The 1153433-nt window shown below is 43.9% G+C and overlaps 1 protein-coding gene across 1 annotated transcript; it reads right to left on the minus strand.

Moving 5' to 3' along the window:
* Positions 1-229808: 229808 nt before the first annotated feature.
* Positions 229809-951700, minus strand: PTH2R (parathyroid hormone 2 receptor). The gene is made up of 13 exons (XM_086958607.1): positions 951413-951700; positions 805676-805778; positions 733224-733334; positions 612473-612594; positions 601505-601602; positions 552257-552443; positions 536323-536476; positions 513088-513148; positions 397744-397810; positions 351988-352082; positions 288080-288218; positions 272177-272218; positions 229809-230289 (listed from the first exon to the last, which is right to left on the minus strand). The coding sequence occupies exons 1-13, from the start codon at positions 951485-951487 to the stop codon at positions 229894-229896; spliced, it is 1650 nt and encodes a 549-aa protein (XP_086814733.1). The 5' UTR covers positions 951488-951700; the 3' UTR covers positions 229809-229893.
* Positions 951701-1153433: the final 201733 nt, after the last annotated feature.

Below are 1153433 nucleotides of genomic sequence, written 5' to 3' on the forward strand. Positions count from 1 at the left end.
TCAAGCTACTGGAATCCTTGTCCAGTCCAAAGCTTGAAGTCATGATAGTTAATATGCAACTTTCCCGGTCTGACAGCTGGCGTGGTGCACTTGTGTACAGGCCGCCGGGCATTAAAACAGGTTTTTTTGATGTACTATTAGAAACAATAGTCGCCCATGCCCTGGCAACTGAGAACTTCATTCTACTTGGCGATTTCAATCACACAAGTTATAGTTAGGAAACACAAGTATTCTAATACACATAGGTTATTTTACCTATGTTATCTCACTCCTACAAGGCTCTGACACACTTATTGAGATTTCTGGAAAGATGCTGACACTAATAAGAGGAGTATGACTCAATATTTTGCATACCATTACTTCGCAGCTTTTTACTATGAATGAATGAATGAATGAATGAATGAATGAATGAATGAATTTATTTGTGCGGTTAATCAAAACCATTTACAAACGCATCATATTTCTAAAAAAAGCCGGAGAAAAAAACACTTTTAGAAATGTAAAACAATAAATATTTGTTCAAATAATTATTAAAAGCACCATTTGTTTTTGTTTATAAAATAAGACAGAAATTTGAAAAAAAACCTGTTGTGGGCAAAGCAAGTCAAAAGTTCAGCATTGTCCAAGCCTCCACAACCCGGGCCCAGCTTTCTACAGAACTCCAGAGGGTGCTCCTGAAAAAAACGATGGATTTGGGCCCAGATCTCTGTACTGGGGTGAATGTGTGACATTGTTCTGCATTCTGTCCATGAACTGTGGTTTTTACAATTGTCACCCCGAGTGGGATGGGTATGCTCAGAAGTGAGTCTAATGCTCTCCACACCACTGGATTCAAGCAAGCCGGGCGGAAGACGGCTGGAATGCCAGAAACCGGTCCTCGGAAGCTGGTTTCTGGTCCAGGGAAGGCATGGCTTGGCTGTTCGGGCTGAACTGTTCCCATGAGGCACAGGATCAGACTGATTTGCATATGGCCATGTCTGAACTAGGGCGGTGTGGAGTGCAAAAAAACGATGGATTTAGGCCCAGATCTCTGTACTGGGGTGAATGTATGACATTGTTCTGCATTCTGTCCATCAACTATGGTTTTACCATTTGTCACCCCGAGTGGGATGGGTATGCTCAGACGTGAGTCCCATGCACTCCACACCACTGGATTCAAGAAAGCCGGGCTGAAGATGGCTGGAATGCCAGAAATTGGTCCTCGGACGCTTGTTTCTGGTCCAGGGAAGGCATGGCTTGGCAGTTCGGGCTAACCTGTACCCATGAGGCACAGGGTCAGACTGATTTGCATATGGCCATGTCTGAACTGGGGTGGTGTGGAGTGCAAAAAAACGATGGATTAAGGCCCAGATATCTGTACTGGGGTGAATGTATGACATTGTTCTGCATTCTGTCCATCAACTGTGGTTTTTGCATTTGTCACCCAGAGTGGGATGTGTATGCTCAGACGTGAGTCCCATGTACTCCACACCACTGGATTCAAGCAAGCCGGGCTGAAGACGGCTGTAATGCCAGAAACCGGTCCTCGGAAGCTTGTTTCCCGTCCAGGGAAGGCATGGCTTGGCAGTTCGGGCTGAACTGTTCCCAAGAGGCACAGGGTCAGACTGATTTGCATATGGCCATGTCTGAACTGGGGTGGTGTGGAGTGCAAAAAATAAAAACGATGGATTTAGCCCCAGACCCCTGTACTGGGGGGAATGTATGACATTGTTCTGCATTCTGTCCATCAACTGTGGTTTTTGCATCAGTCTGATAAAAGGGCAAAAGCCCTTGCGCCTCGACCCAGTCCACTAATTCAGCCAAAATTAAGCTTGCATAGGCCTTGCACTCGAAGTCCAGGAGGACGATCATAAGGTAGTTCCCAGGGTCAGTGTTTGGCCCTTTTATATATATTGGTTGCAACAGTGAACCCCTACCGGAGTCTGGGATGTTCCCCAGTAGCCTACATTCTGCATATAATTGCCCCAGGGTGTCTGAACAGATGTCTGTATCATCCCTAAAAAGGGAACCTGGTAGGCCACTAGGGCCGGGGGCTCCGTTCCGTCATATCTTTTTTTTGAATTAAACAGACCTCCCCTTTGCTTGAGAAAGTTGAAGCGGCTGGAGGGACTCCCGGCTCTGCTAGGGTGTTTCCATGTCCCTCTCCAGATGTTGATGCACTGCGGGGTGCCATTCGGGTCACCACTATACAGTCTTTTAACATGGGCTACCCATGTAGCTGCATCAAGAGGATTCTCTCTGTTTGAGGTCCTGTGGAATAGTTGGTTTAGATATCGCCAGAATTCTTGAGATTTACACAGTACAATAGGTCAAAAAATTTCCGCCATTTTGCCTTCGCGTTTTGACTTTCAAACCTGTTGTGAAGGATTTTTAGCGGCTAATTTGAGTTCCTTTTTATCAGACTCTGAACTTGTTTTTTGAAAGACCCTTTATTAGGCCTTTAAATGTTTAGTGCATTGCTTTATCGCTGGGACTTGACCCAGCATGTATGTTGGATTTGGGGGGATACTGTATGTGGTGTGCCCCTGCAGCAGTGTGGCCAGTGCGTATGCAAGTTTGTCCCATTCCCCTATACAACCACAGTTATTGGGGCCGGTCTGCCATCCGACCCATGTTGTTTTCCATAAAGCAAATTCATTGGTTGTCCTTGCCCTCTATTTAATCCTTCTAAGGAGCCTATACTGTTCTTCACCATGGGATGCTCCGTTGCAAGGGACGATATAGCGGATGTCTGTTCTAATGGTTAAGTTCAGAATTAAGGCCGCATGGAAGCACTTCGAAGTTTAGCATGTATTATTTTAGCCTCTTACCTAATAGAATGTAGTCTATGGTGGTCTGATTGTTGTAAGTGGGTGCGTGAGATACCCATGGCTTTACCTTTGTAGATAGGGAGTGCGTGGTGGGCAGGTTGTATGCCCGCATAAGGGCATTAAATCTCCCAGTGCTCCCAACGGAATGGCTTCCTGACACATCCTCACCTATTTTATGCATGTTGAGATCCCCAAGGATGATAGGTTTCATAGACACAAACTGTGTGAGCAAAGACTCAATATGTGCAATTAGTTGAGTAAGCCCGTGGGGGTTATAATGTACATTGATTTAGAGAAGGGAGAGGGGACCCTCTCCCGTATTAAGCCCTTTCAGGATCCCAGACAGGAACATGTAGGAGTCATTCTTTATCTCGGTTAAATGGACTTTCAAGGCATGTTTGATGCATATGGAGATGCTTCCCGCAGGTCTCTCGAATATAGTGCCTTTGATTGCAGGTTTGAAGTATTCCTTGTACCCTCCTATTGGAATGGATGTGGTTGACCACATTTCTTGAGCGAAAATAGATCAGCCCCTGCAAGGAGCGTGATCGCCAAAGTACTTTGCAGAACCTTTGTCATCCCTGCGACATTCCAGGTCATTATGTTTAGTACAGCTTTTTACTACAAAGTTTTTACACAGCAAATACCGTTACTACGTAGGTTTTTAGTTTGCTTACCTTTATATTGCAAGTGTTAATGTATGCGAACTAAAAACTTGCTTAGTAATAAAAACAGACATTTTCCCCAACACTACACTAAATACTACATTCAAATACACTACCATACACATAACAAACTCTAAAACACTTCCCAAACCCCCAAACACTACACTACCCTCAACTACTCAAACGCCACTACACTACCCTAAATACATAAATCATTACCCTCTGCACGGCCCTACCCCCAGTCGGTTCCCTACACTGAAACACAACCCTGCATGACCCCCCGACAACCCTAAACCCTAAAAACCTACCCTACCCTACACTACACAAACACCACATCACTACCCTAAAATCTAAACACTACCCCCAGCACGACCATGCCCCTTCCCCCAGTCCGGTCCCTACACTGAAACACTACCCTGCATGACTCCAATACTACCCTAAACCCTAAAACACTACCACACACTACACTAACACCACAACACTACCTTAAACGCTGGAACACTACCCCTAGCATGACCCTGCCCCTACCCCAGTCCTGTCCCTACTCTCAAACACCTACCCTTCACGACCCCCAACACTACCCTAAACCTAAATACACTGCTCTACACTACACAAACACAACTACACTACCCTAAACGCTGAAACACTACCCCCAGCATGACCATGCCCCTTCCTCCAGCTCACTCCCTACACTCAACACTACCCTTCACAACACCCCGCCACTACCCTAAAACACTACCCTACACAACACAATACCACAACACTACCCTAAACCCTAAAACACTACCCCCTGCACAATCTTCCCCAACCCCCAGTCCTGTCACTACATACAAACACTACCCTGCATGACACCCCAACACTACCCTGTACCATAAACAACTACCTTACACTACACTAACACCACAACACTACCGTAAACCCTAAAACATTACCCTACGCTACAATAACACCACAATACTAAGCTAAATACTAAAACACTACACCCAGCACAACCATGCCCCTACCCCTACACCCAGTCCTTACTACATTTCATGATCTCCAACACTACCCTAAACCCAAATACACTACTCTACACTATACAAACACAACTACACTACCCTAAAACCTAAACCACGACCCCTGCACAACCCTCTCCCCAGGACAACGCCGCCGGCTTGCCTCTCCTGACGTCCTCCTCATAGGTGAGGAACCCTATGCTGGACTCCTTGGCGCCCACGGCCCCCTCACTCCATGACAATTGGGGATGCTCTCCCTATCCCAGAGCTACCCCTCCCTGTCACCTCCCCATGCCTGGGACGCTGCTTGCTCCGCTTCTTTAGCACCCTGTCGACATCTCCATAATGAGGCAGTTGTCATTGCGTACATTTTTGGGTGCACTCATACGGGTCAGCCTAGCATCGCCACCAGTACATCATTTTTCATGACGTACTGGTGGCACAGGGGGCTCCTCCATATTTACAAGGACATGAAAAGCCACCCTGTGTGACTTTTCCTCTCCTTGTAAATACGGCCCCATCACACGCAGCACTTTGCATTGAAGGGGAGTTCCATAGGTGTTGCTTTGGGTGTTCCCAAGCAACACCCATGGAAGAAGACACATCTCCAGATTTCCAAGAAATCGTGAATCTGGAAATGCTTCTGAATGCTATGCCACCCTAGAGGTGGCGTAGCGAGCAGCAACGGGGAGAAATGTTTACATTTCTCCTCGGTTTTTCCTCTTACAATGCGTGCTGCATTCTACAGGATGCATTGAAGGAGGAAAATGCCTGTAGTGATTGTTTTTTTGCAGGAATGGTGCAACAATCTCCTCACGATGCAGGCATCCTAGCACCATGGTGCAAGGGTGCCTGTGCCGCAAGTGCATGGCTGCAGTTTGTGCGCCAGTGCAGGGCGAAGCACAGAGATGTAACATATTCTTGTAAATATGTTGCATCCCTGTGCTTCGGAAGTGCTGCAGCGTGGCACAACCAAAGGGTTTGCTGTGCCACACTGCTGCACTCCCTTGTAGATCTGCCCCTAAAACTTGTAATCATTGATAAGGTAGGCATGGTCTCAAACTTAATGCTTGCATTTGTACACTTGAGAATGAAGCAATTCTTAAAAATAGAGTATGACGTTCTGTTTTGAAGAAAGCATTTAATTGTCTTTGGAGACCTACTACAACTCACTCCTGTTGAAGGACAACCTGTTTTTATAACACTACTTCACAATAAAACAAGGAATTATTTGGGAAGCATTGGATATGTAAATATTTGGCTAAAGTTTTAATACAAAGAACTAATAAGGAATATGCAGCAAGCAGCTGATAAAGAATATGGAAATATCCTTAAAGACATAGGAATAGGAGTTTTGTCAAAAGATGATAAACTTTGGAAAGTCAACTAAAAAAAGAATTTGTTTACGTCTGAAAACACACCACAACTAATGTGTAATATGATTGCTGAACACAAATCCATTGTTTGTTTAATGCCTACACTGGAAGTGTGTTCCAACTTTAATGAAGAAATACTCAAACTGGAAAATCAAACCATTTTGGAATTGACAGCTATTGAGAAAACACCAGGGCGTAATAATGCTACTAAGTGAAAACTCTGTATCAAAGACTGCAGGATTATAAAAGTGTTTACATGTGTGTAAAAACTGTTGTGTTATTTTGCAACATAATTTGGATATTGAGGAAGGATTAGTAAATGGAGCAATGGGTCAAGTTGTTGATTTTATTATTTTTCCAAACAGAGATCAAATAGAATTTTTAGTAATACAATTTGATCAGTTTAATGTGGTGAAGCCCATTGGGCATTGTGTTGCATGCTTTTATCTTGTAAAGAACGTTTATGTTTGATGAAAGCGGTGTGTTAAAACGAAGTAGGAGCGCAGACATGTCTTGTAGATGGTATAAGTAGATTTATTCTTGTAGTAATCTACAGGTTCTCAGTTACAAGAAGATCCATAGTAATATCTGGTAATCTCTGGTAATGCCCCACCAGGAGCAAGGTCCACTCTGGTCAGCCCATCACACCAACTGAATCTCTCCTCATACAAAGCAACCCCAACATTCGAACGTGACATCACCACAGGCTGAGCAGGCAGAGGGAGAACCACAGTGGAGAGACCGCATTAATAATAAGCACATTACAACACATCTCCCCCTTTAATAATCGAAACATTTAAAAGAAACAGAAGAAGATAAAAATCACGAAATAGAAGAAGATAAAATACACGAGTCTGGAAAGAAAATACAAAAGCACAAGTCTGGAAAGAGAATACACAAGTCAGGAATAGAAGAAGATAAAATACAGAAAATACACAAGTCAGGAAAAGAAGAATGCATTAAAACAATATATAACACATCCTTCCCCCTTAGTAACGATCATAAACACAAAAATGTATCAAGATGATAATCACACTTTAGATCAGAAGGAAGAATGCATTAATAACAATATATACACATCCTTCCCTATTGATAACGATCATATCTCAAAAATGCAAAAAGATGGTAAACACACTTTTGACAGGGAGAATAAGAGGACGCATCAAAACATTGTAATACATCCTTACATCCTTCTCCTAGAAAATGATCAAAAACAAAAATAGCCAGAAACCAAAACCACACCAATTTCCTACCTTCTTAAACTTACAAATCCAAACCCGCACACATTTCCAAATGTACTGCACAAATCCCAAAAACTAAGGGTAATGGCAAAACAGATAGGGGAAGTTACACTACACCAGAAGTAACCCCCCCACGTGTGTACCCGTCACAAACAGTCTAAGTAATGTGTATATAACACAAGACAAAACAGAAAATCTAGGGTATCCCTTAACCCAAAACACAGATACTCTAGGATATTTCTTAACCAAAAAAACACTTATAATCTAGGATATCCCTTAAGCCAAAACAACACTAGAGTATCCTTTAAACCCAAAACCAATCCAGGGTAACCTTTAACCCCTGACTAACTCGTTAACCATGGGTAACCTTAAACCCATGGCAGTCCCACAAAAACTATGAAAATCAACAACCCAAAACAAACTAATCAAAACGTGAAAAATATAAAAACTAGCATACAGTCATAACACTCACATAACAATGAACACCTCATCTAATGTGCACTCACCACCCCATATCCTACGCCCAGAAAAGACACAAGAGAGATATACTGCAAACACTCAAATACAAAACAAAAACCAGAAAGAAACATCACATTAATAACATGAAGAAAAGAAAGTCTTTTACTCTGGTGAGCGATCACTCACCCGAAATTCCTTGTCATGTAGTCCTTCTTAATGCACACCATATGCCAGCAAAATCCAGAATCCAATGTTTGCAGCAACCAGAGCACAAACTCCCTGTTAAATGCCAAATTAATCTCAAATGTGCCCAGGATCACACAATTTGTGGTTGAAAAATACCAATAGATGAGACAATAGAACATACAGACTTACGAGCACAACTTTTGAACCTCTCTGCACTGTATGTGCTTTGAAATAAAAGAAAATAAGTATTTTCCTTTAAAGCAACAGTCTGTCACACCTCACCAAAAGACTTTGCAATGTTTAAATAACAGAGATATCTTACTCCTCGTGTAGTCCCGGAATCCGCCATGCCAAAACCCTTCTTTCTCCAAAACGTTTCTCGTTTTTTTTGTTTTTTTTATTTATTGCGGCAAGCATGAAAACACTCCGTGGTTGGCAAACATACAGGAGAAAGAGAAAGGAAGACCGGGGTCACATAGCGCACGTCGTGCTGGAAGGTTCACAGCACGTCAGTGCATGCGACATCCAAAAGCAGGCAAATGACGAAGAAACCATGAATATAACAGAATCCCACAAAGAAACTTCAGGTAAGATCGCGCGCGCTCTATTCATGGATCGCGACTCTCTGCTTTGGGGTGGCAGAGTGGGCTAAAGAACGGTGATGGATTAAACCCAGATCTTTTGACTGGGTGTGAGTGTTTGATTGATTCAGATGCTCCGTCCTTCACCACCCCCTTTTGTACAGCTTGAATCCCAACATGGCAGTTGACCATAGCCATAGTAGGGATGTCACAGTAGACTCCATAAACAAGAAACATTTAGTCGATAATCACAAAACAAATTGGTGCGCCCATTAGCAAAATATTCTCATTAATGTCCAAGACGTGTGTATGTGCTTTACAACGCTTTACAACGCGCTCAGGGTTACTTGTTTTCCCTATACACATCACAGCCTCCATTCACTGCTGCCAAATCCTTACGGGGGTGCAAATTTTCCCTGCACAGATCGCTGCATTCCACACTGCTGACAATAGCCAAGACGCATCGCTGCTTTCCACACTGATGTTAATGCCCAGCACACATCGCTACTTCCACTAAAGTGATGAGGCAAAAATTTGAAAACAGCTTAGTTGAAGTGTAGTTTTCCTTAAGCACACATCACAATTATAGTTCCATTAAGTCCTTTTGAATACGCTTCTACTTCATCAGTTTCATAAGTCGCCAGTGTTAAACGAAGTAGGAGCGCAGACATGTCTTGTAGATGGTATAAGTAGATGTATTCTTGTAGTAATCTACATGTTCTCAGATACAAGAAGATCCATAGTAATATCTGGTAATCTCTGGTAATGCCCCACCAGGAGCAAGGGCCACTCTGCTCAGCCCATCACACCAACTGAATCTCTCCTCATACAAAGCAACCCCAACATTCCACGTGACATCACCACAGGCTGAGCAGGCAGAGAGACAACCACAGTGGAGAGACCGCATTAGTAATAAGCACATTACAACACAGTTCCCTGTGTCTTTAGCATATGTTGTAACTGCCCATACATCTCAAGGTTTAAGGATAGACAGAGCTTTTTTAAACATTGGAATTACTGGGTTTAAAGAAGGAATATGTGGCACTGTCTCGAATAACTAAATTATCTGGTTTGTATTTGATTGAATTTGATGATAAAGTTTGTGCTGATGGAAGTTGTGTAAGAGAGTATAATCGCTTAAGAAGTCTGTATGCACCTCACTTATGGTAATACTCAATCTATAAGAAATATATACTATGTCCAAAAAGGAAATTCATAAATAAGTCAACTAAACTTCAAAGTAAGAAAGAAAATAATACATTGTTGTAGGAATAAAGAAAATATATAAAAGTGAGGATTATATTGTAGGATACCAGTTACAAAACAGTTCAAGTATCAACTATTAAGCTAATGGGGTTCAGAATGGAATATTTTATTTACCATGTCTTCTTAATGAAATTATGGAAAACCGTGAAAAAAGATTCTGTTCTGCACTGCACTATATACTATAGCATTTGCTTACTGACTGAAGTAAAATACATACTGCTTCTGGCATTCAATATCTCTATCTTTTAATATATGTAGCTGAGCAGTGACCTTTACACTCAATGTACAACAAGATGCACAAGAATATGTAATGGTCTTATTTGGAGACTTGGAAGAAGAAGAAGTAAATATTGATAACTTATTTGGACTGAGTTACAAATGGGAGCATGATTATGAAGATTCTAAATTACCTCTTCCACAGAAATACATACAGAGTGATTTCTACACTTAACACTATCAGATTGACAAACAGTACCTTTTACGAAATTGCTCAAAACAGCTAATCAAATTGTGATTAACTCAAATTGTGGATGAGATATTATGTTTACATTGCAGATACAAATAACTGGAAAATATCTGATTTTAATGCTACAATGATAAAGAGTAGATTGAAAAAAATTGCAAACAGAAATAAAAAAATTCAGGCCAGGTCAAATATCTATTTCAGGGAGAATGTATTCAACATTGGCTATTATTTGTCATGAAGAAGGCACTATAACATCCTTTTTTCTAAACTACATCATTCTTACTCATTCTAAGGATATAATGTATCCTATTCAAGGTGATGTTCTTACAAAGTGCAATGGATAGGATTCTATCAGTGTTCATACTTAGGTCCTCATTACAATGTTGGGCAGACTCACGTCCATCTGACAATGCTATTATAATGAGACATGGTGTGGTCGCATACTCCCATTTCTCTATGGGAGCATGTGCTGTGACTTTAAACCGACTGCAGCACAAGTTCCAATAGAGAAATGGGAGTTACTGTTAATTCCTACACCACATGGCAAGCAACTCACGGGTGTCTGGGGTCCCCAGCTGGGCCCCCATAGATGTGCAGCCTCCGGTTGGGGGCTGAGGAGGCTCATATTGTGCCTCACTCGTTAACCCTGCATCCCCTTGCAGGTGCATTGAGGTGCCTGTCACGGGGTGCAGGGATAAACAGCACCTCCCCTTTCCCTATTAGAGCATTTATTATGGCCGTAATGCATGCTCCCATAGGGAAATGTAGGAATACGAACGAATAGTGTTCGGTTGCATTCTAATAATGACCAGAGGTCTGTCAGTCCCAGTACTGAGACTGTGTGAAGTCCCCCCAACATCATAAAACATGTTCCCAAGTGTATTAACCACTATCCTAGTAGATTTAATTCTCCACAAAGGTGCACTGCAAGTAGGATATAGTGATGTGTGTGCATGAAACTGAAAATGTATTCTGTAAAGTGTAATAGTCTGACTGCTACCATGTCTTATCAATGTCTGAATTTCTACGTGTAGTCTAACAGACATGTAGTAACCTTTTATAAATCTAGTCAAGTCTAATACAGATACTTGCAGACACTCAGATGTTTACAGGCACAGTTACAACCTATTCAAATACATAAGCTCCCACTTACACATTTTTACACATTTTCACAATGATTTGCAGAGGTGCTAACAAACTATCCCACCCATTTACAGTTTAATGAACTATTCTTCCACTCATAGTTGCATTTCCACACTTACACATAACCTATTAGACAGTCATCCACATTCTCATACACCTACACCAACACTTAAAAATAACTCACATTCACAATGATACATTCATGCACAAATGCACACACTAATACAGAAACTAATTCATTCAATCACATCAACACTCAAAGAATCATGCAATAAATAATATATATATACTCACGCCCTTTTACGACTTATTATAAACGTGTCTACATACTCATAAACTAATTATTTAAAACATACAATCATACGGGAAGTAAATATGGTGAAGGTCTAACCTACCTGCCAAGTCGCGCTGCCTCTATCTCGATGACCCGTGACTCAGCTGCCGCAAGGAAATCTTTCTGGCCCCAGACGTGCTGGAATGTGGCTTCTTGGATTGTCCTCCAAATCCTCACAGAAATCTTTGGACAAGCGGAAGCATTAGAAAGCGCAATTCACCCGAGACTGTGTAGGATGGCAGGGCGCTCTGGCAGACGTAAAGCACGCAGGCTTTCAGCGTGCACCGCTGGAGCCGTGAACAGCAGGACAGCGCTTGGAGACCCTGGAGCACATGGAGCACTATCATGGATGCCAGAAGAGCCGAGTCAAACATGGAAAAAAGGACAAAGACAAGGAGAGAGAAGCTCCCATTAGGCATAAGCTGGGTGGGAGTAAGAGACAAGGCCTGAAAAATCAACCTGCAATGTGGCAACCAGTAGAGGGGCTGCAACACCTGATTAAGACTATGTTTTAAGTGACAGCATCAGGGGGTGGGGAGAAAGTGGCTACCTCCACCAAAAATATATAAAATCCCTCCCCTGTTGAGGCTAAGAAGAAACAGGAGAGTAACCAGACGAGAGAAGCCAGTATAAGTCGCAGGCACAAGAAAAATCAGGGTGAATACTTGGCGAATGGAGCAGGGGGATCCATTTTCCCTACAGGCAGCATGATGGCGGGAATGGTAGACACAGTTGAGAATGAAAACAATAAAAAAGAGGGAGAGTCAACACTAACTGACACTGACATAACCCAAAGTAAAATTCTACCTTGGCAAAGTCAGAGAAAGAAGCCTGGGCCTTCTGGCTCCAGACGCAGCAGAGGGTGAGTACTTCTTCTACTTAACGAATGACACTGATTCCTCCAGCCAGGAGAGTCTTTCATCAAGCAAGGATGATACTTCAGACTCCAACAGCTCCATCGAGGACTCGCAGCTTACCCAGAAAAAGATATCTTCAAGAAAAAAAACAAGACCAGGAGAAGGAAGAGCCGCAGATCTACGGGCAGGCGCCAACAAATGAAATGGGACTATTGTAATGACCAATTATCATTTCAGGAGATAGGATAAGTGGCAGGAACTCTACAGAAAAACAAGAGCCCTCATAATACTAGGATTGGTTCCAAAAAAGTGCAAGGGGGGATCCATAAAATAAGCAAGGCCTGCGGAGAGATTACGTGATGGTAGAGGGATGGAAAAAGATACAATCAGACATTTACCTAAAAAATGCACTTACATTTACACACTCAATTATGCCTACAAACACACTAAGACATCCTCTCTCAATCTCAATCACACTCTTAAATATCCAGTACTCCATTATCACGCTTTGGAACAGGGTATTGTTGCAAACAATCTTGTTGGGCTGCTCTGAGTCAAAACAGAAGAACAGAATTGCATCTTATCTAGAAGATACAGCACAATACTGTTCTCTCCCCCTGTGCTAGATCATAATAGACTGTCTTGTACCATTACAGGCACAGTTTCACCATGCTGAAAGGGTGCCTGCAGTCTGTACTAGATTAATTTTCTGCTGGAAGGCACCCCTTCCTGCACAAAATCAATCAATTCAGAAAATGTCCTATTTTAATGTATACTGCACAATACAGCACAGACGAATGTATAAGGATAAAAAACATTCATCCTCTTTGAGCCTCTCTTATGTTACCCCCGGGGTGCCATAGGATTCTGATACATTCCCAGAATGATTCGTATTCCATGGGTGCTGTGTAGGAATACCCAAAGCAACACCCATGGAACCCTCCTTTCTCACAGTTTTCTGTGTCAAAGGAGTACATATTTATAAGATCATAAAAATCCATGCAAAGTGGCTTAATTTAGCCTTGTAAATATGCTGTGGCACTTTAACACCACCAACCTCTGGTCGGTGCAAAAGTGCTTCAAGAAGCTTTATAAATGAGCCCCCAGTGACAGACTCACAAATACAGACATAATTGAACAAAGACTTAATCTGTTTTTTCTTTACCAGAATAGATTGTTCCGAAGAGAACACATTTTTTAACTAAACAATTTTTTGTAAAGTTTTCTAGCAATTTATTTGGATTATTTTCATTTTTTATTTCATTTTTGAATAACCTGAGAATTAATTGTTCAATAAAGCACAAAAATCAATCCGTGCTTTATAACAAAAGAGAAAAATAACATAAATTAACACTTGTGTGTATTAATAAATCGAATCATTGCCGAAACTACTTGTTCACCAAGACTAAGAGACATACAGAATTTGGGGTAGTACATTTAATCTTTCACTAATTCAGGGATGGTCACTAGAAAATTAGAACCACTTCCTCCAGCAGAAACCTCTACATCCTGAAGTCTCTGCATCTCAGCACATACAAGTTGAATTTGATGGAAGGTGCGAAGATGCTTGAAAATGGTAGATGTAACACAGCTGTACTTTTTCTCACTGCTCTGAGAAAGAAGTTTTGGCTATATACTGTAAGTTACTTTGCGTGAATTTACTTTCATTTCACCTGGTGGAATGGTGAAAAATTGCTGTGCAATACTCTCCTATTTCTTTCATGGTGGCCCTTCTTCCTCTCCTTTCCCGAGTAGCCTCATTTCTTCCTCCTCCTGTTTAAGCCTAGAAAAACTCTGCAAACTCCGCGAACTGAGCAATAGTTATTTTCCAAGATAATCACCCTGCTTCCTAACTAGTAGAAATCAGAATGAGAACCACACCCTCATATTCCTAGAAACAAGTGGGAATTTGAAGTTATTATGATTAAAAGCTGATAAATCATTCAAATATTTTATTTTTTGGTCACATGGGGTGCATGACTCCGGCACAACCCCACCATGAGCGTGATTCCGTAAAATATGTTAAAACATAATGTAGTGACAAATTATTTCAAAAGTTAAGCATTTTATAGTATTGTTAATAAAGTTCTTCATAATTTATTCTATTTTAACACTATATACATATATATATATATATATAAATTTAAAACTTTGTTTTTAATTTATAGGAATCGCAATGCTTGAATTACTTACTATAATGATGAATGGTGTATCACGTTTCCTTAAAGTACTATTAACATAAACAAAAAATATAATTTGACTCCTTGATGCATTATTATTCTTTTACTTATGTATTCCTCTATAACAAACAATGTAAAAGTAACATTTTATATATTTCTCCAAAATAACATATTTACAAGATCCACAAACCCAGTGTGGCAATTTAAACTTATGAAAAAGTTACAATACAAAGCTATAGCTAAAAATAAATATCTACATATAAAACTTTTTTATTTATTTTGCTAATAGTCAGCCTGGGTACGCGACTCCTGTCAAAATTGTTTTTTTTAAGCAGAAAACAAGCTCCTGCACTTGATTTTGAATTTCCGCCAGGTGGGTCAGGTCCCGGGGGCATTGTGGAAAGTATATATAAAGTAAAGCGGGGATGCTCCACGGCTTCCCTGCTGCCCCAGGGAGCACCACCTCCCTGGGGCTAAATATGATATATGCGGGGGACCTGCAGCTCCAGGGACAGCCATCTCATTGGGGCTATAATGAGATAGTAATACACTGGAGGGCTTTGCCACCCCGCATTGCCCTCCCATGCCATAAAAACATTAATGAAGAGGGTCCGTTGTGGACCCAGAGCCCTGGGGATGACCAAACTGTCAGGGGTTTTCTTAACAAAGAAGGGGGGCATGTGGCCCCCTCCAGGAGCCCTACTTGGCCTTGGGGACCACCACTCCCCAGGGCCATTCCAGCAATGTCCCGAGGTGCCCACTCCCGGGACATTGCATTTTGCTATGGTTTGCCGGGAGCATCGATCCCACCAAGCCATAGCAAACCCTCATCAAGTGAACTCTGTGAGAATGTGTCTGTTTCTCTGCCCACTGTGAAGTGAGCAGGAAAACAGATACACTGCTTTGGGGTCCAGGAAGCTGCAGTTCCCTGGGTATTTAAGCAATGCCAACTTCCACAGAAGGAGGGTACCGGCAGGGTCACAGGGCTTTTGAGGCTCCCCCCGTGGTCCCCAACATTGGCAGTGGGGGCCCTGGGTTGCGCCAGGACACCTAACCTACAGGCTGGGCCCTGGGTGATAGAGTCCCCCGGTCCAAAATTGGCCCAAGGAGGGAGGCCGCATGGGCCCCTGAAATTTTTTAAATTCACATTGCCTTGTGCGTTATGATGCTTAAATATTGTCATCTTACTACTCCATTCTAAATTTCTACTGTTTTGTCTGCCAGTCTTCTTTCCCCTATTCTTTTAAATAGTTTTGTAGGCATAATGCTCTTCAGGCTTGTATAAGATTATCCTGATGATGATCCTAATATTGTTGTAAAGGATCAAAACGTCATTGATATGTTGGAACACTGTAAACACAATCTTAATTAGTGTTCATTTTGCTTGTTCTACTGTTTGCATTACATACAAACCTTTCTTGCCCTGCCTGAATGTTTTGTCAACTGTATATGTTTTTGTAAATATGTAAGAAGCAGGACTGTGTCCCACTTTATTTGTTCTTGTTTGATCTCAAATTTCGCTATACATCAACTTTGTCTTTTCTCATTATAACATCTAGTACGTACCTATCTTTACAGCAGCGGCATGTCAATCCATCTGCACACCATTACCAAGAGACCACCAGCCCATGGGGAGTATCCAATTTGGCTAGGCGGTGTACTGCCTGTCTGACGGCAGGACACCGCCAAGTACTTAAGCCGCAACACCTAAATATGGCAGGTGTGAAGGCCTTCAGCTCAGCTAGGTTCTCAGTCCCACCGCTGTGGCAGGAAGGTGGTAAGACAAATATGTCCTAAATCAGGCAAAAATCAGTAATAAATACTATTTTTTTATGCAAGTGCTGAAGAGGATTATCTACCTATTCAGTCATTCAGAGAATGTCCAGCCATTAAATGTGTCTGTCTCCTTGAAGCTTTATTGTCTGATTTAAGTCTATTTGGGTTTTCCAGGTTAGGGTTTTGAAACACTCCAACTGGTGCAGAATGCGTCAGCTAGGCAAGGTTTGGACATTAAACAATTAAAGCTGCACTGGCTCACAGTGAAACAACAAATATAAGTCAAGGCATTATGTCTGTCTGGTACATTAATCAGTTTATGGTGGGAAGATTAATCCTCTTTACATTCATTTGTTTTAAACCCCCTAGGTAACCCTTTGAGATTCAACTGTTTGTGTATTTTCAATGTTCCCTATTTTAAGCAAATAGCAATAGGAGGCATGCCTTATCTGTTGTAGTCACAAGACTATGGAATACTCTACCATTTAGTCTAAGATGTGAGGCAGTATTACTGAAGCTTAGAAAAAAACTGTAGGTCTGGCTTTATGGTTAATGTTGCTATGATCGGTATCAGGTCCCACAACGGCAGAACAAGCTCCTAACAAAAGTAACTAAATAAATAATAAAGAATGTACTTAGTGGCTCGCCTGTAATAATGTATTACAGTTGAGTTCTTATGTGGAGGTGCCTGCTGTTGGTCTCAGCAGCCAAGGTAAAAAGGCAGGTCTTAGACTTTATCCAGCTGCTGTTCAAACAAAGGAGGAAAAGGTAACATTGTTTTTTCATTCTCTTGGTGTGTTTTAGTCTCATGAACTCAGGACTGCAATAACCAAAATATTTATTGCAACATGTTTATTTTATCTTTGTTGTAAGTAATTGCTAGAAATACAGAATCACTGCAATGTTGTTTAGATCTGAAATCAACTGGTTTTGGTGTGCTTAATTTCACAGTACAAATACAGCTTTTATTTTTCTTATCTGATGAACACAAAAGAGCAAAACACCAAAGGTTGTAAGCAGTTTGAGGGAATTACCTTGTTTTGTAAGGAATTATATTCCTTGTGCTGAACATATTCTGGAGCCACCTTGCAGTTCCCTTAGCTCATAAATAAACTCAGCCTTCATTCTCATTCCTCAATATGGCCATGAAATAAGTCAGTGCTGAGTAATAGACTTATAACGTATGGTAGGGGGTACTCTAGCTCATATAAACCAGGTATTTTTGCTGTGTGTTAGAACTGGGGGTCTCTAGTTGGCAGAGGTAGGGACCACTGTCCAAATAGGAACCCTTGAGTCTAGTCAGGGTAAGGACAAAACCCTCCAAGATAACCCCTGCTCACCCTCTAGGTAGCTTGGCACGAGCAGTCAAGGCTATTCAGGAGGCAAGGTGTAAAGTATGTGTACCAACACCCACAGTAACACAGTGAAAACACCACAAACTGACTCTACAACAGTTTAGAAAAATAAAGTTATTCAATGTAACTACACAAGACCAAAACGACAAAAATCCAACACACACAGTTCAAGAATATGGTTTCAAAAGAGTTCTTAAGGTTGTAATAAAAAGTTCTTTAGGTTGCGATAAAATAATCCACAGTAGCGTGAAAAGTTCACAGTTGCGTCACGTTTCAGACACAGTACCTTTAGTTGCCACAAAGTTCCAAAAGCAGAAGCTGGTGCGGTGGAAAACATGCGATGCGTTGCTCCTGAGATCCTGGGGAGGCGATGTGACAGCCCCGCTGCAGCAACGGGCGTGTTGCGACGGATCCAGTCTGTATGGAGAGGAAACCACGTGTATGGATTCGGGTGCGTAGGTTCCGTAGGAAGTTTGTTCTCGCAAAGGCACGATGCGGCAATCTCTGGAGTTGCGACGATCTCCGGGGCGACGATGCGCGAACCAGCGGTGATCTACTCTCTCGCAGCTCCTCCATGCGATGGCTTCAGCGACGACACTCAAAGCGACGTGATGCGGTCCGCAAGCAAGCAGTGTGGCGATCTCACCCAGCGACGACAGGCTCTGCGACGACACTCGCAGTGATGTTAGGCTTCCCGCACCGATCTGGTGCGTCCCGCAAACGAAGCATGCAACGGCTCTGACAGCGGCAACAGGCGCTGCGACGATCTCGACCTTCGTAGCGGCGGGAAACTTCTCGCACTGTCGGGGATGCGCTCTGCAGCAAGCGATGCAATAACTTTTCAATTGCAAAAAGTCTCTCAAGCTTAGTTTCAAGCTTCCCAGCATAGGTACAACTTCCAGAGGCCCCACAACTGGATCAAGCACTCTAGGAAGGACATAACTCTCTCAGCAGAGTTCAGGGAAGTTGGGGGTGAAGTCCTTTTGTTCCTGGGACTTCAGAACAGGGAGCCAGCTCTTCTCAGGCCCTTGGAGATTCCTTCAAGACAGGGGACACAGCACAACAGCAAAGTCCTTCCCCTCTCCTTGGCAGCAAAGCAACAGGTAAGTCCAGCAGAGCAACAGCAGGACAATCCTCCTTCTTCAGATTCAGCTTTCTCCTTGGCAGAGGTTTCTTCTTGATTCGAGGATTATCTAATTTTCTGTTGTCAGGGGTCCTGTACTTATACGCCTAAAAGTCTTTGTTCTCTTTGTGCATGTGGGCTCTGAGCCCGTTCTGAACCAGTTCTGGGTGTTTCTTGAATACTTTGTTTTCCTGGCTTCTCCTTTCATTTCAGAGTGAGGGGCAGGGTCATCAGCCGCCCAGCAGGAGGTGGAGCCAGCATTGTGGAAGGCAGGCACAGCCCTATTCAGGCCTAGGTGCTATCTCCTCCCACCACTCAGGTTGCAAATGCAGTCATTCAGCCTAGGGCTGACTCAGCCAGCCTCCTGGGGAATCCCCGGCCCCTGTCACTCTTAAACCAGACAGTCAATACACAACCAGGTCAAGGCACACAGAAGGGTCAGACAAGAGAACAGCAACTTTCTAAAAGTGCGGTTCTCAAACACAAGATTTAAAAGCCACCTCTCCTGAAAGATGTGTTATTAAATTCTGAGTTCATGGATACTAGACTCTTATGTCCTATCTTGTTCCTATGAGAAGAAATGCTGGTAGCCACTGTAGCCAGCACCCCCATATTAATCTATGGAGCAAGATAGCCTTACAATAGTGAAAAACGAAAAAGGCTGACTTTCACTACTAGAGCATGTCACGTACACCAGTACATGCTCTACCTTTCACATACACTGCACCCTGCCCAGGGGGGTACCTTGGGCCTTCCATAGGGGTGTCTAATGTGCACAAAAATGGAAGGGTTAGGCCTGATCAGTGGGGACACTGACCAGGCGGACACAGCAGTTCCTAGACTGCACACAGGCACTGCAGTGGCAGGCCCGAGACAACATTTTAGGACTACTCATGTGGGTGGCACAATCAGTGCTGCAGGCCCACTAGTAGCATTTGTCATCACCAGCCCTGGCACACCCAGTGCACATTACTAGGGACTTAGTGGTGATACAAATATGCCAATCATGTATATCCAATAACGATAACAATTTGCATTGAGAGCACTTACACTCTGGCACTGATCAGCAGTGGTAGAGTGTCCAAAGCATCTAAACCAGCAAAACGAAATCCCGCACAGCATCAAAAATACAGGAGGTAGATGTGAAAAGATAGGGGGAAACCACGCCAAAGATGCCAGGTCTAACACTGTGTATACAGATGTGACACATGTGCCCCATCTCCATATCAGACTAAAAGTCTCTAGATAAAATGCAATTAGCAATACATTTGAACACACTCACTGTCTGCAGCTGATAGCGATGATAGGCAAAACATTCTGCATCACGTTGTCTCGGTGTCTTTGCAAAACTGCACTCCTCAGCCCAAAATACTGTTAATGAGGGTGGAGGAAGGGGGCTAAATGTGCCTAAGGCCATGCTGTTAATAGCCTGCAAGTATTCCTCACAATGTTTTCCATCCCTATCCAGCTACTGAATTCCTCCAACAGCAGGATGTGCCACAAAGCTACATGAAGACCCTGCAAAAGAGCAGTGCATGTAACACAGTGGCAGCTGACAGCTATAGAAATTGGATGGGCAATCAGGCAGGCACTCCAGGAATGCCCTTAGGCACAACACAAAAACTCTCAATTGTGGTCTGTTGTAAACAGTGTTCATAATGGGCCACGATTAAGAGCTCTGGAGTTAAGGCTGAAGGCAGTGTGAGTTTCTCGCACTGCTTGGAAGTGAGTAACAATAAATAAAACAGTACTTACAATAATATAAGAAGTACTTACCTACTCCGCTTTGGTCTCGCAGTCTGTCACAAAAAGCAAGCAAGGGTTCTCTGAGTCAACTCCCCAAACACATCCTGATACTGCTCTCTTGATGTTAACCAGCTGGAGAGAAGCTTCACGATTGGTTGGAGCTGGCTGACTCAGCACTCCTACAAGCAGTGGCGGCCTGTGTCTGGTCTCCACCCAGCTGTTTAAAACAGCTCGGGTTGGAGAGGTTTAAAGTGCATATGTCGGGCTGGCTGGCACAAGTCAGCCTGCCAAAGTGACAAGGAGAATTTTAGGTGTGCAGTATTCCTCCTGCAAGCCAGCAGTGATGGCTCCGCCCCAGTGCTTAACTCGGACTGGGCGACTGCACTGAAAAACAAGCATTGGAAATGCAATAGGTCTCGCATTAGAAAAGTTGGAGCTATTGGTCTTGTAATGACAATTATTTTATTTATGTGTTGGTTTTTAAAATAGCTAAATTGATAGCTTTGTCATTTACAATGCCAATAGTTATAACTTTCGCGAATGTGACACCTATAGCATTTGTAATGCAACATGTTTTGTATTTACGTGACTTAGATGTATTGATATTACAAATAACAATGGCTTTTAATTTTTTCAAATAATTAATACTTAAATAAAAGTGATTGTAATTTATAATGGCAATAGCTTAACCTTTTGAAAATAACGTGTGTATTTTATTGTGATGAAAATTCAAGAACAGAAGTGAAATATTAACATTTTTTTGTGACATTTGTAATAAAGCTTGAAACATTGAGAGAACATATTTGAATGAGTGATGCTGTGGTGGTGCTGAATGATGCTGTATGCTATGCTAGGTTTTGTTTTGCTACCCTATGCTTTGATTTGTTATGCTATGCTGTGTTTTGTTAGGCTATGCTGTGTTTTGCTAGGCGATGGTTTGTTATGCGATACTATGTTTTGTTACGCTGTGCTATATTTAGTTGTGTTTTATTATGCTATGCTGTGCTTTGCTATGCTATGTTTTGTTGTGGTTTGCTATGTTTTGTTATGTTTTGCTATAATAGGTTTAGTTTTGCCATCCTATGCTTTGTTTGGTTATGCTATGCTATGTTTTGTTATGCTATGCTGGTGAGAGTGGGTGAGGGTGTGCGAGGGTGAGGGTGTGCGAGGGTGAGGGTGTGCGAGGGTGAGGGGGTATGAGGGTGAGGGGGCGAGGGGGTGCGAGTGAGAGGGTGCGAGTGAGGGGGTGCGAGTGAGGGGGTGCGAGTGAGGGGGTGCGAGTGGGGGTTGCGAGTGAGGGGGTGCGAGTGAGGGGGTGCGAGTGAGGGGATGCGAGTGAGGGGGTGCGAGTGAGGGGGTGTGAGGGTTGTGAGGGTGACAGCACAAATCTGCAGTATTTTTGTGGTGGGCACATTTTTTTGCCCACCTCAAAAATACAGTGTATTTTGAGGTTTTCGGCTGCAAATGTTGCTTTTTTGGGTCGTGGGATTTGCCACCCAAAGTCTCAAAATCCTGGGGGGGTCTGATTACATTAAACAGATGACAAAAATGCAATTAATTTAGATAGATATATATACATACACATACACACACACACTGACATTCGTTTTTAGTCAGTAGCAAAATGCACACAGCGCAAGTCACTTTGTATTTGAATATTCCACACGTTATATTTAGAAGATTATATTAGTATAGGAATGTATTTTATCAGCAATGTGCTCATTTACCTTAACTTTGTGCAACAATTATTTACTGATCAAGAACAGCCTTATCCAGTCACCTCTAGTTTAAGTCAGGGGTGTGAAGTAGTTCCCTTGGGGTTTCTCTCTGCAGATTGCCTAGCTCTCGTCACTTGTCATGTCCTGCTTCAAAGCTTTTCCGCAAACAGGCAAGAGATTAGGAAGTGGTTCCTGGCCTTTGTTCAACCCAGCATGTAGGTGTGAATTGCCAGTTAGTACCTTCGCATTCTCACCCAGGATGGCCACTACACATTGGCTCTCAATGCCAGAAGCCCGGCTGTGGGATTTTTTTACTTACTTATTTTGCAGTTGTATACAGCGCGATCTCCACAAGAAGGTGCCCGAATCCTTTAAATGAGCACCAGTCACATAACACGACGCATTGAGTTTTTCCTGTTTTTTAGGCACGGGGAATACTAGCTGGCAAAGGTGCTCCACATTAAATATCGAATAAATAGGTGAAAATTGGAGGATTTCACCCTCTCCCATCCTTAAAGCGACGTCCTCGCTTAGTAACAAGATTGTGAGCACTCGGCGTGGAGAAGCACATGAGAGGCTACATGTTGGCGCTGCGTACAAGCATACTGGAATGAAATATACCTAGAACATATGCAGGCAGGGTATCGAGCATTCACGGAGTGTGTCCGCAGTCTGGGTGCAGTGCAAACTCACATGGAGCACACACAGCACATGTGGATGCGCAGCAGGGGACTGTGTACGAATAGGCACGGTGTGCATAGAGATAGATCACACACCGATTATAGAGACAGCACGCACGGAGGGTGTTAACAACACAGTAAGATCACCCTATATACTACTCGGGACATACATGCTGTATGTCTGCGGATAACTCACAGTACAAAACATCAGGCTTGTAGTATGCAGACAGAGCAGACGGCGCAAACACACACAGGAGGATGCACGTACGGCAATCGCAGAAGGCTCACGCACACAGCGTGCATAAGGTATACCTACATAGCAGATGACCAAGTGAATGTACACACAAACTGTGCCTACAACAGTAAATGCATTCCTTTAGAGAACACACACTTAGAGTATACAAAACATGACGCACGCCTGCGGGCATAGTCACAAATAGGCACCCATACAGTCTGCGAGTACAGCAGACGCATGCACACAGCAGAAGGCAGCCTGCATAGAAAGACACGAGTGGAGCGCACACGCAGGGACATTCACAGCGTCCACATGCACAGAGGCTGCACCCACTCGTTGCTCGTGAGCCCTCGACGGAACAAGGAGCAATTTTGAGAACTTGTAATTCTTGTGTTTCTCTTTCAGTGACTTTAAGGTGAAGAATCCAAGACCGTGTTGATCGACTCGGAGCGGATAAATCGAAACCATGTCTGGCAAGAAGGCAGGAAAGGGTTCCGAGATGGACAAGGTGCTACGCATGTTGGTGAACCGAATAGCGGGCATGGAACGAAAAGTCGGACAAGTCCCAGTGCTTGGTCGAGATTTGGCGGTCGTCAAAAAATAACTGGCTGCAATGAACAATCCTGGTAACCCTAAGAAGGTAATAGGCCCGGCCTTGCCGGGAATCGCCCCCGAGGGTAGAGGGAAACGGGTCAAGAGGAGGGCGGTTGCAGGGGAGGTACCGGTCCCTGAGGTGCCCCCGGTCACCCCTGTCACACCAGCTAATGACCCGGTACCAATCCCAGACGCGGGTCAACCGATCCCGGTTGTGATTATGCCCGCTAACGATGAGGATATGCCTCCGGAATTGGCCACCCAGTTGGCCGCATGGCTCAACAAGAAGGCAGGGGGTGCTACAACACCCGGAGACATGGCCGAAGAGGCCAAGTTACTAATCCAGCAGTTGCGGCAGTCACGAGATGCCGTGAAGGCGAATCTTCCTCTTGTTTCCCCACAGGTGATACCGGAAGGACCGGCAGCTGGTCGCGAGAAAATGGCGGGAACAACGACCGAACCGGGTAAGCTCGCTTTGCCACTGGCGGGGGAGGGCTCATTACCCTCAAGGCGGGAGAGGGTGGTACAACATATCCCTATTGCCACAAAAGAATTGATATGGGCAGACAAATATGTCAATATGTTTTCGTTATTTACTGACCATCGCGAGATGGAATATGCTAAAACTCAGAAAGATTTGTGGCACCCGAGCGTTTGGCGCGCCAAGATGGCGGAGTTTAGGGTGGAGGAGTCGATAACGAATTGGGCGAAGGCCTTTGCAATGTTTACTGCGATTATTGGTGAACGTAAGCCCGAGGTATTGACTGAACTGTCTTGTTATCAAACTCGTATAATGGATTTTTATGAAATGTATGAGGGGGACGAGTGGAAAGGTTACGACATGAAATTCCGTAAAGCGAAAGAGTATGATTCCTCTCTGACACGGGACTGCCTCGACTCAATTTCTTGGCATAAGCAGCTCTTGCCTGGGGCGGCAGGGACATCCTCGCCAGGCGGGAGTGGGTCGGGGGTTTCCCGCCAAAGGCCTGCGGTGCCCTTTCGAGCAGGCGCCGGTGGTGATCACCAGCCGAAAACCGGCGGGAATGGTGGAAAGTGGGGGGTCTGTTGGGGCTTCAATCGAGGCAACAGTAACAGACCGCAAGGAACATGTAGGTTCAAGCATGCGTGTGTGGGCTGTGGGAATTCCTCACACCCGGAGAGTTCATGTAGATCAAAAAATAGCGGGACGGGAGGTAAAGGAGGGTCCAAGCAGGAGTGAGGTAGAACGCTGTGACCGATTGCCTACACCCGTTGATATCATGGCTATGACTCCTTAGTTGAACAAATACCCTGATCATGTCTCCGCTGGGGTGGTGAGGAAGGGATTCTTATACGGCTTCCACATCCCGGCGGGGGATTTTCCCGGCAGGAGGTGGAGCCAGCATTGTGGAAGGCAGGCACAGCCCTATTCAGGCCTAGGTGCTATCTCCTCCCACCACTCAGGTTGCAAATGCAGTCATACAGCCTAGGGCTGACTCAGCCAGCCTCCTGGGCAATCCCCGGCCCCTGTCACTCTTAAACCAGACAGTCAATACACAACCAGGTCAAGGCACACAGAAGGGTCAGACAAGAGAACAGCAACTTTCTAAAAGTGCGGTTCTCAAACACAGGATTTAAAAGCCACCTCTCCTAAAAGATGTGTTATTAAATTCTGAGTTCATGGATACTAGACTCTTATGTCCTATCTTGTTCCTATGAGAAGAAATGCTGGTAGCCACTGTAGCCAGCACCCCCATATTAATCTATGGAGCAAGATAGCCTTACAATAGTGAAAAACGAAAAAGGCTGACTTTCACTACTAGAGCATGTCACGTACACCAGTACGTGCTCTACCTTTCACATACACTGCACCCTGCCCAGGGGGGTACCTTGGGCCTTCCATAGGGGTGTCTAATGTGCACAAAAATGGAAGGGTTAGGCCTGATCAGTGGGGACACTGACCAGGCGGACACAGCAGTTCCTAGACTGCACACAGGCACTGCAGTGGCAGGCCCGAGACACCATTTTAGGACTACTCATGTGGGTGGCACAATCAGTGCTGCAGGCCCACTAGTAGCATTTGTCATCACCAGCCCTGGCACACCCAGTGCACATTACTAGGGACTTTGTGGTGATACAAATATGCCAATCATGTATATCCAATAACGATAACAATTTGCATTGAGAGCACTTACACTCTGGCACTGATCAGCAGTGGTAGAGTGTCCAAAGCATCTAAACCAGCAAAACGAAATCCCGCACAGCATCAAAAATACAGGAGGTAGATGTGAAAAGATAGGGGGAAACCACGCCAAAGATGCCAGGTCTAACACTGTGTATACAGATGTGACACATGTGCCCCATCTCCATATCAGACTAAAAGTCTCTAGATAAAATGCAATTAGCAATACATTTGAACACACTCACTGTCTGCAGCTGATAGCGATGATAGGCAAAACATTCTGCATCACGTTGTCTCGGTGTCTTTGCAAAACTGCACTCCTCAGCCCAAAATACTGTTAATGAGGGTGGAGGAAGGGGGCTAAATGTGCCTAAGGCCATGCTGTTAATAGCCTGCAAGTATTCCTCACAATGTTTTCCATCCCTATCCAGCTACTGAATTCCTCCAACAGCAGGATGTGCCACAAAGCTACATGAAGACCCTGCAAAAGAGCAGTGCATGTAACACAGTGGCAGCTGACAGCTATAGAAATTGGATGGGCAATCAGGCAGGCACTCCAGGAATGCCCTTAGGCACAACACAAAAACTCTCAATTGTGGTCTGTTGTAAACAGTGTTCATAATGGGCCACGATTAAGAGCTCTGGAGTTAAGGCTGAAGGCAGTGTGAGTTTCTCGCACTGCTTGGAAGTGAGTAACAATAAATAAAACAGTACTTACAATAATATAAGAAGTACTTACCTACTCCGCTTTGGTCTCGCAGTCTGTCACAAAAAGCAAGCAAGGGTTCTCTGAGTCAACTCCCCAAACACATCCTGATACTGCTCTCTTGATGTTAACCAGCTGGAGAGAAGCTTCACGATTGGTTGGAGCTGGCTGACTCAGCACTCCTACAAGCAGTGGCGGCCTGTGTCTGGTCTCCACCCAGCTGTTTAAAACAGCTCGGGTTGGAGAGGTTTAAAGTGCATATGTCGGGCTGGCTGGCACAAGACAGCCCGCCAAAGTGACAAGGAGAATTTTAGGTGTGCAGTATTCCTCCTGCAAGCCAGCAGTGATGGCTCCGCCCCAGTGCTTAACTCGGACTGGGCGACTGCACTGAAAAACAAGCATTGGAAATGCAATAGGTCTCGCATTAGAAAAGTTGGAGCTATTGGTCTTGTAATGACAATTATTTTATTTATGTGTTGGTTTTTAGATGGTTGGTTGGTGACTTAGATGTATTGATATTACAAATAACAATGGCTTTTAATTTTTTCAAATAATTAATACTTAAATAAAAGTGATTGTAATTTATAATGGCAATAGCTTAACCTTTTGAAAATAACGTGTGTATTTTATTGTGATGAAAATTCAAGAACAGAAGTGAAATATTAACATTTTTTTGTGACATTTGTAATAAAGCTTGAAACATTGAGAGAACATATTTGAATGAGTGATGCTGTGGTGGTGCTGAATGATGCTGTATGCTATGCTAGGTTTTGTTTTGCTACCCTATGCTTTGATTTGTTATGCTATGCTGTGTTTTGTTAGGCTATGCTGTGTTTTGCTAGGCGATGGTTTGTTATGCGATACTATGTTTTGTTACGCTGTGCTATATTTAGTTGTGTTTTATTATGCTATGCTGTGCTTTGCTATGCTATGTTTTGTTGTGGTTTGCTATGTTTTGTTATGTTTTGCTATAATAGGTTTAGTTTTGCCATCCTATGCTTTGTTTGGTTATGCTATGCTATGTTTTGTTATGCTATGCTGGTGAGAGTGGGTGAGGGTGTGCGAGGGTGAGGGTGTGCGAGGGTGAGGGTGTGCGAGGGTGAGGGGGTGTGAGGGTGAGGGGGCGAGGGGGTGCGAGTGAGAGGGTGCGAGTGAGGGGGTGCGAGTGAGGGGGTGCGAGTGAGGGGGTGCGAGTGGGGGTTGCGAGTGAGGGGGTGCGAGTGAGGGGGTGCGAGTGAGGGGATGCGAGTGAGGGGGTGCGAGTGAGGGGGTGTGAGGGTTGTGAGGGTGACATCACAAATCTGCAGTATTTTTGTGGCGGGCACATTTTTTTGTCCACCTCAAAAATACAGTGTATTTAGAGGTTTTCGGCTGCAAATGTTGCTTTTTTGGGTCGTGGGATTTGCCACCCAAAGTCGCAAAATCCTGGGGGGGTCTGATTACATTAAACAGATGACAAAAATGCAATTAATTTAGATAGATATATATACATACACATACACACACACACTGACATTCGTTTTTAGTCAGTAGCAAAATGCACACTGCGCAAGTAACTTTGTATTTGAATATTCCACACGTTATATTTAGAAGATTATATTAGTATAGGAATGTATTTTATCAGCAATGTGCTCATTTACCTTAACTTTGTGCAACAATTATTTACTGATCAAGAACAGCCTTATCCAGTCACCTCTAGTTTAAGTCAGGGGTGTGAAGTAGTTCCCTTGGGGTTTCTCCCTGCAGATTGCCTAGCTCTCGTCACTTGTCATGTCCTGCTTCAAAGCTTTTCCGCAAACAGGCAAGAGATTAGGAAGTGGTTCCTGGCCTTTGTTCAACCCAGCATGTAGGTGTGAATTGCCAGTTAGTACCTTCGCATTCTCACCCAGGATGGCCACTACACATTGGCTCTCAATGCCAGAAGCCCGGCTGTGGGATTTTTTTACTTACTTATTTTGCAGTTGTATACAGCGCGATCTCCACAAGAAGGTGCCCGAATCCTTTAAATGAGCACCAGTCACATAACACGACGCATTGAGTTTTTCCTGTTTTTTAGGCACGGGGAATACTAGCTGGCAAAGGTGCTCCACATTAAATATCGAATAAATAGATGAAAATTGGAGGATTTCACCCTCTCCCATCCTTAAAGCGACGTCCTCGCTTAGTAACAAGATTGTGAGCACTCGGCGTGGAGAAGCACATGAGAGGCTACATGTTGGCGCTGCGTACAAGCATACTGGAATGAAATATACCTAGAACATATGCAGGCAGGGTATCGAGCATTCACGGAGTGTGTCCGCAGTCTGGGTGCAGTGCAAACTCACATGGAGCACACACAGCACATGTGGATGCGCAGCAGGGGACTGTGTACGAATAGGCACGGTGTGCATAGAGATAGATCACACCGATTATAGAGACAGCACGCACGGAGGGTGTAAACAACACAGTAAGATCACCCTATATACTACTCGGGACATACATGCTGTATGTCTGCGGATAACTCACAGTACAAAACATCAGGCTTGTAGTATGCAGACAGAGCAGACGGCGCAAACACACACAGGAGGATGCACGTACGGCAATCGCAGAAGGCTCACGCACACAGCGTGCATAAGGTATACCTACATAGCAGATGACCAAGTGAATGTACACACAAACTGTGCCTACAACAGTAAATGCATTCCTTTAGAGAACACACTTAGAGTATACAAAACATGACGCACGCCTGCGGGCATAGTCACAAATAGGCACCCATACAGTCTGCGAGTACAGCAGACGCATGCGCACAGCAGAAGGCAGCCTGCATAGAAAGACACGAGTGGAGCGCACACGCAGGGACATTCACAGCATCCACATGCACAGAGGCTGCACCCACTCGTTGCTCGTGAGCCCTCGACGGAACAAGGAGCAATTTTGAGAACTTGTAATTCTTGTGTTTCTCTTTCAGTGACTTTAAGGTGAAGAATCCAAGACCGTGTTGATCGACTCGGAGCGGATAAATCGAAACCATGTCTGGCAAGAAGGCAGGAAAGGGTTCCCAGACGGACAAGGTGCTACGCATGTTGGTGAACCGAATAGCGGGCATGGAACGAAAAGTCGGACAAGTCCCAGTGCTTGGTCGAGATTTGGCGGTCGTCAAAAAATAACTGGCTGCAATGAACAATCCTGGTAACCCTAAGAAGGTAATAGGCCCGGCCTTGCCGGGAATCGCCCCCGAGGGTAGAGGGAAACGGGTCAAGAGGAGGGTGGTTGCAGGGGAGGTACCGGTCCCTGAGGTGCCCCCGGTCACCCCTGTCACACCAGCTAATGACCCGGTACCAATCCCAGATGCGGGTCAACCGATCCCGGTTGTGATTATACCCGCTAACGATGAGGATATGCCTCCGGAATTGGCCACCCAGTTGGCCGCATGGCTCAACAAGAAGGCAGGGGGTGCTACAACACCCGGAGACATGGCCGAAGAGGCCAAGTTACTAATCCAGCAGTTGCGGCAGTCGCGAGATGCCGTGAAGGCGAATCTTCCTCTTGTTTCCCCACAGGTGATACCGGAAGGACCGGCAGCTGGTCGCGAGAAAATGGCAGGAACAACGACCGAACCGGGTAAGCTCGCTTTGCCACTGGCGGGGGAGGGCTCATTACCCTCAAGGCGGGAGAGGGTGGTACAACATATCCCTATTGCCACAAAAGAATTGATATGGGCAGACAAATATGTCAATATGTTTTCGTTATTAACTGACCATCGCGAGATGGAATATGCTAAAACTCAGAAAGATTTTTGGCACCCGAGCGTTTGGCGCGCCAAGATGGCGGAGTTTAGGGTGGAGGAGTCGATAACGAATTGGGCGAAGGCCTTTGCAATGTTTACTGCGATTATTGGTGAACGTAAGCCCGAGGTATTGACTGAACTGTCTTGTTATCAAACTCGTATAATGGATTTTTATGAAATGTATGAGGGGGACGAGTGGAAAGGTTACGACATGAAATTCCGTAAAGCGAAAGAGTATGATTCCTCTCTGACACGGGACTGCCTCGACTCAATTTCTTGGCATAAGCAGCTCTTGCCTGGGGCGGCAGAGACATCCTCGCCAGGCGGGAGTGGGTCGGGGGTTTCCCGCCAAAGGCCTGCGGTGCCCTTTCGAGCAGGCGCCGGTGGTGATCACCAGCCGAAAACAGGCGGGAATGGTGGAAAGTGGGGGGTCTGTTGGGGCTTCAATCGAGGCAACTGTAACAGACCGCAAGGAACATGTAGGTTCAAGCATGCGTGTGTGGGCTGTGGGAATTCCTCACACCCGGAGAGTTCATGTAGATCAAAAAATAGCGGGATGGGAGGTAAAGGAGGGTCCAAGCAGGAGTGAGGTAGAACGCTGTGACCGATTGCCTACACCTGTTGATATCATGGCTATGACTCCTTGGTTGAACAAATACCCTGATCATGTCTCCGCTGGGGTGGTGAGGAAGGGATTCTTATACGGCTTCCACATCCCGGCGGGGGATTTTCAAGGGGAACCTTTTTGTAAAAACCAGCTATCAGCGCAGCATAATCCAAGTGTGGTAGAAAGAAAAATTGCAAAAGAAGCGAGTCTAGGGCGAGTGGCAGGGCCTTTTCAGCGCCCGCCAGTGGCAGATTTCATCTGCTCCCCATTAGGGGTGGTCCCAAAGAAGGACCCGGGGGAGTTTAGGTTGATCCATAACCTGTCTGCTCCAAGAGGCTTCTCGGTGAACGATGCTATTGACCCAGAAGTTTGTTCGGTGCGGTACGCATCATTCGATGATGCCGTCACCATGTTAAATCGCCTGGGCCCCGGGGCGCTGATGGCAAAATCAGATATCGAATCAGCGTTCCGGTTGCTCCCGGTACACCCACAGGATCAGCGTTTGCTAGGTTTTGCATTCCAAGGGAGTTATTACATGGATAAATGCATGCCGATGGGTTGCTCCATTTCTTGTGCCTATTTTGAAAAATTCAGCTGTTTTTTAGAGTGGGCATTCACCGAGGCCACAGGGCATAGGCATGTTATGCGTTATCTAGATGACTTCCTGTTCTTGGGAGCAGCCGGTGACCGAAATGTGCGCAGGCGCTACAGGACTTTTGCATCCTCATGAGGGAGTTTGGAGTCCCATTGGCACCAGGTAAGACGGTTGGACCATCTACTTCACTGGAGTTTCTCGGAATTGAGCTCGATTCTGTGGAGGGATGTTTCCGTTTGCCGGTGGGAAAGGTAGCTAAATTTAGGGCTTCCCTTGAACTTTGCCTTAGTAAAGAGAAAGTAACCCTGCACCAGTTACAGCAAACAGTGGGTCAGCTTAACTTTGCCTTGAGAGTTATACCAATGGCCCGCCCCTTCTCACGCTCTATTGCACAAGCTATGGTTGGTCTCAAAGAAGGACACCACCGCACGAGACTGTCTGCAGAGGTTCGCCAGGATATGCGCATTTGGTTGGCATTTCTGGCGGACTTCAACGGTCGAGTAGTGTGGAACAAGCCGCCAGCGTCTTCGGACGAGCTGGGTTTGTGGACTGACTCGGCAGGGAGCGTGGGATTTGGCGCCATCTTTGGTAACCGATGGTCGGCGTAAACATGGCCGGCGTGGTGGCACTCATGCGGTCTCACAAGTAACATTGGGTTACTGGAGCTATTCCCTATTTTTGTTGCTCTGTTGGCATGGCCGGACGATTTCAGAGACCCCTCTGTTGTATTCTGGTCTGATAATATGACTGTTGTCGAATGCATTAACAATCAGGCAGCACGCTGCAAATGGATCTTGAGATTGTTGAAGGAAGTTGTGCTGCTTTGCATGAGACTGAATGTACAGTTCAGGGCGAAACATGTGCCGGGCGTACTGAATCATGCAGCTGATGCACTCTCTCGTTCACATATGCAGGCGTTCAGGGGTTATCTACCTACAGCGGACCTAGTGGCGGCACCATTCCCCGAAGCGCTTTGGCTAATCGGTGCCCCAGATTACAAGACCTCGTGGCAGCAAGCTTAGCCCCCAGGACAAGGAAAGCATACGAAGGAGCGTTTCGTTCCTATTGCACATTTTTGGGTCCGACAGGGAGTCAGAACTGGGGTCAGGAGGAGTCCTTCCTGGGGTTCTTGGTAGCTCTACACCGAGAAGGGCGATCAGCGGCAGTGGCCAGTAGGCACAGGGCGGCCATTTCATTTATGGCACAGGTGCATGGCATAAAAGACCCAACATGTTTCTTCTTGGCGAGAAAAGCCCTTCGTGGCTGGCAGCGCCTTGAGGGTCGCAAGCAGGATGAGAGGCGCCCGATTGGCTTAGAAAGGTGGTCCCTACTTATGGCAAAACTAGTCGAGACATGCTCCTCCCAATTCGAGGCGGTTTTGTTCCGGGCAGCTTTCGCATTGGCGTTCCATGGGGCGATGCGGGTGAGCGAACTGGTCGCTAGGAATAAAAAAGACCTTGAGGGAGGCCTGTGCAGGAATCACGTCCTAATTAGGGGTGATTCGATGGTTGTGACGATAGCCAGGTCCAAGACCGACCAGGGGGCTACGGGGAACAGTGTTATTGTGCAGCGCATGCGAGGGTCCCCCACGTGCCCAATACGGTGTATAGAGGAATACTTGGCACTGAGGGCTGCTACGTGGGGGGGAAGTTTGCTGAGGCACAGGGATGGCACCCCACTGACGAGGTTTCAGTTTCAGAGGGTGCTGGCGCTGACAATCGCTGCCGCAGGCATGGACCCGAGCGATTTTGGAACCCACTCCTTTAGGATAGGGGCGGCTACTGAGGCTACAGCCAGGGGTCAGAGTGCGGATGAAGTAAAACAGTTGGGACGAAGGTCCTCGAATTGCTTCAAAAGGTATGTGCGATTGCACATGTTGTAAGTCAATTGACATGCACTCACGCTTCTTGTCTTTTGTTTGTATTACAGTTTCGCGAGCATGTTATGCGGGGCGGAATTTGCAGTCGACCCAGTACCAGGATACCAGTGGTCATGGATCACCGTCTGAGGAGAGAGTGGTGTGGGTCATGGGCCACTCATACGTGAGGCGGGCCGGGGACGTATTCAAAGCAGGTGACGCGACTCGCGCAGCTGGGGAATACGTGTACAGAGTGGCCTTCCACGGAAGGGGCGGGCTCTGTATTGACCAATTCGAATCTTTTGTTGAGGGTCTCTTAGGGCGGCAGAGGTCACCGCCATCTGTAGTCATAGTACACCTGGGGGGCAATGACTTGGTGACTCTGGGTAGACGAGTATTGTTCGAGCAAGTTTTGTCTGCCGTTAGTTGGGTGGCAAAAAGAATCCCGGGGTGCACGATTGCCTGGTCCCACATGATTCCCAGGAAAGTATGGCGGGGGGCATTTCGGTGTCAGCTCTCAACCATTCGGTGAAGAAGGTTAACAATAAAATTGGTAGATTGTTTCGCTCTGCGCAGTTGCATAGTATTCCTCATGGGTGTATTCGGGGTGATCACATGTATCTGAATGATGGGGTTTACCTGTCCCGGGAGGGGAATGTTTTACTCATAGGAGACTTCATAGCATGGCTAAGGGGTTTGAGGATGCATGACCTTTAGGAGGAGTCTGGGGGGGGGCGGATAGCCGGTCAACTATCCGGCCTGTGGCGGTAAGGTCATGATCGGTGAGCAGTAATTTCAAGGTCCCTAGAGGGGGGCGCCACCCACTATGGATGGGAGCGCCCGGGGGGAGGCGGCCATTGGCCCCTCCCACTGAGAGGCGGAACCCACTAAGGATGGGTCGCCTAAGGGGAGACGGCCATAGGCCCCTTCCAGGGGAGGAGGCGGCTATATGCCCCTCCTACGAATTTCCCGGGGCCCGGATATCCACGACGGCGGATAGAGAGTGTGGGGATGGGGGGGAGTCCACGCTGTCCTTCCTACAGATACCTCACACAGGAGCTCGGACGACCTTTAAGATGGTGTTGAGTGGAAAGGGGGGCCCCCAACAAGACAAGGGAAATTGCAGTTGGCAATGAGGGTACAGTCCTCTGCGCATGCGTCATTCACACCGTGAGGGCGACAGTTTTGGTAGTAGGGATCTGACACCGGTTAAGACCTTGCCGTTGGCCCTTAATGCTAGGATGTACAATTTTAATTTAGAATGTATGCATTTGCAGGATGTTAGACTCAGCTAGGAAACCTTTGTATTAGAGATTTGTTAAGGTTAGCCAAAGAACATGTCTTCATCGAAATGTAATAAATGTAAAATTGTACATTATTATGAAACTTTTATTTAATGTTTTAAATTTTGTTTCATATTTTAATAAATACGGCCGGGAGGGTGACTCCCTCCCGCCTTCCAAAAGTTCAGAACTGCGTCCGACTTCCCATCCTTGGGGATTGTGTTGGGAGGGGGTGACGGGCATCCCGGCCATATGTGTCAGTGTTTTCACCATTAGCTTTGGCACCTAGCCATGGCTGCACACAGCCCTTGCTAAAAAATGATTAATTCTCCCCTGCTGTAATTCCAAAATATGTCCTGACTGAACCGTCGGCTTCAGTATTCTGCACACTAATACAAAGTGTTAATGCGCCTAGTGATTTTTGTAAAAAGAGTTCACGCTGTTCTCTTTGCCCTAGGGAGACATAAGCCAAACTTACTGTATTGATCTCTAATACATGTCACCCACAACCTATGTTAGTCATTTGTAATCCCCTATGCTTACTAATCTAATTTAAAACAATGATAAAAGCATTCATATTGATTCAAAATTCAACCGTGCCGGCATGAATCATTGGAGCGGAGCTGTGCATTCATCAGCGGCTTCCGGCCAGGACTTCCAGGCCGTCAAGGTGACGTGCCCAGCCACAGGGGATCCATTTTGACTGACTCTTAATTAAAAAGGGAATCCCATTTAATGTCCCTGGATAACATTCCCGACTGCTACGATTCTTTCATTAGCTCTGCAAATACGTTTTCAGGACATAAATCATTGTTCACACTCCCCTGATAGTGTGGATTTTGCATTTCCAAATATATGGTATGAAATATAGATCTGTTTAAATACGTAAATATACCTAATTTTAAGCAGTAAATACGTGCTGGTGGTTATATTTAGTAACTCTTAATTTGAACTTGTACCTGCGTTTAAGTCTAAATCATATCTTTTTTTTCTGCATAGCACTGCTCATGTTGTCCCGACTAAATACGTTTGAATTCGTGGATAAGTGCATGAAAGGGCGATACGGACTAAGTGCATACATAATTAATGGGAAATTGAGGCATGGATGGATGGTTGAATGGATGAGTTCATCGATAAACTAGTTTGGCTCCATAAAAACTTGTATTCTTTTAGATGACATGTTCTGCATAAAAGATGCTAAAAGAGGGATTAACAAAAAAATCTTTTTTTATTAAGGTGACAGGTTCTGCATCACTATTGCTAGAAGAGGGCTATTTGTTCTACATTCAACGTAGGTGTATATGGAAATACCCCCTTTAAATAAAATGGGCTACGGTTGCCTCAATATTCAGTTTGCCAAGGGGGAAAGATCCTCAGTGTAAATGGAATAAGCCAAATACAAAGGTACCGCAATGGGAGCGCCAAAGACCGATCCTGCACCACATGGACTGTGAATTCTATGTCCTGCAGAAAAGGGGGTGCTTGCAAACAAGGTGCACACCATCTGCCACACTGCATGCATCCCATGGCCGGAGGCAACAGGCGGCCCTGTAGGGCCCCCTTTGTTTCCTCACCACCACACCTGTCATGGCGGGCTTAGCGCCATGAAAATTGAGGCAGTCAGGAAACTTGTATTATGCTTGGCAGTGTTGCGGTGGTACTGGCAAGCATTTAGCAGCCTTAGGCCACTATGCCACCATTAGGAATTGTGAACCACTCGGGGTTGCAGCAGTCCTATGGCAGCTAAACTGCAGTAGTTGTAATACAGCAGTCGAACCCTCGGTACTGCGGTTCCCGACTGCTACCACGCCTCTACTGTGGGTTTGCATAATCGGACCCTAAGACTGCACTTGCGAGGCTGCGCACAAGAGATCTGCATGCACGCCTTCAAGAGCAGGATGGATATCAATCAATTTGCCGCTATCCCTTTGATGGTAGAGGCAAAAAATAATCCAATTGGGTGATACCATCACTACTCCTACCTTACTACACTGTACTTATGTACGAACTCAATGTCAATCTGTTTTAGCAGTTTTGCAGCAATTAAAACAGTTAAGGCAGTATTTGTGGCACTGAAAGGCTTGAAGTGTTTGTAAGCAAGCAGTAGCATCACAATTGTTTATTTCATGTGTTGTTGAGCCAGTGGATCTGCCCCACAACTATTATCTTTCTTGCTGACTATTTATAAGGGAGTAAATGCACTTTTACACTCAAATATAGCTTTGACCCTAACTCTGGTTTAGCTATTGTGCTCTGCAGCAATTCTCCTTTTAAAATGGTATTCACACAAGACTAAATGAAATATTTTACCCGGCTTCAGCTTTGACTCTAATTAGGGTGTTTTTGGATTGATGTAATCGAGCGAGTTACATTCGATTGATGGTTTTCACCCAATGACATCCACAATTTAAAGCAGTACAGTGATGTGCAGTTTGACTCAGTATAAGGAAGAAGAAGCTTTCTTCATTAGACCCTTCCATTGTGATTAATGTATCCATGAGCTGAAAAAATTGTACGTATATGCTGCACGCAGTACATTTCCTTACAAATCTGCAGATTTATGGTTTATACCAGCATGACAGTGTGCTATTAACCTCGATTAACCCTGTTGATCTCAGTTAACAGAGTTATATCTCTTGGCAGCAATTCATTCCCTCAGATTTTAAACTTGTGACAGTGTAGCAATATATAATTGAAGTCAATTATCCATATACCTAAACATTAGCACTGTTGTTTTACGTCTTCCTAGTAATTCTTTACTGTTGAGCTCTGCAGTTTTTTCAAACTTGAAACAAGGTAACAGTGTGTGATAGATTAGTGTTGATTTGCCGTATTAGCAGTACATGGACAATAGGATGAAAGGCACAGACTATAAAATTGACAAATTAACATTATCTGCTGCAGCAAAAGTCTTGCGTGAAATATTATTGATGCATTTCATGTGCCTCCACCCCATCTTTCATTACCTGGGAGACTCCTGTTCTCATGGCTTTGATGCCGCTCGCACAACCCTCAATGAGGTGGAAAGAAAACATGCCCCCATATAAATATAATACATTCCCCCCTATAGGGCATAAAAGCAAGTGCTGTATTTTTTTTCTTCTGATTTTGCAGCGGATTCGCAGATACTTCACAAAGTCGTGGCGAAAATTGAAAAAGCTGGTTTTTGACCTAACAGGGGCCCCTCTGATGAGGTTCCTGGGGGACCATACCACCAGGCTTATGAGGTCAGAGTGTTCCTACCCAGCGCCCTTATGTTTTTTTAATTTTTTAATTGGGACTCAACTGAGTCCGATTTTCAAGATGGCTGTCAACACCTTCTGGTTGAAATGTTGGCAGCCAATCAAATTTCAACATGAGATATGTCAGATCCATGGAGTGTCGGCGTTCCTAGATATCTATAAAATAAATTCTTTAATAACCTCAAAACTACTGAACAGATTTACACCAAATCCCTAAAAATGTCTCTTTCCATTTTCTGGCCAATATATATATATATATATTACCTACTGGCGGTCGCCAGTAGGTAGTTATAGTTAGGATAATTTTCAATGTTAAATCTCAACATTCTATTTTGAATAACTTTGGCGCCGGTTGACGAATCTGCCTGAAATTTTCAGGAAAATGGTCTCATGGCGGTCCGGTCCTTCCCTGAAAGTTTGGGGGGGATTCGTCAAGCGGGGGCCGAGATAAAAGGGGGGTCCCAAAACGCGTTTTCCCCATGTTAATTTCCATAGGGCGGTCGATTTCACTTTTAGCCCGAACGGCTGAATGGATTTCCACCAAACTTGGCAAAATTGTAGGGACTGGTAGCCCGATGTGCCTTTGCTATGTCTCAAGATATGTGCTCCAGTGGATTTTGAGTAATTTAGGTTCAAAAAAATATATATATCTATAGGCGCTCTCCCGTGCGCGCACCCGAGTGCGCTCCAGGCGCGACACGCGACTTGCGCGCAGGAAGCTGATTGGCTCTCAGTTGTCTGTAAACATTCTAAACAGTCCGGAGCGGCCGCCATCTTGTGTCTCGGTAAAATCGAGACACAAGGGGTTTGAAAAAAAAAGGGGCAAATGACCATAAGGGGGAAGAGTAGACCCCCTCTGACCCCCTAGGTTTGATGTAGGGACTAAAATAGGGTCCTGCAGGGCATTAAAATTTTTTTTTCGTTTTGCGCGGGGGAAGCGCATGGTACGCGCACCGGCGAAGCACGGGGAAAATCCAGGATTATATTTATGAAGGCCTTGCGCTGTTAGTTTTGCGCTTCCTGTGCGTCAATTTTTGTGACGCACCAGCGGTGTAAAAAAATGCGCATTGTTATGCAATATTTAAAAAGTGACGCATCTATCTAGATGCGTCACTTTTTAAATATAGTGCAACGAGGTACATTTTATTACACTGCTGGTGTTATGCGTCACTTTTCTGTGCGCACTCCTTATGACATTCCAGATGTGTCATATTTAATGTATGACGAATCATGTTGCAGATACAATATGGCGCAGAGTTTTAAAAAGTGACCCATGTACCTAGATGCGTCACTTTTTAAAAATAGCGTCAGGTATAATGCATGCAGAGGGGGTGTTCTCCCGCAAAAAGCTTTGTAATAGCGACGCAGTGAAATCTTTCAGATTTCACTGCGTCAGTTTTAGGATGCTGTTGCGTCAAAATCTTGTGCCTGCTTTACAGCAGGTGTTAGACTGAGGCAAGACCTTTCATATGCTGCTTTCCCCATTTGAAAGGACACATTACTGGAGTTGCGTCACTTTTGTGACGCACTCCAGCAATGCGTTACTTGGAATGTCATAAGGAGTGCGCACAGAAAAGTGACGCATTGCACCAGTAGTGTAAAAAAATGTGCCGCGTTGCGTTATATTTAAAAAGTGAGGTATCTAGGTAGATGGGTCACTTTTTAAAATCAAGCGCCACATTATATCTGCGTGAGGTATAATGCATGCAGAGGGGGTGTTCTCCCACTAAAAGCTTTGTAATAGCGACGCAGTGAAATGTTTGAGATTTCACTGCGTCACTTTTAGGATGCTGTTGCATCCTTTAAATATAGTGCAACGAGGCACATTTTATTACACTGCTGGTGTGATGCGTCACTTTTCTGTCCACAGTCCTTATGACATTCCAGATGTGTCATATTTAATGTATGACGAATCATGTTGCAAGGAGCTACAGATACGTCAGTATTTCTGACATATGTGTAAACATAAAAGTGATGCGAGGCCGGCGCAAAATTTTGACGCAATAGCATCCTAAAAGTGACGCAGGGAAATCTCATAGATTTCAGTACGTTGTTATTACCAAGCTTTTTGCGCGGGATTGCCCCTCTGCATACAATATACCTGATGCAGATACAATATGGCGCAGAGTTTTAAAAAGTGACCCATGTACCTAGATGCGTCACTTTTTAAAAAATAGTGTCAGGTATAATGCATGCAGAGGGGGTGTTCCTTGCAAAAAGCTTGGTAATAATGACGCAGTGCGTCACTTTTAGGATGCAGTTGCGCCAAAATCTTGCGCCTGCTTCACAGCAAACCTTTCACATGGTGCTTTTTCCATGTGAAAGGACACATTACTGGAGTTGCGTCACTTTTGTGACGCACTCCTGCAATGCGTTACTTTTGTGTTTACAGATATGTCAGAAATACTCCAGTTTATTCACTGTGTCATAACTTTCTTTTCTAACACTCACCTTCTTTCATTCCTCCTACTTCACTTCCTTTCACCTCTCATACCTTTCTGTTCTTTCTTACTCATTCTCCTTTCAATTATCAATGCACTATATTTCACTTACTCTTCATTTTTTAAGATTATAGCTCTTTGATGAGAATTGGAGGTAGTTCTGAAAAGAACTTTTGGTTTTCTTCTTTTAACTGAAGAGGAACAAAAACAGGGAATAGAAACTGCTCAACAGGAGCAAAAAGAAAAGAAAAAAATTAGGGGTGGGAAGGGCAGTGATGGTTCTCCAATGCCCGAACCATGAGCAGGACACTTTGCTCCCCATAGGTGAGGAGTTGATTGCAGTATCTGCATTTGACGACCCCATGGTTGAATGCAGGTTGAATGTTTGCTACCTGCCCCTGAGATTGTTCTCTTCCAGAAGAAGTTGCTCCTCCTGTTGATGTAGAGGCCCCATCTCTGGGAACCTCCTGTGCCAGAGCCCTGACACTTTCCCGGGCAAAATTCTGGGGGTGCCTCCTCTCCACATGTCGGATCATCGTAAAGTTCCCAAAAGAGTATTTTTTTTGGGGGTTACCCCGTGACAGGACCTGTTTGCAGATCCTGCACTCTACTTTTGGTGCATTCACCTTCTTCTGGCCTTCTGGAAACTTAAAAAATTTCCAAATGAAATGTTCCTTCACCTTTGGGGTAGGAGGCTCTTCATCAATGAAGTCATCTTCACTGCTGGATGGTCTGGCAGCCATGATGAATCCAGGAATATGGAGCAGCAAAAAAGGCAGGTCTTTCAGTCACAAAAGTGAAAGAAGAAGTGAAGGAAATGGGTGGGGATTTCATTCATTGTAAAAAAAAACTGTTAGCAACCAATGAAAAGTGTTATTTGAGGGTCACATGACCCGACGCGTTTACGCTGCGCGCTCCGGAGCACTTCCGGGTGCGTTTACGCAGCGCGATCGTAGGCGCTTCCGGGGCGCAAACGTGGCGCGATCGTAGGCGCTTTTCCGTGCGTTTATGCGCCGCGCACGTATGCGCTTCCGAGGGCACTTACGTTGCGCGCCGAAGTGACGTCATCAATCTTTTATAGAAATGCATAATCATTTTCCATATTAAAAAAAACTAATTTTATTTGTATGGTACGAAATGTTTTGCATTATTATTAACTTTTCATTCATATTTTTTTTTCACGAACGACAGTTGCGCTCTGGGTGCGCTTTCAGATGAGCTCTCGGAGAAGCTTACAGGAGAGCTTAGCTGAAAGCTTCCCGGAGCGCGCACCCAGAGCGCAAAAGAAAAAAATTATAAGAAAAAATGAATACTTAAAAAAAAACAGCAAATTGTAAAAAAAAAAAAGGTTAGAAACTCGATATACAAAGGAATTAGCATTTAAAAAACCTATGAAATTCACTGAAAAAACCATAGGTTTCACACCAGTTATAGTTAGGAATTAGCATTTAAAAAACCTATGAAATTCACTGAAAAAACCATAGGTTTCACACCAGTTATAGTTAGGAATTAGCATTTAAAAAACCTATTAAATTCACTGAAAAAACCATAGGTTTCACACCAGTTATAGTTAGCTGGAAATTTTACTGATATAAAACCATTGAAATTCCCACGTTATAGTTAGTCGGACTCACTATAACTTGCGCGTGCAATGCACTGCTGATGACATCACATATTACATCACTCATGACATGGTCAGTGACATCACTCATGACATCACTGATGACACCATCCTTGTGACACAGTGACAGACCTCCTTTCAGTGTAATGTAACCCTTGAAACACATATTCAAAAATAGAAACTAATATTTTCAAAAAAGTGGATATACCCATACCAGTTACAACAACCAATTCAGTAATACCACCATCTAATACACATCCACTCATGTGTATGTATATGGGTTATTAGATATTTTTATTAGTATCAGTATGAGTGTCTATATGGTTTGGTGGGGGTATTACTTAGCACATAGATGCATGAGTGACTGACTCTTTGTTTGTATGTGTTTTGAAGACAGCATATGTACAGGACTGTATGGGTGGATGAGTGTCTATATGTGTTTGTTAGTGAGTGAATGACTGTCTCACTAGTGTCTTTATCAGTAACTACATATGTTTTAATCTAGTATATATGAATATTGATGTATATAAGTGAGTATATGTGAGAGTAAGAGATTGTAAGAGTTCCTGTTTAAATAAGTATGTGTTTCTATAAGTGATTGTTTAAGAGAATAAATATGTGTAATTTTAAATAGAAGTAAGGTGGAAGTGTGTGTATAACTCTATATTCAAATAAATGGATGTTCAATAGTTTATTTGCACGTGTGAATATGTGTGTGAGTAACTTTTGGATGAATGTCGGTGTGTAACAGGATGTATAGGTGTATCACTTCATATGATGAGTGAGTATATGTATGAGTGACTATATAGAACTGTTGGTGAATGAGTGGATGTGTATATAGATAGTGGAATTACTGAATTGCTTGTTGTAACTGATATAGGTATCTCCATTTTATTAAAAATTTCAGTTTCTATTTTTGAATATGTGTCTCAAGGGTTACATTATAGTGAAAGGAGGTCTGTCACTATGTCACAAGGATGGTGTCATGAGTGATGTCACTGACCATGTCATGAGTGATGTAATATGTGATGTCATCAGCAGTGCATTGCACGCGCAAGTTATAGTGAGTCCGACTAACTATAACGTGGGAATTTCAATGGTTTTATATCAGTAAAATTTCCAGCTAACTATAACTGGTGTGAAACCTATGGTTTTTTCAGTGAATATATATATATATATATATATATATATATATATTACCTACTGGCGGTCGCCAGTAGGTAAATATAGTTAGGATTTTTTTGAATAGGGATTTCTGAAAATTCTATGTTGAATAACTTTGGCGTTGAAGGACGGAATTGGTTGAAATTTTCAGGAAAATGGCACATTTTGTTTCTGAGCATCCCTTGGGGGGGTTTCTTGAAGTGGGGGCCGAGAAAAAAGGGGGGTCCCAAACGTGTTTTTAACATTGAGTTTTCCATAGGGCGGTTGGACTCACTTTTAGCTCGAACTGCTGAATGGATTTCTATGAAACTTGGCAAAATTGTAGGAACTGGTAGTCCGATGTGCCTTTGCTAGGTCTCAAGATAAGTGCTCTAGTGGATTTTGAGTAATTTAGGTTTGAAAAAATATATATATCTGTAAGCGCGCCCCGGTACGCGCACCGGGGAGCGCTCCGGGCGCGCTACGCGACTTGCGCGAGGAAAGCTGATTGGCTCTAGGGTGTCTGTAAACATTCTAAACAGTCCGGAGCGGCCGCCATCTTGTGTCTCGGTAGGATCGAGACACAAGAGGTGGCCAAAACAAAGGGGTAAATGGCCATAAGGGGGCAGAGTAGATCCTCCCTGACCCCCTAGGTTTGATTTGGGGGCTTTAAAAGGGCACCGCGGGGCAAAAGAAAATAAAAATCGTTTTTTTTGCGGGGGGAGCTCCCGGTACGCGCACCGGGAAGCGGTCCGGGGAGCGTAGTACGGGGAAAAAAGAATTATAGACTTTTCAAATATTGTATGTTAATTGATTGTTCTTTTTGTTGTTTTATTTTTTTTATTTTTTATTTAAGTAGCAACATGTAGGTACCAATGCAGAGTCTAAAATTGAATATACACCGTCTCCTTTGTAGATATCTTGCATGTTGTTTCTGAAGTTATTGTGGTATATGGAATTCATACCATAGTCTGTCAGGAAAGCAGAAACAATATGGAGGCAGGAGATGATAAAGAGATGTTAAATACACATTGGAGATAATATAGTTGGAGAAAGGAAGTAACTATGAGCAAACTTACTATGTAACACAAAAAAGTTGCACAGTATATTTTAAGTCTCACTTTATAGTATATCTTTTTGGGCACTATTTCATAATTTTCATATAAAAAAGAATAATGTCTCAAACAATTTTTACTTTTAAAATTTAAATTTATTGTTCTGATTTTTCAAAATCTAAAAGAATTTGCAACATTAATTCATCTGGTATGTCCTCCTTTTCATTCCATGATTCACATTCTTCAACACATTTAATTAATTCTTGGTCTACAGTGTCATCCAAAAAGTTTATTTCTTCTTTTTCTTCCTTAGGATTGTTTTCAATATTAATTTGAAATGAAATATTATTTTCATTTTGTTGTGCTTCCATTTTCTTGCTGTAAATTGCATAAAAAATAAATATATCAGTAGAGATAGGGCACTGTTAGGTTTAAGTTCGGACAGGTACTTGTGAGTTTTTAACAGTGAAGTTATCTTTTGGCACTTTATGGTTTCATGCAGGAAGTAGAACTATTAAAAAGTGCCTGTGATGAAGCCTAAGTAAATTCATAATTATACCACAGAAGCCTAACTCAATCAATAATTTAAATAATTAAGCCTTTCTCAATGTCTAACTCTTATAGAGGGACAGTATATAACTATCTGAAAACGTTTTAAAAATTAACTTAAAGTGCATAACATAGTTCTCCTTTCAAATTAAAAACTTACCTTCTTCAAAGTAGTTGAAGTTTTAGGTCAAATTCTTTTCCAAATGTACCTTAGGTAGTGTTAGTCAAAATGGCTGTGTTTCCCTCTCATTTTTTATATATATTCATGTACTTAACCAATCAAATGTCAGCACATAAAAGTACAAAATGTAAGTAACATTTTAATTGGTTAAAAATTCAAACAGTTTCATATGTGTTTTTGTCATGTAATTTACCTCAGGATATTTAGACAGGGCTACAGCCCAAATGGCTCAATGGAATAGTACCAAATTTGGGTAAATGGTAGGGACTGCTATGTAGTAGGGCCTATTCTATATTTGATGAAAGTGTCTCCAGTGGTTTTTCTGTAAATTACTTTCCCACCTTTTTTTAGCGATCACTTACCGGTGCGCACCCCGGAACGCGTACCGGCAGCGTTACGGGAGTCCTCCATTTTTTTGTTTCGGTAGAATTGAGACACAAGATGGAGGGCAAACAATGTTCGGAATGGGTAGAAGGGGGCACGGTAGACACTTCCTGACCCTCTAGGTTTTCTGAGGGGGGCTTAGGACGCTCATATAGGCAAAAAAAAGGAAACAAAATCGCTTGGGGAGCGCCCGGTACGCGCACCGGTAAGCGTACCGGGGAGCGTACTTTGGTGAAAAATAGTGAAAAAAATTAGAAAAAGATAAACGTTTTCAATGATCAAAGGTAGGGTAGCTCTGAAAAGAGCTTTTGGGTTCTGTGGCTGATTTAGGTACCTACAAGTAGGTTCCAATGCACAGTCTTAAATTCAGGAGGAATATTCTATTCCCCTCATCTGAGAAGTGCACACCATCTCCTCTGTAGATGTCTTGCATGTTGTAACGCAAGTTATTGTTGTATATTGAACCCAATCTAAAGTCTCTCATGTAAGCAGAAACAGATTTATTCACATGTTTCCGTGCTTTCTCAAATTGTGGACAAAATTGGTTGGACCAGTTCCATTTCTGTCTTTGGCATATATTTTTTATACCAAGGCAGTTTGGGGAAAAGGTGTCATCAATTGATGAAAGGTGTCCTTTAAAAGCATTTCCAGACCAACCCCAGTCATAGTGCCCAAATCATTTCCACCACAGTGCACTATTAAGAGGTCAGGGTTTGGCAGATGCATAAAAAAATTATATTAAAAACATATAAAATATATTTTTCCTTTAAAAGAAGAATACATTTTACAGCTTTTGATATTTGCTATTAAAAAACCATTAACATTCAATGAAAAAACCATAGGTTATAGACAATATATAGGTAGGAATTAGCATTTACAAAACCTTGAAAATTCACTGAAAAAACCATAGGTTATAGACCATACATAGTTAGGAATTAGCATTTACAAAACCTTATTTTACTCACACAAAACCATTGAAATTCGCATATATAGTTATTTGCACTAACTATAAATCGCGCACCTGCAATCCACTGCTGATGATGTCACATATTACATCATTCACGACATGGTAAGTGACATCACTGATGACATCACTGTTGACAACTCAAATGACATCACTGACAACATCACTGATGACATCATTCATGTGATAATACGATGAACCTCTTCAGACTCTAATATAACCTTAGATACATTCAGTGTAAACAGACACTCACAGATTGTCACTCATCCATGGAGTTACTCATACACCTAGTCAGTCATGCAAAGAATCAATCACACCTCCATTTCCTCAGCTATACAGTTATACACACCTTACTTAATCAAACATATTCTAACACATATTTACTCTCTTATACAATCACTGATACAAGTTTTCAATGATCCATGCAGCCACTCACACATTCACTGGCTCTTATACACAGTAATTTATATATGTCAACTCTCACATGTACTGTGTTTTACATATGTACTTACTTTGACATGTAGCACTGAGATATCCATTCACTCACCAATACACTCATGCACAAAGTCAACCACCCATACAGCTGTTTCCACATGCAGTTTTGAACCCATACATCTAGTGAATCAACTGTTCACACATCTATGCACACACCTCCCAGCCACCCACACACACACACTCACTCTCCCATACAAATACTTGGGCAACCAATCAATAACCCATATAGTTACTCATATAGCTACTGATCAACACATGCAGCAGTTTACAGAACAACAGATATAATGATGCACAAATTAAGACAGTTTAGTCACTAACCCATGTACTCAGTGAGACACATTTAATCACTCTCTCATACAGTCAGTCATGCACCTACTAAATCCTTCATCCAGACACTTATACATCCACTCATTCTTAAATATGTAAGACATATTTTAACTTTACAGAAAAATACAGTCACTGGATGATGTCATCAGTGATGTCATCAGTGATGTCACTTACCATGTCATGAAAGATGTAATATGTGGCATCATCAGCAGTGGATTGCGGGTGCGCGATATATAGTTAGTGCAACTAACTATATATGCGAATTTCAATAGTTTTGTGTGAGTAAAATAAGGTTTTGTAAATGCTAATTCCTAACTATATATGGTCTATAACCTATGGTTTTTTCAGTGAATATATATATGTATATATATATATATATATATATATATATATATATATATATATATATATATATATATTACCTACTGGCGGTCGCCAGTAGGTAGTTATAGTTAGGATAATTTTCAATGTTAAATCCCAACATTCTATTTTGAATAACTTTGGCGCCGGTTGACGAATCTGCCTGAAATTTTCAGGAAAATGGTCTCATGGCGGTCCGGTCCTTCCCTGAAAGTTTGGGGGGGATTCGTCAAGCGGGGGCCGAGATAAAAGGGGGGTCCCAAAACGCGTTTTCCCCATGTTAATTTCCATAGGGCGGTCGATTTCACTTTTAGCCCGAACGGCTGAATGGATTTCCACCAAACTTGGCAAAATTGTAGGGACTGGTAGCCCGATGTGCCTTTGCTATGTCTCAAGATATGTGCTCCAGTGGATTTTGAGTAATTAAGGTTCAAAAAAATATATATATCTATAGCAGCGCACCGGTACGCGCACGGGTGCGCGTACCGTGCGCGCCACGCGACTTGCGCGAGGAAAGCTGATTGGCTCTCGGGTGTCTGTAAACATTCTAAACAGTCCGGAGCGGCCGCCATCTTGTGTCTCGGTAAAATCGAGACACAAGAGGTGGCCAAAACAAAGAGGGAAATGAACATAAGGGGGCAGAGTAGACCCCCCCTGACCTCCTAGGTTTGATGTGGGGGCCATAAAAGGGCCCCGCAAGGCAAAAAAAAAAATTTTTTTTTTTTTGATTTTCGCGGGGGGAGCGCCCGGTACGCGCACGGGTGCGCGTACCGGGGAGCGTACCATGGGAAAAAAGAATGACAGTTTTAAAAGTAGCTGTTTAGAAAAAAAAATGTTTAGTTGTTTTTTTATACATACACATACATATATATAAATGCATATGCACATATATATATGCATATATGTCTATATGTGTGCGTGTAGAGAGAGGTAGAGAGGTAGAGGTGTAGAGGTAGAGAGGTAGAGAGGTAGCGGTAGAGAGGTAGAGATTAGTAGAGAGAGAAGAAGAGAGAGGTAGAGAGGTAGAGAGTAGAGAGTGAGTAATAGAGAGTAGAGAGTGAGTAGTAGAGAGTAGTAGAGAGCAGTAGAGAGAGTAGCAGAGTGAGTAGTAGAGAGTAGTAGAGTGAATAGTAGAGTGAGTAGTAGAGAGTAGTAGAGAGTGAGTAGTAGAGAGTAGTAGAGAGTAAGTAGTAGAGTGAGTAGTAGAGAGCAGTAGAGAGTGAGTAGTAGAGAGTAGGAGAGAGTAAGTAGTAGAGAGTAGTGGAGAATATTCCAAAGTTTGGCACAGCACCACTTTCACAATGAGTCCAATCAAATCATATCACTTAGAGTACTTATTGAAGCGCTGAATCTTGGTGTATATTCAAATGCTTTTATTTTCCTTAAGTTTATGTACCACAGCCAGCCGAAACGTTTCGTTCTGTACAACAGAACTTCTTCAGGGCGTTCTTATTTGCTTCAAGTTATGTCGGTATCCCGTTGTCATATAACTAGATATTTCTTCCAAATGTTAGACGAGACATAAGTATATTCTTATTAAAAGTGACTAGGTATCAATTTTACCCACACAATTCGGGCAGACTTGAGTAATTTATAGCATCCTCAAAGTCAGTCTTTCAAAAATTCCAAAGTATAGGACATGATAATCCAAATCCAAATGTTTCTCAAGAAAAGTCATTTACAATCGTTCGGAATATCGGTGTTTGGGCAGATATGATCCAGGGACCCCCAGTATGCAAGGGGAATTAGTCCCCCCTCTACAAACATGCACGGGGGCTGCGTTGCAGAGAGGTGTAAAAAGGGTTGTGGCTTCATTACACCTCTCTGCAATGCAGTCCCCTGGCGCATACTGGAGATTCCTGGTGGGCTTTCAGGTCTTATATAGTTAGGAATTAGCATTAAAAAAACCTTTGAAATTCACTGAAAAAACCAAAGGTTTCACACCAGTTATAGTTAGGAATTAGCATTTAAAAAACCTTTGAAATTCACTGAAAAAACCATAGGTTTCACACCAGTTATAGTTAGGAATTAGCATTTAAAAAACCTATTAAATTCACTGACAAAACCAGTTATAGTTAGCTGGAAATTTTACTGACATAAAACCATTGAAATTCCCACGTTATAGTTAGTTGGACTCACTATAACTTGCGCGCCTGCAATGCACTGCTGATGACGTCACATATTACATCACTCATGACATGGTCAGTGACATCACTCATGACATCACTGATGACACCATCCAGTGAATGTGTGTCTTTCTGAAAAATAAATTTGTTTTATATATGTATTTGTAAAGGTCGATGGAAGAATAAATGTTTAAATAAGTGTGTAAATGGATGTTTTTTTTAAAAAAAATTGGTTGGTTAACTGGCTTATTAAGTGTATCTTAGTGAATACATATATTAGCGAGTATTGTTTAAATATTTAAATGTTTGTATCAGTGTTTCTCTTTGTGTATAAGTGGCTGCAGGGGTTGGTGACTGACTCACTGTTTGTATGTGTTTTGAAGACAGAATATGTGCAGGACTGTATGGGTGGACGAGTGTGTATATGTGTGTGTTAGTGAGTGAATGACTGTCTCACTAGTGTCTTCATTACTAACGACATATGTTTTAATCTAGTATATGTGAGTATTGATGTATATAAGTGAGTATAGTATATATAGTGAGAGATTGTAGGAGTTCCTGTTTAAATAAGTATGTGTTTCTATAAGTGATTGTTTAAGAGAGTAAGTATGTGTAAGTTTCCTTAGAAGTAAGGTGGTAGTGTGTGTATAAATGTATATGCAAATAAATGGATGTTCAATAGTTTATGTGCATGTGTGAGTATGTGTGTGAGTAACTTTTGGATGACTGCTGATGTGTAACAGGATGTATAGGTGTATCACTACATATGATGAGTGAGTATATATATGAGTGACTATATAGAACTGTTGGTGAATGAGTGGATGAGTATATAGATGGTGGAATTACTGAATTGGTTGTTGTTACTGGTTTGGGTATCTCCATTTTTTTGAAAATGTTTGTTTCTATTTTTGAATATTTGTTTCAAGCGTTACATTACACTGAAATTAGGTCTGTCACTCTGTCACAAGGATGGTGTCATCAGTGATGTCATGAGTGATGTCACTGACCATGTCATGAGTGATGTAATATGTGACGTCATCAGCAGTGCATTGCAGGCGCGCAAGTTATAGTGAGTCCAACTAACTATAACGTGGGAATTTCAATGGTTTTATGTCAGTAAAATTTCCAGCTAACTATAACTGGTTTTGTCAGTGAATTTAATAGGTTTTTTAAATGCTAATTCCTAACTATAACTGGTGTGAAACCTATGGTTTTTTCAGTGAATATATATATATATATATATATATATATATATATATATATATATATATATATATATTTTTTTTTTTTTTCACAAAAAAACATAGGTTTCACAATCGTTATAGTTAGGAATTAGCATTTAAAAATCTTTGAAATTCACAGAAAAAACCATAGGTTTCACACCAGTTATAGTACTTGAACATTTCACTCATACAAAACCATTGAAATTCCCACGTTATAGTTAGTTGCACTCACTATAACTCGCGCGCCCGCAATCCACTGCTGATGATGTCACATATTACATCATTTAAGACATGGTCAGTGACATCACTGATGACATCACTGATGACATCTCAAATGACATTCGGCAGACATATAAATCTTTCACAAGTAAAAATCGAGCAGAACAGCAGCTGATTTGTTGTACTTCTTCAATACTATCAAATTACTTTTTTTATGAATTCAATTCCATCTCTATTTCGGTAATTCATAAAATCAACAACATGACCCATTGCTCCATTTACTAAACCTCTTTCCACATGTAAAATTATAGGACAATTTATTGATGCATACAGAGTCTTTTCTAACCCAGCAGTTTTAGATATTGTCTTCTCTAAAGAATCCAATTTTGATTTCAACTTTTCTGACAAAATAATAGTTGCTCCTTCATGTTCTATTTTATCAATAGCTTCCAGTTTCACAATCTCTTGATTTTAAAACTTCAACATTTTGTTATTGAAGATTGAATATTCTTTCACAGTTGGCATCAAGCATATGACAGATTTGTTTTCAGGAATTTTCTTAAAAATGTTCTCTGGGAGAATGATTTCATTTGGAAACAAATTTGAAATTAATCGTCCATGTAAAGCTTCTTTGCCATGCTCAGTTAGTTTTCCAAGTCTTACATCTTGTAGAATATTTTTATAATCTTCATCCTTTGCCTGTCGCATATTTTGAAGCAGTTCTGCATATTTGAAATTTAACCATATATTGACATTTCCAATGCTTCTTAAGCACTTCCTGGTATCTTCATGCGTAAGCATTTTAAACACTGGCTGTCCTTTCACTGGAGTTAGTTGCAGTAAATCTCCAAAAACCATGATGTGTTTGCCTCCAAATAACACATCATACTCTGTTTTAAGAATTTCTTGCATTCTTAAATGCACAAAAGCAAGCATTACATTTGATACAATGCTTACTTCATCAATGATAAGAAGTTTCATTTTCTTTAGGACTCTTGAAACAAGCTTCTCCAGATAGCTTGTGGTATTGTAATTTGTTATCATGCTCCACTGGCAGCATCAATAAGCGATGTAAAGTAATCCCTTTAATGTTGTGTGCTGCCAACCCAGTTGGAGCAGTAACAACACAAGAGAGTGATGACTATATTGTTTTCTGCAATCATGTTGCAATCACTTTAATCAAGAAACTTTTCCCTGTTCCTGCTTCTCCACTCACATATAGTCGGACAGGTGCAAATGATGTACATGAGCACTCTTTTTTGTCATGAGGTAAACCATGCTCAATGTGTTCTGTGACTTTGTCATATATTTGTCTCTGCTCAACGTTTAGTTCTTTTTCCAAATCTTCTAAGTCAACTCCATCCTCCTGAGCTTGTTCCATGGCTCTTTCAACTTCATCCATGGCAGTAGCAGCTTCATTTTGTATAATTGGTCCTCCTAGTGGATCCTGACTCAATGAAGCAGAACTCTGACTATCTTGAGAACTGTCTCTAGCAATCTCTGCTGCAATTGTAGCTTCTTGCTGTATTTCCTTGTTCAACATTTGCAGATAATTTGAAAAAACAGTACATTCTATCGTATCCTTGGTTGCATTGAACAAATCTTCATAAGTAAGAAAATCTCCAAGTAGTTCCTCTTCTGTACGCCGAGGCTTAAAGAGTTGCAAAAGAGCTAAGCAATAAAATTCCCTTTTGTCTGGAGAATCACAACTCAATTTTCGATGATTAATCAAATGGCCTTTTCTTTGTTTAACTAGACAGCCTTCACAACCAATTACAGCATATACACCTTTATTAATGTCTTCTGTGACGATCTTTTTAAAAATATAGGTTTGCAGAACTTCATAGAGACAAAGATTCTCAAGGTGAGTACTTCTATTTGGATAGTATGTATCCAACATGTTTGTCTTCAAAATATCTGTACTGTCTGGTTCTTTCTCCGCCAAATACTCAAGTTCTTGTACAGATTTCAAAACTCGGTTTCGTGTTGCAGCAAGACCTAGACTCACCCAAATGATGGTTCTAGATATGGCATATAGACTTGCTGATGACAACCGATCAGAACATTCATATGCTCCAATGTCACGATGCGACAACATCTTCAGACTGTAACTGTATAATTTCTTGCTTAGACTCTTATCATGTGAAATTTCCTCCCATATTTCTTTCAGTACCATCTTTTCTGATTTTGTGATGTAAGAAGTCACATTTCGAGCCACAGCAATAGAGTTGTCAGCCACATATTGAATATCCATGTTAGCATTCCAAATGGGCAAAATGACTGGGTTGTAGTCATTTATGAATTTGGATTCCTCATTTCTTCTTAGTTTGTATGTATGTTTGGGTGATTCTCTTGTCACAGTATGTCGCAGAGAAGACATAAAATTGTTGACTCTTCCTTTCGATGTTACTGGACGTGGAAATGCAAAACAACATTTAGTGTAGAACTTGTCCTTGGATTTGTATTTTCGACGACAGTATTTCCCACAACGATGGCTTTGAAAGCGTAAAACTTGATGTCTTAAATTGTTTTCTTCTGTACTTTTCGGAACAGCACATGTAGAATACTGCTCAATGAAACTCATCACTTTCCCATCTGAATGTGTTCCAACTTTTGGTGCATCTTTAATCCATAGCAGCATATGTATGTGAGGAGCACCTCTTGCTTGATATTCCTTTCTCCAAAAGAAAACCAACACCTCTCCAAGCAGAGGATTTTTGTTTGTTTGTAATCAAAGACATCATAGCTTCAAAACTATGATTGAAATATCTGCATACATTAACTGGATCCAAAGAGCACAGTTCTCCTTGTGTCTTGTATTCAATATTTTCAATGGTTTTTTTTGCCTCTCGTAGAAATTCAAGTAAGTCTTCCCAAGCATACTCAGCACAGCTAAGAGTGAGGAACCATGTAGGAGTTCCTAAGTTTCTTACCATACATTTCAATTCCCTATGACGACAGTACCAATACTCGTTAGTACCATGCTGACATGTCATGAGATTAATTAGCTGAGATTCTAAAACACTGTCTTGCAGTTTCACTTTTTCCATAAAATCCCTTGCCGAAACATTTTGTAGATGTGTTCCACTTTTCAGTATATGATTTACTGCATAGGAAAGTCCAGACAAGTCACTCTCAAACAGAAGATGGAACAAATATGGAATGCATTGACGAAACCTTGGATCTTCTGCATATAATCGGAAAGTCCGGTATTCAGATGCAGGAATTTGAACAGGTCGGTTGTCATATCGTCCACCTTCACCTGTTGGAAATAACTGTGGAAAACAACAAGCTTCCAAGCTTCCAAACTTTCTTCAATACACTTCATCTGAATCAAGCTTTCCAAACTTTCTTCAATACACTTCATCTGAAACAAGTCAATAGCATTCCCCATTACTTCTTTGGAATGCAATGGATGAACACTATAATGTTCATACATTTCTTCACTTCTAGAGACATCAACTTTTTCTATTTGCCCAGCAGAGACATCAGTGTTTCCTCTTCTTCCACATACACATTTTTATAATACTGATTATTTTTTACCAGATACAACGTTGCCTTCTTGACTTTCCTAACATCCACTAATTCTTGCCAGATTTTCTTACTTTTTGTCGGTATCGAAACAACATTAACTAGAATTACCAGAGGTTCCTCATCTACTTTTTCGACATCAATTGTATCAATATTTTTCTTAAAATCTAGAGGCAAATAAACAACTCTTCCCTTTAATCCTCTCTGTAAATCTGAATCAGGCAATTTCCCTGTCTTAGGCTCCATGCGAACAATAGCCTGAAAAGGATGCACACATTGAATCAGAATAGACTCATAGGTATTTAAATCCATCAAATTCAGTAGGAATTTCTACCAGCTCCAGATTATTATGAACAGCTCTACCAAGCATTTTGTTTTGATTTAATTTATTATAGCAATATTTAGAAATACGTTGATCAGAGCCCAAATCAAAACAATTTTCAAGCAACAAATAAGTTGCAAAATCCTTCCACTCCTTAATATTTATCTATTCGCTTTTTACATATAAATCAACGAATCTAGTCTGATGCTTATAATAAATTTGTCGACAACACACACAAGAAAAATTAGGCCTTTCACTTGAATTGACCTTAAACTTTATAATTTCACTTTCAAATTTTTCTGCACTTAAAATCTCTACATTCTCTTCTACATCACCTTCTATTACTGTATCAATTTCTGCACTGACCTCTTTTTCACCACAAATGTTTTTGACATCTAATTCAGTTCCATGCAAAAGAGCACAGTTTAACTGTTTTAGTTTAAGTGCTGGACTTTTTGCATAATACAACCTTCTCACTAATTTTCTCACTTTATTATGATGCACTGCTAACATCCTAAAATGGTGAAAACACTCTGACATACTTTTCTTGAAAGACAAGCCAGTGAATGCCCTTGCAAACCTGTTTTTTCTCTCACTCTACAAGGATCTAACTCTTGTAAAATTTTCATTTTTTGTTTCACACTTTTCTTAGTATTTGTCCGTAAGAAAGTGCGAAACAAATCAATTGAATCCTGTCGCACACTACAAATACTACTACAATTCCATGTATACAGTGGGTGGAGCCTTAGGACATCTCCCTAAAACTTCATCAGCTAACACCTCTTCTGTATTTCCAGGCACAATCTCTTCTTTTTCAACCGGACAACCGTCCTTCACCTCATATGCTCGACCACTGGTGTCAACTGCATGCACCAAATCATTATCCTGAAAGTAACTTTCTTTATTAAAAAATGGCTCACAACTTGAACTATGCTTCCATTCTTCAGAAAAAACATCACAGAAATTAGTCCGATTAATTACTCTCCTCCACTTACATTTTGATTTGAACACATTGATTACCTTTTCAAGTGTACGAATTCTATTCATTACTAAAGTAAACAATTTATTTTTAACTTTATATGCTTCATCCACAATCTTAACTATGTTTTTTTTTGTAAAAAGCGGTCTTTCATTGATACCTCTTTACATTTTTTAATAAATTAGAAATAATTCTGTTATAAAACATTTGTCTACGAATTTCCAAAAATTGGTTGCTCCTTCTTTTGTTATGGAAAATATCATCTCCTTGTACAGGTCTAACATTTTTAGAAGGACATCCTGTCTTCTTTCTAATTACAGGTGTTTCATTCTTGCTTGCAAAAAAACGTTCTTTATCTTGACATTTCAATAAGTTCCTGAGAACATTTTTAATTTGCTTACCAGGAATATTTTTATTTTTCTCTGAAGATTTTAATTTGGTTGATTCTAGATTTTCTTTTTCCTTAGACCTTAATTTTCTTTTATAAACCTCTTCACGTCTTTCTTTCTAAGGCATTTTTTTCTTTGTTTGTATAGATGATTATAATCTGTGGTAAACAAAAAAATAACATATTATAGACCACTTTAAATATATTACATAGCAATTACAATAAGGAAACAATATAAACACTACTATACAACAAAAGGCTGATTTACATTACATGTGCTTTGCTTTGTGTCAAAAACGATTTACTAATTAATGTTATGTCTTGCTTATATATAGGTGGCCTGTTTTTGGCCTGTAGATACAGTGAAATAATATGAGCAGAGACACACATACTGATTGCAGAGACAGAGATTGTAGATTACATATAATATTGTGTACATATGCCTAAGATTACACTGATGGATGAATTAAGCTTCACTCACAGTGTGATCTTAGGCAGGTTTGCAGGATGTTACATGTAATCAGATATTAATGTTATGTGTTGCTTATATATAGGTGGCCTTTTATTTGGTCTGTAGAGAAAGTGAAATATTATGAGCAGAGACACACATACTGTTGGCAGAGACAGACATGGTACATTATATGTAACATTCTAATGATGTGCCTAAGATCACACTGTGACTGAAGCTTGATTCACCCATCACTGTGATCTTAGGCAGAGTCACACATACTGTTGGCAGAGACAGACACAATACATTATATCTAACATTCTGATCATGTGCCTAAGATCACACTGTGACTGAAGCTTGATTCACACATCACTGTGATCTTAGGCAGAGTCACACATACTGTTGGCAGAGACAGACACGTTACATTATATCTAACATTCTGATTATGTACCTAAGATCACATGTGACTGAAGCTTGATTCACCCATCAGTGTGATCTTAGGCAGAGTCACACATACTGTTGGCACAGACACACATGGTACATTATATGTAACATTTTGATCATGTGCCTAACATCACATTGTGACTAAAGCTTGATTCACTCATCACTGTGATATTAGGCAGAGTCACACATACTGTTGGCAGTGACCGACATGGTACATTACATTTAACTTTCTGATCATGTGCCTAAGATCACACTGTGACTGAAAATTGATTCACCCATCACTGTGATCTTAGGCAGAGTCACACATACTGTTGGCAGAGACAGACACGGGTACATTATATCTAACATTCTGATCATGTGCCTAAGATCACACTTTGACTGAAGCTTGATTCACCAATCACTGTGATCTTAGGCAGAGTCACACATACTGTTGGCAGAGACAGACACGGTACATTATATGTAACATTCCGATCATGTGCCTAAAATCACACTGTGACTGTAGCTTGATTCACCCATCACTGTGATCTTAGGCAGAATCACACATACTGTTGACAGTGACAGACATGGTACATTATATATAACATTCTGATCATGCGCCTAAGATCACACTGTGAGTGAAGCTTGACATCAACTAAGCATACCTTTTAGCAGAAATCATTTTCTATATTAAATTGTTTTTCACACAAAGCACTGCCCTTTTAAATGACCACTACAAAGCAAAGCAAAAACCTAACTCATTTGCAAAATACATTTCCAACATGCAATATACAATTTTTAAACAGCATTACAAAAATACATAACCCGCATTGCAAGAATAAAGAAGCACAATATGCTTCTTAATCTACCCTATACTGCATACAGCATTGACTCTTCATAAAATGAATCATATATCAGATAACACACAGGCACAAAGTAAAGTTAGACACAAGCAAAGAAAACTCTTTAACCAAATTGACGCAAACTGTTACAAGGCATAGCTGACATAATGAAAAAATTTGAAAATGTTTTCGCTTATTTCATTCAGAAATGCAGTGTGATACTTCACCAAATTTTAAAAAGCAGACTTTTTTTCCAGAAAATATTTTCCATATTAAATCATTTTTGACACAAAACACAGCTCATTTAAATGACCACTACAAAAACAAAGCAGAAAATTAACTCCTTTTCAAAATACATTTCCAATATGCACCATTCTATTTTTAAACATTACAAAAAAACATGACACAAAATGCAAGAATAAAGAATTACAATATGCTTCCTAATCTTCCCCATAGTGCATACAGCTCTCTTTTTTTTAAAGAATCATTACTCACCTTTAAAAATGCTTTGGAAGATATAGAACAGTGTCAGCCACACTCACCAGAAATTCTTAACCAGAATCTCTGAATAATGCTTCTTTCACTTGAGCCTCAGAATAATGGCACAGATTCTTTCTCATTTCAGACCCATATTATTTTTACCTAACCAATTAAAATTGTTCCCACACAAATTCAAAACCAAACTGCACATTTTAATTGGTTGTACATTTCAAGACTTTGAAACTCACATAACATTCACCCATACCCCCAGTGCTCATTCACCCTGTAACCATGGTAACTCCCTCCTAACCCAGCACACAGTTCACAAGTTCATCATACTATGTTGCAAAAGAATCCATCAAGGGTGTTTGGCCTCTCAATGTACTAGCTAATCAAGTGCAATGTTTGTTTAAATGACATTTTCTCAACCATTGAAATGACTTTTTACAAAAAAAAACATGCACCCTAATTTTCAGTGGAGATTTTTAAGAAAGCACCAATCATTTCTGGTTTTTCAAGTGCACTGATTCTCACCCACTTTTTTTCATAATCAAACTACCATTTCATTTCCACAACTCATCTGACTAGAAGCACATCTACCTTCAAAATGCAAAAAGTCTGGTTTGTGGGTCATAGCTATGTCCACTGGAGTCAGAAATATACAGCTAACAGAGGTATTTACAGCCAAATGTGGACATTGTATGGATTGGACAGAGAGGATTGAGAAGTCATCAATTGATATCATTGGTAAAATCCTTTATGCATTTACCCAACCCTGACCTTATAATTGTGCACTGTGGTGGAAATGACCTGGGCACTTTGACTGGGGTAGGTCTGGAAATGATTTTAAAGGACTTCTTTGGGCAATTGATGTCACTTTTTCCAAAAACTGCCTTGGTATTTTCTAATATATGCCAAAGGCAAAAATGGAACTAGTCCAAACAATTTTGTCCACAAATTGAGAAAGCAAGGAAACATGTGAATAAATCTGTTTCAGCTTTTCTCAGAGACTATGGTATGGGTTCAATTTACCACAACTTGCGTTAACACATGCAAGGCATCTATAGGAGAGATGGTGTGTGTATTTTACAGATGAGGGGAATAGAGTTTTCCGCTTGAATAAAAGACTCTGCATTGGTACCTACTCGTAGGTACCAAAAACACCAACATAACACAACAGCTCTTTTCAGAGCCAACTTACCTGTAAGCACTCTAAATTATTTTTTACTCTATTTTTTTTCACTGTTTTTCCCTGTGGTGGGCTCAGGGTGCACGTACCGGAGAGCATACCTGGGAACACACCCAGCGCTTACCCCGCGAAAATTTAAAAAATAAAAATGTTTTACCCTTCAGGGTCCTTGTAGGCCAACCACAAAAAAACTAGGTGGTTTGAGAGTGTGTACCATGTCACCTTTTATACATTTCCCCCTTTTTTGTATCACCTCAGGTATCTCGATTTTCCCGAGACACAAGATGGTGGACTTTCCGGACTGTTAAGAATGTTGACAGACACACGACAGCCAATCAGCTTACAGCTTGCGCACTCCCGTAGCGCGCCGGGTGCTCTCTCCGGTGAGCGCTCAGAGCGCGCCCATAGATATATATGTGTTTTAGAAGTTGCTTTTCATAAAAACCACTTGAGCAATTTTTTAAAAATAAGGAAAAGGCCCTACTACATACCAGTGCCTATCATTTTGTCAACTTTGGTGTAATTCCTTTCAACCTTTCAGGCTGTAGCCGTATCTAAAAGTCCTATGGAAAACTGCATGGGGAAAACACATTTGAAACTATTGAAAATTAGAACTAATCAAAATGTAACTTGCGTTTTGAATTTGTATGTGATGAAGTATGAATGGTTATGTATATATCTTATATGAGAGGAAAACACGGACATTTTGTGATACTCCTGTCAGAGGTACTTTTGAGAGGAATTTTGGGTGCACAGTTTCTGGACTTTCAAAAACACAGTACTTACTCTTCTACTTTCAAAAAAGTGAGTTGTAAATTTGTAAGGGGAACTATATTGTACACTTAAAGATAATTTGGAAAATGTATTCTGTTAGTTATTTACAGTCCTTATATTATAATTATGCATTAAGATAGGCTTCATCTCATACAGTGTTTTATATTTCTAGTTCATGCCTGATACTATACACCCCCCAATTAATTTGAAATAAATAAATACTTGATTAAGCAACTTTTATGTTATGTATTACCAAAAACGATAAAAGAAAGTGATGACTTTTTTCTGCAATTTACCGCAAGAAATTTGAAATGAAAACGGAGGAGAGCAAAGAAATTTTATTTGAAATTACTTAAACATATATTGATAATGAAAATGTAATGGAGACTGAAAGCAACATTTCATCACATGGAGAAGAAGACTTAAAATACTTTTTAGATCAATCTCTAGATGAAGAATTAATGGAATGTTTGGATGAAATATAATGCCAACAAACAGCAATGAACAATTTTCATGAAGAGATTAAATATATGAATGAAGATGATATATCAGTGATGTCATTTGAGATGTCATCAGTGATGTCATGAATGATGTCATTGACCATATCATGAGTGATGTAATAAGTGACATCATCAGCAGTGCATTGCGGGCGCGCGAGTTATAGTTAGCTGAGCTAACTATAAAGGATTTTTTCATTGGTTGTGTATGAGAGAAATGTCCAGCTAACTATAACATGGATGAAACCTATGGTTTTTTCAGTTAATTTTTTAGGTTTTTTAAATGCTAATGCGTAACTATAACGTGGCTGAAACCTATGTTTTTTTCAGTGAATTTCTAAGGTTTTTTAAATGCTAATTCCTAACTATAACGTGCCTAAATCCTATGGTTTTTTCAGTGAATTTCTAAGGTTTTGTAAAGGATAATTTTAAAATATACTAATTATTATATTTCTTTCTTTTTATAGTAATTTCCTACATTTTTATTATAAATACTTATATTTATTTCATTTTTAAAGTTACATTTCATATTTTTTATGTAAAATGATAATACAAGTAAATTCAAAAAGAATGCACTGCTAGTTGAAACTGCCTGGGTGAATTTGTAGGTGTTTGTTAGAGGCAGATATACAATACCCTTGTGCCTCTTTCACACCACTTTTGCATCACTTTTCTGATGAAGCGGTGGTGCAAAGGATGCGCCATGGTATGTGGTATTTAGAATGTGACGTATCTGGGAGGTGCGTCACATTGTAAATCCCTGTACCAGAAGGAGACATTCCTAATTGGGCAGCAGTATGGTAAAGTTCCGGCGCAGGAACACCTCCTAAAAGTGGCTGACTGAAATATACAAGATTTCACTTTGTTACTTTTGGGCTCATGTTGTGTCAAAACCCAGCACTACCTTGGAGCAGGTGTAAGGATTGACACAGCAGTCTGAGCATACGGCCCCCAGAGCATTGCTTGAGATACATTCCACTTGCAACATAACTCAAACAAAGCACCACCTTTACAGCACAGATACATCACATGTATGTGCCATTTTTGTCCCATGGTACACCGCATTGTAAATACAGCACATCCATGGTGGTGGTGTCAAAGAACACAATAACTGATATATTCCTGGGGATATGCCAGTCATTGCATATGTGCCCATTAGTGTTTTAATGTAGTGAATTGATTACTACATACCGATGAATGAATCACTACAAAACTAAAACAACAGTGACAGAGTGTTTGGGGGAAGTGTAAGGATACCAACTGGTAAATTGAACGTATAAAAGACAAATTTGCAAGTACATAGAAGACTGCATACATCGTCTATAAGGGTTTGAAGCAGTCTATGCCCTAAGGCCTATTTTAATGCATTAATACTTAGGTAGTGACTGGATGATTACAGTTCTGCAAGGAAAGAACCTGATTGAATTTATAACAGCCTCAGTTTTACCACAGTAGTGTGAGAATGTTTGCTGGAAGTATAAGGATACACATTGAGGAATTGAACATATAAAACATAAGTTTGCTGGTGCATAGAACAGTGCATGCACAATATATAGAGGTTTGAAACAGCCTATGGACTAAGGCCTCTTTTAATCCATGAGTATCTAGATACTGACTGGATCATTACACTTCTGCAAAGAAAGTTCCTCACTAAATTTATTACAGCTTCAGTTTTACCACGGTACAATGGAAAAGAACATACTGCTGACTGGCTCACTACCATAATAAAACAGCAGTATCAGAGTGTTTGGAGGAAGTCTAAGGATACAGACTGGGGAATTGAAGGCATAAAACACAAGTTTGCAGGTGCATACAAGACTGCATGTATACTCCATACGGATTTTAAGCAATCCATACCCTCAGACCCCTTTGCATATTTTAAATCAATACAAACATTTAAAGAATATATAACTGAATTTATAAGTGCTTCACTTTTAGTACAATAAATACATTAATAGATAGTGGCTGTTCTCTTTCCGTAATTTTTCCTTTATGTTCTCGCTCCTTGTATAAAAATATAAACAGTTAATTTTATCACTTTACGTGATATATAATACAAAACTACCATTTTCACTTATTTTGGCCTCCAAAAAATACTATATAAATACTGTTATCTAATAACATTCCATTATTAGAGTTTTAGTCCTTTGCAAAGTTATATAAATATAATTACTTATAAGGGTATCCTGTTCTTAGCTTTTCTTAAATTTGGAAACCAGTCACTCCTTATGACTATAGGAAAAGAGTCAGGCTGTTATAGTAAAATACACTACTAAAAAATATAGAATTTGTCTATTCACCTTAACCATTCCAAAATAGTTAATGTGTTTTACTAAAATGCAAAATATACTATTCATTGCCCAGAATAACACTGTGTATCTGTGTATATTAAAACATCATTATCGCACTACTTTTTGAATACTTCATGTGTTTACTCTATCTCTATTCCTCATCTATAACTAAGTCTAACTCTATTAATTACCAACCCCTTCAACTTTCAAACTAGCCTCTCCTCTAGTATTTATCCGCAACCTTGTAGCTTGCGGTTCTTTATTTTTCTCACTGCTTATAACCTATAATTACGTAACATTCATTAACCTAGGCCTTCCAGTTTATTGTCTAATTTTTATATTATTAATTTCCTTGTGTTCTTCTACTAACCTTTCTTTATGCAGTTGCTTGTTATCTATTCTGTCAATCCTTGAATATCTTGTTTTTTTCACTAATGTTCCTTCTTAATTCAAAAGTCTTTCTAGTATTCTTTACTCAATGTGTTCTTTTCCCTTAAGACCTTGCTTCACACAAATGTTATCGTTTCTTGTTTTAAGTAAGAGAAAATACATTGACTGAGTACATACAATTTTGTGTATAATGTCAGGTAAGTTTACTTACTCACTAACTTGTCATACAACGTTCTTTAACTCTCACAGAAATATTTGCACTTTCTCTTCAAGAATGTCTAAGAAGCAATTGAAAACGGGTCTGAACTCCGGAACGTTTTCGGTAAAGTGCGCACTCATTAGGGAGTGCGCGCCTCACCAAGGATTCCCTAAAACTTTGTGGTAAATGACTAGACCACCACAACGTCTTTCAGCCGTGGCCCGTAGAGGGAGTTGCGGTTGGGCAGGCAGGCGGGGCAGTGGAGGGGCAGGGTGGGGGATGTAAAACAATGGAATCTGGATGATTGCAGGTAAGTAAACAATTAAATTATTAAAAGGAATTTTATTCCGCGCCATGCATTGCATTTTGCGATGCAGGGCTCGCTACGAAATTCATTTTATAAATTTAATTGTTTACTTACCTGCAATCATCCAGATTCGGCTCTTTATCACCCCCCACCCTGCCCCTCCCCCGCCTACCTGCCTGCCCCACCGCAACTCCCTCCAAGGACCGCGGCTGACAGTTACTTGTATTTACCTTAAGCATAATAAATAATTACAAATGTATATATTATAAAATTATCACCTGTGGAAGACATAAAAAATACAGTTACAATATATATTTTACAACACAAAATAATTTGTAAACCATTTCATTTGCCTTTTTTGCTGTTCTAGAATATATTGAATTTCACTAGAAACAGTGAGTTCAATAGTACTCATCACATAACAGCGGGCAAAAAATAGACAATCAATAAGATTATCTTAAAAAAAACATTCAACATTCTCAACATTCTCATTAACAATCTAAAAAATAGAAATAAAACATATCTCAAATGTTTTTTCTAAGAGCAATTTCTTACGTAAATATGACACATCTCAAACAATCATAAAATAACAAAACATTATGATGAAATTTCATACACTGAAAATAATGTTACTTACAAATATATGCTGACGAAATACACAACAACAAGTCCTTTATGGTTTCATTTACTTTTCCACACGGTCATATAGTATGCATCAAATCCTTAGTTTGGAAATTGTTCAATAGTGATCCTGAGCGTCCTCCTCCCAGCCTCTGATCCAATACCACAGACATCATCGACGGGTCCCCCAGGACTCATCCATCAGTCCGACGCTGTTCAACATCTACATAGCCACCCTCACACAAATAGCCCACCATCACAACTTCAACAACATCTCCTACACAAACAACACCTAGCTCATCCTCTTCCTCACCAAGAAGCCACATACCACCAAAAGCAATGTCCACAACACAATGAAGGACGTCACCAACTACATAAAGAGCAGCACTGTAAACATAAAATCGCACAAGATGAAGGTACTCATCCTCAGACCCACCCCCTCAGCCTCGCACAACTCCTGCTACCTGACTACACTGAGAACAGTACAAACAACTACCAACCATGTCCACAACTTAGGATTCAACCTCAAATCCTCCCACTCCATATGTAACCAAGTCTACACCGTCTCCTCGTACTGGTATAACACCCTCCACATGCTCCACAACATTTACAAGTGGATCCTATCCAAAAGAAGAATAACAGTGACACAGGCCCTCATCATCAGCTGACTACAATGTGGCAAACACTCCACACAGGAATTCCAGCTAAACACCTACAACAACTACAACAAATCCAAATGTGGAGTGGTGTGGCTCACTGGTTAGAGGCGGCAGACCCGGAAGCAGAGGACGGCCCGGGACCAGGGTTCAATTCCCGACGTGGCAGGGTCGTGAACCAGGGTCAGCGGACTCGATAATTCTCGCCTCAGTGCCAACTCTAACTAGGGATCACACTCGGCAACTCTGGCCCCCACAAACGCCGGGGATGCCTGGTTTCACCTTGGAGATACCCAGGAGGGAACATCTCACAGGGAAAGACATGACGGGTTCCCCAGCGGTCTATAGCATCAGGACGCCTCCGGGTAGCAGTGCGCTTTGCAAGACACACACATTTACATTTTCATTTACCTCCACCTGAGTGATCATCAATGTCCCCTGCTGCAGCCACATCACCCACCACCTGATACACCTACACTGCCTCAATATTAACAAAAGGATCACCTTCAAGCTCCTCGCCCTCACTTACAAAATACTCTACAACACCAGACTAATCTACCTTAACAGCAGTAATCCTAAAGGGCACATTTTGATCTTAAAATTTTGCCTTTAAAAATATTAGGTAAAAATTTGGTAACTCTTTGGGAAAACGTTGCTTAAAACTAATTGAGTATCATTACAATCTATCCAACCTATCAGACAATTTAAATAAACAATGTTATGTCCAGATGTGGTAGAAGGTCCATCATGAAAAATAATTGCAACAGCTACAAAAGTTCTTCCTGATATTGAACATTGACCAGCTACAACATTTTTAATTACAGTTTCCAATTTTCTTCCATCAGCTCTACAATGTTGCAGCATTAAAATTACATACTGTCCATATCTTTGTATAAATAATGTTGATGACATTTCTGATTTACATTGGCTACACTCCATGTTTTGACTTGCTCCTCAAATTAGATTTATAAAAGACACTGATTCACAGTCAGGTAAAGTCAAATATATGAATCTTTCAGTGTCTATGTTAGTGCTAGATGTAAACAAACAATTTTGACAGTCATGTTGCCATTTATAAGAAAGGCCAAAAAGGTTTTCAATATCTATACCTTCATCTTCCAGTACAGCAAGCATAAACATTAAAAATTCCTGACAATCTTGCTGAATATTTTGCGTAAATTGAGTAGAACCAGCACATATGTCCAAAACATTTCGAATATCAGAAACACTTTGTATTTTACTCTTATCACTACTATATTTCTCATAAGCAGAATACAACAATGAACAGAATCTTTGGTACCGATTTTCAACAATTTGCTGTTGCAAACTTTCAAGAACAAAAACAACATTAACAAGTACATTAGCAAAGCAGTTGACACCACAACTATTTTCAAACTGATAACCAACATTCTCTTCAACACTGTCCTTTTTCTTTTTGCTTGCAGGCGCAACTTCATCTTGTTTTTTTCTTTCTCTACATTTTCGCTACAGATATTCTCAAATCTTTTTTTTCTACCTACCACACACTTTTAAAATACTGGATATTGACCTAAATTAGGTGCATATTCTCTTCTTTACCTATTATACTCTTTCACTCAATTTACATCTGCACTAACCTTTGTCTCATCAAAAGCAATCAAGTACAATCCAGATAAAGTTCTCACTCGAGACAAAGAAACATATGCCATACCCTCTCTAAACACAGTATTTCCAATATTCACTAAAGCACTATCTACACTTAAACCTTGAGATTTATGGATGGTCACCGCATACACCAAAGAAACAGGAAACTGTTTTCTGCGAACATACAAATCTTTTACAAACAAAAACCGAGCTAAACAATGACTAAATTGTTGTACTTCTTCAATTTGATCAAATTTGATTTTCAAAAATTCAACACCATCTCTATTTACGTAATTAACGAAATCAACAAATTTACCCATTGCTCCATTTACTAAACCTTTTTCCACATTCAAATTACGTCTTAAAATTACCCAACAGTTTACACATGCATACAAATTCTTCTCTAAACCAGCAGTTTTACTTATCGATTTCTCTAAAGAATCCAATTTCCTTATCAACTTTTCACTCAAAATAATAGTGATTCCTTCATGTTCTATTTTATCAATAGCTTCCAATTTTAAAATTTCTTCATTTTCCAACATTTCTTCATTGAATTTAGTACATTCACGTAGTGTTGGCATTAAGCAGATTACAGATTTATTTTTTGGAATTGTCATGTATATTTTCTCTGGTACAATATTTTCATTTGGAAGAAAATTGGAAAGTAATCGTCTCTGTAATGCTTGTTTGCCATGTCCAGAAATTTTTCCAATTCTTATATCTTGAAGAATAGTTCCATAATCAACATCATTTGCTTGTTGCATATTTGTAATAAGTTCCTTATACACAAAATATGACCAAATGTTTACATTTCCAATACTCCCCAAAGACTTTCTAGTATCTTCATGCAGCAGTGTTTTACAGGAGTAAGTTGTAGAAGATCTCCAAAAACTATGACGTGCTTTCCTCCAAATAATACGTCATACTCTGTTTTAAGAATTTTATGCATTCTTATTTTATTTTATTTTTTTATTTTTTTATTGGTTCAGTTCAAAACCGATATCATTTCATATTCATAATACAGTTATACAGTTATACACTTCCAAAAGACAGGGGGAAACAATAGAAACTATATAGATAAAAACAGTACGATAAGTAAGTATTACAAAATATAAAACAATATTGGTATTACGCTACAGTGTAAACCTTCATTGATCTCGATACATACAAACATCATTCCTCAACCCCCATATGATCAATAATCGCCTGCCAGACCTTGATCCCCCTTTGCTTTTTCTTAATTGACTTAGTACAATATAGGTTGTACTCCAAATAGAACACATTGTAAAATTTTGCTCTCCACATCTCATAAGCTGGAGCTTCCGGTTTCAACCACATTGAAGCAATGCAAAGGCGAGCAACTGCCATCACCATGAATAGCAAGTATCTATACTTGCGATACGATAAGAACACATCCAGGTCACTAGATAAACCAAAGATAATCATTTCCCTGGAGATTATGACATCAGCTTTTAAGACATTTGAGAGAAATTGTACAATGGATGCGAAAAATGGATTTAGCGTACTACAATCATCAAATATATGAACAATGTCAACCATGTTAGTTTGGCATCTAAAACATTTCCCATTATAGCTGTTGCCCCATTTTGCCATTTTCGCAGGAGTATGGTAAAGATTAAATACAGTTTTGTAGTGCTGAGAACGTAAATTCGCCGATAGAATAATTTCAGCCTCAGTATTAATAGAGTCTTGTAAAGGTACAGAGCTAGTATCTAACCTCATCAACCATTTAGACTCCTGCAGCACAAGGTCATCCTGATGCAATTCGAGTAGATAGTTATATATAATACCAATCCGTGTCGGTTTGTTAAGAATTGCCAATAGCCCATTAGGCAGGATAGGTATTGAATTTAAATGTTTGAAAATAAAGTCTCGGAGCTGTAGATACTTAAAAAATCGTTCTGTTGGATTGCATAGGTATCTTTAAGCTCTTGAAAAGATGACAATACACCGTCTTTAAACAATGAACCAACCATTTTTAAGCCTTTTTCACCCCAGATATGCATTCTGTAGTCCCAAAATACAGATGGTAGCAGTTCCGGGGAGTCACAGGGAGTATGATAGTTAATGCGACGCAAATGCATAATTTTGCTAATCATACGCCAACCCTTAAAAGCAGTGAACACCAGCTTAAATTTGGTTCTCTTGTAGTAACTAGGTTCGTAAAAATGAAGAAGCATCTGTCGTGCTTGTGGGCCAAGTAATAAATAAAGAATATCGGGGTCCTCATATTGAGGTGGGTCAGTCCCATTTACAGCAAACTTAATATTCTGTAACAAACAAGACAAATAATATAATACAAAGTTTGGGACGCCCCAACCTCCCCTCAACATAGGAAGTGTCATAAATTTAGATGCCTGACTTGGGGATTTCCATCCCCATATGAATCTTTCAACCGTTGCTTGAAGTTTCCGCACTTCTAGGGGTGGTACCTCAAGTGGTACTGACCTAAAGAAATACAGTACTTTAGGGAGTATGGACATTTTAAGCACATTGCGTTGTCCCACCATAGATAAATGTAGACATTCGAGTTTCTCTAGTTGTTGTTTTATTGATCATATCATATCGGTCCAGTTGACCATAACCAGATCAAGAAGAGATAGTCTGATTTTAATACCAAGGTACTTGGCTTCTGGGGTCGCTCGACTATCATTAGAGCATAATCCTGGCGTACATACAATTTGTGTTTTTGAGATGTTGAGTTTATATCCTGCTACCCGACCAAACTCTTTAGTTATAGCTTCAATCTCGGGAACTGAAGCTTCCGGGTCTGATGTTACGCCTGCAATGTCGTCTGCATACGCTAGCACACGCATGCTGCCCCCCGGAAGCATCATAGAAGGTATATGCGGTGATGTAGTTAACGCCTGTAACAGTGGGTCAATGTATATAGCGAATAAAAGTGGTGAACAGGGACAACCCTGACGTGTACCGCGACTAATATTTACATACCCTGAAAGCTGCCCTGACATAGAGATCTGTGCCCTTGGATGCCTATACATAACCTGAATGGCCTGCAAATATCGAGGTCCAAACCCCACTTTAGTATGACAGCCCATAAATACGCCCATGAGACGCGATCAAATGCATTTTCTGCGTATAAAAATACTAAACCTATATTGTTATGCGTCTTCTCGGCGTAATCCAGGGCTGCAATGACTCAACGAATGTGATTAGTTGTATCCCGCCCAGGTAGGAATCCATGTTGTTGATTAGAAACCACTCCAGGAGCCACACAGATCAGTCGGTTCGCAAGAATTTTAGAATAGACTTTGACATCGACATTGATAAGCGATATAGGCCGATATGAACCAGGCAGATGTGAGGGCTTATCTTTTTTCTTAAAGACCGCTATAGTAGCGTCGGCCCATGATGGCGGTGGATGTCCTGACTGGGCAGCTATAAATGTCTCTAGCATGTCATTTTTAATAATTGGAAACAGTTTAAGATATAACTCTAATGGCAGTTTATCAGGGCCCGAAGCTTTGCCCAAAGCTAAACTTTTAATAGCTGTCTCAGTTTTCTAGCATCATGATTGGAGCTTCCAGTTCCTCTCTTTGAATATCCTCCACAGCATGTCCCCTATAGCGACTGTTAACAAACTGCTCTATTAACTCTGGGGAGGCATTGTCTTGGGTGTAAAGCTCGGTATAAAATTCTTGAAAAACTCTCATGATACCTTCAGGTGTCTATCCTCAAACCATGTCTATTTTCAATAGAGGATATATATTGCATCGTCTGTCGTTGTTGCATTCTTTGAGCTAGACACCTCCCCACCATCTCACCATACTCATACCTTTCGGCCTTATATAATTTATATTGAGATGCAATTTTCTGGCTCCAGAATCCCGTATTTTTCGCTTTGCATTTCGCCACATTATCTTGAGTGTTGCAGCAATCCTGTCCTCTCCTTATATCATCTATCAAATCACATTCTGCGTTGGCCAGGTCTTGCAGTAGCTGTTTCATTACTTCCTTTTCCTTACGTTGCAGTGCCCAGCCATAGCTGCATGTCTCACCACGCAGCCCCGCTTTAAAGCAATCCCATACCATTGCACTAGTTGAGGAACCTCTATTAATATCGAAAAACTGTTGGGACCATTCTAACATTTGAGAAACATACAGCGTATCTGCCAAAAGTTTCTTATTAAATGTGAAAAGTCTTTGCATGCAAGGTATACTAGATATTAACATATCCAACACTACGGGTGCATGATCTGATGAATTTTATGCATTCTTAAATGCACAAAAGCAAACATTAATTTTGATACCATGCTTAGCTCATCAATAATAAGAAGTTCCATTTTCCTCAAAACTCTTGAAACTTCACAACAAACTTATTCAGATAGCTTGTGGTATTTTAATTTGTTTTCATGCTCTACTGGTAGCATTAATAAACAATGGAAAGTAATTCCTTTAATATTGTAGGCTGCTAATCCAGCTGGAGCAGTGACAAGACAAGACAAATGCGACTCAGTTGTTTTCTGTAGAAAACTTCTGATTACTTTAATAAAAAAACTTTTGCCTGATCCAGCTTGTCCACTCACGTACATGGAAAGGGGCGACCACTCGGTCCCCCCGAACGTATGGTGGAGTACCCCGATCTCCCCGGGAAACCATTTTGGGCGGGAGGCGTGTCACGGCTGGTATGCCCGAAGCGGCGTAGCCGGGGCGTGCCTTTTCCCGCCCAAGAAGGGGTTGTCCTAGACACCAACACCGCCAGCCACGCCCGGGGGCGGTTTGGAGGAGGGTCTACGCCCGCCCGACGAAGGATAAAAGGAGCGACAAGCCAAGGAAGCATCCTCTTGTTCCTGTGCTCTGAAGCTGCACCCACGCGTCACACGTGAGCTCGAGACGGAACGAAGAGCCAATTTTGAAATTTGTAATTTCTCTTTTTTCTCTTCTAGCGCTGCAAGTCTTGTCCAGGACCTTCCATCTACGTCAGGAGAATGCCGGGAAAAAGGGTCGCAAAGAAGGTTAGCACCGACCAAATGCTCCGGATGCTGGTGAAAGACATGGCGGAGATGAAGAAGAAAATGGCGGCCAGGGATGGTACAGGACGGCCAAAAAGAACCATCCCAGTGGAGGTCCCTGCCGGGAGACGGAAGAGGGCCAGGAACGGGGCAAATGACGAGGTCCCAGTTCCGGAGGCTCCCCCGGCGAGCCCTCCCAGTCCAGTGGAGGCTCCGGCGCCGGCTTCCGTCGAGGGGCAACCGATCCCTGTGGTGGTTACCCCGGTGAACGAGGGGGACATGCCCCCGGAGTTGGCCGCCCAGCTGGTGGCATGGTTGGGTAGTAGCAGCGTGGGTTCCACTGCTCCAAGGGACACGGCAGAGGAGGCCAAGCAATTAATGAGGCAGATGCGGCAATCACGGGAGGCCGCAAAACCACCTTGTCCTTTTGTTTCCCCGCAGGCGCCCGTCGGTCACCCAGGATCAGGCGTTGGTACGGCAGGGTCGGCAGTTGCAGCGATAGCTCCAGGTAAGCCATTACCGATGGTTGGGGAGGGATCGGTACCTTCAAGGAGGGAGAAAATTGTACAACATATCCCGAAGGAGGTGAAGGAGAGGATATGGGCTGATAAATATGTAAACATATTCTCCTTGTTGTCCGATCACTACGAAATTGAACATGTAAAAAACCAGAAAGAGTTCTTGCATCCAAGTGTATGGCGAGCCAAGATGGCCAGTTTTAGAGTTGATGAATCGATAGGCAATTGGGGCAGAGCGTTCGGAATGTTCATTGCAATTATGGGGGAACGTAGGCCCGATTTGTGGGGAGAATTGGCTGTGTATCAGACACGTATCATGGGTTTTTATGAAACGTATGGAGGGAATCAATGGTTTGCCTATGATAATATATTTCGTAAATCTAAGGAACATGATGCATCCTTGACATGGAACTGTTTTGACTCCATTTCATGGCAAAATATGGAAGTAGGGAAGTCGCCAGTAGTGGGGAGTGAGATGGCCGGGTATTCCCGCCATTCGTCAGGGACGCCCTTTCGAGCAGGTTCCAGCAATGACCGGAACTCGAAGACTAGTGGCAGCACAGGGAAGAAAGGGGTCTGCTGGAGCTTTAACAGGGGCAAATGTATTAGGCCCCAGGGTTCTTGTAAATTCAGGCACGAATGTTCAGGGTGTGGTCAGTCCTCCCATCCGGAGACCACGTGCAGAGCCAAGACTAGTGATACGGGGAATAGGGGTAGCGCCAAACAGGTTTGAAATGGTCCGGGGTACACCGCTACCGACCCCGGTTGATATCATGGCAATGATCCCTTAGCTAAACGAGTACCCAGATCATATCTCCGCTGGGGTGTTGCGAGATGGTTTCTCATATGGTTTCCGCATCCCGGCGGGGAATTTTCGGGGTGAGGCACAATGTAAGAATCAGTTATCGGTGCGAGAGAATGCGGCGGTGGTACAAGCAAAGATTGGTAAGGAGGTGGCCCGAGGTCGGGTCGCTGGACCATATGATAACCCGCCTGTTGCAAATTTTGTTTGTTCACCCCTCGGTGTAGTCCCCAAAAAAGAGCCGGGGGTATTCAGGTTGATACATAATTTGTCAGCTCCAAGGGGTCTTTCGGTGAACGATGCGATTGACCCTGATGTCTGTTCAGTACGGTACGCATCATTCGATGAGGCCGTCGCCATTTTGAATCGCCTAGGGCCCGGAGCGCTGATGGCTAAATCAGATATCGAGTCAGCGTTCCGGTTGCTCCCGGTACACCCAGACGATCAGCGTCTCCTTGGTTTCATGTTTCAGGGTCACTATTACATGGATAAATGTATGCCAATGGGTTGCTCCATCTCTTGTGCGTATTTTGAAGGTTTTAGTTGTTTTTTGCAATGGGCCTTCACAAAAATAACAGGGTTTACTCATGTGATGCATTATCTTGATGATTTTCTGTTCCTGGGGGCAGCTGGGGACATAGAGTGTACACGGGCTTTGAATGCATTTTGTGATCTCATGAGGCACTTTGGCGTGCCATTGGCGCCCGGTAAGACAGTGGGGTCGTCTACTTCACTCGAGTTTCTTGGAATAGAGCTCGATTCCGAAGAGGGGTGCTTCCGCTTGCCCAAAGAAAAGGTGGCAAAATTCGAGACATCGCTCAAAGCATGTATTAGCGCGACCAAAGTAAGATTACATCAGTTACAGCAGGTCGTGGGTCAACTGAATTTTGCCCTGAGGGTGATCCCAATGGCGCGCCCATTTTCCCGCTCAATTGCACAGGCCATGGTTGGCCTTAAGGAAGGCCACCACCGCACAAGGCTCTCGGCTGAGGTTCGGCAGGACATGCTCATATGGTTGGCATTTCTGGCGGATTTCAACGGTCGGGTCGTGTGGAGCAAACCCGGGGTCTCCTCGGAGGAGTTGGGTTGTGGACAGACTCGGCAGGGAGTGTAGGATTTGGCGCCATTTTTGGCAATCACTGGTCAGCACAAAGCTGGCCGGCGTGGTGGCACGAGAATGGGCTCACAGGTAACATAGGTTTTCTTGAGCTTTTTCCTATTCTGGTGGCCTTGAAAACATGGCCCGAGGGTTTTCGTGACCGCACTGTGGTGTTCTGGTTGGATAATATGACCGTCGTTGAGTGTATCAATAGTCAGGCTGCCCGCTGCAGATGGATCTTGAGATTGCTGAAGGAAATTGTTTTGCTCTGTATGAGACTGAACGTACACTTTAAGGCAAGACATGTGCCAGGGGTGTTAAATCATTTAGAAAAGGGGGTGGTGATGAACAGAGTGTCTGAGTTAAACAGACCACTCTTACCCAGTCCAAAGATCAGGGCTTGATCCATCACCGTTATTCATCTCACTGCCCCATCCCAGCTCAGAACCTGGCTATATGCAAATCAGTCTGTCCCTGGCCCAGTGCATCATGGGAACAGGGCAGACTAAACTACCAAGCCAATTCTTCACCAGAAAGGAGACAAGCTACCGGGGACCGGTTTCTGGCATTTCAGCCTTCTTCGGCCCGGCTTGCTTGAATCCTGATGGAGCAGTGAGAAAGGGACTCATGTCTGAGTATACCCTGCCACACCTATAGTGGCCAAAAACGATTTAGAAAAGGGGGTGGTGATGAACAGAGTGTCTGAGTTAAACAGACCACTCTTACCCAGTCCAAAGATCAGGGCTTGATCCATCACCGTTATTCATCTCACTGCCCCATCCCAGCTCAGAACCTGGCTATATGCAAATCAGTCTGTCCCTGGCCCAGTGCATCATGGGAACAGGGCAGACTAAACTACCAAGCCAATTCTTCACCAGAAAGGAGACAAGCTACCGGGGACCGGTTTCTGGCATTTCAGCCTTCTTCGGCCCGGCTTGCTTGAATCCTGATGGAGCAGTGAGAAAGGGACTCATGCCTGAGTATACCCTGCCACACCTATAGTGGCCAAAAACGATTTAGAAAAGGGGGTGGTGATGAACAGAGTGTCTGAGTTAAACAGACCACTCTTACCCAGTCCAAAGATCAGGGCTTGATCCATCACCGTTATTCATCTCACTGCCCCATCCCAGCTCAGAACCTGGCTATATGCAAATCAGTCTGTCCCTGGCCCAGTGCATCATGGGAACAGGGCAGACTAAACTACCAAGCCAATTCTTCACCAGAAAGGAGACAAGCTACCGGGAACCGGTTTCTGGCATTTCAGCCTTCTTCGGCCCGGCTTGCTTGAATCCTGATGGAGCAGTGAGAAAGGGACTCATGTCTGAGTATACCCTGCCACACCTATAGTGGCCAAAAACGATTTAGAAAAGGGGGTGGTGATGAACAGAGTGTCTGAGTTAAACAGACCACTCTTACCCAGTCCAAAGATCAGGGCTTGATCCATCACCGTTATTCATCTCACTGCCCCATCCCAGCTCAGAACCTGGCTATATGCAAATCAGTCTGTCCCTGGCCCAGTGCATCATGGGAACAGGGCAGACTAAACTACCAAGCCAATTCTTCACCAGAAAGGAGACAAGCTACCGGGGACCGGTTTCTGGCATTTCAGCCTTCTTCGGCCCGGCTTGCTTGAATCCTGATGGAGCAGTGAGAAAGGGACTCATGTCTGAGTATACCCTGCCACACCTATAGTGGCCAAAAACGATTTAGAAAAGGGGGTGGTGATGAACAGAGTGTCTGAGTTAAACAGACCACTCTTACCCAGTCCAAAGATCAGGGCTTGATCCATCACCGTTATTCATCTCACTGCCCCATCCCAGCTCAGAACCTGGCTATATGCAAATCAGTCTGTCCCTGGCCCAGTGCATCATGGGAACAGGGCAGACTAAACTACCAAGCCAATTCTTCACCAGAAAGGAGACAAGCTCCCGGGGACCGGTTTCTGGCATTTCAGCCTTCTTCGGCCCGGCTTGCTTGAATCCTGATGGAGCAGTGAGAAAGGGACTCATGTCTGAGTATACCCTGCCACACCTATAGTGGCCAAAAACGATTTAGAAAAGGGGGTTGTGATGAACAGAGTGTCTGAGTTAAACAGACCACTCTTACCCAGTCCAAAGATCAGGGCTTGATCCATCACCGTTATTCATCTCACTGCCCCATCTCAGCTCAGAACCTGGCTATATGCAAATCAGTCTGTCCCTGGCCCAGTGCATCATGGGAACAGGGCAGACTAAACTACCAAGCCAATTCTTCACCAGAAAGGAGACAAGCTACCGGGGACCGGTTTCTGGCATTTCAGCCTTCTTCGGCCCGGCTTGCTTGAATCCTGATGGAGCAGTGAGAAAGGGACTCATGTCTGAGTATACCCTGCCACACCTATAGTGGCCAAAAACGATTTAGAAAAGGGGGTGGTGATGAACAGAGTGTCTGAGTTAAACAGACCACTCTTACCCAGTCCAAATATCAGGGCTTGATCCATCACCGTTATTCATCTCACTGCCCCATCCCAGCTCAGAACCTGGCTATATGCAAATCAGTCTGTCCCTGGCCCAGTGCATCATGGGAACAGGGCAGACTAAACTACCAAGCCAATTCTTCACCAGAAAGGAGACAAGCTACCGGGGACCGGTTTCTGGCATTTCAGCCTTCTTCGGCCCGGCTTGCTTGAATCCTGATGGAGCAGTGAGAAAGGGACTCATGTCTGAGTATACCCTGCCACACCTATAGTGGCCAAAAACGATTTAGAAAAGGGGGTGGTGATGAACAGAGTGTCTGAGTTAAACAGACCACTCTTACCCAGTCCAAAGATCAGGGCTTGATCCATCACTGTTATTCATCTCACTGCCCCATCCCAGCTCAGAACCTGGCTATATGCAAATCAGTATGTCCCTGGCCCAGTGCATCATGGGAACAGGGCAGACTAAACTACCAAGCCAATTCTTCACCAGAAAGGAGACAAGCTACCGGGGACCGGTTTCTGGCATTTCAGCCTTCTTCGGCCCGGCTTGCTTGAATCCTGATGGAGCAGTGAGAAAGGGACTCATGTCTGAGTATACCCTGCCACACCTATAGTGGCCAAAAACGATTTAGAAAAGGGGGTGGTGATGAACAGAGTGTCTGAGTTAAACAGACCACTCTTACCCAGTCCAAAGATCAGGGCTTGATCCATCACCGTTATTCATCTCACTGCCCCATCCCAGCTCAGAACCTGGCTATATGCAAATCAGTCTGTCCCTGGCCCAGTGCATCATGGGAACAGGGCAGACTAAACTACCAAGCCAATTCTTCACCAGAAAGGAGACAAGCTACCGGGGACCGGTTTCTGGCATTTCAGCCTTCTTCGGCCCGGCTTGCTTGAATCCTGATGGAGCAGTGAGAAAGGGACTCATGTCTGAGTATACCCTGCCACACCTATAGTGGCCAAAAACGATTTAGAAAAGGGGGTGGTGATGAACAGAGTGTTTGAGTTAAACAGACCACTCTTACCCAGTCCAAAGATCAGGGCTTGATCCATCACCGTTATTCATCTCACTGCCCCATCCCAGCTCAGAACCTGGCTATATGCAAATCAGTCTGTCCCTGGCCCAGTGCATCATGGGAACAGGGCAGACTAAACTACCAAGCCAATTCTTCACCAGAAAGGAGACAAGCTACCGGGGACCGGTTTCTGGCATTTCAGCCTTCTTCGGCCCGGCTTGCTTGAATCCTGATGGAGCAGTGAGAAAGGGACTCATGTCTGAGTATACCCTGCCACACCTATAGTGGCCAAAAACGATTTAGAAAAGGGGGTGGTGATGAACAGAGTGTCTTAGTTAAACAGACCACTCTTACCCAGTCCAAAGATCAGGGCTTGATCCATCACCGTTATTCATCTCACTGCCCCATCCCAGCTCAGAACCTGGCTATATGCAAATCAGTCTGTCCCTGGCCCAGTGCATCATGGGAACAGGGCAGACTAAACTACCAAGCCAATTCTTCACCAGAAAGGAGACAAGCTACCGGGGACCGGTTTCTGGCATTTCAGCCTTCTTCGGCCCGGCGTGAGCTAAAAAACGGTGTTGGATCTAGCCCTGATCTCTTGACTGGGTGAGAGCTTTCTGCTTAGTTCAGAGACTCTGTCCCTCACCACCCCTTGTTGTAAATATTTTTGTCCACCCTAAGCGTGGAAGGGTATTCTCAGATGTGAGACCCTTGCTCATTGCACCATCAGGATTCAAGCAAACCGGGCCGAAGACGGCTGTAATGCCAGAAACCGGTCCCCGGGAGCTTGTTTCCTTCCCAGTGTAAGAATTGGCTTTTGTAGTTTGGTTTGCCCTGTTCCCATCATGCACTGGGACAGGAACAGACTAATTTGCATACAGCCAGGTTCTGAAACTGGGATGGTGCAGTGAGCTAAAAAACGGTGTTGGATCTAGCCCTGATCTCTTGACTGGGTGAGAGCTTTCTGCTTAGTTCAGAGACTCTGTCCCTCACCACCCCTTGTTGTAAATATTTTTGTCCACCCTAAGCGTGGAAGGGTATTCTCAGATGTGAGACCCCTGCTCATTGCACCATCAGGATTCAAGCAAACCGGGCCGAAGACGGCTGTAATGCCAGAAACCGGTCCCCGGGAGCTTGTTTCCATCCCAGTGTAAGAATTGGCTTTTGTAGTTTGGTTTGCCCTGTTCCCATCATGCACTGGGACAGGAACAGACTAATTTGCATACAGCCAGGTTCTGAAACTGGGATGGTGCAGTGAGCTAAAAAACGGTGTTGGATCTAGCCCTGATCTCTTGACTGGGTGAGAGCTTTCTGCTTAGTTCAGAGACTCTGTCCCTCACCACCCCTTGTTGTAAATATTTTTGTCCACCCTAAGCGTGGAAGGGTATTCTCAGATATGAGACCCTTGCTCATTGCACCATCAGGATTCAAGCAAACCGGGCCGAAGACGGCTGTAATGCCAGAAACCGGTCCCCGGGAGCTTGTTTCCTTCCCAGTGTAAGAATTGGCTTTTGTAGTTTGGTTTGCCCTGTTCCCATCATGCACTGGGACAGGAACAGACTAATTTGCATACAGCCAGGTTCTGAAACTGGGATGGTGCAGTGAGCTAAAAAACGGTGTTGGATCTAGCCCTGATCTCTTGACTGGGTGAGAGCTTACTGCTTAGTTCAGAGACTCTGTCCCTCACCACCCCTTGTTGTAAATATTTTTGTCCACCCTAAGCGTGGAAGGGTATTCTCAGATGTGAGACCCTTGCTCATTGCACCATCAGGATTCAAGCAAACCGGGCCGAAGACGGCTGTAATGCCAGAAACCGGTCCCCGGGAGCTTGTTTCCTTCCCAGTGTAAGAATTGGCTTTTGTAGTTTGGTTTGCCCTGTTCCCATCATGCACTGGGACAGGAACAGACTAATTTGCATACAGCCAGGTTCTGAAACTGGGATGGTGCAGTGAGCTAAAAAACGGTGTTGGATCTAGCCCTGATCTCTTGACTGGGTGAGAGCTTTCTGCTTAGTTCAGAGACTCTGTCCCTCACCACCCCTTGTTGTAAATATTTTTGTCCACCCTAAGCGTGGAAGGGTATTCTCAGATGTGAGACCCTTGCTCATTGCACCATCAGGATTCAAGCAAACCGGGCCGAAGACGGCTGTAATGCCAGAAACCGGTCCCCGGGAGCTTGTTTCCTTCCCAGTGTAAGAATTGGCTTTTGTAGTTTGGTTTGCCCTGTTCCCATCATGCACTGGGACAGGAACAGACTAATTTGCATACAGCCAGGTTCTGAAACTGGGATGGTGCAGTGAGCTAAAAAACGGTGTTGGATCTAGCCCTGATCTCTTGACTGGGTGAGAGCTTTCTGCTTAGTTCAGAGACTCTGTCCCTCACCACCCCTTGTTGTAAATATTTTTGTCCACCCTAAGCGTGGAAGGGTATTCTCAGATGTGAGACCCTTGCTCATTGCACCATCAGGATTCAAGCAAACCGGGCCGAAGACGGCTGTAATGCCAGAAACCGGTCCCCGGGAGCTTGTTTCCTTCCCAGTGTAAGAATTGGCTTTTGTAGTTTGGTTTGCCCTGTTCCCATCATGCACTGGGACAGGAACAGACTAATTTGCATACAGCCAGGTTCTGAAACTGGGATGGTGCAGTGAGCTAAAAAACGGTGTTGGATCTAGCCCTGATCTCTTGACTGGGTGAGAGCTTTCTGCTTAGTTCAGAGACTCTGTCCCTCACCACCCCTTGTTGTAAATATTTTTGTCCACCCTAAGCGTGGAAGGGTATTCTCAGATGTGAGACCCTTGCTCATTGCACCATCAGGATTCAAGCAAACCGGGCCGAAGACGGCTGTAATGCCAGAAACCGGTCCCCGGGAGCTTGTTTCCTTCCCAGTGTAAGAATTGGCTTTTGTAGTTTGGTTTGCCCTGTTCCCATCATGCACTGGGACAGGAACAGACTAATTTGCATACAGCCAGGTTCTGAAACTGGGATGGTGCAGTGAGCTAAAAAACGGTGTTGGATCTAGCCCTGATCTCTTGACTGGGTGAGAGCTTTCTGCTTAGTTCAGAGACTCTGTCCCTCACCACCCCTTGTTGTAAATATTTTTGTCCACCCTAAGCGTGGAAGGGTATTCTCAGATGTGAGACCCTTGCTCATTGCACCATCAGGATTCAAGCAAACCGGGCCGAAGACGGCTGTAATGCCAGAAACCGGTCCCCGGGAGCTTGTTTCCTTCCCAGTGTAAGAATTGGCTTTTGTAGTTTGGTTTGCCCTGTTCCCATCATGCACTGGGACAGGAACAGACTAATTTGCATACAGCCAGGTTCTGAAACTGGGATGGTGCAGTGAGCTAAAAAACGGTGTTGGATCTAGCCCTGATCTCTTGACTGGGTGAGAGCTTTCTGCTTAGTTCAGAGACTCTGTCCCTCACCACCCCTTGTTGTAAATATTTTTGTCCACCCTAAGCGTGGAAGGGTATTCTCAGATGTGAGACCCTTGCTCATTGCACCATCAGGATTCAAGCAAACCGGGCCGAAGACGGCTGTAATGCCAGAAACCGGTCCCCGGGAGCTTGTTTCCTTCCCAGTGTAAGAATTGGCTTTTGTAGTTTGGTTTGCCCTGTTCCCATCATGCACTGGGACAGGAACAGACTAATTTGCATACAGCCAGGTTCTGAAACTGGGATGGTGCAGTGAGCTAAAAAACGGTGTTGGATCTAGCCCTGATCTCTTGACTGGGTGAGAGCTTTCTGCTTAGTTCAGAGACTCTGTCCCTCACCACCCCTTGTTGTAAATATTTTTGTCCACCCTAAGCGTGGAAGGGTATTCTCAGATGTGAGACCCTTGCTCATTGCACCATCAGGATTCAAGCAAACCGGGCCGAAGACGGCTGTAATGCCAGAAACCGGTCCCCGGGAGCTTGTTTCCTTCCCAGTGTAAGAATTGGCTTTTGTAGTTTGGTTTGCCCTGTTCCCATCATGCACTGGGACAGGAACAGACTAATTTGCATACAGCCAGGTTCTGAAACTGGGATGGTGCAGTGAGCTAAAAAACGGTGTTGGATCTAGCCCTGATCTCTTGACTGGGTGAGAGCTTTCTGCTTAGTTCAGAGACTCTGTCCCTCACCACCCCTTGTTGTAAATATTTTTGTCCACCCTAAGCGTGGAAGGGTATTCTCAGATGTGAGACCCTTGCTCATTGCACCATCAGGATTCAAGCAAACCGGGCCGAAGACGGCTGTAATGCCAGAAACCGGTCCCCGGGAGCTTGTTTCCTTCCCAGTGTAAGAATTGGCTTTTGTAGTTTGGTTTGCCCTGTTCCCATCATGCACTGGGACAGGAACAGACTAATTTGCATACAGCCAGGTTCTGAAACTGGGATGGTGCAGTGAGCTAAAAAACGGTGTTGGATCTAGCCCTGATCTCTTGACTGGGTGAGAGCTTTCTGCTTAGTTCAGAGACTCTGTCCCTCACCACCCCTTGTTGTAAATCTTTTTGTCCACCCTAAGCGTGGAAGGGTATTCTCAGATGTGAGACCCTTGCTCATTGCACCATCAGGATTCAAGCAAACCGGGCCGAAGACGGCTGTAATGCCAGAAACCGGTCCCCGGGAGCTTGTTTCCTTCCCAGTGTAAGAATTGGCTTTTGTAGTTTGGTTTGCCCTGTTCCCATCATGCACTGGGACAGGAACAGACTAATTTGCATACAGCCAGGTTCTGAAACTGGGATGGTGCAGTGAGCTAAAAAACGGTGTTGGATCTAGCCCTGATCTCTTGACTGGGTGAGAGCTTTCTGCTTAGTTCAGAGACTCTGTCCCTCACCACCCCTTGTTGTAAATATAGGGGTGTTAAATCAGGCTGCTGATGCGCTTTCTCGTTCCCGTATGCAGGCCTTCTGGGGTTTCCTACCCTCAGCGGACCCGGTGGCGGCACCTTTTCCCGAAGCTCTCTGGTCTCTCGGTGCCCCGGACTACAAGACCTCGTGGGAGAGAGTCTAGCTCCCAGAACAAGGAAGGCATACGAAGGGGCGTTCCGGTCCTATTGCTCCCTTTTTGGGTTCTGCTGGGGGGGAGCTATGGGGCCAGGAGGAGTATGTCCTGAAGTTCCTGTTATCATTACGCCAGGCAGGCAAATCTGTAGCCACGGCGCAAAGGCACCGGGCCGCTATTTCTTTCATGGCACGAGCTCATGGTCTACAGGACCCCACAGCGTCTTTTGTGGTTCAGAAGGCGCTACGTGGATGGCAACGCCTTGAGGGTCGCAAAGTAGATGAGAGGCACCCGATAGGTCTGGAAAGGTTGGCCCTGTTGATGTCAGTCCTTCCTGCAACATGTTCATCACAATATGAGACAGTGCTGTTTAAAGCCGTTTTTTCATTAGCATTTCATGGGGCTATGAGGGTAAGCGAGCTTGTGGCAAAGAATAAGCAGGATACGGAGGGGGGACTGTGCCGAGAGCACATCCGCATTCATGGGGAATCAATGGTAGTCTCCTTTGCCAGGTCCAAGACCGATCAAGGAGCAAACGGCGAGTGTGTAATAGTCCGCCGTATTCCCGGATCGCCCATATGCCCAGTAGCCTGCTTGGAGGAATATTTGGCACTGAGGGTGGCAGCATGGGGGGGAAGCTTACTGAGACACGCCGATGCCACACCGCTGACGAGGTTTCAGTTTCAGCGGGTGCTTGCGATGGCAATTACAGCCGCAGGGTTAAACCCGTGTGAGTTCGGGACCCATTCCTTCAGGATAGGGGCTGCAACAGAGGCCACAGCCAGGGGTCTGAGTGTTGATAAAGTGAAACAGTTGGGGCGTTGGTCCTCGAATTGTTATAAACGGTACGTGCGGTTGCACATGTTATGAAGCTAATATCATGAACTCACGCTTCTTGTTTTTTGTTTGGTTTTACAGTTTCGCATGCTTACGAGGCGGGGCAGACTGTGCAGTCGACCCGACACCTGGGAACCAGCGGTCAAAGGACACCGGCTGTGGACAGAGTGGTGTGGGTCGTGGGCCACTCATACGTGAGGCGTGCCGCAGACGTATTCAAAGCAGGTGACATGATTCACATGGCTGGGGAATACGGGTACAGGGTGACCTTCTACGGAAGGGGCGGGCTCTGTATTGACCAGTTTCAGGTGTTTATGGAGGGTTTGTTAGGGCGGACGAGGTCACCGCCGTCTATACTCATAGTGCATCTTGGGGGCAATGATTTGGTGACCATTGGTCGATGAGTGCTTCTCGAAGTAATACTATCCACTGTAAGTTGGTTGGCAAAGAGGGTCCCTGGGTGCACAAGTGCATGGTCCCACATGATCCCACGGAAGGTGTGGCGGGGGGCTAATTCTGTGCCTGCTTTAAATCATTCTGTGAAGAAAGTAAATAACAAACTTGGTAGATTGTTTCGTACAAATACATTGCATTCTATTCCGCATGGGTGTATCAGGGGGGATCAGATGTATCTAGAGGACGGGGTTCATTTGTCCCGGGTGGGGAATGATTTACTCATAGGAGACTTCATATCTTGGTTGAAGAATTTGTAGCCATGACCTTTAAGTAGGATTTTAGTGGGGGGTCCGGATAGCCGGTCAACTATCCGGGCCTGTGGCGGTAAGGTCATGGTGAGCAGTAATTGGAAGATCCCTAGAGGTTTGGGCGTCACCCATTACGGATGGGAGCGCCCGGGGGAAGGCGGCCATTGGCCCCTCAAACGGGAGGCGGTCCCATCTAAGGATGGGACGCCGAAAGGGAAGGCGGCCATAGGCCCCTTCACTGGGTAGGAGGGGATACGGACCCCTCCTTGGAATTTCCCGGGGCCCGGACATCTGCGACGACAGGTGTGGTAAGTTGTGTGGGGTGGGAGGGGGGTCTACGCTACCTTCTAGACACCACACACGAGTCCTCGGACGACCACTAAGATGGCGTCGGGTTAACAGGGGGCCCCCGCTAAGGCAAGGGAAATTGGAAGTTGGCACAGAGGTACAGTCCTCTGTGCGCCCGCCCCTCACAAGTGAGGGGGGAATTGGTAGTGGGGATCTGACACCGGTTACGACCTTGCTGTTGGCCTGTAACGTTAGGATGTACAATTTCAATGTTCAGAAATGCATTTGCAGGATGTTTAGTATCGGCTAGGAGAACCTTTGTATTAGAGATGTGTTAAGGTCAGCCAAGAACATCGTACTGTATAACTGAAATTGTACATGATATGAAACTGTTATTTTAATGTTTTAATTTTGTTTCATATTTTAATAAATACGGCCGGGAAGGGTAACTCCCTTCCCGCCTTCCAAAAACTCAGAACCGTTTCCGTCTTCCCATCATATCATGTACAATTTCATTTCCACATTCCGATGCTTTGGCTAACCTTAACACATTTCTAATACAAAGGTTCTCCTAGCCAAGGCTCGTGCTGCACCTCAAGAAAGACCTCCCCGTACCGTGGTACCGGAAGTCTGGTGCTGCACCTGTCTGCCCGAGAACTCGATGCCCCTCACAGATCCACGAGTCAGACCCGGCATGCTAAGGAGTAGTACGCCCCGCAGGCCTGAACGGCGCCTCGCCCCGTGAGCTGCACCAATGCCGGATCGCTGCAACCCTCCACAGTCTAGCTCCTTCACCTCACTCCTCGAGGAGGATTGAGTTGGAGAGATCCTCTGGAGAACCGTCAGCCTCGTTCGGGGTCCGCCCTCACAAGTAGCCACGCCTGAAACGCCTCGGACTTCCACCAGCAAGGTACACTTGAACTCCGACTCAAGTTCATATCGGATTTAGGGTCCGCAACGTTCTTATTTCCCTGTCATCGTACCTTGCCAAACAACGAACATAGAAAGACTAATTTTGCGTATTGTAATCTGGTGACCTCAATTTACTAAACGTTATTCTGTTCTTGCGATAATCCTGCTTGAATATATCTTTTATATAAAGTATACGTATTGTTTGATACAACCATACGACTGGTGTCCATTTGTGGTGGGTCAGTGGGTTTACTGTGTGTGATCATGAATGCTTAACTTACTATCGCCCTGAGGATTAGCCTAGTCTGCTCGCACCACACTACCTAGAGGGTGAGCAGGGGTTATTCAAAGGAGTAGTTCCCTTGCCCTGACGTAGAGCTGAGGGTCCTTGCTTGTCACAAGTGCTTACCGGTGCCAACCGGAGACCTCCGGTTCTAACAGTGAGGAACTTTCTTTGCAGAAGTGTAATAATCCAGTCAGTATATAGATACTCATGGATTAAAAGAGGCCTTAGTACATAGGCTGTTTGAAACCTCTATAGATTGTGTATGCATTGTTCTATGCACCCGCAAACTTATGTTTTATACGTTAAATTCCTCAATGTGTATCCTTATACTTCCAGCACACATTCCCACTCTATGTGTTTCAATATTGTAGTGAGCCATTCAGCAGTATGTGTTTATCTGTATACTGTGGTAAAACTGAGGCTGTTATAAATTCAATCAGGTACTTTCCTTGCAGAACTGTAATCATCCAGTCACTACCTAAGTAGTTAGGCATTAAAATAGGCATTAGGGCATAGAGTGCTTCAAACCCTTTTAGACGATGTATGCAGACTTCTATGTACTTGCAAATTTGTCTTTTATACGTTCAATTTACACTTCCACCAAACACTCTGTCACTGTTGATTTAGTTTTGTAGTGACTAATTCATCGGTATGTAGTAATCCATTCACTACATTAAAACACTAATGGGCACATATACAATAACTGGCATATCCCCAGGAATATGTCAGTTATTGTGCTTAAGCATGGGCGGAAAATCCGTTCCGCTCGCGGATTTTGCGGATTTTCGGGAAATTCGCAATCCGCGAGATTCGCGAATCTCCCGCAAAATCCGCAAATCCGCGAGCAGCGGATTTTGCTCGCACTGTTCGCGTGAGTTCGCGTGAGTTCGCGCCCCGCGAATAAGTGCAAAATTGCAGAAATACGATTTTAGCAAAACTGAAAGTAACTACTTACCAGGTTCAAAAGTTCAGGCTCATCATTAGTAGCCATTTCCTGTAGTGCTTCCTGAGGGGCCCCTCCAGAGTTCAGTTGCCAGTTGAAACTATTATGTGACCCTGCTCTGAACCTCAGAATAGTTACACATATGCCACAAAGGTCCTGAATTACAGCTAAGGGAGACAAGCAGGAGCCAGGCTGGAAGTTAAAATCCATTAATCAGCCCCTAATTCATTATTGTCAGTTGGGGCAGGGCAGGTGTTGTAACTAATTTTGCAACAATGAAAGCACTTAGCAAGTGCAAAAGATCACTAATCAGGGCGCACTAAGGAAGCAGGTGCCAGCTAAAAAAATATTCTGTGACACATTAATCAGCCCCAAATTAATTCAGGTCACTTGAGGCAGGGAAGGTGTGCTTTGCTTTGCCGAAAATAATGTACACTGGACAACCAGAGGGTGTGGTGATGAAACAGAGGGTGGCATGGGTGGGCCAGAGGGTGGCATGAGTAGTCAGAGAGTGGCAGTGGTGACAGAGAGTGGCAGTGACGAAGAAGAGTGTCCCAAACAGGCTGGACACGTAGAAACAACAAGTTCGCAAAACTTGCGAACCGACAGGTAAGTTCGCAAATTGCGAAATTGTAAAAACCCTCGCGAACTGGCAGAAACACGGGCGAACACAAAAAAAAAATCCGCAAATTTGCGGGAATTCGCGGATTTTGCGGATTGCGAATCCGCAAATCCGCAAAATTCGCGAACGCGAGATCCGCAAAATTCGCCCATGCTTAATTGTGCTCCGTGACACCACCACCATGGATGTGCTGTACTTACAATGCGGTGTACCATGGGACAAAAATGGCACAAAAACATTGTTTTCAGGCACATTATAGTTATTAATTAGCATTTAAAAAAACCTTAGAAATTCACTGAAAAAAAACATAGGTTTCAGGCACGTTATAGTTAGGAATTAGCATTTAAAAAACCTTAGAAAATCACTGAAAAAACCATAGATTTCACCCATGCTATAGTTAGCTGGACATTTCTCTGATGACATCTCAAATGACATCACTGATGACATTATCCTTGTGAAAGAGTGGGAGACCTCCTCTCAGCGTAAAATAACCTTTAATACACACAGTGAAAAATAGAAACTAAAAATTTCAAAACAATGGCGATACCAATACCAGTTACAACAACCTGTTCAGTAATTCCAACATCCACATACACATCCACTCACTAACCAACAGTTCTATATAGTCACACATACATGTACTCACTCATCATATGTACTCATACACCTATACATCCTGTTACACACGATACTCATCCATAGAGTTACTCACTCACCTGCTCAAAATATAGCTATACACACACCACTACATTTACTTCTACGGAAACATACACATACTTATTCTCTTAAACAATCACTTATAGAAACACATACTTATTTATATAGGAACTCTTCCAATCTCTCACACTCTCACATATACTCACTTATATACATCAATACTCACATATATTAGTTTAAAACATACGTAGTTACTTATAAAGATACTATTGAGACAGTTGTTCACTCACTAACACACCCATACACACACTCATCCGCCCATACAGTCCTGCACACATGCTGTCTTCAAAACACATACAGTGAGTCAGTCATTCATGCATCTATGCGCTAAGTAATACCCCCACCAAACCATACAGACACTCATATAGATACTCAAAAAACCAACTAATAACCCATATAGAGACTCATGTAGCTACTCACCAACCCATGCAGCCACTTATACACAAAGTGAGACACTAATACAGATATTTACATATTTAAACAATAGTCGCTAATAAATGTATTTACTAAGATACACTTATTAAGTCAGTTATACAATAATTTTTACTAAAAGAACCATCCATTTAGACACCTATTTACCCATTTATTCTTTCATCGACTTTTAGATTTACATATATAAAAAATATTTATTTTTTAGAAAGACACACATTTATTGGATGATGTCATCAGTGATGTCATCAGTGATGTCATTTGAGATGTCATCAGTGATGTCATGAGTGATGTCACTGACCATGTCATGAGTGATGTAATATGTGACATCATCAGCAGTGCATTGTGGGTGAGCAAGTTATAGTTAGCTGAACTAACTATAACAGAGGAATTTCAATGGTTTCGTATGAGAGAAATGTCCAGCTAACTATAACATGGGTGAAACCTATGTTTTTTTCAGTGAATGTTTAAGGTTTTTTAAATTCTAATTCCTAACTGTAACGTGGCTGAAACCTATGTTTTTTCAGTGAATATATATATATATATATATATATATATATATATATATATATATATATATATATATATATATATATATATATATATATGTATATGTATATATATATATATATATATTTTAGATCCGATTCGCCTCCCTTGCGCTACGGCGCAGACAAATACACAGACACCAAAGTTCGACACCAGAGACAGACGTAAGTTATAAGTGGTGATTTATTTCATTCTTGTGCAAAGGGTGCAAGCCTCATCAGACGCGTTTCGGGCACTGGCAGTGCCCTTGCTCACTGACGATTAGCAACTACGCTCCACCATATTTAAACACATAGTTTGAAAAAGTGTGCCAAACCATCACAGTCACAATGTTAGACATCAAAATAGGACTATGCTGTAAATAGGCTGAGGGTTTCAGTAAAAATGCGTCAGCCATCTTAAAACAGGGTAATAAACATACAACTCCATCTATGTTTATAAATGATGTCGTAGTTATAATCCAAAAACACTTATTTCGTTAGTTAAACTTTAACATTGTTAAAAATCGAGAATTCAATTAGCACAAATGCAAATAGTTAGTACATTTAGTCTTGGCATAACCACTATTTTGACGTTCAAATACGTTAAAACTATACAGTCAGGAACTACGCAATGTTATGCTCAAACTATGTTACACAACGTCAAGCATGTTTCATATCACTCGGATATTATAATAGAACAAGTCCTTGTATTAAAGTCAAGTCAAGTCAAGTCAGAAATTTATATAGTGCGCTACATACCCAGAGGGTCTCAAGGCGCTTGAGGAGGGGAAGGGAGTTACTTGTCGAATATCCAGGTTTTAAGTTGCTTTCTGAATGCTAGGTGGTTCTGTGTGAGACGTAGGTGGGTGGGGAGAGAGTTCCAGGTTTTAGCTGCGAGGTAGGAGAAAGATCTACCTCCCATGGTGGTTTTATTGATGCGAGGAATGGTAGCAAGGGCTTGGTTGGAAGATCGAAGCTGGCGAGGGGGGGTGTAGAAGGAAAGTCGTGTGTTGAGGCATTCGGGTCCAAGTTCGTAGAGTGCTTTGTGGGCGTGGGTTAGGAGTCGGAAAGTAATCCTCTTATTGACGGGGAGCGAGTGGAGGTTTTTCAGGTGGCTAGAGATATGGTCTTTGCATGGGATGTCTAGTATGAGTCTGGCTGATGTGTTCTGGATGCGTTGGAGTTTTTTCTGGAGTTTTGCGGTGATACCGGCGTATAGGGTGTTTCCGTAGTCCAGGCGACTTGTAACCAGTGCATTGGTGACTGTCTTTCTGGTTTCGGTGGGGATCCAGCGAAATGTTTTTTTGAGCATGCGGAGGATGTTGAAGCATGAAGATGAGACTGCGTTGACTTGTCTGTTCATCGAGAGAGAGGAGTCCAGGATGACGCCCAGGTTTCGTGCGTGGTCCGGCGGGATGGGTGCTTTTCCAAGGGCCTCTGGCCACCAAGAGTCGTCCCAAGCGTAGGGGGAGGTGCCTAAGATAAGGACTTCTGTTTTGTCTGAGTTCAGTTTCAGACGGCTGTGCTTCATCCACTCTGCTACTTCTTTCATGCCTTCATGTAGGTTGGTTTTGGCGGTGTTGGGGTCTTTGTTGAGTGATAGGATCAGTTGGGTGTCGTCTGCATAGGAGATGATGTTGAGGTTGTGTTGGCGAGCGATGGTTGCGAGGGGGCTCATGTATACGTTGAAGAGGGTGGGGCTGAGTGAGGAACCTTGGGGTACGCCGCAGATGACTTCAGTGGCCTCGGACTTGAATGGTGGGAGGCGGACTCTCTGGGTTCTTCCGGTGAGGAATGAGGTGATCCATTCCAGTGCTTTTCCTTGGATCCCGATGTTATTGAGGCGCTGTAGGAGAGTGCTATGGCAGACTGTGTCGAAGGTTGCGGAGAGGTCGAGGAGGTCAAGTGCAAAGTGCATTTGTCAATCACGTTAATTAAAACATTAGACTTGTGCAAACTATACCATGCAATTATAACAATAAAGTGCAAAGTGCAAATATAGACCTAAACTTGGTGAACATTCTTATTGATATTAAGAAATGTTCATATTAAATTTTCTTTACTTCTAAGATTGGGTCTTCCAAATGTATAAAGAGATATATAATAAGTAATGCCCATAACTTAAACATAATGGTCACTCTCGATTAAAACTGTTGGTAATATACAATTCTCATGATGGTGGGCGTGTCATAGGTCCATAAGTGTAAATGTACATGGTGGAGCTAGGTGTACTAGGAAGTTAACAACTGAAGAACTCCATACCAGGTTGACCTGATATGCGAGTAAAAAAAGTGCAATCGTGGTTAAAAATAATTCTTAAATGTTTTTTTATCGATTCATATTCTCAAACTGCCTGTCTATGGGACCGGGTTGTATATTATATTGTAGTCATAATTTCATAATTGTAGTGGCAAACTTCAGGGGGATCACTGTAACATAGAACTCTACAAACCAAGCCTGGAATGTCATTTACAAAAAGTTACGGATATCCTCACCCATGTTCAGGCCCCCAGGTGTCTTACTGTTGAGTTTGATAATATATTTAGATTCTAATTGTCTGTGTGATAGGTTCTTATTGTGCATGGTCTCGAAGTGACGTGCCACAGGGTAAGATTGATCTGAGTGTACTATGGCCCTGAGGTGCTGAAGAATGCGCACGTGGACTGGATGTTTGGTGCTGCCCACGTACACCAAATTACAGCTCCATTTCAATACGTATACCGCATATTCCGTGCGGCAAGTGTAATGGCTTTTGAGGGCTATAGGTGTGTCATCAGATGGGGTGCTATAGGTAGATGTATTTACTCCAAATGTGCAAGCCCTGCAGGAACTACACTTGAAAAAACCATGACGAGGGGCAACCAATTGTTGGCTTTTTGATTTCTGGACTGCTCGAGACAAGTTCATTCTGCATGGAGAAAGCACGCCTGAACGCTATAGTTGGAACTTCAGGCATGATCTCTTTTAGCACTTGGTCAGTCATAATGATAGGCGATTCCTGTCTTACAATTTTGTATATTTGTTTAGCCTGCCGGCTATAACCAGTAATGAGTCTGATCTCATCCTTAACTGGACCTGCGTGTCAGACGAAGTCTTCCTCAGGATCTGTCAAGTTGATATAAGGGCCCACCTCTCGATACCTCAAATTCTGATTGTATTAAATACACAGAATATTGAAGTGATCAAGCGGGGGAAAAGGGTGTTAGGAAGGGAACTGCAGGGAGGGAGATCTGAAAAGGAAAAGTTAAATGCTGCGAGTTTTCCTAATGATTCACTAAACTCTACAACATACTATAAATAATATTAGCTTCATAAAACAAAAGACTAAATTGGCTTTAGAGATGAAATCTGCTTAAATAATCAACAGAAATAAAATTGACCTTTTTAGTGAATTCACAGACAAATTTGCTTTCAAAAGAAATGACTCTATGGCATTTTACGTTGTAAATAATCTCTTTACACTCTTTACTAAACTGCACAACCTCAAGAAGTTGTGTTCTAATTATCTCAGCAAAGTAAGTTCTTTTGCTAAACCACTTTGAACAGAATTGCGACTGGTAAGAATAGCGACTCGAACAATTAAAGTTGTGACCCAAACAGGTCTAAACAAAGCTCCTCAAGAATTGACTCAAAAAAAACAATGAAATGCAAAGTTTACCAAAACATTCCAATATCTCTTATTTTATATCTAATGAATTACCTTTTAATTCACTTGTTCACAAATAACTTAAAACTTGTGCTTATAAGATAGTCTTGCTACTCCTACTTGTAGAGTACGATCTACTCTACAAACTGGAAGGGCGTGGCTGCTAAAATCCGAATCCTCGAAGACAGACTTCTTGGAACTGCAAAACAACTTCTCCTCAGCAGCTTTAATCAGGAAACGCCTCTCCAAACTGATTCTTCTGCTGGAAACGACTCGACCTCTGCAAAGGAATCAAAATGCTTCCCAAAGCTCTATTGCCAAAACAGAGCACCAGGAGGAAGCTGCCACACCTTCAAAATCCCCAGAATAGTGAGCACAGACGTTTGGGCGTGATCGCATACATCAGCGCGACTACGCCCATGCTAAATCCCACGCATGCGACCAGTATGTCAAAGCTCAGGCATCCGGCGGACGCGGAAAGGGTGCCTACCCTCACGCATCTGGCGGACCACTGTAAAATGAATGTTTGAACACACACAAGACCATAGGACCTTAAGGCAACATTACAAACAAAGTCTTTTAACACATTTCAGCCTCCAATGCCCTCCAACACTAACATGGTGCATTTAACCACATAATGGTACCAAGCATGGCGGACGATAGTGACGTCTGCAGAGTGGGGCGGGCCCTAGACCGCAAGCCACCCTAGTCCTGACACTGCGTCAATGGAATTTACTGCCTTTCTGTCGGGGTCCAGAAGCGCTGAGTGATTTTGTGTATTTGATTTTTTCATGGCCTCATTAAGTTTATCAAAATTATAAGCTCTTGCCATGAGTCTGATTATCGCTTCCTGTTGGCATAGATCTCTGAGTGAGGGTGTACTGCATGTTCTGTGAATTCTGAGAAATTCCCCGTAGAGGATACTGGCGATGGTATGGCGGGGGTGGAAGCTGTTTGCGTGTAAAATTGTATTCCCTGATGTGCTTTTCCTCTATAAACTGGTAACTATACTGTTGTTCTCTATGGATACATGAACATCAAGGAAATTAGCTTCACTGGCACTTATATTAGCTGTAAACTTCAAATTAAGATGGTTGTCATTAATTTTTTCTACAAAGTTACTAGCTTCTTGCATTGAACCCTGCCAAATCATAAATACGTCATCTATGTAACGCCAATACCTCAACACATGTGTTTCATAAATGGCGGCAAATTGGACCCTGAGGACATGTTCCTCCCACCAGCCTACGTGGACCCCCGCGTAGCTGGGGGAAAAACATGCCCCCATTGCCACTCCTCTCAGTTGTTTGTATGTAACATTGTTAAATAAAAACACATTGTTGTTTAAGCATTTCTCAATCATTTGTAATAACATGCCATTGTGTCGGTACATCTCAATTGGTCTTTTCTCCAAAAAATACTTGGTAGCTCTTATGCCATCTGTATGGTCAATGCTAGTATAAAGCGTAGCAATGTCCATGGTAATTAGTAATAGATTGTCAGACCATGTGCATTGATTCAATAAATACAGGAACTCGGTGGTGTCTTTGATATAGGCTGGCAAAGCTGTCACGAACTCTTGGAGGTTAAAGTCTATGTACTTTGAGGTGTTTTCAAAAATACTGTTAATAGATGAGACAATCGGTCTCCCAGGAACAGGAAGCACCTTTTTGTGGACTTTGGTGATGAAGTAAATATTGGGGATGGTGGGGTGTTCTTTAAACAAAAATGTGTGTTCATCCCTCGAAATCAAACACTCACGTTTCCATTGGTTGAGGTCATTTTTGTACTGACCTTGAATGTGTTTAGCTGTTTTCATATCAACCTTAGCATAACATTGTGCATCGTTGAGGTGTCTAAAAGCTTCCTCCATATATTCTTTCATACCCCACACAACAATGTTCCCTCCTTTATCTGATTGATTGATGATAATAGCATTGTTGGTTCTCAATTTGCGCATGAGGGTTGAATAGTCTCCCATTTTAGTATTTGGGGCTTTGTGGGTTTGTGTGGTTTTTATATGTAGGTGCTTGACTTCTTCAATGATCCGGTCCGCATAAATGTCTATGGCGTCTCTTGGCATGCTAGGGATGAAAGTAGATACTGGTTTAAATGTATATATCGCACCACTCCTCCCAAAGAAGAAGAAGAGACCACAGCGGGGAATCTTGGAGGCCTTTATTTTCTGGGGTAGAACCATGGCAAATGCATTTTGGCTTCTCTCGTCAGCCTTCTTCAGCGCCGGAGGTTTTTACAGGCAGCTGGCGTGTATTGCGGATTTAAATATCCTGCCTTGACCTGTAGCTGGTAGTTAGCCCCACCTCCCGGGTGAGTATGTCTGCGGCTTGTTGTAATGAGCTTGCATATCCCAGAATACAATATTCATGCTTCCCATGTTGTCGCTAGGGAGGATTGGCGCCACACATAACAAACCCTCAATGATAGTTCTGGGCCCCTGAAAGTCAAAGTCTCCTTGAGTCCCCAGGACCACATCACCCCCAATCCAACTGGATCCTTACGGTGGGGGCTCGGCAGGACTCCACCTCTCCCGATGTGCAGCTCGATGGCGGCAACACTGCGCCAACTTTCTCATCGGACCAAGGGGGACCACGGAAATCCAGTACCCTGGAAACAACAGCAATCCGCCGAAACGGTGAGCCAGCAGTTCCGTGGCCAACTTGCAATGTGGGAGTCTCTTAAGCGTGGTACTGGCAATCACGCAACAATGTCGCACCACTCCTCCCAAAGAAGAAGAAGAGACCACAGCGGGGAATCTTGGAGGCCTTTATTTTCTGGAGTAGAACCATGGCAAATGCATTTCGGCTTCTATTGTCAGCCTTCTTCAGTGCAGGAGGTGTTTACATGCAGCATACATATATTTACGCACAACTCCTTCCAAAGAAAGAAAAATGGGCCGCACTCCCGAAATTATAGTTTTACACTTTTTTAAATTTGCTTTTCATTAAGTAAAGGGATTTTTGAGCGTGTCAGATCGAAGCGTTTCGATGTTGCCAAAAACTATGTTCACAATCAACTGGCCCCTCATGAAGTCACCCTTGAAATATTCGAAGTGCATTGATGTAATTTCCTGTTTTCTTCTTAGGTGGCCCTTTGCACTCAGGTAATTGTAGTTTCCAATATTTCTTTTCACTTCTTTGAGGCTTGTGTTAGGACACTTCAGGTTGTAAAATACATCAGTCTCTGTCCTTAATTTATTTAGATAATAATATTTTGTTCATATTTGATTTTAAACCTTTTTCTCCTTTTTTTCCCCCATGCTAGACTTGGAGTCCCATAGCAGTGCAGAGAACAATAATTCACACCACACATAGTGGTTGATCTCTATTTAATTATTCATTTATAAAGACGGAGACCATTGAAAAAAGGTCCGGATGAATGTCATGTACCCACATGGGACATTAGGCAGAAACATGCTGATCATAAACACCACGGTGAAGGGATAATCATTTCCCTAGTCGCCACACACTTCTTTTAACACCATACAGTTGCCCAGTTTATTTAAATTAGTCTTTATGACAACTGTAATGGTTTTTAGATCACTTTCACTACCCACGGACCCCCACTTAGTTTAGAAGTGCATCCCTGTCGTCAGTGTTTGCCCGCCCTCTATCAAACCAAGTTTTTAGAGGGCGAGGACGGCCTATGATGAAGCATGACATCCGGTGGTGTGTGAGGCTAGTCCTTCACTTTTTGTAAGATGCCCCCACCAATCACGCGTCTCTAAACACCTGTTGATCACCTCACTAGGAGTAGCCCCACTTGTGGTTAATACAGTTGAAACACAGAACATCAAACATGTGTAGGTGAACTGTCACATTACTCAGCCATGTGTCTGTGCAAGTCTGAAGATTGGAATGTGATTTCAGTCTTGCACAAACAACATCCACCAACGTCACTACTTACACATGCAACAACACAGATAATCATTAAGACATGAGTCCCTTACAACGTTGATAGGGTAACTGCTGCTTGTAACAGGAGGAAAACGTTAATGCCAATGCCAGACTCAGCATAATGCTCACCTCCTACTAGCTGCTGATTGGCCTTCAGATGCTCCTCAAGCTCTGGGTAGGCCACTTCCAGGATGTAGGCCATTAGGGGAGTCAGGTTCTGATGCACACCCCTATGACCTGGGGTAAATGTCCCCAACTGTTATCCTGCAATGGTCCTGGTCCAGCATCTCAGGTCATCCCACCTCTTCCTGCAGTGAATGCGGCACCTGAGATAGACTACCAGGGACTTCAATTTAATGGAGATGGCTTTCCATAATCCCTGCTTCAGATGGGGGCTGACCTATATTGAAGCAAGGAATGAAGCAATCAATATATCGTAACTGATAGTAAATGGGTCAATGTGAGGCTCCCAACATTCAGACATCTAGCAAAAGCAAGCAACAAATCTTAATAGGCTACATTTGGACTCCTCACATACTTTGTACCTCTTATAGAGGTATACACAATTTTGTAGATGTTAGAACCAGAGGTCTCTGGTTGGCACAGGTATGCACTTGTGACAAGCAAGGACCCTCAGCTCCACATCAGGGCAAAGGAACTACTCCTTTGAATAACCCCTGCTCACCCTCTAGGTAGTGTGGCGCGAGCAGACAAGGCTAATCCTCAGGGCGATAGTAAGTTAAGCATTCATGATCACACACAGTAAACCCACTGACCCACCACAAATGGACACCAGTCGTATGGTTGTATCAAAAATACGTATACTTTATATAAACGATGGATTCAAGCAGGATTATCACAAAACCAGGATAACGTTTAGTAAATTGAGGTCAACAGATTACAATAGGCAAACTTAGTCTTTCAGTGTTCGTTGTTTAGCAAGGTACGATGACAGGGAAATAAGAACATTGCGGACCCTAAATCCAATATGAACTCGAGACGGAGTTCAAGTGTACCTTGCTGGTGGAAGTCCGAGGCGTTTCAGGCCTGGCTACTTGTGAGGGCGGACCCCGAACGAAGCCGACGGTTCTCCAGAGAATCTCTCCGGCTCAATCCCCCTCGAGGAGCGAGGTGAAGGAACTAGACTGTGGAGGGTTGCGGCGATCCGGGATCGGTGCAGCTCACGGGGCAAGGCGCCGTTCAGGCCTGTGTGGCGTACCACCTCTTAGCACGCCGGGTCTGACTCGTGGATCTGTGAGGGGCATCGAGTTCTCGGGCAGACGGGTGCAGCACCAGGCTTCCGGTACCACGATATGGGGAGGCCTTTCTTGAGGTGCGGCACGGGGCTTTGTATGCAGGAGCGCAAAGCGAGACAGTCGGGTATGCTACGACGTACGGACCGTCCGAGGCTATGAGATGCTCTCCATGCAGATTCTGGCTGGAGAAGATGAGAGGTGCGAAGCTTGCTCCGTAAGCGGCGAGGTGGCAGACTGGTTTCCGTCCTTCAGCTTCTCTTGGTCCTTCTAGTCAGGCAGAGGTTCGTCGTGGTCAAAACTGGATCTGATTTGTAAGGAGCGGAGCCCCTATATTTATACTGCATTTCTTTTGTCTTTGCAGGCCAGGGGGCCTGAGGCTGGTTCAACCCGGTTCTGAAGTACTTTGTTGACCGGACGCTGCCGTCTTCTTTCAGGGTGTAGGGCAGAGACATCAGATGCTCTGCAGGAGGGGGAGCCAGCATTGTGGTGGTGGAGCACAACCCTATTCAGAGTCAAGGACTACTCCGCTTACCCATCCTGGTGCAAGCATCTCATTCACCCTCCTGAGCACCCAACTATCCCCCGGGAATCTCCCAGCCCTGTCACTCACACAAACCCAGACAGCAGATACACATCCTGGCAGAGGCGGGCTGAACAGTTAGGCGAGCATAAGCTAACTTTCTAAAAGTAGCATTTGCAAACACAGGATATTAAAATAAACCTTACTAAAGGAAGTATTTTATTATTCTGAGTTTAGGCATACTAAACTCAACCTGCTACCGTGTTCCCTGAGCCTGCCGGGACTATAGCGTGTAATAGCTCCGACAGCTCATCTGGCCTAAGAGAACAGGTAGCCCTTCAATAGTGAAGAACGAGGAAGGGCGGTAATTCACTACTAAGACATGCCACGCTTGCAATGCACCCTGCCCGTAGGCCTACCATAGGGGTGACTGATATGAAGGTGAGGGAAGGTTCTGGGACTGGCAAGTGTGGGCACTTGCACAGTCAGCATAACAGTACAGGACTGTACGCGGGGTCCGCAATAGCGGACCCAAAAGATATCTTACGAGGCCGCTCCTGTGGGTGGCGCAACCAGCGCTGCAGGCCCACTAGCGGCATTTGTATCTACAAGCCCCGGCACGCCTCATGCACTTTACTGGGGTCTGACAGTAAACCAAATAATCCAATCGTGGAAATCAATTACACATACACTTTACATTGGGAGCACTTGCACGGCGGCACGGATCGGCCGTGGCGCAGTGCCCTGAGCATCGAACACCAGCAAAACATCTGAGGCACATCAGCAAAAAGTGGACGGGAGACTCACGCCAAGGTGCCAGGTCTAACAGTAGTCATCAGTGGCCTATCCTGTACTACACTGATGAACACAGACCAACACCACCATGTAGGGCAGGGTCAACCCAGAGGTTGTCTGCTATGAGAAACAGTGGCACACACCACACCACACCATTCAGACCTTCCAAATGGGGACCACTTGGGCATGTATGTACACTCCCTGTAACTGCCTGATCCAGGGCATATAGTGACACCAAACACAAAGGTCACAATGAAATGGCTCACATGTGTCACACTGACATACTCCACTCTAGTATGCTCTGGACATGTGGACTTCAGAATGGGATGACATACAATGTGTCACTGATTTGGAGTAGTTGCCACTACCATCACCGGACCATACCTCCTGCCACATGTGGCACTGACACATGGATGCTAATAACAAACTTTAAAATACCCAGTTATATATGTTGCCTTTTAGAAAGCTTCTGAGCCACAAAAGTCCATTTCCTCACACATGAGCAACGACCAGGATAGAGAGCATGTCACATGAGCATCAAGTTATATGGAGAGTAACGACACACCAGTGAAAATAAGGAAGGCTGAGCTCAGATAACATACAGAAAGTACTACATGCACATTCAATTATGAAACAGTAGTGGGGGAAGGGACTCATTTTGGAAAAATCCAATAATCTGCATTACTAAATGGTGCTACACCTGTTACTCAGACGGCTAACCCAAAGTGAATGTGTCTCTCATCCTCTGCCATGGCCAATGATGGGGCACAAATATGCACCTACCCTTGCCCTCTGCAGAAGATTCTAAATCTATGTGCCATGCCAATTGTGACATTACTTTTGTGTGGCACTCTGAGGTGGCCATTGCGGTATAGATATCTTCAAAAGCATTCTGTGGCAACTATATATTTGGCCTGAGTCAGTACAACCACTGTACACATGCATCTCTTCATCCTTACCTGCTCATTACAGGACACATACACAACACAGACTATGAGCCTAAACATATCCTCCACCCTCCACCAGGATAAATAACACAAGTTTTACATGGTACCAATAACAGACCATAGGCATTGAAGTGTGCTTGAAACCCAGGAATGCTCTGTGCAAATGTCACAATGATGATGTCTACTACACAGAGCAAACTGCTTTACAATCGATTACATGACTGTATTATGTAGGGACACCAGAGTTCAATATTTTCATGTTATATGACACACTTTGGCATTTTCTTCCAGCCTGTTCCTCCTCTGGGTTCAGGAGGTTCTCCATCTCTGTGGCCATCCAGTCGGGTAAAGAGGGCAGAATTATCCATAGGAATTCGCTCTCTTCTGTAGAGGGGGGCAATTCAGGAAGTACCTTTGATGGAGAAAGGTCTCGGCTTTTACTCCGTAATCTTCCTGGTGGCCAAGACAACAGGAGGGGTTTGTTTGGTGTTGGATTTGAATGGTCAGACTAGGTTTGCTGTCCACCTGCCCTTCAAGATGGAGGCCCTGCAGAGGGTGATCCCATTGGTTCTCAGGGATTATCTCATGTGCACTCTGGATCTGCAGTATGCTTACTGTCATGTGCTGATACATCCCCCTACCAACAGTTCCTGAGATTCTGCGTTCATGTAAATCCCTATCAGTCGGTCTGCCCGAGAGTTTTCACCAAAGTCATGGCTCCATTGGCGGCTTCCTTGCATATCCAGGTCATCCACCTGAATCCATAGCTATATGATTTTCTGATCCATGCTCCATGCTGTAAGAAGCATCTGCCCAATCTGCGGGTGGTGTTTTTGGCCCTGAGGAATCAAGGGTTCCTGCTGAACCATTGAAAGTGTTGACGGTTTATTTCTGAGGATACGACATTTATACAGGCAGATTTCACATCAACCTGAACAGAGTGTTCTGTGGCCTTGATATCCTTGGACCTGAAGGTAATGAGGGGTGCCTCTTTTCCATTTTGTCTGTGGAGGCAATTTTTGGGTCTCATGGCAGCAGTTGTGTTCACAGTACCCTGGGCTCATTTCAATCTCCTGCCTCTGTGAACCCATCTGTGGGCTTATTGGGATCCAATGTCTCGGGATGTCGACCACCGAATTCTGGTGTGTCTGCCCATCCTTCCTGTTCTGTGCTAATGGACAGTATTGGATAATCTTTCCAAAAGGATGGCAATGCAGCCCGATTCTCCTACAGTCCTTACTATGGATGATGGTGCTTTTGGGTGGAAGGCCACATTAGGGGACAGCTCCATGCAGGGTTGTTAGTCTCTGCGGGGGGAGGCATTCTTCCAATAGGAGGGAGCTGACGGCAGTCTACAGGGTGATCATAGGTTTCCTCTCACAATTGGTGGGTCAGTAGGTAGTTGTCAGGTTCGACAACATGATGACAATGGCTTACCTGAATCATTAGAGTGGCATTCGGTCCTGGTCTCTAAATTTGGTGATTGTACCCTTGTTTTACTGGGCAGAGGAGCACCTGCTGTCTCTAGTGACAGTTCACATTCGGGATGTGGGCAATGATGTGGTGGATGTTTTCACTCAGGCGGTCTTTTAACAGGTGTGTGGGAGGCTTGGTACCCTTCCTAGACCTGTTTCTTTCCTGGCTAACTGCTCAACTGCCTTGGTTTTGTACCCACATTTAGCAAGTGGCGGCTTGGTGGATGGATGCCTTGACCAATTTTGGCCCTCTTGCCTGTTGTATGCCTTTCCACCAATTGCTCCAATTTTCTGGTTTCAGGCATGTCTGGTGCGCATGATCTGGGAGGTTGTAGTGGTGGTGCCCTTTTGGCTTTAGCAATATGGTTCCCCATTCTCAGTCTCCTGGCAGTTCAGTGTTCCTGGATGATTTCCTGCTTCCACTCTCCACTGACGTCAGCTCCAATGTTGCCTCATCCGTTGCTGTCAGTGTGGAAGTTGAGAGGCAGGGTGCCAGCGCCAGGTGCTCCTCGATCATTTAGCTGTGGCAATTCAGTCCTATGGGAGGCATTTGGGGAATTTCCAGCACTGGTGTGGATCTCTTCCATTTTGTCTCCTGGACTGATCCCTGACAGATGTTTTGCCATTTCTTTGTGAGGGTTTTGGGAATCAATTGGCTGTATCAATCTTACTGGTCCAGTGTTATACTATTAAGGCATGTTGTTCCCCTTGGGGAATTCGGCAGATGGGGATGATTTGGTCACATGGTTGCTGAGGGTTTTCGCTTTGTTGCGTCCATTGGTGAGACCTCTGTTTCCATAGTGGGACCTACCACGTGTATTGTGGACTTTTGTTGTGGTTACTTTTGATCAATTGGACTTGGTGGGCATCAAGATTGTCACTTTATAGGTTGTGTCCTGGTAGCCATCCCTTTGGCCAATTACCTGACTAAGTTGTGGGCTCTGATGGCGAGGGAGCCCTTTCTGTCTTTTTCTGAGGATGGGGCTGTCTTGCATTTGGATTCCTCTTTTCTGTCCAAGGTGGCTTCCCAGTTACATCATTCCAAGGAAGTGATTTTGACAGCTTAACGGATAGAGTTTGTGGATGATCTTCCTTAGTCTTTGCTGGTTGTCAGGTGGGCCTTGCATATCGGTCTGGATGGTACAAATCCATTTAGGAAGTTGGGCTCCCTATTTCCTTCCTTTAGGGTCCCCTCCCAGGGTTGGAAGGCCACTTCTGTGTCCATTGCTCATTGGCAGAAGCAGGTCATTGAGTTGGCTTACTCTATTTGGGGTCTCTGCCTCCTGCGGTGTGCAGGTACATTCTACTCAGGGATGGTGACCTCCAAGGTTAAGTTGCAGGAGTTTTCTCTGTCTGAGATTTGTAGATCCATTACTTGGGCATCTACTAATACTTGTGTGCGGTATTATAGGATACAGAATTTGCTGTGCGATTAAACTAATGTTAGTTTTGGAGTTTTTCAGACTGTGAGCTCCTGAATTCCTGAATGTTCCAATAAATCACTTGGGTCCTGCTGTGGTCATTGTTTCTATTGATATGAATGCCGGCATGTTGCTTTGGTATTCTCATCACATAATGAATGTCACGAGTACAGGAGTGACCTGGTGGTAATACCCTATTACTTACTGGAAACCTTCATTACATCTGGTCTCGTTGACTTCATCCCTCCAACACAGAGCATAGAGCATAGAGGGTCTATCCTTTTGTATCAAGCTCTCTGCGTCTTCCTCTAGTTCTGGTCTTTTGCTTTACAGACCTTCAGACTCTAGTCTTAGCCATATCTCTACTCTTGCTGATTACATCTCCCAAGCTAGCATATGTTACTCTAATTTCACAATGCTAGGTGATTTGAATTTACACGTGGATGATAGCTCCTGCCCGCACAGTGCTAACTTTATCTCTACATTAGCCGGCTGTAACCTAACTCAATTTGTTTCTGATCCTACTCACAAGGCAGGTCACACCTTGAACTTGATATGTTCTAATCTTCCCGATATTACAGTCCGTGCCCCGCTCCTCATGATATGGTCAAATCATTTCTTGATCCCTTTTCAATTCCAGTTGATCCACTCAGAAAGAACCACTTCCATTCCTAAAGAGTCTAGCAGGAACTGGAGGAAAGTTTCTGTAGATACCCTAACGCAACATCTGAAGGACTCCTTACCCACCCCCTCCAACGATTTGGAGGTCGGCATCTTTAACTTGAATGGGTGGATAGGTGGTGCGCTGGATTCCCAGGCTCCATTAAAAGCAGTAAAATCTCCCAGATCCTCCCCCTCTTCTCCTTGGAATACAGAGGAGCTTAGACTAAAAAATGAATGCAAAAAACTCGAACGCAGCTGGAGACTTACCTACTCTGCAGATAGTAAGCTAGGCTATCGCTCAGCTCTTAAAGAATACAGTAGGCTACTGATTCAAAATAAAAGAGATTTCTTAGCCAACAGAATTGATAATGCTAAGACCTTCTTCACTGACGCTCCAGCACTCACTCACACCCACACGTCCTCACAGACTCTATGTAATAAACTCTCTGAGTACATTGAGGACAAAATTGCTGCATCTACACTTCCTTCCCAGAGCATTTGGAAGTATCCCCGAACTCAGAGGACCACTATGTGATGCCAGCCACTAGATCTAAGTTTTCAGAGTTTACTGAAATCTCAAACGAAACCTCACTCCTAGAATTGCAGAAGTGTAAATCCGGTTCCCCACGACACCCTTGGCCTGCCAATCAATATAACACCCTTGCTGAACTCCTCAACCCACATTTAAATTCCATCTGGAACCTTCGCTTAGACTGGGCCTTTATCTGGCTACGTGGAAACATGCCTTTCTTCCGCCCATTCTAAAAAAAGCCAATGCAGATCCGGAATCCCCTTGAAATTACATACCTATCTCCCTTTTACCTGCTCCTGCTAAGATTTGAGAGAAATTGGTCTACCAGCAATTGGCCAGTTTTATTGAGAATAATACCTTCTCCACGACTCTCAATCCGGCTTCAGTCCCGGCGATAGTACGGAATCATCCCTCATTGAAATGGCTCACTCTATACGCTGGGCGGTTGATGGAGGTCTGTCTGACCGCAAACAACAGGTCCAGACCCATCCATTTGTTTCCCCAGTTTAACCACTAAAATGGGGCGTGCCGCAGGGCTCGGCTCTGAGCCCGCTGCTTTTTAATGTTTACTTGACTCCGTTAGCAGAATTGATCTCTACATCTGGGGTCAAAATTCTTTCATATGCCGACTATACCCAGCTTCTGTTCTTCTTTAAAGCTGTGTCTGCCGACATTTTTGATCCACTAAAAGAGTGTCTCAAGAATATAGCAGCCTGGATGGACCGCAATTTTTTGAAACTTAATCCAGATAAGACTGGGATCCTATTTTTCAACCAACCCTCCCCCCTTTCTTCCAACTTGTGGTGGCCGGAGGAACTCGGCATTGCTCCAGAACCTAAGGATTCGGTTAGGAATCTGGGTGTTAGAGGGGAAGGACACCTCACCCTTGCCACGCAGGTTCAAACGGTGGCTGCCGCCTGCTTTGGCAAAATCAAAACCATCCATAAATGTAATAATAATCTGCCTAACACAACAAGAAAGACTGTGGTCCACGCTCTGGTAACTTCCCACCTAGATTACGCAAAAGGTCTTTACATGTGTCTTTCTTTAGGCCTACTCCGCAGACTTCAGACCATACAAAACGCTGCTGCCCGTGTAGTCTGTGGGGTCCCACTATGCCATCATATCTCCCCGTATCTACAACTACTACACTGGCTACTCATTGCAAAGCGAATAGAAATCAAGGCTTTGACATTCACTTTTCAGGTGGGAAAAGGTTGTGTGCCGGCCTACCTTAACCCCTTCGCTGCGGCGGCTATTCCGCCGCAGCGCTAAAGGGGCGGGCGGCCGCGCGGCCGCCGCATGCTGGTGACAGAACCGCTCCGTCACCAGCTACAGTTGAGCTGTGCTGGTGACGGAGCGGTTCCGTCATGACCCGCCCCGCTCTTTAGAACGCCCGCGCAGGCGCGAAATCAGCGCCGCGCAGGCGCGGCAGCCGGGCCATGACGGAACCGCTCCGTCATCAGCACAGCTCAACTGTAGCTGATGACGGAGCGGTTCCGTCATCAGCATGGAAGGGGTTAAGAGGAGACTTCGTCCATACTGTCAATCTAGACCTCTACGTTCCAATAATAAACTCCAGCTCATCACCCCTTGGTTCCCAAAAGCCAGATCAGGGGGTAGAACCTTCGAGGTAGGAACAAACTACCCCTTCCTTTACGTTTGATCCAGTCAGAAAGTGAGTTTCGCAAATCCCCCAAAACTTGGCTTTTTAGCCGTCCTGACTAGTTGCTGTTCTGGCTTTGCTTCGCTTTCTGTCTTCTATAGCGCCGGGACAGTTGTTGTTGGTGCTCTGTCACCTCCGTGACAACGGTCCAATTGTCATGCGGACTGAACCGTGTCTTCCTCTTCCTCTTCTCCTTGACCTACCCCGACCCTGAGGTTCCTTGTGGTGGTCTGTGGGGCTTGTGGGGTTCACGTTGACTTGGGCACTCAGTCCAGGTGAATATATGGTGATATGCAGTTTACTTTGTTTTTGGTGTGTTTTTCTTGTGCTTATTTTATAGTGCATTTTCCCGCATGACGTATGGGAATAGCAGGACTGTCGCTGGTTATCGCTGATTTTTGTATCGCCATTGGCCTCATCGCAACTTTTTTCGCATTTGTGTTTTGCATTTTTGCTGCGTCACATTGATTTTACAGCGGTCATTTGATGCGTTATCGTGGGACTATGCATGGTGCCGCCGAGTTCAGAATAATACATTAACACAGCGTTGTTTTCCCGCGATAGACTGCGATATGCAAAGTTGCATTAGGCTTGTTTTGCAATTATTATCACACCTTCTTGAGAATATCCCTCTGAGTGCCTAATGGAGGCCTCTTGCAGTTTTTGGAATCATACCTCCCACACTGTTCACTGTGTGGGAGGTATGATTCCAACATGTTTGATACCAAACATGATAGGACATCATATAACAGGCCAGCTTCTCACACCATGGGACACTACAGATTGAGTACATTTGAAAAATAATGGATATAACTTATCATGCATGATATTGTGACTGCTGTGGATTTGTTACTAATGTTCTGTATATTTTTTACAGTCATTTCTAACCATACTGACACCAGAATTGTGAAAAGATTTTGATGGTGCAGTTTCATATTCATATATGTTGCTCGAATGTTGTTGGAGTTTTGATTGTAGCTTCTGTCTTAAGGATAGTGGCATTCACTCTTTTCAGTGGTCACGATATGCGATACGCCCCTTCGTCCGCAAACCGAATCATGTAACATGATAGTTGCAATTGGAAAATGTTTATTTAATCCAATATCAGAGAGTTTGTGGCAAGCCAAAAGAAACTTGTTCTGGTTCGAAATTCTGAGGTATAGTAATCTGTAACGTTTGTAAAATATATAATTTACTCACTGGTGAAAGTTTGAATGAGCTACAGGATTTTATTTATTTGATGCTCAAAATAAATACCTGGGGCCTCATTTATGAAAAGTGACGCATATCTACGTGAAAACAGCGATGCGTCACTTTTCACTGCGCACTCCTTACGACATTCCTGATGCGTCATATTTAATGTATGACGCATCATGTCGCAAGGACTTACAGATACGTCAGTATTTCTGACGCATCTGTAAGCGCAAAAGTGACGCATTGCTGGAGTGTGTCACAAAAGTGACGCATCTCCAGCAATGCGTCCTTTCACATGGGGAAAGCCCCATGTGAAAGGGCTTGCGTCAGTCTTACGCCTGCTGTGAGGCAGGCACAAGATTTTGACGCAACAGCATCCTAAAAGTGACGCAGTGAAATCTCATAGATTTCACTGCGTCACTATTACGAGGCTTTTTGCGGGGGAACGCCCCCTCTGCATACATTATACCTGACGCAGGTATAATGTGGCGCAGGGGTTTAAAAAGTGATGCATCTACCTAGATGCGTCACTTTTTAAATATGGTGCAACAAGGCGCATGTTTTATGCCGCAGATGCGTCACAAAAAGTGACGCATCCGCAGCGCAAAACTGACGCAAGGCCTCATAAATGAGGCCCATTAGGTTCCCTCCTTCTATTTGAGTAAAAGTATTTATTTTCCCTTTATTGACTATATGTTGATACTCGAGACATTTTCCAATTATCATCTTCCATATATCTGTTTTTATTCTTCATTTACCGTTTTTAATCTATTGCCTTCCTTATTGTATTAAAAACATGTCTGAGGCATCAGACAGCATGTTTTCGTTTTGTTCAGTTACTATCACTTTTTTTTGTTGCTGTTCACTATATTCTATGATGTATCTATTGCGGGAGATTCAGCATACAACCATTGGTTGGTTATCTCCAGGTTGAGACCTTTGATAGTAATGCAGTAATAAATGTTCTTCATTTGTAGAGAAAATAATTTTTTTTGCACGAAAGGGGCAACTGATTAATTTAATACCCAAAGAAAGAAAATCAATAGCCCCTTCATATGATCATTTTTTGAGTTATGACCCTAACGTGGTTGGCTAAAACAGACTCTGAAGCAGTGTTTGTTACAGGTCATAATTCAAAAAGGGTTATTGAGATATCTGGTGACAGATTATAAGAGTGTCCAAGGACTCCTTCCCACTTCCATATTACAAAAGGGGTTCTAGAATTTTGGGATTTTCTTTGAAAATATACCAATTCATACTGGCAATATTTCACCTTTCCTATATGTGTAATTTTAAAAGGGTGGGAATCCTCATGTAAAGACCGGCATTGGTCACTGTAAACACTGTAAACAAGGACATAGCTTTATAAATACACCTCGCATGTTACAAATGGAAGTGCACAAAGATTGCGTACCTGCAAGGACACATTTTGGAAGACTGCACAGGTGCCTGAGACGTCCTGGTACTGCTAACAAGGCAGAATACTCATAGAATACACCACTGATTGTAGGAACTCTGGGGCATATTATCAAGGACAGGCGATACATTATCGCCGCTTTTATCGGCAGGAAACTGCCGATAAAGCGCCGATAATGGCCTTGATAATATGCTCTATGAATTCCAATCGAAGCCCATGTTAAATGTGAACACATCTAACATAGGCTTCGATTGGAATTCATAGAGCATATTATGAAGGCCATTATCGCCGCTTTACCACCAGTTTCCTGCCGATAAAAGCGGAGATAATGTATCGCCTGTCCTTGATAATATGCCCCTCTATCCTCATGCAAAGGCATTCCCAGCCCCCCTGCGGACAAAGATGTAACAGCAGATAAACAGCATGCTTTTGTTTAATCAAATGCACAGTCTGCCATGCGCACCGGGGAGAACTCGAACCCTGCCCTAACTTTGTAATTAGTCATATCGATGTTTTCCGCTACCTTATATCCGTTGTATAATAGTCATTGCAATTGTATAACATACTTTGGAAAGCAAACACCTCTAAATCACCTTAGTTATTAATATGTATTTTAGTGGCCACTCTGTACTTAGACCATTTCTTTGGCGTGTTTTATTAACTTTGCAAAATAAAAACCTCTGGCTCAGTTAGTTACTATTTAAGATCTTTTTGACTATTTGGGATAGTTCACGATTAGGGCTACATAGCATAAGATATCCTTGCCAAATGGGCGTCCTTTTTTCTCCAGATGTTGGGGTTTGTAAAGGTACCCAGGGTTTGTGATTCTCCTGGAGGCGACTAAGAAAGTAGGCAAAAGAAAGCCTAGTTTCGATTTTTGGGAAGAAATACGAAAAAAGTATTTCAGATAAAAGTGTCTGGATTTTTTCCTAAAAAAAGGCATTAACAAAAGTTTTTCTGTGCTAAAGTTACAATCTCCCCAGCTTTCAGAAACATGCAGTTTGGAAAAAAAAAAACAATTTGTTTGCCATAGTCTTGGCATTTGTCAAAGAAGCAACTCATTTTTCCTATTTTTGGGCTTTCAATCAACTGAGCTGCACAGTACAATGGTTTTTTATTTATATGGTGAAATAACTAGAGTGAAAAAGGGGCATTAAGGAAACCTATCTATTTCTGAAATGGGCACAAGATATGGAGTTTAGGAGCATTGGTAATTTGTACATCTCCGAAGGTGTGGGTACTTCCACTGGCATGATTGAGAAGGTATTTTAAGAAGGCCTTCTTACTTACACACTGGTTTACAATTTTGGAAAGTAAAAATGCAGAGAAATCCAATGGGCATTTACAAATGTTCAACTGTGTTATGCTCCCTCATGTCTCTCGATAAAAAAGGTACCTCACTTATGTGAGTGGGGCTAGTCCATGAGACTGTAAGGGAACTAAAATGCAACATGGACCTATCACTTTTTTCCCACTCAGAAAGTCAGGGAAATCTAGGGTTGGGTGAATTGCTTCACTCTTCCAAGGTTTTCTTACCCAGAATACTTTGCAAACTTCAAACGTAGACTGAAAAAACATATTTAATTCAAATATTTGTGATGAAAAGTTCTGAAATCTGTGGGGAGGCACACACTTCCTTCTTCCCACCATTTCTCCATGTCGTCCAATAAAAATGGTACCTCACTTGTGTGGGAAGGCTTCATGGATGCATCACATTTTTCCATTCAAAGCTGACCCTTTTTTTGCAATGTGGGTAGCTGTGGATTCTGGGCCGTAGGTCAACCATAATTCCTGGTCTTCGGTGGTCTTCCAGAGGAAAGGGTCTGAAAAAGTTGCAAGGTGTCCAGTTTTTCTAGTGTTAGGGCCAACAAAGTACACCCTAACACCAGTTAAGGGTCCAGAACCTTTTGGGCACAACTGGAGGTTAGGACTAACTTTCCCAGAATCCCCCAGCAGTGTCTAGGGTAAATCCTGCTTGAAATAGTCAATTGGATTCTTGGAAAGCAGACTTACTGAAGTTTTTGTTGGCCTGTAACTTAGCACGAGGTCAGACACCAAACTTTTGATGTCTGCTTCTTTGTCCTGGGTACAAGTACAAGCAGGTCCAGCCCATTGGAGTCTCTGTCTTCAGAATAAACAGCAGGTGCAGTTTTTCTCCAGTTTTTTTTAGTTCCATATGTGTTCTGAAGAAGGTATCATGGGATGCTTCATTTATGCCTGGCACCAGCTTGTGACCAAGAGGGAAAAAGTTCCTAGGGATAAACCACCTACTTTGGCATCACTTCTTTGGTGTTTGAGCCTAAACAATTTCACAGTACACTGCTCTCGTAAAATCTAATATGGCAGAACCGTTCTTCCACTGGGTAGAGCTCTGTACACACCCCGGAGGTCTCTCTAAGCAAATGAGAATCCTCCCTTGCAAACCAGTTCCAAAACGGGTTTCCTCTCATGGGAGTTGGAGCCAGCCTGGCTTTCTGGACAAAGGAAAGGGCAAGAAGTCTAGGTGTGAACTACATCTGTTCATGACCCATTGACGCTTGTGCAATTGGTGGGCACAAGCCCCAAGACATCCTGTATGGAAGGGTTACATCTCATCCCACCCAAGGCCTTTTGCTCCTTTTCCTAGGTGCAATTCACACCTCCTTGTAGGGGGATAGCAGGCTGCAATGTGACAGCTGAGGATTACCCCTGAAAAGTATGGCAGAGGCTTCAGGGAGCAAAATAATGATTTTCTAAAGTAACTATTTTTGAAATACCTATACAAAATTTAGCTTTTCATTAAATTGCATTTTGTTTAACTATAAAATTAGTGTCAGAAAAAAGGTACCAGCTAGCCCAAGTCTGAAGTTGCCTTTATTAGTGGCAATAAAGTTACCAATTGTTTTCTATAATACAGCCACCCCGGCTACAATGAAAAAAAGGTGTGTGAATGTTTTCACTGTAAATACATGTAAAAGTATCCAATACTTATATCCTAGTTGTAAATACTTTACCTTAGGGTAGATAAGGCTTACTTTATAGGTGATTTACTGCTTTTAAAACAAAAGCTTCAGGCCTGTAAAAAGGGTGATTTTAATAGGTTGAAATGACAATTTTCAAACTGTCCATCTAGGCTGCTGAGGTAGTCCTAGAGTTATGTTTACATAGCCACTTTAATGGTGTCACAATAAGTGCTGCAGTAGATTACTGATCTGTAGCTTACAAGCCCGGGAACATGGGATATCATATGCTAGGGACTATTATGTAAGTGAAATGTGCCAAACAAGATAACCTAGTCAACAAGTTTTTAGAGGTCAGGGTTCATGCACTGGGACCTGGTTAGCAGGGTCCCATTGTACAGAGTCAAAAAACAACAGCATCAATCCAACAGAATAAGTAAATGTAAAGTATTTATATAGCGCACTTCTACCCGGAGGCCTCGTAGCGCTGTATTCATACCGCTGTGGAACCCATCCTGTCTTTCCTGTGAAATGTCCACTCCTGGGCACCCCCAAGGTGAAGCCAGGCATCCACAGCGCTGCTGGGGCCGTTGTGGAGATTAAGCAAGCTATTGCTCAGAGTCACAGAGTGGGACCCATGATTAGACTAGGCACCGAGGCGAGAATTATCAGGTCCGGGGAAATTGAGTCCAAGAGCCGCCGAGGCGGGAATTGAACCATGGTCCCGAGCCAGACCTCTGCATCAGGGTCTGCTGCTCTAACCATTGAACCATTATAAAAATGGGGTAACCCAAAACGGTTGTTGGACCTGGGTAATCGATATTATTAGAAAAAACAATGGCCCAAACCGGGATTGATTATTAGCTCAATAAATCATGTGCTCACAGTTGATCATTTCTCATGACTGGATGAGCATTAGAATTAATCTCCTCTGTAGATCTAATCAATAGAATTTGTTAAACGAAAAGCAACCACCTGAAAAAACTTTGTTTATTCCAAAAAGGAGTTTTAATAAATTACTCCAACACAGCAAAAGATAAATATATACATTTTTACATCATTCGAGAACGAACGGTAAAAAGGAGGAGCAACTTGCTTCTAAAAGGGGTGCCGGAAAAAGAAGGAAAAAAGTGGTTTAAAGAAAAAGGGTGTAAGCCTCAACAGAAAAGTGACATAGGGTTCGGGTAAATTGAAAAAACAAAGCTGCAAAAATTCAGCTAATTATACAATAAGGCCACTGATTACTTGTTGCATTTTAGACATTTATACAGTCTCAACTGGCATGTGTAATGATTGAAAAACAGTGGTCCTATTTGTTTATGGAAAGGAGCGTCGACGTTTCGACCCGTCTTGGGGTACAGGGGTAACTGAAAACCTCGACCTGCGGGTCTTCCTCAGGACGTGTGTGACACAGACAAGGCATCGAGTGCATCGGACCAGCCAAGTCACCGGTAGCAGACAAACAACCCGCGCCTCCAGGTGCCGGTTGGATAGCGTTTACATGAGAATACATCCCAGTGAGGGTCGTCCAACGAAGGATACGATAAGCATTTTTCGGCGCCAGGACTGAGCAGCATATCGTATTAATCAACACCCTAACAAGTGAAGTCCTCACGAGAACATCTAAAGTAACGGACGATGCCTTGTCTGTGAGCTGTATCCACTACCTTTGGGGTTACCACTTGATCAATTGTGTGGAACGCCCACGACCACTAAATTGGAGTTGGACTGTGGTCAAATACTTTTAACGTCCATCCAGGTGTAGAAGGACCGTGATCATCCCATTAAAAAGGAATTTTGGGTCCACAGCTTAATAACCACGGTATGAAGGTTGTGTCACACACATCCTGAGGAAGACCCGCAGGTCGAGGTTTTCAGTTACCCCTGTACCCCAAGACGGGTCGAAACGTCGACGCTCCTTTCCATAAACAAATAGGACCACTGTTTTTCAATCATTATACATGCCAGTTGAGACTGTATAAATGTCTAAAATGCAACAAGTAATCAGTGACCTTATTGTATAATTAGCTGAATTTTTGCAGCTTTGTTTTTTCAATTTACCCGAACCCTATGTCACTTTTCTGTTGAGGCTAACACCCTTTTTCTTTAAACCACTTTTTTCCTTCTTTTTCCGGCACCCCTTTTAGAAGCAAGTTGCTCCTCCTTTTTACCGTTCGTTCTCGAATGATGTAAAAATGTATATATTTATCTTTTGCTGTGTTGGAGTAATTTATTAAAACTCCTTTTTGGAATAAACAAAGTTTTTTCAGGTGGTTGCTTTTCGTTTAACAAATTCTATTGATTAGATCTACAGAGGAGATTAATTCTAATACTCATCCAGTCATGAGAAATGATCAACTGTGAGCACATGATTTATTGAGCTAATAATCAATCCCGGTTTGGGCCATTGTTTTTTCTAATAAGCTCTAACCATTGAGCCACGCTTCTCCACGAAGACCCCACCTCAACTAAAATCAGCTTTCCCAGCTGTATGAAGAACAACTCAGCCTGGATGAGGGTCAACTACTTTAAGGTCAACAAAGACAAGACAGAAGTCCTCATCTTCAGCAAGTACACCAACCTATGGAACGATTTCTGTTGGCCGTAAGAACTCGGTCCTACCCCCACTCCAAAAGCCCTCAACCTCTGTACAATACGCGGCAGTGAATTTTCCATGAAATGTCAAGTTAACATTGTGTCCTCAGCCTGCTTCCACACACTCTGTTTGCTCCAAATTAATTTCACGTGGATCCCAACCAACACCAAGAAAATGGTAATACTGGCAGTAATCAACAGCCGACTAGACTATGGAAAAGTACCCTATGCTGGCGCCACCACCAAACACATGGAGAGACTACAAGTGACACATAACGCAGCAGACAGAATGAGCCTTGACCTGCCCAAAAGATCGCACATTACTCAGCACCTGAAGGACCTCCACTGGCTCCCAGTCCGGTGGAGATGCCTTTTAAAAACCCTGATCAATGCCTACAAGGCCCTCCCTAACAAAGCACCTGCCTACATGAACCACTGCCTGAACTTCCACCAGCCATACAGGAACCTCTGTTCAGCCCACCTCGCCCTCGCAAAGATACCATACATACGACACAGCCACACCAGAGGATACTCCTTCTCCTACCTCTCTGCCAAATGCTGGAATGACCTACCTCTCCACCTCCGCACTACACCATCACTGACTGCCTTCAGGAAGGGGCTCAAGACCTTGTTATTTGACTAAGACAGCGCACTAGAAATACGGCTTGATTGATTGATTAATTGGGCCTCAACAGTGGTGGTTGAGGATGTTTGTGACTGGTGTCCTGGAGCCCTCCCAACTATTGTCTGCAAACTGGACCAGGTGTAACCTTTTCCGCATTTCACTCTCAGGGCAATGAGGGTGAGAATTCACAGGCTCTTCAGGAAGGTAATGTGGAGCACCCAAGTTCAGCACTCTGCAATTAACAAACTATCATAATAATGGCAATGTTAAGAGCATTGCTTGCCCTATAATAAAAATCAAGATCTGTTTAATCACAGAGCCAAGCTAAATCCTACACGTCCAATTTAGCATACAAGGCAGTGACTCTGATCGTGTTTATCCCATTTGGTCTTACCCCTACAGAGTTCCCTTGAGCTAACCACACTTGGGCTTCCCTTTAATAGCTGGTGGTCTCACTGTTAAAAGAATAAACCAGGCTCAGATGCAGTCTCATTTTCCCTCAAACTCAAATGTGAAACCTGTGGTGTTAGCAGTAGTCTTGTCCTTGCTCCTTTTGAGCAGATCAGACAGCCCTACCTCAATCCCGCAACTGGAGACCAATATTAATGAGGATACTTCCAGGGTCTAAGGACTACACAGTAACCACAGCCCACACCAAGCCAATAGTAAGTTGACACTCAATTATTCGTGTGACTTGGACAACACAATAACTATAACAGTTGCAGTGCCAATCGCTAATACAGGTAAAGACCCTTAAAGTCTCTCCTACCCATAACCAGCTGTGAATGAGCAGGGAAAACCACTGCAGAATGGGTCACTCCTTGCTCAGACTTGCGAGGTCAGCTCTAAAATGCATCTCTCTGGTTTCAGAACTCAAGCTCATTCACAACGATAGCCCCACTACTGCACAAGAACTACACACACACAGACTTAACCTATATACAGCCACGGCCCAAAACCGGAATATGGATAATTGGAGGTAAGTAAACTATTTAATTAATAAAACGAATTTCGTAGCGTGGGCTGCATTGCATTTTGCGATGCAGGGGGTGCTACGAAATTCGTTTTATTTATTAAATTGTTTACTTACCTCCAATTATCCATATACCAGTTAAAGCTCCTGATCTGTAGATACTTAAAAAACCCTCTATTGTCCAGCCCGTATGCATCTCGTAGATCTGAGAACTGTGCAAATCCGTCATGGCAAAACAGGTCACCTATTTGCGTGATCCCCCTTGCTGCCCACTCTGCCATTGTCTGATCAGTGAATATTTCAGTGGGGAATTATCTATTGTTAATCGGAGACACATATCCATTGTACCTCACCATCTTGGCTTTCTTTAGAAAGGCATTCCACACTCTTACTGCAGCCAAAACTGTCTTGAACCGAGTTCTCTTAAAATAACCAAAATCAATACTATTTAAAAAACAAGTATCAACATTTGCCCCAAGCACAACAGCATAAACCCCAGTGGAAAAGTTATTCACCCTTTCATCATCATTATTCCCTCCAATCAATCCCTGCATATATTGCAAAACAGATGCCATATAATATAAACGAAAATCTGGTGCACCCCAAACCCCCTTGTCCCTAGGAAGTGTCATAAACCTATAGGCCCTCCGGGTCTTACCGTGTGCCCAGATAAACCTATTGCATATGGTCTTTAGACCATTAAACCAGCTGGCTTCAAACAGGAGAGGAATGGCCCTGAAGAAATACAAAAATTTAGGAAGAACCATCATCTTGATGATGTTGGTACACCCTACCAGCGACAGATGTAGGTTGTTCATCCTCTCTAGATCCGTTTTTACTTGGGCTATTAAGGGTGACATATTGTCTTTTACTATTCTATCTAATTCTGATGTAATCTGCACATCTAGATACATTGCCGCCCCCACAACTCTATCATCATTACATACCACAAAGCTGTTTTTAACTATCTGGGTTTTAGTATTATTCAGGCTGTATCCCGAGAATTGCCCAAACCGATTAGCCTCTCCTTCAATTGCCCTAATAGCATCTGCAGGATTCGGAGTCAAGATGGCCACATCGTCCACATATGCCAGCGTTTTAATCCGGCATCCATTCAATACTAGTGGTGGATTCTGATCATTACATTCCAACTTGCGTAAGTATGGATCGAGGTACAGCGCAAAAAGCAGGGGAGAAGAGGGACACCCATGCCTCGTTCCTCTATTGATATTAACTATGGTTGACTGCCCTCTAATAACCCTTATCTTAGCCACCGTGTTTATATACAGTGTCTGTAGGGCCTTAATAAATCCTACCCCTATGCCGCTCCACCTCAAAACTGCCCATAAGTACCCCCAGGAGACCCTATCAAATGCTTTTTCGGCATCTAGAAACAAAGCTGCCATAGGGTCTCCCAGGATACATGCTGCATCAAATGCCGTAATTACCTGCCTAGTGTGTTGAGTCGTTCCTTTACCCGGAATGAACCCATGTTGAGACGGGCTTACCAGTGATTCCACCACTCTTGATAGCCTTTTAGCCAGTATTTTTGAAAATACCTTGACATCCGCGTTCATCAAAGTGACGGGACGATAGGAACCCGGGACAGTTAGAGGTTTTCCTTTCTTGGGTATTACGATGATATCCACCCCACCCCATGACTCTGGGACGAACTCTCCCTTTTACGCCAATAGCATAACATTGAACATTTCTTTTAAAAGTACTGGTTGAAAAACTTTATAAAATTTGACAGGGATTTGATCCGGACCCGCTGCCTTCCGGGATGGTAAATCCTTCAGAGCCAAGACCAATTCTTCTAGCTAAAAATCCTCTTCCAATCCTTCCCTATCCTCCTCCGAGATTTCTGGGGGCACTATCTCTCCTAAATACCTACTCATGTCCTCCTCCCTTCCAGGGCCATACGCTGTATACAACTCTGTGTAAAATTGTTTAAATACCTCTCTCACCTGTTCGGCTTCCGTTACCATAATACCCTGGGAGTTTTTGATCTCCTTGATGCCAGCCATCCCTTCCCTTTGCCTAGTACGTATAGCCAATATACGGCCAACTCTCTCACTTAGTTCGTACATTTTTTCTTTATTTACTAGATACCTCTCTACTGTTTTTTTAGCCATCCCATCCATAGCTTCTGCTTTAAGAGTAATCATTTTCAATAGTAACTGGTCAAGCGGAGATCGTAGTTGTATAGCTATTGCAAGTTCTTTCTCTGTTTTCATAAGGAACCTCTTAGACTCTTCAAAAATATATTTATGCTGCTACCATGGATAGCGACAGTAGTAATATTGCCTCTGAGAGCATGCTTGGTGCTACCCTCCAGTTCACAAGACAGATCCGGGACCTCATCTAGCCAGGGGTAGGTTTAGAGGTGCACACTCTCTAAGATCAGAGTGATTCTAGGATAACAAACCACACACACATAAGGTTGAGCTGTTATGACTGGGCAACACACCCATGTACCATGCAGGGGACATTCACAGGGGACCATGTAGGGTGGTAGGCTGCTTTTGGCTAGATTTGCGGTATAGAAACACCTTATACATACATTCATTCATACATGCACACCCATCCAAACGGTTGGCTATGGCAAGCCATGAATGAGTCCAAATGTCTGCTGTGCGGGGCCTGTTGCGAAAAATAGTAGCATTGCTAGCATTTTGTGGGTGTGAACCGTTCAGCTCCTTATATTGTTCTACAAAGTGTCCCCTGTTGATGTCAGGAAGTACTAAATTATGTTTATATCAAGCCTCTATCTCTGCAGGATATTTTGGAGGAATGAGATTTAGGAGATAATCAGCCCGATTCATCATTGTGAAGTTTTGCGAGTCTGAAATAGCGATTAATAAGGAATCGCTATTCCAGACTCGCAAAACGGGATTCATGTAGGAATCGCAATATTTTTTGCGATTCCTACAGGTTCCTTATTTGCGATTAGCTAATTGCTAATCGCAAATAAGGAATAACTCCCCATTCATTCCTATTGGCCTAAGGCCCATAAGAATGAATGGGGAGTCATTCCTTATTTGCGATTAGCAATTAGCTAATCGCAAATGAGATTGCGATTTCAAGGGTGCAGGGGTGTCCAAAGGACACCCCGTAACACCCCTGAAATGTGAATTCACACAGATGTTACACACACACATGTCCAAAGGACATGTGTTTGTGTAACATGCAACTTAGAAAAATGCATTTCAATGCATTTTTCTAAGTTTTCGCTATTTACCACGAGGTTTGACTTTGTGGTAAATAGCGGTTCTAAATTGCGAATTCGCAATTTTTAAATGTTTCAAGAATAGCATTTAAGGAATCTCTAATAGAGATTCCTTAAATGCTATTCCTCGCAAATGTGTGAGTTCTTAAATAGCGAATTTTGCATTTGGGATGATGAATCCCAAATGCAATAATTGGAAAGGGGCGACCACTCGGTCCCCCCGAACGTATGGCGGAGTGCCTCGATCCCCCCGGGAAGCCATTTTTGGGCGGGAGGCGCGTCTCGGCTGGTATGCCCGAAGCGGCGTAGCCGGGGCGCGCCTGTTCCCGCCCTAGAGTGGGCTGGCCTAGACACTGACGCAGCCAGCCACGCCCTCGGGACGGGCAGGGGCGGGTTTACGCCCGCCCTGAAGACGGATAAAAGGAGACGCAAGGCCAGAAGACGTCCTCTTGTTCTTGTGCTCCGAAGCTGCACCTCCTCGCTACACGTGAGCTCGGGACAGAACAAAGAGCCAATTTTGAGCGTTTTTGATCTTTTTCTTTGTCTTCCAGATACTTCGTCGAAGAAGATGCCCAGGAAAGGCGAAAAGAGAATGACGACTGACCAGATGGTTCGGGCACTCTTTAAAGATATGTCCGACATAAAGAAACGGTTGGCGGAGCGAGATGGGGAGGAGGGTTCGGGCCCTTCGCCGGCTGGAGGGAGACCTAAGAGGCCGAGAAAGGTTCCAGCCGGTGGGGACGTCCCGGTTCCCTCTGCCCCTCTCGAGGCGCCGACCCCAGTACCGATAGAGGGGAATCCAATCCCGGGGGCCGTCTCCCCGACATCCAAGGAAGACATGCCCCCCGAGCTGGCAGCACAGCTAGCAGCGTGGTTGGGGGATAGTGGTGATGGCGCCACGGCTGCCGAGGCACAGGCACTGATAAAAGGGCTTCGTGAGAAGAAAGAGGCAGCTAGAGTGGCGGGGATAGACAAGCCGCAAGCGGCAGAAGCTGCGTCCGGTGCAGGTAAGCGGCCATTGCCGATTGCAAGGGACGAGTCAGCACCCTCTCGTAGAGAGAGATTGGGACAACATGTGCCGTTAGCTTTAAAAGAAAAGATCTGGGCGGGAGAGTACGTGAATATTTTTTCCCTGCTTGTTGATCATTATGATGTGGAGCATGTGAAAAGTCAGAAGGACTTGATGCATCCGAGTGTTTGGCGCGCAAAAATGGCCGCCTTTAAGGTTAATGAGAACATTGGCAACTGGGGCAATGCATGGGGTATTTTCACATCGATTTTGGGGGAACGTAGGCCCGAGTTGCTCCCTGAGTTTCCCGTTTACCAATCACGAATTATGGGTTACTCGACAACGTATCAAGGTAACCATTGGTTTTGTTATGACAATCTGTTCAGAAAGGAAAAGGAACATAACAAGAGTTTGACTTGGGATTGTTACGATTCGTTAACTTGGGACAAAATGAAAGAATCAGGAATGTTAAGAATGCCATTGGTCGGGAGCAATGTTGTTGATTACTCCCGCCAAAATGTGGGGACGCCCTTTCGACCAAGTACGAGCACCGACGACCAGTCAAGGCCCGCAGGCAATACAGGGAAAAAGGGTTTCTGTTTTAATTTCAACAAGGGGAAATGTACCAGGCCTCCGGGATCGTGTAAGTTCAAACATGAGTGTAGTACGTGTGGGTCGTCCCATCCTGAGTCATCGTGCAGAGCCAGGACGGGTGAGAATGGGGGTAAGGGGGGCGCCAAACAGGTCTAAGCTAGGCCGAGGGGCGCCTTTACCAACCCCGATTGATACCTTGGCAATGATTCCCTGGCTCAGCGAATACCCGGATCGTACTTCTGCCGGGGTGCTACGGAACGGTTTTACACATGGTTTCCGCATCCCGGTAGGGGACTTTCAGGGTGTAGGGACGTGCAAAAATCAACTTTCCGTTTTACAACATACATCGGTAGTGCAAGAGAAAATTCAGAAAGAGGTTAGCCGGGGACGGGTCGCCGGCCCGTTTAGTGAACCCCCGGTACCAGGTTTCGTTTGTTCTCCGTTAGGGGTGGTCCCCAAGAAGGACCCGGGTGAGTTCCGTTTGATCCATAATCTGTCTGCTCCACGAGGTCTTTCGGTGAACGACGCAATTGATCCAGAAGTTTGTTCGGTGCGATACGCATCTTTTGATGAGGCAGTAGCCATCTTGAATCGCCTGGGGCACGGGACGTTGATGGCGAAATCTGATATCGAGTCAGCGTTCCGGTTGCTCCCGGTACACCCAGACGATCAGCGTCTTTTGGGATTCGGGTTCCAGGGGTCATTTTACATGGATAGGTGTATGCCAATGGGTTGCTCTATTTCATGTGCTTACTTTGAGCAATTCAGTACTTTCCTGCAGTGGGTGTTCACCGAGACAGCGGGTTTCCGAAATGTAATGCATTACCTTGACGACTTTCTGTTCCTTGGCCCCGCCGGTAGTCCCGAATGTGCCCAGGCTTTAGACGAATTCTGTGTGTTAATGGGTCATCTCGGCGTGCCGTTGGCACCGGGTAAAACTATGGGTCCCACGACTTGCCTCGAGTTTCTGGGGATCGAGTTGGACTCAAGGGAGGGGTGCTTCCGTTTACCAGCTAGCAAGGTGTCGAAATTCAGGGCAGCCCTCCAAGTATGTTTAACTGCATCCAAGGTTACACTGCATCAGTTGCAACAGTTAGTGGGAAAGTTGAACTTTGCCTTGAGAGTGATACCAATGGCTCGCCCCTTTTCCCGCTCAATTGCCCAAGCGATGGTTGGCCTGAAGGAGGGTCATCATCGCACAAGGTTATCGACTGAGGTCCGCCAGGACATGCGGATTTGGTTAGCATTCTTGGCGGACTTCAATGGCCGAGTTGTCTGGAACAAGCCAGTCATGTCCTCCGATGAGCTTGGGCTATGGACAGATTCAGCAGGAAGCGTAGGTTTTGGCGCCATCTTCGGCACAAAATGGTCGGCACAGAAGTGGCCCCTATGGTGGCACGAGAAGGGGCTGACAAGTAACATCGCTTTCCTCGAATTATTTCCCATTCTGGTGGCCCTGAGAACCTGGCCAGATGGGTTCAGAGATCATTCTGTTGTGTTCTGGTCCGACAATATGACCGTGGTAGAATGCATCAATAGTCAGGCAGCCCGTTGTAAATTGATTTTGAGGCTGCTCAAAGAAATTGTCTTACTGTGTATGCAACTGAACGTGGTATTCAGAGCAAAACATGTCCCTGGGGTGATGAATCAGGCCGCTGATGCACTGTCTCGTTTTCACATGCAGGCTTTCTCGGGTTTCCTTCCTTCAGCGGACCCGGAGCCGGCACCCTTCCCCGAAGCTCTCTGGTCTCTCGGTGCCCCGAACTTCGTCACCTCGTGGGAGAGAGTCTAGCACCCAGGACAAGGAAGGCATATGAAGGGGCGTTCCAGGCCTATTTAGCCTTTTTGGGGGCAGAGAGAGGGGGACTTTGGGGGCAGGAGGAGTTGGTAGTACTTTTCCTGATGTCCTTACGTAGGGCTGGGAAATCGGTGGCCACGGCCCAAAGGCATCGTGCCGCCATTTCCTTTGTTGCCAGGGCCCATGGCATCCTGGACCCGACAGCGTCTTTTACGGTACAGAAAGCGCTGCGTGGGTGGCAACGTCTGGAGGGTCGCAGAGTAGACGTAAGACGACCGATAGGTCTAGACAGGTTGTCCCAGTTGCTGACCACACTCCCTAACACATGCTCGTCCCCGTTCGAGACCTGTTTGTTCCGGACTGCATTTATGCTGGCATTTCACGGGGCTATGAGAGTTAGTGAGCTAGTTGCAAGGAACAAACGGGATGTGACGGGGGGCTTGTGCAGGGAGCAGGTTCAGATCAGGGGTGATGCGATGATTGTCTCCTTTCTCAGGTCCAAGACTGACCAAGATGGGAGGGGGGACTGCACGATCATTCGCAGGATCCCCGAGTCATCCATGTGTCCGGTTCAGTGCTTAGAAGTTTACCTAGCACGAAGGGGGGCATCATGGGGGGGGACATTGTTGAGGCATGTAGACGCCACCCCGCTGACGAGGTTTCAGTTTCAGCGGGTGCTTGCAATGGCCATTGCCGCAGCGGGCTTGGACCCGGGTGAATTTGGGACCCATTCCTTTCGTATAGGGGCTGCCACAGAAGCTACAGCCAGGGGTCTTAATGTAGAACAAGTGAAACGGGTGGGGCGTTGGTCCTCCAATTGTTATAAGAGGTATGTGCGATTGCACATGTTGTGAAGCTGTAATCATGTACTCACGCTTCTTGTCTTTTGTTTGTTTTCAGTTGCGCAAGCCTACGCGGCAGGGCGGACTGTGCAGTTGACCCAACACCAGGCCAGCGGTCACACATCACCGGCTGAGAGAAAGGAGGTGTGGGTTGTAGGCCACTCATACGTGAGACGGGCCGCAGACGTATTCAAAGCAGGTGATATGATTCACGTACCTGGGGAATACGGGTACAGAGTGTCCTTCTACGGAAGGGGCGGTCTCTGTATTGACCAGTTTCAGGCATTTTTTGAGGGTTTGTTAGAGCGGATGAGGTCACCGCCGTCCATAGTCATAGTACATTTGGGGGGCAATGATCTAGTCACCACCGGTAGACGACTTCTCCTGGAGGCTATGCTTTCCACGGTAAGTTGGTTAGCAAGGAGAGTTCCGGGGTGTACAATTGCGTGGTCTCATATGATCCCACGAAAAGTGTGGCGGGGGGCTATCTCGATCCCTGCTTTGAATCATTCCGTTAAAAAATTGAATAACAAAGTGAGTCGGTTGTTCCGTTCCAAGACATTGCATTCGATCTCGCATAGTTGTATTAATGATGACAGTATGTATTTGGGGGATGGTGTGCATTTGTCGAGGGTGGGCAATGAGTTACTCATAGGTGACTTCCTAGCTTGGTTAAAATCGTTAAAACATGACCTTTAGGTAGGAGTTTGGTGGGGGGTCCGGATAGCCGGTCAACTATCCGGACCTGTGGCGGTAAGGTCATGATCGGTGAGCACTAATTGGTAGATCCCTATGAGTGGGCGTCACCCAACACGGATGGGAGCGCTCGGGGGAGGTGGCCATTGGCCCCTCAATGGGGAGGCGGTCCCGTCTAAGGGCGGGTCGCCGGAAGTTAAGGAAAGGCGGTCAAGGCCCCTTCCTGTGTAGGAGGGGTTACAGCCCCCTCCTGAGGAATTTCCCGGGGCCAGGGTCATCTGCGACGGCAGATGCGGTAAGTTGTGTGGGGTGGGGGGAGGTCCACGATACCTTCTAGATACCACACACAAGTATTCGAACGACCTTTAAATGGCGTCGAGTCTTAAGTGCCCCCGACAAGTCAAGGGAAATTGTTAGTAGTTGCACTTGAGGTAAGCCTCTGTGCTGTCGCCCTTCCCAAGTGGGAGGGGTAAGTCTGGTTAGGGATCTTGACACCGGTTATGACCTTGCCGTTGGCCCTTAAACGTTAGGATGTACAATTTCAGTGTTTATAGAGAATGTTTCTCTAGGATGCTAGTTCGGCTAGGAGAACCTCTGTATTAGAGAATATGTTAAGATTAGCCAAACATCGCAAATGTGATAATGAAATTGTACATAATATGAAACGTTTAATGTTTAATTTTTTGTTTTAATAAATACGGCCGCGGGAGGGTCACTCCCTCCCACATCCAAAAACTTTGAAGAACTGTTTCCGGTTTCCCTTCTTTTGGGGATCGTGTTGAGAGGGGGTGGCGGGTATCTCAGCCATATGGAAAGGGGCGACCACTCGGTCCCCCCGAACGTATGGCGGAGTGCCTCGATCCCCCCGGGAAGCCATTTTTGGGCGGGAGGCGCGTCTCGGCTGGTATGCCCGAAGCGGCGTAGCCGGGGCGCGCCTGTTCCCGCCCTAGAGTGGGCTGGCCTAGACACTGACGCAGCCAGCCACGCCCTCGGGACGGGCAGGGGCGGGTTTACGCCCGCCCTGAAGACGGATAAAAGGAGACGCAAGGCCAGAAGACGTCCTCTTGTTCTTGTGCTCCGAAGCTGCACCTCCTCGCTACACGTGAGCTCGGGACAGAACAAAGAGCCAATTTTGACCCACCCACCAGCCCCTGAGGACAGCAAGTTGTTGTGCAATAAAGTGGATTTTCTAAGTATGATCTTCCTTTTTCGTTTACAGGTTGTGAAAGTATCAGTTTTGTTTTTTTCATAATAAAGTATGGTGAATATCATTTAGGTTGTTACGATTAAAAGGACTTGATGTAGTGTTGCTTTTTGAGCATGCTCTTTCGGTCGTAGCGACCAATGTTTTCATAAGTTCGAATTGTCGTATTTATTTTTTGGTAGGCGGTAAGGTCATGATCGGTGAGCACTAATTGGTAGATCCCTATGAGTGGGCGTCACCCAACACGGATGGGAGCGCTCGGGGGAGGTGGCCATTGGCCCCTCAATGGGGAGGCGGTCCCGTCTAAGGGCGGGTCGCCGGAAGTTAAGGAAAGGCGGTCAAGGCCCCTTCCTGTGTAGGAGGGGTTACAGCCCCCTCCTGAGGAATTTCCCGGGGCCAGGGTCATCTGCGACGGCAGATGCGGTAAGTTGTGTGGGGTGGGGGGAGGTCCACGATACCTTCTAGATACCACACACAAGTATTCGAACGACCTTTAAATGGCGTCGAGTCTTAAGTGCCCCCGACAAGTCAAGGGAAATTGTTAGTAGTTGCACTTGAGGTAAGCCTCTGTGCTGTCGCCCTTCCCAAGTGGGAGGGGTAAGTCTGGTTAGGGATCTTGACACCGGTTATGACCTTGCCGTTGGCCCTTAAACGTTAGGATGTACAATTTCAGTGTTTATAGAGAATGTTTCTGTAGGATGCTAGTTCGGCTAGGAGAACCTCTGTATTAGAGAATATGTTAAGATTAGCCAAACATCGCAAATGTGATAATGAAATTGTACATAATATGAAACGTTTAATGTTTAATTTTTTGTTTTAATAAATACGGCCGCGGGAGGGTCACTCCCTCCCACATCCAAAAACTTTGAAGAACTGTTTCCGGTTTCCCTTCTTTTGGGGATCGTGTTGAGAGGGGGTGGCGGGTATCTCAGCCATATGCACTCGCAAAGGGCTAGATTCTCAGAATCTGGCCCTTTGAAAGCGCAATTTTGTTTCATGAATCGGGCTGATAGCCCTTATCTGTTTATCCTCACATTCTTCCTGTATTGCGTGCCATTTATCACTTTTTGCTGTGTGGCCTGGCTGTCATCCTCTTGATGCATAGGTTACTGAGGATGCCCATATCTGTGGCTCGCAGGTGTTTATCTTTTTGTAGATGTAGGCCTGCACACTTGTGTTTGTGATTGATTACCAGGTTTTTTTCTTTTTTTTACCTTTCGTCTGGTATGTTTTGTGTGCTATTACACTGACTGTAATGTTCTGAAATGTACTGAGTTGCTTTTAACCATATATTTCATTTCCGACACCTCCTTTTTATGTCTTTTTTTATACGCTATTTTCCACTGGTTGTCGAAGCCCTAACATGCATTTCTGAGTGATTTTTATTATCCGCATGCGCTATTTACCGCTTGCAGAAAATTCAGCAAATGTGCATTATTTTTTTTTATATTGCTAAGTATTTTACAAGATATTCCATTCTGACCCGAATAGGATACAACATGCATGCAATATTTAGTGAGGCATACTGTAAGTACAAGCACCAGCGACTTTTAATTCATACCTAAATGTCTTTGTTTTTCTATATATCCACTGCTAAAGGAACTTGAATACAAAAAAAATGATTCTATTGACATAGTAAATCAGCAGTGTGCTTTTCTTTCTGACTGTGAATGTAGTTCTTTCACTTCTTGATGTGCGCATTCCAGGGGGGCCTACGTGTGTCCACAAAACTGATAACATGTTGAGCAAATCAACGTGCTGTTCCGTTCAGGCCAGGAGGTAGTCTGCCCTTATTTCAGCTTTGTCTGAAGCCATGTCAGTGTTTCCAAGCAAAACGCCTTGTCTTCTGGCATAATAAATGGCTGATTGGACTTTGAAAGCAAGGCATCAGTCAACATAGTGATGTGAAACTGAAAGACAGCAGCAAGAGTTACAAAAAATACTCCAAACACATTTGTAAACAAGAAGCAGCATAGTGAGCAATCTTTCCCTGTACTCGTGTTGTGTTCTACAGCACCACTCAAAACTAATAAAATGATAATGCAAACTGTACTGCCTTTCTGTAGTAATGCTTTGGTTTCTGGCACATTAGCGATTATTTTATTGCTATCCGCGCAATTCCTTATACTCAAGGAGATGACTTCCTTTCATCAAATTGATGCTGAAAGTATAACAGAATTATCCCAAATTTATTAGTTTGTGTACATATATGTGTGAATGTTTTGTGCGTTTATCAAAGTTCAATGCTGCTGTTAAACTACCTCAGAGTGTAATGTGAGTGTTAAAGGCTTTGACGCATTTTGTAGACAATTTGGTTAGCATTGTGCCAGGGTTGCCCAAGAAAATGGGCCTTATTTATAAGTAGTGACGCATCGCTGCATGAAAACAGAGATGCGTCTCTTTCCAGTGCGCCCTCCATGTGACAGTATGGATGTGTCATATTTACTGTATGACTCATCAGGCCACAAAGAATAACAGATACGTCAGTATTACTGACGTATCAGTGGGTACAAACATGATGCATTGCTTGAGTTGTATCGTAAGCGTGATGCAACTCCAGCAATGTTCCTTTGGGCCTGTGTCAGTCTTACGCCTGCCTTGAGGCAGGCGCATGATGTAGACGCAGTAGTATCCTGGAAGTGGCGCACTGAAACCCTATTAATTTAAATGCGCCACTTCATGAGGCTTGGATGCAGGAGAACGCCCACCTTACATACATTATACCTGATGCAGGTATAATGTGGCGCAGAGGGGTTACAAAGTGAGGCATCTGCCTAGATGCGTCACGAAAAGTGACGCACCGGCGGCACAAAAGTGTTGCAAGGGGTGATACATGAGGTCCGATATACCTAATAGCCTAAGATGTAAAATCAAATTTTGACCCAGTGTCTGAAGTTAGAAATGTAAACATGTGAGCTGATAACTTAATCATCTGTGATGTTAAATGTGCTTGATACTCATTCTGTATTTGAATCTCAAGGTTGTAAATATGTTAGCCCCTTTAATGCCTGGCTTGATCAGTTACTTGGGGCCGAGAAGATCCTTAGTGAACGGTTGATTTACAAAGATCAGGCTTTGACTAGATCAAGGTGCTAGCTCGAAATATACCAGAAAGCTATTTGTAAGATCCATGTACAATTATTTTGGCACACGTATTGTTGAACCTCAGAATTATCCACAAATTATTGTCAATATTACATTTTTTAAAACCCTGATTACATTGCAAGTTTGAGACGACCTTTTCAAGCATTCTGTAATGACAAGGGCACTTATTTTCCTGCATAGAATTTGCTGAATCCTCTAAGATCGACTATCCCATAAGGAAGGCCGGAACCATATCGGTTCAATGTTGCCATGAGAGGTCAAAATCCTCATTCTGGAGATCAAGTCAGATTCAGCTGCTGAACGCTGCACGTTAACTGTAGAAAAAACTCTCTCTCAAACTATGGTACACAATGGCCACCTACTCACGAACACCTCCCTGTAAAACTGCCCAGTCCACGATTGCTAGATGTCAGGGGCGTTGTATCCAATGTTTTAAGAATTAGATTAGATTCCACAAAGAAGGCTAATTACTGCCCAAATATCCTCCGTCCTCCTGCAAGTCTCTCAACAGTTTTTACTTTTTCAGATGTCAAATTATCTCGAAATCTGACAGTTGCCATTGCGCTGTCTCAGCTGCTGCATGCAATGGTCGCAGATTATTCAATAGTGGGGATTGCAGAAGCAGGGGGTGTCCTTCCAGTAGCCACTGTGATGATTAACACTTTTGAATATCACATCAAAAGTCAAACTGCATAAAAACAATTTCCAGGCAGGTATGAAACGTCTTGTGAATGGATGAGGAATGGATGGAGCTGGTCCAGGTTTCCTGGAGATGTAGCTGTAGGAATCATCCTCAGGTCAGGAAAAGCTACGAAAACTTGCCATCAAAACTGCTAAAGTGTTTGCAGAGCATGAAATTAATTATTAACGCTCCTTATTTAGGAACACGCATAAAATGAAGACAGAGAAGAAACAGGGAGTGAGAAATAGAAACACTTCTGCCAATATAGATTTCGAAACTAGTTAATACGTTATTAGCAGAGGAGTTCAAACTGGTCAATTTGTATTTCATGGGCAAAGCAACCAGAATGGAGCCATATTGTGCGCAGGCCCACTACCTGTGTTCCTAGGAGAAGTTTCTAAGGAAAGAAGATATTTGGCCCTAAACAGCCTTTTAACATTATGCAGAAAGCAGGACCAACAACAAAAGCCAGGCGCAGTGGACATGCCTCCTGAGAAGCAAGGTAGGTGGTAGCATCCACGGCCCCACCAATCATGTGACGTATTCAGTGAGGGGTACAGAATCTGCCATGATCCTAGTGACAGAGAAGTTGAGGCACAATTCGGATGAGTGATACAGATTTCATTGCTGCTTTAGACCCTGGGAAGAATCTACATCTAAATCAGTGGTCTCGAAATTAACAGAGGAACTTCAATCCGTTGGTTCGCTTCATTTGTGACTAGGAGAACACAAAGGGTTAATCAAGGATAATTTACAAGTAATGTTCTTTAGTGAACATCGTTGTTCACACCACTCACGTTTCTATATAAATGCCTGTTTCCTTTTTTTTTTTTTTGGGTTTCTGTAATTTTTTATTGTAAAAAAAATAATATTTACATGGAGCATGGGATATACATGAGGAGAAGAAAAAAGAAGAGAAAAAGGGGGGAGGAGAGAAGGCGCGGGGGGGGGGGTGTGTGCCTCCATTGTCCAAGTTCAGTTTGTCAGTTTGTTCAGTTGTCTTCTGACACCCCCTATGCTGGGCTACGTTGGTCAATTCATTAAACAACAATGAATGCACAACTCATATTAAATCTGAGTTACTCCATGGGACTTTATTCTGCAATATAAAAAAGAGAAAAGCAACAGAAAGCCAAATGCGTTAGTAGTCCTAATAATGCTACCCAAAAATAATAATTGTGAACACCAATGTTTACAATGTAGCAAGAAATTAAACAGGCGCTGGGTCGGTGTCATGGATCGCCTTTAGGGTGTTAGTTATTCTTCAGCAATCGTTTAGCCCTCTTTGAGAAATTCAACTGCCAGTTACGGTGGCCGCTCTGCTCATTTTGCTGCAGAGTAGAATGGCCTTGGTGTACAACGATCTGCTCTCGGAGTAGGAGCGGCTGCTTGGGACCAAAATTATGTTTGGGAAGGAGGGGAGGGTACTTTACTGACTGCCAGGGGGCTCTTCTGCAGGGTCCAGGGGGATAAAAAAAAGCATCTTGCCAACACCACAGCCTAGGGCAGATCAGTAAAAAGAACGAAACAGCCTGTTTCAACCTGGAATCTCTGCATGTGTACAGTAGTGACTGTCTGGGGTGCCTTGCCAGCACTTAAAACGGAAGGCGAGGCACATTTTGATTGTGATCCAAATCATGTTGTTCAGCACCAGAGGAAAACCTGTGGGGCATCTTCGACAGGGGGCAGCATAATTGAGCACAGGTTTTGATCTGGGTTTATTGTGATGCTAAACTCATAATGTGATAAACATGCCAGAGCTCACCTCTCTGAGCCGGGCCCGGCTCAAAACTATGTCACACAGGGGCGTGGCTTGAACGCCGCACAAGATGGCGGCTTAGCACCGGAGCTCCGCAAGTCGACCACCGGAGCCGGCGACTTTCTCCGCACTCACCGGACCTTGGTGAGCGCAAATGCTATTTTTGGACATCGGAACGTGAGCTGAGCAAGAAGAACCGAACAGCTCTTCTCTACTCCGACGAAATGCGCATTCTCCGTAAGTGACGCTCTTCACCTCCCCGGCGGCCGCCATTTTCTGCACTTGCCGCGCGCTTCCTTCACAGCGAGCGCCGCTTCTCTACCTCAGCATGTGCAATGCGGTTGCTATTTACACCGGCCACTTGCCTTAAAAACGCCCTTTCCTGCTTTACTTCTTACAATCTGTGACCTCAATTGCTGGTTCTTGGAATTACTATCAGTTTTCACTCACCATTTCTCATCGATGTTTCCTCATGCCTGACGATAATAATCTCCACATAATCAGACGGCGCGCTGCTTTGCATAACGCTCATTGAACATTTCCAGTCGCATTCAGCATCTCCTTGTCAAACTCTCTGACATGAGGTGATAGTTTATATCCACGGAACTTTATTGGCTATACCTGAGGAAAGGTTATATGTTTATTGATTACTCTAATTAACTATTTTGCTTGCATTTCATCATTTTTCGTGCAACAAATACACGCTTTTTGGTGCTTTCCACTATAAAAAGCACCTTTTGCTTCCTATTTACAACATTTTTCTCATCAACAATTTGTGGTGACATTGTATTTACTTCCCCTGCCTTATATGGGGAAGCTCCGTACTCTCAAGCTCACAGCATCAAAAAACAAACCACAACTTTCCTCAGACTCTGATTCCACAACACCTAATATGGATGATCCCACTTCTCTCAAACCTACCGCTACTCACGGCGCAATTCCTAAAAATACTTCAACCAGTAAGCTTTTACAACCTGGTTCAACGAAGCGTTTGAAAAAAGATCCTCCATCTCCAGGTTCATCATCACAATCTGCTTCAATGTATCTTATTCTGGAGGAACTTGGGGCACTTAAACCCTTCATGGCCGAAACTACTAAAACCTTACAATTTCTCCATGACAAGTGGTCTATGTTGGAATCAAGGGTTCTTTTGGTGGAACAATCGACAGAGACTCTTCATACCTCATGTGCAAAAATTTCGCTCTTGGAAAAAGATGTCTCTCTCCTAAAGCGACAGCCGGAGGAGTTGGAAAATCCCAACCGGAGGAACAACCTACGCCTTTATAATCTTCCGGAACTTACAGAGGGGTCTAATCCAACAGTCTTCTTTCAAACTTTTCTGCCAAAAATCTTAGACCTTCCTTCTTCCACCTCTCTAAATATTCAACGTGCGCACAGACTTGGCCCGAAAGTTTCTGATAAACCTCGCGGTGTCATCATGCTGTTCCTTCAATACACTGATCTCCTCCAAGTACTTTCTGCAGTAAAGGCTAAAAAACAAGTTATGTGGGAAGGCCGCAGATTATACCTTTCTCAAGATGTTGCTAAGATCACAGCCGACCGTCGGAAGCAGTTCCTGGATTTGAGACCTCGTTTGAGAGCTCTTGGCGTCAGATATGGGCTATTACATCCTTGCCTCTTCAAGGTCACCTACAAAGAAAGAACTACTACATTTGAAGATCCACTCGTCCTTGAAGAGTTCCTGCGTCGCCCTGAAGCCAAAAGCATGGACACTGCAAGACCCGTCTGACCATTTTGATCTGTTTTGTCTGTTTTTGCCATGTTTTCTCATTGTTTCTGATCCCCGTGTCTGACTGAGTGCTCTCCACCCCTGTCTATCTCATCCATTTTGTCAAATATTCTTATGCTACTTTTTATTACTTTTACCATGTGTATTTTTTAATGTTTTCTTCTTCTTTTTTACCTTCTTACAGATCCTTTTCCCGTGTTTCTTCATCCCGGTGTATTCGTATTTCCCTCCACTTCGTTCCTTCGCTGGTTCCTCAGGTGTTCGACGATGTGAGTCTCCGTTGTTGATGTCGTCCTCTTCTGGCGTCGTCATCCCTCAGTCCTTTTTTGATCTCTTTTTATCTGTTATGATATTATTTCTTCTACACGCTTTGTTCTCTATTCTTTACTGTTCTCTTTCTCTATCCCCTTATTCAACTCTTTCTCTTCTATCTCTTTACTCCACTTTCTTTACTCTCTTTTTGCTCTCTTTCTCTTCCACCTCTTGTTTCTTACATGCCTATTACTGTTATCTTTCTTTTCATATTCACTTTTCAATATATCTTCTTTCACACCATCCTACTGAAGTTACAAATTCCGAGTAGTTACTTGGAATGTTAAGGGGTTAAATAACCCCATTAAACGTCAACGTGTCCTAACCCACTTGACACGCCTCAAAGCTGATGTAGCTCTCCTCCAAGAATCCCACCTTTCTGACAAGGAGGCTAATAAACTTAAGCGTTGCTGGGTAGGACATGTCTTTCATTCTCCTGCTTTGGGTAAGAAAAATGGCACTGGTATTTTATGTCATAAAAAGTTAAATGTTTCAGTTGTCTCCCATGAAAATGATGACAATGGCCGTTGGGTTATTACTAATCTTCTTATTGATAAAATTCCTATTGTTATCTTCAATGTTTATGCTCCTACAGGTATTGATAAATTATTCTGGCCTGCCATTTCTGATAAATTAGTTACAATTAATGAGAAATATGTTATTTTTGGTGGTGACTGCAATCAAGTTCTGGACCCCTTTCTTGACAGGAATTCCAAGGTTAAGTTTATTCCCTCTAAGATGCATTCTCAGTTTATTGCCTCTATTCAGAATTATGCTTTAGTAGACATTTGGAGACTATGTAACCCTGACCTTAAAGAATACACATTCTATTCCCCCACCCATCACTCCCAATCCCGTATTGATTACCTTTTACTTAGCAAACCCCTAGCACAATTAGCCACACATTCGGACATCCGTTCCATTCTAATCTCAGACCATGCTCCCGTTTTTGTTGATATTGACCTTATTCCCTTCTCTCCTCACTCAGGACGTTGGAGGTTTAATAACTCTTTACTCTTAGACCCCATTTTCTCCACTAAATTTACAGCTTTTACCTCTGAATTCTTTACTCTCAATCATCTCCCTGGGTCTTCCTTTGTTACGGTGTGGGATTCCTTCAAAGCAGCTGCTAGAGGTTTTATCATTGATTTTGTCTCTCAAAAGAAAAAACAATCAATCTCCAAATCAACTCAACTCTTAGATAAAATAAAAAAACTTGAATACACCTACTATAACTCTTCCTCTGACTCCTCACTTCGCGAACTTATCTCTGCCAAAATTGAATTCAATAAATTTACCACTAATGCGGCATCAAACACTCTCCTTAAATGTAATTCCCGTTATTACGGGGGACAGAACAAAATGGGCAAACTGTTAGCTAATTACCTTAAAATACGCAAAGAAAAAACAAAGATTGAATCATTACAAGGTCCAACCGGTATTTCCTTCTTCAAAGATAAGGACATATTAGCTCAATTTGTCTCCTTCTACCAAAACCTATACACTCCTGAATCTATCCCTGATCCTGATGATCTCCTTGCTTATTTTCGAGATATTCCTTCCCCACAATCTGCACATGTTGATTTTCAAGCACTCAATTTAGACATCTCCCCCTCTGAAATCTCTCATGCCGTTTCAATCCTACGTAAAGGTAAAGCCCCCGGACCAGACGGTTTCACCATTGAATTCTATAATCATTTCTCTTCCCTTCTCCTCCCTAAACTTTTCCTGTTATTTCAGTCATTTGTTGATTCTGGTTCCTCCCGAGGAACTTTCCAAGAAGCCTTAATCTGTTTAATACCCAAACCAGACAAAGATCATACTCTATGTAAAAATTATCGCCCTATCTCCCTGGTCAACACAGATTATAAAATTTTTGCCAAAATCATAGCTCTTAGATTAGATCCTCTATTGCCAGAACTTATCGGTCCGGAACAATCTGGGTTCGTTAAAGGGCGTCTGTCAACAGACAATTCTCGTGTTTTCTTTAACATTTTAAGTAGAGCCTCTTCCCTTCCTTCCCCATTGGCTGCCATTTCTCTTGATGCCGAGAAGGCTTTTGACAGAATCAACTGGGATTTTATGTTCCAAGCTCTTCGTTGGTTTGGTTTCCCACCTAAATTCATTTCCCTTATCTCTTTACTTTACTCTAGTCCCCATGCCTCCATCTTTGCCAACGGCATCACTTCTGATTATTTTCCCCTCCAAAGGGGAGTTCGTCAAGGATGCCCTCTATCTCCTCTTTTGTTTATTCTAGCTTTAGAACCCTTTTTAACCAAAATTAGACGCGACGAGAGTATTTCCGGTTTTCAATATGGTCCCCAACAACAACAAGTTAAACTATCGGTGTACGCTGACGATATTTTATTTTACTGCTCAGACCCTCAAACAACCCTACCTTCCTTCCTAAACCAAGTCTCTGCTTTTTCTAATGTATCTGGATATAAGCTTAACACGGACAAATGTGAAATACTACCCCTGAATCCCTTATGTCTAAAACATCTATTTGATTCCTCCGGGTTTTCCTGGCAACCCTCTAAGATTAAATACCTAGGTGTTTGGTTCGCCCCTCGTCTCTCTGATACCCTCAAATTTAATTTCGAATCCCTTTCTACTAAGCTTACTTCTTCCATCAATCGTTGGAACCCTCTCTTTCTTTCCTGGTGGGGTCGCCTGGATTCCATAAAAATGATGCTAGCCCCTTTGGTTCTATACACTATTTCTATGATTCCCATTCGCATCCCCAATCATCATTTCAAATCAATAGATTCTATCTTATTGAAGTTTTTATGGAAAGACAAAAAATCCAGAATAGCCCTCTCTGCTTTAAAGAAAGACAAATCTTTAGGCGGAGTTAAATTCCCCAATTTTAAGTCATATCATAATGCTTTTTCCTTGAAACAAGCCCTACGTTGGATTTCTTCAGATCTTCCATATTATCCTCCGCTTTGGTTGACATTAGAATCATCTTTCCTTCACTCTTATGAATTCAATGAAGTTCTTTCCTTCTCCTCTGATGTCACCTCTCTTCGATCTCCCATCATTTCTCATACCCGTTCTCTTCTTCAGCCATATTTGATATCCACTTACCCTTCCGCATCTTCTACTTCTTCCCAACCTATTTGGCATAATAAACTTCTTAAAATTCATAATCGTTCAATCTACTGGAAATCTTGGCACTCCCGTGGTTTAAAATGGATATCTCAACTCATCTCTGACTCCTCCCCTCTCTCCTTCCACTTACTCCAAACCCAATTTTCGTTACCTTCCTCTTCTCGCAAACAATACCTATCTCTTCTTCCCTCCCTTACCCAGTATCTTTCCTCTCTCCCTGCCACCAACACTATTCCTAAACTTCATTTTTCCATTTCCAATGCTCTCGACCAATCCCCTTCTGCATCTTTTCTTTATAAATCCCTTCAAACACCTATTGATCGCACTAAATCCAAAGTTGAGTTGGCTTGGGAGGATGATTTGTCTCAAAATTGGCTCCCTAGTCTTTGGGATAAAGTTTGGTCTAAAATTCAGAGCACATCTAGAGCTGCCAATACTACCCAAACCTTATTTTTTATCTATAACCGTACATTATACACTCCCGTAATTTTATCCTCTTTCTCTCCAGACACTTCACCCACTTGTTGGTCCTGTTCCTGCCCTTTGGCTGATCTGAAACACATGCTCTTTGAATGCCCTCCCATTCTCCATTTCTGGCATCTAGTTTGGTCTCAAATACAAAAACTTTTTCAACTCACTATCCCCTATTCTGTCCTTCAGGTTTTCCTTGGCTCCCTTTCCCCTGACCTTTCTGGATCCCACCATAAACACAAATTACTTGATCTCCTGATAGCCATCGCTTTCCATCATATTACAACACATTGGAAACAGGCTAAGGATGTTTCTTTCTCTGCATGGTGGAACGCAGTTTGTTTCAATCACCGCCTAGACACTAATTTTGTCTCCCCTATTTCTTTAGCAATTAAACGTGACCTTTTATGGCTTCCCCTCACCGAATATTTATCTAGAATTGCCAGGCCTTCCCCCCTTTCTCCACCACGTTCTGTTGAAGTTCAAAAACCACCGTGAATTGTTTTTATCTTAGTATTTGTAAATTTATTAATGCATCCTAATTCTTTTTCTTCGTTATCACTTCTATGATGTATACCTCTCATGTTTTTTCCCCCACCCTCAATATTTTTGCAATTTTAAATTCCATTGTTTTTGTTTCACATCCTTTTTTGATCAAATATTATTCTGATGTAAGAGAGTTTTATTGTTTTTTATAACTTCTGATTGTCTTTTCATGCCCTGTTTTTTCCTCTTTATGCCTTAATAAACTTCAAACTTAAAAAAAAAAAACTATGTCACACACCATTGATTCCGCCATAGTCAAGAATCTGTCAAGAATCTGCAGAGGGATGTTTAAGCTAGGCAGCAGCCGAAAGCCAGCAGCTCCTTCTGCTATGGGCTGTCAGCCAGCAGGCTCCTGCTCTCGATTGGGAGTCTGAGTTAGACAGTGATAATGGAGGTTGGGTGAGCATGAGAGTGCCACAGGATCCATTACATCATCCTGCGGTAGTGCAAACAGCATACACTCTGCAGCTAAAGTTCAAGGTCCGCCTGCTGACAGGACAGCCCTAGTAAAGTGTCTCGCCATTGGGCACTGAAAGTGACAGATATGCTGGCCATGTGTTTCGGGTAATATTCACTGTAGTATAGTACTCTAGCGTGCATATGAACAACCAGTCCTCAAGCTTGCTGGGACATACGAGCATCGCTCACTTTCAGTGCAGCTATCATTTTGGTACATACGGAGACTGGGACCAGCAGCAGGGGCCAATGCCAGAGGCAGCGGAAAGTGGCCATGCGCTAAATTAAAATGCTATGAAACACTTAGTTAATATGAGCGTGCAGTGCTACACTCACAGGGATTGGTAATTGATAAAAGGATCACCGGAGTCTGAGGTTTTCTGTAGTAGATCGGTGGTCTAGTAGAGGTCACGCTCGCCTCACATCAGCAGTTTGCTCCAACGTCTTGCACACTAGTACCTCGGCCAGGTGACATCAGGCATGGCTGTAGTCGTGTCAGTGACTCAGCCCTGCTGCGGGTGGCAATTTCGCAGCATGCTATTAGTGGCGTGCACGGCCTTCACCAGTGGCACCGAACTTGACGTCACATCACGTCGAATTATAGAAGGCGCAACCCAATGCGCTTTTAAGGTCGAAGGCTATTCAAGGGGATTCTCAAACTCATGTTTTTTGCTGCCCTCCCCCTTTTGCCGCCCTAGGCAGTTACCTAGTCTTGCCTAATGGTACAAACGGCCCTGAATATGCCAGTATTACAACTGTTGCAAAACTAACAATTAATGGACGGAATGTTGCACAATGGCAAAACATTTACCACCAGTCACAGATCTGGGTTTAATCCATCGTTATTTTGCTCACCACACCACCCCAGTTCAGACATGGCCATATGCAAATCCGTCTTGACCCTGTGCCTCATTGGAACAGTCCAACCCGAACTGCCAAGCTATGTCTTCCCTGGACCGGAATCAAGCATCCTAGGACCGGTTTCTGGCTATCAGCTATCATCAGCCAGGATAGCTTGATTCCAGTGGCATGGAGAGCACGGGACTCACGTCTGAGCATACCCGAAACCAGAACTAGGATGCTTGTTTCCAGTCCAGGGAGGACCTGGCTTGGCAGTTCGGGCTGGACTGTTCCCATGGGGCACAGGGTCAAAACTGATTTGCATATGGCTGGGTTCAAACTGGAATGGCATGGTGAGCAAAAAAACGATGGATTTAGGTCCAGATCTCTGTACTGGGGTGAATGCATGACATTGTTCTACATTCTGTCCATCAAGTGTTGTTTTTGCATTTAATTCAACTGATTTACATAGCTGTACAATGATGGTTATACAGTAGAAGAATGGTTACATCTATATTTATAACATTAATTAAAACACCAGTATAAATATGTATTAAGGCAATGATGGTTCTACAGTAGCAGAAGGGCTGCATGTATGTTTATAATGCAATGCTAAAACAGGAAAAATGCAAAGAAGTAGCAGACTGTAATCACTCACAATGCAGTAACTCAAAACAATAAAAGTAATTCTGTAAGTCAGGATAGCGTAGGAGAATCTTGCCTTTCAACCCCTGGTGCTCAACATAGTAGCACCAGAAAGCCTGCTCTTACTTCTCTTTATCTCTCCCTCCCTAGGAAAGGTTAACCAGGGCAGCAGCTATGGGCATGACAGCAGATCTGCATGACTGTGTGTGTGAGCTTCTCTGAGGTATCTGCGCCCCTTCTTTTTAAACACTAAAAGCTGCCTTACACAACATCAGGTTCCTTTCCCACACCAGTGGTTCTTGTGAAGGTATCAGTTTTTTTGCAAACCCAGGATTTTCCAGACTCTTGCTTAAACTGGTACCAATCAATCATCCTCCCAACTTTGTAATGTAACAGTATATCTACCACAATCCACATGTCTCAGTCTGGTGCGGTAAACAAGTACCCTTTCAGCAAATCTAATTGTGTCTAGTAGAAATGGCAAAAATAAGCACCATGAGATCATCTGCTATCTCAGAGTGGTACATGGGGTTTCTGTATGCATTTTCACTCCTTAACACTGCCTAAACTTCTTCCACACACTATTCCGCATACAACATGGGCGACTCGCCATAATGCTGTTTTAGCAATTGAACATCAGGAAAACTGAGGTCTTACTGGTAGGAAATCATATAGATCAATGGAACAAGTTTCTATAGCCATCTACATTGCTATTCCCACGTCTCTCTCTCCAAAGTCAAATTACAGGGGATTAGCACCTCAATTATAAATTCTTTATGAAATCTCACATAAAGGCAGCTCAATCCTCCTGCTTTTGAATGTTGTTTCTATTCAGACAAACTCCACCTTTGAACGTTTTTTGAGCGTCTATCAGATGGCATCGAAGGGTCCAACGGAAGCTCCACTGGCAGAAATATGATGATTCCCTTGACTTTTAATAGAGCAGATGAACAAAGAGTCTGTTGGACAGGCTACTTTGCCACGTTTTTGGCCAAACTCTGAATAAGCCTGCATATTCCATTATCCAACTCCATAGTTATGTCACCTCTCCATCATTGTTACATTTGTCTATTTTATGTATGATCATCTAGTTTGCTCACCCCATGAATACTCATCCACTCACTAAATGTAAAAATGTATTTAATTCAATAATCCTTTTTCTTTCATCACTGTTCAGTGAGACTATGGCTTATGCCAATGTACCCAAATTAATTATGGGGACTCTTCTTCACTGAGGCTAACAGTAATATATATTTATCATTTCATTCCTACCACAAACACAAACAAGCATTTGCAATGCAATAGGTCTCACATTAGGAAAGTTTGAGCTATTGGTATTGTAAATGACACATTTTTTATTTATGTTTTGTTTTTGAAAATAGCGAAATTAATAGCTTTGTCATTTACAATGCAAATAGTTATAACTTTCACAAATTTGACACCTATAGCATTTGTAATGCAATATGTGTTGTATTTACGTGACTTACATGTATTGATATTACAAATAACAATGGCTTTTAATTTTTTAAAATAATTAATACTTAAATAAAAGTTATTGTAATTTATAATGGCAATAGCTAAACTTTTGTAAATAACATTTGCGAAGATTATGTTCAATGTATTTTATTATGACTAAAATCCAAGAACAGAAGTGAAATATTAACATCTTTTTGTTATATTTGTAATAAAGCTTGAAACATTGAGAGAACATATTTGAACCAGGTGTTTTTGAATGGTTGCACAGATTGATGCTGTAGTGGCGCTGAGTGATGTTGTGATGGTGAACGAGTGATGCTGTGGCGTTCAGTGATGCTGTGGTAGCGTATGGTGATATTGTGGTGCCCCTGAGTGATGCTGTGGTTGAGCTGAGTGATGCTGTATGCTATGCTATGTTTTATTTTGCTATCCTATGTTTTGCTATCCTATGGCATCACATAGCATAGAGGGGGGTGAGGGTGAGTCAGGGTGTATGAGGATGAGGGGTGTGAGGGTGAGGGTGTGTGAGGGTGAGTCAGGGTGTGTGAGGGTGAGGGTGTGAGGGTGTGTGAGGGTGAGAAGGTGTCTGAGGGTGAGTGTGTGAGGGTGAGGGGGGGTGAGGGGGAGGGGATGTGAGGGGGAGGGGATGTGAGGGTGAGGGGGTGTGGGCAAGTCTTTTTAATAAAACCATTGATGCATGTTTATAAGTGACTGTATGCCACTGTACTTGGATTATAAAATAAATGGTGTTTCAATTCAGTAATTTAATTGTACTTATTTTATCGACCTCATGGAACCTGGGAATAAAAGACTAAACTGGCCCTGACACGTATCAACCGGATCACTGAAATAATAGCGAGGGACAAAATATCGACTTGCCAAAATATCGTGGACAAAATATCGACAGTCAAAATATCGAGTTTGTATCTACAAACAGGTAAGTACAAAAATATCGAGTACAAAATATCGTTAACAATAATATAGATGTAAAAAATATCGACTTTATTAAAAACAGTGTTAAATTAAATTAATATTAAATTTTAATTACTAAAATATACTTAAAACTACTTAAATTAAATTATAATAATTAAATAATAAATGAAAATAATAAAAATAATTTTTTACAATCTTATTTGTTGACCCTGAACCCTAAAAATACCCCTTTACCCAAAAACCCAAAACTGACCCTGAACCCTAAAAATACCCCTTTACCCAAAAACCCAAAACTGACCCTGAACCCTAAAAATACTCCTTTACCCAAAAACTGAAAACTGACCCTGAACCCTAAAAATGCCCCTTTACCCAAAAACTGAAAACTGACCCTGAACCCTAAAAATACCCCTTTACCCAAGAACTGAAAACTGACCCTGAACCCTAAAAATACCCCTTTACCCATGAACTGAAAACTGACCCTGAACCCTAAAAATACCCCTTTACCCATGAACTGAAAACTGACCCTGAACCCTAAAAATACCCCTTTACCCTAAAACTGAAAACTGACCCTGAACCCTAAAAATGCCCCTTTACCCAAAAACTGAAAACTGACCCTGAACCCCAAAAATACACCTTTACCCTAAAACTGAAAACTGACCCTGAACCCTAAAAATGCTCCTTTACCCAAAATGTATCAATATTATTTAATTACCAATTAATTATTAATTAACAATAACAATAAAGTAAATATATTAGAACATTAGCTGTAATTATTTTAATAATTAATATTATTTTTTCCAAATTAATTTACTTAAAAATAACACAAAATTATATATATTAAAAATTTACTCTAATTAATGTAATTAACTAATTACAATTAATTAATTAACAATTAATTACTAATACAAAATATGTTCAAAATTATATTAATTAATTAACTAATTAATATTAATTAATTATCAATTAATTATTAATTAAAAATATTAACAAACATATATTAATTAATTAATTATTATTAAATTACTTCCTACCCTAATCCCCTATAAACCCACAACCCGCTACAGAATTACATTACGCAATTATTATAAAAACAAAATTCATTTAATAAAATATTTTATAACATTAATACACACTATTCACACATATTATTACATAAAAATACACTATAAAATATTATATATTATTAAAAATTCGATATTTTTGCTATCTATATTTTATACAGTCGATATTACTTCACTTACCTGAAAAACGATATTTTTGTAGTCGATATTATGTCCAGTCGATATTTTGTCCAGTCTATATTTAAAACTCGATATTATGTCCAGTCGATATTTTGGAGTCGATATTTTGTCTGTACACCGTATCATGAGTCTGACATTCCGTGTTTTTTGGGGACAACTTCCTTAAGGGGTAAAGCTTTCCTCCTCACCCATACTCACCCTCAAATGAAAAATGAAAAATGAAAAATGAATAAGAACAGAAACGTGTCTGACGTCATGTGAATCTTATTTTCTCCTATATTTTTTTTATTTTGCTTGAATTCCCTTATGGTGTTTTCTTCTGCAGCAAAGTTGTTGTTTTACAGCTCCTTCGGGGAACATTTGGAAACAAGCATCACGGCACCTGTGCTCCACATCCGGGCCGGGGAGGAGACAGAGGGGGGATAGTAGCGCGAGGGCTGCTTGCACATGCACTGTTCCTGGATCTGCAACTCGTGCACAGTGGCGGTGAGGCAGATTTTAGGGGGCTCCTGTGATCAAGACGGAGCCCCTCGCGGTGCTGCAGTATGCCGATGAAGACATCGTGGGGTAAGGGGGTGTGCGTGAGTGGCTGTGCGTGCATCTGACATTGAGTTTGTGCTATAGGCATATATGCAGGCTTAGTGTGTTCGCCTTCACCTTTTCTCTGCCTCTCGCTGCAGCTCTCTGTCCTGTGCATTTCACTTTACGTTTGTTCTATGGGCATAAGCCTACTGTGCTCGCCCTCAACCCTGCTTTGCATCTTGCTGCAGCTTCTTGTCCCGTCCATTAGACTTCACGTTTGTCTTATGGGCATATATGCAAGCCCACTGTGCTCAAAGTGCCGCCCTCACCCCTGCTGTGCCTATCGCTGCACCTCCTTGCCCTGTGCATTTTACTTTAAATTTGTTATATGTGCATATATGCGTGACAGTGTACTTCCATCACCTGTGCTCTGTCTCTCGCGTTAGCTCTTTGTCTTATGCATATGATCTCACGCTTGTCGTTTGGGTATATATGCAAGCCAAGTGTGCCCAATATGCACGCCCTCACCGCTGCTCTGCTTCTTGTTGCAGCTCCCTGTGCTGTGTGTGTGTGCGTGAGCGTGTGAGTGGGATGGGTGCGGGTGGATGAGGGGGGTGTGCATGCATGGCTGTGTGTGTGTGCACGTGAGCTGATGAGTGAGTTGGGTGGGTGGAGTGCATGCGTGGCTGTGTGTGTGCGCGTGAGCCCATGAGTGGTGAAGGGGGTAGAAGGGTGCATGCGTGGCTGTGTGTGTGCGCGTGAGCTTCTGAGCGGTGTGGGTGGAGTGAGTGCGTGCATGGCTGTGTGTGCGCGTGAGCGTGTGAGTGGGATGGAGGGGGGTGTGCGTGCGTGGCTGTGTGTGTGCGTGTGAGGCTGTGAGTGGGGTGGGTGGGGGATGTGCGTGCATGGCTGAGTTTGTGCGCATGTGAGCTTGTGAGTGGGGTGGTTGGGAACGGGCTGTTGTATACGGCATAAGGTGACCGTTTTATAAAAAAAGCAGACATACTGGCAGTAAGACTGCTTCAGAAGGCTTTTCGTGAAGGAGCTGTTTTGTGAAGCTTTTAACATTTGCACTGTAGCTTAAAGCATGAAATAAATAAATGTGCATGGCGCCATGTTTCACCAAAAACACGTTCTTTAAAATCAGCCTAGGAAGTCCTTTGTTGAGGCTTTTAACAGTCACACTGAATAACAAAGCACAAAAAGAATGACCCTGACATGGCGCCAGCTCCCAAAAGAACATGCTGTTTAAAACCTACTTGCAAAGTTTCTCCGTGAAACTTTTAACACTTGCAGTAAATAGTGACTCCAAAAGAATGGACGTGGCATGGCGCCAGCTTTGCAAAAAACAGGCTGTATAGAAACGGAAGTCATAAGGCGCGCTCACAACACCAGCAGCCCCAAGAGATTCTGCACACGTGATGAAAGCACACCACCAGAAGCGCGTCCTAGAGATAAAATCGCCGAGGGAAAGCGCGTACCCTTCCCCTGTCCAACATTCCCGGCAAGTCGTCAACAATAGGTCTTTCGCTGGATGCAGCGCTTCGTGCTGCTAACACCAGCGAGACCTAAAAACATCTTAGGAATTAATGTTGCATATCTCAAGAGTGCCAGCATGTACATTCTTATAACACTCCGTTACCGCTATTATAATGCTGCAGTTTTTTGGGGAGGCGGTGGAGGATGCCCAAAATGGGCATGCCAATGCCCCCACCCCCAAAGGAAATGCCAGAGTTGTTCTGCCTCACTCCAGGAGGATATGACCCCCGGGGTGGGGCAGAAATACTACTAGGCACCAGGGATGCTTATTCTTTTGCACATAGGGGTAGGGACTCCCAGAAAAACTTGCCACAGTCTTTCTGCCCCCCTGGGACGCAGTAGGAGGCAATAGTTCCTTATCCGACCCCCCTGAGGGGGGAGAAAGTCCACCAGGCACCAGGGGTTATGTTTTTTCATTATACGCAGGTCAATGTCTGCTAAAAGATTAGCCACAGTCTTTTTGTCTCCCCCCGGAGGCTAATAGGGGCAATGGCCCATCCGGAGGGGGGTGAGGTGCCGGGTTTTTAGGGACCTGGTGGTGCCAGGGGACCAGACCCGAAGACCTCTGAGTTCTCCCTGTTCTGGACTACAGAAACACAGAGTCTTCTAGTTGAAGTCAGAGATCGAGTTTTATTGGTTGCAACCAAGTAACATGTGTCCCAGAATTACAACAGCACGGGCTGTAAGTTCTCAGGAGACTGTTCGTTTTTACAGAACCAGCCTTCTCCTTATATACAGAAATAACAGCTGCGGGCAAGAATTCTTGAGTTTATGATATGGTTATACACATATTTCTACAATAATACAAAGAGCGAAGTCATGCTGGTCAGCACATATTTTAGATGTCCGGATCGTGATGGATTACCCCGCCAGATCCAGAATTCCCATCAGATATCGATGAAACACCAATAAGGTCGGGCACCCTCCCATCGTAAAACTGGTCATAAACAAGAATCATGGACAGGTGTATGTGTATGGAAAACATGGTCTGTATGTAGTGAATGGTTTATGGCATGTTGTGCCTTGATGATATCTTACTCGGCCACTGGGCGAAACAGGTTTGGCTGGAGGCAGTGGAGTCAGTTCGGCTAGGTCATGGGGAAGTCAGCTACGGTGGACGTGTCCTTTCAGATCAAACTCGGTCTTAATCAATTGACTATGTGAGGGCAAGTCATAAGATGGATGCCGTTTACAAAATGGAGTCTGAGGGTTCGGAACGGAAATCATGATTTAAGGGTGTTAGCATCACTCAATCATGACGCAAATATATAGGGGTGATGTCCTAATCATTACCGGTCCGTAGATACCAATTTCGTCATGGTACGACGATATTTTGTGACACGAGTGTTTGGACCTCGGTACTGGTGGAACAGCAGGGTCCGGAATTACAGTACCACAGACCCTCCTTTTGCCCTCATATTAGGCAATAACTCATGCTAATCTGAGTACAAATCTGTATTGATGAATTCATGGAGATGCTGCTGTAGCATCATTCTGTTGCTCAATTCGTCCCTTGACACAGGCTTCCTTACACATGAAGTAGCACAGAGGCCACATATTGCAGGAGCGCACTATACAAACATGCAGAACATAAACAGAACGGCTAAGATCATCCCAATGAAGATCAGGGTTTTCCATCCCCAGGCAGATATCAGTTCCCAGAACCACCCGAGCAAGGACCAATCCCCATTCTCCACGTGAAGGGAATCCGAGATTTTGTGTAATTTGGAGTCGGCCTGGTACACTGTCGGAGCATTGTCAGGGATGAAAATGCAGCAACTAGATAGGATCACTCTACATACAACACCACGGTCTGCAAGTATGACATCTAGGGCAACCCTGTTCTGAAGGGTCATAAGTCGATCCGACTGAAGCTCAGCTGTCAAGTTGCTAAGGGCACCGGCCGTTTCAGTCACGGCGGACTCAACTATCCTCGTCAATTGTCGAATGTTCCTGCTGTTCACCATGGGCCCCCAAAATGGCAGAAAACCCTTTGCGAAGTCTCCAAACTCTTGACCCGCAGTGTCGTCTTGACTCACGACACCCCTAACTGTCCTTGTCCGATGGTAATCTGCCCCGGCCGTGTAGGTGGGTGGCAGCAGAAACGCGATAAAGCATGTGCCAGAGAAGTCAGGGGGCAACCATGTATAGGCTTTGTCATGGCAGACGAAATAGGTGCCTTTAGCCGCCAAGAATGGAGGGGAAGTTCGGGAGGCAAACACATATGTTTCCGTGCATACGCTCTTCCCCAACTGTGCTTTGGGATCCCTGCCAATACCTTGCAGACATAAGTGACCTCGGTGGGGCACTATCCAGACTGGGGAGGATTTCTTTGTTTTCTGGCCTTTATTCAAAGAGATCCCATATTTAGTTATATTCCAACGACTGTAGGGAGTGAGTTCATCTTTAGGAATCGTTTGATACGTGTCAACATCCCTACTCATATTTCTTATTCCTACCACTAGTGCCTTGTTGCTGGAATCGCTCTCCGTGGAACGGGGCGGGTATGGTTCTAGGGCGAACAGGAACATGGTCTGGAAAGCCCACAGAGAACCATAATAACTGAATGGCAGGATGAAGTATGGAATACCCTTATCTGTCGTGTGCGGTATGAGTCCACAGATCCAACAATTCGATGTGTTCATTATAGACTGGTGCTGGTGTAGGAGCTGGATGAAGGAGTTATTTACAAACTCTAGCCTTCTGGCAGACTCGTGTTTAGGAAGAGGGTGAAAGGAGTGTAAAGAAGCAGTTGGAGAAGGTGTGGGCTGAGTGTTGTTTACAAAGGTGATTTGGAACGTGAATAAAGTATAACCAATCAAGAACATCGTTATGCTACATATCATCAAAATACATGTTATCAGGAATCTCCCTCTAGCCATTACAGTGCATATTTTCTTGTTAAAGTTCATGTGTCTAGCAGGTCTCTCTACCCTCGGAAACTCCATCCTCTGGTTGCTGCCCGCGGTGGGAGGTTGCTTCTGCCAAGATTTGCGCTCTGTCCAGTCCAGGGTAGTTTCCTCAGACTGACCAGAACCGTTGACCTAGGCGTCCCCGGCTGCACTCCTCAGACTTCAACCGCGGCCTTAGCAGCAGAACCGGATGGCGGTTCGAAAATCAAAAAATGAGCTAGTTCCCTGGGCGAGAGAGCTGTGAAATCAAAAATAGTTCATGGGAAAAAGGGAAAATCGCACTAATTCGATTATATCAGTTCCTTGGTCTTGACCTCAGATTATACCGTTCTTTCCCAGGCACGGCGTGATCTTCAAACAATGTTTCAGGTTCTGTAGTGCCCAACTGCATTGCCGGTGGCACAGATCCTTGCAAAATGCAATCGCTCTCTTTGTCGGTATCAGTTCCTTTTAATCGTGCATCGCTGAAGGGGACAAAATGAGATATGAACTCTGTTTCGGAGTCAGCGACTCCTTGCTGGACCCACCGGTCATATGGAAGGGGCAGCGGGACCCTTTTGCAATGGGCGCCGTGCACCCAGTGTTTTTTCCCGTGGACACGTACTGCAGAGCGGGTAGATAGCAAGACCTGGAAAGGTCCGGTCCAGCGAGGCTCCTCGTTCTTTGTTCGCCTGAAGTTCCGAACTAGGACCCAGGAGCCAGGTTCGATGGCGTGGCCTGGATCGTCAGACGCCGGTGGAGAGGAGCTGTGGACCTGTTGATGTAAAGCATGCAGTTTAGTTGTCAATTCGTACAAATAGTCAAGCAGTGCAGGGTACTCTATCTCACTGAGCTTTCTAGGCCTCGGTACTCCCCATATGTTTGCTGGGCGCCCGAACACGATCTTGTGTGGGCTAAGTCCCAGTCTAGAATGGACAATCATCCTGGTAGACAGGAGTGCTAAAGGCAGGGCGTCTGGCCACTTGAGACCTGTACTGGCTTGGATCTTGGCCAGTTTCTATTTTAACGTGCCATTATAGCACTCTACCAATCCTGCCGATTGGGGGTGATTTGCAGCATGGAATTTCTGGTGGATGCCTAGACACTCACACACTCTCTTCATCACTCGACCCACGAATTCACTTCCATTATCACTCCAGACAATCCTAGGCATGCCAAATCTAGGGAAGAATTCTTTGACAAGGGCTTTGGCAGTTGACAATGCAGTGTTTTCCTTAAGGGGGTACGCTTCTACCCACCTGGAGAAGGCGCAAACGACAACAAGGACATATTTCAGGTTATTGCACCTCTCCATGTGAATGAAATCGAGCTGCAAGACCTCGAATGGGTACGTTGGAGGCGCAAAATGACCAACTGGGGTTGGGGGTCCCCCTACCGGGATTGTGCTTCAAACACACCATGCAATTTCTGACCAGATTCTCTGCACATTTTGGGATACCACTATTCTGCCATACTGGGGTCAACAGCTTACATATTCCTTTCACACTGATGTGCGCCACTCCATGGGCCATCGTCACCACTGCGAGCACATAGGCGTTAGGCAACATCCATCGCTGATGTTCTGACAGTTCGACCCAACAACCATTCGCATCTAGTCTAGCCTTGCTTTCTCTCCATTCATTCACCTCTTTCTCAGTCGCATCAGCTTGTATAGATTTCACACTTTCGATGGTGTCCTCACACATACCCACATCAGGGGTCCATCTAGCAGGACCTACAACATACATCCGACTCATTGTGTTCCTTGCAGTCTCTTTCGCGACCTCATCGGCAAATGCATTCCCTAGACCAACATCATCCGTAATCTTTCTGTTCGCACTGCATTTCACAATTGCAACCTGTAGGGGCAAGGTCAGTGACTCGAGAAGGCCGTGTACTAGCTGGCTGTGTTGAATTTTTGCACCATGTGATGTCAGGAACCCACGTTCACGCCATAATCTTCCAAAACTGTGGGCTACGCCAAAGGCGTACTGACTATCAGTATACACATTCACTCGCTTTCCTTTTGCCAACACACATGCTCTTATAAGTGCTATTAACTCTGCTGCTTGCGCGGAATTCTGGGGGATGCGTGCGGTCTCTACAATAGTGTGCAATGTTGTTACAGCATATGCTGCAGTCGTATTACCATTTGGCAACTTGAAACATGAACCATCAACCCATAAATTATCATTACATTCAGGGAGGGGAGTGTCCTGCAAGTCTACTCTCCCTTTTGTCTCTTCCTCTGTCCTAAAGCAGCAATCATGTTTTTCAACCTCATCTGTCTCTGCTGGAATGGGTAATAACGTAGCAGGGTTGAGTGTATCGCACCTCTTTATGTGAATGGGACTTGCTAACAGTGTCAATTCATAGCTGGATAGTCGAGCACTAGTCAGATGTTGTGTTTTCGTCCTGTTTAGTAGGATATCTACTGCATGTGGGACCATAACGATCAGGGTATTATTCATGACTAACCCAGCAGACTGTCGAATACAGACAGCTGATGCAGCAGTGGCCCTCAAGCAACTTGGTAATGCCTTAGCTACAGAATCTAAAGTCGCGGAGAAATAGGCACATGGGCGTTGTTTGTCCCCAAAGTGTTGCGTCAAGACCGATAATGCGCAACCCTCCTTCTGATGGACATATAATGTAAAAGGCTTGCTGTAGTCGGGGTTGCCCAACACAGGAGCCGAACATAATGCCTCACGCAACTCATAGAAACTCGCCTGACAATCTTCAGACCAAGGCAAAGGATTGGGTGTGTCTTTACGCATTAATGCCAGCAAAGGTTTGGCCAACAGTGAGAAGTTCGGTATCCATTGTCTACAGTACGATGTAATGCCCAAGAAGGCACGCACTTCTCTTTGTGTCCTTGGGACACTCAGTTCTGCAATTGCCTGTATTCTTTCTGGGGTCAGTCTCCTTCCCTCCTTCGATAAGATGTGACCTAAGTAGGTTACTTCTTGTCGGCAAAATTGCAGTTTTGAAAGAGAGACTTTGTGTTTCATGTCGCATAAATGACGCAACAATGACAATGTGGCTCGCTTGCAAATCTCTTCAGTATCTGCAGCGATCAGTAAATCGTCTACATACTGAATCAGAGTCGCGCCACCAGGTAGAACAATCGTATCGAGTTGTGTTTTCAGAGCCTGACTGAATATTGATGGACTCTCACAGTAGCCCTGAGAAGCGCGTTTAAAGCGGAAGCTTGGTCCTCCTAAATTGAAGCCAAAGATATCTCTGCTCTCCTCGGCAATCAGGATTCTTCAGGTCAATCGCGGAAAACCAATTAGCCGAAGCTGGAACCATTGTCAATAAGGCAGTAATGTCGGGGACGACTGGAAACTGTGGTACAACGATCTTATTCACTTCCCTGAGATCAATCACAAATCTGTACACAGGGGGCTGTGAAGGATCTGTACGCTTTAAAACAGGCAAAACAGGACTGTTACAAATGTTGCCTGTTATCTCTTCGATGACATCTTTCTCAATCAGATCGTCGACGATTGCTAACTAAGCCTTTTCACATTCGTTCGATATTCTATATTGGGGAATGTGTGGTAACCTAACATTAGCTTTCAATGTTATGACATACGGTGTTATCTCCAAACGACCCACATCGTTACAACCATTCGCCCAAAGTTCATCCGGGAGAGATGACAATTCGGTTGGAATATTCTCCTTTGCCAAATACATTGGAGAACTAACTTTTCTTCCTACGGTAAGCTGTACTCCCGAAGGGGAGCAGTACAAAGTTGCATATCATCTCTTTAACAAATCCAAACCTAACAAGTTTTCGCCACAACCTGTTATAAGAATGAGGGGTGCTTCTAATTCGCATGGGCCAACAGAAAGGGGCATGGGATTGGAGATCGGGTTTCTAACAGGGGCGCCAGAAAAACCTACTGAAACATTCATTTCGCCAGACAAAGGTGCGCCAGGAAGTTTTGAGTGCATAATAGAACTTTTTATAGCACCAGTATCCAGCAGAAATGGCTCTGACACTCCGGATGTAATCACCTCGACATAAGGTCCATTCTGATCTACTGGAACTGAAACAACTCCCTCTCTTTGTCCATGGCTGTCCTAGCAATTATTACCCTCATTCTCGTTTTCTGCGTAATAGTCATCAGCATAGTACTGGGCTGTCCTGGAAGACGCATTATTCTGTTGGTCAAAGCTATTCATGGAATTCTTAGGCGGAAAAGAAGTTGTACTCTGGGAGAAATTTCCACGGCCCCTACCTCTAGGAGCCTGTTGAACACCTCTACCTCTTGCGCCGGAAACACCGTTTAAACGTCGTGCAAGAGATGGACAATTACTTTTGAAATGACCCTCTTCTTTACAATAGGCACATTGATTCGGGCCATACGGAGAACGCTGATGGGAAAACTCGTTTCCTTGCGCGTTTCTCAAATACTGCTGTGGTTGCTGATAATTGGGCTGACTAGGAGTGCGAGGCGGATAGGCTTGCTGGAGAAGAACCTTAGTTTTTAACTCTTTAGTCTTTTTGTCTGCCTTATCTAGCTCATCTTTGCGTCTATTTTCATAGTACTGGGCTGTTGCTAAAATCTGCGCTGACGTGGAAACAGCCCAAGCACTCTCTGAATCTTTCAATTTATTGCACAGTTCAGGAAGCAGATTATGTACGAATTTATCTACAAACAATCTTTGGCCACCCTCGGTAGCCATATCCTGACCACTGTGATCGACGAAAGTCTCTTCAAATCTCGTGAAAAAGTCAGACACATTCTCGTCTTTCTTCTGCTTGCATGCAGACAGCTTGTCCCAATTTACGCGCAATTCAGGCATCAATGTTTTCATGTACGTGATAATCCTACCGGGAAGTTCTGCTATTAAAGGCTCGGGTTTAGAACCACCGATTTGTCTAGCATCAGTAGCAGTAATATTTGCCCATGAGTCACCTAGTTCTTGATCATGATCTGCATGACGAATTTTACTCCATAAAGGATGCGGAACAACATTCCCAAACAACATGTCTACATCTGCTAAATTCATTATACATGAGCTGGCAGTCTGTGATAACTCCTTGTAATACCCAGTTGGGTTTTTACGCGGATCAGGTAGTGTCTGTTTGAGTGCTAAAACTTCAGATCTTTTCCAGGGGACATGTACCCATACACGCTGAAAATGCGGCAGAATTGGTGGATTTACATTCGCATCACCTTCCCTCCATACTGGAGGAACCTCTCTCATGGGGTACTGTCGCGCCTTTTTCCAATCTGACACGTCATCTTCATACAATGATCTAGAGACATTTCCCTTACTCCTATAGGATAACAATAAATCTATCGCTTTTTCGACATCGGCACCTACAATCATGCCTTCATAGAACTTAAAACGCATACAAAATAATTCCTGCATTTTGCGCTTTGGATCGTTTGTCTCCAAATCTTCACAAAGATATACACACATCTCTTCAAATATGTATCTCTGAGTGGGCGCATCCCACTGACGGAAAACTTCCATAACGGACTGAACATCATATTTAGCAGTGTCAGTAACCCATTTGCGTGCTAACTCATTTAGCACTTCTCTTTCCTCGTAGTAGGGTAGTTGACTACGCAACTGTCTACGTCCCGTTTTAGGGGTCGTTTTAGGCGACCCAAAGAAGGGCGAGAATAGACCAGTGACAGTACTTGCCACTCTCCGTCTGACAGAAGGAGAAGCTTGCGGCGAGGCAGATGCACCAGAAAAGACAGGCTGGTGTAAAGAGGAAGTCGAGGCAATAGCAGAGGAAGTGGAAGTAGTAGCAGAAGTAGTATCATAGTGAACAGTTGGAGCAGTAGGCAAAGTTGTAGAAGTAGATGGAGTATGTAGCAAAGGCGGCGGCCCTTGAGAAGGCTGCGCCGGAGAAGTAGGAACCAGCTGAAGAGGAGCTGGTGTTTGTGCAAGAGCTGCATTTCGTGCGCCAGGGCGCGGTATAACGAAACGCTTCGGGGGTCCAACAATACTCGATGTATATGGGGGTGTTGAGTTCAATAAATGGGACGTTAATGGATCTTTCTCGGGTGTACCCCTTGAATCTTGTCCTTCATGGGGCAACATCGGGTAGCATTTATCTACTGCTAGTTTCTTGCTCCTAAGCATTCGTTCACTTTCTTGTTCTTCCTCATTATCCCTGTATGCAACGGCGGCTTGCACCATTGACATACCTCTTTTATTTTTCTTTGCTAATTTTATTTCTTTCTGTTTGGCTTCTTTGCGCCATAAGCGAAAAGAGTCAAACATCGCCGGCCGGGCTTTCTTCTTGAACAATTTGACCTCGAGGTTGTCTAATACTTCTGAGTCAAAACTACCATATTGGGGCCATTTTAAAACACCATCCTTGCGGGTGTATTTTATCCACACTTCGTTATACGTGATAGGACCTACTCCATGCTTTATATATAACTCATATGTTGGAGTTCCAATCGGAGGAACCGGACACGAATCCTCTAATCGGGAGTCCTTACTACAACCAAGACAAAACAAGTTTCCAAGTCTGCTAAGACCAGGCATCTTCGCTCACTAGTCTAGCTTCAAACTTCAAGGGATTATCTAATTATGATATTGTCGTGAATACACGAATCCCTCGGTTTTGGTGCTTGCAAGAACCAATACAAAACGTATCTCTGGGATACCAAAACTAAGAACCAAACTAAGAACTGGGAGACGCTCCACTTATACTTAACTGAATATTGAAGATCAGTGACGTCACTAGAAGACTCGTCTATCGTTTCGCTCTACCAAGGATCACTGGGTCCAAAACAGGGCGATAGTCAGGGCAGCAGTCCTTCGTAGCCGTCGGGACGCGGGGAACCTCGCAGCAAAGACCTTCGGAACCACGTCGACATGCAGGGGTCGCTGAAGTGGCTGGCCTTCCTCCGGAATTTTCACACGAAGCTCCTCACGAACATCTGGCTTGGACCGTCACCGCTTGATACCGCCCGGAGTTGGGCACCAACTGAGTTGCCGGGTTTTTAGGGACCCAGTGGTGCCAGGGGACCACACCCGAAGACCTCTGAGTTCTCCCTGTTCTGGACTACAGAAACACAGAGTCTTCTAGTTGAAGTCAGAGATCGAGTTTTATTGGTTGCAACCAAGTAACATGTGTCCTAGAATTACAACAGCACGAGCTGTAAGTTCTCAGGAGACTGTTCGTTTTTACAGAACCAGCCTTCTCCTTATATACAGAAATAACAGCTGCGGGCAAGAATTCTTGAGTTTATGATATGGTTATACACATATTTCTACAATAATACAAAGAGTGAAGTCATGCTGGTCAGCACATATTTTAGATGTCCGGATCGTGATGGATTACCCCGCCAGACCCAGAATTCCCATCAGATATCGATGAAACACCAATAAGGTCGGGCACCCTCCCATCGTAAAACTGGTCATAAACAAGAATCATGGACAGGTGTATGTGTATGGAAAACATGGTCTGTATATAGTGAATGGTTTATGGCATGTTGTGCCTTGATGATATCTTACTCGGCCACTGGGCGAGGAGCTGCCCAAACAGGTTTGGCTGGAGGCAGTGGAGTCGGTTCGGCCAGGTCATGGGGAAGTCAGCTACGGTGGACGTGTCCTTTCAGATCAAACTCGGTCTTAATCAATTGACTATATGAGGGCAAGTCATAAGATGGATGCCGTTTACAAAATGGAGTCTGAGGGTTCGGAACGGAAATCATGATTTAAGGGTGTTAGCATCACTCAATCATGACGCAAATACATAGGGGTGATGTCCTAATCATTACCGGTCCGTAGATACCAAATTCGTCATGGTACGACGATATTTTGTGACACGAGTGTTTGGACCTCGGTACTGGTGGAACAGCAGGGTCCGGAATTACAGTACCACAGGGGGGGGCAGAAATCACACTAGGCACCATGGATTATGTTTTTTTTTTATACATAGGGATATGGACTGCCCAGAATTGACATGCCAATGCACCCACCCCGCAAAAAGCAGATGGGGCAATAGCACCTGATTTACCCCCTCAGAAACAAAAAGCCCACTTGGCACCAGAGATTCTTTTTTATATGTAGGGGTGAAGGCTACATCCTCTCCCCAATCAAGGGGAACCAACTTCTTGCTGTCTCCCATAGGGGGTAGGTGAGGCAATAGCCCCCGATTTGAACCTCAAATTTACCTAAAATAAATCACATTTTCCTAACATTTCTGTGTGGAAAAGTTGTGGGATCACTGGGCTGACATACATTTCATACCACCCAGTGTTCCTGCAGGTCTCCTCATAAAAATGGTACCTAACTTGTGTGGGGGGACCAAGTACCCACGGCACGAAAGGTCCCAAAACATATTATGGAGCCATCAAAATGATCTATCACAGAATGACCTGTGTTTTTGGTCCTGGGATCAGTGGCCATCTAGGGAAACCAACAAAACCCAGATATCTAATAAAACTAGACCCTTGGGGGAGTCCAGTGAATTATGGTTAGCGTGGATCCCCCACTGTTTTTCTACCCAGAATTCCCTGCAAACCTCAAATTTTGCTAAAGAAATCACATTTTCCTCACATTTCTGTCTGGCATCACTGCACTGGCACAAATGTCCTACTACTCAGCATTCCCCTCGGTTTCCCGAGTAAAATTATACTTCACTTCTGTGGGTGGGCCAAGGGCCTGTGACTGGGAAGATACAAAAACAACAAGGATTGAGGGGGTAGCACAGCAAGCACCAAGGCCTATATTTTTTTACATACCTATTTAGGTGATTCTGCATTGGACCCCCACACAAGTGAATTATAATTTTTATCGGGTGATCAAGGGGTACACTGGGTGATAGGACTTTTGTGCTGGTGCAGGGATCCCACAAACAAATTTAGGAAAAATGTGATTTCTTTCAGCTAAATTTGAGGTTTGCAGCGAATACTGGATAGGAAAACTTTGGGGGATCTATGCAAGCCATACCTCCCTTAAGCCCCCAGGTGTCTAGTTTCCAGAAATGTCTGGGTTTGGTTAGATCCTCGAGATGGCCACCGACCTGAGACCAAAAGGGATTGTGCCCTTCTTGAAAAACCAGGTTGTTTTGTGATAGATCATTTTGATGTCGCCACAAATATGTTTGTGGCCCTTGCCTGTCATGGGAGGCCTGTGGGAACTCTGGGTGAGCGGAAAACTGTGTCAGCCCAGGGATCCCACAAATTCTCCTCAGAGAAATTGAAAGATATATATTTTTTTCAGCTAAATTTGAGGTTTGCAAAAGATTCTGGGTAGGAAAACATTAGGGGATCCAGCAAAGTCACACCTCCCTAGACCTCCCTGGGAGTCTATTTTTTGGAAATGTCTGGGTTTGGTAACTTTTCCTAGATGTCTACCGGGATTAAAAACGCTGGTGACTCCATCGCAAAACAAGGTCTTTTTGTAACCAATATTATTGAAATCTTCACAGTACGTTTTGGATGTTTCCTGTTGTGGGTACATGGCCTACCCACATAAGTGAGGTACCATTGTTATCGAGAGACTTGGGGGAATGCAGGGTGAGTAGAAGTTTGTGTCTCTCTGCAGGCTCCAGAACTTTCAATCCTAGAATTGGGAATAAAAGTTTGAGGATTGCAAAGGGTTTCTGGGCAACTGAACTTGGTTACTGTCACACAGGTCACCCCATCTTGATTCCCCAGAGGTTTTCGTTTTCAAAAATATACAGGTTTGCTAGTTTTTCCTAGGGGCTGGCAGAGGTAAGGTCCAAAATCCACAGATAGGCACCACTGCAAATAAAGGGTCAGTTTTCAGTGCAAAAATATGATGTGTCCATGTTGCCTTTTGGGCTGTTTACTGTCTCAGGCACTAGGCCTACCCACATAAGTGTGGTGCCATTTTTATCGGGATACCTGGGGGAATGCTGGGTGAGTGGAACTTAGTGGCTCCCCACAGATTCCAGAACATTCCATCACAGAAATTTGAGGAAAATGTGATTCTTTTGACAAAGTTAAAGGTTTGCAAGGGGTTCTGGGTAACAGAAGCTGGTGAGAGCCACACAAGTTGCCCCATCCTAGATTTACCTGTGTGTCTAGTTTTAAAAAATGTATAGGTTTGCTAGGATTCCGTAGGCGTCAGCTGAGCTATCGTCCCAAATCCGAAGCTAGGCACATTGCAAAAAATGGCTCAGTTTTCTGTGTAAAAATGTGATGTGTCCACATTGCGTTTTGGGCCATTTCCTGGCAGGCACTAGGCCTAACCAAACAATTTAGATTGGGAGACTTGATTTAATACTGGGTGGGAGTTTGTGGTTCCCCTTAGAATCCAGAACTTTCCATCACTGAAATTTGAGGAAAATATGATTTTTTTCTGCAAAGGTTGAGGTTTGCAAGGGATTCTGGGTAACAGAACCTGGTGAAGGGCAGAGAAGGCACCACATCCTAGATTTCTTTGGGTGTCTAGTTTAAAAAAATGTACAGGTTTGCTAGGTTACCCTAGCTTCCAGCTGAGCTGGCCCAAAATCCACAGCTAGACACACTACAAAAAAGGGTCAATTTTCAGTGTAAAAATGTGATGAGTCACAGGAACTAGGCCTACCCATACAAGTGAGGTACCATTTGTATCTGACGACTTGGGGAGATGCTGGGTGGGTGGAGATGTGTCGCTCACTGCAGATTCTAGAATATTCCATCACAGAAATGTGAGGAAAATTTGTTTTTTTACAAAGTTTGAAGTTTGCAAGGGATTCTGGGAACCTGGTGAGAGGTACACAAGTCATCCCATCCAGTATCCCGCTGGGTGTCTAGTTTTTAAAAATGTATAGATTTGCTAGGTTTCCATAGTTGCTGGCTGAGTTAGTGCCCAAAATTCACAGCTAGGCACATTGTAAAAAATGGTCAGGTCTCAGTAAAAAATCTGATGTGTACACGTTGTTTCCTGTCATGGATTCTAGGCCTACCCACACAAGTGGGATACCATTGTTTACGGGAGTCTTGAGGGAAGGCTGGGTGGGTGGAAGTTTGTGGCAGATTCCAGAACTTTTCTTCACAGAAATGAGAGGAAAATGTGTTTTGTCTGACAAAGTTTGAGGGATTCTAGGTAATTGAACCTGGTAAGAGGCACACAAGTCAACCCATCCTAGATTCTACTGGGTATCGAGTTCTCACCAATGTGTACGTTTTTCAGGTTTCCATAGGTGCCAGCAGAGGTAGGGTCCAAACACCACAGCTAGACACTTTGCAAATAAAGGCTTAGTTTTCACTCGAAAAATGTGATGTGTCCACGTTGTGTTTTGGGCCATTTCCTGACGTGAATACTAGGCCTACCCACACAAGTGAGGTACCACTTTTATGGAGAGACTTGGAGAAATGCTGGATGGGTGGAAGTTTGTGGCTCTCCACAAACACCAGAAATAACAGAAATTGTAGGAAAATATGTATTTTTTTACAAAGTTTGAGGTTTGCAAGGGATTCTTGGTAACAGAACCTAGTGAAAGCCACACAAGTCAGCCCATCCTGGATTCCACTGGGTCTAGTTTTTAAAAAGGAATAGGTTTTCTAGGTTTCCCTATGTGCGGGCTGAACTAGGGCCTAAAATCCACAGAAAGGCGCATCGCAAAAACCATGTCAGTTTTCACTGCATAAATGTGATATGTCTACATGGCATTTTTGGCCATTTCCTGTCACAAGCACTTTGCCCACCCACACAAATGACGTGCCATTCTTATTGGAAAACTTAGGTGTACACAAAATATTAGAACACATGTTATTACCGATTGATTCTTGGCATTTCTGCCAGGGCCGGACTGGGAACAGCAATCAACCCTGAAGGATTGCTGCTCAAAGGGCCCTGGGAGTGGGCGGGGGGAGGGAGTGCTAGTAAAAAGCACCTCTCCTGTTTTTTTTTCTGAAGCCGATATTGCAGCACAGATGCAAAACCAGTCCTCATGGCAAGAAAAACGACCCCACCCCTTCGGCCCACCTGGGAAAATGCCTGATGCCCGCGGTTCCCTGATTTTTGCCTTCCAATTGTAAGACAATTTGTAAAAAAGAAGTAATTTTGGAAAACGTCCTCTGATTCACATGCTTGTAAAGGTCCCCATAATTTCTGAGACGTGCAATTACCATTGCTTCATAACTCTATGTTTTGTTCCCATTTCAGAAATATATTGGGTCCCTTGATATCTATTTTTCACTCTTTCTGCTTTACAAAATTAATTACTATATACCCTGTACACAATGACCCTTCACAAAAACAGTTTTTTCTTTTTGCTGGCTTCCTTACCACATCCTATCAATAGTGGGAAATAAAGAATACAGCTGTGGACCCACTAGCGACCTCCTTGTGCAAGTCTTAATACTAACTACTTAAAGGTGCCCCTCAAAACGAAACGCACTAAGAAGAAAATTCAAAGAAGAGAGAGGAGGCTGAAAGACTCACCCAGGGAGCCATTAGCAAATGCATTCAACTGAAACTAGTCCCATTTTCGAGCGCCGCTCCGTGAAGAGGCCCAGAAGGACCATAGCAAAAAGTTCAAACAGAGCTCAAACCCTGTTTTTATCCAGGTGGAAACTGTCTCACAGACTATTCTGTCTGTGCCGTGCAAAAGATTTGCCAAATAGAAAACGTAACTATCCCCAAAAGTCAAATCTGTCATGTGCTAACACAACTAAACTGCCTATAATGCTAATGCTAATGCATTTTGTGCCAAATATTCAGCAGATTCAATGTCAAGCGAAATCTGTGTGGCTCAAGCCATAACGAACAAACGCAAATGTCCTACGAACAATGGCAACCTTGCAGCCACCAGGACATATCATGGTCAAGTCCCCTGAGGCCCCAAATGAAGGGACAGATTTACAAGAACTGACGCATCTCTGCATATTAGCAGAGATGCATCAGTTAATTTGCCTCACGCCAAAAAACCCTTGACCTCTATGGATGCATCGCATTTACAATGCAGGGCACCATGGCGCAAGGATGGACAGATGCTTGGCAGGGCTTTACAACGTGACGCATCTCACTAGATGCGTCTTGTTGTAAATGCGTCGCAATGTGGCGCATTGTTTACGATGCCGCTTCATCACACAAGTGATGCCCAGCAGCGTAAAAATGTTGCAAGGGGCTTGTAAATCTACCCCGAAATGTCTACACTTGGGTCACGCTCTAACTAGAGCAGTAGGAAACCCAACCGTTAATTGGTAAGAACACAATAATTGCTGACTTTGTCAGTAAAAGAACTATATTAACTACTCAGTGCAATGCACAACATCCACAAACCCTACACGCTACAGTCACTGCAATAACTAAGCAGAAAGAACAACATATACCTTCGAAATCTTCCTTTGAACGTAATATTTCAATATCTAAGCCAAAGGATCAAAATGTAGCAACTTCTATATTAGAAATGTATTTGGCAGACCCATCAGACAGCATCTTTTTCAAATTTAATTCCACAGAAGGCTATATTTCACCACCAGTTATCCAGCCCCAAGAGCATTAGGCCCTCCGAAGAAGTCTGAAGCTGCCATGCCTAGTCACCGCACAAATTCATAATGAAATGTCACAGGAAACAAACACTTATAAACCAGAGAAGGGTGTACCTGGGGACCTAGCCATTCGAAAAGAGCCAATTTGCTTGGAGCAGGACATACGAACTTCCCATGAACTTAAGCGCGAGGCACCAGCTAGGGAGGTTCACAAGCAGATCACAACCACTGCCTTCGAGCTGCAACAATGTAAAATATAGCAAACCCAGCCACATAATCATAAACTAATATCGGATAAGAGCAGCTACAATAGATCTGTCCCGTCAATGATGCAATCAACTAAGGAGCAACATGAGCTACTGGCAACAATCAAAATGTCCCTGGTTCGCCTCAATAAATGCACTTTCTTGGCAGTCACAGAAACTCAAAGTACAACTAGAGCTGATTCAAGTCCTAGCCACGTCTATAGCCAAGTTGGAGGCTACATTCACTACTTTGGAGCAAAATGACCAACTAACAAATACAACTGGGAAAAGCAAATCGCTATGCAATTGCCACAATATAGCAGGTAAACGATGCCCCCTAACGGCGGTCTTAACGTCAGTGATCTCAGACTAAAAACAGGCATTTCATTACAATACCAAACAGGGCCCAATGACATTTGCTCCACCACAGACCCCAGCAAACCCTTCAATGACACAAAACACAGAGCCGGCACTCAGCACCGGAGTGCTCCCAGCAAATCAACTTTCAGAGAACACTGAAAATCACTGTCACTCCAATAGGACCATCTGGAATATACCTGTGTAACGTCAATAAGGTCTGTGAGGTCAATGTGAACCAAGAGGAAGCTCTTTGGTCAAGGACTCTCTTCAAAAGGAAAAGAAAATAGCTTAAAAAGGCTAAAAATAAAGTGGCTAAAGAACAAATGCATAATGAGCAGTCGATTAAACAAGGCCCCCAAATTTGTGAGGCCAATAAAGTGTATCTGCTTTTTAAAATTAGAGGTACAGAAATGAACACAGCAGACCTCAAAGAAGCAACTCAATTGCCTGCTACTGTGGCCCCTAGACTTTCCCCAGTTGAGCACCGAGCTGGATCCTTCTAGTAATAGCAACACCTTCACTGTTTGATTCTTCTCCACCCATGCAACAGGTCATCACTGGACCTGCTTTATCAAGCACACGTTTATGTCAACAAACAGACACGAATTCTTGGGAGTGGAAACATCTGGAAATAGTAACCTCTGCAACTGCTGCTAGGAGTTCAATCGCCCGCCGAGTTAATCAGGTCAGTGACAGTCAACTTTGTCAAGCGGCCATTCTTAGCCCTTCACAAAATGAAGCAGCAATGGCTCTCTACACATGCACCGACACTTACCATAATGGCACAAGTACTGATTCCAACCCCTCTAAACTGATTCTATCACTGCAATATACTCAGAGGACAATCACGACAGACTTAACCGTGTCAAGTTACTATGATTTTTTTAAAGTTATCCCAAATGTGACTAATATGACAACAGAGGACGTTCTGAGTTCGAATTCAAAACACCACAAGCGTGTACTATCTGTAGATAGTCCACAACAATCATACTGAAGTCACCTAAACGTGTGTAATTTATTATGAGAAACAAAACAATCTTCGAACACTGGGGCATAAAGCTGTCAATTCCCACAAAACCAAAATACCTGTTCCCTGTAAAGTTGAAAAAAAGAGTCTCAAAGCTCACGCCTACCTACTTACAGTGTTCTAAGGCGGGTTGGGCACTCCCAGTCCACCTTGACACAGTGTACCATAAACGTATAACGGCAGTTTATCAGTAAAGTGGGACTTGCTCGAAAAATTACAATGGGCGCATGGCAGACAATAATAATCAAGACTGGAGCTGGATAGCCCCAGTAAAGGACGCCATTAGTCCTAGCATTAGCAAGCATCCAGCTAACTGCAAAACAGAACTAAATATATTTTAATGGATGTAGCAGGACTAGCCAGAATACTTAATATGCCCCTCTAAAGACCCCTGATTACATCCCATGACCTACTCTGCTTTCAAGAAACATATGTATCAAGCCTTTTCCCCGTTTCCAAACGGGTAGATTCTCAGAATCTGCGCGTTTGCGAATGGGGAAAAGCCTTTTGGGATGTAGCATCCCAAAAGTCCATCGCAAAATAGAGAATCGCAAAATGTGCGATTCTCTATTTTGCAAATGCAAATTGCAATTCCTTAAATGCAATTCTGGAAGCACCAGAAATTTTCTATTTGGCCTTAAGGAATTTAAATTACCACCCACTTCAAGTTGGTGGTAATTTGCGATTTTCTTTATAAAAGCTCGTTTTTTTTAAAGTGCCATATGTTGCACATACATTAGGGCATGTATGTGCGCACAATGTGCACACATCCATATTTCATGGGTGCAGCAGGGCGTCCTTTTTGGCAACCTTGCAACCTTTGGTAATCGCAAATTGAGAATGTCTTCGCATTTATTCCTATGGGCCTCTTAGCCCATAGGAATGAATTGGTAGGTATTCCTTTTTTGTGAATCTCAATTTGCGATTCGCAAATAAGGAATATTTAGGATTCGTAAAACTTTTAGCCAATCCTACATAAATTGCATTTTGCGATTCTCTAATTGCGATTCACTAAAATTTGCAATTTGAGAATCGTAAAACTCTCTTTTTTTCATATGGCCTATGGTCATCAGACCCAATAAAGGAGTGACTAAAGTGAAAAAACAAATAAAAATATATATATAAACAACAATATTTTTGGTGTCTTTTTGTATCTACACTTATACATATCATTGTGTATATCACAATCTATACATACACACATGTACACGTATATTTATTTTATCTTACTCTCCCCCTTAGGAACAGAGCAACCCTCTGAAGGAGAATACCTCCAAAGGGAGTCTGGTCCCCACGTGAGTATCAGAAGGAAAGGGAAATCTACCCTTTTTAAGAAGGACCCTCACTCACCACTAGTTGGTGACATGCTTAATCATTGGGTCCCCGCTGGGGTAGCCGAATGCCCCCCCAGCGTGCTACAACGCCTGATTTGCAGCGGAGCGGGATGTGGTGAGTGCATGAATGAATGAACAACTCCTTTGTTGCTGGTCATATATTGATTGGGATACAGGAGTGCCTGCTCATGCCCTTTCTCTCTAGTTGCGTTTGGAAGTACATTAGACCCAATAACCATAACCGGTTTCTATGAAATCCACTACTCTGCAAACTAAAGCAATATTTTTGGAAGGTCTTTTGCAAGCCTCTCAATATATCTTAACACTGGATTGAAGTTAAATTTGGAAAACTTACAACAGAAAATGGCATGATACAAGCCATTACAATTGAAGGTGCAAAAATGATGGGCTGTAAAACAAAGATAATACTGATCAACCTATACTTCAACAGTTTTGGCTCGGATTGGGCCATACAGATTATACACCTATATTTTTGCTTAGAAGGCCTCCTTTGTCAACACCCAACTCGAGAAATAATCATTTTTGGCAATTTTAATGTCCACCACTTAGGGAGACCAATTTCAAAATTCAGCTCTGCAGAAACGCCAACCTGTCAACTATGAAATATGTTCAACAGATACAACCTCAAATTCATCCAACATACTCTAGAACAGAGCCATTTGAATCTTCAATTTCCAAAAACTTTCAGAGGAGCCACCACTGTAGACAGTGGGCCATGTGTATCAAGCTAAATTGCGTTCGTAAAAACTGAAATTTGCAGAATTTCAGCGTTTGCACAAGAATTTAGAGCATAGGTCTTCAAACTGTGGGGTGCGCCACCCTGGGGGGGGTGCAGCATCCCCTCAGGGGGGCGCACACTCCACCCCACCACTTCATCTTCCATTGTTGCCTCTAGGCACCAGTTGTGTGTCTAAGCCATAGAGATGCAGGGGTGTTAAGAGGTGAAAAAAAACTACAAAGCCTGGTTAACACATAAATGGTCTTTTAATGACCTGTGAAGTACTTAGGTGCGGCTGGCAGCTTAAAAACTGTGTGTGTGTGTGCCCTGGAAGCTGTCTCAGCACGGGCTGACACAAACGACGACAGGGGGGGACTTAGGGGATCTTTGCAATTGCAACTTGTCAAGAGTATGCCTTTGGTCCAATTATCTCTTATCTCTGATCCACACTTTGGGGACCCTCCTGCACCCAGAGGGTGTGTCCGTACGGAGATACTTTGCAAGTCCATACCGGTCAGACAGGAGGTCCTGTATTTTTTTAAGGCATTTCACATGGCTGCCGCCGCCCATTTAGATACTGTCAGTTCTAACATGATGATAAAATCCGTGTCCATAACATATCTCACTGTTGTGTACTGCCTCACTTACCCATGCTCTCAGTCACGTCTGTGTGGAGGTGATTGACAAAGTGGTACTAAGGATTATCAGTGTTCAGAAATGCAATAAGACCCCAGAGCCCTAGCTGCTGTTGAAACTTGCAGGGAGGGCAGAGATTGAAATAGTACAGCTCACGGGGGAGACTGCCCACTGGATCTCTCCTCGATCCATGTGTCATTTAAAACCGGAAGTGTGGCCTTTTGCTGCAACAGGTGCTGAGGCATTGGCACCGGTCGCAGCATCACTGTAGCAAACCACAGTCGCACCCACACTGGCTCCACGTCAAAGCGGGTGCCGCACAGTGCCCAGAATGTGATGTCAACAGATTTTATTCCAGAATCAAAGATAAATATTACTACATTTATCAATTAAACTTTATACTAAGACTTATGTCGGCTAACACAAGCAGCAAAGAAAGAGGACTAGAGAATGACAACAATGTCCCCATCTGCCCCTTTATGGATGGTCATTTGTTTACTTTGATCACGTTTGTTGTAACTATCACACTGGAATGCTGAGTATTGTAGTTTTTACTTAGGGCTGTAAATTCCAAGAAAGTAAAGGAAAATCTGAGCATAGTGGCAAAGTCATAGAAACTTAAGGAAAGGTTATCTGATGGGGGCGGGGGGTGGCTGAAACCCTCTGAGCCCTATGGGGGTTGTGTGCCTCCTAAAGACCATGTGTATATTTACATACCTTTGTAAACTGATTACACAGGCTGTTTGTTTTCTGGTGCCAGTACCCCCTGGGAACCCACTCTGTCTATTCCTTACATTTGGATTTTACTGCCTTAGTGTGAGATTGCATTTTATGAATAGGAAGATTTTACCATGAGTGAGGAGAAGACTGACCTTGCCGACACCGCCGAGAGTCATAATCCCTTAAGAAGCGCAGCGGGGGCTTTCCATTACCGCTAGCGCCACCGGACGCCATCACCACCAGGGCCGCCGCCCCAGGACTACATTTCCCAGCTTCCTCAGCGGCGGCGCGTACAATCCACTTAGCGGCAGCAGCGCCAGAAAGTGCATTTAGGTGCACAGACTTCCGCGTCGCGGGACGCGCCGGGCGAAGCCCGGGCCAAGGGCGGGCCCGTCTTAGCCCGTCAGAGACAGGCAGAGCTGGGCTGGGCCGCACCCTTTGGATCCATATTGAGGACATGCACTGAAGCCCCCAGTAAGTGACTACAATTAAAAATTATATTTTCAATATATTCCAGTATTTGACTGTGGGGAATTATGGCAACTCGTGAGGGCCGTACAAGGAAAAATCTAGGGAGACACAGCGGGGTAGTAAAAAGACATGTAGGGTCACACCCGAGCTAGATGCTAATTGGACACCTCAGCCTAGACAAAGTAATGTTGGGAGGGATGACAGGAACACAACTGGCATAAAACCGAGTACACTTATTGGAGGGGAAATTGCCTGTTGTACTATTGTGATCCAGCTGACTCTGCCGGGTCATAGTAAGGCACTGTCCATTCCTGAAACTGGTGAACCTGGGAATTTCACCACAGAGGTAATCTAGTATGTCCAGGCATATCAAGCCCTCGGAGTGAAGGTCGCGGAGGGATACCAACGCAGCCAAATGTGGTTGGCTTTAAAACACTGTCCTGGAATATTGCGGGACTAGCGTCCAAACTTGAACATCCGGATTGGGGGAAAATATTGACTCCCATGAAATATGTGTCTTTCAGGAGACTTGGGCAGAAGAACCAAAATATAGGGCAGGCTTTGTCGCGTAACGTGAAGGCGCAGTTAAGGGTCCAATGGGCAGGCCGTCAGGGGGACTCTGCATATGGGTTGCTTTACATCTAGGATGCATGGTTAAGCGAGCTCACACACATTCCCCAGATATAACCTGCATTATTTTGACCCACAAGCATTTTCAGAATCTTGCAATTATAAATGTCTACTCCCCGCTGATCCGGTATGGAGGGATTTTGCCAACAATCACTAGTCTGTCAAATATTTTGAGTGGTTTGGAGGAAAATCTAAAATTTGTTATCTGTGGTGAATTTAATTGCCATTTTGAGCTAATAAGTGGAGACACAAATGCGATCTCTAATGCAGAGGACTCCACCTGGGCAATCCCTGCCCTCAATATGCATTCCCCCACTACTCGATGGATGCCATTGGCCCTCCAGATAACATCCTTGACCTTGAATTATTCCTTGAGGGCCTGTAATGGCCGTCTCCCTAGTGATAACCCGGGTCGCCCGACCTTTAAGAGGCCTGGGCAATCCTCTGTCGTTGATTATATTATGATCAGTATGGAACTTTGGCAGAATGTGGTTGATTTTTCTGTATGAGATAGATGTGAGAGTGATCATAACCCTCTAGTCATGACCTGGGACCTCCAGTGCCCCAGCATTGATGGAAACCATGAAGAGGTGTTTCATAACAACTTGGTGTTTGTAGAGGGGGTAGGCGGTTAAGATGGTCTAGGCTACTTGAATCTGAGGAATCACTCCCTAACCTGTATGCAAGTATTACTCCAGTACTAGAGAGAGTTAGCGTCTTGGCCGGTAAATCAACACTCCCCGAGTTTGATGGCGAACTCGTAATGCTCCACCAAAAACTTACTGAGGTTTTGACTGCTTTCTTCTTCAAGAGTGGCACTATCAACCCTAAACCTGGTAGTCTTAGAAACTCATGGTATACGAAAGCTTGCAGGATAGCGAAGCAGACTCTTCTGAGAGAACTGAAAGGTTCTGATCATTTGCATATTAGGGAAGCCAGGAATGCATATAAGAGTACTATCCTTAATGCAAAGAATGAATGGAAATCAGCAAGATGGCAAGAAATTAAGATGGCCCTCGACCAAAAAGATAGTAAAAGTTTTTGGAATCCTCCATGGGAAAGTGGAAGGCAAAACCACACTTGACCCTAACATAGATGCGGGTGCCTGGCACTCGCATTTTGAGGATTTGTATTCATCTGCAACCCTGGATACAAACACTAACAACACTCCAGTTTGTAATTTTAACTTTCAAAGCTTATTAGATGCACCTCCATTTGTATTGGGAGAATTGGAAATAGCTCTGTCCAAATTGCAACCTAATAAAGCTCCAGGACTTGACAAAATCCCGGGTGACCTGTTTAAAAGTGAGCACCAAATTTGGGCACCCTACCTCTTAACACTCTTCAACGCAATCCAGTATGGTCTTCCGTCCCCAGTAACATGGGCAGGCGCCGAAATAGTCCCAATTTATAAAAAGGGATCCCCATTGCAACCATTAAATTATAGTCCCATTAGCTTAATAGATGTGTCACAGAGACTATATGGGAGATTACTGCTGGGGAGATTACAAGAATGGATTGAAGACCAGGACATACTAACCCTGCTTCAAGCTGGCTTCAGGGCCAAGTTGTCCACGGTGGACCAACTGTTTAGGTTACAGTTGCTTCAATGGAAGCATGTAATACTTGAACAGGGGAGCCTATACACCTTACGTTTGTTGACCTAAAGTCAGCTTTCGATATGGTTGATCGAGACCAGTTATGGAATATCCTGGCTACCATGGGGGTTACATCTTACCTTTGTTTACAACTACAACGCCTCCATGAGGGCACTCATGGCAGAGTAAGGTATAGAAAGGATACACAGATGACGGCCCTCTTTCTGGTTGATAAGGGGGTTTGTCAGGGATGTGTGCAGGCGCCAACCCTTTTTTCTCTTTTCCTCAATGGTTTAGTGGAAGATCTCTTGCAGGCAAAAGATCTTGATTCCCCAAAAATTGGTTCCCAGAAATGTCCTGCATTGATGTTTGCGGACGATACCCTGCTCCTTTCAAAGTCACCTATGGGGATGCAGAGAGTATTAAGGGAATTTACTGGCTTTTGCAAAAAGAGGAAACTTGGAACATCAGAAAAACAAAATACATGGTGTTTGGCGCCATATCCTCTTCCTACCCCCATCCAGTTATGGATGATATTCCGCTGGAACGAGTCAACGCCTTCGAATATTTGGGATTGACCCTGAACGACAAATTACTTGGGCCCACCAAATTGAAAAGGCAAACTTAAGGCTCATTCAGACGATAGGTGGGCTGAGGAAAGTTCATAATGGTTGTTCACTCAAACCAATTAGTCCCCAGTTGGAGATTTACAAAGTTCAAGCTCGCTCTGCGGCTTTGTATGGGGCGGAACTCTGGGGCCACAGTAAAATCAACACCCTAACTGTGACTGAAAACAAATTCATCAGCGGTATTATGGTTCTGCCAATTAACACCCCACTAGTTCCTTTAAGAATGGACCTGGGTGTCCTGTGGCGGACCTAATTCGAGTCGACCTCTGCTGTATTCACGCCGGCTCTGGAGTACTCCAGAGCTGGGCCACTACAGGGACGAGCTCAGGTCGTTTCTAAAGCTGCCAGGAGCGGTGGGAAAAACACCATGGTTGTCCTTTGTAAGAGATTCCTTTAAGGCAATTGATAGAGGGGATATTTGGGAAACTCCTGAGGAAGCATGCACAATTACCCCGAAGAAAAACCTATCCAAACAATTGAAAGATTACAATTTGTGGCTTGTAAGTCAAGTATGCTTGACCTGGGTGTTTTTGAACCACAAATCTTGCTACTGTATTGAACAGGTCTTGGGCGTAATACATCCACCATTGACAAGGAGGCTTTTCCTCCAATTTAGATACGGGACTCTTCCACTATTTGCAACAACTAACAAGTGGACAGAGGGGTCTTGTTACCTTTGCCCTGGTTGCCATGTGAGGGAAGAAACAGAAGCTCATGTGGTCTTCTTCTGCACTGCCTACAAGCAGGCCAGAAAAAAATGGATTTTACAACTATGTAGGAACCTGGGTATTAGGGAGTACTCGGCCACACTCAGAATCTTAAAATCTGCAATGGGTCCACTCTTTGTTATTGCAATTTCGAAATTCCTCCAGGCAATATGGTTCAAACAAGGGCGCCTTTTGGAAATTGATGTTTAATTTTATGGGCGCTGGATTGGAGTGTTGTTTATATTCCCTTTTTTTTTTATTTTTTTTTAAAGAATTTTATTTGACAAGCAAGTCAAGGAGATTAGCATATCATATCCAAATACAGAATTAATCAAAAGTAAGATAAATCAAATTCAATTCGGTGCAGGTTCATATTATACTACACACAAACAACAGTTAAAAAACAAAAAAGAAAAGTAGATTGTAAACAGTACAGGTCATTAATAATTAATAAGCCATGAACAAAAAGAACATCCATGATCCAAATCATTACTAACATTGCAGAAAATTCCCCCATATCTTGGCAAACTTTTTTTTTTGCTTTAATTCCTCTTTTCCTAGCAATAGCTTCTTCCATTGTGTAAATTTCAAGAACCAGTGTCCACCATTCAGTTATATGAGGAGGATTCTGAGAAATCCAAGCCCTAGCGATCACAAGTCTGGCACAAGCCAGTGTAATATTTAGCAGTTCTTTATAGATAGGGCTACCCGGGTATATGGACAATAGTACAGCGGCTGCATTGAGTGAAAAGTTAATTAGTTGATTTTGCGTTAAAATATTTTCTACATCCTCCCAATATTTAGCTAATGTTGGGCATGAGTATATCATATGTATGAGGTCTGCTGCCACCAGACCACATTTAGAGCATTTAGTACGGGCATTATTAAAGTTATTTTGTGTCCATTTGGAAATTTTTTGTGGAGTGTAATACAGTTGGCTAACCGTTCTGTACGATTGAAGTTTCAGGCTGGAAGACTGGACGGCTTTAGTGATGTTAACTAAGGCTACAGAGATATGCTGGATTGTCACATTATATCCTAGGCTAACAGTCCATTTTAGTGCCAGTCTAGGAGCTTCGTCAAAGCTATTCTGACTGAGACACTTATATCCCAAACTAATTAATGACTTTCTATGCACGGTATAAAAACAGGCCCATATATCTGAACTTGTAATTTCTATCAAATTCATTTTCCTTACTAAGTAGTCCCTAATTTGAATGTATTTGTATCTCATTTTTTCAGGCAGTTTATACAAAAGTTGCAGTGTTTCAAATTGTAAGAGACCATCAACACCATACAGGTCTCCTAAAGTCTGAATACCAAAGTTAGCCCATTCTCGACCAGTTTTATCTCTAAAAATATCTGGAAGCCCGGGATTGTCCCATATTGGCAGTTCATTATGAAAAAAAGAAGTGTTACACTTGGTCAACATCTGTTTCCATATGAATACGGCATCTCTCGCAGTCTTAAATTTTACACGTTTAAAATAATTTGGGTCTTGAACTTTTGCCAGGAATTGTTTTGAATAACCACCAAGCATGAATTGGTGAAAAAAATATTGATTATTAGGGGCAAATAGGCTACGCAGCCGGCCTAAAAAAGAAGCGAGAAAATAAGCTCTAAAATCTGGGAAGTTCAAACCTCCCTTTGCATATGAGAGTTTTAATATTGTCATAGACCTTCTAGCCTTCTTATAGCCCCAAACGAAACTACTTAAAATGCCATCTAATTTTTTAAAGAATAAGTTATTGACGCGGCAAGGTATGGAGCGAAATAAATATAAGAACTTCGGCAAAATGTTCATCTTAATCAGATTCATACGGCCTATGAGGTTTAATGGGATCTTGTGCCATTTTTTCAAAAGATTTGTAACTTCTTTTAATAGAGGATCGTAATTTAGGGAATTTATATGATCAATTTTAGATGATATCTTTACCCCTAGATATACTGCAGATTGACATAGTCCCTGCACAGGTACATTGGCCTGATAATTCATAATAACCTGTGTTTTATTTATATTTAATTTATAACCTGAAATGATCCCGAAATTATTAGCTTCTATCGTGATCCCCATTAGTGCATCCGATACATTGGTGGTATAGATAGCTAAGTCATCCGCATATGCGGTAATTTTTAGAGTTTTACCTTCATGCAAAATAGGGGCAATCTTAGTTTGATCCACCATTGACAAGGAGGCTTTTCCTCCAATTTAGATACGGGACTCTTCCACTATTTGCAACAACTAACAAGTGGACAGAGGGGTCTTGTTACCTTTGCCCTGGTTGCCATGTGAGGGAAGAAACAGAAGCTCATGTGGTCTTTTTCTGCACTGCCTACAAGCAGGCCAGAAAAAAATGGATTTTACAACTATGTAGGAACCTGGGTATTAGGGAGTACTCGGCCACACTCAGAATCTTAAAATCTGCAATGGGTCCACTCTTTGTTATTGCAATTTCGAAATTCCTCCAGGCAATATGGTTCAAACAAGGGCGCCTTTTGGAAATTGATGTTTAATTTTATGGGCGCTGGATTGGAGTGTTGTTTATATTCCCAACACTACGTGAAACAACTTTCCTAATTTTTTTATATTAATTTATTTTTTTAAACATGTGAGTCTCAAAAACTACTCTGCTAAAGTTGTCTGAATACCACGGTATCTGTTCTATTTTTTTAATTCTAAGTTACAAATGTAAATCAATATAATGATATAACATTAACTGCTGTACTTTTATGACTTTTGAAGTCGAAATAAAGTTAATGTGAATGAATGAATAGGAAAATAAAGTAGGGTTCCCAGAAGGAAAATGCCATCCATGTGTTGTTTAAAGAGCCTGCAAAGGCCTTGTCTTGACACTAAATATGGTTATAAATAAAATAGTATGTATGTATTTGTAATGTGACTTTTCAATCTTTGTTCCCTTTAATTATCATTCAGGCAGCCTTAGAACACAAATAAAAAAGCTTTCGGTTTATTTTTGCTGTTCCAAGTATGCACAGATAAGTGCTGAAAATAGGCTTTAGGTGACTGCTTATTTTTGTACCATCTGGGGCATTAATATAAGGAGCTGGCAACCCTAATGACAAGACTGGAAGTTTGTTGCAGGATAAGCACAATATTTATTTCCTCCACCTTCGATCCCTGGAGCCTAAATAATGCCATCAAAGCAATAGTTTAACTTATATCTCAAACCTTATGCCAAGCCTCAATAACATGCAGAGTAACTGTGTCTGGGAATGCACCCTGCAGTCAGACAACTCACTCCTCTTTCTCGCTCTTCTCTTTCACACTTACCCTGCACTCACAGGGATCACAATGTACTCACACTGATCACCATGCACTCATACCACCCACTCACCCTGCACTCACAATGACCACACTGCACTTATGCCACTCACCATGAACTCACACCATTCTCCCTCCACTTACTTGCAGTCACATGAGCACTCCGCACACTCTGCACCCTCAGTGATCACTCTGCACTCACAATGCTCTTGTGCTGTTCACCCTGTATCTCACCCTGCAGTCACATGAGTTCACCCTGTACCTCACCCTGCAGTCACACAAAGACACTACTCACCCTGCTCATGTGTCACTTCACTCACCTGTCCCTCTCAGGTGTGCGATCAGTGTTAGGGCCAGACCTGACTGAGAGTCTTAGTCCCCCCGAATGTTTGGGTCCAGTTGAACCCATGTTGCTTCTCACGTCGGAAGTACGTTTCACTGCAAGGAATTTACAATGGTCGTATCCTTCCTGAAGATTCCATTCTCTGACAGGTAAGAGTGAATAGCTTTTTGTAATATTTTTTAAAGCCTCGCTCCTTTCCCCTTCATCCCACTATTAGTGGGAACGTTGGATATTTCAAGGAGGAGCTGATTTGGCATTAATGCCATAGGTGCTGACTTTGGTTCTGGGCACCCCGGTTCGAGTCCTGGTATCGGCTCAACATCATGTGATCCTGGGCAAAATCACTTAATTTACCAGTGACTTACGAAAAATGAATTTGACCTTGACTAAAGTCGCTGGTGCTTGTATGACATGTTCCAATCCCTAGATCTGAGTCCACAAGCCTGATATAATAAATATTGTGAAGTATTCCTACCATCTGTCCTCACTTCTTTCATAGACCAAATAAAAAAAAATATTGTGCAGCTATTTCTGAAGCTTTGGAAGGAAATCTTCTTTTTAAGCTAACTATGCCAACAAATTGACTCTTGATGCTGCTACAGAATAAAGATGTATATATCCTCTTGAATCACTTATATCACAAGTGGATAATGTAAAGGTCCCCTTGGCCTTCTTGGAAAACTGCAGCTGGCCTCCTACTGACATGGCAACACCTGGCCATACTCCACATAATCATGGATTTTTCAATCGTGTCAGAAAGCATGTTTTGTGGAACCCCTTTGTCTGATATCTTGTTTAGGGGCAAGGATGTGGCGCAACAGCCAGAGCTGATGACTGTAGAGCTGGGGAACCAGGTTCAATTCTTGGTGTCTGCTCAAAATCTTGTGATTCTGGGCAAATCACTTAATCTCCCTGTGCTTACAAAAAATTTATGTGTGCTTGTGTAATGTGAAAAATGCTCCTTTAGGCGCTCCAATGTCTTTGGGTCATATTCGCACTATATAAAACTGCAAATAATATATTAGAAAATGTTGTGAGCACTCCCGTTTCCAGATACTGCTCAAGATTGGAAGTGGAGCACAACCAAAGGATGGCAGAAGCAAGATTCCATCCACACATTGACTGTCTCTGTGGAGAAAAACAGGCACACCCCACACCTGTGTTTTGGGAGTGTTTTTGCTAATCTATCCTAAATTTTGTGTTTTATGTGAAAAATAAAGCACCAATGTGATTTTTTTGTGCTAATTATTTCTTGTAGACTTTTCATTTGAACTTTAGAATAAGCACAAGCACTAAAAAAACTTCAGTTTACTAAACACACTTCATTAATTTATTATTGTTTGCCCTATACTACCTGAGCTCTGCAGGAGGGAAGAGCCATCAATGATGCAGAGTACCAGCTTCCAGAACTTTTTTGTCAGGTGGTGGTAATGGTGGGGGGGCTCGACGTGTAAAAAGTTTTAGATGGGAGAGTTCAGCCGACAAAAGTTTGAAGACCTCTGATATAGAGAATCACAATTTGCGATTTCCTAAATGTTATGTTAGTAGGCATCGCAAATTGCGATATTGCCTTAAGGAATCTCAAATTACCACAAACTTCAAAAGCATTTTTTTGCTTTTTTCAAGGTGTCATGTGGCACACATACATGTCCTTAGGGCATGTATGTGTGCCACATGTGCACACATGCACATTTCAGGTGTGCAACAAGGTGTCCTTTTGGAACCCTTGCACCCTTCGAAATTCCGCTCGCAATTTGTGGGTACCAATTGGGTACTCACAAATTGCGCACACAATTCCCATTCATTCCTTAATTGTGACTCGCAATATGTGAGTCGCAATGAAGGAATGTGAGGGAATCCCAAAAAAATGGTAATTTTTAAATACATATTGTTTTGCATTTCTTAAATAGCGATTCTCTAAAAATCGCTATTTGAGAATCGCAAATGTATTCTTGATACATATGCCCCCAAATGTTTATAGCAGCCACAATTATGGAGCAGCTGGAGTGCTTCAAAAACCTTTCATCAACCGTGAGCAATCATCTTCTGCTCTGCTAGGAGCTCAAATTAAAAATTACAAGCCACGATGATTTGAAGACAATTGTGTCAGTTAGAGAGGACAAAGAAAGTCAACTAATACATGTAATAAAATGGGGTCAAATCCCTCTGGAAAAATTTCAATCCAGGAAAGGCTTCCGGGCTCAAACTTTACAAAGGCTAAATGGACAAAGCCTCTTAGAATACTAGGATGTAATTACCAATTACATTCACATTGCAATAGACTGAAAAGTTTTCCCTTGCAGACCGAAATCAAGATCTTCTCAACACAAGACTCCAATACCAGCTAGCAAGCAAAGGGTATATTCAGGCTGCCAAATCTACTGAAAAAGACACATAACTGACATTCCAAAATCAACTTGCAACATCAACTGAAGGAAAAACTAAAATTACAAACAAACTGTTGGCATGGATGATTAAACAAGAACAAAAGGATATAGAATGGCTATATGTATATTCCCTTTTGAGGCAAACGTAACCACACCGAGCTGTGAAGCTATATTTAAAGTGAAACATCATGTGATAACCCACGCTCCAATGTAGTTGATGAGGCACAGTTGAAACAGCTTATTAAAAAACTGTACATAGCTAAGACATCTACTTTTTCTCAAAACCTCGACTCATGCACGGATCCTGCGGTGTCCAATAGTGGATGGAATTTTTCAGCAAAACTTATCTCAAATTCCTTGTCGAGAATTCAATCTAGGGGAGTGCCAGGACCAAATGGCATCCCCGCCCAACTTTTGAAAAATTACATAGAACTATGGACTACGATACTTTCTCTATTATATCTTTGCTGCTCACTGTCTGGGCATATTCCAGAAAGTTGGAATAGTTTGATATTTAACCCAAGAAGGGTTATAAACTGGTCCCCAGCAACTATCGCTTAAAAGCGTTGTTGGATATTTAAACCAAGGGCTAAGCTTCACTCCTGCTGAAACACGTAGAGGCATGGGCAGAAGAAAATTAACTGATCCCGTTCTGTCAAACTGGCTTCAGGGCTAATGCGACAACAACTGACAATATTGTGGCCATATCTTTTTTAATCGAACTTAGGGCCCGATTCCGATCTGGGTCGGGAAGCTCTCCGACCTAGCGGGTTCCGGAGTGTTTTCCGACCAAGCCGGACTCCTGCAGTCCGACCAAGCACGTATGATGAGGGTGGTGTTATTTCGCTGGCATTGGTTTGTCCATTCCATCCATGCTTTCTTCAGCGTCAGACCGTCCACAACCAGGTGATGATCTGACACAATGTCCACTGCTCCCATCATTCTCACATCCTGCAGACAAGACATTCTTCATTGAATGGTCTGGTGATACCCATGTTACCTTGTGTATTATTTTCTGTGGGAATACAATACCGCCTATCACCAGACTGTTCAGGGCATGGAGATTTGTGAGCCTTTCACGATTCAATTTGCCAAGCCCATGGTTGCCCATAACGTCTTCATACCCAGTGTTATTGGTTCTAATCTTTGCATTGAGGTCCTCTATCAGTATGGTGATGTCCTTCTTAGGGCATTTCTCCAGGATGGACTGGAGTCTGTTGTAAAGCTGTTCTTTTTCCTCTTCTTGCTGTCATTTATAGATGCATAACAATGCAGAATATTAAAGATGACTGTGGGACTGTGGCCCTGCGGTCCAACTGGAGCTCTGTCAGCTGCTGGTGTTAGCAGCAGTGCTACTCCCTGAGTATGTGGAGTGTTCTCTTTCTCATGGCAGAATACAGCAGCCTTTCTCATGGAGCCAGTCTTTTCTGTCTGGACTGTGTCTATCCGGTCTTGCAAATGCCAAGCGAGTCAAGGTTGTATTTTTCCTCTCAGCTGCCATTGGCTGTCTTGCCTGTCTCATACTTGGTACTCACATTCCATGTCTGAATGATGATGTCCTATGTCAAAAGCAGGTGTGTCTGCTTTGTGGCTTCCAGGGATCTCTGTCTTTCACCACAAATCGTCATAGCTTTTAGTGAAGGAGATTTCTCTCTTTCCAAGGCCAGTATGTCTTTTGGTTGGCATTTCCGTGGCTAGGATTTTTTTTAATGATTGGTTGGTTAGCTCGCCCCATACATAACTATCCTCCTTTGGCTGCTGGGTTGAGACCAGCCATGGCGGACTTTACACCATTACACCACAAATTTGGGACTTAAATTTTAATGTGAGATGAACAGTTCAGGTAAAGAAAGCAAGCAGCTTTTCAAGTACCTTTTAATTTGTGAGGACAAACTTCAAATCTGAATGTCAGCTGCAGTGTTTTGAATGCAAGCAGCAGTTCCTTTAATATGGGCAGTGAAAATACATTTTAGGAGGAATTTTTACCTGGGCGGAGTGTTCGGGTAGTTTCTGAGCATAACATTACATATCTCAATGAAAGTGGCAGTGGTTTGAATGTGAGAGACCGGAAATCAACTCAACTTTTTACATTTTTGAGGTGATTTTTATCCAGGTAGACTGCTCAGCCAACTATTTGATTGTGTTGAATGCATTTTGTGTAATCACTGGTAATTTCACATAATTGTTCAGTATATTTGAGTGGCTATGCTACAGTAAATGACACAGGTATCTCACACCCCTGCACTATAGGAGGCACTTAAGAGAATTGTTTCACTTTTCGCAAGCTTCTCACCTGCCTGCCTTTTCCATAGAGGCTTTACATAGTTAAAGATCCTAACCCACTTATGACCCTTATCTTTCTTTTTTGCTTTTCAAGGAGTAAAGCAAACATTTGTTGCTGAAAAGCATTTGACAAATGTCACTGACATCTAGGGTGCCTACAGCTCAGACATTGGGGACAATTTTCATAATTCATTCCCCAAAGTATGCCTTCCACAGTTATCCAAACTTGGATAAATCTGTAATAACCACTATTGGGGCATGGCCAAGATGGCGCTTAGTGCAGTCATACTGTTGTGCCACTTAAATCCAGCCCATGCCCTCCACAGCCATCCAGACCCACTGAAGACCCCATTGCATAGTGGGGGCCCCAGTGTATGGTTGGGGGTAGATTGATGCCATTTGCTCTGTGGTAATGCAGCAGAGTCACAAGACACAGGCATGGGCTTCACCCGTCAGATGGAGGTGGAACTGCACATGAGTGTCCCTGGGACAGTGACCTGCAGGCCATATTCTAGAGGCTGCCCTGAAGAGGCCAAGCCTAACCAGGAAAATGAAGGTGAGGTTCTAACTTTCTCTATTGAATTCAACTGCTAGACAGATGAGATGGTGCTCACAGACAGAGCATAAGGGCATGACAATTATTATTTTGCTGGTGGTGCATCGGAAGGTGAGTGATAGGCAGCCTGCCCTCTTCACTTTTTCCAGGCCTGTTCCCATCTATTTTAATGAGACCGGGGTTTGGACTGCCACTGAGCAGGCCTGCAGCGGCCATGCGAAGGGCCCCTGGAGTGCAAACTTGAGGAACTCTGCTAGGCTGTAGGCTCTGGCACCCCAGAAGGATGCTTTGAGAGGGGTCTGCACATGTCCTTGAAGAGCGCAAGCAATTCAGCAGTATGTGCAGGGGGCTCCCGAATTGGGAAGCACGAAAACTGATGGGACAATAAGTCATGAAATCCATAGCATCCCACTGTTCTGACTCCATCTTTGCCGTCTTTGGGGTCCAGTGTTCACTGACAGTGCTTGGTGGAACTTCTGACTGGTGGAAGGAGTAGCACCCTTGCTTCCCCCCTCAACACGATGTGAACCTGCAGCCACCGACTGCCTGGTCATGGTCTGGCTTAAGGTCCATAAATCCCGCCACCAAAATCATGGACATGCTAAGGGCTTCCTTAGTGATGGAGGAACTGATCCGCCAATTTGATACGACCATGGAGAAACACACTGGGATGTCTGAAAAAATCTTACAAGCCATTCACGACTCAAAAACTGCCATGGTGGCCCAACTAGGGGCAACACAAGTTGAGATGAGCCTGCTGCGAGTGGGCTGTGCCAAACTGGTAGATAGAATAAAGCAGAATCTTCCTTGACATCATTGCGGCCTACCATGATGTCCATGCAGCACCACCTGAAGTCCCTACAAGCAGTAGGGTGGGAGCTCCAAGCAGTAGCAGAAGACGCAGAAAGGGGCTCCAAATGTAACAATATCTACTTTTTGGGTTTCCCCAAGAGGTCGCAGGGCCCCAATATGTCGCTATTTTTGAGGACTGGCAAACATCCTCAGTACGGGTGGCACACATCAAAGAATTATTCTCCATTGAGAGGGTGCATAGGAAGGGCCCTGCCACCCCAGTGATAGTATGGCTGTTAAACTACAGACATCTGAGAAATTCTGCAATTGTTCTGTGTGAAAGGCCTCTAGAGGTACCATTGGAACCTCATAACAGCCTACCCAGACTACATGCCAAAGTTCAGAGGTGTCACAACAACTTTGAGGCTTATCAAAGCACAGCTCCTCACCCTGAGTCTGGCCTAACCACTGCTTTTCCAATCCTGGTGATAGATTCTGATGTGACCGACTTCTTTGTGGTAGGGGAGGTCTGGAAATGGTTGAGATCCAAGGGGGTTAAAGATCCACCTGGCTCGTAGAGAATAATCTGCTGTTCTGACCTATCAGGAGGCCTTATCATCGCCCCTCATAGGAACAGGTGGCTATAGAGTTGGCTCAGGTGGTGGAAGAGGTCCCCCTGTATAGCAAACAGATATGTGATCCTTGTCCCAGAGATGGATTTGGAGGCTGTAAGTGGGGGCACCCGATGGGGAGGCCTTGGAGGAAGGGGACACTATCACACCAGTGGGCTCTCAGTGAGAAAGGCTGGCAGAACTGTGAATGTGCTGTGGTGTCCAGTGGTGTCCTTGCATTACCCTATTTGGGGGATGGCTCAGGAGGCCCAGGACGAAACTGAGAGTGAAACTCCGCCAACCGGATCGGAACTTTAAAGCACTGGCCTGGAGGAGCCTATCTTAGGACTTTAAGTGTTTTTTTTGGCTTGCTTTCCAATAGACTTGCTAATTAAGTAATTTGTCCAGGATGTTGACCTGACGCTCAGACTCAAACCTGGTTTCCCAGCACCAAGTTCGACAGCTCTGGCCATGAGGCCACATGATCTCCCCTAAATAATTTAATTTCTCCTTTCTTTTTTGGCTTTGCATGTGTGCACACATAGAAAGTAGGGACAGTTTTTTCATTTGTCTAGCCATAGTATCTGGTATAGCAAGGGTATCATTCCTGACCAAAGCCTATGGTAGACTCAGGCACGCACCCTAGCACTATGGCACTAAGGTGTGTGCCTGGGCATGGCAGTTGAAATCAGTCCCGGTGCTAGCGAGATGGGTGGAGGGAGCCATATCTTTGTGAATATGGCACTAACCTGCGCTCTCTCTGTGTCGCATAACACAGTGCACCATTTTGAGCTGCCTCGCTGCGTTCTTGACACCTTTTAGAATCTGGGCCCGTGTCATGCAAGTTTGTGTTCGGGGATGGATAACCGGCAAGGTTGCTTCCTCTCTCCTATAATTTTTGCCTTGGCAAAGGAACCCTGGCTGGTCTGCTGCAGGCTTGGAGACTGGAGTGGGGTGTGTTGATAGGGCTACACTGGCATATCCATTTCACAATACGCCGACAATGCACTTATATACATTCATCACCATCAGCGGGTGCTGCAGCCTCTGCTTGAGCTACTGGAGCCTTTTGGAGAGAAGAAATTCCTCAGAATAAACTGGGGGACATTTTTCCTGTTCCCCTTGCAGTATGTGGGACAGGTGAAGGATGAAGGGGCTAGAAGCTGGGAAACTGCCTTGGTGTCATGAGATTTTCTGCTCTCTCAGGATCAATGTCTATCACTCATACCAAGGACTCCTGGATGGCAATCATGTCAGAGCGCTGTCAGCAGTGTACCAGTTCCTCATTTTCTGGAAGTGCCTTCCCTTATTTTCAATGAGACGTACATCCATAGCCAAGATGTTATTCTTGACCTGTTATTATTAACTTCCCTTCCTGCAATGTTCGCTAGGTCCTGCTTTAAGGAACTGAGGGGAATGATTTCAGACCTGATTTGGGGGAGTGTTCAGAAAAGAGTGTAGATTGCCATGCTCCATGGACCGCTCATGATGGGGTCTTGAGGGTGCCAGGCCTCATGCCTAATTAGGAGCAACACAGCTCCAGTGGCCCATGTGCTGGATAGCTAACAATACATCATCAGTGACTGGTAGTCCGAAAGGAAGTCTTGGGCACTAAGGTACTAACCTGTATGGTGAATTGGGAAGGGCCCATCGAGGGGACTGAGCAGATTTATTTGAGTAACCAGGCTCTGTCGGAATAGGTACATGCAACCCAGATGTAGCTGGTCGCCATGTACCCCACAGTTGCCTCTGTACAGTGTTCCAGAAGGTGAGGTAATATGGCCGCTCATGACGGGACACCGTGGCGTCAGGCAGGAGTGAATCAAGTGAGTGACTTATATGTGGAGGGCTTGCTGTGCACCTTCTAATATTTGCAGACTGCCTATGTACTGCGGTAAGGCCTTTTCCTGGCGCCCGGTGCATTTGTGATGGCGGTCTGAAACACCTAGGGTGCATGCCAAGCTTCTTAAAGGGCTGCAACTTGTGATAACTCATAGGATGGGTAGAAGGAGGGTCACTATGTTGTATACATTGTTGACTGCAGAGAAGGCCCATGCACTGTGTAGTAATCCCAAGTGGGAAGCTCGCTTGGATGTGGTGCTTTTTAAAAAATAATGCGGAATGGTGCTTGAACATGTAAAACGAGACTCCCTTAATGCCCGTCTGTGGTTCACCAAGTTCAATAACCTGTACAAGGCCCACCTCACGTCGCACCGGATATAAGAGATGTTCAAAGCATTACCACTGGCATTTCTGCATTGCACACACTAGTATGCAATGTTATAGCATATGGTGTGGTAATGCACGTTTTAGACCTTTCAGTCTTAGGGCGGTCTGCCCCCAAATTATCTGCCGGTTTGCCTCCATTTTTGCTGAATTCTTTTTGTTGGCCTTAGGACTCTGAGCACTTTACCACTATCAAACACTGCTAAAGTGCATGTGCTCTCTCCCCTACACATGATTAAGGGTGGGCGTAGTTCGCGAAGTAGCGCTACGCGAAGCTACGCAAAGTGCACTTCGCACTACGCGAACTTCATGTAGCACTACGCGAGCTGCGTAGTAGCATGTTCGCACTGTGCAAGATGTGTTTTCAATGATTGCACAGTGCGGACAAGCATCCGGCACTGTGCAATCATTGAAAACTGCATCTTGCACAGTGCGAGCTGTAGTTTTCTGCTGCTCGAGTAGATTATTACGCGAGCTGCAGCTTTCTCAACGCGAACTGGTAGTTTCTCATTGAGAGCAGTCGCGAGCATGCGCAACCACTCACAATGAGAAACCTTACCTCCCCGCGTTGAGAATCTCGCTGGGATGCCATTTTGGGTGCTCGCGGTCGCGAACATGACAGTCAGGACCACGAACAAGCAAAAAATGAGCGCTGCACTACGCTACGCTGCACTACGCGTGTTCACACTGTGCTACGTGCAGCTTGCGTAGTGCGAAGTTGCGCAAACTTTGCAAACTCCGCGAGCGTAGCGTAGTGCTTCGCCCAGGCCTACACATGATTTGATTCACTCATCCAAAATTGGCACATTTAATTTACCTATAAGTCTCTACTACAGTGCACTGCATGTTCCCAGGGCCTGTAAGTTAAATGCTGCTAGTGGGCCTCCAGCACTGACTGTGCCAGATACATAAGTAGCAATTTAAACATGTCTCTTGCATGCCCTGTGTGTGCAGTTTGCACTGCAGTATTGACTTGGCATTTAAAACCCTTTACAAAGCCTTCAACTACCCTTTTTTAAATATATAACACACTAAGGTAGGCACTAGATGGGCCAAAGTGCAGGGCGCTGTGCAGTTCAAAGGTTGGACATATACTTTTAAATTGAGCAAATCCTGGTAGTGAAAAACACCAAAATTCATTTTTCACTGTTGTGAGGTTTATCCCTTTCATAAGTTAACATTGGGAATTTCTTATTACACTATTATCCTGTAATTCTTGATTGAGAATGAATGGATTTGTCATGTTTCATAACATTAGAATGGTAATGATGAATCCTCTTTAATGGTAAAGTCAAATTTACCATTACCCTTTTAGAGATTACACTTTTAAAAAGATGCTGATGTTCTGCTCTCAGCCCTGTGTTCCTGCAGTCTGTCTATAAAACACTCTGGGGTTGGTGACAGCTAGACCTTCTGCATTCCTTCTGGACAGTGACACACATAGGGAGTGACTGAGTGGCCATAAACATCTGGATGAATCATAGTGGCCAGGATGTGAGGAAGGAGCTGACACTTTCATGTGAAACATTTGTGCCCTGTCCCCACATAAAGGTCTGTATACTCTCCTACCGAAAGAGCTGGGTTTGAGGGCCTTTGTGCTCTGCCATTACCTTCTTTGAAGTTATTCTCACTTCAAGGGCACTGATGGGTATCAGAATTAGACTGCTGACCCTACCCCTTCAGTGCGCTACTGAACCTATGAAGAACACTTGCAGGAGGAAGGACTGCTGTACTGCTTAAAGACTCACTTTGCTGGACTGCTGCTCCAGAAGAACTGCTTTTCTGCTGCACTAACCTGCTACCTCATACCCTCTGCCCTGACTGACGCATCTCCCTTCAGCCCAGAGTGACTCAAAGGCAGGCTGTCTTGACCCCTGTTCTAAATCAAAGGGACATCAAATATTTCAACTCTTCTTCGAAGCAGCATCTGGATTTTGCTTGCTGCAAGTCTTGCCCTGACAAGTGGTGCCAATCTAGTCCTGGCCCTTGGAAGTGGGTATCAAGTTTTGCTACAACCAGAATCCAAGCATAAATGCCATTGTGCCAATTAGAGCCAGCACATCTGCCTTGAGACTGATGAGTCACTACTGCTGGGAGGACCGCAGAAGACCCATAGCCAACTGTGTGGTGCATCATCTCCAGTTTCCGATGCATCTCCGACTTTGCACAGCACAGTGGCAATGTATTGCTTTCAATACTGTGCTTCAGGGACTATGCATCGACTTTTGCTCCCCACATCTCAGCTCTGTCAATGACTCATCTAAGGTACTTTTCAGCGGGCCAAGGCTGGGGCCTGTGACTGACCCATGCTCCATAGCGGTCAGCTAGAACACCAGTCTAGTGCAACCAGATAGCCCCAGTTAGCACTTTAAGCTATTAAGCATTACAATTTCAATTAATTTTAAAAACTCATAACTCCACTCAAACACATTGAACGTTTCTCATTATGGTCTTGATTTGTTCATACAAAAATATGCACTTTTTTTTCCAAAGTAATGTGGAGATTTTTTAGGCGTTTCACTTTGTTACTGTTTGAAGTGTTGCAAAAATAATTTACATTACCTCTTAAGTTAACCTTTCCCGCTCTGTTCCAAGCAGCCAGAGGGAGAGCACAAGTTAATTTATGGTGTATATCTGGATGACCTTGACTAAGATTGTTGTTCCTGCCTGGATAGGGTGTATACCTCTGCCAACCAGAAACCCAGTGAGGGTAGAACTTGTGTTTGTGCCATACAGAAAATTGGTGTACACTAATACTCTACTTTGAGAAATTTGAGTAAATTATCTCTGATTGACACTTTTAGTTTTTTTTTAATTTTCAAATTTCCGCTCATTACTTTACCTTTGTGTCTGTGATTCCACCTGCCAAGATGAAGTTTGAGCTTACCAAACTAGAGAGCTACACTGGCCCAGCTCGAGGTATTTCTTGCCAAGGGAGCACTAGAAAAGAAGAGCACCAAAAGTCTTTGAGAGCATGAGCAGAGACTCACCAGACCCACACAGAAAATGAGGAGCAATTGGAACAGAGCCTGCCGGAGGGTCATGACATGTGACCTGTTGGGAAGGTAGGAAACATCCTGCTTGTACAATTGGAGAAGGAACAGGCTTTAGAAGAGATGAAACTGGCCATGGAGGAGCGCAAAAAAGCACAGGAGCTCATAGAGCTGGATCTCTGATCAAAACAGATGGATTCCAGCAGTATGGTGGCAGCATACCGGCAGTGTCATCTCGAGAAGGAAGTGAACCCATCCTAAAAGATTTTGTGCCTAGTTATGTGATTGGGTATGACATTGACAAATGGTTCTCAGCCTATGATTGCAAAAGGTTCCTCAGAAGTCGTGTGGGTAGCTTATGGAGGCCAACTGTGCAGAGGTGCACACTCCTAAAACTGAAGGGGAAGACTAGACACACTGCACTGCTATGAAAGCAATTCTTGTCAACACATTTGGGCTGGCCACTGAGAGATATAGGCAGAGATTCAAGGGCAGCGACAAAATCTCATCCTAGACCTAGGTGGATTTCCTTGATTTTGACAGTAAGGGACTGCAGTGCTGGGAGAGCGTCGGCAAGTTGGATGATTGTACTGGGCTGTAAACTTTATTTTGAAGGAACAGATGCTTGATTTTTGTTTACAGAGATGCACCAGCAGTTGGTTGATAGCAAGATGAAAGACTCCAGGAAGGAGGAGGTGGGCATCTGGGTCAGCTCCAGAGTGTCAAAGAAGGTATCTTGGGGGAACTCCAAAAAGTGTGGTCAGGGTTCCCAACAGGAGCGAGAGGGGGGGGGGAATAAAAAGGAGTTCTCTTTAGGCCCCCCAAAAAAATTCAATAAGGGAAAGGGTCCTGTACCAATTTGGCCACCAAAGAAAGAGATTTGCTGATAAGAGGCAGAACAAGACTCCCAAATGCTATGAGTGCTACGAGTACAGACATTACTAGGTGGATGCCAAATGCCCAAAAAGAACACAGCCTTCCACTGAAGGTAAGACACTAGGGGTGGCAAGTATAGTGCTTGTAGAGGAGTGTGTCCCTGTAAGTGAGGAGGGTGGGCTAAGTGAGGTTACCCTGGTGTCCCTGGGTAATATTCAGATGGTGCCTAAAGCCCACTTGCCTTCCAATACTGCTAAGTATTTGCAGGAAGTCACCACTAATGGGCAAGGTGCTGAGACTCTGAGGGACCCTGGAGACAGTATTACTGTGGTAAGTAGTCAGCTGGTGGCCCCAGAGCAAGCTATACCCAATGCATTCTACTAGGTTGTAGTAGCTGATAACCGTGAGGGTCACGACGCAGTGGCCCTTGTTCCATTTGAGAGGGTGGTCTCAGATCTTCTGAAAGCTTCAGTGAGGCCTGCCATGCCTGTTTCTTAAGAAGTTGTCTTGAGCACATTACCTGAAAGGAAGCAGAGCTTAAGTCACATTTGAAAATGTTAGAGCTGCCTGAATGGATTTGTGCAACCACCTGGTCCATGTCTGCCCAGTAAGGGAGTCAAGGAATTCTGGAGCCTGAGAGAATGGTCCAGAGAGCTGCCAAGAGATGAAAGGGCAAGGGTCCTGGGAAACTAGCTCCAGAATGACTCCCAGATGGGGATGTAGAGGCGCCAGAGCAGGTTGCCCCAGAGCCAACTGAAGAGGACATTGCCTCCCCTGGTGACCTACCTGAATTTGTTCATTGGTAAGCAAATGGGGGGGCATCAGGGAGTAGTTCTGCAAGGCACTGCAAGAGTGCCCAACCCTGGAAAGCATGAAACAACAGACCAAAGCCCAGGCATCAGGTGATGCCTCTGGGAATCGCCTTATATACTGGGAGGGAAAACTCTTACATAGTAAGCTCAAGGAACCTGTGCATGGGGCAACAATGCCACTGGTCAATACCCAGTGCTACAGAACCTTCCTACTGGAGCTGGCTCAAGAGATATCCCTGGCAGGACATCTAGAAGTAGACAATACCTTTGGCAGGCTTGAAACTTACTCCTATTGGCCCCACATGGAGATTTCCTTAAAGGCATCCTGTAGAACTAGCCAGACCTGCTAGGCCAGCTGAAAGACAGTGCAAAAGTTGAAAACTCCCCTCAATCCCTTGCCTGTGCCCGTCATTGGCACTGCTTTTAAGAGGGTGGGCATCAATATTGTAGGGCCTATTGATCCCCATCAAGCCTCTGCCAACGAGTGTATCTTGGTACTGGTGGACCATGCCACAAAATGACAAGAGTCTTTACCTCTGAAGACTGAAACTGCATCTGCAGTGGCTAAGGCCCTAATTAGGATTTTTGCCAGAGGAGGGTGCCTTAACCACTTCCGTGCCGATGACGGAACCGCTCCGTCATCAGCCGCGGTAGCGCTGTGGTGATCACGGGGCGGTTCCATCATGGCCCGCTCGACGCGCCTGCGCTGCGCTGATTTCGCGCATGCGCGGCGCGTTCCATTGAGCGGGCGGGGCCATGACGGAACCTCTCCATCATGAGCACAGCTCAACCAAGGCTGGTGACGGGGTGGTTCCCTCACCAGCATGGGTGCGACACGTGGCCCCAACACCCCCTTAGCGCTGCGGCGGAATAGCCGCCGCAGCGAAGGTGTTAAGGAAGTAGTGTCTGACTGGTGCACCAATGTCATTTCTGCTTATATGCAGTCAATGTGGAAGAAGTGTAGAGTGGCCTATAAGTTCCCCATAACCTACCTTCCACAAACCAGTGGGCTTGTTGAGAGATTCAACAATCATCAAAAGAAGAGAATGGACACTTGTTACTACTTAACATTTGGTTAAGATGGAACACCCTCATAAACGCAGTGTCTAACGTGCGGTATAAGTCTTTCATCCGCCCCACACTCGCGTTAAGGCATTTATCATTGGATGTTCCAAGAACGTGCTATATGCCAGCCTCATCCAGAGGCAACCTCTGGCTACAGTAGTAGTGTCCAGAGATAAAAAATAGAGAGGCACCCCAGAAAAAAGGTAAAAAATAATAACTTCACCAGTGATAGAATTTAATAGAGAAAGTGAGGTTATATATTATTAAAATATTGTCGGTATCGCTTGAGGTCAAGTTATTGGATCTCATTATACCTTAGGTTTAACAAAGTCAACATGTTTCTACTCCATACTGTCCAGCCGAATCTACGGAGCATTCGTCAGGACAAACATCACACACAACAGTAATTTTACTTACACGACTTGTGTAGTAATTCAAAAAAACACATTTTGTTTTTAAGTTTTATGCTTGTACAGGATTTCTGAGGAGAAAGCAGAAAGAAAAATGGTTTACATAATAGGGATGCGGGTATAGCACTTTCAAGATTCTCATATTAAGAGAATTATTGCTAAAGCAAATTATGCTTATAAAACAGAAGGATGGAAGTATCGTGAGGACAACTGAGTGTAAAGCTATAATGCGGAATACAGATGTAAATGTCATTGTGTTTCACGGGAAATGTATATTTAATACTGGCAGAATGCATTATCGCCGTGTTGGCTCTGAACAGTGAATAAGATTATTTTATTGTGGGATCTGGGATGTAGTAGTCAGGAATTACGGTCCCTCTAGTTGTAATTCGAGGGTACTCGCGAAATGCATTATTAAGCCTAACTAGGTACATGGTTATATGAGTCTCAATGGGATTAATATCTCGAAAACGTCACCCTCTACAACTCTAGATTCCTTAAGGGCGTCATCAGGGAAACGCGTTTGGGGAATTATAATTAGAGGTACCAAGTCGGCATGTGAATACGACCAACAGACATACTCGGGCTCTTACCTCAAGTCGAGAAAGCTGAGGCTTCAACAGGTGGCAATGGGAATCACTGGTCCCGAGCTGATAAGAGTGAGAAGATGGGATTATCAGGTCTCAGTCTTACAGTTTTTCCAGAACGCTATATTTAGAGGTAGAGCGCCCTTCTTACCAGCACGTGGGGAGGTTCCACGTCTTGTGCTGCCTCTGTCCCTGGATGCCGGGAGCTCACTTCCTATTGCTCTTTTTAAGCAAATAGAGGTATAGAGCGGACTGTGTGTGTTTTCGCTGCTGATAAGTAGTCATATTTACAAAAAACGGAAAAAAGGCTTTCTTTTCAAGTATTAATTAATCATCAGTAATATTAAACGAAATTAATTTAAATATAAATATGGGTATTAGAAATCGCAGAAGAGAAAGGCAAAGACTTTGTGTTTTCCCTTCGATGTGCAAAAAGTATTGCATCTTGGTGTCTGTGTTTTAACATGAAAATGCCCACGTTTAACTGGGTCATACACTCAGATGGGGGATGTTTCACAGGTTATGCTTGGGGGTGGTGTGCGTATTTGTTCCCACATGTCTGTCTAAAAAAGTACAGAATTAAGCAAAGTCTTGTATTGCACATGAGACTCATGTAAATTGGTGCCACGGAATATTATCATTTAAGCCCGTGATATGTGTCTTTAAACGGTCCACCCATCTTTGCTCCTTCTCGAACAGAATTTTTTCTGCATTGGGGGTCTTGTCTGCGAGTGTTTCAAGTACTGTCCACCTTAATTCTTCACAATCATGCCCGGCTTCAACAAAATGGGAACACAACTTGGTGGTGTTTTTCTTAAGTCTGATATTGCTTTTGTGTTCCCCAATGCGTGTTTTAACTTTTCTGCATGTCATTCCTATATATTTTTTTCTCACACGGACACCTTATCATGTATACTACGTGGGTAGAATTACAAATCGTATGTTGTTTTTGGGTCCAGCTGAAAGTATCCGTGAGTTGAAGTGTCTTAGTTGTGGTTGTAAGTTTAAATACTAGGCAAGTGCCACAAGGGTAATGGCCAGTAACAGGCATCATGTCAATATTTCTCATATGTGTGGACCTCTGTCTCACTTGTACCGGACGAGTATGTACTAATAGATCTTTGAGATTTTTAGTACGTTTGTTGGCAAATCTCGGTTTTGGCCATTCATGTTTTCCAGTGCCTAGAATGCACCAGTTCTTATTAATCAATTTTTGTATTTCATATGTCGCCGGACAATAGGTGGTGTATTGTAAGGAACACAAACTAACACTACTTAAAACTAACAAACAAGGATACAAAGAAATTACTGGTATTGTCATTTATTTTCCAACACCAAGTATTGCCCTCTACGGGATTACTTCACATTCAATAATAGCCCCAAACAGGGAAAAGAATGGAGGGGAAGGGGTAGTGCTCGAGGGAGTGTAAAGTTAGAAAAAATAGGTACAGTCAAGAAAATCATGTGATAGGTACAAATACTCCAAACAAAATCATAACAATTCAGATACATAAGCCGAAAATCATGGCATCCATTGATAAACTATGAGCTAATGACAGTCAACGGTCACATAGTAAGATTAGAACTGTTAAGGGCATGTGCCGGAAGTCCGAAGAGAAAGCCGTCGACGTTTCGACCCCAATGTGTAGGCTACGTTAAGTCCTTTGGCGGGGTCTTCATCAGGACATATACAGGAAGAAGGTGAGGTGGGGGCAATCCTATCTGAAAAGTTAAAAGGGGGAAGTCAGATATCTAAATTTTAACAGTACATTACAGCCATCTAATTAGACAGTAATGAGATTATAATAAAATAATTACCATGGAGTCTAGGCCCAACTGGGCTCTAGACGTAGGAATTGAGTAAACCACGCAAAAGTCGTAGTCGATCTCAGCGATATTGTTTCACGAATTACAGAGGAGCTTGTACTACACTTGATCAGGGAGAATAAATTAAATACAAATGGTTTGCAGAGCTGATTGTGCCACCCACACAAGTAGTACTTAAACATGTCTCAAGCTTGTCACGGCACAGCCTGTGTGTGCAGTTTACACTGTCATGCTGACTTAGCATTTAAACCCCTTGCCAAGCCTTAACGTCCCTTTTTTATTAGATATAGATCATCCCTAAGGCAGGTCCTAGGTAGCCTAAAAGTCATGGTGCTGTGTAATCAAAGATTTGGACATATACCTTTAAGTTTAGCATGTTCGGGTAGTGAAAAACACCGAAATTCGTTTTTCACTACTGTGAAGCCTACCCTTCTCATAGGTTAATATTGGGAATTCTGAATTACACTTAACCTGTAAGTTTTGATTGAGAAGGAGTAGATCAGTTAGGTTTCATATCAATGGAATGGTAGTTAAATATGTTCAATATTGGTAAAGTCGCTATTATCTTTACCTCTTTAAATATTCCAATGGCATTTTTCTTTTCTTAACTCTGTGTTCCTACAGCTTGTCGGGAGTGGGTGATAGCTGTATTTTATATATTCCCTTCAGACAGCCACACACAAAGAGAGCTTAGGTTTGACTGAGAGGCGATACACATCATGATGGGTCATCCTGGGCAAGATGGGAGGGACTAGCTGACACTTACACCTAATTTCTAATTTCTAATTTCTAGGTTTGGTAAAGCGCAACAGCTACCCCGGCAATGGGGTGTCCCGGCGCTAGAAGACAGGCTAACTCCTACAGAATGGGGAGGGGAGGATAAGGGCCCTAGAGAGCGGGAAAGAGGTGGGTCTTGATAGCTTTGCGAAAGGTCGGGAGACAGTCTATGGAGCGGATGCTGAGGGGGAGGTCGTTCCATAGTTTGGGCCCCAGGACGCTAAAGGAGCGACCACCAGTGCGGCTAAGTCTGATTCTGGGAACTGTCAGGAGAAGTTGATTAGAGGAGCGCAGGTCGCGGCTAGGGACATAGGGTCGGGCCAGTTTTCGCAACAGAGGGGGATTTCCCTGTTTGACGATCTTAAAGATTGTGATAAGAGCTTTGAATTTCACTCTGTGCTCCACGGGCAGCCAGTGTAATTTGCGGATGGTAGCTCTGGCTGAGCATCTGCATGGGAGGCCGACCAATGTTCTGGCCGCCGTATTCTGGATACGTTGGAACCTAGCCGTTTCCGCTTTGTTTGCTCCTAGTAGAAGGACGTTGGCATAGTCCAGGCGGGACAAGATGGTTGCCTGGATGATTGGCTGGCGAGCTTTAGAGTCAAAGAGTCCAAGTATAGGCCGGAGGTTCCTTAGGAGCCCTATGCAGGTGGCTGCCACCTTTTTAGTATGTGACTGGAAGCTGAGGTTGGCATCCATCCAGACTCCCAGATTTTTAACACAGTTTTTAGGAGATGGAATGGTGCCAAGGGATGATGGCCACCAGTGCACATTCCATAGGCATGTGTTACGGCCAAGGAGGAGCACCTCGGTTTTCCCGGCATTAAGTTGGAGGTAGTTGTCCGTCATCCATTGTGCCACTGATGCCATGCCCTCTCTAAACTTGGATGCCGCGGTGGACGGGCTTTCCGAGAGGGTGACGACCAGCTGGGTGTCGTCGGCGTATGAGACCAGCGTGAGTCCCCACTCTTTGGCCACATCCGCAAGCGGCTGGACATATAAGTTAAAGAGGGAGGGACTCAACGCTGACCCCTGGGGGACTCCTTGGGATATGGGATTAGATTTAGAGAGAAATCGGGGGGCTGACACCTTGAAGGATCTGTCCTTAAGAAAGGATTGGAACCATGAAAGAGCGAGGCCAGTCACACCGGCCATCTCCAGACGTTCCAGAAGGATGTCATGGGATACCGTGTCAAAGGCTGCGCTGACATCTAAGAGAATCAGCGCAGCACTTTGCCCGGAATCTAGGATCGTCCGGAGATGTTCGGTGGTGGCCAATAAGGCAGACTCAGTACTGTGGCCCGCTTGAAAGCCATTTTGGGATGGATCCAGAATACCGTGACGGTCCACATGTTTCGAGAGAATGCCGTTGACATGGGCTTCTGCTATCTTGGATATCCAGGGTAGAAGGGATATTGGTCGGTAGTTTTCTGGTTTGGAAGGGTCGAGGGTGGGTTTTTTGATTATTGGTGATACCCACGCTTGTTTCCAAGCGATGGGTACAGGTCCAGAAGAAAAGGAGAGATTGAGGATATCCCTCATGGGAGGTAGAAAAAGATCCAATGAGTCCAGGAAATGAGAGGGGCTCATAGGATCAGCTGGGGAACCAGACTTCACCTTCCTGCATAGTTTGGTCAGTTCGGCGTCAGTGATGGCAGGGATTTGGGTGAGAGGGATACGGGTGGGGACTGGGGTTGTAGGCTCTTTGGAGTGAGGAGGGTTCTGCAGAAAGGTCGCATATATTTTTTGAACTTTTTCAACGAAGTATGTGGCAGGCTGCTCACATTGTTCGTTGGACGAGATTTTTGGAGCTGGCGCCCTAGGGTTTTGAAGTTCTTTGACTAGCTTAAAAATCACTTTAGATGGATTCGAGTTGGAGCTAATTTTGTTAGCATAAAAAGAAGCGCGGGAGGATCTGATGGCTTTATGGTAGATTTTAAGTTTGGATAAATAGTTTGCTTTATCCTGGTTGTCAAAGTTTTTCCTCCATTGGCGCTCGGCTTTTTTACAGTCCACCCTGAACTGGGTGTGCCCTGTCTCCACACAAAGGGTGTCCTGTTTCACTATCTGTCTGGAATCTACTGTCCTGGCCACTGTATCTTCTTCCTTTTTTTTCTTTGTTTTCAGATATAACTGCCTTGGCACATCTCCCTGTCAGCTCAGCCCTTCCAGCTGCGTCCATGATAGTTTGTTATGGGCTTTCCCATTTTGCCCACACATTTTCTTGAATACTTGTATTTGAATCTTACCTAACAATCTGATCTCTTATGAACTCGTCATGCAATTCACCAACGCAACAAGTGATGGCTAAAAAAATCTAAGCAGAGAGAAAGTCTTCAATTGATTCCTCCTTACCATTTTTCCTGTGGAAAATGTGTATCTGTCCACAACCACAAAAACAATGGGTTTGTAGTTACAGTTCAAGTCAGCAATGGTATTAGTGTACACATCACCTTCATCTGTGGCACTAGTTATCTTCTTTGTGGCGTTGTACACTTTAATTCCACCTGTAACCAAGCAATGTAAGAGTATTTTAAATGTATTTTCCGCCGTGATGTCTTTGTCACCATCAAAAGTTGAGATGTAGTTCATGAAGCATTCCCTCCACTCCTCCCATTTGTGTGCTGGTTCATCTACAGCTAGTAGGATGGTTTGTGAGGGAGATAAGTTCCATAAGTATACCGAACCCATTAAAAAGTGATCAAGGGATAGAACAGCCTGTGAAAATCTGAATGAAAAGACAAGCTAGCTTGAATAAATAACTGTGTATGTTGTAATGCTGTACACTAATTATTTTGTGCCATTTTATTTATTTTTAAAATAAGACAGTGTGGAATAAACAAAACAATGCTTGAACAGTTTTGATGAGGGTACACATGGTGTGAGTGTGAGTGCAGGCTTATTCCTGAATGGACTTCAGCGATATTATTTTGCTGGGCCCGTCAGCTTGAGAGTGAGAACAAGTTATATAAAACAAGAATAAAGTAAGTAATATTTGAACAGTTTTGCTGATGTTACACACAGTGTGAGTGCATGTATATTACTGAATGGAGTTCAATAAATCATACTGTGCTGTGCCCACCAGCATGGGAGTGAGCACAAATTGTAAATACCTTTCTATTTCTGTCAGCCTTGGACTCTGAGCTCGAATTAGAGCACACCCCGCTCCATAGGCAAACTCCACAAGGGAACGTCCTACGGCAAGATGAAAAACAAATTTGCCTTACCAAATGCCGTTGAGTTGCGTGACGATGTAGACATGCATGCTCGTTCTCCAAGAAGACTGAAATGCTGACCTTCAAACATGTGATACATTCTCTTGCAAGTCTTACGTGGCTTAGGAATTACGTCACAGTAGCTACTTGGAAACAATCAAGGATACGCTAGACTTGCGGCAGTTTGACAATGCGCGTGATCAGCTGTTAACTCGACACGTGCAAAAACTGTTGCTCAGCAGTTGACCCATCAAAGCAGCGAGCTGTTGTAAGTGAAGCTTCCCACTGACAAGGTACATACGACTACTTAAGGTAGGTAATAGTGTAAATTGCGCATAATTCCGGCTGCTTGCTCGAGGAGAGGCATTAAATCTACGCAAATTGGCACTTACAGTGACGGTCAACCTTCATCCACTAGGGATCACAAACGTTTCATAAAAGTCTACAACACATTCTTTTTTTTTATTAACCTTTTTGAAAAGGTTCTTTGTAGAACGGCAACCTCAGAGAACAACTCCTTAGCATTCTTCTCCTTTTGGTTTAATTTGTTCTTCGGAAGCGCTCCTCTTGTGTGAACTGTTTTCAAACAGAGAGTCCATAAAGTTGCTTGAAGCTAGCACAAACTCAGTTTCCTTGTGTTGGTCACTCGTCAACAAAACATTGTAAGAATAATGCTATGAAGCGTTGTGAGAAGTAATAATTTATTGTAGATACCATCAAAAATGAGGTAACCGGATGGCAGAAAGCACCATCCGCCCCCCTCAGCCTTCAACTGTCAAATAACATTCTTGAACGCACAGCAGATGACAATGCGAATGGCACAGATATGGTGTGCCCTGTGCGGAAACAAATACAAAAACACAACAGTACCCCCTGTGGTGATTCTGGATCAAGAACTGTGCACTTCAATGCCCTTCTTTGAAGTCATTCCCATTTCAAAGGCACTTCTGAGTACTAGAACAGGATACTTGACCCTACCAATTCAGTACACTACTGGACCAGTGATAAACTTTGCCATGAGGAAGGACTGATGTACTACTACAAGGACTGACACTCTGCTGGATTGCTGCTCTGGAAGAACTGCTTTCCTGTTCCCGCCCTGACTGAGGTATGACTGGAGCCATCTCACTTGAACCCACAATGGCTACAAGGGCATGATTGCTTTCCCTCTGTTGTAAGTCACAGGGACATCAACGACATCAGCTTTTCAAGGCAACAACACCTGGACTTTACTTGTTGCATGTCTTGCCCTGCCAGGCGGTGTCTATCCAGACCTTGGTCCTTAGTAGTGCATATAAAGGGCTGCTACTACCAGAGCCCTCGCACCAACGCATTTGTGCCAATCGGCACAGGCTCATCTCCCTTCATGCCGATGCCTCACTGCTGCGAGGACTGCAGACACCTCATCACTGACTACATAGCTCATCGTATGCAATTTGCGATGCATCCCTGACTTTGCGCGTCTCAACACGGACGCGTCACCTTTAATCCTGTGCTTTGTTCCCAGCATCTCGGTTCTGTCAATGACACATCTAAGGCACTTCTCAGTGGGCAAAGGCTGGTCCCTGTATCCGACCCATGCTCCATTGCGGTTGGCCTGAACTTTTGGTTTCATCCTAGACTAGCACGGTCAGAAAGCCCCAGTTGGCTCTTTAAGCTTTCAGGCGCTACAGTTTCATTTAATCTTTAAAAATGAATAACTCTGGTTATACATATTGGATTTTTGCTATTATGGTCTTGATTTAATCATATAAATATGAGTTATTTTCTAAACTTGTGTGCAGTCTTTTTGTTGTTTTCCCTGTGTTACTGTTTGAAGTGTTGCACAAATACTTGACACATTGCCTCTTAAGCCTGCCTGCTCTATGCAAAGCTACCAATGGATGAGCACAGGTTAATTTATGGTGTGTTTGGTTTTACCCCGACTACTATTGGTTTTCCTGCTTGTACAGGGTGCATACCTCTACCAATCAGAAACCCAATTTATAAATCTTGGTACTAGTGCAAATGTGGTTGCGGTTGGTGGAGCTTGTCTCAGAAGTCAGTGACGGTTAGCTGACCCCAGACCCCTTGGTGTGCTTGCTGGGGAAAACCAATAGGCGAAGCAAAATAAACACTATCTTAAAATGGTGAACCTGGCTATGATCTTATTGAAGCATCAGATAGTGATGTCCTGGAAGGCTACTAAGCTGCTTCACCCTCCATTGAGCTGTGCTGGCTCAGGATGGTACACAAATGGCCAGTGGTGGAAGTAGATGTCATGTCCCTTTCTGTGCAGCATCTGTGAAGCTAGGGCTGCCGTGCTCTGTATTACATACATGCTGAAATTGATGGACACTTTGGCGAATCCTCCATTTACTAAAAGACTGCACACAGTAGGAGTAGAGACACTATCCACATCCCATCCCAGGTGGTAGGTGCCATTTTCCTCCTTCTTCCCTGTTATTCATTGGGACTAACTTTCCCCCACCCCTTCCTCTGCGGTGTTACCTCATTATGCTATGGATGGGATACAGACTCCTTGACAAGTGCTGTCACGCCGTACATCTTGATTTTGTTAAAAGTTTTGAGCAGTTAATATATGTCTATCAATGTCCGTCGATCTCCAAGGTGAGCTTATATTCTGCTGGGCATGCAAGTCGCCCCTGCTCCGAAGTATCTCTTAAGTATTAGGGATATCACACATGTACGTATTACTAAATCAATGAAAACCCAAAGCTTTCAGTGTTAATGTATACAATGTCATTTTTATATAGATTGTAACACCCTATAAAGGCAAACAAAGAAATATTGCAAAAGAATGTAACAAAATTATCTGTGATAGCCATCCCACCCTAAATAAGGCAGGGCCAATGCTACAGTGACCCATTGATTCATTTGTAGATGGATTACTGGATCAATGTTAGCAAAACCTGATCCAAATGAACCTTTGCTGTTAGAAACTCTGTGATTCACCTGATTCAAAGGAGGTAGAGGAAACATCCGTTTAGTGGGGCTAGAGTACAGCCAATTTATGGCAATGCTTCTGTCCTGCAATACTCTGACTAGGACCCTTAGTTCTGCATTATAGTTTGAAAGGTAAAGCAAAATCTGTTCTTCTCCCATCCTTATCAAGTAAATAAACAGTCTAAATATTCCGATTGGTTTGCTCCTTGCTTTCCCTGTGGAAAATACAATGTAGTAAAACGTGGGTACATTTTGAGTAAAACATGTCTGCTTTATCAGAAAAACGTTTTGATTGCTCCAATATAAGGTGCAAGCGTCACAAAATATGACCCTTCATCTTAATCATGGGTTCAAGTGTAAAGGTTACTGTCCTCAATTCCTTTGAGGAAAACAGGCTTGAGATTGCTCATGGCACCATGCACATTGGAGTGCATTAGTCTGAATCCGCTGCCTAAGAACATGGGACCAGTACATGTACCTTCTTTGCAAGGCTTGCGCTTAGAACTTAGAACAGAACATGAAAGCGCGAGGTCACCAGATTACAGCAAAACGTGGCTATGTATCTATTTAACTGTATGCAGGCTTTGTGCACTTAAACTATAACTGTCCGAGCAGGTTTTAGTAGATTCGATATTATAGTTTTCATAATTTCTCAGTATGCTGCGCCAAAGTGGTACTGAAAACAAACACCAGGCTGACTTCTTAGGTTGGAAGATTTCATATGAAACATGAGGGCATGATAGGTTCAGTGCAAAATTTATTAAAGATTATCCAACTGCTCTACCACTTTTTCGTTATATCCGTCCAACAGACAACCTTTTCCACGCAACATACATAAGGTACTTTTCTAGGCGTGCCACCACGTAAAAGTGAGAAGCAAAAAAGTTTGAGCAAGCATAAAACATTTCTTTCCCCTTACATTTTCGTCAGAAACAACAATTTGATAGCGTTTCATACATGCACAAAATGTGCATTCAAATATTTATTTTGTATGCGGCCCTTAAATGGGAATAAGCCTCTAAAATTCTTGCAGATTATATTATCTTGAAGACCCACTCCATAGATTTTTTTGGGGGGGCGGCGGTGTTTAAATCCTCATTCTGCCAATACTCTTGTTAGGATTCCCCCTGTGTCTCTATACCAACTTATGCCAACCCTGGGGGGGGGGGGGGGGGGGGGGGTAGGCAGAACAGAGATTCCTCAAGAAGATAATGCTGTTTCCATTTCCATCTCCTGTTGAATTTTGGGGGGCCCGGAGTGTTACTAAGGAGGCCTGGACCAACAGCATGCTTGGCTTTATCATTGGCTCACTTGCCTTCTCCCTCCAATTCATGAGTGCAAACCAGATCCTATCTCTACTTCGTCGATCGCACGCCATGTCTGATTCAATGATGTATATAATGGTCTTTACATTCAGCTAAGGTTGGTGGAGTTTCTGATTTCCACAGCCTACATATCTCAGTCTCGCCAAAATGATCACATAAAATGTAAACTTTGAACTGGGTGTATTCAGCTGGTAATCATTCATTAGTTCAAACAATATCAAACGGGTACTTAATTCCATTGGTATCCCCAGCACTTCTTCCATAAAGTTGCATACCCCCATCCAATATGATTTAATTCTTCGACACTCCATAAGCACATGTAGGTCATCTGCTGCGGGATACTTACACCTTGGACAGTTATACATATTACCTGTGATTTTAGATAACTTTTGTGGATACCAGTAGACTCTGTAGGCTGCATACAAGTGGTTCCTCTTAAGCGATGCAGGTTTTACTACTGCCTGTTAAAAACGAAACGAGTCAGACCAGAGTTTCTTGATATCTTCATCTCTATATTCCTTGCCGAAAAGATTTAATATTTTGGTTTCTACATTATCCTTCATTTCCAAGAGGGCCCAATACCAGAAAGATATTTCTTTCTTCCACTTATCCATTCTTGTTGCTTGATCCAGTTTCAAGGTTTCCTCCTCTTGGGACCAGCTTTGAGTTGCCCACCACGAGGACAACTGATATTTAAACCTCGTTAATTTACCACTTGTAAGGTTATTGAGCACTTCCCAGCTTACTAAATTAGATTCCATTTTCAGAACTGCCCAGTTAAGTATACCTCCAATTCTCAGAGGCTTGCTGAGTTGATCTCTCAAGCATTTAGGGGTGCCTGGAGAGTCCCAGATCAGGGCCCGTGCTGCATAGTATGCAATCTTCCTTCTCTTTCTTTTGAAAACCCAGTTTTCTAAAGCCGTCCTTAAGATCTTTAGCCTGACCCACTCCATAGTTATTATCAAATGTATTTTTGTTCTACAGAATGTGCTGAGTCAGATACATCATGGTTCATACAAAGAATATTAGTATAATAGTAAAATAAAGTGCACCATTCTCAAGTCTGAGGATGAGCAGCGTTTTGGCCAACAGTAGTGTGGCTTTAGCACGTCAAGACCTCACCAATGCCGGACAGGTTTATGTTTATGTTTATGGGACTTGTAAAGCGCACATTTACCAACGGTCTCATGGCATTAAGAGGAGAAGTGAGCTATCCTTCAGGCACTAACAGTAAACTTGGATGAATAACCATGTTTTTCATTTGTTTCTAAGGTTTAAGTATTCTGAGGTTAGTCTGATTTCAATTGGAAGGGAATTCCACAGAGTGGTGCCTAGTACAGAAAAACGCAAACCACCCATTCTATTACGTTTAAATCTTGGAACAGTGAGCATGTTCATTGTCGCTGATCTAAGATTCCGTGTAGGCAAGAATCTTGAGATCTTGGCAGATATGAACTTGGGTCTTGATTCTTGAAGTGCATTAAAAATCATACAACCGGTTTTGAACATAGACCGCTGTATCACAGGAAGCCAATGAAGCTGCTTCATTAATGGTTTGGTGTGGCAATGTCTCGGTAGCTGGATGACCAGCCTAGCTGCTTGATTTTGGATGAGCTGTAACTTGTACGTTTGGCAGACAGGGAGTCTTAAATATATGGAATTGGCATAATCCAACCTGGACATTATTAGTGCGAGCAGGATAGCTATGCTAGCCTCCTTAGAGAAGTGTCCTTCACTCCTCTTTCTTGAAGAGCATAAATCAGGGGACAGATGTATACATTAAACAGATGAGGTGAAAGGGAAGACCCTCGAGGGACCCGGGAGGAACTATAAGTTGCCAGTCTGACGGACTGGGAATGCTCCTTTAAAAATTAGAGCATCCAATCCAGGGCTGTGCCCCTCAGACCTGCCGCTGCTAATCTGTCTGCTAGGATAGAGTGGTCCACAGGATCGAAAGCAGCAGACAGGTCTAATAATACCAAGGCCTGGGTGCACCCCCTGTCTGCGCCTTCCTTCAGGTCGTCCATGACACTTAGAATAACTGATTCAGTAGAATGCATTGGTCTGAACCCTGCCTGATGGGAAACCAAAAGGTTGGAGTCTTCAATGAAGGCACATAGGAGTTTTGCCACATGTGCCTCCAACAGTTTGGATAGGTAAGGAAGGAGCAAAATAGGCCTATAGTTACCCAGAACGCTAGGATCTACTCCCGCCTTCTTTTGCAATGGCACCAACACTGCCTCTTTAAAGGTGGAAGGGACTACCCCTACAGAGAGGTATTTAAAAGGAAAAGAAAGGTTGCTGGGAAGTGGGAGAGAAGTTCTTTTTGTATCCTAACAGGACAAAGGTTATTGGGGGAGCCAGACTGAACCTTATTTCTGAGTTCTTCCAATCGATTAGGAGTGATCTTTTGGAAATTAGTCATCGTAATAGGATTTTCATATGTCTTATAGTATTTCCATTCCAAATGGCTTATGGAAATAGAGTTCTGGATGATCTTGATTTTTTCCACAAAGAATGTGTTCAGCTCATCACACAGAGCCTGGGAGGGTGTGATAGCCAAGGTAATTCGGTCAGGACTAGAAAGGTCTCTGACAATTTAAAAAATATCACTGGACTTGTTGCTAGAGTTAAGTACCCAAGAAGAATAATAGGCCTTTTTTGCCTCCACTATGGCGGCTTTGTATTCAGTGAGTGCTTTATCATACTTCTTCCTTTCTGTCGGAGTATAACTTCTCTGCCACTTCCGTTCACCCTGATGCGTTTTAAGTTTAACAATTTTTAACTCCTCAGAGAACCAATTTGAGGTTTCATGCCGCCTCAGGCACCTTTCTTTCCGCTGTAAGGGGGCATGCACCTCACATGCTTGAAGTAGCCAGTTAGAGGTGGCTTTCTCCATCTCATTGACATTGGTCGTAGTTGGCGGGAGGTGGACTGCAATATATTAAAAAAACTCCGGTAGGCGAGACCGGTTCCAAATTCTAATCATATGTCTTATATCACTTAGGTATTTTATTTCACTCAATATTTTCCAGTAGGGTGTGGAGGGACTATTTCTGAAACCCCCCTCTGACAAAATTTCCAGTTCTCTGAGGAAACCAAATTGTACTGTGGTTGTGCAGAAAAAAGAATGTGAGTCTCCCTCATTTTAGGCAAAATGGTCTGCGAGGAAATCTGGGAGGGCAGGACGATCTTGAAATAAACGTGGGAAGAACTGGGGCCAGTAACAGTATGCATATCTGTCGCGATGCACCAGGTGTCATGCTTCATGTATGGCACTAGAATGGACAGGGGCAGCTCCTACACTAGGGCGGAGGAACGTTGCCCCTTTGCTTCTCGCAGTACGAGAAGCAGAAACATAAAATGGTAAACTACCATTTTATGTTTCTGCTTCTCGCACTGCGAGAAAGCAGAGGTGTTTGGTTGCGGGCAGGTGGGTGGAGCTGCTCATGGAGCAAGGCTGGGAAGGGGAGGAGTGGTGTGCCCACTCCTGAGTGAGCAAGACTGGTTTGTTTAACCCTCTAGGGCCGCCCAAACCAGTCATGCGCATTCTGCCTCTACTCCATGTGGCTGTAGGCAACCTACATGTAGAAAATGGCTGGGCCATAAGAGCCTGGCTGGTCGGCGTCCCAACCAATCACCGCTGCTTGAGCAGTGTTGTTATTGGCTCAGGGGAGGGAGGGAGCCTGGCTGCCTTCTTCTGATTTCTGTTCCTGGATAGAAGGAAAGCAGAGAAGATGTGGGACCCGGGACCGGGCCAGTTAAGCGTAATTATCTTTTTTTAAATTAAATTACCCCACCATCCCCATGCGTCCCCAATCCCCGCCCGACCCTATGTCCCCCCGCCACCTCCACCCGCAAGTCGTGCCGGCCATGACTGGAATTGAAGGGTGTATATGAAAGGAATATTTTTCTAGATGATATGCCAGGGCTGGACCCTTCCTGAGCTTGATCCATGGAAGCTGTGAACACCGAATAGTGGCAATTCATGCTTTAAGTGAATCTTCTAATTTAGTGTCTGTCGTCCACCTTTAATGTGACATTTTACTACATCACATCATTAGCTCTGCTATTTCATTCTCAGCGAGTATAAGGATAAGGTCATTAGTCTCCAGGGAGCAAGTAGAAGACTTTGTTGAAATGTTCAGAACAAAATATATTTTTGTCAAGACTGAATGTAGCTGTCTCAGACTAAATAACATGATATGTAACCATTCTCCCCCCATAAGGCAGTCTATGTGAATGTAGAAACATATTTAATAATGAGACAGTCCTCAAATGTATTTTGTCCAAAATTGTTCTCTTTACCTCATCTCTATTGGCCAAAAGTATGAAACTCCATGTGTTAATGTTCTTTCAATACAGACCTTTTGCCTACAATACTATGAAAGAACTGATTTCGGAACAAGAGAAACAAGCATTTGCAATGCAATAGGTCTCGCAATATAAAAGTTTGAGCTATTGGCATTGCTAGTAATAATGCAACACCAGTAGCGCAAACATTCAGTAATGTGAGACCTATTGCATTGCAAATGTTTTTTGTTGCTTTTTTATATAGCGCGAACTTGACCCAAAGGTGTGCATTTATGTTGTATTGAGTGCAGTGCAATTATGTGGTATGTTATTATGTGGCACGGAGTGGTATTATTCGGAGTGTATTTCTTTTGCATTAAGTAGAGAGTAAATATGGGACGTTTAATTAAGTAGTATTGAGTGGTATGTGGAGTGTATGTATTTTGCATTGAAAACAGTAATTATGTGACATAATTATGTGGTACTGAATGGTATTATGCGGAGTGTATTTGTGTTGCATTGAGTAGAGAGTAATTATGTGCCTTGTAATTGTGTGGTACTAAGCGGTAACAGGGGTGTATTTATGTTGCATTGAGTAGAGTGTAAAGATGTGGTATGTAATTATGTGGCACTGAGTGGTATTATGTGGAGTTTATGTTGCATTTAGTAGAGTTTAATTATGTGGCGTGTTATTATGTGCCACAGAGTGGAGTGAGAAGGAAGAGGGATTAAGAGGGAAGAGGGATAAAGAGAGAGAGGGAGGGAGAGCTTGAGAGAGAAAGAGAGAGAGGGGGGAGAGAGAGAGTGAGAAAGAGACAGGGAGAGAGATAGAAATAGGGGGGAGAGAAAGAGGAGAAATACAGAGAGAGAGAGTCGGAAGGAAAGAGAGAAAGAGGGAGGGAGACAGAGAATGAGAAAGAGAAATAGAAGGAGAAAGTGAAAGAGAGAGAGAGAAAGAGCAAGAGAGAGTGGGAGAGACTGAGAAAGAGAGAGAGGAGAGAGATAGAGAGGGGGAGGAGAGAAAGAGATAGAGATAGAGGGAGAGAGAGAAAGAAAGAGGGAGGGAGAGAGAGAAAGAGAGAGGAGAGGATAGAGAAAGGGAAAGAGTGAGAAAGAGAGAGAGAGGGAGAGAGAGATAGAGAGAGCGGGAGGGATATTGAAGTGATTTCCACTTCCAAATTAATAAAGTAAGGCAGTGAGAAATGTGGGGCAGAGAGGTTATTATTTCACAATCCTCACACTGTGTTTCAGGTCTCTTCTGCTGTGATATTTAGAGGTAGAGGATGTGGGGCTGCGGTCAGAGCTGCAGTTAAAAATGTTATGCTGCAACACCTGCTTTGTAAAATTAGGATAAGAGCGAACTTGGCACCCTCGCTGCTGTCCAAAGTATCATCGTTTTGAATTTAACAAGGACGAGAAAGCACCTGAGACAAGAGAAGCTGTTTAAATGCAGACAAACATAGATGAGCTACAGCTCCAAAACAACTTTCCAGCGCCTTTGAATGTTATGTACCTGGTATCAGACTGGTCTTTCTTGTCTGGCCCAAAATAACCAACTGCAAAATGAGTGAAATGTTGACATTAATGTGGGTACAAAAAAAGAAGACATCATTCTGATAGATACTTATCCACCTTTAGAGGCGCAAAGGGCGTTGCTTCAGAGTGGTACTCAAAGTACATGCTGCAACTTAAACAAAGAATGCTGAAGCAGGGACACCCACTTATAAGGGCTGTGCTTCAGGTTTTATTCTGCGAATGATTGTACAGTACAAATTTGTATCACAATATTATGGAGCCCTTTTGACGTTAGGGTATATATGCATTTTATTGTTTGTCTATCCGTTAATCTAGCGGATGGCACAGGTTATGTGGTCCAAATAAATGTTTTCTATGCTTGTGCTATCTCATACTACATCTTTTCAAAGGAACCTACTGCTGTGACATTCTGGCCTGAAATAAATAACGTTACTGCATTTATAGGAGCAACCTCTCAGTTACTAGAGTCACCTCCCCCTCGCTCACCTCCTGTGAATACTTCTACCTAGATGTCATCAGCGAGAGCAAACCTGTATGCTCTCTACACGTCTTCTATCACCCACCTGGGGACAACCTCACCTTCACCCAACAACTCATGGACACAATATCAACCAATTCCGGTCAGAAAAACACTCACATTTTCCTTGGTGACTTCAATCTCCACTGGAACGATCACAATGACGCGGTGGTAAATAGCCTCAAAAACTACCCCAACGCTCTTGACCTCATCCAAATCTGCAACAGCCCGACCCACGATAAAGGCTCTATCCTCGACCTTATCATCTCCAAAGAGAATTCTACCCAACTTGGATCAATCCAACCCTGTGACTGGTCAGACCACCACATTATCCCATTCTTCATCAATGAAAAAGTTAAATTTAACCCGGTTCAACCCACCAAATTCAAGATCTGGAAAAGGGACCTGAAGAAACTCAACCTAAACTCTCTACCTTCCCACAGCTGCAATCTCCTCCTTCCCCCTACCGGTGCTCTGGACGTTCAATCTTTGACCGACCACTACCTCAACTCTATGACCTCAATAATCAATGAGACCGCCCCATTGCAACTGAAAAGAGTCTCCTCCAAGAACTCCAACCCATGGTACGATGATAGACTCAACAAAGATAAACAGGCCATGCGTATGGCAGAGCGCACCTGGAGATCAGCCCCTTCAGCACTGCACCTTAAAACTCTGAAGCAAAAGAGAAATGCCTACTTCACAGGAAAATCAAGAGCACAAAATCAGATTTCTTCAGCCTCCAGCTCGACCAAGCAAAAACCGACCAAGAAAACTGCTTGAACTAATCAATGCACAATCCAAGGAACAACCCCAACCATCACATAGCACTATAGGTGATACACCATCCTGTGATGACATCTCTGCTTTCTTTAATCTAAAGACTGATAATATAAGGAACGATCTCCTCAATGACGTAGGCCTTTACTCCAACCCCCACAGCATAACACCCAATTAACCAAAGAACCATGCTACATGGTCATCCTTTGACACCTACTCGGAAGAAACAATTAACAAACTGCTCACCACACTGAAACCTTCTAATCACCTCACAGACCCCCTTCCTGCTAACGCTGTAAAGGACTTCATCCCACTACTTCTACCACTCTGGACCAAAATTATCAACAGTTCACTTCAACAAGGATACATCCCCGACTCCCTCAAAGTTGGACAAGTCACACCCATACTCAAGAAACCAACAGCTGACCCTACTGACCTAAACAATTACCGTCCTATTACCAACATTCCCACCCTTGCCAAACTGTTGGAAAAATGCGTCCAACTCCAATTAACGAAACACATTGATCGGTTTGACCTCCTCAACCCTCATCAATCAGGATTCCGAGCAGGGCACAGTACTGAAACTGCTATGACACACATAATTGATGATGCCCTCCAAATCCTAGATCAAAGCAATTCCTGCCTCCTCATCCTTCTTGATCTCTCCTCAGCATTTGACACTGTCAAACACGAGAACCTACTCGAGTTGTTAAACACCAGAATGGGTCTATCTGGGACTGTACTCAAGTGGTTCACTTCCTTTTTACATAACCAGTCTCAGAAATTCAAGAACAACAACCTGATGTCCTCGTCAGTGCCTGTTACATTAGGCGTCTCACAATGATCTTCCCTATCGCCAACATTGTTCAACATGGTCATGGAACCTCTCACCACCTTGTTACAAGCATCTAATGTACACTTTCACATGTACGCTGATGACACCCAACTATATCTGAAATTACAATCCCCCAAAGACATCAAACTGCTGAACACAACGCTCAGAAACACCCAATCATGGCTTGCCGATAATCATCTCAAACCCAATGCTCTGAAAACGGAGTTCCTTCTGATCTCACCTCCCGGGAAAAGCACCACCACTCAAACCTGGCTTAAGCACCTAACTGCACTCAATGTCCAACCTACCATCGTGCACTCCGCGAAATCTTTAGGCATAACACTTGACGCCAATCTCAACATGCAACAGCATATCAGCAAGGCAACTAAGGGAGCTAATTTCCAAATCAATACTTTGAGGAAACTTATACCCTTCCTCCCAGCCAAGGACTTCCAAACTGCAGTACAAGCATAGACAACGGTAGCGTCGCCCTCAGCGGACTCCCCCTTTCCACAACTGCACCCTTGAGAGCCTCTTTGAACGCTGCAGCGAGGCTTATCACTGGATCAAAAAAACACTTGCATATTTCCCCTGACCTAAAATCCTTAAACTGGCTGCCTTTTGAGGCCAGAACACATCTGAAAATTGTGTGTATGACCCAAAGGGCTGTACACCACAGCTCACCCTGCTACTTCACTCTGAAGCTGACAATTTCTGGTGGCTCAAGAAACACAAGAAGTACAAAGAATCTTCTTCTGAAACCTCGTACATTTCGGAAGGAAAAAACACATAAGCGCTCCTTTTCAGCAATGGCACCCAGGATCTGGAATTCACTCCCTCCAGAAACCAGACGTATCACCTCCACTACATTTTTTAAGAAAGAAGTGAAAGCTATCCTCATGGCTAAATTCACCTGAACTTGTACTTCACTTGGGAACTATTTGAGACTCCTCACCTTTTCTAATATTCATTTATCTGACTGCCTACTTGTATTATTGTTTTAGCTGATTGACTATGCTCCCTCATGTACCTACCCTATTTTGCTACTCATCTATTACCTATAACTATTCCTTGCTCAAAAGCTCTCTTGTTTTTCCTACCCCCTATTGTTGTTTTTTGTAAAGCGCTCTGATATCTGCAAAGATCTTGTTTGCGCTATATAAAACTTTCAAAATAAATAAATAAATAAAATTACTACCTAAGCTTGAACAATGGCCACTAAGAATCACTAAGGAAATAACTTCAGCCAATAAAAAACATTCTCCAGAAGTCCATATAAAATGATATTTGATACAAAGCAAGAAGTGCAACGAAAAGGGCTAAGACCAAATTTGAGCAGTCTGCTAATGCCACACGTCGGCTGGTATCTACAATAAGCAGAGAGCAAACAGAGGCAACCCGAAAAACACTCATGTTCCTGCAGATCCAGCAGAATGCTTGAGAAGCATGTAACACAAAAATCACCAAAGAATTTTTTCAAAAACGGGTGACTGTTCACAACCAAAGCTTTCCAGTTTGAAAGTTACACAACAAATAAGCACTGAAAGCTCTGCAGTAACTGCCCATGTCATTGACATCAGTTTATGTCAGAAGTTTTTCACTACACGTGCACCCCAAAAATAATACTTATTACCGAACATTTTTAGTTTGTTGAGGAACTTAACAACACCCAGAGCTGGATGCCTGGAAGAGAGGAAAATAAATGGGGTAGAGAGGGAGGGGTAGACAGAAAGAAAATCGAGGATAGAAATTAGGAAATCCAGATAAGGGGGAGAAATTAGGAAATCCAGATAAGGGGGTGAGAGAGATAACGATAGAGACAGACAGAGAGAGCAGGGGAAAAGAGAAAGATAGGAAGAAAATAAGTCAATGGCTTGTTCTTTTTTGTTTTCTTTTATTAAAGAAGAATTATTATGCAGTATTCAATAGGCATGCACGTTGCTTTATTAAGTCTGGCTCTAACCAAAGCACCTCTCCGACCCATGGAATAGGAAAGAGCCCTGCCCGCAGCTCCAGTCAAGTTTATGATGCCCAATTAAGGGTAATTTACATGCAGATGATAATTAACGGCGAAAGATTGGCTCTCCTTCCCTGCCCATAGCCTCTCAGTGCCAACGCAACTTATACAACCAGGAGGGCAGCTTTGCGCCCTCGAGGTCAAGCGATGGTTATAAATACTAGAAAACAAAGCGCTGTGAAAGTTTAAAACACCCAAAAAGTGCCTAGTTGATGAAAAAGGGAGAGGGGGGATACAGACATGCCAACCTTCCTGATTCAGGCGTGAGACTACCGATTTGAAGGCTAGTCTCCCGCCTCCCGATTCCTACGAGCAAAAACCCGATTCCTCTGGGGTTTCAGCTGACAGGGCTTGCGATTGTGTAAAGTGCTAATTCTTCCAACAAAGAGTTGCGATGCAGGGGCTCTCGAAGGGGTGAAAAGCCAACAAAGCGTCATTAACAAGGGAATCGTCTTTTAAAGACCTGAGAAGTACTGGGGGGGGGGGGCTGTTTCAGCCCGGGCTGCCACAGGGGGGAGGGGTGTGCATGCACTGCCAACAACCTACCAGGCCAGTGCCCAACACTTGCATCACCCTCTCTGCCTGCCATTATGCTCCATGCTTCTGAAAGGTAAGAAAAAAACGTGCATTTATGTTTCAAATGCCCGATCCTACAGCAGCACACTTCCAAAGCCCATACATGCCGTTAACCTGATTCAAAGTCCCATTCTCCCGATTTTTTTTTTTATCTCCCACTTTGCTCTCCTGAAATGTTGGCATGTATGGGGATGGGGCCTGTGCGTATAAGTGTGTTTTAATGTGGAATTAAGGTGTCTGGTGACGGGGCACTGGCCTGCACAGCAGTGAAATAAGCAGTTTAATAGGGAAAACTAGCTGTTAATTCTGTGAGCCCCAGCTTTTTGTGCGTGCTGCAGGGAGCTTGCAGCAAGCAAATGAACCAGCTAGTGCACGTGGCCTGGGCGAATACAGTTGGTTCTGCAGAATATGAGGTCATAAGTAGAGGAGAGTGAGGGAGCAAGTGCCTAGAAGGAAGAGATGCAGAAGTGTGTTATTGAGAATAACACACTGCCAATTGGTTGGCCTTTGATTCTGTGATGGATTTAGGTGTGTGCATAAGAGTTTGGTTAGATTAGTCTGGGACTGGGTATGGGGCATGCAGATAGTGCAAGGGTTCTGAGTGGGCTTTTGACATGGGATGACTTTGACACTGTGAAGCTGTGGTTCCCAAACTGTGCACCGCGGCGCCCTGGTGCACCGTTATCAGGAGCCAGGGGCGCCGCGCACAATGTGGGAAAGGATGTGCGAAAGTTGCACTAAGAATGTGTCACTTTCACCCCCCCGCCTCCGTGATGAATAGGTTGCTCTGCCCAGTCTAAGGGAACAGAACATTAGGGAGTTTTAAGGTGCCAATGATTAAAACTGGCATGCAACTTGTTTAGTGCTGCTGTCAGTGCAGAAGGTCGCCCGGCACAGGAAGCCGCTGCGGGAAAACCTTTGACGTTCTGGGGTGGGGTGGGGTGGGGTTGGGGTTTGGGGACAGGTGGGTGGGAAGTTTGCAACACCAATGAGAGAGAAAAATCCGAATGTATGCAAGAGACGGGTATATAACCTGGAGCTCTGAAAATCCGCCCTCATTACTTATTCGAAAAGAAGGACGTTTCGTGAGCAGGAACTCGTTGGGTGAAAACCTTTGCCTCGGGATTTAAGTTTAGACAGCTCATTGAATAGAAAATGCATCTATCCGTGCATCGATATTTTGAACTGTGAAAAGTAATTCTAAAAAAAAGTACTTTCAAAGACTTTTAAATACATTTCAGAGCATGTCACTTGCAAAACAATTTCGTCCTCTGTATTTTTAAATCAGTGCAGACCTCTTCCCCAGGTGTCTCTACAAACAGCTATCTGTGGTTTGGGAAGCACATCTCATATGCATGCTGGTTGTTCATTAGACACATCCTGCAATCCTGCTAATGACTCCTAATGCACCCCCAGGGATACCCAGGCCTCAACAGAAAAGAGACCCTCCACCGAGATTTGTAGAAATCTGTGTGCAAGTGACTGCTGTAGTCCTGTCATTGTTAATGTCTTGCATATGAATTTTATTATTTTATACGATAGAATAATTTATTTCTTATTTTTTTTTAAAAACACGCACAAAACTGCTGCAGGCACACCAAAGAATTGTAGCAATTCATGTTGGTGACATTTTACTGTTTGTTGTTTACAGAAACAAAAGACTCCCCAATACACCATTTTTTTCTTAATGGACAGCATCGGATGAAAGGGAAATATACCTTATTCATTTCTGCGCTTCTTAGTGTTTGAATGCTGCATTTTTATCTAAAAAAAATATTTTTGGAAATATTCATATTTAAAGGGTTTGGGGCCTGTGCAGACTATGTACAGTTTGTACCCGGCAGTACTCAAGGGAGTGCACAGCTTGACCTGACCAGAGAGGTGAATGTCAATTTGCAGTGTCTACTAAAATATGCATCATTTGTTTTACTTGATCCAGAACATCTGAGTAAAAAAGAGACTGTCGTGGAGGAATTAAGAAAGCCCCCTGTCAGCGTCTACTCTTGAACACATCTCACTCCAGCTAGGTCTCTGCTCCAAAAATACCAACACATATGTACAAACAGAGAGATGCCTCAAAACAGATTGAGGGAAAAGGAGGTGAATAGAAGCACTAACAGAGTCAAGAAGATCACTGCACAGGCACAGTGAGATTAACACAGGTAGCTGAAGACGCAGGAATGTTTCTATGCACTTACAGTCACTTTACACTTAAAGTTTATTATTAAACGATTGCTTTCATTTTAATTTTGTTACAAGTATAATTATAATATGTTCATCAGCTTCATCCCAATTATTTTAATGGAGAAAAATGAAAGTACTTCTGAGTCCGGGCTTACACCCCCCTCCCCCCCTCGAAAAAAGGTGACATAATGGGGAGCCACAGCCAATGGCTAATAGGTCAAGGGAGCCGCAGATCAACAAAGTTTGGGAACCACTGCTGTGAAGGATGAAAGGGGAAGGCCCTTGACGTATGTGTTTTAGTAGGAGTTGAGGAATGTAGTTTTGAAGATTAGGTGACCGTCTGGTATCAGCGACCTTATGGCCAAGAATTAGGTACTCCGACGAGCGGGACAGAAATGCTGGCCAGAGTAGTAAGACAGGTTGGACAGAGGACCGAGAGAATCCCCTGACAATGGGGAAGGAGTCAGGGCCCGCCCGCCATGATAGAATCGGGTTCAGGTGTGAAGCCCAGAGAAAGCTGAGAGGGCTTTGGGCACTTGTAGAGTGCACAGAGTGCTGTACAAGAGACATGGCCGGAAGAATAGAAACCAATGGGGGAGGGGATTGGAATAACCCTGGTTTGTGTAGAGTGGGAGGAGAGAGGTATTTATTGCTCGGCTCTGAAATGCATCTGACCTTAGCACAGGTTTCTCCTGTGAGTGGCGGGTGGCACCAGCAGTTCCAGTGGGGGCTCAGCTCAGTTAATGTTATTACATCAGCAGTTGTATGGGGCTGTAAACCACAGCATCAAAGCACATACGGCTGCACGGAAGCCAGATGTTACCATCAGCAGATGGATCCCAAGCACGCAATAGGACCTCATGGAAGCAGCGAGCCAGGAGGCAGGTATGAAAAAAGATCACAGGCAAGAGAGGTTAAGGGTAGACACCCAGTGAATACCCACAGCAGAGGCGCGAGCTGGCATCAGTGAAACACTGAGGGCTGTCGAAGTGTGGATTGTGAAAGACAACTGTTAACAGGGAAGTCTTTAGCATCAAATTCAGTCATATCGTTCTTTGAAACATGTCCAGGGCGCACTCCCGATGCTGTAAAATGGAATGGGATCAGTGAGTTCAGGGACAGGCGGACAGAAAGGGGCTTTATTCACACCAGCATGGGGCACTTCCAGACGTGATAAGTGATGGACGAGATCAGTGCCAATAGCCCAGGGCATCAGAGCATTGTGCTGTGTGTTCCATGGCGGCAATCGTCACCTAAACAAAACAAAACAAGCAGTGAAAAGTGGCTGGTCAGATGAAACAAGGGTGCGTATTCACCCCTGTGTGGAGCAATGACAAACGGGCACATGGCGAGTGTTTGTGATTGTGCAACACGACCCCCTGTCACTTCAGCGTGCGCATGTTCTTAACATGTATTGTGTGAGCCTGTCACTTCCAGCGTGAGACAGATGCGGGTGATGGGAGGGAGTGGGAGGTGGGGGGCGTGTAGGGAGGCTAGGTGTGAGTAGGAGGGTGGGGGCAGGAGGCGACATACTTCCCACACATCACACTCCAGGGGCGTCTGGCTGCGAAGATGAGCTATGTCTACTCACTAACAATAATTTAAAATGCTAAATTAGCAAACGTCAAATAAAATGTGCACACTGGGGCTGCAGGTACCAGAGCCGCGAGAATGGAAGAGAATTTACCAGAGCAAGAGATCATGACGGCTCTACAGCAGGCCCGGTTCAAGCAGGGGGGCCGGGTGGGCCAGGCCCACCCAAACATGACCTTTGGCCCACCCTATCTCTGCAGAAGAGGCCACGAGAGGCCACGGAGAAGGCACCTGTTGCTTTCTGCATCTCAACATCAGAATGTCGAAATTTTGTTTTCATTGTCTCTAAAATTGAAATTGGGCGAAGTGTTTTGGGGTTAGAGGTGGGCGAGTAAACAAATTAACAGGGAGAGCCGAGCTCTGGCTTGTCTCTTAGAGCCCATGCACAAGCAGAACCCTAAACATTTTTGCTATGTAAAAAAAACAACAAACATCATGTAAAATATGATACAGTCTCCTCAAAATTCAAAAAAGTGTCTTTTTTCACGTGGACGCTTTGACATTAATATGTCACAATATATTGCTGCACCAAGAAGTACTTATTAAAAGTCATGTTTTTTAAACATGAGCTTAGACTCATTCCTGCCCCTTTCCTCACACTTGTGACAGTGCCATGAGTGAACTAACAGGCAAGACAGTTGGTACCTGGACCCTGTATGTAGCCCAGATTATTAAAGAGCAACATTAGTCTATTAAATGAAACACAATAGGTTCTTAGATAGTTGGTTTTCTGATTCATGTATTTGAATGTGATTTCATTCGCAAATATGAAGAAAAACAAGTTAAAGTGAAATAAAAAATGTGCCCAAGCTCACACAATTTAAGTGGATATGCTGCAGTTTATCCAGGTTTTATGCTTTCAATTTGTACAAATCAGCCTCTAAATGGCTATCTGTCTCTCCTTTTTAGGTCGAGCCTGGAATACGCATCCGAAGGATGCGGTCCAGGTGGAGAACTATAGCTAGCTGACTCGGGGGAATGAAGACAAGAAAGTGCCACGCGCTTCTCTCCGGCTGGATTTAGCTGCGTGCACGCGCACCCACATTCACGCATGCGCACAGCCACACGCATACACAGCCACACGCATACACAACAAATAACAAAAGAAGTGCCAGTGCTGATGACATTTATTCAATTATCACTCTTAGCATCCACACTAAGAAAGCTAATTCAAAATGGGGTATTTGCTTATTACTCGCAATTTTTATTTGAAAATTAACAATTTTTTTTACACAATTCTTTCTTTTAAAAAGAGAAGCATAAGAAATGAGGACACATCAACAAACCACATTGGATAGAAACTTCATGCATTCTAAGCCTTCAATCATATCACAATCGCCGCAACATTCGTCACAATCATACCTCAATCAATCATACCACATACTACCACTATAGTAAAACAGAAAAGCTACTGGATCAGCACAAATTTTTCAAACATTTAGTGCTATTTTAAGAGGTCACATTCCTATCTGTTAGTGAGTTTAGAATCATACATTAGAAATCATTACAGTCCAAGGTAATGTGCATAGGATGGTGAAAGATCTGGGAGAGAAATGCCCCCTAGATACTCTAGCAGACCAGTAGAACAGGGACCTACGCGTTTCAAATCCCTTATTGGTCGTCAGGGATTCTCATCAGGGCCTCAGACACTATAATCAGAAAGGAGAAAGAAGCATAACAGAGAGTTTTTTTAGGAAAATGGCGAAGAAAAACTTATATAGAATTGCACATCAGCAGTCTAACAAAGTAGGCATACACCTCTAAGGAACAAGCAATGTCAATGAGCTATTCAAACACGTGGAAGAGGGGAACGTGGAAAAATGGGGGCCAACTATAGTTTACAGGAGGAGGTTCAAACCAGGTGGGAAAAGACTTACTAACCCAATGACTGGATTATTGGTCTAATGAAGGCATAGACTGGAGGCTTCTCTGGAAAGGAAGAACCCAGCATACATACATTTGAGCAAAGAACTGTGGAAACTTACAAGAGGTTCAGGGATTAGCTATGCATAAGAGATATATTCATACAAAGCTAGTTCTTGGGGATGTCATCTAGCATCAATAGGTCGCTAACAAGACTCTTTGTCAGATGCTACACTGATAGGCACTGATAATAATATTGGCGCGGATACCTTAATGAATGGAGGACACTCGCCGGAAATAAAAAGGCTTGGATGGCGCTTCGTATTACAGTTTAGTCTTTTCAAAATCGCTGGTCGATGTTCTAAAAAGAAACATTTATCTGCCAAAGAATGAAAAAGGATTATAAGTATAAGTCTCGTTACACTTATCCCAATCGTAAGTGCATAAACTATGTTGCACAGTCGCCTCACCTTTGAAGACAGATGTTAGTTTTTTGGCATGTTATGCAGGGGCAGCGTCAGCACATACCGGTCGGCGTTTGCTGAAAGAATTTAAAGTAATACGCCAGCATTAATAATATATATTGCCGTGTGCTCACGGACACACAGACTTGGCAGCATCTAGAACAGTCAGGAGACAGAAAAGGTTTACCTTTAAGGTTTTAATCCTGTCAAATCACTCTGTCGTTGAGTGGCCGGGCGTTGTGTATTCACGCCGAGGTGTTTAGCGGTGAACAAGGGGCAGCGTCAGCACATCCCCGTTGCATCAGAGCTTGCTGCAAGACAAATAGATAGGAAAACTATCAAGGGATTTGAAAAAGGTGGGGCAACCCGTACCCTGGGAGATTAGAATAGAACAGCGAACGTCTAGACTGCGGCGCAGAAGCGGGAGCAGTTACCTTAAGGAATCAATCCGAACGGCTTCTTCACGGTCTGGCGGCGTGTACCGGGGCGCTATTCTCCCGCGTAGGCGCATTAGAGAAAGCAACGCTGGTTACTTATTTATAAAGGGGTTGTGCCTGTGTAGCGAATGAGAGGCTGTGGTATGATGCCTGGGGGCGGGATTACAAGTTGAAGGACTCGAGCGCTTACGAGTAGTGCTATGAAATGAGAAACCGGCAGATTTGCAGTATGTGAAAGGCGGGGTAACCCTACATGCGTGTCCCAGTGAAAATATGGACACACTAAGAGGGGTTTATGGTTTGGCCACACGTTCCATTGTTTACAGATGATATTTTCCTAAAGAACCAGCAGGAGGGGGGCGTTAGGATATATATTGATCAAAGTTTAAAAATTTCAGAAAGCTCATTTAAACCTGACACTGCGGTGTCAAATTTGACAATCAGCATTGCCTCCCTTTTGGACAATTTGAGGCTTAGATCCCCACCGCGGGGGTCTCTTTCAATCCTGGAAATAACTGTCCATTTAAATTCTTTGAGACCATGCTGCATCCTGGTCCAGTGGTTCACTAAAGGAGCATTCTCCACGCTTCTTTTTAATCTGGACTTGTGCTGCGAGATGCGTTGTCGCACTTCCTGCTCGGTTTTCCCTATGTACAGGCGGTCACAAGGGCATATAATGCCGTACACTACAAGTTTCGATTTACAGTTACTGAATACCTCATGTTTCCATGAGATACCCCTGTGCTGAAAGACCATACCCTGTAACGTGGAGTCACAACAGAGGCACGTCCCACATTTGTGGTGGCCGAGTACAGGTGTTAGTCCCAACATTTGGCGAAGGGAAGGTTGAGTTTGTGATGGCATTGCTGCTCTCACCACATGGTTTGCGACGCTATTTTCTCTTTTGAATGCTAAAAGTGGAGGCTCTTTAAGGCTCTCATCTAAATTCTTCACTTAATGCCAATTCTGACCGATAATTCGTTTTAACTGGTTGGCATTAGGGCAGAAGGTGGTTACGCAGACTTGGCGCTTTTGCTCTGTTTTCTGTTTTCGTTCTAGTAGTGTCTCACGGGGTGTCCATCTAGCTCTTTTCATGCAATCTTTGACTAGTTTTTTGGGGTACCCTCTATCGCAGAGTTTGAGACCAATTTTTCTGCATGGTGTGTATAATCACTCTCATACGTACAGTTTCTGCGTACTCGCAAAAACTGCCCGTACGGCAGATTCTCCTTTAGGCTTCTGGGATGGTTACTCTGGAATAAGAGAGCCTTGTTCCGGTCTGTAGGTTTTACGAATAACGATGTCGCCAATTTGCCAGATTTTGCAAAGACCTCTACGTCTAAGAATGGAATCTTTGTTTCAGACTGGGTAAGGCTAAATTGTATGTCGGATGTTCTATCGTTTAGCCATTGGTGGAACTTCGTCAGATTGTCAAGGCCTCCAGTCCATATCATGAACACATCGTCGATAAAACGATACCATTTCCCAATAAACTGTCCAAAAGGGTTGTTGTTATGTATGTACGAATCCTCGTACATTGACATAAAAAGTACCGCCAATTCGGGGGCAAAAGGACATCCCATTGCCACCCCTTTTATTTGAAAGTAGAATTCGTTGTTAAAGCAGAAGTAGTTCTTTTTAAGCGCAAAGGATGCTAGGTCTACCAAAAACTGTGTAGGGAAACGCATAGGTCTTGGACGTGTGTCTAGAAAGAAGGAGAGCACTGCTAATGCCTCACCCTGAGGGATTTGCGTGTATAGTGATGTCACATCAAGTGTGACTAGCAAATCAGTCCCTTCACAAAAGGTTATGTTTTCCAACTTATTTATACAGTCGGATGTGTCCTGTAGATATGAGATCACTTGATTCATGAATGGTTTTAAAAAACAGTCCACGTATTTTGCAATTTGTTCCAGGAGAGAACCACATCCTGCCACGATGGGTCTCCCTGGTGGTTTGTTCTGGTCTTTATGCACCTTTGGCAGTGCATAGAACATGGGAATCTTCGGATGCTTGATCTGTAGATATTCACATTCTTTTTTGCCGACGAATGCTTGCTCAAAACCATCCTGGATGATAGCAAAGAGTTGGTTTTGTAATTCCTTTGTCGGATCTTTATCGATTTTCCGGTAACAGGCGGGGTCTTCTAGTTGTCTTCGTATTTCATTCATATAGTCTTGGGTATCCCATAGTACTATAGATCCGCCTTTGTCGGCTTGCTTTATTACGACAGTCGAGTCATTTTTTAAGGTGGTTAAAGCAGACATCTCCTCTCTCGTGGTATTAAATTTAATGAATCTTTTTTCTTTTTCCATTTGTGAAATAGCTGACAAGACGCTTTTTTCAAATATTATCAATTCCTTGGGGATCTTATTTCCCGGTGGGCAGAATGTGGACTTATTACGTAAGCCTGTAACCTCTGTAGTTTGTGATATAGGATTTTCCAGGAAGAACATGGTTAGTCTTAGTTTTCTGCAGAATTCTATAAATTCTGTCTTCATACGGACAAAATCTGTTCTTTTTGAAGGTACGAAAGATAATCCCTTAGACAGTATACTCTCTTCAGCTTTAGTTAGTACTCGTTGAGAGACATTGAAAATGGGAGACCTATCTAGTTCTTGTAATGCTGTCGACGGGTCTTCATTTCCCATGGAATTGTGTATATGACTCGGCCTCTCGGTCTCGTTTGGCCTCTTCCTAAAAAAGAATTTTGGGCCTGTCCGCGCTGTTGTTGATTGGAATTCCAGTTTCTACTTCTATTGGGCTGGTTGGTATTACCACTTGTATCACTATCGTTACCTGAGGATGATGAAGTTTCCCCAAAGGAAATGAAATGTTTTCTGGACCTGCCTTGATTATCTGGTAGGTATCGTCTGGATTCCAATTTCGTATAAAAGTCAGGTTGTAAGTAAGGGTAAGTGTTCTCCAATGAGAAATTCTTTTTGTCCTTCTCAAATTGATTAGTTTTTTGAGTTACAGTGTAGTCCTTGAACTCCTGGATTTCCTTCTCCACGTTTTCTAATAAGGCTTTGGCGTCTGATATTGTTGGATTAGTGCTGATCTCAGCTTCTTATTTCGCTATTTCTTCGAGTTCAATCTTGGAAAGTCTAACTGCTGTCTCAACCGTCAGGACCATGAGGTCCCTACTGCATTTTGTTTCGATAAAGGAGAAACCTTTTTTGAAAATGGGATCTTCGGTGAAAATCACCGGAATATTTTTGATCTGAAGACCAGCTGGGATGGTCCCTTCCCTAAGATGTTGTAATAGGAAGTGACCATGCAGATCAGTTCTGATTTGCTTTTTTTTTCAAACGTAAAAGTTTCTCTGATTCGTTCTGGGATGTGGCTGACACACTAAGGGAGACTGAGGCGAATATGGGTGGATCCCTAAGTAGACTACTGATGTGCTCTTCACTATAGGCAAACGTGTCCTTGTCTGCCATTACTTAAAAACCTAAAAAGAAAAATTGAATATGTGCGATAAAGAAAAAAAGTGGAGGAGTATTAAGAAGAAGAAATAAGAAAATATCTAGAGGCTGTCAATCGATCCACACTAGATCAATGGAAATATGGATGAGCTATTGAATATACTCAAATTCCAAGGTTAATTGAAAAGCACAAATACCTCGCGGGCAGGCGCCAGCTAAAATAATGTGAGAACAAAATGGGGGTTGGCTCTGATCAGCAAGGCTGAGCCTATACAACAAATAACAAAAGAAGTGCCAGTGCTGATGACATTTATTCAATTATCACTCTTAGCATCCACACTAAGAAAGCTAATTCAAAATGGGGAATTTGCTTATTACTCGCAATTTTTATTTGAAAATTAACAATTTTTTTTACACAATTTTTTCTTTTAAAAAGAGAAGCAAAAGAAATGAGGACACATCAACAAACCACATTGGATAGAAATTTCATGCATTCTAAGCCTTCAATCATATCACGATTGCCGCAACATTCGTCACAATCCTACCTCAATCAATCATACCACATACTACCACTATAGTAAAACAGAAAAGCTACTGGATCAGCACAAATTTTTCAAACATTTAGTGCTATTTTAAGAGGTCACATTCCTATCTGTTAGTGAGTTTAGAATCATACATTATTAATCATTACAGTCCAAGGTAATGTGCATAGGATGGTGAGAGATCTGGGAGAGAAATGCCCCCTAGATACTCTAGCAGACCAGTAGAACAGGGGCCTACGCGTTTCAAATCCCTTATTGGTCGTCAGGGATTCTCATCAGGGCCTCAGACACTATAATCAGAAAGGAGAAAGAAGCATAACAGAGAGTTTTTTTAGGAAAATGGCGAAGAAAAACTTATATAGAATTGCACATCAGCAGTCTAACAAAGTAGGCATACACCTCTAAGGAACAAGCAATGTCAATGAGCTATTCAAACATGTGGAAGAGGGGAACGTGGAAAAATGGGGGCCAACTATAGTTTACAGGAGGAGGTTCAAACCAGGTGGGAAAAGACTTACTAACCCAATGACTGGATTATTGGTCTAATGAAGGCATAGACTGGAGGCTTCTCTGGAAAGGAAGGATCTGAAAAATCAAACAACGGCTAAGTGAGAACCCAGCATACATACATTTGAGCAAAGAACTGTGGAAACTTACAAGAGGTTCAGGGATTAGCTATGCATAAGAGATATATTCACACAAAGCTAGTTCTTGGGGATGTCATCTAGCATCAATAGGTCGCTAACAAGACTCTTTGCCAGATGCTACACTGATAAAACTTTGAAAAAAAAGCAAATCAGAACTGATCTGCATGGTCACTTCCTATTACAACATCTTAGGGAAGGGACCATCCCAGCTGGTCTTCAGATCAAAAATATTCTGGTGATTTTCACCGAAGATCCCATCTTCAAAAAAGGTTTCTCCTTTATCAAAACAAAATGCAGTAGGGACCTCATGGTCCTGACGGTTGAGACAGCAGTTAGACTTTCCAAGATTGAACTCGAAGAAATAGCGAAATTAGAAGCTGAGATCAGCACTAATCCAACAATATCTGACGCCAAATCCTTATTAGAAAAAGTGGAGAAGGAAATCCAGGAGTTCAAGGACTACACTGTAACTCAAAAAACTAATCAATTTGAGAAGGACAAAAAGAATTTCTCATTGGAGAACACTTACCCTTACTTACAACCTGACTTTTACACGAAATTGGAATCCAGACGATACCTACCAGATAATCAAGGCAGGTCCAGAAAACATTTCATTTCCTTTGGGGAAACTTCATCATCCTCAGGTAACGATAGTGATACAAGTGGTAACACCAACCAGCCCAATAGAAGTAGAAACTGGAATTCCAATCGACAACAGCGCGGACAGGCCCAAAATTCTTTTTTAGGAAGAGGCCAAACGAGACAGAGAAGCCGAGTCAGATACACAATTCCATGGGAAATGAAGACCCGTCAACAGCATTACAAGAACTAGATAGGTCTCCCATTTTCAATCTCTCTCAACGAGTACTAACTAAAGCTGAAGAGAGTATACTGTCTAAGGGATTATCTTTCGTACCTTCAAAAAGAACAGATTTTGTCCGTATGAAGACAGAATTTATAGAATTCTGCAGAAAACTAAGACTAACCATGTTCTTCCTGGAAAATCCTATATCACAAACTACAGAGGTTACAGGCTTACGTAATAAGTCCACATTCTGCCCACCGGGAAATAAGATCCCCAAGGAATTGATAATATTTGAAAAAAGCATCTTGTCAGCTATTTCACAAATGGAAAAAGAAAAAAGATTCATTAAATTTAATACCACGAGAGAGGAGATGTCTGCTTTAACCACCTTAAAAAATGACTCGACTGTCGTAATAAAGCAAGCCGACAAAGGCGGATCTATAGTACTATGGGATACCCAAGACTATATGAATGAAATACGAAGACAACTAGAAGACCCCGCCTGTTACCGGAAAATCGATAAAGATCCGACAAAGGAATTACAAAACCAACTCTTTGCTATCATCCAGGATGGTTTTGAGCAAGGATTCGTCGGCAAAAAAGAATGTGAATATCTACAGATCAAGCATCCGAAGATTCCCATGTTCTATGCACTGCCAAAGGTGCATAAAGACCAGAACAAACCACCAGGGAGACCCATTGTGGCAGGATGTGGTTCTCTCCTGGAACCAATTGCAAAATACGTGGACTGTTTTTTAAAACCATTCATGAATCAAGTGATCTCATATCTACAGGACACATCCGACTTTATAAATAAGTTGGAAAACATAACCTTTTGTGAAGGGACTGATTTGCTAGTCACACTTGATGTGACATCACTATACACGCAAATCCCTCAGGGTGAGGCATTAGCAGTGCTCTCCTTCTTTCTAGACACACGTCCAAGACCTATGCGTGTCCCTACACAGTTTTTGGTAGACCTAGCATCCTTTGCGCTTAAAAAGAACTACTTCTGCTTTAACAACGAATTCTACTTTCAAATAAAAGGGGTGGCAATGGGATGTCCTTTTGCCCCCGAATTGGCGGTACTTTTTATGTCAATGTACGAGGATTCGTACATACATAACAACAACCCTTTTGGACAGTTTATTGGGAAATGGTATCGTTTTATCGACGATGTGTTCATGATATGGACTGGAGGCCTTGACAATCTGACGAAGTTCCACCAATTGCTAAACGATAGAACACCCGACATACAATTTAGCCTTACCCAGTCTGAAACAAAGATTCCATTCTTAGACGTAGAGGTCTTTGCAAAATCTGGCAAATTGGCGACATCGTTATTCGTAAAACCTACAGACAGGAACAAGGCTCTCTTATTCCAGAGTAACCATCCCAGAAGCCTAAAGGAGAATCTGCCGTACGGGCAGTTTTTGCGAGTACGCAGAAACTGTACGTATGAGAGTGATTATACACACCATGCAGAAAAATTTGTCTAGAAACTCTGCGATAGAGGGTACCCCAAAAAACTAGTCAAAGATTGCATGAAAAGAGCTAGATGGACACCCTGTGAGACACTACTAGAACGAAAACAGAAAACAGAGCAAAAGCGCCAAGTCTGCGTAACCACCTTCTGCCCTAATGCCAACCAGTTAAAACGAATTATCGGTCAGAATTGGCATTTAGTGAAGAATTTAGATGAGAGCCTTAAAGAGCCTCCGCTTTTTGCGTTCAAAAGAGAAAATAGCGTCGCAAACCATGTGGTGAGAGCAGCAATGCCATCACAAACTCAACCTTCCCTTCGCCAAATGTTGGGACTAACACCTGTACTCGGCCACCACAAATGTGGGACGTGCCTCTGCTGTGACTCCACGTTACAAGGTATGGTCTTTCAGCACAGGGGTATCTCATGGAAACATGAGGTATTCAGTAACTGTAAATCGAAACTTGTAGTGTACGGCATTATATGCCCTTGTGACCGCCTGTACATAGGGAAAACCGAGCAGGAAGTGCGACAACGCATCTCGCAGCACAAGTCCAGATTAAAAAGAAGCGTGGAGAACGCTCCTTTAGTGAACCACTGGACCAGGATGCAGCATGGTCTCAATGAATTTAAATGGACAGTTATTTCCAGGATTGAAAGAGACCCCCGCGGTGGGGATCTAAGCCTCAAATTGTCCAAAAGGGAGGCAATGCTGATTGTCAAATTTGACACCGCAGTGTCAGGTTTAAATGAGCTTTTTGAAATTTTTAAACTTTGATCAATATATATCCTAACGCCCCCCTCCTGCTGGTTCTTTAGGAAAATATCATCTGTAAACAATGGAACGTGTGGTCAAACCATAAACCCCTCTTAGTGTGTCCATATTTTCACTGGGACACGCATGTAGGGTTACCCCGCCTTTCACATACCGCAAATCTGCCGGTTTCTCATTTCATAGCACTACTCGTAAGCGCTCGAGTCCTTCAACTTGTAATCCCGCCCCCAGGCATCAAACCACAGCCTCTCATTCGCTACACAGGCACAACCCCTTTATAAATAAGTAACCAGCGTTGCTTTCTCTAATGCGCCTGCGCGAGAGAATGTGACCTCTTAAAATAGCACTAAATGTTTGAAAAATTTGTGCTGATCCAGTAGCTTTTCTGTTTTACTATAGTGGTAGTATGTGGTATGATTGATTGAGGTATGATTGTGACGAATGTTGCGGCGATTGTGATATGATTGAAGGTTTAGAATGCATGAAGTTTCTATCCAATGTGGTTTGTTGATGTGTCCTCATTTCTTATGCTTCTCTTTTTAAAAGAAAAAATTGTGTAAAAAAAATTGTTAATTTTCAAATAAAAATTGCGAGTAATAAGCAAATACCCCATTTTGAATTAGCTTTCTTAGTGTGGATGCTAAGAGTGATAATTGAATAAATGTCATCAGCACTGGCACTTCTTTTATTTGTTGTATAGGCTCAGCCTTGCTGATCAGAGCCAACCCCCATTTTGTTCTCACACACGCAAACACAGGCACACGCATACACAGGCACACGCATACACAGGCACACACACACACCCCTCCCCCCTGTCGCCGCCGCACCTACACACACCCACCCCCCCCCCGTCGCCGCCGCACCTACACACACACCCCTTCCCCCCCACAGTCACACACGCACACGCATACACACAGACTCCAAGACACATACACACACGCACGCTCACACACACACACATGCCCCCCGCCCCCTCGCAGCTCAGTAACAAGGCAAAGCCCCACTCACCGGCTTCCTTGGTGCGGCGGCTCTCCTCTCATCGGCAGCTGCAGGGCCCGGCAGCAGGACTGTTCCTCCCTCCTTCGGCACTGGGGCGCAGGGTAGGCTCCTGCCTGCTCCGGTGCTCCAAACAGCCGCGGCTCTTCCGTGGGAGGCGGGGTAGGCTCCCGCCCTCCTACTTCCTGTTTCCGGTTGTCCCGCCCGGCCTGCCTGACTTCCTGGTCGCAGGCCGGCGGCGATGTTCCGTTTGTACCGGGCTCTCAGGTTGGAACATTAGATGCTGGTATGTATATTTGATTAGAAGGTCATTCTGGACTGGTGTGTGTGTTTGTGTATGTATGAGGGGTGTATGAATGAACCACACTGCCTCTCGCCCACGCACACACCCCCCCTGGCGTGTGCTTGTCTGTTAGTTTCTTTCAGTGTGTTCAGTTCTTTATTTCTGTTTGTTGGTGAGTTCGCGCGTTCTGTTTCCCCAGTTGATATTACTTACTTCAGGTGTGTCCGTGTGCTTGTTAGTGCAGGGGGTGTAATTGTGTTAGGTTATTGGTGTGCATATTAAGTAGAAGTGATTTGTGTGCCTGCGAGGTTTCTTAGAATATGGGTTTGCCTGAGGAAAAAGCAAGACGGTGGTATGTGTGTGGGGGCAGGCGGCAGGGGGCCGGGGGGGGGGTGGGGGGGCAGTGGTAGAATAGCAGCCACGGGGGTCCCTGTACAACGCCCGCTTATTAATTTGACGGGCTGCATGAGCCCAGCCTGCAAAGATTCTGCTGCATTTGCAATAAAAAGGCATTTGCTTTCAACGACCCACTTCTGCCGCAGCATGGCACCCAGGTTCACTGGCACTGTGTGACTGTGGCAAAATAAAATACAATTTAAAACATGAATCCATGGCGGACTGGGACTTGCTGGCACGTCACAAGCACCCAGTTGACCAGACGGCCGCTGGTGGGGCCAACGCAGGCAAACAGGACCTTGATTCTAGAACATTGTGGAAACAGAAGGCGAAACTGACGAGAACCCCCATGAAAGGGCAGGAGTCGCACATTCCAGCGGCGTCTTCCCCTCCCCCACCCATTCCTGGGCAACGCGGGATGTCTTCTCGCCCTGGCTCCTGTTTAGAACAAATGTTCCTCCTTCTCCCAGGTGCATGCCTTTTTCACTAATGTAGTAACGCCCCCCCTTCCTCCCTTCCCCCCAAAAATACGTTTGTAAATAATGAGGCGCAGATATAAGGGGCACGGGAACGAAAAGGTGGAATGCGTAGTAAATGGACTAAGATCATCGTTATTTATAGAGCCTCGCACGCTGTCTCAGGGGAGTTTCTGGGCGCTTTGCAGGAAGCGCCAAGATGACGTTTTTTTCATGCCACGTCGTAGCGTGATGTAGCAAGATATGTTCGGTCTGCTGTGCCTTGTTCGGTTTTGCTGCGTCATGCCATGTCTACAATGTTGTATTTAAACTGCGTTGTGTTTGATTCTTCCTATATAAATTATCTTACATTTTCTAACGTTACATTTTGCTCTGTTAAATTGTTTGCGTGCTTTTATTTATTCAGATGTGTTATTTCATTCGTGGATTATTGAATTGTATCATGTTATGGTTACTCTATATTCTGATGTGATGCGTTCAATTACACTGTGTTGTGTCTGACTGTTACATGGTATTGTTTATTCTAATAATGTATGTTGTTAGATGATATATGACGTCATCTCAATGGAATGATTGTCATATCAAATGCGATGATTTCCTTCTAGAGCCTGTGTTGGCAGATTATACTGCGTTATTAGATCGCGCTATGCTATAACATGTTATGCTATGTTTTGGAAAGTTATGTGATGTTATGCTACGTTATTTGGGTCAGAGGGAGGGGCAGCCAAGGTGAGACAATTAAAACGAGACAACCTGGGGCAGGATACAGCCATGAAGGGCTGCGAGGGAATACCAAAGTGCTCTGTGGAAATGCACCAAGAAATAGGCATAACCTCCTAATGAGCACGCTAAAGCTGCGTGGGGCCTGGGAGCACTGAAGTTAAAGCATCCTGAAGGTGCCCCTGCAAGGCATGTATATAAATTACCTGCAGTTTCCTGACAGCACCGTTCCCCATTTGTGTGTGTTAGTTATTGTCTGTATATGCTTTTATTATTAGTTTGAAATCCTTCACTCCTTCAAGGTGCTCATTTTTATACAAACAAAACTTAACTACTGCATAAAAAAAAAACATTGCCATTTACAATACTAAAAGCTCAAACTTTTCTAATGCGAGACCTATTGCATTGCAAATGCTTGTTATGTTAATGCTTTGTTTTTACGTCACAGGTTTTCAACTGTTTTTATATAGTGTGAACTCTTCCTGGAGATATTTAAGAGCTTCACATGAACACCAGTTATATTATACCAGGTCACATTAATTTCTTTTAGTCACTGGAGACTTGTCCAGAATCACAGGATGTTGATCCAACGCTGAGACTCAAACCGAACTTGTTCACTTCCAAAGTTGGAAACTCTCGCTGTAACGCCACATACTGGGTAGATTGAGGGTGGCACTCAGAAGGTACATAATAGCTCAACTCATTATGGGCTCGAATTTCCAACAGGACCTCAAGCTGAGGCAGGCTTAAAGGCTCAAGCCCGGGTGAAGCTTTCAGGCCAGCCTTCCTAATGGGAAATGTCAAGGCTTAGCTATGGTAAAAGGGACCTCCTTAACCTTGAACTACTATTACAATCTGCTTGGAATCCTGGGGCTGATGCTTAAGCCTAGCCTGCTGGAAATTATAAGAGTTGGGCTGTTGAGTATAGACATCGGCTCTTACTCTTAAATAACTCTCTAGACGCTCTGTATGCCTGTTTGGAAGAAGATATGATGTAAATCTTGGGGTTGTAGGCTATCTTAAAGAACTGACAAAAATTGGACACGCATTGGCCCACCCAAACAAACCCTTGGCCCATCCAGATGAAAATTCCTGGAACCGGGCCTGCTCTACAGACTCACGGAGTCAAAGGGGCTGGGGGAGGTGCACAGATACATGCTATAATAAAGAAGCATTGGCGGCACGGCCGTGAAAGGCACACGGCCGCGCGGCAGTGAAAGTGATCAGTGCACGTCATGCACGCGCTTGTGCGCGTAATGTGTTTAAATGGCAATAATAGTTTCACAGAAGCACAACAAAGTAAACACAGTGCATCAAAATACAAATCAATCCATGAATCTGTTTTCTGACACAATTATGGGATAGTGCAGGCTGTTCAGTTCTTTGAATTAAAGCCCTGCCATTCGGGACGACTTACAGGCCAACCCGGCCACAGAAATAGAAGCACATGGCAAGCGAAACACATGCCACATGTGCAGCTGGACTGAAAAGCCTTGATGGCAGGGTAAGACACAAAGAAGCTGTCTGCATTCAGACCGTGTCTTATGTGGCAGGCTTTAACAAGCGTGGCCTCGTGGCCGCTAAAGTTAAAGTTGTGCATGTACAGTGTTTCCTTTACGGGAGCCAGCAGCGCAGGCCCTATAATTGCTAACAGATGGTTGCTGCTGGCTCCCGCAAGGGAATCGCTATACATGCACGAGTACTGATAGGAAACTGTGCAAAATATGCACGAGTTTCAAGTAAAGTGCTGAGCGATTCCAAGGGGTCCTTCTAAGCAGTGCTTTCGCACTGATTAGTGAGACCTAAAAAGCACTATCTGTGCTCTTAGAAGACAAATCTGTGTTTTATTTCGGAGCGCTCCTGAGTTCTTGCTTTCCAATAACATTTTAGCTTACTACACCAAATTTATCTTCGACTAATTGCAATCTGTGTCTTTGTACTTTGAATATCTTAGAAGTAAACCTGTAACTCGAGATTTTCGTGGCTGTCCTCTCTGAACCCCTTATGTGATTGAATAGTAAGGATCTAGTAAGCATTACTCAAAAGAGCTCCTGTGTGCAATGTTTTGTATGTTCGTAGACCGGAAAAGTGGATAAAAAAAATACCCAACTTTTCAACAAAGCCGTCTATGTTTGCTTAGTTGTCTTGTTAAAAATAGTACCGCACATGGATGCTTCTTCTGCAAAATAATATATAGATTTTATGCAATGCAAAATAATTATTTCTCATAACAATCAACATATTGTCACAACATGGTTATTTTTACAAATCACATCTTCATTTAGACATGCAATGTAAAAAAAAACTGTCTCAGAGTCAGCAAATATTAACGGTATTTGACCACTGATTTTAGTTCGAAACAAAAAGTACAATCAGAAATAGATTCTTTCCAATCCTCTTTCCCCCTCACGAGATATGCAAACATTAGGAATCAGATTCCTCAGCTAAGAGACAGCATTCACAGTCTCGTCTGCAGTTAAATGCAACTATATAGAAAGTACTTCATTAATGACAAACGTGCTCTATTAATCGTATAGTCTTTGACGCACACATCTGAACATAGTTTTCCAGGTCAATAATAAAAGCGGGTTTAATATTCATTCAGCCTTAAAGCAATTCCAGCAATCAGAGAGCACATAGCAGTAGCATGAATAGCATAAATCATTTAAGGTCTCACAACTGTACAGTAAAATTCAGATATTTTTAAAAATTGTTTTTCATGTCAAAATAATTTATCTTTAAAGTCAGAAAAGTCTCCACATAAACTGTATTCCCTTTGTGCTTTTGATTAAAAATTTTCAGAATGCGTGCTAGGAAACACAATCAGCATCTTGAAGTTAAGAAAATGTATTTGTAAACAAAACTCCCACTGCGATTCCAGTCCTTGGTAACCTGCTTGAAAAACATATGAAGACATTGATACAATTCATAAATTGATCAATTACTGTTGGATCCCATTTTTAGGAGAGTAATGAGGACAACTCATACTACTTCCTCAATGTCTTCTTTGTTGACTTCTGGCTCGGCCCCTGCTTGTAGGGGCCGCAGTGTTTCTTTCAGTGATATGTCATCTACTTTCTTTTCATCTTCCTCGTTATTTTCTTCTTGGATCCACTGGGGAACGCAATCCTGGTCAGAGTTGCTTCTAACATAACCCGGCAAGTTAATGTGTCCTTCTGCCTGCTTCGTGACACTACGGGAGACCTTGCTCGAGATTAGCACCATCCTTGAGCTGGCCACCATCTGGGATTGGCTGCTGGTGCTGTGTGTCATGTTGGTGAGAACAGAACCATATCTGTAATTACCACATTGAGTTGTGCTTTTCCAGTCGAAGGCCAAGTGCCATCTAGTCCAGGTTTTCTTGATTTCTGTTTGTACCTGGAAGAAAATCATCATGTTTTGAAACATCGAAAGAATGACAGGGGTATATTGCGTTTACGTTTTGTAGTACATTTGAACCGCCCTTTCCGTCAGAGAAAAAGTATGCAAATTCATTTTTATTATTGTTCTTTCAAACAGTACTCATTTAATAAACGTAGAAGGCTAAATAGCTTTTCTGAAGCAACCTCGTCTGTGATCGAAACAGCCACAATCCTACTAATTTATCAGACATGGCTGGTTAGAAAATCACTGTAACATGTTACTACATAATTAAATCATCCTTATTAACCTATTTTACCAACCTTAAGAAAATAAACAAAACGGGTGCAGAATTCCCACTATCGCCATAAAAGCAAATTTAAATCATCTCAGTCGACACGACATTTATGTATCTTTCTCTGTCCTTTTCTCTCTCTCCCTCTCTCTCTCTCTCACTCTGTCTCCGACACTCTATATTCCAATGACACACATAGTTGACTTCAGATAATCCACCCTGCCTCTCAGTCTCCTTATTTAGGTATCATCCAGTCCTGTCTATCATGCTGGCAAGATTTCCGTCTTCGATTCTCAGCCCCACCCAACAATCTTCCCTCAGAGATTGTTCGTTTTTCAAATACGCTGGTCCGTTCTTCGGAGAACCTTGCAAGGTTTGTGTTTAAAGAATGACAGTCCCAGTAAGTCAATATGTTACCAACAGCTGAGGCTAGCCTGACTTGTGGGTGTGGATACAAGGGTTTTGGGGGTGTTTAATTTAATTTTAAAATAAAATGTAAACTTTCCTTCCCGCCGGCCAGATCCAGTGTCGTCTCTGCTTCTGCTCTCCTGCTCTCAGGAACATGAAGCAGGCAGCCAGGCCCCCACCCCTGAGCCAATTACAATACTGTATGCAGGGTTGTGACTGATCAGGACGCCGCCCAGCCAGGGACTATTGGCTCAGCCATGTTCTTCATGTTGGCTGCATTTCCAGGAGAAGGGCAGAGTGCGCATGACTGGTTTGGCCCAGAGCGTCGACCAAACCAGTCATGTGTACTCAGGAGTGGGCACACTACTCCTCCACTGCCCGGACCTACTCGAAGAGCAGCCAGCCCCTCTGCAACCAAACCCTTCTGCTTCCTCGCAGTGTGAGAAGCAGAAACATAAAATGGTAGTTATTACCATTTTATGTTTCTGCTTCTCGAACTTCGAGAAAGCAGTGGGGTGACACTCCTCCATCCTAGTGGAGGTGCCGTCCCTGTTTGCCAACATCCAGGTGGATATGTCCTAGGAAGTGACGAAGAATGTGGTGCAGCCTTGCGTTTCAACCTATGATGGCGCTAAGTTTAGCAACTTAGAGTCAACGCAGGCACACTTGCACCATGGTGCAAGGGTGTTTGCGTGCAGGGGAGGATTGTTTATGTGTAGGAAGGTGTCCCTTCCTGCACATAAACAATCCTAAAATGCAATTCTGTCACTTTCTTGTGTGCTGCTTCATGTAGCACACATGAAAACGTCAAAATGGCATTTTTCCCAACGTTTTTTTATGTACAAGAAAGGACACCTTCCTACACATATTAGTAAAAATGGCACTTTGCTTGTTTCAAATAATGCATTTCTCCTTGTTTTGCCATCTTATGACCAGTTTTTACCTGGTCTTAATTTTGGTGCTGCCTCCTATGTACTCCACCATTGTACATAGGGGCAGCATCAAAATGAATGGGTGTTGCAGTGGAATGCTCACCACAACACCTACTGCCCACCCCTTTCATGCTAAGCATAGCGTGAAAGGGTGCCTTATCTACAAGGCTGCGTAAAGCCCTGTTTAGTGGATTAACACTGCCCTGTACATAAGGCACAGCCCCTACCACCACCACAACGTCACGATAGGTGACATTGTGGTGGTGATAGGGGATTTTTCATATGCCCCCTAGTGTCATTGGTGTAGGTCATAAATTACATCTCTTATCAATGTGTGATAGTTGTTTTGGGGGTGGGAAGGTGCATCATGAATTTTATCTCAGTCATTTTTCAGGTTTTGGGAACAATGTGCACAATTACCTGTAAAACATACTAAGTGCACTATGGCTTGAGGGAAACAGCATACCTTGCAATTAAATGTTACCTGAGATATGGACAAGTGGTCTGGTTTAAGGGGAAAATATCTTCTGTCATATGTTATGATAAAAAAACAGTTCCCCACAGCAAAAATGTGCTCACATGTTTTTCACCGGTGTAATTCCCGAAATGACGTTTATTGCATGTCATGAAATCCTTGCATTTGTTACACAAGTGTAATTAAACCTTTGCACACCACTAGAGTACACCCAGACTTTCATTTTGCATTGTTACTCCCTCTCTCAAACTCCTGAGATTATTTTCACCCCCTCTTATGAATAGAGTACGAATAGATCTACTTTCAACAAATAAAAAACCACTGTGGAATTGGAATTCTTTCCAGAATACCTGAGAATTAACAAACCTTGCCCAGACAAACTTGCAAAAATCCTGCTTACCCTAGGGGGCTAGGGATCACTCCCCCTGTCAAGGGCAAGAATCAAGAAGAGAAGGAATTCATGCTCATCTCTGGCGAGTAAGGGATTGGGACCTCTTTCTCCTCACTTTAAAAAAAACTTTTCAGGTTGAGCATTCAAGACCTGTTGTAACTTCTCTTGTGTACTTAAAGCCACCCCCCTGCTATCCATTTGTTTGTTTTAGTGTCCTTTAAAAATCCTTCCTTGCTAGTGGTCAGTCCGGTCTCTTTGTCCTACTTTATTCTCTTTCATTCCTCCCAGGCAGCAGGGACTAGGTACTGAATCATTAGACTTTGATTGTATATATGCTCTTTGGGAGACTCATTTTGTCTTCGATTCCTGCTCAGCACCAGAGTTGCTTGCATTTTATGATCTATTCAGTGCTATGAGCTCTGACTTTTTGTAAATAAGCATGGGAAGACTCTCTGGTCCCACAGCTACACCCCCTGCCTTTTGATTTTGTGCAATTGTGCAATGATCAAAAACAGGGCGTTTAATTAATCAGCACAGGTATAAGAAGCATTTTAAAAGCACAATTTGACATATTTTCAACAGGATAGTCGACCGTTCTTCCTCTACAAGAACATGCTCACTCAAAGTCAATCACTGTATGGGGCTGCCCTGGAATGTGTAGCTGTAACTAGAATGTACCAAACCTGTATGTGGGGGAAGGTAAAAAAAAAGCTTTTTTTATCGCATTCAGTAGCACAGCAAGTCGCACTGCGAATGATAACCATATAGCAACAAAAAAGCAAAGAACGTGTGCCCTTGGTCAAAGGAAAGCAGCATTTTTAGAGGAACGTCAGCCTTTCCCCCTCCTCCTCCCTTTTTAGGTCGAGTGTAAGCGCACGACCTCTTGTATACTTTAGTATGCTTCTCATATGGGCTTAAACCCATCTGATTAGTCGATTGCAGTGTCCTTTAAAAATCCTTTAAAATCCTTTCTTGGTAGAGGTCAGTCCTGCCTCTTTGTCCCTCCTTTTGTCTTTCTTTTTTCCCACACAATAGGAACTAACATACTTTATCATTGCACTTTGACATGTTCATGTGTTCGTTGGGGGACTTTTTTTTTCTCTTGATTTCCTGCTTGTTTCTGGCGAAGCCTCCCTTTTCATTTGCAGAGCATTATTGTTCTGAGCTTCCCTTCCCTACAGCACTTTCTGTAAATTGGGCTGTAAATCACACTGTTTTCTCCTTCTCATTTACAACACCCTTGCCCCAATTAATGTAATTTTTTTTCCTGCATCAGGTGAACTGCAGTGCTCGGTTCAGCTCCTTGGGCCCGATTTAGGTAAATCTACATTTACCACTTCATAAATACCGAATCATACCGAATCGGTATTTATGAAGTGGTAAATTAGAGGGGGGGAGATGTAGGTATTTCAGATTCGGTAAATACCGAATCTGTAAGATTCGGTATTTACCGATTCTGTAAATACCGATTCGGTATCCTCCATTGCTTCCTATGGGCCTTGAAGCCCATAGGAATCAATGGGCATTACCGAATTTACCGATTCGGTAATTACCGATTTGTGCAAGGGTGCAGGGGGTGTCACTTTGACACCCTCCAGCACCCCAAAAAAAAGCATGTGAGCCATGTGGCACAAAGACATGCCCTAAGGGCATGTCTGTCTGTCACATGGCATAGGTGTGCATGCACACATGTGCATGCACACCTGGATTCGGTATTTTAACACCCAATTGGATTTGGTGTTAAAATACCGAATCTGAAGGGCCTGTGGGACTGAAAGTAGTCCCACCTACATCCCAAATTAAAAAAATCGGTAAAATTACCGATTCGGTATTTTTGCGATTCGGTAATTTTACCGAATCGGTAAAATACCGAATCGGACAAAAAAAGGTCCCCTACATCTCAGTAGGCCAAATACCGGTCGGAAACGGCCGAAATCGGCCGTTTCCGACCGGTATTTGGTACCTACATCGGGCCCTTTGTCCTGCGGGCCTCGCCCTCCAAACCTTTCTGGCGTCGGCCATTTCCTCGTGGTCTGCCTGCTATTCTGAAGTTCCCCACGCCCTCTCCTCTCCTGCTGAGTACATGGCTTCAGGAGACCCCACCACCGTTCCAGCCCCTGCTTTGTGTGATCAGCAGTGAGGCACACAAGTGCGCTCAGTTTATAGCATCACTAAAGCTGCCAAATTCATTTCTCCCTGTTAATTCAGCTTCCGCGCAGTAGCTCGGATGAAGCACTGCAGCCTCTCACTCCTCCTGCCTTGGGCTCTCGTCCTTCACCCCTCCCACCTTGTTACTTGGTACAGTAAGGAGTCCCTTTGGAGCTCCAGCATCTCAACAGCCTAAAAGAGGATTGAACCCCCCCCCCCCCCCCCGAGCTTCAGCTGACATCAGGGCAGCATTCCTCCTCCCAGGGTCAAAGGAGTCTTGAAACTCCAGGCTCCAGCAGAGGTTGAAGGCCATAAAAGCTGTGGGCTGCGCTTTATCACACCAGAGCGCCCTCCCTCACTTGAGTCTTCAGTCATTACATTTATGTAGCGCTTCCTACCAGTGACGAGGCCTGGAGGAGTTATAGGAAAGAGACAGTGTCAATAACTGAATGCTATTCTTCAGAGGCATTTGTTGACAGGATCAGAGCACCAAACTTTTCTCTACTGTAATTCTAATCAAGAAAAAAAGGACAAATCCATGTTTTTAAAGCTCAGTACAAATTATACTTTTTTAATATCTACATTGCCTATATAAAGTATGTGGCGCAGCATCCTCCGTTACGTAATTAATTGTGGCGGAAACCATACGAAGAAGTAATGAGAGCATCTCCCTCGTGACTACAGAAAAGGAGGAGATGAACGAAGCGAGCCTGCTCATGCTGGTTGTTAGCAGCAGACTCTCTCCATCATGAGGACAGAAAGGAGCGGCAAAAAACAAGTCAAAAAACAAGGCAGAAGAGAGAACCCCAAAGCACACAGTTCAAGGTGAAATCAATACAGGCAGGTTTGGCATTAACTCAGTGTGGCCAGCTCTGAGGCAACAAGTCTGAAACAAATGTATTCAAAGCAGAAAGAGACACACCTAGGAGCTACAACAGCGAGCTGTGCGCTTCGAGAGGGAGAAATGAATGAGCTATAAACAGCCTGGTTTCTTTAGAATGAGGACTGGTGAGGAAAGTACAGTTGAGCCCAAACTCGCTCTGAAGACAAACATATGCATCATGATTGACGTCACCTCGATGAATGATGCCCTAAAGCCTCCCCTATAAAGCAGCCCTCTGCGCAGCGGGTGCACGTTTAACCCTGTAGTCTGGGTGACTCTAGGCGCTGTTGAGGTCTATGTGACTGAGTGCAGCGGGGCCAAGCCATCCAGGCGCCTGTCCCCTCTCGGCGCAAAAATACAGTCACATCACCAGCCCACAGCATTAATAGAAGACTCCAGGACAACGCACCTCCCTGTCTAAGGTTCACAACCCACCACAGATGCATGGACCTTAAACTGTGCGCGCGGGGTGTAGGCCCAAACACAAGGGAGTGGACCCAAATACAAACTTTCCGACTAACACCTGTAGGGAAGGGTGACAGCAGAGTGCTGCTAGTCGAACCCCCTCAGAACGTTGGGGCGTAGGGGGTGTTTGATTGATTCTGTGTTCATGTTTTTGTCCACTCAAATCAAATCTTTGAACATGAAAATCTAGTTATTCTGCGGCTCAGCTTAAGTTACAATTAGGGGCGCAATTAATGTTGAAGTTTTTATTTCACATGTTGTCGTTTTTCTAAACTTCCTCAGCTTCACAAAGAATCCTGATTTTAAAGCACACAAAAGACAAAAATACAGTCATTTGGGTTAGCAGAAACAAACAGCAAAACTCACTTTTACTGCACAAATGTTACTGCAAAGAAAGGTTACCACAGAAAAATCTATTGCACAAAACAACTCTTGCAAGAATTTTCACCCCAAGTTTTCATCAAATGAGTACTTTGTTAATGTTATTTGGGAAGTTTCCGTTTTTTATAACACCAACTGACAGCTAAGAGCTTGTGTCCAAGCAGTTTGGTAGAGAGCAGACATTGAATGCTGATCTCCCATCCCAACCACCACAATACACTCATTACTTCCTCGTCCACTTCCTTAATGCAATGACTGGTGGTAGGACAAATGGACTTGAAGTAATGGAATTACCAGTAAGTAATTGGAACATTAATTAGTCAGTTTCACCCACAATGCAATGTCTTCCCGTGACTAGGCCCTTGGAGTGCTGGTTTTGGCAGCTCTGTGAAATAAAGTAATAATCTTCATGGAGTCAAAGTCCATCCTCGTCGCCAATGAAATAAAGTAATAATCTTCATGGAGTCAAGGTGTAGTTCCAAGTTAGTATTTATTGTAGTTGAAGTTACAGATGGTATAGGTGAACCAAGATGGTAGTTAAATGGTTAAATAAGTGGGTAAGTTAGCCCCACCAGGAGCTGTCCTCCTGGAAGCTCAGCCTTCCATCATCAAGTGAAGACCCATCTCTTAGCAAGCATTCTATGACATACATAACATTCTGAATGCAGACAAGCTGGAAAGTATGAGAAGACAGATGACAGATAAGGAGATTAAGATACACTTTACAACACTCTGCTTTACTGAACCTTGGATTCTGGGTCCAGCAGGAAATTAAAAATCAGATTTCTTTCTTCGGCACAGAAAATGGACATGAAAAGGTTCATTAAAAAAAATCACATAAAATCATACACAAAATATAAATTGGCTTAAAAAACGACAATAGAAACATTCATCAAATACACATGACATATTTCTCGTGATTAAATCAGATAGGGAAAACATGGCGGCCGGCTAACCAGCGGGTCGCGGATGTCAGGAGAGTGATGGTGTCAGGCTAACGTGAGGTCGAGCGCCGATCGTCGATTACTGGAGTTTTGTTTTCTTTTTATTAGTACTTACTTGCTGTGAGCCACGGCGGGTTATCGGAGGATACTAGAAGCCGTTTGCCGGCTGGACACGGGAGACCGGCAGAATCGGCAGCGGATGGCGGAGGACACAGCGCAACAACCCGCCGAGACCGAGACTGTGGGGGCGGAGTCACGTTACTTGCCGGCCGGGAGCTGGGAGCGAGCAGCACAGGGTGTCTGCAGAGGCCGCCGAGTGCTTGCAAAAATCGGCACTCCAGCAAGCGGAGGAAGGGGTCAAGGGCTGGAAATTGCTATAAGTAATCCGGGATTGAAAAGTGTTTCACAGCGGACTATCACAGAACAAGTAAGCAAGAGGGGGAAGGAGGGGGATAAGTCCTCAGGTTACCAGTTGAGGAGTAAGAAATTAAACTAGGAAACGTTTGTGGGACCAAGTGGAAGTGAAAACACACAAGTAGGAAAAATAAATAACGAGGAGTCAGAGGAAAGTGCTTTCTCTAAACCTATAGTGCATAAATCTAAGGCTTCACCGTCTAAGAAAGAGAGAAAAAAAAGACAGAAAATAGAAAGGGCGCTGTTTAAGACCCCTATAGCTCCTTCACTGAACCTCTATTTTAAGCCAGTACCCAAGGTGTTGGTGTTGAAACCTGAGTCTGTTTCTCAGCGTCAAAATAGGATTTGCAAAGAGGTAGAATCTGAAGAAAAAAGGGAATATCTATCTGAATATAGGGAAGAACGCGAACAGGACTGGTCAACTCTTTCTACACCTAATCCATTTCAGGTTTTAGATACAGAGATGGATGGGGATAAGGGCAGTAGCGGTGAGGCTGAGGCGCCGATGGAGCAGATATTTCAACCTAATATACCAGCCACATTAAGTGAATTAATTGAAAGTCCACCTATTGAGGTCATGGAAAATAAGGTGGAAGAGGATATATTCACAAGGAAAGAAGAATCCCCTAGGAATGAAAGGTCGGGGCTCTCTAATACTGAATCAACTTTAAGACAGCAAGAGAGTTATGCCTCCACAGATGGGACCGTCATGGAACTCTTAAAAAAATTAGAACGCAACATACATTTAGGGTTTGAAGCCTCTAGAAAAAATCAAGAGCGTATTAGTGCTACATGCGTGTTGTTAGAGGACAAGATAGATAAACTAACGACTCGGGCGGGAGAGATGGAATCTGCAATGAAAACTATGCAGGGAAGAGTCCAGGACAATCGAAAGGAGATAGAGACTCTATATTCCCAAGATAGGCATATGGATGAAAGGCTAGAACGGTTGGAAAACATGCAAAGGCGCAACAACCTAAAAATTCTTAAACTGCCAGAAGGAAAAGAAGGGACAGACTTAAAGGCTTTCGTAGTGCAGCTACTGAAGAAAGAACTAGCACTAGAAGAAGATGAGGAAAGTCTGGCTCGGGACATACAACGAATACATCGGGATCCTTTTAGGTTGAATCCTGACCGGACTAAGCCAAGAAAAATTCTGATCAACTTCGCGACTTATTCATTAAAAGAAAAAATTTTGTCATTTGCTTTGAAAAAAAAATCTATTTTAATAGATGGAATATCGGTTGATATAAGGTCAGACCTGTCACCAGCTACAGCAAATAGGCAATGGGAGATGGGAAAGCGGTTGGCGCCATTAAGGGAGCTAGGAGCCACGGCTCAATTAAAATTTCCAGCCTTTCTTAAAGTTTCCAGCCTTTCTTAAAGTTATGTGGCACAACAAAATGTATAATTTTCGTACGGTGGATGAGGTAGATGCTTTTTTGGATGTTGCAATGGGATAAGGCTATCGACCATAACAATTCGTAAATTTAAGTGGCACCACCACTCAGGCATCCACAGGCCTAGGCCATGGGAGTAATGGTTGGGTTTTCCGGGGTGGGAAGTGAGAGTAGGGAGAGGGGTGGGATAAGGGAAAGGGAGAAAATTATAAAAAATATTCCTCATGAGCAATCTTGCTGTGACTTAAACAGGAAGAAGAAATGGGCGGCATATGGCAAGCATGATAACTATAATGACCAGGGCCAGAGATAAGGAGTTAAGGTTCCTTAGCTGGAATGTTAATGGGCTCCGAGTTAAATCTAGAAGACAGCTGATTCTGAAATATTTGGAGGATTCATCCGCACAGATCATCATCTTGCAAGAAACACATTTAACACAAAGGGAAAGTAAGGAGATTTTTAGTACTCAAAAATGGATAGCAAACGCTATTTTTACATCCCAAGACTTGGTTACAAAGGGGGTTGCCATTCTGATAAGGAAAGGATCCGACATAGTAGTCGAAAACAGTGTAGTAGACAGTAGAGGAAGATGGGTGATTTGCAGTCTGCGACTCTCGGGTGAAACGTTAATAGTAGTGGGTTACTACGGTCCGAATATAGATGATCCCGCAGTCTTAGAGAAAGTTGAATTGGAGGTATTGGATTTTCCTGGCAAAGTAATCATGGCAGGGGATTTTAATACGGTACTAGATGGGAAGATGGATAGGGCAGGTAATTCTAGAGCAATAACAAATAGCAAAATGACTGCCAAACTTAAGTCAATGATGGGGCAATTTGGGCTTTGTGACATTTGGAGATGTAAATTTCCACAACAGTCAGGGTTTACCTTCTATAACAAAAAATATAAACACAACTCAAGGATAGATTTTTTTTTGGTTGATAGTAGATTGAGAGAGAGGGTTACGGATGTAGCTCATTTAGGGGCGCATCTATCAGATCACTCAGGGGTAAGTCTAAATCTAAGTTTGGAAGAAGAGAAAATCACTTCAGTTTGGAGATTAGATCGCACAATTTTAGCAGATACAGAAATTTTAGAGATTCTTAAAGAAGAGATACAAGATTTCCTAGAAGTAAATGTGAGTTCAGCCAGGGACGACACAGTATGGGAAGCGTGCAAGGCATTTATGAGAGGCAGAATGGGAGCTCAGGGTGCAAAGAGAAGAAGATTGTATTATTGCCAGGTATCTAAGTTAGAAAAAGAGATTCGAGAGTGCGAAATGAACCGGATTCCCCAGGATGGTACTACTTTAGATGGTCCTAGTGATAAAAATCTTTTAGACCTAAAAGTTCAGTTAACTGCGATACTTGCACAACGAGTCAAAGAAAGATGGGAAGCTAGCCGGTTGGCACATTTTTCATATGGGGAGGGATGTGGCAAACTACTAGCCTGGAAAGCTAAGAAAGATGTCGTACGCAATCATATTAAAGAGATCAAAAAACCAGGCACAGATCAAATTATATCGGAAAATAAACTCATGGTAAAAGCATTTCAGGAGCATTTCACGAATGTTTATGCAGAAGATTTGTGTCCAGATACAGGGGAGATTGAGCCCTGGCTATCTTTAATGAAACCATTATCAGATGAGGATATGAGTGGGCTTAATAAGGAAATCACTCAGGAGGAGCTGATGAAAGTTATCAAAGATAGCAAGAGAGGAAAAGCCCCTGGACCAGATGGCCTACCTGCGGAAGTCTATAAAGCTCTTGATACTACATTGGTCCCTACTCTTTGTCACTTATATAATAAAATATTTCGGGGGGAAGTGAAAATCCCAAACTCTTGGAATGAGGCAAATATTATTCTAATTCTTAAGCCAGGGAAATCCCCAAAAAATATGGATGCGTATAGGCCGATTTCGCTTTTAAACTGCGACTATAAATTCTATACAAAAATTTTGGCTGACCGGCTTAGTAAAATAATCCATAAATTAATACATGAAGATCAAAGAGGCTTTATTAAGAAGAGGTATTTAAAAGATCTTACTTACTCTTTGATAGGCATGATAGATTTAGCCTCTAAGTATGATTATCCCTTGGCAGCGATAGCATTAGACGCTGCCAAGGCTTTCGATCGTGTTAATTTTGTTTATTTAAAAACTCTTTTGCAATATCTCAATCTAGGAGATAAATTTACCCACTCCATCTTCTCACTATACAGTGCTCCGACTTCACGTGTACTTATAAATGGCACTCTTACATCTCCCATCAGGGTAATGCGGGGCACCCGGCAAGGATGCCCCTTATCACCTCTACTCTTCAATATATATATAGAACCCTTAGCCTGTAAAATTAGGGAATCAGAAGAGATACCCCCTTTTGCAGTAATGGACTGGTCAAAGAAACTGGGTTTATATGCGGACGACATTATTGTTTATTCTACTAATTTAGTTAGTTCGTTGGAAAATCTAGTAAAAATAACAAAAGATTTTGGTAGGATTTCTGGTTACCAGCTAAACCAAGAAAAGACTGAGATAATGACTTGGAATCTTAACACAAGAACAGTAAAAACAACAGCAGAAATGAGATATCTTGGTGTTAGGATTACACAGAAGATTGAGGACTTGGCTAAAACTAATCTTGACAGAGTAAAAAAAGAGGTTGGAGATTTGCTGAAGGGCTGGATGAATATACCTCTGTCAATATACGGGAGATCTAATCTAGTAAAGATGATGATCATTCCAAAAATTACCTTTTTGTATGAAGCTATTCCATTATGTTTTAAAAAGGAATGGTTGGCGAAAATACAAAGCATGATAATTTCATTTATTTGGGCATCTAAATCCTCTCGAATTTCATGGAGGAAAATACGAAGAAGCGTAAATAAAGGAGGATTGGCGGCTCCTGATCTGCAAATATATGCTTGGGCTTTTTGTTTGAAAAATTGCAGGATGTTATTGGGTTCCCTTGTTTATTCACAGATAGGCGAACTTTTTAAGATAATGCTGAAAGTATCGGGTTATCATGAGTTTGGTTACTTATATAAGTTTGGAGACCCTAAGTTTTTAAAAAAAGTGAAACTCAAGACTCTGAAAGATCTGGCCGAGACTTGGTATAAAATAAGAAAAATTACTAAGATCCCTTATCTTAGTTACATGGCTCCAATATGGGAATCACCGGGAGCGCCGGCCTGGACAAGTGATGCCTTAGCTTCAAACTTGATAAAGGAGCCAGATCTACAAAGATGGAGAGATCTATTTCAAGATGGAAGACTAATTTCATGGAGTTTATGTCAGCAAAATTGGGGCTTAGTTTTCTCAAAATACAAGTATGTACAAATTCAAAGTTGGGCAAACCACGCAGTATCAGAGATTGGACAGGAAAATGAATTTGAACTAAAACTGGAACGAGAGGGCTTTAAGAAGGAAGTTGCCTGCTGGTACTGGCAAATATTGGAGATGGAGGATGGGATATTTGATCTACCAGAGACCCTGTGGAAGAATAGCTTGCCAAGGATTGCTACAGAAGACCAATGGCAAGTAACTATGAGCATGCTATATAGAATTGTTAAACCTGCCAATCTAAGGCGAAATGTTTTATTTACTATCCACAGGGCATACTGGTCCCCCTACAGGCTTTCCAAATTTAAGAATGGAGGATTGGTGGAATGTCCAAAATGTAAAGCCCCAAACGTTGACGACCTCCATATGTTCGTATCATGTCCGAATATCAAAAAATTTTGGATTGACGTGAGTAACTCCCTCTCCAAATCATTGAATCAACCCATTGAGGTAAGCCCCGAATTAATTATTTCTGGGAGATATGATTTGCAAAATAGAGTTTTGGGTAACAATGTAAGACTCATTTTTTATGCTATGTTATTAGCACGTCGGGAGATATGTAAATTATGGGTCTCACCACTCAGTCAACTTTATTGGACTGGATATTAGCCATGAGATATACAGCAAAGTTAGATATGTTAGATACCTCTAAAAGAAATAGAGGTTTTTGGATACCCTTCCTGCTAAATTTTGGTTAAAGTTATATTTATGTTGAAAGTCCAATGATTAAGCCCGTGCCTGTCTCGCTGGTAGTTGGAATCGATAGCAAGGAATAGAGATGGTGGAGAATACACATCTTGGGTCAGGTGGTCAAGAAGGAGTCTTGAGAGGGGACCAGACTCAAAAATATGTGCGGTTCACGCCCCATTACTCTAGACCAGCCCAAGAGACAATAACAGCCCAGAGGTGGGAAAGTAACAAGGATATGGGCGGCAAGAAGGCAAATGAGGACTTAAAGAAAAAAAAAAAAAAAAAAAGACATATTTCTCGTTTCCCCCAAATCAGTATAGCCATCTTATTGCACCTAGCCATACATAAAGTTTAGAACCCTCACCACCAGTGGTTAATTTGGAAAAAATACAAGTGCTGGGGCTCTCGTCAGTAGATTGCCTGCACCAACCCATTTCTCCTGTAAGTGCTGCCTAAAATAGAACCAACTTCTAACCATGAAAGTGGGGAAAGGATGTGGTGGTACAGCCAGAGCTGCCGACTTCAAAGCTGGGGAACCAGGTTTGAGTCTCAGCTCAAAAACCAAAGATTCTGGGAAAATAGCTTAAATCTCTCGTTCCATAAATGTCCTTAACTGGTGCTCATAAAAAGTGCTGGGGTTGATAATAAGTGCCAGGGCTGAGCACTGGAAACCACTGTCTCAAATTAAGCACTGTTCATGACTGCTTTGAGAAATGCGCAAACACTTAAACAGACATCATGACCATTTAAAGGTTGAAGGAAAAACACAGCATCCCTGCACTTATGTAAATTTGAATTTAATTTGAATTTAAACTTAGTGATATGAAAATAGGCTCAATAAATAAGATAAAATAAGTTTAATAAAATTGGCAAAAGAGCATAAAGTGCATTATGGTCTAGCCAGATGATCCATCACAGGGACAAACTAGAACCTGTGACCCCGAGGAGCGAACCAGCACCTGTGAAATTCGGAAGCGGTACCACGAGGAGGTACTGAAACAAAACAATAAAGATCTCTCCAACAAAGAGAGTGGGATTGCAAAATACTAGTACTGGCTTCTGAGGTAAATACAGGGTATGATACTCCCTAACAGTGCTTTTACTATACTCAATTTGTTGTTATTTACAATAGAAACTCTCACACAGGCGAGATCTATTGCATTGCAAATGCTTGTTTTATTTTAGTCGATCCCACAGCCCTCCCCCTTCAGCTCTGCTCTGGCTCAGAAAGTGGCAGGCAGCTGGACAGGGAAGGGTGACATTTTATGGGTTTCTAGCAAAGCCAGACTGTGCTATATATACAGCTAGTGGTAGGCGATTTTATTACCGAGGGCCGGGCTGGTCACACTTCCTGCTTGTTTACTGTAGGATTTTATGTTTTGCTGACATGATTTCTGTTTATTTTACCAATGATGTTGGTCGAATAAAGATATTCTTATCGAAATCAACTCGGAACTGAAGCAAGAAGCACAGGACTTTAAGCACAATACTTGTCACTGCTCTGATATGACTCAGCGAGGTCACAACAACTACTCTGATGTCAAAGTTGAGCAAAGTCGGCTGGCGGGCAGGCTTTCCTCAATCGCTATTTATATAATATTATTGTTTCTGAATGAACCGTCGTGTCATGGCATTTACTAGATTATACTTCTATCTTCAACTTTCTATGTATTCGTCGAGGTTGCATGGTCGCTCTCACTGTTTCCACCAGTCTGATAGTGAACCTGTCAAAGGACTTTCCACTAATTATTTTTAAGGGAAATTAACAATGTCATTATTGTGAGCGAACATTGTGCATTACTATCTCTATGCCTACCTGTTCTTGAAGGATGTAATTGTATACTTTATGTCCATAGAGTCAAGTCACTGATAACTACCTTTTGGCGCATTCAGGAACTTGCATTTGAACCAAAATAACAATTCTCTCTTCTTCATTCACCCAAGTACAGAACGGCTTGTGCCTTAAAAGGATCTTTCATTTGCATCATAATGTTGGTCTATGATTTTTATCAATCTTTCTACCTTTACTCAATGCGCTCCTTGTTTGATAAAATAGTTTTTTCCCCATCACTTCACTACTACTCAAATCACAAAAATGTTCAACTCGTTGGTTCCTATGTCTAACATATATGATTACTCCGCTGCCTCTCACCCCAGAAATGAGATTTGCCTTTTAGTCTGAGACAAGCTGGCGGACCTAGGGGCTCACCCCTGCTGGCGGTCTAAGATCCGCTGGCCATGAATGAAAATGTCGTTTGCCTTCCTGCAGTGCACTTAGACTGTGGAGTTAAGATCTGCAGGTACAGCTTATTTAGCGTTGTTAGGCATGAGACAAATTGTGACTAATAGTGTCACCTGGGTTGTTACACTGTATATCTTGTGGCAGCTGAAGGGAGAGAACAGTTCAGAAACACCATGTTCTGTTGTGTCTCACAAAACACAGGAAAAACTCAGCAGAACCTCTGCAGTCTGTTCTGAGTTTCTCCTCTTCTTCGTCTTACCACCATTCCACACAATTTACGGAATTGGGGGTAGGTTTAGCAGAATGAAAAGGGGAACTTTCCTCTAACAAGATTCCAGGAACGAGGTCTTAGACAAGATTGCTTTAAACCAAGCACTCTCTTTTTAGGTCGGGCCTGGACAGCCCATGTGCTGCTCTGCCCGGCATGCTGTGTCCTTGATGGGCTGCCCAGCCTCAAGAATTCAACCTCTGTACATTAATCATACATCTGTTGACAAATAACTCATCATGAATTTTTCATATATTAGCATGACTCTTTTACTGAATTCAACCAATTCTATTAATGCAGGCAAGAAGCCTTAGCATTTAAAAAAGCCATAGTGATGCTACTGCCATAAAAACCTGGGGACAACCCTGAAATATCATTCTTCCACTATGTTGCAGTACTGTCCTAATCTATCGGAGGCAGACACAGCACACAAAATCATCACTCGTCTCCAAAATTCCAACTTTTTGGACCTGCGACAAGCTGAGTTCCACCCCAGACACGGCACTGAAATGGTGTACTATCTGTCATTCACGATCTTAGAACTGACCTTGAAGAGTTTGACCTTTGCCCTACTTGACTTGTCTGCGGCCTTTGACACGACAGAGTAAACATCTTACTACAATGTGTCCATGCTGCAGGGCCTAGGCCATATCATTGGATGACATTGCATCAGGAAAATTCACCACAGGCACTGCAGATTAGAATATAATGTAGGGTACCACTGGGGTTGGCATTATCACCACATCCCTTTAACAGCTATAATTGGCCGTTAGTAAATGATCCAAAAACTGATTCCATTTAAAAGCTGTTACTTAGTTTTCAAAGTACTACATGGCCTGGCCCCTTATTATTATCCAAACAATTTTTTAGATACCTTCCTTCACGAACACTCAGATCATATTCAGCAAATCTAGCAGTAGTTCACTTCATACAGATAAATACTGTGTGAAAGCACTGGAAGAATGAACTCCTTACTATATACCTTCCCCTCCCAGTCGGATTTGTTTTCCTTCAGGACATTTTTGAAAACATGGGTACTTAAACAAGCCATTGATTATGTATTACCTTGCCATTGATAAGTCATCTCATATTGCACAACTCATAGCTCTACTGGTCAGCGCCAACACACCTCGAATGAACGTGCGCTTTAAAAATTTAGTTAATATTAACATTAACATACAAGCACAATTAAATTAATTTACCCAATATTGATAATAGTCTTAACAGAATTTTCTTCAGCCAGCAAAAGACAACAGTCTGCACGCTAGCGGACTCCAAAGATGATATTTACTGGATGTAATCATTAGAACAGTACCACGAACTAATTGCACTGATTGTGCCTAAAATACATTGGGGACAAGGAGAGAGTGTAAGAAGCATCAAAAGTGATTACCACACAGTCTTTTCCAGAATATTTTTTTACTTCGCTTGCCTTTACCATACAGATTCCATTAGCACATGTATACTTTTCATGCATGGGAAGCACAGATAAGGTACATTACAGTGACAGCTAGCGCCACAAAAAACAATATTTTTTTTTGCTAATAACCTTGGCACCATTTGATGAATCTTAATAACATGTTCCAAAAAAAGTGTCATTCACTACCAGTATTTAGTTATAGTTAGGACCATATTTCCCTAGGAAAAGCAATTTTTGACTTGCCTATACTTTTGCCTCCGTTTGACGAATCTTCATGAAATTAAAAAAAAGTGTTCTGGGAATTCTAATTGTGAAAGAAAGTTTCAGAGTGATACATCAAGAGGGGACGGGGAGGAGAGGGTAAAAGAAAAGTGCATTTCGTATGTTAATTTCCATAGACCCTTTTAGACATGCTTTGCAGCTCAAACTGTTGACTTGACATACACCAACTTTGGCAGAAAGCTAGCTTTTCATTAGAAGATTGTGCTTTTTGTTATTTGGTGTAATTCCATTGAGTAGTTTTCTAGATATTAACCCCTTTGATGCTCATGATGAGCTCAGCTCGTCATGAGGCACGGTTGAGCTGTGCTGATGACGAGCTGAGCTCGTCATGAACAATGGGAAAACATAATAGCATAGGAGGAGAATTGCTGCAGCAGCGATGGTGTTAAAGGAAATCTATGTCGCATTGCACCGCATCGAGAGAAGAGTCTCGCAACGAGGTCGGAGTGTGTCGCTGTGCCTGCCGTCGCACTTCTGAGCAAGAGTGTTGCCGCTGGAATTGTCGCACTGCATCGAAGAAAAGCACCTTGCATCCCCGAGAAGAGCGCCGCAGTCAGAGCTGCTGCCGTTGCATCGTGGATGTTGCCGCTGTAGTTGTTGCATCATGCGGAAGCTTCAAGCATCATGGGAGAAGAGTATCGCAGGTGGAGCTGTTGCCGTTGAATCGAAGAACAAGGATGTCGCCGCTTTAGTCCAAGCATTGAATCGTGAACTTCTTGCATCCCCTGAGAAGCGTGCCACATCTGGAAGATCTTCATGTCGTTATTTCTTTGCACCTGAACTTTGCCGCGTTTCCCTCGCTACGACATTGCTTGTCGTGGAAGCACAACGCAACGTAAGGCACATAGGCACAAAGTGTCACATCTTAAGAACTAAACTAAACTTAGCTAAATCTACCATCTCAGGGGTCTCAGCAATTTTCACCTTTTTGTGCATCGTGCCCAAACATCGTAGAATCAGTTGCTCATACTTTCCTTGAATGCCCGGATTATCGTGCCCCGTGAATCTGTTGGCTTAAACCATTTTGTAGATTGCTGGGCATACGCCAATGTATAGTAGCAATGCGCATTTTATTGACTGACACATCCCCTGTGATTGTATGTGTTGTGTCAAAAATTTTAAAATGGGCTTGGTTGATTCGTAATAGAAGGCTTTCTGTCTCAGTTTAATCCTTATTTTAACTTTTCAAACTAACTATTGTGTTTCAATTTAATCCTGGTTTTAACCTTTAAACTAATTATTGTATCTGTTTCATGCCACCATGTATTAATAGATTGTATGATATTTTTATAAATTGTATGTTTTTACTGCTTTTATGGTATTTGTATACCGAAATAAAGTCTATCAATCAATCAATCTACCATCTTAAAGTAACAGTATTGTGTATTTTTGTTGTTTATGGTGTTGTGGTAAATCTATGTAAAGTATTCTTATTTTTCATATAAAACCTTGTGTGGTGTCCATCTGTAGTGTTGTCACTTGGTTACTGTATGTGGTCACAAATGCTTTACACACTGCCTCTGAGACAAACCTGTCTGCTCGTGCCAAGCTACCAAGGGGGGTGAGCAGGGGTTATTTTAGGAGTGTAATCCTCTTATCCTGGCTAGAGGCAAGGGTCCCTATTTGACACAAGTACCTACCTGTGCCAACTAGAGACCCCCAAAACTATTGTTGGTGGTCAGCAGTGAGGATTCTGGACTTGCATTTGTGACTCATGTACAGTGATTGATCCACACTACTTAGTGATTGCAGATTATAACGCAACCACATACTTTTTGGTAGATTCCTTTTTGGATTTTTTTCTATTTTTGAAAGATGCCTGATTCAGTTGTAGTAAAGAGAGCAGAATCCATAGCCTCTATTGATCTTGAATGGGAAGAAGAGAAATTGGAAAGCTACAAAGAATCACAGCTTAAGTACTTCTGCAAAAGGTTCAATGTTTCCACTGCTGGATTAAAAAAGAAGGAAGAGTTCTACAAGGCGCTGAGGGCCTGGGTAGAAGCAAGGACAACCCCTGAAATTGAGGAGGATGACCTGGCAGTTGTGCAACAGGAAGAGCCATTGGGCTCAAGAGGAAGGAAAACACCTGGAGCCTGAGAGGGAGGTCCAGGAACCTGCCTTAGAGAGAAGTGGCGGGGTGCAGGAAACCGGCCCCCAAGGTCCCCACGGCGCAGGAGAAGGAATACCCTGAGGGGGATGCCCTGGAGCCTAATGGGGAACAAGTAGCTAAACTGGGGGACCTGCCTGAGCTGACCCATTGGCAGCAAGGAGGAGGCCCCTCCAGGGAAGAATTCTGCCAGGAGCAGAGAGAATGCACTTCTCTTGAGGGCTTGCGGCAACAGGCTGCAAGCCAGGCAGCAGGTGATAAGTCAGGATCATATCTGATTTACTGGGAGAATGGTCTCCTGTATAGTGAGCCTAAGGTTGCTGTACCTGGGTCAGCCCGTCTGCTAGTGGTACCCCAGAAGTTCAGAGCCTTCCTACTGGGGCTGGCTCATGATGAGCTGTTAGCAGGACATTTGGGGCAGAACAAGACCTTTGAGAGGCTTGTCACCCACTTTCATTGGCCCCAAATGCTCAAGAATTCAGACACTTATTGCAGGACATGTCAGACTTGCCAGGCAACTGGAAAGAGTGGAAGGAAGCACAAGGCTCCTCTCCAGCCCTTCCCTGTGGTCAGTACGCCCATTGAGCGGTTGGGGATTGACATTGTGGGGCCACTGGACCCCAAGACAGCCATGGGCAACAGGTTCATCTTGGTCTTGGTGGACCATGCCACCCGGTACCCGTAAGCCATACATCTGAGGACAGTGACGGCCCCCGTGGTGGGACGAGCACTGGATTTCCTTGCGAGGTAGTGTCTGACCAGGGAACCAACTTAATTTCCAAGTATAATACCAGATCCTTCAAAGTAATCGTCCCACATTCCGACCGACCTATGGTCGGAATGCGGGACGATTTGTCGTAACGTTGATATGAAGGAGGAATTTGCATTGGACTCTTATTACGATGCCTGAAATTCTCACTATCTTGATGTGATTACTCTTTTACTTTGAAGGATCTGGTATATTACTTCTTACAGAAATTGATAATGAGACACGTGGAAGATTTGCGAATTTTAACTAATAAATATATGAAATTATTGTTGAATACCAATTACTGAGGAAACTGCAGTTTGTTGAATTCTGTTCGTGGGATACCTATTATAGACGCTGCTGCCCTGACGAAGTTCATCCGGGAACGAAACGCGTTGGCTGTTGCCCACAAAAAGATCTTAATTTTAAGACCTAATAAAGAATAAACTTGGATTATACCTGAGAACTCCTAACTCCGTTCTGGTGCACCGTCGCCCTGTTTTCTAAATTTGCTTATCTGGTATCCATTGGGGTGTCTATGCCGCATACCCCGAACGAGTTTGCACGGACAATTTAAATATTGCTTTACTTGGAAATTGAGGTGCAGAACCTTGGTCCGTCGCATTGGGGTTTGTTGTATTTCACTTCCAAGTATATGAAGTCCCTGTGGCAGGAGTATGGTGTAACTTACAAGTTCACCACTCCTTACCACCCCCAAGGAAATGGGTTGGTTGAAAGGTTCAACCGAACACTGAAGGGCATGATAATGGGTCTTGAGGAACCCATGAGACGTAAGTGGGACGTCCTCTTACCATGCCTACTCTTTGCATACAGTGAGGTGCCACAGAAATCTCTAGGGCTCAGTCCCTTTGAGCTTTTCTGGGAGCAATCTCCCAGGATGTATGTAGCTACATGCTGGCCTTCAGGAACCAGACTTGGCGTTTCAGGCAACTCGCTGAGGCGAATCTGGAAGCCAGCCAGGAGGAGATGAAGCGATGTTATGACCAGAATGCCAGTCTGGTAGAGCTTCAACCTGGCCAGAAAGTGTGGGTCATGGCCCCCATGGAGCCTTGCGCGCTCTAGGATAAGTGGACTGGACCATTTGAGGTTGTGGAACGCAAGAGTCCAGTTACCTACTTGGTGGACTTACGGTCTCCTAGGTACCCCTTGAGGGTGCTACATGTCAATCGCCTGAAGCTCCACTTGGAGTGGTCTGAAGTGGGCATGCTCTTGGCAACAGATGCTGGGATGGAGAAGGAGACTGAGCCTCTTTCTGACCTCCTGTCAGCCTCAGAGCAAGATGGGTCAGTGGATGGTGTTAACCTCTCTTTCGCCCTGACCCATGAGCAACAGAATGACTGCTGCCAGTTGCTGAGACAGTTTTCCGATCTGTTCTCCCTGGTTCCCGGTGTCACAGATTGGTGCGTCCATGATGTGGACACAGGAGACAGCTTACCTGTGAAGCATAAAACCTACAGGGTAGCTGACAGGGTAAGGACTTGCATCAAAGAGGATGTCTCAAAGATGCTTTTGCTAGGGGTAAATGAGTCCTCTAGCAGTCCTTGGCCCAGCCCAGTGTTCTTGGTCCCGAAGTTTGCAGTGCCGGGTGCCACACCTGAACTCCAGTTCTGTGTAGACTACAGACTATGAAGACTGACTCGCACTGCATCCCCAGAGCTAATGAGCTCATTGATCGTTTAGGGGCTGCACGGTACCTCAGCACGTTTGACTTAATGTCTGGGTACAGGCAGATCACCTTGACTGATGGGGCTAAGGAGAGGTCAGCATTTTCCACACCAGATGGGCATTTCAAGTTCCGTGGTATGCCCTTTGAGAAGAAGAATGCCCCTGCCACCTTTCAGAGGTTTGTCAACCAGGTGTCGGTTGGAATGGATGAGTTAAGTGCTGCCTACCTGGATGACATCGCAGTGATCAGTGCCAGTTGGGAGAACCATCTGCAACACCTCTGGGAAGTGTTGATGGCGCTGCGGAAGGCAGGCCTCACAATCAAAGCCAGTAAGCGCAGATCGGGCAGAGTCCTGTAGTGTACTTGGGACACCAAGTTGGGACCGGTCAGGTGGCGCCCCTACACTCAAGATTGAAACCATCCTGGTTTGGGAGCCACCCAAAACCAAGACAGAGGTGAGAGCCTTCTTAGGTCTCACAGGGTATTACAGGAGGTTTGTCAAGGGGTATGGCAACATTGTTGCACCCTTGATATAGCTGACTTCCAGGAAGCAGCCCAAGAAAGTGTTTTGGACTGACACCTGTCAGAAAGCTTTTGAGGCCCTGAAAGCCGCCGTGCTCCGGGCACCCAACTTTCCAAGTGAGTTTATCGTTCAGACAGAAGCTTCAGAGCTTAGTGTGGGGGCTGTTCCTTCACAGATAAATGAGGAGGGCCTAGATCAACCAGTAGCCTTCATTAACAGTAGGTTACTTCCACGGGAACAGAGGTGGAGTGCTATTGAGCGTGAGGCATTTGCTGTGGTCTGGGCACTGAAGAAGCTGAGACTATACCTGTTTGTGACTCACTTCCGGGTTCAGACAGACCACAGGCCCCTCAGATGGTTGATGCAAATGAGGGGTGAAATCCAAAGCTGTTGAAGTGGTCTATTTCCGTACAGCGTATGGATTTTACGGTGGAACACCGCCCTGGTACAGAACACGCCAACGTTGATGGTCTGTCCAGATTTTTCTGCCTTAGTGATTTGAACTCACAGGAGTTAGGGTAGTTCTCCCCACATTTCAGCTGGAGGGGACACCTGGCACCATTGACGTGGGTCTCCCTTCCATTTTTGCTGTTGCCTCATGTATTTTTGCTGGTGTTAGAAGCTTTGGGCACAGTGCCACAGTGCAAGTGCTCCCTATTGTAAATTGATGTATTAATCAGTGGTTCCATGTTTGGCTATTTGGTTTACTTGTCAGACCCTAGTCTAGTGCACTGAGTGTGCCCTGGGCATGTAAATCTAAATCCTGACGGTAGGCCTGCAGCACTGGTTGTGCCACCCAAAGAAGCAGCCTTGAAAAATTGGTCTAAGGTCTGCCATTGCAGAGCCTGCGTGCAGTCTGGTACTATCATGCTGACTGGGCAAGTGCACCCACTTGCCAGTACCCTAAACCTTCCCTTTTCTTCATATTAGTTATCCCTATGGTAGGCCCAAGGGCAGGGTACATTGTAAGTATACGATAGGACAAGCCCTGATGTGTGTGGCATGTCCTAATAGTGAATTACAGCCATTTACGTTGTTCACTATTGCAAGGCTACTTGGGGCTCTTAGATTAGTACATGTTTGTAATCCTAACTGTCTAAGAGAACATGGTAGAAATTCGAGTTTAGTAAGCCTGAACTCAGAATGATAAAGTACACCTTTTAGTGAAGTTGGTTTTAACATTCAGTGTTTGTAAATACCACTTTTAGAAAGTAGGTATTCGCTAGTCTAACCTTTTAAGCCTGCCTCTGCTAGGTTGTGTATTCCTTTGTCTGGTTTCGTGAGTGACAGGGCTGGGGGATTCAAAGAGACAGGAGGAGTCAGCCCAGTGGTGAATAGAGGGTTCTGCATCTAGATGGGAGGGAGGAGTTGCACCTGAACCTTAAATAGGGCTGTGCCTGCCTTCCACAATGCTGGCTCCACCTCCTGGGGAGTAGCTGATGTCTCTGCCCTGCACACTGAAAGAAGAGAAGGAGTCCTGTAAACAAAGTGCTCCATGACTGTACTTGCCTTCCACAATGCTGGCTCCACCTCCTGTGGGGAGTCTGATGTGCCTGCCCTGCACTGTGAAAGGAAAGGTGAAATCTGGTAAACAGAGTGCTTCAGAGCTGGCTTGGTCTGGGCAAAGGCCCCCCTCCCCTCAGAGATCAAAGGATTTTGGGGTCTAAATATTGGGACCCTGATCCCATGACATTAGATCACTTTTGGACTTCTGAGGAGAGGAACCTGAAGAAACTAAGGAGAGATCATTCCCAAGCTGAAGTGTTGCTTGGGGGATTGGCCTGCAGTGGTTGCCTTACTGCCAAAGGAAGGAGGAAGGAACTTTGTGTACTTTGCTTTCAACTTGTGAAGAAACTCCAAGGGCTTGGAAAAGAGCTTGCCTCCTGCTGAAGTCTCAGGGACAACAGACTTCAACCCCCAGCTCCCCAAAGTTCTTGTGGAAGTGCCTGCTGCTGTTTTGGGCCTTCTGAGGAACTGAGTATCTCAAGGAGCTGGAAGCGCGACTCATCGAAGAAGGAGTGTGTCGCCGTAGCTGCTGCTGCTGTCGTATCGTGAATGTCGGCACTGTAGCTGTTGCATTGCACCACATCGAGAAGAAGTGTCTCGCAACGAAAAGGAAGCATGTCGCCGTCGCTGCTGCTGCCGTCGCAACTCAGAAAGAGGGTGTCGCCTCTGTAGCTGTCGCAGTGTACAGCATTGAGAGAAGAGTCTCACAATGAGTTTGGAGCGTGTCGCCATTGCTGTGCCTGCCGTCGCATTGCAACGCATCGAGAAGAAGTGTCTCACAACGAAGAGGAAGCGTGTTGTCGTCGCTGCTGCTGCCGTCGCAACTCCGAAGGAGGGTGTCACCGCTGTAGCTGTCGCATTGCACTGCATCGAGAGAAGAGTCTCGCAATGAGGTCGGAGCGTGTTGCTGTCGCTGTGCCTGCCGTTGCACTTCTGAGCAAGGGGGTCGCCACTGGAACTGTCGCACTGCACCGCATCGAAGAAAAGCACCTTGCATCGCCGAGAAATGCGCCGCCATGGGAGCTGCAGCCGTCGCATCGAGGATGTTGCCGCTGTAGTTGTCACGTTGTCAAGGAACACTTCACTGAAGCCATAAACAACAGTAATAGCAAGCAAAACGAAATCTTTAAGATTGTTAGCACCTTCATGAACCCGAAAACTATGCAGAAAGAAATCCCCCCCTCCCAAAGTCTATGTAACACAATAGCAACTTTTTTGAGGAAAAAATTTACACCTTGACTAAAGACTTTCCCCCCCCATCGGAACAAGGGGTAGTAGGGGGCGACAGGACTGATATGACTACGGCCTGTTTGTCATCCTTGTATTGTATTGTATTTTATATGGATTTGTTAAGCGCGATTGCTGCCCAAGGGCGTCTAAGCGCTGAGTAAGTAGACAGAGATGGGCGGTGCAGAAGAGATTAGAACTCGGTGGATTTGGCAAACAGTAGGGTTTTCAGCTGTTTGCGCAATGAGAGCAGGTTCGAGTTGGACCGGAGTTGTAGAGGAAGTGCATTCCACAACTTCGAGGTGTTCAGGGAGAACATCCTGCCTCCGGCCCTAGCTCTCCTTACTCTGGGTACCACCGCCAGGAAAGCCTCCGTGGAGCGAAGGTTTCCATTTGGGTGGTACGGAATGACTAGATTGTCATTGATTGCTGGGCCTGTCTTCCAGAAGGCCCGATGGGCAATACAAAGCGCCTTAAATGCCACTCTCTGCCTTACTGGTAACCAATGTAGACTTTTTAGTCCGGGTCTAGCTGACTGGGTGCGTGGGATCTGTAGCAGGGTGCGGGCTGCACAGTTCTGTACCACCTGCAACTTCCGAAGAGTCATCTCAGGGGCCCCCACATATAGGGCGTTGTTCGAATCTAGACGGGACTGGATCAGGCCTTGCACTGCCACCTGTTTGGCTTCCAATGGTAAAAGCGGGAGAACTTTCCTCAGTGTTCTGAGTAAGCCAAAACATGTGGCGGACAGCTTGGTGGACTGGGTGGAGAAAGAGAGACTTTTGTCCAGCCATACTCCTAGGCTCTTTACACTTTCCTTAGGGGTGGGTGGGGGACCCAGACAGGGGGGCCATAAGGAAGTGAAAGGCACTGGTGAGGTTGGTCCCAGGAGCATGAGCTCAGTTTTATCTCCGTTTAGATTGAGGGAGGAGGTAGTCATCCACTCCTTGACGTCCTCTAAACATCTCAGCAGGCCTTCCGGGGTTTGCCTGTTGCTCTCTAGCTGGGTATCGTCGGCATACGATATGATTTTGATACCGTGCGGTTCGACGACCCCAGCCAGTGGTTTCATGTATACGTTGAACAACGCAGGGCTCAAGGAGGAGCCCTGCGGCACTCCACAACTTAGTGGTTTGCTGGATGACACTGTTTCCCCGTCAAAGATCTGAAAAGATCTATTGGTCAGGAAGGATTCGAATCACCTCAATGCCTCGCCTGATACACCAATGTTATATAGACGGTTCAGCAAGGTGGCATAGCTGACCGTATCGAAGGCTGCACTTAAATCAAGGAGGATCACTGCCACTGATCCTCCCTGATCTAGTACCCTTCGTGATTCTTCTATCCCATTAGTCTAGAAGAATCCCAGGCAGGAATCCTGGCGACTAAATCAGGCTCCCCTTTTGATCCCTGTCCACCACTGGTTCTGCACACATTAGTGGACATTGTAAACCCCATCATAAATAGTATAATAAACTCCTCGTTACGCTTGGCCTCAGTTTCAGAAGAATGGAAATTAGTAGCAGTAAAACCATTACAGAAAACACAGCTACCAGACCCAACAACATTGGAAAATTTATGACCTATTTCTCTGCTCCCTGCCCTTTGCAAACTCACAGAAAAAGCTGTGAACAAACAACTCACTGCGTTTCTTGAGGCCAACAACATCTGGCACCCTTATTTTCACCTCTGAAACTCTTCGAACCGCAATGGATCAGGGGAAGAAGGCCGTCCTAGTCCTGCTCTACCTGTCTGTGGCCTTTGATACGGTTTCACATTCCATCTTAGTAGACCGTCTGGCCGCGGCCAGCATAGCGGGAAATGTACTGGACTGGATAAAAAGCTTTCTAGCAAATAGACGGCAAGTAATCACCTTAGGCCATTTCAAATCGGGAGAAAAAAAGCTAAACTCAGGAGTACCGCAGGGCTCATGCTTGAGCCCTATGCTCTTCAATGTATATATGGCCCCCCTGATCACACTTATATCATTCTTTAATATTAACACCATCGCATGCTCGGATGATACACAGCTCATCCTAGTATTGGACGACGACACCGGGGAGGCCGAAAGGAATCTTAAAAATTGCCTTACAGCCACATTCCAATGGATGACTGACAACCATCTGAAATGCAACTCAGAGAAAACTGAGATCCTGGCATATGGAAAAGACAATTTGTTCAGTCCCACACTATGGTGGCCAGAAGATACCACCGCACCCCCAAGCACCGTAACATCAGTCGGAAATCTAGGGATCAAATTTGACTCAGCCCTAAAGTTCAAACAGCAAGCTGTAGCCGTGGCAGGAACCTGCTTTGGCATTTTAAAGGGGCTAAGAAAGTTCTTCTAATTAATACCATTCTCAGCACGAAAAATGGTTGCAATAGCGCTTATTACATCACGCCTAGATTACTGCAACAGTCTCTATGCAGGGACTAATAGAACGGTTTGCCATAAACTACAAATGGTACAACATGCAGCGGCAAAACTGGTGTTGGGATGGAACAGAAAGTCATCCGCCACGGCGGCAATGGACGTTCTACACTGGCTGTCGATACATGAAAGGGTCCTTTTTAAAATTCTCCTAATCACTTTCAGGGCCAACTATGGAAGAGGACCTGGCTATATTCAGAGCATGTTTAAACGCTACATCCCTTCACAAAATCTCAGATCGGTCAAAGCGAACCTTCTTACCATCCCTAATTTCAGACTAAAAACCAGAGGAGGAAAGGCCCTGGCGGTCCTAGGCTCAAAGGCCTGGAATAAATTGCCTCTGTATCTTCGTCAAATTTCTGTGGAAACAGCGTTCAGGAAGAACCTCAAAACATGGATATATGGTATATCCGACACTCTATGTAAAAGCCTGATATGATATAACACACATAGTTTTACCTCCAGCTAACGCAAAGCGATCCCTGTCTTATTGTGCAAGTCTTGTCAAAGAGCAAAGATGCTCCTTTGAGTGAAAGCTGCGCTATATAAGAACCATTTACATTACATTCGCAGCTGCAGTCCACACATCGAACCGAGAACTTCTTGCATCCCCGGAGAAGCGTGCTGCATCTGGAAGAACTTCATGTCTTTATTTCTTTGCACCTGAACTTTGCTGAATTTCCCTCACTGTGACATTGCTTGTGTTGCATCTTAAGAACTGAATTAAACTAAGCTAAATCTACCACCTTAAAGTAAAAGTATTGTGTATTTTTGTTGTTTATGGTCTTGTGGTAAATCTATATAAAGTATACTTATTTTTTATATAAAACCTTGTGTCGTGTCCATTTGTAGTGTTGTCACTGGGTTACTGTGTGTGGTCACAAATGCTATACACACTGCCTCTGAGATAAGCCTGTGTGCTTGTGCCAAGCTACCAAGGGGGTGAGCAGGGGTTATTTTAGGAGTGTAATCCCCTTATCCTGACTAGGGACAAGGGTCCCTTTTTGTCACAAGTACCTACCCTTGCCAACTAGAGACCCCCAAATCAAACAGTGTCTACCTGACTGGCGGAACAAAGGAGGGTCATTTGTAGATGTATGCCAACATTTTTCTGTAACAGTGTAGGCCCCTTTGACATTAACCAGGTTCCGAACCGAGAACTTCTCGCATCCCCAGACAAGCGTGCCGCATCTGGAAGATCTTCATGTCTTTATTTCTTTGCACCTGAACTTTGCCGAATTTCCCTCCCTGTGACATTGCTTGTGTTGCATCTTAAGAACTAAATTAAACTAAGCTAAATCTACCACCATAAAGTTACAGTATTGTGTATTTTTGTTGTTTATGGTCTTGTGGTGAATCTATATAAAGTATACTTATTTTTGATATAAAACCTTGCGTGGTGTCCATCTGTAGTGTTGTCACTGGGTTACTGTATGTGGTCACAAATGCTTTACACACTGCCTCTGAGATAAGCCTGTGTGCTCGTCCCAAGTTACCGAGGGGGTGAGCAGGGGTTATTTTAGGAGTGTAATCCCCTTATCCTGACTAGAGGCAAGGGTCCCTATTTGTCACAAGTACCTACCTGTGCCAACTAGAGACCCCCAAATCAAACAGTGTCTGCTTGACTGGCGGAACAAAGGAGGGTCATGTGTAGATGGATGCTAAGACTTTTCTGTGACAGTGTAGGCCCCTTTGACATTAATCAGGTTCCTGGGAACAGCCCAGATAATCATCCGACCAGAGACACCTCCCCACACCAAAATCCTGTCTTGTTCTTGGATCCGTTTTTAGACCTCGTAAGGGGGGTCATAGTTGAAGCACATGCAAATAGTTGGGAAAAAGTAACATTGTAAAATAATTTTTCCCCAAAAATATTTCAAATTCCACTTCATTAGTGAATTGGCTTTGTTGTAATCAATATTTCAAAAAGTCTAAGGAATTCCTTATGCCGAGATAATATCTAGCTTTCGAGGTCTTGTCATTATAAGGACATGTTTAACTTATATGTCCTACTTTATCAAACCATGCACACTCTCTTATGGCCATTAAGGGATAATTTAGGGTGACCATTAACATTTTAAAGGTGTGTTTAGAACTGTTAGAAGGGGTTATTTTTACAGATCTAATCTGAAGTTTTAGAACTGCACAGAGAGGCTACAATGGTATGCCTCCACTCATGTTTGCACTGTGACAGTGGTGAATGACACCATGGATGCTGCTGTCCACTGATACAATTTACCAAAATGCTCTGGGTACACTTTTTACCATATACTAGGGACTCATAGGTAACTTACACATGCCAATTAGAAGTGTTACCAATTGCAATATGTTTAGGAGTCAGAGCAAATGACACGGGCATGGTTAACAGAGTCCCCAGTGCACAGAGTCAAAATTCCAGCAGCATGAGTCCAAAACAAGTTCGAAGTGATCATGCAAAAAGAGGCAAGTTATAGAGTAAAACAACATTGAAATCTTCCTGTTATCCCCTATTATTAGTACATGATTCAACACTGCGTTAGAGCGGTCCTACAAACAGATGTTACTTAGGATCCTTTTGTATATCAAGAGAATTGCCACCAGTACAGATTTTCACAGTTTTTGTCTCAATACTGTAGACCAGCCTCTACTGTCTCCATTGAAGCTTCTTGCCAGGGAGAAGGTAGACTCAACTTTTTACAGCCCTGCATCCCAGAGAGGGATATCATTTGTATAATAGGTGAAATATGGAATTCCTTTTCCAGTTGCCTTTTCACACATGCCCCAACAATATCTAACTACTCCGAATAGCCTGCAACTTTTTTTCAGATTCTTTGAGCGAACATATGATCCAGCTCTATCACTTTTTGGAATACGGATAGCTTTATAACTGGAATTTCTGGTTGTCAGAGTATACACCCTGTACAAGTAGGAACTACCACTGTAGTCAGGGTATGCAAGATACACAAAATGATAACCTGTGCTCACCCCCTGTTAGCTTGAGACAGAGCAGTCTGTCTTATCTAAACAGGCTATGTGTAAAGTATTTGTGCAACCCATACACATAGTAACACAATGAAAATACCAGAAAAATACTCCATACAGGGTTAGGAAAACAGATTATATATGTATGAGTAAAACAAGACCAAAATGACAAAGATCCAAAAAGCCCAACTGGAGTTATGAAATGTAAAATATTAAGTGAAAATGTAGTGCTTAGAAACATATAGCAGTTAGGGGTTACTTGAGGTCGTGCTGGACCGGGATGAATAGAAAGTTAAGGCCAACCGAAATGGAAGGCAGGTCAGCGACAGGACTCGCGCAGATCCAGCTGAAAACGTACTTTGGGTGGAGGAAGCATTGATGTTGAAAACTCACTGTGTCAGTTCCAATCCATGTCGGCATTAACATCTTGGTTGACATTCCCCTTTCCAATGCGGGTAATGTGTCATCGATTTTGTTGATCAACTCCTGCATCGGCAATGTGTCAGTTCTGATCGATGCAAAGTCATCACTGAATGGATTTTGATGGGTCTGCACAACAGAAGCTCACTTTCGAGGGCCCAGGACTGACCACTTGGCAGGGCAGGACTCACAGATGACATAGTCCAGGTGCTGTTGCAGGAAGTCTTTGATGGCTCTGAGACTTCAGAACAGGTGGCAAGGCAGGAAGCCCTTGGGGCCACTCCGAGTTCAAGTGAGATATGTCCAATCATTGAACTCAGCTTAGCAGAGATCATCAGGCAAGGGAAGCACAGGAAAGGAGAAAAGCAGTTTTTCCAGAGCAGCAGTCAAGTAGAGTAGAAATCCTTGTAGCACAGCAGCCTTTACTCCTGGCAGAGATCTTCACAGGGCCAATAGTGTACTGTCTTGTTAGGGTCAGATGCCCATTACCTATACCCAATTGTGCCTTTTGTACTGAGGGCGACTGCAAAGCAGGCCAATAAAGTGCACAGTCTTCCCTTTATTCCCAGCCCTAGCCCCAGACCATCAGGAAGGAGTCATCAGCCCCTTAAGTAGGAAACAAGACACTGCCTATTGAGGTGTGTCAGCTCCTCCCTCGATTGTCGCCCAGGAAGAGCTATCAGAATGCAGATGAGTTTTATGTAACACCCAGCCTTCCTGAGTTTGTGGCTGTCTAGTGGGAATGCACACAGTGTAGCAGTCACCTAGACAGGCTGCAAGACACACAGAGTAGTAAGAGCAAAGACATTTCTAAAAGTGGCATTTCTAAAATAGTAATGTTAAAACCAACTTTAACAGTAAAGAAGATTTATCATTAGCATTTCAAAGATATGAAATATTATGCAGCTACTCCTTTCTGTAGGAAGCTAGCTCTCTATATAGTGAACCAAAATAAGGTACACTATGCAGAGAGCCCACATATTTCTTATTAGTGCCTTTAAAAGTTGGAAGGAGTGAGAACGTTAAAGGGTAGGCTTCCCTACGGATTGCAATCATACACTAGAGAGGGGGAACCCTAAATGATGATGTGAATAGTGCCCAGTACATATACTTAAGATGGGTTCCTTCCTCGCTTTTACTATTTAGCAATTGAGCTACACAGCACAGGGCATAACTGCTCATGCAGATATTTCTTCACATTTAATATAATACACCCTGCCTCAGGGCTACAAGGCCTGCTGTTGGGGCGACGTACATATATTGCATGCAGTGTCAGTGGGCATTGCACACAGAGTGTGTTCCATTTCATGTTTACGCCTGGGCGGAGGATGCGGCTGAGTGCATTTGATCATGCCGTTCGCATCCTAGGTGTTTTTCCTGCACTTTAAAATAAACGCGAAGAGCTCTGCTTCTTTTCTTGCCACTCTTGTAGTCTTTTTAACCGAGCGGCAGCTTTCTCAACCCACAGAGAAGGTTTCTCAATGCGAGCAGTCGTGACTATCCGTGACCCCCATGTTGAGAAATCTGACCACCCACATTGAGAAATCTCGCTGGTTTGTTCGTTTTCCACACTCGCCAACTTGGCGAGCATGAGCAAAGAAAAAACTTTGCTAAGCCGTGTGGACTTTTTCAGAAATCTGTGGGCTCAGCAGAGCTCTGAAAACTCTGCAAACTCCGCCAATGGAGAGAAGTTCACCGTTAAGGCCTAGTCATGTTTCACATTTGTCTGCACCCTTTTAATCAGCCAGCAATGACAGTCTGCATGAGTTTGGTTTTGGGTCTCTGAGGGTGGCACAAATCAAGCTGCAGCCATTAGGGATCCTCTTTAGTACCCATGCCCTATGTACCTTGGGTACTATTTAATGTGGACTTACAATGCTAAAGGAAGGTGCACTTATGCACGAAACCAATCCTGACTGCAACAAAGTCACACTTGAACCATGATGCAAGGGTGCCTATGTTGGAGCTAGGCAGCAAATTGTGAACCAGTGCAAGTGTGAAGGACAATAATGCACCATATGTCAAAATAAAGTCCATTCCTGCCCTTTCACATTGGCGTAGGGCAGCGCAGCAAGAGGATTTATGGTGCTACCTTACGCCAATGAGGACTTTAGAGTGCAAAGCGCTTCCAGATACATGTCTAAGGGAATTTTCCATTTAAATATTACCAACAAAAATAACAGAAGCAAAAATGTTGCCAAAAATATTTGAGGTGAACAAATATTGCATTTATATACTTGGAATGTAAAGTCAAAAATACCATAATATTGTCAAAGAAAGGGTAAGTGTATTGAAGTTTCAATATTATACAATTCGGTAACATCAAAACAATTACCTTTAACTATATTAAGTTAAAAAATGTGTGAAATATGTAACACGATTTCATTACTTACAAACATATAATAAAATGATATACTTCAAAATAATTGTAAAAAATAAACATTCACAATGAAATGTATAATAAAATGAAATTGCTATTAATTATAATAAATAATTAGATAGACACAATGTTAAAAAAAATTACAATAACAAAATAAAAAAATAACTAGGAAATTAAGAAACAAATTACAAAAAATTAAAAGGACGTTTACATTAAATAAGAATAATAGCAAATACTATTTATTGCAACAACTTATAAAAATGTAAATAAAAAAATAGACTTGGAGAGTTAAATTTACTACTTATACTCCAACATGAGCAACCATAGGTAAAGTGTTGGACTTGACATGGCCAAATTTCTATTCCCATTCCAATGCAAACAAAAATACATAACGTGTTGGACTTTGGAGGGGCTGCATTTTTTATTTCAACACCAACTTAAGCAACAGTAAGAAAAGTGTTGGACTTAGAGGGGTCAGATTTACTATACTACTCCAAGGTAAGCAAAAGTAAGGGAACGTTGCGGATTTTGGTGGGGTGAGAACTACTATTATCAAAGTGGCGTTAAGTGTAGGGAAAGGTTTAAAGTTTAGAAAGTTCAGATTTAATTACCCCTCTCTAAATCATTACAACCTATTCTCATGAATAATCTAAAAATGTATGTTTACCACTTTATATATATATATATATATATATATATAACCTACCACTTTATATATATATATAACCTACTGGCAGTCGCCAGTAGGTAGTTATAGTTAAGATTTTTTTCAATGTTAAATCTCAAAATTCTATTTGAAATAACTTTGGCGCCGGTTGACGAATCTGCCTGGAAAATTCCTCAAAATGGCCTCGTCAAGCTCCGGTCCTTCCCTGAAAGTTTGGGGGGGCTGCGTCAAGCGGGGGCCAAGTTAAAAGGGGGGTCTCAAAACGCGTTTCCCCCATGTTAATTTCCATAGGGCGGTCAACCTCACTTTTAGCCCAAACGGCTGAATGGATTTACACCAAACTTGGCAAAATTGTAGGGACTGGTAGCCCGATGTGCCTTTGCTATGTCTCAAGATATGTGCTCCAGTGGATTTTGAGTAATTTAGGTTCAAATAAATATATATATCTATGGCAGTGCCCCGGTACGCGCACCGGGGCGCGTCGCGTAAGCGCGTCGGACGCCTACATTGCGCGATCGTATTCGCTTGAGTGCTTCTGGGTGCGTTTACGCCGTGCGTATCACGCGGTCGCGGCTATGCGATACGTCACGATCATGTTTTCGTTCGCGATATTGGCGCTTACGGGCCGCTCTCCGGTGCGCGCCCCGGGGCGCTTCATAAAACTACGCTTTCCGGGGCGCTCACCGGGGCGCGCACCGGGAGCGCTCCAAGGCAAAACATTTTTTTTTTTTAAAACAATATAAAAAAAAAAATTGGCAAAATTGTAGGGACTGGTAGCCCGATGTGCCTTTGCTATGTCTCAAGATATAGGCTCAAGTGGTTTTTACGAAAATTAACTTTGAAAAAATATATATTGGGCTACATTGGGTTATATATAGGTTAGAGCCCAAATGTAGCCCAAATGTAGCCCAATGTAGCCCAAACATGGCCACCAGAGACAAAAAAAAATATAGCCCAAATATCAGCCAGATGTAGCCCAAATATAGCCCAATGTCACAGTGTTCTAAAGAACAACTAGAGCGCTAACAGTCTTACTTATAAACTGAGACTTATAGTTAGGGATTAACATTTAAAAAACCATTGAAATTCACTGAAAAAAACATAGGTTTTATACCAGTTATAGTTAGGAATTAGATTTAAAAAACCTATGAAATTCACTGAAAAAACCATAGGTTTCACACCAGTTATAGTTAGGATCTAGCATTTAAAAAACCGAATAAATTCACTGAAAAAACCATAGGTTTCACACCAGTTATAGTTAGCTGGAAATTTTACTGACATAAAACCATTGAAATTCCATGTTATAGTTAGTTGGACTCACTATAACTTGCGCGTGTAATGCACTGCTGATGACGTCACATATTACATCACTCATGACATGGTCAGTGACATCACTCATGACATCACTGATGACACCATCCTTGTGACAGAGTGACATACCTCCTTTCAGTGTAATGTAACCCTAGAAACACATATTCAAAAATAGAAACAAAAAATTTCAAAAAAATAGAGATACCGATACCAGTTACAACAACCAATTCAGTAATACCACCATCTAAATACACATCCACTCATTCACCAACAGTTCTATATAGTCACTCATACATATATTCACGCATCATATGTAGTGAAACACCTATACATCCTTTACACACGACAGTCATCCAAAAGTTACTCACACACATACTCACACATGCAAATAAACTATTGAACATACATTTATTTGCATATACAGCTATACACCCACTACCACTTTACTTCTAAGGAAATTTACACATACTTACTCTCTAAAACAATCACTTATAGAAACACATACTTATTTAAACAGGAACTCTTACAATCTCTCACTCTCACATATACTCACTTATATACATCAATACTCACATATACTAGATTAAAACATATTTTGTTACTGATAAAGACACTAGTGAGGCAGTCATTCACTCACTAAAACACACATATACACACTCATCCACCCATACAGTCCTGCACATATGCTGTCTTCAAAACACATACAAACAGTGAGTCAGTCATTGATGCATTTATATGCTAAGTAATAACACCACCAAACCATACAGACACTCATACTGATACTTAAAAAACATCTAATAACCCATATACACACACATGTAGCTACTCACCAACCCATTCAGCCAATTATACACAAAGTGAAACACTGATACATATATTTAAATATTTAAACATTACTCACTAATATATGTATTCACTAAGATACACTTAATAAGCCAGTTAACCAATCAATTTTTTTTTAAAAAACATCCTTTTAGACACTTATTTAAACATTTATTCTTCCATCGACCTTTACATATGTAAATGTATGTATTTGAGCTTATATAGCGCACAGCTACCCACAGTGGGTTTCCCGGCGCTTGCTTAGGGAACCCGTCCTGGTATTTCCCTGTGAGATAACCCCGGCAGGATATCCACAAGGTGAAAGCCAGGCATCCTGCCTCGAGGGGCCGTTGTGGAGATTGCCCAGAGTCTCAGAGTGTGAACCCTTGAGTCGAGAAGGCACCGGAGCGAGAATTATCGAGTCCGTGGAATTTTTAGCCCAAGACCCGCCGAGGCGGGGAATTGAACCCTGGTCCAGGGCCGATCTCAGCTTCCGGGTCTGCCGCCTCTAACCCCTGAGCCACACCTCTCCACCATACATATATAAAACATATTTATTTTTCAGAAAGACACACATTCACTGGATGATGTCATCAGTGAAGTCATCAGTGATGTCACTGACCATGTCATGAGTGATGTAATATGTGACTTCATCAGCAGTGCATTACACGCGCAAGTTATAGTGAGTCCAACTAACTATAACGTGGAATTTCAATGGTTTTATGTCAGTAAAATTTCCAGCTAACTATAACTGGTGTGAAACCTGTGGTTTTTTCAGTGAATTTAATAGGTTTTTTAAATGCTAATTCCTAACTATAACTGGTGTGAAACCTATGGTTTTTTCAGTGAATATATATATATATATATATATATATATATATATATATATATATATATATATATATATATATATATATATATATATAATTATAATTTTTGAAAATGATATCTACACATTGATAAAATGTATATGAATACTTTTAATCCTATTATCCCAAATTTTCAACAAGCACAATACATTGGATTATTAACAGAAATTAACCAGCACAATTGACTCACATACAAATTATTAAAAATAATCAAATATTTAACACAATCATCCAATTAACCAACTTGTACAGAACATATTTAGTATCATATTATGAAAATTACCTAGTTAATAACAAAAATCATAATTAATCCTTAAATTAACACATTAAAATGTATCAAAAAAGATAATCATCTAAAACTAAATATTTCATGTACTTCTATCTCAATTCCTCTATATAAGCAACTGCCAGAAAATAAAATGTAATTGATGTAAAATAAAAAATCATAACATGCATTAACAGGTCAAAACTAATACCAGGAAATAAGTAAAAATACTGAACATTAAAATAACACAAACTTTTAACACAGGACGTAATAAAACTCAGTAATTAAAAAATGGTATTATGTTCAGCTATATTAGAAAAATATGTAAAATGCCCCAAGAAAGATATTATTACTTTCTATTATCCTCTCCGTATTCTTGACATCATGATAATTTTGGCACTATATTTTTTCCATACTATTTTGTTGTGAAGTCGTCTGAGCTCTAGATCAATTGTAGGATGATAAATGATGTAGGCTGGGTCGCAGCCGGACTGACAGATTAACAATGAATTAAAGTAGACTCAGGAGAACAAGCATTTTGATCAATGACATCTGCCCCATGAATAACAATGGTACGGTTCTACAAAATGTTAAGAAGTTCTTCATGTTATAAATCACTCTTCTCTCAGGGCCTGCTATTACTTTCATTTCAAAGCAAGGCAAATAAAGAAATCATTGTTTTATAGTGAAAATAAATGAGATTGGCCTTCATCCCCTTCGCTAAGTTTTCCTTTCTTTTCTTATTGTGGTGGCAAAGGCTCTGTTACTCAGACAATATTAGTATTTAAAGAGGACAGTCATGTTTCCCTGCCTTTGTTGCATGGTCGGGATCCTATCTTTTCAGTTGAGACTTTTGTGGTCGATCGAGCATACGGGAAAGATATTCAGTTTAACAATGCTGGTTTCATTCCCATTAAGCTTAACACTTTGAATATGTAATATTAATTTATGATATAAAAGTTGTTTTCAAGATCTACTTTCAGCACCACAGGGCACACAGCGGGGTGGATGTATCCGCAAGCATACTGAACAATCGTCTGATGTTTGGATTGGTCCTGCACTTTAGGACTGCTCTTGTCTGAATGGATTAGCCAGGTGACCAATGCAAACAATGATTACCAACAACCTTCATCAAAATGTTGTAACCTGTATTCAGGATTGACATCACCTTCAGGATGCCCTGTGTAGTTTGGGATGTCCAGACTTAAGTTGTGATACTATCAGTGCTTGTATGGTTGAAGCTGATATGTCATGATATAAGCTACTGCTAAATATATGCCTGCATAAGCTACATCAAAATCCTAGTGCCGATCCTAAGCTTCATCAAAGTCAATAAGAACAATTTATCACAACTGACTATCCTCAGTCTCACTGGAAACTAGATCATAAATGAAGACTTACCTCTACACCTGTTAAGAATGTCAGGGATGGTTAAGTATGATATTTGGCTATTATTAGAGCCAGGATGCCCGGGTAGCAGCTGCGCTTTATAAATGGCTAACATAACATGACAGTGTAGCCCCATCTCTTTTAACCTGTATTTAATTGATTGTAACATAAAGCAGCCTTGATTGTGCACTGCCATAGTGTAATCAGGAAAGCTTGAGACATTTCAGTTTTTTACACTAAATTGTTCTTCAGCGCATGCAATCCATAGAATGAGATATTTATCAAGTCAAGTCAAGTCAAAGATACTTTACTCGACAAATCAATGGCATAAAAGTGAACATATAGGAGGAAACGATTCATCAAAAAAAAGACATTACTTTACATATGACAATTAAAATTTAAGGTGTTGCAAACCACAAAATAAAGTTCATTGGATAGAGCAGAGGGTTTCATATAAAGTGCATAGTGCCACATTCATATTAATATATTTAATAAGAGGACAAGTTAAAATTCCTGGCTGGGGCAGATGATAACATATAAAATATCGGATACTAACTGATGGAGTACAAAATTTTACATCATAAACAATTGAACAAATATTAATTTTTAAGGAGTTGATTTTAGTACGCACAGTATAGTAGATACTGCAGTTTAAAACTACAAAATAGAACAGGGGGTATCCAGTGATGTGCAAAATGCTGTAGTATAGAGTGCAACATGCTTCATTTAGAGTTTAAATAACAGTAAACATTCAAAAAATCATGTTTACATAAAAAAGGATGATTTGATAATAATAGATAAAATAACAACTTTTTTCTACATCTGATGGCTCCTAAAAAACTTGCAACCCCAAGATAAACCATCAGCGAAGATAGCATTTGGAGGTATAGCAAAGCAGGCTAACGTGGAAATAATGACAGTTTTTGAGAAGGGGAAGTATAAATCTTTTACTCAGCTGAACATAAAAATCACAGAAAAAGATAAAATGTAAGGTATCTTGTTCTGAAAAATCGTCACAAGGACAAGGATTGCGAGTACCTTGTTTCGCAAAACCTTGTGGGACAGCTAAAAACCAAGGGATCAAATACAATTGAAATCTTGATAACAAAAAACTATGAAAAACTTTATTTACAATAAGTAAATATGGTTGAACTTGATTATACAAAGGTAATGTAATATATCTTCTAACCGTTGGTTTAATTAGATCCTTTTCCTCCCTAAGTCCCTGTTGCTTCTCCAAAAACTGTGATTTAATGGCTCTAATTTTAGATTTGCTCATCGGTTTCGGCCTGGTATATAAATCAGGGCACCCAAGCCATTTAGTCAGGTACATTATATACTTCAACCATGGGATATCCAAGGCTCTATCCAAAGATATGCTATCCATGATTACCAATTGATTTAATTTTGTGCTGGGGCTAGCCCTGACTCTGAGCCAAATGTAGCAAAGAGGCTATCACTATCTCATCCTCGATATACCCCACCCCAACCTCTTCGTGTAAAATAAACACTGGGGTGTTGGACGGTACCACCAATAGTTTACGTAAAAACTTATCTTCGGCTCTTTGAATCTCTTTACCTTCCTTATAGCCCCAAATATCACAACCATAGGTTACCATGGGGATACACTTGTCTTTATAAATTTTCAACAGGGCGGGTAAAGGTTTGGTTCCTAGTTTCTTTGCATAATTTGGGCTAGCCCCCATTGCTCTGGTCAAGGTACTCCTTTTTTGTATAATTTTTTCTCCCCACGATCCACGGTCATCAAAGAGTACCCCAAATATGGAAATGTTGGGACTATTTATCATGATAGTGCAATATTTGTGCTACCAATGGTTTTGAATGGGAGCCTATTTGTGGCGGATTTACCGGTACTCTGTGACCCAGACACCCATGCAGAATTCCAAAAGATCCTAAGATGTAACGTTCCATGTAAACCATTCCTCCAAGAAGTTTATCACAACAGGTCCTTCAACTTTTTGGTGCATGCCTACCTCGCCGATTTTGTTGTGACTAGAACTGCCACCTGAATCTACCACTATACATTGTAGGAATTGCACTCTATCAGTCTTCTTCTGGAGAGTATATTTGGTCAGTTTCAGAGTGGGTTTCATTGCTTTTCACAAATTCTGATCTTTTCACAAGTCTTCTAAGTCACTTTCTCTTCAGGTAGATTTGCTAAATCAGATTTTTCCTGCTGAGAGTAGCAAAACGGATCCAGGAAAAAAGGACACCACAATGTTCCCTTTATGCAGGGATCTAGCTTTCTACACATCTAAGTGCCTGATTACAAGTTTGGCGGTGTGAGAGCCGCCCACCAGATTAGGAGTTTTGTCCGGTCTGGCAGTTGGACCTTTGGGTCCCCATGGCAGTGCCTATTGAAAAGGTACTGCAATGGGAACACAAAAGCCAGTTCCTGCCCAACCTGGACTGCAAAGTTCAAGCTGTGCAGGAAAGAGGGTGCATGCATGCCATGGCCCTGAGGCAACAGAGGGCGCTATAGTGCCCCCTTTGTTTCTTCACAGCAGTCATTTTAAGGGCAGGCTTACAGCCATTGAAAGAAAGGCAGTCAGTAAACTCATAATAATATTGGTGGTGCTGCAGTGGCCCAACAAGCATATTAAAGCCTCACAACGCTGCAACACAGGCGAGGAATCACAGATTCGCGGCGGTTGCAGGATTCCTTTGGTATTCCAACCGCCAAACTCATAATAGGGTGGTCGGTCCAGCTGTGCCTGCCCTGCCACCATGACTATGCCAGTTCATCAGACCACCTTTGAAATAATCAGGCCTTTACTGGGGGATTTGAATCCAAAAAATGAAAAATGCAGAGCTTTCCATTAAAACATGGCCACCCACCAGTTGTACCAATAGAGATTCTCTGTGTCAGCAAAAGAAATTCAGCAAAACTATTGCTATTGCATGAGGGTGTCTTCTGCTGAGCAGTTTACTAGAAAGACCTTCTCCTTCTCCTCATCGGCAGTCTAGTAAGACATTTACCCAACCTAAAATAAGCTGGTGTATGTAAATAAACACTTTCCTTTGGGCAGCACTGTGATAAAACTAGAAGTATATCTTTTACATTTTTAGTAAAATTACGTTGTGTTGATACTGTTGTGCTATATATACAATGTATGTTTATAGAATATGATTACTGACTCTATCCTTACCATTTGGTACAAACTATATGGCTTCCAAATTATTCATTAAACTCACCTCTCCATTGCAGTAACAGTAGATGATGGAGACAAAAAATCCCTGGAAAAAAGAAAAGTCAATCAAATATAGAGCATTCACATATTGCTAATGAAATCTTGTCATTTTAACTTTGCAACATTGATTTCATTGACATGCGTCTTAACCATCTAATATTTATTATATTTAGAATTTGCTTAATACCTTACAACCTTAGTCATGTTGGTACAGATTTTCCCAACAGCATTCAGAACACTTTTATGAGTAGTGAGCTTAAAAGACTATAATATTTCCTGCTTCTGGCAATTCTGTTTGTCATTCGAATTGCTAAATACAATAATGCCACGATTTTTAAATGGTTTGTGCTGAATAAGTGTAGCAAAGCACCCAAACTACAGCAACCAATCATCATTCACATGTTAAAGCAATTTTGTGAATTAATTCAGTGCTTAAATTTAGCTGGTGGTTTCCGGTGGTCAGCACCGGTGTTTGAATGTCAACACCAGAGCTTCACAGTCTGCCACAAGGTTGTACAGGCTGGCTAATTAAGAGATTACCACAGCAACAGTTAATTATTAATTCAATATACAATACAAATGACAATTTCGTGCTGCTCAAGCCATTCTTATATCTTTAAGTGCCTGAAATATTCTGCATTGATGTAATATATGACGTCATCAATTTTGGAAAAGGTGAATTTTGGAAAAGGTGATGGACAGAGTTTCTGAATGATGCAGAATACTCCTACCCAGTCAAGAGATCAGGGCTTGATCCATCACCGTTTTTTAGCTCACTGCACCATCCCAGCTCAGAACCTGGCTACATGCAAATTAGTCTGTTCCTGTCCCAGTGCATGATGGGAACAGGGCAGACCAAACTACCAAGCCAATTCTTCACCAGAAAGGAGACAAGCTACCGGGGACATATGACGTCATCAGCAGTGCTTTGTGGGAGCGCGAGTTATAGTTTAATGAACTCAATATAATGGTTGAATTTCTCACGTTCTGGACGAGTGAACTGTCCAACTAACTATAACGTCCCTGAAAACTATGTTTTTTTCTGTGAATTTCTAAGGTTTTTTAAATGCTAATTTCTAACGATAACGTGTCTGAAACCAATGTTTTTTCAGTGAATTTCAAAGGTTTTTTAAAAGCTAATTTCTAACTATAACGTCCATGAAACCTATGTTTTTTTCAGTGAATTTCAAAGGTTTTTTAAATGCTAATTTCTAACTATAACATTGCAGTCACATTTGCAGAGTGGTGGAGAAAGGTGAGTGTGGCCTCCAAACACATTTTAGCAATCCCACTGTGTCGGATTTAGCAGAGGTAACAGGAGGGATAGTTAGCCCCCAACTTCAACCTTGGGAGCCAACTACCTCTTTTATTACCTCCAGTAAGTCCCACACAGCAGGATTGCTATTTTGTTATATCATACCTCTCCCCTTCCCTGCACCACTGTGCAAAGGCCCCCCTGGCGCATTATAAGTTGGGGGATTAAGTCCCCTTGAATCTTGAGGGTCCCTGGGGGCCAAGTAGCGCAACAAGTGTTCCAAGGCCACGTCTCTTTTTACACCATGCTGCAAACAAGGCTTCTGGCGCATTGCTGCTCGGAGGATGAATTCCACTTGTGTCCTAAAGTCCTCAGTACACAAGCGTACCTCATCGCCCCACTAGCCGTGCACCAGCAGCCGTGTTTGCAGAGTGGTGTAAAAAGGGTGTTGCCTCGGACCACCTCTCTGCAACACAGCTCTGTGGCACTTACTGGAGGTACCTTGTGGGCTAGTTGGCCCTGAGGGACCCTCAGGATTGAAGGTACCTCATCCCCCGGGGCATGAGCATTTTCTTATTTTTTTTATTTTTTTTAAGAAAAGGAAAAGGGCACCGCGTGGCCCCCCTTCCTGGGCCATTATTGGCCTTGGGGACCCCATTGCCCGGGGCCTGGCCTGGTTAATTAAAAAAAATATATATTTCTGAGGAGAGGGGCCACGTGGCACCCTTCCCCTGGGCCATTTCTGGCCCCGGGGACCCCATCCCCTGGGGCCCAATCATTTTTTTATTTATTAATGCGGAAGATGCCCCCACAGTCAAGCCGGCTCCCTGCGGGAGCCGGCATTGCTTTTGAGCAAGGGGAGCTGCTGACATGCAGCTCCCCTTGCTCAAAAGCAATCCTGCTTTGCTTCATTGAAGTGAAAGCAGGTTATCCTGCTCTCGCTTCAATGAAGCAAAGCAGAATTTGCTGTGGCGGGGGGAGCTGTGCTACCGCCTTGCCATAGTAAACAGCAATGTCCCAGGGGTCAGCACCCTGGGACATTGCAGGAGCAGGCCATGGGGCTGGCAGTCCCCAGGGCCATTGAGGGCTCAAGGAGGGGAACCGTGTGGCCCACCTCAATCTATTTGTATAGCCCAGAGGAGGTGGTGTTCCCCGGGGCTAGGGATCCACAATGACCCCCATATTTACATTTTTAATGCCCCAGGGAGGTGGTGGTGTAGGGAGGGGCAGGAGCCCCCCAAACACTTATTTATAATTGCAGCCCCGGGAGGTGGCGGTCCCCAGGGCTATGGGGGGCCAATGAGGCTTCCTTTTATATTTTAATGCCCCGGGGAGGTGGTGGTCCCTGAGGCAGCATGGGGAGGTTGGTCCCCCCACACCTTTATAAACAAAGCCCCGGGGAGGTGGAGGTCCCCAGGGCAGTGGGGGCCACGTGCCCCACCGCATTCAAGTTAATAAGTCCCGGGGAGGTGGCGGTCCCCAGGGCTGCTGGGGCCCCCCTGGGCCGCTGCAAATTATTCACTGATTGCCCCGGGACCTGGTCCACCCAGAGGCTTTTTGAAAAAGGAGCACACAAGTCCACACTTTGTTTAAAAAAAACAATTCACAGCAGGACCCCAATGCGAATTCTGCCATTTTGATTTTCTAATTCCTTTTTTTGGCCCTTGGGGTCTTTGTGGGACCCCATGAGCAGGCCTAGGGGGTCAGGATTTTTCTACCCTGCCCCTCTTCTTGTTTTTCAACCTTTATTCCACTCTTTTCTTGTGACTTGGTTACAGAGTCACAAGATGGCTGCCAACACTTCCTGGTTCGGAGTCAGATCAGGGACCCAGAAACAGTAGAAATTCTACACAATAAATATATAGAAACAGATAGAAACTAATTTGCAATGTCTAACATCAAAAAAAGTCAAATATAACAAGAACTGGCAATAAATATAATTCATCAAAGTATCATAAAAAAACCAAAGAGATATTAATTCATATCTCACAAACCTTGAAGAAAAAAATTACATATCGCAATACATAAGAGCAAAAGAATAATCAATAAAGAGCAATACATATGAATTACATCAACAAGAAGAAGAAAGACACAGGCTGTAGATATAGAGGATTAAATAATGACTAGAGAGATATTAATTCATATCAAACAGACCCAAAACAAAGAGCAAAAAACAAATAATTCTAGACCTCAAGAAATTAAACCAGAACATTAAACGATAAAGAACAATAACAAAAAGCAAAGACAAAAAATAATGATATAAACAAACAACAGAAACCAATGATACACTCATCTAAAAATAGAAAAAAGGCAGCGACAGAAGAACAATTCATGTAGAAAACATTATAGAAGTAGAAAATATCAACAAATAAAAACAACAGACTAAACCGAATATCCGAAAGCACCAAACAAATCGCAATACAGGCGACAAACATGGAAGAAAGAAATACAGAATAAGGAACAACATAAAAATCGTCCAGAATACCAATGTAAAAACTCCCATTACACAATAATGCATTTATAGGAATGAAAAAAGAGATGAAACACATGAAATGGGAGACATAATGACACAATACCAGCAATGAAACAAAAAATTTCAAACCGGGAACAAGCGAAGAAAAACAATAAGGCAAAAAAGAAAGAAAACAAAAAGCAAGAACACAAAACCTGCAATGCAAAAGAAGGTTAAAACATGTCAACCGCGGAGCTCAGTACAAACCAAATGTATATCTAGAAGATTAATAACCATATCATTAACCTGCAGTGAAACTCACAAACCAAAAAGGTTACAAGAAAAGCAACAATTCAGGAAATATTCAAGAACCAGAGGGGCCAGGGGAAGGTGAAGAATCCATCTGGGACTCCATCTGATTATCCAGGAAGGTCGAAAGATCTGAAGGCTCATAGAAGATTTGGGTACAAGCTCTAAAAGTTATATGAAATTCAGAAGGACCAGCAAAGGAAAACGGAATGTTCATGTCGAGTAATCTTCTCCATAGATTAAGACAACCTTTCCGTCGGATAACAATGTCTCTGGCAAAGTTTTGGGAAATAGCAATCCTGTGACCCTCCCATGTAACCGCCTTGATCTTCCTCATCTGAGCTAAAATTTGTTCAGAGTTCTGATGTCTTAACGGTTTAAAAATCACCGCCCTAGGATGAGGAAGATTTGGACCGGAATGTAGGCACCAGATGAGCACGTTTAATTTCAAAGTCTCTCTGAAAGGAAATCTGTAAAACAGAAGGAATCCATTGATATAAAAAGTCTATCAAAGAGGACGCTGATTTCTCCGCATCTTCGGGCAAGCCAAAAATACGGAGATTACTCCTGCGATTACGATCTTCCTGCTCCGTAAGGTCTCTCCTCAACGCCGACATGGAGCGTTCCATCTGCTGCATAGTTTTAGAATGTTGTTGCGCAGTATCCTCCACACCACTTATCCGTGATTCAGCAGTCGAAACACGAAGTGATAAGGACTTGAAATCATTTCTGATAGCTTCAACCTCCACTTGAAGTAAGTCAGTATTAGTTTTGGTCGACTGCGGAATATCATGGACAGCATTCAAGCGAGACAAAATAGTATCCAATATAGTATTAGCATCTTTCTGAACTGACTCCGGAGTAGGAGAGGTTTGCTTCGACCTCTTCAGGTTACCTTTCAGGTATTTGGTTTTGGGGGAAAGACCCATGTTGTCAGCCATTAGGGTCTGCAAAGAGCAAAAAATACACCCACGTGCAGTCTGTAGAAAAACCGTTAATAGAGGTGCAGGTTCGACAGGCACAAAAACAGCACCCTGGGAAACAGTAGCGTACTCAGAAGATGGTTAGATATAAATTGAATTGACAGCAAATACCTGAAAATGGTGTCGCCATTGAGAACTTCCCTTTGGAAGAAAAAAAGAATGACTCAGGAGCCAGTAGTAGAAAATACAAACAGTGAAGCACTTAAAGTACAGACGTCTCCATATTGAGGAAAATATCTGAAGAGACATGCATCATAAAAAAGATAGCAGTGTGGAACCACATGACTGGTATTAGGTCTTCAATTAATCAAATCAGTTGGCAAAGACAAAGAAGACTCTCTTACAGTGAACCTCAGAGACACAGCCATAAATATCACCTCACAAAATTATCAGAAAGTCATCAGACATAGGGTGAAGTAGCTGAAAAAAAGCGGAATCACCACCATCAGAGCACAAAATGGCTACCAGGTGCAAAAAATAATACCAAGAAGGGCTCCTCGATAAAGGGAGCATCAAACCGGGCAACGGGAGCAGCCTTCATGACATATATAGCTCACAATTTATTCCGGAAGGAGGTACGTCGAGTCATTCCTGAAGACAGTCACTTTCATAGACAGTAAATCCCCCCTTCACCAAAGCACCACAAAACAGCATAGTAGGAGGAGACAACCTCCATAGAGAAGCTCAGGTAGCCAAATTGCATATTATCACCTTTTTCCCATTGCATGGTACAATTTCCAGTGATCTGTGTGGAACTTGAAGAAAAAAAAACGTGAGCGCCGCCACCAGGATAGAAAATGGCGGCTGCCCGCAAATTCTGAAGTGAGGTGTTCTGCGAGGAATAAATATGCAGTCCGACCAGCGTGGATATCCAAAACCGCACATTCTGCTCACGGCATGTTCCGTTGCCGAGTACAGCGTCTTTAGGCAGGATTCACCTCATATGGGGACCGCAAGCCTCCTCAACGGCCTCCATCACCCCGGAGCTCAAGCGCGACCCGCCATGTCACAGCGGCGCGCAAGTCACGCCCGTTCAAAATTATTTGTTGAGGCAAATCTAGAATGTGTATTTGTACAGGAACTCAACAATGTTATTTGCTTTCTTTTTGCAGTCCGGTAGTACCTTCCACCTTCCGTTCATGTTCACTACTTTGTACTTATAGTTCAAGGTTGCACTTATGAATTACTTCATTAAGAATATATCCATATCTGCATTGGGTAAAATGTACTTTACACTTACTTAGATTGAAATCACCCATTCATATGAACATGTACTCATCCCTCCTGCCCTTAAGAAAGGCCTCCAATTCCTGATCTAGCTCTTCCACAATTTAATGCCTCAGACTATCAAATACATTAATGTGGTAGTTTATTAACACAAAAAGCTGCTTTGGGTCAGGCCTAGCCAACTGAAAAATGGGTATTCTAAATATGCTTTCTTTAGTTTTACTGGTGCTGTTGTTAAAGATAACATAGCCAACCCCCCCACCCCCTTTGCCTGCCCGTGTGCTGATGGGATTGCAGTAGTAGAAATGTCAGAAAACTTTGTGTCTTGCAGGTTTCCTGCAGACATAGTAGGTGTACAGGGCTATTGTAGTTTATGAGAATCCCCCAAGCTGCTCCAAACTATTCCCTTTGGCCTAATTTGCAACTAGTTTTGTGGCCACCATTCTAACTTCTACATTGGTTATCTCACTTTCAATGAGGCCCAATGTGGCCATTATATAATTTGTGATGTCATTTTTTGTTAAGCATTTGAGGTTTTATCCTGTCGTATATTTGGACAGTTTTCATTTATCCATATTGGAAAGGCTTGATCTAGATGTACACTTAATTCTAAATCACACTTAATTCTAAATGGTAAGAAGTGTCTTACCATTATTTAGGAGCTGAAAAGTCTGTACACAAAAAACTAAGAGAAGGGGTCTGGCTGTGGACGGGTGCAGACGGCCCTCTCTTGGCCGGGGCTTCGCCCAGAGCAGTCCTACATGTGTCCGCGCGGCAGGACTGAAAGCCGTGCTGTGTAACACCAAGCAAATGTACGGCAAGTGTGAGTTGTTGCAGGAACCACCTCGTGATGCCCCTGTGGGGCCTGGTTAACGTACTCGCCCTGCCAATGGAATGCTGGTAAAGCCCGCACTGTGGGACTGAAAGCCACGCTATGTAGCGCCAAGCAATGTTAGGCAGGCGTTGCAGGAACAACCGCCAAATACAGTCAATAGAGACAACGATGCGATCTGCGTCATCGTGGAAAGAGGTGGCACCCACATATCTGTCTTTGCAAATGTTTGTACATTTTTATGCATGTTTTAAAGTTCATGTACGATTGTCATTTGTTTGTTGTGTTGTGTCCTCTGCAACCCTATGGATACCAGTGTTGTCTTGTCTACATAGTTCCTCGCTCATTTCTATAATATGCGCCTAATGGGTATGGAACATATACCTGCACTGTACTCTCTTATTACAGACTTGTTTTACTGGAAAACGCATGCTCTGGTATCACAAAAACGAGGGTAGATTGTCTTTCGAGCGTCACGATCACGTTGCTTTAATTAAAGATGATTATTTTCATTGTATGCCTGGTTTATATTAATAAATCTCTTTTACAATTGAGAAATGTTTACAACGTTCCCTGAATGATTCATTTACTATGTAAATTAGATTTTGGGGTATAATAGATGATAATATATTTCATTAGTTTTAATGAGTTTGTTTTTACACATCATTTCTTTCTTTATAAATCTGTTTATCCATTTGAAGAAGTTAATAACATCACAGCACACCACTTTCATGCACATTATACCTATAAGCAGTACATCACCGCATAGTACATTTCTACATAATAATCCAGTTCACTAAAGGACAATTCCACCCTTATGCCATTAGGGGAGGGGCTCTGTCTATTTTTCACCCTGATAGACCAAGGATTCTACTGTCACAATAATGGGGGCAGTACATTCCATTTGTTCAACACCGATTCCTGTTTCCAGGGACATTTTCTGCTCTCATAAACACATTTTTCTGCTACCCTACACCAATCCATGTATCTCTTCCATTCCAGGAAAGTTGTTGAAATTTCCACCACCCAAAGACAAGCTATGTTATGCTTTGCAATCATCAAGCCCAGAGTTAACCAGGTTCGATCGGCTCACCCCAGGTCCATGGCCTCCTAAACATTAAGTACACACCATTCGGCGGAGAATGCTCAATTCTCACCACTGATCCACGTCATACACTGCACCACCGAGTCACAATAAAATAACATTTTTGGGCAAATCTGAATAATGTGGTAGAATGTCCCTTCCTGCCCACAACATCTGAGTCAGAGCTGATCCACCCTTTTGGCCATTTTCACCATTGTGTTGTAGGAATGTAGACTCTATGCAGCATTTTGAGCTTGCCCATTCGAAAACGAGCCCTGACGACCCCCTCCCTCGGTGATGCCAAGGCTTCTTGCCAATCGTCTTCATGCATGTCTGCTATAGCTCTCTCCCAGGGTTTCCATAGGTGTACAAGAGTATCAAGGGAATTGTGAGTACGTTTTTGGTATGTGAGTTATATTGCCCTGCAAGTGATATTTTCTTCCAGAGTCTATTTTTTAGTGGCAATGATTCTTGGCTGACCTACCCCTAGAGCAGTGTCACCTGCAGGGCGTGATGAATCTGCAAATAACAGGATGCCTCGTTGGGAGCTAGGTCATGGAATTTTTGTAAGTCCATGAAGAGTACCATCCCCGTTCCCGAATATAGGTGTCCCATCCTTGAGAGTCCAGTGGGGTCCCATTTGTCAAAGCCTTGTCTCGTGCTGATTGTACCCTGAAGCACAGAGTCCCACAAGAGTGTGGCCTGAGTATTTCTGTTTCTTCACCCCATCTTGGTGAGTATTGTGTATTTGGATTGTCAGTGCCAATGGTCCCTCCAGGGTGAGATGGCATGGATTGGCGTAGAGTGCTCTGAGATACCCCTTTGGCTGGAGAACCAAATGGTCAATCCGGTAACCTGGTTCAGCCAAAGGTTGATGACCCCGTAAGTTCATACTTGTCAACTGGGCCGCTCTGTAGTATGTTTGGATATCAGGCAAGGCTATGCCTCCACCATCTGGCACCAGTCCAAAAAAGGTATATGGGCTTGTGCTGTCTTATTTTTGATAATAAGGGTTGATAACAAAAGCTCCAAAATACAATTAGATTACACTGGTAGGTACATATGGCAACACTTGCCTAATCATTCCAATTCCTCTATTCAGTGTATTTCTGAAGGGACTGAGCTGAGACCACATATGTATTTTATAGTCTATATCCCCTTCAGTTTGTAGGTAATATACCAGAAATTCTCAGTTTTTTCCCCTTGTAGTTTCACTCAGAGAATGTTTTGTGACTAATAGACTATTGAGGAGCATTCTGTAAAGCTCCCTTTGGATATAATGTTACAATCCTAGAATCTCTGTGTTAGTGCTGCCAACACTGATGATAGTAGAGGTGTATAGGTGATGTGGTTTTCAAGAATTGAGCTAATATTTTATTATAGCATTCTTATTCCGAACACAAATTTTGGCTTTTAATCATATCACTTTAGCATTATCTAATGTATGTATACTTAACCGCATTTGTTTATTTTGCAATGAGTCAATTGTCCCAATAAGTTAATCTCCCCTGTCCCCTTGAAATTACAGAACTCTGCATGCCCTTGAGCTTTGCACAAAGGTATGGATACGGTTAGTTGCCCGACTACTGCAGGTAAGCTAATACATTGGTGTTTGACACCTCACTGTTTGTTATGTATTGGTCCCCTTAAGTTGTGTTACTCCTAAAGGGTATCAGTCTTTCTGTGAAGTGATACCCCCTGTTAACCCCCTTTTGGAATCAATGCTGTGCTAAGTAATGTAATATTGATTTCTATGTCTGAACACTGTCATTATTTATCATTTATTGTAGGCAGTGCTGACCAGTGGATCCTTAATTGAGTGGCTTGCCACTGCAACCACTGGTTCTGTATATTCACTTCTTTCTTTATGACATTAGTAACCTACATTTACAGTACCATTCACGAGGTCCTGAAGAAGACTGCCACGCCTCCTGTTAAGGTACTAGGCTGAAACATGTTGACCTATCTTCACCCATGCACTCTTTGGCTGATTTAATTCCACACTGGCTTAGTTTATTTTTAATCCTGGTCAGAGGACGCTACATGTGCCTTCTGCAACGTCCATACCTATGAACTATTTTTAATTCATATTTATCTATGTTGCTCCCTTCACTGAACCAATTTCATATAGGGTACTTAGTATACCTCTTCCAAACAAATAAAATATCACTGAGCTCCTCCCTCTCAGTGAGGGGGTTGTAGCCCGCACTATGACTAGACATATAGTGCGAGGAGGTTACCCTATGATGTGGGTGAGGAAACCGTCCTGTTAAAGGGACACTCCATTAGCAACAGCTTTTACCTATCTTGCTGACCTAGGGTTTCCATTGTTCTGTTATCCCTCCATCATACCAACCATGCATCCGCTTACTAAGAGCAATTAGTGGGCAGTGTAGGAAGGTGGATATCTGACTATGGTTACCCCCAAATTTTTTGCCTGGTGTTTAGCTGGTTTTTGACTTAGTTGGCCTGGGATCCTGCTATTCAGGGCCCCAGGCTGATTGCTCTCTCCTTAAAATGGACTCCATGCACCTTAGGTGCATAACACAATTGGAACTGGTTCACCTTATTGGCCCCTGTAACAGTGTACCCTAGGTACCCAGGGCATAGGTGTTTCCAAGGCCTACCAGGGGCTGAAGCATATATTGTGCCACCCCTGGCCTGGCCTCCATATTTGACACAACTGGCTGATAACTCAGCTGGGGTAAGTTGGTGTAATCACCTCTTACTTAGATATAGTATCCCTATATCTAACCCTAAACTGGACACATATGTTCCTATCAGCCACTCCTATGGAAGGCCTCATCAATCCTGGAGGCAGAGTGCTTGGAAATATGTGAGATGGTGCTCTAGCATGAGCTGATCCTGTCTGCAGCTGTCGGGGACCACTCCCTAAGCTGTTTCGGGATATTGCCATACCATATACTCTTAAGTGCATTATAATCCTCGCGGTTATATGCTATCTTTGGTTTGGCTTTATCAAAACATGTCGAGTAAGGATGACATACGAATTGGAATACTATCCCCTCGACAGTTCTGTCGACGGGGATAGCATTCCACCCTTCTAGAGGGACACGACATGTGTGTAGCCTTAACCCCGGTTAAAGTTAACCAGAGCCTCAGCATCACAAAATGGATGCTGCCACCACAGACACAAGTCTGACCTCCTACTGCTGGGAGTCCTTCCAGCGAGGGAGGCTTGGAGAAAGGGTTTCCTGCCTTGGGAGGTGCGAGCCCCACCCCAGACAGGGTTTTGTGTATTGGGTAGGACAGGGCTGAATAGATTGAGACATGCCCGGGGCATACAAGATGTCCCCGTGCATAAGCCAGTCCAAACCGGTCCTGGGACTTTCCAGACCCAGGCCTGGCGAGAAGCTGGACAAAGGAAAGGGGGTGTAACCGCCCCATTTCCTGGTTCCTCCCAGAGGAGGGACCTAGTAGGTGATCCACCCCTCAGATTGGGAATAAGAGTGGGAGCAGTGCCATTGCACAGCAGATCATCCTGAAATCAACTTTAAACAAAGAAGAGGACTGGACTTCGACATTCTGCTGCACAGAAGACTGAAGAGAATCTCCCTTGTGGCCTAGGAGTGGCCACCCTGTGAACACAGGTACCAACCAGCGAATCGACATCTGATTTGCCGCCGCCTCCCGCCAGAGCCCGAGCCCAGAGCCTGACAAGACCCAGACTCCCAGACTTCTCACAGCCCGATCCACAGTCCCTGCAAAGAGGGGACCCGTGGAGGCACCGAGAGACGTGGGACTGGACATCTTGGAAGACACCCGAAGAGCTGACTGCACAGCACCAGAGGCATCCTCGACGTTGTGCTTTGGGGACTGAGAACCCCCACCACCGAGCAGCCCTTGCACCGAAGATCAGCCCCCCAGCATCTCCATGATCTGCGTAGGGCCCTTTTGCATTGAGCCACTTGACGCACCATCCCAGCCACTAGCCACGTGGTCAGCGGCCATCTTGGCGACGAAACCGAAGAACTACACTACGGGTCTGGTTGCTCCAGACTTGCCCTAGCTCCTGTGAAAAGGAGCACCCGTTCTGACCTTGCTGGTCCGAGTAACAAGCCTTTCTTGATTCCTGCGTGGCTTGCATTAGCCTAGGCTGGTTTGCTACAATCAAGTTGCAGACACCGCCAACAGCAAGAAGCCTGCGTGGGACAGCTCGTGACTGACTCCTGGACGTCCTCGACCCCTGGTGTCTACGTGGCTGCAGAGAGAAGCTACACCTCAACGCCTGTTTGCACCCGACATCGCCTGGTTCCAATCTGGTTCCACTGTAGTCACTGGCTAGTGACTTTGAACATTGTCCCCTCTGCTTTCAGGTCTTCACATCTTCAGATCAACCCTTGGATCCACCGGAACTCTTCACACCGAGCCGCCTGCAGCATCTTCAGCTCCAAGCACCATCGACCAGCGTGACGAAACCTGACACTACTTCGACCCTGTGCACCCGCTTCCTGTGGGTGAGGTAACTCAGCTCCGCCGGTGTTCCTACACTGGTACACACCTCTAGGGCCTGTGTCTCAAGTTTCAGCTTTCTAGGTCACTCAGAAGGTTCCGAACTAACTAACTTTGTACTTTTTACGCACCATGAACTTTGCATTGGTGAGTGCGTGCACCCAAGTCCCGCGGGCCTTTCCCGACTTAGTCACTGCTAGTCTCGAACAGCTCCAGCGATTCCCAAGGCCCTAGGCCTGTTTCCTTTCCGATTGGTATCTCTTATACCACTTTCTTAGTATATGGTTTAGGTGGCCCCTAGGGCTCATCCATATTGTGCAACTTTTGTGTATTTTAAACTGTCTTGTGGTTAACGCTTGTGCTTCTGTGCTCATAGAGAGTCCAGGGGATACTTTTAGTTAATAAATCAATATATATTTTCAATATATATCTGTGTGGTGTCCTTTCATTTGGTATTCAAGGGGGTTGTGTATGGTAATACAGCTGGCTTCACATGCCTTTCAGAGTTTAGCCTAAGACTGCTTTGTCCATGTTACCACTAGGATAACTGGTCTATAAGGTTGACTTACAACCAATCATCATAAGGGTTGCTAGGCATGGTACAAAGTGATCAGTAGAATTAGTGAGCATTATATACCAGGCCAACTTCTCACAGGCAGCCTTTATCCCTTAGTAGGGTCCTGATCTCACTCTGTAGAGCTTTAAAAAAGGTGTCCGGCACAGGGAATAGTGTGTTTTTCAATATTTAAAGGAAGCGCTGCAGCACCAATATTATAAATAGTGATGTTCTCCCCAGCAAGGAGAGCGAGAGTGACACCAAGTGTTGAACATCGCTTTAAAGTTGGGTCAGTGGGCTCTGTATATTTTTAACATTAATGTGGTATGGGCTGGTGGTAATACCGATTCTGAGATATTGTAACAGGTCTGTCACTATTAGTTCCTCACCTGAAGGACAAATACCACAGATTTGGACCAATTTATTGTGTATCTGGAATATCTGCCAAAGTTGGTAAAGATGTTTAAAATTCCGGGAATAGAGGACAGATGAGCCACCACATAGAAAAGGATATTGTCTGCTTACAATCATATTCTGTCTCCAAGTCGTCCATCCAGCGGAGGCCTCAAATCAGCGGGTTTTCATGGATTCAGGCTGCCAAGGGTTTGAATATTATTGAAAATATCAGTGGCGATAAAGGGCAACCCTGACTGGTCTCTAATTGGAGGGGCAAGATTCAGGACAACCTTTCCATTTGCCACCACAAGTACCAAAGGTTCAGTGTAGAGAAGTTGAATCCAGGACATGAAATGTGGCCCAAAGCCCAAATATGTAAGCACAGTGAAGAGATATTCCCACTTGTCTCCGTCAAAAGACATGCGTACGTCAAGGCATAAAACCACAGCTTCACCTGGAGTCTATTTTTGCATACTAAGACTCTGTGGAGATGTCGCAAATTAAGAGTAGTAGTGCACCTCAGCATGAATACAGACTGGGTTTCGAAGGTCAGAAGTTTGGCGAGGATTTTAGACTCAGCATTCAGTAGTGGAATAGGCAGGTATGAAGCACATTGTTCCACTGCTCTTCCCTCTGTGTATAACAACTATTTAGGCAAGCTTCTGATCCCTGGGGAGCCTGCCATGTCTTCTGCTCTCTTCAAACATCTTCAGCAGATGTGGTGCTCTGTGGGATGCTAGGAGATTATATAGTTCTATTAGCAAACCATTGGGTCCCAATGCCTTGCCCGAGTTTATGGCTTTAAGTGCTTGTGCCACTTCATGTTCTGTAAGCTCGTTACCCAAGAGCTGTAAATTTTCATTTGTAAGAGAAGGGTGTGTTGAAGAAGGAACGTGCACCAGGAATGGAGTCAAAGTAATCCAAGTTAGTCCATCAGTTTTCTTTATTGGTCTAAATATTTAAACATGGCCATCAGCCAACGCATTTCGTTCCTATGAAGGAACTTCATCAGGGCTTCATCTTCGTCTCTGCAATCATATGAAGTAACTCTGGAGAAAAAACCCTCAATGAGGGTCAACATTATCCCATCCAATCCCCTTCAAATATCAGGTAAAGGGATATGTCTCAGCACTCACACGTAGTGACTTGGGAGAATACCCCACAATAATGGTTAACAGTATCCCATCCAATCTGCTTGATAAGATGTGTCCGCACGTATGGCAAGTACGTTCGAATTCAGGTTTCAGAATCGCATTGGCTGATGGCCATTATTAAATATTTACACCAATAAAGGAAACTGATGGACTAATTTGGATGACTTTGACTCTATTCCTGGTGCACCTTCCTTCTTCAACACTGATCCCAGTGGAGCTTAACTGGGGCAGGCTCCGAAAGTGGATGCGCAGGACTTTTATTTTCCATCGACAGGGATTGATGTGCTGGACCTTAGGTCAGCCTCTCTTGGGAGTATGTTTTGTTAGTAAGAGAAGGAAGTAGTCGATCTGCCCAGGGCTTAAAGGAGTCATGTTTAGTGGCACAGTCTATTTGGAAGAAATACGTGAATAAATGGATGAGGGATTGCTTGGGGGTCCCTGAGATACTCCCTGCTATCCAAGCATATGGTCGTGACCCACAGATTTGCCGTTTCTTGCTTATAATGCCACATCAGCAGTTTCCCTGTTTTGTCCCCCAGCTTATAAACTCAGTGTTGCGTCACCCTCTCTCTCTTTCCTCTCTCTTCCTCTTGCTCTCTCTCTCTCTCTCTAAATGTATATATATCACACAAAATCCGAAGGAGGATTGCTTGTAGTATCATTCTAGACCATTGTTCTTTTGCCCACAATGCCACTTTAGTTTTGACTCAGCCAAATCACAATCAGTCTTGACACTGCTCCAATAGGAACAGTCCAGCCCAAACTGCAAGGCCATGTACTACCTGAACTAGAACACAACAATCCAACATCAGTATCAGTTTCACCTGGATTAGGGCCTCACAGTAGGGTGTAACTTGGTTACAGTATTACAATGGGCACAGGATTGCCACCCAGGGTGATACATCAACACACAAAGGGTGATGGGAAGAATGCTTGAGGCATAAAAAACATGTTTATTTGCAAATCATGCGTTTTTCTCACAGGATGTGTTTCTTTACATTACTCATTATTCCTTTTAAAACAAAAAGTTTATTAAAAAATACAACTAGGTTAGGTGTCTATAGTTTGTGAACAATAGGCAAATTGTTTTAAAAGTAAATACATATCTTCTTGTAATAGCACTTTAAAGTTGAATTTTGAAACGATTAAAGTTCAGAAAGGAAACCAAAGTAATAAACTGATGTACCTGAAAGGAATTGAAGAAGAGCTCAAAGTGCATCCTTATCTGCCATCCTAAACCAGTAAGTGTGTGTGGCAGGCACACAAACACAATATAATGTACACCAAACACCAGAATCAGAACCAATGTTGATTTGGCCAGTTTCCTACAACCAAACAGAAAATATAATAATCATATCACATATGAACATAAAGAAGTGTACTTTCAAAATGCATTGTGAATCATATGCATTTGTATTAATTGACATGCCATTTTAAAAATGTATAATTTACTCACACAATCTGTTACATCTATGCTCCCTGTTATGCTTATTCTTGTTGCGTTCAAGAATCTAATTTAACTAGCTATAGGCTTCCTACAGAAGCACTTGCATTTAGTGCAGGACTGTGATAACCATGATCACACATATATGATATATATAATACATTGGGTTTTTAAGGGTGGGGGGTAGAAGCCCCACTCAAGAAACAGCAATAATCCTAGTCAGGTTGAACCACAAAAATGACTAAATCAATCTGTGCTTAACTCTCTTATAGCTTGCCATAAAAGTAGTCAGACTTAACTAAGAGGCGTTTTTTCAAGTATATATGCAAAAACAACAGGTGATGGACCGAATGTGGATCAATGTCACACACTCAACCCAGTCTAAAGATCTGGGCCCAAATCCATCGTTTTGTTGCACTCCACACCACCCCGAGTTAGACAATGGCGATATGCAAATCAGCTCTGACCCTGTGCCCCATGGGAACAGTCCAGTCCGAACTACAAAAGCCATGTCCTTCCCAGAACGGAATCAAGCATCGGAGGACCGGACCGGTTTCAAGGTAACACCTCTCATCAGCCCGGCTAGCTTGACTCCAGTGGTGTGGAGTGCCTGGGACCCACGTCTGGGCATCCCCAGCGCACTTAGGGCGGAATTTACAAAAACAACAGGTGATGGACCGAATGTGGATCAATGTCACACACTCAACCCAGTCCAAAGATCTGGGCCCAAATCCATCGTTTTTTTGCCCTCCACACCACCCCGGGTTGGACAATGGCGATATGCAAATCAGCTCTGACCCTGTGCCCCATGGGAACAGTCCAGTCCGAACTACAAAAGTGGGTCCCAGAGCCTCCACACCACTGGAGTCAAGCTAGCCGGGCTGATGAGAGGTGTTACCTCGAAACCGGTCCGGTCCTCGGATGCTTGATTCCGGTCTGGGAAAGATATGGCTGTTGTAGTTCGGACTGGACTGTTCCCATGGGGCACAGGATCAGAGCTGATTTGCATAAAGCCATTATCTGACCCAGGGTGGTGTGGAGTGCAAAAAACGATGGATTTAGGCCCAGATCCTTGTACTGGGGTGAATGTAAGACATTGATCTACATTCTGTCCATCAAATTGTTTTTTGTAATTTTCTCCCTGAGTGTACTGGGGTAGCTCAGACGTGGGTCCCAGAGCCTCCACACCACTGGAGTCAAGCTAGCCGGGCTGATGAGAGGTGTTACCTCGAAACCGGTCCGGTCCTCGGATGCTTGATTCCGGTCTGGGAAAGATATGGCTGTTGTAGTTCGGACTGGACTGTTCCCATGGGGCACAGGGTCAGAGCTGATTTGCATAAAGCCATTATCTGACCCAGGGTGGTGTGGAGTGCAAAAAACGATGGATTTAGGCCCAGATCCTTGTACTGGGGTGAATGTAAGACATTGATCTACATTCTGTCCATCAAATTGTTTTTTGTAATTTTCTCCTCAAGTATATATGCAGCACTCAAACAGTAAAAAAGTCAAAAGACAATGCAAGTTAAATCCAAATATTGAAAAATAAAGTACAATTAAATAAATAAAATGAGATGAAATGGCAAAAAATCCCATCAGTAGAACCAGAGATATGTATTTTCAAAGCTTTAGGTGAATGTAGCACTAAAAGAAAAACAAAGCACCACTCGCGGTCATCTGGTCCTGCTAGACTGAGGGAAAGTCACAAGTTTAGGCTGACTGTGATGGATCACAGGCTGGATACAAGGATCAGGTTAGTTCCACTCAACAAGTTAACTTCTCAAAGTCTGGCTTGAAAAGTTCAGTTCATGGTGGAGAAGGTCACGAGAAGCAGATAGGGCATTGTGCATGATTGTCACTTTAGTGCAAAGATTCAAATAAGTGTTGCAGCTGGACATTGCTGGAGCTTCATTTCGGAAGTCACCATGGGCTGTCTTTGCTTTTGTAAATATTGCAGGTCTCATATAGCCAGCCGTTGCTGTTGTGCAAATTGCAGATCTCACATTGTCGGTCATGGGTGGCGGTTGCTGGAGCAAAAAGAGACTGATTCCCTGGAGCTTTGCATTCTTGGTTATCACAGACAGCAGACTGTAAGCACAAACAGACATATTTGCGGTCATGAAAAGCCCAAAACTTCAGTATATCTCCATTTCTTTAAGAGGAGAGCCCTCTGATGCCTGCCAAGAAACCAGGACCTGACGAGGCACCTCTTGGGGATCATATACTCAATTTAAGAGAGGTCAGCAGTGCTCATGCAGGTCCATTTGCAGCAGATGTGTCAGGCAGGAAGGCTTCTAGAGCATATTGTGTCCATGAATCTTAGAGCCAACTGAATCTTGGAGTCACTCTGGTAGTACTGGGTTCGAGAAGATGATCCTCTCTCCTTCAAGATGCAAGGCAGACCTCAAGCAGCAGGGCAGCCTTCTTAAGATCAAGTCAGGCCTCAAGCAGCGGGACAGTCATCTGGCAACAGCAGGGCAGTCCTCTAAGAATAAGGCAGGCCTCAAGCAGCAGGACAGTCTGGTGAGTGAAGGTAGTCCTTCTGTAGTATTCTGCAGGTCCAGGACTGTACTGTAGAGTTCGCCTCAGGGTCCAATATTTAAACCTGGTCTAAGCCTTTGAAGCAGGAGAAATTCCCAGACTTCCTTTCACTTCCAGAACTTTCCTACCTTCCCCTGCCCAGGCTCCAGGAGGTCTAGGATTGACAACAGACTGGTGTCAAGTTCTTTTTGAGCGTGCTGGAAACAGTTAAATGAAGTTTTAGGTGAGCAGGTCACAGCTCTGCCGCCTATCCTGGCAGGGTGGCCCACCCTGCCAACACATAGTCCACTTTGGTCTCTCTGTCTTGGAGGAATGCGCAAAGGCCAACTACGCCTAATCATGTGACCCAGGACACACTACAGACTTCTGTACCTGTTCCCAATCAAATGTTAGCACTTATGACATGTTATACGATTAAACAATCATATCCAAGGAGAGAGATAGGCCTTACAGAAGTGAAAATGGATTTCACTGCGAGGACATGTAAAACTTAAAAGTACATGTCCAACTTTTGAAATATACCACACCCTGAGATAAAGGATCATTTTGAAATGGTGGTTTAAAACTGCACTGCAGGCTAAAGTAGCAGAACTGAGATATGTTATAAAAGGCTACATAAGTGGGTGGCACAATGAGTACTGTAAACTCACTAGTAACATTTATTTTATAAGTCCTTAGTACATGTAGTGGCCCTCTAATAGAAATTTACAAGTAACTTAAATGTGCCTTCTTGTCTGCCCACACTCCCGTCTCCAACCCAATATGTCTCGCGTAAATGTGAGTTCTATTGCATTGCAAATGCTTGTTATTCCTTCGCTCCCCGTCCAGGTTTCAGAACGAAGCAAGAGACTCAAGCTACTTGTAGTTAAATGCACAAATGAGAAGGCCTGTCAGAAGAATGGATACATGTCGGTCGGGTACATTCGCCATCAGCGCGGCCATTTCAAGTGCAAGCTTTTCTTACAAGATGGTATTAATAGGGTACTGCCATAATTTTTTGAAGCGTGTGTAGGCACATCTGTTTGTCAATATATTCTTGCAGAGAAATACCCATCAGTATATTTCGGCGAAAAATATACAATTTACAATCTTTTGAAAATACTCACGGGAACCAAGATGTACTCAGGGGAACAAAAAATGCTATTATTGAGGAAGTTACGTCTTTGTCACTCTTTCATTAAACTGCTTTGACAATAACGTTCCGTTAGAGAGTTGCTTTTTGTGCTTTTAGTGAGGATCATTATCATGACTTATTTGTCCTTTTGAAAAGCGCTGACTTGTTTTAAACATATATGGGGCAGACTTCCAATAGCTGGCCCAACCCCAGGGATGCGCCAGTTATTGTGCGCCGCAGCTCCACCACCCATGGTGCGATGCATTTACAATGCGGCGCACTATGGGGCAAAAACGGCACATATGCGTGACGCAGCTGTGCCGTAAAAGTGGTGCATTGCGACGCAGCTCCAGCAATGCACTGGGGGGCCTAACTCTCCAATGCTGCGTCAAGCCTTGCACCTGCTTCCAGCAGGCGCATGGTTTTGACGCAGCATTGGCCTAAAAGTGACTGAGTGAAATCTTGTAGATTTTACTGAGCCACTTTTAGGAGGCGTTCCTGCGCCGGAACGCCTCCTTATGGCGCAGGGCTTTTCAACGTGATGCATCTCCCAGATGCATCACGTTGTAAATACCCAGCACCATGGCGCATCTTTTGCGCCGCTGCTGCGTCACAAAAGTGACGCAACGGAGGCGTAAAAGAGGTGCAAGGAGCTTGTAAATCTGCCCCATATGAATATATGAATATCGGATCTCTGGGGTACGCTTTTTCACTCAGTTCGTAATCTATTGAGTCCGTTTTCCACATCACTGATGGGGACTTTATTCACAAAGAAAATAAATACAAGCAGGTTAATCATGCCGGATAATACTATGGTTGCATATGTGACAGTATGAAGAAATCAAAAAACGTTTAATGGTTATTATGCCAAACCCCTCGTATGAGCATAAACCCCTTCAATTTTTAGAGTTCCAGGTTTACACGGCTGTCCCCTAAGCCTAGGTGGCTATACCGTCACTGGATAGCGCTGTCAGCACCAGGGTATGTCCTGGAATGTAGTAGGGGAGTAATAGGCTGGTGCGTGCCCAGCACTAGTCTTTCCATAGCCAGCTGGTGCTGGCTTACGCGCACGCGTTCACGCTCCTAACCCAGCCCCATCGCCGAGCCAGTTGGAGCAGGCAGTGGGAGTCCCGCAGTGGAGCTTCTGTGACCTGTGCCCCCAGCACACAGCTGTGTAGAGGGGTGAGTACAACTCTACAGTTGCAGATGGAGGACGCGGATTGGGTTGCGACCCAGAGAAGGAGATTAAGGCCTAGATGTATCAAGCCGTTTGCGAATCGCAAAGGCTGAAATTCGCAGAATTTCGGCCTTTGCGAATTTCAAACGGTCTATTTGCATGTTTTGGCATGCATCAAAAATTTCTCAAATTAAGGATTCGCAAAAATTTGCGATTCCTTATTTTGCCATAGCATTTAAGGAATCACAATTTTGCGATTCCTTAAATGCTATGTATGTAGCATTTTTCAATTGCGAATTTTGGTTAAGAAATCGCAAATTAACACCAATTTGTAGTTGATGTTAATTTGCAAATTTTACAAATGCACAATTTGGCATTTTTAAGGTGGCATGTGACACACACACATCCCCATAGGGCATGTATGTGCGCCATAATCACACACATGTACATTTCAGGGGTGCAGCAGGGTGTCCTTGAGACACCCCTGCACCCTTGAAATTATTCTCAATTTGCGATTAGCAAATTGCGAATCGCAAATTGAGATTCATTTCACAATCATTCCTATGGGCCTCCTGGCCCATAGGAATGAATGGGAAATGATTCCTTAATTGCGAATTCGCAAATAAGGAAGATTAAGAAATCGCTAAAAAATAGCAATTTTTTACATACATCCCATTTTGCGATTTCTATATAGCGATTCCTTAAAAATCGCTATTTAGAAATCGCAAAATGGAATCTTGATACATCTGCCCCATAAAGATGCAGGTGAGCAGTCAGACCCACCCTTCATCCCAGGGGACCTAGGACTTGACGCGCTTCACCGGCCGCCGTTGTCAGAAAAGAGAAAACAAATAATGACCCTGGTCCATAATCTCTCTTGTGCCCCTGACAAGGAGAATAACACTAAGCTTCCACGTGCAGAACTCAAATAGTCCTATCTTGTGCGCGCACCTCAAATACATTACCTTCTTGCAGCGCTTGCCTGCCACTTTTGCCCACGCTCAGTCCAGCCCTCGGAACCTGCCCCTAGCCGAGCCCTTTCACTCTCTGCCCATCACCTGTTCCGTTACCAAACTTGCATTCTGTCCCATCCCTACCAAGCCCACTCGCCCTTTCTAGCTCACTGCACATTTACCCCAGCAAACTGATGTGACCTTGTTTTATGATGTGCATTTGTTTACGTTTCTGTAGTTGTTATTCTTATAGCTGCTGATACAAGTAGCAGTTACCAAACATTCTGGGCCTTATTTAGGAAGGTCTTGCACCGCCAGTGCGTCACTTTTAAAATGGGAAAAAGTGACGTACCAGTGGCGCAAGGCCTTCATAAATGAGGCTCTCTGTATTTATGTATATGTACGTGAACGGCATAACGAGCACATGAATAACTAATGTACGTAATGTTATCTATCAGCTGTCATTCTCTGCTAGCTGTATACTTGCCCTAAGAGCACGCGTCTATTTGTGGTTACTGAACTTGCTGTACTCACGTGATATAAAAAATCGTAGCATTAGTATCATAATATTAGTAATTTGGCAACATTTATAGTGTTTGAAACTCACATTCCAAAGAGTTTTTCCGTAGTTTAGTGTTATGGAGAGCTTAGTACCACAAGAGGCGGGGTCTTAAAGCAAGTGAAGCCATTAGATCTGCAATTATACAAATGACAGGGACACAGGAGGGTTGGATCGGGGCAGTAAGCATGCTGTTCACATAATAAAACGATTAATTCATGGCAGTTTTAACCTCTTCCCATAGTAGCGTCTGACTCGTGAACATTCCATAATCGGCGTGTGGGACCCTCACTTGTCAACCGTAGTTCTTTTAAACGCCATGTAGTATTTTGTGTGGAATGCTGGGATTAAAAAAGTAGTCTGATTGTACAGCTTGTGAGTTTTTAAATGTTTATTTCCTATCTATTGGTGTTGCCAGATACTGTTGGTGCAGTTATTACCCTTTTGAAGCGACCTCTGTTTTGACATTTAACCTTCTCTCTCCAGTATAGGAAAGGGCAGTTGTAAAGGGCAGAGCACATGACCAGTTGAGCCAGTGTTGGAGCTCATGGTAGGGCAATGAAGCATCGTGATTTAGAGTACTTCAAAATGTTTTTTTTGCGCTTGAAACAAGCGCTCCTTTAGTGACCTAGCAAAGTTTAAGTTGAAACTATGATACACACATTCACTGTGAGACATTGTCCAGAACATTACAGGCATTTCAGTAGCAAGGAATTTTCTCCACATAACATACCAAAATCACAGTTAAAGCCAGAGAGTTACCGGGTTATGTAAACATAAATAAAACGCATTGTCATTTACAATGCCAATAGCTTAAACACGCGTAAATGCGAGACCTAATGCATTGCAAATGCTTGTTAAAGGAGAGAGCACTAGCATGTTAGCACTGAGTAGCAGTGGTAAAGAGCACAGAGTCCTAAAAGCCAACAAAAAAAGGCTCAGAAAACAGGAAGGGTGAAGGCAAAATGTTTGAGAGTGCCACTGTAGAGAGGGCCAAGTATAAAAATATACATGAAGATATGCAATTAATATTAGCCCTTTTTCACAGTAAATATTCAACACTGTTTGTACTGCTGTGTATGATACAGGAGAGGAGCATATTCATTTTTTTGATGCCCGTTCAAAAGACAGCTTGTCCAGGACCCCCAGAACTTGCCATTTTCAGCTTTCATTTCTACACTGTCTTAATTTATTAGTCGGGCTGGACACAAGAGGAAGCATTAATTTCAACCTCTTCCTAACACTTTACTTCCCATTCACTCTTTTCTCTCTGATCTTCCATCCTTCCTTTCCCTATATTTTACACCTGTGCTACTTGCCGGTCAATAGCCTTGTATCTCTTCACCTAACTGCACCCTTATACTGCTATATACACCCTAAACCTTAGTAACCAAAACCTAGTATCTCCAGTAAAGACCTCCACCTCTGCCTAAACTTGAGTAGTTTTCCCTTTCTATACTGTATCACTCCTATGCCTCATTATACCCTATTGCCTATACCCCTGCGCACACCATCTTTATCCCTGCCTTTATCCTATCAATATTTTAATAATGCTCCCCCTTCATATATACCCTTGTACACCTACTACTAGTGTGCTAACTCTGCTCTCATCTCTATTCCAGTTCCACCAAAGCTACCTACAGACTAGTATGAGTACCTTTACAATAGGTACCTCTTTCCTTGCCCCTCTTAATGACTCCTGCCCATTTTTTCTTTCTCATTTCTTTTCTTGTGTCACTTTATTTTGCCTTGTGTAATTTTTCTAGTATTTTTCTATTGTTTGTGTTGAGATGCCTCAAATCATTTTAGGAACATGAGTTTCCTCATTTTGAAAATTCGCAAAAATTACTTTTTCACAAGTCCTCTGTCATCGGGCTGTTGTTTCTTAGAAATGAGGTGGAAGAGTGACAAGGAAATTAAACGAGCAAAGGAAAAGCCTACAGAGTTGGCTATTCTTTAAATGAACATGCTTCTTCTACCATTGGTAGACATGCTTTGTAGCAATCATGCTCTTGTGTCATTTCTGAGGAAGTACACAAGACCTAGAGGTGGAGCGGACTCCTGTCATAAGCTAGAATTCACTGTGTGCGAATGGAATAACGCATAGTTCTGAATCACAATTTACTCTGCTAATTCATACTATGTTTTATGCAGCCCCAAACTGCATATTCATTAGACAATTACCTTCAGCTCATGCACATGAAACTGGAATATTGGTGCCTGATGAATGTGTAGGAGCAAGCATTAGCTCTCTAAATGAGTGATCAATGAATGAAACAACACTTAATAACTAAAGAGCCTCTACAGGCAGTTCCAACTCATTATGAATTATGGTAATTTGTAGATCTCAGTTGACTGTGTGTTCGAAGTCTCTTGCGATAAACACTACAGGCTTTATATCAAATATAAAAACCTGGCCATTTATTGTAGGACCGCTGAGTTTATACAATGCCATAGGCAATCTATGAACCTAATGGTGGGTGTCATGACTTTCAGTCCATCACTTACATCTTGTGGGGGCTTATTCCTCTCACCCGTGAGCTCAAGAGTGCTAATCAGTGCCAATTAACAATAGGAAAAAAAAAGACTATAGCATCATCGTAGCAGTCAGTGGTGATTTTGCTGTTTTTTTTCTTGGTTTTTGCGAAATGTTAATTATTTGTGAACAGATGTTTTACATTTGCTACAAAAATGCATGATTGCCAGAGGTTATGCAAAGTATTCAACAAAGAGACAGCCATTTTCTTTAGGATTTTTAAGATAGTCTGGGTTTTCTCCCTGAACATCTCATGAAGCGAAACAAGGTGACACTATTAGGATAATGTATGCCTGGGGATACAGTTATCCGTACAATAATGAACACAATATTCCCGGCCTGCTCATGCATTTGTGAAATCGTTGGATGATGTTGCTTCTTACAGTCATCAACTGAGCACATGTGCAGATTATAATTTGCAGATCAATGTGCGCAGCCAACTACAATTTACATGGACACATAATTGGGTAAACTTTAATGCCTAAACACAATTGAATGCTCCATACTGACATCTCAACAGCCACCATTAATTACTATAGAAGACAATGGATGCCCAGGATCTAGTTTCATTCATCCAAGACAGTACCAAGGGTCATTGCATCAGGAATGTTTTGCTCTCATTTAGAAATAAACAGCACAAGAATGTCTCAAAACTGACACAAGTAAAAGACATAAAAACGTAGAATGGATGTGTTAATCTCGCTTAGTCTTGGGAAAGCGGTGGGTGATTTTGGAATGAAGCCTCTTAAAAAACGAATTTTGCAAAAACCTAATTCATTAATAATATGTGATGTGAAATAACATAGATTGTGATACAGTAGAAATAAAAGAGTAATTTGTATGTATCTCTGTGTTTGTAAAAGAGTTATATTGTGGCATAGAATGCAGATGGTAAGTAAAATTGGCTTTATACATTGCTTTTGCTAGGTAACATCTAACATGAATTATTAGAATGGTGGGCGGTAAACAGAAGGGCTTAAATTCTGTATCTAATTTTCTGATGTTTATTTTCGTGCTAATTCCTATGAGGGCCTGGTTGGCTTTGTCTGGAAGTGGCTGATATTATATGCGACTGCGCACAGAAAAATCAAAGATGGCCCCAGCGCATGGGTAGGACGGATGCTCAATCACAAGTGTATGGCCTATGTCCAGAGAGAGAGATGTCAAGGCCAGCCTGGCCTGTTACAGGAGTTGTGCCAAAAAGACAATTCTGAAATCCCTGGGAACGGATGGACAAGGAAACTTGGAAACAGAGAAATGTTGCAAATAATAAACGAAACCCAATGTAAACATTATATGAAGGCATGTAAACTTCTGAGATGATTAAGGATTTTTAAAAACTGGTTTGAGATAGGACGACAATGAGGTGATCATCACCACCCATCCTCTGGACCAATCAGGAGTGACTGTAGTCCCTAAATGTTTCGAATGTGGGTGTAGAAAGTTAGTGAAAGGATATAAGAAGACTTGTGCCTATGATGTGTGTGGTTGCGCTATTTTCTTTTTCATGGCTTGACATCATGTCAGTTGAGACGATTTTGATGCAAGAGACTTTGCAGATTTTGGACTTTAAATTCTGATGGGGAAAAGGAACGAGATCTTCGCTGGAATTCTATCGCAGTAGGGATACGTCCGAGTAGGTTAGAGGGACAGACAGTCAGCTTGGGAACCTATTCTGTGATCTACAGTTCATGCTCTGGTGAACCTTTTTTTCCATCACCCTATGGCCAAGGGGTAATGAGTATTTTCCGTTTTCTTCTAGATTTCTTATGCTTAAATGTATTGAAATAATGCTTGAAATTTTAGTTGACTAATAAAACGTATGTGTTCTAATTCTTCTTTTAAATGAGTTAAGATAAAGTCTTGCAGAAATATAAACTTGAGTCTGTGGTTATTAGACTAAATGTCATGATAATAAATGTTACGGTTTAAACTGTGATTGAGCTGGACTTAATCCCCGTTAACTAATTCCTACTAGTTTAGTCCATTGACCAAAATAGGGGAGAATTGATGATTTGAAATGGATAACTATTATAACAAAAGGAATATGGTTGATTTATAGGTTAACTAGGTACCCCGCATGTCTTGCCGCTCGTCTCCTAATCACTAATCCAGGGACTGAGTAAATGTGAAGTTGCGGTGTTATAGGCCCTACCTATGAGTAAATGATAAGAAATGTACTGGATTGGTGACATATAGCGAGGGTTTTATGTTAGACCAGCAGCATCAGATTTCTTGGTAGCAGAGTTATGGTTTCTATAGGTTAGTTTGGAGATTATTGATTATTGATGTTTTATGTTTAACACTACATGTTGAGTTGGTATCATGTTATATGTAGTCGAAGTCTGAAGCTTCCAGGAAGTAGGAAGTGGATATATGTGACAAGGGAAGTCACATGGAATTGTGCATTGTCTGATTTCAATTTGGTGATAACACAGGATTGTGTTATGACAGGGAATTCATGTATGTATTGAGGTGAATGAAATAGCGACAGGTATTCTTGTGAAACTCTGGCCTTAATTCTTAGAAGCAGTGTAGTTTCCACTTGTGTCATATCCCAGAGAAACGGGTTTTCCTCTTGCCTGTTGGATGGGTAAGGTAGAGGGAAGTGCTACTTTATCGGCGAAACGATTTTCTGTGGTAGGGTAGAGGTAAGCTGGAAAAGCAGAATTCTTGTAAGCCTGAACAAACTATCTCTTTGGTTTAGTGAAACTGACAATGGAAATGTGTTTTATGGTGTAACTAATCGATTTATGTTAAAGAGAAAGGAGCATAAATTCAGTGCTGATACTTTTTGTAGAGGAGGGGTTGGCAGAAACAGGAGCAGAGCTGACATCAGTAATGATGGGATTGGTCAGCTGTGGAAGAACGTAAATTGTTCTGATTGGTGCGTTAGTGTGATTCGCGCTGTCATAGGTCAGAGTGAGTGTGACATAGGAGCATTTTGTTTGGTGCATTAGTGTGATTCGCGCTGGGATAGGACAAAATACTCCAGCAGATTAGAGAGAAGTTGTGTGACTTAGCTTCGGCAGATCATTTTGAAAAATGGCTTATTACAATTAACTAGAAAAAGAGAAACTTTCATGCTATACAAAAATCAAGAACTTTTTTAAGAAAGACAAGGAGATCGTAACAAGAGAGGGAAAGTGCTTCCTCCGCTGAAAACTCCAGCGTCCTGCATGATAACAAAATATTGCTAACATACTTGTATATGGTTATAGAATTGGATGAAATATATCAAAAAAGATGGAGTATTGCCATTTCCAGAAACAGGTTCATTTAGTGTAGCTATAACACGAAATTTGAGAGAAAGGATGATGGAACTTGAACCAAGACCTAGACCGACTCAATATGAAGCTCTAAGTGAATGGGAAGATGAGATATATGAGCAAGAGAGAGAGCGAGAGACGCAAAGATATGCAAGAGATTGGTTATAATAGAGGAAGAATTTGGAGGGAAAATCATGAAGATAGAATGAGACGATGGAGGTACGCTGATATGACAGATGGCATGTTTCTTTTTTGAACGGTTGATGAAATGGTAGGAAGAAAGTGTACAGAGAAGAAGAAATATGTATTGCCAGAAATGAGTGGATATGGAGTTAGTGATGCAGAGGACACATATTAAATAAAAGCCCCCCTCCATATCAACAGGCTTCTGCAGTGGTGACACAGAATGCACCACCCATGGAGACTGGAATGATTGAAACATCAAAACAATTTTCTGAAATAAAAAGTCATTTTGGAAATAGGTGATACCAAAGAATATAGAACCTATTACTTCAGAATTAGCAAGATCAACTAAAGAATGAGTTGAAAAAATAAAAGAATTGACAAGGAATGTGGAAGCTGTGACTGTGCCAGTAACTATAGGTCCTGTGATACCAGTATTTAAAAATCAGAAAATAGATAAACATTCATTAACAATTCCTTTAAATTCCAGTATGCAGAAAGTTCGGGAAAAAATGTACCCTGACCTTTGTGAAAGAAAAGGTTCGATTAGACCAACACCACTTGCCGATTTGACAATAAATCAGAGTCCAAGAAATAGAGTTCCTATCGGAAAGGAATAAGTGGTTGAAGCCCCAGAAAGAAGTGTGAATAGGATAAATTTAACTAAGACACCAGTGTGTCCAACAGCAGAAGAACTAAATCAGTGGTTTAAAACTTTACAAAAGAAAGATACAGAACCGCAACTTTTGGATGTGGTTAGATTAAAAAAAAGACATGGAAGAACTAATTATCGGAACAATTGGCACAGATAAACTAAAAACATATCAGGATGATTAATTAATGTTTATGTGCAAAAGTATAACTTGGAAAGCCAAGAATTTGCACGATACAGTGCAAGAAATAGAAAATGAGTTGGGAATTGATTTTGGTAATATTAAGGCATTGCAAAAATCATACAGAGTAGACTTCACCGAGAAAGATATAGAAAATTTGAATATATCAGGACGATTAACACAAATAAAAGAACTGATTGTATCACTGGGAAAATGGGGAGATATAGATCGATGGAGAAGTAGGTGGATAAAGAAAAAGGATGAAACAATTGAAAAAGCATTGTTAGGTTTCCCTGTAAAAGAAAAGGAAACTGTGACAATAGAATGTCTGATGAGAGAAATTCCGGGAGGAGGCTATGTACATTTTCCGTGGACTAGACAGGATATATTGTCATTTACAAATGATTTTCCAAGATTGAGAGAAAAACCTGTACAATGGTATAGAGTAGAGAGGTTTGTAAAGGTTTCAAAGGTTTTGTGGGAAGATTTGGATGGATTGTTTGACATTGTTGTACCTGCTGATTTGTGGACAGAATGTAAAATTACAGTTGATTGGTCAAAGTAAGAATACCCTAGGGATGCAAAAAAACAGGAACTCCAGGTCCAGAGCTAATGAGAAAATATGAACAGGTCATTGCATTTTAAAAAATGTAAAATTCTTCCAAAAGAAACAGATTGGGTAAAAATAGATAGAACAACTCAAGAAGCGAAAGAATCTGTACACGCTTGTTATGAAAGGCTACTTTTAGTCTTTAAACAGTACAGTGGATATGAGACTTTAAGCCAAAAGGATACGAGTCATTTTGTATATTGATTTGTGTTTGGCCTGATACCTGTGATGACTGATATGAATAAACAAAAACAACAGGTGATGGACCGAATGTGGATCAATGTCACACACTCACCCCAGTCCAAAGATCTGGGCCCAAATCCATCGTTTTTTTGCACTCCACACCACCCTGGGTTAGACAATGGCGATATGCAAATCAGCTCTGACCCTGTGCCCCATGGGAACAGTTCAGTCCGAACTACAAAAGCCATGTCCTTCCCAGAACGGAATCAAGCATCCGAGGACCGGACCGGTTTCGAGGTAACACCTCTCATCAGCCCGGCTAGCTTGACTCCAGTGGTGTGGAGTGCCTGGGACCCACGTCTTGGCATCCCCAGCGCACTTAGGGCGGAATATGTAAAAACAACAGGTGATGGACCGAATGTGGATCAATGTCACACACTCACCCCAGTCCAAAGATCTGGGCCCAAATCCATTGTTTTTTTGCACTCCACACCACCCTGGGTTAGACAATGGCGATATGCAAATCAGCTCTGACCCTTTGCCCCATGGGAACAGTCCAGTCCGAACTACAAAAGCCATGTCCTTCCCAGAACGGAATCAAGCATCCGAGGACCGGACCGGTTTCGAGGTAACACCTCTCATCAGCCCGGCTAGCTTGACTCCAGTGGTGTGGAGTGCCTGGGACCCACGTCTGGGCATCCCCAGCGCACTTAGGGCGGAATATGCAAAAACAACAGGTGATGGACCGAATGTGGATCAATGTCACACACTCACCCCAGTCCAAAGATCTGGACCCAAATTCATCGTTTTTTTGCACTCCACACCACCCTGGGTTAGACAATGGCGATTTGCAAATCAGCTCTGACCCTGTGCCCCATGGGAACAGTCCAGTCCGAACTACAAAAGCCATGTCCTTCCCAGAACGGAATCAAGCATCCGAGGACCGGACCGGTTTCGAGGTAACACCTCTCATCAGCCCGGCTAGCTTGACTCCAGTGGTGTGGAGTGCCTGGGACCCACGTCTGGGCATCCCCAGCGCACTTAGGGCGGAATATGCAAAAACAACAGGTGATGGACCGAATGTGGATCAATGTCACACACTCACCCCAGTCCAAAGATCTGGGCCCAAATCCATCGTTTTTTTGCACTCCACACCACCCTGGGTTAGATAATGGCGATATGCAAATCAGCTCTGACCCTGTGCCCCATGGGAACAGTCCAGTCCGAACTACAAAAGCCATGTCCTTCCCAGAACGGAATCAAGCATCCGAGGACCGGACCGGACCGGTTTCGAGGTAACACCTCTCATCAGCCCGGCTAGCTTGACTCCAGTGGTGTGGAGTGCCTGGGACCCACGTCTGGGCATCCCCAGCGCACTTAGGGCGGAATATGCAAAAACAACAGGTGATGGACCGAATGTGGATCAATGTCACACACTCACCCCAGTCCAAAGATCTGGGCCCAAATCCAACGTTTTTTTGCACTCCACACCACCCTGGGTTAGACAATGGCGATATGCAAATCAGCTCTGACCCTGTGCCCCATGGGAACAGTCCAGTCCGAACTACAAAAGCCATGTCCTTCCCAGAACGGAATCAAGCATCCGAGGACCGGACCGGTTTCGAGGTAACACCTCTCATCAGCCCGGCTAGCTTGACTCCAGTGGTGTGGAGTGCCTGGGACCCACGTCTGGGCATCCCCAGCGCACTTAGGGCGGAATATGTAAAAACAACAGGTGATGGACCGAATGTGGATCAATGTCACACACTCACCCCAGTCCAAAGATCTGGGCCCAAATCCATCGTTTTTTTGCACTCCACACCACCCTGGGTTAGACAATGGCGATATGCAAATCAGCTCTGACCCTGTGCCCCATGGGAACAGTCCAGTCCGAACTACAAAAGCCATGTCCTTCCCAGAACGGAATCAAGCATCCGAGGACCGGACCGGTTTCGAGGTAACACCTCTCATCAGCCCGGCTAGCTTGACTCCAGTGGTGTGGAGTGCCTGGGACCCACGTCTGGGCATCCCCAGCGCACTTAGGGCGGAATATGCAAAAACAACAGGTGATGGACCGAATGTGGATCAATGTCACACACTCACCCCAGTCCAAAGATCTGGGCCCAAATCCATCGTTTTTTTGCACTCCACACCACCCTGGGTTAGACAATGGCGATATGCAAATCAGCTCTGACCCTGTGCCCCATGGGAACAGTCCAGTCCGAACTACAAAAGCCATGTCCTTCCCAGAACGGAATCAAGCATCCGAGGACCGGACCGGTTTCGAGGTAACACCTCTCATCAGCCCGGCTAGCTTGACTCCAGTGGTGTGGAGTGCCTGGGACCCACGTCTGGGCATCCCCAGCGCACTTAGGGCGGAATATGCAAAAACAACAGGTGATGGACCGAATGTGGATCAATGTCACACACTCACCCCAGTCCAAAGATCTGGGCCCAAATCCATCGTTTTTTTGCACTCCACACCACCCTGGGTTAGACAATGGCGATATGCAAATCAGCTCTGACCCTGTGCCCCATGGGAACAGTCCAGTCCGAACTACAAAAGCCATGTCCTTCCCAGAACGGAATCAAGCATCCGAGGACCGGACCGGTTTCGAGGTAACACCTCTCATCAGCCCGGCTAGCTTGACTCCAGTGGTGTGGAGTGCCTGGGACCCACGTCTGGGCATCCCCAGCGCACTTAGGGCGGAATATGCAAAAACAACAGGTGATGGACCGAATGTGGATCAATGTCACACACTCACCCCAGTCCAAAGATCTGGGCCCAAATCCATCGTTTTTTTGCACTCCACACCACCCTGGGTTAGACAATGGCAATATGCAAATCAGCTCTGACCCTGTGCCCCATGGGAACAGTCCAGTCTGAACTACAAAAGCCATGTCCTTCCCAGAACGGAATCAAGCATCCGAGGACCGGACCGGTTTCGAGGTAACACCTCTCATCAGCCCGGCTAGCTTGACTCCAGTGGTGTGGAGTGCCTGGGACCCACGTCTGGGCATCCCCAGCGCACTTAGGGCGGAATATGCAAAAACAACAGGTGATGGACCGAATGTGGATCAATGTCACACACTCACCCCAGTCCAAAGATCTGGGCCCAAATCCATCGTTTTTTTGCACTCCACACCACCCTGGGTTAGACAATGGCGATATGCAAATCAGCTCTGACCCTGTGCCCCATGGGAACAGTCCAGTCCGAAATACAAAAGCCATGTCCTTCCCAGAACGGAATCAAGCATCCGAGGACCGGACAGGTTTCGAGGTAACACCTCTCATCAGCCCGGCTAGCTTGACTCCAGTGGTGTGGAGTGCCTGGGACCCACGTCTGGGCATCCCCAGCGCACTTAGGGCGGAATATGCAAAAACAACAGGTGATGGACCAAATGTGGATCAATGTCACACACTCACCCCAGTCCAAAGATCTGGGCCCAAATCCATCGTTTTTTTGCACTCCACACCACCCTGGGTTAGACAATGGCGATATGCAAATCAGCTCTGACCCTGTGCCCCATGGGAACAGTCCAGTCCGAACTACAAAAGCCATGTCCTTCCCAGAACAGAATCAAGCATCCGAGGACCGGACCGGTTTCGAGGTAACACCTCTCATCAGCCCGGCTAGCTTGACTCCAGTGGTGTGGAGTGCCTGTAACCCACGTCTGGGCATCCCCAGCGCACTTAGGGCGGAATATGCAAAAACAACAGGTGATGGACCGAATGTGGATCAATGTCACACACTCACCCCAGTCCAAAGATCTGGGCCAAAATCCATCGTTTTTTTGCACTCCACACCACCCTGGGTTAGACAATGGCGATATGCAAATTAGCTCTGACCCTGTGCCCCATGGGAACAGTCCAGTCCGAACTACAAAAGCCATGTCCTTCCCAGAACGGAATCAAGCATCCGAGGACCGGACCGGTCACTCCATGGCTTTTGTATTTCGGATGCCCAGACGTGGGTCCCAGGCACTCCACACCACTGGAATCAAGCTAGCCGGGCTGATGAGAGGTGTTACCTCGAAACCGGTCCGGTCCTCGGATGCTTGATTCCGTTCTGGGAAGGACATGGCTTTTTTAGTTCGGACTGGACTGTTCCCATGGGGCACAGGGTCAGAGCTGATTTGCATATCGCCATTGTCTAACCCAGGGTGGTGTGGAGTGCAAAAAAAACGATGGATTTGGGCCCAGATCTTTGGACTGGGGTGAGTGTGTGACATTGATCCACATTCGGTCCATCACCTGTTGTGTTTGCATATTCCGCCCTAAGTGCGCTGGGGATGCCCAGACGTGGGTCCCAGGCACTCCACACCACTGGAGTCAAGCTAGCCGGGCTGATGAGAGGTGTTACCTCAAAACCGGTCCGGTCCTCGGAAGCTTGATTCCGTTCTGGGAAGGACATGGCTTTTGTAGTTCGGACTGGACTGTTCCCATGGGGCACAGGGTCAGAGCTGATTTGCATACCGCCATTGTCTAACCCAGGGTGGTGTGGAGTGCAAAAAAACGATGGATTTGGGCCCAGATCTTTGGACTGGGGTGAGTGTGTGACATTGATCCACATTCGGTCCATCACCTGTTGTGTTTGATATGAATAAACAGCATATATTGTGTTGGTAGTCCAGTACGGTAGACGAGGTATTGAGGTATGCAAAATTTTGTAGTGTTGACATTGAATCTAGGCAACTTAAACTTAAGGAAAAAGCAATATGGGCACAGGGCAGAGCAGCAAGAAGCCTAGATAATTAATCTACTGAAGCAGGGCAGACAAAAATTAAAGCTAATATTGGAAAAGGGAAAGGTCAGATGAATATAGAAGAAGCAGAAAAGAAATGGCCATGTTTTAATTGTGGAAAAATGGGGCATTGGAAGAAGGAGTGCAAGTTACCTCTAGTACAGAAAATAAATCATTAAATCCACAGGTGCAGAATTAGGTGAGTTGCCAATCACCACCACAGCAACAGGTAGTTGCTCAGCAGAGTCAGGTGCCACAACCACCTCTCGCACAGAGTGTAAATCCTCAAAGGTACAGTGCAGACAGAATTCTACGGTGGAGAACAGGTAATGAAATTGCCGCGTGCAGCTGTTGTTTCGCAGTATTGGCTACGTCCGGACGGAAATTAATTGGATGAAAGATTATGACGGTGCCTAGGAGATGAAGAGGAGTGCATGCTTAGCGCAACTCTAGAGGTAGATTAGTCAGGTGCCTTTGTGGATGGAAAAGTGAATGGTGTAAATTTTATTTTCCTTGTGGATATAGGGGCTGCCCTTTCTAGTGTTAGATCAGTGGAAATTCTGAACCTTCCTCTCTCAGGTGAACACATCCAAGTTGTAGGTGTGGCAAACAGACAAATTAAAGCCCCTCTCACACAACCAGTAGAGGTGGAAATTGGTCCCTTTAAAGAAATCCACCGCTTTGTGGTGTGCAATAGCAGTCCAATAAATTTGCTTGGAAGTGATATCTTGGGCAAAATGAATGGTGCCATATACTGTACTCCAGATGGCATTGCTTTCCAAACATCAGATGGCATTGTTTTGTATAAAATGATAATGGCAGTAATTGATTCAGGAAGAGGTGATGCTTTCCCTGTGTTTGATAAAGAAATAATTCCCATTGAACTTTAAAAGACCGTTAAGAATGAGGTGTGGGATTTTACAGGTGAAGACATAGGTCTAATGAAAGGAGTAAGTCCTGTAAGAATTACTATAAGCAAAGACACAGTTTATCAGAATACTCCACATTACAAATTGACACCAGAAATTATTGCAGGAATAACACCAGCAAATGATTGAGCAAGGAATCTTGAAAGAAATAATGAGCAGTCCATGTAATTCACCTATAATGGGACTGAAAAAGCCAAATGGAACTTTTAGAATAGTACAAGATCTGAGAAAGGTAAATAAAATTGTTGTCACCTGTTGTCCAATTGTGCAAAATCCAGCAGTGATTTTGCTTCAAATTCCGCATGATGCAGAATGGTACACAGTCATTGATTTGTGCAATGCATTCTATTCGATTCCATTGCATCCTGATAGTCAACCAATTTTTGCTTTCCGGTTCGGAGAGTTTATTTTGGCATGGTGCCCTATTCCTCAAGGGTATACTGAGAGTCCTTCCATATTTAATCAGATCTTGAAAAAATCACTAGAAAGATTAAAATTGGCTGAGAAATCTGTGTTATTTCAATATATTGATGACCTATTGGTGGCATTAAAAAACAAGGAAGCTTGCATTTCTGATATATTTGCATTATTGAATCATTTGGCAAGAGGACATAAGGTGTCCCCATCAAAACTATAGTTCTGTCAACAAGAAATAGAGTATTTAGGACATAAGATTGAAATGGGAATGAGAAAGGTGACAACAAAAAGAATCAGGATTATCAAAGGAATGAGACCTCCAACAACACAGAAAGAGGTGAGAATGTTCCTTTGAATGGTTGGTTATTGCCGACAGTGTATAAGTGGATTTTCGCTTATTGCAAAACCTTAACAGAGATTAATAAAAGGTGATGTAAGAGACCCAATCGTGCTGGATAAGAAGGAGCCTTTGAACAATTGAGAACAGGTTGTGTGAAGCGCCAGCGCTAGGCATGCCTGATTATGAGAAATAATTTGAACTGTACTGCAGTGAAAGAGATGGGTGTGTGCTTTCATTTCTAGTACAAAGACATGGGAGAATGAGACGACGAATAGCCTATTTTCAGATAGATTGGACCCAGTGTCAAAAGTATTGCATGGATGTCTAAAAGCTGTAGCTGCTACATGTGTGAGTTTGGAACAGAGTGAAGGCATTGTGATGGGATATCCTGTTAAAGTGCATGTTCCACATTCAGTTGAGATATGAGAAAGTGATTTTGGGTGCAGACAAAGTAACGATTGTAAGATGTATAAATTTGAATCCTTCCACTTTATTGCCTGATGCATTGAATGCAGAAGTCAAAGATGATGTTGATCACAATTGTTTGGATGAACTTGAGTTCTGTACAAAACCCCGACCTTACATTAGAGATGAACCTCTGGAAGAATAAGATTATGTGATGTTTGTGGATGGATCATGTTCGAGGACAAACAAAGGAATTTTGAGTGCCGGCTATGCTGTCTGTACAATAGCCATTACAAGAGGGGAGGGTTTTACCCAAGCAGTCACGGGGACCTGGGCGGTAAGTAGTACATGTAAAGGGGGGGTCCCCGTCTGAAGGAAGGTTATATTGCACAACCTACGGAAAATGGTTCAAAACACTTTGGAAAGAAAAAACTACAATAAAATTCTTCACTTTTGAGAAGTGTGTATTGTTAATTATTCACAATACATTGATGAACAACTTCAAGCAATTTCATACAATTGTCACAGAATAGTTGTGCCCCAATAGGAAAGGGGAAAGGGGAGAAAAGGGAGTGCTCGGGGGAAGGGTTAGTGGGGAATAAATGTACACAGTTGTGGGTGATGAGTACACACAGTATAGATACGATCAAAACAATTACAACAACAAAAGCCAATTGATTAATAAAGGCATGGATTGATAAAGAATTTACACAAAAAAACTTTCGACGGACACTAAGTCAGTGCTAGACTGTAAAGGACATGTGCCGGAAGTTGAGTGGAAGACACCGTCGACGTTTCGACCCCTATGAGTAGGCTCGGTTCAGTCCTTAAATGGGGTCTTCATCAGGACTAGGAAGGTGGGGGGAGTGTGGGGCGGTCCTGTTGAATAAAGTAGTAAATCTATAAATCAATGATTTAGGTAAAGCAACAGCTTAGTCAATGCATTCGGACTATGATGGAGGGCCATAAGGAATTACCATGGATTCGTGGCCTGTTGGGCTCACGATGTGGAACAACGGCGGGCTGTTAAGAGTCACAAGTCACACGCCGGGAGAGTGAATCTCACCTAGAACTACAGAGGAGTATAAGAGGAGACAAGAAAACCAGTCAGGAGGGACTTGGTCCTATACATCTGTCGCACAATTAAAAACCAAACCTTAAGCTAATGAAGCCTATTGGAGTGAATGGTGGAAAACCTTAAAGGTGCCACTGTACAGCTCCAGTTGGGATGTGCATCACTAATAGCTGTGGCAATTGTGTAACACGATCGAAAGATAGAGGTGAGCATCATGCAAATAAAAAGGGGGGGTGCATGTGTGTGAAAAGAAGATCAATATTGGATAATAGTGCCCAGCGTCATACAATTATTATAGGCCAGCCTATATATGAAAGCGATGCAAACGGGGGTTTACCTGTACATAGGAGGTAGTGGCCCACAGATTTGGATATTTGATCGTCAGTTGCTGGCAGCGTAATATGTAGAGTCGGAAAGGTCTTAAAAGGAAACACATGAAATCACATATGTAACCGCGCTATCTAATGATGAATATTCAAAACCAACTATGGAAAAGAACACAGGCAGCGCTTGGGCTGCATCTCATACCTAACTTAAGTTTCCTCTGTGAAAAAACAGGTCCGTTGAAGGTACCCGGTGCACGCGTTCTGGATTCGGTGCCCGATGGGCTCGTTACCCTGGGGCGACGTGCTCGATCTCGAGTTTAGGAAAGAGATGCGGGACTCAGTAAGAAAGCGGAAGGGGGCCGAGTAGGTGACCCAAACGCTAAAACGCCTTAGCGCATCGCGGTAAACATACCGTTAGTGCTGCTATCACAACTCCAAAACTCCGCCGGAGACTGCAACGCGGAGTTCGGGTGGGCGGGGCCTCGCTATTAGGTGTGTGACGCGAGTCATGAAAACAGAGGAGTTACTACTCGGCTGAGCTAATACCTAATAGCTCACAGTGAAAGGAGGGATCTAATAATGTTTGCGCAACGCAGGAACATGGGGTTTAAAGATGCATATTTAAGTGCATTGATGCGCGAAAATAAACGTAATTTAATATTGTATCACGCAACTCTGGCACATGAGGTTTTACCATTATGACTGTTCCAATTAAAGATTACCGCGCAACTCTCTAACAAGAGGTTGAAAGCGGGTACATTGATCCTAAAATTTAATAAACACACATAGGTACTGTATGCAGACTACCATTGGGAATGAATACATATTACTGAAAAAGCTCATCAGATACAATCAATGATATAGGCCCTGCAACTCTCTTGCATGGGGTTGAAAAGGGAGTTGCAAATAACAAGCTCTCTGCACCTGTATGTTTAGATTAAACCTGTACCTGAGTGGGACAATAATGGCAGATATGAAGTGGGGCAAAAAATGAGTAAAGAATAAAAATCAATAAATAATAAATTAGAAATATAATACATAAGTGATGCATTAACTCACGCATGCCGGCTTTGTTAGACTAATAAGGTTCATTAGCTGGAAAACAGAGGGTACGTTCATCAGATACAGTTAAAGTACGTCCTGCAACTCTCAAGCATGAGGTTGAAAGGGAGATGCATTAACTTGTCCTCTGCATATAGATATGAATAGACCAGGGATGTTCCAAGTTGGAACAATAATGTAAAGGATAATCGATAAAGTTAACCCAAGGCTGCCAGCTGAGCTAAACTGCTATCTTGTTCATTCAAACCATGTTTGATAGAGTCTAAGAGGGACATCCATTTGGATTCTCTGGTGTTGAGCACCGATGGCAAATTCCCTCCTCTTCTGCCCAAGGTAACCTTTTCGACTACAAACCATCTTAGATCGGAGACAGCATGTCCTTTCTTTTGCCAATGGTCGACTAAAGGGGCCCCTACCACATTACAGCGTAGCCTGCTGGAGTGGGAAGAGATACGTGACTTGATCTTCTGTTGTGTTTGGCCTACGTACACTTGTCTACAGGGGCATTGGATGATGTAGATTACACAACTCGAGTTGCAGTTGGTGTGATGTTTTAATTTATAGGACCGCACTGCATAGTCGAAGATCTTCAACTGGATGGTGGTTTCGCAGGCGGTACAGTTGCCACATCTGTGGTGTCCTAGTATCGGTGGTAGATTCCAGAGGCTTGTGAGAGTAGGTTGAGTTGCTGGTTCCAGGTATGAGTGTACCACCATGTCCCTTAGGTTTTTAGCTCTCTTGAAAGAGTGAAGAGGGGGCTGGGTTTGCATGATCTCATCTGATACAATTGCCCAATTTTTATTGATAATGCGCTTGATTTCGTTGCTCCGTGTGGAGAAAGTGGTGACACAAATGATCCGATCTGCTTCCGACTGGTCCTTCTCGTCTGGTTTAAGTAGAGACTCACGTGGATTGTACCAAGCCCTTTTTCTAGCTCGTCTGACCATTCGGGATGGGTATCCACGTGAGATAAGACGCTCGCTCAGGATTTCAGATTCTTTTTGGTAATTCTCACGTGTGGAGCAGTTTCTTCTTATCCTGAGAAATTGGCCCACAGGAAGGTTATCTTTGAGGCCTCGAGGATGGTGACTCTCGTATTGTAACAAGGAGTTACGTTCTGTGGGTTTCCTAAATAGGGTGGTCAAAAGGTGATCATGTTCCACATAAATGGAAATGTCCAGAAATGGAATCTCGGCATTGCTGGAGTCCATGGTAAATTGGATGTGTGAATTTTTTGAGTTCAGCCATGTATGAAAGTCAAGGAGAAATGGTTTGCTGCCTTTCCCGATGCACAAGACATCGTCTATGTATCGGACCCATAAAGTCAGATTGTCATGATAAGGGTTGTTTGCGGAAAAAATGTGTTGCTGCTCAAAATTGTCCATATAGATGATCGCCAAATTTGGAGTAAAGGTAGCCCCCATTGCTACCCCTTTGGTCTGCAGGTAGAATTTATCTTGGAAGATAAAAAAGTTTTTGCACATGGCAATGCTGAGTAGATCGATTATGAAATTGGTCGGAACTTGAACAGGTGCTGGTCGTTTCTCCAAAACTTGTCTCATCACTTCCAGGGCATCGAGTTGTGGAATGCTTGTGTAAAGCGAAACAATGTCGCATGTCACCAAAAATTCGCTTGTTGGATCAAATGGTCTGTTATCGATGAGGTTTATAGTTTGGGTAGTATCTCGCAGGTACGTTTTAGTACTCAAGGCAATTGGTTTAAGGAAAAAGTCAATATATTGACACAAAGGCTCCAGCATAGAACCGCAGCCGGACACGATGGGACGTCCAGGAGGGCTAGCTAGGTTCTTATGTACCTTGGGTAAGGTATATATAGTAGCGAGTCGGGGAAATTTTGGATTCAGGAACTTAAATTCCTGCTCGCTGAGAAAGCCCGCATCTAGTCCTTTCTGGGTAACTTGCAGAATGGTGATGGCAAGTTCCCGTGAGGGATCGGTGGTGAGTAACTGGTAACTCTCTCCATCAGACAGTTGTCTGAGAATCTCTTCCTTGTATTTGCACAGGATGACAATTGCTCCGCCTTTATCCGCGGGCTTGATGACAACTTCTTTGTTTAAACTCAGATTTGTGAGGGCTTTTTTCTCCGTAGTAGGCAGATTTTGTCTGACAAATTTGCGTTCATCCAAAACTCGATCAACTGCAGATGTCACTATTTCCTCAAAAGCCAACATTTTATGGCTCATGGCGTACGTGGGTGGAAAAAAGGGTGATGGTTCTTTGAGACCTGTAGTGGAAATCCGTGTGCGAATTATTTGGTTACGGAAGAAATACTTGAGTCTGATTTTACGAAAGAACCGATATAGTTCAGTTTTCAGGAGAAATTTGTTGGGTGGGGCAGTAGGTACAAAAGATAGGCCTCTGCTTAAAACATTAGCTTCCTCAGCAGCGAGAGTGTGTTGGGAGATGTTGATTATTGGATTAGAGGGTGGACTGGTCATATTTGATGACGTAATTTGCTCTTGTGCCATGGGGGGGTTTACCACCTGTATGTGTTTCGCCTGGTCGAGATTTCTCCATGGGGTTCCGTTTGGAATGTCACCTGTTTCTGTGGTTTGCTTTTGTTCCCTTGCCAACTTCCAGGCTGTTGTTGGCCTCGTGATTGGCCTCTCGCCCACTGGTTCCCACGGCCTCTGGGGGGGCGCCATTGCCCACGGCCTTGATCTAAAAAAGGCTGCTGGAATTGGGGAGGAAACTGCTGATATCCGAATTCTTGTGGTGGATAATTATAGGAGGTGCTAGGGCCTGCTTCTGCTTCTGCTTCACTTCCTGAACTATATGAGGAGTCTGAAAAGTTCGTGAAATTGCAACGTCCTCTATAGCCACCACGAGTGCGGTTGGTGAAACGGCCCTGATTGTCTTGCTTGTAATAGTCGGGTTGCAAGTACGGATACACAGTTTTTTTATCAAACAGTCTTAGGTCTCTGGCCAACTTTTCCAACTTTTTGTTTTGAGTTGTGGTATCAAATTCTTGGATGGTCACTTCTAAATTGTCTACGGCTTCCTTGGCTTTAGTGAGAGTATTGTCACCCAGAATCTCTGCTTTCAGATCAGCGATTTCCTTACTCAGAGAGACCACTTGTTCCGCAGCCGTTTCAACCCCCAGCACCATCCAGTGCCGGGAGCAGTTATTGGCCACGTAACTGAAACCCTCTTTGAACTTGGGCACGTCCACAAAGATCGCTGGCTCGATCTTGATCTGTAAGCCTACAGGTATTATGTTCTCTTGTAGGTATCTTGTGAATAAGTGCCCATGCAGTCGTGTTCTAATTAGTTTTTTCTCTAGTCTTTCTAGACGAGATATCTTATCATTTAATGAGAGGTCAATTAAAGGGACGGTTTTGGATAGGAAAGTGCTAGATAGGTCTTTGGTTGACTGGTTAATATACTCCTCTGTATAGGATAGTAATTCAGATTCTGCCATGGTCAAACTAAACTGAATTTACTAAATAAAAAACCTCGCAGGTCTGCACCTGCTCAGAAGACATTACAAGAGGGGAGGGTTTTACCCAAGCAGTCACGGGGACCTGGGCGGTAAGTAGTACATGTAAAGGGGGGGTCCCCGTCTGAAGGAAGGTTATATTGCACAACCTACGGAAAATGGTTCAAAACACTTTGGAAAGAAAAAACTACAATAAAATTCTTCACTTTTGAGAAGTGTGTATTGTTAATTATTCACAATACATTGATGAACAACTTCAAGCAATTTCATACAATTGTCACAGAATAGTTGTGCCCCGATAGGAAAGGGGAAAGGGGAGAAAAGGGAGTGCTCGGGGGAAGGGTTAGTGGGGAATAAATGTACACAGTTGTGGGTGATGAGTACACACAGTATAGATATGATCAAAACAATTACAACAACAAAAGCCAATTGATTAATAAAGGCATGGATTGATAAATAATTTACACAAAAAAACTTTCGACGGACACTAAGTCAGTGCTAGACTGTAAAGGACATGTGCCGGAAGTTGAGTGGAAGACACCGTCGACGTTTCGACCCCTATGAGTAGGCTCGGTTCAGTCCTTAAATGGGGTCTTCATCAGGACTAGGAAGGTGGGGGGAGTGTGGGGCGGTCCTGTTGAATAAAGTAGTAAATCTATAAATCAATGATTTAGGTAAAGCAACAGCTTAGTCAATGCATTCGGACTATGATGGAGGGCCATAAGGAATTACCATGGATTCGTGGCCTGTTGGGCTCACGATGTGGAACAACAGCGGGCTGTTGAGAGTCACAAGTCACACGCCGGGAGAGTCAATCTCACCAAGAACTACAGAGGAGTATAAGAGGAGACAAGAAAACCAGTCAGGAGGGACTTGGTCCTATACATCTGTCGCACAATTAAAAACCAAACCTTAAGCTAATGAAGCCTATTGGAGTGAATGGTGGAAAACCTTAAAGGTGCCACTGTACAGCTCTAGTTGGGATGTGCATCACTAATAGCTGTGGCAATTGTGTAACACGATCGAAAGATAGAGGTGAGCATCATGCAAATAAAAAGGGGGGGTGCATGTGTGTGTCATGACTCGCGTCACACACCTAATAGCGAGGCCCCGCCCACCCGAACTCCGCGTTGCAGTCTCCGGCGGAGTTTTGGAGTTGTGATAGCAGCACTAACGGTATGTTTACCGCGATGCGCTAAGGCGTTTTAGCGTTTGGGTCACCTACTCTGCCCCCTTCCGCTTTCTTACTGAGTCCCGCATCTCTTTCCTAGACTCGAGATCGAGCACGTCGCCCCAGCGTAACGAGCCCATCGGGCACCGAATCCAGAACGCGTGCACCGGGTACCTTCAACGGACCTGTTTTTTCACAGAGGAAACTTAAGTTAGGTATGAGATGCAGCCCAAGCGCTGCCTGTGTTCTTTTCCATAGTTGGTTTTGAATATTCATCATTAGATAGCGCGGTTACATATGTGATTTCATGTGTTTCCTTTTAAGACCTTTCCGACTCTACATATTACGCTGCCAGCAACTGACGATCAAATATCCAAATCTGTGGGCCACTACCTCCTATGTACAGGTAAACCCCCGTTTGCATCGCTTTCATATATAGGCTGCCTATAATAATTGCATGACGCTGGGCACTATTATCCAATATTGATCTTCTTTTCACACACATGCACCCCCCCTTTTTATTTGCATGATGCTCACCTCTATCTTTCGATCGTGTTACACAATTGCCACAGCTATTAGTGATGCACATCCCAACTAGAGCTGTACAGTGGCACCTTTAAGGTTTTCCACCATTCGCTCCAATAGGCTTCATTAGCTTAAGGTTTGGTTTTTAATTGTGCGACAGATGTATAGGACCAAGTCCCTCCTGACTGGTTTTCTTGTCTCCTCTTATACTCCTCTGTAGTTCTAGGTGAGATTGACTCTCCCGGCCTGTTACTTGTGACTCTCAACAGCCCGCCGTTGTTCCACATCGTGAGCCCAACAGGCCACGAATCCATGGTAATTCCTTATGGCCCTCCATCATAGTCCGAATGCATTGACTAAGCTGTTGCTTTACCTAAATCATTGATTTATAGATTTACTACTTTATTCAACAGGACCGCCCCACACTCCCCCACCTTCCTAGTCCTGATGAAGACCCCATTTAAGGACTGAACCGAGCCTACTCATAGGGGTCGAAACGTCGACGGTGTCTTCCACTCAACTTCCGGCACATGTCCTTTACAGTCTAGCACTGACTTAGTGTCCGTCGAAAGTTTTTTTGTGTAAATTATTTATCAATCCATGCCTTTATTAATCAATTGGCTTTTGTTGTTGTAATTGTTTTGATCATATCTATACTGTGTGTACTCATCACCCACAACTGTGTACATTTATTCCCCACTAACCCTTCCCCCGAGCACTCCCTTTTCTCCCCTTTCCCCTTTCCTATCGGGGCACAACTATTCTGTGACAATTGTATGAAATTGCTTGAAGTTGTTCATCAATGTATTGTGAATAATTAACAATACACACTTCTCAAAAGTGAAGAATTTTATTGTAGTTTTTTCTTTCCAAAGTGTTTTGAACCATTTTCCGTAGGTTGTGCAATATAACCTTCCTTCAGACGGGGACCCCCCCTTTCCATGTAGTATGTACAATAGCAGCCATAATGGAAGCATCTTGTTTGAGAGAAATAAGTTCAGCTCAAGTCGCTGAACTGATTTATCTGATTCGAGCTTGCGAACTGGGAAATAATTTCCGAATCACTATAATTATTGATAGTCAGTGTGAGTTCGGAGTTGTGCATGACTATAGGAAGATCTGGTCCCAGAGGGGGTACCTGACCTCTTTGGGAATGGTGAATTTGTGAAGATGTTGCTTGAGGTGATACAGCTGCCTAAAATTATTGAGGATGTGAAGTGTGCAACTAACAAGCTTAGAGATGATTATATTACTGAAGGTTATACATTTGCTGATGCAATAGCTCAATATTGTGCAAGACGTATGAGTTCAATGAATCGAAGAAGGGAAAAAGAACATGTTTCTTATCCTTTAATGCTTTCTAACATAATTGAAACCTGGCAAGAAGTGAAACAGTTGCAAGAAGAAGCTACTGATGAGGAAAAAGATAAATGGATAAAATCAGGTTGCAGGTGTGAGAAGTTGGCCTGGCATATGATTTCCACTGATCTATTGGGCACCTTGCACCAGTCCAAGCGACCCTTATTGATGGTGGGTTTGAAGTCAACCTTAAAGAAAGCTATCCTAGTGGTAGCTGTGGAGAATAGCCTTCAGGCTAAGACTTAGAGGCGGGTTAAGCAAGTTGTTTTACCAGTTTATAATCTCTTGAATAATCAAATAAAAGTATACCACACAAGGTATATCTCAAATATATATATATGTATTTATTCTAAACACAACCCCTCTGGACTCTTTATGAGGTCTGATGTGAAAGTACAATACAAGGCACTTAATTAGCATATGATAAGTTGCACAGTATACATTATGCCCTAGGGGCCTCACAAACCATATACTAAAATAGTGGTATAGGAACCACGTGAGGGATAGAAGTCAGGCCTAGGGCCTGTAGAACCGCTGGGGCAACCAGGAACCACTGAGGGTAGGGACACAGGAGACCCACGGGGGACGCGTGCAGTGTCTAAACACAGCCTCGAATCATCATTGACTTTCTATGGAGAAATTACAAGTAACAACTTTAAAGATTAAGGTCAATTAGAGGTAAACTATGATGGAACCCTTTTAGACTTAGACACTTCAAGAGTCAAGACCCACAGGAGCACTGGAGTACTCGTGTTACCTCACCCACGGAAGCCGGGTGCATAGGTGTCTTTTGGTGTCGGTTTTCGTCGTCGATTCCAATGGAGAGCTGCGAAGAAATGCTGCAGGTGACCAGAGGAAATGTGTCAGGGTGGTTCCAAGGGTGGATCGGAGATGTGAAGAACCTGTAAGCAGAGGGGACAGAGTCTGGGTCACTAGTCAGTGACCAGGATGGAGACAGGAAGATGCCAGCCTATGTTGGGTGCTTTCAAGTGAAGTAGGTGAAGCTTGACTCTTCAGCCAGGAGTACCAGGAGGTTTTGACAACAACCAGGAGCTGGATTCAAGCTGTCCCATGAAGGAGACCAAGTGCTGCAGCGTCAGAATTCAGATTGGACCCAACAAGCCTAGGCAACAGCAAACCGCTCAAGATGACAAGATTGGCTTTCGGTGCAAACCAGCAAGGTCTGAGGGACTCACCCTTTTGAGAGCACATCTGGTGCAATCAGGAAAGCTCAAGAAATAAAGGATTGTCCTTTGTGGGGGCCCACTAGCCAACAGACAAGAAACCACAAAGGAGCCTCTAGCTGCGGTGAAGAAAGGGGACTCACGGGTCACTCGTGTAGTGAAGGTCTCTCTACCTTGGTGCAAAAGGTGCTCGGGGCAGGGGCTTCAAATATCTCAATGCACAACTTTGGGAAACTTCGGTAAGTAGGTGCAGTCACAAAAATGCAGGATGTACATGAGTTCCGGTCCCACGTCTCATGTCAGCTACAGGTCTCAGCTCTGCTGGGAACTCGTGTCAGCTTCAGAGATGTCTGGAAGTCCATGTCCTGTGTTGCAGATTCTTCGGGATCTGGCGGGAGCCTCAAAAATGCAGACCAGCAAAGATGCTTCTTTGGTGCCTGTTTGAACAGGGGAGTTACTCTTTGACCCCAAGGGAGATTCTTCAGTCTTCCAGCCGAATTGAAATGTCGAAGGTCCAGGATTTCTTCTTCAGAGTTTCGTCCAGGATAATCTAAAATCCTAGAGACTGGGTTCCTATACTTATACTAAGTTTAAGAGTTGGCCTAACTCAAAGGTCCCACCTATGGGTGGACCTGGAGAGGGGGTGGTTACACCCCTTCCCCTTTGTCCAGTTTCATGCCAGAGCTGGGGCTGAGTGCCCCTGCAACCGGTTGGAAATGGGAAATGCATGGAGCACCTTGTGTGCCCCAGGAAGTGTCTGAAAAGCATTCACTGAATGCAACCCACCCTGCCCCAATACACTAAAGCCTGTCTGGGGAGGTGCTGGCACCTCCCTGCACAGGAAACCTATTGTCCAGGCCTCCCCTACTGGAGTTTCGTCCAGCAGCAGGAGAGCAGACTCGTGTCTGAGGCAGCAGCATCCATTTTGTGATGCTGGGGCTCTGTTTAACTTTAACGGGATATACCAGTGTGTACATGTCTTTTCCCTCTAGAAGGGTGGAATGCTACCCCCACTACCAGAACTGGCAAAGCGTTTGACACCAAACACAACATGTTTTGATAAAGCCAAACCAAAGTTAGCATTAACCGCGAGGATTGTAATGCACTTAAGAGTATATGGTATTGCTAGATCATAGAAAATCTATAAGGAGATTTTTCCGAAAGTTGCAGAGGGGCTCAGCTCATGCTAGGGCACCCTCTCACACAAAACCAAGCACTCTGCCTTCAGGATGGTCAACGCCTACCATAATAGTGACTTATAGGTTACTATGTGTCAACATGTAAGGGTAGAAATAGGTATACTATATCTAATCAAGGGGTGCATACACCACCACACCCAGGCTGCAAGTGCAGACCTGTGGTGACATTTTGGAAGGTTAACCTGGGGTGGTACAATAAATGCTTCAGCCCCTGGTAGGCCTCTGGGGTACCTATTCCCTTAGTACCTAAGGTACCATACACAGGGACTCACAAGGGTAACCCAGTAACCAATTTGGTATGTACCTAAAGTACAGGGAATCCATTTTATAGAGAAAGCAGATAGACTGGGACCCTGAATAGCAGGATCCCAGTCCAACCAAGTCAAAAACCGGCAAAACACCAGGCAAAAAGTGCGGGTAACCATATAGTCAGATTCCACCTTCCTACAGCAGGCAAAGAGAGGATGATGAGGTTTGGGTTTACAGAGATGAAATACCAGTTATGCTTGATAGCATGATGTCTAACATGGCACGGATGTGCCATGGGCAGGCACACCTCAGCATAGATGCAATGATCAGACTTTTCAAACAGACTTGGTATAACCTGAAGTTTAGGATCATAGCTGAAAGTTTGTGTCAAAGATGTCTAATATGTCAACAATTGAATCCAGGGAGAAAAACAATTGTGAGTTTGGGAACAATAGGACGTGAGGGAGGTCCTTTTACCAGAACGCAACTGGATTTTATAGCAATGCCACCATGTAACAGTTTGAGGTATGTTTTGGTGATTGTTTGCTTATTCTCTCACTGGGAGGAGGCGTATCCAACCAGGAGAAATGATGGAGTTACAGAAGCCAAACTCTTTTTGAGAGAATTCATTCCCAGATACGGTTTTCCAGTCACGATAGAGACAGATAGAGGAAGTCACTTCCAAAATGAGATTATCCAGTTGATATGTGAAGCACTGGACATTCAACAGAAGTTGAATTGTGCCTACAGACCAGAGTGTAGTGTAGTTCCTATTTTCCCAATAGGCTCTGCACATTGGAATACCAAACAACAGTGTAGACGTAGGACTGAGGTCGACTAGGTCTCTATTGAATATGTTAGGCTTAATTGTGTGTGCCAGCTAGCTCAGAAGTCACTAGAAACTTTCTCAAGTAAACAAGAAGGTGTTAACTTTCCTGGATAGACAAGAAGGGATTAGGGTCTGACAACCGCATAAACATGACAACTTTGCTCCCCCAAAATGAGGAGTATATCTCCAGAGACGCGGAAACAATAGATAGCTGTTTCACTCAGTTAATCGTGCATGCTTAGTTTCACCAGAAGTGCAGAGTAATAGAGAGACGGCATTTTCACTAAAAAGGGTATTTATTGAGCAGTCTACTTTCTCATGCAAGAGAAGTGAATTGCCATGATTGCAATACTTGTCATAAAGTAAAGTGCGTACAGTAAAATGAGTATTATGAAATAATACTGTAAAGGCATTTATATGGTTTCTAAGCCATAAGATACTTAAAATGGATAAAATACATACAACGATAAAATAATGACTAAACGTACTCAACTGGTGTTTCTAAGATACGCCTACCCCAGTGTACCTAACCTAAGCCTAGTACAGGTAAGGAGTAGATGAGTTACAGTTTTTGCCAAGAATCTGAATCAAGAATTCTCTGTGGGTCTAATCAGCTTCGTACCTTGGTTATAGAAGGAAGGAGGTCTTGTATCTCTTTCTCAGGACTCGAACTCCCAGCAACCTGCAAGGGTGAGAGGGAAACACTGGAGATGGATTTCTCAGCAGGAGAAAAGACAGTGTCTCTCTCAGTGCGTCAGCAGGGAGGGTCGGCTTCCTTCGGCACTCGCCTCAGCAGGGCGTCGGGCAAGTAGATAGCCGATCTGCTCCAAACCACCGTGTGTTGCTTAAGGCAGATGCTGGTATATTTATATCTGAAAGGTGCCGAGTTTGACGTAAGGTTGGACATAAGACGTCAGTAAGAACTCGCAGTTCTTTCAGGACTCCAGGAGTTCTGTAGGACAAATCTATACAGAAGCAGGGGGAATTCCCGGGCTGCTGGAGGCTTGGTTTGTTTAAGAACGCGATGTGCTTTCTTGGAGTCTATGGGAGTAGCCTTGCCATATGTGGACTGCATTGGCTATGTCTTAATATGGGTATGATTCCTATGCCTGTATAAGGGTATGATTTAATATAACCACATAAGGGCATGGAATCGGGAATATTTACTAGAGTCCTAGAATCATCTACAACAAGAGGCTGCTGGGGTAGGTGAGCAAGAAAATGGGACAATCAAAAACAGACTAGGTAAGATGTGTTTGGCCACAGGACTGAAATGGCCTGATGCTTTGCCACTTGTTTTAATGACCCTAAGGAGTGTACCTGACAGAAGAACAGGTTTGAGTCCACATGACATACTAATGGGACGAGCAATGAGACAAACATTCGTACATGTCAACAAACTCCTAATTATATCTGATGATCTTATTTTGAACTATTGCAAGGGACTGGCTGATGTCATACATTCTGTGTTTCATCAGGTTAGAACCAATGCAAGTACTCTTGAAAGACACCCAGCTCACGATCTGAGTCCTGGAGATTGGGTATGCATCAAGGTACACAGAAGAAGAAATTGCCTGGTTCCATGCTGCGATAAGCCACGACAAGTGATCCTGGCCACCACCACAGCAGTGAAGTGTGCAGGTGTGAAAAAGTGGATCCATGCCAGTCATACAATCAAAGTTCCAGAACATGAGGATCAACAAGTGAGTCGGCATCTGGAAATATCAGACACCAGTTCAGAATCTGATGCAGAAAATGAAGGTAACAGTGTCCCAGATCTTGAAGCTCGACCTGTATGTCGACAGCTGGAGATATCAGATACTATTTCAGCATCTGAAGCCGAGACTGAAATAATAAGTATTCCAGATCTTGAAGATCGACCTGTAAGTCGACATCTGGAAATACTGAACACCAGTTCAGAATCTAAGACAGAGGAAATTGAGACTGGTGTAAGAAAAATTGAGGACTCTGCAAACCTAACAGAAAGTTCCTAGAGACCAACTATTGACACTGAAACTGGGGAAATAGAAATAATTCACAGTGAGGATGAACAACCGAGCACCAGCCATGGTGAAAGTCCTCCTGAAGGAACTGAGATAATAAAGGTGAATAAAAATTCAGACGGAGAATCTGAAATCATAAAATTCAAAGTAAACGGAAGTGAAATGAGGTCTGAAACAGAATCAGAAACGAGTGACGGAGAAATAGAACAAAGGAGAAGTCCAAGAAAAAGGGCTCGGAAGGTGGAACGTGAGATAATAGAGACTGAAAACAAAAAGCCAAGAAAAGGAGGTCATTTGTCAAATGAAATTATAGGACTGAAATTGAAAATAATAAAGGTAAATAAAAACAAGGAGGAGCAAATAATGAGATAACAAGTCAAGACGGACAATCAAAAAGACTATTCTGAAAACCCTTGGAATGGATGGACAAGGAAACATAGAGACGGAGAAATGTTGCAAATGATGAACATAACCCAATGTGAACATTAGATGAAGTCATGTGAACTTCTGAGTTGAGAAAGAATTTTTACAAACTGGTTTGAGCTAGGAGGACAATGAGGTGATCATCCCCACCCCTCCTATAGATGTATCAGAGGCAAATGTAGCCCCTAAATATTTCGAATGTGGGTGTAGAAAGTTAGTGAAATGGTATAAGAAGACTTGTGCCTATGATGTGTGTGGTTGCGCTTTTTTCTTTTTCATGGCTTGACATACTATCTGTTGAGACGATTTTGATGCAAAAGACTTTGCAGATTTTGGACTTTACATTCTGATGGGGAAAAGGAACGAGATTGTTGCGGGAATCCTATCTCGGGAGGGATACATCCGAGAAGGTTAGAGGGACAGACAGTCAGCTTGGGAACCTATTCTGTGATCTACACTTCATGCTCTGGTGAACCATTTTTTTCATTGCCCTATGGCCAAGGGGTAATGAGTATTTTCTGTTTTTTCTAGATTTCTTATGCTTAAATGTATTGAAATAATGCTTGAAATTTTATTTGACTAATAAAGCTTATGTGATCTAATTCTTTTTTTAAATGAGTTAAGATAAAGTCTTGCAGAAATATAAACTCGAGTCAGTGGTCATGAGACTAATGGTCCCATTAGGATGACAGGTGGACTTTGTCCACCCGCCATCCCATCGTAGAAAGGGACTGCCCGCCATAAGGGTGGGGGTCCCGTGGGGGAAATTAGGATGTGCCCGCCACAGTGGGGGGCGCATCCTGTATTTTTAACATTGTGGCAGGAAGTGCTAAAAGCACCGCCCGCCGCAATGGTAAAAATACATGTTCTGCATTTAAAAGCACAATGTGACAGGCACCGCCCATGTGCACCCCCTACCCACCCCCCGGAGTCCGTGGCAGCCCGCAACGGGTCCCAAAAGCAGTCTCCGCATGCCTTTCCGTGGGACATTGGCATTGGAAAAAGCTCATTCTAATATGGCTGGTGGTGTCTGATAGACCGTCACCATATGGAACCCTTTTCCGCTCGGTCACAAGGCGACCGGTGCAGATAAGTGGTGGACGGTCTTTCTGTCCGCCGCGACCCCCCAGCCATAATATTATGGTGAGGAGTCATTCCGGCACGGATGTTGGGTGGACCTCCCCCGCTAGGCCGGCGGTGGCTACCGCCGTCATGGCGGGGGAGATCTGCCAGTCATCATAAGGGGGCCCTAAATGTCATGATAATAATTGTTAACGGTTTCAACTGTGATTGAGTTGGACTTGATTGCCATCAACTAATTCCTAATAGTTTGGTCCATCTTGATGATTTGAAATGGATAACTATTATAAATGTATAAAAAGTATAAGGTTGATGTATAGGTTAACTAGGTACCCCGCATGTCTTGTAGCTTGTCTACTTATCACTAATCCAGGGACTGAGTGAATGTGAAGTTGCAGTGTTATGGGCCCTAACGATGAGTAATTGATAACAAATTTCCTGGATTGGTGACATATAGCGAGGGTTTTATTTTAGACCCGCTGCATCAATAGGCACCCCTGTAGTCTTTATAATATCATTTACCCAAGGTCCGTTATGAAATCCAGGGTCACACCTTAATCCACAACTCAAAGACAGGCAACTGAATCCATTCCTCACCACTCTACATATTCAACACAACAAGACAAGTAGCACCGCAATTAAACAAGATCAAAAAATCCAAGGGCTAGGCTAATCGTACTGTGATGCTTTTAAACTGCAGTAGAGTTAATGAAAAATATATACAACCATTATGTACAGATTTATGATAAATATTTAAGAATAATTCCATGCATAAAAATGTTGCAGTAGTAGAATTTAACATTGACTGCATTTCTATTGTACCAGTAACTGTCTTACTTCTCTTGTCTCAATGGAAAACATGTTAATGCTTCATGTTATTATTTATGTGCTATATGTATTATGTTCTGTGATTTGTATTTATAATATATCCCTCCATTGTAAATTTGATAGGTAAGTTTGTTTTGTTTGTAAAGTATTTTGGTTACAAAGTTTACAGCCTCAAAAAAGGCTAATAAAGAGAATCAGAATGACTCAGTACTCATTTTATAGTTTACCTGAATTGTAACATAGTGTTTTTTACATAGCCTTTTTAAAAAAAAAAAAAAAAATTAATATATCCATTGTAATCAAGGCACATAGCATTCCAATTATACGCATACAAATTGCTATCTGTCGGTAAGCAGTTCCTTAACATCGGTGTAATGATAATCATGACAACACAGTAATTTATATTATTCCTGATATTACTCTTCCCCATTATCTTCATCAGTGCCTTCTTCCGCCCGCTCCCTCAGTGGCTCACCCTAAATTTATTCCACGCTCCCCAAATCTTGTTCCATTGTCGAGGACAACCACGATTAACAAGCAGTCTTCTCTGCCACCATAGCAGCGTCCATATCTTTACACCATGCGGCTAGCGTTGGTGACTCTGCAGACCCCCACTTTTGTGCGATGTTACGTTTTGCAACCATTATCCCTAGCGTGGCCCAATCTTGTGCTGGTTGAGTAAGGCCATTCGGTTCCCAAACATTCAGTAAGCATCCTTTGGGTTCAAGCAGCAGTGATGCCTCCTTCGTCTGCGATATTGTACTCATCACCTTTATCCAGTACTCCATGATTTTGGGGCACTGCCACATGGTATGTTAATACGTACCCTCCTCCCCACACTGCCTTAAGCAATAAGGGTGTGACACTGTACCTATCCTGTGGAGGGTGAGCCTAGTGTAGTAGGACCGATGTAATATTTTGAGCTGCACCCGCCTACGTTTTGAGGGTATACCAAACTCCCGCGGAGAAGCTAGTGCCTCCTGCCAGTCGGTGTCATCATGTTCCCCTACATCACTCGACCACTTTTCCATGAGCGCCAACGTGGAATCAGGCAAGGTATTTACTAGTTTTCTGTTGGTAAGGGAGACAGCCCGTTTAAACATGCATTCCGTCAGCAGTCTATCTTCTAGGGGGGAGGCTTCTGGAACCTCAGCGCCCCGCGCCAGGACCACCAGCAGTGCGTGTTTTATCTGCATATATCGGAAGATTTCGGAGGGTGCCATTTCATACTGTTGTTTAAGACGTTCAAATTTGATTACCTCCCCCTTGCTCCACATGTCACCCACTGTGGATATGCCAATTGCGTCCCATTGTGCGAACCCCTTACAACTCCTCAGTCTTCCCAGTCGCATCCCAAAGAGGGGTAAGCTGGATTATGACCCCTTGCCAGCCCAATTTAGCATTTGCTGAATGCCATAAGGTGATTGTATGTTGTGTGGGTCCTAATAACAATGGGGCCTGCTTTTTGCTATAAAGGGCTGCCATCAACCTGTCCGCTCCCAGTCCAGCCCTGTCCGCTTTGAATGCAGAGTTCGTCTGTGGGACATGAATTCATTGGTTAACGATTTTCAACCGAGCTGCCCAATAGTATAGCTGAATATTTGGGAGTGCTATCCCTCCGTCATACCACCCTCTAACTTGGCCTGCGCTATTCGCGCTGGTTTATTACCCCACAACAGATTGTTTTCCTGAGCCGCTATATTCTTGAAGTGTTTTGGTGGCACTAGAAATGGTGTATTCTCCAGTGCGTACAAAAATCCAGGGAGCGCCATCATTTTGAAAAGCATCTCTTTTCAGCAGCAGCGTCAAGGGTAGTGTTCCCCAATGGACCGTATCTCTTTTAAAATACTCCAGCGGAAGCATGAGGTTTCTCTTAATGAAGGTATCTGGGCTTGCTGTTATATATGCCAAAATATTTATCTTCTGTGATCTGCAGTGGACAGTCGGCTGGGAGTTGAGGTGGTGGGAAGTGTAATACAAATAGATTGATTTGGACCAGTTTATGGTATAACCAGATGCCCGACCAAAGAGTTGACATATATTCAGGAGCACCAATATGGAGCGTCTAGGGGCGGCCATATATAATAATACGTCATCCGCAAAAAGCTAGAAGCGGACTTCCCACCCGTCCGCCCATCTAATTTCCCGGATCAATGGTTCCCACCTAATCCAGGCTGCACGTGGCTCCAGTACTAAGGCAAAAAGGAGCGGGGGCAGAGGGCAGCCCTGGCGTGTGCCACAGGTTAGTGAAAAGTCTTTGGAAATATGACCGTTGGTCTTGACATGTGCCATCAGTTTAGTGTATAATAGCCGTATCCATGCACAAAATTTAGGGCCGAAGCCCAAGTGATGAAGCATAGCAAATAAGAAGGGCTGTTAAACCATATTTAATGCCATTCGGGCGTCCAACGAGAGTACCACAGCTGGCTCCTGAATATATGGAATACGGGCCATCACACAATGTAAGCGTCTCAGGTTCAAAGCTGTGTTTTTGTAACCTAGCGTTTAAAATGTACTGAAGGATGAACATTTTGCTCTATTGCATATGAAACCTTCATTCACATGTCTCTATAGCCAAAATAGCCAAGTCAACAAAATTAGGCAATACCACACTTTAAAACAAGGAAATATAGAAGGCAAGATCAACAGCAGCCGGAATGTCTCTGCAAAACAAATTAGAGACATAAAAACAGATGTGTAAGAAAAGGGGTGATTAGTTTGGAAGGATGTGAGTCTTTCACAAGTAGGAAGTGGAAAATCTTGTTTGATCCAAAAAACATGATCAGTAAAGGAATCCAAGCACAATCCCAGCTAGCTAAGGCAGAGAGCAAAAAGGCTTAACCTAAGAAAAAGTGTGTAAAGTTTTTATTTAGCAGTACCACAACAAATAAAAAACGAGCAGATGGTAAAAATGCCACAGCAAATTTCTAAAAACAGAGAAAATATAAGAATAATTATTCAAAATTAACAAAATATAATATAAAGGAGACCAAGATATGTGAATATTTAAATTGTTATGGCAAAAAAAAAAGACCAAAGCATCATTCAGAAGTTACTATTTATGGGCAGGATATTCATCATGTATCAGATGGAAAACGGATCCAACAAACAGTAAAACATGCCCATAGTCTCTGAAATGCAAGTAGAAATCCTCCAGTATGTCAAGGCTGCAGTCGGTACCCAGTGAAGTCTTTTCAAAGTTAGACCAGGTCCCACTGTAGCTGATGGTTTTGGTGGGAAAAGCACAGAGTGGGAATATTCAAATGTTGCACTCACTGAAGTCCTCTCATTGGTTGAAGCTTTTTCACACCTTTATCGAATCAAGATTTCTATCTTCAGACTGGTTATTATCTAATGGAGCTCAATATCCTCTAGCTTTAAAAGCCTGTAGCTATATCCAACAAAGTCCTCTTGGAATAGAACACTTTTGCAGCCTGATCCTTCTTTTATAGGTACCACTAGCCAAAGAAATCACTGACAGAATATCGACCTACAGAAACATCGACGCTGGAATATTGAAGGCAAGTATATCGACATCCTATCTACAACAAGGTAAGGAGTAGTTTCTGTCCTGTAGCTCCAGTTCTGTAGTAGGGGTATCTCTGTTATAGTCATAATCTAGTGAATAGTCCCGCTCATGTGCGTGGACCCCGGCAATCAAAAATAATCTCTTAAATTGTCAAGAAATGCAGAACTGCAAGACACTTAAGAGAGAATTAAAGACAAATAATGCAGCCTATATCCAAGGCTACACTGTCCAGTACTTCCACTAGAAATTCCACCAAAAAAAACCCACACACAACACAGCCTTCCCAGTTCCTTCCATAGAGAAACTTGCCTCTACCAGTAAAAGCCTCTGGAATGATAGAGAGGAAGGCATGGACAGACAAGCCCCATAGGCTGCCATTATGTGGCTCACAATAGGATACTGTGCCTTTAAGAAAACTTTACAGAACTTTCTCCCAGTATCCCAGAATGCATAGCAGGTCCCTCTTACTTTCAGTTCTTTTTGAAGGCGCAGCACGCCAGACCTGTAGCATTCCTCACACGAATAATCATCTCCACCGGGGAGGAGGACGGGCGCTTATGTTATGTTATGTTATAGCCGTACTTTTAGAGCGCACGGCTACCCCGAGGGGTGTCCCGGCACTTTAGCAAAGAGGCCTGAGAAACCCAGAAACACAAAGGCAGAGACGCAACAGTCACAGAGATCACATGGAGAAAAGCACGGTCTTCAGCTCCTTCCTAAAAGCCAGGAGATTAGTAGCTTTGCGGAGGGAGAGAGGGAGCACATTCAAAAAACGAGCCGCCACATATTGGAAGGACTGGCCTCCCATCCGGACTCGTTTCACAGCAGGTACCACCATTTTTGCCAGATCGGCAGACCGCAACATCCTCCGCGGAACATAGAGAGCGATGTGCTTCCTGATGTAGCTGGGGCCGATAGAATGAAGGGCTTTAAACGCCAGCGTAAGGATTTTAAACCTAATTCTGCTAGAGATAGGTAGCCAGTGCAGTCTATTAAGCAGCAATGAGGCACTGGCTCTCCTTGGCAAGCCGAATATGGCTCTTGCCGCCGAATTTTGGACAATTTACAGTCTGCACAAAAGGTACTTTGGCAGACCTGCAAAAAGCGCATTTGCGTAGTCTAACCTAGACCCCACAAGCGCCTGGACTACGGTCTTACGGTATTGCAGGGAGAGCAATTGAAGGAATTTCCTGAGCATCTTGAGGATGCCAAAGCATTTCCCCGATAGCCCCAAAATGTGGGGTCGAAAAGAGAGATCGTCATCAAATACAACTCCAAGATTTTTCACTTGGGAAGATGACTTCTCAGGAGGGAACATATCCTGGGGCCACCACGACTTCCAACCAGGATCAGGGGCACAGCCAAAAAAAAGCAGCTCAGACTTATCTGAGTTGCATTTCAGGCTGTGCCGCTGAAACCACGTGAAAACTGCACTCAGACAATCTTTAATTCTGTCGCCGCCAAACACCTCTCCCTTCCTGCATGTAAATAGGAGCTGGGTGTCATCAGCATATGAGATGACCCGGGCCCCATAAGCCTCCGCTACCCTCGCCAGAGGGGCCATATATATGTTAAAGATGGTGGGGCTCAGAATGGACCCTTGAGGCACCCCCACCTCTAGCGATGGCATTTCTGCGGAGAACGGTGGAGCCCAGATCACCTGCCGACGGTCGGCTAGGAAGGATTGAAACCAGTCCAACACCGTCCCCCTCATTCCTATCTCCCTGAGTCTTAAAAGGAGACCTGCGTGGCGGACGGTGTCGAAAGCCGTCGACAGGTCTAGCATGACTAACATAGCCTTTCCCCCCCGATCGAGCGTCTCCCTGATGGCGTCACTCACCTCCATGAGGGCTGTCTCCGTGCTATAATTAGCACGGAAGCCAGATTGAGAATCATGGAGCAGGTTGTTATTCTCGATAAAGGTGGTAAGAGTGTGTTGAACATGTTTCTCAACCACCTTCGCCAGAGCAGGGAGGAGGGAGATCGGTCTGTAGTTAGCCAGCTGCAAGGGATCTAACAGAGGTTTTTTGATCAGCGGCAGAATGAGTGCATGTTTCCATTCTTGAGGTACCACCCCGGAGCTCAGTGACAAATTGAGCAAGGGGTTCAGCAAGCTGTTTACTGCCGAAGCCACCTTGGCCAGACACTTAGCTGGACAAGCATCCAGAGGAGAACCGGATTGAAGCCAGGATAGTAGCTCAAGCGATGTTTCACAGGACAACTGGGGAAAAGCCGATAATGTGGGCCCGGGCTCTACCTCTGAGGCAGGTGCCGACCTCCAGTTGGAGCCAGAGGCAGCGGCGTCCATGGAAAGATCCACGGGGGAAAGGAGTCCTGAATCTTTATGATTTTTGTGACAAAGAAGTCAGCAAGCTGCCTAATCCAGTCTTCAGTGTGAGAGTGTGAGAGGGCACCTGCAGCCGGATCTACAAACTCTTTCACAATTCTGAAAAATTCCCTGCTCATATTGTCAGCTTGGTCTATTCTCTGCTCGAGGTAGTCCTTTTTGGCTACAGCAATCTGTTTGTGATACAATTTCATGATACAATTTGAGTGTAACAGCGATACCCCTACTACAGAACTGGAGTTACAGGACAGAAACTACTCCTTCTGTAGTAGGGGATCTCTGTGTATAGTCATAATCTAGTGAATAGAATGGCAAGCCCATCCCCACACCAAAACGGCAGTGGAGAAAAGAAATTAACACCACTACTGTGCAAACAAATTCCGCAGTGAAGCCTGTCCAACCTGAGCATCTGCCCTGGCATCAGTGTCCAGACAGTAATGCTTAGCAAAGGTATGAACCGACTTCCAAGTGGCTGCCTTGCAGATTTCAGCAATCGGCACGTTACGGAGCAAGGCTGTCGTGGCAGCCTTACCCCTGGTGGAATGAGCCTTAGGCTTACCTCCTAAGGTCTTATTAGCTTTTTGGTAACACAATTGTATGCAGGACACAATCCACCTAGAAATGGACTGCTTAGAGGTAGCAAGACCCATCCTGACTGATCCATAAGTGATAAACAACTGGTCAGACCTACGAATATCTTTGGCTTTATCCAGATAAAATTTCAACACCCTCCTAACATCCAGGGAATGTAGCGACCTTTCCGCTGGAGATGAAGGATTCTGAAAAAACGTAGGTAAATTTATAGTCTGGTTGACATGAAAATCAGAAATAACCTTGGGAAGAAACTTAGGGTGAGTACGCATAACAACCTTAGCAGCATGAAATACAGTATAAGGTTCTTGGCAACACAACGCCTGAATTTCACTCACCCTGCGGGCCGATGTAATGGCCACGAGGAACGCCGCCTTCCAGGACAGGTGCTGCAGCGAAGCCTTATGAATAGGTTCAAAAGGCTCCTTCATCAATCTGGACAGCACCACATTCAATTCCCAAGAAGGCGAAGGAAGCCTGACAGGAGGGAACACTTTCTTCAAGCTTTCCAAAAAATCTTTGATCACAGGGACCTGGAAAAAGGAAGTCTGTGAAGGGCATTTCCTGTAGGCAGTCAATGCAGCAAGATGAACCTTAATGGAATGAACATTAAGGCCAGACTGCGCCAAATGCAGAAGGTAAGGAAGGATGACATCTTCCTTGCACGTCGTCAGGTCATAGTTCTTGAACTGACACCAGATACAGAACCTTTTCACTTGTAAGCATAGGAAGTCCGAGTGGAAGGTCTCTTAGACTCCTTCAGAATGTCCATGCAATCTTCGGGCAGATTGATATGGCCATATTGCACTATCTCAGGAGCCATGCCGCCAAACTCAAAGACGAGAGGTTGGGGTGCAACATCTGCCCCCCGAACTTCGTGAGAAGGTCCGGCCTGCATGGCAGCCGAATGTGAGGAAGGAGAGACCGGTGAAGCAGGTCCGTGAACCACCACTGCCTGGGCCATTCCGGGGCGATCAGGATCATCCGAGCCCTGGACCGGGCCAGTTTGATGAGTACCGCCGGAATCAGGGGAATGGGTGGAAAAGCGTACAGAAAGCTGTTCGACCAGTTGATCCATAACGCGTTCCCCAGCATCCCCTGCTGGTAGTACCTGGAGGTGAAGTCTCTGCATTTGCTGTTTTCGGCGGTGGCGAACAGATCTACGTTTGGAGTTCCCCACCTTGCGAAGACATCTCCTAGTACTTCGTCGTTTATGACCCATTCGTGGTTTTCCTGAATCAGTCTGCTCAGCGCGTCTGCCTGAATATTCTGCACACCTGGCAGGTGGGTAGCCGTCATCGTCAGTCCTCTGGCCAGAAGCCAGTGCCAGATCGCCTGCACCTCCTGAGACAGAGTGCGTGATCTCGAACCCCCCTGCTTGTTGAGGTAATACATTGTGGTGGTATTGTCCATCTGTACAAGCAGAGAGTTGGTCTGGAAGGACGGAAGAAAAGCCTTCAGTGCCAAGTGAACAGCTCTGAGTTCCAGGAAATTGATGTGATACGTAGCCTCCATCGGGGACCACGTTCCTTGAATCTGTAGACTTCTAGAGTGCGCTCCCCACCCCTGGAGAGAAGCATCCGTCACGACAGTCTGCTCGGGAATATCCTTGTGGAAGGGGACCCCTCTGAGGAGATTCTCTGCCGAACACCACCACTTCAGTGACTGAAGAGCATGCTGAGACAGTCGTATCTTGTCGTCCCAAGACCCGTTCCTCTGATCCCACTGGTCCTCCAAGCACTCCTGCAGCGGTCTCATGTGCAGCCGCGCGTGTGGCGTCAGGAAGATACAAGAGGCCACCGTCCTCACTATTGTAAATGGAGTGGTCATAAGAGCCTGAGCCTTCCGAAGGAGTGATAATCGTCGCTCCTCCGAAGGAGACACGCTTGCTGACAGCGTATTGATGGAGGCTCCCAAGTACTGTATTCACTGGACTGGAGTTGGGACAGACTTGGACATGTTGACGTGCAACCCCAGCTTGTTCAAGAGAACGCATGTCTTCTGGAAGTGTGCTCGCACTTCAGAGAAGGAGGATGCCTTGATCAACCAATCGTCCAGGTACAGGTAGACAAACACCTTGTTCTTCCTCAGGTGTGCCGCTACCACCGCCATGCACTTTGAGAATGTTCTCGGCGCAGACTTTAGTCCGAATGGGAGTACTGTGTATTGATAATGATTGGCGCCGACTTGGAACCGCAGGAACTTCCTGTGTTTGTGTGCAATGGGCACATGGAAGTAGGCATCCTGTAGGTCTATAGCACATAGCCAGTCTCCCTGTTGCAACTGAGGATAAATCTGATGCAACAACAGCATGCAAAACTTTTCCCTGCGAATCCATCTGTTTGCCTGTCGCAAGTCCAGAATGTGCCTGAACTCGTTCTTGTCCTTCTTGCGAACCAGGAAGAACCAGGAGTACAGACCTCTTCCTCTCTGAGACAGAGGTACGTCTTCTATCGCCCAATTCCTTAACAGGATATCTGCCTCGGCCTGGAGCTCCTGCAGTTGATACTGCGAACTGACATGCGGGATTGATGGAGGCGGGTTGGTGAACCGAAGACTGTATCCATTGCAAACAATATTTAGCACCCACTTGTCCTGAGTAATTTTTCTCCACTCTGACAGAAAAAATTGAATGCTTCCCCCTACCGGAGTGGGTAACAGATCCGGGGGAAGTGGGTTCCTAGGGCCTAGACCCGGCCTGGCCCTTGGTCGCTGGGGCCAACTGCTGGCCTCCTCTGCCCTCCTGGCGTTTCTGGAACGGCTTACGGAACTGTTGTTGTAGTTGAGACTGTCCCGAAGCTTGGCCACGTCCTCTGCCCTGTCCACCGAACCGCCGTTGGAATGGGCGGTACGATTTCTTTGTTTCTTTAGGCTTCTCCAGACCCACAGCCGTGAGTGTTTCGGCCTCCGCCTTCATGCGGGCCATTTCGTCATCCGCATGTTTCCCAAAGAGGGTTTTGCCAGAGAATGGAAGGTTGGCCACCCTCTGCTGCGCGTCTGGTTTCAGTGACGGAGCCAGGCGTGTCGTCTCTGGTTGATTCCATGGCAAAAGCCATGTGCCGCTAATAGGGATGAATCTGCCGCAGCGCTGATAATCTGATTAGCTACCAGCATCCCCTCATTTAGCACGTCCTGGAAATCCTCCCGCTTTTCGCAAGGTAAATGTTCTGCAAACTGCTGAAGAGATTCCCAGAGGGAGCGGTCGTAGCGACCCAAGAGAGCCGTGGCACTCGCAGCCTTCATGGAGGTCGCCGATGTTCCACACATCTTCCTTCCCGCTGAATCTATCCGCTTAGATTCTTTGTCCGGGGGACTGTGGATGACGGGGTGGTGGCATGCTGTTTGCGGGCCACCGTCACAATCACCGAATCCGGAGGAGGATCCACCCATAGAAAAGCCGGGTCTGAATCGGGAGCCCGGTACATTTTCTGCAATCTCGATGGTGCCGCCTTAGTCACCGCAGGGGTGAGGAAAAGGTCCTTGGCCGGTTCCTCCAGGCCCGGCACCAAAGGTAGTAGTGGACGAGACAGGTGTTTCTGGTGCGGTGTCTCGAAGATGACTGATTTCTTAGGCGTGGGCACTGTCAAGGATATGCCCAATTTGGCAGCGCTGCTCAGAAGGACATCATGGACATCATGGAACACCACCAAGTCATCAACCGGAGACACCCTTGTATCCTGTGATCCTGACAACGTCGGGGAGAAGCCCCTTGTTACGCGATCGCTCCCTCCTCCGCAGAGTTCCTTGGGGGAGTCTTCCAAGGCTTATCCTGGGGACGAGGTTTTGGAGTCCCCTTAGGCGGAGTAGGGAGAAGCGGTAGCGACACCGATCTCGGCGGAGGGACACGGGGTATCACTGGCCGAGGGGCGGGTCCATGCGGCGGAAGCGGTGGTGGTGGCTGGCCTGATGGAAGAGGAGGGTTGACGGGCGGATTCTCCTTCGGTATAGGAGGAGGCGGAGGAGGAGACCTCGGCCGGGGTGGCGTATATACCACCGAGTACACCTAGCCCAGTGACTTCTTCGGAGGAGGGGACTGAGAATCCGCCCATCCAGTACGTGATCGCCGCCTCAGACGTCCTCCATCAGACCCAGCGTGACTTCTGGCGCCAGAATCCCTTCTGCACTGCTTCGGGGAGTGTGAACGACTCCACGACGCTGACCTCTTTCTCCTCGTCTCCGAACGACGTTGTTCCGGTGTCGGATGTCCCCTCCGCGACTCAGGTGTCGAACGTCGCCTCCGCAACGCTGACCGATCCCTTCTCGATCACGAGCGTCGACTCCTCTTCGACGCCGTCCTCTTCCTCGAGGTCTTCGATGCCGAAGATCTCCTCGACGCCGATCACCTTTTCGACGGCGACCGTCTTCTCGACGGCGATCGTCTTCTCGACGGCGATCGTCTTCTCGCCGGCGAACGGCGGTGTCGTCTCGACGACGAGCGCCGACGCCTGCCTGTCCTCCCTCGACGACGATGGCTCGACGCTGACGTCGATGACGACGACGATGAAGACACCGTCGACGGTGGGTTCGACGGCGGCCGAACCAGGCCCCTCGACGTCGACCTCTCACGCCTTCTCAACCCGGAGCCCCGGGGAGAAGGGAAACACACCGTCGTCATCCCTCTCGACACCGACGTCGAGGCAATCGATGCCGGCAGAGACTGGGACCGCTTGCTGGTCTTCCTGCCTCTGGGGAGCCCCCCAGAGGCCTCAGCAGAGGCAGAGGGAACCTTCCCAGACTGCCCAGACCCACCTGCAGCCTGCAGTTGTCTCTCCTCAAGGCCTTGAAGCCTAATCTTCAGCCTTTCCCTCAGGGTCCTTGCTGAAAGGTGCTGGCAGATGTCGCAGTCTTCAGGGACATGTGCCTCAGGAAGACAATAATGCAGATCTCATGTGGATCACTCTTGGCCTTCTTCCTTCCTCAGACTGGGCATTTGTCGAAAAGAGCAGGCATTTTAGAGCCCTAAAAGCCTGAACAAACACACAGGAGAGAAGAAAAAGCACCAAGGAATATATATCTCAAACACTTTTTAGCAAAAAAGTGAACAAAATCCAATAAACCCTTGAAAAAGGGGAGAGCTCAATGCCAGGGTTCTGTAAGAAGGAGCCGGAAAAAAGAAATGAAAGTAAGAGGGACCTGCCATGCATTCTGGGATACTGGGAGAAAGTTCTGGAAAGTTTTCTTAAAGGCACAGTATCCTATTGTGAGCCACATAATGGCAGCCTATGGGGCTTGTCTGTCCATGCCTTCCTCTCTATCATTCCAGAGGCTTTTACTGGTAGAGGCAAGTTTCTCTATGGAAGAAACTGGGCAGGCTGTGTTGTGTGTGGTTTTTTTTGGTGGAATTTCTAGTGGAAGTACTGGACAGTGTAGCCTTGGATATAGGCTGCATTATTTGTCTTTAATTCTCTCTTAAGTGTCTTGCAGTTCTGCATTTCTTGACAACTTAAGAGATTATTTTTGATTGCCGGGGTCCACGCACATGAGCGGGACTATTCACTAGATTATGACTATAAACAGAGATCCCCTAGTACAGAAGTACAAATATATTGAAACAAAAATATCGATGTTAAAATCTCGGAATTAAAAATATCGTTTTTTTTCTGTTAAAAATAAATGCGTAAAATAAAGTAAATAATACTAATAAATAAAATAAACACAGTTAAAAATATTTAATAATGTTTAAAATTAATAAATAATGCATATGTAATAAAATATTAAACATATACATAAAATATATAATATATACTTACTTAATAATAACTTTTAATAATTATTTTAATTATTATACATTACTTATAAATACTATAAATTACAAATACATCTACATACATAAAATAATAACAAATAAAAAGTAAATAATTATTTTAATAAACTGAAAAAAATTAAATATACTTTCAAAATATTTAAAATTAATTAAATACTACATTATCTAAAATAATACAAAAATAATAAATAGATAAATCAATAAAACTACTATTTAAAGTCCCAAAAAAACTACAGTAATGAAAACATTAGATAGCGTAGAATGTAAAATTACTATTCCCATTCCAGAAAATGCAACAGTAGGGAAAGCGTTAAATAGTGTAGGGGTAACAATTACTATTCCCACTCCAGAGAGTGCAACAGTAGGGAAAACGTTGAATAGCGCAGGGGTAAAAATTACTATTCCCACTCCAGAGAGTGAAACAGTAGGGAAAATGTTGGATAGCGTAGGGGTAAAAATTACTATTCCAACTCCAGAGAGTGAAACAGTAGGGAAAGCGTTGGATAGCGTAGGGGTAAAAATAACTATTCCCATTCCATAGAGCGCAACAGTAGGGAAAGCGTTCGATAGAGTAGGGATAAAATTTACTATTCCCGCTCCAGAGAGTGCAACTGTATGGAACGTGTTGTTTAGCGCAGGGGTAAAAATTACTTTTCCCACTCCAATGAGTGCAACAGTAGGGAAAGCGTTGGATAGCGGGAAGGTACAAATTACTATTCCCACTCCAGAGAGTGAAACAGTAGGGAAAGCATTGGATAGCATAGAAAAGAAATATAACATACTTATAAATAATGTTTGTATTTAAAATGTTATTAATTTAAATTTTAAATAACTCAACATCATTTACAAATACCCATTAAAAATGATTAAAACATAATTACAATTGAATAATTAATTAACAATAATTTACAATAAATCAAAATAAATATTAATTAATTAGTATTAGTTACCAAATAATAAATATTGAACAATAAAATATTTTTTCAAAACAAAATACATATTCATTATTAAATATTGATTGGCAATTAAAAAACTTTAGACAATAACATTATTTTTATACCCAAAAATACATTTTATAAAACATTATTCACCAATTACAAAAAAAGTATATCCAATTAAAAAAATTACTTACCAATTTAAAAAAACGAATTACCAATTAAAAAAATTATTTACCACCTAAAAAAATTAATTAACAATTACAAACATTAATTACCAATTACACACATTAATTACCAATTTTAAAATAAATTAACAATTAAAATAATGAATTGCCAATTAATAGTTAATTAAAAATGAATTAATTATCAATACCAATAAATTAAAATAAATCATTACTTAATTACAATTAAAATACTTCCCACCCAATTCCCCTATAAACCCACTACCCTATACAAAACTTAAAAGCAAAAATGTATTAAAATAATGTATCATTCCCCAAAAATATTAATTTATATAATATATTTAAATTACTTCCCAACCTATTCCCCTATAAACCCACAACCCACTTCAGTACTAAAACATAAAATTGACTTAAAAATAACATTATTAATATATAAAAGTAGTACACATATAATTTAAAACAAAAAAAATACTTAACAAAAAACATATAACACATACATATTAAATACATATTTAAAATACATAACAATAATACAAATATTGATATTAATAACATTGAGATTAGTAACATCCATATATTTGATATCGATATTACTGACTTCGATATTACTTACATCAATATAAAAAAATTCAATATTACTTACCTTAGAGTCGATATTCTGTCCAATGATATTCTCGACCTCGATATTCTTTACCTTCAATATTTTTGTAGGTCGATATTATAAACTCGATATTTAGACTGTGTACGAGCCAAAGGAGAGGAGGTGACCCCTGGACACTCAAAGACCAATACAAAAAGTTCCCAGGAGCAAACCCTCCCGCTTTTCCAACATATCCTGTTTGTCTCACTGTAAACTTTCCTGCATGGTCTTATTCTGAGTAAAACCCTTCATGGCAGCAGCTTTCAGTCATAGGTTCCTGGTGTCCCAGTCAAGGGGGTATTTAGATAACTAAACAGCCCCCTCCTTCTCAACCCCACAAAACTGGTTCTGGGACAATCTCCCTTGCCACATGGCTGGTGCCAGCCTTGCTACAGTTAACCATGGGAACAAAGGATTCTCTTCCCCAGTTGTCTTTTTACAATTAACTATGAATATCCAGGTCATGCCCTGATCCCTTTCAAGGTTAATGAAGTTACTTGTTTCTTCTCTGGGAAAAGTTTTCATACCCAAAAAAGGGAAGCACTGACAGGGGCCAGCTACTTGCAGGATAATGCTAATTAACCTACTGGAGGTTCAAGTAGACAACGCCTAACTTTATAAAAGTTACTTTTTTCTAAAGGTTTATCCAAGATCCGAATTCACAAGTGAATATGATTTTTTAATGAATATTAGAATAATGTTGGAATCATTCTTATCGCTTAAACCATTCCTGCATTAGCAAAAATATTATTTTATTCCGAATTTACTCATAGAACAGCTACAAGACTCTACAGTGAATGGTGGTGCTTGTTACAGTCAACGACTACAGCTACAAGACTCTACAGTTAAAAACTCATTACAGGGTTAGTTACTGTTGAGACATGCTAACACAAAATTGTTGCATGTACAAATTGTAAGTACTGGAAAGCCTCACTAACGGGCTTTGAGGCCTACTGAGACTACAGGCGGGGTTAATGCCATGTTTTTTGTCACTCTGGTGAATTGCACAGAAGGTGCTGCAGTCTACGGGTGACACATGCTTTTCTTGTCGTTTTTGTATTTTCCTGCACTAGGTGCTATTTCCTTTCTGGAAAGCTAAATATGCTAATTGGGGATCAGCCAATGTCACCATGCTTTAGGATTCAGAGTGCATACACTGGGGACTGAAAAAAGCAGTACCCCATTTTGAACAGTTCAATCATCAGAAATATCAACACATATCTCTGTACACAGTAATCACATTGAACCATACAATATACACCAACACCAATCACTCACGATCTCAATAGAACATCGAAGGCCATGACGATGGAAACCTCTACCTCTCGACCACCTTCATTAAACACAAAACTATTGCAATGCACAGACAATTGCCAAGGCACCAACGCCACATACAAACAACAAGCATAACATTCAGGGGAAAAGGATGTCAATCTGAGTTACTTGTAATCATGCTCATCAGAGAAACTAGCTGGGCAATGAATTGCATCCATGTTAATTTGCTTTGGAGAGTACCCCACTCATCCAGTGTGCATTTTGACAGGTGATGTCAAACAATTGCACTCTTTATCATACATCATCATGTGTGCAGCATTCAATTTCCAACAACTAAATATTTGCACCCTTCATTCTTACAAGCTATGTCATGTTTTCATATTATGCTGTCCCCTACCAATGCCAATGAATTATTTTCCCAACATCACACACCACTGTGACTGTATGATTTTGAATGCTATTCAGCATACATGACATCCATTAAGGCATTCAACTCTTGCACGCTTAAAATCCTTCACCTGTGCTGATATGTACTTTCTTTCTCTTCAGATTGTTCTGTCTTGAACTTTGCATTGAGCCCAAAACAATAGAGCAATGCAAAGCACAGACAGCTCACAAATGCTAGGAGAATCAGAGTGTGGTGAACATGAGCAACTCAAATTAATATTTGATAATTAGCACTTGTATAGCACACAATTTGCCATTGACATACATAATAAAACATTTACCAAACAATATGTGGTATAAGTACATAGCACATTCGTTTGGTTTTGATTGTTTTTTAAACATTACAAGCCTTTAGATGGCAATTTTAGTTATTATCATTTCAAAAGGTATGTTTAATAAATGCAGACAACTATAGGGAAATATTTAAATCACCTCCACTTATTTTTATTTTACTATATCATTCAATTGCAAAATGATGGTTTGTTCATTTGAAAATTATCCCCAGTTATAAGCTATGATGCTCCATACATCTTGAATACGGTATATAGCGTGCATAGCTCAAACATTTGTTCTCTATATGAATTGGAAAGTTGAAACACATTTTAAGCGAGGTTACTAAATAAAGTCAATAGTTTCTTCCACCCACTGTTACAGAAATTGTTTGAACATTAGGATATTTCTAGTGCAGAGCTCACATTGATTTTCTCACTTTAACATTAAGCCAAACAATCGATCAAATTTGCACATGCTTTCTTTCAATTAAAATCTAGTAATCCCCGAACAAGAGGCGTGTTTTATGAAACATAAGGACAGACGAAAAGGTACTTTATTTTATTTTTGCACCCTGAATTTTGTTTTCAGTGTGAACTTTATGCCAAGACTTGACAGAGTTGCTTTGCAGACAAATTATTACAGCACCCACCCGCTCTTGAAAGGTTGTGAGCAGTCTCGACACAAATGCCTATCAGGGAGGAGTCATATTTAGGTGAAACTGTATTTTGACTTAAACTAGCATTCGCATATGAATAGAATGAATAGTTGACTTGAATATGTTCTTTAAGGAATTTGTTGTTCGGAATCTACAATTTCTCTGTAAAACCATAGTTAATTTTAAAACCGTGTAGGTTTCGCTACATTATAAGTGATTTTAATGGCCTTAAGTATTTGCTTGATAAACTAGAGTATTCAAGCACACAATTGAATTCTCAGTCCCTAATGTGAGGATGGAATTTCCACTAAGAATTTAAATGATAAACTTACGCTTTAGACTCTTCTCACAAATTCCTCTGTTTTTGATAGACAATTAACTCTTGGAATTCGGAAGTCGAAGGGAAAATATTTACCATGGTTTCAAATGATACCAAAGGATTATAAAATCAAACAATAGTTTTATCAGACTGACACGATGTTATGAACTTCAATTTTCCTGCTGTTATTGCCAATTCAGACATGCTTTAATTAATCAATCAATCAATCAATCATCGCATTTATATAGCGCACTACTCACCCGGAGGGTCTCAAGGCGCTTTGGGAGGGGGGGTCCGCTACTGCTCGAACAGCCAGGTCTTGAGCTGCTTCCTGAAGGCGAAGTGGTCTTGGGTCAGGCGGAGGTGGGTCGGGAGGGAGTTCCAGGTCTTGGCGGCCAGGTAGGAGAAGGACCTTCCTCCTGTTGTGGCTCTTCGGATGCGGGGGACGGCGCCGAGGGCGTTGCAGGTCGATCGGAGCTGGCGTGTGGGAGCGTAGAAGTTGAGGCGGCTGTTGAGGTAACTCGGGCCTTGGTTGTGTAGGGCTTTGTGTGCGTGGGTGAGGAGCCGGAAGGTGATTCTTTTGTTGACCGGGAGCCAGTGCAGGTCTCTCAGGTGTCCGGAGATGTGGCTGTGTCGGGGGATGTCGAGGATGAGTCTCGCTGAGACCTTCTGGATTCACTGGAGTCTCTTCTGGAGCTTGGCGGTTGTTCCGGCGTAGAGGGCATTGCTGTAGTCCAGACGGCTGGTGACGAGGGCCTGGGTGACAGTCTTCCTGGTCTCGGTGGGGATCCACCGGAAGATCTTGCGTAGCATGCGCAGGATGTTGAAACAGGACGAGGAGACCGCGTTGACTTGTCTGGTCATGGAGAGGGAGGAGTCCAGGATGAAGCCCAGGTTGCGTGCGTGGTCTGTCGGTTTGGGTGCGGTGCCCAGGGCGAGGGGCCACCAGGAGTTGTCCCAGGCGGAGGGCGAGGAGCCCAGGGTGAGGACTTCCGTCTTGTCTGAGTTCAGTTTCAGGCGGCTGGTCATCATCCACTCGGCTACGTCAGTATAATAACTGTATGAAGTGTACACACCCTATTAAAACTGCGAACTTATCAGCCATGGCTTCCTAACATGGACAGTAACGTGTTGTTAGCAGACTGTGAGAATGTCATTCTTTTTGCCTTGATAACCGCTATTTTTGTATAGATACTGGTGGTAACTTACTCTGACTGTGCCCTAGACTCTGCTTAGCAGACCCTGGACCAGTGCTCTGATTATGAGGTGTATGTTAATTAAGTTTAGTTACCATTGGTACTGACAGCCTTGCTGTAAGCCCCTAGTATATGACAGGGCATGTAGGTTTGTAGGTCCAGTAGACTTAATGCACTTAAGTGTGCACTACTCTGCTGCCTGCTGTCATTTTTAAAGGTAGCCCTACTTTCCAGGCTGCCTTTAAATTATATTGTAAATTCGACTTTGGAATTACAGTACTTCCAAAGTCTAAAACAACCTTATGTTTACATATGAGTCACCCCCAAGGTCTCCCCTAGGTGACCCAGACTAGGGTGCTTTGTAACTATAATCAGGGACATTATAAACGATGTTTTTCATACCCTGGTGAGTGAACAACTACCGATTTCAGTATTCTACACTGTAGCACAATGGCTCCTTAGGCTAACATGGGAATACTTTATTAAAGTGTAACTAGTGTAAGAAAGGAGCTAAAAATATACTTCAAAATATCAAAATAGCGGTACTTTGATGGTTGGAATAGATGTATAGATATAGATAGATAAATAATATAGCACTGTCTTTTCTGTAAGACCATATCCAGCCTTCCTATAGCCCTGCTCTGATTGGTCAACTCTGCCAGGCAGAGCTAATGTGTCTTAATGAGGTGTGAAGTGGCCTGAATAGAGACAAAGGATTTTCTGTGGGAGGAGAACTGCAAGCTGAAGAGCAAAAGGAAGGATTGGGGGCATAGCCAAACTGGTCTTCAATCAATCAGTCTTTTTAAAGAGGAAATTGCAGTTTAGAGCAGCACAGGCACACACCCACATCCTACATCCCAAGCCAGACAGGAGCCCCAGTAATTAGATTAATGAAGGGGCTAGAATGGGAGTGTTAGGGATACTTAGCCGTGCTAGTTGAATGGTTTCGCTAGATCTTTTTGCAAGAATAGTGCTCTCTGGGTACAGAACGTACCACACTTTGGAGGAAATGGTCCTACCAGAGAGCGGCATCCTGCACCCCATTGGTCTGGGGTGCCCCCTGCTTGACACCCAGAAACTGTGAATTAATATTGAAGTGTTGCCCAGAATCTCAGATGCCTGCCTGAAACTACTAGGAGAAGAAGGACTGCCCTGCAGGATCCCTGATCTGCACCCCAAAGGATTGCGCTCTACATGACCACATCTGTTGCATGCTTGGAATTACAGTCCTAAGATCTTTGCCTTGCTTCTAGAAATTAAGGTGTAGACTGTCTGAAATAAAGAGGTGAAAAAAGCTCCACCTGAACCACCTCTACCAAGAAGATCCCAGCTGGAAGGAATCCAGGGGACTTTTAAAGAGCTGGCCAGGTGCATACTGGGAAACATAGCCCCAACAACCCAGTGAACATCTCAGGGCTTCTAGCCTGTTGGATTTGAATTGTGGACACTGTTATGCCCCAAAAGGACATTCTGGAAGACGATCCAGAACATTGAAAAATTTTGGAAAAAATCTCTGTAGGGTGACCAACCCATCGACGAGAGTCAAGCCACTGACATCGAGTGGTAACCGGACCTGGATTTCAGGTTTGTCCAGTTGGAAACCCGGAGCTTAGGACTTCTAGGATTTCACCGAGGCCTTGCACTAAAGAAGCTGCTGTTATAGATTCAAAACCTGGCCTGATGAGGTATCTCGCTCGACGTCAAAGGAAAAATCACAACAAAAGTTTTGAAATGAGAAAGTAACATTTTGACCGAGGCATTCTGCTTAGTGCATCCAACCAGTGTTCCATCACGGTCTGCCTCAGACTTTGAATTTACCCCAGTTAAGTGTGACCAGATATCCCAAAGTGGCTCTTTGGGCGTTCAAGCACTAGAAGGGGTTTATACTTTACAAATCCTTATCTCCGGTTCCTTACATTGGTTATTGTCATTTTGGTGTCTATTTGCTCCCTATTTTTAAAAATTGGTGTTGGATTTTTGTTGAGTCTTCCTTATATAATGTATTTTTTAATGCTTTACACATGTGTCCTAAGTTAAGGCTGCCTGCTCATTGCCAGCTACCAAGGGCTGAGCAAGGGAATCATTTATTGAGTTCTTAACTTATTTATATCGCAAATCTGACCTGTGAGGGTATCAGAGCGATTTACAGTAGTAACAGGGGGGATACAAGGTCATGAAGGGGAAAAAAGTTGAAGGGATAGGGACAGGTGGATACAGCATATGGTAAAACAAACTATCGTAATATCCAGATACATTTTGAGGTAGGAACAAATCGATATATTAAGCTAGAGAAGCAGTCTCAACACCCAGGCATTTATTCAGAAGTGCCAGGTGGGTATCATAAGGAGGAAAGGCACCGGTATAATGCCTTAAGGATAGGCAAAGCCAGGTTACGGAGCTGATTATAACATGAGCGATTGGAGAGGAATTTGCCCATTAGGAAAGTTTGGGTCTCTTTTTTTAAGTGAGCTAGAGACTGTATTCTTCTGATGGCGGGTGGGAGTGAGTTCCATATTCTTGGGGTAGCCCCAGAGAAGGCCTGATTGTACGTTCTTTTTTCCTGAAGAGTGCAGGTTGGAGCAAAAGGTCTCTGGCGGTCCCGGACTTTCTGGCTCCTCCAGATATCACTAGTTTCTGGGTGAGAAAAGCAGGGGACTTGGAATAAAGAGCCTTGTGGGTGATGCAAGCCAGCTTGAATTGGACTCTGACCTCAAGAGGAAACCAGTTCAGAGCTTTAAGGTGGGGTGAGATATAGTTGAACTTCCTAGAGCCAGTTAGAAGTCTGGCGGCGGTGTTGAGGTAGGCTTGCAAGGGTGCCAGAGAACTCTTGGGTAGGCCTTCGAGAGTGGAGCAACCATATTCTGGCCTAGAGATGACTAGAGTCTGAATTGTCGATTTTAGATCTGGGGGGGTCGAGGAATGGTTTTAGGTAGGTCAAGTGAAATCTGGTAGTTTTGGCCATTGCGTTGATATAGCCATGCATGTTCAGGTTGCTGTCTAAGGTAATTCCTAGGGAATTAGCAGAGTCCACAATGGTAGGAGAGCAGTTTAGCGCTGTGATAGCCTTAATCCATTCTTGAATGTCTGTATTGGCGTTAGGTGGTGAAATTAAGTGGAACTCCGGTTTTTTAGCGTTGAGTTTAAGCTGGTTAGATGAGAGCCACTGAACAGTCAACTTCAGGGCCTCATTCAGGTAGCGAATGTCCTCTGGAGAAAACATTTTGATGTAAAGCTGTGTGTCGTCAGCATACATGTGGTAGGAGATATTGGGGGTACGCAGCACCTCTGAGAGCAGTTCAAGGTAAACAGTGAAGAGGGTAGGGGACCAGGTTGATCCCTGAGGGACTCAAACCGTGATCGGAAAGGAAGCAGACAGGTTACCTTTGATCAGGACTCTCTGTGAGCGAGTCTCGAGGAAGGACCTAAACCAAGCAAGAACAGTGCCATTTAGGCCCATCCTAAGATTGAGGCGATTGAGGAGAATTTTGTGGTTAACCGTGTCAAAGGCCGATGATAGGTCCAGGAGGATTAGGAGACAGGTTTTGTCTTGGTCAAGGTCTTGAAGGGCATCATCCATGATGTGGAGGAGTGTGGTTTCTGTGCTGTGCCGGGGTCTGAATCTGGATTGCAAGTCGTCTAGTAGGTGGAAGTTGGTGATGTGATGGCTCAACTGCTGTTGTGCATATTTTCCCAGCACTTTAGCTAGGAGTGGGTTGTTAGAGATATGTTTGTAGTAGTCAGGCGAAGCAGGATCTAGCGTAGTATTTTTTTTTAAATGGGGACAACCTGGCTGGCTTTGAGAGAGTCAGGTATCGATCACTGTAAGAGGGAGGCATTGATTTTTGCAGTCCAAGATGGGATGATAGCCTGAGAGGCAGCTGCTAAGCAGTTTGAAGGGAGAGGGTCATTGTAGTGATTGTAAGGGTTTTAAGAGGATAGAGTTTTGGAGACAGATTGTTAATCATAGACTTTAAAGCTGGTTCAGAACACTTGGTTTTTGAGGGAAGTCTGGCAGGGCGTTGCGGAGTGAGGAGGTAGAGCCGGCAGGGCTTGGAAATAGGCAGCAGGTATGAGTTCCTTTCCTAGGACAGAGATTTTATCACAGAAGAAGGAGGAGAACTGCTTGCATGGGATGGTAGATATAGTGGTTTCTTTGGACGATTTAACCAGTTTGTTGGATTGGTGTTTGACCAATTCGAATAATTTGCAAGGTCCATTCTTAGCGTTATCCAATTCTGTTCTGAAAAAATCTCTTTTAGAGTTGAGGATTTTCTTGTTAGAGGCATTTCTGGCCTGGTGGAGAAGTTTAAGATGGGCTGCTGATGGGTGCTTTTTCCAGATCCGTTCTGTTTGCCAGAGGGACCACCTCTCATTGATGAGAGATCCGTTGAACCAGGGGTTCCTGTTTTTGATCTGGGTTCTTTTTAGTTTTAGGGGAGCAAGGTCATTGATAATGTTGGATATAGTTGTGGAATAATGTTCAGTGAGGTTGTCGACCATTATGAGATTTGAAGGAGTGGGGAGGTCAGTTTCACAATGGGCGGCCAATTTCTCGTGGACTTGGTTCTTGGTGTCTCTGATCCATCTTTTGCGCATCACCAGTTGCGGTGTCATTGTCTTGTGAGTGCCAGACAGAAGGAAGATGACAGTGTAGTGGTCAGACCAGTTGCAAGGAACTATGGAGATGAGTTTGACCGCTGATTCCTTAGAGATGATCCAGTCTAGAGTGTCACCTTTCGAGTGAGTAGGGAGAGAGCAGGCTTGGGTAAGGGCTTGGTCGGCCAAGAAGCCTCTGATGGCGTTGACCTGTAGGTTCTTGGAAAATGTCTTTGGAGTTATGGGAGGCCTTGGCTGTGATGATTTTCATGAGATAGTCTGTGAAAGTGTCATTCTTGCCTGGGGGGTGGTAAAAGATGTGCAGTCTGCACCGAAGGGTGTTGTTGCTGCAGACGGGGAGAGCAAGATATTCGCAAGAGTCTGTAGGTTCGGCCAGAAGTTCAGGGATACGGAGGTCGGAGCGGTAGATGCAGACAATGCCTCCCCCTTTTTTTTTTTGATTGCCTGTCCAGCCTTACGATGTGATAGTTGGAGTTGGGTGGGACTAGAAGGTCTAGGAAGGGCGATGAAGATTCATTTAGCCAGGATTCAGTCAAGATCGCTAAGTCTGCGTTTATGTTCAGGATGAGATTGGAGACATCAGAGGCATGCTTTACCACAGAGCGGCAGTTGATAAGGAGACTGGATAAAAGGAGGGACGGGATGCGTGTTGTGAATAAGGGCAGAGGCTGGGACTATCGCTAGGTTACTGTTGACTACCCCTCAGTTGCGGAGAGTAGCTGATCTGTAGTGGTTTCATTGCAACTGTACGTATAGGTTGTTCTTTCTTTGGGTCAGAGGGGCATGAGGTTTCATAGCTAAGGAGGAGGTCCACAATTTCTTCTTCTGAGAGCTCCAGAGGGCTAGTCGTTGCAGGGATAGGTTTGGAGGTTTGGAGGAGGGCCATTACTTCTTCCTCTGCGAGGTGGCAGGGCTTTGTGGCCTTATTAGTAGTGGTAGGTCCCTACGTATCACTCCTAATAAACCACTTTCCAACACAGATCTGTTCCTTCATATATTTTGCTTATACTTCAGAGGAAAGCCTAACCAAACTGCAGCATCAGGTACAAATGTTAAGTACTGACCAGTGTCCAATACCATCTTACAGTGCTAGAATATATGAAACTGTTTGTGCCGGTTTAGTATATTAGAGCCTTAGAGGCCAATTCAAAAACAGAAAGATATTTAAGTGTGATCTTGTGTACAGAAGCACAGTGCCGTATGTGTCAATTGACTAGATTATACTTTTCAAATCAATAATACAATAAAGCAAAATAAAGTGTGGCCATGTAGAGATAGGTCCTTCTAATTTCTTAAACATATGTTTCCTGTTGAAATATGGGGATTCAAGATGTGCCTGTTGCTGAAGCCATGAAGTGGCCCCAGACCCCATTAAATACTTCTAGTCAATCGTTGAGTATGGAAGTGGCCCTTTCATAACACACCACCCTGTCGAGTGCAGTTAGTGTTAGTTGGTAGGAAGGGCTGGCACTAATATCAGAGAATGCAGACTTTAACTACAACTAATACTGTCACCAGCCACTAGTGCATGTGGGAGGTCAAGTCAGTGATTTCCCATGTATCATGTAGAAGAGTATGCGGAGGAATGATACGGAACAGAAAAGGGCTATAGTGCTTCAGATGGGTCCACTCCTCCAACAAGTAGCTTACACAGCGTGACCAGAGCATATAATATAAATTACATTCCCCACCATTTACATTTACATTTGTGTGATATCAGCTTGACCCTCCTAAATATCCAGTGGGGCCAGTCTTAATCATTCAGTGTCTTAAAAATGTGAGTCTTGATTCCCTGAGCATTCTGTCATGGTCTAGGAATAAGTAAGACCTGTCCTCTCGGTTATAGCTCTTGCTTAGGAGCTTTACCATGCCAGCCAGGCCACATTGGAGGAGGGGCTAGAGGAGAGGACCTTAAAGAGCACCCCCTAGAGACCAGAAACCCCACCACAGTATTGGCCCAGTAGATATTGGGGTATGGGTGAGATGGGGAATTCAACTATGTTTTACCCATGGTACTCATAGGCAGTGGGTAAGAATGGAGTATCTCCAATGATCTGAGGTCTGGAATCCGACTTCAAGTGGGATTTTGGGGAGTGATCTTGGGGCCCTGCTGTTGTTCATTCATTCCACCCTCCTCAGTCCCATTGCCTACCAGGACCATGAGTAGCACGTCTTCTCTCCACGGCGAATGGCTGAATTGTGCCAAAGTGTTGCTTTGTGATGCTGCACTGGTACCATGCCTAAGAATTTGTGAGTCTTTCTCAAGACTTGGATCATAGACCGGATAATGGGGTCTGTCGCTGCTCCATGATCTATGGGCCTGACACATGTCAGTTGTAACAAGTTGAAGGTTAGGTTAGAGAGGTGCATGTGAGTAAGCCACAACCCCCTGGTGATGGATTAAAGCCAAAGTTGAGGTGCTCGAAATAAGGATTTGCGTTTCACTCCAGCGATAGGGTTTGATTTCTGCATCAGTACAGGACAGGATAATCTAAGGAATATGCATGGGAAGCATTCTGAGGAAGTAATTGTATCATAGGACCGCTACTATCTTATTAGTTTGGATTTGATCATGTTGGGAAAGGCTCATTTGTGACCACTTCAGATAAGTACATATAGTATGCGCCATCAGGGTGGGGAGGCTATCTTCCACTGTGTGTGTGAGGCAGCTGGTGATTTTTATTCCAGGTAACATATTCCGGAGCATATTTCTTATAATATCAACCTAAGCTAGCATTTGTAGTGACCTTTGACATACGAAGTGCCTCACATTTTGCCCAAATAATTTTATAGCCCAAAAGTCGGGAGACTTTGGAAATGAGCGACATCACCGCAGCATGCAGGAACTGTGGTAAATTCACACAAGAGGGCGCATGTTGTGCCCCCTGCATTCATCCACATGCGGAGAGGGCCCATGGGAACTGCGGCATCTACCAAGCATATTATGTCCTCTCGACAGCCGTGACACAACCAGGGAACGGCAGTTCCCTGATGGCTGCAGCACGGCAATGGCGGTCCGACTGCACTAATAGTAATAGGGCGGTCGGGAGACTTCCACCGCCCCGTCCCCATGAGTCTGGTGGTCCGTGGGCCACCATACTCGGAATCTGCCCCTTAGTAAAGAAACAATTCTCTATGGCTTGTAAAAAAGGGGACAAAAACCAGTCATTCACCATATAGCAAAGGCATGCACATTGGCACATAGTAAAGTGAAACTAAAATAATAACAATCTTGCCTCATGTGACCGTGGTGAAAATACCCCATTAAAAAAATTGTGAAGAAAGTATTGGAAACAATAAAAACAAGGCCTACCTGTATTGCTTGCGAGTGTCATATCCAACTGCACTAGATTCCCAAATTTTGGTCGCCAACACCCGGACTGTATTCAGGAACAGAATGAAGTTCAGCTGTAAAGCATGGAGGGTCAAAATTCAACCAAGAGCTCACAAAGTGCAACAATACTGATTGTTATCTACGAAAAATGAAAGAATGCTGCATATGGCTTTTAAAATGAATACATCATGCCTTAGAGTTTAGTTAGATTAGGGTCTTGTAGGACTTGGCCTTTGTTGGTAATACAGTAAATAACACAATTGCACATAACAATAGCATAATTTGTAAACGGATAGTAAGTATGGGCCCTAAGGTATAAGCAAAGTGATCGTCAAAAGTGTATTTTACAGACACATTGATTGTTTTAAGCCAGTTGGGCTAATGGTAAAGAGAAAGAGCTGGGAGAGCCAAGGAAAAGAACCAGCTTGACAGTTGTGAGCACTGACAAAATGAGTGGCCAGTGGAGAACACAGGCGCAGCCACAGGGAATTCTGCCTTTATGAAACATAAAAAACGGCCGAGTTTAAAGCGATAAGAGATATCCAAGTCGGACCTTAGTTGCTGTCTTCTACCAAACGTGCTTGGTAACCGAAGGAGGCCATAACATTTCAGGTATAATATCCTTAAGGCAAATTAAAGGGGAAAGGGGTCAGGGGAAGGCCATTCTACACTTGCTTTAGCCCTTTCTCGTTGCACAAAGGGGGAAAGGCCATTTCACAATTACTTTAACCCTATTTATTGTTGCATTTTATGTTGAACCATTTGTCCAAAAAGTACATGTAACAGTCAATGTACACCTGTAAGGATGGCCTGACTTCATTTAATAGTTCATACATTGCCAATGATAGAACATTGTTGTACACTATAGAAAAGTGACTATTACACATATTTAAACTTACAGATGAATTCAGGGCAACATTAGGCTATAAACTGAATGCTGGGTGCTGTATGCTGTCATCTTTGTTATGTATGTGCAGCTTTTCAACTGGGGTAAGCTCATCTGATAGCAAGTGTTATCTGAAATCATTTCCAGGAGACAATTGCAACGTTCTAATGACTACACTGCTGTGATCTTGGCAATTTGCTTTATGTTGGATGTTGAAGAAAACATTTCTTAAACAGAAAACATATTATTATTGTGTAGGTGACAGTGCAGGAGGAAACAACATTGGGATCAAATGCTGGTTACTTTGGTAATCTTGAGGAAGGTAACTTTGTACTAACAGCAGGCAAGTTGTGACAATGAGCAGAGCGTTGAATATAATGGACATACAAGCTGTACTTAATGGAAATCAAACTTTCGTAGCATGGATACCATATGCTGTGGGAACCAAAGTTTAACAGCAGTAGTCCGTGCACCATGACTGGCGGCACTCATCAGTTTCAGCAGCATATAAATCAGGCATCACAGTGGCTGGTGATGTTCACAGTTTCACAGAAAAACCACTGGAATCTCAACATTGCTGCAACGGGCAGATTGGTAACATGGGTTCATAAATGTGACCAAACATATCATTTGTGTGTAGCATGATCACCAGTAGTGCATTTTGAGGAGCCAGTCTTGAAGGAAGGAAGTGGTGTGTGTGATTGTGTGTTATGAATGTGTCAGTAAGAAAAAGAAAGGCTATTCACCATTAGTTGACAAGTGATACGATAAATCCTTAATACCACTCGTGAAGCAGTAAATGGTGCCTCTGCCAATGGGTCTACAAAACTTTGGAGAACAATCTATGATATGGGAGTACAGAGCAAATAAGGAAAACTATGGATTAAAGTTTAATGCGGTACCAGAAAGACAAAGGCTGTTCTCAAGTTCTTAGATGCCAGGTGAAAGTGTTGAGAATTGCAGACATTGGCAGTAATGTTGTAAAATCTATGACTTAATCAATAGGACTAGTAACATATGAATGCAAAAAAATCTGTTAAGTGTAAAAAGACTATTAATTTATTAAGATGACAATTTTGCAAAAAGGACTGAGAATACGGTAAAATATTTAAAAGAGTTTATTCATTGAAACTGCAAAGTTGAGGTTGATGAGAGTTTGCCAACTTTGGGTACACTGGGTACAAGTGCAGTAAATGTTGTAAAAGGAAAAGAGATAGGTGCTAATCCAAAAGGTAGTGTCGATTAATTACAGGTACGGTGGGCGTAACTTGCATTATTCCACATAGTCATTCCAGTGGAATTACTCTAAAATTCCTTGAATTACGCGAAATTACATGGGAAGAGTAATTCTGCTATTTTCTTAGCATAAAAACACTCCCTCAAGTCTAAAATTGATGTGAGGATGCATCAGAAACAGAACTAGGATAGCAGCTTACTCCTGAAATGTAGTGCTAGTTTTGTGTTTCAACATGCACCCTTGCTGCTAAAATGGAAGGGAGATGCATTTTCCGTTAGCAAAAGTACTAACTTCAACAGAACGTAAACAGCAGCACAAGCAGCCTCTCACGCTTGTTAAATGTGCTGTTGCTGTAGGATTTGCTCCCCCCAAAGTACTCGTAATCGCTCTATATTGGTAATTCTGCATCAAAGAGTACTGGTGACAATTTCCATCTCACTCCAAGAAGGCTGGAGGCCAGCAGGTAGAGCAGACATCTTTTCTTGCATTTTAATTCCCAAATGCGAAACTTATTTTTAAGAAGCTTGTGTCCATGAACAGAACTTATGATTTTATTTTAATTTTTTAATTTTTTTGTCCTCATTTGTGCGATCTTTATAGTTTTTAGCAAGCCAAGTCTCCTCTTAGGAAAGTGAACCGCCCAAGGTAAAAGAGGCGAGACCATGTCTAAAAAATACCAACAAATTCTTTAGAATCCTCCTTCTTGTGGCCACCCTAATGGATCTACCGGATTTAAGTGATTGCGTATTAGTGAAATCATTGGACATCCCTTCCTACCCTATGCCAAATTTTTGTCCCACAGGTCCCAATATTTTGTACGTTTACAAACCACTCGAAGTGTATCTAACTTCGTGAACTTATTGAGTTGGAAAAGCCAGTCATCTATCTTAGGAGGAGATGGAAAAATCCAATTTCTGCATATCTCGCGTCTAGCCAATAGCATCAAGGTGAATAAGAGGCATTTCTGATTTTTATTTAAAGCAACATCAAGATCGTTACCTTCAATGATACCAAAAATAACATTAAAAGAGATGACCTTCATGTTAGTGTTTAGAACTTTATTAGTTATCTTACCAATCTCCTTCCAATAGGTATCAAGGTGTGCACACTGATGAAACATGTGGATGTAATTTGCCTTTATTTCACTGCATTTGTGGCATTTTCTCATCACCTGATGAACAGAACTTATGTTGCTCTAAATAAAAGTTTCTCAGTTGGGAAGGCAATGGTCCCCGAGACGCCCGTCACAATTTAATTCACAAATGCAGCCACAACCATTCATGCATACCTTTGCGATTCCTAAATATGAGGTTGACACCCATTAATGCAATCTCCTATTTGTAACTTCAATGGGAGGCAAAATGGCAAAAGACCATTTATGATTCTAGAACACTTTTTTAAATCTTGTACATTTTGTTTTCTGAAAAATGTAATGAGTGGTTGCCAACCACTTTAGAGTATTACTGAAATTGTAGCTTAAAATAGTTTAGTACATCAGGCCCTCCATTTATCCTCAACTACTATGAAGTCTATCATTATTTTATTTCATTTTATTTTATTTTATTTATGCGATTTCATATAGCGCAAACTTTACCCGAAGGTGTCAGAGCGCTTTACATAAGAACCAGTTGAAAAACATAAGGACTTAGGATTACATGCATTACATAAAGGATACAAACAGAAAAAGATTGCAAATGTACAAGATGTAAAGACACACAAGGAAGAGATACAAATGGATATACTCTAAGAGTCACATAGGCATGGTAGATAGTACAAAGGTCTACTGCATATACTAGTGATTAGAGTTATCTCTATATACATAGGGAGGGGATATGACTGGATATACTCTAAGAGTCACATAGGAATGGTAAATAATACAAAGGTCTACTGCATATACTAGTGATTAGAGTTATCTCTATATACATAGGGGTACAGAGCAGGAATATCGCCGCAAAAATATCGCCTAACATAAATATCGCCGCAAAAATATCTACAGGTAGAAATATCGATGACAAAAATATCGTCTGACCAAAATATCGACAGACAGGTAAGTAATATCGTCAACATTAATATAGTTGTAATAAATATCGTTTACAAAAACATAGTTTACAATAATATCGTTTTTTAAATAATTATAAGTAATGTAGTGTTTTTAATGATTATTTGTAGTCAAAGTAGTATTTTTAGTAGTATATTATTATTTAATAATGTATTTTCAGTTGAATTTAGTATTAATAGTTCCGTAGCGGGTTGTGGGTTTATAGGGGAGTAGGGTGGGAAGTAATTTAAATATAATGAAATAATACATTAATTAATGTTTTAAATGAATATAAATAGTGTAATAAATAATAGTTAATTAATTTTAATTAGTTAATTGAATAATAATTATGTAATTAATTATGTTAATTTTTTAATTATTTTTAGGTGTGTGTACAGGATTTTTTTAGTGAAAATGTTTTTGGGTAAAGGGGTATTTTTAGGGTTCAGGGTCAGTTTTCAGTTTTTGGGTAAAGGGGTATTTTTAGGGTTCAGGGTCAGTTTTCAGTTTTTGGGTAAAGGGGTATTTTTAGAGTTCAGGGTCAGTTTTCAGTTTTTGGGTAAAGGGGTATTTTTAGGGTTCAGGGTCAGTTTTCAGTTTTTGGGTAAAGGGGTATTTTTAGGGTTCAGGGTCAGTTTTCAGTTTTTGGGTAAAGGGGTATTTTTAGGGTTCAGGGTCAGTTTTCAGTTTTTGGGTAAAGGGGTATTTTTTGGTTTCAGGGTCAGTTTTCAGTTTTTGGGTAAAGGGGTATTTTTTAGGGTTCAGGGTCAGTTTTCAGTTTTTGGGTAAAGGGGTATTTTTAGGGTTCAGGGTCAGTTTTTAGTTTTTGGGTAAAGGGGTATTTTTAGGGTTCAGGGTCAGTTTTTAGTTTTTGGGTAAAGGGGTATTTTTTGGGTTCAGGGTCAGTTTTTAGTTTTTGGGTAAAGGGGTATTTTTAGGGTTCAGGGTCAGTTTTTAGTTTTTGGGTAAAGGGGTATTTTTTGGGTTCAGGGTCAGTTTTCAGTTTTTGGGTAAAGGGGTTTTTAAATATAATGAAATAATAGATTAATTAATGTTTTAAATAAATATAAATAGTGTAATAAATAATAGTTAATTAATTTTAATTAGTTAATTGAATAATAATTATGTCATTAATTATGTTAATTTTTTAATTATTTTTAGGTGTGTGTACAGTATTTTTTTAGTGAAAATGTTTTTGGGTAAAGGGGTATTTTTAGGGTTCAGGGTCAGTTTTGGGTTTTTGGGTAAAGGGGTATTTTAATTATATATATGTATTATTGTTGTTATATAAAGTAATGTGTAAAATTAATTTATATGTCCACATTTATTAAGTTTATAATTAAAAAGTGTAGTAAATTTGTTTGAAATAGTTAAAAAATAAAAGTAATGTGATGTATTTTGTTAATAGTACTTATATTTATTTATTATTTAATGTAATTTTAATTATTTTAAAAAGTCGATATTTTTTACATCTATATTAATTACAACGATATTTTGGAGTCGATATTTATGTACTTACCTGTTTAAGTATAGGGTGTCGATATTTTTGTAAACGATATTTTTGCAACGATATTTATGTCAGCTATATTTTTGTTATCGATATTTTAACACCCTACCTATACTAGTGATTAGAGTTATCTCTATATACATAGGGAACGGATACACATGGATATACTCTAAGAGTCACATAGGAATGTTAGAGAGCACAGCGGACTACTGCATATACTAGTGATTAGAGTTATCTCTATATACATAGGGAAGGGATATGACTGGATATACTATAAGAGTCACATAGGAATGGTAGAGAGCACAACGGTCTACCTCATATACTAGTGATTAGAGTTATCTCTATATACAGAAAAGCAGAGTTTCTTCCCTTGTTTTGTAACATCAGACGGGCCTGGTGATCCCCGGAGTAGAATGGCATTTTTCTACATCGCTCTCTACATCGCAGCCAGGGCCTAGGAAGAAGTGCATGAACCAGCTAATCTTTAACTTACTACTATTTGGTGAAATAATACATCAAAAAGGATCACTTCCTGCACTTTTTTTACTCAGCAAGATAGCTCTGAGGTGGTATACACCGCAAAATCACTTTAAACGCTTACATCACATGGGATCATCATTTGGTTCACCTGGGCTTTAAAGTGAGTATAGCGAGCTGCTCAGTGTCTGAAATTTCCCATATCAAAAGTGATTTTAACATCTAATTTTCTGTAAACATGAATGAGAGATTAAATCAAACTGTGCAGTGCTTAATTTGAGCTGGTGGTTTCACCATCACATTCTTAAATGCAAAATAATACTAATAAATATGGTCGTAAATATATACCGAAGTCAACATAATCAATATTGTTAACATGTGCATTGGGCCAACAAAACCACTGGTGTGCACGATCATGCCAGTGCTACAGGTAATGGCAAACAAGCTGGCAGATAAACCTATGTCATCGGGGTGACTAAACATGAAATAAGGGCTCCCAACATAATCTGCACTAAAACATAGCACCTAGAATGATATGGCACACAAGTTACTTATTCTTTTATTTAGATTTTTTCAACATGTATCATAACAAAACATTACAACACACTCCAAGGTATCCCATAATGATTCTGGCAGGTGGCCTCAGTAACATCCATATTTGGAATGCAATACAAATACACCAATAAACACAAATATAGGGTTTCTATAGGAAGGGGGGGGGGGAGTCAGGAGGGGAAGGACAAAGATCTCTCTCACAAGAATATGCCCAATAGGAAAGGGGGAAATATAAAACCACATACATGTCTTACAGTACACTAGATTACCACATTCGGTGGTGAGTGTAGTACAGTGCCTTCACAGATCATTACAATAGGTTTTCTTTGAGGGATTCTGCAAGGGGGCGGAAAGGGCACCAACAGGAGTAGTGAGGGCTAATGGGGCGAGGGGCTCTTACTCCCTGAGAGTGTGTAGAGCACCTTGGGAAGTGTGAGGGGATGGTTGTTGCATCTGCTGCACGTAGCAACCGTAGACATGCCATATGTCTTTAGGGTAGGAGGTTGGGGGCTGAAGTGTGGCATAAATGTCAGTTTGTGAATTGCAGTACGCAATGCTATGCATCCACATGTCTTCGTTGGGCTGATTTTCGTCCCCAGCGGACACCAAGTTCCCTTTTCACTAGCAATAGTGCAGGGGCAACGAAGCGTTAGTGACATAATTTTACGGTATAAACTATTCCCAGTAAGGCCAATTAAGGCGAGGGAGGGAAGGGGGTGGCTATAATGTCAGAAATCGTTTGAAAGACATCAGTCCAATATGGCACTATTCGGGGGTACACCCAGGTCATATGGGAAAAGTCTGCTTCAGGCGCTTGACATTTTGGGCATATGGGCTGTCTAGTGGAATCAAAATTATAAAGCGGGCATGTCCTGTGCACAAACCCAAAATGGAGGAGTTTGTGCAAATGCTTAGGGGATATCCTATGTATTAGTTCAAGGCAGCAACTCCATTCTTTATCCGTTAGAGATTGACCCATATCTTTCTCCCATCGTTCTCTGATTCCCTGTTTCCGAGCCGGTTTGAGCATCCTGCGCACTTTGTATAGTGTGGCGACAAGGGGATCTCAGTCTTCGTTAGTTATGAGAAATGTGAGTGGCTGGAATTCCACAGTGGAAGAGGGGAATGTGTGAGTAGATGAGCGGAGTGACCCAAGTAGCAATGTTATTACAAACGTATCCATATACGTCAAGTCAGCGCTTGCGATGAGATCCGTCATTGTTATCGTCCACCCGTCCGGAAAGAGAGAACCGAAAGTAAACAGTTTTAGTTTGACAAGTGTACGTTGGACAACTATTTCAGATGTGAGGGATAAGTGTGGGTTGCGACACAGTGGGAGCTCTGGGGTGTATAGTGAGATATCTCTTAGCTTCCGGCTCAACCGACGCCAGGCCCAACTAGTAGTTGAGAGAGGCTGCAAATCATTGGGACCTAACGGAAGACCCCGCGGGAACAGCGCCCCCAAGGGAGTGGGGGAGGCCAGATATCGTTCTCGCTTGGTGTAGGGTATGCGAGCGTCCGGATGAAACCACTGACGAGCAAACTGTGCCTGCACGACCATGTAATACAAGTGTAAGTTGGGGACTGCAAATCCACCCCTATTATATGGGAGTGTGAGTGTTGAGAATGCTATCCGTGCCCTGCACCCCCCCAAATCAGACGTATCAGCAGTCCCTTTAACTGCATTAAAAAAGGCATTGGTGAGTGGGATGGGTATACTAACGAATAAGGAAAGAAAGCAGGGTAGGACATTCATTTTAATAAGGGCAATGCGCCCCGCCATGGACATAGGTAGCTGCATCCACCGCTCAACTTGTGTGCTAAGTTGTAATATAGCTGGTCTGTAGTTCAGCCGTATAACTTGTTCCTTCTGCCTATTCAGCACAACACCCAGGTATTTGGTAGTATCCCCTGCCCACCCAGCTTAGTGGCAGCCCCAGTTCCTCCAGAGTGGTAGAGTCAGTGATTGGGAATAGCTCTGATTCATGCAAAACGAACTATTGATGAACAGAATGCAGAACAATGTCATACATTCACCCCAGAACAGAGATCTGGGCCTAAATCCATCTTTTTTTTTTCACCATGCCATTCCAGGTTGGACCCAGCCATATGCAAATCAATCTTGACCCTGCGCCCAATGGGAACAGTCCACCCTGAACAGCCAGGCCAGGTCCTACCTGGACTGGAAACAAGCATCCTAGGACCAGTTTTGGGGTTTCACCCCTCTTCAGCCAGGATAGCTTGATTCCAGTGGCATGGAGAGCACGGGACTCACGTCTGAGCATACCCGTCCCACTCGGGTGACAAATGCAAAACAAACTATTGATGGACAGAATGCAGAACAATGTCATACATTCACCCCAGTACAGAAATCTGGGCCTAAACCCATCGTTTTTTGCTCACCATGCCATTCCAGTTTGGACCCAGCAGTCTTGACCCTGCACCCAATGGCAACAGTCTAGTCCAAACTGCCAGGCCAGGTCCTCCCTGGACTGGAAACAAGCATCCTAGGACCGGTTTTGGAGTTTCACCCCTCTTCAGCCAGGATAGCTCTGATTTATTCCAGTTAATCATCAGTCTGGACATTGCCCCATATCGATTTTTCTCGTTGATGAGGGGCTGCAGATTGGTGTTAGGGTACCTGACAAACAACAAAACGTCATCTGCATGAAAGGAAATTAATAGGGGACTGGACTGAAACTGGAGGCCACAGAACAGATATTTTTCCTGTAAATGTCAGACCAGAGGGATCATGCCTATTAAAACAAGCATTGGCATAGCCAATAGGTTTCCCCTTTGGGACCTCATAAGTGTTTAGCCATGCAACAGTTGATGTTGTTGCACCAAGGATATTGTGCTGGATAACTAAACACTTATGAGGTCCCAAATGCGAGACCTATTGGCTATGCCTATGCTTGTTTAAACAGTAGCCTCCACTGGTCTTCATGACAAATCCATTCAAGGACAACCTAGCTCCATGAAAGCCTTAAACTTATGACGCTGTAAGCAGTTGGAATGGCACGGGGGAACAACATAATATATTCCTTATCTGAATCAATTACCACACTAAAGGCATTACATTTCCCGTGGCAGGTAGTAAGAGAGAAATCAACTTCCTCAACTTGTAGTTGAGACATGACAAAGGAGTACATTATATTTCATTTTACAACAAATCCTACAAATAGAAGCATCCTGCATAATTATTCAAACCATCAATCCTGCAGTTTGGGCAAAAATCTTCCATGTGGTTTGTTAGTTACAGATAATCAACCCTGTAGGCATCCATTAAATGTAAACGTACTGCTTCTAATCAATGATGCTCAGAAATGGCCCCCAGCCACAGGTTTGGTATAAAAAAACAGCCACTAACTGAGGTGAAGTAGGCCACTTACACCCATGGCCCTGGTGTCACTACAACTGCTGCACCATTGATAGCTGCACCCGTGATCTGCCCACTAGAGGGAGCTTCTGACGCAAAATGGAACATAAGAGGAAGAACCTGAAATATTACAGCCCTTTAGAGGAGGAGAGAGAGAGAGAAAACAGTTCTTCTTTTCGGGTAGGAAAGTGCACATCATGAAAGATGGGCCACCTCTGAATGTAAGGACTGTGACAAGGAGTGGATGCTGTGGTACTGATCTCTGTAGGACATCGCAGAGGGAGTTTGTGTTCTCCTGAGCGTCTGCCGCAGGAAGTTCCTTCCCCAGGGTTTAAACTGTAGGGGCAGCACAGAGGCACTCCGAGACCAAAAAGGCATGGACTGGCCTAGGATTGTACATCAATAGTCTGTCTGCTGTTGCAGACTTCCACAGGGCTAAGACTCGCCTGTTTGCATCACTGCTGCTCTGTGGTGCCTAGCAGTAATTTCGTTTATGCTGCAGCACATTGCCCTCCAAAGCAGGAGAGGCTGGGTTCCTGCCCCGCCAAAGACCCCTCGATATCTGCGCAGATGCCTGCGCAAGCGAAACGTTATGGGTCCTGGACAATTTTTGTCGATGGAAGGAGTCATTCTCTGTTACGTCACAAGGGCAGGGACGCCGTATCAGAAGGCCACTTTGGTTAGTTTATGGAGGCAAAAAAAATACGTATACAGATAACCTGGACACCCCTTTTATTTCGGGGAGATTGGCACCCTGGCCAGCATGACACCTGAACTACATACCCGAACACACCCGTCTCCTGGAGCCAAGGCCGCCTTGGAGGGAAGACTGGGTGCAAGTGCCAGGGAAGCAGGCGCGATGTCCAGGATCGGTGTTACAAAGGGCGGGTCACAGGGGTTCCCACAGCCCCAATCAATACACGTCTTCATGTAACACCTCCTCCCTCACAACAGAAATTCCCTTTCAAACTACACCAGCTAATGGCACTAAATGAGACCAGCAAAAACAGCCGGGGTTGTTGTAACACATTAACCATAATTACCCCCCTTTCCCAGCTGCCACCCCTACCCCACCCGGTGCTCCCACGTACATCGTCATGAGATGATAATTGGGGCAGCCGGCATCTCTCAATTTAATGCCAAAGCGTTAAGAGAGTCCCCAAATGGGAAATACAAGGACGCACAGAGTATGCTAACGATATATCACTAAACTGTTGATAAAATAATTGTATTTTTTTTTAAAATACAATTGTAGAGACAGAAAAAAAGCTGCTGAGAATAAACTCTGACCGCATACACCTTACAGGCCCAGGTTCCAGCATGTTCACTCTACCATCCATCCTTCCAAGAGTGATGAACGGAGCCTTACTTTTTAGTGGTGATAGGAGCACACAGTGTGCTTTAAATGGGTCAGTACTGTCCGGTACTGAATGCCGGCACTTTTTATTTTAAGAGGGAGAGTACCTGCACTCCTCAAGAGTGACATGATACATTGAATTGGAGAGTACTTGCACTTCTAAGAAACGAGCAGGTACTTTGGTACAGGGTACCTGCACTTCTATTTTTCCATTTCAAACACTGATGCTGCACAACTCAATGAGAATGAGAGACCGGAAGACCAGGGAAGAGAAAGAAAGAGGCATGCAGTGGATTCAGCCCTGAAAAACCTTGGCATTAATCAGCACTTCCTAAAATTACCTTAGGAGCCCTGTACTTACTTTTTATATATTTATGTAACATGAGTCTGGTGTTCTAGGTCCGGTCCCCGGTGGCTCTGCTGACCCCAGGGCATGGTTTGTGTCACTACCAGTCATCAAAACAATAACCCCAGCGGCCTGTCCTGTCCCCAGCAGAGATGTGTAGTTGGCAGTAGCTCAGTCAGTGAGCCCTGGGCAGTACCATAACCAGTGAACCCTGGGCCCTAGTGCAAGGAAGGAACTGGGGCCCGGCTGCTGTTTGAGATCTAAAACACAACAATAATCAGGGTTCACCTCAGACCTCTGGTTCCCGGTGCCACTGCACCTGCGCTGCCCACAAAATATTGTCTGTGTCTCTTGGAATAATGAAAACCATGCCGCTTACGCACCTGACCTCGGTGGCTTGCCCCAACAGAGATTTGGTGTCGGCAATAGTATAGCCAGGGAGTCGTGGGCTTCAGTATAAGAAAGGAAGTGGCCCCCCAGGCTGCTTTTTAAATGATAAAACATATCAGTTATCCGGGTTCCCCTCAGGCCTCCTGGGCCTCGGTGCAACCGCACCTGCTGCACCAACGCAAGTCACGTCACTGTGTCCTACATTCACTGGTGCTGCTCCTACCCAGCGCGCGTGCGTGTTCACTATACAAGAGGGGCAGCTAACTCACAAAGCCTTAGTGAGAGAGTTCATGCAACCACCCCATTACACGAGAACTGGTAAAACGGCAATCACGTTCAAGAGCCAGCCAGAAGCACAACAAGCTGTAATCCGCATAATACTAATACAATATTGTAAAAGCTTCTTCTCTTTCACTTCTTCCTCGTCATGCCCATCTACTTCTGGATAGATGAGGTCTAACAAAAGACAGTGATAATGGGAGCATGCCTCAGGATACCCAATCCAACCCATGTCTGGAATGAATCTCTGCGTTCCTCGTCCACGGGTGTCGTTGGGTGAAGGGGTCAAAGGTGGGTCACTTTCTCCGGCCACCAAAATGTGCCGAAAACTCAGCCTGACCCCTGGCCTTTATAGTTCGATTCCATCATAAAGCACAAAACTCAGGAAGAGGGGTAAAGCCAATAGGCTGCCTCCTGTATACTGTATCATGCAGTACTCGAAGGGCAGACACACAGCTGCAGACAAAGTCATTTTGCGATTCTCAAATAGCGTTCTTTTGTGAATCGCTATTTGAGAATCGCAAAATGCTATGTATGTAGAATTTGCAATCAATTTTGCGAATCTTACATATTCCTTAATTGTGAATCTCAAATTGCGATTCACAATTAAGGAATACCTTCTCATTCATTCCTATGGGCCTAGAGGCCCAAATGAATAAATGGGAAGACATTCCCAATTTGCGATTAGCAATTAGCGAATCGCAAATTGAAAATGCAATTTCAAGGGTGCAAGGGTGTCAAAAGGACACCCTGTTGCACCCCTGAAATAAGCATGGGTGCACATGTGGCACACATAGATTGTGCGTGACATGGAACTTGGAAAAATGCCAAAAAGTGCATTCTTCAAAGAAATCGCAAATTACCACCAATTTGTAGTTGGTGGTAATTTGCAATTCCTTAAGGCGAAATTGCACTTTTTGGTGCTTCTTACATTGCATTTAAGGAATCGCAAATTTTGTGAATCCTTAAAAGCAATCGCAAAATAAGAAATCGCAAATTTTGCGATTCCTTATTTTGCACGCAGATTTGCTTCATACATCCCATTTAGCAAAAATGCGATCCCAAAGGCCGAAATTCTTTGAATTTCGGCATTTGCGAACGCATTTGTGCTTGATACATATGGCCCAAAGTAACACACCTGCAGATATCAACATATGCGCACACACAGATCAACATACATACAGCAATACATAAAACAACAACACGCCAGGAGGCATTCCTGCACACAGATCAACAGCATAAGTAAAGACGCGTATGGACGTATAAAAATAATACAGGCTCACACGTGACACGGACAGAAAAGTAGCACATAAAGACCCATATAACACACATGCAGACATACAGAGAGACACAGACAGCATGCACCCCGGCCTACCTGCAGGCACCAGTGGGAGGATGAATGAATGCATTAGCGTGCCTGCAGTTGCATGACTCAAGGAGTACGTGAGTAAACGTGGCTGCAGATGTGTGAGTGTAGATCTGAGGAAAATGATTTGATAAATAATCGATGTATGAAAAATAAAAAATATGCTTTGGTGTAGATGGTGTTGATTTTTGTTTTCCTGCAATTAAGAATTTAAAGTTTCTCCATTTTATTATATTATTGGTCAACTGAATTTTTTTCTAGACCTCACAAACAAACACGTCTGAAAAAGAATAATAAATGTGAGCCGCGAACACAGACTAGTTTTTTTTTCCCAATGCGACAATCAAAACTAGCACGGCACGCTGCAGGGGCAGGGGCGCACGCGCCTCGCGCAGCTGCAGGGGGAGAAGGGGGCTGCGCGATTCCCTTGCGAGAGCGATATTTGCTACCATAAGGTGGCGCTCGCTCCTGCAAGTGAATAACCACACGTGTACGTGTTGCCATTGAAGGCAATGGAACATGTGCACACTTTTGGCGGAAAAGCCAAAGCAATAGCTAAAGGTCTTTTTACCTAGCAGCACATGTGTGCTGCGTAGGCGAGACCTAAAAAGTAGGGGGGACAAGGGACAACCTGGTCGGGTCCCTTATGAAATAGGAATCGGTTTTGACAGGGAACCATTCACTCAACTATGAGCCGTGGGGCTGAATACAAAAGCTCAATCAGTGCAATAAAATTGGCAGGGAGCCCTAGCTCATAGAGCGTGGCTAGAAGGAAAGGCAACTCTAGGGAATCAAAAGCCTTCTCCGTGTCGAGACAAGCTATCGCCGCGGGCACCTCAGGATCAATCTGGTTAATGACTGAGAAGACTGTCCGAAGATTCAGGGCAGATTGTGCTGGTGACAGCATTTGATCTAACAGCATGGAAAGTCGTGTGGATATTATTTTTGCAAGAATTTTATTATCAAAATGTATTAAGGATATGGGCCGATAGAAATCACAGCTCGTGGGTTCCTTATCAGGTTTCGACAATAGAGAGATGGGTGACTCTCTCATAGAGGGGGGGGAGCGTTCCAGCCTCCTTAGCCTCTGCATAGACCTCGAGGAGCTGAGGCACCAGGATGTCTTTAAATGTTTTATAAAACATTACAGACACTCCGTCCGGGCCCAGAGCCTTGGAGCCACAAAGGGCTTTTATGGCTGTGGTAATCTCTTCTACTGTGAAGGGGTCACTAAGAAATTCGGCTTGACCCGTGGTAAGCCATACCATGGCAATCTCTTGCAAGTACGCCAAATGTTGCATAAAGTCCTTGGGAAGTTTGGTAGCACAGAGAGATTGATAGTATGCAACAAGTTACGTGAAGATTTCGGAATCCTCAGTTGCCATGGAGTCATCTGCTTTTTTGATTGCCACTCTGTGCCCAGCTCCCCGAGGGGGTCTCACCAGACTCGTCAAGGTCCCACCAGGGCATTCTCCCTGGCCATAGCGGTGGGCAGAATGCAATTTACCCAACAGGGCAGCCTCCCTATCTGCTTGCTTGTTAAATTCCAATATAAGCTCATTTCATTTGGTTAAGGCATCAGGTGCATCCAGGGACACATTCAACAGCGCCCGCTCCCTCTAAAACCGGGTGAGGCTGCCTGATATAGAGCGCAACACACCCGCCTGTTTAGATATACAGATACAGTGGATATATGCCTTAAAATCATCCCAGAGAGTAGCATATTTATCTACTGACCTGGTGTTTAAAGTAAAATATTCTTCAATAGCTTCCTGCAGCTCAGACTTAAACAAGTCATCCAATAGGGCAGTAGCGGGAAAGGACCATCTCAGTTCACATCCAACTGTGTGCGGAATGCCTCGGCGGAGTAGCACTGGCGCATGATCAGAGAGCATATGTGGCAGCATGTCCACACCCGTTGTCCAGTGGCACCCCAACGCCTCAGTAAGCCAATAATCCAGCTGCATCTGGGTGGAATGTGGTGCGGAATAAAAAATATAGCCTGAGGAGTTAAGTGGTGTATGAGCCAGAGTTCATGGAAATTACGGGATCGAATCAGGTCCAATATGTGTGCGTCTTGGTGCTGTGTAGAGCGCTCGAGGAGTCTCGCTCAAGTCAAGTCGTACTTGTATCAGTGTAGCAATGTGTGCAGAGACGTAAAAAAACCAGGGTCGGCCATGTTAGGCGCATAGACATTAAGAAATACCACCAGTTTTCCCATCATTGATCCCACCACTAGTAAATATCTACTCTGTGTGTCAGCTACCATAGTTTTAAGTGTAAACGGGAGAGTATGGTGAATTGAAATGCACACCCCTCCGGAATAGGTACTGTAGCTAGCAAAAAATCTATTCTGTCCCCAGGACATCGCAAATGGAGGGGCATTTTGCAGTGGAAGATGGGTCTCCTGTAAAAATGCTATCTTAACATCATGTCGTCGGAGATATGGCAGCACTAATTTACACTTTCTAGGGCTGTTGAGCCCCCCAACATTCCAAGTAATCGCATTAATCTTAACAGCTAGGGCTACGGCCATCGTCAGCTTGGGGGGAAATGCATGCATACGTATTTGATGACCTATATATCTACATGTCAATGTAGGAACCGTTAAAAAACAACGCAAAAAACGATGTTTAAGGAAAAAAACAACCACCACCCCCGCCCACACCTGGATTAAAAAATCTGGTGAACAACCACCCACCCCCTCCCAATCAAGAAAGAAAAACCCCACAAACAAACCATACATCCGTAGGAGGCGAGGAACGCCTCGGACGCTAGGAGCCAATCATTCAAAAATAAACATTTTACATAACATTAATATGCTGGAGAATATGGAACCTTTAAAAAACCTCGATATGGCTCTATCCCCAAATACGACCAGTTGCGGAGCCAGTTGGCAGGGCTGCTACTCTGTGGTGAACAGTTCTGCACTAGCAGCTTTTTGCCTGTCAGGGAATAAGTGTTCAGGAATACGGGCCGGGCTTCTACACGCCGCATTATGAAACTGTTTACAGAAGGATACTGCATCAGCGGAATTCTTCAAGATGCATGGGTTGTTGTCCACTGTCACTCGGTGCCTGGCTGGATAGAGCATAGTGTATGGAAGGCCTAACTTGCGGAGCTGCAGTTTAGCATCTGTGAATTCACAGCAGGCCTCCTGGACCATCACTGTGTGATTCAGATAGAACGAAAGAGTGGCCCATAGTATTGGATTGGCGCACTTTCTCAGCCGAGTTGGAGCGCAGTGTCACGATCCCTGAAGTTGAGCATACAGTCAACCCTGAATAGCTCCGCCAGCAATGCCTCGATGAAGGGTTGGGGTTGTCCCATATTTGTGGACTCTTCTAAGCCCATTATGCGGATAGTGTTCTTCTGAGACCTCACCTTCAAGACTTCGGTCTTTATTGCCATGGATTTAAGTAGGTGCTCCACCCCTTCCAGCTGGCGCTGTGTATCTGATGATTGATCCTCTCGAGAGGAGATGCGCTTCTCGGCCTCGTACAACCTGGTGTCATGCTTCTCTAGACGGTCCCCCGTTTTGTCGAGGCCGGAAGTCAGGGAGTCGAACCTGGAGTCAATGGCATGGAAACCAACTTGGAGTTCTGTCATAATACCAATGGCGCCGTCTGACCCCTGTGGCAGCTCGTCTTGTTCCGAGCCGTCTCCCTGTTCATCCCCATGGTCGCTGGTTGTACCCTGATTGTTGAAGTTTAACTTCCTTTGTTTAGGGTCTCCACGGCCCATGCCGGTGGTGCATGTGTTGGGTACTTGTAAATGTATTATGCGAGCTGTCACAAGCATTCATTTTGTTTAATAGCTCGTGACAAGCTCGTGCCTTTGGGAATGTTGGGAGACCTTGTTGTTGTTCAAATATGTGGAATGTGGGGAGTAAGGCTGTTGGGGAAGTTATGACCATTATAAGACTGCACTTCATGACGAGTGGACGCTAATAAATCTCGTCTTCATCCAACACGTTTCCTGCGTGTTTTCTCTTCCTTTTGACTTCCCTACAGTGTGAAGGGAAGAAGCAGTGTAAGGAAAGGTGTGGTTCCGCACCTCGCCCAGAAAACCCAGCATAGGAAACCACTCGAGGCCCGAGGCGGCGTGTGGCACCCCAATGGGGGATTGAGGCAAAAGAGTGCCACTATATTGAGGATGGTGTTAGCTGGACCTGGGTTCTACAGTTCGAGACCCACAGCTGCAGGCAGAGAAAGGGGGGCACTACAAGAAGAGGCATGGGGTCAGGTCCCGACCTCGTGCTGCAGCCAAGGTTTGCTGTATACTGCATCACCGCACTGATGTCCTCCTCAAGGAGTCACCCGCAAGTCAGGCCTCAGTTGTGCAGTCCTGCAGCCCACTCCCACCACCGTGATGATTATGCCAGGGAGTGATGGCAAAATGATGTAGCGGGGAGAGGGGCCACAGAGATGGTCTTGAGTCGTCTCCAGCCCAGGCCCGGCATGTTTGTAGGCATAATAATATATTAACAACCATTTGTCTTGGCACTGTCATGGTTTCTTCAACGGATGTGTACGTGCAATAAAACTGATGCTTCGTGTGCATTTGGTATCTAATAATGAGACAAAGTGTAGCGCCCGATAGTGAAGTTGCGGTGGGCAGGTGATGCGATGCCACAACAGATTATTACAAAAAATAATCTGAAATTAAAAATGAAATTCACATGACTTGAAGTGTGGAATCCAATTGGTACTCCATGGTTGAAAGAGACATCTTTTTCATCTGAGCTTTCCCTAAGCTTCCATATTGCTAAACCCATTTAATTAAAGCATTTTTACCCACGGTAACTGTAGCTCGTTTCTTTAGCTTGACGTAGTGAGACAAATATAGGGAAAATTAGTGCAGTATTGCATGTAACAAAACAACAAATCAGAGACAGCATTTCTAAAGTACGTAACTAACAGGCGGATATTGAGTATATATAACTTTCAAAACATTCAAAAAGGAAATTATTACAACAACTGGACACAATCAAACATTGAGCAAAATAAAAAAAAATGGTCTATACAAATAAAATTAAAAGTCATTTTGTTAAAGTAAATGGAAAAAATAACTAAAACTGTGTAAGTGGACTACCTTGGTGAAGCTGGGACTCTGGTCAAAGCTAGTGTCCGATCAAAAAGAGAAGTTGATAGCTGAGAGAACCCCTTCTTTTGGAACAAACTAGTCAGAACACCTTAAATGAACCTTTGCTCTATATCAGCAAAGACTGTTAGAAATCATGGCGCTAAAAACAAAAGAATCTCATCTTCAATATTGGAACTATTCTTGGTTTTCTGTAGTTATCATCATCATTTGGAAGAGCTTCATAAAGTTTGCCTTCTTTTAACCTGACGATGGCAGACTCATTGCAATCTGCCGCAGGGGGACTCCAAACCCCAGCCTGCTCCACTTCACGCCCGGAGGCGCTGATGGCGGTTCCTGCGCCCGGAGGCACTTAAATTGAAATTGCGGCTCCGGCAGCACAGGATGCACGTGGGCTTGCCCGGGCCGCGCCCAGACAAAGCCCGGGTCATGGACGGGCCCGTCTGCACCCGTCAGAGGCCGAATGAGGCCGGGGTGGGCCACCCCTCTGACTGGTATCATCTCTCAAGGTCTACTATGGTGAGTTATATGCAGTTATCTCAAGCGCAGAAAGCTTGTGCTACGGAGAAACGTACTGTCGTACCATGCTCCCGCACCTCTACCTCCATAGATAGTGTGCTGGAAAGAGCAGTTAACATTGTTGCTAATGAGATTGAACTAACTGAGAGGCGTTTGTCCCTGGGACTGGCAATTCCTCATCTAGTTCCCTCTGCTGCGGAAGGTGATTGAGTTAGCCCCCCCCTTGTCACCAATAGCATTTGTTGCCACTCCTATGGACTCACAAGTCTTGGACATTGGCTGCAATATGGAAAGCAATCATGGTGAGGAGGACATTGGGGCTTCGGAGGATCTTTCAGGTGCAGCCTGTAAGTTATTGCACCATATACGAAAATCTCTCCTAACCCAGCAATCACAGAGGCAAAAAGAAAGCGAAAAGTGACCAAACCTACGAGCTCCAAGAGGAAACACCCGCTGTGATTAAAACAACAACCTACTGCCTTGAGCTCCTGGATCCAAGGCACAGTGATTCCAGCGGGCATCATAATCAGTAACACCAATAGCATTGTTGATTTACTACCATCTGGAACATTAAACCACTCCATTCACACTCAGACTGAGTCTAGAACAGGTCCCTCAACTCTCTTTAGACTTGGCGATACCTCAATTGATATTTTATTGGATACCGTGTATGAGCATATTAGTGCTCTTGTTGACAAGAATTTTAGTGCCCTCTGAAAACGGCTAGATCCTTTGGAGTCATTAACAAATAAATGATGTGCACATACAAACATCGCTAAACCGACCCCACAATCAACCCCACATCAAGGGAAGACCCTCAAACCACATCCCCCATACACAGTGGGCCCCAAAAAGCTATTATAAAACTCAACTCTTACATACCCTCCCCTTACTAGCACTACCAGGGTCAGTGACACCTGTTGTAAAGTCAAGGAATGTTTTATATCTAAACCCATCCCTGTACCCATCCTTGCACAGAATAAATCGCTAAATGCTATTGGTATTTCACACCCATTAGTTCAACAGGCTAGCTAGGTTGCCACCCCAAATCATGTAAATGATGTCACCCTAGCCTGTAACAATCAGAGCGTGAATTCCCGTATTGAGGATAATGCCAGTGAGCATGCTGAGTCCAGCAAAGAAGTTCTTAGCTTATCTCCGGCAGCGTGCCTATATGTTTTAGTCCTTGCAGGGGGTTCCCCCCTAAGAAAAAATCAGTCTGAGACATGGGACCAATTAAGAAATAGAGCAAATATTAATAACATCATAATGGTGTGCCGTGTAGGGTGGGTTGGACAATCACCTAAGAACATTGAGGGGAATCACATTGTTCTCAACTTTCTCCATTCATTGTTAGTGAGATCTCTACTGACAACAGAGGAACAGAGACGCACTGTACCTACTCATATCTGGTCACTACCCCTGGGTTTCTCCCATAAACCGATCCCAGGCCCAAACACATCTGTCATCTCCCTACTTATGGCGTATAACAGATTTTCTGTTTTATCTGGCTTAGATAGCTTGGATTGACTACAACCACTTGAACTCATCTGTGCTTATTCCCTCGAGTTCCATGCACAATTCTACAGGAAATGACACCTCAGAATCACATGATCTAAATATGCATGTGTTAAGCTGGAATATTGCTGGCTTATCTTTCAAAATAGGTTCTGTAGAGTGGGTAAATATAGTTAAAAAATACGACATTCTTATGTTTCAAGAAACGTGGGCAACAAGGGAATTATATTTAGAGGGTTTTGTATGTTTTAACATCAACGTACCAACACCCAAGCAAGGTCGCCCATCTGGTGGACTCTCTCTTTGGGTTAATATCTCCTCAGACAGCAGTGATAAAACCCTTGTCACAAATAACGATAACTATCAAGCCATGATTTATACACGAGGGGCCTCAACTTGTTTAATTAACTTTAATAATAATGATGACTTCATGACTGCACCAAATATGAATTTTAATAACATGTTCAACTTTGTTTCTGATTTACAAAACCAAATGGCGTTTCATAACTTGGCTGGAATTTGTCTGGGTGGTTACTTTAATGCCAAGAAGTCAAGGGAAAGAGATTTAGCCATTGTTCCTACTTCAGATACACATACATGTAAAAGAGAGAAAGAACTGCTAGACCATTTGTCACATCACAATCTACTTCACGTGATGGATGTTGTTGATGTACACTATAATGCCAGGTGTCCTATTCCAACATATAGAGGCTGTGGGTGCGCCTCAACAATAGATGTTGTTTTTATTTCTGCCTCGTTAGAAGATCTTTTACTAAAAGCTGAGGTCATACCCACTATGCACGGCGACCACAACCTCATCTTGTCTATAATTAGGTTTGCCCCTAGACCTGTTTTTACTACAGAGCCTGGAGCTAGAAATCTAACAACCTCAATGGATAGTTTGAGAGTAATCTGGAAGGGTATTGACAATGGTAAACTATTTTCCAAAATGATAACTGTTTATTCATCTTTTATCAAGATATATCTATCATTTGACAATTCCAACCCAGAGGTAATTAATGCTTTTGACCATTTATGTGCTGGTATTAAACAACTGATCTTGTAGCCTGCACTTAATAACAACCCAAATGCCAGATAGTCAACAACTCTTGTTCTCTAGCAAATAATGAGATCCACGCACCAGTACTCAAGGATGCAACCCTTGTTAGATCCTTGAGACAACTTAATAAACATGGGGTAAAGCAGAGTAAAGACAAGATTTTAAAAGAATGCTGGGAGAAGCTTGCTTGTGCCGCCAGTTTTAACAATGGAAAGAGTTTTTGGGAGGCAGTTAAAGATATGAGATCTATGAGTCTTATACTTACTCCTTTAAATTGTAACATAAGCAGTGAAGCTTGGAAAACCCACTTTACCACAATCGATACATCCCCTACTGTGTGTAAGGATCCTTTTGATTCTCACGTTGTTTCATGGATTCAGATATCAATATCAGAAGTAGTGGATGCAATCAACCAAAGCTTAGGCAATAAGGCCCCCGGGCCTGACAGGCTCCCATTGACCTCATTAAGCACAAATCGTAGTACTGGGCACCCATTTTACTCAATGTTTTTAACAACCTTACAAATGCGTTTTTACCTAGCATGTGGTTTACCAGCATCATAGTTCCAATTTTTTAATAAGGAGACCGATCCAATCCTAGCTGCTACAGACCGATCTCTCTGATCGATAACACACTTAAAATACTTGGGAGGATCCTGTTTAATAAAATCAGATCATGGGAAGAGGAGGAACACATTTTAAATAAGTGCCAGTAAGAAGTAAACCGGGAACGGTAGAACAATGCATAATTCTCAACACGAATATTGGTAAATATATATAGGTAAATATACCGTAGCTCGGCAATCTCCCATTTACTTGACTGTCATGGACCTCTCCTCAGCCTTTTATTTTGTAAACAGGTCACGCCTATGGTCAGTTCTTTTAAAGTATGGGTTAGATGAGGCCTTAGTTAACTTTTTAGCCTATTTGCACAGGGACTGGAAAGCCGGGGTGAGGATTGGTAAGTACGGGGAGGTTTCGGGAGAGATCAATATTGGTAGAGGGGTCAGTCAGGGGATGCGTACCTGCCCCACTTTTGTTTATTTTAATCATCAATAAGCTGCATAATGTTCTGTCTGCACTCACCAATGATGTCCCGAAAATTAATGGCAACATACTACCCGTCTTACTATACGCAGGTGACACAGTTTTGATGTGCCTCACCCCGAATGCACTGCGCATTTTAGTTGGGGGTTTTGTTGATTTTATGGCCGGCCTTGATCTTTGCACTAATTTTAAGAAATCTTTTATAATGAGTTGTGGCCCCAGAAAACACGATATTAATTCAATCTCTTCAGGATCTGAACAACTCCAATGCACTCACACTTTCCAATATTTGGGCTTAACGTTTTCTGATAATGGCTCTTGGGTAGCCCATCTAGCGCACAGTAGGAGTACATTTCTAAAGTCCACTAACTCAATTTTGTGCCTTCCACAACCAAAAAGAACTGAGGTAGTGCTATATATGATTAAATTGACAAAACATAATGCATACCGATGGCAACATATGGCGCTGAAGTTTGGGGTTTTACCAAATGTTTTAGCATTCAGGGCGAAGAAAACAGATTTTGTAGAAAACGTCAGAAGGGCCCAATTTCATCATCAAATTTTATTTGACTGCCTTAAATGTGATAAGGGCAGGAACATACCATGACTTGCTGCTGTTAGAAACAGTCTGATTAACAGGAATTTTAACCACATTTTTCTAAACCCAAGTAACACAGAGGGCATAACCAAGAAGACCCTATAGGAGGCATTTATATGATCAATACAGTGGCTCTAGACCTGCAACTGAGGTACTGAAAGCGTCAAATGCAAGGTGTATGTCCTTGGTGACCGCTAACTGTCCTCCATCACATTTGCCATCCAGGTATCTTTTAAAGTACTTAAGCCGCTGGGAGAGAAGCCTGCACTTTTGCCTTAGGGAAGGCACATTAAAATATCTACTGTGCTTTCCCACAGGCTTCAATAAAAACCTTGAGCAAATGACCTGTCCCTTTGGCAATCAGAGTAACCAATCAATGTTACATTTTTTATTCTTTTGTAATTTTTATCAAAAAATAAACAAAACAATTTTTGATTCCTCTTTTTAAGGCAACTACCACTGTTGATTACTGAATAGCCCACATGGAAATTTTAAATCTTGAGAGGATAGATTTAACTTTTAGTGTAATTTCCTTTGTGAAGGAAGCAGTCCGTTCACGCGCCTCTATGAGTACTGTATAAACGCACTTGATCCCACTTAATAGCATCTTGATGCTACTTGCTGTGAACATCAAGTCCATATGCCGGTCATTGCTTTGTAAAAACTGTTGCGGGGTGGAAAGTTCCGCCGACGGTGACATAAAGCTACGGACAATAGCAAAGATTTCTTTGCTGTTGTTGTTGGCTTTTGCTATTCTGTCTGCAAAAAAGTTGCCCATGGCTTCTTTAATAGCAGCATAGTATTCTCTTTGGGCGGACGCAGTACATCCTTAGCCCGGGGACAATACTCCAGGCGCCAATCCCGTTCTAATTTCTTACATCCCATATTCAGTGTTTTTAAGTGGTCTCCTTTGTACCATGGCTTCAAAGGAGAGCCGCGCGAGTGACATCTCGTGGAGGATTGCGGGAGAGAGTTACCGGTCTGGCTGAACCAGTCTGAAAAACTCTCCACTGCTCCATCGAGGTCAGAGGCTTTGTCGGGGAGCGTAAGGGACAGCGCTCTGGCCAGAGCTGGGATGTTGATCTTTTTTTGAGGGTGGTCCAAGGGCCTTCCCAGCATCCGAGATGGTGCTGCCTAAGTCCCACGAAAAACAGATCAGATAGTGATCCGTCCAGGTAACATGCTGCGGATCCTGCATAGTAAGCTTAAAATAAGAGCATACTAGGTCTGCCAGGTGACCATATTTATAAGTGGTGTCAGTGCTGTGTGCACTTTACTATGCTAAGCAATGCTAAAGAGCTTATGTTCATGCCTTTAAACATGGTACAATTTGCTTACACCCATTTGGCACATTTAGTTTACTTGCTTGACATGTACATTTTAGTTTTACATGTTGTGATAGTGACAAAGTACATAATTCTAAGGTCTAACTCTCCAATAAGATGTCATTGGATTACCTAGCTACATTTAATAATAGATAACTATTGGTTGATCAATTAAGAACTGTATTTTAAAATCTTCTTTAATGGTAAAATCAGACTTTAAATTCTGAAAATGCCACTTTTAGAAAGTTGTCATTCCCTTGTCCCAACCTGTGTCCTGGGAGTGTATGCACTCTCCCTATCCCCTGTTCTCCCCTTCCCTTTTGGCAGTTCATGGTACAGTCCTCTTGACAGCCAGCGCTCGCTGTGGAATGTTGACACAGCAGCGAGGCTCCAAGGTTGACAGCTGACGGCATTCTGTGTGTTAACTGACTTAATAAAGAACCTTACACTTAACCACAGTGATCTTCCTTTCTACAATTCTTGGCGACGAGGAGAAGGAAACTGTGCCAGGGACAGTGGATGTCGTCTCCCTGGTGTGAATTCTTTGCTGGTCAACGCGAGAAAAAGAAAAGTGACGGAGCCAGAGGAGTGCTGAAGCGGAAGCAGCGAGTTGAAGAAATTAAATGATCACGAGGAAATACAGATGGAACTCAAGTAAGAGTTTAACGCAAATTGGCGTGTATCAGACCCTAACTCAGCGCTTGTTGCCTGGGTCCGTGGCATAAGGGAAAACTGTAACAGTTGGTTGGTATGGTTTTCGGGTGTCAGGTCGGGCACCGCTCCCTCCGATTGCTAGTTTGGCAGTGAGTTTAGAGAACAGCAGCCTTCTCAGGGATCTGCGCGTAACTTTCTCGATCGTGTGTCAGACCGGGCACAGGGGGCGCAGCTGAAAGGAGCACGAAGTCGGAAAAAAAAAAAAGAGAATCTACGTTTGTAAGTGATCAGTATCACGGAGTTGTGGAGGGATTTAGCTGACGCGCAGCGCACCATATAACCAAAGAACACGGAGCTTCGTGGGTGTTTGAATTAAGCTATTATCAGCTAGCCGAGTGAACTTTGGCGCGAGGCAGCGCGCTTACCGTCAGTTTTCCTCACAGGAAGATCAAGGATTCTCGGATGTGGTGTTCGCTCGCTTCAGTGGGGGCTGGGCGTCCATGAACAGTGCTTGAAGGGTGAATGGAAGCATAGCCGGCAACCCGGAACCTCCGTATCCTCTTGTCAAGCCGATCTACCACGACAGGAACTTGTTTTTTAGGGGAAGTCTCTACAGAAAGATCCCGCCAGGGGGAGGAGGCTAACGGCTCCATTGGACCTTAGGCAACTACCCGGGGAAGTAGAAAGGGGACTTGTTAAACCACAAGTTTTTCTGTTTTCTCCGTAAAATTGTCATTTTATAACTGGTGGGCTGCAGTGGGGTTAAATCGTTTGAATACTGAGGCAACTGTGTAAAGAAAAACATTCCTGAAATTTATGTCTGTCCCTCTTAATTAGGAAAAGGAAAGATTAGCCTGGAAAGTAAAGTAATTGTATGGCAATGGCAGGGGCTGGAATGAGTCAGCCCCCACCTTTTCTTAATGATTTAGGAGAACCTGAGATTCCCTGGAGGAGGTGGGAAGGCATTTTCAAATCATATTTAATAGCCATAGGAGGTAGCAATTACACCAATATACGGAAACAGCATATACTACTCCACAATTTAGGCACACATGGGAGAAAGGTCTATGAAGATATAACTGGGAGGTTGGTAGAGGATAACCAAGAGGAGGTAGAGGAAGGTGTCAATGTCTATGAAAGCACACTGAGGGAATTAGGGTCTCACTTCAAGGAAAAAATAAATGTAGTAATGGAAAGGCATACGTTTTTTAAGAGGGTGCAGAAGAGGGAGGAGAAAGTGAGCAATTACATAGCAGTATTGAGAGGGTTGTCAGCCACATGTGAATTTAGGCAACTCACAGACTCGTTGATTAGAGACCAATTGGTGAGGTGCACCAATGACACCAAGACACAAGAGGAATTACTCACCAAGAATCCCAACTTAGAGGAAGCCCTAAACATAGCTAAGGGACTAGAACACACTGCGAGGTGTATCAGAGAAATGAAATCGCAGGAGGGGACAAACAAAGAGAACAAGTCCAGCACAGAGGCAGATACTGTCTGTAAAGTAGGAGACAAGAGCAAAGAGGTGAATCGCAGTAAGTCCAGCCCTATGGTGTGTTTTAAATGTGGAAGTCCCAATCATTTAGCCAGTAACTGGAAGTGCTCCGCTAGGAACGTGCAGTGTAGGAAGTGCAACAGGTGGGGACACTATTCTAAGGTGTGCAAAGCCCCGGGTAAAGTAGTGCATGTCATTGAAGAGACCACACAGGATGAGGAAGGGGAGAGATCATATATTTTCCAAGTAGGTGAAGAGGAGGAAGATAAGGAGGACATGTATTCTAAGTGTGATGTTTTATTGGATGGTGTGAAGTTTAGTATGTACGCTGATTCATGCTCCCCTTACACCCTGGTTGATAAAAATGTTTTTGAGGAAAAATTTGCTAACCATCCTGTCAAATTGATGCAACCTGACATCAGTCCCAAGGGGTATAACAAAGGGAAAATCCCTCTAGAGGGCATGCTGACAATGAGAATCTCCTTTAAGGATAGACACATGGTGGGAAAGGTGTATGTATCCTCTAGTGGCTCGACCCTCTTGGGTTGGAAACATCAGAAGCAGTTGGGAATCACTCTGGACCCGAATAATAAAGAACAGGTGCTATTAATTGACCCAGTAGGTATAGCGGGAAATCTCATGGAAGAGTTTAAAGAGGTTTTCAGTGACAAATTGGGAGTCTTTAAGAATTATATGCACAAGATCATACTAAAGGAGGGGGCTGAACCTGTAGTGCACAAGACTAGATCCATACCATTGCGCATGAGAGAGCCCCTCCAGCAGGAACTTCATAGATTGGTCAGTCAGGGAGTCATAACGGAGATTGAAAGTTCTGCCTGGTTGGCCCCGATTGTGATCACAGCAAAAGATGGAGGGAACAGTATAAGACTTTGTGTGGACCTGAGAGACCTCAACGCGAACATCCTGGTGGACAGGTTCCCACTTCCCAGGATAGGTGAAATGTTGAGCACGATCAGGGGGGCAAGGTATTTCAGCGTGCTGGACTTGTCCTCTGCCTATTACCAAATCAGACTTCACCCAGATTCTCAAATACTTACGGCATTCACAACCCCGTTTGGTAATTTTAAGTTCCTGCGAATGCCTTTGGTTTGGCGTCAGTGGCTGCGGCCTTTCAAAGAGTAATGCAACATGTGTTAAAGGACTGCAGGAACACCATCTGTTTCCAAGATGACATATTGATCTATGGAGGTTATGAGGGTGAACACAACGAGATGGCAAAGGAGGTGTTGGAAAAATTGAAAGAGGTAGGGTTCACCACCAAACCATCCAAATGCAAGCTAGGAGTATGTTCAGTGGACTACCTTGGTCACACTCTATCGGAAGAGGGCATCAAACCAAAGTTCGACTTGGTCAGAGCGGTGAGAGACGCTCCCACTCCGAAGAGCAAAGAGGACATACTATCGTTCCTAGGCCTTGCTGAATACATGGCCAAGTTCATTAAGGATTTTGCAATGGTGTCACAGCCGTTAAGAGACTTGATTAAAAAAGACAGTGTCTTCAATTGGGGAAAAGAGCAAGAGATGTCAATGAAGGGCATAAAGAAGGCCATCATTGAGGCTCTGTTCATTGGGAAGTTTGACCCAAATGGTGCAACCATCATCTCGACGGACGCTAGCAACAGAGGTATCGGGGCCACACTGACGCAAAGAGATGGGAACAAAATCAACGTGGTGGCCTTTGCATCAAGAACCCTCACGTCATCAGAGAAAAACTACTCAACAATTGAGAAAGAAGCTCTGGCGGTCTATTGGGCCATTTGCCACTATAAGTTTTTCATCTGGGGAATTCCTTTTGAAATACAAACCGACCATAAACCTTTGGTTTCACTATTTACAAAGAAGGACATGGAGAGCATGACGCCCCGCATAGCCAAGTGGGCTGTGGGTCTGCAAGCCTACAACTTCAAGGTGTCCTACATTCCCGGACAACAAAATAGGGTTGCGGATTTCCTGTCGAGAGCACCGGCAGAGGGAGAGGTGGAAGAAGAGTCAAGAGGAGACTCAATCCTGGAGCTGCGTTTAGCAGCGGTAGAAGAGAACGCATGGAAAACCCAGATGGAACAAGATGAAATACTGAAGAGAGTGAAGAGACACATTCTCACGGGATGGCCAAAGAAATGCAAGGACATGGAAGCAGAGATCCAACCTTATTGGAATGTGAGGGAGGATCTATCGATAGATGGAGACTTTATACTGAAATCCGGGAAACTAGTCCCTCCGGAAGCTTTGAGAAATCAAATAGTGGAATTGGCACACGAAGGACACTTGGGCCGAAGTCTGAGCAAAGCTAGACTTCGTACAGACTACTGGTTTCCAACGATGGACAGCTAAATGGAAGACAAGGTGCGCGATTGCTACGCGTGCGGATTAAGCGACAAGTCCAAGACCACGAGAAGGACACCCTTGTCACCAGTAGAAGTACCCGAGGCTCCGTGGAACAAGTTAGGCTTCGTCATAGCCGGACCGATACATGGCAAAGGGGCCCAAGACTGGTATATACTGGTCATGGTGGACTACTTCTCAAGCTGGATAACCTGCAAGATTGTCCACAACGTGAACACTAAAACCATCATAGAGTTCATGAAAGAGGTGTTCTCAAGAGAGGGGGTGCCTGCGACACTGGTGACAGATAATGGCGTGCAGCTGATCTCAGAAGAAATGAAGGAGTTTCTCAAGGATTGCTCCATTGTTCATGTCCGCACACCCCTGTATTGCCCCAAAGCAAACGGCAAGGTGGAGAGAGTAAACCGAATGCAGAAAGAGTGCATACAGTTGGCCAATCGAGCAGGACAGAACTTCGAGGAAGGTATAAGAGACATGTTGTGGGCATACCATACCACCCCAAAGTCTACCACCGGATGCACGCCTTTCGAGTTACTGAGGGGGAGAAAAGCTGGCACTAAACTCACACCCAGTTGGATGGGGAGAAAACAAATAGAGGAGGCCAACCCCCAAGAGATCAAGAGGAGTATTGAAGCAAATCAGCGAAAATACAAGGAATGGTACGATAACAAGTGGGGAGTCAGGGAGAGAGAATTCCAGCAAGGACAAAGTGTCTACGTCAAGAAATCGGAAAGACTGAGAAAAGGGGTTGACAAGTTTTATGCCCCCAGTACTATCAAAACACTAAACAAGAATTCGGTGGTCATGGAGGATGGTACATTGTGGAGTCACGACAGGGTGGTTCCGGCTGGGAGGAAAGTATCCAGGTCACACACGACAAGGTCTGAGAGTGGGGACATCAGTGGAGATACCAGACTAGACAGGAGGAGTGACAGACCTAGGAACGCCCCCCAGTGGCACAAACACTTCCTAATGAGATAGCTTCTTGTAGGAAAGCCCCTTTAGCAAAGCAGGCTCCCCTGGGGTTGTATCAGAGTCAGGACCGGCAGGTGGCAGCCCCATCCTCTAACCTAGGTGGAGGTGCATGCTCCACCCCATCTGCAACTTAGTTCTTTTCTTTGTTTTCTGTTTCCATGGGGAGGATGATGTGTTGTATCTTACATTGTATGCACTCTCCCTATCCCCTGTTCCCCCCTTCCCTTTTGGCAGTTCATGGTACAGTCCTCTTGACAGCCGGCGCTCGCTGTGGAATGTTGACACAGCAGCGAGGCTCCAAGGTTGACAGCTGACGGCATTCTGTGTGTTAACTGACTTAATAAAGAACCTTACACTTAACCATGGTGATCTTCCTTTCTACACTAGGTTACTGGGCAGTTGGCCTTAGTGTATTCGTCCCAGACAGTGTGAGAAAGGGGGACTGGTTGTTGGCAGGATGGGTCACCCTGACAGGATGGCTGAGGGTAGTGGTGGAGCTATCACCTACTACACTTACACTTTAATAGGTGCTACCTCCTGCCTTTAAAACCACTTAACTTGACTGTTAGACCTTACAACCCTGGCTTGGCTTTCCCTGACGTTTTGCCTATGCCTTCCTGTATGTTTGACTGTGTGCTGGATTTCGTTTTGATGGCTTAGATGCTTTGGGCACTTTGGCGCTGATAATCAGTGTCAAAGTGCCAGTGCTCCCTGGGTAAATTGTGATTATGATTGGTTATCCATGATTGGCTTATTTGATTTACTGGTAAGTCCTAAGTAAAGTTCATTGTGTGCGCTCAGGGCCTGTAAATCAAATGCTACTAGTGGAATTTTTAGACTGGTTGTGGCGTCCATCTGAGTAGTCATGTAAATGTGTCTCATACCTGTCACTTTAGTGTCTGTGCAAGCAGTTTTTTAACTGCCATGTTGACCTTGCAAGTGCACCAACTTGCCAGGCCCTAACCTTCCTTTTTCTTATATGTAAGGCACCCATAGGGTAGGCTCAAGGTAGGCCCCATGGGCAGGGTGCAGTGTATGTGAAAGGTGAAACATGTGCTGGTGTGTTTTACTCGTCCAGGAAGTGAAATACTGTGTCCCATATGTTAACAAGGGGACTGCCTTGTAACATCTTACAAGTGTAACATTCCACTGGGTCAAGATAGAGAGAGGGAGTTTAGGCTCTATGAATTCTGAATTTTTAAAACGTGGGCATTTCCTTGTCCAACAACCCTTTGCGCCTCTGCCTGTTTGTGTACTGTCTGGTTTTGGAGTGACAGGAGCTAGGGATAATCATTCCCTCCAGACAGTCACAAGAGGGTTGAGGTGTGTCATGACTTTCCTGGATAACTCATAGCCAGGCTGAATAGACCTTTATGCATTTAGAGTGTTGAGAAGAGTTTCCACTAGTACCTGAGTAGGCTTTTTCTCCATTGCACAATGCTGTCGCCATTAGTGAAGCTGGACCAGAAAGGACCGAACTGGTTTTACTTAGCTCAGATACTTTTGCAACGAAGAATACAAAGAAAAAATTGAGTCTAAATATTTGACCCAAAGCCCCAGAACTTAAGATTATTTCTGAAATCAAGAGGAACCTCTACCAAGGAAGAAGAGCTGAAGAGCTGTAAGGAGGAGACTGCCTCTTTGCTGTGTGTTACTTTGCTGGGTTGGCCTGCAGTTGCTGTTTCTGCAACAGAGAGAACCAAGACTGGAACTTTGCAGTGAACCTGCTTGTGAAGAATATCCAGGGGCTTGTGTGTTCCTCCCTCCTGTTCTGAAGTCGCAGGGGCACAAGTACTTCACCACTGGCTTCCCTGAACTCAAATGCTGGGAGTAATAACCTGCCAGGATGTGCCTATTGCAGTTCTGGGCCTCTGGAGGTTGTTCCTGCTGCTGGAAGCAGAATAAAAAATTGAAGAAACCAGGAAAGCCGATGTATCACCCTTCCAGTGCCTGTTTTTCTGACGCAGCACCGACAAGCGGGAGAAATTTCCACACTCCACAGCCATGCAGCTGAAGAGTCAACTCAGCGCATGTCAGAGGCTGAAAATCCGCTGCAAGCTGAGTCCAGTGCATGTACCTCTGAAGGCCGAAATCACCACAGCGACTCCGGCACAGGCCCTGTTGTGCAGCTGAACGAATTGGTGCATTGTGAGACTGCAGTTGAAGAAATCAATGCAGTGCCTCTTTGCCACCACCACATCGACCTCCAACACATTCAGGATTCCCGCGCATTGCACCTGTACAGCAAGTTTTCCAACGCATCACCCGCAGACCAGAACAGTCTTGTAATCAATGCATCACTTGCCCCTACAGTACAAATTCGACTCATCACTCCTCCTGCTTGCAGTAGAACTGTCACATCACCTCCCTGAGGACTCAGGAACTGGCACAGTGCTGTGTTTTTCGATGCTTCTCTTCTCTGCAGCTGTTTGGCCTTGTAAATTTTGATACAGCTAAAGGTACATTGTGTAAAATCACGCATCCATGCATTTCTATGGACAGAGTTGCTTGAAATCTTTTATAAGTCATGTTTTCAATTGTGCATGTCAGATTTTTGTCATTTTGGTTTTGTTTGGTTTAGATAATGATACTTTATTTTTCTTAACTGGTGTGGTTTGCATTTGCAGTGTTTTCACTGTGTTACTGTGTGTCTGGGTGCAAATACTTTACACAATGGCTTTGGAATAAGCCTGACTGCTCATGCCAAGCTACCAAGGGAGGGAAACCGGGATCATTCAAAGTGTGTAACACCATTGTCCCAACTAGAAGTAAGGGTCCGAACTTGGACAAGGTGCATACCTCTGCCAACTAGAGACCCTCATTTTGAACATTGACACTAGCATCTGTCATCCAAGCCAACTTGGGGATTGGGCAGGGGGAGGAAGGAAGTTCAAGAACGAAATGAAGGAGAACTTTAGACATTTTTCCCACTTCAACGCAAGTACAAGGTATAAATATAGAACCCTGAGACCAACTCTTGGATACAATACTGGTCTTGCAGACACTAGAAAAAATTGGACTGCTTGCGTGACAGAGTCCTGACATGCTGCCTGAAGCCTGCCCTGCTCTCTGAGAAGGAAGACTGGACTAGCTTCCTTCAACCCAGGCTACCTTAGTGACTCCAAGCTTCACATGGGTGATCTCTTGTTCTGAGGTGCAGGTACACAAAAGTCTCGGAGGGCACCCTGTAACTGCCAAGCTTGCCTGCTGCAACTGGACCAGTCTGTACAGGGACCTGCTTGAGCTCTGCTGGCCTCTGATAGAATGAGTCGCTGATTCCCAAGAGGAATCTCTCCCTGTCCAGGGCCATTAGTTACTTCAGAGTGCGCTCCTCTAAACAACAGGGAGAAATCCTAATTTTTGGGCTCCACGCAACCATGAAATGCCCAGTTCATGCTAAGATCTTACTTCCGGTACTGACCACCAACACAAAGATTTGGTGACCTAACTCTTTGTGCTACAGTGACTGCTAGTGATAATCGGCAACATGTGATCTGCACTTCGCGGTACAGCATGGACAACCTGCGGTGACTGCCAAAGAGAAGCTCCAGCAATGACCATCCACAACAACCGCCAGGATCTATGCTCTACAACGACAACCATCTGCGAAGCCTAGTGCTTCTCTGTGCACTACAGCAACAACCATCAGTAACACTCTCCCTGCTCTTTGCGGCCTCCTGCACGATGGACTTTGGAAAAGGTAACGTTTTAAGTTGGACTAACCTGTTCCCTATATCTGACATGCACCCCATCATGGTCAAAATTAATTTTTGACTTTCTCCGGTCTAGAACAACCAGATGACCGTGAGTGACTCTAGTGCATTTAGGCACAATACCTACTTAAATAGCATATCTCCATTCTACTGATTGGAGTGTTGTAGTTTTGGTGTCAAATAATGTATTCAATGTTGCTCTCTTTTTCTAAACTGGTGTCAGATTTTTCTTGTGTTGTGTTTTCACTTTATTGCTATTGGTCTGCTTCATAATACTTTACACATTGCCTTTAAGTTAAGTCTGACTGCCTTTCTGCTAAGCTACCAGAATGTCAAGCACATATTATTTTGGCATCTTTTTGGCTTCACGGTGATCGGTATCGTAGTTGTTGCGTGAGAAGGGTTTTTCCCTTCCTACCATATTTCTCAGAGTGTTTTTCTCATTTATTTGAAATTATCAGCTGCTAACTCCCCATTCCTTGTTACTGGACAGTAAATCCAAGTTTGAAAATATAGGGTACAGTGATGGATCTGTTAAATCGGATTCCTTTAAATGTGAGGATTAATCAACATAAACTCTAAGTGCAAAAATATGTGAGAGAGAACTTCCCTTTTTATAAGTATATGGATACTGTACATTTGGCAGTATCAGAGGGAGCTGCAAATTACAGTGGCTCTCATCTACCACACGCTAAGCAATGTTCTACATGCCTGTATATTGACATTGAAGCAGCTGCTATCACTTTGTAGAATTGCACTCCCTGGCCACAATTGGGAACTTACTAAACAAGAATTGGCAAAGCCAATAGGTCTCACCTGTTGACCTGGTAGTTTTGTCACTACGTTTTGCAAAGGCTGGGGAGCATCAGATAAATATAAATGCTATTCTAGGGTACTCGGCAACATTGACAAAAAACAGAAAAAGGAGCACGATGACATGATTGCACGCATGCACAATACTTGATGACGCTGCAGAAGGCTGCATCATTCCATATGGGTGTGAGTACATGATGAAGCATGCACATGAAGGTATCAAATAGCATTGGCAACATGAGGAATGATGTGGGCACCAACTAATTTTTATTTTACAGTTGCAGGATGACGGGAACCGTTTTGAGCCATAAATAATAGCATTACTATTTTCTTGCACTTTTTGAAAATGGAGCAGCTCAACAACAAATGGCAGCTACCGGGCCACAAACAAAACATTAATACAACAATGACATGACAATAGGGACAGGAGAGTGGGGAGAGCAATATAGGTCTGGGTGGCGAGAAGGTGTAAGAGGAATCAATGTGAAGGGTGAGTGCAATGGGAAGTGGACACGGGAGTAAGGGAGACGCTTGGCTGGAGTAGGAATTAAATTTTTCTAAAAGCAAGAAATGCTCAGGTTGTGAAAACAATGGATGTGTTGAGAAGGGGGAGTGTGCAACTAAGAGTATTCCAGTGGTGCTGGGTATTTGAAGGGGGCAATATCACACAAGAGTGAGAGCAAGAAAACATATGTACGTTCATGGAGTGCTTCAACTAAAAAATGAATTCGTCTCCTCTATTTTGACAATGGGACCATACAAGTCATCCTGTCAAAAGGATAGTAATAAGCAGTGCGTAAACAAAGGATGGATAAGCACAATAAATGGTAGGAATGTAATTGAATAGGAAGCAAGTAAACACGCATGACAAGAAAGTCACCCAATGCTATGAAATGGGCCAGTTCTAAGCCTTCTTTTTTGTACAGCCCACAAGAGCAACAGTTGTAGGCGTGGTTGTTTCTTTTTGATACCATGCACTTTTAGCCAGCCACAGTACCAAGACAGCCCTGATCACAGCCACTGATGACACTAGGGTCCTTGAGGACGACGGCAAAACTGCAGCTTTCCTCCTCCTGGACTTGTTAGCCGCCTTTGACATCATATCCCATCACATCTTGATCAACAGACTGCACCACATTGGAATCCAGGGAGATCCCTTCAAATGAATCATCTTGCACCTCACCGGAAGAACCCAGAGAACCACCCTCCCAGCTTTCAACTCTGAACCCAAGAAGATCATCTGCGGCATCCCCCAAGGATTGCCCCAGAGCCCCACCCTCTTCAACAGGTACATCACCCCCCCGACCAACACCGTCAGATCGCACAGACTGACTATCATCTCACACGCCATCAGCCAGCCGCTCATCCTCTTACTGTCAGAAGGCCCCTTCTGCACCAGAGCCAACTTCCACAGAGGCTTGAATAATGTTGCAGAGGTGATGAAGCACAACTGTCTCAAACTCGACATGGACTCAACAGAAGTACTCTTCTTTGGCAACAATACCTTACCATGGGATGATGCATGTTGGTCTGCTAACTCAGCTATCCCCCTGGCCCGATGGATTATTCAGCAACCTCAGCATCATCCCAGACAGCAAGCTATCCATGAAGAAACAGGTAAATGCAGTCACACATCTTCAAATGGCTCCCTGTTAATGCCAGAAGGACTGCCATGCAGGCCCTCATCACCAGCAGGCTGGACTATGGGATACCACTATGTAGGAATCACCTCATGCCTTGTAAGGAGACTAGAAACAATACAAAATTCAGCCGCAAGACTCATCCTCGACCTCCCCAGATGGACCCACATCACATCCCAACTCAAGAAGCTGCACTGGCTCCAGATCCAGAAAGAGATGTCAGTTCAAGATATTGATACATGCATACAAGGCCCTGTGCAGAGGGACCAACATATATCAACAAATGAATAACTCTATGCGAACCGACCAGACAGCTACGATCCGCCTCCCTCCACCTCACAGAAACCCCCTGAATCCATCGAACCAACAGTAGAGAATGCTGCTTCTCACACCTGGTGGCCATAGCCTGGAGCAACTTTACCCTGCATCTCAGGGCTACCACAACGCTCAGGCAATTCAGGAAAGGACTCAAGACCTGGCTGTTTGAATAAACAGGCAATCTTTCAAAATACTGAAAGGTATAAAGGTATAAAGGTATAATAAAATAAGAGCAGCACTCTTTAATTAAAGAAGAACCCTATAAATAGGGAGAAGAAACACACAACCCAAACAACCCTTTAACTAATTAAAAAGAACAGATGTTTTGTGTGGCCATTGGTTAATGACATCAGTTTCAGCACAATGGGACTTGCCTTCCCAAAAATAAAGGGCGCTATAATTTTCCATTTTCTCTAGGAGAAGACACCAGAGTCAGAATGATACAGCATGTGGTATAAAAAGGATTATAAATTGCTTCCCTGGAATGGAGAATAACATGCAGAACTTGGAATACCTAGTCCGATTCCGTATGTGATAAATGGTTGGCGGGGGGGCTTTTTCCCATGGGGATGGGTGGATGGCACAAGGATAGTGTGGGAGGGCATTTCCCTTTTTTTCTACAGCTAGGAAGTTTCTTCTGATCCCACATGGTAAAATATGCGGGATTGCGAGCAGGTGCAGCAGCTTTCTGCAGCCCATGCAGCTCCAAATGGAAGTTAGTGCCTGAGATCTCAAGACCAGGAGTTATCAGGTATAGAGTTTATGGAACCAATATATGTCAGACTGCACACACCAGGATGCACATTATTGGCTGGAGTGTTATTCAGAGCTACAGAGATACCACTCCAAGAAACTACTAATGAAGCCCTCAGTGATATGTGTGCCATGACTCTGATCAGGTGGCTCAGCATGGGGAATACTACCTTACTTCATTAATTTAAATTTGTGGTTGAAAATCTAGAAATAGATTACACTGAATTTGATATAACTAATAAATAATCTCATTGACCTGGAACACAAAAAAATGACAATCACTGCACGTGCTATGCAAATCATAGTGGCTTTGATCTTCAGAAATATACAATTGTATCACTACACCATCCTTACCAAGTATATAAGGGATCTGATGACGTGGGCACAGAATAAATAACCATGCAATAATATACGCCTTGACACTCTAATAAATAGGTTTGTATTTGTTAGAAACTGGGGTCTCAAGTGGGCAGTGGTTTTCACCCTATCCAAGTAGGGACTCTTCCTTCTAGACAGAGTGAAAGGATATCAAAGGTACAATAACCTCTGCTAACTACCTAAGTAGCTTGGTATATGCGCCTTCCCTTCTGTGTGCACTGGAGACATGCTGCCACCCTTAGAACTAGACTCAAGACTTTTGGCCTTAATGTCCAGTTCCTTCAGACTCAGCTCATGGTGCATCTTTTTCTCCAAACAAAGCAAACACAAGGAGATGATGGATGGAGCGCTGAAACTTTTCAAACACTAACCCCCAGTCACAGATCTAGGTTGAATCCATCATCATTCTTTAGCTCACTTTGCCACCCCAGTTCACACACAGCTGTAAGCAAATCAGTCCTGACCCTGTACTTGATGGGAACAGTCCAGATCGAACTGCTAAGTCATGTCTTCCCTGGACCGGAAACAAGCATCCTGGGACCAGTTTCGGGCTAACAGCCCTCATCAACCAGGCTAGCTGGAATCCAGTGGCAAAGTGAGCAAGGGACCCACGTCTGGGCATACCCTGCCAACTTAGGGCGAACAAAGCAAACACAAGGAGATGATGGACGGAGCGCTGAAACTTTTCAGACACTCACCCCAATCACAGATCTGCGTTGAATCCATCATCGTTCCCATGCTCATGGTGCCACTGGATTCAAGCTATCCTGGATGATAAGGGGTGAAAACCCGAAACCGGTCCTATGATGCTTGCTTTCGCTCCAGGGAGGACCTGGCTTGGAAGTTCGGTCTGGACTATTCCCATGAGGCACAGGGTCAAGACTGATTTGCATACAGTCAGGTCTAAACTGAGGTGGCATGGTGAGCAAAAGAATGATAGATTTAGCCCAGATCTCTTGACTGGGTGAATGTTTGGATTTGTTCTGCATTCCGTCCATCAATAGTGTGTTTTTGCATCTTTTTCTCCTCCGTGGCTACTCTCCTCTCCCCTTGAAGAGACACTACTGTCTACCCTGCGGGGCACCTCCCCTCCAGGCAACTCTGCAGCCTACAACACTTCCTCCTGAAGATTTGGCTCCCCAGTCTCAACCATAGGATCCTCTGAATGCCCACTGGCCCTCTCAGCTACTACCCCAGACCCTCAGCTCATTTCGTAGCTCATCTTTCCTGGTGAGACCTCTAAAGAGATTTAAAAATTCATGCAGATGGATATTAATCGCTGCATATTGTAGATATTCCACCTATCCTCCTCAAAAACTACCTGCAGTGATGCAACTGAAGATGCTCCAGATACAGGCATGATGATGTAGAAAAATAAAAAAGTTAGAAGACCAAGGAAAATACAAAACAATATGTGGTTGCGTATTAGTTTGCACTTAGTAGTACTGTACACTAATCACTGTACTTAAAGTATAAACACAAGTCTAAATCCTCACCGCTCACCACCAATGATAGAAATGGAGATCTCTACTTGGCAAAGGTTTGCACCTTGTCCAAGAAGGGACCATTTCTTCTAGTGAGGGTAAGGGGATTACACAGCTAAAATAACCCCTGTTCACCCCCTTGGTAGCTTGGCACGAGCAGTCAAGCTTTTTTTCATGTGTAAAGTATTTGTACATAATTAACACACACAGTAGCAAAATGGAAATGCTACAAAATAGCCAATTTTTATCAAATCAAAACAAGACCAAAACAAGAAAAAAACAACAAACAGTAGTGAAGATATTAATTTCTTTAGAACAAAGCAAAAAAACAGTGCCTCAAAGTCAATAGCACCAACCAGGGCTATCACGGTATCAGGACCAACAAATCCAACAATCAGTGCTCTTCATGAGGTGGTGACCATGGCTTCGTTGCAAGTAGCGGCTTGGGCTGTCGATGTCAGAGTCAATGGGGTTGTCATTGGCAAACCAGGGGCTGCGGTGTCCTTGAGGGTGGTCAACACGGCTACAGTGCAGGTAGCAGCATCAGTGATGGAGCAAAGAGGTGGCGTCAGTGAAAACAGGGCTGCAGTGTTGCAAAGTAGGTATCTACTGCCATGGTGCATGCAGTGGTGTTGATGACAACGTGACGCAGCAGAGGTCAGACCACGGCTGCAGTGCTGTCGGGGTCGGTGGTGCTCTCACCCAATGAGTGGTGACCACAGCATCGGTGCAGGCAGCGGCAGCGGTGATGGCAGAGAAGATGATTTTCTTGCAGGTTACAGCTCAGCAGGCACTCCAAGGGCCAGGAACAGGAGTTGGTACCATTTGCCAGGTGGGAACTCCCAGCTGTGGAGTTCATGTTCTGTAGATGAAGTATTTTGTATCTCTGAGACTTCTTAACAGGAGGCAAGCTCACGTGAGCCCTTGTAAAAATTCACAAGCAGGATAAACAGCTAAGTTCAGTCCTTTTCCCCTTCAAGAGAAAAGCAGCAACTGCAGGCCAATGCAGCAAAGAAACACACAACAAAGGGGCAGCACTCCCCCTTACAGCTCTTCAGCTCTTCTTAGTAGAGTCTCCTCTTGATCCAGAACTGTTCTAACACTTTAGGGTTTGTGGCCAATACTTATACCCCTTTTGACATTTGAAGTAGGCATTCTGCAAAGGATTGTCTTTGTAGTGCACAAGTTCTTGTCCTGCCTAGTCTTGGCTTCAGACACACTCCAGTGGAATTGGAGACAGCATTGTAAAAGGCCAGTCACAGCCATATTCAGGTGCATGTGACAACTCCTCCTACCACTCTAGCTCAGGAAGGCCCACCAGCCTGGTGATGGGCGATCAGAATATACAAGACAGACCTCAACTCCCTTTGTGTGACTGTCTAGAGTGAATACACAAAACAGTCTAAACCAGAGGCTGGCAGGGAAAAGCACAGGATGTCAAAGCAACAAAATGCCCACTCTCTAAAAGTATAAAGAACAATTGGATAGAATGCAGAACAATGTTATACATTCACCCCCATTACAGAGATCTGGGCCTAAATCCATTGTTTTGTTGATTCCCATGGCATTCCATTTTGAACCCAGCCTTATACAAATCAGTCTTGACCCAGCGCCCAATGAGAACAGTCCATTCCGAACTGCCAGGCCAGGTCCTCCCTGAACTGGAAACAAGCATAGTAGGACTGCTTTGGGGGTTTCACCGCTCACCAGCCATGATATCTTATTCAAGTGACATGGAGAGCACAGGACCCACGTCTGGGCATACCCATCCCACTCTGGGTGCAAACGCGAAAAGAACAATTGATGGAAAGAATGCCAAACAATATCATACATTCACATCAGTACAGAGATTTGGGTTTTAATCCATAGTTCTTTTATTCAGGTGCATGTGCCAACTCCTCCTAAAACTCTAGCTCAGGAAGACCCACCAGCCTGGTGATGGGCAATCAGAATATGCAAGGCAGACCTCAACTCCATTTATGTGAGAAAAAGACCACTCTCTAAAAGTAAAAAGAACAATTGATGGACAGAATGCAGAACAATGTCATACATTCACTCCATACAGAGATCTGGGCTGAAATCCATTGTTTTTTGCTCCCCATGCCATTCCAGTTTGAACCCAGCCATATGCAAATCAGTCTTGACCCTGCGCCCACTGGGAACAGTCCAAACCAAAATGCTAGGCCAGGTCCTCCCTGGACTGTCAACCAGCATTCTAGGACCGGTTTTAAGGTTTGCATATGTTGCCCTAAGTGGGACGGGTATGCCCAGACATGGCTGATGAAGGGTGATGCCCTGAAACTGGTCCCAGGATGCTTGTTTCAGGCCCAGGGAGGACCTAGCTTGGCAGTTTGGGCTGGACTATTCCCTTAAGGAACAGGGTCAAGACTGATTTGCATATGACTGAGTCTAAACTGGGGTGGTGTGGTTAGCAAAATATTGATTGATTAAACCAAGATCCTTGTGACTTAGGGTTAATGTTTGCATTGTCCATCGTTCCATCCATCAATGAATTTAAAAAACAACTTCACTAAAAGATGTATTTTTAAATCCCGAGTTCAGGGAACCCAAACTCCAAATCTCCATCTTTTCCCATTTGAAAGTTACACTTGTCAGATATTACAAGGCAGTTCCAATGATAACCTATGGGAGAGATAGTCCTTGTAATAGTGAAAAACAAAATTGATAGTTTTTCACTGTCAGAACATGTATAACACACCAGTACATATCCTACCTTTAACGCACACTGCACCCTGCCCATGGGGCTATCTAGGGCCTACTTTAGGACTGCCTTACACAAAATAAAAGGGAAGGTTTGTGCGTGGCAAGTGGTTGCACAACGCAGGTTGACACACCAGTTTAAAACTGCACTCACAGACACTGCAGGGGTGGGTCTAAGACATGTTTACAGAGCTACTCATGTGGGTGGCACAATCAGTGCTGCAGGCCTACTAGTAGCATTTGATTTACAGGCCCTGGGCAAACATTGTACACTTTACTAGCGACGTACAAGTAAATCAAATATGCTAATCATCCTCACATTTTACACAGGGAGCTCTTGCACTTTAGCACTGATTAGCAGTGGTAAATTGCTCTGAGTACCTAAACTAGCAAAAACAAAGTCCAGCACACAGTCAAAAAATACAGGAGGTAGAGGCAGCATGTGTTTGTCACCATATAAACCGCCCCCATCCTGCGCCCCCATGCTTAAAATTCCATTATGGCCTGCCGCCATGCACCGGTACTCCACGGAGCTCCAGGGAGGGAGCAAGCCTGTGCTGGTATCTGTAGCTTTGTGTTTGTGTGTGCAATCTCTTTGTGTAACCATGTGTCTTTATGTCAGTGTGACCACGTGTTTTTTGCTAGTGCTTGAGTGCTTGATCTGTCGGCGGGAGGGGGAGTTAGTATTGGTGGAGGGGGCATGCGGTGAGTCACTGTGCGTCTCTATGTAGATATTTGCGTTGTATGTGTGTGTAATAGATCTGTGTGTTATTTCTCTGCTAACCAGCTGTATTTGTGTGCACGTGTGAGTGTCCTTGATCTGTGTGTTTGAAGGCTTCTAAATGTTTGAACTTGTCTGGACCTGTTGATCCACCTGTGTTTGATGTGTGCGTGTGGATCACTGTGTGTTCAACGAATCTGTAAATTTTTGTGGGAGATCAGTGTGCGTTAGGGCATCTATGCATGTGTGTTCAGGTGTGTGGGAGATGGGCATTTGCGTGTCTATAAATCAGCTTGAGTGATAAATTCTCGATGTGAGAGGTAGTGTGCCTTGAGATATGCGCGTTTCGTTGTGGGTCTTTAGTTTGTGTGTTGGTGTGTGTTTATGCGTGTACGTGGTGAGCCCATATGTCTGTACACGTGTTCTAGTGCCCACCCGCTTGTATTTGGGTGGAGAGGAAAAGAGATCGTCGTGGTTTGCTGTCTCGCCCATAGAAATGGATTGGCTTGAGGCGCCCACCGTCTGCTAAGGCTTTGCCTCTTAGAGGGGAGACTGATGCGTCTCCTCGTAGCTCCCACCCTTGCAAGACCCCTGCTTTCGTGTTCGCGGTGTGGCACTCACAATGAGACATATTATGAAGGCACTAGCCTGCAATGATGGACTGGCACCCTGTTCTTAATTTGTACAGATGGTTTCTGGTGCTCAGCATCGGCACTTAATTGTCAACACCAGAGCTTGTGACAGCCTGCCACAAGATGGTGCTGTCTGGCTCATCTAGAGAGGTGACCAAAATAACAGTTAATTATGTATTCAATATCCATTAACAGTCACAATTTTCTGCTGCCAAAGCCATTCTTATAGCTTTGGGGGCCTGAAATAGTCTGAATTGTTATGCTTTCAGTAGTGTGATGGTTAGTAGTTGTGTTGTTACTATAATTGGCAGCATTGCACGGGCAATGTGTTGTGCAAGCTACAGCAGCCTCTTGACGAGAGCCCTAGCACTTATTCTTTTACAAATTAAGCACTGCAAGCACCTGCTAGAAATATTTGGGCAGTGGCCTCGGGCGACCAGCTCCCCATTTGTTTAATACCATTTCAGACCTAACCGGCCCTCAGTGTGCTTGTGGCTACAATGTATAGTAGAGGCCAGATGGCACAGGACACCTGCCCTGGGCACCACATGAATCTTGTTCAACCGAAAACGTACCCAATTTGAGCTCTTCCTTTCACTTCTCACACCCTTTAAGTTGTGGACCCTCGGTCGCCTCTAAAACCTACAGACAGCTCATATAGAAATTTAGGAAAGTATGAGTCGTTTTTATTTACAAAGGGCATTTGGGTAAGTTTGGCATCCACATTGTGCCAGCTACCTTCTGCCAAGATAATCTAAGCTTGACATGAAACTTAGAAATTGACAAAATCAGCAAACAAAATCTTCCTCAGAAATGTGTACAAGCAAAAAGCTCAAGCTCCGCATTGCCCCAGCCCAGAACCCATTTAGCCAGAGGTATAAATGCATGACAGGACTTGCTCACTGGCAACACTTGAAAATGCTAGACTAAGGGGATACCCTTGTCATCGTGCTCCAGTGGCCATGCAGCCCTCAAACACCAACATTTTAGGATTGCTCCTGAGCAATCTTAATTTCTTTATTTGCCACCTGGGCTGTACTGGTTGGAGAGACAAAGTTCATAAGCATCCGCCATCATGTCATGTGGCCCCCAAAACTGCCAAACCCCTCAGTGGCGCATGCTAAGGTCAACATTGTCATGCAAGGCATGCACGCGTCAAACTGTGAGATGTAAAGTTCTCCAAAAATCTTAAAAATAAACTAGAGCAATACTAAATCGACCTCCTACCACCAAAAACCAAATAAAAAAAATAGGCCAATAACTTTTAAGTACAGATTTAACAAACACCTTAATATCACCTCAAAGGCGGTATTTAAAAAGATAGGATGGGGGAGTCAGTCATGGGAGCCCTCAGGTCCTGGGGGCATCCGAAGGGCGAAAGGGGGTGTTTTTTGATACTGTTACTTGAGCCTCATTAAAACATATTCACTTTGAATTTTTTTAAGTCGCAATTTTTGTTTTCGTGTTGATTTATAGCACTTTAAAAGAACACTTACCGAAGAGCCCTCTCGGGCCTTCCTCTCCCCCTGTTGCCGTCTCGGAGCCTTCCTCTCCCCCTACTGCTCAGGAGCATTGGGATTCCCTTCCTGGGCTGAAGCTCCATTCAGTGCCACCACAGGAGAGTGCCCCTTGTGTTCGGCAGAGCTCAGGCCAAACTCAGTGGCTCCCATGTGGAAAGGTCTTCTCCTAACTCTGCTACTGTCCTGCTGGAGGTTCGGTAAATCAGGTGGTGCAAATGCAGAGAAGACAGGATAGTGTCCACTTCTCCTGCTCTGCCGCTGCCAGCTGCTCACCCCTCTCTATTTCTTTCTCTTCTGCCTTCTCGTTCTCTGTCTTGCTCTCCCTCACTTGCTGTAAACAGGTCTTGCATTATTAAAAGTTTGACCAAATGGCTTTTTAAATGATAATGCAACTCCAATAGCTCAAACTTTCTGTATGCAAGACCTCTTGCATTGCAAATGCTTGTTTCTTTGACTATTAAGCAGACCTTAAACTCTCATTAACACCAACTCGAATCTTTGACCCTACTAAATTGAATAGAGTAAAATAGCAATCGTATATTTAATCGTATGGAAGATAAACTTACCGCAATAGCAGCTAAAATTGGTGCCTGGTAAATCCATTTGATTTCTCCTGCACTAAGCTCCCAACATCTGTGAAGTAAAACAATATATATTCAAAAATAAGTGCTAATATTCATTTTTCATCCCTTGATAGATTAAATCTGATAGATTCAAATTCACTTTTGTGTTTCTGTATAACAACGGATTCAAATTTACAAAGTAATTAAGTTTAAAATGTAATTGAAATAATACAGCTTTAGATAGTAACAGTATGTTTACGAAAGTCTTCATAACCAGTAGAAAGTGTTAGGAATGTTTTAAGGTTTTCCCGTTAGACCACTTGGAATATATGTAAGATTTAAAGTAGCTTAGTAAATCCAACTTTAGTGCATAACATTACACTGTGGCATGTGCAAAATTTGTATTACACGAAACATAGTTTCACAGAGTTCTTCATCATTGGTCTGCTCGAAGAGTTTTATTCTTGGGCTCCATCTATGTTTTTGCTATTGTAAATTGCTGTCGCTACCTTGACTATATTTTGACTCACAAACTTCTTGAGCTTCTTGTATGTTTAATTTGCGACAGGCGTATTACCTCCTCGTCCGTCTTCCTCGCCACAGTAATCACTAATGAGCATTCTGCTCCTACAGAAACTCCAAGCAAAAGTTATCATACTAGCCTCCCTATCCCTCCAATATGCCCCCCAATGGCAACAACCAATCACATAAAAGGTTACAAGCTCCACACCACAACCTGTTTTTTTGTTTCTGCACTACTCCGAGTGCTGTGTGCCTGCGATGCTGGAAAGTGGGGCTGCGATGGCTGAACTCTGGCTCCTTGTGGGGTTTGATGTCAGGGAATGTTGGTGTTTATGTATTTATTTGTTTGTTTTTTGTTCCCATCATCTACTACTTTCTCCTCGTCCTGCTCTAGCGGACTCGGAGTTTCATGGAGATTGGTTCGCATGGGAACCAGCCTTCTTTGCGGGGACACACGGGTCTTTGACCTGCTTTAACGGTCTTCATGACTCGTTTAAAAATGTTGTAACGCGCTTCCGGCAAAGCGGACATTGCGCGGTTATGGAATATTGTTCTTCCCCCGTTAATAAACGGAGTTGTTGTACTTATATGTTTACTAGCCTTGTTTGTTGTACTCCGCTGCATGTTTTTTATTGATGGTGGGTCTGGCGGCATCGTTAGGTAGGCGCCCCGGACTTCCTCCGCTTTTATGGTTGTTTGATGGGCATGCAGTGGCGGGGTTTGTTGCTGTTGCCTAGCGACGTACGGTCTTTTATGCCGGTCGAATTTGCCGTCTGATGACTGTGTTGGTTCACTTGATTTTGGTGGTCATGGTGAGTGGTTCAGCGGTTGTTGCTGATCCTGGTTCCATGGATGTCGCTTCTGGTTCTGGGGTGACACTTCCTTCTTTGGTTGTCTTGCAGAAAATGGTTATTTCTGCAGTGGCTGCTGCTTTACAAGATACGGTGACTGTTCCTCCTATTACAAAGGCAACCACTGATGCAGCTCCTGCTCTTGATTCAGAAACGGAGGAGGATGTGGACGTCATGGGACGTTTTGTACAGGGTGCCGACCTTAAGGTGGTGCTTGGTCACATTCGGACAAATTAGGTTTTTTTCCTGAATCTATTGTGGATTTAGTAGATGATTTCTTTGCGCAATATCAGCGTCAGAATCCAGAATCTTTGCCCCTTCATTCATCTGTTTTAAAGGTTTTGGAGACAGAGTGGAAGGATGTGGACGCTTTTCCACGTTTTTTGAATAGGCGTTATCCTTTGCAATACTTGTCTGTGAAGTTTCCTTCATCAGTAATTCTTGATTTATTGATGGCTAGTATGTCAATTCATGGAACTGTTGTTGCAGGCGATTCCTCTCCTGCTGACCCGGTGGATCGTAAAGTTGATAGTGCGGTGAGGCGCTCTTTTGCTGCTGTTAATTTTTCCATCCGGGTGGCGTCCTATTCTTCTTACGCCATCCAATCTTTGCTTAAAGACTTTCAATCATTAGCAGAATTGTTGGTTCAAGGGGAAGATGTGTCTTCTACACCGGCTATGATGGAGCAGCAGGTTTGTCTGCTTTCTGAAGTTTCATTTAAATCTTAAGGGGTGGCTGCTCCTGCGGCAGGGTCTTCTGTCGCTGTGAGGGGGCAGTTGTGGCTCCGCTCATGGAAGGCTGATGCTGCACAGAAAGGTCTATGATGGGCGGTGTAGGTGCATCTCTACTCGTCTGTTTTGAGGGTGTCAGAGGCTGTATGGTGGGATATTTACCCCGGTTTCTGTGTAACCATTGTCCCTTGCTGTAATTTGCCCTTCGGTTCCCAGCCTAGGTTGTGGTGGATGTTGGCCTGGACATGGGCATTTTTCCCACTGTCGACCGGGTGGGATGTTGGGGGCGGTTTCTGTCTTTCGTTTCCTTTGGCTCCTTGTGCCTGTGCCCAGTTGTCCTTTTCCAGACCACTGTTGTGGGTCGCGCCTGTTTTGTACCTGGTTGGACGGCCGCCTCGTAGTGCCGGGTGCTGTGGGCTAGAGCTTGTTGTGGTTCTGTTCTTGGTGGGCCATTTCGGCTTTGTGAGTTTTGATTCTGTGCATTTCACTGTCTGGTGTTCACCTTTTGATGCTCACTTGGTGGTTCTAAGGAGTGGCTATGCCCTTGATCCTGATAGTCATGGCCTGACTCCTCCGGCCTTTCTTGATCTTGGGCGTGGTCCCCTGCCAGCTCTTCCTCCTCTTCCACTACAGCTGAATGCTCCAGGTGTGGGTCCTGCGGGAGGTCGGCTGTCTCTGTTTCCGGTCGGCTGGATGCCATCTGTGTCGGTTCGATGGGCTCTCCTGGTGGTGTTGCCGGGTTTTTCTTCTTGTTTTCCTACCGACTCCTCTGGTTGGTTTCGGGTCACCCCTTTGCCCCGGGTCTCTCTTTGATTGGAGGCGCTGTTGGGGGCTTATGCTGCCTTTTTGACTGTGGCGCTATTCTTCCGATGACTGTGGATCGGAGGGAGCCGGGTGTTTTCTTTGTTCTCTTCCTGGTGGGATATCTCACGGGGCGTGTTTACGGTGGTGGTTCTCCCTTGGTTGGATTGATGTTTTTGGTCCCGTCATATCCCGGTTGGTGTCCTTGCAGGTGTTCCTGCCTCTGCTCATTCATTTGTTTTCTTCTCTGGTTTGGATGTACATTGGGGCTCCCTGGGGATGCTGTTGGTTTGGTGTTCATGCATCATACACTGACATTGCCTCTGCCATCTGTTTTCGGGTGTCAGGGATTTGCCCTCCAGTGTGACTTTGTTTGGGGTTCCGGGCTCCTCTCCCTTTGTCTCTTATAGTGTGTTATATTGTTTTTTTCTCATTGACACCCCTATGGTCTGGATTATGTTTTGGGGGTTCCTGTGACTGCCATCATGGGGGATGTTCTTTGTCTTATGTTCCGACGTCGGCCGTGTCTGTTGGTTGCCTCTCGGATGATCACTGCGAGTGCCTGTCTGTTATCCTGTACAAAAGGGGGTGGTGATGAACGGAGCATCTGAACCAATCAAACGCTCACACCCAGTCAATAGATCTGGGTTTAATCCATCACCGTTCTTTAGCCCACTCTGCCACCCCAGTTCTGTTACCCTGGGCTCATCTGGATGACTCTTTGATGCTGTCTGGTGGTCGGTGGCTTTGCTTTCTTGTTCCTCCATCTGCGTGGTGCTGAAGGCTGTTCTTTTGGGTCACTTGATGTTTATCGGCCTTGCTGGTGTTTCGACGTGTTGGTGTCCGGGCAGACTCTCATGTTGTCATGTTCTGCTTCTCTCTATTGGGAGGGTTGCGATGTTCGGTCCCTCAGTTTCCTCTGTCGCCTCCATGGTTCCTGGCCAGGGTCATGGTTGGCCTCCCTGTCTGCGATTTCTCTCCCGATCTGGGGGTATGTGTTGGAGGACTGTCTGTTTGGGTTCTTTCCCTCCTGGGGGTCTTTTTGTCTGTTCAAGATGATGTTCCAGCTGTTGATGGGTTGTTTTGAGTGTCCGATGGTGGACTTGTTTGCGTCTTCGGTCCATGGCCCGTTCCGTTGTTTCTACGCATTTGGGCCTTTTCCATGGGCTTGTAGGATGGATGCAATATACTTCCATTGACCGAGGGGCCTGTTGTCTGCCTTCCTCTGGTTCCCCTGATTCCGGCGATTGTGCTGGGGTTTGGATGTGATGGGGCTTTAGTGCCTCTGGTGGTTCCAGGTTGGCTTCGCCCCCATGGTTTCCTCTGTTCTTGGTGACGGCATTGCGTCCGGGTTGGATGTTGCCGTTCCTTTTGTTTCCATTTCATGGACCCTCTGGTTCCTCTTCCGGTGTTCCCGTCTGCGTTCCTTCTGGGTTGGATCTTGTCCTGTATTTCCTGTTCCTGAATGATGTTTCATTTGGGGTTGCGGGTCTTTTCCTGCTATGCGGGCACCCCTCTGCTTTTGTTGTCTTTCACTATGCATTGGGTCTCCTTTACTGTTTTGTGTCTGCACTCTGGTTTGGCTCCTGTTTGGGTCCTAGATATTCTGGGGGTCGGTGTTGGTTGGGCTTGGCCCTTTCTGCCCTCCCTTTTCGGGAGGCTGCCTTTGGATATTTTTTTTTTGGTCTCCCTTTTGTACCTGTGGGGCCTTTGAATGCTCTTCTTTTTGCATCTCTGGCTCCTTGTACTGTGTTGTCTCCTCCCTGAGGGACCTTCTGTGGTGTTGAGTGCATTGCCAGGTGTTCCCTTTGGTCAGTTGCAGTTAGGGGACTTGCTGTTTTTGGCATTCCGAAGGTTTGGGTGCTCTTGCATGTCCTTCCTTTTTTTGTGCATGTGTGTGCTCTTTCTTAAGACGGTTGGTGGAGTTGATGCTTCCTGTTGACTCCTTCACACATTTTTGGTTTTGTAGCGTGCCTTGGTGTGTTGTTGCCTCACACGGCTGCTTTTTCTGTGGTGGGATTTTGTTTGTCATTTTGGCTGCTCCGTCGGTGTCTGTTGCCCTCTTGTCTGCCCTCTATCGGTGTATTTGGGTGACTCTCCTTTTGGTGTCTGTTTCAGTGGGTGGTTCCCTCTTGTCCGCTTCGGGGGCGTTCTACTCGTTTTGTGGCTGTTTTTTGGTCCACCTTTCCGGTTGTTTCCTTGGGTGTTTTGTTGGACTGCCTCTTGGTCTTCTCAGCTTGCCTTCTTTTGTCGTTGCCGGCTTGAGGTTGGTGATTTGTTGCCTTTGCCTTTTTGTTCCGTACTCAGTGGTTTAATGGGAGCTGTATCTCTCCTTTGTTGTCACTGACGTTTTTTGTTGTACTGCCTACTGGACGAGGGCTGTGTTTCCTATCCATGAAGCTGATATTGCTTTGGTATCTGCTCATTAGTGATTACTGTGGCGAGGAAGACGGACGAGGAGGTAATGCCCCGGTTACTTACCGGTAATCTTCATTACCCCGAGTCCTGGTCTTCTTCGCCACAGTATAGTTTCCCTTCCTTCCCGGCCCTTTGTTGTGGCTTCATGTATACGGCTTTGGTTTTCAGGTTGTGGTGTGGATCTTTTATCCTTTTATGTGATTGGTTGTTGCCACTGGTGGCCATATTGAAGACTAGTATGCTAACTTTTGCTTGGAGTTTCTGTAGGAGCAGAATTCTCATTAGTGATTACTGTGGCGAGGAAGACCAGGACTCGGAGTAATGAAGATTACCAGTAAGTAACCGGGGCAATATCTGCTATTGCCTGATGACAAAAAAGTATTGTGAATAAAATAGGCGAAAGTTTATAATTATTTTCTCGTAGAATTTACAAATTGAATCATAGAATTAAACAAAATTACGCTTTTAGCAAGAATGTAATGTGGTTTGTCAGTATCTTAAATTGCAAGGTAGCAGGGCTCATATAAAAGACGCTTTGCAAGTTACCAGCAGAAGACTCTTTTGTTAAAAAAATTTCGCTAGGTGAGTTGTTTTCTGCTCAACCAAGTCTTCCACGTCACATATTATGTAAACATTGTGTAATGCAACATTTTTTGAAAATCATTACATTTTGCATAATGTCAACTTCAGAAATTTCGAAAATGACTCATGCGTCATTACACTTTACAAAGTCCTCGAAAACCTACACAATTTTGGACACTTTATATTCCTATGGTTTACATTGCAGAGATTAAAATGTGCTTTAGAACAGAATGTGTGAGCAGGAAAATGAATTAGGAAGCAGAAAAAGCTGCAATTTCCGTGAAAATAATGAATGTATCATCAGCTGTGAAAAAAAATCTTAATGTGTGTTGGACTTGGCCCTTCTGGCAGGTTCAGCCCTGAACTTTTTGCTTTTTAAAGGTGACCTAGGGATGGTGATTCTTGGTTTCTGCGCACTTTCACTGTCTCCCAGTGGAAAGTGCGTGCTCACTCTGAGTGCGTGTGGTGAGATAGACCTGCACTCACATAGGAATGAATGAGGAATGTATGTGTCCCTGGTAGTTCCTGATGCATTGGGTGTGCAGGCTCGAGTCTGGTATGTGCGGACTCGTGTGATTGAATGCTGTGCAATGGTGTGTGCAGCATGTTTGTGTCTAATATGGAAGTGTTACTTCTAGAAGTGTGCCTGTCTGTGCACTGAATGTGCTGGCTTGTGATTGGCTGGAGCTGGCTGGTGTGCCAGGCTCCATGAGTCATGATGGGTCTGCCCCGGTGCTGAGTGATGAGATTAGCATGTGTGATGTGAGGGAGTGGTGCACCTGGGACCTGAATAAGGCTGGGCTTTCCCCACACAATGCTGGCTCCGCCCCCTGTGGTGCGTCTAATGTCCCTAGCCTGGCCTGTGAAAGGAAAAGGTGGTTGAGCATATCACAGTGCTCCAAAACCAGCTGCGACTGGTTTTTCCCCCACCCTGCACCCTGAGACAAAGGAATTCACTGTTTAAAAAGGGGCTGTGTCTCTTTACAAAATGTTCTGGTTTCCAACTCGAATCTACCAGGGGCACACTGCTGCTGGGGGCCCAGGGAAAGGCTTGCCTCCCTGGGCCCTGCCCAGCCCCTAGACTGCTGATTTCCTGGACTCCTGAAGGACTTTGTTGCTCTCTGGTTGCCCCTAGCGCTGGAGAGCGCTTTATTTTACACTAGCGCTTGGGAGCGCTTTTCTTTTATCCTCCTGTCCGTGTAGCGCTGGGGAGCGTTGCAATCATCCACCTAGCGCTGGGAAGCGATTTATGTCGAGCTTGCATAGGTGCCCACTGTAGGAGAGTCTGCAATCCTATGGTCACCCCCGATTTTTGCTCTTTGCTTCACTGGTTTATGACTTTCCCTGGCTGTGGGCCTGCTAATCAGACCCACAGCCTAGCTGTTCTCTCTCTAAATTGACAACCATGTACCTTAGGTGCATTTACCAATTGGTACTGGGCCACCTTATCAGTCCCCACACAGTGTACTATAGGTACCCAGGGCATAGGTGTACCCAGGGCGTACCAGGGGCTGAAGCATGTATTATGCCACCCCTGGCTGGCCATCTAAACAGACACAACTGGCTGCATGACAGATGGGGCAGGGTAATGTAATCACCCTTTGCTTTAGATATAGTTACCTATATCTAAACCTAAAATGGACACATATATTCCTATCAGTCACTCCTATGGCAGGCCTTATCAATCCTGAAGGCAGAGTGCTTGTAATAATGTGAGATGGTGCTCTGGCATAAGCTGAGCCCGTTTGCAGCTTGCGGAACCAAGTCCTAATAGCTGTTCTATGATAACGCTATACAATATACTCTTAAGTGCATTATAATCCTCGCGGTTATTGCCAACTTTGGTATAACATTATCAAAACATGTCGAGTAAGGTGTCATACGAATTGGGATATCCCTCGCCAATTCTGGCGACGGGGGTAGCATTCCACCCTTCTGGAGGTACACGACATGTATGTAACTGTGAACCCCGGTTAAATTTTAACTCGAGCCTCAGCATCACAAAATGGATGCTGCCACCACAGACACAAGTCTGTCCTCCAGCTGCTGGGAGTCCTTCCAGCGAGGGATGCTTGGACAAAGGGTTTCCTGCCTTGGGAGGTGCTAGCACCACTTCAGACAGGATTTTGTGTATTAGGTAGGACAGAGCTGAAAGGAATGAGACATGCCTGGGGCACACAAGGTGTCCCTGTGCATACTCTGGTCTAAACCAGTTCCTGGGGCACTCCAGCCCCAGAGCTGGCGCAAGACCGGACAAAGGATAGGGGGTGTAACCACCCCCCTTCCTGGTCCCACCCAGAGGAGGGACCTAGTTGAAGTACAGCCCCCTTTAGCCGGATAAAGGTAGGAGCTGGTCCCATTCTGAATTAGATTATCCTGAACAACTTTACAAGAAGAAACTCTGGACTTCGACGTTCTGCTCCACAGAAGACTGAAGACATCTCCCTTGTGGGAAAGGAGTGTCCACCCTGCACAAGCAGGCACCATCAGTGTCCAGCGGCTTCACTTTGTCGTCTTCCTTCCCGGATACAGACTTCAGAGCCCGACGAGACCCGGATTCCCAGACATCTCTGACCTCTACCTACATCTGCAGCACAGCTGAGATCCGTGGGTGCGACGAGACACGTGGGACCGGCCATCTTGAAAGAAGCAGCACTTCGCTCCAGCACAACTTCAGAGGTATCCTCGTCCAAGTGCTTTGGGGACTGAGAAGCCCCGACCCCGAGCAGCTCCTGCAGCGAAGACCAGCCCTCCAGCCTCCACGAGATCTGCGTGGGGCCCTTCTGCCTGGTTGCTGCTCGACGCGTTGTCTGGTCACTTGCCGGCTGGCTAGTGACCTCCTAGACGATGAAACCCGACAACTTCACTGCTGGTCTGGTTGCTCCAGACTGGCCCTTGCTCCCTTCCAAAAGAGGAGCACCCCGGACCCTCCTGGTCCACTCCAGATGCCGTTTCCACTCACCGTGTGGGTTGCCTTTGCCAAGGCCTGTTGACTCCGAATCCCAAGCCGACACAGCCGACACCGCCGACAGCGAGAGCCTGCGTGGGATAGCTCGTGCCTCCATCCTGGTTGTCGAAGACACCACCTGGTCCACGTGGCTGCAGAGACAAGCGTCCACCTTCACCTGATCGCGATGACGACATCTGGTGCCAAGCCTGGTTCCACTCCAGTCACTGGCTAGTGACTTTGAACATTGTCCCCTCTGCTTTCAGGTTCTTCTCTTCACTGATCCACCCTTGGATCACACGGACATCTTCCTCCTGACCGCCTGCAGCATCTTTTACTCCAGGCTCCATAGACTTCAACGCCGGAACTCGACACCACTTGGCACCTATGCACCGCAGCCTGTGGGTGAGGTAACATGAGCATTTCGGGTAGCTTGACTCCTAGTGTCCAGTTCCACAGTCGTTTTGGTCCTATTTAGTCAGGGACGTCCGTACTCACCTTTTTCTTAAAACTGTACTGTCCATAGACGTTTGTACGCATCTCGCGTGTGAGTTCACACTCTGCACACGCGTTCCGTGGGCCTCCTATTACCTACCTTAAGTTAGTTTAGCGTGGTCCCAGCGATCCTGAAGCCTCTGGACAGCTCCATTCCTATTATTGACTTTCACATTCCACTTCCTTAGTATATGGTTTGTCGTGCCCCTAGGGCACCATTGTAAATCGTGCAACTTAAACGTATTTTTCCTAAGAGTTTCTCATGTGCTTAGCCCTCTGACCTCATAAAGAGTTAAGAGGTGTATGCTAGTTAATAAATACTTGTTTATTTTCATAACAACCTGTGTGGTGTCCTTTCACTTGGTATTCAAGAGGTTATATGTGGTAAAACAGCTGGCTTCACATGCCAAAAGAGTTTAGCCTAAGACTGCTTTGTCCATGCTACCACTAGGATAGCTGGTCTATAAGGTTGACTTACAACCAATCACCATAAGGGTTGTTTGGACTGATACAAGGTGATCACTAGAACTAGTGAGCATCATATATCAGGCCAACTTCTCACACCCACCCTGCGACTTGACCTGATGCCGTTTTTGACCCCCTGCGAGTGCCCACCTCGCTTAATTACTTATTTTGAGGGAGCCTACCCCTCGTAATATCCCCGAGTTCGCCGCCGCTGGCTGGGACCCCTTGTGACCTCCTCCCCGGGCCGCGCTGGGATTGGCTGCCGGCCCAGTATACCCCCATGACGTCTTTCCTCGGGCCACGCCGTGATTGGCTGCCGGCCCAAGGAGATCCCAAAGTCCCGCCGTGGAGCGAGACGGAGTAGAAAGCGGCGGGAGCCTACTCCGCGCTCCTGCATTGCCCCAAGTGAAGACACCGTCCCACCCCCCGGGGCTCCCTAGAGCGAGGGGAGGCCCTGGAGAGCGAGAGGAGGCTGCAACGCTGGAGAGTCCCGAGGAGCGGGAGCTCTCCAGCCCCAGCTGCTGCAAAGACCGGTGAGTGCTTTGAAGGGGAGGAGGGTGTGGGGGCACAATGCCGGTGCCCGCCCCTCCACGCCAGTGTGAGGCCCAGAGTGCTGGGAGGCCCGTGGGGCCTCACTCGAGTCGAGTCCCCCAGGGAGGGACTCCAATAACCAGGGCACAGTATTGTGGAAAGACCTGGGCTTTTGTGAATCCTGAGTCCCCCGCATTGTCGTTTTAGAGCCCTGAGAGTGCTCCGGGGGCCATTGTCATTTTGAGTCCCCAGGAGGGGTACTCCATCAAAGCAGGGGCATTCTTTCTCCAAGTCCCCCAGGGGGGACTCCTACGATTTTCCCACATCTTTGTGCCAGGGCCCAAGGCTCCAATGAAGGCCATATTAGTTTTGAGAGCCCACGAGGCTCAGGGGGCACCTTTCCTAGCTGGTAGAGCGGCCCTAGAAGGCAGCGGGCTACTCCACCTTGCCCCAAATTGTTGTTCAGAGCCACGGAGGCTCTAGGGGCCATTTCTTAGTTTTAGAGCCAGGGAGAGGCTCAGGGGCATTACTTTGTGTAGAGCCCAGTGAGCCTCCAAGGGGACAGTCAGTTGGCCAGAGCCTCCAAGGTTGCCACGTTGGCCCCATCAGTGTCTCTACAGCTGCCCAGCACTTAGTGGGCAGCTGCTACGTTTAGACCCCCCTAACTTTGGGAGACAGGGCGTCCTAGCCCCTGCGAGGCCAATTGGCCTAGGGACAGTCACAGGTGGTGACTAATGGGATTTCTGCGCAATTGTTCCTGCACCTCTGAATGTGTTTTGATGCGCCATGTGCCTTGTTCTTACAACGCTGAATGTATGTTTATGCATCATGTGTTTTCCTTCCCTACACCTCTGAATGTTGTGATGCATCTTGTGTAACGTGTTCTTGCCTATACCCCTAAATGTATTTTGATACTTAGGTGGTTGTTCTTTCTAGTACAGGTGGGCTAGTGAAGCCCAGGTTCCCTGCATAATATTCTCCTAAGGTGGTTAGGGTTGCGAAGGTGGTACTTACCTGGTACCAGTGATTACTGGTTGTGTGCTACAGTTGCTATTTTGTGCTACAGTGAATATTATTCTATGATCTACAACGTGCTATTTCTATAGTATTTCTAGTTCTAAAAGTGCTTTTCCTGACAGTGGTCCCTGTGGCCCTGTCCTGTACAATATCCCCTGTAAATTCTGCCCGTGCCTGTTGGCACATTGTAAAGTGTGTGTTTCTATCTAATGTGTTTTGCAACACAAAGGCTATTTTTACATATACCTTGTGTGGAGTTCCTTTTGTGGGGGCCTTGGATGTTGTTGCTGGTGGGTGCGTGCACAAATGCTTTATACATCACCTCTGAGATAAGCCTGACTGCTCGTGCCAAGCTACCAAGAGGGTGAGCAGGGGTTATCTTGGCGGGTGACTTCCTTGCCCTGCTGTAGGAACAGTGGTTTCTGCCTGACTTTGGCGCAAACCTTAACCAACCAGAAATCCCATCTCTAACAATGTACAATTAAAATAAATAGTTTTTTCACTGTTCTGATGTCCATTTTTTCTAAAAATTCTTGAAATCAAGGTTACACTGGAAACTCTGTGGTGAGCGATCACTTGTGTATCTTTTTGCACCTAACGTGCTCTAGAAAAGGAACTGAGGCATATAGACTTCTAAAATATCTGCATGCAAGAAACACATACATGTTATTCTCTTTCTTATGTTAGATACACAGATAATTCAAAATGTAGACATTTCGGGGTCCCGCCATAGAAACGCAGCACTGTAAATTATAATTTAAGGCAGATTTGAACTGAATGGCATCTCACATAGCTGAAAAGCTGAAGTAGCAGTGTGTTACCATCTTCTACAGCTGTAAAGGTGAAAACATAAAAAACACAACACAATATCATCACAACAAATTGCAAAACAATATCAAAAGAATAACACAGCGCTACAATGTCACAGCTAGATGACACAAAACAGCAGCACACAAAGTATGCAATGGTGCAACACAAAACAACACAATAACACTTAGCAGAATAATAATACAACAGAACACAATAACACAACCAGCCGCAGCCCGTGGTGGGAGCTCCAGTAGGGCAGAAAGGTGGGGCGGGGGTGCTTAAAACCGGAACATGGATAGTTGGAGTTAAGTAAACAATTTAATAAATAAAATGAATTTCCTAGCGCGCCCTGCATCACATTTTGCGATGTAGGGCACGCTACGAAATTCACCCTCAACATAAACACATTATAACTTTATCACTTTAGGCATAAACACATCATGCGTTATCACAATAGGCATATACACATTATGCATTGACCATCACATTAGGGCCTTGCGCCCAACTAACATAAAACTGACCCCAGGCCAACTGACCTTACACTGTAGCTCAAAATGCCCTCTGTCCCAAATGTCAGGGTTGCAACTGGGACCTTTTGCTGACCCTTGGGCTGCCAATGCAGCTGGAGCAAAGTGCATCACACACTGGTGGCAGGGAGTGCTACTCACTCCTTCCTTCTCTCAAAATGAGAAGGCCCCCATTGTTGTAGCTGCCCGCTGTCTGGCAGGGCAGCCGTAGAAAATAGCTTTGGCACCGCAGTGCCTCCTGCTCCCCACTTTGGGACTCTAACAATAATATTGCCCCCACATTGCAGCTGCCTTCAATCAGCGGTGCAGCTGGGTAAGGCAAGAAAGTACTGGCACTTATTATGCCTGGGGAGCGCCATTTACTGGGGCTCGTCTGGTGCCATTACCAGGCACCACAATGCCACCAAAAGGAATTCAACACTGGCACCTACCGTGCCCTGGGAGCACCGACACTGCTCCCCGCGCTGCTTAGCTCCCACTCACCGGGGCTTCTCCTGCAGCAAGCAGCCTTCAGCTGGGACTTCTCCTTGTCCCTCGGGCCAGAGCAGAGGCAAGTCCATGAGGCTCGGCTCCTTCTTGTGCTTGGAGAGCGGGCCCCAATCAGGCTGAATCAGGTCTGACTTCCGCAGCAGTTTGCCAGGAGAACTTGCGAGGGTCCGACTCACTTTTTGTGGGCCCTCGGACTTCCTCTTCCAGGGCTCTCTGTCTTCTGAGCAGAACCCCCCCCAGCATCAGGCCCTCTACAGCCTGACTTCCTGCCATCGAGCAGGTTCTTCCTGCTTCCTTGGGCCAGGCTCTGCCCACGATCAGGGGACCTGCCTGACTTCTGGCTCGGGCAGCGGCTGTGCATGATACGAGGCCACAGTGCGGAGTAGGCTCCCACCTTCAAGTGAACACCAAAGTGGGGTGGGCTCCCCCGAATCAGGAGCACATGAACAGTGAGGTGGGCTCTCACTTTCCGGAGCGCAAACACAGCCGATGGGCTCCCACTCAAAAAGGCATCAATGCGGTATGGGCTCCCACCTCCAAGACAGCAATGCAGGGGAATCCCCACATCGGGATTCCCTCCAAATTTATTGCAGCACAGCGCTGCAAGGCACAAGCACTCCTCCGGTCCTGGAGCTTACAACAATAAAGGTGCAGTGCTCACAAGGCGCTGGGACCCCAACAGTTCCAGGACAAAGGCAGGGCCCAGGCAGGCCAGCACACAGGGCCCTCCAGTACAGAGGCAATCCCTTGTGGCAGTTCCTCCTGGGGCCCAGCAGCAGCAGTAAGTTCCCCCCCAGGTCAAAAGGAAGCACCATTCATGGGGTCACACCCCCAGCACTTATGGTATATTTCTTCTTTGTTCTACCCTGGCATAGGGTTTGGGGGAACCAGTCTCAACTGGTTCTATGGGGTATTGAAGCACACAGGGACAGATTTATGTTAACTGGCGCATCCCCAGGGATGCGCCAGTTAACATGAGCCACAGTGCGCCACAGCTCCGCCAGCCATGGTGCGCCGCATTTATAATGCGGCGCACCATGGTGCAAAAACGGCACAGATGCGTGACGCATCTGTGCCGGAAATGTGGCGCATTGCTGGAGTTGCGTCGCAAGCGCGACGCAGCTCCAGCAAGGCTCGGGGGTGCCCCATCTTCACAATGCTGCATCAAGACCTACGCCTGCTTCAAGCAGGCGCAGGCTTTTGACGCAGCATTGGCTTAAAAGTGACTGAGTGGAATCTCATAGATTTCACTCAGCCACTTTTGCGAGGCGCACCTGCCCCGGAACGCCCACCCTGCGCCGGAACGCCCACAAGCGGCGCAGGGCTTTACAACGTGACGCATCTGCCTAGATGCGTCACGTTGTAAATCATTCGTAGGGATGCGCCACGTTTACGCCGCCTTGCGTGACGCAACAGCGGCGTAAACGTGGCGCAAGGGCCTCATAAATCTGCCCCTCTGTGTACAGTGTTCACACTCTCCTTTATCAGATGGGGGCTTAGTCCTCAGACCACCAGAGGGGGGCAGAACCAGCATTCACTCAGGCAGGCATAGACCTATTCAGGGTCAGGGGAATACTCCTCCCACTACTCCAAATGCAGATCCCCTATTCAGCCTAGCGCTGAATAGGGGGCCGTCGAGCCACACACACTTCCCCAGCCCCTGTCACTCCAGAGCCAGACATGCAATCCACATCAGGCTGGCAGACACATAACACACAGAAATGCCAACTTCTAAAAGTTGCATTTCTAAAATAGTGATAATATATCTGAGAACACCATTGCGCAACATTTATTATTACTATTCCAACCATACCAAACTTGACCACGCTGCTCCTCTCATATCAGGAATAACCACTGAAAAACATATCAGGGAATTCCCAATGCATTCCTATGGGAGGACAGCCTCACAGCAGTGAGAAACCAGATTGGCTGTTTGTCACTACAAGGACATGTCACACACTTAAGGTACATGTCCTACCTTCTGCCTACAATGCACCCTGCCCATAGGGCTAGCTAGGACCTACCTTAAGGGCCACTTCACAGTGTCAGTAACAATGCACGCACAGGACCTGCAATGGCAGATGCCTGAGACAGGTTTGAAAGGCTACTTTGGGGGGTAGCACAATCAGCGCTGCAAGCCCACCAGTAGCATTCAATTTAACAGCCCCCGTTATCTGAGATACGACTTCACAAGGGACTGACAGGTAAATTAAATATGCCAAACAGGTGTAGACCAATCTTACCATGGTTACCACAGAGAGCAAACACACTTTACACTGTACAGCAATGCTAAAGTGCCCAGAGTCCTAAAACCACCAACACCATGTGAGAAAAAAAGCGTGCAGGAAGGCAAAAAGTTCAGGGATGACCCTGCAAAAAGGGCCAAGTCCAACACTGGGTAAAAAAAAAGGAACATGAGCAATATCTTACTTTTTACCCTTTTGGCATAAATTGCACTTAGAATCCCCATCCTTGGCTTGGGACATGCCCCATTCGGCTGTGAACACATTTATCTGAAGTATTTCATATCTAATTTTCAGATATAATGTCTTTGCTAGTTGAAATTCAATTTCATCTAGAAATGGCTCAAAACTTGGGGTAGCTTTAAGCAATAGAAATTGTGTAATGAGCCTCACTATACTATCACTTAAAGTGACTTTGTGCCAAATAAAGTTCCAATAGATACGCTTGATCTCGGATTTCCATTCAGGCGTCAGAATACTATATTTTGTCCCGAATCTACTCAGACCTAAGTCGAGGAGCCATTTTCGGATGTGGACAAACCAACGGAAGGTGACATGGGCATCTAATTCTAATAACTCGATCAAAGTTTGCCTGTAGGTTTCTAACTCCACAGTTGTCCAAATTCTGATCCATTATGACAAAGTTCTCCATACGGCTAGATGTTCCAATCTTTTGATGCCGATGTCATATGTTAGGTATGTTGTGGGAGAGACGTATTTATTTACTTATTTTATTTATTTTTTAAGTTTATTGAGCGCGACAGCTACCCAAAAAGGGTTTCCTGGAGCTAGACAGGCAAAGTGCTAGGAAGCCACCATTTCAACAGTTACTGGAGATTATTGGTTGAAAAGCCAGGTCTTAATGGCTCTGCGAAAGCGGATGTAGTTGGTTTCAGTACGTATGCTCAAGGGCAAAGAGTTCCAAAGAGTGGGGCCTAAGTAAGCAAAAGACCTGCCTCCCATTCTAGCGAGTCTGATTCTGGGCACAAAAAGTAGCTCAGGGAAGGGGATCGAAGGTGGCGTGAGGGAGTGTAGGTATGGACAAGGGTTTGCAAGTAAAGGGGAGCTGTGCTCGTTTTTATCTTGAACATATAGCTCAGGGTTTTAAATTTGATACGACTCTCAATCCTGAGCCAATGTAAATCATGGAGGGATCCTGAAATGTGACTTGATTTGTGGATTTTACACAAAAGTCTTGCGGCAGCGTTTTGAACTAGCTGCAGACGTCTTGTCACAGCCTTGTTAGCCCCAAGTTAAAGGACATTACCGTAGTTCAGCTGGGAAGTAATGAGGGCATGGACCACGGATTTTTGGGTGTCGCTAGGCAACATCCAGATAATTTTCTTAAGCCATCGCAGTATAGTAAAGCAGATGGCTGAAACCTTGTTTACCTGATGTTACATAGTCAGAGCATTGTCAATGGTAAAACCTAGGTTGCGAACATGATCGGAAGGGAGAGGGAGGGTACCCATCTAAGAAGGCCAGTGTTAGTGCTCCAAAGGTCGTGTTTTTGACCCAGAATCAAAACTTCGGTTTTTCTTCCGTACAGTTTCAGAAGATTTTGATACAATAAGTCGGCAATTTTTCTCAGACCTGACTGCAGGAGGGATGTGGGGCCCTGGTCAGGATTAGAGAGGGAGAATGCGATCTGGGAGTCGTCGGCATAGGTGAAAAGAGTAAGACCTTCTTGTTCTGCTATTTGGGCCAATGGTTTGACGTATAATTAAAGAGAAGGGGGCTGAGTACAGAGCCCTGGGGTACTCCATATGGAGAAGCATGAATTTTGGAGGTTGCTGTGTTGGAAAAGATTTGAAATGTACGGTGAGTGAAGAAGGAAGCCAGCCAGCTCAGAGCAGAGCCGCCTATACCCATAGAGGTTAGTGTCTCGATGGTTTCTTTGGAATGGGGATAGAGTTTTGCATTAGATTAGCTTTAAATATATTTATTTATGGCTTCCATGAAAGTTTTTAATCAAGGCTGAACCCCAAGTATACAAAGTTGGAAACACGCTCCAAGGTCAACCCGTTCAAAGTTATTTTGTTTTTAAAGTTTTATGTGGTCTCATGGTCATGTATTTGGTCTTGATGTGGTTCATCTCTAGGCCTTTAAGTTTGCAATAATTATTAGGGAAATCAAGTAATTTTTGTTAGCCTCTTGGTGTTTGGGACAGCAGAATTGTGTCATCCACGAATGTCAATGCGCTGATATGGGTCCCTCCAAGCTTAGGTGAGTCATGACAAGATTTTTGCAAATACTGGACCAAATCATTCACATGTAGTAGAAACAATTTAGGCGCCAGGACGCAGCCCTGGCTCAAACCCCTCTGAACTGGCATCTCATCTGTGAGCTCCCCTCCTATGCCACAGCATACCTTTGCAAAATTGCCCAAATGTAACCTTATAATTTATTTTAGGATCTCCTCAGGTACTTCCTGTTCATATAAGGTTTTCCAGAGCAGATCTCTTGGAATTGAATCGAATGCTGCCTTCAGATCGAGAAAAGCAACATATAAATGTCCAACTTATTGCTTTGTATACTTCCATGCTAGGGATACAAGTCTAAAGTGGTCAATTGTACTTATTTTCCTTCAAAAGCCCACCTGGCAAGGTGAAAGTATATCATTCTCCCGTATGCAGTCATTTAACCTAGCCATGATTTGCTTAGCATAAACTTTTAGCAACATATCTATCAGGCTGATAGGCCTGTAGTAAACGGTGTCGTCCCTGCTGCCCTTTTTGCAACTGGGAACTATCTCTGCACCCTTCCAGGATTCTGGAATGGGCTGGCACCCTGCTATCGCATTGCATATTAAGTTTGCATATGGCGCCCACACTCCGGGCATGTTTTAATAGGTCCCCTGGTATCTTACCCAGTCCAGGCATCTTTGAAGATTTAATAGTGGCTATGGCTAGTGAGGTATCTTCAATATTAAACTGGAGTGATGTAGTTTGTGCTAATAGACAAGGCTTCTCAGTTGGATTAGAAGGGTCTAGAGGTAGCTCATTAGGAGCGGCAAACAAGATCGAAAAGTGTCTTTCCCATGTACAGGGGTCAAAAAATGGTCAGAAGAGGTTTGTTACTATGGGCTATTATTCTCCAGAACATGGACTGGTCCCTGGTTTTTGAAGCTGTTATAAGATCACCCCAGCTAGCCTCCCAACATAACATTATTGCAGGTAACTTTCTTAAGATTAATTTTGGGTCACGCCATGTGCTCTGGGTAGAGTCCTTAAGGTAGTTTACCATGGGACAACTGTATTCTTCTCTTACAACTATTTGTCTGGGCTCCCAGGCCTACACGTCTGTGAAACACAATGACCTACCTTTATTGGCTCAAACCGCAAAATTGTAAATTCTTCTCTCCCTGCCTGATTAGTAAAACATAGACATTATTCTAGATAACAAGAGCACTTCTTTGACATGCAACACAAAAGGTGAAAAAACACAAATTCCACAGCACACATGAAATTTGACTTGTTAATTCTAAAGGAAGAGTTTCAAGGGAACTGCATTTCAGGCCAACAAGATTCAGCTAACATAAAAAACAGCCTATGAGGTTTTACTAATTTCATTGGAAATAAGGCACAGTCAGGTAATGCATTTACCTACATGTAAAATTACATAATTAATAGACACATTTAGTACATGAATAATTGGCATTTTCATGGCACAAGTTTTTCACGTTAATGTTTTCAACTAATTACATTAACTTTCGACATCAATATTTCCATGTTGCTTTTCAATGGCATAAGCACGTCATGTTCCGGTTAATACAATTCAAAATCTTAACACCTCATGTTAATACACCAAGAAATTATATGTAGATGAACTCTACACGTGTGATTATAATGCACCCCTACAAATAAAATGTGATTCCCTCTACATTAGTTCCCCCCTCTGATGACGTTGAGTCATTACAAACACATTTATATCCCTGTAGAGTAGACCGATCTAAACAGATGTTGTAGCTAGTCTCCTCTGTCTGACTAGGGATCATCGCTCCAAATCTGTTTCCCACAACTTCACCAGCACTCAAGTTTACTTTTAATCTTCCACATGGTACATCTTTGGAAACACAACTGCCACATAACAATTACCATACCAATTGCCCAGAAGCCGTACATATGCAATCTTCCCACACTCACACACCATACTCCTGGCACCAATTGCACTGCTTCTTGCACAAAAGTCTTCCAAGGACAATCTATTAGAAAGATATGGTCACACACACTCTGTCCCATAAATAGGGTCAGACTCTGAATTTGTCGTATGCACAGTTTACCTGGTTCTTCCCCATCTAAAGCTATAGGACAATACCTTCCTTTGGCCTTGTGAGCTAACTCATCCTCGGTCCATTTAAAGTTTCCATCCCTAATATTAAGCTTAACAATTAGTACCCTATGTCTATCTTTTGCCTGAGATACAAATTTATTTTCTATGTCTGTTAATTTGCAGATTAGGTTATGTCTATGTGCGTAAGCGTTGTCTATTGTTACTGGAGAAGTGTGGCTCAATGGTTAGAGCGGCAGACCCTGATGCAGAGGTCTAGCCCGGGAACAGGGTACAATTCCCGCCTCGGCATTTCTTGGGCTCAATTTCCTTGGACCTGATAATTCTCGCCTCGGTGCCTATTCTAATCATGGGTCACACTCTGCAACTCTGGTCAATAGCTTCCTTAATCTCCACAACGGCCCCAACAGCGCTAGGATGCCTGGCTTCACCTTGGGGGTGCCTAGGAGTGGGCACCTCACAGGGAAAAGCCAGGAAGGGTTCCACAGCGGTATGCGTACAAGCGCCGAGATACCCTCATGGGTCGATTCGTGCACTATACAAGTACAACTACATTTACATTTACTGTGGGTGCAAAATATTTTCCCATTTCCTCTTCCTGCTTATAATGATTGTTTTTATTCAAATGCTTATAAACAGGTATCTCTAGGAGTACCACATCATAATTCGAGAAGTAATACTCGTAACAACCTTTTCCATAAAACATACTAAGGAGCAAAGCACATCTGATGCCATACATCAGGGGTAATTGATCTTATCTATTCCCTTACTCGAACGCAGCAGGCTACTGCATACACACAGAACAATCTCTCACATCCATAGTAATCACGTCTTTAGAAAGCAACTCAGCTTAAGCCTTCAGCGTATAATGTCCGTTAGACAAATTTACATGGAGAAAACAACTAACTTGCTCTATTAAGCCTTAATCAGATCCTAATGTACCCTGTTTTGAGGCAGCAGTTATAGGTGTGGATGTTCCAAGTACCCCTATTCCCTGCTCCTCAATCTTGTGAGCACTTAAAATGAATTCAGTAATGACTACAGCTATTAATAGGATTACTCCTATAATGAGTGTACCTATAATACATTTGTGGCCATGATTCGAATTTCCAAACTCTATCTTTATAGTGGCTCAAATTGTAGCTTGTAAGAGGATCAATGCACAGAGTCTCTTTTCTCCACCTCTTATTCACATGCATCAAAATAAGAGGTCCCTATTCTAATTTTCGTCCACTTGGGCCTAGGTTATCTTCTTTCCACTAACTTGTTTACAGTTCAAAAGTTAAATTTACATCCCTTATGAGATCAAAGCCAATCTCCTAAATGACTTTTTGTAACAATTCAGCTCTCAATGCTGCAATCTCTCTTGAGGAGACTGTGAAGCCCCGAAGCTCGGAAATTCGATGTCTTTCAGAATCAGAGTCCGTAAATCACTCAACCTTGGTGGAAAAAGCACAGCCAATGACAGAATTGCATTAGCCTCAATTCCAGCAAGATCTCGACACTCAGTATTGAAAACTTGACCTCGCTCTCCCCGCCATTTGTAACAAGATAAGCCCACTCGGGAGAGGAATATCTCTGACATGGCACTCTTGCACATCTGGACCTCCTTACACTTCATGTTCTTTGCTCAGACTCACTCAGGTCATACGCAGAAGAGTCACTTATTGGTGCAAGTTCTCTTTCAGATGCTAATCTCTGGTTCCTTCTTTTCTGTCTCAAAGGCCACATTTCATCAGCGGCATCTTTCTTCCTTGACTGAACACGACCGATTTCCACACCAGTCTCTTCTGCTGAGTCAGTGACACAATGATATGGTCTCCCTTAGAGTCTATAACTGTGTCTTGTGTAGCTTGGGGCACTCATCTTGATCTGGTGGGCATCCAGCCTCTTCTGGGACCTCCATTGCTTGACCTGCCCTCTCCTGTGACCCATCAGTCATGGCTGGACCTAATTCTGGGAGAGGAGTTGTTTCACCAGAGGGACATGGGCAAGGGAAGCATGAATCCAGTTGGTACTCCCACACACTTCACAGTAGTATTCATCACCAGTATAATCTGATAAGGTCCACGCCACCGAGAATCAAGGCAGTTTTTCCTTACATGCTTTAGATTAATCACCTATTCACCTGGGCTTAGGTAATGGCAGAGGTCTTTCAAAGTCATTGTAGCTGTCACTTCATCTTGATGCGACACAGATCAAACCACATCAGCTAATCCTTTTCAGTAGTAAAGGATTAAGTCATCTGTGATATTAATCAATGCAGTTGCAGGCAAACTCATTGCCTTCCCATGAAGATTTTATGCGACAATAACCCTGTACTCCTGTAAGGAATGCTGCTCAAACTTATTAGACCCAGATGCAATGCATCGGGCCATTTCAAAGGTGTTGAAGCACACACCTCAGCCATTCTCACCTTTAAGATCCCCTTAATTTGCTCCACTATGCCAGATGCCTCTGGCATGTAACTACAATGCAGTCTTTGATCCACATTCAGGGTGGTACACAACAGTTTCATGACTTCGCTATGGAAGTGATTTTCTCTATCCGACTCCAATGTAGTTGGAAATCTGAATTTAGGAATGAGTTCCCTCAACAATAACTTCGCTACTGTGAGACTATCACACCTTATAGTTGGATAAGTTGCCACCCATCGAGACAAGATGCATACAACTAAAATGTACCTCAACTTATTACACACACGCACTTTCAACAAAGTACAGTTGGATCCGATTGAGAGGACCCCCGGATTTGCCAATGTGACTCAGAGCAGTAACTGTCTTTTTCCCAGCATTCGTCTGTTGGCACGTGACTCATCAATGACACACTGCTCCCATAATCACACAAAAACTCAGATTGAGCCAAGTCTGCCTGAACAATCTCACCATTGCTTTCCTTCCTATGTGAGCTGCTCCATGAATTTGGCTTGCAACTGGGTTTAACAAACAATCAGGCAACACTGCCCTACCATCAATTGAAAGCCATATGTCATGCTGAGTATTCTCACTGACATACTCCCCATTGAATATACATACATGTGTAGTACAAAAGCGAGCAACTTCATCTGCATGTCGGTTCCCCATCGTAACAAAACTGTCTGCCCTCCCATGGCCTGCGCACTTAACAAGAGCTACTTCCTTTGATAATTACAATCCTACCAACAGTTGTCTCACATATTCCCCATTCCTAATGGGAGAGCCTGATGATGTTAGTAGACCTATCTATGAGGTCAGAAGTCAGGAACTTCTCTGAAACCGTACTGGTAATCGGTATAGATACCGACTCAGATCTGCTTGGAGACAAGACATGCATGGGTCAGCAATAGTTTTGGCCACCTGTGCAGGGTGTAGTCCCTGTAAACAAGCAGCTTCCACTACTCCAGAGATTGTACAGACAGCAAATGCTGCCCTCAGATTGCCATCAACAAATGGACTTCATCAGGATCAGACAATGACTCATCGACAATGTCAGGTTTTGGTTTAGTGCAATGTTGAAGATACAGGATCTAATGAGGGGAGAAATAGGCCACTCGTCTATGGGCACCTCCATATGTCTGGGTGAGTACAGAAAGAGCACAAGTTTCTCACTCATGACAGAATAATGAGAATGCTTTGCAATAATCTGGCACTCCTAAAGCTGGAGCGTGACATAGGCTCACTCTCAACACCAAAAAAACAAGTAGGCAATTGTTATCCCAGGGTACAGGATCACACACGTCCTTGTAGGTCAGCATCCGCAAAGGCTTCACCCTTAAGGAGAAATTAGAAATCCGTTGTTGGCAGCAGTAAACCATTCCCAAAAACATGCTGACCACCTTCTGGGTAGCAGGCAGATTTATTTTCATGATCACCCCCACTCATTCTGGTGACACCTTCCTCTGCCACTGTTCAGTCCCGTGACCCAAATACTACAGTTCCTTCAGACAATATTGACGTTTTCCAGGAGACACCTTGTGCCCATTGTCATCCAGGTGGTTTACTAAGACGATAGTATCGACCTTACAAGCCTCCCACGTCTCAGATTCAATGAGGTGGAGCTAAATCAAGCTCTCAAGGTTCTTTTTCAAGACATGGTTGAATATGGATGGACTTTCAGGATAACTTTGATGGATACAACACCACTTTAAGACACAGTACTTAAGACAGGAAGCAAATACAAAGTGGCTTCCCTTGTGCAATGGGATGGAGAAAAATACCTGACAGAGGTCAATCACTGTGAACAATTCAGCCTCACAAGGAATCTAAAAAAGGACCACAGATGGATTCGGTACCACGGGACAACATGGAATCACAATGTTATTTACCTTTCTAAGGTCTTGAACAATGCAATATTTCCTGTTTGGTTTATGCAATCCGATGATGGGAGGATTACACCTGCTTCCCATTATCTCCTTTAGAATGTCCTATCGAGTCATGGACTTAATTACAGGTGCAGGTTGGTTAGTATTGAGGTTTTCTTGTGAATTCTGCATTAGGTTTGATCTGTATGTTGACTGGCTCAACTCCTCGAATGAGTCTGATCTCCTCTCCTTAGAAGTCCCATTCCAGTGGAGAAATGGTGTCAGTAAAGAAAACGTGGCTACATAATGATTTTGGTTGGCCAACTTAAAATTCACTTCTTCATCATTAGTCTGCAATTTATATCCCCTTTGGTGTGCAATAGATAGTTCATTTTAATCTGCACAAACGGTCAAGTCCTAACAAACACACACCACAAATCGAGGGGGATTTTGAAAGGTTCTGATTTTCACAGACACCTCTTTTGTCAAGGAGTTTGTCACGTGTTGTTGGATATATTCATCCAGAGAGGGGTAGGTTTAGGACTTCTGCAGATCTCCCAGTAGAATGAGTTGCACCAGCATCAATCAAGAATGTAATGCAGTGACCCTCTATGTCTGCTTCTAAGTATGGTCTACTGTGGTCTACCTCTAGGAGTGCACCAAGTGTGCAGTCTTCCTCCCACCTTAGGCACCATCATAAGGATGGGTCCTGATCAAATCCTTCCAGCGCTTCCATTAGGGGCATCTAATGATAAGTTTGCTTGCCCTGTGAGAACCTCGGATGTTGGGGCACATGGACTAACTGGTTCTGATTCCCTCCTGCATTAAGAGACCCCTGCACTGCTCACCATAGGAACTGATTTACCACATCTGTCACTTGCACAATTTCTACTTTCTTTACCTGATATGCAGGATTTAAACAACAACAATGCCTGATCTTGTGACAAACATGACAAGCAACAGTGCTTATCAGGGTTGCAACGTGGATCCCTGTTTTAGGATCTATGGGGACACCTTTTTCTTTGTTGGTCCTGCAACTGATGTAACTTGGACACCCCCTGGGACATTCCCTTGACCGCAAACTACTATTCCCCCCATTGCCTGTACCAGCTCTCCCTTCTGTGCACTTCGCATCTGAGCCAGAATCAAATTCTCCTTTATTCTCCTATGTTTGGAATCCACTTCATCACTGCAATACCTGGCATACCGCAGAATTTTATCCACAGACTTATTTTGCCAGCATATTGAGTGTTGCTGAATCAGTAGGCCAACTTCCTGCCTCAACCCTGTCACAAATTGTGATGTGAATTGGTCCATGCCTTTAGTGTTGAGTGTTTCCATCCCACTGTACTGCTTCAAGGCTTGCAATAACCTCTCGTAATAAGCATGCTCTGGCTCTTTAGGCTCCTGGGTCATTCAATCTATCTCAACCCAATCAATGAATTGAGTGGTTTTTTGGACTGCAACCATATGATCACCTGATCGTACCTTTTAATAACCAACAGCGAAGGACCATGAGTCACAGAAGCCCTCTCCAGCTCAGCAGCAGGCCAGTCAACTGCTATTCTCCAAGGACACCACAGATCCTAAGAAACACAGCCTCGAACAAGGTATTAAAGTCAATCATAACACTTTCGAGATAGTAACAAAGTGATCAACTTGCTTATACAATTCAGCAGATTTCTCCCTCAGTCTTTGGAAAGCATTTGTAAATGCAGCTAATTCACCTCTTCTTCAAAGGACATGTAAATACCCTTCACTAGGCACCTCCCATAATGGATATGCCTTGACTTCCTTTGTTCCCCCCTCTTGAAGGTGGTGTTTCCCCTGTCACCTTCCTGGCACTCTTCTTTTTAACCATCTTTCCTCCCACCTATCCAGCATACTCCAAGCCCTTGCTCCTACGGCCAACTCCTGGATATGTGTCTTTAATCCCGTAACTTTTTTTCCTGTAGCTCCAAGTCACTGGAGTTAACCCTATGATTTCCCTGTAGCATTTTCATTCAAGACCAGTCTACTCCGTACCTCTGAGCTAACACTGATGACTTCTTGTGCGCTCGTCTTGTCCTGCGGGTGACATCCTTTGCCACAAGCAACCGGTCGTATGGCTTATATACAGTACAGGTACCCCGGCACTCAAAAGTGATATCCCTTTTCCTTTATGTCTAGCCTTCCCAAGCAAACTACATTCCATTTTCTCAATATACCACTGATAACAAGCAGAGATGGATTCGTACAAAAAATGTGCTTTTTTAATTTAAGCAAAGCATTAAATTTAGGCAAAACATTAAAGCATCACAACTGTCAAACAAGACCATAAAGACCCCTTATTCTTCAAAAGGCATAATTATTGGAATACTAATTGTAAGAGATGTTTGAGGCTCTATAGTCTTGATCCAAAAAGCGCAACAGCCAACACGTGTTTCGTCACAGTGACTTCCTAAAGGCTTTCAAAATAGAATATTTTCTGCGACTGGTAGATTATATTCCTTAGAATTAGACGCCATGCACGGCCACAATACGACCGAAGCTTTCTTAGTTAGAAAAGGCAAAGTCCACCTATCCCACGAATTAGAAATCCGGAAATCCACCTGACATGTAATTCCAAAAATGTTTGTCATAAATCCTGAGTATATTGATGGCTCAGGTTATTATAAAGTCTTTCATTTTCCAAAGCCCCGTGGACAAGTTTCAAAGTGAGCCTGCCCCTGTCATAGTCCTGTCATTTCCTAGAACCAGTTTACAGAAAAGTGTTTAACCTTTAGTTTCTCTAAGGCTCCTAACGAACGTGAATTCCAAAGCCCACGCCACAGGATTTAAGCATTTTGATGTATGGCCTATCAGAGCCCGTATGGGGATTGAACAATGGCTGTTTTCAACAAGAGAAACTAAAGGTTAACACTTCACACAAAGGGAGCTGATGTGTGCCCTGCATATGCTGACAGGGGTAGGCAGACAAAATATTTATTTTTAAATATAAACATACAATAATGTTGATGTTTACATATCGAAAGGACAGAACATAGAAGGTAAGTAATATCGATATTTTTAATATCGATGGGACAGAATTTCGAAGGTAAGTAATATCGATTTTGTTAATATAGATGTTAGTAATATCGATGTTACTAATATCGATGTTAGTAATATCGATGGTACGAATATCGATTTTTATATGAATTTTGTGTATAATATGTATTTAATATGTATTTTTTTAAATGTAATTTAATGACATTTTGTATTTTAGTACAGTAGCGGGTTGTGGGTTTATAGGGGAATAGGGTGGGAATTAATTTAATTATACTAATTTAATTAATAGTTTTTAGGAATTATAAATTAATTTGAATTAATTAGTAATTAATTTTTATTAATTGGTAAGTGATTTAAAGTAATTGATTAATTGGTAATTATGTTCTCTAGGGGGTTGTGGGTTTATAGGGGAATAGGGTGGGAAGTCATTTAATTATACTAAATTATTTATTAATTTCTATGAATTATAAACTAATTTTAATTACTTGGCAATTAATTTTTATTAATTGGTAAATCATTCAAATTAATTGATTAATTGATAATTATGTTCTGTAGCGGGTTATAGGTTTATTGGGGAATAGGGTGGGAAGTAATTTAAATGTAATTAAGTAATAATTTGTTTTAATTAATTGTTTTTATTAATTATATTATCGTTAATTAATTATTAATTGGTAAATAATTGTTATTAATTGATTAATTGATAATTATGTTCTGTAGCGGGTTATGAGTTTATAGGGGAGTAGGGTGGGAAGTAATTTAAATGTAATTAAGAAATAATTTATTTTAATAATTGTTTTTCTTAATTATATTATTGGTGATTAATTAATATTTGGTAATTCATCATTATTAATTAGTATTTATAATTAATCTATTTCTACTTAATTATTCATTGGTAATTATGTTTTTAATAATTATGTATTAGTATTTGTAAATAGTTTAGATTTATTTAATTTTTTTTAAAAATATTTTAAAATATTAATTTATTTATAAGTATGTTTTTTTTAACTTCTATGCTATCCAACACGTTCCCTACTTTGTCACTTTCTGGAGTGGGAATAGTAATTTTTAACCCTACGCTATCCAACACTTTCCCTACTGTTGCACTCTCTGGAGTTGGAATAGTAATTTTTACCCCTTCGCTATCCAACACTTTCCCTACTGTTGCACTCTCTGGAGTGGGAATAGTAATTTTTACCCCTCCGTTATCCAACAATTTCCCTACTGTTGCATTCTCTGGAGTGGGAATAGTAATGGTTACCCCTACGCTATCCAAAACTTTTCCTACTGTTGCACTCTCTGGAGTGGGAATAGGTATTTTTACCCTTACGCTATCCAACACTTTCCCTACTGTTGCACTCTCTGGAGTGGGAATAGTAATTTTTACCCCTACGCTATCCAACACTTTCCCTACTGTTGCACTCTCTGAAGTGGGAATAGTAATTTTTACCCCTACGTTATCCAACACTTTCCCTACTGGTGCACTCTTTGGAGTGGGAATAGTAATTTTTACCCCTACGCTATCCGACACTTTCCCTACTCTTGCACTCCTTGGAGTTGGAATAGCAATTTTTACCCCTACGCTATCCAACACTTTCCCTACTCTTGCACTCTTTAGAGTGGGAATAATAATTTTTACCTCTACGCTATCCAACACTTTCCCTACTGTTGCACTCCTTGGTGTTGTTTTTTTGGAGTTACAATAGTACTTTTTTTCCCTCTGTTATATTGATATCTTTTGTAGAGTTTTAGCTAATGTAGTATATAATTTATTTAAAAAATATTAAAAGTCAATTTTTTTTATTTTTGCATAATTATTTAATTTTTATGTATGTTTATATTTTATGTGTATAGATGAAGTTGTAATGTATAATATTTTTAATTATTTTAATGTGTTAAAATAATTTTAAAAATGATTATTAAGTAAGTAAATATTATATGTATATTTTTAATAATTGTTTTATTAAATGATGTATATTACTGTTTAATTTCAAATATTATAACATATTTTAACTATGTTCATTATATTTTAAAGTAATATTTAATCTATTTTAAATTTTTTAATGTTATTTAAAAAAACACAATTTGTTTAAAACAATATTTTTTTCATTGATATTTTTTTCCGATATTTTTGTACTTACCTTGTTACGATGTCGATATTGTTGACATCGATGTTAATGCTCCGATATTTTCGTACCTCGATATTATGTCTTTCTATATTTTGTCAGGCATTACGTGCAAAGGCCATCCTGGGATAGAGTGGTGGGAGGAATTGTCTCTGACACCTGAATAGTCTGTGGCTGCTCTGCATAATACTGTTTCTACCTCCTGTAGAGAAGCTCGACTGCGAACAACATAACTGGTTTACTGAGAAAAAGGGACTTGCTACCAAAATCTTCAAGGATAAACTGGTATAAATATTGGGGCCCTGACCACAGAACAGAAGAGGTCTAAACTCTCTGATGGTCAATAAAAATATTTTGGACTACCTGAACACAGGGAATATCCTATGCTTGCAAGAAATGTGGTCCACTGCACCTGCTTCCATTCTAGGGTACCATACAATCATCATGTTATACCAGAAACAAAATCTGTCTGGGAGACCAAAGAACGGTCTCTCCACCTTTGTTAAACTGGACATGCGGGTTAAAGTAAAGTAATTGAGGCACTCTACCTGTGACGTACAGGCCCTGAAACTTAAAGGCCTGGTAATAGATGGAAACATCACTCCAATCATGGTGATATATCTGTACACCAACCCATGTAGGGACGTGAAAGGAAAGATTGCCAGGAATATCACAGATCAGATATAACTTTACTCTCTAATTATCAAGGACATGTGTGTATAGTGGCTGGTGACTTCAATACACAAAATATGTGCCAATCTGGGGCAACCACTGGGGCGTATCTCACAATAAACTAAAAGCCAGCATCAGAGAATTTGAACTGGCCTTGGCCGACCAGAAAGGCTCTTTGGAGGATAAATAAAGAATATGTTGCCTTGCATAGCTACATAATAGAAGAGGGAAGTGCCCAAACACAGAAAGCATGCTAAAAGATCTTAAAAAAAAACACAAAAAGTTAGTTTGGACACCAAAGCGAAAACACATAGAGGAGGAGTGGAAACATATTTCCCTTTGCTAGCACCAAGCAAGTCTAGGTAATTCTAGGGCTACTTTAACGGTTTGGCAAGCAAAACTATAGGAAAGGCAAATGAGGTCTCTGACAAAAAATGGATTGACAACATGTCAAACCTTTATGGTGAACATCGCCTCCTGGATGTCCACCAACAATCTCAAATTAAACACAGATAAGACGGAGATCCTATTCTTTATTCAGAAATCCCCAATTCCAGCCAATATCTGGTGGCCTTCAGAACTCAACCCCCCTCTGAAGCCAGTAGTGTCTGCCCGTAACTTGGGTTTCCAATTTGATACGGCCTTGTACTGTAATGCCCAAGTCAACAAAGTTGCAGCTCTATGCTTCGGAAAACTCTGCATGATCAAAAAAATCGTCCCCTTTCTCCCATCTGATTCAAGGAGGACGGTGATTCATGCCCTAATAACTCACTTCGACTACGCAAATAGTCTGTATGTGGGAGCCCCGGCGTACCTCATCCATCGACTACAGACAGTGCAGAATGCCGCGGCTAGGTTGATTTGTAACATCCCATATCGCCATTCCATCACACCGTATTTGACTAAACTGCACTGGCTGCCGGTGTGCTACCGCATACAGTTCAAAGGCCTGGTCCTTGCCTTCAGGGATCTCAATGGGCGAGGCCCTGCATACTTGAGGCATAGACTTAAAATTACGCAATCAGTATTGGACCTCAGATCCAATCATCTTCACCTGATGTATGTCCCACGCTTCCGTCTTGTATGTCCCACGCACAGGAGGCCGGGCCTTTGCGGTGGCCACGGCTAAACTCTGGAATCACCTACCTTCAAAGCTCAGATTTACCACCTCAGAATCTCTGTTTCGGAGAAAATTCAAGACGTGGTTCTTATCTATAATTTAGTTATCACTTATTTCCTCCGGTTGCCGTGTGTCTGCAGCGCCGGGACACCCCCGTCGGGGGTAGCCGCGCGATTTATAAGCTCCTAAATAAATAAATACAATAAATACATGTGCCAACATCGAAAACTCACTTGCCAAAGCCCTAGAGGGTCTTGAGAAGAACCAAACTGCAGTCAACAAATAGGAGACAGTAAGCATCCTGAATTCAATCCAGAAGGATGGAATCCTGGGCCCAAATGGCCTACCTGGGATTATGTTTAAGGACTAAGCATTATATGGACCTTTTAGCATACCCTTTTCAACTGCTACCTGCCATCCTAGAATCCTGGAAAGGATCCATTCTGCACTCAATTAATAAAAAAAAAAGGGGCCAACACTTCACCTGAAAATTACAGACTAATAGCTCTATTAGATGTAGATGGAAAGGTCTTAGCGAAGCTGCTCCTGCATGAGCTGTAGAACTGAAGTAATGACAACAACATCATTCTGTGCTGCCAGACGAGGTTCAGGCCAAAAGACTCTACAATAGACAAAGTGATACCGCTCTCCTATTTGGAGCCAAGGCAACTGAAAAATTCACAATCCCACTCTATACCTGTTTCATTGACCATAGTGTTGTGCTCGATTTAATATACCAGAATATACTTTGGGTCAAACTCGCCGATTAGGGAATACCAAGGGAGCTTTTGACAGCTATCACAGCATTATACATTAAACAGTAGTTGCAGAACAAGACAACTCAGACCCATGCCATTGCAAGTATATAAATAAAGGCCTGAAGCAGGGATGCATCATTGCACCCACCTTGTCCAATCTATACACAGCTCATTTATGTACGGAACTCCTGAAAGGAAATGTTTTTTCACCGAAGCTAGGCCATACCAAATTACCTATCATTCAGTACACGGATGACTGGGTGCTATTGGGCCATACTCAAATTGGCATGAAGGGGCCCTTGGGTCTTTTACACTTCTATAAAATGAAGGACTCCCTGCTTGCAAATGCCTTAAAAACTGAAGAACCGAGATATTTGTATTTGCCCATCGTGCTTGTCGTCAGACATTGGGAAATCCTTCCAGATCTAAAGGAACTGGAAGAAGAAGCAATCAAAACTGTGTTTCCCTTAACCAAACTCCATCAGAATCACGGAGTCCTACAACTGTGGGGGATCTGAATAGTTACACGGGAATTTTTTTTATCCTCCATTAGTTACAGGCAACTCGAGTTTCTTGGTATGCTCAAAGAGACACTAGTAGAAACACTGAGGGGCATATTTACATGTTCTGGCGCATCTCTGTAAATCAGCAGGGATGCGCCAAACAGATGCGTCATTGAATCCCCTCCTTCCGCCACCACACATGCGGCGCACCACAATGCGACGCACCATGGTGCAAGGAAGGGAAGATAAGTGACGCATCTTGTGGCGTATGGGCGGCGCATTGCTGGAGTGCAATGCACAGAGGCCACCTATACTCAACGTGGTGCGTCACTCCTTACGCCTCCTTGAAGCAGGCGAAAGGATTTGACGCAGCAGCGTCGTAAAAGTGACTCAGTGAAATCTTGTAGATTTCACTGCGTCAGTTTTACAGGGCTTTCCTGCGAGGGAACGCCCACGCTGCGACAGAACGCCCACATGAAACCTGACGCAGGTTTCATGTGGCGCAGGGCTTTACAACGTGACGCATCTGCCTAGATGCGTCACGTTGTAAATAAGTCGCAACGTGGCGCATTTTTTACGCCGCCGTTGCGTCACAAAAGTGACGCAACGGCGGCGTAAAAGTGTCGCAAGGGGCTTGTAAATCTGCCCCTAAAGGGTTCTGGCAAGGCTAGGCCAAATTTTATGCTTAAAGAACAACACAATTGCCTATGCTGATGTTTACTGGATCATTCTTTTTGCACAATCACACGTGACACTCATAGTAAAGTTGAATAAAATCAAACAGAATACCACGTGGGCAATGTAAAGCGCGCGAGTTGTTGCCGTCACATTTAAGTGTCAGCTGAACTCGATGCCAATACACTCCGGGACCGTGACTTAAATATACAGGTACTTAAAATACGCCAGTCACAAGCTTATGTTCACAGTAGACCTTGGTAGAGTACGTTAACGGCGTTATTCCATTTATTTTAGTACAAGTCAGTCTTAAAGGTAACACACCTCTGAAAATTGCAAATGAGACAAATCATCTGAACTGCTGGACGGCACACAGTGCCCACATGAATCGCCAGGTATTCATTATACAGTCTCCCCTTTTGGACATGTTTTGAGTTTTACACTACTTTAAACATTAACGCTCTTCTCCCCGATCTCGCTGCTTTCAGCATTCCAATCTCAGTTTGTATTTACCATTGTAAACATTAATTGCATACTATAGCGTGACTCCAACTGTACAGAAGAAAGCACATAGCAATAGTTCACATGATAATCCACAAAATTGTGTTAATTAGGCAATTTTGATCCATTAAAAGCCTTGTTTTTACCACTGAGTTTGCCCAGTCCACTTTAACATTGGTGTGAAAGTAAACCTATGTAACATTATACATTTACACATTCAAACTGGAAGCCTTTACCAGTCAAAAACAGATTTTCCTCCAGATGGCTAGCTGTATGATCCTATGCTAACCAAAGTCCAGATATAAAAAGTTATCTTGATAATAGCCCCAAATCTGAGATGATGTAGACTAATTGTAGTCGTAGACAGTACATTTAAATTGTCTGGTTATAGCATCAGTCTAATAATTATTAAGCTCTGGAGGATAACACAAGGTGGGTCAGCTTAATAGAGATCAAATAAGTTGTGCAACAATCAGCAAATGTATTTCAGCCCATTCACAATAAGAAAGGGGTTGGCTACAACCTTCTCTCCACATAGTTACACCTTGACCCAGGTACCTGACATTAATTAAATGATTTTTGAAGTTTCAAAACACATGCCTAAATGTCTAAATTAGAAAATGCGTCCACACTTAACAACTACTTACTTTTTCAAAAGCAGAGGAGTAACCATAAAAGAAGGTAAGCAGATGTAGCGCAATCAACTTACCATAACTATTTGGAGATAAAGTAAAATATGGTTAAGAGGTAGATCCTGGCTGTAAAGCATGAGTTAAAAGTTAGTTTGGTGATTTCAAGTCTATAGTTGCAGGCAGCTTTTGGCGAACAACCCTTTTAGTTATTAATGAGTTCTACATCAGCTATGATAAAATAAGTGCATTGTCCAATGGTGACACACTGTTTTCAGGCTGGACTGTCAATAGGCAAAATGCAACAATAAATAATGGACACAGATCAGAGTTGAATGGGTAATTTTGGTTGAATTACCTGGGAGTTGATCACTGAGTAATTTTGCTCACATGAGCATTTTCGCGCATAGTCCCTGATTGGGCCACTTATAGGTAGTATAATTTTCAGTTTGAACCACGCATCTCTTTCATTAATTGGAAAGCTGGACGTGTACCTTCATTTCACTCACATCATTCTCCATGCGCCTTCAGAAACTAAATGGTCATCCTCTCAATCAAAAACTTTGAAACCATTTGGTAAATGATGAAATGCCTAGCATTCAATTTCCATGCATTCCTGTGTACATTCAGTGCAGTCATAAAACCCATACTTCTCACAAGATGTGTCCAAGCTAGGCCTGGGAGCAGTTCAGGGAGTTTTACTCCACCGAACTTTGCGAAGTGCAGGAAAAACTCTGCTGACCTCCACCAGTTGCAGAGTCTGTTAAGTTGCGCTACTCGCACTGATTTTTAGCACTGGGAGTTTGTCCTGCAATGTAAAATCACTGCAAACTGCACTATGTGTCATACCAAAGGGTGCTGCTGCTTTCTGAAGCTCAAGTAGACATTCTACTCGGGTGGCAGCTTAATCAACACGATTGGCAGATTTCTCAACACAAGCAGCCATGACCTGATGTGACCAACCGGGTTAAGAAATCTTGGCGAGCAGAGGTCTAGCATGCAATTTTCTCTCACGAGCACTCCCCAACCTAAGGTCCAAAACTCCACAAACTCTGCCGACAGAGAGGAATTTTTTACCTACCCCAAGTCCTTTAGTCTTGTTCCAATAGGCTCTACGCTTTGGAATAATATATCCTATAGTTTAGACGTAGGACTGAGGTCGACTAGGTCTCTATCAAATGTATTAAACTTAATAGTGAGTGTGCCAGCTAACTCAGAGGTCAAGAGAAACTTTCTTGAATACACAAGAAGGGATTAGTTTCTGACAACCGCATAAACATGACAACTTTGTTTCCAAAGAATAAGAATTGTATCTCGAGAGTCGCGGAAACAATAGATAAATATTATACTCACTCAATTATGTTTGTTTCAACAGAGGTGCAGAGAACTAGAGAGACGGGCGTTTTCAATAAAAGGTTTTATCGAACAGACTTCTTTCTCATGGAAGTAAAATGAACTGCTACAATCGTAATGCAGGCTGCAAAGTATAATTTGTACAGCGAGAATAGTAGTTTAACATAATAATGTAAAAGCATTGTATGGTTTCTAAGCCATATAGAAATACATACATAAATACACAGGCTAAAATACTCAACTGGTGCTTCTAAAATACGCCTACCCCAATGTACCTAATCTAAGTCTAGTACGTGGGCGGGAGTAAGTATTGTGTAGCATAGGTTTGGTTTTCTTTGCCAAGAATCTATCCAAGACTTCTCTTAGGTTCTAATCAGCACCATACCTTTAGTTTAGAATGAAGGAGGTCTGATATGTCTCAGGACTCAATTTCCCAACACCCCACAAGGGGAACTTGGAAACACTGGAGCTGGATTCTCAGCGAGTGACAGGACAGCTTTTCGATCAGTGCATCAGCTGGAGGGTCGACTTCCTTCAGCACTTCCTGTAGTGAGCTGCGTCGGGCAAGTAGATAGTCAAGCTGCTCCGAACCCCCGTGTCTTGCTAGAGTAAGTGCAGGCATATTTATACCTTGAAGGTGCTTAGTAGGACGTAAAGTCAGGCATAATATCGTCTGAAAAGAACCCCAAGGGTATAGTAGTTCTTTGTAAAGCCCATCAGTACTTGGACAAATCAATATTCAAGTAAAGGGAGGTCCCTGACTGCTTAAGCCGATTTTCCAAGAAATCGTTGTGACATTTTGGTACCGGTGGAAGTAGCCATGCCTGTATTTGGACTGCATGTTGAGGTTCTGTGACGATTCGAACCCGTGTTTTCGACATCGCCGTAAACCTATAATTTCGGTACCAGTGAACCGTAAATGATCCATATAGTATATCCTGGTGTTTTCGCTATGCTACGAGCAAGAGCACTCCTGTTATGAGCACATTTCCGGTACACCGATGGCATCCATTTTAGATTATGGCATCCATCTTGTTTTCTTGCCCTCACATAGTCAATGAACAAACAGTGACCTCTGATCAATTCATTTCAGTCAAAGGACACGTAGGCTTTAGCCGGCGATTCACCTTGTTGATGACACGTACACCTTAAGTCAGAAACGCTGTGGCCGCATGACTCGGCAGAAGCTGCCTCCTCTGCCTGAGGCCAGTCCTGCTATACTGGTTCTTGTGTTCGTTGGCCTGATCATGATTAGGCGGCCGAAGTCGGTAGCCTTGCCTATTTACGACCCACAAACATCTCTTATCCTGTTTTTCTATCTTCTACACCTGGCTCTGCTCCTTTCCTTCTGGGCCTTTATTAGAGGGAGGTAACGAAATTTAGGATGAGGCGGTCCGGCTCCTGAATGAGAAGATGACATGGGATTATGATCGAACAGTGGGAACCCCTCATTCGTAATGTTTGACATCAGAAATTTGTTGGCGGTTCCTATTTGACGCCAAATAATTATTGTTTTGGATACAAAGTTTAAGAAATGTACTGGTATGTGAAAAATGTTGCCTACAGCTAAAAAACTTGTATTTAAGGAGCAACTCACTTAGTACAAATCGAACAGGCTCCTAGAATCTGCCCGTGTGTAGTTTCTGTGACTTCTGTATCCCTGCAGTAATAAACCTTTGGTCTTTGACGCCACCATCGAGAAGCCCGTGTTTCTGTTTATTTGTGCACCGAGACAGGTAGAACTCAGGGGTCTTCGGGTGTTGTGCCTGACACCTCTGGACCTTAATTAAGTCCAGAACTCCAATTGGCGCCCAACGTAGGGCGACGTCATTCAGTACCGGTCCAAAAGCCTGAAGATTTCGAGAAGCTTCGTGTGAAGATTCCAGAGGGAGGCGCCCCACTTCATCGATCCCGGTATATCGCAAAAGTGGCCCGACGTTCTCTTCCAAGAGGGTTCCTGTTCAGACGGCTGCAGAGGTCCGCTGCCTTGACTGACGCCCTGTCTTGGACCCGAGGTGCAGACCTTAGTACGGCGAGACGTAGACGGGTTTCTCCTTGGTGGCGTCTTCAGTGCCTCAGTTAAGTATTAAGTGGTTGCTAGTTGTTCTTGGTTATTTCTTAAGGATTTATCAATTGGTTGCTCCTGTTCAGATAATCCTTTCAGTTCTCTGATTTGACTTGGCTTTGTAGATTATCACTGGTTGTTCTCGTTACGATAATCTTTGGTTTGGTTTGGGTATCGAAACATTTGTTAATTTGGTAGGCCTAAGTTCTAAGTTCGATTGCGCATCTTTGTTTGTGTTTGTTCTGTGTTCCGGTTTGTAAAATGGTAAGTCGGAAAAACTGTATGTTTTCATGTTTTGGTTGCAAGAGGGATTCCCGGTTGGAGGACTCATGTCCGGTTCCTCCGATTGGAACTCCTATTTATGAACTCTACTGCAAGCATGGTGTGGGTCCTATATCTTATAATGAGGTGTGGGTTCGTTACACGAAAAAGGATGGTGTCCTTAGTTGGCCACTACATGGTAGTTTTGAACCTGAAATTCTTGATAATTTGGAAATAAAACTGTTTAAGAAGAAAGTCCAGCCGGCAATGTTTGATTCTTTCCGTTGTTGGCGGAAAGAATCTAAACAAAGAGAGATTAAAAAATTGAAGAAAGAGCAAAAAGAGCAAGAGTTGACCTTAATACAGTCTGCTAAGCAGCTGCAACTCAATGAAACTGAGAAAGCGATAGAGATAGCTGATAGAGAACGTAATTTGGCGATTGACAAGTGCTACCCTGCCCTGCCATCGAGTACTGTTAAGCCAGTAGAGGACCCTGAAAAGGATCCCCTATTGTCTTACTTGTTGAGGTCACCTCCGCCGTATGCACAGGGTGCTACGGCTCCACCTTTGCCAAATGTTTTGTTACCGGCTGCTGTCCAGCCTGGGATACCTGCTCCTGTTCCCTTGAATCTAGCTCCTGCACTCCCTGTAGTTAACAATATTCCTCCGGCACCCCCTCTTCCAGGGTTGCCCGCTCCTCTGCCTATGCCTGCTCCGCTTATACCTGTTGTTTCGCAGGTTACTTTGCCTGCTACCTCTACTCTTGCTGTTTCATCTGTTCCAACTACTACTCTACTCAAAACTTCTGCAAGCTATATGACTCCGCTTTCTGTTCGTCGGAGAATCACTGAATCTGTCACTAATATTCTATCTCCTTTTTACAAAACTCTAATTAAGACTCCAGCCTCTGAATCTACTCAGAGACGTAGTCAGCTTCCTAGTACTGAAGAACGAGGAATATTAGATTCCACAGCCCTTAGATGGATTTCGAAAGTTGGAAGGTATAATGAACGAGATGTATTGGAAACATTTATGCAATGGAATGAACCAACACAGCGCTATGTGTTCGATGTAATGTGTTCCCTTTTGCGTGAGGATTGGGAGGGGGACGACTCTGAATCAGTTCCGGATGAATTAATTCATGTTCAACAAAAATTTGCTGCAGGTCTGATAGTAGGTCAGGATGTAAAAGAAGCGATGGAACTGATCTTAAGCTATAGGTTTGATCCTTCTCTCCGCTCACCAAGGGACCTAGAGAAACGTAGCACAAAACAAGGTGGTCAATATCCGATGAGGGAGGTTCCCCCAATATGGCGCGAAGCCATTCAAGCTGATGCTGTCAATGGTATTGTAGCCGCTCCAGCACAGTTCCAGAGAGTGTGGATACACATTCAGTGGAAACGAGCTGAAGTGTTAGCAGTAAAACAGGCTTTGCCAGATCCGCGTAAAAATCCAGCCGGATATTATAAAGAGCTGACTCAGACGGTTCAAGCTTGTGTAATGAATTTAGCAGACATCGACATGCTATTTGGCAATGTAGTGCCACAACCTATTTGGGCTAAAATCCGTACCGAAAATCATCCAGTTGCCCTTGGTGGTGATTGGCCAGCTATCATAGCGGCAGATGGTCAACAGATTGGTGGTTCTAAACCCGAACCTCTAATTGCTAATTTACCTGGTAGGATAATTGATTTAATGAAAACTTTGATGCCAGCATTGCGCGTTAATTGGGGCAAATTGTCCGCATGCAAGCAGAAGAAAGACGAAAGCGTATCCGACTTCTTCACTAGATTTGAAGAAACTTTTGTGGATCATAGTGGTCAGGATATGAGCACGGAGGGAGGCCAGAGATTATTTGTTGATAAATTTGTGCATAATTTATTACCAGAGCTTAGTAATAAATTAAAAGATTCTGAAAGTGCATATTTACCTCACACGAATCAGACAAACTCACAGCAAGGGCCATATCAGAGGGCCGATTACGGTTCCCAAAGACCGCAGTACCAATGGAATCAGTGTGCTTACTGCAAAAAGGAAGGTCATTATAAGAATGAGTGTCCAGTCCTAGCACAAAATGCGCAAAATAATGGTGTTCCAGCTCAGAGAGGTCGTGGTGGTTTTACGCAAACTTCTAGAGGCCGAGGACGAGGTACTATGCCTCCACAGACTAATGATCGTCCTTCTAATTACTTCGATCAGTGAAATGGACAATCTGTACAGCCTGGTAGATCTCAACAGTACCATGTTGAAGACTACTGTGGGGTTAGCGAGGAAATTTAACAAAATGAGTACTAGGACGGCCATGGACAAAGAGAGGGAGTAGTATCAGTTCCAGTAGATCAGAGTGGGCCTTATGTCGCAGTAGCTACATCAGGTGTGGTCGAACCGTTTCTGTTGGATACTGGTGCAGCAAAAAGTTCTATCATGCATGCGAAACTCCCTGGCGCACCTTTGTCCGGCTTAACAAACGTTTCAGTAGGTTTTTCAGGCGCCCCTGTTCACAACCCTGTTTCTGGTCCTTTGTTTATTTCTGTTGGGCCTCGTAAATTAAAAGCACCCCTGATTTTGACGACCGGTTGCAATGAAAATCTGCTTGGTTTAGACCTGTTAAAACGCCTGTATGCGACACTGTACTGTTCTCCGTCAGGAGTACAGCTTACGTTGGGTAGGAGAGTCATCTCCCCGATGTACTTGTCAATGGATGCGCTCCCACTGGAGCTGCGTTCTCTCCCTAATACTCTTTGGGCGACTGGTCCTAACGATGTAGGTCTTTTGGAAATTCCTCCTTATGTAGTAAGTTTGAAAGCAAATGTCAAATTCCCACGAATCCCACAATATAGGATCTCTAATGAAGGCGAACGTGCGCTTTTATTGATAGTGCAAGATTTGATCCAGAAAGACGTAATAGAAGAAACTAGAGGAAATGTCTGTAACAGTCCTGTCTTGCCGATTCTAAAACGCACTGATCCTTCAAAACCTCCAGTCTACAGATTTGTAATTGACCTTAGAGAAGTTAACAAAATTGTGATTCCGCAGTTTCCTGTGGTTCCAGACATTACTGCATTGTTGACGCTGATTCCTGCTACAGCCACATGGTTTTCAGTGATCGACTTGAAAAATGCCCTTTTCAGCATTCCGATAGCCGAGGAAAGCAGAGATATTTTCGGCTTCTCTCTAGGACGTCGAAGTTTCAGGTTTAAACGTGCTCCACAAGGCTATTGTGAAAGCCCATCCATTTACAGTCAGGCATTAAAAAGTCAGTTAGATTCTTTTGTACTGCCTCCTGGTTCTGCTTTGGTGCAATATGTGGATGATCTTCTAGTGGCTGCTGATGGCAAGGAAACTTGCAAAACAGCTACAATTTCCCTACTGCATCATTTGTCTGATTTACATCACAAGGTGTCACCTTCCAAACTGCAATATTGTTGCCAAGAAGTGACCTACTTAGGTCATCTCTTGTCAAAGGAGGGAAGAAGGTTGACCCCGGAGAGAATAAAAGCAATTACGCAGATGAATGTTCCTAGCACACAGAGAGAAGTGTGCGCGTTTTTAGGAATTACTTCATACTGCAGGCAATGGATCCCAAATTTTTCTCTCTTAGCAAAACCATTGGTGGCCCTGACTGGAAAAGGTTTTCCGAGTCCGGTGCCATGGTCTGCCGAATGTCAGCAGAGTTTCTCTAAGTTACGAAATGCACTGTGTTCAGCTCCGGTGTTGGGTACACCTGACTACAGTAAGCCATTTACACTCTATGTTCACGAGAGAGAAGGATGTGCATTGAGTGTTTTGACGCAACGATTTGGTGATAAACAACGTCCTTGTGCGTATTTTTCATCAACATTAGACCCGGTAGCCAGAGCGTTGCCAAGTTGCTTAAGAGCTACAGCAGCAGCTGCAGTGTCCATTCGACAATCTGCTGGTTTGGTCATGAACAATATGCTGGTGGTCATGGTTCCACATGCCGTGGATACACTCATGAACCGAACGAAGACTCAGCACCTCACCAGTGCTAGATTATCAGGGTATGAGCTGACATTGCTAGCGAGTCATATTCAGATTAAAAGATGCAATGTATTGAATCCAGCAACACTGTTGCCAACTAGCCAGGAGTCGAGTGATTCTGAACCTCATGACTGTTGTTTTAGAACCGAGGAGGAGACAAAAGGACGGATTGATCTTAAGGACACTCCGTTACCAGATCCAGATGGCACGTTATATGTTGACAGGTCTTGTTTTAAATTGGAGAATGGTGATGTGACAGCTGCCTACGCAGTAATGACTTTGAGTACGATTGTGGAGACTGCAAGAGTGAGTCAGAATTCTGCCCAAGCTGCAGAATTAATTGCATTGACTAGAGCGTGTGTCTTAGCAAAGGGAAAGAGAGTGAATGTGTTCACAGATAGTCAGTATGCGTTCGGCGTGGCGCATAGTTTTGGTCGACTGTGGAAGGAAAGAGGTTTTATTACGTCCCATGGGACTAAGATCCAGCATGGTCAGCTAGTCAATGACTTGTTGGAATCTCTAACCTCACCGACTGAAGTTGCGATTGTGAAGTGCAGTTCTCATCGAGCGGTTACGGATGATGTCAGTCGTGGAAATGCTTTTGCTGATGAGATAGCTAAACAGACAGCTAGGAATATGATGAGTGGGATGTATGTTGCAACGTCTGCGAGATGGGTTGCTGAATCGGGAATGTGTGAGGACACAGTGGAAAGTGTGAAAGCAATTCAGGAAGAAGCGACTGAAGAGGAAAAGATTGCATGGAAAGAGAAGACGGGTAAATTGGACCCGAGTGGATGTTGGATTGACTTGTCGGAGCATCAGCGTTGGATGTTGCCTGATGCGTATGTGCTTGCGGTGGTAACGATGGCGCACGGAGCAGCGCACATCAGTTCTAAAGGGATTTGTAAGATGTTGGCCCCAGTCTGGAAGAATGATGGAATCAGCAAGTGTGCAGAAAGAGTGGTTAGAAACTGTATGATATGCCTGATACATAATCCTGGTAAGGGAACCCCCACACCCGCTGGACACTTCGCTCCTCCTTCTTGCCCCTTTAAAGTGATTCAGTTGGATTTCATCCACATGGACCGATGTAATAACCTTAAAAATGTCCTAGTGGTAGTCTGTGCTTTTTCGAGATGGATTGAAGCATATCCGCTAAAAGATAACACTGCCTTGTCCACTGCTAAAATCCTCCTGAAGGAATACTTCCCCAGATATGGTATGCCACGGATTGTATGGTCAGATAACGGAAGTGAGTTTGTAGGGAAAGTTATGCAAAGTGTGTGTGCAGGCTTGGGGATCAAGCAAAAATTTCACAGTGCGAACCACCCCCAGTCAGCAGGTTTAGTTGAAGGATACAATGGTACTCTTAAACTTAAACTCGCTAAGATCCAAGCCTCCACGGGTTTGTCCTGGCCAGATGCACTACCGCTGGCTTTGCTATCCACTAGAGCGACTGTACACTCTCGAGTAGGGCTTAGCCCATATGAGATTGTGTTCGGTCGCCCTGCAAATGTCTGGGGGTACCGAGACCTCGAGAATTTAAGCAGCTAGAGTACCCAATGTTAATTGATTACCTTTTTGACTTGACTGCTAAATTGAGTCTCATTCACCAACAGGTTTTCGATGCATTGCCAAAGCCTCCGGAAAGTCCAGGTCACCAGCTGAAACCCGGCGACTACATCGTCATCAGAAACTTCGGACGGACCAGGAATCTCCAACCGAAGTTTGTGGGCCCCTTTCAAGTGCTCCTGGCGACAAGGACTGCTGTACGTGTGGCTGGCAGAAAAACTGGGTTCACGCTACTCATACTAAGCGTGTACCCCTTCCACTCCCTTATGACAACTGGGTTAGACAAGGAATTGGTGCCTCTGATACAGAACCTGTTCCTAGATATGTTCCTTTCAGTGATGCAGAACTGACTACTGATTCACCGAACTCTGGTTCCCCCCCTGAAGCTGCTTCTTTGATCACTGACCAGAACACTGCATCGAACGAACATTTGTCATCTGCAAATTCGAACATTGTTGCCCCTACTGGAAACAGACTATTCCCGGATCAAACAACGCCAGGAAAACTGAGATACAACCTGCGTTCTCATTCTAAGGACCAATAAAGCAGGAAACTGCCTATTTTTCATATTTGACCCATTACATTGCCTCCAGCCAGGAAGTTTGCTGAATATTCTGTATTTCCCTGTGTATTTCTGTTGTTTCTATTACCTTGCCGTCTGGGTCGCCGTAGGGTCGTGGCTTTGTGCCTAATTGAATCTGCGGGGGCCAGACACAAGGTCGGTCTTTCTGTTAGTTCTGGGAACTCCCAGGGCTGATAGAGGCATTTTCAACTAAGTACATATCATCAGTGGTCGCGAGCGGTTGTAGAAGATGGAACTTCCTGGGCTGCACCGAGAGAATGTAATTTATGTTCGCAGAAATAGATTATACAAAATCCTACATAACAAATGCTTTCTGATGCAATGTGCAATTACATTTTTGATTATTTTAATAACGTTGGTGGGTGGAATTGCCTTTGGTATTCATTTAATCTTTGCACCGATCACGACTACAGTACCTCCCCATGTTCTTGTTTCTCCTACTGTTGCTTCTTTTTATTCCTTTCATCCGTTTCCTGAACATGAGCAAGCTCGACGCTCAGAATTCATAAATAACACTTTTGTACAGCTCTTGCACCAACACCAACTGGTAGTTAACACAACGGACTGCTGGGTGTGCGGTTTGATACCACACACTATGGATAAAGGTATTCCCTACCTGGTCTTGCCTTTTAGCTATAATGGATCATGTCGGGCCTTCCAGACTGTATTTGTCTATGCCCTTGAGACCTATCCCCCGCGTCCTCCACGTTCCACCAAGTATAACTCCGCTAATAAAGCCTTGCTAAAGGGAATAACTGACATGATTAAAGATGTCAATAACACCCCATTTATCCCTAAAGATGAGCTATGAGTTTATTTGAGTTGGAATGCAACGGAGTATAGCATTAGTTTGGGTGAAAACAAGCGTAAAAGCTCCACTCCAGTTTGGGTCGTACCTCACCGAGGTCAATTCTGCTTGCAAGGTAATGGGAGAAATCCAAGAGCTCGGCTAGGGAAGAGTGACTGTGTTGAAACTTACGTGTATCCATCGAACTCTTCCCCTGCCTTCCTAACTGCTATGGGTACCTACTTCATCTATCGAGACAGTGCATATACATGGTTGCCTGCTGACTTTTCAGGTTCATGCTATATTGCTTGACTGTTGCCTCCGACATACACATCTGCCTCAAATTATCACAAAACCAGAGTAGTAAGAGGTGTTTTCAGCAAGGAAGACACCGCTGGTCAGGAAGCCGGAGACTTCTTCAAAGTTTTCCTTCCGTTCTGGGGGCCTATGGCCAATAGTAGAAATCTACGTCAGCTAACACGGGTAGTTGAATCTACTATTACAGAAACTGCTGGTGCCCTTAGTAACTTAACAGCCGAGCTCCAGGCGGATCAATCATGACATTACAGAACCGTATGGTTCTTGATGTAATACTTGCAGATCGAGGTGGGGTATGCAGAATGATCCAATCGAGTTGCTGTGTTTATATCCCCAATAATGCTCCGACAGTATACGAAGCGATCTCTAAGCTACACAAGATTTCCGACTCTATCCATGTAGATAAGGGAAATTGGTCGTTAATGGAATGGCTCGGGACTCTATTATCAGCGTGGGGATGGAAGGTTCTGATGGTCGTTGGTATTGTCTTAGTGTTCCTATTCTCGTGCTGTCTTGTTATCCAGTGTGGCCCTGCCTTGTGTAGCCTCTGTGCTGCAACTTGTTTAAGGAAACCGCCTGTGTTGGGAGACAAGGTGCGAGAAAGAATAATGCTACAACAACATATCACTGACCTGATGAACATCGAGATAGACTCTGACATAGAGTGAGTAATTGCCTATGTTAGGGCAAAAGGAGGGTCTGAGGTTCCATGACGATTCGAACCCGTGTTTTTGACATCGTCGTAAACCTATAATTTTGGTACCAGTGAACCGTAAATGATCCATATAGTATATCCTGGTGTTTTCGCTATGCTACGAGCAAGAGCACTCCTGTTATGAGCACATTTCCGGTACACCGATGGCATCCATTTTAGATTATGGCATCCATCTTGTTTTCTTGCCCTCACATAGTCAATGAACAAACAGTGAACTCTGATCAATTCATTTCACTCAAAGGACACGTAGGCTTTAGCCGGCGATTCACCTTGTTGATGACACGTACACCTTAAGTCAGAAACGCTGTGGCCGCATGACTCGGCAGAAGCTGCCTCCTCTGCCTGAGGCCAGTCCTGCTATACTGGTTCTTGTGTTCATTGGCCTGATCATGATTAGGCGGCCGAAGTCGGTAGCCTTGCCCATTTACGACCCACAAACATCTCTTATCCTGTTTTTCTATCTTCTACACCTGGCTCTGCTCCTTTCCTTCTAAGCCTTTATTAGGGGGAGGTAACGAAATTTACGATGAGGCGGTCCGGCTCCTGAATGAGAAGATGACATGGGATTATGATCGAACAGTGGGAACCCCTCATTCGTAATGTTTGACATCAGAAATTTGTTGACGGTTCCTGTTTGACGCCAAATATTTATTGTTTAGGATACAAAGTTTAAGAAATGTACTAGTATGTGAAAAATGTTGCCTACAGCTAAAAAACTTGTATTTAAGGAGCAACTCACTTAGTACAAATCGAACAGGCTCCTAGAATCTGCCCATGTGTAGTTTCTGTGACTTCTGTATCCCTGCAGTAATAAACCTTTGGTCTTTGACGCCACCATCGAGAAGCCCGTGTTTCTGTTTATTTGTGCACTGAGACAGGTAGAACTCAGGGGTCTTCGGGTGTTGTCCCTGACACCTCTGGACCTTAATTAAGTCCAGAACTCCAATGTGCTATGTGTAAATAAGGGAATGTTTTCTATGCCTATATTAGTGCAACGTGAATTGTACATATATAAGGGTATGAATCGGGAAAATTCACTTGGATCCTAAAACACCATACAACAGTCCAAGCTAAATGTGGAAGAAAACAATGCAACTAAGCTGAGCAAAGGACTGAAACAATAAGCAATTCATTTTGAGGACAACACAATGCATGAAGTTAACACTATCCTGATTTGTTTGAAATATTGCTATGAAGGATGTGCTTGTGCAAATGTGACTATACTTAGAAGGACAACTTTTATTCAGGATAACAGTAGTTTCAAAATTTTGGGATTCAACAGAATTGAAGGAAACATTATTTTTTGCTGAAGGGTGCTGAATATTATTATTTTTGTACTCTGGAAATATGAAGCAATGGGTAATAATAACATTAAAAACAGAGTTGGTGCTAATATCAAACCTAATATTTTCTGGATAGAACTATGACTCCAGAGTCATATGGTAGATTTATAGAGCAATGGTGATGGAAGAATTTTCAGAGTAGGGTTGTTACCATCAATGTCACATCACTCAAGTCAAAGGGATTGTGAAAAAATCCAAGAACCACAAAGAAGAAGTGTAGCAAATGAGCCACATCCATTTAACTGGAGAGTGAAAGTGATATAATGTAGCCAGTGGTCTATTATGGAGCACATTGTTACAAATTTATGACTCAAATATGGTGTAATAGAGCACTTTCATTTACAGGGAAAATATTTTACAATGAAATGGACTCCTAAAATGGCCGCTAAATGAACCTGCATATTCACTGATAAACCGATGTGGTGCACAAATGATAATGTGTTGAACTGGGTTTCAGGAAATATTTCTAGTTTGTATATAATACAAGCAACGCGTCTTGTTTCTTTTCGGTTCTATTAACATTTTTGGGGAATATTTACTAATCTTTCACACAATGCAGGCCAGCATGCAAAGCTGCTGCACTGCATTGCATGAAAGGGAGAGCAGAAATTCTCCATATTAGTATCTTCCCCCTCACGGCCTCCACGCTTGCATTCCCACTGGACTATCCACTTACTTGGTGTGAAGGAGACTTTAAGTACCTAGGTATTCACATTGAGAAGGATAGGGAGGCGCTCATGAGGGCTAACTATGGTACGGCAATGAGCAAGATCAGTGAACAGGTCTCCCGGTGGGTAACACTTCCCCTCTCAATGGCAGGGAGGGCCTCCCTTGTTAAAATGATTGTACTCCCGAAATTGCTTTATCGGTTTCTCAATATACCCTTTTACCCTGGGGCGTATTTCTTTAAGCGGCTTCGATCAGAATTGCTTAAATTGGTGTGGGGCGGAAAGACATCCAGGCTCCGATGGGAGGTGCTAACCAGGCCTTATGCTCAGGGCGGGTTCGGAGTGCCTGTTTTTGAACTGTATTTCTGGGCGGCCCAGGCGCATTTCGCCTATTTCTGGGTGAGACAGCCTAGGTACATGCCACAGCTGGCAGCAGAACATTGGCTAGCGCACCCCACGCCTATAGAGGGAGCACTATACACCATAGTGGAAGGTAGGGATAAGACCCCCAACATGCTGTCTAGCACGGTTACAGCTTGGTTGCGCATTAGTGAGATGCTGGGCTTGCAGTTGCTTTACGCCCCTCTTCTTCCCCTGACATATCACCCACAACTGCCGCTACTGCAAGAAACTGGCTTTCAGAGATTGCTGACAAAAATTCATGTGCGCACGTGGGGGGATTTATATAGCAATGGCACATTCCGCACCAAAGATCACCTATATGAGAGCATACAGTCTACCCCTCTAGAGATCTTTTACTACATGCGCTTGCGACATGGCCTGCAGGCCCTTACGCCAGATTTCCCAAACGAACCACCTGTCTTACTCCCCTACAGCATATACTGCAATTTGAGAACCCCTGCAAACTGGTGTCTACACTTTATAGGTCGGTCCGTGCCAACGTTGAATATCCTGAGCTCCCTGCAAGGGCGAAATGGGATAGGGAACTGCCTGTTCCCCTCACTGATAAACAGTGGACGTTCTGCTTGCAGCAGACGGAACGCATCTCCTCCAACAGCAGGTACAGGATCATCCACTACAAATTTGTGCATAGATTATATTACACACCGGCACGCTTACACAAATTCGGGCTGCGGGATGATGACACCTGCGACAGATGTGGGGCTCCTGGGGCTGATTTTCTGCATCTTGCTTGGGGCTGTACCCGGGTACTCCGGTACTGGGACCAGGTGTTTCAGGCCCTTTCCACAATGATAAACACAACGGTGACGCCCTCCCCTGTAATGGCTCTGTTAGGGTATGTCGAACCTCTACAGGCGGCCCACCGCAAGTATGTGGCGATGGCTCTGTTGTTGGCCAAGCGTAGGGTGGCCTGTCGATGGGGAAGGGGAAGGGCGCCCAAATTTAAGGAGTGGATGGGTGACCTGGTGTATTGCCAGGAACAACTTCACACATATGCGGAACTGCTGCCACCCTCCTCCAGGCCCACGGATATCTGGGCCCCGCTGCAATGCTATTTGTTAACAGAATCTTCACATGTTGATGATGTATGAGCTAGAATTGTTGTGTTGGGGTGCTGGTGGGCCGACCCTGGAAGGTAGTGAGGGATAGTCTAGTCTAACTGAACCTCATAAACAGATATAGCACTTTAGTCCTTCTGTGTTGTCAATCCATCCCCCCCACTGCCCCCAGATGTCTCCATCCTACTGTGAACTGTCACTGTCCACCGGCCACACGGCTGCCACATGGTTCCACCCCTACAGTGAATAATGTGTTGCACATGCTTAGGGTTTGTTCTGTTTTATTAGTTTATCAACAAAATGACAAAAGTGAGACGAATTGATGTGCTTTCCTTATGTATGTACTGTTAATGCATTAATGAGCGGTTCTGCAGCACTGCATGTGGGGACTGTTGATTGACTATTTTCCTTATTGATTGACGATTTGCACTATAGCAGCCGGCCTCCGGGTTGTGGCAGTATGCTGTGTACACTTAACGGTACTTAATAAACGTCTTGCACCAAAAAAAGAAATTCCCCATATTACAAAAAAATGGAGCATTTCTGCTCTCTCCTTGCACACTGAGTGCTGCCAGGACAGGATTGTTTTTGTGGAGGAAGGGACACCTTCCTGCACAAAAAAAATCCTTACTGGTATTTTTATTTTTCTATCTATGCTGCAGAATACAGCAAACATGCAAAGAGAAAAAAAACCAAGGAGAACTAAAGATATTTCTCCTCATTACACCTCACCGGGGAAGGAATTGCATTTTGACGCGTTCTCAGCTATACTGCCTTTACTAGATCTAGTTATGTCCCAAACTCCATGGGTGGATGCACGGGAATGACCATGCTCCACCCATGGATGCCTCCCAAGTTGAAATGTAATGTTATGAAGCAACAGTCTTACATTTCTGTACAAAGCCATGCAAAGGAGGAGCAAATCACCCCTTGTGTTGCTTTTAAAATATTACTGAAGCCTTTGTGTTGTCCTTACGTTGCCTTGCATGGCGCAAAGACCATGCAAAGGCTTGGGCCTTTGTTTACATCACACTTCAGAAATAGAAATAAAACCAGTGTGTGTCATTTGTGCTTTCCTTGCTGCTGATATATTTAAAATAGTTTTACAGTTAATTTACAGGTATTTAAATGTTGTTGTGTATCAGGAAAAATATACATCTTTTCAAAAACCAGTACTCCAGTAAAATTGTCACATAGTTCACATTACAAAATCTGTTCACTTTGCCCTCAGAGGAAGAAAAGTAAACAGCACTTTCTATGATAAAAGAATAAGCAGCAATTTGCCAGAAGGCGTTGCCTGACATTTGACCTATGTCTCTGAACGCAAAACAAATGTGACAAGATAAAAACAAAACGTAAAGGCTTCCTTACAGCTCTTCCACCTTCTGAACTCTAGCATGATTATTTTGGAGGTGCTGTAGCATCTCCTAAATATACCCCACTTCCTGCGCCTATGTTTATAATTGCATTAATATGTTTTTTTTTACTTTTGCATTGATGCTTCATTAGAACTCAGATTTTTTATGTTCACCATTTTCCATTACGCTAGTTTTGCCTTACATACGTCCATTCGAAAATAAACCATTTTTTTTACATTCAACGTACGCCTGTTGCTGTTTCAGTTTGTCAGAATTGATCTCTGCGAAAGTGTCATGATCAAAGCCGGGAGCACACCTCAAAGCCCAGCAGAGCTGCCATTGATTGGGTCTGAGCTTGCTTGTTAGTCGCTCTGCAGATAAATCTAAACCAGACAATGTTCTGTAAGTGGAAGCCTATGACCTTGCTGAGCTTCATTATCGCTCCCTTTCTGACACTGCGATGCTATTCCAGAAAGATATCCTTGTAAGTTAAATGCATGCATTTTTACTTTCGTTATTTAAAGCACGCAGGTGCACAGCATGCTGCCTATTGGGAGTGAATGCCTAAATGTACTACTTTGTTAGTTGTTTTAATGATTGCCTACTAGGATACAGATCACAGCATTTTGTTGAATCAACAGCGAAATGCCAAGAACACCTGGCAAATTTCATTTAACATGTGTCTTGTCTTAATGTGCTCTGTCCTCAGCAACATAATACTATAGGTTGAAGACATCAATTTCATCCTCGAGTACACTCTGAAGAAAGAAAAACCAAAAAGGTGCATCACGTAAAGTGAGCACTAAGGGACATATATATCAAGGTTTTGTATCACCCTTGTGCTGCACATGGGGATACAAGGGCAACACAAATCCAAATTAAATGTTTCAATCCACAGAAGACCACGTTGCATGGCTCAGAGTGGCTTGATAAATCTCTGTCAGGGAGGCATGCTATGTATGGGTGGAGTGTGGGTGTTCCCACGCATCCACCCATACATTCTGACACATTTCCAGGTTTACCAACGCTGGTAGACTTGGGAATGCATCAGAATTGATAGCCTCCTTACCAGAGGAGCAACAAGGAGAAATATCTTTAGTTTTCATCGTTGTTTCATCTTTCTAATTGTTTTGAATTCTTACACACATTTAAAAAGAGGAAAATAACCCTGCCTGTAAGCAAACACCCTTGCGCCATGATACAAGGGTGTCTGTGTTGGCACTTGACAGCCAAATGTGCACTAGCACTAGGAAAGGACAGGATTGCACAGTATAGTGGCAAAGAGGGTACGTTCCTACCCTTTTCACAAAGTATTGCATATTTAACATGTGGTTTTTTGTTACAGTGGTAATACATCTTTTGTTTTTTGTGATGCTTTGAATTGTACCATACTGAATTTGTTGTGAAGCTTTCTGTTTTGACTATTTTGTTGTACTGTGCACTATTTTTTTTAATGAGTTGTAATATTACTATGCACAATTTAGTCTGTTACATTCTGTTGCTACATTTCCAAAAAAACTGGCAGAGACTTAGGGACTTTTCATATAAAGGAAGATAGCACTTGTCCAACATGTTTTGTGATAAGGTTCAAAGTCTCTCCATCACTAACCACTATTGGGCAAATGTACTGATTGGATAATTTTAAACATCTTGCTCTTTTGAGAAGCTTGTGAATTTTGAATTGAAATACAAGACAAAGAGATAAAAAAGCAAAGATGCACAAATCACAGAGAGAAAAGTGCAAAACAAAAATAAAGGAAGTCAAAGATATACAATACAAAAAAAAACACAACTCCATTCAAGGCAAATAAGTGGTTTATCTGCAGAGGGGAACAGCCACCACAATGCAACTTTGACTACGCGTTGCTATTACATCGCATGCGTTACAACGCATGCGATGTTACAACACGTAGTAAAAACTATGCATACCATTACATCATATGTGCTTTTACAATGCATGCGATGTAATGGCTATCCACGTCTTTGTGAGGAAACTGAGACTGTTTTCTCACAACAACGTGCACGGCCATGAAGCAGTAAGCAGGAACCAGGAGAAGAGACGGCAACGCTGGAACCACGAGGAAAGAGGTAAGGCTGATTTTGCTCGGGGTGGAAGTAGTGTGGGTAGTGCTTTAGGGTAGTGTTGTAGTGTTTTAGGGTTAGGGGTAGTGTAGGGGTGGGAGTTGTTAGGAGCACCGGTAGAAGTGCATTTGTGTAGCAATGAATCAGATAAATTGATGCAAAAGTTTAAAACATGCTGGTTACAAACAGGAACTGATCGAACAGGTGTGATGGGCTGCATACTAGGAAGTGCAAAGGTTACTTTCACTTTCTGTTAGTGTCTGTTTGTTTGAGTTTGTTGTTTGGAGTACAGAGAGAGTTTTGAGGAGATTTTGGCTGTTTGTCATGTAGCCTATGTAAGGTCTGTCCTTGCCAATGATATATTGTGTAGCAGTAGGGCCTACGTGCTTTTTTATTATCTTTGCAATAGTATCTGCATTATTAGGTGTATGAGCAGTTTGGGATACTAGTTAAATATGTATAGTTTAGTGTTTAAGGGGTATTTTCGTTTGTTTAGCGAGGAAGGTCAGGTTGGGTTTGTGCGGAGGGGCGTGGCTTGGACGCCGATCGGGATGGCGGCGTGAGCTCGCAGCTCCGCGCGGAATCCCGCTAATTCTCCTGTTTTCGGTACCCTAGGCGACCCGGAGACGACGCTCCTGCCCTCTGAAGTGTAAGGGGACAGCCGGGCACGACCGGAGAGTCGCTGGGGGACTGCTGGCCCCGAGGAGACCGAGTCGGAGAGACGGCCGAGGTGTTGCCGAGGGTGCGAAGAAAATGGCGGCGAGGAGGTCGGACGGCCCGAACTTCAGCCCTGAGCCAAGTTGTCGCCGACTGGCAAGAGATCATGCAATCGGCTGATCGAGGCACTAGGATCGGCGGTGCTGTGTCCTGAGACCAGGGGACGCTGCCTTGCCTCGCCCGGACCTTGGGGACCCTCGCTGGCCGCCGCCCTAAGATTCATCCTTCCCCCCTCAGATTTCCGAGGGGGTCAGCTGAACGAAGTTCGTCAAGCTGGTCATTGCTCCTGAGAGCATCGGTGGCGACATTGCACTGCCCGGTACCAGGGGGCTGGCACTGAACTACGAGCGCCGACACAAAACGGGCTCCTGGACCGATGGCCGAGGGGCGCGCTGAGGGGGACCCGGCGACATCAACTCGGCTGGGCGAGATTCCCTCCCCGGAGCTGGACCAAGAACAGCGGCTGAACCGGCGTTTGGATGCCATACTTGATGCGATCACCTCGACCAAGGAGGCATTGCACCAAGACATCGCCCAAGTGGCCACGGGCCTGGGGCTGCTACGCGCGGATCACGCAAAGCTGGCGGATAGGGTCAAGGACCATGACCAACTGTTGCTGGACCTGAAGCCATCGGTGGTGACCGCGGAGCACAGGATCACAGACATATTGGCCCGGTTGGACTCGCTGGAGCGACGGGCGGAGGATGCCGAAGGCCGCAATAGACGGAACAACGTGCGGGTCGTAGGCCTGCCGGAATGGATTGAGGGGGAGGATGCGGTGGCCTATATGGAGAACTGGTTCCGCACTGTGGTAGCGCCGGAGGGGCTTACTCCTTTTTTCACTCTAGAGCGAGCTCACCGGGTACCCGCTCGCCCGCCGGGGCTTGGCCGCCCCCCCCGACCGATGGTGGTGCGGCTCCTCCATTACAAGGACCGGGATCTCCTCATCCAGTGGGCCAGGATGTCGGGCCCTTATGAGGTGGAGAACAGTAAGGTCACGATCTTCCCGGACTACACTCAAGCGGTCCAGAAGAACAGGGCATCGTTCCTAGCTGTGAAGAAGGAGCTCAGGGAGGAAGGCATCCAGTACTCCTTGCTCTACCCGGCTAAGCTGCAGATCATAATGGATGGCACTACGCACTTTTTTCAGACTCCGGATGAAGTTTGGCAATGGCTGGAGTCGTATAGAGCGGGGACGGACAGATCGCATAAAAGTAGGCGAGACCAACCCAAGCAGCCCCGGGTGAGGCAATCGCAGCGCATCAGATCCCGCAACAGGCGCCAGCGGGAGAAACGGGAGGCTCAAATGGCGGCGGAGAAGAGGGATGCACTCGCAGCGACGGCGGCCATTACGGGGTCGCAACAGAACAGTGAACTGGCAGAAACGGACTCGGGCGGGGAAGGCAGCAGGACGGGAGAGGAACTTTCAGAGGCGGAAAGCTCGAAGGGGCCGATAGTGACCCCACAGACATCGGATGGCATATTTTGCGGCTGAGACTGTATTGGGACTAGATCGAGACTTCATGGTAGGGTGGTATCCTGTTGATGGAGGTCGGGATGCCGGGTGGGGGGGCTGTGTGCTTAGTGGTAGGGGATGAAGGCGCGGGGCGCGGGCTCCGCTAGCTGGGGTCGGCGGTAACTCACCCCCCTTGGGCCCTTAAGGCCGACTGTGGTGGAGACCACAGGGTAAGAGTGTGAGAAGTAGGTTCAAGGTTTGGATGGGGGCGGACATTGGGTTCGTGTGCTCTGTCCCGGGGAATGGGGTTTGGGGAGTTTTTCTGTTTTGGGTGTGTTCGGGAGGGGGCAACTGCATTGGGGGGGCTATGAACCTTCGTTATTTGATTCAGACTGTACGAAGCTGGAATGGGGACATTACCTAATTTGAAATGCCTGACGTGGAATGTCCGGGGGCTGCGAACTATGGTGAAACGTCACAAAGTCCATGCATACCTAGTGCGCAGGGGGGTTCAGATCGCTATGCTACAGGAGACTCATCTCACCAAAAAAGAGTGCGCTGCTTTGCAGAAAAGATGGCGGGGCCAGGTGTTCGGCACCACTTACTCAGCGTATGCCAGGGGGGTGTTGATCTGGGTAAGGGCGGGGATACCCTTTCAGGTGCTGAATCAAGTCGTGGATCCAGATGGCCGATTTGTGGCGGTGGAGGGGAGGTTATATGGACGGGATGTGGTTTTCTGCTGTGTATATGCGCCGAACACTGATCAAGCTCGATACTTTGATGGCCTCTCGGGGTCCTTGGCCTCTTTCCTGGCGGGCCCGATAGTGTTAGGGGGGGACTTCAACTCGATCACAGATGTGGCTCTGGATAGGTCCCATCCCCCCTGGTGGACTCCCCGGAGCGCAGGTTGGCCGCGCACAGGAAGGACTGGCAGGATAGATGGGGGTTGCTGGATGTCTGGAGGGAGCGGCACAGGGAAGCCAGGGATTATTCCTTTTACTCGGCTCTCCATGATCTGCATTTCAGGATTGATTCGGTGATCTGTGGTGGATCCCTAGCCCCATTGATTTCCCATGCGGAGTACCTGGCTAGGACTATCTCAGATCATAACCCCCTATTGGTACACATTCAGTGGCAGCGAGAGCGCTCAGTGATACCAACATGGCGGCTTCGGCCGGAGACGCTTGAGGATTCTGTGTTCAGCGACGCGATTCAGCAAGGCATTGAAAGCTATTTCGGAGTGAATGAGGGCACGGCCACGAGTAGGTCCACTGAATGGGATGCAATGAAAGTGGTGGTGAGAGGGGTGTGTTTGGGTAGGTTTTCGAATGCTCGCACGACTGTGTTGAACGCACTCATGAAAGCGGAAGAGACTTTGAGGGACTTGGAGCGCCGCAGACCGGCTAGGCCAGATTTGCAGACCCAGTTATTGGAAGCGAAGGAAGTGGTTGCCACCGAGACGGAACGTTTGAGGTGCTATGACTACAGGCAGTACATCATCAGGGCACATGCGGAGAGGGACAATGTGGGCACCCTCTTGGCCAGACTAGCTAACCCGGAACTTAGGGGCTGCCCGATCCTCAGCATTAGTAACGCGCGGGGGGAGATGGTGTACTCCCAGGCAGCGGTATTGGAACGTTTTAGGGGGTATTATGAGGAATTGTACCAGAGTCAGCTGGGAGTGGGGATTCAGGACATTGCGGAATACCTGGGGGAAATGCAGCTTCCGTTCATGGACGAGGAGGACGCGAAGGAGCTGGGTAGCCCGATCACGCTCACAGAAATACGGGTGGCCATCAAACATATGGCCCGTAACAAAACGCCCGGGGTGGACGGACTGCCGATTAAATCTTATCAACAGTATGTGGACAGCTTGGCCCCCAGGCTGCTGGTGGTGTATACGGAAGCTTTTGAGGTTGGGGAATTGCCTGGGTCCATGCGAGAGGCCTTGATTGTACCGCTCCTAAAGCCTGGCCGGGATGCGACGGATGTGAGGTCCTATCGCCCGCTATCCATGCTGACGGTGGATTACAAGATTCTGAGCCGAATCCTAGCCACCAGGCTGGCCCCACACATGATGGGCCTGGTACACAGGGACCAGGCCGGGTTTATACCCACGAGGAGCACGGCGCTGAATATTCGCCGCCTAGTGGGAATAATGGACGCCATCTTGGACGGGGAGGGAGCTCCGGCGGTCCTGTCAGTAGACATCGAGAAGGCCTTTGATAGCTTGGAATGGTCTTTCCTGGATGGAGTGTTAGAGAGGTTTGGCATGGGCGAGGGGTTCCGCAGGTGGACGAGGGTCTTATATGCCTCGGCGACGGCGAGAGTGCGATTGGGCGGCCTGGTGTCTGCGGCGTACCCGGTGGGCAGGGGCACGCGACAGGGATGTTCTCTGTCGCCCCTATTGTTTGCTCTGACGATGGAACCTTTGGCGGTCCATGCGAGGTCGGGTGACAGGTACGCGGGGATAGCCAGCGGCGGGCAGTGGCATTATATATCGCTCTATGCGGATGACTTGCTCCTGTACCTCGCTGACACCACGCGGGCATTGGACGGAGCGATGGATCTGTTGTCGGAGTTTGGCCGGCTGTCGGGCCTTAAGGTCAATTGGGCGAAGACTTGTGTGTTCCCGCTGCGAGCGGGATCGCCAGACCCCGGCGGCGATTTGGGCGTGGTATGGGAGCCATCTTGTTTCACCTATCTGGGAGTTCGCATCTACCACGCAACTGCGGACCTATTGGAGGGCAACATTGGTTGATGTGTCCGGGCACTGAGGGGCAGCTTGTCTTTCTGGTCGACTCTCCCGCTGACGGTTCTGGGTAGGATCGCACTTTTAAAAATGGTGGCGCTCCCCCGCTTCCTCTATTATTTCCGGACACTGCCTGTCTGGATTCCTCAGGGGGTCTTTAGAGACCTGAGGTCGATGATTATTGGCTTCCTATGGGGGCATGGCCGCCGTAGAGTGGCCCTGAGCACGCTACTTCGCCCCAAGATAGAAGGGGGCATGGCTGTGCCCGATTTCGAGCTGTATTATCTAGCGGCGCAGTTGCAGGTCCTTACACAGAACGTGGCTAGGGTGTTTCGGGGCCCAGAGGAGGACCGGGATCGGGGGATACAACGCCACGTGCTGTCCTATATTATCATGCAACAGAGGCTCGAGTTGCGGGCCCTCACCATGGAGGAGCGGACGCTCCGGCTGTGCTGGCAGAGGAGCCTTCGGAGAGCGAGGGCGTCGCGGCCTTATGCACCGGAGATCCCGATCGGCATGCTGACGGCCTTGCCGCACGGGGGAGATTGGTCCCCATTGCTAGATTGGGAAGAGGCGGGACTGCAGGTAGTAGGCGACCTATACATAGACGGGGCTTTGGCACCGTTCGAAGCGCTTCGGGACCAGTTCGGGCTGCCCGACGGGGGGTTCCTCCTACACGCGGCGGTGGTGGCTGCCATACAGAAGCACTGGAAAGGGGGGCTCATGGTACCGACGGCGACTATGGCGTGCCAATATGTGGTGATGGCGGCAGGTACGTTCAAAGCTGTGACGTGCCTCCATAACAGGATGCTGAATGAGGGACTGGAGCCGCTCCAAGGGCTCAAGACTAAATGGGAGGAGAGCGTGGGCCGACCCATACCGGATACGGCATGGGGCCACATCCTGCGGCGCACGTGGAAGGGCACGAGAAATGCGCGCTTTCAGCAAGTACATTTCTATGTGCTTCATAGGGCCTACTTAACTCCTGAGAAATTACAGCGGTACTTCCAGGTGCCGGATGCCCGATGCCCACGGTGTTCGTCTCTGGGAGCGGACATGGACCATTTGTTTTGGGGGTGCTCGCACTTGGGGGCCTATTGGGCGGAGGTAGGGGAACTCCTGAACGAAGTGACAGACAGGGAGGTGGAATTCGATATGGCGGCGTGCCTGCTGCTCTGGTTCCCGCACACCAAACACACCAAGGTGACGAGCAAATTCATTGACCTGGGTCTGATATTGGCGCAGAGGGAAATATCGTGGCATTGGAAGTCCAGGGGGGGACCCTCACTGCGTAGATGGAAGAATGAATTGCTGCGGTGGTCTGACTGCGAGAGTGTGCTCCGGATGAAGCAGGCTGTCAAGATGGGGAATGAGAGGGCATTGGATGCGGCGCGTGCATGGGAATTAGTGGTGCAGGCCTTGCGTGATTCTTTGGTAGAGGATGAGGATGGTGAGAATTAAGCCGGTGGACACCGCGGGGCGAACACAACAGTATTATAACTCGCACTGTAGTGGATCCATCCAACTCGACAGGACGAGGCATACACCTTAGCAGTTGCCAGGGGGGGTGGGCTTTGGGGGGGTTGGTTAATGGGAGTTTGGGGTGGGTCGGAAGCCATTAGATGGTAGCCCGCCAGGGCACCTTGACTCTACTAGGATGGTGGATACTGTGTGGAGTGCGGAATGGCTGGGGGGAAGCGGCCATGCATGACAGAACCATAGCGCCTAGGGCAGGTCCCGACATGGGCGGTACCACTGATTATCACTGGGATGGCTGACGGGAGCGATGTTGAGGGTGGGGGGTAAAAGCAGATACGTAAAACGACATTTCAACCATGGTCCCTATGGGACGAGCACCGTGATGTTTTTCTATTGAATGGAGTAATATGCCGCCCGGCCTCCGGGATGCGGGCTGAATGGCTGTGTACGATTTGGGTTTTTTATTGAACGGGGGGATGTCACGAGTGAACTGGCTGACTAATTGTATCCTGTGGTTTATAATTCTGCAATAAAAATATATTTTAAAAAAAAAGGTTGGGTTTGTGCAATATGGCTCTGTAGGGGAGAGGTAGAAACCAGGGCCAGAGATGTTGAGTGTTTTATCTGGCTTGTGAAAACATTTGCTACATTTGATGCTGGTGGGGAAAGGGTCAGCCAAGGGTACCGAACAAGATATTGGAAGGATCCGTGGGAGCGGGTTTTGATAGAACCTGAGCAAGGTAGGTAAAAAGGAGCACACCATCTACCAGATCAAGCCTTTTTGGGCATATGTCATAGCCCGAGAAGCAGATATTGTAGACGATCCGGCATTGGAGAATGAAAGGTCCATTGATATATAGTAATATACAGTTTGCATATGCTAATGTAGAGTAGATAACTTTCTTTAGGAACATATCAATATCAAAATGTATGTGTAGATGCCTGGTGACACACTAGACAAAACAGAGTGACTCCAGGTGGCAGATGTATCAAACTGTCACACAAATTAAAAAACGAGACATAAACGCAATGTTGCCTTCCAGGGAGCTACTAATCTTGATGCTAATTAATGCTAAGTAGCATTTTGTTCAAATGAGTGTTTCTCTTTAGCAATATCCAGTCCTAAAGAAGGGTTGGGCTTGTAAATGTATTAGAATTCACCATTTCTTGCTATTTTCCCTCACTCATGTGATGCTAAAACTGCACAATATGTGGCTATGTCTACCCAAATAGTTAGATTCTCAATGCAGGTCATTATCCACGCTGCACAAGACCTAGACCTAGATGCCAAGTTGGAACTGAATTGGTGGCTGGAAAACTTGGAAGCTTGGAACGGATTTTTGATTGGAATCAGATACCAGCCTGCATGGCTGGGGAGCTTGCCTTCTCGATCAGAACACAGGTGGAGTCTGGTCTCTGGAAGAATCCTCTCAAGACATAAATGACTTGGAACTCACTGCTGGTCTTTTTGCGTTGATGAGTTTCAAACACTCTTTTCAAGGGAGGTCAGCCATCTTAAAGATGAACAACATGTCTGCAGTGGCCTATATGGTAGACAGACAAAATATCGAGTTTTAAATTTCGATATACAATTATATCGAAGTTTAAATATCGATGGGACAAAATATCGAAGGTAAGTAATATCGACAGTCTTAATATCGATATTAGTATGATATCAGTAATATCGAAGTTTTAAATATCGATGTCAATAATATCGAAATAAATAACTTCGATGTTACTAATATCAATTTTTAAATACATTTAGTGTATATTATATTGTATTTATTATGTTTTATTATTTATGTTTAATGTAATTTAATTAAATATTGTCTTTTACTACTGTAGCGGGTTGTGGGTTTATAGGGGAATAGGGTGGGAAGTAATTTAATTATGTTAAAATAATTATTAATTAGTAGGGATTATTTATTAATTAATTGAGAATTAATTTTTAATTAATTTTAATTAATTGATTACTTGATAAATATGTTCTGTAGCGGGTTATGGGTTTATAGGGGAATAGGGTGGGAAGTAATTTAATAATAATTAATTAATTAATATATGTTTGTACATATTTTAATTAATAATTAATTTGTAATTAATTTATATTAATTTAGTTAATTAATTAATATAATTGTGTACATATTTTTAATTATTAATTAGATGGTAATTAATTTATATTAATTAGTTAATTACATTAATTAGAGTAATTTATTTATATATAATTTTTTGTTATTCTTAATTAATTGGGAAAAATAATATTAAGTATTAAATTAAATTAATTACAGCTAATGTGCTAATATATTTACTTTATTGTTATTGTTAATTAATAATTAATTGGTAATTAAATAATATTAATTAATTTTGGGTAAAGGAGTATTTTTAGGGTTCAGGGTCAGTTTTCAGTTTTTGGGTAAAGGGGTATTTTTAGGGTTCAGGGTCAGTTTTCAGTTCTTGGGTAAAGGGGTATTTTTAGGGTTCAGGGTCAGTTTTCAGTTTTTGGGTAAAGGGGTATTTTTAGGGTTCAGGGTCAGTTTTCAGTTTTTGGGTAAAGGGGTATTTTTAGGGTTCAGGGTCAGTTTTTCAGTTCTTGGGTAAAGGGGTATTTTTAGGGTTCAGGGTCAGTTTTCAGTTTTTGGGTAAAGGGGTATTTTTAGGGTTCAGGGTCAGTTTCAGTTTTTGGGTAAAGCAGTATTTTTAGGGTTCAGGGTCAGTTTTGGGTTTTTGGGGTACAGGGATATTTTTAGGGTTCAGGGTCAGTTTTGGGTTTTTGGGGTACAGGGATATTTTTAGGGTTCAGGGTCAGTTTTGGGTTTTTGGGGTACAGGTGTACAGGGTAAAAATAATTGTTTTTTACATTAAATCAATTAAATGAAATTAAAAAAAAAATTCACATTAAATTATTAAGTGTTTTATTTATTTTAAATGTATATGTATTAGTTTTAATTTTGTTTTAATATTTTTATTTAATATTTGTAAAATTATATGTATTTTAAAATTATTTTACATTATCATTAATACATTTTAAAAAACGATATTTTTAATTTCGATATTTTTGTACTACGATATTATTTTTTCGATATTTTTGTACTTACCTTTATGAAGATATGACTCCGATATTTTTGATGTCGATATTTTTGTGCCGATATTTTTGTATTTCGATATTCTGTCTGTCGATATTATGTCAGACATTCGGCCTATATAAATCGTCTAGGCGGCACCAAGTCTTCAGACCTTTCAAATCTGGCCAAAAAACTTTGGATGTTCTAGAACACAAAATCCCCCTGAAAGCAGAATAACTTCCAGGGAAAACCAACATCTCGGCGGATCGGAACTCCAGATTTCTTCTAGACCACAGCAATTGGAAACTCGACGTTTCCATTTTCAACTGTCTGAACAAGGTTTGGGTACCCTTGGAAATAGATCTTTTCGCAAGCAGACTAACATTTCAACTGAAAAAATACTTCAGCGGATCCCGATCCCGGAGCTCTAGCTGTAAACGCCTTTCTCCAATCCTGGAAGGACCTAAGGACCTATGCCTTTCCTCCCTTTGCCATCATCCAAAGAGTTTTACAGAAAGTGAGAATCGAACAATGCTCCCTTTTCTAGTAACTCCCTTCTGGCCTTCGCAGGCTTGGTTCCCACCGGTTCTGGAACTGGCTTGCGACACTCCCTTCCTAATTCCTTCCCTGGATCATCTCCTAACAGACGTAGATGGCGGAATCCACCCTCTGATCCAGACAGGGAGATTGAACCTTCTTGCTTGGGGAGTGTCAGGAGATCAAACGAGATCTCAGGACTTTCCTCTACAGCTTCAGCTCTCCTCCCAGAGTCATGGTCTCCTGGCACCCACTACAGATACAGCAGCATGTGGAAAGGAACCTGGATTCCCTTAAGGCACCTATTGTTGACACAGTTAATTTCTTCTGTGAACAATTTGATGGGGGTCTCAGCTATAGAACTATCACTTGCAATAGATCAGCTATATCTGCTGGTCATACTCTTGTGAATGTTAAAATGGTAGGACATTTTTTTATCATTTGTAGAGTTATCAAGAGCATCCGACTAAGAAGACTCCCTAAATCAAAGTATGATTCTCTTTGGGATGTTAAATTAATTTTAGACATTTTCACTAGTTGGGCTGATAACACTTTCCTTAACAGAAAATTCCTCTCAATCAAACTTGCTACTCTTTTAAGTCTTATTTCCTGTTGAAGAGTTTCCAACATCAAAGCTATAGAGATTTCTAATAGGTCCTACAACATGTTTGGTGTGAAATTTGAAATTTATAGAAGAACTAAAAGTATGTAAGATTCAATTTTCTATCCTCTCTTTGACTCCTGCCCTAAACTTTGTGTGGTTGATTGTTTAAGAGAGTACAAGCACAGAATGTCTCTTCTTGAACCCCCTGATGTCAAACAGTTACTCATTTCCTTTGTTAGACCACATAAAGCTATTTCTTCTACTTTCTTTGCTAGGGTTAAAACAGCTATGAGCTTAGCAGGCATCGATTTACATAAATAGCAGGCTCACTGTCTTAGAGGTGCCATGGCCAGCAAATCCCTCTGGTCCGGTGTTAATTGGATGATATTCTTAAAGCTGCTGATTGGTCGAATGCTAGCACCTTTGCTCACCATTACTGTAAGCCTATAGAACATGTGTCTGACGTGTCTTACAAAGCTACCAACATGCATAATGTAGCCTCCGTTCTTGTAATGAAATTGCGATTCTCCTACTATCATGACTAGACAATCTGGATTTCACGGAGGCTCACATTATCCCACCCATCCTTCTCTCGGATATGTTCCTTTGTATTTGCTTACTATGTTTACAGCTTTGGTTCAATAATCTGTATTACGTTTTTTACTATCTTGCTAACAGCTCTTTCATATTGATTTATATGTATTGTGATACAAATTTTATTGTCTTATTTTGTAGCGTAGTTCCTATTTTCCCTATAGGCCATGCGCATTGGAATAACATAAACAACAGTTTGGACATAGAAGTGTGGTCTTCCAGTTCTCTACTGACTATGCTAAACTTAATTGGGTTTGTACCAACTAGCTCAGAGGTCACTGGAAACTTTCTTGACTGAATAGGAAGTGATCAGCTCCCCTGGCTCAGACAAGAGGGGATTCAGTTTTCCAACAACCGCATAAACATGACAACTTTGCTCCTTAGAATAAGAGTCAATCTCTAGAGTCGTGTGAAACAATAGACAGTTATTTTACTAAGTCAGTTGTGCAGATTACTTTCACCAAGATGCAGGGAATAGAGAGACGGGCGTTTTCAATAAAAGGTATTATTTATTGAACAGTCTTTCTTCTCATGCAAGAGAAATGAATTGCCACAATTGCAAGACTTGTTATTATAAAAAGTGCGTACAGTAAAAGGAGGATTGCGAAATAATACTGTAAAAGCATTGATATGGTTTCTTAGCCATACAATGGTTAAAATGAATAAAATATATGCATTCATATATATATTTAGCTAACGTGCTCAACTGGTGCTTCTAACTAGGCCTACCCCAGTGTACCTGACCTAAGCCTAATACTTGGAGGGAGTAAGTAAGTAGCAGTTTAAGTTAAGTTGGTTTTGCCAAGGTTTGCTTCAAGAATTCTCTCTATGGATTTAGTCAACACCATACCTCTGGAATAGAATGTTGGAGGTCTTGTATCTCCTTTCAGGACTCGATATCCTAGTCACTCGCAAGAGTAGGCTGGAAACGCCGGAGCTGGATTTTCTCGGCAAGAGAAAAGACAGCGTCTCTCTCAGCGCGTCAAGGAGGAGGAGGGGCAGCATCCGTGGGCTGCTTGCATCTGCTAGGCTCTGCAAGGGACAGCTGTTCTGCTCCTGTGTTCACCACACCATCGTTATCGTAGTCGCATTTGCTTAAGGCAACGTTGGTAATATTTATACCTGAAAGGTGCCTTGTTTGACGTAAGTTTTTGGACATAAGACGTCAATAAAGATGTCACTAGGAAGTGATCGTCCTTTCAGTGCTCATTAGAGTTCTATTACTAATCAAAACATAGCAAGCGGGGCTTTCCCAGGTTGCTGAGTTTTATCTTGTTGAAGAACTCGGAGTGTAATCTAGGAAACTAAGATAGTGGCTTCTGCTGTGTCATCTACTGTAATGAGCTGCAGAGGCGAGTTTCAGAAATATGGCTGAAATATGGCTCTGATCATTTATGCCATTATAGGGGTATGAATGGATTATAGCCGCATAGGGGCATAAGGTCACAGTATTGATCAGGGTCCTAGATTAGAACGCGACACCCACTCCACGAATTTATGTCCATCAAATTACTAAAAACTAAAGCAATAAGATGCATGTGTAACATTACCCACCCCTAAATACATATTTGCATTTGAAATGGCGTATATGAAATACATGGAAATATAGGTACTGTACGTCTTTAAGCATAGAAATCATTCAAAAATTATAGCATATGTAATCAGTAAACGTTTTTGCGAAAAATAATTACACATGAAATATCTCTTTATACAGAAAAGAAGGGCGAGATAATTTCATCACATATAAATGCAATTGCTGTAACATGTGCTAGAGGCTGATGTAAAGTTATTATGTCTCTAGATTTACCTAAAAATAGAAGTTCTGTTCTTTATGAATAGTTCTACTTTAAGCAAAGGTTTTCGTGCTGGAAAAAAGGTAAATATTTGGAAAAAAAGTTCAATCCAAAAAAAAATTGTTCATGGTGAACAGAGGAATAGACTTCCAACGCTTTTCAGTAGTTTTTGTTGATTAAAACTGAAGGCCGAATTCAGAGTTCATGGGAACGCTGTGTGTCGGAATGCTTTTCAAAAATTATTGTTTCTGTTCGGGGGAGAACATCATATCAGACAGGCTCTCAAAGAATTGGTCTACAAAATCAGGTGACAGTTTGACCAAGTTCGATAATGCTGTAACTTGGCAGGTGTGAGAATGATTTCTATCATCGGTGTCTGGATCAGCAATGCTCACAGAAGGTCGTACCTGGGTGATGTTGCTTTTATTTCTTGCCTCACTGTCACCACCTAGTCGTAGCACAGGAGTCTCAACGAATGTCGTCATCAGGATTGGTAGCAGCTGGGGACAACACAATGCGTGAGCCGTTACAGGAAAGCAAAGTATCGATATCCATTTGTACTGCTGATGGAAGTGAAAGACAGGTGTCCAACACGCATTCATCTCTGCATAGCATACATCGAAGCACAGGTAAGATGCAGGTCTGCCGAATAGGTCTGAATTAAAGAAACCAGGTCATGTTCAGATCTCTCAGCCTGGCCAATCCAAGGACTCTAGTTATGCGGTCCGGGTAGCGTATTGCTAGGATCGTTTCTTCCATCCCTGCCGGAGTCATGTCTGTGTTTTGGCTTGCCATATCGGAGCAGGAAGGTCAAAAATAAAATGCCTGCTACAAGTCCCAAAATCAGGGGTATGCTGCCAAAGACTGAATGAACAAAATTGGGAATGATTCCCAGAATTGCTTTGAATGGTGTTAACAGTCCCGAAAAAATGGTCTTAAATACGCCTGGGATGCCTATGGCACTTGACATATTTAGAATTTGGATAAGCAGTTTTGTGAAATGCACGGGGCAATTTGTTGATAAAAGGTCATGAATCTCCGAAGCCGTCCTTGCAACTTGGAGATCATACGTCTCTTTTGATGACGTGATGAGCACTGTTGTCTGCAAAAGCACAGACTTCATTCTGCTTAAAGTATCAATTCGTATAGAAGAGACATTCAAACGAGGCCATATGGGAGTCTCGGAGTCTCCAGGGCCGTTTGCAAACAATGCTTGCATACAGCATTTGACCATGGAAGTTACTTGTATGAGATATGCTTTCCCTGGCCACAACAGCTGTGATCAGTTATTAGAATGTAACTCCCGTTCGAGAGTTGCTTAAAGAAAGGCTCTATCTGAGTTGCAGGTGTGACATGTTGGTGGCATGAAAGGTTGTTTGAATTTCCTTCACAGACCCCGTGTAAATTAATACCTTGGCACAAAAGTATACCGCTTAGTGAATGTTTGCAGTTTTCACCACTAAGAAATACATTTGTGTTGCTGTCACTATAACATGTGTGTGTGTATGGTAATTTCCATGCTGACTTAATGTACCCTTCACCCAAACGTTCATACTGGCCAGTCGGTATGTATTCAAGGTAATTTTTAAATTGGAAAGTTGTTATCGGAATTGTGATAATCCTGTGTATTATCCATTCAATGACAGGACTTTCTGACATTGTCAATGGTAATCTCTCAAGTTTTTCGATGCTCAGGATTGTATAGTCTGCTCCTTTCTGTGCCAAGCTGATTTGTTTATCAGTAAGGTTAAAGATGGAAAACAATGACGTTCTATTGATTAAATGCCAAGGCACATAGCCTGAACGAAGATTTTGCAGCGTCCAGCCTAACTGTACAATAGAACGCAATTGCGACTGGCCATGCTGTAACATTAGCAAGTCTTTATCTATTATATCTTTGGCAGATGATACAATACTGTCCAGTGAATATATTCTGGAGGACAGAGTCATTGACCCATTGTCCACAACAGAAAGTGATTTTTCCAAATTAATACGATCAATTTCTCGTTTTTTTTCAGCTGTTTCAATTTGTGTTACTTTCCAAGCCTCGTTGTAAGCCGCATATATACTGGTCGCTATGAAACGCTTTTGACACTGTTTGCGTGGTCCCAGAATGAAATCGTGCAAATCAGCGCCATCTTTAAGTAAAGATAAGTGTTGCTTAATTTCTGCCAGTGTGGATGATTCTAGCCATTCAAGGCACAGCTTCCCTACACTGTATGTTGTTACTATCCCTGGAGGTTGTTTCTGGGAGTATCTAGGGTCTGGTCTGGTCATTGTTAACCCCTGTGTTTTGTTCAGGAATCTATCTTGACAGTTATTCGTGTCAGTAGGCCAGATTAACCACTTTTTCCAATCAGGATGTGTTCTGTTTAGATGTAAAATTTTTGATATGTCTATTTCAATATCTGTAGTTGCATTATCAGGTATTGGCTTTGGTATAGACGGTTTGTTAAGGTCTTTAATCTTAGCTAGGCCAAGACAGGTTGTTTGGTGAATTGAGTCATTTAAGAACATTATTTGTTCTGGGATCATGCAGGCTCGAAATAATGCTTCTAGGCCTTGTACCTGCCAATCTTTTGTACCCCATATTGTTTTTGTTTTAATGTTATTTTTCCAAAAATCAAAACCAAATGTCATCATTTTTTCATAAAATGCTTCTGAATAAATCAACTTAGTATTTGTCAACGTTGTTTTCAATCCTGTTTTATCCAACAGTTTATAATAAAAAGTTTCTGCATCACTTGTGTTAAACCCTGAGAAATACTGGAATTTCACATAGAATGTTTTAGAACTGCTTTTAGGTGGAGTAGCACAATGTTCCCATTGGTTATATTTAAAAACATTTCTAGGTTGTGCAGATTTATGTAAATAATGGTTTCCGTAATGTGAGAAGCAATACATTTGTTCATAATTAGACGAACCTTGTAAATAATCATGTTCTGTAAACCTCGCTGACAACACTAAATCAGACATCATATTATTAATACTTTCAAAACCCAATCATCAGAAAATGTACTTGGTTTTACAAAGTCACTTAAGGAAACCTTGAACTGGTGAGGATATTTTAGGATTTCAACCGGACCATATACTTCATAGTCAGTTTTGTCCCATACTACCCCGCCGGGTATTGGAATGGCTGTGACATTTACTGTTGATAGTTCTCTTTTCTTCACGTGGGATGATCTGTGTGGTTTGAGGACTAAGTTGATGTTCTGGCTTGGTGTGTCCATTGAACTGTATTTTCCCTAAATGAATTTTCCCAAAGAAAGTGCCATGATGAGCCAAAGCAAGAGGAAAAATATACCTAGAACAAACAAAAACTATAACCATGGAGAAATAAGGTAAATTTCCTTCAGTTGATGAAAGAGTTCTGTTGCTTTTTCTTTAAAAGTCTTTGTTTCTGGCTTCACTTCGGGGTCGTTTTGATCTTCAGAAAAGTTGTCGAAATTGATGAAGTAGCCAGAGGCAGTTCTGTCAATTGCTGGAATTGTTGTATCAATTTGTCTTTCGGTAGCACAATCTGATGCCACATCATTGTAGACTGGTGTTTCTTGACAAACTGATTCAATCTGTGTTCCAAGTGGCACGAGTTCCATGGCATTATTGCATAGTCCCTCTCTGTGCACTGCAGGTTTATCAAATGTGATTAGTCTTTCAGTTTGAACCTCTTGAATTGTTGATAATTTTGGTATTCTGTTGTTTCTTGGGAGTCCACTGGGCCTACTGTTGATTATAGGCCACATGCTTGTGGTTTTACCAGGTCGATTGATACAACTCGGTTCTCCTTTTTACCAGCAAGATGCGGTAGTACTACTGATCTTGTTCCGTTGATTGCCAAGACAGGTACTGCTTTTCTGTAAGAAGGCCCAAATTCCTTCTTCACCGCTATATTTTCTCTGACTAGATCCCCAATCTTTGGAATCCAGACAGGCCTGGCTGGGGCTGGTGGTGCCTCTTCAGTGGTAGTTGGCTGTCGCTTTGACTTTATGTTGCTTAAGGATTTTCTTGTGTCATTCAAGTCCTGTAAAACAGCCAAACGATCTTTGATGTCAAAGTCTTTATTCTTATCTTCTACCACTGATACCTGACTATCTAAGTCCTGAATGTGCATTCTAGTTCTGAACAATAGTTCGTATGGGCTGAAACCTTTTAGAGAATTTCTTGGCAAATTGTTTAGACTGAGTTGGACACTTATTAAATGTTTGACCCACCCATCACCCGAACCTAATACCTTTGCTGTTATAGATTGCTTTATGTCCCGTTTTTTTCTTTCCACTACACTGTTCCCTTCAGGGTGTGATGGACAAGAGTATCGCAACCCAACGCCCATACTGGCCACGGCCTCCTTATAAGCTCGAGAGCTGAAAGCAGGACCCTGGTCAGAATGGAACATGGCAATTGCGTATGTGCCGATAAAGACTCGCAGATCTTTTATTACAGTTTTGGCGTCAGCCGAGCGCTGGGACCACATTTTTTAAGTGAATGTAGTCTTAAACAATTAATAGGACGTGGGTTTGCATGTAGACAGCATTATGCCTACCATGGCATTAATGCGCTTGACTCATTGCTGCGATCTCTGTCGCAGTCCGGGCAGTTCTTTACATATTTATAGTGCTGCAGGCTCATCCCTGGCCACCAGTATACTGATTGTAATTTGGTCAGAGATTCCTTCATCTGTATGTGCCTTGGACCTTCACCCATGTGTGCGTCTGCTATTAATAACTTTCTCCGGTTCGTGTTTGGAATTACCCTATCCCCCACTCCAGGGAATCGAGCAAAAGGAACGGAGTTTGCATCAATTACGTATGCATAATTGAGTGGATAATTCACGGGTAGTGCTGCACAGTCGCCTTTTAAGGACGTTTTTACTGCCAGCATGGTTTCCCCGTCTATGTATTTTTCTGAACGCTTTTTTGTGGCTACAGAAGCCGGTTTATTTGCTTCCGCTGTGGATGTATTAGCCAATGAATTCCCTGCAACGTGAACGCCATCACGTTGATGACTCAGAGTGTGTATCACGTGAGTCTTTTGTAGTTCTTTCTGTAAAAGAACTATCTGTTTCCAAAGCATTTTATGCTTGATTGTGGCACCTGTGTCATCTTTGTAATCATTTTGAATCCATCTCTGCAACTTATTGTTGTAAGAGTTGACACAGACATGCGAATCGCACGCGATTAGTTTCGGAAATTCACGTTCTGCATTTTCAAGCGCCATCTTTAAAGATCGTATTTCAGCTCTCTGAGCCGAACAGTTTCTCACTGATTCAGTTTTTGTTATTTTTGGTCTGAATTTACCACACAGCCAGCGACCTTTAACAATCGCGCAGGCTGCATCGTAGGATTTGTTCTCTACGTTGTAATGCTGTACAAATCTGTCTGTATAGATTATACAAGAGTATTGTTGGAGAGGCAGAATTTCAATTGGCAGAGGATATTCTTGTTCATATTTTAAATCATTCAGTTTTTCGAATTGCGGAGCAAAATAGTATTTCACGTCGTCCGCAGCAAGAGAATTTTCCCACTGTATCCATTTGGGATCCAGTGACACTGTAGGCAGGTTTACTGGGCTGAAAAGCGCCTCGAATTCGGATTCCGCTGTGAGGACATTGATCCTTTTGCCGTGTGCTAGTTCTCGTTCATTAGCTATTGCAGTTAGTACTGATTCACAGTATTTTCTGTGAGACAGAATGTTTTTTCTGCTTGTGTGTACAAGTGAGATTTGTAAGCTATTGGTACCTTTTCTCCTTCATTAGAGGTCAGGTACGTGAATCCGCATCTTCCTGGGATTACTCGGATTACAATGTTGCGTGTGTAATCACGTGTTTATAATTTTGTTTTTGCTAACATGTCTGTTTGCAGTGATCTCAAAACTTCTGTGTATTTTGGAATCCAGTTGATTAGTTTAAAATCAGGTTTAATTAGTTCGCAGAGAGGTTTAACCCTGTCCGCATAATTTAGGATGGAAGTTCTTCCGAATTTCAGGAAACCTAGAATCGATTGTAAGTTCTACAGCGTTTTTGGTGCTTGGAGTACAGCGCACTTCTCTAAGAAGTTGTCCGCTAGGCTTTTTCCTTCACTTGATAACTCGTATCCCAAAAATAATACTGTCAGATGGGCAATTCGAGACTTTTTAAAGTTGAATTTGTAACCCTCTGCTGCGAACCCAAGTATAATGGTGTTCACTCTTTTCAAGTGAGTCTCCAAGTCGTCGTCTGTGAGATAGACGTCATCGACATAAGATAATGCCTCATCATCATATATTTGTAGTAACTCTGTTACTCTTGCTGAAAATTGTCCTGGGCTGTTCTTGAATCCCTGTGGGAGCCTACAGAAATTTTTCTGTGACCCCATTACTGAGAAAGCGGTCAAGTATCTGCTTTCTGGTGCAATATTTTGACAAAAGAAACCATTTGATATGTCTAATGTCGTTTTATATTTTTTTCTAACTTCATTAGTTCATTAGTGCAGCACTATGCGAATTTTGTACTGCAAATGTTTTGCAACATGAGTTAAGGTGTCTGTAGTCCAAGACTAGACGATATGAATCATCTGGTTTGGAGACAGGAAACAAAGGATTGTTCATTTGAGAGGTGCATGTTTTAATCACCCCCTGGTATTCAAGTTGATCTAAAATCTCCCTGACTTGTTTTTTAGCTTCTTGCTTAATTGGATACTGCCTTTGTGCAGTTGGTTGACTTTTTAGCTGGATTTTGTGAGGAGGAGAGTCCTCATCCCATCCTACATGATTTTTATATAAAATCACCAGCCTGGGCCACTGCCCATTTCCTTGCATGTATACATTTAGTGTGAATCGGAATGTGATTCGAGAAGGCAGGCATAATCATTTCTTCGCCACAAGGGCACTCCCTGACAAACTCCTGGTGCCAGTCTTTTTCAGATAACAGAATGTCATAGCCTTTTGAGAGGTTATCCCAAAATAGACCCTTTATTTTCCTAGTCTTATCACCCTCTATATGCAGTGGTATTTCGTATATCTTATGGGGCTCGCTAACTCTGGTGTCGGCAGTTTCTACTTGAATATATTCATTCATGTCCACTGTCTCCAGATGACTCATCAGGATCTTGCGAGCTACGGTGATTTCTGCTGCACTGTCTAGCATTGTCTGTGCCCACTCCCCGTTTTTCAATTGTGTCCTCAGTATTCTCGGCATGTTCGATTACTCTAATACTGGCTACCTTCTTTCTTGGAAATTGTGATTTTTTACTTTGAGCAGGTTCCTTGTCTTTGGACTTGGTGTGCTCTCCTGGGTCTGACCGTCCTCTTCTTTCTGATTTCTGTGAAAAAGATCGAGAGGGACGTGTATCAATACTTTGATATCTATCAGGCTTCTTCAAGTTATCCCTATTTCTAAGGTTATATCTTTTCTCAGAGGGCTCCCTCTGGGGAGACTGGTGTTCTCGAGTCGGAGTTCTTCCTCCGGACTGGAAAACCTTTTCCTTGGAAGTGGATTGTTTATTTCCATCCCAGTTCTTTTTAGGAGTGTTTGAATTATTTTTAATAAATCATTTTTCAGGATTTTCGAGCAGTTGGGGTTTCACTGGTTTCCCACCCAAGCTGTCTCTACCTAATTCTACCTAATTCTTCATAAAAATTTTCTATAATTCTGGCAAGCTCAATTGGTTGATCTGTTATATCTGTTTCCTTCAATTTCTGGCGGATCGCCACAGATGCTGCTTCTCCTTTTATATTGGCTAGTAATATAGCCGAGACCTGCTTGAAGTCTTTCAGTAATTTCATACCAAGAGTTAAAGCAGGTTCTGGACCGTATTCATTCTGAATCTGTTTCAGCACATCTGGTATTACCGCCATTGATGGAACACCATGTGTTTTTGTGTAAATGGAAGCAAAGACTGTACCCCAAGTGTCACAGTCCTCCACGTGTGGTGCGACCCCCATTGGAAGGCAGATGGTCAGGATTCTGTGTTTCTCAATAGGGGTAGTATTCGGAAATACTGCCTCTATTTGAGTAATTTTCTGTGCTAACCAGAAAGGAATTTGTTCCCGTTTTATGGGTGTTTTTCCAAGACATGATTGTATGTTCTGTTGTGTAATTTTATTGGTGTTCCCCTGATGAGGGGTCAGCTGTGGAACATTAACAGCTGTTTGGACTGTAGCAGTCCGCATTACATATTGGACTAATTGTCTATGTATTTTAATTAATGTTTTTAGCTGTACTAACAGCTCTTCTTTTGACATATTTGCAATGTCCGGATGTGGTGTGTAGCTGGCTAGAACCAGCCTCGTTGCTCCTGGTCTGCCTAGTGGACCGAGCCTGGTAATATGATCATTGTGTTTTAGGGCACCTTTAAACCAGAGCAGGTGCTCTTGGTATTTTAATGGGATTTCAATCTCCTCGAAAGGAGCGTACTCTTCCGGTGGATCCCCTATTTTGTAATAGTGGAACTCGTGTGTTGCAGCGTTTGCCGCTGGAAATTTTATCCAAGAATAGAATACCTCTGTCTGCCGATATTCATGTGCCTCTATCACGAAGACGACTGTGCCACCTTGTGTGGTCAGTCCATTTTCTATAAGTTTTGACGTTATAGTTTTTCTTATGTTGAACGGGATGGGTTTCGCATCCGGTGGGTAAATCCCTGTTTCATCGGAAGCCTGCTGAGTCGCATTTACTGCGGCATCAACGGTTCCGTTCTCTAAGTCTGACATTGTATGAAATGTAGGTTTTTTGCAGAGCAGGAGACAAAGATTAGGTGCACAATATTTTGGAACACTGTATCCTTCAACATTGAATAAACCAGAGCTTTACATAGGAATCTCCTCCTACTAAGTTTGGGCGGATTTTAACCTTTCACCCACTCCAGACGTTTATTGGAGTATTTACGGGAGAAAGGGTCTGTGTGAAAAATGCACGACTGAGTTACTCTAACGTCTTGCGTTCGTTTTATCGCCTTACCAAACGTTGGGCGCCATGTAGTGTTTATCCTATTTTCCCTATAGGCCCTGCGCATTGGAATAACATAAACAGCAGTTTGGATGTAGAAGTGCGGTCTTCCAGGCCTCTACTGACTATGCTAAACTTAATTGGGTTTGTACCAACTAGCTCAGAGGTCACTGGAAACTTTCTTGACTGAATAGGAAGTGATCAGCTCCCCTGGCTCAGACAAGAAGGGATTCAGTTTTCCAACAACCGCATAAACATGACAACTTTGCTCCTTAGAGTAAGAGTCAATCTCTAGAGTCGTGTGAAACAATAGACAGTTATTTTACTCAGTCAGTTGTGCAGATTACTTTCACCAAGATGCAGAGAATAGAGAGACGGGCGTTTTCAATAAAAGGTATTATTTATTGAACAGTCTTTCTTCTCATGCAAGAGAAATGAATTGCCACAATTGCAAGACTTATTATTATAAAAAGTGCGTACAGTAAAAGGAGGATTGCAAAATAATACTGTAAAAGCATTGATATGGTTTCTTAGCCATACAATGGTTAAAATGAATAAAATATATGCATTCATATATGCATTTAGCTAACGTGCTCAACTGGTGCTTCTAACTACGCCTACCCCAGTGTACCTGACCTAAGCCTAATACCTGGGAGGGAGTAAGTAAGTAGCAGTTTAAGTTAAGTTGGTTTTGCCAAGGTTTGCTTCAAGAATTCTCTCTAGGGATTTAGTCAACACCATACCTCTGGAATAGAATGTTGGAGGTCTTGTCTCTGCTTTCAGGACTCGATATCCCAGTCCCTCGCAAGAGTAGGCTGGAAACGCCGGAGCTGGATTTTCTCGGCAAGAGAAAAGACAGCGTCTCTCTCAGCGCGTCAAGGAGGAGGAGGGGCAGCGTCCGTGGGCAGCTTGCATCTGCTGGGCTCTGCAAGGGACAGCTGTTCTGCTCCTGTATTCACCACAACATCGTTATCGTAGTCACATTTGCTTAAGGCAACGTTGGTAATATTTATACCTGAAAGGTGCCTTGTTTGACGTAGGTTTTTGGACATAAGACATCAATAAAGATGTCACTAGGAAGTGATCGTCCTTTCAGTGCTCATTAGAGTTCTATTACTAATCAAAACATAGCAAGCGGGGCTTTCCCAGGTTGCTGAGTTTTATCTTGTTGAAGAACTCGGAGTGTAATCTAGGAATCTAAGATAGTGGCTTCTGCTGTGTCATCTACTGTAATGAGCTGCAGAGGCGAGTTTCTGAAATATGGCTGAAATATGGCTCTGATCGTTTATGCCATTATAGGGGTATGAATGGATTATAGCCGCATAGGGGCATAAGGTCATAGTATTGATCGGGGTCCTAGATTAGAACGCGACAATTTATTTGGTTTGGTTTGATCCAAATTTACGTTTTCTCCCCTTTTCAAATAATCCTTCCTAATTTTGAGATGATTGGATCCTTCTACAGTTTTTCTGTCTTCGGATATTTTCACCTGAAGTTCTCTGAAGTTGTTTGGTTATTTTGAAGTTTATTATATTTTACGGACTTCTCTGTATTTCCACATTTAAAAGAGGCAGATTGGGTGTGGCCAAGATGTTGACTGGAATGGATGTCCGTGTGTGTGGCTCCCGACCTAGTCCCCCGTCCTAACTACTAACTAGCCTTTAATCCCCCAGAATAACCCTCAGAACGAGAGCGAGTGTTGTCCGGGACCCCCGGGGTCGCCCAGCTGCCGCCAGTGACCGGCGGAGACACGAAAACAGACCCGAGCGGAATCGCCAAGAGACGACTGCCCAGGTGAGGCGTACGAGCGGCAACCGGGGACTCATCCAGCACCGAGGAGGGAGATCGCGAGTGGCCCGGTGTACACCGGACTGACGCTAATAATGAGCCCCCGGCTTCGGGGCCTAGTGCCGGGGCCCGTACACGGACGGCGATCCTCGCTCCCGCAACATCCAACCAGCCCGTTGTATGAGGCCTCTGGGAAAGCAACGCGAGCCACGGCGGAGACTGGTGCCAGGGGCCCGGTGAGTGTGCACAGAAAGGAGCAAGGAGTCGTAGTGGGTTGCGGGATTGGCGCGACTCGAGTCCCCGGCCTGTGGGCCTGAAGGTGAAGCCCAAGATGCGAGGAGGTGCGCAGGCCCACTACACACCGAAAGCAGGCCGTAAGTAGCATCCAGGAGGTGGGGGTGCCGGCGCCCAGTACAGTGGACAGCGGCTGAAGCCCAGCGAGCGCGCCCTCGGATAGGGCAGGAAGAAATATCTGGCGGCGCCGAGCACCAGGCTAGGAGGGACTGCTCCGGGGCCCAGAGAGGACGGCGGCAAATATCCGCAGAAACGCAGCTGGGACTGGAGCCGCGGACATTGGAGATGCCACCCCGGAGGAGCGAGGCGGAGTGAAGCGGGGAGTGCCAGGAGTCCTGAGAGAGACTGACTGGAGGGGCATGTGATTGAGACAGCGGGCACTGGGCCGAGACGCCTATGAGAGGGGTGCGGGGAGCGGCCAGCGTACTTTATTGACTCTGGGCCCGGAGGTCGGGCCCAAATACAGGTGCCACTGGGGCCCGGGCCTCTCTGGGGCGGGGGCCGACCTGAGGCTCACAACAGACAGTGCACACCGGCATCATGGCAACAGGGCAGCGCAGGACGGGGCACACGATAACGGACGTATTAGGGAAGAGCGCCCTTAAAGGAGAAAAAAGCCCTACACTCTCGGTGGCGCCAAAGACCGGCACGGGACCAGATGACGAGAGTGCCCCATCACCAAATCGTTTCTAGAGACCCTTTTCAATACTCTGCGAGAGGACTTCCAGACACTGAAGCAGGACTAGGCCGGGGAGTTCAGAGAACTGCGCAGAGACATGGACGGCCTGGGAGAGCGGGTGGCCGCGGTAAAGGAGGCCGACCAGTCCAGAAACGAGGAGGTAGAGCAATTGCAGCAGGAGGTTGTGCGCCTCAAGGAACAGCAGGTAGACCTACAGGCGCACGCGGAGGACCTTGAAAATCGATCCCGAAGGAACAACATAAGGGTCCGGGACGTACCACTCAAAACGGAGGGGGCTGATGTTACTCTGTTTCTGCAGGGCCTATTCAGGGACATTCTGGGGGAAGGAGAAGATTTCGACATATGAATCGACAGGGCACACAGAGTGGGCCCGATGCGCCGAGCATCAGCTCCCTCCCCGGACATCTTGGCTTTCCTTCCGGAACGTATACTGCAGGAGGCCCGTAAGCAGCAACCCCTCCGCTACCAAGGCCACCCTGTGGCACTGTTTCAAGATCTTTCAGCTGTCACTCTTCAGAAGGGAAAAGCCTTTAAACCAGCCACTGCCTTCTTGCGGAGTAAAGGCATTCCCTACTAGTGGGGCCACCCCTTTCGGATAATCTTCAAATGGAACGAGGCCCTGCAACAGCTCCGATCCCTGCGAGACACATGCGCCTTACTGGGAATAACTCCAGACGAGGATTTAAAGTTAGACGATCCCTCGGAGCTACCCTCGCCCAAGTCTTCGCCACGGACCTCTAACGATGGCTGGCAATGAGTAGGGCATCGGAACGGGTTCAAGAGGTCCCTGAAACCAGACCCACAACTGATGGCGCAGGAACAGGCAGCAGCCATCCAAGAGGTATCCAGAAACACAGCAACATCCGAATAGCTGAGAGAACTACGCACAATGCCCTGGGGCATCAGATCCGGCTGAGCTGTGTACGGGGATTCATCTGCTTCAGGATCAGCAGGTCAGGGGGGGAACGGGGGAGCCGACGGGATCGCCGTTGCCACACACTCCTCCACGTGAAGACTCTGTGGGCTGAACTGTGCTCGACCAGGCCCAGGACTATGATGAAGTTGGGGTTCCAGTTGGGGTTGGGGTTGAGGGTGGCGGGGGCAGAGAGTTGGATAGGGGTTGTTGGGGTTTGGGGGGAGGGGGAGAGATGCCAGGGGGGAGGGGGAGCTCCTCCTTGGCCACCGATTCTTGATTTTCCCTTTGCTTTCCCACGCCTTGCGCAGAGACAAGCAGACTCTACTACTCACTTATGGCGCCACTTAGACTGAACATCCTCCCTCTTAACGTGAGGGGACTGAATAACCCCATCAAATGCAGGGTGGTACTTTCCCTCCTGGAGCACTCCACGGCAGACATATACCTCCTACAGGAGACACATTTTCTACCCAAGGATCACCACCGGCTTAAGCCCCGGGCCTTCCCCCTGCAGTTTTTTTCATCCGCACCTAAGAAGCTAGCTGGGGTGGCAATTCTGGTGTCCAGGTCCTTTAGAGGTCAGGTTCTGCAGAGGGAGGCAGAGATCAAGGGCAGGATGCTGATACATCGCTATCTGATAGCTGGGCGGGCACTTTTAGTGTGCTCCATATACGCACCTAACGAGGGTCAGGAAAGATCCCTACACACGGCCTTAGAGACAGCCACAGCAAACACTCAACCACACCTGCTCCTGGGAGGCGACCTCAATCTAGTATTCCATACCACAGGGGATCGCTCATGCCAACGCTCGGGGCAGTTGGGATCTCTCTCCACAGAAGGCCACGCTCATCTCTTGGACCTTGGCCTGGTAGACCTATGGAGACACCTCCACCCACACTCCATGGCATACACCTACTACTCGGCGGCCCATAAATCAAATTCTAGGCTTGACTATTTCCTTTGCTCCTCACAAATGGTGGCCCGAGTGCAAAACGTTGATATCCTCCCGACCTCTCTGTCGGATCACTCCCCAGTGATGGCCACCTTCCTCCTTCCGGACATGCCTGCCCCGCCCTGACACTGGCGTCTGCAGGACGTCTTGCTCCAAAGCCCTACAGTGGTGGAGAAGGTAAAGGTCGCAATCACCCAATTGGTAATGCACAATGCCAACACTGATACCACAAAGGCCACGCAATGGGCTGTACATAAAGCAGTATTACCGGGTGAGTTCATCTCTATCGCTACAGCTAACAACAGGGAACGCACCCAGAAAAGAGCCAAATCTTCCAACGGGTAGCGGAGCTGGAGCAGATGCACCAACGAACTGGGGCAGCCCGTGCATGGCGCCAGCTTTGCGCGGAGAGGAAGATGCTGGGGGCGCTAGACCAAGACGTGGCAGAATATGCGGCTCTCCGCCTCCGACATGCCTACTATAGTGGAGGCGACCACTGTGGGAAGCAAACTAAGAGAAAACCCTATATGCAGCTGACTCGCTCGACCTCCGGAGTGGTCATGCATACCTGGGAGACACGAACCTCCCGTCCTTAAACGAGGCGCAAGCAGAGTTCCTAGATCGGCCCATTGGCCTGGAAGACGTGATTTTGGTGATATGCCGCCTCAAGTCCGGGAAATCACCGGGCCCAGATGGCTACACAGCGGCCTTTTATAAAAAGTTCTGCCACCAGGTTGCCCGGCTACTGTGGGATCTCTTTAAAAACTTCAGCCAACCCGGTGCCATTCCAGAGGACCTTCTGGAGGCAGCGATAACGGTTATACCCAAGCCTGGCCGTGATCGCACTCGCTGTAGTACTTATAGGCCGATATCCCTCTTAAACCTGGACCTCAAGCTCTACACGGGCATTCTCGCGGGTAGGCTGGTGCCATGCAGCTGGTGGAGTCAGACCAGGCTGGTTTCATCCCTCAATGGCAGACCAGCGATAACACCAAACGAGTTCTCCACCTCATCGAGGCCGGGTCACGGACGAGGTCAGACTGCATGCTGCTTACCATTGATGCCGAGAAGGCATTCGATAGGGTGCACTGGCCCTATCTGGAGCTGGTGCTTCAACACTTTGGGCTGAGTGAGACCCTCCGCAATCATATATTGAACTGCTATCACAGATCCAACGCTACGGTACATGTCAATGGACACACCTCCCCGAGCTTCCCAATCGGCAGGGGCACCAGGCAAGGGTGCCCTCTCTCCCTATCATTTTTGCCTTGTATATGGAGCCTGTAGCGCAACGGGTCAGGCAGCACTGATCGCCTACCCTATCTATAGGTCCGACATTGGACTCTGCAGCCGGACGTCAGGCCAGGCGCTCAACGCTTCCTCACCCCGTATGAAAAGTGGCTGCTTACCCGTGCCTCTGATATGAAGTTGATTTCTGATTTGTACCAGCAGCTGCTCCTCACGAACATATACACACACAATGCAGGAAGAAACAGCTGGGAGCGGGACCTGGGGAGACCTTTTACACACAAAGAATGGGGTGGCATATACCATAGGGCCAGACATTCGGCATACCACATGGGCCTTACCGAAACCCTGACCAAAGTGGACACTTATTGGTATCACACACCTGAACACCTACATCAATGGGATTCCCGGATTAGTAACCGTTGCTGGAGGGAGTGCGGGGGGCTTGGCACCTTGGAGCACTTACTATGGAACTGTGACCGGTTGCAACCCTACTGGAGTTCGATTTTAGACGACATAGACTCACATTTAGATACTCAGCTCCCTAGATTCCCTGCTTATATTATGTTAGGATTCCCCAATGCTCTGATGTACCCCTTGAAGTCTAGAAGAGGGAGGCTTATAGCGATTGCGCTAGGGGCAGCTATGCAAAACATCCTGGCACATTGGAGGACCAGGCAACCAGCCCCGCATACGGGCTGGTTGCACTGGATTTGGATGGTTTTGGGGATGGAGAAGCTGTCCTTAGCAAAGGCGGGAAGGGGAAAGGAATTTGCAGATTTGTGTGCTCACGGGGGAGTTTAGGGAATTGAGCTGCCCTCGCTACTTGCGCTTACTGCACCTCGCTGACACCCCGCAGGCGCAAGACACAGGATCCTTGACCAGCCTACTGCCTTCCACTGGCGGCGTGGTTATTCCCTGATTCCCATTTCCCTTTCTTTTGCTTTGTGGACAAGGAGGGGGGGAGGGGATGGGTCGGACGATATTTCCCCTTTGCGATGACCCAGCATATATGGCATTGCCAGTAGTCTCTCTGCCGCACACCATTGAGTGGGTCAAACAGAAGGAGCCGGACATTATTTCATTATTTCATCTGATGGGGAAATGTGGTCTGTATGTTTTCTGTTTTGAAATCCAGTAAAAGATTTAAACCATAAAAAAGGCAGATTCATGTTGGCTCATGCCCTTTATCTATTCTGAATGTTCTTTTATGGAACCTTTTAACTATGATGTATGCGACTGCTTAGAGACTGCATTAAAAGATTATGCATAATGTGAGCCTCCAAGTTTTTAATGAAATTCAGATTCTCTAGTCATCGTAATAGGAGAATCGCAATTCTCAATGCAGGTCATTATCCATGCTCCACAAGGTTTTGGGTATTTTGGATATATTTGTGTATCTAGGCTAATATGTATGCACAAAGGGATACATTTATAAAATTGCCATGCCGCGCAGCACAGCAAGCCACCTTGTTGTGCTACACTGTGTGAAAGTGAAAGGTAAGAAATGTAGTGTATTGAACAATGTAATGTCCATTCATGTGCTCTCCTACCACTAGCGCATGTTTGGCTGCCTAGTGCCAATGTTTGCACCTTTGTGCCATGGTGCAAGAGGAACTGTGATGAAGATGGCCAGTAGTTCTCACAACTTCACATGCATGGGGCTTGATTTTGACACATGATGTAAGACATTTTCGACCTTTCCCCTCCAGGCAGATCAGCCCATATGTGTAGAAGGTTTTCTAAATGTTTCATGACCCTGAAATGTCATGGTGCTTATTTAAACATTTGAAGCATGTGTAGTTGTTCTACATATAATGTAAAGTCTTTATTGTTGCTTTGTAGGTGTACATCTCCCATTCAGCCAGGGCGAAGCTGACAGCTTTGAGTATACTAATGTGGCAGGTAAACGTCATGAGTACATGGTCACAGCTCTATGACGCTTGTGTGTGACCCATTATAGTTGTAACAGTGTGATTTATTTGGTGAGGTATACATTACCTGCCAACATATCACTCAGAATCATGGAGGAAACACAACATCACATGTGTGAACAGAAGTTAAGAAAAACAAGGAGACTTGTGCATGTAAATGTAGTGTCAACATAAGTGTGGGTAAGTGTTTACTGGAGTACTCCACTTTAAGATATGGGGATGGTATACCTGTGACAGTGCCTGTGTGTCATGTCTAACACTTTGTACAAACATCCATTACAGTATTAACAGGTTAACCATCACATTGCATAAATTGCACAATAGATAGATGGTGGAAATGTGCCAGTAAATTCCCTACTTTTGTTGTATCCTGGAACAACCCATGAAAAGGTACGATTGGTATGACAAAATCAGCTGCCACAGGGTTATGACTAATTTGTATGACATCTAAATATTCCCTTCAGCAGTGCAGTACCACTTATCTGAGTTATAGCTGATGTTATTCTGTCTTTAGAGTCACTTAACCTTATCAGAGGTGTCCATGTCAGACATATGTGCAATTAAGTGACAGTGCCCATGTTAGACTGATGCCCTAGAGGTTGCGCAGAAGTAGGGTTCCTCATTTATCAATCCAAGGTTTGATTTATCACAATACCTCTCAGCCTGTCTAATACACACTGTGAAGGTAGATGAACACATGTCAGGGAACTTGTGCTGTGACCTAGCAGTTGTACTGTGGATGAAACCCTGCATATCTCAGTAATTTATGTTTCTGTTGACCACAGAGTTGCAATAGCATTGTTGTACTGCCTATGAAGCATAAGTAGGCCTTACTGCATGTCTACAAAGTTAGTGGCCTACGTTTGGCCAGCAGTACATAAGCTGTAGGTTTAACTTATATTGGAATATCAATGGCAGCCTCATGAGCAGTATTTAACCTATGTGGCATTTATGGCAAGCAGTCATGCAGTACAATGTAACAAGCCGCCCTGCTGCACAGCGTGAAATAGAAAGGCATGACTGCACAGTGTTCAAATTGTACTTAGGCATGTAAGGAGAGTTGCCTGCATAAACATACTGCTGAGAGCCTTTTTGTTATTTATTTGTGTGCTGTAGAGTGCAGCAGAGGGAGAATGAGGTGACAGAAATGTTAAATCAGATTTTTTTTTATTCTGGTTTAGGTACACCTGTAGACTTGATGCAGCATGGCATGTTTCAAATTAGAGTACTGATGCTAAATCAGTGAAGTGGTCAAAATAAGGGTTTTGCTGCAGTGAGACGTCCACCCTCCCTCAATGGAATGGTTTCTTACTGCAGAGGATAAGGCAAGTCAGCAACTTATGCTGCCTTACGTAACTCAAGATTACTAAAGACATGCAGAGCCACACAAGATGCCATTGCTTACCTTTGCATATCTCACTTAGGATTTCCCTTGAACTTGCCCCCCTTTGCATGATGAAAGACCATAAGCTAAAGTTAATATTACTGCCCCATAGGTATTATATATCATTGAACCATCAGCATGAATTGGGATCACTGGTATGAGGGAATTGCATGGTTCTACATTGCGTCTAAATATATAGTTTCTACGCCTGTGACCTTACTTGGGTTACTTTTACAAATTGTACTTGGAGAACTCATTATAATAACAGTATATTGGACATTTCTATATACCAAGAATAGGTGTAGGTATGGTTAGGAACTTATGATTGCACAACAATGTCAGTTCCATTTTTTGAGATGCGATGTAAATATTATACTTGCCCTAAAATGGGGTACAATTGTCTTCTAAGCTAACATTACCCCAGAAATAGCACAATTCTTTGCCATGAGACGGGCATGCTTTTTCTGCCCGAGGAAGATTGAACATGTTTTCTGCAACATTGACTGCATGTATTACAAGACAACGTGTGCTGGTGTTAGGAAAGTTAGGAAGCATCCTCATCCACACAGGCACCAATGACCACCTACACTATAGCTATAAATTATGGAAGTCAATAGCCAGGCACATCTCACCCCAAACCTGGATCCTCAGGAGTACAGCAGTAGCAAGCCGCTGGGCAAAGACAAGTATGAGGTGCTTTAAAGGACAGATTTGGCCTTTTTCTAGTAAGCAGACAGTGAAAAATTGACAACAGAATTGTGAATTCCAAGAAGGAGCAGATGCAGAAGGGAAGTTTCTGAAAAAAGTGACATGAGACACTGGAGCGCATTGCAGCATAAATGTGACCTCTCACATGGACATCCCCTACTTTTTTTTATTCTACATTACAAATAAAACATTGTTTTAGTGGACAAAGTTATAGGTATAGTGTAGGCTTAGGAATAGTTTTGGTTGGTTTTAGATAAGAAAGTCATATTTATGTATTGCCATGTGAAAAGCAGCAATAGTACAACATGGCCATATACACCTGTAGAAACGTATGTTCCAGTTATCCCGGTGTGCTTAAAAAATACTGTCTAAATGTCATAGAAATCCCTCATGTCATATTCAATCATGGAATCCTCATAACATATCTAAACAATACCTCCTGGAGCTCAGCCTATCCGTGATGCTCAACCTGTTGAGAACCCCATCCTCCCCCCAATGGATGAAGATACCTTCCAACAGCTCCTGGCACTTTTGATTTTTCTCCTCTGGAACCTCCAAGGGAAGACAACGTGTTTGGGTCTCAGATAAAACAGCACAGACTGGACATGGACCGTGAACTCATGACAACACAACTGAGGACCCGGAGGACCCCAAGTCCTTTTTCAATGTTTAGTGATAGGAGTCCAGATGGGAATGGCTAATGTGGTCTTGTTGGAGATGGAGACCATAGGAGAGACTCTCAAAGGAGTCTTTATGTGTCTTAACTCTAATGAGGGGTTGACAAAGGCTATCACGGATACCTACACGTTGCTCCATGGGATTGATGAGTCCCTACCTGACATCACATGTTTCATGATGCAGACGGAGCAACACCGCCAGCCTTCTACATCTGACACCAGTGAAGTTGCCAGGTAGCTGGAGGGTATTAATAAAACCATCTAGTCTCTGGAGGTCAAGATTGACTCCTTCATAGCATCACTGAGTGCCCTCAATAGTAACGTTGTTGCTTTGTTGCCTAACCCGCAAACCCTTGCCAGGGACTACCATGCTGTCTTAATGGCAATCACAAATGCTGGGAATATGAAAGTTACATCTCAGCCTCTGATGGGTTTGTTCCTGAGGCTAGTAACATCCCTCAGCTGCATCCTATGCAGTCCAGACACCACAACCTGCAGGAGTGGCAGAACATGCATAAGGAGGAAGATATGGAGTTTTCCAGATTCTGACTAAGAATTTCACAGCGGACCTGGACAAGTGTATTGCGGAAACAGAAAGTGATCCACCAAAGCTAGCCAACCACAAAATCATAAGCATACAGTACGCAGATGACATTGTACTCTGCAGTCAGACCCCGTTGGGCCTTCAACGTTCCATCACAAAGCTCAACGATTACATCTGTGCACAAGGGCTCCAAATTAATTATAAAAAAAGAAGATTGTCTGTTTTGCCGCTCGGCCAGGGAGGAAATCCTTAAAATGGCAAATTTCAGGCAACACATTAGAGCAGACCTCCACGTACAAATACTTGGGAGTTGTAGTTGATGCTAGGTGGTCGCTGAAAGATCATCAGTCTTACAGAAAGGCACAGGGTATCAAACTACGCTTCGCCCTAAATTTGTTAAAAAGAAAAATGAACTGTCCATCCAATTCGCATTTGTTGAAGATAATATCTGCAAAATTTCTCCCATCGCTCACGTATGGATCGGAGTTGTATAAAGGAAAAGATGCTAACTTTTTGAACACACAACAATCAGAGTTGTTCAAATACATCTTTCATATTCCGAGGTTCGTATCTCAATCCCAGATCAGCTTGGAATTCGGTCAACTAAACCAGCACCAAATCAGACAAGCAGCCATATTAAAAACATGCTGGAAATTAAGATCTGCTGAAGAGGACACCCTTATGGGCCATTGTTGGACTGAGATAAACAACCAGAAAAAGACAAAAAACTCACGGCAAATGGTATGGGAGAATGCCGTCTCAAGCCTTAATATGGAAAAGGCATGGAACAAAAATCAATCATTTGTGGCGTTCAAAAAAGAGACTAACGCAGCAGCAAAGCAAATATCATGGACAGCAGATAAAGCTGCCACAGCAAACAAAAAACATGGATGGACTGTGTTGGCCACATATGGGAAGCCGGAGCCACAACCATATTTAGTCAACCATATATCCCCAGCTACTCAGAAAATACTTTTAAAATTACGGCTGGGAACCACCATATTAAAAAATCAAACACCTGCATGGAAGCAAACATGGCCGACACCCTCTTGTAGACTATGTGGGGAAATGAAAGAATCCTTGATGCACATATTGTGTATTTGCCCATCTTTAACAAATTTGAGATGTTATTACCTACTTCATGTTTTTCGACTTTCTCAAATTCAATCAATCAATCAATCAAAGACATTTATAGAGCACGCTACCTACCCGTAGGGTCTCAAGGCGCTGGGGGTGGGGGGGTGCCGCTACTGCTCGAACAGCCAGGTCTTCAGCTTCTTCCTGAAGGAGAGGTGGTCTTGGGTCAGGCGCAGGTCGGTCGGGAGGGAGTTCCAGGTCTTGGCGGCCAGGTAGGAGAAGGACCTTCCTCCTGTAGTCGCTCTTCGGATGCGGGGGACGGCGGCGAGGGCGTGGTTGGCTGATCGGAGGTGGCGCTTGGGAGCGTAGAAGTTGACTCGGCTGTTGAGGTAGCTCGGGCCTTGGTCGTGTAGGGCTTTGTGTGCGTGGGTGAGGAGGCGGAAGGTGATTCTTTTGTTGACGGGGAGCCAGTGAAGGTCTCTCAGATGTCCGGAGATGTGGCTGGTTCGTGGGATGTCGAGGATGAGTCTGGCTGAGGCGTTCTGGATCTGCTGGAGTCTCTTCTGGAGCTTGGCGGTGGTACCGGCGTAGAGGGCGTTGCCGTAGTCCAGTCGGCTGGTGACGAGGGCCTGGGTGACGGTCTTCCTGGTCTCGGTGGGGATCCACCAGAAGATCTTCCGTAGCATGCGTAGGATGTTGAAGCACGCAGAGGAGACGTTGTTGACTTGCCTGGTCATGGAGAGGGAGGAGTCCAGGATGAAGCCCAGGTTGCGTGCATGGTCTGTCGGTTTGGGTGCGGTGCCCAGGGCGGGGGGCCACCAGGAGTCGTCCCAGGCGGAGGGTGAGGAGCCCAGGATGAGGACCTCCGTCTTGTCCGAGTTCAGTTTCAGGCGGCTGGTCGTCATCCACTCGGCTACCTCTTTCATCCCTTCGTGCAGGTTGGCTCTGGCGGCGGCGGGGTCGTTGGTCAGGGAGAGGATCAGCTGGGTGTCGTCGGCGTAGGAGATTATGTTGAGGTTGTGCTGGCGTGCGATGGCCGCGAGGGGGCTCATGTAGACGTTGAAGATGGTGGGGCTCAACGAGGATCCTTGAGGGACGCCGCAGATGACTTCGGTGGCCTCTGACTTGTACGGTGGTAGGCGGACTCTCTGTGTTCTTCCGTCGAGGAAGGAGATGATCCATTCCAGCGCCTTGTCCTGGATTCCGACGTTGCTGAGGCGCTGTACTAGGGTGCGGTGGCAGACAGTGTCGAATGCCGCAGAGAGGTCGAGGAGGATGAGGGCCGCTGTTTCTCCGTTGTCCATCAGGGCTCGGATGTCATCGGTGGCGGCGATGAGGGCGGTCTCGGTGCTGTGATTGGCTCGGAAGCCGGCTTGTGAGGGGTCGAGGGATCCATTCGTCTCGAGGAAGGCGGCCATCTGCTTGTTGACGGTCTTCTCGATGACTTTGGCTGGAAACGGGAGGAGCGAAATGGGGTGGTAATTCTTGAGTTCGGTGGGGTCCGCTGTGGGTTTCTTGAGAATTAGATCATGCCGCCCGGCCGTCATGAGCAGCTACAAACTGCAGACAGCTTGTAGGGCCGCTAGATTTTGCCAAAAGGCACTTCAGCTAATCATGAACACTGAGGTAAAGAACGGCAAAGGTCCGAATCCGACTGTGCAAAGTGCAAGTACAACTGCAAAATCACTATGTACACAGACATTTTATAAAGTTTCTCTATTTTAATGTATCTCTAGTTTGTAAACTTTAATTTCAAAGTACAAGTTGCTTCTTTTATATGAACAATATTGTAAAGGTTTTAATTAACTATATACAATAAAAATGTACTTTAAGGCTTTACTTTAAGAATAAGAATTTCCTGATATAGTCTTTTGAATGTCCTCTAGCCAGTTTTTCTTGTCGTCCTGTGTGTGACATCTTGCCACCCTCTTTGGAAACCCGGACAGTAGTCTTTTTTAGTGCAACACTTGATATTGCCAATGTTTTCCAGTAGTCAGAAGCTAATGATTTGACGTAATCATTTGTAAAAAGTTCCAAAAATAAACATATTCACATGTAAAGATACGAACCTCAGGAAAATGTGTGCAGTGTGGATAATGATCTGCATTGAGAATCTAGCAGCTGAGACAGATATAACCACATATTGGGCAATGTTAGTATCACATGAGTGAGGAAAAATAGCAAGAAATGTTTAATCCTAATACATTTACAAGTCCCACCCTTCTTCAGTGCTGGATTTTGCAAAATAGAAATCCCCATTTGAACAAAGGGATGCTTAGCATTACTTAGTGTCAGGAGTAATAGCTCCCTAGAATGCAACACTACATTTTTGCCTGGTTTGCTGATTTGTGTGACAGTTTGATATACCTGCCACCTGGAGTCACTCTGTTTTGACTTGTGTGTCATAAGGCATTTTACACATTGTGCATAAATTTCGATATTGATATATACCTTAACAAAGTTATCATCATTACCACATGCAAAAGGTACATTACTACAAACTTTTGGGCCCTCAAGTCCCAAGTCTCAAAATGGATGCTTCCTGGGCTGTGATGTCTGCTCAATGATGCTTGATCTAGGAGATGGTGACCTCCTCCTTGACCACCTAGCTCAGGTACCATCACAACCGCTTCCATTGATCCTTCCGATCTCTTGTTAGGTACCCTTTACTGACCCTTCACCTGGCAGCCAGCATCAAATGTAGCAAATGCTTTCACCAGACAGATGAAACAACCAACCTTCTGGCACTGACAATTCTACCTCACCCCTATCTGGCCACAATGGCACAAACCCAACCTAACCTACCCCTCTAAACAAAATCTCCTCAAAACGATCTCCACTCCAACAACCGGCCCCAACAAACAGACACTAACACGAAGTGAAAGTAACTTTTACACTCCCTAGTATTCAGCGTGTCATACCCCTTCCATCATTACCTGTTTGTAACCAGCACGTTTTCGACATTTGCATTGATTTCCGATTTTATTGCTATGCAAATGTACATTGTGTGATGCACTGCAAAGCTGCACTCATGCAACACATAAGAGATCCTTCATTTTTCATCACCTCGCTTATTATTATCTGGCTCTCATCCTCAGTGAAGTTAGAATTCCTGTTTCCCTGAAATGATGGCAAGTCTTCTGTATTGTGGGTGATGCACTACTGGCTCTCCGGGGTTCCTTTCCTGCTTCCTGAGGAGTATTGCTGTGTTGATTGCATCTCTTTTTCAAATGCTCCTGTGATACAAAGCACTCATGCGTGATGATATGTGGATTTGTGGCATGTAGAGGTGCTTAACACCATGCAAATCAGCTTTGTGTCACATAGTGATTACTTGCATCGCAGCACCTTGAGCTATTCCCAACATAGTGCGTCTGAATTTGTGATGCATTTTTGGTCCTTGAACCATGGTGTGCTGTCCAATAAATATGGCACAAACTTGGGGCAAGGAAATAGCCTAACACAGCAGAGATTTCACTAATGCTACACTGCATTGTGCAGTGGTGTATCAGTAGTGTTGATCAATATGGCCCCTACGTCTTACATTTTTAACAAATCATCCCATTTTGCTGGGTGAAAACCAGTGTCTGGCATGAAAAGGATAATATCTGCCAGCTTGCAGGAATTCTAGAAAAACATATGTAGAAATACTTCAATACCTGCAGTTTATGATCTATAATATTATATGACACATATGTGTAACATACAATCAAATCACTCTATAATTTTGTAATTTCTGCAGTAGCTGTCAGTGATGGATGACCTGCAGCCCCTCTCATCAACAGTAACTGTAACTACATGTAGAGATGTCTGTGCCTCAATATGAACTTAGTGTTTCTCATAGAAGTTATTTACTAGACATATCTTAAAGTCTGCAGTGTGGCCAGAATCTCCAGCTCGGGAAGGAATCTCCGTACCCGGGCCATAAGCTCTGGGCCAGAATCCCCAGCTCGGGCCTGTTTAGCTGCAATCAATGGGCTGAAATACAATTTTTACAATAAGAAAAATCATGAACGTGAGATAAATTGTAGAGGAGGTATGAAACTCTGTTTGGGCAAGGACAAGGGTGTGGGAAGACACTACATTACATCCCAGAAAAGATTGTTCCTTTGCATCATAGTAAGTGCAGTCCACAATTTACGCTCCCGTAAGTGTTGATTGTAGTGTCACTCCACACTCCGGAGATTCCAGCTCAACATAAACATATGATTCATAAATGACCTCTGTGAATACCAAAAGTCATAAAGTTAGACTTTTGTCTCAGAGTGCCTTAGTGAATTGGGCCAAGTATATTTAAATAGTAAATTCTGTTCACAATGAACTATTTTGATAACTTACTAGTCACTATACCAGTCATGATGCATTGGGTTTTAAACTCTATAATGCATAAAGATGATTTTGATGCTTTTATTCTGACCACTCATACTCTTCTATGATACACAGATGCCATTTTGCTCAGGTGATTCTTGCCGAGCATGTGTTGTCTCATACTCAAACTTTAAAAAGCAATTTGGTATTATGAATTTTAATGTGTGTTGAATTTTATTAACGTAAAGTACATTTTAAATGGTGGGAAATTTAATTGTCACCTATCATAAATGTAGGGTTGGGAAGGATACTTGTGTTCTTCAAAGGAGGAATTAGCGAATGCATTTTTTGCCTGGGTAATGGTCAATATTTAGTTAGGAAAAGGTGGGCAAAACACATGATAGAAATATTTAATATATTCTCCTTGTGAAAATATAGGAAGATGGATCCATAAACTATAGGAGATAAAGACTACAGACTTGATGTTAGCTGTAGATGAGCTTTTGCAAAGTGAAAATTAACTAATAACTGTGAAGTAAAGAGCTTTCTGTGGCACAGCCTGACACTTCCTCAAAGCATGCAATACAGGTACACCAAAACCAAATCAATTTAATTTACATGATGTGAGAAAACGAAATTAAAACAACTTAAACCAAATGTAGGAATCATGAGCCATTATTAAAGTAAAAATAAGTTTTTTAGAAATCAAGAGAAACTCAGAAACTTAAATAGGTGAATGGGGTGCAGTTTTCATGAGGAATATGCATGGACCACGGACAAACAGAGGCTATTAGTTCATTCTGGTGAATGGTTTTGTGGGCCGGGTCCTAGGCCTCTTGCATAAACATACCACGAATATGATAAGAATATTTTTGTGTCTTAGATGTTGTGATGTTATCTGTCCATTATCTGAGAATTAAGGTCAGTCCCAGTTGCAAAGGCGGCACAAACCAACAGATATTACAACTCATTTTTTAAAGAATATTAGGAAGGAGCACTCTTCCGCTACAGTGCATTTAGCTTAATTATTTTTCTGCAGGTTAATATTCAAGGCAACTAACAGAGTCTACATCATATGTGTTTTAGTTGTAGTTTTGTGCAACTTTGTGGTTAGAATTCCTTTTGCTGTTTTAAAATGTTATTTAAGGGGGGCGCTAGAGGGCACACAGCAAGATGGCCGCACCGTAGTGAGCCTCTGCCCGGCTGAGCGCTTATCTGTCAAATATCTGCTTTTAAAATGTGTATCCATCTTTTTTTTAAACATAGTTTATTAGTTTTCCATACATAACATACTTTGACTATTACAAACCATAGATTATCTTATCCCAATATGCTTTGGAACGAAATTTAACAGATTGTACAAGCAATGTCTCCATTTATACATTCCTCCACCTACTCTTATCTATTTCCCAATCCCTCCTCCCCCTTCCCCGAACCCGTCACTGACGTCTGTACATAATTTCAACCATCTGTGTAGAGTAGCACAGGAGAGATCATGTGTCCAACTTGATGCCCTGTCATGGTGTATGATGCAATTTCTATTAGCCATCTATTCAGCACTATTGCCCTCTGTCTCATGATCCCTCAAAGCCTGTACTAGTGTTTCCCTTGCAGTCGCAGATTCTAACAGTTTATCATTGTTTAGTCTGCTCGCCTGCTGATATTGTAATGTGCTTTCGCTGCTAGCCCACTTAAGAAATTCATTCTTCAATCTCTGCCTGCTGGGTCGCACTGTCGCCTTCCAGTGCTTAGTGATTTCGCGCTTCGCTAGTACTAGTCCCATGTCCACAAGTTTACTAGTGATCTTATTCTTGGGTGTATGCGGGAACCAGTGCAATATGCTGACAGCCATATCAAAGTCAAGCCGCCTGTCCGTTATCGTATTCAAAATGCCCTCTACCTCCCTCCAGTATTGAATTACCTCTGGGTAGGACCAGAGCATATGCACTAATTCCACCCTGCTCACTTGCATTTAGGGCAAGCTGCATCTGCTACCTTAAAAAAATTCTTCACTTTTACTGGCGTTAAATATGCCCGGTGGAGAATATAGAAGTGTACCAGTGAAACCTAGCGTTTCTTGTGCTCTTCCAGGCCCTCCGCACTATCTGCGCCCACGCCGCTTCAGGTATATCTTTCTCCACATCCATCTCCCATTTCCCTTTTAAAGTGTCCAAAGGTGGTAGTGATTCATTAAGCATTCTGGAGTATAGACATGTAACCGCCTGAAAAGTGCCTGCCGCTAGCATAACATACTGACAGGCTCTCATCGTTTTAGGCTCCACCAGCCCTTCTTGCCAGTGTGCCTGCATCGCTCTTATCACTGCTGCATGTAGTAGGAAGTCACCTCTCGTTAGCTCAAACCGTTTCTGGAGTACTTGATAGGGTATTATTGCTCTATCTTCAAACAGATCCCCCAACATTTGGATTCCCACCTCCTCCCAGATTTTTAAGTGCGACAAGTCACCCCCGTGTGGCAGCGCTGTCACCATTCCAAGGGGAATTTCTGGTGCATATGGGTGCAGCACCCCTGCCCTATGTTGGGAACGGTTCCAGCACAGTCTTAGTGTATTTTCTTCTAACGTCAGATCCTTAAGGTTAAGTTTCTGTTGAAGGGCTGTAAAAGAGAGGACATGGCGGGGGATTCCCTCATTTCTCTTGTGTTCCGGTCCTCTAAACACTCTCTCTACTTCTTGTGTTAGTGTTTGTAGTTGGGCCGCCAAGTAATACAATTCGAAATCCGGCATCGCTAGCCCCACCTCAACTTTAGATCTCATGAGTGTCATGCTACTTTTTAGGGCTCTTATAGCCCGACCTATGTTTCCTTCCAGTATATCTGTTGCCTCGTGGTATATATACACCCCCAGGTATTTCAGGCAGTTGGGTTCCCAGCGCACCATTCGTGGTGTGGTGGGTTGTATCTCACCCTGTCGCACTGGGAACAAGCAAGTTTTGGACCAGTTCACTTTCAAGCCTGAAAGTTCCCCGAAGTCTGAGAGCAATTGTTCGGCTCCCGATAGCGCCCCGTCTGCATCTTCTAGGAAAAGTAACAGGTCGTCTGAGTACAGTGAGATATACTGCGGGCCAGTTCTGCTCTGTAGCCCCCTGTAATGGTTCCCCGTCCATGCCGTAATCGCGAGGGGTTCCACAGCTAGGGCGAATAGTAACAGGGATAGCGAGCATCCCTGCCTCGTCCATCTTTCTACTGGGTATTGCGTTGATATTATAGTGCCTATTTTTACTCTGGCCATCGCAGACATGTATAGTACTTTTGTCCACTGTAAATAACCATCTCCCAAGCCGAATTGACTCACCACTTTTTATAGATATTCCCACTCCAAGCTGTCCAAGGCCTTTTTGATATCTACTGATAGTATCATTGGCGGTTGTGCCTCCAGGTGGTCTTCTCCTAGCAGACGCAGCAGTCGTAGGACGTTCGCTGTCGTGTTTCGCTTTGGTATAAAGCCCTATTGATCCTCATTGACTAGTGTAGTGCGGTCATGTGTTGTAATAATCGAGTCGCTAGAATGCTACTCAATATTTTATAGTCAGTGGTGAGCATCGACAATGGTCTGTATGAGGCTGTGTCCCTAGCTTCTCTCCCTGGTTTCAGCAGCGGTATTACCAATGCCTCTCGCACTGATTTCGGTAGCTGCCCCGTTTCCTTTACCTCTCTATAGACTACTTGAAGCCAGGGTGCGAGTAAGTCAGCGTATTTCGCATAACATTCTATAGGCAGTCCGTCCATCCCTGGTGTCTTGTTGCAGGCCATTCCTTTAATCTCCCCTATTTCTATGTCCTTCCCTAGCTCTTCTGCCTGTTCCTTATCAAGTTCCGGAAGGTGCAGGTCCCCAAGGAACATATCTATGGCCGAGTCCCCTGTTTCTAACGTACTTCTGTAAAATCTTTCATAATAATGTGTGAAGCCTTGCAATATCTCGTTTTGAGAATACACCTCTTGCCCTTCTGATGTGTCTAAGGCCACAATAGGGGAGCTTCGTTTTATAGGGTTGGCCAACCAGGCTAGTAATGTTCCTGCCTTATCGTCTTCTGCGTGGGTTCTCATCGTGTTTGCTTTGTGGTCAAAGCTACGCAAGCGTTCTACCTCTGTTGCTACCGCCTCCTTTGCAGCTCTAACTTTCTCCTGAAGCTCTGGTCGGCCAGGCCGTAGAAGTTCTACCTCGCGGACAGCACTATCAGCTGTACTCAGGTCTTTCAGAAGAGTCCTCCGCACTCCTGCATACTTTCCTATGCATAATCTTCTGATAACTACCTTAAATGCGTCCCATTCTAGCGCTCTCGTCTCAGTCGTCCCAGCGTTCTCCGCAAAATAATGGGTAATCCCCTCTTCGATCGCAGTTTGAAAGAGTGGGTCATCTAGTATCTCGGGGCATAACTTCCAGGTAGGGACACTCGAGGTTTCCCGGCATCCACTGCATCGTAAATAATAGTGGGTTGTGGTCAGAGATCGTTCTAGTGAGATAGTCAGTGTGGACCACATTGGGCATTACTCCTGCGGAGCACAAGACCGCATGCAATCTCACGTGTAAATCATGCATGCCCGAAAAATATGAATAGTCTCTGTCCTGCGGGTGTTGTACTCGCCAGGCATCCATTAATCCCCAACGTGCCTTGGTCAATCGATGTATCGGTGAGTCAGCCAAGGGTGGGTGTGACCTATCCAGTGATATATCTGTTATAGAATTAAAGTCACCGCCTATTATTAGCGGGACTGCTAGATAGTGCGCCAGGGACCCCGATATTCTCGACCTGAAACTCAATTGGTCGACGTTAGGAGCATAAACACTGCAAAAGCCACCTCTCTACCTCTCAGCCTCCCCTCAACGGCCACAAATCTGCCTTCTGGGTCTATTGTCTGTTTATTTAATTGGAAAGGGACCCCTGCTCTAATCCATATCAACGCGCCTCTAGCGTATGTAGAATATGTGGAATTATAGACTTGGCCTCTCCACCTGCTCTGCAGCGCTACCCCTTCAGCTTTCGTTAAGTGTGTTTCCTGAAGCATTGCAATATGAATTCTCCTACGGACTAGGTGTGCGTGGATTTTGTGTCTCCTTATCATGGTGTGTAGACCTCTCACATTCCAGGTTATGCATCGTAAGTCAGAAGAATCACTCATACTCCCCCAATTTCCCGCGCTTCTCCCCTAGCTCCTCCCCTCATCTCTTCAGTGTATCTGCGTCAGTGACAATCCCTCCCGCTCCCTTACCCAAACATCCCTCAACTTCACCCCCTGCAGAACAGGACCTAGCTTCAAAGCTCTAGTTCCCATCCAAACAAACACAACATTCAACACGTCACTAAGCCTGTCAGTAGTAACTGCAGGCATGCCTTAAGGGCAATAAGGGGGTGCCCACAGCCAACAAGTGGTCCTACGATCCAATGAGTCTCGCTGATCCAAGAGCCCCGCCAAAGAAAGAAACTCTCCCATGTGCACACCCTCCTCCCCCCCACATACAGCACACAACCAACCTCCCTTGTTAAGTCATCTGTGGAAGTCCTTTCAGCTCTAAGTCCAAATCCAGTCAGCTTCGCGCCTCTGTCCACCCTTCATCTAGCATGCCTTCTGCTGTCGCTGGTGTAACCTTCGGTAGCCGCACACTATCCGTTGCCGAGCTTTCCGAGTCAGATCTCGCGCTGTCTCTCTCCGATCCCGTGCCGTCCACAGAAGGGTTCTCCAATGCAGCCGAGTGCATGGACACCGCCGTCAGAGCCTCCCTCCGCTCAGCCGCTGTTTGAGAAGGGGACGGTCTCCTCAGTCCCCGACGATGGTTTCGGAGCCTTCTCGATTTACGCTGTGGCAATCACTCAGCGGTGAGCTGTAGCTCCCGTTCGCCGCAGTCGTTTCCAGCTTTGTATGTTTCCAGCCAAGCACAGGCATCACCCAGGGTGTCAAAGAACCAGGTCATGTCATCAACTACTACCCTTGGCCGGAAATAGAAGTGAATACTGTAGCCCCTCTTTGCCAGCTCCCGTTTGACTGCCAAAAAGGAAGTTTGGCGGCATTGAGTTTCGTACGTGTAGTCGAGAAAAAATTTGACCTTACTATTGTTCACTTGAAAGGGGCCATTCACTCTCGCTTTCTGGAGGATCAAGTCCCGGTATCTCGAAAATGCAGCAGTCGTGCCACCACTGGTCTTGGGGGACGACCTTGTTGAGGCGGTCGAGCCGGAACTCTGTGCGCTCGTTCCAGCGTGTAGAAAGCCGACAGGCCCTCCGGCACCACTACTGTCTTGAGCCAGGATTCCAGGTACGATACCATATCCGATCCTTCAATTTTCTCCGGTAGGCCTACCACCCGTATGTTGTTCTGTCTGTTTCGGCCCTCTGCATCTTCCGCCCTTCTTTCTAGGGCACCCACTGATCAAGCACGTTGTCCAGGGCGGCTCTAAGGGTCTGTTGTGCTGGTGCAGTTGTCTGGAGTGTGCTTTCCACATCTGTGACCCTATTGGAAAGTTTGCCATGATCAGCTCGGAGAAATCCCAACCCCGTGGCCACCTGCGCTATTTCCTGTTGGAGTGCCGTGCGCGAGTCTGATATAGCTAACAGGATTTTATCTAGTTGTTGCTGAAGTTGGGGGTCTCACATTGGTTCACCCTCCCCCTGGTCTTCTCTTTCAGGCGTGTCGCCTCCCACCGACTGCTGCGTCCCACTCTTTGATCCTTTTAATGTACCCATCTTCAGTTGGTTCTGTGGCGATCTGGGTCAACCTCGGCACAGTGGGTCCCCCGGGGTCCGCTCCAGTCGCTCTCTCCGTGAATCTTCTTTCCAGAGCTCCGTCGCCCGTTATGCGTCTTCAACCGGTCATTAAAGCCCAGTCACCTCTATCCAGTTCGGCCCAGACACAGATCTGTCCTTCAGTCAGCAGTGTCGCAATTGATCCGCCGTAGTCCTCTCAATACCCTTCCATAGCTACATTTGGTTTCCCCCACTTCGTGTGAATGTCCCCGGAGGGTCCTGGAGTTTGCGTATTATAGGGCCGCATATTCTCCAGTGTGTAGTGCTGTAAGAGGCAGGTTGCTTCCCTTACCCGGGAGCTCGGCAAGGCGTTGGCGTCTACACCTTCAGCAGATGGCGTCCACCACCAAATTTGTCACAGTTGCTGCCAGTGGGATCCACCCTGTGGTCGGGGTCTCTTTCAGTTGTCCTCTGAGAGGCGTTCCTTCCCTTCGTGCCACCTCTTGGTCCCCCTCCGCAGCTCTACCAGTCAGTAGCATCCTTAATACATCTGGGTGCTTAGCTGCACCACTTGCCTCTCCCAACGTAGCGGGCACCAGCCTTCCGGGGTCTCTCAATCACCCCAGTCTCCACGGGTGTTTCAAGGCTGCCCAGGAGGAATCACAGGCCGTTTGCTCTCCTCAGTGCAGGTCCTGCAGTGGTGTGGTGGCACTTCCGCTTCTCTCACCCCTCAACAGTTTGCTGGGGTTGATTCAATAACCCTCCGAGTCCACTGCCATTTCACTGCCCATGGAGGTTGGAGAAGAAGGGCAGGGGGGCCCCCGCCCCGTCTAACAATGGCCTGCAGCGTGGGGAAAGTCTCATCTCGGCGCCGCCTCCCCGTGTGCAATGCCTGCAGGTGCCCTCGCTGGCCGCCCCAATCGCCTCTTCAGTACCGCAGCTCAGCACGGGTCAGGTAGCCGAGGCGCGGATGCGGGAAATCGCCTGAAGGTCCAGTTGCTTCCTACGTGCAGCTATAACAGTCGGGTGCCTCACAGCCACACACACCTGTCTACCGCTCCTCCTCCAGGCAGGCGCCAATCCCCGCTGCCACAGTCAGCACTCCTGCCGCCCCGCAGAGCCTGCCGTTATTCCGGTAGCGTTATCATCCCATCTATTATTGCGGCCGCCATGTTTGTCATTCACCCGCTGCTCGGGCCTTCACGGTGATGCCGCCGCTCTGCAGATCACCAATTTGGGCGGCAGGGCGGCTTCCAGCTCCGATCTCACCGCGCCTCAGGTCGGTTCGTAGCCACTACGCGTGGTGCAGGCTTGGGAGTCTTCAGTTCCGCAATGCGGCCGTCATCTTCTTTTGTGTATCGCGGCCCCTCGGCTCACCGTCAGGCAGCGAGTCAGTGGATTCTCAGCCTTCCACTATCTCCGATTCTCTAACACAGGGGAGGGACAATCCCTTCCCATACCTCGGTGGCAAGCGGGGAGTCCCAATCATCATGCATTCATGATAGTTGATGGCTCGGAGTAGGAGCCCTGCTTTCAAGCAGCCACCATCTTTGGCTGCTAGCCTCGCCCCTCCTTAAAATGTGCATCCATGACTTGCAAACTGGTACCCTGAGCTGGTGAGTCCTACTGAGCACTCCAATGGGGGTTTGAGCTGCTGGGAGCCACTGTATTGTTGGGAATCTTAGAACTAACTGACCAGACGGAGGCTCCAAAAAATGGCAGCTACAGCGAAGCCCTGACAGGAGAGCCTGCCAGACTAGTGGAGTGAGTGTGCCCTAGTGTGTCTTGGTGCCTGCTAGTGCACAAAATACCTGTGGCCAATCAATCCAGCCTGCTGCGCTGTGACTGTAGCGGAGTGCAGTGGGAGATCCGGAGATTGCCACTGCTGGGTTCCTGGGGCCGCTGAACTGAGGGAGTGTACCGGACTCCAGTTGTATGCGGAGATGCAGCAGAGAGCTGTTAGCGCTGGGACCTGTAGGGATGGCAGGAACGACGTGGGACACTGAGGGACCCAGAGGAGATCACTGAGGACCCAGAGGTGACTGGCACTGGTTGTCGTGAGCGGGGAATGGCCGACCCGGGCCAGTAGCTACGGAGGTGGTGACGGGCCCTGGAGCGGCCTGTGGCCTGCAAGTCATGGCTGGTGGCTGGGAATACAGGCGGAGCGGACCAAACTGACTGGGGGCATTGGCAATGGGCTCTGAACCATTGTGATTGACTGCACTGGGAGGCGTCTAATGCTTGCTGCTCCAGCCGCTGAAAACACAGGGCCGATATTTGCATGTAGGGACTGATCATCCTGTCCGTGCATAGGTCCAGGGAAGCGGCCGCAGAGATACGAGTGCCCCGCTGTGGGGAAGGCACGTCTCAGAGACTACATGTACGGTTGGATTTCATTATATCCCTCAGTGCACTAGGGTGAGTGTAGCTGCGAGGAAGGGCTGTACGACACTGGAACACACTGTATCCACGAGCTTGCAAAAATCTCTGGGACTCCTGTTGCTGTGTCTGAGCCCCCTCCTGGTGATGTGTATTGGAATTCGCTCACGGGATCTGCTACCGGGCTGACCGTGCCCAGACCCGTGGGACCGGTGTGCTGTGCTGCCTCCTTTGATTGCTAGGTCATGGTAAACGAGCTGTCAGGACCCATAAGACTGCCGTGCCTCAAATACACTGTGCGGCGGGGTGCACTGCAGTATACCCTGTGAGAATCATGCCTTAAGTGTATTTTAAACTTGCGCAGTGCGACCTTCAGAGATAGAATTGGCTGAACAGCCTTAACCCATGGAAGCAGCCCGAGGGCTGAATGTTGATTTGCAACCTTGGTAGGAGCACATGTTCATTGGGGCTGCTGGTGCTGACTGCCACCTGGCGAGTGGCCACCTTGTGACCTGCCAACATAGCTTGGAGACAAACGGTGCATTTGGGCCCAATTCTGTTCTTGAGTATCTGGACCCCTCTCTGCCGTTGGACGCAATGTGTCAGGCCTTTGCAGCTGGGCCGCAGGACTCTACTAATGTTATACTGTTGCCGTGCCTGACTGAGATTAGCTGTTGGGCAGGAGGATATTACCCTTGGTGGTCGCTAGGCCTAGTATTGCTGGCACTGCATGGACCATCTCTGTATGCGCTGAGACGCCAGGCATGCCTGATGCTCCAAGTGGTTTTATTGTGGGACTGTGAGACTGGTGTCTGATACTTGCACATCGCCTTCCTGTAAAAACTCGGAGAGTGAGGGGCTGCAGAGGCCCAGGGCTTGGGGCATCGTTTTATTGTTGATCACTGAAAGGTCTTGAATTACGTTGATCCCTTTCACTTGGGTGGCGCCCGTCTGCGGGAGCCCTCCCCCTTGGGCTCAGTGGACAGGATTGTTCATTGCTGTGATCTCTGACTCCCTCTGCCTTAAATTTATGACAGGTTTGCTAACTTGCGCAACTTTGTGTGTACTGTATTTGGTCACTAATTTGGAATCAGTGGCGCACCTAAGCATGGCAGAGATGGGAAGAACTGACAAATCCCTACCTGGCCTCACGTATACTTGCCTGGAGGATTGACCCTATTTGTGTCCCAGTACCTGTGAGCTCATGGCATGATGTGTGCTGCAGTGGTAGGCATCTGAAAGGTTAGCACTATTACTAGACCTGCTCAGCCACCTCCTACTCGTTAGGAGGATTGTAGTGCTCTGACGTCCCCCCAAATGGGCGTTCTCCACATGTACATTTTTCACTTTGTTCTCTGTTGGGGAAATGTTATACTGTTATGGAATGGCTTTGGTGAGTTGGGGATGCTGAAGTGGGTGGGGGGTGGAGGGGGTGAGTTGGGGAGAGGTGAGCCAGCAATACTCTTTTATTATGGATCTAAGTCTGAGTGGCAATACTCGATAATTTACACACATGGTGAGCGCTATCGTATTTGTATCGCAGTGCTAGTGTATAGACTGAATGAATGGTAAAGTAAAGTGCCTGATTTGGAATGTGAGGGCACTTAACACCCCCAAGAAAATTCAATCTGTACTGGCCTACTTGGACAGAATGGACGTGTAAGTGGCGCTACTCCAAGAAACCCACTACACTAAGGATTTGGAACAAAAAGTGGGCGCACGCTGGGCAGATATAAGAATTGCATCCTCTTAGCCTACGGTGATGATCCTTGTGAAGGAAGGGTCCCCTTTTCAGTCATTCGGGAAGAAACGGACGCGGGTGGACGAGTGGTGGTGTTGTTGTATGGTGAAATGCGCAGTATGCAAGTGTTACTTGTCAATGTCTACGGTCCCAATATCGATGACCCATCTTTCTTTTCGGATGTATGGCTCCGTATCACCGGATTTCCTCTGGCCGAGATAATCTGGGGAGGTGACTAATGTCTGTCTAGATGTGGCTCTTGACTGGGTGGGCAGTAGAGTGGTAAGGCTCATGCAGCAATCTGAGACGCTCTTGAGGTATTAGATGCTGGCAATCTACAACACGTCTGGAGACTTCAACACCCTGGGGTTAAGGAAAGCACCTTCAAATCTTCTTTCCACATGGTCTCACATAGATTACTGGCTTGTTTCAGAGGACGTGTGCACCTGGGCGATGAAGTTCAGTCATATGGCCTGAATGCTCTCAGATCACGCACCTGTGGTCCTGGAACTGCAGGTACCTGCATGCGAGTGGCCGCCCTTTGCGTGGCGTTTGCAGCAGGCCTCACTGACTGACACTGATTTGGCCAGACTATTGGGGAGGCCATTCGTAATTATTTCTGGGAAAACAAGGGGTCTGTTAGCAGTGCCAGACTACTGTGGGAGGCATTTAAGGTGACCATCAGGGGCACCTGCATAGGTGCACAAGTGGGAGTGCGGCGGGACATCAGACGAAGAATACATAAATTAGAAGCGGACAACTCTACTATTGAGTGTGATTATGAGAGACATCCCTACCAGCCGGGTTTGCCAAAATTAGGGACCTTGTCACAGAACATAACGAAACAGTGGATCAGGAGTTGTTGCACAAATTCAGAAAAGTACAACTGGTTATTTTGGGAAGGGAGGCCGCCCTAGACACTCATTGGCTCAAAAGTTAGCAGCATCACGTAGCCAGGAGCTCATTACTGAATTGTTGGATGATGATGGGATCACACACTACAAACCGCACAAGATTAGTGAGATTGTCCTCAACTTTTATACCAATCTCTATGCGTATAGGTGTACAGTTCCGACAGAGGAGATACACTCTTAAATGGACGATATCGCACTAGGATGGCTTTCCCAGGAGCAACGGGAATATATCACACAGCCGTTTGATATGGAGGATGTCAAATTAGCAATAATGTCACTTCTTACTTCAGTCGGCACTGCTTACATTTGCATGTGGTGGTAAGAAGCCCAGATGCAGTTGGGATACTTTGGTACAGCCATGTGATCGTGGTGGCTTTGAGGCTACTGAACTGCGGTTATACTATTTGTGTACTCAGGCGCAGTTTGCGCACTACGGGCACTTTCTACAGCAGTTTCAACCTCACACTGCTATAGAGTCAGAAGCTGTTCTTCCATTGCCGCTGCAGGCGGCAACTCTTTTGGGGTGCGGGGGGCCCCAGGACTGAAATCAACCCTGTAAAATGTATTGCTTGTGCCTTGAAGACTCTAGCCAAAAGGGCACAACGTCCCTATATATATGCTCTGTCGCTACCACTGGCTGCTCATCCTGATATCTCGACTGCGCAGGAACAGGCCACACTGCAAGAATTGGCGGATATCGGGATCAGTCGGATGGGTGATCTGTATAAACAGGGTCAGTTCTGTTCCTTACAGGATGTTCAGGCGTGCGGAATCAAGGCTTTATGCAGGGTTTTGTGTATATAATGGTGAGGCAAGCAATTAGAGCCATCTACCCGAGCTTTCCGACGGAGCCTACAACTCTGCTGGTGCTGCAGGCGGTGCCGGTAGAAAAAAGAGGAAGGGGTTGATCACCAAGCTATATAATGCCTCTTTGCGGAAGCAGGATCCAGGTGAACACCCCTCTTATCTTAGGTGGAATGCTGCTCTGGGCTCCACGCTGAAGCTCAAGCAATGGAGGGCTTGCTGTGCGCTAACCAGCTGCCTCACGGTGAATTGCAACCTTTGTATAATTTACTTTAAGTATCTGCATCATTACTATACCCTACTGCAACTTTGTAGGTTTTGGCTGTGTGAGACTGGATAAAAGGGCGGTGGCATAATGCTGGGGGGCGAAAACCATTACTGTTAAAAAATTGATCCTTGACTTACTTTCTTGTAGGGACCAATTGGGGGCATACGCGGAGGAGCTACCTGAGGCTTTGCGCTCGAAAGATTTTTGGGCCCCACTAACCGTATATTTATTGAATAATCCTGAACTGTAATAAGTTGGTTGACCATGTGCTGCTTTCTTCTCGGACTTCATTACCTTGATTGTGGGACTCCATCTTTTGATTGTGTTTCTGATATACCGCCCATATGTGTCTACAATGCTCAGGATTCATACATTTACTAATGTACTTTATCTGCTCTGCTGGGGGGGCCAGTAGGGGGTTGTTTACTGATGGTTGATGCTTTTTGACCTGTATCTCCATGTATATTACCATGTTTATTGGAAACTTAATAAACATATTTAAAAAAATGTTTTATTTAAAATGTTGAAAGGGCTGAGATAACATTGTATCAAATTGTAATTAACACTGAAAACTTAACTAAAGTGGCTTTACATGATACTTCCTATGTGTATGAAAGTTCTGAAAATCCATCAGAAATCATTTAATGAACAACCTAAAATAGCTTGCATTTATAACATGTGTACCCTTCTAAACGTAAGTATAGTTGCACTCATCAAATGTTTAATAAACAAATTGCTGATTCTGTAAAAAGGCGTTTTCAAAATATATAATTTGCTTTAGTTATCCTCAAAAACATCTTGACTAAACTCAGCATTCTAAAAAAATTCTCTTAGAACCAATTTGAGGATTGGATTGGTTGTTCATAGATGCAATACATACTTTGATTTGTCTTCAAGCAGAAGATTACTAACAAAACAGAAATATGTAGGCACATAATTTACAAATCTTCAGCTGGATTTTAATGCTCTGAACATCATTACAGATTTGGGCTTTCATTCCAAATCTGGTAGAGTGGTATCCCAAGTAGGAAAATCACCCCACCTGGTTTCAGTAATGCCTCCTGCTAAAAAAGGGGGAAATAACACGGAAAAAGGCGAAGAACTGGGAACCAAAAGCAGAATTGTATCCTGTCATTCATGGTCTTGCATGTAATTTCCCTTTTTAGGCCTGGTAACTAAGAATGGAAGTTAAAGGAGGGGCCACTCCTGCCGCCCAGCCTAGTGGTATTGGTACCTCGTCCCCAGTTCGGTCCCGGGTGCTGCCTCAGATGACATGCCCCTGGCGCAACTCTTATTCAAGCCTCATTATTTTATTTTATTCTACCCCAATTTGTTTTCATCAATTGAGGAGGGATTGAATATAACATGTTGGGTTTATTGCTACCGCTATCTTGTCCAGTGCATTTGGAGTTTTCTCCCACAAATTGAGCTTACGAAGCAGCTGTGCATTGGCCAGGGGCAGCGGGTGCACGGCAGGTGCTCCACTGGTGTGCCAAAGGCAAGTTCATTGATAGCTGTACGCACATGGACATAGCCTGGGCTCCTTGGCCTCCTGCCACCCACAAATACACAACCAAGGAGCTATAGACCCCAAGATACCAAAGCAAGAGCTGCTTCCCTTCCTCCCCACAATCAACCAAAGGACAGTTCACCTGCCTTCACTGCTGGTACTCCTGCAAAACAGCCATCAATGAATCCCGCACCATTTCACTCTGAAGACAACGAACAACCCAGAACTGCTCCAGTGCATCCTGATCAACGCCCACTTCCTCTGGAAATATGCAGCAGAAATCTGGAACACCATTGCCACCCTCTTCCTCAACATGGCCTTCTTTACAGAAATATGGCTCAACCCCTCCTCAAACCGAGCATCTCCACCCCCAAAGGCTAAAAGATGACACACTGTGACCATACCAGCAGACACGGCTGTGGCTTCGCCATCATCTTCAAGGAAACCATTGGGTGCACTGCCATCAACAATGACTCAACATCCCTCATGGAAAATCTCAACTTCAAACTACCGGCCTACGCAAGGTCTACGATAAGAGGAACCCTCGCTTACAGACCTTTGGAGCCCCAGCCAGCCTTCTGAGATGACATCACCAATATCATCGCCCCCCTTGCAATTGACTCCCACCACTATGTACTTCTTGGTAACCTGAGTTTCCATATCAATGACTTCAATGACACCAACTCCACCACCCTCTCAGAAAACCTGAAAAAAGGCCTCAACCAACTGCTTCCAAAAACCACAAACAAAGCTGGACACACACGCAACACTATCATCTTCAGTGACAGAATCAAATTCAAACAAGTCACAGAACTCACCTGAACTGACAACCTCATCATTGTCCTCACCATCTCCGACACCCAGTACTCCATCATCAAGCACCACAGAGCCACCCACCACAGCTCGGGCATGGTAACCGAGAGTCAATGCACTCATGTCCTCAACAACAAACAACCCAAAACTTCATTGTACCCTGACCAGGCCATCCAGAACATCTCCACCTGGATTTTCAGGTACACTGACAGAGTCACTCCATGGAAAATAGCAAAAGCCAAGAAAACCTAAAAATAAGCCACCTGATACACCCCAGAGCTCAGAGCCACCAAAAGCAACTGCCATCAACTTGAGAAGAAATGGCGTATCACCAAGGACCTTTGTGACAGAACCACCCACAAAGCAGCCCTCAGCAACTACCACCTCCAGATCAAGGAAGCCAAGAGGTCAGCCATCACCGTTCACATGGATGCTGCATCCAACCACAAGAAGGAATTCTTCAAAATAGTCCAGGAATTCTCCAAGCCGACAGTCACAGAGAACACCATCCGCCCCTCACAAGAACTCTGTGACTTCCTCTTTGATTCCTTCCACAGTACGATTGCCACCATGTACAATAACTTCAGCCCCTAACCCAGCACCTTTAGCCTCGACAACCTCAACCAACCAGAAAAAAACAGCCATGCGAATAACTCCTTGTCCCCTTTCAGCATGCAGATCACCACAGTCATCATGTTGTCCATTCAATTCAGGGCACCCACCGACCCTTGCCCCCACCATCTCTTCAACATCAGAACCAATACAATCAGCACAGAACTCACAAATATTGTCAATACCTTGATCTCTACAGCAACTTTCCCAGACAGGTGGAAACATGCAGAGATCAGACCCCTTCAAAAGAAACCTTCGGCTGATCCTAGCAACCTCAACAATTAGAGACTAATCTCTCTGCCAAAGTACTCAAGAAGACTATCAACTAACAGCTCACCAAATACCTGGAACAGAACCATCTATCTAACACCTCACAATTTGGGTTCCGAGCTACCCACAGCACAGAGACTGCACTTATTGGTGCCACATATGACATCAGAACTCTCCTCGAACACCGGAGAAATGGCAGCCTTGATCTTCCTTGATCTCTCTGCTATGTTCCAACGCCATCTCCCACCACACCCTCATTGGCAGACTCAACATTGGTATACAATTAGGCGCCCTAAAGTGGATCAAATCGTTACTCACTGGTCAAACACAGAGCATCCAACTGCCCTATTCACATCTGCATCCAAAGGATACCATATGCCGCGGACCCCCAAGGATCATCCCTCAACCCCACTTTCTTCAAATCTAACTGACCCACTCACATATGATATCAGGTCACATGAACTCAACATAATCTCCTATGCTGATGACACTCAACCTACGTCTAGCTCACTGATGACCCTGCCAATGCCACAACCAAATTCTACAATGTCATTACCAGTGTAGCCAATTGGTTAGACCATAGAGGACCGTTCCAAGGCCTGTGGGAATCAAAGACACCTGAAGGAATGTCCCTTGGAGTTAAGGAGTTGACCAGTCTGCTGATCCTAAGCTCCCCCAGACTCCGAAAGGCTCAGCAACACAGGTGGTGGTTCTTCGCATCTCTCTAGGCCTACCCTGCCCTCTCACCAAGATTGAGGCCAGTATACCTTGTAGGAGCTGCAGAAACCAAACCCCTATGAACTGCATCAACATGTGAATTGCAAAGGCCTGTTGGCTTCCTTCCGCCAAGATCTTCTGGCTTCTAGTAGCCCCAACATCAAGCATCTCCAGTGACCAGAATCTTTGTCCACACCACATCTTTTGCATCGTGGCCTGCATCTTTTGGTGAGCTGCTCGAGGTCCTCTTGCGACTCCAATGCCTCCGGCCTGTGGGTCCTGTTGAGGGTCACCTTTGTTTGTTTTGGGCTCCCCTGATTGCTCAGGCCTGCCCTGACTCCCCTACTTGTGGTGAGTCACCTGGACCCTTCTGGTCCTGACATTACACCTTCATCGACTTCCACAATGTTTGCAGTGGCCAAGGCTTGTTGGTGCTACCGACAGACACCGACCATTCAACTCTCAACATCCAATGTGGGACAGCTCTTGCACGGCTCCTGGTCCTATTCAGCATTGCCTGGTCCCCTCAGCTGCAGAGTCAAGGTCACTGTAAACACTCATGCAACACCCTACATCAGTAGGCATTCGTTTTCCATGTCTCAGGGTCATCCCTAAGTGACATAGACTCTGTCCCCTCTGCATGCAGGTACCTCTCAACTTTAATCCACCTTCGGATTCCACCAGACACTTTTTTCTTCTCCAGCAGCAGCACTTTCCTGAAGCTCTCTGTAGGGTTTGGCGGCAGTTTCTGGCAGTACATCACACCTCTGCACCCGGCTTCCGTTGTGTAGGTAACCTGGGTACTAGGTTATCCATGGGTGGGATGCTCCTCCAACGTTATGTATTCCATGAGGTTTCTTCAGGGTCCACAGGGAAAAGTACTTTTTCTTTAAAATTGCAACTTTGACTTGCATGTTGATTTATATGGAGGATGCGGTTCTGTTCCCACACTGCACACTATATCTGTGGGGTTCCTAGTCCCTCACGTGGGATGGTTCCTTGGGTCCTCAGCACGTCTACATCCTCTGGACGTTGTCATGGCATGAGAGTCATGGTTCTTATACCACTTTTCTAATATATGTTTTCCCCCCTTGGGGTTCACTGTGCATTCTTTGCTATTTACGTGATTTCTATGCAAAATATTGTGTGCATTGTGCATATCTCCGGATAGGAGATATCTAAACGTGTTAGTGAGTATTATATAATAAATACATATTTCTATAAATACCTTTTGTGGTTCTTTTTCATTTAATCTATACCTATAAGATTACATTCTGGTAAAAGAAGCTGCTTTACACGCCTTCTGGACTAAGCCTGAAGGCTGATCTCCATAGCTACCACGTAGTGAGCTTTCTAAGGTTGTCTAAGACCTCCTGAATAACCATAAGGGTTGTCTGGACTGGTACGGCGTGTCTACTTACATTAGTGTACATCATATACCAGGCCAGCCTCTCACACCTGCTTAAAATGGAGTGAATGGATAAGTCAACTATCTCCATTTTGCATTTAAGGCTCACTTTATTAAAGGTGACAAGTACCCCTCTGTCTCTACCATGCAAGGAGGGCAAGGCAGGGTAAATAAATTATACATAACTGTCTAGAACGGGGGAACCTTCAGTGTGACCCGTCTCTTGTAGACTCCCCTCTAATGCCAGCAATTTTTCAACTCTGAACCTTAAGAATGTTTGACTCAGTGGTTGTGAATTCAGATAAAGCAGGTGGACAATGCTACAATGGCTCGGACTGTATGACAGCCAGTCAGTCCTGAGAGTCCAGCTCAGTCAAGGGCGCAAAGCGATTGTGTAAGACAATACCCTGAGGAGGCAGGGGTGTACAAGGAGCCCGAGGTCCCCATAAAATTGGCCTAGGCAGCGTTATCCTGGCGGGCCACCATTCAAGAGCAAGAGAATATTCCTGTCTTTTACGTTCTGCCCAGCAGTTGTTAGAAAAGTTAATTACCACACAGTCACCTGCAAAATATTTATGGAAGTGTCCCATCCAACCCAATCTCAGCACCATGAGAATACCTCTTGAGCAAAGATGGCCAATATTGACCATCAAGGAGAACCAATGTAAAATTTCATTTTTCAATTGTGGGTAACTCTCTGTTGACTTTTCCTTTAAGGGGGTGGGGGGGTTAGCCATAACAACAACCTAAGGAGCTGAAGCTGGGGGAAGGTGTATGGAAAGTTTACTAGGGGTAAAGCCCTTGAGTGGTACAAAAGAGTGCAACGCTCCCTTCCCCTGTTGTAAGTCACAAATCATGGTGTCAGTAATATGACCTATGCTGGAAAGAGGGGAGAGTGGAGGTCAGATAGAGGGAATGTTAGCAGTAACAGTGTAGGGTTGTCCAACTCTGACCAGAAGGGGAGGATTCAGCTTAGCAAGGCTGGCACTGCAAGTGAGGCCAGACATGCCTGTCTTGCCCACCTTCTCCCCGGAAGGCTCTGCAGGGGGGTCTGTGTTAGTCAGAGAATAGTGGATCACTGACAGAGTCACCCAACTGACTAGTGAGAGTCTTCACTTTTCCCAAATGGGTCATCAAATCATCAAAACCCCTATTAAAGAGCCCTTTCCCCTGATCTAGATGGTCAAGAAGGGGGACTCATTCTGATGTGAACAGGAGACCGGGGGGTCAGCCTGCACTCCTGCATTTGCTACAGAGATATTCTTCATAGTTACTCCCACTCGCCTTTTACTATTATTCCTCAGACTGACTACAGAGCTAAGCTATAATACACCCCGTCCAGATTCCTAGTCAAGTTTCCCCCGCTTTGCATTGAGGAATCAGTGATGGGGGAATCTGCCTGGTCACACCCCTGAACATAAGCTGATGAGAGAATATGGGACCCTCTGGGGGTAATAGGGTCCATCTGAACACTAGTGATAAATGAAGGAGAGGGAGGGGAACAGGGCTATCATCCCTAGATAGGGATAGTCTTCTTTTTACTAGCTCAATTTCTTTAGACCCCACTCTCAGAACACAGGTCAGGAATCCCTCCATAGTCATCCTGCGGGGGTATCCTGAGCAGCCCTTGGAGTGGGCCCAGCAGTCTTCTTTTTCCTCAAGTCTACAAAGAGCAAGTGTTTTTCAGCTATAACCAAAGATAGGGCCCCCACAAATTACTAAAGCTTGACCTATAAAGCGTGATAGAAAACAAAAAGAAGAAATATGCACACCCACTAGAGTCCCATGAATACATGTAAATGACTGTGAGCAAAAAATAAAGAATAACTGGCCTTATAACTATGAGGCAGGTCGATAGCAACCAACAATTTGAACACCATGGCCTTCCAAGAACCAACACATCCCAGCAGACACCTAAGGGCTAAAATATAGTCACAAATCCAAGGGTGTCCAGAGAAAAAGGAAGACAAACCTGAAGCCTGGCTCAGAGTCTTGGTTGTCTCGTGAGGGAATGCAGGTCACATGGTAGGACTGCCACCTATACCACAGACAATCAAAAACCAAGGTGACAATGTGGATAAATGATCGACAGCAGGACCAAGGGTGGTGGCCCTGCCCTGCCTCTTCCTTGCTCTAATCGGGCTCAGAACAGGCTCGCCCTTGACTTGGGCTTCACCCGGGGACGTCCTGCGCCATGGTGCTTGTCACAGTGCTATATGCAGGTCTCCCTGGCCACAGGTGCAGTTGATGAGAGCCTGTCTCCTGCTCCCATTGCTGTTATGACATGTAGTGCAACAGAATGCCTCCAAAAGTCTACCGCACCATGGGGATTGCCACTGTGCTATATGTGCATCCCCCTTGCCACAGGTGGAGTTGATAGGAGCCTTCCTCCTGGCCCTGTTGCTGCTGGGACACGTAGTCCAACAGATCATTCCTGCATTACATGTGCGTCTCCCTGGCCATGGGTGAAGTTGACGTTAGCCTGCCCCACTGCTGCTGGGACACATAGTCCAACAGAATGCCTTCAAAAGTCTCCAGACGTAATCATGCCTTATTTTGGTAATTTCCGATACCGCTTGTTACTTGAAATACTTAAACTTATGTTATTAAGCCTTGTCTTGTAATTACACGCTGTTTTCAACAACAATTTGAATTTTGCCTGCATTCAAGTGAACAACGCAAACAACCAGAACAGGAGCGTCTGCTGTTTGGGCTATTTTTTGTGAAAGCAGGTGGATTAGAATCTCGGTGTTCGTCTAGACCAGGACCTTTCTCTCAAGCAACATGCCAATCAAGTGGTGGGGTCCTGCTTCCACATCATTGGGATGTTGCGGAAAGTATTCCCTCTGCTTCCTGACTCAACCAGGAAAACCTTAGTACAGGCCTTAGTGTTGAGTCGCTTAGACTACTGCAATGGGTTACTTCTTTCAGCTAACGAGGGAGTAATCTCTAGATTGCAGGTAGTTCAAAACACCGCGGCTCGCCTTGTTCTAAATCGGCCCCCCCGCACTCCCTACAAACCCCTTTTGATCACTTTGCATTGGCTTTCCATCAAACAGAGGGTGAAGTTCAAGGTCTGTTGTATCATACACAAGTGTCTTCAGAGGAAAGGCCCCATGTACCTGTCTAATAAATTCTCTCTCTATGTACCCTCGCAATCCTTGAGATCTAGTGAACAGGCTCTGCTGCGGGTACCTAGAGCAAAAAAGGCAAGACAAGGCGATAGAGCACTTTCCATTGCTGGTCCAATGCTGTGGAATACCCTCCCACTTTCCTTGAGACTCTGTAAGGAGCACTTCCCCTTTAGGAGACAGCTAAAAACCTTTTTATTTCAAAATTAATATGTTACACTGCCAGTACTGTTTATTTGCAATAAGGCTGCCAAAGGTGCGGAGATACTCCTTCGGGACGTGATCCTAGCGCGATGCAAACACGCAAATAAATAAATAAATAAATAAATGCATCCTCGTGTCCAAAATGGATGCAAGGACACATTTCATAATAAAATATAGTGTGAAGTGGGGTTTAGCATTTTGTGTAGTTACATGTGTTTATGCATATTAGTTCTAAATTTGTGCATAATTGCACAAATGCAAATCACTGGAATTTTGCACACTTCTAATTGCACCGAAATATCAGATAGTCTGTTAGCTAATATCACTGTGTTCATTCTTCAGAATCCAGTGCTATGCAAAGAAAGTTTTGGGATATTTGGGTTGTTCTGAGACGATGCATTCACGTCAAATGTTACCGGCTAGCAGTCAATGCAAATTGAATTTCATTGATTCAATGATGTTCTTTTAATATTATGTGTAAATCAATCATTTTCCCTGTGCGTTCATTGTCATAATAAAAATTATCCAACTTTCTAGTGATTTTATCTTTACCATACCTGCGCAGCTTCAGATTGGTGAAATTCATAAAGCTCAAATGGATATCCTCGTTATCCAAAGATAAATCTCTGAAGCAAGAGCTAAAATTAATTCTTTCTGCATCATGCTTTTGCCCAAACCTTTAACATCTGGACCCTATGATTCCCTTGTCACTAGCTTGAAAATTGTATTTAAAAACACATATTTTGAAGGCCAATGCTTTCCCTTTAAGTATGCCCCATGGGCCAATATTTACCACCACCACAATTCTTTTTAGTATTCTGTAGCTATTCCTATCAAATTCCATCCCTGAAACCCATGTGTCTAGTTGCTTTACAGATCATTTTTGTAGTTCAATATAGCAGAAATTCGGTGCCAGAGCAAAATTACTATAATGATAAAGGAAATGATGCAATGCTAGGTAACATAATAGTAACATTTATTAACAAAATGTGCACTAGCAACATCAATAGATAGAAACGTTTATAAATAATCAGTCTTTGGACACGTTAGTAGAAGAGGCAGCGACTGCATGCATTCACACCGTTTTTATTATGTGATTTATTTCTAGGAACTGTTCATAGACTAGAGAATAACAGCATGGAAATCTATTTTGAAGACAAATTTAAGAAAATGGTGCAAAGACATTTTGTGGAGGGAACGGAATAAAGATTTCAAATGACTATGCACAGCCAGATACAGAAAGGGCTAGCACATGCTTATAATTACAGAAAGGACACTGTGCTTCTGTATGGAGTAATAAAATCTCCCTCTCTTTGATGGAAATGGCACTGAGGGCTGATGGGTTCCATTATCTAGCAACTGAATTGACGATCCTTCCTAGAAGAGATAACTATATTCATTTGTACTAACATTAGTTATAAAGAAAATAAAGAAGCTAACTGCAGTATGAGTGAAATAGAGATTATTTCTGAATTATTTCCAGTATTTCAAAGTGGGATTTAAACACGTTCTAGAAATTACCATATCCTGTCGAAAAGAATTTAGGGGCATATTACCAACAACTAGCGATAATTTTTGTCTCTAACTTGTTTAGAGACAAAAATTATCGCCGCACATCGGCGATTTGTATCGCAGATAAACCTTGCTATTAGCAAGGTTTATCGCAAATGCGATAGAAAACGGCCGCAATGCATGAATATCGCTGAAAAGTCAGCGATATTCATGCATTATCGAGCAAATGCTCTTAGCCATGTTATCCACCTCCCATTGGATAACATGGCTAAGAACTGCTCAGGGCAGGTGTTAGCTTTTGGAGATATTCCCGCTTAGCGCGAATATCTCCAAAGGTTGGTAATAGGAGATAGCGATGTTAGCGACTGTTTTCAGTCTCTAACATCTTGGCACGCCCACTTTGCATCTCATTAGTGATAAATATCACTGACATGCAAAGTGGGGCCCAAGATGGTCGCTATCTCCTACTAGCTGTCGCTAACTGGTGTTAGCGGCAGCTTGGTAATAGGGAGATAATTTTATCTCCGCTTTCTTGGCTTTTAAAGCCAAAAAAGCGGAGATAAACCCCCTTGATAATATGCCCCAAAATTAGTACATAATTGTTGGTAACTCTCCATAATGCCTCATGTTCTTTCAGTGCTTAAGTGACGGTATGATAAATTAAACTAAACGACGTCACATTAACCACTTACTTTGCTTTTTAAAAATTATCTCAATTTCAGTATTCTGATAACATTTTCACATAGTTTTGGTTTTGAAATTAATTTCTATGCTACGCACTGCTCAGAACCACATATTTCTCCTTTTGCTATAAGCAAGGCTCTTAAAAGTTCCCTTTGTTTTATTAAACCGACATGATGTTTGCAATATTTTTTGCCAGGTACAAAGTACATACTGCAGAACACTGTCATTTGTTGACCAAAATACAGTTTCGAAAATTAACACTACCTCAATGTGTAGCGTTTAATACCTTTAAATTAATCTTTCTTCAGCAGATGGTTCATATCTTATCTAATAGAATATATAAAGCCACATTTTATTGCATGCAGATGGTAATGTGTTGAAATATTTTTCCATAGATATAGTGTCTTTGGCCTTCGTTGTTCCCGACTGAGAGAATGTTTTGGTACGGACGGCTATGGTGAAATATTTTGATTAGAAGATGCGCAGGATTGGTGTATAAGAAAGTGTTATTTGAGGGCCCAAAGTATAGTAGTGGAAGACAAATATTAGTGAAAATAGAGAAATACTGTACAGCTATTTACTTTAGCAAAAAAGTTATCTATATGTATTAAACAAAAATCAAATTTTAAACAAATTTGCCACTTACCTGGCATCTGCAATTGTTGCTCGTACAACTGCCCACATCACAACAAAAATTGCAGGGAATCCTAAATGTAAAATAACAGAATACATTTAATGAATTTACTGTAAAATATGTGTGAACGTTCAAACAACGGCTAATACAATTCAATCATTGTTTCATCCACGGTAGTGAACATAGTTGTACCTTTTAAGATCCACTAATATATATATACATGAGAAAGGCATAGACCTCGATTATTATTTTAAATCCATTGTTATGGAGGTGGCAATGAAGAAATTAGTGTACCTCAAAAAACAAGCACTGCTAATATTAATAGGTTAGGCTTATAATTGAAAGCGACTTGTTTGTCATGGTTTTAAGCGCACAATAACTCATTATGCATGCACTCTGTCACTCATCTTTTCACACAAGCCTCCAATCATTTACTCAGTGACTGATTATTGCATTGAACAACTTACACAACAACAATCAAATGCAAACTAACTCGACAACATATGCGAGCTAAATTAAAAGAAAGAAAAAGAAAACATGCCGACTAAACAGGATGGGTATATGCAGGCAATACCAAAATTAAACATATCAGCAGATGGCTTTAATGTAATGTTATTGTCCATAGTGTAACATTGTTTTACAGTTGCATAATGGCCACTATTTTGGCAAATGACATATTGACCATTTTACAAGAGTAAAACATTATAATAATATAACTCCATGATGGTTACATTTTTTAGCGGCAATGGCTGTGTGGGGTTCAGCATATGCAAAGGAAATGAGCGTCAAGAAAGCAGCCGCAAAGTACTGTTTTGGAAGTTGCCATATACTCTGTAAAATGAAAAAAGATGAGAAGGAAAGTAATGAAAGAGGATCTATAAAGAGAAAACGGAAATCCAAAGGATTCGCCATTACCCTGTGTTGGACTTGGTCCTTTTTGCAGGGTCATCCCTGAACTTTTTGCCTTCCTCCTCTATTTTTTCTGACCTGTTGTTGGCTGTTTTATGACTCTGGGCACTTTACCACTGCTGATCAGGGGTAAAGTGCATATGCTCTCCCTATTGTATAATGATGTATGGATTCGTGATTCCATGATTGGCTTGTTTGGTTTACTTGTCAGACCATAGTACAGTGCACTGAGAGTGCCTGGGGATTGTAAACCAAAGGCTGCTGGAGGGCTGGCAGCACTGGTTGTGCCACCCACAGACGCGGCCTTGTAAAATGTGACATTTCACATTTGGAAGTGGGTGGACCTGTTGTCTCTTACTGTTTACAGCCAAGGGTAAATAACATCTATACTGGCCAATGGCAGAAACATTGTGATGAAAACATGCCCAATACATAAGTATGTGCATGTGCGCGAGTGTAAAAGTCTAATCCTCCTCAACTCCTTTTGTATTCTATTTGGAAGATTTATAAAGCGCATGCTTTATACACTGCCCAAACACCACTGCACTACCCTAAACACTATTTCAATTGGCCAGTCCCCTTCTGGTGAGTTCACTGGGAGGAGCTGTGTCAGGTAGGCCGCTTCAGGGTAAACTGTTGATTAGGGCCACTTGCGATTGGCAAAGTAGATATGGTGACCCTCTCATGCGGCTGATAATGCTTGACACAATAGCCCAGGATGGGTGGGAGGGCAACTAATCACAGCAGCCTGCGACCAGTGCGGGAAAGCAAACACACCATTACCTCTCTGTAATCCACAAGGTGAGCAGCTAATAACAACTTTTGGGTCCCATGTCAGGTGCAGGGGAATATTTTTAATGGGCCTGGGATTCCTTGACCAGGTAACAAGCCAACAATCCCTTGGAAAACACTGGGGCCACAGGGCGAAGAGCAGGCAGGTAGGCAAGCCAGCACACAAAGTTACTTGCAGCAGAGTGCCAGTACCTTCAGCAGCTCAGCAAGCAGCAGGTCAATAAAGCAGGCAGTCCAAATGGCGGTTTTTACTGTCAACACAACGGTCCTCTGTTTAAACTAATGCTGTCAGGGCCCTTGTACTTCTACTCAAAAATGTATGTGTTCAAGGGGAAACTTCATAGGGAACTTTTAGAACTTGCCAACAAAAATCCCTTTTAACACAGCCCAGACTCCAGACATAAGTTCTGGGTAAATCAGCCCTTTGTGTGTGGACACAAACCATACCAATGTAAAGTGTTAGCACAGTCTCCAGTCCAGGAAGACCATCAGAATGCAGATGAGTACAAATATAACCCTGTCACACCCAGCCCTCCCTGTGTTGTGGCTGTCTGGAAACTATACACAAAGTGTAATTGTCACCCAGACGTGGATTAGAGTCATGCTGCAAAATGCAAAGATTCATAAGCACAGACTAATGCCCACTTCCTAAAATTGACATTTCAAAATAGAAATGTAAATCCAACTATGTCAGTTTGCAGGACCTATCACTACAATTCTAAACATACCAAACATGGCAACACCACTCTTTTCAGATTAGGAATTACTGTATACATAAGGAACTTTCCAATGCTAGCCTATGAGAGGCCTCACAGCAGTAAGAAGCACAATAAGCTGTTTGTCACTACAGGGCATTTTATTTATTTTATTTTGTGTCATTTATAGAGCGCACAGCTGCCCCAACGGGGCGTCCCAGCGCTAGTAATTTGGTAACAGGGATGCTATAGGAAGGGAGGTAGATTATAGGCAAAAAAGATGGGTCTTAAGGGATTTTCGAAATGCAGCTTCTGTCTTGCAGGCACGAAGGTCAATCGGGAGTTTGTTCCAGTGCTGACTAGGGGTGGGCGGCCAGCTACGCTCCGTCTGCGGAGTGTGCGTAGTGCCGCCTACTCCGCATTTTGCGGAGCTTGCGGAGCCAGGCGGCACTCCGCAGACGGAGCGTAGCTGGCCGCCACCCGCCTCCCTCCCGCCCTCCCTAAATACTTTAAAATACAATAATCAAATAATTTAAAAAGCACTTACCTTGCCGCCGCTGCCCGCCGCGTCCCCGGGGCTCACTTACTTCCGTCTTCCGTCTTCCGTACTAATGCGCATGCGCGGGCGGCCGCGCATGCGCATTTTCACGAGAAAATGCGCATGCGCGGCCGCCCGCGCATGCGCATTAGTACGGAAGACGGAAGATCGCGAGCCCCGGGGACGCGGCGGGCAGCGGCGGCAAGGTAAGTGCTTTTAAATTATTTGATTATTGTATTTTAAAGTATTTAGGGAGGGCGGGAGGGAGGCGGGTGGCGGGGCTGGCGGCCAGTGGTGTTTGCGGAGTGGGGCTACGCGGAGTGCGGAGGTGGGCGTAGTTTCTCGCCCACTTCGCGTAGCTCCGCGAAGCCCCACTCCGCGAACTCCGCCCAGGGTTAGTGCTGACTAGCACAGACTTCAAAGGTCTTTCCTCCTGCACGTGTCCTTTTGAATCTAGGAATAGCAAGGAGAATTTGGGAGTTGGAGCGCAGTGTTCTGGCGTTTTGATATGGACGTAAGCTACTTTTCAAGTGGGCTGGTCCTTTGCTCTTGGAGGCTCTATAAGCCAGAGTCATGGCCTTGTATACACATCGTTTGGCAATGGGTAGCCAGTGTAATCTACGAAGAAAAGGGGAGATATGTTGTCTGGGAGGAATTCTCTCCACCAGACGTGCGGCAGCGTTTTGAACAGTCTGGAGTTTTTTACATAAGCCTGACGTAATGCCTAGGTACAACGCATTGGCGTAGTTGAGGTGGGAGGTTATCAATTCGTGAACCACGGTCTTATGGCAGTCAGAAGGCAGGTAGTTGATGAGCCTATTTACTGTTTTAATCTTAGCGAAACAAGAGGCTGCTACAGATTGGGCCTGGGTGTTGAAAGTGAGATAGTTATCCCAGCGGACCCCCAGATTCTTTACAGAGTCTTTGGGTATGGTGGCTTTACTCAAGTCTCCAGGCCACCAGAGGCTGAAATCAAGAGGGGACGGAGTATTAAAAAACAGGATCTCCGTTTTACCTGCATTCAATTTTAAGGAATTAGAGTCCATCCACTTGGAGATATCCCTGAGACAGGATTTCAGAGGGTCAAATGCAGAAGCAGAAGGCTCATCAAAGGTAAAAAGAAGCTGGATGTCATCAGAGTAGGAGGTAGATTTGATCCCAGTTCGTGCAATCATATCGGCCAGGGGGGTGAAATAGACATTAAATAGGAGCGGGCTCAGAGAAGAGCCCTGAGGAACTCCCCATTTAAGTGGTCTAGCGGGGGAAGTGAAAGGAGGGGTGTATACCTGTTGTATGCGGTCCGCTAGATAGGAAGAGATCCATTTCAGAACAGTGCCACCTATACCCAGATCCTCCAGTCTCCTCAGCAGAGTCTTGTAAGAGACTGTGTCAAATGGCATACCATAAACAATAAGGCACATGTCCTACCTTTTACTTATACAGAACCCGGCACATAGGGCTACCAGTGGCTTACCATAGGGGATGACCTAAGTGTGATAAAAGGTGAGATTAAGAATTGGCAAGTCATTTTAAATGACAAGTCACAATGCCTGTAAACTGCGCAGTCAGGCCCTGCAGTCGAAGTCCTGAGTCAGGGTTGAAAGGTTACATCAGTGGGTGGTCCAATCAGTTCTGCAGTCCGCTAGTAGCAATTAAATGAGAGGCCCTGAGTATATTAGATACCACTTTACAAGGGACTTACACGTAAATAAATATGCCAAACAGGTGTAAACCAATCATAACGTGTTTAGAGTAGAGATCACATGCACTTTAGCACTGCTAATCAGTGTTTAAGTGCCCAGAGTCCTAAAGCCAACAAAAATAAGGTCAGAAAAAAAGGCAGAGGAAGGCAAAAAGTTGGGGATAGTCCTGCAAAAGGGCCAGGTACAACACAGCGCTATGTGAAACACCACAACCAAACAAAAGTAAGTTAATATGTAAAGAATTTACATGTCGGAAACCAGTTTACTTTTGTGAATGTAGCATAATTGTGAGACAAAAATACAGACAGAGGTGAGTGCTCAAAAATAACATTAAGCAAGCATTGGCATAGCCAATAGGTCTCGCATTTGGGACTTTATAAGTATTTAGTTATGCAGCTCAATATCCTTGGTGCATCAAAATCAACTGTTGCATGACTAAACACTTATAAGGTCCCAAAGGCAAGACCTATTGGCTATGCTAATGCTTGTTTTATTTTTAATCTGTCCATTTTGGTACAGTGAATAAAAAAAATATGATGCCCGCCTCATTTTCTAACTGTGCATGCATAATGATACATGCCTGCACCTACAAAATGCCCACTTTAAACATTAAAAAAACTAAAAATTGTGAGGCAAGCAGCAACGCAAAGATCGAACGCTTATCAAAGTTCCACGAAAGCCACAAATAACCTCACCTTGTCAAGGTATACTGTCCTCCATTTAATGGCCAACAAGCGAATGGTTTGATCCACAGTACTAATTTTCTGCCTGAACCCCACCTGAATATGAGATAAAACCTTATTGTGCAAGATCCGGTCCCAAAGTCTATTAAGTATTCAGGAACTAAAAACTTTCTGGATGCTATCTTCCAGACTGACAGGTCTATAGTCACTCACAGTACCCTGCCTCTGTTTTTATGAATCAGAAATATTATAGCTCCTTTCCAAGAGTCAGGAATCTGGCTTCCTGCCATCAAGGCATTGGACATGGAATTAATATATGTACTCCCAAATCTATTATTCGCATCGGTAGAGGTCAACAGGGATTTTATCTAAGGCTTGTGCTATTCCTGGTTTCTGGGTTGATATAGCTAGGATGATTTCTTTGAGGGTGAATTCACCATGGTCTTTGTCTCCAAGGTCTGTGGGAGATGTTAATGAAACAAGTTCTCTTCTGGCGAGTGATGTGCTAACCTTGTAAAGACCCCTAATATATGCAACTGTTCCGCAGGGGATATATGACAATCTGGCTTCTGCTTGTCAGTGTGCCTATTCTGAGATACCAAATGCTAAAAACGTTTACCATCTTTGGCTCTAGTTGCCATAAATACATTTTTCTATAGGCCCTCTTCCCACAAAGTTTTACTTTCTTATAGTGCTAGCATAATCCCTCCTCACTAGAAAAATCTGAGATTTATCTTTGCTTTTCCGGGCATTGGTGAGAGCACCCTCTGTAGTCTTACAATTATGATCAAGCTATTTGTTTGACCTATGAGTTTTAAGACCCTTTTTCTCCCAACAAATTTTTCCAAATAGAAGCCCAGGTTTATTAAAAAGTTGATATGAACAGCCACTGTTTGCCCGGGAGTCGGTTCTATTCGCTGTAAAAGAGCAAGTTTATTCGATACAAGTCGATAAAGGTTGGCTAGTAATTCCTCAGACGTGAGGAGTCTCCCATTTAAGCACTCTTTTATTACCGGTAACCACCACTGGGATAGCAGTATCTGCATTTACTGAGGCCCCTCTCTTTCAACATGTCCCAAAGTAATAGGATGGAAAAATAATCGCTATCATACTTATTGTAAAATCAGACATTTAATGCCATGTCCTTATTCCCTCTAACAAAGGTGGGTTTTGCGTCACAATCTGAAGGGAATCACCTGTTCCCTGTTCTTAAACCATATGTGACCATAATATCCCCAATTTACAGACCTGCTGCACTTAATTTAGGTAATTTTCCTGTTGAACTAGAAGATGAAATATCCCAAAGACAGTCCTCTTCCTCAATAAGGTCTAAATATGGTGTATAAGGTTCAATACATGAGTTATCTCCTGCAATGATTACTCGATGAGAGTTGGGCAAATCTGCCAAGAATGCAGATAAAATGTTCAAAGTAATAGACGGTCGGGAATAAGGGGTGGATGTGTTATAAATATTAATAACCAAATAGGAAGGACTATCCTTGAACGTCACGCTGCGGGCTAACATATTAGGAGAGTCAATGTGTATTCTTTGTAGCCGTATTCCAACAACACTTTTAGTCAAATGATGAGCCACTCCGCTAGCATGCCCACCGTAGCTTGAATGGCATAGTCACTGTGTGAGATAAATCCTTGCCTAAAAATTTTAGAAATAGCCCACGTCTCCTGAAATAGGCATACATTAAAATTATTTATGAACAATCCCCAGTACACATCCTCTAGCTTTGTTCTTACACCCACAATGTTCCATGAAAAGAACATCAGGGACGCTCAGCGATATTCCATGGTATATTTTTTTTTTGTAATATTCAAGCCAAGCAGGAGGGGGGAGTTTCTTTTAAGCCAGACCCATCTTGAATCAGACATGCAGGGTTAATTGGTGTAATTACTTCTGAAATGTTATTAGTAAGCCTGATCTGTGGGCAGGAACTAAAAACAATAACTGGCTCTCTACTCCCCTCAACAATAGAAGCTTGCATTTCACTAGTGGGCGGTGGGGTACCAAACCTGCCTTGAATAGGACATACAGGAACGATAAATATAATGAATTCTGGTCTAATAGTAGTGAGCTTGGTCTTTGAACAGAAGGGAAAAAGCTTACCCTCTACTATATTCACCAGTCGAAGCTCGAATTTCACTAGGTAACAATGACTGAGTCATCTGTACATGTGCAGTGGACACCCTCCCAAGTCAGTGGAATAGTGTGGTGTGGAGTGGATTTGCGTGGTGGAATTATGTGGCATGGACTGCAATGGAATTATGTGGATCGTAATTATGTGGTATTGAGTGCACAGGAATCATGTGGAGTGGGATTTAATGTAATGGAGTGTAATTATTTGGATTGGTATTCTGTGTTGTGGAGAGGTATGTAGTGTAGTTTACTTATGTGGTGTGCTGTTGAATTTTATGGCATTATGTGGAATTCAGTGGTGTAGATTGGATGTATGTGGTGTGTTGTGTAATTGTGTTGTTGATTTGAATTATGTGGTTTGTTAACCAATTATGGAAATATGTGGAGCTGAATTGTGTTGTGTGGAACTATGTGGCACTGAGTGAAAATATGCTGATTGGAATTATGTGACATGGTGTGGAGTGTATTTATGTGGATTGTTGCTATGTGGCAAAGAGTGCTTTTATGTGGGTTGTATTTATATGGTATTGAGTAGAGTGCAATTATGTGTAGTTGAATCATGTTGTGCAATTATGTTGTCCCAACACATCACCTAGCCGTATAGAGACCCACTCAATGTCTATCAAGCACCCTTTATGATGCGTCTAAATAACCTCAAGGCTCCAAAAAACATCTGCGCTCACCCACATGCCCACACAACAAAACATAATACAACACATTACCTATGTCCTAAACCTTCATATTGCACCCATACAACCTCAAAGTGACAAAGAGAGGCTCTAACAACACCCTAGGCCTCTCCCAAAGATTATAGCTTGTGATTGTGGCTAAATACATAAAGCAGCCTCCTCAAAGTTTTATTCAAAGTAAGGGTGGTATGTCACTAAGGTCATATAGGTTCATGCTGAGGGTGAGAGTGAAAATGGAGAGCCTGATAAAGATTGGTCTCAGAACCTGGTTTTGCGAACTGCACTGCCACTGCTGAGCACCAACAGGACCCGGCCCAATTAAATCCCTAGGCCCAGGGATAGCAATCAACATATGCAGAGACTTGTGAGAGCAGTGTAAATCTAGAGGGTGTGCTGTAATCCGAGGGTGGGATTCAGATTGAGGAATATTCATGAAGAGATGAAGAGGTGTGGATTGAGAAGATTGTTGAGACAACAGAGATCACACAATATTGAATAAGGGGTTGAAATTGATGTTAAAAAAAATTCAGGGAGACCATGGGAGAGGAAGTTGGGTGAAAGAGTGTGAGATGGGGATCGGCTAATAAAAGTAATGTAGGAGATCAAAGGAGGGACAGTGGAAGGGGAGACAGTTACGGTATTATAGGAGCAGAGATGGGAAGAGGCAGCATAAGGGAGGGGGTGTCAGACAGGTAATCCCATTGTGCCCTGCAAGAAAGGAGAAGAGCACAGTATACTGACAGCAGGCCTAGGGGATTAACTTGTAAGGGGGGAGAAGAGGACCGACATCCAGCATAGGCAGTCAGATGATGAGACAGTGAAGCAGAAAGAGGCAGGCATCATATCACTGACAGCCACATGATAAGACAGGGATGGGGCCAAGGGGGAGGAGAGACATTGAAAGAGAGGAATGGGTCCCAGAGCGCTAGAAGCAAAAGAAAGGGAGATATGGTGCGGGCAGGAAGGCAGCACCTGACCATGGAGGGCCCACGAAGAACGCCTACAGCGGGCGGTGTCTGCCAGAGCACAGAGGCAAAGCCTACAAAAAGTGAGACTGGAGCCCCGGAAAAAGCAGGAAGGTGATTGGTTAGTAGGGTTTTAATCCCGTAATGGGAGCAAAGCACCTGAGTGGAAGCAAAGATAAGAAAGGAGGCAAGGGGCAGGAAGGCCATGCCTTAACCTTTGGTCTCTGGAACCTTGTCATTAGACTTTTACTTTGCATCGCAGGATCTCGTCATGCACCGTCAGCTCTGGCCTCTATCAGGGAACCAGGATTGCACTAAAGCTGTTCGCCGAATCCGCAGGGAGAGTATCTGGCAGTCGTAAGGTACAGAATTGTGCTGCAGCGCTGTGGGTCGGACTTTACAAGTGTGTTGCACTGCTCCTGAACCAGTGGGTCGAGCGGTACAAAAAACAGACTTACAGTGATCCAGAGGAGGGGTGCCGCCAAACTGCTCGAGCGGTACAAAATACAGAGGTACACGTGATCCAGAGGAGGGGTGCCGCCAAACTGGTTCCAGGTTCTTGTGCCGTGAGCCTGCCTGGCCTCTGGCAGGGTTGGCTTGGTGAGCGGGTGGCTCAAAGGGAAGACGACAGATGCAAGAGTAGCTGGGACCACCCACAAAGGTACGAGTCTCGCACATGTAATGGCGCACAAGCCAGCTTTCCCTCACTCCAATCAGGGCACGCCCACAAGTGTAAAAGCAGGAAGTAATGCCAGACAAGAGCAGGGAGTCGTGGGAACGCCGTTAGCCTGCCTGCCTTGTAGAACAGGTAGGAGGGAACAACTCGAGCGGTACAAAAAACAGAGGTACAAGTGATTCAGAGGAGGGGCGCCGCCAAACTGCTCGAGCGGTACAGAAAAACAGAGGTACAAGTGATCCAGAGTAAGGGGGCCGCCAAACTGGTACCGGGGTCTTGTTCTGTGAGCCTGCCTAGCCTCTCGCAGGGCTGGCTTGGTGAGCGTGTGGCTCAAAGGGAAGAAGGCAGATGCAGGAGTAGCTGGGACCACCCACAAATGCAAGAGTCTCGCCCGCGTAGTGGCACACAAGTGAGCTTTCCCTCACTTCAATCAGGGCACGCCCACAAGTGCAAAAGCAGGAAGTAACACCAGACAAATGTAGGGAACCGTGGGAACGCCTTCAGCCTGCCTGCCTCGTAGAAAAGGGAGGAGGAAACAACAAGCATTGGCTGCGCGGGAAAGTGAAAGTGACCATGACGAGGAGGGAGTGGGAGAAGGGAGGGGTTAGAGGAGGGATTCATGCATGAGCTGTAAGGCTTGATGAGCCATTACAAAAAGCCAGATGGCAGCTGTGCACGTGGTACGCGCTTGTGCAAGTAACAGCAGGCTGGTGGCCGGCAAAAGCCTGTGGGTAGCACTTTTAAAACCCAGTTACTAAATGTCTCACCAGACAGCGCTTGCGCTGGCTCAGGCGAGACCTAAAAAGAACTGGCAAACCAATGCGTCTAATAAGTAAAAAGCAAAGATATTAGATTTGACAAAGCTTATGTGCATCAACATTAGCTATGGCAAAATAGGCATCAGTGCCCCAAAATGTCTTTGAAAGCATGTGTCAAATAGCATGCAGCATATTCAGATGTATCAATTGCCGTTCCAGAACTTCTATTAGAAAAATGCCTTTCCAAAACCATTCAGGGGTATCAATTGTTGTTTCAGAATTTCTATTAGAAAAATGCCTTTTCAAACTAGCTGCAAGATCATACACATCATTGGATCCTGTTTTACATTTTTAACCCCTTCCATGCTCATGACGAGCTCAGCTCGTCATGAGGCACAGTTGAGCTGTGCTGATGACGAGCTGAGCTCGTCATGAATATAGGAGAATAGCTATTTCCAGCACAGGGGAAAAATAACCACAGCAGCGATGTGGTTAATTTACAATTCTACCATGGACAACTGGCACTTTGAAACAGTAAAAAAGTAGACTGCAAGGAAAAAACTTAACTGACTGCCCAACAGGTCACTGCAATTGTCAGCCTCATACAAGAGCAACTGATAAGTGGGGAATTAGAGGGTCAAAAATAAAATATATGTGGTGTTGTTGGACAAATAAAGAAGAACAGTAGCAATGTGAGTGTGAATTTGTAAAAGTATGAAGAGCGAGCATGTCAATATTGTCAGCACGACCAAGCTAAGACTTGCACTCCAATAGAATGTTAAAAGAGAAATAAAAAATGAGTCCAATCAAATCATCAGTAGAAGGGTACACATCAACCAGTTAGAATACTGTGAACCTAAAATGCTGCAGGGAGGGAGAAACACAGCAATTATTGGAAAATCCATTAAATCAAGACCAAAGATCCAACATAATCAACACAATGACTAACCTGAAGTCCAATTATTTAGATGCATAGGTATTAAAAACAAGCAGATGTGTCTGAGGAGGATGCAATGTTGGCGAGCTACTGGACTGACAATTAAGATTTTTACTCTCAGACATTCAGGGAATTTGACAATCTCCAGAAGTTCAAAGCTGTGTCCAAATAGAGCTTCACGAGGCCAGCTACCTTTGCCAAAAGGTCCTGCTGACAGGATTTATTGCTGAGGAGAAGAACGCAGCAGAAGCTACCACAAAGTCAGGTTGACCAGCAATGCACCTTGGTTGTATCAGTTTGCAGGTACGTCCCAGTCTTCTGTCGGTTGTCAGGGCACTTTTAAGTGACAAATGTTCTATGTCCCAAGCTTCAGGGTTAAGCAGGAGCAGCATGTCTAACACCACTTACAAGGGTTCAGGGCTTGCGATTCACAACTTGGGGAAGGTTAGAACTCACTCCAGCAATGGCCAGGTAAATGGTTCAAGGACTCTGGAGGATGTCATGACCCTGTAGCTCAAACACAGATCAACCAACTAGCCAGTGGATTCACTTCTGGTTGTCCTGTGTTCTAGAATATGGTCCAATTCACCTTCAAGCTTTATAAAAGTGGCATTTTCAGAATTCTGACTTAAAATCTGACTTAACCATTAAAGAGGATTTTAAGCTACATTTCGCTTTAGTGTAAACATCATATTTGTATCTGATCCCAATCAAAGGTCATAACATATAAATTGTAGTAGTGAATGAGAGAGTACAGCCTTATAGTAGCGAAAACCTACTTTAAGACTTTTTCACTACTATGACCTGTAAAATGTGAGTATGTAAAACATAAGCACATATGCCACATTTTTTTCATATGATGCATCCTGCTCAATGAGTCATCAAGACCTACTTTACGGGGGCTATATGTATTGAAAAATAAGGTTTAGACCTAGCTAAATCTTCATTTTGCCAGGTTAAATTGACTGTTTAACACTGCCCTACCACCTGCAATGGCATTTTTGTGACATTTTTTAATGACCTACATTATTGGGTGTCACAATGAGTGCTGCAGGCTCACTAGTAGCATTTAATTTAAAGCTCTTGGGTACATTCAGTACCTCTTTACAAATGTGCCAATCCGGAAGAGGCTAATTTTACCATGACACATTCAGAAAAAAAGAGGGCTGAAGACAAAATGTTTGGGGGAACACCACACCAAGGATGTTAGTTTTAACAGTGTCCAAAATCTATAAAGAATTCATAAAGCCGGCAAATCAGAAAAGCCCCAAAACAACACTGTCCCTATAGGCACCTTCGACTTGCATTTGGTTCTTGTCTGACCTATGATCTATTGGGTTGAGCAAAAAGATCATGACTTTTGACATTTCAGTAATCTGGTAACTGTTGGCCACAAAGACCGAGAAACCTCAAGCTTAAAGATATTAAACCATCAGATCAGTATACGTTATATCTGCTACTGATTCTGTAGGTCAAATTCCATCTCCGGCACCATTGAGGGACCATTATGAAACCAAGGCCCTGATGTAGATTATGAAGAAATGTATACTGCATCACAAACGTGATGGATATCCTGACCATATTATTGCAAGTGTCATAGGAAATGTTGGACGGGATACATTGCCATCGAGTTTCTTCACCAAACTCTATTTCAGACTGCAACGATAAGAACCAGGCTCAAGTAATCACATCCCAAATCAGTTCCGAGGTAGACATAGATGCACTATGATGGCAATCTTCGAAAAGACTTCGCAGATAGAAAGCAGTCTGATAGAAGATTCCTAGGCTGTTTCCACAGAGCTTCGTCCACTTATACTGAGAAGTAATATCAACATTTACTAAACGGAATGGTTTTACCAATTTCCTCTGTTTATCGTAGTGTAAATAGGCTGCTCTGTAGAAAAGCACACATGTCACAACTGCAAAGGTATCTACTGTCATCGTGATTGTTCTCCCTGGAAGTGCCATTCCTTAGAGATTGAATGTAGTGTGTGGGAGAGATAATGATACAGCGAGAGACCCCAGGCAAGCCTTTTTCTGTTGTAATGAACCCAATGAACCAGCCATTAAAATAATATTCTAGTCTGTACTTTGGCCATTGTACTGCGGATGTCTGAGCATTTTGCCGAGAGACAGAATGTGTTGTCTATTTCCCACGTGTATTGGGAGCATAAGACCAGAAGCACATCCTACATTTCTCCGAGCATGGACACAATAAAAAGGAAAAAGTAAAGCTAATCAAAGCAGAATAAATAGGCACTTTCTTCAAAACCAGTTTAACAACTGCTAATCTAAACTAAATGATCAAAATATTTTTTATAGTTCAGAATCCTACACTTGCTTTAAACTAAAAGATCTTATCAGTTGCAGAGGTACTGCAAATATTTTTAGCAGACTGACGGTCCAAGTTCCAAAGAACAGCTCAGCTTGTCATTACCAATGATTATGTTTGAGTAGGACGTTGGTAATACTTGGGCCCTTAATGTATAAAATATTATTTACCGGAATGGCGATCGCTGTTATTTAAATGGCTTTAAAAAAGAAAACTGAAATTACAGAAAGTAAGCACTTTTCATGCAGGCAATAAAACATATACAGCTCAGAGTGCCTTCCCACTTGCTCTGTCATTTGCAGTCAAATTGCTTTTTCCAGATATGTTGTGCTGGCCAGGCGGCCATTAGGCAGGGGCGGATCGTAACACAGGGCCCCGCAGCCTCCGCAGTGCGGGGGGGCCCCAAGCTCCAGGGGGCCCCCTCGGCACTGCACTCTGCCCAGAGAGCTCCTGATAGAGCCCGAGGGGGGCCCCTCTTCATACCGTGCAGGGAGGCCCCCTCAATTTTCGTTATGCCAGTGCCCTCTCGAAAGTGTGGAGGCAGAGGTCTGTGCAGCAGCCACCAGGTTTATGAACCATCCACAAAGGTCAGAATGACCCTGGAGGTTTCCGCAGATCTTTTCAGAGATCCAAAGGGGCCCAAGTAATTTACAGTGTTGTATATCTTAAAGATGAATATTAATTGAAAATATTCATCCCCTCATTCTGATTAGCATATGGTTTGCGCACTTTGGGCAAAGATTGATAAAGGCTGTGATTTGTATTCTGTGGCAGAGCAGTGAAGTTAATTAAGTAGGAATGATGCCACATAAAATTTACAGACGAGGCACACGATTCAGATTAGTGAAGAAAGGTGAGAAGCGACAAGAGCAGGCCGGGCGTCTTGCAGCTCTGAATTCCATCGCAGCGATCAGGATGAGTCAGCACTTTGGTGTGAAGGTCGTTTGACAGACGGGACAGTTCACGAATGTTGTGCTGTGAAAGGCAGCGTGGGCTAAAGTCCAGCAGAAAGACTACCAAATAAATCTTGGAGGAAGGTGATACCTACTGGGCAGTAAGGGTGATGGACTTTAAACCTACATGCCAAGGAACGACATGGAGATTCAAATGTAATGTTTGGAGCACGTTCTCAACAGAATTGTGATAAAGCCACAGACTCTTGAATAGTGCAACGGAAGAAAACAATTTATGCAGCTCCTTTCTTTAACTGAGCTGCTGAAGCATCGCATTTCGTGTCTCACAGCATTAGTGCTCTCCAGCGATTCAAAGCCTGCTGGAGCAAGAGGGCGGGCCTCATCCGGTGCAGCAAGGAACATCGCTTCCATCGCAGTGTGCAGAAATGATCCACTGCTTTGGGTTCATCTTCTCAAGGGCACCCACAGGGAAGATATTCAGAGATGAGTGAGTGGGTATTTTGGTCTCTGGATACTCTTATTTCTCGTGTGTTATAGGACCATTTCCCTGCAGGGTCATTGTTTTCAGTACCGGCGCTCTGCTGGTGCGAAATGAAAGGTTTTTTTGTTTGTGATGCAGTGCAGTACAGTTCGCGCACAGGGCAGGAGAGGCTTTCAGATGTGACTCCAGTGCCTAGTGCCATATCCGCTCGGGCAGTCGCTTTTTATGTGAGGAGATATGCTGCTGCATTCTACCGAGCCCCTTTGCCAACATATGAACTGCTCACAGCTCTTCAGAGGAGCATTAAAGAATGACGGTGTGTGGGGCCTTGAGACAGGCTCCTTTGTCTCTTGATGCTCTTGATGCTGCCCCTTCCTCACGTATTTAGATGTAAAGTTAAAAAAGTCATCACTCATATGACATGTTCATTCAAACATCAAATTTCTGCCATGTGGGCAGATAGAAGACCTGAACGACACTAGCAATAAAAAAACAAGTATTTGCAATGGAATAGGTCTTGCCTATCCCCTACCCTGGTTATTACAGGGATAGACAATAAACATCATGTTGAGAGAGATACCCAAGCGTTATTGTTCATTGCAGTAGCGGTATTACGAATTCTTATCTCGGCTGGGTGGAAGGATACTGTTGCTCCTACATTTCAAATGTGGTTATCCAGATTGTTAGGTATGCATAACTTAGAAGCATGTTTATATGAATTTAAGGGGAGGACAGCTCGAGAATTTGGTAGAAATATTTGGGAGCCCTTGAAGAAATGGAGGAACTAACAAAAAGATAAATTACATTACTTATGAGTGTTTTAAACTGATCAATGCATTTATAATAGGAATATGAACCCCCCAGGAACTATGAATTATGAATGTACATTTTTATACTATTTTTGTACTGTGCTGACTAACTTTTTTTTTACATTCTGCATTTTATACATGTATAATTTTTCAATTGAATATGTATTGGATTTTAATGGAATTACACCTTATTTTTCAATAAAAAAAAAAAAGGAATAGGTCTTGCAAGTGCTAGATTTTGACCAGTTGGTATTGTAAATGACAATGCCATTTATGTATGTGTTTAAAAAATCCTGCAATAATGAAAGGGATTGTCATTTATAATTCCAATAGGTCAAAGTTTTTAAAATGCGAGACCTATTGCATTGCAAAGGCTTGTTTACAACTGACATTCTGAACTCAATTATCTGAGTGCTTTCATACGTGTTAATGAAGAAAAAAAGTGTTTCAGTGAACTAAAATATTTGTCCAAGATCACACAATTTAAGCAGAAAAGCCGCAAATTTATCCAGGTTTTTTAATTTAACTGTGTGCAAATCAGGCCGGTAATGGGAATCTAGTTTTCTTTTTTTATGTTAAGGCTTTGTTTTACTCTGTTTGTGGATTTTTCAGGAGTTTTTATATATCATGAACTCGACCCTTATCTATTTGAGTGCATTACATGAATGTTAGTTACATTACACAAGATTATATTAATTATTTATAGGCGGGCTGCGATTAAGTGATGCGCACAAAAACACATGATGTTGAGCCAAGTCCGAGACTAGAAGCTGGTCGGAGGTTCTGACCATAACACCGCATCCTGGGTAGAGGGAGGCAGGCAAACAGACAGAAGCCACATGAAAACTCTCTGACACAGAACAGCTTGATGTCTATAAAAGAATGTAGTGTGCCTACCAGAGCAAAGTTAGATCCTTGAACAGCCCTCACAAAGAGACACTCGTTTCTGCAGCGACTGTCCCGTGTGAGGTGGAGCCAGGGGGTGGCCGTGTCAGACCTACTCCCTACCTGAACTTTTGGAATAGTGAAGCCTTCGGCATCCCCTCAGCCAGACTGAACCGGCGGGCAGGTATATAGGGTTGCAAGGTTCGAGAGCACAACGTGTCCCACAGCAGAAAAATTCCCGCAACAGAACAAATTAATTTGAGACGCGGGTCAATAAAAGCAAAGGCACACTTTCCACACTTATAATTATTAACAAGCTTGCCATACTAAGAGTGAGGCAGCACACCCTACTGTCAGCTGTAATAACGTGCACAATGCACGCAAAATCTAAACATAGAACTGGACTACAGAATAAGCTTTAATGATTCACTAGCCATATATCAAATAAATGGTCCACTACAGAACACATACGCACTTACCGCGCAAAAAAACTGTAGTTGGCTGATGCTCCTCTGTATAAAATGGAAATTACATATGGGGAGCACCAGCCAATCAGGAGGCAGGAAAAAAATGCAATGCAGTAGTGAGCCAATAGAAAGCAGCGGGCGGGATTACCCCGGGATTACACTAGTACAGTGACTACCACAGGTCTTCCAGACAGACTACTTCTTCTGATCCCTATCAGGTCTACTACTTTTCTATCAACTTCCTCCCTTCAGAATGTTTCTCCGACCTTTTGTTTTACAGGCAACCGGAGCCCAGATCTTCTTTTAGTCAGGGTATTAGTAAATTGATAGAGCTGTTCCTTGAGAGATCTAACATCACTCACCTTGGGGACTTCAACTTTAATTTGGAGAATATGGCATGCAGGGATACCCAAGTTCTTTAGGAAACACAGGGTTGCTGCGGTCTTGATCAGCTGGTGGATGGCCCTACCCATTTGGCAGGGCACACCCTTGATGGGGTTTTCTCTAATGACCCCAGGCTGAAGGTGGGACATCCTGCCCCACTAGCCTGGTCTGATCATTTGCGGTACCGTTTGACCTGTATGTTCAGGCGGCAGTAGTCCCTACTTCTGGTCCTAGGAAGCAGGAGATGAGAAGGAATTTCAACCTCATCAGTAATGAAGCACTCTCCCCCTTCTTGAATAAGCCGGAGCCCACTGATCAGCCTGACACTAATTTGGCTGCCATGGAGCTCTCTCGCACTTTACTAGTAGCAATGGATATTCTTGCCCCTCTTAAGAGGCATTATTCAGCAAGGAAAAGTCCATCGGCTCCCTGGTTCTCAGACAGACTTAGATTGCTGAGACAAGGATGTCGAACATAGGAGAGGCTATAGCGGGTCCATCTAGAGCCTCTAGAGAAAGAACGAAATAAGCAATGCTTAAAGGAATATAAATCAGCCAATATGGAGGAAAAAAGAGCTTATTTTATTAAAGTCACTGTTTCTCTAAATTCTTCTAGAGATCTTTGTAAGATCATTGATTCCCTAACATCTCCTCAGGTAGTAGATCCGATAGAGGGATCCCAGGTTCTGTGTGACAAAATATCTGCCTTTTTTCATGCCAAAATCTCTGATATCTATGCTGCGTTGGAATCTGCAAATTCTCGCACTAGATTTTCCACCCTTCCCTCTATTATGGTGGAAGAGAGTCCGCCTGGTGAGCAGACTCCGAGTCTTTCTTCCTTTCCTCCCTGGTCACCTGAGATTGTGGACGGGCTTCTAGATAGGTTTAACTCGGGTGCCCCACTAGATCAGTGCCCGCTTAAAGTGCTGAAAACCTGCCTGGAAGTGGTCATAAGAGGTTATGAATTGTGCCATTTCGGAGGGAGTTTATCCTTCCCTATGGAAGACTGCAGTCGTAAAACCGCTCTTGAAGAAACCTGCCTTAGACCCAGGCGTTCTGAAAAATTTCCACCCCATTTCCCTGCTACCCGCCCCTGCAAAGATGTTGGAGGCCTATTGTACCTCCACCTCAGCACCTATCTTAAGGACCATCTCCTTTTGGATAGATCGCAACATGCTTTCAGGAGATACCATAGTACGGAGACTGCCCTTACTGCAGTCGTTAATACTATCCGTTCTCAGGTTGATAATGGCCATACCACTCTCCTGGTCCTGTTGGATCTTACAGCGGCCTTCAACACTCTGTCTCCCTTTAAACTCGTGTCACGCCTCAGAGAGATAGGTGTCGGGGCCCAGCTTTGAGCCTTCTTTCCTCCTTCCTTTATGAAAGAGAACAGAGAGTAAAGTTGGGCCAGTTCCTCTCTTCTCCTAAACCCTTGCATTGTGGGGTTCCCCAGGGCTCTTCATTGAGCCCTACACTTTTCAACATCTATGTGGCCCCCCTTGCAAGGGTGGTGATATCATTTGGGTTGGAGGTGCTATCTTATGCAGACAACACCCAAATAATGGTCTCTCTCTCACATTCAGTAAAGGATTGTGCCCAGAACTTCAGGAGCTGTATGGAGGCTGTTTCCTAATGGATGGTGGAGAACTTCCTGAAACTGAATGGTGAGAAAACCGAGGTATTTATCTTCGGGAGTAACCAGGAAATTGGGTCTTGTGACTGGTGTCCGTCCTCGCTTAGGGAATGCCCCTGTCCAGTCCTCCATGGTAAGAACCTGGGGGTGATAATGGATACTGCTCTTTCCTTCGATATTCAGGTAAACAGGACTGTCTCCACCTGTTTCGGGATCATTAGGATCCTCAGAAAGATCTCCCACTAGCTCTCCCCAGACTCTCATAAGCAGGCCACGTTGGCCTTAGTATCCTATAGACTGGACTAATTCAATGCCCTCTATATGGGCATTAACAAGAGTCTCATCCATCGACTTCAAATGGTCCAGAATTCTGCGGCGAGGATGGTGTTGAATCTTCCTAGATATGCCTTAGTCTCGGCCCCACTCAAGAACTTGCATTGACTTCAAATGGACCATAGGATCACGTTTAAGATTCTGTGTCTGACTCATGAAGCCTTCTATGACGCTGGTCCGGAGGACATCAAGTCACTTGTTCATCATTATACTCCTTGCAGACCTCTTCGATCCTCTAACAAAAATCTCCTCGCTGTCCCTAGGTTCTCTAAGGCTAAATGGAGTGGCAGGGCGTTCTCCACCGCAGCGCCTAGGTTGTGGAATTCTCTCCCTCTAGAGCTCTCAGGGCAGCCCTCACTCCTCTTGTTTCGCAAGGCCTTTAAAACCTGGCTTTTCTCTGAGGCATACTTGTAAGCTTGCCCCTATTGTCTCTGTGTTGGATGCATCGCTCTAGCGCCTTGATGCCCTTGGGCTAAGTTTGCGCTGCATAAGACCACATTCATTCATTCATTCATTCATTCATTCATTCATTCATTCATTCATTCATTCACAGAGCATGTACGCTGCCAAGGCTGAACCTAAAAACAATGTCTGAAGTGAAGCAGGCCTATTGCACCACTCTGTATGCTAACTTAAATATGATATGGAATGAAAATGAGACTTCAGCAAACAATGGCTAATGGAAGCTGACCTAAAGTCCCTCAGTGGGTTAATTTCTTGTGCTTTTTTCCCAAAATTCTGCCTAAAGTTATTCTGATTTAGGTCTCGTCTATAGACCAGACTGAAATGAGAGCGTTGTTGCCAGCAGATAACAGTATTAGTAATAAGCATACCCAGTTCTTAATTTGAGCTGGTAGTGCCTGTAGTGGCGACCCACCTTTCTATTTGGGGACCAACATATTTTTTCCACATCAGACCCTGACCGGGAGCAAGAGAGGTAAAAACACACACAGAGGAAAGAAGTAAAGAGAGAAAGGCGGAAACCTCCTAACCCCTGCACTGTGCCCTACTCAGAGCATATGAACATATGTATCCAACCTGTGGTGGTACTCAGAATGAACAAGCCAAAACTGTTTGGTTTCTTAGTGGTCAGTGTTGGCCACAGTTTTTATTGCTAATACATGCATATACTTTCTGTCATAACTGATATGCGATTGCCAAACAATACTTTTGGCGAACTGTCATGCATGGGTCATAAATCATCAGTCTGTGTTTTGCTGATCACTTCCATTGTCCATTTGCACTTGGACTGGCAGTTCGTTTGTTAGTTCTTTCTGTAGGCTTCTCTCGTTTTTGCCACATCTGGGCCTGTTCCTTGTTCGGTTGTCTTTGCGCTTACCGTCTTGGTAAAGCGGCAGAGGGATATAGGGGTTGAAGGGACTGCCCTATCCCTACTATCCTCCTTTATGGAGGCAAGGGAGCACATGCTGTTCTGGGATGGCATGCAGTCAGAGAATTTCCATCTTCCCTGTGGTGTACCACAGGGATCGGCGCTATCGCCAATCTTGTTCAATCTGTATGTCACTCCCCTGGCCAATCTAGTAAGGAGACACGGCTTTGGGCTGGTCTCGTATGCCGATGACTCCCAACTTATCATTTCTATCACAAATCAGCTAAAGAACACAGCAGCTAGGTTTCATGCCTCTATTACGGACATTATGACCTGGATTGGCCAGAACTATCTGAAGATCAACACAGAAAAACTGAGGTGTACAATCTTATTTCTTCCGGCTATTTTCTTTTAAAAACCTTGAGAAAAATCTTTCCCTTCATACCCCAAGAGCTTCAAAAAACAGTGATAGTAGCGCTCTTTTTGTCAAAGCTTGATTATTCTAATGCATTGTTTTTGGGAATCGATACATTTCAACTACAAAAATTGCAATTCCTACAAAATGCAGCAGCCAGACTTCTTCTGGGGCTGCACAGAGGACAGCCAACCTCAGCTGGAATTAGATCACTCCACTGTTTACCCATTAAACAGCACATTGAATTTAAATCTCTGACACTGGTACACAAAGCAATAAATGGTGGGAGTGCAGCTGATCTCCAACTCTTTACATCATATGCTCCCTCACCAGCTCTGAGATCGGCCACTCAAGGCCTCAAAGACGGCAAAATTCAGACAAGCTAGATGGGGGGACCGAGCCATAACACACTGTGCGGAAAAGCAATGGAATAAACTGCCTCTATCCTTGAGACGCTAGCCAAATCTCCAGATATTCAGAAAACATCTGAAAACCTGGCTTTTCACTGCCACATAGGCTTTGGCCACCACTCCTATTCTGCTCTCACACTCCAGCGCCAAGACGCTTAGGCATTTAAGCACTTTTCAAACAAACAAACAAACATAAACATACTTGTGCAGGGGTAGCTTCCTTCCCAGAGTTAGGACCATACTCGCTACCTTGTTAGGCTCTGTTGTGCCCTGCCATTCGGCGGGGGCTGGGCAGCAAGTGCCGTCTCAGTTTGCTACCCCCTTTTCTTTGTTTGGCCACTCACCCTGCCATCCGGCATCCCAGTGTGAGGGTGCCAATTCTTACACACCGCCCGTCGTTGTGTCTCCGTAGCAACCATTGTGTCCTTAGTTTTCGCCCGTTCCCTGCCCGCTTTCCAGCACTTCAACATTGTTGCCCCTTTGGTGTGTTTGGGTGGAACAAGATTACTCTGACGTGCCACTGCAGCCCCCTGGTACATTATGCCAACTGGGCCAGGGAGTGGACCTTATATGCATTATGCCAACTGGGCCAGGGAGTGGACCTTATATGCTCCCGCCTTTTGTATCCCCGGCTACCTGGCCGCTTGCCTTATTGTGGGGTTTGTACCTCGCGACGGCCCTATTGGCTGGGAGGAAGGTGCTCACTTGGTGCTGCCAGCAGGGGGGGGGTCACGGCACTCTCCCGTTTCTGGGGTGACCTTGGGCACCCAGAACCGGTTCTCTTCTGGGGCTTGGCGAGGGTTAAGGGTCCGGCCCTTTAAGCCCCCTGCGGGGGTGGGCTCTGCAATTGCAAGTAGAGAAAGTAGGAGCCAGCGGGTGTGAGATACAGGGGCAGGAAGTGCCAGGTAGTCGATGGCAGAGCCATTAGGTCCATTCACTACTGAGCCTCCTTGAGATTCGATGTGTCGACATTTAAAAGCACCGGCTGCGAGTTTCAGAGCAGAATTTTGTGCACCAGCGCTCATTCTATGACAAATTAAGCACTGCAGTACTACTTACCACTGCTAGCAGCTACATACAATTTTGCAATGAGTCTCTACATTGGACTACTGTTGTTTTCTTATTAGTATTCATAACAAGTTTCACTTACACAGTGTAGCTGGTTTTGTTTTGACTATTTGTGGACGTGAAGTCCGAAATTATCAATAAGCAAGATAAATAATTTACTAAAAAGGTTGATGGGTGAAACAGGCACACATTTTTTTTTTAAAGGAGCAATTGACCTCAAACTTTAATTTCAACATTAGCAAACTATTATACTAAAAGGAGAATACGGAGAAAATAATGGAGAACCTTACCCCACCCTATGAGGGTGAATCCCCAAAGGTATTTAGTGTCCGAGAAGAAAGCCACAAAGATCAGACTGTGTAGGTACAGTCCTTCCACCAGAATCCAGTAGTAATTTGTCGCCAAGAAGTAAATAAACATCACAACCGATATCTTGCACCCCACCTGTGTAGACACAAGTCCAAGTTGTTACAATCATTTCATAAACCACAGCCTATCATAAAATAGAACGCTTACTGTATGAAACGTCATAGATCCCAAATACATTCAAAACACATTTTGTGAGAAAAACATTTCTATTGTGTGCCATCCTTTTAGGAATATTGCATTTTTATTTAAGGATAGTTTGAAACATAAGATTGCTTGGAATAGCATAAAATATTGAAGATGTGCTTTGGGAATTTCTGCAAAGTAATGGGCGATAAGACTGTTTTACATTTTACCCCACATACAAGGTTAAATGTGATCCCGCCTCAATCTAAGCCCCAGGCCTGAAACAGATTCTAAAGAGATGTTTGAACTAAGTTCCTAAATGTTCTTAACTGTTTCCTGCATGTATGTTGTCGGGATCTAAAGTTCCTTTTCAGTTATCACAACAGAAAAAGAAGAATGTTCATAAATCTATGTAGAATAGCCAACACACAGAAATGAACACAAACAACCAAAGTCATCACTCAGATGTTATTTATGGATATATCTGTTTTCCACGTAAAGGACTTCTACCATTTGAATCGATGCAAACCGAGAATGACAGACTCACATCTCTGGGAAGGGTAAAGGCGAAGCAGGTTTGGTGAAAGTGACACCAGACCTGCTTTGCACGTTTCTTTGCTGATGGACTGGGAAGTGGTGGAGGAGCTAGATTATACAATGTGCCACAGAAAATTGAGATGGACGAATAGAGTAGAGCATATCAGAGATGGGGAGAATTCAGAATGAGGTGAGAACGTGACTGTGGGTCTAATGAGAATATCACACGGCAGTGAGTCGCTAGGTAAGGCGGGCTGAATGATTAGTGCCTGCCAAACTGTTAAAAAAAAATACGGCAAGCATCCCTGAAGGCCACATGTATCCAAAATGCATTTTGCAATTAACAAATAGCAATTTTTTTCCAAATCGTTATTTGGTATTCGCAAAATGTTATGTATATAAAGAATCTCCAAAGATTAAGTGATTCTTTAACATTACAAAATAGCGATTTGGTAAATAGGTAATCACTATTAGGTAATACTGGGGCAGATGTATCATCCGTGTTTTTTGTCGCAAACGCTGCGATTCGCAAAAAAGCAGCGTTTGCGACAAAAATAACGGCAAATGCGATGTATCAAAATATCGCACCGCAAAATTAAGGAATTGCAAAAATAGCAATTCCTTAATTTTGCGCAAGCATTTAAGTAATCGCAAATTGCGATTCCTTAAATGCTATGTATGTAGCATTCAAGCTTTGCGAATTTAGGCTAAGAAATTGCAAATTACCATCAACTTGTAGTTGGTGGTAATTTGCAAATTCTTTTAATAATGCACTTTTTGAAATTTCTAAAGGTGCCATGTGACGCTCATACATGCCCTTAGAGAATGTATGTGCGCCATATGCGCACACATGTCATTTTCAGGGGTGCAGCAGGGTGTCCTTAAGACACCCTTTCACCCTTGAAATTATTCTCAATTTGCGATTAGCAAATTGCGAATCGCAAATTGAGAATAACTTTCCATTCATTCCTATGGGCCTCCTGGCCCATAGAAATGAATTGGGAATTATTCCTTAATTGCAATTAGCAATTTGCTAATCGCAATTAAGGAATTTTAAGAAATCGCTAAAAAATAGCGAATTTCTAGATAGATACCATTTTGCAATTCTCTAATAGCGATTCTCAAATAATCGCTATTTGGGAATCGCTAAAGGGTACCTTGATACATCTGGCCCTCTATTCCATTTGTTTCCATGGGCCCAAAGGCCCAAAGGTGTGAATTATTTTGCATTAGCTATTTTGCAATTACCTAACTGGTAATTGCAAATTAGGAAATGCAAAGCCGATGGTGCCCCCCATGATGCACCACAAAATAAAAATGTGCACATGTAAAGCGAACACATGCCTTAGCGGCATGTGTGAATTGCAGGGCACTTTGAAAATGCATGTTTGCGCACTTTTCAAAATTTGCACATGGTTTTTAACTTATAGTCGATGGTAATAGCATTTTTCTAAATGCACAGCTTGTATTTCGAAAATAATTGGTTCATGTGCTAAGCGTACAGCAATTTGCAATTTTCCTATTTCTAGTCAAAATTTTGGGTAATCACAATTTTTGCAATTACCTAAAGTTATGACTAAACAGCCTTTAATACATTATGAAAGGTTATTTTACATGCGCAAACGGCCCAATTTTGCGATTTTTTTTAATGCAAAATTGTTTCATTCATTTGTCCCATGGTCCCTTATCTTGTAAAATGGCAGAAGAGTCAACCATTAATCCTTTGCAAATTCTTCTATCAAACAAACATGCCATCTACGATTGCGAGTTACATCAGTTGGAGTTGGGAACAAAGGATCAACATAGAACTGTACAAACCGTAGGCTGCCCCTTTGTGTTGTCCCAAACACAATAATATGACCAAATTGTAGACATTTGCTTGTGTTTACCTCGTACATAGTACCTAGCTCAAAAAGGCCACAATAGATGTCCTATTTAGGCAGCACAGGTATTCGTGCTAGGAACGTACCGTCTCACCTGCTGATAGACTTTTTATAAAAAAAAATCGCTAAGGAAATCAATTGCCTGGCCTGTTAATGATAAGGAAAACAGACAATTGTTGCCCTAGGGACATTGCTCTTTGGGAAGCATTTGGATCTAACTTCTAGGGGCGGAGCAAAGTCCTGGATAGTTGGGCCCAGATGTAGGTAAAATAGTTTTACCGATTTTTAATTACCGATTTCTACCGATTCGGTAATTAAAAATCGGTAAATCTAAGGGGTGGGTATGTAGGAACATCCAGATGTTCCTTTTACCGAATCGGTAAATATCTGTATTTACCGATTCGGTAAATACCGACCGGTAATGCCCCATTCATTCCTATGGGCTTTGAAGCCCATAGGAATGAATGGGGCATTACCGGTCGGTATTTACCGAATCGGTAAATACCGATTTTGACAAGGGTGCAGGGGGTGTCACTTTGACACCCTCTAGCACCCCCAAAAAAGATTCGGGGGCCATGTGGCAGGCATACCTGCCCTAAGGGCAGGTCTGCCTGTCATATGGCACAGGTGTGCATGCACACATGTGCATGCACACCGGAATCGGTATTTTACCATGAAGTTGGACTTCATGGTAAAATACCGATTCTGTAAGGCTTGTGGGACTCAGAAGAGTCCCACCTACATCTCATTGTTACCGAATCGGTAAACATACCGATTCGGTATTTTACAGATTCGGTAAATTTACCGAGCGGTAAATTTACCGAATCTGTAAAATATGTGGCCCTACATACCATTTTGTGAATCTCGGTCGGTAACGGCCGAAAATACCGATTTTCGGCCGTTACCGACCGACCTACATCCGGCCCCTTGTTCCTGAATTAAATACATTAGAAAGACAGCGCATCTTGTTTTACTCCCTACGGGATAGCGAAGATGCACTGGAAGCTTCTGTCCTCTATATTCACAGATTTCCTATGGAGATCCACATTTCGTGATCAAAGTCAGGGGACGGGCCAGTTGCTCCAACTGATCATCTGCCACTTCCAATCTTTAGTGTTTCAAGCAGAATCTCAGACTTTTTTAATGCTGTGGAGGCTTTTGGATAAGGCTTTTAATTTGTTTGCCACTGGTTTCTTACATAGCAGCTAGTGCAGCAGTTTTGTTTACACATGTGATTACAACACTCAGGCATATATAGACCTCACGAAACAGTGGTAGGCTGGTATTCAATATGTGTTAAAATGTCATACAGGGTTAAAGGATGCAGTAATAAAGAGTCAAAGAAACTAAATGGGTATTCACAAAGGGGTCTAGGGTATTTACTCATGGGCCTGCATTTCAACACAAGAGTAGTCAAGAGAGGAGCAGGGAAACCAGCAACATCTGCATATTGCTCACTTTGCCAATGGATTCAAGCTAGCCTGGTGAATGAGGGGTGTTCCCCGAAACTGGTCCTAGGATGAGTGTTTGCGGTCCAGGGAAGACCTGGCTTGGCAATTCGGGTTGGACTCTTCCCATGAGGAGCCAGGGTCAAGTCTGATTTGCTTATGACTGGGTCTGAACTGGGGTGGCGAAGTGAGCCATAGAACGATGATGGATTCAACCCAAATCTGTGACTGGGTGTGAGTATCTGAAAAGTTTCAGTGCTCCATCCATCAACTTCTTGTGTTTGCATAAGGGAACCAGTGACATCTGCAGATTAGTGGCTTACATATTATTGTGAACAGATGCATACTCAAAGGTCTCTCAGGGTGTTGTTTAATTGTGGCACTATAGAGTTACTGCAGCTACCATAACTCTTCTAGGTAGCACAGTCTAAATGTCTAAACAGATTCCTTAGTGAGGTTTAAAGAATGGGCCCTATATCCTCCCTTAAGTACAAAGTCCTAGGGTTGGATGGCATGGGCACAATTGCAGCCTCTAAACAGCAGCAGTGATGTGTTCAGTCATTCCTTTACCATGTTATCACTGTATGTGCAGCTTTGTGTTGTACTGGTGGCTCCACAGCCCAAAAATATGAGTGTTATGGGTATTGGCTTCCCGTTCCTATTTGCCTGATTACATCCAACCTGTATGGTTACACAGCCTCTATGGCACACATCCTCTGCAGAATTACTTCTGCTGGTAGTGGGAAGATGAGCTTGGAGTCTTCTCCTGAATTGCAGTTTAGCTGATGCAAGCACGGTGTCTTTGGTTGAGGCAAATACACTATTTCTCCCAGCCGGGTCATCAGGTTCATACCTTACGAATTTAGCTCCCAGTAGAGCCAGGCACAGATGCTTCCCACTCTCTCCTGCAGCAGCGATGATGTTCCAAGATTGATGCCTGATGCCACAAGGAAATGAAGTCTTGGAATGCAAATAGAAACCCATCATTGCAAAGTGCTTTGGCCACAGATTGGTTTGCTGATGACTGCGCCACTCAAGACACATGTGGTTGGGTAAGCCTGATTTGCCAAGACAGTGTGCTGCCTCTTACACAGAACGGCCAAAGGTTTGTTTTTCTGGCCACAGCTGGGGCCTCCTTGGGCTTCCAGATCTTTCCTAATTCAGCTAATGCCCACATATCTGCATGTAAGTGCTGTAGCTCAGCAAGGTGGAAAGGAACTCTTGGCAAGATTGACCATCATGAGGACAACCGAGTCTTACCACTTACATTTCAATTTTAAAAACCAAAACACTGCTAGAGTATTGATTTGTTAGCTTTGCTAAGTTTTCAGTTTCAAAATAACATCTCGTCCCTAAGTAAGCCTTGAAGTAATTTTTTTCTGCATTTCTTATGCACACCATTACCGGGGAAATCATTGGAGTGCTCTGCCTCACCCTCTGAGGTGCACTTGGTGCTCATGCTTGGTCCAATATTAAGATGGGGCCATGACCTTGGCTCTAGGTCAGCTCAAAGACGCATATTTACACCCTATCAATAGCATTCACATCTCTCAGAGATTAGCAGTCTCACATCACATGGAACCTTTTAACACATTCACAGACTAGCAGTCACTAACTACTAAATGCATTCTTGCATCCTGCAAAACCAAGAGGCCTGGGTGACAACATAATTTGATGTTTTCGTGTTTATTGGCTAGCTGTTTGATATATGGAAGTGGAAGGGAGAGATATTGAATGTAGGATTCAGTTAATGGGTGGATGAAGACTGCTCTATATTATCTGTATTATCGCAAAATTAAGCCTCCAGTGTGTGTACCCGGAGCAAAGGTGGCGTGTGTAATACAGGGATTTGCAGTCAGGGAGAGATTGCACATTTCTGGACATTTGATTGGTCTGACATTGAGCTTTAACTTCAAGAACGTTAGAGATATTATTGAACTAGATGTGAATACATGACGATCCTCAATATTAAGGAGTATTACAAGAAATTTGTTGTTTAAGCCCTGATGAAGTCTTTTGTAAAAATTCACCATAGACGAAACACGCGTGTTGACTGTTTTGGCTGTATTATCTGAAAATTGGATCTGTGTATAACAAGGCTTCGTAGGAAATCAAAAGAATAGGAAAATAAAAACTACGGACTCATATTGGATGCTATTGAACTTTTTTTTAATATATGATTGAAAACGTTATCATATAATATAGAGATACTTACACTGTGTCTTTTCTCACGGAATCTGAAAAAAAACATGATCTTTAGCAATGTTAGATTTGGGGGTCTCTAGTTGGCACAGGTAGGTACTTGTGGCAAATAGGGACCCTCTCCTCTAGTCAGGACAAGGGGATTACACTCCTAAAATAACCCCTGCTCACTCTCTAGGCTGCGTGGCGCTAGCAGTCAAGGCTTATTTCAGAGACGTTGTAAGTCAAGCAGTTGCGACCACATACAGTAACCCAGTGACAACACTACAAATGGACACCACACAGGTTTTATATAAAAAATAAGTAGACTTTATATAGAGTTACAACAAGACCATAAACGACAAAAATACACACTATGATTACTTTAAGAATGTAGATTAAGCTTAGTTCAGTTCTTAGATGCAACACTCTACGTCAATGTACCTTAAGTTGCATTGCGCTTCCACAACAAGAAATGTCGCAGCGATGGGAAATGCGGCAAAGATCTTCCAGATGCGGCACGCTTCTCGGGGATGCGAGAAGCTCTCGGTTCAATGCGTGGACTGCAGCGGCGACACCCTTACGATTCGACGGCAACAGCTCCAGCGGCGACGCTCTTCTCCACGATGTGTGAAGCTTCTGCTCGATGCGACAACTACAGCGGCAACATCCAAGATGAGATGGCAGCAGCTCCGACGGCGACGCGCTTCTCGGGTATGCGAGGTGCTCTTGATCGATGGGGTGCAGTTCGACAGTTCCAGCAGCGACACCCTCCTTCTCCGGAGTTGCGACGGCAGGCACAGTGACGCGGACACGCTCCGACCACGTTGCAAGATTCTTCTCCTGATGCTGTGCAGTGCGACAGCTCCAGCGGCGACACCCTCCTCCTTCGGAGTTAAGGCGGCAGCAGCAGCGATGGCAACATGCTTCCTCTTCGTTGCGACACGCTTCTCTCCGATGCGGTGCAGTGCGACAGTTCCAGCGGCGACACCCTCCGCAGGCACAGCGACGGCGACATGCTTCTTCTCGTTGAGTCGCGCTTCCAGCTCCATGCAACACGCAGTTCCTCAGAAGGCCCAAAACAGCAGCAGTCACTTCCAAAAGAACTCTGGGGAGCTGGGGGTAAAGTCTGTTGTCCCTGAGACTTCAGCAGGAGGCAAGCTCTTTTCCAAGCCCTTGGAGATCCTTCACAAGTTGAAAGCAAAGTACACAAAGTTCCTTTCTCCTTCCTTTGGCAGTAAGGCAACCACTGCAGGCAAATCCCCCAAGCAGCACTTCAGCTTGGGAATAGCCTCTCCTCAGTTTCTTCAGGTTCCTTCTCCTCAGTAAAGGTTTCTTCTTGTAGTCCAAAAGTGCACTAATTTCATGGGATCAGGGTCCCAATATTTATACCCCAAAAGCCTTTGTTCTCTGAGGGGAGAGGGGCCTGTGCCTAGTCCAAACAAGTTTGGAAGCACTCTGTTTACTGGACTTCTCCTTTCCTTTCACGTTGCAGGGCATGCACATCAGACGCCCCACAGGAGGTGGAGCCAGCATTGTGGAAGGGAAGTACAGTCCTGGAGCGCTTTCTTTACAGAACTCCTTCTCTTCTTTCAGTGTGCAGGGCAGAGATATCAGCCTCTCCCCAGGGGGTGGTGCCAGCATTGTAGAAGGCAGGCACAGCCCTATTCAGAGTTCAGGTGCACTCCTCCCTCCCATCAAGATGCAGATCTCTCCATTCACCACTTGGTGACTCAGCCTGTCTTCTGGAATTCCCCAGCCTTGTCACTCACAGAAACCAGACATAGGAATACATATCCTAGCAGAGGCAGGTTTGAATGGTTAGACAAGCAAATACCTACTTTCTAAAAGTGGTATTTGCAAACACAGAATATTAAAATAAACTTTGCTAAAAGATGTATTCTATTATTCTGAGTTCAGGCATACTAAACTTGAATTTCTACCATGTTCTCTGAGCCTGTTAGGATTATAAACTGTAACAATTCTAACAGCCCATTCTGGCCTATGGAGAACAGGTAGCCTTGCAATAGTGAAACATTAAAATGGCTGTAATTCACTAATAGGACAGGCCACACACATCAGGGATTGTCCTATCTTATACTTATAATGCACCCTGCCCTTGGGTCTACTATAGGGGCGACTGATATGAAGAAAAGGGAAGGTTTAGGGACTGGCAAGTGGGTGCACTTGCCCAGTCAGCTGGACAGTACCAGACTGCACGCAGGCTCTGCAATGGCATACCTTAGACACATTTTACAATGCTGCTTCTGTGGGTGGCACGACCAGTGCTGCAGGCCCACCAGCAGCATTTTGATTACACGCCCTGGCACACTCGGTGCACTAGACTAGGGTCTGATAAGTAAACCAAAGTAGCCAGTCATGGAATCACTAATCCATACAGCAATTTACAATAGGGAGCACTTGCACTGTGGCACTGAATAGCAGTGGCACAGTGCCCAAATCATCTAACACCAGCAAAAATACATGAGGCAACAGCAAAAATGGAAGGGAGACCCACGCCAATGGTGCCAGGTCTAGCACGAAGCACGGCTGATGGCTGTTTAGGGTTCCCTTGGAAGAAAACCAGGTGAATATGAATTCGAAATATTTAACCAATCAGACCTTGCGCAGTAAAGACCCCACTGCCCATCTGTAGAAATGACTGTGGAGTGACACCACTTGTCACTGTAGGACTCACAGCTGGTGGAGTCCCAGGTGCTTGGTGGATGATTGGAGAGGCCTGTTTTGGCTTCTGAGCCAGCCCTTCACTAAAGCAGGAGGGCAGCAGGATAGCAGAACAACACAGCAGGGCAGCAGAGGGGAAGTCCTTCTTGCAGCAGAGCGGCACAGCAATCCTCCTTCTGAGTCTTCCACTAATCCTGATATGTACTGAAGAGAGGGGATCCGAGGTCACATGTCTATACCTGGTGCCCACATTGATGTGGTTTGAATGGTTTAAACACCTCCGGAGGTGTTTAGAATGTCCCGCCTCTCTGCCATTGCCAAAGATTGTCTAGTGTCACAATAAATTAGTGTCAAACATTTTGTGAGAGTACTCAGGCTTTTGTGATGTGCAAGTTTAGTAGGTGACAGTCCCTCCTCTCTTTAACTAAGAGTGCCCATCATGCCAAAGCCTACCTTTCTATGTCTCACTGTCTGGTATACAATACACAAAGGCCAACTGCCATCTACACCTGGTCATGTGACCCGGAATACAGTCAACAGATGCCATATGGCTGGAAAATGAAAATGGCAACTTTCTGAAGTGGCACTATCAGAATTGTGACTAAAATGTGATTTTACCATTGAACGCCAAACTCGTCCTTTCCGACATGCTCCCTATTGGACGCCAGCACTTATTATATGTAATAAGGTAGACCAATGTTATCCTATAAGGCGGTAGGCCTTGCAGTAGTGAAAAATGTATTTAAGGGATGGTTTTTCACTATTAGGACATGAAAATGTTTAAAGTACATGCCCTACTTTTTAAATACACTGTGCCCTACCCTCTGTGCTGTGTTAGGCCTACCTCAAGGGTGACTTATAACTATAAAACATTAGTGTTGGGCCTAGCAAGAGGTTTATATTGGCAGGTCTAGATGGCAGTTTTAAGTGGTGTTGTAAATCAACGGCGATTAGGTTAAGCATTAGCAGAAGACATGCTTTGTTTAACCATGATCATATCAAATGTGCCGACTCCATTTTGTATTTGCAACGGCCATTTTGTATGCCATACATTGCCATGTGCTCGTCATGTGCTTTGTCCTACCTCCTTGTTGACTGCGCCAGAAGTCTGCCCGGCAACAGGTTATATTTAGCGTTCCCCACTTCCAGCATGTCCAGACATGCACAGTAGGGTCAATGACCGTTACTAATTGGTTCCAGATAGGAATGTGTTTACCAGTTACCGAAGACTGTTAACTCCACCCATCTATCAATTATACCTTCCAATATGTCCTTGTATGGTCATGAAACTGCTCTTGTCTTCTGTACCGCCTTCTTTTGAGCTCCCTCATTGTGTATAAAAGGGGCCATGTGCTTTAGTTCAGTGTGCTACTCGATACAATACTGAAGGGTGTTGTGTGGACTGTAGTACCACCTTTAAAGGTTTAATAAACGTTGCTTTTGTATTTTCCAGTTTCATTGCCAACTTCTTCCTAAGGTCTGAGGACTCTGTGCACTAAGCAGGCCTAGCTGGGGTCTGCTTACAACAGTGGCACACACTGGCCAACACGGCAGGCCTAAGATATGTTTAGAAAGGGGTACCTAATTGGGTGGCAGAATAAATGCTGCAGGTCCACTAGCAGCATTTAATTTACAACCCCGGGGTACAGGTGGTACCACTTGTCTAGGAACTTATAAGTAAATTAAAGATGCCAATTGTGCTCCAATACTACCGTGTTTAGAGGAGAGAGCACTCGGTAGCACTGGTAAAGTGCACAGATTTCTAAGGTTCACAACAACGAGGTTAGCAACAATTGGTGGAGTGAAGACAAAGATTTTGGTGGACTACCACCAAAACTGGCCAAAACATGATCTGTACCTCATATATTTATCTGATATGCAATTTTCACAACATTATGAGGACACACACTGGGAGAAATATTGTAAACCTAATTTCTCTTATTGATTTCATGTGTATTTAGCCATAAATTAACACTTTTCTTAACTCTTCTACATGTGTATTTCCCCTTCTCAGTTTGTGCTATTAGCAGGTTTGTTTTTATTCAGGTACATTTGTTCAGTGTGCTTTTTATGTGATGTTAGTGTTTTAATTTAAAGTTTCATGAATTATCTGTAGTTATATGAAGCAAGTGCTTGTTTGTGAAAGTCTTTTTTCTAATTGCTCAACTACAGTATCTTTATTTAGTGCAACAGTCGGAACATGTGTCCACCTTTCCAATTTCTCTGGTTGACAAAAATGTGCTTTTGGCATCATCTGACAAGTTTCCTCTCTGATAAATTGTTAAACATGCATTCTTGAGAATACAGGTTTGCTCTATTTAACTCTAAATACTTGCTTAAGAAATCATGGAAGACCATTTGGAGATTTGAAGTATAATGCTTATTGTCTTGGCCATTCACTTTAGAAAATGTCACTGCTAGAAATAGGATTTCTGGTTGGCTAGGGCAAGCTTGGCACGAGGAGTCAGGCTTATCTCAGAGACAATGTGTAAAGCGTTTGTGCAACATACTCACACAGAAGCAACACAATAGGCACTCCACAAAAGAAACGCCACACAATGTTATGCAAAAAGAGCCTGTGTATTATCTATAAAACATATCAGACCATAATCACATATATACTCTGTCCCATCTGGCACTTAGGTATCACTTTACAGGGGATTGCGTAAATCATTAGGCCAATCGGGCTTCTGTTATAATATTACATTAGGTTGACCAGAACTTACTGGTAAGAAAACACTTAGCACCACACATTAGGACACTTAGCATAAATACCTTAGGCATACATCCTATTCATCAGTGTACCCTAGCATGAAGCAGTAGGTGAAATCATCATAGCATTACTCAGGAGAGCCTTGCACATTCTGCACTTCAGGCCTCTCATCATCAGGGAACATCATTACTGCCCACAACACTGGTGAAGTGCCTACATCGTACACATTAGGGTGCACATAATATACTATCAACCTTAGTCTATCAACTTAAGGTACCTCTCTCTGCAGGGCACCAGGGTCCTTACTGATAAGTTGCCTATGGTAACATGACCCCCTCACTGTGCAATCTCCCAAGCTACTGCTCGTTACCCTGGAAAGCTTCTGGGCCTTCTGCCCGCCGTTGAACAGGAATGCTCTAGTTCCAGGGGGCTCGTCGAGGTTTCACCCTGAGCAGTCCTCAAAAACCATACCCTCGCTATTTAGTAGAGCTGCACAAGGTCAAAACTGTGGAGCCTTTCATCACTGCAGCCTAGGTTTAAAGAAATACCTGCCCGCTCCTCCTCTGATTGATGAAGGCAAACTCGAGCAAAGTCTTCTCGGGCCCGTGAGGCTCTTCTTTTGCCCGCCGAAGTCTCAGTTACCAGGCGGGGCTCTCGGCATTTCAAAGGGAGACCCTGCCAATAACCAGGCACCAACTGCCTCACTTCCGGTTTCCCGTTTTAAGTTCCGCCCACCACCAGGCTATCGTCTGCCTGGTTTCCGTGGATGAGGCACTGCTCTTCTCCTCTCTCAGGCATGACTCAGCTTCCTATATTAAAGCCCCGCCCACCTCCAGGCTTGGCCTGGAGCACATTACTGTTGACTGCATTCTGGCTCCACTCCGTTTTGTCCACAGTGCTGCCACATCTCATTGGGGATACAACAAACTGGTGATTCTTCAAGCCGCACAGCTGGCGGCACAAAGGCAGCCAAAGCGGGAGTGCTGCCTGCACTCAGAGCACTCCCCCGTTAAATGTGCACTGGGCGGTGATTTTGTCCCTGCTTTTACAGGGGAATAAACAGTGGCAATCCTCACCCTTGAAGACGGAAATATATCGCTCACCCGCTCAGATCGTGGACAAGGCAGGAGATGCACTCCTTGCGCTGCTCCATTTATTGGCAAGGTAACAAACCCACAGCTGTGGAGAAACAACTAGGAGCAGTCCACAGCGCTCACTTCACACTGAGCTCCTTTATATGGGGCATTTAGTTCTAGGAAAACAGGTAGCAGGCCAGCACACAAGGTCCTGTGGCATTGATGCAACACCTCCAGCAGATCAGCACCCAAAACAAAGTCCCCGTTGCGACTTCTAGTTCACGTGCTTCCAAGCCCCCAGTCCAGCATCCAGCGGGTCTCACCTCTGCAAATGCCAGTAGGGAGCAGGCAGCACTCCTCTCCCGGAAGTGGTCAGGCAGGCCAGAACACCGGTTTTCCCTGGACAGAATAGCGGCTCCTCCAGCTGCCAAGCAGGGCAGCATAGCAGTCCCACGGTGGTGATTGTTTCTCCTAGCAGTCCGGCAGCCTGCCGGTCTCTAGTAAACACCAAGCAGTTCATTTTACATGTGGTCACAGGCCCAATAGTTGTACCACATTTGTCTTTATTCTTCCGACTGGCACAGGGCTCTCTGCCTGGTCCAAACCAGTTCTGGGGGACACTTACACATTTCTTTTCAAATGCACACCAACCCTTTTGTTAGTGTAGGCACTGGCCCCAGACACACCACAGGGGGGCAAAGCAAGCATTTTACAAGGTAGGCACAGACGTATTCAAGGTCATGGGCTACTCCTCCCACTACTCCAATAGCAGATCAGGTCTATTTAGCCTAGAGCAGACTTGCCCACCTCCTAAGAAGCCACTGCACCTCCCCGCCACTGTCACTCCGGAGCCAGACATGCAATACACATCATGCATGGCACGCAGAAATGCCCCCTTCTAAAAGTGGTATTTCTAAAATAGGGATAATAAATCCATGAACACCATTACGCAGCATTTATTATCACTATTCCAAACATACCAAACTTGATCACGCCACTCCTCACAGATCAGGAGTTACCACTAAAACACTTATCAGGAAATCCCCAATGCATTCCTATGAAAGGGAAGCCTCACAGTAGTGAGAAACCAAAATGGCTGTTTGTCACTACCAGGACATGCCACGCAGTTAAGGCACGTGTCCTACCTTTTACCTAAAGAGCACTCTGCCCATAGGGCTAGCTACAGCCTACCTTAGGGGTGACTGATGTGTAGTAAAAGGGTAGTCACAGACATGGCACCCACTTAATGTGCCACATCACAGTGACAGTAAACTGCACGCACAGGCCCTGCAAGGTCTGAACTGCTTCTTTGGTGGGTGGCGCAAGCAGCGCTGCAAGCCCACCAGTAGCATTTAATTTACTGGCTCTGGGTATCTGAGATACCTCTTTACAAGGGACTGATAGGTAAATAAATACGGCAAACAGGTGTAGGCCAATCTTACCATGTTTTACCATAGAGACCACATGCACTTTACACTGGACAGCAGTGATAAAGTGTTCAGAGTCCTAAAACCAACAACACCTGTCAGAAAAAGACTAGGAGGAAGGCATAACGTTCAGGGATAACTCTGCATAAAGGGCCAAGTCCAACAGTCAGGGTATAGGATTACAGAAGCTGTTGCCTGATCAAGCCAAAGGAAATTAGATAAGCACAAATCAAGATCGATTGAGCACTTCCATTGCCTTTGGCGGAGCTATTGTTCTTTGTTCAGGTTTGTACGGACCTCCTAAGACCTTCAGCGGCAGAGTGGTTTTGATATAACAGGCCATCTCAAGGGGAGCAGCAGGCAGGGCCCACAAATTTTCAGTTTTCATTCCCCTGTCGAGCTCGTTATACAACAGAAAGCGTGGCCTGCTTCTTCTAAATTTAGTTAACAAAGCAACATCACTGGGTGGCACAAATACTGTTTTTTCACTTTCTCTGGGGTATACGTCTTTTTAATTACAAATTACTTCACGGATCACAAACCGTAAAGTCGCTCCAGTAAGGTTTTGTATTAGCCCTACCAGAGCATCATGCATGCTTGCAAATAAGGGGAACCTGTTTCCTTAGACTGTGCAAGTTGAAGCACACGTTAGTCTCGGGCATGATATGGATGATGATGACACCTGGTCTACTGCGCTTGAATTTTGTGATCACCCCTGTTTGGGAATTATGGGGCATATTACCAAGCAATAGCGATAATTATCGCTATTGCTTGGTTAGAGACACAAATTTACCGCAGCGCTGCGGCGATTTCTACCGCAAATAAACCTTGGTATTACCAAGGTTTAACGCAAATGCGGTAAAAATCGCCGCAAAGCATGAATATCGCTGAAAAGTCAGCGATATTCATGCATTAGCGAGCTAATGCTCTTAGCCATGTTATCCACCTCCCATTGGATAACATGGCTAAGAACTGCTCAGGGCAGGTGTTAGTTTTGGAGATATTCCCGCTTAGCGCGAATATCTCCAAAAGTTGGTAATAGGAGATAGCGATGTTAGCGACTGTTTTCAGTCTCTAACATCTTGGCACGCCCACTTTGCATCTCATTAGTGATAAATATCACTGACATGCAAAGCGGGGCCCAAGATGGTCGCTATCTCCTACTAGCTGTACTGGTGTTAGCGGCAGCTAGGTAATAGGGAGATAATTTTATCTCCGCTTTCTTGGCTTTTAAAGCCAAAAAAGTGGAGATAAACCCCCTTGATAATATGCCCCTATGAGTCCTGTGTTTCACATTCACCAGGAATTGGCATCATCCTCTGTAACATGGTTTCCCCAGTGGGGGGTTTGTCTGCGCCACTATGTTCACACCTCAGAACAGAAGGCCATTCAATTAATGACGTTCATGTTGAAAATCGAAAGTACCTTACTTTGGCGTCCTCTTTCCCAATTCTACTTTCTTTCCACAGATACAAGACTTTGCAAATACCTACAGCGAATCATGTATAGGTGGCCTGAGTGTTACTGATTCATAGAACATTCGGAAACATACGGCAAGATGTACGAGAAATAAAAAAAAATCATCAGTTTACAAATATCGACTTCTTCGTTCAAAACTCTACCGTTACTCACGCACGTCATGCACATGATAAATATGCATATACAGAAAATGGAACTGAAAATACGACAAAGCAAATAATATAATTGGTAATGATAATGTACTGTGAATCAATTTTAATGCAATAGAGATTTAAAACATGTTGCTTGCAGAAATCAGCTTACATATTGCGATTTGTCCAATACAGGCGCTATCATAATATTTCTGAGGTCACCAAGTAGCATAGAATCCATCTCTTTCATCCCAATGTGGGTGTGGACCACTTTGTCGTTTATAAAGATGCTAACGGCCCTTAGCATGAAGGAGACGAACAGGTGCATGTGTATGTAATTCCTGGTACAATGCAGTCTCCTGTGAAAGCACAAAAATCAACACAGTGTTATACATGGAGTAATAAGATACACTTTCTTGCACAGAAATATGGAAAATAAAACAGATTAATAGCGAATATACTAGAATATACTAAACTCTCAACCGATATGCATTTTTTGTATACAATTTTTTAAAGTACTGAGGATCTTAATTAATGCAGTTATACACTTCTTCTCGTGTGACGAAACGTGATGCCACATAGCGTAAATGTATTAATTATTGGAAAGGCTCATGGGCGTAGAGCTAAATTGTGTTACGTGGTAAAGTAGCCAATCAACCTTTTGTAAATAGCAGTGTTTGGGTGAGATATACATTCAATATACTGTTCTTCAAGATAATATAGGGGCATAATGCAACAAAGTAAAATAGGTGCATATTTTCAATTTCATTCTATAATTTTTCACTTTTCTTTTAGGTCACTTATTTAATAAAAAGTAATTACATTTGACAGTGACATTTAAAATAAACATTTAGGACCATATGCACGACTATTAAGTTTAGCGAGTCGCAAATTGAGCAAAATTGCGACTCGCAATGTGAGACTCGCTAAACTTAATGTACAGCAGTGTCTCAGACACTGTTTGCGATTCCCAATGGGTCGCAAGTTGCATATCTCTTGAATATTAATGAGGTTGTCACAATTTGCAACAGCATTGGGAATAGTTCGCACTCACAGACCACCATGTCTGTGACTGCTTCAGCCTGTTTTCCTTAAAGGAAAATGGGATGCATTTAAAAAAGAAATATTAAACTTTCAAGTTTATTTTTTTAAAGGTAGGCAGCGGTCCCAGCGACCACTGCCTGTTCTCAGAAAATATTTGCACACCCATTCACAAAGGGGGAGGGGCCCCCTGGGGACCCCTTCCCGTTTACACTGGCTCGCAACCCTTCTTAGAAGGGTGGTAAACTGCGAGTGTTTTGTGACTGTAATTGCGGTTGCAAAAAAATTATACATCGGCACTCCCTTTTCTAATAGCGAGAGGCTGTTGTGTTTCTATCAAGGACCCTAATTCAATATTCCCGATTTATGCCCTTATGTGGTTATAATAAATAGTATCCGTATAAAGGCATAAGAATCATATCCATATTTAGTAATTGCCTTGGCAGTCCAAAGCACTGCAAGGCTACTCCCATAGACTCCTAGAAAGTACAACGCGTTCTTTAAACAAACCAAGCCTCCAGCAGCCCGGGAATCCCCCTGCTTTTGTTTTGATTTGCATAAGAACTCCTGGAGTCCAGAAAGAACTGTTAGTTCTTAGTGACGTCTTATGTCCAACCTTACGTCAAACCCGCCACCTTTCAGGTATAAATATACCAACGTTGCCTTAAGCAAACACAAGGTGGTGTGGAGCAGAGCGGCTATCTACTTATCCGGAGCCCAGCTGATGCGAGAGCCAGAGGAATCCGCCCCTCCCCTTTGACGCGCTGGAGAAGCTGCCTTTTCTCACGCCGAGAAAATCCAGCTCCGGTGCTCCCAAGTCACCCTCGCGGGTTGCTGGGAAATCGAGTCCTGAGAAGCGAGATACAAGACCTCCTTCATTCTAGAACCAAGGTACAGAGCTGATTAAAACCTTAGAGAGAATTCTTGATTCCGATACTTGGCAAAACTTAACTTAACTTAAAAACTGCAAACTCACTTACTCCTTCCCACGTATTAGGCTTAGGTCAGGTACACTGGGGTAGGCGTATCTAGAAACACCAGTTGAGTTTGTTAGTCAATGTTTTTATGTATGTATATATTTTATCCATTTTAAAGTATCATATGACTAAGAAACCGTATCAATGCTTTTACAGTATTATTTCATAATACTACTTTTACTGTACGCACTTTACTTCATGATAAGCATTGCAATTGTGGCAATTCATTTCTCTTGCATGAGAAAGAAGACTGCTCAATAAAATAACACCTTTTATTGAAAACGCCCATCTCTCTATTTCTCTGCACTCTGGTGGAACTAAGCATGCACGATTGACTGAGTGAAATAGCTGTCTATTGTTTTCACACAACTCTAGAGATACACTCTTTATTCTGAGGGAGCAAAGTTGTCATGTTTATGCGGTTGTCATGAGCTGAATCCCTTCTTGTCTAAATCAGGGAAGTTAACCCCTCCCTATTCATTCAATAAAGTTTCTAGTGACCTCTGAGCTAGATGGCAAACCTAAATTAAGTCTAACATAGTCAGTAGAGACCTAGATGACCTCAGTCCTACGTCTACACTGCTGTTTATGTTATTCCAATGTGAGAGCCTATTGGGAAAATAGGAACTACACTGCAAGGCTAACCATATTTTGCGAGTCGCTAATTTGTTCGCGACTCGCAAAATAGGGTTGGTACATTGGGCACACATTTTTGCTGTCTCAAAGGGGCCAAATTCCCTGTTTCAAGTGCAAAAAACGGTCCAACATCTGCCCCTTAATGCCTTGTACAAATTTAGTTTGAGGTCACTGAGTCTATGAGTCCCAAAGTCTCACATTATGTGACCGCATAACACCTTTTTGAGATGCATGCAAGTTATTTTATATGTCAAGAACTTCTTACCAATTTATTAAACTACATATGCAATCTATTACAAAAAACATGAATGAGAGCAGCTTTAGGATTGGCCTGGGCACCGATGATTTGTGCTCCCAGGTAGACTGGGAGCCTGCACTGTGCAGTCTCCAACTCAGCAATGCAGCTAGGGTGGAGACAGCTAACGTGTCAGTGATGATGTGGCCAGCCTGTTACTGCTGGCCAAACCATCTTTTCCATTGAAAGCAATGCGCACCACTCTCCCTGTGGTACCCATCATCCCCCTAACCCCAGCCCTAAGACTCAATGGGAAACAAAAAAAAACAATAATAAACCCAGGTTTATTCTTGTTTTCTTTTTAATTTCTTTTCTTTTTTTACCCTCCTAGCAGGGGGTGGCAACACTCCTGGGCAATAGCAGAGGAGCAGCCGCTGCTCTAGCCCTGCATTTGCAACCGTTCAAGCGGGGGGTCAGACATTGTGACCTGCCTAATGAATATTCATTTGAGAGGCCATTTTGCAACCTAGTGCAAATGGAAAATATGTGATGTGACCTACTAGTACAGAAGTTGCATCACAAATTGCATTTACATTCCCAAACTATTCAGTGTACAAATTGCACATCCTTGGCGTAAGATTGTGGATATTACTTCAGGCCCCAAGACAATCAGAAAGCACATTCTCCCTGAATATTTTTAATTTTACCCTTTTTTTTATTTCAAATCTTTTTTATTTAAGAATGCAAAGAGTACAAAAATAAACAAAAATGAGACAGAGAAGAATGCAGAGGTTTATACCTAAGATACATACATGAGGATAATATAACCTAAGATACATATCACAGGAGAAATAAATATAACAAATCATAAGCAGCAAACACACATTTGATGAGCAATGAACATATTATCCATGCATAATATAGAAATCCTGGAGTACAAATGTAATATAGGAAAGAGAGAATAGGAACGAAGGAAAGCTAATTCTGTACTGACACACACTCCGGTGCAAATGACCTATATGAAATGAGGGTTGCCCCTTATTACGATTGCTTGATTTTATTTCTGAATGCTGCTTAGGTCCTGGCCCGGACTGGTCGTTGCGGGCACCGGGCAATCCCCCGGTGCGCCGCAAGGGTGGGGGCCAGTTTTGGGCCTCTGGGGGCCGTATTTTTGTTACAGGGTCGTTTTTGCAGCGTTGCTGCAAAAACGGCCCTGTAACAAAATTGGCTAAAAACCGGCCCTGGCAAAGAACGCGGTCACACCCCCAACCCCACTTTAAAGAAATCAAAGTTAATTTTTTAATTAGAAAGTTTTTTGGACTAATTGTGATTTTTTAGAAGACTTGTTTAAAAATGTTTATTACAAAGGTTGAGAAAGTTAAGGATTGACTCATTGTTTGAACTTTACAAATGGCAAAACAGAACTTCCTTTAATGATTCAAACTTCCTTAACTCGGATTGTGCAGGTTATTTTCCACATCCTTACTTTCATCCTCTCTAAAATACAGTTTTTAATAAAGGTCTGAATTACTTCGGAACTCATTATGCCAACTATCACCACATAACAAGCAATAAAAGATATGTTAAGTTCTACTCATAAAGGCTGGATACAGGAGTACATTTATTGTTTAATGTTTAAAAAATGTAGTTGAATATTCCACAGAAAGTTTGCTTCTCACAAACTGAGCTGTTAACAGTAACACATTACTATAGAGTTACTTCAAAGTTGACAAAATCTAAAATATATTTTCTATGAATATTTCAAATTAAAAAAAAACTTACAATATTCTGCTGAAACTAACACTTCAAATCACTCTAAAATGGTTAATCAACTTGAATAACAAACTTGTGTTTTTAAAGGAAAAACTCATTAGTCTATTGCATGATAGTCAACATAGGTATTTGTTTGAATTGCATCTTCCATGAAGCTCCTTGGCAATTTTGGGCCAATTATGATGCGGCAAGTAAAGACTCCGGACTAGTCGCAGACTTTATGGCTGCATAGTAATGGGCCACTCCTTTTTCTTTCCTACTGCCTCATTACGATGGAGGTGGTCAGAAAGGAAACCAACCAGTAATTCTGGCTGGCTTCTGAGGGGCTCGGAGAATCCGTACGACAGTCGGAAGCTGAGTAGTAATCTCAAAGGCGGGCCTTCATGCCCTTGAGTTTACGATGACGGTTTCTACTATAGTTTCTATGCAGCTCTGTCTGACATGGAAACAATGTTGGAAAGAGTGTTTGGAGGCCACCATTGGGGCCCCCTTTGGTGCAAGGTCTCTAGTTTGTCCTTGACCCTTGCACATTGTGGCTGGCACCAGGTTGAAGGGATGAACTGCACCTCTCATTTCCCTAATTCACTAGGGGATCATGCACTATGGCCAGTTTACAGCCGTACTGCATGCTCCCACAGTGAAATATGGGAATACGATTGGGCAGTTGGGACCGCCGACAGGGTTTCAGTCGGTCCCAAGACCAAGTCAGTGTCGGGCGGAAGTGGTTCAACCTGACATTGTAATGACCCCTTATATGGTAATGGTAATATAAGAAATATTATAAAATAAGGAAAAGAAATATTTTATAAATACCCTCACACTTTTTTACATGCAAATAGGTGTCAGCTGATGCAATTGAAATAGCAGAGAGTTAGTGGGGACTAAGTCCAAAGAAGGCTCAGCTAACTTAACACCTTCCTGTTTCAATGGTACGTTCAGCAAAACAAATGAGCTGTAATGAGATCAAGGCTTTGGATATGAGTTAGACATAATGAGGGATGAAGATAACAGGTGGCTGGGTTTAATGATTTTGGATAATTTGTCCAAAACAAAATTATGATTTAATCTTGAGAGGATGGAGAATAACTATGTAGACCTGGGAAAAGGGTTAGGGATGAGGTGGCAGTAGGGACCTTTACACAATAGCCCTTCATCTCAGGGAACTGGTACAGCAAGACATAGCTACTTTGAAGCAGATGGTGTCACTCTCTGGCTTTTAGCTTCACTAAGTTCCTATTATGGCCTAAGACATTTGTCGTTGCGCATATGGATGTCAAAATCACTGCATGGTTCCATTTGTTTAACTATGAAAAATACTTCTCTCTTCTAGGCGGAGAAAATACGTCTATTGTCTTCTGCTCGATGAATTTGCTACACTGTTGCCAATTCCGGTGTTGGTCTGCAAATGCTTTTACTTGTATATAGATGTAATGAATTTCTGTGTGACTTAGGCCTAAATTTCAATACAACCAAATCGTGTGTTATTGTGGTCAGGAACACCTCCCCCCATTTAAAGTTTCAGTTTTATTAATAATGACAAACTGCTTAATGTTCAAACCTTTGCCTGTCTATGCGTTCCTTTCGACCATAGAGGCACATGGCAGTGCCTTGCTTAGACCTTGATCAAAACTTGGAAGCACTCTTTAGGTTTGTGAGAAAATTGGGATCTAGACCAATTGATGCATTCATTAATATCTATAAGGCAAACTCATGTTCTCTTGTTTTGAATGGGGCCGGAGTGTGGGGTTTCTGCAACTCTTTACGCTTGCAGGCAGTAGAGCGCTCTTTTCCTAGACGACTGCTGGCAGTTCCTACTACTCTGATAATTAGAATATGCCACATGGAATTAGGCTTGACCCCTTTAATTCACCGTAAACAAATTACCCCAATTATGTTGTGCCACTTATTATGGCCAAAATACAAGCCTGTACTTAATCGTGAAATAATACTGGGTTGTATTAGTTTCAATCATTTGCAGAAAATGCAGTGGCTCAGTTATATTAAGAAGCAGCTTGAATTAGTAAGGAGAGTGAATTGTTTTTGTAAACCGCAACTCATCACAAAAGTCCGGAAATCTTAGCTGAAGTAGGATTTTCTACCTATGTTAATGGAGAATAGGGAGCAGAATGTGCAGAGGTGATCAAGTCTGTATCTTTAGGTTTCACAATGCTCATTATTCTTAATTTCTATGGATTTTAATGTGATTTACTGAAAATTGCTGATCACATTTTAATTTTATTTTCCATTGGCAATTTTAGGTGGTTTTAATGAAGTTCATATCTCATATATTGTTCCTAACTCCCATGGATGTTATTTATATTTAATGATCTAATTTGAATTTTTGCTAAAACATAACAGTCTTTTGATGTGGTTCCAATGAAACCCATCAAGGTCTTCACATTGTCATATTCTTCTTTTCTGAATTATGTTGTGATTTATTTTAGATATATACATTATTTTACTCATCCTTCGTTAGCTGTTTATTCAGTTTAATGTATTAGACGTGTAGTTATATTTAATGTTCCAGATCCATAACTTGAGATTGCTTCGTAGAATATTTTTTGCTTTTAATGTATTAGACATGCATTCATATTTAATGTTTGCGATCCATGACCCGAGGATGTTTCGTGGAATAGTTTTTTGCTTAATCAGCACGTTTATAATGAATTCCTATATTATCTATTAATATGTGAATTCAATAACTTATTTTATGGTTGTGAAAAACCGATTAAAGAATGTTTGACTGAATGACTGACTTCTCTCTTTTAAATTGAGAGCATAAGTCTATTGCCTTCTGCTCGAATCTGCTTCACCGTTACCAGTTTCTAACAATAGAATTATTCATACAGCATCAATTATGTAAAATCTCAGAATGTTGTGATGAGCCTTAATACACTTGATGCAAAATTATGACTTAGAGTAGAGGAAATGTGATGTTATATCTGGAATTTGGAGGGCAAATTAATGTAAATGTATGTGATAGGTCTGCTTTGTGCGAGATGAGATAAGATGTTAGTGGCAAACTCTTTTACAACAAATATGAAGGTCAAAGTCAGAAAGTAGACTCAATTATTATAAATCATGCACCCATTGGTCAAAATCAACATTACCAATAACAATGCATTGTTCTACTTGAACTTGTAGCCTACATCAATATCGACCACATTTACAGTGACAGCCAACATAGGTTTTGTCTTAATGACTTATTCAGGGTTTAAGTGTGGAGATGATAAACTCCTGACGTGAGATGAAATAATTTGAATTAGTTGAAGTGTCTCAAATAGTTAGGCTTAGGCTGGAAAGGTTTTAGAATCGATATTCTGCAGGAGGGAAGATAAACAAAAACTGGTTTGTTCCAAACACACATGTAAGATTTTGGTACAGGGGTTACAATGCTGCTCTACATCTCCACTTTGCCAGACTTGAATTATAACACAGAGTAATATTTCTGACCTGTTTTTGGCACTAGTAGATGTCAAGATTAAAAACTCAAATCGGGATATCTAAAGCATGAAGTGCATGTGTTGTTGCCGGATTTCACATTGTCACATGTTCCCCTTTCATTTACGGTACTATGGCACATTACAACACAATGTAATACATTGCGTGCCATTACAACGCGGTCATTACATGACCGCGTTGTTAGTATGTGATGTATTACATCACAAGTCTTTACAACGACTTCCAGTAGTGGTGCACTGGACCTAGGGATAGTATTATAAACCATTCCTACTCGAGTTTGTGCAAACATAGGGAAGGTGCTGGAAATCATTTCCAATACCTGAGCGCCCTCTACTGGAAGTCGTTGTAATGACTTGAAATGTCATTACATTGCGTACTAACAAAGCAGTCGTTGTAACGACCGCTTTGTAATAGAACCCATCTAGGGGTATCCACAACAGCTTATGATGTAATACAACAGCTTGACATTGCACAACGAATCAACTCACCTATGCCATAGAGAGTCTATGGTACAATGATGTTGCTGCCACAAGATATAGCTTAAACCCAACTAGAGGAAACACCTGAGAGCTTGTATGATGAGTGTTGGACTCAGCACCATTGTCGCTCGTCTCCCTTTTTTTGCTGTTGCCTCATCTGGTTATGCTGGTCTAGATGCCTTGGGCACTTTGCCACTGCTGTTCAGTGCCAAAGTGCAGGTGCTACCTATTGTAAATTGTTGTATGAATTAGTGATTCCAAAATTGGGTATTGGATTTAATTGCCTGTCCCTAGTACAGTGCACCATGTGTTCCCAGGGCCTGTAAATCAAATGCTGCTGGTGGGCTTGCAGCACTGATTGTGCCACCCACAGAAGCAGCTCATAAAATGTGGCTCGGGCCTGCCATTGCAGAGCCTGTGTGCAGTCTGAGACTGGGGTGGTGTGGAGTGCAAAAAAACGATGGATTTAGGCCCAGATCTCTGTACTGGGGTGAATGTATGACATTGTTCTGCATTCTGTCCATCAATTGTTGTTTTTGCATTTGTCACCCCGAGTGGGATGGGGATGCTCTGACATGAGTCCCATGCTCTCCACACCACTGGAGTCAAGCTATCATGGCTGATAGCCAGAAACCGGTCCTAGGATGCTTGATTCCGGTCCAGGAAAGACATGGCTTGGCAGTTCGGGTACAGGATCAGGATCAAGGCTGATTTGCATTTGGCCATGTCTGAGCTGGGGTGTGTGGAGTGCAAAAAAACGATGGATTTAGGCCCAGATCTCTGTACTGGGGTGAATGTATGACATTGTTCTGCATTCCGTCCATCAATTGTTGTTTTTGCAGCCTGAGACTGCCATGTTGACTTGGCAAGTGCACCCACTTGCCACTCCCTAAACCTTCTCTTTTCTGCATGTTAGTCACCCCAACGGTAGGCCAAAGGTACCCCTGTAGGCAGGGTGCATTGTATGTGAAAGGTAGGACAAGCCCGGTGTGTGTGGCATGTCCTGATAGTGAAATACTGCCAATTTCGTTTTTCACTAATGCAAAGCTATCAGTTCACACAGGCCACAATAGGCAGGTTGATTATAACATCTCATAAACATTAATAACCCAGGGAACAAGATAGGACAAAACTGGTTTTGGCTGGGAAGTGCATTGCATCTGCACGGAGACCGAACGCATCTACGAGCCACGTGGAAGAACTTGCCGCATCTACAACGAGCCCCGATGCATCACGAGAACATTGTCACAGCGCCTGCTGTGCTTCTGCAAAAGTTGATGCATTGGACTGGATCGCCGCATCGCAACAAGCCGTCATTTTGTCGCATCGCACCGGAACTTCGCAACGCATTGAGGCACCATCTTGTCGCATTGTAACCAGAACGCAGTAAGAAACTGACGCATCCCCTCCTCTTTAGTAAGGAACTGACGCATTGCCTCCCCTGCGCTGCAGTAAGAAACAGGTGCGCTGCCTCCCCTGAAGGAAGGAACTGACGCTTCACCTTCCCTGCGAATCTTTTGTTTATTTTGCGTGACGCATTTAAGGTACTTTGTTGAAAAAGTGTTGCATTTACAACTTGCATTGAACTGAACTATTTCTACAATTGAAGAGCCTATTTTTGATACTGTATTGTGGATTGCCATTTGGTCTTGTTTAGATAAAGATACTTATTTTTCTAAACTAGTGTGGTGACCATTTGTAGTGTTTTCACTGTGTTACTGTATGTGCTCACAAATGGTTTACATACTGCCTCTGAGATAAGCCAGTCTTCTCGTGCCAAGCTACCAAGAGGGTGAGCAGGGGTTATTTTAGGAGTGTGTCCCTCTTTTCCTGACTAGAAGCAAGGGTCTCTATTTGGTCAAAGTTTGAAACTATTGCCAACTAGACACCCCCATTTCTAACAATGAGCTTATGGAATGCTGATGAGACATGGTAACAGACAGTATCTGAAGGTGGCATAGCTGACTTAGGGGGTGCATTGATATAGAAACCTTGAACTAAGAAAGATCCGAAGGATCCGAAGCACAGAGGACAGTATGACTGGCTGGGAACATGCTCAGTGTGCAGCAGTTTCTTAAAGGAGGCGAGGATCAGGAGGAAGGCGGTGGCCGTTAGAGCAGGTAAGTGCTTTATTATTTATTTTTTTATTCTGTCTTTTTTTGTGTTCCTCTCCCCTCACCCACCACTTTGCAGTACCAGCGGCCGCTAACGAGTCCACCTGACCCACGAGCTCCACTGACTTCAAAAAACATTGTAAGAAATCTCTGTTTTCCTCTAGAAAGTGCCCTTACTTTTAATATTGGGGTGAATAAAGTAATCCCTGCATTTTTCTCTTTTTTAAAAACACCTTTAAATACTGTTGGAATGTCACTAATATGTGTGTCACGCAATGATCATTTTCAGACTTGATTTTTGTAACAATTTCTTCACTCGTTCTCTTATAAAGAGTGTTGCCAAATTAGAGAGGACTCAGAATGTTGAAATTAGCATGATCTTTGGTTTGCGTAGACAGGCTCCTGTCACTCCTTGGCTACAAAGAGAATTGTGTTTAAAACATCATCCCTTATTCGCTCGCACCATAGCTGAAACTGATCCAAGACGTCGCCCCAAAAAATTTCAGAAACATATTCTGAACAGGCTCCTCTTCTAAGCGCCTCCATATCCTTCAGTGATTCCACCTTACAAGAGAAAGATCCTCTGGATGAGCTTTTTGTCTGTTGCAGCAATATAATACCTCCCCTCTCTTCCTTAGGGAAGCGGCTAACAATATTTATTTTAGGAAATCTTTCTAATCCTTGCTCTTTTGATAATCTCCTGATATTCCTCTCTATTCAACATGTTGTTTTCAACTGTAGCACTAGAACACTCTTCTGGTTGGTGTAATGTCCTGTGAGACACGTTCTAGTGTTCTGCAGGAAGCTGTACTTGCAGCAACACCCTTGAGTGCTAGACACACTACACCCACACACCCATCCATCACGGGTGTAACGAGTGACGTGACCCCACTGATAAAAGGGCCTGGGTGCATGTGATTGTGGCCAGTTTTCGTACCCAATTATGCAGTGTCAGTCTCGGTCATTTACCAGCATGTGGGCCTAAGGCCCAACACTACACTGGAGATGAGGCGGGTCTGATCTTGTGTGTCCCCTGGCGACAGGCTGGCCATTCTCTCCGTGGGAGCGGTGCTGCCCCCATTCAGGATGCTCCTGATGCCCGCGTGATACTGGGGGGAGACAACGTGCTCCCAGCTGTTGTACTGGCACCTACACGCTAAGACCTCCACTGCCACAAGAAAAGGGTGAAGAGTCGCGGTCAGTGCGAAACCGGAGGTGCCTCAATGCTACAGACCGTGACTGAGAGAAGGCCATGGGTACACTGGTAGGAGGAGCAGTGGCAGTCCTGATCGCATCCCCAGGGGCACCATCCACGCCCAAGGTGTGACCGGAGCGAGGCGGCACCACACAAAGGCCGCCGGCACTGACACCACCGGCTGAGCGCTGCCTGTCAACCCCCTGTAAAGGAGCAGGAAGAAACACAGCACTGCAACGGCTCCTCTGGTCCACGAGGCCGGCTTAGGGACAAGGTATGCTCCACCCCACTGGGGAAGGTGAAACTGGTCGCCATCCATCCCGGGGATAAGGCGCTACCTGAGCGACAAGGGGGGTGTAATGAGCAGCGGTCTCCAAGGGAAGGCGCACTGGGCATATGCGCTAGGGAATACCGCTCGTTCCCTCCGCCCCGGCTGTGAATCAAAAAAGACCCCTGCTGTGATCACAAAGAGCAATGAGGAGGGAGACGCGCAAGTGCCTGCAGCCCAATGCCAGTACCTGTCCACTGCTGCAGCCAGGAAGAGCAACGCACACCAGAAAAGCTCTTCAATGCCCCGCCAGCGGAGGGGAGAGAAGACGCCGCACCTACGTAGTAGGCCGGTACACAGTCAAAATATCGAGTAGGAAATATCGACCTACCATAATATCGAGTATGAAATATCGAAGGAGCAGAATATCGAAGTCAAGAATATCGTAGGACAGAATATCGACCCTAAGGTAAGTAATGCCGAAATTCTTTATATCGATGTAAGTAATATCGAAGTTAGTAATATCGATAGCATATATATCGATGTTACTAATTTCGATGACACTAATATCGATATTTGTATTATTTTATAGTTTTTTATTATGTATGTGTTATATGTTTAACTTAAGTATTTAAAATAATTACTATTATATGTGTATTAATTTTATATAATAATAAATTAATTTATAAGAAAATTGTATGTTTTAGTACCGGAGCGGGTTGTAGGTTTATAGGGGAATAGGGTGGGAAGTAATTTAATTATGGTAAATTGATTATTAATTAGTAGGATTTATTAATAAATTATAATTAATTGGTAATTATTTGTAAATAATTGGAAATTAATTTTAATGAATTTATTAATTGATATATATGTTCTGTAGCGGGTTGTGGGTTTATAGGGGAATAGGGTGGGAAGTAATTTAATTATGGTAAGTTGATTAATAATTAGTAGGATTTATTAATTAATTATAATTAATTGCTAATTATTTTTAATTATTTGGAAAAAAAATAATTAATTGATTAATTGATATATATGTTCTGTAGCGGGATTTGGGTTTATAGGGGAATAGGGTGGGAAGTAATTTAATTATGTTTGATTAATTATTAATTAGTAGGAATTATAACATAAATGTAATTAATTGGTAATTAATGTTAATTAATAGTTAATTAATTTTAATTATTTGCTAATTAATTTTCATTAATTCATAAATGGATAAATGTGTTATGTTGTGGGTAGTTGTTTTATAGGGAAATATGGTGGGAAGTAATTAAAATGTAATTAATTAATAATGTATTAACAATAATTGTATTGTTAATAATATAAGTGTTAATTATTATTAATTGGTAATAAAATATTATTAAAATTTATTATTTAAAATTTATTTTAGGTTAAATATATTTTGCTAATCATGTATTTTATAATTATGTATAGGTATTGTATATGGTTTATATTTATTTAATAGTTTATATTTTTATAATTACAAAAATCTTTTATTTATCAGTATGTTATTTTAACCCTTATACTATCCAACAATTTCCCTACTGTTGCACTCTCTGGAGTTGGAATAGTATTTTTAACCCCTACGCTATCCAACGTTTTCCCTACTGTTGCACTCTCTGGAGTGGGAATAGTAATTTTTACCCCTACACTATTCAATGCTTTCCCTACTGTTGCACTCTCTGGAGTGGGAATAGTAATTTTAACCCTACGCTATCCAACGCTTTCCCTACTGTTGCACTCTCTGGAGTGGGAATAGTAATTTTTACCCCTATCCTATCCAATGCTTTCCCTACTGTTGCACTCTCTGGAGTGGGAATAGTAAGTAATTTTTACCCCTACGCTATCCAACGCTTTCCCTACTGTTGCACTCTCTGGAGTGGGAATAGTCATTTTTACTCCTACACTATCCAACGCTTTCCCTACTGTTGCACTCTCTGGAGTGGGAATAGTAATGTATACTACTACGCTATCCAACGCTTTCCCTACTGTTGCACTCTCTGGAGTGGGAAAAGTAATTTTTAGCCCTACGCTATCCAACGCTTTCCCTACTGTTGCACTCTCTGGAGTGAGAATAGTAATTTTTACCCCTACGCTATCCAACGCTTTCCCTACTGTTGCACTCTCTGGAGTGGGAATAGTAATTTTTACCCCTACGCTATCCAATGCTTTCCCTACTGTTGCACTCTCTGGAGTGGGAATAGTAATTTTTACCTCTACGCTATCCAACGCTTTCCCTACTGTTGCACTCTCTGGAGTGGGAATAGTTATTTATACTACTATGCTATCCAAAGCTTTCCCTACTGTTGCACTCTCTGGAGTGGGAATAGTAATTTTTACCCCTACGCTATCCAACGTTTTCCCTACTGTTGCACTCTCTGGAGTGCGAATAGTAATTTTAACTCCTACGCTATCCAACGTTTTCCCTACTGTTGCACTCTCTGGAGTGGGAATAGTAATTTTAACTCCTACGCTATCCAACGCTTTCCCTACTGTTGCACTCTCTGGAGTGGGAATAGTAATTTTTACCCCTACGCTATCCAACGCTTTCCCTACTGTTGCACTCTCTGGAGTGGGAATAGTAATTTTTACTCCTACACTATCCAACGCTTTCCCTACTGTTGCACTCTCTGGAGTGGGAATAGTAATTTATACTACTACGCTATCCAACGCTTTCCCTACTGTTGCACTCTCTGGAGTGGGAAAAGTAATTTTTAGCCCTACGCTATCCAATGCTTTCCCTACTGTTGCACTCTCTGGAGTGGGAATAGTAATTTTTACCCCTATCCTATCCAATGCTTTCCCTACTGTTGCACTCTCTGGAGTGGGAATAGTAAGTAATTTTTACCCCTACGCTATCCAACGCTTTCCCTACTGTTGCACTCTCTGGAGTGGGAATAGTAATTTTTACTCCTACACTATCCAACGCTTTCCCTACTGTTGCACTCTCTGGAGTGGGAATAGTAATTTATACTACTACGCTATCCAACGCTTTCCCTACTGTTGCACTCTCTGGAGTGGGAAAAGTAATTTTTAGCCCTACGCTATCCAACGCTTTCCCTACTGTTGCACTCTCTGGAGTGAGAATAGTAATTTTTACCCCTACGCTATCCAACGCTTTCCCTACTGTTGCACTCTCTGGAGTGGGAATAGTAATTTTTACCCCTACGCTATCCAATGCTTTCCCTACTGTTGCACTCTCTGGAGTGGGAATAGTAATTTTTACCTCTACGCTATCCAACGCTTTCCCTACTGTTGCACTCTCTGGAGTGGGAATAGTAATTTGAACTACTACTATGCTATCCAAAGCTTTCCCTACTGTTGCACTCTCTGGAGTGGGAATAGTCATTTTTACCTCTACGCTATCCAACGTTTTCCCTACTGTTGCACTCTCTGGAGTGCGAATAGTAATTTTAACTCCTACGCTATCCAACGTTTTCCCTACTGTTGCACTCTCTGGAGTGGGAATAGTAATTTTAACTCCTACGCTATCCAACGCTTTCCCTACTGTTGCACTCTCTGGAGTGGGAATAGTAATTTTTACCCCTACGCTATCCAACGCTTTCCCTACTGTTGCACTCTCTGGAGTGGGAATAGTAATTTTTACTCCTACACTATCCAACGCTTTCCCTACTGTTGCACTCTCTGGAGTGGGAATAGTAATTTATACTACTACGCTATCCAACGCTTTCCCTACTGTTGCACTCTCTGGAGTGGGAAAAGTAATTTTTAGCCCTACGCTATCCAACGCTTTCCCTACTGTTGCACTCTCTGGAGTGGGAATAGTAATTTTTATCCCTATCCTATCCAATGCTTTCCCTACTGTTGCACTCTCTGGAGTGGGAATAGTAATTTTTACCCCTACGCTATCCAACGCTTTCCCTACTGTTGCACTCTCTGGAGTGGGAATAGTAATTTTTACTCCGACACTATCCAACGCTTTCCCTACTGTTGCACTCTCTGGAGTGGGAATAGTAATTTATACTACTACGCTATCCAACGCTTTCCCTACTGTTGCACTCTCTGGAGTGGGAAAAGTAATTTTTAGCCCTACGCTATCCAACGCTTTCCCTACTGTTGCACTCTCTGGAGTGAGAATAGTAATTTTTACCCCTACGCTATCCAACGCTTTCCCTACTGTTGCACTCTCTGGAGTGGGAATAGTAATTTTTACCCCTACGCTATCCAATGCTTTCCCTACTGTTGCACTCTCTGGAGTGGGAATAGTAATTTTTACCTCTACGCTATCCAACACTTTCCCTACTGTTGCACTCTCTGGAGTGGGAATAGTAATTTTTACCTCTACGCTATCCAACGCTTTCCCTACTGTTGCACTCTCTGGAGTGGGAATAGTAATTTATACTACTATGCTATCCAAAGCTTTCCCTACTGTTGCACTCTCTGGAGTGGGAATAGTAATTTTTACCCCTACGCTATCCAACGTTTTCCCTACTGTTGCACTCTCTGGAGTGCGACTAGTAATTTTAACTCCTACGCTATCCAACGTTTTCCCTACTGTTGCACTCTCTGGAGTGGGAATAGTAATTTTAACTCCTACGCTATCCAACGCTTTCCCTACTGTTGCACTCTCTGGAGTGGGAATAGTAATTTTTACCCCTACGCTATCCAACGCTTTCCCTACTGTTGCACTCTCTGGAGTGGGAATAGTAATTTTTACTCCTACACTATCCAACGCTTTCCCTACTGTTGCACTCTCTGGAGTGGGAATAGTAATTTATACTACTACGCTATCCAACGCTTTCCCTACTGTTGCACTCTCTGGAGTGGGAAAAGTAATTTTTAGCCCTACGCTATCCAATGCTTTCCCTACTGTTGCACTCTCTGGAGTGGGAATAGTAATTTTTACCCCTATCCTATCCAATGCTTTCCCTACTGTTGCACTCTCTGGAGTGGGAATAGTAAGTAATTTTTACCCCTACGCTATCCAACGCTTTCCCTACTGTTGCACTCTCTGGAGTGGGAATAGTAATTTTTACTCCTACACTATCCAACGCTTTCCCTACTGTTGCACTCTCTGGAGTGGGAATAGTAATTTATACTACTACGCTATCCAACGCTTTCCCTACTGTTGCACTCTCTGGAGTGGGAAAAGTAATTTTTAGCCCTACGCTATCCAACGCTTTCCCTACTGTTGCACTCTCTGGAGTGAGAATAGTAATTTTAACCCCTACGCTATCCAACGCTTTCCCTACTGTTGCACTCTCTGGAGTGGGAATAGTAATTTTTACCCCTACGCTATCCAATGCTTTCCCTACTGTTGCACTCTCTGGAGTGGGAATAGTAATTTTTACCTCTACGCTATCCAACGCTTTCCCTACTGTTGCACTCTCTGGAGTGGGAATAGTAATTTATACTACTATGCTATCCAAAGCTTTCCCTACTGTTGCACTCTCTGGAGTGGGAATAGTCATTTTTACCTCTACGCTATCCAACGTTTTCCCTACTGTTGCACTCTCTGGAGTGCGAATAGTAATTTTAACTCCTACGCTATCCAACGTTTTCCCTACTGTTGCACTCTCTGGAGTGGGAATAGTAATTTTAACTCCTACGCTATCCAACGCTTTCCCTACTGTTGCACTCTCTGGAGTGGGAATAGTAATTTTTACCCCTACGCTATCCAACGCTTTCCCTACTGTTGCACTCTCTGGAGTGGGAATAGTAATTTTTACTCCTACACTATCCAACGCTTTCCCTACTGTTGCACTCTCTGGAGTGGGAATAGTAATTTATACTACTACGCTATCCAACGCTTTCCCTACTGTTGCACTCTCTGGAGTGGGAAAAGTAATTTTTAGCCCTACGCTATCCAACGCTTTCCCTACTGTTGCACTCTCTGGAGTGGGAATAGTAATTTTTATCCCTATCCTATCCAATGCTTTCCCTACTGTTGCACTCTCTGGAGTGGGAATAGTAATTTTTACCCCTACGCTATCCAACGCTTTCCCTACTGTTGCACTCTCTGGAGTGGGAATAGTAATTTTTACTCCGACACTATCCAACGCTTTCCCTACTGTTGCACTCTCTGGAGTGGGAATAGTAATTTATACTACTACGCTATCCAACGCTTTCCCTACTGTTGCACTCTCTGGAGTGGGAAAAGTAATTTTTAGACCTACGCTATCCAACGCTTTCCCTACTGTTGCACTCTCTGGAGTGAGAATAGTAATTTTTACCCCTACGCTATCCAACGCTTTCCCTACTGTTGCACTCTCTGGAGTGGGAATAGTAATTTTTACCCCTACGCTATCCAATGCTTTCCCTACTGTTGCACTCTCTGGAGTGGGAATAGTAATTTTTACCTCTACGCTATCCAACGCTTTCCCTACTGTTGCACTCTCTGGAGTGGGAATAGTAACTTTTACCCCTACGCTATCCAATGCTTTCCCTACTGTTGCACTCTCTGGAGTGGGAATAGTAATTTTTACCCCTACGCTATCCAACGCTTTCCCTACTGTTGCACTCTCTGGAGTGGGAATAGTAATTTATACTACTACGCTATCCAATGCTTTCCCTACTGTTGCACTCTCTGGAGTGGGAATAATAATTTTTACTCCTACGCTATCCAACGCTTTCCCTACTGTTGCACTCTCTGGAGTGGGAATAGTAATTTATACTACTATGCTATCCAACGCTTTCCCTACTGTTGCACTCTCTGGAGTGGGAATAGTAATTTTTACCCCTACGCTATCCAACGTTTTCCCTACTGTTGCACTCTCTGGAGTGCGAATAGTAATTTTAACTCCTACGCTATCCAATGCTTTCCCTACTGTTGCACTCTCTGGAGTGGGAATAGTAATTTTTACCCCTACGCTATCCAACGCTTTCCCTACTGTTGCACTCTCTGGAGTGGGAATAGTAATTTTTACTCCTACACTATCCAACGCTTTCCCTACTGTTGCACTCTCTGGAGTGGGAATAGTAATTTATACTACTACGCTATCCAACGCTTTCCCTACTGTTGCACTCTCTGGAGTGGGAAAAGTAATTTTTAGCCCTACGCTATCCAACGCTTTCCCTACTGTTGCACTCTCTGGAGTGAGAATAGTAATTTTTACCCCTACGCTATCCAACGCTTTCCCTACTGTTGCACTCTCTGGAGTGGGAATAGTAATTTTTACCCCTACGCTATCCAATGCTTTCCCTACTGTTGCACTCTCTGGAGTGGGAATAGTAATTTTTACCTCTACGCTATCCAACGCTTTCCCTACTGTTGCACTCTCTGGAGTGGGAATAGTAATTTATACTACTATGCTATCCAAAGCTTTCCCTACTGTTGCACTCTCTGGAGTGGGAATAGTCATTTTTACCTCTACGCTATCCAACGTTTTCCCTACTGTTGCACTCTCTGGAGTGCGAATAGTAATTTTAACTCCTACGCTATCCAACGTTTTCCCTACTGTTGCACTCTCTGGAGTGGGAATAGTAATTTTAACTCCTACGCTATCCAACGCTTTCCCTACTGTTGCACTCTCTGGAGTGGGAATAGTAATTTTTACCCCTACGCTATCCAACGCTTTCCCTACTGTTGCACTCTCTGGAGTGGGAATAGTAATTTTTACTCCTACACTATCCAACGCTTTCCCTACTGTTGCACTCTCTGGAGTGGGAATAGTAATTTATACTACTACGCTATCCAACGCTTTCCCTACTGTTGCACTCTCTGGAGTGGGAAAAGTAATTTTTAGCCCTACGCTATCCAACGCTTTCCCTACTGTTGCACTCTCTGGAGTGGGAATAGTAATTTTTATCCCTATCCTATCCAATGCTTTCCCTACTGTTGCACTCTCTGGAGTGGGAATAGTAATTTTTACCCCTACGCTATCCAACGCTTTCCCTACTGTTGCACTCTCTGGAGTGGGAATAGTAATTTTTACTCCGACACTATCCAACGCTTTCCCTACTGTTGCACTCTCTGGAGTGGGAATAGTAATTTATACTACTACGCTATCCAACGCTTTCCCTACTGTTGCACTCTCTGGAGTGGGAAAAGTAATTTTTAGCCCTACGCTATCCAACGCTTTCCCTACTGTTGCACTCTCTGGAGTGAGAATAGTAATTTTTACCCCTACGCTATCCAACGCTTTCCCTACTGTTGCACTCTCTGGAGTGGGAATAGTAATTTTTACCCCTACGCTATCCAATGCTTTCCCTACTGTTGCACTCTCTGGAGTGGGAATAGTAATTTTTACCTCTACGCTATCCAACACTTTCCCTACTGTTGCACTCTCTGGAGTGGGAATAGTAACTTTTACCCCTACGCTATCCAATGCTTTCCCTACTGTTGCACTCTCTGGAGTGGGAATAGTAATTTTTACCCCTACGCTATCCAACGCTTTCCCTACTGTTGCACTCTCTGGAGTGGGAATAGTAATTTATACTACTACGCTATCCAATGCTTTCCCTACTGTTGCACTCTCTGGAGTGGGAATAATAATTTTTACTCCTACGCTATCCAACGCTTTCCCTACTGTTGCACTCTCTGGAGTGGGAATAGTAATTTATACTACTATGCTATCCAACGCTTTCCCTACTGTTGCACTCTCTGGAGTGGGAATAGTAATTTTTACCCCTACGCTATCCAACGTTTTCCCTACTGTTGCACTCTCTGGAGTGCGAATAGTAATTTTAACTCCTACGCTATCCAACGCTTTCCCTACTGTTGCACTCTCTGGAGTGGGAATAGTAATTTTAACTCCTACGCTATCCAACGCTTTCCCTACTGTTGCACTCTCTGGAGTGGGAATAGTAGTTTTTACCCTTACGCTATCCAATGTTTTATATAATTAATTGTTAAAAAATTAAATGTTTATTTAATTTTTTATATTAGTTAAATTTTATTTATGTTATTGTGTTATGTTTGTAAATGTATTAGTAATTTAGAATATATTTTATTAATTTGTAAATTATTAAAATAATAATTAATGCTTATTGTTCAGTACATATATATTATATATTTACTGTTTATATTTAATTAATGTATTATTAATATATATCTATTATTTATTAATTTTAAACATTATTAGATACTTTTAACTATGTAGATTTTATTTATTAGTGTTATATACTTTATTTTACATTTATATATTAAAAGGAAAAAAAACGATATTTTTAACATCGATATTTTTGACATCTATATTATTTTTTCGATATTTTTGTACTTATCATGTTGTAGATAGGATGTCGATATTTTTGCTCTCGATATTGTTGACTCGATATTCCTGTAGGTCGATATTTAGGAGGTCGAAATTCTGTCAGTGATCCGCCCCAGGCCAATGAGAGACTGCTGCAGCATTGAAGAAACCCCGCAAATGAGAACAGCCAGGACTCCTATGAAGACAGCGGAGTCTCCAGGTAGCTGCCACATTCGAGATGCAGCAAGGCGCCCCAAGCTGCACCAGCGCAAACCGGCATCCTATAGGTATGAACACGTCCTGCCACCTCTGCAAAGTACCAGGAGATACTGAAAAAAAAATGCAAAGAGCTGCAGGAAAGTCAGGGCTACGCACGGATAGCCACCACCAACAAGAGTGGACGGCCAGCCAAAGCAGCAACGTCTCAAGGTCGCTGTCCCCGCTAACAGCTCAAGAGAAGCTTGTGCAGAGCGCACACCACATGTGGCTGTCCTACGCCACTGCCGGAGGAGATATCGCATCACTCGCCCCTTCTGGTACACAGACCTAATCGCAAGCTATGCTACAGGCACACAAAGCGCCAGAAGAAAACGTCCAGACAGAAGACAAAGCACGCAAAGTCAGAGGACTGCAGAAGACTGCACCAGGGAACCAGACAGAATGGGATGGCACCCAGGAGATACAGACATCTCCAAAAGGAAGCACTGCTGAATGTAGCACAGAGAGCAACCACATCTCTACTGCCCAAGTGGAACCCCGTAGTGGGCCGAAGGCAACACAGTGTCCTCCCTCGCACCACCCTAGGATGGACTCGGCAGTGACCCGCCTACAGGCAAGAGAGGATCCACACACTCTACGTGTCAACCCACCACAGACACTCAACCTCAGGCAGGTGGAGGCACATGGCTGCCAAGTCCCTCCTGACATCCAACTTTCCCAGCAAGTCACCACTACCTGTCATCCCAAGTCACCACATGGCTGGCAATCTCCATAATGCCAGCCATCAGCATCTGCGTCAAACAACACCACTCCCAGAGTACTGGTTGACTGGAGCCCTGCACTGTCGCCACATCAGCCGACAAAGGAAACCAGATGCTTCCTGTGAACCCAGCCTACACCTGAACTGCAGCAGAGAGAGCAAATCTCATCCAAAACTCATCCGCCCTAGAGCGTTGTGCGCGCGACTAAGTAACGGCTCCTCGGTGGCCCTGTAGCTTCCTCCAGTCGGCACACAAGCAACTCCAAGTGCAGCCCTCCTGCAGTCTCACAGCAGCCCCAAAAATGGGCTTCCCTAGGTGAGAGAGTGAAGAGAGACTTTGCCCCACAGACAGGTTATCGGTTGTAGCCAACATGTTCCACAGAGACAAATGATCAGACAGCGCCTCCAAGAACTCTCACTTGGGACCCCATCCATATCCTTGACGCAACCCACTATAAAGAACTGTTCGAACTCACCACAGACCATCACCAACGTCAGCGAGATGGGAGCCACGCAAGACATGTCATCATCAGTGAACTGACGCTATGCAGCGGATGTCTCCAAGCCAGCGGTCGTTTCCTAAGCCCTTCAGGTTAAACCATGGGTGCCCGCCGAGAAGGTCCTGCTGCCAGCCGAGTCACCAGCTCATGTCTGACGTCGTCCTGCCACCTGACTCAGAAGACCGATGGACCCTGTGGTATTTAGTTAACTGTTTGTTTTGTACCCACAGGTTGGACCAACAGTTTGCTTGTTCGTCAATAAAGTTGGGGAGGAATGTAATGTCCTGTGGCACATGTTCTAGTGTTCCACAGGAAGCTGTACTTTCAGCCACTCCCTTGAGGTCTGGACAAACTACACCTACAGACCCATCCATTACGGGTGTAACGAGTGACGTGACCCCGCTAATAAAAGGGCCCGGGTGCAACTGCATGTGGCCAGTTATCCTACCCAATTATGCAGTGTCAGTCTCGGTCATTTACTAGCATGTGGGCCTGAGGCCCAACACTACAGTTGGTAAATGTGCTAATTAAATAATAATAAAATAACATACTGGACCAGACACATCGCTTGGCATGAAAAGGGATGAATATGTCTCATTTTGGAGAAGAAACTAGTCCACATGTTCGTAGGTTTCATAAAATTAACAGTGAAATAATTTCCTATATTTTTTTGATTTATGAGCAGAGATCACTTTCGTTGCTATGACATGCCTTTAGCAGGGGTTATGTTACAACACTGTTTTAGTTTATGTTCCCTTTTCTTTCCTCAAGGTGTTCTGTTTCCTGAGTTCCAGGTACGCCAGTACTTAATTAGTAAAATATTAAGTCCAAGTGCTCAAATTTTTTTAGGTGGCCAGACCCACTATCTCTGGCTCCACACTCTTCCTCTGGCTCCGCCTACTTCCCCTGGCTCCACACACTTACTCTATTGACTCCACCCTAATCCTCAAATGGCGCTTCAGAAAGCCAGATGTAATAACCAATCTGAATTTTAGCAAGAGAGCCTTCCTCAAGTAAGATTTTGATAAGAAGTTTCCCCTGTCCCCGGGAAAAGTTTGAAAAAACTGAATGCAAAAGTGCATGTAAATGCACTCTTTTGTAATACATCAGCTAAAACGACTAATGCAACTTCTGCAGCGCCCCACAGTGGGTTCACTTTACTAATTACAATGTATTTCTACCCCAACAAACCGTTTTTAGTAAAATTAGGATTGTCAAAGACTGGAAAAAGACATAAATTTCTAACCTGTTCAATGCTGGTTGCATGTAGCACTTTGATGGCAGTTCATAGCTCACTGTGCTAGGTTATAACTTATGAACTGCACAGTAATAAAAGGATCTATGTGACAAAAGCAGCATCTCACAGAGCAGTTTTAGTGTCTGTTGATTAACTCTACCATGAACCTTATGCTTGCTAGGAGTGTCTTTCAGACTCTGGTGTTAATGGCTGTTTGGATTTTCTGAAGTCACTCATCACGAACAGTCTCATGAGCGATTTCCCTATAGGTAAGGTTAATTCTCATTGTGTTATATACATTTTGCCTGATGCAAAGAATGTGTACCATGCAGATTACAGAACATTATTTCATGTGCAATGCCCTGGAGTTAGATCAGAATTCAGCACTATTGCAGATCGAATAGTGTTAAATGGACACACAATTCATATTCCTGCCTCACTGCAAGGAGACTAATTGTGCTGCCACATCAAGGATATCAAGGGGTTATTAAAATGAAGAATACTTTAATAGACAGTGTGTGGTTTCCTTGCAAGGAGCGGATGGGGGAGAAGGCCATGTGGAGCTGCTGACTGTGCCAGTTAACTAATGTGCGGAGCAACCGGCCCCTGCTTACCGAAGAACCATGTAACATACATAGCTGCCAATGTTTCATATTACAATGTGTGACATTTTTAATAATTTCACTGCAATTATGAGTGACATTTTAACAACTATGAGTGACACTTTCTCGTGACCAAAAATCAAGCAATGACGACAAGGGAAAAAGATATCATATAGTTCACCCATTGGAGCAATGAGATGGCCTTTAGAACCTTGTGTTCAAACGTAGTTAAGCTAAACTAACCACATTATAACAAATATAAGCCCATGTCCAACTTGTAGGGGGAAAAGGGATGAGGCGGATAAGATATCACAAGGACCATTGCACTGAACATCTCAATGTAGAAATTCACGTGAGTGGGCAGGATTTCTTTGCATGGGAAGAAGGACTCCTACAGCAGAAGATGTAAACAAGAAATGCTGAACCAGTAGTAGGCAATATCATAAATATGACCATAGTTCTTTTACGCTCTAGGTACATGACTGTAACAACCATTTTAAATGAGTAGTACATGGCTTCATGAGTCATTGAGCACAGTACTCTCCAGTAACGTTATGCACGTTTCATAACACCTATTTAAACAGTCAACAAAGAGTAACATTATCACCAGAAGCCAGTACTTTTTACACTCATTTGTACACACTTTAACTGTAATTATAGGAAGAACGTTATTTAAAATATGTTTGACCGACATTAATGACCCTTGACTGATAAAGTAAACATAGATAGAAAAGCTGTGCTAAAAATAAATTGAGATGATTCATACATTTCAATAGATCCGATTCAGACGGGAGACACCAAATTATTAAATCAAAAAATTCTTTTTTTTTTGTCTGGCTCCTGCCTTAAATGTGGAAATGATCATCTCAAATTACAATACACCAGATATTGATGCAACCCACTGCTACTGTAATAGAATACTGACATGGAACGCAAATCATCAGTAGATCAAAACAGCTCTCCTTACATGTATATTTTGCCAATAGTCCAAAAGAAACGAACAGCAATTGAGAAACTGCTTCTATACATACTTACAAGTGTCAGCTCCAGGCTGTGTCCCCCATGCTGGTGGCTTAACGGTTTTTGCATGCTGTAGATGGCAGAGAATATGCTCTCTTTGAGCTCTGCAGCACTGCTGTAAATCCGTCAACCTGGAACTGGACCTTCTTATCATTTTCAAAGGGCTGAGGCCAGAGAAGGGAGGAGGTCAATCAGCGTGGCTCCCGAGGGTCTGAAAGCAACCAGGCGCTTCTGAAACTGCCTTCCTCAGTGCAAATATGTGTCCCTCGGCCACCACGTGGAGGGCAGGTGAATATTACCACTCTATCTGGCCAGGGGGCCCGAGCCACGGCAATCCGCCTGGGAGTGAAAGACTGCTGAGGCAGGCGAACGGTGCAGAGAATGCAGGAATTTCCAAAACTCAATGCCATTTCCCCTAAGCACCGTTATAACCGTCAACTCATGCGTAGGCAAAATGCCTTCCCAGGACATGCACAATGGTAGTCATGCAGCAGATGTTATCATCGCTACTGAAGCCAAATCTAGCTCCGAAGGTGCTTTTCCTACCTTAGTATAGCCAGGAGTCTGTGCGCTACTCAGGAGCCGGATATTTCGCAAATCACAAGCACAAGCATGTGACTCAGGCGTGATCTGTAATTAAACGGCAGCCTTAGGTAAGATGGCGGCTGTTACTCCTGAAGTCTCACAAGATGTTGCGACGCATGAATCAAGGGGGTATTATATTCTTTGTTTCGTACATGAATGTTCAAGGCCTCCAAAACACAATGCGCAAAATAAGTTTTCCTGGAATTGTTTGTGATTAACGTGTAATATAGTTCATTACAACTGTTACATTCTATCTGAGGATGACCTGACACCGAGAAGGAAGCTGTAGTACCGGCCCCAGAAAATAAGTGCCGGTGTTTAGCACCGGAAAGCTCCGGCATAAATTATGCATGCTGGGTTTTCTAATACCTCCACTCCATCCATACTCTGGACATTGTACCGTTGTATTGGGGATTAATTTAGAGCCATTTCACCTAAAAATCTTACCATAATCTTTGGGCATAATCATGGAAAAACATATTGAGCATATCAGACACAAATGCAATGCTCTTACTAATCCATGCTCACTATTTAAACGTGTTTGTAATGAGCTATGAATAAAGAAAATATTGAATCCAAGACAACATAAAAGCAATTAATGTCCATTTCGACTTCTTGCATTAGAAGTTTTATATGTTTGCAGAATAACTTCTAGGAAGGATCCAATAGCCCGAATCAGGCCCAATGTCATCTTTTGCCCATATATTTCTCTTCTGAAATGTTATTGTGTTTCTATACCCTGAAATTATGTTCAGCAGTTACCTCACAAAGCAATGCCCTGCCTAGACTGGCAACTGTTACAAATTAGCTTGTTGGTTGACTGGGGTGTGAGCCCTAGTCAAGCAACAGTGACAATGCCTTACAGGGTGATCCACAAAATGTTACTAATTTAACATGTTTTTACCCCTGGATTACTTGGCACATAAAGCAGTCAGGCGTAATTTAGCAGCAATCTGTTATGCATTTTTTAACTGAATTATTATACACTAAAACAAGCAAAATCCAAACAGTAGAACCAAAGGTATGAATTTTTAAAGTTCTTAGTAAAAGCTAGTGCCAAATTCCAGACGTCTAGTCACACACGATTGGATCACAGCAGATAAATATGGCCAACCGCTATGGAGCGCGGCTAAGATACAAGAAGTGATTTGGACCCGGTTGGTGCTTACCTTCAGAAGAATTCCAGAGAAAAAGTTCTGTAAAGGTAAAGTTCAGTGGGGCAAGGATTCAGGAGGTAATGAAAAGGAAGCGTGGTCATCGAATACACTTGGGTCGGAGCTGCGGTGAAAATTGTAATGTTCTGGCTTATTCTCTCAAATGGAAATAACAAATCTCCAGCAGTACAACGCAGATGGCTGCAGAGCCAGACAGTTCCAGGAGGCAGGATACCCCATTGGCGAAGGCCAGCTGAAAAGGATTTGATGCAAAGAAGGACATAGGGGGAAAAGCCGCAAAGTCAATCTGGATCTCAATGCACCTAGGGCAGAGAGGCGCGCAGGCTGGTCCCGATCTTCTGGTTCTCAGAGCAGTTTTTAGCAAAAAACATTTGTCACCACTTTTGAATTTTGGCTGTCGGGTCACTTTTGCACCACTTCCAAGGGTCTAGGATTGGAAGAGTGCCACTAAAAGGGTCAGGACTCACTGTGGCTGGGCCCAGATGTTGGCTCAAAAGGATAAATGCTTTTTGTGTCCCTGTGGTTCTGAACAGGAGGGTAGCAAAGTAGCCCTTGTGAGTCACTCTTGAGGCCCTGGGACTTCTAAAGATCCAGTATTTGTACCCAGGCAGAAGGCAGCAGAGTAGGAGGACAACGGTGCGTCCATATATCAGGACTGCAGACCTTCAGAGCAGCAGTTCAGTAGAGTGGCAGTCAGCACAGGATTTGTTCTTCCTGGCAATGTATCCACAGGTCCAGAAGTGTACTGAAGGGTTGGTTCCTGAGGTCCCTTTTTGATACTATGGTGCCGGGATCTGGAAGGTGAGAGATGCTTCTAGACAATGGCTTTAAAGTTCATGGAATTTTCTGCCTCCCCTCCCATCTCTCCAAGTTAGCTGCAATGAAAATGTAGTGTTGTTAGGGCCTTTGTGTGGAGGCAGAGCATAGGCTATCCAGATTAGAGGGATTCTGAAGCAGACTCACACCTATGGTTGTGGTGAGAGAAGATGGCACACTGGCCAGAGAGTTGATAGAGTGAAAGGAAAGTGAACAGTCAATGGATGAAGATCACACTCCAGAACATCAACGTTTGTCAAAGGATGCTGAGCATTAACTGGAGTGACATGGACGTCAGACCAGCAGGAATTTAGTTTGACAAGCGGAATATTGTATGTAGCTGATATGCTGGATGGATGGGGGGTTTGGGAGGAGAGATTGAAGACCAGGTTTGGCACGGGGCACTGAGAAATGATGGACTCAATATGCAGCAGGACACAGTTATATTTCTAGTAGTAGGACTCATCAGCCACATGGGCTAAGGCTTACCATGTCAGTTGGAGACAGGCCTCGGGTAGTGTTCTGCCCGTACAGGACTGGAGAAATCTTGGGAAGACCCTCCCTTCTGCACATTGTAGCAGTTAGTTTATGTTTGGGTGTTTATTAGACTTATACAATGTTGGTATTAAAAGCAAAAGGGGGCGGGGTGAGTCGCAACACAAGTTCTAACCGTACATGATGGGCAAATACACGGTTTTCTTGTTGATAAGTTTTTGCCCAGTGTGGGATGGGGGACAAGGATAATTTCAGCATGCATGTTTTTTAGTTATTCAACAACAAAATTAAAGGGGTGGAGGTAATCTCAGTGTATTCACTGAAATCAAATGTACAACTTGCAAAATAACCAAAGAAGAGTAGAGACGGGAGGGGAGTGTGTGGAATCATCCAGAGAATTACTATTTATGTACATCAGATGCAATGAAGTGGAATGTCCGGAGCCCAGGTGGGTATGTAAAGAGACATGGAGTGGTGACTAATTTGTGCTGTCAAGAGGTAAGCATAGCCGGCACATTTAGTTGACAAGAAAGAAATAAAATAAAAGAAGAAATGAAGAGGACAGTTATTTTCATCAATATACCCCTTGTATGCTTGAGGGGTGTCGGTTTGTGTGGTGCCCAGGGTTCCCTTTCAACTAAACTACTCAGAGGCAGACTCTTGTGGACAATATCACCCAATGCAGGGGACACTAGATGGTACAGAGTTTTGCCTTCTGAACTTTATATGCCCACAATATTGAGATAATGATTTTTATTTTAGGATGCACTTCTGATAAAATACAATTGATGGGAAACTGTATTGCATAATGGATGGGGAAATGGATAAGTTGCACAGAAGACACTCCACAAAGCTTGATATGACTGAGGCATTGTGCCAGGCAAAGCAAAATGTGGGTTATGTTAGACATCTTGGATAGCAATGCACTTGAAAAAAAAAGGAATACTCCTGCTACTCCCTTACGCATGGTACGTATAGTAGAGTGGATCATGTTTTGAGATGGAAGCGATAAACAATAAGGTACACATATAAGAGGAGATATTTATAAGACCACTCTCCTCTGATACTTGAACTCTGTGAGTCAGAATCGCACAGTGGTCCCCAAGGATGGAGGTTACACCTGTGCACTTCTAGGCATGCAGTGTATCAAGAGACTCACGAAGGTGCCGTCTCTTCCTTGATGAATGTGTGACTATAGGAAGATGCTCCCACTAGCACACCAATTCTAGAGGATTAGTAAATGAAACTCTGAATTACTGCAGCGTGAGAATATGGTAACAGACCAGATTTGGTCAGACCACAGTCTACCGACTAAGAAAGGTAACAGACTAGGGGTTGTATGGGCTCTATAGTCCTAACTAAAGTAGAATGATCCTTACGGGCAACAGATAATGGCTGAAACATGTTGACAATGATGCTGATAGGAGGGATGCAGGGGTTATAATGTTCCCTATAATTGCAATCCTATATAGTATTTGTTTTTATTTTCTGACCAGGAAGTACGTGAATAAAAGTTATAGGGGATATTTCTGGGCCACGTTCAAACACATTAAACTCAGTTAATGCACAATAGTGATCCCTTGAGATTTTTGTGTTTGTATTGTCTTCCTTACCCGTATGTTTCATCCCAGGATTTGGTCTGCGCAGGGATGTTGTAACAAGACCAATGATGAAGCATGCCACCACTAGTGGGTAAGGGCACTTTTACCGAATTTTGTTTGTGCCACATTCATTCTTTGAGACTTCTCTTTCCTCCTATTCCTTTGTGTTTGTTTAGCACGTTTAGCCCAAACATGTAAGGTAATGCTGGGTGGTGTACTGTTGGCCCACGTGGTAAATAATTGGGGATCAACGACTAGCAGAAGTACCAAGGAGACTCTGAAAGTTGTCATACAGGGAGAAGGCATGAGCAAAATCTATGGCCTCTGAAGACAGCTGCAGAAGGAGTTGAGGATAATGGAAGTCAGAATATCAGAAGGGAAATATAGTGGAACTTTCCCCGTATAGACCTCTCACTATGCTTAATGTAGACACAAAAGTGCTGTGTAAGATATTGGCCAAAAAACGGCATGCATTGGTGGGGACCCTGGTATACGAAGACCAGTGTGGCTTTTTGGCAGGTCACAACACAGCTATGAACCTGAGAAGACTGGCACATGTACTGCATTTGGTATAAAACAGTCAGTGCCCTATTCTTTACTCCTGGATCGCCTAATGGCAGTTGGTATCTCGGGTTCGGCTCTGAGTTGGATTCGATCTTTTTTGGAGGGCAGATCACAGCAGTCGGGGATTCCTCCCTGTGCTTCTTCGCCGATGCATTTGTCGACTGGCGTTCTGCAGGGGTCATCCCTTAGCCCTCTTTTCTTTAACATCTATGTGACTCCGCTGGTTTATTTTGCGGAGTCCATGGGGGCTAAGGTGATGGCCTATGCGGATGACCTACAACTCCTGTTCTCTTGGAAGGGGGAAGAGGACTCGGTGGAGGCTGTGCAGCTCTGTCTAGCCTTGGTGTTCCATTGGTTGGCAGGCGCACAGCTGAAGTGCAATGAAGAAAAATCGGAGGTACTCCTGTACGGCTCATTCCCAGAGGATTTCAGGGATAGGATATGGTCTTCAGATTTCCCACGCCCTACTGCGAGCAAGGGTTCTGCCAAAAATCTCGGGGTATGGTTTGATGAATACCTGAATTTTTCAACTCAGATAAATAAGTTGACAGGGACATGTTTTGGGACCCTGAAAATCTTGAAGAAATGTCTTCCTCTTCTGCCAGTCAGCGCTGAGGAGACTGTGGCCCGGGCGCTGATTTTGTCCCGCTTGGACTATGCCAATGCCCTTTTGGTCGGCAGCCCTGCTTATTTGACTAGGAAACTGCAAGTGGTCCAAAATGCGGCCGCTAGACTGCTACTGGGACTGCCTTTTAAACAGAGTGTTCGTATTCATTTACGTACCCTGCATTGGCTCCCTCTGGAGTCTCGCATTACATTTAAAATGCTGTCTATCGTTCATCACGCTCTGTATAGGCTAGGTCCCATCTATTTGCAGAAGAGATGTGCCTTCTATAAACCTTCTAGACAACTTCGTTCATCAGATCAGTTGTTAATGCAGAATCCTCGGTTCAATCGCCAGAGGTTAGGCGGCAACTCCTTCGCCCGCAAAGCTGGCTTGGCCTGGAACCTGTTACCGTTGGCTCTGAGGAGTGTTCATGACCCATTGCTTTTAAAAAAAAACTAAAAATGCTCATTTTTAAAGCTTGGGTTCGGAGTGCGGATTAATTTAACTTTCTGGAGTTAGCGCTGGGACACTTTTAGTAGCTGTGGGCTGTATAAATGAAATATAACATAACATAACATACCATAACATAACATAACAGTAGGAACTAATGCTGGCATCAGTAGATATTACAAAGGCATTTGATACTCTTGACTGGACGTACCTGATGCAGGTTTTGGGACAGAGGGTTTTGGACAGAATTTTTGTACCTGGGTGAGCTTCTGTATAGCGCTTTCAGGGCCACAGTCAGAAGCAGCAGAGTGGTCTCAAAGAACTGGTTGGTAAAACATTGTATGAGGAAGGACAGCCCCATATTCCCATTATTGTTTTCCCTAGGGCTTTAGTCATTGACTGTAAAAAGTATGAAGGGCATGATAGACTTTGACATCAAAGTAGGTAACTCTGTACATCTGAAATTCCTATAAGTAGATTGTGTCCTTTTTTCACCTTAGGAGACCTTGGTACATGGTGCCACATGTATCAATTCATCTAGAGAATTCAATGTCATGGCTGGCCTCAGGATCAACAGTCACAAGGCTCTACTGTTCCTGTTGGAGGCACTAAGCACTATCCCTATGCCTGGGCTGAAATACAGAGGGAAAATGGACACTTTCAGGTATCTGGAAATCATGGTAGCACACACAATGGAGGGCCAGCACTGCTATAGTATTAAAAAATGCTGGGTGGCATGAAATAGTCTAAAGAATTTTTGGAACACATAACATAACATAACATGTGTATTTGTAAAGCGCACGTTCATCACTACGGGTATCTTGGCGCTGATTAACAGAGGTTTTTTGTATTCAACTCAATGGTACTCATTGCCGCTCTTGGTGGCAGGAAAGGTAGCAGTGGCAAACATGGCCTTCATACCCAGATGCCTCTATCTAATCCAGAACTTGCTGCCCACATGTACAAAGGGCATCTTTAAATTATTGGATAGCCTACTGATATCCTTAGAGTGGGCAGGAAAGAGAAGCAGAGTTGTGCTGCAGGTACAAAAATTGGACTTAGAGGAGGGTGGCATAGGACTGCCTGACATTGAGCTGTACTATTATGCAACTAAGCTGCCAAATGCTGCTTGGTGACCAGCTGGGGGGGATAATAGCGAGAATCAACTGTTGAGAGGCACATGTGGAGGCTCTCTCATAGTGGAGTTGCTTATGACAGGGTTGAGAGTAGCTGGAAACATTCTGTATATAATCTGGTTATGGAGTCCAGCTCTGAGGCCGGATCAGAGACTGAGCCAGTAGATACTGAGACAGCATCTAAGGGGGAGGAAAATGGAGCCGGAGCTGTGAGTGATTTTTCAGTCAGCTGAGTACCATCTGATGACTCGTCTTCCAGCGATTCTGAGCCAGACAATGACAGTTGTGCTGTCCTTTCACAAGCATAGTCTGTGCAGCGGGACAACAGTAGCAGGTTAGACTAACCCAGAGACCAGGCACATGCGGCGGCAAGCAAAGTTGGAGTGCTCTTTTGACAGTATACCAATTTAGTTGAGCCTCGAATTCAGCCTTTCACTGGCGACAATGGATGTAAAGCTGATACAACAAATGTATTGCCAAATGACTATGTCCATCTCTTTTTGGATGTTGACTTCCTTGATGAAAATGTGCAGCAAACAAATTTGTGTGCCAAACAATTTCTGAGTGAGCATGGAGGCACTTTCAGGCCTCATTGTAGGGCACACAAGTGAACTCTCACTTCATTAGGGGAGTTGAAGATTTTATTTTTATGCTCAAAATGGGGATAGTACATAAATCAACCTCGCTGTCCTACTGGTATACTTGCACGGTTTAGGTAACTCCCATCTTCGCACCATACAGAGATCATTTGTTGCTCTTGCAGCGCATGTTGCATTTCAAAGACAAATCTGTTGTATTGCCCCTGGATCATCCAGACCATGACAGGTTGTTCAAAATTTGGTCTGTCGTCGAACATGTGTCTGACAAACTTCCAGAGGTGTATATTTCTGGCAATAATATAGCCACCAAATCCTTGATCTTGTATAAAAGTTGGCTGCTGTTCATGCAGTACATTTGGATCAAACAAGCTTGATATGGCATCAAGCTGTACATGCTGTGTGGGAGCTTGACTGAATATGTGTACAGCTTGATAGTGTATACAGGGATTGACTCAACTCTAAACCCTGTAGGTTGCCCCACAAATATTATAATTCCTTTACAGTAGTAGAGCTGTTCAGTGAGCTTTACAAAGCTGCCACTTTGACCTGCGGTACAATTCGTTGTTGCTACAAAGTATTCCTGCAGGAGCTTGTGTGCAAGAAGCTCCAGAAACTCCAGAACACTGTGCTGCGTTTGAATGAACTACTCGCAGTCAAGACCTCAGATAGGCATGATGTGTACCTGCTCACTACAATTCATGATGAGAACACTTCCTTAATCATGGTTTGGAGACAGATGGCCAAAGTGCACACGGCCAGCAGTTAGAAATGGGTTTTCTGATTGGATTAGGTATGCACCTAAGTCAGGCAGAACCCACGAGTCTAGTCAAGGCAAGGGAGTTAGACACTGAAGATAACCCCTGCTCACCCCCTTGACAGCTTGGCAGAGCAGTCAGGCTTATCTCTTAGATGCAATGTGTAAAGAATTTGCGCAACCCTCTCACACAATAGTGACACCATTGCTGCATTTTGGATAATTTCTCTGTCCCCTCCAGGAGAATCCACAGACCCTGTGTATCCTTAGAATCCCCAGGATGTTGAAAGAAAGGTTCAAATTTGGTGTGGATACATCATGTGGAAAAAAAGTATTTAAGCTCTACGACAAGCTTGGGACCTACATCCACCTGAAGATCAGAAATCTCTATGACAACTTCGTCGACCACCTGCAAGAGAAGACAACCAGCGCTCCGTCCCCCAGAGACACCAGCCAGCCCACCATCACCGACTGGACTCCAATCACGACCGAGGACACCCCCACGACCATGAAAGGCATCCACTCGGCAGCCCCCACCGACCCCTGCTTCCTGCACATCTACCACAGAGCCACGGACACCATTGCACCTGAACTACGACAGACCATCAACACCACCTTCACAAAAGGCACTTTCCCAGACAGTTGGAATCATGCAGAAGTCAGGCCCCTGCTAAAGAAACCCACAGCTGACCCCACCGCCCTCAAGAACTACCAGCCCATCTCGCTACTCCCATTCGCAGCCAAAATAGCAGAGAAAGCAGTCAACAGGGAACTGACACAGTTCATCGAAGAGCACGTTGTCCTCAACCCGTCCCAATTCAGATTCTGAAGCAACCACAGCACCGAGACCGCAGTACTCGCCACAACAGAAGACATCCACACCCTCATGAACCAAGGCCACTCTTCAGCCCTCATCCTCTTCGCCAGACTACACGAAGCTGACATACAAGGGACTGCCCTGGACTAGATCCTATTGTTTCTCACCAGAGGAAGCCAAATGATCAGACTACCACCCTTCCTCTCTGACCCCACCGAAATACCCTGTGGAGTCCCTCAGGAGTCATCACTGAGCCTGCCCCTCTTCAAAATCTACATGGCCCCCCTCACAGCCATCGTCCGACAATACAACCTCAACATCGTATCCTACGCCAACAACACCAAGCTCATCTTCTCCCTCACCAGAGACCCCACCACCACAAAGCTGAAGGGAATGCATGATGTTGCAGTCTGAAAGATCAACAGCAGAGAAGACAAAAGTCCTCGGAACCATCTCTTCTGCATGGGACACCACCAGGTGGTCCACCGCTCTTGGAAGCCCACCTACCCCTCAGACCACACCAAAAACCTCAGCATCGTACTCGACTCAGCACTCACCATGAACCAACAGGTCAAAGCCTTCAGCATGGGACAACACCAGGTGGCCCACCGCCCTCGGAAGCCCACCTACTCCCTCAGACCACGCCAAAAAACTAGTACTCAACTCAGCTCTCACCATGAACTGACAGATCAACGCTGTCACCTCCAGCTGCTTCAACACCCACCGCATCCTTTGAACGACCTTCAAATGGATCCCTCTGGAGTCAAAGAAGAAAGTCAACCACTCACTCATCACCAGCAGACTGGACTACGGAAAGGCTCTCTAAGCCGGCATCAACAAGTCCCTTCTCCGCAAACTTCAGACAATACTGACCACTGCAGCCAGACACGTCCTCAGCATCCCCCGGAATGAACACAGCTGCGGAGACTCCATTGGCTCCCCGTGGAGAAGAGAATCACCTTCAAAATACTCACTCACACCTATAAATGCCCACACAACAATGGACCCAAAATTCCTCAATGACAGAATAAACTTTCACGTACCCAAAAAAAACCTCAGATCTGCCAACCCCGCACTGGCTGAAACCCCTCGCATTCTCCGAGCCAGAGCGGGCGAAAGATCGTTCTCCCACATTGCAGCCAGAACCTGGAACAAGCTGCCGGCAGACATCAGACTCGCCCCTCCCAGAACACATTCAAGAAGACCCTCAAGACCTGGCTTGAGACCCTCAATGGTGAGTTGAGCGCTTACAAATACTTGATTGATTGATTGATTGATGATCTAAGCACAAACTACCTCAAATAGCCAAAAAAAGAGCTCAGCACTGGGGCGAACAGGCCCAGCAGTCAAGGGGTTAAATCTAAAGTATTTATTTATTTATTTTTATTTTATCATTTATTTGTTGAATTTGTAAGGCGCTCAGCTACCCTAAAAGGGTTTCCCGGCGCCAGGATGGTCATAGGCAGTAAGCAGGTCCTTTACTGATCAAACAACCAGGTTTTTGAGGTTTTTCCGAAAACTCATGTAGTTAGTCTCTTTGTGGATGAAAGTAGGAAGAGTGTTCCAGATAGAGGGACCCAGGCTGGAGAAAGATCTCCTCCCCCATTCTGGAAAGTTTTACCCTGGGCACACAGAAGTTGCCCGAGATTTCAGATATGAGTACATTATTGTTTCTAGATATAGTTCTTTTCTAACCCTTGTTTCATGTTCATGCATCGTTTGATATATTCATTTTTACCCCAATGTTGATTAGCTAGTGTTGGACTTGGCCTTTTTTGCAGGGTCATCCCTGAACTTTTTGCCTCCCTCCAGTATTTTGTCTCACCTCTTTTTGTTGGTTTTATGACTCTGGGCACTTTACCACTGCTGATCAGGGCTAAAGTGCATATGCGCTCCCTATGGTAAATTGATGTATGGATTAGTGCTTCCATGATTGGCTGGTTTGGTTTACTTGTCAGACCGTAGTACAGTGCACTGAGTGTGCCCAGGGCTTGAAAAACAAATGCTGTTGTTGGGCTTGCAACACTGGTTGTGCCACCCACAGAAGCAGCCTGTAAAAGTGTGTCTAAGGCTTGCATTGCAGAGCCTGTGTGCAGTCTGGTACTGCCATGCTGACTGGGCAAGTGTACCCACTTGCCAGTCCCTAAACCTTCCCTTTTCTTCAGATCAATCACCCCTGTGGTAGGCCTAAGGGCAGGGTGCATTGAAGGTAAAAGGTAGGACATGCCCTGATGCGTGTGTCATGTCCTGATAGTGAATTACAGCAATTTTCGTTTTTCACTATTGCAAGGACACCTGTTCCCAAAAGGCCAGAATGGGCAGCTTGATTATAACATCTTATAATCCTAACTAACTCAGGGAAATAGGTAGAAATTCGAGTTTAGTTTCTTTGAACTCAGATTGATAAAATACATCTTTTAGTGAAGTTGATTTTAACATTCTGTGTTTGAAAATACCACTTTTAGAAAGTAGGCATTTTCTTGTCTAAACCATCCAAGCCTGCCTCTGCTAGATTGTGTATTTCTTGTCTGGAGTTTAAGTGACCGGGGTTGGGGGATTGCAGGTGACAGGGTGAGTCAGCACAGGGCTGAATAGAGAGATTTGCATGTAGATGGGTGAGAGGAGTTACACCTGAGACCTGAATAGGGCTGTGCCTTCTCTCTACAATGCTGGCTCTACCTCCTGTGGTGTGTCTGATGTCCCTGACCTGCACTGTGAAAGGAAAGAAGGTGTCATGTAAACAGAGTGCTCCAGGACTGACCAGAACTGGTTTGGACTAGGCAAAGGCCTCTCTGCCTTCAGAGAACAAAGAGAAACTGTGTATCAAAAGGGGAACCCAGACCCCAGAACTCTATGTCACTTTTGGGAAACAGGAAGAAACTTTTGCTGAGGCGAGGAGCCAGAGAGACTGAGGAGAGACTATCCCTAAGCTGAAATGCTGCTTGGGGGATTGGCCTGCTGTGGTTGCCTGACTACCAAAGAAAGTAGAGAGGAACTTTGTTTGTACTTTCATCAACTTGTGAAGGATCTCCAAGGGTTTGAGAAAGAGCATGCCTCCTGCTGAAGTCTCAGGGACAACAGACTTCACCCACCAGCTCCCCAAGAGTTCTTTGGAAGTGCCTGCAGTTGTGTTGGGCTTTCTGAGGGACTGCATGTCGCAAGGAGCTGGAAACCCCACTTACGAAGGAAAAGCGTGTCGCCAAACTACCGCAGTTGCTTCACAGCATAAAGTGCGTAGCATCTGCGGAGAAGAGGATCGGTGTCGCACCAGACGCTGCCGCATCATCGGAGAAGCGTGTCACAGCAGCAGTCGTCGCATCGCTGGGAAAACGTGTCGCGGCTGCAAGCTGTTGCATCGTTGCAGAAGCGCCTTGCATTGCCAGAGAAGAGGATCGACGTTGCATCAGATGCCGCCGCATCACCAGGAAGCGTGTCGCAGGGCCTGTTGCATCTCAGAAGAATCGTTGAGTCACCGCACAGCCGTCGGGAGTGCACTCATGTGTCTCATCCAAGAGAAGGCGGCATCTTTGTTTCATTGCACTGGATCTTCATCGCATCATTGCGGGCCGCATCACCATGGAAGCGCAGTAAGAAACGGATCCATCACCTCCTCTTGCAGCGAAGAACCAATGCATCCCGTACGCATCAGTAAGGTCCCGATGCATCACTGTTCTTGTGTGTAAGGAACTGACGCATCACCTTCCCTGCAACACTTTAGTTGTATAGAGTTACGCATCCTAAGGTACATTGACTCAAAGTGTGGCATGTTACATCTTAAGAGAACTAAGCAAATTCTTCCATTTTTAAAGTACAGCATTGTGGATTTTTGTCGTTTGTGGTCTTGTGTTCAGTCTATAAAAAATTACTTATTTTTAATATACAACTTGTGTGGTGTCCATCTGTAGTGTTGTCACTGCGTTACTGTATGTGCTCACAAATGATTTACACACTGCCTCTGAGATAAGCCTGTCAGCTCGTGCCAAGCTATCAAGGGGGTGAGCAGGGGTTATTTTAGGAGTGTACCCCCTTTACCCTGACTAGACGCAAGGGTCCCTAATTGTCAAAGGTACCTACCTCTACCAACTAGAGACCCCCAAATCTATCAGTTAGTATCTTAGTATATAGGAGATGAATTCAGGAGTGAGATAGTAGAAGAGAATATACAAATGTGACTAGTCATGTATTCTGCAACGTGGAACACCATGCTCAGGAATGCAGACAGTTTTCAAACCAACTGCATGTGCGGCAAAGTTCACACTTATTGCTTGCATAACCAGACTGTGCAAAGGCCATGTTTACACGTCAATTGGAAAGGGTATGCATAAAATATGTGTATCATCAGCTTTCTGACACTGCAGCAATATAACATCCAAAACAAGGGCAATGACAGCCACCACATTTGTGCTATGATGCACTCAGGTAGGCATTATGTCAGCTTCCACAGATCCCTGCACTTTTTTTTTGGGGGGGGTGAGTTTCCATAGCTCTTCAAGAGGCACTTAGTAACTAAAATGAATACATGTATATTCAGTCCTAACTGTTTGTGGTAGTGATGTAATACCTGTGATACTTTGGGTTTCTATTTATGCGTGGGCTTCTAGTGTTGGAGGCAAACCAGTAGGCTGTATTAATTTGTCTAGTTATTCTCCAACAATTCCATACAATGTGATAGAAATTAACATTGTCTTACCCACAGCTAGGGCAATGGCTAGGGACTCTTTCAAAAATAGCGTTGAAATGTTGCCAATAAGTAAAAAAAATGTCTGGTCGAATTAATATTGCTAGTAAAATGCCTTTTGGCACAAAAACATACAGGTATTTACAATAGACATTTCCAGAATAAGCTTGCTGCAAACCCCTTTGTTGCACTCCAGCTACTGTCCATATAGGACTTGTCTATGTCATTTACCCAGCAGCTTCTACCATCATCCAACTAACTATACATCCGTTGTCTTACCTATGACCAAGGAAAACTGGATAATATCCTAACGCCCAAGTCCAATGCAAACAAATATTTTTGCTCTTTATTTCTGGGAGTTTGAGAGGTTTGTCATTTGCAAACCTCCATGTTTTATCAGTTATCAGTTGGCTGACTGGTAAGTTATAGTTCAGTATTAAATCATCAAACAGGATAAGTTTCCCATCCGCAATCAAATTGCCTTTCATGTGGTTACTTGCTCTCTCCCCCAATTTACCAGCCACTTCTTGACCATACAGGCTAAGACTAGAAAAAATATGGACTGGCCTAGTTTGTAAGTCATTTCCACACACGCCTCATGTTCTTTGTCCTCAAATCACTTGCTAGTCCAACCAATGCAGGGTGTAGTTGTGCCTTGGTCACCGTGCCTCAAATGGCTCTCTGTAGTGTAATCAGCTCCAATGTCATTTAAAAAACTTGGTTTCATCTGTCTGATTTCACTGATGTGAAGTAGTAATTTTCAAAAATGGGATTATATTCCCCCCTTCAGTGGCTTACCACATACATTTAGTGGGGACTTTTTTTTCTATTCATCCCCAATATCAGTAGTGTAATCAAAGTTTTCAGTTCTCTGAACGACTTTAAAGGCAAAGGCACTTGAGCATTTGTAAGAAAAGAAGTGTCCTTAAAGCATGATCATTTTTGTCAGAGCCACCACCCCGGTAACAAGATTATAAGTTGCCACCTGAATTAGATCAAACCATTTAGTTCTGTGACTAACACTCATATGGTTGCACCCAATAGGATCTACGACTGTGTGATATGATTTGACTCGTCGAAATTTAAATGTATCTTGTCGACTGATGTCTAGAATTATGTGATAAATTATGTGACTGGTCAGAAGTAAGCTGTAAAGGAAATGTACAAGATTTGATTTGCTCAATTTAGTTATAGATCAGAAAGGCAGCCAAACCTTTGAGCTAAATCCTGTTCAAGATTGCTCGGATGCAGGAGTATATCATTTGCACATAGCAAAAAGATATTTCACGTGTGCTGCATCAGAATTCACTGATTATTTATGGTGCTTCTTATATGCCAATCTAGCAGCTACACTTCCAGAGCATAGAGTCATAGTGAGAGAGGACAGACCTGCCATTTGCATCTATATCCTGAAATGGGAAATAACATTGCCTGGTCTGACTCTCATCGTAGGTTGGCCATATAACAGTTTAATACACTGCATGGTGTGCACTCCAAAATTCATGTGCTCCAGTGTCACATGTATACGATCAAAACCAGCATGTCACACTCCATCCTGATGTATATCAATGTAACATGGAACAATGTTGCATGTTCCAGAAGGCAACTCATGATTTCACTATCCAATGGAACACACTTACACGACCATAGGAGCTGGGAGGTTCTACATCCCAAACTTTGAGCTGTATTATCTAAGTGCACAGGCACACTTTGCTCACTATTGGTTTCACCCCCCCCCCCTGTTACAACCCTCACATAACCAGTGAGCATTGGTTATCAGAACCAATCTCGTTGGATGGTGTAATACTGTCCAGAGTGGCACCTTGTGAAAAAGAACCAACCTCAATAGACTACACAAACGCAGCCTGGGCCTGTATTTCAGCACATATGTCTGCATCCAGTCTTTATTCCCCTCTCTTTCCTTTTCCTTTGACTTACCACCCTGATGTTGCGCTGCTGCAAAAAGGTATTTTTAGAAACATGACACGCGCACGGACCATTCACACCTGGGGGGACCTCACTGTTAAAGGTTGATTTTGCACTCTCCAGCAGGTATGTCTGAGCACGTTCCCTTCAAAACCTCCCACCCTGCCGCCTCTGCATCGTGCCCTTCAGGGGGCTAACGCTAGCCATCTAGTGTCTGCATTTTACCATTCACTGTACGTTGATCATGACTACTCGCCTTGAACTTCTCGAGCTAAGTGGGGATTGGATCTGGGTCAAGAGCTCACTGATGAGCAGTGGACCTATTGATGTAAACAGACTGAGGGGTTCTCTATGAACAGCAGGGTACGTATCATCCATTACCGATATCTTCAACGCTATTAACATACTCCCGTGCGGTTACACAGGTACGGTCTACGGGACTCTGACAGCTGCGCTAGGTGCCAGGCGGGACAGTCAGATTTCCTTCACCTTGCCTGGGCATGATCTGGGATGTTTGACTACTGGCAGCTGGTATTTGAGGCCCTTGATTCCATGATCGCTGCACCCCTTCCTAGATCTCCACTCACTGCGCTTCTGGGCTGTACCGTGCCCATCCCTACCACACACAGAAAGTTTGTTTCTTTCAGCTTGGTCCTGGCGAAATGCCGCGTGTCCTGCAGGTGGGGCTGTGCGCGTAAATTTAAGGAATGGTTGGGTGATATGATCCTTTGGCAAGACCAAATCTGCACGTACGCTGACTTATTACCTCGATCCTCACGACCCCGGGACATATGGGCCCATTGCAGATATATTTGCTGGAACATCCTCTCACTGTTGATTCCTAAGCCTGGCACGTGATCCAGGGATAACCTTGCCATTCTTGGGATGTCTGGGGTGGGAAACGCAGCTCTGTAATGTTCCATATACCATTGTACACTGAGCAATAAGCCCCGCTCCTCCTATTGATATCAAACGCCTAATATGTGCTATGTTGCTTTATTGATGTCTCTGCATTTCGTATGTCGAAACCCTTCATCTGTACTATTCTTTGCAGAATGATAATGTAATTTGCTGTACCTGATGATCACACCACTTGTACTATGCTGACGGTTGTTTAATAAAGAAATTTGAAGAAAAAAAACCTCATGATTTCACCATTTTAGTAAACAATCACTTTCAGTAGTCTGGTTGCTAGCACTTTAATTAAAATTGTATAATCAGTTTGGAGCACATAAAATATAGTTATACAAAGTCCTCTTTAAGGCATTACAATCAGGTTTTTGTAATCACTTCTGTCCCTACCTCTGTTGTGGATGGCAATAAAGCAACAACTTCCTTTTTACATTGCACAGGCCCATCAATCGTCAGACTAACAAGCCCTCATATGTTGATTAAAATTGTATGGGCAGACCATCTGTATCTGGAGTCCTCCCAATGTTTAAAGACATGACTCCTCCTTTACAATTTGCAGACGAAAGTGGGTAATCTATGTTTACTTACAGGGCGAGAACTGGGCCATCAAGAAAGAAGGCAATCGAGTCCCTCATGGTCTGACTTGGAATGGAGCAATGTTTAGTACATAGAACAGATAGAAATATACAGCATATCTCTTTGTATTTAAGTATTTATCTGTACTATATATACATGTGTATTTCTTTGTATACAATACTTATGTTTAAAAAAAAGATATGCATTAGTTCTGCTTAACAAATGTATATTTTACTGATAACAAGTATATAAGTGGCTGCATAAATAAATACATCTTTTTATCCTAACTATTTATCTATAAGTGCTTCACTATTGTTCTAAAAAACATACACATATGCATGTAAAAAAGAGAAAAAAACTAATTGAAAGTACAACAACACTTGAAAGCCAGAGTTTATTTAATGCATCTTTATTCTACATATACTACCTTCCGTTATGCATCTATATACCTTCCATGTACTTATGGAATTATATCTTTATTACTTTTGGATCTATATATTTATTGCTTTTACATATTTATTACTTTTCTTCTAACTCAGCATACCCAATGCCCTACCCTACGTTTACCCTGTACCCCTCTCAATATATCTTCTACCTCAACTCTCTGACTCATCTCAAACCTCTTTCTACTAATCTTTCCAATCTACTAACCAATTTCTCACCCTATACCTCTATCAATATAACCATTACCTCCACTCTCTCATTCATCCCAAACCCTATACCACTACTATAATCCCCAAAATAACCCTTTCAAGGCTCTTCCTAACTCCACTCCTCCTTGCATCATCTCATACCTCTTTTTACTAATCTAAAACCCTGACACAAGCATTTATAAACCCTCCCCCTGACTCTTCCCCCTCCAACTCCCTTTTACTCATCCCCCTCCACCTCGGTGTTTTACTCATCCCAAACCTCCTCCGACTGCTATGAGCTCCAAAACAATCCTTTGCAATCCAAATAACAGACTAACATGTCCACCACTTAAATTAATTTCATATTTCACTATACTAATTCACCACAAGTCCCTTTGTGGGTTCTACTCGCAGAAAACACTTCAACACTTCATCAGGGGTAGCAAGCGCTATACAATTACAAACCTTTTGACCTCTTCTATCCTTTTGCTTTCCTTCTCTATTCAAATGACTGACTAACATATCCACCACTCAAATGACTTTCATAATTCACCACTAACACTGTTTGGGTTTAAAAGTAGCGTGCTACTCGCCAAGAAAAAGCACTTCAACCTCCCCCTATCAGGGCAAACAAGCTCTATATAAATGCAACCCATTTTCCCTTCTCTATCCCTCCACTATCCTTCTCAATCCAAATAACTGACTAGCATATCCACCACTCAAATTACTTTCCTATAAACACTATAATTATTCACCACTAATCCTTTCTTGGTTCTGAAGTAGTGTGCTTTTCACTGTAAAAGCACTTCAACACCCTCCATGTTGCCAATATAAAATGAAAGATGCCTTGCAATCTTAACAGTCTTATTGTATTAAACCCTGATTCAACACATCTCTGTAAATTTAGAATGATTCAGTGTTCTTCCTAAAATTCAGTTCAGACCTACTCATATGGCTTCTTTCCCCAGTACCAACAGAATCCTCAATCAACCATTCACAGAGTCACTAACATGAAAACAACTATTTTCTGTAAAAAAAATAAAGAAACAGAAGAATTAATAAAACATTGACTAAATATGCAGAGTACATTATCTTTTAGTAAAGTCCAAGAATGAAGTTAGCGGGGGTCATGTTTTATTCTTTTTGTCTTCTTCCGCCTACTGTGCCAATGTACTAACCAGGGACGTTCATGATAACCTGAAGCTACGTAAACCCCACCGGTACAGAGTTTCCAGCTCTACAGACATTGGCAACAACAGTCATTCAATCACTTGCTCCTTCTTCATAGTCTTGCAGTACTTTCCAATCCAGACTTAGAGTCGGTGTTTGTTCTTGCATCTTGGATGCATCCTCTTTTGCAGCTGCCATTCACTCTAACCCCTCTGCTTTATCTTTTACTGTCTGATTTGCAGTTCTAACTTGTTCTAACTACAGAGCTTCCAAAATGTTAGCTTACACCATTGAGAGTGCTGGTTCTGTGTGTCAATCTGTGGTCCTTCGTTTTCTGATGCCCAATAGCAGGCCTCCTTTGTTCCATTAAAAAAGTGCATCTTGCCATCATCATTCACATTCATGTTTTTTTAGGATAGTAACGTATTTGACTTCCAGGGTTCAGTGTTTTCCCACTCACAATCAGACATTCTGATCATATGCACCATAAATATTTAGTTTCACAAGATGTGTATAAGTAGGCAATATGTCTTGCTTTTAAATTATGTAGTCAAGGTCACAATTATTCTTGAGCTTCGTTACAAAGTGTAGAGGGTTGGATCTTAGTGGTGCTGGAGACACCAGTGTCCTTCTGGGCCTTCAAGGGAAAGGAACTTGGACAAGTCCTTGGGGATTTCTATCCTGGCAGGCCATTCCACCAGAAATAATTCCAAAGACAGCTTCTGACTTCCCACAATAAGGAAGTTGTTCTGCCTTAGCCGTCCTCCAGTGTCCTTGGCCCTCTATTCAAGAAAGTGAATTCTCTCTTCTGAAATTTCAATTTGACTGTGAAGTTCTGTGACAGGGGATCCAGAGAAGCTGTTTTAGGTTCAGTGACTGCCACTCTGTTCCTCAATTTACGGTGATAAGCGCTAAGGAAACTGGCTACGGTTGTAACAGTGTCTATTTTATTTTACATTGTCACTCTTGGTTTGTCCTAAACATGTTGGTAGTTTGACTCCTGAGCTTCATTTCCCTGATCTCCTATTTGATCAACTTTGGATGAAGAATCAGTGCATGGCTGTGAAGTCATTATGGCATGTAGAGTCGTGTTAGACCACATTGCCCATGTCTGCAGCTATCTTACTGCATGATGTTGAAACCCTGAACTGTATTTCTTCTACCGATTCCTGCTTCAGTCATTGCCCGGGGCACACAATGAATGATGTGTTGCCCATAGATCAGGTTGCTAGACCAAGCACCTTTAGGGTGGTCTTGCCTAAGGCTTTATGACATTTGCCTCCATGTTTTGCTGATTATTTTTGTTAGCCTTAGGACGATGAGCACGTTACCACTGCTAACCAGTGCTAAAGTGCATGTGCTTCTCGCCAGAAACATGATGACATTGGTGTATAGCTAACTGGTGTACTAGGAAGTCTTTTGTACAGTGGTATACTACATACTCATGGCCTGTACCTCAAATATTACTAGTGTGCTGCTGCACCCAAAGGAGAAGCCTGCAAACCCATCTCAGGCTTGCCACTGCAGTGCCTATCAGAGCAGTATACTGCCACATCGACTTGGCATTTAAAACTACTCGCCAAGCCTGGATCACTCCCTTTAATATAGGCAAGTCACTTCTAAAATAGGCCCTAAGCAACCCTAAAGGCAGAGCCCTATTTAAGTAAAAGGTAGGACATGTACATGCATGTTTTGCATGTTCTGTTACAAACAGCCTATTTCATTTTTCACTACTGTGAGACCTACCCCTTTCATATGCCAGCATTGGGAAGGCCTTAATTCACTGTTAAGCTGTAATTCCTGATCAGAGAGGAGTGCATTTTTCATGTTTCATGTGTTTGGAAAGGTAATGATAAATCCTCCTTACTGCTGAAGTTGGATTGACCATTGCTGATTTAGAGATGCCACTTTTAGAAAGTGGACATTTCTCTGTATCAACTACTCTTTCTGTCTGATAGCCTTTCTCCAATACAAGCAAGGATTGGGTGACAGCTACACGTTGTGCATTCCCTCTGAACAGCCGCAAACACAAAAAGGTGAGACTCATCTGCATTATGAGTACTCATCTGCATTTGATGTGCTTCCTCCACAGGGAGCAATGAGAGGGGCTGACACTTCAATAGGCAGTGTTCTGTCCACAAACAAAGCACATATTTATCCCCACATATAGCCTGACAGTCAGAACTGGGTTGAAAGAGATCCTTCATCAAATGCACTATTGGGTATATGTACTAAGCCTTTGACCCCCTAAAATCATACACTCCAGGAACTCCGCCGTGGATTAAATAAAACATGTTCTAGTGTATTGCATCACGTATAAAAGTACAGCATAATATAGTTGATTCCTTCATTAAAGATTTTGTTCATGAGATTGCTGCATGTAGGTTGTAGTATTAATATGCATTTAAAGAAACTGTTAAGTTAGCTTACCGTTGAGACATTTGATATTAAAGGGAAAGCTTTTTCTGCCAGTTTTCTCTTCTACAGGTGCAGAGCAAGGCATTCATTAGTTAGTGAGAAGCTCATTGCATTTGTGAGATAGTGAGGCAAAGAAGAACTGGCAAGGTCAAATCATTTTAATGAAGGCCCAAGGGAGTGTTACCATTTGGGCGCTTCGAAAGTGGAGACTGGAATATGGGAGGAGTGTTCAAGTTTATTTCTTAGAATGGAAAAGTACTATGATGAAGTCACATTTTTCAAAATTTCTTTGTGCATTTAAATTAGTGAACTCTCCTTGGGGTCAGTTAGATCCCCTTTATATATAAAGAAGTACAGACCTCTGTTGACATGTCGATTTGGTGGCATTATGTTATGCAATTTTCGAGATCTATAGAACTTCTATAGAGGTTCTGATGTTGACACCTTTTTTGCTTCCTTGATTTAATAGGGGTTTCCCTATCCTTAGTTTAGGGTAGGGTTTGGTAGATTTTGAAAATCTTTTCCATGTATGGGGAGCAGGATCGAAACCATTCATCTGCTCATCAAATTTGTTTACTCATGTTTTGCATTGCAGCAAACTGAAAATTGTATATGCTCATTGATGTTGAGGCCCAATATTATATGGCACTTTAGTGCTCCTTTGGCAGTCTTGTAGTTGTATAATATGTTTTTAAGAATTATATATATCAGTCTGGCTTTGAGTTTGTAATAAACCTTTTAACTTCAAATTACTGACGCAAACTTTTATTGTGTGGTCTTAATGATCACACTGCACTTTGAGATTTAAATTGTCCTTAGTCTCTTTTCCTCTCAGGCTAATAAAAAGGTCCATTTACCAGAGTAAATTGTAAGAAATAGCCCAGAGCGTTCTCAGCCCCGCAGTTTAATCAGATCAGGGGCTCTGAACATTAAGACATCTGCTCATCTCTCCTCTGTACTAAACGACAGATCAGTATTCAAGTGCTGACCCCTTCTCTCATATAATTATGGTAGTGGGACTGCCTTCATAGTAACAGTAAGAAGAAGCATATGTGCCTATGTTTATGATGATGAACAGTATGATGATGAATCATGCCCAACTGTGCATAGGGATAAGCGTCCTAATGAAAACTGAAAAAAGATAAAAACAAAATTAATTCTTTTCAGAGAAAAAATAAAATTCCTCACTTCTTAGGCTCAATTTGTAGATCTCTTTTGTGTGAAATTAAATGTATATTTCAGAAGCTAATCCCGATCACCTTGGTAAATATAAATTGTAGTCACTCCACTGGAATGTTTGCCATAGTGGTCAGAGAAATAAGTCAGTATATTCTATAACGGCCAAGTAATATTTGGCTCATTTAGTTGATATATCAATAGTAATTCCATTTCATTCGAGGAGTTGGCAAATAAACCACAGTGCATACATGGTAATTTAATGTAACTATATTAAATAATTCCATTTGATGCACAGGAGATTTACTGAAAATATTCAACAACAATTGTAGAGTAAACTATTATCTTCTAATGCATTTTAAAAGCGTTTCAACAAGTGTAATTGTAAAACAAAGTCCCTTTAAAGTACACTTTTCTAACTGCAGATTCGACTGTCCCTCCGGGACAAGTTAAAAATAAGAGGTAGAGTTGTGCAGCAAAAAAAACTTACTTTCTTTGGGAAACTGGATTGGATAATTACCTTTTCATTATAGCCAGTATATTACAGTCTCCCCTCAGAGATTGAACATGACTCATACTTCACATTACGGAAGATGGGCAATAAAATGATAGCATGAGGATTGAAAATGGAAATAGAATAGACATAGCTCTTGTCCATGTGTTTACCTGAAATAACCAATGATGAAAATAGCCACTGCTAGGGAACAGAAGGAAATGGAGTACCCCACAGTGTACATGACAGAGAGTCGTTCAAAGAATTCCCTCTGAAAGGAAAGAAAAACAACTGAAATGAAGAACATTATAAGCTCCAATAGCTTTCATCTCCCTTTTCTCCACTCCTGATTCATTTCCGCAGCGTTTCAGTCTTTGAACAAGCATCAGTAATAATGTATTGATACATTTGTAGGAAAACCCTGCATGCAGCATTCAAATAAAAAACAATTCACATTGTATATAGCTGTGCAGCTACTGCCACCAAACAGCTAGGCAGCACCAACAGTTGTGTTTGTACAAATGTTAGTTTGTTAAACACAGTAGTTACCTTAAGAACTTATTCATAGCTGTACCTTTTTTAAGGAGGGCCTTGTTAATGGGACACAACAAAACAAAATATTCAAAATAGAACACTACACTACAATTGCAGTACAACAAAACATGACAAAACAATAATGCAGCATAAAAACACATCAGCACCAAAAACAACAGGAAGGACACATCCCTGCCAAAATGCACCATAACCAATATGCAGAAACCTTGTCACATATTACTACTTCCAGACACATTCTTTCATAATATAGTTTCGAAACGTGTTTGCACAAACACTGACTTAACTTATGAGCAAGAACATGAAATCGTGACAGTCCAAAATATTTTCTAAACTAGCACTAGGTCATGAAAAATTCTATACGTAGCAACCAATTATCACAGCGTACAGACTTGTTTTTAGAGTCACAAAAACACTTTGGTACTCTCATTTTCATATGCTTTATGAATCTCACAAATCCACTTTTGATTTCCTCTGTGTTTAATTGATAGAAAATAAGATACTTAAGTGAGTGAAAAATGTTCCTTCAGTGAGAAGCACATTTTCGAGTTACCCAGGTAAATGATGTAATAATGTACACTACACTGGGACATTAGAACAGAATAATCATGTCGCCCCCTTCTTCATGGAATTCATGTGTCTCCCCTTTCTAGTCCACATCATCTTCCAAACCAGCTGCATCATTTACATATCTATCACAAGAACCTTCATGTGCCTGTCAGACAAGCTTACAATCTTTGGTGGCAAAATACAACAATTACGTAAGTAAATCTTTCCCATCCATACAACCAGGATCTGGAACAACATACCCTTAGCAGGGTCACTTGAATCCTGCTCTGTTACTGGAATGTGATGTAGACATACTCCTTTAATTAACATCACTTCACAAAAGTCCACATGACAACTACATTTCAAATCAAGTGATGACTGTAGCCTTATACCATTTCCCTTAACCTCAGACATTGTGTTAATACAAAGATGAAGAAAATCAGAGAAGAAAGGGCTGCTCTGTAAATAGGAACTGTTAAACCTGACACCCTTGCGTGGAAGCCCCCAAATGTTTTACTTTCACCCCTTGTGTTTTGCTCAGTTTATGTTGGTTTTAGAACTCTGTTCACTTTACCACTGCAAACCAGTGCATAATAGTTTGCAGTCTCTACCTCAAGCATGGTAAAATTTCCTTATACCCAATTGTCACATTTAGTTCACTTGTACATCTCTAGTAATTGGCACTACCAGTACCCAAAGTCTGTAAGTTAAATGCTGCCAAACTTAGGAAGACTAAAAGGGAGACAAAGGAGGCATTACCCCCCACAGGCTGGAACTGAGGATAAAAGGTGGCACTCTCAGATCCCACATCTTATACCTTCTGGATCTATGGAAGAATCAGAAGCAGGTTAGCTTTGCTGCCCTTCTGTAGAAAGACGGCCCTGCTGCCTGAGGAAGGAAGGCTGGATCTATTCCTTCAACAGAGGACCACCAGAGTGACTTCAACAGCCAACTGGCTGGCCTCAGGAACACACCAAGCTCAATAAGTCTGCCCTGCAACTGCCCAGCCAAGTCCTGAACCCGAAGAAATGCCACTCAGGGCCTGGACCCTTGGCAGGAGTCAAAGTGTACTCCTCCTGATGCAACTGATGGTTTCATCAGAACTTACATAGTGCAATGTAACCCGAAGCCGGACATTGCATCACAGCACCTTGTAGCTCTTGACTGGTGGCTTCCTTGGAACAGACTCAGCGTGATGCAACTGGATGCAGGACTTTGCGTCACAACACCTTGCAGCTCCTGATCGGTGACTTCATCACAACTGATGCAGCATACAACAGACTGATGCAGGACCTCCATCTCAACACCAAGAACACAAAGGTGCAACTCCCACCATGGTCAGCCTGAACTTGTGACTTTGACACGGTTTAGCAAGACCAGATTACCACGAGGGGAGCCTTTCTCTTTTTTGCACGGTTTTCTCTCCGTACTTTAAAAACCTCACATCTTTGGTTCTACTGATTGGATATTGAAAATTTTAGGTTATTTCATTTACCAAAATCTACTGTATCTTCATAAATTGGTTTAACATTTTTCTTGTGTAGTATTTTAACTTTATTGGTGTTTGTGTAACAATATAAAACATTACCTCTAAGTGGATCCTGACTGCTTCTTGCCAAGCTTCAAGAAGGTTAGGCATAGCATAATATAAGGACTTTTGAGGTTCACCCTGACAAGAATTGTGGTTGTTGCTGGAGTATGGTTTCCAACCCTAACCAATAATTGATTTATTACATTGGTGGTAGCTGTGGGATCTAGAACTAGTATTTGTGCAACACCACTCAGTGATTTACATAGCACTAAAATCCTGTATAAACAATTCTAACATCAGAGTTTACCTCTTTTGAAACTCTCCTTAGGATTTGATTTGACAATTTTTTTCCTTTTTCCAAATGTAAGTTTACCTCACATCCTTTGTACTGCAATGAAATAGGAACTGAGCAATGCTGACAGCCTCAGCTGGGTGGAGCTGCAGAGGCTTTCCAATGAGAGTGGGCTAAATGTGGGGAGAAAAGCCACCAGAGTGGTACTCCAGATAGCCCTCACAACCATTGAGGCGATTTGGGAGAATGCTAGCTACACCAGTGAGGCAAGAAGAGTAAAGCCCTGAGGGTGAGAAATTAGACTTAGAGGAGGAGGAGGTAGAAGAAGAGGGCCTGGCCACAGTTCCTAAGCTGCATCACCCTCGAGGGGAAGGGAAGAATGTTTCAAAACCAGATGTGGTGGTAGTCTAGAAAATTCACATAAAAGGATGGCACCAGGTATAAACATTGAATCTCCTGAGCCACTCTTCAGTACACTCCTGGACCTGCAGATATTATCGAAGAAGAACTGCCTTGTTCTCCAGAGGACTGTCCTGCTGCTTGAGGCCTGCCTTGTTCCCTTGAAGACTGCTCTGCTGCTTAAGACCTGCCTTGTTCCCGAGAGGACTGCTCTGCTGCTAGCAGAGGACTTCCATGCTGCTTGAGGGTTGTCTTGCTTCCCACAGGAATTCCCTGCTGAATGAGACCTGTCTTATGCCCCAGAGGACTGCCCTACTACCTGAGGCTTTCTGTGCTCTCTGTGAAGGAAGACTGCACCTGCTTTCTTCATTCCAGGCTACCTGACTGACTCCAATGGTCAGTTGGATGACCGCCTGTTTTGAGCTAAATCGACAAAACAAGCTCCAGAGGCCTCCTAGTAGGTTATCATCTGACTTGCTGCTATTGGACCTGCCTGCACCTAGAAATGCACTGACCCTAGCCCTGCTGGCCACTGCTAGAGTGAGTCACTAAACCTAAGGGGGTACCCTCCCAGATCCTAGTCCATTGGAAGGCATCAGAGTAAATCCCTTTAGAAGAAAAAGTGAAATCCTGAAGTTCTGGACTCTTTGAGAAGGTAACTTTTTTAGCAGGGCTAACATGGTCCTTTTATCCGGCCTGTGTTCAATAGTGTTCATCCTGAACATGCGACTTCCCCCAGTCTAGAACTGCCAAATGACTGCAAGTGGCGGAGTGTGCTTTTAGCACATATGTCTACCTAAAACATTAAAACAGCATGTTTTTGGAAATCTTGATTGGAGTTTTGTCATTTTGGTCTCATTCTATTAATTAACATTTACTCTACTTTTCTACATTGGTTTGGCGCTTTTTTGTGTTGTGCTGTAACTTTATTACTGTTTGTGTATGTCATACATACTTTATACTTTGACTCTAAATTAAGCCGGACTACTTTGTGGTAAACTACTAGAGAGTTCAGCACAGGTTAATTTACTGACGTTTTTGGTTCACTCTGACAAGGATTGTAGTCACCCCTCAGCCAATAAATTGATTTCTTACTCTCTCTCTCTTACTTCAACTTGACTCATCTCACAATGAGGTAAACAAACATGTGCAGCAATGCACATCAAGTCCAGCTTACATACCTGAATGCAGTCTTCCTTGATGGCATCCTGATTTGCGTCAATCAGAGCACACGCACCTCTTCAGTTCTATGCACTGGAAGTCATACTTCATTTTCTGATGCAGCATATACAGTCTATTTAAATTAAACCCATGTAGACATTTTGGCAACATATGCCATCACAAGAGATTTGGAGCACTGGCTCCTAAACAGAGGCTGGGCGTTAATTTCTGTCATTAATTCGTGGGCAGTCTTTATGAGGGAACAATAGAGCATTAGAATGCCTCCAGATGTAACAATCTGTGCAGCTAAGGCTGTCTTGAGATAGCCCTTAGCAAATATTCAGAGGCGCAGTTTTTTATTCAAGCCTTCTTCAATCCTGTCTGCTCACAGCGATATTACTGGACATTAGCTTACTGATCCTCCTACGGTCATCATGCTTTCCGTTCTGTCATTGCAGCATAATATTGCTTGCTTCCTATTCATAGGAGAAGGGGCGATACTCACACAGACAGGTATCACAAACTGAAATCGAAGCTTTGCTGCTTTGTAATGACAGCATGTTAGGTGTGACTGCGTACAGACATGGTCTTGTTTCAGAACATGACATCACAGCTGTATGCATACAAGGAAATGCGCCGCAACTGCACTGCGTGCGTGGCTACCCTTTTTATAAGTACACCTGCCTCCTTTTCACCTTTGTGAAAGAATAAAGATGCTGGCGGCCACCAACAGGTGAACTACATTTTGTGTTGCTGTACATGTCCGGTGCAAAAAATCTGTCAATATCTAGTTTCCGTCTAATATTGACCTGTGCGAAATTTGTGGAATTTTATGAAAATTACGCAAAAAAAGTCACAAAATCCATTCTACTTTATTTTTGGAAACATTTAATCTACGGTCACACCACGTGGTCCTAATTGAGGCAAAACAAAGGCAAAAGGACTAGTTTGAGCTGATGATTTCGCTTTAAGGGAAATTTAATTCCCTTAAAATTCACTCACTTTTGAACATTTCACATAATGCAAAATTCACGAATTTTGTGGGCGTAACTAAATGTTACATATTTGTCTCACCCAAAATCTAGGCACCATACATATCTATGGGTAGGACCGCATTCCTGGTTTTAACTCTACACTACACATCCATTTAAATTGTAAACCAGTTTGGTGCTCTTTAAAGCCAGACGCACGCAGTATTATATGTCTGCCATTCTCCTATTCCACTTGCATCGATTCTAGCCAAAAGCCGGTAAATTGAGGTTCACACATGGCCTTTGATGTAATTTAGGTCTTATACAATAAACTCACACGTCCAATGGATGCAATTGTTCTCCAACCTAATTGCGGTCTTTTCATCGATCTCGCCAGAATAGATTACACTATCCAGGTTTAGAGAGGATCTGTTGGCTGAAGGAAGATCTGTGTCAGACGTGTTAGAAAACCCTTCAGCAGCCTGACTGTTAAGCAATTTTGTTTACCGCACAATACATTCTGGTATTTAACATGCAAACCTGTAGCCTGAAGTATGCATACGAATTCAGCAGCACATACCCAACCCGCTGAACTGTTCAGAAATGATCGTCATCTCCAGTGAGTGTCTCGTGCTGCACGTTTAGTTCCACACTAGCATGATACATTAAGCTCCTTTATACTCTGCCTCTTGTAGCCTACACTTTGGCTTGCGGCGACTCAAGACTGCTATAGTTCTGCAAGAGTGGGGAGCATTTTGAAAGGCATCAATATAGATTGGGGTAGGGCATGGGATATGTGGACTTCGGGTGCCAGCTCTATACATGTTTGTAGACTTGTTTCCTGTTCCGGGCATGTTTTGAGCAGGCTGGCAGATGTGTTAGTCCTGCAAGTTCAATGGTACAACACAAGGACTGCAAAGTATGCTTACGTGTGGATTACTTAGGGTGACAACTGTTTGTGAGGTTGTTGGATGTCTGACGGTAGTTATTGCAAGAAACCTTGGCTTACCCTGGCTACCTGAAACCGCGCAGAACTGTGGGCTCTTCTGCTGTAGATCGGATAGTCTTGAAAGAACTTTGCCCATGCCTGCCCTTCAGCGCTCTGTGCCTGATGGTGTAACTCTCTCACTCCTGAAAGGAAACTCAATATAATCATTTGTTCTGGCTGTTGGCTTAACTCCATGTTGACCATGGAAGGACTCTCCTGATTGCTCATCATCGATTCTGAGTTTCCAGTGCTTGCCATTAGGTCACTCTGCTGCTGCCCTTGCCTAGTGCATTAAAGCTGGCTTCCTGTAGCCAATGCATAACCGAGGGAAGCTCACCTGTCCCTCTTTGGTGGGCTTTGCTGAGCATTTGCCCTTAGTGCCAGTATCGAATACCAGTGGGGTCCTCGTATCCATCACCAAGGGTGACTTCAGAGATCACCTGTCATCACTGCCTGCCTGTATCCATGAAATGCCTCTGTCCTTCCGGGTGGCTTTTCAACCAAGCGCATTTATACATTATTAGAAAGTATATGTAGCCTTATCTTCGACATCACTTAAATAGCTACATCGAGTTCAATGCAATACAATCACAACAAAAGCACCACTTTGCTCAATCAGACACAGCCAAAAAACAATTTCCCACACAGGTGACACTGCAGGTCAATACTTTTCCAATGAAGCACAGCTAAGCTATAGGCTTGCATTGAATATTGGAAAATTCGTCCACAAATCCTCAATTTCACACAACTCTAGATAACTTCCAACTAGTAAGCATGATCTTTCTGCAATACTTTCGTTTTCAGAGACACTATTGTCGCAAATGATAAAAATAGACAATTTTACTGAAGAAATAGCAAGTATTATTTGAGAAAATGGCAGATGATTGTAACATAAAATAGCCCCTGGGCAAAGACAGGGAAGGTGAACAGAGGGAATGAACAGGCGACCACGCGCCTAGGGGAGGGGGGCCCTTAGTAGCGAGCAGTACAGGTTGCAGGTGCGGTTAACAAGTAGGCTATAAGTGAACAGCGGCTTTTAATGAGTAATCAAGGAGAAAACAGTTCTTCTACGAATCCTGGCCTTTCTCATTTTCTTGCGGCATGCGCTGATCAAACTTGTGGTATGCGCTAGTTAAACACACAGGTTTTAATTAAACACAACTTTTATCCAGGCAAGAGGGGCATGTTATCTTGTTTTGCTGCTTGTGGACATTTAGGAAAGTTGGCTCAGGCTAGGGTTTAACACACCAGTTCTAATGATGGTCATTAGCATGCCTTGGTGCTTCAACGTTAACAGCAGTGCTGTCTGATGTCCAGCAGTTGAAATCATTTGTTGGCTATCGATGCAACCCTAAAGGGGCCTCTTTTGCATTTTGACGTTCCTCCTCTGTTTTCTTACTTTCGTTGTGTCTCTTGGCGTGATTGACTGGGCTCACAGGCCTGTGTAGTTGGAGTTAATAAAACGTCTACTACCGATTTCACTGTTATATCAAATGTATTACAGAACATGGAATATGTTGTAGAGCTCTAATACTCAGCAGCCATCAGCTCTGGGGCAATTGAAGGCTTGTCTAACAGCTACGAATACAAGCAGAGTACACCCCCAGGAGCGCTGCACAGTGCTTCTACAATGGATGACAGTACCTTCAGATATTCCATATGCTCAGCGCCAGGACTATGGTGGAGGGGGTTATTATACGGTGCCACCCTTTAACCTTTACAGGAAAGCATGGCAGCCCTCATCAGCGGGGATTCTGTGGGGCTTGCGGCCAAGATTGGATTTAGCTTTCTCTATACTAATAGGTATTATCTTGTAATATGCAGCCCACAAAACTCGAAACGGAGTGGTAATAACACCTTAAACAATGAGCACCTGGGAGGTGACAGTTACTTAGCACGCATTGTTATCAAAGTACATAACTTTGTAGCGAGATAGCACTCTTCATAAAGTGGCCAACAATAACAGTATGGGGAGGGGATCCTCATAGTTTATTACTAGAAGTCTCCTGTGATCAGGAAATCCCGGTGGCAGTTCTTCCTTTGTGAAACAGTAAGGGCAGGTGCCCACTTTTCTTCTGCTCCGATACCCACTATTCAAGCATAAGTGCCGGTCCATGTAATAACTTAGTACACAGTACAGGCTTTCTCTGACGCCAATTAGGAACAGCCCAGTGGGCCGATGCGGTACCCAGTGCCCGTGGTTGGTGCAGCTGTCAGACTCATTGTTCATCAAACTTCCTGCAGAAACGGGCAGGTATGACTCAGGTGAGACCTGGGAAAAGGCTGTTGCAAAGCGGGGCCTGCTGGCATGCTGCGCACAGTGGAGGTCTCAAGAAGTATGTTCTCCACTGATGGTGGTCGATATAGACATGTGTTGTGGTGTGGGCTGGGGAGGCTCCAGTCCAAGCAGAACAATTAACAACTTGTTCAAAATGATTTTAGCAAGTCCAACAATAGGAACAATTGGCTCCACTCATCTAGTCAGGAATTTTCCGTTGTTCTGTAAAACTAAAATAGGCAGGTGTTGTGGAGCACGGTCAGCATTCTGGGGGGGGGAGGGTGAATACACCGGGGAGGTTCTCACCCTGTGGGAGAGCGCTGACAGTTAACAACAAAGAGGGATGCACAACAATGGAGGTGCAGCCATTCGATGGACCCCAGGAGGGGGTAGATTCCACGTGTGCAGTGGGTCGGCGGGGAGAAGGGACTGACCTGCCGGTAGTCCTGACCTCTACTGCCCTAACCCACAATGTATGGACTGAGTAGAATCTTGGGGAGGCTGCCAGTGTTTAGATACTCCGGTGGGCGGATGCGGTATGCGGTGCCTTGGATGTCAAGTACTGCAACTGTTGGCTGTAGCGTGTTGGGGCCTGCCGGCACAATGTGCGCAACAGAGTGGAACATTGGTGGCCAAGATGGCCAAGTTCAAATGTACAGCCAAGTTCTAGTGTACGGCCGAGTTAAAAAGTTAAAGTGTAAGGTTCAAATGTACGGCCAAGTTGTTCTAGTGTATGGCCGAGTTAAAATTAAAGCGTAATGTAGTGCCTAATTCACATACTGCAGTTGACATGTTGATGCAGCTAAAGTGTGATGCTGTGAATAGTTCTTAAATATCCAAGAAGGATACTTTTCTTTGGTAATGGTCTGTGGTAAATTACTTGGTTTGATGTCAATAAAAGGCTACGCCCTGGACAATATACCCTGAATTCTGAGAGTTCTTGGGCATAGCGGGCAGTAAGGTGACCGAATTTGGGGAGGAGGGAATGTCATGCTGTGAGCATACTATAACATTGTTTTAAAGTGACACAGGCATACTAACAGCCTACAGTGTCAGGTTGTAGAAGATGCACAGTCTGTAGGAGAGAGTCATAGGAAGCATAAATATGTACTTTCAGTGATAATTTCTCTGAATTGATTGCCATAGATTATTTAGCAAACACAGTTAACACATGATTGTTTTTCATGGCGCTGTTCACTGCCAGCTAAATTGTGGAAATTGCTATCTGCAGCACGACACATCTGTGCATTAACAAGTACATTTTCTAAAGTTAAAACTGTGTTGTTTTTTTCAAACCAATGAACAGTTTTAACGTCTGGACACAGCTGTAGCTGACCAGACCATGTTGTGCCAATGCCAGAAATGTGTGCACATTTCATGTTCACCAAAGGGAAATCCATGGTTTCCATGGACAGCTGTGATGTGTATCATTGCAAACTGACCACCAAACTGCTATGCTTACTATACCTTACAGTCACACATTCTCCTCTGCCTAATAAAGACTCTCTATCACTTGCCCTTTCTTTAAACAGTAAACGTTGTTTGCTCTGAAGATTTTTTTGGATATGTGTATGTGGATGATTTCTCTTATTTTTGCTAACATGCACCAATTATTACTGATTGATGGAGAAAATGTGAGCTTAAATACTGGTGGTAGTTCCTGCAGTATTATGTGTGTTCTTCACATGGTGGTACCCACTACTTTGTAAAGCCTGCACTGCCATAATGGTGGTCCTTATGTATACATTTTGGGCATTCTTGACACAGTAGTGCCTAGCCCAGTGTAATGCTTACTCTGGCATTACATTAGCATTTGTTATTTTCGAACAGTATCACTGCTGCAATAAGACGTTTCAGCCTGTGATTCTGATACGCTCATCTGCAATCATCCTAGCACTCAATCACTGATCCAACTATCCATCCCTGCTCTCATTTGTTAATTTATTAATGAGTTCACTCAACAATTACTCATCCATGTATTCAGTCACTCATGCATTCACCTATCCATGCATAACTTCAAACATTTACTTATTCTCTTACTGACAGACTCTCCAATCCACATAACCACAGCCAAATTTACCAAGCTATGAAGAATAAATTTTACTTGTAAAAATGCGAGACCTATGCCTTTGCCACTGTCAATATTTGCAGCCAACACGTTTCGACTTTTTTGTGTCGAGTCCTACATTTCTTGAGTACATTCGGTTTGTCAGTGTGAGGTAACCCACCGCCCTTTTACATAATTCCACTTGATTTTTTTTTAACCATTCTATTACTGCTCTGACTAATCACAAAAGGGGAACTATAAAGATCCTGGCAGCAAGCGTAAACACTTTCTTTGGTATTTTTTAGCAAATATCTCAATCATTCTAACTCTTCTAACAGATAAGTAGCAATACATAAAAACAAATAATATTTACTTTTCCAGTGTTGGTTTCCGCTTTCAAGAAGCGAATACAATCAGAGTAGTTTGCAAATGTCCGGTTTAAGATGTGTACATGGTCCCAGGTGCCATTCAGATTGCATCTTCTAAAAGCCACTCCTGGAAAGAGATAACGAAGGACAATAATCAAGAGATAAAAAAAAAACATTTAGTTCATTTCCTTGAGCACTGCATGAGAAGCACTTATCTGAGAGAGCATCTAAATGCACAACATGCACATTTGTAAGCCTAGCCTGTCACTCGTGAATCTGAAAGAGAATTATTGACGTTTTCAATAAATATGCAAACTGGGTTTTCCATATATTGCAATTCAAAAATGAAAAAGGATGACCATGGCAAATAGTTCTCAAAGGCCACTTCATATGTAACTAACCCTGTTATCATTTCCTTGACATCAAGCACAACTCAAGTACCCCAGATATATTTTGGTTATTGTGAGCTAGTCATCTTTTTTGCCCTGATCACCCCCGTTTTTTGACTGATGATTGTGCCCTGGGATCTGCTAACTAGACCCAGAGCAAGTGCTCTGTTCAAAAGGTATATGGTAATCATGGTTAATTACAATTGACATGACAACTGACCTGTGAGCCTCTAGTATACGGTAGTACATGTAGGCTTAGTGACCTAGTAGTTTTACTGCACTTAAGTGTGCACTATTGTAGTGCCTGCTGTCGTTTGAAAAGCCAGCCCTGCCTTATAGGTTGCTTTTACATGTAAATTCTTTCCACATTTGACTTTGGAATTAAATGTACTTCTAAAGTTTCAAAATATTTGACATACAGGTCACCCTCAAAATCTCCCCTAGGTGCCTAAGGGCTAGGGTGCTGTGTAACCATAAGCAAGAGCATTATAAAATATGTTTTATATGCCCTGGTAAGAGAAATACTGCCAATTTCATTTTCCCCATTATAGCTCAAGGGCTTCATAGGCTAACACTGGAATACTTTATTAAAGTATAACTATTGAAGAAAGGAGCCAAAAATATACTTCAAACTATTAACATGGTAGTTAGAATAAATCAAACAACTTGCCACTGTTAGATGTATAAATAACTATCACAGAAAATAAGTTCTAGAACTTTCTTTACTTATGAGCCAAAATCCCCCCTTACAGCAGCCCTTTTCGGATTGGCCTGCCTCTGCCGAGGTGAGCCAAGCTGTCTGAATGAGAATTGAAGTGGCCAGACTACAGACAAAAAACATCCTATGGGAGGAGAACTGTAGCTGCAGACCAAAATACAGGATATGGGTGGAGTGCAAAACTGGTCTTCATTGAGGGAACAACAGTTTAGGGCTCCATAGGCTCACACCCACATCCTGCATCCCCCGGCCAGACAGTTGCCCCTGTAATGTTGGGAGCTGGAAGCGCAGCTCAATGAGAAGAAGCGTGCCGCATCCGCAGCTGTTGCCGTCACATCATCGGAGGAGCTTGTCGCCACCGCAAGGGTTGCCATCGCATCACCGGAGAAGCGTGTCTACATCGCAGCTGTTTGTCGTCACATACCCGGAGAAGCGTGCCGCCAACGCAAGGGTCGCCGTCGCATCACCGGAGAAGCGTTTTGCAGGGCCTGTCGCGGCTCCAAAGTTAGAGTTGCTGCACGGCCATCGGCCATGGACACATCGCCTTCACGTCGTCGCATCGCATCAAGGATGCCATCTTGTCGCATCGCACCGGATCATTGCATCACATCAAGGCACCACCTAGTCAACCGGGACACACAACGAGATCGTCGCATCACCTGCTCTCCAGTAAGGAACAGGCGCATCAGCTTCTTTGCGCAAACACTGAGGAACAGACTCATCGCCTCCCCCGAAGCAAGGAACCGACTCATCGTTCTCGCTGCAAACCTTTTGTTTATCTTGCATGAAGCATCCAAAGGTACTTTGTGAGAAACGTGTTGCATTTACCATCTAAAGTGGACTGAGTTATTTCTACCATCTTAAAGTCATTTTCATAATACTGTATTGTAGATTTTTGTCATTTGGCTCTTTTGTTAAGTCTACATAAAGAATACCTATTTTTATAAAACTTTTGTTGTGTCCATCTATAGTGTTTTCACTGTATTACTGTATGTGCTCACAAATGCTTTACACACTGCCTCTGAGATAGGCATTCCTGCTCGTGCCAATCTACCAAAAGGTTGAGCAGGGGTTATTTTAGGAGTGTAGCCCCCTTGGTCTGACTAGAAGCTATAGAAAACTATTTGAAAAAATGCTCAAACCATTGCCAACTAGAAACCCCCAGTTCTAACAGTATTCAAGTGAAGATCTTTAAAAATCCAGTAAATTGATCTAGAGCAAATTGATTTTTGAATTTTTAAATTTGGAATAAACTGTTTAAATTAATTTATAAACAACTCTAAATTGTCCTATTTCTGATTTTGAAAGTTTTCTTGACCTAAAACTAGGAATACCATGACTAACCTCTCCAAATTCACAGTAGCTGAGGTTAGGGTGCAGGGTAGGTCCAGGGGGCTACCTAATAATACGTTCAGGAAGGCAGAACTGATAAGGTCCCTTAAGGCCCGGAATGTCAGCTCCAGAGAGGGAAGGAAAGGGGGACAATGACCCTTCCAACCATCCAGGAGGTGGATAATGACAATTTGTCCATTCTTTCCGGTACCAGGTTGATAATTCCAGCAAGGGGAGGGAGGGGAGGCACCTCCATAGAGGATCCAGAGCTGTCCCTTGTAGAGAGACAGCTTGAGGCTCAGGTAGCATCCAAAACTTTGGAGATTAGAATCTGGAACTTGAGAAGAAGTGGGCATAGGAGGAAGAGAGAAGAAATGGTGACAACCAACATCAAGATGATGCCGAGATGCCCGGGGTGGTGGGTGTGATCCCCGGCTTCTGAAATGAATAGTTCACATGGACGTATAGGGGGATGACATTGATAAATGGCTGACTACATTTGAAAGGTCCCTTGAGATGAGAAGGGTCCACTTTTAATTTTGGGGTTCACTACTCTGGGAGATGATCCCAGTGGCTGGGAGAGATAGGTTCCTGACTCTATAGGGGGATGAGGCAGAATCCTACTCACCCATGAAGAAATGTCTAGTCAGGAAATTTGGTCCCAGGAAAGAATGATAAACAATCAAAAGAGTCCTCACAAGACTCACAAAACCCAGTGCGTGGGGCAAGCCAATCCACTTTCAAGGGGAGGGGGTATAAGGGGAAGCCCTTTGACTCAGCAAAGGCAGGAATGTTCCTTGATCTTCTCAAGGCAGGGAAGTGTTAGGATTCATCTGTGAGGACACAAAAGAGGAGATGCCATCTGCACAAAGAAGCCTGTGCACTTTAGTGGGCAGTCCTATGGCATTATCTTTGTAGGCAGAGATTGTTCCAGAGAATGGGAAGGGTGTCAAATAGGCAGCCTTAGTATCCTTGGGTGGGATGCAAATTGCTACCCTGGCCACCTTCCATACCAATATGGAAAGGTACAGGCAGAGCCTAAAATCAATGTAACTGAGGTTAAGGCTCTGAAAGATACAGAAGACAGTATGACTATTGTCATAGAGAAACTGGGTTCCCCAGGGCAGATAATACCTGGTGTGTATCTCCAAGTACTCTTTGCAGACAGCAGAGCCAAACTCTATCCCATTGCAAGGGAGAGTTTGGAATGAGGCGGTCTGACAGGCCCTAAGAAGGTAGTTGTGGCTCCTGCACTCTCCTTGGAGTTCCAACTGGGAAATGATCTTGAAGCATTTGACTGGTCAGGGTTAGAGAGAATGATCCTTGCTAGGAAGCTGAACCTCCCAAGGTGGGTATGTGCTGTGATCAGGCCACAGGCTACCCGGAAGGTAAATGCTGGACACTTGGACCCTAGAACAATGGGCCAACCAACCAATGAGAAGAGGAAGGGCACTGAGTCTGGTGAGCCAGCTACGACAACCCCAGAGGGGCAGGTGGAATATGACCCTAGGAGGTGGATCTGACCTCTTATGTAGGAATTCCCCCCTAAAGATCTGTCAGACTTGGCAGAAATGATAGGAGATGGTGGACCTAGCAGAGAGGAGTTTTGTCAGGGACATAGAATGTCTCACTCTTGAAAGTCCGAGGAAGACCGCCTCCAGGCAGAAGGATGGTGATGTCAGGGGATTCCACAAAGTCTACTGAAATGAAATGAAATATCGTACTTGCATAGCGCACTGCTACCCCAGCTGTGGTGTCCTGGCGCTGTACTCATACTGCTGTGGAACCCTTCCTGGCTTTTCCCTGTGATATGTCCACTCCTGGGCACCCCCAAGGTGAAGCCAGGCATCCCAGCGCTGTTGGGGCCCTTGTGGAGATTAAGCAAGCTATTGCCCAGAGTTGCAGCGTGGGACCCATGATTAGATTAGGCACAGAGGCAAGAATTATCAGGTCCGAGGAAATTGAGCCCAAGACCCGCCGAGGCGGGAATTGAACCCTGGTCCCGGGCCAGACCTCTGCATCAGGGTCTGCCTCTCTAACCATTGAGCCACACTTCTCCACTGGGATGAGGGAGTCTAAAGGCCAGAGCCCTAAGTGAGGGAGCCACCAGGAGGTTGGTGGTTCCCTAAAGGTACAAAAAATTCGTCCTCACCTTAAGCCATGACATATCCTTGGCAGGTCATATGGGTCAGAATAAGACTTAGAACTGGTTGGTTAACCATTTCTATTGACCCAGCATGTGTGTAAAAGTGAAGGAGTTCTGTAGCTCCTGTGCAACCTGTCAGGGCAGTGGCAAGACAGGGGGCATACCAAAGGCTCCCTTGATACCACTGCCAGTGGTTTGGACTCCCTTTGAGAGGGGGCGGTGGACATTGTTTTGATTTGATTTGATTTGGAGTTGTAAAGTGCCTGAATTACCCCCGAAGGGGTATCTCCACGCTACTATGGAAACAACAGGCAGATAGTGTTGGTTACAGAAAAGCTCAGTTTTGGCAGAGGTCGGTACCTTTTTCCAAATAGGGACCCATGCTTCTAGTCAGAGTAAGCGGGATACACACTTTAGATAACCCGTGCTCACCCCGTTGGTAGCTTGACAGGTTTATGCCAAAGGTAATGTTTAAAGTATGTGCACCAACACTCACAGTAACACAGTGAAAACACCACAAAAGGACACCACACCAGTTTAGAAAAATTAATTATCTTTAATTATCTTTATCCAAACTAAACGAGACCAAAACGACAAAATCTCCAACATACACAGTTAAAAATATGACGTCAAAAAGGTTTCAAGAACTTGTACCATTGAAAACTATGGATGCATGACTTTTCACCAAAGTACCTGTAGTTGCGTCAAAGTTCACCAAGACAAGCAGCTGCAGCATCAGAAAACAAAGAGATGCGAACCTCCTGAGACCCAGAGGAGGCGATGCTAAAGTGCTGCTACATGCATACGAAGGGTTGCGTCAATTCCGATCTGTAGGGGAAGTGATGTGTCGATTCTTCATGGTGGTTCCGGTCCAAAGGTGATGCGTCGGGGAAGCGGTGTGCACAGGTACGATGCGTGGATCTTTGGGATGTGTCGGCCATCAATGCAGCGGCATTGCGCAGCGCTGTGCCAGTCCTCTTCCGCCGCGATTCCTTGATGCGTCGATTCTTGCCACAACATGAGGTGCTGCAACCGCTTTCGCAGAGGCACATCGATGCGTGGAAATTTTTCTCGCACCATGAGAAGATGTACTGGAAAAAAAGTCGCAAGAAGAGCGATGCGTCGATTTCTGTAGTTCTTTGAGTTTTTTCTCTTCCAGCTCCCAAACAGCAGCAACAACCTCCAGACGCCCAAACCTGGCACAGGCACCTTAAGGCAGGTCAGAACTCACAACAGCAGAGTTCAGGGGAGCTGGGGGTTGAAGTCGTTGTGTTCCTGAGACTTCTGAACAGGAGGCCAGCTCACTTCAGGCCCTTGGTGATCTCCTTCAAGCAGGGGACACAGCACACAGCAAATTCCTTCTCCTTTCCTGGGCAGAAACAGCAACTGCAGGCCAACCCCAGACACACAGCAAGAGCAGTACTTATCCTAAGTCTCTCCAGCTCTTCTCCTTGGCAAAGGTTCCTCTTGAATTCCAGGAATGATCTAAAGTTTAGGGGTTTTAGGTCTAATACTTATACCCCAAAATGTCTTTGTTCTCTTTGTGTAAGGGGCTCTGAGCCCAGTTCAAACCAGTTCTGGGGGGCACTCTGCAAGTACCCAACAACCTCCTTTCTCAGTGTGAGCCTTGGCTCCAGGCACAGCACATCCCTAAAAAGGTACAGGTGCTACTCTTCCAACCACTCCAAAAGCAGATCGGGTCTATTGACCCTAATGCTGACTCATCCAGACTCCTGGAGTAACGGCAACTCCCCAGCCCCTGTCACTCCAAAGCCAGACAGTGAATCCACAAACATTCAGAGGCACACAGAATGGATGAACAAGAAAATAGCCACTTTCTAAAAGTGCTATGTCGGAGGGATGGGCGGAAACAAAATCTAGGAGGCCGATTGTAGTGCTCAATTTTGACCAGCTTATTGCTATTATGGCAGAGAAAATACAATTTCTCAAAGTGTTTGTCTCCTTTCCTTCTCTGGTCTTCTTCTATAGTGTCACAGATCCTATGATGTCTCTTAAATGTTCTGGTTTTGTTGGTATCTTGACAAAACTATTGACCCTGTTGTTCACAAGTTGATCTTTCTTTTCTATCTTCTTTCCTTCGCAGGTTCTCAGGCGGGAGAGGGACGTACCCCAAGAGGCTCGGAAGAAAGGAGAGATGATGGTGAGTAACCAAAGGCACAGTTAATCCTTTTAGGATAGGCCTCCACCACACTGAATACATGAAGAGGTTTGTACTACTTTTAGTGGAAGGGGTTAAGTTGAAAGTGGTAGAAGAGGTAGGAAAAGAGAAATAAAATATGTCTGTATATTATTGTGGCAACCACTGAGGGTTCTTTTTTTGCTTCCTGCAGCCCTCTTTATCTGTGCAGTAGCTACCTTCATTTAAAGATTCAATTTGGCACTAGCACCTTCTCAAAGAAAACAATATATATATAACATTATTTATATATTTACTTTATTTGTACATCGCACTGTCACCTAACAGACATCCTGGCACTAGCAAACTCAGAGTGCAGTATATAAGTGTGCCAAAAAGCAGATAGCAAACTAAGCCTTAGGGAACAACCACGTTTTTAATCTCCTTCTGAAAGGAAAGACGTCACTGACTTGTCCCTGCTCCAATGGAAGTTCATTCCAAAGTTTAGCAGCTGCTACACCAAAGGTTCTGCCACCAGATTTAACTTCATCGCTGCTAGACATATTCCCCACCGGTGCTGAAGGATAATGATAATGGGTGTGGTCATGACGGAACGGTTCTGTCATCAGCACAGATCCACTGTGCCTCATGACGGAACCGTTCCGTCATGAGCATCGAAGGGGTTAACTTTCCTGAACCTCAGTATCTTAACCAGTCTCGCTGATGAACTTTCTCTGCATAGAAGCAGGCCCCATCCCATGCAGGACTTTAAACACTAGACAAAGGGACTCAAACTGAACTCGCTGTCTCAACGGGAGACAGTGCAGCACTGCCAAGGCCGAAGAGGAGGAGAACCTTCTAGGCCAACCAAGGGCTAGCTTGGCTGCTGTTGACTGAATCCTCTGAAGTGTATCCAGAAGAAATTTTGGAGACTCAAGCAGAAGGGCATGGCAATAATTTAATCTGCTAAGAATGCTACTTTGTGCCACTAAGTCACGCACATGAGGGGGCAGCAGGGGAAAGATTTTCCGCAGTGATCTTATAATGGCAAAACAACAGCCTTCCTTTTTCATAACCTGAGCCTCCATTGTGAATTTACTGTCAAACATAATGCCCAGATTACGGACCGTTTCAACTGGCCTAACAGCGGTCGAAGTGTTGATGGGCCAGAAGTTACCAGGCAGCACCGAGGGAACCCTGTCCACTGAGCAGTAAAGCACCTCTGTCTTACCCACATTAAATTGCAGTAAGTTTTTCTTCAGCCAGAGAGCCGTGTCACGCAGGCAGCTATGAAACACTTCCAGTGAGGTCGACTGATCTCCCTCCAGGGAGAGAATCAGCTGTGTGTCATCAGCATAATTTACGATGTTAATATTATGTTCTTTGATGGCCACAATCAGGGGTTTCTTATAGATATTGAATGAAATGGGGCTAATTGCTGAGCCCAGTGGCACGCCATAACGTAACAGAAATCAATGCAGTTGGTAGGCTGATGATAATAGGGTCCCCTCCCCCTCCCTCTTTTTTTTGTGTCAAATCTGTTTTTATTGTATTAAGATTACACTTTGACATAACAGGCAACTCATATAGAAGCTCACAATCATGCATAGGTTGTTCATCAGTGCATTAGCGCATGGCCACAATTCTTTACATGCATTCAAGCTTTACTATGAATAAAACACAAGGCGCTCACCCAGGAGCTAGCTTTACTACGTTCCACCAGTCCTGATGCAGTCTCTGAGGCTATCATTGAAAACTAGTGTGCTAACCTCCTAGTAGCCTATGTGGTCCAGTGTTTACCGTTCAACTTGATCATGCAAACAGATGAAATATCTATGAAACAAGGAACAATAACAGTGGCAGCATGAATCGTATGCACATTTTAACTCCCTCTCCCCTTTTCCCTCTATCCCCACCTTCAGCCCACCCCGGGGCCACTTGTGCGATCCTCATCTATGGCAGCGCTGGTGTGGTTGCGGTCATGTCAGAGTAAAGCAGGAGTAAAGAGATACCAGACTATCCCGTCAGTAAGGCGACCTGTGACGTGTGTCCACCCGTGTGATCATCTTCCGCCCCTTCCGTGCAGTTCGTGTGCCCCTTCCTGTCCGACTGTTGTAGTGCACAGAGCATCTGCTCCCAATGGGCCTCTATAGGTTCCTTTCGTAGCCACAGTGTTTCCTCCCTTCGAATGGCTGTCCCCTCCCCCCTAGCCCATGCCTTAAATGAGGAACTCCAAGCCAGTGTGTTTGGCTGGTCGTGCGCCTTCCATCTCCTTGTAAGGAGGTGTTGTGGTACCACTAACCCCAGATCCAAGAACCGAGACGTCACCTTATCCTTAGGGGACCTCTTGAAGTGATGTAAGATGTACTCGGGCCAGTCGAAGGGAAACGATGCAACCTGTGCAACCCTGCAGCAGCCCACTAATGGCGCGCCAGTAAGTGCCCAATCCAGGGCAGCTCCACAGTATATGCAGGAACCCCTCCCCCAGTTCATTACACCTAGGGCACAGCGCATTGTTACGGTGAAAATACCTGTTAATTAACTCAGGCGTGAGGTAAGCCCTGTGAACAATGAAAAGCTGGGTTTGGCGGAATGGCATGTTTCTGGGGATGCGCGCGTGATTTTTAAGTACCCTTTCCCACTCCTTATCCTCCAGTAGCGCCCCAAATCTAGTTCCCATTTGCATCAAAGTGGGTCTAAGCTAACCACCACGTGCTACCTCAACGATGCCGCAAACCAGCAAACTAGGTGCCTGTTTCTCCCCATGACGAATAGGTATTGCATGGTTAAATGCTGGCTTGGCTCCGTGGTCACGTCCCCCGACCTGGCAGTCAGTCTCGCAATCAATGAGCGGTGTGCTAAAACCCCCCCGGGTTATAAGTCTCCAAGTGTACAGATATCAGCCTACCACCATTCCGCAAGCACGGAAGCAGTAAGCACCCCCCACCACTAGGCGAGCCATCTAGAGGTATGGCCGGCACATAAGGGACAATATTACGGGTGAGATATAGAGCCCTCCGATAGCACTTGTATGCCACTGCCAAGAGGAACGGCTCTGGCCTCGTAACCGCAGCAATAGGATGGAAAAGTCTGGATATTTGTTCAAGCGAGTATGGTGGCAGTGTTGTGGCTGTATTGTCCCTGCCCCTATCCGCCAGCCAGTGAGCAACTCATTGCAACTGAGCGGCAAGGTAGTAGTGTTCGAAACAAGGAGCAGCCAGGCCTCTCCGGTCTGTTGGCAGATATAACTACGCCAGCACCAGCCTATGCCTATCAGCGCCCCAGATAAAGTCCCGCAGTATCCTACTGAGAATGTTCAAAAAGGGTGCTGGAATAAATAGTGGCAAATTAACAAAGTAGTACAGGAGATGGGGAAGCATGACCATTTTGGTGAGCGCCACCCTACCCTGTTATTTAAGCGCCGTGACTGCCCTCCCCAGGTTCCCATCAAACAGGTCAGTTGGGTGGTGGTAGATCTGTATCCCCAGGTATCGGAAGGTGTCCCCCCTCCACTGGACTCGCATACCATTGAGACAGTTTCCCGGGTCCACGTTCCCCGCACTAAAAGCATAAAGACAGGATTTACCCGTGTTCATTCAGAGCCCCGAGATGGCTGCAAAGGTGTGCAGAAGTTGGGACAGCTGTCCGGGTATGTGCCCTACATCCCTCACAAAAACCAGCAGGTCGTCAGCGTTGAGCGACATCTGATGAACCGCGTCTCCCAATGGTACACCATCACCTAGAGTTGCCCGTATAGCTACAGCTAGGGGCTCAATTGCCAGCGCGAACAGCAACGGGGACAGGAAGCAACCCTGTCGGGTGCCCCGGCCCACCAGTACCGCTTCAGAAATGTAGGGGCCTAGTCGCATTCGGACTGTGGGATTTTTGTATAGCAGGTCGACCATATGGAGGAACCCCATATCCAACCCATAACGCAACAGCACCGCTGACAGGTAGCTCCATTCTAGGCAATCAAGCGCCTTCTCCAGGTCCAGGTTAGGGCATCCTGCCCTGGGACACTCATGCGCAGCCTCAGCTGCCACCCTGAAATACCTCCTGAGATTCAACGACGTAGACCTCGCAGGGACAAACCCATTCTGGTCAGCATGGACCAAGTCGGGGACCACCGGCGCCAACCGTTCCACCAGCACTTTTGCAAGGATTTTGTAATCCACATTAAGCATTGCCAGGAGTCTATATGAACCTAAAGCCATAGGGTCTCTGACGGGTTTAGGCAGGGAGACTGTAGTGTAGTTCCTATGTTCCCACTAGGCTCTGCGCATTGGAATAATATATCCTATAGATTTGATGTAGGGCTTAGGTCTACTAGGTCTCTATCGAATATATTAGACTTAACTGTGAGTGCCAGCTAGCTCAGAGGTCACTAGAAACGTTCTTGAATTCACAAGAAGGGATTAGTTTCTGACAACCGCATAAACATGACAACTTTGTTCCCCAAGAATAAACATATCTTCAGATTCGTGGAAACAATAGATAGATATTTTACTCAGTCAATCGTGCATGCTTTGTTTCATCAGAGGTGCAGAGAAATAGAGAGACGGGCGTTTTCAATAAAAATGATTATTGATGGTTTCTAAACCATAGATAAGTACATACATAAATAACAAAGGCTAAAAGTACTCAATTGGTGCTTCTAAAATACGCCTACCCCGATGTACCTAACATAAGTCTAGTACGAGGGAAGAAGTAAGTGAGGTGTAGCATAGGCTTAGTTTCTTTGCCAAGAATCTATCCAATATTTCTCTTTAAGGTCTAATCAGCTCCGTACCTTGGTTTAGAATGAAAGAGGTCTGGTATCTCTGTCTCGGGACTCGATTTCCCAACACCCCACGAGGGGAGCTTGGAAACACTGGAGCTGGATTCTCAGCAAGAGAAAGGGCAGCTTCTCGATCGGTGCGTCAGCTGGAGGGTCGGCTTCCTTCGGCACCTGCTGTAGTGAGCTGCCTCGGGCAAGTAGATATTCGAGCTGCTCCGAACCACCGTGTCTCTGCTAGAGCAAGTGTAGGCATATTTATACCTTGAACGTGCCTAGTTTGACGTAAAGTCGGGTATAATAACGTCATCAAAGAACCCCAAGGGAATGGTAGTTCCTTGAAAACTTCATAAGTTCTTGGACAAATCAATATTCAAGCAAGGGGATGTCCCTGACTGCTTAAGCCTATTTTTCCAAGAATTCGTGGCTTTTTAGAATGGGTGGAAGTAGCCATGCCTGTATTTGGACCGCATGGGCTATGTCTAAATATGGGTATGATTTCTATGCCTATATTAGGACAATGTGAATTGTACCTATATAAGTGCATGAATCGGGAAATTTAGCAAGGATCCTAAAACGCCATACAACAAGACTAGAAATGCCTCCAGCATGGAAGGGGGCAATGATCCTTCCTCTACCGCTGCATTGTATAACCCATGAAGTAATGGCGCAAGGGATTCACAGTAAGCTTTATAGTACTAAGCAGGCAAGCCGCCCGGCCCCGACATTTTCCCAGATGCCATTGACTGGATCGCCTCCCCAATTTCCTCTAAGGAGAGAGGCGCGATAAGCACCTCCTTCTGCTCCTCGGAGGTTGTGGGCAGTTGGATAGAGTCCAAGAACCTCTCCAGGAGATGCCTGGGGCCAATTCCCTTGGCCCTATATAGCTGATTATAGTGATCTGTTAGGGCACAGTGGATTTCGTGCTGCGTATACACCAGGGTTCCACCCGCTGTGCGAAGTGCTCCTATCGGGGCACAGCGCCCCTCCTGCCTTATTAACTAAGCCAGTAGGCGGCCCACTCTGTCTGCTCTGGCCTGAGTTCTGGCCGTGTGCGCCGCGTAATTGTGACAATGCAGCCGCTCCAAAAGCTCCTCGTGTTGGGCGCGTAGGTCCCCCACCCGACGTGAATGCCTGCCCTCCTCGTCGCCTTACCACTCTTATGGCAGCAGCTCAGCTTCTAGACGCGCAAGGGAGGCTGAGAGCGTCCTCTGTATATTCCAAGTGGCCCCCAAGCAGTGCCCCCTGAGGGCCACTTTGTGGATGTCCCACTATGCCAGTGCATTGCTCGCCGTCCCTTCGTTGATATCAAAGTATGTGAGAACATCCCTGCCCAGGGACAAGCGAAACTCTGAGTCCTCCAGCGCGCTTGGCTGGAATCGCCACGTGAGCACAGACGGATGATCTGCCTCCCAGCTGATCTGAAACCACAGGGGGTTATGATCATAGTGCGTCCTCCCCAGGTATTCTGATTGTGCAATAAGCAGGGGCAAAAGCTGGGAACCTACTATCCTGTCTAACCAGAAATGCAAATCATGGATTACTGAGTAATAGGAGTAAATTATGTCGGTCGGTCGAGTATGCGCCACAAGTCCTGCAGCGCCCAGTGTGAGAGCCAATCCCTAAGCACCTGCGCATTGGAAACCGCCACTGTGGCACGGAGGGGGGGAAAGATCTGTCCAGCTGGACATCCAATACCACATTAAAATCCCCGCCTAGCAACCAAGGGAGCCCGGCATAGGGGGGAGGACCTGAGTCAGCTGCGCTAGAAAGGACGTCTGATCCACCTTAGGGGCATACAACTATCCCAATAACATCTGACCATTCAATTTCCCCTGCACAAGTGTATACCTGCTCTCGGTACCACCTTCAATTCTTCACAAATGAAGGGAGTGCCTGCCCACACCCAGAACAGTGTACCCCACGCATGTGCCGAGTAGACAGTACCATATATTTTCCCTATCCAACACATGCGAAGCCTGTCAAGCTTCGTCTGGGTCATGTGGGTTTCCTGCAGGAGGGCAACCCCCAGTGTCGCTGCAGGTAGGAAAAGATGGAATAACGCTTCTACGGTGTGTGCATACCACGTATGTTCCAGGTCACGATGTTAGTGCGCGTCATCGTGAATCTGGGTAGTCCATCGTGGCGCGGGGCAAAGAGACCTCACCGGGAGGATCTGGACCATGGTCCGAGGGGGCATATCGGTGCGCTGCAATGCAAACAACATAACAACTGCAAACAATCTAACTAATGGGGAGTATCCCCAAAGGGGCATTCATCCAAACCTTGAAAAAAACAGGTAGTGGTGAGCTATTCCAGTATATTGCCTGGTGGGGTGTGTGTGGTGATGGTGACTTGTCTGCACTGTTCCCTTTCTCATGAATCCTGTGCTTGTGGGAGGTCCGCAATGTGTCGTGGTCTAGACTGACGTGCAGATACGGTGCAAGCCACAGGGATAGGGAGCCTGCAAGTGTATCACCTGAGCCATGTGTCCCGCCCTCGCGCAGCAAGCTGTCCCCCGGCGTTGGTGCATGCACCCCACTAGGGGCCAAGGGTATCTCTGGTGTACAGCGCAGTTCAACGGCATGGCTGCAGGCATATAAAAAAAAGCAGTTCTCGGTGTATGTTAACCATGCTTAGACTAAATACAGCCGCGTGATATCACATAATTTGATCAGCAGTCTGAGGATTCACCATAGGCAGATTTGAGTCCTCCGAGATCACGGTGGATGGAGATGACGAGTTACTGGTTCCTGGTGCACTGCGCATGTAGGTCTCCAAACTGTCCCTGCTAAGCACTGTCCCGAGGGTTGCCACCGCCTCAAGAGCTTCCCGGCGTTCCATCCTGATTTTCTCCGGGCTGGGCGCAACTGGGCACAGCATCGCAGTTTGGTGTGTCCCCGCCGTCTAGACCGCCTGGATCTCTCTGGCCGGCCGCCGGCATCCGAGCCTGGAGGTCTTGTTCCTGTCCACTGCCCCGTCTCCTCCAACCAGTCCCACACTTCCGCCTGGGAGTCGAAAAAGCGAGTTCCCTCCTTCGTCACCACTCTTAGCCGGGACATGAACAGCAGGGTGTAAGGCAACTCCAGCTCCCTGAGTTGAAGCTTCACCCCCATGTAATTACTTCTTCGTCTCTGCAAAGTTGCTGTATAATCCGGGAAGAAAATTACTCGACTGCTTCCCACATTCACTTCGCTTGATTTCCTGGTTTCATGCAGCACCATGTCCCTTTCCCTATAATTGAGGAGTTTAAAGAGGAACAGGCGGGGTCTGGCTCCCGACCTGGGCTTCTGCTCCCGCACTCTGTGCACCCTCTCCACAACAAACTGCTGTGACAGCGCCCCCTGGGGCAGGAGATCACGCAACCAGCTCTTGATGTACTGCTCCCGATTTCTGCCCTCTCGCCCTCTGGAAGGCCCACCACGCGAACATTATTGCGCCGGGATCCCCCTTCCACATTTTATATCCGGTCTTCAAGCGCATGGACCCGGTCGATCATGTCTTGTAGCGCTACGGTGTGGTTCTGGGCAACAGGCTGAAGCTCCTGAAGTGTTTGACTGTGTGCCGCAACCCCCTCGGCCAGTTTACGGTGGTCTGTATGAAGAAGGGTGAGATCCGGCGTGACCTTGTCAATCCGCGTCTCTAGGGACTCTTTGTTCGGCTCCAAGGTGGTACCAATCCTTTCCACCGCTGTGAGCACAGTGTCCATTTTGGCCGTGAGTGCCGCTCCCTGTGGTTCCATGCCTTCACTTTGGCGCCCTTGTGGAGGGTCTAGGGTTTTCATCCGCGACTGCCCATGCTGCGATTTGTCCCGCAGCCGGCCCATCGCTAGTTGATGCGCCCTTTGGCATCCGCAAGCGGGCCGAAGTTCAACCGGGTACGACCAGCTGCGAGCCTTCGAAACCTGGGCCTCTTCCTGTTGGTGAGTGAAAAGTTTGTCGTGTCAATCAGTCAACAGAGTTTTCAGTGGGAGGACCCCCTCTGCTAGCGACGACCCAGAGCCTGCGGCCAGATCCTCAGCAATCCAACTTCCGGTCCCTATTATCGGGGGAACCAGCCACTTTGCGTCAGCCACAGGCTTTGGGGGGCTTTCTCATGCAGTCTGTTTCTCCTCTACAGCGCTTGGATTCCCTTGCTCCTCTGCACTTGCCCAAGGCGTCACACCCCAGCCCTTGCTTCACTACTGTAACGCTCAACAGGGCCTCCTGTGGGGTTCCCTGGTGATGTCCAATGGGTCCAGGGCAGGCTCGACTCCACCAGTCCCACCTGGCAGGCGCTCACCTTAAGTCCAATGGCTCCCTGGGCACAGTCTCCCTGTGGCACCTCCTATCACCGGGAGCGTCCCCTATTTCAAGCTCGACTCTCGTGTCAAGGGTGCACCACGCTGGTTGCAGTCCCACACAAAATGGCGCTTCCCCCAAAATGACGCTCGCACCTTCTCTCTCCAGCTAACAGCGTCTCAGGCTTTGGTGACATACATTCCCCGTCATTTCCTCAGCGGCCTCTTGGGGCACAGGGCGCACTTCCCCATCTTGGGCCGCGTTGCACAACCTGTCCGCAGCTCCCCTCTGGCGTTCGGCCATCTCCGAATCCCCAAGCCGCAGACGTCCGCAGCGGGCCTCTCGGGACACGGACCAGGTCACCTCCACTTGTGCCCCGCTACCGTCCCAGGTCCAGCTCCTGCCCGGGCCTCACTTCTCGCCACAGAGCCCAATGGCGTCGTTAGGCAGCATGGGTTTTCAGTACGTGGCAGGAATCAGTATACCGCCATTCGGTGCAGTCACTCCAAGGCGCCGTGTTTTACAGGGCAGCACAGGTCCAAATCCTCAGCATGCCCCCGGTAGTCACACAACTCTGTCTCAGGCTCCAGCGGCGGCCGTTACTTCACAGGACCTTTTGCTCACCTTCTCAACCTGGGCTGCGCTGCTCATCCGGGCCACAACTCCCCTTCCAGCGCCTCGTGATCGGCGAACCACCGGACTGCACAGGTTCCCCTCTGCGTCGCTGCACCAGTCCTGCTCAAAGTGAACACTGATTGCACCTCAGAAGGAGAAATGTCAGGATAAACAGGGGTTATCGGCTGGAGCTTCAACAAATTGCATCCGCCATGTTGGCTGACTGGCCCCCTCCCCCTACCTCTTCTCTTTCCCCGAGAATATTCTGTGGCAAAAAAAAAAAGTAGAATTCACAACGATTCTCCTTTCTGGTTGCCTGCTGCTTTAGTTGTCTGCTGTTTTCCTTTTCCTATTGGTAGCCCTGGGCCTTATTAAATACTCAGGATATTGTCATACTAGTGCTCATCCCCTTCCCATTTAACGGTTACTCACTGCGATGTCTGCAACTCTCCTGAGTTGCGGCAGAAGTGTTCCAGCTCTCCTGAGGTGTCCACCACTCCCCTGACCAGCGCTCTGTTGTCTTGTCTTCAGTGTTCTCTCCCTCCTAGTCTCACTGTAGGACTTCCGATTCTGCCGCAGGTTCCGGCATCTTGCTCTTGTCATCACATGGTTTCTCCGTTGTTCGCTCAACTTCCGCCTCTCTTCTCAACCCCCCATCCTCTTCCTGGTGGATTCCTGACTCCTCATGTGGACCGCCCCCTTCTAGGCAGTCTGGGGCAGCTGATTGGTTTTCTGGCGGAACCTACTGGGAAGTCACCTGTGCAGGGAAGGCTAAAGGGTTTCCGCTCCACCCCTTTTCATCTCCTGCTAGCGCTCTGCTGTGATGTTAGGAAAACCAGCATCGGGTGAGTCTTCCTGCTCGGGCAGGATGTCCCAATCACATGCTATTTTCAAACACACAATTTAAAAACCATCTTTACTAAAAGATGTGTTATTAAATCCCAAGTTCAGGGATACCACACTCCATTTTTCAATCTTATCCCTATGATATGCTTGTAAAATTTTATAAAACATTCTGTATTCTGTCCTATGGGCAAGATAGCCTTTCAATAGTGAAAAACCAAATTGGCAGTCTTTAACTATCAGAACATGTTGCACACACCAGTACATGTCCTACCTTTCACATACACTGCACCCTGCCCAGGGGAGTACCTTGGGCCTACCATAGGGGTGTCCTATGTGTAAGAAAATGTAAGGGTAAGGCCTGGCAAGTGGGTGCACTTGCCAGTCAAACACAAGGGGATGATGGACAGAGCACTGAAACTTTTCAGACACTCACCCCCAGTCACACATCTGGGTCGAATCCATCATCGTTCTTTAGCTCACTTCACCACCTCAGTTCAGACCCAGCTGTATGCAAATCAGTCTTGACACTGTGCCTCATGGAAACAGTCCAGCCCGAACTGCCAAGCTAAGTCTTCCCTGAACGGAAAAAAGCATCCAAGAATGGTTTCTGATCGACATGGCAGTTAAGCTGCGCACAGGCATTGCTGTGGCAGACCTGAAACATCTTTTCAAGGCACTCATGTAGGTTGCACAATCAGTGCTGCAGGCCCACTAGTAGCCCTGGCACACTCAGTGCACTTTACTGGTGACCTACTGGTAAATCAAATACGCCAATCACGGATAACCAATCCCAATAACAATGTACACAGAGAGCATATGCACTTTAGCACTGATCAGCAGTGGTGAAGTGACCAGAGTCCTATAGCCAACAAAAACAGGTCCAAAAAAAAATAGGAGGAAGAAGCAAAAAGTTTGGGGATAACCCTGCAAAAAGGGCCATTTTCAACAATCATGGCTTGTTTGATTAACTCAGGGGGAGATGGGTTGTACTCCACCTATGCCCACTGTTTACATGCAGGGAGGTCCACAAAGGGGTTAGCTTTATCCCTTTGAATTGCTGTTGGGACATTTTGTAAGAGGGTCATTGTGCATGGTGAAAAAAGACTTGGGAAAAATCTCTCAAGGAAGCCATGGACAATGTGCTGGACTATGTGCCAGCCCTGAGATGTCTCATGGCAATTTACATGTAAAAGTCAAGCAGGAACCTGGAGAACAGTCAAGAGCTAATGAAGCTTTGGTATGACCAAAAGGATACTATGCCAGAGTATAAACCAGGACCATTGTTGTGGGTGTTGGAGCCTGTATTGCCCAGCACCCTCCAGCACAAGTGGACTGGGCCCTATCAACTAGTAGAGGGGGAGTGTGAGGATACCTACCTGGTAGACCTGAACACCCCCAGGGACTCCTACAGGGTCCTGCATTGTTAGAAATGGGATCGCTGCTTGTCTAAGGCTTGTGCCAAAGCCAGGCACCCCCTTGGTAGCTTGGCACGAGCAGTCAGGCTTATCCCGGAGGCAATGTGTAAAGCGTTTGCGTAACACACACACACAGCGGCAACACACTAGGCACACCACAAAAAGGAAAACAAGATAATATATAAAAATAGCCTTTCTATTACCATAAACACATTAGATCATAATCACACCTATACACTGTGCCAACTGGCACTGGGCAGTATTTACAGGGGATTATTTACACATGACAGGGCCACGTGGGCCAGTGTCAGAATCAGCACTTAGTAGAAATAGTAGATGTAGAACATAAAATAACTGAACATAAAATACCAATTGTAGACCTCAACCAGTAACCACTGGTAAAAGGTAGGAACATAATACGCAATACTAATCACCTTAGGCATAGATCAAGCAGGGAAACATAAACTGACTAGCATAAACCATACTAGGCAAAACAACCTCCTAATCATGAGAACACATTTAGAGGTCTAAAATAGGCATAAAGGCATTACGCAACAATCAAATTAGGCATCAGGTAATTACCAACATAAACACAAACACAAATCACCAATCACCTTGCGCAGAATCACAGTAGGTACTGATCCCAGGCCAACTGGCCTTCCATGGGGCTCAAACGCCCTTTGTCCCAAAAGTCAGGGCTGGCTGCGCATGTAGCCAAAAGCAACAACACAAAAGAACAGGCCTAAACGTGGCAGCTGCCCACTAATTGATGGGCAGCTGTAGAATCACCAAGATGGGCACTGGCACCCTCTGTCCAACATTAGTCAGGGTGCACTGTCTAGGCATCTAAAGCAGAAGGCACAGGTGCCCAGCCTAAACGTTGCAGCTTCCTGCTAAGTGCTGGGCAGCTGTGGCAGTGAGCATGCGCACCAGCGTGCCCCCTGAGCCCCTGGCTGGGACTCTAAATGACAAAAGGCCTCCCACGTCCCCCTCTGGGACTGTAAAACCTAGGGCCTCTCAATTGGCCCTCAGGTAGACTTGGCAGCACTCCTACTTCACGTTAATGTGCTGGGGCTTGGGGCAGTGTAACTCACCCCCCTCCTCATCAGGAAACTGACCTGATTCTCTGGAGCCCCGCTCTGGGGATCTTCCACCCAAATTTGACCCCAATGTCCCTCCGAGGTGTAAGGATGTGGGGAGAAGAGTTGGGGCCCCTTAGGCACCCACATGGACAACTTTACAATGCTCCCCTGGCCGTAAAACCCAGCTCGTGGCCTGGGACACTCCGTCCCCAAAATCACTCACCCACTGTCACTGGGGTGTTCTCTTCTTGGATGGGCGAGTGGAGAGCGCTGCTTTCCCTCGTCCGGTGGAGCAACCCAGAAGCTCCTCGTGGTTTTGGCTGGGTGGGACTCCCCTCATTCACATGGGAGCCCCGACGTGAGGTGGGCAATCGTTTCTTGTGTCCCACTCTTCTCTGGGCGCCACGGAGCTCTCCCTCGCTCTCGGGGGCCCCGGGTGCAGGCGCAGCCTTCTTTCTTCAGAGCCGGGGACCTCCTTCAGTGTACAGGAGCACGGGGTGGGCTCCCGTCTGCTTCCTGTTCCTGCCCTTTACTTCTGGGTCGCCGCGGGCAGAGCGGCGGCACTCAGGCTTTCCCTGCTTGGCGGCTTTGCAGGCGGAAATACGGGGTAGGCTCCCGTTTTTCAAGACACAGTCCCTGGGAGGGTGGGCACCCGCTAAGGATATTGAAAAGCAGCACAAGGTCCCTGGCGGGGTGGGCACCTGCTAGGGATATTAAAAGCGGCACAAGGTCCCTGGTGGGGAGGGCACCCGCTAGGGATATTAAAAAGCGGCACGAGGTCCCAGATGGGGTGGGCACCCGCTAGGGATATTCAAAAATGGCAAATATGCGGGGTGGGCACCCGCGCCGAAATCGGCAGATTGCAGGGGGAAATACCCCCGCGGGGGGTTTCCTCCCTCAAAAGGATTGAAGCCTCATGCTGCTGGGGAGATTAGAAGCGCTACTCCTCTGGGGCGGCCTAAACACAGCGCTCCTCAAATAAAACGCTCACAGGCTCTTGAAGTCCCAAGTCCAGGGACAAAAATGCAGAGCTCTCCTCAGCAATAAAGAGCACAGCGCTTCTCCCAGATAAGGCAAAGTCCAGAGATAGTCTTTAAAAATGCAGGGGGCAAGGGCTGGGCCCAGGGGCCAGCTCACAGGGCCCTCCAGCAGGGACGCAGTCCCCAGTGTTGGTCCTCCTGGCGCCCAGCAGCAGCAGCAGGCCCCCCTCAAGTTAGGAGCAGGAGAGAACATTTTCATGGGGTCACAGCCCCTTCTCATACACAAGTTTCCTTTGTCACCTAGCACAGGGTTTAGGCAAAACCAGATGCAACTGGTTTGGGAGCACTTTGTTTTGCTCAGCTCCTCTCCTTCCATTCACAGGATGGGCAAGCAACATCAGACGCACCACAGGGGGTGGAGCCAGCATTGTGGAGGGAAGGCACAGCCCTATTCAGGCCCCAGGTGCAACTCCTCCCTCCTATCTGCAAGGAGAGCTCCATATTCAACACCGGGCAGACCCATCCTGGCTCCTGGAGCCAAGCACACCAGCCAGCACCTGTCACTCACAAGCCAGACAGGAAATTCACATTCACTGCTCACAGAAATGCCAACTTCTAAAAGTGGCACTTCTCCACTAGACACATTCAATCTGCGCACACCATTGCGCAGCATTTATACTCACAAATTCGCACATACCAAACTCGCCCCAGCACTCCTCTCACACCAGGAACTACCATGGACACTCATCTCCCCCATGCATTCCTATGGGAGGGCAGTCCAATCTCACCACACACACTCAGACTGGCACGCACTTTACACTGGGACACAGTGCTAAAGTGCGCAGAAGCCCAAAACAACTAACATCAGGTCATATTTAAAAGCAAAAAGTTTAGGGTTGAACCTGCCGAAAGGGCCAAGTCCAACATGCATGTTAATAATTTAAAGGCCCACCAAGACAGTTCAAACATGGCAATGCTGATGGTTGCAGATGATGGAGAAGAGGAGGAGACTGTGCCACTGCCAGATCTGCCAGATCTTCTTTTCACCAATGTGCAAGATGGGCCAGTTTGAGAAGTTGTACTCTCTCTCACATTGACAGACCAGCAGCATAGTGACTGCAAGCAGGTGTGAAGCAGTTTGTTGATCTGTTCTCCTTGACCCCAGGTATCACCGATTGGTACATACATGATGTTGACACTGGTGACAGCATATATGTCAAAAACAATCTGTGCATAGTTGTCTGACCAGGTCAGAGCCAGCATCAAATCTGTAGCAGCTAAGATGCTGTAATTGGGGGTAGGTGAGTCCTCTGATAGTTCATGGGCCAGGCCAGTGGTGCTAGTTCCCAAACCTAATATCCAAGGTTGAATAAGGAGTTAAGGTTCACTAAGACTGATGCTCACCCTGTACCTAGAGCTGATGAGCTCATTAATAGGGTAGGGCTGCAAAATACCTGAGCACATTTTATTTGACCTCAGGCTTTTGGCAGATTGCCCTCAGTCAAGAAGCAAAAAAGAGATCAGAATTCTCCAAACCAGAGGACACTACTAGTTCAAAGTAATGACCTTTGGTTTAAAAAATGCCCCTGCCACCATCCAAAGGTTGATGAACAAGGTCCGGACTGGGCTGGAATAGGTCAGTGCAGTTTATCTGGACAATAATAGTGCACCTGGGAGGATGACATGGCCGACCTGAATGAAGTGCTTCAAGCCCTGCAACAGCAAGGCCTGATTATTAAGGCCAGCAAGTTCCAAATACAGCAGAGTTCATTGGTGTACCTGGACCACCTTGTAGGTGAAGGCGACGTTCAACGTCTCCAACCCAAAATGCAGACCATTCTGGATTGGTAGGCTCTCCAAACAGACAAAGGTTAGGGCCTTTCATGGCCTATGACAGAACTCACCTCAAAGAAACAGCCCAAGAAAACCATTTGGACTCCAGAATGTCAGAAGGCCTATGGAACTCTGAAGAAGGCTATGTGTTCAGCAACAGTGTTCATGCCCCCTGACTACACAAAGTAATGTGTGCTTCTGATAGATGCTACAGAACATGGGATAGGGGCAGTGTTGGCACAAACTAATGAAGAGCGCCTAGATCACCCAGTTACTTTCATTAGCAGACAACTACACCCCAAAAAACAAATATGGAGTGCCATTGGGAGGGAAGCTTTAGCTGTGGGATGGTCCCTAAAACACATGAGACAATACTTATATGGTACTCACTTCTATGCTCAGTCTTAACAGAGAGCTCTCAGTTGGGTCATGCTGATGCCACCGAAAATTCCTAAACTGCTGAGTAGGTCCATTTCCCTACTGAGGATGGACCTTACAGTAGAACACAGACCTGGGACTGCCCATGCCAATGCAGATAGACCTTCCAGATTTTCCACCTAGTTGATCAGGACTACACGGGTGTAGGTTAGTTATCCATCACCTATTGTATGGGGAGGGCTGTGTTCGATTGATACTGGTGGTTACTGACTACCATTGTGCCTTGGGCTCTGCTAACTAGACCCAGGGTCAGTGCATGGTAATTAGGTATAGTTACAATTAGCATGACAACCTACATGTAAGGCCCTAGTATATGGTAGGGCATGTAGTTTTAGAGGCAAAGCTAGAAACACGCCAAAATCAGCGCCCTCCTTAAGAAGCCCAAGGACCTAAATAAATTCCGGCCCATCTCCCTACTCCCGTTCCTGGCAAAGGTCATCGAAAAAATTGTCAATATACAACTGGCCCGCCACCTCGAAGACAACAACATCCTAGACCCCTCCCAGTCCGGATACAGACAAAACCACAGCACTGAGACAGCCTCATTGCCGCGACAGACGACAACAGGCGCCAACTAGACAATGGTGAAACTTCAGCCCTCATCCTCCTGGACCTGTCAGCCGCCTTCGATGCGGTCTGCCACCGCACTCTAAAGACACGCTCCAAGAAGCCGGGATCCAAGAGAAGGCCCTCGACTGGACCATGTCCTTTCTCTCTGGCAGGAACCCAGAGATTCCGCTCCCCCCCCTTCCGATCTAAAGCCACCGACATCATCTGCGGCATCCCCCAAGGCTCATCCCTCAGCCCGATGCTGTTCCACGTCTACATGGCCCCCTCGCACAAGTGGCCCACCAACACGACCTCAACATCATCTCCTATGCCGACAACACCCAGCTCATCCTCTCCCTCACCAAAGACCCGCACACCGCCAAAACCAACCTCCTCGAGGGATGAAGGCCATCGCCGACTGGATGAGGAGCAGCCGTCTGAAGCTGAACTTGGACAAGACGGAGGTCCTCATTCTCTGACCCACCCCCTCAGCCTGGAACGACTCCTGGTGGCTGACCATACTAGGAACAGCGCCAACACCAACTGACCACGGACGCAACCTAGGATTCATCCTCAAATCCTCCCTCTCCATGTCTAAGCAGGTCTGTGCCGTCTCCTCCTCCTTCTTCAACACCCTCTAGATGCTCCGCAGGATCTACGAGTGGATCCCCACCAAAACTAGAAGAACAGTGACACAGGCCCTCATCAGCAGCAGGCGGGACTACGGCAACACATGCTACACAGGAATCCCAGCCAAACACCTGCGCTGACTACAAGGCATCCAAAATGCCTCCGCCCGACTGACCCTCAATGTCCCCCGCCGCAACCACATCATCCCGCACCTGAGAGACCTACAGTGGCTCCCAGTCAACAAGAGGATCACCTTCAAGCTCCTCACCCATGCACACAAAGCTCTCCACAACGCCGGACCTGCCTACCTGAACAGTAGACTCAGCTTGTACACCCCCACCTGCCAGCTCCGCTCTGCCGGCCTCACCCTTGCCACCATCCCCCGCATCCAACAAACAACCTTCGGTGGCAGATCTTTCTCCTACCTTGCCGCCTAGACCTGGAACACCCTCCCCACCCACCTTCAGCAGACCCAAGACCTACTCACCTTCAGAAGACTCCTCAAGACCAGGCTCTTTGACCAGTAGCAGCCCCCTCCCCTCCCCTCAGTGCCTTGGGACCCTCACGGGTATGTAGTGTGCTCTACAAATGCTCTGATTGATTTATTGAGAGGCCCAGTAGATTTAATGCACTTAGGTGAGCATTATTGTAGTGCCTGCTGTCACTTGAAATGCCAGCCCTCCCTTGCAGGCTCTTTTTTAAACTATATTATATGCAAATTCAACTCTGGAATTAAAGGTACTTTTAAAGTCTCAAAATTTATTATTTTTACATATGGGTAACCCCTAACTTCTTGTCTAGGTACCCTAGGGCTAGGGTGACTTGTAATTATAAGCGGGGACATTATAACATATGTTTTATATTCCCTAGTGAGTTTTGTTTTTTTGTTTTTCCCCATTGTAGCGTAATGGCTTCACAGGCTAACATGGAAATACTTTATTAAAGTATAACTATTGAAAGAAAGGCGCTAAAAATATATTTCAAAGTATTAAAATTATATTTAGAATACATCCAACAACTTGCCACTGTTAGGTTTATTATAACTATCACAGAAAATAAGGTATCGAATTTGCGAAGAGCCAAAATCCAGCCTTCTAGCAGCCCTTCTCTGATTGGTAAACATCTTCCAGGCTGAGCCAAGCTGTCTTAATGAGGTGTGAAGTGGCTTGACAAAAGGTAAAGGATATCTTGTAGAAGGAGCACTGTAACTGCAGAGTAAAAGGCAGGGTGGGAATGTACTAGCAAAACTGGGCTTCAAAAAGGGAATGACAGTTTATGGCAGCACAGACTCCCCCCACATCCTGCACCCCCAGCCAGACTGTACCCCCTGTAATTAAATTAGCAGAGGGCGAGATTGAGAGTATTAAGGACACTTAGTCACAGCAGTGGATGGTGTAGCCAGATCATAACCTTCAGGAGAGAGTTCCTCCATTATTGATTTTGGGAGAATAGTGCTTTCTGGGTCAAGAATATGGCACAATTTGGAGGAAGTGGTCATACCTGTGGATGGCACCCTGAGGCATTGGTTAGAGGTGCTCCCCCAAACCCCACTTGTCATCCAGGAACTATGAATAAATATAGGAGTTTTTTCCATCAACTGAGGGGCCCTGCCTGAAATGACAAGGAGAAGGACTGCCCTGCTGGTACTCAGAGCTACACCCCCAAGGACTCAACCTGCTGCACAATCTGAAATTATAGCCCTAAGGACTTTGCCTGGTTTCAAAAGGATTAAGGAGTGGACTCCCTGAATGCAACGTGTTAACAAAACTACACCTACATTATCTCCACCAAAAAGACCCCATCTGGAGTGAGTACATTGGACTTTTCAGGATTTGGTCAGGTGCACTGTGGGGAACTTCCCATCCCAATGACCACCTCAGAGCTTCTAGACCCATTGTGTTGCTGTCTTGGACACTTTGGGCGAGATGTATGAGCATTTCAATTTCCTAAATAGTGACTCCATAGGAATCGCTATTTAGGAAATGCAAAATGATATGGATGAAATTACAGAATACCTTATAGTGATTCCTAAAATGTAGGATTTGCTAGTTGGAAATTACAATTAGGAAATCCCATGCCATTCATACCAATGGACCTGTTTTGTATTTCCTAAATAGCAATTTCCAATTAGGAAATCGCTTATTAGGAAATGCTAAACAATGGATGACTATGGGGTGGGTGTGGCTTATGCGCTCGGCAAGATGGTGGGTGACTGCTGAGCTCTGTTGCTTCGTGAAGCCTATAAGGGAGACTGCGGCCGCTTTAGGATCTCGTTCTGCGTCTGCTTGTCAGAACGAGCTTCAGGATTCATGGCAGCACATATTGGTAGCAAAGGGGGGGCCCGAACCTCATTTTTTACTGACTTTCACCACACCTCCGTTTTTCCTCACTCGAACGGCCGCCATTTTGTATGCACAGCCGCCGCATTGAAGAAAACTGTGGTGAATCATTTTGATGTGTTGTGGTGCTTCACCATAGTATTGAATGTGCATGTGCTACCTCAAGTCTCAGTCATATGGAGGGAAAAGCAGAATGCTGGAGAATAAATAAGCAACTAAAACTAACGGCTTCTGAGGCAAATGGAATGTCATGCGATGTCTGTAAGGGAAGGCACTTGAAACGCTCTCTTGGATTTGGAAGTAATTGAGGCACATCTTAAGGATCAGTATTTCCTCTCTATCTCCTTCATGCCTTGCGATGTACACAAGTTCAGTCAGTCAGTCAAAATACTTTATTGCGATAACTTAATATCATACAAAGACAATGGCAAAATATATGTTACATTAATAACAATACAAGCAATACATACATTAAGAACAATTAAAAAACAGTTAAAAATGCAACGAGTTAAAAATCATCATACACCATATCACAGTTTATATCGACAAGAAAAATATAAAGTGCAAGGTGCTAATGTGCAAAAAGCTTAAAAATACTAAGGAAATCCCCAGCAAAATAATCATTACTAGCATCTAATGTCCCTATTACAGTAATTTCTATAATTACAGTCCCAGAAAGATTACAAACAATCTAACTAAAGTGCACAGTCTGTACTACAAAGGGAGGTAGACACATTTTTTAATCTGATATTCCTGCTCCTAATAGCTCTCACCAGAAAACTAGCCACATGAAACATAATCCTGGGAGTTTGTAACAGTTGTAGATAAATAAGAGCAGGTTTAACTAAGATGAATCCAGCTTCCTTAAGTATAGGTACAAGGAACATTCTCCGAGCATCAATGTAGTAACTACAAGTGCATGGTATTTTGCTCAGAGAAATGATCGCAGGAACAGGGTGGCGCCTTTTCTGGGGTACTCCATACAGGATAAAAACCAAGATTAAAATGTATCAAATTAAGACGAAAACGAGTTAAAATAAACCTGTGGTAAGGATGAGTCACCATGTTCAGATAGCTATCAGGGCCATTAGGTATAGACAGTATTAGACTGGCCCTGACACAGGGTTTTTTCAATTCAAATTCTTCCCTCTCCAAGGATAGGAGCTCCTTCATTGCATGTTTTGTGTACACAATATCTTTAGATGTTATAGAATCAATTACAGTATAAAGCTCAGGCCTCCCCAACCTCAAAAAGGTTTCCTTAATATAAGTCAGCCACCTAATGTTATGCACTTTGTCCAGCGACAAACAGTCTCTCATTATAATGTGATTTAGAGGAATTTCTTTATTAAGCCACATCCTCAGCCAGGCAACTAAAGGTGCTATTTTTATCAGGTCTGAGATGTAGCCTTCCCCTAATTCCATATGGACAGTATAGGACGGGGTTGACTGTGGGACGCCAAGAACAGATCTGAAGAATTTGTTTTCCACTATCTGTAAAGGTTCCACTCCCCTATATCCCCACAATGAGCCACCATATGATGCAAGTGAGATACATTTGGCCTTATAGATTTTACTAACAGCTGCAATTGGCCTGCCCCCAAGTTTTTTAGAGAACCCGTGAAGGGCTGCAGGTGTCCTAGCCAACATGGTTGCTCTAATATTAACATGGGGACCCCAGCTACCCTTCTTATCAAAGGTGATCCCTAAATAGGGAAAGGAGGATACACAAGCAAGCTTTTCCTGCCCGCAAAGAAAGATTTTATGAAAAGGTCTCCTAGATGCCCTACCCATAAGCATGACCTGAGATTTTTTAGCATTTATTTTCAGGTCAAGTGAGCCCATGAAATATTCAAAGGCATCCAGGAGTCGTTGAAGCCCCACCCCGGTGCGTGCAAGAAGAACCGCGTCATCAGCGTAAAGGAGAACGGGAATCCCCTGATCCCCTGCACGCGGAATGTCGCTGGTCACGCCCCTAAGAGCAGGCTCCAGGGCGTTCACATATAACGTGAACAACAGTGGTGCCAGTATGCATCCCTGTCTAACTCCTTTTTCAGAGGCAAAAACATCGGTACACCTTCCACTCGAGGAGACTCTAATCTTTGCAGTAAGGCCAGAGTGCAGGTCAGCCAATAGATTAACTATAGTCCTGTCCAGGCCCATATCAAGTAATTTTGACCAAAGCTTTGATCTGTTAACCATATCAAACGCAGAGGAGAGGTCCATGAAACCTAGGTACATGGACCCCTCCTTGGCCCTGGTATATTTCTCGATCAGCAAGTGGAGATTAAGGCATTGATCCAGGGTGCTTCTTTTAGGTCTAAACCCATATTGCACGTTAGTCAAGATACTATTCTCTGTAACCCATTCGTTCAATTTAGCTAATATAACTCTCCCTAAAATCTTAACTGAAGAATCTATCAGTGAGATTGGTCTATAACATGCAGGATCCTGCCTATTTCCCTTTTTAAATACAGGAATGATTATGGATGTTTTCCATGACTCGGGAATGTTATCATGGTTTAGGGCATTAAAGACCCTGCAAAGTAGTCTTGACCAAAAGTTAGGGAAGCATTTAAAGGCATCTGCAGGAACACCATCTGGTCCTGGTGCCTTTTTTTTCAGGGTACAGTCTATAGCAAATAATACTTCTTTTACTTCAAAGTGCAATTGGTTCCCAGTGAGGTTGATATTAACCTCCTGCTCCCTGGATTCACCATTAGTATGTCCTGAGTAGATGTCACTAAAGTGTTTGATCCAACCCTCATCAGGGATGTTAGTTTCAAGGGGGGAATTTTCCTCCCCAGTAAGTAAGGGTTGGTTGACAATCCTCCAGAATTCTCCACTATTTTTTAGTATTGCTGGATCAGTGAGTTGTGTCCAGGCTTTGTCTTTAATCTGTTTTTTTCTTTCTGCGATAGCCTTTTTATATAGGGCTCTACTGGTAGTGATAAGATCATGATTTTTCGGAACAGTTTTTAAAGCATTGAGCAATGGAGAATGTGTTTTTGAGCATCTGTGATCAAACCATCTTTTAATGGGCTTCAACTTAGGTTTGGTAGTCACAGAAAGCCTACAATTTATCTTGCTACATATGCTACTAAATGCAAGAATCACCTCCCTATCATTGGACACACTGGATAAACACACACCGACCTCCTCCTTAGCCTCCAAAAGTACCTCTTGTACGAAGGGCTCTGGGATTATACTATCCCATTTCACTCTGCGACCCTGGTCCTTAACTTTAAGTGCTCGTTTATCATAACAAGGGCCATAATTACGCCCTATAAGCTCAGAAGCTACTAGGTCCAGGGAGACAAGATTATGATCACTGAAAGCAGAAACCACAGTTCTATACATTAAAACCTTAGGTAAAAAACATGCTGAAATAAAAATGTAATCAATAATAGAGCCATTGTCTGTTCCCTTAAAAGTAGGGGCCCTTCCCCCCCCCCTCCCCACAACTGGATTCGTATAAGTTCCATCTTGCTAGGAAGTTCTCTAAACAACCCCCCTGTTTATTATGTTCAAGATGGACAAGCGCACAATTTGGAGGGGATTCTGAGTCATCGCAAACACACATTAGTGAACAAGGGTGTATATTAAAATCACCCAAAAATATGATTTCAAAAACATTAACGTCTTCACTATAGACTGACAGGATGTAATCCAATCTATCTAGACTATATGATGTACAGTCTGATGCGTTGGAGTTGTAAAAATTTATAAACAAAATATTGGGAGATTCTACACAAGACAATTCAACAATTAAACATTGCTCGGATCCTGAGTCACATTTCTTAAGGCTACCTTTGATATCTAATTTAAAAAGGCTTAGCAATCCTCCCTTGGCTCTTCCCGCTGCGCTAGCCACTGCGGGAATACAGAAATGGCTATAGCCATCTAAGGAGAAACTGTTATTTGTATCCCAGGTTTCCTGCAATGCAATAATATCATACTTAGTCAAAAAATCTGTCCATATTGCGTTACCTACTTTAGCCCTAATACCCGCTATATTCCAGGTAAGCATACTGAGTACTGGCACAATATTCTCTTCTTGATTTGTATGATCCGACAAAAGTCAGTCGTTTTGATCCAAAAAAGATAAGGGGGCATATCGGTTGGACAACAAAAGAGGTTGTGCAAAAGGATTCTGATATGCCAAAGGGGCAGGATGATTTACAATATTTCGATGTTGTTCACGGCCCCATCTATTATTTACATCCCAGTTATTGTCCCATCCAAAGGCTGGTGTCTTAGGGTAGGTAACGTTCTGCTGTTCTCCATAAAAGAATTTTAATGTTAATGGTACAACAGAACCCTGCCTACGTTGGGGTGGGAGTAAATTAGTGAGGATGTTTGGCAACACACCAGAGTGTGAGAAACTTACTGCCACACAATCCCCCTTAAATTTTTTGGGGCGATTTTCTAACCATTAAACCCTTTTAGCAGTCTTAATCTCTTGGGCCAACTGTTGGCCTCCCCCTGGGGCTAGCCTCATGTTATTTGTAAGCCACTGCAATGCCTTATTAGACAAAGAGGAAGGGGATTCTTCTATACCAGCTTTTAAGGGCGGTACATTAGCTAGTACTAGAACAACAGGTGAGGCTTCAACTATAAATTGTAGAGGGTCAGTTAGCTGAGCTTGTGCAGGGGGTATCTCAACTGTTAAAGGACCGTCCCCTCTACTGTTTGTTTCATTCGTTTTTAAGACTGGTATCTGAGTTGGGGGATTATTATGTAATACTTCGTCTGTGTCCTCACCCTCCTGATCATCATGTTCTCCAATATTATTGTCCAATTTTGTTACCAGCATTGTAACGTTATCAACACCCTCTGTTATTTTATTCAGCTGCCCATCTAACTTTTTAACCTCAGATTGTAATTTGTCTATTTTGGTAAGTAGAGGTTTGACAATGGCTTTAATTTTACTTTCTATTAAATCAGCAATTCTAGCAAGCAAATCATCATCAACAATAACATTAGGCTTAGCTCTTCCCTCTCCATTTTCCTTCAGGTTGACTTTTGGGGTGTTTGCCCTCTTCCTCCTTGTCCCCGACCTTAATCCTCCCCGTTTTGGCTGAGTTTTAGCTTTACCAAAGTCTGACCGAGATGCTTGATCAAAAATCGACAAGTCTTCTTCTGAGGGACCAACATGATTTTCCTGATCCAAATCACTGTCTATGTTATTCACGTGGTCCACAATAAGAACCTCTGGTCCAGACGGCGTATTATCATTTAAAGTGCCTGTATCCTGAGTAATAGGGCAATTAGAACAAGCTTCAGGATGAGTCTGCAGGGGTGCTATATCATCAGGTGAGGGGGATAGAGTAGGAGTCAGACAGCGTAAGTCAGGTGATTGACTCAGTCCCAGGGATTCTCTCCTTTGTAGGTTAATTTTTTTTCACTGTTTGAACCATATAATTTTCCATTGTGTTTGCTGGTGGAGCAGTGCCTTTTTTAGACATCCTGTTAATAACAACAAAGATCACAGCTCCTCAGAATCACAGAGAGGTATAGTTCATACACAGCACTGACTTACTTGGATAGTAGAATACCTCTCGAGCTTCGTACAGGGTTTCTGGCCCTGTCCCTGTCTCTTCGTGCCGATGAGGGCCGTAGAGGGCCCGCCCTTTGCCCGGGCTTCGCCCCGGGCGTCCCGCTCGCGTCCCGCGACGCGGCGGTTTGCCCTGCTTTATTGGGCCCTCGGCGGTGTCTGCTCGCGTCACTCAACGCGCCGCCGCGAGGCCTGCCGGGTGTTGTGGTTCCCGGAGCGGCGGCGCGGGTCTCAATGACAGGATGACTCTCGGCGGTGGCGGCTTCTCCAAATGCGGCGTGGCAGGTAAGTGTTCTCTTCTGGTGCGGTCTCCCCCGCTCTGCCGGGGTTTGCCCTGCTTTATTGGGCCCTCGGCGGTGTCTGCTCGCGTCACTCAACGCGCCGCCGCGAGGCCTGCCGGGTGTTGTGGTTCCCGGAGCGGTGGCGCGGGTCTCAATGACAGGATGACTTTCGGCGGTGGCGGCTTCTCCAAATGCGGCAATGCGGCGTGGCAGGTAAGTGTTCTCTTCTGGTGCGGTCTCCCCCGCTCTGCCGGGGTTTGCCCTGCTTTATTGGGCCCTCGGCGGTGTCTGCTCACGTCACTCAACGTGCCGCCGCGAGGCCTGCCGGGTGTTGTGGTTCCCGGAGCGGCGGCGCGGACCTCAATGACAGGATGACTCTCGGCGGTGGCGGCTTCTCCAAATGCGGCAATGCGGCGTGGCAGGTAAGTGTTCTCTTCTGGTGCGGTCTCCCCCGCTCTGCCGGGGTTTGCCCTGCTTTATTGGGCCCTCGGCGGTGTCTGCTCGCGTCACTCAACGCGCCGCCGCGAGGCCTGCAGGGTGTTGTGGTTCCCGGAGCGGCGGCGCGGGTCTCAATGACAGGATGACTCTCGGCGGTGGCGGCTTCTCCAAATGCGGCGTGGCAGGTAAGTGTTCTCTTCTGGTGCGGTCTCCCCCGCTCTGCCGGGGTTTGCCCTGCTTTATTGGGCCCTCGGCGGTGTCTGCTCGCGTCACTCAACGCGCCGCCGCGAGGCCTGCCGGGTGTTGTGGTTCCCGGAGCGGCGGCGCGGGTCTCAATGACAGGATGACTCTCGGCGGTGGCGGCTTCTCCAAATGCGGCAATGCGGCGTGGCAGGTAAGTGTTCTCTTCTGGTGCAGTCTCCCCCGCTCTGCCGGGGTTTGCCCTGCTTTATTGGGCCCTCGGCGGTGTCTGCTCGCGTCACTCAACGCGCCGCCGCGAGGCCTGCCGGGTGTTGTGGTTCCCGGAGCGGCGGCGCGGGTCTCAATGACAGGATGACTCTCGGCGGTGGCGGCTTCTCCAAATGCGGCAATGCGGCGTGGCAGGTAAGTGTTCTCTTCTGGTGCGGTCTCCCCCGCTCTGCCGGGGTTTGCCCTGCTTTATTGGGCCCTCGGCGGTGTCTGCTCGCGTCATTCAACGCGCCGCCGCGAGGCCTGCCGGGTGTTGTGGTTCCCGGAGCGGCGGCGCGGGTCTCAATGACCGGATGACTCTCGGCGGTGGGGCTTCTCCAAATGCGGCAATGTGGCGTGGCAGGTAAGTGTTCTCTTCTGGTGCGGTCTCCCCCGCTCTGCCGGGGTTTGCCCTGCTTTATTGGGCCCTCGGCGGTGTCTGCTCGCGTCACTCAACGCACCGCCGTAAAGCCTGCCGGGTGTTGTGGTTCCCGGAGCGGCGGCGCGGGTCTCAATGACAGGATGACTCTCTGCGGTGGCGGCTTCTCCAAATGCGGCAATGCGGCGTGGCAGGTAAGTGTTCTCTTCTAGTGCGGTCTCCCCCGCTCTGCCGGGGTTTGCCCTGCTTTATTGGGCCCTCGGCGGTGTCTGCTCGCGTCACTCAACGCGCCGTCGCGAGGCCTGCCGGAGCGGCGGCGCGGGTCTCAATGACAGGATGACTCTCGGCGGTGGCGGCTTCTCCAAATGCGGCAATGCGGCGTGGCAGGTAAGTGTTCTCTTCTGGTGTGGTCTCCCCCGCTCTGCCGGGGTTTGCCCTGCTTTATTGGGCCCTCGGCGGTGTCTGCTCGCGTCACTCAACGCGCCGCCGCGAGGCCTGCCGGGTGTTGTGGTTCCCGGAGCGGCGGCGCGGGTCTCAATGACCGGATGACTCTCGGCGGTGGGGCTTCTCCAAATGCGGCAATGCGGCGTGGCAGGTAAGTGTTCTCTTCTGGTGCGGTCTCCCCCGCTCTGCCGGGGTTTTCCCTGCTTTATTGGGCCCTCGGCGGTGTCTGCTCGCCGCCGCTCCGGCAGGCCTCGCGGCGGCGCGGGTCTCAATGACAGGATGACTCTCGGCGGTGGCGGCTTCTCCAAATGCGGCAATGCGGCGTGGCTGGTAAATGTTCTCTTCTGGTGCGGTACACAAGTTGTATTACTTCCTTACGGATGGAGACTCTGCCTCATTAAGATACTCCCTTCTCTGTTTCACTTCTCTGTTTCACTTTGATTTTTACTCATATTCCTTGTCGCTGAGAGGATGCAAATAGTTTTTTGTGCAAAGTGAGGTGTTTTCCCTTGTGAGCACTTTACTTTTTGGCTTTTATCTGCGGGTTCCTTCTCTTTATAGTTTGCTACACAGCATAGTTCTGGTATTGGGGATTGCATTATTTCTTCTTTCTTCATTGCATCTGAATTACTGTCATATCCTCACTAAACTCTATAATATTGAGCGATTATCTATATGGGAAGGATCTCTACTTATAAAAAATCTACTCATCGACAAGTTAATTTTATCAAGATGGTTCGTAATCAACTATCTCTCGCAAAGTCATCAACATCTGGCACTAAACCAAAAAGAGCCAAAAATGATCTTCCATCTCCAGTCCAGTCATCATCTTATCAGGTATTTGACACAATTGTAGATGAACTTCGTGCTTTAAAAACATTTATGAATACCACCAATGAAAAACTTCAACTGATTGAGGACCGTTGGCTCAGCATGGAAAGTAAAATGTCCAAAATGGAACATAGTATTAGCAATCTCCAAGATGTGGCAACCAAAGTGCCATTATTGGAACAAGAACTTTGTAAGCTAAAGCTCCATACAGAGGATTTAAAAAAACCACAATAGAAGGAATAATCTTCCGGGGTATGGTCTTACTGAAAATGTTGAGGGTCCGGATATCCCTTCCTTCTTAAAGAAATTCCTGTCTGAGCTCCTCAACCTACAGCCCTCAACTCTTTTTAATATTCAGTGTGCCCATCGTCATGGTCATCCTCAACCTCACTCCAATAAACCAGGTGGTAATATTATGCTTTCCCTAGAGTACACTGACCTGATGCACGTCTTGAAAGTTGCCAGACAAAAACGCCATCTGGTCTGGTCATAATATCTTCATATCTCAGCATCTTTCCAACGCTACCAATGCCAGGAGTAAAGAATTATTGGCTCTAAGTCTGTAATTAAGATCTATGAACATTCGTTATGGCATCTTTGCAAGATTACCCATGAAGGTGTTTCTCGCTCATTGAGGATCCATCTAAACTAAGAGAGTTTTAGCATTCCATTACCAGAACTCCTATGGACACTAAACGCTCAATGTTCTTAATTCACTTTGCATATTAATGCCTCACATTCCGTTATTTCTTTGCTGTCGTCTCTGTTCTGTTCTTTTTGTTCCTTCACTATGCTCTATGCGGCCTAACTATATATGTTTCCTGATGTTTATGACCAGTGTCTTTCGTCCTCTTTGTTGTTTTTTGCAGTTTGTCATGAATGTGATTATACCCTGTCCCATAAACATTATTATTTTTAATGGTGTATCGTGTGACGTCCGTGGTTTGGGTCATCCCATCAGGGGTCAAAAGGTACTTTGTCATTTATCAAAACTTGACTGCAGGAAACACACTGTAATGATGTTGAATCTCTTAAACTCAAGCGTCAATGGGTGAGTCAGGTTGTTTTCTCGCGAGCTATAAACCGTAACAGTGGCATTGCCATTCTTTGTCCTAAATCTTTAAAACTTCAAATTGTATCAACTGAAAATGATTAGAATGGACTATGAGTAATACTTCATGCCACAGTCCATAATAAACTTGTCACTTTCTTTAATATCTATGGACCGATTAAGCTACACCCATTTTTTATACAATATTCAACAAAAATTAAATCCCATAAAGAGTTTTAATCTGCTAATGCTTCTCTTCCACTTTACAATGCCTGGAGAACTAGTAATCCTGATTGTTATGAATTCATGTTTTTTTCTAATGTTCATTATACTATGTCTCGCATTGATTACGTTTTGAGTTCAACACCCTTATTGCCCTCTTCTGTCGAATCTTCTGAGATTGGTTAAATTTTTATCTCAGATCACGCCCCGGTCTCAGTTTCCCTTGATTTGTCCCTTGCAACTCCTAAACAGGCTAGATGGAGATTTAATAATTCTTTATTATCTGATCAAACTTTTATTATAAAAGCTACTTCTTTTATACAAGAATTTTTAAAATTTAACAAATGAATTGATTCTTCTACTCATAACAATTGGGATGCCTTTAAAACCTCGTTTAGAACTTTCACCATCGCCTACACTGCTAGAAAGAAAAAGTAATTACACTCTCAATACATTTCCTCCCTCAATCATATTAAGAACCTTGAGCACTCTTTTTGTACTTCTAAATCCCCTGTTTACCTTTTTGATCTAATTTAGATTGAATCTGATCTGAATAAATTGGCGACAACTGATGCTTGTAATATCTTACTTAAGATAAAATCCAAATATCATGGGGGTCAAAACAAAATGGGTAAAATGTTGGCTAATTATTTAAAAGTTAAATCGGGAAAGAAAGCCATTGGCCCTCACCGTAATACTCATACTATCACTCTATTGCTTTCTGATTCAGATATTGTTAAGGCAATCCAGACATATTATCATTCAGTATATATGGACAACACACCTCCTTCCAAAAATGACATGCAAATATTATTTGATGGTCTCCATACTCCTAACTCTATTCCAGATGATAAGGCTCTCTTGGAAAACGAAATAACTTTTCCGGAGATATTAGATGCAAATAAATCCTTAAGAGCTAATGCCCCTGGTCCTGTTTGCTTCTCTATTGAACTTATGTCATATTTTTCATCTATTTTTACTCTACACTTACTTGAGCTCTGTACCTCTTTTATATTGCACTCTAAACCTGAAGGCTTCTTTCTTGATGCCCTTATTGTAATCCTCCCTAAACCTAATAAAGATCTCTCCCTTTGCCAAAACTATCGCCCAATCTCCTTAATCAATTATGACTGCAAAATGTTTGCAAAGAGTCTTGCCTCTAGATTAGAAGGGGTTATTTCCATACTTATTAAACCTGACCAATCTGGTTTTATCAAGGGTAGGCTAACTTCAGATAATGCTAGAATGTTCTCTAATATTCTTTTACCGGGGAAAGAATACTCTGATTCTCTAGCCTCATTATCTCTTGATGCTGAAAAAGCTTATGAAATTGGCAATTCATGTTTAAAACTCTTTGGTTTCGGCCCCAAATTTATTTCATTTATCAAAATATTATATTCCAATCCCCATGCATGTGTATCTGTTAATGGTCTTTTATCTCCATATTTTAATTTACACAGTGGGCACACAATGAGGTTGTCCCATCTCTGCTCTTTTATTTCTTTTATGTCTTGAACCCTTTGGTAACTGGTTTTATTCATAATTACTATGAAATTAAACTATCTGCTTATGCAGATGATTTCCTAATTCACCTTTTAAAATCCTTAACATCTTTACTCCCTTTTTTACAAGAGATTGAATTATACTCTAAAGTGAATGGATGCAAATTTAATTTCTCTAAAACTGAAGTTATACCTTTAAATGTTATCAATTCATGTTTTCTGACACCAACTTCCAATGGTGACCAACAAAAATTAAATCTCTTGGTGTATGGTTTACTTTTAGAACTAAGGCTAACCAAGAATGAACAGTGTTTCCGAAAAAAGCTAAAAACTTGGCTGTTCTCTTAAGACCCACATGTTGCAAAGCTCATCTCAGCAGCGCTGGGATGCCTGCGGGTAACCATGCGCTTTATAAATCCCTTAACTTAAACTTTTACCATTCCACAAAACCTTTCCCCTAATTTTACTGCTTTGAAAACTAAGATTTAAAATGTACTCTCCTCGTGGTCCCCCATACACCTGTCCTGGTGGGGCAGGTTGGACACCATTAAAACGATGACTGCACCACTTATCCAATTTCTGCCATCTATATTGCCTTTCAAAATTCACAATTATTATATTAACCAAATTAACTCTAGCTGTACTAAATTTCTTTGGTACAATAGACCTGCCCCTATTGCTTTAACTAAACTAATCAAACCAAAGAATGAAGGGGTGATTGATTTCCGAATTTTAAGCTCCACCACACTGCTTTTTTTAATCAGACAAGCATACACACTAAATAGACACTTCTATGATGCTCCAATGCCTAATTGGATTAATTCTGAATGCTCTTTATAACAGAATTACTCTTTCTATGATATTTGTTTTATGTCCAATTTTATCCTATTTTAAAACCTTCCCAATACTTGTTACACTCGCCGTTTATGGATGGTTCAAACTTTCATTAGGCCTTCCTTGCCTCCTCTATTTGGTACAACTAATTTACCATAAATCATTCTACTTTAAACAATGGAGGGAGAAGAGTATTTTATATGTTCATCAACTTGCACACTAAAACTCTGTTTTGAATTTTAATAAATTACAGGACCTTTATGTTTTTGTTTACGATCTTCCTAAAGTAACTTTTTCATGGCCATCGGGCCGGATGACACAGCATGTTTTTCTTCCACAGACAATAAATAGGAAGGGTCAATGGGGAATATTTAATGACCTAAATGGTATCATCCCCCAGAACTGATTAATAACAGAAAATACCATTAGGTCAAGCAATTGCAAATCTGTCACAAAAAGTGTTGGTTAGGGAACAGTCACCAAGTCTATGTTTTAATGGTACGTGGTGAACATCGAAATGATTCCCATCAGATACCCGTCCTGTGCCGCCCTACATCATTTGGGATCCTTCACCAGAAGGAATTTGATGAAAACCACTTGTAATTAGGTGAACTGTAACCTAATCAAGTGGAAAAAAACTCAAATGTGGTGGGTTGGTGTATATGGCATAAGGAGGGTAAAAATAGATAGCAGTACACGAAACAGTGTTTTAAAGTAACTGTGTAAGAAAAGTTCGTGAATGTTAAGATTGGGTTGTAGAAGTGGAAAAATATATTTTAATGGTATCCTACCTACACCCAACATTAAAAACAGTGCATGAGTATATTAAACTTATATATACTATGATGTTAAAAGGTCAACATGTTTCTGCGGTATTTGGAGTCATACGATCTCCTCCAGCTTCATCAGGACCCTATGTCAAATGCTACTGCGTATAAGTGAAAAAGTGATAAAGATGTCACCTGAAAATCCCCTGTTCGATCAGTCACGAGGGATGGATCATCAAATGAAAGAAAAAACAAAAACACTTCATTATGACAGTTTACTGAGGCACATAGTGAATATGTGTTTTACATTGGAGCCAATGATTTATTGGTCTGGTGATCTCAGTAAGTAGATAATACAACGTGGTCTTTCTACATCTTATAGGACCTTATTTTAAAGACAGTAGTTTATCTTTTACTCACCCAAATTATGGGAAATATTCGCTCCACCCCACCTGGCTACAGCTCAGGTAAAACGGAGCACCGCTCTGTAGAGAAGAAGGAGGGAAGGAAGTAGAGGAGGAAAGATACATAACCTTCAAACTTTTGTATCTATGTATTTAGCACGGCAGATAAAGACCAAACAGCCATGATTTGACAAGAAAGTAGTACCCATGAGTACTGGTGTTCATTTACTCAATACACTCATCAAATAGGAACACACCTTTTAACCCTACCGAGTTGTTGCACACCCAGAAAAATATGTTTTTAGTTTTTTAGTTTTTTGCAAATAGTTCAGAGGATTATCCTCAAATTTTGGAAGAAACGAAGCGCATCAAGCGTGCTTCCGATTATCGCGACAGTGGCTGAATCCTGACCCCATTATTTTAAAACAAGATATATTTTGGAGCTCAGTAACGCATCCGCCCTGCCCTGCCCTGCTTACCTGTCCGTCGGTACTCCGGACATCCGTCTTGGCTGTCTTGGAGGGAGGTACCGAACGGACAGGAAGCGGGTCTTTATGCTTCCTTGTTGCTGGCCGTCTGCTCGCTATTGGATTAGCGTATCACGTGACTCAACGTGAAATGACGTTGCCGCGCTCCGCTAGTACGTTGTAAACATAACGCCTACTGACGCGTCAGGCGTGACGTAGCGGTGACTGGAACAGACGCTCTTCTGATCGCGTCAAAGGGAATTCCTTACTTACGGGTTTTTGTTGTGGTCTCGGTTGCCTGGCAATGGACTCGTCAACATTGTTGATAGTCTCAATTGCCTAGCACCAGACACACATACAGACACACATACCGCTGATATGCTTTGAAGAGCCCACAGTAAAGGTTGTGTGACCCGTAATTATTAGCGTGTTGACATATGTAATGCAATACCCCACTAAAGATGGCATCCTGGCCCATTTACTATATTTTGAGGGAGAAGTTGTGGAGTCATTACTGTCAACTAAAGAATTGGATTCCATAACACCAGTCAGTGTCATCATGAACTTCGCCACTCTGGCGATGACAGAAAATTTCTTCGGCTTCGAGGATAGTCTCTACTTGCAGATTAGCGGGACTAGTATGGGCAGCGTTTTTGCCCCTAGTCTCGCTAATCTGTACGTACACCACTTCGAGCAAGAACATGTGTTCGCAGACACAAACCCCCATCTTAGTTTAATGGGGTCAGGATTCAGCCACTGTCGCGATAATCGGAAGCACGCTTGATGCGCTTCGTTTCTTCCGAAATTTGAGGATAATCCTCTGAACTATTTGCAAAAAACTAAAAAACTAAAAACATATTTTTCTGGGTGTGCAACAACTCGGTAGGGTTAAAAGGTGTGTTCCTATTTGATGAGTGTATTGAGTAAATGAACACCAGTACTCATGGGTACTACTTTCTTGTCAAATCATGGCTGTTTGGTCTTTATCTACCGTGCTAAATACATAGATACAAAAGTTTGAAGGTTATGTATCTTTCCTCCTCTACTTCCTTCCCTCCTTCTTCTCTACAGAGCGGTGCTCCGTTTTACCTGAGCTGTAGCCAGGTGGGGTGGAGCGAATATTCCCCATAATTTGGGTGAGTAAAAGATAAACTACTGTCTTTAAAATAAGGTCCTATAAGATGTAGAAAGACCACGTTGTATTATCTACTTACTGAGATCACCAGACCAATAAATCATTGGCTCCAATGTAAAACACATATTCACTATGTGCCTCAGTAAACTGTCATAATGAAGTGTTTTTGTTTTTTCTTTCATTTGATGATCCATCCCTCGTGAATGATCGAACAGGGGATTTTCAGGTGACATCTTTATCACTTTTTCACTTATACGCAGTAGCATTTGACATAGGGTCCTGATGAAGCTGGAGGAGATCGTATGACTCCAAATACCGCAGAAACATGTTGACCTTTTAACATCATAGTATATATAAGTTTAATATACTCATGCACTGTTTTTAATGTTGGGTGTAGATAGGATACCATTAAAATATATTTTTCCACTTCTACAACCCAATCTTAACATTCACAAACTTTTCTTACACAGTTACTTTAAAACACTGTTTCGTGCACTGCTATCTATTTTTACCCTCCTTATGCCATATACACCAACCCACCACATTTGAGTTTTTTTCCACTTGATTAGGTTACAGTTCACCTAATTACAAGTGGTTTTCATCAAATTCCTTCTGGTGAAGGATCCCAAATGATGTAGGGCGGCACAGGACGGGTATCTGATGGGAATCATTTCGATGTTCACCACGTACCATTAAAACATAGACTTGGTGACTGTTCCCTAACCAACACTTTTTGTGACAGGTTTGCAATTGCTTGACCTAATGGCATTTTCTGTTATTAATAATTTCTTCCACAGACCGCAGCGACGCTATCTACCACAGAGACCACACTCTCCATTTTTCAAGCATAAGTAAGTCATACCTTGACCATCCTTTTTCATCTGGCATTTTTCACCCCAGATTATAAAAGTGTATGAAGCCTTTCATGACGAACGTTTAACTTTTGTTGTTATCTGCGCCCGGCCCGCGGACCCACCCGTCACTTTCCATTTTTCTTTGCGAGAATTGTGGGCTGCTCACCAGCTCCAGCCATTTGTCTTACAGGCTTACAGCCACGCTCATGTACGCTCTTATCCTTGAACTTCAGCCCACTTTTGCTATTTTCCTGTCGCTTCTAAGGCCGTTACCTGACTCCAGGGCCCATTTCACTTTGTGCCTCTTCTCCTGTTTTCCTCCTGTCTTTCTCCTGACAATCCCCTACTTTTCTCTTTATTGTTCTAGTTGCATTTACTGCATCTACTGGACTTTGGTAAGCCACGGATTTCTACTTTACCTTAGGTTTGGCTGACCCGCAGTATTACCCAGTAATGGCACTTTTCCGCTTTCTCGCGAATAGAAGTGTAATCCACCTGACCTTGACTTCTGGTTGAATTCATAACACTATTCTTAACGATTATTCATTTTTGCCCAAAGTTCTGACGCTGGGTTCAACTATACTTCCGGTTTATGTATGACACAATCCAAACGTTTATAGTTGTTATTAGTCTAGCTGCATGATGTACAATCAGCACCAGTACACAACCTACTTTTGTATTAACCTTGACTTTCTCCCACATACCATGTGCTTTTTATGTATGACACATTCCAAACGTTTACTGTTGTCATTGGTCCTGCTGCATGATGTACATTATATAACCTGCTTTTGTATTAACCTTTGCCTTTTCCCACATACCATGTACAAATTATCTTTACACAGTATTACCACATGTTTTCCTGATGCATGGTTTACAACATTTCTGATTTTATCTACCACACATTTCATACGTCTATTTCTGTTCCAGTTCTGACGCATGATAATCCAACGTTAACATTTGCCTTTCTCCCCCATATCACGGACCAATAATGTACTTTCTAATGCAGCCACTAAGCCGTTGATTTGCTCATAATTTTTCACCTGGAATAATTGTTTTCCTTTATTTTTTCCATTCTCTTCCACTGCCCTCTCCTTTCTCATATCTTTTATTTTCTCATCCTTGTCTCTTCTCTTTCACATCTGATTTCTCCTTCCTCTTCTTTTTCCATTGATCAGCCACCCAAATCTTGTCTGGCACTCACGTGGTGATGCACTTTCTCTGAATCTCTCATTGTTTTTGGCTCATGCATGACTCTTATCCTTGGTTTGACCCCACACCCTTTTGGGATTTATCTTTTAATTTTATTTTGCTGCATGGTATTGTATTTTAACACTTGATATATGTTACGTCTACCTGCCTTGAGAAAGCCCCAGGCCAATGGGCCACAGGGTGAAACACTTGTCGGCTTTTGTGGTTTGTTACACCTTCACTTTGCTCATTTCAAGACAATAAAGAAGTTTTATTTATTGTCAAACACAAATTTTTGGATATCGTTCTTGATAAATTAATCCTTGTTTAAAGAGGTACAATCCTCCACCAACTACTTACAAGACCTTTATGACTTATTCTCCTCCTGCATATCTCAATACTCTCAACTATCACAGACAATTCAATCATTTCTTTAAACCATAAACTTTCCTACTAATGATACTCCATTTATTCCCTTAAACCCTCTACAAAGTATGTATTCTGACTCTAACCCCAAAGCCTCATCTATATATAAACTTCTATCTACGCCCATCTCTGAAAGACTAAAATCCCCTATTGAGTTAGCTTGGAAAATTGATCTGTCCATCACCATCTCTCCTCAAAAGTAGGCCAAGTTATGGCATAAACATTTTTTCCACCACTAAAGATGCTAATATTACTCACTATTTATTTTTTCTTTATAATAGAGCTGTTAGAACACCAATATTTTAGCACAAAATTAACTAGTCTTCTTCTCTCCTTTGCCCGTCATGCCCATGTCCTAAAATTTTGGAAATCAATCTGGGCCAAATGTTCCAAGATTTTTCATTTCAATACTCCTTTATCATTCCAAATAGTTTTTCTTGGATCTATGTAGGTTCTCATGATTCAGTGCTTAAGCCCATACTGTTTGATCTTTTTATTGCTCTTGCATTTAAAGTTTTTCTTACTTGTTGGAAGTACAATATCAAAATGTGCATGTTAACATGGTGGAACCTTATTTGTGATGAACATAGAATTTCCACAGTTTCACCTCCATCTGTAGCTCAGAGAATTAAATCTGATTGACTATGGTTGCCTTTTACTGCTTTGTTATCTACAAACATTCTCACTTTACAAAAAAAATTCTTCTATTTTTTCTCCCTTCCTCATCTCTTTTATCATTATGCTCCTCCTTTCTTCCTTCTTCTTCCTTATTTCTCTTTCCTCACTATATTCAAAAAATTATCTAATTAATTATTGTTTCATATGGTACCATAATCTACTTTCTTTTAAATAGTTACATAAGGTTGTGTTTTTTGTTATCTCCTTCTCTACATTCTGAATTATTGCTTCTATTTTATATTGTGTAGTCTACCATGTTACTTCATTCTTTATGTTGACTGTGTATTTTTTTTTTGGGGGGGGGTGTACCTTTTTGCTATTGAATAACAACTATTTAAAAAAAAATTCACTATGGGTAGAAGGTCCCCACTAATTAACCTCAAAACTAGTGGTGCACATGTAGAGCACACATATGCCCTAGAGGCATGTGTGGGCTCTATTGGACTTTAAAAAAGCCTCTTGGGATGCTTTATTTTAAATTGCACATGGTTCCCATCGACTTTGAGTCAATGGCAGCTGCATTTCCTAAATGCTCATTTTGCATTTAGGAAATGCTCTGTAAATGTGCTTAGAAATAGCAAATAGAAAATCCATGTTTGGGATTTCCTATTTCAGGGATTGCAAATTTCTACTGGTTACAAAACACATTTTGCAATTCCCTAAGGACATTTGTACATAGTAAAAGGCTAGACTATTTTGCATTTCTCAATGAACTGAAATTGCGATTTGGCTAGTTAGGAAATGCCAAAGGCCTTTATAAATCTTGTCCATAGAACCCACAAGAGGAATTTTAGAAAGAAGTCCCAGAGGTTTTGAGACTTTCGGAGTACTTTAGGTAAAAAGCTCTATTAGATGACCAATCAGTTGTCAACATCCAACTACGAATCAGCCTGAATTTCATCCTGGTGAAAGCTCCATTACTGCAGCCATTGATTAGACATACAGGAGTTGAACGATGTCTTGTGCTGAACAAAGCCGGCAAAGTCAACGCGTATCTGGCCTGACGAAGTGCTTTGCTTGAAGGCGAGAGAAAAAGCTCTAAAAGTGTTTCGAACTGTGAAGGTAAAATGTTGACTTAAGCCTCCTGCTTAGTGAGCCGAACTGCGCTCCATTGCAGTCAGCCTCAAACTTTTACATTGTCCCGATTAAGTGCGACCAGTTGTCCCAAGTTGGCACATTTGGTTTTTAGACACTAGAAAGTGTTTATTCTTAAAAAATTAATATCGCCGGTGTCCTACATTAGATTTTAGTCATTTAGGTGGCTGTTTGTTTATAACAATGTAGCCTATTTTTATAAATCGGTGTTGTATTTTTTTGTGTGTTATGTCTTACCTATTTAATGTATTTGGGTTTTTAAGTGTTTTACATACCTGTCTCCTAAGTTAGGCCTGCGGGTTAGCAGCCAGCTAACAAGAGTCGAGCAAGGGAACAATTTATTGAAACTTTGATTGAACCGTTTATTGTGTTTGTGGCCTTACTACTAGTGGAAGGTACCTACTTATTAATATTAATTACTATTAATAAACCACTTTCCAACAGGTAGGTAATGCATTTACGTAGCAAATTATTTGTATTAGTCTTTGAAAACATGCACCTCATAAACCGATTTTGGGGCTCATTTACAAGCTCTGTGCGCTTCCAGAACATCACATATCTTCAAGGTCCCGTAAAACAACCCTGCGTGGCTATTCATAGCCTTGTAGATCTAGAGTGAGGCAAGGCAGCGCAAGTCACTGTGTTGTCACAATGCTATGGGGAGGCATGCCATGGTAGTTACAGTGGGTGTTCCTATCTAGCACCCATACATTTTCAACGAGCTGTAAACTGGGGTATGCATCAACAGCTTACGCCTTCCCATAGGAGGAGCAATGCAGAGAAATAACATTATTTCTTCTTGTTTTTACCCTCTTTCTATGTGCACTGCATTCAGCAGCACACATAGAAAGAAAACATCGCCTCCATTGATTTTTTTGTGCAGTAAGGTATTCCCTCCTGCAGAAAAACAATCATTCTTACAATGCAGACACCTGTGCACCATGGTGTAATGCTGCCTGCATTGACGCATATCAGCCAATTGAGCACCAGCGCAGTGAGAGAGGGCAGGAATGATAGATTCAGTGCATTCTTGCTCGTTTCTTTTGCGGTTGGGCATCGCTGCAGGAAGGTTTGTGATGCTGCCCTACGGCAACATATTATAAATGAGGCCCTCAGTGTTTAATCTCTCCTTGACTAAACAGGAATGATTATTTTTCCTACATTGTATATTGTCAACGATAATCAGTTTGGACTTCTTTAATGCTTTCACTATTATCAATTGAATCTTTTCACTTCACAACTTGTGCAGGCCTATGATAAAATGGAAAAGTAGCATAAACTGATACCAACCAATTCTAAATTCTGTGGATGAATGGACATTTGATTCAATTCATTATGTTTCTTGGTATTGCCTTTTGAAACAAACTCGTTATGCACCCTATAATCTTGTTATTGTCGTTCTGTATGTATCCAGATTTACAGGTGGCACATTCTAAATTGTATTTCCCACTCTTCTTTTTCAACAGCTTATTTACTGTTTTGAATGGTTCAGATTAAAAAAAAACGTAACCCCCTGATACTTATCTCTCTATTGTCCTACACATTTGCACTTCACACCGAATAGGTTACTGTTTGATCTAGCCGTTTTGCCATATTATAGTTTGAATAATTGATAGAATGAATTAAAGCAATTTAAATGAATACACATGTAGCAGAATATTGAAAACCACACATCCTGTGCATGAATTAAAATATGTTGGCATTGATATCAGATGGAAGTAGTATTGTTTGGGAAACAAAGCGAACAGGTTTTAATTTCTATGTAACTCCCTACAACAAAGAAATATGACACTATTTATAGAGATCTGTTTAAAAAATGATGCTCCGATGATTCTACTTGCAAATATTTTATATTTTAATTAACACACGCCTTAAGTTTAGATAACACAAATTCTACAGCAATATATAATAAGGGATGTGAACTCGGTGGGTGGAAAAGATGGCACTGGAATGAAGATTTATTTGTGAGAGAGGAGGAAGGTGGCAGCACTCTCTTGAGAGATTCTAGAGAAATCCCAAGGGTGCAGGAAATTGTCAAGCTGTCTTAGTTCTCACTCGAACAAGAGAAAACTACAGATGGTTACCTTCTGTGGTTCTCTCGTTTTGGAACAAGCTCTGGCTTGATACTCCTTTTCCATTTTTATCTCTCAGCTACAGATCTTTGCCTTAAACTGTGTGTTGACAACACATATTTTTTTCCAAAGTATTACAAAAAAATAAAGTAAGGTTTGAGTCAGCCCTTCCCTCATGATTTGATAAGTTTTTGTTTCTCTCACATGCTTGCTCCGCATCCAATGGTTTTCACCCTGTTCTTTTATTAGTTCCAACCAGGAGCATTTCAGGCTCACAGTGTTCTAACTGGATGCTGTATTCTGCTTTCTTTGTACATTTAATTTGTTCAATATTCTTCACATATTTGCATGACATCACAAAACAATATGAACAATCTGACACTAGTGCATTGGGAGGGAGTCATACAAGAAAAGGAGTGGGAGGGGTCATGGGAATCACAAAAGGAGAAAGCAAAAATGACATCAGCAGGTAGGGGTTCACAAATCATAGGTGACTTTATCATGAACCTCAGATAGCTCTTCAAGATCTTTGGCATCATTCTAAGAGTTCCAGATATGTTGTGGTCCCACCCACTTCTCACCAGTTAGTTGACATGGAGTGACATTCTCCAAATCCCCAAATTGACATTTTTATGTCTTGAATGGCTTTGACGTCCTATCAGATTTGAACATTGTATTTGCCAATATCATACTCAGTTTCTCCATCTAGAAAAATGTGATAAACCTTTGCCCAATATAAGTCTAATGAGTTGAAGCTTGTTGCTTCCAGCGGTGGCCAAAGTGAATATGCTTGTTAAAAGGAACTGTGTAGTAACTTCTACCATATGTTAACACATAGGACAAACCGTATCCTCCCTCAGGTGGCCCAAAAGAATTATGACGGGGTCAAGCAGGAGAGCAACTTCTTTTGTATCTTTTTTGGGGTTTATCAAAGGCATTCAGTAGAATTTTCCCAAATTACACTTAATTATGCAAGCAGGAGTTACTGTGTAATTATCAGTAACCCCACCATCAAAGAGTAAAGCAGAATTAAGGAAATTACTCTGATTATTCCAGCGTAATTCATAGGCCTAGAGAGAAACTCTTAGACTATTAGCCAGAGTTTCTGTTTAAACTGGCTGAATCTGTTTATAGCCGGTTGAAAGTGAGTGGTAATTTTGTAGTGTGAAACAACAGGCAGACCAAGGCCACTTTTTGTATCACTCTTAAATAGAGTGGATTTCAGAATACCAAAAAAAGTCACCCTCCAATATAAAGAATAGAAGATGAGACTGTGACTGCTTGGAAACAGCAATGAACAGGGGAGGGCATTCATCTTCATAGTATTGATTCGACTGATCCAGGACTGTTCCAGCCGTCCCAGGGGTGGAGATCCTTAAAGAGGATGCCTAACAATGGGGTTAAATTGCATTTATATAGAGTTGCATCATACTGGTAACCTTATTCCTAGAAAATGCCTGTGTCCATCTATGTATGCATGCCTTCATTTTGCAAATGTTGCTTCACACTCTGAACTGGATCAGCTACACCCACCCTAAGGACTTGCTGTAATTTATATGAAATCCTAACACAATGGAGAAAGCTTCTAAATAATTTTTGTGGGATTGGATGGACTCGGCCATTTCAGCCAGTAAGGATAAAATATCCTCAGGAATAAAAAGTACGAGCTCAAATGATTTGCATTTAACATTCATGCGAGGTACAGTTTGTATTAAGCAGGTCTGTGGATAAGGGGCTCCATGGCCAAATAAAGAAAGAAGAGGGGACAGAGGACATCCCACTCTTGTTCTGTTCATGATTCAGATGTTATGCAACAGTTCGCCACTAACTTTTAATCAAGCTTTGGTGCAGACCTAATTTTCCATAATAAAAGAGGACTTGCCTGGGTCAATAGGAGTTTTATAAAAGACTATGTTAATAATTTGCCTATCCATAATATCAAAGGCATTCTCCTTATCATGGGAGAGAAGGAACGATCACAGTTCAATTTTTGGTGGCAATATCAATGTTTACTGCTAGTCTTATATAGTCTTAAGTATGACAGTTCTGAATAAATCTTGATTGAAAGCGGAAGATCAGCTTGAGCCAGATTATGATCAGTCTTCAGATAAAGATCTTCTAAGAGATCTTTATTTTATTGTTGAGAAGAGCTATTGGTCAATAGCATTCTCAGTATAAGACTCTCCCATTTAGTAAAACAACTTAATTAATGGTTCTGCAAACATAATTTGAAATGCTTTAGAGGATGAAATGTGGAAGCCCCGGAGAACTATTCTGTGGCATTTCCCTGATGGACAGGCCAACCTCTAGTGGGATGAAATGTGCTTCTACATCTTGAAGGATTTCAGGATCCACCATTGGCGGTTAAATTGCTGTAAGCATAGATCTTGGGCTTGTGGGTTAAGTTCATGCCGTTGGTATAATTCTGTATAGAATCAAGTGAACATCTTAAATATGCCCGAGGTGCGTGCTACCATAGTGCCATCAGTGGCTTTCAATTTTTGTACGAAGTTATGAGTCTGAAGGACTTTCAGTTTGTATTACAGAATGTGGTGTGCCTTTCCTCCTTTCGCATAGTAAATCTGGCCAATACACAATATTGTTTGGATTTTTCCCCAATTAGAAGCTGTTCTACTTCATCCTAGTTTTTGTGTAGGAAGGGACACCTTCCTGCACAAAAACAATCCTGGGAGGCACATTCCTCTTCTATGTTTGCCAGAATGCAGCACACATAAAGAGGACGAAACAAGGAGAAATAGAGATCTTTCTCCTTGTTAAGTTTCCCTTAGGAAGATGCAAGTTTTTGGCGCATCCCCAGGTTTACAAGTTCTTGTTAATATGGGGATGCACCAAAATCCATGGGCGATGTGTGGGAACACCCACGCAATGCCCATGGAATGTCCTCCCATGGGAGAGTAATGCAATGCAGCGATTTGCGCTGCATTTCATTACTCCAGATAGTTTAGGCCACTCAGAGGCACACAAAGTGGCTTTGTGTAGCTTCAAAACTCTGTCTTATGGTTTATACCACTCTTTGCATGGTGAAAGATCGACACAAACTGCATTATAAATATCCCCCTAAGTTTATGGATCTAAGGGTTAATTAATGAAAAAGTGATGCAGTGCAGCATTGTAAGTGACCTTGCTGTGCTGCATGACAGGAAAAGGGCTTTGTTCCCCTTTCCGAGTCACGCAGCAGAGCAAGGCAATACAATGCATTCCTGTCCTTTCAGATGCACTGGTGTACAATGGGCTGCCTTCCATGCAGGATTGCTTTTGTGTAGAAAGGGTCATCTTCCTTCACAAAAATAAGCCTGGGAGGCATATTCCTCTTTCTGTGTGCACTTCAGCATGCATCACACATACAAAGAGGAGGAAAGGAAGAGAAATAGTGATATTTCTCCATGTTATGCCTCCTCTGAGAAGGGGTAGGATTTTGGCATATCCCCAGGTTTACAAGTTCTTGTAAATCTTAGACTATGGCTCCAAACTCCATGCATGTGAGTAAAAACTACTCCAACAGGAGGAACAAAACATCATTGTAGTATATAAATGACCTTCACAATAAATGTGTTTTGAAATCATGGAATTTCTGATCAAATTCCTCAGAGAATTTACAGTAGGAACAAAATAATACAGGGAGAGAACTATGGAGCAATGAGAAAGTGATGTTGTGCAGTGCAACAAGTAAAACCTTGCTGCAGTGCACTGCGTGACAGGCAAAGGTCAGCAGTGCACTGAATTTAAGGCAGTATGGGGCATCCCTTTCCTTTCCCTTGCACTGGCACACAATGGGCTGCCTTGTGCCTTGTGCCAAAACAGGCACCCTTTCACTATGGGTGCTAGTGTGCCTTCCTGCACAAAAACAATCCTGGGGGTAATATTCCTCTTTCAATGTGTGCTGCAGAATGAAGAAACGAGGAGCAATATAGATATTTCTCCTCGTTGCGCCTTCCGGGGGAAGGTGTAAGATTTTGGTGTATCCACAAGTTTACAAGCTCCTGTAAATCTTGGAAATTAGATAATACATGAGTTGTTTGGAAACATTGCATAAAACGTCAATGGAATTCCCTCCTACAGCACAATAACACAATGCAATGATTTGCATTTTGTGATTGTTTAGGCGACTCAGAGCCACACAAAGTGGCTTTGCCTGGCATCAAAATGTTGGCTTGCGCCACCGCTCTAGCGCGACGTTGCGTGGTGCAAGAGCGATGCACACAGCCTCATGAATAGATAGGCCTCTAACCTTTAAATCCCATGGAATTAAGCAAGGAGCAAGGAGTTTGTAGTTGACAAACAATGAGGATTTTAACATTTCACTAATGCATAACTTAAGGAAACTTTTTTGATGATAAATCAAGATGTCTCCTGAACAACTTCGTACAAAAGAGGTCCCTCAACAATACAAAAAACAAAGCTTCAGTGTGGTGGAAATCAATGCATGTATTTAACTGCTAGACTGTACAATTTTGATTCACTTTCATGTCAGTCTGGTCATAGATCAAAAATAGATGGGAACTACAAACATGCATTTACAAATGTACGCATATATTAGGAAATTCTAACAGTACTCTGCTAAAATCCTGCCGCTGAATATGTGTCTAGTGTAAATGACAGCAAGATATTCTTATGGAATTTCTGGAATTAAGAAAGGACACATCTGGGTGGGCAGAAAATAGTAAAGTAGAGGATTGTAGTAAAGAATTAAATAGGCCAGAAACTGCTTACTGTTTATTAAAAAGGCTGCAATAACTTAAAAATGACAAAAAAATACTTAACACACACATGAACAACTATTAGAAGTACAAAACCATTATATTACTCCCTCATAAAAAAACTTCAATAACCAACATACTATGTAAAGGACTCCTCCCAGGAGTGTATTGCTCACAATTGTATGCTAATTGATCAAACTTAAGGGGGCAGAGCATAGAGAAGAAATGATTGTAATATTTATTTTGAAACCACGGAGTACACAATTAAGAAATCAATGGTCAAATAGTGTGTTCACTAGGGGTGGGCGGAACTCATGGAGTATACCTCTGCAGAATTCTGTGGAGTTACTTGAAAACTGCATGAGATTCTTCGGCATTACGCAAATGGGCAGAAATTGGCACATCATGCTGATCGGGATGATCTTTAATACTAGGAGCTTGTTCTGCATCGCATAATCAGTGCCAGCGGCACCAGGCATCATGCCAGAAGGTGCTGCTTCTTTGCTGCAGCTCAAGTAGATTTTCTACTTGAGCTCAGCTTTCTCACTGCAACCTGTCTCATTGGAGAGGGAATTACGTTTAAACTTTTAATAACATGAGAAATCCGATTATGACATCTTCTGAGAGAAAATTAATAAACGCAGAAGTGTACCGTACCGACATGTTTTATCAGAGTTTCACTAGAATCAAAAGGCCTTTATGTTCTCTATGAATGTATGTTTAATAATCACATATATATTTAATGTGATGTTAGCTCAATATAATGTAGGCCTGACTGCATTTGTGACATCTCTTGGCTTGCTGAATTTACTGTTCATTAGAGAATTTATCAGTATAACCAATAATGTGAAACAGTCTTTTCCGTCCTAATCTCTCATGTACTGTACAAGACACCTTCCAACATTATTCATTACAATCCTGTACAGCTTCTTGGGAAACTGTCCTCTTGAACTTGCTTAAGTGTTTTTGCTAAAGGAACATTGTTCCAATGTGAGACTTAATGGATTGCTTGAGGACTGTGTTAATTGAGCCACATTTTTCTCTACATTTTGTGTCTTTATATTGCTTGATACCCATCCTACATGAACTGACCAATGGACTGAGTGGTCTGATGAGACGAGGTGATTCCAAGAGGTATCACCCGTGGAATTTTATGAATATAATGTTGTATGATTGAACGGATGCAACTGTAGTGGCTTGTTTGGTGATGTTGGTGATGGACGATCTTCTGCTGGCTATTTCTTTACTTATGAAGTTATACACGCATTCTGCCAAACAAATCCTGTGGTTGAGACTTTACGGAACTTCCTTGCCAATCTTAAATTGCTTGATGCAGACCTTCCTGGCTTCCTTCCTAAACTGACGCACACACTGTGTGCACTTGGTGGTCTCTTCCTCTCTGGGAGACTGCTTGTACTAGCATGTTAAATTTCTAGTGTTTCATTCCGTTATCCAGTTCCTGGTCTTCATTGGATGATTGTCAGGGTCCTTTTTTCTTTTATTTCCGACCCCTCTCTTAAAAAACAAGATCCATTGGAGGACCAAGAGAGTGGTATAAATGAAATAATAGGAAGAGGGAAAGTAAAATGTTCACATTGGACCCAGTAATGCTACTGTAGTCGCAACCACCCACTTACTGTAGGCGAGCCGCTTGTGATAAAAAATACTCCCACGCAATAGTTGGTCGCAAAACCCGCCAGTGGAGCGGAATCTATTGCCCACCCACAGTGCTGAAGTGTCATGGTTTGAACAATAGGCATGCCTTTTGTTTATTGCTGCTTGATGTTTGGGATACCATTAATTTCAAGAGGTAATTTAGAGAGGCAGCCTTATTGTAATCTAAGTGAATCACATGTAAGCACATTACCTCACAAAACAATGTGACAATAGATGTCACTATGCAGGTTATACCATATAGATATCTAAATACCAATCAAGTGAACTGACAAATAGGGTTATTATTATCTGAATCAAGACAATGATGTGCCATTGATATAATCAATTGAGGAGGTTTCTGAAGTCCTTCATTATTGCAAACTTACGCTAGGCGTATATCACCTATAATGTCGGCCATTCACCAACCTCTTCCTAATCATATGCACTAGGTGGCTGACTGCAGCCAGATAACTGGCTGTCCCGTTAATGGAATATTAAGCAGGGAAAACGCTACTTGCAAGTTTAAAATGTGAGCATGTTAAGAGGTTTGACCTAAATATAGGAACAGATTTTCAAAATGGGTGAGGTAAGAGATTATGAAGTAGAGTAACTGCAACAGCAATGCAGTAGATTTTTGTACTCTCTGCCATTCCTATGTGACTCTTAGAGTATATCCATTTGTATCCCTTCCCTATGTATATAGAGATATCTCTAATCACTAGTATATGTAGTAGATCTTTGTACTCTCTACCATTCCTATGTGACTCTTAGAGTCTATCCATTTGTATCCCTTCCCTATGTATATAGATATAACTTTAATCACTAGTATGTGCAGTAGACCTTTGTACTCTCTACCATTCCTATGTGACTCTTAGCGTATATCCATTCGTATCCCTTCCCTTTCTATATTGAGATAATTCTAATCACTAGTATATACAGTAGACCTTTGTACTCTCTACCATTCCTATGTGACTCTTAGAGTATATTAATTCTTATCCCTTCCCTTTGTATATAGAGATAACTTTAATCACTAGTATATGCAGTAGACCTTGTACTCTCTACCATTCCTATGTCACTCTTAGAGTATATCCATTTGTATCTCTTCCTTGAGTGACTTTACTATTTGTACATTTGCAATTTTTCTTTCTGTTTGTATCTCGTTCTTGTGTGACTTTACATCTTGTACATTTGCAATTTTTTCTGTTTGTATCTTTTATGTAACGCACGTAATCCTTAGTCCTTATGTTTTGCAACTGGTTCTTATGTAAAGCGCTCTGACACCTTCTGGTAAAGTGTGCGCTATATAAAATCGCATTAATTAAAAATACAAAAATTAATTTAAAAAAATGCAAATCTGTTGACCATTTACAGACATGTACAGCAGGTAGAGAAAGGCAAACACAGTTGAATGCATCAACATGGCCATATAAACTGAGTAATGATAGGCTGGAAATCCCAAGTTAACCATCTATTGTGGCTACAAACCAATTATACATGATACAGGATTCCTTTTTTTAATATCAAGATAATTTGTTTGCACTCCAAGGTGGGGTCTTGTTTAAAAGTTCCTAATAGGAGACTTGGTGATATATTTTAATCTTCAGATGGCAATGATGTGAATTTTTTTAGAGCCTTTCATTGAGCAGCACAATATGATGTTTAAGTATTCTTCATGAAACAGTACAGGGTCCACTATAGTACATAAAAGATGGATACATTTTTTGTTTTATTGAGGGCTCCTAGATATGCGTGAGATACTAGGATACTCTATTACCACCTGCATCATTTTGTGGTCAACATGTTTCAGCTGCTACAAAAATCCTATATGGGGGCTATGGCTTTCTTCAGGGTCAAGGTTCTATCCTTCCACCACCTAATAGCTAAATTGGGAGTGATATGTGTGGTGTAGAGTGTATAAGAACTCTTAAACAGAGCCCACCTTGGAGTGCAAACAAATTATCCTTGTTAAATAATGGACCCGAAGCGGGAACAAACCACTTGGGGGTGAAGTGTATAAGGATGCATGAAGAGTGAACAGAGGCCTACTTTGGATTCAAACTAGTAACATCCATCTAGATCCACGGCTATCTCCTGAATGAGAGGCAATAAAACATCGTCTCATTCTTGGATATCCAGTTTATGATTATATTAGAAAAAACAATTGTAAGAGATTAAGAGATAGTCTCTAATTTGATATGTAGGAACAAATGAAAAAAGGCAACATGTGTCCTTGTGATTAACCTGTTATCTCCACAAACAAATGTACACATGCTTCACCATCACAAGTAATGTAGGCAATCCATACAGTGAATAGCTTGTACTCACTCTAACCAAACTGGTAGGCCGAATTAGGGTAGACTTTAATGGTTAAGCTGGGCATTTACCTATATTAAATCAGTCAGATGTGTTATTACAGATACGATTGCTCATCAAAACAACTGCAGACATCTTTAAAGCTGAGATTTCATGGGATTGTTCCTCCAAAGTTTTGCTCAGCTGCAAGGGCCGCTGGACATGCAATGAGCACAAAGGAAAGTCTCAGGAGGAAGACCACATTACAGCTAAGCACATTGCAGCAGTTAGCCTGGAAGATGTCTAGGCCAGACTACCACACTCCACCTTAAGAGCTTAAACATCAGCACACTAGAGAGTACAACTGCTTTCTCATGCTGTGTGAACGGTGTATCATGTCATGCGCTCATGCCACATACATAGTTTCTTATAATGTCTAATTTTTATACTACTAATTTAATTACTAATTTACTGATAGATAATGGCCTGTAAGTGGTTATTTATAATAAAATTAACAAGACCATCATACACCCAAAAATCCTTTATCATGTCTATTGAATTTATTACACATTCATAAAAAGAAAATGCAATATATCAGGAGTTTTCAAATTCTTTCACAACATAAATTCATTATAGTATTAGTAAAGAATCACATAGAACACAGAGAACAACTCCGAGCATCACTCCTGAGCCCAACCAGTACCTAACTAATAACAGCAGAAGACAACAAGCATTTGCAATGCAATCGGTCTCGCCTTTGTGACCTTATATGTATTTAGCTATGCAGCACATTAGCCTAAGTGCTGAAACATTTACTGTTCTTTAACTTGGAGGGAAAGTAAGCACCAAAATGTGTGACACGCCAGGTATGGGAACACATGGAGAGAAATAATGCCTTTTAGCGGGAAATGGTATAGTCCGAAGCTCTTTCTTTAATATAAAATCGGGGACATCATTGGTCATATCACTGAAAATATAAGATTTGCAAAAAATATTATTTTCTACTGGTGCTCTTGGAAGACAATTAATAGGGACTGGAATCTAGAGAATGCTAAAGTATTTCTTATATTTTACAGACCCCTGCTGGTCGTTTTCTATCAAAAAACGTTAAATAGAGGCAGTTGCCAGAAAAATAAAACAAAGGAAGTCCCTACACAGAAAGCAATTTTGGTATTTTAGTGACCTCTGCTGGTCCTTTTCTATCAATACAGTTAAATACAGGCAGTTTAACAGAAAAAGTCCCCAAGCAGAAGCATTACAAGTCCTAGGGCTGTTCTCAGGAGCCCACATAGTACATACACATATAAGTATATGGTAAAGTATATACTAGGGGTTTCGAATTCTCGACCTAAATATGGCTAATCAATATGCCCCTTCACGCCAGAACTAGCAGTGTTGTTCGTAGAAAAGTATGATGAGAAATGGGTATACAACTTTAACCCTTATAAAGATGAGATATTCTTATGGAGAAGATACATCGACAATGTTCTTCTCATTTTGAAAGGGAACTTGATGGATTTTTTCAATTGGATCACTGTACTAACACTGGATATAAAATTCTCCATCACAGAACGAAAATCAATATTCTTGGTTTGAAAATACGACACCAGGAAAGGAAAATCTATACAATGATGTATAGTAAAGAAACTGAAAGGAATTCTTTCCTTCACTACTGAAGAGTTCACCAGCACAACTGCAGAGATAATTTGACATGTAGCCAGGTTCTTAAAATTAGAAGGAGCTGCTACGAGAGAGAGAATTACTTTCTTCAAGCACACAATCAAACTAGCAAACAGAAACTATCCATGAGAATTATTGTGAAGATCTTTAAAAAGAGCTTGGCGTATTAGAAGAAAACACTAAAGTAATAGCATCATGAATTGTATGTGTTACAACATGTAATTAGTGTATCAATTTGATAAAGAGAATTTTCAAGAGGAACTTGTACTTAATCAGAAACCATGATCCTACTATGTAGGAACCCCTCTCGCTCTACAAATAAATAAGAATATCAAAGACATGGTTGTACATTCAAACACTGAAAAACAAAGGGTATTCAACACATTGCGACAAATGATGGGATTTCATCCAATTGGGGTTCACCACAAGTGTTTCAATTGTTCTGTTTGCCAATCATTCAATTCATTTGTAAAACTTTATTTTGATCAATTTGATCACAAAAGCATTTGGACAACATCTGACAATTCATTTGTAATAAAACAAGATAAAATAATATACAGTCATCCCATGGCATTGAATACCAAGTACATAATGTACACTTGTGAAATCTCTATTGCAGTCATTCCTGGGTCTACAATCTGCATTTAGAAACATATGCAAAGCATAAGTATGATTTTATATTAACGGGGTATTTCCCGCTCTATGCTCTATCTCTCAAAACAGCCGGTCAGCAAAGACATCTGCTTGTAAAAAGTGCTTGCATCAAACAAGAGATGGATAATGTTGACATTATCAAAGGTTTCAATAAAATGATTGTGCAAAACATAACAAACAATTTATAATGCATTATTTCAAAGATATAAATCTATATAATAAAAAATTGCTTCCATCATAGAGAAGGCTAAAAACCTTATTGTGAGCCTTTAGACAGCATTTCAAATTCTTAAAAATCCTGCCCTCCGAAATTTGTGTACGTCATAATACGAATACATTAATACAAATACTAAAATACACATACAATTCATATGAATTCCTTAATTTTTAAAAGGGATGTACACAAGTTTAATCGGCTTCTTTGAAGGGCATGTTTAGGAAAGTTCTACGAGTACACCCCATAGTAAATAGGAAGCCTGCCACCGAAAAAGCTATGGAGAGACTAGCATCGTATTTCAGTAACCTGAAAGCCTCTGAACATTGCCTGGTTCCTACATTTCTGCATAGCTGAACCAGCCATCGTTTTCTTGCTTTCTTATAGCCAGTGCAGAAAAAAACACACTTCATATTCAGAATCTTCTGTACCATTACATGCCGGGCAGCCCAATATTCGTGAGCCTGCACAATTATTCGAAAAAAGAATGCAAAGGCAGTAGCCCATGCCTGAATTGGAGATAAAGTTTCCTAGCAGCTGCCAATTTAATATTGTTAAGTACCGGCTCATGTTTGTACTGCTCTTTGATTTTCAAGAAGGTGACAGTAAGCTTTCCTATTGAATAGTTCCCCTGTATTTGGGCCACAAGTACGCAACCCTGGTGTACGCCGCTACCTAAAGGGATAGGTGGGGTAGGTTCCCTGTGTTTGTCAAATCCTATTTGCACAGAATTTCCTTTGTGTAATCGCGTCATGAATTGGCACAAATATAACTGGACCCCCATCTAGGGCAGGACTGCCCACAACTTAGCTCTAGGGACCAGACCAAATGCAGATTTCAGGTCTACAAAAATTAGATGGAGGCTGCCACCCTCTATACACAAGGTCTTCCAATGTAATAATGAAGCCTGAAGATCTGGTCCAGTGTGGACATTCTTTTGCCAAACCCTGCTTGAAATGGACTAAGAGCTTTACGCTCTTCCGCTCAACTCTGTAAGCGGTATAACAACACGCTTGCAAAGATTTTTTGGCTAATGTCAATAAGGCTTATGGGCCTATAGTTTGTGGGTGACATCGGGGATCCCTTTTTGTAGACTGGTATTATTTCAGCCCCTGCCCAACTAGCGGGAATTGCCATGCCTTGCATTTAATGTTTTGAATCACAATCACCTGAACTTATATAAAAATAAATTCTTGTCCGGCTGGACGAAAGACATACAATCTATTTAAGTGAATGATTATTGTGGTTGTCCATTTTTCCTTCCAAAACAGGGACCACTGTTCTCTGAAACATGTTACTGCCCAAGGTCCCTATGGCATACCTTCTGGGTTTCCCTTGTTTTGTACAATAGTATATGCCTTGCATGGCAGCATTAAATAAACCCCCAAAATATGGAGTCCAAATGGACGGTTCACTATGAAGCAGGTCCCCGGGGATCTTGTCTAACCCTGGTGCCTTGCCGGGAGCTATTTGACTTAAAGCACCGGAAACCTCTGTGATTGTTGTTATCATTGAGATATTGCCCTCTACTCTAGAGGTAATCATAGAAGCATTTTAGAAATCAGCCTGTGTGGCATGACATGCATTGTCCACTATGTCTGCAACCTCTGTAAGTGCTATCATTGGGATATTGCCCTCTACTCTAGGGGTAATCGTAGAAGCATTGGTGACGTTAGCCTGTGGGGAATAACAGGAGTCGGCATCTGATTTTGTCCTTGAGTAGAAGGTCTCAAAATGCTTCTTCCATACATTTGCTCCTGAATTTGGCTCCATCGCCGTCTTTCCTTCAGAGCTACCTGTGTTTACCACATTCCAGAATGTCTTCATGTCACGGGTGCCCAGGGAACTTCTAAGGGTTTCCCACATGTCACTTTCCCACCCTTTTTGTGCCTCCTCAATACTAATACGATAGGCCGCTCTATTGGTTTTAATCAAAGATCTATCGCTAAACTTTATGGCAGAAATCAGAGCTCTTTTGGCCTTTCTACATATCTCATTGTACCAAGGATAGCGAGGTATCCTGTTGTTTCTAACCTTTTTCATTGGGAAAAAGTAATCAACTAGAGTGGACATTAACCTAATGTGGTTTTTAGTGACCCTGGTGAGTTCAATTTGGGTACCATCAGCTGAGACAGATTGAATAGAATCAATAAGAATTGGAATAACAGTTTGGTACAGGGCGCCTTACTTTTCTTGAGATTGACTAAGCTCCACCCAAAGGACTCTCTTCCTACAATTGGTGAGAGTCAATCTGCCATCAGCTGGTGAAGCCAAATCTGTGGTGTGCCCAGGGCTTTGAGTGAGCAACTCTAGAACTAGGGCATTGTGCTCACTGTCATGACGCGGCTCGATCTTAAAGTCTACTACGCTATACCATGATGTTATATCAACCAAAATATAGGCAATTAAGGAGCCTTGGCCAATTCTATTCAAAGTATATTTAACAGGGGTATCAGACTTAGTTCTTCTATTAAGTTGGTTTCTGGTACAGCCCAGTGCGAGTCCTCGTCGCAGAAGTAATCCTTACTCATACAATCTAAGGGCTCATACTGGCAATTGAAATCCCCTCTTACAATCAGCTGGCAGTTATCTGGGATAGTAGCAAGGAATGGCATTAGCTCATCATGTGTTTTTGACTCTTGACTACGGCTAACTGGTCTCGAATAGACATTTATTAAAGCAACTTTGGTCCTTGGAGAGAAGTTAATAAGGACACACAGAATGTCATTTGAGGATGTATCTAACTGTCTAGCCATGCAGCACAAATGTGTCCCTACCCAAGTGCAAAGCCACCCCGATGGCCTCCCCTTTCCCCCATTGTTGCAGCTATACTGTACGTGGAGTAGCCTAATTTAGATATATCCCCCGTGCCCACTTTTCTTATAGCATACAGATTTCATGTTGCTCAATAAAACTCTCCTACTTAGGGTTATCTATCTTAGAGGCAAGGCCAGCTACGTTCCAGGACAGAACTCACAACCGTGGATCTGGCGACTGTCTATAACAGTAGGTACTGGGGTCAGGGTGCGAGAACCCGCCACTACACAAGTCTAGCTTAAAGGAGAACTTACTGTTGTGTGTATGAAATTGGCTGCTGTTTGTAAACTTTTTGGATTCTCCCATGATACCACTTGGTACCCTTCTCGACTTCCCAATGGTCTTATCCTCTTCCGATGTCATATATTGGTTTGGAGTCTTGAATGCATGGGTGATTTTCACCTCAGACTCTCCCAGGTAATTAGACTTATTCAACAGTCAGTCTACTCCTTCTAGAACATCAAATCTATTTGTTTTGGGAAAGCTGAAGAGTGGCTGCCTAGGCAGTGGATAATCCAAATTGTCATTTTGATAATTTTGGTTTACAAACCTCCCGTCCTATCCATTTAGCCTTCTACTCTGTTGGGGTTTCCCTGGAGGGTAGAAATAGCCTAGCGGAAGGGCTCTTATGGTCCCCTCCTGTCTCCAGTCATCCCTGCTTAGGATTGCTCAGGCGACTAATGGATTTCGGAAGTTAATTACTACGCAATCACACGCATTACCTTAGGTCTCCAACTCACCTAGCCAACTCGACGAGTTGTTAGAAATATCTCCTGCATCTTCATAAGGAAATTGCTTGTTGTTGGCTAACCAGAACATACATTTATTTTTTACATCCTGGTGTGATTCCTTTTGCCCTCTCCCAAGCTCAGGAATACCTGATAAAACAGCAACATAAGGAGTTGAGGCTGGTGGTAGGTTAATACATGGTGGGGGTGTTTGTCTTTATTATTTTCAGTACTTTTATTAGGACCTACCTCCTCCCGCTGTCGACTTTCTTGCCATTGCCTGCTACTATATGGATGAGCAGATGTTAAGTGTGCCTACTAGAACTTGCTGAACACAGTCTTGCTTGATCTATAGCGGTAGTGGGGTGGAGGCTACTCTGATCTACGGGAGGGGCAACCTTACTGGTACTAGTTGCAGCCTGCGCTTCTTGACCACCACCACCAGTCTCTTCTATTCAATTTGTTACTCCTACCCTGACCTCTAGCAGCATAGACAGCTTAGACACTCTATCAACCAGCATTTTAAGTTCATTCTTTACGATAGCCCCTACTTGAAATTGTAAGTTCACCACTAGATTTGTAGCCCATGTAGATTGATCCTTTACCTTGTCAGTACTATTGGGTGAACATTTTTTCCCATTATCAATAGCGTCCACGATTTCATCTGCTGCCTTCTTCTTTTTCACCCCTATTCTCACTGGTGCTTTAGGTTTTCCTTTCTTCACTTGACGCATAGGTACTGCCTTTGTATGGGGTTCAACATTGAGTACTTAATTACTGTTTATCTGGGCCCTGGGGGTGTCACTAGTCAAGGGACCCGCAGCTTGTGACGTATCCAAATCTATCAAGGGAAGATCCAGGTTTGGGGTGAGTGATAAACGTCTTTCAGTCAGTACTATTTCTGTTGCCACCACACCAATTGCTCTCTCTAACATCCTATCAATACTAGTGGGTTGGACTTTAGGTTTTGGTTTCGGAGGTGCCGTTTGTTTCTTGTCTGCACAGTTTTGCTTGCCCATTTTGCCTTCTTGTATTGAACTTACTCTTCTTGGTATGAATGTTTTGAGATCACCATTTGTAATCAGATTACCAATAGGCCACGTACTCTTATCTAGGCAGTGTTCCAATTGGACCGTAATAGAGTCCAAGTACAGCCAAGGATAACAAGAGAGCCCATTTAAGCAATAAAATGTATTAGGAGCTGTTGAGACACTAACCTTCGCAAAGACTGTCCAAGAACCACGTCTGTTTAGTTCTTGGGGACAAACCAGGGAGGGGGTGTCCCCTTCCCAGCATTGGTCGGCCACAGAGAGGCGCAGATGGGCGCAGACAGGCCCGCCTTTTTACAGGCGAGTTTGAGTTCTCGCAGGGAGGGGGAGAACCAGGGTTTGGAGGGAGATTACTGGGATCTGTGACTAGCATTCCCCTTGGAGGAAGAGACCACCCCCGCCGAAACCCAAAGGTTAAAAATCTACACCGCATTGGCCAGTTCATTCCCCAACACGGGCCGACTCCTGCACCGGGAGGCAGACAGGGTGTGCAAATTAATGTTCTGGGAGCACAGCGGCGATAAAGCCGTGTGAGTGAGTTTGCCGGCGGTCCATGCAAATCTGATCAGCCGATGGTCCGACCTCGTGAGAGCTATTGGTGAATCAACCAAAAGAAGAGCATTTGAACAAATTACATCAAGAATATGGCCCCCAGAGTGCGTTGGCAAAGTAACCCATTGGGAAAGATGGGCCAGGCTTAGGGACTCCAACAATGATTTACAGTCTGAGCGCTCGGCCGCTTCAGCATGAATGTTAAAATCGCCCAAAAGGAGGAATCACTGAAACCTTAGAGCTCGAGGTACCAAAACCTCTGACAGGGCCTTCAGATAGGGACCGGGTGGCCCAGGGGTCCGTAAATCAGTGTGCTACCTAAAGTAAAAATGGAGAGAGAGGACAAGGGAGAAATTCAAGACTTCCCCATCTCCTACCTCGTCAGGGGAATCAACATGAAGGATCCAGGATTCCTTAAGAACAATTGCCAACCTCCCCCCCCCCCCCCCCTCTTCCCTGTACTCGATCTTTTCTACAGCTCTTAAAGCCTCTGGGTATAGCCAGTTCGATATCCGGTGCACTAGCGCTATTAAGCCATGTTTCTGTCACGAACAGAATATCCAGAGAGCCATCAGTAAGCAGTTTAAAAATGTTGGCTGCATGTTTGCTCATGGATCGAGCATTGACCAGAGCCGCCGAACTAGAATGCGAGAGTTTCCGGTGGAGGGAGGGTGCTGTGAGTGTTGAAGCGCAGCTGAAGCCACACAAAGTACATGGGCTAAATAGGTCACGAGCCCCTGGCAACCGGACGGGACCGAGCAGCTCGTAGAACTAAAAGATAATAGCTGCTCGCACGTGTAAGAAATCTCTGCCCTTGCGGGGGAATGAACTAGTCGAGCAGCCTGGTCTGCGCCCGAGGCGCAGAGGGGCGCAGACGGCTGACCTTTGGCTTACCAGCGGCGCGCCCTCCACGCGCCTCCGCTGTGCGTTCGAAAGGGCATGTTAAATTAATGCTAGAACCTGTCTCCCACAGCTAGACCGCTGCCACAGGTTCAGCCGGGGTCCGGGACTAGTAGTAAGATGGCCGCCCCCCCTACACTCAAACGGCGAATCAGACAAGCATACACACTAAATAGACACTTCTATGATGCTCCAATGCCTAATTGGATTAATTCTGAATGCTCTTTATACCAGGATTACTCTTTCTATGATATTATGTCCAATTATATCCTATTTTAAAATCTTCCCAATACTGGTTACACTCGCGGTTTATGGATGGTTCAAACTTTCATTAGGCCTTCCTTGCCTCCTCTATTTGGTTCAACGAATTTGCCATAAATAATTCTACTTTAAACAATGGAGAGAGAAGAATATTTTATATGTTCATCAACTTGTACACTAAAACTTTGTTAAATTACTGGACCTTTATGTTTTTGTTTACGATCTTCCTACAGTAACTTTTTCATGCCCATCGGGCCGGATGACACAGCATGTTTTTTACGCTCGAAGGGGGCCTATTTATATGCCCTGGTATTCGAGTCTCTGTGTATTTCCTCCACAGACCGCAGAGACGCTATCTACCAGAGAGACCACACTCTCCGTTTTTCTAGCATAAGTAAGTCATACCTTGGCCATCCTTTTTCACCCGTCCTTTTTCACCCCCGATTATAAAAGTGTATCATGCCGAACGTTTAACTTTTGTTTTTATCTCCGCCCAGCCCACGGACCCACCCGTCACTTTCCATGTTTCTTTGCGAGAATTGTGGGCTGCTCACCAGCTCCAGCCCTTTGTCTTAGAGGCTTACAGCCACGCTCACCTACGCTCTTATCCTTGTACTTCAGCCCGCTTTTGCTATTTTCCTGTCGCTTCTAAGGCCGTTACCTGACTCCAGGGCCCACATCTCTTTGTGCCTCTTCTCCTGTTTTCCTCCTGTCTTTCTCCTGACAATCCCCTACTTTTCTCTTTATTGTTCTAGTTGCATTTACTGCATCTACTGGACTTTGGTAAGCCATGGATTTCTACTTTACCTTAGGTTTGGCTGACCCACAGTATTACCCACTAATGACACTTTTCTGCTTTCTCGCGAATAGAAGTCTAATCCACCTGACCTTGACTTCTGGTTGAATTCATAACACTATTCTTAACGATTATTAATCTTTGCCCAAAGTTCTAATGCTGGGTTCAACTATACTTCCGGTTTATGTATGACACAATCCAAACTTTTACTGTTATTAGTCTAGCTGCATGATGTACAATCAGCGCCAGTACACAGCCTACTTTTGTATTAACCTTTGCTTTTCTCCCACATACCATGTGCATTTTATGTATGACACATTCCAAACGTTTACTGTTGTCATCGGTCCTGCTGCATGATGTACATTATATAACCTGCTTTTGTATTAACCTTTGCCTTTTCCCACATACCATGTACAAATTATCTTTACACAGTAATACCACATGTTTTTCTGATGCATGGTTTACAACATTTCTGATTTCATCTACCACACATTTCATGAGTCTATTTCTGTTCCAGTTCTGACGCATGATGATCCAACGTTAACATTTGTCTTTCTCCTCCATATCATGGACCAATAATGTTCAAACAGTGCTTTCTAATGCAGCCATTAAGCGGTTGATTTGCTCATAATTTTTCACCTGGAATAATTGTTTTCCTTTATTTTTTCCATTCTCTTCCACTGCTCTCTCCTATCTCATATCTTTTATTTTCTCATTCTTGTCTCTTCTCTTTCACATCTGTATTCTCCTTCCTCTTCTTTTTCCTTTGACCAGCCACCCAAATCTTGTCTGGCACTCAGGTAGTGATGCACTATCTCTGAATCTCTCATTGTTTTTGACTCATGCACAACTCTTATCCTTGGTTTGACCCCACACCCTTTTGGGATTTATTTTGCTGCGTGGTATTGTCTTTTAACACTTGATATATGTTACATCTACCTGCCTTGAGAAAGCCCCAGGCCAATGTGCCACAGGGTGAAACATTCCACCACAAAAGATGCTAATATTACTCACTATTTATTTTTTCTTTATAATAGAGCTGTTAGAACACCAATATTTTTGCACAAAATTAACCCGTCTTCTTCTCCCTTTTGCTGGTCATGGCATGTCCTAAAATTTGGGAAATCAATCTGGGTCAAATGTTCCAAGATTTTTCATTTTAATACTCCTTTATCATTCCAAATTGTTTTTCTTGGATCTATGTAGGTTGATTCTCATGATACAGTGCTTAAGCCAATACGGTATGTTCTTTTTATTGCTCTTGCATTTAAAGTTATTCTTACTTGTTGGAAGGACAATTCCAAAATGAGCATGTTAACATGGTGGAACCTTATTTTTGATGAACATAGAATTTCCACAGTTTCATCTTCATCTGTAGCTCAGAGAATTAAATCTGATTGACTATGGTTGCCTTTTACTGCTTTGTTACCTACAAACTCTCACTTTACACAATGTTTTTCTGCTATATTTTCTCCCTTCCTCATCTCTTTTCTCATTATGCTCTTCCTTTCTTCCTTCTTACTTCCTTCTCTTTTCTCACTATTATTCAAAAAATTATCTAATTAATTATAGTTGCATATGAATCAATGGCAGTTGCATTTCCTAAATGCTCATTTTGCATTTAGGAAATTCTCTGTAAATGTGCTTAGAAATAGCAAATAGAAAATCCGTGTTTGGGATTTCCTATTTCAGGTATTGCAAATTTCTACTGGTTACAAAACACATTTTGCATTTCCCTAAAGACATTTGTATATAGTAAAAGGCCAGACTATTTTGCATTTCCTAATGAACCGAAATTGCGATTCAGCTAGTTAGGAAATGCAAAAGGCCTTTATACATCTGGTCCATAGAACCCACAAGAGGAATTTTAGAAAGAAGTCCAAGAAGTTTTGAGACTTTCGGAGCAACTTAGGTAAAAAGATCCATTAGATGACCAATCAGTTGCCAACATACAACTACGAATCAGCCTGAATTTCATCCTGGTGAAAGCTCAATTACTGCAGCCATTGATGAGACTTACAGCAGTTGAACGATGTCTTGTGCTGAACCAAGCCGGCAAAGTCAACGCGGATCTGGCCTGACGAAGTGCCTTGCTTGAAGGCGAGAATTAAAGCTCTAAAAGTGTTTCGAACTGTGAAGGTAAAATGTTGACTTAAGCCTCCTTCTTAGTGAGACGAACTGCGCTCCATTGCGGTCAGCCTCAAATTTTTACATTGTCCCAATTAAGTGCGACCAGTTGTCCCAAATTGGCACATTTCGTTTTTAGACTCTAGAAAGTGTTTATTATTATAAAATTCATATCGCCGGTGTCCTACATTAGATATTAGTCATTTAGGTGTCTGTCTTTTTATAACAATGTAGCCTATTTTTATAAATTGGTGTTGTATTTTTGTGTGTGTTGTGTCTTACCTATTTAATGTATTTGGGTTTTTAAGTGTTTTACATACCTGTCTCCTAAGTTAAGCCTGCCGGTTAGCAGCCAGCTAGCAAGAGTTAAGCAAGGGAATAATTTATTGAGACCTTGATTGAACCGTTTATTGTGTTTGTGGCCTTACCACTAGTGGAAGTTCCCTACCTATTACTATTAATTATTATTAATAAACCACTTTCCAACAGGTAGGTAATGCATTTACATAGCAAATTATTTGTATTAGTCTTTGAAAACATGCACTTCATAAACAGATTTAGGGGCTTTTTTACAAGCTCTGTGCTCTTCCAGAATGTCACATATCTTCAAGGTCCCGTAAAACCACCCTGAGTGGCTTTTCATGGCCTTGTAGATCTAGAGTGAGGCAAGGCAGTGCAAGTCACTGCGTTGTCACAATGCGATGGGGAGGCATGCCATGTTAGTTACAGTGGATGTTCCTATCTAGCACCCATACACTTTCGACGAGCTGTAAACTGGGGAATGCATCAACAGCTTAAGCCTTCCCATAGGAGGTGTGGAGTGCAAAAAAAACGATGGATTTGGGCCAAGATCTCTGTACTGGGGTGAATGTATGACATTGTTCTGCATTCTGTCCATCATCTGTGGTTTTTGCATTTGTCACCCCGAGTGGGATGGGTATGCTCAGACGTGAGTCCCATGCTCTCCACACCACTGGATTCAAGCAAGCCGGGCTGAAGACGGCTGGAATGCCAGAAACCGGTCCTCAGAAGCTTGTTTCCGGTCCAGGGAAGGCATGGCATGGCAGTTCAGGCTGGACTGTTCCCATGAGGCACAGGGTCAGACTGATTTGCATATGGCCATTTCTGAACTGGGGTGGTGTGGAGTGCAAAAAAACGATGGATTTAGGCCCAGATCTCTGTACTGGGGTGAATGTATGACATTGTTCTGCATTCTGTCCATCATCTGTGGTTTTTGCATTTGTCACCCCGAGTGGGATGGGTATGCTCAGACGTGAGTCCCATGCTCTCCACACCACTGGATTCAAGCAAGCCGGGCTGAAGACGGCTGGAATGCCATAAACTGGTCCTCAGAAGCTTGTTTCCGGTCCAGGAAAGGCATGGCTTGGCAGTTCGGGATGGACTGTTCCCATGAGGCACAGGGTCAGACTGATTTGCATATGACCATGTATGAACTGGGGTGGTGTGGAGTGCAAAAAAAAACGATGGATTTAGACCCAGATCTCTGTACTTGGGTGAATGTATGACATTGTTCTGCATTCTGTTCATCAACTGTGATTTTTGCATTTCCCATAGGAGGAGCAATGCAGAGAAATAAAATTATTTCTTCTTGTTTTTTTCCCTCTTTCTATGTGCACAGCATTCAGCAGCACAAATAGAAAGAAAACATCGCCTCCATTGATTTTTTTGTGCAGAAAGGTATCCCCTCCTGCACAAAAACAATCATTCTTACAATGCAGACACCCTTGCACCATGGTGCAATGCTGCCTGCATTGGCGCATATCAGCCAATTGAGCACCAGTGCAGGGTAAGAGGGCAGGAATGATAGATACAGTGCATTCTTGCTCGTTTCTTTTGTGGTTGGGCATCGCTGCAGGAAGGATTGTGATGCTGCCCTATGGCAACATATTGTAAATGAGGCCCTCAGTTTTTAATCTTAACTTGACTAAACAGGAATGATTTTTTTTCTTACATTGTATATTGTCAACGAAAATCAGTTTGGACTTCTTTAACTCCATGCGCGCGGCGGGTTTTCCCGCTGTGCGCTGACTTTTTTAAAAATCCGCGGTTCATGACGAGCTCAGCTCGTCATGAGCGTCGAAGGGGTTAATGCTTTCACTATTATCAATTGAATCTTTTCACTTCACAACGTGTGCATGCCTATGATAAAAAGAGAAAAGTAGCATAAACTGATACCAACCAATTCCAAATTCTGTGCATGAATGGAAATTTGATTCAATTCATTATGTTTGTTGGTATTGCCCTTTTCCATTTAATCATTTTGGTATGTACATCTTGCCTTTTGAAACAAACTCTTTATGCATCCTATCTATCATCTTGTTGTCGTTCTGTATGAATCCAGATTTACAGGTGGCACATTCTAAAATGTATATCCCACTCTTCTTTTTCAACAGCTTATTTACTGATTTGAATGGTTCAGATTTAAAAAAAAAACGTAACCCCCTGATACTTATCTCTCTATTGTCCTACACATTTTCCCTTCACACCGAATAGGTTACTGTTTGATTTAGCCGTGTTGCCATATTATAGTTTGAATAATTGATAGAATGAATTACAGCATTTTAAATAAATACACATGTAGCAGAATATTGAAAACCACACATCCTGTGCATGAATTAAAATATGTTGGCATTGATATCAGATGGAAGTAGTATTGTTTGGGAAACAAAGCGAACGGGTTTTCATTTCTATTTAACTCCCTACAACAAAGAAATATGACACTATTTATAGAGATCTGTTTAAAAAATGATGCTTCGGTGATTCTACTTGCAAATATGTTATATTTTAATTAACACACGCCTTAATTTTAGATAACACACTTTCTACAGCAATATATAATAAGGGATGTGAACTCGGTGGGTGGAAAAGATGGCACTGGAATGAAGATTTATTTGTGATAGAGGAGGAAGGTGGCAGCACTCTCTTGAGACATTCTGGAGAAATCCCAAGGGTGCAGGAAATTGTCAAGCTGTCTTTGTTCTCACTCGTACAAAAGAAAACTACAGATGGTTACCTTCTGTGGTTCTCTGGTTTTGGAACAAGCTCTGGCTTGATACTCCCTTTCCATTTTTCCTCTCAACTACAGATCTTTACCTTAAACTGTCTGTTGTCAACACATATTTTTTCCAAAGTATTACAAATGAATATGTGTCGTTATTCCGCAAACAATAATGACGCATAACATGACTCCGCATTTATTACGAAGCATGAGCCATTAGTCCGCAGTACGATCACTCCGCAATCTATTACCCTGCATATAACTTTACCACGCATGCCTTTACAATGCAAAGGCATGTGTGGTGAAGTTATAAACTTAGCAAATGTACTTACCATAATATCCATAATATATATATATATACACACACACTGAATAATGCATATGTATATAAATATATATTTTTTATTTTTTTATTATATATATATATATATATATATATATATATATATATATATATATATATATATATATATATATATATATATTCACAGAAAAAACCATAGGTTATACTCCATATATAGTTAGGAATTTGCATTTACAAAACCTTGAAATTTCAATGAAAAAACCATTGGTTGTAGGCCATATATAGTTAGGGATTTGCATTTAGAAAACCTTATTTTACTCGCATAAAACCATTGAAATTCCATATATAGTTATAAGCGCTAACTATATATCGCGCACCCGCAATCCACTGCTGATGATGTCACATATTACATCATTCATGACATGGTTAGTGACATCACTGATGACATCACTGATGACATCTCAAATGACATCACTGATGACATCACTGATTACAACATCCAGTGACTGTATGTTTCTGTAAAGTTAAAACATGTTTTACATATTGAAGAATGAGTGCATGTATAAGTGTCTGGATGAAGGATTTACTAGGTGCATGACTGACTGATTGAGTGAGTGATTAAATGTGTCTCACTGAGTGCATGGGTTAGTGACTAAACTGTTTTAATTTGTGCATCATTATATCTGTTGTTCTACAAACTGCTGCATATGTTGATCAGTAGCTATATGAGTAACTGTATGGGTTATTGATTGGTTGTCCAAGTATTTGTATGGGAAACTGAGTGTGTGTGTATGGGTGGCTGGGAGGTGTGTGACTCTGTACATAGATGTGTGAGTAGTTGATTCACTATATGTATAGATTCAAAACTGCATGTGGAAACAGCTGTATGGGCGGTTGACTGTGCATGAGTGTATTAGTGAGTGAATGGATATCTCAGTGCTACATGTCAAATTAAGTACATATGTAAAACACAGTACATGTGAGAGTTGACATCTATAAATAACTGTGCATAAGAGCTAGTGAATGTGTGAGTGGCTGTATGGATCATTGTGAACATGTATCAGAGATTGTATAAGAGAGTAAAGTAAATATGTGTTAGTATATGTTTGAATAAGTAAGGTGTGTATAACTGTATAGTTGAGAAAATGGAGGTGTGATTAATTTTTGGCATAACTGACTAGGTGTGTGAGTAACTCCATGGATGAGTGACTGTCTGTTTACACTGATTGTATCTAAGGTTATATTAGAGTCTGAAGAGGTTCATGGTATTATCACATGAATGATATCATCAGTGATGTGATCAGTCATGTCAAATGAGATGTTATCAGTGATGTCATCAGTGATGTCATTTGAGATGTCATCAGTGATGTCATCAGTGATGTCACTAACCATGTCATGAATGATGTAATATGTGACATCATCAGCAGTGGATTGCGGGTGCGCGATATATAGTTAGCGCTTATAACTATATATGGAATTTCAATGGTTTTATGCGAGTAAAATAAGGTTTTCTAAATGCAAATCCCTAACTATATATGGCCTACAACCAATGGTTTTTTCATTGAATTTTCAAGGTTTTGTAAATGCAAATTCCTAACTATATATGGAGTATAACCTATGGTTTTTTCTGTGAATTTCAATGGTTTTTTAATAGCAAATATCAAAAGCTGTCAAATGTCAAGTACGTGATAGGTAAAAACGTTTTCGTGTTTATGCACGCTGATGTGATTTGAACGCTGCCCCCCCCCCACTCCCCTCTTTTCTCTTAGTAGTACTCTCTCTTTGCAGATAGTGAACGGTAGTTAACTCAGACCTTTACCCCTGTTGTAATCCGTCGTACCTGCTTGTCTCTCCATTTGATTGATTATTATCCAAGCATTTACTGTTTTACAATTGGTTCTCTTTGGATCATTCTCTATTTACAAACAAGCACAAAGTCGCAATACTCTGTTTAGTCTTTGCAGATAGTGAAAAATCGTGTAAAAAAATAAAAGTAATCGAGCAAAATCAGTAGACCACTAATTCGATCTCTTTTTGACCTCGGTAAAATACAAACATTAGGAATAACCCTTCATGAGAAATACGAAAATAGTGAAATGAACTGAGCTCCACACCATGAGGGCTGCAAAACAGCTCGACTCCGCCACCCACACCGCCCAAAATAACGGCAAACCCTATGCAAATATTATAAATATACACAACACACCAGCAAAGAAACAGAGTAAAACATTTTATTAAATAACTATTTACATAACTATTTTATACTTTTTATTGCCCGATCCGGCTAGCTCAATCGATCGAGCATGAAACTCATGCACTGATAACAAGCGTTGAGAGTTTGTAGAATGATGGCTTCAGATTTTCCACATACGGTGTAGTGGCGCGAACTGGCAGGGGGCGTTTGGATTCTACCCCTTCTCCAAATAAGATTTTCATACGTGAATGTTCGTTCATGCTTTTTGTCCCTGACTTGCTTCCATGTCACTGCCTTACATAAATGGCATAAGTCCTGGTTGTAGAGTGCCATACTTCAGAGTTCTAAGCAGCTCTTGTAACACTGTTTAAACCTTATTTGCACCTGCTGCAGTTTCACTATTCAAAGTAAGTGGGGTCCATTTGTGGACCTGACTGCATTGGAAAACAATGTGATACGGTGCCTCCCTAAACCGCTTGACGGAGGCCCCCGAGGGGCGGTGAGATGGCGCGGACTGAGAGGGGGCGCTTGGCTCCTGCCCCCTCCCCAAGTCGTGTTGCCCTGGTGAGGCCTGAGATCGCCCCCGGCATAGGCGGCCGGCTCCCGGGGTCCAGCGGAATTTTTTCCCTTTTGAAGAATCTTTCATTCTGGACCTTGTCCCACAATCCGTTTCACCTGAAGACACGCTGTCGTAGGGCGCCCCTTTACCGTTTTAGTTGCCATTTCGCCCGCTTTTGGTACTCTGTGCCTCTTCCGCCATTCAGCTGTTTACCGCTCGCTCTTGCGACTACAACGTCTCGCTCACCATGTAGTTGAGTTGCTCCCGCTCTTAAGATTTGACCGAACTTTTTGGACTGCTGAAAGCGGTTGTATTCCGACCGCTGGTTGGTGGAGACATTTTGACTATATTCTGCACCTGCATTGTCGCGTAATGCGTCATATGACGCGACGCGTTAGCGCACCCGGAAGTGCTCCGGTGCGCAAGGCGCAGCTTCCCGGAAACGATCCAGAGCGCGCCGCGCAGCGCGTAACGTAAGCATAACAGGTCATGTGACTTGTTAATAAAACTTTTCATTGGTTCATTTTACTTTTCTTTTCCTAATTATGTAAGACTAGGTCATGTGACCTAAAAATAACACTTTTCATTGGATTAAAATTTTTTTTTCCCCAAACGATGAAAGCCCCACCTTGTTTCTGGATGTTTCAGACTGAAGCTGGCGTCACCATGAGACCACCACCATCTCGTAGCTCTGTCGTGGCCATTCCGCAAGCAATCATGGCAGCCGCTCCCCACCGGAAGCCTGCGGGAGTCGAGGGCCCCCAAGACTTTTGTACAATCTTCAAGGCTGAGGGGACGCTTTCGAGAATGGAACCCAAGCCCTGGCAGACAAGCGTCCGAGTTCCAAGGTGTCCCAGGGCCATTTTACTGGACCAGGCCCAAATCCGAAGAGCCGGCCGCCATTTTAAGAGTCCTGTGGCAGCCGCCTATCGCTGCACCGCAAGAGTGGGAGCAACTCAACTACATGGTGAGCGAGACGCTGTAGCCGTAAGAGCGAGCGCTAAACAGCTGAATGGCGGAAAAGGCACAGTGTAGCAAAAGCGGGCGGAATGGCGACTGAAACGATAAAGGGGCGCCCCACTACAGCAGACAAGCCTCCGCCATGTGCTTCAAAACTGCATATGTATCTCGTGATATCAAGGTTGGGCAACCAGTACAGAACAAGCAGTTACGAGTCCCATTTACACCGGCGCCATTTTGGGCGCGGCCGGGCAGGTCCAGGATCTACTGAAACATAAAAAATGAGGCTGACGTCTCTGAAGCAGTTGACGAGCAGCAGGACATAGCAAATAAACATGAACTCTCTAAAGCTGTTAACTCACTGCAGGACAAAACAAGTGAACCTGAAACCTCTGGAATAATTGTCGCTCAAAAGAACAACACACAAAACTCTGTAGAGCCTGAAGAAAAAAAAACAGAAGGGCACTGTAGTTTCAGACACACTTAACACTAATGACTAAACAAAGATATCGTCTGTTTATAAAGCAGTTATCATCTTGACAGAATTGACAAAGAAGTGTACAGACACCAATGCATCAGCATTCTCGGAGATAACATCTTAAGGAACAAAGAAAGACCTGTTCACTCTTGACACCCCAGGTGCTGTGTATATTGCACTATAGTGCTGCATCGAGAAAACGGGCAACCCTATTGATGTGGATTTTTCATTATTGATTATTGTAAAGAAATTGCGACTCCCCCCTTTAGCAGATTAGCTAAATGTTTGCGTAATTTAGGCATAAAAGTTATATTATTGTTGATGTTGTTGTTATCGTTATAGTTCTGGTTAATTTCAAAAAATGGTTAAATATATTTACAGTTTTTGTTGCGTTCGTTATATTTAAATGTTAATAAAGTTTTAAAATGTAACTGTCTTGGAGTACTATATTTTTTTTAAAAATCGGGTGAATGGGGCCTTGAATCGGGTTATTGTCATGTGTGGGCTTTGCAAGTGTACTGCTACAAGATCGGACATTTCAAACTGAAATGCACGTTCTTTTTCTTACCTTTCCGAAGCATGGAGCGCAATAGCAGGCAGAGAAAGGGTGATGCACGTGTTGAACACTGCCTGGCCTGCAAATTGCTGGCAGTGCCCCCCCACCCGCTCCTGAAAGAGGGCACACACACACCGCCGCCCCGAGTACTTCACAAATCTTTAAAAGACCATGCGCTTGTTCAATGGGAAGTGGATAACATGGCTAAGAGCATTTGCTGGATAATGCATGAATATCGCTGACTTTTCGACGATATTCATGCATTGTGGCCGTTTTTTATCGCATTTGCGATAAACCTTGCTAATAGCAAGGTTTATGTGCGATAAAATTCGCCGATGTGCGGCGATAATTTTTGTCTCTAAACAAGTTAGAGACAAAAATTACCGCTAGTTGTTGGTAATATGCCCCCGGGTTTTTCCTTGCAGGAATCGGGAAGCGAAAGACTAGCACTGAAATCAGTAGTCTCACGCCTGAATCGGGAGGGTTGGCATGTCTGGATACTCTACAGCTGGGGCCATAAACTACATCCGCAGGGCTAGGTGATAGCCTAGGTCCGGCCTGGACAATCGGACGCAGAGGAAGAGGAGTGTCAGAGGGTGCGGTAGTGAATAGGGTGAAAGGGAGGTGTCAAGCGGGCACAGGGTGTGATTCTCAGAGAAGAGCAGCGCAGATGGGGGAAGTATATGGCCCATGCATGAGAGAGAGAGCGGGGGTGACCATTGCGTGGGGGAGATGCGTGCGAGGGTGGGGAGCCATGCTGAGAATCGGCGGCGTGCAGAGAGTGGCCCTGGTCAAGGCATCTAAAATGGCTGCCGTGCACGACAAAATTGTGGCATTGGACAAAACGCAAGATGGCGCAGACAATGTTTATCAATAAGGATTCATTTATAACAAAATATTTACTCGCAGTGACAAAATGGTGGTCAACACTTCCTGATTTCCATCGAATCGAACGTTAACAAACGTCACGCAGCAAAAAAAAAAAAAAAAAAAAAAAAAGCTCACGCACAGAGCAGTTTTTAACCATGTTATCCAATGGAAGGTGGATAACACGGCTAAGAGCATTTGCTGGATAATGCATGAATATCACTGACTTTTCAACGATATTCATGCATTGTGGCCGATGTGCGGCGATAGTTTTTGTCTCTAAACAATTAAAACGAAGCACAAAATGGCGAATTCCCGTTTCGCTACCAGTTTGCGGCCCAGTTCGCGGCCCGGGAAACGCTTCTACCGTGAAAAATAATTTTTTTTTTATTTTCCCCACGGGACCCTTTAATAACCCCAACAACAATCCTAGGGGGTCAAGAGGGGTATACCTTGCACCCTTTCAATAAATTCCCCCTTCGTTTTTCACCTCTTCTCTCTCGATCCTACCGAGAGATAAGATGGCGGCCGCTCCGGACTGTTTAGAATGTTGACAGACACCGGAGAGCCAATCAGCTTTCTGCGCGCAAAGTTCCGAAATGCGAAAAGTAAGCGGACCGGATCGCTGCCCGGAGCGCTGTTACAGATATATATCTTGATTTAAACGTTAATTTCTCAAAATCCACTGAAGCACATATATTGAGACCTAGCAAAGGCACATCGGGCTAACAGTCCCTACAATTTTGCCAAGTTTCGTGCAAATCCATTCAGCCGTTCGAGCTAAAAGTGAGTCCAACCGCCCTATGGAAAACTCAATGTAAAAAACGCGTTTTGGGACCCCCCCTTTTTTCTCAGCCCCCCCTTGACGAAACCCCACCAAATTTTCAGGGGCTGCTCAGAAACAAAATGTGCCATTTTCCTGAAAATTTCAGCCGATTCCGTCCACAAACGCCAAAGTTATTAGACATAGAATTTTCAAAAATCCCATAGGGAAAAAATCCTAACTATATATACCTACTGGCGATAGCCAGTAGGTAATATATATATATATATATATATATATATATATATATATATATATATATATATATATATATATATATATATATATTTACAAAATGTATAATATAAATTTTGTAATTACTCTTACCACCCTAAAAACGAATCCCACCCTAGACCCTAAAAACACCGCTGTACTCCAGAACCCAAACCTAGTCCTGTACCCTTAAAATACCCCTGTACCCCAAACCTACCCTGCACCCTAAAATACCCCTGAACCCCAAACCTAGCCTTGAACCCTAAAATACCCCTGTACCCCAAAACACAACCCTACCCCTGATCACTAAAAATACCCCTGTACCCCCAAACCTACCCCCCGTACCCAAAAAAATCACTGAACCCTAAATTACCCCTGTACCCCTGAACCCTAAAAATATCCTTTTATCCCTGAACCCTAAATTACCCCTGTACCCCTGAACCCTAAAAATACCCTTGTACCCCAAAACCCAAACCTATCCCTGAACCCTAAAAATACCCCTGTGCCCCAAAACCCAACCCTATCCCTAAACCCTAAAAATACCCCTGTACCCCAAAACCCAAACCTACCCCTGAACCCTAAAAATACCCCTGTACCCCAAAACCCAAACCTAGCCCTGAACCCTAAAAATACCCCTGTACCCCTAAACCTAGCCCTGAACTCTAAAAATACCCCTGTCCCCCAAAACCCAAACCTACCCATAAACCCTAAATTACCCCTGTACCCCAAAACCCAAACCTACCCATAAACCCTAAATCACCACTGTACCCCAAAACCCAAACCTACCCCTGAACCCTAAAATACCCCTGTACCCCAAAACCCAAAACTATCCATAAACGCTAAAAATACCCCTGTGCTCCAAAACCCAAACCTATCCCTAAACCCTAAAAATGCCCTGGTACCCCAAAACCCAAACCTACCCCTGAACTCTAAAAATACCCCTTTACCCCAAAACCCAAACCTAGCCCTGAACCCTAAAAATACCCCTGTACCCAAAAACCCAAACCTACACATAAACCCTAAATTACACCTGTACCCCAAAACCTAGCCCTGAACCCTAAAATACCCCTGTACTTCAACACCCAAACCTATCCCTAAACCCTAAAAATACCCCTGAATCCCATAACCCAAAACCCACCCTGAACCCTAATAAAACCCCCTACACCCCAAAACGTAAACGTACCCCCTTAACCCTAAAAATCCCCAAGCACCCCCAAAACCAACCCTATAATCTAAAAATAACACACTAAAAATACACTGTGCACCCCATAATCCAAACCAAGCCTTAAAATACCCCTGAACCCCTAAAACATATACCCCAACACCCCCAAACTAAATCCATATACTTACCTTAAACTTAAATATTAAAAACATATACTTTTACCATTCATGCTTTTACACCGAATTTCGTTGTAAAAGCATGCGTGGTAAAAGCATATAAAATTTAATGGTATGCGTTTTAAAAGTATTGCGGAGTAATGGTACTTGCGTTGTAATGGTATGAGGAGTGAATGTATGCGGAGTGAAAATTGCGGAGTGAAAGTGTTTTACCATTACAAATATATAAAGGGCCAGATGTATGAAATGTGTTGATACATATGGCCCTATGTGAGGTTTGAGTCAGCCCTTCCATCATGATTTGATAGGTTTTTTCTCACAGGCTTGCTCCACATCCAATGGTTTTCACCCTGTTCTTATATTGGTTCCAACCAGGAGCATTTTCAGGCTCACAGTGTTCTAACTGGATGGTGTATTCTGCTTTCTTTGTACATTTAATTTGTGCAATATTCTTCATATATTTGCATGACATCACAAAACAATATGAACAATCTGACACTAGTGCATTGGGAGGGAGTCATACAAGAAAAAGAGAGGGAGGGGTCATGGGAATCACAAAAGGAGAAAGCAAAAATGACACATCAGCAGGTAGGGGTTCACAAATCATAGGTGATTTTATCATGAACCTCAGATATCTCTTCAGGATCTTTGGCATCATTCTGAGAGGTTCCAGATATATTGTGGTCCCACCCACTTCTCACCAGTTAGTTGACATGGAGTGACATTCTCCAAATCCCAATTTGTCATTTTTATTTCTTGAATGTCTTTGACGTCCTACCAGATCTGAACATTGTATTTGCCAATATCATACTCAGTTTCTCCATCTTGTAAAATGTGAGAAACCTTTGCCCAACATAAGTCTAATGAGTTGAAGCTTCTTGTTTCCAGCGGTGGCCAAAGTGAATATGCTTGTTAAAAGGAACTGTGTAGTCACTTCTACCATATGTTAACACATAGGACAAACCTTATCCTCCCTCGGGTGGCCCAAAAGAATTATGACGGGGTCAAGCAGGAGAGCAACTTCTTTTGAATCTTATTTGGGGTTTATCAAAGGCATTCAGTAGAATTTGCCCAAATTACATTTAATTAAGCAGGAGTTACTGCGTAATTATCAGTAACCCCGCCATCAAAGAGTTAAGAAGAATTAAGGAAATTACTCGGAATATTCCAGCGTAATTCATAGGTTTAGAGAGAAACTCTTAGACTATTAGCCAGAGTTTCTGTTTTAACTGGCTGAATCTGTTTATAGCCGGCTTAAAGTGAGTGGCAGTTTTGTAATGTGAAACATCAGGCTGACCACTTTTTGTATCACTCTTAAATAGAGTGGATTTCAGAATACTAAAAAAGTCACCCTCCAATATAAAGAATAGAAGATGAGACTGTGACTGCTTGGAAACAGCAATGAACAGGGGAGGGCATTCATCTTCATAGTATTGATTCCACTGATCCAGGACTGTTCCAGCCGTACCAGGGGTGGGGATCCTTAAAGAGGATGCCTAACAATGGGGTTAAATTGCATTTATATAGAGTTGCATCATACTGGTAACCTTACTCCTAGAAAATGCCTGGGTCCATCTATGTATGCATGCCTTCATTTTGCAAATGTTGCTTCACACTCTGAACTGGATCAGCTACACCCACCCTGAGGACTTGCTGTAATTTCTATGAAATCCTAACATAATGGAGAAAGCTTCTAAATAATGTTTGTGGGATTGGGTGGACTCGGCCATGTCAGCCATTAAGGATAAAATATCCTCAGGAATAAAAAGTACGAGCTCAAATGATTTGCATTTAACATTCATGCGAGGTACAGTTTGTATTAAGCAGGTCTGTGGATAAGGGGCTCCATGGCCAAAAAAAGAAAGAAGAGGGAACAGAGGACATCCGACTCTTGTTCTGTTCATGATTTAGACGTTATGCAACAGTTCGCCACTAACTTTTAATCAAGCTTTGGTGCTGACCTAATTTTCCACCTCCCATGGGAGGGTAATGCAAGGCAGCGATTTGCGCTGCATTTCATTACACCAGATACGTAAGTGGCTTTGTGTAGCTTCAAAACTCTGTCTTACGGTTTATACCACTCTTTGCATGGTGAAAGATCGGCAAAAACAGCATTATAAATATGCCCCTAAGTTTATGGATCTAAGGGCTAATTAATGAAAAAGTGATGCAGTGCAGCATTGTAAGTGACCTTGCTATACTGCATGACAGGAAAAGGGGTTTGTTCCCCTTTCCCGGTCACGCAGCAGAGCAAGGCAATACAATGCATTCCTGTCCTTTCAGATGCACTGGTGTACAATGGACTGCCTTCCATGCAGGATTGCTTTTGTGTAGAAAGGGTCATCTTCCTTCACAAAAATAAGCCTGGGAGGCATATTCCTCTTTCTGTGTGCGCTTCAGCATGCATCACACATACAAAGAGGAGGAAAGGAAGAGAAATAGTGATATTTCTCCATGTTATGACTCCTCTGAGAAGGTGTAGGATTTTGGAATATCCCCAGGTTTACAAGTTCTTGTAAATCTTAGACTATGGCTCCAAACTCCATGCATGTGAGTAAAAACTATTCCACCAGGAGGAACAAAACATCATTGTAGTATATAAATGACCTTCACAATAAATATGTTTTGAATTCATGGAATTTCTGATCAAATACCTGAGAGAATTTATAGTAGGAACAAAATATACAGGGAGAGAACTATGGAGCAATGATAAAGTGATGTTGTGCAGTGCAACAAGTAAAACCTTGCTGCAGTGCACTGCGTGACAGGCAAAGGTCAGCAGTGCACTGAATTTAAGGCAGTATGGGGCATTCTTTTCCTTTCCCTTGCACTGGCACACAATGGGCTGCCTTGTGCCTTGTGCCAAAACAGGCACCCTTTCACTATGGGTGCTAGTGTGCCTGCATTGCTTGCACGATCATTTTTGTGCAGGAAGGCATACCTTCCTGCACAAAAACAATCCTGGGGGTAATATTCCACTTTCAATGTGTGCTGCAGAATGAAGAAACGAGGAGCTTGGTTAGTTCAATTTGGGCACCATCAGTTGAGACAGATTGAACAGCATCAATAATAATTGGATTAACAGTTTGGTACAGGGCGCCTTACTTTTCTTGAGATTGGCTAAGCTCCACCCAAAGGACTCTCTTTCTACAATTGGTGAGAGTCAATCTGCCATCAGCTGGTGAAGCCAAATCTGTGGTGTGCCCAGGGCTTTGAGTGAGCAACTCTAGAACTAGGGCATTGTGGTCACTGTCATGACGCGGCTCGATCTTAAAGTATACTAAGCTATGCCATGATGTTATATCAACCAAAATATAGGCAATTAAGGAGCCTTGGCCAATTCTATTCAAAGTATATTTAACAGGGGTATCAGACTTAGTTCTTCTATTAGGTTGGTTTCTGGTACAGCCCAGTGCGAGTCCTCGTCGCAGAAGTAATCCTTACTCATACAATCTAAGGGCTCATACTGGCAATTGAAATCCCCTCCTACAATCAGCTGGCAGTTGTCTGGGATAGTAGCAAGGAATGGCATTAGCTCATCATGTGCTTTTGACTCTTGACTACGGCTAACTGGTCTCGAATAGACATTTATTAAAGCAACTTTGGTCCTTGGAGAGAAGTTAATAAGGACACACAGAATGCCATTTGAGGATGTATCTAACTGTCTAGCCATGCAGCCCAAATGTGTCCCTACCCAAGTGCAAAGCCACCCAATGGCCTCCCCTTTCCCCCATTGTTGCAGCTATACTGTACATGGAGTAGCCTAATTTAGGTATATCCCACGTGCACACTTTTCTTATAGCATACAGATTTCATGTTGCTCAATAAAACTCTCCTACTCAGGGTTATCTATCTTAGAGGCAAGGCCGGCTACGTTCCAGGACAGAACTCACAACCGTGGCTCTGGCAACTGTCTATAACAGTAGGTACTGGGGTCGGGGTGCGAGAACCCGCCACTACACAAGTCAAGCTTAAAGGAGAACTTACTGTTGTATGTATGAAATTGGCTGCTGTTTGTAACCTTTTTGGATTCTACCATGATACCACTTGGTACCCTTCTCGACTTCCCAATGGTCTTATCCTCTTCCGATGTCATATATTGGTTTGGAGTCTTGCCTGCTTGGGTGATTTTCACCTCAGACTCTCCCAGGTAATTAGACGTATTCAACCCATACCCTTTAAGTTCAAGTCAGTCTACTCCTTCTAGAACATCAAATCTATTTGTTGTGGGAAAGCTGAAGAGTGGCTACCTAGGCAGTGGATAATCCAAATTGTCATTTTGATAATTTTAGTTAACAAACCTCCCGTCCTATCCATTTAGCCTTCTACTCTGTTGGGGGTTCCCTGGACGGTAGAAATAGCGTAGCGGAAGGGCTCTTATGGTCCCCTCCTGTCTCCAGTCATCCCTGCTTAGGATTGCTCAGGCGACTAATGGATTTCGGAAGTTAATCACTACGTAATCACACACATTACCTTAGGTCTCTAACCCACCTAGCCAACTCGACGAGTTGTTCGAATTTCTCCTGCATCTTCATAAGGAAATTGCTAGTTGTTGGCTAATCAGAACATACATTTATTTTTTACATCCTGGTGTGATTCCTTTTGCCCTCTTCCAAGCTCAGGAATACCTGATAAAACAACAACATAAGGAGTTGAGGCTGGTGGTAGGTTAATACATGGTGGTGGTGTTTGTCTTTATTATTTTCAGTACTTTTATTAGGACCGACCTCCTCCCTCTGTCGACTTTCTTGCCATTGCCTGCTACTATATGGATGAGCAGATGTTAAGTGTGCCCTACTAGAACTTGCTGAACACAGTCTTGCTTGATCTATAGCGGTAGTGGGGTGGAGGCTACTCTGATCTACGGGAGGGGCAACCTTACTGGTACTCAGTGCAGCCTGCGCTTCTTGACCACCACCACCAGTCTCTTCTCTTCAATTTGTTACTCCTACCCTGACCTCTAGCAGCATAGACAGCTTAGACACTCTATCAACCAGCATTTTAAGTTCATTCTTTACGATAGCCCCTACTTGAAATTGTAAGTTCACCACTAGATTTGTAGCCCATGTAGGTTGATCCTTTCCCTTGTCAGTACTATTGGGTGAACATTTTTTCCCATTATCAATAGCGTCCACGATTTCATCTGCTGCCTTCTTCTTTTTCACCCCTATTCTCACTGGTGCTTTAGGTTTTCCTTTCTTCACTTGACGCATAGGTACTGCCTTTGTATGGGGTTCAACATTGAGTACTTCATTACTGTTTATCTGGGCCCTGGGGGTGTCACTAGTCAAGGGACCCGCAGCTTGTGACGTATCCAAATCTATCAAGGGAAGATCCAGGTTTGGGGTGAGTGATAAACGTCTTTCCGTCAGTTCTATCATCCTATCAATAGTAGTGGGTTGGACTTTAGGTTTTGGTTTCGGAGGTGCCGTTTGTTTCTTGTCTGCACAGTTGTGCTTGCCCATTTTGCCATCTTGTATTGAACTTACTCTTCTTGGTATGAATGTTTTGAGATCACCATTTGTAATGAGATTACCAATAGGCCACCTACTCTTATCTAGGCAGTGTTCCAATTGGACCCTAATAGAGTCCAAGTACAGCCAAGGATAACAAGAGAGCCCATTGAAGCAATAAAATGTATTAAGAGCTGTTGAGACATTAACCGTTGCAAAGACTGTCCAAAAACCACATCTGTTTAGTTCTTGGGGACAAACCAGGGAGAGGGGTCACCTTCCCAGCCTTGGTCGGCCACAGAGAGGCGCAGATGGGCGCAGACAGGCCCACCCTTTGCCCAGGCTTTGCCTGGGCACGCCCCAGTGCGTCCCGCGCTGCAGTATAAATTTACACGGCTCTGTGCGCAGGAAAGCAACGACTCAACTCCTGGTGCTGAGGATGCTGGGGCTTGTAGTCCCCCTGCACTCCCCCTCCTCCCTGGTGCCTGTGGTGTGTGTTCTATTTGGCGCCCCCTGTGTTGCGGGAGCCACAGGATGAATTTACGCGCCTCAGTTTGCTAATCAATAATAGAAAGAACAGAGGAACTATTTGGGCAGCGTAAAATAAAACATCTTGAAATCACAAACTGTAATACCAAGAATGTGGTATATTTCATTGAATGTCTTTGTGCCATGGCATATGTAGGGAAAACAAGTAAGAAGTAAGGAAGTTTATAATTCAACCCAATTTCGTATCTGCAATAGGACTATTACGGGTTCCTTAGTTCAACATTATCTTTCAAACAACCACACAAAGAACAATGCAAGGTGGGGGATTCTGATCCTAAATATTGGTCGCCTGTTACCCTCGTAAAGGGAGCTGTCTTAAAAAAAATTGTTTATGGATGTTGTAGGAAGGTGGATATCTGACTATGGTTACCCCCAAACTTTTTGCCTGGTGTTTAGCTGGTTTTTGACTTAGTTGGCCTGGGATCCTGCTATTCAGGGCCCCAGGCTGATTGCTCTCTCCTTAAAATGGACTCCATGTACCTTAGGTGCATAACACAATTGGAATTGGTTCACCTTATAGGCCCCTGTAACAGTGTACCATAGGTACCCAGGGCATAGGTGTAGCCAAGGCCTACCAGGGGCTGCAGCATGTATTGTGCCACCCCTGGCCTGGCCTCCATATTTGACACAACTGGCTGATCACTCAGCTGGGGTAAGTTGGTGTAATCACCTCTTACTTAGGTACAGTATGCCTGTGCCTAACCCTAAACTGGACACATGTGTTCCTATCAGCCACTCCTATGGAAGGCCTCATCAATCCTGGAGGCAGAGTGCTTGGAAATATGTGAGATGGTGCTCTAGCATGAGCTGAGCCTGTCTGCAGCTGTCGGGAACCACTCCCTAAGCTGTTCCGGGATATTGCCATACCATATACTCTTAAGTGCATTATAATCCTCGCGGTTAAATGCTATCTTTGGTTTGGCTTTATCAAAACATGTCGAGTAAGGTGTCATACGAATTGGAATACTATCCCCTCGCCAGTTCTGGCGACGGGGATAGCATTCCACCCTTCTAGAGGGACACGACATGTGTGTAGCCTTAACCCCGGTTAAAGTTAAACAGAGCCTCAGCATCACAAAATGGATGCTGCCACCACAGACACATGTCTGACCTCCTGCTGCTGGGAGACCTTCCAGCGAGGAGGGCCTGGACAAAGGGTTTCCTGCCTGGGGAGGTGCGAGCACCACCCCAGACAGGGTTTTGTGTATTGGGTAGGACAGGGCTGAATAGATTGAGACATGCCTGGGGCACACAAGGTGTCCCTGTGCATAAGCCAGCCCAAACCGGTCTTGGGGCTTTCCAGCCCCAGTCCTGGCGAGGAGCTGGACAAAGGAGAGGGGGTGTAACCACCCCCCTTTCTGGTCCCACCCATAGGGGAGGGACCTAGCAGGAGATCCACCCCTCAGATGGGAATAAGAGAGGGAGCAGTGCCATTGCACAGCAGATCATCCTGAAATCAACTTTAAACTAAGAAGACGACTGGACTTCGACATTCTGATGATAGAAGACTGAAGAGCATCTCCCTTGTGGCCTAGGAGGGGCCACCCTGTGAACACAGGCACCACCCAGCACCTCGACGTCTGCTTTGCCGCCGCCTCCCGCCGGAGCCCGAGTGCAAAGCCTGACAAGACACAGCTTCCCAGACTTCTCCCAGCCCGATCCACAGTCCCTGCAAAGAAGGGACCCGTGGAGGCACCGAGAGACGTGGGAGCGGCCATCTTGAAAGACCCCCGAGACGCTGACTGCGCAGCACCCGAGGCACCCTCGACTCTGTGCTTTGGGGTTTAAGAAGCCCCACAACCGAGCAGCATTTGCACCAAAGACCAGCCCTCCAGCATCTCCACGATCTGCGTGGGGCCCTTTTGCTTTTTGCCACTCGACTCGCCATCCCGGCCGCTTTTCACGTGGTCAGCGGCCATCTTGGCAACGAATCCTACAATTTACACTGTGGGTCTGGTTGCTCGAGACCTGCCCTCGCTCCTGTAGAAAGGAGTACCCGCTCTGACCTTGCTGGTCCGAGTAATAAGCCTTTTTCACTTTCCCCGTGGCTTGCATTAGCCAAGGCTTGTTTGCTTCAATCGAGTTGCCGACACCGCCATCAGCTAGAGCCTTCGAGGGACAGCTCGTGATCGACTCCTGGACGTCCTTGACCTCTTCGTGTCCACGCAGCTGCAGAGAGAAGCAACCCCTGATCACCTGTTTGCACCCGACTTTGCCTGGTTCCAATCTGGTTCCACGGTGGTCACTGGTCAGTGACTTTGAACATTGTCCCCTCTGCTTTCAGGTCTTCACCACTTCAGATCCACCCTTGGATCCACCGGACACTTCTGCTTCACAGCGCCTGCAGCTGCAACAGCTCCAAGCACCAAGAACCTGCGTGACAGAACCCGACGCCACTTCGACCCTGTGCACCCACGGCCTGTGGGTGAGGTAACTTTGCAACGCCGGTGTCCTTACACTGGTACACACCTCTAGGGTCTGTGTCTGAAGTTTTGTGTTCCTAGGTTCAGCGGAAGTATCATTTAATTCACTTTAACTAACTTTTACGCACCATTGACTTTACATTGGTGCGCGCCGCACTTTCCGTGCTGCACCCGTATCCTGTGGGCTACTCCCGACTTCTTCATTGCTTGTCCTGACTGCTCCCAGCAAATCTCTAGGCCCTAGGCCTAACCAATATTCGATAAGTGTTACTTATACCATTTTTTTAGTATATGGTCTGAGTGGCCCCCCGCCCTCAGCCATAATTGTGCCAACTTTATATGTTTAACAGTGCTTTTGATTTAACGCTTGTGCCCCTTTCCTCATAAAGAGTACTGGGGAGTAATTTAGAAATAAATACATATATTTTTACAATATATACTTGTGTGGTGTCCTTTCATTTGATTACAGGATTGTATGTGGTAAAACAGCTCGCTTAACACGACCTCTTAAGTTTAGCCTTTAGGCTGCTTAGTCCATGCTACCACTAGGATAGCTTGTCTAACAAGGTTGACTTACAACCAGACATCTTTGGGGTTTGTTTGGACTGATACCCAGTGGTTCCAGAATTGGAAACACTACATATCAGGCCAACTTCTCACATTGGTGAGCAGCGGATTGGGATCTGAGCTTGCTGTTGTTTTACCATTACAATCTTTGAGATTATCATTTGAAAGATCATACAGGTACCTGCTAGGTACATATAAAACAAGACTAGTATACTTAAGTTCTACTGAACTTAGTTGTTGTAGAGCAAAGGGAGTAGCACACCCTAGCTACAACTACTAGATAGGTTTAGTAGGTAAACACCAGTGTAGGTAGATTGCAACACATCCACCCACACTAGAGCAATGTCTGGAACAGAGGGGTCCAGTGGACTTACTCCTGTTGAGAGTGACCCTCCAAGGGCACCATCCCAGTTTGCTATTTTTCCCTTTAAGGAATTAAGACAGCTTTGTGTCTTAAGGGGTCTGAAGACAGGGCCTTCCCCTACTGCAGACCACCTAAGAGAGCTCTTGGATCAGTCTGAAGCTCTAAAGACCTCTAAAGCAAACCCCACAGGGAATGCTGAAGGAGGCCATTCTTCAGAGGATGACACTGTAGACCCCCCTGCCCCTATCATCCTAGTAGATGAGGAAGCCTCCACCACTGGAGCTCCTCAGGTAGATGAAGAGGAGGAAGAAGAAGAGGAGGAGGAGGTGGAAAGCAGTGAGTCAGATGATGACAGAGATAGTCAGGTGCTGGTCAGTAGACTGAACCAGGCTAACTTAAGTCAACTTGGGAATGAATCAGGTAACAACCCATTCAGACCCCCAGGTGGACTTAACCAGGAGCCTAGGAGGAGAAGGATTCACTCAGGTGACTCTGACAACTCCTATGCTTCTAGAGGTTCTCATGGTCACTCCAGAAGGAGGATGACTAGCCCTCAGAGAAGGGAACATGAGACCAAATTGAGAGAATCTCAAATTAGAGAGGCTGAATTGAGAGTCCAGAGACAAGAGTTAGAGATTGCCCTGGCCCAAGAGAAACTTGCTAGAGCAAGACAGCCTAGAGAGAGTGGGGTAATAGAACCCACTGGTGGCAGCAATATCCACAAGGATAAAGACAGGTCTTTTGATAATAGAAACCTGAGTAAGATTGTGCCCCCCTACAAAGCTGGGGATGATATCCATAAATGGATTACTGCAATGGAGAGAGCCTGCAGAGTACAGCAGATCCCTCAGGAGCAGTGGGCAGCAATCTTGTGGCTCTCCTTTGAAGGTAGAGGCCGAGATAGACTCCTCACAGTTAGTGATGGGGATTCTAGAAACTACCTGGTCCTGAAGAGTGCTCTGATTGATGGGTTAGGCTTAACCACTGAACAGTACAGGTTAATGTTCAGAGATACCCAGAAGACACAGACTCAGGACTGGTCTGAATTTGTTGAGTGTGCCACTAAGGCTCTGGAGGGCTGGTTGCTGGGAAGTAAGGTTACTGACTATACAGGATTGTATAATTTAATTATGAGAGAGCAAATCTTAAGTAATTGTCAAAATCAGCTTCTACATCAGCACCTGGTTGACTCTGATCTGACCTCCCCACAAGAATTGGGTAGGAGGGCAGACAAATGGGTCAGAACCAGGATCAGGCCTAAGAACCAGGGTGGTGACCAAAAGAAAGAGACTACCAAGCCTCAAGAGAAGGGTGGGGATAAAAGTAAGGAAAAGACTTCCCCAGGGCCCCAAAACTCCAAGAATGGGGGTGGGTCCCAAGACACTTCTACATCCCAGAAAAAGCCTTATTGTCATACCTGTAAACAGGTGGGGCATTACAAAACAGATAGCTGTTGTCCCAAGAATGGCAATAAGGAGAATATACCTCCAGGTAAGGCTCCAACACCTCCTGCCACTGTTAGCAGTGGTCCCCCAGGTGGTGGGAGCACCCCCAAGAATTTGGGTGGGTTTACTTTTGGAGGACAGGTGGACTCTGGCCTATCCAGGTCCCCTAACTCAGATACTCTTGTCTATGAGACTGGCATGGGGTTTGCCAATTTCACAGCTTGCCCAAACACTTTGAGCAAGTATAGACAGGAGCCCCTCATCAATGGCTTGAAAGTGGAGGCCTTCAGAGACACAGGGGCTAGCATCACCATGGTGGCTGAATGTGTAGTCCCCTCAAGGCAACTTTTACCTGATGCCAGATATCAGGTGACAAACATTGATGGCATAGAAACCAATCATCCCATGGCAGTAGTCAATCTTAGCTGGGGAGGTGTCACTGGCCCAAAGAGAGTGGCAGTGTCAGCAAACTTGCCTGTAGATTGCCTACTGGGTAATGATTTGGAAATCTCAGCCTGGGCTGAGGTTGAACAGCAAACCCATTCTAGAATGGTAAATCTCCATGGAAAGGTTAGTGGGGCTGTAATAGCTACAGCCCCAATTCAAGATGTCCTTCCTGAAAAGGTTGGGAGGGCTGAGCAAACCTCAGCCCCATCTTTAGATAACTTTCCTCCTGGAAAGAGTAGCAGGGCTGTACTGGTAACAGCCCATACCCAAACTGAGTCTCCTCCTGAAAAGGTTGGAGGGGCTGTGATGGCCACAGCCCAAACTCAAACAGATACATGGGTAGTGAAGCCTGAAATGATGGATCACTCCACCCAAACAGAGAGCATGGAGGAGGAAGAGAAATCTCCCCCTCACCAGACTTTAGGAAAGGATCAGCCTCCTCAGGGAACTGATCTTACCCCTGATGAAGGAACTGTCCCAGAGGTTGTTAGGCCTGGCCTGACAGAACCTCTGATGGCAGTGGACCCTTCGCAGGAGGGACCCAGTCTGGAGCAGGTAACCTGCCCCTCTCTACCTTGCCTTACTCAGCCCAGGGCTGCAGAGGACAAGAAGGACAGTGAGACCCAAAGGGCCCCCTGTCAAATAAAGCACCCCCATCAACCGATTAGGGGCACCGAAACTAGTAGCCCTAGTGAGGTGAAAACTTTAAGAACTCCTGAGGGATTCCCCTTAAAAGTAGTTAGGGACCTCCCCCAGATGGATATTGTTGGGCACAGCCAAACCTGGGACCAAAAGGCCCCAAACCTGACCTGTCCCTCCAGTAAGCCAAACAGAGGGACCCAGCCTCCAGCTTTAGGTAGCCAGAGGTTGACCCTGAGAGCACAGTGCAACTCAGTCAGAGAAAGAAAGGCACACATGGTGGAGAGTGATTGGAGGAAGCTGAGCCCTACAGAGGAAACTCACTTCAGTACTCCATCCCAACACCAGCCTTTGACTTTGCAAAGACACACCACAGGTAGAGATTCCCTATGGTGGAGACCCTCAGATGCCCTTAGGGTGAGGGATTGCTTAGTGGACCATGAGACAGGGGGTTACCAAGCCAGAGCTGGTACTTCCTTATATGGCCACTTAGGCAATATAGGCTTACCTGGTCAAGGATAGCCTTATCTACTTTCGTTTGGGGGGGGGTTATGTAGGAAGGTGGATATCTGACTATGGTTACCCCCAAACTTTTTGCCTGGTGTTTAGCTGGTTTTTGACTTAGTTGGCCTGGGATCCTGCTATTCAGGGCCCCAGGCTGATTGCTCTCTCCTTAAAATGGACTCCATGTACCTTAGGTGCATAACACAATTGGAATTGGTTCACCTTATAGGCCCCTGTAACAGTGTACCATAGGTACCCAGGGCATAGGTGTAGCCAAGGCCTACCAGGGGCTGCAGCATGTATTGTGCCACCCCTGGCCTGGCCTCCATATTTGACACAACTGGCTGATCACTCAGCTGGGGTAAGTTGGTGTAATCACCTCTTACTTAGGTACAGTATGCCTGTGCCTAACCCTAAACTGGACACATGTGTTCCTATCAGCCACTCCTATGGAAGGCCTCATCAATCCTGGAGGCAGAGTGCTTGGAAATATGTGAGATGGTGCTCTAGCATGAGCTGAGCCTGTCTGCAGCTGTCGGGAACCACTCCCTAAGCTGTTCCGGGATATTGCCATACCATATACTCTTAAGTGCATTATAATCCTCGCGGTTAAATGCTATCTTTGGTTTGGCTTTATCAAAACATGTCGAGTAAGGTGTCATACGAATTGGAATACTATCCCCTCGCCAGTTCTGGCGACGGGGATAGCATTCCACCCTTCTAGAGGGACACGACATGTGTGTAGCCTTAACCCCGGTTAAAGTTAAACAGAGCCTCAGCATCACAAAATGGATGCTGCCACCACAGACACATGTCTGACCTCCTGCTGCTGGGAGACCTTCCAGCGAGGAGGGCCTGGACAAAGGGTTTCCTGCCTGGGGAGGTGCGAGCACCACCCCAGACAGGGTTTTGTGTATTGGGTAGGACAGGGCTGAATAGATTGAGACATGCCTGGGGCACACAAGGTGTCCCTGTGCATAAGCCAGCCCAAACCGGTCTTGGGGCTTTCCAGCCCCAGTCCTGGCGAGGAGCTGGACAAAGGAGAGGGGGTGTAACCACCCCCCTTTCTGGTCCCACCCATAGGGGAGGGACCTAGCAGGAGATCCACCCCTCAGATGGGAATAAGAGAGGGAGCAGTGCCATTGCACAGCAGATCATCCTGAAATCAACTTTAAACTAAGAAGACGACTGGACTTCGACATTCTGATGATAGAAGACTGAAGAGCATCTCCCTTGTGGCCTAGGAGGGGCCACCCTGTGAACACAGGCACCACCCAGCACCTCGACGTCTGCTTTGCCGCCGCCTCCCGCCGGAGCCCGAGTGCAAAGCCTGACAAGACACAGCTTCCCAGACTTCTCCCAGCCCGATCCACAGTCCCTGCAAAGAAGGGACCCGTGGAGGCACCGAGAGACGTGGGAGCGGCCATCTTGAAAGACCCCCGAGACGCTGACTGCGCAGCACCCGAGGCACCCTCGACTCTGTGCTTTGGGGTTTAAGAAGCCCCACAACCGAGCAGCATTTGCACCAAAGACCAGCCCTCCAGCATCTCCACGATCTGCGTGGGGCCCTTTTGCTTTTTGCCACTCGACTCGCCATCCCGGCCGCTTTTCACGTGGTCAGCGGCCATCTTGGCAACGAATCCTACAATTTACACTGTGGGTCTGGTTGCTCCAGACCTGCCCTCGCTCCTGTAGAAAGGAGTACCCGCTCTGACCTTGCTGGTCCGAGTAATAAGCCTTTTTCACTTTCCCCGTGGCTTGCATTAGCCAAGGCTTGTTTGCTTCAATCGAGTTGCCGACACCGCCATCAGCTAGAGCCTTCGAGGGACAGCTCGTGATCGACTCCTGGACGTCCTTGACCTCTTCGTGTCCACGCAGCTGCAGAGAGAAGCAACCCCTGATCACCTGTTTGCACCCGACTTTGCCTGGTTCCAATCTGGTTCCACGGTGGTCACTGGTCAGTGACTTTGAACATTGTCCCCTCTGCTTTCAGGTCTTCACCACTTCAGATCCACCCTTGGATCCACCGGACACTTCTGCTTCACAGCGCCTGCAGCTGCAACAGCTCCAAGCACCAAGAACCTGCGTGACAGAACCCGACGCCACTTCGACCCTGTGCACCCACGGCCTGTGGGTGAGGTAACTTTGCAACGCCGGTGTCCTTACACTGGTACACACCTCTAGGGTCTGTGTCTGAAGTTTTGTGTTCCTAGGTTCAGCGGAAGTATCATTTAATTCACTTTAACTAACTTTTACGCACCATTGACTTTACATTGGTGCGCGCCGCACTTTCCGTGCTGCACCCGTATCCTGTGGGCTACTCCCGACTTCTTCATTGCTTGTCCTGACTGCTCCCAGCGAATCTCTAGGCCCTAGGCCTAACCAATATTCGATAAGTGTTACTTATACCATTTTTTTAGTATATGGTCTGAGTGGCCCCCCGCCCTCAGCCATAATTGTGCCAACTTTATATGTTTAACAGTGCTTTTGATTTAACGCTTGTGCCCCTTTCCTCATAAAGAGTACTGGGGAGTAATTTAGAAATAAATACATATATTTTTACAATATATACTTGTGTGGTGTCCTTTCATTTGATTACAGGATTGTATGTGGTAAAACAGCTCGCTTAACACGACCTCTTAAGTTTAGCCTTTAGGCTGCTTAGTCCATGCTACCACTAGGATAGCTTGTCTAACAAGGTTGACTTACAACCAGACATCTTTGGGGTTTGTTTGGACTGATACCCAGTGGTTCCAGAATTGGAAACACTACATATCAGGCCAACTTCTCACAGATGTGTTATGTTAACTGTCAAGTTTGAAAGCTGAAACCAGAGTTTTTATTGATAAGACATTTTTTGTCTTTTGATGTTGTTGATTAGGCACGGGTTGGACTCCGGATTGATGTTCAGAGTTGTTGTCTTTGTTCTTTGTGATTAATTTACTAATGGCATAATTAATTTGTGCTGTGGAAGCATTTGCAAATGGGTGAGATTTAAAAAAAAAAAGAATGCATGTATAATACATTCAATAGACATGACGAAAAGGTTCTACAGATCTGAAAATTGAACTTTAATGATTTATGAAGGTTTGTTTTGTTGATTCTATTTAGGTACCCATACCTTCGTGTTCCTTTAATAGACCATGCCCCTCTTAATTGTCAGGCTGTAACTGGTTGGCGTCGTCCTATTAGTACTCTTTTCCGAAGGACTCCTAAATGCATTTTAACGTATGTGATATTATGCTATGTATTCGCCAATAACTGCTGCCCGCATCAATCTTAGAACAGTCTGGGCATTTATATCCAAGGGAATGCAAGACTAAGAATTTGGAAATGATATACATATTGCCATCTTTTTAAATTCACAGATACTTTCTGTATACAACGGAGCAATTTTTAGCTGAAACTAACAAGCATCAATATATGCATGTGGCACAGCTTGTTGTAGTCATGATTACTGTTAAACTGCTGTATACGAATGCAGTGTCATCAATATTGTTGTAAATTAGGACTTACGGAGGGTGGCATGTGACTATGGTGCCCCCATTATCATTGTTCGGGGGTTAAAAGGGAAGAAACATTATCTAAATTCGGTAATAAGCCTCTAGAAAAGCCAATCCGTGCCACACACCTCTGTGTTTGGTCCTGAAATGGAAATACTCAAGTGTAATGCTGTCTTCTAAATTTGTCCTCATTCTAGAAAAAAACATTTTTGTCCCTCATCTGAAATCTTGGTCCTACCTATTTTTCTTTAATGGACAGTGGCAAGGCACAGAAAGGCCAACAGTCCCCTGGCCATCAGCAGGCAATCTCAGCCACAGGGCAAACATACATAACCACACAAGAGTAGATGTAGGTATAGGAAAAGGAGAAGCAACAGGAGTCAGAAGAAGGTCCCCCAAAAGCCCATTAGACCTCCTTTCAGTGTAATTGTGTATGTGGGTGGCGGGAGAGATGGTGAACCTTGACAACACTATTGACCAGAAGGACAGTGAAGTGAATGGTTCTCATTGACTGGAATTTATACATTTGAATACAGCCCAGACTCATCGTGCTGCCATCTATTATGCCCTAGCAGTGCCCACCCATTCTACTATCAGTGGGTGAAGGTAAGATAAATTGTTGACATATCATTCTGAACCCTGATGCGTCTACCACCTCATCCCAACCAATCTTCTTCACAGAGGAAAAGTGAGCTGCTGACTGGAAATAAGGAACACCTGAGGGTTAATGGGCAGGCTATAATCAGGTTATGGAGAAGGGGCTTCAAGTCTTGTATAGCTCCCATGCTTTCAATCAATCTGACGTCATCTTCCCCCATCATTCTGCACTAAACCCATGTCTATGCCTCAAGCACTACCCACTTCTTAAAGTGTGGTAATCCTCACCATTCTAATTCTCTCTTGCTTCTCCTTCTGTCCTTTCTCCCTTAGGATATCTGAGTCACTGCTTCCCATGTCTATATTTCCCAGGCCTTTGGATAGGTTTTCCTTCTTGGATTTTAAATCATACTGCATTTCCCAAAGCTTTTGTTGGAGAGGGAAGAAGAGAAACAGTGTGCCAATTAGACATGTAGGTGTCATTAACAGTTGACATCTGCAGCAGGTGTGAAATCATTGGTTGGAAGGTACCCAGGGAATGAGCCACAGGCAAAATGATTAAAGGATTTACGAGAAGACAAACCTTCACAAAATCCGTGGCTGAGTCAATCAATCAATCAATCAATCAATCAACCAATCAATCAGGGAATTGTGACGTGCGCTACTCACCAGCAAAGGTCTGAAGGCGAGGGGGTAGAGGGAAGCAGCTCCGGTCAGTTGAAGAGCCAGGTGTTGAGGGTCTTCCTGAAGTTGGGAAGAGTGGGAAGCACATCTGTTGTTGATTGGGAGCTTGTCTCAATGTAGGAGAAGGTTTTTCCATCCGTTCTGGCTGTGCAGATGCACAGGGTTTCAGCAACTGCAAGGTCGGCGAATCAGAGGTTTCTCTAAGGTACATGGAAGGAGATTATTTTGTTCAGATATTGGGTGAAGGGTGTTGTGGAGGCATTTTTAGGAGTGGGTGAGTAGCTCGATGGTTACTCTCTTCTTGACGACAAGCCGGCGGATGTCTCACAGGTCTTGGGTCATGGGTTTGCATCAAGGGATGCAGAGGACGAGTCTGACTGTGGTTTTCTGTATGGTGTGGAGCTTGCAGGGGAGAGATTTGTTGATCTCAGTGTAAAGATCGTTTTCGTAGTCCAGCGTGCTGGTTATGAGTGAGTGGGTGATGGTCTTTCTTGATTCTGGCAGGGTCAATTTAAAGGTCTTGTAAAGGATGTGGAGGGTGTTGAAGCAGGTGGCAGTGACTGTGTTGATGTGTCAGGTCATGGTGAGCTTCAGGCAACTGCTGCTCATCCAGTAGGCAACGTCCTTCATTCCTTCCTGGAAGCTTGGTCTGGTGATGAGGGGTCTTTGGTGAAACAGAGGATGAGCTGGGTGTCATTGGCGTAAGATACTATGCTGAGTCCATGCGGTCAAACAATAGCGGCAAGGGGGGGCCATATAGATGTTAAAAAGCGTGGGGCTGAGCTATGATCCTTTGGGTACTCTGCAGTTGATCTGTGTGGGTTAAGAGAGGAAAGCAGAAGTCTGCTTCTTTGGGTTCTGTCGGTGAGGAAGGAGCGGAGCTAGTCTATGGCGGTTCCCTGTATTCTGGTGTGGTGGAGTCTGGTGGTGACAGAGTGGTGGGAGATGGTGTTGAAGGCTACAGAGAGGTCGAGAAGGATCAAGGCCGCTGAGTGGCCTAGGTCGAGGAGAGTGTGGATGTCTTCTGTGGAGGTGAGTAGGGCGGTCTCAGTGTTGTTGTTGTGGAATCCGGATTGGGAGTGATTGTTGATGGAGTTCTCTTTGATGAATTTCATTAGTTGGATGTTGAAGATCTCCTCTATGACTTTGGCTGCAAATGGGAGGAGAGTGGTTGGTCGGTAGTTCTTGAGTTCTGTTGGGTCTGCTGATGGCTTCTTGAGGGGGGATTTGACTTCTGTGCATTTCTAGTCATCGTGGAATATGCCAGTTTTAAAGGTGGTATTGATTGTGCGTCATAGCTCAGGTGCTACGGTGGCGGCAACTCTGTGGAAGATGTGCGGAGGAAGGGGTCCTTGGGGTCTCTTGAGCAAATGCCTTTTATGGTCGATGCGGTGTACTCAGTGGTGGCCGGGGTGCAGGAGGAGATGGTGGGCTGGTTGTCATTGCTGCAAGGAGGAGTATATTTGGTAACCGGATTCATTTTATTTAAGTTGTCATAAAGGGATCTTATTTTCAGGTGCAGTAGGAGCCAAAGTTTGTTGCTGAGATCCTGGGAGGGTGTGATGACCCTGTCTTCACTGGGGACCTAGAGAGCGAGAAAGCATAACAGCTCAGCTCAAAACTTCAATACTAGAGGACTTTGTGTTTGTTGACCAAAAATCAAATGTTGATTTTAAAAAAAGTACAGGACTGCTCTACAAAAAACTCGAGAAGCGAAATCAAGGATTCAGAAGCAGACTTTTGGGAAAGTAACTTGGAAAATTGAACAATTTTGTTAAGGGCGGCAGTGTGCACTAAATGAAAGTCCTCAATTGCTGTGGGTTACTTTCACTATTTCCTATACATCATAGAGTTTGCCAAATAATGCTGTGAACAAGATTCTTGCAGCTTCTCAGAGGAATACATTTTTCTGTGAGTGGTCTTTATCAAACTATTGAGAACTCCTAATAAACAAGTGTGGGCAAATCCAACAGGTTTCACCTGTGCAAATTCTATTGACTTTGCCAATGTTTCTGTACATATTGCATAGCCGTTAAGCTATTTGTAATAAGGTGTGAAGTGAAAAAAAAATCACTATGACAGACCATGCTTGCTGCATTATAGCGATTTTGGGGAAATTTTTAAGCCATGTTGCACAGCAGCTCAACTGCTGCACGACCTGCAAAAAAAACCCATTAACCAAGCCAATAGAATTTGAATAGGCGAAACCCATTATTTTTACCAATTTTTTTTATATCACAGCTTTATCCTGATGCTGGGTGTTAAATAAGCAGCTCTGTCTTCAGTTTCGGTGGTTGCTGAAAGTTTTTCAGCTCACGGCTGATGTAAAGGGAGATAATTTTGCATGGTGTTTGCTGACTGAGTGCAACAAGCTAATTTATTCCTGATGGTGCCATCTTGTTCTTCATCAGAGCTGGTATATGCGTACCCTGTACTTTAATTGATAAGGACACACTATTAAAAAAACTTCCAGATCAATTCACATGCCGAGACCTGTAACATTTTGATGCAAGTATTTTGTTTGCTCCTTCTTTAAAAGCTACTTTATTTTGACATTGTGAACAAAACACACAAATGGATTCAACCATTCTTGCAGTTAAAATTTTCTCAGCAAACAGCACCTACTATTAAAGGACACAACATTAGATCGTAGATATCCGTACTAACAATTACTAGTGACTTTTTAAAAACGTATACCAGCACAATGTAAATAAATAAATAAATAAATAAACGGCATCTCTCATAATGAAATGAGACCACGTTGGTGATCAAAGCTATAATCACAAATGTGAACTAATGTCTTTGGTTCTAATTCCTGCCACTTTCTTTGACATATAGCTGTCATACTACAGTAAATCGCAAGGGGGGAAGCAACAAGTAGTGGCACGGGAAGTGACTGAGAAGAGAGAGGGCTCATTCATAAATGTAAAAAAAAAGTACCTGCAGAGTAAGTATCCAGTGGAAGAACACTGGACAGTAGCCAGTGGTCAGTGATCAAAATCTGTACATGGTTCAAGCTCCTCGCTAGGCAAGGACAGCAAAGGAAGATCTGAAGTGAAAGCGGATGGCGTGCTGGCCAATCAGGCGTGTGTAAATTAGAGCGTTGTTGGAATTAACTATTGGTAATTTCAGGTAAAGGGTGGGTTCGAAGTCCATTTCGTGATTTTTTTTTATACAAGAGCTTTTGCAAGCACTGTGAAGTCAAAAACCTAGATAGGAGAAATTAGTGATCTGACCAAAGAAAAGTAATGGGAGGATCAGTCATTACCTACGAATAGTCAGAACAAAGGACATGGTTCAAAAAATATATCCTTACATAGGAGCGTCGAGGGCTACCATTTGTCAGGAATTTAAAGCTGCCACATCACTGAGAAAAGGATCACCTCAAAGATTGACATAGTTAGGGCCAGCTTTAAGAGTAAAACATTCATACTCTAGTCATCTTTTTATGCCATCTCTTGCTTTCTTTTGATTTGAATCATTCGCATTCTCATTATCTTCATTCTCTTGGTTTTCCTTCCTTTTTCTTTCATTGCTCATTCACTGTTATATCTCACTTAATATTTCCCCTCTTTCCTTTTATTTCCATTTTTTTCTATGTTGTATATTCCTTTTACTGTATCTCGTTCTTGTTTTTTCCTGCTTTTCTTTTTGCACATTATCTTTCTCTCCTTCTGTCTTTATGTCATTACTAATCATTACGTTCTACACAAACCTTCTAACACGAACCTCTTATCATTGTGAGGTCAGTGTAGTGTCCTGCTGAACACATTCTAGTGCCTCAGCAGGTACTAGTTTTACCAGCCACTATTCTGAAGGCTGGCCACACATGCAACTCACACCCATCCACCACAGGCGTCACCATTGACTTGGCCTCTTTAATAAAAGGGCCAGAGTACACATGCTTGTGGCCAGTTAAGTAAGCATCATCTCTGTGCCAACGTCAGTTATTTCTTTAGCAAGTGAGCCTAGGGCCCATGACATTACAATGGCGATGAGGGGTCTGTCCCCACCTGCCATGCCACCTTAACAGCCTTGAAGGAAGAGGGTTTATGGCTCCACTGATGCGGTCTCCACAGTCTGCCAGGGGAAGTGGGCCACATAGAGGATGAACCCTTTTGTTGACAAATAAAGGGGAGAAAGGAAACAGAGACCCTCCAGCACATCACCGCACTGGCCACCGCCGTCCTGCAGCCAGAATCGGTGAGGCGGGCTGTGCAGAAAAGGTGTAGGCAGGGCAGACATGGGATATGCCATGGCACATGAAGGCATGGGGGCCTACAACTTGCCATGCCCCCACATGACGCGGTGCCCATAAGGTGCTGCTTGCCTTCCTCCAACAAACCTTGCAGCTCCAGCCCCAACTGCCTCACTTGCGGTGAAGGGGATAGACACTGCGGCCCAGCGAGGAGTGCCCTGGGGAACAGCCTTCCAGCCGGTAGTTGTCTGCAGCGCCCTCCATCAGCGGAGAAGAGCGAGGCTGCATTCAACCGTTCAAACCCCCACACCTGTTGTGGACTGAACCAGTGGCTCCAGCATCATGAATGTTCGTGAAGCTGCCGCGGCCTGATTTGAATGTTGGCTGCAGAGCCACCTAGCGGCCCCTGGCCACACTGCACCCTGGCCGGCGACTTCAGGAAGGTGGAGCACTGTACTTCAGCCATCAAAACTGCCGCGGCGGAACTGACCACAGCGGGAGCCAGAGCAGAGCTCCCTTAATAGATGCAGCTGCCAGAGAGGTAAGAGCAGCCAGTTTAAGCAGCTCGCAGCTCCCACTCCTCCCTGAAGACAAATACCCACAGAAGAGAATGTTACAGCTCCGGATATTTGAAAGTAGCCCTGCATGATAACACATAACACAATCTCTGCTGTTTAAATTCTTGTGCTACAAAAATAATGCTCTATTTTTTATGTTCTATCACGAAGTTACAATCCATTTCTGCATCTTTAAAATGCTAACTCCCTGAAGTGGCCTGTTCACAAGAGCACAGTGCATCAACTGGCAAGTATTTTGATTCAGTGGCACAAAATTGCCAATAGAAAAACTTCTTGCAGTCATTCTTGAGGTACCACTGTAGTGGGGAACACAAAGACGACTGAGGCAGGCTTGATTGCAGATAAAAGCTTTTATATTTATTCATAAGTAAAGTAGATAAAGGAGCCCACAGCAAGAGCAGTAAGAAGGTAGCTCGTCAGGTTATATCTGACACTAGTAAGGTTATGATTGACATAACAGAATTCTATGAGGAACACTCTAATATTTAAAGGTAAAATACTAAAAGGATACTTACAGCATACTACAACCACTCAAAACAATGCAGTCAGACCAAACGCAGCTACTTTCGTTTCAGAACGAGAGTACCACGTTGCCCATCACTATAAGTAACGTGGAAACGTGGATCCATTCTTTACTATTTAAATGTATACTTTACCACGAGTAAATAGTTTAAGATAATGAGTAATGCCATCCATACCATGCTATTACTAAAGCCGTGCCTTCAGTGACATCACACAGTCCGTGGAAAAGTCAGTGGCAAAGCCAATGCGAGACATGATAGAAATAGTGCTGGACAGAACCATTGATGGCATCGGCACACACCCTTACACACTTGCGGACCACAGGGTGACCTCTGGACCCTTTAAGTGGGGCATTCAGGGAAGAGACAAAAAGGCACACTCAGAGCTATTTGCACTCATTCCTTGTAGCAGCTACTGCCAGAGGCGCAACAAGAGCCACATTTTGGGAGGGCCTAAGAAACAATCTCAGGGGGTGGGGGGCACTAATTTTTCCAGCAGTTGGAACTGTGGAGATGCAGGGGCTCTAAGAAGGGGTGAAAAAACGACAAAGATTTTTAAAGACCTATGAAGTACTCGGTTGGGGCTGTGTGTTTGCCCGGGAAGCTGTCTCAGCCCGACTGACACACACAACGGGGGGTGGCTGAAGCCCTTTGAGCCCAATTGGCATTGCAGGCCTGGCTACTACCCTTCTTCACTCTGGAAATAATGGATTTATTTAGGTGTATTAAGTATTCATTTGTAAAGGATGTGTGCAATTCCACACCAGAGCTCCCAAGTCCTATTTGCGAGAGAGAAAGAAGGTAGTCGTTTTTCAGTATCGACAGTGGCTCTGCCCAGGCCAAGGTTTGCTCCCATTCGTTCTGTGCCTGTAGTGAGCAGCTTCCAACCAAATCATATTGTGTCCCATATTGTGTCCATGATATCTGCTACCACAACTGCAGTCTAACACAAGTCAGTACTGAGCTAATTATGAATCATTAAGCTCAGGACTTGCTCATGTACTGCTTTTTTACTGCCACAACGGACTCATGTGTGCAGGTATTAGCAGCCTGTGTCCTGGGGCTCTAAGAGTAGATGGGATCTCAAAACGGTGGCTGGATCTACAGCTTAGATGGCAGTTTAACCAATGAAAGAGAAAGTGGACAGTGCAGCTGGGATGTCCTGAGATGCATATACAGAAGAGGTCCAGAGTGATGGTGGGTCTAGTACTGCCCCGGGCCCAGGGTCGGACATGGATGGTCTTCAGAATGTACTTTCTCTGAGTGGCAGACTGCTGGTTTTCAAGGCAATGAGGAACACAGATATTTGGGGAACGGTTTTTCCCACCTGGTTCGAGTTCACCTTAAACTAGCCATTTAGATATAACAGGCTTTATGCACATTTATTTTGTAATTGCTGTGATTTGCAAAAGACTGTGTTACACTGCAGAGCTCTAGCAGTCTAAACCACTTTGAATGGATCTAAAAGCAGCGAGCACTTGCTGCCAGGTTTGTAGAGGTGAAATTGAATCAACCTAAAGTGTCCGGGGGGGGGGGGGGGGGGGGGTCGGACTGTCATGCACAGGTCTCAGCGGTAGCTGCAGGATCTGCTGAGTGAGGCTGTTGTAAAGATTTACATCTGTAATTCACTCGTTTTTGGCAGCATGTAACCGTTTATTCACAGGAGAAAATTTCTTGAACCGATTTTCTTAAAGTTAATGGTTCCTTTCCATTCATGAAAAGAGTTACACAGCATTGGCAATTACCTTTCTTCATGGTTTTATCTGGTTATTTGGGATGTAGTTCATTTCAACTGTAATCGCCACTTTAGACAGGTTTCTTAAATTATTTTCAAACTTGTAGGCAGTTCCTTTTTCCTTGCTTTCAGCTGCAGCTGGTTGTAAAGTAATTTAGTTTGACTTTTGCTGCCAGTTTAAACATGTTGCTTAAAATCACGAGGCGCCACAAAAACATCAGATTAAATTCGTGCCATTTCTGTAATTCGTGCCGTTTCTCTTGTTATGCACTTTATTTTAAACAAACATGAAGCAGAGATGAAGTTCTTTGAACCGATTTCCTGCAGTTTACTATGAGTTTCTTTGCATTACCTTGCTCGTGGTTAAAACTGCAGCTATTTCAAACTTGGTTCAGTTCAAGTCTTATTGCCACTTTAGACAAGAATCTTTTCACTATAATTTCCGGTTGTTTTCACTAATTCTCACTGCGCTGCGGCGGTTTTCTTCTATTCTTACTGCTCAACCAATCTTCCCGGTTACATTGCCGCTTTTATTTTCCCTCACCACACTTCTTGCCACTTTGAACACGGCGCTATACTGCCAGCGATAAGAAGGGTACTCTCAGTTCCTTACTTTTTCTAGTTTCATTTGAGTTTTTCTTCTTTTACCTTTATCTCTGGCTTAGATTGTCGCTGGTAGTAGATAGGAGGGTCGCAGTGGGTTCTTTTCTGCGAGGTGTAGCTCAGGCTGTGTTAGATGATTTCTTCTCTGGTCTGGTCAGCTTTAAACGTCGCCAAAATGTTGTAAAGATTCATAATACAGATGACAGGATACTTCTGGTTGGTAATAAGTAGATTTAATGTGAGACACAGCTGAGTACAATCCTCGCCAGCTGACCAGACCACACCAACTGACACTCATGGAATTCTCCAGGTAGAAGTCAGAACATACATAGGCATTGTGGTAGAGAGGGAACAAGAAAACACAAAGAAAGGACTAAGACAAAAGACAAGCACATTACATGAAGAATCAATGTACAACAGAGGCCCTGAATGTGATGTATGGTCTTTGTGAGAGCATGCCTGTAGGAGAACTGCGGTTTAGGAGTCAGAGCTCCACAGACGCTGAGAGCCATGTCACCATGGTAACCATAGAATCCAAAACCTTTTTTGCACTGTGAGATATCTCCTGCATTAGTGCATCTGAAGAGCAAACCAGGCACCAGCCATCATTATGTGCCCTATAGACTAGGAAGAAAACGCTCCACCAGCACCTTTGTGTTTTTACATGTGTCCCTGTCCATTGAGGTGGAACCGGACACCCAGAAAGTACCCATCCACCTGCTGGTCATCTTGGCCACCTTTGAATGGCTATACTCAAAGTGATCAGGGGCACACCATCATACCACATGGTCACACAAACATCATTACATCACTACTAAATACCAAAACAAGGTCGGTTGCAATTTGGACAGGAAGAGAAATTGTCAACCAATTACCAAGCTCAAAGAGAAGAGTCAAAGGGCCATATGTATCAACATCGAGATTTGCGAATCTCAAATAGCGATTTTTTAGAAATCGCTATTTGAGATTTGCAAATTGGTATGTATGTCGAAAATCAATTTTTTTTTGCGATTTCTTAAAATTCCTTAATTGCAATTAGCAAATTGCGAATAGCAATTAAGGAATAATTTCCCATTCATTACTATGGGCCAGGAGGCCCATAGGAATGAATGGAAAGGTATTCTCAATTTGCGATTCGCAAATTGAGAATAATTTCAAGGGTGCAGGGTTGTCTAAAGGACACCCTGTTGCACCCCTGAAATTTGCATGGGTGCACATGTGGCGCACATACATGCCCTAAGGGCATGTATGTGCTTCACATTGCACTTTGAAAAATGCAACAAAGTGCATTTTTCAAGGAATTTGCAAATTACCACCAACTAGAAATTGGTGGTAATTTGCGATTCCTTAAGGCCAATTTGCATTTATTTAATGCTTCTTACATTGCATGTAAGGAATTGCAAAATGTATGATTCCTTAAATCCAATCGCAAATTAAGGAATCGCAAATTTTGCGATTCTTTATTTTTCACTCTATTTTTCTACATACATACCATTTAGCGAAAATGAGTTTGCAAACACCGAAATTCTGCGAATTTCGGCGTATGCAAACCCATTTGAGCTTCATACAAATGGCCCAAAGTCCCTTGGCAAATGCTACTGTGCACATACAACGCTACCATTTATTGTGAACAAATCCACTTTACTTTCCGTTCACACAAGCGCCAAACCATCACTAAACTGGTCATCAAAGAAACCTTTCCTGATCCAACACAACCAGCTGTACGAAATAGTTTAAACTTGCCAAAACACATTAAAAAGCATCATGGGCAAACCTTACCCATCACACATTAATATGTTATGATTGCCCATCTTCAGACAATAGCAATTTCCACTTAACAATATGCACAAGCAAGGTAAAGCAATCACCGTTCTGACTCACCAGATTAGGGGTTATTAGTGTGAAATTCTAGCATGTCCTTGAAATAATATAAGTCAGACGACCGTCCATGCTGTTCAACAATCATAGACACAATCAACCTCAAATAGAATGCTGACGGTTTCTAAATAATACTGTAATAGAATTGGACATGGGGATTCGATCATGCAGAGTGCAACTCCCTTTCTCATTGTCCAGCAACCTTTGACCCCTCCGCACAGCACTGCCTGTGTGTCCCCGCCCCAGCTGCTGAGGAAGTTCGAGGCCCTCCACCACCCGCAGGCTACCACCTGCGCCTCATCCTTGGTGGCCAGTGGTAGGCCTTAGGTTTGATTGTCATTGTCATTCCATTGTATTGCACTGTCTTGGTGTCCATGACTGCTGTTGTCTGTCTCCCCTTCATAACCTCTGTAATTCTGTGGCTTTTTTTTATTACCTCTGTCCCGTTCGCTGCCCCGTGACTCTGTGACTTTTTTCTCCTTCTATCCCCTTCGCTGCCCCCGTGATTATGTTCCTTTTTAGGTCTCGCCTGAGCCAATGTGCTTGCGCATTGCTCTGGCGAGCCTTATGTAGGGGCTCCAGGAAAGGCTGCCAGAGGGTTTTGAAATGCGGATTATGGCCAGTGCATGTGCCCCGGGCGTGCGCTCACCATTTCCCCCCCCCCCCCCCCCCCCCCCCATCAGACTTGAAAGGAAGCCGCTCGCACACCACCATTTGTCTGAGCCTCGGCATCACACTTCAAAGGAAGCTGCTCACCCGCCCCCGCCTCCCAATCAGACTTCAAAGGAAGCCGCTCCCCCGCCCCCCCATCAGACTTTAAAGGAATGCGCTCCCGAACTTTCTGGCCTCGCTCTCGTGAGCCTTTATTTACTTGTTTTCATGGTCTGTTCTTCAATTAGCTCTCTCTCTCCTTAACTCTGTTTCTTCCCCTCTCTCTCGCTTTCTGTCTTCTGACTGCTGTTGTCTGTCTCCCCTTTGTTGCTTTCGTGATTCTGTGCCTTTTTTTTCTCCCTCTGTCCCCTTCGCTGCCCCCTGACTCTGTGCCTTTTTTTTCTCCCTCTGTCCCCTTCGCTGCCCCTATGACTCTGTGCCTTTTTTCTCCTTCTGTCCCCTCCGCTGCCCCCGTGATTCTGTGCCTTTTTTCTCCTTCTCCCACCCTGATTCTGTACCTTTTTCTCCTTCTGCCCCCGTGATTCTGTGCCTTTTTTCTCCTTCTGTCCCCTTCGCTGCCCCTGTGGTTTTGTGCCTTTTTTCTCCTTCTGCCACCCTGATTCTGTACCTTTTTCTCCTTATGGCCCGTGATTCTGTGCCTTTTTTCTCCTTCTGCCCCAGTGAATCTGTGCCTTTTTTCTCCTTCTTCCCCGTGATTCTGTGCCTTTTTTCCCCTTCGCTGCCCCCGTGATTCTGTGCCATTTATATCCTTCTGCCCTCGTGATTCTGTGGCTTTTTTCTCCTTCTGCCCCCGTGATTCTGTGCCTTTTTTCTCATTCTGCCCCCGTGATTCTGCGCCTTTTTGTCTCCTTCTGCCCCTGTGATTCTGTGCCTTTTTTTCTCATTCTCCCCCTGTGATTCTGTGCCTTTTTTCTCCTTCTGACCCCGTGATTCTATGCCTTTTTTCCCCTTCGCTGCCCCAGTGATTCTGTTCATTTTTATCTCCTCCTGCCCCCGTGAATCTGTGCCTTTTTTCTCCTTCTGCCCCCGTGATTCTGTGCCTATTTTCTCCTTCTGACCCGTGATTCTGTACATTTTTTCCCTTTCGCTGCCCCTGTGAATCTGTGTCTTTCTTTCTCCTTCTGTGCCCTTCGCTGCCCCCGGGATTCTGTGCCTTTCTCCATCTGTCCCCTTTGCTGTCCACGTGATTCTGTGCCTTTGTCTCCTTCTGTCCCCTCCATACTCCTCGGTATTCTGTGCCCATGGTCCGTTCCAGTTGCTGCGTCCCCATGCGGCCCCACCCCCCTGACTGTCAATTTGCTGTCCCCGCCTCCCAGCTGCTCCTCCCTCCCTCCTCCCCATATAGGCCAGCCGCTGCGTGGTGAGGAGAGCGAACTTTGACCCCACCAGGTAGGTCGCTCCCCCTCCGCACAGCACCGCCTGTGTGTCCCCTGCCTCAGCTGCCGCTGCTGAGGAAGTTCGAGGCCCTCCACCACCTGCAGGCTACCACCTGCGCCTCTTAGCTGGTGGCCCGTGGTAGGCCTTAGGTTTGTTTGTCATTGTCATTTCATTGTATTGTACTCTCTTGGTGACTGCTGTTGTCTGTCTCTCCTTCATCACCTCTGTGATTCTGTGCCTTTTTTTTAATTACCTCTGTCCCCTTCGCTGCCCCGTGACTCTGTGAATTTTTTCTCCTTCTATCCCCTTCGCTGCCCCCGTGATTATGTTCCTTTTTAGGTCTCGCCTGAGCCAATGTGCTTGCGCATTGCTCCGGCGAGCCTTATGTAGGGGCTCCAAGAAAGGCTGCCAGAGGGTTTTAAAATGCGGATTATGGCCAGTGCATGTGCCCCGGGCGTGCGCTCACCATTTCCTCCCCCCCATCAGACTAGAAAGGAAGATGCTCGCACACCACCATTTGTCTTAGCCTCAGCATCACACTTCAAAGGAAGCCACTCACCCGCCCCCCTGCTCCCTCATCAGACTTCAAAGGAATCGCTCCCGAACATTCTGGCCTCGCTCTCGTGAGCCTTTATTTACTTGTTTTCATGGTCCGTTCTTCAATTAGCTCTCTCTCTCCTTAACTCTGTTTCTTCCCCTCTCTCTCACTTTCAACCTTGTTGTTACATATTGTTTGCCCTGGCTCTTCTCTTCCATACAGGCTCACTTCCGTTGCTCGCTGCTTTTGCTCCTATGATTTTTGGCCTATCTCCAGCCTCCTCCCTCGCTGATCTTGGATCTTGGCCCCCTCCTCCTCCTTCTCTCTCCATCGCCTCTCCCACGCTTACTGTTCCTGTCTCCTGTTCATTCATCTTCCTCATCCAATTTACCACCCTCTCTTCATCTCGCATACATACTTCCATTCTTGGCTAAGAAAAAATTGCAGTATTGATCTGTGCCTACTCGTCTCTCTTCATAACACATCCCATGCTTTGTTAATCAATGTTATATACATAACAAGGGTTTTGTTTACAGGTCTATTTAGAGGATACTTCACTCGGGGACACCACCACATCACTCAGGGATACCACCACATCACTCAGGGACACCACCACATCACTCAGGGACACCACCACATCACTCTGGGACACCATCACTTCACTCGTGAACACCACCACATCATTTAGGGACACCACCACATCACTCAGGGGCACCACCACATCACTCAGGGGCACCACCACATCACTCAGGGGCACGACCACATCACTCAGGGACACTACCACATCACTCAGTAACACCACCACATCACTCAGGATCACCACCACATCACTCAGGGGCACCACCACATCACTCAGGGGCACCACCACATCACTCAGGGGCACCACCACATCACTCAGGGGCACCACCACATCACTCAGGGGCACCACTCAGGGGCACCACCACATCACTCAAGGACACCACCACATCACTCAGGGACACCACCACATCACTCAGGAACACCAGCACATCACTCAGGAACACCAGCACACCACCACATCACTCAGGAACACCAACACATCACTCAGGAACACCGTCACATCACTCAGGGGCACCACCACATCACTCAGGGACACCTATCAAATCACTCAGGGACACCACAACATCACTCAGGGACACCACCACATCACTCAGGGACACCACCACATCACTCAGGGAGACCACCACAGCACTCAGGGACATGTCCACATCACTCAGGGACACCACCACATCACTCAGGAACACCACCACATCACTCGGGAACACGACCACATCACTCAGGAACACCACCACATCACTCGGGGACACCACCACATCACTCAGGGACACCACCACATCACTCAGGGGCACCACCACATCACTCAGGGGCACCACCACATCACTCAGGGGCACCACCACATCACTCAGGGGCACCACCACATCACTCCGGGACACTACCACATCACTCCGGGACACCACCACATCACTCTGGGACAGCACCACATCACTCAGGGGCACCACCACATCACTCCGGGACACTACAACATCACTCTGGGACACTACCACATCACTCTGGGACACCACCACATCACTCAGGGTCACCCCCACACAACTAGGGGACACCACCACATCACTCGGGGACACCACCACATCACTGAGGGACACCACCACATCACTCAGGGACACCACCACATCACTCAGGAACACCACCTCATCACTCAGGAACACCACCACATCACTCAGAAACACCACCACATCACTCAGGGACAACACCACATCACTCTGGGACACCACCACATCACTCAGGGGGACCACCACATCACTCCGGGACACTACCACATCACTCAGGGTCACCCCCACACAACTAGGGGACACCACCACATCACTCAGGGACACCACCACATCACTCAGGGACACCACCAAGTCACTCTGGGACACCACCAAATCACTCAGGAACACCACCTCATCACTCAGGAACACCACGACATCACTCAGAAACACCACCACATCACTCAGGGGCACCACCACATCACTCAGGGGCACCACCACATCACTCAGGGGCACCACCACATCACTCAGGGGCACCACTCAGGGGCACCAACACATCACTCAGGAACACCGCCACATCACTCAGGGGCACCACCACATCACTCAGGGACACCTATCAAATCACTCAGGGACACCACAACATCACTCAGGGACACCACCACATCACTCAGGGACACCACCACATCACTCAGGGAGACCACCACAGCACTCAGGGACATGTACACATCACTCAGGGACACCACCACATCACTCAGGAACACCACCACATCACTCTGGAACACGACCACATCACTCAGGAACACCACCACATCACTCGGGGACACCACCACATCACTCAGGGACACCACCACATCACTCAGGGGCACCACCACATCACTCAGGGGCACCACCACATCACTCAGGGGCACCACCACATCACTCAGGGGCACCACCACATCACTCCGGGACACTACCACATCACTCCGGGACACCACCACATCACTCTGGGACAGCACCACATCACTCAGGGGCACCACCACATCACTCCGGGACACTACAACATCACTCTGGGACACTACCACATCACTCTGGGACACCACCACATCACTCAGGGTCACCCCCACACAACTAGGGGACACCACCACATCACTCGGGGACACCACCACATCACTGAGGGACACCACCACATCACTCAGGGACACCACCACATCACTCAGGAACACCACCTCATCACTCAGGAACACCACCACATCACTCAGAAACACCACCACATCACTCAGGGACAACACCACATCACTCTGGGACACCACCACATCACTCCGGGGGACCACCACATCACTCCGGGACACTACCACATCACTCTGGGACACCACCACATCACTCAGGGTCACCCCCACACAACTAGGGGACACCACCACATCACTCAGGGACACCACCACATCACTCAGGGACACCACCAAGTCACTCTGGGACACCACCAAATCACTCAGGAACACCACCTCATCACTCAGGAACACCACGACATCACTCAGAAACACCACCACATCACTCAGGGACACCACCACATCACTCAGGGACACCAACACATCACTCAGTGGCACCACCACATCACTCAGGGGCAACACCACATCACTCAGGGGCAACACCACATCACTCAGGAACACCTACCAAATCATTCAGGGACACCACCACATCACTCAAGGACACCACCACATCACTCATGGACACCACCACATCACTCATGGACACCACCACATCACTCAGTGACACCACCACATCACTCAGGGACACCACCACATCACTCAGGAACACCACCACTGCAGCTACACAAGTCTCAGAGGAACCAAATCACCCACCAAGAAAAACCTCAACCACCTCCGATGCATCCTACTGAACACCCGCTCCACAAGCAAGTCCGCCGTTGAGCTATGGGACCTACTCGACACATCATCCCCGGACATTGCCTTCCTGACAGAGACCTGGAAGAACGACTCGTCCGCACCCGACATCACCATAGCCATCCCAGACGGCTACAAGATCACCCACAGAGACCGCACCAACGGAGTCGGAGAAGGAATCGCCATCGTCCACAAGAACAGCATCAGGGTTTCGATCAACACCGATAACACTCTCAGCACCGCCGAACACATGCACTCCCAGATCCACACAAACCTCAACACCACCCTCAGAGGTACCCTCATCTACAGACCCCCCGGACCCTGACCCCAATTCAGTGAATCCATTGCCAACTTCATCAGCATACACGCCCTGACCTCCACCGACTACATCCTCCTTGGAGACCTGAACTTTCACCTTGAGAATAACAAGGACAGCAATTCCAACACCCTGATCGACAACCTCGCCAACCTCAGACTGAGGCAGCTCGTCACAACGTCTACCCATTCTGCCGGCCACACGCTCAACCCCGTCTTCTCCTCAAGCTCCCACGTCTCCTTCAGCCACACCACCGAACTCCTCTGGACCGACCACCGCTGCATCCTCTTCACCTTTCAGAAACCCACCACACACCACCGCACCCAACAGATCCCCCGCCGCTGCTGGACAAAATCACGGAAGACCAACTACACGCAAACCTCACTCTCAGGCCACCCAACAACACCTCCAACATCGACGACGCTGCCTGCACCCTCAGATGCTAGATCAACGACTGTGCCAACACCCTCGCCCCGCTGAAGAAACCCTCCCACAGAGACACCAGCAAGAGAGATAGCTGGTTCACCCCAGAACTCCTAGCCTCCAAGCGAACCTGCCGGAAACTAGAGAAGAAACGGCACGATGAAAAGACACCGGACAGCCTCGCAGCCCACAATGGTCTGCCAAGAGGACCTCCTTCAAAGACCGCCTCGACAACAGCGCACACAACAGCAAGGAGCCCTTCAACATCATAAAGGAACTCTCCAACCCCAACTCCAACACCAACGACATCCCGCCGTCGCAAGCCCTTGCCACCTTCCTCCACCTCAAGATCGCTGACATCCAGGACAGCTTCAACGCCCAGACAGCCCCCACAGACATCGACACTCCAGACACCCCGCACACCATCGACCACGGCCCTCTGCCAGCCTGGGCCAACGTGAACATAGATGACACCATAAAGACCATGAGCACAATCCACTACGGCTCCCCGTCAGACCCACTCCTGCATCACATCTTCAACAAACTAAGCAGCTCCATCGCACCCCACTTGAGCAATGTCATCAATCTCTCCTTCAAGACTGTGACCTTCCCAGAGAGCTGGAAACATGCCGAGATCAACGCCCTACTCAAAAAACCCAAGGCAGACCCGAGAGACCTCAAGAACTTCCGGCCCATCTCCCTGCATTTCCCAGCCAAGGTCATTGAGAAGATCGTCAACAGACAGCTAACCCGATACCTAAAAAAAACAGCATCCTAGACCCATCCCAATCAGGGTTCCGCAGCAACCACAGCACCGAGACTGCCCTCATCGCTGCCACAGATGACATCAGGACCCTGCTGGACAATGGTGAGACTGCGGCCCTCATCCTCCTGGAACTCTCTGCCGTCTTTGACACCGTTTGCCACCGCACACCACGCACACGCCTCCACGACGCAGGGATCCGAGACGAGGCCCTGTAATGGACCACCTCCTTCCTCTCTGACAGAACCCAGAGCATCTGGCTCCCCCATTCTGATCCGAAGCCTCCAAGATCATCTGCGGCGTACCCCAAGGATCATCCCTCAGCATGACATGTATAACATCTACATGGCCCTGCTCGCACAAGTCGCCCGACAGCACGACCTCAACATTATCTCCTACACCGACGACACTCAACTGATCCTCTCCCTCACTAAGGACCCCCTCACCGCCAAATCTAACCTTCACAAAAGAATGAAGGCCGTTGCTGACTGGATAAAGATAAGCCAACTAAAGTTGAACACAGACGAGACGGAGGTCCTCATCCTCGGCTCCAACCCTTCAGCCTAAGACGACTCCGGGTGCCCTTTGGCACTGGGAGCAGCCCCGACACCCACCAAACATGCACGCAACCTTGGAGTCATCCTCAACTCAACACTATCCATGACAAAGCCAGTCAATGCAGTCTCCTCCTCCTGCTTCAACACCTTCCGCATGCTCCAGAAGATCTACAGGTGGATCCTGACAAATACAAGAAGAACAGTCACCCAGGCCCTCGTCAGTAGCAGACTCGAATATGGAAACGCCCTCTATGAGGGAGCCCTGGCCAAGCTCTTTAAATGACTGCAATGCATTCAAAACGCCTCTGCACGCCTGATCCTCGACGTACCATACCACATCACCCCTCACCTGAGAAACCTGAACTGGCTCCCCATCAACAAGAGGATTTCCTTCAAGCTCCTCATCCACGCACACAAGGCACTCCACCAGACCGGCTAGGCCTAGCTCAACAGACAACTCTTCTTCTACATCCCCAACGCCAGCTCTGTTCCGCCGACCTCGCCTTCGCATCCGAAGAACAACCACCGGCGGCAGATCCTTCTTCCACCTCGCCGCCAAGACCTCGAACATCCTCCCACTGAGCCTATGACAGACCAAAGACAGACCCAAGACCTGCTGACCTTCAGTAGGCTACTCAAGACCTGGCTGTTCGACCAGTAGCGCCCCCCCTTTTTTTTCCCCAACGCCTTGAGACCCTCACTGGTAAGTAGTGCGCTCTACAAATTCTTGATTGAGTGATTGAATGATCCAGATGCACAATTGAGATGTTTGCATCAAAGGCTCCAAATAATGGAGTTGCCTGAATTACTTTCCTTTCTGTACACAAGAGGGATTTAATTGTTCCACCTTTTTGATGATGTCTGCAAGGTTGTCTCACTATAAGGGAAAGTTGTACTTTTATACTGCACCTGTATATGTGCGAAGAAGCATGCATTTCAGCAATGCAACTTTTCTCTGTGTGCGATGCAAATTCAAATGACTACCATCTATCTAGTATCTACTTATTTTTGTTGAGGAACCATTATACATATACAAAATGAGTGGCCAAACAAATCACTACATTGTCATCTCCTCTACCATCCACCAAGAAACACTGCCTCTTTCGGAGAACACCTCTCTGAACTATTAACTCACTGTTCCCTCCAGGACTCAAACAACATAATTCTAGGCGACCTCAACTTAAATTGGAAAGATGAAAAGATTGTGCTAATCAAGGGGCATATTATCAAGCCTGTGCGCTAAAATTATCGCCGCTTTATCGGCCGAAAACGGCCGATAAAGCGGCGATAATGGGCTTGATAATATGCTCTATGGAATTCCAATCGAAGCCCATGTTAGATGTGAAGACATCTAACATGGGCTTCGATTGGAATTCCATTGAGCATATTATCAAGCCCATTATCGCCGCTTTATCGGCCGTTTTCGGCCGATAAAGCGGCGATAATTTTAGCGCATAGGCTTGATAATATGCCCCCAAATCCCTAAATGATCTCTTAAGCAACCTCAATCTCACACAACACTGCACAGAGAAAACCCACTGTTGACGCCATTATCGCTTGTGCAGATACTGTCTCCATCTACCTCACCTTGCCTGTGGACTGGTCGGATCACCATATCATTCTGTTCCATCTAAACCAAAGGATTCAAGACAAACCCTGCACTCAGGACCCTTGCGCTGGGTGAGAATTCGAAGTCAAATTCCACTTGTAGATCTTAAGGAGAGGGTAAGCTCCCTCCTCCCAACCCACACAAGTGAACTCTCAGTAACTGAACTCACTTCTCAGTACAACACCACTATGACCTCTATTATGGGCCAAATAGTCCCCCTGAAACAAAAAAGAGCCAGATCATGGTTCAATACAAACTTACATTCAGAAAGAAGATAACTAAGAGCGGCAGAAAGACTGTGGCAAAACAACCTGTCCACAATCCTACGAGCTAGACTCAAAGCAGTAAGAGGAAGATACAATAAACACATTAAACATGAAAAAACGCCCTTCTTTTGTAACGCCCTTGACAAAGCAAAGAAGAACAGACTTACGGAACTTTCCAGCATCATCGGGCAACAAACCTTCAAACCTCCCATGGCACTAATTATGGCCTCCAAAGACCTGTGTGACAACTTTGCCAATTTCTTCAATGACAAAATCTCAGGAACTCTTCTTGGACATACAAAGCAGTCCACACAACAGTAAATCGTCCACTGAGTCAGCAGATATCACCCCAAGCACCCTCCTAACTTATGGAAATCTTTCAACCCCATCTCTGAAGCTGAGGTCATTAAATTGATCTCCAGCACCAAACCCTCAGCACACGTCCTGAATCCCTTACCGACCCGAGTGGCTAAAAAGCTCAAATTATGCCTAGCCCCGCACTGGACTAAGATTATAAACAGCTCTTTGAGTACTGGAGTCATGCCTGACTGTCTAAAAATCGGCCAAGTCACTCCTCTACTGAAAAAACCTGTCTCGGACACAAACTATCTGAACAACTTCAGACCCTCTCCTAACAAAAATTCTGGAAAGAATTGCTCTCCTCTTGCTCACTCAACACCTAGACAGCACCAGACTTCTTGATCCTCATTAATCAGGGTTCGGAAAAGGTTACAGTACAGAGTCAGCGATCCTAAATGTAATAGACAACATGCAGAAATCTCTGGATAAAGTCCATTGCTGCCTACTCATACTCTTGGATCTATTGGCAGCCTTCGACACGGTTACCCACAAACTTCTCATCAAAGCACTTCAAGAAAGGGTAGGAGCAGAGGAGGTGGTCCTACAGAGGTTCACCTCTTTCCTACAGAAATGCACCCACAGTATAAAAATCAAGAACTTCTCATCTGACCCACTCCCCGTGGGTAGGAGTATCCCCCAAGGATCAGTACTCTCCCCACAACTTTTCAACATCTATATGGAGCCCCTTACCTCCATACTTAAAAAAGTAACATTTCCTTCCACCTCTATGCAGACGATACACAAATTTATCTGGAAACCTGCTCCATCGAAGACATCCAGAGACTGAACAACACTCTACGAGAAGTCCAGCACTAGCTCTCTCGCAACCACTTAAAACTAAATCAGGGCAAGATGGAAATCCTCATCATCTCTAACAAAGAGGAGAACCCCCAAATCACAGAATGGATAAAAGCCATCAAGGCTCACAACCACAACCTAACCCTAGCAGATTCTGAAAAATCATTGAGAATTACTCTGGACCCCGAAATAGATATAAACAAACACATCAAAAACACTGCAAAGAGCACCTGCCTCAAACTTAAACTAATCAACAAAATAAAACCCTTCATCCTTACGAGTAACCTCAAACAAGCAACACAATCCCTCGTACTGTCCAGACTGGACTACGGGATTGCAACCCTCACAGGAGCAGCAAAACCCCATCTTGCTCCACTCCGATCAACTCTGAACTAGGCGTGGGCGGAAAATCCGTTCCGCTCGCGGATTTTGCGGATTTTCGGGAAATCCGCAATCCGCGAGATTTGCGAATTTCCCGCAAAATCCGCAAATCCGCGAGCAGCGGATTTTGCTCGCACTGCTCGCACTGTTAGCGTGAGTTCGCGCCCCGCGAATAAGTGCGAAATTGCAGAAATACGATCTTGGCAAAACTGAAAGTAACTACTTACCAGGTTCAAAAGTTCAGGCACATCATTAGTAGCCATTTCCTGCAGTGCTTCCTGAGGGGCCCCTCCAGAGTTCAGTTGCCAGTTGAAACTATTATGTGACCCTGCTCTGAACCTCAGAATAGTTACACATATGCCACAAAGGTCCTGAATTACAGCTAAGGGAGACAAGCAGGAGCCAGGCTGGAAGTTAAAATCCATTAATCAGCCCCTAATTCATTATTGTCAGTTGGGGCAGGGCAGGTGTTGTAACTAATTTTGCAACAATGAAAGCACTTAGCAAGTGCAAAAGATCACTAATCAGGGCGCACTAAGGAAGCAGGTGCCAGCTAAAAAAATATTCTGTGACACATTAATCAGCCCCAAATTAATTCAGGTCACTTGAGGCAGGGAAGGTGTGCTTTGCTTTGCCGAAAATAATGTACACTGGACAACCAGAGGGTGTAGTGATGAAACAGAGGGTGGCATGGGTGGGCCAGAGGGTGGCATGAGTAGTCAGAGAGTGGCAGTGGTGACAGAGAGTGGCAGTGATGAAGAAGAGTGTCCCAAACAGGCTGGACACGTAGAAACAACAAGTTCGCAAAACTTGCGACCCGACAGGTAAGTTCGCAAATTGCGAAATTGTAAAAACCCTCGCGAACTGGCAGAAACACGGGCGAACACAAAAAAAAAAAAAATCCGCAAATTCGCGGGAATTCGCGGATTTTGCGGATTGCGAATCCGCAAATCCGCAAAATTCGCGGATTGCCAATCCGCAAAATCCGCTCATGCTTACTCTGAACGCAGCAGCCAGAATGGTCACCGGAGTAAAGAAATATGAGCACATCTTGCCTGCACTCAGAGAGCTAAAACAACTTCCTGTTGAAATGTGTGCCAACTTCAGAACCGCCTGCCTCATACACAATGTGTTGCACACAGGGAAACCCGCCTACCTGGCTGCTAAACTTCTGAAGGCTGGTCAGTCAAGAACCCTAAGGAGCTCAAACACACTCTACTCCTTATCTCACCGAAATCTCGCAGCTTAAAAACTCGATCCTTCGCAGGAAGTGCGCCACAGATATGGAACCCCGTTCCAGTCCACATCAGGATTAACCCCTCCTACACAAAATTCAAAAGGCAGCTCAAGCGCCTCCTCACCTGATCTCGCCCAAACGGATAGCTACAAACCAGTCGCCGAAGACAAACCACAGTGGCACATGGACACTTTGTCATCAATGATCTCTACCTCACTCCCCACATGACTACCTCCTGCCCCCCTCACCGGTTGAACCCCTCCATGAGTCACTGGATTCTCTACGACCACCTAAGCGAGGCATCATTTGTTCCCTGTACATTCTACTGTGATAACAGTCATATGCTTCCTGTACATTCTACTGCGATAACTTATTTTACGAGTAGCATTTTACACTCAACGTCAATATTATGTGATGCGTCTTGCGACATTGTATATACTAATTGGCTTAATGTATCCTACGAGTGATTGGAGAATTGTGGCTCAATGATTAGAGCGGCAGACCCTGATGCAGAGGTCTAGCCCGGGACCAGTGTTCAATTCCCCGTATCGGTGGGTCTTGGGCTCAAAAATTCCACGGACCTGATAATTCTCACCTTGGTGCCTATTCCAATCATGGAGACCCACTCTGCAACTCTGGGCAATAGCTTGCTTAATCTCCACAACGGCCCCCACAACGCTAAGGATGCCTGGCCTCCACCTTGGGGGTGCACAGGAGTGGACGCCTCACAGGGAAAGCCAGGATGGGTTCCACAGCGGTATTCGTGCAAGCGCCTTGAGACCCTTGCGGGTGAGTAGTGTGCTATACAAGTATCAATTTACATTTACATTTACATTCATGCTGTAAAGCGCTCCAATAGCTTTGGGTCTGACTAGCGCTATATAAAACTCATAAAATAAATAAATAAAATGTCATTGCTCTATCTGATGCAGGCTGTGCAATATTATAAATGTTATTCCTACCTGTCATGAACTGTTTACCATACTGATTTACACTCAGTGATGCATTTGATCTGGATAATGTCAGTTATTACAATGTTTCATGTAATGGCAGTATTCATAAGTAATTCAAATTGGATGTCAGTCAATGTACTGAACAGTGCATTAATGCAACTTTCAAACAGAAAAAGTTAATTGTTTGAAGATATTTGTCTAATGGACTTGAAAAACAGTGCCATGTAATTTTAATCCAATACATATAGGGGCGAATTACTATTGCTTTCTAACTGACACTCTCTGTTTGCCTCTGACCACAGAATTACAATGTCAGCAGTCAGACGTAAACCGGCCGGTCATTCCAACGTGGTTTAGACCAGCTCTCAAAGTCTTCTGGCTGGTCAGAACGCACCGCAATGGCCTATGGACGCTATTTCTGCCATCAGGATTGCAATGTTGGTTTCTTATAGCTATTCTGTGCCAGCCTTTTTGACACCGAAAGGCTGTTGGAAATTGACTCTGGGGGGCCTCTAGCAGGGCCCCTTTGGCTCCACGGCCAGTTGGTGGCCAAGGGTGTATCTATGGTTCCCCAGTAAATTCCTTCAGGTGTGGCAGGCACCATGGTGCAGGGATTTATACACAGTCCATTTCTTTATGGGAGCCTGTATTACGGCCGGATAACGGCAGAGCCAGGAATTGAACCCTGGTCCCGGGATGACCTCTGCTTCCAGGTCTGCCTCCTCTAACCAGTGAGCCACACTTCTCCACAATCCGACCAAACAGTTTTCAGTTGCATCATAATCAGGCATTCGGACCCACTGACCAGAGTTCGGCAGTCCAGGGACCGAGACGGTGTTGGTCAGAGGGAACTCTGACCAACATCGCAAAAAACCTGATCGTTATAAATAATTCTTGTGTTTTACAGTGTGTTCATCATTTGCAACCTCTAAGGCATTGCTGGGCAGTGTATACTGCAATAATATGTAGAAATCATAGTTAGATCAACCTCATATTTGTATTATGTCTGGTTATGTATGTGTTTTTGTTTGCTTGTTAAGAGAAAAACCTCATGAAAGATGTATTACCTCTGTGATTGAAGTCATAAATGTATGACGGACAGGTAACTACCAACATTTTTCCTGGAGTCCCTCTAGGCCAGCAGACTAATCCATCCCATTCTGGGAAGCAGTTTCCTTCTGTATAGACGTAAAGAAAAAAAATTATAATTAGTGAAAAAATGTTACATTAAAACATGCCAGATTTATATTTGAGCAAGCATGGCAATTTATACAAGAATAAACATTATTAATCTACTGTTATCAATTGTGTCTGCTCAAACAACAGATGCCAATTTAGTTTACCTTAAGGGTGCATGGCTACTGAAAGTAGGTTAAACAGCTTGTAATTAGTGCAAGGAAGATTTGGAAAGAGTAATAGAATTATAAAGTGAATCATGAGAGCACGCATCGTTTAATGAAGTGGATCACACATTTAATTTGCCAGAAAATAAAGTGCTGTCAGCTTAATCAACAATGCATTTTGCTGCCAACATTTTACAAAAAAATCCAAATGCTTCGTCATCTACATCTGCTTCTTGCCTGAAGGCTTAATCACAGCAAAGCAGAAAACATGATCACTTATTCAGAAAATAATCAACAGAGTCCATTTTTACTACATTGTGCAAGGTATGTGAAGGCATCATAATTGATTATATCAATTAATAAACCCTACAATAAATCACAGCAGAACAGATGGGAAACTCTATCAAGGATTGGATTCAGCCGCTGCAGTCACAGGCTGCACTAGAGATAAGAATAATTTGGCAAAGTGAATGGTCAAGGTCCTGTGAAACAAATATGTAGCAAAATCCATTCATAATGGGCAAAGTCTCATCAACTGTCAATAAAGACAGAGATATCTGGATTTTTGGTCCACGGAAGGTGGGTGAACCCTGGATCTCAGATCATCAGCACACCCAAATTTCCAAAAATGATAAATTCCGACTGGATGCATGAGCTTTTTCTCCTGTTTATTTCAGTTCATGGGAACATAAAAACGTGTTTCCAGGCTCAAGCGCTCTTACTGGCTAGCAGCAATTTCATGAAAAATGTTCTGGATGCTATTGAGTACGTGGGGGAAAAAAGTGAAGGATTCGTAAAGAAGCAGCAAGAACATTGCCTGATCCCATGGTTTAGGTGGGTCAGGCCATACCGTCAGAACTCCAAGATGGTAATATAGGTAGGTGTTACATAGGATACCTACTGATTGTATATTTTGCTATATTACTTATATATTTTAGGGTAGTTAGTATCAAAATATGCTTTCTTCAAAGTGAATATAATAAATTGCTCTGTCTGGAACTAGAATATTTAGGCTTTGTTCACCTTTCATGATCAAGGTGCTTATAAAAAAATGGAATATTGTGTGAGGCAGTGTATTCATGCAATTCTTTGGCTGTAAAACATAGTGTATATTTATAGATGTATAGCATAAGGTGGTTCAGCGTGGATGGCATGGCACTCTTAATGAGGGTGTAGATGGGTAGCAGCAGCAAGCTATTCAATCTTCCAGTACCGATTTGTTTTCATCCAACCTGTAATTTCAATGATTAATTGTGACAATCACACCATGAAAAAGGTCCCAGATGAGTTTTAGCCTGACGTGGTCTTGATCACCGGATCAATGATGTCATGAGTGATGTAATATGTGAGGTTATAATCAGTAAATGGAAGGGACCCAGGTTATAATTGGCTGAGTTCCCTATAACTGGTGAATTTTTTTTTAAATTAAATGTTAGTTTTTATATTATTACAAGAACCCTCTATAACATTATTTTACTCTTTGTTCTTTTTTTCAGTCAAACCCTGGGGTTTTTTAAGGTCCACTTTAACCTTTGTTTTTTTCCAGTAGTTTCTATGTTTTCTCTAACGTAAAGCAAAATCTTCTAACCATACACCTGCACCAAGCCCCTTCCACTTTGAAATTCTGGCTTTTCCAAAGAGATCAATGTGTTTATTATTTATTATAATTTAGGAAGTAGAAACCTAAATCCATAAAATGAAACACATACATTAAGACAATCTATTAAGCCAATTTCTCCCTGCATCAACATGACAGATACAACATATATTCAGTATACAATTAAAAAAGAAGCTATCCAAAAATTAACAAAGACGGGAAGAAGCAAAAGAAAATGGTCACATACTCTAGTTATTAAAAATATGAACATCACCATACTTTGGATCCATTGACAGATAGTTACTGGGTCAACAACCCATAGCATGCCAATCAGAATCTCATACATTAATAACTATAATAGCTATGTGAGTTCCATAGAGCAAATATCTCCACATAGCTGCGAATATTTGTTTAAAGTTAATCCTTGCTGCTTAAAGTCTTTCATACTGTATGAATCTTTATGGTACTCAAAAAGTTAGTAATCATCTATAATGTGGATTCTTCAGTTACAGAGTGCAGCTTTTTTTGTTCAATAATTTTATTAAGTTTAAGAAAGGTACATGAATAGTTGAATGCATTACAAAGTGATACCAATGATGGAAATCAAGAAGAAACATTACATCATGTAGACCAATGACACAACGTACATATTGTTATATGAAATAGGAGAGAGAAAATGTCAAAGGACCAAAATATTCAATCAAAGTATCACCATAATAAAAGAAAAGGAAAATGTATAGAAAGAAAGGAAACAAAGTATGAAAGAGAAAGCAGAGAAGGGGGGATGGAAAAGAGAGGAAAGGAAAGGGAAGGAAGGAAGGAAGGATTGACTGAGGTGTTACATACATGACTTAATTCAACACTTAACTAGACGATACTGATCCACCAACCCTTCTGAAGCCAATTCCATATATGAGTCCAGGGCTCTCCAGACGTTACTAGAAATAGAAGGGGTAAGGTGCACCTCATCCACTGAAGAGTGTGCACTTCTTAAAAATGAAACCCAAGCCCACAAAGTATGGTATGATATGGAAGAAAAAGACTTCCATTCCATAAGAATCACCTTAACATCTACTGTTAATAAAAGGTCCAACAATTGTAATTCTAAGATGTCCAAAGGTAAAGGTATTCAGGAAGCCAAAGGGCCCAACATGATCATAGGAAAGGAGAGCTGAACTTGAGATTCAAAAAATTAACATAAGATGTTTATGTATTAAATTCCAGTAGGGTTGTAAAAGGGAACATTCATAAAACATGTGTGGAAAATCACTAGCCGCTAGACCCCAACTCCAGCAGAGGTCACAGAGTACAGCTTTGAACAATGTATCAAAAAACGTTACCAATGAAATCTGGCTGGGAAAATATGTTGTCTTTAATAATTATTGATCAGGCAAGGGAGCAACTTACATGTTCGCTTTCCTCGTAACTTTTTTAGAAGCAGGTATTTTGATTCACTATTTCCACAGTTGTGAACTGTTCTTTTACATTCAGCCGAGCTCGGCTAAACTTTGCTCTGGCTACGTTTGAATTTGACACATTAAAGGCTAAAGTTGCAGACTGTGGGGCAGACTGTATTTGAGTAGCTTTCGCTTCATTTTGTTGAATAGTCTGTAATTTAAAAGAGATGGCTTCACCGCAAATAAAACTTTTCAAAGTGTCTCATACAGAAAAGGAGAAAGCAGTACCAATGTTCCTTTCCATAAAATTACCCAATGCATTAACCATATTCGCAACCCATGTCTCGTTTATTTAAAAAAGACTTGCCAAAACACCGTCTACAGTGGATCTTGCTGACATCTTCTTCTATCAGCTCGATAGTGGGAATGAAGTTCAGAAAAAACACAGGTTGCTTTTGAACAGAGAGGGCGATAAAAAACAAAAAAAAGAAACAAAATGAAAAGCCAAGGTAAACACTTTGAAAAGCAAGTATAAGATTTATCCAGGAGATACTCAGCCCACCACAGACCTCCTAAATCAAGGTCATGTTTTATACTTATATTTGTTTTTTGGTATTTTGGGGGCAGTCAATCTTTACATTTTCAATAATATGAACAGCTCTCCCAATTAAATTAACCCCCTTGATCCCATGGCAAAATAGGATGTTATTTCTAAGGCGATGATTCTGTCTTCTATGCAAACGTAATAGCTTATAAAATGAACATGTTGCTATTGTATCGAGACTGCAACCCAAATCCATCCCACCCCATTATCACCTGGAGAAATTTGCACTGAAGCTCCTTAGAACACTGAAGCTCCTTAGAAATCATTAAGTCCAAACCCCTAACTGCTGTGTTAGCCAAAGCAAAGACCTCATGGCAGGGGCGTCACTAGGGTTGGTGTCACCCAGTGCGGGTAACTCATGGAGTCACCCCCTCCCGAATCACCCCATGGACCTCCTCTGTGACAGAGCCAAAGCCGCCTCGTCCGGCACACCTTCCTGGTGGTCATCCTGGCTCCTGCATACCTCCTGTTCCTCCATGTCCTAGGTCAGGGTGTCCCTTCTGGATCCACCGGCCTCTGGTCGCACTGGTTGTTCTCCCCCCGCTTTCTCCTCCGTAGCGTCCGCTACTGCGTCCCCCTTCGTGTTGTCCTCCTCTGCTCTCCTGCTTTCACCTCATTGCATCAGAGTTCCCCTTCGCAGTTCCGCCATCAGAATATAACGTCTCTCCTCCCCCTTGCACCAGAAGTATTTCTGCGGCAACAGAGGAAGAGACCAGTAAGCAAGACTCCTTGGTGCCCCCGGGCTCCCGCCACAAGCCCCCAAGGACTTTTACTTACAGTACTCCAATACCAGGCTTGGCCAATTTGGCCAAACTTCCACCGTAAGGAGCGACCCGTAAGGTAATACTGAAAGGACTGGAGGGCCCATTTAATGGCAGAGGCGAGGCTACAAAGTTTGGCCAGCAGCCATCACAGAGCAACCAGATCAAAGCTGCCAAAGGTTTCAGAATGCTATATGTGAGATTTTCATAATTTCAGGGTAGTTATGAGTGACATTTCAACGACTATGATTGACACTTTCCCGCGAGCAAAATCTAGCAATGAAGATAAGGGAAACATATAGATATCAGAAATTACATCCATATGAGCAATGAAAAACTCTAAGGAGATCTTAAAACTGCGACAAAGGCCCAGAAATGGAAGGGCGCTAACAGGAGACTTCTCCTTGCAATCCAGCTGCACAGACTATTGATACCAACTCTATTTACTAATCTGAAAGTAATCTAAGCTTTATGGGCAAAGCAATATTTCATAAAGTAAACAGCTTCTGTTATGGTCCACTGTTGAACTTAGTCCAAGATCTTTATTAAGGTTTCTTGCACACTCACATTTTGTGAATACTCCACATTCTTGCAGGGGACCAACTCATGGGGGCTTGAGGGTCACACAGACTCTGAGAATACACCTCAATACTAAATATATTTATAGTTAAAGTGAACGTTTAAAGGCTCAGGAGTCCCACCGTTAAAAACAGACTTGCATGCAGATACTAAAATACGCTACTTACTGAGAGAAAATATCACTGGCCCAAACTGTAATGTTGACACCATATAGAATAAAATAGTTTTTTTCAGTACAGACACCATCTGTTGGCATATTAACAGGAACTACACAAAGTTTGCATAACTTATTCATTTGGCTTGAAAAAACGAATTAACAAGACCTCACAATTCACATTACTTTGGATCGGGAGAAGTGTTAACAAATTAGTGCTTCCAAAAGAGGTGCACATTCAGCAGATTGATTCGCAAAAAAATTAACTCGTACTTGTGCTCCTTTTATCAGCAGAGGAAACTTTAATTTTTCTAGTAGCAACATCACTGTACTTACCACACAGCACGTTCCGGTATGAAGCACTGCTTTGGATCAGGGATAGGAGTCTGTGTTAGCAACACACACACAGCATTAATCTTCCGATGCCTAGTGACCTGGTGATTGTGCGTGGAAGGAGGAGGTGGCCGGGAAAGCACTGGCTCCAAACAGGGACATCCACAGGCCCCTGCGCGCACATGATCAGACCTGGAAGAATGGTGCCGATTTGAGGTCTGCGTGATTGGGAAAGAGAAACAAAATTGCCGCCCGCCTGTGTCTGCCTCTGGCCAATCAGACCATGCATGGCCTAAGCACTCAAGGCGTCACTCCAGGGTTCACAAGGGACAGTCAGAGTCTGCTATTAATGACAGAGACCGTTTTTGACTATAAAAATGAATGATTGCCAGCAGGAAGAATTATTGAAAGTAAACTACGCGTGACATAGTCTGCATTGGTGAATACAACAATTAGAGATTCACTGCGCCGGTCACTGCTCATTGGTGTCACCCAATGAGCTGATGTCACCCGGTGCAGTCCGCACTCCCCGCACCCCCTAGTGATGCCACTGCCTCATGGGTAATGAAACCTGGGAGGCGTAGCTAGTGCAGAATGGTTTTTAGATGAGTTTCCTGTAAAAAAATAACATTATCATTAAATGCTCCCAGCCAAGCCAGTATTGACATATATTTAATATTGATGTTAATACCATGCAGTAGGCACCCTTTATAAGTTTATTGTTAGAACTGGGTGTCTCTAGTTGGCAATGGTATACACCTTAGATCAAACAGGGGCCCTTGCTTCCAACTCAGGCAATGGGGATTACACTACTGGATAACCCCTGCTCATCCGCTTGGTAACTTGCCACGAGCAGACAGGCTTATCTCAAAAGCAGTGTGTTAAGCATTTCTGAACACATACAGTAATACAGAGAAAACACTGCAGATGGACACCACACAGGTTTTTATAAAAATAAGTATTCTTTTGTATAGACTTAACACAAGACCACAAACGACAAAAATCCACAATACTGTACTTAAAATAGGCTTAAAGATAGTGGAAGTTACTTGATTGAAGTTGATGATGAATGCGACAAAGTTCTCACAAAAGTACCTGGATGCGTAACGCAAAGCAAACAAAAGGTTTGCAGGAAGGGAGATGCGTCGGTTCCTTGCTTCAGGGAGATGATGCTTCGTGACTCAATGCTTGTGCAGATTAGGGGATGAGTCTCGGTCATTTTCGGAGAGAAGGTGATGCGTAGATTCTCGTGATGCATTCCGATTGCGATGTGACAAGATGGCGCCTTGATGCAATGCGACGATCCGGTGCGATAAGATGGTGCTCTTGATGCGACAAAGTGAAGATGCGTGCACGCCCAGCGGCTGTGCTTTAGAGCCGTGACAGGCCCAGCGACACGCTTCTTCAGTGATGCGACGGCGACCTTGCAGCGGCGACACGCTTCTCCGGTGATGCGTCGGGTAACAGTTTTGACAAAGGCACCCTTCTCTGGTGATGCGGCAGCAATCTCTGCGGCGGTGACACGCTTCTCAGGCGATGTGACGGCAACAGCTGCGACTGTGAGACGCTTCTTCTCGATGCATCACGCTTCCAGCTCCCAGGGACATGTAGGTTTCTGCAGACAGAATTCCCAGCAAGGAAACTCAGAGGGGAGCTGGTGGTGAGGTCTTTTGTCCCTGAGACTTCAGCAGAAGGCAAGCACAAGTTCAAGCAACCAAATATACTGCAGAAAAAATACCTGAATTCTATTCACTTCAACACAGTCCCACACAGAAAGCAACACATTTATATAACCTTTTTGTGTTTTATTTTCAAAAATATATATATATTAATTTCTTTCAATTAACAACCCATAATTTTTCAATAAATATTTTGTACATATGATTAATTTAATTAAATATGACTCACATCTAAATATAATTCATTGGAGTCCCAACATAGACGAAGCAGTATGGAAAATTGAGGTACATGTCTCAACAACAACAAAAACAAAATAATATATACATATACAACAACCACAGAAATAGTGAAAAAAGTTGATAATAAAAAAAACAGTTTAACAAAAACAAAACCTACATCATAAACATTCACAACAACAAAAAATGCGCCGACTCGCGTTTCGGAATCTCATGTATCATCTTTCCTCAGGGCGCTGATGGTATGTTATATATTTTGATAAGCCTTATATATTCATTTCATTTCGCAAGGCATTAAATACTCATAGTTGAAGCTTTGTCAATCAAATTTGTTGCAAATAAGCAACATTCGGATGAACACTATCCAGAGCAGAGACCTTATCCTAGGTCAAGCACTGTATGGCGATGGCCACCTAGACATGCAGCTCAAAGTGTCTTGATAACTCGTGGAAGAGCCAAAACTTCAGCAGATATTGATACAGTAGACTAATCCAATAGCAAATGCGGGCTGCGAATGATGTCCTTATACATATAGAGATCAAAAGAAGAGATTGAATCGTTGTCAGCTGTAGATAAACAGCCACATCTCCAGCATTAATTCCGAGATTGAATTTTCCAATATTCCGATATAGTTTAATCTTCACTAGAACCCACTCAAAAAGCTCCATCCATCGTAGCTCTCTACCTCAACTGGGTAGGAACAATTTGTGAAAGGAAAAATTCCTAAACAGATAGAGTCCCGCCATACACCTCGCGTTCTGTAAGTTCAAGTCCTTGGAGTAATATTCTGCAAGATGATGAAAGTTACTTCTCCTTTCCTGGCAATAAAGAAACCGCTGCAGGCCATTCCAGCAACATAGCACACTGGCAGTGGGCAGTCCAAACTCCTGCAGCTTCCTTGGTTCTTCTCCTTGGCAAAGGTTTGTCTTGCTGTTCCAGAAGTGATCTAAAGTATTGGGGTCCGGGTCCCCATATTTATACTCATATTCTCTTTGTTCTTTGAAGGCAGAGAGGCCTCTGCCGAGTCCACACCAGTTCTGGTCAGTCCTGAAGCACTTTGTTGACAATACTCCTCCTTTCCTTTCACAGTGTAGGCCAGGGACATCAGACACCACAGGAGATGGAGCCATCATTGTGGAGGGAAGGCATAGCCCTATTCAGGTCCCAGGTCCAACTCCTCCCACCCATCTATATGCAGATCTCTCTATTCAGCCCTGTGCTGACTCACCATGTCTCCTGGAATCCCCAAGCCCATGTCACTCAAACTCCAGACAAGGAATACACAACCTAGCAGAGACAGGCTTGGATAGTTAGGGAGGAAAATAACTACTTTCGAAAAGTGGTATTTTTAAACACAGAACTTTAAAACCAACTTCACTAAAAGATGTATTTTATCATTCTGAGTTCAGGCATACTAACTCAAATTTCTACCTGGTTCCCTGAGTCAATTTAGGATTATAGGATGTTATACTCAAACTGCCCATTCTGGCCTATAAGGAACTGATAGCCTTGAAATAGTGAAAAACGAAAATGGCTGTAATTCACTATTGGAATATGCCACACATATCAGGGCATGTCCTACCTTATACTTACAATGCCTCCTGCCCTTGGGCCTATCTTAGGGGTGTCTGATATGAAGAAAAGGGAAGGTTTAGGGACTGGCTAGTAGGTGCACTTACCAAGGCGCCATGGCAGTACTAGGCTCTGCAATCAAGAAGGCAATCAGTAAAAAATGGAAGGGAGACTCGCACCAATGATACCAGGTCTAACACTTAGTTACCATGTTAATCTTAACTTTTTGATTGTCGGAACCCTATGAAACTACAGAGAGCAGCATTCTCTACTTATGAGATACTATTTCATTGTATTGTGAGACATTCCTCTGGTTGACATCTAGTCATTGTCTTTTGGACATTTTCTAGCTGGACTTTTCAACTATCTTTTTCTTTGTTGTTCAAGTATGCCTCCTTACCCCACCAACCCTCCCTCTACCCAGTAAATGCTCCCTGGGTTCCACACATCATGGCTCCAGAGGATTAAATCGCTCCCCCTCCTACAAGTGACCTCCCATAACATGCTACCCCATTGCCCCCCTGGAATGAGTGTCTTGGTGATGCACCCACGCCTGCTGCCTCAGGTGGTATGGGCATCTAGTCAAAAACGTCTCACATCTTAACTTATGAGACTGTGGGGCTAGTCCGCACCTCAGCAAAACAATTGAACTACATCACATCCTCTAAATTCATACATTGAATTCCCTTTAAATTACAAAATACATGTGTGATAAAATAATAAAACGTTGCTGGCTCCACAATAGAGTATGAGAAATAGATGAAACGATTTCAGCTCACCCTATGGGAGTTTACCCCAAGCTAAGCAAATCAAATACATTTCATTCCATCACCAAAATGTCTATATAAAATGTCCATAAAAATGTCATAATTCATAGTTATACAGCAATCATAACAAATAGTATAGGCAAATGAAAATTCCTCCATGAAAAAATATGGGGAAGATAAATCCTAACTACTAATCCTCAGAAGAGTTGAGGCTGTCCAAAATGTCAGCAGCTTGTGGCACTGAAGAGAAAATATGAAATTCTCCATAATGGATAACCTTCAGCCTTGCCTGCTGGACTAGACCTTCTTTTGCTCCAACTTTCTTCCATTTCTTGTCTTCGAGGTAAGAGGTCTTCTGTTCTGTTTGGCCCATACAAGCATTGCATTGGAGCAAATCCTCAATTATCATACAAAATTGCTCATTAATTTCCTTATTGGAGTGGGTTTGGACAGCTCTCATTGATAAAATCTCCCTTAAAACTTGCTGTAATATCAAAGCTTTCGGTGGAGAGGAAAGCGAGGGAGCAAGCAAAGCAGATGGTGTGAAGTGCGCACCATTTTGCATAGATTGATGAGATTTAGAGCACAGATCAGGGAACGTTTGTAGATTAAGATCCTTAGGAAAAAGGTTTCCTGTCTCTTTATTGTTAACATCCAGAATGGGAGTCTCTTGGAGGAGATCAGCGCTAAGAGGTGGCAGAATCTCCTCGTGTGATAGATTATCAAGAGCTGTGTCATTATTGGCCACAGTAACTGGCAATACAGTTTAAATCATAGAGAATGGCCTTGAGGAGCAAGGGGGATGTGAAAGGATGGGATGTGGGGCTTTAAGAAGTGGCACAGATGATACTTGACCTGCACTTTGCTGTCTTATCTGTGGCACTGTGGAAGTTGCTGTGGTTAAGTGTTTGAGTGTTTGAGTAGCGAACTGCTGCTTTCACACATATCCAGACCAACTGAAATGCTATCAGCCAGTGGACCAGCGTCCTGAGTATTCTGATCCTCAATTGTCACAGTAATTTGTACTGAAGGGCCCTGAAAAGAAGCAGTGGGTATCTCAATTGAATCTGGGTTAACATATGATATGGGAATCTGGGGACCACTAGTCTCAAAAGAGTTTGCATTGAATGGCGTATGGGTTTGTCCAGGGAGCAGTGACGGCCGCTAAGTTTAGGAGGAAGGAACCAGACAGGACGCACATGCACACATACACACTCACAGCCATGCATTCACATGCACACACACACAAATCCATCCATTCACAACACTCATTACCAAGTATTCAGACATACACAAACGCATGCATGAAACAAACCTTAATTATGAGAAAAAAATCACATTTACCGACAGCTCTGCCTTGCAGGTCCCAGGAGGCTTGGGACTGCTGCCTTCCCACATTGGTTGACATTAGCAGTCCACATGGTGCATGAATCAACAGAGGGAGCACAGTAAGTGCTCCCTCAGTCCCTAAACAGAGGCTGCAGGTAGAAGGGGGCCCTGCTAGGAGTCCCCAAGCTCACTCTCGGACAGGCGCTCACTCTCGGACAGGCTTTCCATGGCAGAAAGCCCAGCATAGAAAGACTGTTAAAAACCGAGCATTGCAATCCGGAGAGTGTAAAACGCCATCCATAGGGCCTACGTGCCGGTTCAACTGGCAGACGGGCTCAAAAGCCACCTGGAATGTTCAGCCAGTTTCAAAGCCAACAGCCTCCATTGTAAAGCACAGCGCTGAAATGGCACTTTTGTTAGAGGAACACACCCCTGATATACTGTTACTGACGGAAACCAGGCTCACCTCCGAGTCCGAGTAGTGGAGAAGTGTGGCTCAATGATTAGAGCGGCAGACCCTGACGCAGAGGTCTAGCCTGGGACCAGGGTTCAATTCCCCGCCTCGGCGGGTCTTGGGCTCAAAATTCCACGGACCTGATAATTCTCGCCTCGGTGCCTACTCCAATCATGGAGTCCCACTCTGCAACTCTGGGCAATAGCTTGCTTAATCTCCACAACGGCCCCCACAACGCTAAGGATGCCTGGCCTACACCTTGGTGGTGCCCAGGAGTGGACGCCTCACAGGGAAAGCCAGGATGGGTTCCACGCGGTATTCGCTATACAAGTATCAATTTACATTTACAATTTTATCAATTTACATCCTGCGGTAGTAGATGCTCTCCCGTCAGGTTTCCAAATCACACGGCAAGACCGACCTAAAGGGAGAGGAGGAGGCCTGGCCATCATCTATAAGGAACAATATCACTGCAGAGTCACCTCTGAAACCATCCCGGACTGTGAGAGTCTTGGCTTTAACATAGAACTCTCACCCAACAGTTGCTTCTCTGGTACCCTCATCTACCGCCCCCCCGGCCCCTCCAAGCAGTTCCATGAAAAACTACCATCCAGTGTGGCAGATAGAGTCAGCACCACCTCTAATTTTACCCTGCAAGGGGATCTTAATTTTCATTTCGACTCCCTTTCTGACCACACAGCCGCCACCTTGACAGACGATCTAGCGGCCCTGCAACTCACCCAACATGTCACTACCCCTACTCACGCCGAAGGCCACTTACTGGACCCTGTCTTCAGTAACTGCCCGACCTCTTAGTTGGCCCATCAATCCCCCTGCCCTGGACAGACCACCTTCTGGTCCCCATCAGCTGGACATCGCTCAAACCACCGTCACCCGCCCCTACTCCAAGGCTCAGGCGAGCCTGGTCGCGCCTCGAGGTTGACAACTGGTTTATCAAACTGGCCAGCTCTCAACCCAGTGATCAGGAGGATCCTGTCATAGCAAATCAGGCCTATGTCAACTGGATCACTCAAACCCTTGACGCTACTCTTCCAATGAGCAAGACTATGCTAAAGCGCTCCCACAAAACTGCCCCTTGGTACACACAGGCTCTCAGGGACAAGAAACGTCTATGTAGAAGATCGGAAAGATGCTGGCGTTTAGACGACACGGCAGACAACAAAACTCGCTACCGAGAATCTATAGGCGAGTATAAAGCTCAAATAAAAGCAGCCGTAGCCACCTATTTCGGCGATAAAATTCTGCAGGCCAAGTCTAAATCTAAGGAGATTTTCCAGATCGTTAAAAAGTTAACGAACCCCCCCCCCTGCGTTGCATGTCGAGAAATCCGTCACTCATTGCAATAATGTTGCTGAGTTCTTTTATCAGAAAGTAAACACTATTTACTCAGCCTTCCCCCCCCAAAAAATCAATTCATCAATCCAATCCAACATCCCCCCGGCTTCCCCCCCCTCTCTATCTCAACATACCCTGACCCACTTTCCCCTACTAGACCTCACCACCCTTGAATCACTAGCTCACAGTGTCAAATCCGGATCACCGGACGATCCTGCTCCACCTGACATATTAATGGCTGCCTCCCAGATCACCCTGCCTACTATTAGGGAGGTACTAAATGCATCCATCACCTCAAGCACTGTACCGACCGTCTGGAAACAGGCCTTGGTCAGGTCGCTACTCAAAAAACCCAATTTAGACCCGTCTGACTTAGCCAACTATCGTCCCATCTCCCTGCTCCCATGGGTGAGCAAGGTCTTAGAAAAATATATTAATCAACAGCTAGTGAACTTCCTGGAAAATCATCACGTACTAGATCCCACCCAGACGGGCTTCAGACCGAAACACGGGACTGAGACCGCTCTCCTCATGGTCACCGAGGAAGCTAGAAAAATCCTGGATCAAGGAGGATCAGTGGCAGTGACCCTCCTTGATCTAAGCGCGGCATTTGACACGGTCAGTCATGACACCCTACTGGACCGTCTGTCCTGCACCGGGATTAAGGACAAAGCCTGGGCATGGTTTAAATCCTTTCTGGGGAACAGACCCTTTAGAGTCTTTGAGGGTGAGTCCGTGTCCTCTAGTAGACCTCTAAAGTGCGGAGTTCCGCAGGGCTCCTCTCTGAGCCCCGCACTCTTCAACCTGTATATGAGGCCACTGGCTGATGTCGTCCGCCCATTCGGAGTTAAGATCATCTCTTATGCGGACAGCACGCAATTGGTGGTCTCACTGGCACAGGAGGCAAACCGGCCCGCGCCAGGTGGGCTTAGAGAATGCCTAGAGGAGGTGAATACCTGGATGTCTTCATCATCCCTCAAGTTGAATGGGGACAAAACAGAGCTGATGCTCCTAGGCCCCTCAGATCTTGGCCTCCCCCCCTCCTTGTGGCCTCCTTGTCTTGGTCCCCCCCAGCCCCCAAAAACAATATTAAGAGCCTCGGAGTGTGGCTGGACAGATCTCTATCCTTCAACGTTCAAGCCACAACACTATCAGCTACCTGTTTCGGCACCAAGAGGATGTTAAATAATATCTTCCCCCTCCTTCCCATGGAAGCCAAACAGGTGGCCATACAAGGTCTCATACACTCACGCCTCGATTTCAACAATGTGCTCTATCTCGGCGCCCCAGAGTACACTCTGCGCAGACTGCAGATAGTGCAGAACTGCGCAGCGCGCTTACTGCTCAAGATCCCTCGTAGACAATCAGTGAGGGCCGGACTGGCTAGCCTTCACTGGCTACCGGTTCGGCAGAGAGTTCTTTTTAAAGCAATGTGCATAGCCCACCAAGCATTCTGGGACACAGGCCCCAGCATTGCCCGTGACTTAGTTACTCACTACATTCCCAACCGAAGCCTTCGCTCCAGCCAGACCTTTTTAGCAGTGGCGCCAAGAATAAAAAGATCCAGATCAGGCGGAAGGACGTTCGCCTACAATGCGTCCAGAACCTGGAACACTCTGCCACTACATCTCAGAGCCAATCCCAACCTCACTGTGTTTCGTAAACAATTAAAGACGTTCCTGTTCAATTCCCCCCACTAACCCCTAGCTTCCTCCTCCTCTGTTCATCGGTAGGTTCTGGTTACCCTAGCGCTTGGACGCCTCCGGGCAGCAAATTGCGCTCTACAAGTTTACAAGTTTACAAGTTTTTAATGAGGTTGTCAGTTTTGAAACCACGATGAGGCTCAAAAAGCCTCTGAACTGAATTCAAAAGACTCATCGCAATTGCACCCAAAACATTGTAGCAGTTGCCGATGGAACTGCAAGCTGTGATGGGGTGGTCTGGGACAGGTCTCATAATGGTTCTGTCTCTGGGGCCAACTCTTATTCTACTCCATTCTATTAGAAGCCAGCATTGATCAAACTTTTTGGCAGATACTGTAGTCACCCATCCAGAAAGCAATATAAAATCACTGCTCTAAACTTGACCTTTTTCCTTTCTGAATTATTCGATGTGGTGGAAGTAGTATGTTTGACGTTTCAGCCAATCACAGCCCAAGAATGCTTTTGAACTTGCCCAAAGTCTGCAGACTCTGCACATGTTCGGTGGTCTTCAAACTCAGAACTTCACTCATGACTGGGTATGCTGCACCTGCTGACTTGAGTTTGAGTCTGTGGAGCAGCAAATCTTTTAAAGGCTGCCGAGAACAGAACTCCAAAAATCTAGCCCCAGTGCACTCCTAAACACCACATTTTACAACGACATAATTCAGCTTTTTAATTTTAAATGTGCTCCAATGTGTTCACATTTTGTAGATTTGTAATCAAATCTGCAAACTCAACTCCAGAACATTGCGTGTTTACTTGTCAAATTCATCCCTGTGTCCGCTGACTAGAGAAAGGAACAAAGCTAGAACCAACACGATTCATGGTTCACAAATATTGTGGAGTTCACACACTAAAGCAGGAGGCCAAACATGGGTCCCTGATGATCATAGTTGGCAGACTCTTTACCGGGAGTGTAAAACCCAGAACCCAGACAGAAGGGCCAGTGCTCTTCGGGGTTTGCAAACCTTAGCAAGAGTTTTCAGGCTTCGCTCACTGAACCGATTCTTTTAACTTTTAGGGGCTTTGGTGGCTCTTCCGTCTTGGACTGGGGTGTGCTCAACCAGACCCATTATGTGGCCTTACAATTTATTTTTTCAGACATTAGGATCATGAAGATGTTTATCTGGAATGCAATCCGGCTACTGTAGCTGTGGTACATCATCAGTTGGAACTATTATTAACGTACCTTCAAACAGATGGTTAATACCAAGGTCTTTATTTTTTGAAAACTTTCAATAAAAAGTGACAGAAAAAAAATATAAATTATTGATGCATCTCTGAGATGACAACTTCCTGACAAAAACCTGTGACGTTTTTGTCAGTGATTTTGATTTCAAACGTAATAGTTTTATTTCATCTGAAAGGACCGTATATGTTGGAGCCTTTTTTTAAATACCGTGAAGAAGTGTGCACGTAACTAAATTGCTCAAAGTTAATCAGTTTGAGCTCTTCCGATAAACAAATTCAATTGATGGGAACAAGCTGGTGGTCACGGCTCTTCCGCATAAGTATGGGCTCAGAGACCATTGAAGCAGAATTAATATATATTTATTTAAAGCAGGCAATCATTTCACGTGCTATGAAAGTGACACGGATGTGCAAATGGAGATCCTTTTACCCAAAAAGATGAACTTTGTTATCGTCAGGCAATAAAAGGTTTTTAGCAAGGGTGATATGAGTTTCAGTAAAAGCAAAACGCAGTTTTCATTATCCCACTTGTAGGATAGAAAAAGAAATACATACTTGTGGTCCTTTTGGCACGTCAAACATCAGCGCCCTGGACAACGCATGCTACACTAGTAAAAGTTACACTGGTTAATTATATGAAAATGTAACTAGAAACTCATGATATAGGACTACATTACACGTTAATATTTTTATATGTGGTTGTATTTTTTGATGGAGTTGTTTTTTCGAAAGTGTATTTGATAATAGGCACAATGGGGCAAGAAAATGGTGAGAGATAGAGAATGTATGGTCTCTGTGGTGTACTACATTATTATGGATTTCAGATTTGCTACACAAGTTACTACATAAATTGCTTATTTTGCAATTGTGACAAAAAATGTTTTTTTGTAGCTCAAAAGGATGATATTATTTTCATACAATGTGCCACACAATTTTGTTTTATTCTAGCATTTAGATATCCGTGCTGCGTTCATTGGTCTAACACGCCGCAAAATCTAGGAATATTTACTGGATAGTTATAGATAGAAGCAAAAAGAACAATTGATGGACAGAATGCGGAACAATGCCGTAAATTCACCCTTGTATAGAGATCTGGACAGAAATCCATCGTTTTTTTGCTCCCCATGCCATTCTAGTTTGAACCCAGCCATATGCAAATCAGTCTTGATCCTGCATCCAATGTGAACAGTCCAGCCCGAACTGCCAGGGCAGGTCCTCCCTGGACTGGAAACCAGCATCCTAGGGCTGGTTTTGGAGTTTAACCCCTCATCAACCAGGATAGCTTGACACCAGGGGCATGGAGAGCATGGGACCAACGTCTGGGCATACTGGTCCGACTGGGGATGGCAAAAGCAACAAGAACAATTGATGGACAGAATGCTGAACAATGTAAACAATATAGGGATTGCAAGTTTCCAATTGTGATTCTTTGTGAATCACAATGAGGAAATCACATTTCCTAATATACAAAAATGCCCTAGTTAGTAATAGCACTTCCTAATGGGTCACAGTAGATTTACCTCATGAATATCAATGAGGCAGATCGCTATTTGTGACCCATTAGGAATTACTGCCACCGCAGGGATGGTGGCCTGCTGGGGTCTGCAGACCACCATGACTGTGTCTGCTGTTTTTTAATGCAGCCAGATTTCCTGATAGGCAATTCTGTGAATCAGCAGTTTCCGACTGCAAAAATGCACAACAAAACACAGAATAGGGACCTAAAATAATATTGTTATTGAACATTGAGACTTCCTCCAGAGGCCAGAAGAAATGACCTAGATTATTTACAGATTGTTAACCTTCATATTTATTTGATATTGCTGCTCCCTTTAATATACCAAAGAAAGTCAATGTTTATTCATCATTCGCAAAAGGGAAGTCCAAGTGCAAAACCGCGTGGCAGACATGGAACATAGCTTAGTTAATTATCGAAACTTGGAGTAATACTGTTTTGAAACTGGCAAAATATTTACTTGGAAGGTGGGGCACAAAGATAAGGTAAGCGCCAATGATCTGATATTAGGAACTAATTCAGCTTATTTTTGGGGACTGTAAATTACTATTTAACTTACTCCAGGGACCCAGACTTCAAATTATGAGGCACTTGAGAGATCAGAGAGTACTTAGTGCAAAGCAATAGTGGAGGCACAAATTCATAATTGAGGATGTTGATTTGGGTACACCCTGAGCACTGTTATCTCAGCGCCGGTGACTCAAGGTGCAAACCGGCAATGCCAGTTGCGCAGGGAGCGTGATGATGATCACGCTGGGCAGTGCGAGGATGTGCATGCAGTGCACGTGGCTTAGGCCACAAAGAAGGAGACAAACAAAGAGCGTGAGGTTCAGTAGTGCTTGTGTGCCGAGTCTCTGACGCCGGACACACGCACACAAGCCTTTATTAACGCCAGCCCATGCTATCTGTGCAGAACCATTACAGCTATGTATGTAGGGGAGGTGTTAGACTCACTTTCGCGGATGCGCACCCAGATGGGCACGCCCTCCAACAAGTATCACAATCAACGATACAACATTCCTCCCAAAAATTAAAAAAACAACCAATATAGCACGTGTTTGTGGGTAACAACAGTTCTCACTTACGGATGAATACTGTAAAACGGCTCCGTTCACATAGCACCATCAGGTAATCTTTCAACAGTGATAGTCTCTCAACCTGCTGGATGGTTCAGAGTTTATACTCAGTCGGTACTGAGTATGGGTTGCTCGCCCTTCACTGTTTTCTTAAGCGCTCATAGGGACATCTGATTACCACGACCTGACTTCTGGGGATCGTGGTGACACCTCAGCACCATCTGATGCTAGCATCTCAGAGTCACCCTCCGACCAGTCCTCCCAAACCCGCTCACTTGAGCCTTCACCCAGAGGATCACTCTCTTGGCGAGGACTCCCATGAGCATTCTTGAATGCTGAAATATTCCTAGTGAGCAGTTCCATACCTTGCTTGACAGTAACCTGTGTACCACGAATTTTGACAATGCACCAGGGATCTTTCATAAACAGCATCCGAAACTTGCTGCCAGGGTGTTGGTCCTGAACGAGCACTATGTCCCCTTCATGGAGTCGAGAGGGTTCTGCCCCGCGCCGATTGCTGATTTGATTATTCGCCTTTTCATCCAACGTTTCCCTACCTTCTCATTCACCTCCTCAGGAACCCATCATTGGTGAAGGGGATGGAACCCGTTGATAGGTGTCCTGGAGCATGGCCAATGGTGGGTGAGGGGTCTGCCAGTAATCCCCTAGGAAGGAATATTTGGATTGTTACACAGAGTCACCATTGGCCACTGCTATATGTATCACATTGTACAAAGTTCTCATGAAGCATTCTGATTCTCCATTTATTTTGCGGCCACTTTGGAGTCACCTTCCTGTGCACAATTCCCAGGGATGTCAAATATGATGCAAATTCCTGCCCCTGAAATGGTTGACCATTGTCTTTCCTGATCTCTTTAAATACCTTTTCCAGTTTTGAAATTACATCACCTGCACTCAGTGACAGTAAGATTTCTACCTCAGCATACTTGAAGTAGTCATATATTACCACCATGGAGTGTCTCCCATCCGGTAGACTACCAAACTCCATACTTGCGATCACCCAAGGGCTTGCTGGTCGCTTTTCAGTTAAGATAGGTGCTGGGGGATTCGGTTCACCAGTTGCTTGGCACCACATCCAGGATCGTACCACTTCCCCCACCTTATGATCCATCAGGGGGAACAAGACTTTTGTGCAGAGCCGACCTTTGGTCTTAACCATTCCCTGGTGACCAGCCTGTGCTAAACCAACCACTCGATCCACTAATGTTAAAGGGATCACCAGTCGGTGATCTCGTAGCAGGCATCCATTGGAGTCCGCACTGAGTTTATGTCTCACTAGATAGAGACGCTCAATTACCTTCCTGGCCACTGGAGTGAAAGTTGCCCCTTGACTTCGGAGGGAATGCCTTTGTTGTTCTTCATGGCTTCTAGTACTATTTAGAGGCACTCATCTTTCCCAGTTGCCTGACATAGTTCTCACAGAGAAATGAACAGCCGGCACGATCAGTCTGCTATGTACCCAACATTCTCTAGGGTCTCTTCAGCTCCTTTATCTCCTGAGGGGTAGCCTCTCTGGGATGACGAGACAAATAGTCTACTGGATTGCTGAATACTGGGTCGTACTCAATTTTACAATTGTATTCCTGTAATTGTAGCATCCATTTCTCAATTTGAAGTGGAGTTTTGGAGGCAGTCCCGGTGAACAGAGGAACCAGCGCTTTTGGTCTGTGATGACTAGGAATTGCTATCCGTACACATACAAATGGAAGTGCCAGCACCTCAATGCTCTGCTATTGCTTCTTTTTCTAATTTGGGAATACCTTTGTTTGGTCTCCCTTTGGGATCTACTTGCGAATGCCACTGGGAACCACTCCTCATCATCCATTGACCTTTGCAAAAGGACAGCACCCAGACCTTTTAGTCCGCATCAACTGTGACTTGTGTTCGTTGCCTGGGATCAAAACTCCTTAACATGGTAGTGCTTGACAGGGCGTCTTTGGTCGCTTGGAATGAAGTCTATTGTTCTGTGCCCCACACCCATGGACTGGAAACTTTGGTCAGCTCTCTCAATGGTGTTGTCAATGAGGAGAGATCCTTGATGAATCTACTGCAGTGGTTGACCATCCCTTAGAAACTGCACATCTCTGTCACATTAGTCGGAGCTGGGGCTTCTGTGATATCTCTTACTTTTTCGGGGTCTGGAGCGACCCCGTCTGCCGAGAAAACATAGCCAAAGAACGGTATCCTTGATTGAAGATACACGCACTTCTCTCTATGGAATGTGAGGCCAGAATCTTGTATCCGCTGTAGTACTTGTGCAGCCGACTGTTCTGTTCTGGTATCGATCGACTTGGCATGAACCAAAATTTCATCACTGACGTTGACTGTAGTGGGGAGGTTAGCCAGAAGTTCTTTGATGGTATTTTGGAATACCTCAGCTACACTTGATATTCAAAGCTCAGCCTTCTATATCTTCTCATTCCGACATTCGTGGAAAATGTTGTGATGTATCTGGACTGTTCATCCAAGACAAGTTGATGATACCAAGCCCGGAGATCAAGTTTCGAAAACCAACATGCTCCACTCAATTCTCCTATCAGATCAATGGTCGGAGTCAGATGCCTCTCCCTTTTGATTGTAGCATTCGGGATTCGCATGTCCATGCAGATAGTCACCTCTCCTGGCTGCATGGGCTTCCTTGCCACCATCATTGGAGATACGCACGGGGGTGGCCCTTTTGCTTTCTCAATGATCCCTGACTCTTTGCGTTTGAGTTGTTCCTTTACTACCAGAGTTCGCAAATAGAATGTGACTCACTGGTGTCGCAGAGCCACCGGTTGTACCGAGGGGTCAATTTGTAGGTGTATTTGCTTTCCCCGTAGACACCCAATACCCTTGAATGCTTACGGGAATTCTCCTACTGTTTGACTCACTCCTTCTCAGTGTATTCCAAAAGGGAATGTAACTATGCCTGGGGCCTCCGCAGACTTTCCCCCAAGCAACATTCCATGCTCTTCCTTTGTTACATACACCAAAGCCTTTACTTCATGGTCCTTGTAGGCAATGGCAGTTCTGAACTTTCCCCGAATGGCCAAGGGTTTGGATTGTCTATACGCGAAGACTTTGATTATGGCAGGTGTCAACGGTGGATGGGGTGTCATTCCTTGGTATGCGTCCTTGGACATGATGTTTATGGTTGCTCCAGTATCTACGTCAAGGAAAGTCCTCCAACTAGGACTTGGCATTGTGGTAGTCGACTCTGAGTATTCAATGCTGACCCTACAGTGAACACCGAGTGCACTGTGTGTTCCTCTTGGTCATCATCATCCACATCACTGCCTTGGGCGTGTAACTCTGGGCTCGTGTTCACCTGGTACCTTGTTGATCACCCTCTGCTGGACTGACATACTTTCATGAAGTGGTTCATTTTATCACATGCCATGTACCTCTTTCGTCTCACTGGGCATTCACATGGGCGGTGTGAAGGTCCCTCACAGTACCCACATGCACGTGTTTTTGGGCCTCATGGTACCTTTGCTTGCTCTGTCACGGTATTCGGAATGAGAGCATTTAGTGAGTTCACAGGTTTAGTCTGTATAGGGGCTTGTAGCATGGCCTTCAGATGCACCGCCCTTGCCTTTGAGAGTTCTTTCGTTAGCCCAATGTTGAGTACCTCTGCCAGCGATTTTCCTGATTCCTCCAGAATGCGCTCTCTCAACTTCGCAGATGCGCACCCCTGGATCACTTGACCTCGGATCTCTTCCGTCTCATCCTGAAAGCCACAGGTGCTGGACAACTCCCTCAATATGTTGTGAAAAACATCCAGCGACTCTTCAGGCTGTTGTCTGGCCTTTCTAAATACAAAGTTTTCAAAATCAGGGTTTGCCATGGGCTCAAAATGTGTATTGAGAGCCGCGATGAGCATGAGATGTGTCTTTGGTATTGCCTCCACAACTGTCTTGGCTATCTCGTACACATCTTTCCCTCCAAGGTACAAAATCATTGCTCTCCCACCCACTCTTTCCACCGTGGGGCCTGGGTAGATGATGCCCCCTCCACCACAAAGGGCTCAATGGCAGGTACCTGTGCCATGGTATATGCAGTGCTGTGTCTCTGGTCTGACGCTCTGGCCTACGCTTGACGCAGCTTGTCCCCATGGACAGCTGTAGAATGGTGTACGCTGGCCGGAAGAGTACTCACACCTGGCAGCGTGCATCTGCAGCCTCACCATGCATCAACCGCAGCAGCAGGGCGCTCCCACCAGGTGGCGCTCCTCTCAGTGTATCAGCCGTCGGTTGGATTCTGCCCCACCAACACCTGTGGCACGTGGGCGAGCAATGGCAGCACGAGCGCCGCACACATACGACTTCAGTGTGCAGCCGCCACCAAGTGCTCCGAGTACTTGGAACACCCTTGTTGCCAATTTTATGTCTGCGCCGGTGACTCAAGGTGCAGACAGGTAATGCCAGATGTGCAGGGTGTGGGATGGTGATGGTGCTGGGTAGTGCCGGGATGTGCATACAGCGGACGTGGCTTAGGCCGCAAAGAAGGTGACACACACGGAGCGTGATGTTCAGTAGTGCTCATATACCATGAATCTGATGCTGGACGCAAACACACAAGCCTTTATTAACGTTCGCCCACGCTACGTGGGCTAAACCATTACAGCTACTTATGCGGGGGAGTTGTTAGACTCGCCCCTACGGACGCGCACCCAGATGGGCATGCCCTCCAGCAAGTATTGCTATCAACGATACAAAACAAGCACTAGACCACTGCACAATCTGGGTGGCTTTCTGATGGGCAAGCACAGATTAAGCAGGTTTTGTTTGTGTGTTGGTGGTGCCACTCAGAGATCACAGATGGTGGCACAGGATTGAAAGGCTTAATGTTGCTTTTTTACTATTTCTATTATGTGACTGAAAGACGAGAGACCAGGAGAAAGACAAGAGACCAGGACACCCAATGAAACGCTCTGCAAACTTTGTTTATCATAACCGTCCCTATGACTAGGATTTCTTCAGAACTGTTAAATTGTTGAATTGTTTCAGATGCTAGGTGTTATTTTAATGTCAGCTAATATTTCGTATTTTTTGCTGACTTTTTGGTATTTCCAAGAACCTTTTGCAAAAAAGGCTGAGGAATAAAGCTGGAAGGCAAGTAAGCTTTGTGAATGTTTTTAAGTGATTAGTAAGGCCATTGCAATGCAGCTGATTACTAGACAAGATGCAAAGTGTTAGGTGCACATGACGTATCTAGGCTAAAAAGGGCTTGGTATTTTAGTATAAACCAGGGGTGTCCAGCCTTTTAAGCAATAAGAGCTATGTCATGGTGTAGAAAGTTCTTATTTGCATATATTCTACTGCAGTGTTCTGCCTTAGATTGTAAAGCGGAGGTATTTCCATAGGAGTCAGTTGCTATTGACACCTTGCTGAGGACTAAGGCCAGGTTGTGCCAGCAATACATTTTACTTGAAAAACCCTCCCTATTGGTGCCCTGACTGTCTTTTTTTCCACAACAAGCTACTTATGTTCAGTGGACATCATCCCAAGCTACTATCACTATTAGGGTCGTTAATAATGACTGCATCAGACAAGAATAAATTATTGTTCAACATATGCAAGATTAGCAGTAGCAATCACCTCAGTGCAGATTTGCCAGCAGTAATGTAAAGAAGACTTTGTCAATTTGCAGGGCCTCCACATGGAAAATGCATAACAGCCATAGCTGCATTGCCACTGGCATAAAGAAGATAATGAGCCTGATTCACATAAGTAATCCGAGACAAAATCCTAACTTTGTGACTTTTGGTATTCACAAAAGGCATTTAGGAGTAGTAAAGTTAGGTTTCCTAACTTTACTACTCCTAATCTGAGACAATATCCCAAATTTACGTTTTTCGGTTTTCACAAAAGGCATTAAAGAGTATTCCTAAGTTTACTACTCCTAAATGCCCTTTGTGAATACCAAAAGTAATAAAGTTGGGATTGTGTCTCAGTTTGGGAGTAGTAAAGTTAGGAATCCTAACTTTACTACTCCTAAATGCCTTTTTTGAATACCAAAAGTCGTAAAGTTAGAATTTTGTCTCTGCTTTGGAGTAGTAAATGTGCCGGTACCTTCTTGCACAAATGTCATCCTGCCATCTACCCAGGCACTCTTCCATCATGGTGTGAGGATTCCCCTGTTGGCTCTATGCTACCGGAACAGCAACACCACAGGGGAAAGGACGGGAATGGATAGACTGGATATGGTGCATTCCTGCCCTTTCACTTCCATGTACTGGCCTACGCTAAAACCCCATAAGTGAGGCCTACGTGTTAAAGCTATGATCACATTTGAATCTTGTTAACACTCTAAAGTAAGCAGCTCATATTGCTTTTTATGACAGAAGCCGTACTGGATTTGGGCCGTTGATTACTAGTGGGGGTCAATGGAACTCATTTTAGGGGACTTGCATTTATTTTTCCTGATCAGATATTTCCAGAGAACAAGAGAGGGAAAAACAAACAAAGGGTATAGAAGGAGAAAGAGAATTATGGAAAACTGTCACAAATGGAGAAAGGAGGAACCTACAAGAGTGAGATATAGAGGCTTGGACTCTCTTGTAGTGGATTAAAGCAGCATAAGTAAGATTTAATACTACACATCCTTGGTATGCTTCTCACCCACATTTAGCTGCACTGGCTGCGGGCTTTTCAGCACAGCGTTGGGCACTGGCCCTCATTCTTTCACAAATTAAGCACTAGACTGGAGCAACAGGAGTGAATGGGCTTCAATATCAAGCACCATCTAATAATTTTCTAGCACAAACCTAGATTTCAAGAAGAGTACACATAGCTCAGTGCCATGTACTGGAATATTTAATGGAATGTGTTCACAGCCAAAGTTTATTAATATTGAAAGTGGAGATGCTGTAAGATATGTGAGCGAAGGATAATGGAAGCACAAATGAGATGAAGGTTTAAGAGGGGTGAGGAGCCTCCAGAACATAGGGCATTGTAGGAAAATTTGGCTTTCCTGCAGTCATCCTGGATCTTTTGCCTTTTTCTGAAACCTGTTTTTCCTGGCTTTAGAACTCTGTGCACTTTACCTCTGCTGAAAAGGCATAAGGTGCCTGTCCTCCCCCATTAAAACATTGTTAAATTGCCTCCCAGGCAGTAGGTCCATATTCTATACCATAGCAATTTATTGATAACGTAAATAGGTCAATTAGGCATTTAAGTTACCAATACATTGCCTGTATAGGGTACAGAATATGGACCTACTGCCGGGGAGTTAATTGACACATGTGGACTGCAGCAGGCACCTATTGAGCCATCCACTATAGTGGCAGTGAGGAAATGGCTCCTGCTTACCCTGTGCCACCTGACAGCAGCAGCTAGAATCCTGCTGTGCAGCATTCTCAAAATCACTCTTTTCACAGGTAGGAAATCCCGATTTTGAATATTAACTATGTCACCCCTGAGCACATGTTCCCTAAGAGACTATGCCTAAAACAACATCGTCTCTGGTCAGGCTGTATCTAGTACATAGGAAACATCAAAGTATAAATTATACACAATAATCTATAACACTTGACCAGTTCCAGCTACTTACTCTCTATTGTAAGGATCATTTATGTATTTAATAAAAAAGCCAATATAGTAGTCAACTTTGTGTTATATATATATTGGAAACAAGACTCCTAGAAAGTTACCTTTACCCTTCCTGAGACTGCTGGTGACTAAATTGATTTAGCTCACCAACAACTGCATAGCCTGTAGTTGAAGTGAATGAGGTGTGAAAGAGGTGTGGAAACTGCCATCAGAGTAAAGACAATAGCCTGGATGTGAGTCGGCATTTTCTCCCCCTTGCAGGAAGACCAGTTAGGGTGGACCCAGGACAATCGTTAACTGCAAAAGGGCCTGCCCTGCAACTCCTGAAAAAGTCCCAGCCTCTGTACCCATATTAAGGCTGGCCCCAAACCTAGTGGGAGGAAAACTACCTGCAGAACCAATTTTGAGTGACAACAGAGGAGGGGACAGCTCATTACCCCGGAAAAATCTTGGGATGAGCACAGAGGCTCCACAGAAGGAAAACATAATTTTCTCATCTTGGATTTTGAGAGTGAGGGGCATTGTCTATCCAGTAAGGCAAACAGGAACTTCTATTGGTTAGGGAATGTCCAGGAGCCACCCCCACCAATTAGCTTGCACTAGGCATAAATAAGGCACCCCTAGGCACTATTCTGAGAACACTTACTCAACCTCTCGAAGATCAAAAGAGGAATGGACTTGGAATCTGTGACCTGAGAGGAGCATTGAAAACATAGAAATGCTTCTTATAGTACCCATAAATTAAACAAATGGACTTCAAAGTTCAGGTGGCTGATCTCCAGTGTGACTACGGAGACACAACAAACTGCAAGTGGCCAATTCCCTGAAGTGTCCAGCTGACCGATGGCAATTGAATTTGGACTTGGCTTTGCTGTTGGCCTCTTCATCACACCCTGAGAGTCTCTAAGCGCCCTGTAGGTCATAGAAATTATACTCCTGTGGCTGTTTGGGCATCAGAAGAAAGTGACTTTTAACTTTTAATACTACAGCCTTAAAGGAGAGCTTAGAGTGCCAATCAGGGATTAGCCAATTTCTAATACACTGGGCAATGGACTGTAATGTCCCAGAGTGCAGAGTATAAAATCCAGCAAAACAATTCAGCATCAAGGGCATTTTCTTTCAATTATATATAAGTTGTTCTCTTTCTTTACTGTAAAATTCTCAGATACCTCAAATAAATTTAATGTAGCAAATAAGGGATTGATGAAAGTCATACACTTTTTGAGTCACTCTAATCTTCCATTAAGTTTTACTATGTTTTGACCTTGTTGCACTTTTTTTACGAAAAGGAAATAGATCCAACTACTGGTTTTGTAAAATAAAACCTTAGACATGTTAGTAAACAAGCATTCCAGAAGTTATCACACACTTTTGTAGTCGTGAGCACTTTAGCTAATTGCAAAGCTACTTGTCATAGTCAGCACTTTATTTTAATTCTCTGCATGAATAAGTAAACATGTTTACAGTATACCCATAAAATATTTACAGTGAGAAAGAGCAACAATGGTAACTCGTTATCTAGCAGTGAGATACTTTAATGTTTCTGCATCTAATACTTGAATTGTTAGACATTTTCCATCTATTAAAATATTGCACACAATCTTGTTTATTTATTTGTATATCCCAGACAAGTGTGGTCAAGGAAAGAGACATCAGAGGTCACGAAACAAAGTAAACACTCTCAAAAAGGCAAACTGGAATTGCTCGCAGGGGCATACAAAATATGCGCGTTTTAAATAAAAACTTCACCAACATAACACAGTTGGTAAAGGTTAAATAAGTAGGTACTAAAACTCTCGGAAGGTGAAGTTTTACGAAGGTGTCACACTAGAAAACTTTGTGATGTTTCAGTATTTCTCGCTTTGCAAGCTTTATATGTGCAATTAACATTTCACACTCAGTAATAAACATATAGGGTACCAATAGCTGTGAAAACCGAGAGCGGCTAGCATTCTTTTGCTTACGACCAAATTTATGGGCGCCTGTTATGATCACAATTGTCTTGATCTATCCTTCTCTTCAAAAATTCGAAGCTAAGAGTTAGGATTACCAAAGGGCCCTGATGCATTTGTTAATACCGGCCATAAATTTCGCTTGCGAAGTTAAGAAGAGATTGTTGCTTTGTTACCTTCCTCCAACAGATTGCTGAATACATTGGGTTAAATATTGTGCTTCAAAGCAAATTTTATCAAATATATTGTCAAAAAATGTATTGCTTTATAGTAAAGTCAATTTCTACACTTCAGCAGTATGTAACGCTTTCTCCCCAGGCCCTTATGTACTGCTTTCTCCTCGGGTAGGTATTCACATTTTCGAAAGCACCTCCCATAGGTCAATGCCCTTGTAATTACACCTGTGAGACATTTGCCATGCCCGTTGGGTGGTGCAAACTGTATCACAAAAGTGTACCCAGATCCTTAATTCCTCTGAGGAGGAGGTGAGAGAATTTGTAGATATAGGAGAATTTCTCCCAGTATATGACTTTCACCTTAAGGGTAGGCGACCCTGTGTTGTTTTTAACAACGCTGACATACCTTATTGGTGTCATGCTTCGTCTTCCGATTGTAGGACACAAACTGTGCCATGGCAACATCATTGATGACTGTTAGACCTGGCACCCTTGGCTTGGGTCTCCCTTAAATTTTTTTCTGTTGCCTCCGGTGGCCCACCTGTCGCACGGTCCCCGTGTACCAGGGCCCCCTGCTGCCTGATGCCTGCCTGCCAGGTCTCCCTGCTTCCTACCTCCTGCCCCTGCCTCGCACGTTCCCGCGTGCCAGGTCTCCCTGCTGCCGGCTGCCTGACCCCTGACCCTGCCATTGCACAGTCTCCGGGGGCCAGGTCACCCTGCTGCCTGTCTGATCCCTGCCCCTGCCTCTTGCCCGCTGCCTGCTAGGGACTGCCCTCAGGCCTCCCCCCTCGCCACTCCGTCGTTTTCTTCCCACCTCTCCTTTCCCGCCACCCATCCTCCTCCCGCGGCCCGCCCCCTTCCTTTCCTCGACCCTCATTCGCTGCCCCGCTCCCGCCTCCCAGCTGCCCCTCCCTCGCTCCGCCCCCCCCACTCTCCACATATGGCAGAGTGGCAAACGCGCAGCGTTGAGGCGCAGCGGGCGTGCCCTAAGCGTGCCGAAGGTGCGCCAAAGGTAAGCCCGTCTGCGCCCGTCCGCGCCTGGACCGCGCCTAGTGCCAGGCCCTCTGGCCCCCGCAAACACCAGCCCACCGGCCGGACCTACAACGCCACCGAGCTCAACGCACTCAACGCCGGCAGGATCCCGGGGTGCTACCGAGCCAACCCGAGACGCACCAACGGACCTTTCTGCTGCCACTCCTGCAAGTTCACCTGCATCCGGACCTGCACTACACCAGCACCGGCCAAGACGAGCACCAGCAGCAGCCACCTGAAGTGCATCCTGCTCAATACCCGCTCCGTCCACAGACACGCCATCGAGCTCTGGAACCTGCTCGATACCACAGCCCCTGACGTCGCCTTCCTCACTGAAACCTGGATGAACGCCTCCTCAGCGCCCGACATTGCCATCGCCATCCCGGACGGCTACAAGATCATACGGAGGGACCGCGTTAACCAGACAGGAGGAGGCATCGCCATCATCCACAGGAACACCATCCGCATCACGACCAACACCGACGACACCCTCGCACCCGCAGAACACCTGCACTTCCAGATCCACATCAACCCCAAGACCACCCACAGAGGCACCCTCATCTACAGACCCCCGGGACCACGCACACAATTCAGCGAAGACATCGCCGACTTCATCAGCCCGCACGCCCTCCCCTCCGCTGACTACATCCTCCTCGGGGACCTCAACTTCCACCTGGAGAACAACAACGACCGCAACACCACCACCCTGCTGGACAACCTCGCAAACCTCTGACTCAAGCAGCTGGTGACCACCCCCACCCACTACGCCGGACACACACTCGACCCCGTGTTCTCATCCAGCAAGGACATCACCTTCAGCCACGCCACCGGACTCCACTGGACGGACCACAGCTGCGTCCACTTCAGCTTCAGAAGGACCACGATCCACCACCACCAGCAACAGGCTGCACGCAGAAGCTGGAACAAGATCACAGCGGACCAGCTCGCGACTTCCCTGAGCAAGAACCCTCCCACCGGCGCAACGAACCCCAGCCAGGCGGCCACCAACCTCACAAAGTGGATCAGCAACTGCGCAGACGACCTCGCCCCTCTGAGGACCCCGCCTAGCAGACCCGGCAACAAGAAAGCCCCATGGTTCACCGACGAACTCAAGAGCTCCAAGAGGAACTGCCGAGCCCTCGAGAAAGCCTGGCGTAGAGACCCAACACCGGACAACATGACTGCCCTCAAGCTCGCCACCCGAAAACACCACCAACTGATTCACGCCACCAAGAAAACTGCATTCAAGGAACGACTGGACAACAACGCACACAACAGCAAGGAACTCTACAACATCGTTAAAGAGCTCTCCAACCCCAACGCCGGAAAAACGACATCACCCCTTCACAAGACATCTTCAACTCCCTCGCCTCCTACTTCTACAACAAGATCGCGGACATACACAACAGCTTCAGCACTCAACCGACGAACTCCACGACCGAACCACCACCCCCCACCACCACCCTCCGCGCCTGGACCCCGATCAGCACCGAAGACACCGTCTGCATGATGAACTCCATCCACTCCGGATCTCCGACCGACCCATGCCCTCACCACGTCTTCAACAAGGCCGACGCTGTCATCGCACCCCACCTGCGGGACATCATCAACACCTCTTTCGACACCGCTACTTTCCCGGAGAGCTGGAAGCACGCCAAACTCAGCGCTCTACTAAAGAAGCCATCAGCCGACCCCACCGACCTCAAGAACTACCACCCCATCTCGCTGCTCTCGTTTCCTGCAAAAGTCATCGAGAAGACCGTCAACAAGCAGCTGGCCGCCTTCCTCGAGACAAACGAATCCCTCGACCTCTCGCAGTCTGGCTTCCGGGCCAACCACAGCACCGAGACCGCCCTGATCGTAGCCACCGATGACATCCGAACCCTGCTCGACAACGGAGAAGCAGCGGCCCTCATCCTCCTAGACCTCTCCGCGGCTTTCGACACTGTCTGCCACCACACCCTAGTGCAGCGCCTCAGCAACGTCGGAATCCAGGAGAAGGCACTGGAGTGGATCATCTCCTTCCTCGCCGGAAGGACACAGAGAGTCCGCCTCCCCCCGTTCAGATCAGAAGCCACCAAAGTCATCTGCGGCGTTCCTCAAGGCTCCTCGCTCAGCCCAACCCTCTTCAATGTCTACATGAGCCCCCTCGCAGCCATCGCACGCCAACACAACCTCAACATCATCTCCTACGCCGACGACACCGCCACCGCCAGAGCCAACCTACACGAAGGGATGACAGACGTAGCCAAGTGGATGATGAACAGCCGCCTGAAACTGAACTCGGACAAGACGGAAGTCCTCATCCTGGGATCTTCACCCTCCGCCTGGGACGACTCCTGGTGGCCCCCCGCCCTGGGCAGCGCACCCAAACCAACAGACCACGTACGCAACCTGGGCTTCATCCTGGACTCCTCCCTCTCCATGACCAGACAAATCAACGCCGTCTCCTCGTCGTGCTTTAACATCCTGCGCATGCTACGTAAGATCTTCTGCACGACTCATCCTGGACATCCCCCGTCGCAGCCACATCTCCGGACACCTGAGAGACCTGCACTGGCTCCCAATCAACAAGAGAATCCCCTTCCGTCTCCTCACCCACGCACACAAAGCCCTACACAACCAAGGCCCAGGATACCTCAACAGCTGCCTCAACTTCTACGCTCCCACACGCCAGCTGTGATCGACCGGCCACGCCCTCGCCGCCGTCCCCCGCTTCTGAAGAGCCACCAGAGCGGGAAGGTACTTCTCCTACCTGGCTGCCAAGACTTGGAACTCCCTCCCGACCCACCTCCGCCTGACCCACGACCACCTCGCCTTCAGGAAGCAGCTCAAGACCTGGCTGTTCGAGCAGTAGCGGACCCCCCGCTCCCCTAGCGACTTGAGACCCTCTGGGTGAGTAGTGCGCTATATAAATGCTTTGATTGATTGATTGATTGGTGGTTTTGCTATGTTTTTTCTGGTCTAGATGCTTTGGGCACTTTGCCACTGCTATTCAGTGCCAAAGTGCAAGTGTTCCCTACTGTAAATTGTTGTAATGGATTAGTGACTCCATGATTGACTATTTTATTTACTTGTCAGACCCTAGTACAATGCACCATGTGTGCCCAGGGCCTGTAAATCAAATGCTACTGGTGGGCTTGCAGCACTGGCTGTGCCACCCACAGAAGCAGCTTGTAAAGTGTGGCTCAGGCCTGCCATTGCAGATCCTGTGTGCAGTCTGGCTCTGCCATGTCGACTTGGTAAGTGCACACACTTGACAGTTCCTAAACCTTCACTTTTCTACATGCTAGTCACCCCTAAGGGAGGCCCAAGTAACACCTGAGGGTAGGGTGCATTGTATGTGAAAGGTAGAACATGCCCTGATGTGTGGGGCATATCCTGATAGTGAATTACAGCCAATTTCGTTTTTCACTATTGCAAGGCTACCTGTTCCCATAGGCCAGAATGAGCACTTTCATTATAACATATTATAATCCTAAATGACCCAGGGAATGAGGTGGAAAAATACTTTACACCACACATAGCCTTTCACAAATATAGTGCTCCTGCGTAGTTCGCTAGTCGCAGCACGCCCCTTTTCGTAGAGAACTGGGATGGCCCCAATGATGAAGCATGTCACCGTGGGGAAACCCCGGCGAGTGAGGGGACTCTAGAAAGAAATTTTTCTTTCTTTTTTTGTAAACACTGACATAATTCATGCAGTAACCATACATACAAACTAGGTCTCTGGACCCATCACTATGGGTTCCTGATCTTTTGATATATGTAACTGGAGGCCGACCTAGCTTTGTTCATCCTCCTTCTCCCTCTGTTTTTTGACTACTTTGTCTAGGTACAGACACTCTCTGCCTTCGGAGAACAAAGGATTTAGCAGTATAAACATTGGGGCATAGACCCCAGAACTTTAGAACACTTCTGGGAATCAAGACAAACTTTTGCCAAGGAGAGAAACCAAAAAAACTGAAGTAGGAGACTACCCCTGTGCGGTTTGCTGTTTGGGGTTGGCCTGCAGTGGTTACTTATTGCCAAGAAAAGGAGAAGAGGAACTTTGTGTGTACTTTATCATTTTGAGGAAGATCTCCAAGGACTTGAAGCTGAGCTTGCCTCCTGTTCTGAAATCTCAGGGACACAAAGACTTCACCGCCAGCTCCCCTGAGTTTCCTTGCTGGGAATTCTACATGCAGAGAGATGCCTGCTGCTCTTTTTGGGACCTCTAGAGCTTGCGTGTCACTGGGAGCTGAAAGAGCGAAACAACAAGGAAGAAACATGTCACTGCAACAGCTATAGCGGTCGCATCGGCGAAGCAGCGTGCCGCCTCCGCAGAGGTTTGCCGACTAATCGCCGAAGAAGCATGTCGTATCCTGGAGCAGCGTGTCACCGCCGCAGAGATTGCCATTGTATCACTGGAAAAGCATGTTGCCGCTGTAGCTATTTGTTGATGCATCGCCGAAGAAGCATATCGCATCGCCGGAGAAGCGTGTCGCCGCAGCAGAGGTTGCCGACGCATCACCGGTAAAGCATGTCGCAGGGCCTGTCGTAGCTCAAGAATCCATCAGGTTCACTGCACTGCCATCGGGCGTGCACACATCGCATCCAAGTTGTTGCATCGCAACAAAGACGTCATCTTTTCACATCATACCGTGATGCAGAAAGAAACCGTTATAAATAAGGGGGTCCCAGTGAAGGAGAACAAATTAATTAGAAAAAAACAATCAAGTAAATCTCATAAACGAAAATACCTCTATAATGTTTTATTCACATTATAGGAAAACGAGCATTATTGAGTATTCACAAAATATATACAATTGTGACGGTACAGGTGCCCCATAGGGAAGGAGGGGAAGTGATGTAGTGAAGGTAAGGTGAGGGGAGTTCTTTAGTGACAGTAAAAAACACGATATTGATCCAGTAGTATTGAGATATCAGTGTAAAACAATATACACAGCAAACGATTACTTAAAGACAAATTTGAAAAAAACATGCCCCCATGTCCATCATGAAAACGAATGGTGGGTTGAACGGGGCTGTCAAGGGGACGGGCGTCGACGTTTCGACCCTATTAAGCAGGATAATTAGGATTCCTTGCGGGTGGGTCTTCTTCAGGACAGGCAATAAGGAAGGGGCAGCCAACCTATTATTAAAAAGGGGAGGGGTGAGTTAATAATGTAATGGACAAATCTCATTCTGGTTTAAGTGGGTAGGGTAGACAAAGAGGGACGTACCTGAGTACATCAGTATGGGGAGATAAATCCCAATGGAGATCAGTGACACGAGTTCATAACCTTAAGAAGGAATCATATGAATAATCATTAAAATAGTACAGTAATGATCAAATCCGACATATTGTAAGGATATAATCAAGGACCTACTAATGAAGTGAAATCCGGAATTCCCGTATCAGATCCAATTGCTGGACGGGGGCCACTCGAACAATCTATCAGGAAGGGAACAACATTTAGATACAGGCCTTTGGAAGCCGGGGCTCGATGGAGAGTTGGGTGAAAGCGGAACTTACCGAGTCGGTAGGAAGTCCGCTCGAAACGGAAAAGGCACGCTGAATAAATCGGGTGAGGTGTCTGTGGGTTAAATAGATAAAAAACTGCGTCATTACCATTGGTAGTTACGAGGCAGTGGATATTCTTAACGGGGCTTGGCACATTAGAGTCAGCGCACTTACCGGTCGGCAAAGTGCTCGGCGTCTCAATCGGGAATCCTCGAGGCGGTCGAGGAACTTCCTGGTATCCTAGTAGTCATGGCAACCAAGGTCACGTGTGGTAGACCTGGAAGACAGACTCACGGGGTTTGATCCGTGACCTAGGTAACCGGAAAGCTGTCGTCAGGAATCACTGTAATGTGGCCCGTTAGAGGCTATGAATTAGGGAATTGGGATTATGCGTTAAGGGCAACAACACTATCAACGGAGTTATTAATGTCTAATCCTATTTAGATGGAATGAAGTCCGTCGTGATTGGAGGGGCACATAAAGCAGTAGAGGTTCGAAAATGACCGAATGGGATAATACTAGGAAAATAACATTTAGTAGTATAATCATGTTATCATTGCACAATCATTATGTCCAAAGCATTTAGAGAGCAGATAGTCGGATGATGAATCAACAGTCACGTTATAATGTTTGACATACTGCGTACCTATCACATGATGGTAAGGCAGTGAATGTCAATAATTAGATGATCAATATAAAGAGACATGTTGCGTATACAGTTATCAAGGACCGATAAGAGTGCACCCAATTATGTCATTAGCAGTCATTCTATTCTTCAACATCATACCGCGTACCTGTCACAGGACGGTATAGGCGGTTGTGCCCTGAGTGTGTATTAAGCAAGAGTAATGTTTTGGCGGAAGAAAACAAATACAATGGATGCGTGTATTACAGGGTCAGTAAATGATCTAACCATTGATATTTGTGCTAACGGGTCATTGCTTGATACAGAATTTTAGTATTACTTGTTACAGTAAGGTGGCAAGTTGTGAGAATGAACTATCATGTTCGTTTAACCCTGATTGTATGGAATCAAAGAAAAACATCCACTTCAATTCCCTGACATTCAGTATGTTGGAGATATTGCCCCCCCTGGGACCAAGATTGATTTTCTCAATCACGGTCCAGTTTAGACTCTCAGGTGGGTGTTGAGCTGATCTAAAGTGTTCAACTAGTGGTGCACCCAACACTTCACATCTAATGCGGCTCATATGTTGTAGAACCCGCTGCTTGATTTTTTGTTGGGTTTGTCCAATATAAATCAAATTACAGGGGCAGACAATCGCATAGATCACAGTTGATGTGTTACAGTTGGTTAGAGTCTTCAGTCTGATTTTCTTCGAGTTGTGCACGAATTCTTTTGTCTGTATGCAACAGTCACAGGCTTTGCACTGACCACATTTGAAATGGCCAGTGGCGGGTTCCAGATTCCAAAGGGATCTGATGGTGGGCTCCTCCCTAGTTGTCAAGAGCGAACGTACCACATAATCCTTTACACTCTTCGATTTCTTGAAGGCATGTAGTGGGGTGCCAGGATGGTTGATGTCATCCGCGACCAATTGCCAATGATGGTTGACGATCTTTTTGATAAGATTGCTTTTGGTTGAGAAGGTCGTCACACATACAATACGGTCTTCCTGTGTGTTGTTGGGATCCTTTGTCTTTAGGAGCTCCTCACGTGGGTAGAACCATGCTCTTTTTCGTGCTTTGGTCACGAGTCTTTTGGGATAGCCACGGGCTTTCAAACGGTCAGCAAGGTCTTCAGACTGTTGGAAGTAATGTTCTTTAGTCGAGCAGTTTCTACGGACACGTAAAAATTGGCCGAATGGGAGATTGTCTCGGAGAGCCCGAGGATGGTGACTATTGTATTGTAAAAGGGAGTTCCTCTCAGATGGTTTTCTGTACAAAGTGGTCAGAAGTTGCCCCTGGTGTTGGTAGATGGTAATGTCCAACAAATTAATGCTCTGGTTATCAGATTGAATGGTGAACTGTAAATGCTGTGATTGTAGATTCAACCAGTGATGAAATTCATTAAGGGTGGCAGAGTCTCCTTTCCAAATTATCAAAATATCGTCTATATAACGAACCCAGATGAGGAGATGGTTGTTAAAAGGATTGTTGGTATTCAATATGGTATTCTCCTCGAAGGCTGCCATATAAAGAATGGCTACATCCGGGGCAAAGGGAGCCCCCATTGCCACCCCCTGAGTTTGCAAGAAGAATTCATTCTTAAAAGTGAAGAAGTTCTTAGTCATCGCAATCCGAAGTAGGGATATAATGAATTCAGATGGTACTCGCATGGGTGATGGTCTGGATTCCAAGTATCTCATAATTACTGTTAGGGCTTCTTCCTGTGGGATGCTAGTATATAGGGATACTACGTCACAGGTAACCAGTAATTGTTCCACAGGGTCAAAGGGTAAGGTTTCAATTAAGTTTATGGTTTGTAGAGTATCCCTTAGGTATGTTTTGGTCGCCTCTGCCAGAGGTTTGAGAAAAAAATCAATATATCTACCTAGTGGTTCCAATATGGAACCACACCCCGAAACAATCGGGCGTCCAGGTGGGTTGGACATATCCTTGTGGATTTTGGGAAGAGTGTATATCGTTGCTAACCGTGGGTGAGGTTGGTTGAGATAATCAAATTCAAGTTTTGATAGGAAACCAAGGTCCAGTCCAAGTTTCGTGATTTCCAAGATCTCGTGGGCTATTGCTTGGGAGGGATCAGAGCGTAGCTTGTGGTAACTAATCCCATCAGTTAGTTGGCGTTGGATCTCCATTTCGTACTTCTTGATGTCTTGAATCACGATGGCACCGCCCTTGTCGGCTGGTTTGATCACAACCGATGTGTTCTTGGCCAATGATGTTAGAGCGTCCAATTCAGCTTTGCTGGTATTGTATCTGGTGTAAGTATGATTCATTAGAGTCGAATTCACATCCCTCCACACAACTGCCTCATAGGCTAGAATCTTGTTGGTCATGGTGCATGAAGGTGGAACAAAGGTTGAAGGGACCCTTAAGTTAGTACAGGATAGATTAGTATATGGGCCCGCATTCCTGAAAAAATACTTGAGTCTGACCTTCCTGAAAAATTTGTACAGCTCAGTGCGAACTGTAAAGGGGTCAGGTCTGTTTGTGGGGACATATGATAGTCCTCTGTTTAATGCATGTATTTCTTGTTCATTCAAGATGTAATCTGAAATGTTCACCACAGGGTTCATGGTAGCTATTTGGGTTACCAGCGGTATGTCTTGTTCCGTGTGGTTCTCTCTCCGTGCTGTTCCTGCTGGAAATGAACTTGTTTGGACGCTTGGCCTCGTCCAGAGTCCCAGTTGGTGTTCTGGTTCTGTCCACGAGATTGGCCTCTGTTGGAGAAATTGCCTCTGCCTCTCGGGGGGCGCCATGTTGTATTTCGTTGACCTAAAAAAGGTGCGTATTGAGGTGATTGATAACTGTAATCAGGATAGTTATATTGACGGCTTGGGCCTGCAAACTCCTGTTCTCCTTCGGAGCTGTATGAAGAGTCCGAGAAGGTGTTGTAATTCCTTCTGCCCCGGAAGTTACCTCTCGCTCTGTTAGTGAATCTCCCTTGTTGGTCCTGTTTGTAGTAATCCTCTTGGAGGTAGGGGTAGGTCTTCTTTTTGTCGTATAACCTTAAATCCCTGGCGAGTTTCTCTAACTTCCGATTTTGAGTGGTGAGGTCAAAATCCTTCAGAGTGGCTTCAAGGTTATTCAGTGTTTCTTTGGCTCCTGCCAGATTAGCATCCGCAGAGATTTCTGCGCGAAGTGACTTGATCTCACTGGTTAATAACTGAATCTGTTGGGCAGCTGTTTCAACCCCAAGCACCATCCAGTGGCGAGAACAATTGTTGGATATGTGACTGAAGCCTTCCCTGAACTTGGGGACCTCAACAAAAATGGCTGGTTCTATTTTTATCTGTAGCCCAATCGGAATGATGTTCTCCTTAAGATATTTTGTGAGCAGATGACCGTGCCAGCGGGTACGGATCAATTTCTTCTCAAGGCGTTCTAGTCGTTGAATTTTATCTTTAAGACTAAAGTCTATGGTGGATACCTCAGTTGTAAGAAAATTATGGTCTGGATTTTCAAGGAGCTTATCGATGTAGTCCTCAGAGTAAGATAATAATTCACGTTCCACCATAGTTATGTGGATACCCTATTATATAGAAATGAATTCTAGGAGTGAAAAAACCTTGCAGACAGCGTCTGCACGAAGTGCGTTATAAGTAACAAGGGTTAACCCAAAACAAGTCGCTGGGACCTGGGTAGCTAGCGTTATAAATAAGGGGGTCCCAGTGAAGGAGAACAAATTAATTAGAAAAAAACAATCAAGTAAATCTCATAAACGAAAATACCTCTATAATGTTTTATTCACATTATAGGAAAACAAGCATTATTGAGTATTCACAAAATATATACAATTGTGACGGTACAGGTGCCCCATAGGGAAGGAGGGGAAGTGATGTAGTGAAGGTAAGGTGAGGGGAGTTCTTTAGTGACAGTAAAAAACACGATATTGATCCAGTAGTATTGAGATATCAGTGTAAAACAATATACACAGCAAACGATTACTTAAAGACAAATTTGAAAAAAACATGCCCCCATGTCCATCATGAAAACGAATGGTGGGTTGAACGGGGCTGTCAAGGGGACGGGCGTCGACGTTTCGACCCTATTAAGCAGGATAATTAGGATTCCTTGCGGGTGGGTCTTCTTCAGGACAGGCAATAAGGAAGGGGCAGCCAACCTATTATTAAAAAGGGGAGGGGTGAGTTAATAATGTAATGGACAAATCTCATTCTGGTTTAAGTGGGTAGGGTAGACAAAGAGGGACGTACCTGAGTACATCAGTATGGGGAGATAAATCCCAATGGAGATCAGTGACACGAGTTCATAACCTTAAGAAGGAATCATATGAATAATCATTAAAATAGTACAGTAATGATCAAATCCGACATATTGTAAGGATATAATCAAGGACCTACTAATGAAGTGAAATCCGGAATTCCCGTATCAGATCCAATTGCTGGACGGGGGCCACTCGAACAATCTATCAGGAAAGGAACAACATTTAGATCCAGGCCTTTGGAAGCCGGGGCTCGATGGAGAGTTGGGTGAAAGCGGAACTTACCGAGTCGGTAGGAAGTCCGCTCGAAACGGAAAAGGCACGCTGAATAAATCGGGTGAGGTGTCTGTGGGTTAAATAGATAAAAAACTGCGTCATTACCATTGGTAGTTACGAGGCAGTGGATATTCTTAACGGGGCTTGGCACATTAGAGTCAGCGCACTTACCGGTCGGCAAAGTGCTCGGCGTCTCAATCGGGAATCCTCGAGGCGGTCGAGGAACTTCCTGGTATCCTAGTAGTCATGGCAACCAAGGTCACGTGTGGTAGACCTGGAAGACAGACTCACGGGGTTTGATCCGTGACCTAGGTAACCGGAAAGCTGTCGTCAGGAATCACTGTAATGTGGCCCGTTAGAGGCTATGAATTAGGGAATTGGGATTATGCGTTAAGGGCAACAACACTATCAACGGAGTTATTAATGTCTAATCGCAGAAAGAAACCGAGCATCAACTCCCTACCCAGTAAGGAAGTGAGGCTTCAACTCCCCTGCGCAGCATTAAGGAACCAACACATCCACTCCCCTGAGTATAAGGATCGGCGCATCACCTTCCCTGTGACCCTTTTTTATTTTATTTGAGTAACACATCTAAGGTACTTTCAGAGCAAAGTCTTGTATTTACCATCTACATTGAACTAAGCTATTTCTACCATTTGAAAGTCATATTCTTGATTTTGTATCGTGGATTTTTGTCATTTGGTCTTGTGTTAAGTCTAAATAAAGATTACTTATTTTTCTAAACTGGTGTAGTGTCCATTTGTAGTGTTTTTACTATATTAATATATGTGTTCACAAATGCTTTACACACTGCCTCTGAGATAAGCCTGTCTGCTCATGTCAAGCTACTACAGGGTGAGCTGGGGTTATTTTAGGGGTGTATCCCCCTTCACCGGACCATAAGTAAGGCTCCCTATTTGGACAAAGTTGCAAACTATTGCCAACTAGAGACCCCCATTTCGAAGATTGGTGGTCAGCAGAGAGGATTTGGACTTGCATTAGTGTCTTACTTACAATGATTGGTCAACACTACTAGTGAGTGCAGACCATAACACGACCACATACATTTTGCTAGAATTTTCCTTGGAACTTCTTTTTGCTTTTTGAGAACTGCCAACTTTTTTCACCTTGAGCAAAGTAGCATCCATCGCATCTGTAGATATTGATTTTGAAGAAGAGAGGATGATACCTACACAGTGCCACACCTCAAAGCTGTTTGCAAGAAATTAAAAATCTCTATGAAAGGCCTCACCAGGAAAGAGGAATACCAAAAGGTGCTGAGGGCCTGTTTGGAATCTAGGAATGCTGGTGAGCATCCTAAAGAGCATAGGGAGGAGGCAGAGAGTTTAGGTGAGCAGCTGGAGGAGCCATTGGGCCACTACTTCCAGAGTGGGCATCAGTGTTTCTTCAAAGGGCCTGTCCCCAGGAGAGCTGGAGGACAGGGAGAGGAGTGGAGTGCATAAGATGGAGCTAGCCAAGCTCAAAACGGGAGACCACCACGTCGTCAGCATAGGAGAGATGTGTCAGCCTTAATGTTCCTAGCCGCGGCGGTTGGGCGTTAATCCCATCCAACCTTGTGGTTAGGTCTGCCATGAACAGATTAAAAAGGTGGGGGGCCAGGACGCAACCCTGCTTTAATCCGTCATATGTATTGATCTTTCGTGTTAGATGATGCCCATTAGTGATTTTTACCTGCATCCAGATGTCTGCATATAATTCCATTATGGGATTTAAAATTGTATCCGGCAGGCCTTGCTGTTTTAACTTGCACCAGAGTAACTGAAGGCTAACGTGGTCAAAAGCCGCCTTGAAGTCAACAAAGCAGGAGTACAATGCTTGATTGTTTTGCATATTTTTTTCGGCGATTAAACTTAATGCCATGGCATTGGCCATGGTGCCTGTACCCCTACGAAACCCAGTCTGATTTACCGGAATTTTCCTATTATCCTCAGACCATTTTATAAGGTCAATTAGCACCAAGGATGCATGGTATTTTGCTTCTGCATCGATGAGTGCTATCAGACGGCAATTAGATGGGTTTTTGCGGTCTCCTCTTTTGTAGATCGGATTTATAATCTCCCCTCTCCAGATTTCTGGGAGCCGACTCGTGTTATTTATTGACCTGAATAGGATGTGCCCAAAATTGAGGGTCCTCCTTGTAAATAGCCTGGGTGACACCATTTGGTCCCGGTGCACAGTCTTGTCTGCTTCTCTTAATTATTTGCAATGTGTCAAATTCTGCTAGTGAAGTAGATGTCTGATCTCCACGTAGCTGATTGACACTCCAGTTGTTAAATTCCGCATGTAAAGTGGATGTCTGATCTCTACATAGCTGATTGACACTCCAGTTGTAAAATTTTACAGGGACAGAGGTCTTCAGTTCCACTGTTTTTAATGTGTTGTGAGCTGTGGTTGTGGATGGCACCGATGAGTTTACTGAAAAAGTATCAAGTAGATGTTGAGTCCATCCCTTTTCCGTAACACAAGTCATGCTTATTGTCTGGGCTGATCTGCTTAGTGAATTTACTTGTGACCAAAATGCTCTGGAGTCAGGGTTTTTTATGTTATATAATAACTTGGTCCAAAAGTCAGTCACTTGGGGTTTTTTTTCAATCCAGATTTGTTTTTTATATTGTTTCCTGATTGATCGGACTGTTTGCCAAACGGGTGAGTGTGAACTGCGACCCTTTGCTTGCCTCATGGACTTCCGCAGAGGTCTTCTTAAGGATATTATGGTCTTGCTGGACTGACCATATTTCTTTTGGTTGGATTTCTTGTTCAAGTTGGCTCCAGTTTTTGGCAGTTTCTTCAAAAAGGTGGTCCATGTTTCTGCACACAGGTCACTTTCGTTGGTTATGGTTTGCAGTAAGTTTTTAGCATCTTTGGCTATTTGTGGTAATGAATTAGTCGTCCATCTTAAACGCTTCAGATCGATTGTTGTTGTTTCCTCAGCTGTTATTCGGGCTTTTGGATGTTTAATCGGTGCCAAGTTAATCTCAATATGCTGCATTGAGTGGTCACTATCCACTGAACATTGAATTTGGAAGTTTTTGATTAACCCCAACAGAGGAAGCAAAACAATGGTATAGTCCAGAATTGTACTTGTGCTTGGGCCTATGTGGGTGATTGACGGGGGTTAATCCTGTTTGACTCTTCCATTTAGTAGACGCAACACCTGATTTTCCAGGGCCCACAACAACTGTTTTCCGACATGGTCGGTCTTCTTGGCTGACAGGATCTCTTGTGTTTCAACCGCCCGGGATTCGTTGGCAGCCATAATATTATCTTCCTCTTCTGGGAGCTGTATAAGATTAACGTTGAAATCGCCCGTCAGGATTATCTCCCATTCTGGGTGTTCAAGACGGAAACCTGATAATACATGTTAATGGCGTAAAATAATTCTTTTTTTACATTCATTTTCGGAAGGGCGTATATATTGATTAGTATGATGGTTCCGAAACCAGCCTGGGATTCCCTCTCAATTTTGATTATTTGCATGTCTGCCTTGGAGGCTGCCATTTGGGAGGCCTTGACATTTAGTGCAGTACTTATATAAACCGACAGACCCCCCTTCGCTCGACCATAGCGCTGAGTGCGAATTGCGCTGACATGAAAACGGATTCTACCAGTACGTCAATTGGCTCTTTTAGCCATGTTTCCAGCAGGGCAATGATGTCATAAGTATTCCAGGTATCCATTTTCCTGTCGTTGTTTAGGATTTCTTTGGCATTGGCAATGTTCCAAGAAAGGACTTTTACTATGCTATCTCCGGTGTTACACGCCCTGCTTTGGATTCAGTCTTCAGTTGAGTGGTCTCGCATTGGTCTGTTCTGTTGGTCAATTTTGGAAATATCTTCACCCCTTGCCCCTTGCAGTACCGAATATGTATATCGGCTTACCCCAGTATGATCTCCTAATTTGGTGCGCTTCCTTAATAGGGGCGAGGGGTAACCTGTTGTTGCATCTTCCTTGAGCGAGATCCCCCATTCCTCAAATTTCTTCATTTCGTTGAATAACTGCTTGACAATTTCCGTGCTCCTCCAAGTTGTGAGGGTGCCTTCCTTGGCTGTGTTGTTTCCAAGGGTGATGAATTCAATTGCCAATAGGTATGCGGACATTATATGGTTGAGGCTCGGGATAGCCGATGTTAGATGTAAAATGTTTCCTCAGTTTAGATAATCTTGCGTACCTTGCATTTTATAAATTGGTATAAAAAATATCCTTCCAGTTATTGTTGGTTTTATACCATGTGTGTTGTCATGCGGCTGAGTTCTCCGTATTTTATTGCTTCCATTATTCTTTGCCTCATCCCTTGTGTTATTAACTTGTTGAGTATATTTATCATTCCCTGGTTGTTCTGGTTGTATGCTTTCCTTAGTTTTTATTCTCGGAATTGTTCTTTTGTGTCCCCTAGTTCTATATTCGGTGTGCGATCATTAACGATGTTCACTGAATTAGGACCTGGCCTTGTAGCCTTTTCTGGTCCAATGCTCTGATGTGGGTCCTGTTGCTCGGTAATAATCTTTACTTGTAGTTTATCAGGCTTATTCTGGTCAGCTGTTGCTATGACTTGTCTTGCTTTGGTTTTATCCCTTTTGGAGGTGACGTTGTTACTAATTTTATTTATGTATTTTATTTATTGCACTTATAAAGAGCGCTATCACCTCAAGAGGCATCCTGGCGCTGGCAGTGACAAAAGCGGAAAGGAAGGGCGGTTGGAGGCAACGGAAGGTTACGGCAAGCGTGGAAAAAGCAAAGTTTTTAGCTGCTTTCTAAAAGCAGGCAGGCAATCAATCTGCCTAGGTTCCATGGGCAGAGAATTCCAAAGCTTGGCCGCAGCCAGACTAAATGATCTGCCTGCAGCTCTAGATCTTTTAAACCTAGGTACAGCCACCACCCTGGCCAGGGAGGAGAGCAAAGAACGAGCCGGTACATACAATAAAAACATCCTTTGAAGGCAGACCGGGCCCAGCCCATGAAGGGCTTTGAAGGTCAGACACAAGGACTTAAATGTCACCCTCTCCCTCACTGGGAGCCAATGTAGCTGAGCCAAGGCCGTAGCAGAAGAGGATCTCGGAGGCCAACCTAAGGCCAGTTTGGCAGCTGCGGACTGGAGCCTCTGAAGCCTATCCATAAGGTACCTCGGGGACTCCAGCAGCAGGGCGTTGCAGTAATCTAACCTGCTTAGCACAGTGCAACGTACCACCTCTATCCGTACAGTGGGCGGTAACAGGGGCAAGATTTTTCTCATAGGGCGAATAATAGCCATACAACTAGCTACCACCTTAGAGACCTGCGCCTCCAAGGAGAGATCACTGTTGAACATGACCAATGAGGTAAAGTCCTTCGGCCAAAAGTTGTCAGGTACGGAGGAACTTATCCTAGGCCTAGGGCAATAGAGCACCTCGGTCTTCCCCGAGTTAAATTGCAGCGAATTGGCTTCCAGCCATTCTGCAGTGGCTCGCATGCAGCTGTGGAATTCCTCCAAGGAGGTATGATCATTCCCCTCCAAGGATAGAATCAGCTGTGTGTCATCAGCGTAGTTGACAATTTCGATCTTAAAATGTTTGATGACCGCTATTAAGGGCTTCATATAGATGTTAAAGAGAACTGGGCTAACTGCCGAGCCCTGTGGAACGCCATGCAAGACGGCGGAGAAGGCAGATTGAAAGGGCGGAAGGGAAACAGCCTGTTCCCTGCCTTGAAGGAAGAACTCAAACCATCGTAGGGCACTCCCCACAACTCCAACCTCTCTCTGCCTGCCCAGCAAAATATCATGGTTCACTGTGTTGAAGTCGGCAGACAGGCCAAGCAGGATCAAAACCCCTGCTTGTCCCCTGTCTGCCTGCCAACGAAGCATGTCCAGTACTGTCACAAGGGCCGTCTCGGTGCCATGAGCGGGACGAAAGCCAAATTGTGCTTCGTCCAAGAGCTGATGCTGTTCGAGATGTTTAGAGAGGGTACCTGCCACCACCGCTCTACAATCTGAATAGGTCTGAAGTTCTTAGGAGAGTTTGGATCAAGGGAGGGCTTTTTTAATAGAGGGGTCACCATCGCTTGTTTCAATTGTGATGGAACCCTACCCATAGCAAGAGACTGGTTACATACCCGCCTGAGCGTAGGGAAGAGCTCCGGCTCATACTCCTTCCAGATTTTTAATGCGAGCGGGTCCAACGGGGACCCAGATGTTATACCGAGAGCCACTTCCCTAAACTCCTCCGCTGACAGCAGTACAAATTCTGCGAGGGGCTCAACTCCTCCCAATGCAGACAAAGTGTTGGGAGTCAGCAGGCTGATACCGTCAATTGTTACCAATGATGGTTGTGGCCTCACCCCCAAATCATTAATGATCAGTTTGATTTATCCTGAAAGAACCTAGCTAGGTTCTCTCATACTTCCTGCGAAGGGGGAAGTCGTTCTTAACACACTCTGGACTGGTAAGGTTATTCAAGATGTTAAAGATACTACGAGAGCTATTTGGGGCATCGAGGATCATCCTCGAGAAATGTTCCACCTTAGCTCTGTGAATCTCCTTCTTGTATTCCCCACGCTTGACTTTCCAGTGCAGCTTATCCCTATCCAAGTAGGCATGCCTCCACTTTCTCTCTGCCTGTCTACATTCTTGCCACAGTTTTTTAAGGCTGTCTGTAAACCAAGGTGCAGAGGGTCTGCCCCTGTTCAGATGATGTTTAAAAGGAGCGGAAGTATCCAATACTGTAGTGATCTTTGCGCAGAGGGCAGCATAATTCACCTCTGCCTGTAGGGCGGGAGAGAAGCATTCCTCAATCATAAATGTCGGTGATGCATCTTTCTTCCGAGCAAGGGCCTTCCAGTCCCTACTCACATATTCCCTTACTTGACCAGGTGGCCCTGCTATGGGCACATCTGACTTTATAAAAAACTTAATCAAGGAATAATCAGTCCAAGCCATGGGTAACACATCCCGACCGTGAGAAGATTGATCTCAGAAAAGATCAAATCCAGTCGGTGACCTCCTATGTGAGTAGCTTGTAAAATGCGCTGGGAGAGGCCAAGAGCCTCACACGAATGGATTAAGTTGAGAAAGCCTGTATTCAGGCAGGGAGTGGAACCCGTGCCGTGCAGCATCCGTCGTCATCCTCCATCCAATGGCAGACATCCAGGCATCACCATCCGGACCTGAAATACTTAACGACACCGCAGACGACTCCAACCATGACCCCCACTTTGAACCGATCATTCATAGTTGTTTCAAGGTTTAAAGTGACTTTGTGTATATTGTCTGGACCTTTGTATATATTGTCTGGACCTTTAATCACTACCCTTTGGCCTCGGTGCTTGATAGACTTGTTTCTACTGTGCTCTTGTTTCCTTTCTTAGTAGTTGGTACTTTGTTGCTTAGCCCAAGTTTTTTGCCGTAGAGTGTTCCCATTGTTGTTTGATTCGTTTTTAGGACGTCCTAGTGTTTTGTTCAATTGTGGGTGATCATTATCGATACTTTCCAGACTCCAGTCCGCCGCACTTAAGAATGTGGCTAGGATTTCCTGTTCATCCTTATTTGAGTTATCTGTGTCTGAGTTTGTTGCATGGATGATCTCCTCAAATATTGTTGATGATCTTGTTCTTTTTATTTGTGTTGTTGCAACATTTATACTTGGCCATTAATTGCTGCCCTTTTACAGTAGCACTGTTTTTTCGAAGTCTGCGTTGGGGTTTTGGTGTTATTGGCAACTGATGTGATCCCTCCACGTTTCCCTCTTTGGCTTTAGATGATGGTTTTCGACAGTCAAAGATCTGGAAATTAATCAAGGCCTGATTAGTAGCAGGCATGTGGTTTAATAGTTGGTTTTTTATTTTTCCTCGCATGTTTTTTCTGCCTTTTGGTTAGCGGTTGTTTGGTGTGTGGATTTTTTTCGTTGTCCTGTTCGTGCTGATCTTTTTCTAAAGTTTCATGGTTTGTACTATTCCGGGCTCCTGAACTGTTTCCCGTAATATTTTGCTCTTCTTGATTATCGTCGTTTTTTTTTAGATGGTTCTTTATCTATTATCTGTTGCGTTGCTAATGTTGTCGGGTCTACCATTCTCTTTTCCGGACTTGGTGTAGCTTCTTTGTGTACATCTTTTTGCCAAGCGATAAGGTCCCTTTCATTTAATATACTTCTTGGCACCCAGATATGCATACTTGCATTCATGTAGGATGTCTCTGAGTATTGACGGCAAATCTTTTAACTTTTCCAGTATTGGGCTGCAAGTGCAGTTTGGGACCTGGATCTAGGGGCGGGACTGCTCCCGAAAAACATCGAACAGATTTCCCAAGGTATCAATTTTTTTGTTTATACTGGATATGTGTTCTGCTATTGTACTCATTAGATGGATTTGAATGTCAAGTTTGTCTGACTGCATATTCAATGTTTTAATTGAGGTTTCCAAGATATCACCCAGTGCACTATGTAGTGCAATTATGGATTCCAGATTTTGGCTGAGACCGCTCATTCCTGCTTGCTTGCATGCATTTGCTTCATCAGTGTTTGACGTAGGTCTACTATATGCGTGTTCATCATGAGGCGCTGGCTTTCGATATTCCTCATGTTGTGTATACGAGGGACCTTTGTGTAGTGACCCTTTTGCAAGTGGTGGGTCACATGGCACTGACATACTTGAAATTTCTATTATTGTTGGTTCCCAATCCTGACGGCACTCAGTGTCAAGGCAATTGGGAGAAGCTAAATATCCTTTGTTTTCTACATCCTGATTTGACCCACTGGATATCTCAATTAGGTTATTATTTGCTAGTTCCTGGGTTGATAGATTACTTTGGAGCTGTTTATTTGAAATTTCTCCTTGCACCTCCGTTGTTACAGCTATTGGCTTTGTTAGCTTGGGGCCAATTTCACTTGTTTGCTTGTCTTGCTTTACATTACAAGATGTTATGCTTTGATGCTTATCCAGAAGGATTTGGGAGTTCTACCAGAGATCGCACCCCTCACTCTCTTTGCTGACTTTTCACTTTAATGGATTTAAACGCAAGTCCAATCTTGGAGTCGAGTGGTTATTTGGTTGTACCTTATACGCACCCTCTGTGGTGCTAGCGATTGTAGTTTCCTTCATCATCACCAATGACCAGTGAAACACTTGCCCTTGGTGAGTGTTTATTTGTTTCTTTTGCTATTTGGGTTGACGATTTTGGTATCATTGTGGTCCTTTGGAGCCGTGTGTTTGTTGAACTCTCTTCCAAGGGTTTTTCACTGAGACTGTCCGTTATCCACTCTATAACACTTGAGGAAATCTGATGATTCATTTGTTCCTGGGCTGAGTCTTGGGCCGAGCCATGACTTCAATTTTCAGTGTGCCCAGTGTGTACTTGGGCTAGTATTTGAAAATTATGCTTGTTGTTTCCCTGGGGTATTTGTGTACACCCGCCTAATTCATCTATTCCAATACCCCTTGCTGAAGTGATGTTTACGCTAGGTGGTGGTGGTTGTTGGTCAGCTGACTGCGTAATTGCCTTGCTAGGGGTCATTGGTTTTTGTAATCTATTTGGGGTTGCTGGCATTATAAAAATTGCTGTTAGAGGATCTTTCAAGAATGTAAATTTTCCATTTGACTTTATTGAGCCAAAGATTAAGTAAATTGGAGGAATTTGTGTGGTGGTGGGGGCATTGGCTGCAGTGTCTCCAGAGGGGCTTGGGAGTCCTTTCATTTTCAATTTCCGTTTTGTGGTCTGCGGGGGGGTTCCTCCGTGTCCTCCCTGACCTCATTATGCCGGCAGACTTAATTCCAAGCTGACCCGAGGCTTCTTGCTTCCCTTTGGAACCTTTACACTGGGTACTCGGGAGGTGGCTTTTTGTGTGGTGGGGTAGTCAGTGGTAAACGTATGGCGATTGTTAAAACCCCCCTCTCCACACTCCGCTACACTCCTCACCAAATTCCTTTCCAACCAGTGACTTCCTTTACTGCTGCTCACCACCTCTATCACCACTGCCACTCAGACCCCTCCACCACTCCTCACCGTGTTCTGCTACTCACTCGCAGGATGGTACTACTCGTTTGCTCCTTTGCTCCTTCGCTGGTTAGCTGGACAAATTGCTACCGGTGTTGCTGTCCGTATTATTGCCCAGCCTCTGATCTCAGCTCCTAGCTCTGATTCATGTGCCAGTTCCAAGCGCTTCCAATGCTTCAAGCGCTTCGATTTGGACTTCTGGCACTTTTCAACGGCCGGAGGAGTGTAGCACAGTGCCTCAGGGCTCTTCGGGGCGCCTTTCAGCCCTTCAACTATTCTGTTTGCACAGCCTACTCCCGGCCCGCACCTGACCCGCTTTTGCTTTTTACGGAGATGTGGTGCAGTATGCCTCTGAGCCTTGTGGCACTTCAGGGCTTCAGGAGCTTTCGGGGGGCTTCAGGGCTCGCAGAGCTTCTGGGGGCTTCAGGGCTCTCAGCCCTTCCTCGGCCTACTCCCGCACCCGACCCGCACCCGGCTCCCGCTTCTCACCGCTTCTCTCCTGGCGCAATGTGGTGCAGTGCGGTGCGCGGAGCCTCAGGATGCGGGGAGCCTCAGGATACCAGAAAGCTTTGATGTTTAGATGCCGCCAGTTCGCGACCGCTCCGGCACCGCGCCTGCTTGCGCTGTTTCCGTTCCGCTGCCTTCGTTTGTGACACCCGGCACCCAGCACCCGCTTCAACGCCGCTTCTGCCCTCGCTCAGCTCTCAGCTCGACTGCCTCGAACTGCTCGTGCTCTACTGCTCATGGTACAGTCATCATTGAACCCAGGTCATCTGCACAGACTGCCATATGCCTTGCCCTTAGACATTGTTGCCAAACTGAGCATTAACTGTGTGTACAGGTGTCTGACTATGAAAATTGTTGCATGTACACTAATATTCGGTCACCATGTCATCGGTGGATCCTCATTGCCGCAAGTGGTGGCAGGACCTTCGCAACTGGGAAAGAAAATTGCAGAGGTCCTGCTGGGCTTGTTACGTCCTGGCAAGAGGGGCAGGCACTGAAACTGACCCCCCACGTGCTCTGCATCTGCAGCGGTCATCTTCCCTGACCTGGATGGGCAGTTGAAGGCAAAGCAGGGGGTGAGTATGTGCTTTTTTGCTTACTTTTGTTAGACATGCATGGTACAGTACCTTAACCTGCTTACCCTTTTACTGGTTATAAATCAGCCAAAACACAGTTCCGTTTTGTAAGATGCATACACACAGGGATAGATTGACACAGGGATAGATGACAATCATTGTGGTATGGGTGTGCATTCTCACACCCATACCACAATAATTGTGGTATGGGTGTGAGAATGCTAGTAATTTGAATTGGTGTGTATGATATCAGGTGGTGTCTTCTTAAATAATTTGCGTTTATTGATTCTGTATATATTTATAGCTTATCTTGTTTGCTTACATGTATTAAGAAAAAATATTTTTCCCAAAAAATGTACTTATGATGAAATAATTTTTTTATAAATAAGAAACTATATAAAATGAAAATAAAGTAATTGTTGAATAAAGACTGTCTAGAATAATTTTGTCACCAAGCTTGAATAAGTAGAATGTATACCAATATTTGATATGTATGGCCATTGAAGGAACAATCCCTTTACAGTGAAGCTTCTAGAGTAATGCAAATGCACAACATGTGCTAGCACATTGTCTAACGTATGACCTGTTCTCAGTGTGCTACCTACAAATGTGTGAGGCATGTTGTTATTGTAGCAAACAAGTGTGAATAGGCTATGCTATGCATTCCTGCAGCAGGTGACATAAAGATTCAGCCCTTTGAGTCTTGCTTGCTCATTGTGCCACTGTTTGGTACCAGCAATGCTGCTCGCGGTTATAAAATGTATTCCATGGGCCAATTACAGGTATGTTAATGTTCTTCTGTCACACTGGCCTGTCACATGATTGTGTGGAAGGTTCCATTCACTCCACTCACAGGAGTGAGTCCATGTGTCTGATTCTGTAACAGTGACAACACATGCCATTCACAGACAAACAGGTGGTACCTGCTTGATGTTAGATACACATTCACAGCAGTAGCCATGTCAGTATCTGCTGCTGACTATACATACTTGGGGCTTTGTTAAGCATGCGCATGCAGTATCACTGTCAACCTGAGAGGTGTGGAATATGCTTGTTCTGAAGAGAATCTACAAAATGAGTTAGGAAAGAAGAGCAATGTAAGCTGTAGGAAGTATGCAATATGTCTAATGGAAGTTTGGGGCATTGAGACTTGAGCCATACAAAAGGGGACCTCGACAGTCTAGACAGGATTGGGACACAGTGCTGACTGGACTAATGAAGGGTGGAGGTTCAGCACTGATAGTCTGTATAGACAGTGTACCCAGATGGGCCATTGGCATGGTGCTCCACCATTAGCATCATGAAGATGCAGTCATTGGACTTGGAAGTGTGTAGACTATTGTTCACATCTGTTTTTGGTGAGCTATTTACAATGTGCACACCATTCAGATTCATCCTTGTGACACTGTCCATAGATGACGCAAGACAACATGCCAATTGCCTCTCAACCTGGCTATGTCTACTACCTTGGCAAATCCTCAATCAGAGTCAGATGTTTGACCTGGTAGTAGACTGTCTAAATTTCAGGTCAAATTAGCCTGATCACTGTTATCTGTGTGACATGACTCATGCAATGAGTACACAAACTTTAAGTTGTACAAGGATGTCATTTGACCTGTGACAATGGACCTAACATTTACTAATTTGTTGACTAGGGAGTGCAGAATGGATACCATGTCTCACTTAAATTGTTTTAATCTTACTCCCCTTGTCAGTCCTTTAGTCCCTTTCAGGAGATGAGACAGGTTTGTCAGGACACAAGACCGTCAAGTGCCCAAAAATAAAAACATCACCTGCTACATAGTAAAGTATTGCCAAAGTGGTTGTGTCAATTAATGTGAATGAATCCAAAGTTGCAGATTACCACTTGTGTGAGGGAGCAATGGGTAACTTGCAGATTGACAAGTATCAATGTAAATATGTAAAGTTGGTTTCAAGATTTAAAAGGACGTAGTTGGTTGAAATGGTAGGTTTTGCAACGTTACCTATGTGTCAAATACATCCAAATGACGTATGTGAATCTTTTGCATTTCTGTCCACAGCATCAGCACCGGCCACCAGAGGAGGGCAAGCCATGGGTGTAGAGGAATCAGTTCCCCAGTTAGGATCCAGTGCTGACTCAGACATGGAGGCTTCGACTGGCGGAGAAGATGAGGGGAGCCACACTGAGGGCAGGTCTACAACTATATCGGAAGCATCTGGGGGGCAGTCAAGCTCCAGTGAATACTCCCCGGTGGTGGAGGACAAAGGAGAAAACTTCTCAACAACAGAGTCCACCCCCACTCCCATCTCCATCTTCCCCACTGCACCCGCTGTCCATGGCAGGTCCCGTGGCAGGGGACAGCTCTCCTCTGCGCCAGGCACCTAATACCCTGCCCGCTTCCCCTGCTGCCCTCAGTGCGGAGGCGGATGACATCCTGAAGCAGATCTTTGTGGGGCAGACATCGATGCTGAATGTCCTCCATGCATATACTGCTCTTTTTACACAAATGGTGTCATACATGGAGGGCATTCACTCTGACATGTCTGCCCTCCTCAGGCTCTGGCTCCAAACTGACGGTGGCAGTGTCCCAGTTCCAGCAGTAACTTTCCCCCTCCCACCTCCCGCCTCCTGCCTCTTCCCCATCCACATTCCCAACTCCCCTACCTGAACAAAGCATACGCAAACATGCACATGCACATACCAGACACCCCCACGCAGCACTCCAACACACAGTCACTAGCACAAACCCATACACATGCACACTCAGGAGACAGACAGCACACACACCGCCAGGGACATCCCAGCAAACAACACACATGCATCCACAGACACTCCGAAGACATCAAAACCATCTGCCTCCACAACCCCTAACCTTAAATCTCCTGTTCACCCCTCTGCCCAGAGACTCTTCCTCAGCGACGTTCGCCTCTTCCCTTCAAAACACCCTCCACCATCACATACTTTCCCAGCCCAGACCAGTACCTCCTGCACCAAGAAACACCCCCCCAAGAGTCAAAATCAATCGCCATCCCTGTTTATTCCGTCCACCATTAAACCATACCCCAGGAAGCTCAAGCCTAGCCCCACCCACCTCCATCGAGGACTCCCACTACAACTGCCATTCTGTCTTTTACTACCACTGCAGTGGACTAATCACCCCTCAATCTGTCCCATCCAATGCAGTGGACCAAACATCCCCTCCATCTGTTCCATCTACTGCAGTGAAGCAACCATCCCCTTCATCCGGCCCATCTGCTGCTGTGGACCAACCACCCCCTCCATCTGGCTCATCTACTGCAGTGAACCAACCACGCCCTCCAAAGGGTTCATCCACTGCAGTGGACCTAACAACCCCTCTTGATCCTATCCTATCCCTCACAAATCCCAAACCAATACTCAATAGTTTTGTCTGGCATGCAGGCAAACGTTGATGGGTATGTTTTTAACCCCATCAAAAGTTGAACTTTAATGGACTGGCCATGGCCTTGCATTTGTTCTAATGAACTTGGTTAATAAATGTCAAATAAAACATGCTTAGAGTTTTTTAATGCTGATTTCTGTGTCCCACAAATTCCTTCAAGTTCAATTATTGGTGTGAGTACACAATAATATTGTTATGTCTTGGAGTGCATGTGGTCCAGGGGGTTTGTGAGTTTTTACAGTATGTATTCCAGGTATATTTGTTTACATGTTCTGGATATTATCACACACATCATGTTTGGCTAAGTATGAGGGTGACAAGCATTCACCATGTTTTCATTTTTTTCCATCACAATTGCACATACCTCATGCTACCTTATGTCAACATAGTGCAAGTGTTGCAGAGTCCTGCAGTTTACGAGGATCATGCTGAATAGGTTTGTGATAAGCAGAGTCACCTGTCTCATCAGTACATATGGGTACATACAGAGTTTGACCATGTGGGGGTGACTTTGGCCACACGCATATACACAAGGGGAGGGTACAATACCTGTATGTGACTTAAAGGTGGTTGAGCCATGTCTGTGTCTCCTTTAGTCTGGTAGACCAGCTTTGGTTCATAGTTAGTTCTTGTGTATGAGCATTTTACTGTAAGCAATTTCCAATCATGGCTGTGGGTTCATCCAATGCATTGTTTGAGCCCATAGCGAGTGTCAGCTGAGCTGTATTCTCACTGTATCACACCCTGTTGCCTCCAAAGAGTTAAGTCTCTGCAGATGGTCCTATTTGGCAAGGTGTCTGGTCTTAAAACTCCATGGATTTCTACTTCTCATATGAGTTGTTCCATCCTGCTTCTGTGTGGCTACATCTTGTTGATGTAGTGGTTGGTCTGTCCAAGATGGAATTTCATGTTTATATCCAAACATCATAGTTGAGCATAAGATTTTTGTGTAGGTAGTCATTTGTGCATGCCTGTTAATGGCGTTCTTTTGAGCTATGAGTGATGCTGTGCCAGCTCACACAAAGCTGACCTAGGGGTGCTGTAATGTCTGTTGGATTGCCCAGTGCTACATGTGGTGAGTTGAGTGGACAGTGGGTGCATAGAAGTGTGGTGTGTCTGTCTGCAGTGCAGATGCCACCTGGAGCCTGTGTCACATCCATGCTCCTTTTGCTCCATAGTGCAGTATGTGGATATTTGATTGTGAGGCATATCCCCAGGTGTGTTTAGCAAGGTTAATATTGCATGTGAAGAGATGGTACACACAAGGGTAGAGGTGAGAGAGACTGGTGTTTCAAACTGTGTTACGTGGTGGAGACTCGTACGTGATGTGGGCTGGACAAATATGGAGAATGTTTTCGAGTGTGAGCAATGACTTTGGTTCATAGTTAGTTCTTGTGTATGAGATGTGGAGTGTCCACATTGTCCCAATGTGAGTGCTTTAAATGCAGGGTGTGATTCAGAGTATGCAAGCTTGTTAAACTGCTTTCATCCCGTGCAAGGTATGGCAGGAATCAGTATATGTGATGTGGGTATATTCAAATAGACAAGGTTGGATATGGCAGGTGAAGAGAGCTATAGTCTGTGGAGCTATTGTGAGATATAACTGCAAAAGGGCTTTTGAATGAGTGAGGTTAGTTGGTACTGTGCATGAGTTCATGGGGTCATTTGGCATGGAAGTCATGTGTAGATGTCACTGGGCTACAGTGAGATAAGGTTAAACTAGTCATATGTGACAGTGTGTATAATTGCATGTGATTGTATTAATAGAATTTCTGTAATTTAAAGTGCTGAATGGTGGAATGTGCGGTATTGCATGGTTGATGTCTGTTGTGTTTGGATATGTGGATTCATCTTTTTTAGGAGTGACGAGCTATAGAACTTGAGCTGAGTAGGGTGGGTGTATGGTGATATGCGAATGAGTACCTACCCATTGAGCTATGTAATTGTCCTGTGTGTGAGATGTGGTGATGTGTTCAGTGTGCATATCAGAGTGGGCTGTGATCAGGAGTGCAGTACATTGTGTGCATGTCATATGTGAGAGCTGTTGTGTACATAGTGATGAAATGTGGTGCTGCAAGTGTAGGTGTTGATGTGAAAAGGGCAGCGCAAAAGTGATTTAGTATGAGTCAGCTTGGTAAAGTTTGAGAATATGTCTGGAGCTTGTGGGGCAGGCACGCCTTTCCATTTAGCTTCAATGTAAATAACAAGGACCCCCTGTTCTGAAACTTAATTCGCGGTACAGGGAAATAAACAGTGCAAACAAATTGGCAAATTAAAAGACATAATACAAGGGAGAAAAGTAAGGAAGACACCAAACTAAATAATTAAAAAAGTATAAAGTTTCATTTAATTAATCCACAAACATTCACGTTTAAAAACAATTAATAAAATACATAAATTATACACAATAAATTTGTTACAAGAACAACTAAATAATGCAGTGTTCAATATATCCCATAAAAGAATCCTATAACATAACATATATTTTGTGGCAAACAGATGGTATAGTTCGACGCGCGTTTCGGCGTTGTTTAGAACGCCTTCTTCAGGAACCACAATATTGTCACCAAAGTAGAAAGTAGGAAATGAGGTGGATGCTGCCCTTGTCAATCAAAAGTCTTGAAGAAACAGTATTAGTTTCAAGGGCAGTCAGACCTGACTTTTATCATGGGGGTGACTTCTTTTGCGTATAACTTGGACAGAAGATGTGTCTATCTGGCCTGTAATACCTCCATTCTCTGTCACAGAGAAATCTAAAAGCTGTGAGCCCGTAGCGTAAGCGATGTGTCAAGGTAAATGGAATTGCAAGGATACAATGTTGCATCCGTCAGGCAAAATTAAAAAACGCGGTATTCCATAAAAGCGATTCGTGAATTGTTTCCTAAATGATAAAGGTTGCCGCTTTAAGTCGGAATCCGTTTCCTCAATGGTGAAAAGGTTCCGCTTTCAATCTTAAATGTTTCCGCTTTAAGTCGGAATCTGATCGTGTCTTAACGGTACCGGTGTGTCCGTTAACAGCAACCTGCGGGACCCGCGCTGATACAGATTGCTGGCGTCCCGCAGCCGTTGTGTGAAAAAGTGCATTTAAGATTGAAAGCGGAACCTTTTCACCATTGAGGAAACGGATTCCGACTTAAAGCGGCAACCTTTATCATTTAGGAAACAATTCACGAATCGCTTTTATGGAATACCGCGTTTTTTAATTTTGCCTGACGGGTGCAACATTGTATCCTTGCAATTCCATTTACCTTGACACATCGCTTACGCTACGGGCTCACAGCTTTTAGATTTCTCTGTGACAGAGAATGGAGGTATTACAGGCCAGATAGACACATCTTCTGTCCAAGTTATACGCAAAAGAAGTCACCCCCATGATAAAAGTCAGGTCTGACTGCCCTTGAAACTAATACTGTTTCTTCAAGACTTTTGATTGACAAGGGCAGCATCCACCTCATTTCCTACTTTCTACTTTGGTGACAATATTGTGGTTCCTGAAGAAGGCGTTCTAAACAACGCCGAAACGCGCGTCGAACTATACCATCTGTTTGCCACAAAATATATGTTATGTTATAGGATTCTTTTATGGGATATATTGAACACTGCATTATTTAGTTGTTCTTGTAACAAATTTATTGTGTATAATTTATGTATTTTATTAATTGTTTTTAAACGTGAATGTTTGTGGATTAATTAAATGAAACTTTATACTTTTTTAATTATTTAGTTTGGTGTCTTCCTTACTTTTCTCCCTTGTATTATGTCTTTTAATTTGCCAATTTGTTTGCACTGTTTCCATTTAGCTTCACCAGAGCTGGCTTCTTACATGCTTCTGTATATGATAGTTTTGAGAGATGAGCATGTACTTTGAAGTGTATATCTGAGGGATCATACCTGCACAAGTCGAGTTCATGCAGGCCTTGTGGTTATGTTGAAATGTAAATATGTGTGGATTTATATGTATGTGAGTATGCAGAAACATTAGCCAGAGTGAATTTGTAGATGTGTTTGCTGCAGCTTGCTGTCTGCCAATGTATATTTTAACTGATTGTTGTGATGGCCACTTTGAGTACACTGGCATGTGCAAAAGCTATTGACATCCCAGGACAAGTGACCTTCACTTAGGCGTGCATTGTCTGGTTTGTGTGTGTGAATAAGTGATGAGTTGCCCTTCATTGGTAGTTGTGGTCACTGATTGGTTATTCCTGCCCTTGAATGAAGCCCTTGAAAGTTATGTCATGATGCAGGAACATTGTATAGCAGTCCATTGCTTAGGGGACTATTGCCCCCTCAAGTGAGCAGTCGTTGATATGTGTTGTTGTGCCACCTGGGGGCATACAACTCCAGAAAAATATCACCACACTTCCCAATAGACTACACACGTATGTGTATACATGGCATTATAACTTTGAATGGCCAAGGTGTGGGGGCACAAGGAGAGGGGACTCATTGCTATGATATCTCGAATTGGGCTGCAGACAACACTTTGCACTGTGAGCAAACTCCCAGTTCCATAGTTGTTGGCATTGTCGATATTTGGGAAGGGGGCTGAGAGTACCCACCTGATAAAGACATTCCCTCATTGGTCATACACAACATGCTATGGACTCATGTTTGGATTGGGAAAACAATGATGCATGGGCACTCTGAAAGTAATTGGCACACATGCCATGATCCTCGCTGTCATAGTAGCCTCTGTGATTTCACCTGTTAAAGGGGTTTCAATGATGCACACTGCCTCTGATCAAAAGGTCGGGGGTATTTTGAGATGGTTAAATGTGACTGGCCTCTCTGCAAGGACACTACAGCCAATGCAAACTCACTGCACCTGCCGTACCCTGATACTCATGTTGTGTGGGGGATGACACTGCTTCTTGCTAGGCGCGTTGATGCAGTGCGACATGGTGAGTATGCTCCAAAGTCTGGCCGCCATCCTCAATTTGCAGCACAGCAGGTCAGTGGACAAGAAACTGCCACCACATTGCTGTGGCATGGTGGGGACTGTGGAAGTGAGACATGATATTGGTGTTGTTTATAAAGTCACCAAAACAGTGAACCACAGGTGTCCCTGGTGCACCAGCCCATTAAACAATGCCAAAGTGCCAGCAGGGCCAATCCAAGGATATGCTGCAGACATATATATGGCCTTTGTGTGCCAGCCCAGACTGAGACAACTTTGACGCACACACAACAGTTCTTGAGCTGCTGTAGGTGGCTTGTCTGCATATCACACCCACAGTATTTCACACATTTTTAAGGGACCAATTATTACATCTAATTATAAGGGGGTATTTGCCCCCAAACACCAGATTTGCATCTACTTTCAAGGGGGTTTTTCTTCCATCAAAAACCAGATTTGCATCTACTTTTAAGGTTGTAATTGCCCCCATACCCCAGATTTGCATCTACCTTTAAGGTGGTATTTGCCCCCAAACTGTGACTATTAGCCCTACAACCCACATATTACCTATACATTGCTATGACTTTTTGACCCCCAGCCACCGCTTTGTGTCTGATTTGCTGTTATGATTGTCCCCACCCCCCTTGCCTCTACATTGCTGCAGGCATTGCACTCACCCCATGTGCAACTGTAATTTCACTGGTGCTTTAATATATGTTAAATCACAATCCCATTCCTGAGCACAAATACAAATTTATTGGATCAAGAAGAGTAAATTCAAGGAATTGTCAGTTCAAATCTTATATAGTCACACTCTTCTTTATTCTCTCATCTGATTCAGAGCCTTGGATATTTTACAGATGGATCCAGATGGATCCTTAGAAAGCATGCTAGACAGATTAACCAATTACACTTCACCCAAATGGTTGCTAGCTATTGTCTGTTCTTTTTCCATGACGAGTATGTACCCTCTCTCTTTCTCTTATTTCTTCCTCCTCTCCTCTTGCCTCTCTTTGTTTTCCTTTTAGATTTTGTTTCGGTCTCATTTCGTTCCTCTTGTTGGCCATTCTGATCCTTTGCACCTCCTTTCAAAAAGAATGATCAGGTAGTGCTACCAAAGGACCCCCACTAGGGCCCTCATCACCACTACTGGAGATGTTACTAGAGGAGCTGACACTAATGGCACAGACTGATGGTGTTCTCTTATCTGTACCAGGCTGATCTTTCCTGATTATATCGTCAAATCTTTTGTAAATGTGAATATCCTACATTTGGATAATCGGTTTCATCCCGCCTCAGTTTGCGGGCCTTACGTTGTTTAATATCATCTTCATATTCAGCAAGTACTTCTTCTAAGATAGCAAAATTTGTCTTTGTTGGTTCGAACATATTAAGATCAGCAATCTCCTTTTCTAAGGTGTCTACTTCCATAACTGTTTTAGTGACTTTACGATCAGCGTTTTTGATCAAGATGTTCATTAATCTAAAGCTGTTATCATTAAGCTCCTTCTCCCACACTAGAAGCAAATCTGCTTCTAAATCGTCATAATTGGGGTATATTTGTGCACACAAACCCCGAGGGACTCTTTTTAATTTCATGTATTGTTTAAGGGTTGCGCCGTCCCACCACTTTGAGATTTAAAATTTTCTAAGCCTTTCCAATCGTATAAATTTGGCCTTAAGGCCCTCATTTGTCCTAGGTCCTAGGTGCTTCATAAGTCACTGCTCTATTGACTGGTAACCTGGCATTTAAATTATTAAATAGATCCTCCACAATTTCTCACGATCTGATCTAGAACTCATTATATAGGATGAATGTTATTTCTCGTATGCTGCACAGGGAGGATGCTGGCATACCTTTTATAATTATTTTTCAACTATTTCTGTAGATACACATCTATTGGGTTGAGTGTTCATTATATTCTTTTGTGATGAGAATATTTGATTCCCCTTTCTGAATGTGTTATTAGCTTTCTATACCATGATATAATTGTGGGGTTCTTGGTGCTCCTCCGCTTTTGTGCACTTATATTGATATTTTTCTTCCTTTTTTTTACGGGGTATATATTTTGGCGGTCTTCCCTCTCAATCTTCTTGATTCACTAATGCACTTCTACTTGCGCTAGATTATTTATAATACTAATAATAAACTGTGGACAGACAATTGTGAATATCATCTAAGTGTATGTCTCTCATTGTTATTACTGTAGCCCTGAGGAAGTCGATGGGCGATATATCCAAGACAAAATACGTGTTTGCTACATCCTGACTGTGCACTTTGATTATCAGGAGCCATCTGTGAAATATCCAAGGCTCTGAATCAGATGGGAGAATAAAGAAGATTGTGACTAGATAAGATTTGGACAGACAATTCCTTGAATTTACTCTTCTTGATGCTATAAATTTGTATTTGTGCTCGGAATGGGATTGTGATTTTGGATTCTGCTCTTTATGTACCTTTGTGCACAGAGGCCTTCGGGAAATGTGGGTGGCCGTTCCCCTACCATTCCCTTGAGCACTTACAAGACAAAATACGGTGCTGTGATTACAATTAATGGTATTGCGCAAAATTTGACCTAGCTATGCTTCTATATCATATCTTTAATTTATGTTGGCTTTTGCAGTGTGATGCCGTTTTTGTGTGGGAGTAGGTGTCGGACATACCTTCTGCGGTGACCATGTTGTTTGCAGTTGTAGTAGTATCGTAGAGGTAGAGTATGGGGGATGACATGCCAGATAGGATACATGGCTGCACCGTTTTGTTTGCAGGAATCGTGTTGTGTCACGATTCAAAGCTGAAATACTCCCCTTCTGCTCTGACATATTGGTTTTGGCGACCAATTCGGTGCATAGGAAGTACGCATCATACTTGGGCATTCTGAATCGGAATTGGAAGAGCCTCCGGACAGCTCCATTCTGCGTTTCCAGAGGCATCTTGTTGCAAAATTGGGACGGATTTGTATTGAATGAGTCGTACGGTAAGTAAATGGATATGGGCATCGTACTTCATTGTTTGTAGGAACCGACTCCCTATACGAGTCGGCTGGAAGGTTTGACTCTGGATGGATCTGGGAATACCTTCCTAATGACATCGGAACCCGGCCCTATATGGGTGACATTTACTAATCACACTCCAATCTACACTAATTTATGGAAGTTGTTGGACACAAAAGGAGTGACATTTACTGTTCTCACTCCAATCAATATCAGTTTGGGGACAGTATTGGATATTAAAGTGGTGACATTTACTATTTCAAATCCAATCTAAGCCAACGTGAAATGTAATAATTGCACTACATCCTAAACTATTATGTAAGATACTCTAAACTAAAAATATTATATGCACAATCATTACGTCAAACTCGCTCAAAATTTAAGATATATAAATTAACTAAAATGCATTTTAAAAACACACTAACCAAAACTAAAAACCTATATACTATTACTTAAATATTAAAATATAAAAGCACATTTTTAAATTTATTTTTAACTACCATTCCTAAACTTGGAACCATAAAATAAAAAACTAAAGCATAATCCGAAATGAACAATCAAAAAACTGGAGAAAGATATAACACCATTTTTATAAATATAAAAGTGAACATTTTATTTTACGACATTATAATTGTCGATATAAAAAATGTGAAAGATGTTAAATATAATATTTTTTAAAACAATTAAAAGTCCACCTTTTTATGTAAATGAAATGTTTATATTATTATTTAAATATGCATTTGAATTTGTACAACAAAATGGTTTTAATTTAATATAATTAATATACATTTTAATTAACTAAAACTATTACCTAAAACAATGAGAACAATAAAAATGTATACATTCTAAAATAGCAATTTGCATACCATTAATATAATTGTCACATTCATTTAAAATATCCATCTTTTAAAAATGGCCCTACCCTCATCCCTAAAAATTGCAAAATCCCACGCTAAAATTATTATAAATCCATTATTTTTTACAATATTAAAAACAACACTTATAACAATATTTTTACCTTTGATAATCCTGTCAATTATATTTTTCCCATTCCAATATTTTTGCCATGATATATTATCCTTTACAGTCGGCCATAACGTATGATTTTGTCCTGGTCTTACGAGACTAGGAAATCACAGTTGATGCTTTGTGCTTCTAAATACCGTTTTCACTTACATTATAGCATTGCATATCTCTGATTCTGCTGATTGGATTTTTGCTGTTGTGGTCTCAAATAGGTATTACATTTTACTTTATTTTTCTAAATTGGTGTGGGATTTTTTGCTGTGCTGTGTTTTCATTTATTAACTGTATGAAGTGCTGCATAAATACTTTACATATTGCCTCTAAGTTAAGCCTGATTGCTTGTGCCAAGATACCAAAGGGCTAAGCACAATTTATGTTCAGGTGTGCTTGGGATTTCGCCCTAATAGTAGTTATGGCTGCTGCTTGAGTGGGGTATTACCCCAATCAGCCAGTAACCCAGTTTCCTACACCTACAATGGCAAGATGAAGAGATGAGCCCAGCAGCATTATGTTCACATAGAAGATGAAATTGAGCTTGCAAACAGCTGAGTTTAGAATGCACAGTTTACAGTAGAACAAGGCATTTCCAATGATATCATTGATGCCATCACTGTATGAAATGAAAAAGGTTAATGTGTAATGGGGAGTGTTTGTAAATCAATAAATATTTAAAAGCCAAGTCTATCAAAGTAAAAATCATGATATATGTATCATTTCAGATGATTCTCATACTATGAATTGCAGTCTTCAGAGAATTTCAATTTTTTCAAACATTGATCACTTTTAAAAAGAAGAATCAGTTTACTTGCCCTTAACAAAAATGATTAGTATTTGTTTCGTTTTTGTTGATATATTACTGCTATTGAGATATTTTGTTGAGCATTTTTTGAATGATGCAGCTGGTTGTGAAGAGGATCCAGGCTGGAAGGATGAGCCAGGATAGATTTGGTAATAATGGTGGTTTACTTATGTTTATGTTGCTAAATGTATTGGAGCCCTTGATGAGCCATGCTGCTGTTGTGCTTCTAGGATACCTTTCAGGGATGCTAGGGGGGTACTGGGCGACATCTGAACAGGGTATCTCTTTCAGCCTGATGAGAGAAAACTAAGGCTTGTCCAGTTGTTTTCAAGTTCTTTTCTGGGACACACATTTTCACTATCTTGAAGAGGGATATGGAAGCAAGCAATCTTTGTGTTCCCGGGGATTTGTTGCTTCAATGAAAAGTCTGTTTCAAGCGTGAAGTCAAGTGATTATTCATGGTCTGTCAGCTCTGTGGTTTGAAGCTGCTAACAAAGCTGCTATGTTCTACCCGGGATCTTAGCTCAAAAGATTGAAGATCGCTCTGGAGCAGGTTCTGAAAAAGTAAGATTCTGTTACTGATACTGCTTTGAGGGAGAGAACCAAGGCTTAGAATCTGGAAGCTCTGGTATGTACTTTAGGTGAAGTTCTATTTTTGTTGAATCATCGTATAGTGATTCTGAAGAATGTGGCCATTGCAGTCATGACCTCACTATGCGAGCAAAATCAGTACAGCTAAGAAATAACTTAATTGAAATGGGTGCTGAATTAATTAATCCTGTGACTGCATGAAGTCAATATGGTCTTCCATTGTCCTTCTCCATTCTTGTCCAAGGCAATCCAACCAGCCACAAAAGTGGGCTACAATTTTCAATATGAGATGCTTGGGAATTCTGTCGATCTCCACAGATTCTTAAACTTTCTCTCACACAAATTTGAAAAAAACGATGTGTCTTTAGCCAATGTTTGATGTTAGCAGGACATTCTGTGTAAGAAAACATAGTGGGATCCCTAAAGTCACACCACTCGAAAAACACTTTGCAGAAATGTCAATTTTTTAAATTGGTTTCCCTGAGTAATGACTGACCCTGGGCCCAAATATCACTGCAACCCACATCACCAAAATGGGTACATTTTTAAGGTGAAATCTTGATGTCCCCAAGTTGTGTTTTAAAGCCTTTCCTGTTGCAGTCAATTGACTCAACCAAAGAAGTGAGGTACCATTTGTATTGGGAGAATTGTAGGCATACAACACATATACACATGTTTTGTTGTCTAATGAATTTTTCTAATTTTCTCCTCTTTTGGCACACAAATGTAAGCTAGTGTTCAAGAGAGAACACATGGTGCACAGTGCCCTCCGAATCACATGAAAATATTGGTGTAACCAGATTCAGTGATGTACAAATAATCATCAATCATAAACTCAGTAACAAGGGCACATTTTGAAAATGTATAGGTTTCTTCCAAAATTCTAATTTGTTATATTGTAGCATGTGTATTGATTAATCACAGATACACAATGAAATATCCTTTATGCGCTGCTGATCATTGTTTGGCTTTGGGTATTGAATGTTTTTGGACAACCAACAGACACTATATATTCTTGCATTTGGAGGGTCTGATGAATGTAAAAGTATAGTACTTCTGTAAATTGGCTGTTTAGCCCGAAGATAACAGATGAAAACCTTGCCATCTATTACTTCTTTTTCCTAATCATTTTTTTAAAATAATTTCAACTATTAGATTTTTTGGGAAAACCATAATCGATCCACACCAATACGCACTTTCTGAATTTGGAGTCTGGATATTTTTCAGAAATACTCAGCTGTTCAGGTTCACCCATGGGTTTTCACCCCAAACTAAAAGAGGTAGGATCCCCTAAAAAGGAAGCATCACACAAATTGATTAGCACTTAGGGGGATATTCACAAGGACTTATCTCTGATTTATCCCCACCTTAATGCATCAAAAGTGGAGATAGATTTAAGACCACAATCACAAGCTGGTGCAAACTGCAAACATCACCTGAATTCCCGTGATAACTGTCCCAAATTTTTTATCGCAACAGTGGACACCACCAACTAACCCTAATGAGATGCAGAGTAGGCATTCCTGTGCAAAAACACACAAAAAAACCACAACACCACTTTCACAATGAACTGCCAGATCTGCGAAGCACCACAAAAACATGCGATAAACCGTGATAGCACCAGGGAATTCACACTTGCCATTTGCTGGTGTTATGCAGGACGACTACCTGCAGCATAAAAGGGAGCCCAGCCAAGAGCCACACCTGAAGAACCACAGATGCCATGGAGACAATGACCATGCAATAGCAGGATGTGAGGAGAGGCATGGAGCAGGCATGTGCAAGAGCGGCAAGTGATTAAGGAATGTGAACCTACCCAATGCCAGGTGTGGCATATAGGTGCCGGACAGACCACAGAGTGCAAACCACGGAAATGGCCATGTGGAGATAAACTACTGGTGCATGGAGTGTAGTGGCCAGTGGACGCTACCATGTCCCCACAGACTGTGGGGCTGAATGCGGAAATGTCACACGTTACATCTCCCCGTGCATGCGCTTGCCTAGTGGGTTGGACATGCGTACGCCAGGCCTGTGAAGGTGTGGGAACAAAAAGCCGGTCCCACAGGTCGTGGTTCTCATTCGGAATGGACAAAGGGTCTGCCAGGGCGGCACCTCTCAGCCCGCCATGAGTCCTGTGCCGAGCACAGTGGGGCCTGCGTCCCTGTGCATCTGCTGGAACCTGGGCCGTTGGTCCCCAGACCTGTCATGACTGCCCCAGTGCACCAACGAGGCTCCGCTCACCTGCCTACACCTGCCTACACAAACGTGTGGCAAAGAGGGCCCACAACATGCCAGTGCAAGCTCCAAGCACCAGTCCCACGACCTCTGCAGCCTCCACAGACCATTGCCTGCCACACTGGTGCTGGACCACATTATTCCTTTCCATTGACATCACCCACCGCATCCTCTTCGGCCCAGTAGGCCCCACAGGTGGAACTGTCTCCTGAGTCGTGAATGTTAGTATCCCCAAGTCGGCACCAGACACCCTTCGATCAGTGAGGCATAATTCCATATGGCAGGCCTGCGACACATGGCGCCACTACCCCTGTTCCACGCAAGCAGGGTGACACATGGTGCCCCTAACCCGATTCAACGCAAGCCGGCGACACATGGTGCCAATAACCCTGTTCAAACGCAAGCCAGCGACAGGTGGATGAGGACTCAGGCCTACCCTGCAGACCAGTAGGTCCCACATCCAGCACTTAGTAGCGAATTATAAATGGCAGAGTCCACACCAGTGATCGCACGGAGAGGAGTAAGAAGGAGATGCGGCTCAGTCTGGACGAAAGCCGGATCAGAGTCACGGAGGTGATCGAACACTGTCAACAACTGACCTGGTGCCATCAACCCTGTTGTTGGACTTGGCCCTTTTGTCAGGTTCACCCCTAAACTTTTTGCTTTTAACTGTGACCTGATACTAGTTGTTTTTGGCTTGTGCGCACTTTAACACTGTGTTCCAGTGTAAAGTGCGTGCGCAGTCTGAGTGCGTGTGGTGAGATTGGCCTGCCCTCCCATAGAAATGCATGGGGAATGTGAGTGTCCATGGTAGTTCCTGATGTGTGGGGAGTACAGGGGCGAGTTTGGTATGTGCAAACACATGAGATTAAATGCTGCACGACCGTGTGCGCAGATTTAATGTGTCTAGTGTAGAAGTGCCACTTCTAGAAGTTGGCATGTCTGTGCAGTGAATATGAATTGACTGTCTGGCTTGTGATTGGCTGGAGCTGGCTGATGTGCCTGGCTCCAGGAGTCAGGATGGGTCTGCCCGGTGGTGAATGGGGAGATCTGCATGTTGATGGCAGGGAGGAGCTGCACCTGGGACCTGAATAGTAATGTACCTTCCCTCCACAAGGGTGGCTTTGCCCCTTGTGGTGTGTCTGATATCCCTAGCCTGCCCTGGAGAGGGAGAGGGGCTGACCACAACAAAGTGATCCAAAACCAGTTGCATCATGTTTTCTAACCCTGACTTTTGAGACAAGGGAAAATGTGTATAAAAAGGGGCTGTGACCCCTTGTAAAGGGTTCTCTGACCCTGATTTGAGGGGGGCCTGCTGCTGCTGGGCCTGGGCATTAGGAGGAACTGCCACTGGGCACAGCCTCCCTGTTGGAGGGCCCTGTGAGCTGGCCCCTGGGCCCAGCCTTTGCCCCCGCCACCGTCTGAAGGATTTCCCTGAACTTTGCCCTGGACCTTTGGGTACTTAAAGCACCTGGGAGCGCTTTATGTTTCCTCTAGGGGAGCACTTTTGTTTTCAACCGCAGCACGGAGCTGTAAGCATTTTTATTTGGGATTCCCCTGCATTTATGCCTCATTGCAGGTGCCGACCCCACTTATTTAATTAATTCTAGTGCGCAGGTGCCCACCCTGTGTCTTTGTTTCCAAATTTAATTAATTTGGGTGCCTACCCCGCTTATTTGTGGTCCTTAGCGGGTGCCCACCCCGCATGCCAGTATATTTTGAATATCGAGGGAGCCTACACCACATTTTTGCCCCGAAAAAATCACTGCCGGCCCGGGAACCCCAGGGATACCCCTACGAAGTCATCACCAGCGCCGCGCTGGGATTGGAGGAGTCAAGCAAAACAGGAAGCAGACGGGAGCCCACTCCACGCTCCTGTGACCAAGAAGAGGCTCGCCCCACGAGCACAAGGGCGGCGCTTGCACCGGGGGCCCCCGAGAGCGAGGGAGAGCCCCGTGGTGCCCTGTGTGAGGAGGAAGAGTGGGACAAGGAGATACGGCTTCCCACCTCCCGTAGGGGCTCCCATGTGAGTGAGGGGAGCCCCGCCCATGCAAGACCGTCCAGAGCCTCGAGGGCTCCAGCAAGAAGTAACCCAGAGCCCGGGTGTAGCCCAACAGCCGCCACCACTGCGAGACCGGAAGAGATTCCAGGGAGGAGCGGAGTACTCCCCGAGAAGGTCCCAGTGAGTGGGGCGGTGTGGTGTGTCGAGGGAGGGTGAGTTCGGGGGACATTGTCGGTGCTTGCAGCTGTCCCGCTGGTCAGAGGGCAGCTGCTGCAGCTTGGGGCATTGTTTTTGGCACCCTCAGTTTAGTAGTGCAAGTGAGGGCACAGTGCCTGTGTGGCCCCGCAGAAGTAGCGGGCCATTCCAACGTGGGGGCATATTTCATTTCAGAGCCCCGTGGCTCCAACGTTGGGGCACAGTTTGGTTAAGGGCCCCAGTAGGGGCTCCAACAGCCAGTGGTGCCTACGCCTTCTTTCCCCATTATTCCTAGATCCTGAGGGCCCCAACGAGGTCCCAGTTGTTTTCAGTAGACCGAGTGCTCCTAGGGACATACTTAATTGGCACAGATTTCCATCTGCCCTGCGAGAGCACAGGCAGCTGCAACGTTTGGGGGCACATTTTATTTTGTTAGAGTCCCGGGGGCGACAGAGTTGGCACAGGGAGTGCCAATGCCTCATTTTGCGATTTCACAGCTGCCCAGCAATTAGTGGGCAGCTGCCACGTTTAGGCTGTTCTTTTCCCTTGCTGCTTTCGCTGCATGCGCAGCCGGCTGGACATTCTGGACTAAAGGCATTCGAGCCCCATCGAAGGCCAGTTGGCCTGGGGTCAGTACTTGATGTGACTCTGGCACAAGGTGATGGTATACTGTGTTTGTGATGATTATTACCTAATGCCAAATGTGAATTATACGTAATGTGCAATGCCTTTATGCCTGTGATACCTCTAACTGTTTTGCCTAGTAGGTTTTATACTAGTGAGTTTATGCTTCCCTGCGTGATCAATGCCTGAGGTGATTAGTATTGCGTAGTGTGTACCTACTTTTTACCAGTGGTTAATGGTTGTGTTCTACAATCCTTATTTTGTGCTTCAGTTATTACATGTGCGAAATCTACTATTTCTACTAAGTACTGATCCGGACAGTGGCCCACGTGGCCCTGTCATGCGTATATAATCCCCTGTAAATACTGCCCAGTGCCAGTTGGCACAGTGTATCTGTGTGATTATGATCTAATGTGTTTATGGTAATACAAAGGCTATTTTTATATATAACCTTGTGTGGAGTTCCTTTTTGTGGTGTGCCTAGTGTGTTGCTGCTGTGTGTGTGCTGCGCAACCGCTTTACACATTGCCTCCGGGATAAGCCTGACTGCTCATGCCATGCTACCAAGGGGGTGAGCCAGGGTTATCTTTGGCGTGTAACTCCCTTGCCCTGACTAGAGTGCTGGTTTCTGCCTGGCTTTGGCGCAAGCCTTAGCCAACCTGAAATCCCATTTCTAACACCTGTTCACCGCAAGTTCGCGTCCCGTGGTATCACTGAACCTGATTTACACAGGCCGGTGGGGCCATCCAAACCAAGCTGGCGACACTTGTTGAATGGCCTGTGCAGCCTACTGTCTCAGGCCTACACTGCAGTCTAGTAGGTCACACATGTGGAACTTTGTCTTGGGTAAGATGTGGAGGAGTCCACACCATTGGACACGCCTCATCGCAGGCGATATCCCCTAACAGCACTGCTGCCACTAACTCTGTGCTCAAGGAGTCATGGGCACTATCTGGTTGAAACTTGGTGGCGGCTGAGTCCATGGCCTGGTGGTTTCCTGCATCTTCATTTGGCTGGTCCGGACTTGGTGTCCGACATGTGTCTGTTCCATTCATCTCCACCATAGTGACTGTTTCAGCATGGTCCTGCCCTCTGCATCATGCCCTGGGGGTACACCTTCCACTGTCCACCAAAACACTCCACGACAAGCTCCTTTTACATCTATGGAAATCTGCTCTGCACTTGTGACCCTACTCCAGTCTCCCGCAGGTCAGCGTCCTGTGGCGGTGGACTCATGTCAGCCGCTGTGCATCTGGGGCCACTAACAAACAACTAATAAATGTGGCCTTGCGCACGTGCCCATAGCCATTCACATCATCTGAGCAAGTGTGTCCATGTGGTCATTGTTTCAGCATGATGGGCATGGGGCAGCAACATCACAGTGTGCTGTCTTCAGCGGACATTACCATGTCACCTCAGCATTGGCATTGACCATGGACATGTAGCTGCACACACACCCCCCTACAAGCACAAGCGGCATGTGCTGGTCCGGCATACATCAGGTCAGTGCAGGGGAGTGCTGATTTGGCAGGGGGTTGCAGGGGGTGGCTCGGATCTGGCCTTCGGCAGGAAGTGGAGTTAGTGTGTCTCTGTGTTGGGGTGTAGTCGCCACCAGGGCCACAGTAGTCGATGTTGCAATGTTGCATGCACCAGTAGGGCACTTCCACTAAGCGTGAGCCCAAAATCCGTTCCGCTCGTGGATTTGGTGAATTTTCGGTAAATTCGCAATCCCCGAACTCCCGCAAATTTACCAAAAATCTGCGAAATCCGCGAGCGGCGGATCCGGGGGGCAAAAGTTCAAGCCTTAAAGCTTGAAGTTGTTGTAACTATTGTAGGATGGCGCCGGCAAGCTGCCAGCGCCATCCTAAAATATTTACTAAGTTAGCTTCAACAGAAAGCACTAATAGATAAAATAAAGCAGGTGCTCGAGCATAGTTTTCCTATTTATCTAAATAAAAATTCATGCTGCTATAGTTTGGCTATTCTTTCTGTGCGCTCGAGGGAATCCACAAACTTTGAAGCCATCTAGAATGCCCATCATGGTGAAAAAGAATGACACACATGTGGCCTGTATTCCTTTTTTTTAAGAATAAGACTTGAGCTCTAAGTGCATCAAACTAACAAACACTCAGCATTTGGGTTTAGGTAGGGGGCTTAGTGGAAAGCTTCAGCAGCTAAGGGGTTAATTCAGAGAGAGGTACCTGGGTAGATGTTGATAGAATAAATGAGGACATATAATGTGTTCACGGAAGGTGAGCTGAGGTGAGCAAAAGAAGAGCATACATATTGTGAATATGTACTTTAAGAAGAGATAACAATATGTGGAGTAGAAGAAAAAGATATGTGCAGCGGAAGTAAAATTAAGCTGCAGAAAATTAAGTCCTAAATAGCTGAGAAGCAAATATGGTTACCAATTTCAAGATATGAATTATGTTAGCACGTTACAAATGTTGGATCAAAATCTATTTTTGCTCTAAAACTGCATTTTGCAATAGCAGTACAGGTTAGCAGGAATAATGCATTACTGACTGAATCGCTCAAAACTCAATTCTACATTGCTCGACTTTGATTAAAATAGGAGATTTAGGAGGTACGTGCATTCACCTTTCCAGTAGCTTCTCCATCTACATGTCCTACAGCTGCATACATCATAAGGTTAATAAAAACAGAAGCAATACCTCCTTCCTGCAGCTGTGTTGTGATGTTGAATTCGCACTGCTCTTTGGCTTCCAAGAGAAGAAAAATCTGTTCCTCGGTTGTGATCGTGCCATCTGAATCAACCTATAATGAACAAAGCAAATGTGAAACACAGTAGTACATCAGTACATTGCAATGATTTGGTATCTTTGATGAGCACCAATGCCATCTACTGCAATTAGCAAGAAGTGCATCACTAGGTTTGTTCATTTTTTTTCTACGATTCTTAAGGCCCAATTAAGAGTTCCATGGTACTGGTGGAAGGCAAATTCCGCCCATCTAGGTACTGTAACCAGGCAGCAACACCCCGCCAGCACACTGCTATTACTAGTTAAATGCCACCTGAAGGCAAATAAGCCTGTGAACACTGAAATATTAAGTGGGATTCCACATAGTATTATTTTCCTGATTTAGTTAAATCACAGATATATCTCATACTATAGAGGCCAGATTTCGATGTCGGACGGACCGGAGTCTGTCCGACATCAATTTAGTACTGGGACCGACCGACCTCCTGTCAGTGGTCCCAACCCAGCAATTAGGATACGACTGAAAACAATTTGGTCGCAGTCCTATTCTTTACAATAAGAGCATGCAAACGGACTGGATTTCATGCTCTCATTGTAAAGAGAAGAGGTGCGTTTCATCCCTACTCCCCATGGCAGGCACCTCAAGGTGTCTGCCACGGGGTGCAGGGATCAATGGGGGCCACCATAGGTGCCCCTCGGCCGCCATCCAGAGGCCTAACACTCATGGTGGCCCTGCTGGGAGCCTCCAAAATCGACTTCCAACGGCCTGTAGTGTCAAAAAGGCCGGCATTGAAAGCTGCGGGAATCCGACATTGTAATCCCTTGGGTGGAAAGAGCAGCCCTTGGGATTACGGGAGGTTTTCCAAACGGCAGACGGGATCTCCGAGCCCATCGGAGGCTAATTGGAAATCCTATTTGGATTCATTTCCAACTGACTCCATCCAAATGGATAGGTTGGAAATGAATTCAAACTGCTGATTACGATACTGTAGGAATGGCTCTGACTGATGGTCGGAGCCATTTCCTACGGCATCTTAACCGGCCCCAAGTTTGGTATCAAATGTGTGTGGAGGCTTCTATGTGGGATGAGGGTGGTGGTGGTGGTGGTGATGGGCAAACATTCATGATTCACCAAGACACCTATAAAGTCAACTGAAAGGAAAACTAAACAAACATTCAACCTTTCATAGAGGAGAGTCCCTTCGATCCCTCATATTCAGTTTTAGTGGAATAATAGCACAATTAAAAAGCATCAACAAAATTACACTGCTATAGCAAAGTCTCAACTTTTAATCAAAGCTTAGATGGAGTGAAAGCTGGGGGAGAATAATTTTGAAAATGAAGGCAGCAAAGTGGGACTTGAAAACTAAAGAGGTGTAGCAGTTAAACTTACTCCGGTATATGAGTAGAGGCAGTGTGGGAGGTGGAGTAAAGCATGCCCCTGCTCTTAGAGGAAAGAGCTGTGGTAAAAAATTGAGCTCTCCCTGTTTAAATGTAATGAATGAACTTTTCCTGCTCTGCATAATTTTTTATTTTGCTCTACATTGCAAAAATGTGTATATGTGTTAAGCTGAACTCGGACAAGACAGAGGTCCTCCTCCTCGGATCCACCCCTTCTGCCTGGGATGACTCCTGGTGGCCGACTGAACTAGGAACAGCTCCAACACCCACCGACCACGCATGCAACCTAGGAGTCATCCTCGACTCCACCCTCTCCATGACGAAGCAGGTCAACGTCGTCTCCTCCTCCTGCTTCAACACCCTCCACATGCTATGCAGGATCTACAAGTGGATCCCCACCGAAAAGAGAAGGAGGGTCACACAGGCCCTCGTCAGCAGCAGACTAGATTACGGAAACACCCTCCACGCAGGAGCCTGGGGCAAATTCCTGAAACAGCTCCAACGCATCCAGAATGCCTCTGTGCGCCTGATCCTCAACATCCCTCACCGCAGCCACTTCAAACCGCACCTGAGAGACCTGTACTGGCTCCCTGTCAACAAGAGAATAACCTTCAAGTTCCTTACCCACGCACACAAGGCCCTCCACAACACCGGACCAACGTACCTCAACAGCCGACTCAGCTTCTACACCCCCACCTACCAGCTCCGCTCCGCAGACCGCGCCCTTGCCACTGCCCTCCGCATCGGAAGAGTGACCACCGGCAGCAGATCATTCTCCCACCTCGCCGCCAAGACATTGAACACCCTCCCCATCCGCTTATGGCAGACCCAAAACTTGCTGACCTTCAGAAGACTCCTCAAGACCTGGCTCTTCGAACAGTAGCAGCATTCCCCCCCTCAGCACCTGAGACCCTCACAGGCATGTAGTGCGCTGTACAAATGCCTTGATTGGTTGATTGATATATGATTACATGTGGACTGTTTTTGGAGCATGGGATAGGAGAGATGGGATTGGGAGGCTTCAAATTCCAGAGGCTCCTGCTCTCTGCAGTGTACTCGATTTGCAATATGGCTTTTGCCAATCCCTGTGCTTACGTGCCTGCACACTGATGGGGTAAAAGTGTGAAGTGTAAAGGGGACAGCTGATGAGCATTGTTCATGAATGATGGAGGGTTTCAGAGGTAGGACATGACATGGAGAAGAAATGGAAATTAGAGGCTATGGGGCTTCTAGCGGAGACCCCTCTCTTTACAGTTTCATCACATTGCTGCACCAGAAAACATATTGTGTACTAGATTAATGTCTAAACACCAAATGTGAAGAACAGGCTTGTATTTTGACACTTCTTACAGATTAAAGGCACAGACGTCTGATGCCTTTGGGTCTTTATAATGTGTGTGTGATATAACACACTCCACACCCTACTTTACCCTACATACTTTGAATGAGTAGCATTGTAAAGAAATTAACAACACATAAAAGTGGGTTTATGTATGGATGAGGGGCACCATTGTAGGGTGGTACACATTGAGTCCTTGGAGAGGGGCACAACAAATATTCTCAAACCATCTGCTCCAGCATTAAGGCCAGCCTTCTCAGAGAATTGATATAATTCCTGCAGCCTTTGCAGTGCCCCAGACCCTGAGGTAAAAGCACTTCAGCAGCTGATTGTGAGATGGCTGGTAGGAACATATAGTCTATGAATGGAGGGATTTCATTCTAATCAGTGTTTCTATAAAGTTTTATTTCAATATTTCCAGTTAAGGCAAAGTAATGAGCATAAATTGAAATGCCTACATAACATGACCAATGTGCTCCAATCTCAGAATCGTCTAGTGCCACACTATAACCTGCCAGCCAAATGCTCCAGGCTGGGGCTTTTGATGGATTTCTCACTCATTATGCAAAAATGTTCCTTTCCTTAACAAATAGTGATTTTCTGCCTGTGTGAATGTATTTGTCGTTACGGTAGCGCCACCCTAGCCAAAAAGCAGCAGAGCACTTGTCAAGTTCCAAGACAAAGTGTAAATTCTGGTCACCTATTTGGAATCTGGCATATATTTATTAAAATTTCACACAACACAGCGCAGTACATGAAGCTGTTGTGCTGTGTTGTGCGAAAGGGAAAAAGTATCAATGAGCACCATGAGGTGTGCAAGCCCGACCACGGCAATACCGATAAATGAAATGCCTATGTATGCCATAAGCTGTGTCCTTATGAAAATTTCAATGCTCTTAAATACAGTGTCAAAATGTGTGATAATCTATGCCTGCACAACAGCAATGATACTGGCAGTAGCAATATCAACATATGCCATAATCCATGTACAACCAACAATGCTGTTACCAGTAAAAACAAAGTCGATGTATGTCATTTATATGGTTATGCATTCCTATATCATATGAGTCAAAACCATACCAATATACTCTATAATAACTTTACACAAATTATTGAGAATGTTGATAAAAATTACACCAATGACTGCCATGTTATTTTTATGAGATCCAGCAAACTTGTATCATTGCTGTTGGATTTACCCAAGGTGACCTTCCCATCAACCCAGAGTTAGAGATATGTGGTCAGATCTTCATCAGACATATTCTGTCATTGTACAAAGTTTTGACTGATTTGATCAAATCTTGAAGTGCAATAAACCTATTTATACATTCTTAAAAGGCATTACAGTACTCATTCAACACAACTTTCGCATTCTGTCAAGAATCTACCGGCCATGGCATTTAGTTAAACCAACTTGTTCCTGTTTTGAAAAAAAAACACCTCTTGTTGTTTCACTTCTTTAAGGTAGGTTCATATTCGTGCAATATTTTGGTGAGCCAGCCCGGTGAGATTTCCTTATTGAGCTGCTGCTGAAGGGCAAGGACCCCTGCCCAAACTGATTAATCTGCACAATCAAAGACTGGTGCGCAGATGCCATAATTGATTAGAAGTTCTGCTAAATCCAAAGGGCAGAGGTCTGTCCACAGGCAGCCATCATAGGGTAAGATACTACATCTGATCCTTAGTCCCAATAAGCGGCATATGGAAAACTAGAACAAGCATTGAACATTTTGTACTTTTTTCCTAGTCAGTACGCTAGAGAGGGTAAAGGTGACTACCACTGTTTCGGGGCCACTGTGGGGGACACAGGATTCTCCTCAACCCTGGGTGGTAGTAAGGGATAACTTGGACCTATAGGCATTAATCAGAAGTACGCTTTATCCCTGGGTGTGAGAAGGGATCGCTTGGACCTTTGGGCGTGAAGCAGCGGTATGCTTCATCCATTGGTGTGAGAAGTGGATTGCTTAAACTTTGTGCATGGTACAGAGGCACGCTTGGGCCAAAGTGTTATATATGGGCACCACCTTGACCTTACTTTTTAGCCAAATTGATTTTCATAGGGACTGCAGATTTCACAAATGACAGTGTCTAAAAGAAGTTTGGACCACTGGGCAGCCGGCAAGCACTACCCCCGGGAGTGATATAGGGTGTACTTTGGACATTATGGAAAAATACAGACATTGGTCTTGTCGCTTATGTCTGGTCACAGAGTTTGATAATTGTCAGGTCACTCCTTTATCTCTGCCCAAATCATTGCTAATGTTTGTCTTTCGAGCTGGTAGCGACAGACTATAAGGCTCACTTAGCTCTGTGTGTTACATGAAGCATACTCTTTCCTTAAGTTGTAGGCGCTAGGAGAAGGCTACATTGGGGACAAAAATAATTACTTTTCTGCCAATCATTCTTTCTTAGTCGCTTTTAGTTTTTTTTAATTTATTGATATTGTGGTGCAGTTATATTTCGTAATATGATGCATTTCTAAAGGTAATATGGTGCTTTAAGACCAGAATTTAATGTTTGCTAATTTACTGCTTTAGATCAACTTGTATTGCTCTGAACTAACAATTAAATTCTGTTACAGGTTGTTACTATTTTATTTGCCTGTGTCTATTGTTTAATGTTAAAATATTTTCAATACATCGCACATTAACTGGCAACCCTCATAATGAGTGTCCACAACCACTTACTGATTAGCATCGACAGCTATGCCCCCCTCAAATTCAATGTGGTTCCATCCTAGAGTTTTTAAAGTAAGAAAAGCTCTTTGTTTGCTCAGTGTCTAATACATTCCTCAGCAAAGCCATATGTTGTTAGTAAATCAATACTCATGAAGAAATCTGTGGAGTTAGATGCATTGATTATTTATTGAGTTTGTAACCAGTAGATTGTTTTCAGTACCACCCCATGTACACTGTTCCCCAAAATTAGAGTAAGACTTGTGATAAAATAATCTTGAGACAATCTAAATTTGTAAAATCCATAAACAAGCTCCCCAATCCATCATGAAGACTCTATTAAGCCATGTTCAAGCGAGGTACCCTACCAATGCTTGAAGTTTAGAGAGACACTGCCGCAAGAGGCAGGGCCTCACCAAAGAGCACTCCTTCCCCTGGCCTGGGAACCTTCGATATCAACATCATAGAGCACATTAAAGCTTACAGCCAGGGTAGACACAGGAGAGAGATATAAAATTGGCCCTTCTAATACTATGGGCCAACCCCAACAAAACGCAAAAACCAAACCCCAAAACTGACAATACCAATGAAGAGAGCTCCAGCTCCTCCGACTGCAAGGAAAAAAGCACGGAGTGGGGCCCACCAACACAAAAAGGCGTCAGTGAGGGCACTCCAGGGGCCCCACATGTGCTTAAAAATATGCTCACCTCACTGACATATAATTGCATTTGTGTATGGGTTTTATTTCTATGTTGTTTGCATGTTATTTCAGCCCTAATGAAGTCCCAGGAGTAATTGGAAACAAAATGAGTTGGCTGGAATTTTTTGGTCCGTTACAGAAGAAATACAATAAAGGATATATATGAAATACGCAATGGACTTTTACTACTATCTGGTTCACCTTCCCATTTTGTTTTCACCTCACTGACAGTAGAGGACCACCTTGAGGAAGGCCCTTTGGTCACACTGTGAGTAAATGGGACATCGTACCACTTTTAAGTGAATTCCAGGGCAGCAAGACCACCTCCACAGTACAGGGAGCCCTGCGTTCCATTGCCAAGGTCCCCCTTACAAAACCTCTTGAACTAGAAATAGCGAGAAACAAGCTTGGGGACAATTGCTATACTGTCCATCCTTCCCAACTAATTTATTAGGCCAGACCAGCTGTCCAAACTCAGGATGTCTATCCAGTTCACTGAGGATGCACCATATACTATTCCTCCCCTGGAGTCTCCCCTCTAGAAGACAAATTGGCAACCTCCTCCCTTGTCCTGGGATTGCCAGGCAGTGAGGCAGTGAGATCGCAGACCATGGAGCCCATGCCCAGGGTTAGTCCTGGGACATATGGGCAATCTCTTAGAGCTAGGTATGTTTGCTCAGCAGCGGAACAACCATGCACACCATTTCTTGTTAATTAAGGACCAAGAAGGTAGCATGTAGGATGCTAGGGGAGCTGGAAGCCCATGACAATGGCACGAACCGACCCACTGGATCAATAGTGACCAGACCAGGTTCAGCCTTTGTCACCACCCTGGCTCCTCCCTAAAGGAGGAAGTGGTACAGATGGTGGCACAGTGAAAAGGTGTGCATTACCCATACCCAGAGTCCCTCTCTTCATTAGGCGCGGCTTATCCGACTGGTATAGTGATGCCCCATGAAGGTGCCCCCGGCTACCACTTGCAATGGATAGGCCACTCACCTACTCCCCGATGCAGAACCCCCTTGCAGTAACCAGAACCAAAGGGTGATTGCCCCCAAAGCAACTGTTGCATCCACTGTTGGGTAAGGGACGCCTGACTGGACAAAGACCAGACGGATTCAACAGAGCACCCAAAAGCCAAAAGGTTGGCATCTTCCATATTCTAAAGATTGTCAATACTGCTACTGGGAGAACCTTATAGCTAAGTAGTGTTGTCTAAAGATTTACCTCAAACAGAATAGAAGAGTCTGCTTACTTACCAAAGAAACCACAGAACCAGTCAAGTATGTAGTGAACCCAGGACCTCAATGTAGCCTGCACGGTATTAAGATAGAATATCGACGGGAAAATATCGACTAGCATTAATATCGTGGTAAGAATATCGAAAGAAAAAAATATCGTCTTAGTAAATATCGTTGTAAAAAATATCGTTTTGTTAGAATGACATAAATATCGTCAAACAAAAACATCGATGAATAGAATATCGTTGACTAAAAAATCGTTGTATATAATATCGACAAAAAAATAAAATCGTTGTATATAATATAGAAAAAAAAATATAATGTGTTTAAAAAAAAAAAAAAAAATTATGTTTTTAAAAAACTTAGAAAAATAATTTTAGTAATAATTTAAAAAAAAAAAATTTTTTTACAAAAGATTTGTTAAAATTTTAGTAGCGGGTTATTGGTATTATAGGGGATAAGGGTGGGTAGTAATTTAAAATTTAATATAAAAAATGATCAAAATAGGAATTTAATCAGAATTCGAAATTTAAAATTTCTAAATAGAATTTATCACGAAATTTTATTTGTAATCATTAATTAATAACTCAAAATTAAATTTTAGTAGTGGGTCATTGGTATTTTAGGGGCTAAGGGTGGGTAGTAATTAGAAAAAAAAAAAAAAAAAAGTTACATAATAAAATAATCGAAAATAATTCAGAAATAGAAATTTAACAATAACATTTAGAATTATTTACGAAATTTTTTTTGTAATGATAGTGTAAAATTTCATAATAATATTTTAGTAGCGGGTTATTGGTATAATAGGGGATAAGGGTGGGTAGTAAATTAGACAATATGTATTAAAAAATATAGAAAATTAAGAACAATTTAGAAATTTAATCAGAATTCGAAATTTACAAATCAAAATTTGAAATTGTCACGAGATTTTATTTGAAATATGTATATTGTTTACTATCCTGCACATTCCCTGATATAAGTTTGATTGGAGTTAGAATAGTAATTCTTTTTAATTTTAATGTCCAGCACATTCTCTGAGTTTAGTTATGTTTGGAGTTAGAATAGTAATTTATTATGGTTTACTATCCAGCACTTTCCCTGACTTATGTTGGATTGGAGTTAGAATAGTAAATTATTATGGTTTATTATCCAGCACTTTCCCTGACTTATGTTGGATTGGAGTTAGAATAGTAATTTATTATGGTTTACTATCCAGCACTTTCCCTGACTTATGTTGGATTGGAGTTAGAATAGTAATTTATTATGGTTTACTATCCAGCACTTTCCCTGACTTATGTTGGATTGGAGTTAGAATAGTAAATTATTATGGTTTACTATCCAGCACATTCCCTGAGTTAAGTTATGTTTGGAGTTAGAATAGTAATTTATTATGGTTTACTATCCAGCACATTCCCTGAGTTAAGTTATGTTTGGAGTTAGAATAGTAATTTATTATGGTTGATTATCCAGCACTTTCCCTGACCTATGTTGGATTGGAGTTAGAATAGTAATTTATTATGGTTTACTATCCAGCATTTTCCATGACTTATGTTGGATTGGAGTTAGAATAGTAATTTATTATGGTTTACTATTCAGCATTTTCCCTGACTTATGTTGGATTGGAGTTAGAATAGTAAATTATTATGGTTGATTATCCAGCACTTTCCCTGACTTATGTTGGATTGGAGTTAGAATAGTAATTTTTTATGGTTTACTATCCAGCACTTTCCCTGACTTATGTTGGATTGGAGTTAGAATAGTAAATTATTATGGTTTATTATCCAGCACTTTCCCTGAGTTATGTTGGATTGGAGTTAGAATAGTAAATTATTATGGTTTACTATCCAGCACTTTCCCTGACTTATGTTGGATTGGAGTTAGAATAGTAAATTATTATGGTTGATTATCCAGCACTTTCCCTGACTTATGTTGGATTGGAGTTACAATAGTAATTTATTATGGTTTACTATCCAGCACTTTCCCTGACTTATGTTGGATTGGAGTTAGAATAGTAAATTATTATGGTTTATTATCCAGCACTTTCCCTGAGTTATGTTGGATTGGAGTTAGAATAGTATTTTATTATGGTTTACTATCCAGCACATTCCCTGAGTTAAGTTATGTTTGGAGTTAGAATAGTAATTTATTATGGTTGATTATCCAGCACTTTCCCTGACTTATGTTGGATTGAAGTTAGAATAGTAATTTATTATGGTTTACTATCCAGCATTTTCCCTGACTTATGTTGGATTGGAGTTAGAATAGTAATTTATTATGGTTTACTATCCAGCATTTTCCCTGACTTATGTTGGATTGGAGTTAGAATAGTAAATTATTATGGTTGATTATCCAGCACTTTCCCTGACTTATGTTGGATTGGAGTTAGAATAGTCATTTATTATGGTTTACTATCCAGCACTTTCCCTGACTTATGTTGGATTGGAGTTAGAATAGTAAATTATTATGGTTTATTATCCAGCACTTTCCCTGAGTTATGTTGGATTGGAGTTAGAATAGTAATTTATTATGGTTTACTATCCAGCACTTTCCCTGACTTATGTTGGATTGGAGTTAGAATAGTAAATTATTATGGTTGATTATCCAGCACTTTCCCTGACTTATGTTGGATTGGAGTTAGAATAGTAATTTATTATGGTTTACTATCCAGCACTTTCCCTGACTTATGTTGGATTGGAGTTAGAATAGTAAATTATTATGGTTTATTATCCAGCACTTTCCCTGAGTTATGTTGGATTGGAGTTAGAATATTTTTCAAAATGCTAGTGCTTGTTTCTTGTGATCCTGTACTAGCATCTTTCAATGTTTCTAGTGCTTCTCTCACTTCCACTTCAGTTACATTTGGTGGGTGGTTATGCTCACGTACATTTACCACATTGTTATCAACAGTTGTTGCTCTACCATAGCATGCATTTGAGTAATATTTACTACATTTCCAATGGGTCTTATTAGCGTTCACTTTTTCTTGGGTGTAGGTGTAACCCATGTAGCTCAGCATTAGTTTTCCTTTTTGCGAAGTAATGAAAGTAGCTCCAGTTGCCATGTCTAAGGTAGATCTGTGGAAATATATATATGTCTTTTTTAGAACATTGAACACCATTTTAGAGGTGTGTATAAGACTAGGCAAAAGTGTGAACATATACTTACTATGTGGCTTCACTGGTAAACCTTTTATTCTTATTTCTTTTTCAGAATTGTCTCCCTTTTAAGTTCTGTAGTAGTGTTAAAGAATAATAGAAAGAAATACTTTAGTGTAATAGGTGTATCATTTTACTTTCTGAATTGTTATACATATACTGACTATACTTACTTGATGTAGTAGAGGATGTTGGTAGTGTAGTTGTAGATAGGCAAATAATTTTGTAGAGTCTGTGGAAAAATTTATCATTGTGTTACTTGTAGTATTTGGATGATAATAGTTGGATACATATTATTTACATTGTACATTTACTTAGCAAGTTTAAATAATTTTTATCAGCTATCTAAATAGACATGGATAAGGTAGTTTATAAATGTTTTTACATCTAATTGTATTGTCGTTGTTGATAAGTTCAACATGTTTAGTTTTCTCTCTAAAGATCAACAGTTTTAAAAATAGGGACTTTATCTACTTATAGTAACTTCGAAGGAAAAATTGTATTTAACTTACTTGAAGTGTAGTGTGATGTATTGTAGTTGTAGTCGTTTGTTTGTATTCTCTTCTCTCAGCAAGGTAACCGTTTTTCTCCAAGGTTGGGCCAAAAATGGTAAATTACGTTAAGTGTGTCATTGTATTTATATTAGTGAGTTAATTAATGGTACTTTTTGATTGGTTCAAATAGTGAAAATTCAAATTCATTGGTTGAGAACTTTATTTGGCATGGGAAAACCGTTATTTTCGTAAGACTATGTTGTTTCACTGTTTGTTTGTAAAAGAATGTATTAAAATGTGTTATAAGTTACATTTTTGTGTAATATTTAAATCGTTTATATGTTGAAAATAAAGAAATGTTTATCATATTTAGGCCATCGGAGTGTAATATAGTATCAGTAAAAGTCAAAAAAGTTTCCCTATATAAATATTTTATGTTACAAATAAGTAATAGGAAAACAAAAAAAAAATATGTGTTCATAGTTTTGTGGAAAAAATAGCAAAAAAAAGAGTAAAATCAAGAATAGTGTATTTCGAGTTCTAAACAAAAAGACAATATTTTTTGTATTTTTTTAGAGCACATAGGTCGTCGATGTTAGTGTAGTCGATATATATGTCAAAGGTAATGTTATTTAAAATAAAGTCAATAATGTAGTAGTCGATATTTAAGTAGTCGATATTAGTGTGAACGATATTAGGGTTGTCGATAAAAAAATATCGATATTTGTGTGATTTCTAGTTTAAGTATAGGATGACGATATTTATGTAAGCGATGTTTTAGTGACGATATTTTTATCAGACGATATTTATGTTAACGATATTTGAACATGGAACCCCCCACGTATACCACTCTCAGTCACATTTCCTTACCTTCCTCCAATGCCAGCCTTCAGGACCACCATAGTATGCCGACTGGCAGTCAGCATTCGAATTTGCCACCTGGGTACTCACTTCTGTTGCCCATCCCTCCGGGGTGAGGCTGACTGAGCTCGCCTCTAGGGGTGGAAGACAGTCTAAAGCTGGTACATAAAAGCAAGCACTGAAGACTGCTCTCCCATGACTTTGGGCAGACTATGTAAGTCTCCACCACTTTAGGGTTTACAACCCAATAGAGTTGCCTCTTTAGTTCCAAAATGAGGTAAGTACTTCAGCATCAGCATTGAGGGCAAGGTTCATCAAACACAGAGGGCAGCAATGTTCATAATAGCAACAAAATCATCAAAGACTCCTGGAAAGTCCAATGACATTACCCATGTCCAATGGACAATCAATCAAATTCATTCAGTGCCACCACCGTCAGGCCAAGCATATAAAGTTCCAATAATACTCCTGATTATAGTTGAGACAACACCATAAAGATTCACACTGCCAGCCATTTACCTACCAGTTCCCATGGGACTCCACATGCGACCTTCCAACCAGCTCAGTATCCTTCTCTTAAATTTCAACACGCCCAACTAAATAACACAGGTACCTGCCCACCAGGACACACATAGAGCAAAACCAAACAACCTAAAGATTATGGACCCTTCCACAATAAGGGTATAGCCAGTAATGCAGCTTACAGAAAAACATCTACCCATGCACCGACCCATGGTCAAAATTATATGAATATGTCAACGGAACAGTTAAACTAAAGTCCAAACACCCACTTCCCTTCAGAATTGCACACAGCATATACATGTCAAAAGGACACCCGTGCCCCGATCAAAGTGTCAACCCTTTAAATGAAAACAGCCCACAGGAAAAGAGTATGATTCCCAACATAGTTAGGAGAGGGGGGGTAACCAAAATATAAGAGCATTAAACCAGGTTAACACCTACTAACTACTCCCTTACAATTTTAACACCTCTTGAAACGGTTTTGCAAACCTCATTAGAGCCACCTTCTTTAATGACAAATGAACCCCTGGCATGCAATTCCAGTGTAGGGCCTCTCATTTCAATCACGCAGGGGGAAATGAGTCCCATAAGAGGAGGTCCAATTCTAGCTTAGACACCACATGCCAATAAATGTGGTATGCCAATATTAATATGTACACATGGTTGGAGGGAAAGGGGCTATCCTTAATTGTACAGAAACTTACACTGTACTCTTTCTGTTTCAGTGGCAAAGGAACCATGCCGTTGGATAATGAGGGTTGCAACATGATCTTATACTTTGCAGACCTGCAATGGGGCACCTCCATGCTGATGGATACATACTGGCAGTGTGGTGACCTTGTCTACAGCCAGCTCGTCCCCAGATGGCAGGGCCTATGTGCCCTCATAACCATACCCACCCCAATGCAGGTCATCCCTGGAGAGCATATGTCAGAGTTGTCTCAACATCCCTTATAGAAGAAAACAACTATGTTGCATCAGGCTTAGAGGAAAAGAACTGCTAGTTATTTTGGATGGGCTCAGTACATAGACATTCCAGAAGAATTGAGACTGTTCACAGAGACTCAAGTAAACACCTGAGGATCAATACCCTTATTCACCTTGCAAACAAAATCCAACGCTCGCTGGTTACAAGTAACCAGGTGGGAGCTGATATGAATAATCAGTAATACTTAGCTCGGCCTAAAAGCTATTAAGGAAGAAATGAGGGCCATCCGCCTTACAATGATACAACATCTGTACTTGTTGGACTAGATGATCGCAATGGAAGGGGGGGGGGGCTGTTGTACTTTTTTATTTCTGCAAATAAAGTGGACAAAGGATATTAGCTTGTGCCATCCAAGAACTGCATTGTCTGCAAGTCAACATGAAGGGGGGAGGTGCCCCAGAACAGTACTGGTTTCATAATATCTTTTCATGGATTCCCCTATGGTTATCAAACTATTCATGTCAATGATGCCATCTTTCATTATTATATTTTTGTTATGTGGTTTCGTGCAAGTAGGTGTTTCCTTCTGAAAAAAACACAGTCCTCAAATTAGGTAGTATGCACTTAGCTAAGCCTATTTATGCCATAAACTGTGCCCATATGACAATGCCAATGCTTATAAATGCAATGTCAAAATATTTCATAATCTATACCTGCACACAACAATGATACAGAACGTAACAATATCAATGTATGCCATAATCCATGTACCACTGACAATGCTGTTACCAGTAAAAATTATGTCAATGTATGTCATGATCAGGAATGCATAATCATATCAATACTGGTGAAAACAATACCAATGCAAGTTATGACAGCTGTACAAAAGCTATTGAGAATGTCGATAAAAATGACACCAGTAAGTGCTGTACTGTTTTAGGAGTTCCAGTGAACTCCTACTATTGCTGGTGGATTTACTCAAGGTCACCACCTCATCATTCCCCTGTCCAAGAAACGTGGTCAGACAGGCCCTGCAACCCACACCTATCGAATAACAGGTCAAAGGTAGGATCTCTCTTAAGTCAATATCAAAAAAAATCTCTCTTAACCCAAAGGTAAAAGCACACCCATGGAATATATTGGTCGTTCACACAGATTGATTGTTGCAACACAAACAGGCCAACAAAAATGTATCCCAATAAAACACGTTTGGCTAAAGGCTGGTGTTCCTCAAAAATATAACAAAGCTAGATGCCATATGCAGATAGAAACACTGAGCCAATCAGGACATGGCATGCACACCACACATAGTGATCACACATTCCTCATGCCGGACATCTTGAAACATACACACTGGCCAACACTAGTTCTCCCTGTGGTCGAGAGCCATCATTGTAATATAAAGGTGCCCACCCTTGTTCATTTATGACTGTTATAGATTTTAGGAATGTAAAAATTGGTTTATTCTACTTCAAGGTGTGTATAAAACAAGCCAAAAACTTTACATACCTAGAAACTTTCCTCAGATGCATCCTGTTCAGACTCTCCTGGCCCCTGCTTTTAATTAAACCAACTTGTTCATGTTTTCCCAAACACCTCTTATCTTTTCATTTTTTTATGTAAATTCATATCTGAGCAACATGTTTTCAAACATATGATACATTGGGATTGAAATGTCTGACATGCAAGTTAAAAAAGAACCCCCACATAATCTCTCTTTTCCCTCCCTATTCAACTTGTTCATCTCTTGCTTCCCTTTTCTCTATCTTTTCCATACTCTCTCCTACCCAGCTATTCATTTCTACCTCTCCCCCGCATGCGTTCCTTCTATCTTGCCTTTTATATGCCCCCTCTGCCCTTTTTTCTCTTTCCAAACTTCACTCTGTACCCCTCACCATCTTTCTGTATGTGTTTTTCTCTGCACCATTTTCTTCTGTTGTCCTCTTTTCTCTTTTCAACATCTGTTCTTTCTCAAAGTTGGAAGCCCCTTGCTTGCTTTCCTCTTCTCCCACTGTTCACTTGACTGTTCCACCCTTCTGTATCTCCCTCTCAGCATATAGCCCTCTCTCCTTTCTCAACATCATTTCCCTCCCTTTTTTCAAACTGTCTCTAGTAGTGCTACTGACTGTAAACTGTAATTCATGATACTGGGGTAGAATTGCGAAATCTGCCTCTTATGTTGGCTGCCAAATTCAGATTGGAATGTATATGTTTACTATTTTTCACCTTTGAATCTGCCCAGCTATTTGTGAATGTTTTCTCAACTCTACAATGTGTAATACAAACTAAAAAACATAAACCGATTTTAGCTTGTCTCTAAAATTGACCTTTTGTCCTTCATTTTAGTCCTGAATATTGACCGTTTGTCCTGAATATTTACTGTTACTGTTCAGAAGTAGCCTTCTTGTCAGTTGGTCACGCTGAAACTGGCAGCACCTCTGATACCAGGAGCACCCATCCACCTCCACTGTAAATGTCACATGGAATTCAAGATTTAGGTGATGGGATGCAAATTCCTAAGTCTTCAAATCACCAACAAGCACTAAGTACGTTAGTTTCCAACATAGAGCAAACATCTGTCCAGCATGACTGCCAGCTATGACTTCTGCAGCTCTGGGAAGCAGGATTGGGAGGCCCGGTGCAGATAAGACACCTGCAGCAAAAGATCAAGCCTGTAGAAGGTTTTTTGTTGCTGATTCAGTACTAAAGGACGCCATATGCCCTTACTGTTAATACAAAAGAGTTCTCTGATATACAACATTTCTGACCAGTTTTTTGCAGGAACTTGACTCTGTGAACCCAGACTGCAGTTACAGTGGCTCATATTCAACTGGTTTTAGGGATTTGGATTCAATAGTATGATTTACAGAGTATGTTTTGATGCACTTAAACCTCATTAGGGGCCAGATGTAGGTCACCAAATACTGGTAGGTAACGACCGATTTCGGCCGTTACCGACCGGTATTTGGTGATTGAGATGTGGGGGCCTATTTTGTTCAGAATCTGTAAATTTACTGATTCTGTAAATTTACCGATTCTGTAAAATACCGAATCGGTAAATCTATATGTAGGTGGCACTGGAAAAAGTGCCACAGGCCCCTAAGAATTCGTTATTTACCATGTAATACTATTGCATGGTAAATAATGAATTCCTGTCTACATGCACATCTGTGCATGTACACATACACATACATGCCCTCGGGGCATGTATGTGTGCCACATGGCACACACGCCTGAATCAAGTGTGCAACAGGGTGTCAAAGTGACACCCTGTCCCCCTTGTAAATTCGGTAATTTTACGGAATCGGTATTTACGGATTTGGTCATTGACACTGGTTCCTATGGGCCTTTAGGAATCAATGGCAATTACCGAATCGGTAAATACCTATTCAGTAACTACCGAATGTTACAGAATCGTTAAAAAAATCGGTAAAAATACCTACATAGCATTTACCGATTTGTAAATACCGAATCGGTAAAATTCGGTATTTACGAACCGGTAAATGCCATTTACCTACATCGGGCCCTAGATGTTTTGATTTGGTCCCCTTGTGTTAAACCTGTCATTCTTGGGTGATCTTCTCCAGATGTTTCGTCTTTGGCCTCCTCTTTTTGATGTTCCTTTTTGTTGGCCTTAAGACTCTAAGCACTTTACCACTACTAACCAGTGCTAAAGTGCATGTGATTCTCCCCTAAACATGGTGGCATAGGTGTTTACCTGATCAGCATTTTTGGTTTGTTAGTAAGCCCTTTGAAAATTAGTATAACATTTACCCAGGGCCTGTAAGTCAAATGTTGCTAGTGGGCCTGCAGCATAGATTGTGCCACCTACACATGTAGCCTTTCAAACTTGTCTCAAGCCTACAATTGCAGTGTGTGTGTGTGCACTTTACTGCTACTCCGACTTGCCATTTAAAGCCACTTTCCAAGCCTCCAACCCCCCTTTTATTACATACAGGTCAACACATAGGGTAGGGCCTACATATTCCTAAGGGCAGGGTGCTTTATAAGTAAAAGAAAGGACATGTACCTTTGTGTTTCACATGTCCTGGTAAAGGGCGAGAAAGCAAAAGACACACAATTGATGGACGGAATGCAGAACAAATCAAAACATTCACCCACAGTGAAGAGGTCTGGGTTAAATCCATCATTCTTCTGCTCACTATGCCACTCCAGTTTAGACTTGGCCATATGCAAATCAGTCTTGACCCTGTACCTCATGGGAACAGTCCAGGCCGAACGGCTAAGCAAGGTCCACCTTGGACCGGAAATAAGCATCCTAGGACGGGTTTCAGGGCTTTACCCCTTATCAGCCAGGATAGCTTGATTCCAGTGACACAGTGTGACCAGGACCCACGTCTTGGCATACCTGGTGCACTTACGGCAAGAAAGCAAAAGACACACAATTGATCGATGGAATGCAGGACAAATCAAAACATTCACCCCCAGTCAAAGGGATCTGGGTTAAATCCATCATTCTTTTGCTCACCATGCCACCCCAGTTTAGACATGGCCATATGCAAATCAGTCTTGACCTTGTGCCTCATGGGAACAGTCCAGCCCGAACTGCCCAGCTAGGTCCTCCCTGGACCGGAAACAAGCATCCTAGGACCGGTTTAAGGGTTTCACCCCTCACCAGCCAGGATAGCTTGTTTCCATTGGTACAGTGAGCCCAGGACCCAGGTCTGGGCATACCTGGGGCACTTAGGGCGAGAAAGCAAAAGACACACAATTGATGGACGGAATGCAGAACAAATCAAAACATTCACCCCCAGTGAAGAGATCTGGGTTTAATCCATCATTCTTTTGCTCACCATGCCACCCCAGTTTATACTTGCCCATATGCATATCGTTCTTGACTCTGTGCCTCACGGGAACAGTCCAGCCCGATCTGCCAAGCCAGGTCCTCCCTGGACTGGAAACAAGCATCCTAGGACCAATTTCAGGGTTTAACCCCTCATTAGCCAGGATATCTTGATTCTAGCGGCACAGTGAACCCAATACACACGTCTGGGCGTACGTGACGCACTTACGGTTAGAAAGCAAAAGAGACTCAATTGATGGACGGAATGCAAAACAAATCAAAACATTCACCCCCAGTCAAGAGATCTGAGGTAAATCCACTATTCTTTTGCTCGCCATCCCAGATTAGACTTGGCCATATGCAAATCAGTCTTGAACCTGTGCCTCATGGGAACAGTCTAACCCGAACTGCCAAACCAGCTCCTCCCTGGACCGGAAACAAGCATGCTAGGACTGGTTTCATGGTTTCACCCCTCATCAGCCAGGATAGTTTGATTACAGTGACACAGTAAGACCAGGAACTATGTCTGGGCATACCTGGCATACTTAAGGCGAGAAAGCAAAAGACACACAATTGATGGATGGAATACAGAACAAATCAAAACATTCCCCATGATAGAAACCTTGGTGTGTGAGTGTGGAGACAGCCCAGAAGAGTGTGGGTTGTATGACAGAGACAGAAGGACACAGTTTTGCCACTCTCAGGAGAGTGTTGTGGGGTACTTGTGTGAGGCAACGGAGGGTGAGGCAAAGGGTAGCTTGATTTACAACTGTGGGGGGCTGTGTGATTCATTTGTTGGAGAGCAAATTTTAAGTCCCTGTTTTCCAGAGCTATGCCAACATCCTGTGGAGAGCTTGTCCCTTGATTCCAGGGGGCTTGCGTTGGAGGCAGACCTCTTGGTGGATTCCAGAGTGTCTGAGGAGGCATTGGGGAGTGATCCCAAAAGGAGTGGCACAGATATCTTCCTGACCTGTGAGGTGGAAGAGGTTCAGTGTAGCTTAGTTAGGTAGCAGTGTAGTGGGAGGGGTGAAGGGGCTCACGTCCTGTCTCAGTGGAGAAGGAGTGAATGTGGGAGTGTGTGTCCCAAGGTGCCCGAAACCCAGTCCCAGGGCCAGGAGGGTTCCTTAAAACAACACCAGATTGGGGACCCAGGCTGTACTTGTAGGCCATTTGAGTGGCCCCTCCTAGTGTCAGGAGACCCTGGGGCGTCTGTAACCAGAGCTCCAGTACTTCAGGCATCTGGCAGTACCGCTGTATTTAGGAGGGTGCAGAATTTGAGTGTGAGAGGTGAGAGGGGGATTTGTTCCCCAGTGGGAGAACCAGTGAGTCAGGGACCAGGCAGAAAGGCTGAGTCTCCCAGGAATGACCATGGTGACACCACTTCTGTCCCGGGGGATCTTCGTGCACTGTCATGTAGACAGGGGTCAGGAGAAATACGCCAGGCAGACTGTCACAGGACACATGAGTCATGTATCACCATCGGGTTGGGGGTACTGGGTGAGTCCCCAGAAGTCCTGGTGTGCCAGGCAAGTGCACAACCACAGGTATTGGTCCCTGGGTTGGGAGACCAAGTTCAGGATCTGCCTGACCTGGAAGGAAGGACATCTGTAACCAGTGTCCTGAACAGTTTGGCTTTCTGCGGTACCCCTCCAGTAGGGAGGGTGCAGCGCTCTGGAAGGGGGTGCAGAGGGAGGGAGTCCTCGCCTCTGACCCCGGTGCAACCCGAGGGTTTAGACCCTAGGTTGAGATACCAGTTGCTGGAGAGAAGTCCTGAACTGGTAGTACGAGCTGTGTTCTGAGAGTGATTCTCCTGGGAGGAGAGGGCAGGACCCCAGAAGGAGAGGTAGGGGTCTGAGAGCCTAGCCTGTGACCTCTGGTCAGCTTGAGGGTAAAGACTCTGGGCTGGCAGGCCAGTGTCAGGATGCCCTACCTGACTTGTCTGGAGGAAAAGTGGAGGAGTGGTGCCAGGCACCTTGGGCTACTGCCCCCCACTTTCTGATGCCACAAAGGTTAGAGATGCCTGAAAAGGCATGAGGCCTGGCTCTCATCACTGACTGTTGTCAGTGGCCCCTGTGGCCGGTTGTTCTGGTGGGCACGGATGCCCCTGGGAGGGGGGCAGGAGTTACTCCCTGGGGGTGGACTGGGTCACACCGTTGTGTTGGCCAGGTGAGTACTGTCTACAATTGTGGACAGATGTATGTCATTACAACGCAATGTTTTACATTGCAGTACTTTACGACGCATGTTTTACAACGCAAGTCGTTACCACGACCTTATTTAGGCATAGAAATCATACCCATATTAGGCATAGCTCATGCAGTCCAAATACGGCAGGGCTACTTCCACTAGTTCCGAAAATCCACAACGATTTCTTGGAAAAACCTGCCTTAAGCCGTCAGGGACTTCCACTTGCTTGAGTATTGATTTATCCAAGAACTCATGGAGTTTTCAAATAACTGAGACTCTTTGATGACGTTATTATGTCCAACTATGCATCAAACTCAGCACCTTCAAGGTATAAATATGCCCACACTCGCCCGAGCAAGGTTTGGAGCAGTTCGATTATCTACCTGCCCGGTACGCCCTGATACAGCAAGTGCCATAGGAAGCCGACCCTCCAGCAGACGCACTGAGAGAGACGCTGTCTTTTCTCCTGCCGAGAAATCCAGGTCCAGTGTTTCCAAGCTATCCTTGCAGGTTGTTGAAAAATCGAGTCCCGAGACCAGTCTTCTCCATTCTAAACTAAGGTACGGAGCTGATTAGCCCATAGAGAAATCTTGGGCAGATTCTTGGCAAAAGAATACTACATTTATGCTAACCCTCACTTACTTCCTCCCTCGTACTAAGCTTATGTTAGGTACACTGGGGGAGGCGTATATTAGAAGCACAAGGTGAGTACTTTTAGCCTCTGTTATTTATGTATGTATTTATCTATGGTTTAGGAACCATACAATGCTCTTACAGTATTATTTTAGCCTACTATTTATACTGTACGCATTATATTTTACAAACTGTGTTACTCTTGTAGCAGTTCATTTCTTATGCTTGAGAAAGAAGACTGTTCAATAAATCCTTTTATTGAAAACGCCCGTCTTTCTACTTTCTCTGCACCTCTAGTGAAACGAAGCATGCACGATTGACTGAGTGAAATATCTATCTGTTGTTTCCACGACTCTGAAGATACGTTTTATCTTGGGGAAACAAAGTTGTCATGTTTATGCGGTTGTCAGAGACTAATCCCTTCTTGTGAATTCGAGAAAATTTCTAGTGACCTCTGAGCTAGCTGGCACACACGATTAAGTCTAGTATATTCGATAGAGACCTAGTCGACCTCAGTCCTACGTCTAATCTATAGGATATACTATTCCAATGCGCAGAGCCTATTGGGAATATAGGAACTACACTACATGGTGCCCATCATTTGGTAAGGCACTAATTTAACGCTAGTAACTCAGTCCTGCTTTTCATAGAGACCCCTTTATCCCGTAAAAACTCCAATGGTTGTCTGTAGTGGTTTAAAGGATAAAATATCTGCCTTAAACTGAGAAGGACGAAAAATCCTATGTATTAGTTTTTGGTTTTGTTCAACGTTGAAGGATACAGTGTTCCAAAACATTGTGCACCTTATCTTTATTTCCTTGAAACCTTCTCTGCAAAACTTGCAACAAAATGCAAGATAGCAACTAAGAGAACGGTAGATCTGCAGGCACTAATACCCAACCGGGTTTAGATGTTACAGGTCTCCAACAAAACGACCTGGATGCTATAATCATCCTGGAAAACGTGAGAAAAGCCATAGCTATAAAGCTTATAGAAAATGGCCTATCACCGAGAGGTGGTACAGTTATATTTGTCATAGAGGCACATGAATATGGTCAGACAGTGGTATTCTATTCATGGATTGTCTTTCCACAAGCAAATCCAACAACACATTTGTTCCACTTCTACAAGATGGAAGAACATCCTTCGGAATACGTTCCTTTCGAGGATGTTGAAATTCCACTAACTTACCAAGAGCATCAGCTCTTGTTTAAAGGCGCCCTACAACATCAAAATCACATTACCAGGCTCGGTCCACTAGGTAGATCAGGAGATACATGGCCGGTACTAGCCAGCTATACACAACATCCGAATATTGAAAGAATGTCAGATGTAGAACTGTTAGCTCAGCTAAAACAATTAATTAAAATACATAGACAATTGGTACAATATGTCATGCGGACATTAACCCCTTCCATGCGGCCGCGATTCCCCTGGTGTGCTGTAAACAGCACGAACAGGGGCGGGCCGTGACGAACCCCAGCCGTCATCAGCACACGAGCACCGTAGTGCATGACGGCTGGGGTTCGTCATCAGCATGGAAGGGGTTAACAGTCCAACCTGCTATAAGAATTCCACAGCACACCCCTCATCAGGTGAACACAAACAAAATCACACCACAGACTATACAGCCAGTAATCGGTAAGTTGCCCGCAAAAAGGGAACAAATTCCATTCTGGTTAGCCCAGAAAATTACTCAAATAGAGGCAGTATTTCCCGATAGTACACCTCATAAGAAACACAGGATTCTAACAATCTGTTTACCAATGGGGATTGCACCACACGTAGAGGACTGTGACACTTGGGGTACAGTCTTTGCTTCAATTTACACAAAAACACGTGTCCCGTCTATGGTTGTAATACCAGACGTTCTGAGACAGATTCAAAATGAATACGGTCCAGAACCGGCCTTGAATCTAGGTATGAAATTACTGAAAGATTTCAAACAGGTCTTAGCTATTTTATTAGCTAACATTAAAGGTGAAGCAGCATCAGTGGCAATCTGCCAAAAATTAAAAGAACTTGATATTACTGAGCAACCATATGAACTTGCCAGAATTATTGAAAAATCCTATGAAGAACTAGGAAGAGATAGTTTGGGAGGGAAACCTGTAAAGCCTGAACTAACAGAAAATCCTGAAAATGTTTTTATCAAAAACAATCTAACTACTACTACAAAGAAATGGGAAAATAGTAGACAGTCACTTACTAAAGAGCAGCACTCTCAGTCCAGAGGTAGATCTCCTCAAAAGAAGCACCCTGAAAAGAGATATAATCTTAGAAATAGGGATAATATAGGAAAACCTGATAGATATCAAGAAACTGATACACGATCCTCTCGTACCTTTCAGACTTCCTCGCAGAAATCCGAAAGAAGAGGACGATCAAAACAAAAAGAAGAACGCATGAAGTACAAAAAGGACCAACACGTTTCAAAAAATGATAAAATAAAAATTCTCCAAAAAGAAGGTAGCAAGTATTAAAATCAGACATGCCTAGGATCTTGAGGACACAACTCAAGAACGGGGAGTGGGCCCAGACAATGCTTGACAGTGCAGCAGGGGTCACCATAGCTCACAGAATCCTGAAAGATCACCTGGAGACAGTGGATCTGAATGAATGCATTCAGGTTGAAACTGCAGACACCAGGGTTAGTGTAACCCATAAGTTATATGAAGTAACACTACAAATAGAGGCGGATATAACTAGGAAGATAAAAGCACTCTTTTGGGGATAATTGTCTAAAGATTATGACATCCTTCTAGCTGAAAAAGACAGGCCACCTGAATTTGTCAGGGAGTGCCCACATGGCGAAGAAATCATTATGCCAGCCTTCTGAAACCATATTCATATTCATAAAAAATACACCTATACCAGAAAATGGGCTGTGGCCCAGGCTCCAGCATTATATAAAAATCATGTGGGATGGGATGAGGACTCTCCTCACCATAAAATTTAGTTCAAAACTCAACCTACTGCTCAGAGGCAGTATCCAGTTAAGCAGGAAAAAAAAACAAGTCAGGGAGATCTTAGATCAACTTGAATACCAAGGGGTGATTGAAACATGCACCTCGTCAATGAACAATCCTTTGTTTCCTGTCTCCAAACCAGATGAAACATATCGTCTAGTTTTGGATTACAGACATTTAAACCCTTGTTGCAAAACTTTTGCAGTACAAAATTCACACAGTGCAGCACTGATGAATAATATAGTTCAGAAGAAATATAAAACTACTTTAGATATTTCAAACGGTTTCTTCTGTCAAAACATTGCACCAGAAAGCAGTTACTTGACCGCTTTCTCAATAATGGGGACACAACAACACTTCTATCGTCTCTCCCAGAGATTCAAGAACAGTCCTGGATTATTTTCAGCCAGAGTAACAGAGTTACTACAAATGTATAATGATGTGTCATTATCTTATATCGATGACATCTACCTTACGGATGATGATTTGGACAGGCACTTGAACAGGGTGAACACCATAATACTTGGGTTCGCCTCAGAAAGGTATAAATTCAACTTTAAAAAGTCCAGAATTGTCCACCTCAACGTCCTATTCTTGGGATACGAACTTTCGAGTGAAGGCAAAAGCCGGGCAGCAAACCTTTCAGAAAAATATGCACTGCTCCAAACTCCAAAAATGCTGAAAAACTTACAGTCAATTCTAGGATTCCTAAACTTCGGAAGAACTTACATTCTAAATTACGCAGAAAGGGTTAAACCTCTCTATGAACCAATCAAACCTGATTTCAAACCTACTATATGGACTCACAAACACACAAAAATTTTGCGTTCAGTAAAGACATGTTGGCAACAACACACTTACAAACACGCGACAATGTACGCAACCTTGTTATCTGAATCATCCCAGGGAGATGCGGATTCACACACCTAACCTTTAACGAAGGTGAAAAGTTACCAATAGCTTACAAATCACACTTGTACACACTAGCTGAAAATAAATTCACTTCAACAGAAAAAATTCTGACGGCTGTTCAGACTGCTGTAGCAAAGAAGAGAGCCCACGCACAGGGTAAACGCATTAAAGCCGTTACTCCTGTACCTGCCTTAGAGGCAGTGACGAAGGCAAGCATTCCAAATGCAAAAGCTCTACATCCGAGATGGATACAATGGGTTAATTCTATTGCTGCAACAGATGTTGAGTATGTTTTTGACCCTTACTTGAAGACACAAGAATTTCTCCAATACGAACAAGAATGTCCTCTGCCTACTGAAATTCTACCTCTAGAACATTACGGCTGTATGATATATACGGAAGGATCAGCACAGTCCGCAATTGGGGGTAAACAAGCCTACAGTGCTGTGTGCGCGATTGTTAAAGGTCACTGGCACGATGGTAAATTCAGACCTATGGTCACAAAAACTCAAGCTCTCGGAGACTGTATAGCTCAGCGACCTGAACTACAGGTTTCAAGATGGTGCTTGAAAATACCGATTCGTATTACTGCGTCCAGTCTTACAATGAATATCTGCAAGACTTGGATTCAAAATGGTTTTAAAGACGCAAAAGGTGGCACAAACAAGCATAAAATGCAAGTAGTTCTTTTGCAGAAAGAACTACAAAAGACTCACGTGATTCATACACTGAGTCATCAGCATGATGACGTTCACGTTACAGGGAATTTATTGGCTGATGAAGCCGCGAAGGACGCTGTGCAAACGGCTTCCGTAGCTACAATCAATAATTCGAAAACAACGATAGACGGTAAAACCATGTTTACTGTCAATGCCACAAGCAAAGGCAGTGGAGCCACATTACCTCTAAATTATCCACTCGAGTATACATACATAATTGATGCAAACTCTGTTCCTTTTGCTCGAATCCCTGGAGTGGGGATAGAGTAATTCCAAACAGGAACCAGAGAAGTGCTCTGATTCACGAAACACATATGGGAGAGGGTCTGATACATCAAGGGATCTCAAAATCGCTGGTAGAACTAGAAAAGATGTACTGGTGGCCAGGGATGAGTCTCCACATTTACGAATTTAGAATTAATTGTGATGTCTGCTACAGAGATCATAGCTTTGAACACCACCAGATACCTGATTACAGTGTAGCCAGCCCATTACAGACACCATTGTTAGACAGCATCAGGCTTTCTACATGCAGACGTCAGCAAGGACGAATGCGGTCCCACAACTACTAGGACAAGATTCATTTGGATACGGCCTCAGCACTCAGCTGACGCCCGAACTGTTATAAAAGATTCATGAGTCTTTATCAGCACATACGCAATCGGTACGCTGCATTCTGACCAGGGTCCTGCGTTTAGCTCTAGGGCTTAAAAAGAGGCCATGGCCAGCTTGGACGTTGCATTGTGATTTTCGAGTCCATTCCCTCCTGAGGGAAATTCGGTTGTGGAGAGAGAATACTGTGACTTAAAGCAATCTATAACAGCTAGGTTATTAGGTTCGGGTGATGGGTGGGTCAAACATCTAATAAATGTCCAACATAGTCTTAATAACCTGCCAAGAAATTCTCTGAGTAGAATCACTCCATATGAAATGCTTTTTGGTACTAGAATGTTGGTTGAAGACCTCGATCGTCACACTTCAGTGGTGGAACAAAAACCATTTGATATCAAAGATAGTTTGGCTGTTTTATAGGACTTAAATGAAACAAGAAGAAGTCTAAGCAATACCAGCGAAAAGTCAATGACCACTGAAGAAAAACCACCTGTCCCAGCAAGACCTGCCTGGATTCCAAAGATTTGGCATCTGGTCAGGAAGAAAAGGCCTCTTGAAACCCAAATAACAGTTCGTCAAGAAACTCCTGTCTACAATGATGTAGCATCTGAATATACAAACATGTCAAGAGAACAAGCAACTCCATCGATTTCATAGAATCCGTATGCAATACCAACAATTAAAAGAACTACCTCTGGCTATTTTATCAACTTCGATAACTTTTCTGAGGATCCCAGTGAAGCTGAAACTACGCCAGCAAAGAAATCTTTCAAGGAAAAAGTAAAGGAACTTGGTCAAGAGCTCACAAATACATATCTGGTTTCACCTTGGGTTGAACTTTGGATTGTGTTAGGTGTAGTTCATCTCCTGTTATGGCTCTTTCTTATGTTAAGTTTGGGAAAGCTGATAGATGTAAAGCACATTAAAATGGACACAGCAAGTAAGAACATCAACTTGCTAGTATAGGAAGATTATAGCTAGAGAAAGACATGTCAACCAGGCCTATTAATAAGAATACCTCTCTGTATGTGGGATATTTAAATGTACTCAAGGAGCACCCTATAAAAACAATGTGTACACGTACAGAAAATTAACATGATAGATTAATTTACTTATTTTATATATTTAATTCATGATTAATTTAATATTACAAAAATTCAATTGTGCATATAGGATTCACTTTGATCATTCCAAAGAATTAATTTCAACAGCCAGCATAAGTATATACAAATCCATATGATAGACGAAACGTTGATTCAGGCAGTGTGGCAGATGATCAACTTGCTCCTGAAGCCACACAGATCATCTCATCGTGAACAACGAGACCAGTCATCAGTGAACATCAGTGGTTCCTCTACCTGGTGGAATAGCATGGGATACAACTGATTATGACATTTATGGCCCTGTTGAGCTGCTAAATATTCCAAATCAATTTAAGGTTTCCTTGAGTGATTTCGTCTCACCAAGCACATTTTCTGATGATTGGGACTTTGAGACTGTTAATAACATGATGGCAGACTTAGAAATGTCAGCAAACTTTTCAAAACATGAATACTTAGAAGGTTCAGCATATTAGGAAGAAATGTATTGTTTTAATCATTTTGGCCATCATTACTTGCATAAATCTGCAAACCCTAGAAAAGTTTTAATTTATAATCAATGGGAACATTGTGCAACTCCTCCAAAAGGTAGTTCTAAGACGTTTCTTAGAACATTTCCATATTTGAAAGGTTTTAATGTTACAAACCCATAAAGTTTTTACTTTAAAAATGTGAATAAGACAGGCATGAAGAGTATGTTGACAAATACTAAACAAATTTGTTCTGCTGCCTTTTATGCTCAATTGTCCACCTTAGGCTTTGACTTTTGGAAAGACAACATTGAGACAAAAAACTGTTTGGGGCACAAAAGACTGGCAGGTTCAAGGTTTGGAAGCATTATTCAGAGCCTGCATCATCCCAGAACAAATGGTGTTCCTAAATGACACTGTTCAACAGACATCTTGTCTTGGCATTGCTAACATAAAACATTTAAACAAACCGTCCATACCTAAACCTACGCCAGATAGTAATTTAACTTCAGATGAGGAGGTAGACGTAAATTATATTTTACAACAGAACAGAACAAATCCTGAATGGAAAAATTGTTAATCTGGACCACAGACACGAATAACTGTCAAGATAGTTTCCTGAACAAGACACAAGGGTTCACAGTAACTCGGCCAGATCCAAGATATATCCAAAGACAACATCCAGGGATAATAACAACTTACAGTGTAGGAAAACTGTGCCTAGAATGGCTACACAAATCCACACTTCCAGAAATCAAAAAACACTTATCTTTTCTTAAAGATGGCGTTGATTTACGAGAATTCTTACTTGGACCTCGCAAACCACGTCATAAACGTCTTATATACGCCGGTATATACGCTGCATACGATGAAGCATGGAAAGTCACGCAAAGGAAACAGCTGAAAGAATACGAGAAATAGATCGTATTAATTTAGAGAAATCACTCTCTGTAGTTGAAAACGGGTCAACAGCTCTGTCGTCCAGAATTAATTTTTTGGACAGCATTGTATCATCTGCCATAGACAGAATGGAACAGGACTTGCTAATGGCCAGTCACAATTACGTTCTATAGTGCTATTAGGCTGGCCGTTGCAAAACCTTTGATCTGGCTATGTGCCTTGGCGTTTAATCAACACTACGTCATTGTTTACTGTGTTTACAGATAAACAAATCTTGTTGGCACAGAAGGGAGCAGACTATATGGTGCTGAGCATTGAAAATCTGAAGAGATTACCATTGACCGTTTCTGAGAAACCATCAGTTGAATGGATAATACATGGCACCATCACGATACCAGTGACGACTTTCCAGTTTCAGTATTCCTTAAAACACATACCAGCAGGCCTGTATGAAAGGTTGGGTAAAGAATATATTAAGTCGACCTGGGATTTACCATTCACACATAGATGTTGGAGTGGGGGAAAAGGAAGTATTTATTTATTTTTTAAAATATTTTTATTCGAGTCCCCCCCACCCCATTTTTGTTGTACAGTGCACATAAAAAAAATCATTACAGTTTAACATACACGGTTTTTCACAAATCATACAAGAATATACAAATAAAAAGAAAATACAGGTAAATGCATAACAAGAGAAAAAAACAAAAACAATTTAATAATTCCTAGGTCCCTTTGTTTTCGATCCTACCCCTGATCTCTCTCCTTCCACCTCTGAATAGAATTCCATATTTCCTTTCCTAGTTTCTTGCCTCTTCCACCCCTCCATGCATAAATTGGTTTCTCAAGGTTGTAGGCAGCTAGTAATTTCATTAGCCATTGGTGGAGCATAGGTGGTAGACGATCCAGCCATGCTGTAGCAATGCACAGCCTTCAGACAGCCATAGCCACAAAGATGAAATATTCATGGGTGGTCTGACTAGCATTATCCTCTATTCCGAGGAGTACAACTGAAGGTGTTAAGATGATTTCTATACTTAATGATCTTTTAAGAAATACTTCAATTTCCTCCTGGGTCGTTTTTAAATGGGTACAAGTGGCAAACATATGGGCTAAGTCAGCTTCAGTGCTATGACATCTGGGACACGTAATGCCAGCTACCCCTCCCCCTTGTGCAATCCTAGATGGGGTATAATACAGAAAGTACAATGTCTTAAAATGCTGCACCTGGAGCAATGCTGAACACAGTATTTTCTCCCCTAGTTTCAGTGATCTACGGATATTTTCTTTCTCTGCGCCCGGCTTCTGCATCCATTTACCTTCGTATTTTCCCAGATCATCTGCTTGATGCTCTACTAATTCGAAGTAAAATCTTTTATTGTACAATCTGTACCGGCCTGTATAGTATCCAGAATGGAGTTCATTGCGAATCCCACAGGCCCTCCAGTTTTTGTCAGGATAAAGCTTCTGATTTGCAGATATTTAAAGAAGTGGGTTGCGTCTAGTCCGTATATTGCCTGTAGACTGCTAAACTGCAACACCGCCCGCGGTCCCATCAGATCACTCATTTTGCTAATCCCATGATTTCCCCATTCAGAGAATACTGCTCCTGAGAATATACCGCCAAAGAAATTCTGGTGTAAGCATTATACCTGCCTAGGCCAAATTTTTTTGCAAAGGAAGTCCAGAACTTATGGGCGGCCATAACCGTTTCAAATTTAGTTCTCTTGAAATAGCTACACTCTGTAAACTTCAGTAAGAGGTTCTCAGCTTGATCTCCTAGCACTAATGAATAGATTGCCAAAGTTCCTAGTTCGTCATGTCCTTCACTCTCCGCCCCTCCAAGTAAGCCTGACATGTATTGGAGGGATGCTGCCCAGTAGTATAATTTTAAGTCAGGCAGGGGCCATCCCCCTCGCTCCCTCGGCAGGCCATGTATCTGAGCGCCCTTCGAGTCTTTCCATGTGCCCACACAAATCGATTTACCATGTTCTCAAGAGCCTTAAACCACTTGGCTTTGAACAATAAAGGTATAGCCCAGAAAAATACAAAAACTTCGGTAGAAAGATCATTTTGACTATATTGGTTTGGCCTACTATCGTGAAGTGTATATTATGTAGCCTAAGTGCTTCTTGGCTTTATTTATTATCGGTAATATGTTTAACTCCACAAGGTTATCTAAGTCTGGCGTTATTGTTACCCCTAAAAAAAAACTCTACTTTGCTCCACCCGGTGATCTATGCAATCCACCTTACTGTTTTTAATTATCTGTGTTTTTGCAGTGTTGAGGGCGTAGCCAGACACTTCTCCAAATAATTGCGCCTCTGCCTCAAGGCTATAGCTTCTGTGGGTTTAGGTGTGACAATTGCCACGTCGTTGGCGTAGGCCAGGATTTTGCATTGGCCCCTGTATGTCTCTACTGGGCAAATGTTATTATTTAAATCTATACGCCTTATATATGGATCCATGTAGAGGGTGAACAAGAGCGGGGAGCAGGGGCACCCCTGTCGTGTACCCCTCTTTTTCTGAAATAGTAGCGTATACCCTGGATTTACTCTTATGCGAGCAGATGGTTTTGCATATAGAACCTTTAGAGAAAGGAAGTATTTCTAAGTGGTAAACATTGTGAAAACTCACTAAGCGGTACACTATTCTGTCAAGGTATTAATTTACACAGAGCCAGCAAAGGTTCTTCAAATAACCTTTCTTGCCACCTGCTGGGTTCGCCCACAGCAGTGATAGATTTATTTTTCAGGCAGGTTTCCAATGGTAGCTACATTATGTTAAATGATCACAGCTGTTGTGGAATGATGCCAGGAATAAGATATCTCTTTACTGTGTCAGCCAGGGTCACTTGCTGTATGTAAGTATTGTTTCCTAAAACCAAGACAGACGGGGAGTCGCCACTATGGCCTTCACTGAACATCTCTTCTATATTAATGGATACTTTATGCAGTATGAAAGCCATTCTTTTTAAAAATACTGTGCCACTGACCTTGTCCAAAGAGATGTATGATCTGCAAGTTGCAAGGACTTCTGCAGAGATACATGCATTATTATCAACAAACTGCCCAGTACATTTCGCAGAAATGTTAGTGTGTTTATTTAACATGTCTGAAACCAGCGGTATTGCACATGTATTTAAGATGATTTTTTCGGGTCTGTTAGCACCCTTTGAAGCAGTCCTGGGCATTTTTCCTAACTTTGTCCACTCTGTGTTTGGTGGCCTGCCTCTCATGTTAGGACTAGTATCAGGGATCTTATTTTTATTCCTAGGGCTCTGTTATGGCAAATACGGCCACCAGCGATACCCAAGTCAGCATGGAAAATGCGCTCCACTATGTGCTCGGTGGCCTGCCTCTCATTTTGGAACTAGTAGCAGGGATCTTATTTTTATTCCTACGGCTCCGTTATGGCAAATCCGGCCACCAGCGATACCCAAGTCAGCATGGAAAATGCACTCCAGGCGATGAGGTATCGTGAGAGAATAACACATATCCTTGGTTTGGCTCATTTGAGAGATCTGAATACCACATGCTTCCTGTCATTCAGACCAATTTGGCAAGATTGCATCTAACCTGTTCTACGATGCCTGCTTTGTGGAGAGTAATGCATTTTAGATGTCTGTCTAACACTACCATCGGTAATGCCAACGGATAATGACGCATTACTGGGTCCAGTAACAACTCATGTGTTGTGTTTCCCCCAGCGACTACCAATCCTGATGATGGCATTCATTGAGATCTCACCGGCAAATCCAACTGGAGGTGAGATACGCGAATCAACAGGCACACAGGTACCATCCGCTATGAACATTGCTAACGCGGCAACCAACGCTGACGGTGATGCTTCACAAATGTGCACAATTGACCTTCTTAATGAAGTAGTCGAACTTTCATCTACTGTGGTAGACGATTTCTTTGCCAGCCTTGATGACAATGTTTTCTCCTGACACTGAGAATAACTTTTAAAGTTAGCACACAGCGTTCTTTCAAACTCTGAAATTCGACCTTCACTTTTTTCAAAACAAAAACTACCAAGTGTGAGACTCTATTTTTACGACAGATTTATTTGACTTTTTCCAAAAAACAAACTGAACTTTGGCACAAAAAGTAATCTGCTTAAAGCAGAACTATTCTCAGAGAACAAGAATTCCTTGAACACTTCCTAGAAACAATACTAGCCTAATCCACAAACTAAAACAGTTTGTATATTCTGCTTTGGGATGGTCTCGACCTTTTTCTTCTGTAACAAAGGGCCATTTCATAAATGTAAATTTCATGATTCATTCAGTTAGCATTGCTAATAACATATCATATGCTTACAATGAAGTATTTTCCTTTAAATATGTTCCGTACGAAAGTGCTAATTTTTTTTGTGTACAACAATTTCAAATGCATTTTATATGATTTTTTAGGGGTTGTAAACACATGCTCTAGATTAGATGCTCTAATATTTACTCTTAGTGGAACATAATAGCATGGAGTGGGTGTTATGTATAATTTTTGGACCCATATTCGAAGTTTCCCGATTCATGCCCTTATATAGGTTAAAATCACCATATCCTTATATAGCATAGAAATCATAACCGTAATGCATTCCAAATACGGCAGGGCTACTTCCACTAGTTCTGAAAATCCACAACGATTTCTTGGAAAAATCCGCCTTCAGCAGTCAGAGACTTCCCCTTGTTTGAGTATTGATTTATCCAAGAACTCAGAGTTTTCAAAGAACTGAGACTCTTTGATGACGTTATTATGTCCAACTATACGTCAAACTCGGCACCTTCAAGGTATAAATATGCCCACACTCGCCCAAGCAAGCACACGTTGGTTTGGAGCAGTTCGACTATCTACTTGCCCAACGCGCCCTGCTACAGCAAGTGCCGAAGGAAGCCGACCCTCCAGCAGATGCACTGAGAGAGACACTGTCTTTTCTCCTGCCGAAAAATCCAGCTCCAGTGTTTCCAAGCTACTCTTGCGGGTTGTTGGGAAATCGAGTCCCAAGACCAGCCTTCTGTATTCTAAACTAAGGTGCGGAGCTGATTAGACCCTTAGAGAAATCTTGGGCAGATTCTTGGCAAAAGAATTCTACATTTATGCTAACCCTCACTTACTTCCTCCCTCGCACTAAGCTTAGGTTAGGTACAACGGGGTAGGCGTATTTTAGAAGCACCAGTTGAGTACTTTTAGCCTCTGTTATTTATGTATGTATTTATCTATGGTTTAGGAACCATACAATGCTCTTACAGTATTATTTTATCCGACTCTTTAAACTGTACGCATTATATTTTACAAACTGTGTTACGCTTGTAGCAGTTCATTTCTTATGCTTGAGAAAGAAGACTGTTCAATAAATCCTTTTATTGAAAACGCCCGCCTTTCTACTTTCTCTGCACCTCTAGTGAAACGAAGCATGAACGATTGACTGAGCGAAATATCTATCTATTGTTTCCACGACTCAATAGATACATTTTATCTTGGGGAAACAAAGTTGCCATGTTTATGCGGTTGTCAGAGACTAATCCCTTCTTGTGAATTCGAGAAGTTTCTAGTGACCTCTGAGCTAGCTGGCACACACAATTAATTCTAGTATATTCGATAGAGATCTAGTCGACCTCAGTCCTATGTCTAATCTATAGGATATACGATTCCAATGTGCAGAGCCTATTGGGAATATAGGAACTACACTACAGCATGACGCATGTGCATACTCACTTCCAAGCACCCAGCATCTCAATTGGGTTTGGAGCTCTAGTCTTTCTACTCCTACAGGATTTTGCTATATTTAGCACTTCCTGTCCTTTCCGCTCCTTCCGCAAACGGATCCCGGACCTACTCTCCTTTCATCACAGGTAAGCACGCCACTAACGCTACACCCTACACACTAGTCCGTGACTATTAAGTGATTCCTTTTTTAACTTTGACACACTTTACTTGACAGGACTCCTTGTAAGACAGACACACCCGCCCACTTACTGCCTTTAGATCCTGAACGTACTTTGGAAGGGACTTTCCCGTCCACCCCAACTTATTACCATGATGCTCCTTTTTACTATTTCTGTCCGTAAGAAACCGTTTTGACCGTGTTGGAATTATCACAGGTCCAGCGGTGATTTTACACCTTGTGCGCTAAGCATTTATTTACAGTGTACTAGACCGTGCGTGTTAACTTTCGTTCTTGACTCACTATTTTGCTGTCCCCATTTCCTTTTCCCCAGATATTGCACGTTAACATTTTCAACATTCAGGTCCTTTATGATTACCACATCTCAATGCCTTGTCTTCTGCGGTACCCCGCATGTACTAGTCAACTCCCATAGTTTGTGAACTTTGCATTATCCTTGCGTGCTTTACTGAATAAAACTTTCCTTTCTTTTCCTTTTGAGATTTTGCTATCACCTCACCCCTTGAACTTTGAAATTCTCTCTCCCCTTCCTCTTCTGAATTACTGCTGACCTATGGACGGGTTACGAATGCCTTGACGATGTTTAAATCCTTTGAGTCACTATGTTATCACTCACACGTCACTACACTGACAGCTTAATGTATCTAGGTATGCTATGAATACGTCTATGACCATCCTATGTTGTTTTCTTTTATGTATTTGGTTTGAGCTTACTTTCCCACAAGAAGAATCTCTACCGTTTGATGTGAAGTCACTGATTTAAGCCCTTTTTTCACGATTCTTATAGGGTTTCTACACTAAGGGGTCGATTGTCCGTCCGCCACCCCGAGGTGGAGGGACCGTCCACAGGGGCAGCGGCGGTTACTCCATTGGAATTAGGATGTGACCGCCACCCTGGTGGTCACATCCTCTATATGTACCATTATGGCGGGTGCTGCTTTAAGCAGCACCCGCCACAAAATGAAAAATGCATGTTTTCCTTTGACATGCACAACGTGGCGGGCACCGCGTGGTGTCTGCCACCTTGTGCATGCCAAAGCAGGACATAGGTACCCCCCATGTGCACCCCCCACCCCCCAACACCCTCGGGGCCCGCAAGGGGCCCCCAGAAGCAAAGGTCCACATCCTTTTGCACGGCAGAAAAGCCGACGCGGAAAAGCATGTTTCCGCACTCATCCTAATGTGGCTGGCGGTGTCTTGCAGACACTGCTACCATATTGCGGTCCACACCCCGCGGATCAGCGGCGGATGGACCATCATAATGTGGCGGTGGGTGTTTTCTATGCAGCGGAGGTGAATCTGCATCCTCCGGGCCAGCCATGGCTTCCACCGTCCCGTAGGATGCGGATTCACCGCCAACGTAATCGACCCCTAAGTGAGGTGCTTTCCATTAAGTCACCTCACATATGTCAATCCTAATGTTTCAATGACTGTGTGTCCTTTACCTTGTACTATACTACACCTCTTATGTCTTTCTCAGCCCTGAAGAGTCAGAGGTTAAATCCATCGGTGATGAAACACGAGTCGGTTGTTTTCCTTACTTTACATATTCCAAGAAATATATAAATAAATTCAACATTTAGAATCTACTGATGTCGATCCCTACAATTTTTCACAGGAAGTACAATAGCTGTGTATTGACACTCTGAACGCATTACTCTGAACGTGTGCCCAGGACTTGGCTTCAATTTTCAGTGTTGGTCCGCACCTACACATTTCCAGGGTTTGTTTGGGTTTTTCCCCTGACATGGCAGCATCGTAACTATTCTTTTGTATTCCATACTCTTCCGCAAACCAGATTGAGCACTAGCCTTCCTGCCTTTCTCAAAACCCCAAGCTGAACCAGTACGTTGTTTGTGGTTTGCCTCTCCTCAGTTGTGCCTAGCAACGGCCCAGCAGGTCGTTCCCTGCTTTCTCCACAACAGAGGGAAGGGGCACCACACAGGGCAAATAAGCCACCCCTTAAGGCCCTCGTCTTTCTCCCTCATAAAAACAAGTGCTTCTCCTGAGCTGGGCCCCTACAGTCACTAGTGCCCCGGCTGGGCACTGGAATAGCAGGCCAGCACGTAGGGACCCCAGGAAGCAGAAGATGGGTCCCAAGGTGGTTCCTCCTAGAAGTCCAGTAGCCTGCTTGCCACCAGTTCCAGGTCAGCATGCACCGCACACTATTCATGGGGTCTCAGCCCCAATATTTATACCTCATTTGTCTTTGTTCTTCCTCCTGGCACAGGACACTGGATCTAATCCAAACCAGTTCTAGAGGGTACTCAAGCCTTTCTTTACAGTGCTCACACACCCTCGTTGCTAGGTTAGGTCTGGGACACCCCACAGTGAGGCAGAGCCAGCCTTATACAAGGCAGGCACTGACCTATTCAGGGTCAGGGGGTACTTCTCCCACTACTCCAAATGCAGATCTGCCTATTCATCCTAGTGCTGACTCACCCAGCCCCTCTGGAGCCACTGCACCTCACCAGCCCCTGTCACACAGAGCCAGACATGCAATACACATCAGGTAGGCATAATGACACATACCATACAGAAATGCCCATTTCTAAAATTGTGATAATAATTCTGCACACACCATTGGGCAGCATTCCTTACCACAATTCCAAACATATCAATATTGAACCTGTTATTCCTCTCAGATCAGGAATTACAACTGAAACACTTATCAGGGAATCCCCAATGCATTCCCATGAGAAGGCAGCCTTGCAGCAGTTAGAAACCAAAATGGTGGTTTGTCACTACCAGGACATACCACACAGTTAAGGCAAATGTCCTACCTTTTACCGACAATGCACCCTGTCCATAGGGCTACCTAGGTCCTACCTTAGGGGTGACTGATGTATAGTAATAGGAGAGTCACCGCCGTGGCACCCACTTAATGTGCTGCATCACAGTGGCAGTAAACTTTGCTCGCAGGCCCTGCCATGACAGAGGCCTGAGACAGTTTTGAGCTGAATGTCTGACATAATATCAACAGACAGAATATCGAAATGCAAAAATATCGGAGCAAAAATATCGACAGCAAAAATATCGGAATCCTATCTTCATTAAGGTAAGTACAAAAATATCGAAAAAATAATATCGTAGTACAAAAATATCGGAATCAAAAGTATCGTTTTTTAAATGTATTAATAATAATGTAAAAATAATTTTAAAATACATATAATTTTACAAATATTAAATAAAAATATTAAAACAAAATTAAAACTAATACATATACATTTAAAATAAATAAAACACTTAATAATTTAATGTAATTTTAATTTTTGTCATGTAATTTATTTGATTTAATGTAATATTTTTTTGTTTTTACCCTGTACGCCTGTACCCCAAAAACCCAAAACTGACCCTGAACCCTAAAAATATCCCTGTACCCCAAAAACCCAAAACTGAACCTGAAACCTAAAAATACCCCTTTACCCAAAAACTGAAAACTGACCCTGAACCCTAAAAATACCCCTTTACCCATGAACTGAAAACTGACCCAGAACCCTAAAAATACCCCTTTACCCAAAAACTGAAAACTGACCCTGAACCCTAAAAATACCCCTTTACCCAAAAACTGAAAACTGACCCTGAACCCTAAAAATACCCCTTTACCCATGAACTGAAAACTGACCCTGAACCCTAAAAATACCCCTTCACCCAAAAACTGAAAACTGACCCAGAACCCTAAAAATACTCCTTTACCCAAAAACTGAAAACTGACCCTGAACCCTAAAAATACTCCTTTACCCAAAATTAATTAATATTATTTAATTACCAATTAATTATTAATTAACAATAACGTAAATATATTAGCACATTTGCTGTAATTAATTTATTTTAATGATTAATATTATTTTTCCCAATTAATTAATTAAGAATAACAATAAATTATATATAAAAAAATTACTATAATTAATGTAATTAAATAATTAATATTAATTAATTACCAACTAATTAATAATTATAAATATGTACAAAATTATATTAATTAATTAACTAATTAATAGAAATTAATTACCAATTAATTATTAATTAAATATGTACAAACATATATCAATTAATTAATTATTATTAAATTACTTCCCACCCTATTCCCCTATAAACCCATAACCCGCTACAGAACATATTTATCAATTAATCAATTAATTAAAAATAATTAAAAATTATTTCTCAATTAATTAATTAATAATTCCTACTAATTAATAATTAATTTAACATAATGAAATTACTTCCCACCCTATTCCCCTATAAACCCACAACCCGCTACAGTAGTAAAAGACAATATTTAATTAAATTACATTAAAAATATATAATAAAACATAATAAATACAATATAATATACACTAAATTTATTTAAAAATTGATATTAGTAACATCGAAGTTATTAATTTCGATATTATTGACATCGATATTTACAACTTCGATATTACTGATATCATACTAATATCGATATTAAGACTGTTGATATTACTTACCTTCGATATTTTCTCCCATCGATATTTAAACTTTGATATTTTTGTATATCGATATTTAAAAATCGATATTTTGTCTGTGTACCAGTTTTAAAGGCTACTTTGTTTGTGGCGAAATCAGACCTGCAAGCCGACCTCTAGCATTAAATTGACTGGCCCTGGGTATCTGGGATACCCCTTTACAAGGGACTGATGGGTAAATTAAATTAGCCTAACGGGTGTAAACCAATCTTACCACGTTTTATCATAGAGAGCACATGCACTTTACACTGGACAGAAGTGATAAAGTGCCCAGAGTCCTAAACCACCAGCACCCGATTAGAAAAAATACTAGGAGGAAGGCAAAAAGTTCAGGGATGACCTTGCAAAAAGGGCAAAGTCCATCACCCACCCAAAACATCAATTTATGCAGACACTGAGAGGCAACTCAGTTCACACAATGAACTGTACAAGAGTAATATAATGCACCAAAATACATTACAGTAACACAAAATTCTGGGTAAAAGTAAACCATGCTAGGGAATGCAAGATTAAGTATAAAACCCAATACGTACACAGAAACTACACCCCAGACATGGCTCACATCAATGGTCATATTGTCATATTTCAAGTTTTAAATTACTGGCGTGTCTGAGAGGGGGGGGGGGGCTCATCCCACTTCAAAGTCCTGCTTCAAAGTCCTCAATAATCCTCGGTTTACAGTCCCATCTTTGCTGCAAGTGTGCACTAGCTAATGGACTCATACACCACATCTTATTGAGAAGGGGGTTGTGTGGGAATCAGAGCCAGTACTGCCACACTGCATAGGTTCCGAAATGCATGTAAAATTGTGAAAAATGAAACCAATGTGAGACGTATGACCGTAGGAGGTGTTTATTGATCAATAGGCCACCTGTCTCTAGTAACCATTATGGCAAGGTGCAACAAACAGGCACGCACTAATCTGCAGATGTGTGCTTGCCTTCACGCCCTGTTATACTCAAGGAAAGAGCTCTGGGGAAGGACTAAGTAAAATACAGCACGTTTTTTTTAGTTTGTATGTTATGGTATATGGTATTTTTAATATTTGTAAGTTGCTAGACAATCCCTTGAGATACTTTCATTCGACTTACACACAAGTGATTTTGAACTGTGCAACAGATAAACAGGTGTAAATTGAATACAATGTTAGCGCCGGGCATGCTGCAGTCTGACAGCTCAACCTGTTATTGAAGACTCTACCGTTAAAGATTTAAAACACTGAGCAGTGATACACAAGACATACAGGGCTCGAGTCGGGATACCACGTGGGTGAGCAGCGTCCCCCCACTTATTTTACCAGGCGCTCGATTACTGGAGCAAATGGAGCCACACATTTACTCTTTGGCCTCTCTGGGGCGAGATCAGAGCTCATTTAGAATGCTGCTCGCGCGCTGACTTCTCTGAAGGAATCACATCTAAGGGGGGAGCGAGGGGAGGCAATGAGTCTGATGGTGCAAGCCGCCTTTCGTGATGTCACTTCCTGTCATGACATCAGCGTCCCCCCACTTCTTTTTTTTAGGACTTGTGCCCTGGAGACATACAATACACACACCAAACTGGGCGAATCCCTTTCTTCACACCAACTATGATTTCAACTGATACACACAGTAGTCTAAGTAGGCAGGATCGGCAGGGCACAGCGTGCTCCTACTTCTTCAATTTAATAGATTCCGTTCCCCTACTATATTTTATTTTTAACACGTCCCAGGATGACAGAACTTGCCAAAGTGCATAGATAAGGCCCGGCATTCATGATGAAATGGATCCAAAAAAGAAAAACACTTTTGCTGGAAGTCTTTTTTGGACATTTTTCTATTCCAAAGTGCAGCCTTGGGACAGAGAGAGATTAAAGGTTAAAAAATTGAAAAATAACTAAGTAAAGCAAAACTGAGCGTTTGCAAAGTGTCCTGTTTTATTTTATTCACACACAAAGACATTAGCGGAACTTTACGAAGTTTGCCAGGGAACGCTACTTTTTGTTTTATCGTCTTTCTTTAACCCCTTCACTGCGGCTGTTATTCCGCCGCAGTGCTAAGGGGGCGTGGCAGCCGCATGGCGGGCGCATGCTGGTGACGGAACCGCTCCGTCACCAGCCGCGGTTGCGCTGTGCTCATGATGGAGAGGTTCCGTCACGGCCTGGCCCGTTCAATAGAACGCTCAGCGCAGGCGCAGAATCCAGGCCACGCAGGCATGCCGAGCGGGCAGTGACGGAACCGCTCCGTGATCAGTACAGCGCAACCGCGGCTGATGACGGAGTGGTTCAATCACCAGCAGGGGAGGGGTTAAACGCACCAATGCACCAATCCTGGAGATACTTTGCAATACATGCTTTATGGAGGATTGGAAAACAAATGGTGCACTGCAGCTCTGTGGTCTTTTTAAACCATATTGCTTATGGTTTGTAAGGATATAAGCAATGGACATTGAAACGGGTCCCTTCAGGTCCCTGTAGTCATGTCCTTAACTTTTCAGGCAAAACACTCACTGCTTTCTGCATATTAAGAGCAAAAGCATTGAGATAACCATGTTGTTCCTTCTAACATTCACATGCTTTACTTTAATCTTGTGTTCCCTTGAGCGTTTGCTTTTTCCAGGATGTTGTTAGGTTTTCTTTTTAGGTGGCATACTACTCTTGTCTAGTGCATTCACATCCAGGTGTTGTTTATAGCAGGGAACAATTGGGTTTGAAGCTAAGGCAGTGCGAGTTTTGTCTCAGTGGGGAGACGGAGCTGTACAAACCCTTCCCCTCCCCCCAGCGTCTTGAGACCCTCACGGGTGAGTAGTGCGCTTCATAACTCCCTCATTGATTGATTGATTAATTGAGTGAGACAGTATGGTGTTCAGTGGGGAGAGGATGTGGCACTATGGTCAGAGCTGCCAAATTTGGAACTGTGGTACCAGGTTCCGCCTTCATGACCAGACCATTCTCCTGAGGGAGCACATTCCGTGCTAGACCTTAGAAGGCCCAGCAAGACCTTAGAAGCCCTGGTGTTTTAGCACCAGCAGGTGGACCCTAGCTGTGGCAAGTGTGGGTTAACCTTGAAGGCCTGTCCACCATAATCTATGCTGAAGTTACCCTCCAGTCTTGCGGGCAGGCCTATGAAGCAGCACACCCTAGAGCATGGGTACTCACAAACAATATCCCGGGGGTGAAAAGTTTGGTATGTGGTGTGACCGAGGGCCATACTAATGCCAGCGGGGTGTAAGTGGGAATAGGGGAAACAAAGCATGTACATCTAGTAGCTGTCTTTAAGAATGAAGTTGTTCCTAAAGATAAGGGCCCAGTTATTTTCCTTCCCTAACTACAATTAACCGTTTATATATTTTTCTGTGTCAGTGCTGAGTGAGGTAAACAGCAGCCCACTGTTGCTGCTGCCCAGGAGGCTGCATGTAAAGGTCAAGAGGGCTGCATGCGGCCCCTGGCTGTACTTTGAGCATCACTGCTCTAGAGCGACGGTGACTCTGTCAATGAGGTCACAGGACCCTTGAGCAGGGTGGCTCCAGGGCGATACGACCAGTGCGATTTCACCGGGACCTGACTTTGGTTGGGGGGATGTGTCTTTTCAAGTATATTATGGTTTTATAAGCACTTGAGGCATCCATCTCGACCTCCAGCAATTTTGGGCAACAACAAAAATGTCATGATAACTGCAGTGATTAATGTTCTTCCTAGAGAGAGATGGAGTTTTGTCAAGTGGAAAGGTAGTGAAAGGTAGTGCAGAGGGTTAATGTGCCTGCTGCAAAGAACATGTACCAAGCAGATCACAAAGTGCACATAATGTAAATCGGTCTGTGTGTTACTGCTTTTGTCAGAGAGATCTTGTTGTTTCTTGCACTTTGTAAGTCAAAATCCCAACATAGAACAGTGAGCTATTAACTGCTATTAAGCTATTAAGAGCAACAGGCAAACTGTTATGTTTTTTCCCTAGTCTTTGATTATATTAATGTTGCAAAACAGGGTTCTTTTGGATACAAATCAATTCTGTTTTTTAAAGAGAACCATCAACCATGGTATTACATTCTTAATTCAGAGTTTGTGTTGCTCTAGACTAATCACCATTACACTATACAGCCTACCAGTATGGTTGTCATGTGACTCCTACACCTAGTGTAACATTTCCAATGAGTGATTTGCACATGTATGATTGATTGTCTCTGTGTAAGGTGTGTGTTGTAAAGTGCCCTCACACCCTTCACTGGTATCAGTGGTGCCGTAAATCAAAATAAATGCATGCGAGTGCGTGTGGTGATGGGGACTTGGGGGGCATTGCTAAAGGGTGGTAGTGAGGGAATCCATGGCAGAAGGAGTAATTGGGGGTGGCACCAACAAACATTATTGCACAGAGCTCCAACAGAGCCTCACCCATTGGTACGTCCATTGGCCTTGTTTCAGCAGTAGTAGCTGCATCTCACCAAGGATCGGCAATGCTGGATTTGCTCGCACAGCAAACTTAATTCACAAACTTCACCGTCTCTCTGCTTCAGGCACAAGCATGTTTAACATGAACTGCCAAACAAATGCTAAAAATTAGAATGGTTTGCTCTTTCTGGCCACACTTCTAACCCCGCCCACTGACCCAATCTTCAGGTTATTCCCGCCCTCTGATTCGCCGCCCACAGTTCCCCTACTTTGTTCCCCCCACTTAGAAAACTGGATACACAGTGTAATATGCATATCTTGCTGTATTTAAAACATACTGCATAACAATGGAAAAACATCCCCCACTCGCACATCACCATTTGCAGAAATGAACCATGCATTATACATACTGTGTTGGGTTGGGCGATCCTGATGAAAAACACTGATGAAGGCACACGCACACAAAACTAGAACTCACGCAGCAAAGGATGTGCACCGAAATGATGTGCCCCGAAACAGAAAACCAAACTATATACTTACACCTAACTAGAGGATTAAATAAATTTTGCAGGGAACATCATGGAATAAATAGACATTAGAAGGACTGAACACACACTGAAAACCAAAACACAAACCGTACTATGTACACGCACCACACAAGGAGTCAAGTCATGCAGGGCAGTAATATAAAATGTTTACATTTCGGCTGCATTTCGTGCGCTTAATCCCCGTAGGTTATGCGTCGCATAGTTGCTCTATTGTTGTGCATACTGCTGCGTCGCACGGATATATAACGCATTTTAAGTCCGAGATATCGTGAACACCTTTCATTTGTGACTAAATAGCTCGATAGTTCAGATCTCTCTCGTCAAGTTTCCGTATTACCGCACAGCATGCTACAAATAACTATGCAGCTGTGCGTCTTTACAAACAAATCCAACTGTTTATTTACCTACACGTTACGCCCATGGTGTCAAGTGTACTTGTGTCTAGGGTCCGGTAGGCCTCTCCTGAACAGAGGGAAGGCTATTAGGGCCGAGAGTTATTTGCAATCGTAGTATCCCGGCGAGCTGCCTAGGTTGTGGATAAGTACACACATGTAGCAGCAGACATTGACTAAAATCCCCAGTGGCAGGGCCAGCCTCAGTTACTACATAAAAATGTGTTCCTTAGATTTGTGTTGTATAATCCATAGGTCTTGCTTATACATGAAAATGCAAGTGAGACCTAAAGCTTTTCCAATAGAATCGTTGCCGTCATTTGATAACTTGGGGCCATATGCAGGAAGCCAAATTGCGATAGAAAATGCTAAAATTTCATCACAATTTGGGTAGCACCCAAAAAACCCACTCGCAAAATAAAGAATCGCAAAATTTGTGATTCCCTATTTTGCGAATGCATTTAAGGATCCCAAATTGCGATTCCTTGAATGCAATGTAGGAAGCACCCACGTTGTGAGATTTTGGCTCAAGGAATCACAAATTGCCACCAACTTCAAGTTGGTGGTAATTTGCGATTTCTTTGAAAAATGCACTTTTTTGCATTTTTCAAAGTGCCATGTGGCGCACATACATGCCCTTAGCGCATGTATGTGCGCCACATGTGCACACACGTTTATTTCAGGGGTGCAAAAGGGTGTCCTATTGACACTCTAGCAACCTTCAAATTGCATTCTCAATTTGCAATTCTCTAATTGGGACTCACAAATTGAGAATGTCTTTCCATTCATTCCTATAGGCCTTCTAGCCCATAGGAATGAATGGGAAGGTATTCCTTATTTGTGAATCTCAATTTGCGATTCGCAAATAAGGAATAAGTGGGATTTGCAAAATATTTTGCTATTTCTACCTAAATTGCGTTTTTGTAATTCTCTAATTTCAATTCCCTAAAATCGCAATTTGAGAATCGCAAAACACGTTTTACCTACATATGGCCCTAGGTTTGGTGTCAGGTTTTTTAACTATTGATGCAAATGCGTGACAAGCATGGAATTCACCTATATCTGTAGTGGTGTGATTTTTTTTTTAAGAGGTGGTTACTTGCGGCTTGTGGATCTTATTAAGTTAAATTATTTCAGCAAGGAAAAGCAAACCATCACAGAGCTATGATACGAAATTCATAATGCTCAAAGCGCAAGAAATAATTTTGTTGCGTCTTGGAAATGCCCGAAGAGATTAAATCAATTTCTGCAAGGCAAGTACAGCAGCTGCGAAGATTAGAAGGGAAATTGATCGAAGGAGTGCCTCGGTAGCAGAATTCCAGGGGGATTCCTTAACCTCTAGCATGTTAACGCTGACTCCAGAAATATCCCGCTCAGTAATCCTGGCGCAAGCATTTCCAGTTACATTTGGAATTTATCAAGACAATATTTCACAAAGGTTCCATCAGTGTGTTCTTGCTATCATATTGTGAGCAGGTTAAACACTGTGGGGCATATTTATAAAATAGTAATGCTGTGTTGCACTGCGTCGCTGGGAAAGGCAGGAATGTGCCGTATTTAAGGCATGCTGTACATTTCTGACTTTTCCCTCTGTGCTGGTGAACAGTTGGCAGCCTAGCACCAACGCAGGCACCCTTGCACCTGGTACAAGGGTGTCTGCATTGCACGCAGGGTTGTTTTTGAAAAGGAAGGGATACCTTCCTGTACAAAAATGATCCTGAGAGGCATATTTCTCTATCTGTGTGTGCTGCAGAAAGCAGAAGTAACGAGGAGAAAGGAAAGTATTTCCCTTACTTATGCCCCTCTTGGGTAGGGATGTCTTTCTGGTGCATTCCCAGGTGTACATGATCTAGTAAATCTTGTATTGCATAAAAACAATGGGAGTTGTGTGGGAACACCCTTGAAACACCTTTTAAGGGCAGAATAATGCATGGCAGTGATTTGCACTGCATTGAGTTACTCTAGCTACTCAAAGCCAAGCAAAGTGACTTTACATAGCTTCAAAAAGCTGGTTTAAGGTTTGTGTCACTCTTGCACCAAGCACTGGCATAACGAAAGTTGAGGGGGCCCCCCTTCAAGGTACATGAAAGGGCACCCACTCCGTACTTAATATGGAGCTCAAAGGACTGAGTACTGTGCTGAGGGGGCCCCCCTGCAACTCGGGGCCCCCGCACCGCGGAGGCTGCGGGGCCTGTGCTACGCCAGTGCCACCACATTGCATGAGCGACGCAAACTGGATCATAAATATGGCCCTGTGGGCTTCATTTACAACAGTTTGACACAGCACAGTGTTTCACATCACTTTGGTGCGCTGCCTGTGTCAAAAGAAAGGGGCAGCAATGCACCATATCTATGTTAAATGGAGCATTTCGGCCCTCTTCTACTGTGCTGGTACACAGATGGCTGCCTAGCGCCAATACAGGCACCCTTGCATCATGGTGCACAACTGTAGGCTTTTTGTGACCTCTTATATATAGCTTTGGAGTCTACGCCACCACAGTGTAAAAAAAAGTGATGTTTGAGCAACGCACAAGGCTTGAAACCAATCACAAAATATTTTTACGCTGTTTTTTTTCATTAGTGCTCTGAAACAGGAATACAAAAAACCTGGTAATCCTTTCCAAGAATGAACGAGTGGGATGTGGGTTTCACAGATAAGGGGCACGGTTGGACACTGGCATTACTAGCTTGCCGCTTGAGACCTCGTTAATTTCATATTGCTATTGTTTATTTAAAAAAGAAAGCTTTGCGACATCAATGACATTCAGTTCTGAATGTCAAAACATTTCTGAAGTCGTTAATTCTGCAAAATAGGATAAACATCTGAAGCACTATTATATAGCGTAAAACATTGTTATGGAAGTTCATGAAAAGAGAAAGGCAATGTTATACCGAGAACTGCGCCCTGGTACCTAATTCTACCCTAATACTCCTTCAAAAGAGAGACATTTCACGAAGAACACTTGATAGGCAACACAAATTAACGTGCAGAGCCTATGATTGATGTTGATCACATATTACAGCTTTCCGCCGGGATATTTATTCATTTCGTTAACATTCACTTGATTGAGTGCCGAGGCTCCCTGCGACTTCTATACCCGTATTAAGTCGCCCCTTGACACTTCGACGAGAGATGCATTGATGCATCTCGTGTTCTATCTTGTGGATTACCTGGGGGGAGGGGAGGGGCGGCTAACACGTCTCTTAGGATACAGGAACATGCTGGAGTGCCCTGGATGACAGATGGGGGTCGTGATTCACGGGCCGTCGTTTGTCATACTAAACCCAGTGTCAAGAACATGCTGAGCACAGCAAAAGAAAGGAGACGGCAGATACTGCATGCGTGAACATTTACAGACGAAGTTGCAATTTTTACTTTCAATGTACGAGAGCTCGTGGCTATGTGAGCAGTAATTTGCACCTGGAAAAAATGTGTTAAAGAAAGTACAATAAGTGGTTTGACTGTAACTCCACAACATTTTTCACATTCTTATTATCAATGAGTATATCTTGTTCCAAAAAGAGTGATGGGTAGAACCAGTCTGAAACGTCAACGTCCCTCATTACAATTAAAGGCCTTAATGCAACGTTAATAAAAACAGTGGATATTTGAATGTATGTGGGGTAAAAGGGTTGCTAATGGTGAAACTTTTGAATTAAGTTGTAGCCGAACTGCATCCTCACATTATTCCACACTCCGAACCCAAACATTCACCAATTCTTTGACGATTAATGGGTTTGCTGCCCCGCGACGGCCAGAGGTAAGGGGGAAGGGAGGTTGTAGGGGGTAGCTCCGCCGCCCGTGGCGGACCATTTAGTACACCACTGACTGGCACAGCAAGGGCAGGCCAATAGCAGTGAAAGAGTGGTTATGGCGCTGACCAGCGTGTTATTGGCTGTCACAGAAAAGGCCACTCCAGCAGTCAGAGTCGAGCCGCAGAAGGGACAGAGTGTACTGCGGAACGGCTCACTGTCTGTCCAAATACAGGAGGCACATCCGACACACCAGCTCCCACCTTACATCCAAGAATATTTTTTTGCACTCTCACACACACACACACACTTGGTTTAGAAGTATTTGTGTCTGACGTCTGTTTGCATTCGGCCTCAAGAGCAGGAGCTTCCTCATCATATAGGTTGTCACCATTCATCATCTGGTACTTCTTTAAGCAATGTTCGGATGCCAACGTGGTAAAATTGCACAGCAGGCGATGATAACACATGCTGTCTCAGGGGTGTACTGCACAGTGTCACCCCTCTTGTGCAGGAACTTGCACCTGCCTTTCAGTAGCCCAAGTGTGTTCTCCACAACTAACTGTGTACATCTCTCTTCTATAGTGCACTTTCTTGCTCTGGGTGTTGCTGTGTCACGTACTGGTGAGAGCAGCAAGGAGCGAATGGCATATACACTGCCACCTACAATAGTTATGAAACATTTGTTGCAGAAGTACATTATAGGGTGACTGATGCCCCGGTTACTTACCGGTAATCTTCATTACTTCAAGTATAGTCTTCCTTGCCACATGACTATCAAAGTGAGCTTTAGCTCCACACCAGAACCCTCCAAAGCAAAAGTTAGCCTCCCATTTCTCCCATCCTTCACAACATGGCCGACTCACATCACCCTTGACCTCTATAAGAGGAGGGTAGGCCCAACCCTCAGCCTGAGAACTACCATGCAGAAACATGAAGCCGATAGCAACACAAGGAGGGAGGGATGGAAACTCATGTGGCGACGAAGACTATACTCGGAGTAATGAAGATTACCGGTAAGTAACAGGGGCATTACCTCCTCGTAAGTGTTTCTCGCCACATGACATGAAGTGAGCACATATCAAAGCCAAGCGGCTTCATGGAAACTCACAAGAAACCAAGAGAGAGGCAACCACGAGCCAGAAGAATCAGCCTGGGACAGAGAGACACAGGGAGGGCCGAAACCCAGACTTCCGAGGCCCGAAGGCCAGCCGGAAAGCAAGCCCGAACCAATGACAGAAGGCGGACAGATAAGGCATGGGATGACACCGTATGGAGCCAAAGGCATCAACAAACAGGCCCCAGAACAGAAAGCAGAAAGCCGGTCGAAACACACCAAGACTGACCAACGGACAGTCAACAGCGTGAAGGAAAGAGACACCCAGACTCCGGAACTGAAGAAACAGAGGGCACCCCACCACAGTGACACAACAAGAAACCGCAGCAGCAAAGAGACGCAGACCGACTGAAACACAGCTACACCGCATTGTGGAACACCAACAGCGAGAGAGCCGAACCACCCCAAATCCAATGACCGGAGGGAAAGAAGGAAACAACACCTACCAGGCCAGGTGGCAACCGAGGACCGAAGCAGAGTAACCAGACAGAAACAACCCAGACTGGCAGGAATCGCAAGAAGGGAGTGAGGAGCAGAAAGGAACCCAGCACCCCAACCACACAATAAAAATTAAGGACACCAACACTCAACCAGCAAGGAGAGAAGAGGCGGGACATAGACACCAGACCCACAAAAGACCCCTCGGAAGGGAGCGTAACACCAATGAGAGTACCCAGGCAGGCACTAGGTAAAACAGACCCAGGAAGCTGCAGTAAATGACATCAAAGCAACCTGGCCACCAAGGGAACCCAACCGGTCAACAGGGAAAAGCGGAAAGCCCACAAGGTCGCCCACAGAGGCCAAAGAGCAGAAGGGACCAAGGCCAAGCCACCAGAAAGGAATGTGAACACCCACCCAGAGCCACCATGCACAGAAGGCACAATGAACCCCAAAGTAAGGGAATGCAGCACGAAGGAGCGAGACAGCCCAGCGCATGGGCCAATCAAACTGTTCCTGCAACGTTCCACAGGTATCAAAGGAGCCGCCGAAGCGAGCACCCAGGTGGCCATCCATACAACCAACAACCAGGCGAGAGTAAGCCGAAAACGGAGAGCCGACAGGAACAGGAGCGTACATGGAGGTAAGGTCACAGGCAGAATACACCAAAGGCGAGAAGGACAGAAGAGCCGGGCAAAACAAGCCCGAGCATGGATAACACCTCCAGGGAGCAAACTCGAGCCAGCAGGCCCCAGCACCCCAAAACCAGGGACAAAGAAGAAGAGGATATAAAATCCACACAGGGCCCCACCGGGGGAAGGAGAAGTGGGAAATCCCCGCACCTCTGAACAAAGAAAAACACTGCTTGAACAAAGACCACCAAGGGACAAGTTGAAAGCAACGGTAGGATACAAACCCTTTGCCTGTGTGAGCCAGTGCCCCCAGAAATACTACTCTAGAGCAATAGCTCCCAGGTCCAACATCCACAGCAGCAGAAACCAAGGGAGAAGCACCCAGGCAAGCACCACCTACAGGCCAAATGCCCCGTCCAGGCAAGGAAAGGGAACATAGGAAAGCGCAAAGCCAGGAGCCCGGAAGCACAGGCAGACAGAGCCAACACCGGGAAAACCAACCGGAACAAACGTGACCCAGGCAACGACAGCACAACCGTGCCAAAAAGCCAAAGAGGCAAACCCCCGGAGAATGAGGCAGGAAAAAAAATGCCCAGAAGAGCAACAAGAAGCCTCCACAGGGCAGGGGCGAACCCCAGGAATGGCCAAAGAAAAAAGATGAGAAACCCGCCATCAGGTGTACCAAGCGACCCAGTACAGACCGGGAAGCCAAACATGCCCCACCGGATGGCAAAGGCTGCCATCACCTGGGAAAGGGAAACCAGAACAGATAAAACACGCCTGCACCAGCAGACAGGGTGGGAAGGGAGCCACCAGGGCAAGAGAAAGGACACATACGGGAACAGGCAAAGCCGGGAATGAACCGGACTCAAGGAAGGCCCACAGAGAACAGAGACCAACCGGACACGGAGGACCCCCAATCGACAGACCGGGCAAGCACCGCTTTACACCAAGGCACAAAGACACCCAAAACACACCCTGTAAACGACCACCACCAAGGTAGAAAATCCCGAGATGAACAGCTGTGGGGCCACACAAAACCAGGCAAAGGGTGACAGGCAAAAAGAGGAAGGCAACCGAAAACCAAAAAAACAGAAATAGGATGGGGAAACACCAACCCCCCACCGGTAAACTGGATGCACAGGACCCACCAGAGAAGGACCAGAGAGAGAGCCAAAAATCGACCCCGCAAGAACAGGACGAAACGCACAGCCCAGCAGAGGCATGAGCAGAACCCTTGGCCCCACCAAAACAGGCCCGCCCAAAGGCAGGAGACAAACCTAAGAGCCAAAACACATCAGGCCGACCCGAGGATCCCAACAACCAAACAACCCAGCAGTGGGCAGGACCCATGAAACCGAGACAGAGGCCACCCACGAAGGGAGGAGAGGCCACAGAAACGCACCCAATAGAGCCCCAACCCCCTGGAAGCGAGGAGAAACACAACCAGGATGGGAGAGCAAGAGCCACCTGCTGAGCCAGGGAGCAGGAGGAGGTGGGGGTGTCACAGCCCCGGACAAGAAAAAGGCAAGTCCTCCACGAGCAGAAGCAGAAGCAGAAGCAAAAAAGCGCACCTGGAGTCCACAGAAGCAGCCCAGAGAAGGACGGATAGGCACAAATAGCAGGTCACCCCAACAGACACGCAGCAGCCCTGCTGGACGACCCACCAACCAGGGACCGACCAGGACAGACCCCGCACAACAAAGGAGAGCAGGCGGTGACAGGAGTAAGCAGGACCGCAGGACCGCAGGCCCAAATCTTGGAAGGGAAGAAGGAGTAGGGACATACATACAGAAATGGCAAAACACACAGCTCTTTAACGAAGAGCGAAGCACCCCATAAAATCCCACCAGGTAAACACAGAATAAAGAAGTCGTGTGAAAGCACATGGAAGGGTCCAATGCTCTGTCATGCAGTGCACGTTACAGGGTACGCACAGCTCCATGATGCTGCATAAAAAAAACACTAATCTGTACTACCATAATGACCAGCTGGTAAGAAAGACAAAGATGTATAATATCCAATGAAAGCTGCGAGGTAAACACATATCCACCACAGCAACAAGTGCCGGAGACTATCCAGGAATTGTAAAACATATACAAATACGAATATAACACTCAACCAGAGTACGGCATTCCACCGTACAGCCTCCGGCCAGCACGACCCAAAAACAATGATTTGGAAGAGCCTGAAATGGGGCAGAAGCAGAAAGCCGAGCAGATATGAGAACTCCAAGCAGTCCTTGCACATTACCACTGCCAGCCCAAAAACAAGGCAGTCAGGCTCGGTGCGTGAGAAGAACGAACCATCACCAGACACGAGGAACAGGAAACAGCGTAGGCCACCTGTTTGGTATATCAAAATTGTGAGGAAAGAAACCCATCACCATCAACCTTCAAACTAGATTTTGTGCTTCCATACCATGAAGCACGAAGCTGAAACAGCAAGTGAACAATAATAGATGTAGTCCAAGGGAGACCAATGTTGGACAATGACGGCCGTAAGCACGGCCGGACAGCCTCCTAGTACCATGCGGGCCCGTCTGCACCCGAGGGAAGCAGCCGCGAGTGAAGCTGCCTGGACTAGTCCGGCCCGCTTCATAGAGGAAGCGCTGTCCTCGGCTGCATCAGGCCAATTCACTAGCTTGTTGCAGCGACTGACTCAGGAGTAAGCAGCTGGGAAAGTAAGTAAGCGAGCATGAGGACACTTGTGACAGACTTTGAATTTCAGAAAATTCAGAGCGACTCTAACCTGGAATCAATTGCAAACCAAATTCCAAACTTTTTCAGAAACTAATACCTTCAGCAAGAGTCTTGCCCCAACACTTCCTCTTCTTGTGAACCATTGCAGGAGGGAGTAACAGCCAAGGGGGCAGCGGCATCACAGCTTGCATGCACATTCCTAGTTCAAGTTCAGGTGGACCCATCCCCTGCCCTCCATAAAAAAAACAATGAAATAGTCAGCACCTCCAGTCAACGACCAAATCCGGATTTCCCCCAGCTCACCGGCTAGTCTGGGGGTACGTGAAGGTCTGTTTGGCTTGCCAAATGCATCTGCTTCAGGTGTGAGCATTTGTTGGAGTTTCAAACCAACACAGAACCTTGATATAACTGTGCCACTGTGTTGGGGGAACGGCCCAACTTTGACAGACCCAACCGGCTCAGCTGGCTCCAGCCGAGAACCTCAATGCGACTTGCACAGTGCCCATCTGCTCACATGGCCTCATAGTCCAGCTTCCTCAGCACACCTTTAACCTCATTGAGCTTCTTCAGCTAACCAGAGCAGGATGTGCTGGCACAATCCAAAGATCAAATGCTAGAATATGGCACTCTATCCATAGACTGTAACGCCTCAAACCCTCCGTTTCCCCAAAACCCAGACATGTGGTCCTCACTGCTTGGCACCATGCAGTTAATTTCAATTTCAAAGCTTTATTCAGAGTATAAAAACATCCATATAAGAATACATAAGACATAAATTGCATGTTCTGTTACTTCTGTATATTGAGCTGAACTATGAAGCCAGAACAATTAAATTGTCAAAGTGCAGTTGCAGTACAATATATACAAAAGGTGACTTGTGCTTATAACATGCAATCTGTTTAGTCAATACTTTTGTACACATGGTTCTTCTTTAACAGAGTTTTAGTATGGATAACAAAATACAATTTGAATAATCAAATTAACAGTAGCAGCAAAGTGGTTATGAATATATAAAATATGTGCAAAATACGCTAAAGTGTCAAGTATAAAGTGAGTAGTGCAAACAGTGGATGATTACATTTGCGATTTTTCGTCTTATAGATATTCCAAATATGCCGCTAATCGCCGTCTATATCCTAAATTACATTTGGTGCGAAATAAAGTGCAGAATTCCATTAAAAACAAGGGCTTCCTAAGTATATATCTTTACAGTACAATTGATTTCCTAGCAGAGATACATTTTAAAATATAAGACGTAGTAAAAAAACAGACATTGGGGCTTTCAAGCAGGGATAACAACCACATAGCATTTTTGGTGGATCGAACATTATGTTTTAAAAACAATGGTTTCAAATAAAATTTCCTTAAGAAATGGTAAAATGTACAAAACAATAAAAAATGGCAGGAACTTTATTTAGATGTATTGTCGCATGGGCATACAAAGCTCGTGCTTCTCTTCATTTCGAGGAAGGCGACTAAATGATGCACAATCCCTAACCGCAAACGTGTTAAGACGAATCGGTGGGAGGGCATGGTTACTACATTCAAATATGCCTGAAGGCCGATTGTAAGGTTAAGTTCTATATAAAATACAACAGTGGGCTGAGACCTGGTTAAGTTTCCCCTATTCTCATTTTTGTGGGCTAAAAACGCATCTTTAAAATCTTTTTTAGAAATGGAAGCTGCATACTCAGAATCAATAAAGATATCACATTTAAATAGGTGACTGTACCAATAACGAATATATCTCAGCCATGGAATGCGAGGATTGTGGTAGAGTTTAATACAATCTCTTATTATGCTTGGGGTAAAAGCTGTTTCAGGTTTAACCCAAATGGAACGCAGTAGTAAAAGGGGAAGGAGGCCAGCCAAATCTGAAATATGTTTTAAACCCACTTCCTGGTGTATTAATACTGTTGAGGCCGAAGGCGGAGCACACAGCAGGCATTTAATAAATGTGTTTTTATCCTGCTGTAAAGACTGTTCAAAGTGGTGGCCCCAAACTCCGGCACCATAAAGCGCAGATGAAACACATTTGGCATTGTATATAGTTACCATGTCTTTAATTCTCAGTGCACCAACTTTGGCGGAGAAACAAAAAATACCATTCACATTCCTGCTCATTTTGAGGCGGATGTTAGCATATTCTTGTGACCACTTCCCGTTTCCCGTGAAAGTTACCCCAAGATAACAGAAGGATTTAAAACATTGCATTTTTATTCCTTCTAGAAAAAAGGCCTTACCCGGTTTATTCATAGATTTCCCACATGACATAACAAAGGTCTTTGTTTTATTAATTAAAAGGTTCCTGCCTTTAATAATAAGGGTAAAATTATCTATAAGACGTTCAAGGCCAATCTGGGTACATGAAATTAAAACCGCATCATCTGCATATAATAAAATAGGGACAGCCTTACCCTCAATAGAGGGTGTATCAGCAGGGATTTGTTTTAGTATACTGTCCACATGATTGATAAACAGGTCTGCAAAACACAAAAATAATTTACCCCCTTTTGCCATAGTGTATTTATTTACGAGAAGGTCCAAATTAACGCACTGTTCCAGTGTGCCAAATGCCTTTTCTAAACCTGTATTGGTCTGGTGAAAGAATTTCGATGTCCTCAGCCCATGTTTCAAGTCTTTTCCGCATGACCCTGCTCATTACTTACAGTGACGAGTCCAGCAACGATATCAGACGATAGTTGCCGGGCAAGATTAGGAACCTTTTTTGTAAAGGGGGATAATTAATGATTGACCCCATGTAATGGGAATTTGGCCATCAACTGCTGCATTAAAAATTGCGATAAAAATAGGGGCCCATAGGTTCTCCTCGCTTTTATGTAGGTCAATTGGCACGCCGTCAGGCCCTGGTGCCTTCCCCCCTTTTACTGTTGGATAGTACTTCATGGACTTCGTCTTTTGTTATCATTAGAGGTAGTCTGGGCCAGGTAGTAGTAGTTATTTGATTTGTGTCAGCGCTACCTGGGTTAAAAATTGATGTAAAATGTTTGATCCAATTATCACTATTCATATATGAAGTTAATTCCAGTCGGCTATCATCTTTTATAAAGGGACCGTTGACCGTTTCCCAAAATAGCTTACTTTTGTTGGTTGTTGCCGCCAAACTAGTTATCCCATGCCTCATGTTGTAATTCTTTTTTACGGGCTCCGATGATGTGTTTATAATTAAGACGTAGCGCTCTAATGTTCTCCTTATTACGGGGTTTTGTGCCCAATGCAAGTTTTAAAGCATGCAGGGCATCAGTGCAGCTTTTGTTAAACCAGCCTGTATGTTCCTGTTTTCTGGTTTTATATTTTTTGGTGAGAAGTTGTTCCATGAATACATTAAAGCTTTGGAAATTAAAGATCAGGTAACTAGGGACCACATCATCGCCTAAGCAATAGTCTATTTATTTTTTACAGTGGATGATAACTTCCTTTTGAATTTTATTTGGGTCAACGGATGCCCATTTTAATATCATACCGTTTGTGGGGAAAATATCGGTTATACGACTAGATGTATTTGCCTGTTTACTTCCCCAGCATAGCAGGGCTATAGAAATGCTATTATGGTCACTGACCACCTATTCCATGATCCATAAATCCTTATAGTCACTGTTATAAGATAGTAGAATATGATCAATGATTGTTCCTGCACCCCTCCCGGTGAAAGTTGGACAATAGATGTTATTTTTGTTCCTGGTACAGCTTAAAAGTTCAAGATAAAATTTTGACAACAAAATATGTAGAGCTGTGCTATATTCACCATGGGGGAAATGCAGCAGTTCCACATTATCTTCCCGATTGTAACCTTTGGTAAAACCGCATGTTTTGTTATGGGAAAATTGGACGTTAAAATATCCCATCCATAGGATGGTTGCTTGTCTATTTGGCATTTCCAATGCTCTATCTATTTCTTTTTCAATGTCGCGGATAGCACCTCATCTATTATTGCTAAAGTTATTATTATAAAAATGAATAGGTAGGAGGTCATTACCCCTATTAACAGCTTGGGTGCTTTGACTTTTCCCCTCCTGTGCTGAGTGATCTGTAAATCCCATTGTTCATGACGAGCTCAGCTCGTCATGAGCACACGATCAGTGTACTGCATGACGAGCTGAGCTCGTCATGAGCATGGAAGGGGTTAAATCTAAGTCTCATTAGCTGACAATTACTATCAATAACTGTACAGCTAATGATTTTGCACTCGACTAAATTATTAGAGACAAGTATTACAAGACCTCCTTTTGCCCTACCAGAGGTAGAATCAACCGCTTTAACCCAATTAGTAGTATACCCTTCAACGTGGGCTGGTACTCTATACCAAGTCTCCTGCAGGCAAATTACGTCATATTTGGATGCAATGAGATATTCCAAAGTGGGGTATTTAATTTACTGGTTAGACTTGCTATATTCCAGCTCATGAAGGTATACCCTTCATGATCAACAATCATATTACTTTCATGTTGGTTGGCTATATTAAGTGTAGCAGGTGATTGTCCAATAGATAAGCCATCGTTATATATGGGTACTGCTAATATGGCCTCAGGTAAAGGCTGGTTTGCCACTGCCCCCCCCCCCTATATTTGGTACTAATATACTGTTTCCAGTTGTTGCAGTAAAGCATAAATTAAATATGTTACCATCCTTGGTAGTGTTTGGTTGGATCTGTGCCGGTCTATCATTGACTACAGTCTTACAGAAAAGGGGGTGGTGATGAACAGAGTGTCTGAATTAAGCAGACCACTCTTACCCAGTCCAAAGATCAGGGCTTGATCCATCACCGTTATTTATCTCACTGCACCATCCCAGCTCAGAACCTGGCTATATGCAAATCAGTCTGTCCCTGGCCCAGTGCATCATGGCACCATCAGGATTCAAGCAAGCCGGGCCGACGACGGCTGAAATGCCAGAAACCGGTCCCCGGAAGCTTGTTTCCTTCCCAGTGTAAGAATTGGCTTGGTAGTTTGGTTTGCCCTGTTCCCATCATGCACTGGGACAGGAACAGACTAATTTGCATATAGCCAGGTTCTGAGCTGGGATGGTGCAGTGAGCTAAAAAACGGTGTTGGATCTAGCCCTGATCTCTTGACTGGGTGAGAGTATTCTGCTTAATTCAGAAACTCTGTCCATCACCACCACTTGTTGTTAAATATTTTGTCCACCCTAAGCAAGGAAGGGTATACTCAGATGTGAGTCCCTTGCTCATTGCACCATCAGGATTCAAGCAAGCCGGGCCGACGACGGCTGAAATGCCAGAAACCGGTCCCCGGAAGCTTGTTTCCTTCCCAGTGTAAGAATTGGCTTGGTAGTTTGGTTTGCCCTGTTCCCATCATGTACTGGGACAGGAACAGACTAATTTGCATATAGCCAGGTTCTGAGCTGGGATGGTGCAGTGAGCTAAAAAACGGTGTTGGATCTAGCCCTGATCTCTTGACTGGGTGAGAGTATTCTGCTTAATTCAGAAACTCTGTCCATCACCACCCCTTGTTGTTAAATACAGTCTTACAGCCTGTTGATGCACTCCCCCCAATTTGTTTCAATATTGATGATGATGGAACTCCCTCCATTGGCATCAGTCAATCGTTATCCTCCAAAGAACCCAGTATCTGGTATCTATTAGATGTGAGGATGCTTGGGTTTGGGGGTATAGGTAATTGTGGGAGAAAGGTTTGATGCCTAATGTTGGAATCACAGGTAGTTTCGCCTTGGTCAGGGTTCCCCAATAAGTGTCTGTAGAAGTAGCCGAGTGCTAGTTGTGTCATACTGTATTCCCAATGGGATGGAGGGGGAGCATTTGCTAGTGCATCTCTTGCCCGGGCTGGAGATTTAAAGTTAATTATAATGCAGTCTCCCTCAAAGTTTTTTCCCCAAGGGACCTATCCAACCCACATGTTGCACTAAAAGTAACTCTTTTGTTGCCCCTAGTGGGAAGCCACATTTAACCGACATCCAGTGGGTTATTTTATTTTTTAATGCTGCGTGATTTTCCCACTGGTCTTTTTTTAATTTGGGCACATTCACCAAAACAGCCACATAAGGTCCACACTCAGGAGGTAAATTAATAAATGGGGGCACTATCGGTGTAATATTTGTATTGCCTATAACCTCTGAGACTGGTGCGGGGAGATTTCTACTTTCTAGTACGATAATATCCCTTTCATCTTTTTCGCATTAGATTTTAGTAATATGTTTTTTTGTTGGCTGTTGGGAATTTTCAATTGGGTCTCTTGTGTGGGTTGGATTATCGTTAGAGGATTTCCCATTTGTTCTTTATTTATACTGGTTGCAGGATTATTATCTTGCTTAGGGATATTCAATACATTTGCACCCAAGCTATGTTTACATACACCCTCATTGCTTTTCTCTATTTAGGTGTGTATTTTCTCAAGACACCCACTACGTTTATGTACTTCTTTAGCTACATTATCTTTTCTTTTGTGCAACAGCCTTAACAATATTACCAGTTTATCAAAAATGGCTTCTATATTCAAGCTTTTGGAGATGTAAGTCTGCTCAAATTCCTTGTTTGTTTTGGCTACACACCCTTGAGTGAAATTTTTTTTGTTTCTCTTTGCCTTAGGGCAGCGGTCTTCAATCTGTGGGGCGCGACCCCCAGGGGGGTCGTGGAGTCCTGGGAAGGGGGTCGCAGATTCTGCAGAGTGCAGTTCCTGGCATTGGGCTGAGGGTGCTCACGGCGGAGGCCTAATTAACACCGAGGTGTGAAAAACATCAACGCCTCATTAACAAGTAAAAGGTCTTTTAAAGACCTGTCAAGTACTTGGGTGAGACTGTGTGTGTGTCCCTGAAGCTGTTACAGCCGGGCTCACATACACGAGCTGGAGGGAGCTGGGGGGGCTGGGGGAGTGGCTGTAGTGTAGCCCTTTTTAGTTCAATGGATGTTGCGCACCTGGAGCTGTGGGTCCCGTGACACGTCCCCCGCCCCCAGCAGGGAGGCACAGAGATGCCCTCCCACGAGTGGTAAAGAAGAAGGAAGACGACGCAGAGAGATACTGATCCCCCCCCATGAGAGAGGCACAGAAAAGGTGGGTGGATGAATGATGGGTGGATGGATGGATGAAAGGCTGAAGGATGGATGGATGTGTGAAAAGGTGGGTGGATGAATGATGAGTGGATGGATGAATGAAAGGGTGGATGGATGAATGATGGATGTATGGATGGAAGGATGAAAGGGTGGATGGACGAAGGATAGATTGGTGAAGGATAGATGTAAGGATGGAAGAATGAAAGAAAGGGTGGACAGAAGGATGGATGGATGGATGAAAGGGTGGATGGATGGATGAGTGATGGATGGATGTGTAAAAAGATGGGTGGATGAATGAAGGGTGAATGGATGGATGAAAGGATGGATGGATGAATGATGGATGGAAGGATGAAAGGGTGGATGGATGAAGGATAGATTGGTGAAGGATAGATGTATGGATGGAAGAATGAAAGGGTGGACAGATGAAGGATGGATGGATGAAAGGGTGGATGGATGAATGATGGATGGATGGATATGTAAAAAGATGGGTGGATGAATGATGGATGAAAGGGTGGATGAATGAATGATGGATGTATGGATGGAAGGATGAAAGGGTGGATGGATGAAGGATGGATGTATGGATGGGAGGATGAAAGGGTGGATGGATGAAGGATGGATGTATGTATGGATGGGAGGATGAAAGGGTGGATGGAGGAAGGATGGATGTATGGATGGATGGGAGGATGAAAGGGTGGATGGATGTATGGATGGGTAAAAGGCTACATGGATGAATGATGCATGGATGGTTGTATCAAAAGGTGGGGGGATGAGTGATGGGTGGATGGATGAAAGGGTGGGAGGATGGGTGTATGGATGAAAGGGTGGATGGGAGGATGAAACGGTGGATGGATGAAGAATGGATGTATGGATGGGAGGATGAAAGGGTGGATGGATGAATGATGGGTGTATGGATGGATGGGAGGATGAAAGGGTGGATGGATGGATGTATGGATGGATAAAAGGCTACATGGATGAATGATGCATGGATGGTTGTGTGAAAAGGTGGGGGGATGAATGATGGGTGGATGGATGAAAGGGTGGGCGGATGGGTGGATGGATGAAAGGGTGGATGGATGTATGGATGGGAGGATGAAAGGGTGGATGGATGAGAGGATGAAAGGGTGGATGGCTAAAGGATGGATGTATGGAAGGATGAAAGGGTGGATGGATGAAGGATGGATGTATGGATGGAAGGATGAAAGGGTGGATGGATGGATGTGTGAAAGTGTGGGTGGATGAATGAAGGAGGGATGTGATGAGGTCTAACAGGCGCATTTATGGTTGTCAAAAGTTGATGATGAGGAGTACCAGTTTCTAGAAACTTTTGTAAGAAGGGGGTCCTTACGCCTAAAAAGGTTTTACAAGGGGGTCTCGGCATCAAAAAGTTTGAAGACCTCTGCCTTAGGGGCTCCCTGACCAGGAACTTTTTTCCTTGTTATTACATCCTTTGGCAGTATTGTGGGGGATATAATAGGTGGGGTAGCTGATATAGATAATGAGGGCGTTTTGGAAATACGTGAATGATCTTGACTGGTCTCAGTTATGTTGTCTGCATTGGTGATTTCATCTCCCATTAGGAGTGGTGACCCTATGGTTGGTGTATCTTCTATGTTCCCTAAATTGGAGTCTTCCCTTGAGTTACCTCCAATCGCTGCATTTGAGCCCATAGATAACCGTCTCTCTGTACAATCAAGTTTTTTTGACAGATCACTGACTGCTTTAATTAAATATGTATCCAAAGTATTACATGCATTCTCTACCAGATTCTTACTTCCCCATTTTCTGGCCATTGTTACTTAAGCCAGGGAGGAGAAAAACACAGTGTACAAAGATGCAAAACAAATTTCTTATATATTATAACTACTTGGTATTTCTGCTAGGAGTTCACAATAATGATACCTCAGGAATTATGTCTGTTTTCATCACGTTAAGGAGGTGGCCCAGCCAAGTCTCTGCCAGCCTCTGATGGCCTCGGAGGGCCCGCCCTTTGCCCGGGCGTTAGACCGGCGCCGTCCACACGCGTCCCGCGATGCGGGTGTTTTCCTCGCGTTTTAAGCGCCTCCGGGCGCGGAATGGGTGTAGGCGGCTTCCTCCCGCAAGGGCTCCTGGGAAGGGAAGTCCCCCCCTCTCTGCGGCCGTGCCGAGATGTCAGAAGGCTGCGGCGGCGGGGAGAGACCAGCGCCAGGGGTCCAGGAACAACGAGGGAGGAAACAAGGTCTGACCCCAGGTAAATTTTAAGAGCACCCGCTCAGCCGGTGTTCTCCTCGCGTTTTAAGTGCCTCCGGGTGCGGAATGGGCGTAGGCGGCTTCCTGCCACAAGGACTCCTGGGAAGTGAAGTCCCCCCTCTCTGCAGCCGCGCCGAGATGTCAGAAGGCTGCGGCGGCAGGGCGAGACCAGCGCCCGGGGTCCAGGAACAACCGGAGAGGAAACAAGGTCGGTCCCCAGGTAAATTTTAAGAGCGCCCATGGCACCATGCAGTCATTGGTAGATACCATGATCTATCGTTCAGATAAACTGAACACCCAAGTGGACATTTTAAGCTTTATTGTGGCTCTTATTACATGGATTGACAGAAACATTGAAGCACAAAATAACTTGATTAAGCAGGCACAATCCGCCATAGCTCTAACAGAAGCCTCACAGAAGCCTAACGGCCTATGTCAATTCTCTCCCATTTTGAAAAAAACTGTCTTCTCTGCCACACACCTCTGGAAGCCATGCTGAAGGATCTCATGACTGAGTACTGCCTGCCTAAGCATGCAGCAAGGTGGAATGACCCACAAACCATAGAACATCTTGCATTTTTTCCAAAGTGCACCAAAATTGCTCACATCTCGAGCAATGCAAACATGCCTAAGCTGAGCAGCAGAACCAAAACCAACAGAGTAAACAATGCAACAAGCTACATGAGACATCAATGTTAACAAACCCCGGGACGTTCTTACCAATGTTCATGAAACACCAAAAAGAAAAGGGCTCCTCACCCTCCAAATTGTTAGTCCAAGCTGTGGCATCCTCGGATGACACAAAGCTTGATCGAACTACCACTTGCATATCCCTCAAGGTAACAAACGATTGCCATCTGACACAGCCTTGGAGCCTGAGCTCAATGAGTAGCCCCCCAAGAGACTACATTCGGAGTGCGTCACTGATATCACATGGGGATACTTGACCTTATTGTGTAATGTTAGACCTGGCACCATTGGCGTGGGTCTCCCTTTAATTTTTGTGCTGTAGCCTCTTGTGTTTTTGCTGGTTATAGATGCTTTGGGCACTGTGCCACTGCTTTCTAGTGCCACAGTGCAAGTGCTCCCTATGGTAAATTGATGTTTTTTCGATTACTGACTCCATGATCGGCTGGTTTGGTTTACTTGTCAGACCCAGGGCTTGTAAATCAAATGCTGCTGGTGGGCTTGCAGGACTGGTTGTGCCACCCACAGAAGCCCCACCATAGAAGCATGTCACAGAGCCTGTCGCTGCTCAGAAGATTTGTTGGGTCACCGCACGGCCGTCGGGCGTGCACGCATAGTTATCGCATCAAGAAGAAGATGCCATTTTGTTTCATTGTACCGGATCTTCATTGCATCACGGTGTTGCAGGCTGCATCGCCACAGAAGCGCAGTAAGAAACTAATGCATCACCTCCCCATGCAGAGAAGAACCAACGCATTCCTGTCCCCTACACAACAGTAGGAAACCAACGCATCACCGTTTTTGCGTGTAAGGAATCGATGCATCACCTTCCCTGCAACACTTTTGCTGTATAGTGTTATGCATCCAAAGGTACATTGAACTTAAAGTGTTGCATTTACCATCTAAATAGAACTAAGCTATTTCTACCATTTTTAAAGTAAAGTATTGTGGATTTTTGTCGTTTGTGGTCTTGTGTTAAGTGTATATAAAAATACTTATTTTTATACTACAACTTGTGTGGTGTCCATCTGTAGTGTTGTCACTGGGTTACTGTATGTGTTCACAAAACAAATGCTTTACACACTGCCTCTGAGATAAGCCTGTCTGTTCATGCCAAGCTACCAAGGTGGTGAGCAGGGGTTATTTTAGGACTGTACCCCCTTAAACTGACTAGAGGCAAGGTTCCCTATTTGGCAAAGGTACCTACCTCTGCCAACGAGAGACCCCCAAATTGAACATGTAATAAATGGTACTTCAAAAAAATGAACAATCTAATTACTCCATCCAACCGAGTACTCATCCAGGAGCACTGACTGATTTATCTGCAAAGGGCCCACATGCCCCCAGCTTTTAGAAGGCCAACCCACAACAGCACTCTTCCTTCATAAACTCAAACATCTGGAGTCACCATCTATGCTACCCAAGCAACCAGAGTCCTACAAGCCTTTTCTGACACCAGAGGATCAAACTAGGGGACTACATGACATTTTAAACAGGGGAAATATCATTTGCCTACTGGAATCAATCCCGGACTTGGAACATATAAAATCTAGTGACATTGTATCAATAGAGCTTTTACAACTCCATGGGGACCGGGGCTCAGAACCTACATTGCTGAAATTTGCCTCTCTCTCAAGTGTGGAAGCAGTCTTTGCAAAAACAACTCTTTTAGAAGGCTAATATCTCCTCTAAAAGGGTGAATGCAATAGGATACCAAAATGTCCTTACCCATCAGATCAAACACCCTGCATATTCAGTTCTAAAAAAATGCACAAGGAGCAGAGGGACCTACAAATGCATAGGATAACTTCAACAGGTGGAACTGGTTGTCATTTGCCCTTGTTGTAAAAAACAACTGCCAACAAATAGATCAGAGCTACGATATTAAGCAAACATTCATGACAGAGATCAAAATATGGTCATGGAACATCAACAAACTTCTGGGTGACCACATCATTATAACTTTCTGTGCAACTTCCAGATCCTCACCTTTCAGGAAACCGGGCCCAAACATCAGTCCTCGGACAAGCTACATCGAATTTTAAAAGCCAGACACGAAAGTCAGCAGTCACTGATGCCTTGTATGTGACCTAACGATTTACATTTCACTGGTGTTGCACAGTACGGCTTAGGAGATTCCTTTGACGGAGACATGGGTGCAAGCAATGCTGTTCAGCACGTAGCACAGAAATAAGATGGAATCTCTACTGATCATCAAAGTTTATAACACATACTCAGAGCTAAAAACAAAATTCCCACTGTTCAACACTGTGCTATCTGGCAAATCTCAATAACAACTTGGGCGGTGGTCTAGGACGTAAAGTTAATGACCTGGGCATAATGTGCAACATTCTACTGCAAATGATGCCTGTAAAAACCCACAACAGCAAACTGGGAGACACCTTCATAATGGACTGCAAAGTTCTGGACCTTGGACTCTTAAAAGGACCAAATGGGTGCGGATGCACCACAGGGCTGGACGCAAGCTTCAGGAATGTCCATCTCCAACATCTCCAACATCTCCGACATCGATTTCACGCTATTTTTAACTGCTGCACTGTATTCAGTGCCATTATTAACTTCTCCCTTGGAGCCCTCCTCGAAAGTGATCAGAGACTGCAGCAAACTGTTTTGGCATTTTACAGCTCCCAACTAGAGGCTGCCTCTTCTAGCAGCATGGGAGCCCACACTAAAAATCATAAGTGGATGAAGTGGGATGAAGAGATTGGCCAAAAGATGACTGCTTGGATCAGATCCAAATGTAGCTATTGCCATGCATGTAGGAAAGGCCCCTTTTTTACTTCATCACCCCCACTTTTTTATCTGGTATTCAATGCAATGTTGACAGGAAATGCACTGAGCTCCTGCTAACCAGGTCCCCAGTGTCAAATTTCTTCCCCGAACTGTGCAATGTTTCTCCAATTGGCAATACCTAAGCTCTCCATGTAAGTCCCTAGTAAATGGTACCCCTATTACGTAGGGCAAGGATGCTAAAGAGGGTCCCTAATGGCTCCAGCATGTATTGTGCCACCCTACGGAACCTCTCACTAAACTCATGCAGACTACGATTGCAGGCTGTATGTCTATGTGCAGACATTAGTGAAAACACAACATGGCACACAGCTCTGTGTGCCATGCATGCAAACACTGCATGCAGTATAGGTAAGTCACCCGTACAGCTGGCCTTACAGCTCTAAAACAGTGTGCACTATACTACATGTGTGGACATAGCTGCATGAGCACATGAGATATGACCCTGTGCTGGCGAGTTCAATTACTGCTAGGGAAGCCATTTTAAGTGCATGTGATGGACACTGGTAACAATGAGTTCCCCAGCTACATGATGGCTTCACTGAAAATAAAGATGTTTGGTATCAAACATCTTGTATTAATAAACCACACTGATTCCAGGGATAGATTTAATAATGCATGCACCCAGAGGGCACCTTGTAGGCCCCCTGCAAACCTTCTAAGTACTAGTGGGCTGGCTGACTGTTTCTGACCAGCCTGCCACCACAACCTAGTTTTTAAACACCGGGGGGGGGGGGCATGCTCTTAGAAGGTTAGGGGCAAAGCCTGTATGACAGAGGTTGTTTGCAGGCCCTCCAACAGGATGATCCTTTGTTGGAAACAGCCCTTTTTGCAGGATTATCCACAAACTTTTAGCTTCCTCCTCCTATTTGTTTCAGACCTGTGTTTGTTCGCTACAGGACTCTGGGCACCACCGCTGATCAGTGCTAACATGCATATGCTCTCTGTGTAAATTGTTATTGTGATTGGTTCTCCCTGATTGGCATATTTGTTTTACCAGTAGGTCCCTACTAAAGTGCACTGAGTGTGCCAGGTCTGGCAAATCAAATGATACTAGTGGGTCTGTAGCACTGATTGTGCTACCCACATGAGTAGCCCTGAAAGGATGTCTCAGGCCTGCCACCGCGGTGCCTGCGCGCAGTTTGTTAACTGCCATGTCGACTTGGCAAGTGCACCCACTTGCCAGGCCCTAACCGTCCCTTTTCAGAGATATAAATTACCCCAATGGTAGGCCCAATGTACTCCCCTGGGCAGGCTGCAGTGTATTTGAAAGGTAGGATATGTACTGGTGTGTGTAACATATCCGGATAGTGAAATACTGCCAATTTTGTTTTTAAACTTTTGAAAGGCTATCTTGCCCCATAGGATAGAATCAAGAATGCTCTGTAACATTTTACAAGCATATCTTTCCTTAGGGATAATATAGAAAAATTGAGTTTGGTATCCCTGAAAGAAGAATTACATAACACATATTATATTTTAGTAAAGATGTTTTTTAACTGGTGTGTTTGGAAATACCACTTTTAGAAAGTAGCTATTTTCTTCTTTAACCATCCTGTGTGCTTCTGCATGTTTGTAGATTGACTGCCTGGCTTTGGAGTGACGGGCTGGGGACGTGCAGTGGCTCCAGGAGTCTGGATGAGTCAGCACTAGGTTGAATAGACATGAACTGCATTTGGAGTGATGGGAGGAGTAGCACCGGTAGGGCTGTGCCTGCCTGCCGCACTTCTGGTTCCACCCCCCTGTCTTGAGCCATGGCTCACACTGACAATGGATGTTGTTGTGCACTTTCAGAGTGCCCCCTAGAACTGGTTTGAACTGGGCTCAGAGCTCCTTGCACAAAGAGAACAAATACATTTTGGGGTATAAGTATTAGACCTAAATCCCCTGAATTTTAGATCATCCTGTAATTCAAGAGGAACCTTTGCCAAGGAGAAGAGCTGGAGAGACTGAGGAGAAGTACTCCCTTTGCTGTGTGTCTGGGGTTGGCCTGCAGTTGCTGTTTCTGCCAAGAAAAGGAGAAGGACTTTGCTGTGTGCTGCGTCCCCTGCTTGAAGGAGAACGCCAAGGGCCTGAAGTGAGCTGGCCTTCTGTTCTGAAGTCTCAGGGACACAAATACTTCACCCCCCAGCTCCCCTGAACTCTGTTGCTGTGGGTTCCTGCCTGCCAAGAGGTGCCTGTGAAGTTTTGGGCCTCTGGAGGTTGTTGCTGACATTTGGGAGCTGGAAAAAAGAAGAAACGTGAAAAACTGCCAAAATCAGTGCATTGCTCTTCTTGCGACTTTTTCTCTACACATCTCCACTGCGCCAGAAGAATTTTCATGCATTACTGGCCCGCTGCGAAAACTGTTCCAGGGCCTCTCGCCGCTGCAAGAATCGACGCATCAAGGGATCGTGGCTGAAGAGGACTGACAAAGTACTGCTTGGCGTGCCGCATCGATTGCCAGCGCATCCCATATTCCCAAGCATCAAACCAGGGCGGCACACTTTCCCGACACAGAACCATCATGAAGAATTGACTCATCACGCCCTATACAGACTGGATTCGACTAAACTTGTGGAACTGTCGCATCAATTCCCAGCGACCCGAAATCCCAATGTACCTGCCCTTATCGTCCTCCCACGCAGTATCTATGACCAATGGGAGTGTCCGCCGTACCAGAATACTAACCTGCCTAGAGCCCGATGTGAATCCTGCATGAGTCACCATCTTATAGCGCATTCTAAGCATTGCCATACAGGAGTTTCCGACTAAGTGTGTTTCTTGCAGCAACACCACATCCGGTGCCCGACATTTAAGATATTGAAGCACCACACTGCGTTTTATTTTATCCCCCAACCCATTCACATTCCAACTTAAAACCTTGAGTTCACTACCCCCCATCGTCATCGGAAAAAGACTGCTGCATGCTTATAAGATACATTACATTGATGCCATTAACCATAAACTCAAACCAAAAAAATACAAAAATGAATCGCCAATAGTATGACAATCGATGTCACAAAAATGAAACCAAAAACTGAAAGATTGTCATGCCACATGACAGGATATTCTTTAGCCACCCCTCTTCCACCTCCCCACCCTGCACCCCTGCACATCGCTTACGTGCATCTCCAACTAGCAGTGTGCCTGTCGCCCTAAACAATCTACACTAATCTACAACTAAATAGAGGTAGAAATTCGAAGACCCATCGAAACGCCGTCGACAAACACAGCGCGATTTCACGGCGCACTATCAATAGGCTCATAACTGTGCCGAATTTGAACATTTTAATTCTTAAGACTCAATGTAAAGCCTATGTTTGATTGCTTTTTATCACTTTGCGCCGACCACGCTGTTTACCACGTTCACTTGCGTCGTCATCTTCACTTTGTTATCACCTTGTCACCAAGTGCCATTTGGGTTGCTCCATGAATGTCTTTCATGTACAGTGCTGCTATCTAACTGTGCTTCCCATTTCCATGAAAATTGGTGATTAATAACCTTTTCACAAATGTACTGAGACTCCTTGTATTCTTTCTCTGTAATACGTATTGTACGCAATTTTCTAACTGTCTTTGCTACTGATACCTAGTGGGACATTGTTTCCTATATATACTTTATACCCAGTCCCAGCTTGGTCTATGGGTTTCACTCCTGTTCCTTTTCACTTACTTTGCAAAGAATATTGGCAATGGCCAATGAACTTTGTACGGAGCGAACAATGAATAATAATGAACCACATCAACCATGATGCAAGAGGTAATTTCGCTGTGACGTGTACAGCGGCGTGCGCCAACCCCGTTTCAATGTATAAAATGGCTCCTGTGGGCCATCCGGGCTGACGAGCTCAGGAGCACCTGCTTGCCGGGAGTGGTATTATTCCTGATTGAATTACGGCGCATGTCCAGCAACCTATGAATATTTTCCCTACTGAAGAGAGAGGAATCTTGAAACACGTGTCTAGGGATACGCTTGAAAAGAATACTGGCACTGGCCAATGAACTTTGAGAACTTTGTACGGAGCGAACAATGAATAATAATGAATCACATCGACCATGATGCAAGAGGTAATTTTGCTGTGACGTGTACAGCGGCGTGCTCCAACCCCTTTTCATTGTTTAAAATGGCTCCCGTGGGCCATCCGAGCTGACGAGCTCAGGAGCGCCTGCTTGCCGGGAGTGGTATTATTATTCCTGATTGAATTGCGGTAGCATGTCCAGCAACCTATGAATATTTTTTCTACTGAAGAGAGAGGAATCTTGAAACACGTGTCTAGGGATACACTTGAAAAGAATACTGGCACTGGCCAATGAACTTTGAGAACTTTGTACGGAGTGAACAATGAATAATAATGAATCACATCGACCATGATGCAAGAGGTGTACGTGACGTGTACAGCGGCGTGCTCCAACCCCTTTTCATTGTATAAAATGGCTCCCGTGGGCCATCTGTGCTGACGAGCTCTAGAGCACCTGCTTGCCGGGAGTGGTATTATTCCTGATTGAATTGCGGCAGCATGTCCAACAACCTATGAATATTTTCCCTACTGAAGAGAGAGGAAGCTTGAAACATGTGTCTAGGGATACGCTTGAAAAGAATACTGGCACTGGCCAATGAACTTTGAGAACTTTGTACGGAGCGAACAATGAATAATAATGAACCACATCGACCATGATGCAAGAGGCAATTTCGCTGTGACGTGTACAGCGGCGTGCTCCAACCCCTTTTCATTGGAACCCACACTAGATCCTCCACCACTTCGTGCTTGGAGCGTTGGTAAATGTCGACAAGTTAGGGCAGTTCCACCAGCTGGTCCAACATAGGTTGGAGCATTCAAAGCATATGACCTCCCGGTGGAAAATGAAGTAATTTTCCACACTCATCACCATACGCGAGGCACACTTATCCTCGGAAGCATCAAGTTCAGCAGTACACGTCGATGGTCAAATTTGAGCCCTGGACCAGGACATCACCCCACTCGATCCCGATGATGTTCACTTTGGGTCCGGTCACCCAATTTACGCGAGGTTGCGGCTTCAATCTCGACCACGCCCCAATCTTCCGGGCGGAATAACTTCAGTTTCTGGGTGTGTAGCGGGCTCAGGAGAGGAGGTATAGTCGTCCCTTAACAGTGTTGGTCCGGAGGTGGCATTTTAAATTAGGATAAATTACAGGATATTGGTGTTAGGAGCGAAGATCAGCAGAGCCGAGTCTTCACGCAACCATCTTGGTCGCCTGCTTGGCTCCTCCCCCGCGGATCTCCTTTTTGAGTTGTGTGCTCCATTTCTTGGCTGTGTGTGTATCACAGATGTCCAACTCTCCCTTCTGATAAGCCTAAGGCTGCTGGACCACAGAACCCCCTAAGAGAGAACCTAGGGATTGCAAAAAATTGCCATTGGCTACTTCTAGGGGATACCTGGACTCTTTGCATAGTATACCTCTTTTTTTGGTATACTATATAAAGAGCCAGCTTCATACATTAATGGTGCAGTGGTGGGATACAAGACTTTACCTTTACCACACCATTTAGCTAATAGGTGATCCCACTAAGGAATTCAACATTGTCCTTAGCTTAAAATATTTTGGGGCAATTTTTTTTTTTAAAATGTTTAATCCAATTGTTAGGGTTTTGTGTTAAGTCTCTCTGTCACACTGTTGAGAATTCAAAAGTATTTGTTAGTTAGGACCTTTGAAAGTTTACTTAGATTTTTTTTCCATTTTTCAAAAGACCCAACTACTCAAATACCATGACTGAGGTAGCAGGTCCTTCCCAGGTGCCCAACCTGGGGAACTACAGAAAACTTAAGCTGATTTAACTGAAGGCCCTCTGCCAAGCATTGAACCTAGCCCTGGGGTCTGAAACCCAATAAAGCTCATCTGCAAAAGTTGCTTGCTGAAAATGATAGAGCCATGGCAGGAAACTAATCCCTAATGACCCACAGGAAGAGGACACTGGAGAGGATGATGATTCTAGCAGCAATCCAACTGATAGAAACATCATTCGGAGTACTATTGAGAGTACCATAGAAGAAATAGATCATGTAGATGTGGATCTTAAAAAAACTAGCCAAGATTATAGCTTTAGAGGCCAAACTCCTAGAAATTGAAAAGGAAAAAGTGTAGATGTGCCAAAGACTTATCTCTGGTGGCAGCCAAGTTTTAAATAGGGAGAAAGAGTAAGCTTTTGACTGTCAGATCCCCAAAGGGATTATCCCCAAACATGTAGAGGGTGATGTTATCACCAAAGGGTTTACAGTCTTTGAGAGAGCTTGTAAATGAGGAGACTAAGCCAGAAGTATTTGTGATCTCTTCTTTGGAAGCTGTTGTTAGGAAATAACAAGGAGAGGCTCCTGACACTGGATTATACAGATGCTGAGTCATATTACCCCATGAAGGATACCCTTATTGAGGGCTTTGGACTCACCACTGAGGAGTTCTGGTTCAGGGAAACTCATAAAACCTTGAGTCGGCCCTGGGTAGATTTTATTGACTTCTCTAGGACTGTGATGGGCTTAATAATATTATAATGAAAGAGCATCTGTTAAGTGACGGTGTTACTGAAAAATTGCATCAGTACCTGGTAGACCTAGGTCTAATTTCTCCTCAAGATTTGGGAAAGAAGGCAAACAACTGGGTCAAGACAAGGGTAACCATGCCAACTCTTGGTAGGGGTGACCAAAAGGAAGGAGTTTCTAAGCCCCTCTATGGAAACAAGGTGAGCAGTCTAAAGATAAAAAGTAAAGTGTCTTATAAATGCGCCCAAAAACCTATTCAGGAATACATTGACCAAGAGTGGGTACCTGGCAAGAACTGGGATACCAAGAATGCTTGGTGCTTCAATTGCAAAGCCAACAGCCAAAAAGAATACCCCTAGTGCACCTGCAGTTGCTAATACAGTAATTAGTCTCCAGATGGGATCCCAAGTGAGCCCTCACCATGTCATAGAGCTTACTGAAGCAACTCTAGTCTCTGGTGGGGTGGATGTAGTTGCTCTCGCTGTCTGTGGAAATACAGATACCAGCCACTTATTAATGGGGTTAGAGTTGAAGCACGGAGGGATACAGGTGCAAGTTTCACTATGGTGACTGAAAAAATGATATCCCCAGGATAGGCTCTTAATGATGAGACATTCGTAGTCCTCAGTGCTGACAACCGTACTAATGTCTATCCCATGGCAATGGTGTCCTTAGAATGGGGAGGGGGTACTAGCAGAAATAAGTTGGTGGTATCTCCTGCAATTTCTGTAGCCTGTCTGCTAGGAAATTATCTGGAGTCTTAAGCATCAGCTAAGGTCAAAAGAAAGACCCATGCAGCTGTGGTGGGTATACCTGAATGGGTTTTGTTAGAAATGGGTGACCCATGCAGCTATACTGGGTATACCTGATGGGTGTTGATAGAAATTGGGTCTCTAGTTAGCATGGGTTTGTACCCTGTAAAATTAGGGACCCTCACTCTAGTCAGGGTAACTAAGTTACACCCTCTGAATAACCCATGTTTACCCCCTTGGTAGCTTGGCAAGAGCAGACAGACTAATCCTCAGAGGTAATATCTAAAGCATTTGTGGGCACACACAGTAACAGAGTGAAAACTCCACAAAAGGACCTCATAGTAGCTTAGAAAAATAGGCAATATTTAACTGATTAGCAACAAAATTCCAACATACACAACTCAAGATATGAATTTTTGAAGTTAAATAAAATTATCGTTCTTAGTAATCAATCGTTCTGCTTGACCAGGAAAAAGTACCTTAGAAGTCACCACAACCAAAGATGATGCATGGCGCAGGGGAGGTGTGGAGTCAATAAAGCAGGTGATGTATCGGTTCCTTAATGCGGTGCAGGTCATTGGCACATTGTTGCTCAGTGATGGTGCTGTTGTATACCTTCGAACTAGGGAGAGCTGAGAGAGCAAGAGGATTGCAGTGTGCTGAGCGAAGTGGCTGATGCTCCTGCTCCCCGGGCCTCTTGCATGGCTTGTACCACTCTTCTCCCACTTGGTTGGCATTCAGAAAGCTGCCCTGGGAGTTCTGGGTGGGTCTTGTAGGGTTGTCCGGTGTGCTCCTGCTCTCTCCTCCTTTTTCTCTGTTTCAAAGGCTTTCCTTTACTGTTCATTGATCAGGAATCTGAGATCGAAAGGCTGAGGGTGGCTGTATGATTGTAGTGGATGTTCTTTGATATGGCCTATCCCAAAATAGTTGTGTGAGCAGCCTGAGTTCAGTAATCAGTGACCAGTGAGTAATTTGTAATTGTAATTTGCGAATATCTTCTGACTAGTATTAGTAATCATAACATAAAAAATGTACAGCCAGTGCTTGAAGGTATAGGTGCAAGTTAATTTTCTTCCCTCCCTTCTTCCATTTGGTGTTGTGAGTTCCATCTTTTTGTTTGGCCTGGCTAAGAATGACATTGAGAACGTTGCACCCTGGTCGACTGATAATTATATGGCTTAGTTGCAGTAATTACCTGAAATTTAAAAAACTATTAGTTGGAACAAGTTTCAATTTTTTCCCACTTAAAGTCATATCCTCTCATTTCAAACTTTCTTTCTATGAGTGGCAAAGAGTTAAATGAAATGGAAATGGTTTTTCACACAGATCTAACCACTGAGGCCAAGTTCAAGCCCAAGCTGACCAAAATCTGTTTCCTTCCTCTCAAATAAGTACATCAAGTAGATCGCCTGACTTAGAAGAGCCAGGGGCTGGTGCCAGGAATGCTGTTCCATAGCCGAGTTCTCTAATGTGGAAAAGTAGTGTCCCCCGCACTGGGACCTAACGAGGCAGATGTTGTACCATTGGGCCTTGTATCAAATAGCCATGCTGCTCCGAACTCTATAGGTGGCCCTTTCGACATTTGGGAGCAAGACAAAAGCCCTTTTCAGGAAAACCCTATGAATTCTTACTTTGGTCAAGGTACTGAGGATGTTTCTCCAGTTCCAAATTATATGATTTTTTGGGAACCTTTTCTTGAATTCAATTGTGAGGAGCCTGCCTTTGGGTCTTCTGTCCCGGAGGACTTTACTCCCTAAGACTTAGATCTGCTAAATGATAGGATTCGGTAGAGGGAGGCATAATTTAAATCATTAGTCGCCCTAGGAGTGAGTAGGGCCTTTCCTCGTAATTTCTGCCCAGCAGTCCATCTTTGCCAGCTCCGTACAGCAGCATACGCTCCCTGAGTGACACTTTATTTTGATGCATCCAATGAATTGTGAATATTTAGGTTTTCAAGGGCACAATGGAATGTGCAGCCATTTAATCTGGATGGGTATGGTGGTGGTGGAGCCCTATTTGAAATGTTGTTATGTATTGAGATAGTTTTATCCTCTTTTTTATCAAGATCAGTTTTGAATTATGATCATGTGTTGGCTGTGCTGTCTCCAATCCTTCTCAGGGTTCAACATCTTACTATCCTAGGGTTGTGTCAAATGCCAATCCAAAAGGCGGAAGATTTGAAATCACAAGTTACAGAAGTAGAACATTTGTGGCCAATGGTGAGTCTAAAGATGTTGGCATACAAGTGGGCATGCCTTGCTGGATAGAGGGCTCCACTCCTAGGAAATGTATTGTAAATGCTAGAACAAACATGATGGAGGATGAGGTGTACCCATTAAAATAATTATTTCAGGGGTGCAACCCGAGGCACCAGAGGTCAAGGTAATGGAAATAACCTGAACTGCTTTTCATATCTTTAAAAAAGGGTTAATTCTCCCTGGTGGGAATCTCACCCCACGTGTTCAGTCCATTGCTGTAACCCCTTTTGTGCCAATTACAGCCTCTCACAAGATCATACAAGGGCAGGGGGGTACAGTAGGGAGTCGTTTGACAAACAAGCCCAAGGAGAAAAGGAATAAGAAATGTGGTATTGTGAAACTTAATCCCCCCAAAAAATAAGATTTTCAAGTAAACCCTCTGATTTTGTGCCTCCTAGTTTCCCCCAAAAATCTGCAATACCAGATTGTATCTCTGTGCTTCTGGGTTTGGTGCCTGGTTGTTCACAAAATCCTATTCCTTTTGCATCATCTAATGTGGTGGAGGAGCACGACTTTAACATACAGGTCAAAAAATGGTGGTGACACCCTATAATGTGGAAAATACTAATGATTCATATGAATGTAAGGATGTGGTCTGCCCTGACTACGTTAGTAAAAGAGGATTAGGAAATAATGGGGTCAAAGGAGACTCCCATGGCATCTAATTGGTACGGGGAAGCATGTAGATGGCACCCATATTTCCTTCCCTTGAAAAAATGCTTATATGGGGCAAATTAAGGCCCAAAAGACCCCTTAAAGCGAAGGTACACCCATTTTTCCTTCTCCGCAGAATTATCAATACAGACCTGAGACAAAGTCTAATAATTTGAAGGAGGGCATGAAGGGTCCTGAATGTAGAGGGGGGCCATTGCCCACCCCACCCGCATGGCTGTGCGGCGATCCCCTCTCCCCTTGCCTCCCGGTGGTGTGGGGGCGTGATCTCCTGGCACCCAATGGTTACGCGGGAGGTGTGCGCCACACTACCGGTTGGCCGACGCCTAATCCCTGACTCGGAGGCGTGATGCAGACTTCCGGGTCAAGGGGACGAGCGTCGAGGGTTGAGGGGAGGGGGCGGCCCGCCCCCTCCCCGCGTCCCTGGGAATAAAGGAGGGGGAAGCGCTCAGTTGGCCCTTCTTGTCGCCTGACGCCCCCCCACACTGGTCGTGCCCCGCGCTCGGGCCTCCTAATTTTCTGTTTTCCTTTTTCAGAACAAGGATTGCTGGTTGGTGTGTGTGGTAGCGCAGCATTGGAAGCAGACAAACAGAGCAAGGACGCTGGATCTGTAGAGTGCAGGACATGCAAGTCAGCGACAGTAAGAGGAAGCGGGGGCTTGCATTTCATCGCTTTGTGTGGTCGCCGGGTGGTTCTACGTTAGTGTCTTGCCACCCATTACATTTGGAATTGCTGGTGTTGCGGTCGCTGTTGCGTGGTGCTCATAGCCCTCTGCACATCCTCCGTCTCATAAAGGTATAGGGCGCACTGGTTGCGAATCCGAGCTGTGAGTGAATTGATCAATAGCAAGAATGCCAGGAGCTAAAGCTAAGGGGTCAAAGATGGAGTTGATGTTTCAGGCCATGATGCGTAAGATGAATGCCATGGATAAAAGATTGAGTTCAGTTGATGGCCTAGAGGCCCGTATGATGAAAAGAATGGATGATATCGAAGGCCCGCACGGTAGGCCCAACCGGCAGATTGACGCGCCTTTACCGGAGGGGGATTCCGATTCCTCGCCGAAAAAGGGCAAGGCTAAGCGGCCAAGGCGCAATGCTTCTGCTCGTGCACCGGTGGCGGTGCCCTCTACCCCGGAGCCGGTACTCCCGGCCACATTGGCACCCACCCCCGCATTGCCAGTAGGGACCAATCCTGTCGGGCCGGCTCCATCTGCCCCGGATGGCCCACTCCCATTGCCTCCAGTGCCGGCACCCTTGGCACCGTCTGCACCGGTGGTGCCGGCGGCAGTACCGGATTGTGACACTCAGATCCTGCCTGAATTAACAGCCCAAATAGCAGCGATACTTCCCTGGCTTCAGAAAGGGGGTATGATGCCCTCAACGTTAGATCATGCCACGGAGGCGGCAAAAATGGTAGAGAAGATCAGGGCGGGAACATTTAAAAGTCCGGTTCCAGCCTCTGTTTCTCCTTCTTCTGCAGGTTTGGATGCCGCTCGACCGAACGGAAGCGATGCAGGTCCAGCCCTGGCGCCCGGTAACGGTAAGGAGGTAGCCCTGCCTCTCTTAGCAGATGGGACGATCCCGTCTCGGAGCGAGGATTTAGGGCAACATGTTTCTCGAGTGGTGAAAGAGATGATTTGGGCGGGAAAGTACATATATATTTTCTCTTTGCTGTTAGACAATAGGGAAATGGAAAATGCCAAAATGCAAAAAGAATGGATGCACCCTAGTGAATGGAGAGTACAGTGTGCGAAGTTTAGGGTGGAGGAAACACTGAGCAATCGGATCAGGGCCTTCTCCATTCTTACGGCTATCACTGTTGAACGCCCTCCAAACGTGCAGGCAGAAATGGCGTACTATCAGAGCAGGATTGTGGGTTGGAGCGAGCAATATGCCGGGGACGCATGGAAAGAATATGACGTGAATTTCAGAAAGTCGAAGGAGTTTGACTCATCTTTGTCATGGGACAAGGTGGACTCATTGTCCTGGCATAAGCAGTTCGGAGGGGGCATGGCCCACACTCAGCAGGGGACCGTAGCCAACGTGTTCCCCGCAAGGACCCAGCAGCCCTTTCGGGCGGCACCAGGGAATGAGTTCACAGGGAAGGGTGGGGGGGCGGCTGGAAAAGAAAAAGTGTGTGTTGGGATTTCAACAAACGCTCCTGTACTAGATCAGCCGGCACTTGTAGATTCAGACATGCATGTGCAATCTGTGGTCACACCTCTCACCCCGAGACGACATGCAGGAAAAATAGTAACCAGAATCAGAGAGGGGGAAAGAAACCTGAATAGGGCAGAGAGTCCGGTTAACCCCTCCCCGGTTAACGTTCTGGCAATGATTCCATGGCTGAACAGATACCCAGACCACCGCGCAGCTGCGTTATTGCAGGAAGGTTTCTCCCAAGGTTTCCGGGTCCCGGCCGGGGGGCATATTGGCAGTGCGCACTGCAGGAACCAGTTATCCGTACAACAGAATTCTGCTGTAGTGCTGGCTAAGATTCGAAAAGAACTTTCCCTGTGCAGGATAGCGGGGCCATTCCAGGAAGTCCCAGTGCCGAATTTTTTCTGTTCACCATTAGGTGTAGTCCCCAAGAAATTATCAATACAGACCTGAGACAAAGTCTAATAATTTGAAAGAGGGCCTGAAGGGTCCTGAATTAGTTCCTGCCTCAAATATGTTGGATTTTATAATTCTGTTTGATCATGAATTGGGTCCTTTGAATAGACATTCTCTTATACATTTTTTACTGGACATTGACTCCTTGAGGCAGGTATCAAGCAGAGATATTAATATTATATACATAATATCCTCAGCCCCCTTGCCTATTTGGAGAGTAATGTTGAGCTCCAAATTAGTGCAATGTTGCTCTAAGAGAATGTAGACTGTTTCAGGAAAAGGGGATTTGATATTTGTTGTGCAGAGCGCAATGCAGAATCCATCTGTCATAGTCCTATGTTGAATATTTCGGGCAAGGTTCAGGATAAGTATCAATGTGACTGTCAACCTCAAGGACATCATTAACTCTGTAGCTAGAGGTTTAGGGAAGAAAGTTGCAAATGTTGAGGATACATGGGAATTGAGAGCCTGAGCAGAAAGATGAGCTAACTAATTGAAGTTGGGTAGCAGATACATTGAGTGATGCCAGTAACACTGCAAGGCCTCCGGTGCTGCTGAGGTAAACCATGGGGTAAATTAGTAACCAGGAATATGGGGTCCTAGGTCAATCTTATATGAAATTGAATTTTGTAATGTGCCTTAATCTTTTGCTAATTTGTCTGCAGAAAATACGAGTCTGTAATTATTTTACATTTTTTAATTATTTCGTTTTTTCTTGTGTAGCAATACCTAATTCAAAAGGGCGTGCTAGTGGAGAAATTGCCATTTTGCTTAAAAACAACATTGATTGAAACCAAAAAACACTTGTTAATCCATCAAAACTATGCTTTGTTTAAAACTATACCATGTCCAATAGGTGAAGAGGGTTGTCATCTTTTTGTTAGCAAATTGATCTATTACTTGGGTAATCCTCTGGATAATTTAGTTAACTCCATGTTTTCATTGGTTCAGAACATCAGTTAAAAAGAGGAATGCCACCTAGGTATTGTCAAAGAGGACTTTAATCCCAAGGTATCGAATTAGGCATGTATAAAGTTTTGTAATACTGAAATGGATGACCTATGGTTTAATCGTGAAGCAAAATGCAATTAATATTTTAAGCCAATAAAGAGAGTTGTTAAATATTTAAAGGGTTTTATTTTCTAGTAAAAAGTTAATTTTCTCTGACCCTTTATTCACTAGTAAAATATCAATCAGGTTACAGAATTTGGAAAATAGGAAAAATAGCATTAATACAGAACATATTACAGTCTGCATATAAGCATTACATATAGGAAAGAAAATGTGGCACAAAATTTCAGTCAAAATTCTTAAAGAGTTTCTAAGAAAAATAGTCTTGCAAGGCTAATCAAAAATCAAATAGTTTGCAAAAATCTCCCATTAAGAGAAATAAATGCATAAGTCAAATAACTCTTTTCAGACCTAATTAATTAGTCAAAGCATAAACTTATAGTTTAGCATCTAAATCTAAAAAGCCTTTCTATCTGTTGCTGCTCTGTGCATCTCTGTGTCTAAAGAGCCAAAAGGAGCGAGACAGCACGCCCTTCACCAGACCTCAGAGGAATGTGGCCTGCAGTGCCAAAATATGACGTGAAAGCAAGAACCTTCCCCTTGGACGCCCCAGGCTGCACCCGTGACGATCTCGTACCTAACCCATAGAATGAAGCAAAGCCTAAGCCAAAATGAGCAAGAAGCCAGCTGAGCTGAGAAAGCCAGCCCCTCCTCCGGAGAAGTCAGTATTTATACACAAAATTTTGGCAGACTATACAAAGATGTAGCATCTTTCAGGAAAACCTGTACGTGATTGGTCAGCCGGTACGGGAACAGCCTGTAGCGTGGCCGCCGAAGAATCAGAGCTGGCCGGAGTCCCCGACGGAGTCCGTAATCTCGAAGGCCAAAGCCGGTAAGCAGCGTGAGCAAGAGCTGCATGAGGGACCGGCAAGCGCAGAACCAAGAGACGGGGAGGAAAAACAGGCCCAGCGCTGGAGAGGCCCGATCGGCCCAAGACGGAGCGCGCACATGCGCAGCAGACACGAGGCTAGCCCCTGCACCAGAGACGCGTGTGAAGGCCTCCACCGCAGCGCGAGGGCAGAAACACCAGCAGGGCTGAGGAAGAGCCCAAAAGCATGTGTGCGTGAGAGCCGCGCACAGGGGAAAACAACACGAGAAATAAATAAGCATTGGCCCAAGGGACAAAATTTAAACAAACACTGGCACAACCATTCACTAAATAAACAAGCACTGGCCCAACCAATTGCCAAACAGACCAGCAGTGGCCCAACCAAGCGCTCAAAAAGGCACATGAGCACATTAAACAGCAGAACCAGAGAAGGAGACAAGCACTAACCAAAGGCAAAAGCCACAGATAAAAATTGGCACCAGCAAGCAGAAGTGGTGAAGAGACATCATCATGTCAAATCCACCAAATGCAGCCGCAGGAGGACAACAAGCAGGGAACCCACCAAATGCTGCGGTAGGAGGGCAGCAACCAGTCCTGCCCCTAGCAGGACCACCCCCGGTGCAGCAAGCGGGACTCCAGGTACAGCAATCAGCGCACTCGCAAATACAAGCGCTACCCCCTTTTAGTGAGCTCATCGATCCAGCAACAGCGCCCCGAGGTGGGCAGCATGGATACGTCGGCTGAACAAATACTTCGTGGCCACCAGGGAAAAAGACAACGAAGTCAAAAGATCTCTGTTGCTACATTTTGGCGGCGATGAAATCTACAAACTTTTCGCTCATCACCCGAAAACAGGAGGAACGAATGATTATGATACCGCAGTACGAGCATTGAATGCACACTTCGACCCACAGCTCAACCCACATTACGAGCGTTTTCAAATTCAGGAAATCGAGACAGAGGGAAGGAGAGACAATGGACGCCTTCCATTCACGATTGAGAGAGCTGATCAGCACGTGCCCGGAAGACGATCAAACGAAGGAGGTCACTGCGCAGCTGATACAAGGATGTTGCAACAGACCACTGAGGACGCTGATACTGCGTCAACCCCGAATCACATTTGAAGAAATATTACTACTTGCGCGGTCGCATGAATTGTCGGATGTCAGATCGTCGGCAATGGAGGCCGCCTTGAACCCCAACGCAGAAATAGGAGCAACAGTGAAGACCGAGAGAGTTGACACCATCTGCAACCCTGGCCGAAGTGGACGTGGGCGATGGCCAACAAGGACCCCACGATGATCGCTATGTGGCTATTGCAGACGTGAAGAACGCGGCCCAGAGGGCTGCCCCGCTCGGGGGAAGACTTGCTCGAAATGTGGAGTGCCGAACTACTTCGCCAGCGTCTGCAGAGGGGGTTTCCGCAGAAGAAATCATTCAGGGAAGGAAACTTTGTCAGGAGCCGTGCGGCAGCTGGCGTTAGACGACGCCCCGAACATCGAAGCCCCAGCATCGGCGATACGACCACCTAGACGACTCCTCGACTGAAGAGGATGATGAGTGTTACTTTGTATCCTTCACAAGTGACCTGAAGAGACGACGGAGGCCGCAACCCAAATGCCAAATTCAAATTGATGGATCATCGGTAACGGGAGTAATAGACACAGGCGCCACCGTTAATGTGATGGGGATACAGCACTACAAAGCACTCAACCCGAAACCGCAACTAACACCATCAAAGGTCTGGATATTGACGTATGGATGCCAAGAAGATGATAGTGCATGTCAAGTCCTAAGAACGGGAAGTAACGGCGACGTTCCACAACGTAGACAAAGAAGCTGATCTCCTAGTCGGGAGTCACACAGCGGAAGACCTAAACCTCATCGCGTTTGCCAATGCAGTAACATGCCTACAAAGCGAAGACATCCTGCAACTCTACCCATCGCTCTTTGAAGGACTAGGGACAATCAAGAGGCCACCTGTGAAACTTCACATTGACAAAGCCATCCAACCAATTCCGCTAAGACACAGGAGAATTCCATTCCATCTGCGGGCAGCCGTTGAACAAGAACTTGCCCAACTCAAGAAACAAGGAGTCATTGAAAAAGTGACTGGCCCAACACCGTGGGTGTCACCGATGGTGATAACGGAAAAGCCCCGACAGCCCGGGAAGATAAGTATTTGCATTGACATGCGAATGCCCAAAAAAGCGATCAGAAGAGAAAGACACATCACACCGACAGTCGATGACATCTAAGCGGACCTTAACGGAGCCCAGTGGTTTTCAAAATTAGATCTAAACGCTGGCTACCACCAGTTGAGGCTGGAAGAAGAGAGTAGGTACATAACCACGTTCTCGACCCACCTAGGCCTCAGACGTTACAAGCGATTAAACTTCGGAATATATTCAGCCGTCCAAATATTCCAGAACACCATCAAAGAGATACCGTTAGGCTTACAAGGAGTACTCAACGTCAGCGATGACATCTTAATACACTCTAAAACAAGCGAGGAACAGCACCGCAGGTTGAGAGCAACCTTCCAAAGGCTGGCAGAACACGGAGTAACACAAGGATAAATGCAAGTTTTTCCAGAAATGCATAGAGTTCTTTGGATACGTGTTTGATGCCGAAGGAGTCAGGGTAGACCCCCGGAGGTCCGAAGCTATCAAGCATGCACCTGCCACGATGACAGCATCTGAAGTAAGAAGCTTTCTGGGCATGACCCAATACTGTGCAAGATTTATCCCCAGCCTAGCGACCATCGCAGAACCCCTCTGCAATCTAACAAAGAAAGATAGCCCCTCGAAGTGGGCCCGAGACGAGGAAGAGGCATTCAACAAAATCAAAGACGCCCTACTAGACGTAACCACCATGGGGTAGTTTGATACTGCAAAACGAACAGAGATACGAGTAGACGTCAGCCTGGTTGGTCTGGGCGCATTACTGACAGAAGAGACAGAACCAGGGGTGTGGGCCCCTGTAGCTTTTGCCAGCAAAGCACTCACAGCAACTGAACTGAACTGAAGATATTCCCAGATAGGAGAAGCTTTAGCTGTCAAATGGGCTTGCAATCACTTCCACTTATACATCAACGGATGCCCGTTCCGAATGGTCACCGACCACCAACCACTAATACCTCTGTTCAAAGGGACCGCACCTCATCCACCGCTTCGAATTGAATGATGGGCAATTTGGATTGCCCATCATTCAATTCGAATAACAATATCAGATGGACCTCGTTTATAGACCTGCAGCGAAGAACCCGGCCGATTTCCTATCCCGACACCCGGCTGCAGGCTGCAGGGGTGGTGACAGAAGATGAACAAGATGCCCACATAGAAGAGTCAGTAAACATGATAGCACAAGGATCGTGTCCACAATCACTATCAGCACTGACAAGAGTGAATCAATACCCCAATGACATAGTGATTCAAAGAGTCTATGAAACACACAGGTCTGGAGTGAAGTTGATCGATCCCGTCTAGGGAAATTTTGGAAGGTGCACAATGAACTCAGCATGGCGGAGAATGGTTTGATATTGAGGGGGCGCCGAATCGTGATACATCTGGCCCTCCAGGAGCAAGCAACGGTGTTGGCCCACTCTGGACATCAAGGCACCCGACGTATGAAGGCCAGAATGTATGAGAAGGTGTGGTTTCCTGATTTAGAAAGCGACGTAGATTAAGTGGTACAGAACTGCCGGGCATGCCACCTGACCAGTGTCCCTGAAGCGCCAGCACCTGTCATCACAGAGGACCTGGCACCAGCCCCATGGTCATGGGTCAGCCTAGACTTTGGCAGCTTCCCCGATGGGAAAGTGACGGTAGTGCTCATAGGCAGTTACAAAAAATACCCCATTGTGGAGGTGGCTGCATCCACTAGCTTTGTGAGCATTCAACCGATCCTGGACAAAGTCTTTGCTATGTTTGGAATCCTGCAGATTCTCAAAACTGACAACGGACCCCCATTTCAAGGCGGTGACTTCAAGGAGTTCCTGCGAGGATTAGGAGTGAAGCACCATTGCATCACGCCATAGTGGCCACAGGCCAATGGCGAGGTCGAAAGATTCATGCAAACAATTAACAAGGTCCTGAGGATTGCCACAATGGAAGGCACCAACCCTGAGAGTAAGCTTCAACGCTTTCTTGGAGAGTATCGAAGTACGCCCCACAGCACCACTTAGAGTTCACCGTGGTCGCTCATGCTTGCGGGATCAAGGAAGGACTTACTTCCGTGGCCGAAAACTGGAAACCTGAACCTTACTCCCCTGAGGACACCCAAGAAAGAAGAAAGCGAAACAACGACAGAGCAAGCAGGAAGAGGAGAGCTCAGGAACAAGTGTTTGCTCCAGGAGACACCGTATTATTCTGAGCCAGACGACCCGGCGGAAAATTCCACACTCCATTTGAAGCTGAACCCTGGACAATCAAGAACACTAAAGGAATGGCCATCACAGTGCAGAGAAATGGAGAGGAGGTGACACGTAATGTCTCGTGGTTTAAACAAATTCCATCTGACTCTGGTTGTGAAGAGCGAGCTGATGAACCACAAGCGGGCGAACCCGCTGAAGGTGGGGAAGAGCATGCCCACTCAGAATCACCTACAGACGCAACTGTGCCACTGTCGCAGTCTCCTCCCCGACTACACAATGCACGAACACCTGCGAGAGGGAGGCGGCAATACAATGTCCGACCCAATCCAAGACCCAGCCGGAAGCTGGCGGACTTTGCCTGTTAATGGTCATCAATCTGGTTGTGGTAAAAAGACTAACTTTGGAAGGGATGTAGCGCTCTAGTGGTCCGACGGTCTTGGGTGAGCCCCGGAACCACATGCACACATTGTAGCACCTTCTGGCCAGGCGTGGCCAGAAGGCTAGAAATAAAAGGATGGGAGTTGCTTGTGACTTCCGGTCTGACCAGCGTTCATTCTATGTGATGTCCAGTTATTTGCAATTCCCCTAGCACCCCATTAGTTTTCCCTCTGTGCCTCCTGCTGAGCGTGCACCCCGACACGCTGCAGGGGTTTGGCTTCCCACCGTTTCTTTTGTTGTGCATGCATCGCTTTCTCTAGTAGTTTGCTTTTGTCTTTAATGCCGGATTTCTTGAACTGGTTGATGGATTATGGTTAATTGAGTCCATGATAGGTGCCATCTCAATGTTGAAAATAGCCGCCGCCTGTTCCCTCTCTCTTAGCACGTCGGCTGCCATTATCGGTTTAGGAGTAAAATGTGAACTGTACAATTTAGTCGGCTGGGGAGTTCTAGTTGCAAGCAAATGCCCACTTGTTCCTCGTTGTCGACTTTTTTAACTGTGATCCCAACTTGGAGTAATTCTATGGGGCCTGCCCATCCCTCACTACTAGTTCAGCGTTCAATTCGTCCTCCAACCCGCACTCACCTACCTGGACACTGTTGGTGTAGTGGGTTTCTGCTCCGTTGGGGTGGCTGGTAGGCTGATAATCCTTCCGGATTCACTGTGAAGCTTGTTACCGAGCCGCTGCTCCTTTGTGGCAGGTAAGCCCAATTTTCAGAGGGGTCCGTGTTTAAAACTGGAAACGAAACCAGCTTCCAAATATCACACCTTAATCCTCCTCGATTTGCATGTTTCCTGGGCGCAAAGAATGAGCGCGCACCAACAAAGTTTGTCCAAGTGCTATATTTATTGGAACTCCCAAAAGGATGCAGCACACATTAAGCGTTTCGTCCCTGAACGGGAACTTGATCACATGTCGCGCTGTTAGCTCTGACAGTTTTTGATATACATTTAACTTTTTACATTTTTGTACCACGTGACATGTACTTAAAGTGACGAGTGCATTCAAACAAGCAGGAGAATATATGGAAATAGAAGAGGTGTTGCCAATCTCCAATGACACACCCTGGCTAGCTGTTGCCAACTTTTGTCAGTCATTTGCTGATACACCTATTTTGATGTTGTACATACAATCCAACCAGTGCATAATGTTCATGAGTACATGCATAAATGCATTTTTAAACAGCAAGTCATGTAAATTATATAAATATTAATAAAAATATATATATTGTTTTTACACAATCATATTTATTATCTTTTGCTTGGACATCTAAACATTTAGAGAAACAGCACATGGCATAATCCAGCAAAAGAGCATTGCATTTAAATTGAGCTAACCTTCTCTGAGCTTTAGGCATACACTTGCTGTATAAACTTGTGGTTCAGAAAAGGGGGTGGTGATGAACAGAGTGTCTGAATTAAGCAGACCACTCTTACCCAGTCCAAAGATCAGGGCTTGATCCATCACCGGTATTTCTCTCACTGCACCATCCCAGCTCAGAACCTGGCTATATGCAAATCAGTCTGTCCTTGGCCCAGTGCATCATGGGAACAGGGCAGACTAAACTACCAAGCCAATTCTTCACCAGAAAGGAGACAAGCTACCGGGGACCGGTTTCTGACATTTCAGCCGTCTTCGGCCCGTTTCCTTGAATCCTGATGGTGCAGTGAGAAAGGGACTCATGTCTGAGTATACCCTGCCACACCTATAGTGGCCAAAAACGATTCAGAAAAGGGGGTGCACTGGGACAGGAACAGACTAATTTGCATATAGCCAAGTTCTGAGCTGGGATGGTGCAGTGAGCTAAAAAACGGTGTTGGATCTAGCCCTGATCTCTTGACTGGGTGAGAGTATTCTGCTTAATTCAGAAACTCTGTCTATCACCACCCCTTGTTGTTAAATATTTTGTCCACCCTAAGCGTGGAAGGGTATACTCAGATGTGAGTCCCTTGCTCATTGCACCATCAGGATTCAAGCAAGCTGGGCCGACGACGGCTGAAATGCCAGAAACCGGTCCCCGGAAGCTTGTTCCCTTCCCAGTGTAAGAATTGGCTTGGTAGTTTGGTTTGCCCTGTTCCCATCATGCACTGGGATAGGAACAGACTAATTTGCATATAGCCAAGTTCTGAGCTGGGATGGTGCAGTGAGCTAAAAAACGGTGTTGGATCTAGCCCTGATCTCTTGACTGGGTGAGAGTATTCTGCTTAATTCAGAAACTCTGTCCATCACTACCCCTTGTTGTTAAGTATAAACTTGTGGTAGCAAAATACAGCTCAGCTGTACAGATGAATTTATGCCGTGTTTAAAAGAAAAGATTGTTTAATTTGATTACTCCATGCAGGGAAGATTCTCCGAATACCTCTTTCCCTTTATAACAGCCTGTGCATGCTAATCAAAAATATATATTTTATTTTGTTATAAAATCCGAAATACATGTTTAATTGGGTTTCTCACAAGATCTTTTCATAGTTTAAAAAAAAAGAGCTGGTTTCACCTTGTACGTCTCTGTTCGCACATGTCTATTATTCTTTCAGTAAAATACAATTTCAAATCTTATTTGGAATGTTTTGACATGAAAAATGAAAGCGACATCACTGAAACACATTATTATGTGTCTCAATAACTTGACATTGCGTACTGTGGAGTCACAGTAACCAACAGTTCTTCATGAATTGTGTTAAGGACACTTGCTGCTCTTACATCCAATTCGCTGTAATGTCATAACATTCCGGCTGTTTGAAGTGTTTATGGCGCTTACCTTTTTCTGAAGGAAAATTCCAGACATCTTGTTTGTGTGTTTCGGTATAAGGTTTTAATGTGAGGTATCCAGAAATAAAGCAGGTTGAGAAGACGGTTTTGTTAATCAGTAGAGTTAAGTGCCAGGGTATCACAATGGATAGCAGGAGCAGACTATCAACAAAAACATTTTGGAACTACCCATCAGACCAATGTCTCTGCTAAGACTATGGCAACCACGCAATAATATGCTCAAACACTTGGCTATGAAAGCTTTCTAAGCAGCAGGTCACAAAAGGGAAAATGCGTGTGTCTGTCTGCTGTTTATTTTTGTGCAGTGCCCTAGGTCTTCACTTCAGCTCAATAGTCAACCACTGCAAAGTATCTGGACACAATATTCCCTTCATAGAATCTTCACTGTTGAACACGCAACCATGCAGGAATTATTTGGCTGGATTTAACTTAGTTGATTATACTTTTGTATACTCTAGGTACTTCACTAGAAAGTCTCAAGCCATATAATTTTACATTCTGTGAGTAAGAAGAATGCTCAATTCAGGCACCTTGTTTGTACAACAGATTGGGCACCTTTCTTCAACTTTTTCACCTAAATTATGGTAGAACACTTGACAAAATAAAAATGTCCGTTAGAAAGTTGGGCATTATTGCCCTTGTCAATAATAGGTCAAGTCTCCTTGATAAAAATGTCGATTCTTCCTTTGTTGTTATTTTTATTTTTAAACCTTCCTTTAAAGATTCCAGTCTCGTATTTTAATGACATCGATAAGGTGTTTCGGGAGTTTATTTGGGCTAAAAAATAATCTCGAATTAATCTATCTATTTTACAATAGGATGTAGATCAGGGAGGTCTTGCAGACCTCATTTAGCTACTTCTTATAAAGCTGCATTAATTAGCTTAACAACTCAGCTTCTGTCCCCTTTTTCGAAGTTTGATAATTTTTTAATAAATCATATGCTAAGGGAGAGTGCTGGAAAATTACCAGCATTCTTGCACACTGCCAAGTTGCCAAAAAAACAAGATATATGGTGGGGAATATAATATTAAGCCGCATTCAGCGATTCAACAAAAATTATAATATTCCATCATTCCATGCATATTCCTCTCTATACGACTGTGAGAAGGGTGTGAGCACTGTAAACAGAGTGGTCCAGAACCAGTTGGAACTTGATCCCCCAAACCATGTGCTTTACAGCCAAAAGGAAATGTGATATAAATATAAGGGCTGTGACTCCAGGTTTGGAGCTGTTCCTGTGACTTGGAACAGCTCCTGCTGGGCTCCAGGAGGAACCGCCATGAGGGACTGCCTCCCTGCTGGAGGGCCCTGTATGCTGGCTTTGCCCCCCCCCCCTAGAACTTTGAGGATTTTCTGAGACTATGGGTTTAGCGCCTCATGAGCGCTACAGCTTGATGTCCTGGTGCCAGCTGATGAGGAGCGCCAGTACCTTGCAGCGCTGTGCTGACTTATGCATATTGTTTTTTTTATGCCTAATGTCATGCTATGAAGTTTTAGGATGAGGCCTATGGCATAATGTGTTTATGCTATTGAAGTTTGGGTCTAATGTGTTTTATGCCTACTGTGATGCAGACATAATGTGTTTATGTTGCTAGATATAATGCTGAGGTCCTTATTGTGCCAGTAGCAACTGGTTGTGTTTTACATTTGCTACTTGTGCTTTGTGATGATTCTGACAGTGGTCCGATTGGCCTGTCCTGTATATATTCCCCTGTGAATATTGCCTTGTGCCTGTGGGCACAGTGTTGATTGTATGATGATGATTCTAGTGTGTTTATGATAATACAAAGGCTATTTTTGATATAAGCTTGCATGGACTTTCTTTTGTGGTGTACCTAGTGTGTTGCTGCTGTGTGTGTGTGTTGGGCAAACGCTTTACACATTGCCTCTGGGATAAGCCTGACTGCTCGTGCCAAGCTACCAAGGGGGTGAGCAGGGGTTATCTTCAGCGTGTGAATTGCAAAGGTCCTGGGTGGGTGTCACAGGTTGGGAGGTTCTATCACTGCCACTAAGGCTCTCCACAATGTTGAACAATTCTTTTGATTTATTGCAGGAGTTAAGGATTTTTTCCGAAAAATAATCAGTTTTATGTTTTTGGATAAGTTTTTGATAATCCTTTCTGGCCCTGCAATAGTTGGCTTTATCTAGTTCTAAGTACGCAGTTCGCCACTTCCGCTCCTTTTGACGAACTTCAAGTTTTAATGCTTTCAGATGCGGTGTAAACCACCTGTGAGCGTCGTTGGGGCGGGAGCGGGGAAAATTAGAGCAAGGGGCTGCCTGAAGTAGCCAGTTGGAGAAGGCTGCTTCAGTCTCGTCAATATCCTGATCTAAAGGGGGGAGAGATGAAGTTAACGTATCGATAAAGGCAGAAATGTCAACGTTCTTCCATATTCTGACTTTCCCTCCTTTCTCCTCCATGTATGTGGCTGGAGAATGACACAGTTTCTCCGGAATGGAAGGCATGTCGACGTTTCGGTCTTGTGGCTTCAGTCATTCAGACCATCTTCAGGACAATAATATTTGCTAGAACAAGACTCTTGTGTAAAAGATGGAATACAACCAAAGACCATGAGACAAATTGGTTGTCCCAACCATCAATGAAAGCACTGACATCTATGATGCGTACATTTGTTTAAAGTCAGCGGGACCATTCGTATTGACCCATTACCTAATATTATATTGCCCAAGCCTCCAAGGGTTTATTGGGTTTCCCAATTTATACACTTTAAAGCAATTACAGCAAGAAGGCAGCCCTCCTTGCCACCACAGACTATGTCCGTACCCTCCACGACCGAGGCAAAACTCCAGTGCTCATCCTCCTGGATCTCTTGGCCACATTTGATACCGTCTTTCACCGCACCCAATAAGCACAACTCCATGACACTGGCATCCAAAACAAAGCCCTGGAATGGATCTGCCCCTTCCTCACTAGCTGAAAACAGAGTCAGACTACCACTGTTCCACTCAACCCTGAGCCACACTCTTTTCAACATCTACATGACCCTGCTCACAGCTATCGTCAGGAACCATGGATTCCACAATGCCAATGACTCCCAGCTGATTCTCTCCCTCACCAAAGAACCTACAGTCACCAAGAACAACTTCCACAATGGGATGAAGGCTGTTGCCACCTGGATGAAGAACAGCTACGTCAAGCTCAACTCAGAGAAGACCCAATTACTCCTTATGGGCTCCACCTGTGACAACTCCTGGTGGTTAGCAGCACTTGGAACCCCTCTACAGCCACAAACCATGTATGAAACCCCTGCATCACCCTAGACTCCTCACTCACCATGAGCCATCAAACAAACACTGTCATCATCCTGTTTACACACGCTATACCTGCTCTGATAGATCGTCAAGTGGATCTCCACTGATTCCAGAAAGACTGTTGCCTACATCAGCAGCCATCAGCAGCTGAATCGACTACAGCACAACACTCTACACCGGCATGACCCAGAAACTGCTCAAGAAACAGCAGAACATTCAGAACACCTCCGCCAGATTTCTCCTCAACAACCCCCAACCACAGTGAAATCATTGGGTACCCGAGAGACCTCCACTGGCTCCCAGTCAGCAAATGAATCAATTTCAAGCCCCTTACACACCAACAAAGCACTACATGACACGGGACCTGCATACCTTTACCAACCCCTCGCATTTCACGCTCCCACCAGAGACCTTTGCTCTGGCCCTGGCTACCATCCCACCTAGCCAGTAGACCACGGCTGGAAAAAAGATCTTTCTGCTACCTCGCAGGAAAGACCTGGAACACCCTCCATCTCCACCTCAGCCAATCACCTTCTCTGCCTCAAATCAGGAAGGACCTCAAGACCTGGCTCTTTGGCTGAACCACAGCGCTGTCGACAGAGCAGCAATTTCCACCCTCCCCATAGCCTGGAGACCCTTATGGATAAGTAGTTGAGCTCTACAAGCTACCGGGTTGATTTACATTTGGACACGTGGCACATTTTCTTTCATCCATTCGAATTTGTAAACAGAGGACACAATAAAACATTAATAGATATATTAGAGATGAAATATTTCCATTATGAATAGTTTTAGGGTTGCATTGTGTTGCCTTTTGCTTTCAATGGTAGTTGAGCTTTTAAATCAAAGATGATGATTGTTCAAAGCTAGAAATAAAAACATGATATTTCAAAGCAGTACATTTATAAATTATAAATGCATAAGCTACATTTGCTGCCGTTAATGCTGTCAAATCTGCTAATAGACAAAGCCATGTTGTGCATAAACCCCCTTTCACACTTCAAATTACTAAGAAAAAACCATTAGGTTTCTTGGCCTATGCTAAATTTTAAACCACATAAACATAAATTTGCTAAAGGTAAACAAAGCTAATTCAGTTGACTCTAGATTGTACTTGAATCACAATACATTTATTGAATGCTCGTCATAGTGAGTACTCCTAATAGCAAATATACATTTTTTTAGTCTGACTATCCCAAATATGTTCCCACAATCTGCAGTAAATGCATATTTTGTTAGTATTCATTTTCAAATCATCTGCTAAAGATGACTCCTAGTCTCTCAAAATTCCAGGATTTGCAGTTTACTTTCTTTTTTAAGGTCAAACCTAGGCAGCGAGCCTTTCAAATTTCTTTTGGATTCTATGGTAAATGCTTTACATTTATCGTGACTTTTAGCTGTTTTATTAGCACCCTCGAGAATGACCCTGTTACATAGATCAATTCACCGGCTGTTCAGTTAGTTTTGATGCACTACTTTGTCTCTTAACTTAACTCACCTCCCACCTGTTACTGTGTTTCCTGTTTGTCGGTGCCTGTCACACTTTAGTTAATCTCCCTATGTGGCACTGTCCCCCACCATCTCCCACCCGTCGTTCTATTTGGTGTGTTTTTAGTCTATACTAAAGAAAATTGCCCATGTTTCATCTTTACCCTGCCACATACCACTCAAGTCAGATACTTTATAGAGTCAAAGGCAAGAAACACCTGCTTGCGCCACGTTTGCAGCTTTACTCATGAGAAGAGTCTCAATCACTGCCTTGTCCCTGTGTGTGGTCTGAGTAATTCACTACTGCAAACCAAGCTCCTGCCTCCAAGTGAATGGTAATAATATACCAATTATACATTGAAGAACATGTGCTTCTAGTCAAAGGGAAACAGCATTTTTAGCAAAACGTTGGAACCCAAGGCCCGTCCTCTTCTTCCACTCCTTCAGTGCCCCACCTCCTGCACCACCTTGATTTACTTGTCCAAGGGGCCAAGCAGGAATGTTTCTGCCGTCACCTGCCCTGTGTGCTCGGAGTGCACAAGATAACATGCCTCAGCTGCAACATGAATTTAGTAAGAGTGTTTTTATTTTGTACATAACACATGAAGCTAAAGTAATGCACTCTGGGTTATTTGACACCCACTAAAATAAGTGAGCGTATCAAGCTGTACTATTAAGAGTCAGTGTGTCTCGTATGCACTTTGCAGGCTGTTGTGACAGTTGGAGATCCTTTGAAAATGTACTTAGTAAAGCAGACTTTTTATTTACATGTTGTCTTCTTTCACCCACTCCTGCACTCGATTCAAACTGGTAAAATTACACACAAGAAAAATCATAATTATGTTTGATGGACGTAGTTAGCAGCAATTTGCCTACAGAAGCGAACTCATGTTTGTCTAACTAGGCTGAACCTCCTCTGGTTGTCAGATCTTTGTTAGATCTCTTTCATTGATGAGGGGCTTCTTGCAGGGTAGATGCTCTTGCCATGCTTCATCAAGGGTATTCTCCCAGTTCGTCACTTTGGTGCGTAGCGTTTACCCTCTTGATTAAGCTGTATTACGACCATCGTGGAACTAGTACATCGTCTTTCCTAAGACAAGGAGTGGGCAGCTCCAGTGCTGTGGGGCATATTTACAAGACCCTTCCGCTGCATCACTTTTTTTGACACACCGGCGGCGCAATGTGGTCCTCCATACTTACAAGGCAGCGTAATATCACAGTGGGTAGCTTTTTATGGCCTTGTACATATGGCCCATTTTCACTCAGCACTTTGCATGAAAGGGGCAAACCAAGAGTGTTGTTGTGGGCGTTTCTAAACAACACCCATTGATTCTATCACATTCCCAAATTTACAAAATTTTGTAAACCTGGAAATGCGTCACAATCCTACCTCTCCCCAGGGGAGGTGTAAGAAGGCACAGCAAGGAGAAATACTTAAATATCTACCCTTTTTTTACTCTTTCTATATATGCTGTCTTTTGCAGCACACATATGAAAAGGTAAACACCTCACATGACTGTTTCAGTGCAGGAAGAATCACCTTCCTGCACAAAAATAATCTCCCCTAAAAAACAGACACCCTTGCACCAAGGCGCAAGAATGCCTGTGTTGGTGATTGGCAGCCAATTTTGCGCCTGCTCAGGGGAAAGCACAGGGATGCGACATATTGGAAGTATGGCGCATCCCTGTGCTTTAAAAGCAGCGCAGTGTGGTGTAGCAAATGGCTTGCAGTCCTGTGCTACATCAATTTCTTGTAAATGTGCCCCTGTGTATGTTAAGATCATGCAATGTATACATTCCTCTAGCGCTGCTGTGCCTCTTTATGAATTCTTGCATTTTGCCCAATGCTTTCAGTCTATTACCATACCTATTTTATTCTTTAACCATCTCGGTCTACTTTCCCCCTCCCTTGAACTCTTACTACTTCCTGATTGCTATCTGCTGCTCCCACATCCTTGCGGTATATCTTGTCTGCATCCTTACATGCTTTCTTCTTTCCCTCGCCATTGCACTATTTCTTCTTTCCCACACCCTTGCACCCTTCCTTCTCTTGCCGGCCCTTGCACTCTCCCTTTTCTCACCAGCCCTTGCACTCTTCCTTCTCTTGCACACGCTTGCTCTCATACTCTTCTTGTCCGCCCTTGTACTCTTCTGTCTCTCCCTCGCCCTTCACCTCTTTCTACTTTCCCCCAATCATTGCTCTTTTACCCCATTTTACCGTTGTGTTTTTCTCACTTCTCTTTTCCCTTCCATCCCTGTTCTCCCCCATTTTCCTCTGACCACCTGCTCTTTCCCCTTTTCTCTTCTACCACCCAAGCCTGCTCTCTTCTCCCCTTCTGTTTTCTCACCTAAACAACTTCTGTTCTTGCAACAGTAGGGAGAGTGTTGGAAAGCGTAGGGGTAAAAATTACTATTCCCACTCCAGTGAGTGCAACAGTAGGGAAAGAGTTGAACAGCGTAAGGATAAAAATGACTATTCCAACTCCAGAAGGTGCAACAGTAGCAAAAGCGTTTGATAGCGTAAGGGTAATAATTACTATTCCAACTCCAAAGGGTGCAACAGTAGGGAAAGCGTTGGATAGCATAGGGATACAAATTACTACTCCAAGTCCAGAGGGTGTAACAGTACAGAAAACGTTGGATAGCGTAGGGGTAAAAATTACTATTCCAACTCCAGAGGGTGCAACAGTAGGGAAAGCGTTGGGTAGCGTAGGGGAAAAAATTACTATTCCAACTCCAAAGGGTGCAACAGTAGGAAAAGCGTTTGATAGAGTAGAATTTAAATTTAAAATACTTATAAATAATTTTTATATTTAAAATAATGTATAATTACATTTTTAAATAAATCTACATAATTTACAAACAATTAATAATTATTAAAAGCAATTACATTTGAATAATTAATTAACAATAAATTATCAACAAATACCAATTAATATTAATTATTAAATATTACTCACCAAATATTAATTATTAAATAATTAAATACATTTCATTACATAAAAATATGATTTAAAATTAATGCACAATTAATAATTATTAAACAATGTACCAAATAATACTTTTTTAATATAATATTGATTACCAATTATTTACAAATATTTTCCAATTAATAAGAAATAATTACCAATTAAAAATATTAATTCCAATTAACACAATCATTTAACTATTAAAAAATGAATTACCAATGTAAAAGATTATTTCCCAATTACAAATATGAATTACCAATTTAAAAAATGTGTCAACAATTTAAAACATTAATTACCAATTACAAAAATAAAGTATCAATATAATTCATTGTCAATTAATAAATAATTTAAAATAAATTATCCATAACAAAAAAATTATAAATCAATAATTAATTACAATTAAATTACTTACCGCCCAATTCCCCTATAAACCCACAACCCACTATAGAAATAGAAACAACATTAATAAAAATAATTTATAATTCCTATAAATTAATATTTCATTTAGTATATTTAAATTACTTCCCACCCTATTCCCCTATAAACACACAACCCGCTCCGGTACTAAAACATAAAATTTACTTTAAAAAAACATTAAATACCAATTAAAAAATTCATTTATCAAGTAAAAAAATGAATTGCCATTTAATAATTAATTTATCAATTAATATAATTAATTGCAACTTAATAATTTTTAATCATTTAAAATAATTAATTGGCAATTAATAATTAATAAAAAAAATACTTATCCATAAAAATAAAAAAATCATTAATTAATTACAATTAAATTACTTCCCACCAAATTCCGCTATAAACCTGCAACCCGCTACAGAAATAAAAACATGCATTAATTCAAATGAATTTATAATTCCTAAAAATTAATCATTAATTCTGTATATTTAAATGACTTGCCACCCTATTCCCCTATAAACCCACAACCCGCTACGGTACTAAAACATGAAATTTACTTAAAAATAACATTATTAATATATACAAATAATACACATATAATTTAAAAAACTTAAAATACTCAACAAAAACATCTTACACATACATAATTAAAAACATAAAATTAATACAAATATCGATATTAGTAACATCGAAATTAGTTACATCGATATATATGCTATCGATAATACTAACTTCGATATTACTTACATCAATATAAATAAATTCGATATTACTTAACTTAGGGTCGATATTCTGTCCAACAATATTCTTGACATCGAAATTCTGTACCTTCGATATTTGCAACACGATATTGGTGTAGGTCGACAATTAGGACTCGATATTTTGACTGTGTACCGTTGCTTCTGGCCCTCTGTGTTGCTTTTTCCCACTTGTTTACTCTAAAGATTTAACAACCTTCCTTCCTATTTGTCACCTTATCCGCCCGGCTCCATAAGGTCTCCCTTTTAAAAATGATGGACGCACCGATATGTGATATCAAAATCCAAGTTAGTTTCCAAACACTGGAGATATTCAAACAAATATGTTGTTGTTGCTCATAAAACATCCCATACATTGCAAAGAGACCACGATTTGTACAACCAAAATCTAATACATTTTAGTTTATTAGAGATCGTTGAAAAGCACTGCATATCGCTATAAATCTGCCGTAGTGCATTTGTGATGCAAATATGTGGTTCTTCAAGTTACACTATAATTTTAGAAGTCCAATTAAGGATTTATTGGGTACACACTCACAACTCATACAGGTAGAAAAGTGTCCAGGAGCAGACAGGTAGCTTTCTGGAAACATTTTAACCTACATTGTTACCCCTTTGGTTTACATATCAAACCCTATCAACAGTAATTCAAGAAACCCTTTGGCTCACCAACGAATAACATTCATCTGGCCACCCTCCTTTTGTTTCATATGAAAAAACCTTATTTCACATTGTTCTTTCAAAGTGTCAAAATACACTTTTGCTCCCTATATGCTCCAATCCGCCCCACTCCAACCTGCCCCACTCCAACCCGCCCTGCCCTACTCCAACATGCCCCCTCTAACCCACCCCACTCTAACCCACCCCACACCATTCCGCCCCACACCAATCTGCCCCACACCAATCGCCCCACACCAATTCACCCACTCCAACCCGCCCCACTGCAACGTGCCCTGCCCCAATCCAAAACAATGTGCCCCACTCAAATCTGCCGCACTCCAATCCAAAACATTCTGCCCCACTCTACACCACCCCACTCAAATACAAAACATTCTATCCCACTCCAATCTGTCCCACAGCAATCCAATCAACTACACTCAACCCCAATCAAATTCCCCCCACTCCAGTCCTCCCCAGCCCACCCAAGTCTATCCCACCCCACCCCACCCCACCCCAATTCACTCCAATCTAATGTAATCCACCGCACAGTCCAACCACTCAATCCACCCCAATCACCCCACTACTCTAATTCACCCTACTCTATCCAAACACAATCCACCCAAACTTAGTTCAGTCCATCCCACTAGCTCTAATCCATCCAGCCCACCACATTCCAATCTACCCCACTCCACTCCACTCCAATACCATCCAATCCACCCAACTCCAGTTCAGTCCAACTCTCTCAAATACAGCCAGTTCAGTTCATCCCCCTCCACTCTAATTCACCCAACTCCCCACCACCCTTCTGTCATCCAATATACCCCATTACGGTCCAGCCCAACACACTCCAAGCCTATCCAATCCACCCAACTCTAAACATATCCAATCCACTTTACCCCACAACAATCCACCCCCCTCCAATCTAATCCACCCCATGCAGTTTACCCACTTCAATCCACCGCACTCTACTGCAGTCCAAACACCCATCTCTAATCCAATCTACATCACTCTACCAGAATCAACTCCACCCCACCCCAGTCAGTTCAGTCCTCCACACTCAATCTAATCTATCCAGCCTACCACACTCCAATCCACCCAACACCAAATCACCCCATCTCCCTATAATCCAGTCCAATCCATCCCTTCACTCTTAGTAACCCCACTCCAAACCACAGTACTCTCATATAATCCTTTTCACCCACCCCACCCCAATCCAATCCACCTCATCCCAATCCATTCCAAAATAATCTAATCAAACCAAATTCAATACACCTCACCCCATCTCAATCCACCCTACTCCAATCCAATTCACTCCATTCAGTCCACCCACTTTAATCCAACCCACTCTACCACAATCCAATACACCCCACTACCTCAATTCACTCTACTCCACTCCACTCTACAATACTGCACTCTTGGACACTGCACTCTAGGACCCTGCACTCTAGGACACTCTCTGCCACTGAAATCTGCTCCCTTCTACTCAACCCTATGGTACTCTACACTTTCCACTCCTATCTATGACACTCCCAACTGCCAAATAGCACAAATCCACGTAAATACACTCCACATCACACAATTCCAGTCAGCATTATTTCAGTCAACGCCACACAGTTCCATGCAACACAATTCCACTCCTTACATATCGATTCCATAGCACAAAATTCAGCATCAAACCACATAATCCACCTCAACAGCAAATTTACACACCACAGCACATACATTCAATCCTAACCATAGAATATTACATCATGCCAGAAAATTCAATAACATACCACATAAATAAACTCTATAAATTACAAAACGCAAAATACTATTCCCCATAATTAAACTCCAGAAAAAAAATCCCACTCCACATCACTCCAGTACACTCAGGACCACATGATTACTATCCACATAATTTCACTCCACACATCCGGTCCACACCACATAATTCCACAACTAACAATTCCAATCCGACCCACATAATTCCATACCATTCCACATACATCCTTTCCACTCCTTAACTCATGGGTAAAAGACACTGTCCTTTACAATGCCAATAGCTCCAACTCTCACAAATGCAAGACATATTAGTGTAGTGAAATCAGGGCCCTGATGGTGCTCATTGCTATGTTAGCATAGGCTTATTAGAAGTTTAAACGCCATTTTACCTTTTTGCTGCTTTTGCATACAACACTTCATGTAACTGTTGTTGTAAGTTAGGCTGCGTGAAATTCTTCACATTAGAGTGGCTTGTTTTCAAATATCCCTAGACTTACATAGCGACCTTAGTCTGCACAGTGAGTTCTGAATCCTCCAAGGTCATCATAGCAATGTTAGGTGTTGTTCGACCTGATAGTCTCATGCTCTAGACATAACATGCACGCAGCTGCAGCTAGCTGAGTTTCTGGCGCCTTTCATATTACACTGCATGTATGATTTGAACACTTGGAGAAGATCCGTTTCCAGAGAGATAGAGAGCTTTTGCAGATCCTGATGTGATTCATCTCTACTGATCTTTGATGTATGGGATTCCTCATTCAAGCCTAAGAGACCTTCTAATATTATATAAAACATAGCTCCTAGCTAGGGAGGGTGGTATACAAGGCACTATAGGACCGGTTTCCACTATCATTAAAATATGATTTCTCCCTTTGTGTTTTATGGAATTCTAACAATGCTGATCGTATTATATTTAATCATATGCCTGCTTATGTTAGCAAAAATACTGTATCTTAGAGCACATCGTTAAAATAAACATTTTAAACTTTATTGTGTCTCTTTTTACCCATGTTGTGGACTGGTATGAGAATAAAACGAAAGAGTGTTCTTGATTCCCACCATTCCTGAGTGTTACCTAAGTCACATGTTCTGGGTTGTCTAATCATTGGTACCTTTGCTATAGAACGAAGAGCTAATGAGACACGGATGCTAGTCGTTTAGGGTGTTCTAGGTACTGAGGTGAGTTTTTTGACCCACCCCAATTCACTGAGGTCCTGGGTCTCTGTGCACAGTTCTGTGTATGAGCAGAATCCATGCAACATGGTGCACATAATGATGTGGTCCTATATTTGAGACTCTTGAGTACTGCTTACAACAGTCCACAACACCCTCACTATTGTTTCCGATTGACAGTGCTGACGGATTAACCTACCTATATTTACATAGGTTTTTTCAAGCTTGATAATTTAAAAAGGTCCTTACATTGAATTACCACCCATTACTGCTACATTTCATTGTTGTTGTGCCTTTTTTCTCTACTGTGTCCTTATGGCTGACGTTGAAATACCCCAGCATAGTCGGATGGGGGTCCGCAATCATTTGCAGGCGTATGCCTTCCTCTTATAGGGAATGGCAGTACTTTTTGTGGTGAGTGCTGTTTGAGATTTTCTACTCATGGGTTATATTCCCTGTGGTGAATGCAGATAGCAATACCTTTCATGTCTACACTCCCACTCTCGTGCCTTTGGAGTATACTCTGTATAGGACACAAGAAATTCCGATTTCTGCTTGGCAGCAGTGAGTTTGGTTTAATGGTGCCCATCGCCACTCCGTAACAGCGGTTCGGTCCTTTGTCCATCCCTGGGGCCACTTTGCCAGTTTTGGCTGGGTTTACTCTGCACCCGTGTTACTTGACACTTCCCTTTGGGGAGTTGAGAGTCCTTTATACCTCTGCTGTAGGGGTTAATAGGGCTTTAGTGCAATACGTATCCCGCAATGTCCAGGTGGGGCACCTGGTGCTGCGGCTCATCCAGTTGGACCGGGCGGGATGAGACTTGGTCCCGTCATGATTAATGCGGTTATGGGCAAGCACCCCCAATTTGAGGATGACATGCCTTTTTGGCTTACCAACTGGAAGCAGTATTTCCTAATACAACTCCTGTTGAGAAACACAGGATTCTGACTATTAGTTTGCAGAAAGACTTAGTGCCAGAAGTGACTGATTGTGATACCTGGGGTAAGAAATTTGGGGCAGGCTATGCCAAGTGCTTCGGCACACCGTACATGGCTGTCCTATCCTCCGTGATTAAGCCTGTCCAGGATAACCATGGTCCGGAAGCGGCTGTTCAATTGGGAATGATTCTACTCGGAGTGTTTGACTTAGTTTCCGTTCTGGACCTGGCTAATATCAAGGATAATGCGGTTAACTTTCAAGTGTCTAATGCTTTGAGCGAAGTCCCCGATGCCGATAAGCCCCAGCAGTTACCGAAGATTATTGCGGAGGCTTATAAGACCATTGGCCACAATAGTTTGGGTGTTAAACCTTTTGCTGAAGTAACAGCTCAGTCGCAAACTCAGATAGCTAAGTCTGATAAAGACGACCGTCCCAATTTTCCTTAAAAATACCTGAAAATCTAAGAAACTGGGGAAAAAACAAGAAAAGCAGGGGTCACGTCCTGCATCGCTGATACCGGCGTCTACTGAGCGCACGTATGACTAGCGCTACCACGCTAATATTAAGTCACCTGATCGTTTTCAGGTTCCTGATCAACATTTTCCTCGCTCTTAGCCGGACACATCGGTCTCACCAACCTGTGGAGGAGACAGCGGCAGAGGTCGGGTGCCCAACAAAGCTGTGAGTAGCCCCGCAAGACCGAAGGTAAAGGCAAGCAAGACTACTCTTCACGTCAAAGACCCCAGTTTCAGAAGGAGAAAGTTGCCGCTTTAACAGGGAGGTATGTGACGGATAGTGAGAACACAGCTTCGGAAACTAACATGGGCACTGCCGCTGTTAGCATGGCGGAAATTACAGTAGTGCGGGAAGCGTTGCTTCCATTTCTGAAGGTGACAGCACCTGACACTTTCATTGTTGTTGAGACAGCTGATACTAGAGTAGCTCCCCCTGAAAGACTTTATGAGATAGTCCTTTTAATTGAAGGTGACATACAACTTACTATTAAAGGGGTATTTTGGGAAAACCTGACTTCTACCTATGACATTTTGTTAGCGGAGGCTGATTGGCCCCCATCCTTTGATCTGGCGGCTCTGAGAGGGGAGGAGGTAATCCTCCCTAGTTTCACACACACTGTGCTGAAAGAGCAGGCCTTGAATTATGCAGAGGAGTGGGCTAAGGTACTTGAACCCGGGTTGTACCATACTCAGTGTGGATGGGACAAATTTTCCCCCAGACATGAAATCCCATTGCAGTCTCAACCCCAATATCCCATGCGACGTGAAGCGAAAGCTCCCGTGGTGGAAATCATTGATCAATTGTAATATCAAGGTGTGATTGAAACATGCGTGTCTCTGATGAATAATCCTGTTTTTACTGTGACCAAGCTTGATAGCTCATACCGTTTGGTATTGGATTACCGGCATTTGAACTCTCATTGTCGGACCTGTGCGGTACAGAATATTCACAGTTCAGCCCTTGTGGATAGTCTTGTGCATAAACGGTTTAAGACGACACTTGACATATCCAATGGCTTTTTTAGCCATGGTCTGTCTCCTAGTCAATGGATAGCTTTCACCTGTGGTAGTAAACAAAAACAGTTCCGAAGATTGGCTACACGCTATAAGCACAGTACAGGCGTCTTTGCCGCCCGCGTAGTCTCTCTTTTAGAGAGACTCGACCCTGATGCATGCTCGTATGTTGATGACATTTATCTCACTGGCGACAAATTATGGCCGCATCTGTGTTGCGTTGACCGCATCATTTGTATGTTTGCGGACTTCGGTTACAAATTTAACTTTGTAAAGTCACACATTGCAGAGAACATAGTGTTGTTCCTGGGCTATGAGCTCAACAATGAGGTTCGAGGTTTAGCACCTCACTTCCTGGAGAAATGCGCACAGCTGCGCGGTCTGACAACTCTGAAAAAACTACAATCATTACTGGGTTTTTTATATTTCGGATGTGCTTACATTCCAGATTATACCCAGCGTATCAAGCCTCTTTACGCCTTGATGAAACCTACTTTCACCAAATCTTGCTGGCTGCCTGAACATTCTGCAATATGGCATTCTTTGTAGTCTGATCTTCTTAAATCTAAATACTTACTGACTCGTGACAACCACACCAACCTGGTGATAAGAATTGTGCCTGGGGTGGTTAGTTTCACGTACCTGACTTTTAATGAGGGTGACACAGTCCCCATAGCTTACAAGTCACACTTGTACACTTTGGCTGAAATGCGATTTTCCACTGTTGAGAAAGTCTTAACTGCAGTGCAGATGGCAATTCGGAAATAGAGAGCGCTGTTGCAGGGGAAACGCATGATGATAGTTACACCGTATTCTGCCCTGAAGGCAGTGATGAAAGCCAGTGTAACAAATGCAAAAGCTTTGCATCCACGTTGGATACAATGGGCCACATCCTTGACGTTTCCGGATGTCATGTTTGTCTTTGATTCCTCTTTGCAGACTCAGGAGTACTTGCAGTATGAATTTGTTCATCCCGCTCCTCGGACCATGCGCCCGCTTGAGGATTTCCATTGTATCATCTAAACTGCCGGATCGGCACAACCGGCGATAGAGTCAAAGCATGCATATTCAGTGTACTGCGCAATAGTGGTTGGTACTATGGTGAATGTAGAGTACAAATCCGATGTTGTGCACACACAGACATTAGGGGACTGTACCGCCCAATTGGCAGAGTTACGTGCTCTGGTGCTTGAACTGGAGTACGCTGACCCTTGTGTGACTACTCTTATTGTGAGGGATTCTTACTACTGTATTCAGTCTTACAATGGCAATGTATTTTTTGGAACTCAGAATGACTATCGTGATTCCAAAGGTAGCACGATTAAACACAAAATGCTATGGGTTTGAGTAGCCAAGCTTAAACAACAAAAGGGGGTGTCGATGGACGGAGCATCTGAACCAATCAGACACTCACACCCAGTCAACAGATCTGGGTTTAATCCATCATCGTTCTTTAGCCCACTCTGCCACCTCAGTTCAGACATGGCCATATGCAAATCAGTCTGACCCTGTGCCTCATGGGAACAGTCCAGCCCGAACTGCCAAGCCTTGCCTTCCCTGGAACGGAAACAAGCTTCCTAGGACCGGTTTCTGGCATTACAGCCGTCTCCAGCCAGGCTTCAGGCCTTATTTGCATATGGCCATGTCTGAACTGGGGTGGCAGAGTGGGCTAAAGAACGGTGATGGATTAAACCCAGATCTGTTGACTGGGTGTGAGTGTTTGATTGGTTCAGATGCTTCGCCCATCACCACCCCCCTTTGTACCGCTTTGTTCGCCATAAGTTGGCAAGGTTTGCTCAGACGTGAGTCCCTTGCTCACTTTGTCACTGGATTCAAGCAAGCCAGGCTGAAGACAGCTGAAATGCCAGAAACCGGTCCTCGGAAGCTTGTTTTCCTGAGGAATGTCAACGGGCTCCGATGTTCACGCAGGCAAAGGCTAGTTATGAAATTCCTAGAGCAATCCTCGGCCCAGGTCTGTCTCTTACAAGAGACTCACCTGAGTTGCCTGGAGTGTAAGACTGTCTTTGGAAAATATCGATGGGTTGAGTATTTCTGCTCCTCTGAGCAGACAGTACATAGTAAGGGTGTAGCGGTTTTAATTAGAACTGGCATTGGTGGTACTATCAATCAACTTCAACTGATCAATCTGGAAGATGGTTAATAGCGCAGGTGGCCGATTTTACTATTGTGTTCTTTTATGGCGCCAACGTCGATGACCCAGCCTTCCTGCACAGAGTACAGACCACATTAATAGATGTCACCACCCCGGTAATAATCTGTGGAAATGTTAATGTTCTCCTTAATCCTCTCCAGTATAGATCAAATTATAGTCAGTATGCTGCTGCCCCTCGTACTCGCCAGGCTATGATCAATATGATCTATGAGCTCGGGTTAGTTGATGTTTGGAAGGTTAAGAAGGGCACCGAACAAGGTTATACATTTTTTAGCAAAAAACATGGTCACTCTTCTAGAATTGACGACATCCTCATGGACAGATTGGGCCTGGAGAATTTAGCAGATATTTCTATTCTCCCAAGTATTTTATCAGACCATGGGCCAATATCCTTTTCATATATAGCTAAAAAGTAAAGTCCCATTTCCAGGTGGACACTGAAAAGGGCAATGCTGTCTAACCCTGCAATAATCAGTGCCATTAAAATCTCAACAGCAGAGTACTTTTCTGATAACATCGGTTCAACATCTTTAGACTATGTCTGGAATGCATTTAAGGCCCATATTCGTGGACAGCTACATTGTTTGATATGTTATAGGAATAGGGAAGAGGCTTTAGAATTTCGGACACTGGAAAGAGAGATATCGAGGCTGGAAGGAGTTAGGTTGAATTGTCATCCAGAGAATTTGAGTCCTTAGTGACCTAGAGGATTTGTGACTAGATTATAGGGAGAAGTTACACCACAAAGTTAGAGCACAGTGGTTAGCCCATAATATGGAAAACTACAAGTACGGTGAAAAAGCGGGAGCTCTACTAGCATGGAAAGCAAGGACTGATCAAGTTAAAAATAATATTAACAAACTGATCATGGATGAGACTGGAGTGAACTCCTGTAACCAAGAGGACATGCAAAGGTGTCTCTTTTCTATGTTTTCTGAGCTGTATAAAGAGGAGACAATTTCGAGCCCTGAGAGTATCCGAGAGTGGTTGCGAAATAGGGCACTGCCCATATAAATGGAGGGTTGTCGAGATATTTTGGATGGCCCAATCTCGGAAGACGAAGTTAAGCTCCATATAAAAAAGATCAAGAACAATAAGGCTGCAGGGATGGACGCTCTCCCAGGCAAAGTTTATAAGGTCCTCCAGGATGTAATAGTTCCTAGATTGTGTGAACTATTTAACTATATTTATAGTTCTGATGGTAGGGCACCCCCATCATGGAAGGAGGCCAGGATTGTTCTTATTTTGAAGCTGGGGAAGGACACCATTAAAGCGGATTCCTATAGACAAACAGGTCATACATTGCTTGCTTGCCAGTACTGTCGAAACCAACTGGGGGAGGATTATGAGTGTTATGGCCAGTTTTGAGGGGGGGCGGGTTTTTGGATTCCTCTATAAGTTTGGGGCACCCAGGTTTTTCAAGAACGTTTCTCTAAAAGTCTTTAGATCAGCACTTAATGTGTGGTATAGAGTAAGAGTATAGAGTAAGAGTTAGATGGGGATGGGTTATTATTCTGACTTTGCTCCCATTTGGGATTCTCCCGGCCTGCGATTATGTTTGAAAGACAGTTTCTCTTCTCCTATTAATAAGGCAAGGATCAAGATCAGGTCTGACCTCATATCATCTGATGGAGTTCTTCCTTGGGAGGATTTAAGATCAAAAATAGGCGGGTCCTTCTCTAGATTTAAATATTTGCAACTGTGTTCTTGGTTCTCAGCTGAGAAGGAGCATAAAGGCAGTAACTGGGAAATTCAGCATCGATTTCAGAATACAAAGTCTATAAAAAAGGAGGTTGGAGTCTGGTATAGGAGTTTGCTGGACGCTGATGATGTAGATCTTCCCCCTTCTAACGATATGGCTGTTAACAAATAACTCCAAACTCTATATAACTACGTCAAGCCAGCCTCCCTTAAAAAATCACTTTTATGTTATTAATAGACTGTATTATACTCCCAAGAAAATCGCAAGATTCGCCCCCTGCTCCTCCCCCAATTGTCCTAGATGGAAACTTGCTGAGGCGGACGACATACACATATTTCTTGAATGTGTTTCCCTAAGAGAATTCTGGAAAAATGTGGAGTGTGCCCTTGAAGGCCTTTTTAAAGTCAAGTCAAAGATAAACCTAGCCCTAGTTATTTTTGGTCTGGACAACGATCTCACAAGTAGGCTCTCTGGTGTGCAAGTGAGTTTATTTCTTGGTTTGATTTTAACTGCCCGTAGGGAGAACTGTAAACTGTGGAAAGACTCTAGGCCCCCGTGATATGAGAGCTGGCTGGGTGCTGCATTAGGTATGGCTCGTTTGGACCAGGGACATGAAAATAGTAACAAAAACACCTGGTTACCACTACTATCTTGGGGTACAGAAATTAGGCTGGTCTAAGGTCTCTATGGTCCAATAATTACACAAAACCTCGTACAAAGAAGCTGGCCTGGTGGGCCTAAAGCCAATGAAGTAACAGGAGCCTGGGGTGCCTAGGTCGGAATGGACTTCTTTGTTAGTTTGCAGACGCTAATGGTGAGATGAGGACTAAAAAATAATAATAACCGATCTCCATAGGAAAAAGCAGAAACCCATGGAAATCATTACATGGTAAGCTACAAGGTCGATCTTATCCATTAATTAATGTATTGATACAATCAAATGTCCTATATATTCATATATACTTCAACTAATGTTAGTTGACAGTTAAAGATGATATATTGTTAAAAAATGAAACATGAGAGACACCAAATATAATAGGTCTCAATAGCATTGAATAACATAATAACATTATATATAAGTCCCATATTGCTGTACAGTACAAGAATCAGTGTCCATTAACCGTAATGTATGGCCATTATGTATTACAGCATTAAAATAGCAGACATCCTAAGACGTCTCACATCATTAATTTGTGCCGCAAGCCTATAGTTTCAAAAATGACAATTTGTATATTGACAACACAACAGACCAGTTTTTGAACATGGCGGCCATCCTGGATATCCTACAGCATGTTATGTTGAGTTAAGAGCATTACCTACAGATATATTTTTTACCTACTTTATCCCTGTAATGCATCATTTATGTTCTATTTGATGGACGGAATGTTGTACAGTGGCAAAACATTCACCCCCATTCACAGATCTGGGTATAATCAAGACTGATTTGCATATGGCCATGTCTGAACTGGGGTGCCTTGGTGAGCAAAATAACAATGGATTAAACCCAGATCTTTTGCCATTGTGCAACATTCCGTTCATCATCTTGTGTGTTTTGCTGTTCAACCTATGTGGGAAGGGTATGCCCAGACGTGGGTCCCTTGCTCTCTAAGCCACTGGAGTCAAGCTATCCTGGCTGAAGACGGCTGATAGCCAGAAAATGGTCCTAGGATGCTTGATTCCGGTCCAGGGAAGACATGACTTGGCAGTTCGGGCTGGGCTGTTCCCATGAGGCACAGGGTCAAGACTGATTTGCATATGGTCACGTCTGAACTGGGGTGGCTTTGAGAGCAAAATAACGATGGATTAAACCCAGATATGTGACTGGGGGTGTATGTTTTGCCATTGTGCAAAATTCCGTCCATCATCTTGTGTGTTTTTCTCTTCAACCTATGTGGGAAGGGTATGCCCAGACGTTGGTCCCTTGCTCACTAAGCCACTGGATTCAAGCTATCCTGGCTGAAGACAGCTGATAGCCAGATACCGGTCCTGGGATGCTTGATTCCGGTCTAGGGAAGACATGACTTGGCAGTTCGGGCTGGACTCTTCCCATGAGGCACAGGGCCAAGACTGATTTGCATATGGCGCACCCCAAATACTCTAACTTAACTAGTCATTTTGAAAAGATGCGTCTTACTGGGTTATCCCTATGGTGCCCTTGTGTGGACCCCAGTGAAATCCAACTTATCAGGTGGTCCGGAGCATATCCAGCAGATTTGTTAAACCAGGTGGTTCAGGAAAGGTGTGGCTTTCACTGGTTTACACCTGTTTGGCTCCAGGGTGGACCCATTAGATTCTTAATTATCTGTTGTATATGAAAACCTTTGCTTCCTTAGGCTTCACAAGTATCCACATAACCATTGATCACTCTGACTTGTTAAAGATCTACACTGATCCATCTGGATACAGCACAATTATGTCTAGCTCCCGATTAAAGATCTCCCTATTGTCCCTAATTCCCCACCTTCATGATGACATCCCAGAACTATATTTCTCTTCTGGCTACTCACCCCTCTTCCTGTCAGCTCTTTGCCTCTTGCTTCCTCAGCTCTCTCCACTACTCACAACTTTGCTCATTGTGCCAGTACAATGTATTCTTTCTAGCCCCACCTACCTCCCCTCTGCCTCATAACTTCTCTTACATTTCTGCCTCTACTTATCCTCTTTGTTTTCTCTAGCAATGCTTCCTACAGGCCTCCTCCTCATATCCCTACCCACCTACAATATTCCCCTTCACCTCATCTCTCTCCACAAACCATGCTTCTTGCTACTCCCCTCTTATGCAATCTTTCTGTTGCCCACTTACCAACTCCATGTTCTCTATGTTTTCTCCCAAGTCCCCATCAGCTGTAAGTCCTCTTAGTGCCTAATATCCACTGCGACATGCTCTCACTCACAGTGTGGAGTAAGAAGATTCATCTCAGTATCCACGATTATTCATACAAGGCTAAATCATGTGGATCACCTTGTGGCCAATGGTGTCTAATCAAGCAAAAAGTCCAATAAATGTAAGACACATGGATTGTCTGGGTGCCAAGGAGTTGTTCCCTCATTGTTTATCTTGTTGATTGGCATTTCCGTATCATATAGACTGACCTATTAGTATGTCTATGGACCCCGATATAGAAGTGAGTTATGAAGGAAAATTCTTTAATTTGAGTAGCAAATGCTAAAAAAAAAAAAAAAGGAAGAGTCTACATATGGAAATGTAATCTGCATAGTCGTTGAATTGGTAATCTGCCGCAAGGTTCATGTAGCATCTCCTGAAAAGCAATTTACTCCGCTATATTATGCATTAATTTGGAGAAAATTTCACTGGTGGATTATTTTACAAATTTAGCGTGTGCTCCACAAATCAAATACTCTATTCCTACCCAACTCTAAATCCGGCCTTTTTTCAGACATTTTAGGCTTTTTTTTGGCAATTGCAAAGAATTTTAGGCAGATGTTAAAATCCTCACTGTTGTCAGGTGATATAATTGAGACATGTGTAAAGTAACTCCCTTATTCGGAGTTTGTAACACTGAATCCTCCAGGTCTCTGCCTGCAGAGAGTTGCCTTCATCATAGGCAGGACACCTGGAGTTATACAATCCAGCGGCCATCGTGTTTTCTACATAGTTATGGATTTGCCACATAATCTGTCATCTGCTGCATAATTTGCAGATTTTGTAAAAAAAAAAAACCTTGAGGCTCAAGTATAAGATGCAGGAAAATGTGTTTCCACACAGTGTAAGCCCCTTCTCAGTAGTTAACTGGTCATCTTGCGATTGATAATTGCTATATTCAAGTGTAGAAATGTTATTTAATAGATGGATAAATGCAAAAAGAACAATTGATGGATTGAATGCAGAACATTCACCCCAGTACAGAGCTCTGGGCCTAAACCCATCGTTCTTTTTCTCACCATGCCATTCCAGTTTGGACCCAACCATATGCAAATTAGTCTTGACCCTGAGCCCAATGGGAACAGTCTAGCCCGAACTGCCAGGCAGTTTGCCTTAAATTGGTAGGGTATGCCCAGATGTGGGTCCCTTGCTCACTTTGCCATTGGATGCAAGCTAGCCTGGCTGATGAAGGGTGTTACCCAGAAACAGGTCCCAGGATGCTTCTTTCCGGTTCAGGGAAGACCTGGCTTGGCAGTTCAGGCTGGACTGTTCCCATGAGGCACAAGGTCAAGACAGATGAACATATAGCTGGGTCTGAACTGAGGTGGTGAAGTGAGCTAAAGAATGGTGATGGATTCAACCCAGATCTGTGACTGGGGGTGAGTGTCTGAAAAGTTTTAGCACTCCGTCTATTATCTCCCTGTGTTTACATTAAATAGGTGGTACCTGTGCTCAACAGTATTACTTAATAAAAAAGACAATAAATGGGAGGAAAATTGTCACCAAATGTGCCACAGTACACCACATTAATTGGCTTTCATTGCCACATAATTTAGCAAAGCCTGCTGTATAATTTGGTGGTCCAATTCCAGTGGCCCTGATCATAGGACGTAATAAAATATTTTTCTCTAAACAAAAAGTGCAGAAAACAAACATGCTGCAGCAGCAACTGTTGTTCCCTGGTGTTTGAGGTACATTTTTACCACTTCACTCTACCCAGCTGTACCCTACTCCTGTCTACCTATCTCCAATCTACTCTACCACTATCTAATCTACCCTACTCCATTCTACCTACTCCACTCTACACCAATCTACCCAACTCTACTCTACCCCTGTGTACTCTATGCTACTCAACCCCAATCTGCCCGCCTCCAACCAAGCCCGTCCAACTCCACGCCACTAACCTTTGGCCAAGCTGAACAGCAGGCACGCTGATGGCTTTGGCAATGTGTTTTACCCATTATGTACAATAGCTCTTTCATAGTCAAGACCTAGTGGCTTTGCCAATGCTTGTCTGTTTTATTTGCAAGGATTTTTTAATTGCGATCTGAAGATGGCAAATCAAAAAAAGAAATTATACTTATGGGTGCATATTAATTAAACATGTTTTCTATTATATCTGGTAATATTGGATGAACATTCACAAAATAAGAAAAGGCACCTAATGGTGGAAAGGCTTTTGTGCCTTTACAGTTCGGTTACGTTTTGTCCATCAGTTTTAAAGGTTTTTCAAAACAATTGTGTGAGAGAACTTTTCTGAAATTGAAAAGTCTGAAGTATCACATTTGGCACAGTTTTGTCACATATGGTGAACTTCCTTGAAATTTCTCAACACTTTAGTAATGGTTGTTACAATATTTATGAAGGATGCAGCAATTAAATCTTATTGAGTGAGCTGTCCTTCACAAAAAGGGTGCAACTACGCAGAAATAACATAACATTTATACCTTAGGCAGTTACAGTCCATGTGTAGTTACGGTTAGGTCTGACCTTCAATTGAGAAAGCGTTTTTTGTTCTCTTAACTTTGGCAACATTTGATGAATCTGCTCTGAGCTTTTGCAATAAAATCAAATTCATACTATTTGGGTTTAGTATAGCACGTTTTGTGTTTGACCATCAAATTAGAGCTAAAAATATGAACATTTCCTCTTTCGACTAAGCGCTTCTGCTTACCAAAACAGAAAAATGGCTGAACATTATTACATCGAAGTTGGCATAAAAGTAGAACTTTACTCGAGTGCCTTTGCCTGGTGTAAATCCTTTTAGTATGTTGACAGGATAGAATAGAGATATCAGGGCTGTTAATTTGTCATATCCATTTATAAAACCTATGAGAAATCCATTGGATAAAGGGGATTTTTCAACCGTTGCCTGGTGCCGAATCCCAAATCTGCCACTGTCTGATTGGCTGTCCAATACACACTAATTTCTGTCTTGGCAGCCGTCATTCAACAATGTGCACCATACTGGGGAAAAATAAAAGCTAAAGGGGCATAAAGAGCATTGTTAAGCCTACACTAACCTATAGGGCCCATGCGGTGGGGGCAAAAATGAACTTCCCTTATATGTAAATAAATATTACATGTGTGGTGTGTGTGTGTTTTTTTTGTTTGCGGGATTCGAGAACCCTGTCCTAGTTTGTGAATCTTGGACCCTCCATAAGCCCTGCGCACCCTCCCAGAACCTCCGAATTAGAAATTCAGCACAGGGCTTGTGCATACTGTAGAAAAAAAATATTTTAGAATATTCTAGCTGTGTTAAACGATATCCACTGGTGGAGTTGGCAGTAGTGGTTTGACATCAACCCTTGAGGTGCACAACTTTTGGCTTTGTAGTGGGAATTGACTGCCCTTGACTGGTTGGGTGCAAGGCTTGGTCACAGATCATGTGCGGCGCGGTTGGTCACCCTTCAAAGTTAAGCATAAAGAACTGTTGCATGGCTTGCATGTTTAAAAAAAAGTGAAACCATTTTTCATAGAGATTAAAATGTGCATTGGGACATCAAGTCAGTGGCCAAATCGCCAGCAAACATTCCAGTGGACGAGTGCAATTACAGTCTAAGAATGTCCTCCATCAATGCAGCTTTATGTACCTTTGTCACATGTTTAAATAGGTCCTGGTGAGGGTCGAACCTTTTTCAGGATGGATGCTCAATTGGTAGGGGTCACAAGTTTTCAGATTTAGCCACATACTTTCAATCCGCCTTATGATTGTTGGGGCAAGGGATCTCCATGCCAACGTATTACTATTATCAAAATTAGATAATTTATTTTCCCTTGTCATCTATCAAATTCCTTCCTATCACGCTTCACATTTCTTACCTGCCCAAACCGCTCCTGGTTAATGCTCATAATTGGAAAAATGGATATGTAGTCCGAGCATCCATGTCACACAAATAATTTCACCCCTTGACTAATTTCCCCCCTCTCCTTAATGTATTCTCGTTCTTGGTTAAAAGAAAAGCCAGCACAAAAGAATACTCAAAACCGCTGATAAGGCACTGAAAAACATACATTTGCAGCGTAGAGGTGATCGCCCTGCATTTACCTAATAAGCTTAACCCAAACATTACCACTTTTGAATTTCACGTGTAGCAATGAAACTATGGCTGTTTTAGGTGCACTGTTTACAAAACCATATTTAAAGTAATAAAGGTTTCATAAAACAATGGCCAAACCATTTAAGAATTACAAATTGAGCATAATAGAAAACGTGTACTTGAAGTCGTTTAAGCCTTTTCAAAAAACGAAATAAAACACATGGAATCAAGATTACCTCCTGATATACAGAAATAAAAAGTGAATCTCTGATACTTGTGGCACCAAACAATGACCTCAACTGCCAAAGCATTCATAGCAAGCATTACATATCTATTGTGAATGGTTCATTTTAACATTTGTTCAATTCGACAAAGTCCAATCCTCACTTCAGAGCTTTGCATCTGACTTTGTGAAGGTAAAACTTGTAAAAAATGTCCAATTTTGTATTTCAAAAATAAAGGAAGAAAATTACTCCTAAACTGAAAGCAATACAATTAAAAGGAAGCTTGCTTCATGTTAACTTTCAACATATAATTACACGTGTATCTGATTGAAAACTGACCTTAACGTGACTTTTTCTTGGAGGTCTGTTTATTGTTTTGTATACTTTTTACTTAAACATATACAATGTCTCTTCTAAAATGTCACTAAGGTTTAAAATCAACTGTTTCTTAGACTTCTTCTTAAAAGGATCTCAAAGACTCCGTGTTCTTAATGGGAGAAAGAAAGGCAATCAAGGCACTACCCAAGTCAGCAACCAGAACGGCGGAAAACATTTTCATTCAGTGACTCACAGACTTGGAGATGGGCTCAGAAGTGACCGAATACACACACCTTGGTTAAGGGAGCAGACAAAGTGCCAGCAAACTGCAGTAGGTTTGCCAGGCCTGAAACTTCACAACAGTCAGAATGCGGTTGAGAACTGTTTTTTGCGCTCCCGATAAAAAATTAAAACATAATAATGCCAGGTTTAAGCAACATGCAGTGCAGCATTTTTAATTTCTATCACTGATAAATTTTGTGTACAAAAGAGTGACAAAGGTCAAGGCACAAGTTAATGGAAGCCCCACACCTAGCATATATCCGTCATAACAACAGGGCTGTAAGTGGACCGACTCAGCACCGGCAGTTCTAAAAAGCAGGCGCTGAAACAGATCTCTCTTGGGTTCTCCATTTGTGCCTTCACCACAAAGTGATAAAAAAGTCTCAACTCTGCGGCAGCACCACCCTTCTTTGCCCTTTGAGGTAACTTCAGACGCACGCAATAGTTCTTTCACAGTCTCATCATTTCAGAACTTTTCAGAAGCATTTTTAATATTATATACAACAAAGCTATAGTTGTTGCTTATTTATCTTACACAACTAACAACCATTTACAAAGTCAATAGTACTGACTTGTTGTAGGTGTAAATGTACTTGTTGTATTATACATCTGGATGCAATGATGTAAGCAGCAAATACCAGTCATATTATGGTAAGCACAGATTTTCAGCTTTGTGTTTTAAGCCACGCCCTTAATTACATTTGCCACTCTTCTTTGAGAGAACCCCACCCCCCCAGTTTTTTCATCCCACTTCAAGCCCTGCATACAATAATATCCAGTTCACCTGTAGAAGTGCGGAAAGTTTTAATGCAACTTTTGCTACATTTCATAATGAAAAAACCTATAAATTTACATTATTGGAATTTACATTTTATTTTTCCTATCACGTTTCAAAATGATTTATATCATTTTTGCTGAGATTTAAATAGTAGGCTACATTTTTTCATTCCTCTACTTAATTTGCCTTTCACTTTACGTACAAATAGATCTATCAGCTAAAAAAGCATTTAATATCTTACTTGACCTAGGAAATATTTAATATATGTTGGTGAAATTCCTGATATTTAAATAATGTGAAATTTGTAAAATTTTGTATTACACAATTTCAGCTATGTTTTGCTTGTGGAAGACTGGTTTGCACAGAAAATGTCTTACAGGAAAACATTGTCTGCTTAAACCAATCTCTTCCTGCTGTCTCTTGTGACTTTTACTATGCAAGGTATGCCCTCACATAATATGATGCAATGAAATACTATTTCTAATGGAAAGAAAAGAAGTTTTTTGCATGACCACCCTCAAAGCTTTGTTCTGATGCTCCTGGTTTTCCACTCAGAGTGCACGGAGGACTGCTAACCAGTCCTCAGTGCCACTTTTCTAATACCTTACAAAGTATGTTGAATTGGCTACCCCCAATTGGCTTAAGTTGGCACAAGGGTACCCAGAGCATGTAAGACAGAGTGTCCCCCAAGGCTGCAGCACCAGTTGTGCCACCATTTGTGTGTCCAAGTAAAAAAATGTCACCCAGCGTGCCACTGCAGCCTGAAAGGGCATTTTTAAACTGCTATTTCGACTTTGTCATTCAAACCAATGAGAAAGCCCCCACTTCCCTTAAATTTATCTACATCTCCTCGAAAAAAGGCCTATGGAGCGCTGAGGCAGGGAGCTGCTTAATATTAGGTAGTATATAGGCTTTTAATATGGCCTGATAGTAACTTCCAAATAGCTTTTATTCACTCTGAAAAGTGAGTAGCCTAATTCGCTAATACAGTGTTACTGCCTGACCCCCTGAGCCCAGCTAATTTCTGAATGAGACTACCAAAACGGGTACTTTGAGGTATCAAATTAATCTCAACATTAAATCGGACTTGATGCCCTAGTCCAATGTAAGGTCACTTTTAGAAATTTGCAGTCTGTAGTCGAATCTGTCCTGTGGTCACAAATGGTCGCAAACCATCAAACAGAATTTTGCCCTACTAAGGAACAGTGAAATGATCCTCAGGCTCAGGAACAACAGTAGCTTACTACCCCCTTGCAGGAAACCACAGAGGGTGTTGGCCCAAAAGGAGAGCTTCAAATGTGAAACCGCCTTTGGTGGGCAAATGGTATTCACACTCCTGAAGGGTTGCCAGTTAGTTCACGAATAAAGGCTGGCAGCAGGAACAGAGAGGGGATATGAGTGGACTTGTAGCAGACAGGTAGCCACTCCTCAAGGATAGGCTATCAAGCTCTTAACATCCAAGGAAGGGTTCTGACATTTTGGGAGAGGGTGAAATAGTGTACTTTGGGATTGCTGGATGCCACACAAAGCAGGTAGTCATCACAGGGAGGGAGGGAAACTGGTAGCCCATTGGCTAGTGAGTGCATTATCCCCTCAAGACACTTTCCTGGTATAAATATGGCACACTTGGCACCTTGAACCTCAGATCATACTGGAACTGGAGAAAGGACAGAAGTAGGACAGCCTGGCTGGACCTTGCACTGGGCAGGAGAAACTGTAGCATCTGTTGGACTGCACCTGCCACACCTTGGGCTACAAAGAGAAGTTGGTATCTGTGTCTCCTGGCTCGATAGAAAGTTACTCTTGAGCCCCAGACCATTGAAGTGACTCAAAGGGTTGGTCTTCTGACCACCAGAATCCACATCAAGGCCAACAAAGCTAAAGAAGCTCTACCCGTCAAGTTTGTAGCCACATTCCTGGAATCAGAGCCAACCACTGCTGGGGACCCTGAGGCTGATCCTTGATGACCAAAAGTTGCACCCGATTCCGCTGGACCTGGAAGTGCCATATGAGTCCAGACTGGTCATCCCCAACAACACAAACCTCCACCAAATAATACTGCTGGACCAGCTCTGTAGGAAGACCAGTAGCACAGCAACAACTGGCATTCTACCAGATTAAGGCGGACTTTGAGGGACTCCAACCTCTATAGCTGAAGTCACCCCACCTCATCCTTGGACTTAAAAATAATCATACAGTCACCTCCATGACTGCACAGCGTCCAGAGAATCCTGCACCACCGGCATTACGATCCCTCTATTAAAGTCTATGGAGGTTTTAATGCAAAGAGTGGAATTGAAGAGACTTTGTTGATCAGGTAACTGTCCAAGTACTCCTTAATGGCCATCCTGACTTTGACTCTGCTGAATTTGGTGGCTATACTCGGGCCAGATTAGTCGAACAAACACTAGAAATCTTTGAAAAGCTTGAAAAACTTACCTGTTACCAATGCTTGTTTGCACATTATACTACAAAGCTGAGAATTCCGTTGTGCTCTGAATTCCATATCTCCGGAATGCTCTGGTTGATTTTGCTCAACTTGGGATTTAAAAATTCATTACAAAATATAATCAATTTTTATAATTTGATGTTGAATTTCTTCTGTGTTGTGTGATTTTCTTATTTTATTGTTCCTTTGTTTTGGCCTTGCTGCTCAAAGATGCAGCTACCCAGGGTTAAGTTAAAGGATATTTGCAAACAAGCCTGATTGGACCCAAAGCAGTTTTGCAATAGTATGATTGTACTCCCTTACCTTTATAAGGTAACGGAGTACAATCATACTATTACTGAAAGGTGTCCAGGCCCAAATGGACAAGATAGATTCAAGAAGACATTCACTGGAAAATAACCAGGTTATACAAGATACAAGCAAACCACATTTTCCGTTCTAAAAGGGCATGTTTGCAACATTTTCATGAAATTTTACCACATTTTGGGAAAAATTAATGAAATTTCACATTTTGTTAATGTTATGTATTTTTTTCAGAAGTCTAACAAAGCAAATAAAGCATTAACAAAATCTTTAAGTCTGTTTTTCTCATAAGTGTAGACAGATACATTACATGCATTTTCTACGAAAACTGCCTTGTTGCTCTGGGATAAAAGTCAAATATGATGAAAAAAAAAGCAATTAAAAATCCATTTACTCCCTCAAACTGAGGGACATAGCACAACTTTCCAAATTCTCCAAATGAGAAGAGATGCACAGTTTATGACATACATGTCAAAGTTCACTCATTGAGTGTCTTGCATTACAAGTGAGTAGTTTTCCCTCCAAAAGAAATCTGAATGTATGCAGGCATTGTTGTTTTATAGTTCTCAAGTTACATCACCTCTCAAACTCTCAGTCAGCAGTGATTTGTGAAATAGGACTATCACAGTTTATATCCAGGGCCACTGGAATTATGCAGCAGGCAGGGCCATATGTGGCAGGGTTGAGTAAATTATGTTTAAAAAAAAGGCAACATATGTGGCATGAGGTGCAACATTTTATGATAGTGTTACATCATTATTTTGTCATGTTTTACACTTGCTAACACTGTCTGGGCATTGGTGGCACCTCATTTGTTTCAGTTTAACAAATGTAGCAAAAAGCAACAGAAAAGTAACCAGTCAAGCTTTACAAAGGTCCCTCCACTACACATGAACATGTGTCAATCTGCTTTTAGAAACTCTTGAACTATTTGAACTGGAAACATTTTTTTGTAAATAAAATCTCTAGATTACGAAGCAGATGGATAATATATGGCAAAATGTGGCTATTCTATAATTATGTGAAAAATGCCACAGCCACACAATTGCATAATTCCAGTGGCCCTGCTTATATTACAAGGAGGCACTGCAATGTTAGAGATACTTTACATCACAGCAGTGTAATGCAAGCCACCAAAGTGAGTTTCTAAGGAAGCTCAACTGCTTGAAAAACTAAGATTAAAGTCTCTTGTGAAATTGTAATTTTGGACACTAGTTAGAATTTGAAATGGGATACTAATGCACAAAAGTGATGGACGTGCTGCTTACCGTATTACAAAGGAGATAGGATACAGTGTACTTGTAATACAACGTTTGTGATGAAGTATCCTATTGGCCAAACTTTAAATTAGGCCCAAAATATACAAACCATGACCAATTATGTAGATGGCCACCACAAACATAGTTGTGTTTAGCTTCATGAAGATATTGAGAGTGGTCTCTGCCCCACAGAGAAAGCCCTGATGTCTAAGATATTCTGGAGAGTATTAAGAGGTAGTCAAAATATACTGTCCACAAGGCACTGTACACCTATCCTGGATAGGAGGAGTGAAGTCTTGAAAATCCTAATTCAGTCTCAGCCTCACTACTGAAACTGACAGGTGTGACTGTGTGAGCGGGTTCTCAGTATGAGATTAAATCATACGGGACTTTATAGAGCAGACATGTTATAGACTGTTTGCAGATATGGTACGTTCATTTTTCTTTTATGCACATTAACCTATGGGATTTTGGCACTTTTAGATAAGACATTAACAATGGAAGCCTTTGATTGGCAGGGAGAGTACCCAGGGCCATATGTATGACAAAGTCATACAGTATTGTGCAATAAGTCACCTTGCTTTGCTGTGCTGCATGACAGGAAAAGGGCAGGAATTCCATATTTAAGTTACTGACACGCCTCCCTGGTGAAGAGTGATTCAACTCAGCGATTTGCGCAGTGTTGCATTACTTTATAAAGCCACTCAGGGCAATGCAACGTAGCCTTGCATCCCTTCATAAATGTTATTTTTAATTTGCATCTTTATTTGGTGCAAGAGAGATGCAAAGGTGCTTGTAAATATGCCTCTGAATGACTTAATAGAATTGCCTAAATAGCTATTGTTTAGATTATTCCCAAATCATTTAAGGTCTGCTTCATTTCAGAATTTTTACTGGTAAAGAGTTGAAAACTGCAAAGCAGTGTCCGCCCAGTCTGCTTTTATGATACTTTAGTGCCAATAGTTTGTTGGCATTTGTAGATTTCTTGGACACAAACTAGAGTGTTGACGCTCGCAACCTTTTAAAAAGAACACAGCACATTTTAAAATGAATGTGCTGTTTCACTGGTAGCAGTGTAACTTTTTTGAGCAAAGAGGTGGCATGTTTTTTCTTCCCAATTGAAAGATAAATTTAGCAGCCTTGTTTATTAGGCTGGCCCAGATAGATCAAGTTGGCTGAGTTTATTATAGAGATGATGTTCACTTATGTGAAGAGGTGATGCCCGCCAGATTGGTTATTCTGAATTTTAAAGATTCTTTGGAAGCGCAGAATGCTATAACAATGCAACTGGAATCATAACTCCATTTGGTTTTGTTAATGATAGTCATATCGATGTTGAAAAGACTACTGCGTGTCTCTTAACCCTTTCGATGCTCAGCTCGTCATCACCCACGGGTGTCGTGTGCTGATGACGAGCTGAGCTCATCATGACACCAGCAAAATGGTAATTCCCAGCACAGGAGGGGGAAAACGCCTAGCAGCCAAGGTGTTAAAGATGAGAAATCATCCTATCTTTACTCCATAGAACTTGTGGTGGATCTAGTAAGAGTGCATCTGTCTTGGGTTGGCTGAGCCAATTGAACCACACAGTGAAGCAAACAAATCACAAAAGATGTGACAGTTGATTGACAACTAATGATAAGAAATGATGGCTGGTGTAAAACACGCCATTCACACCAATGGGGAAGAGATTCTTGCATGATTATGTAAAAATATTAGCTTTATGTTTTAATGGTGGCTTTTGGATTGTCAAGAGTAGAATGCCAACTGGGATTTCATAATGGTCAGTACAAGAAAAACAGTATTATTTCAGAAAGAATTAGAAACCATATTCCACATCAATCTTTCCTTTACTTCAGAATCTGACCACAAAAAAGGCATCAAATGAGTATCACTCATGCATTGCCTCCATGGGCCTTTTCTCGTCTCAAATGGCCCAATTCACAGAATTGCCATTTGTGACGGCAAAAGGCCTTTTTGGTGTGAACAAACCAAAAATTGAGGTTTAGTAAAATGTTAAGCAAAAGCAATTTGAGTTTTGTGATCAAAGTCTGAGTCAGTATTTGAAATAGGCATTTTTTGTTCATCCCTTCCAAAAACAGACAAGTGGTTCTAATGTTTTGAAACTAAATATCTGGTCGCAAAACATTAATCTTTTACTGACTACAAACATGTAGTGGTACGGTATTTGAGAATGTTGATTTATTTTTTGTTTTTATGGAAGGCAGTGGTCCTATAACAAATATTAACCTGTATTTTCCAACCAGTGCATCATACATCTAGCCCTCATGGCCAAACGTACAAAGAATTAAGTTGGTAAAAGTAATTGAAAACTGTGCACCAAGGTTTACTAAATCAATTAAGTTTTTGCAGACTGTTTTATGTACTAACAGACCAATTTGCAAAAAACGTACTCACAGTGGATCGCACGTTGACCTATCTCAGGAATATTATTGAGATCGGTTGCAAAATGTTGCCCACTATGAATCGCTGCCATGACAGGGTTGGTGGCCTGCTGGGGTCAGCAGACCACCATATCTGTGACTGTTTTTAAAGAAAGCAATCTTTTTTTTCACTTGCAACTCATTTTCCATAGAAAACGGGATGCTTTAAAAAAAATCAATGTTTAACATTGTTTAAGACTAGGCAGTCATCACTGGGACCACTGCACAGTCTTAATGATTGTTCTTTCAACATTCACAAATGGGAAGGGGTCCCTATGGAACGCCTTTCTGTTTGCAACTGGCTTATCAATATATGTTTGTAGTCTTTAAAGTGTTAATGTTTTGCAACCGGTATTTGGGAGGAATTCCCAAACAAGCTTCATCCAAATATCAATTTGGTAACAGGATGCAGTGTGTGTTCCATACATACAAAAAGGCCATTTTGTGGGCATAAATGGCCCAATTCTTCAAATCGCACCTTTTGTGGAGGCAAATATTCTTCATGCAACTGGCCCCTAGTTTCTCATTATTTTTTGCGTGCTTTTAGCCACAGCCTTATTCACAGTACCTTAACTGTTCTTCAGACAATAAATGTTATGCTAAGTATGCTTATAAAACACCCTGTTGCTCAAGAAGGGCCGCTCTGGAGCTAGGCTGAAGTGTTAGTGGATGATGCAGCCATAAATATGATATGAAAATCAGTCAAATCTCACATTTTTTTGACTCACTGAAAGGCAGTTTTGAGGTAAATTGGTGGGGAAATATTGTCACATTTCATTGGAGTGAGGCAAGAGAAAGCATGCTCTCTACACCAGCTGCATTAGAAACACAGAATGGAAAGAAGTACTGAGTCTGATGTGCATAGCAACCTATTGGGATTCTGACTCCTGATCCTGAATGGTCTTCTGCTTTCATATGCTTCTCTTGTTTAGTTTTTGGAAGTGACAGAAAAAGTCTCCGAGGGAAAAAAGATGTCTTTATTAGTTCTCCCCCCAATCCCCAAATCAGAAGAGATTATCTATACAAAGCAAAGCGAATTTCGTAAAAATCCCTCCACTATAGTCATTATTTTGTCCATTGCAATAGCAGGAAACCTGTACTGCTTGTTTTGCTGATTTTACAGCAGTTTTTGACCCAGTAGATCAAAATGTGTTATGGGGAAGGCGCTTAAACCTAAAATACTCTGTGGCTTTCTTAGAATTATGCAGGTCCTTCATAGCAATAATTAGGTACAGGTATATATTACTGGGGCCAGGAAAGTTAGGGAAAAGAATAGATTTCGGTGGAAAAGTTGGTTTGAAACAGGAGTTCCTTCTCTCTCCATTAATACTTAATCCATTTTTATTTGACCTTACAAGTGCTATTCGAAAGACTACATGTTTTCACCGAAAATAGGTGATGTTTGCATTCCATATCAAATGTATGCAGTTGGGGGGTCATTATGATAGCGGGCCCTGAGGATGCAGAAAATCCGCAGCGGACTGACCAAAGACCCACCGCCAGATTAGGATGGCTGGTAGGTCCTGGTTTCCGTCCGCAGCTTTTCCGCCGCGGTCGGATTACAACCGCAGCGGAAAAGCTCTAATATGGTGACGGTGTCTTCCAGACACCGTCCACCATATTAGGATGGCCAGTAAAGTATGCTTTTCCGCGGCGGGTTTTCCGCCGCGGAAAAGCATACGGAACTTCACTGCGGGGGCCCGTTGCGGGCCCCCTAGGTGGAGGGGGGTGGGGGGTGCACATGGGGGTACCTATGGTACCCCCCTGCATTTGCATGCAGAAAGCGGCAGGCACCGCGTGGTGCCTGCCTCTTTCTGCATGCAAATGCAATGCGTGCATTTTTAACATTGCCGCGGGTGCAGCTTCAAGCTGCACCCGCGGCAATGTTAAAAATAGAGGATGTGACCGCCAGGGTGGCGGTCACATCCTAATTGCACAGGAGGGAACTCCGCATGCCATGCGGAGGTTCCCTCCTGCTCTGGGGTCGCGGACGGACGCAAGTCCGTCCGCGATCCTAATCGACCCCTTGGTTTGGTCCTTATGGACTACGCATCAATCAGTCTGAAAATATTTTGTAAAATTCTATTTTGATGAGTTTAAAGTTACTCAAACATGTAGTCCTACATGTCTCCACCATCTGAAACAGGGGGTGGTGCCAAATTTGTGGAAGTAATTTCATGTGTTTCTTGCACGGCCCGTTGTCATTTTCCTTATGTTAGCCTTATTGTGTACGTGGTTGGGCGCATTTATTTTGTACATGTTACTATATAAAAAAAACTTGCTTTTGTGCAACATTGTATTTTCACACAATACTTGCACATGTCTTCGAGTGTGGCTCTTATTTTTCTGGGATTTAGTCAGGACACCATAGATAAGGTCTAACAACAATGCCCCTTGTTATTCTCTCGGGTTAGGCACTAGAACCTAGACATAAAACGAGAAAGCAGCTGCTGATTGTGAGCACACATGTCTTGTCCTATGACTGAAGACAAGAGTTCTAAAACACACACTGAGTGAAGGTCCTGAGGCAAGATTACTGCATCAGCTCACTGGCATAGCTAGACCTTTTGCCGCCTACTGCTTTTGCCACCCAGTGGCCGCAGGTTGAGAGCGGGGGTGGTGGCCACTCTAAAACTCATGCCGCCAGGAACAGACTGTCCCCCAGTCCCCCTTGCTACACCACTGCATCAGCTGAGATGTACAATAGCCATCTATCTATTCTAAGGTACAGGGTCCACCACTAATGTCAAAGGTCTTTGATATATAGCCATTTAGTTTCAGTAGGAAGGGGGTTAAAGCTAATATGTCTTATAACATGACAGGGATTCTTATGGTATATGGTTTATCAACCATGCTAATGATATCATTCTTAAACATTTGTTTTCTAATTGAGGCAGGAATACTGCAACTAAGACCATGATAGTTTAAATAAATATTCTAAACTTCCTTCCTAGCTCTACTCTTATTGTGGACAGGTATGAGGGAGAGAGCGAAAGAGTGTGTCCTGTTACCATGATCCCTGAGAAGATTGAATGTGTTGTGTTCTATGGCGTTAACTCACTTGTTTCTCTGGAAAGGTTAGAAGGATAAGTGAGACACTATAGCTAATTGGACTCCGGCACATAGATACAGAGTTGGTAGGGTGATTCAGTCCCTACATGCTGATGTTCAATTGTTGCATGCATATTTCTGTTTCCAAGCAGAATCCCTTCAATTTGGCACCAGAAAACTTTTGGTCAGGTACCTATTTGTGGGTAGTGCGTGTCCACAATACCCTCACACCTTTTATGGGACATGTCCATGGTGTTAGGCATTAATCCTCCACAGTCTTTACAGAACAACTAGTTCTGTTGTTTTTTCAAGCTTGTATATTAAAAGGCTCCATCCTGTTTATGGTATGCTTTGAGTCTGTTATAAATTACTTATGGTGCAACCTTTTGCTATTGCAGCCAACTGCTCACATTTAACACAATATGAAGTTCTTAATCTGTGTAGTAGAAGCAGACTCGGTCTTCTACTTTGAAGTTTTTTATTCTTGGGTCACATTTCCAGCTGTGGACGCTAACAACGACACTTTTCATGAATACACTGTAGCACAGTCACCCACCTGCTGCATATATACCTTGTCCACTTACAATAATTCCTCTTTCAGTCTGGTAGCATCAGACTTGGTTTAGTGAGGTAATGTGACATATTACATGAGTGACATAATATGTGAGGGTATAAGCAGTGCATTGCCAGGGCGTAAGTTATAGTTAGCTCAGGTAACTATAACTGCTAAATTTCTGTAGTTTTGCATGTGTGAAACTGAGCCTAACTATAACTATACCGTCCTTGTAATAGATAAGGATCATTCTGACAGCTCCATGGCCCGCTTCCGCCACTGTCTGGTTAACATCGCCTCATGGATGTCCACCAATAATTTAAAATTAAACACTGACATGAATGAGGTGCTATTTTTTAATCAAAAATCTGCCATCCCCTCCAATATTTGGTGGCCATCTCAACTCAATCCCCCTTCTGTGCCTGTTCAAGCTGCTCGCAACCTGGGCTTCCAATTTGACACAGCACTGTCCTGCAAGACCCAAATTAAAAAGGTTTCATCTTCTTGTTTCGGAAAACTCCGAATGATTAAAAAAATTTTTTTATTTTTTACCTTTCGAGTTCCGCAGAGCAGTAGTACATGCTCTAATCACATCCCATCTGGATTATTCTAATAGTCTTTATGTTGGCGCCCCTGCTTATCTCATTAACCTGCTGCAACTTGTGCAGAATTCAGCGGCCCGGCTGATTTGCAACATCCCTTATCGCCACTCGATTTCACCCCACCTGGCCAAACTCAATTGGCTACCTGCGAGATATCGCATCCAGTTCAAGGCCTTGGTCCTTGCCTTCAGAGCTCTCAATGGTCGTGACCCGGCATTCTTAAGGCTCAGAATCAGGCGATCTCTTGCCACTAGGGATCTTAAATCCAACCATTGTGGGCTTATGTTCTGCCCACGCTTTCGTCTGACTCGCACAGGCGGTAGAGCTTTTGACGTGGCCACTTCCAGATTGTGGAACGCCCTTCCAGAAGAACTCAGATTACTTTCATCCGAGGTTGTTTTTCGCAGGAAACTCAAAACCTGTTTTTTCTCTCGGATCTAGCCTGACGGAACTCTCTGATGGACCCTCTAGGACTTCACACGTTGTCAGCGCCGGGAACACCCCCGTTGGGGGTAGCTGTTCGCGCTTTACAAGTGACTAAAATAAATAAATAATAATAAATATATATATTTTTTTTAAATACTTGAATGATTAAAGTTAGGTTAATAATTCGGTAATTGTTTATATTATTCTACGTTTAAAATAAATATATAACAGTAATTATCATTAATTCACATTATTTAACACTAAATAAACATTAAACATTTTCCCTTTACTTTACCCTGTGAGATCTCCACCTTGATAGTAGAAATCTCCATCAACATATTAAACATTACAAGTAGTATCCAGGCCCTGAATTTATTAGGACTTCTGAGTAACATTACACTCATAAATGGTGAAGAGCCCTGAGCAGCAAAGTTACTCAAAAGTGTATGAGTACATTTAGACATGTAGATTTATTCATTTGTAACATTAGTTATGAGACTCAGCTCCAACGGTATTGCTAAGTAAGCAGTACTACTTTTCGTACTACAAAATAGGGTTTGTGAATTGGGACAGGACTACCATAACATAATATGGTAAACATTTTAATTAAACCCGAATCAAACTTTAACAGGATCACTATATTTACACACTGATTCTTATAGAGACTTGGACATAACTGTAATAAAACAGTGTCTCTAGACTTGAACATGATTATCTTCACACACTGTCTTTGACTTGGACATCCTATAATCACACATTATCTGGGTGGGAAATTTAACACTATTCTAGTCATTCATGATCTTTGTTTGGACTGAAACATAATTATCTATCAAGACGATCTGTGTAGGTATTTAAACATCATTCCTACACCAGTTCACTCGGGGGGTGTAAACATGATTATCTTTGCACACTTTCTCCCTAGGGAGAGGAACACCATGATTATCACACCTTATGTAGAAGCTTGAACATGTCTATAATGACATACTATCTCTGTGGAGACTTAAATATTGCTATAATCACACGCTAGGTCTTTGGAAAAGTGAAAATCACTATAATCACACACTATCTCTGTGGGGACTTCAATATCCTCACTTTCAAACATGATCACTGTATGGACATGGCCATGACAACCTCAACAAACTCGGTCTCAAATCACAAATGTCATTTTAAACTTGAAGTCTAAGTTTAGACTTGAAGTGTAGCTATAGATCTGAAGTCTACGTTAAGACCTGAAGTCTAAAGGCTTGGTTCACAAAGCTAAACTTGCACTTTTCTGTATGTTTACATGTGTATGCTATTCGCAAAGGTATTTTACTAGTAGTACCTTTGCAACTCTGGAATATCTGTGTAGAAAAAGATTGGCCAGTCCCATATTTTTATGAGGGGACTCTCAGGAGTCATGAAAATACTACTAGTAAAATACCTTTATGAAGAGCAAACAATTGTGACCTCACTCAAAGCTGTACGTTTACCTTTGTTAATCAGGTCTAAGTTTAGACCTGAGTTCTAAAGTTACACTTCAGATCTAAACTTAGACCTCAGGTCTAAATGTAAATGTAAATGTGGATGTACTTGTAAAGCGCACTGAGACTCCACAGAGTATCCTGGCGCTGAAGACCGCTGGGGAACCCGTCCTGGTTTTCCCTGTGAGATGGTCCCTTTCTGGGTATCTCGAAGGTCAGACCAGGCATCCCCGGCGTCTGTGGGGGGGCCGTTGTAGAGATGAGGCAAGCTTAATGCCCAGAGTTGCCGAGTGTGTTCCCTAGTTAGAGTAGGCACCAAGGCGAGAATTATCGAGTCCGTTTGACCCTGGTCCACGACCCTGCCGCGTCGGGAATTGAACCCTGGTCCCGGGCCGGTCTGCCACCTCTAACCAGTGAGCCACACCACTCCACGTCTAAGTTTAACTTTGTGAATCAGGCCCTTTGTCAGTAAGGTCTTGAACACCATTATAATCTCACACCATGTGAGGGCCTGAACTGGGTACTTGAGCACAATTATCTGAATGCACTATTGGTGTGGAGAAAGAAGATTATCTTTATCCTCCATTCCCATCCCCGCCAGGAATAGGTATGGGTGACAGGGATCAAACAGAAAGGGCAGCTACGGTATATCATGTGGGATTGGAGTAAGCACTGACACACATGCATGACCACTATCGCATTCAACTGAGAAGTAGGACAACAGAGAAGGGCACTTGGCATATATTGTACAACTGGGTATATAGCAAATGCTCTACCCATGCTTTTGAACTATGGTGGGTGTGCTAAGCTAGCTTAACTGTGACTGGACATTGGGTATATTACTGGTTATACTGTTTTTAGTTCTTAACACTGCATATCTGTGAACTCTGGTTTGTCTACGTAGTACTAACATTGGTAGGGTAGTTTGTTCTATGACCTACAATGTTCAGAGGGTATGGTACGGGTCAAGATAGTTTGTTATACTTTTGCCCTTTTTCTTTATAGGTTCCCTCTTATTCCTTCTAAGTAAAACTTTTATCGGCGAATCCTACAGGTGTATAGGTGGCTGTAGTGCAGTAGCATTTGCAACAATTCCATAAACTGAATAAAGAAATTTAAAAAAAATAATGACATCTTCACACACTATTTTAGTGGAGTTTTGAACATGCCACTATCTCTATGAGGCCTTGAACATCCCAATAACAACACACTCTCTATGGGGACTTGATTATTCTAGTGACCACACTCTAGATTTGTAGGAAGATGAACATCACTATAATCACACTCTAACATTGTGGGGCCAAACTATTTGTCTGGGGGCTTGAAAATCACTATAATCACACTAGCTCTGTGTGAACTTGAACATTGCTATAACCACACACTACCTTTGTGGGGACTTGAATATCAGTATAATCACACAAAATCTCTGTGGTAACTTGAATATTGTTTCCTTTACATACTATCACTGTATGGATGTAACCATGATGCTCTCCAGACTCTCTGTTTGTAGGGACTTGAACACCACTATAACCACACATTACCTTTAAAAAGCAGGCCCAATCTGTGTGGAGAAGTTATCTACACACACTATCTGTATCTGGACTTAAACATGCTTACCTTCACATACCATCTCTGTGATCTTGACAAATCTCCATAATCACACACTATGTTTGGGACTTGAACATCCCAGTAACCACACACTATCACTGCGGGGGGTTCAACATTCCATTTATCACAATTATCTCTGTGGAGTCTTCAGCATTACTATAATAACCAACTATCTCTATAGGGATCTGCATATCCCAATAACCACACCTATCACTGTGGGTACTTGAGCCTCCTAATAATCAAACACCATCTCAGTGGCGAATTGAACTTCACTATAACAACACACCATCTCTGTGGGGACTTCAATACATTAATCTTTACACACTATCACTGTATGCATTGCCCATGATAATCTCCACACACTATGACAGAAGCGATGTGGACACCAATGTAATCACAATTATGAGGAGGCTTGAACATGGCTATAAATCACACACTAACTCTATAAATATGTGAGCATGATTATCTTCACACACTCTCTGTGTGGAGATTTGAACATTATCTTCACACACTATGTTTGAAGGGACAGAAACATGCCTACCTTAACACACCATTTCTGTGAGGTCTTAAATATACTAAGAACTAAACATTAGTAAGCACATGCTATCTCTGTGGGGACCTGAACCTCCCAGATACATCACACTATCCATGTGGGGACATGAACCTCCCAGTTACCATGCACTATATCCGTGTAGACTTCAACATCCCAATAACTACATGCTAACTCTGTGGAGACTTGAATATTACTATAATCACACAATATCTTCATGGGGACTTCACTAAGATTACTTTCATACACCATTTGTGTTAGGACTTGAACATTCTTACAATCATAAACTATCTTGGTGGTACCTGAACATCATTTTCTTTACATGCTACCTCTGTAAGCTACTGTTGTCATGGTTTTAGACAGTGTCTCTGAGGAGTATGATATTTTTACGATCACATATGACCTCTGTGTGTATCATTACACACCATTCCTATTCAACATTGCATGCAATTGCTATGGAGATATGGTCTGTTTGCCACTTTGAAATAAATGAAAACAATCACACTAAGTTCTACTAGACAACATTGATGAGTCCATCATTTAATTTATCCATGTGTTAATCTCTTATCTCTAGACCTGGGTGAAATTTTCATTATGTTGAGTAGTCAGAGAAATTTCATGTTAGTCTGCACCATTGCATATGAGTAATTTGGCACAGAAATCCTGCCATTGGAGCACAGGAACAACAAATATAGCAAGCACGAGTGGGTGGTGACTGCCGCTGTTCGGGTTCTGTTGAATATAGAACTATTCTCTTAGAGCAAATTGCATCCTCGTGTTCATTTTGGGCCTTTTGAGCTGTGAAATAAGTGCTAAATTATACGATTTACTACTTGCGTAATTCAGCAAAAGTCTGCATATTTTGCTTTGATTTTGTGTAATGACGCTATAGCAAATAATGCGTTACTCCTACTTATCTCTTAAGACTTTGAGCATTAACCAAAGAGCTACATACAGTTTTAAATTCCATTCTGTAAACCTGATATATGTTAATCTTATTAACACAATTAATCTATTGTGTATCCATAGTATGAAACCATTGAATTATGAAAATATTATGATGTTATTTGCATATTTTACTGATACAATTTACATTTCACCATGTACCCATGACTGTATTAAATAACAAATGATAATTATACAGCAAGCCCTCACAAAGATGGTAACACATGTTCGAGTCCCCAAAAAGATAGTTCTGTGTGCATGATTAAATACCAACATATTTGCAGATTTGAAGGAGGATACGGTATTATGAATTTTCCTTAACATTTTTCCATTATTGGTATATATTTTAAACATTGGGAAAGGTTAGTCCCCACAAGGCAGGAATCCACACATCATGGAGGAGGAGGGAGGGAGTATTGTTCTTCATGTTGCCCTTCTAATTCATTGATATTTTGAGAGCATTTTTGGAGCAATAATGGGATGACTAGGCCTGGGGATCACTAATAGGACAGCTTCAAGGGTCCTAACAATTGCAGGATGGGTCAATTTCTATGATTCACTACCAGGAGCAGACCTTCAGCAGGCCCTGCAATATGGGTTGTGTGATGTGTCTTGAGTGACGCATATGATATTTACGCTAATTGTGTGTGATAAAAACTCATACTCTGAAGTAGCACATATTTTGGTTCTTACAGTCAGACTTTTGTTAATATTTGGAGGCTCCTGCTTCTGTGTACCTCCAACTAGTAATTCAGAGAGACAGTAGATTAACACACATTTTCATCCCTTGAAATGTATGAGGTCACAACTAATAGGATATAACTTTACAGTCCCTCCCCATGGATTCAAACACTGGATGTAGGTAAGGAGCCCAGTACAATTAAAAGTGAGTGAACTAAACTGGCAATGGAGCTGAACACCAATTTCTTTTAAACTAATGCCTTCCGACACTGAAAGGTGGCCATAATAACATTTTAATGAACATTTTGATTTGCAAATACTGGCAGCATGTCATTAGACCACTTTTATTAAGAGTGACCACTCTTATTAACAGTTAGTTACTCCAATTGGAAGCATAAAAAAACCTCAAACTCATGGTCATTCAGTGTAAAGGCCTTTTTAACTTAAAACAGACTTCAACTGGAATTCCATTAAAAAGAAAGTTGTGAGGGTGCACGTTATAGTTACTTTAGGGATGAAATATAGTTTCCCGAGATGACTATAACTAGTGAATTTCAGTAATGTTGATCACTTAAAATTCTATTTTTCTACTGACATTGGGACCTAACCACAACATTCCTTTAACCTTTAGCTTTTTCAGTGAATTTCTAAGGATTTCATTTTAATGTGAAGTAACATTGTATAGCCAGAAAGAATTCCACCCCCATGCCACTCATGACCTCCAGCTGTTGCCAGTGTGGGGTTGGACTTGATCCAGGCAAAGTGCCCGGACCCTGCTCGTGCCTAAGCCCACTTGGGCATGCATGATAAATAAAAGGGTGTCCTTTTAAGTAAGGCAGAGCAACTGACTTTATGAATGGGTCAGAACACAAAACTGAAAAAGTGGACCTATTGGCTTTATTGAGTGGTCAGGGTATCAACATGTGTAAAGCACATGTTCTGTGTTTGACAAAAAAACAAACCAATAACTATAATTAAAAATATATTTTATTAATTCACACAGTTCAATGGTTAAAAAAAGATTGTCATTAAAAAATCATAAAACTACATTTTAAAACATTCAAATAGTCTTTGAGTCTTTAGTAAACATTTGGCAAGCTACAAACTGCAAGTTCAAGTCCAACCACAAGGGGACTCAGGACTTGAGTTGAGTAACAGAGTTGCAGGTAGGAGTGCTTTGATAAAGTCTTCTGTGGTCATGGATTTAAGGACCCAGAAGACTTGCACATTTTGTGGTTGTAGCTTTTACTGGGAGGTGGGCACGCAGCCCCATTCCCTGACTCTTAACAGGCTAGGGGGGACCCCTTTTGAGATTCATAGGTAATCTCTTTATCCTATGGAAGGATTCCTCATTATCAGTAGGGAAATTTGTTGTGAAATTGAAAAGGAAAACCTTGAAACTAGACTTTACTTTAAAGATCAGCAGATTCCAGATAGTCTTCTTAGACATCATGGTCAGGGTGCAAGATAACATACTGTGTTCCACACGCTATCAAAAACCAACAGTAGGTAATAGCCTACCGCTTGCCCTAAGCAGACACCCTGAATCGGTAAAATGGAATACCCCATATATGGAGTTGCTGAGAGTTAACAGAAATTGCAGTACCAAATTTAATTTTTATGAGGACTAACACGCTTTATAGATTTCAGGAGAAGGGGTTTTCAAGGTTGATTCTCAGTAAGGCTGTCCAAAAGGTGGTAGAGGAGAAAAGAAAAGAGAAGAAACACTGTATGAAAAACCGTACAGAAGGAAGACGACAAGGACAATAAGACTAGACTCATCACAACATTCAATAGGCAATCAAGGGACTCAGAGGGTTTAATAAAGAAACACCGGAAAGTCCTCAAACGTGACAGCCTTTAAATACAGTGATCAGCTACAGACCTTGGATAACCTACCATAAAGTCACTCTCTGAGGAACATACTTGAACACAATGACATCAGTGTTACTAAGAATTCCAAACTAGGTAGCATTAAAGGCAATGAATGCAAGGACTGTAAATACAGTAAACCTATCAAAGAATATCCATTCCCTTCCAGAAAAAAAAACAAAAAGAGATAGGCCAGTTCAAAGACATCCTTTAAAAACACTGGTCCCAATTTCTATCTTGGCATAAATCCATCAGACAGATTGTTGAAGGCTTTCTGACAAACATCAATGGTTTCCCTCTGACCGCCGTAATACAATACTGGCAGTCAGAGGGAAACCCATAGGGGGATTACTCTGAGATTCCAACAGGCTCAAGGAGCACATCAGAGAGTCGAAATGACACATAATCCCATAATAACAGTGGAGGGCGGGATTATAATGCCACTTCCCCACAGCCTTTACATGTCGGCCTTTCTGCCATGAAAAGGCTGTCAGAAAATGACATTGGCGGCCCCTAGTAGGGTTCCCATGACCCGACAGCCTTTGTTATAAGGCCTGTGGGCCACCACCCTTAAACATTCCTGCACATGGTGCCTGCTACACGGTGCAGGGATGCTGTAAAACATCAATTTTACAATTGTAGCTTTGCTGCGGGCCTTTTCCACCTGACGCACAAGCTACAATTGTAAATTGGATGCTTCTGACCGCCCATAGTGTGGTCACATCCAAATCCTGTGGGCGAACTGCCAACCTATAGTCGGGCGGTTCCATTTTGCAACTGTCTCGCTTGTACGCAAGTACGAATTACATCTTAATGAGGCCCATTATTGTTTTTTTTATTTATATATGAAAAAAAGTTTTAAATTATGCTATAGTTCAGTGTTGAACTAAAGTAAAGAAAGTACGATTTCGAAACCAAAATACCACTAAAATTCACCAGTTCATTTATTTTGTCTGAACTAACTTTAACTTGCGCCCCTGCCATACACTGCTTATGACCTCACATATCATATCACTCATGGCATGTTAAATGGCATAATTGATGACATTACTGCTGACACCTCAAGTTATATAATTGGTGCCGGCGTTACTATTGGCTGATGACACCCTTCCGCAGTAGAAAACCCTGAAAGGCCTGGAATTATTGCTAGAAAGATTACATTTATTTTGTACTACCAATGGGCTATCTATAAATGCTGACAAAACCACATTTATGGCTATCCACACACAGATAATTTTGAAGAACCGTCATACTAGGGGGAGTCAATTTAGAGACAATCTCAAACTTGATTATTTGGATATATGCCTCTCCAATACTATCTCTTGAAACAGCCAGGTCGCCAAGAGTAGTTTACTTCTTAAATACAAGGCAGCAGCCTTGTTGAATTCTGCTTGGAATACATCTTTTCATCCCATGTCCTCACTGTTGGAAATCTGGAGACCCCAAGCTGTGGCTACCTATGGCTCTGAACTATGGGGCTACAGCAATGTTAACCCGTTGGGTATTGATGAAAGCAAGTTTCTGAGAACTGTATTTAGACTCCCACATGGCACACCCCAGGTTTTTTGGAGTGGATTCAAACAAATGCCCTATTGATGCTATAGTGAGACTGAAACCAATTTTGTACTGGCTGAGATCATAGCTGGTCCCAGAGCTGGAATGCTTTAGAAATGGATCGAAGGGTATTATTTTTACCACAAGGTGTACTAATTCTTTGCCATGGCTCAGGTTCATCAGGGAATCGCTCACTGCACATGGGCATGCGCAGGGGGGGGCAAGGAGGGGCGCTTCCCCCCACCCTGGAGCGACCCGTATTTCCCCCCCTGCGGACGCCCATGAAAACCATGACTTCAAGATGGGGTTCTCACTCTTTTTCCTCTCCTTTCTTTTATTTGCTTCCCTGTGAAATGGGTCCAAAAAAGAAAGATGCTTTTGCTGTAAATGTCATATTTTTCTAACATTTTAATTCCAAAGTGCAGCATTGGGAATAAAGGGCTAAAAATATGAACATTAGATAAATAACTAAATAAAGTAAGACAGAGTGATAGCAAACTGGCCACACTGATTTTATTCACACTGAAACACATTAGCGCCACTTTTACAGAGTTTGCCAGTGAAGCCCTATTTTTGTTTGCTTGTCTTTGTTTTCCCTGGACTTGGAACTAGTGCACCAATCCTGGAGGTACTGCAATGTGTGGATTGGAAAACAAAATGTGTGCTGCGGCTCTGCGTCCAGGGATGTGGTCTTTTTACCATACTGCTTACGTTTTGTAAGGATACAAGCAATGGCCATTGAAATAGGTCCATTCAGGGCCCTGTGGTCGTGTCCTTAACTTTTCAGGCAAAAGCACTCACTGATTTCTGAATAGTGAGTGCAAAAGCATTAAGGTAACCATGTTGTTCCTGCTTACATTTCCCATGGTTTGCAAAATTTTGCATTCCCTATAAGTGTTTGCTTTTGCCAGGATGTTGTTACTTTTTTTTTTGTAGGGCGCATATTGCTCTTGTCTATTGCGTAATTTAAATTGAGCCGCTTCCAGGTGTTTATAGCGGGCAACAATTGGGTTGTAGTTGAAGACAGTGGGAGTTTTTCTCATTGGGGCAGTACGGTGTTCAGTGGGGGAGAGGATGTGGCACTATGGTCAGAGCTTCTGAATTTGGAACTGGGAACCAGGTTCAGCCTTAATAACCAGTCTACCAGACAACTCTCCTGCGAGAGCACAATCACATGCTTGACCTTAGAAGGCTTCGCAACACCTTAGAAGTCCTGGTGTCTTCGTACCAGCAGGTAGACACTAGCATGACAAGTGTAGGCTAACCTTCAAGGCTTGTCCACCACTATCCATACTGAAGTTCACCTCCAGTCTTGCAGGTAGGCCTATGAAGCAGCACACCCTAGAACAACGGTCACAGGACCCTTGAGAAGGACCAGCTTTAGGGCGGTGCAACCAGTGTGACCGCACCGGGTGCTGACTTTAGGTGGAGGCATCATGTTTGCAAGTATATTATGGTTTTAGAAAACGCTTGCTGCCTCCTTCCTGGCCTCCAGCACTTTTCAGCAACAATAAAAATGTCATGCTGACTCTGGTGATTAATATTCTTCCTAGATAGAGATCAGAATTTTGTCTCGTGGAATTTTTGACTCATTGAAAGGTAGCTCAGAGGGTTAATGTACCGGCTGCAAAGAACATGCGCCATGCAGATCACAAAGTGCACATAATGTAAATAGGTCAGTGGGTTACTGCTTTTGTCAGAGAGATCCTTCTTGTTACTTGCAGTTTATAAGCTAAAATCCTAACTTAGAACAGTGAGCTATTAACTGTCATCTAAGAGCTGCATACAAACTGCAAAATATAAATTAGAGCGTTATGCCCCCCCCCACTCTTTGATTATCCTAATGTCCCAAAAAGTGTTCATTGGCCTTGTTTCAGCAGTAGTAGCTGCAACTCACCAGGGATTGGCAATGCAGGATTTGCAAGCACACCAAACTAAGTTCGCAAACTTACAGTTACCCGGATTCATTCACAAGCACTTTTAACATGTGCTGCCTGATGTGGGGCCACTGAAATTAATTATGCAGCAAAGGATGACAACATTATGCTGTAGTGTTGGCTAAATTATGCATTAAAAAAGGCTGCATCGTAATGCAGTATATTTTCAGATATTTTATTATTTTGACGTGTGTACACATGCTAACAGCCTCTGGAGAGATATTGCCTTATTAGTACCAGTGTAACATACAAACGCAGCAGTGAGAAAGGTGACCAGTCAACCTTTACAATAGGCCATCCACTCCGCAGCAACACAAGTCACATTTTATATTACCTTTTGATATGTTTGAGCTACAAACTATTTATTAGTTTAAATGGTCAGATCATGCAGCAGATCTTACATTATGAGGAAAATATGGCCGAGCCATAAATTTAGAGAAAACATTTGCAAACTGGGATATTTTGCCATTCATGTTTGAATTGCTGTTGTGGAAAAAGGGATTAGTGTTGATGACAGAAACTCATGGCTCGGAGACAAATGGCTTGTGTTTCCACATGTTATCGTATTAGGTACATTTTGTGATTAGAAGCATATCACACTTTGTGAATATATTTTAATGTCAATAACTCATTATAACCTTAAATAATCATGTGTACCCATTGGTTGATTAAACTGGGCAGTGAAATGCCAAACAAATACAAAAGATTGGTATGTCTGCGCATTCTGGCCACACCTCTGGCTCCAACCACAGATCCAATCCTTGGGTTATTCCCGCCCTTTGATTCTCCGCCCACTGTTCCCCTACTTTTTTCCCCCTCTTCGACCACTGTGTTAGACTCAGCATCCCTGGACCTGTGATGTGCCGCCGCTGTGGGAGCCACATGTGCCATACATTTACGGTGCCGGGCTTCCGCATAAGGGAGCTGGCCAATATTGTATCCCTAAACGTGGGCACATAGTTAGTTTGACATTGACTACACTTAGAGGGACTCTAAGTTTCTTTTAAAAAATATAGCTAACATTTGGACCTACAAATTTTATTTTGTATAACTTAATTGAATGTGTGTTAAATTTAGCAATGCCCGGAGAATTCTAGTAAAGGGAGCACCCATTGGCAAATCACTAGCGTGTGTGGTTACTGCACTATTTATTACTAACTTTGACGTTGTGCTTTAACTTTGGATAAAAGTTATCATGAATTCTAGCACCAAGAAGCCAATATTGGTAAATATGTGTGTTACAAATAATCCCCAACATACACTGTGCATACAGTATATTTAGTCCGGTGCTTTAATCATATGCTGTTTTAAAGTATTCTGATAAAAATCGAATCGTGCTGAAGACAGCCTTGATTGGTGTTGAATCGAGGACCCAGAAGTCTGCACAACTAGCAGACAGAGATAAAGCACCTTATCAGAAAGTTTAGCGTTTTACCTACAGGTGGTGTTTGTTGGCATGTGGCAGGGTCAGTCACATGTTCTGAATTCCTGGCATTTAATTGAGTCTATCCCAGTTCTGCGCCCCAGTGTTTCTTGTGCCCGACCTGGCAGACATCATGTCGGATGATGGTGATGACGTTAACATTTTGCCCCCCCCCCTGGAAAAATATCTGCGGACGCCCATGTCACTGCACTGGGGGCCCGAGACCCTTGGCAATGCCCAGAGGCCATCTCTGTCTCCTCAGAGAGGCCTTCTGTACAAACGAATGGAGGAAGGTATTGGAAATCACCACCAGTGGCAGTCGTGCTAATTGTCTACTGTACCAAAAAATGGAGCCACGGTTCGAAAGATTCCTGGATTAAATTGACGTGCCATTTACTAGGTCTTTATACATTAATTTCAGGCTGGAGACTCTGTCACTCACAGTTTTTACCAGGACATGGAGATCCCACCAAAGGGGGAATGCTCTTTATTCAGTATGTGGCACAGCACAGGAAACAGATGCCCACTTACTCTTTTTTTGCTCCGAATATACCAAACAGCGAAGACGCTGAATTTCCCCATTGTGCAGATGCCTTGGAACAAGCCATTATAAACAAACATTGCACATCTGCAAGTCAGACATAGGGTCTTGTGTGGTATTCTTAATACAGTTTATCAAAAGGAGATAGGACACTTGTGACCACTTATTCCAAGAGATTTGAAAAAGCCCTCATAAACGCTGCGTATCTCGAGAAGCGGTATATCTTATTCTCCGCCCCACGCGAGCGTTATGGCAACAGTCATTGGGCTTATTCAGTCAGTGTCTTGCCAGCCTCACACGAGGCGATCTCTGGTTTTTTCGTGGCAGTATCCAGAGAAAAGCGAGTTACCCCACTGAAGCTGAGTGATGGATAAAAAAGTGTGCAGGTGATTATAGGTTTTATTCAGTTCACTTGACCACTTATTAAAAATTACTCGGTATGCTCTGGGGATAGTTAGGAATCCTTAGCATAGGTCATTTGGACAAAAAAATAACGTCGACATGTTTCTGCTCTATCGGCCCGAGGGTCTAAGAGCTTTCGTCAGGACAAATAAACAGGAAAACACACAGTGAGTAAAGACTGATGTCACAATTTTGACATAGAGCGGGCGGAGAATAAGATATACCGCTTCTCGAGATACGCAGCGTTTATGAGGGCTTTTTCAAATCTCTTGGAATAAGTGGTCACAAGTGTCCTATCTCCTTTTGATAAACTGTACCTTATTTCGGGGAACCGATAGGACAGCCATTCCTCCTCCCTCCTATTGATAACTAAGTGGTATTCTTAATAGCCAAATTTCTAGAATCAGTATGGCCCATTCGCACTAGGATATTTACGCAAACACCAGAACTCAATCGCTGAGATTAAAAAGTTGAATATAACAATGAAATATTAGCTACAGTTGCACACCATCACCCGATAAACCCCCAAACATAATTATACAAGAATAGATTTACAGGTTATAAAATTTCAATTCATATAGCATCGCCCTCAAATTTATGTTTTAAAGTGTGAAAGTTTTTATTCAGATTTTATTTACACCTACAAATGAAATATCTTTTATTACAGTTTCGTCCCTTTGGAACAATTTAGCTTTGAATCTATTTAGTGAAGTTTGTGTTTATTAATTCAATGTGACTTTTATTTTATCTTGCTTTCATGGACATTAACCGAAATAAAGTATTTACTGAAATATAATTAATGGCATTACTTATGACATCAGTAATATCTCCTCAGTTATATACAGCCCAGAGTGTACAGGTAAGTTGAGACCATTGAAATAGCATACGTTATGTCATCAATCATGATGATGCAAAATATTTATAGCTAGCTCAGTAAACGAGAACTTTTAATTTTCCGAGAATTTTTCTTTTTTTTCTTTTTGTATTTTCCTTATTTTAATACCGAACTATAATATCACTTTAACCTTTGTTTTTTTTAGTGAATCGTCTGGGTATCATCTTGCAAGTAAAGAGCACAAGTTAGTATAGGGTTTAAATCACGCACAAGCAAATTAAATGGAAAGCTAATACAATGTAAAGAATTACGCTATTTTCATTAGGAAACGGTCCTTTCGGAAATATATGCCCTCATTTTACCTCTCTTGCTTAGTAAAGCAACCACACGAACTTAACTTTCTTACCAAGGCCATCTCATTGAATGTTTCATTTAAAGAAACTTGAGCAATGGACAATAAGAGCTCCTCTGTCTCTTGATATACATGGAAGTAACAATGCCAGGGCAAATCTCAGGATAAGTCAGTTCTGAATGCAGAAAAAAGCTAGATGTTAGGAAGAGGTTCCAGGGGCTCTACTTCAAACAATAATATTAGTGCAATGGGTCGCTTGATCCCGTGGATCAAGGTGCCACTGCTCCTGGTGCATAACTGGTAGATGCTCATCTGAGCATGCCATGGACGAGCACTAAGCAGGTAAGAGGAATGCAGGGTGGTAGTCGTACATATTTTTGTGGACAATAGCAAACGCCTTCAACGCAACACTGCTTTTCATTTGACACGCAATGCAGATTGCTTTCTGGTGCTGTCTCTTTTGTCATTCAATATGAGACACCTGCACTTTTATTACAAACTGAATGTCCGAGGAACATTGTTTACATCTTTAAACTAAACTGCTTATCTTAGAGTCAAAATTCAAAGCAGACAGACAACACATTGTTTTATAGTGAGAATATAAAATCAAGTCATCTGCTTACGTGCACGTTTCCGTGTGTTTAAATATAGTTTGCAAAGAAGCGGGCCTCTCTATAGTTTAAAAAATGATATCCATATTTTTTACCATGCAGCAGATTATAGGCCAGATGTTCGAGATTTGTATTTTGCATTTTTGAAATAGGAATCTCTATTTAGGAAATGCAAAATGGTGTGTACAAAACTAGCAATTTCCTAATAACGATTCCTAAAGATTAGACAATATCTATTAACAGCCTGTGGCACTGCAACATTTCCTTAAGACCAGATTTCATATTTGCTGCCCTATATTGCGTGTAGTGGGAGAGAGGAGCTCAGAGTCATATTTAATATATATGGCCTGCTGCTACTCTTTACCCTTGCACTGGTGCAAAGGTGTGTGGGTGCCGCTCACGGTGGGCTTCTGCTGGGGAGAACGACGTGGGATCCCTGCGCTCTGAAAGCGCTTTTCGAACTTTGTGGGCTGTCTTGAGGGGAAAGGACAAGGAAGTGTCTTGCACGCCGATGGACTGCGAGGACCAGCAGGCTTGGTGCCTCACAGCTGCTGCCTCTTCCCTCGGCGCTCCCACCCCCCACCTGGATAATTCAAATACTTTTTGCGGCCCCCGCTCCGCGGGAGCCGCTCACGGTGGGCTGCTGCTGGGGAGAACGACGTGGGATCCCTGCGCTCTGAAAGCACTTTTTGAACTTTGTGGGCTGCCTTGGGGGGAAAGGACAAGGAAGTGTATTGCACGCCGATGGACTGCGAGGACCAGCAGGCTCGGTGCCTCACAGCTGCTGCCTCTTCCCTCGGCACTCCCGCCCCCCACCTGGATAATTCAAATACTTTTTGCGGCCCCCGCTCCGCGGGTGCCGCTCATGGTTGGCTGCTACTGGGGAGAACGACGTGGGATCCCTGCGCTCTGAAAGCGCTTTTTGAACTTTGTGGGCTGCCTTGAGGGAAAAGGACAAGGAAGTGTATTGCACGACGAGGGACTGCGAGGACCAGCAGGCTCGGTGCCTCACAGCTGCTGCCTCTTCCCTCGGTGCTCCCGCCCCCCCATCTCCACTGATTTAATCACGCTCCTATTCCCGCAGCGCGGGACATAGCCCGGGGCTAAGCCCGGGCAAAGGGCGGGCCCTCTACGGCCCTCAGCGGCACGAGGAGGACGGGGACGGGCCACTCCCCTTGGCATCCCCATAAGAGAAGGTATAGTGCCTATTACGACCTATGGTCTTCTGACTCACCAACATAGTCATAATACACAAATCATGACATCTAAGGGGGCCTATCCAATTTTCATTCAAAAACGATGCCCGGGCCAGGAAATGGACACGCACATTCAGAGCCATAGGACCCTTACCACTATCAGCGAAACAGATACCGTTGATTGCCGTCAACCCCTAGATCCAACTCAAACCCTTCCACAAACCCCTGTCTTATTGGGAAGAACTAAATACCTTTTGCAGGACTAACCCAACTCAGACCCTCCTACAAACCTCTGTCAGTCCGAAAAAACTGACTTATTGGGAGGAATTAAATGCTTTGTGCGGGACTAACTTTCTTCCTGTTATAGCCCCTTCCCCCGTAAAAGGTTCTACCACCGACCCCCGCGTAGACAGACCTTGCCACCTAATCCTATCACCTAAGGAGGATAACAGCCAAGCTAGTGGACTGTCACAAGGCCAAAATGCGAAAAGGAAGCATGACGGGGTTAATGACCACGAAACAGAAGCCAAAATACAAAGACTCTGTACTGATTCCTCTTCGCCTGCCATAAATCCTACCTTATCCAAGAAGCATACTGAAACTCTGGCTGCCGAAGTAGCATCCCCCCAACTACAACTATTGCCCCAGTTTGAATTGATGTTAAGATCTGTAATAGAACCCCTGCTTGACCAAATCAACATCTTAGGGGACAGGTTGACAAGCCTAGAGACTATTATTAAAGCCAATTCTTCCTCTCCCGCAATGATTGTTAGATCTAATTGTTCCACTCTCCCTATTGCTCCCAAAGTGCCTCACACTACTAATACTGTCCCAACTGTTAGCCAATCCCCCAACTGCCTACCTCACACCGCTACCAAAATCGCCCATACATCTGCGATCAATACCACAAAAAACGTCCTAACCGATAGACAACCTCCCAAGAGACTACCTTCAACTGCCACCAAAATTGCCCGTAAACCTGCTTTACCTAAATACTCTGCCATTAGAGCAGAACCTAACAGAGTAGCTTGTATAGATTTGCCTTCAGAAGCCGCCCCCTTTGTGCTTGTTCCATGCAGGAGTACCTGCACCCATGCACGGGAGACCTGAAAGGCATCAGGACCTATTGCACAAGGTCCTGTTTTGGTTATCAAAAAATAGACCCCTCCCATCCAATAAAGACGGTGGTATCCTGAGTGTTAGAAGGGTGGGTTGGCTAGGGTTATCACCTAAAGAAATTCCCGGGGACCTAGTCCTAGTCAAATTTAGGGACAGGCACACAGTCCCCTACTTACGATCCTCCCAGCCCCACGATAATGACTGCTCTATCTCCGTTTGGGATCTGCATGATTTTTATCCGAGTACCCCTCCTATCCCCCCACCAAGACCAACAGCCCTACACAAACATTTGCTAGGTAGGGGTACCATCAATTCTCCTACCCCTATTAGATCAGCTCTTGCTATTAGAAACCGATAGTGAATGTTTATGAAAATCAGCATTATGTAAATATGTACCGTGGTTTTATTGTAGCTTGTGTTTTTATAATGATGTATACTTTTATGATTTCTTTGTGGAATCGAAATAAAGTTATTTGAGAGAGTGTGTGTGTGTGTGATGTCTTATTCGTTTTTTTAACTGTAATTTTACCCTTCCCGTACAACATCCAAAGTGGGGATAATTTTTAAAACAGTTCAGACATTGGCTGTGAGCTGTACTTTTTTTTGGGCAAACAAGCAATGTATGAACTATTTGGAGCGAAAAATATGTATTTCTAATTTTACTTCTCCCAAGACGAGCAGTTATTGATTCTTCCTAAGCCCTGTCCGACAGTTACAGTAACGAGGGTTTGGGTAAAAAAGAAAAAGAAAATAGGTATTTAGGCAGGAATGTTAAAGTATCACCCATGTGATGCCCCTATGATACAGAGTGGCACAAAACAGAGCAAAGCGGTGCAAAGAACTATTTACCGTATACAGGGCCCTCCTGCAGCACAACAAAAAGTTTTGCATTCGAAAATAAATATTCTTTCAAGACATTTTGCCGCTTGTGTCACTTTGCGGCAGCGCAGGTCCAAGACTTCACAAATTTGATCCGATGTGTGAACGTGTGAACTGCACTGAAAGGTTGTTTACATTTGAAAGTGTGTTGCTGCCCTACGGTGGTCATTTCAAGCATTACATTATCTAAAAGTGCGAACTAAAGATGGTTTAATGATAAGCCTATGTAAATAAACATTCAACCATGCGGTTATTATTTATTTAACCAGTGCTGGGGATGAGCAATGCCGTTTGCCTCAAACTATATCATGATTGTTTGCGCAACACCAACTCTTGATTTTTACCTATGCTTTCTAAAGAACTCTGCTGCCTTTGATGCTTAACATAATTATGTTAAAATGCACCTGGACACTGAACAACAACGCTGGTGTTAAATTAGTTTGCAGCAGTGGCCCCTCTCTAATGTTTGTAATTATAGTTTCCCAGAGTTCATGCACAAAATACTGCTGTTTTCCTGGAAAGATTACTTCCGCTGAAACTTCATTCTCGACAACTGTGATAATTAACAGTTGCTAATGAAATATGCACAAACGACCCATGCACAATCCAGAGGGGCATGTTTAAATGTGGAGGGCATGTATAAAGAACATGCTTCGGAATAACTGGTAGGTGATTTAGGCATGCGATGAAGCCAGGGGGAGTGACAGTGGCGGCGCTATCAATAATGCAGCAGGTGCAGTAGCTCTCGCGCCCTGCGGCGGGCGGGGCCTACTCCATTCTAATTAGTGGTGTTTCTGTGATACTAAAGCAGGAGATTACTGGGCGAATTTCTCTGCTTTCATTTGGGGGAATTGCCCCCTCTCTACTTCTCAGTGAAAAGCACAGACAGACAGATTGAAGAAGCGAGCAGAGGGCAGAAAATACGGAAACTAAAAACAGAGCCTGTGCTGTAAACTCACAATACATCACTTAGACACTCACATTTTGGGGCTTATTTACAAGGCCCTTGCGCCACTTTTACGTCATTTTTCCCATATTGAAAATGACGCAAAAGTGGCGCAAGGGCCTTGTAAATCTGCCCCTTTGTTTTTAAATTTACAGAATATTTTAGGAGGTTTATATCTTGTATTCTAAGTTAAATACACTCTAAAACAAAGAAACAAAATCACAAAACTAATGGTGGTATTTCAAGTGAAGGAGACTGAGAGTATATACATTTGGAAGTTAAATGAAATGCAGCAATTGTGAATTAAAGTAATTTCCGTACCTGTGCGTTGACCAGGACAGAACCATTCATTGCCAGTAGTATTCCGCAAATCAGGGTTATCCAATGTGTATCCATCGGTGATGAAATCGATGACTTTAAATGCGTTATTTCCCCTTCCTTTAGGTCTCCACACAATATATCCAGCTGAAAAGCAGCCAAGTCTGTCTGATATTGAGAGGAAAAAGCGGTTTCCTCAGCTGACTCAAACTTTAATCTCTCCGTTTCCAGTTCTGCAGCCGAGCACAGCGCGTTTACTTGTACTCCCGCCCGAATAGACAGCCCGTTGACTTCCTGTGGTGGTTAGAACAGAGCATGACAAGAGCAAAGTAGCCTCCTTTTCCACCCCTCGCCGTCAGCGCTCTCGTTAATGCGTTGCCTTCCATCACCTGGCACGTTTTATTCCGATCCATGGCGATGTGTGGACGATGCTGGAGAGAGAGAGAGCAGCCGCAGCGTGTGCCCACCCCTCCCACGCCAGAGCTGAGTTATTCGTCTGCGCTCTCTTTCGATGCGCCCTGCTTCAGGTGGCTGAGTCAACGTGTCAGGCTCCCCGAGAAGACGTGCTTGATGCAGCCCACACTGGCAAGCGCTCACTCTCGCCTCGAAAGCCTCTGAACGCAGTGCTGAGGTCTCTTCAGCGAAGCAATTCAACATGCCTTCACTGGCTGACTGAAGGCGAGCGCAGTCTGACAGGAACGTTTTCGCAAATATTTATATGTTTAGTTTACTTTAGGATCTAAGAGACATTTTTAAAATGTGCTTGTATCAAGCTGTTGGAACCCCCCCACCTAAACTTTTTACCTTCAGTCCTCCTGTTTTTCTAACCCGTTTTTGTTGGCTTTAAGGGCTCTGTGCACTTTACCACTTCTTTTAATGCTAAAGTGTTTGTGCTTTCTACTCTAAAGATGGCAAAATTGTCTTACAACCAATTGGTACATTTCATATACTTGTGTAAGTCCCTAGTAAAGCAATACAACATGTACCTAGGGCCTGCATATTACATGCTATTAGTGGGCCTGCAGCACATATTGTGCCACCTACTTGAGTAGCCTTTAAACATCTCATATCTACCACGGCAACCTGTGGGTTGAGTTTTAACCTACCATTTTCACCTAGCAAAATAAACAAACCTTCTTTTTTAGTACATAAATCAGACCACTATGGTACACCCTAAACAACCCATAGGGCAGTGTGCTTTGTATTAAAAAAACTTGGATATGCACTTTTAAGTTCTACATGTCATGGTAGTGAAAACCTCTCAAATATATTTTCACTATTGCAAGCCCTACCGCTCCCATAGGATAACAGTGGGTTAGCTTATTAGAATTAATGAGTGATACCTTTTGTTTGGAAGCAGGTAGGAATGTCATGTTATGCGTCTGAGGCATTGTGATTTAAAACCCTCGTCATTGGTAAAGTCTGATTTTTAGACCCAATTCAGAAAATGCAATTTGGTGCCAACAGACTGTATCCTTGGTCACATGACTAAGTGGAGTTGGCAGTTGAGCTTTGTGTATTACTCCCAGACAGTCCCTGTTAGAAACTCCAATTCCTTATCCTCCTTTCACAGCCTGAGCTTAACAAGCTCACTCGCATGCACTCTGCTACTCTCCCAGTCCTCCATCTCCTCTGGAGACAGCCCCTTTGAAGCCGCACTGCTGCCCTCCCGGTAAGCTACTTTCCCTCCAGGAAGACCCAAGAAACCATCCTGCTCCCTCATCTAAATTCGCTACCTCCACTATAGGCTCCTCGGTATGCTCACCTGCATTGCTTGATTCCAACTGGCTCCTCAGCGCCATTTGGTATTCCTTCTTTCTGGTGAGGCCTCTTACTAAGATGACATTTTTTTGCAGATGGCTTTCAGTTGTGGCACAGTGTAGATTTCAAACAATGATAAGAACTGTGCGCACATGCATTATGAACGCATCCCTGTCATTGGGCACTCCTTTAGGTTCTTCATAGAAGACTCACTCCAAATATGGATGATAATTCTTTTCAATATGCATATCATTTCATATAACGTTGCTCCAATGCAGTAAGTCGGCGTGATATTTGCCGGCATGACGTGAGTTGAATAACTTGCACCTTTACCCGAGGTGGCACTATTAACCATAGCGGTTTTACTCTATTTTATCCTTTTTTTCAGTTGAAGCCTAGCTTCCTAAACGCTGATTCATGTAAGTGTTTCCATTTACTTTGAGCTTTTTCACGCGGGCACGTAAAGAGCCGCCACTGTCTCACAGCTGCTTTTAATATTCGAGCACTTAACACCCTTCACCCGCCGACATAAATATGCAATTACTTGTCAGCATGTAGTGTAATGTATGTTTATTGTATTGTATGTACCAGTTCTGATTTTTTGACATGATGGGCTACATACTATGTATTCTTTGTTACAGAGCTCCTTGATAAAGGGCGATGATGCCCGAAATGCATTGGAGCAACGTTATGTGAAATGATAGGCACATTGAAAAGAAGGAATGTTTGAAATCTTCATTTGATATGAATTGAAAATATCGAAATAAAGTATTGATGAGTATGAATTAATTTGAACATTAAAAAACAATTATCATCCTTATTTGGAGTGAGTCTTCTATGAAGAACCTAAAGGAGTGCCCAATGACAGCAATGCGTTCATAATGCATGTGCGCACAGTTCTTATCATTGTTTGAAAACGTATACGGACGGATACGTTACCTGCTGGAGCACCCAAACTTTACAAAACTTAACCGCTAAAACACTTAAGTTTATGAAATTATTGACCACTGTGCTGTGCACCTTACCAACTCCCTTTTGTTTACAGTGTAGATTTCCACCCTATCTTCTTCAAACTCAATATCCAGAGAATCAATTGATGCTGGGTTTTCTTTTCTGTTGAAATTTTGACAGTTGTAAAGTTGCGAAAAATTCCAAATAGAAAAGTTCCAAATAGTATGTGGTGTCGTAATGGTCTGCACTATACTAGTAGTGTACATCAAACAGTGTACGTAAGGCAAACATTCAAGTGCAGATCCTCAATGTTAACCACCAATTTTAAAAATGGGTCTCTCTAGTTGGTAATGGTTTGCATTGTTGTCCAAGTAGGGACACTTCTTCCTTGTCAGGCAAGGGGGATACATTTCTAAAATAACCCATGCTCACCTCCTTGGTAGCTTGGCACAAGCAGACAGGCTTATCTAATAGGCAGTCTGTAAAGCATTGGTGCACACATACAGTAATACAGTGAAAACACTACATATGGACACCACTTCAGTTTAGAAAAATACGTTATCTTTATCAAAACCAAACAAGACCAAAAAATGATAAAAATCCACAATTCAGTAATCAAAATGAACTTCTTTGAAGATAAAAACTGTTCTGTCCTTAGCAAACTATGGATGCTACACTTTCAACACAAAGTACCTTGGATGCGTCAAAATCATAAACAAGAACAGTGGCAGGGAAGATGATGCGTCGGTTCCTTACAACCAGGGAAGGTGATGCGCCTGTTCCTTACCCCAGGGGAGGTGATGCATGGGTTCCTTACTGCCACGCAGGAGACATGATGTGTTGGTTCCATACTGAAGGGGAGGTGATGCGTCGGTTCCTTACACGCAGGGAAAGTGATTTGTCGGTTCCTTACTCCATGGGAGGTGATGCATGGGTTCCTTACTGCCATGCAAGGGACGTTATGCATCAGTTTCTTACTGCACTGGGAGGTGATGTGTCAGTTTCTTACTGCGGCCCGGTCTCCTTGTTGACTTGGCGCCCCTGTGTGATGCGTGGGGATCATGAATGCTGCAGTTCTCGATGCGGTGGCAGCAATGGCACTGAGTTGCTTTCTCCAGCCACAGTCCCATGATGTGTTGGTACTTGCAGCCCCTCAGCAGGGCCTGCATTGGAATTGGTTCACTGATGTCAGACTTCATAGATTGATGCACTCGATGCAGAGTCCAGCGATTTATCCATCCACGGGTATGTGTTGCATCGGTTCCTTCAGCAGCAAGCTGAAGGTGTGTGGAAATTCTACCCACTTGGCAGTGATGCATTGTAATCAAGTGCAGATACGTTGTGTTTCTCTTAGTTGTGTCTATTTTCTAGCCACCAACAGGATTAACAACCTTCAGAGGCCCAGAACAGCAATAGGTACCTCTAGGCAGGTCACAACTCCAGCAAGGAAACTCAGAGGAGCTGTGGGTGAAGTATTTGTGTTCCTGAGACTTCAGAACTGGAAGCAAGCTCTACTTCAAACCCTTGGAGATCATCCTCAAGCAGGGGACACAGAACACAGCAAAGCCCTTGTCCTTTCATTGGCAGAAATAGCAACTGCAGGCCAACCCCAGATAGCACACAGCAAAGGGGTAGTACTTGTCCTTCAGTTTCTCCAGCTCTTCTCCTTGGGCAAATATTCCTCTTGAATTCCAGAAATGATCTAAAGTTCTAGGGTCTGGGCCCCAATATATACAGCCATTCTCTTTGTTCTCTTGTGGCAGAGAAGCACTGGTCTTGGTCAAAACCAGTTCTGTCCGGAATCGGCAGGGAACGTGATCCAAGATGGCCGCACACCTTGAGCTCTGTTTTTTTACCTGCTCAGACAACGAAATTGGATGCCGATAAGGACTGCACCACATATGTTTATGTTACCCAGGTGCTCCTTCATGCTTGTAGTGTTGATTGGCTGAAAGTCAGAGGTCTGGTGCCTCTATACAATGAACGGTAGGCATATTTCCTTTCTCCTCAGAAGGGCTCCTGCTCCACTTGGTTCTCTCTCTTAGCTTCACTCACAGAGGCGACGGGATTGACTTGCTGGGCACCTCCTTTCTTCAAAAGCCTCTCCTTTCTTAAAGGGGTTTTTGTTCCTGCCTCTTACTGGCCACCACTTTCATTTATGCACAAAGTTAAAGGGATTGTATCATTTTTTACTCCCTATGACGCTTTATAAAGACATTGCTTTGTTACTTTTTGGAGCTGTTTTTGCTATATTCATCATATTTTTGCGTCAGAAAACAACGTTTAACTTAAATCTTTGCTATTTGTGGTATAATTTATCTATTGTTACTTGTGTGCTCTCTCTTTTTCGGTATGAATTCCAAAACAGCGTCAAATAAATGTAAACAAGTTGTTTCACCTCCTCCTACCAAATCCAAAGTCATTGACTCACAAGATAATTCATTGGCAAAGATTTTGGGGGAAAATCAAGCCATACATATTAATACTGACACAATTTCTTCAGATATCAAAAATATTCAGAGAGTTATGGCTTCATTATCAATGAGAGTTGCAGACAATGAGATTAAAATTTGTGATAATACTAAAGCCCTCACGACTATGGCGACACTTCTTCCTCAGGTTGCATCTCTCCAACATTCCTTACTGGACTTGGAAAATAGAAACAGTACAACCTTTGCATGTTTAATGTCCAGGAGGGAGTTGAGGGTCAGAGTTGTTGTCTTTTCCTGGAAAACCTTTGATCCAAAATATTAAACTATCAAATTTCCAGAATGTTTTGAGATTGATAAAGCTCACAGAATTCCCTCAACTCGAAGACCTCATCAGGTCAAACCAAGGCAAAATATATTAAAAGTTCTGAGACATCATCACCTCCTCCTAATATGAAAAGCTACCAGAGAAATACCATCGCTCCTAATTGAAGGAAATAAAGTCTTTATTCATCAAAACTTTGCAAAGGAGAAAACAACTTACATTTTCAGAATTAATACTTTGTCTGTGTGAAGCTGGTTACAAATATGGACTTTTGACCCTGCGATTAACGTTTCCAAGTCTTTTCCATCTCTTGCAGATTTAATCTGTTTTTTTAATCAACACAACCCTATTCTTATGGATTCACAGCCTTTTGGTTCTGCGGGCTAAAGTTTTATAGCCCTTAATGTAGGTTGTTATTCTCTCATTATGCAGGTGCATATGTTGGTGGTTTTTCTTGCTTTGCACCTCCGTTTCCAATGTCCTATTGGTATGAGGTCTTTGTGACTGACCTCTCTGTATGTTGTTCATCTTGTTTTGTGTTTGTATATGGGCTGCTATTCTTTTTCATTCTTTCTTTCTTTACTTTTCTTTCTTTCTTTCTTTCTTTCTTTCTTTACTTTTGTTTGTTTGTTTGTTTCTTTCTTTCTTTCTTTCTTTCTTTCGTTCTTTCTTTCTTTCGTTCTTTCTTTCTTTCGTTCTTTCTTTCTTTCTTTTCTATTAATTATAGGATAACATTTCTAGGCCACCTAAGTTAACTGTTGCTTTCTTGAATGTGAAAGATCTGAGACACCCAGTTAAAAGACGTAACATTTTAGAGTATCTCAAAAAGTCGATATTTGTTTTGCACAAGAAACCCATGTAGATGATAAAATATTACATACTATGTTTAAAGGTTGGGTAGGGCTTATAGTTTTGTCTCCTGCTGCAAAACATAAAAATGATATAGCTATATTTTTTTCACACAGAGCTCATGTACAGCTATTGTCTCATCATCATGATGCAGATGGTAGATTTGTTTTTGCCTAAGTTCAAATTGACAAACTCCTTTTAAATCTGGCCAATATCTATGCTCCTACATCTGATGATCCTGCCTTTTGGTCTGATGTCTTCACTGAAGTGCTCAAAACTGGTAATGTTTCCCTTAGAGTAGGTGGTGATTTTAATCTTATCAGGGATCCTTTGTTAGGCCAGTCTTCTGCTTACAAATTCCAGCCCAATATGGCATTTTTTGCCTTAAAAACCTTCTTTCTGTTACCAAATTGATTGGCTTTTGGAGATTGGAACATCCTACAGATAAATAATTTACCTTTTATTCCAATGCTCACTCCTCTTTTTCTAGAATTGATTACTTCATGTAACCTATGTCACATGATTAGTGAGGCAATTATACATCCTTCTACGGTTTCAGACCTGCTTTGTTTTCTTTTTCTTTATGCATTTCTGACCTCTAAATTTCTAATAAAAAAATAGAGAAGGAACTCAGACATTGTTCTTAATCCAACCAACTCCCAAAAAATGGACTTAGCTATTAGTGATTATTTTCTGAATAATAATTCTTGTGACACTTCCAAAATTAAACATTGGGATGCTCTTAATTCTTACATTCGTGGAGTTTCAATTTATATTATGGTGCATGAAAATACAACTTTTTACTCCCACTTCACCGAATTAGAGAAACAGATTGCGTCTGTGGATAGACTTTTTGTTACATCTAGAGATCCACAATATAAATCTCAACTTCAGAAATACAGATACAAATGTAATTGTATGCTTAGTTAAAGAGCAGGTTTACTTATTGTGAAAGAAAAATCACATGTATATTTTAATTCCAACAAATCTGGTTGACTATTAGCTAATAATATATGCCTCAAGTGAGATAGAATTCAAATTCCAGCCATCAAAATGAAAAATGGTACATTGGTGACAGATGTTGAGGATATACTGAAAAAGTTCCTTTCCTTCTACTCATCTGGATATTTTAAACCTCTCGCCCCTCATAACAATGTTAACAGTGATTTCCTTAATTCTTCTTGTTTGCCTCAGATTTTTGATACTGATAGATCAAACTTAGATAGCCCTATTGACGTAAAAGATATTTTTGAAGCAATTACTGCATTAACTTCCCAAAAAATGGTGGCTCAGATGGAATTCCTGCTGAATTCTATAAATGTTATCAGGACCAATTATCCCCTCTTTTACTTTAGCTTTTTACAGAATTTCAGCGTACTTCCTTGAGGGGGAATCTTTTAACAAAGCTACTATAATTGTTCTTCCCAACCCTAATAAAGACCATACCTTCATATCAAAATTTCATCCCATTTCTCTAATTAATCAGGACTGTAAAATATATCCAAAAATGTTAGGGAATAGATTATCACATTTACTATCCACTATTATACAACCTGATCAAATTGATTTTATGAAAGGTAGATTATCCGCTCATAATACCCAGTTGCTTTGTCATGTATTATCCCTTGCCAAAGAATCCAACTGTCCAATTGGTGTAATGGCCTTAGATGCAGAAAAGGCATTTGATAAGGTTAATTGGAAATTTTTATTTAAACTCTAAAAGTATTCTGTTTTGGTCTTATTTTTATTAATATGACTAAAGAATTGTTTTCAGCCCCCTCAGCTTCTATTTTTGTCAATGGTGTGTGCGCTCCTTCATTTCGTTTACACAGAAGCACTTGCCAAGAATGTCCTCTTTCTCCTTTACTTCTTCCTATTGCAATAGAGCCTCCTTTATGCTCTCTAAATACACAGGTGTTGTTTTGAAAAATACTAACTGTTGGACCTGGCCCTTTTGGCAGGTTCACCCCAAAAACTTTTTGCTTTTTCCTAGTCTATTTCTGTAACATGGTGTTGGTGATTTTAGGTCTCTGCGCACTTTTCACTGTGGTCCAGTGTAAAGTGCGTGCGCTCCCTGTGCGTGTGGTGAGAGTGACCTGCCCTCCCATAGGAATGCATGGGGAATATGTGTGACCATGGTAGTTCCTAATGTGTGGTGAGTGCAGGGTCGAGTTTGGTATGTGCGAACTCATGAGATTGAATGCTACGCAATGATGTATGCGGCATGATTGTGTCTAGTGTGGAAGTGCCTCTTCTAGAAGTTGGCATGTTAGTGTAATTTGTGTCTGGCATGTGATTTGCTGGAGCTGGCTGGTGAGCCTGGCTCCAGGAGTCAGGATGGGTATGCCCCGGTGGTGAGTGGAGAGATTAGCATGCTGATGTGAGGGAGGGGTACACCCGGGACCTGGATAGGGCTGGTCCTTCCCTCCACAATGCTGGCTCCACCCACTGTGGTGCGTCTGATGTCCCTAGTCTGGCCAGTGAAAGGGAGTTCACCATAACCAGTTGTAGCTGGTGCTCATATTGCCTGCACCTTGTAGACAAAGGACTTTGCTGTATAAAAAGGGTACTGTGACACCCTGAAGATGTTCTTGTCTTGCACTTGAAACTACCAGGGGCGTGCTGCTACTGGGGCCCAGTGGAAGGCTTGCCTCCATGGGCCCTGCCCAGCCCCTGGATGCCCTGGATGCTGGAGGCCTTCTTTGGGACCATTCTGCCTGGCTGGAGTGTTTCCAGGACCCTAAAGAGAGTTTTGGGGCTGCCCAGCACCTTGAGAGTGCTGGCTTTTATTTTCCATGAACCTGGTTTTTCCTGTGCTTTATTCCCCTTGGGAGCGCTTTACTGTAACCCTGCAGCGCTGGGCTGCAGCGTGTCTGAGGGATTCCCCCTGTCTGGGGATTCCCCCGTCTTGGGCTCATCGCGGGTGCCCACCCCGCTATTGTGAAATTTTAATTGGCAGGAGCCCACCCTGCTTTATGGCCCGAGAGTTGGAGGGAGCCTACCCCTCATTTCGCCTTTTGAACTTATTTTTAATTGGAAGCGGGTGCCCACCCCACGCTTTCACCGCTGCACGAAACCAGAAGTCAGGCAGCATTGCGCCTTGCAGCGAGCGGGACTTCCGGTTTGCCGTGGGAAGTCCTGCGCATGCCGCCGCCACTGAGGAAAGCTGTGGTAAAGAGGATGGAGGCAGACGGGAGCCAACCCTGCCTGCGTGGCTGCCGCTGAGTGCCGCCAGATCCCCCGCACGGAGCAAGAGTGTACCGTGGAGTCCCCCATCAGCCCCGGTAAGTGAGGGTCGGGCGGGAGACATAGCCAGTACTTCCCGTCAGGGCAGCCCCGCTTAACAGAGGGCTGCCCCCACAGTGCTTGCATATTGTTCCAGAGTGGTCCGTGGGCATTTCCAGGCCCCGCCGTGGTGCCGGGCTGTAGTGAACATTCTAGCTGCCCTGATGGATAGAGAGCAGCTGCATCGTGGTCGTCATTGTTTGCCCAGGCCCAGAGAGGCCCATGCCTGATTGTTGAAGGGGCACACCATTGGGGAAAGGGTCCATAGGGACCCATGTACATTCCCGCATTTCTCGCCCCACATTGCTCCCAGAGCCTAGGTGGCTCCACCGATGGGCATATTTGTTTAAAAGGCCCCAGTGGGGGGTCCAGAGATACAGTGATTGCTCCAGTTGTGGGCACATTCAGTTTAAGAGCCAGAGGGCTCCTCCGTTGGGGGCATTTATTTCTTGGGGGAGCCAGAGTGCTCCAGAGGGCCCATGTATTGCTTCAGAGCCTAGAGGGCTCCAAATGGCGCAAAAATGCATTCCAAGAGCCAGATGGCTCCAACGTTTTGGCCAGATGTGTTCTGAAGGGCCAGTGAGGACCCTGTTGTAGTTATGCTTTTACACAGCGGCCCAGCAAGTAGTGGGCAGCTGCACCGTTTAGGTTCTTTTCTTTCTAGGGACTATGTCTTTGGACTCAGTAGTGAGTCGCACTCCTTCATCTCTACTTTGGCCTTCCCCAGCTGCGCAGCAGTTAGTGCCAGCTGCAGCGTTTAGGCCCTGTTGTTGTCCTCAGCTCCCCAGCAAGTAGTGGGCAGCTGCAACGTTTCGGTTTGCGCCGGTGGGGCACCCCTGACTGGCGCTGCGTTGGCAGAGCGCCCAGACATTCTGGACACAGGGCATTTGAGCCCCTTCTTGGATGACCAGTTGGCCAGGGGGGCTGGTATGTGGATAGGGCCCAAGGCCCTGATGTGATTTTTGCGCAATGTGAATACTTACTATATTTTTAATGATAATTGCCCTAATGTGATTGATTTGTGCTTTAATTTTGGTGCTAGGAAATGTAATGCATTTACTATGTTTTACACAACCTGTGTTTTGTACCTCGAAACTGTGGGTTATGATTATCAGGTTGTTTTAGCTTTGTAGGTTTCTGCTATTGAGATGTTTTCACTCTGTGAGTTACGCCCCTAAATGTGAGTTATTCTTAGGGGGTGGGGTCTAATTTGTTTAGACTAGTGAGGAGATTGCCTACTGTATTTATACTGGTTAGGCCTAACTGTGATTTCTGCATAATGTGATTTGCCTTTATGCTTGTGATACCTCTAGATATGCTTACATTCTGAGGAGGTTGTTTTGCCTAGTAAAATTTATACTAGAGAGGTTATGTGTCCATGCGTGATCTATGCCTATGGTTATTAGTATTGCATAGTGTGTGCCTACCTGTTACCAGTGGTTACTGGTTATGGTCTATAATTGTTATTTTGTACTACACTTATTCTATGTTCTAGAAGTACTATTTCTGCTAAGTGTTGATCCTGACAGTGGCCCATGTGGCCCTGTCCTGATGTAAATAATCCCTTGTGAATATTGCCAGGGCCAGTTGGCACAATGTATATTGTGTGATTACTATATGATGTGTTTTGACAATACAAAAGTTATTTTTATATAACCTTGTGTGGAGTATCTTTTGTGGTGTGCCTAGGATGTTGTTGCTGTTGTGGGCGTGCGCAAATGCTTTACACATTGCCTCCGGGATAAGCCTGTCTGCTCGTGCCAAGCTACCAAGGGGGTGAGCAGGGGTTATCTTGGCGTGTGACTCCCTTGCCCTGACTAGAATGGTGGTTTCTGCCTGGCTTTGGTGTAAGCCTTAGCCAACCATAAAATCCCAGTTCTAACACTAACATTAAAACTTCTGCATACGCTGATGATGTGTTATTATAGGTTAATGATCCCCTTACCTCTTTACCTATTATTCTCACTCTTATTCATAAGTATGCTGATGTTTCTGGCTATTCCCTGAATACTAATAAGACAGCATTTTTTCCATTAAATGTTTTTTGTAGTTCTACAATGTTGGCAAATAGTGATATAGCAAGGTCTCCCAAAAAACTTAAATATTTGGGAATAACATTAACTGATATGGTTAACCCCTTAAGTGCTGCGTCGGTGCATTGGCCGACGGCAGCACTACCTCCCCAGTGCTGCGCACGACCATTGGACGTCCATTCAGCACTGGTTCCAATGGACAGCGCAGCACTGGGGAGGGATGTTTAATAGCAGCTATGAGGTTAAAGATGCAGTTGAAACCGATTGTTCCACAATTTTAACGCATACCAAAGAAAAACTAGATAGATCGTCTAATCTTCATTTAAATTGGTGGGGATGGATTGAGGCACTTAAAATGTCTATAATCTCACAAATTCAATACCTATTGTCTATGATACCCTTTTCTTTCCAGTCCACTTTTTATGTTAAGTTATTTACTAAGTTTATCTGTAATAATAAACCTGCATGAATTAGTCTTTAGAATTTACAACTGCCCAAATGTGAAGGTGGGGCTGGTCTTCCAGATAAAAAAAAAAATAATTTTGCATTGTTCCTCATAGTTCCATGTTATTGCTCCTTTTAATGCACCTAAATGGCTTATCCTGGAGAAAAATATTTTGGCTCCATATCTATTACCGGCGTTCCTTACGATGGCAAATGGCTCGTTTGGTAAACATTCCCCCACTATTGCTAACTCTAAACCTGCCCTTTTATCATTTTATACTAGCATTTTCTATTACTTTGGCTTCCACTAAAAATGTTTCTCTTTGGTTGAATCCTAAACTCAGTCGTCTGGTATGGAGTTTCGTATTTCTGTGTTCATTTGCTCAGGACATATAGCCTCTAAAGTATATAAAAAAGTACCACACCTAATTAGTCCTTCACACATCTTAATCAAAAATGGTCAGCACACATACATCTTCAATCCCTTAGCATATCCTGGAAAGGTATTTGTAAATCTAACACAGCTAACTATCATCTGGCTACTCTCATACAAACTAATATTTATCTGCTTTACCAATGCTTTTGGTCTCCTGGCAAATTATATAAAGCTAAACTTGTAGATACTCCAAATTCTTGGCACTGCCACTCTACAACTGGTGACCTACAACATTTATTTTTCAATTGATCTATTATTCATCAGTTTTTATCAGACATATGGAATATTATATCCCAGATCCTTAAGATCCAAACATCTCTATCTTTTCATATTGTAATCCTCAAATCTTCTCTTTTTAAATCCACATTATTCCCTTTGGATTGTAAGCTGTTTGATTTCCTTATTTCTACTACAATCAAATCTATTACTTGTAATTGGAAACATGCTACATTATTCTCAGTTAATGCATGGTGGGAATGGATTATTTGTCTTAGACTGGGGCAATGTTCTTTTCCACATTCTCATAATGATTCCTCTCCTTCTAGGGCTAAAATGTGGTCCAGTCTTTATTCCTATATCGGTGCATGTTCTTCAATTTTAAATATTTATTTGCATCTTTATCAGTCAACCTCTGTTCAATGCAGCCTTTTTTTGTTTATATTTCATGTATATTTATTATGCATGTATTAATGTTGTTATAGGTATTCTATTTCATTGCTAATGGATGTTTATATCCCTTATATTGCAGTATGTTCCTATACCTTATTGCTCAGTATTATTCTTTGTACTGTGTTTAATATTTATGAAAAATTCATTTGATAAAACATTTTGAACACAAAAAAACAGTTCTGTCCTCTCTTGTCCAGCTTCCCGGTAGGAGGTTGAGACAGAATTGTGTAAGACAGACCAGGCCCCTTTAGGTGTAAGAAAATCTCTTCACCCTACTCTAAATGCAGCCTAGGTCTATTTAGACCAGCCCTGACATATCTAGGAAAGACGGGACACACCCAGTCCCCCAGTGGCTGTCTACAGTGAATGCATATCCTCAGCCTCTGTCACTCCAAAACCAGATAGTCAATAAAAAACCCAGCAGAGGCACACAGGATGGCTTAAGCTAGCAAATAACCTCTTTCTAAAAATGGAAAGTGCAAATACAGAATGTAAAAATCATTCTTACATAAAGATGCATCTTTATATTCTGAATTCAGGCATAATAAACTCTACCTTCCCATCTTGTCCCAATGAAAAGTTATATTTATAAGTGGTTATAAACAAACTCCCATTCTATCCTATAGGACAGATAGCCTCTTAGTAGTGAAAAACTGAAATCACTGCAGTTCACCCTCAGGACATGTTACACAGATCACAACAAGTCCTACCAGTCACAGACAGTACCCTGCCCACAGGGGTACCTTGGGCTTACCTAAGGGGTGATTCACATGTAACAAAAGGGAAGGTTAGGGCCTGGCAAGTGGGTGCACTTGCCAGGTCGACATGGCAGTAGAGACCGTATGCAGACACTGCAGTGGCAGGTCTGAGACTCCTTTGAAAGGCTGCTCGTGTGGGTGGCACAATCAGTGCTGCAGGTCCACTGGCAGCATTTGACTTAGAAGCCCTGGGAACACACCGTGCACTGTACTAGGGACTTAGTAGTAAGTCAAATAAGCCAATCATGGACACACTAATCCATATAAACATTTTGGGTGGCACAATCAGTGCTGCAGGCCCACTAGCATTACTCAATATGCTTCTCCATAAATTTGCGGTTACAAAGGTTGCTCCATAGTGACAAAGTAATTTGTAATTTGTAATTTGTAACTGGGTTTTGTATCGTGCGAACTCACCGACAGGTCTCAAAGCGCCACTGACCAAGTACAGCAACAAGAAACAAGATGAGGGAATAGAAGTGTCTGAAGCTAGTAACCGACTACTGAGATGTAAATGCGTCTTTGAAAAGTAAAATCTTCAGTGACTTCCTAAAGTGGAGAAGGTTCGATTCTCTGCGAAGCACCTCCGGTAGCTTATTCCAGATGATAGGAGCCTGAACCGAAAAGGATCTGCCTCCTTTTGTTGCCAGCTTAAAACGTGGGCAGGATAGCAAAAAAGAACCGGACGATCGCAGGGCACGCTTGGGTTCATATATTTCAAGCCTATCTTTTATTTAGGCTGGTGCCTGTCCATGGATTGCTTTGTGGCAGATGCACAAACTCTTGAATTCGACTCTTTGTACTATTGGCAGCCAGTGTAGCCTATGGAGCAAAGGGGAGGCATGAGTCCGCCTCGGCACTCCAAATATCAAGCGTGCTGCGTCGTTCTGAATGACCTGAAGACGATTGGCTGAGTTTTTTGGGAGGCCAAGGTATAATACATTGCCGTAGTCGATTCTGGACACTATTGTGGCTGAGACAATGGTTCGAAGCATATTCCTTGAGAGTAGGGGGACGAGCTTACGCAGTTGCCTGATCAAATTGGTACAAGAACCAACTACAGCGGACACTTGGTTAGTCATCGAGAGTTCCTGATCGATTTTCATACCGAGGCTCTTAACACAAGGGCACGGTTTTGGGGTAGGTCCAAGTTCTTGTGGCCAAAACAAATCATTCCAGGGGGAAGTGGAGGTTGAAACTACGAGAACTTCCGTTTTATCTGGATTGATTTTCAATAAATTGGACGACATCCAGTTTACTGTAAAACGTAATATGTCTTGGGCCGTGGACTGAGCCGATGGTGTGTTGTCGATACTCAGCAGCAGCTGAGTATCATCGGCGTAGTTAAAAACTTTACAGTTCATGTTTGCCAGGGACTCTATCAATGGTTGTAAATAAAGATTAAATAGGAGTGGAGAAAGCGCAGAACCCTGCGGGACTCCACAGGCTAAGGTGCCCACATCGGACACCTGATCTGCTAGCTGGATCCTCTGCGTCCTCCCTGATAAGAAGGCTGTTAACCATTTGAGGGCTTGCTCTCCTATCCCGAACCTAGCCAATCTGCCCAGGAGCAGTGCATGGCTGACAGTATCAAACGCCGCTGAAAGATCTAGTAATATCAGGGCGCTTGGCTTTTTACTGTCAGCCATGCATCTGAGCTCATCTAGTACGGACAGCATTACTAGTTCTGTGCTATGGTGGGCACGAAAACCAGCTTGCCGCTCCTGGAGAAGATGGTGAGATTCCAGGAGGGATGACAGAGATTTTAGCACTTGCTGTTCTAGTACTTTTGACAGAAATGGCAGTTGGGAGATTGGCCTGTAGTTCTTCAGGCTAGTTGGATCTGCCCCAGGCTTTTTTATCAGGGGTCTGACGCCTGCCTCTTTAAAGGAAGTTGGTAATGATCCAGTAGCTAGTGAGGTGTTTAAGAGGTCTAAGATCTGATCCTCTAGAAACGGAATTGCTAGTCGGAGGATGTCGGGTGGACAAGGATCAGCGGGGGAGCCAGACTTGGTAGATGTTGCAAGTTGTCTCAGGGTGGTAGGGTCGATTTCGGGGAATCTGGTAAAGATAGGGGTAGAAGGAGGGTTTAAAGGAGGCAATTGTTCGGTGTGTGAGACTGGATTATCCTTCTTGATATCAGACAAGATGGTCGCTACTTTTTCAAGGAAATATCCTTGGAAGGTATCACAGTCGATCAATATGTCTGCCTTTTCCTCCTTCTTACTTAGCTCTTTCAGGATTTGGAAGGTTTCTCTCTGGATGTTTGTAGCGTTATTTATGCGTGTCTCGTAGTAATCCTTCTTAGCTGAAACAATAAGCTTTTTATATATTTGAAACGATGTTCTATATGATTCCCTATCAATGTCCTTTTTGGATTTCCTCCAACATCTTTCGAGATAGCGGAGCTTTCTTTTTTGTTCGCGTAAGCTTTGGGTAAACCAAGGGGCTCCCTTCTCTGCACCCTTTACTTTTTGTATCTTTTCGGGGGCTAGCTCATCAATTGATTGCCTGAGGGTAGTTGTTATCGCATCATACTTTGAGTCAAGGTCAGTATCATCAGAAGGGATTATAAGATTCTGTTTGTATTTGGGTAACTTTTATGTCCAGCTCCTTCAAATATCTCTCATGCTCCAAGAGTATCCTCTTTTCTTCTATGACCAGTTTCTGCCTCTCTAACTCCAATTTCTTATCCTATTTCCCTAGCCTAAGCTTAACAAGCTCCCTCTCATGCACTTTGCTTCTCTCCCTGTCCTCCATCCCCTCTGGAGATAGCCCTTTTGAAGACACACTGCTGCCCTCCTGGAACGTATTCTCCCTCCAGGCAGACCCAATTGTCTATCCTGCTGCCTATCTAAATTCTCTGCCTCCACTATAGGCTCATCGGTATGCAAACTAGAATTCCTTGATTCCAACCGGCCCCTCAGTGCCTTTTAGTATTTCTCCTTTCTGGTGAGGGCTCAGTGCCTTTTAGTATTTCTCCTTTCTGGTGAGGCCTCTTAATGATTTAATCATTTTTGCAGATAGCTTTCAGTGGTGGCACGGTGTATGTTTCCACTCTATCTTTTCAAATTCAATATCCAGAGATGTACTTGATGCTAGTTTTTTTTTTCATGGTGAAAACTGACAGTTGTCAAGTTGTAAAAAATTCCAAAAAGAAAAGGTTCCAAATAGTATGTGGTTGCATAATTGTCTGCACTATACTAGTAGTGTACACCAATCACTGTATTTTAAGGCAAAATGCAAGTCCAGATCCTCACCGCTGACCACCAATGTTAGTAACGAGGGTCTCTAGTTTGCAATGGCACATTGTCTGAGTAAGGACCCTTCTTCCTGATGAGGGTAAGGGGTATACACTTCAAAAATAATCCTACTCACCTCCTTGGTAGCTTGGCATGAGCAGACACTACAAATGGACACCACGCCAGTTTAGAAACATAAGTAATCTTCATTTAAACCAAACAAGACCAAAAAATGACAAAAATCCACAATTCAGTACTCAAAATGAACTTCTTAGAAAGTAAAAACAGTTCTGTTAATAGCAAACTATAGATGCAACACTTTCATCATAAAGTACCTTGGGTGAGTCAATTCAATTCAATTACTTTATTCGATTTTCACCAAGTAAAAAAAATCATAAAAGCAGTTCATACATAAAATCACATTACAAATACATATAATAAATAGTTATAAAAACAGTATTAAATCAAGTTTGGGTGATTAATCGATAATTGATGAATTCATGGTAGGTTCCGTGATTTTACAACACTTTTTAAAAACATCGACATGGAACTAATACATAGAGGGTTTCCTAATTGTTGGAGATTTAAGTAAGCCGGCCTACATTGCCTCCAAGCCCCATCTCTTAAATAGGATTTCAGCCATCTCGCACGTTCTTTTTTATACAGTTTGCAGAATAGTACAAGATGGAAGGTCGACTGGGTGGATATGTTGTCACATGGACATGGGGCCAAAGTTCTATTCCAGTCATTTTTCTCCGGATATGAGACCAGGCGGTGGAAGATATTAAACCTGAATCTAGTCAGGACAAAGCGCTCAAATCCCAAGGTGATGAAAGTTAAGTATGGTTGCATTTTATAGGTAGTCAGCAGCGGCTGGTGGTCGAGCACAGTTCTTTTGCTGACTTCATTCCCAAGCCTTAGGGTATTAAAATGTTCCATACATAGGTTTTTTGAGGCTTTCTTAGGGATTTTCCCAATTAGTTCAGGTTTATGGTACCATTCTGGCCTTTCAATGTCCGTCAGGGCTTTCCTCACATACTCAAGCCATTTGATTCTTTTTACATTGGCTAATGCCTTGACATCCATGATGATTTCTCGGTTTAGGCCCAGTTCTTGCGTCGCCCAAATTCTCCTCCAGAGAAGAATTGGCTGGATTTTAATCAAATCTGTCAAATAATCCATACCTAGTTCTACATGGCAGTTATAATTTGACGTACTTTTTGGGAGAGACAAGAGATATCGAAAAAAGTTATTTTCGATAATCTGGAGCATCGTCACATCGTGGTATCCCCAAAATCATAAACAAGAACAGCCGCAGGGAAGGTGATGGATCGGTTCTTGAGGCACAGGGAAGGCGATGCGTTGGTTCCTTACTCCAGGGGAGGTGATGCATTTGTTTCTTACTGTCATGCAGGGGAGGTGATGCGTTGGTTCCTTACTGCCACGCAGGCCGGTTGATGCATCGGTTCCTTACTGAACGTGAGGTGATGCATTGGTTTCTTACTTTGCGGGAAGGTGTTGCATCGGTTTCTTACTGCGGCCCCAGTGTCCTCGTAGACTTGGCGCCTCGGTGCAATGTTTGGGGATCAGGACACATTGGTTCTCGATGCGACAGCAATGGCACTGTGTTAGTTTTTCCACCCAAAGTCCCATGAGGCATTGGTTCCTTCAGCTCCGTAGTAGGGCCAGCATCAGAATCACTGTTGTGATCTTGGACTCCGTAGACAGGTGCAACCAATGCAGTTCTCCAGCCACGGGCAGGCGATGTGTCAGTTTCTTCGGGGCGCAATGAGGATGTGTGATAATTCTTCCTGCACGGTGGCAACGCATCATAAACAGGTGCGGAATCATTGTGCTTCTTTAGTTGCATCTTTTTCCAGCTCCCAGAGCAGGAACAAACTCTAGAGGCCCAGAACACCTCTAGCCACTCTTGGCAGGTCACAACTTCCAGCAAGGAAGTTCAGGGGAGCTGGGGTGGAGTCCTTGTGTTCCTGAGACTTCAGAACAGGAGGCAAGTTCTACTTCAAGCTCTTGGAGGTCATCTTCAAGCAGGGGACACAGCACATAGAAAGGTCCTTGTCCTTTCCTTGGCAGAAACAGCCACTGCAGGTCAACCCCAGACAGCACACAGCAAAGGGTCAGAACTTCGCATTCTTTTTCTCCTGCTTTTCTCATTAGCAAAGGTTCCTCTTGAATTGCAGACATGATCTAAAGTTCTGGGGTCTGGGCCCTAATATTTATATAGCCAGTCTTTTTGTTGTCTAATGGCAGAGAAGCCCTCTGCTCGGTCAAAAACTGTTCTGTCCTCTCTGGTCCAGCTTCCCAGTAGGAGGTGGAGACAGCATTGTCTAATGCAGACCAGGCCCTTTAGGTGAAAGGAAATCTCCTCCCCCTACTCTAAATGCAGCCCAGGTCTATCCACCCCAGCCCTAACTCATCTAGGAAAGGCAGGACACACTCAATTACCCAGTAACTGTCAACCGTGAATTCACCTCCCCAGCCCCTGTCACTCTAAAACCAAACAGTCAATACTCAACCTGCCAGAGGTACGTAGGATGGCTAAGCAAGAAAATGCTAACATTCTAAAAGTGGTATTTTCAAACACAAAATGTAAAAATCATCCTTGCATAACGATTCAGGCATGTTTAACTTGACATTCCTATCTTTTCCCAATGGAAAGTTATATTTATAGGAGGATCTATCCTATGGAACAGATAGCCTCTCAATAGTGAAAAACAAAGGAGCTTATTTACAAGCCTCTCGTGCAATGGGTGTGTTACTTTTTCCCATATTAAAAGTAACGCACCAGCATTGCAAAGGGCTTGTAAATAAGTTTCTAATTTCACTCTAGTTTACTATCAGAACATGGTACAGATATCACAACATGTCCTACTTCTCACAGACACTGCACCCTGCCCACAGGGGTACCATGGCCCTACCTTAGGGTTGACTCACATGTAGGAAAAGGAAAGGTTAGGGCCTGGGAAGTCGGTGCACTTGCCAGGTTGACATGGCAGTAGAGACTACATACAGACGATGCAGTAGCAGGTCTGAGACTCCTTTGAAAAGCTGCTTGTGTGGGCGGCACAATCAGTGCTGCAGGCCCACTAGCAGCATTTGACTTACAGGCCCTGGGGACGCACAGTGCACTGTACTAGGGACTTAGTGGTAAGTCAAATAAGCCAATCATGAAAACACCAATCCATATACACAATTTACAGAGGGAGCCCTTGCGCTTTGGCACGGATCTGCAGTGGCAAAGTGTCCAAAGCATCTAGACCGTCAAAACGAAATTCAGCACACAACAAAAATACAGTAGGCTAAGGCAAGAAATGCGGGGAAAAACCACATCAAGGGTGCCAGGTATAACAGCCACACCAGAAGGGGTCTGAGGGGAGATGGCGGCCCCATAACACGCAGGTCGCGGAGCACCAAAGGCACCCACCAGTAGCGAAATGTGATTACCCTTAAAGCCCTAACCTCCCACAGCCAATAATGCCCTAATGTGCCTTATCTCTCCAGACTTCCTGGTGTTGCCAGTCCCGGAATCGCTGACCCGGCGGTGTCGCTGGGAATCAGAAACCAAAAGACCGAGCTGTTCTAGGGCCGATCTGGAGCTTAGGAAGAGAAGCAGGGCAGGGGCATGAGGCTTCCTCTGTGCTAGTGGTGGCAACTGAGCTCACACGTACTGGAGGCTTGTCAAACTCTGAGACATTAGAAGAAGCATGTCTGGTCGCCGTTAGCAGCAACAGAGAAAAACTGGACCTTAAAGGTTGGGGGGCTACCGCTGGGGTCAGTTTTGGTGGAGCAGATGGGCACCAGTTAAAACCCGTACTGAAAGGGGGTAAAGACTGGAGATAGTGAGGCGGTACAGACTCCTTGTTTGGAGACTGGTGATTCGTTTGGCTCATTCACCTCTGCATGTTTACAAAGGGGTCTTCTGAGAGAGAAAGCTAGGAGGGAGGTGAAAAAAAAGGTAAAAAACTAAAAAAGGATGAGATTCCTGACCCAAAACTGAAGATTACACCCTCTGTGCGATCCCTTTTTAGGGTACAGCCATCAATATTAACATTAAAAAGACCATCACAAGCTGAGGCAGAGAAGGTTAGAGACAACTGGAGCACCATAGCAATGGAGACGGGAGAGTAGCCTGGCCTGGGTAAGGCCCAGGAAAAAATCTCTGAAACCGTACGTTTAGGCGGAGCAGAGTACTGCGCAGGCGGTAGCACTCAAGATGAGGATTATGAAGATCATGGAGGCCAGATACCAGATACAAGCCCTAAATTCCCTGATAGTGGAAATTAGGTGGAATCTTCAGTTTGCTCGCTGGAGGTGATGCTGGGGTCCCTCACTGTAGACATCAAGAATAGGTTTGCAGTATAGGAAGTGAACCAGCGCGAAATATGCATCTTCTGTGAGGCATTAGAAAATAAGATGAACACATTATCGGATCGGACACAAACACTTGAGAACACAGTGAAGGAGATAAAAAAGGACATTGGGAGTAGTAAAATGGAGCTCCAGGCACTCTGCAGAGATAAGTAGGGTCTCTAGGAAAAACTGGAGCAGTTAGAAAATAATTCCAGAAGGAATAATCTGAGAATTTTGAAGGAAAAGAGGGGGATAATTTAAAAACTATGTGGTATCTCTCATAAAGGCTTCAGTTTAGGTGGATGAGAGGGAGGTAGATATTTCAAGGGATATTTAAAAGGCTGTGATTTCTCACTTGAACTTAGATAAGATCTATGAAGGGCAACTCTAGATAGACAGTGGGAGTTGGGCAAGCGTATGGTTGATTTAAAAAACAACGGGGGCAACTGTACAACTCAAATTTCCTGCATCACTAAGAGTAATATACAACAATAAAATGGACATGATAAGAAGTACAAAGGAAGCAGTTGAGCTGTTCGAAAACATTAAGGGAGGTGGAAGGGGAAGTTGAGGTGGCAGTAATTGGAATAAGGTTATATTTGAGTATTCACTAAATACATATTCAGATATATCATTTTTATTGGTGGTGGGTGCTAGCAGTGCAAAAGAAAAATTTGCACTAACACCGTGTCCAAGAAACAGAAGCAGGGGAGGGTTCTCCGGGGAGGGGTGGAGGGAGGGAAGGTTGAAGGGGTGCACAGTTTGAGGAACATATGGCAAAAAATGATAACAAACGCCTCAAATACCTCAGAAAATGTTTGCAAATTTAGGCTAATAAAGACATGTCCATTCAGATCCTAACTTGGAATGTCAAAGGGTTATGTGTGAAGGGGACTAGGGATAGGATACCGCAATACCTTAGAGACTCTCCAATTCAAATTCTGATTCTACAGGAGATGCATGTGGTAAAAAGGGAACGTGCTGATCTTTTTGGAAAACAAAGATGGGTACAAGTTTTATGCACTGATCAGAGTGTGAACATAAGAGGGGTTGCAATAATAGTGAAAAAAAAAATGTGGGTGTCAGACAAGGGTGGATAAAGGTGGTAAGTGGATTATAGCAGATATTAAAATAGTGGATAGGTCATTAACATTAGCAGGCTACTACGGCATAAATCACAATGATTGTGAACCACTTAAAAATTTGTTTGCAAAGCTCTCAGAATTGTCTGGCCCAATTATCATGGCAGGAGATTTCAATGTAGTATTGGATCAAAAAGTAGACAAATCAAACAAAACCAGAGCGACACCGACACCTAATTTACGAGCCCTCTTAAAAGCTACGATGAGTCAGTATACTTTGTGTGACCTTTGGAGAGAGAGAGCAGGAAATCTACAAGGTACATCATTTCATAATAAGAAATATGGGAACAGCGCAAGAAAAAATTATTTCTTAGTAGACTGGAGCATAAGAGAGGATGTCTTAGATATTGGATACAAGGCGGCTCACCTTTCAGATTACCCAGCAGTCATATTAACACTTAAAAACAGCAACAGGTACACAGAAAGAAAGTGGACGTTAGACCGCACCGTATTGGCACACTTGAAGTAATGACAAAGTTCAAGGAAGAGATTAGAGAAGTTATTGAGAAGTTATTGAGATCAACAGCGGCTCAGCTACAAATGGGATTGTTTGGGATACCCTGAAATTATTAATTAGAGGCAAGATCACCAGTGCAGTTTGCTACAGAAACAAGTGCTATGGGAGTGAAATCTCTGAGCTAGAGCATGAAATGGAGGGAATAGAAATTGAGATAAAAAGATCAGGAACAGAGGGGACCAGGGCCGAGTTAAAAAGGAAGCAGCTCCTGTTGAAGCACCAAATGTCAGAAATCCTCCAAGCTAGGATTAGAAAGGATGGGATGCGAGCAAGCTTGCACATTTTGAGTATTGTAGAGGGGGTAGGAAAACTCCTAGCCTGGAAGGTTAAGATGGATCAGAATAGGAATCGGATTAAGGAGATTGAGGAGGATCAGTCTGGGAATATTTTGAATCATGAGACTGAGATTGAAGATGCCTTTAAGGAATTTTTACCGGATTCTATACATGGAGGAGGAGAAGACTGCAGATGCAGAAACTGAGGGCTGGTTAGATGATTCTATTCAACCCATAGATGCTAATCAGCAAAAACAAATTAAACCAGAGGGTCACTCAAGAAGAAGTGGTTAGGGCCATTCAGTCTAGTAAGGGTGGCAAAGCCGCTGGGCAGGATGGCATGCCAACAGAGCTATATAAAATCCTTGTGGAGGTGTTATCTCCTCTTTTGATATTAGTGAAGGTTGAAATATTAGATCAAGGAATGCAGGTACCAAAATTGTGGAGTGAGGCCACTGTTACCCTTATTTTGAAATCAGGTAAAGATCTGGCTATATGTGAGTCATACAGACAGATCTCTCTCCAGACTATGACATTTTCACAAAAATTTGGCTAGCAGACTAAATAAGATTGCGGGCCAAGTGATTCTTAAATATCAGAGAGGTTTTGTGAAAGGAACGTATCTGCATGATCTTACATATGAGCTATTTGGGGCCATTGATTTTGCAGCAACGTTTGACATCCCACTAGCAATACCAGCACTAGATGCCTCTAAAGCATTTGACAAGGTGAGGTGGTCTTACCTATTTTCAGTTTTGAAAAGATACAACCTAGGAGACAAATTATGTCGAGCTATACAGCTAATATATCAGGAAACTGCAGCAAAGGTATTGGTATGGCTATGTCCATCGTGAACACTGAATCAGTACCCAGCAGCAACATGGTGAAGGGCAAATCCTTGTACACACAATGCCATTCTTCCATGTCATCCACACGTGGACGCACGTTCTGTATGACACACTTTGGTCTGTGGTCCCTGCCATGTTAGTTATGCATTCGATGGTTGATGATGCTTGACACTCTTGAGCTGGTGTCAATGATGTTGTAGAAATCAATGTGTTGTGGGTTAGTGCCGACCTTGACAAGGCTTGTGTCACTGTATGGTTTCGTACCAGACTGGTGCTTTTACATCAGCTCATGCACACAACTGAAAGTTTTCCTGCTACTGTGATGAATGTGTGGATGGATGTGTGCAGACTTTACATGATGCATTGAGGTGTGACAGGTACAGCAGATGGGTATGATACAGTCATGGTAGTTTCAGACACATTAGCGGATGTCGCAGCACCTGACTGCACATGTGACATGTGTGGTACAGTATGTGTGCATTCACATTCACCAATGTGTCTGTGGCACTCGTGTATTGTTAGTTGAGAGGTGTGCCCTCTCTGCATATCAAAAGGCCACCCATGTAACCTGGTGTGCTATGCATCTTTCAGGCAGTTTTTGTATTTCCATGACATCGTTGATGGTATGTGCTGTGGCCATCTCATGATGGTTGTCACTGACATTTTCTAATTTACATCTCAACTAGCAGGAGGCCAAATCTCCTACGTCACCTGACAGTGCTGGAGGACATGGAGAATGTTGCAATAATTCGGAAATTCCACATTGACAGACCAACACTGAAAATCCTGTGTGATCTTTTGGAGCCCCACCTGCAGCCTCGCCGTCACTATCCAACTGCATTCACACCCACATACAAGGTGATGGCAGCCCTCCACTTTTTTTGCAACTGGTTCCTTCCAGGAGACCATGGCTAGCACTGGAGGGATGTCGCAGCCCATGTTCAGCCAGGTGCTGAGGGATGTTCTTGCAGCCATGATGCTCCATAGGAATGGCTACATTCATTTTCATAGGGGAGCAGAATTGGCTGGTGTGAAGGGTGACTTCTATCCCCTTGAGCGCATCCCACATGTTGTTGGTGCCATCAATTGCACCCATTTAGGTCTGGTGCCACCACAGGCAACAGAGCACATTTATAGAAACCGTAAACATTATCATTCTATCAATGTGCAGGTGGTGTGCCTTGCCGACATGACCATTTCACATGTGTGTGTAAGATTTCCTGGCTTCCATGGTGCCCCGGATGATGGAAAATCTGCATCCCGAGCGTGCTTGGATTGTGGGTGAGTATGTCTACTGATGTTGCGTGATGTGTGTTACCTGTTGCACTCTGGCTGTGCAACATTGCAATGGGTGTTTGTCATTCACAGGTGACTCTGCATATTCCAGTAGGCCTTGGCTGTTGAGCCCGCTAAGGAATCCCAGGACCCCAGCTGACATCTGGTATAATGAGGCCCATGGCAGGACTCGACGTGTAATCGAGGGGACTTTTGGCGTGCTGAAGTCAAGATTCCACTGCCTTGGCTGGACAGGAGGTGCACTGCTATACTCACCTGGGAAGGTATGCAAGATCATTGTGGCATGCTGTATGCTGCACAAACTGGCCATCCACAAGGGGATCCCCCTGCTCCTGGACGATGGTGAGGAACCAAGGCCACTACCTGCTCAAGGACCTGAGTCCAGTGATGAGGACAGTGGAGAGGAGGAAGGAGTTGACATGCGCCAACAGCTCATCGACCGCTACTTCACTTGAAGGTGGGTGATGACGTACGACCTGTACATTGTCTGGTGTGGTTGATGTTGTTGTGAATGGCTATGTAACAAACAGACACACGTACAGTCACCTGTGTGTGGTTAATGTGACATTGACGTTCCATATGGGGACGTATGCTGGCCTCTATTTGTTTACACCTACAGCCCATTGTCTTGTACGCCAGTAGTGTCTTGTATATGTTTTGTGTAGTGTTCTGTCTGTGATGCCACAATGACACTAGTGACTGTGGTTCTGTTGTGTCTCCCTAGGTGCTTCAGAATAATCCTGCCCTACATACAGTACATTATTTGGACATCATGGACATTGTCAGCACTGAAAATGTTGTACTAAAAAAGATACTGCACAAAATCTGGTGCGTCAGGTATTTTATTAGTAAAGTGGACATGTGATTTGTGCGTGAATATTTACATGAAGGAGGGGAATGAGCAATGAGTTGACGGTCATGGTCGATGAGATGCAAGAGTAGACACCACATGGATGTGGTGACCCAGTCCAACAAACAAGTGTCATTGCCAAGGAAATATGGGGAAAGACAGTCCAAACAGTCAATGCAGTGGGGAAGAGGGTTGCCATCAGGACTGGCTCCGTGACTGGCGTGTGGCAGGTGCTTTGCCTCCGGAGACTCCCAGGCTCTTTTTTGATATCCTCTTGATCTTTTTGGCGGTGGGGGGTCTGCTGACTGGGCAGCGGCGTCAGGGGACTCGTCCCTCTCTGTTTGCGCAAGGGAGGATGGTGCACTGTCATCCTGCAGCACAACAGGAGGGGCTGTGGTGTTGTTTGGGACATAGGCCCTCTGCAGTGCCACTTGCTGGCCCATGAGGTCCATGATCTGTCCAAGGCGGTTGTCGATGGACCTCATCAGCAGGATGAGGTCCCTTAATAGTTCATCAGACCGGCCTCTATGTCCCTGGACCTCTTGGTATGCCTCCACAACTCTGGTGAAGTGATCCAGGGATGGTGTCCACTCCTCCCGAGGTCTGGTGGTGACCCTGGCCCTCTTACCTGCCCTGCTGTCACGGACCTGTTGCCTCACTACTCTGGGTCCACGCACACTCTCCCTGCCCTCCACAGTTGCTGGTGTGGCCTGGTCATCCCCTGGGACAGGGGGGGTGCTGCAGGTGGTACTGGTGGTGGTGGTGGTGGTAGTGGTGGCGGTGGTGGAGGCAGAGGCCGTGACTGCAGGGCTCTGCTGTGCTGTTGTTGGTGCAGCAGATGTGGTGGTGGGGAGGATGGGGTCCTGGGACCTCTGGGTCTGTGGCACACCAGATGGGCCGGGCTGGAGCTCATTGTCCAAACTGTCCTGGGAGTCAACATCTGAGAGTCCATGTACCGTGGGTGGAGACTGGTTCTGCTGGTCGATGTTCTGGTCCTCAGCAGTGAGTTCTTCATCACCTGTGGATTAGATGGGGAATGGTCAGTGTTGTGCACTGTGCAAGTATTGTATCATCTGCTTTTCATTGACTATCTGTACACTACACAATTATGAAGTCTCCACTAGTATTATTGATGGCAACACTGTGTGTAATTTCATAGTGCAGAGGAACATAATTTACTCATACATGTCAGGTGTCGATGCATTGCATGAAATTGTTGCTTTGTGTAGGGATGCAGGTCTCACACACACACATCAGGAAGAGATAAGATGGATACCTACCTGTTAGCTGAGGGAGAACAGTGCGACGGCTGACACATGCTCCTGGGTGGGGGAGGCCTCCATGCTGCTGGAGTGTTGAACAGGGGGCATGCTGGGAGTGGTGATACAGGCCTCCCACCCCCAAACAGTGCTCCAATACTAGATGGCTTCCTTGTGTAAGTCTGCTTGTTGGACAGTGCGATGGCTGACACATGCTCCTGGATGGGGAGGCCTCCATGCTGCTTGAGTGTGAGACAGGGGGCATGCTGGGAGTGGTGATACAGGCCTCCCACCCCCAAACAGTGCTCCAATACTAGATGGCTTCCTTGTGTAAGTCTGCTTGTTGGACAGTGCGATGGCTGACACATGCTCCTGGATGGGGAGGCCTCCATGCTGCTTGAGTGTGAGACAGGGGGCATGCTGGGAGTGGTGATACAGGCCTCCAAACCCCAAACATAGCTTTAATACAAGATGGCTACCTAACTGTAAGTCTGTTTGTTGAACAGTGCAATGGCTGACAAATGCTTCTGGGTGGTATTGGGGGGTTATACATCTTGGTAGGCTGTGGTAGGGGGGGTACGGTGTGAGTTGTTGTACAGACCTCCCTCCACCATACAGGCCTCCTATGCAAGATGGCTAGCTACCTGTTGGGTGAGGGTGGATAGTGTAATAGGGTTTGGGTTGTGCAAGGGAGTACTTCTCAGTGTGTTGGTTGCCATTTGTTTGCACTTACCAGCCTCTGTTCCCCCGGCTACTCCTGTGAGACTCTCAGGATGCATTATGGCAAGCACCTTCTCCTCCCATGGTGTGAATGTTTTCGATGGGATGGGAGGGCCAATGCCAGTCACTTTCGCCAGATGGCAGTTCTTGCTCCTCTTCTCTTTGACCACCCTCTTGAGATCATGCCACTGCTTCATGATCTCCTTCTTGGATCTTGGGGTGGTCACTACAGCATTGACCCCTTGGACTATCCTTTCCCACATTTGTCTCCTCGTGGGTAATGGTGTCTGTTGGACCAGGCTACCAAACAGTTGTGGCTCTACTCTCACTATCTCATTGGCCATGACTGTCAACTCACTCCCTGTGAATGTGGGCATTTTCTGTGATGTCATGGTGTGTGGTGGTTGAAGTGTTTGTGGGTGCAGGTGTGTGGGTGGGGGTTGTGGTGTTGGTGTGTAAGGTGTGTTGTGTGCTGGGGTATTTTTGGTGCTGGTGTGATGGTGGTCGTGATAGTGGTGATGGATGTGTGTGTGCTGTGCTCTTTAGCCTCTCCTGTCAGATGTGGTGTATGGCCTTCTCTTCTGGAGTGTTGCAAAGGATTGTGGTCAGTGAAGGTGGTGGTTTTATACTCAGCCGTGTGGTTGTGTCCAAGTGGAATTTGGCTGTCAGGTGAGTTGGGACTAGTCATGTGCTTTTATATTTTTATTTGCATTATTTATTTTTATTTGTATGTGTTTTTTTTGGGGGGTCATGGCTACTTTGATTTTTGCAATGTTTGGCATCACTGCAGTGTTTTTGAATCGTCCGCCATATTTTTCATTTTCAGTCCGCTGCGGTGGCTATGCTGCCGCTCTACCGATATCTCTTCCATTCACTCCTGTGTGCGACCGCGGCGGTCGGCAACCGCTGTTCTGACCGTGGGACCCTCTGGGATATCCTAATTTCCCGTGCGGTGTCTCCGCTTTCCTTGCGGCGGGTTGTTGCTTTTCCGACCGCCTCGGTCGGTATTTTAGAAGTCACCCCCGCGTCGGGCGGTTTTGGTAGGGCCGCTACCACCGCGGTCGGTCATTTGTGGCTGTTCATCCTAAATTGGCCGTCGGTTTATCCGCGGTCCTGGCAGGCGGTTGTTTTTCCGCCTCCATGGCGGTCGGGGTGATTTTCCCCGCGCTATCCTAATGAGGCCCAAGGTATCTGTTTAGTTTTTTGCTAGGAAAGCCTTTCAATAGGAAAAAATCAAATCACTTAGTTTTTTTATCTGGTGTTATTCTGCCTTAAATAATTTCAGCCAGGCAGTGCTTTTTATATGAGACATGTGTGGGTAAACCATGTCCCTGTGACTCTCCTAATCACATCAAAAACCAATAGCCCCCACACTCAGACCACCAGTTTCAGCACCATGTCCTGCTATGCCTAGCAAATATGGAAGCAAGGGTGTGCCAGATGGAGTAGAACCTAAAATACCTGTGTAGAGGATGAATTTCTCTGATTTCTTTTTTAATTTTTTGTTTCACTGGGAAGGCCTTCTATTGTGAGTAGAGAGAGTGGAAAATAGAGTTAGGACCAGGGTTTGGAGTTTGCACTCTGAACATTTAATTTTTCTTTGAGGATTGGTTGGGGCACAATGATTTGTTTAGGGAGAGGAGTGGACCTGTTGTGGGTTGAAGGGGTAGGTTTTATTTTTAAAACAAATGAAAGGAAAATAATGATTTTACTTTATTTATGCCTCAAATCTTTTTTGGGGTGTTTTAATTTGCACTGCTGGCATTTAGTGCAGCCTGTTTTTTAAAATCTGCTAAAAAAAGTGTATACTAGTTAGTTGTACCCTTGCCCTACTACCCTCTGCAACTACTTTGACCACTGGGGTGATTGTCATTGCCTATATTGCCTACACCAATGCTTCAACGATCTCTTACATGAATAGATGAACCGAGGGCTGCTACCTCTCTCAGAAGTCTTACTGCAGGATTTCCCATGGTGCCATTGTATGATTGTGTTAGTAATAGCAGGCTTGAGTGATAACAGGTAAGGAATCAAAAGCAAGATACCATTCCCAACTGTAGGATTAATCAAAGTAGTACTCATCACAAGCAACTAGATTGAAAGAAATCACAGAGTTAGAGGGCTATACTATTTATATCATAACTTTTAGAAGGACTCAAACCAGACTACTACCTTGACATGACAAAAAAGACCTGATTTGATAACAAAAACAAGCAATTGTAACTTCTTCTGAGTAAAAGGAAGCTACATTTTATTGAAACGAAATCTATGAAATCCTCGAGTCATGTGGAGTGGTCTCAGAGTCAGAAGTGGACAAGGCTAAGCATTTATGCAACACAAGGTCTGAATAATGATGGTGACGAATGATGTTCTTTTATGTCTAAATTATGGATCACTTTTATGAGTGGGTGGGTAAGTGAGGCTAGTGTGAGCTATTGCTCAGGTAATAGAAGATACCACAGTAAGTTGGTGTCACTTTCACCACAACCAACCCAACAAGAGTATGATCCATTTATGGTGTAAATTAAGTATCACCTCAATAGATCACAGAGACCGGGGGAAGAAGGCTAGGGCATGGATGAATGCATGGGAAAGGGGATTTGGTAAATAGTATGACAATGACAAACACTACACAACAACAATTTTAATCTGTGCGATGAGAAGCACAAATCATCAATCTGTTGTGGAAGGAAATAAAGATATGAGTATGGCAGAGTTCAGTTAAAAATATTGCAAACAGTCCTCCATCCCCAGAGATCCAAGCTATTACAAATTATAGAGGTGTCAAGTGAAACCACACAGTTTAAAAAAATTATTCAAAATTTTTTTATACTGTATTGCCAAATTGGGCAGTGCATTTACATTCTTCTCAGATAGCCCATCAACCTTGGGTGCCTGGCTGAAGCCGTCCATTTAGGGTAGCAGGAGCGTTAAGCAGTTTTTGTCTTATGTGCATAAGAGAAGGCCTGCAGATTGTAAAAATGAAGCAATATTACAAAGTCAAAGAGAGGGTCAGAAGGTAAGTTTCATGAAAAATGCACCAAGAAAAATCAGAGGCAGAGCATGAACATATTCAATTTATGACCCACGTGCAATTGGTCAACTGAAAAGTCAGAGCTAATTAAAAACAATCACGGACAAGTGGCTGCATATACTGGGCTCATCTTTCTGACAACTGTCATCATAACATTTAGTCAAGCTTGTGCATAATGTGATGAGGTGACATCACATATCTGCCTCCAGTCATTTACAACAATAAGCCCCCCACCCAACCACGCAACCACAAAATTGAGGAGTTTAAAATGTGAACCAGCAAACATACTCAGCAGCATTGTATTTCCCAAATGAACACACCTCTCATCAGTCCACCGAGCTGAGTAGGTCTCTTATAGTCATCATCATTTTGGCTTGCCTGGTATTGATAACTTCCTTATTCTGGCTCTTGTTGAGGTAGTTCTGCCATAAGTCCTTCCATCAGCCTCCTGACTAAGAGTAAAGAATCTGTTCAAATCCTTCCCAACTCCTGACCCAAATGAGAAAGATCAACCTGTAGTGCACAGCTGGTAATGAACAAGAAGAAAGACATTGAACATATTTGTGTAGATTTGTACTTCTTCACTAAATGGACTGGTCTGGTCTTTGAAGACTATGAACCAGAAAAAAAGGAGTGAACCCGGCAAGCAAATTGCACAAAGTGTCAAAGGGTAAGGGCCAATCCCCTTCAGGACTAATGATCACCCATAAGGCCCCAAACATTGCAAATTATCCGAATCACACTTACAAATTTTAGTTGAACACCACCCTGCACTGTTTGCCACCACGTGATTCCTCACTCACAATCACTTAATAATGTATCACCTAGTGGTGCAATAGTTACCTCTTTGATGCATGCAAACAACATAGGGCAGTCTTACAAATCAAATGATATGGTGCAGTCCTACTCACAGATAAAAAAGAATAGGAAAGGGATGGAAGCAGAAATTGACTCTCCAATGTCTTAGAAGGGAATGTAGGGATGCTTCTTCATTGCACACTGGTCCAACTCCAATCCTGCCATACATGTGCCTGAATCGTTGGGGGCTGCATAAGTCAGTCAGACACAAACAAGCAAAATATATAATGTTCCTCTTACTATAAATTGTTTGGGGAAAGCAGTTTGGTGATAAAATGAACTATCTTGCCTACTCAGCCAGGGAAAAAGAGTTTGTCCTCAATTATAGGTGGTTCACCCAGAAGTTGGGCAGTGAACACACTCGAACCTGTGCCTGACTAATCATTCTCATCCTCTTCCAGTGGCATTTCAGGTATGGTTTAATTTGGTAGTTTGAAGTGTTGGTTAATTTTGATCATGGTCAATCTGTCCATGATGTGAGGCAAGGGACTGGTCTTTCTCCCTGTGACTACTGTGCCAGCTGCACTGAACAAATGCTCAGCAGATACACTGGCCACTGGGCATGCTAGATACTGTGGAAGAGGTGTGGCGCAGCGTCCAGGGTGCCTGACTTCGAACCACCGGGTTCACGGTTTGATCCCTGGTTCAAGGTTATTATTATTATTATTATTATTATTATTATTATTATTATTATTATTATTATTATTATTAATATTATTATTAATATTATTATTATTATTATGTCATAACACCAGCTTGCTGAGCACTAGCCATTGGTACCTTTTACCATACCAATGGGCTTTGATCCAGATAGACCACTGTTGGGTTATCCAGATAGTCCTGGACCTTCCTCTGAATGGTCATTGGTGCTGCAACTTGCTCATCCTATTTTGCCTTCACCGCTGTACTGGACTTAAGATCTGCCACTTGAAATCAAGCCACTGCAGAGGTTAAGGCTTATGCTTCTGTTGTTGTTGTTGTTGCTTTTTCTCTTGTTGCTAATGTTGACTGCTGTGATCCAACAGCACAGCCCTCTGTGAAAATTGAGGTCTGGGCCTCCATTTCCAGCCATTCTTTTTCCAGATCACTGGTTTGTTCAATTCAATTCAATCCAAACATCTTTTATTCGGTACATTACAACCATAAAAGATACATAAAAACATACAATGTTTAATATGCTTAAATAAAGTCCAAATGGATGTTTGTGCGAGCAATTTATACAAGTGAAACATGGAATGGGGAGTGTATGACCCTAACTCCTAAATGTTAAAACATAAATATTTGAATAAATATGTTAAAAAGGACACAATAAATAAAAAAATGAAGTAAAATACGCATAGTATTTGGGCTTGGGTTCCTCAACCAATCATGAAAATTACAATATTTCAGTGCAAAAACAATTAATATCTATAAATGTATTTATACATGGGACAACATCATTATCAACTCATTAAAACAGTGTAATCATTATATCAATATCATATAATTCCATGAAGACACTGTTTTGATTAAATAATTTTTCATGTAATACGGACAGGTCACTAGAGTTTTAAGCCTTCTTTAGCTCGTAAAAAATGTATTGCTAGAAGAAATCTACTAATGCTAAAGACAATGACTTGTGCAGTATCGGTTTTAAAAATCCTTTCTTCCACTTTGCATGATTCAGTACCTAGGTTTAAACAGATCGGTTTGATCCATCTTTTCCTAGCTTTGGCATAGGGAGGACAGAAAAAGAGAATATGCAACTCATCTTCTTTGGATTTACCTGAGCATAAAGTACAACATGCATCCAACTTTTCAATTTGATTATTGAACCAACTTGCTACAGTTGTGTTAATATTCAAAATACCATATCTAAATTTCATATATAGCGTTTTGGCAAGTGGGGGATATCTCTCATCCAAGAACTGCTCAAAGTATGCCCCATCTTTGAACAAGAGGAACCTACTTGTAAGGGTTCCACCCACTGAATCATATGGCACACTATTGTGGATGTTTGTCCAAAAGGTAGTGTTTAATACCTTCTTCGAAGCTTGGGTCAGTGTACCCGGCTCATCCCAAAACTGCTCGTTTGTTGAGTAATCCACATTTTGTATTGTGAAACATACCCTTCTGAAAAGGAAATTAAAGTGACCAGTAATTGTTTGCACCATTTTTCAAGAATCGTGGCACAGATGTATTGTTTGGCTGACACACTCTCTCGTTGAAGCCTTGCATTATCAGCCAAGGAAAGGATTAAGTTCTTATACACATCTTTCTTTTCATTCACACTTACATACATTTCAGACACCTTTTTGAATTAGGCCTGTAGCAGTTGTAACAACGGGATAGCTTGGCCCATGGTACTGTCCTCTGTGCTTAATTCCTATGTGCAAACCTCAAAAGGAATCAGCATCTCTGTCAGGCGTTTGATTAGGGCCCATTTGTTCATCTCAATGATCATGCCCTTTGCAGTTGCATTCTCTCTTTGCATGACATAAGCATTAATCAGTCCGAAACACTCAAAAAGATGTTGCAACATGTATTAGGTCAAGTTGTAATGTGTTGGCACTATCTGTATGAGGGCTTTATCTGGCACTGTATTATCATGTTGAATGATCCTCAACTACTTACAGGCTTTAAAAGAATGGGAGAAATGAATGCACATTATTCTGCAGGTGGACAGTAAGTTGTTGTCTTGGTCTTCCATTTTGATAACATCCTGTACAAAGATGCAGTGTGCCAAACAAAGGACCCTGAAATAGTCCCCATCTTTATGGCCTTAACTATATTGATGCTACTATACATGGCAATAAATTCAGTGTTAAGGCCACTGTGTCACACCCATTCAAACACCTTGCCGTTAAAGTCTTTAGGAGGTGTTCAGCTGTATAGTATCCTTCCGGAACAAACACGGCTACTGTTGTATTCTTCTGAGAGCCATAAGAAAATTATTTAGTGTAAAAACCTGAAGATATAATTTCTCGAACCCACACAAACGAGATCTAGTGTGGGATGATATACATGTGATCAGTGGCTTACCAATTGGCCTACATGTCTGTTGTCAAGTGGATAGTGTGAACACCACTAAGATGCAAAGCTTGTCCAGCCAATTCCAGAACAATATGTTGGAGCGCTGGAGTAGCAGCTCCGGAAAAATAGGTCTGGCTGGGGACCTTCCATTTAAGGAAGTTGTCTGCCACAAATTAAAAAAGGGAGGCGAACCAGTGTAAAACCTTTAGACAGCTTCCCATTCTACAACCATGCTATTAAGGAAGTTTCACTGACCTTGCTGCCGCCTGAAGTCTTTCATCTGGCCTTAAACCCTTTGCTGACCTCCAGGAATCACTGTGGACCCGCCCGCCTGTCTCCCGCCACCCGGCCGCTCACTTGTCATCCAGAGCGGGGCCGCCGAGAGGAGACGGGCGAGGGGCGGACTACACCACCCAGCAGCCCTTGCGGCGATCCGCGTCATCTGGAAGCGCCAGGAGGCGCTTAAAAATGACACCAGACCCATCTCGCGGGACGCGAGCAAGACGCCGGGCGAAGCCCGGGCCAAGGGCGTGCCCGTTTAAGCCCGTTCAAGACCGGGTAAGACTGGACTTGGCTATGTCATTTGCATTTTCTTAACTGTGCCCATTTGCCCCATTGTGACATTTGCTTTACTTGACTGTTTGCCATCTTGACATCGACGATCATACTCTTACACTTGTTTTTCTTCCTTGTCGAGCAATGACAATGACAAGAGGGACAAGAAGTAAAACTGCGCAGAATGCCGCACAGATAACTGGCCCCATAGACCTTTTTATCACCAGGACTAATGAGGTGATAGATCAGAGCATAATAATGCTTGAGCGCAGGGTTTCACAAGAGCTGGCAATAGCGAGGAGGTCCTCTATGGGCCCTCTCGCCTCTGCCCAAACCCCAATACAGCCAGGGCCGAGAACTCCCCTCGTAATGCGAACCGAAACTACAGCAGAGATCAATACCGTTCCTAGCACGGTCGATCTCTCTGCCTCCCAGTTGTCCCTTCATTCACACTTATCTGATGACTTAGAAAAAACACCTGATTTACAGCAATGTCAAACCCATGCTGAATCATCGGAAAAAAATGATAAAGGGAGGAGGGAGGGTGCCATAGCAAAATGGACAAAGGATAAAGAAATTACTAAGTCCAATTCAAATCAATTCACACCTTCCTCAAATATTCACACATCTGGTACAAATCATTCCTTACAGTGCCCACAAAATGATAGTAATACCCCCGTGATTAACATCACGGGAATTCCTGAGAATTTAAATAGCATGGATTTAGCTGGGGGCACCTGTAACACATGTGCATCAAATGCCCAACGACTAAATAGCGTGGGAGAGCTTTTCAAACGTTATTTACACCCAGTAGAAAAAAGCTTAATGAATATCGAAAAACAACTAGCAAAGCTAAATACACTACCTTTTACCCAGAAAACTCTGGGCTCCTCAAATGTAGGGGGGTAAATCTAAAGCCCTTGGTACACCAGTCAATTTAGCCCAATCTGATTCTCGAAAAACAACTATACAACCACCAAAACCCACTGACGCGCAATCTCAACAGAAACCTACACATGCCACTACCCACACTACCGTAGGGGCCGTGAAGGCAAAGCCCAACACAACCCAAGACATCTCTAAGGCCACTCCAGGTCCAACAAAAGGTCCATCTACGTTAGCCAAGCCGAAACCCACACCACTTCCACCTCCTAAAGGGTCGGCTTCACAAGCTATGGGAGATGACAAGAAGGGAGCAAGGGTGAGGCATCCTATACATCTTCCCCCGAGGTGACCCCTTATACAGTTATTCTTACTGGGGTCCCAGCGCTGTCGGGAAATACGGACGAACCTCCCTGGTCCCTTCGTAATAAGGTGCTGCAGTGGTTAAGTATAAATAGACCTCTCCAATCCCCAAATTCCAGTAGAATCACCTCAGTTTGAAGAGTATCCTGGATTGGGGACTCAAGACAAAACACACTGTGCGATTGCGTTATAGTCAGCTGTGGTGATTCTGCCACGGTTGATTATATTTGCTCCTGGCCTGCTTTGGAAAAAAAGGGGGGGATTGACGCTCATCGTCTCTCCTTTTTTTATCCACCATCGAATTTCTACAACAATTTAGAACCCCTAAACTGGGAGGAGGTTCCAGACTGGTCTTGGAACCAAGTGGGTCATTGGAACAGTAATAGATACAGATTTAGAGAATGGGAACCACGGCCCTGGCCTCCCAGAAGAGAACAGTTTAATCCGGATGGATGGAGGGGCATTCCCTTGAGAAACAGATATGAATGTCTAGATATGGTAGATTGACCATTAGGGCACTCACTAAGGGCTAATCAGGATCGTATTACCCTGTCTGCCTTTTCAACCTCAGGCAATACACCTGACTTGTGTAATATAAAATTCCCCCCCCGGTTACATCAGCTCTACCCTGACAACCACGAATTTAGATCCTCCTTGCCCATTAGTTACCCTGGCATCCCCCCCTCCAACTCAACCTGCCGCAGGCTCCACGCCCGAAGTGCATGATCTTAATATACCTTACGAGGCATATGACACTCCCATACATGTTAAAATAAATAAAGGACCTTCAGATCCGATAGGGCAAAACGTGGACATAATTACTAGCCCACAACATCCTGAAATACCACCAGTACAAACAGCGAGGAGAGCTAGCCTGGCTCTAACCTCGTGGAACATCGCGGGCCTATCTAAGAAATTGAACGACCAGACATTTCTATCCTTTGTAAATAAATTTGACATCATATGTCTCCAAGAATGTTGGGACCAGGAGGAGTCGCATATAGAGGGTTTTAGTACCCTCTTTACTCCGTCTACCCAGGGCAATCGAGGCAGTGGCTCTGGCAGGCTTTGTACCTATGTTTCCAACCTGGCAAATGTGACAGTAAAGAAATTAGTACGGGAGGGGGCAAATAATGGAGCGTGTAAATACTTGCAAGGCTTTTCCGTCAAAGGGGAAGGGATGAATCTTCTTCTTATTAACTTATAAAATAACATCTTGAAAGAAGAACCTAAAGACATCAAAGACGACCTAACCCATATCTTAAATATGGGTTCAGGAAAGGCTGATTGCTCCCTTATAATGGGAGATTTTAATTGCCATTTATGCCCCCATAGTGGCTTGGATCTGCGTAGTAACCGATCTCAAAGGGGAACCTAGCACGCACTATGAACATACCATCTTAGGCAATATGCTAAATCAATTAATGCATGACTGGGATCTAGGCCACGCGAATGAACTCCGCGAGCCTATGGTCGATTTTCAAACAACTTTCTACGGGCATGGGTCAGGTACCATCATTGACTTCATGCTGTTATCTAATAACAGACAGGGATTTGTACAGGGCTTTAAAACTGAAGACCTAGCAATGAGCGATCATTTCCCAATCAGTATTAGTTTGCAAATGGACTACCACGATAGCCATGCTTCGAGTCTACCTGATAAATTATATCGCCACTCCATTTCTCTGTCTAAAAGAAATGGTTATGCAATCAAGTGGGCTAAGGTCGACCCTAAAAATTTTCTAAAAGAGATAATTATGAAAGATCAGAAGTACTTTATGACGTACCTAGAACAAGATCCCAATCCTGATATAATGAAGATGGCCTACAGTAAGATAGTTGTTACCATAAAAGAAAAACTGACTAGGAAACGCAAAGACGTGGAAACGATTAGATTGAACCAAAGCCCATACATCCCTACTGCAGGTTGTAAAGACTCTCCCAATGGTTATTAAGTTAGTTAGAGCAGCGATGTTAGCTTATAAACAGGCACTTTTAAATAGGAAAAATGAACTCAAAAAACAAGCATGGGAAGCATTAATTAAAGCTAGTGCCCTTCGTGATAACATTTCTTTCTGGAGAGAAGTTAACGCCCCGTTCTTCGTAGAAAGAAAGACTGACTCCCTGGAAGTAGCCATAGCCGAGGACGTGTGGGTCAATTATTTCACAGTATTATACAAAAAGGATGAACTATTGGAGATAAACCATCGTGAAACTCCATCAAACAACCCTATCGACCCACAGTCCGGAGTAATACACTTCACAGACACTTTCCCTTGAATACGTTTTTTCTCCAATAGAAGTCGAGCAGGCCATACGAGAGAGCGCAAACTCAAAAGCTCCTGGCCCAGATGGTATCCCTATTGATCTATTTAACCACATGACTGCTAAGGCAATTCCCCTCCTGTGCTGGAAATTGTTATAGTCCATAAATCATGACGAGCTCAGCTCGTCATGAGCACACGACCAGTGTACTGCATGACGAGCTGAGCTCGTCATGAGCAGCGAAGGGGTTAAAGACAATATGGATCTCCGGGTCCCACTCCTCACAAACGTCCTAAATGCCTATAGCTAAGTAGGCTTTCCTGTTACGTGGCAAGAAGCCATTGTAATTCAAATTTTTAAAAAAGGCGACAGGCAGGACCCTAAATGCTATAGGCCAATCTCCCTGCTTGATTCCTTGATGAAAGTAGCAGGGAGAGTTTTACTTACTAAATTACAATCTAGGGACAAATCTGAAAGGGTTCTTTCCAAATTCCAATACGGGTTTAAGAGTGGACTGGGTACAGTTGAGCAGGGCTTGAACCTAGCTTTAATAACTAGTAAATATACGCTGGCCAAAAATGGAAACTTATACATGACATTTGTCGATCTAAGCTCGGCTTTTGATTGCTTGAATCACAAATTGTTATGGACTACTTTGACTAAGTTAGGGATAGATCCCCCCATGTTGAACTTTATTAAGGAACTTTATAGAGGCGCAGGAGCAACGGTCCGCTATGGTAAAAGCGGAGAATGCACTAGGAAATTCCCCATAGAAAAGGGTGTTCGACAAGGACGTATCCTTGCAACCTTTCTTTTTAATTTGTATATCAACGAAGTGGCAGACTTTTTAATTAACTTGGAAGTTGACTATCCCAAAATAAACGGCTCGTCGGTACCAATACTTTTATAGACCGACGATGCCGTAATAATGTCTCGAACCCAGGTGGGCCTTAAAAAGGCATTAACTGGATTTTCAACTTTCATGGGGTCCAGAGGTCTGAAGATAAACGTGGGAAAAACTTTTACCATGTGCTGTACCTCAAAGAAAAATTCAAAAATAGACTGCAAAACCTTCGTTAATCAGACCAAGATAGGCTTGACCAAAACATTTTCATACTTAGGTATTACTTTTAATAATAGAGGAACCTGTACAACAACTATAGCTACACGCAACCTGGCCTTCTCCCCACCATTGGCGCAGTAAAACAATTTGCCAAACGTCTGGGAGGGAAACCTATAGATACCCTGATTAAAATCTACGCAGCTAAATGTGTCTCGACTGCGACTTATGGCGCTGGCATATGGGGGACGGCCGATTGCACACAAATCCAACTAGCGGAAAACGCCTTTTTCAGATACCTGCTAGCTGTCCCAAGATCTATTTATACTACTATATGTCACAAAGAATTAAACCGAGTGCATATCACAGATCTAATTAAGATAACACCTGTTATGCTGTGGCACAAGATATGGTCTTCTGAAGATACGGCTTTTAGCAGGGATGTGATCCAGGATTGCATGAATCAATCAGCGGCCAAGAAGTTTATTTGGCTCCAATATGTTAAAAAATTCATGAATTCGATTGGTCACACAGAACTTTTTGCAACCCCGAGCTCATGTACACTAATATCGAAAAAAGTCTTAAAAGAAACTTGTCTTGAGCTGCTAGAAGACAGACGGTGGTACCTGGATGGAAATAAGTCTACAATCATCTCCCATTGTCGCATTCTACATGGCCCAGGTTTACATCCATACCTGGCCCAGGAAATCGCTAGTTACGCAAGAATGCTTTTAACTAGGATGAGAACTGACTGTTTTTACAGGTTGATAACATTTCCCACCCCAAATGATTGGTCTGCCTTATTAACAAAATGCCCTTGTGACGATATATCTATTCAGTCAAATATCCACAGCATCTTTTTTTGTAAATACTACGAGTGGGGGGGATCTTGCTACCCCTTTTAAGGCTGTGGGGTTTGAGAAAATGCAAACCAGCACTAATCAGACTTTACATGTTACAACATGAACTTACTGTGGATGTAGCTGCTAAATATCTGAAATATGTGGTTAGAACCAGAGGCACTATGACTTAATGCTAGCACTGGACTGTACCTAACAGTACTTAACAGTATACTTAATTAACCAGATCTACTCCGATGCTTTTTAATATGGTTTTTTAATGTTTCTGAATTTTTAATGTTTTCTTTTTTCGTAATATAGAAATACTAAATTGTATTATTCTATGCAACATGAATTTTTTAAGTGTTTTTATGGTCTTTTTAACAAATACCGAATAAAGCTATCTTTGATTTGATTTGATTTGAACATTAAGGGGTTGCATTCATACTTCCCCTCCTGTCTAAGCATGGCAGTAATAGTGAACTGGAATTTTTTCTTTCTGGTGCCACTGGCGCAGACAAATTCTGGGAAGAAGAAGGTTGTAGGCTAAACGGGCCTCTCAGTTCAGTCACTATATTCTGTTGCTGTGGTGTCTCCATCTGCCTCTGAGTCTTGTGCCATTTTAAAATCACTGATGTGGACAATAGTCCTCATCACCTTCATTTTCCGTCGTGATTGAAGCAGATTCCTTGCTCTCATCACCTTCACCGACACCACTTACACCTTTTTTTTAAGGCGCGCCTCCCAGCGGATTGTCTGATGTTTTTCATATGGATCGTTTGGCCTCCAGTGCAATAGTGTGTACCAGACTTACCTCGATGAATACTCACATGGCAAATGGAGCATTTGGCAATGTTTTTCTCCTGCTTGCTGAAGAAGTCTCAAACTGGGGAGGTCAACTTTCTTATTGGGCCTCTGGTGCCATTGCCAATGCTCAAAAAAGTGGAGGTAGGTAGGTATGTTGATGATTGCCTCTCCTCAACGCATACCTTTACTGAGGTAGTTGTGGATGCAGGTTGCATGGGCCTTGTAGATATGGGAGCTTGTGATGGTGGTGGTATCAGTGCTACAAACCTGGAAAGGTAAAGGAGCGATAATGTTGATCTCCTCTAGGCTGGCGTCTTTGACGATGACAACCCAGTTCACATGATTGCATTGTTAGTCTCAGTGCCATACATGAGATGGGCCTAGGTTAAGGTGATGCCATTGATGAGGGAGTTCTGCTCTCAGCCTGCTCCCCAGTGACTAGTGTGGCAGGTACATGAATTTTCCCGAAAAAGGTTTGGGCTGAAATACCAGTGGTGGGAAGCTGCTTCTTCTCACTGGCCAGTTTCTTGACAGTACCTGTCATTTGGCAGTTAGCTGCACAAGGTGATGAGATTGTAGTGGTCTAGTTTTCTGGACTTCTGCCTGGCAGTCCTGTGGATGATATCTCTTCTCTTGTTCAACTAAAAGTTAAAAAAGCAAGAAAAACAAGTAAAATGTAGCATTCTTTGAATTAGTACAGACAAAGACAATATAATTTAGTGTGGTTACTTAAGGTATAAATAATTAACATTACTACAGTGCATCTATTCCAAACTCAAACCACACCAATATGACATCATATTTAATTTAAATTAAAAAGGATAACAACATTAACATACAGATATAACTATGTGCTTCATGTGCACCCCGGGAGACACATGTGGAAGTCAGGGAGAGGCAAGTGAAAATGGAAAAAGCTTAAAAAAATTAATGTGGGTGTGTGCTTATAAAAACATAAAAATAACACATTTAACAAATATATAAAGGTTGCTGCTATATTAGGGAACAATGAGAAACAGATTGGGACTTGAGAAGCAAGGAGGTAAGTGAAAATCCAAAAAGTATATAGTATAAAGCACCGTTCAGAATCAAAATGCAAAATACATATACTATGAGATACTAGGCCTCAAGCATATTATGAAACTGATATCAGCTAAAAAAATCAACAGAGACAACTCTACTTTAAATCTCCAGTGAAAATGGCATTGAAAACTGGAAAGAAAGATGGCTCACAAAATGGCCATGGCCCACATGGTCAACTAACAAAGAAGTTGAGCACCAAAGAACACATGCAGACCTATGTCAAAATCACACTGGCTAGCTACAGAAAATGGCCACTGGCCACATTGTCAAACAACAACATCAAGCAAGGAGCCATGACAAAAAAAGAACACATTCTCGCCTATAGCAAAAGCACACTGGCTGGCCACACAAAATGGCCACCGGTCACATGGTAAAACAATAACAACAAGCAAGGAGGCATGGCCACAACAAGGAACGTAGGCAGGCCTATGGCAAAAACCCACTGGCTGACTGTACAAAGTGGCCAATAGCCACATGGTTAACCAACAACAGCAAGCAAGGAGGCATAGGCACAACAAAGAACATATACAGGACTATGGCAAAAGCACACAGGCTAGGTACACAAAAGGGCTGCTGACCACATGGTCAAACATTAACAGCAAGCAAGGAAGCATGGACACAACAAAGAATGAATGCACGCCTATGACAAAGAGCACACTGGCTACCGATGCAAAATGGGTACATGGTTAAACACTAACCAGCAAGGAGGCATGGACAACAAAGAACACATGCTAGCCTATGGCAAAAGAATACTAACTGGATGTCCAAAATGGCCACCGGCCACATGGTCAACCAATATGAACAAGCAAGGAGGCATTGACACAACAAAGAACACATGCAGGCCTATGTCAGAAACTGGGAAAATCCTTAAAAAATGAATGCTGTTAGGTGCCTACGAAAAAAATTGAAAAGGAAAAAAATAATAAAAGCTGATGTACTAGGGGACAATGAGACACCCATTGACACTTGGGAGGGAAGAAGGTGCAGGGAAAAAATCCAAAAAGCATTTAATGTAAAGCACAGTTCATAATCATAATGTACAATGCATATGTCATGAGGTACTAGGCCTGAAGCATAATAATAAACTGCTATCAGTGAAACAATGAACACAAACATCTCTTCTATGAATCTCCAATGAACATACATTGAAAACTGGAAGGAAAGGTGGCTGCACAAAATGGCCACAGGCCACACAGTGAAAAAAAAGCAAGGAGTCATGGTAAACAAAGAAGATATGTAGGCCAATGGACACTGACTAAACAAAATTGCACCTGGCCATTTGTGTTGGGAACAAAGTCCAATGGGGGCCTTCTCACTCACATACTGGCCAGACAAAGGAGGCATGATAACACTGAAGAAAACACCAGCATTAATTCAGCAATGCCAAACAATGAACATGAATTGAGCTGTAACATTTTACAACACAAACCCCCCAAGGCATCAGCTATATATTACCCCACCTATACACTTTTTGCAGAAACAATGTGATATACCTCATTTTTAACCCCTTCCCTGCTCATGACGAGCTCAGCTCGTCATGAGGCACACTGGAGCTGTGCTTATGACGAGCTGAGCTTGTCATGAACAATGGTATATCCTACTTTGCTGCACAGGAGGGGAAAACCTCTATCAGCCAAGGTGTTAAAAGAATGGAATCCAATGACATTCAAGGCCTAAATGATGTTTCAATACAATAGACACCAAGGAAACAATTGTGTCATGTACCCATCACTAGTACTTAGCCTACTGGCAGGGTGGCTCATTGGATGACTAGGCCACATAGTGAAATAAATGTTAAATGAATTGATTTATACAACATTTTTCCTTTACAAAAGAAGAACAATTACATGCAAAAATATAACTAGACCCCCTACTCAAACTGAAGGTCACCCAACACAATAATTTCTAAAAATAGAATAAAAGTACATACAATTCCTGGTGCATGCCTTCTATCCAACTAATAAGATCCTTATACAACAGTTTTTGATCTTATTTGTGATATCACAAAACAGTCCTTAAATCCAAGGGTATATATGGCGCAGACAAAGAGAGTGATCCATCCAGCTCCAAATGAAAAGTGACCAGTAGATGGACAAACCTCTGGAAGGAGCCTGCTGGACAGGGACAGGAAGTTGGAGTCTCTGAGGCACTTTTTCCGTATTAAAAAACAAAAGTTAAATAAAAAAAGGTTTCTCATACTATAAAACAGAAGCAGAAGAATGTCAATTGAAAACGTCTTCTCGAGTAGATGTAGCTGCTTCTCCTGGATAAAATCTGCTTCCGGTGCAGCCATTGTCTATCATGCTTATCACAAAAAAGGCACCAGAAGACTCCAGAAGTTGGCCTTGCAGCCGGGAGTTACAAAGGAAGACAGCAAATCTCACATGTGCTTGCAAGTGGGTGAAAAGTCTCATCTTGCTTGCGAGTTCATGCCAAAACAAGTCCAGAGTGCATCAACAGAAAAAAAACATTTCACCACGCCGCAGATGGTAGATTTTATTGGTATTTCTGCGTTTTTCGTGTATTACGTTCCACAAACTCCACGAGCAGTGCGGAAATTTACACCCAAGCCTAATTTTCAACCATAGGTAACTATGCAATAGTGGTGACCTCTTTGACACACACATATAAATATGTCCTTTTGACACCTCTGATGTCGTTGCCTGTCTAAATGACATTAGCACAGCCTTTGATTTATTCACTTAATTATTAATATCAAAAATGGAGGGAAGAGGATTTAATGTCTGTTCAGTTCCCCTGGACAGATATTCGATAATCAAAAATAGAATGGACACTTGTTTCTACAGAACCATTGGTTTCTATTCGAAAACCCTCATAGACATACTGGTTTTATCGTTGCGGTATATCTTTTTTCCGCCCCATCAGGAGTCAGGAGTGTTAATGCCACAATTATGGCGCATATTCAATACACGGAGCCTATATTAGTGGCCCACATGTAATTTTGCATATCTGCTTACTCACCTCATTTCTGTACCAACTCACACAATAGACCATTTTAGTTATGTTTCCACAGTACAGGAAATTTCAGTATGTATTGATCATACTCATCATTGAATACCACACTAATTGTGTGAGTACAACTTTTTCATTATTTCTTTGTATTTTTTTTATTTTTTTATTTCTGTTTGTTTCTGTCCTGATGAAAGCTCCATAGACCCGGCTGGGCTTAGAGAGCTGAAACATGTCGACACATCTTCTAAGACATATGGTAGTCCAGTAACACGATTACCGCTATATCGTAACTTCTTTTTAACCATAGTGCCTACCCATGAACAATAAATAACTTTTCAGGTTAGACACTATTTTTATTCAATTTTTTCATTATACTTTTTTCACTATATTCTTTTTATCTCTGGACACTTCTACCTGTACCGGTGAGGCAGGCATCCAGCACGTTAATCGATTACCCGATGAATACGCCATGACTCCTGATGGGGTGGAAAAAAGATATACCGCAACGATAAAACCAGGATGTCTATGAGAGTTTTCGAATAGAAACCAATGGTTCTGTAGAAACAAGTGTCCATTCTATTTTTGATTATCGATGATTCACTTAATTAACCTTGAGTATTTGGGTAAATGGTATAAATTTCCAACATATATTGCCATATATTTTGTGCTGTCAACCAACAGATAATTAATTTTGGAGGACAAGATTTCACGATGTTCTTCAATTTACACACATGTATGACAATGCAGGCTGTTTTGATATAGGAAAAATAGATGTAGATACAAATCATTATATATCATAGCCCTGGACACAACACTTTAGTTTTTTACATGCTTTTGTGTGAGTTGAACTTGTAGGTGATTCAGTACTTAAGTGCCTAGATTATGCCTTCACTGTTGTCTCAAGAGAGTGTTGAAAAATAGGATCCTGACTACACTGTGATACCACATCCTGGTTGCTTTTTATTCTATATTAGTTACTGGTGTATGGCATATTCGGCAGCTTATTGATTTTCTTTTTGAGTTTTATATTGAGGGACTCAGAATCTGGTAATTTTGCAAACTTGCATAACAAAAGTTGTCATCTTCACATTGTTGAAATACATACATTTGTGTTGATAACTATGTGTATGTTTGGTCCTAGACTGTAAGAACGGCTGAGCCATATGTGTACTTTGCACTGTTGGAATCACTTATTCACCAGGACTTCACACTTACACATGAATTGGCCCTAAACTTAATTTGAATGACAGAAATGGTATTTGTGACTTCTTCTTCCGGTATTGGTCTAGATACTTTAGTGAATATACATGTTTACTGGCATGTGTGACAGAATTAGTGTGGAATATAAGATTTGTTCATAAACCATTATATGAATGGAACTTTTTCTAATACCTTGACTAGGTAAACCAATGAACAAACACTCATCTCACACTTAGCTAATATGTGGCCTTTGCACTCATATTGACTTTACTTATGTATCACATGATTTTTGTATTGATTAGTTGACCACTGCAGAATAAGTGGATCTGTCACTCACACAGTGTGAGATGACCTAATATTTCTAGCAGTTGTTATGTTGCTACTAACATTGCATGATTAGCGAGTCATTGTCTACATGTTGGGGTAAGTCTTTCCCACTATGTGCAAATGACACAACCTCCATACACAAACACAGAGATGGATATACATTAAACCTTGTTGGATATCATTTTGTGCATTTCTGTTTTACTTACAAATGAATAGGCCATTCCCATATTTCCCATTCTGGAACCACACATGTTTTAAACTGTGGCAGAAGATGTAGGCATTATGTGCACCTAATAGATATTGGCCAGAACATTGATAAACATTATCTTGTGATCCACTATGGCCGGGACATTGATTGAATATGGTTGCTTCTGGTTTCTGAAGAGCTGGGATGTTGCAGCTGGGGTCATCAATTGCACATGTGTGCAATCATTTGCACCAAAGACGTGTGGGAATCCAGCAATGGCGTAAAATATGTGCTTGGTGTTTAGTAGTTGTTGTTTTTGAGTTTTAGGGAAGAGGAGGTACTGGGGTATGAGTTTTATGATGGCATCCAAGACAGGATCACAAAAAACGCTCCCTATAAAATTCCCGCCAGTTTGGCTGTTGAGATCTGGAAGGAACAAGATACCAGAATTGGCTCACTCGTATGCAGCAATTGATTAATGGACTACCTCCTGAGTATGTAGAATTTTATAACCTCGTGATCCCTGAGGTGAATGAGGAATATGCACTGCTAGAACACACCTCCTTTGCTGCCTATGTGGAGGTGGTGGATGTCTCCTTGTGACTCTAGGTTGCAGATGATAACATCTATGGCATAGATGAGCTTGCAAATTATTTTGTGGGATTGCACATTGTGTACTACATAGACTGCGTCAGTTCCTGCACCTGAGTTACCAATGTGCAACAATTCAGAGACATTTCAGGCTTTGTGTTGCACTTTACAATGAAGGATGACACCTTGGCAAACCCATAATTATCACTGTGCTACATCTATGTCAGAATTTGTGGGGGAACACCTACACTTCAAATATTATATTGTGTGTGGCACAGTTGGTTTCAGCACAGCCTTTTCCCCATGCAAGCCTTATAAAATAACACATTTTGGCAAATGTGTCATTTTCTAAATATGACTTACTGCTCGCACCACTGCTGCATCACAATTTGGGGTGAAAATCTGGCGTGAACCTTTCATAAATATGCTCCCATGGTAATAGTGTTGACCATCTGAACGATAGATGTCTAGAAATCTTAATAATCCAATTTATAAATCACATCCATTCGCATAATGTAATTCATTACTAGGGAACCTCAAAGGATATACATTGATTACATTTCTATTCCATTCTCTTTTATTATAAATTCATTATTTGGTCATAAAAATATATACAAATTCATTAAACAATTGCTACATCATATACATAAATCATTGACAACCTATCCAAGCAGATATTTATCCTTTCTTATTACAAGAAACCTTGGAAGAACAAGTTTTCTGTCGGATGTGAGGTACAGAGCTCCACACTTATCCTAAACACTTGAAAGATTCCATCCCTCCAGATTCTTCCCCTATAGCTTCTTAATTTCTTGGTACATATTGACTAGGAATCCATTGTTTTGGCCAAATCACTTTAGGCCTTCATCAGGATGAAGATTGTGGCTAAAACATGTTACAACATTGTGTATTGATATATCTGCAGTTTAGTATCTACAATGGTTCTGTCGGGTATATAGATTGATTACTTCAAATACATATTCATTTTAAACAATTATTTCTTAATCAATCATCAATTGCTTTGAATGATCATCAAATGAAATCATAAAGATAGCAAATCCCGTACCAGAGAGAAAAAATTAACAATATCTTTTTTAATCCATGAATTAATTTCATTCAAGAGTACATTCTTTTAAATGCAAGTAAGTTGATCATACATTGCAAATTACTCAATAAAAAGCGGCGCATATAAATAAAGTACATACATTGTGACATATAGTGCAATTGTGAGACAGTGAATAATATACAAGTGAGTGAAAGGGGAGGGTTTAGGTATTGGTTGTGAAAACTCTATCGGACAGTATCAAAATTTAGTTGTGATACACTCAGTATGCCATTTCATTCGGCCTTAGTAACTGAATGTTCTATACTGATCCAATGGTTACGTTATCGTCGATGTTTCGACCCTGGGACACCTTGATTATGGGTCTGAGGCGGGTCTTCTTCAGGAAATTGGAGGATGGGGTAGTGAGTTTGCGCCTGTTGGTCAAAAGGATAAACCATCAGGAAGGGATTTGCATGAAATATTACAAAAAATATTTTTACATTGATTTTAAGACCAGGGAGCATCTAGTTAATACTGCACTCACCTGTTTTAACTAGGTGCTCCCTGGTCTTAAAATCAATGTAAACATTTTTTTGCACTATATGTCACAATGTATGCACTTTATTTATATGCACCGCTTGTTATTGAGTAATTTGGATTGTATGATCAACTTACTTGCATTTAAAAGAATGTAGTCTTGAATGAAATTAATTCATGGATTCAAAAAGATATTGTTACTTTTTTCTCCCTGGTTCGGGATTTGCTATCTTTATGTTTTCATTTGATGATCATTCAAAGCAATTGATGATTGATTATGAAATAATTGTTTAAAATGAATATGTCTTTGAAGTAATCAATCTATATACCGGACAGAACCCTTGTAGATACTAAACTGTTTTGCCCACGTTCTGAGAGATACTGGGTTACCCCTTAGTGATTTTTGGTATATCTGCAAACACAAAAATATCTAATGAATTTACTAACATTTATTTTCTGAAAATTAATCCCAAACAAATTTTGAGTGCTCCAAGTTTTATTCTAAATTGAAAAGTTGATATTTTTTTCCAACGGGCTTCAGAAACTATTTACAAATCAAATTGGCACTTGTATTGTTTTTTTTTACAGTTCTTGCTCTCATTATGCGAATAGATATTGAACTCATAAACAAAAAAACTGTTTTTCAACTTGCACTATGGCCCAATCAAGCATAATTTAGCAACACTCCAAGGCTACTGTTACGAGTTGGCTGGACTTTCCAGCTGAGATACAAGAGAATGCTTTATTGAGCAGTGTTTCACCATTTTGGCAAATACAATTGTAGATGTTTTCTACATGCTCTGAGCACATGGGAGAATATCACATGTGTTCCTGTACATGGAAAGCATTACTTACTCAACCTCCCCAACTGCTGCAGGGGGTATGTGGGGATCAATCTGTGGTGCTCTCTGCAGCCCCTAAACCCATAGTGGTGTGCTATCAAGATATTTTGTCAAGAATATTGTGATTTCAAAACAACCATGGAATAGAATATCCCACATAGGAATATTGGGGCATAGGGACAAGGACTTTGTACCCGCATTTTTGGCTTAAAAAGTAAAAAAAGCGGAGATAAAACTATCGTCCCATTTACAATAAAGTGCTAACATGCATAATTGCTTGTTATCACCCTTTTTCCCTGACGCCTTCCTTTGCATCCCTAATGAGATGCAAAGTGGGCGTCACTGGGCGTTCGCCAATGGACTACCTTGTAAAATATCGCTGATGTTCGCATTGCGATATTTACAAGGCAGCTCACAGGATTTCAGCAGATGTTAGATTTTGGCAAAAATGTAAGTTTTTGCCAAACTCTAACGTCTGATAAAATCCTGACTTAGCTTACCCTGACATAGGGGGTGGATTATGCTGATACGACCACTGGGTCATATTAGCAAGGTTATCGTCGTTTTGCAGGGAACATCGCTGGAAAACCAGGGATGCTACCTGCAAAACTGCGATTTCTCCGCTATTGCAGGAATTTTTATCGCCTTGAAGATACGCGTTGCTAATAACACAATATTTCTGTGATAAAAACCTGCGCTAGCCGGCGTTATGTTAAAAAAATGAGTGCTAAGCCCATTTTGCGATAGTCATCGCAAAGCGTTGCTAATAAGCCCCATTGGTTTTTTTGCTTTCTTTAAATATCATTGTAACAATAGTTTTGTGTGTTATATTGTTGTAATGTATATATGGTTTTTTAAAAGTAATTTTAAAAGATGAATGCTGGGTATATTGGGCAAAAGGGTGCAAAGGAATTTTAGTCATCTATTTTATGAGTGTTGTATATTTTACATTCAAGCTGTGCGGTTTACTTTTTAATTTAAATGTGAAGGTTTGATATGATTTTGTTAGTCGATGATGAAATGTTAATCGGATTTTAAACATTTTTTGATTGTGTATTTGTAATATTTACATGATTCGAATTCATTTATTTGCCTTTCTAAAATGTTGGTATTTTTAAACTGTTTGTAAAATATTTTATTAATATGTTTTATTGAATGTACTTTTTCTAAAAATACTTGTGTTCCTTGTAATTTACATTTTGAATCTATGGTTTTGTGTTTCATATTTATTCAAATAAGTTTATGTTTCTTATTTACATATACTTTGTGGTTTAAAATAATGTTATTGTACTTTTCTGTTTTTCATATTTATTAAGATACATTTATGTGACTAATTTACATATGCTTTGTGGTTTAAAATAATGTTGTTGTTGTAATATTTTTGTATAAAATATTTTAATGGTTCCAAATTTGCATTTTATATTTTTTCCTTTACATTTGATTATCATAAAAAATATTGTATTCATTTTGTTGGTTCATATGTCTTTAAATCTTTTATATATTTATTATTTGTATTTTTAATATAATTATATTTATAATTCAGTCAATTGCAAACCTTCAAAGCTCAGCTCTTTCCCAAATGTAGGTACGTTTGAACTAATGTTGAACTCACTCAAAGTCCAACACTTTTCCCAGTATAGAAATTTTGGAGCGGATATACTATATCTGGGCCTACCAACGCCCAACACTTTCCCTAATGGGGTTATGTCTTGAATGAGTGTAGTAAATCTAACTGCAGCCCACTCCCCAAAAAGCCCATCACTTCTTTTAATATGGTTAAGTTTGGAATTTGAATAGCAATTTTGAACCCCCAAAAGTCCAACACATTCCCCAGTGTGGTTAGGTTTGAAGTGACAAATCTGACTTCCCCAATTTAACACTTTCCCAAATATGTTTACATTTGGAGAGAGAATACTACATTTAAATCCTAGCCAATAATTATATTGTGATTTACCTTTAGAATGGGAATAGCAAATCTAGCTACTCCAAAGTCCAACACATTACCCAATTTGGTTACATTTGGAGTAAGAATAGCAAATCTTGCAACTTCAAAGTACAACACCTTTTCCGATGTGGTCATGTTTAGAGTTGGATTAGTAATTATGACCCTTGCCAAAGTCCATCCTTTTCACCAATGTGGCTATTTTTCGAGTTGAAAAAGTAAATGTAATCTCTCCAATGTCATACACATCCCCAATTGTCACTAAGGGGCCGATTAGGATGACGGACGGAAAGCTTCCGGACCGCCAGTCTCGCGGGAAATGACCGTCCGACCGCACCGTGGGGAAACCGGCAGTGCTATTAGGATTCCCCTCCAGTAAAACCTGATCCCGGCAGACGGATGTCTGCAAAGACCGCAGACCGTCGACGGAACCATAGAAAAACCGACCGCCGCGGATCGAGTGTCCGTGGTAACAGGTCCAACCGCCGACAGTGCAGCGGAGTGACCGGCCGCATGATTAGGACAACACCGCCAGGGCAACGTAAAGAATCACCCTCCACGACCATAGTGGAAATAACATAGACAAATGTATCAGCGGTAGGGCCAAAGCTAATCCACTGCGGCGGACAGACTGCAAAATAAATGGCGGCCGCAAGGTGCCATGCACTCCAGCAAATCAGGACCCAATCCTACCATGAACTCACCCCTCCCCCAATAACCCACATCAAAACACACCCCCATGGTGGAAATCCTGACAGGCAAGGGTCCACACTCACTAGGGCTGGGTCCATGGAGGTCGGGTCCGTGCGGTGGGTCTCGTGGCAATGCTTTCCCTCTCCGTTGTGGTGCTTCCGCGGTCTACGAGATGGAGGTGTTTCCGCTGCAGTGTTCTAGTTTGTTTGCGACATCGTAATACTGTGGATGATCAGGACATCATTTCGCACTGCGGGGAGCCTGGATTGGCTCCGTCCGCTGTGGTGTCTGGTGTGTTCCCGCGGCGGTTCACGTTTTTACGTGGCAGATGGTAAATGTGCCCAGTTTCCCTTCCTAATATGGCGGACGGAAGGCCCGCTGCTGAGGTGCATGTTCCGCCGCCTCCAGCCCAGCGGTCATGCATCCGTCCGCCATCCTAATCGGCCCCAAAGTTTGGAGTGGGAACCTCCCAGAAGTCTAAAACTTTCCCCAGTGTGATAAGCTTGGAGTGAGAGTAGTAAATTTGACCTTTTCCCCTGGAATCCAATACATTTCCCAATGTGCTTAAGTTTGGACTGGGAATATGATATCATCTCCCCCCTAAGTCCACCACATTCCACAATTTGGTTAGTCTGGATTGAGAATCGTGAATATGATCTCCTAGAAGGCCAATATTTTCTCCAATGTGTTTATGATTGGAGATGGAATAGTAAAAATGTGAACTCCCCAGTTCAACAGTTTCCCAAAGTGTTAAAGTTTAAAGTAGGAGCAGTAAATTTACCCCTGCCCTAAAGTCCAATATTTTCCTCAGTGTATCCAGTTAAGAGTTGGAATAGTAAGCCTAACCCCTCAAAGACCAACTCTTTCCCTAATATGGCTATGTTTGGCGTGAGACTAGTTAATCTGCTTTCCCTTCTACTTCCCAACACTTTCCTTGTGTAGCTAATTTTAAAGTGGTAAAGCTGACCCCCCAAAGCCCAACACTTTATCCAATCTGGTTATGTTTTGAGTGGAGATAGTAATCCTGACCTATCTGAAGTACAACACTATTAGAGCAGGGGTTTCTGGTTGTCCGAATTTGCACCTTGTACAAGAAGGAACCACCACTCTAGTCAGGGTAAGATAGATACACACTAAAAGAAAAACAGTGCTTACCCTCTGGTTGGTTGGCACAGCAAAGTCAGGCTTATCTAAACAGGCAATGTTTAAAGTATTTTTGCCACACACACACGCACACACGCACACACACACACACACACACACACACACACACACACAGTAACACAATGAAAAACCACAATAATGCTCTACAGTATTTTAGAAAAATAGGTTATATTTGTATGAGTAAATGAAACCAAAATGACAAAAAATCCAAACAGAAGAACCAGAGTTATGATTTCTTAAAGAATACATCAGAAAATAGTTCTTTGAAACACATAGCACTCAGGGGTTACTTGAGGTTCATGCTGGACAAGGGTAGATCCAAAGTTCAGGCCAACAGCGATGAATGGCAGACCGCCCCCAGGACTCAAGCAGGCACCACAGAAAAAGTACCTTGGCTAGAGTGAGCATCAAAGGATGGATGCATCAGTTCTGATCCACGCAGGTGAAGAAGGTGTTGCTGATAAAGCCCTTTGTGATGCAAGAGCTGGGCCGTCGTCAGGCAGCGCTGTCCATTGAAGCAATGTCATTGATCAGCTGTTTCTTCATCATTGAAAGGATATTCATCAGTTTTCATTGTAGAAAAGTTGTATCTGTGTCAGTTTTCATGGTTCTGGACAGCAAAAGTCACCTTTCAAGGGTCCAGGACTGGATTTGCACCACTCGGCAGGACAGGAGTCACAGATGGCAGATTTAGGTGCTGTTGCAGGGTTAAAGGAAGATGTTCATAGCACTGAGATTTCAATGACCCCAAGGATTCACACCTTAGTACCACACTCTTCAACACATATATAACTGCACAGGCCAACATCGTCAGATCCCATGGTTTCAACATAATTTCCTACGCAGAGGACACCCAATTTATCCTCCCACTGATGACCCCAGCACTACCAGAACCAACTTCCACAGATGCATGACAAACATTGCTGACTGGATGGAAAACAACTGCTGGCTGCTGAACACAGACAAGACAAAGGTAAGGATCTTTGTCAATAGCAGCAACACAAAGAATGACTCCTGGTGGCCTTCAGGCCTAGGACACACCCCCACTCCATCTGACCACATCAGAAACCTCAGAATGTTATGTTATGTTAGGGAATCTTGTATAGCGCATGGCTACCCCAGCAACGGGGCGTCCCAGCGCTTGCGGACATACCTAAAACTAATGCGACAGAGGGTGTGTTAAATGGACGCAAACAGCCAAGTTTTTATAAGTTTACGAAATAGCAGATGATTTGAAGTGGCTCGAGCTTTTAGGGGGATGGAGTTCCAAAGCTTAAGGGGCAGGTACCTGAAGGAGCGGCCGCCGGCTCTTCTCCTCCGAATCTTAATGGTACGTGCTAAAGAAAGGTCCGCTGAGCGGAGTGCGCGCGTAGGATAATAGAAGGAGCATAGTCCTTGAAGAGTTTGGGGGCCAGCGCTGTACAAGATTTTGTGAGTGAGACAGAGGGTTTTGAATTGAATGCGTTGCTTTATAGGCAACCAATGTAGTCGCCGGAGAAAGGGGGAAGTGTGACAGGTTTTGGGTAGAGCAAACAAGACACGGGCAGCGGCATTTTGTGCTCTTTGCATCCTGTTTATTGTGGTCGTGTTGGAGCCTAACATAAGGGAGTTGCAATAGTCCAGATGAGAAAGGACTGATGCCTGGACTATGAGTTCACGGGTAGGGGGCTCGAAAAAACCCAAAATGGGTCTGAGAGAGCGCAGACGCCCGTAGCAGATGCCCGCCACTTTTTTGGCATGGGATTCCAGATTGAGCGAGTTGTCAAGCATCACTCCCAGATTTTTAACTAACTCCTTAGGTATAGGAGCTGATCCCAGCGCAGGAGGCCACCAATGCTCGTCCCAAGTCTGCGTGCCATTGCCAATCAGGAGTACCTCTGTTTTGGAGGAGTTTAATTGAAGACAGTTGTTGGATAGCCACCTAGATATGGCCAGCATGTCTTCTTGGAACTTCATTTGATCAATCACATTGTTATTGGAGAAATTAAAAATAAGTTGTGTATCGTCCGCATATGATATTAGTTGTATCTTACGTTCCCGGGCCATCACGGCCAGGGGGCGTACGTACACATTAAACAATGTGGGGCTGAGCGCAGACCCCTGAGGCACCCCACATTCAAGGGGGAGCCTGCTGGATGAGTACGGAGGGGCGTGCACCTGGAAGGAACGGTCAGATAGAAATGACGCGAACCAGTCCAGGGCCGTTTCCCTGACTCTGATCTCCCACAGTCTCTCGAGTAGTATCTTGTGGGAGACCGTGTCAAAAGCCGCACTCAAATCCAGCAGAATCAAAATAGAGGTTGTGCCCATATCCAGTGAAGCTTTTAGATGTTCTGTAACTGTTAGCAAGGCAGACTCCGTGCTATGGTTCGCACGGAAGCCATTTTGGGACTCATCTAGGATCCCGTTGGACTCTAGATAGACGGTCAAAGTGTGATTGACATGTGCTTCTGCCACTTTTGCAAGGTACGGAAGCTATCAGGCCGAAAGGGATCAAGTGATGGTTTCTTCAAGAGGGGCACTACTTTGGCATGCTTCCATGATTTAGGGATGGAGGCTAGCTGAAATGACTTATTAATCAGCTCCAGTCCTGCCTGTAAGGCGGACTCACGAAGAGATCTAAACAATTCGGGTTTAATAGGGTCATCTGGGGATCCTGATTCTACTCTTAGTGTAAGGTGTGCCATCCCTGTCCACTCTAAAGATGGAATGGTTAAGAGGGAGTAAGGGAGAATAGCTTGGTCACTAGTAGGATTAGGGTACCTCAAGGGGCCGTCTGGTTGTAATAGGTCATATATCCCTTTGACCTTATTAATGAAGAAACAAGATAATTCCTCACACTGTGCATCTGACACTATCGGGTTGCCTATACCATCCGGGGCCTTAGTCAGTTCTTTTACCAGGGAGAAGATAGTTTTGGAACGGTTGGTACTAGCGGTGATCAGGTCAGTATAATATGTGGCTTTATTTTTTTTAATAAGTTTATGATATGCCTTAGTGGCCAGCCTAAACTCGCTTTTGGCCAGAGGATCATACGAGCGTCTCCAAATACGTTCTAACCGTTTACATTGTTTTTTGGTATCAGCAAGAGCCTCCGAGTACCAGGGGTGAGAATAGCCTCGCTTAGGCCTAGAACATTTTATGGGAATGAGGTGATCCAGTGAAGTGTTTATCCACTCTCTGTATGCAGAGTCTGCTTCCTCCATATTATTCGACTAAACAGGGCGTGATTGGTTCAATTTGGCTTCTAGTAAAACTTTATCTAGGCTATTCCAGGGGCGCCTACATAGGAGAGGGGGAGTATTCTCCTTGCCGCTTGCTCGGACCTCGACTGAAACAGAAACCAGGAAGTGATCAGTCCAGCTGAGAGGACTAAGGGGTTCAGCTGTAGCTTCCTCTATATTGGTAAAGACAGGGTCCAGAAGGTGGCCTGCCTGATGGGAGGGACCCACAATTAACTGGTGGAGCTGACAGGCCTCCAAATCACCAAGGAACTTCGATATGACGGGGGAGTCTTGGCATTCAGATGGAGGTTGAGGTCTCCGAATACGCTAAAATTGGCTGATTGGAGCGCTAGTAATGGAATTGTTAATACCAGCGACTCTTGGAATGCGCTCGCTGATCCTGAGGGGTGGTAAACAAGGAGCCCTGAAAGGGTGTAGGTGTCGGAGACCTTTATCTTGAAAAGTGCACATTCACTGTATGCTACATTAGTGGGTTCAAAAGTGCAAGTAAATTTGGACTTATAAATCGCCGCTATTCCACCTCCCCTGCCTATGGGTCTGTTCTGAACACAGATACAATAGCCTGGGGGAAGGGCCAGGGCTAAAATGGCCAAGGAATCTTCGGTTAGACAGGTTTCTGTTAAAAACAGGACATCAGGGTTCTTGTCAGAGAGGAGCTCATGGATGTCCTTGTGATGTTTCACAAGGGATCTACAATTCAGGCTTAATATATATAATTTAGAAGAACCAGCAGTCACTGAGGTAGAAGAAGGTGGCGGTAAACAGGCCTCAGGGATTTCAAAGCCACACTGATTGCAAAGAGTAATGGGGGAGCTAGGGTACCATTTGTGAGCCATACAGTCGGATCGATATCTGAGAGCGAGAAGCTCCTCCCGGGCGTATGGCGTCATCGCTGTTAAGCGACCAGAAGTTTGGGCAACGGGCAACGGTCTGGCGCGGACGGGTGCAGACGGGCTCGCCTTTGGCGACCTGCCGGCTACCCGCCGCGCGGGTCCGCTGCACGGGAGAAAGTGAAGGAGGCTATGTAGGCACCGTCCCCGCCTCTGGTGCAGAGTGACACCCTCTGGGGGCTGGCCCGCGGTCAGAAACGCCCTCCACACAAACGGCACTTGCCGCGGTGGACCGGGGCCACGACCGGAAAAGCAGATGGGAGCAGAGAGGTCAGTGCAAAGTATTCTATACAGAGATTAAAAGAGCTTCCGCGCAATTATATTTTAAAATTATCGCAGCACACTTCTAAAAATGCTTTCCAGAGTTCAATTAGTGTAAAGAGCCCTTCCCCTGCAGCAGCGTGATGCCTAGTACTTCAGGCACGTCCGCTGCGCGGGAGAAAGTGAAGGAGGCTATGTAGGCACCGTCGCCGCCTCTGGTGCAGAGTGAGACCCTCAGGCGGCGGGCCCGCGGTCAGAAACGCCCTCCACACAAACGGCACTTGCCGCGGTGGACCGGGGCCACGACCGGAAAAGCAGATGGGAGCAGAGAGGTCAGTGCAAAGTATTCTATACAGAGATTAAAAGAGCTTCTGCGCAATTATATTTTTAAATTATCGTAGCGCACTTCCAAAAATGCTTTCCAGAGTTCAATTAGTGTAAAGAGCCCTTACCCTGCAGCAGCGTGATGCCTAGTACTTCAGGCACGTCCGCTGCGCGGGAGAAAGTGAAGGAGGCTATGTAGGCACCGTCCCCGCCTCTGGTGCAGAGTGACACCCTCAGGGGGCGGGCCCGCGGTCAGAAACGCCCTCCACACAAACGGCACTTGCCGCGGTGGACTGGGGCCACGACCGGAAAAGCAGATGGGAGCAGAGAGGTCAGTGCAAAGTATTCTATACAGAGATTAAAAGAGCTTCCGCGTAATTATATTAGAATCATCACTGACACCAAGCTCACCATGGAATCACAGATCCCATGCTTTCTCAATCTGCACACACTACGTAAGATCTTCAAGTGGTAACACCTACACATGAGACACATGTGACACAGGCCCTCATCACCAGCTGGCAGGGCTATTGCAAAGCTCTTTATGTAGGAATTGCTGCAAACCTGCTACAGAAAATTCAGACCAGACAGAACGCTTCCTCCAGACTCATACTTAGCCTTCCCCGATGAACCCACATAACACCCCACCTCAGTCAACTCCTCTGGCTCTCCTTACAGAAAAAATGCCAATACAATCTGCTGACCCTAGCACTGAAGGCTCTACATAACAAAGGACCTCATACATTATCAACTGCCTGAACTTCCACCAACCATTTGGAAGACTACATTCTCTTTCAATTCCCCATACTCTCTGCATTTACAGAAGTGAAGGATCCTCTTTCTCCCACATTACAGCAAGGACTTGGAACAGCCTCCCTACACACCTGTGGACAATACCTTTTTTCTGGAATTCCAATTGGCCTTTCTAAACCTGGCTGTAGGAATAATCCAACACAAGGAGATGATGAACGGAGCGCTGAAACTTTTCAGACACTCACCCCCAGTCACAGATCTGGGTTGAATCCATAATCGTTCTTTAGCGCACTTTGCCACCCCAGTTCAGACAACCCTAAATGCAAATCAGTCTTGACCCTGTGCCTCATGGGAACAGTCCAGCCTTAACTGCCAAGCCATGTCTTCCATGGATCAGAAACAAGCATCCTGGGACCGGTTTTAGGGTAACACCCCTCATCAGCCAGACTAGACTGAATCCATTGGCAAAGTGAGCAAGGGACCCACGTCTGGGAATACCCTGCCAACTTAGCGCGAACAAAGCAAACACAAGGAGATTATGGACGGAGCACTGAAACTTTTAAGACACTCACCCCCTGTCACAGATCTGTCAGAACCAGCACTCCTCAGGATCTGGATGATGCAATATGGGTTCCACCTCCAGATATCCCCAAACTCTGACTAAATAGTTTACAGAGTCCAAGGGCGATCAGGTGAGGGAAAAAAAAGATAGGGACAGCGGGGATGAGATTCTTGAAAAAGAAAAGGAACAAGATCAGAAACATAAAGCATATGTAATCTACTCTCAATAGATCTCGCTACTGGCCGTTTCATACCTTGTATATCAACTGGATCAGCATACTCTATTTGAACCTTCCATCATAACAGAGCACTCCAATTGAAATAATCTGATACACAATCCAAACATTCTTTCACTCTATATAGCTTGAATAATATTCATACTAGGAGGAGAAATGTCTTCAAAATAAATAAAAATATATAACTGCAAGGATATGAGATTCGTACTGCCAGTACTATCTAGAGTATTTTAATGATTCTCTTCCGGCATGAAGCAAGAGTAAAGAAATTAATAAAGGCTGGGCTTCCATGGTGTAGAATACTGCCGCCTCAATACCTTCAGGCCAAAAGAAGAAGGTTCTTTGTTCTTTAAAGTACAAAGTCAGGCCAACCGCGGTAACGTCACCGCTGCCCTCTGAACTTGATCCCCTAAGAAAAGGTAGAACAGGCTTGCATGGTATTAGTACAACCACCGCCTACTATTCCAGGACTAAACCACAGTTTAGAACTCAGCTCCCAAATACCTCTACTAGACGTGCTGTCGCACGGTAACGAATAAGGTTCCCAAAAAGATAAACAAAATCAATGGTGCAAAGAAGAGGAGTGAACGCGGTTAAATATCACCGCCGCCCACTCTTCCAACAGATCCCAACAGTAGCAAATGAATCTTCCAAAAAGCGCAACCGCGCTACAAGTATATCGCTTGGACCTAGCGATGAGAGCGGACAAAAGGCTTGACCCGTCGCCTCCTGCTCAATAGGACTCACCAAGCCCAGGGGGAACTCCAAAACCGGCTTCTCAACACGGAAGCCTCCGGAAACCTCTTGTCGGCAATTCAGTATTACGCACACCAGCGCGAGCGTCGTGCGTCAATATAACCACTCGCCTATCCTCCCATGGCCTTCTGGGAGTTGTAGTCTTGGTAGGCGCGAATTCTCGAGGCGGACTCAGGAGCATTTCCTGACAATATCTGGGTTGAATCCATCATCGTTCCTTAGCTCACTTCACCACCCCACTTCATACAAAGCTATAAGCAAATCAGTCTTGACCCTGTGCCTCATGGGATTCGTCCAGCCTGAAATGCAAAGCCATGTTTTCCATGGACTGGAAAAAAGCATTCTGAGACTGGTTTTGGGGTAACACTCCTCATTAGCCAGAATAGCTTAAATCCGGTGGCAAAATGAGCAAGGGACCCACATCTGGGCATACCTTGCCAAATAGGGTGAACAAAGCAATCACAGGGAGATGATGGACGGAGCGCTGAAACTTTTCAGACACTCACCCCGAGTCGCACATCTGGGTTGAATCCATCATCGTTGTTTAGCTTACCTCCCCCACTCTGTACATCATCTCCTCGTGTTTGCTTTGTAGGAATAAGCCTCCATGACCAGCAAGCACCTGGATACCCGATTGAGTGATTATTTGTGCTTTATACATCCTGATTAATTGATTGATTGATTGAGAAAAGTGGTCAAGCCAGAAAGCCCTTGGAGTCTGCTCAGTTTAACTGAGATGGGTCCATCTCTTGCCCTCAGCAGAGCAGAGATCAGTAGGAAGTAGAGCAGCACACTACAGCAGAACACTAATTTTCCTTAGCTGCAGTCAAGAAGAGTGGCAATCCTTGTAGCACAGCAGTAGTGTACTGTCTTGGTAGGGTCAGAGCTCCAGTATTGATACCAGTTGGGCCATGTGACTTCAAAGCAGCCCTCTGCCTCCCTTTACTCGTCTGGCAGTTTGGGCTAGACTGTTTCCATGGGAAACAGGGTCAAGACTCATTTTCATATGGCTAGGTTTAAACTAAAATGGCATGGAGAGCAAAAAAACAATGGATTTAGGCTCAAACTCTGCTGTACTGCGGTAAATGGTCAATTGTAGTTTTTCCATTTGTCACCACAAGTGGGACAGGTGTGCCCACACATGGGGCCCATGCTCTCCTTGCCACTGGAGTCAAGCTAGCCTGGCTGATGACAGGAGAAACCCCAAAACCGGTCTTAAGGTGCTTTTTTCCTGTCCAGGGAGAACCTGGCTTGGCAGTTCAGGTTGGACTGTTCCTATAGGGAACAGGGTCAGGCCTGATTTGCAAATGGCTAATTTCAAAATGGAATGGCATGGGGAGCAAAAAAACAATGGCTTTAGGCTCAGATCTCTGTACTGGGGTTAATGTTTGACATTGAGCAGAATTCTGTCCCTCTGCTGTTCATTTTGCATTTGTCACCACGACGGGTATGCCAAGAAGTTGATCACATGCTATCCATGCCATTAGAGTGAAGCTAGCCTTGCTGATGAGGGGACAAAACCACAAAACCTGAACTAGGATGCTTGTTTCCGGTCCAGGGAGAACCTGGCCTGGCAGTTCAGGCTGGACTGTTCCCATGGGGAACAGGGTCAAGACTGATATGGCTAGGTTTAAACTGGAATCGCATGGAGAGCATGGAAAAATGTATTTGGGCCCAGAACTCTGTACTGGGGTTCATGCCCATCAATTGTTCTGTTTTGCATCCCTATACTCTATGGCTTGGTTCCTCCTTGAATGCCTTGCCATGGCATTCTGTCATGCCGTTTTCATACCTCATACTAGAAAGAGTGATCACATATGCCATGCCGTCAGCATGGCATAACACATTATAATATTATATATTTGTGCTACCAGCTTGTCCACTGTTAATTACACATGTTTACTGCATTTAGGTGCACCTTCTACTATGAATCTCTTATACTGCATGTGACTCTGATGCACCTTATCCCATTGCGGCCTATCACAATTTTTTGATATTTAAGCGTACTCACACTATGGCTTTTTTGGAACGATGGTTCATATTTAATAGACCTGCCAGACCCTGTTTGTTATACTATTGATGATGACTATTGTGATATTGACTTTTCCTTCAATTGCTTCTGAGTCTATTTAGGCACCACATGATGTCACTTATATGGCTATATGTATTAATAGTAAATTCGCTCCTTGATGGACCATACTTTGTTTGTCTTTTTTGTCTACATAGGATTATGAGTCTACATGAATTAGGCTTGTGGATTGATTTTTAATAGCAGCACCTTTTAAGGATTGTTTCAGATTATTAACTTTAGTTGTTATGACCCAGATATTGGACTGGCTCGGAGGGTTGAGTACATGACTCTGGGAAACTCGTCGGGGAGATTAAGTGAGCTATTGCCCAGAGTCCCAAGATGCTAAGCTGAGCTGCCATCAGTTCTGGGATCGATCCAAGAGCCCTATCCTCTGGAGTCAGCTGCTCCGGCCACTGCACCACACCTCTCCCCCAAATGCCCCAAATGGTGGGCGAATGTACCACAGCATTATGTACCTATATTTTGGGGGATTTTGGTTGTTTATTATATACAGCACTGATGAAGTGGGAGGCTAATAAGCCATAATGATGAAACTCGAGTTGGCTGTGTTAGGTGCATAACTGCTGTAAACAAATTGATGTACAGTAAACAGGGAATCCAGAAAAGAATTGGTGGCCAACACTTACCACTGGCTACCCCATATTTTCTTAGTGATTTCAAAGCAGGCTCTTAAAGTGGACAGATCCCCTTTCTTCCTAGACCCGTACTATCAGTAGGGGTAATCAGCCGTTTGTGTGGGAAACAGATCACTGCCTATTCAGGTGTGTCAGCTCCCCGTCTCTCTTCCTGTCAAGGAAGAGCTGTCAAAATACAGATGAATTCAGATGAGTTTTTCTGTCAAACCCACCCTTCTATTGTTTGTCGCTAACTAAAGGGAATATACAAAGAGTAACTGTTGTGCACTCCATAAATGTATTGGAGACAAACAAAAAGGCAAACAGAGAAGTGAGAGCGGAGAAATGCCCACTTTCTCAAAATAGTATTTCTAAAATAGTAATTTTAAATGCAACTTTACCATTAAAGAGGATTTATCATTACAAATCCGAATATATAAAACATGAAACTAAAAATAAATTTGGCCTTTTGTCACTACCATGATATGCAAAACTTCGGAGTACATGTCTTATCTTTTACTTACACAGCACCCTGCCTTAGGTCTACCTAGGGCTTGCCTTAAGGGTGACCTGTGTTTAATTAGATTTTCTTGTTTTCAGTTTCAACTTTTGGGCAATTGTAGTGTTTTTTTAGTGTTTTCCGGTGATTCCAATACCTTAAATAAACAGTGATGATCAGTTGTTACACATTTTCGTATCATTAAAAACAACAGAAACAGTGTTTTTGAAATGTATTGCTTTTAATTTTGCTTTCTTCTGTGCTGATAGTGCATGGTATATTGACAGTGTTTGTAAAGTGTATATGATGTCCAAATACATTTTTACCAATCCAACTTATTTTAGTATATCATCTTCATTGAGTCTTTGGTCATACACACTTGCTCTTTTCTTCCGCCCCAAAAACTTTTATTTGTGAAAAGGCCCTCTCAACATTGGCACTTGAAAAAGGGCAATGCCAAAACAGCCAGTACACAATTTGCTAACTCTGACCACTGACATAGCTTTCCATGCCAATACTGGTGCACCTGAGGTTTGCTATTCCCTGGGACAGGTTCTGCAACATATGAGTTGAACTAGACTTTTCAAAGTCCGGAAAAAATTGCATTTATGTAACGGATCTAAAAGTAGTGCAGATAATCACAGAGATACTTCATTGATTTCAAATGTAATGTTTGGTGAAGGGAACTTTCTATGCATCATTGCAAGCCATTTCTCATGCATTGTAAAATAACATTTCCTGAGTTGTTATTCAGCATGCTATGATTGATTGTTTAACAAGTGTCAAGTATTTTTACATGGAACATGTTGTACTGCCAACGTCACTATACTGTTGACCCCAGCCTAACCTCAAGGAGATGTTTCACATCTACACAAATTATGCTGATCATTTGGTAGGCAAAGGTATTTTCAGACTCTAGTTTTTTGTAAAAACTCTAAGAATGCAGTACAGTGTACTTTTCACTTCACTATGCAACTGAAGAACCTCACATTTCTTGCCTTTGGCATCATCACTAAACATACATTCTGTAAACGGTTACCACATGGACAATATAGCATTCAAGGCCAGTAGGACTAGGTACCTCCGACAAAATGACACAGTTGGGATAAGTCTTTCTTTTATACCACATTAGGCTCAACAAAGGAAATATTTGCGTTTTAGTTCCCTTGCATAACGAAACAGTCACTAGAATGAGCTACAAGTCAATAACATTAATCATTATCTCTTAAGATTGTAAAGATGCTTTCAGCATACTATCTAGCAAATAGCAAGTATCAGGACATTTTCATATATGTAGCTGAATCACTGCAAATACAAACAATATCACTCCAATCTTTGTTGAACTTGGTAAGAACTTATTTTAGTAGCATTCCTAGTGACACTGTGTTCAATGTTTTCCAAATGTCTGGTGTCATATTTTCACCAATATCCCAGATGCTTGGGGACAGGACACTTTTCACATATACCTGTCACTACACCTTGCACTGAAAGTTTAAAGCCTGGGGCATTATGCAATTCACCTACTATCAACACTGACTCGCTAGAAAAGCGTCTGATGTATCAAAGGACCTCACACATTCTCTGTCTCTGGATGAATGTATTGGTACATATTGGGAAAGATTCTTATGAAACTAGCAATTTTACACATCAGTGACACCCCTTCTGCAGCCCTACATGGCCCTTGGGACCGCCACCCCATGGTCGCCACCCCGGCTACAGCAATGTCCCAGGTCGCCAACCCCCGGGACATTGCAGTTTGCTATGGTAGGGTAGGAGCAGTGCTTCCATGAAGCGAAGCAGTTTTGCTTTTGGGTGAAGAGAGCTGCATGTCAGCAGCTCTCTTTGCCCAAAAGCAATTTTGGCCCCGACAGGAGGCGGGGAGCCGGCAGGGACCACAGGGGCCTTGGGTCTCCTCTAACAGGCCCCAATGTGAATTCTGGGGGATGGGGTCGCCAGGGCCAAAAATGGGCCAGGAAGGGGGCGACTCGGCCCTCTCCCCTTTATAATTTTGTTTAAATAAAGCTTTTTAAAAATAAGGTCGGGCCCGCGGTTGAGTTCCCTGGGGCCAAAACTGGCCTCAGGAGGGGCACCAAGCTATCGCCCTCCAAAATAAAAAAGGCTGGGCAGGCCCTGGGAGTGGGCGACCTTGGGCAAAAAGTGCCCCAGGGAAGGAGAGCTATGTGGCCCCCTTTCCATAAAAACCTTTTTGCTGGGCCCCAGGGAAAGGGGTCCCAGTTTCCTGTGGAGGGGGCCACACAGCCTACTTCCCCTTTAAAAAAATAAAAATAAAGAAAGGCCTAGACCCAGGGGATGGGGTCCCTGTGGCCATAATTAGACTCAGGAGGGGGGTCTCACACCTTCCTTCCTTTTCAATTTAAAAAAGAAGTCTAGGCCACAAGGGATGTGGTTTCCCGGGGCCCAAAAAGTTTCAAGGGAAGGGGAGCCACAAAGCTCCCCTTTTTAAAAGAAAATTACAAAAAAGAAATTGACAATTTGATAGAGGTCCCACCCTGCATCACTCTGCAGAAGCGTCTCCTGGCAAGCTCTGGGTTGGGGGATGATGTCCACATCGCTACTGAGGGTCCCTGGGGGCCCCCTAGCCCACTGGGTACCTCCAGTGAACCCCACACAATGGGATTGCTGAGAGGTGGTCGAAGGCCATAACCCCTTTTTACAGCACTCTGCAAATATGGCTCTTGGTGTACTGGTGGTGAGGGCGATGAGGTCCTTTTGTGTCTTGAGGACCTCAGGACTATAGTCGACTTCATCCCCCAAGCAGCAGGTTGCCAGGAGGTATGTTTGCAGAGTGGTGTAAAAAGGGGGTGTGACCTCTGACCATTCTCATTAATCCAGCTGTGTGTAGCTTACGAGAGGTAACAGGAGGTCTAGTTGACCCCCAGGTACCCTCAGGAGGCAAGGCGACTTCATATCCCAACCAAGAGTACACCAGGAAGTGCATTTGCAGGGTGGTGGAGAAAGGGTGCATGGGCTCTGCCCACCTCTCAGCAATCCCACTGTGTGGGGTTTACTGGAGGTAACAAGTAGGCTAGTTGGCCTCTAAGGAGCCCCAGCAGTGAGGGGCATTTCAATCCCCATCCAAGAGTGCACGAGGGAGTGTGTTGGCAGAGTAGTGGACAGGGAGAGCATGGCATACTATGAAACTTTAGCAATCCTGCTGTGTGGGACCTACTGGAGGTAATAGGAGGTGTAGTTGGCCCCCAAAGATGTCCTTAGGGGCCATCTATCCCTCCTGTTACCTCCAGTAAATCCCACACAGTGGGATTGCTAAGAGGTATTCGGAGGCCATGTCCCCCTTTTCCACCACTCTGCAAACGCGCTTCCTGGCCAACTACTGTTTGGAGAAGTCCACTTTACTCCTGAGGAACTTTGCAGGCCTAGAAGCCCTCCTGGTACCACCTGTAATTCCAACACAGTGAAATTCCTGAGTGCTGGTCGGAGGCCTGGCCCCCTTTCTCCACTGCCCAGCAAATGCAACTACTTTTTACCATAGGTCTCAGATTTGCAGGAGTTAGAGCTATTGGGGTTGTAAATATAAACGTTTTTTAATAATGGTTTTTGAAGTACAGTGTAAGTAGATTGTTTGTAGTGAAATTACGTGGTATGCTGTGCAGTGAAATTATGTGGATAGAAAGTATGTGATATTTAGTGTATAGGAATTACGTAGAGTAGGAATATGTGGTAAAGAGAGTAATTATGTGCTATGGTAGTCTGTGTTGTGCAGTGATAACCTCAGGTTTAGGCTTCCTCGTTTCCTTAGAAGCTAAACTATATACTCAATGAGACAAAATAAAAAGGAACCACTGAGAAGCACTTCTTGAGCTAGTCAGAGGTATGCGCAGGACCATGGAATTATGCAACAGTTTGGTTGCACTGACCTTCGCACAATTATGCTTTTTCCACATTTGCTACATAATCCATTATCTGCTGTATAATCTGCAGATTCGAACAAAAAAACCTTGTTTCTTGCTCAAATGGCTCAAACATTACCAAAAATACAGCAACAAGTGTTAGAGCGTTGTGGAAGGTCCTTTGTAAACATAGAATGGTCATCTGTTATTTATTGCTAAATGTGGGTGTGATTGCCTATGTTGTAAAGAGGGCTTGTCATTCTATATGATGTCTATCAAAGATGATACATTGTATTAAGAGAGTATAATCTAGTGGATAAAGTAGTTATATAATTAATACTACTGCAAGAGATCTTTCTAAATTTGCTCTGTCAGTCTTGTGTAGTCTCTCAGCAGCCTCCTGCTGGGAAACGTTCTATAATTCATTGTATATTGTATACAAGAAGCACTTTTGATGTGGTTTTCGAGGATCTAGTTGAAAGTCTTGATGCCCCATGTCATCAGAAAGAAGGGACATGTGTTGCTTCATCTGGGACAATGTTGAGGGTTTTAGCCAAGCAAGGCACAACTTCCTAATACTGTAACTTGTTACCAACCGAAGTGTAAATTCTGAATGTAATGTAGGTCAGGCCTGCTGATCTTAAACCCTTCGTTGATTTCCAGGAAACATGAATGACCATCTCCCCTGATGGGTACCTGAAGAATTATATGACACATTGTGAATCATGGCGTCTAATATTGCTTCTGTGTTGGTTTGTGAATCATTCAAAGGAAACACAATTAAAATGATGGACAGAGTATTAGATTTGGGTTCAATCCACCCTCGTTCTTCTGCTCACTTTGCCGCCCCATGTCAGACCCAGCCATATGCAAATCAGTTTGGACCCTGTTCCTCATTGAAACAGTCCAGCTTGAACTGCCAAGCCAGGTTCTCCCTGGACTGAAAACAAGTATCCTGGGTCCAGTTTCAGGGTAACACCCCTCATCATCCAGGCTAGCTAACACATGATGTATATTACACTGTTTGGTTCAAGGAAATCATTGTGTATGGTATCTGGCATACTCTAAATAGTGCCTCATTCTCTTGAATCTGCCAATCTTTAGTTCCCCATACTGATTTCAACCTAATTGTGTTCCTTCAAAAGCTAAACCCTGGTGTGGACAATTAGAAAAGAAATGATCCAGAGTATATCAGCTTCATGTTAGTGAGCATACTTTTTTTCTGGTGATGGTGCTAGCTTACAGTAACAAAACACTAGGTCAATTGTATAATTTCAAATGCAATTCCTGTTAGGAGTTCAATACCAAAAAGTGGTATAACAAAGTTGATCAAACACCGAAGTGTTTTAACGCAAAGTGTTTATTATTCAGTCTTATTAGACTATTAGTCAAATCACAAAGTTTTTCTTTATAAACAAACAAGGTCATTCCATAATTCCAACATTGTATTCATGTCATTTAGATCATTCCCAATGCATTTCAGGCATGATTCCTGCCCTTCGTCAGGGGAACATTCTGAAAAGCAAAAGGTAAACAGTCTGAGTAACGAGGGGGCATCCCCGTAAGTCTTAAAAAACATTAAACTGCATGAAAATGGTGACGTTACAGCAATCATGCAACTACGTCTAAATGGTGAACTTATTATTGTCTAGAGAAAATAATGCTTGCCTTGTGCTGAGATATAATAAACTGGGCGGAAAGCGTGAACAAACACAGAATAAATGTTAAGGTGTACGTGCAAATGTAACGAACCATGCCAGTTAGGTGGCCGTGTGGAAGCTACGCCGTAAATGTGGTCCGTATAGACACGTATGTTATTGGCGAGTGGTGCTGTGCTCGCATAAAAGGAAACAAAATTATGGTGCAGTGTCACGTAAAATACAGTGCGCTTGTAAGTGACAAAGCTCGTGAGTGCAAGCGGTTCTAAAATAGTGTGAATTAAGGTCGGCGACGGTGCGCTTCACAGAGACGAATCTTGTGTGGCAATGTAAACAAATAACCCGGTCTCCATGAGGAGGAGTACTTACTTCAAACAATGTTGTGAACCCGGCGGACCCGGTCTCATAGTGTTGCCGTTGGTGCCGTTAGCGCAAGTGAGTGTTTGTAAAAGGATTAATTAAGCTTGATGCTGGTGTTCGATTCAAGGTGCATGGAAATAAACAAAGGATTTAAATGGTGACAAATACACAGGCGCCATGTTGTAGGGGCGTGTGTTGTGGAAAGTGAAAAGAAACCACGAAAAACATGAGCGATCTGCACAAGCAATGATGTTCAGTGAAACAGTGACAACTGTCAAACATGCATTTAATTCATAGATAACATAAATATTCCTTTCTGTTGTTCAACCCTGTGGGCTGCATCGTGCACAAAAATCGTATCCAAAAATGTTTCCTCTGCAGCAGTCTTTTTTTTGTTATTCATGCCCTCGACCAGGGACACGTTTTCAAGCACAGTGAATTGTAATTGCGCGACATTGTGTCTTTGTTCCAAAAAGTGAACCGCTACTGTAGATTTAATGTTGTGGGTCCTGATATTGCTTGTATGTTCGTGTATCCTTTTCTTGATTTTGCGTTCAGTGTGGCCTACATAACAGAGGCCACAGGGACATTTAAGGAGATAGATGACATTGGGGGTATTGCATATGGCATTAACTTTAAGTTTGATAATGTTGCCTTTCATAGGATGGTGAATAATGTTGCCTTTCATTGGAAAGTCTTTTTGCAGATGTGTTCAAGTGCATTGTAGACAGCCATTATGATGCCTCTATCTACTCTTGTACTTGAATGAGAAATTGCAGCACTAGCAGCAGTTTGCCTGGTTGCTTCTGTTGCTACATCAGCCATGGAATTCCCTGCAACGTGTATCCCTACATGCTGATGACACAATGTGTGAATCATATGAGCCTGTGGCAAGTATTTTATCAGCTTAGCCACCTGCACCAAAGGCATTTTGTGCTTGATGGTGTACGCTTTTGAATCTCTGAATCTATTTTGGCTCCAATAGTGTAGAGCCTTTTTGTAAGACTGGACACAATAAGGGGATTCACACACAATCAGTGTGGAGAATTAAGGATTCAAATTACTCAGTAGCAGAATTTAGTGCCTCAGTTCCCCCAGCTGTGCTGTGCAATCACCCTACCTTAGGCTGGGCAGAACCATCAGTATAAAGGCTGCCTTCATACTGATCAAGAAGCATGACTTCATTAGGCATAGGATATTATGTTCATATTCCAGCAATGCCTGTGTTTGTATTGTAGAGTCAAATCTGTAATCTGAATCTGTTACAGTGAGAGGGTTGGCCCACTGAATCAATTTAGGATGTACTGCTATTGCGTTGGGGACGGTAGTTTTTGTGACAGCACCTAAGGCAGGCACCGGAGTCACGACAAAGATTAGTTTCCCCCTAACAGAATGCTCTCTCTGACCACAGCAGTTTGTACTGAAATCAGATTTATTTCCGTTGGTGCAAACCTATCTCAGTATTGGTGAATAAATGTTATCTATACAGTGTCACCCTCATTGAATTTAATATAGGTATACCCTGATAACCCTGCAATTATTTGGATAACCAGGTTTGTTGTGTTTAGCTGTGTGTGTAAGTGTTTTGAAGGGAGCAATCAGCTTGCAATGAATGTCAATGACATGTGTTCAGATGTCAATATGTATTTAAAAAGTCTGGATGGATTAAGTCATACAATGTTTTAGCCCTATCTGTTTCATCTGGAATGCATGTTCTGCCAAAATTCGGAAATCCCAATATGGATTGAAGCTCCTTCTGTGAGTCTGGTGGTTGTAGGAGCGCACACTTCTCTAAGAAGCTTGTCACAAGGCTTTCGGCTTCACTTGACTCGAATCCCAGAAACAGGACATTGAGGTGGATAATTATTGATTTTTTTAAATTAAATTTGTTGTTCATGTGTGCAAATCCCAAGATTATGTGATCTAATCTTGTCAAGTTTGTAGATAGGTTATCGTCCATCAAATATATTTCATCGGCAATGGAAAGTACCTGGTCATCAAATTCTTGTAGTAGATCTGTAACTCGGGATGAGAAAAACAGGGGGCTATTCTTCTACCCCAGGGGCAAATGCCAAAACTGTCATTGAGAACTCAGTGTAAAAAATGCAGACAAATACCTACTTCTAGACTTTTGGCAGACATATCCATTTATGGTATCCAATGCTATGTTGTACAACACACACTATATTATTTTGTGCTGCACGGTGCACATTCTGTACTAGAAATGTTTGAGTAGCTGTGTTCAAATGTCTGTAGTTTAATCCTAGATGATATGAATGTTCTGGTTTCATAACTGGAGACCAGGGATTGTTCATCGGAGAGGTGCAACTTTCTGTTACACCTTGCTATTCAAGTGGTGTGATACTCTTTTTAACTTCTTTTTTATCCACATTTTTAATGGGGTATTTTATTTGAGGTTGTGGGGACAACCTCAATGGTATTACATGATAAGGGGAAACATCAGCTTCTGTGTCATACCACACATGGTTGTGGTATAACACAGTATCTAGTGGTAATGCCCACTCCTTAGCAAATGAATGTTTAATTGATTCTGGAACAAAGTCAGAAAAGGCAGGTCAAATTACCATTTCTCCTTGAGGGGAATCAATCACAAATTCTGGTGGGCAATCCTTTTTGGCCAAAACAATATTATAGCCAAATGACACGTTCTCCCAAAAGAGAATTTTAATATTTCTAGGTACGTCCCCCTCCAATTGGAGTTGCATCTCGTACAAACAATGCTTGACACTTACCCTAGTATCTGGTGTTTTCACCTGGATATATGTATTCAGCGTTACTCCCACTCGAAAATCCCTCAGGTTCCAGTGAACTATTGTAACTTCCGACATGCTGTCCAGCATGGTCAAAGCCCACTGCCATATCAGAATCAGTGTCCTCAATTTCCATGGCATGCTTGACTTTCAGTCTAGCTACCTTATTCTTTTTTTAATTGTGGTTTTGACCAGTGGCATTTATCTTCCTTTTTTATTATGTAATCAGATGCAAGTTGTGAATACTTCTTCTGTTTCATGTATTCCTCTGATCTGTGCTCCGACCATCCCCCTATCGCCAATCTTTTTTTCAGATGTCTCCTAAAAGAAACAAGATGAACGTGTATCAGTATCCTGATAACTGTGATGCCCTTTAAGATTATCACAGTTACGAAGATTATAGCATTTTTCAGTGGCCTCCTGTCGAGGAGATCCACTGTGACTTAGTCTTTTGTTTATGTTTATTATTATCCTCCTATTTCTGATTTTTAGAAGAGTTGGGAGCTTGCCTAGAGTTATCCTTCTCAGAATTACTCATAATGTGAGATTTATTACGTCCTGTTTCCAAATTATCTCTACCCACTGTTGCATATGTTTCTTCAATAATTTTGGGTAATTTGGCTGTTCTTCCGGAGCCAAATATCATAGGCGCTGGCATATAGCTAATGCTGCTGCTTGCCCATTGACGTTACTTAACATAACGACGGACAATGTGGCAAATTTGCCCACCGGTTTTATTCCCAAATCCAGGCTTGGGGCTGCCCGTATTCATTTAGAATCTCTTTAACTCCATGCGCGCTAGCGGAATTCCGCTCCTGCGCTGAGTTTTCGTAAATCGCACTTTACGTGACGAGCTGGGCTCGTCATCAGCGTGCGAGGAGGCTACGCCATGACGAGCCCAGCTCGTCATCAGCGTGGAAGGGGTTAAGCACATCTGGCAAAACAGATGATGAGGGTCTACCATGAGTTCTGGTATATACTGCAGCAAAGACTGTACCCCATGTGGTGCAGTCCTCCACAGGGGGATCCAGTACCTTTTCCAAACACATTGTAAGAATTCTGTGTTTTTCCTGAGGTCCCATATGGGAAGCACCGCTTCAAGCTGGCTTATTGTTTGTGCTGTCCAGAAAACAACCTCCTCCCGTCTTGTGATTATCTTGCCCATAACTGCATTGATAATCTGTTGAGTAATGCCTGATATAGCCAATTATGGTTGCAGAGCTTGAGCAGCCCTTGCTGGATGTATTATCAGTATTAACTAGACAAACTGTGCTAAACATCTATATGTTTTGACCAGATCTGTGTGTAATGTACTCAGTTCTGGAGCTCCTAGATTACTTAAACCTGGATATTGTATGTATCCAGCTAAGACTGTCCCTGTTGCTCCCTCATTACTAAGGCAATCTAGTTCAACATTTACATTTGCATGTGGCAGGATGCCTCTGAAATGATTCTGATGTTCTTGGTAAGTTACTGCTACTTCTAGAGCTTCATAAGCTGTGTAGTTGTTAGGTACTGTAGCTGCAGTGTATGTGAGAAACAGTGTTGTAGTTGTATTGACTGCTTGGAATGTAACACATGAATATAATACCTCTGTCCTGAATGCTTCATGAGCCTCCACCATGAAGTTAACATCTCCACCCATCTAGGGAAGACCATGTTGCAACTACATTTGTTTAACTGCATGTCTGCATTTACCTGGTATGTTGATAACTGTTTCGTTGGTGAAAGACATTTGGATATGTGGAATCAGAGAAGGTATCCTTATGGTGAAGTTGTTTAATAGGTTAATTCTTGACAAGCCTATAGCCAATACATAGGGGTTAACCTACTCAGTTGAGGTGGATTTTTTCCTTAACACAAAGGATGCCTCCTGTTAATTGGTAAGTAGGGATATTTGGGTATACAATAAAAACTACTCAGGAGATCCATTAAATAAGATCCCAGACTCTAACGTTGGCAGCTCTATGTCATACAGCGTGTATCAAAGTGTGCTAAAACTGTACGTTTGACAGGCAACATGCACATTGGGATGATGTGAGTCTGATTTCCCGTACCATTTCGGGAGATGTGGGCCTATAGCCCTGGTAGCTCACAGTGTACCTTCTGTGCCTCTGATGTTACTGGGCAACAGTGTGTGTGCATCCTTCAGAACATAGCAACCCTGATCCCCCAAGGAAATTGTGCTAACAGACCTAGAACCTTCTCGTTTGGATTCTTGTGCATACCCAAAGAAGTACACAAGAAATACTCAGAAATGCTTTAAGATATTTGTTGTAGTGTTGTGATTCTTACATTGAAGAAGTGTGTTGAGATAGAAGTAGAATGAAACAGACTAGCTTAACTAGCAATACAAGTGCAGTGAAAAGATAAAACATACCCACCAATGTGCTAAGGCAGTATAATTATGCAGGTATATAAGTTTTATGTATATGTAAAACCCTAATAGGCACTTCCTAACTTACTCTTTGCCTAGAGTGGGTCATCTGCCAAATGCCTGCTGAGTGGACTAACTCCCTGTTACCTGATGAAAAGTGTCATCAGGCTGTCTGTCTTGGCGAAGAGCTGAAATCCCTTTTGTCAGTACGCAGGAAGCAGCTGAGCTGACCTTCCAACATGTGGTAACCCTGCAGTGTCAACTGAGTGCTCCACTGACTAAACAAAAAAGTGGCTGTGCATTTATAACAATAGAACCCATGTCGTCATTTAGCAACCCATGTTTGGGCTGCAGCTTTTTATTCAAGTTGGATTCAACCGGACAATTTTCAAATGTGATATTTGTGAAGTGAACTTTATTCCTTGTATGCAATGTTCAAGGTATTGCCATAGAGTGCCTACAAAGCTGAAACGTAAATGATGCAGATTCGGGGATTGATATCCTGCATTCACACACACGCAAATGTATGTCTATAGTTCTTGTGTGTAAATTAGAAAGCAACTTATGAAACATGAGCAGGTAAATGACACACTTTCTGCTGGACTTATCCTGAACACGTGACACTGTAAGGATGTCACTTAACTTTAGCCCTCCTAGGCAGATGCATTTTCCTCACCAATACCATTTCACCTTTCTCCCATGTTTGGTAGCATCATCCATTTGCATGAAACCATTCAATAGCCACCTTGTCTCCTTCTTCATGGGAGGTGCCAGGTAAACAATCTTCTTTTGCCACACGTGTAACCTAACAGATGAAGGTGATCTCACTTACTAAGGCAAGCATGGCCATAAAGGCATGTAGGAGCATGGGGTAAACAGTAACCTTATGAACCTTAATTGATACCCTTTTTGTAAATATTATTCCCCACACTTGCCCTGGACAGTAACATAACCTGTAGATTGTGTTAACCGGCCATTAAAGTTCTCTTCCACCCACATGTTTAACATTTCATTTTATTTACACTTCTTTTGGCAAATCCATTTTTCACATTTGCTGTTAGATTCACATCAAACTAATTCACAAAAGTATTTCCCTGTTGAAGTTAATAATAAAAAATCTACATCCAATGGTATGATATATTTTTTAACAGTATTAAGATACAATATTTATGTTAGACAATAGTTCTGAGAATGATGTTCTAACATAAAGCCTTTGAATGGGCTGATTACTTAATAAAATGCTTCATGGGTGAAGTGTCTTTGGGTGTATGGAGTATACACATATTTGATCGTGTTCTTTACCTAGTATCTTTCATTCAGAAAAGGTGACACATGATAAAGGCACCATTTTTTTTATTTCAAATGAAAAATCCAACAATATGATGTGTGCCGTCAAGTGAGTTATGCTTGTCAGGTCACATGCACATGGAGTACGAAGGTAAATTAGCAGAGTTATGATGAAAGGTATGATCAGCAGTGAGCTGAGAGCTGTCCTTGCTACCTGGTAAATGGTTCTTGGACACTAAGCCACATCAACTCCCATGATAGGTACACCTCCCTGCACAAATCAATCCTTCTCACAGCATAGGCGCCCTTGCACCACGCTGCAAGAGTACCTGCATTGAAACTAGGCAGCATATTGTGTGCCTGTGCTGAGAAATGGCAGGAATGTGCTGTATATGTTAAACACAACACATTCCTGCCCTTTCCCTGTCACGCAGTGCAGCAAAGTTACTTGCTGCACTGCATTACATATTGGTAAACACGCTCCTTTATATTGAAATAATTGTCTCTGTTTTCACTTTCTTGGATTTTTGACATGTATTATAATATGGGCATGCGCTTATTGTATTTTGTGAAATATTCATTGAATGGATGATGATGTTGCTCTATCCAGTCAAGATAATCATAATTTTAAATAATCACTTTAAACAGACGTTCAATCTGTGCTTTTTAACCTGTATATGGCAGATCTGAAAAGCTATCTGGTAGACCCAAGGATCTGCCTGCCCTACCTGGCAAAGCGGAAAATACAAATTCTGCAATATGCAAATGTCATGGTGGTACTTGGCAATCCTCAAATCGGCCTTCAGAGATATTTGGATGCGGGGCATGGCTTGGCGCTCGTCCGTGATGGCGGCGCTTGGGTGAAGCTCCACAGCGGTTCTAGGGACCACACTGCTTCCTGCTCACCTTCTTCTGCCTAAGTGACATGGTTCTTCAACGGAGCACTTCAGGACATCCCGGCGTTGCTCCGACTGGTTTTCGTGACTTTGCGACATAGAACTTTGCAGGAGCGCGTCGCAGGGATTCGGCCGAAGTCGCGGCCGCCATTTTGTCTGCCCGGTGCGTTCTCTAGCGCTTCTCTCAAATGCCGGTATCCAGATACCTCAACGGTAATGTGCCTGCTTTTTGCTTCATTTGTGCCCGCATCTACGTGTGACTGTTTCTCCTAATAATTTAGGGCATTATCTATTCTCGACTGCCTTCTGGCTGCCCACTTTGCATCGCCTCACAGACAGCCTTTGCCGCCATTTTGAGTAGCTGCTCATCCTCCACTCTGCATTCTGGATGGCGTTTTGCGGGTCTGAGTATGTGGAAGCGCCTCAATACCCGTTTTGAGTCAGCTGCAATGCTTATGTCCCTGTTGCTCATAAGGAGAACTGCGACTAATTTAAATATGATGTGAAGGCACAGCTTTACGTTCATTTTGGTCATCCCTCAGCTCACTTCATTTGAGCTGGTTGCTGTTGCTGCTCTTCTGTGACCTTGTTTGCCTTCAGCTCTGTTAAAATTGTCCTTTGCGCCTCCTTCACTTTTTATGGTATTGGACATATCTCAACAGCACGCTTGTATTCTCACGGGATGCTCTCTCACTACGCCTGACTCTGCGTTTACGCTCAGGTATCCACGCTCGCCTTTGCCTTTGCCTGGCCCAGGGTTTTGTTGTCACCTTTATGTTGTGCATCCTAGCCTTATCCGCTCAGTCGTCCAGCGTTTGTGTGCGATGAGTACTTCTTCTACTGGGATGCATTCGACAACAAGTGGGTTCTATTCTCCATGAAGCTTTTTTGAATGTCCATTTCTTTGTTTTTTCTCCTTTGGGCACTTGCATATATTTAGTGATTGCTGTACTCTGTTATCCTCTTTATGGGTAGACTTAAGTCTTCATTATGCTTGCCCTCCACATCTAAGACTGCTAATGTGTAAAAACTCTACAGTTTTTTCGTCTTTTTCCAAATTACAAGATTCTCTTGCCTCATCTGGCTCCGACACAGCAATGAAATCTTCACAGCCAGTTCCGGTGAAAACTAACGTCAAAAGACTAAAAAAGGATCCCCCCTCACCACCTAAATGACCCTCTGGCGTTTCCATGGAACTCTTGTTGGATGAGATAAGACCTTCCCGGCCTTTCTTGGAAGAAATTAGGACCTTGCGTCCATTCATGGAAGAAACTAATGTCAAACTCCAGGCGCTCACTGATAACTGGTCACAGATTGACACGAGAGTCTCCACTGTTGAACATTCCGGTACATCTCTTCGGGAAACCTGCTCCACAGTAACTAACCTCAACTCTCAAATGTCCAACCTTCAGAGACAGGTGGAGGAGTTAGAAAACAGAAATAGACGCAATAATCTTCGCATATACGGCCTGGTGGAAGGTCTTGAAGGTTCAGATCCAATTGCCTTCTTTACCTCCTTTCTTCCTAAATTGCTTCGTCTTCCAAAAGGAACCGCTCTTAACATACAACGTGCTCACCGGCTAGGATGCCTACCCTCGATGGCTTCCTCCTCACAAAGACCGAGAGGCATCATTCTTTATTTCCTGTAGTATACAGATCTCCTGAAGGTTCTGGTGGCCGCCAAAGCGGCCCCCAAGTTGTCATGGTCCGGATGCACCTTATTTTTTGCCCAGGATTATGCGAAAGCTACTGCAAATCACTGAAAGGCCTTCTTGAACTTGAGAGATGATCTACGTTCAATGGGTGCAAGATATGGACTCTATCATCCCTGTTTGTTTAAGGTCACCTATAACAACAAAACTATCACCTATGATGACCCAGTACGCTTGCAAAGCTTTATTAAAGCTCACAAGACTTCTGCCATGGATGCTTCTGGGCCTTCTCTTTCCTCTGGCCCTGGCTGAATTGTTTTCTTGCCAATTGTTTTCTTGCCTGTTTTTCGTAATATGGTTGCATTTTGTTGATCTTCACTTTTATAAGCTCTTGTCATTGCTCCTGTTCCTGTTCTAAATTGCATTGTTGTTTACTGATGTTTCTATTTTAGTTCTTACCTTTGTCCATGATTCACCTTTTTGTTCTCTCTTCTTGCCCTGCAGGTTGTTTTTCCCTACTCCGAGATGTTTCCCTAGTTCCTCTTTGAGCTGACCCTGGATGTGTTGCCTCTCCCGTGTGGCCCTAACCCTCCCCGGTTCCTTCTTGTTTTTTCCTTTTGTAGGTATGTTATTTGCATGCTTCCTCCCTCAGTTTTTTGTTCTGACCTGTTTTTTTCCCTTGTATCTATTTTCCCTTGTTTATTCTTGGATGCTGTTTTTTCTTACACTGTTTTTATCCCTTTTCTCCTTCTCTTCTCCCTTTATCCTCTTCCCCTCTTCCTTTTTCATATGCTTACTTCAGGTTGTGTATATCTTTATCTTCTCTCTTTTTTTTAATTCGACCCTCCTGAATCTTTCTCGACTTTATACGTCACTCTTTCCTCGTGCACCTTATTTCATTCTCGTTCATCTCTTCCTTCTTTCTCTCCTCTTACTTTTCATTGCATATCTCTCTTTTCTCTATATGTTCTTATCCATGGGTTGTTATTCCTGTTCCATTTACCATTTATTTATTGAATTAATGTATGTGCCATGTCTTTGAATATAGTTTCATGGAATGTCAAGGGTATAACTCCCCAATTACGCGTCAACGCATTTTATCACACCTTGCCAAATTGAATATCGATATTGCTTTCCTTCAGGAAAGCCATCTTTCTGATATTGAATCAGCTAAGCTTAGAAGGGAATGGGTGGGTGAAGCCTTCTATTCTCAAGGTGATGGTAAATGCAATGGTGTTGCAATTTTATGCTGCAGGTCACTTCCTTTTACAGTCCTTTCCCAAGAATCCGATACTAATGGCAGATGGACACATGTCCGACTATCGCTTAGAGGTGTTCCAATCTCTCTTCTTAATGTCTATGGACCCACCACTGGCGAACCCGTTTTTTGGGCTGAGTTTTCTCCATGTATCACCCAATATATGGAGGAAAATTTCATCCTCGCTGGGGATTGTAACCAACCCCTGGATCAGTTTATTGACAGGAACTCTGACACCACTTACGTCACCACTAAGTCGCACAAACTTTTCACCCAAGCCATATCCCAACATAAACTTGTTGACTCTTGGAGACTCTGTAATCCGACCCTAAGGGAGTTTACCTTTTACTCTCCGTTCCATCGATCCCAATCGCGGATTGACTACATATTTGTCTCTCACAATCTTGCACAAACGCTCACTACAGCTGAAATTGGTCCGATCTTACTTTCAGATCATGCCCCTGTTGTAGTCAGCCTTGACGTGATCCCTAAGCTCGACGGACCTGGGAGATGGCGTTTTAACAATGTCCTCCTCTTGGATCCCAAATTTCTACTTCCTTCACTGCGTTTTTTGATGATTTTTTTCTGTTAAATGATGCCGCTCATTTCGAAACACATGGTTTGTGACGCTTTCAAGGCAGCTGTGTGCGATTTCATTATTGGCTATGTCACAAAGACACGCAGGACTGCTCGCCAAATAACAAAAAATCTCCTTCTTGACATTAAGCGATTGGAACACACCTATTTCACTTCCCATTCCCAAGATAGTCTGACAGCTTTGGTCGCTGCTAAGATTAAGTATAATGGAAAGTCTACAGAAGATGCTTCCGTACATTTGCTAAAATAAAGCGCTAATTTTTATGGTGGTAGGAATGAAGCTGGGAACATTCTTGCCAATTGTTTAAATATCAAGCACAACAAGATGAATATTGAATCTGTTTTTGACACCAATGCTCACTTACAACACAAAGATGCCGATATCCTTGCTACATTCTCCCGCTTTTATGAAACTCTATACACCTCTGATACCCAACCTTCCCTTCACTCTCTGACACATTTCTTCTCGACTATTCAAAAGCCTGCACACTTTCCTCTCGATCTTTCTTCTTTAGATGCTGACCTATCACAGAAAGAATTGTTTACCGCGCTCCATCGTCTCTAACTCAATAAAGCCCCTGGACCTAACGGTTTTACCGTTGAGTTCTACCTTCACTTCTCCAAGCTGTTGATTCCCAAATTGCATTCCCTTCTTAATACTTTTGCTGCACTAGGTGCATCATCCGGGACCTTTTCCGACACACACATTTGTTTAATACCCATACCAGGAAAAGATGTGCAGCACTGCAAAAACTACAGGCCCATTTCCCTTGTCAACATTGACTATAAACTTTTCGCTAAGTCATTGGCGATCAGGCTGGATCACTTACTACCTGATCTCTTAGGCAAAGAGCAATCGGGTTTTGTTAAAGGTCGTTATATCACTGATAACACCAGACTTTTATTTAACATACTGTTGAAATCATCCCACTTCCAACATTCCCTTGCATCGATAGCCCTGGTTGCCGAGAATGCATTTGATAGGGTTGAGTGGTCATATCTCTTCCATACTCTCGGTTGGTTTGGATTTAGCCCTAAATGTATTTCCCTTGTCTCATTATTATATTCTCACCCACGAGCAGCTGTTTATGTGAATGGTCAAATTTCCCCTTATTTTGACCTCGGTAGAGGAGTTCGCCAAGGCTGTCCCCTTTCCCCCTTCCTTTTCAATCTCGCCTAAGAACCTTTCCTGTCCAAGCTTCGCCAGAACCCCGTCATTCACGGGTTTTAGACTGCGGAGTCTTCTATTAAACTTGCTGCCTACGCCGATGATATTTTGCTCTTCTTCTTGAATCCCGCTGTTTCCATCCTTGCTTTCTTAGAGGAAGTGCGGAATTATTCCTTAATTTCTGGCTATAAGCTCAACAACGATAAGTGCAAAATTTTGCCCCTGACAAAGTTCACCTTTAAACCTGATTTCAACGCCTCCAACTTTGCCTGGAGTCCCTCCCACATTAAGTATTTAGGATTGCATATCACCCCTTCCATCCCTGATACTATCTCACTATGTCTGTCTAAATGTACTCAGAAAATATCTGACCTCACAACTAGGTGGCATCCTCTCTACCTGTCTTGGTGGGGTCGTTTGGACACCATTAAGATGATGTTATCCCCCATCATTCTCTATACAATTTCTAATATCCCTGTCCCTATCCCAACCAAATTTTTAAAGAAAATTAATTCGGTCCTTTCTTTCTTTTTATGACAGAACAAAAAACCCAGAATGTCCCTTGCTAGGCTCATTTGTCCCACTTCTGAAGGTGGGGTCAATTTTCCGGATTTCGCAGCCTACCAGAAGGCATTTTTGCTACGTCAAGCTTCTTTTTGGCTACAGGACCCTACTTCACCATGCCCTCTGTGGACTAAGGTTGAGCGCCTCTTCCTTTCCCCTTTTTCCTTTACTGAATATATCTCTTTCTCACGCAAACCCTCCTCCGTTCCGACTCTCATTCATAAATTCACTGTCAAACTCCTCTTATCCTCCAGTCCTCCCCCTCTTACGACTGTTGCTGATTTTCTCTCATCCACTATTTGGCATAATAAGTACCTTTTAATTTGTGGTAAACCCTTTTACTGGAAGTCTTGGAGATCCAAAGGTTTGATCAGGATTTCGCACCTCTTCTCACACTCCACCTTTTTGCCCTTTCACACCTTATGTTCCACCTTTGCTTTGCCCTTGTCCTTTGCTCCCAAATACCTCTTACTCATGGTCGCGGTCATGGAGGTTTACACAAAACTCACGCAGGTATCACCCTCACTTTCCCCTATTCCTCCTGACCTTCCTCTCCAACTTCATTCTACCTTACGCGCTGCTCCTAAAGTTTCTACTCTATACAAACACCTTCATGCACATACAATTCCCAGGCCCAAGTCTAAGGTGGAGGAGCAGTGGGAACATGACCTTTCCATGTCTTGGCCAGTTTCCTTTTGGGACAAGATTTGGACAAAGGTCCGTAAAACATCCAGAGCAGCGTCTTTAACGCAATCCATGTTTTTCATTTACAATCGGATGCTCCTCACTCATTCTGCCCTTAACAAGCGATTCTCTGCCACTCCGGATATTTGTTGGTCTTGCTCCTTGCCTAATGCTACCCTGTTTCATATGTTATTTCTCTGCCAGCATGTACATGCTTTTTGGTTACAGGTCTGGGCTCAAATTATTGTTATTTTTCATACCAGTATTCCTTTGTCTCCCACTCATCTCTTTTTGGGGAGTCTTTCCCCTTGTTGGGACGTCACTGATCTCAATGTTCGTATTGTTGATTTGTTACTGGCTGTTGCGTTTCAACAGATTACAATTAACTGGAAGTCTGCCTCTACCATTTCTTTCAAACCATGGTGGAATAATGTATGTTATAATCACTGGCTTGCTACCGATTTCGTTTTTCCTGCCCAGATGGCAGCCAAACAGGTAGATCTATGGCTTCCTGTTATGCTGTATTTAGATAATTGTACAATTCGTTCATTTTGTCCACAACCTGCTCAGCAGGAGGTTTCCAAACCCCCTTGATGCCCTTGTCATTTCCTTTCTTTTTCAACATTATTACTTGCATATTCCCATTTGCATTTGCTTTGTTGTATAATCATTATGTTCATTCTTCTTACTTATTATTGCCCATGATAAGTTTGTTGTCCTTTCCTCAAACATAAAGTTCCTTCTGATTTTTCTTTCCCTTCTCCCCCTTCCCTCCCCGTCTTTCCCCATATTTCTTTTATTGTATTATGTATTGATGCCTTATATATTATGCTTAATAAGAGATATTTGGATGCATTTGAACAATATTGAGCATGAAATGAAATGATCATCAGCCTGAAAAAGACCAAATCAATAATCTTTGGCAGACACTTGATCAAAAGATTTGAAAGGACAACATGCTTTAAGTAACTCAGTGTCACACTGGATGAAAGAGAGGGCAATAACGCCCAGCTGAGCTCCTTGAAAATGACTGCAAACACCTGATATGCAAAATTGGTCAACTTAAACGATGCATTGCATTCCAAAACACAGCGGCCCTTCTAACGGTGGTGTTCTAACAGTGGTGGCGGATAAGGTGATGCCCACATTGACATATGACACAATGGTGTTTAAGGATAACCTCTATGAGGACCAACAGCAATATGTTTGCTATTGCCACATCTTTGCCCTTGCCAGATTGTACTAGCCTGTTACAAATAAGGCTAGGATTCAAACTGCCAAAGCAAGATCTGACCCTAAGGACCAAATTGATAACTTATTGCCAAACATTTCAAATGGCTCCAACAGGCACAATGAAACATCTGCTCTGGGAGAAATTCCTGTACCTGGTAATCTCAATCAAGAATATAAGTGCGGAAGATCTACTAAAAAACAGCTTCCACAAGAACCATAGCAAAATTGATAACAAAAGAAGCAAATGTATTCTCATAGGAGCAGGACCTAAGGGATCTAAATTTCAAACATCATGGCATCTGGGCCGCAAACTCTACTCTCCTGGCTCCCTACCAGATTACCTGTGCTCACTGCACCCACATCATGAAATTTCCTTAAGTTCTTATTTGTATGGTCGTAAGGAGGGGGAAGCTGACCCACTATGCACATGGTGCGGAACAACAGAAAATGTTTTAACACACTTATTCTGCATATGTGAAGCTCTGACACCCCTAAGGCACTATCGGCTCTGACCAATACTATGAATCCTAAATGTGAGAACATGTGGGGCTGCTGTCCTAACTTGTCTACAACTAGAATCTTGCCAGCTATAAGGGCGCTTCATAAAGTTTATAAAATCAGTAACTGGAAATCCCAAAATGCCCAAGATGGCTGTTGTAGTCTACAAATACTGGTGACTGCCTTGGTTCTCATAAAGGAAGGAAAGCAACATCAGACGAATTAAAAAATGCCCTCGATATCCTGGGCATCCACCTCTGACCTCCCTGGATTATATCTCTCAGAGTCGCACTCATTTTAAAGCTGCTAATCATCGCTTCATCAATTACAAGCCCGCTTGAGGCAAAATTTTTGCTGTATTATTGAAAGCACTTTAAAGTAGCTCATTGCCTCTTTCTCAATTACAACGTGCTTGAGGCATAAATTATGCTATATTATTGAGAGAATAGAGCACCTTTGGGTTTTAATAGACTGCACTCATCAGTTCACACTTTATCACCATGGATATTCCTTAATCGTATTGTAGTGCTTTTTATGATGCTCTGCTATTGTATTTTTTATTCTGCTTTTATCGCCTCTGCCTTTCATTTTTCACTACTGAGATGTAATGATTTTAAATAATTGAACATTAATAAAAACGTTAATTACTTACTTACTTAGTTTATATACATATCATAATTTCAGAGATTTTATTTAAAATTGTAAAGTTTGTGACAGATGTGGCATCAGGAATTTGAGATTTGAAACGGATATGGTAGTTTCGCATTTGGTTTCAGTAACTGATAATGGTTAAATAATATTAGAAATTGAGGTTATGGTTGTCAGAGCTATCCACCATGTCCAAGCAGAAACCACAATCAGGGTAGATCAGATACACCCCATACATTTCCCTGTGCTTGCCCTTTGGTAGCTTGGAACTGAGCGGGCAGGCTCATCTTAAGAGGCAATGTGTAAAGGATTTGTGCATTACAACAAACAGTAAAACTGTGAAAATACCACAAACAAGTTGCCACACCAGTTTAGAACAATAGATTAGGATTTTATTAATAAAACAAGATTATTATGACAAAAATCCAATAAGTAGAAGTCAAGATATGATTATTATTAGAATAAGTGGAAAAATAGTGCTTAGAAGCAAATAGTGCTTATAGAGTTAATTGGTTGCATGGATCGGAACAAAGTCAAGAGTTCAAGCTGACAGCAGAGGATTGTTGGGCTGGATACACGACCCACTCAGGTCCCGGTAGCGAAAGTTTCTTAAACCATGTTGCAATGTGAGATGCATTGCTTTTCCTCACACAAGGATGCTGATGCGTTGGTTCCAAAGTAGAATTGCTGTTTCCGAGTTGTGTTTGTTCCAACACTTATTCACTGGGTTTCCCCACACAAATGCAGGCATGCGTTAATAGTCCTTCAGCAGTGGTGGCAAGGGGGTGGTTCCAATGCAGTGGTTCTAATGGAGATGCGCTAGTCTCAAGTTTGATGTGCCGGTACTCTTCTTGCAACGGTGGCGATGCATCGGTTCTGTTTGTTGCTTCAGAAGGTGTTTCTTTTCCACTGCAGTAAGCACCTAGGTTCACTTCCATTGAACTTGGCCCAGGTGCAGAGGTATAGACTTTGATGTCCCAGAGTCTTTGAAAAACAGGAGTCACTCTGGGACAAGTGATGTCAGTAGAGTCAGAGGGAGCCACAAGCAGCAGAGAGCATAGCACTGCAGCAGTCCTCCAGAACAGCAGGGCAGCAGATTAGCAGTCCTCAGCACAGCAGTCCTTCTTCTTGGCAAGTTGGTATCAGGGTCAGAAGTGTACTGACATGGTACGATCATAGGTTCCGTACTTATGCCAAGTTTTGCCTTTGAAGTGCAGGTAACTTAAAAGAAGGGTCTTCGTACTGCACACAGATCTTTTCTTCCTATCCTGACTCCAGACTCACTACAGGGGGTTATGCAATCCTAGGGATGTGAGTAGGGCCCAACCTATTTGGGTGTAAGGATGGGGCTGTTCCTGGGTCCTTCTGCCCTTTCTTCCATAAAAATGCATTGCATGAAGCCATGCCCAGCCTTCCTTTCTGTGGGACTGTCTAGAGGAAATATACACAGTGAACTGTCACCCTGCTCAGCCAATGATCAGATATAGGCAGCAGAAATCAAATGGCTAAGAGAAGGAAAATGGCCCACTTCTTAATAGTTAAAACTTAATAATGGAAATTTTGCATCTAACTTTACCATTAAAGAGGATTTCTTATTACCATTTGCCTGACAACTCAGCCTTCTTTCAATTAGGAACTACAGCTTATTAAATATAATAAGGAATCCTAAGGGAGGGTTAGTAATTTTGGTTGTTTATCCCTACTAGGCCATACAAAATTTAAAAGTACATATCCTACCTTTTGGTCATAAAACACCCTGCCTTATAGGCTACCCAGAGCCCACCTTAGGGGTGACTTACACTTAATAAATGTTTTTTAAATGCCAAGTCAAAATGGCAGTGTAAATTGTGCATGCAGTCTCTGTAGTGGCGAGGGTCCAACACTCATGGCAGGCAGAAGTTGTAGTTAATTCATAGTAGTACCAATTTGTTTTGTTTAGGAAACAGGTTCTTGCGCTCAGTGTTTGATCGCGTGGAAAGGTAACAAGCAGCAAACATCTCAAAGTGCAGGGCCTAATCTGTGTGAGTAACAGTTTTGTAGAAACATACACCTCTTCAGCCATACCTTTATGACGGCTTCCTAGTTGTGATGCTCTGACACCAAAGGGTTTGGGAAGGTCCCTCTCTCTTAGAGTGAAAAGAACGAGAGGTAGGATGACTACGCAAGACTGGAGTTCAAATTCTGCTCCCTGCAGTGAAGGAAGGGAACCCCACAAGGTAGAAACATTTAAAGATGGCATGAAAAACGAAATAACTATTGAATATGGCTCATACTAAACTTCATATAAATGCACAGTTTAATTAATTTCAATTCAAGGAACTTGTCGAGCACGCAGCTACCTCCAAAGAGGTGTCCAGGCGCTAGTGGAGAGCTCTAGAGAAAGACAATCTGAAAAGCACTCGCCTAAGTATACGATAGACAGGATTTGAAAAGAAAGGTTTTGAGACTATATCTAAAAACATATTCAGAGGGACTGCAACACAGGCTGAGTTGCAGTGCATTCCGCAGTTTGGAAGTCAAGTAAGTGAAAGAGCTCCCACCTTTTCTATATTTCTGGATATGAGAAACTTGGAGCAGTTTGAGTTTATTTCATCTCAGAGATCTAGATTGCAAGTAGGGTTTATGACCTCCTAAGGTAGAGAGGACCTATGTGAGTAGAGGCCCTAAAGGCAAAAGGTGAGTGCCTTGATTTGGATCATCTTGTTGACAGGAAGTCAGTTAAAATGAAGGTGATGAGATACAGGCGAACACGGGGAATCTTTAAGATAAGGCGTGTGGTGGAGTTCTGAATCATTAGAAGCCACACACTAAGGAACGTGGGCAGACCCAGGTATAGACTGTGGGCATAAGCCAATTTTTGCTGTGACGAAGGCGTACACAATCTTTTTCCAAAAGACCTCCAGAATGAGGTGACGTATCCTTCTGAACAACCTAGGGGAACCAAATCAAGTAGCATATTAAGACTTGATTTGGTGCTCAAAAAGTGAGATTAGAATCAAATGAATAGTACATATTGATATTCTCTCACTCTAATTTACTTTAATGAATTATAAGGAGTTAAAGGCCACTAAAGTGTTAATATTTACTTGCTCTTTTATTTTGAATCATCTAGTGGCAAGTAGATACAATTTGTATTGTGCACTTCTCTCTACAGTCTTTCTTTCCAGTACAGAATCCCTCTCGACAGTTTCAAAGTATTAATCTCAAAGCAATTAGAGACCACTGAGGCTCTAGGTCAATAGTTCCACTATTTTCAGAGATGTACAACCCGCTTTGCCCTCTCGTATCTCACGGAAAGCCTCTGATGTGAACCTCTGCAGTGGCTACAGGTGCGAAGGTAATGACACATTTTAATGGTTTATACAGAAAAACACTGAGCGCACGGCAGTGGCTTGTCTTCAAGCTGCTTGATGCCTGTGGGTTGCCGTTTTCTTCCTTATTCTATTTCAGATGATCTCTAACACTCCTTGGCTATTCTTGCTGAAAAGCATCCAATCACATTATGCTGCATCTTATCGAGCGAATAAAGTCCGTGTGCAGGCAGACTGATATTGCACCTGCAACGCAGGTATGATGATGCTGCAGTCTAGTTTCCAAACTCTTACCCCAAAACCTTGCACACATGCCTGCGGTCGGTGACTGGTACAGCGCTTGCATGTTTTGGTGCTGAAACAAAAGGCTTTCAGTCCCAATATATAAAGTGTTAAAATATTATTATTTTTTTACTAGTCAATTATTTTACATAACATGAAATAATACATTTAAAACGATATATTATATGTACATGCTTTCAATTACGAATGGATATATTACTTAGTACAGCCATACCTCAGCACTTACGCTCTTAGTGTTAGTGTGCAACGTTGCCCAAGATTTGTTTGATACATTCACACACTTTTGACTGAAGCCGAAACAACTTTGTATTCTGCCACTAGTAGTTATGCTTTTACCATGTAAGCATTTGCAATCGCAGCATACATAATTCTGCTGGGCAGAAATTTGGACTGACTAAATGTGTCACATAAAAGGTTCGCTCTATTGTATGTCGGCATGAACCAGATTTGTAACACCCTCGGCACCTGCTTAACTTCATTTTAGCACATTTGCCTATTTGCATACTCACCACAGATTTTTTTCATTTCCCTGGCCCCTATTTTTCTGCTATTGTAATATATGACTCTGCTAATCAGTATCACATTGCACGCACTCTTGCCCTAAAATAAAAGTAGTAAAATTGTTTTTGTTTTTAAGACCAATGTGGTTGGTGCAGAAAATCCAGCTACGGCATGGAAGGTCAAAGTCCATTGTGGGTTGTAGGATTTATGTAAAACTACCGAAATATATCGTTTCCAGGAGCAACACTGTGCCCTAGCTGGACAGACTTTAAATGCAGTGCAGCGACACATGGCAGTGAAAAGTACCTTTGCCTATTTTTAAATATTCAGAACTCATCTTCTGAAGAGGACTAATATTTAAAACTACATTAATTTACACATTTGGGTTGGCAGAAAACCAAAAAGGTATTTCGTGTTGCAAGCCTTGCTGCACGTTTCCCTGTACAGGTTCGGGGAAAGGATTCAAAGTTCTTTTCTACTTAATAGCCACAACTGCTGCATTCTCTCTTAAGCATGAAAACATTGGAAGGATGGTCATCCCTGGATTGACTATTGTATTGCCACCACCAAAACCAAATCAGGTGTTTCTCTGCGCGCCAAAGTCTCAAAGCAGAGAATTGAATTATGGTAACAGACAATGAAATCTTCACATGAAACTAAACTTAGCAGCAACAGTCTTCTACAACTGATTTTCTGTAGGTCAAATAAGAGTAAGAAGCTGGGCTTGCTGCAGAGAAGGATGTTTTGTCTGCTCTTCCATTAGACACATTGTAGGTGGGAGACAAGGGGAAAAGTTTATTGAAAGTCATTGATTGTTCATGGCGAGATTGCCCCAGTGGAAGCACAGAACATTACTATTCAACCTGATGTGAGTCATGTGGTACCACCACCAGTACCTGTCCTGCTTTTCAAGGAACTACAAATCTGAACCACAGCCTCAGCCCAAACTGAAAAGCAAATGCAACTGCCTCATTTGGGCTCAAGTTCTATCAGGAAGCTCTCCTCCATGATTTGGGACTTCTTTGCACTTAGGCCTCAGGAGGATTATATGCAGATTGCACATTTTTTTCGCAAGCCAGTACACTGTGGGAACTATGGTGTCTCTTTTTGTACTGGGGCCAAGTGGCACACCGGAAAAAACACATTCAATCTTGTAGGAGGATCACCTCAAAAGGATGTATCGTGCTGAGACAGAACATGTTGCATAGATAGAAGGAGGCAGTGATGGGAAAGATGAGGTCTTGGCACAAGGAAAAGAGGGATACAATCCCCCTAAAGTGCCAAGGAGTTAATCTTCAGGTACCTAACTATCCTCACAAAGAAAACAACAGTCACAAAAAAAACCTGTCAAGTTTATGTTCAGAACTAAATGAGCTACTCTATTTATACAATCGGGCGATAACCGACATGTTAACGAATGCCCTTCTGCCTTGTTCTTTAATGGAAGGAGAGGGGTTTCTTGAAATTATGGAGACCCTTTGTCCAAAGTGAAAGGTTTCAACCAGACGTATTTTTCAGCCGTTCCTCTTCCAGCGCTGGACCAACAGGTGCAGGAATTGGTTGGCTAAGGAATAAAGGAGAGCACTGTTCAGTTCATCCATCTAATTACAGACATTTGAGCTAGTTGTCAAGCTACAGACTATATAAAACTGACAGCAAATAGGGACTGCTTAAAGGGGGTTATGTGAAGGATATCCACTGGTCTCAGCATTGTTGATGCTGTTCAGTGCTTTCTTCTTCATGCAACATTTGCAATGCGTTCCATGAGGAAAGCACACTCAACTGGCAGCATCCTAACATAATTCTCCTGAAGCCAACCTTCTCATGTGTGCTCATTACATTTACTTTAGTCGATGACTCTGCCCATTATGTTGATTAATGTTAGCCTCTATATTGGATTTTCCACTCATTTTAATCCGTTGACTTTCTTGTTGCTGAATGAGAATCCTGTTTTCTGGCTCACCTGCTCCATTATGAATGGGAAGAAACTTTTTTCCTATGACACCATCCCTGTTTAGGGCTGTTATCATCACCAACAGTAGGTTCCCTTCTGGAGCAGGTGTTAGTGTCATGGAACCAACCAACTGCCTCAGCTATAATGGGAGCACGGCGGAGAAAACTAAAAAATGCAGGAAAGTGAGCGGAAAAATGTGAAATAAAGCACCAGGGCGAGGGCGCATGCGCACACGCAAGACATACAACGTAGGGGTTTTTTTTTATGGAGAAAGACGTCGAGAACGTGAGAGGAGCAGGAAAGATAGCGTCCACGCAGGGGAGGATGCAGAAACACAGGTAAGTGCGTTCTTTATATCCTTTTGAAGCATTTGGGAGTGGGGAGGGAGCGAAGCGGAGCTCCACTGAGTTTTTTTCAAACTCAGTGGAGCTACGTGTAGAGGCACTATGCCAGCTCCGCCCAGGCCTAGTTTCATCATCATTTCTGTGCACAAGATGTCAGAGTCACTTTTCACGTACTAACTCATATTGTAGGATATTTTGGCTCACGCCCAGTGGACCCCTGATCAGTTCTGGCTTCCACACTTGCCCACAGCAAATGGCTTCAGCAGTAGACCGACAATGATGCATTCAACTTCACTGTACCCTCTGCAACAACTAGCTTTGACCTTGCGCTGCTAGAAGATTTTGACTTTCATTTCAAAGACTAAGTTTGAAGGTAAACACTTTAAAAGGGTTGACCTGTTTTGTGTATCCGAAGTCTGCTCCATTCTGGTTAATCTGAAAGTGTGCCCAGGTGCCAGCCAACTGTAAACAGTATTCTTAGATTGATGTTTTCTTTTTTCTTGATGCCTTTTGCCCTAAATATGTAAACATTCACACCTCCAGTTCTCCTTCATCTATTTTAATTATCTTGGCATCTTTTGGCCGTTTTTTTTCTCATTTTTTCTAGAGTGATTTGTGAACTTTATTGTACTGTGCTTTTTACCCTAACATTGTTGCCAATGTTCAAATTAACATGACGTTTTCAGAGGATTGTCTGTTTCGTGTGCCATGTGCCCCAGATACAATGGGTTGAGTTGAGATTCTCCCAGAACTTTGTTTTAGCCTAACAAGAATGAATTTATTAAGTTGATATCTGTACCCCCTCCCAAATTAATAAACCTTTAGCTCAAAATAACCGTGTGCCCCCTAAATTATTAGAAGCCCTGTCACATGAATTGTACGAGTGCTTCGCTCAAGCACATCATGCATTGCTGACATCTGCTATGTCACTCTTGCTACCCACGTGTACATTATTTTGGGTTTCTGGCATGCACGTCATCCTTTGCTACATTACAACACTTTTCATTCTGTCACTCACTGCATATAATCCTGTCTTCTGTTGATTGCACTGCAACATAAGCAACCCCTGTAAAGGTATGACTGTTCTGTATTCCTCGGGCCTGTGTGTTTGCTGGACTTTGTGGAATAGTTATTTGATAATCATCTACTGTGTCTGCTAGTGTTTCTGTATGTGGTCTCTATACTGAAGCCAATGCTTTATCTTCCAAGTATAGACGTTGAACAGTACTGAAGAGTAGGCAATGCTCTCGTTTTCAAGAGTTCTAACTTCTAGTTTTCAGATCTTTATATAGTTCTTCTTATTTAATAGATTTTGGCTGTTTCATAAGGTTTTAATCTTTTGCTTTGAAAATAGGCATATTCTCAAGGTGTTTTGCGATTCATAGACCGTATCTGGTATTGACATTAGAATTACCTTCCTCCCTCTCTCCCATCCCCACCCCACTGCAGTAATCGAAAATGCGTTGTAATTGAGCAGACATCACATCAACAGTAGTACATATCCACAGCGTCTCTTTGTGTGGAACCTTTTAGTTTCATTATACGAAACATTATTCCCATCTGTAAGGTGGTTCTTTAACGAAGCCACAATGTTCTTCTAATTCCAAAGGGTTTCTATGAAGCCACGTAGCAACCACAGGTTGATCAATACATCATTATTTTTCAAAGAGGTACGGATAATGTAATGTTTTAGAGAGCGGTGAGGAAGGCAGCCATCGCTTGCGAAATTCCTTTCTTCGGTAGATAATTTATTTTTTCAAATGCTGACTCCGGGAATGGTTGACTGTCCGGCACACTGGAAATACACTGCAGTTTGCTACGTATATTCTAAGCAACACACAGGAAAAAATGACCTTTTTATGCTGATGCATTTCTAACCTGACGTGCTGGTGCCTCTTGACTCGCCTTTGCCTGGCTTTTCTTAAGAACTGTAAAATAAATATGTTGTATCGAATGATGAATTGTTTATTTATTGTTTAATTTATTGATGCTAAAAACAGAACTCAATGTACTTTTTAGGTATTAGAAAGCTGAAAATACGTAACTGGATTGAAAATTAGTAAATTAATTGTTCATAATAGTTGAATGGTCTTCAGACAATGAATGTCAGTCCCCCGAGAGTCACGAGAACTCGGCACCTTCTTGCTTAATAGGCAATGTTTTCCGCTACGCCAATTACAGAAAATGTGGAGCCGTGCACCTGAGTCTGCCCCGTTTTCAAACTGAAGCCCGGATATACTGACAGGTGCTGTCAATCCGGCACAGCATTCCCAGAATGTACTCGTTAATGACATGTCCTTGGACCTGAACCTTCAATAGATATATTTTATTTTCTATTCTCTGGTAACTTTCCATTACTCAAATTCAGCATACCTGAGCATATCGTACACATTGCTAACTGTGCATTTTCATGATCAGGGCTTCCTCGCTCCTCTTCCTAACTCTCAGTACGTGAAGTTTTACTGCATCTTCTCAAATATTCACAAATTGATTATCCCAACTTCTCAAAACTTGCCTCATCACCTCGGTGTCACAAAGCACTTTGCCTACTCGTTTTTAAAAAAGTAATCCCGGACATGAGCCCTGTAAGAGGCAGGGCAGTGATGTCAGGGATATATGGTGCCGGAACAACATTGAATCTCAATATACAGCTACATGTGGGCGACCCTCCTCAAGCAGGTTGCTGCAAATCTTCTGTTGAAGGGATGGCTTTTGTTTTCAAAGTGCAGCCAATCTAGAAATCATTGTGTTTTGCTCTTATTAGTTTGGCAGTCCGAGTTGCTTAGGAAAATGATGCAAGTGCCTTTCTTGTGGATGGTTGCTTAGCAGCCTGTCCGATGCTGGTGATTTGTTCCCAGTTTTTCTGATTTGTATTTAATGGTCTTTTCTTGCAAGGTGATTGGAACTGAAGAAGATGGAAAATAAATTGATACCGGTGTGTGCTGAATACTGGCAGCTTGGTGTTAGGAAGATGGGCATGAGAGGCATATCTAAAGACATTGATGACATCTAAATCCCCATGATCCTACAAGGTACCTGGGGTTAGTTTGTTTGACTTAGCGCCTGCTCTTTACGGGCCTAGGAGCAGATTAAAATTCTCTCAATTTCATGGGCTTTCTGTTTGTACTGGTCAGAATGTTACCCGCTGCATACATGATGTTCTCGGAATCACAGTCTTAATAACTTCTTCAATGGCATTTTTTAACTATAGACACATTGTAAGTGGGAATTTTAAATAACCTGCTCGCTTCCTCTGCAGGGTGTCTTCGAATTGTTGATGATTACTAACATTGTCATTGTTGGACCTGCGATGGGCAAGCCCAGCACAAAGGGGGTAGCTTGGCTCAAGTGTCAAGGCAAGTGAAGGCTGTCGTGTTAAGCGGGCTTCGACCCAATAATATCTCCTTGAACAACCACCAAAAAGAAGGACAGCACACCACTGTTGTAGAAAAATACGATTCCTTTATGTAAAAAGTTCTCTGTTTGAATGGGGATCAGTTAGGAAAGTACATACATATTTCTTTTGGCCACAATTTGCTGGGTTTTGATTCCCGGGATGAATACAGTAAATATATCAGGAATAAATATCATCAATAAATAGAATAAATATCAGGAATAAATATCACTTTTGTTCAGCAGAATAAATACTGGTTCATTTAGATAAACAAACACATGTTCATTCTGGTATCGCTGCCACCAATTAAATATGTCAGGAACATTGACTTGCAAATACGTTTCAGGATAGAAAGATTACTCTTACAGTTTATGAAGACTTCACTGCTAACGAATACAGGCTTCTCTGGGCACAAAAGGGTGCTGGGACTCTTTGAGAATCACTCAGGGGATAAGCGCATACATCTACAAAGCAAGGAAACACAGTGAGCACTTCGTTTACACTCGGCTGCCACCGGGTTGAGTTCTCTGTCTGCCGGTGGGGTTTAAGCGCGCCTAGGGTCTTTGTTACCACTAGCACTCAGGCGGCACCAGTTCAAAGTCTTTAGACTGACGAACGGGGCTGCCGAAGAGGTCACAAAATCTTCGCGCTCAGTCAAGTAAATGCCGGGTCACAGTTCCTTTTTAATAGCGCGTCCCACCTGTAGAGACGAGCCCACCTCACATCGGCTGCAATCGAAAAGCTATTCAGTCGGGTTTAGCACTTCTCTCGCCAGCGACGGGTTCTCAGGGGCTCCACAGACCTCCCTCCGACTTCCTCAAACAGGGATGGTTCCCGCCCACAGCTACAGCCGCCGATTCACTGGGGAGGGGCAGAGACAGTAGTCCCGCCCAACGTAGGCCGGCCTTTCCCCGCCCCGGCGCACCACCTCACCTCAATCTGCGCAGGAAGCACTCTACGCCTGTGGAGCTCGGAGACGTCCGAGCTCCTCGCTGGAGGTGTCGGTCACACAAGGGGCACAGAGGACGCTCGCGGTCGCGGCGAACTTGCTCTCGCCTCGCAACCCAAGTCGGTCGCAATTCACCACCGGGGGGGCGGGGAAGGCACACGAAAACGGCCACAGTCTTTTGGGGGTGACAAGGCACTCGCTGGGCAGGCGCCGTAGGCGCGAGGTCACCGCACACACGGCTGACTGGAACGCCAGTCAGGATCCACGCCAGTGACTCTTGCTTGCTCTACTGCCCGCGCTACCAGCTGCCTCAAGGGGGTCAACTGGGCAGGTGTCAATCTGGTGTCAAGTCTGGAATCTCCTTCTTCACCTAGATCTGGAACATCATTATCCTATCTAGTCTTCAGGTCATCTACCAAAATGGCCGCCAGGGACTGGACCTTATATAGCCAGTGCCCTGAGGTGCTGGCTCATGCCAGTAGGTTCTAGAACCTACTTTGGGCTAGGCCAATAACATGGCACTTCTGGGGTATTTAGGTCTCTAACAGCCACCATACTGGGGTTCTAGAGCAGCCATTTTGTGTATCTGAGAGTAATAAAGTAATTCCTGTCAGGAATGCGCGCCAAGTAAAAGAGCGCCAAAACCTTGAAAGGTCAAGGTTCATGGAGGCTCCAAGGGGAGTCACTCACATGAGGAAAATGGATGGCCACCATTTTGAGGTCATTCATACAGGTTGCCAATCCCAGACTATAATGTTACAGGGTCCTTGTAAATAGGTGCCAAAAACCTTGTGAACAACTGGGCGTCAAGGAACATCTAGCCTCATGAAACAGCACACAAAAGGTCCTGGTAGACAAAGAAAAGCGACAAATTTTGGGAGGTAAAGGGGAACAAAAGAAATCATAGTGGTGAGGGGACTCTCAGAAGCAGACGGGTCTAACACACGTCCCCCCCAGCTGAAAGTGGGGAGAGCTACCCAACCCCTTGGGAGTTCTCAACACTAAGGCGGAAATAACTGGAGAGACCGTCTGCATTGGCGTGGTCAACTTCGGGTCGGTGTTGCACCAGAAAGTCCATTCCCCGTAGGGAGATAGACCACCTCAACAGTTTGGGGTTTTCCCCCTTCATCTGCATGAGCCAGGGAAGGGGTTGGTGGTCTGTCTGAACAAGGAAGTGCGAACCAAACAAGTATGGTCGCAGCTTCTACAGTGCCCAGACCACCGCAAAGGCTTCCCGCTCAATGGTACTCCACCTCTGTTCCCGGGGAAGCAGTCTCCGTGACAGAAAGACCACGGGTTGATCCAGACCCTCCTCATTGAGTTGCGATAACACCGCACCAATGCCAATGTCGGATGCATCTGTCTGGACAATGAATTCCTTTGTGAAGTCTGGAGCCTTCAAGATGGGAGCGTTGCACAATGCTTGTTTCAGAGTATCGAAGGCTCGCTGACAAGCCTCCGTCCAGATGACTCTCCTGGGTTGCTTCTTGGCCATGAGTTCAGTAAGGGGTGCCACAATAGTGCCATACCCCTTCACAAACCATCTGTAGTAGCCTGTGAGGCCCAGGAAGGCTCAGACCTCAGTCTGGGTCTTGGGGGGTTTCCAGGCCATGATTGCCTCAATCTTCGCCTGAAGGGGTTGCACCTTTCCCCTGCCCACCAAGTGACCTAAGTACACTACCGACCCCTGTCCAATCTGACATTTGCTGGCCTTGATCATCAAGCCAGCCCTTTCCAGGGTCTGGAGAACGGCCTGCAAGTGATCCTCCCAACTGCTACTGAAGACAGCTATGTCATCCAAGTAGGCAGCAGAGAAGGACTCCATCCTGGTGAGGATCGTGTTCACCAACCGCTGAAAAGTGGCAGGAGCGTTCTTGAGCCCAAAGGGCATGACATAGAACTGGTAGTGTCCATCAGGTGTGGAGAAGGCTGACCTTTCCTTGGCTCCATCAGTCATGGGAATCTGCCAGTACCCTGCAGTGAGGTCAATGGTACTGAGATATTGGGCAGCTCCCAACCGGTCAATCAGTTCATCTGCCCTTGGGATCGGATGAGCATCCGTTTTGGTTACCGAATGTAGTCATCGGTAATCCACTCAGAATCGTCATTCTGGTTTGGCGCCAGGTGGAGCAGCTTTGGGCACCAAAACCACTGGGCTAGACCAAGGGCTACTTGAAGGTTCAATGACCCCTAGCTCCAGCATCTTAGCTACTTCACTTCGAATGCTGGCCTTCACCTTGTCAGACAGCCGGTAAGACTTGGACTTCACAGGTGGGCTGTCTCCTGTGTCCACATCATGGGTACACAGGTGGGTCTTACCCGGGACAAGGGAGAACAGAGGAGCGAATGACCCCAAGACCTGGCGACATTCCTCCTGCTGCTCAGGAGTCAGGGATGGCGAGAGTTTCACTCCCTCCACCGACCCATCCTTTTCTTGAGACGCAAAAAGGTCAGGGAGAGGCTCTGTGTCCTCTTCCTCTGATCCATCAGTCACCATAACCAACATGACTTCGGGCCTCTCGTAGTGGGGCTTGAGGCGGTTGGCATGTAACATCCGATGTGGGTGCCGAGGGGTCTTCACGTCCACCAAGTAGGTAGCCTTGCCCATCTTCTCCAACACCTCATACGGGCCTGTCCAACGGTCCTGGAGGGCACTCAGCTCTCCAGGCTCCATCACCCACACCTTCTGTCCAGACTCCAGCTCCACTGGGTGAGCATTGTGGACATACCCCGCTTTCATCACAGACTGGCTGGCTTCCAAGTTGTCAGAAGCTTGCTTCCACAACTTAGCCATTTGGCTCCGGAAGGCCAGCATGTAGCTCACCACGTCCTGGGGAACTTTCCGAGGAGACTTTTCCCAGGAGTTCCTTACCAGGGTGAGAGGTCCACATACAGGGTGCCCGTACAAAAGCTCAAAGGGGCTGAAACCCACTCCCTTCTGCGGCACTTCCCTGTAAGAAAAGAGCAAACAGGGTAGGAGGACGTCCCATTTCCTCCACAGGCTTTCGGGTAGACTTCTGATCATACCCTTTAAGGTTTTGTTGAACCTTTCCACAAGGCCATTGGCCTGTGGGTGATAAGGAGTGGTAAACCTGTAGGTCACCCCACACTCCTTTCACATTGCCCGCATGTACGCTGACATGAAGTTGGTCCCCCTGTCAGACACAACTTCCTTGGGGAATCCCACTCGGGTAAAGATCCCCATCAGGGCCTTCGCCACTACCGGTGCAGTAATGGTTCTCAGAGGTATTGCCTCCGGATTCCTTGTGGCATGATCCACCAGTACCAGGATGAACCTGTGACCGGAGTTTGTCGGCGGATCTAAGGGCCCAGCAATGTCGATGCCCACCCTTTCAAAGGGGGTGCCAACGACGGGAAGTGGTTCCAGGGGAGCCTTCAGCTTCATCCCTGTTTTCCCACTGACTTGGCATGACGCACACGACCGACAGTATGTATCGGACGCCACCCTCATTCGAGGCCAATAAAAGTGGGGGACAAGCCGTGCAAAGGTCTTGTCCTGTCCCAGGTGTCCTGCCAAGGGAATCTCGTGAGCCAACTCTAATAGGACGGTCGGTAACGCTGTGGGACTACCAGGGCCCGTGACAGTCCGTACACTGGCGCCCTGGGCTCACTGTAGAGGAGACCATCCTCCCAGTAAACACGATAGTTCCCAGACTCGTTACCTGCTGCCTGGGCTTCAGCCTGTTGCCTCAGACCCTCGAGGGTGGGAAATTCCCTCTGTCCCTTGCTCAATTCCTCCCTGGATGGTCCTCCCTCCACTCGCCACTCAGCGGGGATAGGCAGATCCTCCAACGGAACCATTTCCTCCTCTGCGGACTCCGGGTCCATCTCCTCCGATGGCCTATCCGTCTCACGGGGCACGGACATCGAGGCAGGCTCTTCCTGTCCTCGAGGTGCTCCCTCATCGGCAGCTGGGTGGGCCATTGTTCCAGGCTCCAACCCATGCGACTTCTCCTCCCGAGCAGTCGCCGACCTGGTACTCACACAGGCCCAATCAGGTGTACCCAGCATCTCAGAATGAGTCCGGTATTCCACCTCCTTCCAAGCATTGTGCTCCATATCATTGCCCAGCAGACAATCGACTGGCACGGCGGGGCTTACGGCAACTCGAAGTGAACCTGCAACCCCTCCCCACTCAAAGGGAACCTCAGCCACGGGATAGTGGCTCATTCTGCCGTCTGCCATCGCGGCTGGATGAAGTACGCCTGGAATCACCTGCTCTGAGGACACCAGATGACTCCTGATTATAGTCATACTGGCTCCTGTATCTCTCAGAGCTTCCCCTCTATGGCCATTGATGGTGACCCATTGCCCATACTTGGTAGTATTTGGGGGCACCTGGATCTTTGGAACAATCTCCCGATCACCCAGGGACACTAAGGTGACACCCGCCCACTCCCTCCCCTTAACTAAGGGCATCTCCTCCCCGAGCGCTACACTAGCAACTCCCGGGGCCTTTCCTCCAGTGGGAGGGGGTGGTCTCTTTGTGCATTTTGCGTCTCCCTTATAATGTCCAATACCACTGCACTCAAAGCAATGGACAACCCTTGGCTGCTGACTCTGGCCAGGATTAGGGTTCTTTTGCGGGCTAGCTTTAGAGTTGGAGAAGAAACTTTTCCCCTTAAAGTTATTTTGGGGGCCTTTGGAGAACTCCTGTTTCTTATTATCTCCCCCCTCTTTCTTCTGGGGAGCGCCCTGTCCGGACTTCTGAGAATCTCCTCCCGTCCCCCTCGTGGACACTCGGGTACTTACCCAAATGTCCGCCTCCTCAGCAAGCTTACGGGGGCAAGTAAGTTTGCTGTCTACCAGGCGCTGCCTCAGCTCGGGAAGACATTTCTCGAGTAGATGTTCCTTGAGTATGAGATTGTACAACCCTCGATAGTCTTCCACCTCACTACCTTGGACCCACCCATCCAGGGCTTTCTTGGCATAATCCAGGAAGTCAACCCAATTCTGGGAGCTCAGTTTATGGCTGCCCCTAAACCTCTGCCGGTATTCCTCGGGGGTCAACCCAAACTTTCTAATGAGCGCCACCTTCATGGCAGGGTAGTCTACCTGATCCTCCCGGTCTAGGGCCAATAGGGCATTTTCTTGACAGGTTTTTTGGCTCTATTTCTGAGTGATAAAGACTTTAAGCTTGTTCACATCTAGGATCTGTATTCTTACCTTGTGTTGGCCTTTTAAGCCCTTTTTTCAGACCTAGAAGAGGATAGCTGCTTTATATGATGATAGATCCCTTATTCTTGACTCTAATCCATCTATTGCCTATTGGCTTTGACATAATTATGTGTCCGTTCATTATCCTGCCTATAGTAGAGGGTGGATCCTGTGGTCCTGACTTTATATGACACATTGGTATGGTTTGTGTAGGTACTCTGACAGAGCTAAGGGTTATTTCATCCTTCTCAGGCCTACAAGGCCCAGAACTAGAGAGACTCCATTTTGCTTTCTATCCCTGCAGGGCTGAGATGCTTGAAGGGGAAAGGTAATATTTTGGTTTTGAGCTGTTGTTCGCCCTAAGCGAACCGGAGAGAACCGGCCAGAGCTGAATCTAATCAAGAAGTGTCCCTGGGCTCAGGTCTCTAGACGAAACAAGCAGCTGATCACTGTGGGAGTGTCTAGAGCAAGGAGCCTGGTGCATGGACCTGGTGGGAGGAGGCTACTGACTGGAGCTTTCCACTAGAGGAGAGGATTCCATATTAGCGAATTGCAGGAGAGGATGAGTGGTCAGTTTGGTTCTTGAAGAGTGGAGAGTAGGATGTTTGCTGGAGCTGCAGAGTACAGTTCAGTTCTATTGGTTTTCTGGAATGGAGAAAGAAGGCAGATGATTGCTGAAGCTGGAGAGAGCAGTCATATGAACAAAGTTGGAATGCATTAAAGCAGAAGGAGGAGTTGAGGCTGTCAGCTGAAGCAGTTGAGCCAGAGGCGTGGAGCTGTGGTGACGGAGGGAGAGACAGAGAGCCCTGATCCTACCAGAGAGAGAAATATTCCTTCTAATAGGTGAGGTAGTCTAAACTAGTCCGCTTTACACTTACACCTTAATCTTGTCTTTATTCCCTAGGCTATTGTATGTCTAATCCTTTTCTTTCAGCGGTGTGTTACAGTTCCTGTTAGTTACAGAGACCCCGCAGATAACATTGTCCCTGTTATATGTCTAATCCCTTTTCTTTCAGCGGTGTGTTACAGTTCCTGTTAGTTACAGAGACCCCGCAGATTTGTGTATGTGTATTCTATTGTTATTGTAATAAAGATACCCCAGTTCCTAGTGAACCAGTGTGCATGTGTTATTCTTATGATGAAGCTAGCCTTTCTTCTAACCAGATGCTTTAGCAACTGATGGATCAAAAGGAAATAGGAGCGTTTAAATCAGGGAATAACTCTTGCATACAGTGTGTGTCTCTTGTTCTTAAAGCACAGGTAACCTTTCCTTCTAGTCAGGTGTTACAGCCAGAACAGATGCTGCCCCATATCGGGTAAGTAGCCACTGAACAATTAGGGAGAGAGAGGAGTCCTTGGGCTAGAGAAACATTATTGACACTAAGTGATTCGGCCATCCCATAATATTATTGTAGTAGCAAACCTTTAGTGAATAGTGAGAGAGACTTCCCAACATAGAGAGAGAGAGATAGAGCTGAAGGTATTCATAGGAAAGTGATCGTCATTGTGTAGCGGCGTTAGTGAGAGCACTGATTGTGGTCAGTGTGTATACCCGCAAGATTGTGGCTTGAGAGAGCACCGGGGGGATACGGTGTGTTATGAGATCGCCTCTAGGGAAAGTGGCGTTAGTGAGAGCATCAGGTGGAAGCCTGATGTGTAGGTCCGCCGGATTGTGGACCGGATAAAAAGAGAGCACTGGGGCTGCAGCTCAGTGTGTATGGCACGCCGGATTGCGTGTCGAGTGAGCACTGATGGTGATCAGTGTGTAATGGTAAATAATCAGAACTGCCCCAGGGTAGATTAGTCTGGACCCATGTGGTGGCGAGACTATGCGGTATGAGTGTGGTGTAGGGCATGGACGTCCTTAGTAATCAGTGAGTATTCCTAGTAATCCCTATAGATTTAGTGGTGTTTCTGATGATATGAGCTTGTATATTGCGAGTTCCCCATCCTCAGGTAGGTACCCAGGTGCCTGGATAGATGGGTCCTGAGGAGGGAGGTGGTTACGTTTCGGCTGGGTTGGAGGTGCTCCGAGGAGCTGATCCCATCTGGTTCGAGAACCCGGTTGTTACAGGCATCCCTACCTGTTGGAGGCATGTAGCGATACAATCCACCACCCCAATGCTTCTTATGGATCCCATGGGCTCTTAAGGAGACCTCATAGGCTGCCAGCCACTTAGCTATGTCATCTCCAACAATATAGCTAGCGACCACGTCCTTGGGTAAGTGAGGCCTGAGCTCCCTGGCAAATTCCTTAGACTCGACACCCTCCGGAGTGATGTTATTGGCTCTGAGGTCGAGTTCTCGCAGTTTGAACTCGTGTTCCATCCTCTTCCCTTCCATCTCCAGCTTAGCTAACTCCCACCTCAATTGTCTTTCCTCTCTTCTATCAGCTAACTCGGTCTCTGACAACCCTCCCGTTGAAGCACTGCTGCCCTCCCGTGAGGTTACCTTGGGGCTGATTATCATCTCACCCACCCCCAGGGGACATTCCGCAGCTCTCTCAACGACAGTACCCCTGTCTGACTCCTCCTCCTCTACCATACCCTCCGGATGCGCCTCCACCCAGGCTCGCAGACTAATGCGGAGCTCCTCTTTTTTGGCCCCTCGCCTAACGAACACTCCCCTTTTCTGACAGAACTCTTTGAGCTGCGCCACGGTATAGGTCTCCAGCTCTGACAATTCGAATTCCATCTTGTCAGTGAAAAGTGTGGACAGCCACCTCGAAGTAGGTTACAAGGATAGGAACTCTGAGGGTCACCTCCACCCACCTCCAGAAGAGAATTTGGAAAAAACAAAATATTGAATTGGAGGGCCGCTGGGAGAAAACTCCGGGTATGTACCTGTGGCGCACACGGAATTATTATGGGGTCCAAAAGAAGTATGGCTCGTAATCCCACCCGCTGAGCACCAATTTTATGTTGGACCTGCGATGGGCAAGCCCAGGACAAAGGGGGTAGCTTGGCTCAAGTGTCAAGGCAAGTGAAGGCTGTCGTGTTAAGCCGGCTTCGACCCAATAATATCTCCTTTAACAACCACCTAAAAGAAGGACACCACACCACTGTTGTAGAAAAATACGATTCCTTTATGTAAAAAGTTCTCTGTTTGAATGGGGATCAGTTAGGAAAGTACATACATATTTCTTTTGGCCACAATTTGCTGGGTTTGATTCCGGGATGAATACAGTAAATATATCAGGAATAAATATCATCAATAAATAGAATAAATATCAGGAATAAATATCACTTTTGTTCAGCAGAATAAATACTGGTTCATTTAGATAAACAAACACATGTTTATTCTGGTATCGCTGCCACCAATTAAATATGTCAGGAACATTGACTTGCAATACGTTTCAGGATAGAAAGATTACTCTTACATTTTATGAAGACTTCACTGCTAACGAATACAGGCTTCTCTGGGCACAAAAGGGTGTTGGGACTCTTTGAGAATCACTCGGGGGATAAGCGCATACATCTACAAAGCAAGGAAACACAGTGAGCACTTCGTTTACACTCGGCTGCCACCGGGTTGAGTACTCTGTCTGCCGGTGGGGTCTAAGCGCGCCTAGGGGCTTTGTTACCACTAGCACTCAGGCGGCACCAGTTCAAAGTCTTTAGACTGACGAACGGGGCTGCCGAAGAGGTCACACAATCTTCGCGCTCAGTCAAGTAAATGCCGGGTCACAGTTCCTTTTTAATAGCGCTTCCCACCTGTAGAGACGAGCCCACCTCACATAGGCTGCAATCGAAAAGCGATTCAGTCGGGTTTAGCACTTCTCTCGCCAGCGACGGGTTCTCAGGGGTTCCACGGATCTCCCTCCGACTTCCTCAAACAGGGATGGTTCCCGCCCACAGCTACAGCCGCCGATTCACTGGGGAGAGGCAGAGACAGTAGTCCCGCCCAACGTAGGCCGGCCTTTCCCCGCCCCGGCGCACCACCTCACCTCAATCTGCGCAGGAAGCACTCTATGCCTGTGGAGCTCAGAGACGTCCGAGCTCCTCGCTGGAGGTGTCGGTCACACAAGGGGCACAGAGGATGCTCGCGGTCGCGGCGAACTTGCTCTCGCCTCGCGACCCAAGTCGGTCGAAATTCACCACCGGGGGGGGGGGGGGGGGCGGGGAAGGCACACGAAAACGGCCACAGTCTTTTGGGGTGACAAGGCACTCGCTGGGCAGGCGCTGTAGGCGCGAGGTCACCGCACACACGGCTGACTGGAACGCCAGTCAGGATCCACGCAGTGACTCTTGCTTGCTCTACTGCCCGCGCTACCAGCTGCCTCAAGGGGGCCAACAGGGCAGGTTTCAATCTGGTGTCAAGTCTTGAATCTCCTTCTTCACCTAGATCTGGAACATCATTATCCTATCTAGTCTTCAGGTCATCTACCAAAATGGCCGCCAGGGACTGGACCTTATATAGCCAGTGCCCTGAGGTGCTGGCTCATGCCGGTAGGTTCTAGAACCTTCTTTGGGCTAGGCCAATAACATGGCACTTCTGGGGTATTTGGGTCTCTAACAGCCACCATACTGGGGTTCTAGAGCAGCCATTTTGTGTATCTGAGAGGAATAAAGTAATTCCTGTCAGGAATGCGCGCCAAGTAAAAGAGCGCCAAAACCTTGAAAGGTCAAGGTTCATGGAGGCTCCATGTGGAGTCACTCACATGAGGAAAATGGATGGCCACCATTTTGAGGTCATTCATACAGGTTGCCAATCCCAGACTATAATGTTACAGGGTCCTTGTAAATAGGTGCCAAAAACCTTGTAAACAACTGGGCGTCAAGGAACATCTAGCCCCATGAAACAGCACACAAAAGATCCTGGTAGACAAAGAAAAGCGACAAATTTTGGGAGGTACAGGGGAACAAAAGAAATCATAGTGGTGAGGGCACTCTCAGAAGCAGACGGGTCTAACAGTCATAAAAATCGGTTTGTTTATATCTTGCAACCAGAAATCATCCTTGCTCAATCTCTTATCATCTTTTCCTGTTCTTCTTAAGCAAGAAAGCGTACTCTGGCTCATGTCAATCAACAGTAACACTTCTTTTTGGAAACTCCAGTAGCAGGTACGGGCGAAAATAGAATTATCTCAAACATCAACAGAAAATAATGCTGTTGACTTAGCATGATCTCTGATTGGTAACCCCCTAACCATAACTTCCAAAGGACGAAATAGTTATTTATGGAACCGGTGTTTGAAAACTGCCTTTTAAAAGACGCTTTAAACTACTGCACTATTCATTCCATTTATTTGCTGTAATTATTTTGTCCTATTTGCTGTATGGGTTGTGTGAGGAAGTGGTGTTAGAGATACTACCTACTGCTGAGGGTGGCCCAAGAGCAGAGAGGTGGTACTCCAAAACCGCTTGCTCTACACTCCAGCCTTCATAATGAAGGGCCGATTTTGTCTGGTTTGCTGTTGTATCCGTGCATTGAGAAATACGTGGCATCATGCCGACAATGAACTACAATTCCCTGCAGTCTACCCACGCTGTGTACGGCCTTCACCAATGCACAGTGGGGATTGGCAACAGGGCCTGCAGCTAACCCATGCATTCAGCCAACCCCATACCATATACAGCTTTTGCCCATTCTGGGTAGTGGGTGCTGTATCTCTTGACTTCAACAGCAGAGTGTTAAGATAAGGGTACAAATACCTTTTACACATTTAACTCAAAGTAATACATTTATTTTATTTTGTTGAACTCATTTTTTGAAATTTTCAATTTGATTCATTAAATCCCAATTGGGCGAGGATGCTCTATGTTGGGGACTGCAAAAATGCGGATATTAAAACACTTGTATGAATAATTCCAAGTTGACACATGGACCTATAAGAAGCCCAAGTCACCTGCGCTGGACTCATGTGAATTCTTGAAGCATGCTTGGTTAATTGGTACTTGAACTGCCTCTCCTAGGGACTGGCCAGAATTTAAATGGGATAGGGGCACGCAGCCCCCTTCACAAGCCAAAAGTTGCCCCCAGGGACACCATTTGCTGGGGCCCGGCCAACATTAGTGAAGGAGATCGGTCTGTGCAGCTCCCCCTCCCCAGGCCGAATTTGGCACCGGGGACCTCATCCCTGGGGCACTGCAAATAAATAGTGGGTCCCCAGGATCCCTCCCAGGGATTACACTGCTTCTTTTTGGGGGCTGCAGGAGGAGACCTAATGCCCTCACAGCCCTAGCCAGCTCCCAGTTTTGACAGGAGCCCACATTGCTAAGGCATACAGGGGCAGCAAAAAATGCTTCTTCTTGTGTGGGACAATTTTTTCATCTGTTTCCTGCCTTCTTGTTCTCCAAAAAAAACAAAGATTGCAGGGCATTATAGTTAGGAAAAAGGATGTTATAGTTAGGCTCAGATTTCACTTATACAAAATCTTAGAAATTCAGCAGTTAAAGTTACGTGAGCTAACCATAACTTATGACCCACAATGGAGTGCTTATGACCTCACATATTACATCACTCACTAAATGGTCAGTACATCTATGATGACATATCAAATGGAATTCATCCACAACACCACTTACACACCCACTTATACATCCATATAACCTCCCACGCACCCACTCACATACTCATTCACAGACCCATACAACTACTCACACTCCCAATCACTCATCCATAGAGCCACTCACACACTCACTAACTCTTCCATACAGCTACACACACACAACCATTCATCCAAACAGTCACTCACACACCTACTCACTCACTCACTCATGTAGCCTTGTTGCAGGGATTCCGCTGAGAAACAGAACTATGCCTGGTATCACAGGATGTCAGCATGTAGAGACTCATTCATCTTACCACATTAGTTACATATGGCCCCAAATCCAGACTAACTCATATGCTGTCCCGTAATTAAAGTGGGCACCTTCTACTAGTCCACACAACCCTTATGATGCATGAGATCAAAGATAACCTTTAGAAAGCTATCCTAGTGGTAGATAAGGAGAGCAGCCTTCCGGCTTAATCTTGAAGAAATGTAAAGCCGCTTGTTTTACCATAATATCACTTCCTGAATGACTAAATGAAAGGAGAACCACACAGTATTTATATAAAAATATGTATTTATTAATATACTACTCTCTACTAGTCTCTACATGTGATTAGAACAGAAAGCACACAATACTGAATCAATAGAACATTCGTAAGTAGCACAATACACAGCAGGGTCAAGGGGGAGACCAAACTATATACTAAAAAAATGGTATAACAATCACGAGTTGACTAGACACAGTCCTTAGAGCACGTAGATTCACTGGGACCCCAAGAAACCATCCAAGGCAGTGACGCAGGGGATCCACGGAGGACGGTTACAGTGAGGAAACACTACTGCATGCTCCATACAACACTATGGGAAAGTTGCATTAGCAAAGTTATAGTTTAAGGACACTTATACGCAAGCAAACACCTTGGAACATAGGAGGTTCTAGAGCCAACCCACCAGTGAGTACTGAGGTACCCGTGTTACCTATCGCAGAGGAGCTGGGTGCATAGGGGTCAAGTGGTGGCTGAAAATTTTGTCGTATCAATGGAGAGCTGGAAAGAAGTACTGCAGGAAGGTGAAGAGTGTCTGGTTGAATCCAAGCCTGGATTGTAGGTGAGAGGAACGTGAAAGAAGAGGGGACAGAGTCTGAGTCACTTCAGGTGACCAGGAGCTCGGTAGTCGAATGCCCACCAATGTCAGATTCTTCAGGTGAGAAGAAAGAATGCTTGACTCTGCAGCCACGGGGAGCAGGAGACGTCAAGGTTTACCAGTATCCAGAGGTGAGCTGTGCCACAAAGGATGTCGAGTGCTGGGTGGTCAATGTCTGCTGGAGCACCAACAAGCATTGGCAATTGCAACCCACGCAGGAAGGACAAACAGGTTACTGTGTTGACCAGCAAGGTCCAGGGGATTCTCCAAGCAATGGGTAGTCAGGGTACATCTAGATCAATTAGGGAAGCCCAAGAACAAACAAGGTCACCGTCCCCGGGACTCACAGGCCAACGGACCAGGGATCGCGAGGAGATCATAAGAAAGTCTGCAAAGCACTAGCCCAAGGGACACTCAGTGTGAGGAGGCTGGAAATCTTCAGTGCAAATACTGCTCGGAGTCCAATACACAAGCTCAGGCATCACCAACAAGCATATGCACTTGCACGTGTACGCGGTGCACAGGGGTTCGGGTCATGCAGTCCCCATGAGGGATACTGGTCTTGGAACCGCTGAATCGTAGATCAACCTCAGGGACCATCAGAAACCCACCTCCTGTGTTGCTAAAATCTTCAGAGTCCTCAGGAGTTCAGGAGATGCAAGCCGGTCAGATGCGCTTAGGTGCCTGCTAGTGCAGGGGAGGAACTCCTTTTCTCCAAGTGAGATTCTTCAGTCATCTAGCATCATAGAGGCAGTCAAAGTTCTTTGTTTCTTCATAGTAGAATCTTGTCCAGGTGAAATCTAAGGTCCTGTATCCAGGTAACTCATGTTATACCCACGAGAAAGGGTTGGGCAGATTCAGGGGACCTTCCTAGGGGAGGGACAGAACAGAGGGGTAGATATACCCATGGCCTTTATCCAGTTTTGTGCCAGAGCAGAAGCCAATAGCTTCCAGAACTAGTTGTCAGAATGGCACACACACACACTCCCTCATGACTGGTATACACCCACACCAGACCCATCCACAACATACATCACTACACACGTGACCCTACCAATAAAAAAGTTGGGGCGCACGTTCTCTACGCCATTTTAGAGTTGCTCCCATCGCAAGCGCTGTGATGGTCGGTCATAGTGCGTCGAACGCCTCATGTAGGCCCGAACAACCAAGTACAAGGGCCCACCACTACGTGCGTGGCCCCTTCGATCACTGAGTTACTGGTACCGGAAGGACTGAGCGGGTGAGGAACCTGAGATGATGATAAGAGCACGAGTATGTCATTACCCATACCGATATCAAGACTCAGCACCAAATATGAGACTTCTTGGTGGCAGAGGGGGACTGCATGATGTAGAACGTACCCTGTCTGTGAAAAGGTAAGTAGTGAGTCTTGGGTGCGCAGCGGAGGGAGTAGATGGGGTGCAGCAGACTGGATACAGAAAGTTCACACATCGATTTAGGCATACGCAGTCCTATATACCGTATCCTATTGCATTTGTATATTTTTTTTCCATTAGCAGGAACGTTTTTATAATCGGTCAAACATCTGGAATATAAACTATACAAATAGCTGTTTTTAAATGCGGGAGGGAAGGTGTGAGAAAGGGCGATTTTATTCAACTGCACATTAAGATAGTAACAAATATCAATCATAACATCTTTCTTTTACTATCTTTTATATGTAGAGCTTCAGGGTGCATTATATCCCGGCACGTGGTGAAAAACACACGGGTGACAGAAAGGTGAGCTCTGAATTTTCTTTTCCGTCACTCTCTCACTTCCTCTCTACTTGGATAAAGAAAGTACACACAATGTTAAGTTCCTTGAATTGGCGTCATCCCCCCAAAACACCCACAAAGCTCTACGTTCGTGGATTCTGTGATGGCGTGTGGCCATCGTAACAACGTCTGAGAAGGCTGCTTCGACATGTGTTGCACCCTCTTTGAATCACAGCAATGGCACAAGGTGAGCAAATAGGCTTGTTTCCGAAACATTGATAAGTCATCTGTGAAAGGAGAGAGTGGGTAGTGTGCAGCAGCTTCACTGCGTAGGAATGTACAATTACCTCCGAGCAGTGGGGATAGGTTACAACAGTCTGAGGGGCAGATCTACAAGCCCCTTGCGCCACTTTTGTGTCACTTTTAACATGGGAAAAGTGGCGCAAGGAGCTTCTAAATCTGCCTTTGACTTCCCAAGAAAAACACTCACCTCCATACTCTACGAGTCAATGGGGTGCAACAGTCTAGGTACGCAATATTGAGAACTCACCGCTATGCAGTGGGAGTGCATGGGATATAATACTTTGGAAGAAAAACAGCGCACAGACAACTCCTTACAGTGGAAGTTGATGAAATACATTATCCTGAGTGTACAAATAAATAAACCAAAAATCTACTTGTGCAGTTGTATATACTATGCTATTACTAACTCTATATACTATCTTTAGATCACTAAACTGGAGGGGGCAATATGAACCAGCACATGCTTGGACACACAACGGAGGCAAAAGGTGAACTATGAATATTTTCTCCAGTATTAACAGCTCCATCTATAACTTTCTCTCTCCCACAGTTTTAATGTTGTTTTTCTCTCTTTCAAGTTGTGAACTCTGTTGGTCACAGTGTTTACACAAGGTAAGCAGAGTGGCCTAGAAATACAATGCCTCCGATTAAATGCATTAGAAATAAAAGACCTTATTTACAAGCCCCTTGTGCCAATTTTGCATCACTTTTAACATGGGAAAAGTAACGCAAAAGTGACGCAAGGAGCTTGTAAATAAGCCCAAAAGAATATTGTCCTGCATAATGACTTTATCTCTCACCTGATTCTGTCTCATCTCTGAATCATTTTAAAAACCTGTTGATCCATACTTTAAATCTGATGCAGTAGGCACTTCCGTACAGACACCTTTTGAACGTGGGCCTATAACAGAGGTGGAATGTATCAGGCACACTGCAGACGTGCTAAAAAAAAAATATCGCCAAGTATTACCTTAACTTGTAATGTTTGACCTCCTTTAGTCACATCGATCTAATTTTGAACACTTATTTTATTTTTGTTTTGCAGATTACCTACCCTACTTCTAATGGAGTACATATCACATTTTGTTTAATTGTTTTTTTAAAGTTATGTTTCTAAATATTTATTACATTGTTATCTTTAAGTTACGTTTCCATGTATTTATTGTTGTTTTAATGAAAGGTAATAAAAAAAGTATATATGTCTTCTTTTTCTGACAACATTTGACTATTATTTAGTGTGATAATAATACAGTTAGAAAACATTCAAAAATAGAAATGATATTTATAACTTGAAGTATAATACTGAGGCTAATTCTTTACCAGCTCTTTACCAGAGTCTATAGCTATGACTAACGGTTCTTATGGAAAACTTGTATAACTCCAGCACAGTAACTATTTCGATTAGCAACATAGTGTGGTGAACTTCTAACCTCTGTTCTCACTTAAGTGTTCCATGAACTGTTACTATAGTAACAGGCAGTAAGCAGTTTGGGGGTAGGGTTAAAAGTACTGGCTGTACAGAAACCGTTATATTTACCCAGGATCTTCTACATGACAGAAAGGAAAGCAAAGTAAAACAGAACACTGAGTATCAGATTTACAACCCCCTTGTGCCAATTTCGCACCCAAGGCTCCTCCTGCAAAATTAGAAGTGTGTGACCCTCAACCACCTCCCTCAAGCCCCCGGGAACCACCACCCTAGGGAATTTTTGTATTGTGGGAGGCAGGCTGCGGGCCCTCCGCCTGGAGCCCTCAAGGGCCCTGGGGACCGCCACGCCCCAGGGCCGGCTCCTGCAGTGTCCCGGGGTTCCTACCCCCGGGACACCGCTGTTTGCTATGAGAGGGCGGGAGTCCTGTGGCTCCCACCCCTCTCATAACAACCTTGGTTTAGATTTTGAAAGACAGAGCAGTGAACTCTGTTCTCACTTTCAAAATCCAAACCAGATTGCTTTTCCACATGCAAGTTAGCATCTCCCCATGTGGAAAAGCAATGCCTACTCCGGAAGGACTTGTGGAGCCGGCGGGACCGTGGGGGCATTTTGGCTCCCCCCACGGTCCCCAACATTTTTTTATAAGACCTGGGGATAGGGTCCCTGTGGATATTAGAAATTACTGATAGGGGCTATTTTTTTAATGGTAAAATTAGAAGTCACGCACCCAGTGCAGCACCCAGTGTGGCCCCCAGGTGTGCATGTGCTGGATGCATGACTCATAATCTGTAGGGTGCACGACTCCAGCACCTTTTGTGCACAACTTCTACGCGTTTTGGAGCCGGCATTGCTTTTCCACATGGGGAGTTACTAACATGCAGCTCCCTGTGTGAAAAAGCAATCTGATTTAGATTTTGAAAGAGAGGACAGATTTCCTTGCTATGGGAGGGAAGGATGGACACCCCGGGACACTGCAGGAGCCGGCCCTCCCATAATACATAAAGCCCTGGGGAGTGGTGGTCACCGGGGCTTTGGAGACCTTGCAATTTCCCCAACCATTTTTTTGTAGCTCCGGGAGGTGACGGGCCCTTGAGTGCTCCATGAGGTGGGCCACGCAGTCCCCCTCCCACAATACATAATGCCCCGGGGGTGGTGGTACCCACAGCTTTGACGATCCCTGGGGATGGGGAGCCCCTGGGCCCCCGATAACATTTTATAATTTTGCTCCCAGTATTTATCCCGCCATGGGGCCAATTATAAAAAAAGCTGTGTTTTATTTATTTCTTTTTTTTACTCCAGAGTCTGCGCACCCTACATGCACCTGCCAGGTCTTTTCTAAAATGAAATAATATTTTGTGGACCCTGGGGGTCTTTCTGGGATACCCTAAGCAGGTCTAGAGGGTAAAAGTATTTCTACCCTGCCCCCTTTCTATGTTTTTCACACATATTCCACTGACTTCTTCAGCCTCGCTTCTATGGAGGTGCAAAATGGCTGGGAAAAGTTCCTGGTTTTGAATAATGACAACCACTTGACAGCCAATTAGCATTCAGCTTGTGATCGGAATGGTGTGCTTATGATACACTCGCAGTGCGCTCATAGTCCGCGGATCCAAGGCGCCCATAGATATATAAATGCTTTGAACTGTAATTTTCTCAGGAACTACTGAACAGATTGACACCATTTAAGCAAAAGGCACAAGGCTGAACTGAGGACTACATCTTTGCCAAATTTGGTATCATTCAGTTCAGCAGTCTGCTGTAGCTGTGGCTAAAGGTCCTATGGGAAATTGCATGGGGAAAACATGTTTTGGGACCCCCCTTTTTTCTCAGCCCCCGCTTTATAAATCACCCTGAAACTTTCAGAGAAGGTGATAAGTACAGGCCTCAGCAAGGCCCATTAGTGCAAAGGGTTCGCCCTTCTGTGCACGAAGTCCTTAGACTATAGGAATGAATTGGCAAGGAAACTATAAACGGAAGTCCTCATCCTGGGACCATCACCCCCCGCCTGGGATGACTCCTGGTGGCCCCCTGCCCTGGGCACCGCCCCCAAGTCCACAGACCACGCATGCAACCTGGGATTCATCCTGGACTCCTCCCTCTCAATGACCAGACAAGTCAACGCCGTCCCCTCTTCATTCTTTCACACCCTCTGCATGCTCCGCAAGATCTTCCGATGGATCCCGACCGAAACCAGGAAGACGGTCACCCAGGCCCTCATCACCAGCCGACTGGACTACGGAAACACCCTCTACGCCGGAACCACAGCCAAGCTACAGAAAAGACTCCAACGCATCCAGAACGCCTCCGCCTGACTCATCCTGGACATCCCCCGATGCAACCACATCTCCGGCCACCTGAAGGACCTGCACTGGCTCCCCATCAACAAGAGGATCATGTTCAGGCTCCTCACCCACGCACACAAGTCTCTCCATGACCTGGGCCCCAAGTACCTCAACGACCGCCTGACCTTCCACACGCCCACCCGCCAGCTACGGTCTACTAGCCTCGCCCTCGCCGCCGTACCACGCATCCGAAGAGCCACCGCCAGAGGCAGATCCTTCTCCTACCTGGTGGCCAAGACATGGAGCACCCTCCCCATCCACCTCCGGCTGACCCAGGACCACCTCTCCTTCAGGAAGCAACGGAAGACCTGGCTGTTTGAGCAGTAGCGGACCCCCTCCCCCAAGCACCTTGAGACCCTCCGGGTGAGTAGCGCGCTATACAAATGTTTTGATTGATTGATTAATTGATTGTTTCCCCCCAGGACACTGCAGGAACCAGTTCTGGGTGTGGTGGACTCCAGGGCACCAGGCGGAGGGCATGCAGCCCCTCTCATACAATATAGAAATTTTTGTGGGGTGATTGTTTCCGTGGTTTGAGGGGCGTCATTGAGGCCCACACTTAATTTTGTAGGGTGGTAAGTTTGCATGGGAAAATGTGGCAAGAGGTTTGTAAATGTGGCACACATTGTTTCGTATTCATAGTTTGATTTCTTTACCATGTTGTAGTGTACCCCGAGAAAATATAAGTCAGTACTTTTCAATCTTACTCTTGAACATCTTACTATGATACTTCAACAACATAAATATTATTTGTATTGTGGACCGTCAACCCCCCCACAAAAAAAAGAAGTATGTTGTTTTATTAAAAAAATAACTGTAAACAAAACTTAATGATAACTCTATTATAAAGAATTAGAAAAATAACTTTAAATAAACAATATTATAAATAAATTGTGAAGTGGACTCCAAAGGATGTTGGATTGGTAATCTGCAAAATAAAAAAGAAAATTAGAGTTTAGAATTATGTAGATGTGAGTAAATGAGATGAAGCATTACAAATCAAGGTAACAGTACAATTTTACGTGTGTAGCGTGCCTGGTACATTTTACTTCTGTTATAGTGCCGTGTTCAAGTGGTGTCTATATGGAAGTGCCTACTGCGTCAGTGACACAAAAGTGGCACAACGGGATTGTAAATACGCTGACTTATTTATAATGCATTGTATTGAAGGCATTATATATCTAGGCCTCTGTGCTTACCATTGTATAAACACTGCAGCCACTGGAATTCAAAACTTAAAGACTTCTTTGCTTTTACATGTGAAAGCAGCCAGCATTTTCTATAACTCTAAAAGAGAAAGAGAAAGGATGTCACAGAGAGTGAGAGAGAGAAAGAGTGAGAAAACAACATTAAAACTGTCTCGCAGAGTTTGGAGTTGAGATTTTTTCTTGAAAAGTTAGACGTAATTTACAAGCTGCTGGGGTCACTTTTCCCATGCTAAAAGTGACACAAAAGAGGCATAATAAGCTTGTAGATCTGTTTATCAGACTGTTGTAACCTATCTGTTGTCACTGCTGGGATGTAATTATATATTTTACACAGTGAAGCTGGTGCACACTACCCAGTCACTCCTTTCATAGATAGTTTGTTGTTTCTGAAGCAAAATTCTTTGTCACCTAGTGCCATTGGCGTTATTGAAAGATGGTGATCTACGTGTGGAAGAAGCCTTCACTATAATCAAGAGAGTTAATCATTTCAATTCAGATATGGTTGTATACAGCAGAGTGGAGATAGCAGCGTTTAAATCTTTAAAAAAAGAAAGAGAAATGATGTGAGAGCGTAAGAAAGAGAAAGGGAAAAAAGGAGAGTAAAACGTGGGAGAGACACACACGACAGGGGAGGGGTACGTGAAGTTAGATGCGCAACCACAGTCAAAAATATCGGGGTTGAGGGGGCTAGAAAAAATTTAGGGTGGGTGTTTTAGGTCAAGCAAAAAGAAGAGTGGAGCTGCAGGGGCTGTAAGCGGGGGGGATTATCAAAGCCCCATTAACAAGCAAAATGTCTTTAAAAGACCTGTGACGTACTCGGGTGCGACTGTGTATGGGCTTAGGAAGCTATGTCATCCTAGCTGAAGCCCTGTTAGCCCAATGTTTTTTTTGCGCATGCTGCATACTACATAGTCTCTCCTTTGACAGATAACTTGTCATTGTTTCAGCTTGTTTGCTCACCTTGTGCTATTGCCATTTTCCGTGTTACATAATCCATCCTGAAGCTGTACATCTAAAAGATATTAAAAGAAAGATGTTATGATCGGTAATTCTTGCTATATTAATTTGGAGTTAAATAATATCATGATTTTATAGACGTTGATTGTCAGATTTCTACAAACTGTTTGTATTGTGAATATATTCCGGACATTTCAGCGATTATGAAAACTTTACTGTTATTGGAAAAATAATTAAACATGTAAATTAATACATTATGTAGGAGTGTGTTTGTGTAAAATACTAAGTCGCATTTTTGTATGTAGTCAGCTACAACTTTGACTCCTTCCGATGCATACTCAAGCCACACTGCTCACCTTTTCGTGGAAAAGACGTCTTCTTCATGAGGTAGTTCCAATCTCCAACAAAGAAGTCTCATGTATGGTGCTGAGTCTTGATATCTCCATGGCTAATAACATTTTTGTGCTCCCATCATCATAATCGCAGGTTCTTCACCCGCTCAGTGCTTCGGGCACCACTAACTCAGTGACCAAAGAGGCCACGCAGGTGGTAGTGGGCCCCTTGTTTGGTGCTTTGGGAACAACTCTAAAATGGCGTACAACACGTGCACTCCGCCTTTTTTATACATAGGGTCACGTGTGTAGTGACGGAAACGTTTAACCTTCGACGACCCGTGTGCTTTTTTAATACACTCAGCTACCGTTTTTCTCTCCCTGGTTCCTAGCCCTAAGAGACCTGCCGGTGATTTGGCGCTATATAAATCGAAACTAACAATAACAATAACAACAATAACAACAATATGCTAAATGGGTGTGGTGTGGCTGTATACCAGCCATGAGGAAGTGTGTGTGTCGATCCGACAACTAGACTTCCAACTAAGAAATCACTACAATGGAAATTTAGGGTTTATAGTGTTGTTGTGTATTCCTGGTAGCGTAAGAGTGGCTTTCTTTTTGTATGTGATGTTACAATACAGTCACCATGAATGTAGCCTATTTTGTAACGCATTTTATTGTATAATGCATTTCAAAAAGTAGTTGTGGTAGCGTGCTTTTAAATTAAACTGTGAAGTCAGCTTACGAGTTTGTTGAGTGTGGAAGTTTTTTTTTCTTCTATTTTCTATTCTATTATAATTGTGCTGACTTTTCTCCTTTAGCGTGCAGTACTATATTATTTTATAAAATGTATAAGTGTTGAAATCATCTTTGAAAGGAGAATGTAAGCATGTAAGCTGCTGTTTGTGACGAAAAGCAGTGCCGGTTCCCGCAGGATGTGGGGAGCCGGCTGGGACCGAGGAGGCCTTGCGGTCTTCCCACGGTATGCAACGTTACATTTGAGCCCCGGGGGATGGGGTCATCGGGGATTATGAAAAATTAGTGAAAAAGTCTATTTTTGTTATGGTTGATTTATGGTACGCATACCAAGCACGTATGGATGACGTACAGTGCGAAGATTGGAAGTCGCCCCATAAGCGTACTGAAGGAAGAAAAAGAAGAATATTTTTCAGATATTTATGAAGTGTATGTGTTTAGATGTTGGGTGTCTCTAAAAAGAGCCCTTGTGTTTATTGGGAGATTTTAGTACCTACAAGTTAGTACCAATGCAGAGTCTAAAGTTCAAGAGGAATACTCTGTTTCCCTCATTTGTAAAATATACACCGTCTCTCCTATAGATGCCATCCATATCGAAACGTAGATTGTTGTGGTAGATGGACCGCATACTATAGTCTCGGAGAAAGGCAGAAACAGATTTATTCACATGTTTCCTAGCTTTTTCAATCTGTGGACAATAGTGGTTGGACCACTTCCATTTCTGCCTTTGGCATATATTAGAATATACAAAGGTAGTTTTGGGGTACAGTGTCATCAATTGTTGAAAGGTGTCCTTCATAAGCATTTCCAGACCTACCCCTGTCAAAGTGCTTAGGTCATTGCCACCACAGTGCACAATTATGAGGTCAGGGGGTTGGAGATGTAAAAAGGATTTCACCAAAATCCTCTCTGTCCAATCCTTTTAATGTCTACATTTGGTAAACGTATGTCTTTGTGAATTCTTTTCTATTGTGCGTACCTTTGGCTCCTGAAAATATAGCTGTGCCCCACAATCCACAATGTAAACATCTTGAAGAGAGATCTGGATGTACTCTGAAGGTCTCTGTAAATGAAATGGCAGTTTGGAAAGTAAGATTTTATTAAAATGGTGGACAACATGCAGTTTTGAAAAAAGAAAAGAAATGATTTGGTGTTCGACAATATTCTACACTAAGCTAGGATGTATGTTTCTGTTTTTTAAAAGCTTGATTTTTATTGGTTACGAAAAACTGATAAAAAAGAATGTTACAAAAGATAACCTGGTATATTCTCAAGTCAAGCACACTTGCTGTTTTGAATTTGCCATGTATGATGAACTTTTCACCTGTGTGCTAAGTTAGATGTTTTCTGTAGTGTTTCTATGGTAACTGGCAGATTATGGAATGGGGAAGGGTTGAAAGGTTTGTCAGTTGGAAAGGGTGCAAAAGTTCAAGCAATATAAAAGTGTGTTTCGTTTTGATTTAATGTGTAAATAAATGTGATTTTTTATTTATTTGTATATGTGTGTAGATTGAGTGTGTAGATTGACAGGAAAAGTTTGCTACTTGCTATAGGACTTCCTGTCCCCCTAGGACTGTTTAGGGGAAGGGGAGTTTACAATGATCTGCAAGGTCAAAGTCTTGGATGGGCTTTGTTGAGCCTTTGATGGCAGTGGGCACCACCACACAACAGGGCCGGCCGGCTCTTGTAGTGTTATGGGGTGCCTATCCCTGGGACACTGCTGTTTGCTATAGTAGGGCGGGAGTTATCTTTCAAGTAGGAAAGCAGATTGCTTTTCGTCTGAGAGAGCAGAATGAAAGCTGGTCTGTCTGAAAAAAAAGGAATGCTGGCTCCCGAAGGATGCAGGGAGTCGGCTGGGACCGTGGGGGTTTTGGGGCTCTCCCCACGGTGCCGAACATTATATTTGTGCACCGGGGGATGGGTTTTTTTACAGTATATTTAGTGTACTTGTACTGTGCGAATTCTGAAAGTCGTTTCACATAAGCGTACGTAAGCAAGAAAAAATCTATAAAAAATATATATCTTTCAGAACTCTATCAACTTTATGTGTTTATATGTTGGTTGATTGTAATGAGACCTTTTTTTTTATTGGTACCTATAAGTAAGTGCTTATGCATAGTCTGAAATTGTTGAGGAGCAGTGCTTTATACAGGCCTGAACTTTTAACCTCTGTTGAAAATGACTTTTGCATGATCTGTTGGGTGTAGGGTGGAAAGTTATGTCAGTTGGAAAGGTCTGTAATTTTAAAGCAATAGAAATGTGTGTTTTGTTTTGAATTCATATGTAAAGGATGTTAATTGGTTGTTTATATGTATGTATGTGTGTATGTGTGAAATGAAAGGGAAAATCTACTGTGTGAGTGGTATTCTTCTTAATCTGGAAATCAATTTGAAAAGTGAGTTGATAAATTGTATGGGAATGTGTGTGGTGCATCTTTGTACATTGAGGAATTATGGGGCATATTATCAAGACAGGTGATTACATTTTCGCCGCTTATCGGCAGAAAACTGCTGATAAAGCGGCGATAATGGGCTTGATAATATGCTCTATGGAATTCCAATCGAAGATCTAACATGGGCTTCGATTGGTATTCCATAGAGCATATTATCAAGGCCATTATTGCCACTTTATCTGCATTTTTCTCCAGATAGTGTGGCGATAATGTTATCGACTGTCTTGATAATATGCCCCTATATTCGTCCCTTGTTAAACGTTTTATAGTCGTAAATTTGTTTTGCTATAATGCATGCTGTTATGTTTATTTGTTTAATATCACGCTGTGCGTCTGTCAACATTAAGGAATTATGGGCGATGCTATCAAGAAAGGGCGATACATTATCGCCGATTTTATCTGCAGGAAACTGGTGCTAAAGCGGTGATGATGGGTTTGATAATATGCCCTTGTGAATTCCGATAGTAGCCCAGGTTATGGTGTTAACCTGGGCTTCAACGGGAACTCACAAGGGCATATTATGAAACCCATTTTCACCACTTTAACAGTAGTCTCCTGCAGATAAAAGCGGCGATAATGTGTCACCCTTTCTTCATAATATGGCCCTATATTTGTCCCTTTTTCCATAATTTCTAGCCTTTCTTTTTATACTTCCCTCTATCTTTTCTTACTGTTTTCTCTCTCTCTGTACTACTGTGTTTTTTCTTATAGTGTCCTAGGTGGTCATATTGCCCTTGTTTGTCTTTATATTTTCCTGTTTCTTCTCTTATTTCTTCTGTCTCCTCATTTTCTTCCCTTTCTCTCCATATTTTATTTTTTTCTTGATACTCCTGGTTCTGTCCTCTTTCTTGTTACTTACCCTCTGTATATAGTCTGGGTTGATGTACAAGCCTGTTGTGCGTCTTTGTTGTTGTATTGTGTTAGGGGCATATTATCAAGGAGCGGTGTTAAAATTATTGTTGTATTATCAGCAGGAAACTGCCGATAGAACGGTGGTAATGGGCGTGATAATACAGTCTTGTTCTGATGTTAACATGGGCTTCTATGGGAATTAACAAGGGCGTATTCTCAAGCCCATTGCCGATAAAACTGCGATAATTTTAACACCGGTCCTTGAAAATATGCCCCTTAGTTTTTCTGATGTAATAGTGGCAGAAAAAATGTGTTAAATTGCATATGTATTTGGAAAATGAGTCAGTGCTGTTCACTGAAATGCTGTAAGTATATATATGGAATATGTATAGTTATTTAAACATTTTTCAGTAGTAAATGGTAAAATGCATAGTCTAATTTTTTGTGTGTAATATCACACTGTGCATGTGTGTACATTAAGGAGTTATATTCACACCTTTTTCAAAGTTTTACAGTAGTGAATGAGTTTTGGTAAAATGTATGGTCTTATAATTTTTTGGTTAATATCACACTGTGCATGTGTGTATATTAAGGAATTATGGGCCATATTATCAAGCCTGGGTGATAAAATTATCGTATCTTTATCAGCAGGAAACTGCCACTAAAGTGGAGATAATAGGCTTGATTATAGGTTCTATGGAATTCCAATCGAAGCCCATGTTAGATGTGAAGGACATCTAACATGAGCATCAATTGGAATTCAATAGAGCCTATTATCAAGCCCATTATCGCCACTTTAGCGGCGGTTTCCTGCTGATAAACCAGCGATAATTTTATCGCCCAGGCTTGATAATATGGCCCTGTATTTGAACAGTTTTGCATATTTTCTACACTCTCTTGTTATACTCCCTCCTGTCTCATCTTACTCCTTCCTCTATCATTATACTATCTTGTTATTCTTATACTCTGCTCTCTTTTTATACTTTTTTTCATACTTGCTCCTCTTTTTGCATATTTGTCCTCCTCTTTATATTCTCTCTTGTCTTTATATGGCCGGGATGCCCGCCACCCCCTCCCAACACCCATTCCCCGAGGGGAGGAGACAGACACAAGTTTGAGCTTTTGGAAGGCGGGGGGGAGTTACCCCCCGGCCGTATTTATTAAAAATATGAAACAAAATTTAAAACATTAAATTAAAACGTTTCATAAATTATGTACAATTTTACTTTCATTACATTTTTGATGAAGACATGTTCTTTGGCTAACCTTAACAGATCTCTAATACAAAGGTTTCCTAGCCGAGTCTAGCATCCTGAAAAATGCATACATTCTAAAATAAAATTGTACATCCTAGCATTAAGGGCCAACGGCAAGGTCTTAACCGGTGTCAGATCCCTACTACCAAACTCCCGCCCTCACGGTGTGAGTGGCGCATGTGCAGAGGACTTTACCCTCGTTGCCAACTTTAACTTCCCTTGTCATGGGGGCCCCCTTTCACTCGACGCCATCTTAAAGGTCGTCCGAGTTCCCGTGTGAGGTATCTGTAAGAAGGACAGCGTGGACTCCCCCCCTTCCCCACACTCTCTTCCCCGGAGCGGATATCCGGCCCCCGGGAAATTCGTAGGAGGGGCATCTAGCCCTCTCCCCCCTGGGAGGGGCCTATGGCCGTCTCCCCCTAGGCGACCCGTCCGTAGTGGGTGCCGCCTCCCCGTGGGAGGGGCCAATGGCAGCCTCCCCCGGGCGCTCCCATCCATTCTGGGTGGCGCCCCCCTAGGGACCTTGAAATTACTGCTCACCGATCATGACCTTACCACCACAGGCCGGATAGTTGACCGACTATCCGGCCCCCCCACACCTCCTAAAGGTCATGCCTCCTCAATCCCACTAGCCATGCTATGAAGTCTCCTATGAGTAAATCATTCCCCGCCCTGGACAGGTGAACCCCATCATTCAAATAAAAGTGATCACCCCGAATACACCCATGGGGAATGCTATGTAGATGGGCGGAGCGAAACAATTTCCCAATTTTATTGTTGACCCTCTTTCAAGAGTGGTTTAATGCCGTCACAGAGAAACCCCCCGCCAAATTCTCCTGGGGATCATGTGGGACCAGGCAATTGTGCACCCCGGGAGTCTCTTAGCTAACCAGCTGACTGCCGACAAAATGTGTTCCACTAACACTCGTCTTCCCAGTCTTACCAAGTCATTGCCCCGCAGGTGTACCACAAACGACTGAAATTGGTCAAAACAGAGGCCTCCCTTCCCATGGAAGGTAACTCTGAACCCGTATTCCCCAGATGCGTGAGTCGCGTCACCTGCCATGAATACGTCCCCGGCGCGCCTCGCGTATGAGTGGCCCACGACCCATACCACTTGCTCTCCAGTCGGTGATCCTCGACTGCTGGTCCCCTGGTGCTGGGTTGATCCCAAATTCCGCCCCGCGTCACAGGCTTGCGAAACTGTAATTCAAACACAAGACAACAAGCGTGAGTGCATTTCATCAGTCTTTTACAACATGTGCAATCGCACATACCTCTTGAAACAGTTCGAGGACCAACGGCCTAGCTGTTTCACTTCTTCCGCACCCAGACCCCGAGCCGTAGCCTCAGTAGCGGCCCCTATTCTGAATGAGTTGGTCCCAAAATCACACGTTTTCAAGCCCGCCGCAGCGATCGTAAGCGCCAGCACCCTCTGAAAGTGAAATTTCGTCAACGGGGTGCCATCCTTGTGTCGAAGCAGACTCCCTCCCCATGTCGCCGGCCTCTGTGCCAGGTAGTCCTCTACATACCTTATCGGACAACTGGGGCTCCCTCGAGCGCGCTGCACAACAACACTACTCCCTATAGCATCCTGGTCTGTCTTGGACCTGGCTATCGAGACTAGCATAGAATCACCCCGTATTTGAACATGATCCCTGCTTAGGCCTCCCTCCACATCTTTCTTGTTCCTCGCTACAAGTTCACTCACCTGCATAGCACCATGGAATGACAAGGCGAAAGCCGCTCGGAACAAAACTACCTCGGAAGTGGAGGAGCATGTCTCACCTAGTTTTGCTAGTAGCAGAGACAATCTTTCTAAACCAATTGGGTGCCTCGTATCCTGCCTGCGACCCTCAAGGCGTTGCCAACCGCGGAGCGCCTTCCTGACTAAAAAGGAACCCGTCGGGTCCCGTATTCCGTGGAGCTGTGCCATGAAAGATATGGCCGCCCTATGTCTGTTGGCAGTCGCGGCTGATCGGCCTTCTCTATGAAGCGCCACTAGGAACCCCAGGAAGGATTCCTCCTGCCCCCAGCTATGACTCCCTGCCGGCCCTAAAAAGGCGCAGTAAGAATGAAACGCTCCCTCATAGGCTTTCCTCGTCCTGGGCGCTAAACTGGCTTCCACGAGGTCCTGTAATCCGGGGCACCGATCAGCCATAGTGCTTCGGGGAACGGTGCCACCACTAGATCCGCTGTAGGTAGATAGCCCCTGTAAGCCTGCATGTGTGAACGAGAGAGTGCATCAGCTGCATTATTCAGTACACCCGGCACATGTTTTGCCCTGAACTGTACATTCAATCTCATGCAACGTAATACAATTTCTTTCAACAGTCTCAAGATCCACTTGCAGCGTGCTGCCTGCTGATTAATGCACTCGACCACTGTCACATTGTCTGACCAAAATACAACTGAGCGGTCCCTAAAATCTTCTGGCCATGCCAACAGAGCCACCCAAATGGGAAATAGCTCCAAGAACCCAATGTTACCTGTTAGGCCACTGGAGTGCCACCACGTCGGCCATTCTTTCACCGACCATCGGTTACCAAAGATGGCGCCAAATCCCACACTCCCGGCTGAGTCAGTCCACAAACCCAGTTCGTCCGACGATGTTGGGGGTTTGTTCCACGCCACTCGACCGTTGAAGTCCGCCAGAAATGCCAACCAAATGCGCATATCCTGGCGAACCTCTGCCGACAGTCTCGTGTGGTGGTGTCCCTCCTTGAGGCCGACCATAGCTTGTGCAATGGAGCGTGAGAAGGGGCGAGCCATCGGTATTACTCTCAAGGCAAAGTTAAGCTGACCCACTGTTTGTTGTAACTGGTGCAGGGTAACTTTTTCTTTGCCCAGGCATTGTATTAAGGAAGCCCTGAACTTGGCCACCTTCTCCATTGGCAGACGGAAGCATCCCTCCACTGAATCGAGCTCAATTCCCAGAAACTCCAGTGAAGTAGATGGCCCCACTGTCTTACCTGGTGCCAATGGGACCCCAAACTCCTGCATGAGAATGCAGAAGTCCTGCAGTGCCTGTGCACATTTCGTAGTGCCTGCCGGCCCTAAGAACAGGAAGTCATCTAAATAGTGCATAGCAGTGGCCTCGGTGAACGCCCATTCTAAAAAACAGCTGAACATTTCAAAATAAGCACAAGAAATTGAGCAGCCCATGGGCATGCATTTATCCATGTAATACTTCCCTTGGAACGTAAATCCTAGCAAGCGCTGGTCCTGCGGGTGTACCGGGAGCAACCTGAATGCTGATTCGATGTCTGATTTCGCCATCAGAGCACCGGGGCCCAGGCGATTCAGTAGGTCAACGGCATCGTCGAACGATGCGTATCGAACTGAACAGACTTCCGGGTAAATGGCTTCATTCACCGAGGCCCCCCTCGGGGCCGACAGATTGTGAATGAGTCTATACTCCCCTGGGTCTTTCTTCGGAACTACTCCAAGAGGTGAACACATGAAATCCGCCACTGGCGGGCATGGAAAAGGTCCTGCTACCCGCCCCAAGCTGACCTCCTTGGTAATTTTCTTGGCTGCCACTGCCGGGTTGTGTTGAACCAATTGTTGATTCTTACAAAAGGGGCTCCCCCGAAAATTTCCCGATGGGATGTTGAAGCCATATAGGAAACCATTCCTCAAAATCCCGGCGGACACATGATCAGGGTATTTGTTCAGCCAGGGAGTCAAAGCCATGACATCGATGGGTGAAGACGATTGCTTCCCAAGCATCACTTAAATCCTGCTTGGATCCCCCCTTTCCTCCCGAACCACCGTTCTTGGACCTACAGCTACTTTCCGGGTGTGAGGAGTTCCCACAGCCCGCACAAGCATGCCGGAACCTACATTTTCCCTGGGGCCTGTTACAGTTACCTCTGTTGAAACCCTAACAAACCCCGCACTTGCCCGCATTTCCGCCGGTCTTGGGCTGTAATTCCCCACCGGCGCTCGCCCGAAAGGGCTGCGCCGGCCTTTGTTGAGCTGTCCCAGACCCGCTCCCGCCCTGCGAGGACGTACCTGCTGATCCAGGCAAGAGCTGTTTGTGCCATGATACTGTGTCGAGGCAATCCCACGTTAAAGTTACATCAAACTCTTTAGATTTTCGAAAGTGCACATCATAACCTTTCCACTCCTTCCTCCCGTACATGTTATAAAAATCCATGATCCTGTTCTGGTAACAGGATAGATCGGGCAACACTTTAGGTTTACGTTCCCCCATCACTGCCGTAAATATAGAGAAGGCCTTCACCCAGTTTGCTACGGTCTCATCGACCCTAAATTCCGCCATCTTGGCCTGCCATACGCTGGGGTGCCATAAATCTTTCTGGGTCTTTGCGTACTCTATCTCACGATGGTCGGTCAATAATTAAAACATATTAACATACTTGTCCCCCCATATCATTTCCTTCGTGGCCGCTGGGATGTGCTGGGCCACCCTTTCGCGCCTTGAAGGCACTGAACTCTCCCCCACCATTGGCAATGGGTTCTTACCGGGTTCGACCGCCGTGTCTGCTGTCTTTTCTCGGCCAACCGTTGTCACTCCCGGTGCCACCTGTGGGGAAATAGAAGGAACATTCGCCGTCCCGGCTTCTCTTGACTGCCGTAACTGCTCGATTATTAATCTGGCTTCCTCGGCCGGATCCCCCGCAGCCACTGCCCCCCTGTTTTCATCTTAAGCAAGGGCAATACTGCCGCTAACTGAAGGGCTAGTTCTGGGGGCATCTGATCATCAGCAACCGGAGTTATTACAACAGGGATTGGTAAACCTACATCTGGACTCGGTACCGGGCTGTCCACCGATGTGACAGGGTCTGCTGGGGGCACCTCCGGGACCGGGCTTTCCCCGGAAACCGCCCTCTTCTTACTGCGTCTCCCCCTACCCTCAGGGGCGACTCCTGGCAAGGCCGGACCTATTACCTTCTTAGGACGGCCCGAGAGGTTGTTCTGGGCTGCTAACTGTTTCTTAACCTCTGCCAAGCCCCGACCGATCGAATCTACTTTACCCAGTTTTCGGTCCATGACCGCCATTCGGTTCGACAAAGTGCGCAGTATCTTCTCCAACTCGGAGCTCTTTCCCGCATTTTTGCCGGCCATGGCTTCGTTCACTCCGTTCGAGTTGCTCAACGAGGTCCTAGAGCCTTCACACGCCTGATACTGAAAGAGAAACAACAAAGATTACAAGTTCTCAAAATTGCCGCTTGTTCCTTCGAGGGCTCACGAGCAACGAGTGGTGCAGCCTTCAGAGCACTGGAACAAGAGGACACTTCATAGGATTCCCGCTCTATTTATCCGTCGGCGGGAGGGCGGGGACCCTCCTCAGGTACGCCCACTAGGCGCGGTCTTCCGGGCGGTTGTCTAGGACAACCCCTTCTGGGCGGGAAGGGCGTGCTCCGGCTACGCCGCTTTGGGCATACCAGCCGAACCACGCCCCCCGCCCAAAATGGTTTCCCGGGGGGATCGGGCTACCCATCCATACATTCGGGGGGACCGAGTGGTCTTCCCTTTCCATATCCACCACTGTTGTCATAGTTCTTACTGTCTTCTCATAGTACTCCCTCTCTCCTTATACGGTCAGTCTTCCTTTATAATTGTCTTTTGTCCATATTTTTGTGTCTTTGTCTTTTTACAGTCTTTCCTCTTTCTTCATATATACTCTTCTGTTCTTATATTCTCTGTTTCTTGTTATTCTCGCTGTTCTTTGTAGGTACTCCCTATTGTTTTCTCACACTTTTCTTTTTCTTCTAATACTCTTTTCTCTGTACTCACATTTCTCCTCTCTTTTGTTATACTTTGCATTCTCTACTAATATTGCCGTCTTTTTTATTGTCATATTTGTCTCCTCATTCTCCCCCCTGTACTTATACTCCCCCTTGTTTTCATATTCTCCTCTCTTTTCTCTTACTTATGCATTCCTCCTTGTAGTATTGAGTCTTTCTTATATTTCATTTTGTCCTATACTCCTTCTCTCTGTGTTCATATTTTCTTCTTTTTCTTCATATTCCTTTTCTCTTTTCATTTTCTGTCCTCTCTGTTTATACTTCTTAAATCCGTTGATATTAGTTGCTCTCTTCTCTTACTCCTCCTTGACTCCCTGCATACACTCTGCAGCACTTTCCTCATATTCTTCATGTTTTCATACTGATCACTCTCTTTATTTTTGTTTCTCTTTTCATACTTCTACCTCTTTCCTCATACACTTTTCACTCTTCATAATATTCCATCTGTTTTTACTCCTTCTTTTCTCCTCAGACTGTATCCTCTGTTCTTGTGCATCCCTTTTTTCCTTATGCTCCACTTTTCCACACATTGTTTGTGCTGTCTTCTGGTACTGTTCTGTCTGTCCTTATACACACTGTCCTTTGCTAGTTTTCGTTTTTTGTTCTTATAGATGCATGTCTTTTCACATATTCCTTCTTTTTTCTTTAGAGTCTTTCTCTGTCTTATTATGGTGCCCCCTCGGTCTTCTTAGTTTCTTTTTTTCTTCTTATACTCTTTCCTCTCTCTTCATATTTCCACCTTTCTCTTCATAGTCTCCCTTACCTATTGATACTTTCCAGTTTATTCCTACTTCCTTTATCCTGTTATATTGCATTGTCTGTTTCATACTTCTTCCTCTCTTGTTGTAAGTACTTTTATTTTCATAGTCTCACGTTTCTCGTCATAATCCTCCCTCTGTTTTTATAAGTAATATTATAGAACATTTCATATATTTATTTTTGTAATATTACATATATATTTTTTAATAGATTCTGTTTATCAATACTGAAAAAATGGTATCATGCCTACCAAATGTAAAAAGAAGAAACAACAAAGAAAGGTGTTTATTTGAAGAGAAGTCATCCACAAGATTTACATGAAGAACCATGTGTTAAGAAAAAGAAAAAAAGTCCCAGTAAGAGAAGGAACATTTTTCTGAGGAAAATATTGAAGAGTAAGAGTAGTGTGCACAAAGGAAAGAATGGTATTAGTGTGTCTGCAACAAAAAAGAAAAAGACGACTAAAGAGAACAATCATGGAAAGTCAACTGTATAAAAAATTGTGTATAGTAAATGGAGGAAAAATCAATTCATGGAAATTAGGAAAAAAATGTTTTTAATAGAGTTCTGTTAAATTTAGTTAAAGAAATTAAGGGTTGTAAAAAAACAGTTTTTTATAAGAAGAATAAAGAAAATGTAGTTGAGAAAGCTTTCGAATTGAAAAAAAAATGTTTATTTTAGTAATCAATAGAATGCGATCACTAGATAAACCAATCCATTTAATGAAGGCCAAAAGTAAGTAGAGAAGAGTAATTAACAGAAGTAATTTTTGTGAGTTTTTTTTGAGTGAATGGAAACATAGTTCAAGTTCTGAGCCTTTTTTTACGAAGAAAGTTATCTTCAGAGTAATGATTTGTTGCATGCAGTTGACACTAGTGGTCGTGCTTATGAGGTTAGAAATGGTTGTCCTATTAAGAAAGATAAAATAGTTCCTTGCAATGGAGAAGAGGTGTTAGATGATGAAGTTTTAGGGAGACTTCCTAAAGCTCAAGTGTACACTTGTAATTGTAGTAGTATTTGTAGTGTACGGCAAGAATCTATTGATTTTTTACACAATTTCTTACATAACTATACAAAGAAAAGTGTGAAACAAAAGATTAAGATGTTGCAAGGACTAGACCCTTGCAGAGTAAGGGAACATACTGGTTTGCAAGGTCATTCTCTGGCTTGTGTTTCTAAAAAAGTATGTTGAAGTGTTTTTCACCATTTCAGGATGTTAGTGGTACATCATTCTGAAATGAGGAAAATAGTCAGAAGATTGTATTATGCAAAAAGTTCAGCTCTACTGTTAGAAAAGTTGAACAGTGCTCTTTTGCAGGGATCTGTATCAAATGTAAAGCACATTTGTAATGAAATTGAGGTTAGTTATTTTGGTCCTGAGAAAGATAGTGCAGAAATTGAGAGGAAATGTAGAAAAGAATGTACAACATTGTAGCACAGATAATTGTGAGCAAGAAATTACAAAGTTTAAGATGATTTCAGGTGAAAGGACAAATTATTGTTGTGTCTGTTGTCGACGAACTCATTATAAAAATCAGACCAGGAGTGTTGATTTGTATTTAAAGACTGAAAAAGAAAATAATAATGAGTGGAAGGATTTTGCAACTTATTTGTTGATAGAGAATTTTTTTTATTTGGGTTCTGATCAGCGTATTTGTAAATATTTTTATAACAAATTAGACGAGAACAAAATGCCTGCTAGAGCTGTGCATAATAATCTTGAGTTGGTAAATATTCCTTCTGAACTGATGGATTTAAATACCTATGAGTCTATTCTTATTCAATGTGTGCATACATTTCAGGCTATTGTTCGTATGGAGCCTAAGACAGGACAATTGCCTCCTTCTGATTTACAGAAGGGATTAAAGGGAAAAGTTGTATATTTGCCTCTAGATTTAAAGAAAAATATTGAAACAATCGGTGTAGAAAATGTAGAGGATGAGCCTTTAGGTATTCTTGTTAATTGCTTTCCTACTAAGAGTAAGAACATCTGGCAGGAATTAGTGGATGTTTAGAAAGTGAAAAAGGCAACGTTGTAACTGGTAAAAAATAATGAATATTACAGAAATGTGTATGTGAGAGAAGAAGAAATAACTGTAGAAGAAGATAGTGACTTGCCATCTGGACAAATTGAAAAAGTGGATGTGTCCAGAACTGAAGAAATCTACGAACATTACAATGTTCATCCACTGCATTCTAAAGAAGTGATGGGTAATACTATAGAGTTATTCAAAATGGAAGAAGCAAAAGGAAGTCCCATTAGTTTATGAGAAAAAAGCTTGGAAGCTCGTTGTTTCCCTCAATTGTTTCCCACAGGAAAAGGAGGACGATATGATGACCGACCTGTGCGGATTCCTGCATCTGAATACCGGACATAAAGATTATATGCATACGATCCAAGATTTTGACAATGTATTCCGTATTTGTTTCATCTTTTGTTTGAGATTGATTTGTCTGGACTTTCTTATGCAGTAAACCATATATTGTAAACAGGTGTACATCTGTAAAATGTTTCGGCAAAGGAATTTATGGATAAAGTACTGCAGAAAGATAATGTTTTGCAATCTCAGCTAATTCATCTCATGGCGTGTAAGTGTGGAACTAATGAGTACTGGTACCGTCATCAGAAGCGTCTGTGCATCTGGGTCGGAAAGACATTCACTGTGAACATTAAAGTCTCCCAAGAGTAGGACATTTTTACACGTGTTCGCATATGGAGACATTAGTTTGACCAGTTGCGGGGAAAAGTCGGCAAGAGGTCCTGGGGTACGATAGACTAACACCCCGTTCCAACTGGTTTGCAGGGAGGATTCAATTCCAAAGACCAACATTTCCATGTTAGCATCCTCACGTTGATTCAAAATGGAGATCTTAATCCCTTCTTTAGGCATAATTGCAATTTCGCCCCCAGTTATCGTTGTTCTCTCTAATCTAACCATCTTATATCCTTCCGGTAGTCCTAGTGTTATAGTTGGTACACAGTGGGGTTTGAGCCAGGTCTGTTAGAAAACCCAGGTAGAAAACCCAGTTCAGGTTGGACCGAGGACAATAGGTCTCATACCTCGATAGCATGTTTGGGCAAAGATTGGATATTACATAGGAGATTTTTCCATCCCTTCCGTGTGGATTTAGCAGAAGTTTCTTTAGCCTGGTCAGATGATGGATAGTTTGCCTGAAATTGACAGGCCCAGCAGGCAAACCTGCCTTCTAGGTGGGGCCAGGTTTCCCGCTGACACACGGAGAGGGGATTAGTCTGTAGGTTCATAAGTTGTTGTCTTGTGTAGGTCCACAGTTAGTGAGCAATTGGCCAGGGTCCCTGGCTCCTGGTGACGTCCTGGCGTGGACGGACGCAGATAGGCTTGCCTTTGGTGCGCCTTCAGTGCGCCGCCGGTGCAACCGCTGCGCACATCCGCTGCACGCATCCGCTGTGCGCGTCCACTGCACGCTCCGATATGCATCACTATTTATGTAAAAATGAGGATGGGTACTAGACCGCCAACCCTTGTCTACCCGGAAATGACCTCCCTCCACACAAACGGGATTGCTGCGTTGGGGGAGACAGAACTAGAAGTGAGTCTGCCTGAGAATGCACTCCACACTCTACAGGTATATCCCTCATATGTCCAACACAAGTACTATTTTAAAACAAAGCGTGCACAAATTAAAGCGTAAACATTAAAAGCATCAGTGGGCATCAAGCAGCTAGCACTGGGCAAATGTCACTACCTCATGCACGTCCGCTGGGCACTCCGCTCTGCATCCTCATTTATGTAAAAGTGAGGGTGGGGACTAGACCGCCAACCCTTGTCTACCCAGAAATGACCTCCCTCCACACAAACGAGATTGGGACCCGCGGTGGACCGGGGAGACAGAACTGGAAGTGAGTCTGCCTGAGAATGAACTCCACACCAAACCGTGCACAAATTAAAGCATAAACATTTGTGCAAGCAATCACTTTCACTACATACAATTTTTCTTATTTTCGAAGTAAAAAATAAAAGTTAAGCAGTCCAACTGTGGTGTTTCTTAAGAACAAAGAAACACAAGATAGCAACCCACCACCCAAAATGTTTTAGCACTAATGTGCTTTCAAAATATTAACAATTGATTCAAAGGAAAGTTATCCGACACAAATAGTCATTAAACACTTACAACAGTACATTTCTGCATCCGCAAGTTCTGGGAAAATTTGGGGTTGTGGAGTGGTCAGTACATCACCTGCTGAAGTAGATGATTGACTACATTCATCAGCTGCAGCTTGGTCCCTCTTCTGTCACTCCATCATGTCTTGTGCAAGACAAGTTGGATGTATTCTTTCTAGGTGTTTATTCATCTAAAGAGTGCCACACTAATATGCTTTTGAGGTACCTTTGGAGAGGACTTTGTGGCAGATGTTGCAGGTCAATTTACGAGCATTCACTTTCTTCTCTCCCTCCGGCACAGTAAAAGACACCAACACAATGCTTCCCTTGCACGTTTTGACTGGCTCTTCTGCCTCTTCCATCTCCTCCTGCATCTCCTCTTCAGCAAAAGCTGATGCAATTTTTTAATGGAAAAAATGTCGGAACACCAAAGAAAATAAAGAATTTCCAGAGCCTACAAATATATAGTTTAACAAGAAGACTCACCCAAAATGGAAGGACTCGAACAGGTGTTGGTTCCACCCTCCAAGAGAATGAAAAATTTTTCAACCACTGATAAACTTTCTTTTTATGTCATGCCCATAAAATGTAGTACATTTAATATAGAGCTATACATTGTTATTAGTATATTGAGTTTCAAACTATTTCAATGGAAAGTCTTTATGCCAAACAGATATTTAAACCTGCAACATTGATATTGCATACTTTAAAAAAATGATGCCAGAGTTGCGACTCCTACGCGATCCCTATAATCCATGCCAGCAGGGTTATTGACCCCTTCGTAACTGGTGCATGATGGTGCCATGTACATAAAAATGTGTTTTAAAAATATTTTACAACAGCACTATACTGATTTTTGCGATTCTTTTAATTATTACATTAATTTTTTGCGTGATCTATTAAAAACTCTTGCAACAATATACAAAAACAGAGATTCATTACAAGGTGCATAGCTTTCATAATAAAGTTTAAAAACATTGCTATGTCTTTGGAAACTCACTTTGGCGGTGAAGTGAAGAGCATTGTAAAAACGTAATCTAAAAAGTCATTAAGTTCCAGTTTAAACAGTTGGGAATTGAAAAAAAGAGTCAATATGACATATGTTTTTGGGATTCAATAATACACCTCTCTGTTTTAAAAATATATCATTTCAGTGTAAGCATGTATTTTAGACTTACATTTGTGTATCAGATTTGCACGCCCAACTAAAAGAGCTGCAACTGGTGCTCAATACCGTAGCATCCTCAAAAATCTGATAAAAACTTTTTAAAACAAATTTATAACTTCTTTATTACTATTTTTTTACACTCAGTGACAAATCTCTTCATGAAAAAAATACATAAATTCATTCAGAATTTGTACTTTAAACTGATATTCCTATAACGGATCAGTGTGCCTGCCCACCGCATAGCTTTGGGAATGAAGCGCAACCCTTTTTTGTAAATACCAAAAATGTAGAAATTACCTACTGGCGGTCACCAGTAGATAGGTATAGTTAGGACCTATTTTCCATAGGAAATCCGCAACATTCTATTCCTAATAACTTGGCGCGGTCGACGAATCTTCTCGAAATTTTCAAAACTTTTGGCCAGCTCCAGTCTGCTCCTATCTTGAAAGTTTGGGGGTGATTTGTCAAGTGGGGGCCTTGAAAAAAGGGGGTTCCCAAAACGTGTTTTACCCAATGCAATTTTCCATAGGAACCTTTAGTCACAGCTATAGCCCGAACTGCTCAACGGAATTATACCAAATTTGGCAAAAAGGTAGCCCTTGGTTCAGAGTCATTCCTTTTAGTTAAATGGTGTAAATCCGTTTAGTAGTTGCTGAGAAAATCAAAATTAAAATCACATATATATCTATGGCAGCAGTGGATCCGAGTACCCTAAGCGCACCCTGCCGAGCACAAGCAGTATGCTAATTAGCTGTCAACACTCCAATCCAGGAAGGTTTGGCAGCCATCTTGTGCCTCGGTAGAACCGAGGCACAAGAAAACAGAGGGAAAAACTAGCAAAATGCAACAAGGGGGCAGGGTAGAAATGCCCTGACCCCCTAGGCCTGCTCAGGGGGTCCAACAAGGACCCACAAGGCCCAAAAAAATATATGTTTTTTAAAACTGCAAGATCCGCGCAAGGTGCGGGTCTCTGTAGATTGTGGGATGGGGAACGTGCGGCCCACCTCCTGGAGCCTTTGATGGCCCTGGGGACCGCCACCCCCCCCGGGGCGGTCCACTGTAGCTTGCTATGGCAGGGCGGGAGCCTCGTGGCTCTCGCCCAGCCATAGCAAACTGCTTTGATATTTGGAAGCGAGAGCAGGAAACCTGCTCTCTCTTCCAAATACCACATGGGATGCGGGAGCCGGCAGGATCGTGGAGGGATGGGGGACCCCCCCACGGTCCACAATGGAGAGGGCAAGCCCCTGGGGATGGGGTTCCCAGGGCTATTAGTGACCTGAGAGGGGGGCCACACGGCCTCCTCCTCAAATATGCAACATTTACAACCAAAAAAAAAGGCTGGCACCGGGGGATGGTGGATGGGTTCCCCGGGGCTATAAATGACCTAAGGAGGGGGCAAGGCAGCCCCCCTCCAAAAAGAAAAAAAAGAAGTAAAAACATGGCCATGCCCCGGGGGATGGGATACTTGGGCAGATTATGGCCAAGGGAGGTGGGCCAAGCATCCCCCTTCCCAAGTTTTGTATTTTAAAAAAGAATTGGGGGCTGGACCTGGGAGATTGGGTCCCCGGGCCAAGAATATTAGGAAAAGAAGGGGGACCACACAGCCCCCCTTCTTAATAAAAAAGAAGACCGGCATCGCGCCAGAGGCCACAACCCCTCATTTCTGCACTCTGCAAAAGCACCCTGTGGCGAGTTGTAAATTGGGGAATTAATTATTTTTCAATACTGAGGGTCCCTAAGGGTCCACTAGACCAATAGGTATGTCCAGTATGCGCCACAGAGCTGCGTTGCGAACAGATGTTTAGAGGTCAGGCCCATTTTTACACCTCTCTGCAACGCAGCACTGTGGCGCTTACTGGAGGTACCTAGTGGGCTAATTGGACCCTAAGGATTCAAGGGAACTTAATCTTTCAAATTAGAACAAGTCTGTATATATTAGCATTGTTTCTGTAAATGTTAGGCCTTGGCGGAGTTCACTTTTACTATCTGAGGAATTCTGTGGAGTCCCTGAAAAACTCTGCCAAACTCCGTGGAATTCAACAAGTGGGCATAGTATTGCTTAACCACCCTTACTCAAGGCGTCACATATGATATTCTGTGACTTAGATTATTCAAAATATATTTAAAAATTCCATTACAATTGTACTCAACTTGGCAGAGGGTTTGGGCTACCTTCTAGCCTTGAAACAAAGGGCGCTCCCACCGCTGCCAAAAGCAGCATCATATAGGAATTCAGAAATGCAGTGCATGAGGCACCCTCCCGCTGCTTCTACCAATCTCACTACACAAATCCCTGACCTCAACACAATATTCCCTGCCCATCCTGTCACTCACCCACAGTATAAGGCTCTCACAGTGCTCTGCGCCCACGGCCTCTATGGCCCTCGCTGCTCTCCACGCTCTCTAAGCAGGGACATTGGCCTGCCCTTTCATTAAAGGGTTGATAGGCAGTCATATTGACTATTCACAGGCACGGTATCATGTCTGACATGAACCAACCTTAAACAATCGAAAGAGAATCTGTGACAGTTTGTTATAGCCATCTTGTGAGGCATTATTGTAATTGGTGGTGAGGTTTTGCAAGGGACTGGTATTGGAAGGTGTATGGAGCCGAGCAGGACTGATTGGTTGTTGTGGCACTTTTATCATGGAGGAGTGCTTCTCAGAGCTCAGGCCAACATTCCTGGTTAACTGACAGTAAGTCATGCGCCCATCCTATTTGTGCTACATACATGCATATGATGTGTTGTTTTGTGTGGTAGCAGGTCAAGTTTGGTCTTCCCTAGTACCGGGGGGAACATGGTCAGCGGTTTCCCTAGATATGTAGTACCTAAAACTGTGTGAGTTTGCTGCAGGCACTGATACAAGGTCGCCATCCCAACACGAAGTTGTCAGAAATCATTTTCTCAGAAAATGTACCTACGGCCTATCTACTCTCACTTATACATTCTATGACCCCATCTCCTCTCACTTGATGCCTTACATTTATTTACAAAGCCTCTGCTGATAAAAGAGCAGCAGTCGCATGACCAACATATTATTCCTCCAAATTAAACCTTACTACTTCTTAAATTGCATCAATTCTACTGTGTATAAACACAAATTTATTTTTCAGGAATGTAGATAAAATACTTACTATCTGTGATGGGGTGCTAGAGAGCCCGGAGCAAGATGGCCGCACATTAGTGCAGCTCTGCTGGTCAGGGCAGACAATCCTTACATTATCCTGTCTTCTACGCATACATCCCGCAGTCTACCACGGTGGAAGAGTCCTCCCTGACTGAGAGCAATTGCTTGCTGTGTCTCTCTTAGCAATTGGTACACCCTACGCGCAGTTACGGGCCTTGTGAGGATTCGGCCTGGGCCTCCGATCAAATCAGAAATGGTGGTGTGAGTCTGGAGCCTGCATCAGTGACCCAGCAAGTCGCGCTGCTGCCTGGCAGACTGTGGATCGCTTACCTCTTACTTGCGGTGTGGGGTGGCGAGGAGAGCGCGGGAGTCGGCTTGAGCTGCGGAGAAGAAGATGACCTCAGCGCCTCTGTCGCGGCCTTGGTACAGCGGGTGAGTGCACAGTGGCAAAGCCCCGGTGCTGACGCTCCCTGTGTCTGCGGTCGGCACTGGGTGCTGGGCTGCTGCGCAGCCAGTGAAAATAAGCAGCGGTGCCGGTTTTTGGCACTGCTCCCAGGACTTACTCCCACATATTTGTAAGCGCTCGCCCGACTGGTGAAGAGCGGCAGTTAAACACAGCGTGAATGATGAGGCTGGCAGCGCTGATAGTTCACGATGATGCAGTGAGCCCGCCATTTTGTGCCATGATTTTGGGCACGCCGCCGGGTGAAGATGACAGCACTTTATATTTTTTTATGAACGCTGCTATGCGGAGGACGCTATCCTTACACTCTGAGGCTGGATTGCAGTGCTGAACATTGTGTGCGCTTTGTTTGTTACCCAGTTTTCAAAACTATTGCGGTGGACTTCATTTTGACTCGGGGGACAGCCCCATTGCAAAGGTGTATGGTAAGCCTCCGAAAATGTATGGTTTAACTTGGTGACGGACTCTGGGGCTGAACTGAACCTACATTAATTGGCAGTGCTCGCAATACCTTGATTAGTCTTGGCTGGTGGTCCAGCCTATCTTACTCATTTCTCACTACAGATAGCGAAGCTGCATTTGCATTTATATCACAACGCTGTGTGTGACTTGACAGGGGCTCGGTCCTAGCGTGCTGGCGCTGCCACTGGCTCTTTTTTGCTGCCTATACCATAACTCATTGCACAAATGGGTAAGCCTGATGAGCATGTACATCCCAAGTTGACATTTGAATCAAAGCACCTAAAAAAAACTGTGCTACAAGTCATGTCGGACGCTGAGACTGATCTGGAGGCCGCTGGAACCAGAAAACTTGAGCAGCTGATGCTGGTGATGCAGCAAAGCTTGCAGACCATTGATGGCAAAATTGACACGCTCAATTTGCGTATGGACAGTATGGAGTCCAAACTAGACAAACATGCGGCCGCTTCACTGAAGCCGAGCAACGAATCTCTAACTCTGAGGACAGGGTGGAGGTCATCACAAAATCATGAGCGCAGATGGAGAAGCTCATTGCGGTGATGAATGCCAAAAATGAAGAATTGGAAGCCAGAGCTGAACGCAATTATCTGCACATTCTTGGCGTTCCCAAGTCCACAAATATCGTGAAAATAGAGCTGTATGTGGAGGACATGCTAAAGACGCTGTTCTTTGGTGCAGAAAGTTTTTCCACCATGCTGGTGGTGGAGCAGGCACATCGGTCCCTTGCGTTGCGCCTGGTCCCAAGGGTCCCTCCCCACCCGATCATAGCTCAACTCCTTAATTATAAAGATCGGGCTGTGGCACTCCGGATAGCAAGGGAAATGGGCACTAAAAAATATCAAGGCACAAAGAAATTCAGCTCTTTCCGGATTTCACGACAGCGGTCCAACAGGCCAAGCGGGAGTTTCAGCCGGTTAAAAAGAAGCTGTAGGCACTTGCAATTCAATATGCAATGCTCTACCCGGCCCGGCTCAAGATACAGCATGGCAGCAAACGAAGAATCTGCATGACTCCAAATGACGCTAAACACTTCATCATACAACTTGAGCATAATGCTTCGGCGATGGCAAAGAGTGGCGAGGCGGACAGTGAGGATTGATGAAGCAGCAAGGGCCTTGTGGACTACATCGGTAGCTCGGATGTACTGCATACTGGAATGATAGACAACTGCTATAATATGCGAAACCTCTCTGTTCTATATTGTAGATGTATAACAAGGGTGTGGGCCTACATCATGTCACACCCAACTGGCTAGGATCTGCACTCATAACTCTGGGTTTGTAAGTCAAAACAAGGATTGGTCCTAGTCTCTTTTTCATCTCTTCTTTTTCTAGTCAAACCAGTGCTACGTTACAGATAGTGTCCTTCGCTCCTTGATATACAGGTTTTTGTTGATATTGCAATGTTGCCTTTGACATATGCTCGGCCGATGTTATACATGTTATAGACTGTAGAAAATGGAGGCACATGGACACATTGCCGTTGAATGAGCACTGCTACTGAATGCTGTAGAGTCTTTTGAGTACACTACAGTTTTGATACAGTATATTACCGTTTGATAGACCGGAGGGGACTATAATTATGGCCCTGACTCCCCTGCATACCACCATGGGGGCACTTGCGCTACTAGCGGTCTCCGTAAGGGAACTCCACAAGCAATTCCACTTTTGTTCCTAGGGTATGAGCAGGTTAGCTGCTTATAGTGGGTGGGGCGGGGTTTGTTTCATTATGTTTTTTATGATGGGGCAGCTGGGCATAATTGGGATGCGTGAGGGGGGTTGAATGGGTATTTGGTGACATGTATTACTATGCGATTCAGAATACAACATGCCAGGCAGACTGTGTCATACAGATTGTATGCAATAACACAATGTAATATGATAGCTGTGACTAATATAAATGATGGCTGAGGTTGGCAAGCTTACATGGATAATGTGGAAAGTCGGGGCCTTAATAGTCTGAAGAAAACGAGGCAGGTGCTTGCCTACTTAGATAGGCATAATGCACAAGTGGCGTTTCTACAGGAGACTCATCTGACTAAGCAGACAGCCGAGAGGGTGGCCACAAAGTGTGCTGAGGTTAAATGGGCTTCCAGCTTTTCATCCTATGCAAGGGGTGTCACAATTTTAATAAGGAAAGGCTACCCCTTCCTGGCATGTGGAAATAGACGATAATGGCAGGTATCTCATTGTGCAGGGGAAGCTGTGTGGGATGCACTGACTCTGCTTAACGTATATGGTCCTAATGTTGATGACCCTGGTTTTTATGAGGAGGTCTTCAATAGTGTCTACTGATTGCCATTAGGTCTAATTGTATGTGGAGGGATCTTAATGTAGTTTTAGATTTACAAATGGACTGTTAATCCAATGCGGACCCTGTAGTCAAGAAAACTTCACAGGCAGTTAAAGGTGGTATGAAGACACTGGCTCTTATAGATGTTTGGAGGCTGAAAGATCCAGAGCAGAGGGAGGGTATGTGTCATTCTTATGCACAGCACTCTTTGTCACAGATGGACTATTGGTTAGTTACAGACAAGGTGAATTCACTAATCACTAAAGCCCACCATTTACCTAGAACGCTCTCTGATCATTCCCCATCACTGATTCAAATGATTATACCTACTTACATGCCGCCCCAGTTTCAGTGGAGGCTACAGGACTCGGCATTGCAAGATCAGTTTCAAGTTTCAAGTTTTTTATTTTATTTGATTTGGTTCTCAACTGAGGACCACAAATATTTAGCACCATAGTCAATTTTGATCCGTTTTGTTAAAAGCTTTCGTTCTAATATAAAGATAAAAATGGTTTTAAAAATTTTAAAAGGTTATAACATACAAATTCATTTGGCGGAGCTTTACATAAATTAATCATTTCATGTACTGAGTTGATTCTACATTTGGCATAGACTGGCTGTAGAAACCTTTTCCTTGCCTTAACTGTTGCATTTGGGCAGGTAAACAAAAGATGCTCTAAGTCCTACTCTCCACCATGACACAGATTGCAAATAGTGCTTTCTTTTGAATGCCACCTAGATGTAACAGCTTTTACAGGGAGTATTCCTAATCTGAGCAGGACAATCGATCTCCTAGCTCCACGGTTAAGATTAAATTTATTGTACTGTTGAGGTTTCTTGAATTGGAAAGACTCTGCAACATTTTTGTATAGGGGCAATTTAAGACAATGCTCAGAGTCAAGGTCAAAGCTAAGTCTTGGCGTAAAATGCTTTAAAAAGAGTTTCAGGTGGGCAGGTGTCCAGGATAGTAGCAAATTAGCGTTAGTCTCTGAGAGTTTGTAAGCTGTTAAAACGTTTCTTGAGAATACATGCTTCGATGATCCGTGTTCGAATGTTTCTATTTTAAGCAAGGATAGGAGCGTTCCTTCCTCCGCATGAAGGAGATTGTATGCCCACCTGATTACATTGGCGATTCCTCGGGCGTAGGCACTAGTTAGTGAATACTCTAGGCGGAGGGCTTGTACTGGTACTGCCTGGGACAACTTTGTTAGTTTCCGTGTAATCTTTCCTTCTCTTAGGTCTAGAAAGTTCCATTGACTAATTGTTATGTATTCCAAAGCGTATGACAGAACTGGTGGAATTTTAACATTTTACACTTTAAGCATGGAGAAGTGTCTTTGTCCAGAAGCGACGTACAGCCTAGAGAGTGCCCCCACGTGCATTTCCGATTTATTGAGGGTCTCGCTCTCCTTCCTTCCAAGATCATTTGTTTTGGAAGGGGGGGCGTGAAGCTATCGCTAAGTATTTTGATGAAAACACTGACTCAGTTGATAGTTTGAGCGCGCTATGGGAAGCATTCAAAGTTACGCTTCGGGGGGTGTGTATAGGATTGCAGGCAGGAGTCCTAAAATCCATTTGCTGAATTCCATCTTGAAATCACTGTAACTATATGACAGAAGACCGGTAGAGTCACGGCGTAGCACGGGTATGTGCCCTTCTCAAAAAGCTTATTTCAATACGCGTCTTCCTCGCCCGGCATCTAGCTAGAATATTGCCAAGTCGGAATTCAGCAAGTTGAACTTCAATGTACTCGTTCTGTTTACTCTGAGTCGACACCTTCATTTACAGACATATAGATTGTACACTTAGCTTCAAATATTTCTACGCTACAAGTTCTTCTGGTTACCCCGCCGGGTTGGAATTATCACTGGATGAGGGCCCGTCAATACTGTGGGGTGGAATGTGCAGATTTCTGTCATCTGGCCTGAGAGAGTGTAAGACTTCTGGGACAAAGTGACAGAAGCTCTGGGGGAAATGGTTGGTGAGCCTGTACCCTGTGATATGACTGTCTGCCTCCTGGGAAACATGTTGAAGCTTATTTCTACTAATCGGAAGCTGGTTGCAATGGGCCTACTGTTGGCACAACATAGCGTCTCAACTCACTGGGATGGTAGACATGCGCCCCAAATGGCACAATGGCTTAAAGATGTTGCTCATAGCCGTGACCAATTGTTATGATATGGGGGAGAACTGCCACAAGCCTCTAGACCACAAGACTTTTGGGGCCCGTTCACTGGATATGTATTAGGTCACTCCCCAAGTGCCTAATGTATTCTTATTTACTACCTCTTCGGATACTGATATATAATTTGTAATCTCACTGTATGGAATTTGGATATACCTGACTGTCATATTGGTGTCATGCATTCCCACTGTGTATTCTGTTCCATGTGCCAAAGAATGAATTATGAACATTGTTAAATAAAAACATTGTTAAATAAAAAAATACTTACTCTCTGCTACTTGGTGAGCTTCTCAATATTTTGTGGCAGGATTTCCAAATCCTTGTCAAATAGATAGAATGTATGCAGGGTGGTTGAAAATTAAACAGCAATATGTAGGCAGGGTGGCACATAAACTGGCCATTTGAGACCTGATCCATAGCAGAAATTCTGCTCGGATTAATCCTGACATGGGGTAAGAGAGCACGTGCCATTAAACTCAGCTGTGCCAGTGGGGGAAGAATTTTGCAGAATTTTGCACTACAAACAGAGTGCTATGTGGCAAAACTCTGTGAACTCTGTCGCTGGAGCGGAGTGTACCACACATCCCTAGTAAACATATATTTCTTTGATGATATAGTAAAAAATGTTAAATAAAAATATTTTTGGTCTAATGCATCATGTCCAGAACAAATATATTTATGTTTTCCTATACATTTTGGAACATCCTTGTTTGGGAGTAGGACAGCCTTCCTATTGGGTATATCTAAAAAGTGTGCATTGAACACTAGCTTGATGTAAATAATGATGTCCATAATGATGGTAACAGAACTTCTCACCATAGTTATCAGAGGTTATATACAGGTCCTCTGATTTGAAAACAGGGTAGTATTCAAGCTCCAAGAACATGGAGTTTACAGTCTCAAAATTCCAGTCATCAGAATGCAACCCAGGTACAATAAGATCACCTAAAGAAACACTAAAAACATGAGAATTCTGCAGTATTTCTGTAGGGCTGAAGATATCATGAGATACTTTATCTCAAGCAATGTCATCAGTTACTGGAGCAAAGTCTCTTTTTAGCTCATGTGAAGATGAGTGAGATGTTAACAACTCATCCACCAGTTCCGTGGCTGGGCATTCTGGAAGGTAATGGCCATTAATCAGCATGAAGAAAACAGTCTTGAATCCAAGCCAAAGAAATAGAAAATCAAAAATATACAAAATATACAAATATAAGCGCATTTCAGCAATGAAAAGAAAACATAGGCCCTGGTAGAAGGAGTGTCTAAATAGAGGAACTATCAAAAGAGTCAGAGGAAAAATCATTGGTTCCCACATAGTAACCAGAAGCCGTCTGCTGAAAAAAGGAGCCACATGTGCAGTAAGGGAACTGGTAGAGTCCATGAGGGGTGGATCAGTATAAATAACATCAGATGCAGAAGAAGCAGTAGTAAGTACAGTAATCTCATCAGTCGTGTGACTGGAAATCATAGAGTTATTGGAAATTAACTGAAGCTGCAGCTGTTTCCAGCCACACTCCAGCAATGCACCATTTTTTCATCAGCAGCTACGTCAGGATTCCTGACATATCTGTAAAACCTTGCGACATGGAGTACCATACAGCACATCTATGGTGTCGCAAGGAGCGTGCACTTGCAAGTGTTGCATCACTGTTTTACCCCAGCAATGCAACAATTTTCTTAAATGAGGCCCAATGTATTTATACTGCTCAAGAGGCAAAATATGGTTAGGTATGGAATAATCATGCTGATATTATAGATATTCTCGTGTCTGTAAAGACAAGTCAAAGATGAAATCTACATCAAGAGCTGTCAAGGATGTGGCCCATGGTATCCTTCTATGAGGGAGAGCTTTAGCAGAACAATAATGTCTTTCCCTTGTGCAACTGGCTGCTGTTTAAGTACTGCCATCTGAAATGCGGCAGTATTTTTTCAGTGGATGCAAAACACATTTGCACACTTGAATATAAATGCAAATTAAATGAAATTGGAACTGTCTCACATTCATTAAAGGTGCCATAGGTGAAAGGAATGGTACCTGTAATTTTTTAGATCAATTGGTTTGTTGTATTGACTGGTGTATACAAGTGATGTATTGCAAGCAAATCAGAGTGTAGTAATTTGAGTATGTCTTTGTGGTCTGATGTCCAATGAGAACTGGAAAAATCAAGATGAATCAATTTATATAATGATTTAATGCATTGTGCATAATCAGATAGGTATGTTGTACCAAAATTAAGGAACCATAAAAAGTATTGCCGTTTCCGTAGAGAATTTGGAGGCTGCAGCAGAGCACATTTCTCTGCAAAGTGTGGTGCAAGGGTTTTCCCTTCATCTGTAAGTTTATAAACTAAAAATAGGACAATTAGAGGATATTAGATGTCTTGAAGTTGAACCTGTAGCCAAATTCAGTGAATCCCACTCTGGCTAAATGTGTATTTAACTTATCTCCCGACAAGTATTTATCATCCACATAGAACAATGTGTTTGCTCAATATCTCGTAGACTTGACAGTATGCGGCCAGCTAACAGTCCAGGACTTTTTATACCCCACAGGGAGTTGGGAAAATGACACTTAAAGGCTATCATCGAGAAGGCAGACCAATCTCTGCTCTCTGGCACCATATTTTGTATTTTTTATTGATAATATTTCCTTTATAAGTGTCATATGTGTGTAATCTGAGTTGAAAATGTGCGTGTATGGCTGTTTAAATGTCTTTAGTCTGAGACTTTGTGATATGAATGATCTGGTCTTAAGCTAACCTTTTGGTGGACTTGCTCTTTTCACGGTGCAGTTCCGTCTAGTAGCTGCTGCTGCCCGCGTTGCTGCTGCTGATCCGGAGGCCAGGAGTTTGGGGCCCTCTTCCACCCATAGTCTCCTGGCTACACTTCAACTCTAGTGGCCTAATCGCAGAGAGTCGGTGCTCTGCTTGTTGACTGCCCTTCTGTCTCTCTTTTTGTCTGTTTTTTTCTTTCTCTTTCTATTGTTTCTCCTCCTTCTGCCTTTTTTGCGTCTGCCGTTTTATCTTGCTTCTGCTACTTCATCACCCCTTCCACTGTGATCCCCGTGACCCCACTCACTCCAGTGACCCTTCCAATGTTTTCTTACCCCCAGCTGTCCAACCCCCTGCAGCACTACTTGATGGCAGCTGCAGCTTGGCTGTGTGCAGGGGGTGCACAGAAGGCATGGCAAAAGCAAGCCCATGTGTACCGGGCCGTGCCTGGACTGCACCCAGACCCGGAAACTGTGGTTCTCCTGCACCCAGACCCGGAAACTGTGGTTCTCGGACCTTCCACCAATATGATGCAAGAATCCTCCTTACCCTCATCTCAGGATGCCACACCACTTGCCACCTTGCATCACCAAAGGAGACCCATAGACCCTTTGCTTGAAGGAACTGCAGCCACAACTTCTCCCACACCAACAAGCCAGGTCCTCCCGCCACCCAGCTGACCAAAAGCACACCCAACTGGAGCAACTGCATCCTCCTCAGCGTGCAATCCCTCCATAAACATGTCACAGAAATCTGAGATATCCTCAATGCCACTGCTCCAGACATTGCCTATTTCATGGAAAACTGGAACAACCCCAGCACTGGACCAGACATCACCATCGCCATACTCGAAGGCTACAAAATCACCTGCATGGACCACACCGACCGATCAGAAGGAAGCATCACCATCACACTCAAGAACACACTACGACTGACCACACCCTCAAACAACCCAATAACAACCATAGCACACCTCCACTTCCAGATCTAACCAACCCAAATACCTCCCTATATTGCAGCCTCGTCTGCAGACCCCCACCCCCAATCGCCTTTCATCAACACCATTGTCGATCTCATAACACTCCAGGCTCTCGCTTCCACCTATTACATCCTACTTGCAGACCTGAACATCCACCTGGATAACCCCAATGACCAGAATCCCACAACCCCACTGTAGACCCTCACCAACATCAGACTCAAGCAACTAGTCACCACACCAGCACACACAGCAGGACACACACTCAACACCATCTTCTCCGCCATCAGGCACATCACCTAGAACCACACCAAAAAACTCCTCTTAACTGACTACCACTGTGTACATCTCATCTTTGTCACGCCCACAGTTCGCCTGTGCCCTCATTGCCCTCACGCAGCTGGAACAAGGTCACCGAAGAACATCTCATCGACTTCCTCAACACAACCACTCTGCCAACACCAATACCCCAGGGTGCAAACTTCACCGAGGGATCTCTACCTGCACTGACACTCTGGCACCCCTCATGAAGACACCAGGCAAGCAACACTCGAAAACAGCCAGCTGGTTCACTCCAACCCTCCACGAGTCCAGAGGCACCTGCTGAAGACTCGAGAACATATGAAGAAACAACAAAACCCCGGAAGCCTAAGCAACCTTCAAATCTGCTGTCAACGTACACCACCACCTTCTTAGAACCAATCCAATCCAATCCAATCCAAAAATCTTTATTTCGGTCATTAAGACCATAAAAGATGCATAAAAGGACATACAACATTTAAATCACATTTGATACATGATATACAAATGGGTACAAGTTTGGGAGTAAAAGTTAAATGAGATAAAAGTGAGTAAGAAAGATACATCACAATTATATTAATTAAGTTTTAAAATAACATGATGTAAAAACTTTGCCGTAGGGGGCTAAAATTTGGTTTAAGACAGTGGCCGGAACTATCATCCTATGTTGGTAAAGCCTTAATCAACTTGGACCTAATACGCCACATGGCGAACAGATATTTAGAGACTGCAAAAACAATGTGAGGGGAGGAATCAGATTTCAATATTCTGTAGGAAGTTGAACAGTTTCTTATTGCCATGTTTCTGCATAAAGGCACCAACCAATACTTCCTTGGAGACCTATAGGTGGGGCAGAAAAACAGGACATGGATTTCCTCCTCATCACAGGAATTGCAACCAGGGCATAGTTTGTCCCCTCCATTGGTCCATTTACTCGTGAAGGATTTAAGGGGGAGGGTTCCGAACCGCCACTGTAAAAAGAGCTTCCTTGCAGTTACCGGGTAGATAAAATCCAAAAAGGATTCAAATTTATAGATATTTTTGGATTGGGTAAAACAGTGGGTTAAGATGCCAATGCTGGGTGCAGTTAATTGGGTCGCAAGATTTTGTTGCTTGCAGGCTTTCACTAGACTTTTCCGAGGGACCTTGATACAACCAGTTTCGGGGGCCAACCACAATTCATTTAAGCCTAGCCGGAACAGTTCTTTTTTGACAAAAGTCAGCCAAGGGATCTTGTCATTGACGTTTAGATTCATAACATGCACAAGATCACTCCTGTAGTGGTTAAGCTCCTTGGTTGACCAAAGTCTATGCCAGAATCTTATGGGGTTAAGTTCGGCATCCTCCCTGATAGATGATAAGCCCATGTCAAGACGTAGGGGAAGCAAGGGAGTTGCAGCTGGAAGGGCCAGGAGGCGCCTCATAAAATTATTCTCAACGCGTACCAACTCATTTACAGCTTGGTGTCCCCAAAGTTCGCTGCCATATAGTGCAGCAGGTTTTGCTTGGGTTTTGTACATCTCAACTGCGGGGGCTATAGGTTTATATGTTGAGGTATTGGTGATCTTCAGGATAGCCCCAGACAGTTGAGATAGCCTTATTCGCGAGCTTGCAATCTGTGGACACCATGAAAGGTTCTCTTGGAGGGTTACGCCCAGGTATTGGAATGTTTTTACCCTCTCTAAAACCGTGGAGTTTAGGGACGGGTTGGGTCTAGTTGTGGAGGAGGGGTTAAAGATCATATACTTTGTCTTCCCGGCGTTGATCTCAAGGCCAAACTGCCTGCAGAAGAGATCAAAGCCATCCAAGGTTCTCTGAATACCCATGGGCGATTTGGAAAGCAGGAGGGTATCATCCGCAAACATAATTGCCGGTACCCTCCTACCTGCCAAAACCGGGGCGTCGTTGTCTCCAACATTGGCTAGATGCGAGATGACACTGTTCATATAAAGGCAGAAAAGAGTTGGGGCAAGTACGCACCCCTGCCTGACCCCCCGGGAAACAGGGAACCTTTGAGTCAAAGCACCACCCCGCCCACAACGTACCTGGGCAAAATTGCCCTGATGGAGTCTTATGATTGCCTGGAGTAGGTTAATGGGGACTCCCATCTCCCTTAGGACCTCCCAAAGTTTTTTCCGTGGTACAAGGTCAAAGGCTGACCTCAGGTCTACGAACACCATGTATAATCTCCCGCCCTCGATGGTCACTGTTTTCCAATAAAGGAGAACAAGGCGGAAGATTTGGTCCATGGTGGACGTATTTTTCCTGAAGCCAGCCTGGACTGCACCCAGACCCGGAAACTGTGGTTCTCCTGCACCCAGACCCGGAAACTGTGGTTCTCGGACCTTCCACCAATATGATGCAAGAATCCTCCTTACCCTCATCTCAGGATGCCACACCACTTGCCACCTTGCATCACCAAAGGAGACCCATAGACCCTTTGCTTGAAGGAACTGCAGCCACAACTTCTCCCACACCAACAAGCCAGGTCCTCCCGCCACCCAGCTGACCAAAAGCACACCCAACTGGAGCAACTGCATCCTCCTCAGCGTGCAATCCCTCCATAAACATGTCACAGAAATCTGAGATATCCTCAATGCCACTGCTCCAGACATTGCCTATTTCATGGAAAACTGGAACAACCCCAGCACTGGACCAGACATCACCATCGCCATACTCGAAGGCTACAAAATCACCTGCATGGACCACACCGACCGATCAGAAGGAAGCATCACCATCACACTCAAGAACACACTACGACAGACCACACCCTCAAACAACCCAATAACAACCATAGCACACCTCCACTTCCAGATCTAACCAACCCAAATACCTCCCTATATTGCAGCCTCGTCTGCAGACCCCCACCCCCAATCGCCTTTCATCAACACCATTGTCGATCTCATAACACTCCAGGCTCTCGCTTCCACCTATTACATCCTACTTGCAGACCTGAACATCCACCTGGATAACCCCAATGACCAGAATCCCACAACCCCACTGTAGACCCTCACCAACATCAGACTCAAGCAACTAGTCACCACACCAGCACACACAGCAGGACACACACTCAACACCATCTTCTCCGCCATCAGGCACATCACCTAGAACCACACCAAAAAACTCCTCTTAACTGACTACCACTGTGTACATCTCATCTTTGTCACGCCCACAGTTCGCCTGTGCCCTCATTGCCCTCACGCAGCTGGAACAAGGTCACCGAAGAACATCTCATCGACTTCCTCAACACAACCGCTCTGCCAACACCAATACCCCAGGGTGCAAACTTCACCGAGGGATCTCTACCTGCACTAACACTCTGGCACCCCTCATGAAGACACCAGGCAAGCAACACTCGAAAACAGCCAGCTGGTTCACTCCAACCCTCCACGAGTCCAGAGGCACCTGCTGAAGACTCGAGAACATATGAAGAAACAACAAAACCCCGGAAGCCTAAGCAACCTTCAAATCTGCTGTCAACGTACACCTTCTTAGAACCACGAAGCAAAGAAATCTTCACCATCCTCAAGGAGTTCATCAAACCCAACAGTGTCCCACATTCCCAAGACACCTGCAACAAGCTCAACACTTTCTTCAACCACAAGATAAGGCAGAAGTTCAACAGTTTCAACAACAAAGACCCTGCCTCTACACCCACCACAAGTGACCATGCCACACTCTAACAGATCATGCACAACTGGACACTGCTCACCACAGACGACCTGCTCAAGACCATGAAAAGCATCCACTCTGGAGCCCCATCGGATACTTGCCGGTACCACATCTTCCATAGAGCAACCACCTCTATTGCCCCCCCCAGGTTCGACGTGCCATCAACTGATCCATCAAAACCTCCATCTTCCCTGATGACTGAAAACATACTGAGATTAACCCCCTCCTGAAGAATCCATTTGCCGACCCGACAGACCTCAAGAACTTCAGACCCATTTCGCACTTCTCCCCTTCCCAGGCAAGCTCATTGAGAAGCACATCACACCAAACTCTCTGATTTAATCAATGAAAATCACATCCTGGATAACTCCAATCTGGTTTCACAAGCAACCACAGCACGGAGACCCCACTCATCACCCCAATTGTCGACATCCACTCCCACCTCAACTGGTGCAAAACCACAGCCCTCATCCTACTTGACCTCTTGGCTGCCTTGGACACCATCTGTCACTGCACCCTATTACGAGAGTCCACAATGCCAGCATACATGACAATGCACTGAACTGGATCCTCTACTACCTGACCAACTGAACACAGCAAGTCAGACTACCCTGTTCCTCTCTGAGCCTACAGAGATCAGCTGCAGAGTACCCCAGGGCTCATCCCTGAGAACCACCCTCTTCAACATCTACATGGCACCCCTCACAGCCATCATCAAATGCACAGACTCAACATCGTCTCCTACGCCTATAACACCCAGTAGATCATCTCCCTCATCAATGTACCCACAGCCAACAGAATTAAGGCTCAACTTGGACAAGACCCAATCTCAGTCAGGATTCATTCATCCTGGGACCCACCTTCAGGCATGACTCCTTGTAGCCTGCCAAACTAGGAAACCTGTCCATTCCTTACAGAACATGCACACAACCTCTGCATCATACTGGACTCCTCCCTCTCAATGAACCACCACTCAATGTAGTATCCTCATCCTGTTTCCACAAGCTCTGTCTGCTTTGAAAGACTTGCAGTTGAATCCCCACAGAATCCAGAAAGACAGTCACCCACGCACTCATTACCAGCAGACTTGATTATGGCAATGCATTCTATGCCGGCGTCATCCAGAGACAGCCTAGGAAACTAAAGAACATCCAAAATGATGCTGCCAGACTGGTCCTTGACATACCCCGGCACAGCCACATGACACAACACCTCCAACAACTCCACTGGCTCCCAATCAAGAAGAGAATCAACTTCTACCTCTTCATGCAAGCATACAAGGCTCTCCACGAGATAGGACCTGAATATATGAACCACTACCTTGCTTTCCACACAATAGCCAGACAACTCCACTCCTCCCAACTCACCCTGGCCTCTGTCCCATAGATCCACAAAACCAGAACCGGAAAAAAATCCTTCTCCTACCTCATTGCCAAGACCTGGGTCACCCTGCCCCTAATCCTCAGGCAATTTGCGTTGTTGTCCTTAATTCAGGTTGGACCTCATGACATTGCTCTTTGACTGAAACTTCACACCCAGACTGATTAGCATCCCCCTCCCCAGTGCCTCGAGATCCTCATGGGTGAGTAGTTGTGCTTTACAAATCCCTGATTGATTGATTGACGACAGGAAAATGGGGATTATTCATTTGAGTGACACTGGGTTAAATTACTCTCTGGTACTCCAATCGGGGGAGCATTTCTCTAACAGGTGCCGTAGCATCCCGTTTGATTGGGTATTATGGTTTCACTTGCAGGCTGGACATATGGGTATTTATGATAAGGAGAATCCTTATCCCAGCTGACATGATTAGGATATAAAGCTGGAGCTAGAGCAAGAGACCATTCTGCTGCATTGGTTTATTTGACTTTGCCAGGGACAAATGCAGGAAAAAGATGGGAGGATCACATCCTCACCCTTTTGGGATGTTTGGATAAACTGGGGAGGCCAATCAATCTACGCTACAAGAACATTGTATGATAAAGTAACATTTTCCCAGAATGTTACATTAATTGAGTGCCGCATGTAACCCTCAATTTGTATATCTAAATTAAATAATCTTTCTAGAGCTGCTATGCACCTGTCCGGGGTTTCAACTGTATTGAAGTTATCAGTTGATGTCAGTAGCAGAACTTCTAGAGATTCTGATACACTATAGGAACTTCTGCTGGAATGTTGAGGAGATTCACAGCCTACCTCCTGTTCACGAGGAGAGTTCTCAGTGTTTGTGATATCTTTTTCAGGTATAGCCACAACTTTCTTTTTCCGAAATTGGGGCATAAGATGAGGAGGGTTTTCCTCCTTCTTAATCTTCACGTCAGACGAGTTTTGCAAGCCCTTCTTTTGAAGCCAGGATCAATGTACTTTTGTTCAGCAGGACTTGCATGGAATCTGTCCCTGACCCACTCTCCATCCCTGTCAGTCTGAAATCCTGACCCAGTCCAGCGCAACTAGATCACCCCCAGAAGTGCATCTTGCTGCTAAGTGCTATTTTGACATTTAATCTTTGAAAAATCTACTTATTGGATTTTCGTTATTTTGTTTATAAAATCATAAACAATTTTTCTAAATTGGTGTAGAGTCTTTTTGTGCTGGTTTCACTGTGTTACTCTCTTATACATTGCCTCTTAAGTTAAGCCAGCCTGCTCTGTGCCAAATAACCCAAGAGTAAGCACAGGTTAATATATGTTGTGTATCTGACATACCCTGACTGGGATCGTGGTTCCTACTTGGACAGGGTGCATACTGAAGGCTGTGAAAAGCTACGTGTAACTGACATAACCCCAGCAATACAGATAAATAGGATAGATGTAGAATGCATCATAAAGCCACTTATATTCTGTAGGATACATATCACAATCGAGCAACAGCACTTTTGAACACTTCATACCCCTATGTGAAAAAAGTGAGAGTTTTCCCTATTTAACCCAGAAAGGACCGGGAAATATCACAACCAAAAAAGAATTCCTTTCTGTGTAATACAGTTTTAAAGCATTAATGTAGCTTGTAAACAATGACATTTATTTGGATCAATTATATCCCCGACTCACCATACATTGCATTCAAACCACAGCAGAACATTGGATTTATCTAAATAATTTTTATTAAAAAAATTTTCTTCCATATACTTAGTATAGACACTTTATCACAAGTAAAAATAAAATCATATAGTTTTTTTTCAAAACAACCTTGTGCATATATTTACTAGACACAATACATGATTCTCAATACATAATAAAAAGTAACCAATCAAAAACAGTTTGTCGACGCGTTTCGGTGCTTCGATGTTTGGAACACCTTCCTCAGGACTATATTAAAACATCTTCTTTATTTATTGCAATTTTTATTTTGCGGTACCAGTTTTGATCCGGGAGTTGAGGTAATAATGGGTACTCCCCTTCACTCAGCTGTATCGTCAGAGGATTTTATAGTTTGTGCAGAGCCGTCCGAGTCAGTAAATGGACTCCGTTGGGCTTTGTATTTGTTGTTTCCGTTTTTTTATTTGGTCAATCCTGATCCCTTATTCTTTGTGGATTCGCACAATGATCTTCCCTCTTCATTAATTTGAGGTGATCAGCAACGTCTCTCCAAAGGACGAACGCTCTGCCTGCCCGGTCTCACTGGTTGCCATCTATGTCAGACTGTTCGTATGCAAAAGTTATTGACAGAGCAGTAATGGTGCCCTGTTGATTCGGTGGTGTAAAATGAGGTGGATAACTATTGCACTAACTCTCAGAGCTATGATGCTCACTGTATATGATGCAACACAAAAAGTCGAACAGCACAATGCTGAATATTGTCAAAGATTCACTCACAGGAGAAAGGTCTACACAAATTTCAGGGTATTACCACTCAACAGCCAGGCTAGATTAAATCCAGTGGCATAGAGAGCACGGGACCCATGTCTGGGCATGACCTCCCCACTTGGGTTGACTATATCAACACAAAATGATGATGTACGGAATGCTGAACATTGCCAAACATTCATCTCGAGGAAAGAGATCTGGGCCTAAATACATTGTTTTTTGGTCACCAGGGCATTCCAGTTTGGACCAAGCTATATGCAAATCGGTCTTGACCGCACTCCACATTGAAGCAGTCCAGCCAGAACTGCTAGGCCAGGTCCTCCTTGGACCAGAAATACGCATCCTGGGACTGGTTTAATTGCTTATCAAGTGTTAGTTAGTTTTTAAATTTATAGTGCGCAACAGATACCCAAAAAGGGTTTCTCTGCGCATAGGACGGGTCAGGGCTGAGAGACAGGCAGACAGGGCAGTTTACCTGTCGAAAAGCCAAGTTTTTAATAAACTGTGTGTAATTTGCCTCATTGGGAAGTAATGTGGGTAGAGAATTCCAGATTGAGGGACCAAGATAGGAAAAGGACTTGCCACCCATCCAGGCTAGTTTGAATTTGGGGACAACAAACCTTCCATGGGTGGCAGAGCTGAGATTAGGTGAGGGAAAGTAAGGACTGACCAAGGACTGAAGATAGCGAGGAGCACAGCAGGATTTCATGTTGTGCATGTAACTCAGTGCTTTGAATTTTATTCTGTTTTCAATTTTAAGCCAGGGCAGCTTACGTCTGTAGGTCGAGATGGAGGTGGTCTTAGGGACTACGCACAGAAGACTGACAGCGGCATTTTGTACCATCTGCATCCTATGGACTACTGATTTGTTCGGTCCCAGGTAAAGGATATTTCCATAATCAAGTCTAGATGTTATTAAGGCATTGACTACGGTTTTTCTGGTGGATTCCGGTAGCATCCAACACATTTTCCTTAACCATTTGAGAATGGTGAAACAGGTTGCTGCAACTTTGATTGATTGAGAATGCACTCTGACTGAGTCATCAAATGTGATGCCCAGATTTTTGATTGAGAGGAGGGGACCAGAAGATCGCCCATTTCGCTCTGCCAGTGTTGGGGATTCCATAGATCTATTTCCTTTCCTAGTACCAGAATCTCAGTTTTTTCTCTATTAAGCTTAAGAAAAGTTTGCTGCATCCAAAGAGCTATTTTGTTTTAGCCAGTTTTGAGAGTCGATGGGTTATTAGTTTTGTGTGAGGATAGGGAGGACAGGGAGAAGAGGATTTGTGAATCATCGGCATAGGAGAAATGGGGAAAATCATGATTTTTCGGCTACCTCAGCCAGTGGTCTAACATAAAGATTAAATAACAAGGGGCTGAGGATAGATACCTTGGAACCCCATGGTGAAAAGAGTGGATTTCAGGGCAGGCTGAGTATGAAAAAACTTTGAAGGTGCGTTTTGTAATGAAAGCAGTGAGCCAGTTTAAGGCAGGCCCCCCTATGCCCTGTGACATAAGTGTGTTTATTAGCACCGCATGTGACACCATATCGAATGCAGCGCTCAGATCCAATAAAATGAGCGCTATGGTGTCTCCTTTGTCCAGATCTTGACATATGCTTTCTGTAGCTCTGAAGCCCGACTGGGAGGGATGGAGGAGACCATATGTTTTACTATAATCACTGTAGGAAAGTAGGATCTGCTTTCATGGTTAGCCCCACTTTCTCCTGGTTTTACACTGTTTTCTGAATAATCTGACTGGGCTCCTGTAATCAGGACTCCATTCACTGTTCTTTCTCCCTAAATTTGACAAATGGTCAGTACGTTTGTGCCTTCCCAATTGGCTACTGGTATACCCATGTATGTACTTAGTATATGCTACTAAGCTAGTCAGGGGTCTCCCATGGTCTGCAGCATGTTTATGCCACCCATGAGAGACCACACAAACTGTGACTACAAGCTTGCATTGCAGCCTGTGTACATTGCTGCTGGCACCACTTACAACAGATATACGTTTCCCTATATCTGAGGTCACTGCACTTAAAACCTATAAGCCACTTCTATGGCAGGCCCTACAGATCTGAGGGCCAGGTGCTTGGTTACAAGTGTGGGGGGACCCCTGCATGAGCAGGGGCTGTGTCATAGCATTTGGTTTATGTTTTGGTTCGTGAGCGCAGCATAGATAATGGGAGGGGGGCAGCAGAGCATAAGCAATGAGATAGACAGCAGGAGGAGAAAAGAAGGAGCAAGCTACCATATTGGACAGTAGTCCGAGAGGGGGAAAAATACAAAGCAAAGGGTATTTGGAGACTAGCCACAAGATGGGGAGCATGTTTGGACAAGTCATACCATGGCTTGCCCTTTCCTCCATTGATCCCATTGACTGGTCTGACCATCACCTTATCCTTTTCACGATCTCTAAAACGATGCCACCCCTCTCCCCCTAAAACCATCAAACATAGGAAATTGACCAGAAATTTCTATCTTATTCCCCCTGGTGAACTTGAGTCCAAAGTCAAAGAGCAACTTCGACTTTTTCCTCTTTCCCAAAAGGCTAATGACCTCACTGATCACTTCAACAAATCCATCACAGTTGTCCTTGACCAAATTGCTCCAACCAAACTTAAACTTCAATAAAACACCTCCTCCAAATCCTGGTTTAATACTGATCTCAACAACGAGAGGCGCGCCCTTAGGTCGACTGAACGCTTGTTGAGGCAAAACATTTCCCCCTCAACTCTCACCCTCCTCAGATCTGCCAGGTCCAATTACAAAAAACACAATTCTAAGGCTGCCTTCTTCCGCTCACAACTTGACTGGGTCAAAAAAAGACCCAAGGAACTATTCAACATCATTAAAAACAAACATCTTCTGCCCCCCCACCCCAAGGTCACGGGCACTTTGGAGAGATGTGAAGAAATTTCTAACTACTTCTCAGATAAAATTTCTAAAATTGATCAATGATTCATCTTAACTCCCCTCCTACACTGCCCACTATCCCTCCTTGACTTTTCCTACAATTCTCCCGCCCTTCTAACACTTTCTCACAAACCCTAATCTCGGCCCCTAGTTGTTTCTCTTCCAGAATCCAACCCCTCCAAACTTGAGCTATAAAACAACGCTTCCTGGCATAACTTTCATCTAGTTACTGAACTCAAAGTCCTCAATGTCATTGCCAGAATCAAACCATACTCTCACTCCAGAGACCCTCTCCCGGCCAACCTTGTCCAAGATATAAAACACATCATTGCCCCTTATTGGACCTCTATCATGAACTCCTCCTTTGCCACTAGTTGTGTCCCTGTGTCCCTCCAACTTGGACAAATCACTCCCATCCTCAAAAATCCTGCTGCCGACCCTAATGACCTAAATAATCCGCAGCCTATCTCTGACTTTCCTCTTCTCTCCAAAGCCCTTGAAAAATGTGACCTGGCCATTAGATAAATACATTGAAACATTCAATCTATTGGACTCCTTACAATCTGGTTTCAGAAAGTGCTGTAGCACTGATACGGCCATGCTCAATATAATTGATTACATCCATCACTCCCTCGCCAAGGGCGAGTCCTCCCTACTCATTCTCCTTGATCTCTCTTGTGTTTTCGATACTGTTAACCACTCTACTTTACATAACCCTCTTAAAGATCGTTTTGGCCTTAACGGTTCAGTTCTTAAATGGTTCTCCTCCTTTTTCCAACACAGAACCCAGCAAATTAAAAGTGTCCCCAGTGTTCTATTCTCTTGCCTTCTCATTTCAACCTCTTTATGGAACCCATCACCCTTATTCTTAAGCAGGCTGGAATCAAGTATCACCTCTACGCTGTTGACACTCAACTTTGCCATAAGATTCAATCCCACTCTGACGTGCTACACCTCAATGATGCCTTGACTAAGATTGAATCCTGGTTCCACTACAACCACCTCAAATTTAACCCTAAAAAAACTGAAATCATTCTTTTCTCCCCTATTCAATCCTGGATCTCCGGACTTGCTGCTCTCAACTGCCCTCTCACCATCTCCAATTCTGTTAAATCCCTTGGAATAAACATAGACCAGAACCTTTCTCTTATCTCTCACATAAAGAATTCAGCCAAAAGCGCTCTCTTCACTCTTCATCACCTCAAGAAATTAAAACCCTTTATTCCTGCTACTGATTTTAAATCAGTTGTCCAATCACTGGTCCTGTCAAAAATTGACTATGATAACACCATTCACAGTGGAACACCTAAAGTCCACCTAGCCCCAATCAAATCTGTTCTTAACCTCGCTGCTAGGCTCATTACTGACCTCAAACGGTTCGATCACATCTCCCCTGCCCTTAAAGCACTCAACTGGCTTCCCATTGAAGGCAGATCACCCTACAATCCACCTGCATTACACACAAAGCCCTGCATCAACACACCCCTCTTAGCCTCACAGATAAACTCCATAAAGCGGGCTGCGCTCGAACACTAAGGAGCTCAAACACTCTTGTTCTTGTCCCACCTCTGCTAAACAAGAAATCCACCTAATCGCGCTCCTTCTCCGGAAATACACCTACCATCTGAAATGCACTCCCTAAAGAACTTCATTGCAACCACTTCTACTTCAGCTTCATAAAAGAACTCAAACTTCACCTTCACGACAAATTCTGGGGTCCTTAACCCCTTCTCAGGGCTCTCATCCCAACCTGGTTAACTACTGTTTTGGGTCCCCCCTTCTGTTCTTCTGACTCACTTCCCCCCCCCCTTTTTACTTTTCATCTTCCTCTCTTCCTCTATTTTCTCTCTCATAGGCCCTGCGGGTCATACTTGGTATTTCCTTCCCCCTTACCCTACCACCAACAGCCTCAACCCATTCCTACATCCTACCTCCCTCTTCTTCAACCCCAACCTTTTCTTTTCCACACTAACCTCTCTTCTCTTGATTTGCTGCTGCCTATCGCAATTTTCTTAAATTAGACCATGTAAATTGAGCTGTTACCTACTCTTTTAATTGGTTTTGAATGCTACCTCATTGTATTTTGCTATATTGTAAGTCCTACTCATTAAACCCATGTACAGCGCTTCGATACCCTTGGGTTCAGCCAGCGCTATATAAAACCTTTTAAATAAAATAAAAAATAAAATAAAACAACATAAATAGTGGGAGGCGGGCCGGCAAGCAACCACACACAGGAGATCAAAAGTACATGGGTAAAAGAGAGAAGCATTGAAGCAAAGGGGAGAAGCACATGAAGAAGATGCCTGCAAACCCATGCCATCCTATGGAATGCTTGAACAGAAAACCAAAATAAATATGAAGTGGCAAGGAGTGTTTGCCAGAAAATAATGGTTTGTGTATGAAAATGAAGTGAAATACTGTGCACCTAAAGGGAACTAATCTAAATAATATAATGTAAAGGACAGTAACATGGAGGCAGTTGTTGTCATTGCACAAACTGGAAAGTATGTCAAGCATGCCTGATACATAAAAACTGGACACAGGTATGCATTTTATTCTCAAGTTTATTCCACCAAGAATCCCATCCATCAACCAGCAGGTCTTTTCTTTTTTTTTTTTGTCCTCATCTCACCTACAAGCGTATAGCAGAGTGTTACAGCCGTTGTTATATCTCTGGGCTCCCTCCGGCCAACTGCAAATGCTAATGTCTCCTAACCAACTCCATTTTACCTGAGTTAAGGTGTAATCATAGGACCGGATGTCTACGTTGTTAATTGCCTAAGCAGCCCATGTTCACAAAGGTTGCCAAAAATTCATCTGGGTGTTACTGGGGCCGCACGGTCGAGGAGAGCCATTGCCAATGCTGCCAAGTCTTTTGTTGAGATGCAGTCATCGGCAAAAAAGACCAGAGACATATTTACCACTATGTTCAAATCGAAGATCTTACAGAGAAAATTCCCAATCCCTTCCCAGAACGGGGCCAATGCTGCACACTCAAAAAAACATGGATATCATCTGAGTTAGCGGCCATACATCTGCAGCATTTCGGCACAGGGAGAACACAAAGTTCGCAATTTTTGCTGGGGTGTAGTATATTCTGTTGGTCACAAAGAAGTGATTCTTCTTTAAACTGGTAGACTTTGTGTATTTATAAAGAAGTGTTAAGGAAGGTTCTAAGAGATCCCCTATGGTGGACTCAAAGGGATATTGATTCCATGTGGAGGCTTGTGTTGGGATATTCTGATCATCAGCTTCTACCAGTTTCCTATACCAGATTGAGACTTCTTTCTTCTACGGTTGCGATAAACAAAGAAGCTCTGTATCCCAATCACCCCTTATCCCCCCGACCTCCACCTCAAGCCAAGATTTTAGTTGGAAAAACTTAAATTTGGATAAACCGAGGCCTATTCTAGCTCTTAATGCCTCCCAGGGGTGTATGCCATACGAGTCCCTCAGATCTGACCAGATAGAGACTCCAGCTCTCCTAACAGGTACAGCCAACCCATCTTTAAGGCACGGTGGGGTCCCTGGTGAGTCTCAAATAGGGGCATGATCCGAGTAATAGCTTATCTCGCACCTAATCCTTACTTTAAGCCAGGTTTCAAGTGCATTCCTTAGGACCTTCAGACGAACTTTCTTAAAAAACTTCAGTGACCCAAATTTATAAAGAAACCCTTATGTACTGTCACCGCCCTCTTCCTTAACCGACTCTCCAAGCAGTGATCCCCATGCAGACCCTGTCGGATTGGCCAAAAGCATTCGGGTGGCTTTAAATGTAAATGCTACCAGATACCAGCTGATATCTGGAAGGGCAAGCTCGCCTTAACCAGCCGCCGCCTTAGTTTCTTCCATGACAGTCTCACTCCTTTTTCACCCCATACAAAACTCCCAATCTTACTTTGTATTTTCTTAATACCCTGCTGTGGAAATGTCAAGGGGATGACATTCAAAATATAGGTCAGTTTAGGAAGGATAGTCATCTTGACCAAGTTTGCCTTACCGAATATAGTTAAGGGAAGGTTCTTCCATCTTGCAAACAGACAGTCTAATTCCTTGGTAACTTTCCCCAGATTCAAAGGAGCAATTGTGTCAAGATCTTTAACAATCCTGATGCCTAGATATTTAAATTCCGTGCTAACCTGACCCCCCACACTGCTCGATATTCCAACACATTACCTCTGTCTTGGAGGAGTTGGCCAGGTAACCAGAGATTAGGCCAAATTCCCCCAAGAAGGACTCAACCGTCGGGATAGTTGCTGCTGAATCGCTTGTATAGAGGATAATATCATCCGCATATAAGGCAATTTTTGACAAGTACTGATTAGATTTAAAGGGGAAGATTTGATCGTCTAACCTTATTGCCTGAGCCAAAGGTTCTATATATAGGTCAAACAGCATGGTCGATAGGGGACACCCCTGCCTAGTTCCCCTCTGTATCTCAAAGCTAGGGGCGAGTGAGCCATTAATCGGCCCACAACCAATTTCTTCCAGTACCAACCAGCAGGTTCTCACATCAACTGCTCTGGTTTACTCAAAAAAGAATTCATAGAATCTCATGATACAGCTCTATGACTTGTACTTCATTCTGTAAATTACGTATTACAGTTCTAAAACTAATCTCATATGCATAAGAATGGCAGTACACTACAGTATGTGTAAGTAAAAGAGCAAAAGAAAGTAGGTTCTGGCTGAGAGCAGAAAAAGTTGAATATACAATTGAAAGAATCAAATGTTTGTTATTAACTGTAGACTTAGTGGTGGGTTCTCTCCTGCCACTGGTCTGATCATAGGGCTATTCCCCTTTGGATCTCTCAGAACATCTCTTCCAAAGCTCCTTCAGGAGTGAAGCTGAAAACTTGGGGATGGGCTAAAATTACCTCACCGATTCTTACAGCAACACTAGCTGCTAACTGACCTATATTTGAGAGCTGTCTCACTACAGCCAATAATCAGGTTGACAACTGGATCTTGGGTGCACTGGATTCCATTACACCTCTGGTGGAAAAAAGGGCTTGCAAAACCAATTTTACGGCTGATTGGTTCATGCGTAGCTGGCCACACTAAAGAATAGCTGTGAGCGGTGTGAACGCAGATGGCTTGTTTTTGAAGAAGACCAGCAAGAGGGAATATTGTTCTGCCCTAAAAATCTTTCACAGTCGCATCAGGGAGGGGCAGCATGAATTCTATGCATATAAAATTGAGACAGCCCACAACTCACCAGAGAGATCTTCTCTATTGTGAAAGCATTAACATTGTTGGATCAAGTGTCTGCAGTAACAAATCCTCTAAGCAGAGCTGTGACATACTAGCAGAGGGTTTCTCCAAGTCACCATCATGTATTCCTCATTCCCAGAGGCTGCTAGAAATTTTCGCTTATGTGACCCTTGGATTGAGCCTTCAGATGAAGGCAACCACCTGCTTCAGTTCAAACTTATTGATGACGCTGAGCTGAAGGGTGGATATATTCTATCAAGTTGGGTTCCCCTTTTGACCGGGCCACACCTAGTAACCTGGAGCAGGGTACTATGAAAATTCTTCCTGTATTCAAGGAATTGTTTAAGAGTTTTTTTGATGCAGCCCAGGTACCTCTTAACTGGAAACATGCCTTTGTTAAGCTCTGCTAAAGAAGCTCTCCTTTGATCTGGCTAAGCTGTAGAATTATAGACTCATCTCCCTCCTTCCCTTCTTATCTAAAGTAGCTGAAAAGTACACCAACCAGCAAGTGTCATGTTTAATTGAGGAAAGGGATCTTCTACGTAGTACACACACTGCTCAAACCCAATTACAGCACAAAGTCGGCCCTTCTATTAGCCACAGAGGACATGCACCATGCTCCCGGCAAATGGCAATAGACAATAGGGATACTTTAGATTTACTGCTACTGGTTCTAAGTGCGGCGTTTGACACCATGTCCCATGGCTGTCTTGTGAAGCGGTTATCGAGTTAAAGTGTCAACCATAAAGCCCTAAAGTGGTTGGCATCTTGCCTGGTCCTCCAAAAGCCTTTCTCCTCCAAGTTGGTTCCTGTGCCTCAGGAAGTTCCACAGGGCTACTCGCAGAGCCCTACCCTTTTAAATCTGTACATCCACCCCCTGTCAGACATCATTGTGTGACATGACTTTGAAATATTATCCTACACTAAAGACACTCAGCTGATTGTCACCTTGCCCATAACTCATCACTCATCAGCCGCTGCCATGGCTTTGAGGGCCTGCTTGTCTGAGGTATACTGGATGGCCCGTAACTGACAAAAGTTAAATGCAAGTAAGACAGGGGTCCTGTCTCAGCCTGATGGCTAGGCTTCCTGGGTCCCTTTCCTCAGCCTAACCTCAATGTTGACTTAAATGTTTGTTTTGACGATAAACTCACTTTTGAGAGTCAAATCACTACCTTCGAAGGCATGTGTTTTGGCATTTATAGATCTCTCAAATGTTTCATCCATTGTTGCAAGGATCAAGCTCATACACAGAACTGCGCACAGAGACCCAGGACATCAGTGAATTGTGGTGTACCAGAAACTCACCTCAGTACCTAGAAAAACCCCAACCAGCTAGCATCAGTGTCACATTAGTTCTTCGTCCCAATGATTAGACAACCTAGAACATATGACTTAGGACAAACTCAGGATTAGTGTGACGTGAGAACACCCTTTTGTTATACTCTCATACCAGTCCACAACAGGAGTAAAGTAGAGACACGGGTAAGGTAAAAAATTTATTTTAACAATGTGATCTCAGGTGCATTTTCTTAGCCAACATAAGCAGACATATGATTAGAAATAATTTGGTCAGCATTGTTACAATTCCATAAAATACAAAAGGAGAAATCATATTACAATGATGGTGAAAACAGGTCTTATAGCACCTAGTTTTAACACCCTCCCTTTATAGGAACTATGTATTATAAACTATAGAAGGTCCCTTTGTCTTGTTTGATGGACCCCATTACCTTTCCGCTCAGTAAGAGTAAATCACGTCAGGATCAGCTAAAGCTCTCTGCATCCCTGGAAATGGAAAATATTTCAAGTGGGTGAAATCATACAACTGTGCACTAATAAGGGTGCCAGAATCTCAGTTGGCTCACAGCTGCCAAATTGTTGTGTCTCAAAAGCGTTACTCGATCATGTTGAACAACACCTACCATGTTATGATAACCTTGACAGCTTCGGCACTCACTGTGCAGACTAGGGGCACAACATAAGTCTAGAGATGTCGAAAAAACACCTTTTCTCATGTGTTAACATTCACTAAGCCTACCTTACAAAAACAGCTATATGAAGTGTCGTGTGCAAAAGAGGCAAAAGGTAAAATGGTGTTTAAACTTCTAATAATCCATGCTAACATAACATGCGTGCAAAGCAGGCCTTAGGCCACACCACACCATCTCCTACCATTCCTATGCCCAGAAATCTGTGATCCAGGCTTTAGTGGTCTATTGTAATGTCTTATACCTGAGAGCCTCTCAGGCTAGGATCAGGTGACTCCAGCGAGTACAGTTTTCTGCGGCTTGCCTTCTACTTAAACTCCCCAAGCATGCAACTATGAGTAGTGCATTTCATAAACTGCACTGGCTCCCAGTGGAAAAGCACATTTCTTTTAAAGCCCTTTGCTACTGTTATAGGATCCATAGGAAGACTGGGCCGACATGTCAACACATTATTTACACTCTATCCTATCCTAGACGGTGCCTCAGGTTCTCTGAGGCACTACTTTTGCAAGTGCCCAAAATCAAAAAATCTTGAGTTGGTTCCATGGTATCTCATCATTGAGGCCCAGTATATGGATCTTAAGGCGGCGTACTCATCTCTGTTCCTTGAGTAACAGTGTTTTTGGGTGCCGCTGGTGGGCAGGATTTTCTCATTGATGTTCCATTGTAGATCTGTCTTTGTTTTCAAGTAACCTCTTTACATCCCACCCTGACGAAAGCCCAGGACTTATTTAGGCCAGCTAAGGAGGGATGTAACATGTTGGTGCTTGTTCTAGGGTCATAGGACCATCACATTCTGACACCCTATTGTGTAGATAATTTGTAACCTTCCACCCCACTCCACTGGTAAAGAATTCTTTGGGTGTGGGTGAAGAATTTTATCTTTAATGGTACACCCTCATGCAGTGTCTCTTTAAGTGCTCCCTGGAAGTTGGTTGAGCCCACCCCGACCTTTAGGAGTTGAGGTGAGCCCATTGATGAAGAATTTCACTACTAGAGTGAGTGAGAGCTATAAAAAGAAAAGGGTCTCTTTCCCTTTTCACCCTTAGCTCCGGGTTGGCCATAGATTAGACTCTCTGTAAATCTTACTTGAAAGATTTACCATCCCACACCCAGGAACCCTCCACCTATCTCCTATTGTTTTTCCTCTGCCACTGGAGGATTCAACAAAAATGTGTTTAAGGGACATTCTTACTGGTTAGGAGTAAATGAAATAGGGAGGGTGTGTCCTTTCTAAACCTCTCTACCAACCCAGGACCCCCCTGGGCTCAGGAATTTGTATGCCAGGCTAATGTTGGACACCACGAAGGAAAGAAAGCCTAGGGATTCCCGTAGTATGATGTTGTTTTTTTATAGCCTACTGTTTAAATGGTATAATGCAGATATTTTAAACACAGAGGCATCCACCAGGACACAAAGGGAACTATAGCAGTTAAGTATCTAAAAAGTATGTGTGAGTCTTCTTTCAAGCATTTGTGGTGGTCTTTGAAATGAATGGTTAAATGTTTGTAGAAAAAAAGCAATATCCTTCTTTTGCAGTAATCAAGTATGCAATGTGCAGTGCTGTCCTCATCATCCTTTTGTGTATCTTTAAGGCATAGCTGCCTGACCTTGTAGCTGGGAAACCACACTAGAGTCCCTGTGCCAGCTCAACATCCAGCAATTCTGGGGAAGTCACTTAGTCAGCCCATGCATAAAACATCAATTTAAAGTATTGTATAACATTTGAGTATAAGGATGTATAATATGTATATAAAGGGAACTAATAGTAAAATAATTGAACAAAAAGAACACAAACATAAGGGTAATTGTCATTGTGTACACAAATGTAAAGGTATGAGTGATTGAGATAACAATGAATGTGATACCAGAAGCTTGAAGGTCTGTTATTGGCACAGTAAAGTTTTGTGTCCTGTAACACTGGTTTAAAACATATTTTGGAAATTTACAATCTAGACCCACCCTTACAATGAGAATTGTTACAAGTGAAGCAGTATGGTGGAGGAGGCAAAATGACAGCCTTGTAGAGGGCTGTGTAGTCTCTCCTCCAAGCCACAACCCACCGTCTCCCTTTTTAAGTGCTGTATGCTCTAAACAAGTATAATACAATGGGCTGGAGTGTTTCTGGCCTAATAGCTGGAGAGGCTCAGTTTTTTAGGTTGAGCATCTGAGACCTCTTGTACATAGCTTAGTAAATACTTATATGTGTATGTGCTTTGTGGGCTCTGGAGATCAGACCTAGGACTTGTCTGGTTCTGCTTTGTCTAGTTCCGCTTTGGGGCATTTTTTTCTCGTCAACTGCCTCTATTTAACTGTCTTGATAGAAAATGACCAGTAGAGGTCAGTAAAATACCAGAAGTGCTTTCTGCTTATTCAACTGCCTCTATATAACTGTCTTGACAGAAAACGACCAGTAGAGTTCAGTAAAATACCAGAATTGCTTTCTGCTGAGGGAGTTTCTTTTTTAATTTTTCTGGCAACTACCTCAATTTAACTTTCTTGATAGAAAATGACCAGCAGAGGTCAGTAAAATATCAGAATCACTTTAGCATTCTCTAGAATCTAGTCGCTAGAAATTATCTTCCACGAGCACCCGTAGACAATAATAAGTGTTAAAGATAAAGCAATTTTTTTGTTTCAGAAATAAAGACAAAGGAATGTCTTGCTTCTTGAGTTAGAGCAAGACAGCTATATTGTGATGAAGGAGCTGGTATTACATCAAGTTTCAAGTTTTTATTTATGATTTGGAACTCGTGAGAGGTCCACATAAAATTTGCAGCAACATAACAATACCAATATATAAAATAGCTCCATTATTACACAATAGAAATAGAAGACATATTAATACAGATCCAAAAAGCATTTAAAAAAGTTAAAAATTCTTGAACAAAACATTGCATTGGGGGGATTAAGGATAGCTTCAACAAGGGTACTAGCAGAAAAAATACCAAGTTTTAAGCAAATTGGTCTTATCCATTTACGACGAGAGTTTGACAGGGCCGGACATATAAACAAGACATGAGAGAGGTCTTGAATTGAATTGTTACATAAAGTACACTTGTTGGAGGAACCATACCATTTGGATAAAAGGTTGTTTAAAGGTAACATATCTTGCCTTATTAAGAACCAAAAACGACGAATGCCGTGGGGAAGATTCCAAGAGACATAAAATTGCATGGTTTTAAGGGCATAGGAATCAATCACCGGCAGATCGCCCTTCTTTAACCTTAACTTGTCCCTATCCAACGAGAAGCTTAACTTCTACGTTGCTAATTTTGAAGAAAATTTTAACTGGTATATAGATAATGAAAAAAGAGTAGATTCCTCCAATTGCAATAGCGAGACCGCCTTTCTAAAGTTTTTTACAATTGGAGAAAACTCTTTTAAGGGACCCAATAATTCCTTTTGAATAAGGTGTCTTAATGTGGCTGGTTCACATTTAGCTAGGTAAAAAATCCATCTTACTATCCCAGCTAGGCCCTGAACCCAGCTACTTCTCATGCCAAACTCAAGCCTAAGAGAGGCCACTAAACAGGCAGAATTGCCAGAAGTTAGTTGCCGCAAGAGTCTTCCTTCAATAGTGTGAAGATAACCCCAATTACTCATATCAATAAGTTCAATACCGTAAAGTAGTGAAGCAGGGATTTTTGCGCGAAAAGCTTCCAGCAAATAGGGAAAATGCCGTTTTCCAGTGGCTTTATAGAGTGCATTTAGGCCCCTACCCTGCGACCGATCCTTACGTGTATTATTCTCAATATGGGCCTCGTCACTCATATTACCACATACAATTTTCCCTAAAAACATATAGGATTTCGCAATGTCTAACTTATGGCCACCTATTGACCATATGAAATTCCCATGAGATAGTCTTTTCTTTCCCGTCATACACATGACCTTACTTTTAGAAATGTTTATCTGTAAAAAGTGCGACTCAGCAAAGACATGTAATGCATGCAAACGATTGTTCAAACCTTTCGGCGTCAAATCTAACAGCAATACATCGTCCGCATACATTAAACATGCAATAGCTTTATCCCCCAATATAGGAGCGATACCACTGCTCAAAGATAAAACTTGAGGGAGATCATAAACGTAAAGGGAGAATAATAAAGGAGCCAACAGGCATCCCTGTTTGAGACCATTGGCGGAGGGGATGGCGTGTGACAGTCCACTTTCCCCTCCCATCATTATTCTACACCAGGTATCTGTGTGGAGGTCCTGTATTAAATCAAACAGTAGAGGTGGCATGCCTAGAGACGATAGTTTCCTCCACAGCAAGAGGCGGTCAACTTTATCGAAAGCTGTGGAGAAATCTATGAAGGCTGCATATACTCTTCCACCCCGGACCCTGATGTATTTATCCATTATCACTTGTAAAGCTGTTAGATTATCCATAGTACCATGGCCTTTACGGAAACCCTTTTGCTCAAGTGGAAGAATGTTACTCCGATCCACCCATTCAGTTAGCAATTTCAAAAGGCATTTAGCAAAGACTTTGCCAACGGCATCAAGAAGGGCAATCTGTCGATAGTTTTGAGGAGACAGCCGATCACCCTTCTTGAAAAGGGGGATCAAAATACTCCCTTTCCAGGAGGGAAGAACTGACCTGCTCGAAAAGCAGTGTGCAAACACTGAAAAAAGGATTTTACTCCATTTTAAGCTACTCTGCTTTAAGACGGAAATAGGCAGCTCGTCTGGACCCATAGCCCCAGACGAACGCATTTCCCTTATGGCCAGTGCAATCGATTTTTCCTACGGAGGTTCCTCCTGGGTCAAATGGACCACATTAAAACTTCCTGGGGGAAGAGATTCACCATTACTTGCATTAAGATTTTTAATATGCTCAACCCAGGTATGTTCCTCAATAGGAATAGGGGAGGGACTCGACCTTACACCACAACCCTTACCTATTAGAGACCAGAACGTTCTTGCTTGGCCATAAAATGTTGCCTCCCTCTGTTGAATCCATAATTGGTCCTCCCTATCTTTGCGTAATCTGCTCTTCAACCTTTTCCTTCTCCTTTTTAGTAAAGCTATCCTTCGTATTCTTTCGGGTTGAATATTAAAATATTGGTCCCTTACCAATTTATTTATTTCTTTATTCAGTAAGCGAATGGAGCTGGGAGGAGGGATTGGAAGCCTATTTCTTTTAGGATGTCTAGCTAAGGAGGTCACTTCCACCAATAGATCAGAAAAACGTTCAATTATAGCACCATCCCAATTAACCAAATCAGGTATTGTAACGTCAAGGATGCTCTCCAGCCCACTGAGTGCCTTTATATCCCAATAGCATCTCCCCGATGAACCACCAAAGCTGACCAAGTCCTTATTTAGCGACCAACGGTCAGACATGGGAGGTGAAATATTTAATGAGATGACTAAAGTAGTATGGTCGCTGAAACACGATTTAGAGATCACAAGATCCTTCAATAAGACGAAAGCAGAATTATCCACTATTACGTAATCCAATATTGATTCTCCCAGATATGATTCATGTGTAAAATTTGCCAGAGAATCGGAAGGAAGTCTTCCGTTCACCACAATACCATCCATCTCAAATACTTCTTGCAGAAGCATTTTCCCTCTATTATTTGTTTTAATGTTCCCAGGCAGAACAGCTTGGGGAATGTGCAGAGATTCTTCCCTATATTTGTTCCTAAATAGAGACAAACTTAGGTTAGAAATTTTACAATTAAACTCCTACCAATATTATGTGAGCGGACAGGGTTTTCTCTCTGACTTTCTTAACATAGGAGAAGACCTTCTTCAGGATATGATTAAAACATTCATCGGGTGGAATATACACATTAATCAAGACAATTGGAGTGGAGATTTCCACATTGTCCCGACAAAATAATGTTACAGCCTGAAATAGATTACAGGGATCCAAAAAGTGGAAAAGGTCCATTTTATCCGATTTGATAGACAGCAGGCAATACCCCCTCTTGCATGGCCTCTAGAAGAAGGGGAGGCTTTACCCTCCAAAACAATGTAATCGCTTCCCACAACAAAATTCTCAGTGCGCCACGTCTCTTGGAGACAGATCACACAGGCCTCAGATGAGAGGAGGAACTCATTTTTTTCAGAGTTATTCTTTATACCTGCCGCATTCCAAGACTAAATTTTTAGAGTGCTGCTAAAGATCAGGTTGCCTTTCCTGACTAGGTGTGGGTTTCCTCGCAAGGACACCCAGCAGCCAATTCCAACGGGAACTCTCATCATCATTCTTACTTCGTACCAGTGGAGGCTGTGGATTAATTTCAGATACATAACGAGTATTTTTAGATAAGAAAAGACATCAAAACGTTCTTTCCTACCCAGAGCTATAGGGAAAAGAGGGACGTGAGAGCATGCCCATTTTAAGAATTTAGATGGTTTATCCTTCAAAAGGTTCCCCCAAAAAGGCATGACATCAATCCCCCTACTCTGAAAGCTCTCAGAATGTTGAAGAATCAAATTTACAATAAGCTTAGAGTGAAACTTTGCCCTCGTTAAGAATCCACCCTCTGTTTTCAGAATAAAAATCAGATCTATATCCGAAGATTGGATTAATTCCAATCTTCTGGACTCCTGAAAGCATTTAAGAAGAGCGGCTCTATTCAAAATACAATCCACCTCAAACAGGGGAGAGAAATCGAGGATAAGTGTATTTATATGTTCCTCTTTTCTATGATCAATAGATCTGCTTCTGTCCTCTACACCTACTGTCAAGCCGGAAAAAGACCTCGCTAAGGGGTTAAGGACTGACAAACCCGTATCCAAGGGTTTATTAATGGTTACCCCCTGATGACCCGCCCTAGGTGGCTCCCCCTTATCAACATGGAACCCCCCTTTACAACATTAGAAGCAATAGAGACAGGTTTAGAGACCAATAGAGGAGAGACTGGTATTTTTATGGGTGGAATAGACATTAATTCCAGAGGGGGAAGTGCAGAGGAATAATGAATCATTTCTATATCCCCTAACATATTTTTAGAGCGAATTGGGAGCCCATCAGAAACCTCCTCTTTAGATGAAGTTTCCTGCTGGACTTCGAAAAAGATTTTCCTCCGCCTATTTTTTTCAATCCTGCGGATTAACTTCCTTTTATTTCTTCCCTTTTTATTTAATTTTCCATTTTTTTCTTTTTTACCACTAGCAGCCGCTTCCAGAACTACCTTATCTTCCTTACCACTCTGTTGGTTAAAGATCGCAAAACACTCCTTTTCTTGCCTCACATTCAAAGCAGCCGGAATTACAACTTTAGAACTATCATGTTCCACCACACAATTAGAAGTAGGTATATTTGTAGGAGAAACCGGCTTTTCCCCAGCTACAGTAACTTGGGGGACATCGGTAGCAGCAGCTCTACTCACTGATAATGTGTTATTCGTCACATCCTCCTTCGAGGAGCTGATTCCTAAGTTTGGGGGAGTGACCTTCACCTGACGATTATTCAATAGGACTTTTAAAATTTGCGTTACCGTTTCCAGAACACAGTCCGAACCCCCAACACATTTTTCCAATAGAGATAATATAGAAGAAAACAGGCATTCCAATGAAAACAGAGAGTCGGAGATAGGTTTATCAGATCTAACAAGGTTAGAGACATCTAGGCCTGTTATGTCAAGATCGGGGCTCAATGGTGTGCTATTACGGTGTGATTTATTGGAAGGCGAACTGCTATACAGTTGGAGGCCAGAAGGGACGAATGTTGCCGGAGTCTTTGCTAGATTAGAAATCCTGCTAGACTCATTGGCAAACATACCGCTTACAGAGCTCCAAGTATATTTCAGGGGATATAAATGTATTACTTTCCTCTCCTCCCTGATTTAATAAACTGGGGGAAGTTTTTTGACTGGACCCTCTGGGACGATATTTAAAAAGAGGCTCAATAGAATTGGAGGGGGGATCATGAACCAAGGCCTTCACACTTTTGGAATTATTCTCACGGGGACAATGAAGATTTGGAGGGAGAGAATCAGACTGTACTGCTTCATTTATTAGGCTTATGACCTCTTCTTTTTTGCTTGTCCCCAATAATCTCTCAGAATCGCAAAAAACCTTGGGAGGGGATAAATCAAACACAACCTTACTGATTTCGGCCTTATTATTTAGTTTGGGACTCACCATTATAGCTTTATTCGATCCCCGTTCCCAGAGACTAAACAGCTGGCAATTTCCCTTTAAATGTCTAGTAATACCATCCTTATTTCTAAGTGGATTGGATTTAGTTTTAGAACAGGCTCTACCCAGCAAAATTCTTCCAGACCTTAGTTTTTTGGCGGTCATCCTTATACGTGAGCCTAGATGCTCCAAAATACAGTACAACCCAAAGAGAGCTTTCAATAGATGGTAAACAAAGTATCTAAATCGCACTGATGCTAAAATATATATATGTTAGGGGATATGCCAGCTCCAGGCTTCTTCGGCCTCTGAGGGCCTCAGAGGGCTCCGCCCATTGTCCGGGCTTCGTCCGGATATCGTCCCACACGCGATCGGCTACGCGTAAGAATCACCCACAATTTAAATAGTTAAGGGAGTGGCGGGAAGAGGACCAGCTGCGGCCGATTATCGCCGCACAGCAGGCTGGTCCTCGCAGTCCCGCTGAAGGCTGTGGGTGGGGTATCAAATCAGCAGCTCCACATTTCTTACCCCACAACAAAGTCCAGGGCTCTTACAACACTCAGGTAGCGAGCGGAACCCGGTAAGTGGGTGCCGCGAGATGTAGCGTAGTGGCTCGCAGGGCGGAGAAGCGTCGCCGTGAAAACAAGCTCCCGCAAAGCACAACAAAAGCAGATCCTCCGAGCAGGCTCCAGCAACACACAACCACACTGGATGGCTCCACCCAATCTTTTTTTTTTTTTTAAATTTTTGAAAACCTTTATTGTGCACGAAGTACAGTACAAATACGGGCCTACAACCTTCCGGCCGGCCACGAACTCTCATAGAGCACCCAGGCATGCAATACGGTGACATAGTAATACAGCTGCACATCGGCTAGTAAGCAGGAATCAGACTGGAAATTGCCGCAAGACCATGACACAGGAGTGTTTAAGGTTAAGTTTTCAAGTTTTTTCTATGCAACTATTAAAGTCAGGTCGTAGTGTTCCGTACTCGTAAAATGACAAAAGAAAAGCAAGGACCATGCAGGTGGAACATGACAGCAGCTACGAATCGTACAATCCACATCTCAACAAACAGTCCCGACCGGGCAGGATGGCCACACAATGTTCACGTTACAGGGTAGCAATCCCAACCACCCCCTCATACCACTCCGCCACCCTTCACCCAGTATGCCTGGACACGGACCGAGGAAAGAGAGAAACACAAAAGAAGCAAAAACCGGTCCCATAGAAACTAACAAAAATAAAATATAACCCCCCACCCTACACACATGCAGAGGCTATGGCCTACCTCCCCCCAGCAGAGTGTCTGTCGCCCCTTAAACCCGAAATGCAGAAGAGAAGAAAAGAGGTAGAAATATAAGGAGAGATAAAGCAAGAAAACGTAGAAAAGGAAGAAAGAAAGGAACAAAAAGTGAAGTATTATAACACTTGAATATAGGGAGGAAGAAAAGAACGAGCTGATCTACCACTCCCAAAAAGAAGGAAGCGGGGAGGAGCCACTACAACACCAGAACCCCGGGACTCCCAGTCATCCACAACCCCTACATCATGCTAGTGTTTCGGTCCGGATCCCCCCCGGCTAGTCTAGTACAGGCCCAGTAGCCACCAACCGCAACTTTTGCCCCCGAGCAACCCGCCCGCAAAACAACAGTCGCCCCCTAAAGAGGAACCAAAAATGATACAATACAATACTTGCGACCCGAGATGCAGGGAGAGGCCAGCGCACCGAACAGGAATACAATACGAAATAGGTAGATGTCTCACTGAATGCACAATAAACACCTCAACAAGTAGTCCAGTCCGAGGTCACAAACTGGCGGACAGTCAGTGCCAGTAGGGGAAAAGTCATCAGCCCTGTCCCGAACGTCGGAAGCCCACCAGGCAGAGCCACAGCAAAGCAGTGAAACAATATGGCCACAGAGAGAGTGAGAGTGTCGCAGGACCGCAAAATGGCCGTCGGGATCCAACAATAACTCCTTCAGCCATAGTAGTGGGTACCCTGGGAACCTGCAGAGCGTACAAGTTCTCCGAAGTCAGAGACAGGAGACACCACCCAGGGGCCGGTAATGAGGTCGATGATGATTTAAATATGTCCCAAGGCACTCGCGACGGGCATTTCAACAACGTTGCACTCTCCGGTGAAAGGAGAAACAAAGTATCTCTGGTAGAGGCAGCAGGCAGGCAATCTCGGGTGACAGTAAATTTGGGAGCGGGCACCTCCGTCAAGTCGGCAGAAGGAGACACTGTATTGCCCTGAGGCGCAAGCAGAGGTGGGGGTAGAGTCGGCGGGGTCAGTACATTGCAGTCCCGCCGTAGCGACGACGCCATGTCGTCCATCTTCTTCCACAGCACTTGGCAGCCTTGGCGCATATCAGCGCGGAGGTCGTGCAAAGCAGTCAGGAGGGTTTTAAAGGATATTGCAGGCTGAAGCCCCCGGCTCTCAATTCCCAAGGAAGGCATTCGGGAATCGGACCCCATCGCAGGCGGGGCAACACAGGCCAGTGATAGGGACGGGCGCCCTCCCCCACTCCTCGGAGCCTCAATCAAAGCCATCACGGCGAAAATCCGGGGAAAGTCACAGGATAGTCGTGGCCCAGGCGAGCGTCCTTGCGGGGCTAAAACATTGCAGAGTTCGGCACTAGTGAAGCACACAGCGCGGAGAGGCGCCCCGTACCAAGGGGATAGCGAGGCGCGGGGCCAGGCAAGCACAGGCCATCAAACATGGCCGGGCAACGCTCTCCGCCCGTACCTGCCCCAAACAAAGGATCTGCTGCGATAGGGTGCCCCAGCTCAACGAGCGCTCGCACCTGGCCTCCTCCTGCAATCGCCGTATTCGTCGCTGTACAAACTGTGCCTGGTGAGGTCCCCACCGGTGTCAGGTCGTCAGCGCCGCTCAGGTCTCCCGGCCGCCATCAGGTCTCCGGGGGACGACAAAGGGCTGTTGCGCAGACGGGCTCCCGGGCTGCGGGCATTACCGCGGATATCTCCGGCCGCCGGGCAAGTCGAGAGACCAGGAGCACACCGCCGGGATCAGCGCCGCGCCGCCCTTCATCTGTTAGTGAAGCGCATCAGGATTCATGCCAGGATCACGGCGCGGCGGTAACAGGCTGGCGGAGCCGGGAGCCTACAGGTCTGCTCCGGTCGCCATCTTGGCTCCTCGGCTCCACCCAATCTTAATGCAGGGAGTGGCGGGAAGAGGACCAGCTGCAGCCGATTATCGCCGCACAGCAGGCTGGTCCTCGCAGTCCCGCTGAAGGCTGTGGGTGGGGTATCAAATCAGCAGCTCCACAGTTCTTAGCAAACAACAAATTCCAGGGCTCTCACAACACTCAAGTCGCAAGATGTAGCGTAGTGGCTCGCAGGGCGGAGAAGCGTCGCCGTGAAAACAAGCTCCCGCAAAGCACAACAAAAGCAGATCCTCCGAGCAGGCTCCAGCAACACACAACCACACTGGTTGGCTCCACCCGATCTTAATGCAGGGAGTGGCGGGAAGAGGACCAGCTGCGGCGATTATTGCCGCACAGCTGGCTGGTCCTCGCAGTCCCGCTGAAGGTTGTGGGTGGGGTATCAAATCAACAGCTCCACAGTTCTTAGCCCACAACAAAGTCCAGGGCTCTCACAACACTCAGGTAGCGAGCGGCAACCGCGAAGCGGGTGTCGCGAGATGTAGCGTAGTGGCTCGCAGGGTGGAGAAGCTTCGCCGTGAAAACAAGCTCCCGCAAAGCACAACAAAAGCAGATCCTCCGAGCAGGCTCCAGCAACACACTGGTAGGAGCTGGTAGGATCCTTCGTTTATGGTATTTCAGGTTAAATGGCTGGTGAAAATTGAGACTGGGGTCTAGGGACTGAGGGACTGAGGGATTGCAATCCTTGCCTTGAAGGGTGGGTCAGGTGGGGTGAATTTTGGGAAGAGGGTACAGCGGGGGTGGACAGGAGAAGGTAGAAGGGGCATGAGAAGTGGGGGTGGGTACAATTATATGTAGTGTAGTTCCTATTTTCCCTATAGGCCCTGCACATTGGAATACCATAAACAGCATCGTAGACGTAGGACTGAGGTCTTCTAGGTCTCTACTGACTATGTTAGACTTAATTTAAGTTTGCGCCAGCTAGCTCAGAGGTCACTGGAAACTTTCTTGACTGAATAGGAAGTGATCAGCTTCCCTGGCTCAGACAAGAAGGGATTCAGCTTCCGACAACCGCATAAACATGACAACTTTGCTCCCCAGAATAAGAGTCAATATCTAGAGTCGTGTAAAACAATAGACAGCTATTTCACTCAGTCAGACGTGCATTCTTAGTTTCACCAGGGTGCAGAGAATAGAGAGACGGGTGTTTTCAATAAAAGATATTATTTATTGAGTAGTCTTCTTTCTCATGCAAGAGAAATGAATTGCCACAATTGCAAGACTTGTTATTATGAAAAGTATGTACATTAAAAGGAGTATTACGAAATAATACTGTAAATGTAAATGTATGTGTCTTGTAAAGTGCACTGCTGCCCTGAGGCGTCGTGGCACTGTAGACCGCTGGGGAACCCGTCCTGGCTATCCCTGTGAGATGGTCCCTACTGGGTATCTCCAAGGTGAAACCAGGCATCCCCAGCAAATGTGGGGGGCCGTTGTAGAGATGAGGCAAGCTAATGCCCAGAGTTGACGAGAGTGATCCCTCGTTAGAGTAGGCACCGAGGCGAGAATTATCGAGTCTGCTGACCCTGGTCCACGACCCTGTAAAAGCATTGATATGGTTTCTTAGCCATGAGATAGTTAAAATTAATAAAATATATACATTCATATATACATTGACTAACGACCTCAACTGGTGCTTCTAACTACGCCTACCCCGGTGTACCTGACCTAAGCCTAATACGTGGGAGGGAGTAAGTAAGTAGCAGTTTAAGTTAAGTTGGTTTTGCCAAGAGTTTGATTAAAGAATTCTCTCTAAGGGTTTAGTCAGCACCGTACCTCTGGAATAGAATGTAGGAGGTCTGGTATCTCCCTCTCAGGACCCGATATCCCAGTCACCCGCAAGGGTAGACTGGAAACGCCGGAGCTGGATTTTCTCGGCAGGAGAAAAGACAGCGTCTTTCTCAGTGCGTTAAAGAGGAGGGGCAGCGTCTGTGGGCTTCTCACGTCTGCTGGGCTTTCTGCAAGGGGACAGCTGTTCTGCTCCAGTATTCACCACCACCGTGTGTTTTCTTAAGGCAACGTTGGTATATTTATACCTGAAAGGTGCAGAGTTTGACGTACGTTTTTGGACATAAGACGTCAATAAAGATGTCACTAAGAACTGGTCGTTCCTACAGTGCTCGCAGGAGTTCTATTACTAATCAAAACAAAGCAAGCAGGGCTTTCCCAGGTTGCTGGGGGTTTGGTATGTCGAAAGAACTCGGTGTGCTCTCTAGGAATCTAAGGAAGTGGCTTCTGCTGTGTCATGGACTGCAGAGGCGAGTTACTGAAATATGGCTCTGATTGTTATGCCGTTATAGGGATATGTATTGATTATAGCCGTATAGGGGCATGAGGTCACAATATTAATCGGGTTCCTATATAAAACACATCACCCACTCCACGAATTTATGTCCATCAATTACTAAAAACTTAAGCAATAAGATGCACGTGTATTCCTACCCACCCCAAAATACATTTTTGCATTTGAAATAGTGTATATGAAATACATGAAAATGATAATAGGTACTGTACGTTTTAAGCAGAGTAATCATTAAAAAAATGTTTGCATATATATTCAGTTGAACGATTTTGAGAAAAATTACACATGAAATGTCTCTTAATACAGAAAAGAAGGGCAAGACTATTTCATCACACATAAATGCAGTTGCTGAAAATGTGCTAGAGTCTGAGGTAAAATTTTGTCTCTGGCTCTCCTAAAAATAGTAGCTCTGTTCTTTATGAATAGTTCTACTTTAAGCAAAGTACTTGTGCCAGAAAAAGGTAAATATTTTGGATTTTTGGAAAAAAAATAATTTCATGATGAGCGGGGCAGAAATAGTTCCAAACGCTTTTCAGTAGCTTTTGTTTATCAAAGCTGAAGGCCGAATTCAGAGTTCATGGGAACGCTGTGTGCTGGATAGTTTTCCAAAAAGTTATTGTTTCTGTTTAGGGGAGAACATCATTTCAGACAGGCTCGCAAAGAATTGTTCTACATATTCAGGTGACAGTTCGACCAAGTTCGATAATGCTGTAACTTGGCAGTTGTGAGAATGATTGCTATCATCGATTTCAGGATCAGCAATGCTCACAGAAGGTCGTACCTGGGTGATGTTGCTTTCATGTCTTGCTCCACTGCCACCACCTAGTCGTAGCGCAGGAGTCTCAACGAATGCCGTCATCAGGATTGGTAACCGCTGGGGACAACATGATGGCTGAGCCGTTACAGGACTTAGAAAAGTATGGATATCCATTGGTACTGCTGATTGTAGTGCAAGACAGGTGTCTAACACGCATTCCTCTCCGCATAGCATACATCGAAGCACAGGTAAGATGCAGGTCTGCCATATAGTTCTGAATGAAAGAAACCAGGTCATATTCAGATCTCTTAGCCGGGCTAGTCCAAGGACTTTAGTTATGCGGTCCCAGTAGCGTATTGCTAGGATCGTTTCTTCCATCCTTGCCGGAGTCATGTCTGCGTTTTGGCTTGCCATATCGGAGCAGGAGGGTCAAAAATAAAATACCTGCTACGATTCCCAAAATTAGTGGGAGGCCGCCAAAGACCGAATGGAAAAAATTTGGAAAGATGCCCAGGACTGCTTCGAAGGGTGTAAACAGTCCCGAAAAAATTGTCTTAAATACGTTCCAGATACCACTGGCATTCGACATATTTAGGATTTGGCTGAGCATTTCTGTGAAATGCACGGGGCAATTTGCTGATAAAAGTGTATGTATCTCTGCAGTTGTCCTTGCAACTTGTAGATCATACGTCTCTTGATGACGTGATGGGCACTGTTGTCTGCAAAAGCACAGACTTCATTCTGCTTGAAGTATCAATTCGTATAGAAGAGATATTCAAAAGAGGCCAAATCGGAGACACTGAGTCTCCAGGGCCATTTGGATACAATGCTTGCATACAGCAAGTGACCATGGAGCTGACGCTTAAGAGATATGCTTTCCCTGGCACCAAGCCACAACAGCTGTGATCCGTTATTAGAACGTAACTCCCGTTAGAAAGTTGTCTAAAGAATGGCTCTAATTGTGCTGTAGGTGTGCCGTGCTGGTGGCATGAAAGGTTATTTGAAGTACCCTCACAGGCCCCATGCAAGTTAATACCTTGGCACAAAAGTATACCGCTTAGTGATTGCTTACATTCATTACCACTAAGAAATACATTTTTGTTGTTGTCACTATAACATGTATGTGTATAAGGTAATTTCCATGATGACTTAATGTATCCTTTACCCAACCTTTCATACTGGCCTGCCGGTATATACTTGAGGCAATTTTTAAACTCGAAAGTTGTTATTGGAATTGTGATAATCCTGTGTATTATCCATTCAATTACAGGTCTTTCTGATATTGTCAATGGTAATCTCTCAAGTTTTTCAATGCTCATGATTGTATAGTCTGCTCCTTTTTGTGCCAAACTGATTTGTTTATCAGTAAGGTTAAAGATAGAAAACAATGACGTTGTGTTGATTAAACACCATGGCACATAGCCGGAACGAAGGTTTTGCAACGTCCAGCCTAGCTGTACAATAGAATGTAATTGGGACTGGCCATGTTGTAACATTAGCAAGCCCTGGTCTAATATATCGATAGCAGATGAAACAATACTGTCCAGTGAATATATTCTGGAGGGCAGAGTCATTAACCCATTGTCCACAACAGAAAGTGATTTTTCCAAATTAATATGATCAATTTCTCGTATTTTCTCTGCTGTTTCAATTTGAGTAACTTTCCATGCCTCGTTGTAAGCAGCATATATACTGGCAGCTATGAAACGTTTTTGACGCTGTTTGCGTGGTCCCATTATGAAATCTCGCAAGTCAGCACCATCTTTAAGTAAAGACAAGTGTTGCTTAATTTGTGCCAGTGTGGATGTTTTTAGCCATTCAAGGCATAATTTCCCTACACTGTATGTTGTTACTATCCCTGGATGTTGTCTCTGGGAGTATCTAGGGTCTGGTCTGGTCATTTTTAAACCCTGTATTTTGTTCAGGAATCTGTCTTGACAGTTATTTGTGTCTGTAGGCCAGATTAACCACTTTTTCTAATCAGGATCTGTTCTGTTTTCATTTAAAATGTGGGATACGTCTTCCTCAATATCTGCGGTTGCATTTTCAGGTATTGGCTTTGGAATAGACGGTTTGTTAAGGTCTTTAATCTTGGCTAGGCCAAGACAGGTTGTTTGTTGAATTGTGTCATTCAAGAACATTATTTGTTCTGGAATCATGCAGGCTCGAAATAATGCTTCTAGGCCTTGTACCTGCCAATCTTTTGTACCCCAGATGGTTTTTGTTTCAATGTTATTCTTCCAGAAATCAAAACCAAATGTAATCATTTTTTCATAAAATGCTTCTGAATATATCAATTTAGAATTTGTCAGCATGGTTTTTGTCCCTGTTTTATCTAACAGTTTATAATAAAGTGTTTCTGCATCACTTGTGTTAAACCCTGAGAAGTATTGGAATTTCTCATAGATTGTTTTTGAACTGCTTTTAGGTGGAGTAGCACAATGTTCCCATTGGTTATATTTAAAAACATTTCTAGGTTGAGCAGATTTATGTAAATAGTGGTCTGCATAATGAGTAAAACAGTACATCTGTTCATAATTCGATGAACCTTGCAAATAATCATGTTATGTAAATTTTGCTGACAAAACTAAATCCGACATCATATTATTTATACTTTCGAAGTCCCAATCATCAGAGAATGTACTTGGTTTTACAAAGTCACTTAATGAAACCTTAAACTGATGAGGATATTTCAAGAGTTCGACCGGGCCAAATATTTCGTAGTCTGTCTTGTCCCAAACTAACCTGCCGGGTATTGGAATGGCTGTGACATTTACTGATGATAGTTCTCTTTTCTCGATGTGAGATGATTTGTGAGGCTTCAGAAATAAGTTGATGTTCTGACTTGCTGTGTCCATTGTACTGTAATACATTTTCCTAAAATTAAAACTAAAATTAGGCATAGTAGGAGTATAAGTACCCCTGATACAATCCAATGTTCAATCAATGGTGCATTTAGATAAGCTTCTTTGAGTTGATGTCAGAGTTCTGTTGCTTTTTCTTTAAAAGTCTTTGTTGCTGGCGTCACTTCAGGGTCGCTTTGATCTTCAGAGAAATTATCGAAATTGATGAAGTAGCCAGATGCAGTTCTGTTGATTGTTGGAATTGTTTTCTCCATTTGGCTTTCATTAGCACATTCTGATGCTACATCATTGTAGACTGGTGTTTCATGATGAACTGTTTCAATTTTGGGTTTCAAGAGGCACGAGTTCCATGGCATTTTTGCATAGTCCTTTTTTTATTCACTGCAGGTTTATCAAAGGTGATTAGTCTTTCAGTTTGAACCTCTTGGATACTAGCACATTTTGGTATTCTGTTACTTCTTGGGAGTCCACTGGGCCTACTATTTATTATAGGCCACATGATTGTGGTTTTACCAGGTCGATGGATACAACTATGTTCTCCTTTTTACCAGCAAGGGGCGGTAGTACGACTGATCTTGTTCTGTTGATTGCTAAGAGAGGTACTGCTTTTCTATAAGAAGGCCCAAATTCCTTCTTCACTGCTATTTTCTCTCTGACCAGATCCCTAATCTTTGGAATCAAGACAGTTCTTGCTGGGACATGTGGTGTGTCTTCAGTGGTTGTTGGCTGTTGCTTTAACTTTATGTTGCTCAGGGCTTTTCTTGTTTCATTTAAGTCCTGTAAAACAGCCAAATGATCTTTGAAGTCAAAGTCTTTTTTCTTATCTTCTACCACTGAAGCATGACTATCTAAGTCCTGAACATACATTCTAGTTCCGAACAATAGTTTGTACGGGCTGAAACCTTTTAGAGAATTTCTTGGCAAGTTGTTAAGACTACATTGGACACTTGTTAAATGTTGGACCCACCCATCACCCGAACCTAATACCTTTGCCGTTATAGATTGCTTTATGTCTCGGTTTTTTCTTTCCACTACCCCGTTTCCCTCAGGATTGAAGGGACAAGAGAACCGCAATCCAATGCCCATGCTGGTCATGGCCTCCTAATAAGCTCGAGAGCTAAAAGCAGGACCCTGGTCAGAATGATGCATTGCAATTGGGTATGTGCCGATAAAGACTCGCAAATCTTTTACAACAGTTCTGGCATCAGCTGAGCGCTGGGGCCACATTTTTATGTGAATATAGTCTTAAAAAAGAAATTAATAGGACGCTGGATTTCATGTGTAGACAGCCCTATGCTACCTACAGAAATTACCATGGTATTACTCTGGTTGGCTCGTTACTGCGGTCTCTGTTGCAGTCTGGCCAGCTCTTTGCAAATTTATAATGTTGCAGGCTCATCCCCGGCCACCAGTATTCTGATTGTAATTCTATCAGAGATTCCTTCATCTGTTTGTGCCTCGGACCCAATCTCATGTGTGCGTCTGCTATTAAAAAGATTCTCTGATTCGTGTTTGGAATTACCCTATCCCCCACTCCAGGGATTCGAGCAAAAGGAACAGGGTTTGCATCAATTACATATGTATAATTGAGTGGATAGTTCACAGGTAGTGCTGCACAGTGTCTTTTGAAGACGTTTTTACCCCCAGCATGGTTTCCCCGTCTATGTATTTTTCTGAACGCTTTTTTGTGGCTACGGAAGCTGGTTTAGTTGCTTCCGCTCTGGCTGTATCAGCCAATGAATTCCCTGCAACGTGAACGCCATCATGTTGATGACTCAGAGTGTGTATCACGTGAGTCTTTTGTAGTTCTTTCTGTAAAGAACCATCACCGTTTTTTAGCTCCCTACACCATCCCAGCTCAGAACCTGGCTACATGCAAATTAGTCCGTCCCTGGACCAGTGCATCATGGGAACAGGGCAGACCAAACTACCAAGCCAATTCTTTAACTGGAAATCTAAAAAACGGTGATTGATCAATCCCTGATCTGTTGACTGGGTACGAGTGTTCTGCTTAATTCAGATACTCTGTCCATCACCACCCCCTTTTCTGAATCGTTTTGCCCACCATAAGCGTGGAAGGGTATGCTCAGACATGAGTCCCTTGCTCATTGCACCATCAGGATTCAAGCAAGCCGGGCCGAAGACGGCTGTAATGCCAGAAACCGGTCCCCTGGAGCTTGTTTCCTTCCCAGTAAACGAATTGGATTGGTAGTTTGGTCTGCCCTGTTCCCATGATGCACTGGGCCAGGGACAGACTAATTTGCATGTAGCCAGGTTCTGAGCTGGGATGGTGCAGTGAGCTAAAAAATGGTGATGGATTAAGCCCTGATCTGTTGACTGGGTACGAGTGTCCTGCTTAATTCAGATACTCTGTCCATCACCACCCCCTTTTCTGAATCTTTCTGTAAAAGAGCTACTTGTTTCCAAAGCATTTTATGCTTGATTGTGGCACCTGTGTCATCTTTGTAATCATTTTGAACCCAGTTCTGCAAATCATTATTGTAAGAATTGACGCAAAAATGTGAATCGCACACGATTAGTGTCAGGAATTCACGTTCCGCATTTTCAAGCGCCATCTTTAAAGATCTGATTTCAGATCTCTGAGCCGAACATTTTCTCAGTGATTCAGTTTTTGTTATTTTCGATCTGAATTTACCGCAGAGCTAGCGACCTTTAACAATCACGCAGGCTGCATCGTAGGATTTATCATCTACATTGTAATGATCTACAAATCTATCTGTATAGATTATACAAGAGAATAGAGAAAAACAGTTTCCCTTGGTCAAATATTTAAAGAATTGAAGCCCAAATATTAATTCTGGACACAAAACTCAATTTTGATGCAAACATAAACAGCACTCTATGTAAAAAAGGTAAACGATTTTATTAAAACAATATTTTCATAAAAACACATACACAAAGCTTAAAAATCGAATTTCTCACTCTTTACATTGCTCATTGAGACATTCTAAGAGAAATGTTGATCCTACAGTGCAAGCACAATTTGTGTGAACATAGATGTTAAAAACATGTATAAAAGAGACACCTATAAATATGCTCTTATTCATACAATATACAATAAACGAGGAGGGGAGAGAAGAAAGGACACAGACATTCACGATTTGTCATATATTAGTGCACATTGTATCCCTCTGTGTTACTCAAACCCAGACTTGTCTTTCTTTCAATATTCGTGGGGTGAGTTGGGTTATTGAATTGTGCAGAGAATGGGCGTCGACGCGTTTCGATGGACTCATAGGATGTGGGCCATCTTTTTCAAGACACAAGATTTTACTTCTCTCCTGTTTGGCACTGGGTGGTTGCCTATGATTGGAGACCCTTATAACATGATCCTAGTTAGCTGCATTCTGGTGGAGTCTTTGTCTGGTCGGTCTTTGCATTGCAATTATTATATGCAGTCAGATCTGCTCTTTCTGCAGTTTCTCGGTATCTTAAAAAGCACACCTTCAGTCAGCAGGGAGAAGTGAATAGACAGCAGTCTGTTTCCTTGTATTGACCACGTTGACTGCTTTGGATATTTTGCCTGCTGTCAAACCTCGTCATAGGCTGTGATATCCGTTCTTTACATTGTAGCCCGGTCTTTATGAGTTAAGTATCCCAGGGTCGGGTGCCTGCGAATGATACACGCGTTGCAGTCTAAAAACGGGTGTCTCGCGTCCCCGATCTTTTTGAGTTGAGGGTCCCAGGATCGGGTGTCTGACACTGGGGCAGTCGCTGCGGTCTAATGCCCTCGATTGTCCCGGCGTCCCTTGGTTTTACGGAAATCTCGATCGCGCACCCGACCTCTTGCGTCTGTCGTCTGTTCTCTTCGATACCTCTCGGCGTGAGTTGGTTAACCTTTAGATTATACAAGAGTACTGTTCTAGAGGAAGAATTTCGATTGGCAGAGGATATTCTTTTTCATATTTTAAATCATTCAGTTTTTTTATGTTCGGGACAAAATAGTATGTCACGTCTTCTGCAGCAAGAGACTTTTCCCACTGTATCCATTTCGGAGCTAGTGCCACTGTTTTTATATTTACTGGGCTGAATAGTGCCTCGAAGGCTGATTCTGCTGTGAAAACAGTTATTCTTTTGCCTTGGGCTAGGGCTCGTTCTTTTGCAATAGCAGTTTGAACTGCCTTTACAGTATTTTCTGTGAGACTGAATGTTTTTTCTGCTTGTGTGTACAAATGTGATTTGTAAGCTATTGGTACCGTTTCTCCCTCATTAGAGGTCAGGTACGTGAATTCGCATCTTCCTGGGATGACCTGGATTACAAGGATGCGTGTATTGTCACTTGTTCTAATTTTGTTTTAGCTAACATATCTATTTGTAGTGATCTCAAAATTTCTGTGAGTTTTTGAGTCCAGTTGATTTTAAAATCAGGTTTTATTAATTCGTAGAGAGGTTTAATCCTCTCTGCATAATTTAGAATGTAAGTTCTTCTGGAATTCAGGAAGCCTTGAATCGATTGTAAGTTCTTCAGCGTTTTTGGTGCTTGGAATACAGCACACTTCTCCAAGAAGTTGTCCGCTAGGATTTTTCCTTCACATGATAATTCGTATCCTTAAAATAGGACTGTTACATGGGCAATTCGTAAAGTTGAATTTGTAACCCTCTGCTGCGAACCCAAGTATTATGATGTTCACTCTTTTCAAGTGAGTATCCAAGTCGTCGTCTGTGAGATAGATGTCATCGACATAAGATAATGCCTCATCATCATACATTTGTAGTAACTCTGTTACTCTGGCTGAGAATAGTCCTGGGTTGTTCTTGAATCCTTGTGGGAGCCTACAGAAATTTTGCTGTGACCCCATTATTGAAAAAGCGGTCAAGTACCTGCTTTCTGGTGCAATATTTTGACAAAAGAACCCATTAGATATGTCTAATGTTGTTTTGTATTTTTTGGGAACTATGTTATTCATTAGTGCCGCACTGTGCGAATTTTGTACCGCAAATGTTTTGCAACTTGAGTTAAGGTGTCTGTAATCTAAGACTGGACGATACGAATCGTCTGGTTTGGAGACAGGAAACAAAGGATTATTCATTTGAGAGGTGCATGTTTCAATCACCCCTTGGTATTCAAGTTGATCTAAAATCTCCCTGGCCTGTTTTTTAGCTTCTTGCTGTTGCGTGCTTATCTAGGATCCTGATCGATACTGTGACCCTATGCCCCTATTCGGCTATAAATCCATTTTATTCCCTATATTGGCATAACCGTTCAAGTGCGATATTCAGAAAGTCATCTCTGGCCTCACACGAACAGAGCCACATTCCAGAATGGTTTTCTCTGCCACTTCCTTTGCAACCAATTAGTGCAATGACAGAGCAGAAGTCACTATCTGAGATTCCTAGATTAACACTCCGAGTTCTTCAACAAGATAAAAACTCAGCAAACCCGGAAATCCCCGCTTGCTGTGTTTTGATTAGTAATGGAACTCTAATGAGCAACTGATAGCTATCACTTCCTAGTGACATCTTTAATTGATGTCTTATGTCCAGCAAACTTACGTCACACCAGGCACCTGTCAGGTATAAATATTACCAACGATGCCTTAAGCAAATAGCTGTTGAAGCAGTAGCTGCTGTTTGCCTGTTGCTAGCTGTCTGCAGTACGCTGATGCTGCTGCTGCCCCGAAGCTGCTGATACTATTATCGCTGCTAAAGCGCGAACGATGGTGTGGTGAAACTAGGAGCTGAACAGCCGTCCCTCTGCGAAGAAGCCCAGCAGATGCCAGCTGCCCGCGGACGCTGTCCCCCCTCCTTCTCCTCGACGCGCTGAAGAGAGACGCTGCCTTTCTCCTGCTGAGAAATCCAGCTCCAGCGTTTCTGGTCTACCCTTGCGGGTGACTGGGATACCGAGTTCCCCCTGAAGGACCCAGAATCCCTTGCAAAGCTAAGAAATTGGGAAACAAAACGCATTTTCCTCACATTTCTGTGATGGAAAGTTCCAGAATCTGCGTGGATCAACAAATTTCCACCCACCCAGGTCTCCCGAGAAAAATGGTATCTCACTTGCGTGGGTAGGCATAGTGGCTGCGACAGGAAACAGCGCAAAACGCAACGTGGTCACAACTCAATTTTTCTGTGAAATTGTGGCCTTTTTGGGCAAAGAGACTACCTTTTGTTTTTGAACCCTAGCTCTGCCGGCACCTAGGGAAACCTAGCAAACCTATATATTTTTGAAAAGTAGACACCCAGGGGAATTCAGGATGGGGTGACTCGACTGCCTACCCCCAGACCTCCATCATTATATTCAGAGGTATGGTGTTGACTAAACCTTAGTGAGAATTCTTGAAGCAAACCTTGGCAAAACCAACTTAAACTGAAGCTACTTACTTACTCCCCTCCCAAGTATTAGACTTAGGTCAGGTACACCGGGGTAGGCGTAGTTAAAGCACCAGTTGAGTATTTTAGCCTAATGTATATATGACTGTATATATGTTTTATTACTTTTAAACCATTGTATGGCTAAGAAACCATATCAATGCTTTTACAGTATTATCTTGCAATACTTATCTTACTGTACGTACTTGTCTTGCAATTGTGGCAATACATTTCTCTTGTACGAGAAGAAAGACTGTTCAATAAATGTTAACCCTTTATTGACAAACGCCCGTCTCTCTATTCTCTACATATTGTGAAAGTAATCTGCACTAACCTGACTGAGAAAAATAACTGTCTATTGTTTCACACGACCCTAGAGATTGACTCTTGATCTGAGGAGCAAAGTTGTCATGTTGCACGGTTGTTGGAAAACTGAATCCCTTCTTGTCTGCGCCAGGGAAGCTGATCACTTCCTATTCAGTCAAGAAAGTTTCCAGTGACCTCTGAGCTAGTTGGTAACAAATCCAATTAAGTTTAGCATAGTCAGTAGAGGCCTGGAAGATCCGCACTTCTACGTCGATACTACTGTTTATGTTATTCCAATGCGCAGGGCCTAGTGGGAAACTAGGAACTACACTACTACAATTGGGTACTGCCTTTGTGCAGTTGTTTGAGATTTTAACTGGATTTTGTGAGGAGGAGAGTCCTCATCCCATCCTACATGATTCTTATATAATGCAAGTGCCTGAGCTACTGCCCATTTCCTTGCATATATATATTTAGTGTGAATTGTAATATGATTTGAGAAGGCAGGCATAATCATTTCTTCGCCATGAGGGCACTCCCTGACAAACTCTGGGGGTCAATCTTTCTCGGCTAACAGGATGTCATAGCCTTTTGAGAGGTTATCCCAAAATAGACCCCTTATTTTCCTAGTCTTATCTCCCTCTATACGCAGTGTTATTTCGTATATCTTATGAGGTTCGCTAACTCTGGTATCTGCAGTTTCTACTTGAATGTACACATTCGTGTCCACTGTCTCCAGATGACTCATCAGGATCTTGCGAGCCATGCTGATTTCTGCTGCACTGTCTAGCATTGTCTGTGCCCACTCTCCGTTTTTCAGCTGTGTCCTCAGTATTCTCAGCATGCCACCAATGAGAGACCATTCAAAATGGAGCTAGAGGCCTGCCATTGCAGCCTGTGTACGTTGTGTACTTACTAAAGATATTGGTTTACTATATTTGGTATCAAACATGTTGGAATCATACCCCCACATCATAAACGGTGTGAGAGGTATGATTTCAAGCACTGGAAAAGCACTCTTTTAGGCTCTCAGTGTCACCGGTACCATCTTCTAGTCCTGGACATCACAAAATGGTTGCTTCTGACCAGAGACACATTTCTATCTGCCTGCAGAGAATAGAGAGACAGGTGTTTTCAATAAAAGATATTATTTATTGAGCAGTCTTCTTTCTCATGCAAGAGAAATGAATTGCCACAATTGCAAGTCTTGTTATTTTGAAAAGTGCGTACAGTAAATGGAGTATTACGAAATAATACAGTAAAAGCATTGATATGGTTTCTTAGCCATAAGATAGTTAAAATGAATAAAATATATACATTCATATATACATTGGCTAATGACCTCAACTGGTGCTTCTAACTACGCCTACCTGACCTAAGCCTAAAACGTGGGAGGGAGTAAGTAAGTAGCAGTTTAAGTTAAGTTGGTTTTGCCAAGAGTTTGATTCAAGAATTCTCTCTAAGGGTTTAGTCTGCACCGTACCTCTGCAATAGAATGTAGGAGGTCTGGTATCTCCCTCTCAGGACCCGATATCCCAGTCACCCGCAAGGGTAGGCTGGAAACGCCGGAGCTGGATTTTCTCGGCAGGAGAAAAGACAGCGTCTTTCTCAGCGCGTCAAAGAGGAGGGGCAGCGTCTGTGGGCTTCTCGCATCTGCTGGGCTTTCTGCAAGGGGACAGATGTTCTGCTCCAGTATTCACCACCACCGTGTGTTTTCTTAAGGCAACAATGGTATATTTGTACCTGAAAGGTGCAGAGTTTGACGTAAGTTTTTGGACATAAGACGTCAATAAAGATGTCACTAAGAACTGGTCGTTCTTACAGTGCTCGCTGGAGCTCTATTACTAATCAAAACAAAGCAAGCGGGGCTTTCCCAGGTTGCTGGGGGTTTGGTATGTCGAAAGAACTGGGTGTGCTCTCTAGGAATCTAATGAAGTGGCTCCTGCTGTGTCATGGACTGGAGAGGCGAGTTACTGAAATAAGGCTCTGATTATTATGCCATTATAGGGATATGTATTGATTATAGCCGTATAGGGGCATAAGATCACAATATTGATCAGGTTCCTAGATAAAACACATCAATAAGCTATTTTTATAAAAGAAACCAATGCAATAAATGAGTCTAGGTAGTTCCGGACATCTCATTTCAATAAAAACAATGGAAAAAGATAACGGTACTTTTGTACTCTCGAGAAGGGTATGGGATGACTATCCAAAAGCCACAATTATGCTCAATCAACATTTGTAGGTTGAATGATAGAAATATGAGAAGTAGAGCAGTACTTGTACTGAGGTCCATCCTGCCTGATATAGTATGTGTCTTGCAAGGTAGTTTCCTTCTGCATGGTTACTCCCACTTTTTGATGGTGTTAAGCAGTTTTTTGACTGACTAAGATGCTGCTAATCAGGACCACACCCTATCTGCTTCTCCCTAAATTGTTGTGGTCAGTACCTAGCTACATCCCAGATTGGATATTTGGGTACTCTTATCAGAGTACTTATCAAGGCATAAGTACCACAGAGGTCTCCCATGGGCTGAAACATGCATTATGCCACCCATGAGAGACCATTCAAAATGGAGCTAGAGGCCTGCCATTGCAGCCTGTGTACGTTGGTGCATGCACCACTTACTAAAATATTGGTTTACTATATTTGGTATCAAACATGTTGGAATCATACCCCCACATCATAAACGGTGTGAGAGGTATGATTTCAAGCACTGGAAAAGCACTCTTTTAGGCTCTCAGTGTCACCGGTACCATCTTCTAGTCCTGGACATCACAAAATGGTTGCTTCTGACCAGAGACACATTTCTATCTGCCTGCTGCTGAGCCAAGCCCGAGTAGGGGAAGGCAGAACAATAGGTATCCTGTCACAGGGAGGTGTGACCACCTCCCAGACAGAATTCTGTATAGTAGGGCTGTTTGGGTGTGCTTGCCAGTGCTTGAAAGTCTGCATGAGGGGCACATTTGGTGTCTCTGTGCATAGTCCAGTTCCAATCAGTCCGAGGAGTCATTGGTTCCCGCACGGACATGAAACTGGACAAAGAACATGGTTGTAACCTCCCCCCTGTTCAGACCCTCCCCTGGGTGGGTCCTCTGAATCTTCTGAACCCTTTCCCAAGGGTACTGAAGGGATTACCTGGGTGTAGGGCCTAGATTCATCATGGGATAAGATTTAGAACAGAATCCACTGCATTTCTACCATCTGGGCAATCTGGACTTTGCTAGAGTTCGTTTCGGCCTGAACACATGCATTTCCAGATCCACAAAAACCCTTATTCCACCCTCAGAGGCACCCTTGTCTACCCACCCCCTGGACCCTGCTCCCAGTTCAGCGACTCCATCGCCGACTTGATCAGCACGTACGCCCTGACCTCCAACGACAACATCCTCCTCGGAGACTTGAACTTTAACCTTGAGAAAAACAACAACAACAACTCCACAACCTTTATCGATAACCTCACCAACATCGGACTGAATCAACTCGTCACAACGCCCACCCAATCCGCCGGCCACACGCTCGACCCAGTCTTCTCCCGAAGCCAGTACATCTCTATCATCCACACCACCGAAGTCTTCTGGACCGACCACCGCTGCATTCACTTCGCCTTCCAGAAACTTACCACACACCACCGCACCTAACAGATCCCCTGCCGCTGCTGGAGCAAAATCACCGAAGACTAACTACACGCAAACCTTGCTCTCATCCCACCCACCGAACCCTCCAACACAGACAAAGCTGCCCACAGCCTCAGGCGCTGTATCGAGGACTGCGCCAACACCCTCTCCCCGCTGAAGAAACACCCCTACAGAGACACCAGCAAGAGGGCCAGCTGGTTCACCCCAGAACTCCAAGCCAGCCTGCCAGAAACTAGAGGAAAAATGGCACTGTGAACAAATTCCGACCAGCCACACAGCACACAAAGAGGCCATCCGAAACTACCACCACCTTATCCGAGCGGAGAAGAGGACCTCCTTCAAAGACCACCTCGACAACAAGGCACACAATAGCAAGGAGCTCTTCAACTTCGTGAAGGAACTCTCCAACCCTAGCTCCAACACCAATGACATCCCGCCATCGCAAGCCCTGTGCGACTCTCTCACCACCTTCTTCCACCTCAAGATAGCAGACATCCATGACAGCTTCCACACCCAGACAGCCCAAACAGAAAGCAGTACAACAGACCCTCCGTACACCATCGACCACGACCCCCTGCTAGCCTGGGCCAGCGTGAGCATCAATGACACCATAAAGACCATGCACTCAATCCACTCCGGCTGTCCATCAGACCCATTCCCGTACCATTTCTTCAACAGAGCAAGCAGCACCATTGCACCCCACCTGCACAACGTCATCAATCTCTCCCTCGAGACCGCGACCTTCCCAGAGATCTGGAAACACGCCGAGATCAACGCCCTACTCAAAAAACTTAAGGCAGAGCCAAGAGACCTCAAGAATTTCTGGCCCATCTCTCTGCTCCCCTTCCCAGCCAAGGTCATTCAGAAAACCGTCAACAGACAGGTAATCCGATACCTCAAAGAAAACAAAACCCTGGACCCTTCCCAGTCAGAGTTCCGCAGCCACCACAGCACCGAGACTGCCCTCATCACCGCCACCGACAATATCAGGACCCTGCTGGACAATGGCAAGATCGCAGCACTCATCCTCCTAGACCTCTCTGCCGCCTTCGACACCGTCTACAACTGCACACTACGCACATGCCTCCATGCAACAGGGACCCGAGTAAAGGCTATGGATTGGACCACCTCTTTCCTCTCCAGCAGAATCCAGAGCGTCCGCCTCCCCCATTCCGTTCCAAAGCCTCCGAGATCATCTGTGGCGTACCCCAGGGATCATCCCTCAGCCCGACGCTGTTCAACATTTACATGGTCCCGCTCACACACGTATCCCGACAGCACGACCTAAACATAATCTACACCAACGACACTCAACTGATCCTCGCCCTCATCAAGGACCCTATCACAGCCAAAGCCAACTTCCACGAAGGAATGAAGGCCGTCACCGACTGGATTAGGACCAGCCATCTGAAGCTGAACTCGTACAAGACGGAGGTCCTCATCCTCGGCTCCAACCCTTCCGCCTGGGACGACTCCTGGTGGGCAACGGCACTGGGGGCAGCCCTGACACCCACCAACCTCGCATGCAACCTGGGAATCATCCTCGACTCAAAGCTCTCAATGACCAAGCTAATCAACGCCGTCTCCACCTCCTGCTTCAACACCCTCCGCATGCTCCACAAGATCTGCAGATGGATCCCGACAGATACAAGAAAGACAGTCACCCAGGCTCTCGTCAGCAGCAGACTCGACTACGGAAACACCCTTTACGTGGGAGCCCCGACCAAGCTCATCAAACAACTACAACGCATCCAAAACGCCTCGGCACGACTGATCCTCGACGTACTATGCCACGGCCACATCACCCCCACCTGAGAAACCTGTACTGGCTCCCCGTCAACAAGAGGATATCCTTCAAACTCCTCACCCATGCACACAAGGCACTGATCTGATTTAATCTATACTATAAGATTGAATTCTGTTGAAACAAGCTGCTTTACACTCCTTTAAGACTAAGCCTGAAGAATGCACTCCACAGCTACCACTTGGATAGCTTTCTTAGGTTGTCTGAGACTTCCTAAATCACCATAAGGGTTGTCTGGGCTGGTGCAAGGTGCCCACTTACATTAGCGGACATCTTATACCAGGCCAGATTCTCACAGTCTGTATACAGGAAACCATGGGGGAAACGAGAACTGCTAAAGGATTTATGCTTCAGTTTTAGCCTGCACACAACAGAGCAAAAGAACCTGTGGTGTTGCTATTTTAACAAAACTTGCCATATGCACTTCAGAACGTAGCCTGATAAATAAATTCAGTCAATAGGTAGTTATGGAATGCTGCATTGGCTCTCGTCGATTCAATCAATCAATCAATCAATCAATCAATCAGAGTTTTGTATAGCGTAGCTACTCACCCAAGAGATTCTCAATGTGCAGAGGGCAGCTCCGATGGGGGCTGTGGTCATCTGAAGAGCCAGGTTTGAGGTCCCGTTTGAACTGGAGTAGTGTATGTCATTGCCAGAGGTGGAGGGGAGGTCATGCCAGGTCTTGGCTGTGAGGTAGGAGAAGGACCATCTCCCCCTTCTGGTCTTGTAGATGTGTGGCATGGTGGCCAGAGAGAGATCAGCTGCTCAGAGGTTTCCCTTGGGTGCATGGAAGGATAGGAGGTAGTTTAGGTATGCTGGTATGATGTTGTGGAGGGCCTCGTATGCAAGCTTGAAGAGCTTGAAGAGCTTGGAGGTTTTTTTTCTTTCGATGGGGAGTCGGTGGGGGGGTCATGGAGGTGTTGGGTGATGTGGTTGCAGAGGGAGATGTCTAGGATCAGTATGGCTGTGATGTACTGGACAGTCCGGAGCTTTCACTGGGAGTTTTTTGTTGATGCTAGCATAGTGGGCCTTGCTATAGTCCAGTCTGCTAGTGATGAGGGTGTGTGTGACTGCTTTCTGGATGTGATTGGGATCCATCTGAACATTTTCAAGAGTATGCAGAGGGTGTTTCAGCATATTGAGGATACAATGTCCAATATGATGCCGAGGTTTTGTGTGTGGTCTGCCAGGGTGGGGGGTTTCCAAGGGAGGGAGGCCACAAGGTGTTGTCCCATGCTGAGGGAGTAGAGCCAAGGATGAGGACTTCTGTTTTCTCTGAGTTGTGTTTCAGGCAGCTGGCCTTCATCCAGAAGGTAACAGCTTTCATTGTGCCAGGTGATGGTGGGTTCCTTGACGAGGGAGCGGATGAGCTGGGTGTCATTGGTGCAGGAGACAATGTTGAGCCCATGGGTTCTGATGATGGTTGCTAGATGTTGAAGAGGGTGGGGCTGAGGAAGGATCCCGGGGGTACTTAACATCTGGTCTTCGTTGGTTCTGGAAGGTAGTGTGGGAATCTGACTCACTGAGTTCCGCCTATGAGAAATGAGCATATCAAGTCGAGGGCCTATCCTCCGATGCTGGCGCCATGGAGTCTGGTGGCTAGTGTGTGGTGGGAGACAGTGCTGAAGGCAGCTGAGAGGTCCAGGAGGATGAGTGCTGCTTTTTGGCCCTGGTCGAGTAGGGTGCGGATGCCATCGGTGGTAGCGAGTTGGGAGAACTCAGTGCTGTGGTTGCTGTGGAATCCGTAATGGGATAAGTCTGGGACTTTGTTAACTTCGTTGAAGTTTGCTGAATCGCTGACAGAATATTGATCTAGAAAATATTGACCTACAGAAATATCGATGCAGAAATATCGAAGGCAAGAATATCGACATCCTATCTACATAAAATATCGAAAAAATATATCAATGTTAAAAACATCGTAATTAAATATATTGTTTTTTTCCTGTTAAATAAATGTTAAAATGTCTAAAAAAAAGTAAATATTACTTATAAATAAAATAAACATAGCTAAAAATATTTAATAATGTTTAAAATTAATAAATAATACATACATAATAATAAAACATTAATTAAACATATATATATATGAAGTATATAATATATACTTACTTAATAATAAGTTTTAATTATTTTAATAACTTATACATTATTATTTTGTTATAAATTACAAATACACACATAAAACAATAACATAAATAAAAAGCAAATAATTATGTTTAATAAATTTTAAAAATGAAATAAACTTTCAATATTTTTAAAATTCATTATATACTACATTATCTAAAAAAAGACAAAAAATATTAAATAGCTAAAGAAATAAAAATGCTATTCAAAGTCCAAAAAAAACTACAGTAATGAAACTGTTGGATAGCTTAGGGCTTAAAATTACTATTCTCACTACAGAAAATGAAACTGTAGGGAAAGCGTTGGATAGAGTAGGGGTAAAAAATACTATTCCAACTCCAGAGAGTGGAACAGTAGGGAAAGCATTGGATAGCGTATGGGTACAGATTACTATTCCCACTCCAGAAAGTGCAACAGTAGGGAAAGCGTTGGATAGCGTAGGGTTAAAAATTACTATTCCCACTCCAGAGAGTGCAATAGTAGGGAAAGCATTGGATAGCATAGAGGTAAAAATTACTATTCCCACTCCAGAGAGTGCAACAGTTGGGAAAGCATTGGATAGCGTAGGGGTAAAAATTACTATTCCCACTCCAGAGAGTGCAACAGTAGAGAAAGTGTAGGATTGCGTAAAAGTTAAATATAACATTCTTATACATAATGTTTGTATTTAAAATGATTAATAATTACATTTTTTAATAACTCTACATCATTTGTAACTACCCAATAATAAATAATAAAAACATAATTACAATTGAATAATTAATCAACAATAAATAACAATAAATACCAATAAATATCAATTAATAAATATTAATTACCAAATAATAAATATTGAACAATAAAATATGTTTCATAACAAAAACATATCAATTATTAAAAATCGATGAACACTAAAATGATTTTTATACCAAAAATACTTTTTATTACACAATAATTACCAATTAATAAAAAAGAATTTCCAATTAATAAAAATGAATTACCAATTAAAAATTATAATTGCCAATTTTTTTACCAATTACAAAATTAATTACAAATTAAAAAAGTTAATTGCCAAATAAAAACATTAATCACCAATCAATAATTAATTTTTTTGATTTTTTTTATCAATTCTAATAATGATAAAAATAATTCATTACTTAATTACAATTAAATTACTTCCCATCCAATTCCCCTATAAACCCACAACCAGATGCAGAACTTAAACGCAAAAATTAATTAAAATAAATGTATAATTCCTAAAAATTAATAATGAATTTAGTATAATTAAACTACTTCCCACCCTATTTCCCTATAAACCCACAACCCACTCAGGTACTAAAACACGAAATTGACTTAAAAATTACATTATTAACATATACAAATAGTATACATATTATTTAAAACCAGTAGAATACTTAACCAAAAATATATAACACATGCATATTAAATACATAATAAAATACATAACAATAATACAAATATTGATATTAGTAACATCGAGATTAGTAACAGGGATATATTTGATATCGATATTACTAACTTTGATATTACTTACATCGATATATAATAAAATTCGATATTACCTTAGGGTCGATATTCTGTCCAAAGATAATCTTGACCTCAATATTCTTTATCCTCGATATTTCCAACTCAATATTTCTGGGGGTCGGTATTTGGGAATCGATATTTAGACTGTGCACCAGTTTGCTAGATGGGTGTGGAAAGCTTTTTTGATGACTTTAGCTGCAAATGGAAGCAGTGAGATGGGCCTGAAATTCTTGAGGGTTTATCAGGTTGCTGAGGGTTTTTTTAAAAGGGGGGTTGACTTTGGTGTGTTTTCAGTTGTCAGGGAAAGTGGTGGTCTCGATGGTCTGGCCCAGTTTGGATGCATTGACCGTGGTGGCTCTATGTAAGATCTGGGGGTTCAGGGGTCTGTGAGTGCTCTCGTGTGGATGCTCTTCACGGTCTTTAAGGTGTCTTCTGTCGTGAGTGGGGTCCACATGAGTAAGGGCTTGTTGGGTGGCATCACTGAGGGTGGGGGATGGGATGCTGCAGAGGTCCTGGTTGTAGAAATTGTTATAGAGCTTCTTAATCTTGAGGTGGAAAAGAGTACTGAGTCTGTTGTAGAGGTCTTGCAAGGAAGGGATGTCTGTAATTTCACTGCCAGGTTTAGGAAATTCCTGGATGAGTTGTGTGCAATGGGGAGAATTCTGTCTTGGAGAAAGTTCTTCTTTGTAGATTTGATGAGTTGGTAGTGTACTGTGGTGACAGTGGTGCGAGTTTCTGGGTATTTTGCTGTTCCTTCATGTCTTTTTAAGTCAGCGTCAGGATTGCTTGGATTCTTGGAGCGCAGGGGTGAACTAGCTTGCTTTCTTGATGTGTTGCTTTGTGGCTTTCTTAGGGGAGTGAGTATTTCTGGGCAGTTGGTGATCCAGTGGTGGAGGTTGTGTGCCGCAGTGTTAGCATCAGTTGTCACTGGAGGTGGGGTGCTGGTGAGGGCAGCAGTGAGCTGTTCTTTGGTGACTTTGTTTCAGCTTCTACAGTGGGATTTCTGAAGGAGAAATTAATGCAGTGGTGGTCTGTCCAAAGCAGTTCTGTGGTGTGGCTATAGGAGATGCTGTTTACTCCTGTGAAGAAGGGGTAGAGTGTGTGTTCCACTGTGTGCTTGGGAGTGGTGACAAGCTGTTTCAATCCTATGTTGGCAATTTTCTCTACGAGGGGTGTGGTGCTGGGGTCGTCGTGGTCGTCCTGATGGAAGTTTAGGTCTCTGAGTAGAATGTAGTCTGTGGAGGCAAGTGCGTGGGGTGCAAAGAAGTCAACAATGGTGCAGGTAAAGGGAGGACCAGCCAGGCAGCATGTAGATGAGGGTTCCTCAGAGAGTCATTTTAGGGTTGGTCTGGATCTGGAAGTGAAGATGTTCCATGGGGGTCGTACCGTAGTCCGGGTCAGCAGTTCTCATGCAGAGGGAGCTTTTGTGAATGGTGATTATGACTCCTGCTTGGTGGGTGGACGTTTTGTTCTCAGGATCTTATATCCATCAGGAATGGTGACTGTGAAGTCGGGTGCGGAGTTGGTGTTGGTCCAATTTTCTGTGTATGCAAAAAAAGTGACTCCGCGCTATGCCCAGTGAGGCCAGGAATGGTATATATGATATTGAATCCATAATGTGAATACAATTGTTAAAATAGAGGTGATGTGCAAAAAGTAAATCACTAAATTCAATTAAACAAACAACGTATATGGAGAGCACAACATGAGATATGGTAAATACTTAAGTGCAAAGTTGCAAACAATGCTCAAAAACATCCTGACTCAGAAATATAAAATCACAAATAACAAGAAAATTCAGTCCTCTCGTTCATCCCATTGGGCTTCAGGGTATTGAGGTGATAAATCAAGGAATTTTCCCTCATGAGCAACATCTTTTTGTTATCTCTTCCTTCTCAGCGTTCAATTATTTCCAACAAGGATGCTTTAATTTTACTTATGTGATGGTTTGCCTCAAGGAAATGAGTTGCGACAACAGATTTTATGGATTTGGTTCTTATGTTACTCTTATGTACGTTAAGACGTATTTTGAGTTTGCGTTCTGTTTGGCCAATGTATGCCATGCCACAGGGGCATTTCAAGAGATATACAATGTTCGAAGTGTCGCAGGTGGTATTAGTCCGTATTGGAATTGTATATCCCTTCATTGGATGTGAAATGAAGTTACCCTGGAGTATATTGTGGCAGTTATTACAGTTCCAACATGGGACGGTTCCTTGGTAAGGTTGAATGTCTTTATCATCACTAGATTGTTTGATGAGCTCACCAATGTTTTTTGATCTACTGTATGCAAATAAAGGAGTATCTTGAAGAATGTTGTTGAGGCCTTGTTCTGTTTGTAAGAGAGTCCAATGTCTTTTAATGAGTCTCTTGTATTGTGCGCTAATGATGGAATATTTACTAACGCATTTGATTCTTGGTTGTTTCCATGAAATTTGTGTGGACAGTAGTTCAGATCGATTCTTAGTTTTTACTCTGTTGGGAGATTGCATCAGAATTTGTTCCGGGTACCCTCTATCACGATAACGTTGAATCATTTTTTGAGATTGTTCATCACAGTTATCCGGGTTCGACACGTAAAAGTTGCTAGAATGGCAAATGCTGTATAAGAGCTTACAGGTGAAAACTGTGGTATGATAGATTGTTGTTGCTGTCTGGAGATTTAATGAATAGATTAGTTTCAAAACCTGTCGCAGTTTTTGTGATTGCCACATCCAAAAAATTGATGGTTTCGTGTTGTATGTCATATGCAAATTGTATGCGGTCATCAATTTGATTGAGATCGGCTATGTAAGTTCTCAAGTTAATCTCAATGCCTTTCCACAAGATAAAGATGTTGTCTATGTAACGCAGATATAGACGTAAGTTGTTCTTCCAAGTATTGGAGTTCGGGATGTGTTTGTTTTCATATTCATGCATGAAGATATTAGCGTAGGTCGGTGTTGCGCTATTGCCCATAGATGTACCGCTCTTCTCTAGATACCAGTTCTCCTTCCATTTACGGTAGCTGTGCATGAGCGTGAATTCAAGTAATTCCATGTGAAAAACTTTCATTTATTCCTCATAATCCATCCCCATATGGGCTTTTTCCACAGCTTCTATGCCCAACTGGTGAGGTATTGAAGTGTATATGGATTTGACATCTATACAACATAAGAGTATGCTTTCATCTTTGTCTAATTGTATTTCACCAAGTTTAATAAAAAAATCAGTGGTGTCTTTAATAAAAGATCCCATGCTTTGGACAAATGGCTGAAGTTACCGATCTAGTAGTTTGCCAACAGGTTCATGGACATTACCACGTGTAGATACTATCGGATGACAAGGAGGTTTTAAGTGATCATGTAGCAGCTCGGGCTTCTAGGGTTG

Source organism: Lissotriton vulgaris, chromosome 2_1, assembly GCF_964263255.1.
Source record: "Lissotriton vulgaris chromosome 2_1, aLisVul1.2, whole genome shotgun sequence".
NCBI classification, from domain to species: Eukaryota; Metazoa; Chordata; class Amphibia; order Caudata; family Salamandridae; genus Lissotriton; species Lissotriton vulgaris.

Excerpts from the sequence above, each read along its gene's own strand:
- PTH2R (XM_086958607.1), bottom strand. The coding sequence starts at position 951,487 with ATGGATACACATTGGATAACCCTGATTTGCGGAATACTACTGGCAATG. Across the intron at positions 397,811-513,087 it reads GCAACAATTGCAGATGCCAG|ATGTTGGGAGCTTAGTGCAG; the intron begins GTAAGTGGCAAA and ends TTTACTTCACAG. Across the intron at positions 272,219-288,079 it reads TCTTCTTCAATTCCTTTCAG|GGATTTTTTGTCTCCATCAT; the intron begins GTACATCAGTTT and ends TCTTTTTTCCAG.